The following is a 1,153,433-nucleotide window of genomic DNA, read 5'->3' on the forward strand; positions in this document are numbered from 1 at the left end:
TGCAACAGAACTAAGTCGGAAAGAAAGGGAGGGGGAGTCGGAATGCTCATCCATCAGGGAGCCAAATGGAAAAGAGTAAATTCACAATGTCAAGAGCATCTTTGGTTATCAGGTACAATGAGTGGGAAAGAAACTTGGCTTGGAGTTACGTATTTGTGGACCGGAATAAATTGCACAGAGAAGAATAAAGAGTTAGTGGAATGCATAAGCGCTGATATTAGGGGTTTCGGGAATGGTGCTGAGATAGTCCTATTAGGTGACATGAATGCCCACATACAGGATTTAGATGGCTATACCGACAATAACGGGAAGTCAATGCTAGACCTTTGCGAGCAACATAACCTCGTGATCGTGAATACAGGGCCTAAGTGTGAAGGACAGATCACGTGGGAAGTGGGAAACCGGCAATCGACCATTGATTACTGTCTGATGACAGAAGGAATTCATGATAAGTTGAGAGAAATGGTCATCGATGAGGAAGGGTTTAGCAGCATAGGGAGTGACCATAAACGCATCATTTTGAAAATGGGATATGAAGTTGGGAAAGAGAGCAACGAAAGCAAAATGGCCAGCCCAAATTTGAACGCTGAACAAATAGCAAATATAGTCACTAGAGTGGAGGAAGAAATTGGCAAGTCGCCAAGTAAGGGTTGGGAATATGGTGAGCTTCTAAGTGTAGTAACGACAGAAATACGGAAAGAGAAACAACACGTTCATTGGAAAGGAAAAAAGAAACCGAAAAGCTGGTGGAACAAGGAGATACGAGAAGCGATCGCCGAAAGACAGAAAGCATCTCGAGAGCACAGGCAGGCAAAGAAGGCGCAGTTGCCACAGGATGAAGTAACCGGTAAATGGGAAATATACCGGGAGAAAAAGTCTATGGTTCAAATACTGGTGCAAGCAAAATTAAAAGGTGAAAGTGAAAGTTGGTTGTCAGAAATACGTGAGAAAAAGAAGGCCGCACCTAGAATATTTTGGAATCACATAAAATTATTAGGCAGGAAATCAACAACAATACAACAACATATCCTAGACGAAGATGAAAACAGACTGGAAGGAGAAGCAGCAATAAATTACATCCAAAAAGTAACAGCCGAATCTTTCCAAGGCAAGGACGAGGTTGTATTTGAAGAAAAAAAGAGCATGAAAGAGACCCAAGGGGGAAAGGAGCTAGTGCTTACAAATTTAAACTGGAAGAAAGCGGAAGAGAAAATTCCTAAGCGCACAGCCACAGGGCTAGACGAGGTTCCCGTTAGGCTGATAAATGAACTGGGACCAAAAAGTAAGGAAGCTCTCGTGAAAGCAGTTGAAAAAACTTTAAAAGATAGACGAATACCAGACAGTTGGCGACAAAGTAGAATGAATTTAATTTATAAAGGTAAGGGGGAGAAAGACAGAATTCACTCGTATAGACCGTTGACCATTACATCGGTAATATACAGGCTAGCAATGCAGGCAATCAAATTAAAGCTTCAAGCATGGGCAGAAAATAATGACATTTTGGGAGAGCTTCAGAATGGCTTTAGAATAGGTAGGCGTTTGGATGATAACTTGTTTGTTCTTACTCAGTGTATTGAAATATCAAAAGCAGAAAGCAGACCGTTGTATGTGGCCTTTTTGGACATTACAGGAGCATACGACAACGTAGACCGCAGCATTTTGTGGGATATTCTGGAAGGGGAAGGCTTAGGTAACGATTGTATACAGCTTTTGAGAGAGATTTACCTAGAAAATACTGTTTGCGTTGAATGGGAAGGGATGAGGAGCGCGGAGAAAGTTCATATCAACAAGGGACTGAGGCAGGGGTGCCCTTTATCCCCGCTGCTGTTTATGATGTACATGGTGAGGATGGAGAGGGCGCTAGAAGGAAGTAATATCGGGTTTAATCTCTCATACAAACAGGCAGGTACAGTAATAGAGCAGCAACTCCCAGGTTTATTTTATGCGGACGACATTGTGTTGCTCGCAAACAAGCAAAGTGATTTGCAACGTCTGGCTAATATCTGTGGACAGGAAGGCAACAATTTAGGTTTGAAATTTAGTGTTAGAAAATCAGGTGTTATTGTATTCAATGAAAACAGTGAACAGACAGTGGAGATACAGGGCCAAGAAATACCTCGGGTAACAGAATATAAATACCTTGGTATATGGATAAACGAAGGCAACGGATATATGGAAACACAGGAAAAAACCATAACAGTCAAGGGGAAGAGAAATGCAGCCATAATGAAGCACAGAGCGCTATGGGGATACAATAGGTACGAGGTCCTCCGAGGTATGTGGAAAGGGGTAATGGTTCCAGGACTTACTTTTGCAAATGCGGTTGTTTGCTTTAAATCAGGGGTACAATCAGGACTCGACGGAAACCAAAGGTCAGTGGGTCGCCTCGCATTGGGCGCTCACGGGAAGACTACAAATGAAGCTGTGCAAGGGGATATGGGCTGGACTAGTTTTGAAGTGAGGGAAGCTCGCAGTAAAATTGAGTATGAAGAACGGCTGAGGAATATGGAGGAAAGTAAATGGGCTGGGAGAGTGTTCAGGTATCTGTACAGGCAAAACATTGATTCACAGTGGAGGAAAAGAACTAGGAAGCTTACCAGCAAGTATGCGGCCTGTGGGGTGGGCAACACAGCAACAAAGAAGGTCAAGCGGAAAGTCAGAGAGGCTGAATTAATCTCATGGGTGGCGGCAATGGAAAAGAAACCTGCCATGAGTAACTACTTAAGGGGAAAAAACGAAATTAGGAAAGAAACCATTTATGATAACTCAAAGGGAAGCTCATTACTTTTCCAAGCGAGATCGGGTTGCCTTAGAACACGCACGTATAAAGCGAGATATAAGAAGGAAGAAGAAGCATGTGCTTGCTGCGGTAAAGCTAGGGAAACGACGGAGCATATTTTATTAGAATGTGAAGACATCTATCCAGCGGTCGATTTAGGCACCACTGGCCTCCTTGAAGCCCTTGGGTTCAGCGGGAGCAGTGGTAAAGCAAACAGGTCCGCAATAGACATCAGTAAGAGGCGATTGGAGGATTGGTGGAAGAAAAGTAGGGAAACGACAAAGGACGGAGACGTACAAAAGCACAGTTCGCAATAGGGTATCAGAAAATTTGGACGTGGTAGTTCATAGTGTGTTTTTTTTTTCTCTCATTGGTTAACCTAGGTAGGATATTAGGCAGCGTAGTAGCAAGAGCTTGGTGGCGCAAGCCACCGTCCCGTTCCAAAGGGGACGCTCATAACATCCATCCATCCATCCAACAACAGCCAGGCAGGCCAGGCCTGTTCATCCCTTGTTTGATCGACGCTAGCTGTGCTCGCAGTTCTGCGCTTCAAGCTCGCACGTGTTTTGTCCCATCATGGCCTACTGTTGTGTGCCGAAGTGCAAATCGGACTCGAAGCGGAAAGTACCGGGCATTTCTTTACATGAAATCCCTTCTGATCAAAAGCTACGAGAAAGTTGGTTAAGAGTAATCGCAAGGAAGGACTGGGTACCCAATACAACGTCACGTTATTCAGTAGTTTGTAGCCGGCACTTCATCGCTACGGACTACAAAGAAGGAAGCAAGACTAGCAAGTTGAAAAGGGGTGCTACTCCCAGCGTCTTCGACGAATACCCGGAGTACATGCAGCCGGCTGCGAAGAAACCGCGGAGCAACTCTGCTGTGCGGAAACGGGAAGCAGTTCGTTGCAGTGCGCCTGCCGTGTGTGCCGTGTCTGCTGCCAATCTACTGACCGCAGGCAGCCTTGCCCAGAGTGCCAAAATGGATGAAGTCACCACTCCAGCAGCAGGTATTTCTTTTGTGGATGCGGACGGCGAAGTTGTCTTTGTTGACCCTCAGCACAAAATTGAGCCGAACGTGCCTGCCACGCGCATGACACAAAGGCACCAAAGTATCCAGGTTGATGTGCGCAGTGCTATTTCGGTAGTAGAACGTCAGAGGTGGCGACGAAGAGAGCGTGACCTAAAGGCCAAGATTGAGCGATTGAAGCAGACTGTTGACAGTTATAAACAGGAACTGCTACAGTTAAAAGAAGACAGCTACTTGACTGCTTTTTCCAGCGTCGTGAAAGCAGCAAATGAAAAGCACTTGGGTGCTAGTGTACTTTTGGACCAAGTAATGAACTTCTCGAAAATTCGGCCAACGTGGTCGGAGATAACAGTGCGCCATTCCATAGTGTTAAGAAACCTTTGAACGCGAGCCTACGAACACATCCGAAAAGAGGGAATCCCGAAGCTTCCAAGCCGAGCTACGTTGCAAAGGTTTCTTGGAGTAACGTCAGGTGAAGTGGGGTTTACGTCATTAGTCCAGCAGAGGCTTCAAACAGAGGTGGCAAACCTCGCAAGCACACAGGCCAAAACTTGCTCTTTGGTAGTTGATGAAATGAGTATCAAACAGCGACTCCAATACAACAAACAGCGAGATGCATTTGTTGGAGAGGTGGACAGCGGGAAGCTTCTTCCATCGACAAGCACTGCCGAACCACTGCTGGCTAATTCCCTGTTGTGTTTTGTACTTTCTGGACTTTCAGTGCGCATTCGAATACCTGTTGGGTATTTCTTAAACAAGAACTGCACTGGACGCCAGCTGTTTGTGCTAATACAGTATGCAATTAAGAAGGTCGAAGCAGCAGGCTTTGTCGTGGTGCGCATAGTAACTGACAATCACAGGATCAACGTTCTTGCCATGGAACTCCTGTGCAACGGAAACCTGACACATTGCATACAGCACTCCGAGAATCCGGCACGGAAGCTGTTTTTTGCATTTGACCAGTGTCACCTGATCAAAAACATTAGGTCACAATTTCTAGCCCGAGACCTTGGAGAGAGCGGTGAGGTTTCATCCGCTCATCTGAAACAACTATACCGCATGCAGCAAGGAAACATAGTGAAGCCTGTAAGGTTTCTTACGAGACAGCATGTATATCCATCGAATATTGAGAAAATGAACGTGTCTAGGGCTGTTCAAGTCTTCTCGCCACCGGTCACTGCGGCACTTAAGGTGCTGAAAGAGCAAGCAGGCCATACAGCTGACATAAGTTTTGCAGGTGTGGGTCCCACAGTTCAGTTCATGGAAACTGTGCACCGCTGGTTCCTGTTGATGGACGTCAGTAACTGTGTCCAGCACATTCACCAAAAGTTGCCAGACAGCAAACAGCATGAGACCGCTGACGACATCCGCCTGACCTGGCTCTTGACATCTTTTCTGGAATATCTTGAAGAGATGAAGAACAAGTGCGCGCAAAAGCAGTTCCTTAGCAAGGAAACATACCATGCACTGGTAATGACCACCAAGTCGAATGTGGAATGTGTAAAGTACCTGCTGGAAACTTCTAAATTAAAGTTCGTGCTGACACGCAAGCTTTCAGCAGGCCCAATAGAGTCCTTTTTTGGATGGCTACGAAGATCTGCTGGCAGCAATGACCAGACAGATGCCCAAGCTGTTCTTTCTGGGATTGAAAAGGTGCTGAAGTCTGGTATTATTTCAGCTTCTAAAAACAGCAATGTAGTTGACACCACAAGTCATGCATCAGGAGCACTGCATAATGCTGGTAAATCAAGAGACGACCACTCGGGCCACTTTCCAGCAGAAGCAACAAGGCTGCTTGAAGATCGGCTGAAAAAACCAGCCAGCCTTCTTCCAACAGTAGACATGGCAGCCATCTCGATGGTAGGAGGCTACCTGGCTCGTGTCATTCAAGAACAAATTGACTGCAGCAGCTGTATTTCGCTTGTGTCAAAGCCATCTTCTGCTTCACCAAGCGACAGTCTGATCCGACATCAGGACAGAGGAGGGCTCCTGTACCCTTCCCGACAACTTGTACACGTGCTGCATGCCTTGAAAATATACGTGGAGGTCATCCTGAGCAAGAGAAGAAACCTTGCAAAGCCACTGCAAGAAGCCGTCGATAATGCTGTACCTGTACTTGCAGACTGTGGAGTTTTGAAGTGTACTCGCCCTGAGCACCACCTGCAGCTCTTGAAGATTGTCTGCACGAAATATTTCAGGCCGATATTCACCAATTATGCAGTGTCTGTAACAGACAAGAATGACATGGCGAAGACATTCTTTGTGAAGCCACTCTCCCGGAAACAGCTAAAGCTGTAAGTGAAGCCTGAATATCAACTTGAACAAGCCTGACGTAATAATAAAGTTTGATGTGCGTCAGCATGTTTGCACTTCTTTCTTTTGGCTCATTAATGCTGTGCGGTGCTCGTAGGCAGTATCTGAGCTGGAAAATAACCGCATTTTGAGCGCATATAAAATGGCAGACCTGCCTCAACAATTAAAGAGAGGCAGAGAAAGAACTGCACAGAAACCTTGGAATAAAGGGACGATGCGCAGTTCGGCTGTTTTTGCAGCTTCCACTTCTAAAAAAATGAAGTGAACCGGAAGTAATTCCATTAGCATGAATCGTGGTCAGTAAGTTGGGCAATTAGTTACAATTTTGCGATGAGAAAAAGTGCCTGTGTTCACACAAAGGTTGCCGCGACGTTAGATACTTGTTGAGTGCAACGACCTACTGCTGCACCATGAAAAGATATGAAAGCAAGTTTAAACTAATGAATATTAGAAAACAATCAATCACAGAACCAGGCACAAGAGAACCTTATAAATGTAATGTACTTGTACCACACAATAGAGCATCTTTTTTGCATTATAATAAGCATTGCAGCTAGTGCTTCAGCAGAATGCGGTGCTATGCACAGTGGCCTTATCGTCTGCTCCATCCAGGGCTGCTGGCGCCACCCATTGGCAGATCCTTGAACTAACGTCGACGTCGCCAAACAATGGCGCCCCTCATAATTGAGCAGGCACTGAAAGTATAGAGGAGGCTATGGCTAAAACGCTGCTGCCACGCACGGAAGTGACGTCACAGTTATGATGACGTTGTTTAAACAAGTATGGCGTGTTCCGGTTTATAGTTTTGCGCGCGCTGCTGGAGCTGCTTCAGCTTTTCAGCTTAGCTAAAACACAATTTTACGGTTTGTTGCTGTGTTGTGTGATAGAATGTTGTTCTAGTTAGTTGCGCTGGAAGAACCGGATGGTGTTCGAGCTTGCGATTTCGAGCCACACTTGGGCGCAACGCTGGAGCAGCTCGTTTCTTTATGCCTTGGAGCGCGTTTATGGTTGGTAGTATGGTCTTGTGCAGCTCCTGTTACGTTTTTCAGTGCTGTTGCTCTTGTTTGTTGAATTTACTGATGTGAATGGAGCATATGTGGGCTCTCAGTTTGGCAGAACTTTTTGCTGTTATGGTAAAGACGTTTAAACTCGTTCCAAATGCTTGTTGCTGCAGTTGCCGCTTAGTGTTGTGCATCGATCGCGAAAAAAAAATTTTTCATCCTTCGTAGGATTGCTGTTGCAGATATTGCCTAAGTGAGTGAGCTGTTGCAATTTTTATATGGCACTCGATGTCGCATTTACCTGTTCTGTTTCTTGTCTTGCATGTTCATACTGTTCCCTTGTTTATCGGATTTGGGCGGCTAGCGAATCGCGACTTGCTTGAGCACCTGCTCGCCACAGTTCTAAAGGAACATGTTGAGCAACCCCAATGTTAACTATGAAGACAAATATTGCAGAACGTGGCCCAGCCGCTCATAGTTCTACTTTGGCTCAATTTTGTTCTAAAGCTTGGCTGTCTTGAAGACCAAGAAATTTTCTTAAATTTCTTCCAGCTAGTTTGCTAAGCTGCTATTTAGTATTGCTTCTTGTGATGGCGCTATTCGAGGTACCAGGTTTGCGCAAATGTTCCTCGCAGCTTGTTTACAAACATGATGTAAGTTCATTGCAGGAACCTGCATTAGGTTATAGATGTGAGATGCACGCTAACATGACCGGTGTGGGTTTGCAGGTCCATGCATGCCACTCTCAAGCAAATGCCATGTTTCCATCGTATGAATCTTCCTTGACTTCGCAGGGCTTGTTTGGTTAATCCCTTCATCTGTGCAATAAAATGCTCATTAGTCGTGAGCCTTACCCTGATCCTCTTGTCCAACAAAAAAAATCTTTTAAGCATTGCATTAGGGAATATATCTGAGTGACAATGTGACAATTTTTGCCTCTGTAACCTTTCTTTTCTCCCATCTTATCAGTGAAGGCCTTGTTCGAACAGAGTGCCATGCAGTGACAGAAATTCTCACCAGAGTAAGAAAATCTCTGAAGGAGATTTTTGAGTCTGACTAGGACTTCGTCTTGGGCAAATTGGTGAAGTCTGCTGCACATTGTTTTTGTGTGCGAAAATCTATTTACAGAGGAAGGACACATGAAAGTGCGAACTAATAAGTGATTCAATGATTCAAAGGATGAAACATAGTGTACAAATTTTGTGCACAGGCAAGAGGTGAATGTTGTGACAGTGCTAGTTTGTCTTGTAATGCTACAAATAGCCATTAAACAATGCACCTCTGGGGAATTAAGGTAATTGAAGTGCTACTAACATGTGCACTCTCTGATAAAATATACCTTCGTGAGCTCATGCGATGTTTTGTTGCTACTCCTGCCAGGATCATAATGTGCGAAAGCACGGCTCACATGAGCAGGCCTTGCAATGTGTGCTGCACCATCCGGTTTATTCAAATTGTTTGAATGCTCCCTCAAATAGTCATTCAGGCATTGGGCCGATTGGTCCACGTAGAACTTGCCACAGCTGAGAGATATCTTATGACCAACCCACAGCACAATGCTCAATATGGTTGGCATGATTTTTCAAACACCCTTGTCTTTTGGTACGAGAACACAATTGGGCTAATTTGACAGGTGTATAAAGGAACAGATGGGACATTTATCTAGCAGGCATGTTCTTGAAGCTGTGGGTAAATTTGTGCACATATTTGTACATGAGGTGTACAATTTGTACACCTCAGGCCTAGTTGCGTCTGTTCCGCTTACATCTGATTAGCAAGTCCTTGTCGAGCTGCTCTTCAGCTTTCGGGAAATGGATTCGGCCATGGCACGCATGACCTATAGGATAAACCGCTTTTAAAAGCCTGTCGATCTTATCTGCCTCATTTAGCCATCAGTAATAAATAATTCACTGCTGTTACTGTAGCACCCACTTAAATATAGTCCAAGGTGATCCTGTTTGGTCCCAAAACATGGACGCCGTACCTTACCTGCAGAAATTTAGATTTTAAATTCTTTACGTTGAGGGGAACAAATGTCTTCAATTTTCTTTGTTTTGACATTGTACAAAAATACCTGTGCGCCAATTCATTAAGAGTAACCTACAAAAAACGAATGCCTCTCTTCACAATAACGTACAAGCTTCTGGCACTGCCCAGGTGGCACGTCGGTGCAAAAGCTATCATTGCTTCGCACGACAAGCTGAGTCAACACTGGCACGGTGGGACTGGTCTGCCAGTGTTGGGCTAATATTGAAACTGCATGCATGCTCTTGCTTAGAGTAACAGAAATGGCACAAATTTTGCTTTGTTACTGGAAGCCAATAGCAAAATTATTCGCTTTCACATAGACAAATGTTGTACACTGCTGCGCACATTTCTGGCGTGAAAGAAGGGGTCTTTTTTTGCTGAGATAACAATTCAGAAGAGTGTGAGCATGAATCGGCTTGATATTCGAATAGCTCACTTTTTCATGGCACTGCTTCAACGCTCTAGTGAGCCCTCAAATTTTGATTACTTTAGCGTGTTTAAAGTGATTAGCCGCTTCTCAAGCTAATGCACGGAGGTAATGATGAAGTGTGACCATTATATTCACGCCACTGACATATCTAGGCATTTCACTAGATCTGCTACTGCGGCCACACATTTTTTTAATACATACTGCAGCCTGTTAGGGCTATGGTAGGAGTGGGTGTACATGCGAGTAAAACTAATTATGATATGCAGGAACATAGAAATAGAAAAATGAAAAGAACTATACATCAGCAATAGCATTTAAAAATTGAGAAATGGATAACAAACTAACTTCGGCAGGTAACAAATTCCACTGTTCAATCATGCGTGGTAAAAAGCTATTTGAAAGTGTTAGTTGGTGGATGGAGTGGCCTGATATTAGAGGCATGATAAGCTCTAGTTGAAGTCGGGCAAACAGGCGTTAAAAGAGAGGGATCTGATAGGTGACAAAGAGAGTTCTTGTAAGAATAGAAAATCTTCAGAGATTATATGTGCTGCTGTCTAGAAAGGAACTGGAGGTTTAATTCCGCAAGAGCAGCAGACGGTGAAAAGTCTCAGTCGAAGCGACGGCAAACATAACGAATAGCCTTCCTCTGGACCAATTAAATACAATTAATTTCACATTGTTTATATGGGTTCCATACAGAGGAAGCATATTCTAATATTGGGCGAATCAGTGTTTTGTATGCTACTAATTTAGACTCCCTCGGAGCAGCAGACAAAGTTCGGCGGATGTAACCAAGTTTTTTTAACGCTTTACTACAAGTGTAATTATATGTTTGGACCAAGACAAGCTGGGTGTAAAAATGACGCCTAGGTATTTGTATTGAAAAACTCGTGTTAGTGGTGCACCGTTGAATACATAATCAAAACATATGGGCATGCTTCTGTTAGTAAAATACATTATAAAAGTTTTGTCAAAATTGATGCCCATTTTCCAGGTAGCACACCAGTCACAAAATGAAACAAAGGCATCTTTAAGGCGCTGATGATCAGCGAGTGAGTCAGCTGGGCTGCACATAACACAATCATCTGCATAGAGGCGTATTTTTGAAGTAACATGGTCTGGAAGGTCGTTAATAAGCAATAAGAATAGTAGAGGGCCAAGTACAGATCCCTGTGGGACCCCTGAGGTGACGTCGACTACAGATGAATCCGCAAAATCATAGCATACGAATTGGGAACGCAATGAAAGGAAACTGGAAATCCAAGACATAACTGAGGGTTATTTTGAATATTATGGAGTTTCAAAAGAAATTTAGATTCTAGTACAGTGTCGAAAGCTTTGCTATAAAGTCAATCATCTGATTGACTTTATAGTCAATCTGATTACCTAAATCGTCGTAATGGGAAAGGTCATGAGTGAATTCCGCAAGTTGGGTTACAGTACTAAAACCACGCCTGAAGCCATGCTGAAATCTGTTCAATGGGTATTATTTTCAAGGAACATTATTATATGCTTATAGATTATGTGTTCTAGTAATTTGCATGAGGTTGGGGTTAAAGACATAGGCCTATAGTTAGATGAGAGCTGTGTGCCATCAGATTTATATAAAGGTAGTACTTGAGCTCTTCTCCAGGAAGAAGGCACAATGCCGCTTTAAGGGACTTCTGACATATAATGAACAGATATTTATAAGTCCATAGCGAGAATCGTTCTAAAAAGGAATACGGAATTCCATCAGGGCCAGCTGGTTTTTTAGTATCTAAGTTTAGTACGAGATTCAAAACATCTAGGGTAATGTTGATATCATCAATTGCATAAGAATCGTTAGTTGTATGTGTTGAAAGACTGGAATCATCCGAGGCGAACACTGACTGAAAATATGTATTAAACACTTCTGCAATCTCTAATGGATCATTATCAACACTGTTATTGATTTTAAAAGATGTGGAAGAAGGAGAGCCAGGAGATGTGAAAGACCAGAATTTACGGGGGTTAGATTTGAACAGTTTCGGCAACTGAACATTATAGAAGAAATTTTTGGCCGAGGATTTCTTTTTTCTGCAGTTCATATTTTACCTGAGTGTACAAAACGCATGCCTGAGGATTGTATGAGCATTTAGTGCGAAGTCTGCCTGCACGCTGCAATAAGTGCAGCAGTTCTCGGTTCATCCAGGGAAGGTTATTGTTTCTTTTTCTTAGTTTTCAAAGGAACAAATAGATTTATACATGATTTTACAATGCTTTCAAAACATGCCGCAAGCGCATCTACGTCACTAGATAGTCCAAAATAGTCCAAGTGCCATTGAGGAAAGCGAAATGGAAAATTGATTTAGGGGCACGTTAAGGTAGATATAAGTCCAGATTTTTGTAATAGGGCTGCCTCACGATCGACTTTTGCCGCATTATTAGTATGCATTGCAGTGATACCACAAGTCGGTGACAAGCTTCACACTATTTTAAATGTAAAAATTGTCTCTAGTTGCAAATCAGATTAAAGGGTTCGGTTAGGCAGACACTGCTGCTCCATGTAAATAGCACCCCCCAGCCACATACCTTCACTGGACGCTGAAGTAACTAGAGCCTGGTCTGGCCGGCAGCATGAAACAAGAGAGGCGATGAAGCCTATGAAGCATTGGGGACAGGGGGAATGAAGTGAGGCACTAGATCACCCGGAGCAACAGTCTAAATAAAACATGTATTTTATGTTAATCTTACTTTATTAAGCAATTGTCTCGCCCTAATTTCGCAATGAGGACATCTTAACCAAGCCTCTACACAGACAGGCAGAAGAATGACACAAATGTCTGGCAATGACGTTAGAAATGTCAACATACGAGCACGGAAAGCGCAGTTGCCAGTGATGTGAGGACTGACGACTTAACAAGTACCACAACGCGGAATCGAAAGCGTATGCCTCAGCTCCCGCCTTTTAAAAAGATTCATGCTTTTATTGAACACGCCAATACCATGCTGTGCTCCTACCAGCTTCAAAGCCGCAAATTGCACTGTCTTGCAGGGTGCCTATTCCCCCATCTGCCCCCTAGTTGCTCTTCTGCTGTGACGGGTGTTGCGGCGCTCGCCACCAAGGTGCTCTGTCAGGAGCATATACTAGATTGACAAGTAACCTTATTTCCGCATTTCTTGTCAGCAATTTGGGCACACTTAGCTAAAACTTTCATGTTTAGTGCACTAGTGAGTAGTTACTCTAAGCACCTTTATGACAAATCGACTGTCTTTGCTATGCGCTTAGCTGAAAACCTTCTATGTTTTAAAGCTGATTCTGAACAGTATCCACAATTGCCGAGCAAGTCACTCCCTTTGGCCTCCTCGGATGTTCTTATCTTCCCAGCTGAATTAGCCTTTATCAAGCTGAGCCATAATTGTTTGAGCAGATGATGAAAATAGGTAATGAACTCGGAGAAAGCATAGGGTAAATTAAATGTGCATTTTTGGAATTTATAAATAGTATGGATAAGGGAAATGAAAGTGGACGAAAAGATAGTTTGCTGTAGGTAGGAGCTGAATCCACACCACCTTCATTAGGCATGTAGTGCCTTACCAATTCAGCTACTGTGGCACTCACCCTCCCATCCCCTTGGCATAAGCCACTACCACTCACAGCCAGAGCAGCAGACATCTTAACTGCAGGCATCATAAAATACATCAGCAGGCAACTGTTCAAGGGCTCTGGCTTCGGCTGCCCCTTGATGCCCTAAGACAGGGTATGATGGTTTATTGGCCATTTGCCCAATTGGGGCAAGTGGCCTGTTGATGTGATTTGATCAAATGAACAGGCATTTGAAATCCCACTTACTCAATTGGTTGTACATGCCGTTACCAAATCTGTTTTTTGAAAGGTGAAGCGTTCCTCACTAGGACACACCATCGGACATAATAAGAACAGATATCACCAGATATGACTTCGTGCCATATGTGCTCAGAATTAGCCACAAATTGAAAAACTTGACGAGTAGATATGGTGCCCCAGTGGTTTCTCCCGCACCGAAGTGATTAGCCCAATTGTGTCTTTGGAACACGAGTACTGAGAGACAAGGATGTACAAAGAACCATGCCAAGCACTTTGTGTGTTGTGCTGTGGGGGTTATCAGCGCAATACCTCTCTGCTGTGGCAAGTCCTATGCAGCTCAGGGGGACTAGTGTCTAACGGGACACTAAAGGCAATTATTAAGTCAAGCTAAAGTAATAGATTAGTGCTCGAGAACGTCGAAGGCATCATTGTTATTGCGAACAGAGCTTCAGTAATTGATGAACGGAAGTAACTGCAATACATAATTAGAGGCTGCCCCAGCACATTAAAGTACCAGCCCGATGATGAAGGCACTCGTCATTAAAGTTCTGTCGCTAGGACTTATCTACTAGTAATAAAAAGATTGCTGCATTGCATTATAAGATGAAAGAAAATGAAGGCACTCCTCATTAAAGTTCTGTCGCTAGGACTTATCTACTAGTAATAAAAAGATTGCTGCATTGCATTATAAGATGAAAGAAAATGCTATTCGTCTAGTTCTATTTGATTTTTAGAAAAAAGAACCCATTGAGGTTACCCTTGAAAGCATCGCCCACGCTTACATGTTTTAGTAGTTTCGTTATTTATTAGTGCTGAGCTGGATTTTCTGGCTCGCGAAACTCACACAAACTGCAAGTTACAGAGAATTCAATGTTTATGTGATGTTGCGGGATTCCCGAACAGTCCATGCTACTTGATCAAGAGCAGTTGCAGCGGCAAGTTCAACGTTCTGTCTTGGCTCGGTTTATACATGGCCGGGCTTACGCATTTTGCACAGAAAACTGTAGCACCGTCTGTAGGGCACTGTTTTACTCGCCAATGGAAGTGAAGGGCAGTGATGGCCCAACGTCGCCACTCTGTCCTCAGGCGCAGGCGAATTGAATTGCTCTCTAGGTATGCGAACCCTTCAGATGCAATTTTCTCGTAAACTATCTCTTCTTGGCATGAAACAAGCACTGTGAGGTTTATGGAATGCTACTTTAATAGGCCACATCTACTTAGTATTTGCCTTTAGTGTCCCATTAAATGGCCATAATAGGAAGCACTCAAACAATTCAAATAAATTTCATGGTGTGCATCTTGGCACGCTCTGCAAGGCCTATCAATGTGAACTGTGCTTTTTGCGTGTTATGATCTTGGGCAGTGCATGAGTTCATGGAGACATATGTTATTAAAACAATCCTGCATGTGTTAGTTAATATAATTAATTTTAATTGCATGTGACCTCAGAAGCAGGCTAGTAGCCAATAAACTGTTGTATGCTACCCCAAGGCATTTAGGCGGTCAAAGTTAGGGCCGTCGACCATTTGCCTGCTCCTCAGCCCGATTAATGGCAAATCAGTTCTGTGGAAGCCCGCAAAATCAAGGAGGGTTCACGAAAAGGAAAATTCTCATCAACCTGACTTTAGCACAATGTCCTGGGTTCCATCCCAGGACCTGGAGAAAACTTTTTTTTCAGCTATGAAGCTTTTTTTCGAAGAAATCCCATATGGTTTTTTAAAAAACTGCTTTGGGCTGAGAAACCTATGAAGCCATCATTGTTTTAACATACATCACATGACATAGCCATAGGTACGTACGATTGTATAACACATAATTACTGATAACTTGACAATCCATGCTTCTCTTTCATATGCTCGTCCAGTACACATGTAGAACGCAACAGCCTGCATGTTGTAAGCTGACTTCAAATGGCCGGAGTAGAAATCATGCCGTCAGTGTCACACAATCATAGTCACTGACGTCTTTTTGCTTTTGTTACACACATAGTTCATTTTACACAAACATGTTGGTCCGCCTAGCAAGACTTCACGTTAATCATAACAATGTTGGGTTACCAGCAAAATGTTACCATAACATTGGTTCCCATAATGCATGGCAGTCGCTCCATTCTGATTTCCGACTTGTGTAATTGTTTAACCCTTTTGCTGGAATTCAAATTAACAAGTCCTCATTGTTAATCACATGAATGCAATAATGACTTGCAGGCTAAGGCAATGTTTTCAGACTTGCGACGGAAGCACTGTGAGCAGAGGTGTATGTACAAAGAAGTTGTGCGAAGGCTAGGTTCGGTCGTCCTGGTCACCAATTTATGGGAGGCAGCATGAAGAGGTAACCACGGCTTATTCAAGCCAGCCAGCTATGGTGTCACGGGATCTTGGGAGCAGCTGTTGAGGTTGCGTGCACTAGCATGTTCTATTCTTGCTCTGCCTGTGCACGAGCCCATCTTCTTTGCCTATGTTGGAAGTGATAGTCGCGCGGCTACAGAGCCCATCTCCTAGTGCGAAGTGCAATTGAAATAAAGTCCAATGGTAAAGCCCCCACGTAAAGTGTGTAGATGGTGTCGTCATTGGTAGTGTCGGGTTCTCGCAATCTGAGAGATATACACCAGGCAGCACCGGCAGCATAGGTTGTGAGTGAAGCGCAGCCACAATGATACCAGAGTGAGAAATCGCAACCTGCCACAGGCACTCGTAGATGCACGAGCCCGTAGAAGTCGGAGCTCCAAAAGTAGACCATCTGGCAGCTTGGGACTTGCGTGGAGATAGCGCAAGTGTTGGTCACTCATGTTGTTGACTTAGAAGTGATTCTTGAGCTGAAGAAACCAGATGGCAAAGTTGCTCCTGCAAAATTTCGGTAGGCCATGCATCCGCGGAAGATGTGAGCACAACATCGGAAAGCTTGCCTGCTGCTGCTTTCAGTGGAATCTCGAATGCCGATAGCATCAGGGTTGCAGTGGTCACTCAATGCATCACGAAGGTTGTGCTTGTGGCAACGCCGCGCCAGCGAGAGTGAAATTTGCGCCTTGTTGAGTCGGTGGCTGAGCCTCTGAGTTGGCGATGAGTGAGTTGCCCAGAGTGGAAAGCGGGCAGCTTGTGGGGACGTCTAAGGAAGGAGAGCGACGAGCTGTAGAGTAGCCGAAGGCGCTTGCGTTTAGCCCAGTGTATTTCTTGGAAAGAATCGTCGAGCAGCTGCCTTAGAGCTGGGGTAGGAAGCTCATGGACCACGTAGAGGTTTGATGCTGGGGTCGGCACATGCCGACGACCGGCACGGGTGGACGCAGGTGATGTGGGACGACCATATTCAGAATGACACGATAGGTGGCGAGAGCTGTTGTGATGGAGCACCAGCTGGAGGAGAGTGAGTGCTCGAGGTGACATAGTGAGCAAGGACGGCTGCCCACGAGTCCTTGTACAAGTCGGAGCAGGGGCTGAGAGCCGGAGCCTGGAACCTTGTTAAGAAAGAAATGGTTGTTTAGCGGGATGAACCAGATGTCCAGCATGTCAATGTAGAATTCCCATGCCCCCTACAATTGCAAGACTTCTGCCAAACCGTGCGAGGCCACGTCACTACTCGCCTTGGTAAAGTTGGTGCGCTGATGCTGGCATGGCAGGGCTCGGTCGTCCTGGTCACCAAGTTGTGGGAAGGCTGGACTCGGTCAGCTGTGTAATCACTTTGAGGGAGGCAGAGCGAAGAAGTAGCTGCCATAGCCACTGTTTGTTTAAGCCAGCCATGGTGCCACGGGATCTCGGGGCAGGCTGACACCACGGCCGCTTTGGTCAAGTGCGCTAGCGTGATCTATTCTCGCACTACCTGCATGTGAGCTCATCTTTTTCGCCTGCGTTGGAGGTGACAGTCATGCCGCTACGAGGTACTAAACATGTTTACTGTTTGAGCATCTCTGACTTGCATGAGCTGTTAAATACACCCATCACACAAGTGCAGAGCCCTTCCGCTAAGTCTAGCAGGAGTCTTTTGTCCTGTAAATATTCACGTTTTCCCTGTCCATTGTACAGCTATATCCTGCTTCGTCTACTTGGTTAGATGCCGACGCCAAACTTGGAGGAAAAAGTGACGCTAGATCCTTATTAAACGACTTCAATGTGATAGAATGTTTAGAATTATCAGCATTCAAAATTAGCTCTCATTACAAACCACATTTAAATTTGCAAGAAACTCTCACTAAGAGGCAAAGCTTATACTTTCTGATGAGCATACCCTGTGCATTTTCATTCCTTAAGAATTTGTGTACTTTTCCTTATAGCTTTTATCATCAACTTTAAGTGAACAGGGTTTTTCAACTTATGGTCAAAAGACATTTACACAAGAACTAAAATTCGTGCTATCTTGTGCTGTCAGGCCAAATTTAAGCTTTTCTGTGTTGTATGTCATCTTGCTTTTCTGTTCTACTTGGCGCTTAATAGACAATTTACACACAAAGAAACCATTTGTATTACAGACTCTTCAACTTTATATGCAAAAAGTATTGCCATTGCAGACAGAAAACACTGGAATATAGTAATTCTGAGAATTGTTTTCCGCGCAAGAAATTTGGTTGGCTTTGGGCAAGGGTCTAAAAATGTTGAATAATTTGGTTTCCTAAAGTCAGTTTTTCCGTAATACAGCTGTAGTCACAGGACATGTGTGTTCCTTAATTACAGACGTGCGCACCACATGTGCTTACACATGTGCTTAAGATACCCCGATAGACATTTTACACACAAACAAACCATTTGTATTACAGACTCTTCAACTTTAAATCCAAAAAGTACTACCATTGCAGACATAAAATACTAAAATATGGTAAAAAATTCTGGGAATTGTTTTCTGCACAAGAAATTCGGTTGACTTTGGGCAAGGGTCCAAAAATGTTGTGTAAGTCGGTTTCCTAAAGTCAGATTTTCCGTAATACAGCTGTGGTACGCGGTGAAGCATGTCAAAAGTGAAAAGAGGCTGTTGTCACAGGACATGCGTGTTCCTTAATTACACACGAGAAAATGTTCCAAAAGCCAGGGGAATTCATGCTTCAAAGTGTTGCTTACACTGGCTTTACTCAACAACAAAGTATAACAAAAACATAGACGTTTCGCCACCTATGCGGGTGGCATCGTCAGTACACAATGGCAACAAATGAGAAATACAACCTATTTATCTATGAAAGTGCCGTAAACATCCGGCAGGGGGCCACGGTTAGAGTTACATGAAGATTGATTACGACGGATGAACCATGATTCTACGAACTTTCTTGGGCCCCATCGGTGTTCCCGTGCTAGTGTGGTTACATTGTTAAAATCAAACATGTGTCCCTTTGATAAACAATGATCAACCAATTCTGTCTTGGCACGTGTAGCATGGGTGGCTTTCGTAGCATCTCTTAGATGTTCCTTGATACGGGTGCGACGTCGCCGCCCTGTCTCGCCAATGTAGCTGGCATCACAGTCCGAGCAGTTGACCTTGTAGACGACCCCACTTTGTTCGTCCGGAGGTGTGCGGTCCTTTGGCTTCGGGAACACGTTTGCCAACGTGTACGAGGGTTTAAACACAGTTCGAACACCTAAAGGCCGTAAAGCCCTGCGCACTGCTTCTGATACACCGCGGACATACGGAATGCACACAAAGGAAGCTGGCCTTTCGGCCTTGCTCTCACGAGGTTTTTGCATGCGGCGCTGCGTATCATTGACAAAATGCTCAGGGTAACTCCGTTTATGCAAAAGAGTGGCCACATTCGTTAATTCTTGCTCCCTCAAAGTTTGCGTTGACGAGAGCGCATCGCAACGAGACAGGAGAGTGCGTACCACGGCATGTTTGTGTTCTATAGGGTGGTGAGAGTCAAAACTCAGCACACTCCTGCTATCGCAAGATTTGCGATATACGGCTGTCTCCACCGAACCTCCTTCGCTCCGTTGTACCAGCACGTCTAGAAAGGCTAGGCTGCCACTAACTCAGTGGCAGTAACTCAGTGCCACTAACTCAGTGGCAGCCTAGCCTTTCTAGACGTGCTGGTACAACGGAGCGAAGGAGGTTCGGTGGAGACAGCCGTATATCGCAAATCTTGCGATAGCGGGAGTGTGCTGAGTTTTGACTCTCACCACCCTATAGAACACAAACATGCCGTGGTACGCACTCTCCTGTCTCGTTGCGATGCGCTCTCGTCAACGCAAACTTTGAGGGAGCAAGAATTAACGAATGTGGCCACTCTTTTGCATAAACGGAGTTACCCTGAGCATTTTGTCAATGATACGCAGCGCCGCATGCAAAAACCTCGTGAGAGCAAGGCCGAAAGGCCAGCTTCCTTTGTGTGCATTCCGTATGTCCGCGGTGTATCAGAAGCAGTGCGCAGGGCTTTACGGCCTTTAGGTGTTCGAACTGTGTTTAAACCCTCGTACACGTTGGCAAACGTGTTCCCGAAGCCAAAGGACCGCACACCTCCGGACGAACAAAGTGGGGTCGTCTACAAGGTCAACTGCTCGGACTGTGATGCCAGCTACATTGGCGAGACAGGGCGGCGACGTCGCACCCGTATCAAGGAACATCTAAGAGATGCTACGAAAGCCACCCATGCTACACGTGCCAAGACAGAATTGGTTGATCATTGTTTATCAAAGGGACACATGTTTGATTTTAACAATGTAACCACACTAGCACGGGAACACCGATGGGGCCCAAGAAAGTTCGTAGAATCATGGTTCATCCGTCGTAATCAATCTTCATGTAACTCTAACCGTGGCCCCCTGCCGGATGTTTACGGCACTTTCATAGATAAATAGGTTGTATTTCTCATTTGTTGACATTGTGTACTGACGATGCCACCCGCATAGGTGGCGAAACGTCTATGTTTTTGTTATACTTTGTTGTTGAGTAAAGCCAGTGTAAGCAACACTTTGAAGCATTAATTACACACGCACGCACCTGCTGTCTCCTGTGATACTACAAATACCGACACATGTAATAACTACTGGCAGCCATTCAAAGCTGTTTCTGTCGAGATTTAAGGCCCATGTTCTGGGGTGAAAAAGTGCAGCCCTAGCTGTAAGAAAGTAACATTTTGTTTATCAAGCCAAAGTTTATAGTGTTCATGTTTTTTAAGTGTTAATATTTCTAGAAAATTAGCTACGTCCTTGCAAGGTAGTTGAAATAACAGCTCACATTGCCACAGCCATGTCCAAAGTAGCTCTGACGGCCTGCTAGTACAATAAATAGGTGTATTGGTGCTTTTACTGACAGGAGACGGAGGGTGCACACACGTATCAATAAGGGGACACTAAAGCAAAACAATAAATCAGTTTAGACTAATAAAGCATTGTTTTAGAACCCTGCAGGAAGTCATTTTAAAACAATAGTTTGGTTATTAGATGTGAAAATGAAGTTTGAATTATCAGTATTTGAAATTCACACCAAAACCTCGACACAGCTGCGTCAGTGTGACGTCAGGGATTTCAAAGTATATTTTTGCATTTGGGCAGCGTTGTCTGAGTAAAAATTCCCGAAACTTCATATTTGGTTCCTTTAATAACTATGTAGACATTCTGTACCGCTATGTACTTAAGTAGGCCCTAGAAGATACCATCCAAATCCATGACGTCACAGCGACCAGGTCTGGGAACTTCTAGGAGGCGTCGCCACCCGTCTTTTGTTTTCGCACTTTTTGGTCTACCAAGCATCTTATACTGGTAAGAGTGGTGTTTTTGGTGTTGTATAAAGGTAATTTACTGATGCAGAAGAAATAATTTTTCTCTTTATTGTCCCTTTAAGGAACACATATGTCCCTGACAGTGGCCCCTTTCCACATTTATAATAAGCTTCGCCGTCGTACATTGCATATGCTTCACTGCATAACAAGACCGTATTGTGGCAAAGCTGATTTTAGGAAACTGAATTATGCAACATTTCTGGGAACATTACATGCCTTCATTCTGTAGAGGCTCTAGGAAAAGGCACGCTGCTCTATATTCGCAGCAAACATAATCTCCGTCATAGAAAAAGAAATGTTTGTGATGTTTATTCGCAAAATATTCATGTAACGTCAGCCAAAATATTACCTGCCGTTTTATTGTGGCACTACTGCCAGTAAGCTGAATACCTGAGTGGGTCTTAGTAGTCTGGCTCTGAAAATTGCCCATTGATAATATTTGCATTCCGTTAAGATCAGTTTTTGCCTTTACTACGATGCAAATGAAAAAATGTTACTGTGACGTAGCATTTAGCATGACCTTTAATACACCCCGAAGACATGGTGGACCGATCACACTGAAGGCACAGTTCAATCTTAAGCTGGGTCCCCACAAGAGATGAAGAACACGATGTGATGATGGTCATGTGCAGATGATGAAGTGCCTAAGAAATGCCCACATTATAATTATTCGTGTCAATAGAAGAATTATAAGCAACCTCTAAAAATCTGACTTGTGATGAAATTGAAAAAGTTGGCAGGTACGTATTATGACATTGATGCAGAAAACATTCATTTTGTCATTAAAGAAAGTCATGTATGCATTCAATTTTTCATCTTCCCTCTTGTGCTTGGGCCTTCATTGGTCTGCATTGTGCAACAGGTAAAATGATGAGAAATATAACTAAAGACAAAATCCTAGCCTGCTAACGTACGCCTGCTCAGTACACTATTGACACGTTCTGGTTTATTAAGCGTGCTCATCTGTCAATTAAGGCACAGAAGCAGGTCCTGTTCTTGAGCTGAAACATACACAGCCATGCTCACATAGGAAACAACTTTCAGGAGGCCAATTATTGACACGAATTGCAGATAGTACTATGAATCAAGCATGAAGCTGACCACAATGCCCTCGAACTCTTCCCAAAATACATATATTTTCTAGCATCCTGGGCCAACCTTCTGGCCATGCTTTGAAGCTGCTGTCAGGTTTCGAACCAAGCCCAATCTTTCTGGCTTTGTTGTCCTCCTCGTCGTACCATTTCCCCCCTCATTTATGTTTGTCTTATTGAGATAGATATTATGTGATGATTTTTCATTTGTGTGTAGTTTGGGCAAAATCAATTTCAAATAAAACAAGCCACCCAGCTATTTTTATGGCCTAATTGTTTTTGCGCTCATTGATCATGGAGACCTACCTGCACCGCTGCATGTATATGGCAACTAAGTTCTCGTCAGATGTTATGTGAATATTTAATTAATAAACTTCATATACATTTCTGCGCAGCACAGACCCATTGCGGCTGCAACTATACTGAGCTGCATGGCTGTTCACAGCATCATTACAAAATAAAATCTGCCAGTCTTTATTTAATAAACAGTCAACATAGTGAATAACCGAATACTATTTTGTATATTCCAAATTTAAGTACTTTATGGCTTGCACTGTCGTGTTCTTATAACTTTGGCAGGCCTAAAAATCTCAACAGACCATCTAACTATGTGGAGTGATTTTTTAGCCATTACATATTCATTGCGTTTGCCTGCTTTCCACATGGCTACCAATAATCAGTAGATATCATGTCGGTTATTTATATTTGGAATTGGTGACTTTCCCATAACCTCATAGTACAGCCCCCCCCCCCAAAAAAATCCATCGCATACATGCAACAAAAGTTTAATGCACCCATGGAAGGGGAAGTAAATCGTAAAGATTTAAGTTACAAGCTGAGAGTAAGATGGTATTTCGACGTGAACAGCAGACTACAACAAATAAAGCAGTGGCACAAAACAAAGCGAATGAAAAAAGTATTGTTCAGCCAATAAAAACATTTCACTGTTGCTGCAAGGTGAGAAGAGGGAAGCAGCCCTGCACTCACCCCAGCAACTACAGGCTTGACCGAAGGGTCCAAGACATCTCGAACATAATGTCCACACTTGGCCAAAGAAGCGGGAACCATATCGAGAAGCTTGTGTTCTGGCCACAGAAGCGGGAGCTCACAGGGCTTGTGTTAGAATTCTGTAGCCTGGTGAAGTTACAAACCGTACTCTTGTAGCGATGTGTTGGCCAGGTTTTGACTGGTTGCCCTGGTCCAGTGAAGTCTTGACTGCATGTCTTCAGCACAATCCATGGGGCGACCTTCCTATGTGGCTTTCATCCATGTTCCAGCTATTCCCTTCATTTTTGTCACCCGGGGCTTCGTGGTCTGCAGTGATTAGTCCCTTACCTAATACGTACAAATAGGTCTTTTAATTTTCCTGTTTTCTTGCCTTGAATGCCCTCATACCTATTGCAAACAGAAAAGGAAGATAGCACCACTCTTCTATCATGATCGTTCACATTAGAGTTCCATTAAAGGAGCAAGATCAGGGTATCCATGGCATCTGTCTCGATTCTTCACAGTTTGTGCCATAATACCCAGGACTCATACTGTGGCTGCAGGCGTCATCTGTAGGTTTGGGAGGTGGGAGCACCTTCTGCTTTCTTCAACTCCTGTCTGACCTTGCCCTTCAGCACAACGGTATAAAGTACACAAAGCCAGGATGCCCTCGGAGGTGAATGACGCAACCTGTCAGCCTAGCCCTTGGAGCAGCCAATGACCTGCCTATCGATGCGAAGGACAACTGCAATGACAACTGCAAAGCTTGCAAGGCTGGGACGATAAATTTCTTCAGTGACATCCATCTTGAAGGCCTAGCCCTTGAAGTGAATGGCACATAGAGTATAGACTTATCTTGCCACCACAACGATGACTGCTCCATAGCTCACAAGGCTGGGATAGCAAGTCTCATCGGAAGGCTGATCGTGCAGGCCTAGCCCTTGAAACCACCAGCTGTGTGTCTGCCAATATTCTGTGCCTTCATCGTGATGGGCACTCCAAGGTCTGCAAGGCTGGAACGCTGAGGTCATCCCATATGAAATTTGGAAGCTTTGCCCTTCAAGCATCCAGTACCACCATGGCAGTATTAAAGATGGGAGAAACTGCAAGGATCAGTAGTGTTTACTAACAATTATGTAGCATCCTTGTCTGTGCACTCACAAGTGCCCTAGGGACCTAAAAGACTGAAATATGGGACATTGAGTGGCTGAGAATTATGGGAATATTCTTGCACACTGACATCAAAGACAAGTGATAGAATACTTACATCTGTGTCACAAATAGTTGTCAAGTTCAACTTAGTTTGCTTTCAACAAGAGGGATGTAGAGGGTTGTGAATACTTTGAATTGGACATCTGCTGCAGTAAAGTGAAGCTCGAGGTCTGATTGACCAAATTAGACAGAAAGCGCGTTACACATCCGCTAAGCCAACAGGTATTTTAATAAGCAGGCCATAGAGCTGGGTTTGTTCACATGACTAGAGGATGCCCATTGATAAATCTAAGTAACTCGGTCTAAAGAATGCTGCAAGAATTTAACACTACTTGAGTAGCGATATTCTCACAGCAAATAAATGCGTTGCAGAAGCTACAGTCATAGCTCCAGAAGCACAGAAACTCAGAGGCGAATCTGAATTTGTGCCACAAAAGCCATTCTGTTCTCTGTCAGCAGGTCTGCTATGCTGTGTCGGTCAATGGGTGTTGTGTCTGCCCTGAAGACGGCGACAGCTTACCTTTAACTGGGACTGATAGTCCATCTAGCACCACTGCTAAAGTAATGTTAAACATTTATCCTAAAGACAAAAATGCAAAACAAAGCGGGGAGGGAGGGGGGATGAAGCTTGCAGAAAAACGAGACAAGGATTCTTTGAGATAAGGTGTGGCAGTCATGATCAGAACCAGAACGATAAGTCAAAGGAGAGTTTTTGCACTTTCGTGTGCGATCAAACGGACAGGCATCATACTGAAGGCGTCAAGAAGAGCACAAGGATGAAGCAAAGGCACTTGGCAGCTTGGAAAGACAGAGTCACGCAATTGAATGCAGAAAAATTGCGGGAAACAACTCAAGCACCCGAATGCAAGAAAAGAGTGAAAATAATATTTTATGTTAAAGAAAAAGGATTTCCTTTTGAACACAATATTAATATAACACTGCACCACTGTACGATACATCAAACATTATACACAGCTCCAAAATTGCATAACTGTGCAAACTCAGCCTGAAATAGATGGAATAAAATTTGTTCCTTGTGAGCAAATCGGGATGTGTGGCTTGCATAAGCTGAATGTGTGCAGTTATTGCTTAGCAGAAAAGTTATTAATTAGTCAAACTTCTATAGTGGTGACCAAAATAGGAGTTTGGCAATGCGAAAGAAAAGAACATTAACATTTGTGTGCAGTAGTGTGAGAGTTAACGTGGGCAGAAGTGCAATGTGTAAATAGGGTCTATATTGGGCAGATAAACCGAGATATAAGTTGCTCTGGTATTGTACTGAATCAAGTTATCTTGACATGAAGCAATAGCCTGCCCTTTAATTTGCATAGATTTTGCCATACAGTTTGCCAACACTTGCATGACTGTTGGACTACTGCATACTTTGGCAAAGCCAGATAGCTGTCATGCTAAATGTCATGTATAATGCAGCCATGAATGTCTATCCACGAGCAGGCATATCTGTATTTTATGACTGTGCGCACGTTTATTGTTGACAGATATCGTATGTTGTGCATAACATAAAGTATGTCCTTGCATTCATAATGGACGGCAATATTTTTCAGTTCTACCCTGCCCCCTCACTCTAAGTCTTTGTCCAGAGAAGGAATGCCCACTGCTTGAGTGCCCATGACACAGTCGATGCTACTTCAAGCTTCAACAATTCTTGTGTCAGTTACAGCTATGCAAGCCAATATTTGCACCAAGGAAATGTTACTTAGCTCCTTGAGGTTTTTTAAATAAAGTACTTTACCAACAAAACTATGCCCGGGGGCTGTCCCCCTTCGACTTTTCTTTGGCATTTACAACACATCCTAAGACCATAAATGCTTATTCAAAGCACCCAATACACTTTAGGCCGAACATTGTCTGCAAAGTTCCATTTGAAGAGGTACTGACATGATATCTTCAATTATCCCTCTTTTTCTCTCAATAAATTAACGCTTTAGAGCTCTAAAAATATAATAACAAGCCTTGGAGTGGCGTGATTTAGTATAATAGCTTTCCTAGAGCCGGTTTCAGTTTTGTTTTCTGGGAGGATACTGTGTAGTGACATCACAACACAGTATGTGGTCATGTGAGAAAAGGACATTGCGACGTTTTGACACTCTCTTGAGGCCTCCGGCTAGCTCAGTCGACTTGTGCACTGCAAATTTTGAAGGTCAGTGTAGCAGCACAGTGGACGATTGAATGAGCTAGAGCAAGTGTCATAACATCGTAATGTCCTGCTCCCACATGACCATATACTGTGTCGTGACATCAGGGCATAGTATCCTCCTGGAAAACAAAAGTGGCTGTAAAGAGGCTACTATATTAAATTATTTACGGTGTTTTAAGGCTTCACCCCTCAAACGCTGTCTGTCGTCTTCTCTCCGCCCATCGTCAGCACTGGTAAATTCAATTATAAACGTGCGCTAACCAGCTCAGTTAAGCACACTCGTGCAGTATGTACTACCAAGCGCTTTTTTATCCTCTTCCATGTCGCACTGTTACCCCGATGGAGGCGAAATGAAAAGGCACCCATGTATTGTGCATTTGGCGCATATTAAGGAAACCCAGATGGTCAGAATTAATGCGGAATCCCCTACTACGGTGTGCCTCGTAATCATATCATGGTTTTGGCATGTAAAACCCCATAATTCATTTCATTCTGACGAGAAGTGGCTAATGTATTTTTAGAACCTCAGTTGGCAACGTGTTTTACCTGCTCAGAAAGAATAAATTTGCTTCTTCTTGTGCTGTCCCATGGATTATGCATTGCCTTCGATCAAAAGCCTGACTAAGCATTGAGACACATCTCGGCTTGTCCATGGCAATGCTAGAGAATACGAAGTACTGTTTATGAGCTGAGCTTGTTTTTGGCCGTTTTTAGCAAAAAGCCACGGACGAACCTAGCTCGTCGAAGGCACGGAAAATGTTAAACATACCACTATGTGTACAAGTATTTCATTTCAGAATCAAGTAGGGGAACACAAGCTGCACACCTGGCAAGTATTGCTTGTACAATTGACGGAAAGCTAAGTCTACCAACCTTGCTAGAAAGCACGCCCGAAATGATGCACGTCAGCAATTCCAAAACTAGACAGCAAGGACAAAAGTCTAAGAATGCAAGGCATGCGGTGAAAAATGTTGGGTAGCTTTTGCAAAGAAACTGCGGGTAAATTATTAGGCTACTATGAAAATGCCTTTGGCAGACCAGTTCTTTTTAATAAGCTTGATGACACAAATTTGCATTGCTTAGACAAAGAAATACTGTTAAGAGCTTGGGGTCATATGGCTTTCAGTGAAAGGCAATAATGAAGAACAAGTCTTAGCACAGCCACCTACATGCTCTTTTTGTTTGGACAATGATTTAAAGCAAGGGGGGTGGGGGGCTCAGAAGCACATTAAGAATGATGTATGTAGGACATGCCCACACATCATTAACAATGGCAGACGACATCGGTGATATCTCTGGCTCCTGTTCTAAGCATTAAAATATGAACCAGATTCTCTCTACAATGACTGCTTTATCATCAGGTCTATAATATTACCCTTTTTTATACACCTAAACTTATAAAAAGGAGCTGCAGACAGGCTTCACACAAATCAGGTAGCAATGTCTTTTGACAAATTAGCTTAATAGCATCAGCATTAGGCATATATTTCCACAATCCTGTTCATTAGGTACTACTTGGAACATATGCAGAGGAAAGGTCACTTATATTGATAATAATTAGAGCTGCATGAATCTCGGAACTTTCAAGCAACCAGAGGGGCTCCATGCTGTAACGTCTTCCTAGTTGTATTATTATGTATGGAATACAGGTTTAGTCAGATGAGTACACTAAAGGCAAAACATTTTTATTAGTGACCATGGTTCTTTCTTTTGTGCTTCTTTTTCAACTTGGAAGGAGAGAAATGAGTGCAAGATGATGGTTGTCGGTACATTTAGATTGCCACAACAGAGTGATTAATAAAAATGGAGTTGCCATGAACTCGTTAAACGCATATCCAATATATAAAGAAGGGAACCTTAGCAAAGCTGCACAACCATAAGTCAAGTCAGTTCAAGTGCATATACTAGTTAAAAAAACAAGCTTAAAATATAATGCACCAAATATTAAAGGGAAGCTGAAGCGGTTTTCCATTTCCATGAATTGCTGGGATTGGGAAGAACAGACCTAATAATTTACGGTTCCGAAATTTTTTTCTTCGTTTTGTTAATATAAGGGGCGGAAATCGCTTTCTAAATCACCCCCGCGGACACGCCCCCATCGCTTCCCGGAGCGCCGGGTGAGGAGGTTACCAGAGGAGAGAACCGGCGACAGTGACGTCACTGGCGGGGACCGAGGTGCCGGACCGGCGTGCTGGCATGCGCTGGCATGCCTCTTTCCGTCCTGCGCTTTACTGAACGACGCTACGAGAGATTTGCCGCCGCCGCCGCTCACGTTTGTTTTGCGATTTTCGTAAACTGTTCTTTCCTTCTGTGCTGCGTGAGTGTCTACAGCCAAGGGCGCCCAACATGCCCTCGTTCTGTGCAGCAATCGGCTGCGCGAACACACGCGGGCCAGACGATCTGGTGTTTCACAGGTTCCCGAAGCACAAGAAGCTTGCAGCGCAGTGCGGTGAGGAGAGATAAGTTCGTGCCGACGAAATCAACTGTGCTGTGCTCGGACCATTTCCGCGATAGCCGGATAGCCTTACGACAAATGCGGAAACGCGTTGTTGCTAGCGTTGCTATACTCCGTTTCATACATCAGGTGGAACGCTGTGGAGGCTTGAGATACTTCTTGCAGTGGCTGCGTTCGCACTTAGAAAAAGTTCGGTGTTTCTTGACCCGATTTTTGAGAAAAATTTTCATATATAAGCTCAGTTTTGAATGAAAAAAAAGAATTTACCCATAGAAACAATCCGTGTACTTATACGGCTGCTAACACGTTCTTTTAAATCAATTTTCTTTTCGGCATTCTTTAATTGCAGCCCGTCGCGGCAGCTTCACGTGCATGCTCGCGCGAGCAAATGCCGCTGGCACGCTGTGAACCATAGACGGAAACGCGCGCAGTAATAAATTTTGGTAACCGGACTTCGTGCGTAGCTTCCACAGCGTTGCACCTGAGGTATAAAATGGAGTATAGGCTTGCCTAGTGACATTCGACGTACGGTTGCAGTTATCATGTTTACCACACGGCGGTGCTAAAACTGCCTAATATCTTTATGTCAACACTAGCACGGAGCGCGCATAGCGATTCTTGATGGAGCCACAATCGCAAAGTCGTCGAATCATATTCTGAATATTGCACATATAATCCCCCTGACCATCTCGATCTGGATGTGTATGATAAGCAACTTCCATGACTGTACCTCGCAGCACTGCATGTGCGCGCTTTGAAACGCGGCACTTATGTTTGCGATCGTGTATCAACGCTCAGAAAACCACGGGACTTCAGACAAGCAGCGGCAAGGTGCTTGACATCGCGGAATTGTACCCGTGTTTACAATCAAATGAGAAGTTAGTGCTTCGGCATTCTTCCAGCAGCAAGTTCCCAGTGACACTTTAGCGCATTTTTTCTCCCGTCATTGGAACGTGCAGCTACATGAAAAAAAAGCATACGTAAAAGCTAAGATTTCAAGCGCGCGAGAAGGTGTACACATCGCTCTCGCTTTTGGCACACTCAACATCGTCGTTGCCGCCGTTGCCGCCATCGTTTTCCGTATCGGCTGTCGGTTCGAACATGTACGGCGAAAATACAAGCTGTCCGAGACAGCGAGAACGTTCCATAATGCTTACAACTCAGCTATGCAGCCAGAACAGAACAGCGTGCTACGCTCTCAAACGGCGGCGCCGACTGGCGACTGCCGCCACTGACGTCACAGCGGCTCCGACCAATCACGGGCAACAGCGGCGTTCGCGCGATACCCTGAGGCGCTGGTGCGCGTTTTCATGAAAAAACAGCCGCTTGCGCTTGTTTCCGCCCTTTTTGAACGAGATATTCGTGTTCAGGGGACTCAAAACTGTAGAACGCCGCAGAGAACTCATTTTTTTCGAAAAGTGTTTCAGCTTCCCTTTAATTTAGCCGTCATATATACCAGTCATAGGTGCTAGTGTGGCTGAGTTAGTGATCAGAAATGATCCTACAAAAAAACCATTGTTGTAGAAAAAACAAAATCCGTGTTTCTGCTAGGGTTTGAGTTCATGACTTAATTTATAAGCCAGGTGTTCCATACATGACATGGCAGTAGTTTCATTCTTTTATTTCTAATGTAGACACAATCCATTAATTGTAACCCACTGTATTTGACGACATTTGAATGTTTAAACAATTCAAATGCTGAACTCTTAAGAGTACTAAAAGTGAAATATTTTTATGTGGGTAGTTCCATCAGTCAATACAATCATCCTAAGTCCACTATAACTGCTGTTGTCTTAAATATTAAATGATGCGCAATATTGGGAGATGTTGAACAAGTAAGCACCATCGGAAGATAAATAATTTTTGTACACCACAGGTCTTAGAACAGTTACCCATTGACAAAAAGCTAATAAAATTGACATTGTGCTTAAGAAGCCCGAGTATGTTAAAGTGAGCAAAGGCTTTGCAAGTTTAAAAGCTGTCCATCAAGAAAGATGTGTTTTCAGGTAACACTATATCATAGTAAATACACAGGGCAAGTGGAACAGTAGGAGCTCCAGATTATATTTGGTCATGGCCAGCACATTACGTGAAATGATTATGAGACTTTCAGCTGTCCACAGAGTTGACAGTGCAAGCCTTACCTTAATTAGGTTTCCCTAAAAGGCTGCCACAGTAGGTTGACGCCTACTTGTATGTAATGGTTAATTTGAAGTTTTGTGGGTTGTTTTCGTCACCCCACTTGGAAGAACCCTTAGCACACCCCTTTTACTATCGCAAACTAATCCTTGCCTTCAAAGCTTTCCACTTCCCCTTTCCATAGCCTTCATTTTACTCTTACGCACCTGATCTCCTCCTCGACCTTTGCGAGCGATGAGTTATGTGGAAATCAGTTTTTAATAAGGCAAGTCCCTTTGTCCAAACATTGACTCCAGGCAGAAGATTCTCTTGTTCAGTGACTGTCAGTCATTTAACTTATTGTGTGGTGATCTACTTTCTCTACACAAAACATTGCACAATAAGGTGTAATTTAAAACCACCATTAATTTCTGGCAAAGTGGTACCTTAGTTGGCCAGGCCATTGCCTGACCAAGTGTGCTGACCAACTAGCTATCTCTAGTTAAGTACAAGGGCATCTCAATCATTCAAGTGAGTATGGGAAAGAACATTTCAACAATAACTTTGGTTTATTCTCACATAAGAATAAGTTTTTCTGACAGGGCTGCCTTTGTGGAATCGCTGGATCGAAAAAGCACACATGCATGAATCACGTGCATGCATACTTTCATATGAAAAGCTGAGATTTCTATTGCGTCATTCTTTCACGCTACAAGTAAATGATATATTTCATTAATGTGGAAAGCTGGGCTAGTTGGTGATTAATCATCATACCTTGCAGCTAGTGTCATAAATTCTTAGGTGTCTTCCCCTTGTCCTTGTCAGTGCACTGCTTCACCACCAAGATATGATAATCAATTTCATGTTTCGCAAAGGCTAACTATGAAGCATTCGATGACAGTAGATACAGAACTATCAATTGACAACTCTGACTACCTAAAAGATCAGAACACCAACATGATTGGGTAAAAAGGAAGCAGAGCAGTTCCTGACTGCCACCTTTGTTTCCTATACTAGCGAACGTGCCACAAATGTCGGACACGTAAATTGGGCAGCCACAACACAACGGCTCCTGAATTTCACAGGTGCAAACACCTCGTCAAAAATTCTAATGTGTAGTGCGGAAAGACATTTTTATAGTGTATTCTGTATGTATTGGTAGTGCGCTATCAAAGAACTGCGGCGTAGAAAAATCGTGAAGCTATTACGAAACCAGCTATATTTATACATCCTTCACTGCAACCAAGAAGGTTATAGCAGAAAGAAGTTCCTGCCGTTTACACATATAACCGAAGACAGATTCAAAACCATGCATGTGGAGTGTTCAAAAAACAGAGCTATCTTAATAAATTTACAAGTACCGCATCGTTAGCCTGCACAATGCCTTGTATTGCATTGGAAATAAGCAAGGAAAAAATAAAAGAAATGTAAATATAAAACATAAAAATGAGTAAATCATTGCATATTGTCCAAGTTTCTAACTACTAACACATACAGCTTTAATGGACGACAGCAAACAGCAGACAGAATGAATCACTGATTGGTAGCGCACACCAAGAGACACCTAGTATGAGCTGAATGAGTACTGATTTGCAGGGACTGTGAGATCACTGTGACCATTGTGAATATGGACAGCAGTTCATGGCGAGAACCACTAATTTGTTAGTCAGTGTGCAACGAGTAAAGAATATGTACTTCTGACATGCAGCTTTTTTGCAGTACAACGTAATAATGAACCTCACTGACAAAAAACTAGAAAGTTGGAAACATCTCACTCGCACGAAGACACTAAAACTACGAAACTCAAGCTAAACAGCTATTGGCTTAATTTTGTGGATGGTTTATTGTACCAGTGCAGTCGGATATGTATAGTACACGTCGAATACATTTTCACTGCAGCACAAATTTTATGCGATGAAGCCGATAGATTTTGGTGTAAAAGCTAGTTCATCGCAGCCACTGCAACTGCTGAGAACATATCGTAAAAACTTGATTTGCACACACACACACACACACACACACACACACACACACACACACACATATATATATATATATATATATATATATATATATATATATATATATATATATATATATATATATATATATGTGTGTGTGTAGCTGCACGGTGCAGCTCAGCCTCCTCCTTAAGAGGAAGCTTTAGCTCGGGTGCTTTTCTTTAAGGACATGTAGAAGGGGAATTCGTTTTTCCCTGCAACCACTTCACCAAATTTGAGGAGGTTTGTGGCATTTAAAAGAAAAAGTTTAGTTCTAGTGACTACTGGCTTCGAATTTTTAATTTAGGAGGTCAATTATTTAATAAAAATTGGCCAAAATTGAAAATGTTCAGGAAACGAAACTATCAAGTTTAATACTCCGTGACTCAACAATGAAAAATGATATCACAATTTTGTGAATTGCATCTAATAGTACATCTACAGCGGACAAAATAGATATGTTACACATGAATCTCAAAAAAGTTTAGTATTGTGGAAATACGGCTTTTGCAGAACCCTTGTACACAACGTCATCAATTCACGTAAGATATCAATTGACACAGCAAACTTGTCCGCTTTGACTGTTATAATAAATACCGTTTACAGAACCACAATATCTGTTCTTCATGCATAGCTATTAGTTTGTAAACGCCGTGCTTCTATTTTTTCAAACTTTCGAATTTTCCAAAATATTTTAAACGAAATTCAGGCCCTAAATCGAAGTTCTGTTTCCAACAGACACTAGGATTTAACTTTCTCTCTCAAATGCAACCAATTTCAATAAAAGCGATTAGCAGGATTATCTCGGAAAAGCGTTTCTGCGTTTTACAAGTATTTGAATAGGCCGCGTCGGATTGGGCCCGAGCTAAAGCTTCCTCTTAAACAATTTATCGAGGGATCAAATACATTAATAATAACTGCATTGTCATTGCCAAAGATGCTGCAAACGAATTCTTGAAAGCAACGCTCTGTAAATACAAGTAAAATGTGTATTGTTTTCATAAAATATTATACTCGTATGTGCCAAAAATTGTGCCCAACATAACTGACGTCAATGCTTCCATGTTTTGTCTATTTATTAAGTAAAGAAAATATCACACGAACTTTAGAACTATATCAGTTCGAAACCAGGAAAGCAGTGCATGCCGCTGATATGAAAAATTAAAAGGCAATGAACTGAACAAGTTGAGGACAAATATGTTAATGAAATTTTGTCATTCAAGAACCGTGCTTACATTCTTGTATATATGCAATGGCCAGTGAAAAATCTCAATGACGCTGTCGTTTGTTCCAATGTGTTACGCAGCAGTAGCTGTCCCTTGTCGTGTATCGTGAGTAATTGCACCGAAGTTATAGTCGCGACAGAAAGCACGTATAAAAAGCAGGAGTTCTGCAAGATATATGAGGGCAAGTAAAATGAATGAGCCAACAACGGGGTACTTTATTTAAAAATAGTCTTCATGAGAATTTAGACATTTGTCCTATTGACTAACGAGTTGCGTGATACCCGTCTTATAAAACTCCTTGGGTTGCTGCTTCAAAAAGTCTGTATCTGGTTCCCTTGAGCTGTTTTTTCGGTTGCCCCAAAATGTTGAAGTCGCAAGGTGACAGGTCTGAGCTGTATGGCGGATGTTGCAGCGTTTCCCACTTGAACTTTGCCAGTTTTGTATTAACCACATAAGCGACGTGGGGACTGACATTGTCGTGGAATAAGATGACCCCATTCGTCAATTTTCCACGTTGCTCGTTCTTGATTGCGACACGCTGCCGTTCTGGCGTTTCACAATATCGGAAACAATTGGTAGCCTCTCAAGATTTAGCAAATTCTATCAGTAATGGACCCTGTCGATCGAAAAAAAAAAAGTCAACAACACCTTTCCAGCGGAAATGGTGGCCTTTACGTTCTTTCGGCGTGGTAAATTCGAATGTTTCCGCTGTAAGCTTTGCCGTCGTGTTTCAGGCTCGTATTAGTGGCACCAAGGTTCGTCCCCGAACACAGTTGCAAACAAGAAGTCGTCATGCTCATTGTGATACTCGATCAGATGAGTCAAGGCAGCGCGAAACTTCTCCGTCTTCTCGCGATGGATAAAAATCTTGGAGATCCATTGCACACCAAAGAGCCGATAACCGAGAAGCTCATGAATTATGGCGTGAACCGAACCGTGACTGATGTTCAGACGGTCTGCCAGTTCATCGATGCTTATCCTCCGTTCTTGTTTCAGCAGCTCATGAACCTTTGAAATTGTGTGGGGGGTGATTGCACGATGGTTTTGGCCCGGTCTTGGAATGTCTTTGCAACGTCCTTTGAACTGTTTGCTCCAACGCTTCACAGTGGTCAATGAAATGCAGTGTTCAACGTACACGGCAGTCATATGGTGATTAATTTCTGTTTTGGAAACACCTTCAACTGTCAAAAACTTCGCGACACCGAGTTGTTCAACTTTTGAAGTGTCCATTATGTGACGCAACCTTATTCAACCCAGTGTATGAGAGCATTAAAGAACATTTATCTTCACACCTGCGTGTCACTTTTGTAAATGAGACATGCCGTTCTCCTACGCGCATGCCTCGCAGATAATGAACCGAGCCATTATTGCGCGGTTAGGGTAGGCTCACTTTCATTTGACTCGCCCTCGTACATTAGAAATGCAAAGATACAATGGGATATGCAAATGCGAAAATACGGCTTGATAAAGGACAAAAAAATTGTCACTGGAAACAAAGTTCACTGCATGTATACGCAAAACCTCGCAACAAGATATTTATGTATACGTATAAGTCTCCAATGAGTCTATGTGTGTAACTGCATAAGTTAACTGTATATAATGCGTCTAATAACTATATAACTGCAATAACTGTATAATGCGTATATATTATTGTAATAAAGAAGTAACTGTATATAATACGTCAAACAAGGCAAATAAACATGCTGCACAATCATAGATTCACAGAATCCTAGATTCCGCCCCCATTCCATCCACTCCCCCCTATGTATTGCGCGCGACGGAAGGCGGCGCGCTTGCTCCCCGCTTTTCTCCTTTGCGCACACAAGACTGAGCCACCATCGTCGGCTCACCCATTCCACCTCCCCTCCTACGCTTTCACTCGCACATACAGCATGCAGCGCGTGGTCACGATGTTATCACCCTTGGACTTTATACGAAACATGAGGGCGATGGCAGGAATGCGCCTGGAGTGTCCATATAATTGCTTTCGCAATAATATAATAAACGTATCCGGCAACTGAAGCATCCCGTCGCCCATTACTTTCCGCAAAAGAAGTATCAAAATCGAACTTTCACCATGCGACAATTCGCTGCGCGGCAACAATGTATTTTTTTTCTGTGAGGCGGAGGCACCGAAATGAAAAAAAAAACGCATAGGAAAGTATCTTGGCCAGAATCTAATGCCTACTTCGGGCACCTAATGGGGCTACGGAAGGAATACCGAAGAAAACATGAGACGCTTAGTCCACTGAGAACCATACGCATACTGCTCAGTATCCTACAGCGGCGAAAGAAGACTTTCGGAAAGGTTCCGCTCAAGGAATGCGGTGCAATCCTTCGAGTCCCCACAGTGATGGCGGCGAGCGACCATTGTTTTTTTTTCTCGTCTGCTAGCCAGAAAGCGTCCAAAACTCTGTCCGGTGAAAATCCACTCGGCCAGAGCAAACCGAACGCGCACCGAAGTGTACCGCACGGTGGTCGGGACCATACGAGAAAAACGTATGCGCTCTGGTTGGTTCTGGCAGCCCGCGGGTAGGGTAGGGAGAACAAAAAAAAATTGAAGTGGCTCAATGTGTCCTCGCGAATAAAAGTCAAAGTAGAAAAAATAAATAAGAACGTATTTACTTTGGCTGGCTTTAGTGTCTTGACATGGATGTTCTGGCGTAGGTTTAAAACAATGTTGATATTTTTTGATGTGACATGGCGGCACAAATGAACCACCCCAACGCTTCGTCTCATTAGACCTCGCTGCCTGCTTTGCCAACTCGTCTGCTAGTGTGTTGATTTGGCTTGTCTCGTTGTATGTTCCGATGTAAGACTTTAGAAAACTCAATAGTCCTTTGGCATCAAATGTTTATAACAACATTAAACCCACAGAGTTCCGCAATTGAAAACCTAAAGCACAACTTTGGAAATGTCAATGCACCTTTCACATCAAGAGCTTATGAGATTTATACCCATAAAGTTTCGCAATTGATACCCATGCGCTCCATAGATTCCGTGGCCTCAGTGAGATGCCGCGGCGAGCCCGCTCACCATCAAAGCGCCCTTGAAACTTTGTGCTCGGATGGGACTGCTTGGCGTTATGTGACTCCCGGTGTATGGGCGTTGCCACGAAATCCAGCCCGAGTTTGCAATCTTCGCGGTTAAATGTCTTTTCGAGCGTCAAAAAGACATTCTAGACAAAATCCAGAGTGATTTCCGGCGCTGGGGGTCGCTTTGGTCGGCGGTGCATGGAGAGCACGAAAAAAATTTCGGGGGGGGGGCTGAAGCCCCATAAGCCCCCCCCTGGCTACGCCCCTGATATATATATATATATATATATATATATATATATATATATATATATATATATATATATGCTGGCTACCTGCGAGACACTGAAGATTGCGAAAACATGATGAAGCGCAATGTGCTTACCGGAGTTTAAAATTTTCACGATAGCGCTTCACTGCATAATACTTAATGCTGCTGCAAAGCCCATTTGCAGGCAACAATTATGCATTGCAGTGAATAGCTGGGTTTATTAGTTGGTTTTATTGTTGTTCGCGAGCGGTTGTGTAAAGAGGGCGCAAACAGAGAGGAATCCTGAGGGCAAAAAAACGGCTTAAAACACCACACCAGAAACACCTCTGAATGCATGTCGGTACACATATTAGATGGTTCAGTGCTCATACTGTGACCGGAGATGACGTGTACGCACGTGTGTAATTATGGACTCTTATTATAGTCCCCGTGAGAGTTGAACTGAGCCCCCTTTCAATCTGAGTATGCTTCACAGCAATGCAGTTTGTATAACTCACCACATAACTTGTCTGTATTGTGGTGAAGATAAAGCAAATCTGTCAACAACCATTAAGAAACACATACAAGACCTTTGCCCACGTGTAGGTGTGTGTTTGTGTGTGTGTGTGTACATATATATATATATATTAGCACATATGCTCCTCTGAACTGCATTTTGTACAATTTAGTCCACAAGATGTCTATGTTGCGGTCAAGTTTGCCCCCTTTGGGTTGTATTTTGTCCCCAAACAATAATCGTCATTTATCTTGCCCACATTTCCTTTCTTTAATGCTGTGAGGCCGGTACTTCCTAGTCACGAACGGCTTGTGCGTAATCAGCTTGACACAGCAGTCTCAACAGTAAAGTATCGAGCACCGAGTTTTCAAGAAAGGAAATATGCAAGTAAGGCAGATATGACGATTATCGCTGTAGGACAAGACAAGCCCGAAAGGGTGTAAACTTTTTTTAGAGTGTACTGTGGACTGTCAGTGACTGTGAAATCTTCAACGTCTAGCTCTTCTCTCTCTTTCGAGATAAAATTTAATTGCATCTGGAGAAGCCCCAGCCCCAGGCTTGGAAAACTATTCTCCATGTTAGACGGCAAGGGACTAAAGAAAGGAAGTGAGAAAAAAAAGAAAAAATGCACACTGACTTACACTTACATCCGTGCGAAATGCACTATCACAAAATTGATTTTCTCATTGCCTTTGTGGAGCACAGCTCACATATATTTTTGGTTGCATCACAAATCGTGTATTGTGTGGCTACTGAATTCCTAAAGACAGCCCTCACTGTTACAAAGCCTCTGCAAATATAAATCAATGGTCCCTGTCCTAGTTAACACAACAGGCGGGTACATGTATGGCATACTAGACAAATAATTCTAAATAAATCCCTCTTGAGCGCATGGCCGTTATCGAGACCTTTAGCATTTTGAAATGTAGGTTTAGCTCTGAAGTGGTTAAATTGGTGATACAGCCATGGTCTCGAGGTAGCATTTTCTTGAATCTACTGTGTGTAAAACACACTCACGATTGTTGACAGTTGCATTGTTACAATTGCAATCAGCAGAGAGACCTAATCTCGGCCTACATAGCTATACATACTAAAGGGCTCAGAGCACATATTCAACATTCCACCATCTTGCTTGAGTACCATCTCGTTTGCTTGAAAGTGGTGAGCTCTCAGGCTACATTTTCAAGAACCATTGTTACTCACTAGCCTCCACTTTCAAAGATGTTTGCATGTGCTGCAACATCACCATTTCCCCTTCGGGGTGAGAGAAAGCTCTATTAGAACTGTTTATGACATCTGGGCCTTCTTTGTAACCCCTGGTATTTAGAGGCATACTTGATCAAGTGCCTTTACAAATTCACTGTCCTTCGTTATTAAATGTGACCACTGTAACTGCAAAAAGACCATTGAACACCTCCCCTGTCAGTCTTTGATGTCCAATGTCAGCCCTTTTAGAGTGTACCCAAACAACTGGATGGTCGACCTTTCACAGAGGCTAGGATCCTGGGTGCTTGGCCATATTAATGAAGAAAGCTATGCATACATGCTCTTATGACTTTCTCAAATAAACGAATCTGAAAAGATACTTATTGACACCATCTGTCTTTTGTGCGAGTGAACTGTCTCGACTTGCCTCCTTTTTTTCTTTTAAACCCTCATACCCTCACCCCCATGCAGGGTAGCCAACTGGATGTACGTCTGGTTAACTTACCCGGCCTTCCTTGTTCCTTTCTTTCTCTCTCAGATGTAAACCCCATGCAGGAAAACTAAAAACCACACAATATCTAGGCAGCCATACCTGTTGAAACTAAGATGTGACATGCTTAAACAATTTCAGACGTGTAAATGCACCTAAAATACAAGTACAAAAGAAAGGACAACACACATGTAGCACATGCACTAGTGATTCTTGTGCTTTCTTTTAATTGTCCTTGTATCTTATATACTTTTACAAGCCTGCAATGCTGAACCAACTCGCCCAACTACCTACATTGCTTAAACCAATTCAATTAATATTTTGGTTAATGTATACCCAAGAATTCGTGCGATGACTGGCAGATTCTTCTCTTGCAGAACTTCATCCGACCAAACACCAGAGAAAAGAGTGATGCTGATACAGACACACAAGTTTTTTTGGCAGTGGAATATGTTAACTGGACAAACTGCTGCAAGCGTTGCATAGCAACATGCATTGAAGCTGGTGAGCAAGTTGAAGTGCATGATCTGCAAATTTTCTGCCACTAATTTGCATTGTCAGACATCTCTGACGAAGGTGCAGCAAGGATTCCTGGCATCTGGACCAGGTTCTTGCTAAGTTCGTAGCAACTGCTATTACACTGGAGGACAAAATAAAGCAACCACTGTGCCACATGAAGCAGTATTCTCGCTTGTTGCTTAATCCAGCAAGGACAAAAAAAGAGTGGGGAATGCTGCCTTCCAAGCTTAATTAGAAGCAATGCAAACGCAACCTTGCAAATCGAATCAACTGCATCATTCTGGGCAGAAATGGGAGAAGTAAAAAGATAGGATGACATGCAAGAGCACAGAAATATTTGTACATTGGCCCAGCACATATTAATTTTATATTATTGCTGCAACTGAAGGAAGCTATGCTAAAAAAAAGAGCAGCAGCTGGGCTTGGAGTTGAAAAACTGCGTGCCATAATCACAATAATATCAGCTTTTGCCATGATTGGCAGGAGCTATGTCAACGTGTACAAGCATCAATGACCAGCAAATTAAAGTCCACCAAACAGGAAGTGGACTAAACAAGACATTTGCTTGAGCTTCGGCAAAGTGTTATCACCTGGCATTTCTACTTTCATGGCCTCATCATTAAAATAATGTCGCATAAGTAATACAATATTGCTTTTGCTGTAATGGACTTTTTATTGTGTATTTGCTTGTGTTAGTATACAATTTTTTATGTAGTTTTATAGGTGCAACAAAGCACAACATTTTTTGTTATAGTTTGTATTGAAAGATTTCAATAGTGGGGTTGTTACTCTTACATGTTTTTATGCCAACCCAGTAGCCCAAGTTGTATATTAGCTTGTGCCACTAGATGGGTGGATGTGTTATGTTTGTGATGCCATCGTGTTCGCTGCGTTGTCGTCATTCCAGCTTTGTCATGCGACTCTCACGCTACCTGCGTTGGAACCAAATGGCTCACATGAAAAGATTCAGGTGTCTCAGCAGCAGCACACCCACTCGTTGTTGGTCACCTCCGTTTGAGATTCAAAAGGAAGTTTCACATGAGTGTTCATTTCGAATCACCGATAGCAATACCTCACCTCGGCATAGCCAACTACCTGTAAAATACTTCACATAACATCAATTTTGACATTGCGTGGGATTTACGCAAGTTTGTCTCATAGTTTTCATGTAGAGCCTTTTGGACCTTTATGTGGGGGATAATAAAATGGCTTTTCAATTCTAGCTCCTCTGAAATATATATAATTCGACACCTTGCATGCTAAGCTGCAGCTTCTTAAGTCCCAAACTGGCATCAAGAAAGCCAGGACTGTAAAATGATACTGGGCTGGACAAATCAGTTTCCAAAGATTTATGTTGCGTTCTTGACCTCCTTTCCAGAGTTCCTGTGATAAGTTTGTGTGAAAAGACATTCTCAAAGCTAACATATGTAGAGACCAGGCTGAGAAGCTTTATGTCAAGAATGGCTTAGCTTGCTGATGGTGCCTTTGGTGGAGCAATGAATTGCAATTTTTTTTATTATGTTATGAAGATAAATAACACCATAGCATGCAGACTTATGCTGCAGAAAGAAAGCAAGAAGCGAATGAGTAATTGCAAAGTGATCTGCATATTTTATCCCAGCTGTATTGTGCATGCCACATTACCAGAGAATCCTGCTGACCTTTAATTAACCTTTCCAGCGCAACATGTCTTTATCAAGCCATACCTTTACATTGGGTTGATATATGCAGGGATGCCCTTTCACCTTCATGTAAGCTTAGCTCTGTCAACAGCAGATGCACTAAAGCTGAACACTCTTGCTACCACTTCACATATTGCAACTGAAATGAAGGAAACACAAGTCTTAACAGTAAACGTTTAAACAGTGCATTTCAATACTTGTGCAACCTTCTTTTTGGAAAGACCATGTGGTGCCTAGAGATGACGCTTGACAAGTAAGAAACTGATGTGCTTTTATCTAAAAATAGAATTGATTGATGTTTTGTGGGACAAGGTGCCTGGTGTCTCAATGAGCACACTTTATGGCTGAGAATATTTTTGCCATTGTGTCAGCTTTGAAAACTTGTCAGAATCTTTATACTGGTGCATTAGAAAACACCTTGACACAAAATGAATGTAACCCTTGATGTCATTGATAGACCAGTGCTGAAAACAATTCGATGAATACAGCAGAATGAAATGCAGAGAACTTAGGTGGGAAATAGGTAAGCAATTTACCAACCACATTATGAATGCAAGCAGCTGACACTTAATAGAATAAGAAAGCCCTGGAGCAAGTCTCTGGCTTGCAGTGCAACACCTGTGCACACTTATGATGATATTGCAGTATTCATGGCAGGAACGGGACCATTGAACCTTACGCAATGTAACACTCTGTATATCTCTTTGAAATGTTCTTGTACCAACATGTACAAACTGCAGGTTGCAAACAGTAAAATCATTGTTATTGTCCTACAGACAGTTTCCACGTTTATTGGATTCTCATTTTAACAGCTGACTTTAAGCTTCCATACTGAGAGCTGGACAAGTTAGTGCGTTTTTGAAAGCGTAGAAACAGTGCACAAAGTATGAAGGACAGTGAAAACGCAACAGGAGCACTGACTTGCAACTGAATTTTTATTCAGGTATACATACAAGAATGATATGCACACACCATGCAATGTGAAAAAAAGCAAGCAAATGAAGTGCAAACTATTAATCATGATTGACATTGCTAGAAAACACAAGCATGAGTGACGTCATGAGTTAACTGCGACATCATACTAAATCCAAGCAAAAAACCATGTGAGAACTTACATGGGCATTATGCGATTCAATTAATTCAACAGTATGCTTATAAACTACGTATTCTAACATTTTACTTGAATGAGGTGCTAAGAAGATCAATCTATATATAGCTACAAATGCCTTAGTCACCAGATTTGAAAAGCGGGAGGACTTTCGTTTGTTTCAGAGATGAAAGAATACCTGTTGTGGGAGAATATCTGGAATACCTGGAATATGAACCTGGCAACGTTTAACGCTAGAACGTTATCTAGTGAGGCGAGTCTCGCAGTGCTATTGGAGGAATTAGAGGGCAGTAAATGGGATATAATAGGGCTCAGCGAAGTTAGGAGGCCAAAAGAAGCATATACAGTGCTAAACAGCGGGCACGTCCTGTGCTACCGGGGCTTAGCAGAGAGAAGGGAACTAGGCGTCGGATTCCTGATTAATAAGAATATAGCTGGTAACATACAGGAATTCTATAGCATTAACGAGAGGGTGGCAGGTCTTGTTGTCAAACTTAATAAGAGGTACAAAATGAAGATTGTACAGGTCTACGCCCCTACATCCAGTCATGACGACCAGGAAGTCGAAAGCTTCTATGAAGACGTGGAATCGGCGATGGGTAGAGTGAAAACTAAATACACTATACTAATGGGTGACTTTAATGCCAAAGTAGGCAAAAAGCAGGCTGGAGACAAGGCAGTGGGGGAATATGGCATAGGCACTAGGAATATCAGGGGGGAGTTATTGGTAGAGTTTGCGGAACAGAATAATATGAGGATAATGAATACCTTCTTCCGCAAAGGGGATAGCCGAAAGTGGACGTGGAGGAGCCCGAATGGCGAGACTAGAAATGAAATAGACTTCATACTCTGCGCTAACCCTGGCATCATAAAAGATGTGGGCGTGCTCGGCAAGGTGCGCTGCAGTGACCACAGGATGGTAAGAACTCGAATTAGCCTAGACCTGAGAAGGGAACGGAAGAAACTGGTACATAAGAAGCCGATCAATGAGTTAGCGGTAAGAGGGAAAATAGAGCAATTCCAGATCAAGCTACAGAACAGGTATTCGGCTTTAACTCAGGAAGAGGACCTTAGTGTTGAAGCAATGAACGACAATCTTGTGGACATCATTAAGGAGTGTGCAATGGAAGTCGATGGTAACTCCGTCAGGCAGGATACCAGTAAACTATCGCAGGAGACGAAAGATCTGATCAAGAAACGCCAATGTATGAAAGCCTCTAACCCTACAGCTAGAATAGAACTGGCAGAACTTTCGAAGTTAATCAACAAGCGTAAGACAGCTGACATAAGGAAGTATAATATGGATAGAATTGAACATGCTCTCAGGAACGGAGGAAGCCTAAAAACAGTGAAGAAGAAACTAGGAATTGGCAAAAATCAGATGTATGCGTTAAGAGACAAAGGCGGCAATATCATTACTAATATGGATGAGATAGTACAAGTGGCTGAGGAGTTCTATAGATATTTGTACAGTACCAGTGCCACCCTTGACGATAATGGAAGAGAAAATAGTCTAGAGGAATTCGAAATCCCACAGGTAACGCCGGAAGAAGTAAAGAAAGCCTTGGGAGATATGCAAAGGGGGAAGGCAGCTGGGGAGGATCAGGTAACAGCAGATTTGTTGAAGGATGGTGGGCAGATTGTTCTAGAGAAACTGGCCACCCTGTATACGCAATGCCTCATAACGTCGAGCGTACCGGTATCTTGGAAAAATGCTAACATAATCCTAATCCATAAGAAAGGGGACGCCAAAGACTTGAAAAATTATAGACCAATCAGCTTACTGTCCGTTGCCTACAAACTATTTACTAAGGTAATCGCAAATAGAATCACGAACACCTTAGACTTCTGTCAAGCAAAGGACCAGGCAGGATTCCGTAAAGGCTACTCAACAATAGATCATATTCACGCTATTAATCAGGTGATAGAGAAATGTGCGGAATATAACCAACCCTTATATATAGCTTTCATTGATTACGAGAAAGCGTTTGATTCTGTCGAAACCTCAGCAGTCATGGAGGCATTACGGAATCAGGGTGTAGACGAGCCATATGTAAAAATACTGAAAAATATCTATAGCGGCTCCACAGCCACCATAGTCCTCCATAAAGAAAGCAACAAAATTCCAATAAAGAAAGGCGTCAGGCAGGGAGATACGATCTCTCCAATGCTATTCACAGCGTGTTTACAGGAGGTATTCAGAGACCTGGATTGGGAAGAAATGGGGATAAAAGTTAATGGAGAATACCTTAGTAACTTGCGATTCGCTGGTGATATTGCCTTGCTTAGTAACTCAGGGGACCAACTGCAATGCATGCTCACTGACCTGGAGAGGCAAAGCAGAAGAGTGGGTCTAAAAATTAATCTGCAGAAAACTAAAGTAATGTTTAACAGTCTCGGAAGAGAACAGCAGTTTACAATAGGCAGCGAGGCACTGGAAGTCGTAAGGGAATACATCTACTTAGGGCAGGTAGTGACTGCGGATCCGGATCATGAGACAGAAATAATCAGAAGAATAAGAATGGGCTGGGGTGCGTTTGGCAGGCATTCTCAGATCATGAACAGCAGGTTGCCATTATCCCTCAAGAGAAAAGTGTATAATAGCTGTGTCTTACCAGTACTCACCTACGGGACAGAAACCTGGAGGCTTACGAAAAGGGTTCTACTTAAATTGAGGACGACGCAACGAGCTATGGAAAGAAGAATGATAGGTGTAACGTTAAGGGATAAGAAAAGATCAGATTGGGTGAGGGAACAAACGCGAGTTAATGACATCTTAGTTGAAATCAAGAAAAAGAAATGGGCATGGGCAGGACATGTAATGAGGAGGGAAGATAACCGATGGTCATTAAGGGTTACGGACTGGATTCCAAGGGAAGGGAAGCGTAGCAGGGGACGGCAGAAAGTTAGGTGGGCGGATGAGATTAAGAAGTTTGCAGGGACGGCATGGCCACAATTAGTACATGACCGGGGTTGTTGGAGAAATATGGGAGAGGCCTTTGCCCTGCAGTGGGCGTAACCAGGCTGATGTTGATGATGATGACTGAGGAGTCCACTGGGAATAATATAATGTACCAACATGCATTAGGAATTACGTCAGGATCTCCAAATTTATTAAATTTGCAGACATACTTCTATATTTTAACAATATTATTAAGGCATACAAATTTAAAAAAGAAATGCCACTACGTTAGTATTTTCCATAGCAAATGATTTCCTAGGGGTGAATGTACAATGGCCTCCAATTGAATATTGTACAACTAAAGCTCTGCCACATGTGTTTGACCCCTGTTGATAGCAAGTTGCACAAGCCTATTCCCTTAGTGAGGGAAACTCAGTGAAAGAAACTTGGCCTTCTTTGTGGAGCAAAGACAGTTGGCAAAAATGAAACACACAAAGGTAGAGAGGTTTTGGTATAGCCTGTACAGTGAAAGATCCACTCAAGATCCAGGTGCTGTACCGTATCTTCAGAAGATAAAGCATTTATCTAAACACGAGCACAGGGTGTAAATGATCGCACTCCGATGCATGTGCTACATAATGACAATCACCACGAAAGCCTATCGCATTACTATTACTTCCACAGGTAATTTTCATGGCTGCTATGGAATGGCTGTCTCACTGCACCACAATCTATACCAACTAATATACTAGGCATTTCAAATGGTTCATGAAAGCGGGTTGGGCCCTGGCCAGACTGAAGCAGCGGCACTCGATAGACACTTTTCAACGCCCAGCCTCGTGTGAGTCACTTGACACTCGTCACGGACATTTGCTGACATTGCCTCCAGGCAGGAACAGGCCTTTCTGTTAGATTTGCGTTTCACGTCCAGGCTTTCGTTACTAGGCTTCTGCGTGCGTAAGGCGACGCGAAATGTTTGAATGCACTTTGCTCATCGAGAAAAGGCGCCCTTACTTTGCAAAGCGATTTGGAAATGTGTATGCACCCTACATCGACGTCAATGCCCACACGCACTACTTCTGCGTTTTCGAGCTCGAGAGCAGTACGTGTCGACGTGGTGTCCAAGGCCAAACAGGCATCCGACTTTGCCAGAAGGCGCACACACAACTTAAAGAATCGCTACATACGACACACCCTGCAATATGCATGATCCGTGTCGGCACCATATGCAGTCAGCGCTGTGCTACCACGACACTTCGAAACCGACAGTCCAAATGAGGCGACATGTCGTGATGTTTCTTGGATGCAGCACAGTTCGTTCGAAGCTTCTGTAGCTTCGTAACGGCAACGTTATTCGTACTCGCCGATATTACACAGTGACCCAATATGCAGTCGGCGCTGTGCTATCACGACTCTTCGAAACCGACAGTCCGAATGATGCGACATGTCGTGCTGTTTCGTGGATGCAGCACAGTTCTTTCGAAGCTTCTGTAGCTTCGTAACGGCAACGTTATTCGTACTCGCCGATATTACACAGTGACCCAATACAGTACACACCACACAGCCACAAGGAATCGCAACGGTCCTCGCACTGCGTGCACGCGTGTGTAGGCGCAGACAGTCATTTTCGATTTTAAAACGCAGCACAAAATAAATGCTTTATTTATTTAGGCGTAGTGTATTTAACAACAAAACGATGACGTTAGCATTTCATGTATTTTTTACTAAGTTTTTCTTGTGACGTCATCATGCGTGGCAGCAGCGGACTCCACTTGGGGTCGTCTGCTGCCACGCGCGTGCACCCAGCGCCGGTATAGTGAACTATTATTCTATTCTAGTATTCTATTCTAGTACTGTATTCTAGTACTGTACTGTATTCTAGTACTGTACTGTTCTATTCTAGTACTGTATTCTAGTATTCTAGTACACTGTAGCGCCGGCCTGCGAGTAACCAGCGAAATGAACAAGAGATGGCAGCGCCGGCGGTTGCGTCGCGCTAGTGGTTGTCCCTGGCGCCCGCAACGCTATCGGTGATATTCGGCCGTTTCTCAGCCAGCCGAGTCGGGCTGAGTCACTTGCGTTTCACGAAATAGCGATAATGTGGCCTAGAACGTACGCGCATCACCACAGGTAGGTTACGCATGTTGTCTCAAGCAAGAAAACAAGCGCGTTGGCGCCAACATGCGATGACCCATTCCATTTTCCAGGGACACGCATCCTAGCTATTGAAGCAGACGACGGAAGCGAGAAGCGTTTTCGACGGAATAATCATACGCTTTGAGATAGCTGCTTTATTTTTACTGCGGAGGAAAACTGTTCTACTTTACCGATAACGCTACATTCAGTGCCTTCATTTCAGTTTCTTAGGCAAAACGTCAAGTTGGCGTCACGTTACGTAAGCAAAACCGGGCCACCAGCTCCATTTTGTTTGCGTCGCGCGTACGTCACGCATCGAAGAAAATGGCGGAATGTCCAGAATAGCGCCCTAGGTATGCTAATATGAAACTCTATGACCCAAGGAGTTCTTGCCAGAATTTCCTGGGTGCCTGTTTATCTTTATTATTGCTTACTTCTAACAGCCACTGGGACCCTTTTGTCTTGATCTCTTGTTGATCAAATAGGATGCTTCCCTTTTGCATTTTATGTAGTTTACCCATTTTCTCTCTACGTCTGCTTCAGGTTCTCCCTCACTTTTGGAATACCTGTGTTCCCTGGAGGCTTCCTGACGTTTCTTTCTGGCCTTCTTAACTTGTTCATCCCACCAGCTCTTGAGTTTTCGTATCCCTTGCCTTGTTTTCCTGACTCGCACCTTACTTTGCTCACGCTCAAATAGTCTCATTAAATTTGAGTAAATATGGGTCCAATCAGTTTTGCCGCTTCCTGGTTGAGCATCGCCATCTGGCGTCCGCCCCACTAAGTTCAATGCGCTGCCGCTGCTTGTTTTCATACCACTGCTGAAGGTACAGTTTCTCTTCTCTAATGTTGGTTCTTTATTCTATGGTGCAGTCTTTCTTCTATGGTGCAGTCGTGCTGTCTTTATTGCTGTTGTGAAACGTTGTTGGCCATGTCGGTATTGTTGCTGGAGCCGTTCTATGGTGGCTCGCACCGCCAGCTGATGGATCTGTTAAGCGTGGAGTTGGGACCGGAGGAATGCCGTTTGGTCACGCTGCCAGCCAACAAGTGGCACTGGCGCGCACGCACGGCAGCCCTGTGGCTAGCCGAACGCATCGAACCGTCAAGTGGCTACCGCGTGCTTATGGCCAGCGGCACGCTCAACCTGGCCGAGCTGCTGGGTTTGCGGCCAGACCTCTTGCCGCTGCGCAAATTGCTCTACATGCACGAGAACCAGCTCGCCTATCCGTTGCAGAAAGAGAACCAGCGTGATTACCAGTACGGCTACAACCAGGTGGTGTCGTGGTGAGAATGTACGCTGTTTCTTGTAAACGACTTGCCCCGTTCCAAAGGGGACGCTCATAACATCCATCTATCCATCCATCCGCTGGGTAACCGGGTAACCAATGGGAAAAGCCAGTTTCGGAGCCTGTAATGATTCGGCGATGGCCTAGGCAGGAGTGTCCATTGTCATCTCGGTTGTTTATGCTGTACCTTCAAGGATTAGAGGCCAAAATACAGCAAAGCGGACTCGGCTTCAACCTATCATTTTTCAAACAAGGAAAATTGATTGAACAGTCATTACCAGGATTGATGTTTGCGGATTATATCGTAATAATGGCTGACAATACAGAAGATCTGCAGGGATTGATGAACATATGTGGTACAGAAGGAGAAAGATTAGGCTTGAAGTTTAGCAAAGAAAAATGAGCAGTAGTGATTTTTAATGATAACATTTGCGCCGAGCATGAGATACAGGAGGCCACGCTTGAGATAGTCGAAAGGTACAAGTATCTTGGGGTGTGGATAAATAATGGAATGGAGTATCTGACAGAGTATAAAAAATATATAACGACTAAAGGTAACAGAAGTGCATCGATTATAAAGAGTAGGGCACTGTGGAACTACAATAGGTACGAGGTATAGTACGAGGGATATGGAAGGGCGTAATGGTTCTGCGCCTGACTTTTGCCTACGCAGTTCTATGTATGAGAGCAGAGACCCGGGCACAGTTGGAAACTAGGCATTGTGGTGTGGGTAGGCTCGCTCTGGGAGCACATGACAAGACACCAAATCTTGGGGTGCAGGGGGATATGGGATGATCTTCTTTCGAGGGCAGAGAGGCTAGTAGCAAGACAGCATTTGAGGAGTGATTGAGAAACGCCGGAGAAATGCGGTGGGTTAGGAACGTTTTCACTTACTTATACATGAGGAATGTTGACACAAGGTGGAAGAAGCAAACTAGAAAATTGTCAAGCAAATACTTGGGCTGCAGGAGGGGGGGGACAGGTAAGGAATCATCTGTCGAAAAAGGTTAAGGAGACAGAGAGGGGTATGTGGAGAACAGAGATGCAAACCAAATCAGCATTAGAGACATATAGGACGTTTAAGCAAGAAATAGCCAAAGAAAATATTTACGATAACTCTAAGGGAAGCTCATTGTTGTTTGAGGCCAGGGCAGGTGTACTGCGGACTAAAACATACTGAGTCAGATACCAGGAGATAACTTGTTGTGCAGGGAATGTGGAGAGGAGGAGGAAACAGCTTAGCACTTGATACTTTCTTGTAAATGACTTCACCCTGCAGTTGAACGTAACGGGGAGCTATTCAAAGCTTTGATTTTAAGGACAGTGAAGGTAAAATAGATTTTGCACAGGTAGAAAGAACTAAACGGAGGCTATCTGATTGGTGGATAATATCAATGCACAAGTAAAGGAATGAATACATAGGTATGCATGCATATAGTATCATTCAAGGCTAGATGGAGCGCACTGCTGCCGCCTGATTCAAAGGGTTGAGCCTCATTCATCCATCCATCCAACGCTAGATATAATGCCAGGAAAAAAAAAAATCTTTGGTTCAAGCACTGCCAGCAAAGGCTAAAGGTGAAAGTGAATGTTGGTTGTCTGAAATACGTTAGAAAAAGAAGGCCGCACCTTCAATATCTCGGAACCGCATTAACTTATTTGGCAGGAAGTCTGGAGCAACACAACAACAAATCCTAGACGAAGGTGGAAACGAACTTGAAGGGGACGCGGCATTAAATTACATACGAAAAATAACAGCCGAATCATTTCAAGGCAATGGCGACGTAGTTTCTGAGAAAAAGAAAGCATGAACTATAACCAGATGGAAAAGGAGCTGGTGCTGAAGAAGTTCAACTGGAAGAAAACTGAGGAGAAAATTCCTAAGTGCACAGCCACAGGGTTATACACGGTTTCCGTTAAGCTGGCTAATGAACTAGGACCAAAAAGTAAGGAGGCTCTGTTGAAAGCAGTAGAAAGAAACGCTTACAAGATAGGCGAATACTCGACAGTTGGGGACAAAGTAGAATGGATTTAATTTATAAAGGTAACCTAAACGTAAGATTGAATTCACTAATATTGACCGTTGACCGTTTCATCAGTAATATGTTTACTATGTTGACAAGATTGTTGACCATTACATAGCAGTGCAGGCAATTAAAGCTGCAAACATGGGCAGAAGATAACGGCATATTGGCAGCACTTCAAAATGGCTTCAGAATCGGACATCTGGATGATAACTTAGTTGTTCTTGCTCATTGTACAGAAATCTCAGAAAAGAAAAAAGACCATTACATGTGGGTTTTTTAGACAATACCAGAGCGTATGACACTGAGACCACAACATTTTGTGGGACATTCTGGAATTGGGAGGTTTATAGGCGATGACTATTACAGCGTTTGAGGGAGATTTACCTAGAGAATACCATTTGCGCTCAACAGGAAGGCATGAGGAGCGAGGCGAAAGTTGATGCCACCAAGGAACTGAGACAGGGGTGCCCTTCATCCCCGCTGCTGTTTATGATATATATGTGGTAAGGATGGAGAGGGTGCTAGCAGGAATCAATATTGGGTTTAGTCTCTCATACAAACAAGCGGGCACAATAGTAGAGCGGTAGCTCCCAGTTTTCTTTTTGCAGATGCCAATGTGCTGCTTGCTAACAAGCAAAGTGATATGCTACGTCTTGCTAATATCTGTGGACAGGAATGTGAGAATTTAGGATTAAAATTTTTAAATAGTTTAGTAAAGAGCACAAGAAATGGGACACCGTAAAGGGGCTCATGACAGAGGCACTGACTTCCAACAAGTATGTTTATTGGGTGAGCGCTTTATATGTAGGCAGAGAAGCAAGAGTGAAAACATGTGCTGTTTTCACTGTCGTGTGCCTCTTTTCTGTGTCCCATTTTTTGTGCTGTTTGCTAAACTATGTGTTTGTACCAACAAGCCTGATTAGCCACTATTCTGAAATTAAAATTTAGCATTGAAATATAAGATTTTCTGGTATTCAATGAAAACAGTGAACAGACACTGTCACTACAGGGCCAGTAAATACCTCAGGTAAAACAATACAAATACTTTGGTATATGAATAAACGAAGGCAATAGATATCAGAAACGCAGGAAAAAACAGTAACAGCAAAGGGAAAGAGAAATGCGGCCATAACGAAACACAGAGCACTGTGGTGATACAATAGGTACGAGGTGTACCAGGGTATGTGGAAAAGTGTAATGTTTTCGGGACTCACATTTGGAAATGCGGTTGTTTGCTTGAAGTCAGGAGTAGAAAGGGTACTTGATGGTAATTTTTTTTCATTTAATAATACTGTTGGCCGAAGGCCATTATAGGGTGGTTGCAAGACAAACAATACAAGATAGCAGTGCTGCCGCAGTCTAGAACAGACCAAATAAGCCATATACACAGGCAAAGGCACAATGCAAAATCAAGAAGCAGCAAAAACAAATTGCAATAGGGTGGCATTAAATGTACCACAGCCGCTGGATTAATCATGTGTGTTGCAACCAGGAACATAAGTAAGACAAAGTACCATTATTAAAGTAGCTGCTATGTACTTCTAGCCGAAGTAAAGAATTTTCTTAGTGTGGTTTCAAATTTATTTAGGTTGTCTACTGTTAGTAATTCAGGTGGTAGCGCGTTCCATTCCTCTATTGTTCTGGGGAAAAACGAGTACTTATGTGTATCTATTCGTGCTGAAATGGGTTGAATTTGCTCTAGGTTGCTGCTTCGTACTGTTCGAGACAGACGCCGTTTTATGTACTGCTGTGTATTAAGGTTAAACCAGTTATGGTGAATCAGATAAAGAAATTTTAGTCTAGCTATCCTTCTGCATTCTGAAAGTGGCGGTAGGTTGAGCTTCCTGAGCATTTCAGTTGCGGAGTCAGTTGAACGATAGTTTGACAAGATGAATCTTGCCGCTCTTCTTTGAAGTTTTTCAATTCTATCTACCAGGTTTTTTTTTAAACGGATCCCACACGATGCTCGCTTACTCTAATGTAAGATGAACAAGCGTTAAATATGCAGCTAATTTAGTTTGTTGAGGAGCAAGTTTCAACTTTCGCCTCAAGTACCAGAGCTTTTTTTCAGCTGATGAGCATATGTTGTTTATGTGTGCTTTCCAGTTGAGGTCACTCGATATGGTAATTCCGAAATACTTAATGTGATTTTTGCGGCTTATGACCTTACCATCTATCTCATAATCGAAGGAGTGTATATTTTTTATGTTCGTGGTTACCCTTATATACTTAGTCATGCTGTACTTTATTTTCATTTTTCACTTATTACACCAGTCACTAATTCATTTTAATGCGGAATTTAGAATGATCTGGTCATTGCGGCTGGATACTGCGGTATACATTAAGCAGTCGTCTGCAAAAAGTCGAACTTTGATAATGGGGTTAATCTGGTCTACAATGTCATTTATATAACTGAGAAAAAGGACAGGGCCCAGCACCGATCACTGAGGGACTCCTGACGTTACAGGCAACACTCCGAATGTCGCACCATTCACTTCTAGAAACTGTGTTCTTACTAAATATGATTGAATCCATTTCACAATGTTAATGTTAACGCTGAGACTAAGCAGTTTATCAAGATGTTCAGGGTGTGGAACGCGGTCGAACGCTTTTGAGAAATCGAGGCAAACAGCATCTAACTGACGTTTCTCATTAAGTACGCTTGAAAAATCGTGTATGGTTTCGGTGAGTTGGGTAACCATTGACAATTTTTGCCTAAAACCATGTTGGTTAGGAAGAAGGATATTAGCATTTTCCAAGTAATTGGACAAGCTTTTTGATATGACATGCTTCATTATCTTGCAGCATGTAGAGGTAATTGAAAAGGGCCTATAATTTTCGACTCTGTGTCTGTTGCCGGATTTATAGATGGGGACAACTCTAGCTGTCAGCCAGTCAGATGGCGATTCGTGCTGCTCTAGGGACACCTTAAATATGATACAGACATACTTAGATATCCATGCTGCATATCGTTTTAAATATTCACTTGGGATGCCATCAGGACCGGGTGATTTTTTTGTGTCTATGTTAAGGAGTAGTGCATATTCCCCTCTTCAGAGAAAACGATGTCTGGCATAGGCAACATATCCTCGGTGCGATTCTCATCAAGGTCAGTGAAAGATGGCTCCGGTGGAGCGAACACAGAATGAAAATATTCATTATATTTTTGAACAATTTGAGCACAGTCGTTAATTATGTTGCTGTCAATGCAGACATATTGTATTTGTTTGTGCAACGGGGCAGGATGATGCCAAAATCGCTGTGGTGAATCTCTCATGAAATTGGGTAGCATCTGCGAGTAAAAGTGTTCCTTTGCCGTTACGAGCATGTGATTAAGGGTTTGGGAAAGCTGCGAAATCTCCATTTTGTTCCTCTCTTTATTCCTACTTCTGCGTCTTATTCTTCATTTAAGCTGTGTTATATTGTGGTTAATCCAAAGATTGCGCTTCTTTACTGCCTTGATTCGTTTTGGCACGAACTTTTCCAGACAGTAGATCACCGTATTCTTAAACCTATTCCACAAGATGTTGACGTCAGTCACCCCATCGAACGAGTACAGTGACATTTCAAGACAGTCCAAGATGCTAACATCGTCGGCGTTGCTATAATCTCTTATACATATAGTTGGCCTCTTTGAATTCTTCGTCGGGAGGGCTTCCTTTACACAAAGCAAAACCAGTTTATGATCAGAAATTCTGTCTTTGACGGAAACACTGCAATCTGGTACATTGCTTGAAATAAGCACAAGATCAAGTAAGGATTCTGAGGTCTGTGTAACTCTAGTACTTTCAGGAATTATTTGCGTGAGGTCGTAACTGAAAGTCAGGTTTAACAAAGCTTCACAATGAGCAACATCTGTAGTACCTACTGCAATATCAGCCCAATCAATTCCTGGTAAATTGAAATCTCCTGCAATAATGACACGAGTGTTAAGAGGAACATTGTTGCACATATAATCTTGAAGGCATTGTAAACATGAAAGAGGAGCACCTGGAAGTCGCTAGACAGCTGCAATAATAAAAGGAACGCCTAGAAACTCTGTTCTGCACCAAATACTTTCAGTATTACTGCAGTCATCCAGAACGATCAGCTCAATGTCTTCTTTACAAACAACTGCCACACCTCCACCACGCGTTCCGCGGTCCTTGCGGATCATGATATAACCCGGGGGGATTAATTCACAGTCTTATATTTCGGGCGTAGCCAAGTTTCTGTGACAACAACAACATCTGGCTTGTACTGCAAAAGAAGACGTTCAAATTCGACTGTCTTGTTTGCCAGGCTACGAACGTTGACATTAATCAAGTTGAAATCTCTGGGTTTGCTTTCTCTTTGTCACTTTGTTGTACGCGAGCTTGACCCTCCCTTACCCAGCTTCTTTCGGCACTTTTTTCTTCGTCCCAGATAAACGTGTCGTTGTCGATCAAAATCTTATCACACACGAGGCGAACCTTCATTCCACTGTCCTTTTCAGCTTTTGCACTTTCCCAAAGGTTTTTACGGTTTCGTAGTGTCAACTCGGAAAAATCATCTGCAACTGAGGTACAGCTGCCCTTTAGCTTTTTGCAGTTTTGGAATATTTTCGCATTTTTGTTGTAGTCAAATAATCTTACAATAACTGGTCGACATTTATTCATCTGTTGTTTCCCAATTCTGTGAATTCTTTCAACTGTTCTGACTTTCACTCCAAGTTTCTCCTTAAGTACATCTCGCAGAACTTGCGTTTTTAATTCATCATTCGTTTCACTAGTACTCTCTGTTATTCCGAAGACAATTAAGTTGTTTCTACGACTTCGATCTTCTAAATCAACCATTCTTTCTTGGCTGTACTGCAGAGCACTACCTATGTTAATTTCTGTTTGAAGGCGCTCTATTTTTCCTTCATTTTCCTTTACAGCCCTCATGGTCAATTCCATCTCCAATATCTTCTTGTTTATGACTTCTGACTGGTTAGAAAAGGTAGCCTGTGTTGTTCTTACTTGTTTTATATCCTCACTCATTAGTTTTTGCCCTTCCAAAATTTCCGCGAGCATTTCTTCAACTGTTTTGGGACCAGGATTAAGCTCAATATCACCAGACAGTATCAGCAACATGGAAATACATTCCAGGGCACAAGAAGCACACAGTTCGGGGCATGACAGAACAATAATAAGTCGGTTGTCACTTCTGAAGCACTTCTCAAATTTACTAACCTGTAACAACAGAATGGCCGGTTCAGTCTTCATGACAGCACTTTCGCCATGCCCACGGGATTGCTGCGTGCCGACTGCACTTATATAGCTGCTGCGCTGGGATGTCACTGTCGTTATTGGTGCTGTTCCGTGCGCATGCTCCAGTCCGGAAGTAGCAAGCTGCCACGATGTTCCTTGGATGCGACGTACCTCGCAGCTGGTGATGACTGTTTCCTTGCTTGAAGTGTACACCGAAATGGGTGTATTGCACAGGAAAACCTGTAACAGCAGAATGGCCAGTTCAGTCTTCATGACAGCACTTTCGCCATGCCCACCAAATAAAGGTCGACGTGAGACACCTCGCATTGGGCGCTCATGGGAAGTCCACAAATGAAGCTGTGCAGGGTGATATGGGCTGAAAAGTTTTGAAGTGAGGGAAGCTCAGAGTAAAATTGATTTTGAAGAATTACTGAAGAATATGAAAGAAAGTAAATGGGTTGCGAGAGTGTTCAGGTATTTCTACAGGAAATACATTGACTCACAGTGGAGGAAAAGAACAAGGAAGCTTACCAGCAAGTATGCAGCCTGTAGGGTGAGCAGCACAGCAACAAAGAATGTCAATCGGAAACTCAGAGATGAGTAACTACTTAAGAGGAAAAAATGAAATTGGGAAAGAAACAGTTTATGATAACTCAAAGGAAATATCCTTAGTTTTCGAAGTGTGATCAGGATGCCTTAGAATGCATAGTTGTAAAGCGAGGCACACCAAGGAAGAAAAAGCATGTGCTTGCTGTGGTAAAGCTAAGCAAATAATGGAAAAAGTTTGATTAGAATGTGAAGATATCTACCCAGCTGTTGGCTTAGGCTCCTCTGGCCTCCTTGAAGCCTTTGGGTTCAGAGACAGCAGGGTTTCCGGAATGTAAACACCTCCACAATAGAGATTAGTTAGAGGCGATTGGAGGTTTGGTGGCAGAAAAGTAGGGAGATCAAAAACGGAGGCATACGAAAACAAATTTACCAGTAGTGGCTGAGAAAGTTTGAAGCTCAGAAGTCTTTGTGTGTGTGTGTTTTCAAAAATAGGGGCAGGACATTAGGCAAAATAAGAACAGGAGCTTGGTGGCGGAACCCACCACACCGTTTCAAAGGGGACAGTCATAGCATCCATGAATCTATCCGTACATGCTAGCTGTACGTGTAGTTATAAAGCTAGGAACACCAAGGAAGGAGAAGCATGTGCTTGCTGGGGTAAAGCTAGGAAAACAATGGAACATTTTTTTATTAGAATGTGAAGATATCTACCCAGCTGTTGCTTTAGGCTCCTCTTGCCTCCTCAAATCCCTTTGGTTCATAGATAGCAGGGGAAAAGCAAACATGCCCGCAATAGAAATCAGTAAGAAGTGATTGGAGGTTTGGTGGCAGAAAAGTATGAAGACCACAAACAGTGGAGGTATAAAATAATGTTTGAAGCTGGGAATTCTTTCTGTGTGTGCATGTTTTAAAAATATTTTTTATCGTATGTAGGACAGGCAAATAAAAACAAGAGCTTGGTAGTACAACCCGTTTCAAATATGATGCTCATAATGTCTATCCACCCAACCATCCATGCTGACCGCAACCTCAGTGCTTACAGTTTTGTAGAGCCTGGAAGGAAGAAGAGAACTAGGAGGGAGCATATAGATGGAAGGTCATTGGGAAGGTAAATGAGTGTGCTGTAGGTTTCAGTGATCCTGGTCTGCGAGGGACAGTGCTGCGAATCCTAGGGACATTTTCGTAGATGTAGGTTTTGTAAACCTTGTTTAGGAACAAAAAAAATTTTAATCTAGGGAAACCTTTTGCTATGACATGGAGGAAAGAAAAAACTTGGAGACGAGAAACCACAGGCTGCGATGCCGCAATGACCGACAAACGGAACTACTGATGTGGTGGTGTGTTTTGATTTCGGTAAGCCCAAGTTACTTTCACATTAGCATGTGAAGTATGACTTGTGGTCGTACTGCCTGCAGTGCTGTGAACACCTCTCGTCAAATAAATGACAAGGTGGGGATGTTCCCATTTAAATGAAATATTTATCTGCAACTGGCGAAACAAACGTTTGCTGCAGTGCCAAACAAAGGAGCACTTGAAAATCTCCACTTTAGCAGAGAAAAATTTGATGATGTCCTTGTCCATCATCCTGTCTACTTTTTTCTGTATGATGGCCCTTTCTGTTGCAGAGACACGATATGGCCGCCTATGAATGGGGCTGGCGTCACCGGTGTTGATGCGATGCGTGACAACAGATGTCTGGCCAAGTGGACAGTTGTCCAAATCAAAGATGTCCCGAAAAGATGACAGGAGGTGACGAAGAGCTGTTGTTTGCTCGGAAGGAAGGCCAGGGGCGATCATCTTAGAAGCGTACGCAGGCGTCGAGTATGGAAGAGTGGGTGACAAAGGTCCGGTGGTACCGAGGAAGGATTAAGAGGTCAAAGAAAAATTCTTAAGTTCTTCCAAAGGAGTGATATGCGCTATGGCGATACCTTGTGGCAGCACATGCGACAAAAATGCAAAATTGAGGATGGGCACGCGAGCGCAGCTTTTGCAGATCCGGATTAAGGTGCACGGTAGGGCAATATTGCGTGACAAAACCACGTCGGTAAGCGGCGACACGACGTACTCGCCATCAGGTACGGGAGGACAGAGCATCAAGAGGACATTTGCAGCCGCCTGTGGAGACAGCTTTGCAAACTCAGCAGAACATAAGCGGTGTGAAGCACAAGTTGTTGCGTCGGCAGGAAGCGGCAGATCCAACTGTACACCTGTGGAGCAGTCAATTTGGGCAGAGTGTTTCGAAAGGAAGTCGAGGCCAAGAATTAGATCGTGTGGACAGTGTTCAAGGACGGTAAATAGAACAACGGTATAATGGCCCCCAATGGTCACACGTGCTGTGCACATTCCAAGGACAAGTGAAGTACTCCCATCGGTGACTCGCACAGTGCACGGTACGGCGGGTGTCAGAACCTTTTTGAGCCTTCAGCGGAGAGCAGCACTCATAACTGAAAGCTGTGCTTCTGTATCAACGAGAGATCTAACAGGAACGCCATCAACTTCAATGTCCAGTAGGTTTCCACATGTAGGCAGGGTCAACAGAGGATTTGTGGGCCGGGTCGGAGTTGCAGCTTCAACTCCGGGAGCTGCACTGCCTAGTTCCCGAAGCGAAGCGACCAGTTGCAGAAGGGGACGAAGAGCGGTGAACGAGAGGCAAACGGGACCTACGACCTTGCGGAGATGGGGAGTGGCTGGATCTTGGTGGAGCACTGTCGGCTTTAATGTTCCTAGTCGGGGTATAGGGCTGGAAAGTATGATTGTCTGGTACTTGGTGGTAGTGACTCGGAGACGACCAACGAGGCGACGACCAGTGGTTGCGGCAATGACGGGCGATGTGTCCAATACTGGAACAATTAAAACAGATAGGTTTATCATCCGCTGTGGGCCAGTCAGCTGGGTTGCGACGAAGGGGCGGAAAGCTTTGCGTCTGGGAGCGGGCGGCCGGAGAAATATGGTAGGTATTTGTATGGCGGACCGAGCAGAAAGATGGAATGCCCAAACTTGCAATTTCCTCCCGAATGACCGCTTGTATAAGGGAGATAGTGGGCACGCTTTCCTCACAGTCAGAACGAACTGGAGCCGGAGCCATGGCCTCAAGCTCACGGTGAACGATGCGCGTGATATCTTCCGGTCCTGTCGGCTGAACGAAGTGCGGCGGGTCTTCGCAAGAAGATGTCGCGGCGGTAGTGGGCAATCAGTTGAATGTTTGAGCGACGCGGCGGCTTTTCACTTGTTCGAAGCGCCGGCACTCCTTTATAATTGCATCCACAGTGGCACAATCTTTACACATCAGGAGATTGAAGGCATCGTCTTGCAGTACCTTTCAGTATGTGACCAATCTTGTCTGCCCCGGTCATGTTGTTATCAGCCTTGCGACAGAGGGCTAGCACATCCTGTATGTAGGCGACATAGGATTTCGTGGACATCTGAGCGCGACACGCGAGTTCTTTTTTTGCTGCCAGCTGACGACCGACAGGTCTGCCAAACTGGTCTCGCATTTTTTCTTTGCAGACATCCCAGCTCGTTAGGTCAGCTTCGTATGTGTCGTACCATTGCCTCGCAGTTCCTCTTAGATAAAATATCACGTTTGCTGACATCATTGTTGGATCCCACCTGTTGTTGTCGCACACTCGTTCGTACATCGTAAGCCAGTCCTCGATGTTGGCGTTGTCCATGCCACAAAATGTCCCTGGGTCCCACGGATAAGTGAGGATGACTGTTGGCACGGGCTGCTGAGGCGTTGTTGCTTGTGTCGGTTGATTTGCCATTGTGGCGGCAGGTAAATGACGTCCGCTGCGAAGTTCTGTGATTGTACCCCACACCTTCGACCAAAATGTTGCAGGAAGAAAGCAGGCCCACGAGTGTAAAATAACGTATATTTACAACTGGCGTATATGGTGTTCAGGCAACTGCCAGACTTCGTCTTCGTCTAGTCTAATTCAACTTCTTCGTTCCCTTCACCGTAACAATATGGATTGGGCACTATGTTCTATTTAGGTGATTAAAAGATGCCCTAACAAACACTTGTTGTTAAAATTGTTAAAATTTTGAAATTGAAACTGAGACCTAGTGAAGTTGTATCTGCCTAGCTAGAATCCTAGCTGACACTGCTACCCAGATGTCAAAGAGGAATCCTAGGACATCCACTACGTTTGTACATTGGGGACATCCTAAGGATGTACCAAAATAACCCTGAAAAGCTCCCAAGTGAAACACTGAAAGAGCTCCTATGGATGTCCCAGTTGGGTCTTACCTTTCGTTGTCATTGGGAAATTATTAGAGTGTGGTATCCCTCCATAGAACTTAGTCTGGATGTTATTAATCAATTATTTGTTTATGCTACCCTGTGGCTTTCCAAGCTGGTAAGGTGCCATGCAAAGCAACTGTGAAAATTTTAATGTAACTACAGCAATAAATAACGATGTTACAATTTTCTTAAGGAATATGCAATGGTAGAATGCCAGTAGTGCAAGAAAAGCTGCTCCACTGCGAGGGTTTGCAGCAGACGCCGTGAATGCTGCTAGGCTACTTCACGTTCAATGTGTAGCATGCAATGCCTCACGTGCAGACACATTGTGTGCAGTGCTTAGGACCTGGCACAGCTGGGAGGATGTTTAACCAACTAAAGTTCTCAGTGCGGTCAGATAATGTGCATGCATGAGGTTGAGATGTTATAGTTTTGGGTGATAATTTGAACATATCAGAAAAACCTGTTCCTTTTTTCTCGAACATCCAGAACACCAACTAGTAATGTGTGGGCTATAAAAAGGCCAGGGTGTGACATCTACAGGATGTCCCTGTTAAGATAACCTAAAAATATTGAGTAAACTTAAAGAGAGTGCTTATCTGGGAAGCAGACACACAGCCATGTCGCACACTTTTTTCCTGATGCACACATGCAGAAAATATTTTGCCTGCTGATTCCACATCCGAATCATGTCTGTGATGGAGCGTTTTTCAGATCTTGCTGATTAGGACGCCGCTTAAAAGTCCACTGGACGCCTCTATTGGGACGTATAAGTCTTTCTGGGATGTTGTGGGATTTTTTGCCTCGTCTGGGTATTGCAACACTTTAGAGGTATCCATACCCAAAATGTAGAAAAACATGCATTGGTGTTGCAGTTATTGTTCCAAACTCTTAGAGGGAGGTCCTTGTGATTCTGTTGGCAGGAAAGCCGATAAATTTGTGGCACATTTTGCAAATGCAGATATCAAAATTGGTGTTAGTTTCACAATCACTAATGTTTCACAATCACAATCATGTTTCGCTAAGCATGGCGTGACTTCTGAATTGTTAAATTTCGCTGTTTCAATATGTAATGTAAAGTGAACAGCAAGTTAATTGTTGAATCTTTTCAATTATAAGTATCTGGACAGCGTGCAAGTTATGGGCGCCTCTTCAGATAAGCTATTGGAACAGATTAAATTGCACTTTCACGATGACCTATAAAGGGCCCTGTGACCATTTTATACCCTTGTGTACCTTGAAACAATTCAAACAAGGCTTACATTCCCAAACCGGAAGCTTCCTTCCCACCATAGGCCGCAGCGGCAGTAGCCTATTTGATGGCATTGTTACCATGATTACAATAACCACATCCAGAACGAGTCACCAGCAAGCAGAGACGACGAGATGCAATTCAGGCAAGATGTACGATTGCATTCGACCTCGAAAGTCACTGGATATGGTGGCGCCATCTAATTAGGGCGTCTGCAATTGTGACCTCACATGCACAGTAAATTTTATAGATATCCATCATGTGTTTATCAAAAATATACAAAATGAACTGTACACGCTAACTATACGCACTTCCTATGTGCAAATGCTTGTGTTTGCATTATATTTCGAGTGTAGACTATTGGACAGTGCATCTAGTACCAGCTGCAAGTGAAATTAAATTGTATTGCACAAATACAATGCATAAAACTTATTTTAAGCTGGCCATTGTATGTGTGATACATTGTGCCACATCAGCTGTCAAAAATTGTTCATGCTGCAGCCTGCACAGAAACTGACTTCAGGAGCAAATTAAAATATCAAATGCTCAGATTTCAGTGCTTTTTCTTGCACAGGAGGCATTGCCAAGTCCTATAATTAGCAAACATGGAAGGAAAATGAGATGCATAATTTAGGGTGCAGAGCCCTTTTAAAGAAAACCTTCTCTAGCTAAAATAAGGCACAGTATATTGCAAACATGCCTTAATTTAACCTCAGCATATTGACACGTGTACTTGTCTTAACAAGCGTAAGACAGCTGACATAAGGAAGTATAATATGGATAGAATTGAACATGCTCTCAAGAACGGAGGAAGCCTAAAAACATTGAAGAAGAAACTAGGAATCGGCAAGAATCAGATGTATGCGTTAAGAGACAAAGCCGGCAATATCATTACTAATATGGATGAGATAGTTCAAGTGGCTGAGGAGTTCTATAGAGATTTGTACAGTACCAGTGGCACCCACGGCGATAATGGAAGAGAGAATAGTCTAGAGTAATTCGAAATCCCACAAGTAATGCCGGAAGAAGTAAAGAAAGCCTTGTATCAGGTAACAGCAGATTTGTTGAAGGATGGTGGGCAGATTGTTCTAGAAAAACTGGCCACCCTGTATACACAATGCCTCATGACTTCGAGCAGACCGGAATCTTGGAAGAACGCTAACATAATCCTTATTCCTTAAGAAAGGAGACGCCAAAGACTTGAAAAATTATAGACTGATCAGCTTACTGTCCGTTGCCTACAAAGTATTTATTTATTTATTTATTTATTTATTTCAGAATACTGCAGGCCATTGCTTGGCCCTAGCAGGAATGAATTTACATTGTTACATAACCAAGAGAATAAAATTTATACAATGTTAGCAGCACACATATATCAAAAGAATAAACCAAAAGAATAAAATTGTACAATATTAGCAGCATACGGATACCAAAGAATAAAATTATACAATATTAGTAGCACAAGGATACAAAACATACATATCAGGTAAGTAGACGATGTAACGCATCAGAAAAATTTTGTGAGGAAAAAACAGATGCCGGTAACGAATTCCAATCTTGTACTGTTCTAGGGAAAAAACTGTACTTAAAGCTGTTAGTTTTGGCGAAGATGGGAGCAAGTGAATGCTCATGAACGCTCCGAGTCCTTCTCACTAGAGGACGCTTAATGCACTCTGGAAGCTGGAGCTTATTTTTTCCTGTTAAACTATTGTTCAAGAATATCAATCTATTAATCTTTCTGCGGGTTTCTAGTGTATGAATGTTATTTGAGATCATTAACTGCGAAGGAGAGTCTTCCCTTTTGTATTTTCCGTATATAAACCTAACCGCTTTCCTATTGACTTTTTCAAGGATCATTATATCTTTTTTTGTGTATGGGTCCCACACTACTGAAGCATTTTCAAGTAAAGACCGCACACAAGTTTCGTAAGCCAATTTTTTTATGTGTGCAGGGGCAGTTTTTAGCTTTCTTTGTAAAACCCATAGCTTTCGAAATGCAGATGTAGAAATATTAGTAATGTGAGCCGACCATTTTAACTTATTGTCGAGTGTTATGCCTAAATATTTATATTTGTCAACTTCCAAGATCATGGTTCCGCGAAGAAAGTAAGGAAGCAAAATTGGAGACTTTTTTCTAGTTATACGTAAGAGAACAGTTTTTTCACTATTAAGTACCATAGCCCATTTCAGACACCATTCTTCAATAGCAAAAACTGCTTTTTGAACAGAGATGTGGTCATGTTCGGATGAAATTTGTTTAAACACAACACAGTCGTCTGCAAACAACTTAACAGAGACATCTTTAGGAACAACCGCAACTAAATCATTTACATATATTAAAAACAACAAAGGTCCCAGCACACTTCCCTGAGGAACTCCTGAATGAACATTAACAACACTAGAAGCGGTCTTATTAATTTCCACATATTGCCGTCTGTCTGTAAGGTAGTCTTGAATCCATTGAATAATAAAAAATGGTATACCCATACATTCCATCTTATAGAGAAGTTTGCCATGTGGCACCTTATCGAAGGCCTTGCTAAAATCAAAGAAAACCACATCCGTTTGCCCGGACATATCAAGCACCCGCGCAAATTCATGCACAGACAAAACAGTCTGAGTAACTGTGGATAGCCCCTGCCGAAACCCGTGCTGATTATCCGACAAAAGATTATGATCGCTCAGGAACTTTCGCAGGTAACCGGCTACAATATGCTCCAACATCTTACAGCAACTGGATGTTATGGAAACAGGCCGATAATTTGAAACAGACAATCGATCACTTTTTTTATATACGGGAACCACCCGTGCTATTTTCCATTGTGAAGGAATTTTTCCGTTTGCTAATGAGAGTTTAAAGACGTCTGTGAGGCAGCCTGATATTTGTTCTGCGTAACGCCTCAAAAATACATTCGGAAGACCATCGGGTCCAGCGGATTTTTTAGTGTCCAGTTTCAAGAGCATCGCCAGAACACCCTCACGAGTTACTTCAATGCCATCCTCTGGTGCAGCCACTGCTTTTATTTCATATTCATCTAATTCTGAAAACACCTCGTAGAAATACTGATTAAAATTCTCAGCTATTTCAGCAGCATCAGTGATAATCTTGTCCCTAACTTTTATTTTAGTAAGTGCATCTTTGGGTTTACTCAAATGCTGCCAAAATTTTTGCGGATCAGTCTTTAGAAACTCTGCTAATGTGTGTGTGAAATATTTAGTCCTGGCGCAGCTCACCTTTGATAATAGGTCACGTTTGATTTCTATAAGCAGTGGCGTTGAAGTTCCCTGCTTCTTACGATATCTTTTAAGTCTACGCTTAATGTGTATAATTTCACGAGTAATCCATGGATGTTTCCGCTTTTTAAGTATTTTTCTGTTTGGAACGTATTTTTTAATGCAATGCCTAAGCACATTAGCGAACCTTTGCCAAGAGCTTTCCACATCATCACATGTGATCCCAATATTTTCTTCAATATAGTCAATAATCGCCACATCGTCAGCTCTACTAAATTCCTTAACTGTAGCGACATCAAGCGCACGTGTTTTTGATTTTTCGACCTTCCAGGAAAAAGAAATTAACCCTTTGTTGCATGCGGAATAATTACGTGCGCGAACTGTGATTTTTTTCTTGTTTCGTGTCTTTCTGCATCAGAAAAAACGGGAAAAATTTTTTCATCTCTTTCAAATGTTTATTTTGGAAGATACAGAATGTCCACTACAGTGGACAACATGAATACCAGCTCCGGTAGGGGAAAGTAAAAATGTTTATGTTTGCCTTTTCCACCAGGCAAAGTTCTTCCAATAACAAAAGGGCACTTTACTCTTCATTATGAAATTAAAAAAAACAGTCACTTTTGCCGTCAATGCACAAGAACACTTTGCACTTCCCGCAGAGGTATGTTGTCTTCCGCTTGCAGCCTATGCTAGGAGAATGCCAGCAAACTTTAGAGCAGGAAAAAATCGAGAGGCAGACATAGACAAAGAGACAGGAAGGTGGCTGGCATGTCTCTTTGTCTATGTCTGCCTCTCGATTTTTTCCTGCTCTAAAGTTTGCTGGCATTCTCCTAGCATAACCATGTACCAACTAGCCCAACAAGCCACTCTCATGAACCGCTTGCAGCCATTCATTTTGCACCTTTGTGCTGCACACGTTTGCTGGCGGGGGAAGTGGCTTACGCTGTCGTACCGCACGTCTGCGGACACCGAGCTTGCTTTCGCAGGCGGCCTTCGTTTCGCTGCGGCTGAGCATGCTAGTGCATTAGAAAAATCAGTTTCATCAACAGTGGTCCTTGATTCTGTCTTGATCAGTGCTATCGCCACCGATAACTTGAAGTGGTTTAGCTGCATCTTACACTCTGCTGCAACACAGCGGTATAGCAGCCATGCGTTTACGACAGCCAAATCGGTCAGGTGAAAAATTACTCTTTTGTACCATTTTTTTGTCTTGAGATGGGTCCGGTACATAGAAAGCAGCATGTCACACTTGTCGACGCCGCCCATATTTTCATTGTACCTTGCGATTAGCGCAGGGCTTTCGACCTCAACGTGTTTTTTTTTTTTGTTTTTGGTCAAACCGCCTCACTTTTACAAGTGGGTTGACACCATGCACATTTGAGGCCACCATTACAAGCCTGTTATCGTACCACTCACAAACAATGATGCCATGCTCTCTATCGACTTTGTAGTCGAACGAGCCCCTGCCTTGTTTTCTCAGCTCTTTTTCAGGCATCAACGGGCATTTAGCTGCCCTGATTCTGCGCAGGGTGCATGTCGCATGCAGTCCCTTATCCTTTAGGTGTGCCAAAAGCTCTGGGGACGCAAAGAAATTGTCACAAAAAAGGAACGTACTTGGAGGTACAGCTCTGGCAAGGCGCAGCACTACGCGTCCTGACGGGCCAATAGTCTGGGGTGCGTCAGGCGGGTCGGACTTCAGGTTGTCTCCGTGAAACTCTATTTCGTGAACATACCCGGACTGACCGGCCCTTACCCAGACTTTGTATCCCCATTTTTTTGGCTTGTTTGCCATGTAAACCTTTAGCGAGTGCCTTCCTTTGAAGGGGATGATCTGCTCATCTATTGCCTGGCAAGACTCTGGTTCAGCCAAATTCTTGAATGAAGCATTCAGTTGGTCGATCATTGGACGAACTTTCTGGAGGCGATCGAAGCCTTCCTCAGAACTCTTCTTTTCTAAAGCAGCATCGTTGAGGTGAAGAACTGATAATATTTCCTCCCATCTGTTCACCGTCATTGCGTCAGCAACCACGTCCTGCCTAGTGTTTGAGGACCAGTACGAACGCCTAAAGGAGATGTCGACTATTGACATGTACATGCATATGCCCAAAAAAACCTCCATTTCATTCTTTGTTATCACCTTCATTTTTGGACGATTAGATATTCTGTGCCTGTTAGATTCAAATGTTAGCAGCTCAATGAGATCCTCACCATACATGAGCTTGAACATTTTCAGTGCAGTTTTGCCTTCAGCAGCTGCAGCCTTAGGCTTCAGCTCGTTGTGCACTTTGGTGCAATGAGGAATATCTCTCTTATCCCAACGCCATACCTTCGGCTTTTCCTTCTGAATGCGACGCTGTTTTGGTGCGCCCTCGCCTTCAGCATCGCTGTCAACGTCTTCCTCCTCACTCGCACTGCTATCGGTTATATCACTCCATCTGTCCACTTCTACTTCGTTCTGGCTATCATCTTCACTGTCAAGGCGATCATCGTCACTACCAGATGGCAAGTCTTCTCCAAGTAGCGCATTCACCTGGTCCCGTGGCAACGGTACATCCAATAGTTTATCGATTTCCGCATCGGTTAATTTCTTCTTTGAAGCCGGAATCCTCCTAACGAGAACAAAGTAAAGCTGCATTAAAAACTATATAGAACATATTAAATAATGCACTCAAATCTGAGCAGCAGCAGTAAACCCTTACGAAAAGCCTCACATGGGCATGTCGTTTTCCCGCCATGCATGGTGTCCACCACAGTGGACATTTGAAAGAAGTTGTTCGTAAAACTGACCTATGTTTTACTCAGTCGTAATATCAATGGTGCGTACCTAACAGTATCTCTTTTCTTGTTTCCGCATAATTATACATCGCAAATTAGGGAAATGTGCGAATGGTAAGCCAAAAAGTGAAGACAAACGTCACTTACCCGCTCAAGCAGGGGGCAGCCATCTTCGTAGCAAAATTTCGAGGCAGCCGCAGTATGGTGGCGCCATCTAGCGCATCGAAAACGCACCTTTTTTGTCCACTGTAGTGACCAGCATGCACAGGAGCACCTGGCGTACACTGAACTTGCTCTAAAAATCGCAGAAATTTGTCCACTACAGTGGACACCATGCAACAAAGGGTTAACTTATGGTCAGATATGCCGGGTTCAATTGTAACAGTTCCTTGTCTAAATCCTTCACTAATGAACAGCAAGTCAAGAATTGATGTTCCGCGAGTACATTCAGTAACTATTTGGTCAAGACCAAGAGCAAGCATAACATCAAGGATTCTATCGCTCGTATGCGATAATCCAAAAGACAGATTGTTCCAATTTAATAAAGGCAAATTAAAGTCACCCGTTACAATAACATTCTTATTTCGTAACAACAACAAATGGTCATACAATTTACTCAAAAAGCTTTCATCAGTGTCTGGAGCACGATAAACTGCACACAAATAAAAAGCCGTTTCCTTCACTTTGATTTTCAAAAAAAGGCTTTCATGCTCAGCAATCTGGCTTTCTACGTCAACATCGACAAAGGATTTAACAACCACAGCAACACCACCCCCTCTAGATCCTCGGTCCCGCCGATATAACCGATAACCTGGTGGGATTATGTCATCGTCACTTATTTGGTCGTGTAGCCAGGTTTCAGTTATGACACACACGTGCGGATCCAAAGAGTGCAAACAATCTTCCAGTTTATCTTTTTTATTCACAATGCTTCTTGCATTGAAAGAAACTAACCGCACATCGGACGTATCTGGCCGTTAGCTTTCAAATAAGGATTTGGTGTTGCGCTCTATCAATGTTCTAGAGTTTAGAGCAGCATCCCATTTATAGTACCGCCCATCGATCTTCAACTTGTCATAAACCAAGGAAATCTTACTTCCAGCCTTTTTTTACCAAGGTACCAAGGTAATCAATCGCTTTTTTTACCAAGGTAATCACAAATAGAATCAGGAACACCTTTGACTTCCGTCAACCTAAGGACCAGGCAGGATTCCGTAAAGGCTACTGAACAATAGACCATATTCACGCTATCAATAAGGTGATAGAGAAATGTGCGGAATATAACCAACCCTTATATATAGCTTTCATTGATTACGCGAAAGCGTTTGATTCAGTCAAAACCTCAGCAGTCATGGGAGCGTTACGGAATTAGGGTGGAGACGAACCGTATGTAAAAATACTGAAAGATATCTATAGCGGCTCCATAGCCACCGTAGTCCTCCATAAAGAAAGCAACAAAATCCCAATAAAGAAAGGCATCAGGCAGGGAGATATGATCTCTCCCATGATATTCACAGCGTGTTTACAGGAGGTATTCAGAGACCTGGATTGGGAAGAATTGGGGATAAGAGTTAATGGAGAATAGTTTAGTAACTTGCGATTCGCTGATGATATTGCCTTGCTTAGTAACTCAGGGGACCAACTGCAATGCATGCTCATTGTTCTGGAGAGGCAAAGCAGAAGGGTGGGTCTAAAAATTAATCTGCAGAAAGCTAAAGTAATGTTTAATAGTCTTGGAAGAGAACAGCAGTTTACGATAGGTAGCGAGGCACTAGAAGTGGTAAGGGAATACATCTACTTAGGACAGGTAGTGACCGCGGATCCGGATCATGAGACTGAAATAATCAGAAGAATAAGAATGGGCTGGAGTGCGTTTGGCTGGCATTCTCAGATCATGAACAGCAGGTTTCCATTATCGCTAAAGAGAAAAGTATATAACAGCTGTGTCTTACCAGTACTCACCTACGGGGCAGAAACCTGGAGGCTTACGAAAAGGGTTCTACTCAGATTACGACGCAACGAGCTATGGAAAGAAGAATGATAGGTGTAACATTAAGGGATAAGAAAAGAGCGGATTGGGTGAGGGAACAAACGCGAGTTAATGACATCTTAGTTGAAATCAAGAAAAAGAAATGGGCATGGGCAGGACATGTAATGAGGAAGGAAGATAACCGATGGTCATTAAGAGTTACGGACTGGATTCTAAGGGAAGGGAAGTATAGCAGGGGGCGGCAGAAAGTTAGGTGGGCGGATTAGGAACAACATGGCCACAATTAGTACATGACTGGAGTACTTGGCGAAGTATGGGAGAGGCCTTTGCCCTGCAGTGGGCGTAACCAGGCTGATGATGATGATGACTTGTCCTTCTTGGGCGACACGTTTCACCGCCTAACAAATATTATCGCACAGTGCAGGACACACCTGCATGCATTGGAAGTTTCTGGAATGTTATCGACGGTTCCATCTGCTGTCTGTGAGCGAACCTTGTGTAATCTGATTGCATGTGTGCGCGACACGAATAATGTAGAACTTTGTGGCATGCGGGTCCCAGTGATTACTCTGGAACATTCGACGACTGATGTATAGAAGTCGACGCGCTTGACTCGCTCATCAGATTTTCAACGATCGCCGAGTGTATTCGCCGCTATCGTTCTTTGAGCTGCCTGTTTTTGAGGGCACAAGTTCACCCAACAGAACGCTACTTTCATTAATCAAAGTTTTGCTGCCTTCTTCACCGTCACTACCACGTGACAATTTCGCTTCATACTTGAAAAACAATGCGGAATGTGGCACAATAAATACTGGGCATGATGAGGTCCGCTATTGTCCCGTTTCGTTATGCATATTCTTGGGGGGGGGGGAATGCTGCATGTACTGGCAGGGTTCATGTGACGTGGGATTTGAGGAAAAGCAATTTCCGAAGCACACAGCCTGCATTTCAAATGTACTATGACCGACGTAAGGCGGCGCTGTTTTAATGGCTGCAATCTAAATCTGGGCTGATTTTGGACTGGGCTGCGTCTACATTGTTTGTGTTTTTCCAGTGAGCGCCTTTTACTGACTAACCACTGTTACAAAGTTATTGTGAGGCCCAAGAAGTACCTTCCTCTTTCGGTATCTTCTTGATTGTATTGCCAATTTTGTAGTGAAAGAATCATTGTCTAACCAGATTTTATGCACAATGCGAATGACGGTGTGTATATTGTAGGAAGTGTGTGAGCATAAGTGAATACACTAGAAGGTATGACAATTTATATATAAATAGGCAACACATTTTATCCATAGATCAAATTTCTGACGATTGACCTCTGTGTTCACTGCTATTGTTCTGCTTTGTTTGTTGTTTGCTTTTCACGACACAAGTTCACCCAATAAAGAATTAAATCCTCAACTAGCACTTTGGGTAGTTCTAGGCATCACAGGTACTGCAATATTAAACTTTCACGTGGAAGCCATACCCCTAAACATTTGACCTTGCCTATACATAGTGCACATGTTTGCACTTTGCTGTGAGAGTTAAGCCGTCTCACTGGACAAAAGCAAACCTTATATTGCAAATGCTTCCAAGGCTATTTGAAAGTACTCTTGCTCTGCAGCTAGAGACTTGGTCAAAGCCCACAGGGACATGCAGCAATTTCTTTTTTTCTTTAGCAGTTTTCTTTTTGTGAATTCCTTTTTGATGTGTCATTATTTATCGTAGGTGAGCTACGAATCACAGTGTCGCTAAGGCTTTCCTGACGTTGCTAAAATTTTCAGCCCCTGCTTCCAATATGACGACATGATCCCTCACGCCGACTGCAGTGCCAGTCTGATTACGCTTACTTCCAATGGCATACCACACTTGTAGACAACTTTCCGTGGCAACAAAGGGAAGGCTATGGAGGCAAAGCATGGGCAAGTAAATTAAAAGGAACAATTTCTAACGGCTGTAAATTTAAAAGAACAAACTTCAGCGTTGGCGAGGATTTTACACGTCCTGTTCAATTGGCCCGCAGACACCTTGTTTCATTCGCAAAAAGCAAATCGGCACCTTACTCCCTGCGCTTTAATACTCTGTTTATAGGTAATAAGCGCTATGTTTTCGATGAATGCACACAGAGTGTGAAAGAATTGCAATAGCAGCCAACTCGACGCGGGAAAGCCCCTTGCCCTACGGTATCGACACGAGCTAACCTCTACTTTTCCGTAATCTTCGCCAACGCACGCAGCTTCCTCCCTTAACGCAATATTCTGTCTAACCTCGTGTTGTTGTCTAACAGTAATTTGCTGATAATAACTGAAACCTGGCTGACTGACGATATTACCGATACCGAGGTTCTTGCTGACTTGCCAAATTTCTGCCTTTACCGGAAAGACCGCGAAATCTCACGAGGTGGTGATGTGCTAATCGCCACGCATCACCATTTATTCTGCACGCTTGCAACCATTGAGACTGACTTGGAAATAACACGGCTAATCTGCTGTGCTCCACCACAGACTGTTCTCTTGGGCGTTTGTTACAGACCACCACATAACATTCCTGATTTTTCGCATAAACTTAATACCAGCTTGAGCAAACTTAGTCAAAAACACCCTAACGCAGAAATCCTGCTTTTTGGTGACTTTAATTTTCTGCAAATCAACTGGACTAACAATAGTGCTTTAATCATAGGCAATGAAGCTGCTAAAGAATTTGTTAATGTGTGTCCTAATTTCAGTCTAACTCAGCTTGCGCTAGATCCTACGCGGGTTACAAAAGACATGTCTAATGTACTCAACCTTATACTAAGCAGCCATTCTGACAGCCTATCATCCATAACTTACCTCCGTGAGGTAAGTGATCATAAAGTAATCCATGCCAGCTTCACCTTTGCCCCCATGCAACAACGAAAATCCAACAAAACTATACAGTCGCCGACCGTTTATTCGGACCTCACAGGGACTGCGGAAATGTCTGAATAAACAGGTGTCCGAAAAAGCAGATTAAGAAAAAAAAATGAAATCCTTTATTTCCACGCACTTATTCGGGCTCGGCAGTAGGCTTGGAAGAAATCGTGAATGCGCCGTTGCACGCTGTTCCGTTTACGCGCAATCAGAGAAGCCTGAATCTCGGAGAGGGTCGTACGGTCACTATAGGCGGCTGAAAGCACAGTCACTGCTTGTACTGTACACGCTCCGCATGCGACGGCAGCGTAGCACATGGTGCGTCATCGTCCGGTGGTGCAGCAGAAACCTGACGAATGATCTCGCCGTCGTCGAGTTCTGCGCATGTCAGTACAGCAGTGTCAGCACTTGTGAAGCTGTCAAATGAGACGGTGTCCGGAATCGCAATGCAACCACTTCGCAAGTCTCGGCAGAACATTTTCCGTGTCGGTAGGGAGCACATCGGAAGGCGACAAATCTTAGGCCTCCTGGCACCCGCTTGCCGGCATTCCGCAGCGCAGTCTGCACCGGCACTGTCGGCGCCATTGGAGACTTGACGCGATGTTTCCGTATGGGGCTCTTGCATTGCCCAGGGGGCGCTGCGAAAAAAGGTGCTAAAAAGCGCCCTCTGCGCTAAAATGGGTCGTACCAAGCTCGGTCGTCTGCTTCGGAAAGCACTTTTACAATATGGACCCGCCACTTTCGGTTGTGTTGTTTCACGGCCTGCAGCGAATAGCGGGTGCCGAAGATTTTTTCGGGGGTGGTACGCTGCGTAAAGGCAAGAAATTATGCAGTGCCGAATACGTGTACGCCGTTCAAGAATCAGGCGGCGAAGTTTTAGCACCGTGTCAATCGCAAGCGAAGCGAGTCGCGTACGAAGTGGAACTTCAGGTAAGGTTTGCACGCTAGCTGCTAGATTCAGGCGCACAAACGCGAGGAAGTGCTTGCTATAAATGAATCCACAGCAGCGATAAGCAGGCATCATGTGAACGGAACTGCTCGAGCACACGACGGTACGCGCCGCGATGTACGAACTGCTCGAGCGCACGATCGTACGCGCCGCGACGGCAGCGGTCTTTCGACATGCCACGAAATGGCGGGCCTCCTGCAATCTTTGTTGACTGCATGCCTCTAAACAAATAGTTATGCCTGCGCTGTAGTAGCGGCCATCTGTCCCTTTTAGTAACTGGTAATAACTGATGCACCGCATATGAGCTCGCACGTACGTGCGAATCGCGCTGCAGCGCGAGCTCGTGCACTGCTCGCTTGATGTAGGTTTTAATGACAGCGCTCGAACATCGATGGAGTGTCCAATACAGCCTTGCTGCACTGCCTCAATGTGCTAGCTTGAGATGAAGGATGAGCATATTTAACTCTCTTAACCTGTGCTGCTCGTAGTGGAGTAGTGAATTGTCATCGAATGAGCCCGACCATTTGTGCTCATTTGCACACACCTGGTCACTTCACCACTTCGCATCGGTCGAATTGTTAATTGTTGCTGTGGCCGGGTCTCGAATCGTGAATCACCAGCCATGCCTGCTGCTACGTCGGTCTGCTGTCGGGACTGTAGGTGCAAAAGACCGAACATTAGAATGCAGATAATCAAGCAAGCTTCAAGACAGGCGAAGCAGTCAGCATGGTGCGAAGTTTCGCTTACTCAGCGCGACGAACTGCAGCTATGCAGCGCGCCCGACGCTCCACTTCGCAAGGCCTTGAAGGAAAACGGCAGAATCTGACTTTGGGATTCAGGCCTTCTTGTTCATGGCAGCCCGCGACGAGAAGTAATGACGGTGATGCCTTTTCGAGGCTGGGCTAGGTCTCTCTGGATCAGCGTCACCGATTCCTTCTGCTCCTGGCATTACGTCGCACGGCACATGGAGAGTCCGTTTTAAACTATAGGCTGCGGCAAGCTCGCAGCGTGGTCTGCGTGGTCTGTGAGAAGTGACGAGCGTTTTCGCACTCGCAACAGGGCAGAAAAAAGTGCGAATCGACGCAAAACTCGGCCTAGAAACGTGCTTCGCCACAGCCAGGGTTCAATACGACCCAAGCTGGTACAACCCAGATGTCGTTTCCCGCGCCGCCACCAGGCGCCCCTACTATACCTCAAACTCCAGCGCAAGACCCCCATGCCGCGTTGGATCACCGAAACCTCTACACAGCACACAAAGCAAACACCACCGTGCCGACACCAGTTCACACCATGACCGGCTTTATTAATAAAGCCGGTCGTGGTTCACACAAACGAAAAACCGCAGCCTGCTCGCAGCGTCGTGCGCGAAGAAACAAATCAGCTGCTGGATTGTCTTGACGTGGCTTACTAAGCTGAAACCGGAACTGCTGCAGAGCCACTCTATTGAACTAGGCAGAAACGATGATGATGAGCGGGGATTTCCAGTAGCGCCACTTCGTGGGGCAGCAAGGAAGCTCCGTTCAAAACAAAAATGGCGTTCAGCGAGTCGAACCATGCACTGGTCAGAGTCGGTGCTTAGTGCTCTCGACCGAGTTGGCTAAGTAGTGTCCGAAAAATCAGACGAGAGGTTGCAAGGTGTCCGAACTTTCGGCAGTTGTTATACATTATGGTCTATGGGGAGAATGGCGGTGCCGCGATGCTGACCGAATAATCGGGCATGTCCGAATTTTTGGAGTCCGGAAAATCGGTCGGCGACTGTATGCCTATATGGTAAAGGGAACTACGAAGCTAGTAATTACGAGTTAGGCGACTTCTTTTCAACTTTCGAGATTTTGAGACATTATTCCATATGCACTTGCCTCAAGAAAACTGGACACTATTTAAAAATAAAATTAATGAACTCGTAAACAAACATATACCAAGAATAACTATGCACACCAATCAAAATAAGCCGTGGTTCACCAGAGCTTTAAAGAAGCTTGAAATCCAAAAGAAACGTCGCTTCTGGCTAGCCACGCATCTTGGTCAAAATACTACACGGCAGAGAACGCCTACCTGAGTGCCCTTCGCACTGCTAAAAAATCTTTTTATAACGTCGACCTGCCCCAGCTACTTACTCAAAATGCTCGGCAGTTCTGGCTCATTTTAAATCCCTTAGAAGCTCGTACCATCAGCGTGACGAATGCAGCAGGCGACACCTCCACGGACGCCGAGTGCGCTGATATATTCAACACGGCATTTCTTCCGTGTTTACAAAAGAAACTACCACCCCAGACTTTCCACTACCTACTAACATAAAATCACATATGCCACCCATTGTATTTTCGATAGATGGTATACCATCAATCATTGAAAAAAAGAAATTATGTACTTCTGGTGTAGACGAAATTAACTCAAAGATCCAAATGAATACTAAGCATATATCCGCGGCATGTTTCACTCTGTTGTTCACGCAATCATTGTCTACAGGTACTTTACCGGGTGATTGGAAAGTGGGAAAGGTCGTTCCAGTATTCAAAGCAGGTAACAAAGGCTCCCCCTTAAACTATCGCCCCATTTCGTTAACTAGTGTTCCTTGCAAAATCATGGAACATGTCATATACTCGCATATCATGAACTTTTTAGACTCGGCAAACTTCTTTACTCGGCAAGCCCTATACGAAAACCACATAGTTTTCGTATAGGGCTTTCATGTGAAACACAACTAGCTATCTTCCTTAATGATCTCCACGTTAATCTTGATAACAACGTTCAAACCGATGCCATCTTTCTAGACTACTCTAAAGCTTTTAACACAGTGCCTCATAACCGCTTGCTAATAAAATTATCTAGATTGAACTTGGATCCTCTTGTAGTACAATGGATAAAAGAATCAGCTTGTCAAAATAAAATGGGACGCCGTATACATGTCTCATACATCTGACGATGCATATGACGAATTCTTGCGCCTATTTCTTGATGCGTACATGAAGTCATTTCCATATATCGTTCACAAGAAAAGTAAAAAAGCGCGCAAGCCTTGGATAAATAAGGAATGCCTTAAAATGATTAAAAAGAAAGACAAGCTTTTTAACAGGTTCCTCCAAACGCGTAACACTGATGACTGGGACATATTTCGGACACACAGAAACAAAACTAATGCCTTATTACGGAATACAAAGCGAAACTATCTCTACAGTTACTTCGACATCGGGAGAAAACAGAAATTGGACTTAATGTGGAGGAAAATTAATGAGATGCTAAATAGGGTACCAAAAAATGCAGAGGTTGGTGAAATAACGCTGAACAATCAACTTAAACAAGGAGCTGAATTAGCAGAAGCATTTAATCACTACTTCACAAATCTAGTCACTAGCTCTCATTATCCGGAGGCAGTAAATGGGATCTCGAGAACTTCTACCAGCATATATATGAATCCCACAACTGAGAGTGAAATAAATAACGTGTACAAATCTCTCAAGAACAGCTTAACGTCTGATATCGACAACATTCAAATCAGGCCAGTAAAGTACGTTCTTGACATCATATTGACACAGCTCACGCATATTTATAATCTAGCTCTCTCGACAGGTGTTTTTCCAAAGAAAATGCAAATAGCAAAAGTTATTACGATTTTCAAGGGCGGAGAAAGAAACAACTTATCAAATTACAGGCCGATATCTATACTACCCGTGTTCTCCAAAGGTTTAGAAAAAATAATGTACGCTAGAATAATTGGGTTTGCCAACAAATACAATTTGATTAGTCCCACCCAATTTGGATTCAGAAAAGGAAGGTCCACAGAACTTGCCCTTGTCATGCAAAAAGAAATCATTCTGAAAGCATTCGATGAAAAACGCCTGATAGCTGGTATTTATATCGACTTCTCAAAGGCGTTCGACCGTCTAAACCACTTAACACTAACTAAAAAACTAGAAGTATACGGAATTAGAGGCACACCGCTCGCGCTTATAACATCCTACCTGCAACATAGAATGCAATGTGTTTGTATTCAGGGAAATTTATCTACATGCAAAGCAGTTACCTCAGGTGTCCCCCAAGGGAGCATACTTGGACCGCTTCTATTCAATTTCTATATCAATGACATTACACAAGGTAACCACGGCGCAGAGTACATAACTTATGCAGATGACACAACAATTTTTCTTCACAGTCATCATTATCAAACTCTTGAAAGTAAAATTAATGGAGCTCTCCGCGATTTACACAAGTGGAGCATAATAAATTCGCTTGAAATTAACATAGATAAAACAAAAGCTATTATCTTCACACCTAGACAGTCCCCTGCAACACCCACTTTGAATATAATCTTAGGGAATTCACGCATAGAAATTGTTGACTCAGTAAAGTCACTTGGTGTAATTTTCCAAAAGCATATGTCTTGGGACATCCATGTTAACCACGTTGCCACGCAAATTGCAAAGGCAGTAGGAATTCTGGCGAAATTCAAGTTCCACTTACCAACAGCTGTGAAACTTCATATTTATAACGCACTACTTTTTTCACATTTGAATTATTGCTGTCTAGTATGGGGCACAACCACGTTAACGAACCTGAACCAGTTGCTTATGTTGCAAAAGAAAGCACTTCGTCACATTGCATGCATTGAAAGTACTGCGCACACAAGACCTCTATTTTTAAAATACAATCTTGTTACTGTGCATAAATTATACCCTCTAAATCTAGCCAGAAAATATAAATATGACTCAGACGGTCTTCTACATACACTTTCAGAGTTGACACCACTCACAAGGTCTTATAATTCACGCAGCGATGATACCTGGAAAATACCCTTTACACGCCTTATGTTAACAAAACAAATGCTTCGTCACACGCTTCCAAAGCTGTTAAACGAACTTCATCAATACGGTATAAAATTAGAAACAACTGGGAACCGTGCAATCAAGGCATTTTTTGTTGCGAAAGATTGATCCATTTCTTTTGTATGAAAGCTACATATGTACAATTTTGTTCCAGATTTCCGAATTGTTATTTTTTTGCAGTGTTATAATTGTATAAAGCATCGTTGAATTTATTGTCATGAATGCCTGAAGGAATTATCATTGTTCAACATGTACACACAGTTTTGTATTTCCATTCTCTCACTGTATGCCATGTAAACGGGGGCTCGAAGCTTCTCAAGTGGATAAATCCACTTTTTTTCGAGCCCTCGTCTTCCACAAAAGAGATTTGTGGATGGAATAAAATTTTTTTGATTGATTGATTGAATTCCTTACTAATCGTTCTTGTTCGTCCTTGTCAATAATATCTCCTCCGAACCCCTCCCTGTCACTTCTGGTGTCCCTCAAGGCTCAGTCTTAGGACCGCTTCTTTTCCTAATATACATTAACGATCTTCTGCTGCATGTATCTTGTCCTGTTCGTATGTTCGCTGACGACTGTGTGATTTATCGTACTGTGACTAACATCTCTCACCAAGCATCTCTCCAGAATGACCTTAATTACATGCAGGACTGGTGCAACCGTTGGCAAATGGCCTTGAACCCTAACAAGTGCAAATTTATTTCAATTTCAATTTATTTTCCCATCTTACAATACAGATAGAGGGGTTGCAGAAAAAAGCTACACCAGGGCAGCTTGACAAGTCTACAAACCTAAAGTTGAGCAGGGAGGCAGTACTGGAACCTGTACAAAAAACAAACAAACAGATAAGTATATCAAGTAATCACTAAAGTATACATGAAACAGCGATACGTGCACACAAGTAAACTCAAGCCATATTCTTTAAACACATAGTATGAAGCTCCTCGCGCGAACAAGAAAACAAGTAAAAATTTACGAGAGTATAACCATTAAGAAGAGATGGAAGAATATCGTAATGTCGTAATCCTTATCTGTCTACTTACACAATTGCAAACGTCCCAGTAGAATCAGTTCTAGCCTATAAGTACTTAGGTGTAACCCTGTCCCACGACCTTTCCTGGAATGCGCATGCGACTAACGTAATCTCGTCCGCAAACAAGTCCCTTGGGTTTATGAGCCGTCACCTTCGTCATGCTCCACAGCACGTCAAACTACTCGCATACAAATCGTTTGTCAGACCACAACTGGAATATGCCGCCGCCATGTGGAACCCTCATCAAACATATATCATCAATGCACTCGAGTCAGTACAGAATTGTGCGACTAGATTCATCCATTCTTTATATTCATATAACATCAGCATTTCACACTTAAAGGCACAATCTAGCTTGGCATCTCTTGCTTTTCGCCGTCGCATTGCCACGCTCTCTCTTTATCGCAAATTTTTTTACAGCTCACTAAGCCGCCCGCCTTACGTCGCGCCATCATCTTCACGCATGTCACAGCGCACCAGCGATCAACTCCAAGTTTTTCGTCCTCGAACACGAACTGTCACTTTTCAATCATCATTTTTTCCTCGAGCTGCGAAGGACTGGAACGACCTACCCATTAATGTCGCTGCCATCACATGTCATTCACGATTTCTGGAAACTGTTGAAACTTATATTTCAATGTAACACCTGCCTTTTCTTGTGTTCACATGTTAACCACCCCTTATGTAATACCCCGAATGGGGTCTTTCAGGTAATAAAATGAAATGAAAAAGTAATAGCGCTTCTGAATAGCATTTTTGTCTGCTTTAGCTGGTGAAGAGGAAGCATTTACAACAACAAAATAAGTGCTCATCCTGTCTGGCTTTCCTTCTTGTGTCCTCGTTTTTTGTGCCTTTGGTCAAGGATGAACTCGCGAGAGAAAAAAAAGATGGCACTGGGCAGGTTATGTAATGCGCAGAATAGATAGCCATTGGACCATTAGGGTGACACAATGGGTAGAAAGAGAAGGGAAGCACAGTAGAGGACGGCAGAAGACTAGGTGTTGTGACAAAATTGGGAAATTTGCAGGTGCTAGTTGGAATCGGTTGACGCAGGACAGGGTTAATTGGAAATCATAGGGAGAGGCCTTCATTCTGCTGTGGACATAATATAGGCTGATGATGATGATGAATTCTTACAAACTTGCCACAATTTCAGTTCTTGTAAGAAATACCACTGATTGTTAAAGCTTATTTTGCTGCTTTTCTCTTGCCCGTTTTGGCAAATCCGAAATTGTCAGATGTGGAAGCAGCTCTGATTTAGTATCTGCTACAAGAAACTAAAAGCACTGTCAAACACTGCTTGGCGCAGTAACACTGTGCAGAAGTTCTGCCCCTCTAACTTTGCCTTCATTGATTGCGAGCATGTAGTCCATGCTCTGCAGGCACAGCTTCCGATTTCACCTTCCGATTTTTAGGATTGGAATGGCCTAAACGAAGTCGCCTTGACCCGCCATGGTCTTTTCTGGACGTTACCTGCAGCCTCAATGTACTCCACTTACCGACGAAACGCACCATTTCAACTGCCGTAGCCAAGTTTATTGTGCTGGACCACTTGAGCACTGTGTTTCAAAGCCATCTACAAGTGCACACAGACTGTTCGGTGTGCGCACAAACGGATAGCTGTGCAGCAGCATTCTGCATACCATCCCTTGATGTGTCATGGTCTGGCCGACTGGATTGCGTAGTTTCCTCTACAACAGTAGAAAGCGCCGCAATCACCGCGGCTTTGCAGAAACTACGGGCCTTTTTCGCACGAGATGTCGTGGTGCTGATGGATTCCAAGTCAGCATTACAGAGATTACATCGGGGCCTACCTCTAGAGAAATTTACAAGGCAGTCTCTGGCACTAATCGACGACCTAACGAGCAAAAGATTTAACATAAGGTTTCAGTGGATTTCATCACACGTAGGAATGGATGTAAACGAGGAAGCTGACGCCCTTGCAGGCCTAGCGCTGACGTGTCCCAAAAGTGAACGCTCCAAAAGCTTTTCGAAACCCTAAAGGTGAAATCCGACTTCACTTTAGACAGATGCACAAGAATCCACACGAATCCTGTGTGACTCATGGATTTACACGCGAACAAGCGACGCTTTTATACCGCATCAGGACCGACTCCGCATACACCCCAGCTTGGTTATTCAAGACTGGGCTTTGCGCTTCCCCACTCTGTGTTTTCTGTGGTGACATTGGCGACATCGAACATTTCATTTGGCTATGCCCGCAGTTTGACACAGAAAGAAAAGCGATGGTCGACAACCTACAAAAAAGTGGTCTCACGCACAGGACCTTTGAAGACGTTTTCCCCGGAGGGCCCGCGACATTCAGGAAGAGAGTGCAACGACTGTTGATAGCCTTCCTGCGAGACACGGGGCTCATCGACACCTGGTGGCACACCCCTGATCTCAACTCGAAGGAGGATCAGGCGGAACAATTGCCGGCTATGTATGCCAGGCTAACCCTGCCTGCTTCAACATCACCACCACCACCACCACCATGTGCATGGTAGAGGAGATTGCCCCCGCCGTGACACCTCCCCCCCCCCCCTCAGACCGCACTAGCCCTCGACTTGCTTTCACATTCAAGCTTTCCCTTTCATTCATGTCACTCTTTCTGCACCCATCTCCTGAAACTCTATTCCATGTAAAAGGGGGGGGGGGGGGGTTCGACCTCCCCAGTTCCCTCCCTCCTGGCTATGCCAGTGGCCTCTACTATACATTCCTGTGTACTTAGATGTAGGTGCACGTTAAAGCATACCAGGTGGTCAAAATTTCTGGAGTCCTCTATGGCATGCCTCATAATCAGAAAGTGGCCTTGGCACGTAAAACCCCATAATTTTTATATTATACATTGAACAATGTTTGTTTAAATGTATGCAGTACATTTCAAATAGGGTGCGGGAGTGGGTTGTAAACATGTAAATTCAAGGGGAAAAAACACTGACAAGGATTGTGCCATGCAGGGGACTCTTGGGTCCTTTGATGTTTTCCTTGCATGACTTTCGCATCTCCTAGGATTGGGCTACTCTGCTTGGCACGTGTGTGGCACTGGTAGTCGGTAATTGTGCAGTAGCATGAGAGATAGCATGAGCGAGTGCTCAACTTCCAATGCCTCCTGATAGGAGGGGCGTACTTGAGTGCAAAAGGAACCAGCGTCGTCATCTTTGGGTATGGGAACTCGCCACGTGGGCGACCAGGTGTGTGCTTTATGGAGTCATCTCTAGACGTCTTATTATTTGCTTGTGTGCACCTCCCTTCACATATCTGTCACATTCAGGACGGCATCGCTGTCCGGCAGAGGGCGAACATATTCACTAAATATCCTGTTGTGGTGAGTCGCTCTTCCTCAATTCGTCAGCGCCCATCAGCATGCTTCATTAGTTATAATTTGGCAGGTTGGCTTTATTTTTTAAAAGGCGTAATAAATGCCCCTTTGTTTGTTTCCACTACCGTGTTGTTGATCCTTTGCCACAAGGGCACGCTTGAGATCCCACAGCTTATATCATATAGCAGCATAGTACATAGTCTAGATTCTTCCACAGTCTAATCTATGTATGATGAGTGAATACAAGTGTAAATGTGCTGATGTTATGAAGTGCCGCTGATGTTCAAGGGAAACAGCAAGCATCAGAAGGCACTGGTACAGTGAAACCTCGTAATAATGAAATCGTATCCAACATAAGATACCTTTGTTATATTGAGTACGCACTGATAAACATCTTATGTGTACTCGATTATGTCAGGGTTCAAAATTCTTTTCGACCATCACTAGTGTGCGGTGATATTGTAGGATAGGCCTCAAAAAGGGCTCTGCTGACTTGTTCCAGGCCCAATATTTGTGTGTACAAATTTTTTGGTCTTTCTTGTTGCGAGGGTACTGCTTCCCTAATTTTCGACCAGGGCACGTTGCTATAATCAGAATGAAAGAGAGGGAGGGTTGTTCAGTGCTAGCTGGTGGTTACTGTTTCGTTATGTCTCCTATAGTGGACAATAAAGCACTGGACTTTTGTTAACGGAGGTTAACTGGGTTTATTAAGCATGGAGTACACAGGAATGGGTGTGGTTACATGGAGGTACATAGAGTAGAGTGTCTTGAAACGGGGCAGCGGCCGACAAGCGGGAGAGCCAGACGCAACTTGATATGTCGTCTGCTCAGAGTTCATAGAGGAGGAGGGCTGCTGCAACGGTGGGTTTGGAGGTTTCAGAAGGGGCATGTGGCCAGCACGTGCGGGGTGGTGGCGCCATCTCTTGAGCCTTCTTGTAACATCCTTCCTTTTTTGGTGATAACCTTTCAACCGACGACAAAATCTTCGAACCTCTTGGGAAGTCTTGTAATTCTTTGAGGTCTGATGGTGTTGCGGTTTGCCTGATTTGTCGCGCAGGTATCCTCTTCTGGTTGTGGTGTAGTGTTGGGCTGTTTTTGTTGGCTTTTGTCGGCAGTCGCGGAAGGTATTGGTCTGATAAATACTCAAATAAATACGGGTTCCTTTCGAGGAACCCGTATTGGTTTCCTTTGTAGCAATTGCTACGAACGGGTGGATGTCTCATTTTCCCTTCATTCACTCGGTTCCTTCGCAGCACGCTTTCACCAACTTGAACTTCATACGACCTTTCGTCAATTCTTCTAGTTATTGTCCCTTTGACCCATGTCCTGCCTTTCAGTGGTCGCACTGTGACACTTTGACCTTCGCTTAGGCTCGGCAAATCCTTGGCTTGTCTGTTGTAGTACAGCGTTGCTTTTTGCCTTTTCGCCTTTCTTTTCTCGCTCACGTCGACTGCTTTAGGTTGCAGTAGCTCCGATGGGGTCGGCAAAGTCGTTCTAGTGCGGCGGCTCATGAGTAATTGCGCTGGACTGGCGTTGAGTCCTTGCAGCGGAGTGTTTCTCTAATCAAGAAACGCCATTTGTGGATCTGAGTGGCTGTCTTCTGCTTTCTTGAGCAGCATTTTTGCCGTTTTTACGGCTGATTCAGCCATTCCATTGGAACGCGGGTATCCTGGGCTTGACGTTTTATGTTCGAAGTTCCAGCTTTTCGAAAAGTTGTCGAATTCCTCGCTGGTGAATTGTGGTCCGTTGTCGCTTATCAGGATTCTTGGTATTTCGTGTCTTACAAAGTGAGACTTTAGTTTGAGTATTACTTGAGTGGAGCTCATTGATTTCAGTTGGTCAACTTCCCAAAAGTTGCTGTAGTAATCCACTGTGATCAAGAAGTTATTTCCGTTCAATTCGAAAATGTTGCATCCAACTTGCTCCCATGGATAGCTTGGTTCTGGGTGAGGAGAGAGAGTTTCTCGTTGCTGGGAGTGTGCATGCTTTTGGCACACTTCGCACCCTGTGATGAGGTCTTTTAATTCTGCATTCATTCCTGGCCAAAAGACACATTCACGAGCGCGCCTTAGACAGCTCTCAATCCCAAGATGTGATGAGTGAAGCGTTGCTTTGATCTCACCTCTCAGAGAAATTGGTACGATTAGACGTAATCCCTTGAAAATGAGGTTGTCTTCAACTGTAAGCTCATCTCTGTATGTGAAGTACATGCACGTGTCTTGGGGTAGTTGACACTTATCTTGTGGCCAACCTGACAAGATGATTGCTTTCAACCTTTGCAGTGATTCATCTCTCTCAGTTGCAGACCGAATCTTTCCCTGGGTTTCTTTTCTCACAGGAAGGTAGTGCAAGATGTTGATGTTTTTAAGTTCTTGTTCATTGCTTTCGTTGGGAAGGAACGCACGTGACATCGTATCAGCCAAAAGTAATTCTTTGCCTGGTCTGTGCTCGATGACAATGTTGTATCTTTGCGTCTGAAGAATCACGCCTTGCGACCAGCGGGAGAGCCAGACGCAACTTGATCCAATCGTTTCTTCAGGATCGCTTGTAGTGGCTTGTGATCACTGATGATCTTTGTTTCTCTTCCGAATGTGTACTGGTGGAACTTGTTTACTGCAAAGACAATAGCCAACATTTTCTTTTCAATTTGTGCATAGCGGCTTTCTGTCAGTGTAAGTGCTCTGCTGGTGAACGACATTGGCTGTCCGTCTTGAAGAAGAGCTGCTCCGAGTCCAAGATCGCTTGCATCACACTGAATTTCCAACTGCTTTCGTGAGTCGAAGTAGGCCAGAATTAGAGCTCTTGTCACAGCGTCTTTTGCCTTTTGAAATGCTTCTTCTTGGGTTTTCCCCAGTGCCATGGTGTATCCTTGACAGTGAGCTTTCTCAATGGCTCTAATACACGCGAAATTTTCGGCAGGAATCTGGAGAGATAGTTGATCATTCCGCAGAAGCGTTGTATTCCCTGAACGTCGACTGGCTTTGGCATTTGTTCAATTGCCTTGACTTTATTTGGATCAACTTTTAGTCCTTCTTTTGTCAGCAGGTGTCCCAGGAAGACAGTTGATGAGGCTCTGAGCTGAGTTTTTTCTTTGTTGAGATGAATTCCGATTTGTTGGCATCTCTGGAGTAGACTCTCTAATTTCTTGTCATGATCTTTGACAGCATCTTTTTCAGTTTCGCCCACTCCATAGACAAGAATGTCGTCTGCAACGCAGAGAACTCTGCTAAGTCCTTCAAGTGCCACTTGAAGTCTTTTCTGAAAAATTGCGCTGCTTAGCGCAAGTCCAAACGGCAGGCGGAGCCATAGATAACGACCTTTTGGTGTTTGAAATGCGGTCATAAAACTTGACTCATTATCGAGAGAACATTGCCAGTAGCCTTCTCGCAAATCTAGTTTTGAGAAGATTTTTGCTTTGGCAAGATCGGGTAGCACATCATCGAGGATGGGCAATGTGTGACATTCTCGTTCGAGAGCCTCGTTCAGTGCTTGTGGGTCAATGCATATTCGCATTTCACCATTTTTCTTGGTTGCCACAACCAATCTGCTCACCCACTGCATTGGCTCTGCTACACTTTTAATGACACCTCTTTTCTCCAGGCTTGCCAATGTTTGTTCTAATTGCGGTTTAATGCTGACAGGCACTCTACAACTTGTTATCGCTTTCGGAAGCATATCTGGCTTGGTCACCAATTGTACTTTTCCCGGGAGTGTTCCTAGAGTGTCACCAAAAACATCTGGGTATTTTTCCACTATGTGATGAGTGAAATTTTGTTCTGGAATTTCGTCGATTCCAGCCACAAGGTTATAGTCTATGGTTATTAGACCCGTTCTCTCAGCTGTCGATCTTCCGATGAGAGGAGTGAAGTCATCTTTAACCACTATGAATTCCACAGAATGTCTCTGTCCGTTTGCGGTTGTAACATCTAGTTGCGCCTTGCCTGAACAGTGAACTTTGCTGCCATTTCACGTTCGCAGTGTTGTTGTGCACAGTTGTATTTGCTGTTGCTTGACGTGTCTAGCCGGGATGACGTCAACAGCTGCACCGCTGTCCACTTGAAACTTTACTTGTGTTCCGTTCACTCTCAGAAATGTGTGAACTGAGCTTGGTTTGTGGCTTTGAACTGCCAGTATGTTCTCATCCTCGCTATCTACTGCCAGGCCAGCAATTACCTTGCTGCTTTTACAAATTGCTGCGAAGTGATTTCGTTTTTTGCACTTGCTGCATGTTTGTTTCCAAGCTGGGCATGTTTCTCTTTTGCGCTCGTGGCTACCACCGCAATACCTGCATTTTGGTACGTTACCTTTTTGTGGTTTTCCTTTCACGCTTTTCGAGTTGGCATTAGTGCGATGGATGAATTTCTTCACTGCATGCACGGCCTCGCTGCTTGAGGAGTACCCTCTTTATATGCCTTCATTTGAATTTTCATTGCTTTGTGTGCTCGACACACTTTTTCAACGTTCTCTAGGGTCGGATCTTCTAACTTGAGAATGTCTGCACGGGCCTTTTCGTCATAGATACCACAGACGATCTGGTCGCGGATAATTTTTTCTCTTTCGTTTCCGAATCCACAATCGCGCGCCTTGAGCTTCAAGTCTGTTATGAAGCTGTCGAACTGCTCTTCCTCCCGTTGCATGCGAGTTCGGAAGATGTATCGCGAGTACAGCTCGTTGTGCTTCGGTAAGAAATGCGCGTCGAGGAGGCTGATGACATATGCATAGTTAAATTCTGGGTTTGGTCTTTCCTCAGTCGATCCCCCGAAGTCCAAAGTGTTGTAGATATCAAGCAGTGAAGAACCACTGACGGTCAAAAGAAGTGCTACTTGCCGGCCAGATGGTGCTCTCGCTGTGTTAGTTGCTTTGAGGTACAGTGTGAAGCTCTGCTTGAAGGCTTGCCATTGTTCCGCAGCGTTTCCTCTGGAGTCGAATTTCGCAGGTGCAGGAATCTTCTCCATTGCTGATGGGCTGACGTTAGAACTAGTTCACTTCTGACACCATGTTTCGTTATGTCGCGTATAGTGGACAATAGAACACTGGACTTTTGTTAACGGAGGTTAACTGGGTTTATTAAGCATGGAGTACACAGGAATGGGTGTGGTTACATGGAGGTACAGAGAGTAGAGTGTCTTGAGACGGGAGAGCCAGACGCAACTTGATATGTCGTCTGCTCAGAGTTCATAGAGGGGGAGGGCTGCCGCAGCGACGGTGGGAGCGGAGGTTTCAGAAGGGGCACGTGGCCAGCACGTGCGGGATGGTGGCGCCATCTCTTGAGCCTTCTTGTAACAGTTACATGTTGTGTTTTCTCTCAAGTCTAATTGACGAGCATGCTGAAAAGCTGGGCTAGTAGGTGAAAACCACAGGTCAGCAGAATAAGCGAACATTCACTCATACACGTACATAGTCAACATTTTTGCAGTCGGCTATGTGCTCATTCACACTCGTGTACGCTCGCTCACTTCCTACTCACGCCCTCCCTCATACTCGCGCACATAATCATGTTCACTCCCACTCACACACGCTCCCAGTCACAGACACTTACAACTCAAAATAGCAGTCATTGAATTTTGTTTGCATTCACGCCAACCATCACTCACTCCTGTTCATGCAGCGCTCTCTGACACTGCATCTCACACCTCTGAAATCAATATGTAGTGAGTATTAGTCACTGTACTCGTGAGTAAGTGTGCTAACCTGTGGTGAAGACTCGTGGCCCATGGTGCTTCCTCTTGTCGTCAGCGTGCGCAAGTATTGCTCTAATTGCATGATGTCCTGCTCGTTTGTGCAGCTTAGTAGCTGATGTGGTGTTGTTCAACTCGCACTTCAACCGGGACTCGTTCCTGTCAGCCGTGGAGCCGTTCCTGAACCGCGTGCCAGGTGCAGGCCGCCTGGGGCCCCTGCGGTGCCGCTTGGAGGCCAAGGCACGTGTGCTGCCCTTTCCGGTGGACGTGCCACCATGGGCCCCATCGCCATGCAGAGACCCTGCAGCGCCCTTGCATATAGTCTGGCCTCACCGGTGGTCAGTGGTGCACTTGCCGGCATATCTGTTACCGAGCAGGAATTAAATGTGCTGGCAAGATTGTCTGAGTGTAGCTATCAGTATTAGGCTAAACATGATTAAAAGGGATGCTTGTTTGGTTAGGTGTACTGGATAAGATAAATATACTTGCAGACGACTTTTCCTGGCTACGAAGGCAATGTTATGGAATGCTTGTCATACTGATGCTGAAATTTGTCCCACAGTCTGTGATGTAAAAACATGATTATATTCATTTTAGCATGTAATCTGAAATGAAATGCAATATTCTTGAGTTAGTGCAGGCATTTTATTTTTCAATTTGATCTCGGAAGCTGTGGCACTAGAAAATTATTGCATGTGTAATCAAGAAACCACACTGGGGCAACACCACAAGCGGTTGTTCGGTCAGCTTCTTGCTCATCACACAGCAAGTGGGTTGAAGTCTTGAAGCCTGCAACACTCAAGCTTCCCACTGTTCTGTCCATGCCTGACAGGACCATCCAGCAAGGCACAACCCGTTGGTTGTTATGCCCCGTGGACTGCGCCATCTTTAGCAGTCAGGATGTGGAGGATCGGTTGGCATCCTTTGAAAGGGGGAGCCCTTCAACTAGTGGGGTGATATGCTACGAAACCACACAATTCTGTCTAACGGACATAACAGACCATTGGTTTCAGAACCACGTATGTGGGCTTGCCGCTTGAACTGCTTTTAAGAGTTCAGAAATATTCGGCAGCCCCACTGTGCTTTATGGGGAACAGCGCCTATGTAGGCATGGGTAGCAGCAAGATGAGAACTTGACGAGCTACATACATGTGATTGACATACACAAGATCTCAAGGACTGAATGAGAGAAGATAAATCGCATAATGAAAGACAACTCTCTCCAATCGTTGCTGGTAAGAGTCGTATCCTGTGTCGTGAATTTGTGCTAGAGATTTGATGAGCTGTACAAACTTATCTCGGCAGCCGATGCCAACAGACAATTGTTTCCCCACCTTGGTTATTAGTTGACCTGGGTATGCTGGTGTCACAGATAAGGGAATTCATACCAAAAGTGGCCAGGCAGCTATCGTCTTTGCCAGCCATGCAAGCGCTTGCACATTATGTGACTCTTGCAATCCGACAGATGATTCAAGAGCAAGTGATCATGGCCTTGTGGCCTGCCTGTTAGTCAATCGACACAGATGCACAATTCTGTTGGCACGCCACTGTCAACTCCTGTTGGCACGCCACTGACATGTCTTAGCAAAGGCATTTGCCAGTGTTAACACGGGGATGGAAAATCAGGATGATGAGCAAAACGAAAACAAAGTAAAAGTCAGGGCCAATGTTTTGACAAGTGGACTTGTCTTTTTTAAGGCGACATATGCTTTCCTCGGCACAGTATGTATAAGTACAGTTCTTCTAAAGGGGAGGTGGAGTAATGCAGGTGGGCAAGGCAACGAACGAGGGCTTGTTAGCAGGGAGGGGGTAGGACTGAAAAGAGAGGTGTGCTATTCAATGTCGGTAAAGGAATGAGGTAGCGTCGTGTGTCAGCCGGTTGGCGTGTCATTGTAGGTTCCGTTTTTCACGGAAGGGGCCTGCACGATGGGAGTGCGGGGGGTATTATCTCCTCTGTTGAAGGTATGAGCAGGTAATCTGCCCTCCAACAGAGCAAATAATCCCCCCCCCCTCCAATCGTTGAGGCCCTTTCCACGAAAAAAGGAACCCATTATCTGCTGTGATTTTTTGCTAGTAAATTGCTTGGCTTGTGTCTGATCTTGTAGCATCATTTTTGGCAATCCGTAGTGCATCGTACAGCCACATGCCACTGCTGCCTTAACAAGTGGCAAGAAATCAAGATGCTGATTTCTCCGCACACTGCAGGCTGCACATACATTTACGCTTCCATTTTGAGATCTTTTTCCACAAAATGAGTATGATTACCACAAAATGTAAATAGCATTACAGAATTATTGACACTAAAACACGTTAGCATGACCATGCACTCGTACATTGTCAATAGCATTGGACCACATTAAAAAGAACATGGCAGATGGAAGCAGCTTCCCGTGGATAATTTAATACTGTCATTCTCAATTCCAGACGTCAAACTTGCAGTAAAAATGCACCAATGTTCTCCTTACTTTTCTGTGCCGTTTTATGCATTGAAGCACAGAAGTAATTGAAATGCTAGTGCATTTCATTGCAAATTTTGGAAATCATTATCGTGGAACTGATGTCATTCCGAGAATTTGTTTCTGGAGGATAGGTCTTGTGAACTCCCTTGGTAAAATTTAGAAATATAATATGCCCTAAAGTAATTAGTCAGAAACTTAATTCATGTGATTTTGTCAATTAGTTGAGTATACATTTTGATTTGTCATGCATGTAATTTCTGCCTCTTCCAGTCTTCCTTTCCAAATTCTGACTCCTCGATCGGAGGGCGGGCGATTTGAACTGCGCTAGAGGTACACGGACGCTTCATAACGCATCTTCTCTTAAAATAAGTCTCTCTTGGCACGAAACAAGCGTTTCGAGGTTTCTGTGACGGTATTTCAACAGTCCACGTTGACCTAATAGTAGCCTTTAGTGTCCCTTTAATGATGCCCACAAGATTGTTGTTCATTGCTTCAACACTAAGGTCCTCTTCCCGAGTTAAAGCGGAATACCTGTTCTGTAGCTTGATCTAGAATTCCTCTATTTTCCCTCTTACCGCTAACTCATTGATCGGCTTCTTATGTACCAGTTTCTTCCGTTCCCTCCTCAGCTCTAGGCTAATTCGAGTTCTTACCATCCTGTGGTCATTGCAGCGCACCTTGCCGAGCACGTCCACATCTTGTATGGTGCCCGGGTTAGAGCAGAGTATGAAGTCCATTTCATTTCTAGCCTCGCCGTTCGGGCTCCTCCACGTCTACTTTCGGCTGTCCCGCTTGCGGAAGAAGGTATTCATTATCTGCATATTATTCTGTTTTGCAAACTCTACTAATAACTCTCCCCTGCTATTCCTAGTGCCTATGCCATATTCCCCCAGTGCCTTGTCTCCAGCCTGCTTCTGGCCTACCTTGGCATCGAAGTCACCCATTAGAATGGTGTATTTAGTTTTCACTCTACCTATCACCGATTCCACATCTTCATAGAAGCTTTCGACTTCCTGGTCATCATGACTGGATGTAGGGGCGTAGACCTACCTCTACAACCTTCATTTTGTGCCTCTTATTAAGTTTCGCAACAAGACCTGCCACCCTCTCGTTAATGCTATAGAATTCCTGTATGTTACCAGCTATATCCTTATTAATCAGGAATCCGACTCCTAGTTCTCGTCTCTCCACTAAGCCCCGGTAGCGCAGTACGTGCCCGCTTTTTAGCACTGTATATGCTTCTTTTGGCCTCCTAACTTCACTGAGCCCTATTATATCCCATTTACTGCCCTCTAATTCCTCCAGTAGCACTGCTAAACTCGCCTCACTAGATAACGTTCTAGCGTTAAACGTTGCCAGGTTCATATTCCAATGGTGGCCTGTTTCCAATTCCAATATTCCAGTATTCCAATTCACCAGCACACAAATAACAACCATTCACACTCCGTTGGTGGTTGTCACCTGCTGTTAAAATTGTGTGCTCAACTCATCTGACTGCTTTTAAATCAACAGCACTTGTCATCGGTTCAGAATTCCTAGGTGTGCCAAATGGATGAGGTGGCACAGACTGCCACTAATCTCGTCCACTTAAGCAAGTTGTTACACATGTGCGGTGAAGCACATTCACTGTGAAGCAAAGACACACCTTGTCTTTTACAGTCCTCAAGGATTGCTAAATGCCATACACAAATGTGTTGTTTCCCTTAATTCTGTGTTGTCCTTTGTTTCCATGCTATGCAGTTACATCATGGATTACTTTTAACTTGTAGCCCAGTGTGTGCTCATCACAACTAAGAAGCATGGACTAAGTTGAATCAATCTGTGGTGCAGGGAGCATGACAAGGGTCCCGAAGAGTTTGTGCAAGCACTACTTGAACTGCACCGACTGGACATGTGCTTCCATGTGTCCTTCCTGGGACAGAAGTTTGACGAGCTGCCTTGTGAGTCGCTTCAGCATGCTGACAATACTCCCCAAGCACTGCCATTGTTAATTTGTGTCCTACGCAGGCACCATTGTAACACAGTCACACCACATCACAGTTTTTCTAGACTCAGCGCACGAAAGCTGGCCTGCTGAAAGCGCTCCCAAAGTATAATATGGCATCGCTTTTGATTTGGCTGTAACTAATTGAACAATTGGTGTGCCTGTACCTTCATATGTACGCCGCTGCTTGATAGGCATCGCTCAAGGCATGTATTGTTTTGCAAAAGTTCCTGTCAACCAAGTAGACCACCAAGCTGCGATGGCATAGCATTCCCTTGAATACAGTCAAGTCCATTTGCCCATATCATCCACTCTGTATGCAAAGCATGTGGAAACTTATTTTTCCACAGCATTTACACGAACAACTCTAATATTGCTGTTTCTAGTATGTATGTTAAAACTTTTTGTTCATGCAGCTAGCAGACTCACCATCATGCCACTTGCTCCTCGCATGTTGCTTGTGTATGCTAGTGCAGCGGTGCCTTGCCACTCCGACATAATCACCGCTCGGGCTGTGCCACTGCATCGTTTGCCCTTGGCGACAACCAACATGGCAGCTGATGTAGGTCCACCACCATTTCAAGGTTCTAATGACATGTTTTCCTTAGCTTTCCAAGTGCTTTTACAGAGGTGAACTACAGTTAAACTTCTATATAACAAAGTCGTTAAAATTGGCAGTTAGCTTTGTTATATAGTAATTTTGCTATAGAGAAATTCGGCCTTTTATGCAGTAAGTGTGGTCGCCGATGAATTCTGATTACATTGAACAGGCTGCAAAAAATTTTCTGAAATATTGGGCAATCGAAGCATGCAAAGTTATATTAGAAAAAAAATTAATTTTTTGAATTTGAGAGTCAGCAATCAAAAATATAGTTTCATGCCGTGTCGACAATGTCTTCACGTCGGTGGTACAAAGTGAAGCCAACCACACTTTCGTGTCCACTTCGCCCTGGCGACTGATAGCGTCGCCTGCAGTGCGACGATTCTGTCCCAAAAAGTGCGGGCAGCGAGGAGCAAATGCGTTGTCTGCCTCTAGCCTCAACATGTCTCTGAAAGTTGAGGTTACGCAATTTCCAGTACTGAACGTACGGGAAGATAGCACACATGACGCCACGCTATTTTGGCATGCCCATTCCAAAACGGGGCATGCGTGTTGCATATGTGCTCAGCTATGCTGGCAGCTGTGCACGGCTACGACCGCACTAAAAGAGGTGCTCTAATCTGCCCCCAACTTCCTCTCACCCCCCCCCATCGTGCACGCACACTTGATCGCGTCAAGGCTAGCTTCCTACACCCCCCCCCCCTCTCCTTGCTCATATGGGAAGACTGCGCTTATCAAGCCATCTTTCTTCTTAGCTCATTTACACATGCTCTCACTCTCACCCAAAGCATACAGTATGCAGAGCGTGATAGCATTTTATCGTACTTAGACTTTATACGGAATATTACGCCGCTCCACTTCGACGATCACTCTTAGTTGAATGCTGCACGATTTGAAGCTGCAGCCACTTGTCATTCAACCACTTGACCATGTGCGTCCTCTTAAGTTTCTATTTATTTCTCGGTATTCCTTACTGACAGCAGTGAAATTTCATTATACAGTTAAGCCTCAATAAAATGAAATCAGTATAACTGCCAATTGGCTTTGTTATATAAAATTTTTGCTACATTGAAATTCAACCTTTTATGCAAATAAGTACAGTTGCCGATGGATTTTTCTTACACGGAGGGTGCCGCAAGCTTTTCTGAATTACTGGCCAATCAGAAAAAGCAAATTAGAATGTGAAAAAATTCATTTCGTTGAATTTGAGTAGGCGACAAAAGGTACGGTTTCATGCCATGTTGACGATATTGACATGTTTACTTATTTATCTTTCTTGGGAGACTGCGTTTCATCGGCTAATAAATGTTAAACGTGATCACTCAGCGCAGCAAGTGCCTGCATGTGTCGGAAGTTTCTAGAATGTTATTAGTGGTTTTATCTACTGTCTGGTGGTACCGCACATTGTGTAATCGGATTGTATGTGCAATGTGAATTGTGTAGTACTTTCTGGAAGACACGCGGGCACCTGCGATTACTCTGGAACCTTCGATGACTCATGTATAAAAACTGACACGGTTTTTATTTTATTTCATTTTATTGCTACTCTTGCCATACAAATTATCAAAACACTGACTGAACCCATAGCCAGAGGCTAGTGTGGAGTTCAGAAGCAAAAATACACGATGGCAATGACACAGCACATGTGTAAAATGAGAAGCCCAAAATCACGGCGAAAGGCCAAAGTATAGTATACAATGAGAAAATAAAATAATGTGCCTTTTACAGCAGAATGAATAAATGTCTGTCATGAGCAACACGGTACAACAAACACAAACCGAAAACAACTGTCACATAGATCAAATAAGGCTCATAAAGTATGTTCTTAATGTTTTATTTGTTTTGTGGGACTGTTTTATTTCTGGGGGTAAAGCATTCCAAACATTGGCTCCTGAAAACTGCACCAATCTTTCACTGTAGATGTTATTATTCGGTGGCAGATTAAAGTTACTATGTGTGAGGTTTCTTGTGAGTCGAGAAGGAGAGCGAAACAGGGAGGCATTGAAAGGTTGGTTATATTTTACTGTGTTGTTTACACACACCGCTGTCTTTAAAGACCGCAATAGGTCTAAAGGTAGGATATTTAATACCTGGAAAATTGGTTTACTTGGTTCAGTATACTTGCTTTGTGTTATAATTCAGATAGCCCGTTTTCGTAATCGCCAGATAGGATCAAGGTAAGTGTTGTATGTCAAACCCTATGATTCTACACTGTATGTTAAATGACTGTTAATAAGGGAAAAATAAAGGGTACGCAGTGTATGCGTGTTAAAACAATCGCGGGCCTAAAATAAGGCATAACAGCCAGAAGCCAACATCGAACAGACGGCGCTAATCTGATTTTTTCCCGTGAAGATGTTCATCTAGAATGACACCAAGATACTTAAATGAGTGTGTTCGTACGAGTGAGTGGTCATTAATGAAAATGTTAATTTGGAAGCTGTCAATGACTTTTGCTCGTGAGCTAAATACTATATATTTGGTTTTGCTTGAATTAATCATTAGCTTGGTGAAAAACCAGCTTGAAATTTTTTTCAATTCAGCATTTGTCTGCTTCTAAATCCTCATGGTTGTCAGCTGTAACTATGATCGCTGTGTCATCTGCATACATTAAAATATCAGAGCAACTTAGGACCTTCGGCAAATCATTCAAGTATAACAAAAATAACATGGGCCCTTAAACGGATCCTTGAGGAACCCCGATCTGTATATATTGAAATGATGATATAATGTTATTGGTAACTACAGCTTCTTGACGGTTTTTGATGTAACTGGAAAGTAAGCTGTAGACTATACCGTGGAATCCATAGGGGTTTAATTTCTTGAGCATAATAGCGGGATCCACGGTATCAAATGCTTTCTTTAAATCAACAAATACAACGGTGGCCAGTTTGTTTTCATGTAATGCTGTATTGATTAATTGAGTCAAGCTTACGACTGCAGATGCCATTGAATGATGTTTTCGAAATTCGTGTTGCTGTTGACAGAGTAAGTTATATTTTTCTAAGAATTTGCAAATATTATTGGATAAAATCTTCGTAAATATTATTAATAACGCTTAGGACAGAAATGGGTCTGTAGCTTGACGGGTTTGATCGGTCTCCATCTTTGTATACCGGGACAACTTTGGCAATCTTTAGTGCATGGGGGTACTTTGTACATTTTAATGAATGATTAAAAAGTTTTCATAAGACGGGTGCCAAGATATCAGTGTTATCCTTAAGGGGGGACGCGGGTCTTGAAATCTCGAAAAATGGTCAAAAATGGCAATTTTCAAAAATTGCGTTTTTGAAGTCTTTAATGTCCCAACTATGCCTCTACAAATTATTATGGCTCAATTCCTACTCGAAGTATTAAAAAAACGGTAATTTATAAACGTCGGTGAGCCGAAATTGAACGCCAAGCGCGAAGGTTTGCCTCATTTTCAAGCTGCCGTAGCTCCGCGCGACGCGAACCGATCGGCGCCATCTTGGTCTCGTTTGAAAGCTGGTTTCCCGCTCTCCATTCTGGCGCCCCTCGGCACGCTGCAGACCCTCGTGCAGCGGAGCGATCGGCAACCCAGGCACCCGTTCTCAAGCGCGAAATCGTCGCGAGACAGCCGCTGATTGGGTGAAACGGGCGCCTCCCCGAGGCGCAGCCCTCTGATTGGCCGTGACGCCTGCCGCGGCCCCGCGGCCGCGTTGTTCGACTCCTTCGCGTCGTCTGCTTTCGCCGGCGCGCACGTCATTTTTCGCATTCATCTTTGTTTCCTAGTATTTTTCGTTCTGCCTTTTTCTTTATCGTTCTTGTAGATATTTTGGCTATTGAGTCGCTTCTTTTAACCAAGAATTTCTTGCTTTTGCGTGCCTGGTGTCGTTGTACCGCGTGTCACGATGGCGCGAGACGCGCGCTTGAAAGCAAGCATCCGAAAAGCAGTCAGCAAAAAGAGGCGCGCATGGAATAAGAGCGCTACATCGTCGAGAACTACAGCTTCGGTGATGCCGCAAGCTGCTGTGCCCTTGGTGCATGCGGCTGGACTGAGCTCGCCAACAACAGCTTCGCCGGTGGACGCGGCTGGACAGTGCCGATCGGTGTCAACTTCGGTGTTACCGCAAGTCTCTGCAGTGCCGGTGGATGCGCCTGGACTAAGCCCGTCGAAAATGCTAACTTTTGAGACGCTGCAAGTCGCTTCGGATTCCGTGTCGTCGAAAGCGGCCGAGCCGGCTGAGCTAAGCCTAACGTCGACTTCGGCGTTTCCGCACGCCGCTTCGGTGCCGACGGACGCGGCTGAACCGAGCTCGCGTGCTCAACGCTTCGACACGGTGTTTTGCGCGGAGTGCGCGGGGCGTGAAAAGTACGCAGACAACATTAAAACTTCATTGGCGAATAAGTCCGCGACTTCCCGCAAGTTCGAGCTAATGAACGTCGGCGCAGCTAGTGAAGACGACTTTCTGAGCTTTTTTTTTTTTTTGTCAAGTGCCAATGCAATACAGAGGTTTTCACAATCATTACATGAACAGATTTCTGTGAGTTTGGTGTTATTGTGTTCAGTAATGACTGGGCTGCATGCTAAAGCATTAAATTTTTCCATGTGATAGGTAAACAAAAGTGGCAGAGTAAGCAAAACTTTGAATGCAATTTTCTCAGCTTTGCTTTTTCGATCAAATGCCTTTGCCTTACAGAACTTTTCATAGTGTTTGCATCAATTGATTTTATTGAATTAGGTATCATTTTTTTCAGTAAAACCTCAGCTACATCCTAAAGCTTTCCATTTTTCATTAAACCCAATAGGCTAGCAATTAGGTCAGATGTAAGCTAATTACTCCTGCATTGTTTTTTTCTTCCTACTTTGTTATTCATTCACGACCTCTATGATCACTTTTTAAAAATTTCTTTAGCTTTAGGATGTGCAGTGGGCCCTTGGAAATGAAAGCTATTCTTTGAAACTAGTTTTTTTAATTAAGAAATTATCATAATGGCCCGTAAGAAAAGACCTATGTGGGATCAATTATTTTGCAATATCTTCATTTCTAGATGAGATATATAAAATCTGAATATATATTTGGGATCAGCATTCAAAGATATATCTGCATGCCAATTTTCAGGAAGATATGTTAAGAAATAAAAAAAAAGTTTTCAAGACCCTCATCCCCCCTTAAGTATGCGTGGGTAAATTCCGTCCAGTCCAGCAGATTTATTGCCTGGTAAGCTGAGAATAATGGATGTAATGTTATCGGGTTTGATTTCAAACATTCCGAAAGTGTTGAGAACTGGATTGGATGCAGCATTTTGTTTCTGTGATTCAGGGAGTTGAGCAGCCAGTGACGGCCGATATTGGTGAAAAGCATTAATTATTTTCCAGACCTTATGTGAATTGCGAGAAGCCTGTTCAATGAGACGCGTGTAATATGCTTTTTTTCGTGCCCTCATCATTGACACAGATCTATTGCGCAGGTTCTTAAATTGGTTTAGATAGTAAACATTATCCTTGTGTTGCTTCCACTTACGGTACCATGAATCCTTCTCTTTTAGAATGGCGAGGATTGGCTCAGTCATTCAAGGGTATAGTGGTGCTTCGTAAGAGCAAACACTAATATTTCTGCTGCAGGTAGTAACCATTTGTGAAAGCGTGTCTATTAGGTCTATTGTCTACCTGCAGATCAGATTTTCGACGATTGCCGACTGTGTTCGCTGCTGTTGTTGTGCTTTGAGAGTAACTTGCTTTTGTAGACACATGTTCACTCAATAAAAAGTTAGTTTCATCATTCACAGTTTTGCCGCTGTGTTCTTCCCCGTCGCTACTACATGACATTGGGTGGAGGTGCTTGTGCGTTCATGTACCGAACGCCCCTGTAAAGCCATGATCCAAGCCCTAACCTGGAAAACGACACCAACATCACCAAGGAACAGCGAGGTAGCTGCAGGCTGCTAGGACTGCCCCCAGAGCACTGACTTTTCAGAGACAGCCATGGCGATCGTGGCCAAGTCAACAACCACAATGGCAGCACCAGTGTCAGCCATCGTGCTTCAACAACCCAGAGAACCTTTCATGGAGTTTCGTCAGAGATCAGGAAACCTGGTTTGAAACTTTTAAAAGGATCCCAGCCTTCAACAACTGGGCCTCTGCGGATAAGCTATGCTATGTGTCCTTCTTCAAAGATGCTGTGAGAAACCACTTTTACAACATGGGATCTGTTTTGAAGTAACTTCCTGAGGACCTTCATGAGCGTTGTCTGAAAAGGAAAGGCCTTTGTGGAAGCCCAAGTACAGTTACCTAACGAGAATGTTGCCATCTTGATGGAAGAATTGAGCCATTTGTTCCACCTTGCCGACCCGGAAATGTCCGAGGAGAAGAAAGTACCTTTCACTGGCATGATAAGAAACCCACTGAAGACAGTCAAAGAGTTTCATTGCAAGGCTACAAGCATGGAGAAAACACTGGAAATGCAAAACAACAATTCAACTAGTATCACATGATCTTGGGAAAATGCGGCGAAGTTTAATCACTCAGCACTGATGACCTGCACGAGTCCATCAGATCAGTCGTGTGGGAGGAGCTTCAAAAGTTGTTCCCTTCATCACAGCCTCTGGTGGTTTTGATTGCCAGTGTCGCACATGAGGAGATCCAACAGCCACTTGGAATGCCTCAACTGCCTCAGTCTCAGCCGGAAGCGATGACGTATGCCGCCATAGAGGACTGTCACATTTTCCCTCCGCGCCTGTTCCTGGGCCCGATAACTGCTGCTCCGGTTTCTGCCATACCACCACCAGCAAGCCAACCCTGTGCAGCATTTTAAGGAAGGCTGCCGCTTGGCTCGCCCCCAACCACCGTCCGCTCTGCTATCACTGCGAACAAGCTGGCTAAGTCTACTGCCGATGCCTATAGTGCGAGATGAGCCTACGAGGGTTCGCCATCAATGCACCATGTCTGCAGCTTGGTGAGCAGCCATGTGACATCGTCGACGGCATTGCCACAATGCAGTGGAGACCCCGACGACCTTCGCATTCGCCGTTGCCAGGATGCTACCTGTTGCCACATGGTGATTCCACGAGAGATCGAACGTGCATGTCGGCTTGATATTTTTGTTTTGTCTGGTATTTTTATGTCATGTAGGAATATTCAAACTGCACGGAACCGAAAATTTTATTCCCGAAAAGCGTTCCCAGCAAGCCAAGAAAGCTATTTGAAGGTGGTGGCGCGAGTGTCCTTTTATTACTTACCACAATATTTTCCGATTGCGTGGCCAAATGGAATGCAAGCTAAACACGTGGTGTCGAAAACCTTTTCAGCTCATTTTAATATGCTTCACAGTAAATTAGTTCCATTCGTTTTTTATGCTGTCCGTAAATGAAAAAAATGTGAAGAAATTACAAACATGGCTCAAATCAGAAAAATTTTGTAACTTTGATGCATCTTGGAGCGTTTTCTATTTTACATAGAAAACTTGAAAAACGTGTCAAACATAGAACGTTCCCTTTCCAACATTTATGCAAATTATCATCTTACATAAAACACAAGAAATCAAAAATAAAATGGTTAGATAAACAAGCTTTTTCAAAAAAACTCATTGTCAAAAAATGAAATAAAAAAAACTCTGGTTCCAATTTTGAAAAAATATTGGATGGAAGTCCGCTTGTGTCGGGCAAAACGTAGGTATGATAACATGTTTCGTCATTTGCTTTAGCCACAAAATATAACGAGTCAAAGTGACCCATGTTGAGCATGCTGACTTTGGTGCTCCGAGAACTCATTCCAGTTAACATTTACTCTCTCTTAAAAAAAGAAAAGGCAATAGTTGCCACAAATGAAGGAAGGGTTACCTAGGTTTCTCATTGTGGCAAGAACTGACTATATTTTCTGCTTTGTTTTCTGGGATGTAAGAGAGAACAAACTCGACATTACTTGTGGTGCTCAAACAAATTTATCGTGTGTCCTTTCAGTTAGTATTTAAAAGGGTTTAATCACCATCAGTTGGCTAGCAGCAGTTCTCGCAACGGACTGCGCATGTCCACTTGACTGATTGCGGGCACACATCCACACGTGCCGTGGCAGAATTCCCGGCACACAAGGCACTGAATTCCACTTTACTGACTTTTGCTGACGATGCTCCTCAATGGTTGCAGCAAATGCACATAGCAGGGCCACATTCTTGAGGTTGTCGCTAAGTTGGGAGACCATCTCGTGTGCCGACTGAATGGAGGCGGTGCTTCCAGACCTCAGGTTTTGCAGGGAAGCTGGGTGTGTAAGGAGTCCACCCACACCGTCACAGGCATTCTTTCCTTGCCCAGTAGCGGAAAATATCCACCTCGCAAACATGTACTTGGAATGGCACAACTCGTACAGCTGGTACCCATTTTTAACATCAATGCTGACACATGTTACATGGTAATATAGAAGGGTGATTTTTCATCTAACACTTCGTGATGCATGTCGTCGCTTATGACAGCAAAGCTGTGTGTTGCTTTCCTTGTCGTGGCGACACAGGTGAAAATGAAGATTTCTTTCTTGTGCCAATGGTATGATTGTGTTTCACTTGAGAAAAGGACAGTCCAGTTTTCCGCTAAATCAAAATGCAGAACAATGCTTCAACACTGCTCCCACTTTGCTTCATGAATAGCCACGGCTTGAGTGCAGCACATGTATTTGTGAGGAATCCATTTGGTCACCCATTTGCCGAGCTCTTTCACAAAAAGGGTTGGAGATGACGTCTTTGTGATTAAGTCACCGCTTTCCCAAACAGCAAATGTCACCTCGTCCTCGTCGACGATTTCTAGTCTGGCCAAAGTGAAGCTTTCACTCCATGGGCAGCGCTCGCATTCACCTAACATATAATGTGTGGTTGGGGAGCCACAGCGGCACAATGCTTTCGTGCCTTCCAATGCGATTTCCATGCCCGTTGCGTTCTCAAGCGGGGAGACACAAAGGTTGGCATTAGTGCACTAAAAGGAAATGCAAAGCTCTTGCTGTGGTGTGAGGAGCATCCATCTTGAAACGCGTGCTGTAAAGCTTTGACAGGGCAATGGCACTTTTGGGGTGAGATGTTTTTTTACATCTGAAACGTTTCGCAGATAGAATGTGTCATAAACCAGTTTGAGACAAACTCTCTTTGGCCATTCGTAATGATTGACACAGCATTCTTTTTGTTCGGGCTCTGCCGAGAGCACCCAAGTTCGTCCTTGGTGAAGCAGTCGAGCACAGCTTGTACATCCGATAGGCTTAACCTTGACCTCATGTACGGATCAGAATCTAACCACATTCCATGCTTCTTACGCCAATTTCGGGCCTTTTTGAGCATATATATACATTGTGACAGCTGGGATTGCTTCTTGAACATGTTTGTTTTTTAATTCTGGTGGCACGATGGTTAGGAGACAGAGACACTCTTGATGGGACCTAGAAGCCTCATACGCTTGCTTCAAGCTATTTAACCAGCCATCGCATGCGCGACATTCTGTCACAGGTGGTTCAGGTGTACTGACGCTTCTGTATGGAGCGCTTAAAGTTGAGTGTATCTTCGTCACCATGACGCTTTCTATCTCTGCCCATTTTCTGTTTCCGTAATATTGTCTGCTGCGTTTGTGAATGGAAGACGGTGTCTTCAATGGTAAAACATCAGAAGAAAGGTGGACGTACCTGTTCAAGTTGTCAATGAAGACAGGATTTCCTTGAGGCACGTAAAGCAGTGCTGGCAGATTTCGTCGGTGTCGCAAATATTCTCAGCCTCTGGCAGTAGCTGTCGCAGGGAGGCAACATCCAAAACGTTTATGCAACGAATATTTTTTTTCTTAGCAATCTTCTTGTGAACTCACAAATAATCAGCCTAGAATACTCGGACCGAGCTATGAGCCACATGCATATGTTGTGTGAAGAACAGCTACACAAAGTCGAAACATTTGTACTGAACCTGTCACTTTCTCTGCACCGCTGTCGTGACTGAACCTCCAGAATGTCTCGCGGTTTCTTGTTTTATGAACAAGGCCATCACTGCTTTTGAGAACAAGCTTTTCACTGTGGAAAGGTGTGGGCTGCGCTTACTATAGAAGGCCAATGTCCGTCTGGCGCCACCAGTGACCTCTGCTGTTCTTGGCATGGGAAAGCGTGTCAGTGCGGTTCTGACAAAACATCATTTATTTGTTTATTTATAAATACTGTGATCTGAAATCAGATCATAGCAGGGTGGGTATACATAGAAATATGCAAGCATGTAAACACATACAAAATTCATCAGATATGCTGGCATTTTTCAAACATTGTGAAGAATATGTAACGCACAAATAATGCACACGAATTCATAACATTTGCAAGCATTTTTCAAGCATTGATAAGGAATTCTGGGTAACAATCTCAGAATTAAGATTATATTCCAGTCTGTTATTGTCCTAGGAAAAAAAGAATATTTGAAACAGTTATTCCGTGCATTCAACGGGGTTATTGATAAAGTATGCCTTTGTCTCGTGTTATAACCTTATGAGTAAGTAAAGAACTTGGATGTGTTAACCTTATAATGGCCGTTTACAAGTTAAAAGAGGAGCTTTAATCGGTAGATGTGGTTGTGCACAGTCACCAGGGGTAATCCACTGCGTCTTACGAGCTCACCAACAGACGCACGGCCGTATGAATTGAAGGGGGCACGACACCGTTTAGACATGGAGCATTCACCGATGCTTCTGTTCTAGGTGCACCTACTTCTGCTGGCCCTGCCGTTGTCTCCCGCATCATGTGCTACTCAGGAAGCAGTCGGCACGCCAGCGACTAACCACTCTGTGGAATGCCTGCCATCGCCAAAGTTCGGATTCATTCCTGCCCGCTGCTGGCAACCAAAAATATCAAGACGATGTGCCGCAACTATCAGCACGGGATACGCAGCTTATAAGCAATCATTCGGCGCCGCCCTGTTGGGGCACGACACCGTTTTAGACGTAGAGCATTCACCGGTGCTTCTGTTCCTGGTGTACCTACTTCTGCTGGCCCTGCCGTTGTCACCCGCATCATGTGCTACTCAGGAAGCAGTCAGCACGCCAGCAACTAACCGCTCCGTGGAATGCCCGCCATCGCCAAAGTTCGGATTCATTCCTGCCTGCTGCTGGCAACCAGAAATATCAAGACGACGTGCCGCCACTGTCAGCAAGGGATACGCAGCTTATAAGCAATCATTCGGCGCCGCCCTGCTGGGGCACGACAGCGTTTTAGACTTGGAGCATTCACCGATGCTTCTGTTCTAGGTGCACCTACTTCTGCTGGCCCTGCCGTTGTCTCCCGCATCATGTGCTACTCAGGAAGCAGTCGGTACGCCAGCAACTAACCACTCCGTGGAATGCCTGCCATCGCCAAAGTTCGGATTCATTCCTGCCCGCTGCTGGCAACCAGAAATATCAAGACGATGTGCCGCCACTATCAGCACGGGATACGCAGCTTATAAGCAATCATTCGGCGCCGCCCTGCTGGGGCACGACACCGTTTTAGACATGGAGCATTCACCGATGCTTCTGTTCTAGGTGCACCTACTTCTGCTGGCCCTGCCGTTGTCTACCGCATCATGTGCTACTCGGGAAGCAGTCAGCATGCCAGCAACTAACCGCTCTGTGGAATGTCCGCCATCGCCAAAGTTTGGATTCATTCCTGCCCGGTGCTGGCAACCAGGAATATCAAGACAACGTGCCGCCACTATCAGCACGGGATACGCAGCTTATAAGCAATCATTTGGCGCCGCCGGCTGGGGCACGACACCGTTTTTGACATGGAGCATTCACCAATTCTTCTGTTCCAGGTTAGTTACCTGAATAGTTGTTCTTGCCTGAAGAGCAGCAATCGCTGTCTTTTTGTGGTGTCGTACCCCAGCGAGTTGCCACTTGCTATCAAACGCTGTAAAAACTTGTTGTGCTTGTTCATATGTCAGGTACGCTTACTTGTTTCTAGAGACGTCGAATCAAATCCTGGTCCCGTTGACCTAGCTACCATTTTGGCATTGTTGCGACGTATCGAAACCGGTCAAGATGGAATTCGAAAGGACCTGCGAGCCCTTAAAAGTTGGCAGGCATCTGTTGACAATCAACTGAAACAGTTATCCATTAGGCTTCAGATTGTTGAAGGCGATCTCGAATCAATTAAAAGTTTTGGCAATAGGTCATCACCCGAGTCTCCTGAAGAATCCCATGCTATCTCGAGGCAGCTTAAAACAATAGAGATGCATTGCGAGGATGCCGAAAACAGACTTTGGCGGTGTAATTTACTCTTCTTTGGCATCCCTGATGATCGAAATGAATCATGACCATAATCTGAATCTAAAGTTATCAACTTGTGCAGAGAACTCCTTGGCATCGCCATCGAACCCACCAAAATAGAACTCGCACACCACCTTGGCCAGTTCATCAGAGAGAAGAGCAGGCCAATTGCTAAATTTTCATTTTTTAAAGATAAACAAAGCATAATAGAAAATGGCTACAAATTCAAAGGCACGGAATTCCCTGTTCGCAAAGATTTTTCCTTCCAAGTGTGCATCGCCCGACGCAAGCTCATTGCCTTAGCAAAAACCAGGGGCGTGCCGTTGAAGTTAACCCTCGACAAACTGTGAGTAGATAACACTACTTACAGGTATGACTCGTTGTCCGATACCGTGGTACCAATTTCGCAATAGCTAGAACTTAACCCGATAACATGCGCGTCTGACAACCCCTCTGCTGCGCAACATGCCCACATCGACCCTTTGTACTTAGCTTTATCATTTACTAGCATTTGTAGTATAATTTTTAAACGCACCGAAATTGTATCGTACTTGGAATAAAGTAACTGTGATATTTTGGCACTAACGGAAACTTGGCTCTGTGGCAACGTGAATGACAGCAAAGTTTTTCCTGATATGGAGGACTATGTCATTTATCGCTGAGACAGGCATAATCGAAGGGGAGGTGGTGTCTTGCTGGCAATAAAGAAACACATCACTTCGTTCATATGTACAAATACCCTCCGCTATTTAGGTAGTGTGGGTTTGTATAACGTCGACATGATCAAAGTCACTTTACGGAGCTTGTTACAGGCCTCCTGACAGCACTGATAACTTCGTTTCTAAATTGCTTGATAACCTTACTGCTGTTCGTTCTAAATTCCCTAAAGCTGATAGTATATTCATTCTTGGCGATTTTAATTTCCCGGACATAGATTGGCCTAACTTAAGAGGCAGTTCGCATGTATCTAATGACTGTCCAGCTCATCCTTGATTTTTCTTTTGAGCAACAAGTCCTCCAACCAACGCACATTACTAACGTCTTAGACTTTGTTCTAACAACAGCACCTAATAGAGTTAGCACCATTTCAGTCACTGATGGGTTCAGTGACCACTCGTTATTGGAATTTACAGTTCGCACATCTTCATGTACACATAATCTAACATCAAAACGAATATTTCACCATAAAAGAGCAGACTATAACCCCATTAACCCAGATTCACAAAGCTTTTCATCTAGATTTATCGCAACATTTTCTCAACGATCAGTCAACAGAAATTGGTGCCTTTTTAAAGAATAACTACTAGGTCTAGCAAATAAATACATACCTCAGATCTCATTTCGCACTGTCAAAGTTTGGTGGTGGGGTAATTCGCACTCTCCAAACCGGAGGGGATGGGGCGACAACAAACCCACCCCGCGTGCGTTTACTGAGGGTTCGACTGCTGACCGGCGATAAGGTCCACGCCTGATCGACCGTGAACCAGAGGCATGACACGGGAGGCGACGTCGTACAACACTCACACTCAATTTAATACAATAAAATCATGCCCGAGACATAGTGGAAAAAAAAAAACATGCAAACTTCCAGTAGTGGGTCCTAGCTCGCGAAAGGCATGCGGGTCACACAGCACACGCCCTGACGCCACTCGCGCGACACTAAGCCCACCACGTGGGAACCATTAACACTCGCGAAATACAAATAAAATACGCGACACAAACGAAAAATACATGCGACAATAAATACGGCAAGCACTACACTAACATGACATAAAAGAATTAACACGCGATGGATAGACAAATGAAAGATTAAACGCGATTAGAAAAGAGAGTCCGGCGGAAAGTTCTGAGAGCGGCCTGGAACACGAGGCTTATCTGGGGCGTGCTTGCCGAGGTCCCGATCTGAAGAGCGTTGGGCTGCTGCAACCTCGCTGCCGAAGATCCTGATGAACTTGCACCGTCTGTCGCTCGACCGGCGAAGACTTCGGCCTGGAGATGTCAGCCTGCCGACCACACTTCCGCTGTTCCCCGGTGCACGACCCCACTCTTCGTCCCCCAAGCTGCTCTGCCACTCGCCGAGCCGCGTCGTCCCTCCGCCGCGCTCAGCCGACACACGTGACCGAACCGGTCTGGCGAGATCAGGGACAATGGGGAGCGCTCTCCCTCATCGCCGTTCAAGCGGCGTTGCTGCTGCTGCGGCAATGGCGGCCATCTTGAGAGGAGCGCGGGCATGCAACTCTGTGACACGCACCAACTGCTCCAAAGCATGGTTTAATAAAACTTTGAATGTGTTAAAAAACAAAAAGAAACGTGTATACAGGGCAGCCAAAAGTGTCAACATGTTAGATTCATGGAATAAACATAAAGCCTGCGAAAAAGCCTACTGCAGTTCCCTTCGTCATGCAAAGCATAAATTCTTTTCCGATGACCTTCAGTCACTGATAAAAAATAATCCTAAGAAATTCTGGAAAACCATATCTCCTTCAAACTGCACTGACTCTCCCTCATTGGTGGATAGCATTCTTCCCATATCGTGAGAGCACTGCGCATCTGTATTTAACAACTATTTCCTTTCCACGTCCACAAAGGAAGACCATTCCGATATGCCAAAGATGGCAGACTCTGATTACCAATATATGACTCCTATTACCGTAACAGCCACTGGAATTGCTACTTTGATTAACAATCTCAAATTATCGACTAGTTCCGGATTTGATGGCATCAACAAGTCCCTTCCAGTACAATCCTTAGTCATATATTTCAGCAGTCACTGTCAACAAGGGAGCTGCCGAGTTATTGGAAAGTCGGCAAAATCATACCCATATTCAAGTCAGGTGAGAAGAGCGATGTGAGTAATTACTGTCCCATATCACTAACTAGCATTCCCTGCAAGTTACTCAAACACATCATTTTTACTTATGTCGTTCATCACTTAGAATGTAATAACTTCTTTTTTAAACATCAGCATGGATTCAGTAAGGCCTTTCATGTGAGACGCAACTAATTGAATTCACTACGGATCTTTTTCAAAATATGGACGACTACGCTCAGACTGACTCAATATTCATAGACTTCTCTGAAGCATTTGATAGTGCGGCTCACTGTCGCCTCATTTCTAAACTCTCATGCATAAACCTTGACGAACTAACAATTTCCTGGATAAGAAACTTGTTGTCTTTTCGAAAGCAGTCCACTGTCATTGACCAGTACTCTTCCCCTTTCAGTAACGTAACATCAGGCGTACCTCAGGGAAGTGTCCTTGGACCCTTATTCTTCCTGATTTTCATCAATGACTTGCCATCTAACATTACATCCAGTGTTCGACTATTCGCAGATGACTGCATTATTTACCGTGAAATCCGCTCCCCCGCTGATCATACTGCTCTTCAACAGCACCTTCAATGTGTCACTAACTGGTGTTTGGATTGGCAAATGACCCTACACACTAACAAATGTAATCTAATGACATTTACTTGCAAAAAGTCCTACTCTACTTTCAGTTACTCATCTGGCAATAGTATCATTGCTCGCACATCTTCATACAAATACCTTGGAATTATTCTAACACCTAGCCTTTCATGGTCATCCCACATTAAGAAAATAATGCCTAAAGCATTGCGCACTCTCGGATATCTAAAACGTAACCTTCGCAGCACTCCTTCCCTCACTAGAAAGATAGCCTACCAAACATTAGTGCAACCGCAGCTCGAAATCGCAGCTTCTATATGGTCACCTCATCAGGCATATCTAATTCATTTTCTCGAGTCGATCCAAAACCATGCTGTTCGTTTCATTGCCAGAGATTATAGCCCATTTTCGAGCGTAACTAACATCAAGTTGTCATTGTTGCTTTCATCTTTGGAATCGCGCAGGAATATAGCATTACTTTGTCTTGTGCACAAAATCATGCATAATGTACGCCCATCTACTTTACCACTCATTCGTCCCTCCCGCACATCTAGACATCTGCATAATCATCTGTTTCCAATGCATCTTCAGTCACACCAACGCATTCAACTGCTCAGCTTTGCCACATGCGATATCCCTGTGGAATGGTCTTCCTGATAACATCGCCGACATTAATGACCCATTAACCTTCAGACAAAAAATCAATGCATATTTGGCTAGTACTTAGCTAAAAACAAGTCTCTGTTTAGTTTTGTTACTTTTAACTTCATTGTAATTTATTTATGTGAGCATTTGTTCTAAGGTTGTTTGCTTTACTGTATACTGAAAAGCTAACTACTGTTCGTTTACCTTCCTTTCTTTTTATCTTTGTTTATTTCGCGTTCTTTGTTTATTATTTGATTCTCGCTCTGTTCATATTTATGTAACGAAACCTATGTTTTTGTTCCACAATTGTTATCTGTACCGCCCCTCTCACGCAATACTCCTTCTGGAGCCTGTGAGGTATATGAAGTAAGTAAATAAAAAGATAAGAAACCCAACTACCTTGTGCTGTATATGTTCCGGTTATTTAATATTGGTTAAAGTGAATGGGTCCCAAAGGATTTTGGCATAGTCCAACAATGGACGAATGTAGGAATTGTACGCCAATAAATGCTAGGCATAGGTGATTTCAGTGAGTGCCTCAAGAAAAACAGTTTACATAAAGAATTTGCAATAACAGTATCCATGTGCTTCGTCCAGGAAAGCTCTTTGGTTATCCATAGGCCCAAATATTTGTACTCTGTTACCTCTAATAGAGATACGCTGTCAACACTATATGCATATTGAAGAGGTTTTTTCTTATGTGGGATTCTGATAAAAACAGTTTTTTTCAAAATTAATAGATATTTGCCATTGTTCGCACCAAGCAGTGACCTTTGCCAGGTCATTATTTAGATGCACCTGGTCATCAACAGAAGATATCTTTTCATACAAAATACAGTCATCTGCATAAAGTTTCATGAAAACTCAAAGTTCTGCAACTATGCCATTAATAAATAATATAAATAACAGTGGTCCCAAAACGAATCCCTGGGGGACTCCAGATGCAACCTCTGCATTGTTCGAAGAATTATTGTTTAAGGTGACGAATTGGTGTCTGTTAGTAAGGTAGGCTCCGATCCAAGTAAGCATCTATTCATTTTTTATATAATACCCTAATTTATGGAATTATTTTTTATGTGACACCTTCTCAAATGCTTTGCAAAAATTCATGAACACAACTGTTTGCTTCCCTTTATTAATCACCTGTGCGAGATCGTGCACGGTCTCGACTAATTGAGTACATGTAGATAACCTATGTCTGAAACCATGTTGGACATCTGTAAGTACCTTGTGTTCTTCGAAGAAACCTAATATATGTTTATGAATTATATTCTCTAAAATTTTGCATGATCTAGAGGTAGGAGATACTGGTTGGTAATTCTCTGTGTGCTTTTTCCCCGGATTTATGCAATGGTTTGATTTCAGCCGTCCTCCAGCCATCCTGTAGGGAACCATCGCGTAAAGATCTGGTGAATACGACATACAGGTACTTAGCACACCATTCTGCATAACGGTTTAAAAACGCATTTGGTGTATTATCTGGTCCTGGTGACTTTTTAGTATCAACATTCAAGAGCAAATTAAAAACGCCGCTCTCAGAAATAACCTCACATATAACAGGAAGCGATATAAAAAAGTTGGGAAGGCAACCATTATCTTTCGTCAATACTGACTGGAAGAATTTGTTAAAAGCAGAGCAAATGAGTCACTTACACATCACTTACACATTTGCCGTCTATCATGAACCCACTGGTGGAAGAAGATTTAGGTGCGATTTGGTGCCAGAATCTCTCAGGAGAAGTTTTAATAAGCGAAAACGAGATCGTTCCGTAATATTTTCTTTGTAGCAAATTATTTTCTGTTTTAGTGCCTTCCACAATAGATTTTAAGGTTACATTTGTTCTTGATTTCATTTTTAACCTTTTAAGCCTTTGCTTTAATGTAATGTCTCATGAGAAATACATGGGTTACGGTGCACAGAAGGTTTTGCAATTTTGGGAACAAAACAGTGGAGTCATTCAGAGACAATTCCCCTAAAGGAAAGCTATAAGTCATTTATATTGCAAGTGCTCTTTCTGAAGTCATCGAAGTAGAATGCAAGCCTATCGAGAATATATTCATCATCAGCTTGAGAAAAATTGGGAAACAAATAAACACTGTTTTGGTGATCAGGGTTGACATTTGACAAGCTCAACAGGACAGCTTCGTGATCAGAAATCCCGTTGGTGACTTCGCAGGTTATCGCATTTCGGATGGCGCCACTTACAAAAAATAAGTCTAGAATTGAGCCTACGGCTCCTTGTACTCTCATGGAATTATTTACCATTTGCAGCAAGTCAAACGGGAATACAATATCCAAGATTGTGTTATCAACACTGTGAGCAGAATGCAATGAAAAGGTGTGCCAATCAATGTTTGGTAAATTAAATTCCCCTGCCAGTAGTGTTCTGTCATCCGATTTTACATGGCAGTGCATGTATTCCCTCAAGTTTTCAAGTATCGCAACAGCAGAGTTTGGAGGCCTATGAAAAACGCCAAGGATGAAATGGACCTTGTTGATGTATGCTTTCCAAAAGACAGCTTCAATATCTTGCGCATCGGGCATTGTAGTTGTATTGATGATTTGTACAAAATGGCTGCTCCTCCACCTCTTCTGTCGCGGTCACCCTGAAAGACCTTTAGCCCTTAGGAACAAATTCACTGTCAAATATTTTACTGCTCAACCACGTCTCCGTAAGCATGGCAATGCCTGCGTCATGCGAGAGCAGCATGCCCTCAAGTTTTGCAGCTTTATTGATGACGCTACGGCAGTTTATGTTTAGGATTTTGAATGCGGAACTGGTCTCATTCTGGTGTCATTTATGGTTCTTCGGATTTTATATCGTTTGTTTTTTGCATTATCCCACCAAACATATCACCGTTAATGCTTAACTTATCAAAAACCACCTTAACTTTAGCACCATTATTCTTTTCTTGTGATGCGTTTTCCCATAATTTTTTTCTGACATCACAAATTATTTTTGAGTAGTCCTCACTGACTGAATATTCTGAACCTTTTAATTTCGGGCATGCCTTCATTATTAAAGTCTTTTCTCGGTAGTCATGTAGATTTATAATGACAGGACGATTCCTGTTTGATTTCCTACCCATTCGGTGGCATCTTTGCATGCTCTTTATCATAACTCCTAGTTTTTCGCTAAGAATGTCCTTTGTTAATTTGTCCATACGTTCTGCCTCTGTTTCCCTTTCCTCTTCTTTTATGCCGTAAATAAGTAAGTTATTCCTACGGCTTCTATTTTCCAAGTCGTCCGTTTTATTTAACAGGTGTGATACAGTGGCTTCAAGTTTATTAGTAGTGGACCTCATATACTCCACTTCTGTTTTTACGGTGTTGATAGTTGCCACCTTGTCTTCCTCAAAAACCTATTTTTTTCCTCAAAAGAGCCCTGTTTTGCAAGAATGTCACTGACAGACGACATCAGGGAATTTTGACCCAATAGGATCTGCTGGAACATTTTCCTTTCAGTCATGTCTGGGCCTGGGTTTGATTCAATATCACCTCATTTTAAAAGATTGTCTTGTGAAGAAAAAAGGTATGCACAAACACTCTTTATACATAGTGGGCTGGGCAGCAGCAACAAAAAGCGGTTGTCACTATGATAGCAGTAGGCAGACAAGTAGTTACTAACCTGCGCAATTAAGCAAAATTGGTTCTTGAGCATTGTGCCTGAGGTGCAGCTGCCAAGCCGACTGGTTGCAAGCGGCGATGGGAAGCTTCTTACACAGGCCATGGTGTCCCTGTGATGTGACGTTACTGTTATAGCGCAGACGCAGACACGTTGAGGGAAGTCATGATGAGGTCGTTGATCAAGCAAAGATCAACTCATGCTGGATGCTCGAAGCCAATGTCAGTATCTTGGTAAGAAGGAGATTGGGAGAATCCCTCACCGAGATAAAACAGTTGTGCAGGCAGCAAGAGGGTCAAAATCTGCACAATGAAGCAAAATGGCTGCTGCCAAGCCCACTTCGGCAACTTTGACAGCCTTTGGCTCAGTCATGTCGCACCCGCACTTCTTTGGACAGCTGAAACGCAGAGGTGAAGGTCGTAGTAAGACAGGAAGACATTATTTGTGAGTGATGTGGAAAACATGTTATAACAGGAAAAGAAGTGAACGGTTTGGGAAATTACTCAGATAGGTTTTTAGAAAGGCACAGCATGAATCGCACACGGTGGTGCTGAAGAAGGTTCCAGTATCTATAGCATGTGGGGGATGGGCAGCAGGTAGTGAAGTAGCACCTTTATAATGGCACCCCTGCTGATTATGGAAGCATTTCCTCGCTTACATATTAGCATTGCCATTTGTTGGGTGTGTTGGTAAACTGAAAGCATATTTAGTGCCAGCAAACAAGGACGGAAGGGAGACAACACCACAATGCGCTAACTTCAACAACTTGGTTTTCAGGAAATACACTTATATAACCCATGCACAGTGGTACCACCTCATCCAAATCTTCACCATCCAAAAAAGCAGTCTCCTTATCTAACAAGTCGACTGAAGGGGCACTAACACACATATCACTATTCCGCCAGATAGCCTGAGCTTTGATAATCTCTGGCACGTCTTTATCTTTGTGCTTCGCATGAACCCGGCAGGATCCATACACCGGCGCACAGCCGCATTCCTGACAGTGGGTTGACAGATGACCGTATTGCTTATTTTTCACATTTAGGCTATGTTCCTGTAATCAGTCATTAAGACATCTCCCTGTCTTTAATGATTTAACGATGAACACAGAAAAGAGCCCGATGTACTAGAAATAAATTTCAGCATTGCCATTTGTTGGGCGTGTTGGTAAACTGAAAGCATATTTAGTGCCTCTCCGTTCGACCAGTGTAGTAATGTATCTCTGAGAAAAATCAAGCTAGAAGCAAAGTGTCTTTGTAAGAAGGCAGACCTTAGTCAGTTGGTTTGTGAAATTGACAACGCGAAGTCTGGTTGCCTTCAAATTATGTTTAGTGCGAAGTCACACAAACCCGATTACCCATTAAGGGTAATAGTTTCAGAAACAGGGTCATGGCAGAAAAAGTTCGCTCTTTTCTTGCAAGATAAGCTCCGAATTCTTAATATTGACGACCCATTTTTGGTTTGGAGCTCTGCGAAAATCGTAGATTTCCTGAAAGGAAATTCTGACAAAAGCTTATCAGCTTGCTCCTTTGACATAAAGGACTTGTACTACTCCTTGCCTCAAAAGAAACTAATAACTTGCGTAGAAGAGTGCATAGACGAGTATGGCGTGGTTTCATTCCAAAATTCAGCCGGTTTGTCGGTTCAGGGCTTTTTAGATATGCTTAGTTGCTACCTCCACTCTACATATGCAGCATGGAATGACGACATATTCATTCAAAAGCAACGGGTTCGCATCGGTTCATGTTTGGTGCCCATACTAAGTGACATTTTTCTAGCTCACCATAACAAAAACCTGTCCCGTACCTTGTCGGAGCACAGGGTGGTTAAAGTTGTCAGATACGTTGACGACTATCTTGTCCTTTTTAAACCAGATGCACATTTTACAGTAGGCAAGCTTTACGAATTTTTTTCTGCAGGCCCTAGCTCACTTACTATCACGATTGAAGAACCCACCAATAACAAGCTGTGTTTCCTAGATATTCAGCTCGAGTTCATGAAACGGCACATGTGTTGGGAGTATAAACCTAGAGCTAATAAGCCCCTGTTATCGTATCGGTCAGCCCACTCGAAGCTCGTCAAGAGGAGCATTGCCAACTTATGCTTTGGAAATGCTCTAAAGAAGTCTTGCCACCATAAGATCTATACAAGTCTTATGGATCAGTCTGGAAGGTTATCAGCAGCAGGGTTTCCGGAATCAGTGCAAGTTTCGTTCGTCGAGGGGCTGCTAAAAAGGTGCAGGTCAGATAGCACAATTCGGGACGCGGCAAATCAACGGATGGAACGCAGAAGGAAGGTAGCGCAGGTAGGAAGGTAGGTAGCGCAGGTAGGAAGGTAGGAAGGTAGGTAGTGCCCTACCTGCATAGAATGGCACATAAACTTAAGAAAATGGCTGGCCAGGTGGACACAAAAGTGATCTTTTCAGCATTAGAAAAGCTGGCAAAAATATGTCGATTAACGGACCCGTACCGTAAGCCAGCTGCCGCATGCTCTACGAATCGTCGAAAAGTGCCAGTGGGATGCGTAGAAGCTGTCGTATATGAGCTTCTGCTGTCCTGTGGGAAAAAATACATCGGACAGACAGGGAGATGTCTTAATGACTGATTACGGGAACATAGCCTAAATGCGAAAAATAAGCAATACGGTCATCTGTCAACCCACTGTCAGGAATGCGGCTGTGCGCCGGTGTATGGATCCTGCCGGGTTCTTGCGAAGCACAAAGATAAAGATGTGCGAGAGATTATTGAGGCTCAGGCTGCCTGGCGGAATAGTGATACGTGTGTTAGTGCCCCGTCAGTCGACTTGTTAGATAAGGAGACGGCTTTTTTGGATGATTAAGATTTGGATGGGGTGGCGCCACTGTGCATGGGTTATATAAATGTAGTTCTTGAAAATCAAGTTGTTGAAGTTAGCGCATTGTGGTGTTGTCTCCCTTCCGTCCTTGTTTGCTGGCGCTAAATATGCTTACATATTAGACTGCCTTAGTGCCGCATGTAAGTAATTAACTGTGTGCACCAGGCAGATTTTAGCAAGGCCAGCCATAACATGCACTCGTGGTGTCTCGCATGCTGTTGACAAGTGAATAATGCAGGCATAAGTGCGGTGCCCACATAGGTTGTAGGCTGCAAACTCAGTATGCATTAGCACTTTAGAGGGTGCCAGTTCCCCCCTCCTCCCCCAGCCCCACACACGTTAGACACTAATAAAACCCGACAATAAACATACTTTTGTTGAAAACAAGCTGCCAGAGCGAAGTTCTAAAGCAGCAAAGAAATGGCAACGGTGGGTGCCTGCGGGTAGCCCACCGGCTACCTGCAGGCGCCAGGAAACAACTCGCAGGATGTATCGTAGCGCCTAGGAAGACGAACATGCTGGGCCGGGGCAGTGGGGGAAATAACTCCGATTTATTGAACATGTGTACATATATAAGTTTTAGGAAGGGGTGTGTCTTTTTATCAAGAACAGATAAATTGTTTGCACAGCATGCACATGGTGCATGCGTATTGACATACAATGCGCTTGCGCGGAACACGTGTGGTGCTCGGCGCCCAGGATACGATACATCTTCCTTTGTACGAAAAACAAAACAAGAAATGGGAAAAGAACATTAATGAAAATTGTCAGGCACTCTAGTTCAAGGCACTTGGGTGAAGTTCTCGTCGTAGGCCAGACGTTAAGGCGGTCGACATTGTCTGAGCGACCTCCTTGGGGCTGGTGTGGAGGCACTAATTGGGGCACAGAGCTCAGAGGGAATAGACGGGGCTGTACATTCTGTGTAGCTAGGTGCCGACCCATTTCTTTGGCCTGAGTTTCCCTCAAAGTCATCGTCGTCTTCCCGTATTCTGCGTCGAAAGGGCTCCCGGGTCAGTAGCAGGTGCTGCTGGTTGCGCCTCAACACCGTGCCGTTTTCTGTGACGACTGTACACGACCTTGGGTAACCAGCAGGCTTGAGAACCTTTGCTTTCGTGTACCATGCACCTTTCTTGATCCGGACCGCATCTCCAGGGCTCACGCATGCCACTGATCGCCTAGAGTGGTCTGTCTGAAGGCGCCGGATCACCTCGTGACTGGGGTTGTGTTGAATGTCGGGAAGTGTTGTGCGGAGCCTTCGCCCCATCAGCAGCTCAGCGGGCAATGCGCCGCACTCGAGTGGAGTTGTTCTGAAAGCGAGCAGGCCCAACCAGAAATTTTTTTCTCGCTTCAGTCGTTTTTTTGGGGATACGCTTATTTATCTGATGCGCTTATTTATCTGAACACCTTTTTCTGCCAACCCATTAGAACGTGGGCATCCCAGGCTAGACGTGACATGCCTAAAATCGCACAATTGTGAGAATAACGCAAATTCGCGACATGAAAATTGAGGGCCATTGTCAGAACAAACTTCTGTGGGAATGCCGTGTCTAGCAAAGATAGAACTTGTTGCGTCAACCACTGTTTTGGCCGTGGTGTCCTTGAGTAGTTCCAATTCGGGAAAGTTGGACAGGGCGTCGTAAACGCACAGGTACGACCTCACGCCGTATTAAAAAATGTCAATGCCGACACGGTACCACGGTTGGTCCGGCACAGGGCGCATCAGTAGAGGCTCTCATGGTTGGCTATATGCATACTTTTTGCAGATAGAACATGTCTGCACGAAAGATTCTATGTCCGAGTTCATTCCTGGCCAAAAAACTAACTGTCTTGCCCTGGCTTTGCTGTTGTTGATTCCCAAGTGCCCTTGATAAATTCTTTCCAGTGTTTCTCTTTTCATGCTAGCCGGAATAACTACTTTGCAGTCTTTAAGCAACACTCCTTTCACGTGTGATAACTCGCCTTCGAATCGTTTCCAGAGCCCCTCCAAGCATTTTCCAGCTTCTAGATCTCGCAACACGTTTCTTAGCTGTTCGTCACGCGCCGTTTCCGCAGCCAGCCGCCTCCATGTGTTCTCACTAACAAGTGAGGAAACCGTACTCACGGCATGCACCTCTACATCGTTGATGTAGAGGTCGCAGGCCGTTGTCTTGGTTGTGGCATGAGACAGCATGTCGGCCAGGAGGAGCTGCTTACCTGGAACAAATTTTAATTGAACGTCAGAACGCAGCAATCTCAGAAAAAATCTTTGCAACCTCGGCAGCATATCACCAATCACCTTCTGCGAGGTAGCAATCAAAGGGCAGTGGTCTGTTTCAGCAGTAAATTGTTGACCATAGGCGAAATGATTAAATCTTTCGCAGCCAAAGATCACGGCCATAGCTTCTATAACGCTGTTGCGTTTCGGTAAGCGCTCGCGATGCATATGCCACGGGCTTCCATGTGTCGTCGTGACACTGCAACAAAGCGGCTCTGATTCCGTCTCGGGATGCATCGCATGACACTTTTGTTGCTTTGGCCGGATTGAATACCGACAACATGGGCTGTGTGCTGAGGTAGTCACATAGTTCTCGCCATTCCTTTTCGTGGTTGTTGGTCCATTCATCATCATCATCATCAGCCTGGTTATGCCCATTGCAGGGCAAAGGCCTCCCATACGTCAACAACCCCGGTCATGTACTAATTGTGGCCATGCTGTCCCTGCAAACTTCTTAATCTCATCTGCCCACCTTGCCGCCCCCTGCTACACTTCCCTTCCCTTGAGATCCAGTCCGTAACCCTTAATGACTATCGGTTATCTTCCCTCCTCATTACATGTCCTGCCCATGCCCATTTCTTTTTTTTTTTTGATTTCAACTAAGATGTCATTAACTCGCATATGTTCCCTCACCCAATCTGCTCTTTTCTTATCCCTTAACGTTACACCTATCATTCTTCTTTCCATAGCTCGTTGCGTCGTACTCAATTTGAGTAGAACCCTTTTCGTAAGCCTCCAGGTTTCTGCCCTGTAGGTGAGTACTGGTAAGACACAGCTATTATATACTTTTCTCTTGAGGGATAATGGGAACCTGCTGTTCATGATCTGCGAATGCCTGCCAAACGCACCCCAGCCCATTCTTATTCTTCTGATTATTTCCGTCTCATGATCCGGATCCGCAGTCACTACCTGCCCTAAGTAGATGTATTCCCTTACGACTTCCAGTGCCTCGCTACCTATCGTAAACTGCTGTTCTCTTCCGAGACTGTTAAACATTACTTTAGTTTTCTGCAGATTAATTTTCAGACCCACCCTTCTGCTTTGCTTCTCCAGGTCAGTGAGCATGCATTGCAATTCGTCTCCTGAGTTACTAAGCAAGGCAATATCATCAGCGAATCGCAAGTTGCTAAGGTATTATCCATCAACTTTTATCCCCCATTCTTCCCACCCCAGGTCTCTGAATACCTCCTGTAAACATGCGGTGAATAGCATTGGAGAAATCGTATCTCCCTGCCTGACGCCTTTCTTTATTCGGATTTTGTTGCTTGCTTTATGGAGGACTACGGTGGCTATGGAGGCACTATAGATATCTTTCAGTATTTTTACATACGGCTCCTCTACACCCTGATTCCGTAATGCCTCCATGACTGCTGAGGTTTCGACAGAATCAAACGCTTTCTCGTAATCAATGAAAGCTATATATAAGGGTTGGTTATATTCCACACATTTTCCTATCACCTGATTGACAGTGTGAATATGATCTATTGTTGAGTAGCCTTTACGGAATCCTGCCTGGTCCTTTGCTTGACAGAAGTCTAAGGTGTGCCTGATTCTATTTGCGATTACCTTAGTAAATAGTTTGTAGGCAACGGACAGTAAGCTGATCGGTCTATAATTTTTTAAGTCTTTGGCGTCCCCTTTTTTATGGATTAGAATTACGTTAGCGTTCTTCCAAGATTCCGGTACGCTCGAGGTCATAAGGCATTGCGTATACAGGGTGGCCAGTTTCTCTAGGACAATCTGTCCACCATCCTTCAACAAATCTGCTGTTATCTGATCCTCCCCAGCTGCCTTCCCCTTTTGCATATCTCCCAAGGCTTTCTTTACTTCTTCCAGCGTTACCTTTGGGATTTCGAATTCCTCTAGACTATTTTCTCTTCCATTATCGTCGTGGGTGCCACTGGTACTGTATAAATCTCTATAGAACTCCTCAGCCACTTGAACTATCTCATCCATATCAGTAATGATATTGCCGGTTTTGTCTCTTAATGCATACATCTGATTCTTGCCAATTCCTAGTTTCTTCTTCACTGTTTTTAGGCTTCCTCCGTTCCTGAGAGCATGTTCAATTCTATCCATATTATACTTCCTTATGTCAGCTGTCTTACGCTTGTTGATTAACTTCGAAGGTTCTACCAGTTATATTCTAGCTGTAGGGTTAGAGGCTTTCATACATTGGCGTTTCTTGATCAGATCTTTCGTCTCCTGCGATAGTTTGCTGGTATCCTGCCTAACGGAGTTACCACCGACTTCCATTGCACATTCCTTAATGATGGCCACAAGATTGTCGTTCATTGCTTCAACACTAAGGTCCTCTTCCTGAGTTAAAGCTGAATACCTGTTCTGTAGCTTGATCTGGAATTCCTCTATTTTCTCTCTTACCGCTAACTCATTAATCGGCTTCTTATGTACCAGTTTCTTCCGTTCCCTCCTCAGGTCTAGGCTAATTCGAGTTCTTACCATCCTGTGGTCACTGCAGCACACCTTGCCGAGCACGTCCACATCTTGTATGATGCCGGGGTTAGCGCAGAGTATGAAGTCTATTTCATTTCTAGTCTTGCCGTTCGGGCTCCTCCACGTCCACTTTCGGCTATCCCGCTTGCAGAAGAAGGCATTCATTATCCTCACATTATTCTGTTCCGCAAACTCTACTAATAACTCTCCCCTGCTATTCCTAGTGCCTATGCCATATTCCCCCACTGCCTTGTCTCCAGCCTGCTTCTTGCCTACCTTGGATTTAAAGTCGCCCATTAGTATAGTGTATTTAGTTTTCACTCTGCCCATCGCCGATTCCACGTCTTCATAGAAGCTTTCGACTTCCTGGTCATCATGACTGGATGTAGGGGCGTAGGCCTGTACAATCTTCATTTTGTACCTCTTATCAAGTTTCACAACAACACCTGCCACCCTCTCGTTAATGCTATAGAATTCCTGTATGTTACCAGCTATATTCTTATTAATCAGGAATCCGACTCCTAGTTCTCTTCTCTCCGCTAAGCCCCGGTAGCAGAGGACGTGCCCGCTTTTAGCACTGTATATGCTTCTTTTGGCCCCCTAACTTCACTAAGCCCTATTATATCCCATTTACTGCCCTCTAATTCCTCCAATAGCACTGCTAGACTCGCCTCACTAGATAACGTTCTAGCGTTAAACCAATCATATTCCAATGGCGGCTTGTCCGGAGCCAGTGATTCTTCCATTCAAAGACAACGTATTGTCTGATCAAGCTCCTCAGAAGAGCTGTTCGTTGAGCTAAACACGGAAGAAACTTGCTGAAATAATTGACGACACCTAGCATCCTTTGCACCATGAGCTTGTCTTCTGGGGTTGGCATGTGCAGCATGCAATTAATCAGCGCCTGGCTCGGCCTGATGCCTGCTTTATCGATGACATCTCCAAGAAACTCGATTTCATGGACGCCGATACTACACTTATCAGGATTTAAGGTTAAGCCGGCGCGTGTTGCTGCTAGCAGCACAGATTTCAGACGTTCATTGTGCTCTTCTACCGACGAGCCCCATACCAGAATGTCGTCCACGTATATTTTCACGCCGGGAAGGCCTTCGAAAATTTCATTCAGCGTTTTTTGGAACACCTCAGGGGCAGACGATATGCCGAAGGGTAATCGTAAAAAGCGGTAACGACCAAATGGGGTTGAGAACGTGCAAATGCGCGATGTCGAGTCATCCAAGGGGATTTGTGGAATCCAGAGTTAGTGTCTAAGGGGGAAAATGCAGTTGCACCAGCTAACTCAGCTTCTATATTTTCTCGTCGCGGCATCATGTAGTGCTCCCTCTTTATGCACTCATTGATTTTCCGAGGGTCAATGCAGAAACGAATTTTCCCATTCTTTTTTCTAGCAATCACCAAGGGACTCACCCAGTCAGTAGTAGGCTTGGTGACTTTTGTGATGATTCCGGCGTGCTCCATCCTCTCAAGTTCACCCCGTAATGGTTCTGTCAGGGTCAACGGTACGCGTCAAACTTGTTGAATGACTGGCTCGGCGTTGTCTCGAAGAACCATGTGATACGCTTTGTTCACGCAGCCTGTCCCAGTGAAAATGTGATGAAATTCTTTCACGATTTCTTCACAGTTGTCCTGTGATACGCTGTGGATGCGCGAGAGCAGTCCTAGTCACTCAGTTGCTTGTAGGCCTAGGATTGCGTGACCTTTGCGCACCACAAAAAATTCGAGAGGAACAGTTCGGTCACCCAGCGTTACTTCCATTTGGATGACTCCAAGATGTTTGATCGTGTCTCCACCGTACGAATGTAGCACCACGCTACTTTGCTTCATTTCAGGGCTTGGGCGCATCCTTTTGTATATTCCAATGGGCATCAAATTGACCTGAGACCCTATATCGACCTTTAGTTCGACCGAAACGTTACTGATGTTCATTCGAACCATCCAGTCGCGTTCGCTTATGACGGCTCTTGCAGACACCTCTAAGATGCTAAAGTCATCTTCGTGATCTTGAATTTCACCGACCAGCTCGGTGGCTCTGCAGCAAATCACAAAGTGGTTTCTCCTTTGGCATTTTCTGCACGTTCGTCCGTACGCGGGACAGTCTCTAGGCTGATGCGTGCGTCCACACTTGAAGCATTTGTACATCTTGGCTTGCGCCATTTTTAGATTCGAGCATGCATTGCGAATGGTGTCTACCTGCTTTTGACCTCGTTCCCAAGTTTCTTGGCGGAGAGCCGATGTTTCGGCTGCCTTGCAGACGTGCTCAGCCTTCTGCAATGTCAACTCACAGTCCCTGAGAAGCTTTTCTCTCACCTTGTCGTCGTTGGTTCCGTACACAATCTGGTCTCGGACCATAGAATCCTGAAGCGCGCCGAAATTGCATGCCCGTGCCTGTTGCTTCAGGTCCCACAGGAAGTGTTCAAATGGCTCACCTTGGCTTTGAACTCTCTTCCGAAATATGTAGCGTTCATGTACTTCGTTGGTCTGCAGCTTGAAGTAATCGTCAAATTTCTTGATGACAGTCGCGTAGTCGGCGTTGTCTTCGCCTTCTGCGAAGCTCAGCGTATTAAATATCTCGATGGCGTCCTCACCTGCGACACTGAGAAACAGCGCTGTCTTCGACGACACTGATCGCTTCTTGTCATCCGGTTCTGATGCCGCAAGGAAGAGTTCGAATCTCTGCTTGAACGTCTGCCAATTCTTGCTCGCTTCTCCCCTCATATTTAACGGATCAGGCGCTCTCAATGAATCCATTACGTAGTCCCTACAGTGCTGCCCGTCGAAGATCAAAGCCGTGCTTGAGTATACGCATCCCACTTGTGACACCATGTATCGTAGTGCCTAGGAAGACGAACATGCTGGGCAGGGGCAGTGGGAGAAAGAACTCCGATTTATTGAACATGTGTATATATAAAGGTTTTAGGAAGGGGTGTGTCTTTTTATCAAGAACAGATAAGTTGTTTGCACAGCATGCACATGGTGCATGCGTATTGACACAAAATGCGCTTGCGCGGAACAAGTGTGGCGCTCGGCACCCAAGATACGATACACAGGAGGACAGTAGTGGTTCTGTACATGCTATCACATTGCCGAAAAAAAGTCATGTCCAGGCACGAAACTGACTTGATATCTTCAGTGAAGAAAAAGGTAAATGGTCTCTGCAATGCTGTCCAAAAGCACTAGTACTATTGACACTGCACTCGAGAGCAACGTTCCACCAAGCGCTTGCACAAGTACGTGACATGCACCAGCTGCATAGTGTTTCACATCCTTCTCACCTGTGGGCGTGTGTACATAGGGCAAACGGGAAGATGTCTGAACAAACGTCTCGGTAAGCACCTACACAATGTTAAATCATACAACCACTCGCATCTGGCCGCTCATGTAAGAGCTGCACATGCCAAGCACAGTTCGATCAAACTCGAATAGTGTTCCGTCACAAAGATGTGATAGCAAGGAAAATAATGGAGGCACTGTATATAAAAAATTACCGCAGAACTTATCTCACGATCACTCTCAATAGTAATGCAAATAGCAATCAAGCAGAGCAGCGGTTGACCATATTCCAGAAGTCACATTTATTTAACTTCGCACTGTTCTTAGAGTTTCGTTGCTTCAGCTATATGCTACAAACTCTTATATCGGCCCACTTTGCCATGGAACTCACTTAGTGATGTCATTCACCTGCATGGAAGCATGACGACAACAATGTGACGGCACTATGAAGACTATGAAGCCGTCATGCTTGCTCCATTGTCATCATTCCAGCTTCGTGATACCTTACTCTCAACTAGCTGTCATCACACCTTCAGCCCGGCCCAGTGACTCAAGTTGTCTAATTGCTTGAATCACAAAGTATTCGCTCGTGGTGCCGTGATGGTGTCGAGGTTGTTGCATTGCCATCATTCCAGCTTTGTCATCAGACACTTATGCCGTCAATGTCATGCCATCATCATCATACAGTCGCCATGCATCACACCGCCATACTACAGAAACGTATTAACAGAAACGTATTACCAGAACCAACCATTTCTGTTATTACCAACGTATTAACAGAAAGGCTGTTAGGTTTATATTTGGTAAATATCGTAGACTTGATTCCCCATCCAACCTAATGCAATTAAATTGTATTTCTACGCTAGAAGCCCGCAGAAAATTCAGTCGCCTTTCATTTCTTTATAATTGTATGTTTGCTAGCATAAAAATAGATCTACCTGACTGTATAAAACCCTTAACAACACGACGCACACGCCATGGCCATGAATTTGCACTAACCCCAATCTTTGCCCGATCAAAGGCTTTCAAATTCAGTTATTTTCCAAGAACTGTGGAAGAATGGAATTCTTTGCCGTCTGATATTTTTGGTTCCAATAATTTTCTCGCTGAGTTGCAGTGTTACCTTCTCCCCTAAGCTTTATTTTTCTTTTTTTTCTTTTTGCTTTTCTTCTTTCTTGCTTGTTTTTTTGTTGTCTGTTGCTTTGCACATTCATGTTGGATGTAACCCACACCTGCTTGGGCCAACACATTGGCCTGCAGTATTTTGAAATAAAAAATAAAAATAAATAATACTGATGCCATTGTGGATGCTCAGTAATCGACATTCTAGCTTTGGGATTTGACTGACATCATGCTGTCGTTGTGCCTTGTGCTCTGTCCGAGTGGTCTAATTTGTCTAATAGCTTGGGGCACTAGGTATTTGTTCGGGGTTGTGATATCGTTGTGGTCGTTGCATTGTCATTTCAGCATTGTCATCCAACTCTCGTCATGTTGTTGTCATCACCCCGTGGCCGTCACACAGTCGTCTTGCCATTGTCATCAGTTCAATGATGTCATCCCATTATCACGCGATCGTCATACCGCTTCCATTGTTCCATCAATGTCAGTCATGATCATGCTACCCTCATGTCGTAATCGTCAGGCAGTTGCTACCATGCTTACATTGTGAGACCATTATCATAATGCCATCGTGGTCGTGCCCTCATCGTCACTACAGCTTTGTCAATTGGCTCTTGTCATGCTGTCGTCGTCACGCTATCATCATACAGGTTTTGTGATGCACTCATCATCATGCCATTGTCATCACACACTTGTCGTCATCCCATTGCTCTTGTGTCATTGTCTTGCCATTGTTGTCATACTGTCGTGGAGATGCTGTCGTGGTCGTTCTATTATCATCATTCTAAGTTCGACATCCGACTCTCGTCATGCTATATTGTTATACCGTTATCGTCATGGCACATTTTCAAGCTGTTGTTTCACCATCATTATTACTTCAGTATCGTCATCCCATTGTCGTCCTGCCATGATTGTCATACCACTTTCATCGATCTATCACCGTCATTCCTTGTTCCTCATTCTACCAGAATCATGCTGTCGTCATTCAGTCGGGATAATGCCGCAGTTGTCATGTCATGCCATTATCGTCACATAGATGCTATCATGCATCTTTTGGCATACCACTGTCGGTGTGCCACCTCGGTTGTGCCACTGTTGTCATTCCCACTTCTTCATCTGGTTGTGTCATACTGACCATGCCATCATCGTCACTCCAGCTTTGTCATCCAACTATCGTCATACCGTCGTCATCACTATATTGTAATACAGGTTTCATGATTCAACTGTTGTCTCGCCATTGTGATCATATACTCATTGTCATCCAATTGTCTGCTGTTGCGATCCATTGCTATCATTGTAACTTCGACATCCGATTCTTGTCATTTCGTCATCGCCATACTGTCGTTTCACCATTGTCATCACTTCGGTATCGCCATTACTTTGTCGTCATACCAATTTTATCAATCTATTGAAGTAATTTGTAGTTAATCATTCTATTGTATTCACGCTATTGTCATTCAACTATGATTAGGCAGCCTTTGTCATGACATTGTGATTATTACGTCATTGTCACATATACACTTTTATGCATCCTTAGTCAAATCGTCATTCTCATACCATCTTGGTCATGTCATTGTTGGCATTCCTACTTCTTCATCCAGTTGTCGTTAAACTGTTGTCACCATGCCATCGTCATCATACAGTCCTCATATCGTCATCCCGTTGTCGTCATTATTCAGTCATTATAATTTAGAAATTGGCGTCTCAATCGTCATGATCTCTTCATTATACGCCTTTATCGTTCAGTCACTATTATTACATCTGCTAAGAGATTTGTTAGCAACGGGGACAGGCGAATGGGTAGCAGTCGGAAGCATTCGGCAAGGACAGCAACCACGGGCTCATACCGGTAGCAACGGTGCTGTGGCGCAGGCAGGCTACTCTTCTTCGTTACAATCGCCCTCCGCAGAAAAAGGCACCATCCTGGCGGCTTAAGGCGAAGAGACGACTATTGGGTCGTAGTATGGCTTAATGCGAGAAACGTGGACAAGTTCGCGGCCGCGATGGCGCAGGTCCGTCGATGGCGTGAGGGGCTCTACGGTGTAATGTACAGAGGACGTTTGCTCCAGGTAGGGTCCTAGGTATTTTGCAACAAGTTTTGCTGAAAGGCTGGGTGTGGTAGCGGGTACCCAAAGCCATACGAGAGAATCAGGAGAAAAAGTTGGTGCAGAATCGTCGGCAGGTTGACGGGATTGCTGCTGCCACTGGTCCTCGGTGGAAAAAGAGCAGGCAAGCTGGCGGCATTCCTCGGCATGACGAGCAGCTTCAGATAGCGGAGTACTTTCGGACGCGTCAGGTGTATGTGAAAAAATGGTGTCGAGCGTAGTAGAAGGTTCTCGTCAGTATAGGAGAAAGTAAGGGGAAAATCCAGTAGTTGTTTGGGCCGCAGTGTTGTACGCATACGTCACGAAAGGGAGAACTTGGTCCCAGTTTGAATGACCCGAGGCGACGTACATCGAAAGCATATCGCCAAGAGTACGGTTGAAGCGCTCAGTCACGCCATTAGTTTGCGGATGGTACGCTGCACTGGTGCGGTGGACAATTCGGCATTTGTTGAGTAGTGCCTTCAAAGCATCAGAAAGAAAGGTGCAGCCTCTATCGCTCAGAAGTTCGTGAGGGGCACCGTGGCGCAGAATGAAATGTAACAGAAACGATGCAACGTCACGGGCAATGGCAGTCGGCAGAGCGGCTGTTTCAGCATAGTGGGTCAAGTGATCTACTGCAACAATAATCCAGCGGTTGCCTGCTGGAGTGGATGGTAGCGGTCCGTATATGTCTATACCAACACGATCTAAGGGCCTACTAGGGCAGGGAAGGGGTTGTGACGAGTAGACTTGTCCGGGAGGTAATTTTCGGCGTTGGCACTAAGCACAGGAGCGAATGAACTTTCGGATGTAGTTATACATGCCGTGCCAATAAAATCGGGTGCGTAGTCGAGCATAGGTCTTGAAGAGGCCGGCATGCGCGCACTGAGGGTCTGCGTGGCAGCGCAGATAAGGTCACAGAGATGGCGGGGTATCACAAGAAGCCACTTGCAACCGTCAGAAAGGTAATTACGACAATAAAGAAGGTCATGGCGAATGCATAAGTGGGTATCCTGGCAGCAAAGAGCGCGAGATGGTGAAGAGGTGGATGGATGAAAGGATGCTAATGAGCGAACTGATCCAGGGATCCTTGCGCTGCTCCGATGGTATGTTGTGCAGAGCATGAGATGTAAGTGTGGGTTCAAGGGCGGATAGGCAAGCGCAGTCAGCGGAGACCAGTGAGCGAGAAAGGGCATCAGCGTCCATGTGTTTGCGGCCGGAATGGTAGAAAATGTGCATGTCGTACTCCTGTGGCTTAAGTGCCCAGCGAGCAAGTCGGCCAGATGGGTCCTTAAGGGTAGACAGCCAACAAAGGGCGCAATGGTCAGTGATGACATCGAAAGGGTGACCACACAAATAAGGACGGAATTTTCCAAGGGCCCAAATAATGGCTAAACACTCCTTCTCTGTAACAGAGTAATTAGCCTCGGCCTTTGTTAGAGATCGGCTCGCATAGGCAACGACATATTCATCGAACCCCGCTTTTTGTTGCGCAAGTACGGCGCCGAGTCCGACGCCGCTGGCATCGGTGTAGACTCCGGGGACTGCAGGATTGAAGTGGCGGAGGACAGGTGGCGAGGTTAGGAGGTGGCGTAATTTCGTTAAGGGGTCATCACAGGCGGACAACCAAGTGGAAAGTTCTTTGTAGCCACTCAGAAGGGCTGTCAGGGGTGCACTTGTGGAAACGAAATTTCGAATGAAACGTTGGAAATAAGAGCATAAACCAAGGAAACTTTGAATTTTCTTTAACTTCTTTGGTTGCGGAAAGTCGGTGACAGTGCGGAGCTTGGCTAGATCTGGAAGGACACCGTCTCGCGATACAACATGGCCAAGAATAGTGAGCTTTCAGGTGCCAAAACGTCATTTTTTTAAGTTGAGTTGAAGTCCTACGTCAGCAAGGCATTTCAGAACGTGCTCGAGACGGCTGAGATGTGTTTGGAAATCAGCAGAAAAGACAACTACGTCATTCAAGTAGCATAGACATGTGTTCCATTTGAGGCCGCGTAAAATATTATCCATCATTCTCTCAAAAGTGGCTGGAGGGTTACACAGGCCAAAAGGCATTACGATGAATTTTCATTATCCGTCAGGTGTTACAAATGCTGTTTTCAGTCGATCAGATGGTGCCAAAGGGACTTGCCAGTATCCGGAACGTAAATCCAGCGAAGAAAAGAACTCCGCTCCCTGCAAACAGTCGAGGGCGTCGTCGATGCGCAGTTACGGGTAAACGTCCTTGCGCATTATCTTGTTCAGACATTGGTAGCCGACGCAGAATCGAATAGAGCCATCCTTTTTGTTAATGAGAACGACCGGTGATTCCCAGGGACTGTTCGAAGGCTGCACAACGCCACGGTTGAGCATGTCAGCAACCTGGTGGTCAATAACACGGCGCTCAGAGGCGGATACTCGGTAAGGCGCTGCCGTATAGGTGCATGACTGCTGGTATCTATCTGGTGAAAAACGGTCGATGTGCGGCCCAAATCGGAAGCATGGCTGTCGAAAGAAGCGCTGAACTTCTGCAGGCGAGCGATAAGTTGGGTTCGTTCTGAAGATGAAATTCCATCGTCAATGGAGCAGTGGAAAGCGTTGAGGAGTGACTGATCAACCGCAGGGTCACAAGTAAGTGCACTGAGGTCCGCAGAAGTAGAAACAGCAGGAGCGTCAAAGATGCAAAAGGTGTCGACTGCTTGAACGAGGCCTAGGCATTCACCATGAAATAAAGGTAAAGGGCAGGTCGTGGGATTGTCGATGACCATTTTCGTGACGCCACTGCAAAGAGTAAGGAGAACAAAGAGCAGCGGAGAACGTTGGTGGCGAATGAACACCTCAGTGAGCGTAAAGAAAACTTTGCCATCAGAAATAGCGGCACACAACACAGGCACAAGCAGGGAAGAGTGTGGAGGAACGGCATTGTCTTTGGACACTAACAGTTTAGCACAAGAAGGGCCGTTTTCGATAGTCTCAAGGTCGGGAAGTGCAGAAATTCGAGTTCGGCGTGACAACAGTCAATAACGGCATTATTATTTGCAAGGAAGTCGCAGCCTAATATAATGTCCTGCGAACACGAGGGCAGTACGATGAATTCGACGGTATACAGTTGACCTTGAATGAAGACGATAGCAGTACAGGCAGCGAGAGGTGTTATATTTTGAGCGTTCGCGGTTTGAAGGGAGAAGTCGGAGAGGCATCAAAACCTTTCGTAGAGTGCGGCGGAAATTACGGATACGGCGGCTCCTGCATCTACAAGTGCCAGGACAGCGATTCCTTCGACAGACACTTCAATTACGTTGGCTGGAGAGGGACGAGGATTTGGGCATTGTGACGTGGATGCAGTTCGTGCCTCGGGAACTGCGGCCATCAGTTTTCCTGCTCGGTGGACACGGGACGGCACCACATCAGGGAAATCGAGCGACGACGGGAGATGGTGATCGGCGAGTAGAGGTAGTTGGGCAGTCAGGGTAAAAGGAGGAGGTAGGAAGACTAGAAGGCGAAGAGGAAAATGGAGCTGGGAAAGGTGGCGCTTGCCGGATGTTCCGAAGAGGAAGCATGAAACGATGGCAATGGCGCGCCACGTCACCAGCACCACCACAAGCAAAACTTATTGGGCGGTCATCGAAGGTGCGCCACTGGTGGGGGTAAGGTCTGAGTCGTGGTTGGGGAGTCGGAAAATGCTTTCGGTCGGGTAGAGGCATAGGAGAAAAATGCTGTCAGTCGTGAAGCGGCATAGATGGCGGCAAAAATGTCGGCGGTTGATGCATAGAGGGCGGCAAGAGCATTTGTGGACGACATCGGGAAACTGCTTCAGCATAAGTGAGAGGTGCAGTGACTGGTGTCAGCTAAGCAGCTGGAGGAACGGCTTTGGATACTTGCTCTTGAATGAAGTCGCAGATCGCAGGAGGCAAAGCGGGTGGTGGTTCCGGGACAGAAGATATCAAAGATAGCTGGTGGGCGACCTCTGCGCGAACGAATTCCTGAATTTTTATGAACAGATCAGCATGGTTGTTGTCGACTCCAAGGCTTGACAGAGAGTCGGCGGGCGGAGTGGGACGTCAGGTGTGAAGCCGTTGCCTGTGCAACTCGTCATAATTCTCGCACAATTCTATCACTTCAGCGACGGTGTGAGGACTCCTCGATAATAACATTTGGAACGTGCCGTCCTGAATACCCTTTATTATATGTTTGATCTTCTCCTCCTCTGACATCGACGCATTCACCCATTTGCAAAGGTCAACAACGTCCTCAATGTAGCTCGTGAAGTTCTTTCTGGCCTCTTGGGATCGTGTGCGCAAACGTTGTTCTGCACGGAGCTTTCGAACTGCTGGCCGACCGAAAACTTGGGTAAAACTTGTCTTGAAGACTAACCACGAAGTGAGGTCGGCTTCATGGTTTAGAAACCATAGTTTCGCAATGTCCATAAGATAGAAGGCGACGTTTCTCAACTTGGTAACATTATGCCACTGATTATGGGCACGCACTCGCTTATAAGAGGAGATCGAATCTTCAACGTCTTTGTCATCTGTGCCGGAGAAGATAGGAGGATCTCACTGACGCAAGGCACTGGCACAAACCAAGGTGGCTGGTGCCGTTGGAGGAGTGCATGCGTTGTCAGGCATGATAAGGGGTAGAGTGCGACTCCGAAGTTCCAGGGTGGTTGAAACCCAGCACGTCCACCACTTGCTAAAAAATTTATTTTCAACAGGGACAGGCGAATGGGTAGCAGTGAAAAGCATTCGGCAAGGACAGCAACCACGAGCTTATACTGGTAGCGATAGTGCTGTGGTGCAGGCAGGCTACTCTTCTTCGTTACACATAATTTAATTGTCACTACATTAGGGTCTTATACCCCTGTCACACGGGAAATCTAATGTCATTTCCAACAAATGACATTTGTTGAGGTTAATGTCGTTACTGCGTGCTGTCGCACGATGAAAAGGAATATTACTTGAAGATGATCACAATGACCATAATAAAAGAAAGAGCCGAAAGTAGTGTAAAACCTGCTTTTGTGCAATAAATATTTTCCAGTAATCTTAAATTCCATTGAATGTGTTATCCTGCCTTTCACACCGTGCTTTTGCATCACAAACTTGTCGACACTGCCAATTAAGTCGAGTCGAGCCAAGTTGAAGATCAGGCGGAATGGTGGAATGCATGACAGGCACGTCCGCTACCTCTACTGAAGAGGAATGAAAATGGCAGTTGCATGCCTTCGCTGCTCTGATGTGCATATGGGCCAAACATCTCAACAAGGAAAGATGGCTGAAACTAGAGTTAGAAGCGCAAGAAGCAATATCAAGGGACTATAAAGAGCGACTTTGTGCAAACATGTTCACATTGGCTGCCATTGTGGCTGCGTAGTCTCCCATACACCAGAAGCTATGGTCTTTTCACCGTATCGAAAGGTTGTTTGAAGAGGTGCTAATGTACTTGGTCAAGGTACGCTTCAGACAGTCGTTCCGCACGGCACCTGCCTCGTTCTGGTACCTTGTCAACTCTTTGCAGGGTGAATTAGAACGCCATGACCCAGATATGCAGCCGGCTGTGTTTATGGAAAAATGAGTCACCATTGGACTGTACCGTCTTTGCTTGACGGCAGAAGATGCAACCATTTTATAGCTGTTTGGCATCGGGCGTTCTACAGTAAATGTCACCACTCGTGAGTTCCTTGTGGCAGTCATCAAGGTACTGGAGGCTCGCTGGCTTCGCAAGGTCTGTCACATTGAAATTCAAGAGCACATCAGGAAATTCTATGCTGTGAGCGGCTTTTCACAAGCCATCGGTGCCTTGGATGACTGCCATATTAGAATATCTCCACTAGCAGAGCACGCCACCAACTATTACAATGATAAAGGGGGGGGTAAGCTTTCCTCATATATTTCACCCACCTTCATGTGTGTTAAAAAGCACTAGTACTTACATTTTTGAAAGTGAACTCTTTTATATTTTCAGCAGTATTGTTACTAAGCATTCACCAATATCTGTTATGAAAAAATAGCTATCTGAGCAAACTGATAAATTCACATTTCTGCATTCAAGGTGGCTACAGCTTGCTTCTGATGGTTTATTTTTTATTTGTCTTTTATGCACGCACAGCATCGTACTGTTGGCACTGGTGGACTATCAGTACCTGTTCCAATACATAAATGTAGGAAGCCTAGGCAGGTGCCATTATGCCTATGTTTACGGCCCCTCCGAGCTGCATAACTTGGTTGAAAGAGATCCTTTCAAGTCACTTGCATCACAAATTGAGGGCACAAGAGTAGGTCCTATAATGCTCTGTGACCAGGCATTCCCTTTGACCCCTAAGCACCTCAAGCCATTCGCAAATACTGTCCTAGGAACATGTGAAGGAGTTTTCAACTACTAGTTAAAAACAAGGATAGGGGAAAATGCCTTCAGACGACTGAAGGCTCATTTCAGATGCACCTCAAAGAGGATGGAGTGCAAGCTCAGGACTGCAAAACAAGCCATCCGAGCTGGTTGTGTTCTCCACATCTGTGAAGCTCTGAAAGGACCCCATTGAGCCACAGTGGGAGCAAGAGCTCCATGGCTTCAATCAACACTATCTTCAGCCAGTGCACAATACTGATGCTGTCGGTGGTGAAGGTCGAGAAGTGAGGGCTGTGCTGGCAAAGTATTTTTAGAAGCTGGCTTGCTAGAATGATCATCACAGTGATGGTGTTGCAGCAGGCGTTCCATTCGATGATGAACAGCACTTTTTGAAATAGAAGATGCCAGGTGGACTGGAAAATGTCATTGTTATGACATGTTGTGACAACACCTTATCCACCCTTCACATCCAGATCCTAGAGGTTTGCAATGTTGGATTCACCGGTACTAGTTCACTTGTCCCAAGAATCACCACCGTGGTGACATACGCTGTTTGTGTGGTCTGTCTGGTGCTTCTGACTTGGAGTCTTCTTTTGAAATGCCATGGCAAAACTCTCACTGGTGTCCATATCATAATGATAGTTTGGCATAAGATGTGATGCAATGTGAAAATTTTGTTAATAAAAAAATTTTTATTTCAGTACGTTCATTCTTAAATTTCCCTAAAGAGGAATGTCACCTGTTCTATCACAAACTGATTGCTTACAAGCTTTATTTTTAATGTGAAGCATTCTTTGCTTCATTCTTGGTACTTTGCGGAAGGTAGGTAGGCCATAGGTTCCTGTCTCGCATCACTTTAATAAAAAGAAAATAATGTTTAGCCGATGAGGAATCGAACCTCTGCTATCGAGCACAGCAGCCCAGTGGCCTGGCCACCTGGCCAGAATCATTGCATGCAGAATTCTCGCATTCCGAAACCAGCTACCTCTTTGAAACACGTGCATCCTGTGCCACCTTATGGCCTTCTATCCTCATTCACAGCTTGCTAAATATACGGCTCATGCATCTCGTGCCACTTCCTCGATTTACACAAATACACTAGTTCCTTTAGTGTCGCATTAAAGAACCCCAAAGATGCGACATAGCCAGCTACTTGCTAAATGCTTTGCATGACATCGATTCTCACATTGCGTGGGATCTACAGAATTTTTTGTAGCAAGTATAAAACATTGTATTGTGCCTAGTGTAAGCAGGTGTCAGCACCAAATGTTTTTATTTGTTGAGTGTTTACTGTGTCGAGGGGCCATCCAGAGCAAAGCACAGTTTTTAACTTGCAGTTGTCACAGTCGTGCTGTTTGCTTTCTTTCTGCATGGCTGTTGTATGTTATGGTGGACCACTGCGTCTACTGGCTATATTAGTGACATTGAAGGTGGAAGTTTCACAACAGCATAACAATTTGCTGAATGGGCAAGCTACAGCAGCCGTTTGTGTGCAAAGAGTTTATGAGCATAAGTTGAGATTTGCTGCATGAAATTCCAACATCGAACTACGTCTCAGCAGCAACTCTTTCTCCCAGTGTGTTTTTAGCATGTTTTTGCTAACAAAATAAAATGTTGGTACATTTTGCTTCCAACACTTGTTAGTTAAGGGTCGTTTAAAGCTAAGCGAGTTGCACAATGCCCATGTGCAGTTATCACAACTTTTCTTGCCAACACAAGAAAGTGGGGTGGCTGAGAATGCATTCATTTTTTGTCCATATCCCCCAAGATAGAAACCAGTCTACCTCACCAGCCTTCTTGGGCAGCACAAAAAGGCACTCCCAATAAAAATTTTCTTTCTGTTCGGTTTACTAAAACGCAATCTTCATTTTTCTTTGCTGATCAATGAGCTGTGCAAGCAAGGACTCCCTCTGCATTTTTTTGCCCACGAGCATTCTGCCAATGCCAGAAGCAGGTGGTGAAGGTGACTCATCTGGTTCGGCTTTTGGTACGACTGCTTCGTCGTCGTTGCCACTGTCGGATGTTGTCTGTGGCAATGGTGGATGGCTGACGAGGTCTGCAGTAAGCACAGCATCCTGCGAACTGAAAGTGGTGCCATGCACTAATTCATGAACGAGCTGAGACGCAGTCAGAAACATTAACATGAGAAAAACAAATGTACTTGAAATGTCCACAAGCAAAGAGTTGGTATGGCATTTACCTCTTCAACAGTTGCATTGCGGCAGCCAGTTTCGTCTGTCAACGACTTATCATTGACAGGAAGCATTCCTACAAACTTGTGTAGCCCCCAAAAATATTTCCAGGAAATGGCACCCTGTCCTGTGGACCGTTTCGTTGCACAGCTTTCTGCAGTATAGATGTCATTCTAGAAAATCTCTATAAAATGTTTTCAATTTAGTCTTGGGCTTAGCTTTACTTGGGCTTGGCTTTACTTTTTTCAAATCAAATCAAACATGCTTGTTTTGCAGAAAGAGCACAAAATTTCCCTGCAGGAGGCAAAGCCTAAAGGCGAGAAAGCCTGACAAGGTCTTGGCTCCCTTATCAACAAGACGGTCCAGAAGTTGACACGACTCAATATACACTTCATCAAGTACTATGCGTCTGCTTTTCTACATTGGATCACATACGTATTTGTTTTTACATGTGTAATCAACATGCTGTACAATACATTATACATTTAAAAAAGATACATCAAAATGGAATCTAACAATTTTGTTTAAATTTTTGTGATTACCAGCAAAAAAAAAATTTCATCTCAAAATATGCAAACATAATTTGACATTTATGGATGAACTATGAGGTTAGTAGTAAGAAGGAATGATTGATAATTGCGTTTGAGTTCTTGGCTTGTAATGTAAGGTCAATATTCGATTCACGGAGGTTTAATAATTGCACTACTTTATATTCAGTGGCCGGTTTGCCATAGTTCGTGCATATTTTTTTTAGTTTTTCTGCTAGCGCTTCTGAACCCATATTTCGTGGATACAGTGCTTGGGAAGGCATCCTGTAATTTGTGTTTATGTATGTGTTGCATCAACTTTAGATTATATACTTTTTTGCGGATAGGAATTTCTGTTTAAGAAAAAGTGGGTCAGTGGCTAGGTCCTTGGCATGATCGTTTCTAGGATACGAAGCACGTGCTTTTGCAGGATTATTAACTTATCATAATTGGCTTTAGTTGTTGTTCCCATTCCGTCTAGTAGTTACGAGTAAAATAATGTATAGTAGAGTGATTTAGTTAACCATGAAGGGAGAAGGGAAGCGGTTCTACTGGGACATCCTACAGAGTAAGCCAGATCGGTTAAAAGATGTTTCACGTGTGACAGGTGTTCCATGACAGGTGTTCATGGAACCAGACTCCTAGAAATTTCTGTGTTTACTTGTTCGATGCATTGGTCGTTATAATAAATTATTACATTATCGCAGATGTGCTTGGGGTATTTCCACGCCAACTGCCCCAACCTTAGCGCTGGACCATCAGCAATTTCTTTGAAAAAAATTGAGGACTATCTATTTAAAGCAAGAAGTCTTTCTGTAAAATATTTTTGTGAAAAAACTTTTCCAGCACCACTAGGAACATGTGAAATTTTTTAGAATGTTCTAAAGTATGAGTCGTAAAACGCATTGTCAAAAAATTTTCTCTTAAATTATGCGAGCACTCGATTTTTCCTTGAGAATGAAAATAGGCCTTTCACTTAAAAGAGGTGTTATCGACCTTTACGCTTCCGTGAGTTTTTTATACGGCACTAAATATGCAAAATTTGGAGCATATTGGGAATTTTTTTGCAGAAATAACTTTTACCGAAAGGTTATATTTCATAGTAACTTATTGCCAGCAAGTTGTACTGTAAGTGAAAAATAATTTGGGACGAATATAATGTGAAATGGCCTGTACAGCTAGTGACAAAGTTGCAAAAAAGTTAGTTTTAGCCTATGTTTTGTCCTAAATTTAGCATTGAGGTAGTTGGGGTAAAAATACGCTAAATAGTGTTTTTATTAGTAACATTTATTGTCTACAAACTGAGAAAATTTTATCAAATTAATTTTTTTAGCAAGAAAAACGTTTTTGAATTTGTGTTATACCGGTCTTTGTGCTTGCGCATTTCCCCTTCGTAGGGAAGCGTCCTAGCGGTAAGTACAACTTGCGTGGACGCAAAATTTCCTTAGTCGATGGAGGAACAGTTAGACAAGATAATCAGCTCCTCAAGTTTTTACTTGAGTGCTTTATTAGAAATTACTAGCCTAGCTCAAGTAAAAACTTGAGAAGCTGATTATCTTGTCTAGCTGTTCCTCCATCGACGCCGGAAATTTTGCGTCCACGCAAGTTGTACTTACCGCTAGGACGCTTTCCTACGAAGGGGAAACGTGCAAGCACAGAGACCAGTATAACAATTTCAAAAATGTTTTTCTTGCTTAAAAGAAAAAGTAATTTGATAAAAGTTTCTCAGTTTGTAGACAATGAATGTTTCTAATAAATACACTATTTGGCGTATCTTTATCTTGACCACTTCAATGCAAAATTTACGACTAAACATAGGCTAAAACTAACTTTCTTGCAGCTTTGTCGCCAGCTGTACAGGTCATTTCACGTAATATTTGTCCCAAATTATTTTTCACTTACAGTACAACTTGCTGGCAATAAGTTACTATGAAATATAACCTTTCGGTGAAAGTTATCTTTCTGCAAAAAAATTCCCAATATGCTCCAAATTTTTCATATTTAGTGCCGTATAAAAAACTCACGAAAACGTAAAGATCGATAACATCTTTTTTTTTTTAAGTGAAAAGTCTATCTTCATTCTTAGGGAAAATCGTGTGCTCGCATAGTTAAAGAAGAGAAAGTTTTTTGACAATGTGTTTTACGACTCATACTTTCGAGTATGAGTCGTAAAAGTTATTATTAAAGTTTTTCCAATCCAATCATACTTTCGAGCTTTTTAAAAAACTTCACATGTTCCAAGCAGTGCTGAAAATTTTTTTCCCAAAAATGTTTTACAAAAAGACTTCTTGCTTTAAATAGATAGTCCTCAATCTTTTTCAAAGAAATTGCTGATGGTCGAGCGCCAAGGTTGGGACAGTTGGCGTGGAATGACCCCTTGTTAATAGGCCTCAATGTAACAAATTTAGATTTTTGTGTGTTTAGTTTTAGTTTATTTTTTGTTAGCCAGCCTGAAAGTTTAGAGAGGTATAGATTTGCTGAAGCTTCTACTTCATGAATAGTAGATCCTGTGAAGAACAGGCTAGTGTCGTCAGCGAGCATTGTTTTTTCAGGTGCATATTGAACATCTGTAATATCATTTATATCTAGAAGGAAAACCATGCAACGTAATATGGATCCCTGTGGAACTCCTTTTATTACGCTTAAGTATTGGGACACTACATTGTCTATGCCAATAAATTGATATCTTGATGATAAGTAGCTTTTAAATAAGTCCAGGACAACACCAGGAATTCCATAGCAGCTTAATTTCAGCAATAGGATATGATGGTCAACTGAATCGAAAGCTTTACGCAAATCAAGGAAGATACCTAAAGTGAACATTTTATTTTCAATATTTTCTATTATGTGGTTTTTAACACTTATTAGAGCCTCTTCCATAGTTTTGTTCTTTTGAAAACCATATTGATGTGGCGATAATAGACTGTGTTTGTTGAGATATTTCGTGAGACGCTTGTTTATGCATTTTTCATATATTTTCGAGAAGACAGGTAGCACAGATATCGGTTGATAATTTGTTAATTCAGAAATATTGCCGCCTTTATGGATAGGAGTAACTTTTGCCACTTTTTGTTGGGAAAGTTCCCACCAGAAATGAAAAATTTATAAGATATGCTAATACAGGGCTAAATATATATGCAGCAGCCTTAACTGGAGCCACTCTTACGTCATCGCAACCACTTGAAATGTTAGTCCTTAGTTCTGCTATGTATCTGCGGACTTTTTCTGGTGATACCTGCTTTAACACAAGAGAATTCACGTGGTTACCTAGTTAAATTTCGCATTGCGTTGTATCCTCATTGCTAACAGCCACATTCACGAAGTAATGATTAATTGCATTCGCAAGCTCCCTGCCTTCTAAAATAATATCATTAACCTTTATTTCTTTAGGTGTATTGCATGGCACTGTTCTTCCAGTTAAATAATGAACTTGCTTCCATAGTTTTGCAGGATCTGACTTTATGCGCGAGAACATTACTTCATAATTGGCTATTTTTGCTTTTCTAGTGTCACTATTTAACCTGTTGCGAAATTTTTTGAACTCTCGCAATATTGTAATATCTCTGGTAGCTAGAAATCTGTGAAAAAGAGTTTTTTTTTTTGCTTGATTCTTTTCAAAAGGTTGCTATTTATCCACGGCTTTCTATTTTTACCCTTTCTTATTTTGAACTGTTGTAGCGGAAAAGCTGTGTTGTAGCATTGAAGGAAGATCTCTAAAAAAGTGTCGTATGCTTTATCTGGATTTTTTCGCACATACACACATGACCAGTCAGCTCGTTTAATCAATTCGCTAAACTTAAGGAGAGATTTGTCATTAATACTTCTATATCATGGGAGGTTTGGATCTTTTTCTTTAATGAATAAGTGTTGTGTACAAATATAAATAGGTAGGGGATCCTAAGGCCTGAGCACAATATGCCTGCATTGTAATCGTATTTGTTTAGGCTTGGTATAAAGACGTCGATAGATGTGGAGCTGTTGTGAGTAATACGGGTAGGCTCAAAATAGCATTTTCACATCCATAGGATGCTATAAGATTTATCAGATCAAGCGCATACAAATCTCCACTCATCATATTAATGTTCACATTACCCATGATCAAATATGGTTTTTTCATGTCTTTAAAACAATGCATATGTTGTTCTACATGGCTTAGAAAACGGCACTTGTATCCAGTTGGGGGTCTGTATACTACAGTAAGCAGAAACGAGTGCGTTTCTATTGCTAGGCATTCTATGTCACTATTACTCATAGAAAGACGATCAAGTACTTGAAAGGAATATTGCTGCTTCAGGTATATAGCTAACGCTCCACCTCTTCCAGCGTGATCCATTCGCACTGCAGAATAATTGGTGAATTCAGGAGACATGTCAATATTACACAGCCATGTCTCTGTGAACAGTATTGCATCAGGGTCAGCATGAAGAGAACTCACAAATATATCAAATTCTTCCTTCTTATTCTTAAGACTCCTTATATTTTGATGTAGTAAAGGTAAAACCATATCTAGAATCAACATTGCTACTCATCCGTGCTGTTTTTTCTATTGACAAGGAAACATTCTTTTTTTTTTGTCCACTTCGTACTCCCTTCTTTATTTATTTATTTAACAATACTGTCAACCCCCTTGCGAGGGTCCTTACAGAGAGGGTTATGAAGGAATATAAAAGAAAAGAACATGTACAATAATCACAAACACAGAATACATCGGAATCAAGCGGCGCGCTCACACAGATAGTCATCCAGAGTTTGAATTGGGACAGATCAGTATGTTCCACTACACACACCGGTAACTTGTTCCACATTTCAATTATGTTGGGGAAGAAGGAGTATCAGTGTGAGCGGTATAAGCTTGGATAGATTGATTATGGATGGTTGGTTCTCGAGCTCCGTTTGCCAGGTGCCAGTATGTATGTTTCCTTCGTAATATTTATTTGGCTTTAGAGTATTTGGAATAATAATTTCAATCGATTTTTCTGTCTATGCGTTTCTAGCACGTCCAGTTTAGAAAAACGGAGCATTTCTGTGACTGAATCAGTCTTTCGATATCGGGAGCATATAAAGCGCACCGGGTACCTCTGAAGTTTCTCTAGTTGTTTCTTCAAATAACTTTGGTGAGGGCTCCATGCCTCTGACGCGTACTCAAGAAGTGGCCTTACAAAAGTTTTTGTAAGCGTTGAGTCGTACATCGCATGTAGCACCCTCCTATGTTTTTCGCAAGAAAAATAACCTCCTGTATGCTTTTGAGCAAAGATTATTTATGTGTATGCTCCACGATACGTTTTCTGTTATTGTTATTCCCAGGTATTTCAACTGACTAGTATTCATCAGACACTTGTCACCAATAGTATATGGAAACAAAAGACGGCCCCTTTTTTGTGTGGTAATATGTGTATATGTTGATTTAGAATAATTTATGTCCATACTCCATTTGTTGCACCATCCGCTTAACGCCTTTAGACAGTTATTAAGTTTAAGTTGGTCTGCCGCGTTTCGTACTGTAGAATTAAATAAACAGTCATCCGCGAACAGTTTAAGATGTACATCTGGTTCCATCACAGCAGAAATGTCATTAATATACACCAAAAATAAAAGCGGTCCCACGACAGATCCCTGCGGGACACCTGAGAGTACTGCCAGTGAGCCGGAGACATGACCATCCATTCTGACCACCTGGTTGCGATTCGTTAAGTATGCTTTAATCCATTTTATTATAGTGGCATTAAGGCCGGCTATTTCCAGTTTGTAAATCAGCTTTTTGTGTGGCACCTTGTCGAAAGCCTTGGCAAAATCTTTGCCGATTACATCAATCTGCTCTCTGGCATCAATCGCCATTGCGAAATTATGAATTGTCTCTACGAGTTGTGTGGTAGTGGAAAGGCCTGTTCTGAATCCATGCTGGTATGGGTAAAGTAAAGAATTATTTTCTAAATGGCAAATGATATGCTTAGCTATTATATGTTCCAAAAGCTTACAAGAAATGGATGTAAGAGGTATAGGCCGGTAATTATTCACTATTGTTCGATTGCCGCTTATAAACAACGGAATAACTATTGCACTGCACCAATCTTGGGTTACAGAATGAGTTTGCAATGATTTGCGAAATATAAGTCTCAAGTAACGCGACGCCCATTCAGCATATCTTTGAAGAAACTGGGTCGCTATGTCATCTGGTCCGTATGCTTTTTTTTGCATCTAAATGCAATAGCTGCTGAAATACGCCCTCCTGTGTAATTATGATGTCATCCATTTGGCTAGGCTCTGTGCTTTCTGAACTAACATCGACGTCATAATCGTTTGTGGTGAATAGAAACTGAAAGAAGTGATTACAGTGTTCTACAATATCTTTTTTGTTTATCAGAACTCGATCTTTCCTGATTTCCTGTACCTCTTCCTTTCTATCACTGAGGTATCGCCAAAGCTTTTGCGGTGATGTTTTGAGGAAGCGGCTAAGCGTGTCACTGAAGAATTTTTTTTTAGAATCGTGCAGGGCTTGCTTCAACTCAGCTCGAAGTCACAAAACCTGAGTAGATTTATTTTTGCTTTTACGTATCCTTTTTATTTTTATTTTCATATGAATTATGTTCCTGGTTATCCAGGGGCTTCGGTGCTTTGTCTTTACGCGTTTAGGGATTTAGGTGTCCTCGCAGTGTTGTACAATTTCCTTAAAGTTCTGCCATAACTCTTCTATGTTTTAGTATGGAAATCAATTTAAAAGTCAGCAAACGCAGAATCCAGGTAGTCAAGAATGGAAACATCATCTGCGCGTCCATAATCCTTAATGCATACAGGGATGTAGGGCTTGAAACAAACACTTGTTCCCACTGCGATTGTAACAATAAGCATATTGTGGTCAGTGATACCATTCGCAACGTTAACTGCATAAGCACCTATTTTATCTGACGCAAACACCAGATCCAACAATGACCACGATGTGGCCGTTACTTGTGTGTGTTCCTGTACAATTTGGTTTAGATTCTATATGAGCATAAGTTACATTAGCTTCTCTACTCTAGAGGAATCGGAGCCAACAGTACATGGGTTTTGCCAATCTATGTGATGAAGATTAAAATCGCCGTTCATTATTAATCTCACGTCTGCTTTGACATTTGCACGTAGAAAAATGTTTAGGTCTTCCAGCAACCCAGGCGAGGCAGAAGGTGCCTGATACACTGCTCCAATGATGTAGGCAATACCATGAAATGTAATCTTGCACCAAAGCGTTTCAGCAACATCGCAGTCAATCAATACAGCAGATACAGAGTTTTTTACTGTGATACAAACATCCCCACCACGTGTGTCCCTGTCTTTCCTAAACATTCTATAGCTGAGAGGAACAATACAGTCGTCAGGTATATTTTTATGCAACCACGTTTGTGTTATTACCACATCATGTGGGCTTTGTGAAAGGAGCAGATATTCTAACTGTGTAGTCTTATTTACAATACTTCGCGCGTTCAAACTTAAAATGCATAGCTATATCTGTGATGATGAGCCCGAGGTGTTGCCTATGGTATCAGGATCATCAGTGCTGCTTGGCCAATCTGACCTGTGCTGTTTTCTGTTATCAACCCTATGCCCTAAGCTTTTCAACAGCAGGCAGCGTTCATTGCGGTTGTGATCCCAAAAATAGGTATCATTGTTTATGCGAAGTTTAACACGAACGAGCAGGACCTTTGATTTCTTGGCCCTTTCTGTGGCTGCGCTTTCCCATAGTTTTCTGCGTATATCTAATGTTTCTTTCGCATAGTCACAGCTAATATGCCAAACAGTACCCTTTAGTTTTGCACCTTTTTTCAGCAAGCTTTCCTTTTCTCTGATATCGTAAAACTTAAGAATAACTGGTCCACATTTTGTTGGTTGGGGTTTGCCAAGGCGATGAATTCGCTCAACTGTATGAACCTGTACACCCATAGTTTTTTAAAAGATATTGTCCAGAACGAGTTCTTTTAGTTTTGACTCTGTTTCTACACCATAGTCAGTCCCCGTTTCAGTGACGCCAAAGACTAACGAATTATTACGTCAGCTTTTGTTCTCATAATCGACTAGCTTTGCAGCCTGTTCTTGAACTATACTTTCTAAATTCCCAATCCTGCTGTTCATTGTATCAACTGCATCAAAGAGGCTCTGTATCCTGTCTGTCTTTGCGCTCAGTGTGACAATTTCACTTTTAATGCCATCCATCTTACGAGCGAGCGCAGTCTGGTTCCAGATAATTTCTTCTAGCATTTCGTTTACCTTGGGCTCGGGATTCTCCTCAACATCTCCCGCCATAAGCAACAAGAGAAGCATTGACCAGCATGGCATAGCATGGCAAGAACTTTATTTTGGTCCAGAGAAACTAGGGTCCGAGGGCAGAAGCCCTCAGGCTAAGTTGGTGGCTCTGCCCACGTAGGCACCAGTAGGCCAAAGGCTTTCCCGATGTCGTGAGCTCTCTGGACGGCCAAGAGTTGATCTTGGAGGAATTCGCTGGATATGCGCCGACCACTGTTCTCCTCACTGTTGAGATCCGAAGCCCTTTGGTTGGGGCACAGCCAGAACGTATGATCAAATAGACACGGAGTGTGTCCACAACTTTTACATTTCGTGGGAAAATCCTGGTCAATTTTGTTAAGCACAAAAGGCGTGGGATAAGATTTAGTTTGAATCATTGTCAATGTGACTGCCTGAGCTCAATTGAGCTTATGATGGGTGGGAGGAAAAAAACCTCCTGCTGTCCCTATAGTGTGAGGTGATCTCGTGAAAAGTTGTAAGTGGGTCTTTGTAGGAGCCACGGTCATCCTGGAGCAGTTTCTGATCTGATGCGCGGCATGTGAGATCTCGCACAGCAGAGTGAGCTTGCTCGTTAGGATTGCAGCCATTGGGGCTGACCAAGTGGCCCTGATGAGCCGGAAACCAGACTCGGTGTGAGCTATCCAGTTGGTCGTAATTATGAGTATTAATACTGTGTATAAGTAACTTGTGTGCTTCCACTGAGATGAAGCCAGCTGAGTAATTCCTAATAGCTGTACGGGAATCGGAGAAAATCGTGGAGCCTCTCCTCATTGCAATTGCAAGTGCTATGCTTGCTTCTTTGGTGGCATGAATGGAGCTCGTTCTTAGTGGCGCCGCACTTATTAATTTACCGCTCTCATTGACCACGGCAATAGCGTTGCGGTTGCCCGATCCATAACTAGTTGCATCGACAAAAAGAGATGAGCTTTGTTGTTGGTGCAGATTACCCAGAATGCATTTGGCCCTGGCGTCCCTTCTGCCCTTGTTGTGGACAGGATGAATATTTCTAGATATGGGGTCTACAACTAATTGTGTCTCCACCTCCTTGGGTATTTTGAACTTAGAGACGTCTCCTCCTCGAGGCAGTATTCCAACTTCATCTAGAATTTTGCATCCTGGCTTAGTGTTGGAGAGTCTTGCAATTTGTGACATCGAATGTGCCTCAATGAGCTCATCTCTAGTGTTCTGAAGTCTCAACTTGTTGAGGAGTTCGGTACTCATTCTGTGCGGGAGTCCCAGAGCCCTTTTGAGTCCGGAGTGTATAAGTGCGTTTAGCTTAGCCTTCTATCCTTTCCCCCAGTTCAGGTATGATGCAATGTACGTCACATGACTGATGAAAAATGCATGATATGCTCTGATGAGATTGTCCTCCTTGAGGCCTGCATTTCGATTTGAGACCCTGCCCAGGAGCTTTAAAGTACTGTTGGCCTGACCTGTGAGACGGTTCAGGGCCGTAGCATTACAGCTCCTTGCGTCAATGAGAAGACCCAGAATTTTAATTTTCTCTACTCTGGGTATAACCCGTCGTATGTTGTCTGTGAGTTTAATTGGCAGAGTCTCTAAAGGCGCAAGGTTTCTAACACCTTGTCTCCCCTGTCTAAAGAGCAGCAGCTCAGATTTACTAGGTGATAGCCTGAGTCCGGTGCCCTTAAGGAAGGATTCTGTGGTCTCTACCGCTGCCTGTAGTGTCTGCTCTAGTGCTGCGAGTGACCCCCTTTGGACCCACACTGTGATATCGTCAGCGTATATGACGTGCCCCAAGCTCGGGATTTTGGACAATTCCTCCGAGAGCCTGTGCATAGCAATGTTAAAGAGGAGTGATGACAATACTGAACCTTGTGGTGTGCCGTTGTTGCCTAAATTGTATGGACCGCCTGTGACTATACAGAGTTTGACCTGAGCTGTCCGATTAGCTAGAAAGGACCTTACATAATTGTAAAAATTGCTTCCCAGGTTCAAGGATAAGATTTCATGTAGGATATGTTTATGTGCAACCGTATCAAATGCTTTGATAAGAACCAGACCCAGGAGGCCCTTTACGTCCCTGCTAGGGTTTTCAATGATAGCCCGTTTGATCATGAGCATGGCGTCCTGTGTGGATATCATGGCGTCTTGTGTGGATATGCCTTTCGAAAGCCTATGACATTGTGCCTGAAAAGCTCCTGGTTTTCTGTGTGTTCTATTGTGCTGTTATGAATAGCATGTTTGGCTACTTTGCCAATAAAGGATGTAGGTGATATGGGCCTGAGGTTCTCCTTTGTTAGTGGTTTGCCGGGTTTCGGTATAAACGTCACCTTGGCCTCCCTCCATTCCAGTGGGACAGTGCCGGATCTCCAGTGACTATTAAGTTTGGCCTTGATTATGTCTATGGCACCATCGTCCAGGTTTCGCAAAAGTTTATTTGTGATGCCATCCGGACCCTGGGCAGATCTCCCATTTAAATTAAAGAGTACATACCTTACCTCAACTGCAGTGAAGTCACTGTCCAAGTCCGGTTGCGATATTTCGGAGTAACATTCACTTATTTCTTCTTCGTGTTCATATTCATTTTTAAGTGGCAGGTACATGTGTGTGAGGTCGTTTGCGACCTCTTTTGCTGTCCGCCCTATAGTTATCGGTTTATTGACGAGTCTGTTTATGGCGAGGTTTGTACTACCTCTGGAGAGCTTGTCATTAATAGGCTCTTCAATAGATTCCATTTGCCGCCTCTGCACAATCTGCTGTCTGTTTTTGAGCAAGTTTCGTCCCATTGTTGACGTGAAAGTTGAGCCGCGTATGTTTCGATATCACAATTAACTTGGGCGATCTTGGCTCTAAGTCTTCTATTAAGTCTGTGACTCTTCCGTCTTGTTAGAAGGGAATTTTTCGCTGGGAGCTAGCTTGGAGTCCATTTTTGGGACTTCGATTTCTGTTGAGACTGCTTTAGTAGCTTTCTTAATCGTTGCCTTTAGTTGATCTAAAAGCTCCTCATAAGATTCGTCATCTATGCTGGTTTCCTTAAGCAACTTACGAAAGAGATCCCAGTCCACATACTGATATTTCCTTAGTGGTGGTGGTTGCGTCTGTAAGATGACTTCAATTATGTAATAATCACTTCCTAAATTCTCCTGCAGATTGTCCCACAAGCCTTCAATTCCCCGAAGGAATGTTAGATCTGGGGTTGTATCTCTGGTAGTGGAGGTACCAGTTCTCGTGGGGAAGTTAGCATCTGTAATAAGAGCAAATTTTAATTCACTTGCCGTGGTTGCTAAATTAGTAGCCTTGACGCTCTGATGACCATAACCCCATTCTTTGTTGGGAGTGTTGAAGTCCCCAGCCACTACGAGTGGGGCTGTATCTGCCTTACTGGAAATGCGGCCCAAGAGGCTCTTAAAATTCCTTCTCCTATCTTGCGGAGAGCTATAAACGTTAGCTATATACACATTAGCTGCTTTTTTGTTCTTCAGGATGAGTTCGATCATTTGTGCTTCTAGACCAACCTTGTACTTGGGAAGCTTGTGAGTTTCATAAGAGGTATCCTTTCGAACCAAAGTCGCTATTCCCCAACCCCCTGAAATGGTCAAGGTTTCGGAGTTGTATCCTGGTAGAGAGATATCCTCCTTAGCTAGTGTTTCCTGCAAGAAAATAATGTGCGGCTTAACTTTGGCCGATCTAATGAGCTGCTGCAGGGAAGCCTTGCGCCTTCGGAAATTCGCACAATTCCACTGCCATATTTTAATGTTATTGTTGTCGTTTGAAGCCATTATGATAGCATTGGTTGACTACCCAAATCCCTAGAGTCGCGCCCTAGAGACCCACTCGAGCATCTAGATTAGTGACAAGCTCCATGATTTTCGCCAGAGTCCTGTCTATTGTTGCTAACCTTGCGGCTATTCTGACTTTTTTGTGTTTGGGGGGTGCCTCACTCTCTCCCATCTCCTCTGCCTCAGTGGTTTCTAAATCTTCCTCCTCTGTTTTGCTAATGGGAATGGGGTGGGGGCTTTACATTTAGGTTTGCCGGCCAAGGGTTTTGGAGCCGTTGTCTCCATCTGACTACGGGGTGTTTCGTACCCTTCTTTAAAGGATTTGAAAGCTTCCCTGAGCTCAGACAGTTCTTGCGTTAATTTCTGATTTTCTGATTCTAATGCCAATATTCGGAGATTTGACTCACATTCCCGCTGTGCCCTACCATTAGTACTCCTAGACCTTGCCCTTGTCGATTGTCCTGGTTTCCCAAGGCCTCCGTTCTTGACTCGATCGGCCCAGGTTGCTCTTGGGGTCGACTGTGAATGGGACCTCGATCTTGCCCCAGGTCCTCGGGGTTGCAGATCGACACCAGGAGATTCTCCAGAACTGGGTTGTCCTCTGGATCGAGAATGCCCCCTGGAGCGGGAGTGTCCTCATGAGCTGGAGCGTCCTCTCGTGCGAGAGTGCAAGTTGGCGTCATTTTCTTGCATGACCCCTTTGCCCTGGAAATCGTCGCTGTCTTCAATGTCGTCGGTCACCTGTGTATAGCGTGCTTGCTCTTGTTGGCGCCTTCGATGCCTGTTTCTCACAGTATAAGGCATCTGGAACCTTCGACTGCATTTTCGCTCCCCAGTTGGGTGTGCACCACCGCAAATAGCGCACTTGGGATCACAATGATGATCTTCAGGTAGGGAAGTGATTCCACAGCCCCTACACTTTCTAACACTTGCCGGATTGGGACACACGTCGGATCTATGTCCGATTTCACCACAGCTGTAGCACACATCTATCTGTCGTTGGTAGAGATTACAGGGCATGAGTACGTTACCACAAATAACATGGTTTGGCACTCTTTGTCCTTCAAAAAATACCACCACCGTTGTAGTTTGCTTGATCCGACATACCTCGACGAGGCCCGGATTTCGGTGATTGACGAAAAGGGTTTTCAGTTCTGCGTCGCTAATGTCCAGGTCGATACCGTGAACAACAAACACCCTTGCATGTATCTTCTTTTGCTGCGGTGTAGGCCGCCACTTCGAAGGGTCCATCCCTCGTACGGATCTTGCGTACCTTAGCGTAAGCTCTCGCGTTTTCTTCCCGCGGAGTCGATACCGCCAGAATGTTTTGACAGCCGTTCGGACAGTACGTGTCCTCCGTCGTGTCTTCCGGCGCTAAGGCTGCCGCCATGGCCAGCGCTCTGGAGAGATGTACCAGGCTGAACTTCTTAACGTCGAGGCCGCCGCGTGGGCAGACAATTATCTTGATGTGATCCCTCGGTAGCATTGGGATCCTAGAGGCGGTAGCGACGCACTTAAGCACGTTCTGCGAGGTGGCCTAGCGGTGACTACCTTTCCCGCCATGGTTGGTATCCTTTATAGCCACGAATTTCCCGCCAGCGGCTAATGCACGTCTCCTTCGGCGAGTGATGGCTGTCATCCATCCTATATCTTCCTCCGAGGTGATCTCCATGCCTTCAACAGCTAAGCCGGAGGCCATGCCTACACTCCGTCGTGCGCGTGAGGCCTAGGCCTACAGTGTGAGTTAGGGGCTGGCACCTTTTCTACGTGGCATGCAGAAAACAGTTTGCGAAGGCGAAAAATGTACCCACCGGCCAAAAACGGGCATCCACATAATCCTTGTGATATGACGCGTTGATCGACACCAGGTTCTCAGGGGTGGCACAAAAATTCGGCGCAAAAACATTGATCGAAGTGGGAGCCGATGTTTGCTCGACCGCACTAGTTGGCTTCTCATTGACCAGCAGTCATACAAAATATGAAAACGCTTACGAGGGCACGGCAAGACTATCAAAAAGCGGTTGTCGTTACGATAAAAACTATATTGTCCATAGCACTTGCCTGGAAAAGGAGTAGCGGTGGCTTAGGCATCTTGTTCGTCAGCCAGGTGCCGTGCCCTCTGAAGTGGATGTCGCATCGAGGCTCCTTAAGTACGGTGTCGAGTGATGACGTCACACTTGCGGAACGATGATTGAAGATTGTGCAGTCCACGGTGTCATTGCCACAAGGTACTCTTCAAGGTAAATTTTAAGCTTTCTTTCAGCGACCTTATCTCAGCACGTATTTCCCGTTGAAAATTAGAGATTAGTGGCGAGACATCTTTCTTGTCACCCTTACTCATGGTAAGAACTTCAGGCAACAAGTTTCAAAGTAAATTCAAGTCAGTTGTCTGGCAACAGTGCAAGAAAGCAAGGAAAGTAGCACAGGGATACGTTTTGCTTACCTGCAAAGGATTACAGATATTCTGTTAGTCGCTTCGTACACTGCTGCCGGACTGCACAGTAGACCAGAATTCTAGTGCTTATAAAGCCAGCCATGGATCAGCAGCCATGGCTGGCTGCTGATCCATGGCTTCTGCGCCGACTCTGGGATATCTCGTTCCGTCCATCAAGTGATTCAAGTAAAACCAAGTGATGTGCTTGTCTACCAATTTGTCTGCCAGAAAGTACCTAATTGCGTTGGCAGCATTTATGTTTGAAAATTCATGTCAATCCCATGATGACTGGTCATTTCAATGTGACTAGTTAATCAAAAGACTGGTTTACAGACATTTGTGCGTTGCATGCTTTTGCTTGATTTTTATACTGCACTGATTTTATCTGGCAAGTGCCAGATACACCCCTTGCACTGACTATAGGCAACCAGCACCTAGGCTTACAGGCAGTGGCGTAGTAACAGCCGGGGTTAGGGGGCCGCGGGCTGTGGGCCCCGGGTGCCAGTTGGGGGGGTGTCATATATGCCTGAAGCCCACCCTCTTTCTGCTGGCTTGACTGGGCATAAAGGGTAAAGAATGCTCCACTAACCAGCAGCCCGAGCTCGTAACCGATGTACCAGATGTGTAGTGCTGCAGAACTGTCGGTTACAGCTTTATCAACATCGTACGTAAAGATAGCACGAGTGCCTGGGCTAAAAAATTCGCTGAATGGTTGCTGTGTCGTCATTATGTATACAGTTTTGTATAAATAATATTTTGTGTTGTATGTTTGTAACTTTTGTATTGTTTGTATTATTTTTATCAGTTTTGAGGTGTTGAATAAAAACACTGTCTCCTAGTCCCAGCTAGCCGTCTCCTTATCATTTCGTTGTTGTGTGACTTCATGTCACAGATACGGTGTGTTGTTACAGCTGCACGGAATTTTATAAGAAGGTGAATTTTGGGACGTCTTTTATCGATATTCTATCAGGTTAAGTGTCTTTCTGACCACTAGGAACTTGGTAGTGTGCAAAATATGGCAGGTAGTTAAAAAGGATATCTTAAATAACTGCCTCATTAACAAATAGCAGATGCTTAGAATTTGCCCTTTTTAGTTGCAGCTGCTGCTCAGAAGTGTCTGTCTGTACCTTTCCAGTCCAACAAGTGCAGGTCTCCGGGAAAGCTGCAGAGTCAGCTTGCAGTTATCTGCACAGCAACCCACTAGGCAGCATGCAGAGTGAAGCCGCATACAGGCCTCAGTGCAGAGGCCTTCCGTGCCGATGACATTCCTTTGATCTCAACATTGTTGATGCTAGAATATTGTTCCATCTCGGCTAGCCTTTTTTTAAGGGCTTCATTTCCTGATTTTTTAGCCTTGTTTAATGCCGACAGCTCGGCTTGCTGGGTACGCGTGTTCTCAACAATTTCATTTAGCATGGTCAGACTGCCATCCATGCCAGAAACTTGGGTACGTAGGGTGCTGTTATCCAGTCCAGCTTCTTGCAGCTTCCCTTTCACGTCGGAAACAAGTTTCTTTACCAGTTTTTGCAATCTATCTTGAAATTGTGCCTCGAGATCATCGAGTCGCTTGGCCAACTCAGCATTGGCAGGCATAATGGAAAAGCAACTCGAAAAATGACAGAGTACGAAACGCCAATGCAGCGCAGCAGCAGCAGTTGAGGTCACAAACTCTTATGCTATCTCCAAGGGAAATAAGTACCAACCTGTGAAATGTAGAAGAATGCATTAGCAAGCGCACACTTGGACTACGACCGCTGCTGCTTTGATGTCGGCGTCCATCCGCTGGAAGCTTTTAAGGCCACAAATGGTCTGGCGAAGGCACTCTGGATGCGATCCCATCGCCACGTAGCAGAACATGGGCACACCTGGAGGAGCAGCGATTACACCCACGTGCGCGGTATGGAGCAGCAAACAGCTTCACCAGCAGATGATAGCCCAGGGTCGTAGAATTCTTTGAATCGTGGAAGAATGCTTTAGCAAGCGCACACTTGGACCACAACCGCTGCCGCTTCTGCTGCTCGGAAGTGAAGCCGGTGCTCTGTATGTGCCCTTCCAGTCCAACAAGTGCAGGTCTCCGGGAAAGCTGCTGAGCCAGCTTGCAGTATCTGCGCAGCAATCTTCTAGGTGGCACGCAGAATGAAGCTGCATGCAGGCCTCAGTGTGAAGGCCTGCCGTGTCGATGACAGCAGGAATCACGGGATGGAAGCTACAGTAGAAATAGCAGACACTTAGAATGCACCCTTTTTAGTTGCAGCTGCTGCTCGGAAGTGAAGCCGGTGCTCTGTATGTACACTTCCAGTCCAACAAGTGCAGGTCTATGGGAAAGCTGCCGAGTCAGCTTGCAGTATTTTTGCAGTAACCTGTTAGCGGCACGCAGAATGAAGCCGCATGCAGGCTTCGGTACGGAGGCGTGCCATGCCGATGACAGCAGGAATCACGGGATGGCAGCTACAGTAGAAATAGCACACACTTAGAATGCGCCCTTTTTAGTTGCAGCTGCTGCTCAGAAGTGAAGCCGGTGCTCTGTATGTGCTCTTCCAGCCCAACAAGCACAGCTCTCTGGGAAAGCTGTAGAGTCAGCTTGCAGTATCTGCGCAGAACCGTAAAACCCTAAACCCTAAAGAATTGTCCACATTGACTAAGGAGGCGTTCTGAAAGGGCACCACCCCAGGAAATTCAATTGCATCATGGACTGCTAAAAACAACTCATTGTGTAACACAGAGTAGCAAAGTTCCTCATTTTTAATAGAGACGCCTCATTTGTCAATGTGGACAATTTTTTAGAGTTGTTGAAGTGTTATTTGTGCTCCACGATTGTAAGCTATGACAACAATACCTATGTGCAAAAGAGGGGCATGTGCATCAGCTCTTGGGTTGTGCCTCTGGTTTGTGAGATTTTTTTAAGCAAAATTGGACTGCCAGGTGCAACCTGAACTTGTAGAAAATCATGTTTTTAAATTGTACAGATACATTGATGACTTTCTTGTTTCTTTAAGTGTACTGAGTGACCAAAAGCCCCCATCAGCAGCTAATAGCATGTTATATCTATTTAATAATACTTCCATGTTCTTTCATGAGAAGCCAACAAACACTGACACCAAACACAACATAGGGGAGATTACTTGTGCTTAATAAATGAAATAGAGAAACAATAAATTAATTTAAATTAAAGTGGATGAAAATACAACTTGCCGCAGGTGGGAACCGAACCCACAACCTTCACATATGCTCTACCAATTGAGCTACCGCGGCGCTGTTTCCCCATCCACTTTTTTGGGTATTTATGTGTCCTAGTAGAACCCTGGGAGTGTTAGCCAGCGCCATCACTCACATACCTTGACGGCGGACGTGGAACGTCCTTTTTGCCGCAGGCGTCATGTGAACGTGATCTTTTTGGGTGAAGGCAACTGGTCAATAAACCCACGCATGCTACCTGAAGGCATCAATGTTGCCAGATGGGGAAACAGCACCATGGTAGCTCAATTGGTAGAGCATCGCACGCGAAATGCGAAGGTTGTGGGTTCGGTTCCCACCTGCGGCAAGTTGTTTTTTCATCCACTTTAATTTCCATTAATTTATTGTTTCTTTATTTCATTTATTAAGCACAAGTAATTTCCCCTATGTTGTCTTTGGTGTCAATGTTTGTTGGCTTCTCATGATATGACTAATAAAAATCGGGACCCCTGGTTAACCCTCTCGTTTAGTCCATGTTCTTTGTCTTTTACCCTTGAACTTCCCGCCAATGGCGAGTTGCAGTTTTTAGACCTCGCTTTGTATTTTAAATGGAACGTGACTATGTTTGTTGGGAATATTGTTACGGAAGGATGAACGAGGAGAGGAAGAAGAAGATCGCGAGACGCTGGCTGCTGTGGGTTGTTGGGCGTCAGCCATCTTAACTACTCAGGCTCACTTTGCATATATATTGTAAATAGTATAATCTTATATACTCCCAACATCCCCGTAACAATATTTACCATGCTAAGAAAAGCCTTCTACCTTATGACTCCTTACACACTAAGCTCGTCAAATGAGGGATTGCTTTGTCGTGCCTAAATTTCGCTTTGAGAAAGTCCTGTATGCAGAAGGTCGAGCACAGCTTCAGTTTACAGGTGTCATGTCTCGAAAACACGGGTTTCCTTTCCAGTCTTTGGTGGCCAGGGGAGGTTCACTCTTAAAGAAGCTCAAAATGGCAAACCGCCACAAGCACAGGAAAAGCGGAAACCAGAAAAGGTTGTGGTGATGCCATACATACATGCAGTTTCGCACAACCTAAAGAAAGTAGGATGCAAGCATGACGTGGAAGTAGTTTTCACAGCCCCCTGTAAGCTCGCGAGGTTGTGCTCTCAAATACATAATAGGAGCGAAAAGAAAAGTGAAAAAAATACATGTGAAAAGAGACACGTAAACCCCCTTGTGACTTACGTCACTGAGGTCGTTTACCAGATTACGCTCTGCTGAGGTAAAGTTTACATTGTCCGAACGGGCTGATGTATAAACGACCGACTCAGGGAACCTTCGGTGTTTTTAAAAGCTGTTGAGAGTGGTATGCACCTACCTGCACACATCATAGATTGCGGTTGCACTCCTGTATTTAGAAATGCATCCATTTTAAACAAGTCTAATGACAGACTGGCAAGAGAAATCATTGAAGCTGGCCAGATATACACACAATCTGCCACGTGTGTCCTGTCAATTGCCCTAACGGATAAAGAAATTTGGTGTCTCCTTGGGCGGTAGCATATTTTACAATGTTTGCATGTGATTATGCCTGAGTTTTGTATCAGCTTTCTGAATGCGCATGTGCGACCCTCCGCTTCATGGAAAACCTTACTTTAGTCATAAGTGAGCGTCTGTCCTATCTACTCCATTTCTTCCTGTCCATATTTTTGCTCAACAACACTACGCTTTATTGTTATTTAAATGGAAGTTAACAAGTTCAGATAAGGACAAGATGGCTGTTTCAGTTGACCTACCCTTTCTAAGCTCATGCTGACTGGGTGCAAAACGTTGACGATCTAGAAAATACATAATTCGTTTGACTATTAGTTTTTCGAATATAATATTTATAGTACTTAGGATGTAGACGGCGGTAGTTTCCTGGAATGTTTTTATCACCAGCCTTGTGAATTGGAATTATCTTTGACAATGGGTAAAACGAGAACACGAGAAACGTGGGAGCCAACGTTTCGGCAAGTGGACCTGTCCTTTTCAATGTAACATGCGCTTTCCTTGACACAGTATATATAGGTAGGGTTCTTCTAACGGGGAGAGGGGGTAAGGCAGGTGGGCGCGACAATGACTGAGGGTGTGTTAGCAGTGAGAGTTTAGAATTGAAAAGAAAGGTGTGCTATTCAACATCGGTGGAGAATTTTGAGGAAGCATCATATGTCAGCCAGTTTACATGTCAGCCAGCCATGTGTCAGCCGGCCATCTGTCAGCCGGCCATGTGTTTTTTCGTGGAAGGGGCATGGATTCTAATGGGAGAAGGGGATTATCTGCTCTGCTAGAGCTCAGGGAGCTATCACCTCTCTGAAAGAGAGAATAAAAGAAGTGTCAGAAAATGGTGCTCATGGAAGAAAAAAAAATTACTAAATGGAGTAGCAAAAGAAAAGAAGAAAGGAAGGAAAAAAAAGAAAGAACAAAATACGTACTAAGCAATCGAATGAGAAACAAGTGCTGTTGTCTTTAGCTTGAAATTTAGCATAGCAAATAGATTCTAAAGCTCTTTGTGAAACGTTTATGCCTGTTCGTTGCAATGTCGAACTTATAGATGAGATAGATTCTCTGTATTTTCTGTCTTGCACAGAATGAAAATTTTACGGTAGTATGTAGAGTTTTAAGTTCCTCAGAGTTGTGACCTGGTTGGTTGAAATGCGCAGTGATGGCTTTGGGAAGCATTTTAGCTGCGTCCACATAATGTCTGTTTAACCTGACATTCATTGATTAACCTGTTTCATCAATATATTGTTTCTTACAGACGGAACATTCAAATGTATAAATCACATCAGAACCAGTGCAAGTAAAGCTAGTTCTCACTTCATGTCTATAATTACTTGTGGCGGTTTTAATTTTAATGTCACTTTGAAGGTGCCTGCAGGTTTTGCACCTGGGGCAATAGCATGCTTTCATTACGGAGAAATGATGTAGGCTGACTTTTGCATGCACTAACATGTCTTTAAAGTTTCTGTTGCGGCGATAGGTCACCCTTGGTACCGCTGGGAATGCTTTTCTCAGATGCTCGTTACTTGATAATATTGGGTGGTATTTTTGTAGGATGTTTATGTTTGAGAGGGCATTAAAATACTTTGTCATAAAGGCTGGAGGTCTCTCAGATTCTGAGAACCCTACCTATAAATACTGTGCTGAGAAAAGCATATGCTGCCTTGAAGAAAAGTCCACTTGTCAAAATGTTCGCTCCCGCTTTTACCATGTCGTTGTTTTGCTCATAGTCTTGAATTTCCATCTCCCTCTTTCAATGTGTTTTCCCAGGATTACCTTTGATAACTTAAGAAGGTTCGGGTATGTAGATGTATGAAATGACAAGTTAGATATTTTTTCTAAAGGTACACCAAGGATATTTATGCATTCCTCGAGCGCCAAAGAAGGTGTGTTGTCACAATTGACTGAAAATTCGACTGGCATAGTGCGAACTAGAGGTACAATCTCACTAGCTAATATATTGGTAAATTGAAATGTATGAGGATTGCGAGGAAGGTATGTAATGTATTGTTTGTGGACAGCTGTAGCCATTAGCCGAGAACCTACTGTGCAAAAATAAGTTCTAAACCTCAAGACGAGCGTGTTTAATGATACTCCGAGAACCTCGAAATCTGGCATAGTGTAAGAGTTTGCAAGGGTTTAAGAACAGAGTTCATAATATTGCCACATGTAGGTAGTAGGTCGAGGGCAAGAGTGTGTCGGGCCCAAAAGAACAAAGAAGACTGCACGCCCTCCCTGCTTGCGAGCCAACCCCGATGGATGCGCTTTCCGAGAGCCAGCTGCTCTGCGGTTTATTAAAACCCCAAGAGTACTTCTGAAGCCTCATGACAAACTGGTGGAGCTGTTGGGTAGCCCTCGCGGATGTTGCAAACCCCTCCAAGGATCCACACAATGAATCTAGTGCCAGTCGACACTCCCATGCATCGGGTCAGCCGCAGGATTACGGGACTAGCCCTGGAAGTTGTCAATGCTACGGTTCCCACCACTCCAACCGGTATGACCAGCGCTTCCACTCAACCTGCCTCAGCCGGTAAGGAGAGCCCACGGGTTCCGACAGCGTTCCATGGCGCAGGGTTCGAAGACGTCGAAGACTGGACGGACATCCACCCAAACGTACCTAAGTGCTACAAAGGAAACCCATATGGGTTCCTCGAAAGAAAAGCTTCACAGTTGAAGAAAAATTCCAACCCAAGACCATCGCCTTTCCGGGGCAGCCGCTCTATTATCTGAGCTAACCAGGCAGCTAGCAGATGGCAGGCGAAGTCGAATTTATCAACAATTCAGAAGCAAAGACAAGAGTTTAACGTAGTAATTCTGCGGAAAGCTGCAAGGTGGAGAGAAGTAATTAATGAAGGGAGAATGAAAGATCCACACAAACATAGCTAAGTGCTACAAAGGAAACCCATACGGTTTCCGGACGTAATAATACTGCGGAAACCCGCAAGGTGGAGAGAAGTAATGAATAAGGGGAAAATGAGACATCCAGCCAACTGTAGCTAAGTGCTACAATGGTGCTTCATTTCTCTTCATTAATTACTTCTCTCCACCTTGCGCCTTTCCCCGGAACTATTACGTCAAATTCTTGCCTTTGCTTCGAGTTGTTGATAAATTTGACTTCGCCTGCCATCTGCTAGCCTCCTGGTTAGCTCAGATTGTAGAGCGGCTGCCCCGGAGAGGCAGTGGTCCCGGGTTCAAGTCCCGGACCAGGACTAATTTTTCTTCAGCTACGAAGCTTTTCTTTCGAGGAACCCGTATGGGTTTCCTTTGTAGCACTTAGCTATATTTGGGTGGATGTCTCATTTTCCCTTCAATAATTACTTCTCTCTGCCTTGCGGGTTTCTGCAGAATTATTACGTCCAGAAGACTGTGCATAAACTGTGCCTCTGTAGTAGTACTACTACGTAATGGTGAACTTGAGCTGTTAGCAACACCTTACCTTACCTAACCTGTAAGGTAAGTGGTGCACGCACACTGTGAGTTGCTGCTAGTGAACACTCGGTTGCAGTTGTGTCCTGTCTGCCTTAATCTGCTTGGTTCTCATTTTAAGCACCCTGGTGAAGATGTATAAACTCCAGCGCCCTTCCGTTGTCTGGGTTCCTTATTGTGGTTTCTTTCCTTTTTACTGGTATTTCCTTGCACAATACCAAGTGCTATCAACTTTCCCACCAGGCTGTTCTCCATTACCGTGTCCTGCAGCATCCTTGGTTGGAGTCCGGGAGCAGCTGGGAGACCGCATCCGGCAGTGGGGCCCCCTGCCGGACCGAGATCAATACCTGGCCCTGCTGCGCGAGGCTGATGTGGTGGTCTCGACGGCTCACCACGAGTTCTATGGCGTTGCCATGCAAGTTTACCGAGCTTTGGCTTTGGTTTTTCACATATCCTCAGCACACTTTGTGTTTAAGAGACCTAGATGAGCTATGAATACTTTGTTTAGCGTAAAACAACAGACACAAGAAAGACGACAGGACAAAGCGCCTTGTCCTGTCGTCTTTCTTGCGTCTGTTGTTTTGCGCTAACAAAGTATTCATGGATTCGCACCAACTAGCCCGCCAGCGCATTGTGCTGAACTAGATGAGCTAGTTGGCTGCTGGCTTGATGAAATATGGTTAAATCGGTGCGTGGAAGGATGATTCTTTCCTTGTCCTGTCCTTTCACACGCCTATTTAACTGTGTTTCGTTCTTTGTGTTGCCTTAGGCAGGTAGGCTAGTTTGTTCTTGATCATGGACGAGCAGTTGCGCTGCGTAGTTCTAACGATACAAACTCCATCACATTCACTTGACAGTGCGCAAATTAGCAACTGTTTTATCCACCTTCACAAGGCACATATATATATATATATATATATATATATATATATATATATATATATATATATATATATATAAGTGTGTGTGTCCACAAAGAACAAGGAAGAAAAGGAAACACCACCATTAATTTGACTTCAGTTAATCCACTTTCTTGGCTAAATAAATCTTGACCAATTTCTGACTCTAGGCTATTTTGATCCTGAAATTGGATTTCCCCAGATAAGTTGAACATGTCAGTGCAGATGCACCTGACCCAAATGATGACCTCAGTAGTGGCAGTGTCTTTCTTGGTGATGCTTAGGGTAGAGCGAATGTATCAAACACACATAGTCTCCCGTCGAAAATGCATATTTTTGGCCTGCCCTAGGCAGATATTCAAATGGAGTGGGTACTTCACCATGAATGATTTAGGTATTTTTTTCCAAGAAAATGGGTATGAAATTTATCTGCATGGTTTAATTGGATACGAAATGAAATCCGCTATCTCAGCGTTAGCCTCCCATCAGAGCCAGCCTCATTGCTATGGCAACACAACAAGCTCTCAGGTAGAATGACAATGATGCACCACTTTCAGTCTTTGGTAACGAAGGCTCATTCAAAATATCAAGATATTTTATGTGTTAACATAATGGAAACCATTTTTGTCACATGTTACTCACATTCAGGAGAATTGCACACAGTGGTGTAGTAACGGGGGGGTGCGGAGGCATGGGCCCCAGGTGCCAGTTGAGGGGTAGGGGGTGTCATGTATGTCTGACGACTCCCCTCTTTTGGCCAGCTTGACTGGGCGTAAATGGTAAAGAATGCTCTGGTAACCAGCAGCTCAAGTTCTCATACCCGATGTACCAGATATGTAGTGCCGCAGACTTGTCGGCTGTAGCTTTATCAACATCCTACGTAATAATTGCACGAATCTACAGGCTGAAAAATTTATTCGCTAAGTAGTCGCTAAACTGCTCACCTTAGTGTAACGTTTCATGTACGGTGCGCTCGTGCTTGGAGCGGGCATCGTTAACATAGTCGCGCGATGTGGCTCTTGGATCCCTCTTCCATTCAGTCTGTGCTATTTTAAAAGAGGATATCTTAAATAACTGCTTAATTTGTGATTATAGAGGAAACATTGCATTTCGGGAATTGAGGAGCCAAAGTCATATTGATAGCTCAACAAGAACTTCTTCTCCAAACAAAATCGTACTGGATGCTAGAGCCTGCAGTACTTTGGCATTGCGCAGTATGGCAGTACCGAAACAAATATGAAATAGACTTCAGGGTATCCACCAACCGGAAAAATCGGGGAATTCTCTGGGATTTGGAATAGTCTGGCAATACTCAGGGAAAATTCAGGGAATTTGTGTTTCTATCATGGAAAATTGGCTGTAATTTTATTGAGAGGGAACGAAAGTCATGCTAATGCTGGCCCGAGTAACAGAGAGGAATTGTAACGAATCGTCTTTGACGCTGTGGCTGGAGGAGTTTCCAGTGTACAAATCGATGTGCACCAGCCGATTTTCTGGACACCCGATTTTTTGGACATACCCGATAATGCGGACAGCTTCGCGGCACCACCACGTACCCCATAGAGTCAATGTACAAGAGCTACGTTCGATTTGCCTGCACCACCTGAACCAGTTCACGGGGTGCTGCACTCCGCCGTTCGTTTCAAAAGGGGCTGGAAAGGTGCAAGGCTGGTTCATGATGTTGCTGCACCCACTCCATTGTTGGTGCCGCTTTGGTGCAGGCGTACAGGTGCACAGCAGCAGCGTTACAGACGACGCAGAACATGGGCGCGAGCGCGTTAAAGCCTCACTTACGCACGTCTGATCTGTTTACGCAAGGGTGGTGTGTTACGCCACCCTTGTGCCCCAGTAGCACCAGTAGCTGATCATACCTGCAATGCAGGACCTCTAAAACATACGTATTCCGTGCGCGTTAGTCTGACATAACATAATGCCTGCACCGCGTCTGCACCTTGGCATTCATTTCGAGTGCCGCGCTGTGCCTGCACCGCAGAAATCGAGCTGCACAATTTCTGAACTTCTCGCAAACCACCATGAACTGTTTCACAGTGGTGCAGGCGAATAAAATGGACCTAAGAACGTCTGAAATTTCGGATGCAAGGACCCTTCGCCATCCTATTTTCCGGACTTTTCACTCTGACCTAAGGTCCGAAATGGCATTAATCAAAGCCAACACCACCGTTTTGATTATTTTGCCGCCTAGAACCGGCGCTCTCATACGTAGATCTGCTGCCAACCGTTGCCACCACCGCGACAACGCGAGACCTAGCTGCTCCCACGTTCGCTATTAAGGGTCTGTTCGATTCAGCCGCACCACTTGAACTCAGTTCACGGTGGTTCACGGCGAGTTCCACACTTTTGCAGCACCTGTTTAGTGGTGCAGCTGCAGCGCGACACTGGCGCCCCACAGAAACGAATGCCAAGGTGCAGGTGTTGTGCAAGCCTTCTGTGTTGTGTCGCCCGTTGTTTACGCGCTGGTGAATTTTTATGTGACTTCTGTTATTTGCGTTGCGCTGTTTGCGGTTGTAAAGAAAATTGGTCAGATCTCTTGTGTCTGTATGTGTGTGTGTGTGTGCGTGAGCATCGCTGCTGCACTGAATGACGACGATGAACTGTGCCACACTCTCAACTGTCGTTCAAGAAGCCATGGACCTTGTGGACTCGGACAGTGATGAGGAGTTCGATGACTTGGTCGCAATGTTGGCCGTAAAGCTGGTGAGGAAAGACCGAAATCATATTCCACGATACTGACACGTGTACTTATCTTTATCGGGCGACCACATTTTGGCGCCTAACAAATGTTATCGCACAGCGCAGGACGTGTCTGCATTTATCCGAAGTTTCTGGAAAGTTATCGATGCTTCTATCCGCTGTCTGTTATCGCTGAACCTTGTGTTATCTGATTTCATCGCGTTACTCGAATGGTGTAGAACTTTGTGGAAGGCATGCGGGTCCCAACGATTAGTCTAGAACATTCGTCAACTGCTGTATAAAAGCTGATGCGCTTGACCCGCTGATCAGATTTTCGACGATCGCCGACTGTGTTCGCCGCTATCGTTGTGCTATATGTGTAGTCTGTTTTTGTGGCCACAGGTTCGCCCAATAAAAGTTAGTTTTGTCTTTCACAGTATTGCTACTGTGTTCTTCAACGTCACCACCACGTGACAATACCATGAAGACGTCGTTGGCAGCTATTTTGAGTTTGAGTTTAAGCGGCTGTTCCGACTGGCACGCGAGACCGTTAACTGTCTTGCAGACTACTATCAAGCATCACCGTTCTTCCCAGAAGCTCGTGGAGGGCGCGCGCGAATAAGTGCTGAAAAAACGTGTCTTATCGTTTTGAGCTATTTTTGGAGCCAGTGCAGCACGTAATCAATTGCAGACAGATTTGATGTTACAGAGTCATCTGTGCATGCATGCATTGAGAGGGTGCTCAACCTTTTACATAGCATGAGTGAAGAAGTGATTGCGTGGCCGGACCAGCAACAGCAAGAATGTAGCAAGGGTGGCTTCTTAATAAAGAGCGCTGGGAAGAAGCCACGAAACACCATTGGCTGCGTGGACGGAAGCTACGTAGAGATAAACACTCCTACCGAATCCCTGCACTCGTACTTCAACCGAAAAAAGTTTGATCGTGCAAGGCATATGCAACCATGAGAACAGGTTCATAGATGTGCTCATTGGATTTCCCAGCACGACACCAGGGTGCTCCGCAAAGGCCCCTTTTTTGAAGCTGCACCAACGAAATGCAGCAATAGTTACATCCTTGGGGATTCAGCCTATCCGTTGCTACCATGGCTTATGACACCTTACAATGATACACAGCGGAGCTTCCCCTCCTGGAAAAGGAAATATAACAAGCACCATTCCCAGCAGCGATTTCGTAGGCTGTTCTTGGTGAACTCAGCCAGCATCAAGCAGTGCTGCCTTATAATCATGGGCGCATGCGTCCTGCACAACTTATGCAATGAGGAGAGAGATTTCCTCAAAGAGCTGCAGGAACTCCCGGATTTGGAGGAAGTCGGAAACGATGAGGACAGTGGCCATGTTGTTGACCGCAGTGTGGCAGGCTACAGTGAGCACCTGCGAAAGGCAATTGCTGAAAAGCAGTGCTAAAGCACAGAAGTGCATATCCTTGTGCCACTAGCATTACTTATGCAGATAAGTTTTGCTTGACTCTGTGTAATGCTGCAAATATACTTTGAAGGAGCTTGAGCTCAAAAAGGAAAGTGTTGGCTGACGTCGAGATGCAGATGACCCTCATCCAAACAAAAGTGAACTCTTTAAAGCAGTGAAACGCAACATTGAGGCATTGTGTGTGTGCTGAGAGTATGTCAGGACAGTTGAGGTTGACTTTTTAGCTGCTGAGAATCTCACGTGTGACAAAGTTCAGGCCTAATACTTCAACGTCTTCAAGTGTTCTTCAACGTCACCACCACGTGACAATACCATGAAGACGTCGTTGGCAGCTATTTTGAGTTTGAGTTTAAGCGGCTGTTCCGACTGGCACGCGAGACCGTTAACTGTCTTGCAGACTACTATCAAGCATCACCGTTCTTCCCAGAAGCTCGTGGAGGGCGCGCGCGAATAAGTGCTGAAAAAACGTGTCTTATCGTTTTGAGCTATTTTTGGAGCCAGTGCAGCACGTAATCAATTGCAGACAGATTTGATGTTACAGAGTCATCTGTGCATGCATGCATTGAGAGGGTGCTCAACCTTTTACATAGCATGAGTGAAGAAGTGATTGCGTGGCCGGACCAGCAACAGCAAGAATGTAGCAAGGGTGGCTTCTTAATAAAGAGCGCTGGGAAGAAGCCACGAAACACCATTGGCTGCGTGGACGGAAGCTACGTAGAGATAAACACTCCTACCGAATCCCTGCACTCGTACTTCAACCGAAAAAAGTTTGATCGTGCAAGGCATATGCAACCATGAGAACAGGTTCATAGATGTGCTCATTGGATTTCCCAGCACGACACCAGGGTGCTCCGCAAAGGCCCCTTTTTTTGAAGCTGCACCAACGAAATGCAGCAATAGTTACATCCTTGGGGATTCAGCCTATCCGTTGCTACCATGGCTTATGACACCTTACAATGATACACAGCGGAGCTTCCCCTCCTGGAAAAGGAAATATAACAAGCACCATTCCCAGCAGCGATTTCGTAGGCTGTTCTTGGTGAACTCAGCCAGCATCAAGCAGTGCTGCCTTATAATCATGGGCGCATGCGTCCTGCACAACTTATGCAATGAGGAGAGAGATTTCCTCAAAGAGCTGCAGGAACTCCCGGATTTGGAGGAAGTCGGAAACGATGAGGACAGTGGCCATGTTGTTGACCGCAGTGTGGCAGGCTACAGTGAGCACCTGCGAAAGGCAATTGCTGAAAAGCAGTGCTAAAGCACAGAAGTGCATATCCTTGTGCCACTAGCATTACTTATGCAGATAAGTTTTGCTTGACTCTGTGTAATGCTGCAAATATACTTTCTGAGCCAACGTTTGTGAAAGATAAAGAATCAAGACGTTTGAGGCCTGCAAGTCCCAGGCTATTTTGTATGATTATTTTGTGTTGTCTTGTAATAATACACAATATGCACACACATAAGTATACATAAGTATAAGTTTGTTTTTTTGAAATTTTTATTCAGAAGCCGTTGTGGCAACCTTTTCAACAGCTGTAACCAGCCGCTCTAACAAGGCCATTTTTCTGTCAAGGCGTTCGGCCCACTCTTCCTTTGCCTCCTTAAATTCTTTTAAAAGAGCATTCAATGATGTGCTGTCCTTTTTTCTTGGCAAGGCATCTGTTAGGCATGCATTCACAACTGCAGCTGATGCAGGGGTCGGCAGGGGTTTGCCCGTTGACAATTCCGGCTCCATGTTGTCAATGCCGTCATCAGCGCCGGGAGACTTGCTGAAAAAACAATGTGCAGGATCAAGGGGGATAACTAAACTTCTGTCAAAATGAGGCAACTGCACCTGCTGTCTTTTTCAATTGTTGCTCCAGGCTTCATCAGCACTGTAGGTGTGATGTGATGTCCTTTTTCAAGAACGTCACTTAGCTCTCTATGAAAGAAGAAAAGAATTAGTTGCATATACAAAAGCCCGAGACTGTATGCAATAGTCGACAGCACTCACTCTTCATATTCACACAAAGCCATCGCGTGCCCAGATGAATTTTTTTTTTTTTTTTGCTTTCGTCTTATAAGAGCGTTCAAGGCTCTTCCATTTATTTTGCACCTGCAGCTCAGTCATCACAGCTGAGAATTCTGTAGTGATCATGAGAGCAATTGCTTGCCACATGGCCTTTTTTGTCCTGTGAAAAAAAAGTAATGGATTAAAAATTGGCAATTCTAGCACATTAAAAGCTGCTGAAGTATGCTCACAAGTGCCTACAAAGTTGAAATTTAACTTTTTGTTAACACATTAATGAGAAAGTAAATGCAACTTGCCTAAGGCCGCCTTTTTTTCTGACAAGAGGATTGAGCTCTTTGTATTTTAAAATGAGGAACCGGGTCCTCCGAGCACTCCTAAGTTCTGCCTCGGAGGATCCGGATCGCTCCTCCATCGGTGCGACGCCGAGGTCCGCAGCTGTTGCCGGCATGGCAGGTGATGTGTCAGTGTCAGATTCCTGAAATATGACTGTAATGACCGTCCCATCTGTGACAGAAAATAGTACCGCATTGAGTTGTAGGTATGCATCAATTCTGGACTAATGTATACGAAGCTTCGCACGCGGGCTCAGCAGTAAAGAGGAGCGGCTTGTCAACCTACGCACTCAGACGTAGATGTACATGTAGATTCTTGTGACCTAGTGGCACGTACCCACTCTGGGGGATTGGCCAAAAATTGGGTAGTTTATAGGAAAGTGTAGAATAAGTCAAAATTTCATAATAGCTAAGTAATAATCAAAAAATGGAGATTGTAGAGCCTGCATGATTTTACGAAAATGAAAATTCTACCATAATTATAATAAAACACTTAAAATTCAATTTTAGTGAAAGGAAAGGAGGCTTAAAATTTTGTATTCAGAGTAGAAATCTCATTGATCCTTGGATCAATGAGATTGGATACTTACAGACAGACAGTGTCGGCAAGTCGTTTGCTGACATCGCCTGCTGTGGTCTGCTCTCAAGTGTGGAAGCTTGTGAACAGTGCGTGCACCAATGCGGCACCACTGGCAGAGCAGGTTCAGAAAATTCCTGAACCAGCGCTGCATCTTTGCTGCACTTTTTGAAACGAACGCTAGGGTGCAGGGGGTGCTAAGCTGCACCGCTGAAACGAACTGTAAGGTGCGGCACCGCCTGAACTGGTTCAAGTGGTGCAGCTGAATCGAACAGACCCTAAGGTTCTTGCAATTCGGTGCCGTGTTTTTCATTGAAATAATTCGCTGCTGTCAGCAATGGCACCGACTACGCCTCTGTAATCCTTGCAATTGGCGTCGAAGCTCAGAAAGCACGGCGCGTTGCATAATTCCGGTTCCAGAAAGGCAGCTTCGCCTCAACACTATATGTTTACGCAGTGAAGCATATGTGAAGTAGTGCAGTGAAGCTTAGCAAGCGTGAAAGGAGGCAATTGTCACGGGACACAGTACGTATTCTGTTATCATACACGCTCGCACCCGCCGTCTCCTGTAACAGTGCGAGCACCGATATGCCTAATAAGTGTACTGGCAGGCTCGCGGACCTTTTTCGGACGTGCCTGTGGCGGTTTGAGCCCTTAAGGGCAGTAAAAGACGTGCATAAAATTTTTTTGCACTGCCCGATTTTTCGGAAGCTTTAGTGGCCCCTAGGGAGTCTGAAAAATCGGACGTTGACTGTAAAACTGACCAAAAAGATGCTTCAAATGGTTCGTGGGATGAATGCGCGGCAGAACGAGGATGAAAGCTGAAAAGACCATTGCATTGAGGAATGATCGGGAAAGGAACTGTGCTGCCTCTTCTTTGAAGGAGCTTGAGCTCAAAAAGGAAAGTGTTGGCTGACGTCGAGATGCAGATGACCCTCATCCAAACAAAAGTGAACTCTTTAAAGCAGTGAAACGCAACATTGAGGCATTGTGTGTGTGCTGAGAGTATGTCAGGACAGTTGAGGTTGACTTTTTAGCTGCTGAGCTTGCTATCAGTAGTTAGAAATAGCTCATTTTCGAAAATATTTGCTTCTGTATGCATCTCTTTTAATTCGTATTTGAAAATGTTCAACTCGATCTGCAATGGGCCTTACCATAGTTTTTTTAAGGTGTTTTTATTCGCTGTGCATTTTACTAACCTTCCCTTCAGTTTTCTACTTTGTATAAAATAAACATTACTTCTTACTATCCAATCTGCATTAAGTTGTTTATTTTTTAACATGCTTACTGGAGAGTCACAGTACCGGGCAACATGGTGTCAGCCCATCTTTACATGAAACAAAATACTGTGTCACTCAAGGAATCTTGCAAAGGCACTCAGGGAAAACCTGGAAAACTCAAGGAATTTGAAAATGTCAACTAGGTAGACACCCTGAATAGTGCACCAGTGACGTCAATCTCTGTATCCTCTTCATTGCAAGTGCAGACGAACAGCAGCACAGGCGTTCGCTGGTGTGAGCTTCGTCGCGGCATTCTCTTTTTTTTTTTGCATGGTGAAGCCAGGAGCGAACATTGTTTAACTGCGCGAACAAATGGACCACAAAGACAGCATGGGACATGGACGGGCGCAGTCTATTTACACAACAGTGAGATGAGGTTTATTGACGAGCGTAGGTAGTTCGCGTTTTGCTTAAACAAGGTTTTACTTTTCTTTTATCTTGCCTTTATTCGCGCACGCGCAGTGGTGTATGTCGGGGGTGTACTTATATGTGGTCGTTGTGGAATAAACATTAGTTGCAAGTCTGCACCCGTCCATGTCCCATGCTGTCTTTGTGGTCCGTTTGTTCGCGCAGTTAAACAATGTTCGCTAATATCTACCAACTCGCCCGACAACAAGTTCTTCTAAACTACATGTGAAGCCAGGAATCGATGCAAAATGTGCTCTATTCCGTTCCCAACCTTGTGGCGATGCCGCAGTTTGGATAATCACGTTTGCCAATAGCAGCAGATAAAGAAAGGCTTTATAAATCAAAATGAAGAAGACTCGCAATTCTCATAGCATTGGTGCCCATGCAGCAGGGAAGCAGGTGGCATTTTCTAATAAGATGGGGAGGTCGATCGATGTCACTGACACGCTATTTAATTTTTGTTCGGGTTCGGGGCGGACCACAGCCAAAATACTGCATGCTGTAGTACCTACGACGATTTTTGTGAAGTTGTTGTTGGGCAGCATACGATTCTCAGGCTTCAATTTTGCAAATGCGGAATTGCCTCTAAAATTGCTAATTCAAACTATATTGAAACATTTCTTTACTTGTGAGCCATATCTTCTACGATGCTGCATCTGTATTGGCTGCGAAGCCTTACAGTCTGACAGCAGATGTGCCAATGCACTTATCACAAGTTATCAGTGCAGCACCTTGTGGTATTAGGTGTAGAAAATAAAACACCATGTACACTGCTACATTCGTGATGTCCGGTAGCAAAAGTGAAGGTGGAGGGTGGGAGGTGACACAATACCTGTGGGCCCCGGGTGCCAGACGACAGTTATGCCACTGATTGCACACATTGCAGGACTAAATAGTCTAGGCCTTGGCCATGATCCAACTTGTGATTGTTGGAAAGTTGTTCGATTAATGTGGAATCAAATGCGCACTCCGTTGTATGGAGGATGACATGTTATGCTTCATAGACAGAGATTAAATATTGTCTGAGAGGGGCAATGATTGCCAGCATTGGAGGCATGCTACATTTTCCTTGCTAAAAAAATTTATTTATTTATTTACTCTCAGATCCTTTAGGCCATTACAGAGGAAGGACCATGTATGCCAAAAATATTCTTATACAAACTATATGCACATATACAATACTAGCAATAACGATTTTAAATGAAGCATGGTCAGGATAGTTGGCAATGGGTGCAGGGAGTTGGTTGCAGTCAGAAGGCAGGCATGTGTATGAATGAATCGGCACATACATTTCTGTGACAACTGTACTTAGACCTTGAGGTGGTGATCATTATGGGAACAGAACTATGAAGGAGTGCAAAAAAGATAACTTCTTATATCTGCAATATACGAGAAAAAAGGAGGTTAACCGAGGGGCCCGATTTTTATTAGTAGTCATGTCATAAGAAGCCAACAAACACTGACACCAAGGACAACATAGGGGAAATTACTTGTGCTTAATAAATGAAATAATGAAACTATAAATTAATGGAAATGAAAGTGGATGAAAAAACAACTTGCCGCACGTGCGGAATAATCCCACAACCTTCGCAACGAGTTCTATACTCGTTAAAACGCTCGCTCAGATCCGCATCAATAGATACTAAACGCTTAGCATACGTGTCACTAGTTCGCTCTATACTGGAATATGGAATAGTCTGTTGCTTTCCCTTCCTTAAGCAGTGCATAGCAAAATTGGAGAGCGTACAAAGGAAAGCGATTAGATTTATTTTTAATAAGTATTGCCGTCTTGACTCCCCCACAGAACTATTAAGGCGAGCTGAACTTTCCACTATACAAAATCGAGCTCGACTACTTCGTCTTAAGTTTCTTTTCCTTCTCCTTAATGGTAGCACGAAAATCAATACGAGTGACTACTTGCTACAGACAGATACACGTAGTTCTTGAACGAAACACACCAAGCACTTAACAGAATACAGATTTTACAATGACATATTTAGGTACTCATTTTTTCCACATGCAATCCGTGAATGGAACATGTTGCCCGATGACGTTGTCACCTGTACATCACTCGAAACTTTTATCGCCAAGTTATCAAACTATGTTCTGTAGCTACGACCTGCACACAGGTGCGCTGCGTCGTACAATGGCATTCTCATTCACTTAGCAGTGTCTTGTATTCTGCCGGGACATAAACACCTGCTGAATCTTGTCTTTTGCGCATTGCACATAAAAAAAAAAATTATTTTCTTTCCTTGTTCTTCTGTGTGCTAAACCTTCCATCATGGCGTTAACTACCATTTTTCCCCGCTCCTGTTATAAAAATTGTGTAATAATTATACAGTGCATATGTACTGCCTTGTACACCCAAACTTATCTATGTCTGCGCCTATACTTGAACTGTGTTCTCTTGAAGATGTATCTTACCCCTTTCCTGCAACAGCCTCATATGTGAGGCTAGCAGTATGTTCAAATAAATAAATAAATAAATAAATAAATAAAATTTCGCGTGCGATGCTCTACCAATTGAGCTACCGCGGCGCAGTTTCCCCATTCACTTTCTTGGGTATTTATGTTTCCTTGTAGAACCCTGGGAACGTTGGGCAGCACCACCAGTCGCAGACCGTGGCGGCGGATGTGGAACATCCTTTCTGCAATAGAGAAATATATTTAGTGAAACAGACAGACACAATTGGGAATGTTTTCTTCTGTGTGCTTTGTTAGGGAAATCAAGGAAACTATTACAGTGAAACCTCGTTAAACTGTAGTTGGCCAGAGCTCGGAAAAAACACATACTGAACGGTAATACTGCTTAACTGAAATAGCAGAAGACTGCCCACTTACCTGTCAAAAACAGAACTCAGAGAGAGTGCAGTGAAAGGGGAAAAAGACATGCAGTATTTATTCACTTCGCGCTACAAAAGTGTTATTTTCATTCGATGCCACGGCAATCCAGCAGCGATGACAGCGGCCTCAAACCTACTGAAGCTGCTAGCCAGGTTTTCAGCCAACCCCTTCTTCTCGGCAAACACTTGCATGGTAGAATCCTCATTGGCATTGCATATTCTCCGTGCATGGGCAAGGTCACGCTGCAGAAATCACGAGGCGTCTTTTTCATTGCAGGTTGCTGTTCTCATCGAAACGATTGCATTCTTGAAGATGAAGTAATGCACAGCTTCTGCCACTGTCAGGCCCTCATCCCCAGTGCTGTCGCTTTCCGTGTTTTCCTCATCACTGTCATTAGGCAACACCTCGGCAATAGAGGCGACGATGGGTAAAAGTCAGACCTCGTAGCTGACATCTCTTCACGGTCGCAGCAGTGCAGCCGAGCAACTTTTTGCATTCCAAATGCCACACACTGTAGTCAACGGTAGATCCCTGTCGCGTGCCAGCACCGACTTTCTTGTGCCACATTCAATAGCATGAAAAATGTCAAATATTTCTTCTATGCTGAGCACCCAAGGACTCACGGACCGCTGGCTTTGAAAAGAGCACTCGGAGCCAAAAGATGACGATCAAGTGTATAGTGCCCTGTATCTGCCGACATGCCCTGTATCTGTAAAAGCCGAAGCCGCCTCTGCTCCCTCGTTGCTGCAGCTGGTCATCTGCAGTCCACGTGCTCTGACATCAGCGCACGTGGACTTCTGGATCAAGTTTGGCGGGCACTATCGTTCTTCCTTTCCTCTACCGCGCAACTGAATCACTGCCGACAGCGCCGCCACAGGAGCTCTTAAAGGACTGGCCTGGCCGCCTTTAGTGGACACGGGGGAGCGGCAGCCATGTGCTCGGGAACCATTTCTGCCTTTTTGTGCAGGTTAGTAGTACATCCTTGTACTATAAGCGAACGAGCAATGTTTGTTTGCTGCTCCTCCCGTGTCCACAAGCTTTACGAGAATCTTTATGTGTGTGTTTGTCGCGAAAAGCTTATGTGTGGCGACATGGAGTCCAATCCTGGGCCCCCTAAGTTGGATCCTAACTGTAAGCCTAATAATGATGACGTGCTTTCTGCTATTGCTGCTCTTTCCTCGAAGTTTGATTCGCGGCATAAAGAAATAATGGATGCTCTTGATAAACTTAGAAATAACCAAAGAGCGCTTGCATAGAAGGTGTCCGATTTAACTGTTCGAGTAGCCGCAGTTGAAGTGCCTGTTGAACTAATAGAAGGCGGTCAGTTGAGCACTGACATGCCACGCATTGTTTTTGATGCAGTGAACAAAGAACAGGCCACACTGCAGTCCCGCCTTGATCTTGAAGACCGTTCGAGGTGGGAAAATCTAATATATTATGGAATCGCCGACACCACTTTGGAAAATTGGACAGAGTCGGAAACACAGGTGCGCAATTTTCTTTCCCGCCAGCTGAACTTGAATATCCAGGGGGGACAGATCTCCTGGACATATAGATAGGGCAATTTCGTCACAAACAAATCACGGCCAATTATAGTGAAATTCCATCTTCAAAGTTAAAGGATAGCAGTCTTTCCCAAAGAGCAAACCTTAAGGGTACCGGTGTATCATTAGGTGAAGATTTCAATTCAATTCAAATTCTTTATTGCTGCCTTGTACAAATACACACAGCGGAGGCGCAGAAAAAGCTGTCAGAAACAGCTTGACAAAGCCGCAGCCCCCTTTCGCTTGGCAGTGGCTTCACAGCAAGGCTTTGAAAACAAAGGTAATTGCAGTCTAATAACGCTTATACATAATGAACAAATACAAAAGAAAACATAACAAAATATACAATATTTAGACAATATTCACCACAAAGAAAAACAGAACCTACATGGTAACATATATACTACACAAAGCACTGTTTGACGCACTGAAAAGATCAAAATTATCATGTACATAAGCATTTAAGAGGGAAAGAAGAGTGAATTGTAGGCATTCTCTACCGGAATTTATTCGAGGGGTTGGTACTACCCAATTCTCCATATGTCTTGTCTTGTACGTCGCTTCTCGGGTACGTAAGTCAGCAAGGTAACGTATGTGGTTTACGTTTCTCCGTGTTTCCAGTTTAAACTGAACACTTAAGCGGTATTTGTACAAGTTGTGGATCTTCAGCACACTACTTTGCAGAAAGAGATCCGCGCTCGGTGAGCCCCAGGGGACATTGTGAACATGACGAAGGAACTACTTCTGCAAAATGTAGATGTGGCTGTGCCCCATACTAAATGGCAATAGTTTAAATAGGAGTAAAAAAGTGAATTGTAGAGGAGTAATTTGACTGGCCTTGGAAGAATGTATCCGAGCCGGCCTACGATCCCAGTTATTTGAGCCAGTTTTGTTGTGATATGGTCCACGTGATTTTCCCAAGACATACAGGAGGAGCAAACTACTCCGAGACATTTAAATTGCTCAACCACATCTATACGTTGTGAATTCAGCTTAATCTCGAGGGGCGAGGGAACGGGCTTACTTTTAGGGCGGAATATGACAGCTTATGTCTTCATTTATACGCATGCACTTGGATTCAGACCATTTTTGTAATTAGTTCATAGTGTCATTGCATTCTCGAACAAGAAGATCTAAATAATTTCCAGCAAGAAAGATGCTAGTGTCATCAGCGTAGATAACAAATTTAGCAGTAGAGTTAATGTTGGAGATATCATTAAGGTACATATTAAATAGTAACGGTCCCAATATACTGCCCTGTGGGACGCCAGAAGTAACAGATTTTAGTTCAGATTTCATATTGTCTATGCAGACAGCCTGTTTTCTATGTGATAAATATGATTTAAGAAGCGTTTGAGCCTGTTCCCGAAAGCCATAACACTCTAAGTTATTTAGAAGTATAGTGTGGCTCACTAAGTCAAACGCCTTCGAAAAGTCCACGAAGACACCAATAACGAAGGCTTTCTTTTCAAACTGTTAGTATGTATTCCTTTTGTTCGAGTAGCACTAATTCGGCAGATTTATTTTTACAGAACCCAAATTGATTCGGTGACAGAAGATCATGCTTATTAATCAAATTAGACAACCTAGTATATAGAACTTTCTCAAAAATTTTCAGAAGATTGGGCATATAGATGTTGGTTGATGATTTCCTAAATCATTGCAGTCTCCTTTCTTATACAGAACTGTTACTTTGGCTACTTGCATTTTATGAGGAAATGTGCTGGTAGCTAAGCATAAGTTAAATATATCTGCAATAACAGGCGCAATGACTCCTACAACATGCTTCACAGGCCTTACTTGAATGCCGTCAATGTCATAGCTACGGCTGGTATTAAGGTTTTGTATTACTGGTAGAACTTCTGTTGTAACCGGGTCCAGAAATATAGTTTCATTATTGTAAGAATTAATATATTTATTAGAATCACGTGGCGGGTTGCTATGAGCTAAGGTTATAAAAAGGCATGTGCTAGCTCCTTCCCCAAGTATATCTTTATTATCTAGCTTTAGCGTACTTGGGCCAGCTTGTCGTTGTTCATGTCTCAGTAGAAAATTTAATCTTGACCACGGCAAATCATGTCGACCATTTTTAGCTTTAAGTAATGTAGAGTAGTATTCCGCGCGTGCCTGGCGTGGGTATTTTGTTAACCTATTCCTGTATTTTCTAAACATCCGGAGGTCATCTGTTGAACATGAACTTAAATATATTTTCTAAAGCTTGTCTTTCATTTTAATTTCTTGGCGCAACTCTGAAGTTACCTAAGGTTTGCGAGTATTATGTTTTGATCCACCCACTTTTAATGGGAAGCAGGAATGGTAGAGCTGCTTGAAAACTTCGAGAAACTCATTGTAAGCCTCGTTCGCGTCACTAGCAATGCCAGTGTTATCCCACTGGACTTGTGCCAGTGAGTTGCGAATGGAATTCAGGGCATCATTAGTTAAACACTAGTACTTTGCTTTTTCCTGTCGGTACTTTAACGCTCCAGTCTTATTTATGCTCATGAATACTGGAAGGTGGTCACTGATTGCGCATGATATTACGCCTGTTTCAGCTATTGGTTGGGAGGAGTTCGTAATCAGCAGATCGAGAAGAGACGCACTTTCTGGTGTGACCCTTGTTGGTACTGTAACAAGGTTAACATATCCGTTCGAAGACAAAACCGTGTTAAAGTCTCTTGTAGTAACACTATCCTTCAACAAGTCAATATTAAAATCCCCTCCAGCTATTAGTGTGTATTTGCCATCTGTTATAAATGAAAGAAAATCATCATAAAATTCGAAGAACCTAACCATATTTCCCTTGGGAGGATGATAGCAAACCGCAAACACGAATCTGCCAGTACAGACTGATATAATTTCAAAATCATCAGTAATTAGAAAGTACGAGTCCAGCTTGTCGCACTCAATGCCATTAGACACCAGTAAAGCAACGCCTCCCCCGCGGTGGCTGGAGCGGTTCAAGTAATAAGTTTTACAGTTAGTCATCGTAAAAATATCTGAATCATTGGTGCTCCAAGTTTCACTGAGCATTAACAAAGAAAAAGTAAATGAAAATTCGCCAAAAAACTCTTCTAAACACATTGTCTTGTTCTTTACAGAGCGTGCATTTAGGTGAATAGCGTTAAGGGGAGATGCGGGTCGAAAATCGCGGTTTTTTTCGAAAATTATCCATTTTTTGTTTTTACTTGTTTTGTCAAGTTTAGTACCTCTACTTTTATGAAAATAAATATCAAAGCTGAATTTAAATGGGAAATAGATTAAAAATGCATTGAAAGAGCACAAGGTGGCTATTAAAAAACCGAAAGTACGCTGTCTTCGAGCGTCTCGCCGCCGCCATGACGCGGTTCCTCGCTGTTGCGGATCGCGTGAGGAGATCAGCCAAGCCTCATTCTCTGAATCGCCACGGTTGCCTGGGCGTCTACAGCGCTAGAAATAATAAAAAAAAGCATGTTATTGCCGCGTTTTCCGAGCGCTGCGACTGGTTTTTAAATCACGTGGTACGAATCGGGAAACGCCATTGGCCATCATGCGCGTACATGTGGCGAAGCCTACTTGCTGGGTCCATGTTTCGTCAAGGTGCGCTTCAGGGTGACGATCGTTCGGCAACTATATCTTCGTCAGGGACGAAGCGAGACCAAGCAAGCGCAGTCATCATGGAGTGAAACACCGTGCGGTGCACAAATATCGAGGTCGCCGGCGGAAATCTAAGGCATAGGCTCGTCCAGCGACAACTCGATCCACGGCCGCTACGGCGGTTAGGCCTAGCGCAAGCGGCGCCGATCCCGCCCGTGTTACGGATGCCTCCGGCGAGTTTGAAGCGGCCTTAGAATACGCGAGTGCGTCGGAAAAGAAGATTGGACATTTCTAAGATGAGCAAAGAGCGCGTGATGGGGTGTCATCATTCATTACTGATTTGACAGCGCTCGACATTCTTGTGAGCGGCGCGATTTGCCCAACATGCCAGCGCTCAGAACTTCGTGTCCGGGAACCGGCCAAGCGCAAAGGACTCGTTTCGTTCCTGGAGCTACACTGCGAGAACTGTGCGTGCCCCAAAAGTGTTCTTTCCGCAACTTATTCATCGCGGCGAGTTGCGGCGTGCAGGGACACCAGCAAAGGTGCGCGCCGAGACTATGACAGCGGGAGCTCGCGTGAAAGCTTCGCCGTCAACGTCAAAGCTGCTGTGGCGGCCCGTTCGATGTATGAGCAGCTAGTGCGGTTTTCATCAGTGATTGGACTCGCAAGGGCCGTGAGGGAGAGACATACGCGACAGGAAGTTTCTAGTGGCAGTCATGAACAATTTTCTTCTTTTATGTCAAAATTTGATTGGAATTCAAGCCCTCTTTTGTAAATAAACATGCAATTATAACTTCAAATGCGTTTTTCTCAAAATGAAATTTTGGGTAATTTTTTGGGTTTGCCCCTCATGTTTTTGGCACTTCTGGTGCTTGGATTTGAATGAAATTTTGCACACATTTTCTCTGAAGTGTGAGGAGTGCCATTATCTCTCTGAAACATAAATATTGGTCAAATATTTACAAAAAAAAATTAAAATTTCCACATGGTGGTGTCATGAAAATGTAGACTTGCCAGGTTCAAATTTTTCACGTCATTAGCATATTTTGTATGCACATTATAATGAGTTTTTGGCACTCTACAGTTTATATGGATCAAAATGAGCCATCAGTGATCTGTGATTATGGAAGTTAAGTGTGACAAAAAGGGGGGCTAAAAAGGTGCAATTTTGCACATTGGCATCGAATAGAACAAAAACTATGCAACTTACAGTGAAACTAATTGCAGGTTTGAAATCAGCATAAGAAACTAAATTAATAGGTGGAGTTTCATAGCTCTAAGTCAAAAATTAAAGAAAAAGTGTCTTCGAGTAGCATCTCCCCTTAAGCAATGTCGGCGCGATACATGAAGTAGTGCGGTTCAGGTCAATCGGCAGATAACACATCTGCGGCATTTTGATTATTTTTCAAGAGGAACACAAAAGACAATATCAAACAATGCTACAATCGATTCAAGTCGCTCTTTCCCTTCACATGGGTGGCGCTTACACCCTCACTTTTACGAACGAAAACTTTTCCATTGATATACCAAGTAAACTTGTATCCTTTATCGTTGGCATGTTCTTTCGTTGCCTGGAGCAATTCTCTATTGCGGCGTGTTAGGTTTTCTTGCACGAAAATGGCTGGCTCGCTGTCCTTAAGGTTCTTTCTATTCTTGATCCATTTATCTCTTATTGCTTGCTTCGTAAAACGAACAATTGATGCCTGGCACCTTATCACGTTTAGCGGGAATGCGATGAACAGTTGCAATTTCTGATTCCATGAAGTGAGGCACCCGAAGTTTATCAGCCACATTATTTAATATAACTGTAAGATCCTCATTGGCTTCTTCTTTAATCCCATGCAGTTCCAAGTTCAGCTGCCTGCTTCTAAATTCAAGGTCATGTATTTCTTTTTCAAGTTGAGCTTGGGCGACCTGATTTAGGTCATCTTTCTTCTCAAGCTCTGATATGTTCTTTTTCATGACCTTTATATTGGCCTCTTGATGGCAGAACTTTTGCTCAATTTCATAGAACTTCGTTAATATGAAGTTAAGAGACTCTTCCATGCTTTCAATTTTTCCTGTCGGGGGCATCAGCTGTTCTAGTTTTTGGTTAATTGCCAGTTGGGCAAGTTTGATATCTGTTTCAGAGCCATTACTCTCTTTACTGCACATGTTGCTACTTCCAGCACTTCTGCATGATGGGCATTGCCACGTTTTTTTTGCAGCCTCGTTCTTTGATTTGAAGGATTTTTCAGTTAAACCAGCACATTTTTCAAAGTGACAGGCGTGCTCGCACTGGAAACATTTGACAAGTGGCTCATCCTCAGGGATGAGCAGGCTACATGTTTTACAAGAATCAGACATTGTTCCAAATGTACAAAGGTAATCGCACGATGCAGTTCAACAATACTAACGCAAAGCAAATGGCAGCAGCAGCAGTGAAACTACTATTAAAATAAATATTATGGAAACACAGTGCCACTAACCTGCAAAAAGAGCAGTTTTTTTTTTAGACATTGTTCACGGCTTGCTGCCAAGTGACTGGCCGCTGTATGTGCTCCGCTTTTCTTTGGTCGAGCTGCCTGGTTGCGCATGTGCGGACAAGACTGGGAAGCAATCCCTCGTCGCAAGGCCAGATAAAGGTGAAATTTGCAGCCACGGGCAGGTCCTCGCAAGGGCAGATCCACGTGAAATTTCGCAGCCAGTAGTCGACGCAACACTTCCGTTGCTCCGTCGGTAGGGCCTCGAAGCGGACGGCACTGCAAAAAGAGCAGTTCTTTTTTAGACGTTGTTCACGGCTCGCTGCCGCTGCTGCCGATGCAGGGCCATGTAGGGCTTTCTGCAGGGCCATGCGACAGTCGCGGAAACACTTAATTGAATTTGACAAAGCAAGCGGCCATTCTTACGCACTTTGCCATAACAGACTCACGAACAGAAAAACCTATGTGTACTGTGTAACTACAAACAGGGTTTGTGAATCCGGGCCTGTTTTTACTTCACATGTTCCAGCTAACGTATCAGTAAACTTGCCCACCGCCAGCTCATCCTAGCAACTATCGCGCTCTAATACTAACAACCTGTCGACTGTATTCACGAATATTAGAAGTATCCTTAATAAGTGAACCGATTTGTCATCCGTTGTCGATTCCTGTTCAGCAGACGTCATCTTCCTCACTGAAATGTGGCTATTGGCTAAAATAAAAGATAACGAAATCTTGGACTATGAGAAAGCCTATATTTGAATTAGTAAAGGCAAGGCGCAGAAGACCAGGACTGAAGAAGAACACAAACGACAAGCATATACGCATAGCATATACGACAAGCAAGAAAAGCCTATACTATTTATAAGTATGACCATGACATTCGCTTTGGAGGGGGCGTGTTGGTTGCTGTCAGTGACTCACTTGTTTCTTTGCCTGTTGCTACTGCGTCCCCTCTGGAATTAATTTGTGTACGTGTTCAAGTTGGCTATTGAGAATTTCTGTTCTGCGCATACTATCAGCCTCTCACTGCACCTGTGTCGTTTTGTAATGAATTACACAATGCACTTAACAGCGTAACCATTCGAATCCTCAGCCGGCCATTGTTTATCTTGGGCGATTTTAATTACCCTGCCATTATGTGGAGCGACCAGGCTACTACTCTTGAACATATTTCTTCTGAGTGCATTAATTTTCTGAGCCTCTGTAACAATTTTAACCTAACCCAACTTGTTCTTCAACCAACTAGAACCACTGTATCAGTCTCCAACAGTCTCAATCTTGTTTTGCCCAACACGCCTGACGCAGCTAGCCCTCTCACTTACCTTCCTGGTATAAGTGATCATTCTTTGATCCACTTTACAATCAAAGCTAGGATCTTATCCGCATTGCCATTACCAAGACCTTATCCGACAAAAAGCATAATATGGTTTGCCATTACCGTCGAGGAGACGTAACGTCGATAATAGCTGAAATGCAATCGTTCTTCCTTGATTTTATGTGCAATTTCTCTAGGTGCACAGTTGAGGAAAACTGGTGCCTCTACAAAAATAAACTGGGTTCTTTAGACCATCGCTTCATACCACAGTGAAAGATAATTTCTAGCCCACAGTTGCTCTGGTTTACTACTGCGCTAAAACGGCTTTCAAACAAAAAGAAACACCTTTTTCATCGTGCTAAGCGAACCAATAACCCCAATCATTGGGCTGCTTATTTCCAAGTAAACATGCAGTACAATAACAGCATCAAGCATGCCAAAGATTTGTTTTTCAGCACCGCTGAAAATGTTGCAAACTAAAATGTTGCAAACTAAACCGCTCAAGTTCTGGAACATTGTCAGTGGCTCGGAGAATCGTCCTATCCAACTTGCACACGATGATAATACTCCTCCACGGTGCTGCTCAGTGTTTAACGAGGTGTTCGTTTTTTTTTTCTGTAAAACCCCACCTGTTTCTTTTCCATGTTTTTACAACTGTAACTTTCCTCCTATGGATCCCATAATTATTGATGCTGTAGGCATTAGTAAACTCATTAGTAATCTTAAAATTTCATCTTCGTCTGGCTGTGATTCAATTACATCAAAAACATTGAAAATGATGGAAGTGTACTCCTCTGTTATTTTGTCCAACATTTTTGCTCAATATTTAGAGTGCTCCACAAGTCTCGATGATTGGAAGGCAGGGAAGGTGGTTCCTGTCCATAAGTCCAGTAATGTACATCTTCCCGATAATTACAGACCCATATTGCTTACAAGCATCCCATGTAAGCTTCTTGAGCATGTTGTTTATTCTCATTTAATCAAATTTCTAGAGGAAGATTGTTTCTTCACTAACTCCCAGCATGATTTCAGGAAAATGTTTTCCTGTGAAACGCAGCTACTATCTTTTACTAATGACCTCTTTATAAACAACGACATCAGCTTTGACACTGATTGCATATTCTTTGATTTTGCTAAAGCTTTTCATGGGGTGGCACATGACTTACTTCTTAAATTAAGCAAACTTAACTTAGACATCAAGGTATTCTGCTAGATTAAAGATTTCCTTTGTGACCGCACCGAATTTGTGACTGCTAACGACTGTTCATCTACTCTTTTGCCTGTCTCATTCGGTGTCCCACAAGGATCACTGTTAGAACCCTTACCCTTTCTCATTTACATTAACGACCTCCCTGACTGAGTTACATTTTCATCAATAAAACTTTTTGCCGGTGATTGCATTCTCTATATAAAACTCGCCCAACCCTCTGATCAGCATGAACTTCAAGAAAATCTATAACACTTGTCCTCGTGGTGCAATAAATGTATGATGTGGCTCAACATGAAGAAGTGTAAAAGCATGCGAATATCTCGGCGAGGTCACGCTATTAGCAGCGAGTATTTTCTTGACGACATCTGACTAGATCCTGTGACATCATACAATTACTTCGGCATCCACGTCAGTTCTGATCTTTCTTGGCGCATACATGTTAACTATGTTACTAACAATGCTAACGGCATGCTGGGATACTTGCGACGAAATTTTTTCCAAGCACCGTCGCCTGTGAAACTACATCTATATAAAACTCTTTCTTGGCCCTAAATTAGATTGTGCATGCACTATCTGGGACCCCAAAAACACCACACATTTAGAAATTGTTGAATCCACCCAGAATCGCGCAGCACGTTTCATTCTATCAAAGTGCTCTCAGCATGCCAGCGTATCATCACTGAAAGCAACACTTGCCTTACCTGAACTATCTTTGCTCCCTAAATGCTCTCACCTTTCATTGTTCCACAAAATCTATAATTATAGTGTGATTTTAAAACACATTCTTTTTTCTGCTCCCATCTAAGTATCATCGTTTTCAGATCATAACTATAAAGTCGGTGTGCATCTTGTCAGACTAATTCCTACCGCGAATCTTTAATTCCAAAGACTAGCAAAGAATGGAACCACCTTCCCACTCCCATCGCCGCCATCACCGACATCCACAGCTTCAAGACTGTCATTCATGAAACCTTTTGCTAACTTGTTCTTTTTTACTAGTTATAACTGCATTTTTTCTCTCTTTGCTGTGCAAATATTTTTATTCACCACTCCTTCCTGTAATGCCCTCGGGCCTTGGAAGTGTGCTAAATAAATATCTGCCTTTTGAACGTCGCTATAGGAAATGACAAATGAAACTTCAGCTTTGATTGATATTGTGAACAAATATTGGGAAGAACGCGGAAGAAATATTTTTTGTAACTTGTATGGGAGGTAACTAGCGCATGTAGTGCAGTCATATCTGGTTGCCTGGATGATCTTGTTTTGTTCTTGCAACTCCACAATTATAACACTTGTAAGACACTTGTAACACTTTGTAACACATTGTAACACTTGTCAGACCAACACTTTTAAGACCTATTCTTGAATATGCGGCTACCATATGGAACCCTTACAAAATTTCGGACATCCACAAAATTGAACATGTTCAGAAAAAGGCGGTTCGTTTCATTTACCGCCGTTATGACAATGTTTTCACCGTCATCTCATCTGAATATGCTCGGCTTAACCCCTCTTTCCCACCGCCGTCACATTAATTCTCTGAAACTTCTACATTCTCTATTTTATTCTTCACATTATGCTTCCCCTAACAGATATCTGACCCGTGCAAAGCCCCTAATCACGAGAAACAGCAATGACTTAAACTTAAACTTGCTCGCACCAACACTTTTAAATACAGTTTTTTTCTTAGGACAATTGAACTCTGGAATGACCTGCCTGGTTCCATCCGTTGTTTACCAAATAGAGAATTTGGGGATGCTATTGAGGGCTCCCCTTAGCCATGTTACATATGCTTCTTTTGTATAGTGATTTGTTTTGTTTTTTCCACATTTTGTATTCACCCACTCCTGCAATAGCCCTTCCGGGCTGCAGTATTTGTAAATAAATAAATAAACTAGCCCAGATTTTCTCGTTTGAGTGCTCTGGCTTTTGGCTCAAGGTCACGTGAAGGTTGCCGACAGCGGGAGCTAAAAGCATGTCATGTTTAATAACTGTGCACACAGTGGGTGCGGCGTTTGCTGACCATCAACCAAAAGTGAATGTATTAAGACATTTCAAAAGTGGTTGTCATTGCTCAAGCACAATCTGCGAGACTTATTATGTCGCATATAGCCGAAGAAACAAAAGTCCTCCACAGATGACCTCTACGAACGACCTCTGCAGATGTTAAGTAAACCTCACTTCATAAATACAGTGCGTCGCTACCTTGCTCGAACGCTAATCGCAATACCACCGACAGCTGTCATGAGATGAGTTCTGCTGTAATTTTTTAGCGCTTCCCGTTATTGCTTCGTCATACTGTCGTCATGATGCCCATCATTGTCATACACTCTTCATAATCCCATCATCCTTGCGTGATTATCATTATATTGCCTGTATTTAGAGCAATCACTTTGTACAGGTTTTGTCCCTTGTGCGCTGCAACTATGGGTTCTAATAAAAGCAAGTAGGAGCAACACAGCTTGTATTATGTGCGGACTTGTTATGCAAATGACTCTTGCTTTGCTGTGGTTGAATAATATTTATTTATTTAAAATACCAAACAGGTCCTATGGGGCATTGTGTAATTGTGGCTACAATATCAAGGCATAAAATAAAAAAAGAGTAATCAGCCTTCTGAGGTCTAGTACAAAAGATACACCTCAATGCAGGGCTCATCAACATTACTACAAAAATCAAAACAAGAAAAAGGAAAAACTGAAATAATAAAATGCCACAAAGGCACACTTCAAGCAAAGAACACAAGTAAAATTTAACGTAAGGAACTAATACTAGAAAGTAAAATACTGGAAAAATGAACTGATCAAGGTGTACAATGCTTCAAAGGATATTTTGGGAAAAAGACGCAAAAAAGCTATAGTATATACAGGGCATACAAGTCAACATGTGACGCAGCATAAAATACCAATTCATAAGAGCATGATAGCAATACATCAATAGAAATAAAGACATGGCAGGAAGTTCGAAGTACATTGCCAAGTGCAAGAAACAAGATAAAGTGGTTTGTAAGTGCTATTATGAAAAATGTTCGTGTAGGATATGACAAAATTATTCTTGATCTGACTCGGGAGCAATGTGATCAGGCAGATTGTTCCACAAGCGAGTGGCCGTAGGGAGTGCGGAAAAGATAAAAGCATGTGTTGTACCGTACATGCGAGCGAAACTTTAGTGGCTATTTAGTCGGCGAGACATGTTTGAGGCGATCTGGATATGCAGTATCGACTGTGTGGCATTATAAACATATTTGTGAAACAAGGATAACAGCGATATTACGGCAAAGAACTAAAGGCTGGAGGGAACGATCGAGCTTCACTTGCGTTACGCTGGAGTGGTGGCTATAATTATGAGAGATGAAACAGGCAGCTCGGTTGTATTGGATGTATTTAAGTGCAATACATCCAATCAAAAATGTTGTCTTGCATACATGTCACTGCCTTCTCATGTGACCTATCATCAGCATACAAATAGGAAGACAATGCATTCAGGTGTAGATGTTGACAAGCTCATTAAGGGTTGCCTTTGACATTGCCTATTTTTACATCTTTAAAAGCAGTCTGAAAAAAAAAACTACCTTGCACAAAAAGTGGCTGCCGCTCACTTGAATTATGTGCAGGTTGGAAGCAAGCCTGCTCGGCTGCTACCCACTGTGCCCAAATCGGCTGGTCTACCCAGAGATCTATCCTCGTGAGTACTGTTCCTCTCTTCGCATTGCTTCAGCACTAATAACATGAAGCTTCCACAGAATTGTTGTTTGTGTTGCCATGCCCAGTTCATGCAGGTTCATCTGCATTTGCCTCTAACTTGAGAAATAAAGCCTATGATGGAAAAGTGCCATGACTATCTGTTTGTTTATTTATTTTACAGTCCCACATTCACTCAGAGGGCATTACAGTGGGAGGGAAAGGGGAAATAATACAAATGTAAAACAGTGATAATTAAGGTTGCATAACAAAAAACACGGTGATGAATAATTCAATGCAGGCAGCATAACTATCTCCAAAACAAAAAAGGAAAATGAAAGAAAAAGGACTATATGTACATAAGTGCATATATACACATACATCATCATCAGCATGGTTACACCCACTGCAGGGCAAAGGCCTCTCCCATACTTCTTCAACAACCCCGGTCATGTACTAATTGTGGCCCATGTCATCCCTGCAATCTTCTTAATCTCATCCGCCCACATAACTTTCTGCCGCCCCCTGCTACACTTCCCTTCCCTTGAAATCTAGTCTGTAACCCTTAATGACCATCGGTTATCTTCCCTCCTCATTACATGTCCTGCCCGTGCCCATTTCTTTTTCTTGATTTCAACTAAGATGTCATTAACTCGCGTTTGTTCCCTCACCCAATCTGCTCATTTCTTATCCCTTAACGTTACACCTATCATTCTTCTCAAGACATACATGAGCATACATAAATATAATAACACACATACGCACATATTTGTTTATTTATTTCATAATACCCCTAAAGGCCCACGAAGGGGTATTACATAGGGGGTACAGATACATGAAAAAGATGTGAGCTTTGCGCGTTACGGAAAAAAAAACAACTGAAGTACACAAAAGTTATACAAAATTTTTACAAAAGAAAACACAAAACTTAAACAAAAGTACGATATTTAGCAAAATACACAACTGAAACTTAGAAAATACAAAACTGTCTGAGAAAATAAATTAAGGGAATAAAATAGGTACAATGTAAAAGAAGTAAAACGGGGTGTTGCTCGAAAATCCGTCAGTTGTCACGTTAACAAATTAATGAGACATGAATCGACTTGTACAATGTGCACGCAGAATGGGAAGACAAATGATCAAAACAATATATACACTGAACAACGTATGAAGAAACGGTACATAATGGATATTTACACGTAACTATTGCGTAATAGTTCCTGAGAGGTTGCGAAATCGGTTTGAGTGGCAATGTGTGATGGTAGATTATTCCATGTAACAATTGTTCGGGGAACAAAGGAGTTAGCATAGTTAGCTGAGCGACAACTGATGCGTTTTATCTTGAAGATATGGTCTGTGCGTGGAATGAAGGCTGTCGCTGGTTCAAAGATACGGTGAAGGTGCGGATGATGATAAAGTTTGTGCAGCAGTGAGAGGCGAGCAATTCTGCGGCAATGAGATAAGTCGTCAAGCTGAGCGCGAGCTTTTAGTGCTGAAATGCTAGTATAGGGTGAATAATCAGAAAAAATGAAACGGATCGCGCGGTTTTGCAGTGATTCGATTTCATGGGCGATATATGTTTGAAAAGGATCCCAGATGGCTGATGCATACTCGATTTTGGGGTGTATTAATGTGATGTATGCTAGTCTGCGTAGTTTAGCTGGAGCATGCTTAAGGTTGCGTTTGAGGAGGCCTAAAGAGCGGTTAGCTGATGCCAACGTCAGGCGGATGTGATGATGCCACGTTAGATCAGACTGTAAGTGAACACCAAGGTACCTATATGAAGTTGTAAGTTCAATTATGTTGTTAGATATTACATACGGTCTTGGAATATGGTGGTTGCGCCTAGTAAATGAAAATAACTTCGTTTTAGCTGTATTAAGAGTCATCAACCATGTTGAACACCATGTATTAATAGCGTTAAGATCGGCTTGAAGAATATCTGTGTCATTGTCGCATGAAATTAATCGATATATTACGCAGTCATCGGCAAAAAGTCTGCTGTGGGAAGACACACAGTTAGGCAGGTCATTAATATAGGTTAAGAAAAGCAAAGGGCTAAGAACGCTGCCCTGCGGAACACCGGAGGTTACTTTGGTATAAGAGGAATTACTGTTGTTAACAGACGTATATTGTACTCTGGATGAGAGGAAATCCTTAATCCATCCAATAACGGTTGGGTGTATGTTAAGGTTCATTAGCTTCAGTATTAGTCTATGGTGAGCAACGCGATCGAAAGCTTTCGAGAAATCCAGGAAGATAGCATCAACTTGAAACCCTAGGTCTAGGTATGAATGTATATCATGTAAAAAGCCGGCTAACTGTGTTTCGCATGAATAACCACGACGAAAGCCATGTTGGTAATCAACAATAATTTTGTGCTCTTCTAAGTAGTTAATGATTTCAGTATACAAGATGTGTTCAAGTAATTTACAAATAGTACTAGTTAAGGAGATGGGGCGGTAATTTAATGGGTGAGTTCGGTCTCCGGACTTAAAAATGGGTATGACTTTTGCCACCTTCCAATCGTGCGGAATAGTGTTAGTTGATAAAGACTGCGAGAAGAGTGCACATAATATAGGTGATAAACTAGGTGACAAATGCTTTAATACTTTATTATTAATGCCAGTGTGATCAGAGGCGGAAGAAACTTTAAGTTTATTTAGTAAAGAAGAAATACCTGCTTCGCTAACAATTATTTCTGCCATTGATATGTTAATGAGATTGTCAAGGGTTGGTGAAGATATGGTGTCTTCCTGTGTAAATACAGATGAAAATGCACTATTCAATAAATCAGCACATTCCGAGTGGTGGACCATATCACCGTGCTCATCGACTAGTGGTAAATCGGGATAGCTCTTCGGGTTTATTACGCGCCAAAAACGTTGAGGATTGTTAGTGAGCATAGAATATAGGTCATGGGCAAAGAAATGTCGTTTAGATGATTTTAGCAGTGACTGATATTGCTTATCGCAGGTCTTATAACGGTGCGAACTAGGGTGGTTGCTTGGGCTAGTTGGTAATTCATGATCAAAAATAACGTACAGCGCAAAGGACAAGGACAGTGATAGACGCTGTCTATCGCTGTGTATCACTGGGCAGTGATACAGCGCTGTGTATGTCGTCTATCACTGTCCTTGTCCTTTGCGCTGTACGTTATTTTTGCTTATAACGGTGCCAGGAATCTGAGTCGCGGGCTTTATCGGCTTTACGATATAAACGCTTTTTCTTATTATTGAGGCGCCGAAGCTTTACGGTAAACCACGGGGCTGTCGGGGTGCAGGCTATTTTTTTTAGAGGGACGAATCGATTAATTAGTTCAGTAAGAGTGGTTTTAAGTTCAGCCCAGTTATGTTCGATGGTTTGAAATTGGCATCTATTGAGGAAATGTAAAGAGAAGTCAGATAGCACGGAGTTAATGCTGTCAAAATCCGCTCGATTGTAACATCGGATGTACTTATCAGAGCACGGACGGCTTGGAAGGGAAACTGCAAGACTGCCTGTTATGATATCATGGTCAGATAGCCCATCTTGATGAGTTAAGTCGAAGCACACGTCAGGATCAGTGGTTAATACTAGATCTCAAATATTAGCGGATGTAGCCGAAGATCGCATAGGACGGGTGATAAGCTGTGTTAAAGAAAAGTCGAGACATGACTGCAGAAAAGTGTGGGCCTCAGATAGGTAGGTTGCTGTTGAAAGGTTAGCCCAATCAACTTCGGGGAAATTAAAATCACCGAAAATTAGTACTAGAGATTTAGAAAAACGAACAGCAATGATTTCAAGGAGCCGTTGGAATTCACGAGAAAAAATATTGCCCATGTCAGGAGGTCGATAAAAAGCACCAATGATTATTAGGCCTCCTTTATGTTTTATGGAAACCCACACACACTCTAAAAAAGTGTCAAGGTGAATACGTGTGGCGAAAAGATTTTTTTGCACTGCCACCAAAACGCCACCACCTATTCGATTTGTCCTGTCACATCGAAAGTAGTTAAATGAAGTCCAGCTTTCCAGAATGCAGGTATCGGGGGCAGTATCGGTAAGCCATGTTTCAGTTAGTATCACTATCGATGCTGAACATGAGTCAATGATGGATGATAGCTGTACTGCTTTAGAAATGACACTTCTTATGTTTGTGTAAAGAAATGGAATGTGGTCTTGGGCGTCATTCTTCTTCAATATCGGTCCAGCGGATTGATGCTTAGTGTGATCACATGACACTCGTCATTCTGTAGCTCTTTCAGACACTCCCTTTGCGCGTTTCTGATCGCTATCCCAGATATAAACGTCATTATTAATAAACAACTTGTTCAACACGAGTCGCACACGATCGCCTTCCTTTCGTATTGTTTTGAAAAATAGCAGAAGGTCGCGGCGTTTATTTCGCACTGTTTCAGAGTAGTCACTGGAAATGCTAAAAGGTTTATCTTTTAGTTTGTAACCATAGCCAAGTAGTGCATCAATTTCTTTGTCATTGGAAAACTTTGCAATAATCGGTCGCTTTTTATCGTTAGAGAAACGACCTAATCTGTGCGCTCTTGCTATTGAGGACACTTTCATACCAAGATGATTGTCGCAAAATTCCTGAACCAGGCGCTCAGAAGTTTCCCATCGTTCGTTCTGTTCAGAGTCAGAAAGCCCGTAAAATAGTAAATTGCACCTGCGGGAGCAGTTTTCTAAATCGTCGACCTTATCTTCTATTTTGGAGATGCTCAATTCGTGAGTTGGAAGGGAGTGCGCATTAGCCTCCCCTGACAAAAGCCCTGAAGTTATCTTTCGCTCGAAATCATCGAGTTGATTCTGCATTTTAGAAAAGCGTTCTTCGCAGTCAAGTGCTACTTTCTCAGAAACATTGGACAGAATTTTACTTTCAAGTTCAGAAACACGTCGACTTAGTTGGTCTAGGTCACTTTTTATGCCAATATGGATTTGTAGTACCTTATTAACAGATTCTAAAATACCTATACTATTAGAATCTAGTCTCTGAACAGTGTTGAATACAAAATCAAGTTTTTCTTCTTGTGGTTTAGTCATGGGACCCAGGTTTGCCTCTACGTCGCCCCCAAGCAGCAAATCGCGCCATAGATGCAAGACACAATCACAAAAACACTTCATTGAATCGGGTGGCCACGACACCGCTAATAAGAACACATCGTTGTTACGAAAAGAAAAAGCACCATTTAGGCTCACCTGCACAAGCATGAAAAGTGAGCGTGGCATCACAGCTGCGGTGTCGTGGCCCGAAGTGCTGTCGAAATAGGTGTGCTTTAGTACTGTGCATGTCGTAGATAAGGTGCCATGTTGCCAGCCGAGCAATGCAGTCGTATCCAGAACTGGTGGTTGATCCGGTGACGGACTTGACGATTGACTGCGCATCCAACGTAAACCTTTCAGCTCGGTGTCTTCATTAGGTCCGGTATTTTCCGATGGATAACCCAGGCGCTGCAGTGCGACGGCCGACGGTGAACCGGGCATCGCCATCAACACCTGCACAAGCATGAAAAGTGAGCGTGGCATCACAGCTGCGGTGTCGTGGCCCCTACCCGTATTACATTATTACACACTCATAAAATACATAGTAGGCAAGCAAACACAAAAACTAAAAAAATCAAACGTGAGCAAACGCGAAAAAAATAACATCAAAACACATGAACTGATCACATGTCAAGCAGTTCATTGAAGAAGGTTGAATTTGATGTTTTAGAAATGGTTTCCTCAGGCAGAGCATTCCATTCATTGATGGTTTTTGGAAAAAAAGAATACTTTAACATGTTCGTTCTTGACTTCATTGGCCTTACTTTTAATGTGTTAATGGTGATGGGATATGTAATATGGGTTAAACATCTATTTTGATTTATTAATGCCAATATTGTTGTAAAAAATCTTATGAAAAAATTTGAGACGCAAGCAACGCCGGCATTCAGGTAACGTCGAAAGCGCTAGGCGTATTTTCATGTCTGCTCTAAGATGTATTTAAGGTTGTCCTGATAAGGGTGCCATATTGTGCACGCATACTCAAAAATAGGCCTTGAGTATGTCATGTGTAATAACTTCTTGGTTGCCAGAGGACAGGGGTGAAAATTTCGAGCCAAGAACATTAGTGTGTTATTCCTTTTCGCGGCAATCTCGGCAATGTGATCCTGCCAAGTAAGATCGCTTGAGAAGTGAACGCCGAGGTACTTGGCCCCTGTTACACTCGCAATGGTTGAATTATTCAGCCTGTAAGAATGGCAAACATCAGTTTTTTTCCTAGAAAAGCACATGTAGTTGCATTTTGATTTATTTAGTGTCATGCACCAAGTGGCACACCAGTTGTAAATTCTATTAAGGTCTTCTTGAAGGATTTTGCTGCCACTTAGATTGTTTATCGAGCGGTAAACAACGCAGTCATCTGCGTACAATCATAGGTTCGACTGGATGTTTTTAGCAATATCGTTAATAAAAATAAGAAATAATAACGGGCCCAGAACAGACCCCTTGCGGTACTCTGGATGTGACTGGAACGGCTGATAAGCAACATCCATTTACCACTGTTATGTGTCTGTGATTTATGACGTAGTTAATTAACCAGTTCATTAGGTCAGCGGGAATGTTTAAATGCCAAGTTTGTGTATTATACGATCGTGTCGAACCCGATCAAATGCTTTTTTGAAATCTAAAAACAAACAGTCAATGCCAGCACAGTAGTACCTCGTTAACTCGAACTCGCATATCTAAAAAAGTTGGCTAATTCAACATTTTCTGCAGCACCGTACCATTTCCTATACATCCCATGTATTTGTTGCGCTTTATCTCGAAGTATATTTTGGGCCAAACTGCGGATTTTTTGAAATCTTGAATGAGAGTGCAACGAAAATTCTGCTGCCGTCTCAGAAGATTTGTGCGATGCTGCCGCACCTAAAGTTCCTTGGTTTATTTTCTCTTTTAGCCACATCTACCACAAAGCCGATGCATTCCCCGAACATGAAGTCGGAGCCTAGTGGCATATAAACTTTGTCAAGCAGCCCTATGGCATGTCATGTGACCTCTGTGCTGGAGCCAGTGGATCAACGTGTGATTGAAGAGCTGTTTTGAAGAGCTGCTAAGTAGTGATTTTTGTTTAAAGAACTTGATTTTTCACGGCAATTTGCGCAACTCTACTTATCTCGAAAATCTGCTTATCTCGAAATTTTTCCTGGTTTTTACTACTTCGGGTTAACGGGGTATTACTGTACCTTGATTTAATGCAGTTGTTATGTCAAAACAAAATTCCGTTAACTGTGTGTCGCAAGAAAATCTGGTGCAAAAATGGTGCTGTTCTGCATAAAAAAAGGCTTTGCAAATTCAGGTGCCTTATTAGGTCGTTGTATACGATGTGTTCCATAATTTTTGAAGCGCCACATAGGAGAGAAATTGGGCGATATTGTTCCAAGTTATTTTTTGCTCCTTTCTTATGGACAGGAACCACATGAGCAAATTTTCATTCATCCGGCATGATTCTTTCAGATATTGAAGTCATATACATTGTAAGAAGATTGCTAAGAGAGCTAGCACATTCTTTCAGCACGCGATTGGGTATGCCGTCAAGACCTGTTGCTTTGTGTCTAGGCTGGTAAGGATTTGAAAAATATCATGAATTGATAAAGTGATGTCGGGCATTTCCTGAAGAACTGAGGCGCATGCTGGTAAAGGAATATTGTTCATCGCTGCAATAGCAGAAAAGGTGGACCTGAAATAGTTGTTGAAACCAGTGGCTTTCAATTCATCATTTGTTATCCTGCCATTGTCAGACGTGATGCACTGTATACCAATTTTTTCTTTCCTGGTTTTTTTGGCAAGCTTCCATTTAATTTTGTCATTGTTTCCAATCTTTGCATCTAAAGTACTGAAAAAATGACGCTTCGCTTCACTAATTTTCGATTTACAAATGTGCTGGACAGAAAATAATTTTTCAAAAGTGACTGGCATTTTGCATTTCCTGAGGTTCTGAAAAAGATGGCGTATTCTTCTAAGGAGTTGGCAGATTTCAGGGGTGATCCGTGGTTTATCTGTCCGACGATTGGCAGTTAGAAATGTTGATGGTATATGCTCCGAAATTAGTGCAAGTATTTTATCTTTCAGTATGCTCCAAGCAATGTTAACATCTTTTTCTGAGCAAACCTCTGAGAAAGCTTGAAGAAAATCAGTTAATTCACTGTTCATTGCTCTATAGTTTCCTTGATCGTAAAAGTATGTCAGTTTTGGAGTAAGCCGATCTCTATTTTGGTGTGGATAAGAAATGCTGGTTAAAACGTCAGCATGGTCGCTGATATCGGGAACACAGATAGGTGGAGACACCAGATCAGCTTCATTTGTGAAGAAGAGATCGAGGGTGTTGGATGACAGAGCAGTAACTCTGGTTGCGGACTCGACGCACTGAGTAAGGCTCAAGCTACTTGTGAGGTCCAACAATGCAGAATGTAACAATGAGTTTGATAAATTGGTCGGCAGGTTCATGTGTTATATGTGTGTTAGTTAACCCTTTCGCTGTCACGGACGTACCGGTACGTCATCGCGCCTCTCCCCCCACAGTGTCACTGACGTACCGGTACGTTCTCTATCGTGCGTTCAAAATTTCGTGCCAGAGCGCAAAGCTGGCGCTCCTGGATTGGCCACGCTATTTGTTGACTCCTTCTACAAGTTCGTATATTCGCCCCAACCTGTGTTACTCCATGTATTGAAGAGTATGGCGTGACTGCCACTCCCCACTTTCTCTTTGCTGAGTGGCGCAGTGGCTCCATGTTCACTGTATCATGCGTCGCGCGCGTGTGGTTATGGGTTCAAGGGTTGTTCTGCCATCTCCGCTGGTTTGAAGGTTTTTATTTTTCTTCTGTTGGTGTGCCTGCTACGGCGCCTCAAGTTCAGGCGCATGTGCCGTTGCCTCTCCGAAAAGAGTGACTCGTTGCTGCTTTCGTTCTCTCGCCGCACCCTCGCTTCCGACTTGCAGCAGTAAACGTAAAGCCCTTCGAACTTTGTTTAGCCTTTTTCCATCTCCCTCTGTCTTCTTGATCACGCAACGTCCCGTTGCTCTCCGTTGTGCGGGCGACTGAAAGCGCATCCTCCCTGCACGCGGTTACTTTCGGATGGCTCAGCGCGCGGGACCTTCGTCTGCTCATTGGAGCAGCGGCTCAATTCCGATTCAGAATACGAGCCGAGCTCGGATTCGGACTCTGACAGAGTCGCATGCGAGTAAGAGGGTTCCGCATCGTCAGATTCGGATGTTGGAACAGATTTTATAGTCAGGCTGATGATGATGATGATGTTTACTAACAACAGCTGCAGAACACTGAAATGTGCATATCGCATTGACTATGTTATTTGTATACCAATCATAATCAAAAATAAATTGCTACGTTCATTCCCTGTTATGCTCGTTCCCTGAAACCAAGCCGACACTGGGGGTGCGTCACGACCAGAAAGGTCCGACAGCGAAAGGGTTAATAAAGTTGTACAGTGTGAGTGTTACCTGTCAGTAGCAGCCTTCCCTGGTCTATTCGCGATATCCAAGGCTGATGACAAAAAATTTTATTGAATGTAATGCACATGTTGGAGCCTATGTGAAACGTTTTATGAAATGCTATACAGTTTAACCCACATATAACAATCCGAGATATAACTATTTATCGGTTATAACAACCACATTTCACTGCATTTACAATTTTCCGACCCTGCCTAATGAAACTGTGCCCAGATATAATGAATGGTTTCACAAGCCGCGAGGGAAGTTACTCGCTTTCAACGCATTCAGGTATGCTAGGGTAACCATGCTTTCAAGGCATGTCTCTAGCATGCTTCAAGGCAAGGCACAATATCGGCTGTGGCCTCCGCAACAGCATGCGCCGGTGCTATTGTGGAAGCCACAATGGTGGCACGTTAGTTTTTGCGCAGTTCTCCGTGCGGCACCGCATACAGTCGGCAACTCCACAATCCGTTACTTGTGTTGGCAGCATTATCCAAATAAACAAGAATGGCTACAACATCCAGGTTCAAGGCAGCTCTTTCACTTGGTGCTGCGCTCATGCATTTCTCATTTGTGACGTTGAATCAAGGTGTTTGTTAAAGCCAAAACGGTCCTTGCGGCCGATTACCTTATTTTGATTGGTCTCAAGGATTTCTGTTACGAAACTGCAAAAATCATTGTGCTGTGTGTGCCAACGTCCGGCCTGCCCAGCAAGTTGCACCAGATATTTTTTGTAAAGACAAAGCGCCTTTCAAGCGAACCGGAGGTTTAAAAAATGGAGGTGTTTGTGTGTAGTGGGCCTAAAAAAGGTGCAAGCACTTGTTCGCCGCGTTGCTAAACTGGTACAAGTTTGGTACTCGACTGTTTTCGACCTTCACAGGCAACTCCGCACTGCAACTCATGCTGCAGTGTATCACATAAATCACCTCACAATATATAGGCAGTAATGTCTGTCTTGCTTTCAGAAGCTAAATAATTCTGCACTATAACGTTAACAAAAAACCATCCAAAAAAAGATGCGCACAGGAAACATACAAGAAGACAGGAAAGAGGCTGGTTTTATCTTCATGCATTGCACCAACTAGCCCAACAGCGCATTTTACTAAAAGTCTGTAACATTACCTGGTCAGTGTGTCTTGGTATAAAAGCAAATGAGAGTTCCATGTGTGAGTTGGGGCCACACCTTTCTTTTTATAGTAAGCTGATATGTGTGATAAGGTCGTCTGTGTTTGATGAATGGTGCTTGTTCACGCTTGCAGTACATAGTGTTCATGGTAGAGCTCGGGCGTTTGCCAACACAGCAGACGCCCGCTGCCCATAGAAATTTTCAAACCCCAGTGAAACACGAGAACTGAGTAACAACCAATCAGACCAAGCAGAGTTTACTCCAAAAGGTTTCCAAAATTTAGCGAAGATATTCGTTTGGGCAAAGTCACTCATATTAGCATAAATGCATGACTTAGAAGCGAATTGAACCAGTTGTAATGGAATGTAAGTGTGTGCACAGTGTTGGAAAGCAAACTAGCGGCACTGAGCGCAGGTCGAACGCTCCAAAGCTGGAATGAGCACTGTTTGCTGCTGCTTTTAAATTTCTTATGAGCAAATAAACTGGCAACTCAAGTTAGTTAAATGGGGTTTAATGGCGCAAAAGCGGCTGAGGCTATGCTGCGCCAAACACGAGGTGTTTTTAAAATCAAGTTTATGCAGGAAAAGGCTTTGTTAATCTATATTTTATGTAAAAATCCAGTGTCATGTAGAAATTTACGGAGGTCACATAATGGGACTAGCGGATCATCACCTAAAATTAGAGCAGGGTGTAAAGGTATGTGTAGTGGATATAATTTGTGCAAAAGTGTTCGTCTGTGTGTTTCAGTCTGCGTACATGTGAGTAATATGTGCATAACTGTTAGTGGCTGTTGACATTTCTCGCATGTTGGTGTGTCTTCTTTTGTAAGTAAGTAATTGTGCGTGAGGTGTGTGTGCCCAATGCGTAGTCGGCATAAAACTACTTCGATGAAGCGCTCCTGATGGTAGCATGACTTCCACTCGCCAACTATGGGTTTCGTGAGATGTAGTTTGTTGTCGGCACAACGGTCCCATTCGCGTTGCCATTTTACCGTGAAGGCTTTTCTAATTGCACGGATGCTATCATTATATGGGAGTTTCGTGTTTGTAATATCTTTGTGCGCTGCCATCAATGCACATCTATCAGCTGCTTCGTTACCTGGTATCCCAACATGGCTTGGGACCCAACAGAAACGAATTGACCTCCCGTATTCGTTAAGCACCAACATGTTTAAAATGTCTCCTATCAGGGGTTCACACTCAGATTTCAACTGTAGAGCCTTCAGTGAGCTTAAAGAGTCAGTATATATGACTGCATGTTTGTGTTTATCAGTTATAATCTTTTTAACAGCAACCCAGATAGCGTAAACTTCAGCCGTGAAAACAGAAGCGTGTTGTGGTAATCGAATACTTGTTTCCCAATTTTCCGCTACGGCCCCCACACCCACGTGATCTTTTGTTTTAGAACCATCAGTGTAATATTGTATGTTATTTTGATATTTGTCCTGAAGTGCACGGAATTCTTGTATAATCTGTTCGTGTGGGATGTCTCTTTTCTTTAGATGTGTTAACGTCCAATCACATAAGTGTGTGAAATCGTACCACGGGGCCAACCGTTGTGGTTTCTTGGCAACCTGGAGGACTTCGTGCGGAATGTCATAATCCCGACAGTATTGCTCATACCGCAGGACAAGTGGCCTAATCGTGTTCGGTTTATTTGTGTAGTGTAAGCGTGTGTTGCATTGTGTGAGGATGTTGTAGCATATATGTTGGGGTGATGACTGAATTTTAAGTACGTAGGAAAATGTGAGGAATGCTCTGCGCTGCTGTAAGGAGGGTTCATTACACTCGACGTATAAACTTGGAATAGGTGAAGTTCGGTAGGCACCACTTGCCAGTCGCAGTCCAAGGTTATGTACCGGATCAAGTCGTTGGATGTAGGACTGTCTGGCTGAACCGTAAACCACGGAGCCATAGTCTAAAAGACTACGCACAAGAGACCGGTAAATACGTAAAAGACAGGTTCGGTCGGAACCCCAGTGCTTATGAGATAAAACTTTGAGGATATTCAATGATTTATTTGCCTTAATCTTTAGTGTTTTAATGTGGGATAGGAAGTTTAGTTTTTTGTCAAAGGTTACTCCCAAGAATTTGTATTCTTGTTGCACCGGCAGCGCGACATCATTCATTTTTAAATCCGGGTCTAAATACAACCCTCGTTTTTGCGAAAAAAGCACTGTAACAGTTTTCTGAGTAGAGAAGCGGAAGCCATTTTTTTCAGCCCACTCCATTAGTTTATTTATTGTTATCTGGAGCTGCCTTTCACATGTTCGTAAGTTGGAGGCGCGGCACGCTATTTGCAGATCATCGACGTATATGGAGTGCATAACAGAGGTGGGAATGACGTTGTTGACAGAGTTCATTTTTACTATAAAGAGTGTTGTGCTAAGTACGCAACCTTGTGGCACGCCGTTTTCTTGGATAAATGTGCGCGAGAGCACAGTGCCTAGACGGATTTGGAATGTTCTATTGGACATAAAATCAGCCAGACAGTTTAGCATTTTGCCACGGATTCCTAATGAGGCAAGGTCACGTAAGATTCCAAATCTCCACGTGGTGTCGTACGCTTTTTCTAGGTCAAAGAACACCGCCAGGCAGTGTTGTTTGTGTAAAAATGCTTCACGTATTTCGTGTTCAAGTCGGACGAGGTGGTCTATCGTTGAACACCCTTTTTTATAGCCGCACTGGTGAAAATCAATGGAGTTCCGTGTATGAAGCGTGAAAGTTAATCTTACATTTACGAGACTTTCGTATGATTTCGCCAAACAGCTTGTCAGGGCAATGGGTCGAAAGCTGCTTGGGGATGCGGGGGATTTACCTGTTTTTAAAAAAGGCACAACTATTGCGTTTTTCCAACTCTTTGGCATGCTTCCAGATTCAAATACTTTGTTAAAAAATTCAAGGAGAGCCTCTACGGATGCTTGGGACAGGTGTGCAAGCATGGAATAATGGATCCTGTCGGGACCTACTGCAGTTGTTTTGCCAGCACAGAGGACCCGGTTAAGTTCTTGTACCGTAAATGGAGCGTTGTATTCATCCCTTGACATACAAGCAGTTGGTAGCTTCTCCTTTTCTGCTGACAGTTTGTATTTTGAAAACGTGTTTGAATAATTACCCGAGCTAGAGATGTTATAAAAATGTTCCCCAAGTATATCCGCTTGTTCTTGTAGTGTTGTTTGAGTGCCTGAAGGTGTAAGTATCGGTATTGTGTATGATGCGTAGTCCCCCTTAAACTTCCTGACCTGTTCCCACATCCTTTTGGATGTGACGGTGCTATTAATTGTCGATACGTATTTTTGCCAGGAAGACTTTTCTGCCTGTCTGCGGATATATCTAGCTTTCGCTTTGGCTTGTTTAAAATTTAGAAGGTTGTTATATGTTGGGTACCTGCGTAAGATTCCCCAGGCCTTATTTTGCTGCTTTTTAGCTACGGTGCATTCATGTGACCACCAAGGATTAAGCTTTTTCGGAATAACTCCTGAAGATTGCGGAATGGCCTTTTCGGCTGCAGAAATAATACAGTTAGTAATTTTTTCATTAATTTCGTCAATGCTTAAATCTGTTAAAGTCAGCTCCTCTAGCCTGGCACTTTCTGTGAAAACAGACCAGTCGGCCATTCGTAGTTTCCAATGGCGCGGTTTGTGAGATATTATGGGTAGTGTTGAGGTGAGGTTGATTATACCCGGTAGGTGATCACTGCCATATGACGTCTCCAGTACATCCCATTTAAAATCGGTAAATATGTCAGGAGAGCAGAATGCTAAATCGATGCAGCTAAAAGTACGTGAACTCGGTGAAAAATGAGTTGGTGCCCCTGAATTTAAAAGACAGATGTTATTAGTCAAAATAAAATCTTCGATAAGTTGTCCTCTTTGGTCATTCTTATCGCTACGCCAAAGAGTGCAGTGGGCATTAAAATCTCCAACTAAAACAAAAGGCTCTGGCAACTGGTCAATTAAATCTTCTAAATCTCGAGTTTTGAAATGGCTATGGGGAGGAATGTACAATGAACAGATGGTGACAGTCTTAAATGACAAAACGGTAACAGCTACTGCCTCGTACGGAGTATTTAATGAAACGTTCCGAGTGGGAATGCCGCTTTGGACGACAATAGCGACACCTCCTGATAACCGACTGGAGTGCTCGCGGTCTTTTCTTACGACAGTAAAACCTTTAAGAAAATGTGTATGTTTGGGTCCTAGGTTTGTTTCTTGGAGGCAGAGTGCCACCGGTGATAATTTACTTATAATATCTTTGATGTCACCTAGATTGTGGATTAGGCCTCTACAATTCCAATGAATAATAAAAGCCATCTTGAAACTGAAAGGTAAAAAATGGCACTACGAAAAACTAAGAGGTGGGGTTATAGGTGACATGGATAAAAAGGCTAATACAAATGAGCGATAACCTTCAGGTTATCGCTTTCTTATTTTGGGTGGTTATTGGGATCTTGTCCCTCTTACCGCGCTCAAGAGAGCGCTTGTCCTTCGGTGTCAATGACACCGGGGTTTTTGTGTCGACCTCCATCGCTCTCTCTGAGGCGCTGGAGGATCGAGAGTTAGGCGCCGAGACACGTGTCTCGGGCCTTGGGGTTCGCTTGATCTTAGGGCCCTGCGGGACTGGTGTCTGCAGGGCCGTCGAAGAGGGTGGAGCAGTACTGACTGCTTCCACCACGGGGGCGGGAGGAATCACTGCGGCACCACTGCGCGTGGGCTCGCAGGACTCCGGAGGCCTCTGTGACGCTGCCCCCGCCTGCGTCACTTCGGCATAACTCCTTCGCGGAAGATACGAAAGCCGCTTTCGGGCTTCAAAGAACGAGATTTTTTCTTTTACAGTTAGAGCAATGACTTCTTTTTCTTTTTTCCAGCAAGGGCAGGACCGTGAGTAAGCTGGGTGATCTCCCTTGCAGTTAACACAATGTGGGGAAGAAGTGCAATTCTCAGATTGGTGTTCGTTGGAGCTGCATTTAGCACAAGTTGTTTGTCCTCGACATGCATTTGAAGCGTGTCCAAACCTTTGGCACTTGAAACATCGTCTAGGGTTTGGAATATATGGTCTTACATTGACTTTAACATAACCTGCATCGAGCGAGGTAGGCATTACGCTTGTTCCGAAGGTGAGTATAACGTGTTTGGTGGGGATTTCTTGATCGTTTCTGCGGATTACTATTCTCTGTACCTTGGTAACATTTTGTTCCTGGAAACCTTCCAGCAGTTCCTCGTCGCTTAATCCAATAAAATCTTCTTCAGATATTACTCCCCTACTTGTATTGAGTGTTCTGTGGGCTGAAACAGTCACTGTCGCCTCGCCAATACTGGTAAGTTCAGACAGCTTATCTGCTTGATCTTTACTATTCAATTCTAGGAGGAGGTCCCCACTAGACATTTTGGAGGCTTTGTATGTCTGTCCGATTTTATCTTTCAGGCATTTGGCGACCAGGAATGGAGAAAGCTTTCTAATAGGTGTGTTACTTTCACTATGGACTACATAGTATTTGGGGAAGGATGGAGCGTTGCTTCGAAAGGAGAATTGAAACGGTACTTCGGTGCGGCATCTTTTGAGACGCCGATCATGGACAACAGAGATTTGAGCTGCCATAGGAAAGTGTGTGTGTTCGGCAACAGCGCCGACCGCCCACCACGGAGCCCAACGAGGGGACGCGGCAGGGCTTGTGTCCAAGCCTGCACGACGCCAGCCGTACGCCGTCACTATAACCAAATATGGTGTACCCAAGGTAGGATATCCACACAAGGTTAACCCTTGCCGCCGTAGAGAAAGGAAGTAAATGGAAGAGAGAAGGAGACAGGAAAGGTATAAAAGTGAGAGATAAAGACGAAGGTTTGAGGAGAGAGAGATAGGAAGAGGCGACTACCGATTTCCCACGGGTGGGTCAGTCCGGGGGTGCCGTCTACGTGAAGCAGAGGCCAAAGAGGTGTGTTGCCTCCGCCGGGGGGCCTTAAAGGTCCGAGCACCCGGCATCGGCTCAACCTCCAGGATCCCCCTTTCCCCGGACACGGCTAAGCCGCGCACGGCTACGCGCGGGAGGGTCCAACCCTCGTGTGCTCGGGTCCGTGGTGTCGCAACACACCAAACGCCTGCTCGCGCAGACGCCCCTGCGGGGGGCAACTCAACGTGTTGAATGAGAAAACAGCATCTTCCACTTGCACCACTAAACTAAAGCATGCTATGAAAGCAATATGCTGCCCTGTGGTTTGAGTGTCAACATTGCAGAAATAGTTGTGCTGTGCGTGCAAACATCCGGCCTGCCTAGCGAGCCACACAAGACCACTTTAAAGACAAAGAGCCTTTCAAGCGAGCCAGAGGTAAAAAAAAAAAATGGAGGTGTTTGTGCGTAGCAGGCCTCCAAAAGGTGCAAGAACTTGCTCACGGGATTGCTCCGCTGCTAAAGGTGTGATATTTGACCGTTTTCGACCTTTATGGGCAACTCCACACTTAGACTCGTGTTGCGTTATATCACATATAGCATCTCAGAATGTATGGGCAGTAATGCCTGTTGTACTTTCAGAAGCTATATACGGATATTGTGCACTGATAAGATGAAGCTAAAAACTGTAAAGTTACATGTTCGGTGTGTCTGTATAAAAACAAATGAGATCTCTGTTTGTGAGTTAAAAATTATGGGGTTTTTGTGCCAAAACCATTTCCTGATTATGAGGCATGCCTTAGTAGAGGACTCCGGAAATTTCGACCATCTGAGTTTCTTTAACGTGCACCTAAATCTAGGTACATGCGTGTTATCGCATTTTGCCCCCATCGAAATGCGGCTGCCATGGCCGGGATTCGATCCCGCGACCTCGTGTTCAGCAGCCCAACACCATAGCCACCCGTTTGTGAGTTGGGGTGCAACTTCTTTTTATAGTTAGCTGACACGGGTGTCCAAGTCCGACCACTGGCACTTCTCTGTGCTCACAGTAAGCAGTGTTCAAGATAAGGCACAGGCTTGGGAATACAGCAGACACCTGGTGCCCATAGAAATTCTCAAACACAGTGAAACGTGAAAAGTGAATAGGTAACAACCAATCGATCTAAGTTGAGTTTCCTCCAACAGGTTTTCAAAAATTTAGTGAGGATTTTCTTTTGGGCAACATCACTTGTATTAGTGTAAATGCATGACTTGGAAGCAAACCGAACCAGTTGTAATGGAATGTTGGTGTGTGCACAGTGTCGGAAAGCAAACTAGCCACACTGTGCGCAGGTCGAACGCTCCTAAGCTGGAAAGAGCGCTGTTTGCAGTTGCTTCTAAATTTGTTGTGAGCAAATAAACTGGCAGATCCCTGCATTGAATGAGAAAACAGCACCTTCTGCTTGTACTGCGAAACTAAAGCATGCTATGAAAACGATGTGTCACTTCGTGGCATAACATATTTCATGATCAACTTCAGACATTCTGAGGCAGTTGTCATTCCTGCTACTGCGCCTGTAGACAAAAGTACATTAGCGGGAATATTCTTGCTGCTTAAAGCAATAGTAACACTAATGCTCACTAGCTAGTGGGCGTGCCGAGATGCAGCCAATCCAGGATCAGGTTTGAAGTGAAAGAGGGCGTCCTGTCACGGCAAGCGCTGAATGCCTCGTTGTTCTCAAATCGTCATGATGCCACCATGCACAAGCCCGAAAATGAAGAAAAGGCCGATGTCGAAAAACTTTTGCTGTGTGCTATTATGCGTGTCATCATGGTGGAAAGCCAGCATGGTATGATTTCATCGTTTCTCGAAAAAAGCAGATGACGCACTTCGGAGAGTGACTTGGATAAGAAACTTCCACATGGGGTAAAGGTGTCTGATGATATACAAGTGTCAAAGCACTTCACTTGGGTCGGCTTCTTTATTCCCAGCAGGTAGACCATTCCTTCTCTATGTTTATTTTAAATATCTTGTTAGCATTTCGAATTGTGGAGGGTACCTTGTTCAGCCAAGCACTTTGGTAAATTATTGTGATGTACTCTTGTCTGCAGGCATGGTAGCAGGAATGATAACTGCCTCAGAAGGTCTGAAGTTGATCATGACGCATGCTATGCTGCGAAGTGACATATCGTTTTCATAGCATGCTTTAGTTTCGCAGTACAAGCAGAAGGTGCTGTTTTCTCATTCAATGCAGGGATCTGCCAGTTTATTTGCTCACAACAAATTTAGAAGCAACTGCAAACAGCGCTCTTTCCAGCTTAGGAGCGTTCGACCTGCGCACAGTGTGGCTAGTTTGCTTTCCGACACTGTGCACACACCAACATTCCATTACAACTGGTTCGGTTTGCTTCCAAGTCATGCATTTACACTAATACAAGTGATGTTGCCCAAAAGAAAATCCTCACTAAATTTTTGAAAACCTGTTGGAGGAAACTCAACTTAGATCGATTGGTTGTTACCTATTCACTTTTCACGTTTCACTGTGTTTGAGAATTTCTATGGGCGGCAGGTGTCTGCTGTGTTCCCGAGGCCGTGCCTTACCTTGAACACTGCGTACTGCGAGCGCTGTAGGGGTTGGAGGCCGGGACTTCGGGATGAAAACCCAAAACTTGGGAGTGATTTATTCTACATTTGTACAGGGAGGTGAGCGTCAAGCAACAGTCGTACAGACATTACGGGCCGGCAGCAACTCGGACACTGCGGCCCGCGGCAAGAAGTTCGAGAGAGGTGAATCAGGGAATCAGGGCATGTCCCAGCATGCTCAGGTCTCTCTGGAAGGCTTCTTATAAACCCTTCGAGCACTGCAAGTCACGTCATGTTTGACCAATGGGAGAGTCCACTCCGATGACGCCACTTTCAGCCAATGGTAGGCGCCCGTGTCGTGGTGTCACACCTGGCGGCTTGCTGCGGTCTTGCATCGCAGACTGGCAATGCATTTCGAACAAAGAGAAGGGGAGGGCTGCACCTGCTTCATTGTCGGATGCCCACCTGCTAATCCCGGCGGCGCACGAACTTGTTGGCATGTAAACTCGTTGCCTTAAACTTGTCTGCTCGGCCGCTTCTCTGGAATGCGCTTTCCTGCTTCTGCATTCCTCAATTAGCTGTGCTGCAATCCGATGTGGTCTGGGGAACTCGAAGTAATCGCAGGAACCAGCTCCATATCTAACAGCTCGTCCTCGCCCCGGTTGTTCTGAATGGCCGGTGAAATCAATTCGCTGGCCATGAGGAACGCTGAAAGAAGCTGCAGGGTATTGGGGTCGAGCCTCGTTTGACGAACTTCGGGATCCTTGGCCCTGGAGAACAAACGTCAAACAAACAAAACAACACAGCGCTGCCCCACGTGCAAGCGCAGGCTCTTCGCCCCTGACTCGCCAGGCTATTACTGCGTCAAAATGAACCCTGATCTTTTAGTTCCCCAATTTTGACAACAGTTCCAACCACCCTTCCAAACAGCTATCCATTTCTCCTCGAATGCCGACGAGACCAGAGTACTATTGTTGTTGCAAAACAAAAGGGTCGTTGACGATGCAAACAACAAATGAAAACAGCCGAACATAACTTAAGTGGCCTAACTACACGAACAGCATGTTTCCAATCTATCACAGTGGCGTACTTATCGCACGTAATGGTGCCACTGAACAATCTGGTCAACCTCACAAGTACGTAATCACAAGCGCACTAGCCTTGTGGTCACTAAACAAAACACGTACTTGCGTTGTAGGCAAACTTTTCATTCACGCTTACTCACGTTTCTTTCCTGAAAGTCCTACAGGACACGTGACATAAACGAACAATTAAACTTGCGGGACTTACACACTCCGCAGAACTCTTAAAATGATGCGTCTTCTACTAACTCTTTCCACGCACGCTCACTAAAGAAGTCAGAATACGGCTGCCCTCCACACACACTAGCAACCCAGTCATAAAGTCTGCTTCCTTCCGTCCACACAGGACACGCGCTAATGGAACTAAGAACGCCTCTCAGTGCAACTCATGCACTCACTGAAAACTTACGCGCTTAACCTTACAAAATTCAAAAACGCTTAAAAAGAAAGAAGGTTAAATAACACACGCGCTTTACCATAGGCCTTTCGACGATAACCTTGACCTTCAGGTTACTCACACACACAAAAAAAAGCCTATCTACTTATTAATGAACATCTCGCGAGACTACATGTTTACATAAAACGCATCTTTCAAATCTCGGAGCTTTCTCAAACCAAAACATAAACAAAGCTCATACCTTTACATATTGAAAGAAATCCTAGCCTCAAATCGCGAAAACTTTCCGATGCTCAAAATAAAAAAAAACAAGACGCTCCATTTCTACGGAAGGGCTCTTCGCCTCCCTTTGCAAACGCTTACGTCTGACTCATACTTTGAGTCTAACCCGGGGTGGACGTGGTCTGAAAGCTACTCTGGCTGCCGAGAGACAACAAAAGGGCTGACTAACTATCAGCTCCCCCAAGACGTCACGGTCTCCTGCCAATTTGCGTCCTCGCGCCCCGCTTTCAACACAAACTCGATTGACCGCGTCGCTACTCCCCACCTGGTCTCGTCCTGCCACCTTGCGTTTCTTCGAACTGCACGCTGAGCTGTGAAAAGAACTACGGAACGACGAGGAGCTTAACTGCCTCGTGCCCTTTGTCCGCGTCCGCGCAGAACATTCTTCGCGGTCCCCCTTTGACCGGTGGCTCGACCATTTTGGATGCGTCAACATCGTCCTAGACGACCGCACCTTCTTCCTCGCGCCCTGCCCTTTCGGGTTTCTCGCCATCTTTGGCGGCGCTACATTAATTACCGTCTCTCGGTCTTTACCGCGCTTCTTTTTACGGCGCTTTCTCTTTGCACTCGTTTTCATGTCGCCTCGTGCCTCGTGCTGGCCGGTACACATTTCGTCGGCCCGGATCGGTCTCTTACCCGCACAGTCTGAGTGATTTACATTTAAATCTACTCTCTCTCTGCCTCGACTGGCGGACAGCTCAACCGACTCTGGCACAATGCAGCAGGCTTTACTCGAGTAAGACAACTCGCACTCTCGCGAACTGCCCTCTGCTACATTGCCCAGCGCACGCTGTGCCTCGGCACACAGCCCGTCGGTATCGATCGCTGTCTCACGCGCACAGTCCGAATGATTAATAACTGAATCATCCCTCTCTAGGCTACCTAGACTGGCGGAGAGCCGCACCGATCCCTGAACAATGCAGTTGTATTCTCTTGAGCTACGCAGCTCGCAATCCTGAGAATTACCCTCAACTGCATCGCTCAGCTCGCACTTCACTTCTGCACGCACATCTGGCTCTACATGGGTGCCCGCGTCTGTCGCGTCAACAGTACCCTTTTCCTCGCTAGCAACCTCGCTAACCTTACTAGCGACGCACACACGCGGTAACTGTGCCAATTTTTTCGCAGCTGGCCTAGCTGTCTCCACAGTCATCTGTTGGCACAGCACCTCGTCGCTCTCTCTGCGGCCTTCAACGGCCTCTGTTGCCACTAAGGCATCGTTAGCAGCTAGCGTTTTCCCTTCACTTATGAATCTGCAGCCAATCTCACAGGCACTACTCTTCTCGTCGGCTTCTGGCGAAAGTCCGCTAGACACTTCCTCATTATTTCGCTCTGTACTATTTACAGAATTCTCAGACAGCCGTTGTCTCTGTGCCAATAACTGATCGCAATCCTGTATCGCTTTGATCAGTGCTGCCTTCTCTCTCTCATACTTTTCCTCACGCTCAAGCTCGCGTTGATTCTCACGTCCGTGACGCTCACACTTAAGAGTGAGTTCTTGAAGCTCCTGCTTCCGTTCATTCTCGCGTTCTTCACGCTGACGCTCACTCCTAAGCTCACGACGCTCTCGCAAACGTACACGACGCACACGCTCCCGTGGCTCCTGTATCACCTCCCAAGCAAGCGCAATGCTTTTGTCATCATTGCCACTATCTTCAATCGCCTTTATGATAGCTGGCGTTTTCATCCGTTCGTCCGCCTCAACTCCCAAATCGTCGCACACCAACAACAAGTCCAACCTCGTCAACCTTCTAAGATCCATGGCAGCTGCCCCGACAGGTGGTTAAAACTGTTTTCCTTAATTAATTTGTGCAAATACACAGTGCAACAAACTCCCGATTCCCAGAACTATCAAAATTGAACACACAACCTTTGAGTCTGGCGAATCATAAGGAAAAAAACCACGCGCTCACTTACGGTTACAGCACCCTGCCATCCGGTTCATTCGTCCGCTGTTGCCGGTTCCTCCGGACTCCCTGGGTCGAAGGCTCGCTCCTTCTTCGCTACTCCCAGTTTCTTCGGACCTCTTTCGACGAAGGCTCTCTCTTCTTCGCTCTTCCCGGTTCCTTATGATCTCTCTCGACGAAGGTTGATTCGTAGCGCTGCCACCAGCTGATGCATTCGGAGGCGATCCCACCGCTGCCACCAGATGTAGGGGTTGAGGGACGGGACTTCGGGATGAAAACCCAAAACTTGGGAGTGATTTATTCTACATTTGTACAGGGAGGTGAGCGTCAAGCAACAGTCGTACAGACATTACGGGCCGGCAGCAACTCGGACACTGCGGCCCGCGGCAAGAAGTTCGAGAGAGGTGAATCAGGGAATCAGGGCATGTCCCAGCATGCTCAGGTCTCTCTGGAAGGCTTCTTATAAACCCTTCGAGCACTGCAAGTCACGTCATGTTTGACCAATGGGAGAGTCCACTCCGATGACGCCACTTTCAGCCAATGGTAGGCGCCCGTGTCGTGGTGTCACACCTGGCGGCTTGCTGCGGTCTTGCATCGCAGACTGGCAATGCATTTCGAACAAAGAGAAGGGGAGGGCTGCACCTGCTTCATTGTCGGATGCCCACCTGCTAATCCCGGCGGCGCACGAACTTGTTGGCATGTAAACTCGTTGCCTTAAACTTGTCTGCTCGGCCGCTTCTCTGGAATGCGCTTTCCTGCTTCTGCATTCCTCAATTAGCTGTGCTGCAATCCGATGTGGTCTGGGGAACTCGAAGTAATCGCAGGAACCAGCTCCATATCTAACAGCGCAGAGAAGTGCCAGTGGTTGGACTTGGGCGCCTGTATCAGCTAATTATAAAAACAGGTAGCACCCCGACTCAGAAACGGAACTCTCACTTTTTTTTATACCAAGACACACCGACCAAGTAACTTTACAGTTTTTAGCTTCATTCTATCAGTGCACAATACCTGTATATAGCTTTTAAAAGCACAACAGACGTTCTGCCTATACATTCTGAGATGCTATATGTCATATACCGCAACACGAGTCTCAGTGTGAAGTTGCCCATGAAGGTCGGAAACGGTCAAGTATCATACAAGGCCTGCTACGCACAAACACCTCCATTTTTTAAACCTCTGGTTTGCTTTAAAGGCTCTTTGTCTTTAAACTGGTTTGATGTGGCTCGCTGGGCAGGCTGGACGTTTGCACGCACAGCACAACTATTCCTGCAATTTTGTCACTCAAATCCTTGAGTTTGATCTGAATAAGGTGATTGGCTGCAAATATTATTTCAGCTTCCGTGAAACATCTATTCGATGCCACAAAAAAGTAACATGACCACAGCACCAAGTGAAAGAGCCACCATTAACCTAGATATCGTAGCCGTTTTTGTTTATTTGGACGGTGTTGCCAGCTCAAGTAGCAGATTCTGGAGTTGCCAATAAATGAACAAAACCAAATGAAGCTTAAATGTACATCACTGTAATTTATTAAAGCGCCTGCCTAGACAAAGCACACTCCGCAATTTTAAATGCAAGAAAGATGTTGAAAGCAATGTTCTGCGCTCCGGGAAGAAAGAAGTCCTGAGTGAAGTGTTTCCCTTTTTCGAAATGTGAGGTTTCTCATTCAAGTCGCTGTCCGGAGCACATCGTCTGCTTCTTTCACGAAAAGATGAAATCATGCATTGATGTCTTTCCGCCGTGATGACACACATAATGGTACACAAGTCTTTCGACGTCTGTATTTTTTCATTTTTGGGCTTGTGTGCAGCTGCATCACGACGATTTGAGAACTACGAGGCATTCAGCGCAAGCTATGATAGGACGCCCTCTTCCACTTCAAGCTTGCACCTAGAGTGGCTGTTTCTTGGCGCGGCCTCTCGGGGGCGAGCATTTAGTTGGAGTCACATAAGGCGGTGCATGGAATCTGGAAAGGAGTCATGGTGCCAGCACTGTTGTTCGCAAATGCGATCCTGTGCCTAAAATCGGATATTTTGTCGGGATTGCAAGTTAGCCAAAAATCGGTGAGCCGGTTGGTTATGGGAGCCCATATGGCGAAACCACAAATGAGGCAGTGCAAGGTAACAAATGGGTTGGGCTTCATTTGAAGTCGGAGAAGCAAAGAGCAAAATTGGTTTTGAAGATGGGTCAAAATAAATTTGTGGCTAAAGTGCACAAGTATCTGTACCTAAAGAGCGTTGACACAGGACAGAGGAAGAAGTCAAGGAAGTTGGCAACCAAGTATCGGGTAATTGAAAGTGTAGATAGGCAACCAGGAGTAATCAAAAGGAAAGTGAGGTAAACAGAGACTGCAAATTAAATGCAAAGAATGGAAATTAAAAAGACTATGGAGGTTAACAAGAATGGGAAATAAGAAATTAGAAGGGAAAATCTTTACAATAAAATGAAGGAAAGTGCCACGCTATTTGAAACTCGAGCTGGTTGCCTAAGCACAAATACATACCGAAGCAAACATGCACAATTAGCAGAAGCTTGATGTGGGTGAGTTGGTTATGCATACTTGATGAAATGAGCGCTGCGAAGACGCGGACGAAAGAAACACATGTACGACAGACAAGGCGCTTGTCTGCGCCTTGTCTGTCGTACATGTGTTTCTTTCGTCCGCGTCTTCGCAGCGCTCATTTCATCAAGTATGCACAATTAGTTGAGGCATGTGTATGCTGCAGCAAAAATCCGGAGGCCATTCAGCGCATGCTGATTGGAATGCGGAGGCATTCACCCAGCCAGACCAGTACGTAATGTACAACTTCCAGAAGCGCTTGGGTTTAAAGTAGGTGGAAGTACCAACTGGTCAGCAGTCAAGACAAAAAAGAGGTGTTTGGAGTATTGGTGGAAAAAAAAAGCAGGGAAGAGACTGATATGACCGGATCCATTACAGGCATCGGCAGTGGTACAAGGTAGATAGAGAAGATTAAAGAAATGCATACACAAGACTGCTTGAAAGAAAAGCATTGATAGCATACCTGAGTAACTCAAGCAGGATAGGTGACGATTGCCCCCGCATTGTTTCAAAGGGGATGGTAATAAATAATAATAATCATATCGTCATAGCCATAGCTGCACTCTAGTTTGAAGTCAGCAAACGTTACTGTTACTACACCATTATCGGGAGATCGTGGTTCATCAAAGCTTTGTTTACGTCATTGCCGATAAACATGGCGATGGTATTCAACGTTTCGAACTTCTTACTTTTTCGAGGAAAATAACAAAATACGCAAGTTTGCTCCTCTCGGTGTGCGTGCAGCTGACGCTGCAGCCGTAATGTCAAGCCTGTATGCCGCAGCAGTTTCCGCTTCCAGCCAACTAGAATGCTTCACTATCATCTACTCGTGTCCTGCTGATAGCTAAACGTATAACAGGCTCTTGAAGAAAAAATGGCCACTGCTCTCACAGTTTTCAAATGACGCGATTGGAACCAGCCGGGCACCATTTTTGATGAAAATGTTCAGGTAGGTGCGGTAAAGTGTCAGGAACCGAAAGTAAGATACAGTACTAAAAATACAATTTTCGGGCCGAGGTGATGTAGAATTGTAACTGCCGCCGATAGCTTCGGTGACATTAATTTTTGCTTGTTTTTAAGGGCAAGTCCACTTATAATCTCGTGCGAACAAAATTGGAATATGCTTCACCAATTTGGAACCTGCAACAAGCTTATATTCAAGACGCCCTTGAGTCACTTCAAAACCGTGCCACTAGATTCATACATCGTTTGTATTCTTATGATGTAAGTGTGTCATCACTAAAATTAGAATATAATTTACCCCTTCTCTCATGTCGCCGCCGTATCGCCAGTCTTTCTTTATTCTATAAACCTTTTCATAGCTCGATGGGTATCCTGCCATACATTGTTCCACCAACACGCATATCTAATCGCACTGGTCATCCTCTTCAAGTCGCGCTCCCATGTGCATGCACCGTTACCTTTTCTACGTCATTTTTTCCTCGTACAGCTGCTGACTGGAATGGCCTTCCGGGCAACACCACTGCCATCCCTTGTCCATCCACCTTCATAGAAAGCGTCACCAATCACCTTTCACCATAGATTAACTCATGGTTTCTGCTTATTTCTGTGTAACCCACCCCTTAGTAATACCCCGTTACGGGGTCTTTAAGGAACAAAAATGAAATGAAATGAACTAATGAACCACTGATACTGTGACCTCTTTTCGCGGAACTATCAAGTTCGTCATAAACGAGTTCAACTGTACAACTAAATGCAGTCCATACAGTTTTCTTTTTTTATCCTCTGCTATGTGTAAGCAATTTTAGTGTCTGTTTAATCTCATGCACTGTTTATGCACTTTTACAAGATGTGTCAAAATACAAACACCAAATAAGATGGATGTAATGTTGCTGCAAGGCCACAAACAGTTTAAGTTATTCAAAAGGCAATGCAGCTCACACTTTAAAAAGTTACTGGCCATGAAAGACACAGACAATTACATACAGGAACATACTTTTTTGACAAGTGCTAAGCCTAAAACACCCTTTTCTTATTTCATTTCCTTTCATTTGATTTTATTACCTTAAAGACCCCATTTGGGGTATTACATAAGGGGTGGTTAACATGTGGACATAAGAAAACGCAGATGTTACATTGAAATACAAGTTTGAACAATTTCTAGAAATTGTGAATGACATGTGATAGCAGCGACATTAAAAAGTAGGTCATTCTAGTCTTTGGCAGCTTGAGGAAAAAAAGAAGATTGAAAAATGACCGCTCCAGGACGAGAAACTTGGAGTTGATGGCTGGTGCGCTGTAACATGCGTGAAGATGATGGCGTGATGTAAGGTGGGCGGGTTAGCGAGCTGTAAAAAAAATTTGGGATAAAGAGAGAGCCTGGCGATACGACGACAAAAAGCAAGATATGTCAAGCCAGATTCTGCCTTTAAGTGTGAAATGCTGATCTTGTATGAATGCGAAGAATCGATGAATCTGGTCGCACGATTCTGAACTGACTCGAGTGCATTGATGATACATCTATGTTTGATGAGGGTTCTAGATGGTGGCGGCATATTCCAGTTGTGGTCTGACGAATTATTTGTATGCGAATAGTTTGACGTGCTGTGGAGCATGACGAAGATGATGCCTCATGAACCCAAGGGTCTTGTTCGCTGGCGAAATTACATTAGTCACATGCGCATTCCAGGAAAGGTCGTGGGACAGGGTTACGCCTAAGTACTTATAGGCTAGAACTGATTCTACTGGGGTGTTTGCAATTGTGTAAGTAGAGAGAAAAGGACTACAACGGCGGGAAATCAAAATAAATTTGCACTTAGTAGGGTTCAAGGCCATTTGCCAACGGTTGCACCAGTCCTGCACCCTATTAAGGTCATTCTGGAGAGATGCTTGGTCAGAGATGCTGGTCACAGTACGATAAATCACACAGTCATCAGCGAACATGCAAATAGGACAAGATACATGCAGCGGAAGATCATTAATGTATGTTAGGAAAAGAAGCGGTCCTAAGACTGGGCCTTGAGGGACACCTGAAGTGACAGGGAGGGGTTCAGAGGAGAAGTTATTGACAAGGTGACAAGGTCGAACTGGGAACAGTTAGTGAGGAATTCTTTTATCCATTGTACTACGTGAGGGTCCAAGTTCAATCTGGATAATTTTATTAGCAAGCAGTTATGAGGCACTGTGTCAAAAGCTTTAGGGTAGTCTAGAAAGATGGCATCGGTTTGAACGTTATCAAGATTAACGTGGAGATCAATAAGGAAGATAGCTAGTTATGTTTCGCATGAAAGCCCTTTACGAAAATCATGTTAAGAAGGATGAAAGAAGTTTAATGAGCCTAAAAAGTTCATGATATGCCAGTATATGACATGTTCCATGATTCTGCAAGGAACGCTAGTTAATGAAATGGGGTGGTAGTTTATGGGGGAGTTTTTGTTACCTGCTTTGATTACTGGAACGACCTTTCCCACTTTCCAATCATCCGGTAAGGCACCTGTAGACAATGATTGCGAGAACAACACAGTGAAACATGCCGTGGATATATGCTTAGTATTCATTAGGATCTTCGGGTTAATTTTGTCCACACCAGAAGGAGTACATAATTAGTTTTTTTTAATGATTGATAGTATACCATCTATCGAAAATACAATGGGTGAAATATGCGATGTTATGCTAGTAGGTAGTGGAAAATCTGGAGTGGTAGTTTCTTTTGTTCACACGGAAAAAAATGCTGTGTTGAATATATCAGGACACTCGGCATCCGTGACGGTGTCGCCTGCTGCATTCGTCACGCTGATAGTATGAGCTTCTTGGGGATTTAAAATGCACCAGAATTGTGCCAGAAATGCGCCGAGGATTTCAAGTAAGTAGCTGGGGTAGGTCGTCGTTATAAAAAGATTTTTTAGCAGTGCGAACGGCACTGAGGTAGACGTTCTCTGCCATGTAGTATTTTGACCATGCCTCGGTGCTTCTAAGACGCGTGGCTAGCTGGAAGCGATGTTTCTTTTGGTTTGCAAGCTTCTTTGGAGCTCTGGTGAACCATGGCTTATTTTGATTGGTGTGCATAGTTATTCTTGGTAAATGTTTGTTTAAGAGTTCATTAATTTTGTTTTTAAATAGCGTCTAGTTTTGTTGAGGCGAGTGCATATGGAATAATGTCTCAAAAGTTGGTCGCCTAACTCGTAATTAATAGCTTCGTAGTTCCCTTTATCATATAGGCATATCGTTTTGTTGGATTTTTGTTGTCGCATGGGTTGAAAGGTGAAGGTGGCATGGCTTACTTCATGATCACTCACCCCCCATGGAGGTAAGTTATGGATGATAAACTGTCAGGATGGCTGCTTAGTATATGGTCGAGTACATTAGTTGTGTCTTTTGTAACCCGCATAGGCTCTAGCACAAGTTGAGTTAGACTGAAATTAAGACACACCTTAACAAATTCTTTAGCAGCATAATTCCCTATGATTGAAGCACTATTGTTAGTCCAGTTGATTTGCGGAAAATGAAAGTCACCAAAAAACAGGATCTCTGCATTAGGCTGTTTTTCACTAAGTTCGCTCAAGATGTTATTAAGTTTATGTGAAAAATCAGGAGTGTTATGTGGTGGTCTCTAACAAATGCCCAAGAGAACAGTCTGTGGTGAAGCGCGGCAGATTAGCCATGTTATTTGCAAGTAACTCTCAATGGTTACAAGAGAGCACAATAAATGATGCTGCGGGACGATTAGCACACCACCACCACGTGAGATTTCGCGGTCTTTTCGGTATAGACAGAAATTCGGCAAGTCAGCAAGAACCTCGGTATCGGTAATATCGTCAGTCAGCCAGGCTTCAGTTATCAGCAAATTACAGTAAAACCTCGTTAAACCGTACCCGCTTAAACAGTAGTTTCGGTTTAAAAGTAGTAAAGTCAATTCCCCGACTCAGCGGCCATTGAACATAATGTATTTTGTATCCGCATAAACCGTACCAGCTTATTGCGTACGCATCGGTTAAAACGTAGCGTTTCCACTTTTCGTCGCGCAAACACGGCGGTGCGTCGTCTCCATCGGGCGGCCCGGCAGAACAACAAGCCTCAGAGATCGGTACAACGGCCTCCGAGCGCCCTGTGCGTTTGCACGTGAAGCCGCATCAACATCAACATCATTTCGACACCGCATGGACGCCGTGCCAGAGAGCGTTGTTGCGTCGTGCAAGCGAGGACTCGCGTCATGCCGAAGCTAGGATAAAAAAGACGCCGGGTGCTCAGCATAGAAGAAAAATTAGACATCGTCCGTGTTACCGAACGTGACACGAAGAAGTCGGCGCTGGCCCGCGACATGGATCTGCTGTTGACTACAGTCTGTGGCATTTGGAATGCGAAGTTGCTCGGCAGCGCTGCTGCGACCGCGAAGAGATATGTCGGCTACGAGGTTCGACTTTTCACCATCGTTGCCGCTGTTGTTGCCGAAGTGTCAACTAGCGACAGTGATGAGGACGACACGGAAAACGACAGTACGGGCCATTCAGGCCCGACAGTGGCAGAAGCTGCGCGTTACGTCAGCCTCATGAATGCGATCGTCGCAAGAACAGGGGCGCGATAACGTAACTATTCCAAACGAAAAGTTTTCCGAACTCCGGCACCCGGCAATGAAAAAGGCGCCCCGGGACTTATGCAGCACTACTGCGCGCGTGCACGGAGAATACGTAACGCCAACGAGGAATCTGCCGTGCGAGTGTTTGCCGAGAGGGGGGAGGCTGGCTGAGAAGCTGGCACGCAGCTTCAGCAAGTTTGAGGCCGCTGTCGTCGTGCTAGGCCGCCGCGACATCAAACGAAAAATAACACTTACGTCCCGCGAAACGAATAAATACTGCATGTTTTTTCCCCTTTCATCGTACTCTCTCTGAGTTCCGTTTTCGACAGGTAAGTGGGCGATCTCATGCTATTTCGCTTAAACAGTACTACCGTTTAGTACGTACTTTTTCCGAGCTCCGGCCGACTACGGTTTAACGAGGTTTCACTGTACTGTTAGACAACAACGCGAGGTTTGACAGAAGATCGTGTTTAGGGAGGAAGCTGCATGCGTTGGCAATAATTACGGAAAAGTAAAGGTTAGCTCGTGTCGATACCGTAGGGCAAGGCGCTTTCCCGCGTCGAGTTGGCTGCTATTGCAATTTTTTCACACTCTGTGTTTGTTCTTCAAAAACATAGCGCTTAGTGCCCATGAACAGAGTTTTAAAGCGCAGAGAGTAAGGTGCCAATTGGCTTTTTGTGGATGCTGGATGCAGCAAGGTGTCTGCAGGCAAATTGAACAGGACGTGTAAAATCCTCGCCAATGCTGAAGTTTGTTCCTTTAAATTTGCGGCCGTTAGAAAGAACAAGATCTTTTGTTTTATGAAAGGTGAACTTCACTATTATGGAGCGGTTACGATTAGCTGCAGGATTGCCCAAGCGGTGCGTGCGCTCGATTTCTTTCGGGTCAAGCATGATGCTCATATGTTTGCAACAGTGGTCGATGATTACATCCTCCAATTGCGCGAACGACTCTGATTCTGAAGACTCATCAATACCATAAAAAATGAGATTGTTGCGCCGAGAATGGTTCTCGGTATCATCAAGATGCGCTTCCAGCCTCTGTATTGTGTGTGCTGCACGGGCAGCACCACTCTTCACGCTTTCTCTATCAGAACGCAAGGAGGCTAGGTTTTGGTGGTGGGTCTCCAGGTTAGTCATGTGCACGCTCAGATCGGATACTGCTTTGTCAGTTGTAACTGAGACTTGAGGCATTGAATCTCGGTGATCAGTCGGAATGGACCTGTGGATAGGCTCTTAAGTTCTTTTAGTACGGCTTGACTGTCAGGTCCAGGGTTAGTTTCGATGTCACCCGCCAACAACAATAAAGAGCGAATAGCATCACAACTCTGGAAAGGCAGCGATGTGGACCCGGCAGCTGCAGGAGAAAGTAATTACTTTAACGCTTTGTAAAAAGACTGCATGATTTACTAACCTGCATGAAGAACATCAGCGGATAAGCGTGCTGTGTTGAAGCACAGCAGCCGGGCCCACAAAATGCCTCCATCCGCGCCTGCTCTCTTATAGCTGATGGGCGAATTGATATCGGTGGCGATGGGTATTCAGGTTGCAAGTCGAGTGATGCTGCTGGGTACAGTGATGCTGCCAGGCACAAGAACAGTGTCAACGGTCTGGATAGATGGATGGAAAACTTTATTTTTGTCCTGCAAGTAGAGATAATCAACCACTACCAAGACCTAGCCCCCTTGCGTTCTGACATAGAAAGTGCAAAGAGTGATGCTGCCCGTGCAGCACACACAATACAGAGGCTGGAAGTGCATCTTGATGATGCCGAGAACGGTCTGGAAGCAATGCTGGCATCTATGGGGTGGTAGAAGACAGTTCTATCATAGTCGACGTGCCAAGCAGGATGTGGTTGGGGGACATCTGGAGAAACCGTAGCCAGGGAAGGGAGCAGAAGGTGGACGATCGTGTGAAGTGACACCTGCATGACGAACATTAGCAGATTAGCTTGCTGTGTTGAAGCACAGCAGCCGGGCCCACGTAGTCTGCATACAAGGATGTACCTCTTCCAGGGATGTAGATTCCAGGGATTCTAAGGATTTTCAAAACCTTGTTTTGCTGCACCAACCAGTGTTGCCATTACAAGTGACAAAAGTGGTTCCACACCGTACAATATAGCATAATAAAAAGAATTTAGTGTATCATTATTATTCAAGTGAGCCTTTTCGTGAAATATGTGGCATTAAAAAGCAACAAATCTTTTGTAAGGATCAACAGCCTCTACTGCACTTGAAGCTGCGCTGATGCAAAGCAATGCTCAGCCACCCTTGTACTCACCTTCGGTATAAGCAGCAGTATTGTTCTGCACCACTAGTTGGCACCACTGTAATCATGAGGCCTTTTTTTTTGTTCTAGTGGGAGCATCTCTATTAATGTCTGTATATATATATTCAGCCAATAGTCATTGTGATGCTTTTTCAATAAACATGAAGAGTGCAATAAATTTCAGGAAGGATAAGGCAGGTGGAGAGCCCTACTGCATATTCGTGAGAACATTGTTTACCAGCGGGCAGGTTTATTTGCCACATTTAAAAAGTATTGCAGGGCCCCTTTAAAAATTGGATTTCTAATGGGTAGTGACTACAGTGACGTGGCCCGGTACTTTAACATCTGCACTACAGTGACGGGGCCCGGTACTTTAACATCCACACTACGGTGACGGGGCCCGTCACCTTAATAACAGCAGTGTAGTGACGGGGCCGTCACTATAATGATGTCGGTATTGGGGGCGAGGACTTACGGAGTCGCCATCTGTCGGAAGCGCCTCACTTGCGTAGTCTGAGTGATAACGTGGCGCGCTCCGCATAGGTTTGGCTATCGGCACCAAACAAACATACTACATGGGAGCTCTCCTGGACATTTTTACAAGTACTCTCGAAATGACAGAAGCATCTTACCTTTAAAATAATAATCTTGGACAAACAGAAGGCACAGAATGGTTTACAGATTTTTATTTATTTATTTATTTATTTATTTACTTACATACCTACAGCGCCCAATGTTGGGCATTAGAGTAGGGGGAAGGAGTATACAAATGATGGAAATACAGATGATTGATGTTACAAAAGGATAGATCTAATACACAATACAACAAAATATTGATATTGAAAACACAGTACTTCACACAACATTACACTAGAGGTTATTATGAAATACAATATAAATACACTTTAGTACATAATACGACGCAATGATAATATTAATAATAATTATAATTAGAATAATGTAATGAAAAAAAAAGAACAGCGAGTAAGGCAAAAAGCCGCGGACAGGAAAGGTTAATCTCCTATTCTGTCCGAAGCGAAACACATTTTAGAACTAAAGATATAAATGTTTCGACAACAAAGTTACGAACACAGATGGCGTTGCTGTAACAATTTCGAGCGGCAGTTTATTCCAATCATGTACAGTTTTTGGAAAGAAGGAATGCTTATACAGGTTGATACGGCATTTGTACTCTTGCACCTTTAGCGAATGATCTGTTCTAGGCGATATGTAGCTTGGGTTCTTTATGTATGTGTCCCTGCACAAACCAGTCTTGCCTGTGTAAATATTGAAGAAAAGTTTAAGCCGCAAATATTTCCGTCGGTTCTCGAGAAGTGGCCATCCCAAGTTAACACGTATTTGTGATGAGCTCTGAGTGAAATCATAGTTGGCAGTAACGAACCGGGCGGCGCGTTTTTGTATTCGTTCCAGTTGGTTAATGGCTGTGTTTGTCTCTGGGTCCCAGGCAGAGCTGCCGTACTCTAACATCGGACGAACGTTTGTTAAATAAAGCGTTTCCTTTACCTTATGGGGGGCTCTCCAGAAATTACGTTTTAGAAAATGTAACATACGACTAGCCTTTAACGCCACGCTCTCTATATGGTCATTCCAAGAAAGATTATATTTAAAGACAACGCCTAAGTACTTGTAACTATTTACCTCGATCAATGGTTCACTGTTTAGAAAGTAATCTTTAGCAAGTGGTACCCTCTTGTTAGTGAAGCGAATGACATTGCACTTGGCAGAGTTTAATTTCATGCTCCAGCTGTCGCACCACGTGGACACTGTTAGAAGGTCATTTTGTAAGATACATGAATCGGCAGGGGACGTAATGGTGCGATATATGCAACAATCATCAGCATACAGGCGTATGTGACTGGAAAGATGCGTTCCTATGTCATTTATAAATATTAGAAATAACAGTGGGCCCAAGACGGACCCCTGTGGAACGCCCGATAAGACTTCAGTCTCTGATGAGGTCAGTCCTTCAAGCACAACACGCTGCTTTCTACCAGTAAGATACGCCTCAAGCCATTTCATCAGTGATGCTGGAATTTTGATGGCAGACAATTTTATGAGTAGAAGGTTATGTGCAACAGAATCAAAAGCTTTCTGAAAATCCAGAAATACGCAGTCGACCTGGTGTCCGTTATTTATTGATGATGCGATATCATGGGTGAACTCGATTAGCTGAGTGTCACATGAGAATCCCCGGCGAAACCCATGTTGCGTGGGGCAAAAGAATCCGTTGCTCTGTAAGTGACTCATTAAGTTGGTATAAATTATATGCTCTAGTAGCTTACATGAGACGCTAATTAGTGAAATAGGTCTGTAATTTTCTGTCTTTGTCTTGTCGCCGCCTTTGAATACAGGTACTACGTTACCACTTTTCCAATCTTTAGGCAGGGACCCCTCTTCGATAGATGCCTGAAAAAGAATTACTAAAAATGGGGCGACAGATGCAGCACAGTTCTTTAAGACATAGTTTGGAATGTGGTCAGGACCAGATGCGGAGCTAACTTTAACGTTCTTGAGCAGTGAAGCAACTCCCTGTTCTGTTATTTCTATGTTTTCCATTTGTTCGAAGTCGGTAGGAATTGGTAAGTCTTTCACAATAGCAGCAGTGCCGGAAAATATTGATTGGAAGTAGTGATTGAAGTGCTCAGTTTTGCTGGTTACGTCATCACCGTAATTTACGTCATCTATAGTATCAGGCACAGTTACTTTGTTGTTCCCTTTACTTTTGACATACTTCCAGAGATCTTTCGGATTAGATTTTATTTTATCACCTAATGTGCGCAGGTATGTAGCCTCAGCGTTCCTCATCTCTTTGTTGATAGTCTTGCTTAGGTCTTTCATCTTAAGATACGTGTCGGAATCCGGGCATGTGCAATATTTGCGATATAATCGGTGCCTCCGATTATATCTATCTATGCTATCTATGCTATCTATGCTATCTATTTACCTACTACATACGGTAAGCGACTGCGCGCAGTCGCCACGATCAATTTTTCTGAGCCGGTTTCTTGCGTTAAAGGTAGCAATCGCAGAGAGAAAACTATGAGAACTATGTTCTTATAGTGGGACATCTGTGTAACCAAATGGGGCATCACAGAATGAAGCTTCAATGTAGCGATTGCACGGCTTCGCGGTGACCGACTGTGCGTCTGCATGCATGTCTGCGCACAATGTTTCGCTTTCACTGCGAGAGCGTTTTTGCACCGTGCCGTGAGCTTTATGCCACAGTATATGAGCATTTGACCATACGCAAGCAACCATTGTTGCATGTACACTATCAGAGCTGTTCAAAAATAATTTCGTTATAGCTAGGGACTTCGACGTCTGTACGGCGACTTGTGCTGTGCCGTCGCGATGATTCAGTGTTTCCTTTTTCTTTTCTTCTAAAGTCTTCGAAGCTTCAATATCATTATTTCTTAAGTAGCATCGCACTGGATGCTTATCAGTCTTCTAAGCGAGCAATTACCCATCGCTTCTTTTTCTTAATCCAGTACAGTATTCATTGTCTGGTGCTACACAAGCATCAACATATGCCATGCCTTTATTTTAATGTGCTTTGTACCGTTCCCTTTCCATTCCAGTAAACGTTCTTTCTTTCTTTATTATCATCATCGTAGGTGTTACAGTGCATACGCAAAAGCCTGTCGGACCCAATAGCCACAGGCTAGTGGATGGATCTGGATGCAAAATATAAAACACATTCGGTACAAGCATAGGGGGATGAATGCAGAGGATGAATGCAACACATTGCATTAGCAGATTAAAAACAAAAATTTACAGCATCCACAAAAATTATCACCAGTTACATAAATTATCAAACCGCAAAGAAAAGAATGCCAAGCAAGAATACAGGCACCAAATCAGTGGCTTATAGCTAATAAATATGATTGTAGTGCTTTGTCGAAATTTTGGGCTTTTTTTGGAGGGTATGTTGTTCCATGTCTCCAAAGGCTATCAGGGGACACAAGATTGGTGAAAAAGAAATTGAAGTCGCCCCTGAGAAGGTTCCTTCAGCAGTTCTGGACAACAGAGTTGAGATAGGTGAAATCTGGAACTATTTCACCGAGGATGGGTGGGCCGCGCTCACTGCAACAATTACTCAGAAGTGTAATCGTAGTTTTTGGACATGTAGTGCATGTCGGCAAAGGGTTCATGATAACGCTATTGGGTGTGACGCGTGCCTGATGTGGCTGCACTTTAAATGTGTGTCTGTCACATCTACGCCAAAAAGTAAGGTGTGGTTTTGTCGGAATTGTGTGAAATTTTCGAAATTATGCAAAGTTTTCTCAAAATGGGCGTATTCAGATTATGCTAATCAAAGTCCCATTACCATTTTTTTGTTTTCTATAGAATTTTATATGTGATGGGTGAATGTGTTGACACAAAGGAATAATTCTTAGCTCTGCATGAAACGCTATAGTTTTCTTGGGAAAACATTTTATATGGCAAGAAATGGAGCATGGTATTTTTTCGATTTCGCAATGTTCCAAGTCTGGGGCCCTCCTGCATGCAAAATTTTTTTGTCATGCTTGAGTATTTTCTCATGTAAGCCTAACAACTTGTATTGTTTCAAAGACTAAGCCATACTTCTTTTGTTGTCTTCTTATTCTGCGAAAAATTCCTAAACGTTCCTCCACGAGCTACACGCTACGAAGAAGCCACTTTTCAGCCCAACCTTCACGCAATATGTTCCGAGATTTGATCACTGGTCGCTGAGAAAATATTCATGCGCAACAAAAATGTATCGTGTATGCAGGAGGGCCCCAAACATAGAACTTAGCAAAATCGCAAAAACGCTATTCTCCACCTTTTGTCATATACGATCATGTTCATGGGACCTCGATTACCGTTCTCATATCAACATGTCCATATATATGTTCGTATTTTTGTCATATGTCAATGTGGTTAAAGAGCCAGACCCTGTCACTGTAGTGCAGATGTTAAAGTACCGGGCCCGTCACTGTAGTCACTACCTTTCTAATGTGTAAGGATAATATACACTTGAATTAGGAAGGAACAGCACCAACTAAGACGATCACAACAGGGAGAAGGACTCGGGACAAGCGCCGTTCTCCCTCTCATGACTGTCTTAGTTGACGCTGTTCCTTTCTAATTCAAGTAAGCACTATCTAGCCCAAATGAATGTGTTCCTGAACTAATATACACTTGCCAAGGATAAAGTGCAGACCCTTTGTTCTGACACTTTGGTGTATCTCAAAACTCTACTTATCTCAGAAATGTTTCTAAATTATTATTTCATAAGAACATGGGTTTCGTGTTGTAATACTATGTTTATTTATTTATTTTCAATACTGCCAGCCCCATCAGGGACTGGCAGTTACAACAGTTACATTTCTTGGATATTAGAAAATGTAGCTGGGTGCTTGATATTACAGGTCACGAAACATTGAAGTCAGTCACAGTTGCTTTGCTGCTGCACTGTGGGTTGCATGTCATACATGTGGCAGCAAGAGCCTATGATTTGGTGCATCCACTGTGGCAAATGGTATTGACTTCATTAGTGTATGCCAGCCACTGCAATGCAGGCTGCATAGTCCTGGCCACTTAATGTGGGTACACAACCCCAAACCTTTGTATTGTTTTTAATCGATAGCAAGCATTGCTCCAAGCTCTGGCAAATCAACGCTCAGAATATGGTTTCTTGATGCACCCACATTGCAACTTTTGCCCTGCATACTGTAATGCTGTTGTTTACTTCAAATGCAGTTTGGAAACCTTATGGCCATAACATGATGGACAGCTTGTGGCAGCAGTCTACCTTGAGTTGTGTTTGCTTAGGATTAGTCTGTTCAAGCAGAACCAACAGTCAACAAAAAGGTCCTCTTGTGGTCTTACATAATCAGAGAAGTATCAAGGCAAGAGCTGTGCAAGACTTACAACCTGCAGTAAAATGTGTCTAAAAAAACTCAAGCTGCAAAAAAATAATAAAAAATAAAAAAGAATTGTAATCTCGTAGTATTGGGTCAGAGTATAGTGCTTAAAGCATGGTCTCTCAGCTTGCTTTGTCTAGAGGCCGCATCACGCCAGACATAACATGGTTGTTCCATAGTGTTAGCTGTTTTTAGCGTGTAGTGCATCCATACCTGCACCTACAAATAATTGTCACTGGAACAATCCCTGTTGTCACTTGCAGCGTGCTGTCGCTACAACACTTGGCGGCAGCTGGTCAAGCGGCTACGCAGCTTCTGCCTACGACCGGAGGCTGCCCGAAGGATGGCCCCCAAGGTATTGCATGCACTTGCAAGTTAGGTCAGGAAGGGCTGCCTTCAGTCATTATCAGAATAACAGCATGGTTCAGAAGTTACAACGCCACATTTGACAACCTGCTGACAACTTTAAAAGGACCACTGCTTTGGTCTCGCACTAGGTGTGGTCTATAGTAGTAAGCAAGGGTTTGACAGAACACCATCACGTCAGGTCAAACCATCATTAGTACAACAGGTCCCTGACCAATGTAAACAACACACAAAGCTTGAAATTTTGGAATCTGTGCATATTCCTTGTTTATTATGATCCAATCATTACAAGGTTCATTTATATATGTTTGAGCCCTCTTCCCAGGCTTCAACAGTACACACACAGTGTCCAAATTGCCTTGTGAACTGTTGAGCATGTTGTCTGTCATTTGCATAACCAGCGATTCCAGACGCAGTCTTGCTGTTAAGCTCCTTTCTCTGATGATATTTTCCTCGTCCCAGTCTATCCAGTTTATCACACGATGTATGTTTTCAATGTGCTACGCGATGGCATTTGAAGCCATGTGGTTTTGATGTCATTTTTATGTTGTTTTAGTTGCCTTTGGAAGTTTCCCATTTCTCCAATCTAGGTAGATTCACAATCTGCACAGGGAATTTTGTAAACCACTTCGGGATACTTTTTAGCAGGGAAAGTGCCTTTCAGGTTGCTAGTTCTTTCCTCAGCATGCTTGTCAGCACATGCACAATCTAGACGCCATCTTTCTTGCACCTTCAACAGGATGCAAGGCAATCTGGACAATGTGTCCTCTTGAACAATGAGACAAATGCTCAAGCATATTGTGATAAGTGACAGTTTCAAGAGAATACAGCACACATGATCCGACTTGTTAGCATGAAACCTGCCCAACTTTATGCATTCTTGTCAGTCCGTTGGCTGGCATGTCTCAGGACTGCACAGTTATTGCAAGTAGCAATAAGGATGACTAACGAGGTGGGCCAGCAGAGTACATGAAATGCCACCCTGCCTGTCAACGAGAAGCTGGACACGTTTGGCCTGCGTACATATAAGTGGGTGGAATACCATGAGTGCTTCAAACCGTACTTTACCGTGAACAACATTCCAAGTGATAAGCAGACAGCTGTGTTTATGACATGCTGCGGTCCACAGTCTTACTCTCTGCTTCGTAGCCTTCTGGCGTCAGCCAAGCTCACCCAAACAGGACTGACTGAAATCTTCACTGTACTAGGCAAGCACTGTGCCCCTCACTTGTCAGAAGTGGAAGCGAGTTTCGAGTTTTTCTCGAGGCACCAAAAGAGGGGGAGACTGTTAGCGACTAAACTGCGTCGCTGAAGAACTTGGCCAAAGACTGCAATTTCGCATCATTTCGAGAGTGTGTGTTGCGTGATCAGATTGTTAGTAGCATCAATGTGACCATGCAAACTCATCTGTTGAAGACGATAGATTCAAACTTCAAAACACAGAACGACACCTTCATAGCCATGGAGGCTGCACATAAAAATCCCTGCTCAATAAACTGTCAACAAGCTTAGGAGCAAGCGAACACTGTGGCATTGAGGCAAAATGACAGTGGCTGCTGTTCTTGTTGTTGGGGGGAGGCCATCTTGCATGTCAGTACAGGCACGGAAGCACTATTTGTCATAACTGTGGCCGAATAGGGCACCTGGCTAGAGTTTTCAAAAGTTCAGTCTGGTAGAAGAAACGCCCAGAGCAGATACAGTCGTGTACACTGCCGACCTGCCGGTCTCGTGAGGAGCACGAAGTTTACTACCTTTGGAGGCTTTGAACGCCCAACTCACAGCCAATGCACATTCAAGTGGTAGTCAATGGCATGCTGCTCAATATGGAGTTGGATAACGATGTCAGTGTTTAAACCATTAACCAGGGCAAGGTCACTGAGCTTTCTTCGTCGAGTGTGTGGCTGAAAAGTTTTTCCGGTGACACGAAACTTGTCATGGGAAAGCTGGTAGCAGATGTACAACAGTGAGCATCAGCTACCACTGTTTGTCATGAAGCGAGCGTATTCTACACTGTTTGGAAGAAGCTAAATGAAGGCTTTCAAGCTGGGCATCGTCTGGCCAGAGGCAGTCAACGTCATGAAGTCTGCTAAAATGTGGTTGGTCACTATGACAAAGTTTTCTCAGAGCAATTGGGTGTATTCCACGGTGTTTCCAATCACCAACTTCTTTGGTGTTAGCTAAATTGAGCTTACGCCACATGCAGACATTGCGGCAGTGCAGCTAGATGGCACAGTGGGTGCAATGTGAGAGACAAGCCTGGCTGCATGCACGTTTCGGCATTGGCAATATGGTGTGTCACTACATTGCTTCAGTGCTAATCACATTAACGTTGATATTCATCATGAGTTGGGTTTCGTCAGAATTTTTTTATGTGAAATGTGTATGGAATGTTGCAGTCGACGACACCTGATTATAATTCTCATTTGGTGCAGGTGCGGTGAAAGCTTAGCATTGAAGTATGGAACGCCTTAGGTGCACAAGCAGTCTCCAAAATGGGGTCCAAAAAAGTGGCACAAATGGCAGCAAGTGCCAACAGACCTTTCTGATAACGAACTTTCATATCTGGTGCGGTCTAGAGAGTTAGATGTTCACCATGTGTCTGAGTGATGTTGTCGTTCAGATTCTTTCCCACATATGTTTCTTAGCGCATGTGTCATGGTATAAAAGCTCTTTATATTTTTTTTCTCAGCTTCTCCTTGTATAAGCCTACTGTTGTCCAGTAAAATTTAGTTGGAAGAAATTCCGCATTCATTTCTCAATTTCTCATCCCTTGTTTTGCATAGTGAGCCATCAGGACTATGTGAAAGGTTTGGGATAAGTAGTAAGGAAAGAATTCAGAACATCTGAAAATCATTTTGACGTGTAGGGAAAAAGGTCAGTTGTGTTAGTTTGAAGCAGGAATTAATGAAATTGACCACAGTGCTGGATTTTCCTTTGGTTAGTGCCAAGTGATACCATTTTCTCTCGTTAAAATTGCATATAGTAATAGAGGTTTGTATGACAGGATAATTGAGTTTGTGATATTTGGAAATGAGCGAGACATGAATGCTAGGATGGCTAACATTACGATGCCGTATTTACTCGAATCTAGGCCGACCCTGATTCTAAGCCAACACCCTAAAGTCCGAAGCCAACAACAAAAATATATTACCTCGAATGTAGGCTGAACAAAAAAAGCGAGGACAGCGTTCACAAAATGCAAACAGCATTTATTGAATCTGAACGTGCAGAGCTCATTCAACGTCGTCGTCGCTGCTAGACTTGTTGGTGTTCTTTGTCCCTGTCACCTTGAAACAGTGCACTAGCTTCGGTACCGTCAAGTGCAAAAGGCGCACACAATAAAGTACCTGGGATGTCGTTACACACTGCAGCTACCCAGCCCACTAGGTGCAATAGCGATGCACGTTTTATGCGGCCCGTTGCCGTTAGCATGTGGTCTTCGTCAGTCAACCAGTCCGTGTAATATTTCCACAAATGGTCCTTGAAATGTTTTGTTGATGCAGACATCAAGTGGCTCCAACTGGCCCGTCATGCCGCCCAGTATGACGGCGAGGTCCGTGTTCACTTGGGCAAACGCAGCTTTCACGTTGTTGGTCAAGTGCCCACAGTAAGATTCGATGACAAGGAGAAACTTCTTTGTCGAAAGGGCTCGTGGAAGCCATCGCCACACAATCTTAACCCACTCTTCCACCATCGCACCCGTCACCCACCCGATCTCATTTGCCTGCACAATGACATTTCGTGGGAAAGTTTCTCAAGCAGGCAGTGTCTTCTTTTTAAATATCATATAAGGAGTGAGTTTATGTCCATCAGCTGTGCAGCACAGCATCACAGTCGCGCGCTGCTTCTCGTAGCCTGCAGAGCGCACCTTCACCTCCTTGGCACCCTTTTCATTCACGGTGTGCGCCACTGGCATATCGAAATACACAGCCGTCTGGTCAGTGTTGCCAATTTGCCCAAAGTTGGAGCCTGCTGCTTCTCTCTTTCGCAGCACATAGCGCTGAAAAGCTATCAGCTTTTCTTCGAAATCGCTTGGCAGCTTCTGGGTGATTGAAGTGCAATGTCGGAGGCTGAAGCTGAAGTGCTTCATGCATTTCTGAAGCCAGCCCCGGCTGGCTTTGAAATCCTTCGGCGTTAGGCCCCTAGCTCCCTAAAGTTCCCTAGCTTTCACTTGGAGCACTTCTGTTGTTACTGGAAGGGCAGCTGCTCTCTGCGTCCAAACAAAGTCGACCAAAACTGTCTCCACTTCATGGTGACGGCCTTTCTTTGGTCCGCTAAATGCCATCCTCGTTGCGGCAGATGCAAAAAGCTGCTGTCATTGTCCCCCCCAATGACGGACGTTTTTCTCGTCAACGCCAAAGTCCTGCCGGGCTTGAAGGTTTAACAATGCCTTTGCAGCTATCGCAACTTTTCGCTTGAAAGCGGCACTGTAGTGGCATCTCATGCTTAGTTCCATCGCAATAACACCACGCCACACACCGATACGGCCGACACGACACAGGTCAAAATGGCACCTTAGCTTGTGTGCGGTTGGCTACTGGCATGGCTAGTAGCAACTGCGATACTGACTTTTCTAGATGGCGCTAGCTATGCACCATATTTAGCAGTTTCAATTAAAAAGTGCCGCAGTTTTTAAAATCCTCGAATCTAAGCCAACCCTAGAGTTTGGAATATGATTATTTGAAAAAAATCTGTCGGCCTAGATTTGAATAAATATGGTAATAGGTGGGCAGCACAACTAAGAATGTTACATCTATTGCACAGCACTGCACTATAATGAGCAGCTATGAATATCCCTCTTTCTTGGGGGTGGTCAGGACCTAAAGTTGACAGAACAAGAAACAAATTCAGAATGGTGATGAGCAAGGTCAAAACAAGGTAAAAATGGGAGCCAGTGTTTCGACAAGTGGACTTGTCTTTTCCAAGGCGACATACTATGCTTTCCTCGGCAGAGTATATATATATATGTGTGTATATATATATATATATATATATATATATATATATATATATATATATATATATATATATATATATATATATATATGGTTCCTCTAAAGGGAACAGGGGTAAGGCGGGTGGTTGCGGCAACAACTGAAGATATGTTACTGGAAAGGGTGTAGAATTGAGAATAAAGGAGTGCTATGCATAAGACCGCTAACACGGCTTGTGTCAGCTGATGTGTCAGTGGTGTGTCAACGGCCCTGTGCACAGCACTCAATTCAGAATGGGTTGCATAGAGCAGTATGTGAATAATGTTATGAAGCATATTGGCATTTGGGCAAAATACTTCTTATAAGCACAAATGACCAACAAAAGAAGGTACATCAAGTTATGGCGAGGAAGAGCATCAATAGTATGATCATGACAGTAAAAAGTACAGTCTAACCTCTTTTTAAAGAAATGGAATATAACGAAATTCATAGACGTACAGGCAATAATGTATGTAATGAAGTAATGACTATAATAAAGTAATACAGTCGAACCCGGCTATATCGAACTCGCAAAAACACGTCTCTCAGTTCAATATAGAGCATAATTTAATATAGGCCTGCTAAATAAACTTAATAACATAAAACTAAATAAATATAAGCCTGCTGATACGAATTTCAGTGTGATACGAATTCGTAAAATTCCCCCGCCGAAATGCATTGTGGACAATGGGCCAAAATTCGGATGTTCCGAACACTTTTCCGCGTCGCGCCGGGTGATGCGAACTTCGGTACTGCGTTCGTCGAGCCGCCACCAGCGCAACGTGTGCCAGTGCCGGTTTGGGATTCCGCGGCAGAAGGGAGGCTGACGAGGCAAGCGAAGCTTTCTCTCTCTCTAGTTTTTGGGGGTGGCCTCTTCGCCTTTTTCTTTTTACTTTGTCATTGCCCGAGGCTAGCGCCGCTGTTTATTGGTCCGTTTGCCCTGCGAATCAGCCAACCCAACCGGTCGGGTGCGATTAGTCCTCCACATTTCTCGCGGCCCTGCGTGCCCATTCTCAATGTACGCTCTCGATATTCCTCGGCGTGCTGTGACATCCGAGACTGTGCATGAGAACACTAAAGCCCAGTTCTTCAGCTTCGAAAATTCTCTGTTGGCCGACCTTGCGGAGAAGAAGACTCAGAAGGACATGCGTGACTTCGTTCCACGTTAATAAATGTTTTTTTTTTGTGTGTGTGCATGTCTCATGGTTTCGGGATGGATTTCGCTCGTTTTTTGGTGATACGCAATTTCGGGTGATACGAATATTTTTGCCTCCCCTTGAGATTTGTATCACGGATGTTCTACTGTAATTGGATGTTATAAAATCACTTTATTGATGAAACTAGCTTAGTTTCACATGTAATAGTCCTGCATTTTCTTCTGCTTGGGCGATTTCGGTGCCTGCGACGCACGCACTTCCCCACATTGTCTAAGGAGTCAGAGCAGCTGAGGCCGCAACCTCCCGCATTTGCAAAGAAGCACTGGACTAGTGTGAGCGCACCAATCACTTCAGAGGATGTGGGCAAAGGACCGTCGTTGCTTTGCTCATTGTGCCCACTTTCACTTGTGCTCGGTACGATGTCGGAAATGTAGTCTTCATTTTCGGGCTCACCCGTGGCGTGACACCATCATTTGCACTCACATACTCATCCACCGTTGATTCGTCAACCGCTTTCGTAAATTCTGACCGCTCACTCCAAACTTTGGCAATACTGGCAATGGATGCGTCGCATTCATCAGAATTCACAGTCATCACCGAGCACGCGGAAGCCGGCATGGCTGAAGCAATTTTGGATGAACCACTCGTACATGGCCGTGCGTACGCGTTGGGCGCCACGGGCACCGGGTCGCGAGTTTGGCTGCTTTAGCCCTAATTTATTTATTTTATTTTACCTGCTGTGGTTGCTTAATGGCTATGGTGTTGGGCTGCTGAGCACAAGGTCGCGGGATCGAATTCCGGCCACGGCGGCCGCATTTCGATAGGGGTGAAATGCAAAAACAGCCATGTATTTAGATTTAGGTGCACGTTAAAGAACCCCAGGTGGTCGAAATTTCCGGAGCCCTCCACTGCGGCGTGCCTCATAATCAGAAGGTGGTTTTGGCACGTAAAACCCCATAATTACAAATATTTATTTTATTTTATTTATTTTTTGATACTGCAATCCCGGTATCGGTATTATAGCAGGGTGGGAAAAAAGAATTAAGCAGTTTCACAAAAATAGCAAAATGTAAACAAGAGAAATAAGGGTGCAGGCTGAAGCTCTGCAGCCAGCATCAGGAAAACAACATTTAAACAAGATATCAAACAGTAAAAAATAAAACACACAATAAGAACAGTAAAGTTATGAGATACAGTAACACAGACTAGGTAATATGTTGTGTGAATAACAAGAGTGACGGTTGCAACACTTCATTGTTCCTGAGATTAGTATTCCAATCGGTAATAGTTTGTGGTAGAAATGAGTATTTAAAACAGTTATTACGGATGCGAAAAGGAGTTAAAGCTAGTTGATGTCGTTGTTGGGTCGCATGCCCAGACGAAAAATGAACTAAGTGGGTGAGTTCAGTTCTGTACTGTCCTTTAATTAATTGGTACATGAATTTACAATTTTAAGTCTTGCAGAACGATTTCTCTCATTTATTGTTGGCAGACCAGCTTTCATTAAAAGATGTGTTATCGATGTACGTCGGTAATAATTATATATGAATCGAGCAGCCCTCCTTTGAACCCTCTCTACTTTGTTTATGTTAGCCTTAGCGAATGGGTCCCAAATGATAGCAGAATAATTAACAATACATTTGTAAGCAAGGAGGCGGCCAGAGTGGATAACCACAATGGCCATCTTAAGAAAAACAATTTACGAAAAGCGTTGCACGTTATGAAATCAATATGTTTGTTCCAGCTGAGATTGTTAGTGACCCAGAGCCCTATACATTTGTATTCTGCTACTCCTGCAAGTGTCACATCATTAATACTGTAATCAAATGGTAAGGCATTCTTTTTGTGAGTAATCCTCATCAATACAGTTTTTTTCAAAATTAATGGACATTTGCCATGATTCCCGCCATGCAGAAACTTTTTGCAACGCGCTATTCAGTAGTATTTGATCTGAGACACTTCTTACTTTTGTATAAATGACACAATCACCAGCGTAAAGCCTAATTTTCACAGGAATGTTACACACAGTATCATTAACATATATTAAAAACAACAGAGGCCCAAGAATAGAGCCCTGAGGGATGCCAGAGTGAACTGTAAGCTTGTCAGAACAATGATTGTTAAAAACAATGAATTGTTCTCTGTTTAAAAGGTAGGCTGAAATCCACTTTACTAATTGTTTGTTATGAGTGTTGTGTCTAAGTTATAAATTAACTTTTATAACTATAAATTAACTCCGATTAAAATCACTGGCACTTGGATTAAATTGACTTGCGCTTGGATTAAATTGACTGGCGCTTGGATTAAATTGAGCGGGGAAACCTGTAGTTTTACCTTGGCTCCATTAGCCGTTTCTTGCACGGCACTCTTCCACAGGTGCTTTCGTATTTCTCGTGTTCTGGTGGAAGAGTCTTCAGAGATTGACATTTCGGAACTATTTAGCTTGTGCGCGGATTTCAATGCTGATGCTTTTTCTCGGTAGTCTATAAAAATTTGAGTATTAGAGGGTGCTTCACATCTTTAAATTTGCGACCAATTCTATGACACCTCTCAACGCCGGAGACAGTTAATCCTAATTTGGCCTGAAAGACCTCAGTCACTACCTTACTTTCAAGCTCAGCTGCTGTCTCTTCGTCATCATCAGTTAGCCCGTATATAACTAAATTGTTTCTGCGACTCCTATTTTCTAAGTCATCGACTTTTGAAATGAGAGCAGATTTCATTTAATTTCATTTTATTTCCTTAAAGACCCCGTAGTAGGGGTATTACATAAGGGGTGGGAATACAACATATACAAACAAGTGTCATAATGCATTCAATTCTGTAGATAAAAAGTTGTTACATCTTGACCAAATTGTGAAGAGCAGGTGATGGCAGTGATTTGATGAGGAAGGCCATTCCAGTCTTTAGATGTTCGGTAGAAAAATGAGGCAGAAAATGTATTGGTGCGTGATTGTGGTTGTGCTACCTGCTGGGGATGGCGTCGTGACCGGCGCGTTGGAGAAACAATGTATGGTGGTCGATTAAGCTTCGAATAGTAGAACCTGTGGAAGAGGGAAAGGGTGGCAATGCAGTGACGAAGAAATAGAAGCGACAAGGAAGATTATTTTTTTGAAGATGATTTGCTGACGTTGTAAGAGTATGTGGAATGAATATACCTGGTGGCGCTGTTTTGAACTGCCTCGGGGGCATTGGCGAGATATGCTTGATGCGGATCCCAGATGGCAGATGCGTATTCAAGTTTCGTTCTTACCAATGATCTATAGGCTAACAGTTTTATATGCAATAGAGCGAGGCGAAGGTGACATCTTAAAAATCCCAATGTTTTGTTAGCCGATGAAATAACATTAGTAACATGCACATTCCAGGTTAGATCATTAGTCAAGTTGATACCTAGGTATTTGTAGGATTCCACTGATTCCACAGTGACGTCACCAATCCGATAAGAAAAGTGAAGAGGATGATGACGACGGGTAAATGAGACAAGTTTGCATTTATTAGAGTTGAGTGTCATCAGCCAAACATCACACCATTCTTGTACGCGGTTAAGGTCAGATTGAAGAGTTATTTGGTCAGTGATGGTATTGACCGCGCGGTAAATATAGCAATCAGCAAACATACGGATATGGCAGGGCACATACAAGGGTAAGTCGTTAATGTAAATTAAGAAAAGAAGGGGGCTAAGGACGGACCCCTGTGGTACGCCTGATGTGATGAGTGTAATGTTTGAATCGTGGTTAATAAATGAGACATACTGTAAGCGGTTAGTTAAAAATTACTCAAGCCATTTTAGGATATGAGGACGCAAATTCAAACGAGGAAGTTTTAGTAATAGGCGTTGATGAGCTATTTTGTCAAACGCTTTCGCGTAATCAAACAATATGGCATCTGTTTGTATGTTACAGTCAAGATTAGCATGAACGTCATGAAGAAATAATGCGAGCTGGGTCTCGCAAGAACGCCCCCTGTGGAACCCGTGCTGTGAAGGATGAAAGAAGTTGTTAGCATCTAGAAAGTTCGTAATATGAGAGTAGATTACATGCTCCATGATCTTGCAGGGAACACTTGTTAATGAGATGGAGCAGTGATTTAGGGGAGAATTTTTGTTGCCCAATTTGTAGACTGGGGTAACCTTCCCCATCTTCCACTCGTCTGGCATGGTGCCTGTGGAAAGTGACTGTGAAAATAATAAATAGAGAAACTCTGCAGAAATGTGTTTCGTGTTTTTTAGTAGTTTGGAGTTAATGTCATCAATGCCAGATGATGAAGACAACTTAATATTTTCTATCACAGATAAGAGCCTGCGTACTGTGAATGTGATGGTTGACATGTTGCATTGTATATTTGTGGTTGGCGGGGGAGGAAGTGTGTCCATTTAATTAGTGAAGACTGAAGAAAATGCGTTGAACATATTAGCACAGGTTAAGTCTGTCACCGATTCACCCAGCTCGTTAGTAAAATTATTGATACGCACTTCTTTGGGGTTTATCACCTGCCAGAATTTTCTTGGATTAGTAAGTAAAATGTTTGGCAGGTCATAGTGAAAAAGGCCTGCTTGGCATCGCGAATTCCGATAAGTACGCAGCTTCAGTGGCGTAATATTTCTCCCACGCAACTGAGCTTGCCTTAACGTCAGCGTGGCGATAAAGGCGCTTTTTTAAGTTTTATAGTCGTTTTAAGGATCTCGTAAACCATGGTTTTTGTCGATTCGATCGAATGGTTATCCTGGGAATAAATTAGTTCTTTAGTTCACACAGTTTGTTTTTAAACAACAGCCAGTTATCATAACTCGAATGGTTGTTAAATTCATCTGCAAAGGTGGAAAAGAATGCATTTAATTCAGTATTTATAGCCTCATAGTTACCTTTGTCATAATGACACGTGTACTTGTCTTTATCGGGCGACCACGTTTGGCCGCCTAACAAATGTTATCTTGCAGCGCAGGACGCGCCTGCATGTAAAAGAAGTTTCTGGAATGTTATCGATGGTTCCCTCCACTGTCTTTCACCGCAACTTGTGTAATCTGATTGCATGTATGCGCGACGCGAATAGTGCAGAACTTTGTGGAAGGCACGCGGGTCCCATCGGTTAATCTGGAACATTCCACGACTGATCTATAAAAGCCGACGCGCTTGACCCGCTGATCAGATTTTCGACGATCGCCGACCGTGTTCGCTGCTATCGTTGTGCTTAAGTGTAGCCTGTTTTTGTGGGCACAGGTTCGCCCAATAAAAATTAGTTTTGTCTTTCACAGTATTGCTACTGTGTTCTTCAACGTCACCACCACGTGACATCTGGTGGAGGTGCTTTTGGTTCATGTACCGGACGCCCCCGACAAGCCGTGATCCAAGCCTGGAACGCAAAGACAACAACAACGTAGTCCCGGACCATCGAGCAAGCTAGCTGCCGTCTTCAACAACTGCCCCCGGAGCACGGACTTTTGCCTGAGACGACGAGGAAGATCGCCACCAAGTCCACCCCAATGGCAGCCCCAGCATCCCCCATCGTGCTGCAGCAGCCCAGGGAGCCTCCGACGTTACGTGGTTCAACGTTCGAGGACCCGGAAAGGTGGCTTGAGACATACGAGAGGGTCGCTGCTTTTAACAACTGGAATAGCGACGACAAACTGCGACATATGTCTTCTTCGCATTGGAAGACGCTGCCAGGACGTGGTTCGAGAACCGAGAAACCACCTTAACGACCTGGGAGCTGTTCCGAAGCGGCTTCCTGCAGACATTCGCAAGCGTCGTACGCCGAGAACGAGCCCAAGCGCTATTAGAAACCCGGGTGCAACTACCAAATGAGACCACCGCGATTTTTACAGAGGAATTGAGCCGCCTATTCCGCCACGCCGACCCGAAAATGTCCGAGGAGAAGAAAGTCCGCCTACTGATGCGTGGTGTAAAGGAGGAACTTTTCGCCGGAATGGTACGGAGCCCACCGCAGACCGTTGAGGAGTTTTTTCGCGAGGCCACCAGCATCGAGAAGACACTGGAAATGCGGAACCGGCAATTCAACCGCCGCTCTAACTCGACAAACTACGCCGGAGTTCAGTCACTGGCCACCGACGACCTGCGCGAGACTATCCGAGCGGTCGTGCGGGAGGAGCTGCAAAAGCTGTTCCCGTCATCACAGGGTCAAGTGGCGTCAATTGCCAACACCGTACGTGAGGAGGTCCAACAACAACTCGGAGTAGCCCCTGAATTGCCGCAGCCTGAGCCGCAAGCGATGACATACGCCGCTGTAGCCCGCCGTCACGTACCCCCTCCTCGTCCACGCCAGGGCCCAGTGACGACACAGTTCCGTCGCCACCACCACCCCCGCCGCCAGCACGCCAAGCCGTCCCCTCACGCGGCATTCCAAGGAAGACTGACGTTTGGCGCGCCCCCGATCACTGTCCGCTTTGCTATCACTGCGGAGAAGCCGGGCACATCTACCGCCGATGCCCATACCGGGATATGGGACTCCGAGGGTTCGCCGTTAACGCGCCGCGACCACAAATTGGCGAACGACCTCGCGATATCGCCGAGTACCTCGCCGCCACTCAGTGGAAACCCTCGACGACCATCCCGTTCGCCGTCACCAGGCCGCTACCTGTCACCGCAGCGCCGACCATACACCGTCCCAGCCCGGGGCCGCTCTGCGAGCCCATATCCGGAAAACTAAAAGCAGCAACCGATGGAGGTGTGGTTGCTGTTCGTCGAACTGACGAAGATCCTCCGCCGCCGACGAAGACGACGAAGAGACCATCTCGACGACATAATAACGACACGCCGCCGTCCCGACGAAGTCCGGAAGCCAAGACTACACCGACGAAAGACGACTTGACGACGCACCGTTCCAGCTTTAGTTCAACACGACGCAGCCGTGATCCGACGCCAAGACGTAACTGCAACGCCAGACAAAGAACCACCGACCTCGACGTGCTTCTCGACGGCCACGCAGTTACCGCCTTAGTGGACACAGGGGCTGATTACTCCGTAATAAGTGGACACGTCGCCGCCCATTTGAAGAAAGTGAAAACTGCATGGGAAGGCCCTCAAATTCGAACCGCTGAAGGACACCTCATTACGCCGACTGGAGTCTGCACGGCAAGAATTACCGTTCATGACCGGACTTACCCTGCCACCATCGTTATCCTCCAACAGTGTTCACGAGACGTCATTCTCGGCATGGACTTCCTGAACCAACACGGCGCAATCATCGACCTGAAGTCGAAGTCAATAACGCTGTCGGGAGATCAAGCGATACCGCCGGAGAGCCCTCGTAGTCACCACGCCTTGAGGGTGCTCGAAGATCAAGTGAGCATCCCGCCTCGCTCCAGCATTGTCATTTCGGTCAGCACCGAAACACCCGCTGATGTAGAAAGCGTCATCGAAGGCGACCAACGTCTACTGCTCGACCGTGAAATTTGCGTCGCAAGAGGGATCGCTCGACTACACGGAGGAAACACGAAGGTGTTGCTGACGAACTTCAGCCAGGAGTTCAAGCACATCAACAAGGGCACGACGATCGCATACATCGAGGAAATTCAGGAAACCAGCGATGCGTTTGTCCTCTCGGATTCTGTCGCATCTACCCCGACGGCCGTAGTTCCCGCGCCAGACTTCGACATAAATCCAAGTCTACCCGTGATTAAGAAGCAACAGCTCAGAAGTCTGCTTCGACGATACAAAGACTGCTTTTCGACGTTATCGAGGATTCGACAAACCCCAGTCGCAAAGCATCGCATAATAACCGAAGAGTGCGCTCGACCACTCCGCCAGAGCCCTTACCGAGTTTCGACGCGAGAACGCGAAGCTATAAGACACCAAGTCGACGAAATGCTGCGCGACGACATCATCCAGCCGTCGAAAAGCCCGTGGGCCTCTCCAGTAGTTTCAGTTAAGAAAAAGGACGGAACCCTACGTTTCTGCGTCGATTATCGTCGATTGAACAAAATCACGAAGAAAGACGTATACCCCCTCCCACGGATAGACGACGCATTGAATCGGCTCTGCAATGCTAAATACTTCTCATCGATGGACCTCAAGTCAGGCTACTGGCAAATAGAAGTCGACGAAAGGGATCGCGAAAAGACCGCCTTCATCACGCCAGACGGCCTCTACGAGTTCAAGGTTATGCCATTTGGACTGTGCTCGGCGCCTGCAACGTTCCAGCGCGTCATGGACACGGTATTAGCAGGATTGAAGTGGCAGACCTGTCTCGTTTACTTGGATGACGTCGTCGTCTTCGCCGAAAATTTCGACGATCACCTCAAGCGGCTTGAGACAGTACTAGAAGCCATCAAGTCGTCAGGACTTACTCTGAAGCCGGAAAAATGCCGCTTCGCTTACGATGAGCTTCTGTTCCTAGGCCACGTAATCAGCAAATCTGGTGTCCGTCCAGACCCGCAAAAGACAGCTGCAATCGCACAGTTCCTGCAACCCATGAACAAGAAGGCAGTGCGTAGATTCCTTGGCATGTGTGCCTTCTACAGGCGCTTTGTCAAGGACTTTTCACGCATCGCCGAGCCGTTGACACGTCTATCTAAATGTGATGTTGAGTTCAAGTGGGAAACGCCGCAGGCCGACGCATTTGAAGAACTCAAACGATGCATGCAGTCGCCGCCGGTACTTGCGCACTTCGACGAGTATGCCGATACAGAAATCCATACTGATGCCAGTAGCCTAGGCCTCGGTGCCGTTATAGTGCAGAGGAGAAACAGAGTAGAACAGGTGATAGCTTACGCTAGCCGGTCGCTGTCAAAAGCGGAAGGCAACTATTCTACCACCGAAAAGGAATCATTCATTCATTCATTCATTCACAAAACTTTATTAGTGTCCAGAAGCCCGGTCTTTTCAGACCGAGGCGGGCCGCGTCCACGTCGGCACCGCCAGGCCGAGCCTTATGGCGTCATCGTGGACCCTCTGGACAGTCCGTAGCTGATCTTGATATGAAGAGCTTGTTATCAACTTGTGCCAGTAAAGCCATTTTTCTTCGGGGTCGGCGAGAGTCGCGGGACAGCCCGCCAGCATGTGTTTGATGTCAATGATGCCATCGCACACGTTACATTCTTTCGTAATTTCTCTTTCTGGGTGAATTTTATTTATGAAATACGGAGTGGGGTACGTCCCAGTTTGCAGTAAACGTAGCGTCACTGCCTGAGCCCTGTTAAATTTTACGTGTGGCAGAGGGAATTGCCTACGCCCCAAGTAGTAATATTTAGTGATGTCGCTGTAAGTTAGTTACTGATCTTTATGCTCCCCGGAATGGTAGTGGGCGTCGGTTCGGTTCTGACCGGCACGGCAGGCAAGTCCTCGTGCTAGGTCGTTCGTCACCTCGTTGAGGTTGGGCCGAGTCTCGTCCACTTGTCACATATGTGCAGGAAACCATCGGATTTCAGTTTTGATAGTTTCGACCTTGTCGATAATTTTAGCCGCAGTCCCAGCTACATAGCCTTTGTCAAAGCTCTTAATTGCTGCTTTGGAATCGCTATAGATGAAAGACCATTTACGGTTCCTGATGGCTAGAGCAATCGCGGCTTGCTCCGCCACCGTGGAATCCTTAGTGAAGATGGTGATGGCGTCCCGTACCTCGCCCCGGCTGTCGACCACCACGGCGGTGTAGGCCTCTTTGCCTTTGACCCAGGCAGCGTCTACAAGGGCCGCCTGTTGTCCTAGCTGTTCAATTTCTTTCAACAAAGCTTTTGCTCTCGCTTTTCTCCTGCTAACATTGTGTTCCGGGTGCATATTTCTCGGGAGGGGGGTGGTTCTGATCGCGTCTCTAAGTTTCGCGCTCAATTCTACCTCGGATTCCTTCGGGTTCATTGATCTATTTGGGTCTGTCCCTATCGCTTTGAGTATAAGCCTGCCCGCTCGCGTTTTCGTCAGTCTTTCCTGCTGCGCCACCTGTTGCGCTTCCGCCATCTCTTCTATCGTATTGTGCACGCCTAGGTTCATGAGCTTCACGTTCGAGGTGCTGATGGGTATACCTAGGGTAGCCTTCACTAACTTTCTGATCAGAGTGTTTAGCTTGTTCAGCTCGGCCTGCGACCATTTAAATAGACCTGCCACGTAGGTGAAGTGACATAGAGCGAAGGCGTGCACTAGCCTTAGAGCGCTGTCCAGTGGCGTAGCAACAGGGGGGGCTGGGGGGCCGTGGGCCCCGGGTGCAAGGGGCCAGTGAGGGAGGGGGGGGGGTGTCATACGTCAGAAGGCACCCTTCTTTCCGCCGGCTACACACGGAGAGGGGGGTGACAGAAGACCTATGGGCCCCGGGTGCCAGACGACCTAGCTACGCCACTGGCGCTGTCCTCACCCAGGCCTCTGTGTCTGTTGCTGATTCTCCTTAGTAATCTGATGACTTGGTCCGTCTTGTTTGAAATGTGCTGAATGGTATTCAGGTTGGTACCTCCCGCTGCTATGTGGAAGCCTAAAACTTTAATATTTTCCACCTGCCTGATCGCGGATCCGTCGTGACAGCGTAACATAATCTTGGGTTCCTCCCCGGGGACGTAGCTCCTGGGTCTTCGACCCCTGCATCGATGTTTTAGGACAAAAAGCTCCGACTTTGCCGCCGAACAGTTGAGTCCCATCTCGCCTAGCGTGCTTTCCACGGCGTGTATGCTGTCTTGCAGTCTGGTCTCCGTTTGGCCTACGTTACCGTTGGCGCTCCATATGGTTATATCATCGGCATATATTGCAAAGTGTATACCTTCTATACTCTCCAGTTTCCTCGCGACTCTGGTCATTGCTAGATTAAATAGCATGGGCGAAAGTACGGCCCCTTGCGGGGTGCCCCTGTTTCCCAGGTTCATCACCTTCGATTTTAGTTCACCTAGCGTGAGGCTCGCTTGCCTACCGCCCAGAAACGCCTTGACTACACTGTATAGCCTCTCACCCAACCCCAGCTCGGACAGGACCTCGAGGATGGCCTTGTGCTCTATGCGATCAAAAGCTTTTTCGACGTCTAGTCCCAGAATCGCTCTCGCGTGCACCGAGCTAACGTGTATGAGCTGGTGTTTGATCAGGAGCATGGCGTCCTGAGTCAATAGTCCGTGGCGGAAACCGATCATGTTATACGGGAGTATGTCATTTTGCTCGACGTATCTAGTGAGTCTGTTAAGAATAACGTGTTCCATAGCTTTACCTATGCACGACGTAAGCGATATTGGACGTAGCTAGTTATCTAGATGGAGTGGTTTGCCTGGTTTTGGTATGAGGATGGTGTTAGCTATCTTCCATTCCTCCGGATAGTCTCCCTTTCTCCACAACTCGGTGAAATGATCCGTCAGGAAAGTGATCGACTCATCGTCTAGATTCATTAAGAGTTTATTGGTAATACCGTCCGGTCCGGCTGCCGATCTACTAGAGAGACCATGGAGGGCGGCCCGTACCTCACCCTCGGTGAAATCGCGGTCCATTTCCTCGCACGGTCCTCCCATGTACTTACTCCACGCGTTCGTCGCTATCGCCCGGTTGTTCGAGCGGGAGATATTTGTCCGCGAGCTGTCTCATGACTACCTCCTGAGTCGTGCACTGGCTGACTTGATGTACCAGTTTTGTAATTGCTGTTCTCTTGTTTGACTTAGTGCCGCTCTCGTTCAATAGATGTCCGAAAAGGAATGCCTCGCCATCGTTTGGGCTACAGCTAAATTTCGCCCTTATCTTTATGGCAGGCCATTCAAAGTCGTCAGTGACCATCACGCGTTGTGTTGGCTAGCAAATATAAAGGACCCTTCAGGACGACTAGAGCGGTGGAGCCTCAGACTACAAGAATACGACATCACTGTCACCTACAAGTCCGGATGAAAACACTCCGATGCCGATTGCCTATCACGCACCCCCATTGACCCGCCACCGCAAGACGACGAGAATGACGACGCCTTCCTTGGAATGATAAGCGCGGAAGACTTCGCTGCACAGCAACGTGCAAACGCGGAGCTAAAAGGCCTCGTCGAATATTTGGAAGGGCACACCGACGTTGTTCCCAGGGCATTTAAGCGCGGATTATCTTCCTTCACGCTTCAAAACAATCTACTCGTGAAGAACTTTTCATCAGTCCGCGCCAACTACCTTCTTGTTGTCCCGTCAGGACTTCGTCCAGAAGTATTGCACGCCCTACATGACGATCCGACCGCTGGACACCTAGGATTTTCCCGGACACTATCGAGGATACAAGAAAAGTATTATTGGCCGCACCTGACCACCGACGTCGCCCGTTATGTCAGAACATGCCGAGACTGTCAGCGACGCAAGACACCGCCGACAAGGCCAGCCGGATTACTACAGCCAATCGAGCCTCCTTGCCGACCATTCCAGCAGATGGGGATGGACTTGCTGGGACCGTTTCCGACGTCAACAACCGGAAATAAGTGGATCGTCGTGGCGACGGACTACCTCACCCGCTTCGCTGAAACTAAAGCACTGCCGAAAGGTAGCGCAGCCGAAGTGGCGAAATTCTTTGTCGAAAACATCCTGCTGCGACATGGCGCCCCAGAAGTCCTCATCACCGACAGAGGAACGGCGTTTACAGCGGAGCTCACTCAAGCCATTCTGAACTACAGTCAGACAAGGCACAGGAGGACAACGGCCTACCACCCGCAGACGAATGGTCTTACGGAGCGGCTGAATAAGACCCTCGCCGACATGCTAGTAATGTACGTCGACGTCGAACACAAAACGTAGGATGCCATCCTGCCGTACGTAACATTCGCTTACAACACGGCGGTGCAAGAAACAACACAGATCACGCCGTTCAAGTTGGTTTACGGCAGGAACCCAACGACGACGCTCGACGCCATGTTGCCGCACGTCACTGACGAAGAAAATCTTGACGTCGCTACCTATCTCCAGCGCGCCGAAGAAGCCCGACAACTCGCCCGCCTACGGATCAAAAACCAGCAGCGTACCGACAGCCGACACTACAACTTCCGACGACGCTTCGTCGAGTACCAGCCCGGCGACCGTGTTTGGGTATGGACCCCGATACGCCGACGAGGACTGAGTGAGAAACTACTGCGACGCTATTTCGGACCCTACAAGGTCATCCGACGTATTGGCGCACTGGACTATGAGGTCGTGCCAGACGGAATTTGGCATTCACAGCGGCGCCACGCACGACCTGAAGTGGTCCACGTGGTGCGTCTTAAACCGTTTTACGGACGCCTACGAACTTCCCTTATTTTGCTGTTTTCTTTGCTACGAGTGCTTATTTATTACTTTCGTTTGTTTGCAGCATCGGGTCGATGCTTTTTAAGAGGGGGGTAATGACACGTGTACTTATCTTTATCGGGCGACCACGTTTGGCCGCCTAACAAATGTTATCTTGCAGCGCAGGACGCGCCTGCATGTAAAAGAAGTTTCTGGAATGCTATCGATGGTTCCCTTCACTGTCTTTCGCCGCAACTTGTGTAATCTGATTGCATGTATGCGCGACGCGAATAGTGCAGAACTTTGTGGAAGGCACGCGGGTCCCATCGGTTAATGTGGAACATTCCACGACTGATCTATAAAAGCCGACGCGCTTGACCCGCTGATCAGATTTTCGACGATCGCCGACCGTGTTCGCTGCTATCGTTGTGCTTAAGTGTAGCCTGTTTTTGTGGGCACAGGTTCGCCCAATAAAAATTAGTTTTGTCTTTCACAGTATTGCTACTGTGTTCTTCAACGTCACCACCACGTGACAATATAGACAAATTGTCTTCTCGTGCATGTCGCGCGGTGGGGGAGCGAAAGTGAAGGCAGCATGAATAACTTTGTGATCACTAATCTCACGAAGATATGTAAGGGATGTTAACATTTAAGATTGACTAGTTAGTATAAGATCTAAAATATTGGCAGATGTCCCTGACACAGGGGTTGGCTCCAGTAGTAGCTATGTTAAATTGTAATTTAAACACACTTCTATAAAGTCGCTCGCTTCAGTTTTATTTGTTAGTAAAGCAGTGCCATTGTGCCAGGTAATGTTGGGAAAAATTAATGTCTCCAAAAAGGAGAATATTAGCATTGGGATGCTTTGAAGTAATTTCATTTGATATGTTATTTAAGAGGTTAGAAAAGTCTGGTTGATGTGAGGGGGTTGATAACAAACGCCTAGCAGTACTGTTTGTGGGTAACATTGACATAAGAACATTGTGTGGGGAACATTGACATAAGAGCGCATATTCGCCACGTTGCCCGACTACCTTCTCACCATCTTGCCGCTCTACCCGCAGAAAGGCCACATGCAGCTATCAGTCGTATGATTGTTGCCAATCGCACCTCATTGCCAATGAACTACATGCCTGCAGCAAGACCATCCACACCTTTATGGTGCCTGCACAGACCTGAAGTACGCCTCACCATCCCAGGAATCACTAAAAAAGGCTAACATGCCGTCGTTTGCCCTGAAGCAGGCCACATTACAACTTATACATGAGGTGCACAGCAGCCGCGTACACGTTTACATTGATGGCTCAGTCACATCTGCAAGTTCAGCTGCTGCTGTGGTGATACCAACAAGATCCATCGAAATACAGCTAAAAACGTTGCATGTATCATCAACGACAGCTGCTGAACTGGTAGCCTTGCGTGCGGCTCTCCATTTCATTCAGGAGGAACCACCGCGTGCATGGTCAGTCTTCTGTGATTCCAAGGCAGCCCTACAGAGTGTACTCTCAGCACTGCGCCATGGATCACATGAACAGCTCGTCGCAGAGATCAGAGAAGTACACCATCGCATAGTTGACGAAGGACACGATATCATATATCAGTGGTTGCCTAGTCACTGTGGCATACACGGCAATGATCGAGCAGACGCAGCTGCCCGATCTGCCCATGACGGCGTCAGGTGCGTTGCCATTCCTCTTTCGAGAGCCGGCGCAGCGAAAAAACTTGCCGTACTGGCAAACGACCTGACATTAGCTCAGTGGAATTCATACGATTTCACAAGTGCACGACTTCATACCCTGGACCCTACTTTACAACTCCGTATTCCGCCCGAGCTTCCACGACGCGACTGTACCCTTCTAGTTCGTCTATGGCTTGGAGTAGCATTTTCAAATGCGTACTCCTTTCTTATCGTAATGTCCGACAACCCACTTTGTGACTTCTGCGGGTGCAATGAAACAATCGCGCGCCTTCTTTGTGAGTGCTCTCATTTCAACCCGCAAAGAGCAGTCCTCTCAGCCACCCTAGACAAACTGGACAAGCGCCCACTGTCAGAAAACAAGATCCTTGGACACTGGCCTACGCGAACATCAGCGCGATTGGCTATGAAGGCGCTGCTGCGGTATTTAAAAGACACAGGACTTTCTGACAGATTGTGACTTCACTGTATGACTCAGGATTGTACGGTGCACTGCATCACAGTAGGAACGCCTTTGCGGGCTGCGCGACAGTGCCCACAGAAACAGTTTGTGTGTACGTGCGTGTGTGTGTAGTTTTTTTTTAAATCCTTCTCCCTCTCACTTATCGCTTCCCCTTTCCCCTCCCCCAGTACAGGGTAGCCAACCGGAGATAATCTCTGGTTAACCTCCCTGTCTTTCCTTTGCCTTTCTCTCTCTCTCTCTTGACATTTTAACCAGAGTGTTTCCAAGTGGCTGTCAATGTTAATTCGTGTGCATGGCAATTGTTGGTTCACGGCAATCAGAACACCTCCGCCACGTGCGTCTCTCATATCGCATCGATAAACTGATAACTGTTTATCAACCTTCGCAACAGTGTCCTCCATTGTTTTCGCATGGTTGTTCAGTGCGTTGAAACCAGCCAGCTGTTTTTCAAAACCTTCTATGCGTTTGGTCAGTGCTGAAATGTTCTTCTCAATATCGTTTTGAGAACTCTGCAAGGCTTCCACAAATGTGGTTAACTTTCCCTGGCCGATGAGTAATTCAGAAATCATTTATTTTTCTGTAGGACCCGGATTTGCCTCTATATCGCCACACACCAGCAAGTCACTTGGCATAGAAATGACATAACTGAAAACATCTAAAAAAGATAGTGGGCAGGGCAGCAGCACTAAGAAGCGATTATCGTTTCGATAGCATTTAGTAGGTAAGTACTGACTAACCTGCAGTACGAAACAGAAGGGATTCCTTAGCATGTTGGCGCTGAGGCTGCTGCCATGCCCACTGGTGAAGCTCAGTGTAGTCTGGCCTTTTATAGCGGGGAAGCGGGTCATGTGGTCCGACATAAACGCAGTTCGCATAGACGCGGTGATGATAGTTGGCGGTGACGAATCTTCCACGAGGCAAATGCCACCGGCACGTGTCGATGACATCGGATACGCCCCCAGTATTTCATTGTTGCGTGGTGCAGCAGGGAAACAACTGCATGATGATGGCTCGGTTTGCAGCAGAACTGCCACAACCTGCAGTACGAAACAGAAGGGATTCCTTAGCATGTCGCTGAGGCTGATATCATGCTCACTAATGAGGCTCGGTGTGGTCTGGCCTTTTATAGCGGGGAAGCGGGTCACGTAGTCCGACGTAAACGCAGTTCGCATAGACGCGGTGATGATAGTTGGCGGTGACGAATCTTCCACGAGGCAAATGCCACCGGCACGTGTCGATGACATCGGATACGCCCCCAGTATTTCATTGTTGCGTGGTGCAGCAGGGAAACAACTGCATGATGATGGCTCGGTTTGCAGCAGAACTGCCACAACCTGCAGTACGAAACAGAAGGGAGGATTCCTTAGCATGTCGCTGAGGCTGATATCATGCTCACTAATGAGGCTCGGTGTGGTCTGGCCTTTTATAGCGGGGAAGCGGGTCACGTAGTCCGACGTAAACGCAGTTCGCATAGACGCGGTGATGATAGTTGGCGGTGACGAATCTTCCACGAGGCAAATGCCACCGGCACGTGTCGATGACATCGGATACGCCCCCAGTATTTCATTGTTGCGTGGTGCAGCAGGGAAACAACTGCATGATGATGGCTCGGTTTGCAGCAGAACTGCCACAACCTGCAGTACGAAACAGAAGGGATTCCATAGCACGTCTCTGAGGCTGATATCATGCTCACTAATGAGGCTCGGTGTGGTCTGGCCTTTTATAGCGGGGAAGCGGGTCACGTAGTCCGACGTAAACGCAGTTCGCATAGACGCGGTGAAGATAGTTGGTGGCGACGATCTCCCCCTTATTCTTCAAGGTCGTGCTGAGAGTGCTCCTTGGAATCATTCACGCTGCGGGGACATCGGACTTCTCACCGCGTTTGACCCGATTTATGATTTTGAGCTGCATGGCGAAAGGCGAATTCAGCCGCTTCATCACGGCAATACTGCTGGAGAAGGCCCACAAGGCGCACAAACAATGAGCCAGAAAAGCTGCGAGACAACTTGAACTGTCGCCATCTTGCACGACGATCGAGGGCACAAGAGCCTCGGATTGGCTGTCTGAGCAAGTGCTGCGGGCGGGCGAGGATAATTTTAACATGACAGCGTTAAGGAGCTCGTGTCGCAGAAAAGCCGGTAGGCACTTCATGAATAAAAAACAACTTGCAAGATGGGCTGGGTGAGAATCGAACCCGGGTCTCCGGGGGTGTGAGACGGAGACGTTACCACTGAGCCACGAGTTTTTTTTTTTTTTTTTATTGCCGGTCGTTGGCCCGGATAAAAATTACACATTCACAAATAATCAAAAGGCACACTCACAATATGTTGAAAACAATCGCAGAACTTGTGCGGCTGCGCTTGTGCTAAAATTCCCTTATCGCCAATAATAATTCCACTCGTGGCAACCACTCTGGGATGCACTCCAGCAACTTTTGTTCCTCTACAAAGTTCCGTATGCTTTCTTTGAAATACTGGCGAGCCGCTCTTGCATCGAGATCGGCATGCCTTACCGCAATTCTACATTTCCAAATGCTATGCAGGGCCATAAGCATGATCACATCGTATGGGGTACCATCATCACTTTCTATTGGCAAGTAGCGAATCCCATATGCATCTAGGGGGAAATCCTTTTTGATTGTGCGCTGGAGCACATCCCAGAGGAAAACGGCATCCCAACAATGCAGAAAAACATGTAAAAGATCGCCCATGTTTGCTCATCGATCCAAACAACCGAGAGGTTCGCTTAAAGCTGCACTGGTTGCTGCACGGCGTGACCGACGAAGACATTCGTGTGGCCCTGAAACCCTTCGGGAAAGTGTTGGAGGTGACGCGGGAGAAGTGGCGTGTGCAAGGCGTCACTGAAAAGGGCTCGACGACTCGCTCAGTGGGACTGCAATTGCATGGCAACGTCAAAGTCGACGACATTCCACACCAGCTCAAGATAGCCGGAGAGCTGACTCTCGTCGTTGTTCCAGGCCGCGCTCCGCTCTGTCTGCGCTGCAAGAGCACCGGGCACATACGTCGGGACTGCAAAGTACCTCGCTGCAGTCGTTGTCGCCGCTTCGGCCATGAGGACGCGGATTGCCCAAAGACGTACGCCAGCGTGACCGGACCAGTCCAGGCAAACGATGCATTGGACCACCTTATGGATGAGGCAGACTCCGAGGAAACAGCAGGAGTGTGCCAAAACCCGACTACTCAAGACGGTACCCCGAGCACTCCACAGGACGCCCTCCTTGAAGCTCCAGGGAAGCCCGAAGCCGGGCTTCTGCATGAAGCCGTGGAGGACCGGAGTAGGAAAGCTGCTCCAAGTAGTACCGGCCACACTTTTTCCGGCGGAGCTGTAGAGTCTACTCCCGAGGCAGTGCCGATGACAGGCATCGATAGCGACAGTGCCAGTGCGACCGCAAAGCGGCCCCACGAAGCAGGCGAAAAGGAGAAGGGGCCCAGCACCCTCGCAACGGACGAGCCACCTGCGAAAATGACTCCCGTGCGGCGTCTTTCCCATCGGCTTCGGCCGAACACTTCGACGGAGCGCAAGACGGCGGAAACGCCGCCTTTGCCTCCCTGAGGACTGCACCGTGTCAAGGCACCCAGGAAAAAAGCGCAGTAGTGAGGTGAGCGTCATGCCCCCGGGTTCTCACCGCCTCGCAATGATGTCTATGGATAGGTCATTTCGTGGGGCCACTTTAAACGTACGTGGGCTTGCCTCAAGGAGGAAGCAAAGTCAACTCTATAGACTAGTTACCTGGACATTCTAGCAGTACAGGAGACGAAAGTTGAGGGCGACGACGAAACCGGGGGCATGGTGCGTCAATTCTTAGCTCGATACTGTGTTATAGTGAGTCATGCTGTGGGAACTTCTTCCGGGTGCGCTTTGTTCATCCGACATAGTCTTGGAGCAAAAGTAGAAGCTGTGACGTCATGCCCGTCAGGTCGGCTTATTGTCTGCGATTTTTTATTATCTTCATTGGAATGGCATGTTATTTGTTTGTACGCGCCGACTGTCGCTGAGGAAAGACGCAGATTTTTCGATCAGCTAAAACAGTATACCCAGTGTAATAGGCTCCTCATTATTGCCGGTGATTTTAACTGTGTTCTTTCAGCCCGTGATAAAACTAGCGCCCGACCGTACAAGGATGCAAGCACCATTGCCTTAAGCGATATGATAAGGGACGATGGTGTGGAAGACGTGGCTGAGTGTCTCGGTGGTGGGAGGACTACGCAGTACACGCACTTTCAGGCAGCCAGCCACGCCCGTCTTGACAGATTGTATGTGAGCCTTGATTTGATAACCCTTTGTAAGGAGTACCATGTGAGCGCACTTCCATTCAGTGATCACTGTTTGGTCAGCTTTTTAGTAGCAAGCAGGAAAGAAAAGAAAAAGGGCTTCGAGTGGCAACTGTAGAAATTTAATTCGAAATTACTAAGCGACGAAATGTTTACAGCGGATGTAACGAAGCAAGTTGAAGAAATGAATGCTGTTGATAACACGACATCTGGTGAAAAATGGGAGAACTTCAAGCAGGCGGTTAAAATCAAGGCTTTAGAGCATGCGAGCGCTATATGCAGAGAAAAGGGAGCAGAAGAAAAACAGATGCGCAGGAATTTAGAAAAATTGATCAATGAGCAATGTAGGATGCCCGGCATGTTCATGGACGATATTCGCGCACTGAAACATAAAATAGAACAGTTCGATATCGAAAGATACCGCGGTGCTTTGGTGCGGGCAAGGGCTGAAAGGCTGATAATGGGAGAAGTACCGTCGAAAAGAGCGTTAGGCTCAGAAAAGTGGCATGCGCGCCGCAATCAGATAGCGGAAATCGAATATTGCGGAAAAGTTAGCGACGCAGCAGAAGATATCGAGCGTGCTTTTTTCGAGCACTACAGTGGTTTATTCACTTACTGCGCAGTCGACATTGATCGTTTTAAAAAGGACTTTTTGTCGTTGATGCCAAGGCTAGATGAAAGTACGAAAGAACCATTGGAGGAATCAATTTCGGTAGAGGAAGTGAAAAGTGCTATTGAAAGTGTGCATCCGGGGAAGTCCCCTGGCCCTGATGGTCTAGCCTCAGCCTTTTATAAATATTTCAAAGGTGCGATCTCACCAGCCTTAGCGGAGGTATATAACGAAGCATTCCAGCTCAAAGTACTACCCCCGTCCTTCTCATCTTCCCACACTATTCTTATACCCAAGTCAGAAGATCCCGTTGCATTGCGAAGAGTAACTTCTTACCGCCCAATTTGTCTCACTAACGGAGACTATAAGATAATGATGAAAATCTTAGCAAAGAGGCTGCAGACTGTCATTGCGAAGCTTGTGGGGCCGCATCAAACATGTGGCATTAAAGGCCGAACTATCTTCTCAAACATACACGTAGCACGCAGTATCCTCGAATGCTGCGATGCCATGGGTGCACGAGTGGCAATGCTCCAAATTGATCTCGAGAAAGCGTTTGACCGGGTGCCTCATGACATACTTTTGTGCATTCTAGATTATGTGAATTTGGGTAGAATAATTAGAGAGGGGGTTGCCATGGCGTACCGGGACTGCTCGACGCGGCTCATTGTCAACAAGGTGGTGGGAGCGCGAATCCAAGTTAAGCGGTCGGTGCGTCAGGGCTGCCCTCTCTCGCCGCTGTTGTTTTGCTTGTATATAGAGTCGTTTTGTTTGAGTGTCATGGAGAATGACTGTGTCCGCGGGTTTAAACTGCACGAGGTTGAAGTCCGCCTGTTGGCTTATGCAGACGATATTGCTGTGTTTTGCACCGATTTGGACAGTATAACACAGGCTGTCAAATGTGTTAAAAGTTTTTGTGCTGTGAGCGGCAGCGCGGTAAACTGGGGTAAGTGCCTGGGATTCTGGCACGGGGATTGGCGGGCGACCCCAGACAATTTTGCCAACGTGAGTTTCGTTACGACTCCGGTGAAATACTTGGGTGTTCCCCTTCAGTGCTACAAAGACAGTGAGTCGTACTGGAGGAGTGAAGTGGATAAGCTGCGGGACACAGTAAACAAATGGAATGGCTGGAATTGGTCTATGTTTTCCAGAGCCACAATTTGCAACATATTTTTAGTGAGCAAACTTTGGTACATCCTCCAAGTCTTGCATTGCTCAAGGGTAAACATCCAAAAAATTCACCGGGTGTTCGCAGTGTTTGTGTGGGCATCGTCTTGGGAGAGATCAAGTCGCACCAATTTGTTTCTTCGAGTTCGAAATGGAGGACTTGGATTGTCACATTTGTTTTTGAGACAGGTAGTCAATCGTTTTTTTTTTCTTCAGGGTCGCAAAAAACCCGTTTTTATACACTGTCTGCCAACTTCGCCTGGGCAAGCACTTGCCCGAAATGGTTGTCTCAGCGGGCAGTTTGCCAGGGGGTGTTTATGGTTTACTGAGCCACGAGTTCGATGCTTCAAAGCGGTACAAAAGCGCCTCTAGTGAACGCGGTGTTGCCTTAGAAACGAGCCGTTTCTAAGGATCAGGCGTGCGTCGCTTGCTCAGGCGCACATTTCGTTGCCGCGCGGAACGCTGCGTCGCTCGACGCTCACCGCGTCCGATGCGGGGCGCGTAGTCGCTGCGCCGTTGCCCATTGTCTTACACCCCTTGGCGGGTCGACGGGAACGCTGTCGCGTTCCACTCTTGAAGGCGAAGCTTAAGCGTCCTCCAATTTTTTGCAGGGGGGTGTCGACGGCTCGTCTGAGACAGCACGGTCACCGTAGGGAGAGCGGTTGGATGGAGCCACGCCGCTGGGTTTTCCCTGCCACCGCGAGGGAAAGCCAACTTCTGGGGGCACTTTTCCGCTGCTCGATGTTCGATATATCGGGAGTCGTTGCTATTTTTGTTCGATGTAAGCGTAACTTTTGCTATATATACTCATTGTAACTATACCGTGTCCAGAAATCGTTCGATATATAGAATAATTTGATGTAAACGGGTTCGATATAGTTGGGTTCGACTGTACCTGTGCCACATGGGTGAGGTTAATGCCATTAAAAGTGTTGAGTTTAACCTTAAGTTTCTTAAAAGCCATTATATTTTGGTTGCTGCTACACGTGCATACTGAATGACAATAAACATTGCGATGGTGATAGCTGCAGTGAAATGGCTAAGTTTGCTTGCCAGTCCTAATACAATAAGAACAGTTATCTAGGGAGCAAATGTTTAAGAAACGGCGTGACAAACATTAATAGGCATATTTTATGTAGTTTACTTCAGGAATGTCATTGTTGCACACAGCCGTAAACTGCTTGAAGCCGAAGTTAGCTCGATGCCAATCCGTGGCGTAGCCAAAGCATTAAAATTGGAAAAAATGTTGCTCACAGTTTAAAATATTTCAAGCAGCAATCCTGAAGAATGTGACCGTGTGCTCCAATTTGTTGTGGTGTATGCTCTTCTTCGAGCCAAAGATCGTTGAGAAATTCGAAGGCTTCAGTATGAGGCCAACAAGGCAAGGAGTCGCCACTATGCAATCGAACAGCTTCTCTTAATTGGCTAACGCGCTCATTATTAGTGCTGTAGCCGTATGTAGCGACAAGACCACCTGCTGATCTCTGCAAAAATAAAGAGCTCCTTTTGAAGAAAGCGAAGAATATTGTCACGAGAGGAAAAGCCAGTCAGTCAGTTCTAAGCGAACGTTCACAGTTCGTTTTTGCAGCAGCTACCACGCACACCTCTTCTTCCTCGACTTCTAGCGTAACTAGCGCGTGCCATTACCCCTCCCTCCAAAAAAAATATAATAATAATAAAACAAAATAAATAAATAAAGTTGGGGAGAGGTTAAATGCCACAAGGAAAAAAAATAAAAGAAATGAGAAAGACAACGGACGTGACGACAGGGGCCGCATCACAAAGTTTGTGGATGAGAGTCAGCGCGAATGGTAGGGCTTCATCCTCGTAACGTGAACAATGTCAGAGGAACGTGGTCGACGGGAGTGGTGCGAACTGTCGGCTGGAAGAACTTCGTAGTTGACAGGACTTAGACGACGCAAAACTGTGTAGGGTCCAAAGTATCGGCGCAATAATTTTTCTGAGCGGCCTCTCTGACGTATAGGCGTCCAAACCCATACAAGATCTCCCGGGTTGTATGTGACGTCTCGATGGCATATGTTGTAGCGACGAGCATCTTGACTTTGTCGGGATAGAATTCGTTGCCGCGCAAGGTGCCGCGCTGCTTCGGCACACTGAACAAAGGCGTCTGTATCTGGTGCGGTAGGTTGCGACGAAGTAGGTAGGAGCATCACGTCGAGCATAGTGGTGACGTCGCGTCCGTAGACCAGACGAAAAGGAGGAAACCCGGTGGTTTCTTGTAGGGCAGTGTTGTACGCGAATGTCACATACGGGAGCAGTTCGTCCCAATTTTTATGGTCCGTGGCAACATACATCGAAAGCATATCCGCAATCGTTTTGTTGAGACGCTCAGTTAAACCGTTAGTCTGCGGGTGATACGCAGTTGCCGTACGGTGCGATGTCCCGCTCAGCTGCAGGATATCTCGGACCAACTGGGCAGTGAAGGCCGTACCACGGTCTGTGATGACGACAGCGGGAGCACCATGTCGAAGGACGATATTTTTTATGAAGAAGTTAGCAACATCTGAAGCAGTAGCTCGTTGAACGGCTTGTGTTTCGCAGTATCGAGTGAGGTAATCGGTGGCGACGACGATCCAGCGGTTATCAGCCGAAGACTTGGGAAATGGGCCGAGTAAATCCATCCCGACTTGTTCAAAAGGTGAGCAAGGAGGTCGGACAGGCTGAAGCAGACCGGCTGGTTTCAGTGGTGGAACTTTGCGACGCTGGCAATCTCGACAACTTCTGACGTACTGCTTCACGGTTTTTGTGAGTTGTCGCCAATAGTACCTCTGCTTGATCCTCGCGAGAGTATGCGTGAAACCGAGATGCCCGGACGTTGGTTCGTCGTGGCATGCACGTATAACGTCGTCGCGGAGAGTAGCGGGAACAACGAGCAGGAAAGCGGTTGCCGTAGGGTGAAAGTTCCGCTTGTATAGGATGTCGCCACGTAGGCAGAAAGATGACAAGTGACGCGCAAACTGCCGTGGGGGTTGTGGGCGGCTTCCTTCAAGGTATTCAATCAAGGGCTGGAGCTCGGAATCTTGGCGTTGCTGTTGAGCAAGGTTTAAAGACGGAAGAGTACAAAGAAAACCCGAATCGTCGTCAGTATCTAGTGGTGCGGGTTCGACGGGGGCGCGGGAGAGACAGTCGGCGTCAGTGTGTTTCTGGCCAGACTCAAATTCCTGCAACCGAAGGCTCCATCTTGCGAGACGGCCTGAAGGATCTTTGAAATTCGCCAGCCAGCAGAGAGAGTGGTGGTCGCTGACGACACGGAAGGGGCGTCCGTACAGGTATGGGCGGAACTTCTGAATAGCCCATATGACTGCCAGACATTCTTTTTCAGTTGCTGAGTAGTTTTTTTCAGCAGCAGACAAGGCTCGGCTGGCATACGCAATAACGTGCTCAACACCAGCTTGAAACTGTACGAGTGTCGCTCCGAGACCAACGTTACTAGCATCAGTATGCACTTCTGTGTCAGCCTCGGTGTCAAAGTGACCAAGGATCGGTGGTGTCTTTAGACGTTGCTGAAGGTCGTGGAAGGCGCCGGATTGTGCCGGGCCCCAAACAAATGTGACGTCGTTCTTGATGAGTCGTTGTAAAGGTTCGGCAATTTCACAGAAATTGGGTACAAAACGGCGGTAATACGCGCAAAGCCCTAAAAATCGGCGGACATCGTGTTTTGTCTTCGGTATCGGGAACAGAGCGACTGCCATGGCTTTGTCAGGGTCAGGGCGCACACCGGTGCTGCTGACAATATGACCTAGAAATTTGAGCTCCTCGTAGCCAAAGTGACATTTCTCGGGCTTCAGGGAGAGGCCGGCGGTGCGGATAGCTTGAAGAACCGCCTCAAGCCGCTGGATGTGTGGTTCAAACGTGGTGGAAAAAACAACTACATCGTCTAAGTAGACTAAACACGAGTTCCACTTGAGGTCAGATAAAACTGTGTCCATCATGCGTTGAAATGTGGCCGGAGCGGAACACAATCCAAAAGGGAGGACCTTAAATTGATAGAGACCGTCGGGTGTTATAAACGCCGTTTTTTCCTGGTCCCGTTCGTCAACTTCAATTTGCCAGTACCCACTACGTAGATCCATTGAAGAAAAGTAACGGGCATGTCGCAGGCGATCCAAGGAGTCGTCAATTCGAGGAAGTGGGTAAACATCTTTTTTCGTGACCTTGTTCAGTTTGCGGTAATCGACACAGAATCGTAGTGAACCGTCTTTCTTTTTAACTAATACAACAGGTGAAGACCAAGGACTTGTCGATGGTTGAATGACATCATCGTCGAGCATTTGTTTAACTTGATGACGAATAGCATCCTGTTCTCTTTGCGACATGCGATAAGCGTGTTGGCGAACAGGTTGGACGGTCGGTTCAGTGATGATTCTGTGTTTGATTAAAGGAGTCTGTTTGACCTTCGACGTGGTGGCGAAACAGTCGCTAAATGACGATAGCAGAGTGAGGAGCCTCTTCTTCTCGTTTTGGTCTAGCTGTGGGTTGACGTTGATGTGACTGGTCAAGTCCACATCGCTGGGTTCCGGAATCGAGATTGTCGTTACTGAAGCACAGGCGTTGGACTCGGCCACCGTTTCAAAGTAGGCCATGGTGGTATGCCTCGCAAAGTGCTTGTATTCGCCACTGAAGTTGGTAACTAGAATCGTGGTTTGCCTATGTTGGAGCTCTACGAGACCTCGTGCGACGCCGACTTCGCGATCCAGCAATATGGCGAGGTTACCTTCGGCGATGCCTATTCCTAGTTGTTCTTGGGGGCATTCAACAAGGACGAAGATGCTACTGCGAGGCGGTAACGTCACGCAGTCATCGACCACGCGTAAAGCCATGCGGTGATGTTCATCCTCCACACTCGAATCCGAAGATACATCGTTAGAAAAAGTCACGAACAAGTCACGAAGGTTAATGATCGCCCCATATTCCTGGAGAAAATCCATGCCCAGTATAACTAGCCGAGAACACTTGGGCAGCACAAGGAAAGACGCTGCGAAAGTCGAAGTAGAAATTGCAAGTCTGGCGGTGCATCGTCCAATGGGTGACACGAGGTGTCCTCCGGCCGTAATCAGATGTGGGCCGTCCCACGCTGTCAGCACCTTGCGTAGCCGAGTGGCCAGTGAGGCACTCATAACCGAGTAGTCAGCTCCCGTATCGACAAGTGCAGTTACCGGATAACCGTCGATTGAAGCAGTAATAGCAGCAGAAGTTCTTTTTGCAGTTTCGAATGAAGGCGTCAACGGTACGTCGCGAGGGGATGGCGTCGGCGGAGGATATTTGACGGTTCGCATGACAGCGGCCTCACCCCCGGAGGTCGCCGTTTTCAGTTTCCCCGGCGCGGGCTTCCACCGTTGACTCCAGCGGAATCAAAGGCGGGTCGAGCACGGTTTGGTGACGCGTACCGACGAGGTGAAGGCGACCGTGACTGTCTTCGCTGTTGGGCAGGAGGGAGCCGGTTACTTTCTAAGTATTGCTCGATGTCGTGCGGGCGTTCGCCATAGCGCGGGCAACGGGCGTCCGGATGGTATCCCCGCAGACCAATCCGTCGGTACTGGCAGTCGCGATACATGTGACCAGCCTCCCCGCAGTGATAGCACAACGGACTGTTGTCGGGGGCGCGCCATACTGTAGATTTGCGCGGACCAGGATGAAAAGGTGCTTGCGGATTCGTGCGGTGGATCGGACTTGGGGAGCGTCGAGAAATCCCAGCAGGCGGCTGCGAAAAACGGCCCGTCGACGGCGCGGAAGCCCGAAGAGCATCCGCGTACGAGAACGTGGGAGGTTCGGGTCGTGTTGGTGGCGAGGGATGAACCACTCTGCCGATTTCTTCCCGAATCACATCCGTAAGAACCGCGGCACTGGGAGGTGCCGGAGCTGATGCATAGGACTTCTGCAGTTCTTCTCGAACGATTTGTCGTATTAGCTAGGTAAGGGACTCCCTGTCATCATTCACAGGTACGAGAGAGCATGCAGCAGTCATGGTGGTCTGGCGTTCATACTGCGAGAGCCGCTGCCGAAGAATACGTTCCATAACTGTTGCCTCACGAACGAACTGAGAGACTGTTGTAGGAGGATTGCGCACGAGGCCCGCGAAAAGCTGTTCCTTTACGCCTCGCATTAACAGACGCACCTTCTTGTCTTCTGGCATTAGCGGATCGGCCCGACGGAACAATCGCGTCATGTCTTCGACGAACATGGCGACGGTTTCGTTTGGCATTTGGAACCTCGAAGACAGTGCCTGTTCGGCTCTTTCTTTCCTTTCGGGAGTGCAGAAGGCTTCGCAAAGCAGTCGGTAAAACTCCTGCCAGGTCAGGTCAGGTCAGGTCAGTTTATTTCCTTAAAGGCCCCTTTATCAGGGGTGTTACATAAGGGGTGGGGTACATCTTGTAACAAAAAATTCAACATGATAACAAACGAAACATTTGAAAAGTGATACATACTTTGTACAAACAAGTGCTTACTCGTGTCAAATTGTCAATTAGAATAAAGAAGCAACAGTAAATTTGGCCGAAGAGAAGAAACAGTGGTAATGGACAAATCATTTTAGTAACTAGTGTAACATATGAAGAAAGGTAGATACATTGCATACAATCAAAAAAGTACAGTAGGTGATGAATTTGTACAAAATGGTAATTAATTTGACAAAATAGAAGCAACCTCAGCAATGAACACATGGTGATTATTTGTATATACAACATGGTTGGGAAGGGCATTCCAATCAGTTGCTGTTCGCAAGAAAAAAGAAGCAGAGAAGGTAGTTGTGTGTGAGCGTGGTTTTAAAACTTGGAGTGGATGACGAGCGCGTTGCGATATTCTTGCGGGTCGAATGATGTATGGCTCACGATTAAGGGAACTGTAGAAAAACTTATGAAAGAGAGCAACGCTGGCTATCTTACGGCGGTGCGAGAGAGACTGTAACTCAGATTTCTCTTTTAAAGATGATATGCTTACGTCATATGAATAGGATGAATGAATGTATCTTACCGCACGATTTTGGAAGCGCTCAAGTGCGTTAACGAGATATTTTTGATATGGGTTCCAGATTGGCGACGCATATTCGACTTTAGGCCTGATAAGCGATTTGTACGCTGCAAGTCTGACATCCTGAGGCGCATGACGCAAGTGGCGCCTCATAAATCCGAGTGTTTTGTTCGCCGATGATACTATGGTGTTGATATGCGTGCCCCAGTTAAGATCACAGGAAATTATGACGCCTAGGTACTTGAATGATTTTACTGTTTCAATCTGATTGTTGGCTATTGTGTAAGAAGGTAAGAAGGGTGTACGACTACGGGTAAATGACATATGTTTACATTTTTTGGGATTAAGAGTCATTAGCCAATGGGCACACCAAGACTGTACATGGTTGAGATTTTGTTGCAAAATGTCTCCATCAGTGTCATTGATAATGGTATGATAAAGCACGCAGTCATCAGCGAACATCCGAATTTTGCAAGTTACATGAAGGGGTAAGTCATTGATGTATATTAAAAATAGAAGTGGTCCGAGAACAGACCCCTGAGGGACACCTGATGATACCGGAAGGTTGACGGAGGACTGGTCGTTGATAGTAACGAATTGCTCGCGGTTAGTGAGGAACGTTTCTAGCCACTTTAGTACATCCATGTCTAAATTCAAGAAAGAAAGTTTATGTAATAAGTGACGGTGGGGGACTTTGTCAAAAGCTTTTTCGTAGTCGAGGAAGATAGCATCAGTTTGTTTATTACAGTCAAGATTCGTATGAAGGTCGTGAAGGAAAAGAGCTAGCTGGGTCTCGCAAGAAAAGCCCTTACGAAACCCATGCTGAGCAGGATGAAAAAAATTGTTGGCGTCTAAATGGTCCATGATGAGTGAGTAAATGACGTGCTCCATTATCTTACATGGAAGACTTGTTAAGGAGATGGGGCGATAATTTAGTGGGTTATTTCTATTGCCTCCCTTGTAGATAGGAATGACCTTTCCTACTTTCCACTCATAAGGGATGTAACCTGCTAAAAGTGACTGAGAAAATAAGAGACACAAAAATGCGGCTGAAATATGCTTAGTATTTTTTAACAGTTTCGAGTTAATACCATCGACACCGGTGGATGAAGATAGTTTGAGGTTATCAATTATTTTGGAGATACCATCTACAGAGAACGCGATGGCCGGCATTACGGATACTATGTTGCTAGACATTAATGATAGGGGGGAACTAGTATCTTTAGTAAAAACTGAGGCGAAGGCATCGTTGAACGAAATGGCGCAGTCGGTATCAGTCATGATATCTCCAGAATCGTCAGCGAGAGTTATGGCGCGAGTTTGAGGGGGGTTTATTACTTCCCAGAATTTCTTGGGGTTGTCTCTAAGTATTTTCGCTAGATCGATGTTAAAAAAAGTATGCTTGGCGCTGCGAACAGCGGATAAGTACGTTTTCTCGGCAGAATAATACTTTTCCCATAAGTTAGGGTTTGTACTTTGCTTGGCAGATCGAAAAGTCTTTTTTTCTTATTTTCTAGTCGCTTTACATGGTTAGTGAACCATGGGTTTCGACGGTTTGGACGGAAGGTAATTTTCGGTATATGTTTGTCAGCTAATTCAATAATTTTAGTTTTAAACAGCGTCCAATTTGTATGAGTGGTTCGCTCGTAAAATCTTGATTGAAAGTGTGGTAGAAAGGCAGTCAGTTCGTCATTAATCGCTTCGAAGTTTCCTTTATCGTACAGGCTGATAGTTTTGTGATATGTTGCACGAGGTGGTGCGGAAAAGAAAAAGGTAGCGTGAAGAACTTTGTGGTCGCTGATAGCAGGAAGGAAGGTTAATGATGATAAGCTGTCGGGGTGATTAGTTAGTATAAGATCTAAGATGTTCGCACAGTCAAGCGATACACGTGTTGGTTCAGAAACAAGCTGTGAAAGATTAAAGTTCAAACAGACATCGGTGAAATCTCTAGCTTCAGTGTTAGTTGATGCTGCTGAAGATGGGTCATGCCAGTCAATACCAGGAAAGTTAAAGTCACCGAATAAAATAATATGAGCGTTAGGATGTGCGGCAGTAACCTGGCATAAAATGCTGTTTAATTTTCCAGGGAAATCAGGGCTGTTAACAGGTGGTCGGTAACAAACACCCAGCAGGACAGCCTGTGGGAAAGAGCGGATAAGTAGCCAGGCTATCTCAAGGCCAGTAGGAGGCGCGATTGGTGTACAGGGCAATTCCTTGCTAAACGCTATAAGAACCCCCCCTCCTCGCCTTCCTTGGCGGTCACAGCGATGAACTTCGAAGTTTGGCAAGTCGGATAATACCTCATTATCACTGATCTCCGATGTTAGCCATGTTTCTGTTAAAATAAGTAAATTACTGCCTGATGAAGAAACGAGACTTGATATGTCTTCGCGTTTGGGAAGAAAACTGCGGGCGTTAGTGAAAATAGCAGATAAAGAAAGATTATTCGTTGTGGTGATGTGGCGAGGGTTAAGCGAACCTCTATTGCACTTTGATTGCTAGTGAATCTCCTTTACGGTTTTAGATGATTCATCATATTCGTAGCGTTTGGATCCTATGACAAGTGTTTTGAAACGTAGCTTGAAAGGTGTTGCTTTGCTTTTGCCGAAAAGAACAAGATGTTTGCGGGCATTTCGAACAGCGGGTGAAAAGTCCTCGCCAATACTGCAGTTACTCCCCTTTAACTTGCGACCATTAGACAAGACCAATTCTTTTGTTTTATAGAATGCAAACTTGGCAATGATGGGGCGGTTACGGCCTGGTGAATAGCGTCCTAGCCGGTGTGCACGCTCAATTTCTTTTGGGTCGAGGCTTATGTTCATGTGCTCTTGAATGTTGTCAATAAATAGTTTTTCCGATTGCGCAAAGGTTTCAGGAGGGTTGGGGTCAGGAATGCCATACAATATTAGGTTGCTTCTGCGTGAGCGGTTGTCAGCATCCTCTATGCGGCTCTCTAGGCTAGATACCAGGCGACCAGTTTCAGAAGTAGTAGCGTACACAGCTTCTAATTCGCTTCGCAGGGGTATCAGTGCCTGGTAGTGTTGTTCCAGTTCCATAATTCGCTTACTTAAATCTGTTAGTGTTGCATCGGTACACGAAAGTTGATTCTTTAGACCTTGTACCTCAGTGATTAGCGTGCTTTGTCCAACGGTCAGCTTCTGCAGCTCAGCGAAAACGTCAGCAATACTAGGCCCCGGATTGGTTTCAACATCGCCTGACAGCAACAGCAATGACTGGATAGCATGCACACATTCACTAAGCATAGCGAGGCAGCACTGAGGGCTCGGGAGCTGCACCAAACAGTAATTGCTACATTTCTTACAGAAAAGACTGTATTTTGCACTGACCTGCATGGTGAAAGCCAGCATGTTACGTGACACCGTTGTGGCGCAGCCACCGAGCCCACAAGGCAGTCGCGATGGTTGCTGCTCCTTTATAGTCGACGGACTCGATAGTGTCACTTTCGATGTGTGGTCCCACGCTGGTTGGAGGGTCCAGTACCCGAGAGGCGGCCTAGGTTTCTTCAGGAAAGGCAAGGTAGGTGAGATGTCGATCTGGTTGGGGTATCGGCATAGTGATGGCGCATGCTCCGTTGGTCCCGCGATGTAAGCCATCTGCAGTGGAGGCAGCAGCACGTGGCAAACAACGGCGGTGATCATCTGCATGGTGAAAGCCAGCATGTTACGTGACACCGTTGTGGCGCAGCCACCGAGCCCACAAGGCAGTCGCGATGGTTGCTGCTCCTTTATAGTCGACGGACTCGATAGTGTCACTTTCGATGTGTGGTCCCACGCTGGTTGGAGGGTCCAGTACCCGAGAGGCGGCCTAGGTTTCTTCAGGAAAGGCAAGGTAGGTGAGATGTCGATCTGGTTGGGGTATCGGCATAGTGATGGCGCATGCTCCGTTGGTCCCGCGATGTAAGCCATCTGCAGTGGAGGCAGCAGCACGTGGCAAACAACGGCGGTGATCATCTGCATGGTGAAAGCCAGCATGTTACGTGACACCGTTGTGGCGCAGCCACCGAGCCCACCATTTGCTGCCCACCAGCTGGTAAATGAGGCTTCGTGGTTCTCGTACCATACTCTCGCCGCGTCTAAAAGGGAAAAGTAGACGTTCTTCAACTTACGGCGATCGTCCCAGTCGTTAAAGGCGGCGACCCGGTTGAAATGGTCCAACCAGTCTTCAACGTCCTCAAAGGCGTCGCCATGGAACGGGTTAGGCGTGCGAGGCGCGTTGAGAATGCATGGTACGGGAGCATTTGGGATCCCCTCGGTTTGGCTGGCGGTAGTTGTTGACATCTTCCTCACGGAGCTTGCCAGGGGGCTGTACTGCGGTGGAAGACCTTGGAGGCGACGGCTGCTTCGATAGATTTCTGCCGTCCCCGAGGTACTGGCGTCGGTAGCTTCTGGTTGAGGACCCGTAGGCATACGATGGATGCGTACCCAGCACCTCCACCAGTTTGTCACGAGAGGAAAAGCCAGTCAGTCAGTTCTAAGCGAACGTTCACAGTTCGTTTTTGCAGCAGCTACCACGCACACCTCTTCTTCCTCGACTTCTAGCGTAACTAGCGCGTGCCATTATATTAGTTGTTCTTATCTACAAGTTTGCTTAGTATCGTCAGATGTGGTCACCAAAGCCATGGAGGGAACATTAGAAACAAGAGTACGCATTAAACGGCCAAGTGGGTTGTAATAATTGTAAGAAAGCACTACATCGCGAAAAAAAAGAGCTCTCTTTAAAAGAAAGTGAAGAATATATTAATTGTTCTTCACTAAGGATTCATTTAGTCTTGTTAGAATGTGGAGAGATTGAAAAAGAGAGTACACATTTGATGGCCAAGTGAGTTACGAGAACGCACTACATCGCGAATGGCGTTAAGCTTTAATGCGTGTGGCACCCCACAAATGGCATTAAAGTTTAAGACATTAGCACGTTAATGTCATTTTCTGTGCCCGTGTAGCATGGGTATGAGTCTGGCTCCCCCTTCGTCATAAGGAGATCTTGTTGTATAACTTCCTGTGCACAAAAACGTTTATGCATTTATGTTTTACACACTGCATAGTGAATATACCTTTAGGCCCATATACAGCCATATACCATCAATACTTTCCACTTCATTGTTCCATTAAATACTCATAACCACTTGCATAGCGCTCTTTGGCCACACCTTGCCCTTGCGCCATTAAACATCGCGTATCATCATCAAAATCATAGGTTGTCAGCTTGTTATCATCATCATCATCAGCCTGGTTACGCCACTGCAGGGTAAAGGCCTCTCCCATACTTCTTCAACTACCCCGGTCATGTACTAATTGTGGCCATGTTGTCCCTGCAAACTTGTTAATCTCATCCGTCCACCTAACTCTCTGCCGCCCCCTGCTACGCTTCCCTTCTCTTGGAATTCAGTCTGTAACCCTTAATGACCATCGGTTATCTTCTCTCCTTACTACATGCCCTGAGCATTCCCATTTCTTTTTCTTGATTTCAAATAAGATGTCATTAACTCGCATTTGTTCCTTCACCCAATCTGCTCTCTTCTTATCCCTTAACGTTACACCCATCATTCTTTTTCCATAGCTCATCGCGCCGTCCTCAATTTAAGTAGAACGCTTTTTGTAAGCCTCCAGGTTTCTGCCCCGTAGGTGAGTACTAGTAAGACGCAGCTGTTATACACTTTTCTCTTGAGGGATAATGGCAACCTGCTGTTCATGATCTGAGAATGCCTGCCAAACGCACCCCAGCCCATTCTTATTCTTCTGATTATTTCCGTCTCATGATCCGGATCCGTCGTCACTACCTGCCCTAAGTAGGTGTATTCCCTGACCACTTCCAGTGCCTCGCTACCTATCGTAAACTGCTGTTCTCTTCCGAGACTGTTAAACATTACTTTAGTTTTCTGCAGATTAATTTTTAGACCCACCCTTCTGCTTTGCCTGTCCAGGTCAGTGAGCATACGGTCCAGGGAGATACGATCTCTCCAATGCTATTCACAGTGCGTTTACAGGAAGTATTCAGAGACCTGGATTGGGAAGAGTTGGGGATAAGAGTTAATGGAGAATGTCTTAGTATTTACACCTCAAATAAAAGACTCTGACAGCATGAGAATACTGTAAGCAAGATTGACCAATTTAGCTTGTGAAAATGCCAGCGTTGCCCCATGTTTGACAGGACAAATGAATTTTATTTTATTATTTATTTTATTTACAGAATACTGCAGGTCAACTTGTGACCCAGGCAGGAGGGAATACGTTCATACAGTAATGTAATTAAATACGTTCAAAGTAAAGAAGTGCATACGAAATATGAAATACATTGAATCATATGAGGTACATTGAAGGATTATATAAATACATAAAAACACATTCTACAAGCATACAATGCAAGGGATTGAATTGCAAGGAGAGAAATATTTACAGTACCAGTTTACACAGGTTGTTGTTTTTTTTTCATGCTAACACGCATGAAAGTACTCATGCGGTCACACGTTTATTTGAAATGCAGTTTTTCAATGGCATGTAATATGTTATTGGACAGGAATACATCGGTCGGTAGAGAGTTCCCATCATTTATTGTTCTAGGAAAAAAGGAATATTTAAAGCAATTTATACGTGCGAAAATAGGGGTTATCTTGTCGGGGTGATAATTTCTGGTAGCTCTAGCTGGTAGCGGCTGGAGACAGGGTGTATGACCAAGTTGTAGTTCCCTTTTCCAAAGGCGGAAAAGCAATGTTAGGCGTGCTACCTTTCTTCGGCATTCTAGGGTGGCAATATTATTTTCATTAATCAATTGAGAGGGGGAGTCATAACGTTCATAACAATTATATTAGCTGATAATGAAAAGGACTGAAAGAACTAATTGAGAAATAATTGAAGCATCTTTTATGACTGAGCAGTTTGGCCATATGTGTCAGTGTACCTTCAGTAGTTTTAGATGAAGACACTGTCAAATTCTTAAATGAAATTTTCACACAGGATGATAACTTGCACCATGTCTTTAAGGCATATGTTCCATGTATCATGTACATTTTCATATGTGGCTTCAGGCTCATTACTGTGCCATGACATACTTTATAGTTGCATCTTTGTATATATGTTCTTTTATTATCTGTGAAATGTATAAAGGGTGCTTTTTTTAGCTGCACAAAATTTTTAAATATTGCCCGTGTCAGTCAGCACAATTCTATTCCTTGATCTAAATTACTTGGTGAGGTGGCCATACCTGTGTGAAAAATGAAATTGCTTAATGTAATATTTAATGTAATTACACCAATTAACATTGTAAGAATTACGTTACTGTATATACTTCAATCTACAAATTGTAGCGGGTGAGTTCATGGGGCACGTCCACTTGGAACGAATTCTCAGCATTCTACAAGTATCGAGATACTATTTTTCAATGTGTCCCACAATATGTATTGTTTTTCCAGTCACTTTTGTGCTTCAGTGCATAAATCAGCATTTTAATACAAAAGTAAGTAGAACAACCGTGTCTTTTACCCTAACTTTGACGGCGCATATCTCGTAGCCGGTGCCATCCTCAGAATTTGTTATATATGCCTTGCAAGCTCACTAGCTCAATTTGTAGATGGAAATATGTGCTGTGAGGTAATTAGCTAGAAAGATAATTAGTGAAATTATGTTAATTATTCAGTTAAGCATTTCAATTTTTTGTAGAAGTAATGGCCGCCTGATTGAGTAATTTAGATTAATGGCTAGAATTGTACTATTTGCCACAGGCAATTTCTTAAAATTTGGTGCAGCTATAAAAACACCATATATATATATATATATATATATATATATATATATATATATATATATATAGAGAGAGAGAGAGAGAGAGAGGGGGGGGGGGAGGGAGAGAGAGAGGGGGGGGACGATAGCTCATGTGTATTTACAAGAGCAAGAATGCCAAGGACGCCAGCCCAGCTTCGTTCTCTGCTTCATCCAAACTCCGCTCACACATTTCATTATGTATGATAAGCATAAGTGAATAAATAATCAGCTAGTGCACAAACTCCATGTTCATGTTGTGTCAGTGCCTCTGTGAACCACCTTAGCATTGCAACCATACAGACATTATATCACTGGATTCAAGGCATGGTCCTGAGTTAATACTTGCACAAAGAAACAAGTGTACAACAGACTAGGCTCTAGCAATGAGTGCAGCACATAAAAAAAGCAACAATTTTTCACCTGCACCGTGTGCAAGTGATTGCTGATGCACTGCCTATTGCTGAAAAAATTTCATCGAGGCTTTTATAAGATGTAAGTGATTATTGGGTGTCATAGCAACAAGGCAGCCGGAGTGCCGCAGAAGGCTCAGCAAAAACCAGATGCTGTGCACATTGCTGGTTAGTATGTGACAGGTTGTTACGCAAACAGCCTAATCAAAGTATAGTGGATGGTTGGTATACTTCAATTATTTCGTTGGTGGTTCATTGAATAATCAGCACATTTTGAGCATAATGGGAATTGCCCACTGATGAACTTGTGCCCTCTGTTTGGCGTTCTCTGTCTTGGCCTTCCACATACAGCTGGAGTTATTCTTGCGCAGCTGGATCGCAGCCGTTTTAGTTGGGAGTCACTGCGGCCATGCTATCGGGAACTGCTGCTGCTACCACCTGATGGGTCCAGCTGCTGACCATGCTGACCTTTGGCCATGTCATGTGACCTGTGTTGATGATTTGGGAAGAATGGTGCCACCGTGGTGACCTCGTCGTACAAAGAAACACAATTGTAAAGCCCAATAAACACACTGTGAAAGATGTAGTTGTCATGAATGAGAAGGAGAAGAACCGAGGGGTGTAATTTTTGTTAGCCACAATCACGTAAATGTGGCTGCAGGTAAATCTAAGGCAAGCGGAAATGTGCCGTATTCAAAGATCCAAAATTATAATTTAAAATTGCAGCATCTTGCCAGCATTAGATGTTTGCCTCGTAACGTATTGTGCTGTTTTTCATACATTAATCTGACGTACTCATGAAATAGCAGAGGCCAATAATACATTTTATTCAATTAATGCAATTCCCACTCGTATTTATGAAAAAGTTTCTTAAAAAATTGTTTCAAGTCAGTTCACACCTACTCTCCTTTGTTGCGAAAGGAGCTTTTACCGTTCAATGCTTCCCACTGCAAATTTCAGTGGGTGTGTGGCATCCATGTGTCTGGCGATGGCTTTGGTAAAATCTTGCCATCACAGGATGCAGGAAAGCTTCAATATTCAGGTTAGCCAGCAACCGGATGTCCCAGCTCTGTTGTTGCAAATGTCTTCCTTAAAAAAAATTCGCAGAAAAAAGTACAGTAGTTGTGCCTTAGTTGCATAAGGTGGCACACAACTTTAAAGACAGGGGTTATAGGTACAAAATACCTTTGGTTTTCTCTGTACCAAAGAAGTTGGCCGGTATGTGTGTATCAAAACTGACAGTGCTCTCCTCGTGCGGGAAGCGGCACGCAAGGCCACACATTACCTGTGCAGTGTAGGAAGTTCCGCTCAGTTGCAACAGGATTCACATCGGTTAAACAGACCTATGTATAAACAACAGAGCTAGCGAACATAAATTTCTACTAAAAAAACTTTCAGCGTAGCCACCTATGCATTGTAATTCCTGCAAATGTGAGGCAAGGTTATTCACTATCAGCATTCTCGGTAAGAGCAATGATGCAGCAGAGATGTGTGTCAATGATACATCTGTGGTATTTGCGGGGCTGAATATGAATTCTTTCATTCTTTTCTTAATTATTACATGTCTCAAAATCATCCGATGTGGCATGGTGCATTGCACACAACTTTTTTGCACAGGCTCTACATAGCTTTATAATACGCACTTTTTCTGAGAACAAAGTTAGTTGCAAGTGACATCCCGTCCTATTGTTGGTTTTAGGCATCAAATGCATTTAGCTCTCATTGCCGGTGACCTTCATGTGCCCTTGAACCAAAAGCCAGAGCCGTTATCCGGGCACTCAAACGAGATTATCTGGGCAACCAGTCAAAACTTAAGAAAATGTCGTCTCTGACCTCCAAACCTTTGTACAGGACCGCAGTACATACACTTGTTAATACCCAAACAAGTTACAAAAAATATTGCTTCAGAGTTCTTCCTAATATTTGTTCACAATGTCACTCAAGCTGTAACTTCTAGGACGCTGTAGTTTTAAGTAAAACTCTTGCTTGGGCTAGTTGGTTCATGCTTGAAGTAGTAAAGGCACGGCACAGAAGACCAGGACTCGAGAAGAAGAACACAAACGACAGGTCCTGTCGTTTGTGTTCTTCTTCTTGAGTGCTGGTCTTCTGCGCCTTGCCTTTACTACTTCAAGCTGTAGTTTTATTTGTAATTTCCAATAGCGATTTTCAAAAGGCAGACACTGGGCACCATACACATCATTGTTATCTTTTGGCACAAGAACGGTTGCCTGACACAGCCAGTGGTCCTTGAGTTCTATGGTGCAGGTTTCGTGTTGCCTCAAGGCATGGCGTCGTGCTGTGTGGCATGACGCCACACAGCGTGATACTGGCGCTCCAGGTGCTTCTACCCGCCATGGTGGCGTGGCGGTTGTGTTGTTGCGATGCTAAGCTCAATGTCGCAGGACCAAATCTCGGCCATGGCGGCCGCATTTCGGTGGAGGCCAGATGCAGAAACACCCGTGTCCCAGACATTGGGAACACGTGAAAGATCCCCATGGCAGTCAAAATTAAATCCGGAGTCCCCCACTATGGCGTGGCTCATAATCAAATTTTGGTTTTGCACATAAAACCTCAGAAGTCAATCCATTCTTCTTTTTATCTTATTTTTTATTTATTTAGTAATACTGCAGGCCAATACTTTGGCCCAAGCAGAAGGGGCATTACAGCAAGCTAAAAGAAAATACGGACAGGCGTAAATAATGTTGCATAAAATGAACCTAATGGATAAAAAGAAGCACGGATCACACTTCGACATCACTAAAATTCACAATGCTTTTCCAATGCAGCCATGAAATTGTCTGACTCAACTACACATAAATAATGATCTTTCTTGGAATTTGCGTACTAATTATATTACTGCTACTGCTAATCGTATGTTAGGATATTGACACGAGTACTATTCTCTATCGGGCGACCACGTTTCGCCGCCGAACAAATGTTATCGCACAGCGCGGGACGCGCCTGCATGTATCCGAAGTTTCTGGAAAGTTATCGGTGCTTCTATCCGCTGTCTGTTGTCGCCGAACCTTGTATTATCTGATTTCATCGCGTGACGCGAATGGTGTAGAACTTTGTGGAAGGCACGCGGGTCCGAACGATTAGACTGGAACATTCGACGACTGCTGTATAAAAGCCAACGCGCTTGACCCGCAGATCAGATTCCCGACGATCGCCGACCGTGTTCGCCGCTATCGTTGTGTCATAAGTGTAGCCTGTTTTGTGGGCTCAGGTTCGCCCAATAAAAGCTAGTTTTGTATTCCACCGTATTGCTTCCTCCTTCACCGTCACTACCACGTGACATCTGGTGGAGGTGCTTTTGGTTCATGTACCAGACGCCTCCGACAAGCTGTGATCCAAGCTCGGAACGCAAAGACAACACCAACGTAGTCTCGGACCATCGAGCAAGCCGGCGTCTTCAACAACTGCCTCCGGAGCACGGACTTTTGCCTGAGACGACCAGGAAGATCGCCACCAAGTCCACCCCAATGGCAGCCCCAGCGTCCCCCATAGTGCTGCAGCAGCCCAGGGAACCACCGACGTTCCGCGGTTCCACATTTGAGGACCCGGAAACCTGGCTAGAAACGTATGAGAGGGTCGCTACGTTTAACAACTGGGCAAGCGATGACAAACTACGACATGTCTATTTCGCTTTGGCGGACGCCGCCAAGACGTGGTTCGAGAATCGAGAAGCCACCTTGACGACGTGGGACCTCTTCCGAAGCAGCTTCCTGCAAACGTTTCAAAGCGTCGTGCGAAAAGAGCGAGCCCAAGCTCTACTGGAGACAAGAGCGCAGCTGCCGAATGAGACGATCGCGATCTTCACTGAGGAAATGAGCCGTCTGTTCCGCCATGCCGACCCCGAAATGTCCGAGGAGAAGAAAGTACGTCTACTGATGCGTGGTGTAAAAGAGGAACTTTTCGCCGGTATGGTAAGAAGCCCACCGAAGACCGTCGACGAGTTTCTTCGTGAGGCGACGAGCATCGAGAAGACACTGGAATTGCGGAACCGGCAATTCGACCGACGCACCAAGCCAACAAGCTACTCCGGAATTCAATCACTGGCCACGGACGACCTATGCGAGACCATCAGGGCCATTGTGCGCGAAGAACTGCGCAAGGTCTTGCCTTCGTCGCAGCCTCAAGTGGCCTGTATCGCCGACATCGTGAAAGAAGAGGTGCACCGATCGCTTGGAGTTCCTGAGGTGCAACCACAAGTACCGCAGCCTTAGCCAGAAGCGATGACTTACGCAGCCGTTGCACGCCGTCAAGGTCCCCCTCCGCGACCGCGCCAGGGCCCTGTAACGCCGCAATTTTCTTTGCTACGAATGCTTATTTATTACTTTCGTTTGTTTGCAGCATCGGGTCGATGCTCTTTAAGAGGGGGGTATTGACACGTGTACTATTCTCTATCGGGCGACCACGTTTCGCCGCCGAACAAATGTTATCGCACAGCGCGGGACGCGCCTGCATGTATCCGAAGTTTCTGGAAAGTTATCGGTGCTTCTATCCGCTGTCTGTTGTCGCCGAACCTTGTATTATCTGATTTCATCGCGTGACGCGAATGGTGTAGAACTTTGTGGAAGGCACTCGGGTCCGCACGATTAGACTGGAACATTCGACGACTGCTGTATAAAAGCCGACGCGCTTGACCCGCAGATCAGATTCCCGACGATCGCCGACCGTGTTCGCCGCTATCGTTGTGCCATAAGTGTAGCCTGTTTTGTGGGCACACGTTCGCCCAATAAAAGCTAGTTTTGTATTCCACCGTATTGCTTCTTTCTTCACCGTCACTACCACGTGACAATATCTTCGTCGTAACTTTTCTACCATTCCTACTTCGGTAAAATTGACACTCTACAAAACCCTAGCTCGTTCAAAACTTGATTACGCATCTGCCATTTGGGATAACAATCACGCATCACTAACCTTAAAGCTTGAAGCAATTCAAAATCGAGCAGCTCGCTTTATTTTATCTAACTATTCCCGCCATTCCAGTGTTACATGTATGAAAACAACCCTGAATCTGCCAGATCTTTCATTACGCTGCAAATGTGCTCGTCTTTGCCTATTTCACAAGGTTTTTATCACTCAAACCAGGTATTCAAGAATCAACTTATCACCCCACCTTCCTTCACTTCATCCCGTTCTGACCACAGATAATGTTACTGTCCCATCCTCCCGAACGAACAAGTATCATGATTCTTTTTTGCCCCGCACAAGTGTCGACTGGAACCACCTTCCTGCTTCCATCATTCAGATCACAGATGTAACTTCATTCAAAACAGCAGTCTACCACGCTATCGCTTAACGTTGCCTGAATACCATTGTCTGCATATTACATTGCTTGTTATGTACCACTTCTTTCTGTAGTGCCTTAGGGCCTTGAAAGTATGTATAATAAATAAATAAATAAATACACTAATGGGAAGTAAATTCCACTCGCTCACCGCTCGGGGGAAAAACCGTACTTGTAAGTGTTTGTTCTAGCGAAAATTGGCACAAGCAAATATTCGTGACTGTGTCATGTTCTTCTCATAGTAGGCCGATATACATATGCGGGTAACACCACATTATTTTTTCCAGAAAGAGTATTCTGGAGTACTACAAGGCGATTAATTTTTCGGCATGTTTGTAGTGTCCATATTCTGTTTCGTGACATTAATGAGGACGGGGAATCTTTCCTGGCATATTTTCCGCATCTAAATCTCACAGCTTTTCTCTGGACTCGCTCGAGTTCCATAATGTCCTTTTTATGAAGTAGTAAAACGATGGACACTGACCAACAGAAGTGCTAAAAAATGAATCAATCTAAAAGGCGTTTCGGCTTCGCTATGGAAGCCTTGTTCACAATGGGATGACAGAAAGTTCATGGAATCCATGATTAATCCAGACTTCAGCAGCATATCCTAATTTATTTCTCACTATTGCATTGTAGGCTAATATTTTAGTTCTTATAGGCGCGTGTTTAAGCTTCCTCTTTACGAACCACAGTTTCCTTAATGCTGCTGAGCAGATATCCGAGATATGTGTTGACCATGTGAGTTTATTGGTAAGAGTAACGCCAAGATGTTTATATTTTTCGACTTCGGTGACAGCTTTGTTTTCAAGCTGGTAATGAAATTTGCTGGGAGATTTTTTTCTTGTTACGAGTAAAAGAACGGTTTTTTCTTCATTGAGCTGCATTCCCCAATTCGAACACCAGTCAGAGATTGCTACTATGCATTTCTGCAACACATCGTGATCATCATGGGGCACAATTTCCTTGGAAGATAACAGCGAATAACCGAATGGACACATTAGCAGGAATAACATCAATCAAATCGTTGACATAAATTAAAAATAACAGAGGCCCTAACAAAATGTCTCCCAAGTTGGCATTTCCTGAGTTTTCCAGGTGTTCCCTGAGTGCCTTTACAAAGTTCCCCGAGTGATACAGAACTTTGTTTACATCAAGACAGGCTGACACCATGCCGCCCGATGCTGTCACTCTCTAGTAAACATGCCAAAAATTAAAAAGAGGAACTTATTCAAGTTTAAATAGTCAGGAGCAGCATTTATTTTATTCAAAATAAATCAGAAGGGAGGAGTTAGTGAAAGGCACAGCGAATAATATATACATATCTGAAAAAAAATGGTAAAATCATTACAAATCGAGTCGAACATTCTCAAATACGAATAAAAAGGCGATGGATACAGAATCAAATTTTTTCGAATATGTGATATTTTTTATCAATTCATAGCAAGCTAATTGGTATGAGGCCCGAACGTTGTTACCAGTGAGATGCTCTCTCAACAGCTGGTGTGTCAACCTCAACTGTCCTGACGTACTCTCAGCCCGCGCACAACGCCTCAGTGTTGCGTTTCACAGCTTTAAAGAATTTTGGTTTGGATGAGGGACACCTGTATCTCGGCGTCAGCCAGCATATCGTTTGTTCAACTCAAGTTCCTTGATAGAAGCGGCGGCACGCCTCCTTTCCCGTTCATTCCTCAATGCGTAGGTTGTTTCTGTTCTCGTCCTCCTTCCACCGCGCGTTCGCCCCACGGACCATTTGAAGCATCCTCTTCGTCAGTTGTACAGTCAACGCCCAATTTTTTGGGCTTCCTAGGGACCACGAAAGCGTCCGTAAAATTGTGCAGTCCGAAAAAATTAATGCATGTATTTTACTGCCGTTAAGAGCTCAAATCGCCACAGGCACATCCGGAAAGGCCTACCAGTACACTTATTAGGCACATCGGTGCTCGTACTGTGACAGGAGATGGCGGGTGTACGCGTGTATAATTAAGGAATAGATACCCTGTTCCGTGACAACTGCCCCTTCCTACGCTTGTTGCTTCACTGCAAGAGTTTTGCGTATGTATCACCGCGTAGCATTTCTGTATTGAGGCGAAGCTGACTTTCGGGAACCAGCATTGTGTAACGCTCCGTGCTTTCCGAGCTTGGAAGCCAACTGCGAGGACCACAAAGATAGAGTTGGGGCGAATTCTTTCAACGAAAATCACGGCGCCGAACGGCAAGAGCAACTAGGCCTAGCGTTAACCGCGGCGGCGAGGTAATCAAAACGGTGGCAGTGGTACGTGTCTTTGATTAATGCGGTTTCGGACCTGCGGTCATAGCAAGAAATCCGGAAAATCTGACGATGAAGGGTCCTTGGGTCCGAAATTTCAGGCATTCTTATACATTGACTCGATGAAGTGTGCCGTGGAAGGCCGGCGCTGGGTGCACGCGCGTGGCAGCAGACGACCCCCAGTGGACTCCGCTGCTGCCACGCATGATGATGTCACAAAAAGAAAGCTTCATAAAAAATACATAAAATGCTAACGTTATCGTTTTGTTGTTAAATGCACTACGCCTAAATAAATAAAGCATTTATCTTATGCTGCGTTTTAAAATCGAAAATGACTATCGGCTGTAAGAGTTGAGGACGGACTTTGCGATGAAAAAACTTGGGAGGTTTATTTTACATTATATGCAGTGAGACGTCAATGAACAGTCTTAGAGTCATTACGGGCCGGCAGCAACTCGGACGCTGCGGCCCGCGGCAAGAAGTTCGAGAGAGGTCAATCAGGGAATGCTCCAGGAATCTCTGGAATGCTCCCGGTCTCTCTTTTAAGCCCTTCGATCTCCGGAAGACGCGTCATGTTCGGCCAATGGGAGAGTCCGCTCAGATGACGCCATCTTCGGCCAATGGTAGGCGCCCCTGCGGTGGTGTCACACCCGGCGGCTCCCTGCGGTCTTGCCTTGCTGACTTACGCGCCATCACAAAGGCGGACGGGGGGGGGGGGGGGTGCGACGCTTGGGCCCCAATTGTCCGAGGGCCCCCTACTACCGGCGGTATGGCCTCGCTGGCTTGCAAACGCCCTCTGCAAAGGCGGCCGGTGCGACGCTGCCAGGCCTTCCCGGTACATCACGGCCGTCTGGCTTCGGGACTGACGTTACCTGGAACAGTGCCGGGCTATCCCCTCGCTTTCTGGAAGAGCCAAGCATTCAATAGCTCCACCGGCGGCGTACGAAGTGTGGCCTTTCAACTTGTTTGCACGTGCGCGCCTCTGGAATGTGCTTTCCGTGTTTCTGCGCTTCTCAATTAGTTGTGCTGCGATTCGATGTGGTCTGGGGAACTCGAAGTAGGCGCAGGAAACAGCCCCATCTCGAACAGCTCGTCCTCGCCCCTGATGTTCTGAATGGCCGGTGAACTCAATTCGCTGGCCATGAGGAACGCTGAAAGAACCTGCAGGGTATTGGTGTCGAGCCTCGTTTGACGAACTTCGGGATCCTGGGCCCTGGAGAACATACGTCAAACAAACAGAACAACACAGCGCTGCACCACGCGTAAGCGCAGGCTCTTCACCCCTGACTCGCCAGGTTATTACTGAGTCGAAATCAACCCTGATCTTTTATTTCCCCAATTTTGACAAAGCAGTTCCAACCACCTTTCCAAACCGCTATCCATTTCTCCCCGAATGCCGACAAGACCAGAGTACTATTGTTGTAGCAAAACAAAGGGTCGTTGACGTTGCAAACAACAAATGAAAACAGCCGAACATAACTTAAGTGGCCTAACTACACGAACAGCATGTTTCCAATCTATCGCAGTGGCGTACTTATCGCACGTATTGGTGCCACTGAACAATCTGGTCAACCTCACAAGTACGTAATCACAAGCGCACTAGCCTTGTGGTCACTAAACAGAACGCGTACTTGCGTCGTAGGCAAACTTTTTATTACGCCTACTCACGTGTCTTTCTTTAGTCCCTACATGACACGTAACCTAAACGAACAATTAAACTTGCGGGACTTAGCACTCCGCAGAACCTTAAAATGGTGCGTCTCCTAATTACTAGTTCCCTGCACGCTAGCTATACAGAAGTCAGAATACGGCTGCCCTCAACACACACGAGCAACCCAGTCAAAAATCTGCTTCCTTCCGTCCACACAGGACACGCGCTCAGGGAACTAAGGACGCTTCTCCGTGCAATTCATGCACTCACTGAAAACCTACGCGGTTAACCTTAGAAAATAAAAAAACGCTTATAAAAAAAAGAAGGCTAACTAAGCACACGCGCGCTACGATAGGCCTCTCAACAATAACCTTGACACTCACGTTATTCACACATAAAAAAAAAGAAAGCCTATCTACTTATTAATGAACACCTCGCGAAACTACATGTTTACAAAAACGCGTCTTTCAAATTTCGAGCTTCTCAAACAAAACATAAACAGAGCTCATACCTTACATATTGAAAAAACTTAAATCGCGAAAATTATCCCAGTGCTCAAAAAATAATACCAAACACTTCATTTCTACGGAAGCGCTCTTGGCCTCCCATTCCAAACATTTTCGACTGACTCATACTTCTGAGCCGTACCCGAGGTGCTCGCGGTCCGAAAGCTACTCTGGCTACTGGGGAACAACAAAAGGGCTGACTCACTATCAGCTCCCCCAAGACGCTACAGTCCCTGTAGTGTCCATGTATGGCACTCTTTGGAATGAAGGAAGGCAACCCTGAGGTTCAAGGGAGCTTCCAAGATGGCTGCAGTTTCGTTGAAATAAATGTGTGTGTATTCCCAACAGAATAGGCCGTAATCAGTCTCAATACTCGAAATACCATACGTTACAATGGCGACGAGGATGCGTCTGAACTTCGTGAAGGCTGCCAAGCAACGATTTTAAGCAGAACGAAGATACCAACACACATTGTCGAAGCTTCTACTTTGCGGTATGGCGCACAACATGCTTCCATCGTTCCCTTTCTTCGACGCGCGTGCCACTGACGCCAACAACGTCGGCACCGAGTGGTTGAAGTGGGTGAAACGCTTCGAAAACTTCATCGTAGCCTGTGTGCTCGTCGAAGGAATTCGGTCCATTCTCGCGCACACAGGCTACGATGAAGTTTTCGAAGCGTTTCACCCACTTCAACCACTCGGTGCCGACGTTGTTGGCGTCAGTGGCACGCGCGTCGAAGAAAGGGAACGATGGAAGCATGTTGTGCGCCATACCGCAAAGCCATTGAGCGTACAGCGGAGGTGCCGGTGATAGACTCTCACCTGGTCAGCCTATGGGAAGAGAGGCGGAAACTGGCCAAGAGGTGGAAAAGGCAACGTCTAAACAAACACCTGAGACAACGCATCGCTCTCTTGGCAGAGCAAGCCCAAGGCCATGCCAACGAGCTCGCTAAAAACGAGTGGGCGACGTTCTGTGGAACCCTGTCAGGAACTCTGGGAACGAGCAGTACGTGGCGAATACTACGAAGCATGCTAGACCCGATGAGCACGCGTACTGAGAACAACAAGAAGCTCCAAATTATAGCAGACAACTTCGAGGGTACAGACCAAGATCTCGTTCATGCGCTTCAGAAAAAGTACATAGGACCCTCACCTGCCACGGCATCGTCGTCCGCGAGGAGACAATACGCGGGGGAGGCGAACCCTAAATTAGACGAAGATATAACGTACGCGGAAGTGTATGAGGCGGCACAATCCGCAGTTAAAAACTCGGCACCGGGCCCAGACTCGATCACAAATGCAATGATTCGAAACATGGGTTCGGTAGCCCTAGCGAAAATCACAAAGATATTTAATAGCGAGTGCTGGGCCAAGGGAGACTTGCCCCAAGAGTGGAAATTGGCTAAAATAATCATGATCCCCAAACCAAAAAAGAATCCCTCGATTGATACACTACGGCCGGTGTCGCTCACGTCCTGCCTAGGTAAGCTCTATGAAAGGGTTATCCATAGCAGATTGCAGCGATACCTGGAAGAGCGGAGCTGGTTCCCGGACTCCATGATAGAATTTCGCACGGGTTTATCTTGCCAGGACGCGTTCCTCCTACTTAGAGACGAAATTCTAACTAATATACCGTACGGCGACGAGAGACTAGTCCTAGCACTAGACCTTAAAGGAGCATTCGACAACGTCTCTCACGCCGCAATATTGGAAGAACTCGAACTCGCGGGTTGTGGTGAGCGCACATACAATTACTTAAGAGCGTTTCTTTCCAACCGCGAGGCGAGCATCAGTATTGGCCAAATCACTTCGGATTTATTTAAAATGCCTGACAAAGGAACACCTCAAGGAGCTATATTATCTCCTCTTCTCTTCAACATTGCGATGTGTCGACTCGCGCGCGATCTGGATCGGATACCCGACCTAGGTTACACGCTCTACGCAGACGACATCGCGCTGTGGACGAGCAGAGGTTCACTAGGGGATAAGGAATATACGCTCCAAAGTGCAGTATTAGCGGTGGAGAAATTTTCTAGATGGAGTGGCCTGAAGTGCGCACCCGAAAAATCTGAGGTTATCCGGATACACGCGAAAGGCTACAAATCCAGAGGATCGATTAACATCGTGGTTGAGGGCCAATCAGTCCGAGAGGTACCCACGATGCGAGTCCTGGGTTTGTGGCTTCAGAGCGACGGGAGAGCACTACAGACACTCAAGACCCTCAAATCCACAGCCAACAACATAGCCCAAATGATACGTCGCGTGACGTATCGAAAAGCGGGAATGCGAGAAGACGATACCCTAAGGCTCGTACAGGCCTTAGTGGTTAGTCGAATAACCTATGGCTTACCGTACCAAATCCTGAACAGGGAGGAGGAAAAGCAGGCTGACACAATAATCCGAACCGCTTTCAAAGCTGCTCTGAGCCTGCCTAAATGTACTTCAACGGAGCGCATGTTAGCTTTGGGAGTGCACAATACTTTCGACGAACTGAGGCAAGCCACCCTGATGCGACAGAGGGAGCGCCTCAGCTTCACAAAAACTGGTAGGGCAATATTGGCTAGACTCAATATCCCAGCATACCCCATTTATCTCACAGAGCAGGCCGTACCTCTCCCTCCTTCGATGAGATCCAAAATTACAGTAGCCCCAATTCCAAAGAATATGCATCCAGAGTACAACAAAGAAAGGCGCAAAGCACGTGCACAACACATTCAATCAGCCTACTCTAACAACCATAGGTACAACACGTACTACATGGACGCAGCTCTGTATGCAGACACGACCGGGCAGCGCTACCAAAGGAGGTACGCCCTGGCAGTCGTGAACGCTGTCAGCCAACAGCAAATTACCGCGTCGGCCACGGCGGGATCCCCAGCCTCGGCTGAAATATTAGCAGTGGCGATCGCACTCGCTCACGCGGAGCGTTCGCAAAGGGACTCGGTCGTGGTCACGGACTCCCAGGAGACATGTCGCATGTTTCTCAAGGGGCACGTGACTGCAGCTAGCCTCGCGATAATCCCGAAATCCTTCAACCACCATCATCGCCTACTCTGGTGCCCGGGCCACGCGGGGGTACAGGGGAACGAAAAGGCTAACGCGTTAGCTCGAGGGTTCACTAACCGAGCGACGGCGTCCTCTTCTAACCCCAACCACCCGCACTACCCATCACAAAATTCCACCAATTTAAATGCCAAAGACATCCTTGCTCATCAGCGTGGAGTCCGAAGAAAATACCCGCCGCCTCACCCACAACTTAACGGGGAAGAGGCCGCCGATTGGCGTAAAATACAGACCGGGGTGTTCCCCCATTTAAAATTGCTAAACGCCATGTATCCCACTCGTTATAGGGCCAACTGTCCTTGGTGCGGTGGCATACCTACCCTAATGCACATAACCTGGGAGTGCACTAAGCACCCTCATAGGCCAAACACCAGTAGGACAATGGAGCAGTGGGAGGCACAGCTCGCCCGCTCCGATCTGGCAGGACAAAAGTCCTTAATTAGCCAGGTCAGGCAGGCGGCAGAGGCCAGTGGGGCCCTGGACTGAGAGGCTCCGACCACCCCTCCTTCAAATCTTTAGAATCACAATAAAGTTTCTCTCTCTCTCTCTCATCGTAGCCTGCGGTATCACAGCCGATGCCCGGAAGACGGCCTTACTACTACACTACGTGGGGGAAGAAGTGTATGACATATACTGTGCACTACCCGATCCTCCCGCAGCCGCAGCTGCGTCTACCATTTCAAGCACCGGTGGTCCCCTGCCAATTTGCGTCCGGGCGCCCCGCTTTCATCATGACCTCGATTGACCGCGTCGCTACTCCCCACCTGGTCTCGTCTTGCCACCTTGCGCTTCTTCGTACTGCACGCTGAGCTTCGAAGAGAACGACGGAACGACGAGGAATTTAAGTGCCCCGTGCCCTTTGTCCGCGTCCGTGCAGAACAAACTTTGCGGTCCGCCTTTGACCGGTGACTCCAACGTTTTGGATGCGTCAAGATCGTCCGTGACGACCGCACCTTTTACCTCGCGCCCTGCCCTTTTGGGTTTCTCGCCATCTTTGGCGGCGCTACATTAGTTACCGTCTCTCGGTCTTTACCGCCCTTCTTTTTACGGCGCTATCTCTTTGCACTCGCTTTCATGTCGCCTTCTCGTGCCTCGTGCTGGCCGGTACACATTTCGTTGGCCCGGATCGGTCTCTTACCCGCACAGTCTGAGTGATTTACATTTAAATCTTCTCTCACTTTGCCTCGACTGGCGGACAGCCCAACCGACTCTGGAACAATGCAGCAGGCTTTACTCGAGCTATGCAACTCGCACTCTTGCGAACTGCCCTCTACTGCATTGCCCAGCTCACGCTGTGCATCGGCACACAGCCCGTCGGTATCGATCGCTGTCTCACGCGCACAGTCTGAATGATTAACAACGGAATCATCCCTATCTAGGCTATCTAGACTGGCGGAGAGCCGCACCGATCCCTGAACAATGCAGTTGTTCTCTCGTGAACTACGGAGCTCGCCATCCCGAGAACTACTCTCAACTGCATCGTCCAGTTCGCACTTCACTTCTGCACGCAGATCTGGCTTTACATGGGTGCTCGCGTCTGTAGTGTCAGCAGTACCCTTTTCTTCGCTAGCAACCTCGCTAACATTACAAGCGACGCACACGCGCGGTAACTGTGCCAATTTGTTCGCAGCTGGCCTAGCTGTCTCCACAGTCATCTGTTGGCACAGCACCTCGTCGCTCTCCTTGCGGCCTTTAACGGCCTCTGTTGCCACTAAGGCATCGTTAGCACCTAGCCTTTTCCCTTCACTTGTGAATCTGCAGCCAATCTCACAGGCACTACTCTTCTCGTCGGCTTTTGGCGAAAATCCGCTCGATGCTGCCTCATTCTTTCGCTCTGTACTACCTACAGAATTCTCAGACAGCCGTTGTCTCTGTGCCATTAACTCATCACAATACTGTATCTCTTTGATCAGTGCTGCCTTCTCTCTCTCATACATTTGCTCACGCTCACGCTTACGTTCCTGATACTCACGTCCGCGTTCATTCTCACGTTCGTGACGCTCACACTTAAGAGTAAGTTCTTGAAGCTCACGCTTCCGTTTATTCTCGCGTTCTTCACGCTTACGCTCACTCTTACGTTCACGATGCTCTCGCTCACGTTCACGACGCTCAGGCTCCCGTGGTTCCTGTATCACCTCCCAAGCAAGCTCAATGCTTTTGCCATCATTGCCACTATCGTTAATCGCCTTTATGATAGCTGGCGTTTTCATCCGCTAGTCCGCCTCAACTCCCAAATCTTCGCAAACCAACAAGTCTAACCTCGTCAACCTTCTAAGATCCATGGCAGCTGCCCCGACAGGTGGTTAGAACTGTTTTCCTTAATTTGTGCAAACACACAATGCAACAAACTCCCGATTCCCAGAACTATCAAAATGAACACACAACATTTAAGTCTGGCGAATCAAAAGGAAAAAAAACCACGCGCTCACTTACGGTTGCAGCACCCTGCCATCTGGTTCATTGGTCCGCTGTTCCCGGTTCCTCAGGACTCCCTGGGTCGAAGGCTCGCTCTTCTTCACTACTCCAAGCTTCTTAGGACCTTTTTCGACGAAGGCTCTCTCTTCATCGTTCTTCCCGGTTCCTTGCGACTCCCTTGGACGAAGGCTCTTTTTCGCTGTTCCGGGTTCCTCAGGATCTCTCTCGACGAAGGTTGATCCGTAGCGCTGCCACCAGCTGATGCATTTGAGAGCGATCTCACCGCTGTCATCCAGTTGTAGGAGTTGAGGACGGACTTTGCGATGAAAAAACTTGGGAAGTTTATTTTACATTATATACAGTGAGACGTCAATGAACAGTCTTATACCTGTGTCACACGGGCACATTTGGAAGGCCTTCCAGTCAACGGCCTTTGAAACGCCACAACTCTATCGACTCAAAGGAGTTGTCACGCTGCTACACGGCACTTTTGAAAGGCCGTTGAGTAGTTCAGGTGTTTCTCGCACAATTGTGTGGCGCTGCGGATCTTTATTTTCGTTTTCATGTCACGAAAAGTTAAACAACATTAAAACCATTTAAAATCACTATAATTTCTTTTATATTCGTTTATACACTAAAAAAAAATTGTTTATACATTGCCATAGATATATGTTTAGTTTTTAAGTTGTTGAGTAGCGAAACTGCGGCAACGTTTGCGCCGCTCGATGCGACTGCCGTTCCGGTGTGTGTTCGCACATGTCAAGTGGCAAAAACAGTTTATTGAATAATGAATAACACTCATATATAGTATTTCAAGAGCATTTGGTTTGATTTGTTCTTTCTAACCGTGAGTACGAGCACAATGTGAACGAGAGGGCATGTTCGCGCTGTTTCCGCTTCCGTTGCTCAAAGGCCATCGAGATTTCGATAGAGTTGTAAGGTGCTCCGTTGACTCGATAGACCATTGACTCGGCGGCCTTCGAAACGGCCCGTGTAGCAGCTCGAACTTGACCTTTGAGTCAAATGACTATCGGTTGGAAGGCCTTCCAAACGCCCGTGTGACACGGGTATTAGAGTCATTACGGGCCGGCAGCAACTCGGACGCTGCGGCCCGCGGCAAGAAGTTCGAGAGAGGTCAATCAGGGAATGCTCCAGGAATCTCTGGAATGCTCCCGGTCTCTCTTTTAAGCCCTTCGATCTCTGGAAGACGCGTCATGTTCGGCCAATGGGAGAGTCCGCTCAGATGACGCCATTTTCGGCCAATGGTAGGCGCCCGTGCGGTGGTGTCACACCCGGCGGCTCCCTGCGGTCTTGCCTTGCTGACTTACGCGCCGTCACAAAGGCGGACGGGGGGGTCGACGCTTGGGCCCCAATTGTCCGAGGGCCCCCTACTACCGGCGGTATGGCCTCGCTGGCTTGCAAATGCCCTCTTCAAAGGCGGCCGGTGCGACGCTGCCAGGCCTTCCCGGTACATCACAGCCGTCTGGCTTCGGGACTCACGTCACCTGGAACAGTGCCGGGCTATCCCCTCGCTTTCTGGAAGAGCCAAGCATTGAATAGCTCCACCGGCGGCGTACGAAATGGGGGCCTTCAACTTGTTTGCACGTGCGCGCCTCTGGAATGTGCTTTCCGTGTTTCTGCGCTTCTCAATTAGTTGTGCTGCGATTCGATGTGGTCTAGGGAACTCGAAGTAGGCGCAGGAAACAGCCCCATATCTAACACGGCGCCTACACATGCGTGCACGCAGTGGGAGGACCGTTGTGATTCCTTGTGGCTGTGTGGTGTGTACTGTAGTACTGGATCACTGTGTAATATCGACGAGTACGAATAACGTTGCCATTACGAAGCTACAGAAGCTTCGAACAAACTGTGCTGCATCCACGAAGCAGCACGACATGTCGCCTCATTTGAAATGTCGGTTTCGAAGAGTCGTGGTAACACAGCGCCGACTGCATATGGTGCCGACACGGATGATGCATATTGCAGGGTGTGTCATATGTAGCGATTCTTTAAGTTGTGTGTACGCCTTCTGGCAAAGCCGGATGCCTGTTTGGCCTTGGACACCACGTCGACACACTGCTCTCGAGCTCGAAAACGCAGAATTAGTGCGTGTCGGCATTGACGTCGATGTAGGGTGCATACACATTTCCAAATCGCTTTGCAAAGTAAGGGCGCCTTTTTTCGATGAGCAAAGTGCATTCAAACATTCCGCGTCGCCTTAAGCACGCAGAAGCCTAGTAACGAAAGCCTGGACGTGAAGCGTGAATCTAACAGAAAGGCCTGTTCCCGCCTGAAGGCAACGTCAGCAAGTGTCCGTGCCGAGTGTCAAGTGACTCGCACGAGGCTGGGCGTTGAACAGTGTGTGGAGTGCCGCTGCTTTAGACTGGCCAGGGCCCAACCCGCTTTCATGAACCATTTGAAATGCCCAGTGTGTTAGTTGCTATAGATTGTGGTGCAGTGAGACAGCCATTCCATAGCAGCCATAAAAATTACCTGTGGAAGTAATAGTAATGCGAGAGGCTTTCGCGGTGATTGTCATTATGTATCAGATGCATCGGAGTGCGACCATTTACACCCTGTGCACGTGTTTAAATAAATGCTTTGTCTTCTGAAGATATGGTACAGCACCTGGATCTTGAGTGGATCTTTCACTGTACAGGCTATACCAAAACCTCTCTACCTTTGTGTGCTTCATTTTTGCCAACTGTCTTTGCTCTACAAAGAAGGCCAACTTTCTCTCACTGACCACGCGGCAAGGGTGTATGAAAAATCACGCCAACCATTTTGTGCATAGTGCTGTGGGTTGTTCTATAAGATACCTCTCAGCTGTGGCAAGTTCTATGTGGGCCAAACGGCCCGGTGTCTGAATGACTATTTGACGGAGCATTCAAACAATATAAATAAACCGGATGGTGCAGCACACATTGCAAGGTCTGCTCATGTGAGCCGTGCTTTCGCACATTATGATCGTGCGCAGGAGTAGCAACAAAACAGCACATGAGCTCAGAAGGTATATTTTATTAGAAAGAGTGTGCACATGTTAGTAGCACTTCAATTCCCTTAATTCCCCAGAGGTGCACTTGTTTAATGCTGCTTTGTAGAATTACTAGACAAACTAGCCCTGTCACAACATTTGCCTCTTGCGTGTGCGCACAATTTGTACCCTATGTTCCATCCTTTGAATCATTAAATCAGTTGGTAGTTCGCACTTTCATGTGTCCTTCCTCTGTAAATATCTTTTTGTGCACAAAAACAATGTGCAGCAGACGTCACCAACTTGCCCAAGATGAAGTCCTAGTCAGACTCAAAAATCTCCTTCAGGGATTTTCTTATCGTGATGAGAATTTCTGTCACTGCACGGCACTCTGTTCGAACAAAGTCTTCACTGATAAGATGGGAGAAAAAAAAGGTTATAGAGGCAAAAATTGTCACATTGTCACGCAGATATAATTGACGCGAAATAAGTTTGTACGTGTTGACACGGGACCCTTAAGGCGAGAACGACGAAGTTCGCGCGCGGGCTCTTCGAGGACCAGCCATCGCTAAAGGCTGATGTTTTTTCCCAATCTGTCGGTGCTAAACTGTTTTAGTTGCCATACCTGGGTGACATTTCTGGTGGACGTGCGGGGTACGGTCGATGTTAAGATCTCCGGAGCATACCCCAGACCTAAGCCCGGTGAGTAGTTCAACCGAGCTTACCCCTGTGCACGTACGTGCCAGCCGACGCCTCCAGGGACTCCAGCCACAGCACGGTCTGCTACCCGAACGAACTAGAATGACGACCCAACCACCTCCTGCCACTCCTGCAGCATCGCACGTTGTCGTCAATCACATCCGGACGCCGAATCTGTTCCACGGAAGTGCTTCAGAGGACGCCGATGACTGGCTTGACCATTTTGACCGGGTTGCCAACCTCAACGACTGGAACCACGAGCGTAAGCTACGTTACGTGTACTTCGCTCTTGAGGATTCCGCGAAAACATGGTTTGAGAACCACGAGGCGACACTGACGTCATGGGAAGAATTTCGTAGGCAGTTCCCCAATGCCTTTGCCAGGGCGGACAGGAAGGAGAGGGCGGAGTTACCATTGGAGGCAAGAATTCATGGCCCGAATGAGCGAGTGTCCGCGTACGTAGAAGACATGAATCGGCTTTTCAGACGCGCGGACCCTTTGATGACTGAAACAAAGAAGGTGCGCCATCTCATGCGCGGCGTCAAAGAGGAAATCTTTGCTGGCCTCATTCGAAATCCGCTGGCGACACTTGCAGAGTTCCATGACGAAGCCACTACTATGTAAAAGGCCCTTCAACAGCGGGCCAGGAAAAACAACCGCGACGCCATGATTTCAAGGGAGCTCTCTGCCGTTACCCTCGGTAATGACGTTTGCGCCTTGCGAGAACTCATCAGGGCTGTCGTCAAGGAAGAACTGCAGAAGATGCAGACGACCACTGCCCCTGTGGGACAACTTTCCATTGCGGAAATGGTGCGCGCCGAAGTTCGACAGGCCGTCCATATTGTCACGTAGGTGACGGTGAGCTACCTGGCACGCAGGCAGACAGAAACGAACACTGCGTCGGCGTTAGACGTAAAGAGAGTTTAATGGGCGAACTTGTGCCCGAAATCAAGTGAGCAACGCGGTGACGGCGAAAGCAGCAAGCGCGTCTGGGGCGCTCGTCGGACTGAGTCAGCGCAGGCGGTGGTCCCGTATTTATACGTTTCGCGTGCATGATCGAAACGCGTCGACACCGCCTGCGCTGCAGCGACGCCGGTCGCGTCGCAGCGACGCGAGCTGTACGCAGCTCGCCGAAAGCCGAAAGCTCGCCGAAGCCGAAATAAACGCACGTGGCATTACCCCCCCCCCCCCCCCCGTGGAAATGCATCGCCCCGATGCTAAAGAAAACAAGAAACTTGTAGGTATGCAATCAACCAAGGATAACAAAAAAAGAATGTCTCTTAGTCCGCTAACGCTCAAAAAACTTCTTGAGGCGCGCGACGTGCACCATCTCAGTTCGTGCGCGACATCGCTGTGACTGCGTCACTCCATCGGGCACAACCTGGTACACCAGTGGTCCAAGTCGTCGAGTTATCTTGTAGGGCCCGAAGTAACGGCGTAGGAGCTTCTCACTAAGCCCGCGGTGACGAATCGGTGTCCACACCATAGGGGCTGTTTCACATGCTGCGACTGCAATGACAAAAATCGGTGCTGTCGCACGCGTCGCAATGCGATTTTTAGAAGGCTCATTTGACATGATTGCGATTTCAACAATGCGACTGGTGCGACGCCCAGGGTTGCTTACTGCCAGGTTTCGTGACACACGGTGCATAATTCTTTTATTTTAGTGAATAAAACGTTTACACTATAATATTATTGACTTCTCTTTATTAGAAGCAAATAATATGTACGTTTACTAATTTACGAACGTTAGTTAAGATTTGTCTTGGGGTGCGCGACGGCGGTTTTGTTAGTTCAGTGCGACATCGCGCACGTAAACAGCTGTTCGCAGGTGGTTCAGCCAGCGATTCTTTATTCTATGGTTCAGCGCTATGTGTTGTCTTATCTACATTCTATGACCGTTTCGTTCTGCCTGCGCTACAACAATCTACAAGATGACCTATCGACAAGTTCATATAGCTACCCTCACCGTATATGCAGTATTCGGAATTCGGCTGCCACGAAGTTGTGTCAGCCCAGCAAGATCCTCGCGCTACCCGTGCTCGGCGTCAGCTTCTGGAGAAACGATGCGTGTATATTGCCCGTCATTGCGCATATGTGGTGCCTGCTCCTAGCCATATTCTTACGCCAAACGCAACAAGAAGCACCAACCCGAACGCCCGCGTGTGCCCCTGAACGAAGCCTCAAACGATCAGTGTGATTACGACGTGGAATGAAAACTGTGTTGTGAAATTCAACCTTAGCGCTAGCCTGGTTCGTCCATCGCCATGCTTGCGCTGCGAATATATATATAGGAGCCCTCTCTAAATATTTCTAAAGGCGCAAAAGCCGACGCATCAAATGTTTCGAGCAGTTACCGTCACTTTTGTAGAAACGTTGTAACATATCATTCTAAAGGACACGCTTCTCGTCCACTTTGTTGTTCTGTGTCTCACGCTGGCAGTATACTCGGAACTTCTAACAAGAAGACCATATCAATACGCGCTATTCATAAAGCAGGATCGTAGGCCTGCGGCATTCGCACTTGCCGTAGAATTTTCCGCTTTCTGCTCAGCCTCGCACGCCTCTCACGGTTAGCCTGTTTTGTGGAAATAAATATTATTATTATATTATTAATGTTATTAGATATTATAGTTTCTTCACTGTAATTTATAGCAATCATCCAGATTTCTTAAGCTAGTCATGCATTTAACCTGTATTGGATCAACATTGCTACGACATGCTTATGGGAGTCATTTCAAGCTAGATTGCTCAGCCAGAGAAAGTAAAAATCCAAGCCTCAATGTTTATTCCAATTTGGTATTCCTAAACAGATTATATTGGCAGAATCTTATGCCTGCTTACATTTCCTGCAATTCAATGTTCAGAGCTGGAAAAACTGATTCCTTTTCTTGCTGTCGAAAGGCTGCTTCAATGTCGATAGCAAGCTATAATTATTCATTTCGAAAGTTTTAAGCAATGACTATATGTCTAAGCTTATCAATGCGTTTTTGTTCCACGAACACAATTCAGTTTTCTCTCTCCCTCTTTTGACAGCTATGGAATGAAACCGTTCACTTTCATAAGTATCAGGATGCAAACATTCTGGAGTTTGTCCTGAGCATTTGCTTGCATCCTATAGTGTGCATGTTTGTATCAAGTTCTGGTGTTACGATCGCAGTGATCTACACATATTGTTATGTTGCAACAAACAAATTTATTTAACTTTCTTTAAAAGAAAGTTAAATAATCGCAGTTAAAGTAACTGCGATATATACAATTTGTCTTACTTTCAACAATCCAACATGTCACCTTTTGCAAGGTTTGCTTATGCACCGCATAAGTCACAACCTTAATGTCATGTAATCTTTATGCATTGCACTGTTCACAAACCATACCGAAACGCAAATGACAGTTAATGTAGATGCATGCTGCGAGACATCAACACAGTGACATTTGTTGAGCAAAGAATGGTGCGAGGTGTATGCAGATGAATGAATGACTTATGTACTTATTTATTTATATACCTCGCAGGCTGCAAGGAGGAATAAAAGAGTTGTTACAAAAGGAAGAAGGGCACAACATTAAGAACAAAAGTAGTACCAATACATTGCACCAACTAGCCCAACATGTTTTACTGGCACAACATTATACAATACTTAACAAACAATAACAGAAAAAGTTACTGCCCATGCACCCTGTACAGACGGTAAACCTGCGAAGCTGAAATGTGCGGCCCCGGTGTTTATCACTGAGTTAATTCCAATGGTTTATTTAAGTCTTTCTATATTATTGGTTATCTCTGTGTTTCTTAATGAGGTTATGCACGTTTGGCTTGGGTTTATCACATTGTTTGTTTGGAATGCCACACATTGCACTTTGCAAGATCACCATCGTGGAAAGTGCAATGAGTGGTTCATTGTGTTAATCCAGCGGGTCCATCAAAGTCTTTCTGGATTATGTTACGCACTTGTGTTTTGTAATACGTTAATCATAATGTTTATGACTCAGTTATGCACTGTAGTTACGAAGTGACACACCGCGGCTGCACATTTCATTTAATTAAATACAGGGACACATTTTCCAACCTCTTGGGAAGTCGGAGAGAGACTGCTGCACGCGTGCTCTGCTGCTATAGAGAAACGACGTCACTATCGGTCTAGCCAATGGCCCACCACACCTTTGCTGTGAGATAATAATGACATCATGATCTTGTCTTAACCCCATCCCCCTCTGTGTCCCTTCCCTGCAATAATACGCAGATAAATGTATGTTTGAAATGCATAAGCATTTCTATGTCTACCCAACAAGAAATGTCTCCGTCCATCATGCAAGACGAATGCAATGGCTCACACCCCCTTAAACAATGGCTCATACCCCTACACTAGGGTTTTTGGGATCGGACCATGAGTGTTTCACATAGGCATATACAGCTTCACTTTAAAAAGAATGAACACCTTTCTGCTAGAGACCGAGACAGTCATGAGGTGTATTAACAAATGAAAGTTTATTGAACATGCCGAGTAAGTGCTTTTTGACAAGCAATAAAACGAATTTACACAAAAAGCAGAAGCAAGATCTGATGTGTGTCAATACAGATCCAAACAGGAAACGCATCCATCTCTGAAAGTGTAACAGCGGCCATGCTGAGACAAGATTCTTCCAGTGTATTTGCATCTACAGCATCCATAATTTCTCTAGGCAGCCGATCTCCACAGAATGCTAGCTTCTTCCTCTACAATGCACTCTCCACATCTGAGGGTGCATTGTAGAGGAAGAAGCTAGCATTCTGTGCAGATCAGCTGCCTAGAGAAGTTACGGAAGCTGTAGATCTAAAAATGCTGGGTTAATCTTGTCAGCACAGCCTCCGTTAGAAATGGATGCATTTCCTGTCAGGAAACGCACATGAATTTTTGCTTCTCCTTTTAGTGTATGTTCAGTCTATCGCTTGTCAGCGAGCATTTACTCGGTGTGTACACTAAACTTTTGGTTGTTAAATCATATCGGTTTTCTTGTTTGTCGTATGTGTTCTCTGGTGCCATTTGCAGCCAGGCTATTCGTTTTTTTTTAGACTGCAACAAGTCACTTTAATGGCCCTCATGATACCTTACAAAATTTTTTATTTGGCCAATGTAGCAAGAATGTACAGTGTGAAGCAGTAAGAACAGGGTATGCTAACTTCTAATTAAAAGGTTTATTGTGAAAATGCAGTGATCTATAAAGGTTACCACGAAGTAGTACAGCAATAAAACCTGATAAAGACTCGTGCTTGATGAAACCAAACATAAAAGCAGGAAAGGGAGAAAATACATTTAGATATACAAGTCCAGGCGAAAAACATTGTGATCACCAAGTGTGCATGTGGCTACCTTCCAGGAAACTCATTTTTTTCCCAATGGCATGGAACTGGAAGAATGTGCTTGCATAAGCAAGCGGTCAGTCTGTCTATTGGAATAACACTATAACGCTATGCACTCTTGCAACATTTGTGTGTGTGCGCGCACACAGGCGTGGATTTGGATGTGAAATCGGGCCCTGGGGCAGAGGTATCATTCTTCTGTGCAGCCTCGTGAATTCATTAACTATATTGCAACAGAAATGTGATGGACAGGAACGAAATGAACACACAGAGCGCTTCGGTCTTGTCTGTTGTCTATCTGTTGCACTTTAGTTAATAATGAATACACACAAACTCATCTAGTTTTCAGTTATTATGTCGGGCTTATAAGCCTGCTTGTGTCCTGGAATATCTGCATGGCTATGTATCCTGTAATTTAATTTCTGGCCATGTGCTTGCAAGTCGCGTGTCAATCACCATATTTTCCTGACAATCTTGTGTGATGTGCAGGCACAGTCAGTTTCTGGTGAATCCATGCAGGGTGTTGTGCAGGGTGTAATCTGCACTACAAGTGCTCCTTTGATTGCTATCAGTTCAGCTTTTCTAGGTATAGGATGACCTGGAATGGTACTCACTTATATGGGGTTTAGTTTATGTAGTGTCGTACTACTGTTACACTGCTATTGCCAGATCAGTGTACTATATGTGCCTTATGTTTGCTTGCATCTTCATGATTAGCAACCTCCTCGGTGTGTTTTGCAGTTGCATATAGTCTTCTGGCCTAATTGTTTGCCCCCATATTCCACGGTATGGGCCTGTTGTGTTTCAAGTTCAGGTACTCCCGACGTTGTGTTTCTGAAGGAAGAGGTAGTCGTCTTTGCATCTGATATGCTAGCTGGCGTAGTATCTTGGGACGAGGTTCTGAGCTCTTGAGACAAAGAATTTGTGCTGCAGGCTGCAACTCTACTCCGTCTAGGTGCTTGTTCGTTACTTTCTCATAGAGGTCTTCAAGCATGGTGTAGCTGGAAAGACCTGTTATTACTACCCGATGCCTGTATTCGATGAGTTGTCTTTTTGTGTGCTGCTGGTAAATCATACCGTACGATACCTTGGACACAAGCACAGCATCTGCGATTTTCTATAGTATCCACTCGTCCACCCCCATTATTTCGAGATTATTCTTTTCACCAGATGTGGAAGTTGCGTCCAGGCACTGCATAATTGTTTCACCCACGTGCTGGCTCTGCCGTCATGGGCTTACACTAGCTGAGGGTTTGTGGATGTTGACTTGCGGGCATATTTGTTCAGCTATGTGGATCACAATGTGCAATCTGGGGTAGTTCTTGATTCTAGTCTTTCTTTATTTCCGACGTTGATATGAGCTCACTTATCAGAAAGCGAGAGGCCAGACTGGCCAAGAAAGTCCGCAGTGTTGTCGAGGGCTTGTTGCATCATTCTTGATTTCTGTATAAGATAGCTTTCCCATAGACTGTAATACACCATAGGCTGTAGTGTTCCATGTAGTATGCCCGTGTTGTTGGTGTGTGTGGGCCAAATGTACCTCCAACTCTCACCTGGAATTTTCAGTCTTTCAGAAAGTAACTGTTTAAGTGCTCTACCAGAAATGTTTTTGCTCATCGTTCCTCCTATTAGCGCAGCATGAGGCAGTACTGCTGTTAAAAGCCTCTTCACTCTCTTCATTCTTTCATAAGCAGTATTACATAATGTCCTGCAATAAAGTTTCTGCTACTTATGGCCCACTCATATCTGCCAGAAGGGACAATCTTGAAAAAGGTTTTCTTTGTGCTATGTGTGCGACATAGTATGAGCATTCATGCCTTGACATTTATACATCTGTAGAACCAGCTTCCTGACAGAGTACTTGCTATACCTGATCATGCTTATTTGTGCAGTGCTGTTGAACAATACATATCGATGCAATGAATATTTACACACTCGAATTATCATGAAAGATGGTTGTTTTACAATTCTGCCCTTTGCTTTCTATTGGTGTTAGATTTTGCATAAGCATGCCCCCCTATGCAATAGTATTTTTATGTGTAAGGGTTCAATAAAAGGTGATGAACTAAATCTAAGTGCAAGAGCTTTTTTTCTCACCTATGACTCCCATCGAAATGCGACTTCCATGGCTGGCAAATCAACCCCTCGCCTTGTGTTAGCAGCAGAATGCTATAGCCACAGTGGCAGGTGAACAAATTGAAGAACAATATTTCTGTCTATAATTTTTTTCTTGCCTGTATGTAAGTAAAGTTTGGAATAAGTTTGTCATTGCAAAAAAGCCCAGTTTGTGGTCTTTTATTGAATAAACCACATATTGTGTATAGTTGAAATGCAGAAATTTGTTCTAAAATCCTCGGGTGATATATGTTCTTGCAAGTAGCATGGTAATTCATTACTTATAAAGATAGTAATCGCAGCGGATATCGTTATATGGGTTTACACATTAATATATGTGATCGCAAGCTTATTAGAAACTTGCTAGAAACATGTAAGGCATGAATGTTTCTGCACACTTGATCAGCTGTGAACGTGCAAGAACTGCTTGTACTGGCTGACTTCACTGCACAGTTTTGATTTTTCTTCAGCGTGTCCTTTTATACTGTTTTATCCCCACAAGAACAGGCCGTTTGCCTGCTTTTCGCATTGTTGCACGAGGTCTACATAATTGTGCAGGAGGGTACGTTGTCACTGTGCCACTATAGCAAGCCATTTATTTAATCTACTAGCTGTACAGTTAATTACCTTGCAGAGCAAGTGTTCATACAGATGCAGTAAGGATACAAAGTCCGCAGCATTGTCAATGTTTATTGGTTTCTGTGCAAGAAAAAAAAATTCTCCAGAGGAGAGGTGCAACTTAACGTGCATGTAATATTTTATTCAAGCCACGGATTTAATGCTATCGTAGCAAATTCATTACGATAGCCTACACTTTTGCTGTGTCAAATTTAATAAGAGGCAAGATATGCATCGGGATCTTCATGCTTGAAAACCGACAAGAAAATGCAACTTAACGGTGCCGCGTTCAGCGCAACGTTGAAACTTCGGGTACTTTGCTGTCTTGTCATTTGCCCTTGCTGAGGTTGAGATAATTCAAGCTGCTCCGTAAGCACGATTTTTGCATGCTACTCAACAAAAGAAAATTGTGACGACCTCGTCGTCTGCTGGGGATTGAACTCCTCCTAGCACTCACAACTCGCAAAGGCGTACGAAGCAAACGTGAAAATGCACTTCATATGCTGTGTAGCGTGTCAACACACGCATAGCAATCGGAGAATGCAATCTGCAGTACAAGTTTTTTATTCTCCCTTCGCGTACGTACCGAATTCGACGATCCACGTCTCCGCGCATTGCACTTGTCATGTGAGGCGCCATTTTCCAAAACAAACCCATACAAACCGGCGAAATAGTTCCGTTGACAGCTCTCCGCGCAATTTCGACGGAAAATCGCAGCGATCGGTGCGACGGTGCGACTGTGCGACCAACCGGTTGGTCGCAGCCGAAAATCGGGGGGTCGGCACTGCGACTGCGATTTTCATCGCAAACGACGGAAATCGCACTTCCGGTGCGACGAAAATCGCATCATGTGAAACAGGCTTAACGCGGTCACCAAGTGCGTACTCTTGGTCTCGTCGTCGTAGGTTGTAGAGTCGGGCGTTGACGTTTTGCTGCTCTTTAATACGCGTTCGGGCTAGCTGACGAGCTTCCTCGGCACGTTGGAGGAAGCCGGCAACGTCTGCATGGATGTTGTCTTCAACGTGAGGCAGCATCACATCAAGCATCGTGACGACTTGGCGACCGAAGACAAGCTCGAATGGCGTCATCTGCGTTGTCTCCTGTCGCGCGGTGTTGTAGGCAAACGTCACGTACGGAAGGACTTCGTCCCAAGTCTTGTGCCCGACGTCGACATACATGGCGAGCATGTCGGCGAGGGTTTTATTTAAACGCTCCGTAAGGCCGTTTGTCTGCGGGTGGTACGCTGTAGTGCGCCGATGGCTCGTGTGGCTCAAGCGCAGAATCTGTTGCGTAAGTTCAGCTGTGAATGCCGTACCTCTGTCTGTAATAAGGACCTCGGGTGCACCATGACAGAGAACGATGTTCTTTAAGAAGAATCTGCCAACCTCGATTGCATTTCCCGATGCTAACGCCGCTGTCTCGGCATAGCGCGCCAGATAGTCCGTTGCTACCACTATCCACCTGTTCCCGCAAGTAGACGTCGGGAAGGGGCCAAGCAGATCCATGCCTATCTGCTGGAATCAGGTACGTACCCAGGGAGGGGGGGGGGGCGGGGGGGCCCGCCCCCCCCCCGAAATCAAGTGGCATACCCCCCCCCTCCCCTCCCACGCCACCACTCCTCACACATTCCTTAAGCGCCGCCAGATCAATGTTGAGACTTGGCAGCTATTAATCGGTCAGCATTATGCTGCCTTTTTCACTCCTTTTAGATTGCGGTAGTTATCGGCATCTCTTGTAATGTGAAGGACAGTTTTCTCATAGATTCCGCACCCGTGCGATTAACTCGATATGCGTTCAGTTGTCACCATCTATTGAAACGTCACGCGCATAGCTGTTGCTTTTGTTAGTTCAACCTTCTTTGTTAGGCTGATCCTGGGACCAGGAAAGGGATGCGGCTGTTACTGAGCTGGTCTGTATTCTCGTGGAACGAGTTGCGGCCGGAGAAAACGCCAATTGCGTTTAACTTTTCCCTTTGCTTCATTATTTCCTTGAGTTACGGCTCGCCGCTAGGCTGGCAGATGCCCGCAACCATATACACGTGATATGGGTTAGATAAGGTGGGAAATAAAATAATGTGAAAGTGCGTCCATCATGAAACCCTGCAATAACCCTTAAACCCATAAGCAAGATGACTGTCGCCCGTTACCTCGTCTGTTTTTCCCTAATTGCATAGCACTTTTCGAGCAAAATTGGCAACTGGAAACAAAAATCACAAGGAGTTGAGAAGTTACGCGATCTAATAAGGGAGAGAGCCAAGGCAACAGCCAAACTGCAAGGAAAATCGAATACTAAAAAAAGTTAACCGTTGTTTATGAGAATATTTATGGATCAACATTTTTTATTTAAAAAGGAAGTAGAGAAAACGCTTCCGGAAGTGGAGAACAATTACTTGCTTTGAATGACGCTTCTACAGTTATCGGTCGAACCGCCTCACGTAGCCACTTCTCTGCTGTGCTTGTGTGGGTGTTTATCTAACCTTTCGCGGTGAGCGCAGTACATCTAGAATCGCAGAGTCCTGCGCTCTACGCGGTTGTGTAGGACTGGCGGCCACACAGCGTTACGCAATTCGCGGAACTGTCAAAACTGATCAACAAGGCGAAAATAACTGATATTCGAAACTATAACATGAGAAAGATTGAAGAAGCTGTAAAAAATGAACGCAGCCTGAAATCAGTAAGAAAGAAACCTGGCTTGGGACAAACCATGATGTATACACTAAAAGATAATATCATCAGCAATCTCGAAGATATAGTAAAAGCAGCGGAAAAATTCTAAGCTGACCTGTATACAGTACTCAGAGGAGACACGATACCTCACTTAGAAACAGTAATGAACAGGATACAGAAACTCTCCTATAACTAGCGATGAGGTCAGAAGGGCCCTGCAAGAAATGAAACGATGAAGAGCGGAAGGAGACGGTGGAATAACAGTCGATTTAATCAAAGATGGAGGAGACATAATGCTTGGAAAACTGGCGGCTCTTTATACGAAGTGCCTATCGACTGCAAAGGTCCCAGAAAACTGGAGCAATGCAGACATTATACTAATCCACAAAAAAGGAGGCGTTACAGAATTGAAAAAAATTAGAGGACCATTAGCTTGCTCCCAGTATTATTTAAAATATTTACCAAAATAATCCCCAATAGAATAAGGGCAACACTGGATTTTGTCAACCAAGGGAACAGGCTGGCTTCAGGAAGAGATACTTTACAATGGATCACATCCATGTCATCACTCAGGTTATCGTGAAATCCGCAGAGTACAATAAGCCTCTCTACGTGGCTTATATAGATTACGAAAAGGCATTTGATTCAGTAGAGATACCAGCAGTCATAGAGGCACTACGTAATCAAGGAGTACAGAACGCTCGCGTAAAAAGCTTGGAAAATATTGCTACATGCGTGTGGTATTTGTTTGTTTGAACGAGGCGCGTGGGCGCGATCACTCCAGAAAAGAGGAGGAAGAACGAACTGGGCTCGCGCTGTGAATCTAACCGGTCAGCGCTGCAACCGTTGTTGTAAATATAATCTGTAAATAGTTTCTCGTCTTACTGACTCGTCCTTCGCGTAAGAATATCTACAGAGGTTCTACAGCTACCTTAATTCTACACATAAAAAGCAGGGAGATACCTATAGAGAAAGGGGTTAGACAGGGAGACACCATTTCTCCAACGCTGTTCACTGCGTGCTTAGAAGAATTCAAGCTATTAAACTGGGAAGGCTTAGGAGTAAAGATCGACGGCAAATATCTCAGCAACATTCGGTTTGCCGATGACATTGTTCTATTCAACAACAATGCAGACGACTTACAACAAATGATTGGAGACCATAACTGAGAGAGTGTAAGAGTGGGGTTGAATATTAATATGCAGAAGGTGAAGATAATTATAAATAGTCGGGCAAAGGAACAAGACATCAGGATCGCCAGTTGGCCACTAGAGACTGTGAAGGAGTTCGTTTACCTAGGTAAATTAATCACAGGGAACCCTGATCATGAGAAGGAAATTCACAGAAGAATAAAAATGGGTTGGATCGCATACGGCAGACATTGCCAGCTCCTGACTGGAAGCTTACCATTATTATTGAAAAGTAAGGTGTGCACTCAGTGCATTTTGCCAGTGCTGACATATGGGGCAGAGACTTGAGAATGAGTTAAGGACCGCGCAAAGAGCGATCGAACGAAGAATGTTAGGCATAACGTTAAGAGAGAGAGAAAGAGAGCGGTTTGGATCAGAGAGCGAACGGGTATAGACGATATTCTAATTGACATCAAGAGGAAAAAATGTAGCTGGGCAGGTCATGTAATGCGCCGGTTAGATAACCGTTGGACTATTAGGGTTACAGAATGGGTACCAAGAGAAGGGAAGCGCAGTAGAAGACGGCAGAAAACTATATATTGAGCGATGAAATTGGGAAATTCGCGGGTGCTAGTTGGAATCGGTTGGCGGCAGGACAGGGGTAATTGGAGATAGCAGAAAGAGGCCTTCGTCCTGCAGTGGGCATAAAACAGACTGATGATGATGATGCTTACGACGACGACGACGATGATGATGATGATAATGATGATGATGATGATGATGGAGGTGGCGGGCCCCCCACGAAAAAAAAAATCCTGGGTACGTGCCTGGTCTTGATTCTTTCACGTTCTCGCGCTGAAACGCGGTAGGGACTTCGGCGGACGGGACGAGTTGATTCATCAGTTATAATGCGATGCTTCGCTATGTGCGTTTGTCGGATCCTCGACGACTTAGAAAAAACTGGCTGTGGCTTAGCTAAGGTTAAGCCCAGGATGCGAAGCATACTAGCCTTTATTTTAACGCGACAGCGTTAAGGAGCTCGTGTCGCAGAAAAGCCGGTGTCGTCGGCGTCGGCTCAGGCGTGCGGCGCTTGCTCAGGCGCACATTTCGTTGTCGCGCCGAACGCTGCGTTGCTCGACGCTGACCGCGTCCGATGCGGGGCGCGTAGTCGCTGTGCCGTAGCAAAGCCACCTAGCAACAGCCCCTGTAGCACGCCGCAACCTTCGCTTCTCATTCCAACGAGCAGCTCTGTCTCCAGGAGGCATCTCACCTCGTGAGTGTCTAGCAGAGGCAAGCGCAGCTGCTTATATACCGCCGCGACGCCGCGAGCGACAGCGCGAGTTGGAGCCCCGTTTCTCCTCTGTCGTGACGTCACGGTGTCACGTGGTCAGCCTTGAAGGCGACGCCGCGAGCGACGGCGCGAGTTGGAGCCCCGTTTCTCCTCTGTCGTGACGTCACGGTGTCACGTGGTATTGAAGGCGACACCGCCGCGCCTGAGGAGCTGGGTTGAGCTCTAGTAATATGCTTCGCATAAAATATTCGGAATATCGCAGAAGGCGACGTAGGTTTTCTTGCTTTTGTTGAGGCAGGGCGGGGTTAATGTGGAAGTTCACCTCATCAGCCACCGTCGACGACGCCTCATGGGACGACTCGGAGAGTGCTAATGTGTCGCTTATTTCGGCGAACTCTTCCAAGAAAGCGACCGTCGTACCCCTGTTGAGGTGCTTGTGTTCCGTGCTGAAATTGGTTATTAGCACAGCCGCTCTGCCTTCACGCAGGTGGACGACACCGCGTGCGACGCATATTTGGTGATCCAGAAGCAGCTGCAAGTTCGCTTCGACAATCGCATTGCCGCTTGAGGACGCGTCTGTTTCGACGAGTGCCATGACGCCAGCATTTGGCGTCATGGCACTTGATCACTTGATCGTCTAGCATGGTGAACGCGGCATGATGATAATGATTGCTTTGCATTCTTTCTGACCGTTTTGTCGTCAGTGTTATGGTTTTCGTCTGCAGGTCGATCACCACACCGTTTTCGTTCAGGAAGTCCATCCCGAGGATTACGTCGCGAGAGCAGTGCTGTAGGATGATGAAGTTCACAGGGTAGGTGTGACCGTGAACAGCCACTCGCGCAGTGCATCGTCCCGTCGGGGTTATGAGGTGGCCTCCAGCTGTGCGTATTTGAGGACCTTCCCATGCGGTTTTGACTTTCTTTAGTTGGGACAAAAATCGTCCACTAACGACGGAGTAGTCGGCCCCGGTGTCGACGAGTGCAACCACTGGATGTCCATCTAGGGTAACTCGTCAGTCGGCACTTGGTGTTCGCGTTCGATGTCGGTCGGTCACCGACTGTGCGGTCTGTCGCTTCGCACGGTCGCGGCTGCGTCGGGTGGAAGCCTCGTGGCAAGGTGCAGTTGTGGCCTTCAGCCGCGTTAACGAATTTGTGGTGTCGGATCGCGGCTTCGTGTTTTGCGGCGTCGCTGCGTCGAGTCGCGTCGTGTTGTCGGAATGCAACGAGGCGTCGGAATGCGTCGAGGCGGCGAAATGCGTCGTGGTTGTAGGAGGGTTTTTCGGTCTTCGCTCGAGAGCGGCGTCACCTCCTGACGTCGCTGGCTTTAGTTTCCCTTACGAGGACTCGGTGACCTCTCCCTCGCGTACCCTTGGTACGGCGAAGAGGAGCGGCGTGGGTAGGGTGACGGGGACCTGAAGCGACGTGGGGCGGCATCTTCGGTCGCTCGAAAATAGGCTTCAATTTCTCGAGGCCGTTGGCCAGGAAGAGGTCGTGGGGCGTCGATGTTGTACCCGCGGAGGCCCATCTGACGGTAGGGGCATTCTCGTAGGAGGTGGCAGGCTTCACCACAGTGAAAACAAAGCGGTCGTCGATCTGGGGTTCTCCAGATGTCAGTCTTCCTCGTGGTGGTTTGCCGAAACGTGTTTGAGCGGACGGCCTGCTGCGGACGCGGCGGTGGCGGGTAGGCTTGGCTGCGTTGAGGTGGCGCGTACGTTTCCCGTCGCCAGCTGGTCGGCCTCGCTTGGCTTTGCAGAGCGGTGGCGTAAGTTGAAACGCGTGGCTCCTGGCAAGGTGGCGATATGCTTGGCGCCGTTTCGGCAGGATCGAGTGTGCCCAGCGCTTGTTGTACCTCGTCCCTTACAACATCGGCGAGCGAGGATATTTGTGGTTGCGCACCCGGTAGCAACTTGCGCAGTTCGTCGCGCACGATGGCACGGATGATATCTCGAAGGGCCACTGCGGAGGTACTTCAGGAGTCGTCGCAGTCTGACGGAGGAGCGCGTAAGTTGCGGTCGTATTGCTTTGCGCGAAGCTCGAGCGTCCTCTCGATAGTGGCCGCTTCGCTAATCCATTCGGTGACGGTTCTCGGCGGGTTGCGAATGAGAGCGACGAAAAGTTGCTCCTTGACGGCCCTCATAAGGTACTGAAGCTTCTTGTCTTCAGTCATGTTGGCGTCCGCGTGGCGGAAGAGCTTCTGCATTTCTTCCGCAGAGATGGTTACGAACTCATTTGGATGCTGCTGGCGAGTTTGAAGCAAGGCATCAGCTCGTTCTTTGCGCAGAATACTTGCGAAAGTTGCAGATAAGTGCCTCTTGAAAGCTTCCCACGTTGTCAGGGACAGCTCCTGGTTCTCGTACCAGGTTCTAGCAGAGTCTTCGAGAGTGAAGAAGACGTTCCGAAGTTTGTCTTCGTCAGACCACTTGTTGCAACTCGTTCGTAACGTTCCAGCCAATCTTGTACATCTTCGCAAGTGGAGCCGCTAAAAAGCGGAGGTACTTGCGGCTGCTGGACGACGAGCGGCGCAGGTGTAGTGGTGGTTTGCATTGGTGACGTCGAGCGGTGGTTTACACGGCGAGCAGGGGCAGGTAGTGGTCCCAATTCAGCCGGCAGTCCTTGAAGTCGGCGGCTGCTCCGGGTTTCTTCCTTCTTGTCTTCTCTGGAGCTGTCTTCCGCGTCGCCAGCTCCAGATGCACTTGGGCTAATGCACCGGAGCATAAGCACCTCCACCAAAATGTCACGTAGGTGACCTGGCACGCAGGCAGACAGAAAGGGGCACTGCGCCGGCGTTAGACGTAAAGAGAGTTTAATGGGCGAACTTGTGCCCGAAATTCGTCGGACTGAGCCAGCGCAGGCGGTGGTCCCGTATTTATACGTTTCGCGTGCATGATCGAAACGCGTCAAGTGACACCGCCTGCGCTGCAGCGACGCCGGTCGCGTCGCAGCGACGCGAGCTTTACGCAGCTCGCCGAAAGCCGAAAGCTCGCCGAAGCCGAAATAAACGCACGTGGCAATATTCCTGGACAGTACGAGGCACCACAGCAGGGACCGCACGCCGAAATGAGTTACGCTGAAGCAGTACGCCGTCCGTCACTCTCAACTGCGTGCAGCATGGCACACCCCACTCAACAAATGGACGTAAGCTTCAGGCCGCCTCGCAGCCCACCGCACATCGCCGAAGCAAGGACTAGGAAGAGCGACGTCTGGCGCAGCACAGACTACAAACCCCTTAGTTTTCATTGTGGCGAAGCCGGACACATCTACAGAATGTGTCCTTATCGCCATGTGGCGCTCCGTGGATTCTCGCCGAATGCACCTCGTCCACGACCTGGTGAGCGGCCGCCGGAAATAGAGTTTCGTCGCGAATCGTCGCAATGTTGATCAGCGATGGCAGGAGCCCCGTTCGTCGTCTCCTGCTCGTTACCGGTCACCATCACCAAGCCAAGGCTTTACTCGCGGCGCTCTGAGACGCCGCTCACCTAGCCCGGCGGGTCGGGAAAACTGAGTTCAGCGACCTTCGGAGGTGAGGCCGCTGACGACGACCGTACGCAAGATCCTCCACTACGGCGACAACGACGAAAACAGAACGACGCAGACGTACAGACGGAGTCAAACACCTTACGAGAGGTAGTAACGTCGAACATTCCCGTCACCATAGACGACGAAGAAATAACGGCGTTAATCGACACTGGAGCGGACACCTCAATTATGAGCATGGACCTTGCCTGCAAGCTGAAGAAAGTTTCTACCAAGTGGACAGGGTCGCAGATTCGCACTGCAGGAGGCCATCTGCTAACCCCGGTAGGAAGATGCACAGCGCGCGTGAGCATTCGTGGGTTTACGTACCTCGGAGATTTCGTTATCCTCCCAAGCTGTTCGAGGGACCTAATTCTGGGAATGGACTTTCTGCAGGCTAATGGAGCTGTGATTAACTTACAGAAGTCGCGGGTAACGTTTTCGACGGCGCACGCCTTAGCAGGGAGCAGCACTGACGACACGTATGTCAACGCCTTGAGGATTCTTGACGAGAACCTCACGGTGCCGCCACGGAGCAGCGTAGTGACCCTCATCACCTGCGACGCATTCGACGGCTATGAGGGTATTGCCGAGGCAAATATCCCGCTGCTGCTCGAAAGACATATCTGCATCGCCCGGGGCCTTGTTCGAATACAGCATAAGTGCTCGCAAGTTTTGTTGACAAACTTCAGCCATGAGTATCAGCACGTCCCTCAAGGTACAGCTGTGGCATTCCTGAACGACATTGCTGACTTCTCCGATATCGGCACGTTACAAGTGACTGCACCGGATGCAGCAACTCACGCCAGCCTGAATACCCCCATCCACATTAATGCTGACTTAGCAGATGTACAGAAGGGTCAGCTGCTGGGCCTACTGACAGAGAATTCTCCGGCTGTTTTTCCACGGAATCCAAAGTCCAGCGCACTTCCGTTACGCAACACCGGATCGTTACAGAGGAGTCGGCGCGGCCTGTTCGTCAGCATCCGTATCGCGTGTCACCTATGGAGCGGGAGGCGATTAAGCGTCAAGTTCAAGAAATGCTAAATAATGACGTCATCCAGCCGTCGACAAGTCCGTGGGCATCGCCTGTCGTACTAGTAAAAAAGAAAGACAACACACTCCGCTTCTGCGTTGACTACAGACGGCTTAACCGAGTCACCAAACGCGACCTTTATCCCCTGCCACGGATCGATGACGCTTTGGACCGTCTGCGTCATGCTCAGTTCTTTACTTCGTTAGACCTAAAGTCAGGCTACTGGCAAATCGAAGTGGACGAGCGTGACCGTGAGAAAACCGCCTTCGTGACTCCCGATGGGCTGTACGAATTTAAAGTACTGCCTTTCGGTCTCTGTTCCGCTCCTGCTACATTCCAACAAATGATGGACACTGTACTTGTTGGACTAAAGTGGCAGACGTGTCTAGTGTACCTAGACGACTTTGTTGTGTTTTCCAGCACGTTCGATGAACATCTCGCCCGGCTACGAAGTGTTCTTACCGCAATACGCAAGGCCAACCTCACCATCAAGCCTGAAAAATGTTACTTTGGCTTCCAGGAACACAAATTTCTAGGCCGCGTGGTCAGCTCCCAAGGAGTACGACCAGACCCAGAAAAACTCGCTGCCGTTGTCGAGTTTCCTCGTCCTAAAGACAAAAAGGCTGTTCAGCGGTTCCTCTGCGCTTACTACCGTCGTTTCGTTGAAGGCTTTTCAATGATTGCTGAACCGCTCACGAGACTGACGCGACAAGATGTGCCCTTTGCGTGGACGGAAGAACAAGAGCAGGCCTTCACCGAATTGCGTAAACGTCTTCAATCCGCTCCAGTGCTGGCGCGTTTTGATGACACCGCGGCAACTGAAATACACACCGATGCCAGTAACGTAGGACTCGGGGCCATTCTGGTTCAATGGCAAGAGGGCGCAGAACGTGTAATTGCGTACGCGAGTCGTAGTCTGACAAAAGCAGAAGCTAATTATTCAACGACCGAAAAAGAATGCTTAGCAGTCGTGTGGGCCATCAGCAAGTTCCGACCCTACTTATACGGCCGGCCATTTCGAGCGGTCAGTGATCACCACTCGCTCTGCTGGCTTGCCAATCTACGAGACCCGTCAGGTCGCCTCGCTCGTTGGAGCCTCCGCCTTCAGGAATACGACATAACTGTTGTCTGCAGATCCGGCCATAAGCATAGCGACGCTGACTGCTTGTCCTGTTCTCCTATTCCCTCGAGATCCTCCGACTTGGAGCTAGATTTACCGTTTCTTGGTGTCGTCGACGTGGTGCGCATGGCTGACTATCTACGTGCCGACTCTGAGCTGCTTCCAGTCATCCGATATCTCGAGGGAGCTGACGTTGTTGTCCCACGCCCACTTTCACGTCGATTGACGTCGTGCTGCCTGCGAAACGATGTCCTGTACAAAAAAATTTCGAGAACAGCCAGGAAACGTTCCTTTTCGTCGTTCCGACGGCACTGCGCGAGGAAGTTTTACAGGCGTGTCACGACGATCCCTGTGCCGGCCACTTAGGCGTCGCGAGGACATTAGCGCGCATACGGCAAAAATAATATTGGCCGCACCTATTTTCGTCGGTTCAGCGCTATGTGCGAACGTGCCGTGACTGTCAGAGGCACAAAGCTCCACCCGTCAAGCCTGCCGGCCTCCTTCAGCCTTTGGATCCCCTCCGGCGCCGTTCCAGCAAGTTGGAATGGACGTTCTTGGGCCGTTCCCCACGTCATCCTTGTAAAATAAGTGGATAATCGTGGCAACTGACTATTTAACTCGCTATGCGGAGACGAAAGCTGTGCCGCGGGGAACAGCTGCTGAAGTCGCCAGCTTCTTCGTCCACAACATCGTGCGTCGCCACGGTGCACCCGCTGTACTCATTACTGACCGCGGTGCAGCGTTTACAGCGGAGTTATTGCAGCAAGTCGTCACCCTGACGCACACCGACCACCGAAAGACCACAGCCTATCATCCCCAAACTAACGGCTTAACAGAGCGCCTAAACAGAACATTAGCAGACATGCTTTCCATGTACATTGCTGTGGAACACAACACATAGGATGAAATTTTGCCATACGTCACGTTTGCTTACAATACCGCTGTGCAGGAGACCACCGAGTTTACACCATTCGAGCTTGTTTACGGACGTCGCGTTACCACCCCTTTAGACGTCATGCTCCCGGTAGACCACGGAACCACAAGGAATGACACCACTGAAGATTTCGTTGAGAAAGCCGAGGAAGCTCGCCAGCTTGCTCGGAATCGCATCCGCACCCAGCAGAATACCGACGCCTACCGTTACAACTGGACCCGACGGAATGTCCAGTACTTACCAGGCGACCGCGTATGGGTGTGGACACCTAACCGACACCGCGGGCTCAGAGAAATTGTTGCGCCGCTACTTCGGCCCCTACGAAGCTGTACGCCGCCTCAGTGATGTGAACTACGAGGTGGTGCCTCAAAGCTCTGATCCTGGTGTGAACCGACGCCGTCCCCGTGCTGAAGTCGTCCACGTAGTACGGATGAAGCCGTACTACGCACGCCAGGGCTAAGCAACCCTCACAAACCGCTTTAGCATTGTATACATTCCTGTATGTTTTTTTTGTCTTTTCATGTTGGCATTTTTGCCCATAGTGCGCGCCCGCTGCCCTTGAAGCGACCGGGCCGGTCGCTTTTGAGAGGGGAGCAATGACGCGAAATAAGTTTGCACGTGTTGACACGGGACCCTTAAGGCGAGAACGACGAAGTTCGCGGTTGCGCGCGGGCTCTCCGAGGACCAGCCATCGCTAAAGGCTCAGAGAGAGAGAGAGAAATAACGCTTATTTGCACCCGCAAAAAGAGCCCCGAATTGTCAGGAGTCTTCCTGTCTCTTCGGATTGCTCCTCCCTTTTCAGCTGGCTGATGCTCCTTGGAGCTCAGCGGTGTCCAGGGCCATGCGGATGACTTCTCTTTGATCATCTTCCTTCGAGCTGGTCATTAAAGTCTCCCAGGATTGTCTATCCCTGTCTGGTTTACGGTATCTAGGACATGTCCATATTATGTGGATCATGTCCGCCTTTGCCCCGCAGTGTTTGGAGTTCATGTTCTTAATGTTATTGTGCCATCTCTTCAGTATGTAGGGGTTGCAGATCACCCCCGCTTGCAGTTGCCTCCATGTTATTTCTTCTTGCTTACTTAGTTTCTTATGCGCCTCTGGCAGTGCTTTCCTTCCCATTCTATAATAAGCGAGAATTTCGCTGTAAGTGTTTATGCCTTCTTCTTTTTGTAGGGGCTCACTGGCTGGAGAGGCTGCATTGGTGTACCGGTAAATAAGCTCTCGGGCCAATGCGTGCGCTTTCTCGTTGCCGGGCAAGCCTTCGTGGGCAGGAGTCCATATAAGGTTTACTAATTCTTCTGGAATTGGTCCTTTCTCCAATATGTTGGACGCCTCTTTGGAGATTCTCCCTGCGGTATAATTCCTGATGGCTGTCTTGGAATCTGACACTATGATTTTGACCCCTTTTTGAGTCAAAGCTAGGGCTATGGCCACCTCCTCTGCAACCTCCACTCTGTTTTGCGGGGTACTGCAGCTCTTTGAGTTCTCACCGTTAGCCTGTGTCGTCACTGAGACAAAACCTTGTCTGCTTTCATATTCTGCTGCATCCGTGTAGAAAACCCCTTGCTTTTTATCTAGTGATTTTTGTAGCGTTTTAACCCTGTCTTTCCTCCTATCCTGATAGTGACTGGGATGCATATTCTTCGGGAGTGGTGGTATGCGTATCCGATCTCTGATTTGCGACGGAATGGCTCCCGTGTTTCTTACTTTGTTGGTAGTTTTGTATCCTATAGTTTCTCTAGAAGTCTCAGACCACCTCTGCTTCTCATTAATCTCTGTTGCTGGGAGACTAGTGTGGCTTCGATCAACTCTTCTAGGGTGTTGGAAATGCCCAAGTTTAATAACCTGTGCGTAGAGGTGCATGGTGGAAGGTCAAACTAGTCAAGCTGTCAAGCAAACTAGTCAAGCTGTCTGTTACAGCTTTTTTTCCCTTACCTCCCCCATCACGTTGATGGAAATAAATAAAGGTTATTATTATTATTATTTAGGGCTGTTTTAACTCCTTTCCTGATGAGGATTTCTATTTTGTTTTTCTCGGCCCTTGTTAGTTTAAGGTACGGCGTTGCGTATGTGATCTTGCTGATCGCGAAGGACTGTACTATCCTTAATAGGTTAGCCTCCCTCATGCCTGCCTTCTTGTTGGCGATTCTTCTTAAGAGTCGACAAGTTTGGCTCACGCTCATTTCAAGCTTTTTAATCGTTTCCGTATTTCTTAGATTGTCCTGAATGTGCATGCCCAGCACTCGTATAGCTTTTACGTTTGGAATTGCGTCCCCATTAACCGTGAGTTTTATCCCGTGGTTAGGAATTTTCTTTCGCATTTTCTGTGGACTGATGAAGAGAGCCTCCTACTTCGTAGCTGAACATTTAAGTCCGGCTTTTTCTAAGTGCTCTTCAATTCTATTGATGGCCTTTTGCAGCGTTTCTTCTATGTAGGCGTCACTTCCTCTATTTATCCATAGGGTGATGTCGTCCGCATAGATCGTATGTTCTAGACCCCGTAAGTCCTTAAGTTTGTGCGGGAGTCCCATCATTACTATGTTAAAGAGAGTGGGTGAAAGCACCGAGCCCTGCGGTGTCCCCTTATTGCTGAGCTCTATCCCTTTCTCCTCGTTACCCCCTAGACTGACCGTTACTGTTCTGTCAGTTAGAAGGTCCTTTATATACTCGTAGGTACGTCTCCCTACGTTTAGGCTATTCAATTGTTCTAAGATTGCCTTGTGGTCTACGTTGTCAAATGGTTTGGCCACGTCTAAGCCAACGATGGCTTTCGTGTCCTTCGTTTGGTGGTCGATAATTTGCTCTTTAAGCTGTAGCATGACATCGCACGCAGATAGGTGTGTTCTGAAGCCTATCATTGTGTCAGGGTACATGTCTTGGTCTTCCAAGTATCTGCTAATTCTAGATTGTATCACGTGTTCCATTAGTTTCCCGACGCATGACGTGAGGGATATTGGTCTGAGGTTTTCGAGACTGAGCTTTTTCCCCGGTTTTGGAATTAGGACTAATTTAGCCTCCTTCCATTCTTTGGGGATTTTACCCTTGTCCCAACACTCTTGCATAAAATTTGTTAGGTTTACTATATATTGACTTGTCATCGAGGTTACTCAACATCCGATTGCTGATTCTGTCCGTTCCTGAAGCTGTTTTCGTTCTTAGTCGATTCAGCTCGGCCCTGACTTCTCCTACGGTGACGGGGCTGTCCAAGAGGGGGTTCTCTTCCCCTTTGTAGTCCGGCAGTGTTTGTTGCGGACCACATTTAAGATATCTAGCCTTAACTTCAGCGAACAATTGTCTGTTACTGCCTTCGTATTTATACACTAGTTCCTGCATGTTTCTATGTGTCTCTGATTTGCTGCTTTGGGGATCTAGTAGGTGCCTCAATAGTTGCCATGCATTTGATTTACCAATATTGTGATCCATCTGGTCACATATGCTATTCCAATTTCGTTTCGTAAGTTCGAGTGCGTATTCTTCAATCTCTCCGTTCAGGTTCGCTAATGCCCTCCTAATGTTTCTATTGCTTCTATTCTCTTTCAATGTTTGCTCTAGCTGCTTCTTTTTCCTCCATAATCCGACCAGTTTCCGGTCTACTACCTCTTGCGTTTCGTCTGCCTCCACCTTCTCGGTGGCCTCTTCAACCGCTTCCAAGAGTGCTTTGCTCCAACTGCCTACATCCTTGAGCTCCTCGTTTTCGGCACATTTCTCCCTAAAAAGATTCCAATTTACTGCTTCGATCTTTTTGGGTTTGGGAGTTGGTATGCCATGTTCTACCACCGTCTCTATAATTCTGTGGTCGCTTCCCAAGTCCTCTCCCGTGTTACACCATCGTGCGGTTATGTGTCCCCCTATGAGAGTAAGGTCCGGTGTGGTGTCCCTGGAAACGCTATTTCCTTTTCTCGTCGGAGTTTGAGGATCTGTTAGTAGGGTTAGTCCATGCTTGGAGATAGTATCCCATAATTCCCTGCCTTTTGGTTGCGAGGTTTTGTACCCCCAAGCCGTGTGTTGCGCGTTAAAGTCTCCGACTATGACTATGGGGCTGTTGCCTGCAATGTTTTTGGACATTTCGATGAGCTGATCGAAGCCACAATTCTTTTTTTGCTTAGGAGAGCTGTATACGTTGAGAACGTATAGGCTCCTATCTTTTCTTTTCCTCGGTACTAGTTCAATTAGGACGTGATCAATATTATTTGTCTCAGTCTCGTGTAGGACTGCTGCTAAGTTTCTTTTAACTAAAATAGCTGTCTGCCGGTTATCTCCTTGCCCAGTGTAGGCTGTGTAGCCGGCCAATTTTGCATTTTTCCCACACTCTTGCAACGCAATGACGTCTGGTTTATCGATGTTAGTTAGGAATGTTTGTAGGACTGCTCTCTTTTTCAGGAAGCCCCTACAATTCCACTGCCAGATCGTGTTATTTTGCCAATGCATTTTGAATGTTAATTAATTGTGTTCTAAACCAATCGAATTCAGCTTTTAAAGCGAAATCGCGTTGGTCAAATTCTGCTTTGAGGGCGATGTCGCGTTTTTCAAATTCCGCTCGAGTTTGTTCCATGAATTGCATCATAGCTCCGTTCATCAGAGTAATATCCTGAGTAACTTTGTCCATCTTACTGTCTGACTCTGTCTCTCCCGTTCTCTTCTTTTTGAGCGGGGGCCGATCTGTTTTGGGCTCTTTGTCCCCTACACTCTCTTCCTGTGTCTTACTGTTCCCACCCTTCTCTTTTTTCATCTCCTCGATTATCTTCAAGAATTCTTCTCTCTCCTTTTTCCTGTCGTCAATCAGTATTCTGATTTGCTCTTCCTGCCTCTTAATAAGCGCTTTTAGCTCCTGGTTTTCTCTATCCTTGTCTGAATCCTGGGAGACTTTGTCTGACCAGCTCACCTTGTTACTTGTTTCCTTCTGTTGTGTCTGGTGTTGCGGCGTCTGTAGCCTCGGGAAGGACTCCGAGCGGCTCCTGGTCATGCTGCTCGATCTCTCGCTTGGCCTGCTTTTACGAAGTTCCTCTTGGTTCGCCTCCTCGGCCGCTTGTTTTTGCTTCTTCACGATGTATGGGGTGCGGAATAAATTCCTGCACTTCTTATCCCCGGTGATGTGGTTTTTGCCGCAGAGCTGGCACTGCGGTTCGCATTGATGTCCTTCTTGTGGTCTGGTTACCCCACAGCCTCTACACCTCGGTTCGTCATTGTCACACACGTCTGATCTATGCCCGAGTCCTCCACACTTGTAGCATACTTCGTACCTCTTCTTGTATAAGAAGCACCGTAGAATAGCGCCCATGAAGAAAACCTTGCGTGGAACTTCCTCGTCGTCAAAAGTTAGGAGGAAAGTTCTGGTTTTGCCCATTCTTCTTGCTTCTAGAATTGTCGGATTGTCTTCGTCCTCGTTGAGGTTGCTTAGGACTTCTTTATCGGAGTACATTTCCTCTATGCCGTGAATAACTCCACGCCCACAGCTTTCCGGTGCGTTCACGTACGTGACGACCCCGTAGTCCTTATCTCCGATTCTGATCTTATCTATCTTGCTTATTCTTTTAGCATTTTCCATAGATAACGTGTGGTAGATGATCGTACCTTGTTTGGTGTTTATCACGAAGCGGTCTCCCTTGGCTTCTTGTAGGCTGACGCCCGCGCTTTATCGCACTGCTCTTCCGAGGCCGACTTCCGGTGCCTTCTGAAGCCCCGAGAGGCCTTCTCGTAGTCGTAGAGTCACTTTCCAGCCCGTGGCAGGCAGTCTCGGTAGGTTCGATGCTACCGATAGCTCCGCTTCCTTCTTCCCTGCTCCCTTCTTGAGCGCGTCGCGCCGAGCGTCCGCCGAGCGTCCGAGCGTCGTCTCCGCGCCAACTGGCACGGTCTTCTGCCTCCTTTTCGCCAAAACGGTGAACCATCCTTCATTGTCAGATCCCTTAGGATCCTTTTCGTTTCCTTCCACCGTCACTTCCATGTCGCCGCTTCTCTGGGAGCCGCCGCTGGCTTGGGGTTGCCCGTCGACGCCGTCCACGGCCCTGGCGATGCCGAAGCTGAGGTGAGGCTTAGCGCGGCGTTGTGCTCCGGTCACAGTTTTTTAGCCGTAAAATCACTAAAAATCCACTCACAGGCACAGACAATTGTCCACCGGGTCCTTGTCAGTTCCGAAAATCGATTTTAGCACTTTCGCAGATCATGTTGCCAGAAAAACCACCAGAATACATAGTTGTTCGCGGAGCCGGCGTAAACACGTCTTCACTCCTCGACGCTATGTGGCGTTCCCTAAAGGCTGACGTTTTTTCCCAATCTGTCGGTGCTAAACTGTTTTAGTTGCCATAGCTGGGTGACGATATTCCCTAATGCAATGCCTAAAAGATTTTTTTTGTTGGACAAGAGGATCAGGCTAAGGCTCAAGACCTATGAGCATTCTGTTGCACAGATGAAAGGATTAACCAAACAAGCCCTGCGAAGTCAAGGAAGATTCATACAATGGAAACTTGGCATTTGCTTGAGTGGCATGCATGGACCTTCAAACCCACACCGGTCATATTAGCGTGCATCTCACATCTATAACCTTATGCAGGTTCCTGCAATGAACCGACATCGTGTTTGCAAACAAGTTGCGAGGGACATTTGCGCAAACCTGGTACCTCGCATAGCGCCATCAAAAGAAGCAATACTAAATAGCAGCTTAGCAAACTAGGTGGCAAAAATTTAAGAAAATTTCTTGGTCGTCAAGACAGTCAAGCTTTACAACAAAATTGAGCCACAGTAGAACTACGAGTGGCTGGGCCACGCTGTGCAATATTTGTCTTCGTAGTTTAGATGGAGTTGCTCAACATGCGCCTTTTGAACTGTGGCGAGCAGGTGCTCAAGCAAGTCGCGATTCGCTAGCTGCCAAAATCCGAGATAAACGAGGAAACAGTATGAACATACAAGACAAGAAACATTAGAGGTAAATGCGACATCGAGTGCCATTTAAAAATTGCAACAGCTCACTTACTTAGGCAATATCTGCAACAGCAATCCTATGAAGGATGAAACACTTTTTTTGGCGATCGATGCACAACGCTAAGCGGCAACTGCAGCAACAAGTGCTTAGGACGAGTTTAAACGTTTTTACAATAAGAGAAAAAAGTGCTGCCAAACTGAGAGCCCATATGTGCCCCATTCTCAACAACAAATACAACAAAGAAGAGCAACAGCACTGAAAAACGGTAACAGTATAGCTTACACTACCAACCATAAACGCGCTGCAAGGCATCAGGAATAAGGAAATGCAGAATAAATGCAGAATAGCAGAATAAGGAAATGAGCTGCTCCAGCGTCGCGCCCAAGTGTCGCTCGAGATCGCAAGCTCGAACACCATCCGGTTCTTCCAGCGCAACTAGAACATGCTAGCACACAATACAGTAAGAAACCGTAAAATTGTGTTTTAGCCAAGCTGAAAAGCTGATGCAGCTCCAGCTAGGGTGGCTAGAATCCTACTCCAGCAGCGCGCGCAAAACTATAAACCGGAACACTCCATACTTGTTTAAAAACGTCATCATAACTGTGACGTCACTTCCGTGCGTGGCCGCAGCTTTTTAGTATGACATTTCGCTTCTACACCTGAACATCGCCCCCCAGCGCTCCGTGGTCGCTGCGCATGCGTGAGCTGAGAGAAGGTGAGAAAGGAGAACAATTCTTTCTCGCAGGATGTGACGTCACAGTGTTGCTTGTTTTCACTTTTTTCAAAGAGCTATTCTCGAACGTAGATTAGCCATTGCTGTCGTGTCGGCTGCAAGAGGTTCCGCGCGCGCTTCCGTGCGGGTTGAAAGCGTATACGTGCGCGATATTCGTGCGAGCGCAGTTCGACTTGAGCAATCGTGGGCTTGGACTCCGTGACATTTGCTTTCGTCATATGCGAGTTAGGGTCTTGCCGACTGGTAAGCCGCCGCTGTATTTACGTGAATACCTTGTTTTTCGTGGTCGTGAAATGGGCGCGTCGCTGCGATGGCGACTTCAATCGAGTGCGGTAAATGCTGCGCATTACGGTCGATTTAATTGCACAATACGCGCTGCATTATCGGTGTAGGTAGAGAAAACTTATCCTGTGAGCCTTACTTCCGTCGGTCAGGCGGTTACATGTTTCGCTCTTTTCCAGTGCACGTTCCTTGATATCCACTAACGATCTGCTTCAAATATCGACGATGTGTCTATGCATCGTGATGTTTTTTTTTTTATTAACACAACTGGCGATAGGCATCAGGGTTACGGCCGTGAGTTTTCCTTTCGAGCAAACCTTTTCAAATTGAAGTTTTCGCTCATGTTCGCGAGATATCAAATTTAAGTGTTACACTCGCCGCTGTATTTTTCGATTCCATGTGACCTAGATTTAAGCTGCCTCAGGTTGCATTAACGTGCAGAGAGGCTTTTAGAAAAGTAGTTGTCACCTGAGAAATCAATGCAGTGTGCCAGTTCTTTTGGAATGGTGCTATTTGTGAAATTGAATATATTTCCCCTAGTCATGCTCAACTATTTATTGGTCAGATGCTTGAACTTCTTAAGAAGTATTTGCAAAGTTTCCCTTCCCACTCAGCATTGTAAGCCACGCTTCTCGGAAGTATAAGTGTGGTACGGTAGTTGCCCCTGCAGCACTGCCATGAGTTCAAAATCAAAATGTGCCCACTGACTGTCTATCCATGTGCCACTAGAAAGTACAAAGAATTCATTTCTCAATTGTCGCAACATGTCTTTTTCATTCCATCTTCAAGGAATTTGTTTACTTCTTTTCCTGGTCATTGTGGACTTGCACACATTGATGTTTTGGATAGTTTGGCAAAAGCATTGCATAGTGGGCCTGTAGGTTTCTTTTTTTTATTTAGCGCACTGCCCTTCTGACTGGCCAAATTGTTTAGACACCAACAATAACTGCATTACAAATATTTCACTTCCTTGGAATATCTGTTCCATGTGCCTCATAACAGTACACGGTTGAATTTGGCACATGAACCTTCATGTGACCAAGTGTAGGTTTGTATTGCGATGGAAATAAGAACATGAGTGTGTAGCATTTCCACGGCACGCGGCCCGAACAGTTACGAGGCACAGACCACTCGAACATAGACGTTTATTTAGGGGCGTGTGATAGCTTTTATCCCCTGAAGTGGGAAGGGAAGTGGGAGCGGAAAGAAGGAACGGCAGTATACTGCGCATGCGCAGAACTAGAATGACGAAGACACAACACTGCCCTCTCCTCAAAAAATGGAACCGTTGCACTGGCTTGCGCTGCCTCGTTGACCGGCGCAGGACTTGCTGCGAAGCTTCGGCCGGACTCAATGTATTTGGGAGAGGAGGGGTGCGAGGTCGAATGCTGTCGTCCGCAATTTGGGCTGCATGTGGAGAATTAACTGGGGCGGCCGCTTCCAAGGAAGTGGTTGCATTGGTGGCCGTGCTGGGACCTGGCGTCCGGTTGGACCCTGGACCACGAGCAGTCGTATCCGGAAACCTTGGTGATGAATCCGAGCGGCGGCGCACCTGATCGACGTGGCGCTTGACATGGCAGTGGGAGTCTCTACGGTTACCATTCGTGCTCCGGTCACCGATTGGACACGACCAGGGATCCATTTCTCTCCCTTTCCGTAATTGCGGACGTACACGCTGCTGTCTGGCGGCAGTGTCCAATCGTGGCTCCCCTCAGTTGGACCTGCAACAGTCACAGGGAAGCAGGTGTCTAGACGTGATCTTATTTGATACCCGAGGAACATCTCTGAACGCGATTTCCCAGTCTTCAGAGGTGTTCGTCTATAACTGAACAGTAGCCGTACCAATCGTTCGCACCGCCCTTTCAGCAGCTCCGTTTGACTGTGGATGAAAAGGTGCCGTGCACAGATGCGTGACATTTTTTGCTGTAAATGTAGCAAATGCCTTACTCGTGAGCTGTGTGCCGTTGTCCGATACTATTGTACGTGGCGCACCAAAACGGGCAAATATGCTCCTCAGAGCCCTTATTGTACTTTCCACATTTGCATGCTTCATAGGACTCGCTTCTATCCATTTGGAGTGCGCGTCCACTACAACTAGGACCATCTTCCCGGTTACGGGTCCTGCGAAGTCGATATGAATCCGAGACCACCGTTGTTCCGTCTTCGGCCAGGTTATAGGAGGTGCGGCCGGTGGCATAGGTAAATTTGCTATGCAATTCCCGCAGTTGGCCGCGCGCTGCTGTATGTCGCGGTGAAGTCCTGGCCACCAAAATAGGGAGCGTGCCACGGCTTTCACAGCCGATGATCCTTGGTGGGTTTCGTGAAGAAGTTGTAGAAAACGCTCTCTGGCCTCACTTGGTATGACGACGCGATTTCCCCAGTACACGAGGTCGTGGGCCAAGGACAATTCTATCCTACGCTCATAATAAGGTGCTAAACCGTGCTTTATGTTTGTCTTGCGTTTTAGCCAACCGCGTAACACGTAATCATTAACCTTACGCAATGTCGGGTCGACGGCCGTTAGGTTCTTTAGTTCACGCGTTGAGACCACACCTTCATCTTAGCTTTCGAGTGCGAGTACGTACTCCGCGGGCTCACCTTCACCTCCGTCTCCGGTGGTCTGCTGTGGTAGTGTGCTGAGGGCATCCGAGTTCAGTAGTTGTTTCCCAGGAACATACTGAAGCTTGTATTTGTAGCCTCCAAGGTACAGCGCCCAGAGCTGAATTCGCGCAGCCGCCATAGTTGGCGTCTGGCGGTCGGGTCTCAGCAGGCTGACGAGTGGTTGATGATCCGTAAACAACGTAAATTCACGCCCTAGAAGATAGTCCCGGAATTTTGTTACAACGAAAACAAAAGCCAACGCTTCGCGTTCTAACTGGGAGTAGTTCCGCTCTGCTTGGGTCAGTGTTCTTTAGCGAAAACCTATCGGTCTATTTACGTTGTTGATAGAGTGAAACAGAACTGCTCCGACACCCAGTGAAGACGCACCGCACTCTAGCTTGAGTTCCTTTGCAGGGTCGAAATGTAGAAGAATTGGCGCATTTTTCAGACTTTCTTTTGCTGCATCGAAGGCGGCCTTTTCCGGTGCGTTCCATTACCACCGTGCGTTCTTTTCCAATAGTTCATGCAGCGGTGTTAAGTACGTTGACATGTTTGGCAAAAATTTCGCGTAGAAAGTCAACATTCCGATAAATGCCCGTACTTCGGTCACGTTCCTTGGATAAGGTGTGCGCATGATGGCTTCCACGTTGTTTTCTATTGGATGAAGGCCCTCGCCGTCAATGCGATGTCCGAGGTATATAACTGCCGGTTGTCTAAATTTACATTTGTCATGGCGTAACTTAACCCCATGATCCCGAAAACGCTCTAAGACGGCTTTCAGTCGCTCTCCATTATCACCTTTCTTCTCGGACACGATACATCAAGATAGGCTTGAACTCCGAGTAAGCCACTGATAATCGTGTCGATTTTTCCCTGGAAGATCGACGGTGCAGACGATATTACGAATGGAAGCCGATTATAGCAAAATAAGCCTTTGTGCGTATTGATTACGCAAAGTTTGCGTGCGGCTTCGTCTAAAGGCACCTGACTGTAAGCGTCGCGCAAGTCGAGGATACTGAAACATTCACCGCCACTTAAAGCTGCGAACATATCCTCGATTACAGGAATAGGATACTGTTCGATTGCGCAAACCGGGTTCAACGTAACTTTAATATCGCCACGAATACGCACCGAGCCATCTTTCTTTAACACCGGTACGATGGGCGTTGCCCAATCCGAATGGCTGACTGGCGATAAGATGCCAAGGGAAACGAGTCGGTCCAGCTCCAAAGCTACCTTGTCGCGTAAACATAAGGAAGAGATCTCGCCTTACAAAACTTTGGTATTGCTCGATCTTTGAGGTGCAAGCTTGCTGGAGGACCCTTCATTAGACCGAGTTCCGTGGTAAAGATGTCCTGGTAGTCTGTGAAAATGGTCTTAACCTTGCAGGTGTCCATTTCGCTCGTTTCTGTGGCACCGCAGGCCAGTGTCACATGTAGCACCGGTGCACCAGCGTTGTCCAGCAGCGTCAGCAGGTCCCTTCCGCAAAGGCTTAGCCCTTCGCAGTCGAGCACTGTGAGGGGACAGTCCACGAGCACGTCTTTGAAGCCCACACGTAATGTCAGGTCGCCCAGCACCGGTAACCGCCCTGCGTAGCAAGACAACTTCACACGTGACGGCTTTAGGGCAGGCCAATGGTTTCGATGCTTCATGGACAGTTCCCGAGAAATGACACATACTGGCGACCCGGTGTCGACTTCCATGGCTACTGGAACGCCGCCCCATGTAAATGAACGGCGGATTAGCGGCGCAATAAAATTCTTACGTTCCGAAACCAATTTCCAAAGGTGGACTTCGTCAGCCCTCGTCCATTGGCGTTGTTTCCGTTATAGCCAGTGTATTTGCGTGCATCGCTCTGGTAGCTAACCTTCCGCGGTTAGGGTGACCGACATTTCTTAGCAAGGTGTCCCCGCCGCCCATGGGCGATAGCACAGCGATAGCAACGTGCATTTGCCCATCCGCAACTGACATCATCGTGTTTTGAGCTGCCGCACCTTCTGCATTCTAGATGTTTTTCAGCGTTTCCGTTTTCTCCGGAGGGCGTTTTTCGAGCCGCCTGCAATTTCTATAAAGGCATTAGCTCGGATGACATTTTCATAGCTTTATTCTCGGCAGTTTCAGCTGGAATTGCGAGCGCTTCAGCCTCCGCTAGCGTGAGGTCGGCCTTCGCCAGTAATTGCTTCTGTAGGGCCTTTGACCGTACACCGCATACAATACGATCCCTGAGCATCCGCTCCAGGGCGTTGCCGAAATTGCAGTTATCGGCTATGCGGTGTATTTCCACCAGAAACTGCGTGACAGATTCCCCTTCCATCTGGCAGCGGTTAAAAAACTTCAAACTTTCCGTTATTTCATGTCGCTTCGGATCATAGTACTCGTTTAGCACCTCGACAACTTGCTCGAAGCTCAACGCGTTTGGGGCTCGCGGTGCGACCTTGCCGGCTAATACTTGCACGGTTTGCGTGCTCAATGCTGCCACGAGAAGTGCTCTCTTCTTGGCTGAATCGGCGATTCCGTTAGCTTCAAAGTAGGCATCTGCCTTAATGAGATACGGCTTCCACTTATCTGTCTCTTCGTTGAATGCAGGGAGCATATGATGAGCCATGCTTGTCGTCGGCGAGGCTGCGTTCGCGGTTGCCGATTCCGGGTCTTCTTTCACTGAATGCAGGGAGCATATGATGAGCCATGCTTGTCGTCGGCGAGGCTGCGTTCGCGGTTGCCGATTCCGGGTCTTCTTTCACTGAATGCAGGGAGCATATGATGAGCCATGCTTGTCGTCGGCGAGGCTGCCTTCGCGGTTGCCGATTCCGGGTCTTCTTTCACCGTATCCTGGCTCGTCGCCACTGTTGCATTTCCACGGCACGCGGCCCGAACAGTTACGAGGCACACACCGCTCAAACATAGAGGACGTTTATTTAGGGGCGTGTGATAGCTTTTATCCCCTGAAGTGGGAAGGGAAGTGGGAGCGGAAAGAAGGAACTGAAGTATACTGCGCATGCGCAGAACTAGAATGACGAAGACACAATAGAGTGCTTCTTCAATTGTCTTCATCAAATTGCTGATGCCTTCTTCAATGTGTGAAAATGGCTTGTAACAATACTGCTGTGTTTCGTGTGAGAATATGGAATAGAATAACTTTCATCTTTTATGCTGACGGTACTCAGCCGAAAAAGAAATTTTGACAGCTACCCCTTTTGCCTGTTGGGTTTAGAATCTTGTAGAAAATGGTGTGAGCAGCCTGGGGTATGCCTGAAGAGTAATGCTAGTTTGTGCATGATCATATTGTTGCTGCTGGGAAGATGACATCTAGAGCACATATTTTTCATACATTTAACATAAATGTTTCCATCTTTCCCCTTGTGGCTCAATCATAGTAGACCTGTTCGCTTTTCAGTTACTTTGTTGTTTATTTTTGTTACATGTCAGTATTGTGTACTATCAAGTTAGTGGGAATATAAAGCTATTTGATGTTGTATTCATAGGGAATCCTAGCCGATCCCTCGTCATCAGTATGTGCCATATGTCACAGGCAACAGTCATTCTAATCTCTGCTTGTGGTAAAAGTATCCCAAAGCCTATTTTGTACGCTTGCACATGAGTTGAGATTTAGACATCAATGCCAGCTCACAAACTATCTTATACGGCAATCAGCCAGCCACCTCCGCAGATGGAGAATTCTGCAGTTTCCAATCGTACTGTTTCTGTTGTCCTTGGCAGAGATGTTGCTCCTACACAGAGGGAATATATTGTAGGACAACAAAAATAACTTGTGATGACAAGGGCCATATATGTTGGAAATTACAGTAGACTTACCAGCATCAGTGCAAGCCCTGCGTTATCTAAAAAATGAGTATGCCAATGAGTTTCATATGCCATAGCTGCTGTGTGCATTAAGCTCACAACTCCCTTCTTGGCAACATCACCCAGGAATGCCCACTCCAAACACTCTGTCACACGCACTTCGACAGCACCTGCTTTGATCTATTTAATTGCATATTAGTAAAGATGGGTCTAGTTCACTAAAGACTGACAATGCTGCATACAAATGGAACCAAACCGTTCTCGAAAAATTCTTGAAACCGGCCAAGCAGGTTTTTGAGAACATATAATCTGGCAAAATTACAAAATGAAAGTTATTTGAAATAAGTGATACAATGCTGATGATGTTTGGGCATGCATTTCAAGGTGATTGGCCTTCATTATCTCTAGTAATAGTGAACCTGCCAAATTGGCAAGGATCTTGAATGAATTCTTCACTAGGCCGAACTATTTTGTTACTGCCCTATATTGTCTCCATAGGAAAAGTGCACAACAAAAATCTTATGACTTCCTGTCACCATAACACCCTCTAACTTCCTTAGATGTATGGTCATTTGATATTCACCAATAAATACTTATAGAGGATTTAGATGATGCCTTTAAAGATGTGTCCCTCATGCTTACATGTAAAGGAGCACTGACATTAAACTTTTAGATTGAACTTTTTTATAGTAATCTGGTTTCACATGGCAGCTTTTATGACCACACCATTCCACTGAAAGCTGCGTGTGCTCTGAGTGATTTTTAATGGGTGCCAAGACTTGCTTCACTAAATAAATTTTCTTATGACTCTTCTCAAACATCTAAATTAAAGGTAATTTAATTCTTTTGTTCTATAAGTCACAACCACGATACGATTGCGAGGCATGCCATAGTTGCGGACTCCGGCTTAACTTTAATCACCTGAGGTTTTTAACATGCACCCACTCCACAGTGTGCACCAAGACAGAAAGACCAGTGTTGTGCTGCATAGTGGTCCTAACATGCTCAGTTTTCAATTACCTAATAATGGCATGGCTTGAAATGGCATGAACAACTGCAGCATGCATCATTTGTTTGTGACCTACCATGCAATGCTGTCACCAGATTATGTGGCCACACTGCCTTTGGCACATGTTTAAATGTTTGCGTTAAGGATATATTTGTTGCGCATAGAAGGAATTTGAAGTTTCGTAGTGTAATTAACTGAATGACAGCTACACACGCATAAGAAAAATATTGTGCCAGGACTACTTAAACGCTGCAGTGTTTGAGCTTGACCAATTCTTGCAACTTTAGATTTCGGATGACTGCAGGTCATTCATTAGTTATACCAGCTTTTGTACTTTTTAGACATGCTGATTGCCCTGGTTTTATACAGTGATCATAGATAGCCACACCACACCATGTAGGTAGAATTCAGAATTTTATTAAAATGGGGTTGGTTGCTCCATGTTAAGGTGCGCCAGCATGTCATAGTAAATGAAAGCCAGAAGCAGCAGTATTTTAAGGTATTGTGCCGCACCATGTAAAGTCAAATTATTGTGGCCCCCTCCACTCTCGCTGGCAAAACCTGCTGGTGGAGCATTGTGAGGAAGCTTTCGAGGTACGTTGCACTCTTTCTAAAACAGCGTCCGAGGCAGCCATCTATTTTGCCTACAGGATGAAAAGTCCCTGGCCAGGAGTGCATCAAACATACGGAAATAGCTGTCAATTGCGCTGCTGAACTTTTTAGATATTTATAGTTTTGCCATCAGGTTGCAGAAGACAGCAATGCTATAGCAAGCAGCGTGGTGAAAGCTGTTTCAGGGCTCTATGACGGCATGGCCAGCACTGCATGTGCATACTATACACAAACATGAGGTTTTAGCAGCAATACTTAAGAGGAAACTTTAGCTCGGGTGCTCCTATCTAAACACATGTAAAAGGAGAATTTATTTTTCTCGGCAACCACTGCACCGAATTTGACGAGGTTTGTTGCATTTAAAAGAAAAGCTTAAAATCTAGTGACATGGTTTCGAATTTTTCATTGAGGTCGTAAATTTTTTATTAAATATTGGCAAAAATCAAACATTTTCAAAAAACGAAACTACCAAGTTTACAACTCTAACTCAGCAACGAAGAAGGATAATACAATTCTGGGAATTGTATCTAATAGTACATCTAAAGCGGACAAAATTTATATGATGCACGTGAATATAAGAAATTCTAGTAATATGGAAATACAACTTTTGCAGAACCCTTGTAACCAACGTAACAAATTCACGCAAGATGTAAAATGGCATATGGAATTCGTCCGCTTTAAATCATCTAATGGATACCGTTTACAGGACCGCGATATCTGTTCTTGATGCAGACCTATGAATTTGTAAACTTCGTGCTTCTAGTTTTTTCGAACGGTCCAATATTTGAAAATCCTTTTAACAATATTGAGGCCCTAAATCGAAATTCCACTTCAAGCAGTGACTAGAATTTAACTTTCTCTCTCAAATGCAACAAATTTCATTAAAATCGGTCTAGGGGTTGTCTCAGAAAAACGTTTTTGCGTTTTACATGTTTCGGAGTTGGGCCCCTGCTAAAGCTTCCTCTTAACAGCAAATTTTACTTCACTCTGTGTAACACTGCCAGGCTTTAAAATACACGAGATCACTCTTTCATTTGATATGTTTGTACAAGAAAGTGTGCATGCATGGAAGGGTTTAAGGCTCCTTTGTCAAGCTAAAAAATGCTTCCTTGCATGATAAAGTGAAGCCTTGCGCATTTCAGTCTGCAGTCACTCATTGCACTTTCAGAAGCGCAATCAGCACAGAGCACAGGAAAACACACAAGCTATAGTTAAGCAATTTATTTGAAACAAATTAAACTTTATTTTACAGGATGACCACATTTCAAGAAAGCAACCACATGCTATGCTGACAATACAGCCAACTTATGTTAATTGGACAGCTGTTAACGTGTCCTGCCTTTATATGTGCAAATGTTTCAAGTCTCAAAGTATGCCCCTACTTTGTAACTTGTCCTTGGAACAATGGATGATTGGAACAAATGCTAAATTTAGCACCACTGCCACACTTATAGAAGAAAACTACATATTAAAATGGCAAGTCCTTGTAGAACAGAAAAGGAAGTACACTAAACTTCCAATAATCTGACTCCCGTTAATTTAAATTTTCAGCTTATTTGATCCTGGCCGAAGGTCCTGGTCGGCGCCTATGCATTTCTATGGACTTAAACATTCATTATTTCGATCCTAAAACTGGCATTAGCCGGATAATGCGAACTTGACCAGACCCCAATACCAACCCCTTTTAGTGGCAGCGTCTGTCTCAGCAGAGCTTAGGGGACAGTGAATGCGTTAAACAAATGCCATCTCCTCTCTGAAATGCCTATTTTTGACCCACCCGAGAAATATTTTCAAGCAGTAACGGTAGCTGACAATGTCCGATTGTGGTACGTATCTGATTCTAACGAACACTTATCGTTTTCAAAGGACATTGAGCCGAAAATTGCCTAGCTGTGCAATCGATTGCGAAACTAAAACCGTGGTTGTAGCATTAATATGCTTTAGCACATATCATGGCTGTAATACGGCGAAGCTGACTTTAGAAAATCGGCTGCCATTCTAAAAAATCAGGTACGCGTAGGTTTCTACTTTGGTTTGGAGTTAAGTCATTTCTACTTTAGTTTTATACTTTGGACAAATATAAAGTTGATGCACGTTCATTTCGGAGGTGTGTTACTCAAGCACATACTGCAAAATGAATCAACGGTGTTTCAGCAGGTGTTAGATCTTAATTCGACCCTTCGGTCTCGTGAGGGTAGAATTAATGGAAGTTGACTGTAGAAATCGCGTGATGAAGCACTAAGAAAGTTACCTTGCTGAGGTAGTGAAAAAACATAGAAAAAGTGTTTCACACAACATCCACCGATGTTCTATTGCAGATGCAAAAGATGCCTCCCTTATGTGGAACAAAATAAATTCCTTTCGAAGGCAAACTCAAAAACAGAAAGAGAAGTCATCAAGGCATTCCACGTCGCTAAAAGGTGTGCCAACTAGGTTAGCTCACTTTCTTGATCCCTATCAAAGAAAGAAATAGAATTCTTAGATGGGCACATTGGGACTCTACTGCGCTCTTAATGCACAGGTGGCCTTGCTATTTTTCGTCGCTGCCTCGTGCACAATTTCTTTGTGAATGTTCATAGTTTTGCCATTTTGAAGAACCTTATAAACTCTCTACCTGCACCAAACAAAGCCAGTCGGAAGTCTACACTTTGTGCATGCATCTATGTTTTTGTTCATGTCCTGTCTTCCTCGCACAGTTTAAAATTTTGCTGAAGCTACGAGCTGACTAGCCCAACAACATGCCTTACTTCAGTGTACAGTTGGGCTTGTTGGAAAAGCTACACAATGCCAGCTCAAGTGACCACCATGTATGTCTGCTTTTCCGTGTTCTCATGATGTGGCTAAGCCTTGAGTGCATGTGAAGTTTCAATACTGGCTACTATGTTTTAACTACTAATATAATTTCTATCTTCAACTTCCAGCCAGACAGAGTACCTCATACTACATTCTCAACATTGCTGCAGTCTAGCAGGATTTCTGTCTAATGCACTGGCCTCTACCACCAAATGCCTGAGAAATAAAAATATGTAGATTCCAAACACAGTGGGGATTTATGTTATAGGAGGCATATTGCAGGTAAATGGCTTTGTAGCGCTGGTTCAGGTTCTTCCAAACATTGCAGTGTTGACCAATGTGTTTGTGTATGGCGAGTGATTGCAATATGACACAAGCTCTGTGAGGAGAGTACGAATGCAAAGGCATGGTTTCTTGGCCTCTTTCCTAACACTTTGTAATGGCTGCTGTTTTCACGAGTGGAAAACTTGGCCTATGCAGTATGCGCCAAGGGGCACTTGCGTATTCTTGGCCCATCTCGTAGAACGGGTATGTGTCGCTGCGACATAAGTATACAAGCCTTACATGTAGTATTAAGATAAGTGTCACATATCTCTGTGCATATACCTCTTGTCAACGTTCTTTACTAAACAAGCACGTCACCTTCACCCTCACTGCCCAGACACAGCTACAGGTGATAGAATGGCTTCCCTGCATAATGTGCTTGTGACATCTGCTACTGCTAGCTTGCCAAGGCAAATACGCTTTCCATCATTTGGACTGCAACAATGCATTAAATATGAATGTTTCATAGATTCTGATTAACCACTTTACAGATTTTAACATGTAAGTTGGATCTACATGATTCCTTTTTGTACTCCAGTGAAGAAACATTACAGCATAAAGGTAGTACTATGTTGCACAGTGTCCATGTTGTGCTAGCTGCTACAGTGAGGGGGACAGCCCAGCCACAAGGGAAGAATGGGAGAGACTGACATGCTCTCAGTTTGATAAGCAACTTGTATATGTACACATGCTCTGACACGTATTATGCACTGTAATACCCGTGCCACTATCCCATACACACATCTATGCATTGGCGAGCAAGACGTATGTGCACGACAGTGGTCAAATGGTTAGAGCGTCAGGTTGCTATGCTGGGAGACAGGTTCGGGCTCACTGTAACATATATTTGTTTTCAATGCAGAAGACCGAAACGAGTCGGGACGTAAAATTGCCTACTGCAAAGTGCTTTGTATGAAGAAAGAAATCTTTGCATTAAAAATGCCCAAATCTAGCACGTGCATTCCCACACACCTGAAATGTTTTGAGGTGCAGCACATTGCAAGTGCAGTGGCTTTGCCACAAGATTGACGTGTATAACAGTAAAGAGCGTAGCAACAATGGTAGCTTTTCCACATAACCAAAGTGCATTGCGGTGCAGCACATTGCAACAGCTGTGGCTTCCACACAAAGCTAATGTGCATAATGCTGCAGCATGATGGATCATGTTTTTTAACAGACACAACGTAGAAGCTCTTTACATGCACTTCGATGATTTTATGAGCAGCTAAAGTGGTTGTGAATGTCGCAACAATAAGCTGAAACGACTGGGCGAAAAAGGCCAAGCAGGCCCAGGGCCTTACTTGAGCCCTAACCCTCAGCCACGTCCCTCTTTACCCTTCCCCCTTTCAATAAAGTTTACCACCACCACCACTGAATCCCAAACTCTGTGTCACATTATATCTGAAAGAATTAGCTGCTACGAGAGAACCAGTGAGATTAATCTGGCCCACTATGCATGCATCTGTAGCCTAATGGGTAAAGAATTGGGCTGCTGCACTAAGGACCCAGATTAACGACCCACTATAAGGCACGTTACTAACTATTATTGAGCCTATCTGACTGGATGTACGAAGAAGCCAGGAAACAGATCATCACAATGCTTTGCACAAGAGACAACGAAGCTGAACCCACGTTTTCTGCCTTGTGCTTGCAATGCTCTCCCAAGTGAGCTTCAACGGCAGTTGTCCTAATGTCAATTTTCTTGGATAGCTGCGCATGTGTACTAAGCATAGCCCTGGGAGTGCTAGGCAGCAGCACTCACAGTCATGATGGCAGATGTGAAGTATCCTTGAAAACACCCACATTACAAAGCACATGATCTTAGAAGCTGGCAACTGGCTAATGAACACTCGTTTTCTACCATGAGGCACCAAGGCAGCCGAAATCAAAGCATTTGTATCTTATGAGCGAGAAAAATCAGCGGAATCACGCAGCTCAATCTTGTGTTTATAACAAGCATGTGATGGCAAGAGACAATGAAGCAACAGTGACTATATAGAAGAATGGGTTAGAGCTGATGACAATCATTGGCAGCTCACACTATAATGCTTTCTCTACAATTTGTTGACTCAAGACATCTGGATTATTCTTCTACTATGTCTTTTGCAACTGAAATTTAAATGTGTGGCAACTTAGAACACTGAAATGATTAAGCTCTCCACACCTTAAATTTGTCGACCAGCTTTGTCACCTTTCTAGAACAATAATTCTCTGGTGTCGTGCATCACTCAAACCACTACTAATTATATCTACCTTTAGATGAGCAGTACCTGCGTTAGACGCAGCAGCATACCCTTTTTGCAAATTTATATACATACCATGCTCAGACTGAGCAAACCAAACAAACCAACAGCGACCAGTACTTGTGTCCATTTGTCTTCAACGAGGCAGAGACAGGCCAGGTCTCGATAAACACAACAAATATAAGGTGCAGGCAGAGGAAATAAGCAGAAGCTGTAAAAACAGCAGCAAAGTGAAGCAAATTAGACAAATTTGCACACAGTCAGCGATCTAGGCCGAGGACAATTGACAATGTTACTGCCACAATTAAAAGCAAATGCGCCTCATGCAACAAGAAAAAACACGTTTTAGCTGTAAACAGCACGAGTGCGTCGAGTTGGTTGATATTCTAAAAACAGCAGAGACAACAATTAAAGCAGACCTACTACATGATCTTGGCTAGTAGCGCGAAGTGAACACGGACACAGAAAAGAACAGACAGGACGAGCGCTCGTCCTGTCTGTTCCTTTCTGTGTCCGTGTTAACTTCGCGCTACTAGCCAAGATCATGTTACCGTACCAACTCGCCCAACTGTCTATCCTTTTGCAGACACACTACTTGTGTCATCTGCCTTCTTGCTGTTTTTACAATATCGGTCACGGTTGCAAAGCTACGCACATGAACTATGATTGAAAACAACGGACGTGCATATAAAGCTTGGTGAGCCGATTCATACTCATATATGTTTAATTTTGAACGTTCCTGTAAAAGCGATAGTAGCAGCAGCAGTAAAGTGGGTTCGTTTACCAGCTCGCTCACAACGTACGCATTGAATGATTTAACTCCACGGCTCGCAAAGGAGCTACTAAGAAGCTTTAAGTGAAGCAAATACGCTTTTGTTATCTCACTGCAATGAATGAAAACCTCAGACGCCCCTGCCGCGGTCAGTGCGAGCAGTAACAATCGTCACTTACAGCGCATACATAGACGGAGGACAGAAAAGGATGACTTAGACAAGCGCTGACTTCCAACTGATTTTTATTTTCAGAAACAAACGTATATACCCTGAAACACCAAGACAAAAGCGCCCTCTACAAGCAACAACCCGACATGAGATTGCATTCAGAATTTATTACCTAAGATGAACGAGAGCGCATGTGCGATCTCAGGAAAACCAGTTCTTTGTCTGTTAGTGCGATTGATGGCTTACTAACCGAGTCGCCATCGGCAATCGCTGCTGGTTCAATGATAATTCTGGTGCTTTCATTGGAATGCCTAGCTAAGATAGTCGTCTCCTCAAAAATTGGGACGCAGCCGCATTGTGCGCAGTGAACACCTAGGAAGCCTTTGCGCCCTTTATTGCTGTGTTCTTGTAACCTAACGTTGAGACATCTACCAGTCTGTCCTATATAAGACCTACCGCATTTCAGGAGTATTTTATACACTACACCTTTCGAACAACTTGTAAACTTCTTCCTATGATTAATGCTGCAAATACTACGTTTTCTAGCAGCAGGATTGATTCTGACACAAAGTTGGGCAATTTTGGGGGGGGGGGGGGCAGAGAAAACAACGTCGATACGTGCTCTTTGTCCTATTTTCTTAAGTTTGTGGGATATTCCATGGACGTACGGGATACCAGCTGTTTTTTTTTACTTCGTTCATGTACCTGGGACTCAAAGCTGTGAGGATCGGTGCCAACCTTATTACGCAGGCTTTCCGAAACTGAGACCAGAAGGTTGCTCGGGTACCCTGCAGCCCTCGACCGAGCTATCTGCGCACTGAAACTGGGTTCTATCAAATGATAACATGATTTCGTTAGTGCATTATGCAAGCAAGCCTGAACGATAATAACCTAATAAGCAAGCCGAAATAAATAACTTCGCCACCCTTTTCATTGAGAAAATGGTATTGTTCGAAAAGCCTTTGCCTGAGCGACAGTCAGTAGTAGCCACGGTTTACTTGAGAGGGAGAGAGAAATCAAAACAAGTCCTCACAACTCGTGATGAGGCCGAATCTCTGATCAAGAACGTTTCCTTAACAGTTCTTTGTGTTGGATGCGGCCTAAAGCCTGCTTCAAAGAAGCACACTTCCTACAGAGACATGTATTTTGCGGAAAAATGCTTGTTATCTACGAAGTCTTGGTAGAGGATGCGCCGGCCATGCGGGGAACAGTGCTTGGCACTGCGCCATGGCTCTTACAGTCAACACCGACGCTTCTACTCATCTGGGGCGCGATTGGAGATCGTTGTTCGAAACGCCCGATCAGTTTCACCTCACGCGATTGGCCTAGGCCGTGCCAACAGGTGCGGCTGACGACGCTTGCGCGGCATAGGCCAGTCGCGTGAGGCGAAACTAAACGCGTGTTTTGAACAACGATGTCTGATCGCGCCCGTCACCCGCGAAAATTAGCTTCAGATGATCGTAAACCTTTCAAGACCGCTTCTAGACCAGCTTTTTGATAACGTCCTAAAAACGTTTAGAAATTGGTTACGAATAGTTTTGCCAAAGGGATTACTTGTGTCTTTCCCAATCCTATTTCTAGACCAGCTTTTCGAATACGTCTTGCAGACCTGTTCTAGATCATCTCAAGAAAGTAATTAAGCCGGACATTAGCAGAGATATACAACGTTTTCCCGCCGAAGTTCTCTCATTCGTATCTTCTTTAACCCGTTTTTATCGTCTTGGATAAACGCTACGAAAACGTTACGTATCTCTTTTGTGCTACCTGGGCATCTAGTGCAGTATTGTGCCTCCGTTTGACTGTTGTTCCACTTGAATAAAATCTTTGTTGCGCTTAAATAAAAGCTCTGTTTCCTATTTTCGTTCAAATACATCAGAGACAGATAGAAAGCTGCACCTGTTTACCAGCTTTAAAAAAAATTATACAGTACACGGAACACCAGCAGTCCATTTTACAGGCTAACTTACTTAATATCACATACCCTCGGGACCGAATGGGCATTATGAGCCAGGGGATGAGTACATTGTTTACAAACAATCAAAAACATTCAAACCTATCAGGACAACAATAAGAAACAGGCAGAAACAACAGCAAATAAAAATAAAGAACGGCGAAATTCGAGTCATTTCGAAAGATGATTGGGTACAGCGGTCTTGAATGGTTATGTACTATTATAAGATTAATAGAACAGTAATATAACCTCAGCATTCTTTTATTTATTAGAATAAAAATGTAACCTAACACTTACCTTCAAAAAAATCACTCTATCATGGCTAGAATAAAAAACAGGCATCCTTAGCTATCGCCCAAGAGATCTCGACGCGAAGGTGAACGCCTTGTAAAACTTACTGTAATTCACCTGAATCCTCCGTCATCCACCGTAATGCTCCTTAATAAACCGCGATCCCCTTAATTCAATCTAATCCACCTTAATCCAATCACTAATCAATCAATAATTAAATTTGCTAATCATGAATCGTCTCTAATACACGGCTGGACATGCTTTAGTTCGCTTCTGGCCTTCCTTGGGCCGCGTGATACTTTCTGAACCTCACAACACAACCATTAAACATGGAGATCTAAGGCTTTTGCCTTAAAAATTAAGTTTTCTCTTCGATAGAAACACTGCAGGTTCCACGATCCAAGCCGAGCTGGCACGAGCTTTTCACGCAAGCGACAAGCGCTACAAATGCCTGTTGTAATCAAAACAAACCCTAATCAGTAATCAGCTGCCCACCTTTGAATTGTGCTGCTGCTACGGCTTAATAAATACAAAAAGCGCAGCAGCCCGCTTGCCGATGCGGTGGAAACAAGGCGGGTTACGAGGACCGGTTGGTGCCGCGGCACCCACCCACACTGCAGCGCCCCTAGCGGCAGCCGCCGGCATTCATTGCATCCGGTGCCACCCGGGAGGCCGCGGACGGCACACTAGCCAGTATATTCTAGGCACTATACTATAGCCGCGCGTGTCACCAGCATAGAGTTACGCTATAGTCACCAGTGGCCGCCACTCCTGCGACCCGGTCGTAGGAGTGGAAAGGGGGGGGTAACCGTTATAGTGCCCTGGTCGTACGAACGGTTAGGGCCCGAAAGCGTTAGGTTCACCCAAATAGACGCTAAATAATGGTTTGGCTTGGCTCCGTATATTATTTTTAAATAGGTGGCGCTAAAGCGATGAACGCGACGATCGAGCCCTCAATCTGTGCATCTGTGCTTCCGTTCTGCCCGTGCGGTCTTCGCCTGTGTCAGTGGCTGTGGAGAAGTGATTGTAGCTGTTTGATGTCGTTAAATGTGAGAGCTTGTGGCGAAGTGATTGAGTATGGCCGTAGTAGTTCTGCCCATGTAGTGTTTTGCGGACTTCACCTGTGCCTGTGACTGATCGTGTTGCCCAATAGCTTTGTGGAAAGCGACGTGGTTTGTGTGGATGTCATCGCAGCGTTTGCCAGCTCCTGGGTGGCCCGTGTGCCAGTTATTGATGGCGTTGCCCAGTAGCTTTGCGGAAGTTGATGTACCTTGTGTGGATTTCGTTGCCGCTTATGACTGCCTTAATTATAGGTGGTCACGCTGCCTTTTGAAGCGTGTCCGAGCGCGAGAAACTTCAACGATGTTTTTGTAAACAACGTGGACGTCTCGAAATGTTAGCTAGAAATCAACCAGCAGCAAGCCAAGTCTTTATTTTGTGGTTTTTCGAGCTTATGCTCATTCGAGCAGCAGTAGAACAAAAGGTCCGTTACATAATGTCAGTTCCATAAAATCAGCTTTGTCGCAATACAGTCATGTTATGCGGTGCAGCATACGTAATGTATTGCGGTAAAGTATATGAAAAAGTAGGCAGGGACCACTGCGTTACTGGGGCGATTTTATTGTATTATGGTCATGGCCGTGCGCGAACAAGGAAAAATCATGGTCGAAGCGCATGGCACAAACCTTGCCAATGCTTCAATTGGAAAAAGAAAGAAAACGAATTGGAGTGGGTGATGCCAAAAACAAAGCCTTGACTTTTGTATTATCAAAGCAGTTCCGAGAATAGCCAATCATATTCCAAGCTCCTGCATTATTTATGATTGTTTGAAGTATATGCATATATTGTGCACCAGCCTTAGCACCAATTCTAATGTACTTTAATGATGTAAGTTTAATAACACGTGGCAAATATATAATTTGTGCTGTATGGTGTTGTGCTGTTTATAAGCTGCTGCTTTCATGTGGTAATGTGTACAATTGGCTGGAAGAGTTGATGCATCCTCCTTATAGAACTCATTGAAAGGTAAACCACCTGTCAAGCCATCATTGTTCTTGCAGTTGTACACCAGATTTCACAAACATGGGGACAGTTATGATATAGAAAGAGTAGCTGAGGCTTAACATATCCACATGCATGCACAGGAGTGCAGGAGCCGACCATCTATCTCTCTAACTCGGGTTGAATGTGCATACTTGAGTAACATGTAACACTTGTTGGGTGTCAGGTTTCTTTTATTGTAAGCCTAGTTTGTGTTTTTTCTCCCACTTGTAGGTTTTATTGTGTGTTGCTGTGTATGTATATAATTGCTTCCAGAGTGGCTTTCTTGTTGCTAATAAGTTTAGAGAAGGCAGCGTTCTTCATTTTGTGCATCAGACAGCAAGTGAGCATGTTTCAAAGGATGTTGGATTTTGTTGCCATAAGCAACAAAAAGGCATAAGCATATAGACTGCTTGCTGGAGGTACTCTTTATAGCATTAAGAATATTATCATGCTGATAACTCAGTGCACAATAATTAGATCACATCAGGTCCGACATGTCTCCTTGCCACCATGAAATCTTGTCAGATGCATAACACGGGAAATACACCACAGATCTTGACCAGCCATTCTCATTTGTGGTCTCGACCTCCTACCACTGAGCAGACTGGTCCAAGAGACAAAACATGCAACTTTTATCTGATTAAATGTTGTGCATGTTGCACAAAATTAGATGTCAGGTGTTATTGTTGACACAGATACATATCTGTGAGCCTCATAAACTAATGTCAAAAGAAAGAGAGTAATACCCATGAAATGCACTCTTGGTAGGATGGCAGGACCAATCTCTTGCAGAGTTAAATAACAACCATGCAGCAGTATCATGATATCAAGCTGAACAATAATTTACTCCAAGAATAGTTTTCTTCATGCAACATTGCACTGATAGTCTTGAAATACAATACCCATTGCTAACAGGAGGCCTTCCAAGTTATGCATGACAGGAGGGCATATTTTAGGAAGCAAAAATGAAAACAGAGCCGGTTAACTATAAAAGTTGTGACTGCAACTCTGCAGAAGTTAGAAAAATGAACCGAATGGAATAGTTTAAAAGTAAGTGGTTTAGAGACAAAAGGCCGTCTTATTCCATGCCAGAAAAGCAAGCAGAGGTTGAAATGCTTTCCACATACATACCTTCAAGGTGCATGTTCAGGGTCTGTCCTGAGAGTAATGTCAGTAAGGCAATTAAAAATGATTTATTGAATTTGTTGTTACAAAAAGTTTAAAAATCTTCAAAATACTCTCCTTTTGCGTCAATACATCGGCTCCAGTGAGACTTCCAGCTCTCGAATGCATTGCGGTAGTCCTCCTCCGGAATGGCCTTTAATGCTGTGGTGCTAGCTGCTTTAATCACGTCCGCTGTCCCAAAATGATTGCCTTTCAGGGGTGTTTTGAGGCATGGAAACAGAAAAAAGTCAGGGGGGAGCCAAGCCCGGGCTGTATGGGGGCTGGGGGATCGTTGGCCCCACTGCATTAACCAGGTAGTCGGTGACGATGAAGGCACTGTGGGCCAGCACATTATCGTGGTGCAACTTCCAGTTGTGTGCAATGTCCGGCCGGATATGTTGAACCCTGCGTTTCAGTCTTTCAAGGACATCCACATAAAATTTGGAGTTCACAGTGGTTCCAGGTTCTTCAAACTCATGATGAACCAGTCCGTGGATGTCGAAAAAAAAACAATGAGCATGATCTTGATCTTTGATTTGCTCATCCTGGCTTTCTTCTGGGGAGGGGACGAGTGTGTGTGCCACTCAGATGATTGCCTTTTGGTCTCCAGGTCATATTGAAATACCGAAGTCTCGTCTTCTGTAATGACGTTGTCCAAAAATTTTCGCTCACGTTTGCACATGTTGAGATTTTCTTGGCATGTTTCAATGCCGCATGACTTTCCGTTGTCAGTGAGCACTTTTTGAACCATTTTTGTGCACGCCTTCCGCATGCCGATATTGTTTGTGACAATTTCATGAACTTGGGTTTTCGAAACGTTTAACATGTCGGCCATTAAACGAACACTTATAATGTGTTGGTCTGAGTTCAACAGTTCTCTCGCTCGTGTCACATTGTCAGTCGTAGTGGTCGTGGATGGCCATCCAGCGCAGTCCTTGTCGTCGCCCTCTTTCCGGCCTTCCAAAAGGCCTTGTGCCACCGAAACACTTGCCGATCTGACCGGGCATGTTCTTTATAAGCAGTCTTGAGCATAGTAACAGTTTCCGCAGCGGTATTGCCAAGTCTCACACAAAACTTGATCGCAAATCTTTGTTCTAATGAGTGCTGCATTTTCACTTGCACAAGAATAAAAAACAGCTCACCGATGGGCCCGTCCGACACTCTCCGTTGTTCGGAGCACACTGACTAACAGACCGCTGCTTAGCTGGATTCCGTCACTACTAGTTTCAACCAGTTAGACCGCTCTGACATACAGTCACATCACAATAAATTTACTGACATTACTTTCAGGACAGACCCTGTATGTGGTGATAGACAAGCTTTTTAGATATAAATGTTGGGAACCTGGATGGAGGTGAGGGCCATGTACAGTAAAAACAAGATGTATAAGGTCAAAAATTAATTCTTTTAGTCAGAAATTGGTCAGTGGTGTCTGGCTTCTCTTGTTCCCTGGCCCTGGATGGTGAATACAAAGTTATATATATATATATATATATATATATATATATATATATATATATATATATATATATATATATATATATATATATATATATATATATAATTTCGTACAATCAAGCATAGAATCATTGCCTTCTACCTGAGCTAACGTATGGGGCAGAAACTTGGAGGTTTCTTGGAGACAAAAAAGGGCATTGTGTTGTCATGTTGGAAAGCACTTTTCCGGAGGAGGGTGTGTCAGCCACTGACATCAATTTTAATGAAATTTATACCAATATAGCTGACATAAAATGTTGAGCTGTCACGAAGTTGAATCAGTTTGGTTTGACAACAGTCTCAAATGATGTTAAGGTGGAAAAAGGTTTTCTTTTATGCGCCTTCTTCAGTGCAAAACACACAAACTTAGGGAATCCATTTCAGAACCATTGTGTCGGAATATAAATCATGGCTTCATGTTTAAGAATTTCTGCAGACACACCTTGACAGGCTGGGAATCAACGACCAATTTCTTGCTGCCAGCTTTCAGACTGTTGTACACTTCCTGCAGGAGCATAATCTGGGAAAATAGGCAGGCTTTAGTATAGATGCAGAAGATTTATACAATTCTTTGCCGCAAGTGCGTCTCTTGCAGTTTGTTAAGGACTGCCTCCACAAGCAAACAGGTTAGCTGGAATTTGCTGAAAGGTGTAAAATTCTTCTTGCAAACTTTCTGGAGCTTCTTTATTTCTATTTAAGGTCAATTTTGGTCTGGTGGGAAAGTAAAATATGTGTCCAGAATGCTGGCATCTGCATAGGTTCCGGTGTTGCACCAGTGCTCAGTAATATCTTAAGTTATGTTGACCAGAACATAATCAAAACCTGAGTGGGCTTGCTCTTAAAATTTTCAGATACGTGGATGATTATTTGTTTTTCATGAGCAAATGGTAACTTTCACAGAGCTGTCATCGAAGTACTGAAGCTATTTAGAGAACAATAGCAAGGTTTCAACTTCACTTTAGAAGTTCCAGAAAAAAAATGTGCTGCAACTTCTTATGTCAGGCTTACTTTTATGTGGGATCACGTATGCTGGGGATATCAGTTGAGAACTTCTAAGCTCCTTCTTGATTATAGGTCTAGCCATTCAAAACTTATTAAGTACAGTATTGCCACTCACGCAATTAGAGATGCCCCAACCAAGAGCTATCCTCACCTTATCCTTGAAAGTGTAAGGAATCTGGTGACAAGGCTTAATGAGGCAGGTTATTCAGTTTCATTGCTTTGTTTATATTGAAGCACGTTAATTAAGGAACTTAAGGTGCGACCAGGGTGCAAGAAGTTTAAGGAGCAAGAGCGGAACAAAGTTGCCATTATCCCCTCTATTAATTGTCGCACAGGCAGAAAAAGGTGGCTTCTAAGTTCCAGGAGAGGATTGGGTTTTCATTTAAAGATAAGCTGAAGGGAATTTGTGAAGCAATAAACAAGCACATTCTTCACAACGGGTGTCTGAGCAGGGAGGACTGCAAAGTGAAATATAGCATACAGTTTGTCTCTTGCACACAAAATGTTGTTTATTCGATTCCTTTTTCTTGAAGCCTACAAAATGTATATCAGTCAGACTGGAAGGTGCTTAAACATTCGACTAAGGAAGTACCATAGTTTTTTAAAGGTTTTTGCGCATCCACACCTTTCTGTGCATTGTTGTAGCATTGGGCTTCATCCAGTTTTTGAAAGTACCATTCTGCTGTTCACACACTGTGAAAAGCTCTCACATGAATTAATGGAGGCTTATCACATTAGAAAGAAAGGCTCACTATGTGCTAGCCAGCCGTCCATCTCGCTGTAAGGTAGCGAGGTTGCCGTGTTAGATCTTAAGTAAAGCCACTGAGTTGCATTGTGCCTTAGTAATTGTTTTTTTACATTGATTAATCAGCCGTGACATGTGTGTTGCCGTCAAAACATGTGCATTCGGTGATGTGAAGGTTGTTTTGGTATGTATCTGCATATGCTAGGGGGCCGGGTGTTGGTCACGTGATGTGTGTTATATATTGGTTGTTTTCTTTCAATAAACTTCATTTGATAGTGCTGTATCCTGTCCCATTCTATTACTTTTGTCGGCATCTGTCATGCAGTAGCTGCCATGAAGCTTCAACAACTTGCCCAATTTTCTATCGTATTTTCTATCGTATGGAGCATTAGAGTTACGGAATGGGTGCCATGATATATGTGTGTATGTGTGTGTGTGTCTGTGTGTGTGTCTGTGTGTAAAGGTAAAATGGTGGTAAGGTGGGGTGGTAAAAGTAAAATGAGATTTTCACATCATGACTAGTCCTTTTAACACATTTACCTACAAAATTAAACACTCTGTTCTTATTAAGCACCTTGTACATAGGTAATCATATTACTAATAATCTTTCAATGCAAATGCATATCAACTTTCTGAGTAATGCTAATAACTGAACACATGGCTTTTTGTGCTGCAAGTTTTCTTGGGACTGCTGCTTCCCTTAAACTTATACTGTATAATATGCTTGTAAGATCAAAACTGGAGTATGCTTCATCAATCCGGGATATACCTACAAAAACAACACAACTCTCATATTTAGTTGAAGCCATGCAAAACCAACCTGTACATTTTATTGTAGCTGCTTATTCCCATGCCGCAAGCATATCAACAATTAAAAGTTGCCTTGATTGGCTAGGCAACAAGAAAACTTGCCTGTTTATTTCACAAATTCTCAATTGAAACATGTTTTATTACCTCCTTGTAGCTCATTGATATATATGTGTGTGCGTGTGTGTGTTCTGAGGCTGCCTTTTACAGGAATAGTAAAGATTGGTTTGGCAAGTTGGCACCTGTACCTTGAGGTTGTAGTTCATTCTCAATGAGATACAAGGAGGTAATAACATATGTTTCAATTGAGAATTTGTGAAATAAATGGGTAAGTTTTTTTGTTGACAAGCCTGGCCAATCAAGGCAAGTTGTAATTGTTGATATGCTTGCGGTATGGGAATAAGCAGCTACAATAAAATGTACAGGTTGGTTTTGTATGGCTTCAACTAAATATGAGAGTTGTGTTTTTTGTTGGTGTATCCCGGATTGATGAAGCATACTCCAGTTTTGATCTTGCAAGCATATTATACAGCATAAGTTTAAGGGAAGCAGGAGTCCAAGAAAACTTGCAGCAAAAAAAGCCATGTGTTCAGTTATTAGCATTAGTCAAAAAGTTGATATGCATTTACACTGAAAGATCACTAGCGAAAAATCTGATAGGGCAACCTAATAAAAATTAAATCAGTTTGTTTCTGCTGCATTATGAAACGATACAACTGATACACTGATAAAATTACTTTCAGTTCTATTCTGGACGTATCTGTGCTATTCTGCTTGTACAAGTCTACTAGTGTATTCTTTTTATTAGTGTAATAGTGTATTCATATTAGTTTGCCAGATCTTTAGTCTATCAGTATCTATGTGTGTTGTATAGGTGTAATGTGCTTCAAGGAGAAGCAAGCTTCCTCATTTGCCCAAAAAATGAGTCAGAAATAATGCATTTATATTATCAGAAAAGACAATACATATAAATCAAATATGAAGCCCAGGATTCAGAAAGGAAAGATTGTTGGAACAAATATACACCATACAACAGCTTAAAAAGAATAAAAATGTGATCACATTTAAAAGAGAAAAGATGTTTAGATTGGTTCACAACAAAGTTTAGCCTTTTCAAACAGGAGGTTATTGGCAATCAAGCCACCGAATTGGTTCACACGCACACCGCAAAGATTATTAGACTTCACAATCTGGAAAGCCAGTGAATGGAAGTGGTGGGTTCTTCATTATTCATTACCATGCCTTCATGGCTTTTTGCCAGATAAGTATGTCAGACATTCCAGTTTGCTTGTGGAGGGTGTCTATATACTTCTACTAGACACCGTCACTTCAGATGACCATAATGAGATCATCTGATCTTCTCTCGGAGTTTGTTGTGAGAGCACAGTCTTTGTTTGGATTGGGTGCAATGACATACAATGTACACCAAATCCTGCATCTTCCTAAATGTGCGGCTAAACTAGGACCTCATTGGTCGCATTCTTCATTTGTATTTGAAGGCGGAAATGAACTTCTTGTGAAATCGGTCAGCGGAGCTAATGATGTTCCTTTGCAAATATTGGAATGTTATGTACTTGCTCGAAAGTTACAGGCAGCTAAAGCTAGTTTAAATCTTTCACCAGAAGCAGTGAGTTTTTTTGGTGTACAGGAGAGGAGAGCTGGTCAGCAGACAGTTTTGTTAGGCACTGGAAAGCTGTGCCTGAACTTGGATGAAAGTGAAAAACAGGCTGTAGTCCACAACCGTGGCTGTGACTCAACAAGTGTCACTGAATATTAGCGAATGGTCATCGACCAACAAACATTCCACTCTCTCCAGTACACTTGAACTATAAAGACTAAAAACAGTGCATTTGTCAGCTTCTAAAGTGCGTTTTCTCTCATTTGTAGAATTCTTACTGGAGTGAATTCTTGTATAATTCTGAAATGCAAGAAACTATTTCCTATTGAAATTCTCCATGCAAAGCACCTTTCAGTCTGTGACAGAAGAGAGGAGCCACTAGTTTACGTAACACCCAGTGAAGTTATGCACCTTTATGTGTATATAGAAATAGACAACAATATTTTTGAATGGATTATACGAAACCTTTATGAAAGCGACTAATTCCCATGCTCAAGACATGGCAACGATGAACAGTATGTCTTCAGCCATGGTACATGAATGTCTGGTAATAACAGGTTATAGCTTAAAAAAACAGTTGGTAACAGTGCACCACACTTTATGGCATTCTGTAATAATCAGCTTTTTGAAGTTTGAATATATTAACCAAGCCAGAGCCATCAAAATTCTAGAGTGTTTATTTTTTCATGCGTTAGCTTCTTGTTTTCCTAATGAACCAGCTAGCCCAATTTGCCACTCTTCATTATTGTACACTTGTTGATTAAGTGCTTGGGGAATTGCATGGTCTGCATGTTGGCAGTAGTGATGCAGCTGCTGATGAACAGCTGCAGTAGCCAAAAAATGACAATATTTTACAGGACTTATGCACAGTTTCGGGTCGGTGTTCTTACATGTAGCGAAGGGCCCTACTTAACCACGTGACTGCCTTGAGTGGGTGACCACAGTGAACAAACAGTGCTTCACTAGCAGATGGTGAAGAGGTAAAGCTTCTCAGTGTGTATGCAGAGGCATGGAAAGCAGCTGAATGTTAAGTGAGCAGTTATGCTACTTGGTACAACAGCATCATTTTCACACCATGCATCTGTCTGCCTCACTTTATTTACTCCTTTGACTCAATGTAGCTGGTGCAAGTTTATCCGTTAACTGTGGCAGCATGACTAAGACAGTCTTTTTTCTGAATGAAACAAGCAAACTCTGAAATTTTATTTTAACAATGTATTACGGCTTGAATCAAAGACTCCAAACACTATATATGAAGCCTGTTCTGATAGTCTTCTTTGCTTTCGCATGCTGAAGGCTACACAGGTTAAAATACTTTTACACATTTCGAGGTGCAGTGGTTGAACTAGCACCCAGTGAAGAATTGTGTCTTCTTATTTTGCAATATGTGCACTGATGTTTAGCTGTTTTTGTTCATGAATGTGGTTTTAAAAATGGTAAATCCATGTTCTTACTTGAATAAGTTCTCAGATCTGTACTCACTTTTGCTTTAATGATATTGCTGTATTGTCATGTTCTGATATATTGCTGTAGATCTTGTACCAATAGCGATGCTTGTCCTGTTTCCTTGCTTCCTGTCAGTGTGCCATGCCAGTTTGTTCTTTTTGCACAAGCTCACTTGTGTTCTCACATATCACAACACTTTTGGGATGAATGCAAAAATGCATAGTCTAGACAAAATAGCTTCACATGAAGTTGTAATATTATAAAAGCATATGCCAATCAGACCTGGTGCTCTATACAGCATCTGTGAGCACAAATGGGCACGGTGAAGTTGGCACTTCAGTCTGTGTTCTTCCTCTTATGTGTTTGTTTAAATGTGGCTAAAGTTGCTTGCTTATTCTTTAGATAGTGGAGTGTAAAATAAACCCTAGTCATGTTTGTAGTCATGTTGCTTGTGTCTTGTCCTTGTTCCTTTGTGGATGGATGCATTAGCGTTGTTTTAATTTTCAAATCAAGTATGCACAAACTAGCCTAGAAAGTAGCTTTAATGAAATCACGTTGGTTACAGTGTCTAATTTATGGCATTCACAAACTCAGCCGGACATGTTAGAGCTACAGTTCGTATCCACAGTCTTGAAAGTGCTTTGTTTTGCTTTTGTAAATAAACTTTATTACAACAGTAGGAAGATACCTATGAAGAAAGGAGTCAGACAAGTAGACACAATCTCTGCAGTGCTTGGAAGAAGTATTCAAGCTATTAAACTGGGAAGGTTTAGGAGTAGGGATCGACGGCGAACACCTCAGCAACATTCGGTTTGCCGATGACATTGTTCTATGCAGGAACACTGCGGACGAGTTACAACAAATAATTGAGGACCTTAACAGGGAGAGTGTAAGAGTGGGGCTGAAGATTAATATGCAGAAGACAAAGATAATGATAAATAACCGGGCAAAGGAACAAGAGTTCAAGATCGCTAGTCAGCCTCTAAAGTCTGTGAAGGTGTACATCTACCCAGGTCAACTAATCACAGGAAACCCTGACCATGAAAAGGAAATTCACAGAAGAATAAAAATGGGTTGGATCTCATACGGCAGACATTGTGAGCTCCTGACTGGGAGCTTACCATTATCATTGAAAAGGAAAGTATACAATCAGTGCATTTTACGGGTGCTGACATATGGCGCAGAGATTTGGAGACTGACAAAGAAGCTTGAGAACAAGTTAAAGACCGTGCAAAGAGTGACGGAACGAAGAATGCTAACTATAACTTTAAAAGACAGAAAGAGAGCAGTTTGGACAAGAGAGCAAACAGGTATAGATGATATTCTAATAGACATTAGGAGAAAAAAATGGTGCTGGGCAGGTCATGTAATGTGCAGATTAGATAACCGTTGGACCATTAGGGTGACAGAATGGGTACCAAGAGAAGGGAAGTGCACTAGAGGATGGCAGAAATCTAGGTGGTGCGCCGAAATTAGGAAATTTGTGGGTGCTAGTTGGAAGCGGTTGGCGCATGACAGGGGTAATTAGAGATCGCAGGGAGAGGCTTTCGTCCTGCAGTGGACATAAATATAATGATGATGATGATGATAGTAATCCTGTTTTGGATATGCATTAAATGTTGCACATCCGTCTCGCAAAATTTGTAAATGTAATTTTGTATAAATAGAACTGGAGCACACCTGCTACAATGATGGAATTGATACTTTTCTCATGCAACTTCCCCAATGTAGTTTCACAGGCTAAGTAATGCTGCTGTGCTTTAAAAATGTGTACTTTAATTTATGTTGAAACATGTTTAGGATAATATATCTGCATACAAGCTGTAAAAAGTTTTGATAATTGCACAGTTTACACACTTCATTTTTATTTGATACTCCAATATCCCAACTGTGTTTGTTAATCTGTTCACGTGACAGGCAATGCATTCAGGGTTGTATATTCAGTTCATTTTAAAAACGTCTCTTCAGGCGTGTGGGCAATGGCATGTGTGCTATTTCTAACATGCTTTATCAGTGCCTCAATCAGATTTCTGTATGTCATATGATGATCTCTATCTGGGTTTAAAATACTGATACGTACATCATGCTATTTGGGCTTGTAGGCAACACAGTGAGATCTATCTGCTGCCTGCCAGTCTGGTAAAGAGTTCTATGGGTCAGGTAGGAATATATATCACTCTTAGAAGGACCTGTACAACCTATACATATTCCTAAGAGGCTATAGAAATTTCTATCAGTTTTTTTGCTGGGGTACTGATGTTAGGTTTTTAACTAGTGATGGCACTCTGGAGAGACATATAGTGGAGACATTGCCCCACTGGGCACGTGCAGCAGCTAAGCCCAGTGGGGGGGGAGAGATATCGACTTTGCGCCCGCTTGCGAGAGCAAGGATGACGTGGCATTGCGGCGGCGCCCTCTCCCTTCACGCAATATTTGGCGCGCTAGAGCGACGGCAGATGTACCCTTTCACCCGCTCTGCTCCGTAGAGGCACGCTCGCAATGTGGTCACAACCAATGGGATTTGAGGTTCCATTTCACTGAGACGACAGACGCTGCCTTTTTTACTCAGTGGGCCATTTGTTTAGTCTGTTTGAACAGAAACAGACCTGCCAGAGTTTGGTTGTTTCACGACAAAACACACAGTCATCAACAGAAAGTTTAGTTTTCTACGTTAAGTTCTTTGCGAGATCTAAAATGAGAAAAATCAAGGTCCTAAACACTCAGCATTGTGGCATGCCAGAAGTGACAAAAGACAGATTTGTTAATTGTGGTTGTTAACATAAAAATTGTGTTTAGTCATGAAGAAAGCATTCAGTGAATTTTAGTAATTGCATGTGGATCAATATTAAGTTAGCTTATTCAGGAGGAGGAGGCAGTGGCACCACGTAGCAGAATTTAAAACACTAAAAGCATCCATTCAACGCAAGAACTAAGTTCAATGGAGGAGATCAAGTTAGTGAACATGACAATATAGTTGTGTTTTTCATGAGAGACAAGGTCTTATGGAAACCATGTTGAAATTTGTTGTAGAAGTTTTGTGACACAATTTAGGATTATTATGGAGATTGAAATAAATGATGTTACAGGGAGGCTTGGCAATTGAGGCCAGCAATTGTTCCGCCCAAGTGTCTCTCATAATATTACTGCAGTAGATCACCATGTGCATTCTGTTCTAGAAGCTGAAAAGGTAATGCTATTCTGTGTAATGCATCTGTCGAATGCCGACAACAGTACGATGCTGATGCGGTGACAATGATGGCATGATCGACAATGGGATGACCAGTCTAGAGTCATCACGATTGAGGCATAAAAACTTTGGGATGATGAGTGCATGCATGGCAACGACTGCGTATATACTACACAGCGTGAAGGCGGCAGCATCCGACGGCGTGATATTACAAATAATTTGAAATGACAATGCAATGATGACGACAGATTGAAGACTGTGAATGGTGAACAATGATGCGTCCACTTGGCAACTAAAGAAAAACATATGAGGACAGCTAAGCATGTCTTATCTGAGTTGTGATTGCGAAAGCATTAATGCCCAATTGAACGCCGCTGAGCAGTCCTTCGAGTTTTACGCTGCAAGTGATGCACCCTAGAGCTAAATTGGGCCCGAGCTAGCAAGCAGCAGCAGCCTGCGGTGCCAACACCGCATGCCACCGACGTGCTGCATGACCAGAGACCAGGAAACGGCAGTGGCCACCAAGGCTGGCAGGCACGCGCAGCAGTTAAGCCCAGTGGAGGGTGCACCCTGGTGCACCCTGGTGCACCCCGGTCCGTATCTCCATGGAGATACGGACCGGGCGGCGACTTGCGAGAGCAAGGATGACGTGGCATCGCGGCGACGCCCTCTCCCCTCACGCAACACCTGGTGCACTATAGCGACAGCAGGTGTACCCTTTCACCCGCTCTGTTTCGTCGAGGTGCGCTTGTGACGTGGTCGCAGCCAATGAGATTTGAGGTGCTGTTTTGCTGAGACGACAGACGCCGGCTTTTTTGCTCAATGGGCCATTTGGCGCTTTCGCATAAATAATCGCTACAGAATAATGACGACGTGGTTATGTTGAGCTCGCGTTCACGCTTCATCTACACGGACCACCCTACCTGTGTACTTTTGGTACTGGGGCCAATTCTGTACCATGCAATACACTCAGCCATGGAGCACCCGCAATGATCACGCGATAGGCAAAAAACGCTGTGCTTTAAACATGCACCCATAGAGTGCCCCAATATTGCCACCAGCCGATCCGTGCATAGTGAAGCGTCCGCATGGCCGCGTTTGCCACGTGGCCGTGCTATGCGAGTGTGTGGCTGATATATCAATTGAGTAATCGAAAGACTGGTTCCAAATGCATTTACTAACCAATTTGAGTCCGCGGCACTTTTATGTGCTGCTTTGAATAACTGCGTGTGGTACCGCGGTTCCCGCAGTCGCCCAATGCATGTGGCGCGTACTTTAGCAGTAGCGCTCGGTGTGTTTCGACTAAAGCAATTTCATTTCAATTCTGCTCGCCACTCATGGCAGCTGTAGCTGCTTATAGTTATACAGTACTTTGGTTATAAAGTACAGTAAGTCTAGTTAATAAATTTTATTGGGATGTGAGGTTTTATTTTGTTAAATCGAGAACTTCGTCAAATTGAAACCACTTGATTAGATCACGCAACATGCCATAAAATTGATGCAAGAGCCAAAAATCTCGTTTTTGCCTACGTTCACACTTATTGTAGCAGTTGAGCATGTACTCTGCCTTAACAGAAGAAACGATTAAACATTTTTAAAAGCTATATGTCAGTGATACTAAAATCACCAGAACTCAATTAGACCATGCTACTATACCCACATTTTTCTTTTTAATTATGGCAAATCGGGCAAGATATTAGTTGATTCTAGGTTTTCAGTGCTCATGAATGTGACAGTGAAAGTATTGAATGTCATGTAGTGTAATGGAACGAAAACAAGGACACAAGAAAAAGCAAAACACAGACATAATTAGGCACTTGTTTCTGTGTTTCATTTCTTCTTGTGTTCTTGTTTTTGCTGCGCTACACTACATGCTGTTCCATGATGATCAACGAACAAGCCCACATGCCGCCCCCGTGTAGAGAACAGGTAATTTCGTTATACATTTAAACTTTGTTAAAGTAGGTAAAATCGGCAATTCGCTTCGTTATATAGAAATTTCCTTGTATTGATATTCGATCTGTTATGCAAATGAGTACAGTCGCCAATCAATTTTTGTTGCATGGAAAGGGGCCATGCAATTTTCCGAATTATTAGGCAATAAAAAAAAGCAAGTTTGAATGGGAAAACATTTTATTTTGACGAATATAGGAGTCAGTGATGAATGATACGGTTTCATGCCACGTTGATATCTTCACATCAGCGGTACGTACGAATTAAGTGACGCCATATGCTTTCGCGTGCACTCCGCCCCCAAAGCGTCGCCCGGTCGCACTGCGACGACGCTATCATGAAAAGCGCCAGCAGCTGGGAGCGAATGCTTCGTCTGCTTCTCGTTGCAACGGGTCATCAAAACTCGAGATTGCGCAACCTTCAATACTAAACGTGCGGGAAAACAGCTTACATGATGCCACGCCGTCTTGGCATGCCCGCTATTTCCACACGCAGCAGATTACCTCTAGAGCGGGGTGCGCGGCTGCGTATGCGCTCAGCCGCGTTTACAGCCACGCGCAGTAATGGCCGAGACGCGCGCCAACTTACCCCCCCACTTTGCCCCCTCGCGCGCGCTTGATCGCGTTACCGCGAGCTCGCTTTCCTTCCCCACTGTGCCATTGCTCGCGTGGGAAGGCCGCACTTACGAAGCCACCATCTTTCTTGTCTCACCCTCGCACCTAAAGCACAAGTGCGCGGGGCGCGATAGGATCTTATCGCACTTGGACTTATATGGAACATGATGCGGCTCCACGCTGTTGTTCTTGTCGCGCTGCACGCAGTTTGAGAGGTGCGTTTGCAAGCAGCCGCTTGTAATTCAATCATTTGACGATCTGCGTCCGCGGAAGTTACCATTGATTGTCTTGGCACTCCTCTGCGGCAGAAGCGAAATTTCGTTATATTGAAATTGCACACAAACACACTTCTTTACATTGAGGCTCTAAATGCATGGTGTTCAATGGAGAAGAGGTTATGAAAAGTTAAATACTTCGCTATATCGAGAATTTCGTTATACTGAGGCTTAACTGTATAGAGGGTTGAATTTATACACCTTGTTGTGCAGCTCCTTGGGTCATAGTTTCTATGACTATGACTCATATGACTCTGTATGTGTTGCGTATAAAATCTCTCTCGCCCCGTTTCCTTACCGTTCTCCTTTTGGAGGAGGCCCCCTCTTGATGCTATCCTTGTTCCACTCTTGGCCCACATCATTTCATAATCAAGGCATGTAAGGCCATAGTTCCTTATGTGATGCAGCTCTGACATCATGCGTACCATACAGAATTGTACGTGACCCTGAGCCCATGCATAACCATTCTTCTGATCAAATGTTAATTTTTAGACTGACATCCTTTCCTCTTGCATGACAGTTATCTCTGCTGTATTGTTGCTGCTCTCTCATGTATGTATACCAATCAATTATCTTAGTCAATTTCTTCTTGAACATTGAGTCCAATCTTTGCCAACTTAAGTGTGTTGAATGTTAATTTTTTAAGACGTCTTCACAATCTGCCTCCACCTCATCCATTTTAGCATCCTCAATTCAGTTACTTCTCCATCCTGACTTCTAGGTGACATTATTAAAATTGTTTAGGTTCCATACAGTATTGCTGGTCATGTATTGTCTTATAAGTTTATTAGACAGTGAAAATCTTCAACTTGACTGGAACCTGTTTAACATAAATATCATAATGCATCTTTTCAGTTTTTCCAAACTATGTCAATTCTGCTGATTCTGTGGGCTGTCCAAATTTTCCATGTTGGTGTTTTCAGTTATCATTGAACCAAGGTATCCGTCTTCTCTATGGTTTACCCTCAAGGCTTCCCTTTCATCTACTCTGAGAAATTGGCATGCGGCTACCAGATGTGGGCAGCTTGCCTCACAACACATGCACATGCTCAGCTACTTTTGCCAACCTTTGTGCTAGATGTCAATCAGCATGAGCGAAGCAGCGAGAATGGGGAATTATGAAATTAAGGCAGAGGTTCGAGCATTAAGGGAAGTCATACTTATGAGGTGAGTACATGTGAAGAAAAGTATTCAGAAATGTTGGGAATTTGCAGTTTCCTGTTTATTGGTCTATTAAACTCTCCCTAGCTATTTCAGCTATTTCATCATGTGTTGCAATTTTTAGTTGCAATATGTTCTTCTTAAGTGCTGCCACACTTACTACTAGAAGTTTGAGAACTTATATTACTTATTCACTTGGTTCATTCGTACCTACAAGCAGCAGTCTTTTCACTTTACATCAGCTATTGAATGTAATGCCCAGATATGTTCTCAGTCTACTTCAGTGGGAGTCACTAACACAGTGAATGATCATGAAGCATGTGTGTTCTTAGAAAGTGCCTTCATGTGATGCAGCTGTAAGTTAAGGTAGGTATGTGGCTTACATGAGAATTATTTTATGCCAGAAAGCACACAAATATTTGTGTTTATTTCTGGTGTTCTTCTTCCTTAATTACTTTCTTGATTCAGCGCATATATATGAAGCAAGAGATCTTGGCTTGTTCTTTCTTTACATTAGCAAACTACATTAATCATATAATAGCACACTTTACGTAATTGAGCACATTAAAAGTCACTTGGCGAGCAAAACACGTACTTGTGTTTTTGAATATCCCAGCTTAATGTTTTAGTGTGTGCAGTTTGGACGTGATTCTTGAGAAGCACTACATCTGCTTCAAGTATATGAGGTATAATTGCTTTTGCTTAAAAATAATCCTAATCTTCCTTGATAGCTGTCGTTTTTTTGCTAGACAACATAAGCATGGTGCTTAATTCCAAGATAAGTATGCCTGCTGTAACTGTATGCATCAGTGTTTGACTATTCGTTACCTACTATTCCTATTAGAAAAATGTATTTGCCAACCTCCAATTATTTGCATTGAAGTAGTGAAGAGTTTGACGGCAGCCTGTCTGGTTTGGTCAAAAGAGGCACGGTAAGTAGTTTAAAATTAGATGCTAACCATAAAAATGAAAAATAAGAACTGGTTCAACTGGAGCTTTGTTCACAATCTTTGCGAACAAGGCTTTCAAGTGGGAGCCGAAGCATCTATCTTGTATGCCCGATCTTCATTTGCTTATTATTATTATTATTATTTGAATTCATCTAGCACTCAAGAGGTGGCAATTTATTTCGAATACTACTCTTTGCATTTTGTTTCCATTGCCGAGTTTTTTTTTAATATACCTTAATGCACCACACAAGTACAACTCAAACATTTTCGTTCTTTCAAGGACGTCACACCTAGTGGAAGATATTCTGCACTAATATAATTATTTTGTGATTTCCAGTAAATACGTAGTCCTCATAAAAAGTATCTAAATAATCTTGGCCTTAGCGGTTATACATTAACCATGTAGGCTTCATCAGCTTCTGACATCACTTGGTCTTGGCAAACTTGTGAGCTGACAAGTTTGAGCATGCAGTCACTTTCCTCCATATTTGTTTCGATGAAGGCTTGCCCTTTGGTGCTACTCTGGATCCACCCCCGTTTCCTGCGATTACCACTACGGGCTTCAAGGCACACACCCTCAGGAAAACTTTTTATGCACAAACCTGGTTCTTTCACACTTTTACTAAGACAGACATTGAAAGCAAGGATGGCATAGCAGGCATGTTGGTTACAGAGCTACTTCATTAAATAGCTTTGTAAGTATTCATCTTGTGGACATTTCCATATCCTCTTCTGCTGAATCAGCTGGGGAAGCATGTCTCCTTCTCGTGCATACCCCAGCCCAGCCAATCAGAACTTCAGCAGCGGATGAAATGGACATTTCCACTAGGTGGACACGGAATACATCCCCTGTGCTCTGTCCTATCTTTCCACCCTTCTCCATGTATTTTACTCAGTAAACTACTGGTTCAGCATGTTGGCCACCTTAATCAATCTTCCTATAGCTCAGCACTTAAAAGGTATACAATACAAATAAGGCACTGTAAACCCAAGCAGTTAGGCTGGCGATTGCTGCTGTTATACACCATACAGGCAGATGCAATGGATTTATTGTAGCTTTCTAAGATAACTTTACTGAACTTTGAATTTAGAGAAGGCAGAATATAAAAACAGACTAGTATCTTTCTTATGTGCTTCACACCTCTGCTTTTTTGTGTTACTAAAATAAGTATGTTGAACCTAAATGAAGTAAAAGGAAATTGTCACACTAATTTTGTTTCACTGTCTCTTTAAAGGTATAGCAAGATTTTTTAATTGCATTACAAGTTGTTACTTGTTTCGAACTTAATGTTCATTTCTCATACTCCAATTGGACTACAACTGTTCCCTCATCCACAGCTATCAAGGCCTTATGGCAACTTTGGAAGCTCTCTGAACTGAGTAAATGCTATGCATTGCATTATTTCTTAATGCATTTTCATGGCTGCCTATAACCTCTATAGTTCCTCATTAAAGCCAGCATCTCTCTTGTGACCACATTTAAAGAGCTTGTGGTAACGTATGCCTAACAAGAAAGATGGGTACTTTGTAGTGCTAGTATGCTCTAAGTAAATTGTTTTATGCAAAGATTGCTGACATAATTGTCTGACAAATACTGCATCATGTTTGCTATTTTGCCTTTTGTTTCAATTTCACTGCATCTATACATTTTACCAGTACATGAGTAGGGTTCAAGGCTGTTCTTTAAAATGCTCATGAGCACTTATCATGATCAGTTCCCCATATAAGTGGTTTTGCTGATGAGAATACAGAAATACAAGCAAAATTGACATGGAACCGATATATAGATAACGTCTGCATGACTGCCTATCAAAAGTTATATTTTCTGAGAAAAAAAAACTGGAACATGTATCGCGTAATGTAAAACTTATTGCATACACCGCCTTCATTAGGATGATACTAGAATATTCAGCCGTTGTTTGGAGTCCCCATCAAGTGACGCTTAAGAGGAAGTTGGAAAGGATACAGAGTCTGGCGGCACATTTTATTTGTTCGACATACCGAAGGAAGGAATCGGTCACGCTTATGTTACAGCGTTGTAACTTCTATCTTCTTGAGGTACGTAGGAAAAAATATAGGCTGAAGGTGCTTTATCAAATAATGCAGGATCAACTTAAGATTGATAAGCTCAAATATCTACATGCTCCAGGAAAAAGATACCCGCGAAATAACCACGACTACGTCATGAAGCCGGACCGTACCAACAGTGATACATATCGATACTCATTTTTCCTGGATGCGATAGAAATGTGGAACGAATTGCCAAACGCTATTGTTAGCCTAAAAGATGTCACCGACTTTAAAAATGCTGCTGAGGCATATTTATGGGAGTTTTCGATTTAGTTTTGAAGTGCCAAGTGATATGTGCAACTTGATATTCATTGTACGTATTTTGATAAATGTCAGAAGTGTGCTGAACAGCATTCAAGTGAACATCTTATTCACTGTGAATTGACAAGTGTTAAGCAACTTTACGTACACTGACAGTGTCCATATTTGATTTATGTAATTGTATTGTCCTCTCTGTTATGACCCTCTATGAGGGTTGACAGTATTAATAAATAAATAAATAGACAACGAGGAATGTGGGCAAGAACACTTTATTTTCAGCACACATGTTTTTTTTTAAATGAACGGCTGTTATACTGCTAAAATCTGCACATTTAATAAAAGTACACTGCTCTGCTTCATCACTCCATGCTAAGTGCAAGTATCCTGTACCAGGGAGTCAAACCAAGACGTGGGATGTTCAGTCTGTGAAAATAAAAACGAGTTTGAAACATTAACGTGCAAAAACTAAAGCACACTCAAGAAAATAAACACAGCACAGGTACATATCCAATGAATCAGAATTACCTTTGAGAGCAAACATATAGTTTCTATGGCACAGTGAAGAAACCTTATTCCTCCGGCTTTTTTTGAGCGCGAGAAAATATGAAAGTGCATGCGTTCTCCCTATATTGTGTATCTGTCACCTTTTCACACACAAGAAAGATGGAAGAAATCAACAGTTCAGAAAAAAATGGCCGTGTACACATTAACTGGCTTACGAGGTCGACAAACCAACGGTTCAAAGCACCACAGCCACGTCCGAAATAGCGCCGAAGGCCGGCCAGTACACTTAGGCGCCTCGGCGCGCGTAATGTAATAGGAGACGGCAGGTGCACGCGTACACCATTAAGGAACACATATTATATATGTCGGTGAAAGCGGTCACTCTTCAGTTCTGACATGCTTCACCGAGTAACACTAGTCTACTGCGGCGAAGCTGACTTCAGGACGCCGATTTATTCAACTCGTCTAGCGAGGCAGGTCCGTTTATCACGCTTGGCAGCGTTTGACATTTTCTGCATTAATTTCGTTTGTTCTTTTTAATTTTCTTATCACAGTGACCCTGTATCACGCAGTAGCAGAGCTAGTGCAGCGTCGTAGCTGCGTTGGTAAGCGTGTATGCATGCAGCAGGCACGGCGGCATTGGCTCTTGTTTGTAAACTTCAAGAGACGCTCTTCCGCGCAGCGATGCCATTTGTATTATTAAAAGAATGCAGGTTATGATTAAATGAGCCGCAGCAAAGCTATAAAAAAGCAGTAGTAATGCTGTTCTAAGATCCTCTCGCTCGAGCGAGATGGTCTTAGAAAAAAAGCGCGATGTAACGCGATCTGACGGAACAGCTCGTCATGCCAGTGTTTTCTTACGTCCTCGTTCTTACGCGCACCCTCCCCTGAATCAGACTACTGAATGGTTCTGTGCACGCACTGACGATCCTGATGGAGGCAATACCACTCACATGAGCAGCTCCATATAAGACGTCACGGCCCATTTCACATGCCGGCGGCAATTTGACACGGCTATGAGGCAAAATATGCGCACAAGGTACCTAATGGTAACGCATCAAACAGCTCACAGCCCCAATCCTTTATTACACGCATATAGCGTGGAAAGATGAATTACTCACTCACTAAGTGGGCACGGAATACGAACCGCTTCGCAGCGCAGCCGGCTCCGTAAGACAGACGCCATGAAAATGAGCGGATGTGACATCACGGGTTATAGCGGACGTGACGTCATGGGTGAACGTAGGCATTTCGGGCACCTTTCGTCTGCTGTGCCCCGGGCACAGCAGACACTGCTGTCACCAGTTACCGCCTTGGCCCTAAACCCAGGCATAAAGATCGATGATGCTGAACGCTATTTGCGTTCATAATGACGACGAAACAATAAACTTACTAGCAAAGAGTACAATATCTCATTAGCAATGATACTTTTGCCCTATTTTTATGCAATAAGAATGCTTCGGTAATTGTAAGAAAAAGTTCATAAAATAAGATGGGTGGATGGATGTTATGAGCGTCCCCTTTGGAACGGGGCGATGGCTTGCGCCACCAAGCTCTTGCTATTATGCTGCCTAATATCCTACCTAGGTTAACCAATGAAAAAAAAACACTATGAACTATCACGTCCAAATTTTCTGATACCCTATTGCGAACTGTGCTTTTGTACGTCTCCGTCCTTTGTCGTTTCCCTACTTTTCTTCCACCAATCCTCCAATCGCCTCTTACTGATGTCTATTGCGGACCTGTTTGCTTTACCACTGCTCCCGCTGAACCCAAGGGCGTCGTGTGTTCGTGTCAAGATGGATGGATGGATGGATGATTGTGGCTCAACCCTTTGAATCGGGCGGCGGCGACGCGCGCCACCTAGCCTTTAATCGTTCTATATGCATGCATACCTATGTATTTACTCCTTTACTGTTGCGTTGATATTGTCCACCAATCAGATAGCCTCCGTTTAGTTATTTCTACCTGTTCAAAGTTACTTTCACTGTCTTTAAAACCCAAGGCTTTGAATAGTTCCCCGTTAGATTCAACTGCAGGGTGAAGTTGTTTACAAGCAAGTATCAGGTGTTCCGCTGTTTCCTCCTCCTCTCTACACGCCTCGCATACCAAATCTATCTCCTGGTATCTGGCTCGGTACGTTTTAGTCCTCAGTACACCTGTCCTGGCTTCGAACAACAATGAGCTTCCCTTAGAGTTATCGTAAATATTTTCTTTGGCTATTTCTTGCTTAAACGTCCTGTATGTCTCCAATGCCGATTTGGTTTGCATCTCTGTACTCCACATACCCCTCTCTGCCTCCTTAACCTTTTTCTTGACAGATGATTCCTTACTTGTTCCCCCGCTACTGCCCAAGTATTTGCTTGTCAATTTTCTAGTTCGCTTCCTCCACCTCGTGTCAACATTCCTCGTGTATAAGTAACTGAAAACCTTCCTAGCCCACCGAATTTCCCTCATTTTTCTCAATCGCTCCTCAAAGGCTATCTTGCTACTAGCCTCTCTGCCCTCGAAAGAAGACCATCCCAGATCCCCCTGCACTCCAAGATTTGGTGTCTTGTCATGTGCTCCCAGAGCGAGCCTACCCACCCCACGTTGCCTAATTTCCAACTGTTGCCGGGTCTCTGTTCTAATACATAGAACCGCATTGGCAAAAGTCAGGCCTGGTACCATTACCCCCTTTCATATCCCTCGTACTACCTCGTACCTATTGTAGTTCCACAGTGCCCTACTCTTCATAATCGCTGCACTTCTGTTACCTTTAGTCGTTAGATATTTTTCGTACTCTGTCAGATACTCAATGCCATTATTTATCCACACCCCAAGGTACTTGTATTTATCGACTATCTCCAGCGTGGCCTTCTGTATCTTATGCTCGCCGCAACTGTTATCATTAAAAATCATGACTGCTGATTTTTCTTTGCTAAACTTCAAGCCTAATCTGTCTCCTTCTGTACCACATATGTCCATTAATTCCTGCAGATCTTCTGCATTGTCAGCCATTAATACAATATCATCCGCGTACATCAGTCCTGGTAATGACTGTTCAATCAATTTTCCTTGCTTGAGAAATGATAGGTTGAAGCCGAGTCCGCTTTGCTGTATTTTGGCCTCTAGACCTTGTAGGTACAGCATAAACATCAGAGGCGACAATGGGCACCCCTGCCTAAGCCCCCGCCGAATCATTACAGGCTCCGAAACCTGCTTTTCCCATTGTATAATCACCCGGTTACCTTTATAGATATCTTTTAAGAAATTGGTTACTCCATCTTGCACTCCTAAAGTTTCCAGAATGCCCCACAAGCCCTCTTGAAGTACGCTGTCATAGGCTCCCTTGATGTCCAAAAAAGCCAGCCATAGGGGTCTGTGTTCCTTTTCAGCTATTTCAATGCACTGTGTTAGCGAGAACAGATTGTCTTCTAGCCTCCTATGCTTCCGGAACCCATTTTGTAGCTCTCCAAGTACCCCCTCGTTCTCTACCCATGCCTGCAGTCTGTCCTTTATAATCTGCATAACCACCCTGTAAACCACTGACGTCACTGTTATAGGCCGGTAGTTATTTATGTCAGCTTTGTCCCCCTTTCCCTTATATATCATTCTCATCCTACTTAGCCTCCATTCGTCAGGTACTTTACCATCCACTAGAATTTTGCTCACCACCTCCCTCAAAGCTTTCTTAGATTTCGGGCCCAATTTCTTTATTAACATAATTGGAATACCATCGGGGCCTGCCGATGTGCTACTTGGTACCCTCTTCTCCGCCCTTTCCCACTCCTTTTGTCCAAGCGAAAGCAGTGGGTTGACCGGGCTATCCCTCTCCGACGTACTGCATGTACCATTTGTCTGTTTTGTAAATTTTTCCCTCATCATGGTTCCTATATGCTCCATTGCCCCCTCTCCTTCTAACCGAGTACCTTGAGCTGTTACTATATACCTCTGCTCTAGGCTTGTCCTATTACCCAAGGAGTTCAGATGTTGCCAGAATTTCCTAGCTGCCTGTTTATCTTTTTATTGCTTATTTTTGACATCCATTGGGACCCTTTTGTCTTGATTTTCTCGTTGATCAAATAAGATGCTTCCCTTTTGCATTTTATGTAGTTTACCCATTTCCTCTCTACTTCTGCTTCTCCCTTACTTTTGGAATACCTGTGTTCCCTGGAGGCTTCCTGACGTTTTTTTATGGCCTTCTTAACCTCTTCATCCCACCAGCTCTTGAGTTTTCGTATCCCTTGCCTTGTTTTCCTGACTCGCGCCTTACCTAGCTCACGTTCAAATAGTCTCATTAACTTTGGGTAAGTCCAATCAGTTTCAGTACCCTCTGATATTTCCTCTTCAATTTGTTTGGCCGCTATTTCCACTTCGTCTTCTGAGTAAAAAATCACATCTGGCGTTTCCTCGCGCGTCGTTCGTGTTTTAGTTTCCCTCTTAAAACTCAACTTAATACGTTTGTGGTCGCTACCTATACTTCTGGAGCCCTGTTCATCTATAATCATGGCTCCTAATCTATCGTACATCCTATGTGACATTAACGCATAATCTATTGTCGAGTGTCGACCCCCTACCTCCCATGTTATGGTCCCGTCACACTTTTCAGTAGAGTTACAGACAACTAAGTTAAGCCTCTCACACATATCCAGCAGCATGTTACCTGTGGAGTCTGTGTGCCCATCCATATCTTCAACATGCGCATTCATGTCTCCTAATACAATTACTTCACATCCTTTTCCCAGCTCATTGATGTCCGCTGCTATACAGTCCAACATTTTTTTGTTTTCCTCTTTAGCATTTGATCCTGTCCAAAGGTATACAAAGCCAAGAAGTGTTTTCGCCCCTGCTACTTTTCCTTCTAGCCATAAATGCTCCATGCATTCCTGTTTGACCCTTTGCCAATTTGTATTTTTATGAATGAATGCTCCAATCCTCCCACCCTTTCTGCTACCCTGCACTCTGTTGCAGTATTCCCATGCATAATCAGGGTTACAGGGCGGTTGTTCCATGTCCCTAAGATGTGTCTCTACAAACCCATAAACCATTAAGTTCTCCTGCCTTAGTTGTTCTTCGATTTCCTCCCATTTTAGCCTATTTCTGCCACCTTGCATGTTAATGAACCCTATGTCTGACTTAATTTGGCTCTTGCGCTTATTCCTGTCACCTCTCCTACAGTGCCGATGTTCGCGTGTTTGTGGCTCCTGCTTCGAATCGTCCACGCCTACACTGCTTCTTTCAGGGCTCTGGGTCCCCCTAAAAAAGCTGTTGCCTGGCGACCCATCCTGGCCCCTATCCTTTTGCCAGTGGCACCACTGTAGTGAATACCATCCTGCACAAAAGGCCGGAAGCCGATTCCGTACACGTCCCTGTTGACCTCCATCACGCTGTACCCGAGTCGTCCGCTCAGACTCCTAATGACCCGATTGGCTTCAACCACCCTCCTTTCTACCTGGTAAGCCTGGCCCTGGACCTCTGGGATAGTGCATATGGTCACATGCACCCTCCCGGAGGCCTCTCTAAGCTTACTCAGCCCAGTCTCAATGTGCCTCTCAAGGTCCTGGCTTCTCCCCTTAAGCACGTCATTGAGCCCAGAATGCATAATGACCAAGCTGTCGCTCTCCGTGCTGACCCCAACTACTTCCCGCGCCTTGGTCATTACTTCCGCCATACCCTTGCCCGCTTGCACCTCCACCTGTACTCGCCCGTCCGCCTTCACTCTCGCCATCACGCCCTGTTCGGCCCTCCCCACATTGGAGTCCCCTATCACCAGGACCCTTCTACGTGCAAACCGTTCGACTGCAGCCTGTGCCTGCTGCCCCTCCCTTTGCGCCCGCTGGCGCCCCTGTGACTGCAGCGTCGCCTCACTCGGGGCGCGTTGTGCAGCTTCACTATAACTACGCCGTTTGACCGGCGGCGAGCTGACGACGGCTTGCTTTGGCTCCCTGCCTCCCACTTCGCCTGTAGGGTCTACCCTACTTTCCGAGTTTTTGCCAACACTTTGTTGACCTGACTCGACCTTCTCCGCTGCCCGCGTCTCCAGCGCGTCGAGCCGCCTTTCCAGTTCGGCGCTCCTTTCTTTTTCTGCCTCAAGCTCGGCCACGGTCCTTACTAACTGCGCGGCCTGGGCCGCCTCCACCTTGACAAAATTGTCAACTTTCGCCTGCAGTGCTACCTGCTTCTCCTGTTCCTCCCTCAGTTCTGCCTTAAGCTCGTCGAACTTAGCCGCCCAATTCCCTTCCAGTTATTGGACGGCTTCCCTGACGCCTTCGCACGACCTGCACGTGAAGCTAGACCCCTCCGCGTCTGCTACATTCTGGAACTTAGTTTCGTCGAGGAAGCACCATCGCAGGCACTCGTCGCACTGCACTTGCTCCCCGTCCCCCGCGGCCTTCGCGTTCTTCGATTTCATCGCTAGGCCTTGTTCCCGAGGCCCAACGAGAAAGTTCGCCAAATCACTCAAGCAAAGCCGACCTCGACCGCTATCCCAAACTAAAATAAAGAATTATCACTGCCTACCCCATGCAAGAATCTGAGGAGCTAGCTGAAAGAATTAACGAAGCCTATAGGTCCCTCCTACCAACTAGGCCCAACGGGGGAGCCGCCAGACCTAGACAAAGCCGGTGCGTTTGCTACTCTTACCAAGAATTAAAAATTTGCGCCCCTACTCCATGCAACAGAAAATACTTCAAAACACTAGCTATGGTGGCTAGAGGGGGGTAGTGTGACGGGCGCCTTATCCGCGCCGTGGAGGAGGAGCGCGCGGAACGCGGTGAAAATTTAGCCACCGCTAGGGGCGCTGCTGTATTCACAGGTGCCACGTTTGCGACGGCCGGCCACTGACTAGGCTTCGCCGGCTGCGTTGACGCTTCCCTATCGCCTCTGTCGTTGTCTGTGAAATTTGTGTGCAGTGTTCGGTCGTCGGGTTGCCACACGAGGAATGGACTCTTCAGATTGAGACTGTTGGATTTAGCGAACCATGCCGTCAAGCCACTCAAGTACGTGCTTCGTACCTGGATGCAAAGGCGGGTATCGATCTTCCTCGCAAAAGTTTCCTGTGTTAAAAGCACCAACTAATCTATTGCGAAGGGAGCAATGGGCCCGAAATATTAAACGGGCTGACAACGAGCTTACCAATGACAGCGTGGTTTGTGAACGGCACTTCGACGAAAGATTCATTGAAAGGACCTACCGGCACACAATCAACGGTGAGGTTGTAGAATTGCCTCGCGATCATCCGCGTCTGAAAGAAGACGCCGTGCCTACTGTGTTCCCTGACGCACCTAAGTATTTTACGAAGAAAGCTCCGATGAAAAGGAAAGAGAAATATATGTGAGCAGCGTGGACCTGTTGCAAAACGGCAAAAGCTTAATGCAATCAATAGAAGACGCCGCAGCGCACACGCAGCTACGCCAGGAGCCAGACATACCAGATATCATTGCCTCAGATAAGCAGCAGGCCGTGGAACTTGAGCATGTGTCATAATCTCCGCCTACCTAATGCAACATGGAATAAGGTAACGGCTTCCAAGTGAACGTGACAGTGTTTTCTTCGGAGTCTGTGCTCTCGAAGGCGAGCAGGTTGACCACATTATTGCTGCCCAAGTTAGTGAAATTCAAGTCGGAAAGCAACCAACCGGAATCATTGTGTTGCTGTATTTCTCAGGGGCCAACTGCGCTCACAGTGCACTGTTTTTTCGCCGGAGGAAGCGCAGTCAGTGCTCGACAGCACACATGCACTTGTATTGTGTGGAGGCTGCGGCATGAAATCAGAGAAGCAAGGACGATATATATCGTTTGCTGGGTGTTACTTTTCCATCAAGTGCACTTACGTATGTGAAAGCAAAGGCCCCTGCATTCATTGCAAACACCTGAGAAAACTGCTGCAGAATGAACTTTCACGAAAGCGGCGGAACGGGGGAATATCCAAGCGTCTGAAGAAGCATGCTAACACACGCCGCAGCTTGCGTACTGCTCAGAAAAAACTGCTGAATGCAGAACGGGACCTAGCAGCGATGCGTCAGGCAAATCAACAAATCGCCGATGAGGTGCTTAGCGCCCGCATTAAAAGCTTGCCTGAAAAGCAACACATGGCTGTCAGGGCCTGCTTCCAGGCTGCTACAAGAAAATCAACATCTGGGATGTTGTACGAGAAAGAATGGATATTAGAATGTGTGCTTCTGCGGATGAGAAGCCCTAAACGGTACGAACAGCTCCGTAAGCAAAAAAGTTATTATCTTGCCCAGTCGTATACGAGACGTCATTGAAGATATGTTAGAAATTGGGGATCTTGATGGGGCTAGGTCTACACTGCAGTGTCTGAACACTGACCACAGTAGCTACGTAATTGAGAAAAGCGATAGCCGTCTTATTTTTTACATTGCTGGCTATGTTGCAAGAAATTTCAACAAAAAAAGCTGCTGCACTGAGTGCATTTCTACCCTTGCCAGAAAGAAACCAGAAATCGGAGTGAAACCAAACAGTGAACTGGTCAACCACTTTGACAAGGGAGGATTGTTGTATCCTTGTGAAAATCTGGCCAAACTGGTAGAGACCCTAGAGGATGCGTTTACTTTCTTTTTTTCTGCTGAAAAACTGCATTCCTTCAGCATCCATGATTTCATGCAGTTCTTATAAGGCATCAAACTGGGTCGAGTTGGCTGTGATGTTCACAGCAAAGAACTGACGGCAAAAATAGTGCAGTTTTACATACTCACACGTATGGACTTCTTGACAAAGGCTTTAAATAAAGACAGGACTGCCCAAAGGGAGCGACAGAAGCATTTGAAGTTGAGGAGGTGCAGGTAATTTGAGCTCCCCAGAATGTGATGAAAAAAACATGTGATGAGAAATGTGTGATGAATAAACATGTTTTTCAACTTCCCTTACGTGTATTGAGTGTGCATATAAAGTGTAGGATAGTGTATAAAGGAGGGAAACAGTTAAAAGATAATAAATGAAGATGTTCGGTGTAACAGACACCTGACTATAGCATTGCAATTTCTACTCTAAAATATAAGCTCTCCAAGCAAAAGGGAAAGAGAAAATTAGATTTAAATGATTTGAACACTGAACAAAACCTTTGTGAGCGAAAATAAACGCTACACGCGAACCATTGCTTCTTATAAGAGAAAATATTAAGCAGTTTACACTCCAAACAAAGCGCACAGAGAAAAAAACACTCAAAACAGTTTGACTATGCGCTCAGATTAGTGGATTAATTCAGATGAATTTGGTGAAACATGTCGAAACCGGTCAATGCTGAGAAACATTCAATTATAAACTAAATGCCAGTTGCGTCTATCAGAAACGTGGTTTTTGTTTACGTTAAGCAGCATCATTTAAAATTTCAAACGCATCTGTTTCAACGAACTAACAAAATGACTAGTTCATGCCCTGTTAACGCGACCTGTAATTATTGAAAACAAGGTGAAAGTAAACACATGCGGCCCAACGCGAAACCGGCCAGCGCCGCTGGCACCTGCCACGCAGCCAGCGCCGTCTACCGGGGCCGCCATCTTTCATCACAAATTTGTGCACCCCTCCGCTCTCGCCCGTCACACTACCCCCCTCTAGCCACCATACACTAGCTAATAAAGATAAAAAGGTACAATTAGCTACGAACGAAGTCGCTGAAGCCTCGACCACAGGAGCCTCCGTACCGCCGTCCGCACCGTCCAAAAACCCGCACCGGGAAGGATGGATGGATGGATGTTATGAGCGTCCCCTTTGGAACGGGGCGGTGGCTTGCGCCACCAAGCTCTTGCTACTATGCTGCCTAATATCCTACCTAGGTTAACCCATGAGAAAAAAAAAAACACACTATGAACTACCACGTCCAAATTTTCTGATACCCTATTGCGAACTGTGCTTTTGTACGTCTCCGTCCTTTGTCGTTTCCCTACTTTTCTTCCACCAATCCTCCAATCGCCTCTTACTGATGTCTATTGCGGACCTGTTTGCTTTACCACTGCTCCCGCTGAACCCAAGGGCTTCAAGGAGGCCAGTGGTGCCTAAATCGACCGCTGGATAGATGTCTTCACATTCTAATAAAATATGCTCCGTCGTTTCCCTAGCTTTACCGCAGCAAGCACATGCTTCTTCTTCCTTCTTATATCTCGCTTTATACGTGCGTGTTCTAAGGCATCCCGATCTCGCTTCGAAAAGTAATGAGCTTCCCTTTGAGTTATCATAAATGGTTTCTTTCCTAATTTCGTTTTTTCCCCTTAAGTAGTTACTCATGGCAGGTTTCTTTTCCATTGCCGCCACCCATGAGATTAATTCAGCCTCTCTGACTTTCCGCTTGACCTTCTTTGTTGCTGTGTTGCCCACCCCACAGGCCGCATACTTGCTGGTAAGCTTCCTAGTTCTTTTCCTCCACTGTGAATCAATGTTTTGCCTGTACAGATACCTGAACACTCTCCCAGCCCATTTACTTTCCTCCATATTCCTCAGCCGTTCTTCATACTCAATTTTACTGCGAGCTTCCCTCACTTCAAAACTAGTCCAGCCCATATCCCCTTGCACAGCTTCATTTGTAGTCTTCCCGTGAGCGCCCAATGCGAGGCGACCCACTGACCTTTGGTTCCCGTCGAGTCCTGATTGTACCCCTGATTTAAAGCAAACAACCGCATTTGCAAAAGTAAGTCCTGGAACCATTACCCCTTTCCACATACCTCGGAGGACCTCGTACCTATTGTATCCCCATAGCGCTCTGTGCTTCATTATGGCTGCATTTCTCTTCCCCTTGACTGTTATGGTTTTTTCCTGTGTTTCCATACCCACTGGACCACAGATCTCCAGTGAATGTCCAAAGGACGTCCTACAAAGGATATTTTGATGTCCGTCGGACATCCCTAGAAGTCCCGATGATGTACTACGGATGTCCATAGGATCGTCCGACGCAAGAGAATTGCACATCCCACGAACGTCCATCGTACATCAAAATCAAATTTTCGGACGTCCGCAGGACCTTTGAAGATAATCCCATTGGAGCACCAGCGTCCTACAGATGCCCAGCGGAGATCGAAAACGGGACATTCGGACGTCCAAGAGATGTTTAAATATGGATTATTCTTATTGCATAACCCGGAGTGCATCCCAAGGACATTTTTGCGAGGATGTAGGACGCTTCTGGGACATTTTACCAATCGTCCAAAGGACGTTTGTGGGACATTTGGTTGGGGATTGAGGATATCCACAGGGCGTCCATATTGATTACAAATTACCAGAATTGGGACTTTCCTCAGAATGGGCCCTACAGTGCAGCAAGCCTGCTGCAGTTTACATACCATTAACAAAGTAAGCTGGTTTTGTGATGACTTGTAGGCAATGATGAAAAGGAACTGCATGGCTCTTGAAGATCCATCCCAGCGGTGAATTGCAATTCAAGTTTATTTTGCATCTATACATGTACAGATGACAGGAGTACAGACAAAAAGCCAAATGAATTCGGCTTGATAAGGTCTGTACCCCCTACAGAAATGGCACCGTGCACAATAAAGAGAACACAAACATAACATAATGGATAAACGAGAAAAAAAAGGTGAACATTGTATAACAGAAATGCATAAGGGTAAAAAATGAACAATAGAATGCTGCAGGAAATTATATTACAGAAAGTGAATAGTATAAAATGATACAAATAATACAGCCTTGAAATTCACATCTATAAATAGTAAGTTATATGCAAGCAGAGAAAATTGGTTAAGCATTCATGGCGTCAGTGTATACCAGAGCAACACAAAAAAATCCAGGAATCCAATAAGTCAACCACATATTTTTGTCATGCAAAAGCTGAAGTACCAGGAGATAAGCCAGGAATGCAGCCCACCACATCTCAAAGCACGTTAAATGAAGGCTGCAGTGCAACTAAGCATTGTGCACATGGTTCCCTGCTACGCTAAGCAAATACATTACATACAACTTGATAAAAATGCATTAATTCAAAACATATAGACATGCAACCTATACTTTGTGCTAACAGGGACGAAGCTACAGAACTAAGTTCTGCAGGCTGCTGAATCGTTTGACAATCTCATTAAAAATACAGCATTTATTTCAATAGAACAGTTGCAGGAAGATCAGTCGTTGAACTCTAAAATGCACTAACAGTTTTTAGTAAAACCCATCAATGCAAATAAAACTCGATAATTTCATCATACAAGTTCAGCTATTAGGAGTTATTTATACCGCACCATGGTTAGTAAACGTGCACATTATTCAAACTCTTTACAAATGCACTTTGGGTAGCAAGAAAATTTAAGAATTCGCAGTGGGACCACTATGGAACTTATCACAAGGCTTGCTGTGGGCTCACTGTCGTGGTCGCAGGCACATCAATGAAAAATTTGCTGAAATGTTTAGATATGTTATCCACTTTAAGTTGCCAGAGCCTTTCCCTAGGCCATATTCAGTAGTTACATACACAAACACGAGGTATGCTAAATTAAGATGCCACAACTACACTAGGCAATTAACAAAATTACTCGAGGCTAGTTCAGTGGTCATATATAGACAAACAGCTGCTGTATGATCATCCATTTACACTCTAAAAACAGTTGCATCCTTTGGGGTGCATATTTTCCACAGAACAATAATCGTCATCTGACTTGCCTGCATTTCCTTTCTTTAACGCAGCAAGCCCAGTTCTTCCATGTCACAAACGGCATGCGCATTATCAGCATGACAGAGCATTCTCGACAGGAAAGTAATGAGCGCAGGGTTTTCAAGGAAAGGCAAGTAAGACAGATGACGATTATTGTTCTGTCGCAAATTTACACCCCAAAGGGTGCAACTGTTCTTAGAGTGTAGAGCAAATGCACTGTGCATCCATAACAAGTTCTGGCAAAGGTAACCAGAGCAAACATCGACACTTTCGTGTGTAGTGACAATACCATTTCAGTTGAGCTAATAATTCGCAGATGCACCTCGGCCAGTAAAAGAACTTCAAAAGCCCTATGCAAGCGTGGGGGGTACAAAGGAAGTTTCTAGGAGGGCTACTGTGGGCTGGCTCACTTCAACGGTCGCGGGCCCATAAATACAATATTTACTGGAAAGTTCAGAGGTGTCTTAGCCATGACGGAAGCTACTCCACTTTCTGCAGGCTTCCTTCAGCGGTTGCACACAGTAGAAGTACTAAATATTTTATAGACACACTGGGCATTAAAAAAATTACTTAAGGATCACTTAAGCAGTTGCAAACACGAACATTACTGGAGAGTTCACAGATACAAAAGCAGTTACAAGACACTTGCTTCAACACAATACCAAACTGATGTCACAAGTACTAGAGTTACAAGACACTTGCTGCACTTGAGTGGTCACAAACATAAATTCACCATAAGTGAATTTGTGTTTCTGTTTCTTCTGCTTCTGTTTACTTGCTTAGAGGCTTGAAGGCCTCTAAGCAAGTAAACAGAAGCTGAATGTGACCTCTCCGTGGCCACAGCCAAATATTTCTGAAACGTCACAGGTACCCTGGCGATTACACAATTAACTAAAAGCTTGCAGCATGATCGCTTCAGCATTATATGAGTTCACTCATATGAAAAGCTAATAGAGGATTTGTGTGGGTTTGCTTCAGCGGCCACACAAAAACACAATTTCATCCTAAAAATTCACGGGTGTCAAACAGCCTCGATGGAAGTTACCAGAGGCAGAGCATGGCTGTTATTCCATGGCAGCAGATACAAATACTTGTGAAAAGATTGCAGGTATCTTGGCGACTAAACATTTTACTAAGGCTCACTGCAGGCTGGCTCAGCGGTCGAAGACAACTACATTGCAGTTCACGTGTACTAAGAAATTTAGTGGGGCATTTCTGTGGGCTTGCTTGAACAGTCCCAGAGACAAAAAGTAACCCAGAGTTCACAGGTATATCAGCTCATAAGGAAGTCGCCACACGCTGGGTGAAGTCTTTCGTCCATAGTTTCAGATGCAGAACAGAAGAGATCCGGGGTACGCTACACAATTTACTAGTAATCCTGAAGGATCGGTTCCAGTGGTCGCAAACAAGAAAATACATTGCTGAGACCAGAGGTACTAAGAAGGTTAGCAGATTTCCGTGGGCTTGTTTCTGTGCTGGTCATCACCGAAGAATGATGTCGACTCAAAGTGACACCAGGCTCATGGCAGGAATACAGCATGGCTGTAAAGTATGCAATAAAAACGTGTTAGAAATGTTTACGAAAATTGCTATTTAACAACCTGCACATTTAACAGCAATCTGCAGGTTCTGACAGCAACTTTGCTTCTTTGTGGCTTAATACAAACTCGTTGAGCGAACAGTTATCAGAAAAGTAATGACTTCATCTCTGTACAAAGATAAAAGGAATTCTCCTAGTCACTACGTCAGCATAGCATAGTTTCGTCCGAAAAGCGAAGCAGCGATTGGAACAGCAAATTACCAAACGGCTATATTTAAGCAGCTGTACGTGTTATCGCCACTTTAAGTTACAGTAAACCTTCGCTTCCTTGCTAAATTAACAAACAGTGTCGTGCGCAAAGCCAAGCATGAACACATCTCCCTGACGGTAAACACGCTGTATGAACGCTGGTGTGAAGAGGGGGCGGTAGCAACACGCGATCGCTTCCTGCTGCTTCCAGCCACAATGCCTTTCCAGAGCCATATTTACGCGAACTTCGACACTAAGCTGCGCGGGAACAGCGCCCACGAAGTCACTACCCATCGCGGCGCACGTCCGCGTCAGCGGAATTTCATCAGGAGTGTCCGTACAATTCCTATCGCAATAATAATACAAAAATTACGCGATTGTCGACTATATAACTCCAGTAAATATACAATGACAACATGGGGATGCAACAGGCTCGTAATCTTGTCCAGCGCGTCGCGCACACATGTCAGCACAAACGCTGGCCCAAATGATAGCAAATGCGAGAAAACTGAAGCAGCACGGTTGGTCAACCGCCCTGTGTGCGAGGTGCTGCCATTGAAATACAAATGCCTACAATATAGTTCCGTTATTTGGAACTTCCACGATTGTATTGGTCTTGCAAACGCGATTATGCGAATAAAACTCCAACGATAGACAAAACTTAGGCGACACGGTAGATCACCTGACAGAGTGAGTGAACAAACTCTTATTGTGTCCAGCAAAACGCGATAAAACGCGCATCCGACAGATATTTAATTAACAGCCAAATTAAATTATGGGGTTTTTACGTGCCAAAACCACTTTCTGATTATGAGGCACGCCGTATAGCGGAGGACTCCGGAAATTTCGACCACCTGAGGTTCTTAACATGCACCTAAATGCTTCAAAGTGTTGTTTTCACTGGCTTTACTTAACAAAAAATAACAAAAACATAGACGTTTCGCCACCTATGCGGGTGGCATCGTCAGTACACAATGGCAACAAATGAGAAATACATCCTATTTATCTATGAAACTGCCGTAAACATCCGGCAGGGGGCCACGGTTAGAGTTACATGAAGATTGATTACGACGGATGAACCATGATTCTACGAACTTTCTTGGGCCCCATCGGTGTTCCCGTGCTAGTGTGGTTACATTGTTAAAATCAAACATGTGTCCCTTTGATAAACAATGATCTACCAATTCTGTCTTGGCACGTGTAGCATGGGTGGCTTTCGTAGCATCTCTTAGATGTTCCTTGATACGGGTGCGACGTCGCCGCCCTGTCTCGCCAATGTAGCTGGCATCACAGTCCGAACAGTTGACCTTGTAGACGACACCACTTTGTTCGTCCGGAGGTGTGGGGTCCTTTGGCTTCGGGAACACGTTTCCCAACGTGTACGAGGGTTTAAACACAGTTCGAACACCTAAAGGCCGTAAAGCCCTGCGCACTGCTTCTGATACACCGCGGACATACGGAATGCACACAAAGGAAGCTGGCCTTTCGGCCTTGCTCTCACGAGATTTTTGCATGCGGCGCTGCGTATCACTGACAAAGTGTTCAGGGTAACTCCGTTTATGCAAAAGAGTGGCCACATTCGTTAATTCTTGCTCCCTCAAAGTTTGCGTTGACGAGAGCGCATCGCAACGAGACAGGAGAGTGCGTACCACGGCATGTTTGTGTTCTATAGGGTGGTGAGAGTCAAAACTCAGCACACTCCCGCTATCGCAAGATTTGCGATATACGGCTGTCTCCACCGAACCTCCTTCGCTCCGTTGTACCAGCACGTCTAGAAAGGCTAGGCTGCCACTCTTCTCCGTCTCACATGTAAATTGAATGGCAGGATGGACGGCATTAAGCGCCTCATGCATGGCACGCAGGTTTTTCTTTTCGACAATCACAAATGTGTCATCTACATAGCGGCAGTACATTTTGACAGGGAAGGGCAAGGACGTCATCACAGCCGTTTCCACGTGTTGCATTAACAGATCAGCCACGATTACAGAAACAGGACTACCCATCGGGACGCCTTCTATCTGGTGATATATGGTACCGGCAAACGAGAAATATGTTTGCTTCAAGCAGAACCTAAGCAGAATCATGATATCGTCAACAGTCAGGGAAGTACGGCTTTTTAACGTACAGTCCTCCTGCAGGCGTTTCTCAATAATATCCGTAGCCAATGCTATCGGCACATTCGTGAACAAGGACACTACATCGTAGGATACCATAACATCGTCGTCCCCTGCCGGATGTTTACGGCAGTTTCATAGATAAATAGGATGTATTTCTCATTTGTTGCCATTGTGTACTGACGATGCCACCCGCATAGGTGGCGAAACGTCTATGTTTTTGTTATTTTTTGTTAAGTAAAGCCAGTGAAAACAACACTTTGAAGCATGAGTTCCCCTGGCTTTTGGAACATTTTCTCATGCACCTAAATCTAAGTACACGGGTGTTTTCGCATATCGCCCTCATCAAAATGCGGGCGCCGCGGCCGGGACTCCATTACTAAAAATAGGACAACGTGCGAATTCGGAGCGATAGCCTAATAGGCGTAAACGATTCGATCGTTACAGACATCTGGGACGTAAGCTTGACCTCACCAGCATACTAGCATGCACCTGAGAACGTGTAAAAGATGTCGTCCAAAATTTCGCTATTCCCAGAAACGAACGTGTAGGGCATTGTATGACAGAAACGCGTGGGAAAATTCAGCAGCGCGGCAGGCCAACCATCACGTGCAACAAGTGCTGGGATCGCGATAAAAATTCCCACAAATGTGTAGTTATTTCAACCGCATGATATTTTACGATCGCTCTCGCAGTCGCAGTTACGCAAAGAAAACTCAAACGGCAGACGAAGCTCAATTGGCGATACGGTTAATCAGTGAGGGCGGTAGCGTGACGCAAATTTAGCAGTCAACGAAGATCGACAAACGTTCCTCATTATTAATACGAAACAATACGACCACGTGCGAACGAGCTATAGTATAAGTAGCGTAAATGTGTCAATCGTTACAGGAAGCTGAGGCCTAAGCTTGATCTTATTACCCTCATAATAGCATGCATCCGACCACATGCAAATAGGCAGCAGCCTAACAAGTTGTCCCAAAGTTTCGTTATTTCGAAAAATGTGCATGTCACTGTTTGGCACATATATGTCTGCTGTACGTAATGGTGAAGTGGCCGGCCGCACTGCTGAACTTTACCACGCTTGTCTTTACGGTTGGTATACCAGCCGTAAAGACAAGCGTGGTAAAGTTCAGCAGTGCGGCCGGCCCAATTAGCCATCACGCGCAGCAAGTGCTCCGATCGTGATACAGATGCCTACATCTGCATTCCACGTCCCAAGTTCACGTACAAACGTGCACGGTTATTCTTTCTTCTGAGGTCAGCGACAAGCTGTCCCATCATACTTCAAAACCACGATTTCCACTTATTGTGTAGGATCCCACCCCTCTTTATAACGCCCTGCGTGACATTAAGAGTATTGAAATAAGTAAATTCAGTTGATCCATCCTTACGCAGTTTTTACGATTGCTATCGCGATCGTTAAGCAAACAAAACAGCAATGGCAGACGAAGCTTAAGCAACACGGTTACTCACTACGAGCGTGTGATGGAGTCAACCCTCACTAACTCTTATAATAAAGAAATTGCGACCACGTGCGAACGTGCTCATCAGCGCGCACGTTTCGTCGTTACAGAGCTGAGAGGTGAATTTGACCGTAACACCATACTAGCATGCATCCGTTCACGTGTAAATAAGCAGAAACCTAACAAGTCGCCCAGATGTCTCGTTATCGCGACAACGTGCTCGACACTGTTAGCCAAAAAACAATACCAGCCGTAAATACACGAGCTGTTAAATTCAGCAGCGCGACCGGCCATCACGGGCTGCAAATTCTGAAATCGCGATTACAAACGACAACAAAGTTCTATTATCCCGAACGAACGCAGTTTTACTATTACTTTGGAAATCCCTGTTACGCAAACAAAACGCCAACAGCACACGTACCGAAGTTTAAGCGACACGGTTATCACTACGAGCACGCGAAGGAATCAGTCAAGTAAGAAAAAGTTTCACTGTTACGTACTAAAAAATACGACCTCTTGCGAACAAGCTATTAAGTCTAACAGTCTAGCAAGTCGCCCTAAAGTTTAGTTATTCCAAGAAAAGTGCATGCACTGTTAGTAAGAATATAGCAGCCCTAAAGACAGGCGTACTAAAATTCAGCAGCGCTGCCGGCCATAACGTGCAGAAATGTGCCCCGACCGCGATACAAATGCGTACAAAATTTCAGCTATTTCAAGCTTACGCAGTTGTACGATTGATTGCTATCGCAATCACGGTTACTCAAAGAAAACGCAAAGGAAGCTGAAGCAAGGCTATTCTGGACAGTGTGTGTCGGGAAGCTATTATAATTAATATTCATTTTCTTATTATTCGCCACTGCATGTTCAGTAAAAACAACGATAACTTTCGTGGGCTCATCCTGTGTGCTACAGGGGAGTTAACGGTTCTAAAGTTTCGAATTCAGAATTTTTTTTTAGCGGATATCAGCGCTGCGCAGAAATATAGGACAGAGTAAGCTCAGAAGTTTGCAGAAAAGTAGTACGATGCGATCAAACGCAACACAACGCATGGTCAATCGCCGATTGATGTTACCGTCGCTGCAAAAGATGGGGATGTACTACAATGCCCGTCCTTCGATTATGCGCAGACACGACACTTGCGGGGCTGCTAATAGAAAAACATTGATTTCATGAACTGTCACTTACCTCTCGATAGGCGTAAGACGTACAGGCGCCGCAGAAATGGAGCTCCAAAGCGCATGACAAAAACGTTCACCTGGAGCTGACCAACGCTCACCCTGGTACTCATGAGCACATGGCACAACGATACAACCACCACGTTCAAAGAGAGCGCGCGAACTGAGCGTGTGAGAGCGTGGAGCACACCAACCCAGCAACCTTTGCAAGCTTTCAAGCATTCCGAGCTTGCAAAGAAGGGCGAAGAGATCCAATAAGACCACGTCGTTAAGTCATGTGACCGACTACGCGCAAATCAGCGCAAAGCGTGCGTGTGCATGCAACAGACAGTGGTGATTCGACTGGGTAAAGACAGTCACTGCTCTGTACAACGGCAGGGGTTGCAGGCGTTGCAGAGCTCGCCGTACTCCTCTTTCTCGACATGTTCGGAGAGCGTGGGAGCATAGGACACAATTGATTCGGTTACGCGGGTTACGCTTTGCGGTATATAGGTGGTAATGCGCAGCTGTTTCGGCGTTCTACCTGCCGCTTTGTGACGTTTCCTCCCGAGAAGCTGCAGTTTCGGTCGTTCATTTCAACTTCTCCATTTATCGTCTGCATTGGTAGTTTCATTATGAGTGCAGCAACTTCATATTGCTGGCTGACATGTCTTTTCGGAAGACCGTGCGCTGAAGGCAGCCGTGGTAGAGATTTATATGCCGCGATATGATCACATAGTACGTGTTGGACAGTGTGTTGGTCCCACATAAGGCCGGTACGGGACATCCCGTTGAACACATCCTTCGGACATCCATAGGATTGAAGTTTTGGGATTTTGTTTAGATCCCAGAAGTTTAATCGTGTGGATGTCTGAAGGATGTCTTAAATAGGACATCCCGAAATAATGTCCACATGTTATCCACTGGACATCCTGACCGGGACTTGGACGTTCGGATCTTATCGGGATGTCCAGAGGATATTCGTGGTCCAATGGGTATATCCGTTGCCTTCGTTTATCCATATACCAAGGTATTTATATTCTGTTACTCGAGGTATTTCTTGGCCCTGTATCTCCACTGTCTGTTCACTGTTTTCATTGAATACAATAACACCTGATTTTCTAACACTAAATTTCAAACCTAAATTGTTGTCTTCCTGTCCACAGATATTAGCCAGACGTTGCAAATCACTTTGCTTGTTTGCGAGCAACACAATGTCGTCCGCATAAAATAAACCTGGGAGTTGCTGCTCTATTACTGTACCTGCCTGTTTGTATGAGAGATTAAACCCGATATTACTTCCTTCTAGCGCCCTCTCCATCCTCACCATGTACATCATAAACAGCAGCGGGGATAAAGGGCACCCCTGCCTCAGTCCCTTGTTGATATGAACTTTCTCCGCGCTCCTCATCCCTTCCCATTCAACGCAAACAGTATTTTCTAGGTAAATCTCTCTCAAAAGCTGTATACAATCGTTACCTAAGCCTTCCCCTTCCAGAATATCCCACAAAATGCTGCGGTCTACGTTGTCGTATGCTCCTGTAATGTCCAAAAAGGCCACATACAACGGTCTGCTTTCTGCTTTTGATATTTCAATACACTGAGTAAGAACAAACAAGTTATCATCCAAACGCCTACCTATTCTAAAGCCATTCTGAAGCTCTCCCAAAATGTCATTATTTTCTGCCCATGCTTGAAGCTTTAATTTGATTGCCTGCATTGCTAGCCTGTATATTACCGATGTAATGGTCAACGGTCTATACGAGTGAATTCTGTCTTTCTCCCCCTTACCTTTATAAATTAAATTCATTCTACTTTGTCGCCAACTGTCTGGTATTCGTCTATCTTTTAAAGTATTTTCAACTGCTTTCACGAGAGCTTCCTTACTTTTTGGTCCCAGTTCATTTATCAGCCTAACGGGAACCTCGTCTAGCCCTGTGGCTGTGCGCTTAGGAATTTTCTCTTCCGCTTTCTTCCAGTTTAAATTTGTAAGCACTAGCTCCTTTCCCCCTTGGGTCTCTTTCATGCTCTTTTTTTCTTCAAATACAACCTCGTCCTTGCCTTGGAAAGATTCGGCTGTTACTTTTTGGATGTAATTTATTGCTGCTTCTCCTTCCAGTCTGTTTTCATCTTCGTCTAGGATATGTTGTTGTATTGTTGTTGATTTCCTGCCTAATAATTTTATGTGATTCCAAAATATTCTAGGTGCGGCCTTCTTTTTCTCACGTATTTCTGACAACCAACTTTCACTTTCACCTTTTAATTTTGCTTGCACCAGTATTTGAACCATAGACTTTTTCTCCCGGTATATTTCCCATTTACCGGTTACTTCATCCTGTGGCAACTGCGCCTTCTTTGCCTGCCTGTGCTCTCGAGATGCTTTCTGTCTTTCGGCGATCGCTTCTCGTATCTCCTTGTTCCACCAGCTTTTCGGTTTCTTTTTTCCTTTCCAATGAACGTGTTGTTTCTCTTTCCGTATTTCTGTCGTTACTACACTTAGAAGCTCACCATATTCCCACCCCTTACTTGGCGACTTGCCAATTTCTTCCTCCACTCTAGTGACTATATTTGCTATTTGTTCAGCGTTCAAATTTGGGCTGGCCATTTTGCTTTCGTTGCTCTCTTTCCCAACTACATATCCCATTTTCAAAATGATGCGTTTATGGTCACTCCCTATGCTGCTAAACCCTTCCTCATCGATGACCATTTCTCTCAACTTATCCTGAATTCCTTCTGTCATCAGACAGTAATCAATGGTCGATTGCCGGTTTCCCACTTCCCACGTGATCTGTCCTTCACACTTAGGCCCTGTATTCACGATCACGAGGTTATGTTGCTCGCAAAGGTCTAGCATTAACTTCCCGTTATTGTCGGTATAGCCGTCTAAATCCTGTATGTGGGCATTCATGTCACCTAATAGGACTATCTCAGCACCATTCCCGAAACCCCTAATATCAGCGCTTATGCATTCCACTAACTCTTTATTCTTCTCTGTGCAATTTATTCCGGTCCACAAATACGTAACTCCAAGCCAAGTTTCTTTCCCACTCATTGTACCTGATAACCAAAGATGCTCTTGACATTGTGAATTTACTCTTTTCCATTTGGCTCCCTGATGGATGGATGGATGGATGGATGGATGTTATGAGCGTCCCCTTTGGAACGGGGCGGTGGCTTGCGCCACCAAGCTCTTGCTACTATGCTGCCTAATATCCTACCTAGGTTAACCCATGAGAACAAAAAAACACACTATGAACTACCACGTCCAAATTTTCTGATACCCTATTGCGAACTGTGCTTTTGTACGTCTCCGTCCTTTGTCGTTTCCCTACTTTTCTTCCACCAATCCTCCAATCGCCTCTTACTGATGTCTATTGCGGACCTGTTTGCTTTTCCACTGCTCCCGCTGAACCCAAGGGCTTCAAGGAGGCCAGTGGTGCCTAAATCGACCGCTGGATAGATGTCTTCACATTCTAATAAAATATGCTCCGTCGTTTCCCTAGCTTTACCGCAGCAAGCACATGCTTCTTCTTCCTTCTTATATCTCGCTTTATACGTGCGTGTTCTAAGGCATCCCGATCTCGCTTCGAAAAGTAATGAGCTTCCCTTTGAGTTATCATAAATGGTTTCTTTCCTAATTTCGTTTTTTCCCCTTAAGTAGTTACTCATGGCAGGTTTCTTTTCCATTGCCGCCACCCATGAGATTAATTCAGCCTCTCTGACTTTCCGCTTGACCTTCTTTGTTGCTGTGTTGCCCACCCCACAGGCCGCATACTTGCTGGTAAGCTTCCTAGTTCTTTTCCTCCACTGTGAATCAATGTTTTGCCTGTACAGATACCTGAACACTCTCCCAGCCCATTTACTTTCCTCCATATTCCTCAGCCGTTCTTCATACTCAATTTTACTGCGAGCTTCCCTCACTTCAAAACTAGTCCAGCCCATATCCCCTTGCACAGCTTCATTTGTAGTCTTCCCGTGAGCGCCCAATGCGAGGCGACCCACTGACCTTTGGTTCCCGTCGAGTCCTGATTGTACCCCTGATTTAAAGCAAACAACCGCATTTGCAAAAGTAAGTCCTGGAACCATTACCCCTTTCCACATACCTCGGAGGACCTCGTACCTATTGTATCCCCATAGCGCTCTGTGCTTCATTATGGCTGCATTTCTCTTCCCCTTGACTGTTATGGTTTTTTCCTGTGTTTCCATATATCCGTTGCCTTCGTTTATCCATATACCAAGGTATTTATATTCTGTTACCCGAGGTATTTCTTGGCCCTGTATCTCCACTGTCTGTTCACTGTTTTCATTGAATACAATAACACCTGATTTTCTAACACTAAATTTCAAACCTAAATTGTTGCCTTCCTGTCCACAAATATTAGCCAGACGTTGCAAATCACTTTGGTTGTTTGCGAGCAACACAATGTCGTCTGCATAAAATAAACCTGGGAGTTGCTGCTCTATTACTGTACCTGCCTGTTTGTATGAGAGATTAAACCCGATATTACTTCCTTCTAGCGCCCTCTCCATCCTCACCATGTACATCATAAACAGCAGCGGGGTTAAAGGGCACCCCTGCCTCAGTCCCTTGTTGATATGAACTTTCTCCGCGCTCCTCATCCCTTCCCATTCAACGCAAACAGTATTTTCTAGGTAAATCTCTCTCAAAAGCTGTATACAATCGTTACCTAAGCCTTCCCCTTCCAGAATATCCCACAAAATGCTGCGGTCTACGTTGTCGTATGCTCCTGTAATGTCCAAAAAGGCCACATACAACGGTCTGCTTTCTGCTTTTGATATTTCAATACACTGAGTAAGAACAAACAAGTTATCATCCAAACGCCTACCTATTCTAAAGCCATTCTGAAGCTCTCCCAAAATGTCATTATTTTCTGCCCATGCTTGAAGCTTTAATTTGATTGCCTGCATTGCTAGCCTGTATATTACCGATGTAATGGTCAACGGTCTATACGAGTGAATTCTGTCTTTCTCCCCCTTACCTTTATAAATTAAATTCATTCTACTTTGTCGCCAACTGTCTGGTATTCGTCTATCTTTTAAAGTTTTTTTCAACTGCTTTCACGAGAGCTTCCTTACTTTTTGGTCCCAGTTCATTTATCAGCCTAACGGGAACCTCGTCTAGCCCTGTGGCTTACCCTGTGGCTGGGAAGGATGGATGGATGTTATGAGCGTCCCCTTTGGAACGGGGCGGTGGCTTGCGCCACCAAGCTCTTGCTACTATGCTGCCTAATATCCTACCTAGGTTAACCCATGAGAAAAAAAAAAACACACTATGAACTACCACGTCCAAATTTTCTGATACCCTATTGCGAACTGTGCTTTTGTACGTCTCCGTCCTTTGTCTTTTCCCTACTTTTCTTCCACCAATCCTCCAATCGCCTCTTACTGATGTCTATTGTGCACCTGTTTGCTTTTCCACTGCTCCCGCTGAACCCAAGGGCTTCAAGGAGGCCAGTGGTGCCTAAATCGACCGCTGGATAGATGTCTTCACATTCTAATAAAATATGCTCCGTCGTTTCCCTAGCTTTACCGCAGCAAGCACATGCTTCTTCTTCCTTCTTATATCTCGCTTTATACGTGCGTGTTCTAAGGCATCCCGATCTCGCTTCGAAAAGTAATGAGCTTCCCTTTGAGTTATCATAAATGGTTTCTTTCCTAATTTCGTTTTTTCCCCTTAAGTAGTTACTCATGGCAGGTTTCTTTTCCATTGCCGCCACCCATGAGATTAATTCAGCCTCTCTGACTTTCCGCTTGACCTTCTTTGTTGCTGTGTTGCCCACCCCACAGGCCGCATACTTGCTGGTAAGCTTCCTAGTTCTTTTCCTCCACTGTGAATCAATGTTTTGCCTGTACAGATACCTGAACACTCTCCCAGCCCATTTACTTTCCTCCATATTCCTCAGCCGTTCTTCATACTCAATTTTACTGCGAGCTTCCCTCACTTCAAAACTAGTCCAGCCCATATCCCCTTGCACAGCTTCATTTGTAGTCTTCCCGTGAGCGCCCAATGCGAGGCGACCCACTGACCTTTGGTTCCCGTCGAGTCCTGATTGTACCCCTGATTTAAAGCAAACAACCGCATTTGCAAAAGTAAGTCCTGGAACCATTACCCCTTTCCACATACCTCGGAGGACCTCGTACCTATTGTATCCCCATAGCGCTCTGTGCTTCATTATGGCTGCATTTCTCTTCCCCTTGACTGTTATGGTTTTTTCCTGTGTTTCCATATATCCGTTGCCTTCGTTTATCCATATACCAAGGTATTTATATTCTGTTACCCGAGGTATTTCTTGGCCCTGTATCTCCACTGTCTGTTTACTGTTTTCATTGAATACAATAACACCTGATTTTCTAACACTAAATTTCAAACCTAAATTGTTGCCTTCCTGTCCACAAATATTAGCCAGACGTTGCAAATCACTTTGCTTGTTTGCGAGCAACACAATGTCGTCTGCATAAAATAAACCTGGGAGTTGCTGCTCTATTACTGTACCTGCCTGTTTGTATGAGAGATTAAACCCGATATTACTTCCTTCTAGCGCCCTCTCCATCCTCACCATGTACATCATAAACAGCAGCGGGGATAAAGGGCACCCCTGCCTCAGTCCCTTGTTGATATGAACTTTCTCCGCGCTCCTCATCCCTTCCCATTCAACGCAAACAGTATTTTCTAGGTAAATCTCTCTCAAAAGCTGTATACAATCGTTACCTAAGCCTTCCCCTTCCAGAATATCCCACAAAATGCTGCGGTCTACGTTGTCGTATGCTCCTGTTACTTATTATTACGCTGTTACGCTTATTACGGCGCCTCTAGCGGGAAATGCTGGAACTAACGTAAGCATTTTCACGACCTACTGGAACTCCAGACCTGCACAGATATCCGGCTTATATGGGAGCAGCTTGCGCCCACTTTCGTTCAACCGACTGCCGTAGGTGGCGCTTTTACAACCTGTTCGTCTGCTACGCGGTGGGCGGTTGTGCGGCGTTGTAAGTAGTACGGCAGCTGTTGTGTTGCGACGAACTGCTTCTCTAGTTGACGATTTTTGCTAACACAGTGACAGACATGTCACAAGGCTTTGATCGGTCACTTGGCTCCAAAAGTTGACTCCCCGAACCTAAAAAATGTCGGAGCGTGTAGTCCGCTGCTCTCTAAAATAGCGTCAAATAGCCGCTCCCACTGCCTTTTTCAAGGAGATTATTATAAATCGCATTGTGTATAGAGTTCGCAACGTACCCAACAGTTTCATTGTACACGTTGTAAAATTCGCGTCTGCGCTCTTTAGAAACTTGAAGCCACCGTAATGTTCGACGACAGAACGACAGAAAGTTGTCCGTGAATGCGTCACGAGTTCAAAAAGTGAATTACGCACACAGCTGCACTGCGTACGTATCTTCAGCACCACCGTTATGCTGCCGCGTACTACGCGGAAAAGCTAGCTTTACAGTTTGAAAAGAGTTCCGTGACACGATTTTTAAGGCCTGCACTGCAGCACGTTTTAAAGCACTGGGATCGCTTAATTTTTTGCAAGCTTTCTACTGAGCTAGACATCCAACGATATTAAAAACAAGATATGCTCACCTTCCCTTGAAACAGAATCGATCAGACTATTGCACATATCGGGTGGAGGACTTACTAGTGAATACTTTTACTATACTTTTACCACATCATCTCCCTTTCACCACGGCACACAGTAGTAAATCCTAATGTCATCTACGACATTAGGCTGTCTGTAATCAACTAAAGAAAGCTAGATTATCTTATGAATCTTTTTAAACAATTTTTCCAGTTTCTTAAGGAGGCTAGGAAAGGGAAATTTATGCCGTTGATCTAGCATTGCAGCGGCCACCTATGCTCGTTGTTTACATTTCTTGCACCGCTCATCCTCTTCTAGTTTCACTATTCAAACGCAAAGCATTCGCAAATATGTCTTCTTTTGTATATTTGTGAATTTATTCATTTACCACCAAAACAAGCGCTTTGTGCCTGCCGAAATGGCAAGACAAGCGCTGAACAGATCGCAGAAGCAGACGACAGCGAACAGGTTATGAATAGCGCCACTCTGCTCGTACGTTCTTTCCCGAGCGGCAAAAGGGGCGAACTAGACCAGGCGTGCTGGAGGAGGGAGATCTGTGCAGGTCTGTAGTTCAGTAGGTCGTGAGCATTTTGAAGTGATTTTACTATGCTGGTTTTGTTAGCAGCGGCGCGCGGTCAATTTTTCTGCCCTCTGTGGCCATTTGTTGAATTCGAGAGTGTGCGGGGCCTGAGGGGGGTCTCGCTCTCCATCGGTTAATTTGTTACGACCACAGGGTCGGCGGTGTAGTAGCAAGTTCAAGAGATGAAGCCCGGAGTAGTGGTCGCGGACGAGATGTTCCCTGAAGGTGCCGGACCGTACACCGACCTCGAAGAGGTATAACTTCTGAGGGCGAGTTAAGAAGTCGTCGTGATTGCCCGTTTCACTTCTCCTGAGAGCTGTGTGCGTCTTTCGAGCGTTCCTGACCTGATATTCCGTGGCGGCATAGGGATAAAAGCCGGGAACGAAACTGGAGTGCCGTGCTCAGTGAAACAACCTGGCGAGCTTATATGGAATGGCACATGGATCGGTAGATTCCTCACTGGCGTTGCATTGTTCTCCTCTTACGGGCGCGGTAGCGCTGCAGAAATCGCGGGGCGCCTTTTTCGTTGCGGGGTGCTTTTCTCGTGGCTACGATAGATAGCGTTTTTCACCAGTACTGCTCCTGGAGGGCACGTGTAACCGGCGAACAGAGGCCCCATTCTAATGAGACTCTCAGTCTTTAAATCAGGTGGCTTAGGATCACCAGGGTACCCAAGGGGCACTGGGGGGAGTAGAGCTGGAAGCAAGGCTGTTCCGATTCCATGGCGCGCGTTGATGTAGCGGCTACTCCTTGGACAGTGTGGCTGCCATGGTGGAGCTCGAACCCGTGACTTCAAGGAGCGCCACAGCTGCAAAGCTATCCTGGAGGGCACAGAAGTGTTCAAGTGCGATGATGTTCCCTGGACAGTGCAGTGCTTTAATGCGGCGCTAAGTCGGCACGCCGTGCGTCAGTTGTCCGCTTCACAAATTTGCCTGGTGTTTATCAGAACCAGCAGAAACTTACCGTAGCACAAATTTATCCAGTTTGACCGCAACCGCTGTCGTGTCTAGTAAGATGCCTCGGGGGCGCGCGCATCTTCGTTTCCTCGCCTGCTCATCTTACCTTTTCGCTCTCCCGCCCTTCCCCCGTGTATGCGAGTTGCGAGCGAAGAGTGCCAAGGCTGCTATTCAATCATTTAGTGGCTGCCACGGTTCTTCCCATTCTTTCCTCCCTACCATTCTACATACTTGCCCTCCAGATGGTTGCATGTTAGTAGAAAGGTAAATGCTGCAGTTTCAGCAATGCTTTTGGGAGGGGGTCAGGCCATGGAGCTCCAGAGGGCATTGTGCACATTCAACGCGGTGGAAAGCTCCGAATGAGTTTCTTGCATCGCCTTTCCTTTCTGCCACACTCTTGCCATGTATATACCTGCTCTGAACCACGCCGACGCGGTGTGCCAGACAGCCAGAGCAGCAGAAGTGGGAAAGTCGGAAGGAAGAGGCAAAGAAAGCTTCGCTTTAAAAACTTGAAGATATGTAATCATGCCCAGGCACCAACATGTGGCGCAGCAATACCGTGCCTGTGCGAGGAGAATTATTCAATGCCAACGAGGAATCTACCTGGCACATGCCAGACGCACTGACGACACATTTACGTGGGTAACCCAAGTTGTAGAAGCCCTACACTCTTAAAGAAGTTTGCACCCTTTGGGGCTTACCTTGTCAAACAACAATAATTTTCTTTCTTGCCGGCATTTCCTTACTTTGACGCTGCACACCAGTTAATTCCAGGTCAGGAACAGCATGCATATTACCGGAGTAACTTGGCATTCTCGGCAGGAAAGTAGCTAGCGCTGAGTTTTCGAGAAAAGAGACGCAACCAAGGCAGATGACGATTATTGTTGTGGGACAAGATAAGCCCCAAAGGGTACAAACATTTAAGTTTTATAAGTGTACTGCATGTGTCCTGCACATAAGTGTTGGCACTTGTTGGAAAGCACATTAAAATTTGTTCTCCAGGTGCTGTTTTTATGGTGGTCCCACGCACACAGCTAGCTCTGCTAACAGTGCTCGCAAATGATTCTGTGCACATTGCACTCATGTGGCAGCACGAGTGGAGTGAGCTACCTGGTTTGTGGGGTAAATTATTCAGACTGCTCTCGTACTTTATATAACATGCACCTTAAAGAACCCTGGGTGGTAAACATTATTTCACAGCTATGCTGCCCTCACAGCCTGTTCAGGAATGTAAATCCCACAATATAATTTACACAACTGTCATCATTCTTTTGGTGCTACTTTTCACGGCATTTAGTTTTTCATGCAGACCTGCGGAACCTGTTCTCTGTATTTATTCGCAACTTTGGCACTATTGTCACTGAGTCATGCCCCTTTAAAAAAATTCAAAATTTATTAGATTGAGTGATTCTAGTGCAGTCTGAACAAAGGCACATAAAGGCAGAACATGTTGCTGCCTACTGTATGTAATAGGTGCTTTGTACAAATTTATTGTTTGCCAATACAAGTTGAAGAATGTTGCATTGTTTACGATGGCTTGCTATGACAGCATCTTGTAGTCATTGAGGACCTCTGTATTGTATAACAGCAGTAGCGGTTCTCAAGATTAGGGCATAAAGGTGTTCTTACTTTCAAATTCTGTGTCCCACTTGCCTTTTTAAGTAGCCGTTGACTCCATATCTACACTATGGAGCCTCAATGCCCTGAGGTCACAGATAGAGCACCTTTTTTGCAACCCGTTCAAAACATTTACTAACTGGTGCACAGTGGTGAAGGTGGGGCTCCTGTGTTATAACTCAAAAGTGCACCAGCCAGCCTAGTGCAGTGTTAGCAGGCCATGCATTGACTGAAAGGTGTTACATTTGCCTATAAAATTGTGGGTTCCTCTTGGAAACCCTGAATAATTTGTTCTATCCTCTTGAGTGCTGAGTGGATTGCTTTTGGCATGTGTCAGTGCGTCTGTACGTGCACGACCGCGAGATAAGAAAAAATGGTGGGTCCTGCCACGTCTGGCTCGGTGCAATGTGAGCGCACATGACAGCCATAGTTGCATTCTCAGCTGCTTGGCTGGGCCAAATGGTGCTAGTTGCAGGGGACAGGTTGCGTTGGGCGACGGTGCTCCAAGCGTGTTCCTGGCGCATTTTCTATGCCGATCCCAGACAGCTATGCCGCGGCACCACTGGCTGGTGGTGCTGCGGTAAAGGACAGCGTTCTCGATACATGTGACAGGCCGCACCTTTTTTTTTTTTATGCAGCAGCCGTGGTACGTGTCAGTGGTGCCGACTGGTATTGTTAAGAGATTAGGTTTTGGTGGCACTTTTTTCACACTTGAAGCTGCACTGCACTTGGTATACACTCTTAACTGGTCACATTAAAAGGTAATTATCTGTTGTGCTCTTAAGGAATTAAGGTTTCATAGGGTAATTACGGTATTGACAGATATTCAACAAAAATAAAAATTAAGCACAGATTTTCTGTCTGTATTTCTTTAGTAATGTGCAACCTTTTCTGAGTCCAAACAACATGTTTGGTCACAACTTATTTCGCTGCATGTCCATAAGGATGGTGTTTTTGATATTGTGCCTGACACGCAAGAGCTTTTTAAAGTGGCCTTGCCTCTTGCTATCATTAAGGGTGCTGTGCTGCCATTGGGCTTAAGAGGCAAGAAGTGGAAAAGCAGAGGAGCAGGGAGGAAAAAGTGAACAAAATGAGACTTATGACAGTGAACGCAGGAGCAGGTGCTGCACGGTATATGTTGAGCAGCTAGCACACTGGTAGTTTGTAGGTTTGGTGGTCGCACTCCCTCGCAGCGCTTGTGTGTCATCTGCTATGGCCACCGTCACGTGGAATCCAGACACGAGAGATCATGCGCATTAGTAATGGTCTGGCTGTAGAGGCTGTAGAATTTCACAGACAACATGCTAGTGCAATCAGAGTGTGCATCCGCTAAACCTACAAGCTACGAGAGTGCACTACCCGAGTGCTTTGCATGTGGCTGTATATTGAGCTTTAAGAACCATCTAGCTGCACAAAAGGGAAGAAAAATATTTCATTTGTTTAAGCAGTATTATTATTTGCATAATATTTGCCTTAACATCCACTCAAATATTTAAAATACCTTTAACGCCGATTCCTACGTAAGCATGTTTTTTTTTCTTCCTCCCTTCCTATCAGCCTGCTGATGCAGAAAGGTGAACCAAAGCAATATGGTGCTCTTCTCACCATGACCTTTATCCAGTGAGGTTTCCAACAGATGTCAAGGATGCCTTCAATTTTCTTTAATGGCACATTCAAACTAATTTGGAGTATGTCTTAATAGATGGAATAACCATAAGGCATTAGTTGTCGATGAGATGATCTTCTCAGTATGGGGTGCTAGCAACTTTGTTTACTTTGCATGTATTGTGTTTATGGGAATGTAAGTGCGAATTGTAGTCATTAGGATGAGTACAGTTGACACCTGTACAATGAATGGCTCTACAATGAAAGGACTTGTACAATGAAGGAATAATTCTGTCCCAGTCATATTGTGAGCTGTGCAGTATGTGATCTTTACAATGAATGATCTTGGAAGAGGCCCCAAGCACAACTTCATTATACAGCCGAATCCAACTATATCGAACCCATTCACATCGAATTATTCTATATATTGAACAATTTCTGGACACGGTGTGTTTACTATGAGTATATATAGCAAAAGTTACGCTTACATCTAACAAAAATAGCAGCGACCCCAATATATCGAACGTCGAGCAGTGGAAAAGTGCCCCCAGAAGTTGGCTTTCCCTCGCAGTGACGGGAAAACCCGGCGGCGCGGCTCCATTCAATTGCTTTCCCTACCGTGACTGCGCTCTCGGACGAGCCGTCGACACCTCCCTGCAAAAAATGATCCTGGCCTGCCCGCAGCGCTTGCTCAGACAGCCAATCCGAGGCTCTTGTGCCCTTGTTGTGCAAGATGGCGAAAGTTTGAGTTGTCTCGCTGCTTTTCTGGTTCATTGTCTGTGCGCCTTGTGGGCCTTCTCCCGCAGTGTTGCCGTGATGAAGCGGCAGAATTCGCCTTTCGTCGTGAAGCTCGAAATCATTAATCGGGTCGAACGCGGTTAGAAGTCGGATGTCCCCGCAGCGTGGATGATTCCGTGGAGCACTCTTAGCACGATCTTGAAGAATAAGGGGGAGATTAGGGGTAAAGTGGCCAAACTCGCGACCCGGTGTCCGTGGCGCCCGACGCATATGCACGGCCATGTATGAGTGGTTAATCCGAAATTGCTTCCGCTGTGCCAGCTTCCGCGTGCTCTGTGATGACTGTAAATTCTGATGAATGCGACGGAGCCGTTGCCGGTGTTGCCGAAGTTTGGAGCGAGCTGTCAGAATTTCCGGAAGCTGTTGACAAATCAGCAGTGGACGAGTTTGTGAGTGCGAATAATGGTGTCGCGACCACGGGAGAGCCCGAAAACGAAGACTACATTGCCGACGACATACCTAGCACAAGTGAAAGTGGGCACAATGAGCAAAGCAAAGACGGTCCTTTGCCCACATCCTCCGAAGTGATTGGTGCGCTCGCACTAGTCCGGTGCTTCTGTGCAAATGCGGAAGGTTGCGGCCTCTGCTGCTCCGACTCCATAGACAATGTGGGAAAGTGTGTGCGTTGCAGGCAGCGAACTTGCCCAAGCAGAAGAAAATGCAGGACTTTTTCATGCAAAACTAAGCTAGTTTCATCAATAAAGTGATTTTATAAATGGTATGTGCTTTTGTGACATCGAATTATTTAGCAGGCTTATATTGAATTATTCTCAATATCAAACTGGTGGGCGTTTTCTTGCGAGTTTGATATAGCCGGGCTTGACAGTAAAGGAGTTTGACTGTATTCTTCTAACGGTTGGTGTGCTACAAGTAGAAGAAGAAGTTTATTTTACCACAAAAGTACACTGATATATACAAAGCAGTAGGGATGGCAGGATAAAAGCTGCATAACGGCAGCTTGACTAGTCCCACCTCCCCATGAACAACAGGCAGCAACATTCTAAGATATTCATAGTACATACTTGTGGCAGGGTCAATATATACATATTCACAGATGCATATATATATACACACATTTATACATATATATATACATACACACATGCATATACGCATACATGTATGCAAGAAAACCAGAAATGACAACTTTGAAATAGCAAAAAAATACTTTTAAACCGACAAACCAAAGAGTTAATCATTCACAGAAATGTTAGCACTAATGTGCTCTTGGATATATGGCGTATGTTTACATCACTAAGACTATATTTGTTAAGTGTTGAGGGAAGACAGTAGGAGAGTGCTTGAAGGCCATAGTTAGTCCGAGGGCGCGGGACTTCCCAGTGTTCCGTATATCGATTTAGGCGAAAAGAAAAATTCCGCTGCAAGTTCGCGATGTTTATGATATGATTAGTACCGTTAATCATGTCACGTTTAAAAGAACACATAAGTTGATACTCGTAAAGGTGGTCTACTCATAAAATCTTGAACTTCCGGATTATATCATGCGTATGTCCATTGTAAGGCAAGTCTGAAATAGCACGCAAGGCATTCTTTTCAACTGAAACTAAATTACCTAATGATTTCTTAGTACTATTTGACCAGACGAGGTTACAACAGCGCTGGTGAGAAGCAAATAGTGCATTATAAACCATAAGTTTCTGTGGTATTGGTAGTAGCCTCTGGCATCTGCGCAACATGCCTAACGCTTTACTAAGTTTATTTTGTAAGTAATCGGTGTGGTGGTCCCATAGCATCAATTCATGAAAGATAACAGACTAACAACTTCCTTTTTCATAATCAGCATGGCTTTAGGAAGGGCCTCTCGTGCGATACACAGTTATTTGAATTTACAACAGACCTACACACTAACTTAAATTATAACTTACAAATTGATTGCTTGTTCCTTGATTTTTCGAAAGCATTCGACCGTGTCGCACATTGTCGCCTAATATCAAAACTCTCCGCACTTAAATTAGACTGTCTTACCTTGTCATGGCTCCGAAATTTCTTGTCTAATCGTCAGCAGTTTACTATTGCAAATAACTATTCTTCCTCCGTAACAGACGTTTCTTCTGGTGTACCACAGGGTAGCGTCCTCGGTCCCTTGCTTTTTCTAATATTTATTAACGACTTACCTCAAAATTTGTCCTCCACCATAAGAATATTCGCCGACGACTGCATAATTTATCGCCCTATTAAAAACTCAGATGATCATCTCGTTCTTCAGCAAGACCTTCAACAAATCAATAACTGGTGCAATAAATGGCTAATGACTTTAAATACCACAAAATGCAAAGTAATGTCTTTTACCCGTAAGTCGGCAACCTCACAGTATCCCTACCATATTAACAATTACACTGTTACAACAGCTACACAATATAAGTATCTAGGCGTTCTATTCACATAAAATCTTTCTTGGACAGAACATATCACGTCCATTTCAGCTAATGCCTCCCAATCGTTGGGGTACTTGCGACGCAACTTACGAAATGTTCCTTCAAATGTTCGCAAGCTAGCTTACCTAACTCTCGTTCGTCCCAAGCTCGAGTATGCATCTCCCATTTGGTCCCCTCACCAGAAATACCTAATTGAAACGCTAGAACGGATCCAGAATAGAGCAAGCTGCTTCATCATAAACGATTACAGCTACCAGTCTAGTGTTACACAAATAAAACTTAAGCTTTCATTACAATCCTTGAGCACTCGCCAAGACATTGCCCTTTTAACACTGTTCCACAAATTCCTTCACTCCACTCGAACACCCGCATGCTTGAAACGACCCTACTCCACGTCACATAGGCTTCATAATCATTTCAGCTATGCCCGCCTTTTCGGGTCTACAAAGGCATTCCATTGCTCTGCTCTTCCTCGTGCTGTCAGAATATGGAATTCGCTCCCTGACAGCATTGCAAGCCAATCTAACTACGATTCATTCCGTGATGCCTTGACCGAATACATGAATAAAAAAAAGTGAAGTTTTACGTTTTTCGCACAATGCTTTCTATACTTGCGCTATATTTACAGCTTATTTTCGCATTATTACTGTTATGTCGCTAAGTTTACCGTTTCGTTGGAATGTCGCGTCCGTAACTTTTCTGTCATTGTTTTTCATCATTACTGTTTTTATTAATTACACGACTTCACTGAAAACAATCTGTGTGATTTATTCCTTGTTATTATATTATGTTTTTTGTGTTTCTTCTTTTCCCTAGTGAATTGTGATCTAAATAATTCTTTTCTCATCTCAGTTGTACTTTGGTTGTAGGTTGTAAACAGATACGGTTTATAGACGTCTTGTATTCAATGTATTTTCTATGTACTGACCCCCTTACTCAATGCCTCACTTTGAGGCCTGTAAGGTATTTTTAAATAAATAAATAACACCCAATGTTTTTGCTGTAGCGGAAAGTTCTATTTTTGTGTCATTGAGTGTGAGGCATTGGGTGAGATCACAAGGTGTGGACTTCACTCTAAAGAGGACCGCTTTTGTCTTGGAGCAGTTTAACTGGAGAGAATTTTTTACATACTAGTTATATATCTTGTGAAGTATTTCATTTGCAGAATTGATTAGTTGATCCTCCTTAATTCCTGAGAAGAATAAACTAGTATCATCTGCGTAAATAATATAGTTAATCAAATCATCAATGTTCACAATGTCATTTATATAAATGATAAATGGAAGTGGTCCCAATATGCTACCTTGAGGCACACATTGCTTAAAAAGTTTAAACGAAGATAATTTTCTATTTATTGATATGCATTGCTTTCTGTTGGTTATGTAACTTCTAATTAAATAAAAAACTATTCTGCGTGTACCATAACAGTTGAATTTTTCAAATAGTGTTCCATGGTTGATTCTGTCAAAAGCTTTTAAGAAATCAAGGAATACTCCCAATGTTAGTTTCCTCGCCTCTATATTTTTCAAAATTAGTTTTTTGTTTAAGAAGAGCAGTTTCAGTCGAGCAGCCTGACCTGAAGCCATATTGACATGGTGTTAAAACAGAATACTTGTTAAGAAAGGCAGTCATCCTAAGGAGAATAATTTTTTCTAAACCTTTTGAAAAAAGTGGAAGAATTGAGATTGGTCTATAGTTACTTAAGTTTTCCCTTTCTCCACCTATGAACACCACAGCTACCCTTGCAATTTTCATCTGTTGAGAAAAAATGCCAGAGGTTAGGGAGATGTAAGTGTGAGTGAGGCAAGGGGTGAGCAGGTCAATAACAAAAAGAATTGGTTGTATTTTTAATCCGTGCACATCCTCACTTTTAGATTGCCTAAAATGTTTGAACACATTTAAAATCTCAGTGTCATCAGTCTCATCAATATACAAAAATGTGTAAGGGGACTGGGCAAATACATCAAGGCATCTTGATCATAAGTGCTTTCAACTAGAGAGGCAAAGTAATCATTAAATTTATTGGCGAGTGCTTCGTCTTTAAGAAGCTCATTACCAACCTTGAGCTCTTTAATTGTACTGGCGGCTCGCCTTGATGATATGACAGAATTCAGCTTATTTTAAGTCTGTTTTGCATCAACAATACCATCGAACATGGAGTAGTAATAGTCGCATTTAGCTTGTTTTTGCAGCTTAGTCAGGTTATTTCTATATTTCTTAAACTGCTTCAAATCATCTGGGTCACGGCTATTCAAAAACGCATGGTACAGCCTATTCTTTTCTTTTATCATTTTTATTAGCTTAGAGGAGATCCATGGCTTGCGAGCGTGTTTAGGTTTTTTTACGTGCCTGTAAGGAAAGTGTTTTTGGTATACTGTGCACACAATCTTAATGAAGCGGTCATAAGTGCTATCAGGCGATGAAGAGGAGAGTATGTCATCCCAGCTCAACGAGCTTATTTCGTCACGAAAGCAAGAAAGAGATTGTGAATTAATGTCTTGGAAATAAATGTCTGATTTCACCGGCTGCCTCTGTTTAATTTCAACCGTAGTAATTAGGCAAGTTGGCAAATGATCACTGATAGTGATACTTATTGGACCATGGGTAGTAGGTTAGCAGAATTTGTTATAAATAGATCTATCAAGGTGGCTGTAGCAGCTGTAATGTGAGTTGGGGTAGTTATAACATTTGAAAGGCCATGCGAAAGAAGTAGATTTGACAGGTCAGTTTGTTTGCTATTATTTCATTTTCAATTATTTTCATTAACAAACCAAAAGAATTCATCTAAAAGTTGAAGAAAATTGTTGATTTCCCTTTGACACCCACACAAACTTCCATTCTTTTTCTCGCCTCAGTTGTCGAGCTCTACCTAATAGACGCTTGTTTTCAACGCACAGTCTTTGTGAGCATGTCAATGTTGAGGTCACCTCCGAGTACTAGTCTATAATTATTTTCATTAACAAACTAAAAGAATTCATCTAAAAATTGAAGAAAATTGTTGATGTTGCTGTGAGGAGGTCTATACAAAACAGTAAATAGAGAGTTTTCGAATTTTGAACACAGAATTTCAATGTCTTCACAGCATCGAGACCATTCATCAACATACTGATAGCTGATACTTGTTTCCACATATATGCATACACCGCCGCCTCTAGTTTCTCTATTTATGTAGGCCACATTATACCCATCAATATGCACAATATCGGTGTTGTTGCGATACCAAGTTTCAGTCAACATAATGACAGAAAATTTAAATTCATCTAGAAAATTCCACAATTCGTCTTCTTTAGAACAGGCTGACTGTATGTTCAAATGCAGTAAACTCAAGAGTCGATAGGCGCTGATGTGCAAGAATCATGCTTAATTCAGAGGGACTAGTACATTTCAGAGCCATTTTGAAACTTAATTCTCAGAAAAAGAAAAAAGACAGCCATTGCAATGTAGAAACAGTGCTGTTGGCATAGACGAATAAGACGCTATATATGAAAGACCAACTGCTGAAGAGAATATTAAGGGGAATATTAATTTTTATGTGGGTGACGCCCTCAACCGCAACACTGCAGCAAGCAAGAATAAATGAGTGCAACACTGATGTACTATAGACTGTAATGTGTAAAATATTGGTCAAAAGGATAACATTCATAAATATAACTTTTGTTTCCGACAGTAGTTTAGAGCTCACATACATAAAGACACTATCAGGTGCATTTGCTAGGTACGAAACCACATATGGCGTTTTTCACTGGTCGATTCGGAGCAGGATTTTTTGCTCCGCGGCAACGAATCCGAATTTCACTGGTCGATCTGGAGTGGGTTCGCGTGTTCCACTGGTCGTTTCGGATCAACTCGCTCCGCGCCAGATCGCTCTCACTTGCTCCGCCGCCGAGACGCGGATTCGGGCGGAAATAGAACGCGTCACATGGCGTCACTTCCGTCTTCAAGCGAAATCGGTGCCCGGTCGGTACGCACAACATTGTGTTGGGCATACTTTGCGGAACCGGTTTGTGTCACGTGCACGCAGACTTCCTGTGTGATCTCCCGCAGAGCATTCGTGCGCTCCACTGGCAGACTCGGATTGGTGAAAGCCGAGCGCTCGCTCGAGGATTCAGGCGGCTGCTCCAGATCGACCAGTGAAAAACGCCAATAGATTTGGAAAATGTGCGTGGGTGTCTGAAGAATCGCGCCTTTAACTTTTTTCAAAAATATCGAGAAAAGCAAGAATAACCATAGGTTCCTCGATTGTTCTTGAGCCATTCTATCTGTTGGCACCATGACATAAGTGGCGTTGAGTATGCAATAGCGGGTAACTCAACGCACCTTGTCTAGGTCCGAGTCACAGGTAACATGTAGGACAGGCGAATTTTCAGACTTCCGCATCAGGATCTTTCCCTGTGACACCCACACAAACTTCCATTCTTTTTCTCGCCTCAGTTGCCGAGCTCTACCTAATAGATGCTTGTTTTCAACGCACAGATGCTCATTGATATATACAGGATTACTCTCTTCAAAGCCCAGGGTCTCAGTGCTTAACTTAGTGGTTCGCGCAGCAGAGAGTACTCCGTCTCGTGCAGACCTAGTCGAAAACTTTATGATCACATTTGGTTTGTTTTTATTTTAGAAGGGACACAATGTACTACATCAATGTTGTCCGTGACACTTGTGCCTATACATGTGGCAATTTGTCCAACACTTCTTCTCAGATCTTCGTTTGCAACTAACAGTAGTCCTTTAACCTCAAGGTTCATGTTCCTGCTGTATTGTTTCAGCTCAACTATTTCTCTCTTTGCTTCTTTCAGTTCTTTACTTAGTTGCTCATTTTCTCTTTTACATCGCTGATTTTCAGCCGTCACTGCAGTCAGCTCGCAACAGAACGCGTCAACATCCTTGAATTGTTCGAAATTGTCGTTCATAAAGCCAATGGAGTCGCGAATGGCTCCAAGTTCAGAGTGAATCTCTGTATTGGAGTTAGCAACAACACCGACAATATTTCTCATGTCCGTCGCAAACGCCTCAAGCTTAGCTCTCAGTTCTACCAACACTTTTGTGACTTCCTTAATAGTACCTGGCTGCTTATCAGCAAGAGACTTTGCGACATCGCGCAGGCTTCCAGAGCCAGAACCCTCCATAGCCTAAAGGCGGCACAGATATGGCATATACAACACTCTAACCAGTAGTCACAACAAGGTAAAAGCACTACAAGACTCGCGACAGCAACAGCGACGACAGGGGAAGAGCTATGCTACAGCACAGAATAAGAAATGCCACCAACCTGCAAAAATCCAGACAAGTTGATTAAATGACGTGCGTACATCGCCGTTGCCGCTGCCAGAGTGAAACCAGCTTTCCAGTGAAAACACCGCCCCCAAGACAGAAGCGACTAAAGGCCATGGTTACAGTACAGTCAGGCAGATGGCGGCACACACACAACAGTCTTGGTCCTGGTAAAGGCAAATGGAACAACGGCAAGTTGCTCACGTAGTCTGTTTTCTTGAGAAACAAACAGGCAGCCACGGCCCAGTTCGGATCCTCTTACAGGTATCATATGAAGCGCCGGCCTCTGCAAAAATCCAGACAAGTTGATTAAATGACGTGTGTATGTCGCCGCTGCCGCTGCCAGAGTGAAACCAGCTTTCCAGTGAAAACACCGCCCCCAAGACAGAAGGCCGTGGTTACAGTACAGTCAGGCAGATGGCGGGACACGCAGAACAGTCCTGGTCAGGTATCAGATGAGGCGCCGGCCTCTGCAAAAATCTAGACAAGTTGATTAAATGACCTGCATACGAAGCCGCTGCCGCTTGTATTGGTCACTATCTATGTGGGAAGTTGTCATAAAACTTGTGGGAAGTTGTCATAAAACTTGTGTGTAGTCCTCATAACAAAAATTGTAAGCATCACTGTAGACAATACTGTGGAGCATGTCTTAACCAATCACTTTGCAGCCAGGAATGTTGCAAGCTGGTGTTCTATATCAGACTCCCAACTGGCGAGCATAGCAAATATTTAGTGGTATGATGTTTTCGCAGATAATGTTCCTTTGGCACTTTAACAGTGGTCTGCTGAGCACGGCTGCGTAACTACATTGTCATAGAGAGCAGACCTGTGGGCTAGTTGGTACTTCATAACTTGAGGCAAAGCGAAAAAAAAAAGACAAGAGTGCAAAAGAAGGAAAAGAAAGCGCTACTAAATGAATTTTTATTTCGCATGGTTACTACATATACATACGATTGTACAACAGGCCAATATCGCAACATAGATTTCTTTCCCGTTTTTACATCTTGCGGTTGTTTTTTCAAACAATCGTGCGTGTTGGTGCTGTGAGCCCTGAGGGAAGAAAGCCATTCTACCATTTTCATCACTGCATTCCAAACTAGTTAAGTGGGGCATCATTAACCTTTGTTTTAAAAAGGCTCTTCTAAAATCCTGTTGTCACATGGTACTCAGAAGGTTCGTAAACTAAGTTTCGTGCCTAAGCACAGCTGGCTACCCCTTGCAAATGCTGACAGCAGTGGCTGGCAGCATGTTAAGAAAACATGATCACCTGGACTGCCCAACAGAGCAGAAGCAGAAAAGCAGTTGTCATACCGTACTTACACGAAGCCAACCATAATATGAAGAAAATTGAGAATTGTGTTGACGTTGATGTCGTCTTTTCAGCCCCTTTCAAATTGTTTGGTTTGTACGGGAAAGTTAAAAATACTACAAAAAGGTGCTGTCACTGCAATACAAAACACTGAGAAACGTTTGTTTCATGCATGGAAGGAGTGTACCGTATTCCTTTAGACTGGGAAGGAATACATTGGTCAGACGAGAAGGTGCCTCAATGATCGCTTACGGGAACATACGAATGATGTTAATAATCTGCTAAAGACTAGTCATCTAGCGGTGCACTGCTTGCGTTGTGGCTGTAAACCCTTATTTGACAAATCAGAAGTGATATCTAGTAACCCAGATTAAGTCACAAGGGAGATCATTGAGGCATCCGAAATCATTAGAAATGATGGCGCTGTAAGTTGCCCATCTGTGTCGGTGTCAAAGAAAAAAGAAATGTTCCTATAGCAGTAGCGGCCTGTGGTGGATGATCGTGCCGGAAAGAAATATGTGTTGTGATATTGGCCTGTTGTACGATGGTATATATGTGGTAACCATTTGCAACAAAAATTCAGTTGTTAGTAGTACTGTGTCTTCGTTTCCATCTCTTGTGCTCGTGTTTTTTGTGCTTTGCCTCAAGTTACATAGTCATCATTATCACTCTGTGATGGATCATAATAGAGACCTTGTACTGATCTTGTATTTTGATTTAATTTCTTTATAAGGAAATACACATTAAAGTGCAGCTCTAGTTGAACTGGGACATACATGTCTTAATATGCTCTACCGCAGCGGTGGCCTAGCAGTAGACCGTTCGCCTCGATACAGGAAATGCTGACATCAAATCTCGGTGTCGCTGGAAACCCACCATTTTTTTTTCTAATGGGTCCCTGGCCTGGTGCTCGGTTTCGTGTGGTGGTCGCATCTCGAAAGGGGAATTTCATGCATAGTCTCTGGGTGCCTTTTGTCCAACCACAGACGTTAACAAGTGTGCCCCCAGACTGGTGCTCAGCCACTTTCGCACCTCAACGCTTGGAAACGGGACCCAAAAGCACCTTAATAGGTGCATTTGGGGTGTCGCATGGTAAATTGCCACCATGGGAGCGGCCCAAACCTCCTTTCTTGTGCTTGTGAGGTTGTTGACCGGAATCTAGGATGTAGGCTCCTTTTCCAAGGGTATCACCCCAGATCGAGTTGTTGCTACCACAAGAGTTAAGTGGAATCAACACCAAAACCAACATTGTCTTCTTCTTTCACATGTTTTGCTGGCAGTCATCTATGTCACTACAATCACTTAGAGTGAAGAGAGTTGGTGTAGAACCCACCTTGCTATAGCGGTCAATGGTAGTGCGTTTAACATTCAATCAATTTAGCCACCGTCGAAACAAGTTATGTATGAGGCTTGTACTGCAGCGGGACTCCTCTTTCATGCTTCCCTAAGAACGCTCGGTGCCACTCACCGCAGCTGTGAATTCTGCGCGTGGCCCCCGAAATACATGGCGTGCTGGTTTGTGTGAATGCTGAGAAATGCGTCATGTGACAACTGGGCCCCTCTTTTGTGCTCTTTCTGGACACCCTGCACCATCTAGTAGTGGTGCAGAGAAGTTCGCCTGTGTCTCGATACGTGAAGCATGATGTACCAGTTCCTGCGAATGCTGAGAACTGTGTCCTTGTTTTGCTGGACACTCAGTAGCACCTACTCAGTGACTGAAGTTAGTGAGGTGTTCATTGAGAGTGGCACATACACCGTGTGATCATGGCACAGCTTGCTAACACAGTGGCATGAAAGGCATTCATTGAGAAGCAGCACATACCCAGTGCACTTGTGGCACAGCCTGCGTGGGGTGCCCTTGTGATGTGGGCACCTTTCCGCTCTGCATCGGAGAAATTAAGGAACCTTTTTCGAGATTGTAGACGGGCACATTCCTAGTGCTGCATATCTAGTTACCCAAGTTGGTGTCGAATATCAGGGTGTCTACCACCCAGGAAAACTGGGAATTCCAAGGGATTTTGAATAGTCTATAAACTCGGGGATTTTGTGCTTTTCTCAGGAAAAATGAGCAGTAGTTTTGTTGAAAAGTGACGAAAGTCACGGTAGTGCTGGCTTGAGTGGCAGAGAGGAATTGTAACGAATCCTATTTGACGCTGAGTCATCTGCTGGAGGAGTTGCCGGTGTACAGTCAACGAGGGACTTCCCAGACAGCTTCGCGGCACCACCACATATCCATAGAGTTAATATATAAGAACGAATGAAATTTCAGATGGGAGAACCCTTCGGCCATCCAATTTTCCGGAATTTTTGCCGTGACTGCACATCCGAAATGGAATTAAAGGCATCGCCACCACCGCCATTTTTATTACCTTGCCGCCTAAAACTGGCGCTCTTGCACACAGTTTCACTGGCAGCCATAGCCACCACCACGGCAACATGGCCTAGCTGCTTCGAATTTTGCTGTTAAGCTTATTGCCTTTCTGTGCGGTGTTTTTCATTGAAAGAATTCGCCGATGTCAGCAATGGCACCGACTCCGCCTTTGTGGTCCTCACGATTGGCTTCGAAGCTTGGGAAGCTCGGTGCATTGCATAATGCTGGTTCCCGAAAGTCAACTTCGTCTGAGCACAGCAGTGTTACGCGGTGATGCATGTGCATACGTATTGCGGCGAAGCACAGCAATCGTGAGAAGGGGCAATTGTCACGGGACACAGTATGTATTCTTTAATTATACACGCATGCACCCACCATCTCCTGTCACAGTATGAGCTCCGATATGCCTAATAAGTGGATATAAGGAATGACATCCACTCGCTTAAGATCGAAGTGAAACGAGGCATAATAGCACTGTGTTTTAATAATGCCCTCAAGAAAAGCTACCACCATTCAACGCAGCAAAGTTTTGATGAGCAGATCCTGTGTCTAAAGGTGGCTGGTTTCCCTGATAACATTTAAAGGGTGGCAGCCAAAACTAAATTGAGCAGGTTGAAAAAAGAAACAGATGGCAGGGTACACGCACGTGGAAATGTGGATTGTAAGCGAGTGCAAGTTATTCATTATATCCACAAGCTTTCACACAACGTGAAAAAAGTTGCCACTGGACACACGTACAAGTTGTGTTCTCCGTGCCATTTGGGCTTTCAAGACTTTGTGCCAGGATTGAAAACCGGAAGCCTGAGAGCTTCTGCACTATTCGCCATGTTTCTAAATTCACAGACTGCACCACCAATGTTGTTTATCGCATACCGTTGTCGTGTGGTAGAGTGTACATCGGACAGATGTGACGCTGTGTCAATGTTTGCTTAAAAGAACATGAAACGTCCTTGACGTCAGGTGGAGGGGCAAACTTCCCCACTCACTGCCGAAGTTGCCCTTGCCATCCTGTTCATGAATACACCGAAATGATTGGTAGGGGATCCACGAAATCGGAGACAGAAGCCATTGAAGCTTTCCACATCCAAAAACACGGTCACAATCAGTGCGTGAGCGTACCCTCCTTATTGCCATCTTGCAAAGAAGTGGCTTTTTTGGAAAAATGCTGCCTTTAGAATGTGTCAGTCACCGATGTCTTTTTTTTTTTATTACTGCCTGGTTTCGTATGGCACGTGCACATGTTGATTTTCTTTTCAACCCAAGTGTTTCATTAAACTCTGTTGCTAGTCCAAGCATGTGTGGTTGTCTTTTCTCTCATTTTGTGTATGCGTCTTCGAAGGCTGGGTTTCGTCATTTGTTTGTCAAGCCATGTACCAACAGGCCCAGCACTAGACTCTTTTACAAGAAACTTCTAGTGAGCATCAAAAGGTGCTAAACATTCAAGATTAATGGAACATGATGGTACTAGGATGTAGTTTGAAGATTTGAGGGATTACATTATTATGAAGGTACTTTATTGCTGGCAAGGGAGATCCACTTGACCAACTCAGCGACAGCTGCGCCGAAAACTATGAGGAAGGTGGTGAACTGTGTGTTCATAGTGTCCAAACTTGTATAGCCAGGTCTTCGAGAGGGTTTCATTTTAAAGCTGCATAGAGCGAGGAAAAAGTCTTGTCACGAGGAATGACAAACTGTGCTAAGATTGAGCTTTTGATGTGTACATTGTGCCAGTGTGTACATTCTGGGATGTGCACTGCTAGGAAAACGCTGAGAATTCATTTTCAATGCATAGTGAAACCAATACAATCGCATACATTATTGTGCCCACTTGACGCAATAGCTCAGTAGCTATGTCACGACTCGGTGACCAAACGCAAGGTTGCAGGCTCAGTCCAGGCTGCTGTGACCAGAATGCAACGCAAAAAATACTTCGTCACTTGTATGTTAAAGGAACCCAGGTGGTCAGAACTAATTTGGGGTTATGGTGTGCCTCATAATAAGATTGTGGTTCTGGCACGTAAAACCCCAGAATTTTTTTATTGAACTAACTATATTGGCAATTAGGTGCGATAAAAAAAATTGGTTGCGAGTGCAGTGTTTATTGGCATCCCATTTTTATTTCTTTGCTGCTTAGTAAACTTGCCATATAAATTTCATAGGGGATGTTGTTGCTCGAGGTGGCGCTTGGGCCATGAATCCGCCATACCCATTGACGAATATGTGTGGTAGTAGGAGTCAAAAAGAAAGGGTTGACAGTTGAACCCAGCTGTATAAAACTCGCAAAAAAAAAAAAGAAACGGCTATCAGTTCGATGTAGGGCATAATTCGATATAAGCCTGCTAAAGAATAGGACATCGTAAAAGCACATACTATTTACAAAAGCACTTTATTGATGAAACTAGCTTAGTTATGCATGAAATGCTCCTGTATCTTCTGCTTGGGAAACTTCGCTGTCTGTGATAATATGCACTTCTCCACAAAGAGTCTGAGCAGCTGAGGCCACAAACTTCCACATTCACGTAGAAGTGCCGGACTAGTGCAAGTGCACCAATCACCTTGAAGGATGTGAGCAAAGGATCATTGCTTTCCTCATTGTGCCCGCTTTCACTTGTGCTCGGTGCGATGTCGGCAGTGTAGTCTTCGTTTTCGGGCTCTCCCGTGGTCGTGACACCATCATCTGCGCTCACTAACTCGTGGACCGTTGATCCGTCAATGGCTACCGGAAATTCTGACTGCCCTTAGGAGACAACTTAGGAGACATAGGCAACGGCTTCGTCACCCTCATAAGCATCTTCAGAGTCATCACAGGGCACGCGGAAGCTGGCATATCTGAAGCAGTTTTGGATGAACCTACACAGCTGCCTCGACGTCTTATACATGGTTGTGCGTACATGTCGGGTGCCAAGGGCACCGGGTCTTTTTGTCCACTTTAGCCCTAATCTCCCCCTTATTTTTCAAGATCTTGCTGAGAGTGCACCTCAGAATGTTGTGCGCTGCGGCAACATCCGACTTCTTACCACGGTTGACTCGATTTATAATTTTGAGCTTCACGGCGAAAGACTAATTCTGCTGATTTGTACTAGCCATCACAGCATCACTGTGAGAGAAGGCCCACAAGGCGCAAACACAACGAACGAGAAAAGCAGCAAGGCAACCGGACTTCTGCCATCTTGCATGATGAGGGCACAAGAGCCTCTGATTGGCTGTCTAAGGAAGTGCTGCAGGCGGGCCAAGATCATTTTTTGCAGGGGGGTGTCGCCGACTTGCCTGACGTGGCATGGTCACAGTAGGGAGAGTAAATGGACGGAGCCGTGCCACGAGGCTAAGCCGCTTTTGGGATGAAGGAAAACTAACTTCTGGGGGCACTTTTGCGCCACTTGATATTCGATATATCGGGAGTCGCTGCTATGTTTGTTCGATGTGTACATCTATGGCAGTGGTCAGCCAAGTGGGCAGCACCTGCCAGAGCATTTGCAGCATTTCGGTGCTCCCTAAGCCAGTCAGGCAGCCACCTGTCCTTTTGTCCAATATAGCACTTTCCACAGGGAAGTGGAATTTTGTATACCACTCCCACATTGCAGTCAACAAAGCGGGTGACATGTTCCTTAATACATGTGCCTTGACTCCCAGTGTTGTTTACCGGCCTGCCAATTCTTGTGAGCTTGAGTGGTGCTAAAAAACACCACCCACACCGCATTTGTTCGCCATCTTTTTAGGCATGTTGACACCCCGTGTACTTATGGCACGGCTACTGGGCACCCCCTGGGACGTGTGTTATTGCACCGAGTCACTGCCAGATCAGTTTTTACCTCTTTAATGAGGCTCTCAGCATCTGACACCAAGGAGTCGTCGGGATACATACATAAATGGCTCGCTTGTTGCTGAACGCTGCAGGAAACCTGGTGCACACAAGATTAGCCAGAGCGGCTCTCAGGCAGTTAGTAGCTGCAGTCGAACCCACTTACAACAATATTCAAGTGCCACAAAAATTCTCTTGTTATAACTAATTGTTGTTATAACCGGGTTGTATGAAAAAAAAATCGAAAGGGGGGATAATGCAGTTGTTCGGAGAAAACTATAATAGCGGGAGGCCAGTTTTTCGCACCACCTTTCTCCATCAGACTTCTGATTGTGTTGACTCATTTAACTGTTTAACTCTACTTCCTGCGTGCTCCTATCACACGTTGTTAACAAGCCGTGACTGTCAGCATTCAAGAATGGCACTGCTACAACAACTGAAAAGAAGGGTCATGGGGGGCAAGTCACATATGAGCTCCGCCGAGGCATTGCTTTGGTGGCCCCAAAAGGTGCCTTTTAAATAACGCGGGAAGGTTGCCGCGGTAGCATTTCAGCTTGAGAAATCCAGATGAAACATTGGAGCGAGATCGCCGCAAGCATCTTGCCACGTACTTCCCACTGGCTTGCATAAGAGAACCGCATGTCTGTCAGCCGTGCTTGCTTCACGCAAAGCTTGATGACATCCTTTTCCAAGGCATCCAGGCGCTCTGCGTAATGAAGCGGAAGGTCCCTCGCAAAAACAAGCACATGAGGTACTGAATCACCTACAGGACCTCGCGCGAGGTCCTGTAGGCAGTCACTGTTGCTGTTGAGCTACTGTTGAGGCAGTCAGCCCTACCACATCAGCGCTGGTGTTGTGGCTGTCACTGTTGCTATTCGATGCAAGCACATTTGGGACCATCACCTCATCGGTTAGAAGCACTTCATTTTGAAATCTATAGCAGTGCACTTTCTTTTCACCGGCAACGTCGAGCATTGCCGATGGTCAGCGGCTGTATCGGCCATTTTTCGTTTCAGTGGCAAGTCAAACGAGGCTAAGAAACAATGTTGCTGACAGTGACTTTGACGCAACGAACAAAGAAAAGCATGAGTGACCTAATCCGTTAGCAGAATTGTGCAGAATGAGGCCGTGTGCACAATTTGGGAGCAGCGCTGCAGCGCTGGCAGCCTTGTCAGTGCAGTTGGCGCAGTCCATTTCGTGTTTTGGAGGGTGGCATGGTGCATAGCTATGGGCACAGCCTATTTGTGTTACGTGCGAGGTTTGCGTGCATCTCTCATGGAGAGAAGTGCGCGGCGGCAGTTGGGGTGGTGGGCGATTGTGCAGTAGCTCACATTTAACTTTTTTCTTTTCAAGGATTTCGCATTTCATTACCCTTCGGCATGGACACCCAGTAGCGAGACTTCGTTCTTATAACCGATAATGCGGCATGCAAACATTGTCGTAAGCGGATTATTTCTCCATAGAAAACATACAAATGTTGATGGTGCAGCAGCTTTTCATAGTTATAATCGATGTATTCTTAAAACCGGTATCGTTAGACGTGGATTCGACTGTGTAGTGCTTAGGACTATTTGGCAGTTTTGCTGGTGAGCAGTGATGTGGAAGAAAGACAGAGAGTCGTTTAGGTGCATTTATGAAAAGGCAACTTTCAAAATATATATATATATATATATATATATATATATATATATATATATATATACATAGTACATACATACATAGAGAGTTGATAACCTGCGTAGCAGCAGTCAGTGTGTCCACCCAAATACAGCACACGGGAATAAACTGGCTGAAACAGTCCCGTGTTGTGAGGCTCACGGTTCGGTTGTTGCGGCACTTTGGGTTCACCCGTGCTCGAGCTGGCTGAGACAACCACAGGCTCAGGTCCCGTTCAGCACGGTTCTCAGGCTTGGCACACTCGAGAGCCGCAACGGCAGCAGCCAGATGCCTTGTTCTGCGCGGACTTGGGGTCCGGCTCGGACGCCGCTCGTGACCGACGTGCTACAGTCACACATCCAGCACAGCCTTAGTGCCCAGCTCATACGCCGCTCGCAATCCACGAGTGGCGGTCGCACGTGAGGACCGTGTTTAGCACAGCAACATCTGTGCCCGACTGGAACGCTGCTTGGCACAGCTCAGGTGCGGCAGCTCAGGGACCGAGGGCCCTTGGGTCAGCCAGTGTCTCGAGCACTGGCAGCAGGAGCCCTAGTTCCTCTGACGTCATTGTCCACGCTCGGCTCTGCGATCCTCCGCACCTTGCCACAGATGTCTCGCCTGGCAGGAACTCTCTTCTCGTGTACCCCAGGAGCTTGGAACTGCTGCCCGCCTGGTTTGAACACTGCGAAATCGCGCCTCGTCTGTCATGCTCATGCACCCGTTCCCGTATTCGTTCTTCACGGAGCGTGGGTGGCCGTTCCAATCTTCTAGCGGCACCTCGCGGCCCTCACATCTGGCATTTTACCCCCAATTTAGGAAGTTGTTTCATTTAAACAACTTTTCATTGCATGTGCATGGGCAAAGTTCGCAGTCCGTTAGGCGCAAGGTGTTCACATGTAAGAGTTTTTCCACACACACGGAAGTAGTTCATAATGTGTTCACAAACACAGTAAATGCAGTAGGCGCACTTCACGCTGTAAGTTTACGCTCGACTCATATTGTCAGCGACTTTGACATCACGGTAGGTCTCGCGCTGATGAAGTGAGAGGAACGGTAGTTCTGGGCTCTCTTCCAGTTGTTCCGTCTGCAAAGTGACAGTCATGTGTCCCACGGTTTCTGTCGAAAGTGTTCTCTCCTCATTTTTTCATGAGTTAGTGTGGAACAGACTGGTGCGGGTGTCCAGATCAACAACATAGTCGATTTCACTACCTTTTTCCAATACAGTGAATGGGCCTTTCCAAGTTAGAATTAGTTTGTTCTTGTCGGAAGGTAATAGTAACAACACCTTGTCACCTGTGCAGAGCTAACGTGGCTTTGCTTTGTGATCGTAATATTTCTTTACTGTCAGCTTGGCCTTCTGCAGCTCCTCCTGAGCAGTTCTGCACATTTCCTGTAAATGTTTTCTAAGCTCCATAACATAACCATATGTGGTCTTTGTTCCTTCATCAAGAGTTGTTCGTGTCCATAATTCCTTTAGTATGGCCATTGGTCCTCTGATGTATTGACCATCCAGTAGGTTGAAAGGAGAAAAGCCGAGACTAGACTGAGGCACCTCTCTATAAGCAAATAATAATGGCGGCAAGTATCTGTTCCAATTCTTTGGACTTTCCTGGCACATGCGCTGTATCATTTGCTTTAACGTGCCATTAAAACGCTCAACAAGACCCCTCGCCTCAGGGTGGTATGGGACTGTTGGCAAGTGTCGGAAGGGCAGTAGTCTGCTTAGTTCTTGCATTAAACTTGAAGTGAAGGATCAGCCTCGGTCGTTCACGATTGCCTGTGGTGTTCCCGCACGCGAGAGCATTTCCACCAACACTTTTTCTGAGTCTGAGTACACTTTTTCTGTCCTCTCCATTTCAACGCTTGGTAATGCAACGGCATCAGGATAGCGTGTTGCGCAGTCCACCATTGTTAGGATATAGCGGTTTCCTTTTGCCGATGTCGGTGAGTGGCCTGATTATATCAATCGCCACATGTTAGAACGGCATGTCAATCACCGGCATGTTCTCTAGGGGGTCACGTCCGGCTAGGTGTTTCGGAACAGTGCACTGACAGATGTCACAAGAGCGCACAAATTGTGTCACCTCAGCCTGCACACCTGGCCTATAGAATATAACAACATCATAGAGTGGTTTTTCCATGCAGAGTGCCAGTGTCGTTCCTCGGAAGAAAGGGGAGTCTACGTAGACCTTCTGGAAGCTGCTTAAATGAACTGTCCAGAAGGTAAACAGTATGCATGATACCGGTGAAACTGTTTTCCAGCACTAGTGAACATCTGGTGACCACAGTAAAGCCCCTCCATCCACACATCAGCGCCGCTTTTACTAAGTAGCGCCAACCTTTGTTGTTCCCGGATTCGTCGCTCATACCAGTTCTGCTTCCACAGTTTCTGCTTCCAGGGTTTCCGCTTCCGGTCGTTGTGCTTCCAAATTTTCCGGTTCCTAAATTGTCGCTTGTTGTACTCTCAAACCTCTATGCAGAAGTGACGTCGCTTCCACCTAAGTGAGAAGCTGGGACTATGCAAGTTCCGCTTGAAACCAGAAGCTGAGGGGGTGAGCGAGGAAGGAGCGTGGAAGAGGAGGGTAGGTTGGCGGTACTTAACCTGGTCGGCAAAAACGTGTATGGAGGGGCTTTAGGCACGTTCAGGAGCTGCAGCGGCAGCAGCCAGGGGATGCCTTGTTCTACGCGGCCTCGGTGTTCGGCTCGGATGCCGCTCGTGACCAACGTGCTACAATCGCACGTCCAGCATGGCCTCGGTGCCCAGCTCGTACGCCGCTCGCATGTGAAGGCCACGTCTAGCACAGCAACATCTGTGCTAGACTGGAACGCTGCTCGGCACAGCTCAGGTATGGCAGCTCAGGGACCTGTGGCCCTCAGGTCAGCCGGTGTCTCGAGCACTGGCAGCAGGAGCCCTGGTTCCTCTGACGTCGTCGTCCACGCTCGGCTTTGCGATTTTCCGCACCTTGCCACGGACTCTCACCTGGCAGGAACTCTCGCCTCATTCACCCCAGGAGCTCAGAGCTGCTGCCCACCTATTTCGAACACTGCGAGATCGTGCCTCATCCGCCGTGCTCATGCGCCCATTCTCTTCGTTCTTCACGGAGCTTGGGTGGCCACTCCGATCTTCTAGCGGCCCCTCTTGGCATTTACATCTGACAGACTGTATACCTTGTTTTGCTAACTTGGGAGTGCACTGAATGGTAGTCAAGCAAGGGCTTCTTGCTCCTAGGAGAGTATATCCAACAAATGGAAGTATCTTTTAGAGCGATACAACTATCTAGGAAATGTAGGCGACCATCTACTGACAACTCATGCGTGAACTTAAGACCTACACCACACTTATCAAAAACGGAGCACAGCCGCTCCCCTTGGCCTTCGCATCTTTAAGCACAAGAAAGTCATCGATATACCTAAACATCTTAGCTACAAAAGTATTGTCAAGTAATGATAAAATACGATTGTCAACAACAGATACAAACAAATCGCTTAAAAGAGGCACCATGCATGGACCGATTTCTTTGGACAAAAGTGTCCAGGTAAAAAACAAGAAAAAGAAAAAAAAAGAGATAAAATCTTAGCATCTCAGTGAAACTGTCAACAGAAAGGCCAGTGGCATTTTGAAAGTCAAAGGGATCAGACTTTTTGATATGCTCCCTGACGGAAATTAAAAGCTCAGCCTGGGGGAGGGAGTAAAAAAAGCTCTTCCTCATCAATAGAGAAGGCGAACAATGATTGTTGTCATGTGCCGAAAGGTAGCTTATTATAGTTGCGCAACATGAATGAGTCATTGACGGGCAATTTTTAATGGTGTTTCTGAATAAATTTTGGAATTACCCCTTGACTCTTTCAGTTACAATTGCTCTAAGAGGGACGTCGACTTTATGCGTTTTAGCAGAAAAGAACATTGTCAGAGTGTCTCTCTTCGTGGCTAGCAATCGCTCCTCGAGGCCATCAGATAAGGTGCAAATCCTGGCATACTGTCGAGGCCCTCTTATTGACCCTCGTCGCAACAATAATCGAGTGTACAAGGTTCTTACTGACAGCAGCACGTGCCTTTTCAAGAAAACATGTCTGTGACAAGACAACGAAACCCCCCTCTTTATCGGACTCCAACAAAGGCAGGTTATTATCCTTCAAAGATTTAAAAAGACTGCTTAATTGCCTTACTAGTATTCATAGTGTGACACCCAGAGAGAATGCAGTCAACACCTTCCGAAACACATCTACTTTGCTTCTCAAGGGCAGAATGGCTGGCTATTTTTCTAACAAGACCTAGAAAAGAGACAGGCATTTCATTTGGTTCATTACAAAATTTTGGGCCATGTTGTAATCTTGCTAGACACATTGCAACCACCTTGCCAGATGTAAAGACTGGATTCCCGCAGCAGGCTTGTTTCCACACAAATGGCGACGGAAGACGTCGAACCCACAGGAACTCGGTCCATCTTGCTGCCTTACGAGTTCAAGCTCTGAAAACCAATTCCCAGTTGTTGCATCCACTAGCTCGCAACGCGGTGAGGACTCTGAGCCAGAGCTGCAGATGGCAGACTAAGTACCATGTCACCCACTTTGTTGGCTGCAATGTGGGAGTGGTATACAAAATTTTACTTCCCTGTGGAAAGTGCTATATTGCACAAACAGGCAGGTGCCTGAATGACTGGCTTAGGGTGCACTTCGATGCTGTAAACGCTCTGGCAGGTGCTGGCCACTTGGCTGACCACTGCCGTAGATGCACACGTAAATGCTCCCTGTGTTTTCATAACATGCAAGAGCTCAGATGGTTCGCTAGGCAGTTAGATAGGGAAATATTTGAGGTGCATTGCATTTCAAAAGCTGCTGATGAATGTGTAAGTGCTCCATCACTGGCACTCGCTGATAAAGTAATGTACCTTGAGAAGAACCTGATCAATTCTTTGTAATGGCTTGCTGTGGGCGCCTATCGGCTTCATTCTGCATTTGGTTTTCTCCTACTTGGCACACTCGTTTATGCATCTGTCTATGCATTTATTTGAGCATACGGTGGTTTCTTGCATGTCTTTCTGAATAAAGCTTGTCAGTTGAAGTCTAGCGCTCTGTCATGTCCCAACTTTTTTTTTCTGTTAGTCTTGCTAGCCCTAGTAACTGTCACAGCAAATGCATCAACACCAACTATCGCAACTTTCTGTGTTGATTGCGCTGATGAATGGGTGGGGTTGCCTCGTGGCAAACATTTAATGGCCTTGGCCCTGTTGAGACGTAACAGTAATTTAGGCAGGAAAGTAGTTTGCTGTACTTTTATTTATATTACCCTTGGTTAGCTTACATTTGAAAAAACTTTTTATTTTTTTGTCCTTATGATTGAAATTGGCATTTAATGAATATGGCAAACCAACTCATTTATTGCTTTTTTTAATATTTCTTTACAGTGATGTCGCATGCAAAGCATGTTTGGTACTTGCAGTTGATTGTTGTCTGACTGTCATGTGATAATGTATGCATTGCAGGCTGGAGGTTCTGGGGGCCTTCTTATGGACTTGGCTGCAAATGAAAAGTCTGTCCATGCAGACTTTTTCAATGGTATGTCGCAAAAAATGGAGGCTGTGTGTCTCACGACGCCGGTTGCACTGGGCCTCTTTTATAGTGCAATCTAGGGGGACAACTTATACAGCTTAAAGGTGTGGTTTGGCTTGTCTTGGCCACATGGTTGTGCAGATGAAGCTTTCTTGGAATTAATAACGTCATGGTTCAACCTTAATGCATTCAATGGTGCCTTGTCACGGCTAAAGTAGTGTGCAATATGCTTTTTATTTCTTCATTATTATGCAACCACTTCATTTTGTTAAGACATTAGAATGGACACACAAGTTCACAGTTACATTGACACGTGTACTTATTTATCCTTTTCTCAGAGACTGCATTTCACCCACATCATACACCTTAATATTATCCCTCAGTGCAAGATGCGCCTGCATGATTGGAACTTACTGGAATGTCATCAATGGTTCTATCCATTGCCTGTTGTCACCATACTTTGTGCAACCTGATTGTATGCACAACACCAATTGTGTGCAGTCAAACCCGGTTATAACGAACAGCATGATTTGCCGCTATTTGTTCTATATATGTAGTTCGATGTGACCGAACCTGCTTATAACGAACTTCAGCACCAATTTTGTTATACGCTACATTTGTCTGATGGCTTATTGTTTTTCAAGATGGTACTTAGCAGATGCTGCAACTTCTGACTTTTTCTCGCCACTCTCGATGATGCGCATTATCTCAACTTTGTCGGAAAGCTGCAAGGCTTGCCGCTTCTACGTCGTCATCTTGCAGGATGGACCGCCGGAATGCAAGCACACAGAAACGTAGGCACTGCCAGAGTCATGAGAGTAGTCACAGCAGTGCGACTCGCAAATGCAAACAACAGAAGCATGGAGGTCGCAGAAAAGTTAGTAGGCTGCAGCAGCCTAGGGAGCCACCGACGTTCCACAGTTCAACATTTCAGGAACCAGAAAGCTGGCTGTAGACGTATGAGAGGGTCGCTACATTTAACAGCTGGAACAGCGACAACAAGCTGGGCCATGTCTTTTTCGCATTGGAAGATGTCACCAGGATGTGGTTTGAGAATCGACAAGCCACCTTAACGACATGGGACCTGTACCAATGTGGCTTCCTGCAGACATTCACAAGCACCGTGTGCAAAGAGCGAGGCCAAGCTCTACTAGAAACTAGAGTACAGCTGCCCAATGAGACTGTCGCAATCTTCATGTAGGAAATGACCCGTCTTTTCCAGCATGGCGACCCGGAAATGTTGGAGAAAAAGTCCGCTTCCCGATGCGGGACGTCAAGCAAGAACTTTTATATTGGATTGGTCCACAACCCGCCGACAACTGTAGCTGAGTTTTCAAAAATAGAAGCATCGATGAATGAAAAAACTAGAAATGTGCACCAGGCAATATAACTGCCAAGTGCTCATACTGCAGTGCACCATCAAAGCACTGGGGTCCCACAACCTCCTAGAGACCATCAGGGCCATTGTGCATGAAGAACTGCGCAAAACTTGCCTTTGTTGCAACCCCAGGTGGCCCCGGTCACTTACATGGTCAAGGACGAACTACAGCGATCACTTGGAGCTCCTCAGGTGCAGCCCCAATCGCTGCAACCCCAGCCAGAAGCGATGCCGTCGCCCGCCACCGTGGTCCACCTCTGCACCAGGGCCCTTCAGCGCCGCAATTTCGTTGTCCACTGCCACCACTTGCCAGCACACCAGATCATCGTCTGCTGTACTATCACTGTGAAGAAGCGGGCCACGTTTACCGCCCATACGGTGAAATTAAATTACAAGGTTTCGCTGTCAGCGCTTCGCACCTGCAGCCAGGTGAACGCCCTCGCAATATCACCGACTGCTTTGCTACCACTCAGTAGAGCCCTTTGTGATACCATGCGCGCGACGCTGGATTTGTGTCGAGACGCGTCGATGACTGCAACACAATCCCTAAGAAAAACAAGCAAAAGCCTGGAAAAAGGGAATAGCAGAAAGGTGGCAGAAAGCTGAAGAGGGAGAAGGAAGAAAAAGAAGCGCGAGGCATGAGGCGGGAGAGCGTGGCATCGTGCCCTGCTTGTTGATTCTTGCCAGCTATGACAACGTTTTATTCTGTGTGCTCCTGCATGTGCTGTATATATATAGTTTATTCAATCTTATGAGAGTGCAGCGAGAAAAGATCACATTTCGTCTGCAAATGGCTCTGTCTAATATTCACACCAAGGTTGCCCTTGCGTGCACGATATCCACCTTCGACATTACACCCTCGACGACTGTCCCGTTTGCCGTCACCAGGCCACTACTTGTCGCCACAGCATCTACAATACACTAGCCCAGCTTGCGACAGTACTAGAGGCCATGAAGTTATCAGGGCTAACTCTGAAGCCAGAAAAGTGCCACTTCTGTCACGATGAGGTTCTGTTCCCGGGGCCACGTCACCAGCAAATCTGGAGTCTGCCCGGACTCGCAGAAGACAGCTGCCATCGCAAAGGCCCAGCAGCTCATCGACAAGAAGGCAGTGCGTAGATTCCTTGGCATGTGTGCCTACTACAGGCGCTTTGTCAAAAACTTTTCACGTATTGCTGAGCCACTGACAAGCTAGCTAAACGTGATCTCGATTTCAAGTTGGAAATGCCACAAGCCGATGCATTTCAAGAACTCAAACGATGAATACAGTGGACACTGGTTCTTGCGCACTTCGACGAGGACGCCAATACAGAAATCCACACTGGCACCAGTAGCCTAGACCTTGGTACCGTTCTATTCCAGAGGAAAGGCGGACTTGAACCAGTTATAGGTTATGCTAGCTGGTCACTATCAGAAGCAGAAGGTAATTATTCTACAACCGAAGAGGAATGCCTTGCCATCATTTGGTCTACAGCCAAATTCTGCCCTTACCTCTAATGGCAGGCAGTTCAAAGTACCGTATTTACACGATTGTAAGTCGACCCCTTTTTTTAAATTTGAAAGTCTGAAGTTGGGGGGTCGACTTATAATCGAAACCAAAACATGGCGCCGCCAAAAAAAACGATACCAACGGGAGCTACAATGTAGTTACAATTTTATGGTTCCTCTATGGCCCTACCCGTATCTTTTCGCTATCCCGCGTGTTTGTTCGCTTTTCGGAAGGGTTTTTCAACATTTTTGAGAGTTTTACATTGCATGCAACAATGATGGGTGAGGGGGTGTCGATAGTTGATGGAAGCGCCGCTGTTCCCATTTGCGGCGGCACCCTCAGAACGGCGGCGCTTGCGGGGAGCATCGGTAGTTCATGGAAGAGCAGACAGCGCTTGCGGGTTTCTCTTTTCTGTTAAAAGGCTAGACGCGTTCCACTTGACTGCCGGCTACGTGCTACTTCTATGCTTCCCCAGTAGTCATGAGTGCTCCAGGCCCACTAATCGTTCGGGACTCGTTCACAGCAGCGTTCAAGAGGGCTGCCATCCTTTACGCCGAAGAAACAAATCGCTGCGCAGCGGGCCGCAATTTCGATGTTTCTAAACGGGTGGTGCGAGAGTGGCGACTGCAGCGAAGCGAAATTTTCACCTGTGACGGCAAGTGAGAAATTTCCCACGTGCCGAACTCTGGACGCTTTCCGGAGCTGTATGCTAAGCTCGCGGCGTACGTCGCTGAAATGCGTGATCGGTCCCTGCCAGTGAAGTGCGACGTGGTCATGAAACAAGCCCGGACCTTCGCCTTAATTTTAAGGTTCTGCTCCGCCGTGAGTACAACGAGTGGCTGGCGGCAGAAGACTGCGAAATTACGCTAACCGGACCTGTCAAAAGAGCCTCCCTGACGGCTGCGTGTGGTTAGGTGCATTTGGCGTGGGCTGCTGTTCTGCAAGATGTTTGCCAAATTTGAAATTTCGCTGGACCACGACGCGCTGTGGGACCGCAGCAACGATGACGATGGCAGCACTAGTGAAGACGAGTAGTCCAGTGACCATGTCAGCTACTAATAAATTTTCGTTATCGAATGCGCCCTCGGGTATGCACTCTTATTTTTTTTTTTTTTCGGTCACGCGATATGGGGGGGTCGACTTACATTCGAGTCGACTTACAATCGTGTAAATACGGTAGTCAGTGACCATCAGGTGTTGTGTTGGCTAACAAATTTAAAGGACCCTTCACGATGCTTGGCACAGTGGAGCCACAGACTGCAAGGATATATCACTGTAATCTAAAAGTGCGGGCGAAAACACTCTGATGCTGACTGCTTATCTCGCACTGCCGTGGATCTGCCACCCCAAGATTACCATGATGGACGTCTCTTTAGGTACGCTAAGTGTAGGCGACTGCCGAGCAGCATCGAGCCGACCCAGAGCTCAGAAGCCTTGCTGAGTACTTGCAAGGCAAGACCAACTTTGTCCCGAGGGTATTTAAGCACAGATTGTCTTTGTTTTTCTTACGAAACAACATCCTGGTGAAGAACTTTTTGCCAGCCTGCGCAGATTACCTTCTTGTTGTGCCCACAGCACTCCGGTCAGAAGTCCTGCCCAGCATGATAAGACAGCTGGGCACTTCGGGTTTTTCCGTACGCTCACAAGAATACAAAAGAAGTACTATTGGCTGCACCTGACTGCCGACATTGCCCATTACGTGAAGACATGTTGAAACTGCCAGTGACACAAGACACACCAACAAGGTGGGCGTTATTACTACAACCAATCGAGCGTCCCTGCTGACTATTTCAGCAGATTGGGATGTATTTGTTAGGACCCTTTCCAACGTCAACATCTGGAAACAAGTGGATCGTCGTGGCCACCAACTACCTTGCCTTCTATGCCAAAATGAAAGTCCTGCCCAAAGGTAATGCAGCGGAAGTAGCCAAATTGTTTGAGAACATCCTCCTGCGGCATGGTGTGCCAAAAGTCTTCATTACTGACTGAGGAACAGCTTTTACAGCTGAGCTTACTCAAGCCATCGTGCAGTATAGCCAGACAAGTCACCAGGGGATCACTGTCTACCACCCGAAGACTAATGGCCTTGCAGAACAACTGAACAAGACACTCGCCGACATGTTAGTGATGTACGTCGATGTCGAACACAAGATGTGAGATGGTGTGCTCCTGTTTGTCACGGTTGCTTACAGCAGCACGGCAGTGCAAGAAACTCAGATCACGCCTTTCAAACTGGTTTACGGAAGGAACCCGATGGTGACTCTCAATGCCATACTGCCGCACGTCACTGATGAAGAAAAGGTTGACATTGCTGCCCATCTCCAGAGCAGCGAAGAAGCCCAACAGCTTGCCCACCTGCGCATCAAGGACCAGCAGAGGACTGACAGCCGGCACTACAATCTTCGACGATGATACATAGAATACCAGCCCGGCAACCGCGCTTGGATTTAGACCCCGATGTACTGACAAAGACTCAGTGAGAAACCATTGTGACGCTATTTCGGACCCTACAAGATTATTCGACGCATTCGCACACCGGACTATGAGGTTGTGCCAGTCGGTATCTCGCAATCACAGCGGCGCTGCTTGCGACCTGAAATAGTCCATGTTGTGTGCCTTAAGCCTTTCAACCAGCTCTAACAAACTTTGGGACTTTGTTTCTTCGTTGCTTTGTTACGTTCCTTTTTCACTAACTGTGCTATTGTTTTTCATTCTCCTGTTATGTTTGCAGCTTCGGGACGATAGTTTTTAAGAGAGGGCATTGACATGTGCACTTGTTTATCTTCATTGGGTGACCACGTTTCACCGCACAAGAAATCTTATCGCTCAGCGCAGGATGCACCTGCAAGTCTCGGAAGTGTCAAGAGTCTGTTGTTGCTGAACCTCGTGCACTGTGATTGCTTGTATGCATGATGCGAATTGTGTAGAACTTTATGGAAGACACGCGGGCACCGGTAGTTATTCTGGAACCTTCATGACTCATGCGTAAAGCTGATGTGCTTGCCCCCAGATGACATTTTGACTATCACCGACCGTGTTCGCCGCAATTTTATTTATTTTTATTTTATTTACAGTAGAATCTCATTACAACGAAGTTTGTGGGACCGCCGAATTTAATTCGGTAATTTGAATTATCGTAGTACTGAAAAACCAATATTTTCATGTCAGTAATGTAACGCAACAACAAAAATTACATACCTTTCCAGCAGATGCGCATGTTCGTACCTAAATAATAAACGAGAACGCTGGGCACAGTTTACCGTATTTACTCGCATTATGATCGCACTTTTTTGCGAAAAAATTTACGCAAATTCAGGGGTGCAATTATTACGTGGGCTAAATTAAAAAAAAAAACGCACATTTTTTGTCATCCCGCGTTTGCTGCAAGATGAATTTTTTTTCTTCTTGTGAGTACATTACGTGTGTTAAAACAGTTTCTTTCGTATCAGTAATGAATAATATCGTTAATATAGGCAAGCTTGCGGCAATAATGTGGCCATGTCCACTTTGAGGGGACACAAACAGATGGGTGCACTTAGCTGCCAGTGGCATAGAAACACATGGTGGGCATGCTGCAGAAACTGCGGCATTTGTCTTCGCTGCAATCTTAATACAGCACGTTTCATCTAAGGGTGGATGAATATCTTAGCTGTGTTGCAAGCGTCGGCATATGAATAGGTGCACTTCTAATGTATCAGTGTAAACGTGGCTGCTATCATTGCCGCTCGCGTTTTGTTGTGTGCCCACGAGTGCAGACGAGAATCGAAAGGCGCCTTTTTCGTTGTTGTTTACCACAACTATTATAAAGCCTACACATAATAAAGGCAAGTTTGGTTGTAGCTTTTTTTTTTTTGTCATGGAAGTGCAGAAAGCGCGATCAGTATTAGCTAGACTTGGCACACGACATATCGCTGCGGCAAGTTCGGGGTGCGATCATTACACAGGAAATAAAAAAAATCATATTTTGACGACAAAATTCGGGGGTGCGATCATTACGCGAGTGCAATGATTATGCGAGTCAATACGGTAACTACAATTTATTGCTTGAAGAAGTCTGTAATCTTCTTCTGGTGAGCAGACAGAAAGCGCTGCAGGACGAATGCCTCCACATCCTCAACCTTCCTCTTAACGTCATCAGGGACATCATTACATAGGTCAAGCTATGACATCGTGTCCCTCTGCAAGGCAGCAGACGAGTGGACTGGCTACAGCGCATCGGACTGCCGCTATCCTATCAGCGCCAGGATCTGCGCGTTTGCGGCCGTCACCTTACACCAGAAGATTACTAATGCAATAGCCTCTCGCGAGTCTGGTGTTAGGGTAAACGCAAGCACAAGGGGACAGGGCCTGGCCGTTTAACCGTGTCATTTCACGGGATGAGCAGAAGCACAAATGTGAATGGTCTGCACGGTGCAGCCACCTGGTGACACAAAGCTCAACCACAAACTGTAGCAGTAACGAAATGTATTCTTCTTTGCTGCTGGTGTAAATTTTTCACAAGAGTGTAATCATCAACACATTGTTTTTGTAAATGTTTAAAGTGTTTTAGGCTTGGTTACAGCAATATTGGTACTTTGTTTGGCTGCTTAAGCTATGCGCCAACAGGTGGCTGGACCATGCAGACCGATCAGGCCGCTCACGTACATCTACGCTAAAGTTGCTTCATCAGCTTGTGTTTATCTGTTGCTTGTTCCTCGCAATACTCGTGACAGCATGAAGTCTTTTAAGCAGAGCGCGTTCGAGGTGCATGCACACCTGCACAGGTGTACCTTAATACAAGTGCTGAAAGAGCGTTACGCAGAATATGTGCATTTAGCTGCCCTCGACACCGTTCGCCTGCCAGCCGATGCTTCATCCTGGAAGATGGGAAAGAAGCGGCTGCTTTGACTAAAGGAACGAATCCTCCCTACCGCAGGCATATCTTATCTGTGCGCGTGAGAAGCGCAGGGAAGTGAAGGTTAGTGGATGCGCTGCAAGAGTTGGCATGGCTTCACAGAACGTACGCTTGCGAACACATCAAACGGCTGTTCCATGGTCGCATCTAGGCCGATTCTACGCGCATACTGTTCTGCACCGTGCGCCGGCTATCGCAAAACGTTGGTGCTGTGATGCTTTACTTATCATGGTAAGAATTCACCTCAGGCTGCTGTCAATGAATCTAAACGCGGAGTCAGAAATGACATTCTGCTTCCTCGCCGGCACGCTGTCGCAGTGATGCGTGACCACCCGAAGTTTGCTCAATAAAGCATGACAATCCCTCAAGCAAAAATGTGTTTGTGCTTATAAACTCCAAATGGATCGCAAATGGGTCGGTGTGTCATACGTGTCTCCAGTGCATTCTTGCAGTGCAGTGAGAATACGTACATTTTTTTAATCGCCAGACGACCAGCTAGCAAAACGTATAGCCGAAGCAGAGAAAAGCAAGTAGAAGGCAGCTATATAGGTGGCCTTTCTTTTAAAAAAACACGCAAGAACTGGGCAGTGACCGGTACCTGCGGTTGATGAGAACAGTTCAGTTGGATGGCCTTATAAGGCATGTTTATTTTCATAAAAGCCGGCAAAAGCAGCCAATTCGACGTCACGGGCCAACTTGCGAAGTTCATTACGACTTCGGCAACGGTAATGCAATGAGACATCGCGATTGTTTAGTATTCCTGCAGAGCGCGCGTGTCCGAGCAGCCCGGTTGCACGCTGCGCGGCGTGGTTTCGCAAGAAATGTATACAAGAGAGGAGAGCTGGCCCGATAGGCGGAGCAGTGCCATGAGCAGCGCCAGCGCCAACTTCCGGCTTCACTTTAGCTTCACAAAGAGTGACGTCAGGGCCTCTCCTGAGTTTCCTTCCTCCATGGAACATGACCATACGCGACACTCATGCTGATGCCGTTGCTGTTGGGGCTGTACCCATTGAAACGTGTTCCCCAGTGCATGGCTACTGCTGCAGATGACGATGATATGTGTAAGCCTCAGGGATTCAATACGGAAACTTCAATGGAACTTCGTAATAAGGAAGCATCTTGGTGATTACAAGATTAAATTATGTACGTTATTCTGAAATATTCGGTAACCAGAAATTCGTAGTACTGAAGGTTTCTACGTTGAGAATATAGGCATTTTTGCGGGGATTAAAAATACTTTGTACATCTGAAAATTTTGTTAGTGTGGTGTTTGTAGTAATGAGATTTTACTGTAACTATAAATACTACAATTCCTGGTCGGGATTAGTATTAATTAATTTATTTATTTATTCAAGTTACCTCACAGGCTCCAAGCATCAGAGCATTGCGTGAGGGGGGGATTACAAAGATAGGGACAAAGCCAGGAACATGATTACACAATGCTTATTGACTGTTAGTACCAATTACTAGAACACAAGAACATCTTTATGCAATAGTTAATGACGCCTTATTAACTAGAAAAATGTGGCAGTTACTTCGACCCTACACGGCACCGTACCTCAAATGGAGCAAAATTGAAAAGAACAAACTCGACACGCTCATCAGGTCCGGCATCAAAAGAACACTCGGTATCCCACAATCCGCTAGCACAGTAAAACTACTTCAACTCGGAATTCACAATACCACAGACGAATTAATTGAAGCTCAGTTTATTGCACAGATCTCCAGGCTTTCGTCAACTAAGCCGGGAATCAAAATTCTTGATGAAGCTGGTCAACTCCCTATACAAGCACCGCTCGACAGACACCCCCTGTCTAAATTAGCCCGTGAAGGTATAAAGGTTGAGCCCGTGCCGAGGAACATCCACCCAATATATAACGAAGGTTGCAGAAGAGCGCGGGCTAGAACCATCCTTCGACGAATCGATCCTTACGGGGCAGACGCATTCTTCGTCGCCGCCGCCAAATATGGCAGCAGAGACAGGTTTGCAATCACGGTCGTTGACGCGTGCGGAACACTTATCAGCGCCGCATCAATTTACGCTAAACACGCGAATGAGGCGTAGGAAACCGCGATAGCCTTGGCTCTTCAAGCCGCAAAAGGCCCGGCGACGTTTTTCTCCGACTCGCGCACGGCGGTTAGGGCTTTCTCGTCCGCTCTAGTTTGTAAATATGCAGCCGACATCGTCAACAGATCCTTTCGTATTACTACGCGAGAACACATTGGAGGTCATACATTAGCATAGTTCCCGGCGCACATGAACGATGTAACTAACCAAGCGGGTTGCAACCCTAACGAGCGGGCCAACTGCCTGGCGCGTAAATTCACGAACCGCGCCCGAGATAACGGTCCGGCTCTCCCGCAGGATTGCTCCTTCAAAGATAATCTTACGACCTTTCATGAAATTACATCACATTACAGACAAAGCAGGAGAAAATTCCCTCCCCCCAGCCCGAAACTGAACAGGGCTCAGGCTGTTACTTTCAGACTTTTACAGACGAGATCCTACCTCACCCCTAGAGCGCTGAGTTGGATAGACCCGAACTTCCTGCAATCGTGCTCCAAATGCAGTCACGCGTGCTGCTCCTTCGACCACATGCTCTGGCTGTGCCCGTACAACGCGGGCTCTGACTTTCATAACAAGTCCAAGTGGGACGCCTTGCTGAAGAGCTCAGATTTCACAAACCAACTACAGGCCGTCCAGAGGGCCCGCGACGTCGCGGAGAGTCACCACCTCCCTGTCCCGTCGTGGGCGGAGCCACCAACTTGATCGGGGAGCCTTCGGTCCCCCCAATCGAGTTCCTCAGGACACTCTTAATAAAGTTCTTGTCACTGTCACTTCGACCCTAAAAAGAAGCAGCTTATTGACTGTTAGTACTGATCACTAAAATGCAAAAATATCTTTATACAATAGTTAAGGACGCGTTAGTAGCTAGAAATGGGGCAGTTACTACTTCGGCCCTAAGACGAGCAGAATCACAAATGTTGATGTGTTCTGGAACACCATTCCAAGTGGATGATAGCCTTCGGCAAGGAGGATAAATTATATGCTACGGTTCTATTGGAAATGCATTGGAAGCTTAAATGGTTGTTTAAACAACGTGATAACGGTAAGGTTGTACAAGAGGCAGTGTTGAATGACTGGCATTAGAGACTGTCTTGTGAAATAGCTAGATTAGTGTGATCATTCTCCGTGATTGCAATGTAGAAAGAGAGAGCGATGATTTAATGTTTGATATGCTCGAGCGATGGTTGTAGTTTCTGGAAATGAAACATGTTGAACAATTTTGAACCACCTCAAGGGAATTTATTAGGTAAGCCTGGTGGGGGGTTTTATGGTTTTATGGTTATTTTATAGTTTTACTTATAGTCTACTTCTATTTCTTTTAACGATGATTTGTATGTTCAACGACAAGGGATATGCATTGGGTCCTGCGTCGCTCCTGTGCTGTGTGGCATTTTCTTGGCATCAATTTACTGCGACCTGCACAGTTCCTTTGACGATAGGTTCTACCTTAGAGCTTTTAGATATGTCGATGATTGTTTAATTCTTTTGAAAAGTAATCATGATTTTACCATTGACCAGTGCATTAGCCAGGTCTTAGGTGTTTTTAGACTACATGGGAAGGGCATGCTATTTATACATGAAATCCCTTCCCATGGCACTCTTCAGTTTTTAGATCTGTCTTTAGTTTTTGACAAAGACCACGTATGTTGGCAGTATAGCCCACATGCCTAGAAGGAATTGCTACCGTATGATTCAGGACACTCAAAGCTAGTTAAAAGAGGAATAGCCACTCTTTGCCTTGAACCTGCTCTCATGAAGTCGTGCTCTCCCACGATGCAGACTAGCTTTGATAAGCAATTGGCGAGGCTGCACACAGCCGGCTACCCGAGCTCGGTCGTTGGGGCGGCGTCTAAAACATTGCTCCAGATGGTGAAGGGAAAAAGGCATACGCCTAGGCCCGACCAAAAACGAGGCGAACCCGCAGTGGTGCCATATGTCCACAAGCTTTCCCACAACTTGAAGAAAGTCGCTACTAGGTTTGGTGTGCCAGTTGTTTTCTTGGCACCAAGCAAGTTGGCTGGACTGTGTCCGCGCATAAGCCGTGTTGACAAAAAGTCAGGATGCCAGAAAAAGCATACTAGACAGTACGGGAAATGTGTGACAGGTGCTATATACGCAATACCGCTAAAATGTGGGAAATCCTACGTTGGACAAATGGGGAGATGTGTTAATGACCGGGCCCGGGAGCATGAATTGTCTGTAATCAACAAAGGTAATGCGCATTTACCTGCACATTGCACGGTTTGCCTGGAAGGAACATGCTAGCCACTACTGCGTGAGATCAAGATACTTGGCAGGAGTGGTGATACATTAGCAAGAGAACTTTTGGAGGCATATCACATAAGAGAGAGAGGCACGAGTTGTATTAGTGACATGTCTGTTTTTCTGTTTTAAAACGAGTTGCAACTGTTAAAAACGTCACTGTAATCGCTCTAGGCAACATTCATGTACGCATGCGCGTTTGTTCATTCTTCCTGCCCTGCTGTAAGAATAAAATCAGTTGAAGTTCAGTGCTCAATGGTCGTTTTGTACTCTTCCTTCCCAAGTCTTTATTTTCCCTTTTTGGTGCAACAATGTATTCATAAGGTATTTGTATGAGCACGCAGAATTGTTGAGTAAGTAACTGTAGGAAGAGTTACATATTTTTCGGCAGAATGTCATTAACTTACATTTATTGATTGATGTGCACCAAGCGGTTACGTGATTGAGGTCACCTTGAAGTGCTGTGTGACCTGCTGATGAACATATTTTATGGTAAATAATGCAGTCTTCTGTGAACAAGCGAATGGTTGATTTAACGTTAAGTGGCAGGTCATTAACGTAAATGAGAAAGAGCAACGGGCCTAGGACACTACCTTGAGGTACACCAGAGAGTACATCGCTAAGTGGAGACGAGTGACCGTTAACAGCTGTGAACTGCTTGCAAGATGACAAAAAATTCTTTATCTATGAGGTTGTTAATGGGTCTAGGTTAAGGAGTCATTTTGCCTATTAAACATGAATGCGTGATGCGATCAAATGCTTTTGAGAAGTCTCGTGATGCGATCAAACGCTTTTGAGAAGTCTAAGAATACGCAGTCTGTTTGAAAGTTCTCGTCCATATTTTGTAGTAGTCCGTTGGTAAATTCCAGTAGTTGTGTGTCACATCAAAAGCCATATTGTTTAGTGTATCAGGTATTGCTGAAACCATGTTGGTTAGTAAAAAAAGAAATTATTAGTATTTATATGCTTTGCAATGCCCGATACGATGATGTGTTCCAGAATCTTACATGGGACAGATGTCAGTGATATTGGGCGATAATTACATGGGTTTGTTTTATCACCCGATTTCAAGATAGGGATGATTTTTTGAATTTTCCAGTCCTCTGGAATATCTGCAGTTGTTAGCAACTGACGAAAGATATGAAAAAGAATATTGCTTGAATGCATAACAGTGTTTTTTAAAACTTTTGAACTGACATCATAAACACTGGCAGAAATTGATACTTGAAATTGTTAATCAGTGTTTCACTACCGGTGACACTAATTTCTATGGGCCTCATGTATTTGTAATCTATATCAGGTAATGATGGAATACCGTATTTACTTGCATAATGATCACACTTCTTTCTCAAAAATTTGACGCATATTCAGGGATGCGATATTACGCAGGTTAAATTTCTCGCGAAAAGAAACATTTTATTTTTTCATCCTGTATTTGCTGCAGGATGACAAGCAGGCAGCTGCCGCTGTCAGTGTGGGACATGAAAACAAAAATGGCAGCAGGTGGAGCAAGCCGACCGCGATTATTTTTTTTCTTGTGAGTACATTCCGCGCATTAAAACAGTTTCTTCTGTATCAGTAGCGAATAATATTGTTAATATCAGCAAGTTTGCGACAATAACACAGCCATGTCCACTTTGAGGGGACAGTTATACGTAGGGCAAATGAGACGGTGTATCAATCAGAGGCTAATGGAACATAAAAAGTCATTAACCAGTGGATTGCCTTCTAATCTTTCCCTACATTGCCAAGATCCTAACTGCACGCCAGAGTTAAATGAATGCGCAATATTTTACAGGCATAAGAATGAAGATATGCGTCTTATGGTAGAGGCATGGCATATCTAAAATGGTGGGAGTATGTGCGTGAGTCAGCCTTCATTTACTTTACATAAGGAAGAGATTAAGTGCCTTAACAGTTATCTCTCGCGTAGACCGGCACATATACCCAACTGACACGTGGTGATACCATTCCTAGCTTGCGCAGATGAACTTTATGTCTTCTTTCTTTTTTTTCGCCTCAGTGCTCCTTTCAGTTGATAGTCGGCGTTCGTGTTGTCCATTTCTTTACTATTGTGTCCTGTCTGCACGCCTCGCCTCTTTTTTGCATAATGAATCCTTACCGTAAACTAGCTCAGCTTTCTGTCGTTCTAAACTTTATAATCATGATCGCATCGTTGAGAGACAGAGTGGGGAGGCAAAATGTACAGATCTTTGTCTATTACGGTGGCTATATCTGGAAAAACAGTCTCAGTTTTGCGGTCATTCGACAATCTGCTAGTGATTGCCCGCCCAGCCTATATTTTCTTTAATTACTGAGACATTGCTGCGAAAGTCATAATTGTCAGAAACAAACCTGGCAAAGACTATAAAGCCTCCAAAATGACCAGTGGAGACCTGCTTATAGAACTGAGAAAAAAAAAAAACAAGTGCCAAAGCTGTCCGAACTCGCCAGTATTGGTGAAATCAAAGTCACGATTTCACCCCATTGCTCCCTAAACACCTGCAGGGGCGTTATCTCAGAGGAAGATTTTCTCAGCTTGAGTGACGAGGAACTCCTCGAGGGGTTCCAAGAACAGAATGTCATTAAAATACAAAGAATTACAATCCGAAGGAACAACGAACAACTACCCACCAAACATGTGATCCTCACATTTGGTACTAGCATTCTCCCCACTTCTCTCAACGCAGGATATCTAAAGATAAATGTCAGACCATACATTCCGAACCCAAGGCGGTGTTTTAAGTGCCAGAAGTTTGGCCACGCATCATAATCATGTAGAAGCAAAGAAGCATGCGCGAAATGCAGCGCCAACGATCACCCATCTGAAAACTGTAACGCTCCCCCACGCTGTGTGAACTGCAAAGGGGATCATCCAGCGTATTCACGTTCATGTCCCTGTTGGAAGAAGGAGAAAGAAGTGATTGCTCTTACAGCAAAAGAGAAGATATCATTTTTCGAAGCAAGGAAGAGACTCTTACTCTTACCTCAAATGATTCAGATGACGCTCACCTGGATCGTGTGTTCCGGACTGCTCGGTTCGTGCCATGTTGCTGCAGAGGATCCGCTTACAGCACAGCCGCCATGGTTGCGCAAGATGGCAAGTTTGGACACAACCAGCCAGCTCATCTGGCAACATGGATCCAGCACGACTACGGTGGACGCAACCGGCTGCCTTCATAAACGTCAGCTGGCAGCCGCTTCGCTTGGGCACGACACCACTTCCAGAATGGCAGGCTTACGTCCGTTGCCTTTTCAGATGACGCTCACCTGGATCGTGTGTTCCGGACTGCTCGGTTCGTGCCATGTTGCTGCAGAGGATCCGCTTACAGCACGGCCGCCATGGTTGCGCAAGACGCCAAGTTTGGACACAACCAGCCAGCTCATCTGGCAACATGGATCCAGCACGACTACGGTGGACGCAACCGGCTGCCTTCATAAACGTCAGCTGGCAGCCGCTTCGCTTGGGCACGACACCGCTTCCAGAATGGCAGGCTTACGTCCGTTGCCTTTTCAGGTTAGTTACCTGAAAGGTGCTGCTTGCGTTAAATCCAGTAATTATGGCTTGTTGGTGGTGTCGTGCCCACGAGACCTGAATGATGTGTTCAAACAGTTCTTGGCTCTTGCGTGTGAAATATGCTATGCTTTGTCTGGTATAACACTGATGCTGTCGGGAGACGTTGAAACTAATCCTGGACCAATGACTAAGGCTCAAGAAGAAGCTTTTGCTGCTGCACTAGAGGCTATTAGGAAATTAGAAGAAGCGCACTCACACTTGCTTTCTCAACTAACTAGTGTCAAAGCCAGTAATACGGCAGTTATAAGCAAGTTCCAAAAGCTAGAAAACGAGCAGGTAACACTACTCGCTGAACTAAAAATTTCGAAACAAAAACAGGAGGCCGCTGAAGGGGAAATCAAGCTGCTGAACGCCAAGATCGCCGCGCTGGTCGATACTCCCGCATCCGGAAATTCGGCTGTTACAACAGCAGGCGCTGATATCCTTCGCGGTGTGTCTGATCGCTTGGCCACAATTTCTTCACGATGCGATGACACTGAGAATAGAATGCGACGCTCAAACCTGCTCTTCTTTAACATAGCGGACAACGAAAAAGAGGACTGGGCTGCGTCGGAGCAGAAAATTGTCGATTTCTGTGCCGATAAACTTGACTTAAGCCTATCAAGCACGCACATCGAGAGGGTGCATAGATTAGGCAAGCACGCCGATAACAAAACGAGACCGATCATAGCAAAATTGACCTTTTATAAGGATAAAGAACGCATCTTGACAGCTGCACGAAAACTTAAGGGCTCCGGATTTTCGATACGAGAAGACTTCTCACCAGCTACACGAGAAGCAAGAAGAAAACTGATCGAATTCGCGAAGGCAAAAAAAAAATATTTCAAGCTCAGCGACGACAGAATGCGCATAGATGACACAACCTACGTGTACGACGGCGTCACTAGCACAGTAGTGCAGCTGAGCAGATAGCTAAAGCATAGCACTCGAACCCATCACTGCCATCAGGCATCAGAACCTGGGATCATACCGTCACTATCAATATCATTTACTAATATTCGAAGCCTGGTGCGCAAGCTCGGTCAAGTTTCTTCTTTCATAGACGATACAGGTTCTGACATTATCATCTTCACGGAAACATGGCTGCATCCTGACATTTCAGACAATGAATTAAGTCCCATACATACCACGTATAATATTTACCGATGCGATCGCACTAATAAACGAGGTGGAGGCGTACTTATAGGCGTTAGGAAGACGGTAACATCTTATTTAATTGATTCCGACACTAACCTAGAAATTGTCTGCGTCGCGTGCATGACTCGTTTTGAAAAGTTATTGTTAGGTTGCTAGGTTGCTGTTATCGTCCTCCTGACTCAAGTGTGTTGTTTGTTAGCGACCTGCGAAACAGCATAACTCACGCCATTAGGGCTTGTCCGGCTGAAAGTATTTTTCTTTTCGGCGACTTTAATCTTCCCTCCATAAACTGGAAGCAGTTGTCATCGACCTGCCGCCTTTCCTCAGACTTCATTGCCTTAACATTATATTTCAACCTGTCACAGATCGTAAGTCAACCCACTCGTGATTCCAATATACTAGATCTAGTATTGACAACGGTCCCTAATACTGTTGAAAAAATAACATATTTAGATGGTTTCAGTGACCATAAATTAATTCAATTAAACCTTAAAGTACCATCCCGTTTTTCTGGTACCACAACTAAGATAATTCGTGACTGTAACAGAGGAAACTACAGTGTAATTAACGCTGAACTTGAAACATTTCTTGTTAGTGTATTACTTCCTCGTTTCAGTAACCGAACAGTTCAAGATAACTGGGATTTGTTCAAAAACAAGCTAATAACACTGGTTAGTCAGCATGTTCCGTTAATAAAAATAACAAATGATAAACGCAATCCGTGGTTCACTAAGTCACTTAACCAACTGAGAAATAAAAAGAAACGATTGTACGCGTCCGCAAAACGCGCGTCCACTCCAATATCTTGGAAAAAATACACCGACTTCTTGAAAAGCTACTGCTCCAGAGTACGCGCTGCCCGAGATAAGTACTTTTCACACGATTTGCCATCCCTGCTCACAAATAACACAAAAAAATTTTGGGAATCAGTGTGTCCGGAGCGACAGGATGGCAACATCATTTTGCATGATAACGATCACATTCCCATTCCAGATTATGACTGTCCAAACGCGTTCAATTCATTCTTTTCATCAGTATACACCATAGAAGACGACTCAAACGTGCCTGAGGTAGCTGATCTTGACTACCCTTTCTTACAGCCCATCGACATTACTGTCGACGGCATCACATCCATTATAAATAATCTGAAAGTGTCCACATCAGCAGGCATTGACGATATAAACTCAAAAATACTAAAAAACACAATATCAGTCTCGAGTAAAATATTATCTCATATATTCCGACAATCGCTATCGACAGGAACGCTTCCCCAAGACTGGAAAATCGCGAAGGTCATTCCCATCTTTAAATCTGGCAATAGAAATTCACCACTAAACTACAGACCCATTTCACTTACTTCCATCTGCTGTAAGATGCTAGAGCATATAATCACCTCCCATATTTACAATCATTTAGAGAATAATAACTTTTTCTTCACAAACCAGCATGGATTTAGAAAGGGTTTATCGTGCGACACGCAGCTATTTGAGTTCACGACTGAATTACATTTTAATCTGGACAAAAACCGGCAAACTGACTGCATGTTTTTAGATTTTTCAAAAGCCTTTGACTGCGTAGCTCACTGCCGACTAATTTCTAAACTGTCTTCGTTGTCCTTGGATTCACTAACGCTATCTTGGATTCGGAACTTTCTTACCAATCGGCAGCAGTTCACCGTGTTTAATAATTTTTCCTCCCCGCTCTCTTACGTGTCTTCTGGTGTGCCACAGGGTAGTGTCCTCGGTCCACTTCTTTTCCTTGTATATATTAACGACTTACCGAATAACATTTCTTCTCATGTGCGGATCTTTGCTGACGATTGTATAGTTTATCGAGAAATTGCTAGTACTGATGACCACGTAAAAATTCAAAATGATCTTGACCTTATTAGCAGTTGGTGTAGGACCTGGCTAATGTCGCTTAATCCAGATAAATGTAAAGTAATGTCTTTCACTCGCAAACATTTCCTTTCCAGCTTTCCATACCATATTAATAACAATCCTGTGTCTGTAGTTACTTCTTACAAATACCTAGGCGTAACCCTGACAACAAACCTTTCCTGGTCTACACATATAAACAATATCTGCGGAAATGCCTCCCGATCCTTGGGATATTTACGCCGGAACCTCCGTAACACGCCGACAAATATCCGCAAATTAGCCTACCTTACATTTGTTCGCCCTAAACTTGAATTTGCTTCTTCAGTATGGTCCCCTCATTACATTTATTTAACCACTATGCTAGAATCAGTTCAGAATAGAGCCGCTAGATTTATTTCACAAAATTACAACTGGAACGAAAGTATAACGCCAATTAAAAACAATCTATCAATTCCTTCTTTGACCACTCGTCGTGATGTAGCACTTATATTGCTGTTTCACAAGTACGTTCACGGACCGAGGCCATCACCAATAGCTCTGCAAGTTTCTCCATTCACCTCACGAAGATTGCATAATCATCTTTCTTTCACGCGCATCTATGGCAAAACAGACGCTTTTAACTCATCTGCGCTTCCACGTGTCATCCGCTTGTGGAACGACCTTCCCGATATCCTGGTAGCTGAAGCTAACAAAGAAAAATTCCGTCACGACATAAACATTCATTTCTTACTTTAAAAAAAAAAGAAAAAAAAACTTGTCTGTGTTGCTTCTTGTATGCTTTTTTTTTCTTTTTACCTTAGAATTGTTTAATTGGTGTAAACTTGACCCTTCGTTGTGTTTTTATTAACAAAGCATTGTATAACTGTATAATTTTGCATAATCGATTGTTCTTTATACTGTGTCAATTGTTCCCCCCTTACCCAATGCCCATTCTTCGGGCCTGTAAGGTATTTTGAATAAATAAATAAGCTATGCCAATGGGGCGCGGCAGGGGGCAGCACCACATCGGTCTCGGGAGTCTACAGAGGTCACAGTCAGCGGTCCTGTAGCAACTCCATCCACCCCCTCGGTGGCAGCAGCTAGTGCTGCTCTACCATCATCCAAGACGGCCCTGCAGACAGCTGTTCCGCAGGTCCCAAGATTAAACAGAATGCCAAGGCCCGAGACGCGTGTCTCGGCGCCTGGCTCTCGATCATCCGGCGCCTCAGAGAAGGCGATGGAGGTCGATACCAAAACCCCGGCGCCATGGACGCCAAAAGAACAGCGTTCTGAGCGCTCTAAGAAGGACAAGGTCCTTATAACCATACAGAAAAAGGGACAGGCAACCGGAACGGTTACCGCCAATTAAACGTGTACTGTCCCATATCGCATGTCACCTTTAACTTTTAAGAAGTTCGCAAATGTCTGTACATTTTTATCTTACAACCATAGCTTTCACTGTGCACTGGAATTGCAGAGGTCTTATACACAATATAGGTGACATCAAAGACATCATCAACACTTTTTCGCCAGTTGCAGTGTGTCTTCAAGAAACGAATCTTGGTCCAAAATATAGTAACATTCTCAAAGGTTTCACTGTTGTCCGAAAGGACCGCGAACACTCTAGCCGATTGTCAGGAGGAGTCGCCATAGTCGTTCAGGGCGGCACCCCTACACGAAATGTTCAGCTGAATACTTCTTTCGAGGCTGTTGCCATCACCGTTCTATCACATAAAACCATCACCATCTGTTCACTTTACATCCCACCCCATACTCATTTACACATCCCGTCCAACAATGCATTGAAAGCAATATGCAACTGCCATGGCTTGTCACTAATTCGCCGTCGGCACGAAGTCGTCGACAGTATACAGGCCGGTTGGTCGTTCTGTACTCAAGCGAACACAGCGAAGGATTCAGAGCGCTAATACACGAGAACACTAACACACTCATGCACTTAATCTAGATCAATGATGAATGCAAAAGAAATACAACAAACAGTTAACAGTAAATACAGAAATTAACACTGCACAAACCACACTTAACAGTGGTCAACTAAGCAGAGTTCAAAAGAATGCTGGCAATCAATGCTGGCATACGCATGGCCGGGCAGCTGCAGCAAGTCCATAAAATGTGGAGTCGACGGCAGAGCTTTCCTGAAGAACACTGGCAAGCTGATCTCATAGCGGTAGATGCGATTGTTGGGCTGGGTTTCCCAGGGGTCTAGGTCTGGCGCCTTACCTTGAGCAGGTTGAGCTAACTTAAGGGGAACTACTGTGAGTTTCGTTGCAGGCGTCGGTTTGTCCTCTCTTACGCCAACTAGTAACTCGCAGTTCAGACGCGGCTAGGCAGCCCAGGCAATATTGGATTGCACTAGCTACTTGATGCTTTTCAGCAGATTGTAGGCACTGCTTCTAGACATTAGACTGTGTGCCACTAAAGTCGGGAGAGCGAAGCTTCAGACAACATTACTTATGCCGGGCTACCGTCGTACTTGTAGTTACGTACAGTGCTGCTTGACGTGTTTCATGCTATGCGTATATATTGTCTGCTTTTGGTGATTTCAGCTAGATTAAAAAATAAACATAAAAAGTGCTCGGCAACGATGTAATGTCAGCAAAATAAGCTCAAGCTGCAATATCCCATTGTTTCCATAACATAATGGCGAGAGGCATGTAGTGTAGTGAAACAAAAAAACAATGTTACGCTATATTTTACTGCACATGCTGCCTGCTCTTGGCACTTCTGCTGCACATTTGGTGTTCAGGTGCGACATTAAAGGCTTTGGCAGAAGTGGTGTGCTGGCAAGGAACGTTATAGAGTGAACAGTCAACAAAGTACGTGAAATAAATAAAATAAACAGTGCTAGCATTGAGGGCTTCTGTAAATATTGTGTCAATAAACAAGGACACTAAATGAACATTTAAGCAAGCCCAATCAGTGCTAATGGATCCTTGGAAAATGCAATTTATTGTTTCATGCTGAAAAAAAAAACATCTCAGTTTGTGTATTCGAACAAGACAAAGAGGTTGCAAGAAAATAAACACTTCAACTTATAAACAGAGGTGAGCAAGGGAAGCCTCAGCCTGGAGCCAACGTTTCAGCAAGCAAACATGTTTGTGAGGGCCGTGACGAAGACAAGTTACCACGCTGAGGCTTCCCTTGTTGCTTGTCCACTGTTGATTGGCTGAACGCTGAGCTGAACTTACTCGGAGCATATTTTTAAAAAACTTTTTGTGGACACACTGTGCTCAGGTTTGTCATCTGTTGTTTGAAGAGAAAGAAAAATTCTTTTTAGTGACTTGTCTGTTTGGAAAGTGTGGAATGGGCCGATTGTGTGAATATACCTGTTCTAGCTATCTCTTACAGTGCAGGGCTAGCCTAGTTATTGATTTCATGCAAACTGTGCATGAATCATAGATATGCACATTATTTCACATTTGTTAATTACAAGAAGAAGGGTAAAAAAGAAGGACACCGACCACTGAATGAATACAAGAAAAGACGTTTCGGCTCCCCTGACGGGAGCCTTGTTCACAATGAAATCAAGGGCGTGCGATACAATGTTTATATGGTTTTAAAATATGTTGTAAGCAGCGCGTGTAGATGGGAGGGAGGGTTCCGTCATTCCGGTTGAGGGTGTTATCTGTCATTTGGATTAGGAGAGATTCCAAGTGGTGTCTTGACGTCAAATTTCTTTCTTTTTCTAATATCTTCGCGTTATCCCAATCAATCCTGTGGTCCAAGTCATCTGCATGCTCTGCCAAGGCGTTTGAGGCGACTTTTTTCTTTTTTACATCGTTGATATGCTGCTTCAACCGCTGTTCGAAATTTCCTGTCTCGCCGATATATACGCAGTCGCAGTCTTCACATGGAATCCCGTAGACGATGCCAGGAAACTTAGTCTTTGGAAGCTTGTCTTTCACGTTTACCAGCCGGTGGCGCAATTTTTGGGACGGTACGTGAGCTACCTGGACGTCATAGCCGCGTAGAACGCGGGCTAAGCCCTCGCTCACACCGGGCACATACGGTATGGGGGCGCGTTTTCTTGGGAGCACACAGTCAGGCCTTGGGGGCTGAGACAGATGGCGTTCCACCGAGTTCACAAACGACTTCGGGTAGCCACATGCCGAGAGATTACGGTGGACCTCTTGTAGGTCAGCAGCACGGCTTTGTGGCGTTGTGCAGATACGATTGGTTCTGCCGACAAGAGAGGCTACTACCGATCTCTTCTGGTTTATCGGGTGCACTGAATTAAAATGCAGATACCTGCCTGTGTGTGTGCTCTTTCTGTACACGGTGAATGCCAGACTGCGCCTGTCACGCTTTACGAGGACGTCCAGAAAAGGAAGCTCGCCATCTTTTTCTTCCTCGACTGTGAATTGTAAGGACGCTTCAATACTGTTCAAATGTGACAAAAATGAAGGAATTTGTTCTCGCTGAATTATGCAGAACACATCGTCTACGTAACGTAGGAAGACTCTGGGCGGCGAGTTGAAAGAGGCGAGTGCTCGACGCTGAAGCCATTCCATAGTTAAATTTGCAGTGGTTACCGAAATGGATGCGCCCATCGGTGTCCCGTGCACTTGCCTGTAGAAGGTGCCTTCAAAAGTGAAGTAGGTGTTCTCCAGGCAGAACAGGAGGAGCCTCTTCAAGTCAGGAACGTCGATGGGCGTCCTTTCTGGTAGGGTAGGGTCATCGTCCAGAGCGGCGGTGCAAGTTTCCGCTGCGAGTCGAATAGGAACGCTTGTAAAAAGCGACACGACGTCGAACGAGACAAGCGCTTCTTGATCGTCGAGAGTAAAATGACGAATCTTGTTTATGAAGTCTTCAGAATGGCGAACGTGCGTGCTGCCTCTACCAACGAGAGGGGAAAGAACCTTATGAAGGTATTTCGACAGTTTATGAAGCGGAGAGCGAGTAAAATCAACAATAGGTCGCATCGGGACGTTAGGTTTATGTATTTTTGGCAAACCGTAGAGCGCCGGCGCCGAACCGTTAGTGCACAGAAGGGAGAAGTACAACCCTTTGTGCCTTGGATCTACAAACCGGAACACATCCGTAAGAAGCTTCTGTAGCTCCCTCTGTATCTTCAGCGTGGGATCCTTCTTCAGACGACTGTACGTTGCCTCGTCCTCGCCTCGTTATTTCCTCGCCTCAGCACAGCAGTGTTACGCGGTGAAGCATAACAAGCATGGGAAGGGGCAATTGTCACGGGACACGGTATGTATTCCTTAATTCTGCACGCGTGCACCCCGGTCTCCTGTCCCAGTACGAGCACCGATATGCCTAGTACGTGTTCTGGCAGGCGTTAAGAGCTTTTTCGGACGTGCCTGCGGCAATATCTTAGCCCTTAAGGGCAGTTAAAGAGAGGCATTCGTTTTTTTCGGACTGCCCGATTTTCGGATGTTTTTGCGGCCCCTAGGAAGTCCGAAAACTCTGACGTTGACTGTACAACTCACCAAGAAGATGCTTCAAATGACCCTTGGGGTGAAAGTGTGGCAGAAGGGGGATGAGAACAGAAAAGACCGACGCACTCAGGAATTAACGAGACAGGAAGCGTGCCGCCGCCTCTTTGAAGGAGCTTGAGCTCAAAAAGAAAGTGTTCGCTGACGCAGAGATGCACGTGTCCCTCATCCAAACCAAAATAAACTCTCTAAAGCAGCGAAACCCAACACTGAGATGTGTACAGGCTGGGGGTATGGCAGGACAGTTGAAATTGACTTCCCAGCTGCTGAGAGAGAATCTTAGTTGTAACAAAGTTCAGGCTTCATACCGATTAGCTTGCTATCAATTGATAGAAATAGCTCATATTCAGAAATGTTTACTTATGTATGCGTCTCCTTTTCATTCGTATTTGAAAATGTTCGACTCAATTTCGAATGGGTATTACCATTTTTTTTCGCTGTGCATTTTACTAACACCTTCCTTCTGTTTTTTTTAAATAAAATAGATATTATTCCTTACTATTCAAACTGGATTAAGACATTTTTTTTTTCAACATGCTTACTAGAGAGTGACAGCATCGGGCAAGAGAGTGTCAGCCTGTCTTGAATAAAACAAAGTTCTGGCTCATTCAGGGAATTTTGCAAAGGTTCTCAGGGAAAACCTGGAAAACTCAGGGAACTTGGAAATGTCAACTTGGTAGACACCCTGACTCAGTTACGCCGACGAGGCATGCCGACGCTCAACGCAGGATGGGCACGTATGAGCTGTGCTCTAAAAAAAAAAACACTCACCAGATTTCGTGAGTGCAATGTGTAAGCACAGATGCTGATGGCATCTGCTTGCAATAAAAAAAGCATTCTAACGATTCTTGTATCCAGACACTGCTTTCTGTGTCGATGCCAGTAAACTGTAATGATCTTGCAAGCTCATGGCAGGACTATAAAGTATGATCGTTTGTAGCGTTCAATGTCATTGGAGTCAAGGCTTCGCTGATTCGAAAATGTAGGTCGAAAGCAATGGCGATTTGAGGAAGTTTTTTTATAATGAAATTGTGGGGTTTTACGTGCCAAAACCACTTTCTGATTACGAGGCACGCCGTAGTGGAGGACTCCGGAAATTTTGACCACCTGGGGTTCTTTAACGTGCACCTAAATCTAAGCACACGGGTGTTTTCGCATTTCGCCTCCATCGAAATGCGGCCGCCGTTGCCGGGATTCGATCCCGCGACCTCGTGCTCAGCAGCCTAACACCATAGCCACTGAGCAACCATGGCGGGTGGAAGTATTTTCAGAAGGATGCCATAGAGTAGCGCGGAAAAGCTGCTCGTTGGTACACTGAGAATTTTGAGACAGCGCATTTTCACCTGGACTTCGTCTCACAAATTGTGCAGAAGCTAGTACATGTGTGGAAACTTTAGCAGTGCTTGTACGTGACGTTGCTTGAACTGTTTTTATTGCAGTAGCCGTAGCACTCCAAGTGAACTTTTGCCGTGATCGTCGCCCCGAGGTTCCATGTATATTTAGGTATAGGACATGCGGTGTATGCAGGCTATTTTCCACACTATTCTACCGCTAAAATTGCTCATACTAGGTTTTACATTGTTTAAATTTGATAATCGCTGCCCACAAACAAGCGCCATGAAACAAAACACAACCAGCACATGCCTTTTAAATCTTCTCAGGCTGAAATAATAAAAGTGCGAAAAAATAACATAGCTCAAACCTGAAAATGATGCATTTTTATTGGTGCTTCTGTGTGTGTCCCTCTCATTTTGTGGTTGTCTTGGTTTGCGCTATTCTCTTTTACTTTGTTCGTGCTGCTGTGCACTACCTCTGTCTGGGATTGGTGCACTACCTCTGGGATTGGCCGACAAAAGAGGACTGAGACATACCCTATATGGTAAAGTGGTGGTAAAGTTGCTAAGAAAGATGTTGGCTTTCATTTTTTTAATGTTTAATAAACATCTCCAAATTTCCTGCTTTCATAAATCCACTTAATTTTCTGCCGTCCTCGACTGCACATCCCTTGGCACCTATTCCTTGCTCCATGTTACTAGAAGAAAGTACAAGTAATTTCCCCTACGTTTTCGTTGGTGTCGTTGTTGGCTTCTCACGATATGATTAATAAAGAAATCGGGCCCCTCGGTTAACCCCCTTTCTTGTTCTTACATAACGAAAGTCTCGAATCCGGCAACATTGATGCCTTCAGGTAGCATGTGCGCTTTATCGTCGCCTTCACCCAGAAAGGTCAATTACTCGTGACGCCTGCGGCAGAAAGGACGTTCCACGTCCGCCGCCAAGGTTTGTGAGTGGTGGCGCTGGCTAACGCTCCCAAGGTTAGTTGTAGTAGCAACACATAAATGCCCGAGAAAGTGGATGGGGAACCCGCAACGCGGTAGCTCAATTGGTTAGAGCATCGCACGCGTAATGCGAAGACGTGGCATCGTTACCCACCTGCGGCAAGTTGCTCTTTCATCCACTTTCATTGCCATTAATTTGTCATTTCTTTCGTGGAATTAATAAGTACATGTAATTTCCCCTATGTTTTCCTTGGTGTCTGTTGGCTTCTCGTGATAGCACGGTAACATGGGCAAAAAACAAAGGTGACAACTGGACCAACCTCACGTTGAACCAAAGGGGCGTGACCTTTCAATAAAAACGTGTCATTGTTGCGAAAGCACTTTGCAAGTGGTGCAGTCTTGGTAAAAAAACTTGAACCCGCTGTGAACGGCCGGGGAGCGGCTGCGCTCCGCCATCGCGCCGCTGCTCGTTTGCGCCGAGGATAAAGAGGGCGAGGGAAGCATGTCTCTTTCTCTCGAGCATTCTTTGAATACAGCGCTCGTGAAAAACTAGTGCGACGTTCGTTCTGCAAGCTGCGAGGTCGTCTTGTGGCCGCCGTGGTACGGCGCTTCATGCGAGTAATTGCGCTCGCCTGGGCATAACTACCCGGCTTCCATGCAGCGCATAATATTATATAAATAGTCCTAATAATCGAAGTTACCTATTACAATTTTATCTTACACATTCAAAGGCGAGAGCTTTCGCATGATGCTTTTAATAGATTTTGAATTTGTTTCTGAATGCGATGAAAACAAGATAAAATTGCTGTAGCGTTGTGCCAGGTTTTATTGTAATATGCGGGCAATTCAATCATCGTTCGTTTAGAAAAGACCAGAAGCAGTAATTTTGACTACAAAGGCTCGATTCGGAAAGGACCTGTAGCCACCGTTACAAATGCGTTGACCGCACTTCTCCACTAAGGAACGACTGACCACACGAGTGCGTTTGGCGGTGAAATTCTTTAATTAAACCCACAGTGATATTATGAAAACTTTTTGGGACTAGAAGACGTTTGCCCTGCCAGAATAGCCGATTGAGTTAGACCCATTCCCTCGGCATTTTGGAAAGTGCCCACTACCTCGCCTTTTTATTTTATATCTTCGTGCGCACTGCCTAATTGTCTCTAGGGCCCACTTTCACGCACACATGAGGCCAGTGTTCATCCAGTTTGCATTGGGCATAGCGCGTTTGAATCGCGTAAAGTAGACCAGGGACACGAGATTATGGGAATCTCGCATAGTGAAGGCGTCACACCGGCGGTGCTGTCGTCACGGGTGCACTGGAAGAAGCATTTTGGATATAGTTTACTGAGGTATCGTTTGTCTCTACGAGATAGGCTTCACACGCAGTTAAAAAAAAAAAGGTTATCCGTAGCGTCCTTTTAACCAGAGGCCTTGCCCAGTTTACAGTCAAACACATGGACAAGCTGCAATTGTTCGGCGCAACCACAGACCAAGCCACACTCAATGGCTTGAAGGCATGCTCCCCCCTGTGATTTCGTCGAGATGCAGATGCCACCCTGAAGCTTACGCTTTCTTGATTAGTTTGCTACTTGTGACATTCATGATTACAAATACGAGATGCCATTGTGGCACATTATTTAATATATCATTCAGCTGCTGAAGTCGGATATTAAGCTACGATCTTCGCAAAGTGCCCGTGTTCGAGCGTGCGCACGACTATTCCTAGCGTTGTTCCTTTAATTTGCTCTCGGAAAAGAAACATTACGATACTCGCCATTTCGAAATTTGAGCGTATCGCGTTTCACAGTGGTAGCATCCAGCATACGCTGGAAGCGGCCATGCAAGCCGGTCTTGTGGCTTCCGCTTCGCCACCGTCGCGTTCGCCGCGCGAGTTTTCAACGAGCGCTGCTATCAGACGACGCTTGAGGTTGAGAGACTTGCTTCCCTCGCCCTCTTTATCCTCGGCGCGCGCGCCGCAGCTGCTCCCCGGCCATTCACAGCGAGTTCAAGATTTTTGACCAAGACTGTACATATCAAATTTGCAGAAGGAAGAGCATGACTGTGGTCTCTGCTGTGCTGTGTTCCAAGTGGCTCAGACTGTGATATCTGATTTCGCAAAGTTGTTTTATGATGCAGACCTTTTTTATGCATCATTACTTTGAGAAATAGTATTGCTTTCTGCACCATTAGAACTCTCTTTTCACTCATAGTTGTGACATTTAATAACTATAGACTCGCACATTACCGCTCGGTATAGTATGCAGGCTGTTGCAATGCCTTTTTGTCCTGCCTTGCAGCTGATTTGCTCTTTAACTGATGCACGAAAAGTGACATTAATAATAAATATTTTGGGCATAACTGGATTTGTAGAAATCACACTTGCATCTTTTGGATGGTCAACTTTTCTGCATGTTCGCTCATTTGTGTCTCGCTTAACTGTACTGATTGTGTGTCTTTTTTTGGTTTTGCAGACTTCGACGACCTATTTGATGATGAAGATCTGCAATGAAGTGAGGGTAATCCTCTGGATTAGCGCTGTGCATCTTTCTGCAAGTGGAATTTGAATAAAATATTTTTCCACCCTTCGGGTTCATTTGAGCGTTCATCGGGAACATTTAGAGGGCAGTTGTAAAATGCTCATTGAAATATTGTTACACTGTAGTGAACCAGGTGCGTACAGGTCCTTGAAATCCCTGAAAACCCTTGAAATCCAAAAGTGCGTTTTCAAGGCCGTTCAAAGTCCTGAAACGTTGTGAGCAATGCGCTCTGAAATCGACATTGCGACCTTCTTTCCGTGGCAGATAGGCGTCTATATGACAAGCTCCCCATTTCAGAAACAATACGCCGGCGCACATGGTTGGGTTTGGCAGAATTTCGCGGAGAAAAAGATGGAGGACGTTTAAGCTTCGCATTTAAGAGTGTAACGCGATACCGTTCAAAGATCCTTGTCTGCTTCTCACGCTTCCCGGCAACTGGAGCGTATGTACGAAGGCGGGTTTTCTGGTAGAAACGCGGCCTCATGCGTGCGCTGCGATGAATGGATGGATGTTATGAGGGTCTCCTTTGGAACGGGGTGGTTGGTTGCGCCACCAAGCTCTTGCTGTTATACTGCCTAATGTCCTACCTAGGTTTTTAAAGAAACGAACTCCCACAACCAAATTTTCTGACCCCCTATTGTGAATTTTTGTACGCCTCCGTTTTTTGTTGTTTCCTTCCACCAATCTTCCAATCGCCTCTTACTAATCTCTATTAGGTTGCCTCGATGCGCGCGCCCTCTCGGAGGGCGGAGTCATTCTGTGAAGGGGTCAGTGCCGCCTTCCGACCGCCATTGCCCTCCCCACATTTCGTTGCGGTCGCTCGAGAGAGACACGTGCACGGCGTTTTCTGGTCTGAAATGCCCGGGTGTTTCGTGCCCCAGTGCACGAACCACTCACGGAATGACTGGAAGATGTTCCGATTTCCTAAAGAGTCGAAAAGACGACTCTGATTGGTTAAGGTCAAGCGCGACAAGTGGCAACCCACGGACCGTTCGTGTGTGTGCAGCGTAAGTTATGCCATTTCTGCATTCGTAGTTATTCGTTCATTTGTGTGCCTTTTCCCGTAGCGTGTTCGTCTTGTATTCTTGATATCTGGCACATATGCATGCGTGTGTAACTTGTTTATTTGTGGATAACACAAAATGCTTTGTTTTTAAGCGCTTGTTGCACACCGGCTGCAAGAACGCTCTTTGTGACCGGCGCCTCGTACAATTTCCTTTTGTACTTAGCTGGAAGAGCATCCTTAAATCCTCAAAGTTCCCGACCAAATAAACAAGCTATCACATCGGAAATTGCTATCTATTGAATTCACTTTGTCTCAGTGTTGAGAAGCCGTATCACCACATTATTCTAGCAGCATCGATGACCGGTTTATAGCAATTACCAGTTGACAATATATTCGTGCAGAAAATATGCTAAACAGGGCTTTATAGTCAATTATTACGCGAGAGTCGTGATTTAGTGCTATATGAGCCACATGTAAGGCACCAAATAATCTGGTATGCATTCAGTATTTTGTTTACCCTCATCTGCATATTGACAGTAAGGTAAAAATTCAAAACAAAATTAAGAATAACTGGAAGCACTGCTAACCAGAATACTGCCACAAAGTAAAATAAAACGTTCAATGAAAGCGCATGCTGTATACTCAAGCTAAACATAAAAATGCGCCAGAAATGGTTCATTCCGTAGTATTAGTGTGTAATATCCCACATAACAAATATGAGTTACGTTTCAAACTACAATGAAGCAATAAAAGCGGCCCGGATGTATAGGCTCCGTAGTTATCGCGCTCGACTGCTGATCCTGAGGACGTGGGATCCACCCAGCCGCGGTGGCCGAGTTTCTATAGAGGTTAAACGCATGGTGCTGTGTACTAGTTCGGTATCGGTGCATGTTAAAACCTCAGGTGGTCGAAATTTCCGATGCCCTCTACCACGGATGCATCACACCCGATGCTACGAAATCTCAAAGAAAGGCCGTGGATGTGATATTGGTTGAAATATGCGACGTTAAAAAATTCGCAAATGTCAGCACATATAACACAAACAGGTAAGACAGGCCGGTGACACAGACACAAATGAAAAGCTGCCATATTCAGTGCAGTTTCCGTGAGCCCGAGACAACCATTCAACATTGGTAGAAGATCACTTACACACGGCGTCGTTTCAACCGCAGAGCGGTTATTTGACTGCTACGATCATTGCTTTCTACTCGGCGTTCAGCCCGTAAATCGGCTAGCTGATGACTGATTCAAAAACAAGATTTGAAAGTAGGGTGTGCGATGACAATTATTCTTTTGTCCCGTAGCGGCACGCGGTTTGTTAAATTCGGGTTTCAGCTGGCAGCCAAACGGTCTACGCTTTGGTTAAAGGCAAGAAACTCACACATAGGCAGCGAAAGATGACGGGACTCATGCCTGCGTATGTTTCGTGCCTTTAACGAAGGTGAACAGTCACCAGCTAGCCCAACAAGACGTTCTTTTAAGGTCTGCGCGGCTGGCGTGGACGGCAGTTTTCTACTGCCAGCAAGTCCAGTTGGAAATTCCGCTTTAAAAATAAAAACGACAGAATAATAAATTGATACCTTCACACTGCTGATGCGAAAATTTCGTGTTCTCGACATATCATTAAAGCAGCACACGCTATCAAAGCGAACTGTACATGCAGTTGCGCGACGCCCGCTCACCGCCCACGGAGTGGGCATCATAATGGCGGACGCCGTAGCAGATGACGCGGTTGTCTTCACCCTGCATGGCGGCGGAGGGGAGCGCGCGCTTCGAAGCACCCTAATCTCTATTGGAGGCACGCACCATCTGGGGGTATTGCAAGGAACCGGGCGCGGCGCTCCGTGGCCCCCAAGATATCACGCGCCGGCGCGCGCAAATAGCGGACGTGGTGGCTGGTCTATGAATGGTAGAAATGTTGGAAAAAGGGTTTCTTTGGATTTTCGCGTAACAAAAATGTTTTCTCGTATAGACAAATTACAATCCCACGCTATCATGTATGCAGCTAGTGCGTAAGTCGTACTTTACGATTTTTCTATCTATTTAAGCTTGAGAAATTTATTTCAGTAGCTTCCTTGTGCCGCATGGAGGGCTTCAGTATGAGTGGTGCGAAAATATTTTGGTCGAAATGACGCTGGACGCCGATGCCGGATTTTCTGCGACACGGGGCCCTTAAAGGGCCTCTCACCATGTCTGGCCATTTTGAGCTCACAAGCGCAGAGCATACAATCCGCGATAGCAATCGTGTCCGCAAAGTATTGCATCACTACGCGCCGCGGAAAGATCGGAAATTTCAAACCATACGCCGTTTTCCGTTCTCGCGGCCGCCGCACTCCAAGCCAGAAGATGACGCACTCGTGTGCCTGCGCCCGCGTACTGGTGTCCGTAGTTTGACGTCGCTCGTGGAGACACGTGACTTCGAGAGTTATTCAAGACGTCTGTTATCTGTGCGATTTGTTGCTTGAATTTGCGAATTGAAGTACAGAGACATAATAAAACACACAAATGGAATGTCTGCGTGTTTTTCGTTTTACTTCGCACCGAAGCAAGAGAGATGTATTTCCGCTTCGGCTACTTGTTCCCACGGTCGTGCGGTCACGTGCGCAGGTACCAAAACTATACCATTTTCAATCGTGTTCTAGCGCGTGATCACGCTCTATGACCCGCTTGTTCTGGCTCAGTATTCGTGCAGCACTGAATTATACCGCTAGTTATGTGTCCTTGTGCACAGCGCGCAAAATCGTGCGTTGCGCGAACGAGACAACAGCTCGAGTGCGACGCCGTCCGCGGCAGTGCGTAGCGCCAAAAAAAAAAAGCGAGAAGAAAAGTAAATGAAGGCGGGGCCTATGACGTATGCGTCACGCGATCCTGGAGGTCCGGTATGGGAGAACGAAGGGAAGGAGTTTCGCTTGTGGAGGCTAGACGGGGCGAGTGGAGAGAGCGTCTTGCTTGGCAGTGGAGCCCCAGCACATCTATACAAACTTAGAGAAGGGAACCTGTACCTTCCACAGTGCAACGGAAATAAGTGTAGCGGTGTCGTTGCGAACTAAAGTATGTGACCGAGAGATGGCGCTGGCACTATTATCATCATCATTACGTAGTGAGAAATATGGCCGCTACAGAAGCGGCTGGTGGGGTTCGTTGTGCTGCTCGCTCGCTGGTTTTGGGTGTTTTGCTATTGCTTTCGGAGCGGTGTTCGTGTGTACGATACTCTAAAATGACTATCGATACCTTTATTATATCAGCAGGTGACCGAGAGGCCTCAACTGGCAAAAAAAAAACACTTCAGACAAGTAAGCTTAAATTGTTTATTGTCAATTCGTGAATGAAGCAGTACATGCCCACAATTTTCGTACAGGTCAGGTGGAGCTAAGGCTGTCAATCATTGAGTTTACAACATACAGAAACACAGATAGTAATCTCTTTAACGGAATTGAAAACTGAAATCGAGCGAAGTTTTCTCATCGTGTTTGGCGTGCCGCTAAAGCAAGGAAAATGATATTGTGCTCGCCTACGCTAGTACTTGTGCTCCATACAGTGCTGTTTGACGTGTTCCATACTATATGTATTTTGTCTGCCTTCGAAAATTTCAGTTAGATTAAAAAAGAAACATAAGAATTGCTCAGCAAACATATACTGTCAGTAAGGTAAGCTCGAGCTGCAATGTCGCATGGTTTTCATAACACATTGGCGATAGGCGCGTAGTCTAGAGGGAAAAAAACACGTCATGCTAAATTTTAGATCACATATTGTGTGTTCTTGGTATTTGTACTGCATATTTAGTGCTCAGCTGCAGCGCTTTGACACAAGTGGAGTACTTGTAAGAAGTCGAACGTTATGGAGACTAAGAAGTCGAACGTTATGGAGACGACAGTGCTTACAAGGACCTCTGCCAATATTGTGTGTAAACAACAACACTAAATAAGCATATAAGTATGCCCAATCGATGCTGACGGATCCTTGTAAAATGCAATTTGCGGTTTCATCTTGAAAAAACATCTCGGTTTGCGTGTTCAAACAATGCAAAAAGGTTACAAGGAGATGAACACGTCAGTTGAGTAACAGAGGTGAGCAAGGGAAGCCTAAGCCTGTAGCCAACATTTCAAAAATCAATCATAATTGTGAGGGCGGTGACGAAGATAAGTTCCCACGCTGAGGCTTAAGTCCCTTGCTCGCCCACTGTTGACTGGCTGAATGTTAAGCCAAACTTCGAGTATATTTCAAAAACTTTTTATGAACACACTGTCCTCAGGTATGTCAACTGGTGTTGATTTTACTGGTTCGTCATGTTTGAGAAGTGTGGAGTAGGCCAGTTGTGTGAAGTTGCCTGTTCTAGCCATTTTTTACGGTGCAGGGCTAGCCTAGTTACAGATTTTTGCAAATGAAAAATGCAATATCCAGATCTAATTCTAATCCTATCACTTACCATCTTAACAATTCTTCCTTAGATTTCATCATGTCCTATAAGTATATTGTTGTAAACATCACAAATAATTTAAATTGGACCAATACAGAGTATGTCATTAATGCAATTCACCTGCTCGGTTACTTGCAGTGCAACTTTTCCAATGCGCTGTCTACATTAAAACTACACCTTTACAAGACGCTAATACGATCAAAACTTGAATATGCATCTGCAATATGGGATCCCAGTCGCGTTAGTCTTACTACTTCGCTTGAACTAGTACAAGATAACTCTGCTCGTTTCCTTCTTGCTAATTATAACTGTACTGCGAGTATAACCTTAACGAATCTAACCAGCACTTATTCCCCTAGCTATTCGCCATGTTTCGCTACTTCATGATATTTTCCGTCATAACACACTTCACGACGACTTCATACCGCGGCCTCAAGTACATTTCAAACTGCATCGATCATTGCAGTAAGGCAAGGATTGATTCTTGCTACACGAAGTCTTTCAATCTTTCATCCCCCGTGCATCTTGGGAATGGAACCACCTTCCCTCAAGTATCGTAGCCATCACCGATGACAAGCTTTTTTTGCAAAACATTAGCTAACATTGTACAATCAGGAGAATCATTGTATTACCAAAAGTCACTGCTCTTGTTTGTTTTACTCTACTGCTTTGTAACGACTCCCCTCTTTAACGGCATACGGCCCTGAGCGTACTTTAAATAAAAAATAGAATAATAAAGTGAAGAGTGACTGCCAGAGTTGCAGTGAACATGAAGCATCATTTTCTCAAAACTGCACCGAGTGGTTTTGAAGGCTTTAAAATTCTTTGCAGTTTCATGTAACAAATTAACGCTATGAAGGAGCATGTGATACTTGTTGGTGATGCCCGTCAACCTAATTTTCAAGTAGCAGATGACAGAATTTGTGCATTACCAAGTAGGAGCTTGCTACATGACGAGAAAAGAAACAAGTTGGGACTCAACTTCTTACTTTTGCGATTGTCATAAAATGCCCTTAAAATCAAGCAAGCTTGTATGTAAAATTTTAGCATTCCAGCCCGGTATGATACAAAACTGTAGACTGTTGCTTTCCTGATAGGGCTCACAGCCCTGTATCTGGTAAACTTGCAAACATTTCTTGGCGAGGCACGTACTTTAAGAGGACATCTTGTCATTATGGTGTCCATTGCATGAGCTTCTTATGGCTTGGCGTGGGTAGCTTGCAAACCAATAACCTCTCTTTTGTCCTTCCTTAAAAGAGAAATCGTGAAGCCATGACAAATGTGCAAGCAAAGAATGGTGAAACAAAAGTGTGTCCAGTAAATGAACAAGGAGAGCACGTTGTTGGGCGAGTCGGTCGTAGTACATACTTAAAGAAGGGAATTGCGCTAAAAAAGACACGGACGAGTAAGGACATGGACGGGCGTAAACTCGCGACTGATTTTATTCAGAAAGAACACAAATATATATACCTAGATTCTTATTGCCTAATCATTGCCTAAGCGCACAGGCCAAGAACGTTTTCTCTTTCTTATACAAATTGATACTGGAATCGCTTACGCAATCATCACCTGACTTATCAATGTAAAAAGCTTCTGCGAGTTCACGTGCTACCTGGTTACGACTGCGCCTTAAGATTTTGGTTCTAGCCAGCAAAGGCTGGCATGCTTTATCAGGCGTAGCCAAAGGGCATGCGCCGCAATGTAAGGGCAAATTTGACCCTTTTTCGTTAACCATAGAAAGCTTGTGTTCCCTTAGTCGTTCATTTATACAACGGCCCGTCTGGCCAATGTAAACTTTTCTACATGTCAGGGGAATTTCATACACAACCCCGACCGAACACCTGACAAACTGGGTGGCGTGACGTTTGGTGCAGTCTCGCACGCATTCCTCGCCGGAGACAATCCGGGGGCACAAAGAGGCCAACTTGCGCGGGGCAGAAAATACCACCGGCACACCGTAGCGATTGGCGACATTCTTTAGGTTGTGGGAGACCCTATGAATATAGGGGAGAACCGCCGGTCTGGTCTTCGGTTGACCGCCACCATCTTGAGGTGTTCTAGGCTTCAAGCTTTGCAGAAGCTTCTCTGCCACAGCAGCCACGACGGAAACGGGAAAACCAGCCTTCTGCAACCTGCCAATCTGATTGTTGAGGCTGTCATTTACAAGGTGAACACATGATTTCTGCAGGGCTTCCTTCAGGCACAGCATAACAATGGCGCGTTTTACAGTCTTAGAATGAGCGAACTCAAAAAATTGGAGGACGCTTAAGCTTCGCCTTCAAGAGTGGAACGCGACAGCGTTCCCGTCGACCCGCCAAGGGGTGTAAGACAATGGGCTACAGGGCAGCCATCACTTACGAGGCGCCCCGCATCGGACGCGTTGAGCGTCGAGCCATATATGGTCGAGCAACGCGGCGTTCGGCGCAGCAACGAAACGTGCGCCTGAGCAAGCGGAGCGAACCAAAGAACTCGGTATCCCGGAGGGGGAAATGATGCACGCCAGCCAAACGTCGTGATCGGCACGGGCAGAGAGATAGACAGATAGTGATCTAAAGAAAGGAAGGACGCTTGATTCTGCAGAAGGAGCAAGGCGAAGCGTTGTCAGGGGAGAGAGTCCGAGCCGCGACAGCTCCAATGCGCGCGTGGCGCTATCTGTCGGGGCAGCGCCGTACATGGAGAGGAGAGGGTCTTCTGTGTTTTCCGCAAGATGGCTCTGCGTGTGCGGAAAGCGCAGAAGAAATGCAGCGAAACGCACTTCCCTTTGCGTGTAATTGCGACTTCTGTAAGTTACGTGTTGATAATTACCGATATACACCGCAGTATAACATTCCACGGCTCGTTTCGAAGGCAACACCGCATTCACTAGAGGCGCGTTTGTACCTCTTGGAAGCATCGAACTCGTGGCTGAGTGGTAGCGTCTCCGTCTCACACTCCGGAGACCCTGGTTCGATTCCCACCCAGCCCATCTTGGAAGTTGCTTTTTATTTATGGAGTGCCTGCCGAGATTTATCGCTCACGGTCAACGCCGCAAACACCGACGCCGACGACACCGGCTTTTCTGCGACACGAGCTCCTTAACGTTATCGCGTTAAAAGGCAACAGGTCTTTCCGGGCTCGTGGTGAGTACATCCAACACGTGGGATCTGGTGTTAAAGTGATGTTAATATCTAAAAACTGCAATCTATCTTGTTCAGGTAATTCGTGGGTGAAGGTTAAACCCCTCCCGTGTCGTTTAAAGACAGATAAGGTCTCTTGCACGGTAACCGTGTGCGTCAAACCGGGTTGCTTCTTAAAAATCACCAAATAATCGTCCACGTATCTAAAAACTCTCAGAACCATCTTGTCGTCCAAATAACACACCAGATCACGATCAATGCTGGCCAGGAAAATGTTAGCCAGTACCGGTGCCACACAAGACCCGATGCAAATGCCCTGACGTTGAACATGAAAATGGTTGTCAAAAGTTACAAAAGTGGACTCAAGATGAAATTCTAGTAGCTTCATGAAATTGTCCATGGTTAGGCCGCTAGTATTCTGAAAATCTACTACACCATTTTCGTCGATGCAAGACCTAACTGCACAAAATAGGTCATCATGCGGTATAGACATCAGCTGATGCTTCTACAGGCGGACAAGGAGGGAGGATTTCATTATGCAAACTAGAAGTGAGGCGTGCAGACAGGACACAAGAGTAGAGAAGTGGACAACACGAACGTGTACAGCACGAAGTGGACAACACGAAGTGGACAACACGAACGTTCGTGTTGTCCACTTCTCTACTCTTGTGTCCTGTCTGCACGCCTCACTTCTAGTTTGCATAATGAATCCTTACCAACTAGCTCAGCTTTCTGTCGTTCGAGGGAGGATTTGCCGTGCTACCAAAGGGGATGTTTCATGACAAAGCCGTTGAGGCCGTCGGAAGGAACTTTGTCACCAAAAACGTGAAGACTTCAAAGGTAAAGGCTCAAGCCATAGAACTGTGCAAGGACTTGGCTTTAGATAGACTTTCAAGAGCTGTTAATAACTGTAAGCGCAATAGCCTAGAACTGTTTTTTACCGTGAAGACGCACAAAGATGACAAGCCGTTCCGGTGTATTGTGAGTGAAAGGGATACGTGGCAACGAGAGATTAGCTCTTTTCTCCAAAAGTGTTTAAGGAATTTAGTTATACAAGACCCTTTTGTTGTGAAGAATTCGATGATGTGGTTTCTTTCCTACAGGGTTCCTCATCTTTAGGTTACGCTGTTTCTTTTGACATAGAAAACCTGTTCTTTTCTATACCGCATGATGACCTATTTTGTGCAGTTAGGTCTTGCATCGATGAAAATGGTGTAGTAGATTTTCAGAATACTAGCGGCCTAACCGTGGACAATTTCATGAAGCTACTAGAATTTTATCTTGAGTCCACTTTTGTAACTTTTGACAACTATTTTCATGTTTAACGTCAGGGCATTTGCATCGGGTCTTTTGTGGCACCGGTACTGGCTAACATTTTCCTGGCCAGCATTGATCGTGATCTGGTGTGTTACTTGGACGACAAGATGGTTCTGAGAGTTTTTAGATACGTGGACGATTATTTGGTGATTTTTAAGAAGCAACCCGGTTTGACGCACACGGTTACCGTGCAAGAGACCTTATCTGTCTTTAAACGACACGGGAGGGGTCTAACCTTCACCCACGAATTACCTGAACAAGATAGATTGCAGTTTTTAGATATTAACATCAATTAACAACACCAGATCACACGTGTTGGATGTACTCACCACGAGCCCGGAAAGACCTGTTGCCTTTTGAGTCCGCTCATTCTAAGACTGTAAAACGCACCATTGTTATGCTGTGCCCGAAGGAAGCCCTGCAGAAATCATGTGTTCACCTTGTAAATGACAGCCTCAACAATCAGATTGGCAGGTTGCAGAAGGCTGGTTTTCCCGTTTCCGTCGTGGCTTCTGTGGCAGAGAAGCTTCTGCAAAGCTTGAAGCCTAGAACACCTCAAGATGGTGGCGGTCAACCGAAGACCAGACCGGCGGTTCTCCCCTATATTCATAGGGTCTCCCACAACCTAAAGAATGTCGCCAATCGCTACGGTGTGCCGGTGGTATTTTCTGCCCCGCGCAAGTTGGCCTCTTTGTGCCCCCGGATTGTCTCCGGCGAGGAATGCGTGCGAGACTGCACCAAACGTCACGCCACCCAGTTTGTCAGGTGTTCGGTCGGGGTTGTGTATGAAATTCCCCTGACATGTAGAAAAGTTTACATTGGCCAGACGGGCCGTTGTATAAATGAACGACTAAGGGAACACAAGCTTTCTATGGTTAACGAAAAAGGGTCAAATTTGCCCTTACATTGCGGCGCATGCCCTTTGGCTACGCCTGATAAAGCATGCCAGCCTTTGCTGGCTAGAACCAAAATCTTAAGGCGCAGTCGTAACCAGGTAGCACGTGAACTCGCAGAAGCTTTTTACATTGATAAGTCAGGTGATGATTGCGTAAGCGATTCCAGTATCAATTTGTATAAGAAAGAGAAAACGTTCTTGGCCTGTGCGCTTAGGCAATCATTAGGCAATAAGAATCTAGGTATATATATTTGTGTTCTTTCTGAATAAAATCAGTCGCGAGTTTGCGCCCGTCCATGCCCTTACTCGTCCGTGTCTTTTTTAGCGCAATTCCCTTCTTTAAGTAAATGAACAAACCACAGTTCTAGTAGAAGTGCTTGCACTCAACACGTGCTCAACCAACACGTTCTTGCACTCACCCGTTTTCATCCTTCGCCCTTGACTCTCCTACTCCTGTCTTTGAAGCAACTTATCACCTTATGCAAGTTGTGCTTTCGAACGTCCGTAGTTACTGTAGTGTCTGCTCCCGGCGCGGGAGTTATCTATATTCCAGGTAAGAAGACTGGACTCAAGTAAAACTCAAAGGAACGTTTATCCCACAACGTGCCGAGCGCCGCGCTTTCCCGTGGCCCTCTCTCCCTCAGCCCAGTTGTCGCACCAGGATTCTTCTGTAATGCGCGTAGGGGGCGCTGCTTGTGGGTTGGCTTTTGTTGGCGATGCTACATCCCCCCAGACTTTTATTCAGCATGCACTTGGCCGTCGATGAAATCTGCAAAAACCTTCGGCTGGGTATTGCGTGCTTGACGGTCTGGGTTTCGCCGTGCATTCGGTTGGGATGCTTTGTTGTTTCCGAGTGAAGAGGGTCTAAACCCTGTGTTCTCACACTGGGTTACACCTGTTGGAGTGATGCAGTCGTCCCAGTCTTCGAGTGCTGGACCATGCTGCTGACCTTTGATACGTTTGAAGAACGACGCATTTCTTAAAACCCTCCTGCCGTCTCGCTCGGCGGTTACAGCTGTCCTTTGAATTCTCGTCACCATGTAGGGGACAGGCTCGTAGGCCGTCTCATGGGAGAGAGGCGAGTGTCGCTTAAGGAGTACCGCGTCTCCCATTTGAATTGTATGTGGCACAACGTGTTTTCTGTCATCAGCGTAGTCCTTCATTTGTTGCTTCTTCTTTAGATCTGTTTCTGCAAGCTTCGCATGCATGCGCTTCTCTGGAATTAGTAAGATCTTGATGAGGGCTAGTTGGTTCATACTTAGAACTGAGGTGAAACAGCGCGAAAAAGACGAGGACACAAGGAAACAAACACCAACAACAGCGCTTGTCTGTGGTGTTTGTTTCCTTGTGTCCTCGTCTTTTTCGTGCTGCTTCACCTCAGTTCTTCTCTGGAACTTTGGGAAGCTTTGTTTTGATCTTTCGTCCAAACAGCAGTTCAGCAGGCGTGAAACCTGTTGTTGAGTGAGGTGTCGCCCTGTAGTTTAGAAGGAATTCGTTTAGCTCCGCTTGCCAGTCTCTCTGCTCAGCACCAGCACTCTTCACCAGCTTTTTAACGTTTCTCATGAATCTTTCAACCCCTCCATTGGCTTGAGGCCACAGAGGAGTGACGCGATGATGGTGAATTCCACAAGATTTCATGAACTCTGCAAACTCTTTCCCGAAGAAGGGAGGTCCATTGTCTGTCTTTAGTGTCTGTGGCAATCCGTGTACTGTGAACATTTCGCTTAGTTTCTCCGTCACAGATTTTGAACTTAGCGAGGAGAGTGCTGCTGTCAGAGGAAAACGCGAGTACTCGTCGACAACCACTAGAACGTACTTGTTGCCAGGTAGGGGGCCAGCAAAGTCTGCTGCCACAGACTGCCATGGTCCATTTGGAAGTGGTGTCATGATTAGCGGTGATGTCTTGTTTTCAACCACGGTTCTCTGGCATGCTTCACAGTCCTTTATAGCCACCTCTACTTTCTTGTCAATCCCCGGAAACCACACTTTTTCTCTAATCAATTGTTTAGTCTTCACCACTCCTTGGTGACCTCTGTGTGCTAGACGAATGACTTGAGCCTGTGCTTGTTCAGGAATTATCAGTCTCGTCCCTCTTAGCACAATGTCGTTTTCGGCAACTGTGAGCTCGTCCTTGATTTGAGCAAATGGTTTCAGCATATCGCTTTTCCACACGTCGTCACAAGTCTTTGGGTTGTTCGTTCGCAGAGCATTGATCAAAAGCTGCACCTGAGCATCTTTTGCGTATGTTTTCTCGATTTCTTGCAAAGTCAGTGCCTGTGGAACAGCTGATTCCACGATGAAGGAGACATACTCTTCTATCGCACTTGCTTCTTCACTGGGGACGACACTGTCGGTAAGTGGTGCATGCCTTGACAGGTAGTCTGCAGGGTTGTTCTTCCCTGCAATGTGTTCAATCTCGAAGGTGTAATGCTGTAACCTTAGGCTCAGTCGTTCGAGCCTTGCTGAGAGCTTTGTGCTGGGCTTTCGAATGATAGACACCAAAGGCAGGTGGTCTGTCTTCACCGTGAACTTTCCCCCTGCAAGGTAGATGTGAAAATGTCCGATAGCTGCCACTATGGCCAACATTTCACGGTCGATGTGGGGATATCTTCTCTCCGTTAGTGTCAACGCTCTGCTGAAGTACGCCAGAATGCTGCGGCTTTTGTCGCTTGGATCTTCTTGAGCCAGCACTCCCGCTATACCTTCTGGTCCAGCATCAGTGATGACGTGGGTCTCTTTTGTGTCGTCGAAGTATGCTAGGGTGCGCATTCGAGATATTTCTTTCTTCACGTTATCTAGGGCATTCTGGTGCTCTTCGTTCCAGCAGAATTCTGTACCGGCATGTGTGAGCTTCCTCAATGGATCTACCATTTGGGCTAGGCGAGGAATGGATCTAGACCAATAGTTTACCATGCCAAGGAGGCTTCTAACCTCGGTTGGGGTTTTTGGTGCTGTCATTCTGGCTACTGCTTTAACCTTTTCTGGGTCCACACTGACTCCTGCAGATGAAAACACGTGTCCAAAGAATTTCAGCTTGTTAGTGCCTAGGACGCACTTGTTTTCATTCAGAGTCAACCCGGCATCTTCCACGTGCTTCAACACCAGACGCAGTCTTCAGTCGTGCTCTGTTATGGTGCGTCCAGAGATGAGGATGTCGTCACTGACATTGATGATTCCGTCCTCATACGGAAGTACTCGCCTTATGGCGTCTTGAAAAATCTCTGCGGCGGAATTGACACCAAAGAATAGTCTTTTGTATCTCCTCAGACCACAGTGTGTAGAGAACGTTGTTATCACCCTGGATTCTTCAGCAAGCTCGAGCTGATGGTAGCCCTCTTTCAGGTCCAACTTTGAAAAGTAGGCGGCTCCGTTCAGAATGCTGATAACATCTTCTACTGTGGGCATGACGTGTCTTTCTCAAGCAATGGCCATGTTGGCTTCTCGCATGTGGACACACATTCTGACTGCGTTGAGATCATGGCGTTTGGGAACAATGACGATCGGTGGCAACCAAGGTGTTGGTCCTGTTACTTGCTCTATAATGTCTAGCTCCTCCAGGCGTGTGAGCTCGGTCTCCAGCGCTTTTCTCATCTGGAAAGGAATGCGAAGGTGTTGTCGCACGACTGGTTGGACATCTTGTGAGATGTTCAGCTTTACTTGAAAGTTCTTGAGCCGATCGACCTTGCCAAACAGCTTTGGAAATTCTTTCTTTGCGTCAACACTACTGTATTCTATGACCTGCTGAAGTATTGTGATGAGCTTTAGATCAGCGGCTGTCTTGTAGCTCAAAAGCGATCGATGTGTCCCTTTTACGACGTACACTGTTGCTTCGATGACTTGGTCTAGAGCACGGAACGTTACAGAGAACTTTCCCATGACTGGAATTTCTTGGGTGACTCCATATGGTACCAGCTTTGTGGTTGTGTGCTCCAGCTGCATCGTCTGTAGGTGCCTTTGCCACGTTGTCTCTCCGATGACGTTGACACCTGCTCCAGAATCCACACAAAACTCAAGTGATGTGTTGTTAATTTTGACTGTTACCACTGGTAATTCTTGCCTGTGACTCTGCACGTGAAAGACGCGATCCTCCACGCTTGTGTCCTGTTGTGTGCTCGCGGGGGTGCCTATGACGTCAACGGAGTGTACAGTAGGTCTTTGTCTGCAGAACTTGGCGAAGTGGTTTTTCTTTTGGCACTTGTGGCATGTGGCTCCCCATCCTGGACAGCTCAATTTCCCTCCTTTGTGAGGACACGCTCCTCCACAACAGCTGCACTTCTCCGCTTGCTTGTTCTCTGGACGATTGCACGACAGCTTGTGCTCTGACTGGTTGCTCGAAGGCGCACTGCGCCGCCACTGCTTCTTCTTTGTGACTTTCTGCACAGGTTCGACGCGCTCGCGGCCTTCCATGCCGGTTGCTTGAAACTCTGCTGTCTCGAGGCTGCGGCCTATTTCCATGATTTTCTCCAGCGTGACATCGCGCTCTCGTAATGCACTGCGGCGCAGCTTAGCTGAATTGGCGCCTTCTATCATTTGCGATACGATTTCTTGTTCTTCATTCGCAAACTCGCATGTCGCAGTCAACTTTCTGAGTCGGACTTGAAATTGGTCCACTGTTTCTTCGGAGCTTTGTTTTGCTTGACGAAAAACATGCCTCTCGTAGACCGCGTTCTTTCTTGGTACGAAATGTGCGTTCAGCTTCGCGACTGCCGTTTCATAGTCCGTGCCTCGATCCGGAAGCGTCAGAAAAATGTCGTGCACCGCATCTCCTGCGTAGTGTAGCAGCATAGCGCGTTTTCGGGCTGCATTCTGTATGTTTGCTGCTAGTAGAAAGTTGTCAAAACGGGCTTGCCATTTCGTCCACCGCTGGGCGAGCGACGTCGGGTCCGTGTACGGGTCGAATGGCGGGAAGGCGGGCAGCATGGCTTCCACCTTGCGTGGCTTTTTTTTTCTTGATTGGCGTCCGCTGATTTGTTTCTTGGCCTCTACTGGTGCCGTGTGAGCTTCTTGAAGTTGAATGATCCTCGTCGCCAGTTTGTAGTGTCTGCTCCCGGCGCGGGAGTTATCTATATTCCAGGCAAGAAGACTGGACTCAAGTAAAACTCAAAGGAACGTTTATTCCACAACGTGTCGAGCGCCGCGCTTTCCCGTGGCCCTCTCTCCCTCAGCCCAGTTGTCGCACAAGGATTCTTCTGTAATGCGCAAAGGGGGCGCTGCTTGTGGGTTGGCTTTTGTTGGCGATGCTACAGTTACTTACCAAAAAAGGATATCGTGGAAGCTCTTCTTCAGGATAGTGAAACCGACTGTGCCGTCTTAAACGGATCATGGCTAACTCCGGACATCGAAAGCGACGAACTATTGCAGGATGCCACCTCATTCATTACTTATAGATACGATAGGACTTCACGCAGGGCCGGTGGTGTATTGGTCTTCGTTCGATCCAATATAGCCTCATGTTCCGTTGCGATTAACTGCAGCCTAGAGATTGTCTGCGTTAAACTGTCCCTCAAAACATGTACAAACATACTTATAGCATGTTATCGCCCTCCAGACTGTGACTACACGTTCACTAATGACGTGCACTCGGTTCTAGTTCATTTGACCTCCAGGTTCCCCAAGGCCAATTACATCCTTTGTGGTGATTTCAACTTCCCTGAAATTGACTGGAAGAACTCAAACGCATCCTCACGATTATCCAAAGACTTCCTTCAGTTAACCCTATTGCTCAACCTTACTCAGACTGTCCACTCGCCCACTCGGGGCTCTAACATACTCGATCGTGTTTTGGTCTCAAACATGACTTAATTTCATCAGTGTCCCCATGGAACTAAGTGATCACAAAGCCGTAAAATTCCACCTATATTTTCCCATTAAAAAAAACAGCCAATAAATAAATATATCAGGAGCTACAACAAGGCCAACTTTTCTGCGATTGACTCCGAACTAGAATCTTTCTATGAGTGTTTTCGTCAATCTGCTTCTTCCCGATCAGTTAACATAACTGGTTGCTGTTCAAACAGCAAAAATTTAATTCACAGACGTCCCTCTGATTCGCATTCGAGGCGATGCAGGCCAGCCCTGGTATTCTAACTCGCTAAAAGGGCAATCGCGCAAGAAAAAAAGATTGCAAAAGGATAGACAGTTGGGCGAGTTGCCGAGTAGATTGTATCGTGTCGCTCAGAAATCGTACTCAGCATCTAAATGGAAGAAATATTCGGATTGCCCGCGGGAATGTGCACGTCTTTTGAGGCACTCGAAACGCAAATTTCATCATGAAGATTTAAAAATATCATTAGTGTTAACCCTAAAAAAATGCTGGAGCATCTTAAAAAACTAAAGAATCAATCCCCTAACATTGCGCTTGTTTATCGAGACGGCTCTGACGTTCCACTTGATCAGCGGGCTAATGTCATGAACTCCTATTTCTCGTCTGTTTTCACCTCCGAACCTGTTCATGATGTACCGGTGCTGCCTAGACTAAATTTTGGTGCAATGCCGCCGGTTGTTATCACAGTTGAAGGGATTTTGTTGCCTCATTAACAAATTAAAAATTTCGAGTGCTCCGGGACCTGACAATATTCCTGCAAGGTACCTTAAATGTACTAAGGACTTGTCGAGTCGCATCTTGCAGATAGTTTTTGCGCAGTGCCTTTTAGAAGGTGAAATTCCGCACGGCTGGAAGACTGCGAAAGTCACCCCGGTTTTCAAATAGGGCAACCGCTCAGACCCGTCAAATTATCGGTCTATATCGCTGACATGCGTTGCATGCAAACTAATGGAACACATAATATATTCCAACGTCGCCAATCATCTCGATAATAATTGTTTCTTTTTCCGAAAGTAGCACGGCTTTCGCCCCGGGCTATCATGTGAAACCATTATTCGAATTCACTACAGACCTTAACTTGAACTTGGATTCGTCTTTTCAGACCGGTGTCATTTACACTGATTTTTCAAAGGCATTTGATCGCGTAGGTCATCGTCGTCTCATGGCCAAACTCAATTGTTTTAATTTTGACCCGCTTACCTTGTCATGGATCAAAAGCTTTCTAACAGTCGATCTCAGTTTTCTAACAGTCTAACAAAGCTTTCTAACAGTCGATCTCAGTTCAGTCATTGGCAGTGAGCTTTCAATAGCAGCACAAGTAGTATCCGGCGTCCCTCAGGGATCAGTTCTTGGCCCGCTTCTTTCTCATCTTCATAAATGACTTGCCATCTGGAATAACGTCATCTATTCGCCTCTTTGCTGATGATTGAGTTGTATACCGTCGAATCTCAAACAGTAGTGATCAATCATTACTACAACGTGACCTAAACCTAATCCAAACGTGGTGCTCGCGTTGGTTGATGGAGCCTGATACCTCAAAGTGCAAATTCATGGTTGTTTCACGTAAAAAAAAACTAATCTGATTTTTCAGTATTCCCTTAATTCGACAGCTTCATCACATGCTAGCTCTTACCGATATCTAGGCATCCTCATTAACAGTAAGCTGACATGGTCAGAGCATATCTCGAATGTTGTAACTGATACCTCAAGGTCGCCAGGTTACATAAAGAGAACACTACGTCTGTCCCCACCGGAAATCAGGAAAATAGTCTACGAAACCTTCGTTAGGAGAAAACTCGAATATGCCTCTCCCATTTGGAGCCCTTACCAAGATTATTTAATTACCTCTCTCGAGTCGATCCAAAATCGTGCTGCCCGATTTATTTCATCAAACTATAATACACACGTCAGCGTAACCCACATTAAATCAACTCTTGAACTACGCCCTTTAGCAGTAAGACACAGAATCTCACGTTTCAGTCGGTTCCATAAGCTATATCACACTTTTTCTAACCTGCATAGTACACTGTTACCGCCACCCGCTCGAACTCGCCGCCTGTTCAACTCCAACAGCGTCCAACGCCTTCATGGTTCGACTCTTGCATTCTATAAATCGTTTCTCCCCGCAGCCATTGAAGACTGGAATCGCCTTCCCGAAGCAGTTGCTCTTGAGATAAATCGAGAAAAATTCAGGCAGTCCTTAACTGAGCTTTTTGAACTACGCATTTCTTTCTCATACCATTTTTACGATACAGGCATTGTCCAATTGATTTATTATTATATACTTTGTCTTGTATTCCAATGTCCGTTTGGGCGACAATCTTTTATTACAAAGTACATCTTCGTTTGTTAGCTTATTCCTAATTACTTTCTCCATCCCATCCTTCTTCGTAAGGATGTGCGTGTTACCTTTTTTGCCTTGTGTTTTCCACTGCTCTATACTGTATCCTTTTTGTGTGTGTGCGCGCTCTGTACTTGTAACGTAGTTGATTCATTGTTATATAGCATTCGCTCCTTTATATGTTATTTCAATACTGTCCCCCCCCCCTTATGTAATGCCCTGTTAAGGATCCTTAAGGGTAATAAATGATGATGATGATAATAAAGTGTTCAGAAACATACCTTGCGAGGATTCCGGCTCTGTGGTGGCACATTCAGTGTTCACTTCTACGTCCAGAGACAAGAGTTCAAAGTGGTGATCAAATATGAGCAGCATCTTGGAGGCTGGAGGCAAAAGAAGAAAGCCTCAGTTACTATGGTGGAAGCATGAGTGAGTTTGTGATTCATGTATGACTAAGAACAGTGCACAAAACGCTCCATGACAGAAAACACATACACACAACACTGTTCTGAGTGTGCATTTCTTTCAATGGTGTCTTTGTGCGTGCTGTGCTTTGTGAAGCCTCGATTAAATTTTTTGCCAGCTACTAGATAATAAACGGTAATTTTAACATGTCTCAAATGATTTTAATCCAACTGTCTCGCCGGAAGTACACTTGCACTAATGTGCTGCGAATTTATCGCAGCGTATCGTTCATGCAGACACAGCCAAAAGGTTTTATTTTTTTATACTGTACTCCGTGTTAAGAATTTTTGCGACGTGGCAAAATAACAAAAGCCTTGTTTGAATTGCCTTTGAAGAGCAATAACATTATTATAAATTTCCACTCTGAAAAAAAAATTACTGCAGCAATCTGTTTTACCCGCCTTGCACCCGAAGAAATTGAAAGTTGAAAATGCTAAGCAGTGTTTTTGGCTCACCGGTGCACACACCCAGAAGCTGCAAGGTTAATCCACTTTCTTGGGTAGTTTCCAGACAGACTGTGCTCGGTTCCAGCGACGAGTTTTCACGCTAGCGAGCGCATTTTTTTTTCAAGCAATCCGTCATTACGTGGTCAGAGGCGGCAGACCACTGACGACGGAAGCCGTGTATGTAGCCATTGCGCCAATGAAACGCCGCAGCTGATAAAATTCACCGTCTTTAAACACGATCGTCTGGCAGCGGCTATCGAATGTTGGATGCATAAACTGGCTGAGATATTTTGTTGGCTAATTAAGACGAACCTGCGTGATGCTGCACAATGGAAATGACCACCCCGTTCGCAAACTTAACCGCCGTACAATTTGAATCGATAACGGCACGGACTGCAATCGATACCAGTGGGCTGCTGCTTATCACACGTCACGGAAGTCTAAAAACGTTTATTCAAGTAATAAAGCACAGGCTTTAATAACGTAAGTTTAATAAAAACAATTGTCTGTTTATTTTGACGAAAGTTACACGTTAACTATGTTTCATGGCTATTATGTGTACATTTATAGACCAAATATTGAGCCGCGTTGAGCGCCCATAGCAAAAAAAAAAATACGAATGAAAGTATGCGCCCAAATTACAGCAGCTCCACTTACGCGCTTATGCTGGAACGCGCTGCGGTTGATTTTTCGGCCTCTGTGGCGATCGCTAAAACTTGAGAGTGTGCGGGGCCTGGTGGAGCCCGCCTGCTAAAATTGACATGCGTCTCTCCGCAGGCCGGCTGAGGCTGGTGAACAACAGAAGGCAGCATCCACGTGACCCTGTGTTCCCGAATGTTGGTTCCATAAGTTGGTATCCAACTGTCCCTATAGAGCCACTGAATACCTAGTGTGTCACATAATTGGGGAGGTTTCTTCCCTGTATTGCCGCCGGATTATACAACAAATCACGTGCGTGCAATGGCACGGAAACCGCGTACTTCCAAACGCCGCCTACTCCGCTTCGGAATGGCGCACGTCTGTGATCGAGCTGCCATCGGCGGTAACGATCGTCGCTAGGAATTTCGCAGCAAACTATTCATCCAGAGGAAGAACATGCTGCGACACATCAGGAACGTTCACAAAATGGTCGTGGATGTCAAGAAATTGATGAAATGCGACGTATGTGACACTTCCTTGCCTACAATGAGAAGTATTCGGGCACCAGATCGCTGCGCACAACTTCCGAAGCTGAGTACGTGCACCTGGTGTTCCGGAAAAATAAGGATGAGGAACAGTTTTATTACGTTTATTCTCATTCATCGTGAGCAAATGACGTTTAAACGCAATGTTATATCTCGGTCTTTTTTAAATTTCTTGTTGCACAGCGTGCCTACAAAAAGGCAGTTATTTATGCCTTGCGGGCCATTGTTTTCTCTTTCTCCATCTGTTTCGCGAAGAGTAGCTTTTGCGCATGTGCCTAATTTATTTCTTCGGGGTATTTTGAAGTTTGTATCCTCGTTAAATATAATTTGTTTGTTTATCCGTCTATAGTATAGTCATGTGTGCGCGCTCTCCGCGATGCGCTACATGGCACAAGTTTGGCATGATGTGCTTTTCTGCACAGCAAGTGGAGTTAAATTTTACGTTTGTATATCTTTTTATGCGACAGGAGTAAGCTGTTCTGCTTTCTGACATTGCTCTGTGCCACGTGGGTGCGTGGCCTAGTCTTCTTCTCGATGCACGTTGCAACGCAGCAGAGACGCAGAACCGGGACCATACTTGAATTTGTGGATGTCGCCGGGATCGTCTCCTACCGTATTGTGGGAAAAGTCTTTAGTAGTACATGTCATTGAATAAAGCGAAATTTGACGCTAGCCCAACCCCCCCCCTTTTTTTTTCCCTTAAACGAGAGGAGGGATTTGCTCTGCGTTCTGACGTTGCTCTGCGCTACTTGCGTGCATGGCATAATCTTCACCTCAGTGCAGGCCGCTATAGGTCCGAATGCAGGCCCACGTAGGTGCAAGACCACACTTGAAATTGCAGCTGTCAGCGGCTTGGTCTCCCGGCGTACTTTAGGAAAATTCTTTAGTAGTACCACGGTCCTTCAATTGAAGGACTCTGGTTGTAGATTTCATAAAGTATAACGAAATTTGGCGCCCGCGCAATACTTTTTTTCTTTAAGAAGAGTGTGTTAGGAGGCTACTTGGTAGGACATATTTTGTGAACTTAAACTGCGCTTGGGACGAGACACTAAGGTAGAAGAAGACAGGACGAACGCAGACTAGCAACTGGTTTATTGAAATCACACATAATGCTGCCTCTTCGAACCAGGCGCATGCCCAAGCCAGATCATAACCGCGTGACCGTGGAACACTCCCTCGCCAAGCCCCTATCTACAGTAAAAAATCAAGCTCTTCTTGAAGAGAAAGAGCTTTTTAAGAAGAAACTGAGAGAAGGGATTCGCACTGTTCTGGGGCGTAGCTTGCACCACGTGCTGTCAGTTGTCTTTGGCTTATCGTAACAGCATTGCGGTGAGCGTACAGTCCAATTCAATATTGAGGAAGGAGTCAGGATAGATCATGCTTAAGTTTCAGATTTGTTTCTTATTAAAACAAAACTAATATGGTAAATTTTTGAAGTTATGGTGCATCGCATTAGAAATTCAATTTTAACAGAAATTTGAACAATATCAAGGGTCACCTCATGACACGGTCGAGTTGAAGGTGAGGGAGTAAAATAAATGCTACATTAGCCCGTGTCCAAGGCCTTCAAAGTGATTATTCTTGTTTGCATCTCTCTCCCCAAAGTACTTGTCACTATCTAATGCTATTTCGTGCTTTTATTACAGAATCTCATGAATGGAAAGCAGAAGATGAGGGTAGCCAAAACTGCTGGTTAATTTTGCTCACGGACCCCAAAAAGCTGGCCAGTGGAGAGCCAAGGATCCACTATTCATAGTAAAATATTCTTGCGCGCACAATTGACAAGGACACAGTGAAGGGGACACACGAGCGCTTACTCACAACTATTTTATTTTCGGAAAGATACAGAACATATATACCTTAGCTAACAGCGCTGAGCTTGTGCAACAAGAGTGGTCAGTAAAACATAAACAGATTAAACACAGATTAAGAAGGTTCAACCAGTATTTAAGAAAGCGAATTCATTTTCAGTGATTACAACCGATGGTTGACTTATGCATCTTTCAGCGCACTTTTTGATATGAAATGCTTCTGCGATTTCACGTGTTAGTTTATTGTTATCTGAAAACAAAATGTCAGTGTTAAAAAATATCGGATCACAATGACATAGAATGCAGTGGTTCGACAAGTGCGAATGATTTTCTTTACCAAGAGAACGCTCATGTTCTTTTAGACGGGTGTTTATGCACCGACCGGTTTGTCCTATGTACATGTTGCCACAGGTCAATGGAAGCCGGTACACAACACCTATTCTGCATTTTGTGAATTTTTGATCGTCTTTTATACCGCAGCTGCATTTTTTTACCTTATTGTCTAATTTTTTGGAAATAGCTTGGCACAGTTTTTGCACCTTGTTAGGAGCGCTGAAAACTACTTCAACGCCTTACCGGCTGGCAACATTCTTTAGCCCATGGGAAAAATAATGTACGTAAGGTACAACTGCAAGGCGTTTTTTGTTCGTACTAAGCCTGTTCCTTGAATCTGTATGTTGTACTATTATTACCTTTTCGGCCGCTCTGACTATAATGTGTTCCGGGAATCCCACCGAGGCTAGTCTTGTTACCTGATTAGCAAAGCTTTCTTTTAGTCGGTGGCAACAAGATTTTACTAACGCTGTCCGAAGGCAAGACACTGCAATTCCGCTTTTTACAATCTTCGAATGTCCTGATTTGAAGTGTAATATGGGCTTTTTTGATCTAGGGCGGTACATCCAGCATGTGTCATCGGGTAGCAATCGCAGAGAAAGATCTAGAAATGGTAGTTCATTTTCTTTAGCAATCTCGTGGGTAAACTTAAGGCCTAGGCCACATTCGTGGAACACTTTCAGTACATTAACAACATTACATCGATATTCATTCCCATCAAAAATAACCAAAAAATCATCAACAAATCGGAAAATTTTTGCCAAGCTTCCTAAAGCACTGTGAATACTTTTGTCAACATGAGCTAGAAAAATGTCGCTTAGTATTGGCGCTACCTTGGAGCCTATACATATACCTGATTTTTGCACATACATTGCTTCATTCCAACCGACAAACGTAGAACTAAGATAAAAGAGTAGTATTTCCATAAAGCTTTCCACGGGTGTTCCGCTGTCATTTCTAAATTTTACTTCATCATTATCTTCACAAATACACATTTTAACATTTTTTAACAGCTCTGTGGGGGGAATCGAGTAAAACAAATTTTGTACGTCGACACTGAAGGCACTGCATCCCTTTTTGTATCCTGCACTGCATCCACTATTACTGTAATAGATAAGGCGAGGCAAGGATAAAGGAAGGTCATAGTGACCGTCGGGAGAAAAGTCAGGGGAGCTGTAGGTCCGGCAAGATATGTCTTTCATTTATTACTGTCAGAAAGTACAACACTCAGGGTCCGACACCCAAAGGCACCACCACAAAAGTCAGGTACCAAAGAAACTATTATGGTCATAAACCAGAAATTCAGCACTTGAGAATGAGTGACAATGAAAAGGCCAGCATAGCAGAGAACCTAGAAAGGGGTGTGCCCATGAAAACCGTCCTAAAGTGAACAAGAACATCGGTGGCACCCAAGCTGAGGCTAGTGTAGTGCTCAACCCTGCATAACATCAAACGGCAGTTTAACATTGCTGCTCCTGAACGTTGTCACACTAATTACTCTGTCAGTGTAGACACATGGGTGCTTGTGATGAAACAAAAAGGTGAACCACTTGTCCGCCTGCACAAGGTGCAGTGAACCCAAGTAGTAAATTTTCTTCAGCAGACTTTGCTCTTGTTCTGATGACAGAGCCTCAGAAGGAGCTACTAGAAAAATTGGGCCCTGCAGGGACTGTATGTCTTGACTCCACACATGAAACTACAGAGTACCAGTTTGAGCTGACCACTCTTCTGGTACTAGATGATGATGACAACATGTATTTATTAAGGATCGTTCAAAGGCCTATAATGGGGAATAGGAAGAGGAGGTGCTACATAAAGTAGGATCAGGTGTAGCTATAGCTTATTTCATCTGTAACCGGATGAACGAGCAAACTTTGACAGCATTCTTCAAATATCTGGAGTCGGCCATGACCAAAAAAGTGGCCGCTAAGACATTTATATCTGATGATGCGTCACAATTCTACAAAGCATGGTCCACGGTCATGGGTGCCCCAAAACAGAAACTTCCCTGTGCCTGGCATGTGGATAAGAATTGGCGTAAAAAGAATCAATCAATCAATCAATCTTTATTTTAGCATTCATTCATTTACAAAATATGAACACTAGGACAAGAACTAAAAGCTGCTTTTTCGCAGCTTGACAAGGTTCTTGCCCATATCCATGACAACGGGGACAGAATAATGTTTGAACACTTTAGTGTGTGCAATGCACAAATGAATAAGTGAAAAACGTGTGAGGCGAAATGTACAATCAGTGATACAATATGATACAGTACAAATGACATATGAATATACAGTATATAACAGAAATACATAATTATTTTCAACTGCTGTAAAATTTATCATATAACGTTTTCTTGACATGCAGAAATATGTATAGCAAATGAAGATGTGCGTAAATTTCTTGCAGGTTACATCCTATATGCGAAAATGGCATCAAAATGAAAAACTACTTAATTTAAAGGAGGTAAGTAGTGACTTCCCCTAGCCAAAGTAACTTAAAAAAATAATTACTCAGTTTGAATTAGGAAGTCTCGTAATGTTTTCCTAGTAATGTCAGTTATCTCTATACCATTTTCATGAAGTTTATTTAATAAGGATGGGACGGAACTGGATAGACGATTTGATCCATAATTACTACGGGAGAGTGGTAGCTGCCATCTATTTCTTTCCCTAATGTTATACGATATATCTATTGGTTCTGTTAGGTTGCACAAGCGCAAGAACGCTTCGTTATTATACTTAAAGTAGCTCTTGTATTTTAGGGCAAGGTTAACGTTATATAAACTTACTAGACAAATGATATTATACTTTGAAAATAATTCAGATGTATGTGCGTCGAATGGCGCGTTTGCGATATGACGAACAGCCTTTTTTTGGAGTAGTAATACTAAAAAAAAATACTCGATTGTGTAGAGAAACAGCTAAGGCCACATGTCTACCAAAGTGTGCGGCTACTCTTAGAGTTCCTTGAGGAAAAGGCATTTGAAGATTATCTCAAACAATTCCTTTCTAGTGAGGAAGAAAAACTGAGGGACTTCCTGAAGTACTTCAAAGACCACTATGCAGTTAGGCCACAAGAGTGGACTAATTGCTTTAGGACTAGAGCAGCTGTCAACACTAACATGCACCTTGAGAGCAAGCACAGGACGTTAAAGCATACTATGCTGGAGGGAAAACAGAATAAGCGTGGTGACACACTAATTTATGCCCTCATGGACTTGACATATCATTTTTTAATGAAGAGGGCTATCCAGATGATGAAAAGGGCAAAGCGTAAGAAGCTGAGCACAATTAAGAAAAACCACAGGTCTGGCAGTGAAATGGCAGCTTGTGCCAAATTAAATGAAGATGGCACATGGAATGTGCCATCTCAGTCTATTAAAGGGCTCTCATATAAAGTGTCAAAAGCCGGAACTGGTGCTTGCTGTCCTTTGAAGTGCAAGGAGTGCGCAGTGTGTGTGCATACTTACATGTGCACTTGTTATGACCATCTTATACACTTTGCAGTGTGCAAGCACATTCAGTGTGTGGTCATCGCTAATCCAACTAGCAGCGACAAAGATCAAGATAGCTCACCCGAAAAAGCATGTGAAGCAAGTCAGGCATTGCACACTGTGCAGAGTATAACAAAGCTGGAAGCAGCCAAAGCACTGTCAAGCTCAGCACTCTTAAGAGCAAAAATGGACTCAGTCAGACAGGCCATATCAGATGGTGAAGTCTCTGAGGATGTGGCTGAGAAGGCAAACAATTTGTTTGAGCCAGTTTTCATGCTTGTTGAAAGTGACCCAAAAAGAAAGATGCCAGTCCATTCAAATGAACCAGCCACCAAAAAAGTTGTGCGTTTTTTAAGATTTCACTCTACAAAAAACCCTAGATTGTCGCAGCCATCATCTAGCCTTTCAAGGCCCACTGAAGCTCTAAAGGAAGTGCTTAAACAACAGCTTGAGGACAGCAACATAGAAACTGAGGAGATAACCACGTCAGCAGGGCACGATTACTGGTAACAAGCCTCTAGTGCAGTTCGGAAGAGAGAAGTGGTGCAGTAGTGTTGTACTGTCATGCCTTATTGAAGCAGGTTGAGGGCTCACATGTTAACAAACCATGACATGTGGTCTCTGATGATTAGCCCGTCTATTTTTGTCTGTGGTGTACAACCATATGTCACAGCTGGATCGTATGTGTGTTGGAGCACGAGAGGTGTCTCCATGCTTGTTGTATGAGCTGCTTGTAAGTGTTCTGTGAAAATAGGTACAGGCCCAGAGGTCATCTCTAGTATGTGGCTATGTGGCAGCTGTTGGATGGTAGTGTATTAGAGCACGAGAGGTCCCTCCATGCTTGTCATATGAGCCGCTGGTAAGTATGTCTGTACATAGATGTAAGGAAGTGCATTGAATGGTGCGTAGTGTCTCAGTGTGCAAAAGCCGCCAATGTGTTTTGCTACTTATAAATTTGTGTACACACTCAGTTAGCGCAGTAGTTATGATGTTGCACTGCTGAGCTCCAGCTTACGGGTTCAATCCCAGCAAAAGTGGCTGCATTTCAGTGGTGCTGAAATGAAAAAAAAAGCGTGTAGCTGAATTGCACATCACAGAACCCAAGGTGGTCAAAAATAATACTGAGTCGCACACTGTGGCATGCCTCATGATTAGATCTAGATATTGTGTTGAATGTGATGCTTTTTATTGCCCATTTGAATAAACTTTTCCTTTTCAGATTGCCAAGATAGAGGGCATAGCAGTGGTGTTGTATGCAGTCTGTGGATAAGTTGCTCTGGTCTTGAGCACTCAGTTAAAACTTCTGCATATCGGGCTGCAGCAGACAGCGTCATAATGATTGTAAAGACTATGCAGAAAGCTTTAAGCCACTCTACATATCAGATCTGTTTTATATAGCATCTCTTATGGTGCATCTCTTGCTTGAGTAGGCATAATTACAATTGGCAATACTTTCTTACACATTTATATTTTTCTTTTTATATTTTGGAAGAATAACCTTGGAAGAATAACCTACAAACTGAGTGGGAATGGAAGCACTACATCCGCCAACATGCTTCAAACACATTTTCGTTTTTGGATGCAGATATTCATCGGATTAGCTGCGTGGGAGAAACTGATCGGCGTCCCCATGCGCAGGTGCTGGCTATTCCGGCAGCATGTGTTGGAGATACCAGCTCGGCCGACCGGTCGACTGAGGACCCGTTCCACTGTGAGTCCACTGAAGCCTTCTTTCATGCCAGCGAACCATGCCTCACCGAAGCGCTGTCATTTCCGGCTGCCGAATCGACAGACGCATCAACGCCGGCACGCCTTAAATGTAGCTGGAATGGCTGGCGCCTCTTCAGTGGGAATGGAAGCACTGCAGCCGCCAACATGCTTCAAACACATTTTCGTTTTTGAATGCAGGTGAGAACAGCGCCTCAACTTTTTTGTAAAAAGTCAAACAATGTTTGGCTGCTAGTGCTTCCAGGCCCACAAGTATTGTTCCAATTAGCATGTGAATGTGTTCTTGTTTCCAAGTTGTTATTTATGTCCGGCAACGTAGAGCTAAACCCTGGACCCCCTAAAGAAGATCCTAACCTGTTTAACAAGGAGTTGCTACAGCTTGTTAAATCGCTACACGACGAATTTGATTCTATACACGAAGAAGTAATGACTGCCTTGAGTGAAGTCAAAGAGGCTCAATATTGAATGGAGCAACGAATAGCCGATATCGACAACAGGCCCTCGGCAGTTGAACAATGCATTCGAACATCTGAAGGCCAACAGGGTGAAAGCCTCGTCCCGCAAATGGTCGTATTGAACCAACGGCCCAACGAAATTGAAGACCGTTCACGTCGCGAAAACCTAATATTTCATGGGGTAGCAGATAGCGTGCGGAAACTTGGGCGCAGTCAGAAGAGAAAATTTGCTCAGTTTTAAATTCAGCATTCGGCATGAACCTAAATAAAAGTGATGACCGCATTTCCAGAGCACACAGACTTGGCCATTTTATCCCCAACAAGTCCAGGCCAATTATTGTCAGATTTTTATCGTCTAAGCTAAGGGAAACGATTCTCCGTAAGTGAATATTTTTGTAAGGCAACTAGAGCTGTCGGAACTAAATTGCACGACTTTGGCAAAGAAAGCGGTCAATTTTTCCCTGTGAAATACAACAAGCTATATATCAACAAAAAATGTTATATTTACTCTCCCGATAACGACAGTGTCTGTGAACTTCAATGGGGCAATGTTCCCTGCACTGCTGAATTATCGTCCACTGCTACTAACCACCATTCTGACGCGTCTTTTTCTCAACAGTAATTAGGCACCGGCCACGCAGCCAACCTTGTCGTGATTTCTCTTTTTTATTATCGAATGTGCGAAGTGCAGTTAATAAACGTGAAGCTCTAGCATGTATTTTCGATTCATGTGCCGCTGACGTGGTTGTATTGACCGAGACTTGGTTGACCGATAAAATTCTTGTTTCACTGTGACAAGAATTATGTTGTTCACCGTCATGGCCGCAACCTAAAATCAGGCGGTGGTGTTTTAATTGCCGTCGCCGACAATATAGTGTATTATAGGATTCCACTTGCGTCGTCTTTAGAATTCGTTTGTGTGCGTATTGTCATAAACCACCGAAACGCATTGCTTTGTGCGTGTTATTGGCCGCCAAGTGCACCATCTACTTTTTGCGATGAACTGCATGACACTGAATTTTCTCGTCTCAAAATTTCCACACTCACCGTTATTCCTTTTAGGCGATTTTAATTTCCCCAAAATAAGGTGGACTTCGGTATCGCCCTTTGTTGTCGGCACGTCCACAGAAAGTCAATCTTTCCTTAACTTGTGCCTAAACTTTAATCTTACGCAACTTGTTTCTACGCCAACTAGAGCTGGCACTACTTCATCTAACACTCTAGACTTGATCCTTGTCACTGAACCAAACTTAGTACATTCTTTAACTTGTTTCCTATGACTGAGCGATCACTGTTTTTTGCATTTTTTTTGTAACCGGCCCCGTTAGATGTGAGAAGAACAATGCAAAACTTAGTAGAGATTATGCGAGCGGGGACTACACTGCAATTAATAATGAGCTTGCAGTATTCATTGATGGCTGTATACCAGAATTTTTCAGCCGTACCGTGGAAGAAAATTGGAGCTTGTTTAAAAACAAAGCCACGTACCTTGTCGCTAAATATGTACCACTGCGCAAACTTTCCGGAAAGAAACGCTCTCCTTGGTTTTCCACGAAACTAACAAGACTGTCAAACAAGAAAAAACGCCTTTTCCATGTTGCAAAACGCAGTCGAACATCTGCTCGTTGGAATGATTATTCTAGTGCGCTGCATGCTTATCGTACCGCATTAAAAGAAGCGAAGGATGCTTTTTTGAATACCTATCTACCTTCACTCCTTTCTACAAATCCGTCAAAATTTTGGAGCACTGTTCAAATAAAAAAGAAAAATATCATATTTCTTACAGATACGGATGGTAACACCATGAGCAATGCACAATGTTGCAATGTCCTAAATGACACTTTCGCGAAATCTTTTTCTATTTGCTGTGTTGATACAGTGCCGCACATGCGCAAAGAAGATTATTTCCCATGGATCTACTTGTTGTCAATTTCGCGGGGATCTTGAAGTTAATTGAAGATTTAAAACTATCGTCTACCTGTGGTGCCGACGAAATCAATTCTAAATTTTTGAGGAATACTGCTGTCTACTCCTCTATATTTTTCATGTACCTTTTCACCCAATCTATTGAGTGCTCAACTTTGCCCGCAGACTGGAAGGTGGGGAAGGTGGTCCCTCTGTTGAAATCAGATAACCCGCATTCTCCTCTCAATTACGTACAGACCCATTTCACTTACCAGCATGCCTTGCAAAATCCTTGAACACGTAATATTTTCCAATCTTGTCTCATTTCTTGAATCCAACTCTTTCTTCACTTCATGTCAGCATGGGTTTCGCAAAAACTACTCCTGCGAAGCACAACTAATATCATTTATACATAACATTTCTTCCTGTTTAGACAAAGGCCAAGTCATTGACTGTCAGAGTACAAATTCGTGGGTCCATGTTTCCAGCCAGCTGCCTTATACTCCGCGATTGTTCTCGGGACCTCATCTTGGGCGTCGACTTTCTGCGAGAGTATGGTGCCGTTATAGACCTCCGGGCACGCACAGTGACTTTTTCGACAGAGAGAGCAGCGAACAGCCGCGACAATTGCCGACGTAACGCGCTTCGGGTTTACGCCGACAGTGTAACTTTACCACCACGCAAGAGTGTCCTGGTAGCGGTCGTATGCGACGATCTGCGTGACGGCGAAGCTGTTGCAGAGGGCAATCCCTCCCTTATGCTGACTCACGGTGTATGTGCAGCCCGCAGTCTCATTATGCTTCGAGGTGGACATTCTGCGCTCCTCGTGACGAACTTCAGCCAGGAACATCGGCACCTGTTTCGTCGTACTACTATCGCTTTTGCTGAGCCCATAGCAGACGTTGCTGAATGCTTTGCGTCTATGACAAAGGACAACCCAGCTCAGACGCTCAGCAACATCGACATCAATTCAGACCTTTCGGAGGAAAAGCAAAAAGCGCTGCGCGAGTTGGTACTTCGGTTCAAGGAGTGCTTCGCATCTACTTCTAAGGTACGCCATAGTTTAGTAGAACTTGTTGTTGGGCGAGTTGGTAGGTATTAGCGAACATTGTTTAACTGCGCGAGCAAACGAACCACAAAGACAGCGAGGGACAAGGACGGGCGCAGACTTGCAACTAAAGTTTATTCCACAAGGTACACATATAAATACACACCCGACATACACCACTGCGCGTGCGCGAAAAAAAGGAAAGGTAAAAGAAAAGTAAAACCTTGTATATGCGAAACGCGACCTACCTACGCTCGTCAATAAACCTAATCTCACTGGTATGTAAATAAACTGAGGTGTCACTGACACATTGTTGTCCCTTCTTTTTAATATGGTACGCCTCGAGTAGCTCTCTGGCTCGGCTATCTCGGCAGCGGCACAAAATCATTGTTTCCTTCATGATCGGCTTGCACGTGCACGCCAGGCAGTGGACAGGCAGGTGCCCATTCGTTTTATTTCTAATAGACAATTCGTGCTCACGCAAGCGCACATTCACACACCTTCCTTCCAAGGGTGCGGAACTAAGCACTCCATTTCCCACGTAGCTTGCAGTGTTGGAGTAGTATACCAGATACCTCTATCATGCGGCAAAGTTTACATTGGCCAAACAGGAAGGTGTGTGAATGTGCGCTTGCGTGAGCACGAATTGTCTATTAGAAATAAAACGAATGGGCACCTGCCTGTTCACTGCCTGGCGTGCACGTGCAAGCCGATCATGAAGGAAACAAAGATTTTGTGCCGCTGCCGAGATAGCCGAGCCAGAGAGCTACTCGAGGCGTACCATATTAAAAAGAAGGGACAACAATGTGTCAGTGACACCTCAGTTTATTTACATACCAGTGAGATTAGGTTTATTGACGAGCGTAGGTAGGTCGCGTTTCGCATATACAAGGTTTTACTTTTCTTTTACCTTTCCTTTTTTTTCGCGCACGCGCAGTGGTGTACGTCGGGTGTGTATTTATATGTGTACCTTGTGGAATAAACTTTAGTTGCAAGTCTGCGCCCGTCCTTGTCCCTCGCTGTCTTTGTGGTTCGCTTGCTCGCGCAGTTAAGCAATGTTCGCTAAGGTACGCCAGACGCCCATCACGAGACACCGAATAATCACGTATGACGATTCTCGTCCCATGCGACAACTGCCTTATCGCGTATCGGCGATAGAGCGCAACGTGATTAATGCACAAGTGAAAGCAATGCTTCACGATCACGTCATACAACCATCCCAAAGCCCTTGGTCGTCGCCGGTGGTCCTTGTCAAAAAGAAAGACGGAACTCTTAGGTTCTGTGTTGAATATAGAAAGTTGAATAACGTCACAAAAAAAAAGACGCTTATCCGCTTCCGCGGATCGATGATTCGTTAGATCGGCTGCGGCGAACCAAGTGTTTTTCATCAATAGATTTGAAGAGTGGATATAGGCAAGTCGAAGTTGACGAACGAGATCGCGGAAAAACTGCCTTTGTTACCCCAGATGAACTGTACGAATTTAAAGTACTTCCATTCCGCCTGTGTTCTGCACCGGCCACATTCCAGAGAATGATGGACACTGTTCTTACGGGTCTGAAGTGGCACAGTCGTTTAGTATACTTAGATGACGTCGTCGTGTTTGCGGCGACCTTCGAAGAACATCTGAAGCGTTTAGAGACGGTACTCGAGGCGCTCCGCTCCGCTAATCTCACACTAAAGCCAGAAAAGTGTCACTTCGGTTACGAAGAGTTGAAGTTTCTCGGTCATGTCGTGAACGCCGACGGTGTCCAGCCTGACCCAGACAAAACATCCGCTGTTGCTGCTTTTCCGACTCCTCGTGACAAGAAAGCAGTACGCCGCTTTCTCGGTCTGTGTGGGTACTATCGCCGCTTCATCCCAAATTTCTCCCGGATCGCCGAACCACTCATACGCCTCACGCGAGAAGACACACCCTTCGTTTGGACGGACGAGCAGGACGCAGCTTTCACCGAGTTACGGCAGCGCCTGCAGGAATCACCCGTGCTCGCTCACTTTGACGAGGACGCTGACACCGAGGTGCATACCGACGCAAGCAACATCGGTCTTGGCGCTGTTCTCGTTCAACACCAGGAAGGCGTCAAGCGAGTGATCGCTTACGCCAGTCGCACCCTTTCACGTGCCGAAATTAACTACTCCACTTCCGAGAAAGAGTGTCTAGCGGTTGTGTGGGCCATCATGAAATTTCGGCCTTATCTCTACGGTCGCCCTTTCAAGGTGGTGACAGACCACCATTCCTTGTGTTGGATAGCCAACCTACGAGACCCGTCCGGGCGACTTGCTCGATGGAGTCTCCGTCTGCAGGAGTTCGTTGTTACCATCGTCTACAAATCGGGCCGCAAACACGAAGATGCCGACGCGTTGTCGCGCGCTCCCGTCAAAACTTGCGATAAGGACACGGACGAAGACGGCGCATTCCTTGGGGCCCTCACCGCATCTGACCTGATCACACGACAGCGCGAGGACGCCGAAATACGCCCTCTCATCGATCGCCTAGAAAGCAAGAATGTTACAATTCCACGACACCTTTCTCGCAGTCTCTCGACCTTCTGCCTCCGAAAGGTGTCCTCTACAAGAAAAACTCGAGTGCCAGCGACAAAGAGTATCTATTGGCCGTACCTGCCACCCTCCGGGATGACATTCTCCTAGCCTGCCATGATGAGCCCACGTCTGGACACTTGGGATTTTCAGGCACTTTTGCAAGAGTACGCCAGACGTACTACTTACCTAGACTTTCTACCACGGTGAAGCGTTACGTGCAAAGCTGCCGTGAGTGTCAACGCAGGAAATCGCCGTCTTTGAAGCCCGCGGGGTTACTGCAACCCATCGCACTACCTAGCGCACCGTTTGATCAAATCGGTATGGATCTTCTGGGACCCTTTCCCTTGTCAGCCAGCGGAAACAAGGGGATTATAGTCGCCACAGACTATCTAACACGCTACGCCGAGACAAAAGCTGTACAACGTGCCACCGCCTACGAAGTCTACGAAGCCTGCCCCGCCATATTGTGAATGATGTGTCAATTGATGTCTTTGTTGCGAACGTTGAATCTTTCTTTGAAAATGCTTTTGTAAATGTGTTATAGTCACAGCCTTCTTGATTATGAGTCATGAATTGTATGATTCTACAGCTCTGTACACTTTGATTCTATTATTTATATAAGTTATGTATCTTTTCATTCATCTTCCCGAACACCAAACCTGTTGTACCACCTATTGTACATTCCACTCCTGTCAGAGCCTGAGAAAGGCTCACAGTATTATGAAATAAATAGTAATAAATAAATAAGTTGCCCAGTTCTTTATCGATCAGATAGTCCTAAGACATGGTGCCCCATCACATGTTATCACCGACAGAGGAACTGCCTTTATGGCCCAACCGATAGAGGACATATTCGAGCTGAGCTGCACGCAGCATCGCAAGGCCACTGCCTATCATCCGCAGACCAACGGACTGACGGAACAGCTAAACAAAACCATTGCTGACATGCTGTCTATGTATGTAGACGTCCACCATAAAACATGGGATCAAGTCCTGCCGTACGATACATTCGCGTACAACACCGCCATTCAGGAAACAACACGCTTCACACCGTTGCGTCTTGTCTACGGGCGCGAAGTCCAGACCACGCTAGATGCAATGCTCCCGCACGACACCGACGCATCACCTACTTCTGACGCCGAGCAACTTACTCAACACGCAGAGGAAGCTCGTCAACTCGTGCGCATACATATCACGACGCAGCAGAGTGCAGACGCGCGACGCTACAACTTTCGACATCGGCAAGTCGAGTACCAGCCAGGTGACCAAGTCTCGGTGTGGACTCCAACTCGTCGCCAGGGGTTGTCTGAGAAGCTGCTGAGTAGATACTTTGGACCCTACAAAGTGATACGCCGCGTTATTGAAGTGAACTATGAGGTCATTCCCGACGGTGCCGCGTCGCCTCGGCGTCGACAGCACCACTCAGAGATAGTGCATGTTGTTCGCCTCAAACCGTATTTCGCGCGTTAAGGCGGCGCCAACCTGATCACATACGACTTCCACACTTCCACTTTCTTTTAGTAAGCATCGTAGTTTCGTAAGCATCGGGTCGATGCTTTTCTTTTGGCGGGGGGATAATGCCGCTAGGTGTCACGCGCCAGCGCTGAAAAAGAAGTGACTTGAACGCGCGCTCGGCAAGAGGTGGGCGCTGAAGAAGAAGAAGCAGAGGCTGAGGTCGCCAGCTTGAGTTTTGTGTACCCCATCTTGGACAATTGTCTGTCTCGCCGACGCCGGGTACATCTTCAATTGTCTTTTCGTGACAATATGGGTTAATGTCGGCATGGGACTGAGGCGTCCCCGCGAAAAGAACAGTTATGTTTTGCTCATATCATGTGACTGACAGTTTCTGCTGTAATTGTTGCAAATGTTAACTGCACTGTCAAGAGTTCGTTTCTGTGAAAATGTGCTGGTCTGATTATTCTTGTTCACGCGTTTCAGATCTCGTCTATCAGATCTGAAAACTTGAATCTGAAAACTTGAATCTGAAACAGATCTGAGATCTTGTGCCATCAGATGAGGAGGTGTAAAATAAAAACACAGTGTAGATTTCACAATGCTTTTAAGAAACCAGGCAATGCTTGGAGATGAAGCATTACATGCAACTTGAACCAAGTGTTTGGACACAGCGAGTGAAAGTTGTTTTGTCATGAGTGAAGGTGTCGGTGTTACTATGCAACTACCTTTAAATAAAAGCTTGTTTCAAAACAGTGGCTCAATTCTGTGTTCCCCGGTAAAAACAAAACCATAGGGATTTCCAATTCGTCTTTTTAAACATAATTGACCAATATGAACAAAAAAAACTTTATGAATCAAGATATAACCTTGCCATACCATGGAAACACTTGAAACTCCTTTTGAGAAGCTTGCTCATGCAGGAACACACTATAGCAATTATTTTCAATCGTATACTTACAGCTTGCCACGTCACCACGTCAAGTTTCAAGACAGGTTTTTTTAGACTCCAAGGAGCTATATGCTTAATCTATCTAGTACTTACTGCACCGCATTTTATTTTCTATAACGAATAAAATCGAATTTTCAATTGATTGCGCTGACGCTCACATTATAATTATATGCTATTATTGTTGACTAGTCTTATATATTTCCTGGGGGTGGGGGGCAGCACTGGTGGCGTTCTGCGAATTTGCGCCGCGTGTTTAAGCGCAGAATTTTTTTTGCGCGTTATGAGAACGATGCACTGCAGGTATTTTAATTAATGGAACGAGCTGAATTAAATATCGGTCAAGGGGTCGGAAACATCGTTATAGAGAATCGCGACGATTTTTCTTTTGCGTGTGTGTATTTGGAGTTGATGCACAGTTTCCTTTATTTACTTATTTTGGCTACATTGCGCTTCCACGCGCTTGCTGACTCGATCGCAAGGGGACAGCCTGATCAACATTAATATCAAGAGCAATGGCAGATTTGCGCTTGCAATGTTTCCAATAGCTTTCGCCTTTTAAGTGATTCTTTTGTTATTTAGCGTGTGGAGGTTCATTGTAGGTCTGTTTTTTCAAGTTTGGCATGTGTTTTAGCACATGTGAAAGTGTAGTCTTCAGCAGATGTTTGTACAAGACCCCGTTCACCGTCTATCACGTAAGATGTGTACGTACGCTGCACGCAAGCGTAGTGCTTCACTAAGCCACAGTGCACTACAAAGTTAAGCATGAACGGTACACAAAATTCACAAGTTCTAATATTGCCAAGAACAAACATTGATTGGCGAAGTTCTCACTGGCGTTGTAGAAGTCGTTGGGCGCGGCAGTGCTGAACGTAGCGTTAGCGGCTTAAATCGTGTTTTTTTACTAGTAACAACGTGTCACTATTTCATATTATTGGCGGCGTCTCCAGGACACCAAATCGGTAACGGGGACACCAGAGCAAGAACCCGGACTGGTTCATGGGCTGGGGCTCACCGAGGTCTGCGCGGGCTAGTAGTATATCTATGATGTCTGCAGGCTGTGTGTAAGTCGAACTTTACGAATTTTCTGACGCAATTTAATATCACCCGTCCGCTTTCGCGGACAAAGCTAGAGGCAGGGTGGTCCGCGGGTTGGGGCAACATAACCTACGGACCGCCCTGCTTCCAGTTTTGACCCCCCTGCTGCCCCTCGGGTACCCTGAAGATCCTGCGCCGCCTCCTTGATTATAATCTAATGCTCTCCTGAGGCCTGTTTGCCGGTTACATGTGCCCTCCTGGACCAGTACTTGTAAAAAAACCCGATCTATCCTCGCAACGAAAGAAGCGTCCCGCGACTTTACAACACCAGTCAGAACCTTGCCCATTGGTTTACCTATGTGTGGCCACAAACATCTGAAACTTAATGCCAGTTCAACAGGTTTGTTGGCAAGGATGTCAGGTCGTCGCTTTGTGTTGAATCGGCTTTTTCTCAATTCTTAAGAATTTAATTGGAATGCACCTGGCACGTGCTATGCTGTGGTGCTTGCCACCAGTCCCTTGGACAGGGAAGACATATGAGAATCCCTGTGCATACACTTTATACGCAGTGGCGTGACCACTTCCTTTGGTAAACTACCACGTTAGCGATATTGTGAGCGCAATATGTGACTTTCCTTCATCTTCCTCATCCGTACATAGTGTGTGTCGCTTCTTCCTCGCCATAGCTGTAGCTCGGCAAGAATAAAGCGGTTACTTAGAAGAGGTGGAGGCGCTGGGGTTCCGCGTACCAAGGACGTAAAAGGTAACAGTATTTGTGCCTTTAATGTGTCGCATTCGGATCATTTTGAGACATGTGGTGGTGTTCATGCTTTAGCACAGTGCACACAGTGCAAGGACATCCACAATGTAAGAGGTACATGATTCTCGAATTTTATACTCTCTCCAGGCTTTTCTCGCGACTTCAGCACAAGTAGTGGGAGCACCAAAAAAACTTACAAAGCTGGTGCATGAATGTTGCCCAGTCAGAAAGGTCTGGCTCGTGGATCAAAGCCATTTTTTTTACAGTGTAGATGCAGACGGGCATGCTGTACAGTTTCTAAGGACTGTCCCACCAGTGCTGACTCTGTTGTACCTTTATCAAACCGCTTGATTCTCACCAAGCTCAGGCTATTGTGACAAATACGCAGCACGTGCATTACAGTCGCATATTGCACTCGCAATATATTTGTTATGCCAGTTTGCCGAAATAAGCGTGTACAGTAGTGATAAATTCACTATGCGTGCACAGGGATTTGCCTTTCCTGTCCTATGGGCTGTTAGCAAGCAACACAATGCTACACTCGTCAGGTACATCTCAGGTTTCAGTATGTTTACATTCGGTTGCATGAACATGGAGGAAGTGTGTTCGCTGTAATCAGTACCACACATTTTGCTAATATAGGCTTGAGTGGCTTTCCCATGCCTCCACTAAATAGTCGAAATACTTCCATGTATGATAGAATGATGAGCATTTTAACCTCCAGACATGCAGCAGTCTTTACACCACCCCAAGGCAGAAGCAGCCTCCTCACCATGTTCACGCTCAAATAAATCCCATTATTAAGGCATCTTATGGGCCCACCAAACCGCCTGCACAACCTAAATGATGTCACTTGTTGCAATTGGCTGTTCATTTCATTTGCTCACCTTGGCATCCTCTGCTCACACATATTCGCTTCCAATAATTCAGGAAAATTGCAGGGCTGGTTGGGAATCTTTCGTGTTTTCTTTATTTTCCTTTATGGCCTTGTAAATCTGAGAAAAGATAATGAAAAAAAGAAAGGCTGCCGTCCTGTTCACGAGTGAAAGTATTGTTGCTTAGAAAGAGGCGCAGAAAAAGATTTATATGCATCTCGGACAGCCTGCACAAGGTTTTATCTTTGTCTCTTCAAACATGGCGTACTTGCTCGGCGCCAGTGGAATTATTGTTCTGTAACATTACCCCCGGCAGCGCAAGCACTGTCCCAGAGCTCTAAAGAGAGTCGTCGGAAGCACAGCGCTAAACCTTCATCCTTGAAACGTAAAGCAAGTCACTGGACAGGACGAGAGATGACTAGGTGAGACTGACTGGGGGAATGTTGTGGTGATGGGTGCCACCTGGTTGAGCACACAGTATGGTCCCCTGTCCTGAGAAAAGCTTTTCTGGGAGCCCCACACAGTGAAAAAGGGACCAAAGAAGTACAAGCGCACCAGGAGAGAAATGAACGTCGCATTGTGAAGCATGGTACTGTCATTTCTGGTTGCTTCATGACGCAGTAATGATAATCGCAGCACAATATTTTCAATTTATTCTGGCAACTCATGGTATGCAAGTGAATGCTTCTCATTCTGATCATGTGGATGCATTTCAGTGCTTGGATGTCTAAGGCCATCTTGCAAAATGCACAAGAGATTTATGATCGACTTCGTATACACACAAAATGCAAGAACAGTTCTAATAGCACTGAAAAGACAGCGTTCACAGCAGTCGTTCAAGCTCAGTGTCTTGGAGCATGCACAAGAACTAGTCTAACTGATGTTATGAGTGGCCTGTGTGGTCAAGAATTTGTGTCGCGCCGCCAAAGCAACAGCGAAAGGCTGGACATTTTAAATAGGACGAGCCGCCCGTAACCGTTGGGAAACGCCTAGGAGACCCCAATAGCGAAAAATTGCCTGAAGGCTTAGCTTGGTTAAGCCTGGAAGATTGCGAAAGCCATGGAGGAAGGAAACTCAGGAGAGGCCCTGACGTCACTCTTTGTGAAGCTAAAGTGAAGCCGGAAGTTGGCGTTGCTCATGGCGTTGCTCCGCCTATCGGACCAGCTCTCCTCTCTTGTTTACATTTCTCGTGAAACCACGCCGCGCTGCGCGCGACCGTGCTGCTCGGACCTAAAGCCCCTCCATCCACGCGCCACCGCCGCTTCCTGGTCGGCGGAAACGTGTATGGAGGGGCTTTACTCGGACCCGCGCGCTCCGCCGCAATACTAAACAATCGTTAGCACATTAGCATGATTCCGCCAAAGAGGGTGAAATTTCCCGCGGATATTCCTTCGTCCGTTGCCATTGCCGCGGCGCGGTACATTGCGTACATCACTGCATGCGCATTCATTTCACGAACTTTAGTTCCTCCTGTCCTATCTGGCCACAGAAACATCCGGGAGAGCATGGTCCAGATAACGCAGCGCAGCAAAACACGGATACCAACGCAAACCAACCCGCACGGCGCCTTTGTCACTGTACGAAACCTACGGAGCGACACGTGCATGGAGGAAGGAAACTGAGGAGAGGCCCTACCACCTCCGCGCGCTAGGAGAAAAGTGTGGAGGAAATGACGTAGTAGGTTCTCCTCTTTCTTGCTGATTTTTTATTTCTTTGTCGTGGCGGCCACGCCTTTCGGGCCACAATGGCGGCTTTGTTTTGGTTCTGTGCGCTCACACGTGTTGCTCCGTAGGTTTCGTACCGTGGCAAAGGCGCTGTGCGGGCAGGTTCGCGTTGGTCTCCGTGTTTTGTTGCGCTGCGTTAGCTGGACCGTGCTCTCCCGGATTTTGCTGTGGCCAGGTGGGACACGAGGAACTAAAGTTCGTTTAATGAACGCGCGTGCAACGCTGTACGCAATGTACGGCGTTACGGCAATGGCAACGGACGAAGGAATATCTGCGGGAAATATTCCCCTCTTCGGCGGAATCACGCTAACGTGCTAACGATTGTGTAGTATTGCTGCGGAGCGCGTGCGTCCGAGCACCACGGTTGCGCGCAGCGCGGCGTGGTTTCGCGAGAAATGTAAACAAGAGAGGAGAGCTGGCTCGATAGGCGGAGCAACGCCATGAGCAACGCCAACTTCCGGCTTCACTTTAGCTTCACAAAGAGTGACGTCAGGGCCTCTCCTGAATTTCCTTCCTCCGTGGACACGTGTCAGTGCACAGAACCAAAACAGAGCCGCCATTGTGGCCCGAAAGGCGGGGCCGCTATGGCAATGAAATTAAAAATCATCAAAAGAGAGGAGAATCTACTACGTCACTTCCTCCACACTTTTCTCCTAGCGCGCGGAGGGGGTATGGCCTCTCCTCAGTTTTCTTCCTCCATGGCGAAAGCAATACCCTTGGCTGCGCCTTGGTTCGGCTGATGGTGAGGACATGGTTGCCCTTTGTTAAACTTATGGCTATACATCATCCGACATAGCGCAAGGCAGCGCGCCGAACACTGCGAGGACCCGACCTGCAGGCCCATTTATCCTCCTAGCATGACGTCACACCAGCGAGCGCCCTCTCTCATTAGGGCCGCAGCAGCGGCTCGCAAGGCTTCGCCTCCACCATCGATGCCGCGGCCTGGGGCGTGCGTCTATTTGTCGTACAAAAATCCCTCACCTGACCAGATCCTAGGTGCCTAGGGACAGCATCGTTTAGGGATTTTTGAGAGGGCGCGATGCTGGCGCCGAGCGACGCCGTGGCGGGTTCATATGGCGTGATCGTTCTCTGCACCGCGCGTTGTTCAACATTGCTCATGTGATTGTGCGTGCGTTACTTGTGTATTGGTTGTAGGTTCTGTGTTACTTGGCGGAAAGCCGTGAGTAGTGGCAGTGCGGCTTTGGCCTCGGTGAACTGTGGCAGTACAGAATCTGCGTTGTGTGACCCGTGCTTTCTTGAGAACCCGGCGGTGGTGACAATTATCGAAGTGGCCTAGCGCCTCGGCAGCGAAGTTCTGCGAACCGCGATGTGGCGTCGCCGTGTCCGACTTTGCTTAACGGACATCGAGGGATGTGCTGCTCGCCGCAAGTCATGTAAATGCAACTGCGTCGACCGCCAACGGTTCAGCGCTGAATGTGTATTTGGTGGGCTGCGCTTGAAACGAGTGGTGCAGCCGTGCAGCTGAGGTGGCGGAGAAGCAGAGTGGCTTAGGGGCTCCGTTTGCGCGTTCACAGACATGTGCTCCCGTCTTGGTCTCATTAGCGGCTGTCGCGGGATTGTGGTGTGCTAGCTCCTTGCCTAGTATGAAGTTTACGACGCTAACACACAGCATGTTCACGTTTTTCCGCGCTATATGTCATTTGCATGACGGCCGAGTTGAAAACGAGACGTATAACTGTGTTCTTTGTGTTTGTGTGTTGTAAATTACTTTCTATTGTGGAAGTTCTGGGAGTCTTATTACGCGAGGAGTGCGAACGTAAACATAAACACATATGTGTGTCTATAATTTTGAATTACCCGTAATACCCTTTACGACTGATAAGTGGGCTACACGGCCTGTGTGAATCAAGTACCGTATGTTGCGACGCTCTTCCGTATGGTAGACTGATGCATGATGCGCGTTTATTTCTGTACTGTTGTAAAAACCATTTGTTTTTTCACTCAATACAAATGTACGGCTTCTTCACCGCAGTACATTTTAGTTACGCGGTGAAGCATACTAAAAGTGGGAGGGGGCCGCTATCAGCCAGCATAGTATATCCACTTAGGCGACCTGAGAGGTGGCGGGTGCGCGAGCGTATAATTAAAGAACTCCTATTATGGGTCCAGTGACAGTGGCCCCTTTTTACTTTTAGTATGCTTCACCGCAGTACATTGCTTAGGCTTCACCGCGAAATATTAGTGTATTGCAAGAAAGATAATCGTAAAAAGCCTAATTATGCAACGTTTCTTTTGTAGCTTGCTACACCGCAATACAGGGGTGTAAATAAACATCGTGCAGTAAAGCATACTAAGAGTGGAAAGGGCGCATGGGTTTTCACTGTGCTCATTATTTTCAATTGTGGCATAATTTGCAAGTGCATCTGTGCTCGTGGTAAGCTTCATTGACAATCCTTTGATGGTTGCAGCACAGCTTTTTTTTTCTTCCAGGCACCTTTTCTACTTGAAGCTTCCATTGCAGTGTTTCGAGCCTCTTTGAACCAGCACATCGTGTATACAAATATTAGACTCTGATTGGGAACATCGCCTAAGTTGATGCCTATCTATAGTAAAAAGATGTAGCACGACCAGACAAAATAAAAGAATGGGGTGGGCTGCAGCAATACTAAGTGTTAAATGGTGCTTTAGCCTTTCCCTTGAGTTTTCTGTTTTTGTGCTTTTTATGGATCCTCCACAGTAACCACGCGAGTGCCGAACTTGAGCTTGTTGTTTTCAAATCTCATTGTTGTTACTAACAGAACAGTGATAAACGAACAAGGGCTTGGAGGCATCCATTCACCTTGCTTGACTCATGGTGCTGCTTCATAAGCACAGTGAGCATCCAGGCCAACTAGGAAGGGAGGTTTGTTGCAATCGCTTCTGAACCGTATTGCCACCAAACCAACAGTGCTCTCAATGACAGCTTTTGGACAGTAGAATGCTTGCACCCAGCAGAGTCGTGCGAATTAAGCATTCAGGATGTGCAAAATGGGCTTTTGAAGTTGGCAGCACCACTGAAGGGGCTTTGCCCATCTGCCCTCTGTATGGATTCACAAAGATGATTTCCTCTTTAAGAGGGGTTGTTTCAGAGGTCGTTACATGGCAACAGTATTGGGTGTTTAGTAGCTTGTCTTTGCCCACTTAATAATCTGTTCCTTCTCCAGTGCCGCCGTGAAGTGCCTACTTTTTGGACACAATGGGCTCTCCATGCATGCATGCATTTTTAGCTTGTAAAGACGTCTATTACCCCTTGCCTCAATCTGGTCCTTGCTGATGTCACCCAAGAAGGCATTGGGGAGTATGGCAATGCACACTTACAAAACACTGTTGATACCAGTGAAACCAAATTAATGGAGCTGCTGTTCTTTTTTGTCCGCTCCATCCTGGTTAGTTACAATGAACAATGTCCGAACTGATGGCATATGCAGTTGGTTGTGCATAGCCTGCGCACTAAGACTTAGCACACTGTTTATACGTAAAAACCTTCTGATATGTTGACGACTTCCTTCTCTTTATCATACTTTGCCTGATGGAGCCAGCAAGTGGGTCAACCAGATGTTCAACAGGCTTTCCACTAGTTTTCCCAGGGTCTCCTTTACCAGGGTTCTGTTCATAGATATCTGTTTTCTTGACCTTGCACTGCACTTCAACCATGGCCACACCTGCTAAACCTATAGCATGCTATCAAAAAAGTGCTATACATCATGTTGCTCCAAACTCGTGACATGTGCTCCAAGGCCTTGTGGAACACCCTCATTTATTTACGCCCTCATCATACTGTACGAAGCTTCGCATGATAAGTGCGACAATTAACATCGGCTGGTTTTTCAGTGTTATTCCTGTCCAGCTTGCTGAAAGCTATCCTGAGTGTTTCAAAAGCAAACGACCGCTGCTGGATAAAAAGTGCTTAAAACAAGGGTCGGTATAACCACATATGTCACACGAAATGAAGAAGACCACTGAGTATACAGGCGGCTTACTTCATATCCAACAAGCTTGATTCTCCCTTTGCTAGTGAGTAAAGTCAACTTGCCCCGAATACATGGCCTGTGACAAACTATGTGCCAGATGCTGTGTCCCCTGCAAAGCTGAATATGTGTATGAGATCCTGACACCCTGCAGCGGCTTCTACAATGGGTAAACAGGCTACTATAAAAACGCCTGCCTTTACTAATATGCTAATAACATGAAAACAGGCAGAAATTTGGCTATTCATTGGACCCAACTGCAGGTGCAAGCCACTCTACCACCAGATGTGTGTTGTTCACAGAAACTGGAGCTGTACAAATGCATATAAAAACTATGATGTTTGAAAGTAGTAGAGTTGAACTATATTCTGCACAACCAGTGCTACCTGCAGCGCTGGTATCTTATAGCCACAATTCATGGCTGCACTACCAGGCAAAGGCACTATTCTTGAAATATTCTATTATATTTATGGTTGCCATATATTGCAATTACATATCATCCACACTGTGTGCAATATGGTTAAATGTCAATTATGATAGCCATTCCTAATCTGAAATGCAACAAAAGAGCAAATATAGGCAACAAATTGCAATTCAGAGAGACAGAAGACAACCAGTGCACAGGATAAGTGACAAACTTCCTTTTACTGAAAAAGAAATGTCACATGTGTCATGCCACCAGCAGTGGGTAGCAATTTTTCAAGCTTGGGAGGCAGAGGCAAAACTGGGCAAAATGCTACAATCACGCTGTATAACGGCCTTGGACACAAACAACGGACATCATATTGTACAGAATGCAAGGGCAAGACTCCATCTAAGAACAGTCTATGGTGCCACATACTTGACATGGTGTAAAAAATGTTGACATGACCGACCCATAGAGAAAAAGCAACTAACACAGAAAACACGCCTTAAAATGCAATGTGCAGAGTCTGAAACCAAGAAAGAACAACCCGAAAAAGGTTTCGCAAAGTCTTTCAACGATTAAAACTGTCAAACTGTCTCATCACTTCTTAATGAACCTGCACAGCTGAAAAGGAAGGAAGGAAAGCCCAATAGCAGGGCTGCAGAAAATGTCACCGAATAAATATACTTTGCTTACCAACGATACCCGTGGTTTAGTTGTGGTCTGTGTATAAACTTTTCTTGTTTAGAATGGTTTAGCGAATAGGGAAAAAGTGACCATAAGAGCACCAGGTGCATGCATAGTCTATGCACAAAGAGCCACTGCTTTCTTACTTTTTTTTCTCTCTACTATTATTCATGAGTATTTAAGTGCCTAAACAGAACTGCTAACATCCTACTGCAAAACACGATATTGGGCAAGTTGTGGCATAAAGAAAATTGCAGTTTCACTCATAATGTGAAACAATGATGCAGTAGCTGGTGAAATATGCGCAGGAAGCTTACTTCATGCAGTGTTTGTTGAAGTGAACACTTGCCAATGCAAGTCGGTAATCTCCTTAAAAAAGTCAAATAAGTAAGAGTCGTATTTATTTGAGGGAGTTGTGCCTCCCAATGTTGAGGTGGAAAGACTCGGCTTTTCTTCCTCTTTCATATCCGGACTTGGTCACTGGTCTATACCAAAACAACCCTTAGGCTTATTACTGCTGAATTCGTTTTGGTTGTTTCAAATCTATATTTGGGCTACCCATTGCAAGGTCTCGCGCTTAATCAAAGGATGAATCAATGAAATGAATCAATTCTCAAAGAGCATGTGCAGTCCAGCCAAAAGCAGGGGCAAGAATCCGCATTGTGCTCCTGCATTGAAGGTGAATAACGCGTACCATAATGGCGAATGTGCTTTAGTAAGCTTCCCTGCAATATGAATTTGTAATGTACGAAGAATTGTCAATGAAGCTTACCACGAGCACAGGTGCACTTGGAAATTATGTCACAATTGAAAATAATGAGCTCAGTGTAAACCTATGTGCGCTTTCCACTCTTAGTATGCTTTACTGCACGATGCTTATTTACCTCTGTATTGCGGTGTAGCAAGCTACAAAATAAACGTTGCATAATTAGGCTTTTTACGATTACCTTTCTCGCAATACACTAATATTTCGCGGTGAAGCCTAAGCAATGCATTGCGGTGAAGCATACTAAAAGTAAAAAGGGGCCACTGTCACTGGACCCATAATAGGAGTTCTTTAATTATACACTCGCGCACCCGCCGCCTCTCAGGTCGCCTAAGTGGATGCTGGCTGATAGCGGCCCCCTCCCACTTTTAGTATGCTTCACCGCGTAACTAAAATGTACTGCGGCGAAGAAGCCGTAGATTTATATTGAGTGAATAAACAAATGGTTTTACAACAGTACAGAAATAAACGCGCACCATGCATCAGTCTACCACACGGAAGAGCGTCGCAACATACGGTAGCTGATTCACACAGGTAGTGTAGCCCACCTATCAGTCGTAAAGAGTATTATGGGTAATTCAAAATTTCAGACACACATGTGCTTATGTTTATGTTCGCACTCCTTGCGTAATAAGACTCCCAGAACTTCCACAATAGAACACTGTGGTATAAAGTTTGTAAACACGGATGAAGTGCCTCAGACAGGCTGGCCAACGTTTCGATAGGAGGACCTATCTTCGTCAAAGGCGGCCTCGTCATCCTCGGCGTGTTTAAAGGGTTAGTGCAGTGACGTCACGTGCGGGTGTTGTCGCTGGCGGCTGGTTTTAAAGAGAGAGATTACAGAGGGAACAGGCGCTGTCGTCCGACGTCTGTGAGCCTCATTCTGAAGACGAGGGGACAAGAGCGTGAAAGTGGGCACGCGGGGAGAAAAGAAAAGAAATAGAAAAGGGAAAAAAGGAAAAAAAGGGGGGGGAGCCAGGGCGGCACCAAGACACAAAAAGGGGGGGGGGAGTGAAAGAAAAAGAAGGAGAAAAATGAAATCTTTAAGAAATACGGGGTCTTGGGAGCGTGTTGGGGATGCGAAAGGCTAGGAGGTATTCAGGGGGAGTCGTTGGCGGCATGTTTTTGAGGCATTAGAACGGCCGGTCAAGCGGTCTGTGCGCGAGTAACACAAGAGACAAAAAAGGAGAAAACCCAGACACACACATACACACACACAAAAAAACATGAGTTGAAAGTGACTTGAGTAGCATAGTAGTAATAGGTCGAGTAATTTTGAAATAGTTAAGGTGGCGACGAGGAGTCTGCGGTGCAATGTATGGGGTGACTGAAAGGCAGCGGCATGGTCTTTCAAGGGGCACTGTCCCACGCGCTTAACGTAGGTGTCGTTACGGCGGCATCCAGAAGGCGATACTCTGGGTTGAGGCGCCGAAAAAGGCCTATTGACTTCGGAATGTGTTGTCGAGGGGGTTTCAAGAAAAAAAAAGATTAAAAAAGGGGGGAGGGGGAAGGGGGGGCCAAAATCGGTATAACAAACAGGAGGGTGACGCGTGCAGAAGCGGGCGGGGGCAAGTGTACATGGAAGAAGGGGATCGTACAGTTGGTATAGACGTAAAAACCTGAAAGAGTACACTAACTTGAGTAGTAGGCAGGAAAAAATTTTTTCGAAATGGAAGAGTAGGTGAGGTTAAGAATTAAAGTTGGTTGGTGGCCTAATGTGTTTTGTGTATTGGTTGATGATATGAGAGTTTCAGATTTAAGTTACAGCTTTTAAAGATTCTAAGTTGCCGCGTGCCAAACTAATTCCTGTCGGGTGTAGGCAATTAAACTTGTGTATAAGGTATGATTCCGTATACTTCCTTTCGCGAGGGGAACGGAAATTTGTTTGTAGTATATAGAGCCTTGCTTTGTCAAACATATGTCCATGTTCATTAAAGTGGCTGGCTACGGCTTTGGGTAAATTGTGTTTTGTGTCTGCGCGGTGACCATTGAGTCTTGTATTGATTTGTTGTCCAGTCTCACCTATGTATTGCTTGCTACAAGCGGCGCATTCTAGACAGCAGACTACGTTGCTTGATGTGCAGGTGAAAGCCGAAGTTACCTTGTGTGTGTAATTCGACGCTGTACTTTTTACTGTAGTAGTAGATTGAATGTGTTTGCATGTAGAGCACCTGGGGCGGCCACAGGGATTGGTTCCCAACTTCTTCTTTTTCTGTAGTTTGGCGTGCACAAGAACATCTTTAAAATTAGTGTTGCGTCTGTAGGCCACTCTGGGAGGGTCGGGAAAAATCTTCTTAAGTTTCTGGTTGCTGGTGAGAATCGGATAGTATTTACTTAGGATGTTATTCACGTTTGGGAGTGCGTTTGAGAATTTAGTAGTAAGAAGAGGCGTTGTTCTTGTGATCCCCGGGCGGGGCTTGAGGACCTCGGCTCGATCAAGTTTGGTTGCAGCGATGTAAGCTGTTTGAAGGTCACTGTTTGGGTGGTTCCTGTTTGATAGCGTTTTTTTAAGGTGATCGAGTCTATCTATGTAGTCTTGGTTTTCAACGCAAATGCGACGTAGTCGCGTGGCTTGGCCTTTAAAGATGCCTCGTTTGCAATGTCTGGTATGGTGGCTGGTATATTCTAGGTACTGTTGTTTGTTGAAAGGTTTCCTATACAGCGTTGTCTTTAGTTCACCATTGTCAATGTATATTGTTGTGTCCAGAAAGTTTATGCGCTCAGTTGAGGATTTTGATGTGAATTTTATTGTTGGGTGAACAGAATTTAGAAAGGCTACATATTTATCTAGACTGTCTTGACCATGTCCCCAGATTATGAGTATGTCGTCTATGTATCGTAGGTATGTGTGGGGCTTGATAGTGCAGCGCGATAGGAAATCTGTTTCTAGAATCCCCATAAATATGTTCGCGTAGGTTGGTGCAAAAGGCGTACCCATGCTTGTACCATATATCTGTAGGTAGTAACTCTCTTCAAATTCGAAGTAGTTACGTGTTAGAACTAATTCAAGGAGAGACAGGTAGACTTCAGTAGAGTGTTGTGCACTGTGTTTAGACAGCGTTTGTTTTATCGAAGATAAACCATCAGGGATTGGAATGTTGGTGTACAGCGCTGTGACGTCTAGTGTTGCGAGAATTGCGTTGTGGGGTAGTGTGCCTTTAGCATTAATGTCTTCTATAATTCTCAGCAGGTGGGGCGTATCTTGTACAAATGACGGAAGTGCTTTTGGCAAGTCACCAAGGTAGTGGTAGTAGGTAGGTAGTGGTAGTACATTCCTGGCTCTTCCTCGGAGGAGGCGGAGGAAGCGGCCATAGTCCTGGCCCTCACAATTCCAAATTCATCAGTTATCGTTAGCGACTCCAAAGCAGCCATACATAACTTCGGAGCGGGTACGGTCTCTAAGCCAGCCCTTTCTCTCCTCTTGGCCCATCCTTTCCATCAAACTGTGGCATTAATCTGGACTCCCGCGCATGCGGGCCTTGCCGGAAACGAGGCGGCTCATGCCAGTGCCCGAGGATTTACTGTCCGGGCTCAGGCATCAGATGTGTCGAACCTCGCCACGGAGGAGGCGCCGTTTACAGCGCGGGATCGACTTATTACTTACCACGACATCTGCACACACTACCGATTAGACCGCTTAACCTTTCCGCCACTCATGGGCGTAGGTGCTACGCGCCACCCCGCGTAGGTGTGAAGTTCTGTGGCGACAGTTGCAGACTCGCACCTTTCCGTCCCCTTACCTCCTCCACCGCATTCATCCCGCCATTTACCTTTCTCCCTCTTGTAAATTCTGTGTCTCTCCCGAAGCAGACTTAAACCACATCATGTGGGGGTGCCCTAAGCACCCCCTTCCCCCTTTCGTCAAGCAATTAATATCTAGTGAGGAGCAGTGGGAGGCTGCCTTGCGCAGCTCCAGGCCCGATCTTCAGGAGGCCATCCTGGAGTGGGCTGAGATGATAAAGGAGGCCTACTTCAAGTAGTTCCTTCCTCACCCTCTATTCCATTGCCCCCTTCCCTTTAAAGAGGGATAAATAAAGTTTTTCATCATCATCATCAAGAGAAGAGCCGCCGCGAGAACGACGATGAAGTTGGTCTGTGCCTTGGCGCGAGCGAGTGTCAGCCTGGCTGTTTGGCCATAAATAGTCTGTAAATAGCCTCTTTCGTCTGACTTTCTACACGTAACAATATCATAAGTAAAGCCCAGTTTGCCTTTCAAGAAGGCGAATCCACCGAGCTTGCATTACTCGATATGAAAAGCCAGATACTAAATAATTTTTAGGGAAAGCTTTACACACTGGGACTGTTTGTAGATTTCCGTAAAGCATTCAATATCGTGTGTCATAGCGTTCTTCTACAAAAACGTAATAATTACATGTCGTGGTATTGCCAATAAGTTACTACAAAATTACTTGACAGACCGTTACCAATATGTCGTTATTAATCAGGAGACATCCTCGCATGCTAAGGTTACCAAAGGTGTCCCACAGGGATCTATACTCGGTCCACTGTTATTCATAATTCACGTAAATGACCTGTGTCGCATTCCGGATTCTCCTAAAACAATTATCCATGCCGATGACACTAAGATTTTTTTTGCTGGTGCTTCAGTCTCTAACCTTGAAGGGAGTGCAAATACATATCCAAGTAAGCTGTCTTGGCTTAAAATCAAGAAGTTACGGCCAAACGTGAGTAAAACTAAATACATATTGTTTGCACCTATGAATGCATCTTGAAGAAACAAATTCAAGAAAAATAAAGAATCTGAATCTAAGCCACGGAATATAAGCTTAAATGTTTCCTTTGAAGGCCAGACGCTTCAGCAAGTTAAGGTTCAAAAACTTCTGGGCGTATGTTTCCAGGGAGACCTGCCTTGGAATGAACATATAATAAATTAGTAAAGCAACGAAGGGGGCTAGTTGGTGAAAGTTCATGGTTATATTGCGCTTAGTTTTACACTGACAATATTAAGTGAAGGACACTGCTAAAGAATGCTGCTAAAGAATGCGCTTACATATAAGGAGATATGGCACAGGGGGGGGGATATAAAAAGATATGACAAGGTGACGACATGTGATCATAGTTCGGGCCAGGCATACATCGTTCACTTGCACCCATTGGCCCTTGCAAACTCGACCGCAGCTTCGATAAGGGCGAAGGATGGAGTGTTTACGCACATCTTTTTTTCTTTAGCTATTGCACACGCCGCCCATATTTCTCGCTCCGTTTTTCTTTTTGATGTGCCAATGACTGTGGTGCTTTCTAGTAGCGGAGAGCATTTGCATTGTTTGCAATGTACAGCCAAGTTGCTAGGTGCTGTCAGAAGCTGGCACGTGTATTTGTGCTCCCGTAACCTATCATTTAGACAACGTCCAGTTTGCCCAATTGCGCTACGTCCGTCCACGTCTTGTCCTTCAGTTAATATTGTCAGTGTAAAACTAAGTGCAGTATAACCATGAAATAAATTAGCATTATAATTAAGTAAAAGTGTTGGATGTATTGTCACGTGGTGGTGACGTTGAAGAACACAGTAGCAAATACTGTGAAGGACAAAACTAACTTTTATTGGGCGAACCTGTGCCCACAAGAACAGGCAACACTTATAGCACAACGATAGCGGCGAACACGGTCGGCGATCGTAGAAATCTGATCAGCGGGTCAAGCACGTCGGCTTTTATACCGCAGTCATCGAATGTTCGAGACTAATCGTCGGGACCTGCATGCCTTCCAGAAAGTTTTACACCATTCGAGTCGCGCGATGAAATCAGATAACACAAGGTTCGGCGACAACAGACGGCGGATAGAAGCATCGATAACTTTCCAGAAACTTCGGATACATGCAGGCGCGTCCCGCGCTGTGCGATAACATTTGTTAGGCGGCGAAACGTGGTCGCCCGATAAATATAAGTACACGTGTCAGTATCTACAGATTAAGTTGATTATTACCAATTTGGCTCAAGAAAGTGCTATATTATACACTATTCTATTCCAGGCTCAGTTACTGCGTGTTGATCCGGGGCACAACGACAGCACAGAATTATACATTACTCACTTACAAAAAAAGGTACTACGAATATTTGAGGGATATTATGGTCACCCGCAAGGTCTCGGCACGCGTCCGCTATTTTCAAAACATTTCATATTGCAAGCTAACCAAATCTATTATCTCAAGCTTTTTTTGCATATCCAAAATAATAAGCTATACCCCGCGTACAGTTCTTCTCTATGTGTTCAACACTGCCTCCGTACACAAAGTATAAGAACACAAAAAATTAGAACTACCTATGGTTGGCAGCATATCCTGCACCAAATACAAAGTCTGCTTAATAAACTTTACATATTAGACCAAAATAACAAATTTTCGAAAATAGGTTTAAACTAATTCTTCTAGGAGCTGCATTGAATATGTTTAAGTACTGTTTAAGTGTTGATTATAACTGCCATGTGTATTGACTTTTTATCTTGCTCAATGTTCACTGTCGATGAACAAAACGTGAACAACGTGAAAGCAGGAGCCAACGTTTCGACAAGTGGAGTTGTCGTCAAGGCGACGTATGCTTTCCTCGCCACAATATATATAGGTGGGATTCTTCTAAAGGGGAGAGGGCGTAAGGCAGGTGGTTGCGGCAACGAGGGAAGGTGTGTTAGCCTGTTGAATTGAGAGTAAAGGAATGCTGTGCACAAGGCCAGGGCCACCTCCCACCTTCCCGGCCTGTCAACGCACGCGTGTTAGCCGGCGTGTCAAGGAGGTCTGACGCCGGCTGAAAAAAAAAAGAAAGAGGAAAAGGAAAAAAATGGCTGTGGCTTAGGTAAGGTTAAGCCCAGTATGCGAAGCATACTAGCCTTTATTTTAGTTGTTGAACCAATGTTTAGCCTGGTGAACTGCTGTTGCCTGGCTATATTTGGTTCGGCTAGACGAAGAAACAACTCATGCATTACTTCTGCGCCTTCAAGAGTGGAACGCGACAGCGTTCCCGTCGACCCACCAAGGGGTGTAAGACAATGGGCTACAGGGCAGCGACTACGCGCCCCGCATTGGACGCGGTGAGCGTCGAGCAAAGCAGCGTTCGGCGCGGCAACGAAATGTGCGCCTGAGCAAGAGACGCACGCCTTAGAAACAGCTGGTTTCTAAGGCAACACCGCATTCACTAGAGACGCTTTTGTACCGCTTTGAAGCATCGTACTCGTGGCTCAGTGGTAGCGTCTCCGTCCCACACTCCGGAGACCCTGGTTCGATTCCCACCCAGCCCGTCTTGCAAGAGTTGAGCCAAAGCCACTTCTCTGTCGTGACGTCACGGTGTCACGTGATTTCATGGCGACACCGCCGCGCCTGAGGAGCTGGGTTGAGCTCTCGTAATATGCTTCGCATAAAAATGGGGGGACACGCCAAGATATCAAACTAATGCCATCTTCGACTGGTCGTTTCTGAGCGCTCTGGAGCGCTCTCGCGAGCGGCGTTGTCTTCGGCTGGTTGAAAGAGGTTGCCCGCCCTGCGTTCGGCAGGTTCCTCTCGATTGCTCTCCTCCACCTTCGAGCGCTCTGAGACGCTCGGAGCAGTCGTCGAAATTGAAACGTCATCGCAGAGCCGCGTTGCTGCTGTTGGCGACGGCCCACCGTAACCTAGGCAACCTAGGCCACTGCGACGAACGCTCGTCCCGCCGGCGCGTCCGCCGGTTTTCCCGGCAGCGCCGGGAGCTTTCGATAAGCGAAACATCGGACGTTGGTAGTAGTCACGTGGTTTAGCATCTGCCATTGCCTCCTCCGAGAGCGTGTCGCACGTTTGGCTTGCGCGCTCGTCCTCTACCTCTGAGCTCGGGGAACGCCGGATCTGCCCGACTCTGCTTCGGGGGATGGAAGCGACCAGCCGAAGATAGCATAAGTGTTGTTGCCTATAGCTTGAAATTTAGCATAGCGAATAGATTCTAAAGCTCCCTTTGAAACGTTTATGCCTATTGGGTGCAATGTCTTCAACTTATGGATAGGGTATGATTCTCTTCTTTCTCGTTCAGAACGGAAGTTTGACTTTAAGATGTAGAGCTTAAGTTCATCAAAGTTATGACCTGGTTGGTTGAAATGCTCGGCGACGGCTTTGAGCAGCTTTTTAGCTGTGTCCGCGCGATGTCTGTTTAATCTGACGTTCATTGATTGTACTATTTCACCGATATATTGTTTCTTACAGAAGGAACCTTCAAGCATATCAATCACATCCGAACTTGTACAAATGAAGCTAGATTTGACTTCATGTGTATAACTAATTGCGGTGCTTTTAATTTTAATGTCACTTTGAAGGCGCCTGCTGGTTTTGCACATAGGGCGAGAACGTGCTTTTATTACGGGGGAATGCTGTTGGCTGGCTTTTGCGTGCACTAACATGTCCTTAAAGTTCTTGTTTCGGCGATAGATGACCCTGGGTACATCCAGGAACGCTTTTCGCAGACGCTCGTTACTTGATAATATTGGGTGGTATTTTCTTAGGATGTTGTTTATGCTTGGGAGTGCATTAGAATATTTTGTTATAAAGGCCGGCGGTCTGTCAGATTCTAGTGTGGGTTGTCACTTCGCCAATTCCGACTGTGTCTCCAATCTTGACGCGGCATCATAAGCTCTATCGAGAGCATTCCTTTCTGCTAGCGTTGATTTAAGGTCATTTAGGTGGTGGATATAATCGTGGTCTTCGCTGCAGATTCTTCTTATCCGTTTCGCTTGTCCGACAAAAATTCCTTGCTTGCAATGTCGCGGGTGATGACTGTTGTAGTCTAAATATTGTTGGCTATCTGTAGGCTTGCGGTAAGGTGCCATTCTCAGTTTTCCGTTTTCTATGTAGATCGTCGTGTCCAGGAAGTTCATTTTTATTTATTTACAGCATACTGCAGACCCTAACTGGGTACTATAGGGGCAATATGAAAAGAACGACATTAACAACGGCAAAAAGGAGAGCAAATTACATTGCAGTTATGAGAATATATGAACAATAGTAGGAACAGATAACAATAACTCTGCAACTGTCAATAAGTATTTTTGTCCAAGACATCAATACTGGTGAGTTGATCAGTCGGGAGTGAATTCCATTGAGTGATTGTGCGCGGAAAGAAAGAGTATTTTATTTAAAAACATTCGCTCTAGCGTTGTAAAATTACGTTAGAGATTTCCTCACGGGCAGGCGCGCATGCGTCGTCGTCGGCGACGAGGAATCACTGGAATTCGAGACGGGTCCGTGCGGCACGCCGCAAGGATCCGTCATATCACCATGGTACTCTTTTATTTAGTTCTACTTGGTCTACCCGAGAAATTACCAGAAATAGAAGGATTACATCACAGTCTCTACGCGGATGACATCACCCTCTGGGTTCCCGGGGGAGGATGTGACGGTCACGTCGAGCGAACGCTACAGGCAGGATCGAGTAGATGCGGTTCAGAATTACTTGCGTGGAACGGGCCTCGAGTGCTCGGCTACCAAGTCCGAACTTTTACTCCCCAAACCCACAAGGAGCTAGAGGTCGTAAAACCCTGCGCGAAGAAGAACGGGAATATTCCAAAATACGCATTACATTGGCAGATGGTACTCCCGTACTGCACCTAGAGAAAATTAGGATCCTAGGGTTACACCTGCAGGCAAACGGCCATAACGGAGAGACGGTGCGAATACTTTGTCGTTCGGTAGATGACACGATCCGACTCTTGCGTCGCATCACGAATGGACGCAATGGTATGCGTGAAGAGTGCGCGATCCCTCTCGTGCAGGCGTACACGATAAGCCGAATAACGTATGTTGACCCCTACCTGAGGTGGATCGGGTCCGAATAAAACAAAGTCGAATGCATGATCCGAAATGCTTTCGAGAGGGCGGTCGGCGTTCCACTCAACCCGAGCACCGACAAGTTTCTAGAGCTCGGAGTTCACAACTCCCTCAACGAGAATCGAGGCGCAGGATATTGCGCAATACGAACGATAATCGAGGTCAAAGGCAGGTCGATGCATCCTCGAGTCGCTCAGCATCGCGTACCACACTCAACATGGAGAAAAGACGGCGGTTCCAGCCTCTGTTCGCGACCGCCTGATCATCCCGCCGCTTCCCAAGGACATGCACCCGACGCACCACGCCGGGAGACGCAGCAAACGAGCAAGCGACCTTCAGAAGAAATTTGGTAACAGCAACAAAGCGGTGTACGTAGACGCGGCGCGATATGAAGAAGCGCGCACGCGATAGCGGTTGTAGACCGCTCGGGTAGGTGCCTCGTGAGCGCCGCGGTGACCACGGGACACACGGAGGCGGCTGAAGAAGCCGCGATAGCCCTAGCACTCGTCGCGGTGCCGAACGCTGCGATCGTGATCAGCGACTCGCAGGCGGCAATCCGCGGCTTCGCGCGCGGTCGTGTCTCGCGGGAAGCGGCCCGCATACTCCAAATTTCTGACGACGGCGACTCGTCATCGCCCTCGCAACCCCAAAATTCTACGGTCTTCCTACTCTGGACCCCGGCACACACCGATGTTCCGCTCGCGGGAAACGAGGCGGCCCACGCCACGGCTCGAGGTCTCACACGCCGAGCCGCCGCTGATTATGTGGCCGCATCCGCCCACCAGAGAGCGGGGCATCGGATCTGCCGGATCGGGACACTACAACAGAAACACAGCAACAAGAAACACACTTGGCGTGGGACGATCGCCTAACCACGTTCAGAGACCTCACCCAACACTACAGACTCGAAAAACGCACATTCCCGCCACCGCACGATAAATTGAACAGGAACGAGGCCGTAATTTTAAGCTTGCTCCAGACACACACCTACCCTAGCCCCGCTATCTTACACCACTGCTATCCGCGTTTGTATCCAACAGACGCGTGTAAAACATGCGGACACAGAGCAACGCTGCGACACATGCTCTGGGAGTGTGCCGGCAACAACAGTAATCAAAGCAGCTCCGTTGGCGACGCGTCCATAATCGCGGCTGTTGCCAGAGTAGGAGAGGGCTCGAGCTCCGTTCTTCCCGACGCCGTCCCGGATGCGGGAGCCGCCGGGGACCTTCTCCGTAGGCGTCGCCGCCGCTGGGAGGCGGCTATCAGAAGTTCAGAGCTGGCAGACCAGCTCTGGGCCGTCCGGCAAGGCGAAGACGCCGCTCGAGTCCAAGAACTTCGAGCCGTCACCTGAGGCCACCACATCAAGAACTGCCGGACTATTCTTTACTAAAGTTTTTTCTTCTAGCGTTGTACGGTGTCAGGGATTCCGCGTGATTATTTCTTGTTACGCATGTTGTGGTGGACTTAATAAATGAAGCAGGACTCATGGAGAGTTTGTTATTTTTGATTAAGAAAAGTTACTTCAATCTTTGAATTTTTCTTCATATTTCCAGTGTCTGTATATAATGTTGTGCCATGAGAGTGGCGGGGGAGTCAGTAGAGCAGTATTTGTTAAAGATAAATCGAACAGGTTTACGCTGGATCATTTTCGATGCCTCAGTGTTATTTTTTGTGTAAGGGTCCCAGACGGTGCATGCATATTCGAGCTTAGGTCTGATGATTGATGTGTAGGCTAAGAGCTTTGTGCTAGTAGGGGCAGCTTTTAATTTGTGCCTGAGGAGGCAAAGTTTCTTAAAAGCTGACGTGCATGTTTGAGATAAGTTTATTGTAACTAAGATTATTGGTTATAGTAACACCTAGGCAAGTGTATTTATTAACTTCTTTGAGCGGGTGAGATGGAAGTTTATATGAAAATGATAGGCTACTCTTTTTGTTGGAAACTTTCATGAAGACTGTTTTATCATTGTTAAGCTTCGTGTCCCATCGATTGCACCAAGAATGAATGTTCCGAATGTTAGAATTAAGGATGACTTGATCTTCAGAAGACCTAACATCATTAAACAATACACAGTCGTCGGCAAAGAGCCTAATCTGCACTGGTTCACTAATCATATCAACAATGTCATTTATCTAGATTAAGAAGAGTAACGGTCCCAGCACACTTCCCTGCAGTACGCCAGAAGTGACTGGGAGGTGGCTGGAACAATGAGAATCAATACTGACGAACTGTGTTCGGTTAGAAAGGTAAGCAGACACACAGTTAATTATGAAAGAAGGAAGCCCAGTAGATTCAAGCTTACACACTAGTTTGTCATGTGAACCAGTTGATGTGGAACTTAGTTGATCTGACTAGGAGAGTGGTGAGCAGTAAATTTAGTACTCGGGTGAAAGCGATTGAAATGGATAATTACGTCAGCTGAGGCGCTTGTGCCGTGTTCCCATGTTATAAATATGTCGTCAATGCAACGAAGATAGGTGTGGGGTTTTAGAGGGTAGGATTTCAACAGGTCTGATTCAAGCTGTCCCATGAAAATGGTCGCATAGGTGGGAGCGAAGGGCGTACCCATGCTAGTGCTGAAAGTTTGCAGGTAGTCAGTAGAATTGAATTCGAAATAGTTGAGCGTGAGAAGTAACCTAAGGAGCGAAAAGTAAACTTCAGGAACATGCGCTTGGAGATTGAGTGCGAGGGATCTAGAAACGGCTTCGATTCCTTCACTCATGGGAATGTTGGTGTAAAGGCCAGAAACGTCCAAAGTGACTAGAATAGCGCGGTCGGAAAGGATTTGGTTGGCGTTGACGCCGTCGATAATTCGAAGGAAGTGCGGCGTGTCTTGAACGAAAGATGGGAGGGTGATGGGTATGTTTGAAAGGTGGCGATTTAAGAATTTAGATAGTGACTCAGTAGGTGTGTTGTTCTAAGACACAATAGGCCGACCTGGGATTTCTGCTGTAAATATTTCTTCGACCAGAACTTTATGTATTTTAAGAAGAAGATAAAAGCGGCCTGCTTTTTTGTTCTTGGGCACCATGAAGTGATATTCAGATTGTGTGGTTAGTTCCCTGGACAGGAGCTCGGCTATTGTGTTTATCGCAATACTACTGTAATCTGAAGTTGGGTTAGAGTCGAGTTTTCTGTAATGGGTGTGGTTACTCAGTTGTTTAGAGGCCTCATTCTTGTACTTTCCAATAGGCCAGATTACGACACTGCTGCCTTTGTCTGCCGGTTTTATTACAACAGCATTCCTTTTCGCAAGTTCTTTAAGGATTTGGTGTTGAGCGGGGGTCAAATTTTTGTGTTTCCGGCAATGCCACGCTGAGTGTAGAATTTCCTTTGATATCAGTTTTATGTATAAATCGAGGTCTGGGCACTGTTCGGTTTTCGGTGTCCACGTGCTAGGTGGTCTAAGAGAGTCTCTATCTTCTTTTCCTACATCTGGTCTATTGAAAAAGAACTCCTTGATGTGCATGCGTCGTGAAAACTCTGTTAAATATTTGTGGAGTTCGTATTCATTTACTGCGTTGTTCGTCAGACAAAGCGTTAGACCATGTTTCAGGAGATGAACTTCGTCGGGGCTTAGGCTCTGGGCAGGCACGTACCCAGGGGGGGCCCGGGGGGGCCCGGGCCCCCCCCGAAATCAAGTGGCATACCCCCCCCCCTCCCCACCCACGCCACCACTCCTCACACATTCCTAAAGCGCCGCCAGATTAATGTTGAGACTTGGCAGCTGTTCATCGGTCAGCCATATGCTGCCTTTTTCACTCCTTTTAGATGGCGGTAGTTATCGGCATCTCTTGTAATGTGAAGGACAGTTTTCTCATAGATTCCGCACCCGCGCGATTAACTCGAGATGCGTTCAGTTGTCACCATCTATTCAACCGTCACACGCATAGCTGTTGCTTTTGTTAGTTCAACCTTCTTTGCCAGGCTGATCCTGGTCCCAGGATCAGCCTGGGACCAGGAGAGGGATGCGGCTGTTACTCAGCTGGTCTGTACTCTCATGGAACGAGTTGCGGCCGGAGAAAACACCAATTGCGTTTAACTTTTCCCTTTGCTTCATTATTTCCTTGAGTTACGGCTCGCCGCGACGCTGGCAGATGCCCGGAACCATATACACGTGATATGGGTTAGATAAGGTGGGAAATAAAATGATGTGAAAGAGCGTCCATCATGAAACCCTGCAATAACCCTTAAATACATAAGCAAGATGACTGTCGCCCGTTACCTCGTCTGTTTTTCGTTAATTGTATAGCACTTTTCGTGCAAAATTGGAAACTGGAAACAAAAATCGCAAGGAGTTGAGAAATTAAGCGATCTACTAAGGGAGAGAGCCAACGCAACAACCAAACTGCAAGCAAAAGCGAACAATAAAAATGTTAACCGTTCTTTATGATAACAATTATGGATCAACATCTTTTTATTTAAAAAGGAAGTAGAGAAAACGCCGCCGGAAGTGGAGAATAATTACTTGTTTTGAATGACGCTTCTACAGTTATCGGTGGAACCGCCTCACGTAGCCACTTCTCTGCTGTGCTTATGTGGGTGTTTTTCTAACCTTTCTCGGTGAGCGCAGTACGTCTAGAATCGCAGAGTCCTGCGCTCTACGCGGTTGTATGGGACTGGCGGCCGCACAGCGTTACGCAATTGGCGGAACTGCCAAAACTGATCCACAATGCGAAAATAACTGATATTCGAAACTATAACATGTGAAACACTGAAGAAGCCGTAAAAAAATGAACGCAGCCTGAAATCAGTAAAAGAGAAACCTGGCATAGGACAAACCATGATGTATGCACTAAAAGATAAGAGGGATAATATCATAAGCAATCTTGAAGATACAGTAAAAGCAGCGAAAAAATTCTAAGCTGACCTGTATACAGTGCCCAGAGGAGTCACGATACCTCACTTAGAATCAGTAATGAACAGGATACAGAAACTCTCCTATAACTAGCGATGAGGTCAGAAGGGCGCTGCAAGACATGAAACGATGAAGAGCGGGAGGAGAAGGTGGAATAACAGTCCATTTAATCAAAGATGGAGGAAACATAATGCTTGGAAAACTGGCGGCTCTTTATACGAAGTGTATATCGACTGAAAGGGTCCCAGAAAACTGGAAGAATGCAGACATTATACTAATCAACAAAAAAGGAGACGTTAAAGAATTGAAAAATTATAGGACCATTAGCTTGCTCCCAGTATTATATATTTACCAAAATAATCTCCAATAGAATAAGGGCAACACTGGATTTTGTCAACCAAGGGAACAGGCTGGCTTCAGGAAGAGATACCTTACAATGGATCACACCCATGTCATCAATCAGGTTATCGCGAAATCTGCAAAGCTCTCTATGTGGCTTATATAGATTACGAAAATGCATTTGATTCAGTAGAGATACCAGGAGTCTAGAGGCACTACGTAATAAAGGACTACAGAACGCTTACGTAAAAAGCTTGAAAAATATTGCTACATGCGTGTGGTATTTGTTTGTTTGAACGAGGTGCGTGGGCGCCATCACTCCAGAAAAGAAGAGGAAGAACGAACTGGGCTCGCGCTGTGAATCTAACCGGTCAGCGCTGCAACCGTTGTTGTAAATATAATCTGTAAATAGTTTCTCGTCTTACTGGCTCGTCCTTCGCGTAAGAATATATACAGAGGTTCTACAGCTACCTTAATTCTACGCAAGAAAAGCAGGGAGATACCTATAGGGAAATGGGTCAGACAGGGAGACACAATTTCTCCAAAGCTATTCACTGCATGCTTAGAAGAATTCAAGCTATTAAACTGGGAAGGCTTAGAAGTAAAGATCGACGGCAAATATCTCAGCAACCTTCGGTTTGCCGATGACATTGTTCTATTCAACAACAATGCAGACGAGTTACAACAAATGATTGGAGACCTTAACAGAGAGAGTGTAAGAGTGGGGTTGAATATTAATATGCAGAAGATGACGATAATGATAAATAGCCGGGCAAAGGAACAAGAGATCAGGATCGCCAGTCGGCCACTAGAGACTGTGAAGGAGTACGTTTACCTAGGTCAATTAATCAGAGGGGACCCTGATCATGAGAAGGAAATTCACAGAAGAATAAAAATGGGTTGGATCGCATACGGCAGACATTGCCAGCTCCTGACTGGAAGCTTACCATAATTATTGAAAAGTAAGGTGTGGAATCAGTGCATTTTGCCAGTGCTGACATATGGGGCAGAGACTTGAGAATGAGTTAAGGACCGCGCAAAGAGCGATCGAACGAAGATTGCTAGGCATAACGTTAAGAGAGAGAAAGAGAGCGGTTTGGATCAGAGAGCGAACGGGTATAGACGATATTCTAATTGACATCAAGAGGAAAAAATGTAGCTGGGCAGGTCATGTAATGCGCCGGTTAGATAACCGTTGGACCATTAGGGTTACAGAATGGGTACCAGGAGAAGGAAAGCGCAATCGAGGACGACAAAACACTAAGTGGAGCGATTAAATTAAGAAATTCGCGGGCGCTAGTTGGAATCGGTTGGCGCAGGCCAGGAGTAAATGGAGATCGCAGGGAGAGGCCTTCGTCCTGCAGTGGACGTAAAACATGATGATGATGATGATGATGATAATGGAGGTGGTGGGCCCCCCCCGAAAAAAAATCCTGGGTACGTGCCTGGCTCTGGGATATGTCTACTACATTGCTGCAGTGCTCTGGATGCTCGCCCGTAGGACTGTCGGTAAAGCTACGTGCTGCAGGGGTTACATTAGTTTCTTTGGGTGGACCTGCAGCTGTAATATCTTTGCGCTGGTATTTATCTAGTAATTTTTCTTCCTTAGTTTGGACGAATTGTTTAGGTTCTCTTCTTTCCGGTTCAGATAACCTTATGCTGTCGAGTTGATCAGCAATTATCATAAGTTGTTTCTTGCAGTGTTCTTCGAGAATGTCAATAAGGAAGAGCGATGCATTTTCTAGGACAGCATTCTACTTTAATAATAGCCTAGAAGGTAAAGAACCCAGGGCGCATCTAACCTTAATTCTGAGACCTTTTGGGATTTTCCTCTGTTTAATACACCTAGCGTAAGTTTTTAGGTGAAATCCATAATTTGTTTGTTTGGCGACGAGTTTGCAGGATTGCAAGAAAAGGGCGGGATTCGTTGTTGCGTGCGATATCCCTAGTGTGTGGTAGTCATTTCTGTTTGGTTCGGGCAGACCTCCGGGGCGAAAAATCTTCGCGTGGTGTCTTTTTACGCTTAATTTTCTTGTCGAGGCCTGCACCGATGTGCGTATGTGTGTCTGTCTCCGTATCGGTCTGCTTATAAGTGTAAGTAGCTGTTTGCGTGAAGGCTTCGCAGGTGGTTGTGGGCTTCCGTATGAGTGGATGTTGTAAGGGTGGTGTTGGTTCCGCAACCACCGTCTGTGTAGATGCTTCTTGGGTTCTAACTTTGGCGGAACGTGCGTGCGAGCTGGTGTCGAAAATTTCAGGCGTGTGTTTCTGTGTTGAAGCTAACTGGGCTAACAGCTTTCTGTGTTGAAGCTATATACCGGAAGCCTACAGATAGCCAGCAATATTTAGACTACAACAGTCATCACCCGCGACATTGCAAGCAAGGAATTTTTGTAGGACAAGCGAAACGTATAAGAAGAATCTGTAGCGAAGACCACGATTATATCCACCACATAAATGACCTTAAATCAACGATAGCAGAAAGGAACTATCCCCAAGTTGCTCTCGATAGAGCTTATGATGCCGCATCAAGATTGGAGAGACAGTCGGAAGACAGTCGAACAGTCACACTAGAATCTGACAGACCACCGGCCTTTATAACAAAATATTTTAATGCACTCCCAAGCATAAACAACATCCTAAGAAAATACCACCCAATATTATCAAGTAACGAGCGTCTGCGAAAAGCGTTCCTGGATGTACCCAGGGTCATCTATCGCCGAAACAAGAACTTTAAGGACATGTTAGTGCACGCAAAAGCCAGCCAACAGCATTCCCCCGTAATAAAAGCACGTTCTCGCCCTATGTGCAAAACCAGCAGGCGCCTTCAAAGTGACATTAAAATTAAAAGCACCGCAATTAGTTATACACATGAAGTCAAATCTAGCTTCATTTGTACAAGTTCGGATGTGATTGATATGCTTGAAGGTTCCTTCTGTAAGAAACAATATATCGGTGAAATAGTACAATCAATGAACGTCAGATTAAATGGACATCACGCGGACACAGCTAAAAAGCTTCCCAAAGCCGTCGCCGAGCATTTCAACCAACCAGGTCATAACTTTGATGAACTTAAACGCTACATCTTACAGTCAAATTTCCGTTCTGAACGAGAAAGAAAATAGAGAATCATGCCTTATCCATAAGTTCAAGACATTGCAACCAATAGGCATAAACGTTTCAAAGGGAGCTTTAGAATCTATTCGCTATGCTAAATTTCAAGCTATAGGCATCAACACTTGGTTTGATTTCTAGGCGTATCCCCCCTTTTTTCCTTTCATTTCCTCTTTCCTTTTTTTTTAAATTTTACAGTCGGCCTGTCAGACGCCCTTGACACACCGGCTAACACGTGTGCCTTGACAGACCAGGGGGGGGGGGGGGGGTGGCCCTGGCCTTGTGCACCACATTCCTTTACTCTCAATTCAACATGCTAACACACCTTCCCTTGTTGCGGCACCCTCCCGCCTTGCACCCTCTCCCCTTTAGAAGACACCCACCTATGTATACTGTGGTGAGGAAAGCATACGTCACCTTGAAGAAGACAAGTCCACTTGTCGAAACGTTGGCTCCTGCTTTCACCTTGTTCACGTTTTGCTCATTGTCTTCAATTTCCATCTCCTGCGTTCCCCGTGCTTTCCCTCAATGTTCACTGTGCGTTTTATTTCTGAGCGCACATTGTTTCTTTTTGTTGCTGCTTGTCACAATATATGTATGTCGATTTGCTTGTTTCTTTAATTCCGTGATTACTTTTTTGTTTTTTATATATCTACAGAGACAATTTAGATTGTTAAATGATTACCTTAAGTTATTTATTGTATATTTTTGCTGTTTCTCTTGTATTATGACTGCGTGCTGAACTGTATCTCAGAGCAAAAGCCTCTATCAGGCTGTATAGCCTTTTGCTTTTGCTTCGATTTCTGTTGATGTACAGAAAGAAAAAAATTAAACAATAAACAATAATGTTACAAGATTTTTATAAAACTATGGTATGTCCCTGTGTTGACCACCAGAAAAAGAAAGACAAGCACAATACATCCATACAGAATGTGAAATCCATTCAACTGACAGTTCCTTTCTTTCAGTGATCCAGCTTTTTCTGGATTTAGGGTTACTTCTGGATACACCCTGATTGCGTGCAGATTCAAGGGCCGTTACCTTTCTTTCTTTCTTTCTTTATTGATTTATTCAAGACAATGAACCTTGACAAGCTCAGTCTACATGGAGCTGCTTCACAATGTCTAGGCTATTGTTGGAAGAACTATGTGGGAGCACATTAGTTGTGCAATAAACTTGCTATCTTGGCCATGTTTTGCAGTATACATTTTTTAGGTATTTCAACTTGGAAGTATTAGAGAAATGTTCGACTTGATTCCTACTCAAACTTTAACATTCAAATTCGCTTAGCACCCAAAATTTTGCTATTCGCACAGCACTAGTTATCTGTGCTCTCATGGCACTACTTGAATCTGCTGCAGGCCAGGACAACAGCCACTTCCTTGCTCAGCACTTTGTTGGTTTCACCCTCCCAACTTGGATGTAGAGCTAGCAGATGTAGTTTGGCTCTGCCGTGAATGAATGGGCACAAAGCATTTGTATAATTCAAGCACTTGCGAGCCTACCGGGCATTTCTCAAGCAGCAGGCTGTGGAGAACAGGTATTTAAGGCACTATCCACACATGGCAAGTGTGGAATGATATACAAAGGGGATGCTGCCTCCACATAAAAGGTGGCCAGTGCAGCTGAAGTTGTACATAAAGAAAAATACTGCAAGCATCATCACCATTTCTGTAAACTTATTTCAATAGGTCAAAATGTCCAGAGTTGTAGGGTCACAGGCAATTGAAACAATGTATGCACTTAAAATGCAGTGGCAAGCCTACCGGGCATTTCTCAAGCAGCAGGCTGTGGAGAACAGGTATTTAAGGCACCATCCACACATGGCAAGTGTGGAATGATATACAAAGGGGATGCTGCCTCCACATAAAAGGTGGCCAGTGCGGCTGAAGCTGTACATAAAGAAAAATACTGCAAGCATCATCACCATTTCTGTAAATTTATTTCAATAGGTCAAAATGTCCAGAGTTGTAGGGTCACAGGCAATTGAAACAATGTATGCACTTAAAATGCAGTGGGGATGTGTTGTGCCCAAGTGCCCAGCCATGCCAATCAAAGAGCAGGTGCGAAATTCGCTGCACTCAAATCGGCACAACTGTGTACGATGCACTAATTAAGGTGCAATCACTCGGGTCTTGGGCACCGTTTCAGCCCATCACACTGCATGCAGGCATAGTGGCAAATGATCTCATCCACCTAATAAGGCACGACAAATCTTAAAAACTTTCACTACAATGGAAATGTGCATCACAGATGCAGTTCTGTTGGGCTGGAAACTACTTATCTGCACTGCATCTTGACAGTGAGCTGTTGAAATAGCTTTATTATCAGCTCATAAGAAACAAGATTCCTCTAAATGACAGCGCAGCTTATCGCTCATGTGCGTGTAGCACCGTTTCCCTCCTTCTGGCAGCCGTGGCACTGCAGTGTGCCAGGACTATAGGCAAGGCTGCGGCCATGCCCTTGCAACCCTGCCAATTGTGAACACATGCCTGTGTGACCACTTTGTCAGGAGCACTACCATTAGTGCACACCTTGACGTCACCGTCAAGGCCGATGGCAAGGTTCAGACACCCAGTGGATTCAAGGGCACAGCACCACCAGCTTCGCACATGCCTTCAGCCACCGCACGCATGGTGACAAAATTGGCCTGCTTCTCGGATGACCGCAAGGCCCCCAAGTTGGCCTGAACACGCTCGCTAGCCTGCATGCAGGGAAAGCCAGGCAGATTTTGGTTCACTCAATCTGAAAGGTTCAACACTACCCTACTTTTAGTAGGAAAGCGAAAACATTTGTTTTCCAACAGCAAGGTTTATTACCTGCTGGTAACACAACGCGGCTGCTACAACTCGCCTGGAACAAAACTTGCTTACATTAAAGAATAACTACAAGTAGAGAAAGTCACAATGTGACTAATGCGCAAAGGGGACGAGAACACAAAAAGAGAAATAGCAACGAGGATGCAGCACCTTACCAGTGAAGGAAAATTTTATTTTGGCACGGTCAACAGCATTTGAAAAGAAAAATTACAGTCATGCGACTGTTACAGCAACAGAAGCATCCACGTGTGGTCATCTCTCGCTGCGTCCTTGTCGTTATTTCTCCACTTGTGTACCTGCTCCATTCGAGCATTAGTCACAATGAATACATTAAAGAGCACACACACTAACAGTACAACTATAAGTAGCATAAACGATGCAGGCACTGATTAAATTAAGAATGGGTAAATGTACAACTCTCCGATTTTCTAATAACCTCACAGTGGCGTTACACCTGCAAAAGCAGTGAGGCTAAGTGCACATGTGTGTAGTGTCTGAGGCCAACATATCCAGTCATGTAATTATTGTAAGCACACGTAGGAGCTGCAGCAGATGATGTCAAGTGCAACAGACATGGGTGCGCATTTCTACTTCCATTGGAAGTAGCAGGTCACGCTGACTGGAATAGCCTAGCAGACAACGCCTGGAATGTTCCATGCCTAGCCTTGCTACTTTCACTGGTGCTCTCCACTACAAGGCGCTGACCGTCGTGCCAATCGATCCACCCATGGGATTATAAAAAAAATTGGACAACTGTATGGCAGTTTCGTACAGAGTATTGCTTGCTTCTCTGTTGGCAAAAGACACAGAAACATGCATGATCAATTCTAACATGCTCGTACATAATTGTAAAAAAAGAAACATCTGTTGTGACGTGCTGGTGGTTGAAGAACTTTTTTTTCGTGCATGAATTATGTGTGGAAGTATGGCAACCTTTTGCACATAAATTGGGTGCATTAGTTGGGCAGAGTTCATGTGCAGGTCTGTATGTTCTTGCATCACGGTCAGTGTAGTAATTTGCACACTTGGGCATCTAACAGCAAGATTCAAGTGGCACAAACGATCCTATACAGTTTTGGCAATCGGTGAATTTCAGCAGTCATCAGGAAGTGCCGACATGCAATGCACTATGATGCAAGCAAATTAATAGAAGCATAAAAGTCTTTTTTTTTTGCTACTGCTACCTCACAGAACACAACTACATATACACCACCAGTTGTTGCAGTGTGAACCTCTCCTCTTGTCCTTTGTGTTTTTTGACTGGTTTTTTCCTTCAAACAACTACATATGCACTTCAATATGTGTCCCTGCCTCTTGTGTAGTCTCACAAAGCAAGGCATCACTGTCAAGAGATACGTATCACTGTTTAAGCTTTACTGTTTCTATGAGCAAAGGGCCTTTTTCACCAAAATGCAGTCATCAGAATGGTATCTGATAGCTTTATTTTATTACTTTATTTTATTTATTGATACTGCAATCCCACTTTGGCGATTTTGGCCGGAGGGTACAAATTTTGAAAAGATCACAAAAAAAGGCAACCAACAAAGACAAAGATACATAAGAGTAATTAAACTTATACAAAAACCTAAACTAGAAGGCATACGGTAAGTACTAAGTTAGACACGATGTAAAGAAGGCTGTTGAACTTGGGTGTTAGTCAGCTGGTTCCATTCAGTTATTGTCCGCGGAAAGAAAGAGTATTTAAAGGAGTTGTTATGCGTGCGAAACGGAGCAATTGTTAATTAGTGTCTTTATCTAGTGGCACACCCGGATGAAAAGGTTATTACGTCTGAAGTGTGTAACTTATAGTGCCCCGTTACAATTGATACATAAATTTTGGCCTAGATGACCGGCTTCTTTGGGTTATTTGTGGCAAGTGCGGCTTATGAAATGTAACATGTCAGTGCACGGTAGATGGCCTTGTTCCATACAAATGGAAATGTCTTCTACCAAAAGTTGAAAACAAAGGGAAGAGAATGATGCTACTCTGTCAGCACTGAATATTACCTAATAGGTTCGTGCTAGGCTGCTGCAGCAATGGCGCACACTCCATTGTTCAAAGGAACTTTAATGGAAGAACTGATCACAGAGAAAGCTGGTCTCACCTCGCTGCAAATGAGCTGGGCCAGCAGGGCCTCGTGCTCAGCTGAGGGCAGCGACTTCTCCAGGGCAAGGCTTGCTCGTGATAGTACCGCCACCATGGCATACACATCGATGGCACTGTAGGCCAGCCGCATCAGCAGAAACTGCTCATCTGCAACACAAGCAGCACCAACACCAGTCTGTCTAGCTTCGCAGCGTCCAAAGCACAATTCAGCCACTATCAGTCTAGAGCAGAATTAACACCCAACCCCCATCGGCTGCATTTCCCTTCCCGCGCCAACCATTCTGCTTCCAGTGAGGCGAGTGGTAAAAGCACGTTTCGGAGCAGCAAATCAACCTTTTGAAGCAGTTGACATATGTTCACAAATATTGTCTAAATAGAGAAATATTGGCATGTTAACAAACAAGGATAGGCAGGTCACACAAGCATGCATGTGCTTGCCTCAGCGAAATCTCAGAGGATGACTTCCATTGTTTTTCTTTTCATTTTCGTGTGGAGAGCGCTGATGTTTAGGCACTTGAATATCGTCGAATCAAATGTTAACATCTCAATAAATTGATTTGCAACTCGAATATCTGGTATTTTAATTTTTTAATATTCAGTATATTTGGTGTAAAGACCTGCACAGTTCTGCATGTTGCGTGCACCATGATGCATCTCATTTTGTTTTGGCACAAAACGAACTCCAAGTCAGTGCAGACTGGCTGAAGCGGTAGCGGATTTTGACTCGGTGAGCACTTCTGCCCTACTGCATGTGCCCCCCCCCCCCCCCCCCCCACCGACGTCGACCTGATGTGCAGATCACACACAGTGTCAGAATGTTGCAAGTCACAGAGCCATGCCCACTTTGGCCACCTTTGTCAGTACAAGCGTCCAGGTCGACAGGTCCGATCGAAATGATGATGCGATATGAAAAGAGGGAACGGCAATTAAAGCTGCGTGCATTTTGGAAAGTGCAAAAGCGTATGCAAAGATAGTGCTGATTAGCTGCCAGATGATTGTCGTCTCCGACCACTGTGGCTTCTTAGCATGGTAGTTTTTCACTTGATCGAGCAGTAATACTGCTCTAGCATTGCCTTGTTCAGCATCATCAACAACTTCCATGAATGCGCTAACATGGCACTGTTGATTGAGCTTTCCAAGGCCTTCTTTGTAGGCCTTCTTAGTTTTCGCCTTTAACATACGCTGTTTTTCACACCCTCTCATCCTTTCGATGTAAAAGGTCGAGGCATATTCGTTCTTCGTCTGCGTGCCAAATGCCTGCCTCACATACCCTCTGACCACTCTGTAGAAGCCCACAGCAGCATGTTGCTTGAAAGAGTCGGCAGTGAGCGCAGTGCTGCCTGTGTCGTTCTCACAGTCAGGTGAAACTACTTCAAAGTGGAAACCTCAGCAGTCATGGAGGCATTACGGAATTAGGGTCTAGACGAGCCGTATGCAAAAATACTGAAAGATATCTATAGCGGCTCCACAGCCACCGCAGCCCTCCATAAAGAAAGCAACAAAATTCCAATAAAGCAAGGCATTAGGCACGGAGATACGATCTCTCCAATGCTATTCACAGCGTGTTTACAGGAGCTATTCAGAGACCTGGATTGGGAAGAATTGGTGATAAGAGTTAATGGAGAATGCCTTAGTAACTGGAATGCCTCGAGTGGGAAGAATTGGGCATAAAAGTTGATGGCGAATACCTTAGCAACTTGCGATTCGCTGATGATATTGCCTTGCTTAGTAACTCAGGAGACCAATTGCAATGCATGCTCACTGACCTGGAGAGGCAAAGCAGAAGGGTGGGTCTGAAAATTAATCTGCAGAAAACTAAAATATTGTTTAACAGTCTCGGAAGAGAACAGCAGTTTACGATAGGTAGCGAAGCACTGGAAGTGGTAAAAGAATACATCTACTTAGGGCAGGTAGTGACCACGGATCCGAATCATGAGACTGAAATAGCCAGAAGAATAAGAATGGGTTGGGGTACGTCTGGCAGGCATTCTCAAATCATGAACAGCAGGTTGCCACTATCCCTCAAAAGGAAAGTGTATAACAGCTGCGTGTTACCAGTACTCACATATGCGGCAGAAACCTGGAGGCTTACGAAAAGGGTTCTGCTGAAATTGAAGACGACGCAACGAGCTATGGAAAGAAGAATGATGGGTGTAACGTTAAGGGATAAGAAAAGAGCAGATTGGGTGAGGCAACAAACGCGGGTAAACGACATCTTAGTTGAAATCAAGAAAAAGAAATGGGCATGGGCCGGACATGTAATGAGGAGGGAAGATAACCGATGGTCACTAAGGGTTACGAACTGGATTCCAAGGGAAGGAAAGCGTAGCAAGGGGCGGCAGAAAGTTAGGTGGGCGGAGGACATTAAGACGTTTGCAGGGACAACATGGCCACAATTAGTACATGACCGAGGTAGTTGGAGAAGTATGGGAGAGGCCTTTGCCCTGGAGTGGGCGTAACTAGGCTCATGATGATGATGATGCCTTAGTAACTTGCGCTTCGCTGATGATATTGCCTTGCTTAGTAACTCTGGGGACCAACTGCAATGCATGCGCACTGAATTGGAAAGGCAAAGCGGAAGGGTGGGACTAAAATTAATCTGCAGAAAACAAAAGTAATGTTTAACAGTTTCGGAAGGGGACAGCATTTTATGATAGGTAGTGAGGCACTGGAAGTGGTAAGGGAATACATCTACTTAGGACAGGTAGTGACTGCGGATCCGGATTATGAGAGTGAAATAATGAGAAGAATAAGAATGGGCTATGGGCGGGGAGGCGTTTGGCAGGCATTCTCAGATCACGAACAGCAAGTTGCCATTATCCTTCAAGAGAAAAGTGTATAACAGCTGTGTCTTACCAGTACTCGCATAGGGGGCAGAAACCTGGAGGCTAACGAAAAGGGTTCTACTTAAATTGAGGACGACGCAATGAGCTATGGAAAGAAGAATGATAGGTGTAACATTAAAGGATAAAAAAAGAGCAGATTGGGTCAGGTAACAAACGGTTCTACTTAGTTGAAATCAACTAAGTTGAAACAAGTTGAAATCAATCATCTTAGTTGAAATCAACAAAAAGAAATGGGCATGGGCAGGACACGTAATGAGGAGGGAAGATAACCGATAGTCATTAAGGGTTACGGACTGGATTCCAAGGGAAGGGAAGCGTAGCAGGGGGCGGCAGAAAGTTAGGTGGGCGGATGAGATTAAGAAGTTTGCAGGGGTCAACATGGCCACAATTAGTACATGACCTGGGTAGTTGGAGAAGTATGGGAGAGGCCTTTGCCCTGCAGTGGGCGTAATTAGGCTGATGATGATGATGATGAGTTCAACGCTTCCTTCCGTCCCTAACACTGCAGCCTCACCCAGAGGAGAGTCGGCCGAAGCACTTTCCTTGCAATTCGGTGACACAAGTGCTTCGCTTTGAACCTTTGAAGAGCCGTTGCTGGTGGGCCACATATTCTGCGATAGCTCCAAGTTGCGCTTCTGAATGCTGGTGTCACTTCTTGCGGTAGCCGCTGGCTTCACCCTATAGGACACGTAACCAGGGAACACACTTGGCGGCACAACCTTCGGCTCTAGCTGCCGCTTCGTGCAGTTGTCCTTAAAATCGGACACTTGCAAACAACAGAGTAGTTAGACGTCGTGTTCTACAACCAGTCCTTCCTCGAGATAGCCTTCAGCAATTGTTCACATGTGTAGTGGCTGCACGTCTACCGATAACCTACACGTGCGCTACTGCGACACGCCCCTTTGATAAGAGCTTATATACCGCGGCGCCGAGCATAGCGGGCGCACTTTTTCCCAGCTTATCACAGTCGGCGGCCCAGCTGTGCTGGTGCTCGCCAGTCACCTTGTCAATGGAATAAAGCAATTCCCTTTGCGTACTGTCCCTGCAACCGCCTGGTTCCTGCCTGCCTGGAAGAACACCACATAATGGCGACGAGGATCAACGCATCGACAGCGGGACCCTGCAGCTAAGTTGACAGTCTCTTCTTCGGAACCGACAATACTGCAAAATGGCCTCGCAGCTGGGACAGATGGAACCTTTTGACGACTCGACCAGTGACTGGACGTCGTACGACGAGCGACTCTCATCGTATCTGAGGGCAAACAAGGTTCCAGCCGACCTTCAAGTCGACGTTGTCGTGAGTCTCATCGGTCCGAAAACCTACCAACTGTTAAAGTCTTTGACTGCTCCCGATACGCCTACATCGAAGTCGTTAAACGAGTTGAGAGAAGTTTTGAGCAAACACCTGTCGCCAAAGCCATCCGTTATTGCCGAGAGCCAAGTTTTATCGCGCCGTGCAGGGCGAAACGCAGACGATAGCTCAGTTTGTAGAAGAGATACGCAGGCTAGCTCAAACCTGCGATTTCGGTTCTTTTCTCGACGATGCGCTTCGCGATAAGTTTGTGCGTGGCATGCGGCGAATAAATATCTAGAGACAGCTGTTCGTCGAGGACAAGCGCTTAACTTTCCAGAAGGCAGTTGACCGTGCTCTGACGTCCGAGGCCGCAATGAACAATGCAGTGACAGCCCATGATTTATCAGATAGCGGTGGCCTAGTTCACCGAATGCAGGGCGGAAAGCAGAAGAATAAGTACGCAAGTAAACGTACCAAATCTCAGCAGTGTTATCGCTGTGGTTCTTTTAAGCACGATGCGCAAGCGTGTCCGCACGTACGAGCTACTTTCTTCGAATGTAACCGGCAGGGGCACATACGCAGAATGTGCAGAGCAAGAGCGCAACCAAAAAACCAGAAGCAGTGTATGCGCACGCTTGAGTGCAAGACCCAGCACGACTTCACTATAAGCTCCACAGTGTCGACGTGTCACGAACGGCACCCATAATGGTAGGCGTAAATGTAGAAGGAACTACCGTAAACATGGAGCTCAACACTGGAGCAGCAGTATCGGTCATGTCGCACCATCAGGCTAAAGTGTACTTTCCTGGTGTTCGTTTGCAACCAACAAAGATGCAACTGAAGACGTACACAGGGGAAACCGTAAAGCCTATAGGAGTAATGGATGTGCTGGTCTGCCACAATAACCAAGAGGCACGATTGCCGCTTTAAATTGTTCCGCCAGGCGGCATACCGCTCTTAGCTCGCAACTGGCTACAGCATATCAGGCTAGACTGGGGTGGCATTCGAGGTCTTTGCAAGGTGTCCACTGCGTCAGGCTGTCCACCTGCAGCACTAGAAACGCTGCTACGGAAAAACGACGACCTGTTTAAGGATGAGTTAGGGACCATACAAGGAGAGCAGGCAAGCCTCAAGTTTAAGGATGACCAAGTGCCTCGTTTTCTAAAAGCACGGAGTGTGCCTTTCGCTCTTGTGAAAAGGGTAGAGGCTGAATTGGAAAAGCTCGAGAAGTTTAGAATCATTTCTCGTGTCGCCAGTAGCAAGTATGCTACGCCAATTGTTCCCGTAGTAAAGAGCGACGGGTCGATTAGAATCTGTGGAGATTACAAACTCGCGCTGAACCCAATCCTAGATGTAGAAACGTACCCGCTTCCAAAGCTGGATGAGCTTTTGGCAGCATTAGCTGGCGGTCAGAAATTCTCCAAAATTGATTTAAGTCGGGCTTATCAGCAAGTCGAGATGGACGAGGAATCCAAAGCCTACCTGACCTTGAACACGTCCAAGGGCTTATATGTTGTTAACCGTTTGCCTTTTGGCATCACCTTAGCGCCGGCGATCTTTCAGACGATCATGGATAATATTCTGAAGGGCCTTGACGGAGTTACTTGTTACATCGATGACGTCATTGTCACCGGAAAGACTGAACTGGAGCACCTAAAGAATTTGGAGGCGGTATTGAGACGGTTATCAGACAGAGGCATTCGGGTAAAGAAAGAAAAATGCGAGTTTTTCAAAGACAAGTTGCAGTACTTGGGACATGTCGTGAGCGCGCACGGAATTGAACCGGCAACTGACAAGCTAGAAGCCATCGCAAAGGCTCCGCGTCCCACGGACAAGCAGCAATTGCATTCACTGTTGGGCTTGATAAACTACTATGGCAAGTTTGTTCCTAACCTGTCAAACGTCGTTTTACCCCTAAACAGATTGCTGCGACTCGATGTCCCCTGGGCCTGGAGTGACGAGTGCGAAGCAGCCTTCTCGCATATCAAGCAGCCGCTCTCGCAGCCACCGGTTCTCGCTCACTACGACTCCAGTGCGCCCCTGCAACTGTCGTGTGATGCATCGGCATACGGTATAGGAGCTGCCATCTCTCATGTGGAGCCAAATGGTCAGTGCCATCCGGTTGCGTACACATCACGTACCTTATCTTCAGCGGAGGTCAACTATAGTCAACTGGAAAAAGAGGCGCTCGCTCTAGTTTTCGGCGTCAAACGTTTCCACTACTATCTTTTCGGGCGTTCATTTGTTCTCGTTACTGACCACAAACCCTTGCAGACAATTTTCGGTCCCAAGACGGGAATACCAACTGTTGCCGCAGCTAGACTGCAACGCTGGGCTTTAGTTCTGTCTGCTTACAATTTTACTTTGAAGTATAAGCCATCGAGTCAAAACGCTGAAGCAGATTGCTTATCTCGATTGCCTCTGCCAAGTGAAAGTGAAGAATGCTCGGATGACCAGTTTTATCTCCTACGCATGCAGTCCTTGCCAATTAACTGTCGCGATGTGGCACGCGAAACGGCCCGAGATCCGATTCTAAAGATAGTCATGCAGCACGTAATGAACGGTTGGCCTGAGACCATCGTGAGTGAAGAAATGAAGCCGTTTTTTCACAGACGCCGTGAACTTTCTGCACAGCTAGGGTGTCTTCTTCTTGGAATGCGTCTCGTTATTCCTCGCAAACACCAGTCGCTGATGCTCGAAGAATTGCACCAGGGACATCCAGGAATTGTTCGGATGAAAGAACTAGCACGTAGTTACGTGTGGTGGCCATGCATCGATCGCGACATTGAGGCCCAAGTGCGTTCTTGCAACTCCTGTTTAACGCAACGCGCGATGCCTTGCCCGGCTCCTTTGCACCCGTGGGCATGGCCAACCAGACCACGGGAACGTCTGCATATCGATTTTGCAGGGCCTTCCAAGGGCGCCATGTTCTTGGTTGTGGTCGACGCTCACTCCAAGTGGCCGGAGGTGTGCCAAATGCGAGACACGTCCGCGGAAAACACAGTAAACCGTCTCCACGAAATCTGCAGGTTTGGTTACCCTGAAGTTGTGGTATCTGACAATGGACCGCAGTTCATCTCAGCTGTGTTTTCAAACTACCTTGAGAGCATTGACACGCGCCATGTAAGGACGTCAGCCTACCATCCGAGCAGTAATGGACAAGCTGAACGATTTGTCCAAACTTTGAAAGCGGCACTGCGGAAAAGTACTGCCGCGAGCTTAAGCACCACGTTGGGAGAGTTTTTGTCTTACAGGAACACTCCACATGCCTCCACGGGCGAGGCGCCGGCCACTCTCCTGCTACAGCGTAGACTCCGCACCCGTCTAGATGCCGTCAAGCCCTCGCTACAGCAGAAGGTTTCGACGCGGCAGTTCGTCCAGACAGTGCGTCGCAAGCAGCGCGCACGTGAATTCGCTGTGGGTGAAAGTGTTCTTGTGCGAAATTTCAGACGCGGTGCAAAGTGGTTGCCTGGGATTGTGTTAGGGCGGACTGGACCTGTTTCATACAGAGTTCGTGTGGAAACCGGTCGAGGTGTGTTTGCCTGGAAGCGCCACCAGAACCACATAATTCAAGCCAGGGATATGGACTTTCCGTACATCCCTGAACAGCGAGACGACCCCGAGCAGCCGCGACCCGACAGCCCCGACCCGGTGCAGCCAGCTTCGTCTTCTCTTCCAGCCACGGCAGAGCAGCGTTATCCTGCAAGGCAGAGGCGCCCTCCAGACCGCTATGTGCCATGAACTACTTTTTGTTTCAGTGCATGCGCCCGAACTACAATAAAAACGGGGAAGTGTAGTGGCTGCACGTCTACCGATAACCTACACGTGCGCTACTGCGACATGCCCCTTTGATAAGAGCTTATATATCGCGGCGCCGAGCGTAGCCGGCGCACTTCTTCCCAGCTTATCACAGTCGGCGGCCCAGCTGTGCTGGTCCTCGCCAGTCACCTTGTCAATAGAATAAAGCAATTCCCTTTGCGTACTGTCCCTGCAACCGCCTGGTTCCTGCCTGCCTGGAAGAACACCACAACAGGCAGCACTGTCGGCCGGTATTTCGTGAAAAGAAACACCTGGAGGTCTTTTCCATTAACTAGACGTAGACAGTGGAACACAACAGTAGCGCGCGGCTGCAGGAATTCATCTACTACACAACTCTAAAACACAGTCAATTCTACATTGGCACAAACAAAAAGGATGCAAAACATAGGCGCGGACAGCGTGCACAGCAGCAGTGACCGGTCCTGTCGTGTCTGCGGTAGTGTCAGCTCTCATGGCCATTTCAGCTGCATGGTTGAGAGAAACAGGAGAGGGTTCGGCAGGAAGCGCCCGCTCACACGACTGGCATATTCTTAGAGGAGGTGCTGGCTTTGATTAATGCTGTTTCGGATGCGGTCACTGCAAAAGGTCTGGAAAATGGCATGGCCGAAGGGCTCTTGCATCCGGAATTTCACAAGTTCTGATACTTGACTCTATGGGGTACGTGGTTGTGCTGGGAAGCTGTCCGAATTATTGGGCACGCCACCGCAACGACAGTGGTCACAAAAATACCCTTCTTGACGCAGGTCAGTTACCTTCCGAACGCGGCTTGTGTCCGCTCTAGAAATCGCTGTTTTCTTGCGATGTCGTGCCCCCCTTGTGTTAATGGAACTTGTTGTGGGCTGTTGTGTGAAATATTATCTCTATATATCAATGCTAACACAATTACTCTGCTCCTGTTGCTGTCGGGCGACGTAGAATTAAACCCAGGACCAACTGACGTTTCACCGCCGTCCATTGAAACTATTGCAAAGGCCATATCTCGCATAGAAACATCACAAAGCTCTGTTCTGTCCAAACTTTCTTTAATCCGAGCATCACAGAATAGCATCGAGACCCTCGTGACCAGCCTTTCGGCTCGCGTTGATGCCCTGGAGAAGATTGTCCAGTCGACTCAGTCAAAGGAAATAGGTTTAAAGGTGGACGTGAATGGTAGCCTTGCAAAACTTTCCACTGAAATCAAAGTCCTTACCGAAAAATGCGATGATGCAGAAAATCGCCTGCGTCGTTCAAACTTACTTTTTTTGGAATTCAAGAGACAAAGGGTGAGACTTGGCTTGAGTCTCAGACAAAAATAGTATCATTCTGCTCCGAGCAACTCGGTTTATCCGTTTGTACAGACGACTTGGAGCGTGCAAACCGACTTGGTCGTTACCAGCAAGACAAAACTAGGCCTATTATTGCAAAATATGCAAGATTTAAAGATAAATCAAGAATTCTTGCAGTGGTTTCTAAGTTCAAGGGCACGAATTTTTCGATTCGCGAGGACTACTCAGCCAGAGTTCGACAGGCACGAAGAAAACTTTATCTTCCTGGACAACAGAGCGGCAGATCATTTAAACTTCGTTTTGACAAGCTGCTGCTTGATGGCAAACAATTCACGAACAATGCTGAATCTGATTGTATAGTTGAACTGAGGGCATAGCGGTCACTGCGTCTCTCCAGGCATGCGCGCCCCCTCTTCTCCCCTCCAGACCTGCCGCGCCTCGATTACTGTCCCTGTTTATCAAATTATGTCGGTCTTGCTCGCAAACATGCGTAGTTACCTGCCTAGGAAAGACGCCCTAGAATCTATCTTCAAAGACAACAATACTGACCTTGCTATACTTACGGAATCTTGGCTGCATCCACATATTGCTGACTACGAGCTACTAAATGATAGCCAAACATACGCTGTTCACAGGATTGACAGGTTGGGGCGCAGGGGAGGCGGGATTTTGATTTTTGTTAAAGATAGTGTTCCCTCATATGTCACCAAATTGAACTGTCAACATGAAATTTTCTGTGTAAATATATCACTTCGGTCAAGTATGGCTGTGATTATTGCTTGTTATCGCGCTCCTGACTGTGATGTTTCTTTCAACCATGAACTAAATTCTGTACTAGCGAATCTTTACTCACGCTTCCCATCTGGGAATTTTATGCTCTGTGGCGATTTTAATTTTCCGGACATTAACTGGGCAAATCTAGACGCACATAACCAGCAATCCAAAGATTTTCTTGGCACAATCCTTACATTCAACTTTACTCAGATGGTTAATACGGCAACCCGTGGGGAGCACATTCTAGACCTTGCCCCTGTTGCTAACCCCAAAATAATAAAATCGCTATCATCCGTAGCTGGTCTAAGAGACCACAAATTACTGCTATTTAATATCTGCATCCCAGTTCCTTTCAGACAGTCCCGACCAAATACATTAGGGACTACAACAAAGCAGATTTTAGCAAAATTAACACTGAACTGAACACTTTTTCACATTTTTTTCATGAGACTGCTCCTTCTCGTACAGTAGATGAAAACTGGTTGTTATTTAAGAATAAATTATTACGGCTTGTTGAGAGACATGTACTTGTTGTTCGCATTCGCGGTGATTTAGGAAAACCCTGGTTTTCCAACACACTGCGGAGGCTGTCGGGAAGGAAAAAACGTCTGTTTCGTGATGCGAAACGCTCTAAATCTTGTTGAAAGTGGGACAAGTACTTCAAATGCCTGCGCAAATACACTAGCACTTTGAGACAATCCAAAAAGAAGTTCTTCCACCACGATTTGCCTAACATCATACGTGTCAACATCAAAAAATTTTGGAATATTCTGAAACCAAACAATAGCTCCAATAACATTTCCTTGACTTATCCTGACGGTTCAAACGTGCCGCTTGATCAGCGGTCAGACGTAACGAACTCATATTTTTCTTCTGTTTTCACTCGCGAGCCTGCACTGAATGACTTTGATTTGCCCATCCACAGTTATCCCCGTATGTTTCCCATTACAATTACTTCTCAAGGCATTATGAAACTTATTGATAACCTAAAGTTTTCTAGTGCCCCCGGGCCAGATAACAACACTGCTAAGATACTAAAAGGTACGAAAGCAATTTCCAGTCTAATAATACCAATAATTTTTACCCAGTCCATTACTGATAGTTCACTTCCAAATGACTGGAAGATTAGTAAAGTGGTTCCGGTATATAAGTCAGGCAGCCACTCTGATCATTCCAACTATCGCCCCATTTCCCTAACGAGTATCCCCTGTAAACTCCTAGAACATATAATATATTCGCAAATAGCATGTCATCTCGGTGATCATTCTTTCTTTTTCACAATCAGCACGGTTTCCTGCCTGGTTTGTCATGCGATACACAGCTTTTTGAATTTATTACTGAACTTCACTTGAATTTAGACTCATCACTTCAAACTGACATCATATATCTAGACTTCGCCAAAGCACGTGACTGTGTTCCCCATCAGCGGCTTTTGGGCAAACTTTCATGCCTTGGTCTCGACCCTCTCGCACTGTCATGGATCCGTTGCTTTCTTACTAATCGATTCCAGTACACAGCTACCGGAAATCATTGCTCAACCACTGCTAGCGTCATCTCCGGAGTACCACAGGGGTCCGTCCTCGGTCCCCTTCTCTTTCTCATCTTCATTAACGACCTTCCCAACGGCATATCATCCAATATCCGACTTTTTGCAGATGACTGCGTAATCTACCGTCGCATTACAGACCCAGCCGACCATGCAACGCTCCAAAAAGACTTATATTCATTAGAAACCTGGTGTTCCAACTCTCTAATGAAACTTAACATCTCCAAATGTAAAGTTATGCAGGTATCCCGTAAACACTCTAACAAGAATCACTCGTACTTTTTAAACTCGACAGCCCTATCCACCATTGAGTCGTATCGTTATCTCGGTATTACTATCAATAGCAAGTTGACCTGGTCCGACCATATAAAAAAATTGGCTACCGACACCAACAAATCACTTGGTTACGCCAGACGTACCCTTGCGCTGTGCCCCTCATCCACAAGAAAACTAGTTTATGAAACTTTTATTCGAAGTAAACTTGAATACGCCTCAGCTATTTGGAGCCTGCACCAAGCTTACTTAATTAATATGTTAGAATCAATACAAAATTGTGCCGCTAGATTCATCACTTCCAGATACAGTCGTGAAAAAAGTGTCAGTGCGATTAAATCATCTCTAGGACTCGAAGCATTGGTGTTGCGTCGGAAAATTGCTAAACTGTGCCTTTTCCAGTGACTTTATTATAACTTCCCCGAACTGCATGGAAGGCTTCTAATCCCACCAACCCGTACATCTCGTCGCCTTCTTAACTCTTGCAGCATCCAGCGCTTGCATGGTTCAACACTTTCCTTTAATCAATCGTTTTTGCCTAGCGCCATTATAGAGTGGAACAATTTACCAGACAGAGTTGTCAATGAGCGCAACCCCATTATCATCAAGCAGCTGCTTACTGATCACCTTAAACCCTAACCTTATAATGACCGTACTGTGCCTTCATTCTTTTGCGATTGCCGTCTCACATTGTGACTGTACTGCTGATTTGCTTTTGCATTTTATTCAGTGTGCCTCTTGGCTTTTTTTGTTGTTGTTTGTTTGTTTTAATGCGAATCCACAGGCTGAGTCTTGTAAGAAATTGTAACCATATCTTTGTTTCTATCCTTATCTTCTGTAACCCCCCCTCCCCTTATGTAATACCCCGACAGGGGTCCTTAAAAAAAATAAATGATGATGATGATGATGATGATCTGCCATCCAGAAAATCGCTCGTTGACTGTACACCGGCTACTCCTCCAACCAACGACACGGCATCAAAGACGATTCGTTACAATTCCTCTATGTCAGTTGAGCGAGCATTAGCGTGACTTTCGTTCTCTTTCAGTAAAATTACAGCTAATTTTTCCTGATAGAAGCACCAATTCCCGAGTTTTCCTTGAGTATTTCCAGACTATTCAAAAACCCCGAGAGCTCCTGGTGTTCTCTGTTGGTAGACATCCTGTGAAAAGTGCTGGCAGCAGGGAGCGAATGGTTCATCTGCCTCTCACTCCAACGGGTCATCGAAACTCGAGATTACACAACAGTCAATATTAAACGCATGGGAAGACAACTTACATGATGCCACGCCATCTCGGCATGCCCACTCTTTGCAAATATGGCAGATTACCTCTAGAGCAGGGTGCGCGGCTTCGTATGCACTCAGCCGCGCTAACAGCCATGCAGACAACTTCGCTGAGCAGCAGCGAGCAGACATGGAGTTACAAAGCCTTGTGGAGTACTTAGAAGGCAAGACCAACATTGTCCCTAGGGTATTTCGGCATGGACTATCTTCGTTTTGCTTACGCGACAACATTCTCATAAAAAAGAACTTTTCCCCAGCTCGTGCAAACTACCTCTTCATTGTGCCCACGCCACTCCGGCCAGAAGTCATGCATGCCCTGCATAACAATCAAACAGCCGGGCATCTGTGCTTTTCTCGTACACTCGCAACAATATGAAAAGCATTATTGGCTGCGCCTGACTGCCAATTTCGCCTGTTACGTACACACATGCAGTGACTATTAGTGACACAAGACACCACCGACAAGGCCAGCAAGATCGAGCATACAGCCGATCCAGCATCCTTGCCGACCGTTTCAGCAAATAGGAATGGATTTGTTGGGACCTTTTCCAACGTCAACATCCAGAAATAGAGTTAATCCTTTCAGGGTCAATAACGTAAATATACAGTGCCGTGAACAAGCCCAAAATGGTCGAAGCCGTTTATTTACGGCACTGTCTGTAAGTTTAAAAAGTGCGCTTATTTCCTAACTTTTTCTTTTCTGGCATGTGCTGCCACTATGTGGGAATACAGGGAATTTTTTTCTTGCGTTTCCCACTCTCGGTTTTTGTTGCATGGTTTGTTTTAAGGCTAGTTTACTCCAGCGCGTCTGTATACTCCCGCTCGTGCATTGGCACATGCGCAAGTGGGCGGTGGTTTAGGTTTTGTTTAACGGGAGTTTTGGATTCTTGCGCTCGCAAGACTGATGGCTATCTTGTTACTAATTGCACAAAGGGCGACCTCCTGCTTCTCGCTCGTTTAGTGCTCACAGGGGTGTGCATAGAAAGGATGCCTCTGTGCATGCGTTTCCTTTTCTTCTTTTTTTTGGAGACGCGCGAAAACTAGTTGCTTCTGGTTGGCGATAAAATGAAGATTAACAAAAGTTTGTACACGTTTTGCTTTTAAATGGGCACACAACCACACAGCTTTCTTGAGTGCGCTCCACCTAAGCAGTTCCATTATGCCATGGACGTAAGGGTTAGTGTAAGGGCAAGAACATTTGAGAGCTGCGAAATATTCTTGTTGCGTGCATTTTCTAAGTCTTGAACTGTGTGTATAACAATGCATAAAATTTTTAATTCTTATGAGTTTATTTTCTTTTTTTATTGTTGTTATTCACGAATAAACGGTACATATATATGTATTGTCACATGGTGGTGACGTTGAAGAACACAGTAGCAATACGCAGTACTGTGAAAGACAAAACTAACTTTTATTGGGCGAACCTGTGCCCACAAAAACAAGCTACAATTATAGCACAACGATAGCGGCGAACACGGTCGGCGATCGTCGAAAATCTGATCAGCGGGTCAAGCACGTCGGCTTTTATAGAGCAGTCGTCGAATGTTCCAGACTAATCATTCGGACCCGCGTGCCTTCCACAAAGTTCTACACCATTCGCGTCAGGTGATGAAATCAGATAACATAAGGTTCGGCGACAACAGACAGCGGATAGAGGCATCGATAACTTTCCAGAAACTTCGGATACATGCAGGCACGTCCGACGCTGTGTGATTACATTCGTTAGGCTGCGAAACGTGGTTGCCCCATAAAGATAAGTAGACGTGTCAATACCCCCCTCTTAAATAGCATCGTCCCGATGCTACAAATATAAGAGAGTGAAACACAAAAGGACACTTATTAAAAATAAGTAACAAAACAACGAAAAGAAACAAAGTCCAAAGGTCAGTTACGCGAAGCCCCAAAGTACATTAACGCTGGTAGTACGGCTTGAGTCGCACAACATGGACTATTTCAGGTCGTGAGCGGCGCTGCTGTGACAGCGAAATGCCGTCTGGCACGACCTCATAGTCCAGTGCGCCAATACGTCGGATGATCTTGTACGGTTCGAAATAGCGACGAAAAAGCTTCTCGCTCAGTACTCGTCGGCGTATAGGGGTCCAAACCCAAACACGGTCACCGGGCTGGTACTCGACGAAGTGTCGTCGGAGGTTGTAGTGTCGGCTGTCGGTCCTCTGCTGGTTCTTGATTCGCAGGCGGGCAAGCTGTCGGGCTTCTTCGACGCACTGGAGATAGGTAGCGACGTCAAGATTTTCCTCGTCAGTGACGTGCGGCAGCATGGCGTCGAGCGTCGTCGTCGGGTTCCTGCCGTAAACCAGCTTAAACGGCGCGATCTGTGTTGTTTCTTGCACCGCCGTGTTGTAAGCGAATGTTACGTACGGCAGGACCGCATCCCACGTCTTGTGCTCGACGTCTATGTACATTGCTAGTATGTCGGCGAGGGTCTTGTTCAGGCGCTCCGTGAGACCATTCATCTGCGGATGGTAGGCAGTTGTCCTCCTGTGACTTGTCTGGCTGTATTGCAGAATGGCTGGGGCTGCGATGATCGTGACTGTACCTCAGGAACTCCGAGCGATCGCTGGACTGCTTCTTTGACAACTTCGGCGATTGAGGCCAGTTGAGGTTGCGATGAAAGGAAGATCCCCTGAAGCTCCTCTCGTAGGACTGCCCGAATGGTATGGTCTCGCGCAGGTCGTCAGTGGCCACTGATTGAACGCCGGCGTAGCTTGTTGCCTTGGTGCGTCGGTCGAATTGCCGGTTCCGCAATTCCAGTGTCTTCTCAATGTTCGTCGCCTCACGAAGAAACTCGTCGACGGTCTTCGGTGGGCTTCTTACCATTCCGGCGAAAAGTTCCTCCTTTACACCACGCATCAGTAGGCGGACTTTCTTCTCCTCTGACTTGTCTGGGTCGGCGTGGCGGAACAGACGGGTCATATTCTCAGTGAAGACGGCGATCGTCTCATTCGGTAGCTGCGCTCTGGTCTCCAGTAGAGCTTGGGCTCCCTCTTTTCGCACGACGCTTGTAAATGTTTGCAGGAAGCCACTTCAGAACAGGTCCCACGTCGTCAAGGTGGCTTCTTGATTCTCGAACCACGTCCTGGTGGCGTCCTCCAATGCAAAATAGACATCTTGCAGCTTGTCGTCGCTTGCCCAGCTGTTAAACGTAGCGACCCTCTCATACGTTTCCAGCCAGCTTTCCGGGTCCTCAAATAACCGCGGAACGTCGGTGGTTCCCTGGGCTGCTGGGGGATGCTGGGGCTGCCATTGGGGTTGCCTTGGCCACAGTCTTCTTGGTCTTCTCAGGTAGAAGTCCATGCTCCGGGGGCAGCCGTTGAAGACGGCGGCTTGCTCGATGGTCCGGGACTACGTTTGTGTTACGTTGGTCCGGGCTTGAATTACGGCTTGTCGGGGGCGTCCGGTACATGAACGTAAAGCACCTCCACCAGATGTCACGTGGTGGTGACATTGAAGAACACAGTAGCAATACGCAGTACTGTGAAAGACAAAACTAACTTTTATTGGACGAACCTGTGCCCACAAAAACAGGCTACAATTATAGCAGAACAATAGCGGCGAACACGCTCGGCGATCGTCGAAAATCTGATCAGCGGGTCAAGCGCGTCGGCTTTTATAGAGCAGTCGTCGAATGTTCCACACTAATCGTTCGGACCCGCATGCCTTCCACAAAGTTCCACACCATTCGCGTCAGGTGATGAAATCAGATAACATAACGTTCGGCGACAAGAGACAGCAGATAGAAGCATCGATAACTTTCCAGAAACTTCGGATACATGCAGGCGCGTCCCACGCTGTGTGATTACATTTGTTAGGCTGCGAAACGTGGTTGCCCGATAAAGATAAGTACACGTGTCAATATCAACACAAAATATTTGTTTATCACTTTACAGTCACCTAGAAATATTATGGTCATTTTTTTCGACATAGGTACTTCAAAAGAATTGGAATCTGCCATAAAAAAAAATGGCTGTGGCTTAGGTAAGGTTAAGCCCAGGATGCGAAGCATACTAGCCTTTATTTTAGTTGTTGAACCACTGTTTAGCCTAGGTGAACTGCTGTTGCTTGGCTATATTTGGTTCGGCTAGACGAAGAAACAACTCATGCGTTACTCTGCTCCGCCTTGGACGGCCCGCATTGGACGCGGTGAGCGTCGAGCAACGCAGCGTTCGGCGCGGCAACGAAATGTGCGCCTGAGCAAGCGACGCACGCCTGAGCCTTAGAAACAGCTCGTTTCTAAGGCAACACCGCATTCACTAGAGGCGCTTTTGTACCGCTTTGAAGCATCGTAGTCGTGGCTCAGTGGTAGCGTCTCCGTCTCACACTCCGGAGACCCTGGTTCGATTCCCACCCAGCCCATCTTGCAAGAGTTGAGCCGAAGCCACTTCTCCTCTGTCGTGACGTCACGGTGTCATGTGGTATTCAAGGCAACACCACCGCGCCTGAGGAGCTGGGTTGAGCCCTCGTAATATGCTTCGCATAAAAAATCGACCCTGGACAGTCGCATATGGCGAAAAAAAACCGACCCTCAAAAGGTTAAACCTCAATATAACGAAGTAGGTAAAATCGGCAATTTGCTTCGTTATATCAAAATTTCGTATTCAAATTCGACCTTCTATGCAAATAACTACAGTCACCGATAGATTTTTCTTACATGGAAAAACGCCGCAGAATTTTCCGAGCTATCGGGCAATTGAAAAAAAGCCAGTTTGAATTAGAAAACAATTCATTTTGATGAATTTGGGAGTCTGCAACGAATGACACGGTTTCATGCCACGTCGACGATTTCTCCACATAGGCGGTACGAATTAGGCGAAGCCAGCCACGCTTTCGCATGCACTCTGCCCCTGCAGCTGATAGCTTCAACGACAATGGGACGACGCTATCATGAAAAGCGCTGGAAGCGGGGAGGGAATGCTTCTTCTGCCTCTCACTTCAGCGGGTCACCGAAACTCAAGATGACGCAACCGTCAATAATAAACACGTGAGAACAGCTTACATGAGGCAACGCTGTCTCGGCACGGCCGCTCTTTGCCCACACGGCACATTACCTCTAAAGCAGGGTGGCGGCTTTGTATGTGCTCAGCCCCACTTACAGCATGGGCCGAGACGCGCGCCAGAAATCGAGGCGCGCATCAACTTACCCCCGCCCTCCCTCCGCCCAACCCTTGCTTGATCGTGTTACCATGAGCTCGCAGCCCTCCCCTCTTTCTCTTTACTCGCGTGGGGAGGCAGCACTTGTGCGTGAAGCCACCACACCATCTTTCTCAACCTCGCACACTTTTACTCGTATCAATAGCACAAGGTGTGCAGGACGCGATAGGATCTTATTGCACTTGGACTTTACAGAGAAAATGGTGCAATAGCAGTTCGGCAGTGGTGCGACAGTGTCACGCGCATTGACTTTCCTGCTTTTTGCAGCTTGACTACGCGGTGGCTGGGGGCTGCATCGAAAGCTTGTTGTCAGCGCTGGACAAGACTGCACTGCCAAGGGGTGGATCCTAATCTGCCAAGAAAGAAATTGTCATCGCCGACTATCAGCCTGGACCTGCTACCGAGCATGCGCCGACATCACCCCCACCTGGATCAACTATAAAAGAACCCTGCTACGGCCGTAGACGCTCAGTTCGGCAGTGGTGCGACAGTGTCACGCGCATTGACTTTCCTGCTTTTTGCAGCTTGACTACGCGGTGGCTGGGGGCTGCATCGAAAGCTTGTTGTCAGCGCTGGACAAGACTGCACTGCCAAGGGGTGGATCCTAATCTGCCAAGAAAGAAATTGTCATCGCCGACTATCAGCCTGGACCTGCTACCGAGCATGAGCCGACATCACCCCCACCTGGATCAACTATAAAAGAACCCTGCTACGGCTGTAGACGCTCAGTTCGGCAGTGGTGCGACAGTGTCACGCGCATTGACTTTCCTGCTTTTTGCAGGTAAGCAAAGTTTTCTGTACGTGTTTTTCACGCCTATTTCCTTCCGCACCGCTGCCGAACACAGCTATTGTACTGGTCGTTGCTTATTTTTGTTTGTGTTACCAGTTTTCAGGTGTGTTACCAGGTTCCCTTTTTAAGAAATGCCGCCCTCGAAGGGAAAGCGTGAGGATACAGACGACCTCGACAGTTCACGACAAGAGTTGTCTAGTTTCAGAAAGGAAGTTCTTGCTGAATTCAAAGCGCTCAAGAAAAGTGTTCAGTATTGTAGCGATACCTGTGATACAGTGGCTGAATGTCACAGAGAAGTCAAAGAACTGATGAAATAAATTAAGTCACTGAAGACTAGCAACCAAGCTCTTCAGGAGGAAAACCGCAGGTTAACTGACCGAATCGAAGACCTCGAACGCTATTCTCGAACAAACATTGAAATTAAAGGCTTCCCTGCAGACTATGAGCCATTTGAAGCCGTCGTGAAGTTGGCTGAGTTTATCGGTGACGCTTTGACCGAAAGTGACATTGATGTTTGTCATCAGGTACCAACCGCAAAGGGAAATGAAAAAAACATTGTCGTGCGGTTCGTGAGGCGAGAAAAGCGTAATGCAGTCCTTGCGAAAGCAAAGAAACTGCGGATCACGACTGCTGTACTAGGGCAAGGGAAAGCGAGTGCCGTGTACGTAAACGAGCATCTCACCCGAAAAAGTAAGCAGATACTTGGCGCTGCAACAGCAAAAAAGAGGCAGGTGGGGTGGAAGCACGTATGGACCAAAGACGGCAAAGTCTTCGCACGTCGAGAAGATGGCTCCCCTGTGCTTCGGCTCATCAGCCTTGATGCCGTACAGCTCATGACAAACAATGCTGAAGAGCCGTGATAAGCCTATCAGAGCAATCTCTTTCAATCCCAAGCTTACATCTTATTTTCTTGTTGCGCCAAGATAGCTGTTGCGCCGAAAAACCTAAAAACACTGCGAATCAAGAACTCCCCAGCCTTCCTTCATCTTAATGCACGATCATTAGAAAATAAGCATGATGATATAGATTTGCTCATTGATTCTACTGATGTTCACTTTGACGCCATAATGGTCTCTGAAACTTGGTATTCACGACAGAACGTTCCGTTTACGCGTACTGGTTATGAAACCTTTGTACTAAACCGTCCGCAACGCCGGGGTGGTGGCGTGTTGCTGTTGGTTAGTCGCGCTCACGACGTGCAAGTTGTGAAGGAATTCTCTGTCTCAAATGATAATTTTGAAATATTAACTGTGCAAAACGGCTCTAGGATTATATCAGTGGTCTACCGGCCTCCTAACGCTCGGTGTCAAGTTTTTCTTGATTTTTTGAGGAAATGTTAGAATTCGTGTCCCAAAACAAATATGTACTATTTCTCAGTGGTGACCTGAACATAGATTTGCTATCTGTTTCCAGCATTAGTAGTGATTTTCAGTCAATTATCACATCTAGTGGATTTAAAAATGTTATAAATGAACCAACCCGCATCACTGATAGAACATCTAGTCTACTTGATCTGTTTATCACAAATGCAGACTGTGAAATTGTGTCAAGTGGAACACTTATGTGCGATATTAGCGATCATTTTCCTGTCTTTGCTTTTATTTCTGATGGAAATGAAGAAAAGCGTGAACGTAGCATGCTTGTGCATACGCAGCATATTACCGATCGTTCCCTTCATGCTTTTCGATGGGAAGTTCAAATTCATGATTGGAGTCATGTTCTATCGTGTACCGACGCAGATAGCATGTACGAAGCGTTCATTGTGGATTTTAACACCATATATAAGAAACATTTTCCAGATATCGTAATCAGAAAATGTAAGAACTCTCCAAAACCTTGGATAAACACTTCCCTTTACAAGCAGATAAATTTGAAAAACCGCATGTACTGGGAATTTGTGAAAACCAAAGACGTTGACAAGTTTAAGGCCTTCAAGGTGTTTAGAAATAAGCTAAACTAAACGCCGCGAAAAAAGAGTATTACCAAGCCTATTTTAACGATGTGGTGAGCAACTCGGCTCTGCTCTGGAAGCGACTAAACAGTCTTATAAAACAGACCAATGATTCTAATGTTAACAGCATGCTTGTGAACGACCGCGTTGTCCGCGGAGATCTTTCAAATGTTTTGAACGATCATTTCATAGCTGTTGGAAAGCCTACAAGTTGCAACAGAACAGGCATACCCTCGATTCATAAAACAGCACAATTTTCTGGTAGTATGGTGTTTTTTCCGACAAGTGAAAATGAAGTTAAAAATGTGTTTTATGGCTTAAAAAATTCCAAATCACGTGATGTAAATGATTTGCAAGTTAGGCCAGTCAAATTTGTTATAGACATAATTGCGCCCATTTTAGTTGAAATCTACAACTTATGCTTAGAAAAGAGCTGCTTTCCGAAGGAAATGCAGATTGCAAAAGTGGTAGCAATCCACAAAGGTGGAAATAAAAATTACCCAAATAATTTTAGGCCGATTTCCATTTTGCCTGTCTTTTCGAAGGGCTTAGAAAAAATCCTGCACAAGCAATTGTATGGTTTCTTAGACAAACGCTCGCTCATCTCGACATCTCAGTATGGTTTTCTCAAAGGCAAATCAACGGAATTGGCTTTACTAACACAAAAAGAATTCATAGCTACAGCGTTTGATGCAAAAGAACTAGTCTTAGGTATATATTTAGATTTCACGAAAGCATTCGATACTGTTCATCATATTACACTTTTAGCTAAGCTTGAACAACACGGAGTACGTGGTCACGCAAACGAGCTTTTGTCTTCGTATCTGCAACATCGGTGTCAGTACGTTTGCCATAATCATTCAAACTCAAAAATAAAGGCCATCCCACATGGTGTGCCACAAGGGAGCATTCTCGGACCACTTCTTTTCATTGTTTACATGAATGATCTTTTTTCGACCGCTGAAAGCATCAAATGGATAGGCTATGCAGACGATACCACCATTTTTTTCAGGGGCACAAATCAGGACACTCTCGTCAATTATGCAAACATTGTGCTCCGGGATATCGCAAATTGGTGTGGTAGAAACTATTTAACAATTAATGCTAAAAAAACGCAAGCGATCATGTTTCGCCCAAAGCATAAGGCCCTAAATCTTGAAGACAGGCTGTATTTAAAAAGTGAGGAAATTAAAATTTTAACGAGGTTAAAACACTAGGAGTTATATTTTCAGAAAATCTGATTTGGAACAAACATGTGGAATCTCTTTGCGGAAAGCTAAACAGAATAACGGGACTGTTGCATAGACACCGACATGTCTTGCCTACCACTGTGAAACGAACTGTATATAACTCACTTTTTCTTTCTACACTAAATTACTGTCACCTGGTCTGGGCAACGACATCAAAACAAAACATCGCTAAAGTAAAATTATGTCAAAAACGAGCAATTCGTGCTGTAGCTAATCTTTCCTCCAAAGAACACACGTCTAAATATTTTAACGAATACAAAATAATGCCGGTTGAATTCATTTATTCATTTCGTCTAGCATGCCTGTACAGAACAACGTTGAGAAGGGGAAATGTTGATTATGTAAACTTGTTTAACCTGAATCGTCGCGAAATTCCCTATAACACGAGACATACCGACATTTGGTTAACAAGCTTTTGTCGTACTAATTATGGACATCAATCTATGTCCTACCGCATAGCTGATCTACTAAATACCCTAACTACAAGTGGATTAAACCCGGATACTATGTCTCCTCGTTCTTTTTTCACTTACTTCCTCTCGAAAAATCCCGCTGTGTGATTTCTGTACTTGTATTGGATTATTGTATACATATTAGTACGTAGGTTTGTATTGGTATACATTAGTATCAGTGTATGTATATGTGTATGTATGCACATATGCTTATGTTGTCTATTTATATCGAGTTTGATACATCTGATGTATTCAATCTTTGTTCATTTTTTAACTGTATTCACAGCTTATTTTTCTGAAATTATTTCGTATGTAATTCTATTTTCTTCAATTTCTTTTGTTGTTCTGCAGAAGAAAAAAAAATACTGCCTGCACGTCCATGTTACCTTTTTTTTTCACATTGCCTGTTAAGTGCCTTGACTTATGTACCTATACTACTGCTGCACACTGTCGAATTGTACCACAGGGGGCCGGGCTTAGTCAAGCTGCAGTAATGCAGCTTTTTCCCGCCACCCCCTTTCTCTTAGTTGAGAGATGAAATAAAACTTTGAAAACTTTGAAAAAAAAAAACTCCACTTCGGTGGCAACTCTCGTCGCGTTGTGCGCAATTTACGAGGTGCGTTGGCAAGGAGTTGCTTGTAATTCAATAATTTGGCCATCTGCGTCCGCAGAAGTTTCCATTTATTGTTTCAGCAATCCTTTGCTGTGGAAGCGAAATTTCGTTATACTGAAATCGCATACAAACACACTTCGCCATATAGTTGAACCCACTTGTTATAACCGATAATTGTTATAAGCGGATTGCATGAAAAAATATAAATATGGGGATGGCATAGCTGTTGTGAGAAAATTATAATGGCGAGTAGGCCAGTGCCTCTCCCCACCACCTTCCTCCATCTGGCTGTTGATTGTGTTCACTCGTTTAATTGCTTCCTGGGTGCTCCGATCGTGTGTAACAAGCCGCGGCTATTGGTGTTAAAGAATGGCACTGCTATAACAACTGCAAAGAGGGGTCATGGGTGGCAAGCGATATGCAAGCACCACCAAGGCATCGCTTTGGTGGCCCCAAAACGGGCCTTTTAAATATTGCAAGAAGGCTGCCGCAGCTGCCCGTCAGCTTTAGAAATCCAGAAGAAACGCTGAGGCAAGATCGCCACAAGCTTCTCGCCATGTACTTCTCACTGGCTTGCATGAGAAAACCCTACGTCCATCAGCCTTGGATGCTTTACATGAAGCTTGGTGACATCCTTCTGTAAGGTATCCACGTGCTCCACGTAGTGCAGTGGAAGGTTCCTCACGAAAACGAAGTCCCAGAGGGACTAAATCATCTGCCGGCCCTCCTGTGAGGGCAGCGTTGAGGCAGCCTGCCCTACCGCGTCATTGGTGCCGTCATCGCCATCGCTATCTGATACAAGCACGTTCGCGACGATCACCTCATCGGTTAGAAGCACTTAGTTTCTAAATCTGTAGCTGCGCGCTTTCTTTTCACTGGCAATGTCGTGAATTACCGATGATCAGCGGGTGGATCAGCCATCTTCCGTTTTGGTAGAAAGTCAAACGATGCTGAGAAACCGCATGACTAGGAATGATTTTGATGCAACCAACAAAGATGAATGCGAGTGAGTAAGCTGTTTGCAGAACTGCGATGAATGAGGAGCCAGCGAGCAACATGTGAGCAACCTGGGAGTAGCACAGTTGGTGCGGTCCATTCGTGTTTCAGAGAGTGGGGTGGCATAGAGCTATGGGTGCAGGCCATTCGTTTTCGGAGGGGTTGAAGGGTGACGGGAGCGAGGCGTGCGGAGATGGCTGGAAAATGAGTGCGCGGCAGCTGGTGGAGCAGCGGCCCGTCGTGCAGTGGCTCGCATTTCTCGTTTCCTTTATTTTTCAGGGGTGTGCGAATGCCGAATAGTAGGTCTCGAATCAAATACCAAATCGAATGACGAAAAAGAAGCCAGATATTGAATCGAATATTGAATAACAAAATCATTTAATAGACGCTTGAATATTTACAAATTCTCATGAAAGAAAGGTAGCTGTTGTACGTGAAGTGGGATCAACTTTTCCCTCCAGACCGTAACAATATTGCCAGCTGTCGAAAACAACTTTTTGCTTGGTACACTTATTGCTGGAATGCCCATGTATTTCATGGCCATCTTGCACAGTCCTGGGAAGTGTTTATTGCTGTTTCTTTCCAGAATGCTTGAGGGTCTTGGTGCTTAATGTAAGTGGGCTCTCGAACGTACCGCTGAAACTCCTCGATGTTGGCTGTTTTGGAGGAGTGTGTTCTTTCTGATGACACTGCCAGCTTCTCACTGCTGTCCCAGATACTGCTGGAGTGTTCCTTGTGAGCTATACATGTTGACGCTTCAGTACAGTAACTTGATGCTTCTCCTGGAGAGTTCTGCAACTCAGTTCGTGCAAGCTCCAAGAGCCTTGTTTCCTGGAACATTTGAGCACAGAAGAGGTGCTTAAACCTTGGGTCATAGGCGGTTGCCAACACATATTCCTTTTACTCGTCCCCTGAAAACCTTGTCCTCATGCTTTTTAGCAAGATTCTTGCAAACTCTGAGGTGTCATCATCGGCTGCAACGCAGTCTTTCAGGACCATTTGTGTTCCACAAAGCCACAAAGAAAGGGTACTACTAACGACAACGTTGCATGCTTCTGGCCACTAAAATCTTTGGTTGCCAATGTGTTTGGTTCAAGAACTTTGACGAGCCCAGTCACTGCTTTTCACTCGTGTCGTGTCAAGTCGGGAACACTTGTCTCAGAGGTGGCAAGCTCTAAACAGACGGCTCCTTTCAGCTGAACAATACGCGAAAGCATGTCATGCTCACTGTTGCATCTTGTTTCCACGTCTCGAACAAGTACCAAAACTGAGAGCTCCATCTGTTGCTGGCAATACTGCAGTCTTGCCGCAGCTTGGGCACCGTGTTTGTAATGACCAACAATTGCGCGACACTTCTTGAGAATGGCAGGAATTCCTGCTGTTTTTTCCCTGGCATCTTTTATAGCTAGTTGCAGTGTATGGCCCATACACTGCACTGGGACGCAAGAAATGCCTCTAAGGGCTGCACGGAAGTTTCATGCATTGTCCGTCACCACATAGATTGGCACATCCTGCAGTGGAAGCTCCCAGTTATCCATCATTGCTTGCAGGTGCTCCAGGATGTTGCAAGAAGTGTGGCTCTCGGTCACACTCCGGTTGTCTAATGCAAAGCTTCTCATCTCAAAGTTGGAGGTTAAGCAGGGGCAGGTGAGGATGATGTAGTTGTGATTAGGCCTTGGTGTCCACAAGTCACTTGTAAACAAGATCGATTCTATGCGTTCCTGGAAGTTTGCATGTATTCTCTCCTTGACAACCAAGACTGTGTCTGTGTACAACTCCGGGATGATTGTCCTCGAAAAGGTTGTCCGGCTGGGTATCTTGTACAATGGCTCCATGTGATTTATCAGCTGTTTGCAACCTCGATTTTTGCCACAGATGTAAGACTGAAGGTAGACAGCAAGCATTAGGGCAATCTTGGTGGTTATTGCCGTTCTCTCGTGCTGCGATAGGTCCTTGCCCGACTTCAGTGCACTTTTGATGAGTAGCTGTGCACCGCCTGATCTTCCTTGCTTCCCGCTGTCTCTCAAAAACACACTGTGCAAAGAAAAATGCTTGTTCTTGAGATGGTTTCGCAAGTGGCATCGTCGTACTCGATGACATTCGAAGTTTCGTATCACAGCGTTTGCACATTGCCTCTTGGGCCGAGTTCTTTATGAAGTGTTTGCAAAAACACTTTTCGTTTGTTCAGTCATGTCGCCCCCGACCGAGAGCAGGATCATCTGACAGACAACGCAGATGAAATCTGGGAGCAGAACACATCGGCTTGGTTCAGGTAACGAGGGCCTTGATGGTTTCGGATCGCCCGGCGAAACGGTGCCAACAGCCAACGACGCGGAGCGCGCATGGGAAACGGAGGACGAGAAACTGGCACCGCCTCTATGACGCTTGCAAAAGTAGGAGAGATATTTGTTGGCTCTGCAGCCGAGAGGTGGCACGACTGCTGCTCGCGCCAGCCATGCAGTGAAGCGACGCAGCACACTGCCCGTGGTGCGCGGTTTTGCGATTCACAATGATGCGCTTTCATTTTGTGCTCGGGAATTGCAGTCTCAGATCCCTCTCAAGCGTGTCTGCAAGTTTTGCTTGTGAAGGAAATGACGCATGGTGCAGCCTGTGCGAGCGGTGCAAACAAATGGGTGTTTTAGTTGAGTTTCACGGTTTGGCTCTGTCAAGATCAGACTTGTGTGCTATCAGGTTCGTGACATTCAAACTTTGCGTATTTAGAGTCTGTGCGCTAGACCATAATGGAAGAGTAGAACTGAAATCTGTTTCGCATATTACCCGCCAAATAGGCTCGCCGAATATATTGAATACTTGAGTAACTGAATAGTTAAGATTCCATTCGCGAATCAAACTATTCTAGAAGTTACAATTTGATTTGTATTCATATATTCGAGTATACGCACACCCCAACTTTTTTTCTTTTCAAGGATTTCACATTTCACTACTTTCGGCTCGGACACCCAGCAGCCAGGCTTCATCGTTATAACCAATAATGCAGCATCGGGGCATTGTAGTAAGTGGGTCATCGAGGTATGGTCAGATGACCTTCGTGAGCTCCATGGTGAGCAACCGCACCTTCGTCGGTTGCAGCTTTTAGTTTTCCGGATATGGGCCGACGGACCAGCCCCAGGCTGGGCCAGTATGTTATTGGCGCTGTAAAAAAGGGTAACGTCCAGGTTTCGGCGAACGGGAAGGTCATTGGGGATTAAACTGGGTGGCTGCGATGTAGTCGACGATATCACATGGCCGATCACCTTGCTGTGGGTGTGGTGCATTGACGGCGAACCCTCGTAGTCCCAAGTCGCGGCATGGACATCGGCGGTAGACATGGCCGACTTCACCGCAGTGGTAGCAGAGTGGGCAGTGGTTGAAGCGTGCCAAATGTCCATCTGACTCGGGTAGCTGCACTAGGCAACAGGTGGGCGTGCTGGTGGCGGAGGTGGTGGATGACGGAATTGCGGCGTCATGGGGTGCAGGCACAGAGGGGGATCTGGGGAACGGGCGACGGCGGCGTATGTCATAGCTTCTGGCTGGGGATGTGGCACTGGTGGTTGCATTTCAGTAACCCCAAGTGATCGCTGAACCTCTTCTTTGAAGATGTTGGCCATTGAGGCCACTTGAGGCTGCGACCTTGGAAGGAGCTTCTGCAGTTCCTTGCACGACCTCTCTGATGAACTCTCGCAGGTTGTTGCTGCCAAGTGCTTGAACATCGGTGTAGTTGGCAGTCAGCGTTAGGTGGTTATATTGCCTTGTCTGCATACCGAACGTCTTCTGAATGTTTGAGGCCTTGGAAACAAATTGTGCGGCAGTCGTGGGCAGGTTGTGCATCAATCCGGCAAATAGTTGTGGTTTCACACCCTGCATCAAGAACCGAACTTTCTTTTCCTCAGACATGTTGGGGTCAGCGTGGCGGAAGAAGCAAGTCATCTCCTCTGTAAAGATCACAATGTTCTTGATCAGCAGCTGCATGCAGGTTTCCAGTAGAGCCTGGGCTTGCTTCTTGTGCAGGATGTTCGTGAACGTCTGCAGGAAGCCCTTGCGGAACAGGTCTTTAGTCAGGGTCGATTCCCGGTTCACAAACCATGTCCTGGCGTCGTCTTCTAAGGTGAAGTACGCATGCCGCAGCTTGTCGTTGGAGTTCCAGTTGTTGAATTCAGCGACCCTTTTGTATGTTTCCAGCCAGTTTTCCAGGTTTTTAAATGATCCACAGAAGGCTGGTGGCTCCCTGGGCTGTTACAGCATGATGGGGGACGCTGGGTCTGCTATTGGGGTTGTAGACTTGGCCACAATCTTCTTGGTTGTCTCAGGTACAAGTCCAAATTCCGGGAGCAGGTTTTGCAGCCTGTGGCTTGCTCGATGGTTCAGGATGGCATTGGCGTTGCATCACGGTCTGGGCTTGGATCACGGCTTGTCAGTGGTGTCGGGTAGATGAACCCAAAGCACCTCCACCAGATGTCACACACTGGCGATGGCCAAGAGCACAGTAGCAAAACTGTAAATGGGGAAACTAACTTTTTATTGGGCGAACCCGTGGCCAGGAAACCAGGTTACACTGAAAGCACAATGACAGGAGCAAACACAGTCGGCGAAAATCTGATCTTTCAGCTCAAGTGTGTCAGCCCTCATCTGTAAAACAAAAATGTTACCGTTTCCTTTTTTGTAATGAATAAACATGATTTGATTTGATTTTACATAGGTCACCTGAGGTTCCAGAGTAACCGCTGGTGGCCGCGGGTCTTCCAGTAAGTACTACACTATTCTTTTCGCGCAGCAACAACAAAGAATGGACAGAACCATCTATAACATTAGAGAAACTTCCGATATGTGCATGTGCGTCCTGCACTGTGATAACGTTTAACATTTGTTAGCCGGTGAACAGCAGGCACCAGAAAAGGATAAACAAGCACACATGTCAATATTGCGACTATGTGACCCAGCTGCTGTGCTTGCCTGCCGGTTGAAGGGCAGAATTCTTAGGCTCACGTTTAGATGCAGTTCATAAAATGTGCGGCCAAGTAATTTGGGAGGCCTTTATGTCTGAAGAATAGACTGAATTATGAGGGTCGCTGCAATGGAAAACTACAAATTGATTGCCTTCCACAACAGCTGGAATGTGGCCACTGTGGCCGACATTCGCTACCGTGACCCTGAGCTCTCCCAAGTGCCAGAATGCAGTGAACTGCATCAGCAGGTGGAGTCATTCGAGAAGAGTTTATCGTTTACTGTACATCTCTGGTTTCTCTGGTTTGGCTGCGTTTCTCAACCAGTGTTCCATCGATTCACATTGTGCAGTGTAGCAGCTGTGCAGCTCGTGGCCCTTGGAAACCGAGGAGAAAAGTGCAGCTATGAACACGGTGTCATTTGCTGCAGGTGCTGAAGCTGTTTCAACAAATACACGCGTGATCAAAGTAGACTTCCCTTATTTAGATTTTTTGGTTAATTTGATCCGAATGAATGGTCCTGGCCAGTGCCCAAACATTTCTATGGGCTCAAACCTCCATTATTTCGATCTCAAAATTGGCCTTCGCCGGATAATTCGAACTTGACTGGTCAGCTTTGCCGCAATACAGCCGTGTTATGCAGTGAGGTATGCAAAGAATGGAAAGGGGCCACTGTCATGGGGCACAGTACGCATTCCCTAAATATACAGGTGCGCATGCACCATCTCTGGTCACAGTATGAGCATCTAGACTAGGCTAATAAGCATACTGGCAGCCATTCAGAGGGCACTCTTGAGCACGTTTCCCACATTGGGCTGATTTGGGGGGGGGGGGAGGTGAGCACTCGCAGTCCACGTCAGCTGGGCCTGCCTGTCCATGGCGTGCTCCTTTTGTGCCGCAAACTAAATGAAATGCTCACTTGGGCGGCTTCGTGCAAGTGGAGATGATGATGTGTGGTGTTTTATGGCGCAAGGGCCAGGTTTGGCCAAGGAGCGCCATGACAAGTGGTAATGTTGATGATGATGCTTGGTGCTTAATGGCGCAAGGGTCAGGTGTGGCCAAAGAGCGCCATGCTGATGTTAATGAGTTCGCAGTGGACAGATGGGTTCTGTGATCTTAATGTGCCTTGGCTGTAAAGGGGCCTAAAAGAGTTGATCCAAATTCCATAAAATGTAGGAGTAATAAAATAACGGGAATGACTATTGGGAAAGACGTAATTAAACCAACTAACAAATGCTGTTACGCATATGACCAGAGATATTAATGATTTTGCTCTGAACGAGCTTCGTGAACTAATCGAAGGTACTAACTGGGGATCTATATACGAGATATCTGGAGTTAATACAGCATATTCTGAGTTGATATTTTCTTAACCCAATATAACGCAGCTTTAACACAAATAGAGAGAAAAACTAATGTTAAGAAGTTTAAGAAGCCTTGGACGAACAAATCACTTTACGCAAGGATAAGAAAGAAAAATAAAATGTATCATGAGTTCCTCCATAGCAGAGATCTAGCTCTGCTTTGTCAATTTAAACAATTCAGAAATAAACTTAACTAAGACTTAAAAAATGCTAAATCTAATTATTATATAAGTCATTTTTCTCGTATTCAAAATGATAGTCGTAAGGTTTGGCAAGAGGTTAATAACTTGAAGAATAAAACAAAATGCACACAACTTAGTGAAATAATTACAACTAATGGTAAATTAACGGGCCGTGAGCTATCAAACGCCCTGAATGACTACTTTATTAATGTCGGTTCACCAAATCTTTCTACGCATACTCCGGTTGATAGTTTTATGGACCTCACCACTCCATTACTGAATTCTATAGCACTCGCACCAGCAACCCCTCAAGAAGTAGCTACTGTACATTAATATTATCTTTAAAGAATGATGTATCCGCTGGATATGATGATATAAAAGTAATTCCCCTGAAGTATGTATGCAACGTTATATGCGATGTCTTGTCACACATTATAAACCTTATGTTGTCAACAGGTGTTGTTCCGGACAAATTAAAATTGGCCCGAGTGGTTCAAATATATAAAGGTGGTGACATAAATAAACTGCCTAATTACCGACCTATTTCGGTATTACCTGTTCTATCAAAAATTTTTGAATGCGTTATTAATTCAAGGATGGCCAATTTTCTCCATAAATACAATGTCATTGCTGATTCACAGTATGGGTTTATAAAAAATAGGTCCACGGAACAAGCGCTATTAGTTGTTAAAGACAAAATAATAGATAACATTGAAGGTAAAAAATATACACTTGGTCTATTTTTAGATTTTTGCAAGGCCTTTGATTGCGTACATCATGATACCCTCCTTAAGACGCTTTGTGGCTAAGGGGTTCGCGGTATTGCGCTGAACCTGTTGAAAGGTTACCTGTGTAATAGGTCCCAATACGTACGAACAAATAACATCTCCTCCGATACACAGACAATAATGCATGGTGTCCCGCAGCGATCAATACTAGGGCCTTTATTATTCATTACATATATCAATTACCTAGCCGATATATAGAATTCTCCAGATCTGGTAATGTACGCTGACGACACAAATCTTTTCTTTTCCTCCCGCTCATTACTCACCCTCTGAAGTATGGTTAACACTTATTTACTGAAGCATCGTGATTGGTTACACGTAAATAAGCTTAGTTTAAATATAAATAAAACAAAATATATCCTTTTCAAGCCGATCAACACCGTGGAACGTTATTCTATACAGATTTATTATGATAATACACAAATCAGTCAGGTTTCTTCTAAAAAATTCCTTGGTGTGTGGTTTATTGAAAATCTCTCTTGGTCTTTCCATGTCTCAAAACTTGCTTCTGAACTAAGCAAAATTGTTAGTCTGCTCTTTAGGATTTCTAAACTCTTACCTGTTTGGTTAAAGGTGTCCATGTATAACGCACTGTTTTTCTCAAAACTGTCATATTGTAATCTTGTATGGAGTACGACTACTTCAAATTACCATAAACTACTACTGCTACAAAAAAGAGCCTTGCGTGCTATTGAGGGCTATTGCGGCCATGATACCTTGCTGGTTTTATGTGGTTTTATGTGGTTTTATGTGGTGCGCCGCTATTGCGGCGCACCACATAAATTACGTACACAACCCTTGTTTGTTGAACATAGCATACTACAAGATGAACAAGTGTATTATTTACGGCTGTTACAATACATTCATAGAAACAGTTTGTACTCTATTGCTGACAGTACTATAAATTACATCTTTCGTGAGGTAAAACTACGTGTACCACGAACACGCACGAATTATGGTAAACAAAAGCTAAATTTTCAAGTGCCTAACGCCCTCAACAAATTTCCCTTTAGAGATGATTTCTTTTTATCTAAAAATGTGTTCAAGAAAAACATGAAACAACGTTTGATTGAAGGCGAAATTCAAATGTAAGAAAATGCATCTACCGTCTCTGTACACATATGTTTCTTTCTATTTTTGTTGCGGACAAGCAACAATAGTTTGCTGCAGTTCCATGTTTTCGTGTCTTAATTCACCAGCCAAGTACGCATTGCATGTGTACGTGTATAACTTTATGTGCTTGCATATAACCTTGCACATGTTTGTATTTTTGCCGAATTAAGTTTCACTGTGCGCATTGTAGCGTTGTTTTGACATATTTGTCGCACCTTCTATGTATATATATTTTTTTCATTTATATTGTTACTGCCAGCTGTATGGGTGCCGGGACCTCATCAGGCCATACCGCCTTTTGTCCCGGTCCCCTCTTTTCCTTGAAAAGAAGAATAAACTTCACTTCACTTCACGTGTACTATGAACATTAGAAGGCATTGAGAAAGAATGATGCAATATATAAAATATGCGATTATCTAGATGCATAAAATAGTCTAGAGCACTACTGCCTCCCCGGGGCCCTTGAAACCCAAGGGCCTAGAGGCATGTGCTATACAGAGAATCTATCCTAGCGATATCCTCTGGAAAGAGGATGCGCTACGAAATGAATGGGCTTGTAACATGTAGTACAACATCTTTTAAGAAAGCGAGGACTGCTTTGGTCTTAAAAAGCGGTTCTTTACAAAGAAACATAGCCGTATGCAGGGGAATACAATGGCGGTATGCAAACGGGAAATGTTTCCTCCTGTCTCTTTCGGCTTCCCGGCACTCCAGGAAGACATGGAGGACGGTCAGCCGGTCGCCACATTCGTGCACGAGGAGCTCTGCGGTATTACTAGTATCCGAGTATTCCCACACCCGCAGTTATAACGAACTAATTGTAGTACACCTTCAACTTTATTACAGCAAGGTTTAATCGTATTCCAGTTTGTGGGTAATACCGAAACACAAGATTTGGACGGCAGTCACAGATTTTGTGGTGACATCTGGCAATATTCTCAACCACAATGTGTTAGAAACGTTTTTGTGCTGCCACGACTGTTTTCACAGGAGAAAAAGAAAAGCCACTGTGCGTTAACACTCTTTTTGCCAGTGCCTTCCAGCAGCTAACTAGCACATAACCTGTAAATGTAATAAATGGTTTTGTACACTCTGATCTAACTCAGCGTCACAAGGCAGCTGTACAAACACGTTGAAACATTCTATGGTTGTTCCAAATTGGTGCCACGTATGCTCTAGGCGCCTGTTTTGTCAGGAAGACCAAGCCAGTGCTGCTGTGCCTCACCAATGATGTCCCGGCCGTACTTGATGAGTAGATGCTCGACAGCCCCACCACAGAGCTCGATGCAGCGTGACACAAGTGCAGTGGGGCCGGCGAGACGTGCGTGGACGTGCTGCTGTAGGGTTGGTGCTGCTGAGCCAAGGCCCACGGCGCGCCGCACTCTCTTAGAGCCCTGGTCAAACAGGAGGCCCAGGTGCGCAGCCGGATTGCGCAAGGCACGTCGCAGCTCCCGCAGGTGCCCACCCGCGTACTGCAGCCCTGCACACACACGTTTGGGATTCACGGATGCAGCCAAAAATTTTCTACAAAATAACACTTACTGCAGTCATTGTGCAAGCTTGTTGCATCTAAGATTTTTATAAGATCACTGCTGTAATGAGACCTCGAGGAAGCATTCATGGTCAGTTAAATGACTAGGATGCAAAAGAGGCTCTTCTCAAAAGGGCAATCCTTTCGTGGTTCAAGAAATACTAGTTCTCTCAGAGAGCGTGCTCATATAATGAAAGCGGTGCTGTAGTAGTTCATCAACAATAAGTACCCTGTGGTCAGACACCATATGCATGCCTCACCAAGGTACAAAGAAGGCACCTTACCATAACACTGCCAGCTACGGTCTACTGGTGCTTTTTTAAATGCAATTTATGCAGCGACTTGCATGATCCTGTCTTCTCACTCCAGCTTGCCCCTCTACTGAAACAAGCAGCCTTGTTTCACGTAAGAGACGTAAGAAATGTTTGTCACTCTTTGGAACTAGCCTCTCACAAAGAACACTGTTTAGCATGTGGATCAAGGACAAAAACTCAAAATGCGAACTTAGTTTCAAGGTAGAGTAATGCCTCCAAAAGCCACACTCCTTCTAATTACATGTATGACGTAATAGTGCTGCGAAAGCCTGCAAGGTGGAGAGAAGCACATAATTAAGGGAAAATGAGACATCCACCCAATCACAGCAATTGCTACAATGGAAACCCATACTGGTTCCTCGAAAGAAAAGCGTCACAGTTTAAGTAAAATTTGTCCCGGTCCGGTACTCGAACCTGTGACCAACGCCTTTCCGGGGCAGCTGCTCTACCGTCTGAGCTAACCAGGCGGCTAGCACATGGCAGGGCGAAGTCGAATTTGTTAACAACTCGACGCAAAGGTTCGAGTTGTTCCTACTGTAATGATGAAGAAGAGCACAAGAACAAGGCCAGCCAGATCGTCTGTTCCATGCCTGCAGTGCAACCAGTGGGCCAGCCGGATCGCTAGTGCTTTGCACGAGTGTGAGTCATTCAAGCAACCAGCTGTTCCTGCTCTGCGTCACCTGCCTTCTCGGTTACGAACAGATGCTACCATCTGAACTGTTCAGTACACCCCATTACAATTGGGGAAGGTGCGGGGTATTTAAGAACATCTACACTCTAGAACTCCGGTCTCGGACTTGGTCTCACGTCATGCCCAACTCTCCCCTGCTGATGTCACCGCCAACCTCCGCTGCCTGCTCTGGCGCTGTCCCGCAACGCCATCCAGCGGTTTTCAGCAGTACGAATGAACAGGACGTCAATGACTGGTTGTCCACCTACAAACGGGTGAGCTTGCACAATCAATGGGATGATACCGCCAAGTTAAATGCCGTCATCTTCTACCTTGTGGGAGTGGCTCACCTGTGGTTTAGAAGTCACGAAGCCGACTTTCAGCCCTGGTCCACATTCTAGACCAGTTTCGTTGCTGTTTTCGGTCACCCCGCCATCCACAAGTTGCGCATCGAGAAGCGGTTACGTGAGCAAGTGCAACAACTCGGTGAAACATTCGCCTATTATATCGAAGAGGTTCTCGACCTGTGGAAACGTGTGGATGCTTCTACACCCGAAAGTGACAAATTGAAGCACATTTTGAAGGGCATCGCCGATGACATTTTCCAAAGGTTGATCGCCAAGAGTCTGTGCACCGTAGCAGAGCTCATAAACTTGTGCCAAAGCTACGACGACTTGAGGAGGCAGCGCGATTTGACCAGGTGCCCCTCAGTGGCTCACAAGTCCCTCTGTTCCATGACAGCCTTCTCTGATCACTCCCCCTTGCTCACACAAATCGAAGCTTTTGTGCGGGAGGAAGTTGCCACATCCTATATGGTCGCCGCATACCCGCGGCGACCATATAGGATGTGGCATTTGCCCCTCCTTTGGAAAAAAGGCATTGTCCCGATGCACTAGTCTCCTTGGGCTGTGCACAGACGGTGCAAAGTTGAGGTCATGAGGAAAAGTATGGCTTCATACGAAGCACGTGCACAATCTCGGGCAGATGCCGCTGGCGATGTCGGGGACAACTTCATAATTACATCACTGATGCGGCGAAGAACTGTGTATGGGCCGAAGTATCTTCGCAGGAGCTTCTCAGACAGCCCCCGCCGACGAATAGGAGTCCAGACCCACACCTGGTCACCGATATTGTATGTGACGGGTCTGTGTCGGAGATTGTAGTGTCGGGCATCGTATTCCTGTAGTTCTCTGATTCGCCAACGCGCAAGCTGCCTGGCTTCCTCTGCACATTACGTGAATTCCTCGGCGCCAGTCTCATCGTCACCGCACTCGTGTGGCAGCATTGCCTACAACATTGTTGGCACTTCCCAGACGTAAATGAGGTTGAAAGGTGCGACGCGTGTTGTCTCTTGGCGAGCCGTGTTACAGTAAAACCTCGTTAAACCGTACCCGCTTAAACAGTAGTTTCGTTTTAAAAGTAGTAAAGTCAAATCCCCGACTCAGCGGCCATTGAACATAATGTATTTTGTATCCGCATAAACCGTACCACCGTATTGCGTACGCATCGGTTAAGACGTAGCGTTTCAACTTTTCGTCGCGCAAGAACGGCGGTGCACCGTCTCCATCGGGCGGCCCGGCAGAACAACAAGCCTCAGAGATCGGAACAACAGCCTCCAAGCGCCCTGTGCGTTTGCGCGAGAAGCCACATGAACATCAACATCATTTCGACGCTGTGCCAGAGAGCGTAATGGCGTCGTCCAAACGACGACTCGCGTCCTTCCGAAGCTCGGATAAAGAAGACGCCGGGTGCTCAGCATAGAAAAATTAGACATCGTCCGTGCTATCGAACGTGACACGAAGAAGTCGGCGCTGGCACGCAACAAGGATCTGCTGTTGACTACAATGTGTGGCATTTGGAATGCGAAGAAATTGCGCGGCAGCGCTGCTGCGACCGCGAAGACATGTCGGCTACGAGGTTCGACTTTTCGCCATCGTTGCCTGTGTTGTTGCCGAAGTGTCGACTAGCGACAGTGATAAGGACGACACGAAAAGTGACAGCACGGGCGATTCAGGCCCGACAGTGGCATAAGCTGCGCGTTACGTCAGCCTCGTGAATGCAATCGTCGCGACGAGAGCAGCGGCTCGATAATGTAACTCTATTCCAAATGAAAAGTATTCCAAACTCTGGCAGCCGGCAATGAAAAAGGCGCCTCCGGGACTTCTGTAGCACTACTGCGCACGTGCACGGAGAATACGTAACGCGAACGACGAATCTGCCATGCGAGTGTTTGCCGAAAAGAGGGGGCTGGCTGAAAAGCTGGCACGCAGCTTCAGCAAGTTTGAGGCCGCTGTGGTCTTCGTGCTAGGCCGCCGCGGCATCAAGCGAAAATAACACTTTTGTCCCGCGAAGTGAATAAATACTGAATGTTTTTTTCCCCTTCATCGCGCTCTCTCTGGGTTCCGTTTTCGACCGGTAAGTGGGCGATCTCATGCTATTCGGTTTAACAGTACTACCGTTTAGTACAAACTTTTTTAAAACAGGGTTGAAGTGCCTCAGACAGGCTGGCCAACGTTTCGATAGGTGGACCTATCTTCGTCAAAGGCCTTTGACGAAGATAGGTCCACCTCCTGCCCAACAGCGAAGACAGTCACGGTCGCCTTCACCTCGTCGCTACGCGTCACCAAACCGTGCTCGACCCGCCTTTGATTCCGCTGGAGTCAACGGTGGAAGCCCGCGCCGGGGAAACTGAAAACGGCGACCTCCGGGGGTGAGGCCGCTGTCATGCGAACCGTCAAATATCCTCCGCCGACGCCATCCCCTCGCGACGTACCGCTGACGCCTTCATTCGAAACTGCAAAAAGAACTTCTGCTGCTATTACTGCTTCAATCGACGGTTATCCGGTAACTGCACTTGTCGATACGGGAGCTGACTACTCGGTTATGAGTGCCTCACTGGCCACTCGGCTACGCAAGGTGCTGACAGCGTGGGACGGCCCACATCTGATTACGGCCGGAGGACACCTCGTGTCACCCATTGGATGATGCACCGCCAGACTTGCAATTTCTACTTCGACTTTCGCAGCGTCTTTCCTTGTGCTGCCCAAGTGTTCTCGGCTAGTTATACTGGGCATGGATGTTCTCCAGGAGTATGGGGCGATCATTAACCTTAGTGACTTGTTCGTGACTTTTTCTAACTACGTTTCTTCGGATTCGAGTGTGGAGGATGAACATCACCGCGCGGCTTTACGCGTGGTCGATGACTGCGTGACGTTACCGCCTCGAAGTAGCATCTTCGTCCTCGTTGAATGCCCCCAAGAACAACTAGGAATACGCATTGCCGAAGGTAACCTCTCCATATTGCTGGATCGCGAAGTCGGCGTCGCACGAGGTCTCGTAGAGCTCCAACATAGGCAAACCACGATTCTAGTTACCAACTTCAGTGGCGAATACAAGCACTTTGCGAGGCATACCACCATGGCCTACTTTGAAACGGTGGCCGATTCCAACGCCTGTGCTTCGGTAACGACAATCTCGATTCCGGAACCCAGCGATGTGGACTTGACCAGTCACATCAACGTCAACTCACAGCTAGACCAAAATGAGAAGCAGAGGCTCCTCACTCTGCTATCGTTCTTTAGCGACTGTTTCGCCACCACGTCGAAGGTCAAACAGACTCCTTTAATCAAACACAGAATCATCACTGAACCGACCGTCCAACCTGTTCGCCAACACGCTTATCGCGTGTCGCAAAGAGAACAGGATGCTATTCGTCATCAAGTTAAACAAATGCTCGACGATAATGTCATTCAACCATCGACAAGTCCTTGGTCTTTTCCTGTTGTATTAGTTAAAAAGAAAGGCGGTTCACTACGATTCTGTGTCGATTACCGCAAACTGAACAAGGTCACGAAAAAAGACGTTTACCCACTTTCTCGAATTGACGACTCCTTGGATCGCCTGCGACATGCCCGTTACTTTTCTTCAATGGATCTGCGTAGTGGGTACTGGCAAATTGAAGTTGACGAACGGGACCAGGAAAAAACGGCGTTTATAACAACCGACGGTCTCTACCAATTTAAGGTCCTCCCTTTTGGATTGTGTTCCGCTCCGGCCACATTTCAACGCATGATGGACACAGTTTTATCTGACCTCAAGTGGAACTCGTGTTTAGTCTACTTAGACGATGTCGTTGTTTTTTACACCACGTTTGAACAACACATCCAGCGGCTTGAGGCGGTTCTTCAAGCTATCCGCACCGCCGGCCTCTCCCTGAAGCCCGAAAAATGTCACTTTGGCTACGAGGAGCTCAAATTTCTAGGTCATATTGTCAGCAGCACCGGTGTGCGCCCTGACCCTGACAAAGCCATGGCAGTCGGTCTGTTCCCGATACCGAAGACAAAACACGATGTCCGCCGATTTTTAGGGCTTTGCGCGTATTACCGCCGTTTTGTACCCAATTTTTGTGAAATTGCCGCACCTTTGCAACGACTCATCAAGAACGACGTCACATTTGTTTGGGGCCCGGCACAATCCGATGCCTTCCACGACCTTCAGCAACGTCTACAGACACCACCGATCCCTGGTCACTTTGACACCGAGGCTGACACAGAAGTGCATACTGATGCTAGTAACGTTGGTCTCGGAGCGACACTCGTACAGTTTCAAGCTGGTGTTGAGCGCGTTATTGCGTATGCCAGCCGAACCTTGTCTGCTGCTGAAAAAAACTACTCAGCAACTGAAAAAGAATGTCTGGCAGTCATATGGGCTGTCCAGAAGTTCCGCCCATACCTGTACCGACGCCCCTTCCGTGTCGTCAGCGACCACCACTCCCTCTGCTGGCTGGCGAGTCTCAAAGATCCTTCAGGCCGTCTCGCGAGATGGAGCCTTCGGGTGCAGGAATTTGATGCGACCATCGTCTATAAGTCTGGCCAGAAACACACTGACGCCGACTGTCTCTCCCGCGCCCCCGTCGAACCCGCACCACTAGATACTGACGACGATTCAGGTTTTCTTTGTACTCTTCCGTCTTTGAACCTTGCTCAACAGCAACGCCAAGATTTCGAGCTCCAGCCCTTGATTGAATACCTTGAAGGAAGCCGCCCACAACCCCCACGGCAGTTCGCGCGTCACTTGTCATCTTTCTGCCTACGTGGCGACATCCTATAGACATCCAAGCGGACATCCATAGACATCGAAACGGAACTTTCACCCTGCGGCAACCGCTTTCCTGCTCGTTGTTCCCGCTACTCTCCGCGACGACGTTATACGTGCATGCCACGACGAACCAACGTCCGGGCATCTTGGTTTCACGCGTACTCTCGCGAGGATCAAGCAGAAGTACCATTGGCGCAACTAACAAAAACCATGAAGCAGTACGTCAGAAGTTGTCGAGATTGCCAGCGTCGCAAAGTTCCACCACTGAAACCAGCCGGTCTGCTTCAGCCTGTCCGACCTCCTTGCTCACCTTTTGAACAAGTCGGGATGGATTTACTCGGCCCATTTCCGAAGTCTTCGGCTGATAACCGCTGGATCATCGTCGCCACCGATTACCTCACTCGATACTGCGAAACACAAGCCGTTCAGCGAGCTACTGCTTCAGATGTTGCTAACTTCTTCATCAAAAATATCGTCCTTCGACACGGTGCTCCCGCTGTCGTGATCACAGACCGCCGTGGTACGGCCTTCACTGCCTAGTTGGTCCGATATACCCTGCAGCTGAGCGGGACAACGCACCGTACGGCAACTGCGTATCACCCGCAGACTAACGGTTGAACTGAGCGTCTCAACAAAACGATTGCGGATATGCTTTCCATGTATGTTGCCACGGACTATAAAAATTGGGACGCACTGCTCCCGTATGTGACATTCGCGTACAACACTGCCCTACAAGAAACCGCCGGGTTTCCTCCTTTTCGTCTGGTCTACGGACGCGACGTCACCACTATGCTCGACGTGATGCTCCTACCAACTTCGTCGCAACCTACCGCACCAGATACAGACGCCTTTGTTCAGCGTGCCGAAGCAGCGCGGCACCTTGCGCGGCAACGAATTCTATCCCGACAAAGTCAAGATGCTCGTCGATACAACATATGCCATCGAGACGTCACATACAACCCGGGAGATCTTGTATGGGTTTGGACCCCTATACGTCAAAGAGGCCGGTCAGAAAAAATATTGCGCCGATACTTTGGACCCTACATAGTTTTGCGTCGTCTAAGTCCTGTCAACTACGAAGTTATTCCAGCCGACAGTTCGCACCACTCCCGTAGACCACGTTCCTCTGACATTGTTCACGTTACCAGGATGAAGCCTTACCATTCGCGCTGACTCTCATCCACAAACTTTGTGATGCGGCCCCTGTCGTCTCGTCAGTTGTCTTTCTCATTTCTTTTATTTTGTCCTTGTGGCACTTAACATCTCCCCAACTTTATTTATTTATTTATTTTTTTGGAGGGAGGGGTAATGGCACGCGCTAGTTACGCTAGATGTCGAGGAAGAAGAAGTGTGCGTGGTAGCTGCTGCGAAAACGAACTGTAAACGGCCGTTCGCTTAGAACTGACTGACTGGCTTTTCCTCTCGTGACAATATAATATGGCTACACAAAGTATAACAGTATTTTGTCCATACTTTCTTTTCTATGGTCACGATCCTTCCCATACCATCGATGCGGTTTTGCCTTATACACCAGACACGTCAGAGTGTGCTCCCATTTCAGCCGTCACCCGATATGCCGAGGAATGCCGTCAATTAGCCCAAAAGTTCACCTCCGCTCACCAACAACGACAAAAAGTCAATCGTGATGGCGACGCTACGAATCCAAACTTCGCTCGCGGCACACTTGCCTTGTTGTCCGTGCCTTCTACCATGCCTGAACTTTTGACACAACTTCTTTAGCAGTACGATGGACCATGCCGCATCGACGAACGGAGCTTTCCGGTCAACTATATTATAGAGCCAGGGGCGTAGCCAGGGGGGGGGGGAGGCTTATGGGGCTTGAGCCCCCCCCCCCCCCCCCGAAATTTTTTCGTGCTGTCATGCGCCGCCGACCAAAACAACTCCCGGCGCCGGAAACCATGCTCGATTTTGTCTGGAATGTCCTGAATTCATGCTCGAAAAGACATTTTAGACATTTTAGCGGGAACATAGCGAAATCGGGCTGGATTTCGCGGAAACGCCCATGCATCGGGAGTCACATACCGTAACGCAAGGAGCCCCACCGAGCACAAAATTTCAAGGCCGTTTTGATGGCGAGCGGGCTCGTCTCGGCATCTCGTGGAGGCCGCGGAATCTACCGAGCGCTTGGATTTCAATTCTGAAACTTTGTGGGTATAAAGTTCTCATAACATTTTGATGCGAAAGGTGCATTGACATTTCCAAATTCGTGCTTTAGATTTCCGATTCCGGAATTTTGTGGGTATAATGCTGTTGTAAACATTTCATGCCAAAGGTGCATCGACCTTTCTAAAGTCGTACATCGGGCCATACAACGAGAAAAGCCAAATCAACACACTATCAGACAAGTTGACAAAGCACGCAGCGAGGTCCGATGAGACAAAGCGTTGTGGTGGTTCATTTGTGCCATCAGGTCACAGAAAAGAATATGAATTTTTTTTCACCTGCGCCAAAGCATCCATGTCAAGACACTAAAGCCACCATTGTAACTAAGTTCTTATTTATTTTTCTACCTAGACATTTATTCGCGAGGATACATTAGGCCTCTTTCTCATCTTTTTTATTTGTTATCGCAACCCGCGGGCTGCCAATCCAGCCAGAGCGCATGCGTTTTTCTCGTGCTGCATCGACAACCGCGCGGCGCACTTGGATGCGCGTTCGTTTTTCTCTGGCCGACTGCCTTTTCACCTGGCAGAGTTTTGGACACTTTCTGGCTAGCAGACGAGAAAAAGAAACAATGCATAGTCGCTCGCCGGCAGCATTGCGGGTACTCGACGGATTGCAACGTGTTCGCTTGTGTGCGCAAGGGAGAAAAGCGGGGAGGAAGCGCGCCGCCTTCTGTCGCACGCGATACATTTTGGGAGTGGAGGCAGGGTGGGGGGGGGGGTGCTGTGATCTGTGAATCTGTGGTTGCGCAACCTGTTTATTTGCCTTGTTTGACGCATTATATATAGTGACTTTTTCTTAGGTACGTAGATTTACTGGAGACTTATACGTATATTTAAACATCTTGTTGCGAGGTTTTCTGCATATGCGCAGTGAACTTTGTTTCCAGTGTCAATTTTTGCCCTGCATCACGCTGTATCTTCACATATGTATATTCCATTGTATCTTCGCACTTCTAATGTACGAAGGCGAGTCAAATGAAAGTGATACAACCCGCCCCGCGCAATAATGGTTCGGTTCATTATTTTCGAGGCATGCGCGTAGCACATACGCATCTTATTTACAAGTGACATGCAGAGGTGAGGTTAAATGTTCTTTAATGTTCTCATACACTGGGTTGAACAGGGTTACGTGACACAATGGACACTCCAAAAGTTGAACAGCTTGGTGTCGTGAGGTTTTTGACAAGTGAAGATGTTTCCCAAAAAGAAATCATTCACCATATGGCTGCCGTATGCGCTGAACATTGCGTTTCATTGGCCACTGTGAAGCATTGTAGCAAGCTGTTCAAAGAAGGACATGAAAGTTACAAAGACGATCCATGGCCGGGCGAAAGCCACTGTGCAATCATCCCCAACACAATTGAAAAGGCCGTGGTTGCTCAGTGGCTATGGCGTTGGGCTGCTGAGCACGAAGTCGTGGGATCGAATCCCGGTCACGGCGGCTGCATTTCGGTGGAGGCGAAATGCGAAAACACCCGCGTACTTAAATTTAAGTGCACGTCAAAGAACCCCAGATGAGGGTGACGACATTTTGTCTGCAATTGTGACCGAGGATGACTCATGGTGCCGCTACTACTAGCCTGAAACACTACGGCAAAGCTTACGGTGGAAGCATTTGAATTCACCACTCCCAAGGAAAACAAAGGCCGTCATTTCTGCCGGAAAAGTGTTGACTTCTTTTTAGATCGTTAGGGGCCTTTATTGATCGAATTTTCTAAACCTGGAGAGACTCTAAATCGTTTCAGATATTGTGAAAGGTCGGATCGGCTGCGTGACGCAATCAAGAACAAACGACGTGGAAAATTGAGCATTGGGAACATGCTGCTTCACAACATTGCCCGTTCCTACGTCGCTGATGTGGTTAATACGAAACTGGCAAAGTTCAAGTGGGAAACGTTGCAACATTCTTCATGCAGCCCAGACCTGTTTCCTTGCGTCTTCCACATTTGGTAAAATTTGAAAAAAAAAACTGCTCAAGGGAACCAGATTCGTGTCGGAAGATGACGTGTAGTCATTTACAGATTTTTGAGACAGCAACCCAAGGAGTTTTATGAGACGGGAATTACGCGACTCGTTAGTAGGACAAGTGTCTAAATACTCATGGTGACTACTTTTAAATAAAGTACCCCGTTTATCATTTATTCGCATTGGCTCACTTTCATTTGACTCGCCCTCGTATATTTTGCAGAACTGCTTTTTTACATGTGCTCTCTGTGCGACTATAATTTCGGAGCAATTGCTCGCAATACACGAGCGGTGAAAGCTGCTCCTGCGCAATACATTCTAACAAAGGAAAGCGTCATTGAGATTTTCCCCTGGTCGTTGCATATGTACAAAAATGTAAACAAGGTCGTTGAATGATATATATATATATATATATATATATATATATATATATATATATATATCCCGACTAATTCTGTAAGGAGGAGGCCGAGCGGCAAAGTGAGCCCCCCACGAACGCAATTTCTGGCTACGCCACTGTATAGAGCTGCTTACACCGACATCTGACAAGCGCTGCCGTGGATGGGATGTTGTTCACGTTCGCCACCTGAAACAATTCTATGACCCGCTCGTCTCCACGTTGTAAGGCGCCAGGATGGCTGCTTTTGCACCGGGGGTAATTGTAATGAAGAAGAAGAGCACAAGAACAAGGCCAACCAGATCGTCTGTTCCATGCCTGCAGTGCAATCAGTGGGCCAGCCGAACTGCCAGTGCTTAGCACGAGTGTGAGCCGTTCGGGCAACCAGCTGTTCCTGCTCTGTGTCACCTGCCTTCCCGGTTACGAACAGACGCTACCATCTGAACTGTTCAGTACACCCCATTACACTACAAAGGAAACCCGTACGGGTTTCCTTTGTAGCAATTGCTACGATTGGGTAGTTGTCTCTATGTCCCTTAATTAATTGCTTCTAATTATTGATGGTAGTATGTAAAAATGGCAGTGTATGTTAGCTAATATGACTGACTTTTATGAATCTGACTAAAGCTAATCCAACTTTTTGGTTAATTCGATCACAATCGAAAAAGCCGTCCAGCAACCATACAGTTTTGTAGGCCAGAACTTTCATTATTGCGATCCTGAAACTAGCTCTCACCATAAAATTTGAAATTAACTGGTTAGCATGATAGCACCAGAGTGCAATGGCTGCAGCATCTCTCTTGGCGGGGCTACAGGGCAGTGAATGCATCAAAGGCACATTATCTCCCACCAAGAACCCCCGTTTCGGTCTGTCCCCGGAATATTTCTAAAAGAAAAATGGTAGGTGGCAACAAATTATTGCCGTATTTGCTTCTAATGTGGCACATTTAAAAGCTTAACAGGCTTATCCCGCCTCCTTCTTGCATTTATTTGGTTCCAGAATTTTTTTTTTTCACCTGCTGGAACCATCTTAACCTTTTTATTGCGGGGATTCTCGTGTGCACCGGTGCACTTGCCCGGGCATTTCACCTATTCTGTAGTCCTTAGACTTCTCCCCTTCCACCAGCGATGACTGTTAGGGGTGGCTTTTTCCAGGGACTGGTTAGCGACGGTGGCACTTGGCACTGCTGGCCATGGCAGTCATCTTTGTGACAGCCCACTCCACATATACATTTTCCTCTCGTCTGCCGGCGCCTTTTTGTTTGGGCATTGAGTGCTGGCATTGATTGCTGAGGAGCAGTGTCACTGCTCCTCAGCTTAGCATTGTGAAAAGGAGCAACTCACGCGTGGTCATATTCAGCCAGCCGCACTTATCATAAACCCAAGCCGACAGAGGTTGCCCTAGCTCTCGCGAGCAGGCCCATTGTTCCTCACAAGAGTACACAGCGTAGCTGCAGGGACGTTTTCCTAGCAATGTGTCACGAGGGAAGCCATCCTCCTTTTGCAAAGTGCTATTTTTTGTATTTTTTCTGTATTTTCTGTATTCTTTTCTGTATTTTTTGATCGCCCTTGGTGCGAGAGCAGCCCCTTTTTCACACGCTGCCCCGGGACCGGGTGTTTGTGCAGTGCTAGGTGTATCCTGGACAACTTAGGGCAATTCTTAGGGCAAAAGTGGTGCACCACATTATGCAAGGTGACAGCTCATGTGGTCCTGAGGATCCGAACCCATGGTGGTCAGTACTCTTTGAGGTACCAGACACCCAAGCTATGCCACAAACTCACCCAGCAACTACCCTATTTCACATTTCCATGGGCCCAAACTTTCATTATTTCGGTTTTAAATTAAATTATGTGGTTTTACGTGCCAAAACCACTTGCTGATTATGAGGCACGCCGTGATGGAGGACTCTGAAAATTTCGACCATCTGGGGTTCTTTCACGTGCACCTAAATCTAAGTACACGGGTGTTTTCGCATTTCGCCTCCATCGAAATGTGCCCGCTGTGGCCGCGATTCGATCCCGCGACCTCGTGCTCAGCAGCCCAACACCATAGCCACTGAGCAACCACGGCGGGTATTATTTCGATTTTAAAATTGGCTGTCACCAGATAATTCAGACTTGACTGGTCAGCATGCACACACCTGATCCCCGTGGTGACCCCAATTGCTACCCCTCCAGAAGCAGCTTATGTCTTGGTGGTGTCTTGGTGGTGGTGTGTGCCAGACAGGGAATACATCTGGCACACATCATTCCTTACTGAAGACTCCTATTTGTAGCCTGTCATATAAAGATTTGTGAGTTAATATGGTGGCTCATAACAAATGAGTACTGTATTTACCCAATTCTAATGCGTAACCCCCCACCCCTCCAAAAAGAAGTGATTCAAAAGTTACCTGCGCCACGCTATTGACACAAAACCAAAACTGGATTTGCAACACTACAGTCAGAGCGAACATAGCCATCACAAGATGGCAACAAACAGGGTTCTTGTACACGATGATGATGAGTGTAACAAAGAAGACATGGCACTACATCACCGGTTTCAGTTTTCGATTATGAGAGCTGATTCAAAAGATAAGTTATTTTACATGGTGAGCCAGCAGCAACAAGTCATGTCACATCTTGAAGCAAACTTTTACCAGTTCAAAGGAAATGAGACAAAGGACAAGGAACGTAAAGAGACCACGCCACTGTCACTGCTCGATAAAGAGATAAAATTTTTAGATGGTACCCTTTACCCTTTGTAACGTTTAAACATTGCAGAGATTGTATGACTGTTAAGCTTTCTTAGGCTTTTGTTAAAATTATGGCATAAATACTGCTTGGACGTTTAAAATAAACAATAGGAAGGCAGTGCTTGTCCGTGTCTCTTCACGCTCCTCGTCCTTCATCTCCTTTTCTTTGTGCTGGTAAAAGTTTGCTTCAAGATCATGAACCAACTAACTCACACGAGAGTCCTGCTAAGTCACGCTACGTTTTTGGTGTCGCAGGGAATTGCATGTGTCGCAGGACAAGCTAGTGAAGTGGCTAATATAGGCGTGGGCCACCATCTCGTTTGCAATTATTGCGGAGTCGTTTGAGAAATAGAGATTATCAAACACATAATGGACCATATGGAGGACATTGCAATCCGTAGACAGCAACAAAGTGCTGTCTGAGAGTTATGACAATACACATTGCATATAAATAAAGCTATTCAAGGTAAAAGCTGCTTGTTTCATCTTTTTGCTAATGCCAGAATCGGAGGCATACAATATTTTTGTGGTGAAAAAATTGGGCGAGCATCAGATTTCAATTTTTTTAGCTCTAATGTCATTTCTAGGTCAGTTTTCTACTTTGAACACATAGACTGTTGGTGGGCCCTTGATTTGGGGGCGCAGAAATGGAACAATTACCACCAATATAATCATCAATGTGTTTTGTCTTTTTTTTCTGCCTCTTGTTTACCCTGCCAGATAACTTGAACAATTTTGTCGGTCCCGTCAGCATTTAATTAATGGAAGTTGACTGTATTTACAAGATCTCCTGCTTAGAACATGAACTGAAATGCTATGCGTATCGTACACCATAATGACATGGCTGTCATGCAATGTGGACAAAAATGCAAGCTTAACCAACCAGCTTTCTGCATCAACAACACACAGTAGTGGTATAGAGTAGGTGGCATACCTTGCAGGGCAACAAAGAGCCGCAGGATGTCATTAGCGCCCTCAAAAATACGGAAGATGCGGAGGTCACGCAGGCAACGTTCCAGCCCTGCGTCACGCATGAATCCCATGCCTCCATGGAGCTGGATCGCCTCATCTGTCACGTACCAGGCACACTCAGATGCTGTTACCTTGGTGCTCGCTGCCTGCAACAAGCCACGCAGGCTTTCATTTAGTGCGTGATGAAGCCATGTCATGCAGTTTTCCACCGGCTCTTTAGAAACTACGAGAAGTGATCTAGTGACTTCCCTTAACTAAACTTAATCCAGTAAAATCTCAGTGACACGAATTTCAAGGGGTCGCGTAATATATTCGTATCTCCCAAAATTTGTATCATCAAAACAAACAAAATCAAGAAGAAAATGAGTTTATTTGTGGCAGAAATTATTTCTAATACACTTCTGGATTTTCGTCTTGCCCAAATCGTCAACGATCGCCTTCTGGAAGGCGTAGAAGGGTGTGCACATGACCTCACGAATGTTTTCGCACACCACTGAATGCCTCAGCACGTCGAGAGCAAGAAGTACTTCAGCCGTCGTGGGCTGCCCATTGTGGCAGCTGCAGCAGTCCTCATCTTCTTCCTCGCTGGTCAAATCATCAGGCTGTGATATGGAAGGCTCTTTGGCAATGTCTGCCATGGTACGCAAACCGCAAGTCACGAGGTTGTCGTCGGCAGTGACAAATTCATCCTCGGTGCAAGCAACTCCAAGCTCGTTCCAATCTTCAATTACAACTGTTGGCTCTTGGCTTTGCAAAGCTGCATTTTGAAAAACAGTTGGCGATCGTAGTCGGCAAGACGCGATCCAAACTAATTGCAATGATGTGTACCACATCTAGGATGCTGATGTTCAGCTCCATATCTTTCCACTGCAATTTCGCTCTTCAGAGGCTCTTAAAATGATAAGTGACATTTCGAATGAGGCAGCACCATGTGCAGCACGTTGCCATCGACATTCACTCCCACCTCTGTCACCTCCTTAAACTATGTTAACAAAACTTCCTCAAGCTGCACATGGTGTGCAGTCTTTTCTTCTTTAGTGTTGACGCTGAATCGTTGCACATTTTTCATTATCTGGTCATGCTGACCAACAATTGTGCACAGAGTGGATGGTGCTAAACCTAACTCCTTAGCGAGGTCAGTTCGTTTCCATTTCGGATCTTTGTCCACTCTATTCAGAATGTCTAACTTCTCCTTAAATGACAGAGACTTCCGCTTTCACGACATGCTAGTAATGAACAGATCAAACTCCCAAGATGAGCAAACCACAGCAAAGAATGTGTGAGCATGCAAAATGAACTACTGAAGGCGAGGAAGACAAGTCCGGGGAGCGTCACATATAAAAAAAAAGGAAACTGAGGGCCGGCTGAACACGACGCTGGGGGAAGCGCAGTCTTTTCCTGCCCCACAGAGAACGAACTGGCGGACTGCCCAAGGCTGGCTGGCCGACATGCTCTTGCACGCTTCCTACCTTCCTTCCCTTACGCGCACAGAGCATGGTCCAGTCCGCTCGACTGCCAAATGCCGTTGGTCTGCCGAATATGAATGCTGTTGCTCACGCATTCGTATGATCTGTAGCGGCACAGCAATGCGTTCGGAACAGCCAATGTTTTCCGTACTGTAAGCAATGTATTTTGGCCAGGGAATGTTATGAATTCATATTACACTGAAATTTGTACCAGCTGTGATCATATCATCAGGGTTTTACTGTAGCAGCTACAACCGCCTTGATATGTCTAGAAAGCCCTGCATGGTCTTGGAAAGAACCTCCCCCTCCTTGTCTCTGAAAAGGAAAAAAAAAGCTTTCTATACACATACACCGTGTTTGCAAACAACGGTAGGCACTGTTAATACAGCCTAGGCCTCATAGCCCCGCTGCGCACGCTCTGCCCCCATTCGAAGTCCCCGCTTGTGCTTGCATGCTCAGAAGGTGCTTTTCCTTGCTCTCTCTCTCTCTCTCTTGAATTCTGTGGCTTTCAAATAATAATAACCAAATTGTGCCAAAACCACGATTTGGTTATGAGGCATGCAGTAATGGGGGGCTCCAGATGAATTTTGACTACCTGGGGTTCTTTAACTCCTCAATCTCTCTTTACGAGTCCTGCTTGTTCAAGCCCACGTGTCCCCAAAGCATTTAGATGAGTGTAGCCTGTCTCTGCGGTATTTGTTCTCCCCTTGAGTGTTTTGGACAAAAGCTACTTGTCCGTGGCCTAATTGATGTCTTGGACGAGAGATGGCAGTATGTGCTCAGTGATTTCTTCTATATCTGGAGCGCGTTTTTCGTGCGGCAACCAGCATTTTAAAAATGGTTTCAAACGGTGGTTATGCATGTATTGCCGGCCTATCTTCGGAAAAAGAGGCATTTCTTATTCTTTCTTTTTATTTAGGATGATTCTTCAGACACTGAGGTGACATCGTTTCAGGAAGTGAAGAGAAACGTGATAATGACTAAGGTCGGCAGCTCCTTGGACAAAGAAGACAGAAGCTCACAGCACAATATTGCAACTGCATGTCTGTGGACTAAAAGCGACATGAATAAAATTCCGTGGAAGCCACCACTACAGTAAGCACTCTCTATAAGGAAGTCAACAGTATGGTAAAAAGAATTTATATAGGCGATAATTCAATAGAAGTATTTATTCCACAGATGCTAAAAAAGCAGAGCTTAAATATCGCTACTCTGTGGAACCTCAATGCGGGTGCCACATGGCACATTTATTACCGCGATTTAGCCTGATTGCGCATAAGCACAGAGGAAGTAGTGCATCTTGATTTCGGTGACTTTCAGTATGCGGAAGGCTACACGGAGTAACATTTGCATGTTCTGTTTCGCACAACTTCCACAGTGCCACAGCACCATGGCAGTACCACTCCCTGCTGATAACATGCAGGCACATCATCAAGGAAAGACACTCAAAGGCACCGCGATGGCAATAGCTGGTGACGGTGAAGGTTGCTTGTCCGGCATGCGAGGCACTGAGTGCCTCCGTGAGTGCGCATCCTGTCCTTGCTAGTTGCTGCGGTGCCGTGGCTGCACCGCTCGCTGCTGATAATGTGCAGACGCAGCATCAAGGAAAAGGGTTCACAGGCACTGTGATGGCAATAGCTGGTGATGGAGAGGTTAACTTACTCGGCATGAGAGGCATTGAGTGCCGTCTAAGTGCACACCCACTCCTTGCTGCTAACCCAGTGCCATGGGAGCAACGCTCGCTGCTATAACGTGCAGGCACAGCATCGAGGAAAAGGGTTCACAAGCACCGTGATGGCGATAGCTGGAGAAGTTCTCTTGCTCGGCGTGAGAGGCATTCAGTGCCGCCGTGAGTGCACACCCACTCCTTCGTATTTGTTGCGGTGCTATGCCAGCACCACTTGCTGCTGATGACGTGCTGGCACAGCATTGAGGAAAAGCGTTCACAGGCTCCGTGATGGCGATAGCTGGTGACAGAGAGGGTCGCTTGCTTCGCGCAAGAGGCATTAGGTGCTGCCGTGAGTGCGCACCCACTCTTTGCTAGTCGTCTAGTGCCATAGCAGTAACTCTCACTGCTGATAATGGGCAAGCACAGCATTGAGGAAAAGGGTACACAGGCACTGCGATGGGGATAGCTGGTGACAGAGAGGGTCCCCTGCATGGCGTGATTGGCATTCAGTACCGCCTTGAGTGCGCACCCACTACTTGCTAGTTTCTGCGATGCTATGGTAGCACCACTCACTGCTGATAACATGCTGGCAAAGCATCGAAAAAAAGGGTTCACTGGCACCCCAATGGCAATAGCTGGTGACGAAGAGGGTCACTTGTGTCGTGCGAGAGACGCTGAGTGCGTCGTGTACACGCACTTACTACTTGCTAGTTGATGCAGTGCCATGGCGGCAATGCTCGCCGCTGATGATCACACGTAGGCACAGCATGGAGGAAAAGGCGATGGAGAAGGTCGCTCGCCTGCGTAGTGTGAATGATGCTTGGCAACGCCTCGGGTGCACATATGCCCCTTGCTAGTTCGCTCTTAATGGAGCAGCTTATCGTTATGCTTCGAGTAATTCGGTTTAATATTGCTACGTAGGAAGACGCAGACAAAAAGCTATATAGAAGTATATTTACAAGCAAATATGCCGCACTTGGCGAAAAGGCGACCGCCCGCGCTAGCCTCCAATCCTCGTCGTCGTCTTCACACTGCTCGCCTCTTCGTAATCGCAAATACTGTTCTGTAGCACTTCCCCCGGCGGCAAAAGCGCAGTCACGGATTGACTAAACGCCGGACTCAGAAGCAGTATAGTAGGCCTTGAGCCTACTGACGTGCACAACATCACTAGATGCCAGAGTAGAGGACGAGGTTGAACTCACAGGAGCAATTTCATATGTCACAGGCCCCACCTGGCGCAGCATGCGGTAGGGCCCTGTGTATCGCGAAAGGAGCTTTTCTGAAAGTCCGACCTGATGAGAGGGTGAACACAGGAGCACGAGCGCACCAGGCAAAAACTGTACCCGACACTGGCGGGCGGTGTACTAATGCCGCTGAGTGGATTGCGAGGCCTTCAGTCGAGCACGGGCAAGCTGGCGTGCATGGTCGGTAAGGGCAATGGTGTCGCGCGCATACTCGCTTGTTGAGATCGCAGCAGGAGGAAGTGCCGTGTCTAGGGGCAAGGTCCATTCGCAACCGTACAGTAGATAAAATGGAGAAAATCCGACGGTGTTGTACTGGGAAGAATTATACGCAAATGTGACATAAGGAAGGGCAATGTCCCAGTTGTGGTGGTCCTTGGAAGCATGTTTGGACAGCATATCGATAAGAGTACGGTTTAACCACTCTGTCAGGCCATTAGTTTGAGGATGGCATGAGGTAGTCAGCTTGTGTTGAGTGGAGCAGGAACGCACAATGTTGGTGAAAACTTTCGAGAGGAAGTTACGACCACGGTCAGTAAGCAGCTGTTGTGGTGCGCCATGAAGCAAGATAATGTCAGAAAGTCCGCGACGTCAGTGGTGCAACTGGTAGGGAGAGCCCGCGTGATAGCGTACGGCTGGCGTAATCAGTTGTGACGGCTACCCATTTGTTCCGAGAGGATGACGTGTGGAAGGGACCGAGGAGGCCTAATCCAACACAAAAGAACGGTTCCACAGGGATGGCGATCGGCTGGAGATGACCGGCAGGTAGCACCTGAAGTGTTTTCCGACGTTGGCAGGGATCACAGGCAGCAACATAGCGTCGGACAAAGCGAGCAAGACCAGGCCAATAGAAGCGGCGGCAGATGCGGTCGTACGTGCTGGTTACCCCAAGATGTCCTGCAGTGGGTGCGTCATGCATCTCAAAAAGCAGTCTGTCATACATGTTTTGGCACGACAAGAAGAAGATCAGATTCCTCAGGGAGGAACTTCCTTCGGTACAGAATGCCGCCCTGGAGGACATTTCAGCGACCGGATGCGTCGGTAGGTGTAGAGCGCAGATGCTCAATGAGTGCTCGCAGCAATAGGTCTTGGTACTGCTCATCGGCGATGTTAGCGAAGGCAGACGCAGAGAAAATGCCGTTGGCGGTACTACTGTCAGCATCATCAGGCTTGTCTACTGGGTAGCGAGACAGGCAGTCAGCGTCTTTGCGTAGCCAGTCAGATTTGTAGGTGACAGAATACGAATATTCTTGGAGGCATACGGCCCAGCGACCAAGCCTTCCTGTAGGATCTTTCAGTGAGCATAACCAGCAAAGCATGTGACGGTCTGTGATAACGGAAAAGGGTCGGCCATTTAAGTACGGGCAGAACTTCGCAACCGCCCAAACTAGGACCAGACACTCACACTCAGTGATGGCATAGTTGCGCTCTGAAGGTGAGAGGAGCCTGCTGGGGTAAGTGATAACACGGTCGTTGCTGTGCTGGCGTTGTGCCAGTACTGCACCAATTCCGTGACCGCTGGCATCAGTACGGACTTCGGTAGGCACAGAAGAATCGAAATGGGCCAGAACAGGAGGCGTTGTTAGAAGGTCGATTAGATGCAAGCATGCAGAGGCCTCGTTATCACCTCCTGGAAGAGGGCGTCTCTTTTCAAAAATTCGGTTAGCGGTCGTGCTATGGCAGCGAAATTTTTCACGAAACGGCGGAAGTACGAACAAAGGCCGATGAAGCTGCGCACATCCTTGAGGTACTTCGGAACAGAGAAGTGCATAACAGCATGGCTCTTGCCTGGGTCCGGTTGCACTCCGTTCGCGTCAACGAGATGCCCAAGGACGGCAATCTGCCGACGGCGGAATTGGCACCTTGATGCGTTGAGTTGCAGACTGGTTGGACGAAAAACGTCCAGGACTGCCGAGAGGCACTCGAGGTGCGTAGCGAATGTTGAGGAGAATACTATAACATCGTCCAAGTAGCACAGGCACGTGGACCATTTGAATCTATGAAGAAGGGAGTCCATCATGAGTTCAAAAGTGGCAGGAGCGTAACATAGACCGCACGGCATCACTTTGAATTGATAAAGACCGTCGGGTGTTACAAAAGCAGTCTTCTCGCGGTCGAGATCGTCCACGGCAATCGGTCAGTAGCCGGAGCGAAGGTCAATAGAGGAGAAACAGCGAGCACCGCGGAGGCAGTCAAGGGCGTCATCAATCTGAGGTAGGGGATGCACGTCCTTTTTGGTAACCCTGTTAAGGCGCCGATAATCCACGCGAAAGCGCCATGAGCCATCCTTCTTTTTTACCAGTAAAACAGGCGATGCCCTTGGACTACATGAAGGTTCAATAATGTTCTTAGCAAGCACTTTGCGAATTGCGTGAATAACTTGACTCTCAGCCGGTGACACTCGACACGGGCGGCGATGAATAGGAGGGGCATTGCCGGTATTCATGCGATGTTTAACACCTGTAGTTTCGGCCAAGTGACGATCCTTAAAGTAAAAAATATCGTGGTAGGAAAACAGGATGCGGTAGAGCTCACGAGTGTGCTCGGACAGCATGTCGGGCACAATTATTTTCTGTAAGTCGGCGATGGTACAAGTTGCTGACTGCGATGGTAGAGGAGGATTGGCTGAATTGTCGTCTACTGTAATAGAGGCTACTGAGTGATCCTCGATTGAGTAAAGCTGGGCCAGAGACATCCTGCGTGGCAGCACTTGTGTCGTCAAGCCAAAATTGACCACTGGCAGACATACGCAATTTGCCGTAATAGATAAAACTGTATGAGGTACTGTGATCCCGTGTGTAAGGAGGACGTCTTGCATAGGAGCAGCGATGTAGTGACCATCGGGCACTTGTGGGGATGACACTAAGTCAGTGCCGAAGGTGGCAAGCGAACGAAGTCGATGGAACTGAGGCGACTGGCGTGTGGTTCAGCGAGCTCCAGAACAGGCAGGTCAAGGTGGAGAGTACTGGTGGAACAATCGATGAGAGCTGAATGTGTGGATAGGAAGCTGAGGATGATGTAGTGGGGACAGTGGGTGATGACTGTGAATAGCACGATAGTGGAGCGATCGGCGAAGGAGACGCGCGCGGCACACGTACCGATTACGGGGGCTGTTCCGCCATCGGCGACACGGACAACGGGCGTCATGGCGTGTGTGATTATTATTTTCTTCAGGCAGTTACGAAGGTCAGCACTTATTACCGACAAATGCGCCCCAGTGTCGATAAGAGCAGATACAGAAACACCGTCGACTTGCACGTCAAGAAGGTTCAGATGAGTGGGCAACTTCAGTAGAGGATTTGGCGGCGTAGGGAGCAATGGAGCGTCACCTCGAGGCGCTGCAACGTCTAGTTTTCTGGCTGGGAGCGGCGTCCGAAGGGAGTCGGCGAAAAGGAGCGACGAGGCTGGGGAGAGCGACATTGTCATCGTTGGGGCCAAGGCGAACGAGAATAGGGGCGGTTCGGCGCAGGAGAATCAGTGGCGGCATTATCGGAGCGTGCGGCATAGGGACGAGAAGGGCCACTTGGGAGGCAAGAGTAGGCAGTATAAGTAGACTGGGTCAGGGAACTCCAGCGACTGCGACAGTGCCGAGAAATGTGCCCGATTTGACGGCAGTGAAAACAAATGGTCTTGTCAGCAGTGCGCCCTTCAGATTGGTCGCGGAAACGTTGTGGGTAATAAGATGTGGGACGGGGCGGAATCGAAGAAGCTGGGTGGGTATCAGGGCGATGGGCCGAGCAGATGGCGTGAAGACCCGTGTTTTCGAACTCCTGGGGGACAGAAAGTGAGAGAGGCACAAAGGAGAGATGCCTCGACCTGCACCACTAGTGTATCGCAGGTACTCCTGGCGGACAACTGCCTGAATCAGGGAAACCGTGACTGCAAGTGCGTTGGTGGGGCTGGAGTCGAAAGCAGCCGGACAGGTGGCCTCAATCTCCCGCCGGACAATCCTGGTAATATCGCCAATGTTTTTAGGACGAGGAGCGTCAGCACAGGAAGATGTCGCTGGGGTGTTCGGCAGACGGGCAAATTGCTGGTCAATATGTCGGCTTTTAGCGAGTTCCAGGCAGTGGCACTCTTCTATAACTGTATCTACCGTCGCGACGTTGTTGAATACGAGCAAGTTGAAGGCGTCATCGGCAATGCCTTTGAGGATGTGGGATACCTTGTCTGACACAGTCATGTGTGCGTCAACTTTGTGGCACAGAGCCAAGACATCTTGAATGTACGTGACCTAGGGCTCTGTTGACGTCTGTACACGGCCGAAACACGCCTTCTGCGTGGCAAGTTGGTGAGGGTAGGGGTTGCTGAACAAGTTTCGGAGTTTTTGCTTGAGCGAACCCCAACTGGTGAGCTCATCTTCGTGCGTCCGAAACCAAACTCGAGGTGTGCCACCGAGGTAAAAGACTACGTTGGCGAGCATGATAGTAGGGTCCCACCGGTTATTGCGGCTGACGTGTTCGTACAGGCTAATCCACTCTTCGACGTCTTCCCCATCTTTGCCCGAGAATACGCCAGGATCACGGGGAGCGGGGAGAGTGATGTAGGTCGTCGAAGTGGCAGCAAGTGTCAGAGCCGGCGAAGTCGAGTTGTCGCCGGGAGCCATGAAGGAAGGCTCGACGTACCATCCACTGCGAAGCTCCATGACGAGGTACAGGAAACGTCCACCTCCACCAGATATGTTACGTAGGAAGACGCCGACGAAAAGCTGTATACAAGTATATTTACAAGAAAATACGCCGCACTTGGCCAAGAGGCAACTGCCCGCGCTAGCCTCCAATCATCGTCGTCTTCACACTGCTCGCTTCTTCGTCATCACAAATACTGTTCCATAGCAATATGCATATGTTTGAGTAAGGACTGGAAGTAGATTTAAATAAAGTGATAAATTGAGTAAAACAATTTGGTTATTACAAGAAATCACTGTATTTCTTGTTGTACCCTATAAGAAGATTACTTTAAGCTTCTGAGCTAAATAGTTATAATTGGTGCTTTCCAGAGGATGGATGACCTGGTTTTTATGGCAGTTGATGAAGCCAAATGGAAAGGGACTCACGTAATCCCTTGTTTTGAGCTGTACCAAACCCTCCCAAAGCTATATTAATCAAATAAGGCATTGTTAGCATGCACAGCTAATGTGACAAAGAAAAAAATTCTGTATATATTTCCTCCATTATTTTTGTTGATAATTAGCAGGTGGCTGGTGCACTTATTTAGTGCACAGTTAACTTCAGTACCCTACTTTTATTCATTCTATGAGTTGGGTATTATTTCTGCCAGAGAAACCAGCTTCTTATGACATGGATATTCGCAATCAGCAATAGAATAAAGAAAGCTTTCTGAGTAAGAAATTTTTTGATAAAAAAATATCGTGAAGGGCTTCATGTGCACCCAATGCATGCTCTCGCATTACGCCCTCATTGAAATACGACCAAATGCAACAGTAAGCCTAGCTCGCTGACTGCCCCAGTCACCGCTGATGGCGCTTGCAATCTGGCCACAGCTTGTGATAGTGCACTTAGTTTTGACAACACAATTCATGTGGGCTAAAATAAAATCGTTTTCTCAGTGTCGTCAGTGTGAATAGCAAACGAAATGTACCACTTGCAAGCAAGCTGTGCCGCTTTCCTGAGACAACTGGTATTTGCTTTCCATCGGCGAGATGAAATGCCATCGGATGGTGGCTTTCAATCACACAAGTCGTTTAGTACTGGGTGCTGCTTTACGAAACAGGTCTACATTTGATATAATTTTGTTCTATTAATTATTATTTCATGTGAAAAATACTGTAGCCGATCTCTATGTTGCCATGAGGGGCGATAGAAGCGATCACCTCGGCTTGGTCGTGGGACTGGCAAGGTAACAGCCCTATGGCTGTTACCTTGCCAGTCTCACTATCAAGGCAATTTGCACGGCTAGTCATGGCCGTTTGGTCACTCTGGCCATCCTACAATGGTACCCAAAAAATTTGTGTTTTTCTGGCATCCGATTTGAGGCCCCATTTTGTCAGAAGTTCTTATCAATTGTTTCGGTGGTAGTTGGGACAAGTCAGACGCCGAATCATACTGCGTGCCTCCTACTTGTACGGGGAAAGCATTGCCAAATTCGTGCTTGTGTATATGATCACCTCTGCACATATTATTCGTGCGTGGAAATTAACCTGTATTTATGACATCCACACTACCATTAATGCAGCGGTGACTGCGTGGCCTGCATACGTGAACGTCTGCTAGGCTATCTGCACAGCTAATGTGATGTGCTTTGAGCTGCACCTGCTCTCTTGACCTACATTCAAAGCTAATCCTAACCAAGCTTTGCCACAGTGCAGTAATAAATTGTAATGAGATGCAATCAACGATCGTAAGCACCCTTGATGACTAATGCACATCATGCAAAAGAAGATAGAAGCTTAACTGTAACGGAATGTGTGGCACATACCGTATTTACTCGATTGTAATGTGCACCCATTTTCCGTGACCAAAAAATGAAAAAATTAAAACCTCGATTCTAATGCGCAACCGTTTTTCATGCCCCCCGAAAAAGAAAAGAGTGCAATACCGCACACCTCATGCTTTCATATAGAAATACTATTTTCTCTCATTTCGAAAAAAACAGATTTCTTCCCAATACACTAAAATTGCGATGAATAAAAATACAAATAGAAGGGCATACTTTGCCGTGAAGATTTTCACTGCATCGGTAGAAGTCGTGTGGGGTAATAGATATCACTCGTCATCGCTATCAGACAACTCCTTATCGCTATCAATAGACCAAAGCATTTCATCCTCGGTGCCGTCTATGGCATTCGAAGTCCCGCACTTTTTAAAAGCCTTTTTGACCATGGCAGACGGGATCGTGCACCATGCATCTTTCACCCATCCAGCAAAGTCCTGCAGTGATGCCCGCTTCATATGATTGGCGGGCGTGAATTCGTGGCAGCCACTGACAAGCCATTCGGTGTAGAGCGCCTGAATTCTATCTTTCACTGGCTTGTTCAAACAAACATTGAGCGGCTAGAACTGCGATGTCATGCCGCCAGGTATCACGACAATGTCGGTGTCATGCAGCCAGCTTGTCTTTGACGTGCTGGTCAAGGTGGCACCTGAACTTGTGGAGCCCAAGCATCCAACATAGACCCAAACTGCCGCCGGGTCTCTTCCGCCAAATGTTATCAATCCAGTCAGCGACAAAGTGCGTGGTCATCGAACTTTTTCCATTACATTTGCCTGCACAATCAGGCCACTTGGAAACACGATTCATTTTGGGAGTGTCTTCCGTTTAAAGATAAGATACGGGGGCAGCTTGTGCTCATCCGCATTGCAACAAAACATTGTGGTGACTCTATTTTTTTTGTGGCCAGAAGATAAAATGTGCACTTGCTTCACCCGCTTCTGTTCAAAGGTTGTGGTGGCAGGCATGTCAAAGTAGAGCGGCGTCTGATCGGCATTTACAATCTGTCCGAAGTGGTAGCCGTTTCTATGGCAAAACTTCAAAACGTACCACTGAAAACTGTGCAATTTCTGTTCAAATTCTTCGGGCAATTTTTGGCATATCCCTGTCCGCCTTCGAAGAGAAAAGCCTTTTCTTTTCATAAAATTTGATAGCCAGCACCTGCTCGCTTTGAAGTCACTCCGCATTAGCCCTTACTGCAGGGCTAACTGAACCGCCCATACTTTGAGCAGATTGGTCGTTACAAGCCGCTGTGCCGCTCGCTACTCTTGCACGTAGTTCTCAAGCAGCTCTTCTATTTCGGCGAAGCGGCCCTGCTTTGGTCCACTGAAACCCTTCCTTGTTGCTTTTGTGGTGAAAATATTATCCTTCTGTTTGCACCAGTCCCGCACACAAGTTTCGGGAACTCCGAGCGCCCATGATGCAGCCCAATTTCCATCCGTCTCCACACACATAACTTTCCTTTTAAAGGCTGCATTATGGTGGACTCGGCGTGTCTTCGCATTTGGCGCTTCCATGCTGATTGAATAACCACAGAAAACGAGAACACAGGCAGTAGACTAGGTTACACCAGCACCTGGTTACACATACAACATGGAGGTATGCACATGGAGGAAGCTAAGGCAGCTAGGCTAGAAGTGCGTAAGAGGCCACCATTTTTCTAATGCTGATGGCAATATGGTAACGCGGATTTAGGGTCGTACTCGATTATAACGTGCATGCAATTATTGGACCCGTTTTATCGGAAAACAGGTGCGTGGTAGATTCGAGTAAATATGGTATACAATGAGCTGGTAACAAAATTGAACTTGAGCCTTTTACAGTAGCAGCTTATTACTTGCGACGGTTTTCATCAAGAGGAAACCTATGAAAACTTCAGCCTTTTGCATCGTTTGGCGCAACCCACTACAATGCAGCTTGTTAGCATGCTGCATTTCCATTGTTGTAAAACTTAATTGCACACATGTATCCGCAATATCTAGCCGCTAATGAAGTTGGCACGGCTGCTCGGCAGTGGTGCGCCTACCATGCGAAAGTCACTCCCGACAACGACGCCACTGTGACATTGCAACATAGAAAAAACAAAGTTCTGTGAAGAAAAGCTGTTCGCTGACAGCTTTGCAAGTTCACAGCCCTTCTAGAAGTACACTGAAACAGTGAATAGATGCAACATTTACAAAGAAAGTACTGTACGGTACATTGTGTTGCAGTCTCAGAACTGAACGCACAATTATGGTAAACAGTTATACAAAGCATTGCGGAACATACATTCACAATAAACAAGGAAGACATGCATAGTTTATTATGCATATAATGCAAAGTTTTAAACACAATAAGGTCATCTGTTTTTCTAGGTCTAAACTACTCATACACCCAGCCTTCCTCATTCTGCATAATGGAACTTAAAACTTAATAAATGGGCTACCATACAAGAAATTATTTACATTATTTGTAGTCTCTAAGTTTAATACATAACTTTAGCTAATGTGGTGCAATGAGAAAGGAAGGGATCTGTTTAGGCAACACTACCTGCCCCAGACACAATGCAAAGTGATGATGAAATGTAGCAATTAAATCACGGTAGATGTGCGTACTTCAAGATGGTAGTCAGTGAACCCACGATCCATGTTTCCAGACAACAGGTAGGTAAGAGACTCGGCTGTGTAGAGGCGTGCTGCCATGCTGGCCAGTTTCTCCTGGATATTGCCAAAGGCCGCTAACCGGCTGCCAAACTGCATACGCGTCGTGGCATGAGTCACAGACTTGGTGATGGCCGCCCGCATGGTGCCGCACAGCACGGCCGACATGCCAAATCGGCCATTGTTCAGGATCTGCATCGCCACCTGCAGACAAGACAGGCATCAACAAGTGCAACAGGTGCTCTGCATTAACCAACCTGAACTGCTTCTTGCCTTTGAAAGACCCTAATAAACAAAAACAGTACTCTGCTGGGTGCCACTCTTATTTTGCACACTCATTCTTTGCTCAGCGTCAGACTCATGTCTGGCACTGTCGCATTGAGTGGCATTCCTTCACATCCACTTTAACTCATAGGGACTTGTTCACTCTTATGCTTCCCAGTACTCACCCGGGCTCACACTCACCTTCGCTGACATGCATAAGCAATCACTCGCATTCTGACTTGCATCTGCTCACACTGACTGCACTTGGTACAGCTGCATTTAGTCCTCTGAGACTTACAGGCACACAATGGCATGACGACAAAGTCGAGTTCGGTAACATGGCAGCTCTATCGAACAATAGCAGTGCCTCTACCTAGTTTTTCTGTGCATGGCTCCTGCAGGAAGCCAGAGTTGTGCGACTGTTTTCGGCATGCTGCTCACTTCGCCCAGCCAGCACCGAAGAGCACTGTCGTTTGCCGAGCACTATCATGAGGTCAAAGATAAGCTCTGCTGCACTGCGCCAAAGCTGGCTTGCCTGAAGCAATGCCAAGACTCCACATATTCTGGCTGGTCAAGCGTCGTTTGAAATGTCACTCATGGTTTGTTTCATTCCTCGATGGGGATATCACCAACCTTGTAATTACTGCCTCAGTGGCAGTAGTTACAAGTGTATTACCGTGCAATGAGTGACTACTTGGACATTTGTGTGACTGTCTGGAACCGTGCAGAACTGGTTCAGTTAAGAAGTCACTGTGGTGCTGGCACTAACAGCTCTAGCAGAATCAAGGAGTGTAGCTTGCTGAACTCGTTTTACACGGTGCAATGCAGAAAATCCCATAGGTGCTGCCAATTGCAACAACGAAATCGCTTCTGTCTTTTGATCCAAGTGCATGTATCTCCATACTGCACAAGGCTCATAACATGAGTAATGTCTAGACACAATATTGAGTGTACGCACGAGAGCTATACTGGAATCGTTAGTATTGACTTCCGCTGTTGTATCGACATAGTGGCGCAGGCCAATGGATGTAATTGCTGATGGCATAAATCCAGATCAGATGGAGAGATCAGATGGAGATCCACACCATTCAGCTGCCACAAGCACATGCATGCCTAATGAAACAGCAATAGTCTGGAGGCCATTGTCTGACGCTTAGGCTGGAAATTTTTCAGTAGCCGTATTTAGACAAAGGCATAAAAAAGAAACACATTACTTTGGCATGGGAGACAGAGTACTCCTCACAACATCCCTAAAAGACTAAAAAGAACAAACTATCATGAAGAAACCACCGACGATAATAGCCAATGTAAATGAATAGCCTGAATGAACGAATGAGTGAGGAATCGAACATTTCCTTTGCCGAGACCGACGGCAAAATAACAACGAAACAGGGCGAAAGAGACAAGGAAAGCTATCCGCTTTAAGAGGGGAGGCTACCCTCGGATACCAACTTTCTTGTTTATTGAGATATCTTCATGAAATGTTCAGGATAGACTCACAGCAAAAGCATTAGTAGAACTACAAAATTTCATGCAGTTATGTTCACTGGTTCTCAAGTTACAGCAATATGTCAGAATGGTGCACATGGTTTTCTCATTCCAGGCCTGGAGAATTTTTAAAAGGTGCTGCAACTGTGAAGATCACTATGATGATTCCCAGATTAATACCTCAGAGCAAGACAGAGCCCCCTTATTTTAATTTCCTTGCTGAAAAATTTTAGCAGGCCACAGAATTTAGCGTTCGTGATTAAGATTCTATCAATCACATTTTGATTAAATATCACAAATCACAGACACAATATATTAAAAAAAATGGGCTTGTCTTGCCCTCAGAAATTTATTCAGACACACAATAAAAAAGAACTTCTGGAAATCTGATGAGTGGTTAGAGAGATATGGCTAGAACAAACAGCCACACCAGCCAGAAAAGTCATTTTGAGCAAATGAGCTTTGAAAATTTTGAGCACATATATTGGTCTAAAATGACCCTGCAGCGTAACTAGAGATGTCCTTAGGCACTCTATCCTTTTGCCACCTTTACACCTTCTCTTGCAATCAATTCATGGCCTTTTTCAAGCACAGAGAATCTTTCTCTGCTGCCTGTTGAATGGCCAGGGGTTAGCCCCCCACTAATGAACACAGCTCTTGGGTGGCCCTGTGGCAGCCAGCATTATATCTTAAAACTGCCTCATGCAGTGCTGTCTCCCCAGCAATCAGTGATGCATCCTGCTCTTTGGGCATCAGGGACCACAGCACGGACTGAAATGATTCTGATGCATTCTGTGTCTTTGCTCCCAGGCAGCATTGCAGAAGAGAAGCCTGTGAGAGGTGCTCATAACAGGTAGCAGTGCTTCTGCAACATAGCCTGGAAGACTGTACCAATGCTTTGGAGGTGGCACACCACCACTCTTGCTGGCGTTATGACGACACCACAAGTCTGCACCCTCAGGGCACAAGTCATGGTGAGGATACTCGTCCGTCGATGTCACGTGGTGGTATGATGCCATCACTGCATGCTGCATTGCAGCCACAGCGTTAGAATTGTTCCGTAGGGCCCAGCCATAATAGTCGGTGAAATTCCGTAGGGCCTTTGTCAGCCTGCCCTTCCCTCCTAAAGCCTTGCCACTTTTCTGCACAAGGTTGTGCAGTGCTATTTCCATCCTCTTCTGGACGTGGTTCAGGCATTCCTCTTTCGAAATGGGGAGCAGTCAATAAATATTTTCTTGCGCAAGGGCAGAGAAGGTGGCACTATCTCCATCAGACACGAGCATTGTGTAATGGAAGCTGTGCTTTGGCACCGAACATGAGAAAAGGAGGGAGGTGCAGCGGTGGCGTACAGGTAGAACACCCGCCTCGCGTGCAAGAGGTCCGTGGTTCGAATCCCGGTGCCGGCAATTTTCCACCGGATTAAAAAAAAATCCGCGTGTTGATAAAGTTGCACAAACAGGCCTGGAGTGTGGCCTGATCCCGGTGACCAGAACCGGTAACGCACTCCCTCACCAGAGCAGGATTGGCCACCCTGGTGCAGTACTTGGCCACAACCTCCTATGAACACAACCATCAAACCCCGGCCCTCAGTCCCCAGCAGCTGCGAAGCAACTGACCACGGCGGCGGTCAGACCTGCGACGCTGCAGAAGGTGCTAAGAATCACTGGCTCCGGACAGGCCGCCATTGGAATATGAACCTGGCAACGTTTAATGCTAGAACGTTATCTAGTGAGGCGAGTCTAGCAGTGCTATTGGAGGAATTAGAGGGCAGTAAATGGGATATAATAGGGCTCAGTGAAGTTAGGAGGCCAAAAGAAGCATATACAGTGCTAAATAGCGGGCACGTCCTTTGCTACCGGGGCTTAGCGGAGAGAAGAGAACTAGGAGTCGGATTCCTGGTTAATAAGAATATAGCTGGTAACATACAGGAATTCTATAGCATTAACGAGAGGGTGGCAGGTCTTGTTGTGAAACTTAATAAGAGGTACAAAATGAAGATTGTACAGGTCTACGCCCCTACATCAAGTCATGATGACCAGGAAGTCGAAAGCTTCTATGAAGACGTGGAATCGGCACTGGGTAGAGTGAAAACTAAACACACTATACTAATGGGCGACTTTAATGCCAAGGTAGGCAAGAAGCAGGCTGGAGACAAGGCAGTGGGGGAATATGGCATAGGCACTAGGAATAGCAGGGGAGAGTTATTAGTAGAGTTTGCGGAACAGAATAATATGAGGATAATGAATACCTTCTTCCGCAAGCGGGATAGCCGAAAGTGGACGTGGAGGAGCCCGAACGGCGAGACTAGAAATGAAATAGACTTCATACTCTGCGCTAACCCTGGCATCATACAAGATGTGGACGTGCTCGGCAAGGTGCGCTTCAGTGACCACAGGACGGTAAGAACTCGAATTAGCCTAGACCTGAGGAGGGAACGGAAGAAACTGGTACATAAGCCGATCAATGAGTTAGCAGTAAGAGGGAAAATAGAGGAATTCCAGATCAAGCTACAGAACAGGTATTCAGCTTTAACTCAGGAAGAGGACCTTAGTGTTGAAGCAATGAACGACAATCTTGTGGACATCATTAAGGAGTGTGCAATGGAAGTCGGTGGTAACTCCGTTAGGCAGGATACCAGCAAACTATCGCAGGAGACGAAAGATCTGATCAAGAAACGCCAATGTATGAAAGCATCTAACCCTACAGCTAGAATAGAACTGGCAGAACTTTCGAAGTTAATCAACAAGCGTAAGACAGCTGACATAAGGAAGTATAATATGGATAGAATTGAACATGCTCTCAGGAACGGAGGAAGCTTAAAAACAGTGAAGAAGAAACTAGGAATTGGCAAGAATCAGATGTATGCGTTAAGAGACAAAGCCGGCAATATCATTACTAATATGGATGAGATAGTTGAAGTGGCTGAGGAGTTCTATAGAGATTTATACAGTACTAGTGGCACCCACGACGATAATGGAAGAGAAAATAGTCTAGAGGAATTCGAAATCCCGAAGGTAACGCCGGAAGAAGTAAAGAAAGCCTTAGGAGATATGCAAAGGGGGAAGGCAGCTGGGGAGGCTCAGGTAACAGCAGATTTGTTGAAGGATGGTGGACAGATTGTTCTAGAGAAGCTGGCCACCCTGTATACGCAATGCCTCATGACCTCGAGCGTACCGGAATCTTGGAAGAACGCTAACATAATCCTAATCCATAAGAAAGGGGACGCCAAAGACTTGAAAAATTATAGACCGATCAGCTTACTGTCCGTTGCCTACAAAGTACTAAGGTAATTGCAAATAGAATCAGGAACACCTTACATTTCTGTCAACCAAAGGACCAGGCAGGATTCCGTAAAGGCTACTCAACAATAGACCATATTCACACTATCAATCAAGTGATAGAGAAATGTGCAGAATATAACCAACCCTTATATATAGCTTTCATTGATTACGAGAAGGCGTTTGATTCAGTCGAAACCTCAGCAGTCATGGAGGCATTACGGAATGAGGGTGTAGATGAGCCATATGTAAATATATTGGAAGATATCTATAGCGGCTCCACAGCCACCGTAGTCCTCCATAAAGCAAGCAACAAAATGCCAATAAAGAAAGGCGTCAGGCAGGGAGATACGATCTCTCCAATGCTATTCACAGCGTGTTTACAGGAGGTATTCAGAGACCTGGATTGGGAAGAATTGGGGATAAAAGTTGATGGAGAATACCTTAGTAACTTGCGATTCGCTGATGATATTGCCTTGTTTAGTAACTCAGGGGACCAATTGCAATGCATGCTCACTGACCTGGAGAGGCAAAGCAGACGAGTGGGTCTAAAAATTAATCTGCAGAAAACTAAAGTAATGCTTAACAGTCTCGGGAGACAACAGCAATTTACAATAGGCAGCGAGACACTGGAAGTCGTAAGGAAATACATCTACTTAGGACAGGTATTGACGGCGGATCCGGATCAAGAGACGGAAATAATCAGAAGAATAAGAATGGGCTGGGGTGCGTTTGGCAGGCATTCCCAAATCATGAACAGCAGGTTGCCATTATCCCTCAAGAGAAAAGTATATAATAGCTGTGTCTTACCAGTACTCACTTACGGGGCAGAAACCTGGAGGCTTACGAAAAGGGTACTACTCAAATTAAGGACGACACAACGAGCTATGGAAAGAAGAATGATAGGTGTAACGTTAAGGGATAAGAAAAGAGCAGATTGGGTGCGGGAACAAACGCGAGTTAATGACATCTTAGTTGAAATCAAGAAAAAGAAATGGGCATGGGCAGGACATGTAATGAGGAGGGAAGATAACCGATGGTCATTAAGGGTTACGGACTGGATCCCAAGGGAAGGGAAGCGTAGCAGGGGGCGGCAGAAAGTTAGGTGGGCGGATGAGATTAAGAAGTTTGCAGGGACGGCATGGCCACAATTAGTACATGACCGGGGTTGTTGAAGAAATATGAGAGAGGCCTTTGCCCTACAGTGGGCGTAACCAGGCTGATGATGATGAGAAAAGGATGACAGCTGCCTCAACCTCCATCGTCCAGACTAAGAGTGTTTTTCTGGCACACATGATCCTCCTACCAGCTTGCGTAGCTTGGGTCTCCAGGCTTTGGTCCTACTTGGCAACCAAGGCACTGGCTCGATAAAGCAATGGCGTCCAAGGCCAATATGATATTCAATTATTGCACCAACTCCAATATGGGATGTGTGGCCACGCTTGTGCCATGTTCCATCAAAGTTTACTGTGATATATACCCCTATATGGATCCCTTTCCTTGTAGGTGGTTTTCACAGCAGAAGCAGATTCTGCATAGAACTTGTCTATGCACAGTGTCAGCGGTTCCCTGAATTATATCCAAGTGCTTCTGAAAAGTCTTGTGATGCAGGCCATGATGGGACACGTTCATCGCTGCCTAAAAGTCACTGAGGGCTGTTTGTCCCTTCCCTATCTGTTTTGTTTCCCCAATGGCTCTTACATTCACGTCAAAGGCCATTGAGTCATCCTGACAAGCAGAACTCCACGAGCTTGCAACTACAATGTAAACACAGCAGCTCAAGCTTTGTTGCAAGTCCAAGCTGGGTGCCTCTTTGAACCTTCATCCCAGTCATGAAGCAGTCATGAAGCAGCCATAGCACAGGGTCCTGGATGGCAGGTCGCCTAGGGTAGCCATTTGCACAAGGAGACATTTTTTGCCTTCACTTGTAGTGGAGGCAGCTTCAGGATCGCGCTCCATTGCTTGAAATTTTTGCTCCGTCGCTGACATAGTGCCAAGTCCTCGTTGCACAGCAGCACATTTTTTATCCGCTGCCTCTTTCTCCTCACACGTCAGAAAACGTGCTTTCAAGTGTACAGTGGACGACGCAATCGCGCTGTCTGAGGCACATGAAGAGAGGATGTGGAAGCCACTGTCGATGAGCCCAAGACACCAGGCGCACTCGTCACGACAAATTCTTGTGCCAGTGGAGCAGGAGTTACGTTGCTAGAAATGTCGACGCAACCATGCTCTTGCGTAGATGAAGCAGAAGCTGCCCCATAGGAACCATCGGTGCGATCATTGTCGGCGTGCAGGCGAGCAGCGAGCTTCGCCATGCGGGCAAGCTTCATAGAACGATTCCTTGCAACGAACGCGTGTAGCGTCTTCAGTTTCTTTGGCCGCATCGTGGTCGACCGCACAACAATCGGCAGGCTAAACGCGCAGCAGCGGATTGGCAGCAGCGGCGTTGCATGATCCAAATCTAAGCCGGAATCTTCTGTTTGCGCAGCTCTCCTTGTCGGCCTCTGCTTCTTCGGCGATTATCTTCGTGGTGCTGTCCCACCGCTTTGCTTCCTGGAAGGCGCTGCATCATCCACACAGGGTGAATCTGCGACTGCGTAGCCTCATCGGGGCATGCGCCCAGCATCGGCAAGATCACCACTGGAGTTCGCTGCGATCGCAGGGCGCCTTATAAACGAGTTGACATCGACGCCTGCTCTTCATTTACAGCAGCGGCATTGCATGATCCAAATCTAAGCCGGAATCTTCTGTTTGCGCAGGTATTCTAACTTTGATCCCTTTTTTTCTCTCCACTGCTGCTGCTGCCATCAATCGCGTTTCTTTTTTTTTCTATCTGAGCCTGTTTTTAACACGCACACCATGCTGACAAATGCAGAACTATCGAAAAAAATTGAGGAGCTGGAACTAAAGGTTAACAACATGGCTAAAAACACGCATGAACTCATCTTTGGCAAGATCTTGTTGAGGATGAAGGAGTCTGGGATTGATCTTGTGGAACTGAAAAAGGAAGTGTATTCCTTGAGTACAAGCACTGAACACTTCAACGGACTTATAGAAGAGCTTCGTAGCCAAAATGCTACACTAATCGTTGAGGACACCAAGCTGAAATCTCAGAACCAGTCACTGACTCGCAAGGTTGAGGAACTAGAACAGTACTCTTGCCTTAGCAATGTCGAGGTCAAAGGTATTCCCTGTTCTCAAGGAGAGGACTGCGTTACAATTATGCAAACGGTAGGGGACAGAATTGGCTGTCCCGTATCGCCTAGCGATCTGGACATTGTTCATCGCGTTCCCACCAGATCTAATGACAAGAAAAACATCGCTCGTTTTCATTCTAGAACGAAGAAAGCTGACTTTGTTAGTAAAGCGCGTAAAGCTAAAATTTGGCTTAGTGACATTGGATTTTCCAGCTCTTCCAACGCTCCCAATTTTGTAAATGAGAATTTGACCCCATCTAACAAGGCTCTCTTCTCCAAGGCTCTAACTTTGAAGAAATAAAGAAACTGGATGTTCCTTTGGATGAACAACTGTCAAATTAAGGCTAGGAAGACTACTAACAGCAAAGTTCTGCGTATTCGTGACGAATCCGACTTAACCAAATTAGACTAGGCATAATTGTTTAACCAGTTGACACAACAAACATGGCTTCTACACTGAAAACCGATCAATTGAATTCTTTCTTAAATGGATTTCATTCCATCATCCATTTTAATGCTAAGAGTCTTCGTAAACACTTCGACGCTATCGATAATTTCCTCGCATCACTAACAAATCCGTTTTCACTAATTGCCATTACTGAAACCTGGTTATCTGACGATGACATAAATTTGTATTGCTTCCCTAACTATAAAGTGGAATACTGCAACAGATTGACGACTAATCACGGTGGTGCTGCCATTTATGTTTCTTCTAATATTGCTTATCGAAGAAGACATGATCTATTCTTAACCGTTACTAAGTGCGAATCTGTTTGGATTGAAATCAGTAACTGCTTTCTTGCTCAAGATAACAAGAACTTCATATTTGGCTGCATTTACCGTTCTCCCTCATCGTCAGTCAATGAATTCTGTACCAATCTCGATGATATTTTACATACTATGTCACTAGAAAATAAAAATGTTGTTATAATAGGTGATATAAACATTAATTTACTCGATGAAACATCACCCATCTGTATTAACTACAGTAGTTTATTCCACAGCTACGGATATGATTGCTTAATCAATATGCCCACACGCGAAGTCTATTACGGTACAGGCTCACTTATTGATCATGTTCTTTTTAACCTGCGTCATTCACCAGAGGCAAACGTTTTGCACATCGACATCAGTGATCATTACCCCCTGCTTTTAAGTTTCAATTCTAATGTACGACCTTACCCACTTTCACACACTAAAGACGTTCTTGACAAAGATTGCTTCATAACTGCTGTTGCTAATACAAACTGGTCTGAAATTAAATCACTACATGACCCACAGAAAGCTTTTTCCAAATTTTTTTCTCTAATTAGATCATACTTCCGTAAGTTCACCTCCAAAAAGAAATGAAAAAAAATGTGTCATTCGTTCACAATCCATGGCTCTCGCAGTAGCTAGTAGCACAAATGCGCAAACGCGATAACTTATATAGGAAAACTAAAAGGCAACCATTTAACATGAACGTGCGTGCCAGATATAAAAACTTCTGTAACACTGTTAACTGTAAAATGAAAACAGCTAAACGCTTGCATTTGAGCAAAGAATTTTACAGGCAGCTAATAACACTAAACAGAAATGGGAGATCGTCATCATCATCATCATCATCATCATCATCATCAGCCTGGTTACGCCCACTGCAGGCAAAGGCCTCTCCCATATTTCTCCAACAACTCCGGTCATGTACTAATTGTGGCCACGCCGTCCCTGCAAACTTCTTAATCTCATCCGCCCACCTAACTTTCTGCCGCCCCCTGCTACGCTTCCCTTCCCTTGGGATCCAGTCCGTAACCCTTAATGACCATCGGTTATCTTCCCTCCTCATTACATGACCTGCCCATACCCATTTCTTTTTCTTGATTTCAACTAAGATGTCATTAACTCGCGTTTGTTCCCTGACCCAGATCAGCTCGTCAGCTCCTTTTTAAATAGACACACACGACTAAACCAGGTATCCAGAATTTTCAAGAATGGAGTAGACCTCGATTCCCCTGCTGAAATAGCTGAGGCTTTTAGTAGTTTTTTCTTCCCTAACAATCCACCTACTCTTGCAGAAAACATTAACATGAACCGTCTACCTCATTCATTCTTTTTATTTCCTACAATGCTAGAAGAAATAACTGCCGTTATAAATAATCTAAAATTGACAAGCGCTGGAATTAGTGAGGTCCATCCTGCTAACATTAAACTTATTTCGCGCCTAATTTCAGACATACTTTCATTTATTGTTAATTTAATATTCAGGACTGGTTTATTTCCCTCTGAACTGAAGCGTGGCAAAGTTATCCCAGTTTTTAAAAAAGGCGACAACTCACCACTGCACAATTGCAGACCTATTTCCATTCTGCCGTTCTTTGGAAAAGTTATTGAGAAACTAATTGAAGTACGGCTAACAAAATATCTTTCTAAATTTATTATCATCTCTGCATGTCAGTTCGGTGTTCACCCTGGGTATTCCACAGAGCTGGTACTTATTCATCTTATTGACCAACTCAAAAAAAATTATTGACAAGGGATTTTCGCCGCCTCAGTTTTCATCGATCTAACGCAAGCATTTGATAGCATTAATCATAATATCCTATTTTCTAAGCTCGAAGCAATTGGCATTTGCGTTCCTGCCCTTTTGCTACTAAAAAGCTACTTATATAACCGGGCTGAAGTTGTTTCAGTTTCCAGTGCTTATTCTCGACAGCGAACTTCTAACATCGGTGTGCCTCAGGGCTCCATCCTGGGGCTACTCCTGTCTTTAGTTTATATTAATGATTTACCTGATTGTCTTTCTTCGACAAAATGCGTTCCGTTTGCTGATGATACCACTATATTCACTTTTCATAAAGATATCTCATCTCTCGTTAATAAACTAAATGCTGACTTAGAAAATATTCTAAGGTGGCGTAACGTTAACATGTTATCTATTAATGCAACTAAGACTAAATTTGTTGTATTCTCCTCACATCAGCGAAACATAGTGTCCATTCCATCTATCAGTCTTGGTCCCCACTGCCTTCATCCAAGTTCATGTTCATCTTTCCTTCGCGTTCTACTTGACTGTAATCTGAAATATCACAATCATATTGCTCACATAAAAAAGAAAATAGCTTATGGTATACACATCTTAATTAAAGCCCGCCCTTACTTCACACGTACCGCATTGCTCTCACTTTACCACTCTTTCGTCCACTCTCACATTACTTATGGTATCATATGTTGGGGAAACACCTATAATACTCATATTACGTCTCTACAAACAATTCAGAACTGAGCCATCAGAATAATTGCCTATAGTTCATGGTTTTCAAACGCCACTTCCCTACTACATCCTTACTAACATCCTTACTATTTCTGGGCTCACTAAATACAACCTAGGTATTTTTTTCTACAGATTTCTACATAATGAGCTACCGTCGATCATATTTTCACCATCTAACCTGACAACTAATAGTACCACCAGATTCGCGTTAAATAACAATTTTCTTTTACCACAAATCGGCACTAACTATGGTAAACAAACCGTGGAATTCACTTCGATATCAATATCAAGCTCGTGCTCCAGAGTACGCGCTGCCCGAGATAGGTACTTTTCGCACGATTTGCCATCCCTGCTCACAACTAACACAAAAAAATTTTGGGAATCAGTGTGTCCGGAGCAACAGGACGGCAACATCATTTTGCATGATAACGACCACATTCCCATTCCAGATTATGACTGTCCAAACGCGTTCAATTCATTCTTTTCATCAGTATACACCATAGAAGACGTCTCAAACGTGCCTGAGGTAGCTGATCTTGACTACCCTTTCTTACAGCCCATCGACATTACTGTCGACCGCATCGCATGCATTATAAATAATCTGAAAGTATCCACATCAGCTGGCATTGACGACATAAACTCAAAAATACTAAAAAACACGATATCAGTCTCGAGTAAAATATTATCTCATATATTCCGACAATCGCTATCGACAGGAATGCTTCCCCAAGACTGGAAAATCGCTAAGGTCATTCCCATCTTTAAATCTGGCAATAGAAATTCACCACTAAACTACAGACCCATTTCACTTACTTCCATCTGCTGTAAGATGCTAGAGCATATAATCACCTCCCATATTTACAATCATTTAGAGAATAATAACTTTTTTTTTCACAAACCAGCATGGATTTAGGAAGGGTTTATCGTGCGACACGCAACTATTTGAGTTCACGACTGAATTACATTTTAATCTGGACAAAAACCTGCAAACTGACTGCATGTTTTTAGATTTTTCAAAAGCCTTTGATCGCGTAGCTCACTGCCGACTAATTTCTAAACTGCCTTCGTTGTCCTTAGATTCACTAACGCTATTTTGGATTCGGAACTTTCTTACCAATCGGCAGCAGTTCACCGTGGTTAATAATTTTTCCTCCCCGCTCTCTTACGTGTCTTCTGGTGTGCCACAGGGGTAGTGTCCTCGGTCCACTACTTTTCCTTATATATATTAACGACTTACCGAATAACATTCCTTCTCATGTGCGGATCTTTGCTGACGATTGTATAGTTTACCGAGAAATTGCTAGTACTGATGACCACGTAAAAATTCAAAATGATCTTGACCTCATTAGCAGTTGGTGTAGGACCTGGCTAATGTCGCTTAATCCAGATAAATGTAAAGTAATGTATTTCACTCGCAAACATTTCCTTTCCAGCTTTCCATACTATGTTAATAACAATCCTGTGTCTGTAGTTACTTTTTTCAAATACCTAGGCGTAACCCTGACAACAAACCTTTCCTGGACTACACATATAAACAATATCTGCAGAAATGCCTCCCGCTCCTTGGGATATTTACGCCGGAACCTCCGTAAGACGCCGACAAATATCCGCAAATTAGCCTACCTTACATTTGTTCGCCCTAAACTTGAATTCGCTTCTTCGGTATGGTCCCCTCATTACATTTATTTAACCACTATGCTAGAATCAGTTCAGAATAGAGCCGCTAGATTTATTTCACAAAATTACAACTGGAACGAAAGTATAACGCAAATTAAAAACAATCTATCAATTCCTTCTTTGACCACTCGTCGTGATGTAGCACTTATATTGCTGTTTCACAAGTACGTTCACGGACCGAGGCCATCACCAATAGCTCTGCAAGTTTCTCCATTCACCTCACGAAGATTGCATAATCATCATTCTTTCACGCGCATCTGCGGCAAAACAGACGCTTTTAACTCATCTGCGCTTCCACGTGTCATCCGCTTGTGGAACGACCTTCGCGATATCCTGGTAGCTGAAGCTAACAAAGCAAAATTCTGTCACGACATAAACATTCATTTCTTACTTTAAAAAAATAAATAAAAAAACTTGTCTGTGTTGCTTCTTGTATGTTTTTTTTCTTTTTATCTTAGAATTATTTACTTGGTGACTTACTCATTTACTTGAGTCTTCGTTGTGTTTTCATTAACAAAGCATTGTATATTGTATAATTTTGTATAATTGTTTGCTCTTTACACTGTGTCAATTTCCCCCCCCCCCCTTACCCAATGCCCATTCTTCGGGCCTGTAAGGTATTTTGAATAAATAAATAAATATGGAACACTCTTCCTCTCATTACAAAAAATACAAGATCTTTACACCAATTCAAAAGGGAACTGAAAATGCATTTATTATTGACAAACTAATGAGAAAATTTACTGTAACCGTTTTTTGTCCGTTCTTTCTTGCTTTTTTGCCTTTTTTGTTTGTTTTTGTAGTAAATAAACAGCTGGTATATTTTTCACATGCAATTTATTATGTTACCGTGAGATAAGCTAAACCTTGTTATTATTTGTAATGAATTCTGTATTTTGCTCTGTTAACGTTCATTTCCTGTTGTATAATACCTTATTATATGTTATTGTTGCTTTGAGATGTGAATTATTATAACTATTCTTGTACAGGAGGTGCCGATACAGTCTTTGACTATGGGACCTCCTCCTGCATACTAGATAGTTGTAATTTGACCCAAATTCTAACAATAACTTCCGATTATGATTTTGATTATGACAACGGTGTCGTAAAGACGGTTGGAAATCATCTCGTAACGATGATAGAAACTTGGAGAATATGTGAATGGCTGCAACGATAGACGATGACAAGCGGAACACACAAAGGGCGCTGACGATGGAGGAGCCGAAGCAGACGACGGCCGGACGCATTATGCAGGAGACCACTACGTCATCGCACGCAGCAACCAATGGGAGTCGCGGGCTCCCCTGCGTCCTTGAGGAACGCACGTTTAAGCCACTCTCAGCTTCGCGTCTCAGCCACGGGTAACTTGAAAGCTCTCGCGAGCCCTCCAATCATGAGCAATTTACGCCTCTCCCACGCTGCCGCCACCGGCGCGGGTGGCGGGGAAAAAGAAAGCACGAGAATGCACGAACAAAACAACAATGAATGAGGGGAGCGGTGGAGAAATGGCATTCGCATCAAGTAGGGGTATTAATGCGATAGAGTTAAGGAGCTCGTGTCGCAGAAAAGCCGGTGTCGTCGGTGTCGTCGGCGTTGGCCGCGAGCGATAAATCCCAGCAGGCACTTCATGAATAAAAAACAACTTGCAACATGGGCTGGGTGGGAATCGAACCAGGGTCTCCGGAGTGCGAGACGGAGACTCTACCACTCAGCCACGAGTTTTTTTTTTCTTTATTGCCTGACTTTGACAAAGAAAGAGCAGCAATAGCAATACATAAAACAAAACATAAAAGATACAATGAACATGTCGTATTGACATAAACAGCCTGGTGGGAGGCTGGCTTCGCCACATTAAAATTCATTTAGAGCCATCAATGGCTCCACCCTTGACAGCCACTCGGGAGTATCCCCACCGACCTTCAAAATCTCAACAAACCGATGCACAGTTTCACGGAAATAAATTCGCGTTGGTCGTGCGTCGGGATCGCAGTAGTATCCTGCCATTCGAGAGCGCCAAATACTGTGGAGGCCAATTAACATTATTAAATCAAACGGAAAACCATCCTCGTTAGCAATGGGTAGATACCGTATTCCATGAGGGTCGAGGGGAAACTGTTTCTTTAACGTTCTTTGTAGTACGTCCCAAAAAAATACCCCTCCCCAACAATGAAGAAAAACGTGATCTATCGTTTCTGGTTGTTTGCAGATAAGGCAGTGAGATCCCCATGGAAGAAATAAGCCCTTTTCCTGTAAAAACATTTTTACTGGCAATGTTCCAGTGTGTAACTTAAAAAAGAAGGTTTTAACCCCTGGCGCAACTGGCATTTTTTTTACTCTCTTTAACACGTCCCTACCAGGGCCTCCACTGTACAGGGCTCTGTACATTGGCTCCGGCAGAACAACGTCACACAAATCTTTGTACAATTTTTTCTTTTTTACAGTTGATAAATATTCATTTGAAAACCTCGTCGCAAGGAACCGTACACTTGCGACAACTTCTCTAAAATATCCAAAAATGCCTCCCGTGAGTGTTTCGGTTGAAACAACAAAGTTTGGCAACGCGCGCCCGAGCCTTACTTGGCATGCGGTGCGCAAAAAAGGATCGCTGACGTCGCGAAGGAAAAGAAACCTGTTCACAATCTGCCGCAAAAAAAGGTGTCCCAGGCCCAATCCACCATTCTTGACTCCTCTGAACAAATTTGTTCGGCTGCACCTTTCCCATTGCGCATCCAACACGAAAATGGCAAAAATTCGATGCAGCTTCTGTACATTGAGTCTTGCACAATGTAACACCTGCATTACATACCACAGCCTACTAATAAAGAACAGATTGCACACGGTGGCTCTAGCAAAAATCGATAAGTTTGTTTCTTTCCACCTTTCCGCCTTTCCACGTGTATCATGCGTCTGCGCTGTCCAATATGTCGCGCTATCACGGTAGCATTCTAGAGGTACTCCCAAGTATCTCGTTGGGGTCGTAACCCAGGACACGTTTGCGAAGCGGTCGGGCGTCGATTGCCATTCTCCGTGCCAGAGCCCTAGTGATTTTGCTAAGTTCACTCTGCTGCCTGTTACTTGGCAGAAGTTCTCTACACATTTAATAGCCTCAGTTACACCTTCCCTACTGGTTGAAAAAACCGCCACATCATCCGCATATGCCAACAGCTTGACTTCCGCTGCTTGCAACCGAAAACCGGGAATTGTCTGTTTTTTCATGATGTTTAAGTACATCGCCTCTATGTAGATGCAGAACAAAAGAGGGCTAAGGGGACAACCCTGGCGTACCGACCGCTGCACGCTAATGGGGGCCCCCAGACTCTGGTTAACGATCAATCTCGTCGTGCAGTTCCGATACGCCAGGGCGACACCCTCGCGAATAACAGAACCAACGTTAACATGGTCTAGTATGCAAAGCAAAATTTCATGCGCGACACAGTCGAAAGCTTTTTCAAGGTCTAGTTGTAAGATGGCCACGCGGCTATTTGTAATATCGCAGCATTCCAGCACGCATCTTGCTGTGTGAATATTAGTCGTAATAGATCGTCCCTTAATCCCGCACGTTTGATGCGGCCCAACGATTTCCTGGATTACTGACTGTAATCTTCGCGCTAAAACTTTCATATAAATTTTGTAATCCACATTTGTGAGTGCGATTGGCCGGTACGCTGTTACGTGTCGTAACCTCGCCGCTTCGTCAGTTTTGGCGATTAAGACAGTGTGTGATCTTGCATAAGACGGAGGCAATTCGTTAATTTTGTAAGCTTCATTAAACACTACCGTCAATATTGGCGCGATTCCACGCTTAAAAGCTTTGTAAAACGCCGCGCTTAACCCGTCCGGTCCTGGCGATTTACCAGGATTTAAATTGTCTATCGCCGTTTCTACCTCTGATTCGGTTATTGGCAGCTCTAACCTATCCTTCTGCTCATCGTTGAGTCGCGGCAGTGCCCCAAGGAACTTATCCTTAAACGTGTTCATGTCGGCAACCTGTAATGCGAACAATGCCTGATAGTACTGAAAAAATGCACGCTTAATATGTTCGTTATCGTCCGATAAGACGCCCCCCCATTCTATGTTGTCTATGTGATTTCGACGAGCGTGGGCTTTTTCAATTCCGAGTGCTCGTTTAGACGGTGTCTCCCCAGCAGCTACATGTTCGGCTCTCGCCCGGACCAGCGCACCACGATAACGGTCCTCTTCTATCACTTCGACTTTTTGTTTCGTTTTCCTAATGTCATCGATCCATTTACCAGGCGCTTCACATTATTTCTCGACCAGTTTTGAAAGCATAGACCTTAGATTACGTTCATTTAGTTTCTCCTCGTACGCCATAGAACAAGACCGCTCTATTGCTTTTATTTTAAGTTGTTCCTTACAAAGCTCCCACTGTTGCCATGTTTTCAGTTCTTTATTCGGCTCTATTTTGCCGATTTCTTCAACTACCGCAAGGTTGAAAGCATCGTCTTTAATCAGCTTGTTATTTATCTTCCACAGTTCCCAGCTAAAAGCACTGCCACGTTTTTTTGCCCCAATCCCGCACTCTACTAAACAGTGGTCTGAGAAAGACACCGGCACTACTTGATAACTGTTGCATTTTGGAATCGCGTCCAACGTTACATAAATGCGGTCCAGACGGGCATGACTTGCACGCTGGAAATGTGTGTACTTCACACCACCCGCGCCTTGCATACACTCCGCCACATCCTCAAGGTTCCATTTGTCTATGATTTGCGACAGTACCTCAGTACTTGCGTCCCTGAACCCCCGATCACTAGTCTTATCACATGCACTCAGGACACAGTTGAAGTCGCCCATGATAATCAGCTGTTTATCGAAGCTGAGACGCTGCTCAACACTTCTAAAGAAATTGACCCTTTCATCCACAACATTTGGTGCGTACAAACATAAAACACGCCATTCTGTATCGCTGAGTGTGAAATCGACAGCAACACAACGACCTGACAAGCACGAGAAATCAGCATGCACGACCAGAGCCGGCAACTTCTTAATAAACTCAGCCACGAGTTCGATGCTTCAAAGCGGTACAAAAGCGTCTCTAGTGAATGCGGTGTTGTCTTAGAAACGAGCTGTTTCTAAGGCTCAGGCGTGCGTCGCTTGCTCAGGCACACATTTCGTTGCCGCGCCGAACGCGGCGCTGCTCGACGCTCACCGCGTCCGATACGGGGCGCGTAGTCGCTGCGCCGTAGCCCACTGTCTTACACCCCTTCGCGGGTCGACGGGAACGCTGTCGCGTTCCACTCTTGAAAGCGAAGCTTAAGCGTCCTCCAATTTTTTTTTTAGTGCTGCTGGAGGGCTGCCGCGGCTCGTTAGAAACTTTATTTGAAATAGTTTCGCGATGAATTAGACGTTGATATTTACAGAAATGGTAGTTTATAAGACATACTGCCCGAATATGTGGTTTTCCAAAAGTCGACTTTTTTGCAGTTTTTCGGTTTCCAAAAGGCTGCATCCCCCCTGAAAACTGCACTGCGGACAGCGTATCAGCGCAAGTGCAGCTCATGCACTGCAGAGAGTGGCTTTTTGGCATAACAAAGCCCAAGATAGCAGACCTATATGCAATTCTCGCCCCTACGAGAGCCATATACAAAGACACTACCTTGACCCAGAAGCAAGCTCAAGCCTATTTACTGCTGTATTATTGCTCACTGACATGTCATACAGCCAAACCTCAAAATAATGAACATAGATATAACAAAGCAAATATAAACGTTCCTTGACGGAAAATTCTTGTAGTATGTGTTCATGTGGTGTTTCTTTTTTGAAGATGTGTCAATGTGAAGTCACACACTGAAGGCTGGCAATAAACTATGCCTTAATTCTATGGAGTGTTCTCCTGCCACTATAACAAAGCCAAAAGTTGTGTTGTGTTGGGTTTAATGGCGCATAAGCAACTCGGGCTATCATGCGCCAAACACAAGGTCAAATTTCTTTCGAAGAGTTGGGTCACCTCAGCGACGATCCATGTCTGGGCAAGGATTCCGAGGATCCCAACAAACTAAAGACCTCAGTCTTCTTCTCAGATATGAGAAGGTGGGTGAGGTATATACCAATATGAAGTTGTGGATAGGCTCATTTATAGTTTTTCAACGATACCTGCTTCTCTTAAGAAGCTACTAACATGTGTGGTATCCACAAGTGCATCTTTGCCTAAAATCAATGCTGGGTGAAAGGGAATGTGTTGATTATAAAATGAAGTAATTTTTCCTTAGTGTTTCTAGTTGCATGCATGTTAATAAGATGTGGTTTACAGTAAGTTCATTTCCGCATTTTTCACAGCAAGGCTTGCGTTGTTTTGTCAGGAGGAAGTTGTGTGTAAGGTGCGTGTGTCCTATGCGAAGGCGACATAAAATTACTTCGATGAAGCGTTCTTGGTGTGAGCATGACTTCCATTCTTTTATTAGAGGTTTTACTAGGTCTAGTTTATTTGTTACTTCACTATTCCATGTAGTCTGCCATTTATTTCTCAGTTTATGATTCACTAATTTCATACAGTCTTTGTAAGGAATTCTTGCATTGATGTTTTTTTTTTGTCCAGCTTTCCCTGCACAGTCATCTGCTTTTTCGTTGCCACCGATTCCGACGTGACTCGGCACCCAGCAAAATTTTATGTTGTGTCCTTTTCTAGTGGTTTTTCTTATGTTATGCAGGATGTCCCCGATTAATGGTGTAATTGCATTTCTAGGGTGAAGAGCTCTCAGTACGCTTAGTGAATCTGTGTAAGCTATGCTGTTTTCAATGTTCTCATTTAATATTTTTTCTACAGCTAGAGAGATTGCGTAACACTCCGCAGTAAAAATGGATGCACACTGAGGTAGGTGTACCGTTTTTTCCCAAATGTTTTGTATCACGGCACTGCCAACGTATCCTGCTGATTTGGAGCTATCGGTATAAAACGCTGTGTATTCCACGTATTTCTCATTTAGTGCTAAAAGTTCTTGTAGTATGTGTTCATGTGGTGTTTCTTTTTTGAAGATGTGTCAATGTGAAGTCACACACTGAAGGCTGGCAATACCAAGGTGGGAGTGAATCGGGTTTTTGGGCTATCTGAGGCAATGTGTCCCTTATATCTAGTTCTTGGCATCTCTCCTCGAAGCGGAGAAGGAGCGGTCATATTGCTTGGGGTTTGTTGGTAAATAGTCTTCGTGATGGGCACCTTGTAACTATTAGGTAGCTGATGTGTTTCAGCAGTGAACGAATTTTGAGGACGGATGAACATGCAAGCATGGTTCTTCTGTCGGAAAGGGGTGGTTCATTGGCTTCTACATACAGAATGAATGTGTGTGGTTTAGTGGCGCAAGGGCCAGATATGGCCAAAGAGGTGGAATGATGAGTTCTGTGAAGAAGATGTGACTTGGCTGTAAAGTGGCCTAAAAATAGCCGCTGTAAAGTGCGTAAAATCTGCATGCTATAAAATTATGGCGATGACTAATGACGAATACTATGAACATTAAAATCCATCGTAGAAGAATCATGCAAAATAGAAAATATATAAGATGGTAAAATTACTTGGAGCACTGCTGCCTCGTCAGAGCCCTGGAAACACAAGGGCCTAGAGGCATGTGCTATACGAAAGAGCTATCACAGCGGCATCCTCTGAAGAGAGGACCAGCTACGAACATGTGGGGCTAAAAACACGCAAGACAACATCTTTCAGAAAACTTAGGACTACGTTGGTGTCAAATAAAGGTTCTGGGCCGAGTAGCATTACGGGATGTAGGGGGATGTGCTGCCGGTATGCTAGGGAAAAATGTTTCCTTCTTTCAGATTCGGCTGCCCCATACTCCAGGAGGATGTAGAGGACAGTCAGCCTCTCCCCGCATCTACCACAGGTTGGAGGATCATTTTCAGTGAGTAGAAAGTTATGCGTGCCAAATGTGGGTCCTATTTTGAGGCGACAGAATAGGACATCTGTTCGCCGTGATTGTGTTACGGAGGGCCAAGAACCTAACTGTGGCTTTATCACGTGCAGTTTGTTATTTACTTCTGCGTCCCACATACGTTGCCAGCGGTTTCGCAGTTTTCTTCTTAGGAAAGGCTTCAGGTCTGTGCAGGGACCAAAGCAGTAGGACTAACTGCCTGCAATGAAATTGATGTGGCCATCTGGTCCGCTAGAACGTTTCCCTCGATGACCCTATGTCGAGGCACCCAGCATATAATCACATGTTAGTTAGATATATACGCTTTACACAGTACGGAGTAGAGTTCATTAATTGCCGGATTTCTGTGGTTACAGAAAGACATCAAGGCCTTCACTACACTAAGGGAGTCCGTATATATAACTGATTTCTAGAGTTTTGATTTATTTATATGCTTTACGACCGACAGCAGTGCGTAAGCGTCAGCCATAAAGATACCAGTTTCCGGATGCAGTACATCGGTTTCCGAGAAAGATGGACCGATGGCTGCATAGAACACCCCGTCGTGTGACTTCGATGCGTCTGTGTAGAACTCCGTGCAGGAGTGTTTGTGCTGGAGTTCCCGGAAATGCATTTGGATTTCAATCTCTGGAGCATGTTTTGTAACTTGCATGAAAGATATATCGCATTGTATCAGCTGCCACTCCCAAGGAGGTAGCAGCTTGGCTGGATGCATTGGGCGAAGCTCGAGGAGTGGAACATGCATTTCATGACTATGCTCCCTCACACGCAGCGAGAAAGGCTGTCTTACGGAGGGCGATTATGAAAGAGTGTAGCATATGTCATCTTGTTAACGGTATTATAACACGGATGTTGAGGATTAGAGTGGACTTTCAGAAAATATGTTTGGCTGATGTATGTTCTCTAGATATGAAGTGACCATTCATTCGATTCTGCATATAAACTTTCAACAGGACTTGTCCTGAAAGCTCCTGTGGCTAAACAGGTACCTAGATGGTGAACAGGGTCTAGCATCTTTAGCGCACTCGGGGCGGCAGAATAATAGATCACGGCACCATAATCCAATCGTGAACGAATCAGGTTCTTATAGAGATTAATTAAGCACTTCCTGTCACTACCCTACGAAGTATGGAATAGAAGTTTCATTAGGTTCATTGTTTTCAGACATTTTTCTTTAAGATGTTTAATGTGGGGGACGAAAGTGAGTCTGTAGTCAAGTATAACCACTAGAAATTTGTGCTCTTTGTTTACAAGTATTTGTTGTCCACCCAGTTATATGCAAGGATCTGGGATCATTCCTCTCTTTCTTGTAAAAAGAACGCAAGAGCTTTTGTTAGGATTGATCTTAAATCCATTCTTGTCTGCCCACATTGAGACTTTGTTCAGGCCATGCTGTACCTGTCTCTCGCACACTGCGAGGTTACAGGATTTCAAAGCTATTTGTATGTCGTCCACGTAGACAGAATAAAAGATTGCCGGTGGCAATGAAGCACGAAGCGTGTTCACCTTCACAATAAAGAGCATGCAGCTAAGCACGCCTCCTTGGGGTACACCCGTTTCATGCGTAAAAGGACGTGAAAGTATATTGCCGACTTTTACTCGGAAAGTACGATTTGACAAATAGCTTTCTATTAGGTTTAACATATTACCATGAATGCCCATTTCTGACAAGTCTCTCAAGATTCTGTAGCGCCACGTTGTGTCGTATGCCTTCTCAATGTCGAGGAATATGGATAGGAAAAACTGTTTGTGTACAAATGCGTCCCGGATATTTCCTTCAACACGTACGAGATGATCGGTTGTGGAGTGCCCTTCTCGGAAGCCGCACTGATAAGGACCAAGAATTTTGCTCATTTCGAGGAAATGGATGAGTCGCCGATTAATCATTTTTTCAAATACCTTACAAAGACAATTTGTGAGGGAGATCGGGCGGTAACTTGCCACTGAGGAATGATCTTTGCCTTGTTTCAAAACAGGAACCACAATGGCTTCTTTCCATGCAGTTGGAAGGTATCCTGCAGCCCAAATGGTGTTGAAAATTGTGAGTAGTGTCTTTGGTGTCATTGTATAGGTTTTTGATTTCTTCGTACATGATTCTGTCAGATCCCGGTGCAGAGCTCTTTCATGAGTTGAAGGCAGCTCTCAACTCGGCAATATTGAAAGGGCAGTTGTACGATTCATTCTGTAGACATTTTCTTTTGAGTGGCTTACATTCTTCTATTTGTTTATATTTCAGAAAGGATTTCGAATAATGTTTTGAACTTGACACGCTCTGAAAGTGCTCCCCAAGTGAGTCTGCCTGGTCTTGCAGCGTATCACCCTGTGTGTTTACCAGAAGGAGTGAATATGTTTGTCGCCCTCTAATTCTATTTACACGGTTCCATACTTTCGCCTCATCTGTAAACGAGTTGATGCCGGATAAAAACTTTTGCCAACTGTCTCTTCTGGCCTTTCGGCGGGTTCTCCTGCCTTGAGACTTAACTTTTTTAAAGTTAACAAGATTCTCTGCAGCGGGCGAAGCGCGTAGCGACCCCCACGCTTTGTTCTGATTCCTGCGTGCGATTCTACATTCATCATTCAACCACGGGACATGCCGTTTGCATGCCGAGCCACTTACTTCACGTATGCATTTAGATGCGGCATATATAAGGAAGGCTGTAAAGCACTCCACAGCAGCATCAATTTCTAACGAGGACATGTCATCCCATGATATGCTAGTTAAGGTTCGGAATTTCTCCCAGTCTGCTGTGTCAATCTTCCACCTAGGAGCCTGTGGTGGATATTCGTTTTCTTTAAGTGTTCTTAATAGTATGGAGAAGTGGTCACTTGGGTTTCTTCTTATTCAGAAGGCACGCTCCAGAGGAAAAAAGGAACTGTTCAACAAGACGACCTCATGCATCTATACGAGAGTCGCCCCACAGGGAGCTGTGCACATTGAAATCGCCAAGAACAACATAAGGTTCTGGCAATTCATCTATGAAGGACTGAAATTCATGTTTGCTTAATTTGTAATGTGGGGGTATATAAAGCAAACAAATAGTGATAAGTTTGTTTACCAGAACAACTCGAACTGCCACTGCTTCAAGGGCTGTTCGTAGCTGTAAACGTTGACACGCTATGCTTTTTTGAACTACAATTGCAACACCTCCCGATGATGCGATAGCATCATCTCGATCTTTGCGAAAAGTAACATACTGTCAATGAAAGTTTGTGTATTTTGATTTTAAGTGTGTTTCCTATAAACAGAGCACTTTTGGATTGTGTTTATAGATGAGTTCTTGCACATCATCAAGATTCCTAAGAAGACCTCTGACATTCCATTGAATGATTTGTGTATCCATATTTAAAGTAAATTGGTGCTGTGTTTACGGAAACGGAAGTGATGGCTTAAATTACTGAGCCCTTTCGAGGCCCTGTAATAGGGGTTTTGCCCTTTCTGAAGCGTTCGAGAGAGCCTCGGCGCTCCTTAGGCGTTTGGTGGGCCTTGAGGACAGGTGTAGTGTCCATTGCCTCCTATGAGATGCCGGACAAGCGCTCTTGCGAGCGAGAGGTTTTCCGAGAGAGTCCTGCCCCGGAAGGCAAGATCCCTGCGCCCCCCAGCCCGGAGGTCGATGGGGCTCCCTGAGGGATTTGGCTGCGGCGGCCGTTGCTAGCGCTGGAAGGGGCCTCGCAGGTTGGGGCAGCCTCGGCTGCGCCCACCTTCGGGGTCGATGGCCCGTCTGCTGGGTTGGTGGAGCAGCGCTAGCTGCAACCGCCGCGGGAGCAGATGGCGTCGCTGCCGCCTCACTGATTGTGGATCGGACAGCTGCCGGGGGCCCTTGTGACGCTGCCCCCTGACGCGCCACATCGGCAAAGGTTTTCTTGGGCAGGTACGATACCCGCCTGCGTGCCTCCTTGAAACTTATATTTTCCTTTACCTTAACTGTTACAATTTCCTTTTCTTTTTTCCAGGATGGGCACGACCGCAAGTACGCGGGGTGCTCCCCATCACAGTTTACACAGTGGAGAGCATTCTCACAAGCATCAGATGTGTGTTCGTGGGCACTGCATTTCGCCCATGTTTGGCGGCCTCGGCAGCTCTGCGAACTGTGGCCGAAGCCCTGGCATTTGAAACATCGGAGCGGATTGGGCACGTACGGCCTGACATGGAGCTTGATGTACCCGGCCTCGACTGACTCGGGCAAGACACTTGAGCCAAAGGTAATTATTAGGTGCTTCGTCTGGATCTCTTTGCCACCCCTCCTCATCTTAACTCTTCTGACATTGATCACATTTTCCTCACTGAAGCCCTCCAGGAGTTCCGCCTCAGTCAGCTCAAGCAGATCATCATCCGACACAACACCACGGGTGGTGTTCATTGTACGGTGCGGCGTTACTGTTATGTGGGTCTCCCCAAATGACACTAGTTTCTGTAGATTCTCATATTGTTTCAGATCGCGGAGCTCCAAGAGGAGGTCACTGCTTGCCATTCTCGACACCTTGTAACCTGGACCAAAAACATCAGTCAAGGACTTTCAGACAAGGAATGGTGAAATGGTTCAAACTGCTTTGTTTGGCTTTTCAGAGTGGATAACGTGGAAGCACGGGAAATTCTGGATTTGGTGTCCAAAAAACTCGAAGACATCTTCGGTGCGCCCTCGTATCTGAGGGCGATCAACAAGGGAGAGGAAAGAAGTTTCCATGAAAATATCTGTACATTCGGCAACAGCGCCGACCGCCCACCATGGAGCCCAACGAGGGGACACGGCAGAGCTTGCATACGAGTCTGCACGATGCCAGTCGTACGCCGTCACTATAACCGAATATGGTGTACCCAAGGATGGACAGCCACACAGGGTTAAGCCTTGCCGCCAAGGAGAAAGGAAGTAAATTGAAGAGAGAAGGAGACAGGAAAGGACTAAAAGTGGGAGGGAAAGACGAAGGTTTCAGGAGAGAGAGACAGGAAAAGGCGACTGCCGATTTCCCCCACGTGGGTCATTCTGGAGGTGCCGTTAATGTGAAGCAGAGGCCGAAGAGGTGTGTAGCCTCCGCCGGGGGCCTTAAAGGTCTAAACACCCAGCATCGGCTCAACCTCCTGGATCCCCCTTTCCCCCGACACGGCTAAGCCGCGCACGGCTACACGCGGGAGGGTCCAACCCTCGTGTGCTCGGGTACTTGGTGTCGCAACACACCAAACGCCTGCTGACGCAGATGCCCCTGCGGCGTTCTACATACAGACTGTGTATAGGAGATGTCCTGTATGCACCAGTTGAAAGACGTAAACCTAAATTATGTACTGGGTCAAGGCGGTTCAAATATGACTTCCTAGCTGAGCCATACACTATGGACCCATAGTCTGAGCAGGAGCGTATAACAGAATGGTAAATGTGTAAGAGGCATACCCTATCAGAACCCCAGTGTTTGCGTGAAAGGGCCTTAAGTATGTTCAGAGATCAAATACTTTCTTTTTCCGCGCATTGATGTGCGGAAGGAAGGTGAGTTTTTTTTGTCAAAATTAATGCCTAGAAATTTGTGCTCGTTTTGGACAGGTAGTTTGGCTTCGTTCAGGTGCAGGGTGAGGTCTGTCTGTACACCTCGTTTGAGTGAAAAGAGAATGACTACTGTTTTCTGTGGAGAAAAGCGGAAACCATTTTTGTCTGCCCATGTTGCTAGTTTACTTATTGTAAGCTGTACCTGCCTTTCGCATGTTGATATGTTTGGTGACGTGCAGGCTATCTGAAGATCGTCGACCTATACTGAATACATAATGGACTTTGGGATTTTGATAATGGAATTCATTTTTATAATAAAAAGTGTTGTGCTTAAAATACACCCCTGAGGTATTCCATTTTCCTGAACAAAAGTTTTCGACAGGGTTGAGCCTAGGCGCACATGGAATGAACGGTTAGACAAAAAGTCTTTTATGCAGTTCAACATCCTGCTGTGGATGCCAAGGTCGGCCCGATCTTTAAGAATCCCGAACCTCCAGGTTGTGTCATATGCCTTCTCTAAATCGAAAAACAAAAACAGCAAGGTAGTGTTGTTTGTGCATAAATACTTCTCGTACTGTGTTTTCAAGACGAACTAGATGGTCATTAGTGGAGGATCCTTTTTTAAAACCACATTGATGGATGTCGATCAGCTCACAGGTTTCTAGCACGAAGGTTAATCTAACATTCAGGCCATTTTCAAAGGACTTTGCAAGACAGCTGGTAAGGGCTATAGGCCTATAGCTAATGGGGGAGGCTGGTGGTTTTCCGAGTTTCAAAACTGGAACAATTATAGCTTTCTTCCATGCTTTAGGTATCTTCCCTGATATCCAAATTTTCCTTAAAAAATTTAAAAGGGCTTTCACAGCATGTTCAGCGAGATAGCCTAGCATTTGGTAATGTACTATTCTGTCGAGGCTAGGTGCAGTTTGTTTACCAGCGGACAGTACTCTACGGATTTCTTGAACTTTAATTAAAGTATTGTATGGTTCATTTCTGCTGCCATTTTTAACAGCAGTCTTTGTTTCTTAGCTGTGTTCTTGAATTTTAGAAATGATTCTGTATAGTGTGATGAACTGGAAGCTGCCGAGAAATATTCACCCAATATGTCTGCCTGTTCTTTTATGCTTGTCTGTATACCGGGAGCTGTGAGAAGTGGAACTGTGAATGTGGAACAGCTGTTGTTTAGTTTTCGTACCTTCTTCCATATTTATTTTGATGTGGTTGAGCTGCTTATAGAGGACACGTAGCTTTGCCATGAATACTTTTCAGCCCTGCGGCAGATATATCGAGCTTTTGCTCTCGCTTTTTTAAAGCTTATAAAGTTTTCTGCCGTTGGGTATCTGCGAAATATTCCCCAAGCTTTGTTTTGTTCCTTTTCGCTTCTCTACATTCTTATGTATACCAGATTTTGTAATATTTTTTTTTACTACTCCAAACGACTGAGGTATAGCTAGGTTTGCAGCGTCAATAATACAGTTTGTAAAAGCTTCATTTAGTTCGTCTATGGCGAGATTATCTGACACTATTTTTTCTAGGCTGGCTTTCTCTTGAAACAGGGCCCAGTCGGCTAAATGGAGCTTTCACCGTTGTGGTTTTGTCGGTATTACTTCCGGTGAGGATTTTAAGCTGATCAGTACAGTTAGGTGATCGCTTCCATATGGGTTGTCTAGTACGTCCCATTTTAATTCAGTGAAAATAGAGGGTGAACAGAAGGAGAGATCGATGTGGGATCCGATACTATACAAGTTATAGTGACGCAAATTTGTTTGCAAATGGCTCAAACTATGTGTTCTGGTAGCAACAAAATTTAAATGCAGTTTCCAACCAATTTTTCAGATGCTCAATTTTTTTCTAGCCATAGTGAAGCTTGTACTTCCTCGTGGCACCACTGCGTGCCCGTAGAACAAATGTATAAACTTAAATTTTTGGCTTGCCGAGCATTTTTTGGACATGATCCACGAACGCTGCAAACATGGCGCTGTGAAAAATGTTGCTGCCACATGGACTCGGAAAAAAAACTGACCAATAAGCAACTTGCAGGTAGCACTGGTAAGGCCTAATGGCCTAGGAGCATGGCTGTGACGAAAACTTACCAATGGCTGGAGGAGTGGCTGGCGAGAAGCCATTGTGGGAAGCATGCCATCAATATGTTCAAACCCATTGACTGCACTGGTGATAGAGAGTGTGATTACATACACGGACTAGACTCAAGACTACAGCAGCAAAGTTGAGTCTGCATGCGGCCCCCTGGCTGTTTGAAAGGTTGGTCCGCAACAGTATTATCTAGCCAGGTACAAATTGAAATGAATGGAGGAGAAAAAAAAACTATCCATGTTAAAATGGCACATTCTGAGTGCATCTGTACATGTTGGCTCGTGGTTTGGCTTCGTTGGACCGCAGCCGACAAGCCAATGTGGCGAACCCAGGTGATTGCATCGATCGTACAGTTGCGTGTTTGCGACTGTGCGAAATGTGCGTTTGTAACTTATTGTTATTCCCATGGCACTTATTGGCACAAGCCACAGATGGGACACCACAATCCACAGCAAACCCTTTGCTGGCATTTAAGAACCACTATAGAGTTCCAGTATAGTGTAAAATGCTTGTGTTCGCGTTAGCGCGTTCCGCACGCTAAATCTTTGTGGGACACTAATCGATAGAGCTTGTGGGGACCCCTTTTGGGCCGCTATCTCCTGTTCACGGGCGACTTAGGCCATTCGCCCGCGCGATCGCTGGGGACATGCAGTTCTAGCCTTATTTTGGATAGCGTACATTCCCCGCTGGCACCTGCGCAACGTGGAGCCTGCTGCTTGCGCGCACGGCTCACGTTATGCCGTGAGCCGCCCGTAGAAACAGCGCCTAAGGAGCGGGCCCCTGTTGCAATCCCTCTGGCTTCTCTCTCCTTCAGATTCGGAGATGCCCGGGCGTCTTCCTGACAGATTGACTTTCGGTGCTCTTGGCTGTCGCACGTGCGGACCCACTTGGTCCCGCGCCCCTCTGAGCGCAAGGCGGCCCCTTTCTGTGTGGCAAACCTGCTCAGAAGAGCAAGTGTGTGGCGGAGCAGACTCCCCGGGAGCTTTCACCCGTAGTCTGCGACTACCGCCCCAGTGCCGTATTCCTGTATTGTACGCGCACTTTGTACATAACAGGGAATAAACCCCCATTCATTGGTTCCATGGCTGGAGTCGTTTCTACACCTTGCCGGTGAGTCAGCGAACCCACCCTGGCGCCCCTTTGCGTGCGCTGTAAAGTGGGGAGGAACTATGTCTCCTTAGACCTTAGCTAGCCGGGTCCAGGCACGTTAGCCTGAAGCCCCACAAGCTTTAGTATAGTCACATGTGTATTTGTTTATCGAATGACTGCGCTTTATCGTCGAACACATGTTATCGCTCAGTGCGGGACGCACCTGGATGGATCGGAAGTTTCTGGAATGTTATCGATGGTTCTATCTGCCGCCTGTTGTTGCCGAACTTTGTATAATCTCACTGCATGCATGTGCGAAGCGAATGGTGCAGAACTTTCCGGAAGATGCGCGGGCACCAGCGATAACTCTGGAACTTTCAATGGCTTACGTATAAAAGCTGATGCACTAGACTGGCAGATAAGATTTTTGACGATTGCCAACAGTGTTCGCCGCTTTCGTTGAGCTTTGGGTGTAGCCTGTTTTTCAAAGCACAGGTTTGCCCAATAAAGTTAGTTTCACCATTCGCAGTTCTGTTCCTGTGTCCTCAACCGTCACTACCATGTGACAATAGCGCAAAACAATGAAGCGCGGCAAAGCGCAAAACTTCACCGCGCCATCTAAGTGTGAGTAGTCAAAGCTCTTTAAGCTGACTGGCTCGTCATCTGGTTAAGAGTAGTCAATCTTGCCACACAACAATAATCGTCATCTGTCTTGTCCACATTGCCGTTCTTTAACGCTGCGAGCCCGATACTTCCATGTTACGAACGGCATGTGCGTTATCAGCATGACAGAGCATTCTCGACAGGAAAGTAGCGAGCGCAGCATTTTCAAGAAAGGAAACATAAGCAAGACAGATGATGATTATTGTTGTGTGGCAAATATACACCCCAAAGGGCATAGAATTGGGGTTGTCGCCTTATGTACGTTAAAAATGCAAGCACCTTTGTGGGACGTTACTTTGAAAGACAGGGCGCCGTCTGGTGCCTCGTGAAAAACTTATCCAAGCCAAGATAATCCATTAGCAGCAATTCTGTTTTTGCTATGTGGACGCGCCACGTCAGGCCAACTGACGCCAGAATCGGCAAACAATCTCAGAAATTTGATGAGCTAAGCGCTCATAACTAGCGTTTCTGGTGAGTTTAGAGGGAGCTAAAGCTCACTTCAATACTTACTGGCGATAAACGAGATTGAGTGTGTAGCTATCATGAGAATTCACAGTGAAACAAGAGCCATGTGAGCTGCCATCTTTGACACCGATATTTCTTAGCATCGGTGCTGTGCGAGTGTTTATGTCTCCTGCTAAATTCCAAAAACAGCCGAGGCACGCTATGCACAAGGTTGTTATAGCGTTCTGCGCGGGTGCAGCATGGCCTCGCTATATTTTAGCCTTTAGCGTGGTGCCACTTACGCTATACTAAAACTGTCTACTATGGTTGCATTTTTTCTGTGTCATAGACATGTCGCTATTGCAATCAGCAAAACCCATCTATCGCATCTCCAGGCCATCTCCAGGCCTGGAGTGGCGGCTGGCACCGGCAAAAATGCTGAGAGCCAGTGGGGCTATACTAATCCAGGTACAAACAAATTAGGAAGACCCACGAAGCATCAACAAAAGAGACTCCTTCACTAGAACAGAAATTGGCCTCCCTGGCGCAGTATTTGGCCACTCCCTCCTAAATGACTCATTCAATTACTCAACAGCGCTCAGTCCCCAGCAGCTGCGGAGCACCTGACCAAGTCAGCGGTCAGACCTGCCATGCAGGAAAGAGTGCTAAGAATCTCTGGACCTGGACAGGCCGCCAATGGAAACTGACCCAGGCAACATTTATTGCCCAAACTCTCTCAAGTGAAGCTAGCTTAGCGGTACGCTTTGGAGAACTATCAGGCATTGTTTGGGATATCATTGGCCTTAGTGACGTTACAAGAACTGGTGAGACTTATACAGTGCTGACAAATGGCCACGTCCTCTACTATAGAGGACTTCCAGATACGAAGTAGTACGGAGTAGGATTCCTAGTCCATAAGGACATAGCGGGAAACATTGACAAATTCTACAGCATTAACTCTTTGACGGTCAATGATGTAAATATACGGTGCCGCGAACAAGTTCGAAAATGGTCGATGCCGTATATTTACGGCGCCGTCTGCACGTAAAAAAGCGCGCCCATTTCCTAACTTTTTCTTTTCGATCATGTGCTGCCCCTATGTGGGGATACAGTGAATGCTTTTCGCGCGCCTCCCTCTCTCGGTTTTCATTGCATGGTTTGTTTTAGTGCTAGTTTGCTCCCGCGCGTCTATATACTACCCCTTGCGCATTGGCGTGCGCGCGGGCGTGCGGCCGTTTGGATTTTGTTTCGCAGGCGGTTTCGGCTTTTTGTGCTTTTGAAAGTGATGGCTATCTCATTCCTAATCGCTCAAAGGACGACCGCTTGTTTCTCGCTCGTTTAGTGCTCACAGGGGTGCGCATAGGAAGGATGTCGCCGTGCATGCGTTTCTGTTTATTTTTTTTAAGACTGGCAAAAACTAATTGCCCTAGCTGGTTGGCGATAAGATGGAGACTAGCGGACGTTTGTCACACGTGTTGCTTTTTAGAGCGCAGCTCTTTGGCGTCCGTTCCTGGGTTTCGCGTCGTCGTCGGCGTTGTCGGCCTCGTAACCAGCTCCGCCCACCTTCGCTGGAGTGGGAGACGAAGGACGCGAGCCGCGAATGGCGGAGACCAATGAGAGCGGCCCCTTCAGTGACGTGCGCGCGCGATGCTGGTGTCATGCGGACCCTCCTTACGGCTCGATGTGCACTCGTGTCTGGTCTCAGCCGATCCGCTCGTTTCGTACTATCGTCTGCTCGCGCCACAGCTCTCGCCCGCGCCTGTTTGGTTCTGTTAGGTCGGTCTCGTTCGCGCTTGTTTTGGTTGTTATTGTGCGAGATTGTTTCTTAATCTGATTGTATGCGCTATGCGAATTGTATAGTACTTTCTCGAAGCCATGCGGCACCAGCGATCACACTGGAACCTTTGACGAGTCATGTATAAACGCCGGCTCGCTTGATCCGCAGATCAGATTTTCGACCATTACCGACTCTGCTACATGTCTCTCTCAAATTCTTTGCTTCAAAATATCGCGAAATGGAAACACGTATAGAGCTGCGCTCAAATGTCGCATTAGGGAGTATCGTAATCGTCGGATAAATTTTTTGGTGGGCACACAACCAAACAGTTTTCTTGAGTGCGCGCATCTACGCAGTTCAATTACGCTATGGACGTACGTATTGGTGTAAGAGCAGGAACATTTGAGACTTGCGAAATATTCTCGTGTGCAGATTTTCAAAGCCTTGAACTATGTGCATAAAACGCATAACATTTTAAATCCTGATAATTTTACTTCCTTTTTTATTGTTGTTATTCATGAATGAAGAGTGCATATAGACCATTGCAATATCTTTTTTTCTCACTTTACGGTTACCTTAGAAAAAGTATGGTAATGTTTTTTTGAAGTAAGTCTCTAAGAAGAATTGGAATCTGCAATTAAAACAATCGACCCTGGGCGGTCGCATACGGCTAAAAAAAAAAAAAATCTACCCTCAAAGGGTTAAATCATTCTGTACCATGTACATTGTGCATCATTAGCCCGCTAATGAGGGTTTTTGAGGCTGCTTGAGACCTTCCGCCCCACACATCGACATGTTGCGCTATCGGACGTGAAGGAGAACTATGTCTATTTTCTAAGCAGTTTGCTCTTTTCCCTCAAGGTGGGGATTTTTGAACGTGCTCACAGGTTTCACGATCATCAAAGTAGGAAGCAAGAATGGCTGCCCGCTATCGGATGTTTGAAATACCGCTTTCGAGACATACCACGCTGCTCACAGACGCACTTCATCATCTGACGTGAAGTAGAACTATATTGTTACGCGAAGGACGAGTCAGAAAGACGAGCAGCTATTTACAGGTTATATTTACAACAGCGGTTGCAGCGCTGACCAGTTAGATTCACAGCGTGAGCCCAGTTCATTCTTCCTCCTCTTTTCTGGAGTGGTGGCATCCACATGCCTCGTGCAAACAAACATAATCCCCCGATGGCAGAAGCGATGTCCCGAAGCGTCTAAATGTCATCACTGGGAGGGTGACCGCTTCAGTCGTGTAATGTGCACGATATCACTGGACTGGGAAGCAGATGGGACGTCAGGGGCGATATCGTAGGTGACGGGAGTCACGGCACGAAACACTCAGTATGGGCCTGTGTAACGAGACAGCAGTTTTTCGGACAGGCCCACCTGACACGACAGAGACCATAGAAGCACCAAAGAATTAGGTGAGAACTGCACATCTCGGTGTCACCAGTCGTACACACACCTTTGACTCTCTTGGGATTTCAGAAGGCGGTCACGGGCAATTTCCCTTGTGTGGGCACTTCAGACGATGGTGTCTGAAGTGAGAAATAATCTACTTTTTTATGGTTTAACGGACATCGCCACCGAATCCGCTGTTCAATCGGAGGAAAAGATACTGGACATTCTAAAAAACACTCTAAGCCTCAGAATAACTAGTGACAGTATATCGCACGCACATCGTATTGGTAGATTCAGTCCAGGGAAGTCTCGTCCGTTGATAGTAAATTTTGCTACCTATAAAACGAAGGAAGAAATATTATCGAACAGCCCCATGCTAAAAGAAATGAGTATCTCTGTTAGTGAAGATTTCAATCCCGCTACACGTTACGCCAGAAGATCTCTTATTGAATACGGAAAAAGTCATAATGTACCATTTAAATTAAGATATAACAAGCTAATAATTGGTAAAAAATGCTATGTATACGACGCCACTGAGCAAAAGGTCTGTGAATTGAAGCCGTTAAGTAGTACCTCAGATGATGCCACGGCGTCTGTTCTATCCTTAAGATCAGGCCGCAATGTTCTAACGGCGTGCCCATAGGATAACGCGAGGGGTAGGGACCTCGATCCTATAATATCAAGATTCCGGTTGTTTTTACTAATATTCGTAGCTTCTTACCTAAAAAAGATGATCTCTGTAGCCTAATAAATGATTGTGATGCAGACATAATTGCATTAACCGAAACGTGGTTGACGAGTAAAGTAACAAACTGAGTTATTCTGCTGCAATAAAAAGTATAATATTTACCGTACTGATCGCGCTAACACACTAGGCGGTGGTGTCTTAATTGCTGTTAATGAATGCTTTGACTGTTTCCCTGTAGCCATATCAAGTAACATCGAATGTGTATGGTGCTGCATTTGTGTAAATTTCAAAAAAGTTGTGATCGGTGTTTGTTACCGACCACCATCATCAGCCCCTACTTTTTGCGATAGCATGTACGATTGCTTGTGCCAGATAAGTGTTCGCTTCCCCGGAACGCCAATATTACTTATGGGCGATTTTACCTTCCCGAATATTTCCTGGTCAAACACGTGTCCTTTACTAAATACAACTTCCGCAGAATCAAAGCATTTTGTAGAGATATGTGCTGATTTCGACCTGGTTCAGGTAGTTACTTCCCCTACACGTGTAACGAACACCACATCATCTCTTTTAGATCTTGTTTTAACATCATCAACAGATATCATATCTAAGGTTACACACTCACCCGGCTTGAGTGATCACGACGTTTTGCATTTTTTCATTAGCTTGGCAATCCTACCGTCCCAAAACAGTATTAAAACCATTAGTGATTATAAAAACGGCAATTTCACCGCTATCAACTACGCACTTGCTCTTTTCCTTGATAATTACCTGCCTAAAGTTGCTGAGCGCTCACTGGATACTAACTGGAATATATTCAAAGAAAAAATTCACGATCTTGTTAACAAGTTTATTCCGAAGAGGCGCGTTTTTTCGAATAACAATGCTTCATGGTATACTAAATGTTTGAAACGCCTATCTAACAGAAAAAAAAACGTCTTTTTCGCACCGCTAAGCGGACGGAAAGCCAGGCTAAATGGTCTGCTTACAAAGAAGCTGCCTCGGCCTACTCATCTGCGATAAAGAATACAAAATGTTCTTTTTTTCAATAATACCGTTCCGAACATGCTCATCAATAATCCAAGAAGCTTCTGGAATGTATTAAGGCCTAGTGCATCGAAAATTATATCACTTAGCACGTCTTCCGGTGAGCCTATACCTCGGCAGCACTGCGCTACGATTTTAAATATTGTATTTATAAAAGCTTTCACTCCTTCAGCACATGATAACGACCTTCCTAGGCTACCATGCTGCAATTTTTTTCCCATGGATCCCGGAATTTTTAACTCTACTGGCATAAAAAAAATAATAGACACTCTTAAACTTACGTCTTCTTGTGGAATAGACGAAATGACGACGAAGTTTCTAAAAAATACAAGTGAGTATTCCTCTATCATCTTAGAGAGCATTTTTTTCACAATCGTACCTGTCCTCATCTTTGCCTCATGACTGGAAAACAGCACAGATTATTTCTATCCACAAATCTGGCGAAACTCAAGATCCATTTAACTACAGGCCCATATCGATTACCTCAGTACCATGCAAAATTATGGAGCATATCATATTTTCTAACCTCGTCAACTTTCTTGAAGAAAATAATTTTTTCTCTAACATTCAATATGGCTTTGGCAAATTTTTTTCTTGTGAGACCCAGCTGGTAACTTTCACTAATGACTTACATGTATATCTTGATAGCGGTTTTTTACTGATTGCATATTTTTGGATTTTTCTCAAGCTTTTGACAAAGTGAAACATGTACTGCTACTACACATACTAAGCGCACTCAACATTGACCGGAGAGTACTCAGCTGGATCCAATCGTTCCTTTCTTCTCGTTCCCAATTTGTTGTAACTAATGACTCCACATCTCACGCGGCTCCAGTTGAATCCGGTGTTCCACAAGGGTCTGTTCTTGGCCCTCTTTTATTTTTAATATATATTAACGATTTACCTGATAACATTTCCTCACAAATTTGTTTATTCGCTGACGACTGCATTATATATCGAAAAGTGACTTATGCATCTGATATAGCTACCCTTCAATCCGATTTAAATAACATATCTAACTGGTGCCTCACTTGGTGCATGGAACTGAACATTAATAAATGCAAATCTATGCGGATTTCTCGTTCTAACACAACTTGCCCTACCTACGCCCTTAATGACTGCCCCCTTCAATCCGTTACATGCTACCGTCATTTTGGCATTCATATAACTAGCGATCTTTCTTGGAAGCAGCATGTACAGTATGTAATATCTAAAGCTAACCGCTCCTTCGGATATTTGAAGAGAAATTTTTCGTTTCCGCCAGTTTCATTAAAATGGCTGTTGTACACGACATACGTCCGCCCCCAATTAGAATATGCCTCATCCATTTGGGATCCTCATCAGACCACATTAATTAACGAAATTGAATCGGTGCAAAATCGCTCGGTTCGTTTCATCTTAGCTAACTACCATCGCACTGCTAGTGTTACATTAATGAAGAGAACCCTTCAAATTTCATTATTATCTCTTCGCAGAAAAGAATCACGCATTTCCCTTTTTCATAATATCTACTACCACAACGCATCTCTTCGCCCTCTTTGGATCCAACCTGCGCCTTATTATTCAGCTCGTCGTCATAACTTACATAAAGTTAACGTACCCCGTCATAACACCGTCGCGTGCTCACAATCATTCCTTCCTAGGACTTCAGTCGACTGGTATAATCTACCAACATCATTAGTAAGCATCAGTGACCCCACTCGTTTTATGAATGCACTAATCAACATAAAATAATGTATGGTAGCAAATGGCACGATTATGTACTTATTCGTGAACATTGCCTGCTTGCTAAAGTGTATTCTTTGTGTATTTTCACGTTTGTAAGCCTCTGATATTTGTTATGAATGTATTACTACTTTTTTCATATTGCTTTCGTTCGTTGGAAATTCTTTGAACCAATCCTGCATTTTTTACTCGTCGAATGTATTCTCGCCCCTCACCTCTGCAATGTACAATTATGTACCTTGAGGGTATCACAAATAAATAAATAAATAAACTGCATATTCACTGGTCGGTGCCGCGTGAACAGGGAGGGTTGTGTCGAGGGGCAATGCTGGTTCTCGGCCGAACACATGGAAAAATGGGGAATAACCGGCTGTGTCATGGCGCGAGGAATTATAAGCAAATGTGACAAATGCTAGAGCGAGGTCCCAGTCAGTGTGATCTGAAGAGACATACTTCGTGAGCACATCTGTGAGAGTGCGATTGAGACGCTCCGTGAGGCCATTTGTTTGCGGATGGTACGACGTGGATAGCTTGTGCCTCATGGCACAGGACTGCAGGATGTCCGCGATAAGTTTTCGATAGGAATGCCTGGCCACGGTCTGTGAGAAGTTGTTGCAGAGCTCCATGTATTAGAATCACGTCGTGAAGAAGAAAATCGGCGACATCTGTGGCGCAGCTTGTAGGAAGCGCTCGGGTAATGGCATAGTGCATGGTGTAAATCGTGGCCACAGCTATCTACCTGTTCCTCGAGGTGGAAAGAGGAAAATGGTCACGTAAGTCCAAACCAACCTGAAAGAATGGTTCCGTGGGAGTGTCGAGTGGTCGAAGGGAAGGCTGATGGTGTCTTGCGTCGCTGGCATTTCTCAAACGCAGCTATGTATCTTTGAACGAAGTGAGCAAGCCCTGGTCAAAAGAAGCATCGCCGGATCCGGCCGTAGGTACGAGACACACACAGGTGACCGGCAGTGGGGAGGTCGTGAAGTTCATGGAGAACAGCCAAACGAAGGTTTTTAGGGATCACAAGGAGTAATGCAGGCCCGTCAGGGTGAACGTTGTGGTGGTAGAGTCATCATCATCAGCCTGGTTACGCCCACTGCAGGGCAAAAGGCCTCTCCCATACTTCGCCAACTACCCCAGTCATGTACTAGCGGTAGAGTATGCCATCTTGAAGTGTGAATAAGTGAAGAGAACTGTCGGGAAATTATGATTCCAGGCGGTCAATGATGATACGAAAGGACGGGTCACGGCGCTGCTCGTCGGCGACATGGAGCAGTGGAAGAATGAAGAGAACACAGGCGTCAGTTTGTGGGGAGCACACGCGTCCATATTCTCCCGCGCCATCGCGTCGAGAGCCCGCATAGGGGAGAAACGCACTATGCCCTCTCCCGATTCTCCCTCACTCATGCGACGCACCCTTTCTCCCCGACTCGCGGGCAGGCAGCTGACGGGCGAGGACATTCCCCTCCCCCAGGTAAAAAGGTACAAAACAGCGCGACCGGGGGAGACTGTCGCTCTCTGAGGCCGGACCCCTAACCTGCCGGACTGGAGTACCTGCCGCAACCCGTGAGTGACTACGTTTGCCTGACTATCCCGGGCAACGAGGAAAGCCTATTTATTACTATTACAGAGAGGACGTCCCTCTGCCAGTGTTCTTTATTGCCTGTAGCAATAAACATTCTTACAGTTGACGCCGCTGCGTGCCTTATTCGTTCGAACCCGACGTAGACGCGATTCCCGCTCTACGGGTTGGGGAGTAACACAAAGCGACTGTGTGGGGCTAGATCCGAAGCTCGCCTTCAGCCCTAGCCACACGCAGAGTGGAACCCCCAGATTTGGCATTACCAACGTGGATCGAATTCGGCAACGCGGCGAGCCTTCTGGTGTGTGTGTTGGCGCTAGGACTACCCACGTTTCAGCGAACAATGGCGGCTGGCTTGTCTGACCTCTAAGATTTGTTCATGTTGTCAAATGTATTGACGCAATGTCAGCAGCCTATTGCTAACGCGACGGCAGCTGCTGAACAAACCAGCCGCTTTGGTTTGGAGTGTTTCACGCGGAACAGTCAGGGTGGCGCAAATGCCACGTGGGCAGAGGTTAACCCTGATACGAGGCGTACCACGTCGAGCCCCTCGCCGCTTCGCGACGCGGACACAGAGGCACACATGCCACTAAATAACTTGACCCGGGCAGCGGAGGCATCCGGCCCTTTGGGTGCGAGTTTGTCGTCGAGCGAGGCAATGTTGCAAAATACATTGCAAATCATGCAGAGCTTAGCCGGTGCCCTGCAAGGCACAATGCAGGCCTCATTGCAGTGCGAGCGACCACGGATTAAGGTAGACATGCCTACCTACAGTGGGTACCACGATCACACGAGTGCAAGTGAGTACCTCGACCGGCTGCTGTATTACCAGCAGGCAACGGGGCTTTCAGACGCCGAACTAGTCGTGCGCGTGATCCTGGTTTCACTGACTTACCAAGCGGCTCGATGGTTCCGACTGACCGGACACCGATGCCGCACGGTAGAAGAGTTCTGCACGAACTTCCGCGAGGAATTTTTTCCGGCCGATTACGAGTGGCGTTTGAGGAGAGAGCTGGAGCTTCGTACCCAGCATCCGGACGAGTCCCTGCTGGAATATGTTCGAGCGATGGACGAACTTCATTGTCTCGCGAACCCTCTCGCCACCGATGCAGAGAAAGTTGAGCGCGTCACACGGCAGGTGCACCTTACTTTCGCGGTCTACTTCAGAGGATGCAGGTTTAGAGACCTAGACGAACTCGCCGCGGAGGCGAAGCGCATCAAGGGGGACATCCTCGCGGCACGAGCATACCGTCCGCCTCCACCCGCGGCGCTGTCACTCGAGCCTCGCTGTGCGTGGAGCGGCGGCGCGATCACTTCACACTCTTCTAGAGTCGACGCGTCGGCATCGTTAGCGGAGCAGCACGTCCAGCGTAGTTGGGAATTATAAGACCGTGCTTTGGACACGTACGCCTACGCGCTGAGAACAGCACTGACTAATGCCGCACTCAGCGCACTGTGACAGGAACGTGAGGCCGATGCGAGGCCGGAGGAGCGGCACACGCCGCACGCAGTTCAAGGAAGCTACGGCGGGATGGAGTGGAGCGACGGGCGCCCAGGCCACTGAGGCTTCAGCGCCCGTTGCTACCAATGCGGCCGACCAGGGCACATCACCCGTGACTGCGGCCGCACGCCGGGCCGAGGCCGAGCGCGTGGCTCGGGAAACGGGTGAGGCCGCCGGTGATCTACCTTGGGTCCCGTGCGGCGATGTCGAACACAACCGGTGGTATCGAGTTCCTTGTGCCTTTGGCTTGTCACGTAGAAGGTGTTGTGGACTCGCAGGCGCCGTTCATCGAGCTAACGATAGCCCGAAAGAAATTTGCTGCACTATTGGATACTGGAGCAAGCGCTTCATTATTTGGTGACGAGGTGTTGCATCATCTCCACAAGAACAATATCCGCTTGAGAGATAATGACACCACCTTCCGACTTGCTTCCGGCACAGCAAAATCGAGCTGTGCAGCTAGGTTAGTAATCCGTCAGGAGAAACGCGTCAGGCGACAACGCCTCGTACATCTCCCTGGTCTATCAGTGCCTTTTATTTTGGGACGAGAGTTTCTCGTCAAGTCGGGCATTGTAATAGACGTCGGCAACGGAGGTTACCGAGAGAACGGAACGGGTGCTTTAAAGCTTTTCGCAAGAGCGCCCGTGGCAGCAAAGACATGCCAGTCTCTGGGCACAGCGCGAGCGCGCCACACGCGGCCGCAGCCAAGCGGGCGAACCTTAATCGGCGCAGGCGAGGAAAGACACACGGTGCCAGAACAGTGCGCCACTGTTCTACGAGGAGTAGCGCACCCGCTTCTGTCAAAGGTCAGTATGCCGGAGAGAGAAAGGGCACGACTGTCGTCGCTATTGTACGAATACGACGCGATTTTCACGAACCGTCCGGGCCGCACTATGCTAGTCAGGCGCCGGATATACACGGGTGACACTGCACAGTGGAAATGTAATCCTCAGCCGATTAGCTTGACTAAGCGGAAAGCACTTGAGAGCGCCTTAGACGAACTCATTGACACAGGCGTTGTGGAAAGGTCGAACAGCCCATGGGGCTTCCCGGTAGTTCTAGTCCCGAAGAAAGACGATACCTATAGCCTTTGTGCAGACTACCGCAGGCTGAATGAGGTTACGAAGAAGGACGCATACTCTCTACCCTCCATTCCCTCTTTAGTGTTTAACCTAGGCGGAACGAGCACTTTACGACGCTCGATGCTAGTCGTGGATACTTTCAGGTCGAAATGGACGAGCGTGACAAAGAGAAAACGGCTTTCTCTTGTCAACGGGGGCTCTTTCAATTTAAGAGAATGTCTTTTGGTTTGGTCGGAGCTCCCGCTACTTATCAAACGTTGATGGACCGAGTGCTAGGAGACGCGAAGTGGCAACATGCTCTCGCATATCTGGACGACATAGTGGTCTATTCGAAAACATTCGAGGAGCACTTGCGCCACTTGAGAGACGTCCTAGACAGGCTGAGGTCCGTGGGTATCACGCTGAACCCGAACAAAGCTCAGCTGCGAGCAGAACAGCGCTGTTGCGATTCACGCTGGACAACGGCCGCATCCTGCCGAATGTGGATAAGCTCGAGGCTGTACTGAGGTACCCGTCGCCGAAAGATATTGGCGAACTGAGACGCTTTTTGGGATTGGTGAACTTTTATTGCCAATTCATTCCAGACAGCGCGGCAGTGCAAGCGCCTCTGATGAAGCTCATGAAGAAAGATGAACGGTGGACTTGAGGTCAAGAGCAAGCAGGAGGCAGCACTGCGTGGCCTCACGAAGGTGCTCGCTGACACGGTCGAATTGCAGCTGTCTGATTTGAATAGGGAGTTTGTGATTCAAACAGACACAAGCGATCTAGGCTTAGATGCAATTTTGCTTCAGGAGTACGGAGGCACTCTCTGACCGGTTGCATTCGCGAGTCGTTCATTGACGCCGGCAGAAAGGAATTATTCGGTGACTGAGAAGGAGTGCCTCGCGACAGTTTTCGCTCTGCCAAAGTTCGACTATCACGTCGATGGAGTGGCATTCAAGATTGAGACTGACCATATGGCTCTCACTTGGTTGAGCCGCTTGAGTGAGCCGAGTGGCCGCCTGGCGCGTTGGGCACTGCTGCTGCAGCGTTAAGACTTCACTGTGCGCTACCGCAAAGGAAAAAGCAATGCCGCAGCTGACGCACTTTCGCGAGCGCCAGTCCGAGGCGAGGAAGAAACCCATGCCGTAGCCCGAATAAGGGACGCGGAACAACCGTCGATCCTGGGCGAGAGCGTGAACCACATAGATGTCAGTTCCACAGGACTCATCTTCAGCAGAGAGGAGCTGTTCGAGGCTCAGCAGAAGGACCCGTTTTGTCGAAAAGTGCTCGACGAGCTTCGGGAGCAGGGTGGCGCGGCCGCCGCACACATGGAGGCAGCTGGTATTGGTGTTGGTGCTAAGCGCTCGGGAACAGTTGGTAATGCTGTGAGTGTGCTGGATTCTTATCTGCTGAATTCCGACAGCCTCCTGCTGAGGTATATTCCCACCGAGGACGACACAAGTGAAGCGTTTAAGGTGGTGATACCGCGCACGTTGCGAGGATCACTGCTACGCTACTTCCACGACTCGTGCATCGCTGGGCGCGCGAGCGGCCCCAAGACTTACGTTAAGTCGCCTCGCTAACTAGCCACGCATGAAACGGGACATGATTCGCTACGCCCGCTCATGTCATGTGTGCCAAAGCGTGAAGCCCCGAGGTGGACGACCACGCGGCCTCATGCAGCCTATCGACAACCAGACTCCCTGGCAAATCGCGGCGTGTGACGTCATGGGACCGTATCCCACCACACCGAGCAGGAACAAATTCTTGCTTGTAGTCACAGATCACTTCAGTAAATGGGCCGAACTTTTCCCCTTGCGAAAACTGACTGCAAGAGTGATCATGGATAAGGTGATCGAGGTTTTCACCAGAATTAGCTTTCTGGAGTAGTTGATAACGGACAATGCGTCCTACTTCACTGCGAAGGTTTTCGTTGACGCCTGCGCTGCACTTGGCATTAAGCACAAGAAAACGACAACTTACCATGCTCAGTCGAACCCCACTGAACGGGTCAATCGCAACATTAAGCACATGCTTGTCACGTTCTCTGAAAGACATAAGGACTGGGATACCTACCTTCCAGAGATTGGGTTTGCATTCCGATCAACAGTGAACCGCTCGACTGGGTATGCGCCTTCTCTCAACCTGGGGAGAGAGCTGCCGAATCCGATGGATAGAGTTCTCGCGGATCGCAGTGGAATATCGGTCGCGCCGGCAGCACAAGCTGAATACGCGACGCACCTACGTGCCAAGATGACGGAAGCTTTACACAAAGCACGCCGTAATCTTCGCACTGCTAGGGCGCAAGAGAAGGCACAGTATGACCGCTCGCATTGGAACGTCCGCTACGAAGTGGGCAATCTGGTGCTTCGACGCCAGCACGTTCTCAGCGATTCTAGCAAACAGTTCGCTGCCTCGCTGGCGTCGACGTGTACCGGGCCGTATCAAGTGCGATAGAAGGTTTCCTCGCTTGTTTACCGGCTCGAGAACATGAGAGGGAAGCCGATCGGCGGGCCGGAACACGTATGCGACCTGAAACGCTACGTGCCGCGCGATGAACAGTGGGATGAAGACCAGACCCTTCCTCAACCGTGGTCGGTGAGTGAGAGCAGCCAGAATCGAACGGCGAGCTCGCAGCCGCGCCACAACTTGCGTAGAAGGTGGAAGTGATCCAACTGCTATATTTACGTAGCCCGATGACTGCGAGGCCCATTCGTAAGTCCGGGCCGTGCTGGCACCTTGTTAGTTCCTGCCGGGAAGTGAACGTCTAGCGACAGCAGAGCACCGAATATTGACGACGAGTCGACGTTCCAGTCTTCAAGCAACCAAACATACCACGACGGGAATGTGGCGTGAACAATTCTACGTGTTTGCATGCGGTGTGCATTGACCAAAGACTTGCAAGGGCCAGTGCGGTGATTATCCTGTGCTGGGAATCGTTGATGGTGCGGACGACCATTCCCGTTGTAACGGGCGTTGACGGTGTTCCCGGATCCGGCCAGTATGCTGCTTATCACAATTTCGTACCATGCAGTGGACTAATCCAATTTTCTGAAGCAGGATACAAGACACGGCCGTGCGAACTGCCTGCAGTACTCACTGGTACAACTGACGCTCTGAAGGCGTGACGCTGGCCTTGCAGCCGCATGAACCACTACCTGGCGCCCATCAAGCGACCTCCCGGCTTGTGCAGCAGACACCTGGGGCGCGGCACGGGGAGCCGCCTTCGAGCTGGGACTACGATCCGCCTCGCAAGCTCGAGCAGTGCCGCTGACTGGGCACCTTCGAGTAGGCATCAAGTATCTGCCAGCTGAGGGCTACAGCAACGCAAGATTGACGCTCAAGGCTGGCGTGTGCAACGCTGCCTTGATCGCGAACCTTGGCGGGAACTTTAGCAAACATGCACCCGAAACCCTGGGGCGTACCTAGGTGCCAGCATCAACATACGGGGGGCTTCTTAAGGGGAGAAGGGTGTGGGGAGCACACGCGCCCATCTTCCCCCACGCCGTCGCGTCATGAGCCGGCATAGACAGTTTATTTATTTATTTATTTATTTATTCAGTTTACCCTACAGGCTCGGAGGAGCATTGAGTAGGGGGGGTTACAGAAAAATGACAAATAATTAACGCAAAGAAAGGAACTGCATAGTAAGAGAAACAAATAAGTTTGTACATTGGGAAAAAAGGAACACTGTTAAACATTGGAAAAAATAAATACAAATTCAAGGAAATACAATGGAAAACAAAGTCCAAAAACAATACAAAGGCGAATACAATACAAAGTCGTACAACAAAGTCAAGCGAACATTAGAAGTTCCAAATGTTCACGAAATTTCGCAGGATCTTTCATTGAGACAACATTATTTGGAAGGCTATTCCATAGTGCGATGGCGCGCGGTAATGCAGAGTTATTGAATGACTGTGTGCGGCCAAAAATGCGCCTGAAACTGAGATGATTATGAAGTCGAGTAGATGTGCGAGAAGGAGTTTCAAGCGACAAGCGGCTAGACTATGATTTATAGTAGTATTTATGAAAGAGGCATAGGAGAGCAACAGAGCGGCGGGAATCCAAGTCCGGCAGGAGAACATCACGTTTAATTTGCGTAATGCTAGATTGACGACTGTAGTTAGAGGTTATAAAGCGGGCAGCACGATTTTGGATGGATTCCAATTTATCTATTAGGTATTGTTGATGAGAAGACCAGATCGAAGAAGCGTATTCAAGTTGAGGGCGTACAAAAGTTTGGTAGGCCTGTTGACGGATGGTAGATGGCGAGAGGTGCAGATGACGACGTAAAACCCTAACGTTCTGTTAGCTCTAGCGCATATTTTGTCGATGTGAAAGCTCCAGGCTAGGTTAGTAGAAAAATGAATGCCAAGATATTTGTAAGTAGAGTCACGGGGAACTTCCGACGAGCAGATTTTGTAAGGAAACTTAAGATATGATTTCGTACGAGTGAAAGAAAGAACGCAGCACTTAGATGTGTTAAGTGTCATTTGCCAACGGTCGCACCACTGATTAACTAGGTGAAGGTCATTTTGCAAAGTTAGGTGATCATTATGACAGTTAATGGTTCTGTAAATGACGCAATCATCCGCAAAAAGTCGTATGCAGGAGGAAATGTTGCTCGGTAAATCATTTATAAAGATTAGGAAAAGAAGAGGGCCTAGCACACTACCCTGGGGTACACCTGATGTTACAACAAACGTGGAGGAGCTAAAGTTATTCACAAATACAAATTGGTGCGATTAGGTAAGAAATTTCGAAGCCAAGATAATGTTAATGAGTCAATCTTAAGAGCAGTTAATTTAGCTATTAGACGACAGTGAGCTACTCTGTCAAATGCTTTTTCATAGTCGAGAAAGATGCAATCAATCATTTTGCTGTTATTCATGGCATAATGTAAATCTGATGTAAATTCCAATAGTTGGGTGTCACAAGACAACGCTTTACGGAAACCATGTTGATTTTGAAAGAAAAAGTTATTAGATTCAAGATGGTGGGATAAATGGGAGGCAATGATGTGCTCGAGAAGCTTACAACAAATGCATGTTAGTGAAATGAGGCGGTAATTACTAGGTGAGTGTCTGTTTCCATCTTTGAATATAGGAATAACTTTGGCTATCTTCCAGTCAGCGGGTAGAAGACCTGTTGATAAAGACTGCTGAAGGATGTAGTACAATATCTGACTGGATATAGCTGACGTGTTCTTTAGAATTTTAGAATTAATATTGTCAATGCCACATGATGTAGACACCTTTAAATCGCGTATTAGTTTTGAAATGCCTTCAACACTAATATTTATAGGGGACATGTAGGGATAATGAAGGTCGGAGACACAGGGAATGGAAGAGCAGTCTTCATTGGTGAACACAGAGCTAAAGAACGAATTGAAAGTTGAAGCACACTCAGATGCAGGGACAGGAACATTGTCAGCGTCATGTAATGTTACTGTATTACTGCCACGATCAGTAGAGATAGCTTGCCAAAACTTTCTTGGGTTAGTGTGTAGAAGTGAGGACAAATCTTTGGAAAAATACTTGTTTTTGGCTTCACATATTGCTAGGCAGTAAGATTTTAAACAATCCTTATATTTAGACCATGCCGAGGGACATGATAGCCATTTAGCAGAAGCGTATAACCTTTTCTTTTTATTTCGGAGTGATCTAAGTGATTTATTAAACCATGGGTTACGTTTGTCATTAGATATAGTGAGTAGTGGCACATATTTGTCTACTAGGAGTGACATAATATTTCTAAATGAATTCCAATTCACTTCAACAGAATTATTTGTAAGTGATGGAAGAAACGTTTTCTGAAGGAAAACCTCAAGTTCATTGTTCATTTGTTCGTAATTTGCTTTGCTATAATCCCTTATAATCTTACGTTCAGCACCAGCGAATTTCAGTGGAATATAACTTGAGAACTGCAGTAGGTTATGGTCACTAAAGCCATCAAGTTGCATGACAGGGCTTATGCTATGTGGCTCTCTTGCGAGAATAAGATCTAATATGTTAGTACCGCGGGTAGGCTCAGAAACAATTTGCGTAAGATTGAACTCTAAACACAGCTCAATAAAATCACCTGAATCAGTGCTCGATGAAGACAAGCGAGACCAATTAATATTAGGGAAATTAAAATCCCCAAATAGGTATATTTTATTAGTGGGAAAGTGTTCAAGGGCCCTGGTAATACTTTTATGAAGATCAGACACGAACAAGCGGTCAGTGGCTGGTGGGCGATAACAAACGCCCATCAGTAACTTCCCGTATAATGTAGGACAAGCCACCCTAACTACCTCAAGAGCAGTGTCAGTGTCAACGAGAAAAGAAGGAATAGTTTTATTGATGGCCACCAACACGCCGCCCCCCTTCGTATGTGAACGATCATGGCGATAAATGGCATACTGATTAGAAGTATGAAATAACTCGGAGTCACCTACATCTGCATTAAGCCAGGTCTCGGTTAACAATACAACATCAGACATGCTATCTTCAAGATATGAGTCAAGCATGACACGTTTTGGCAACAGACTGCGGATGTTGGTAAATGATACTGAAAGTGAAGGTGCACGTGTAGTTGATAGCCGCTGGACTTTAGCACCGCGCACATCGGCAACTAGCTATCGAGCAGGCACTACGGAATCAGAACAACTATCGTAAATATATGTGGTATTATCGACACGAAGTTTGTCAACATTCAGTTTGTAGGGACAATTACGTTCTCTGGCAAATTGAAACAATTACGTGCCTGTCGAGTAGCTAGCGAAAAATCTTCTCTAATAGAGATCCCAGTATTTCTCAGCTTATGTGCGCTAGTGAGAATTTCCTGCTTATCCTTAAATAACGTAAACTTGGCAATTATTGGTCTTGATTTATTTGAAGCAAATTTTCCCAGCCGGTGCACACGTTCAAACTGAGAACCGGCAGTTGTGATATCCAACTTATCTGAGCATAGGGCAATAATTTTTCTTTCTGTAGTCGACCAACTCTCTTTATCCTCGTCGGGGATTCCAAAGAACAACAGATTGCACCGTCGCATTCTGTTCTCAGCTTCGTCACACCTTGACATTACTGCCTGAAGTTGATTGGCAAATGAGTCACTAGCATGATCAGGGCTGTTAGACAGTGAGGTGGTATGTGAGACAAGCTTTGCCTCCAAAGTGACCACTCTCTCGATCAAGCTTTTAATTTCTTTATCGGTAGCATCTTGCTTTTCGTTCAGCCTCTTAATTTCACCAATTAATGTATTCTGACCAGCTTCTAGCCTACGCACAGTTTCAAGGACAATGTTAAGTGTTTGTTTGACGGTAGGGCCGGGATTTGATTCAATATCACCCGACAGCAACAACAACAGACATGCAGAATTTTTGCGCAAGAATGAAAAGAACAGCAGCAAACGCCGCATCTTATCATACAATTCGGTCGGGCACGACACCGCAACAAGGCAGTAATGGCTGCATTTTATACAGGATGCATCTTTGAAGTAACCAACCTGGAAAAACAGCAACGGTAAGCGTCCCATCCTTTCAGCGGCGTCGTGCCCAAGCGAAGTGGTGCCTTGCTGGCCTTTATATCCCGCTTCATAGCTTGCGAGGGCGTCAGTGTAGGGACCATGTTGCCAGCCACCAGTAGAAGAAGGAACCAAGCTTGGCCATCCTTGCACTTTTGGAAACCGGGACAAGAATGCTTGATCAGCCCAGCGCGGCCAAGGTTCGAGAACCTACGGAGATAAGGCACCGAGGAACGTAATTTGGAAAAACAGCAACGGTAAGCGTCCCATCCTTTCAGCGGCGTCGTGCCCAAGCGAAGTGGTGCCTTGCTGGCCTTTATATCCCGCTTCATAGCTTGCGAGGGCGTCAGTGTAGGGACCATGTTGCCAGCCACCAGTAGAAGAAGGAACCAAGCTTGGCCATCCTTGCACTTTTGGAAACCGGGACAAGAATGCTTGATCAGCCCAGCGCGGCCAAGGTTCGAGAACCTACGGAGATAAGGCACCGAGGAACGTAATTTGGAAAAACAGCAACGGTAAGCGTCCCATCCTTTCAGCGGCGTCGTGCCCAACCGAAGTGGTGCCTTGCTGGCCTTTATATCCCGCTTCATAGCTTGCGAGGGCGTCAGTGAAGGGACCATGTTGCCAGCCACCAGTAGAAGAAGGAACCAAGCTTGGCCATCCTTGCACTTTTGGAAACCGGGACAAGAATGCTTGATCAGCCCAGCGCGGCCAAGGTTCGAGAACCCACGGAGATAAGGCACCGAGGAACGTAATCTGGAAAAACAGCAACGGTAAGCGTCCCATCCTTTCAGCGGCGTCGTGCCCAACCGAAGTGGTGCCTTGCTGGCCTTTATATCCCGCTTCATAGCTTGCGAGGGCGTCAGTGTAGGGACCATGTTGCCAGCCACCAGTAGAAGAAGGAACCAAGCTTGGCCATCCTTGCACTTTTGGAAACCGGGACAAGAATGCTTGATCAGCCCAGCGCGGCCAAGGTTCGAGAACCTACGGAGATAAGGCACCGAGGAACGTAATTTGGAAAAACAGCAACGGTAAGCGTCCCATCCTTTCAGCGGCGTCGTGCCCAAGCGAAGTGGTGCCTTGCTGGCCTTTATATCCCGCTTCATAGCTTGCGAGGGCGTCAGTGTAGGGACCATGTTGCCAGCCACCAGTAGAAGAAGGAACCAAGCTTGGCCATCCTTGCACTTTTGGAAACCGGGACAAGAATGCTTGATCAGCCCAGCGCGGCCAAGGTTCGAGAACCTACGGAGATAAGGCACCGAGGAACGTAATTTGGAAAAACAGCAACGGTAAGCGTCCCATCCTTTCAGCGGCGTCGTGCCCAACCGAAGTGGTGCCTTGCTGGCCTTTATATCCCGCTTCATAGCTTGCGAGGGCGTCAGTGAAGGGACCATGTTGCCAGCCACCAGTAGAAGAAGGAACCAAGCTTGGCCATCCTTGCACTTTTGGAAACCGGGACAAGAATGCTTGATCAGCCCAGCGCGGCCAAGGTTCGAGAACCCACGGAGATAAGGCACCGAGGAACGTAATCTGGAAAAACAGCAACGGTAAGCGTCCCATCCTTTCAGCGGCGTCGTGCCGCTGAAAGCGCGGAAGCGCAGAAGCGCGCTATGCCCTCTCCCGATTCTCCCTCGCTTTCGCGATGCGCGCGCGCCCTTCCTCCCCGACTTGCGGGCAGGTAGCTGACGGGCGAGGAGGCCATTCCTCTCGCCCAGGTAAAAAGGTACAAAACAGCGCGACCGGGGGAGAACGTCGCTCCCTGAGGCCAGACGCCTAACCTGCCGGACTGGAGTACCTGCCTCAACCCGTGAGTGACCACGTTTGCCTGACTATCCCGGGCAATGAGGCCAGCCTATTTATTACTATTACAGAGAGGACGTCCCTTTGCCAGTGTTCTTTATTGCCTGTAGCAATAAAGCAATAAACGTTCTTACACTTGACGCCGCTGGTTGCCTTATTCGTTCGAACCCGATGTAGCCGCGATTCCCGCTCTGCGGGTTGGGGAGTAACACAAAGAGACTGCGTGGGGCTAGATCCGGAGCTCGCCTTCAGCCCTAGGCACACACAGAGTGGAACCCCCACAAGTTTCAGTATCAGACATGGAGGTCGCGTCTTCGACTGGGTAGCGAGAGAGGCAATCTGCGTCCTGGTGTTGGCGTCCCGACTTGTAAGTCACTGTGTAGGGATATTCTTGTAGTCGGAGGGCCCAACGACCGAGCCGGCCAGACCGATCCATGAGCAACGAAAGCCAACAGAGCGCATGATGGTCTGTGATTACTGAGAAGGGCTTGCCATATAAATATGGGCAGAACTTTGAAACAGCCCAGGCGGGAGCAAGACATTTGTGCTCGGTAATCGAATAGTTGCGCTCTGCAGTTGTCAGGAGCCGGCTTGCGTAGGCTATAACACGGTCGTGTCCGTGTTGGCGTTGCAATAAGAAGGCGAGGATGCCATAACCACTGGCATCGGTTCAGGCATTTGTAGGTGCGGGCGGGTGAAAGTGGGCCAAGACCAGCGGATTCGTGAGAATCATGATAAGGCGTGAAAATGTGGCAGCCTGAGGGGAACTCACGTAAAAGGCACGTCTTTCTTCAGAAGTTCAGCGAATGGTCGAGCGATTGCTGCGAAATCTTTCACGAACCGTCGAAAATAAGAACAGAGCCCCACAAAACTCCGGACGTCTTTGACAGACCGAGGTACAGGAAAAGCCGTTACTGCTTGAACCTTCTCCGGGTTGGGTTGCACACCGGAAGCATCGACGAGATGGCCTAGCACTGTAATCTGCCGGCGCCCGAAGTGGTACTCCGATGAGTTTAATTGAAGCCCAGACTTGCGGAAGACGTCAAGGATAGCTGCGACGCGCTCAAGGTGCATCTCAAATGTAGGAGAAAACACAAGGGCGTCATCGAGGTAACAAAGGCAAGTCGACCATTTGAAACCTTGAAGGAGAGAGTCCATCATCCGTTCGAACGTGGCAGCGGCATTGCATAAACCGAACCTTGAATTGGTAGAGGCCATCTGGAGTGACGAAAGCGGTCTTTTCTTGGTCTTGCTCATGGACAGAAATCTGCCAATAACTAGATCGAAGGTCGATGGACACAAAGCATTTGGCACCGTGAAGGCAATCAAGAGCGTCATCAATTCTTGGTAAAGGGTAAACATCCCTTTTAGTGATTCGGTTTAGGTCGCGGTAATCAATGCAGAAACATCACATGCCATCTTTCTTTTTGACAAGCGCAACCGGCGACGCCCAAGGACTCGACGGCGGCTCAACAATGCCTCTGGCGAGCATCTTGTTTACTTCCTGCTGAATAACTTGCCGCTCTGCTGTGGACGCACGATATGGCCGGTGGTGAATGGGAACAGCATTGCCAGTGTTGATCCGATGTTTAACAAGGGCTGTCTGACCAAGTGGTCGATTGGCAGTGTCAAAGATGTTGCGGTAGGAAAGCAAAAGGCGATATAGGGCGGCTGCTTGGTTAGGTGGGAGGTCCGAAGCGGCCATGGCACGTAATGGGCCATCAAGGTTCAACGCATCCTGCGGATAATCAGGAGGATCTGGAGATGCGTCGGCTGCAAAAGCAGTGACGTCATCGTCTGTCACTGACCGGAGTGTGGCCACCGCCATGCCTTCAGGTAACACTTGCTTCGTCAAGCCAAAATTGACAACGGGGAGACACATCCGATTAGCGGCAAGGGTTACGACGAAGTGCGGCACAGAGATGTCGCGTGCCAGGAAGACATCACGAATAGGTGCGACAACATAGTCGCCATCAGGCATGGTTGCCGTTGAGGCCAATTCGACGAAGGTTAGGGCTTTTGGAGGTAAGCGAACAAATGCTGTAGTGCAGAAGGTGTTCGGTTGTTCAGGGGAACGTCAAAAAGAACAGGAAGCTTGAGGCGCAGCGTACCGGTGGAATGTCGATGAGGGCAGAATGCGTCATCAGAAAGTCGAGCCCGAAGATTAGGTCATGAGGGCAACTGGTCAGCACGGTAAACATGACTGGAACTTGGCGGCCAGCAATTCCTATGCGAGCAGTGCACATACCACTAACGGCAACAGTGGCGCCATTAGCAACACGTACGGCTCGAGTGATGGCAGGCGTAAGAACTTTTTTGAGGTGACAACATAGGTTAGCGCTCATTTGGACACTTGGGCTCCGGTATCAATGAATGTCGTCAACGGAACGCCATCGATGTCTACTTCAATTAGGTTCGTGTTGGTGAGGAGCGTCAACGGAGGATTTGGACAGGATGAACATCATGCAGCACTACCTCCAAGAGCTACATGGCCTAGTTTTCTGTCTGTCGGTTTGGCGAGGAAAAGCGGCGAGGTTGGGGTGACGGGGAGCGATGGTGATCGCACGGAGAAGCGGCTGTCAGGGGCATCGGAAGTAGGGTACAGACGGCGAGGTGAATAACGGCGAGCGTCGGCGCATGGGTGACGAGCAGGGAATAAGCTCCAGTATGGCGGCATCCAGGTGGTGCGGCAGCGGCAGGCTACATGACCATTGCAGTGGCAGTAGAAGCCAATCGGTTTGTTGTCTGGGGTTGGCCATTCAGCAGGATTGCGTGGTTTGGGAGCGAAATACTGATCATTACAGGTTGTGGACATGGGAATGGGTGCCAAATCGGGTCGGGAGACAGAGCAGGTGGTAGGGATGCCAAGGTTTGCAATTTCTTGCCGTACAACTGCTTGAATAACGGAAATAGTGGTGGCCGCTTGATCAAAGGTACTGTCAAGGGCTCGTGGATGAAGGGGAGCCGGACTCACCGCTTTAATCTCATGACGAACGATCCGTGTGACATTCTCTTGAAATGGTCATGTGGCGGTAAGAGCGGAGCAAGAGGATGTGGCAGGGGTGTTTGGGAGCCTGTAAAACTGTGGGACGACGCGGTGGCTTTTGGCTACGTCGTAGCAGCGGCATTTTTGACGATGGCGTCGACGGTAGAAACGTCGTTATAGATGAGCAAATTGAAGCGGTTGTCCACGATGCCTTTTAAGATACCGTCCACCTTGTCGACCTCCGTTATGTGCTCGTCGACTTTCCGGCAAAGTGCGAGCACTTCCTGCATGTAGGAGACTTACGATTCGGTCGACGACTGGATATGGGTGGCAAGATCTTTTCGCGCAGCCTGTTGGCAACCTGATGGGTTGGCAAATAAGTTGCGAAGCCGCTCTTTGAAAATGTCCCAGCTGGAGAGGTCGACCTCATGGGTGTGAAACTAGACATGCGATGTCCCGTCCAGATAAAAGAGCACATTGGCAAGCATGATGGTAGGGTCCCAGTGGTGGCTTTGGCTAACACATTCATACATGCTGAGCCAGTCATCAACGTCAACACCATTCTGGGCGGAGAATGTCCCAGGACCACGGAGAGTAGGAACCTTAATGTACGTTGTGGTTGGCGCCGCAGGTGTAGGTGGCGACGGAGTGGTTACATCGGAAGCCATGGCTGAGAAAACGACGGTGCGGCCGCTTCGGAGCTCCATGGCGAGGATGGGGAATGTTCCACCTCCACCACAATGTTATGCGAAGCACGAGTCAGTAAGACGAGCAACTATTTACAGGTTATACTTACAACAGCGGTTGCAGCGCTGACCGGTTAGATTCACAGCGCGAGCCCAGTTTGTTCTTCCTCCTCTTTTGTGGGGTGATGGCGCCCAAGCGCCTCGTTCACACAAACATATACCACACGCATGTAGCAATATTTTTGTTTTTGCAGCAGCTAAATGTTTTTCCAAAAGCCGGTGATTTTTGAACGTGCTCCGAAGTTTCGCGTTCGTCAAAGTAGTAAGCAAAAATGGCTGCCTCTGGGAGCAGCGCGTATGCTTCGAAAGATCACAGATCTCGTGAGTCTGCTGCATCTTTGGCTCATTTTATCCCAGGACCGAGCAGCAGCTAGTCTGAGAATGCTGCCTTTTTGTCAGACTTAGATGCTGAGAGCAATGATAACGTAAACCAGCCCGGAACATCAACGGCTGCAGCCCGGCACGCCCAACTGTAGTACTTGCAGTTACATTTTTGTGGTGGAATACCTGTTCAATGAAAAATTTTAAATTTTTTTGGAGATAGTGCCTATTAGACGGCAATACATTTTGTATACCTCATAATTTTTGTTACATATTTTTCTGAGTAGATACAAGAGTGTCTTTACAAACTTTGTTCAACGTTATCCCACAATCTCGATTTTGGCAATATACATCTTCTTTATCAAATATATCTTGTTAATAAAACTTTCATGCCTGAAAAGTTCATTCATCAATCTGCTTTTTGTTCATGTATTACATAATATATTCAGTGCAGTAGTTCTTTTAGAAAAAAATATCTGGCGTAACCTACAAAAAACGCCTATTTCCCCCATGGTAGAGGAAGAGTTAATGATAGGTTAGCAGCAGTCGTAATAAAACTTAATAAGAGGTATAGATTAAAGTAGTATAAGCCTACGCTCCTACCTCTAGTCACGATTATTATGAAGTATATCAGTTTTATGAAGATGTTGAATTAGTGATGTGAAAAGTACAAACTCAATATACTGTAGTACCGGTCGACTTCAATGCAAAAGTGGAAAAAAGCAGGCTGGTGAACAAGCAATTGGCAACTACGACATCGATTCTAGGAACACTTGAGGAGAGATGTTGCTAGAATTCGCAGAAAGGAATAAGCTGCGAATAATGAGCATCTTCAGGAAATGTAGAAACAAAAAGTGGACTTGGAAAAGCCCCAATGGCGAAACATGAAACTGATTTCAAAGTTTCCACCTATCCCTGCATAGTGCTGGATGTAGAAGTGATAGGTAGCCTAAAGTGCAGTGATCATAGATTAGTGAGGGCTAGGATTCACCTCAATTTAAGGGGACAAAGAGTAAAATCGGTCAAGAAGAAACAGGTCAACCAAGAGGCAACAATGGTAAAAGCAGACATATATATATCAAAACGTTTATTTAAAAGAAAAAAAAATGCAGAAAGCGAGTGGGTGAGCCCCTAGACCAGGGCCCCACTGGCTTGAGCGGTCTGCCGTGCTTGGTCGAGGAGCGCAAGTTGCATCTCCCGATCCTCGATGGCGAGCCAAGTCTCCCACTGCTCCTTTCCGGAAAGTTTGCCGGCTATTTCGGTGTATTAATTTTGGGTGGCCTGTTCTGGCAGTCCCACGTAATGTGGACGAGAGTTGGCCGGCCTCCGCACCAAGGACAGCGAACGCTGTAAAGCGTTGGGTGAATGGCATTTTTCAAATAAAGGTTTGGAAATGTGTGCGTCTGTATTCGGCGCCAGTCATAAGAGTCCTGCCTGGATAGGTCAGGGTGTGGTGGACTGCACTTTCTTCGCTCGCGCTGCTGGTGCTCAAGGATGTCTCGTGGTAAAAAGGGGTTTTCGTCAGAGTGGTCGACCGCTCGGTTGAGAAAAGCACGAGCTGCGCCATCCGCTCTCTCATTGCCCTCGAGTCCTGCGTGACCCGGGCACCAGATGATCATGTGTTTCTGCGTTAGGTTGGATCCTAATAGGTGAGTGGTGCTGTGTGGTAGCCTCCCGGTGAGGAATAGTCTACATGCGACTTGGGAATCTGTAAGAGTTATCGACGATTGTCCCAGAGCGTCCTTAGTTTTAATAGCTAGCGCGATGGCTGAAGCTTCTGCGGTATTCGCAGATGCAACTCTAGCCGTGGCGCAAGTCACAAGCCCTTGATTTGCGGCCGCTCCTACCAATGCGAGGGCGTATTTGTAAGCACCACATCGAGCGACATCTGTGTAGACTGTATCCGGGTTTCCACCGAATTGCTGCATGAACTTTCGAGCTCGAGCACTTCTACGTCCCCGGTGGTATTTTGGACTCATGTTCTTAGGGATTGGGGCTACTATGATCCTTTCACGAAGGACTCTGGGCAGAGATTCGAGTTCTTCTCCCGCATACGGTGGACAAGTAGGGTAACCCATGCGGCAAAGTAATTTTCTTCCAGAGGAGGTTAAGCTAAGCCGCTCCCATTGAGATATGAGCGTCGCTGCCCGTAGCTCCTCGTAGTTATTGTGAATCCCGAGGGCCAGCAGGCGTTCAGTAGAGGTTCCCTGTGGTAGGCCGAGAGCCGCTTTGTACGACGTTCTAATCCACGCATCTAGGGCCTTCAGTTCTGTTTTCGTGGGGTCCTGGAAAGGGAGGCTATATGTGAGACGACTTAGCACAAAAGCCTGAACGAGCCGGATCGTCTCTGTTTCCTTGAAACCTTTTCGGTGAGAAGTTACTCTACGGATCATACGGGAGATCTGTTTCACCGTAGTCCTAAGGGTTTTAATGGTGTGGTCTAGTCGTTTGTTGCTTTGCAGCCACAGTCCGAGGACTCGCATTTTCTGGACCTCCTTTATCTGGCTGTCTCATAGAAAGAGGTTCACCGGCTCGTGAGTTTGACGGCCTCGACCTCGTATCCTGATAAATTCCGATTTATCGGGAGCGCAGCTCATTCCACTGCTGCGAGCGAAGGTTTCAACAACGGTCGCTGCTTCTTGCAGGATTTCTTCTTTTTGTCCTAACGAGCCGCTGGTTGCCCATAGGGTAATATCGTCTGCATATATCGCGTACCCTAACCCAGGTATGACGTTGAGTGTTTTGGCTAAGCGTCTCATGCCGATATTGAAAAGAAGGGGGGGGGGAGTATCGCCCCTTGCGGTGTACCTCTATTGGGCATGGGAAAAGGGTCTGAGCGCGTAGTGCCAATGCCTATTGTCGCAATGCGAGAGGTCAGGAAAGAGCAAGCGTAATCATAGATTCTTTGTCCAGAACCGATGTCACTTAGCTCAGATAAGTTCATGTGAAACAGTGTCGAATGCACTTTTTAAATCAAGAGTCAGGATGAGATGTTCCGCACCAACCGTGGTGTTGCATAGAACTTCTTCGCGAAGTAGCAGGAATACATCTTGTGTCGACAAATGTTGGCGAAAGCCGAATATATTAGTGGGATATAGGCTGCGGTCTTCAATGTAAGACGTGAGACGTGTGTTTATCACCTTCTCAAATAATTTGCCAAGACAGGAGCTTGGTGATATCGGCCTGAAATTTTGTAGATCATGAGGTTTTCCTGCTTTCGGCCTCCTTCCACTGTTGTGAAACTACGCCCCTCTCCCATATCTGTTCATTAAAATACCAGATAAGCTGTTCTAGGTGCTCGTCGCTCAGGTTTCAGATCATAGCATTTGTGAGCTGATCTGGTCCTGCAGCAGTATTTCTCTTCGCAGCTTGCGCTGCCGCGAAGAGTTCTGCCTTAGTTATCGGAGTGTCTAGCACCGCATTTTCTCGCCCTTGGTATGGCAAGGTGCATGCGGGAGTGATTACTGCTCCTACGTACTTCTATTTAAGCTTAGTGAGGAGGGCCTGATCTGTTCCTGAAAATTCTCCGGCAAGTTTTTGAAGAGTGCGGTTATTAGCCGTTTTCGTTTTTCCTGGTTCCATTAGGCTGCGAAGTATCGCCCATGTCTTGGAGGTGTGTAACGTTTCGCGAAGTGAGTCGCTAAAGCTCGCCCAACTCGCTGTCTCTAACTGCTGTGCGTAAGCGTTTGCCCGCTCTGATATTTCAGCAATTCTGTGGCGCAGTTTGTGATTGAGTCGCTGTTTTTTCCATCGTTTAGTTAGCCCCCTTCTGGCTTCCCACATATGTAGCAGATGGTTGTCAACTACCGGCGTTTCCGCTGTGAGCGCTCGCCGCTTAGATGTTGCTTCATGAGCGTCTCGTATGTGTGTTGCCCACTCTTCAGCGTTCTCAGGTGATATCTCCGGCATGGGGATTTTGCGATAATTTACCCAGTTCGTGATTACCACCAGGCCACAGGGTCGCCGAATTTCCGGGGAGCCTACCGACACACTGATAATGAAATGTTCACTGCCTAGATTCTTTGCTAGATTGATCCAGAATACCTCGTTGACATTATTTGTGAATGTGAGATCTGGAAAGGTGTCTGCACGACGCTGTTACCTAATCTTGTCGGGTTTTGAGGGAGAATGATGAGTTGGAGATCACATGCTTCGGTCGCTCGCTCGAGCTCCCGGCCTTTGGGAGTGTCTGTTCGGTAACCCCAGCTGGTATGAGGAGCATTGAAGTCAGAAGACAAATTCAGGCTGGTATTTGTCAACAAATATGCAGCCTTAGAACAGGGAGATGAAGATGATACAGAGGTAATGAATGAAACCGTAACTAGGATGGCTTCAGAGGCAGCAACTGAAGTGGGAGGTAAGACACCAAGGGCAACCAGCAGGCAAGCTCTACCAAGTAATAAAGCATGTAATAAAAAACGACAAGGAATAAAAATGTCCAACTCAAGAGATAAGATAGAATTCGCAGAATTGCCAAAACTGGTCAACAAGGAGAAAATAAGGGATATTCGAAATTATAATGAGGAAGCAATAAAAAATAGATGCAGCATGAAATCAGTGAGAAGGAAACTTGGCATAGGACAAACCATATGTATGCACTGAAGGATTAGCAGAGTAATACAGTCAAACCTCGATATATCGAACACGGATATCAAACACTTTCTATATCCCCCCAAAAATCGCATGCATTTTTTATTTTGGACAGGGTCTGACGTAAAATGGATATATCAAACTCTGCCACCCAAGACCACGTCTGCTCTGTTGATAGGTGGTGAGCTTTCCCGTGATACCTTCCAAAATAGCAATGGCGTGATAGGCATTCCCGACTGCTGCACACCATAGCTGTAAACATAGATCGCGCCGAGGTCGCCATTTGAACGTAGCAGCGCACGCACATGGCAGCTTGGCTACGTTTGACAACGTTTGACAATGTCAACGACGCAATACATACGCCGCACTGATTCTTCCTCGGTCCCGCGCTCTGCGCCTGTCACACCTCGCGAAGACTGGCGGTTTGCATCCACAATGACGCACGACAGCACGCGCTCACTGGGCTCAATCATAGATGCCTTGGCTGACGCCACTTGATACTTCGTGATTGACAGTGTTTCAAAATGCTTCGATTGATGGACGTGGAGATCGCAGCAGAAGAAGCGCCGACTTCACGTGACTGACGAAGTCGGCACGGCCACAACTGGCTTTATAATAAAGCCAGTCCTAGGATAATTGTATGCTGCACAATTGACTGCGCTCCCAGCCGACAAAGTCGGCCTGGCCAAGGCCAAATGCGTGCGGCGCAACTGAGCGTGCGCGCCGAACAACGATCCCTGATCATGCCCTTGGTTCATTGATTGATTTGCAGAAGCTTCTGACACATTTTTTTACGTGTTCTTATATATAGAATTTTGGCTATAGGACTATTTGGCAATCACCACGCTGTTCGATATATCAAGGTTCAACTGTAGCACCAGCAATCTCGAAGATATAGTAAAAGCAGCAGAAGAATTCTATACTGACCTGTACGGTACCCAGAGGAGTCAGGATACCTCAATTACAAACAGTAATGAACAGGATACAGAAACTCCTCCTATAGCTAGCCATGAGGTCAGAAGGGCCCTGCAAGACATGAAACGAGGAAGAGCGGCAGGAGAAGATGGAACAACAGTCGAATTAACCAAAGATGAAGGAGACATAATGCTTGAAAAACTGGCGGCTCTATATACGAAATGTCTATCGACTTAAAGGGTCCCAGAGAACTGGAAAAATGTCAACATTATATTAATCCACAAAAAGGGAGACATAAAAGAATTGAAAAATTACAGGCCCATTCCTTACTTCTAGTATTATATAAAATATTCGCCAGAATAAGCTCCAACAGAATAAGGGCAACATTGGACTTTAGTCAACTAAGGGAACAGGCAGGTTTCAGGAAGGGACACTCTACAATGGATCACATCCATGTCATGAATCAGGTAATTGCGAAATCTGCAGAGTACAATGAGCCTCTATATATGACTTTAATAGAATACAAATAGGCATTTGATTCAGTAGAGATACCATCAGTCATAGAGGTATTACATAATCAAAGAGTACAGGCCACGTACGTAAATATCCTGGAAAGTATATACAGAGATTCCACAGCTACCTTAACTCTCCACAAGAAAAGTAGGAAGATACCTATAAAAAATGGGGTCAGACAAAGTGACACAATCTCTCTAATGCTATTGAATGCATGCTTGGAAGAAATATGTAAGCTATTAAAGTGGGAAGGCTTAGGAGCAAAGATCGACGGCGAATATCTCGGCAACCTTCGGTCTGCAGATCACATTGTCCTGTTCAGCAACACTGGAGACGAGTTACAACAAAAAAATGATTGAGGACCTTAACAGAGAGAGTGTAACAGTGGGGTTGAAGATTAATATGCAGAAGACAATGATCATGAATCTTATTACACTTGAACTTTATATGAAACATGACGTCACTATGTACTGGTGGTTGCTCTTGGTTGAGCGGTGGCATGTGATATGAGAAGTGTGTTTGCAAGCAGCAACTAGTAGTGCAACCGTGCAACTGTCTGCATCCACGAAAGTTTCCATTTATTGTGTTTGTGTTCCTACATAGTAGCAGAGAAATTGCGTTATACAGTCGGCTTTCAGCAGTTGATTTGTGTACTGTGCCCATGTTGAGTGCGCGTCAATTTTGCGTTTTGTGGATGGCAAACTATTATTAATGGCTTCTCTGGCGCAGAATGTCGTTCTTGGAAGCCATGAAGCACTCAATGACTACTACTATGAGTGCGCTGTTAAGCAAACAGTGCGGCTGATAAAGGCACGCCGAGTTCCCTTTGCCGACACGGATGCCTTGTAGTTTGCCGTCAATGATTTCTACATTTGGAGCTCGTTTTTTGTATTCTTTTTAAAGAAAATTAAACATTTTGCATATTCAAGCAGTCTTCAAGTGCAGCATTCCATGCCGGATTTATCAAAGCAGCGCACTTGTTTGCACCAACATCTACAGACACAGGTCATTGGTAGCATCAAATATTGTGGAAAAGGTGCATCACTGATATGAAATAGTGTCAAACGTAGCAAGACATACAAATCTGTGCATATGTGCCGCGTTGTTCCACCCTGAGACGGGTCGATATGAGCGGCCGAGCCACTTGAACAACGGCAACTGTGATCCAGATAACATATTACGGGCTATTTAATTATTGGTGATTCTAGCTTTTCTTTAACTCCATCATACTTACAGTTACTGCATGCCATAAAACATTGCGAAAAATGTGCCAGCACAAATTAAGTGCTCATTTTTAGGCCCTGTTGTTCTTTTGCAGAAATGTGTATACCATCAGTGACACCGCTGGTATAACTGAGCGAGACAGTTGTCTATGCTGCTGTATACCGATGCACCATCGCTTGTTTTCTGTTTGACACAGAAGTATGCAGTAGATCTCTGAAATTGAGAAAGTTGTGAGCATAACACGTACAGACCCACCCATCTACTGAATGCGACCGGCAGCCGGGTACGGTGACGTACAGATGTTGGCACAGCAGTGAGTCACCACTGCCGCTTATTGTGTACGCGCCATGGGAAGTGAAGTGTAGTTTATTTCAAATCACTAAGGACAGAGCTGAAGTACCGTATTTACACAATTGTAAGTAGACCTATTTTTTTAATTTGAAAATCTGAGGTGGGGGGGTCGACTTACAATCGAAACCAGAACATGGCACCGAAAAAAAAAAGGGAGACCAACAGGATATCAGGGGAGCTATCAGGGGATATCAGGGGAGAATTTTATGTTTGCTCTACGGCCCTATCGCTTTCCGCTGCCTCGTGCATTTGCTCGGTTTTCGGAAGGGTTTTTAAACATTTTTGACAGTTTTACAGTGCATATGGCATTCATGTGGGGATGTCGATAGTTCATGAAAGTGCTGCTGTTCTATTAGCAGCGGCATCCTCAGAACAGCGGCGCTTGCAGGGAGTATCGATAGTTTGTGGAAGAGCAGACACCACTTGCGGCTCGCGTGTTTCTCTTTCCCCGTAGCTCTTTAGTTTCACAAGTTCGATTTGATTGCCGGTCACATGTTACTTCCGTGCTTCCTCATTCGACATGAGAGCTCCGAGTCCACTAAACATTTGCCGCTCTTTCACAGCAGTGTTGAAGAGGGCTGCCATCCTTTACGCTGAATAAACAAATTACTGCACAGCGGGCCGCAAGTTTTATGTTTCTTAATGGGTGGTGCGAGAGCGGCGACGGCAGCGAAGCAAAATTTTCACCTGTGACGGCAAGCGAAGAGGTTTCCGCAGGCCGAAGTCGGGACATTTTCCGAAGCTGAAGGCCAAGCTTGCGGCATACGTCGCCGAAATGCATGATCGGTCCGTGCCAGTGATGCGTGACATGGTCATGAGACAAGCCTGGATCTTCGCCTTTTAAGAACCTGCTCCGCCATGAGTACGAGTGGATGGTGGCAGAAAACCACGAACTTACCCCAACCGGACATGTCAAAAGAGCCTCCCCGACGGCTCTGTGTGGTTGGGTGCTTTCGGCGTGGACTTATGTATGTATGCAAATGCACTTACGTATGCAAATGTGGAATTTCGCTGGACGGCGACGTGCTGTGGGACTATAGCAGCGATGACGATGGCAGCCCTAGTGAAGAGTAGTAGTCCAGTGACCATGCCAGCTACTAATAAATTTTCGTTATGGAATACACCCGCTGGTATGGTCTTTTTTTCCCCCTGTCACATGCGATATGGGCGGGGGGGGGGGGTGTCAACTTACATTCAAGTCGACTTACAGTTGCGTAAATATTGTCACGTGGTGGTGACATTGAAGAACACAGTAGATTTACTGTGAACGACAACACTAATTTTTATTGGGCGAACCTGTGCCCACAAAACAGGCTACACTTACAGCACAACGATAGTGGCGAACATGGTTAGCGATTGTCGAAAATGTGATCAACGTGTTAAGCGCATCGGCTTTTATACAGCAGTCGTCGAATGTTCCAGACTAATCGTTGGGACCCGCGTGCCTTCCACTAAGTTCTACACCATTCGCGTTGCGCGATGAAATCCAATAACACAAGGTTTGGGGACAACAGACAGCAGATAGATCGAAGCACTGATAACTTTCCAGAAACTTCGGATACATGCAGGCGCGTCCCGAGCTGCGTGATAACATTTGTTAGGCGGCGAAACGTGGTCGCCTGATAAAGATAAGTACACGTGTCAATATGGTATCAGAGCAGTTTCCTTCATCCTAACTGCTGACATTTCAGTTCAGGTCCGCCGGTAGTGGGCGCAGTGAACACGACGATGCCAGGCCTAACCTTCACTGAACAAGATCAACATTGGCTCAAATTTCATGTGCAGAGCTCGATAGGGTTGAAGCTTGCACATTTCAACTTCGCAGGCATGTTTTGACTCCCTGCTAGTGCAATTAATTAAACAAACAAGCGAAGGCGCTATCGCTATCATATTGTCAGTTCGATGGCCGGTCGTGCAGAGTTTGGTCTAACGATGGTCGGCACGTTGATTTTGTCAGTGCCGTCGACAAGAAAGCCCATCGCAATGCGACAACTCGCGCTCGTTGGTTGCATCGTTGTTGGTCTGGTATGATAAAATGTTTTCAGTGACGCACCGTACTGAATTGTCAGCCAATCATTCACGTGAACATCTTGTCGGTCTCGTATCGAGCCAGTGTTACTGCACCTTAAATTAGTATGTGAAGTCAGGCATGCGCTACCGCCACCAGCAAGTGAGGACTGACGCTGCAAGAAGACTTCATCAGTGACGTGATGTTTTTAAGTGTCACCCAAGTGTAACGCACAGGTTTTCCGTTAAATTTGCTAGCCATCAATGAAAGGCGGCCACTACCTGGCTCAAGGCGCAGTACGAACCCCTCACGCGAAGCCCTGGTTGCTTTCTGTTTTAAAGTGGAGTAGTAGTCTTACGCTATGCATGTTTTCGACACCGCAGCAACGTCAAGCTGCTAGTGGAGTTTCAACGTGGTACGTAGCACGTACATGGCAAAATTAATCTGCAGAAAACTAAAGTAATATTTAACAGTGTCGGAACAGAGCAGCTTACGATAGGTAGCGAGGCACTGGAAGTGGTAAGAGAATACATCTACTTAGGACAGGTAGTGACCGCGGACACGGATCATGAGACTGAAATAATCAGAAGAATAAGAATGGGCTGGGGTACATTTGGCAGGCATTCTCAGATCATGAACAGCAGGTTGCCATTATCCCTCAAGAGAAAAGTGTATAACAGCTGTGTCTTACCAGTACTCACATACGGGGCAGAAACCTGGAGGCTTACGAAAAGGGTTCTACTTAAATTGAGGACGACGCAACGAGCTATGGAAAGAAGAATGATAGGTGTAACGTTAAGGGATAAGAAAAGAGCAGATTGGGTGAAGGAACAAATGCGAGTTAGTGACATCTTAGTTGAAATCAAGAAAAAGAAATGGGCACGGGCAGGACATGTAATGAGGAGGGAAGATAACCGATAGTCACTAATGGTGGATCCACACGACGGATGAAATCCGTCTTTTTCGCGACGGACGGGGCATCACGTGACTACGCGTCACGGATTTGTGCCGTCCGCGACCCCCACGGACGGAAAATGCCGAGCTATTTTTCGCATACGGATTTTGGGGGTCGAATGCTGCGGATTTAGCATAGCATGCTCTACAGTCTGGCAACAAGCGCAGCTTTGGGATCTTTCTGAAACAGCTTCATCGCTGCTGACACCATTCGTGTCCAATTCGGACAAAACAACAGCCATTGCAGCCAATCGTCGTTTCCTTTCGATCTCCATTTTCATTCAGAGTGAAAAACACCTACGACAAAGTGTTTGTTACACCGATGGCGCCATCTAGAGTGGGTAGAAACAAGAAATCATGTTAAGTCATGGCCACTGAGATCCGCCCGGGCCGCCGCAACATCTTCGAGGCCATGTTCAGGCAATACAGCCACTCTAAGTCTACACGCCGAGAATCTGAGTATCGCTTTCGGAAACGGTGCCCACTCATCACGAATACATTGCTGTCGAAGCTTCTGGACACAAATTTAAGCCAAATACAATCTTCAGTTTGAAAGTAACGGGCCACACAGTGGACGACGACGACTTGACAGGTTCGAGGCGGACGGCAGTCGCTTCGGGTGGTGCCGCCATCTTTATTTTTCCGGCGCGGTCGTCTGCTCAGTCCGTCTGTCGTCTGGATGCGCTTCGCAGCCGGACGGGCGGCGGAATAAGCGTCCGCGGCACAGATTTGCGCGGAGCCGTCCATCGTGTGGATACACCATAAGGGTTACAGACTGGATTCCAAGGGAAGGGAAGCGTAGCAGGGGGCGGCAGAAAGTTAGGTGGGCAGATGAGATTAAGAAGTTTGCAGGGAGAACATGACCACAATTAGTCCATGACCGGGGTAGTTGGAGAAATATGGGAGAGGCCTTTGCCCTGCAGTGGGCGTAACCAGACTGCTGATGATGACGATGACATGGCAAAAGTGCTTTCAGCAACGCACATCCGAATGCTTATTTCTTTTTTTTGGCAACTTTCTAGTGCATGGCGACGTGTATGACCCTTTCAAAACGTTTCGCGACTAATCCGCTAGGGCAGGGTGCATATGACATTGCGCCATGAGAAGGGCAGATTATTTCATCATTGTTCAGTTTGGCACACGACAACACTGCAATGTCGACGTCTACAAAGTCTTCAAATGTAATGCCGGCAAAAATTGCCATACTGCAGCCTAGCAGGTCTTCAATGATGCCGATTTAAGCTCGTTGTAATAGGCGGCAGTTGAGGCTCTTCAGTTGTGGAGCCGGGCTCATTCAGACTGCAAGGGCACGTGGGTTGGTGCCACTTGATGTGGCTTGTCTATAAGCTCACGAGAAATACTTCTTGGAGCCAGCAAAGCGCTATCTGGAACACCAAGAAAACAAACAAGCACAGAATGGTGGCTCGCTGTCAGAAAGGCAAATTTATTAAAGAGAATGGCTAGAGCAGGCCACGAGCGGGGTTGCCAGAATAGTCGTAGGAGGATGTGATGATCGCAATGTTGATGCGGCCTATAATTCAGGCAAAGCCTCCAAGATTGGCATTTGCAGTTCAATCTCTGAGGCGTAGCGCTCTGACCAAGGCAAGGCCTCAGAGATTACTATCTAGAGTGTAATCTCTGAGGCTATACTTGATGTCTCGTCGAGGTTGCCAGAGGAGATAATGGTGGCAGAGTAGGCGTACGCTACAGCCACGGACAGAGTCTGGATAATTGAATGTAGAGCTGGTGGCTGTCCGAAATATCAGTAGTCTTTACACATTAAGCCTGTGAAGCCGTTGGCGGTGCTGCGAAACTGTCTGAATTAGCGAGCATGTGCAGATTATCGTGTCCGATTTATCGGTCGGCGAATGTATTAAAATCCTGCATAAACACGCTTCATTATATTGAGGTTTTAAGTACATGGTGTTCTATGGACAAGAATTTACGAAAAGTTAAAGGCTTTGTTATATTGAAGTATGTTGTACCGAGGTTTCTCTGTACAAGGTAAGCCAGTGCATAGTGGCGCAGTACAAGAAAGCTACCGCAAAGTGAATGAAAGTGCCAGCTGGTCACGAGCACAGCCATCAAAATGGCAGTGGTCAGGTTTACTTTATTATGGATTGTCATGATGTCTCGGTACGTTTTGCACTAAGTCCAGTGCTCGCTACAGTGGAAACCTGGATACAAGTGACACAATTGTGCAACGTACAGGGTTCTACGACATTAGCACAATCCTGGCACACTCCTAATACAGACAGTGCGTTAAAAACCTCGATTATACAACGCATGATTACGCATGCCCCACCTGATATGACGATTCGCACTAAACTGCAAATCTAACAGCAGATGCAAGAGATGCACTTCCAGCTTCCGGCAGCACCATCAGAGCGCTGTCCCCTCCATACGGAAAGGGAGAGTGCCATTTCGCATGCAGACCGGTTTCCGGCCTCCCTCCTTTTTGCTTCCCTCGCTGCCCTCTCATCGTTTTTTTCCTTTCACCTCTTCACGTCGCTCAACCATGTTCACTCCTTCATTGCCGTCCCATTGCACTTTCTTTCTCTACGTTTTCTCTTAGCAGCGCCTGCTCCAGTCATGGGACGCATCCGCATACATGGATGACTGTGCCTCTGGAGCTCTGCCAAGCTCGCTACTCTAGTACAGTGCAAAGAGCGCTGTCGGCCACATATTTCCGATGCTTCCATTGCTGAGTCTTTTGAAAGCAAGCAGCGAAGGCTTCTCACCCGTCTCTCAAGTTTCAAATCTCACCTGAAGCGTCATCATGCCGACACTGCTGGCTGCCACCTTGGCTGAGGACAATGCTACAGATGTTGCCATGCTTGTGCCTACATTCTTGCACGTGCTGATCGAGAACATCGTAGATGACCTCTTTGCAGACGTTGCTGCACTTGAAAGACAGCTTTTTGGCATGGGTTAAAAATGTGTACAAGAAATTGAAAATTTTTTGAAGTCTGTAAATATGAAAAGAATATTTCAGCATGCTGGCAGGTGCATATTGCATTACAGCGCATAGTAAGTCTCTCTAAAGAAGCATAATTGGCACCTGCAATGCAGTATTCTTTTTGCGTGTACTTTTTTGGCAGCTTTGGTTTAGAGTCCTGCAACTAGAAAAAAAATTGTATGTAGTATCCATAGCCTTTTTTTTCTGTTGTTTTACGTTTTTCTTGTTTTTTTCTAGTTTTCTTGTTTTCCTGCGCCTGATTCCGTTGTCTGCCGGCACGTTCGTTCATCGATGCGCAATGTCATTTTCCCTAATTGTATCACTCCCTTCCCCCTTCACTTCTGCCTTTCCCTTTATATAATGTATCCGTATTCCGTCAATAAAATTTTGTTGACAGTCAGCGCTTGTGTGTCATGCTTGTTACTTTGTGGTTGCATGTGTTTGCACTGTTACAATTTTTATGTCAAGCTTGCTGACCAGCTAGCAGATAGCCTTACAAGAACACCAATAAGAAGCCTCTACACAATCGCTCAAATACCACTAGGGAGTTTTACCCTGTCCGTAAACGTATTACCATTTATGCAATGCCAGATCACCTAGCAGGTATATAGCAGCAACAATGCTGGTAGGAACATTTCTTGTGATGCATCGTGTATACAGAGAGAACATAAAGCTACAGTGACCTTTCAAATTTGACTTATCTGCTGGCGTAAAGCGTTTGTTAGGAAACTAAAGTAGACTGCTTTAAGACGAACTCAAAGGGGCCATGAAAATTCGTTCGTCTTATAAGAATAATTAGCAACATGACCAGCTGTAGCCAAATACCTTACTTCGAAACAGCAAATGAAGTAAACTTACAATGGAGGAAAAATGACATAAGAAGCATTTATTTAACTGAACCTAATAGAAAACTCTCTTCAAGTGATGCTCTTGCTTGGTTTCACTCAGTCTGTGATGAATGTTTGGCACTTCTGTGCAAATCAGCAAGCAGCCACAAATGATTTCATCTCACCTAAAGACTTTAAAAATCTTTCTGTGCCTTTGTGCTGCTGGAAAAAGTTCGCTATACGAGTTCAAGCAGGCATCTGCCGCCTCACAGGTCATCGGTGCAGGTTCCAAGCTAGCATAAGTAGGAAGGAGTGCGCTGAACGCGGGGCAAAGCAACACAACCTAGAGGAAAGTCTAGGTGACGTTGAGCAAAGTATACAAGGAGAAAGGAGGCAAAGCATTGCAGAGAAGGAAGGTATTGTATTTACTCACATAATACGTGCACTCGCAGAATAGGCACACCCCCAGTTTGGTCGTAGAAAATCAGTTTATTTTATTTCCGCGCATAATAGGCACACCCCGAACTTGGCACTGTGATCAGTGCCGTATTTACATAATTGCTAGTTGGCGCCCTCCTCCCCCTCCATCTCAGGTGAAAAAACCAAAAAAAGAAACACGCACGCACGCACATTCCGCCACCCAAGCTTATTAACGCACTTGCTGAACTGATAACTAGTCCTCATTAGTGTTGCTGCCGTCGCAGCTGCCAAGGACTCGCAGCACGTACAACATCGCAAATACCAGTTCTTCCATTGACCATCGCTAACTACCGATACACGCCTCCCCGAACCGCCGCGAAGCCAGCGAGCACGACGACCTAACGCAGCTGTAGAAAAAAAAAAGAGAAAAAGAAACCGCATCAACGAGTGAAAAATTGTTCTATCAAGTATCGATAACATCCCCCCCCCCCCCCTTCAAACTGCCGCGCGAATGTAAGCTTTTCGCTACCTTCACTGAGGCAGCTCGGAAAGCTCGGACTCTCGGGGGCCGGGTGACTCGACACAAGCGACAGTGCCATCGCTATTAATGCTCCACACAGGCAAAGAAAAGAAAAAACGCCACATCTCACCATTTTGCAAGCAGCATGCAGTTCGAGTGGTCGCGTGTTCCGAAATGGGGAAGTACGGGAGCTACATGGCTGCATTCAAAACTACAAGCTGGGCAGTATGCACTCGAGCAGGGGAACCGTGCTGCAAGCAGATATTTCAGTGTCGGAGAAAGCAGTGGTCACTACTGGTGAGGTCAGCAGGAAAAACGTGAGGCCACCAAGAAGTCACCAAGGACCTTCTGCGGTGCAGAGTCTGGAAAGTTTCCACAAGTGGAGGAGCAACTCATTCGACACAGACGGGGCCTTCAACAGGACAGTTGTGCAGTGTCTCTCAACATAGTGCAGACTGAGGCGCGCAGCATTGCCAGAGCGCAGGGCATTGAAGTGGAAGATTTCAAGGCAAGCTCCGGAAGGACAACGTGCTTCATGCGACGCCATGGACTTGCCCTGAGAAGGCGCACAATGTTGTGTCAGTGCTTGCCCTCAGCATATGAGGGCAAGGTACTGGAGTTTCACTGTTTTGTTATACGGCTGTGGCAGCAAAAGAACTTCATTTTGTCCCAGATTCGGAATGCAGATGAAACCCTCCTACGTTTTGACATGCCGAGAAATATGCCTGTAAAGGAGAAAGGTGCACGAAGTGTACTTATTAGAACATCTGGTGAGGACCTTTTCGGGGGCACCTTGTAGAATGTGTATGAGAGAAGTTGATAGAGTTGTACATGGATATTGCCGTGATTCTGGGAGGCCTCACTTTGGTACTGCAGCCTTTGGACGTGTCCTTAAATAAGCCTTTTAAGGACAACGTTTGAAGGCTGTACACCGACTGGATGGCTGGGGGACAGCGTCAACTAACTCCAGGTGGCAAAATTAAGAGGCCGCCTATGGAATTGTTGTGAAGATGGATCGTGCAAGCCTGGCGGGAGATCACCAATGACCTCGGCAGGAAAAGTTTCAAGACGACGGGAATCTCAAACACACTGGATGCGAGCGAAGGCGACATGTTGTGGAGTTCGGACAATGAAGACGAATCTCGACACGGCGGTGATGAGTATGTTCTCACCGACTCTGACTCAGACTCTGAATACGGGAAGGAGAGGAGCATCCATAACATGTCTTAATAAATTTTACGTGTGTGTGCAGTCGACGTCTCTCACCTGTTCATTAAAAGGTAAGTAGGCAGCTTGTAGTTTTCCCTTTATACTGGTGTACTGAAGGCACTGGGCAGTGGGCAAGGTGCTAGTGAATGAGAAAACGACGACGAAGAGTGCTTGCTTCCCCGTTTCGATATAGTGCCGGCCTGTTTAAGCCTACCACTGTAACCTAGAACTAGTGCTGCTAGGCGAACACCCCCGTTGCATTTGGTGGAGGCGCAGGGTTTCTCTTCGACATCCTGGAACTCCGCAGTCGGACACTACCACCAGCTGTTGCAATGGATGAACCGGGACCATCCCAGGCTGCTGCTCCCATGCCCCCGGCCATCGTCTGCTCTGGCGTCATCCGCCAGCGCGATCCGGCTATATTTAGCGGCACAGACGACCACGACATGGCAGGCTGGCTCGCCGAATATGACTGTGTAAGCACCTATAATAAGTGGGACGACCGCGCCAAGCTCACTAATGTGATATTGTACTTGACTGATGCGGCCAACCTATGGTTCCGCAATCATGAAGCCAATTTTACCACCTGGTCGGCTTTCACGACAACTTTGGCTGAGGTCTTCGGCGGTCCGGCAGTTTGCCGGCTTCGCACTGAGCAGCGCTTGCGTGGTCGAGCTCAACGCCAGGACGAGGCCTTCACCAGTTATACTGAAGACGTGCTCTCGCTCTGCAAGCACGTCAACTCATCTATGGACGAAGCTGACAAGATCAAACATGTCATCAAAGGCATCGATGACCATGCCTTTCAGATGCTCGTCGCGAAGAGTCCCCGGTTGATTGCTGAGGTCATACAGCTTTGTCAGCAGTACGACGAGCTGTGAAAGCAGCGTGCATCAACACGCGCTGCTTAGAAGGACATTGCGGATCTATCTCCGTTGGATTTCGGCCACGACGCTGCCGACATCTCTGCTTTAATGCCGGAGATAAAGCAGTTCATCAGTCAGGACGTCGCACGCCAACTCTCTGTGGCAAATAGCGCACCCGAGCCGTCGACAACCCTGGCTCCTTCGCTTCGTCACATCATTCAGACGCAAGTTGCCGTGGCGCTTGCATCTGCCCCTCCTTCGCAGCCTGCAGTTGAGCCGCTAACGTACGCTGACGTTCTCACCGGGCCTTACGCTCCTGTGGCTCCTGATGCTTACCGGCCCACCGGCACCTTCCATGTGCCGCTGCCACCTTCGCGTCTGATTATCGTCCCTTACTCGGCCGCTGCAGCCCCTGTCGTCAACCCGTGGCGAACACCTGATAACCGGCCAATATGTTATTCCTGCCATTTTCCGGGCCACGTAGCACGATTCTGCCACCGTCGCAGCCCCCGTTTACCTGACAGTGGGGGCGCCTCAAGCTACAGGCCTGCTCGACTTCAGCATCAGAACCAATCTAACCTTCCTCCGGACTCGTCTTACAGTTGCCTCCCCTTCGATTCACGCTGGTCGCCTTCCCCACGTCGCCGATCCATTTCCCCGATGGTTGGCCGACGCAGCCCAGTCCGAGAGGAAAACTAACAGTCGCAGTTCCAGAGGCAAGAACTGCGTTTACGTCGAACATTTGAAGGCCTCATTCTGCACCGGCGAACGAAATTGAACAGTCCGTAGACAGCGTCACCATACACGCACTTTTCGACATTGGAGCCGCCGTTTCTATTATTAGTGAGAAGCTCTGCGGCAATTTGAACAAAGTGACGATTCCCCTTACCTCTCTTTCTCTGCGTACGGCAACTTCGCATCGCATTCAGCCTTCAGCATCGTGCAAAGCCCGGGTTGTCATTCAAAGCGTAATGCATGTTACCGAATTTGTCGTCCTACCTCGTTCCTCACACGACGCTATTCTTGGATGGAATTTCTGTCAATCAAGCTCTTATCGACTGCGCTCGTTGCGAACTTACGTTATGAGTGCCCTGTTTTGACCCTGACGGCCATTATTCTCCTAAAGTTGTTGCCGCCTCTGACATCAATATTGCACCTTTCTCCACCGCTCTAGTTGCTGTGTTATGTCGCTCTGCTGCGAACTCATCTGTTCTGTTTACGCCGTCGGCCACTTGTGCGCCACTTGTATGCGAATGATGTGAGAGTAGCCATATCCCTGACATATGTTCAAATTTTAAATTTCTTAAGTTCTACCCCGCATTCATGGTAAGGGTTGTAACAGCGCATGCAAGACAAGGACAACAGAAGGAAAAAAAAAAACGACGGCACAGCGCTGACTTTTAACTGATTTTTATTGAAGATATGTCTAACATATATATATATATATATATATATATATATATATATATATATATATATATATAGGAGCCATTCGATAACCATGACATGCACAAGATACAGGTATGCATTCAGGCAACTGTGACAAAGTGACACATAATCAAAATTGACATAGGTAATGCAGTTCCTTGTCATAAAGAGTGATAAACGGTTCACTGATACACGCTTTGTCACTAATCTTTATATTGTGAGCCTCGGCGATTTCCCTTGTCAATTGGTTTGCGTGTTTAAAAATGACACTAGTTTTTTTTTTTAAATTCAGGGCGACAACCACACGACTTGCAATGTTGCGGGAGATGAAGTGGCGCAACCCCTTGAAGAGATAGCTCATGCTCCCGAAGTCGAACATTCACACATCGCTTCGGTTGTCCCTTGTACTCTCGACCACAAGATAATCGAATGGCATACACAACCTGCTTAGCACAATTGATGTATCTGTTCATATATTTGACAGTGCATTTTCCCTTCACTTGCTGACATCTGGAAGCACTGTCAAACATGTGATCAGATACATCAATTGTGCTAAGCAGGTTGTGTATGCTCACGTCTACTTGCGCTCGCATTCATAATCATGTATACTGACACTCGGTCAAATTCACGCACGCTCACATATTCATGTGTACACATTCATACTCATGTTTGCTCACTCACACTAAAGCCCAGGAAGTTAGTGTGCCGAGCTATGCTGAAATAAAATCTCGGCTATTCTTTGCACAATATATGTGGTTTGTAATAGCGTAAGTGGTTCGTAAGCCCATACCTTGAAGCCATCGCCAACATTGCCAAGAACATTCTCGACAGGCACGGGAGTGTTGTCAAAGTAGACGGAGGCCGTGTTGGAGGCCTTGATGCCCATTTTCTTCTCTGGAGGTCCCGAGGTGACTCCTCCAAAAGAGCGCTCCACAATGAAGGCAGTCATGCGATCGCGCAGCTCCCCGGAGTCCAGCTTCACAGGAGTCTGTGGACACACAAGGCGCCTCTTATACCGGAACATGGAGCGAACATGGGAAGTGTAACATGCAGCACAGACAAACCAGGTTGTTCACCCAATAATAATAAAACGATCCCTTGGCGATGAAGAATCCTGCAGTAAAGAGTACGAAATTAATTTTGACCACCTGGGTTTCTTGCGTATACCTATATTGAAAAAACATCAAATGGCACTTATAGCTTCAGAGCCCATGAGGGGCCATCACACCTAAACACCTTTTCTAGAGCTGGTAAACTGCATGGTTTTCAAGATTCAATTGGGTCCACAGCGTGGTAGTACCGCAGCACTGGCCAGGACAAAGTTTGGATGGTGCAAGGCAAGGGGAATAAACAGAAACAGCCTAGTTTCTTATGCCTTGTCAATTTTGTCATTTTCACTACACCAGCACAACAAATTCTTAAGTGGCACCCAAACAGCATCTAAGGTTCATTATAACTATTTAAAGGTGCCAAATACCACACAAGAGAAGACAACAAAATGTACTCTCTGTCCCATTTTCTGCTGTGTTATTTAGGAATAACAATTATAATGAATACATACCAACATGCCCAACAAGAAGTTCTCTCGAGTTATTCTTTTTAAAAGAGAATGCACTCCTTGCAACTGGCAGCTGATGCCCACCGACAGCAGCACATAGGCGCCAGCTGTTGGGCGAATGCAGAGGTAGGCATGGCCAAACTCACATTGTAGCAACTTTTGGAGCAGGTGAAACCTCATTCTGCAGCATATTGGAGCATAGTCTGACTTTGGAACAGTCTGTAGCACACATATCTTAATATTGGAGCAGTTTGGAGCATGCAAGCAATAATATGGAGCATGTGAATATGACAAGTGTGGTAACAGTTACAAAATCTTGCATTCTGGGGCATTAAAGAATTGCCGAAAAACAGCCTAAAGACATTTTTCATACTATTTTTGTGCTAAGTGGAGGTGAAGTGACTGGATGTGTTTTCAAGCAGAAGACACATAGAAGCTAGGAAGTGAACACCCCAGTGGTTCATCAAGACATTTCTAGGTCATGCCAAACAGCTACAACTAGCTTAAACCAAGATTCTGCAAGTGACTGACTTTGCTTTGTCACTCACTATTCTCCCAGAAGCACCATAACATCTGGACTTCACATTGAGTGACTGGGTGTAAGCCCCCCGAATAGGCTAAAAGTAGTGATAATCCCGCTCTCCTAAACTCTCTTACCAATGAGTTGCATCACCACACGTGCATTCCCTCTTTGTGAATGCGGTGTTCATGCTGCGCAGCACTTAAAATGCACAGCGGCCACACACCGAAGTTAACAGCAACTGTCGTGGTGCCAGTGCGTGTAAAAACAAAAAAGAATGGAAATAAAAGGTGCAGACATTAGTTGACCCTGAAATGACACTAGGACAACCACTTGACTCCATCAGCAGGGAGGTGCAGATAAGCACCCGACCTCCTCGCTTGCCCTCACTTTCAGGCTTTGGGTGGCAAGATAAAAGAATGTTGTACTTTATTCAGGGGGCCCAACTGGTGTGTGGCTGCCTGTCAGCAACCATCGGCAGCCAGAATAAAAAACTACACAACTACTTTACAAGATTTCCGAGACAAACAACACCCTACCTCGTTCCAGCTGACAATTCCAGCCAGTGCCAAAGTTATTTTGTCGCAGCCTGGCACAATTTTCAGTCATTTTTCTGCTTTTGGTGCAATTTGGAGGAGCAATATGCATGGTTATCAAAATGGTGCAATTGGCACAAGATTCCCACCCCCGCAATTGTTTTTTTTATTTGCCAATGCTAGCTGTAAAGGAGGACAATTGTTACATAAAAGTAATGGTTATAATGAAGTAATTCTGACTCCCTTTTAACGTTGTTATAGCAAGGCCTTGCACTATTTTTCTTGTAAGGCACCGCACTCACTGCAATATGTTACTCAAGTTTTAGGAACAAATATTTTAGTGCCCTTTAAGCTTTTGTGATACAGTAGCGCATATATGTACACCTACGGTGTCACTCAGCAGCGAATAAATATTTTCTTGGTTACAGATAAATGTATGGACCCTTATGAAGAGGCCAGTTAGGATTCCATGTAGAGAAAAAGGAGGAAAATGATTCACGCAGAGGAAGGAACATTGTTATGAGCCCATACAAGGAATCAGGGCACATCCGAAATTTTTCCTTACCACAGCGACTGAACATGGGCCACGAGCGACTCAAGAGCACTGCGCCTGAATTGAAGGCTCCTGGTGCCTGTGTGGACTACAATGTATTCTAAGCAGTAAACTAAGTTTTCCAGGTAGATTACCGTATATATTCGTGTAATGGCCGCAGTTCTTTTTTTCAGATTTGGGGTGAAAATTGGGGGTGTGGCCATTACTCAGATAAAAAAAACATTTTTTTTGTAAATTATTTTTGGTTGTACTTGCCTTTATTGAACTACAGCACTCGCTTGTACTGGCTATTCTCGGATATTCCCACAGCGCGTCAGCTGCTGATTGCAATAAATGGCGACGCCCCAGAGATCAACGACGGCAGCTTCTTGGAGGCAGCCGCTAAATCTCGGAGGCTGTGCTTTTGCCACATGGAGGCACTGAAAACTCGGCACGGCTCGGCATTCTCGCACTACCCTCAAGAAATAATGCAAAAAGGGTAAGGCATGCAGACACGGACAAAAGAGAAGTGAAGGAAAACTCTCAGGCACTAGTTCAGTTTTTGACATAGGAAAATCCTGGTGATTGTACAGCTTTTACTATGGATATCGGAGATCTGTAGTACTCCTTTCCACATGATGGGTTGTTAAATTCCATAAATGAGTGCGTTAAAGAACAACTACAAGAGTCTGCTTTTACAGACAGATGCCGTGTTTTCACGGGTGCTTTTCTTGAAAGTCTTTCAATGTACTTAAAGTTGATGCTGGTTGGGTGGAGAGATGGCATGCTTCTGCAGAAATCAGGAATTTGTATTGGATCACAGGTAGCCCCTATTCTTAGTGACATTTACTTCAGCAAGATTGACAGCTGCTTAGAGAAGGCCTTAGGCGATTGTGTTATTAAGGTTTTTCGTTACGCTGATGATTACCCGATTTTCTGCAATAGGGACAAATTTGATTCCGCTGCTACCTCAGTAAGAAACAATTTAAACTTAATGGAGGAGGATTAAAGTTTACCAAGGAGTTTCGTCAGAGATGGGTAATACAGTTTCTAGACATTTGCTTGGTCTTCGAACAAAATCGCTTGTGTTGGCAGTACGTACTCCCCTAGTTCTTCGAAGCAATCGTTAAACTTTCAATCCAAGCGTTCCAAAGTAGTAAAAGACGGAATTGCCATGTCGTGCCTTAAGTATTCTCTCACCAGATCGTGCATGCAGAAAATGAGTGCCAGTTTTAATGCACAGGTCTGGCACCTCTTAGAAGCAGGTTATCCTAGCATGGCAGTGGCTACTAGGGCTGAATACTGAAAGAAGTCGATTTCAAAAGGAACGTATGTGATTACAGAAAGCAGTAATAGCAAGAAAAGAGTAGTGGCTATTCCCTGCGCTCACTCAGTATCATGCAGGCTCAAAAAAGTTGCAAGAAGATACGGTGTTAATGTTGTTTTCACTGCTTCCAATAAGCTAGGTAAAATATGCGCTGCCGTACACAGGAAAAAGGAGCAGGTGAAAGGCAAAAGAAAAACAACAGATATTTGTCCAGTGATGCACATCAAGAACAGCAATTTTACTGACTGTCGTATGGGTGTGGTATATAAAGTTCCCTTTAGCTGTGGCCATTTCTACGTAGGACAAACGGGGCGGTGTAGAGGCTAATGCAACATAAAAGGTTGTTAATCGGTGGATCGCCTTCTAATCTTTCCTTACATTGCCAAGACTGCCAAGATCAACATACGTCAAGAATGAGGCACAAACAGTAGAAGCCTTTGAGAGTGATGCCAGTCAGAGGCGTTTACGAACCGCAGCACACCCACCCCTGGAGGAAGCATTGTTGCAGTGGATTGCTGCTGCACGTTGACACGAAGCTGCCATTGATCAGACCACTTATCTGTGAACAAGCAGAGAGCTCTGTCTTCTGAATGAATATTGATTTGTTCAAGGCGTCATAAGGTTGGTTTGCGTGTTCAGGGGTGAGAATGCCCAAGCCATTGTGGAGCAATTTTTGGAGCCAGAAAAGTTTCTTTTTGGAGCACCGCAGAGCAGATTGAATTTCATTTTGCAGTAATTTGGAGCTGATAAAATTTCACTACGAAGCAGTTTGGAACAGGCCAATTTTATTTTTGATGGAATAATGGATTATGCAATATGGCACTGCACTACGAAACCACAACGAAACAGAATAAACCAACACGAGCGCTGTACTGCAACTGTCTTAAGCAACGTCTTAAGCTGAATTTTGAAGCAGATTGCTTTGCTAATGAAATTGTCTAGCGCATGCAATTTTGGTAATAGTGCCTGCAGATTTTTAATTAGTGATAGGAATCACAATAACATTTATTCTGCAATAGTGAGTCCGAAATTTTGAAAAGCAGCCCAAGATATTTTTTATCAACAGATTTTTCTTTAATGTCTCAACAGTGTGGGTGAAGTACCTGGAAATGCACTTCACCAACAAACCATATGTAGAAGCTATAGTTATGAACTCCTGTGGTTATTATTTCAATAGCCATAGGCAGAAAATTTTCACTTTCATTCTTTTTTGGTGGGGGGGGACACCAGCTTTCTGAACACCGTCCATGTATGTATATTCCCGTTACATATGTTTTCCAGGCACAAACGTTCGCAATCGAGAACGAAAGAAAAATGACCGAGTTAAGCTCATTTTTTACCAGTTCATACGTTCGCTAATAACATGCCTTTTCAGCACCAACATTCAGTACGCTGCCAAACTGCGATTGTGTGATACGTTTTCGGGCCGCTAGATACAATGTAAACCAGAAAATGCATTCTGTGCGCGCGACCAAGAACAGTATTTGGCTGCCTGTCGTGGCAGCTTCACCGCAATACTCGCCTGCCTGTCTTACTTGAAAATACCAGTGCAGACTCAGTTTCTCATTTCACTACCAGCAAATCTTCTCCAGGGTTGCCGCACATGGCATTCACACCGGCAATTGTATTGTGATAAATATCTGCGCCTTTCACAGAGTGTAGTGCTGTCAGAAACGTAGCGCACGCTTTCAAGAGACGATAACTGAAACAAGTTGCTGTTCCCTACTGCAGACTGCGATCGTATGTGTTTTCTGGCCACTGGGTCCCATGTGAACAAGAAAAGGCGCAAAGCGCATGTGGTCGAGAACAATATATAGCCGCCCATCCCACATGAAAACGACGGCGCGCAGTTTCCCAATCTGGTACCAGCAAATCTCCACCCGTGTTGCTGCACACCACATTCACGGCTATCGAACTGCTTGCTGGCCTAGTTAGTGCTTGCTAAAAGACATGTTGACATGTGTAACGTAGATCTGTGAAAAGCCAGCGCATGCGTGTATGTGTATATACATATTCATGGGTCCCAGCCCAAATTAACTCAGTTGGAAGTGCCACCCATGTTGTCTTTTACCGAAATTGGACACACACAACAGGAAGACACATAAAAACATGTCTTTTCACAGGTATCGCTGCCAAACCTGCTGCGATAAGCATCTTCACCAATCTGTTTTACACCTCATGGTGCGTAGTGCCACTGGTAGTGTACCGCACACTTTTAGTAGGCGATAATCCTAATGCGCCGCCATTCCCCACTGCAGGCGAGACAGCACGTTTCGCTTTAGCGGCACCCGCCGCCCAGCTCGATGTTTGATTTTCCCGTTGCCCTCTTAAAACACCATGCAATAGGAAAACAACAAAATGCATCTGGAGCTGCCGGAGCACCACCAGCTCGACGCGCGTCGGCATCTTGTGCCGCAACGATCTGCGAGATGCTTCGCATTACGTGGATGTCAACAATAGTTGGGTGTCAAATTTTTTTAGTTACTTCGGATCGAACATATTCCCAGAAAGTACGTCTTACCTCACGTTTTTTTTTTCATAACGTATGAATGAGGTTCTACTGTATATGTATAATATTTAATAACAGTTGAACTTGAAGAAGCTTTGTGCGACCTCAAAGAATTGTTCACTTGGAAGAATTGTCTTATATTTCGCTATCAATAATACTGATTCACCTTTCCGGTAAAACTGCAGCCTCTCTCTTTTTTTTTTCTTTACCTGTGAGTCTGAGTATAAGTGCTGCTGTGCATGACTGCTATTGATTCTGCTTTCGAGTGACTCCAGCTTGGCCACATTTCGGTTGCTGAGGGAATTGTATATATGCATGACCTCCACATACAAGTGTCTATGTTTCCATCCCTAATAGATGTCGTAAATTGTTATATGAGCTTTTTTATCACTCAGACAAATATCACTCACGTGCATTTCACATGCTGTTGATAAAGGACTCTGCCAAAGGGGTCACTGAAGTGTGCAGGTGTCTTTTTTTTCAGGGTAAAAAAAAGTATTGCAATTTTGAGCAAGATGAACATGCACGAACATATTCATTCTATATGCATATAGGCTATCCATACCCATGGCCGGTCTCGAGGCAGGCGCACGCGCTTTTTTATGGCCTGTGCATTCGCCCGACGAGTAAGGGAAATTTTTCGCAGTGCCTCGCGCCCCCACTCGCTGTGTGAGGGCGCGATGGGTCTACAATCCGCGCTGCTGTCGTTGCGCGAGCAGGCCATTTAATTGCAGCCAGACGCGAGGCTGCAGTGTGCACTTTTTGTCACGTGAGTAGTTTGTGGTCAAGGACTTAGTGTACTTTGACCGTTATCGCTGCAGCGTCGATTTGTCGGTTTCAGAAACGAATCAGTATTACTGCGGGTGACCAAGGCTTACGACACCAAGAACATGGTGCATGTACCTGGCATGCCATGAAAGGTACATCGCACAATGGTTTACTGCTGCGTTCCTTTTTGTAGGTCTCGCTCCGGGAAGAGCCCCGGAGTTTTTTTTTTTCATCAATTCCCCAGTGAAAGCGAACTCTGTGCTAAGTGGACAAAGAACGTTTCGAGGCAAGACCTCGTGATCAATGATAAATCTGCATCTACTGCAGCCTGCAGCAAGCACTGCCGTGAGAGTGACTATGATTCTAGGTGTCGTATGAAGAAACTGCTCCATTTTTGTAGGGTACCCCTCCTATATGGCACCGTGCACAAAGAAATCTCGGAAAGATCCCACAGATCGAGAACCTGTGCCTCGATGACAACCAGTCAAGAGGAAAGCAGACGCTGCGGATTGTGAGCATGATGTTCACAGCACAGCGAACAACATCCCCGAAAAGTGCACAATGTTCGATATCAGCACACAAACAACAAACAATGGCACTCAATGCGCAAGTCGATACCTCGCAATGACCAGAAGACATCGCTTGCAGGTTATGTATCACCATTCCAGGTACGTGAAAGTCTTGCAAGATCTCACAGCCGAAATGAAAGTGGTTTAGTACTATCGTACGAGCAAAAGTCATGCTTCATTTAAGAAGATAGTGGCAATTGCACAGGAAGGCGACAAGAAGGCAGCGTTTCTTCTACATCAGGTCGAATGCTACGGACTGCAGAGACCATGCTACGCGGATGAAATCATTCGGGAGTGTATGATATGGTGATTTCTTTCACCAAAAGGCTATGACCACGCGCGAAATTCCTGCATTTTAATGCTACCAGCCATGTGCACACTCCAGCTATATATGGGCCCAACACCAATGTCCACCAGGAGGAACTCTGCAATGCAAGAAAGGCTGGTTCATGAAGCTTCAATGCTCAGCAACAAGCAGCACATGGCGTCTCTAATAATAGACAAGGCTGCTATAAAGCCTAAATGTCTTTATGACAGAAAAGCTGACACAGTCTTTGGCTTCAAAGACAGACCGAACGATTACGTGCCACCCAGCTCAAAGGCGACTCTAGCAAACAGTCTTGTGTTTTGTGCTTCGTGGTATCCCAAACAACTGCAATATACCAAGCGCTTACTATTTCACCAGACAGCTGAGTGGAAGGGACCTGTTTGCATGGACGAAAGAGGTGATAACAGCTGTGGAGTCATGTGGATTCATTATTGTTCACATTGTGACCGATAATTACTCTGCATGCACGACTATGTTCAAGCACTTGGGTAAAGGGTGCCTATTGAAAGTAGTAGAACACACCCTTGATAAGGAATGAATTCTTTTTTTGAGTTTCGACCCATGCCACGTGCTCAAGAAGCTTCACAGCCAGCTTCCAGAGCCTGACTTACGGATGGCGAAGGTGCCATCAGTGGTATGTTCATGCAAAAACTGTACGTGAAAAAAACAAAGACCGTGAAATTGACAAGAAATTTGACCAGAGAGCATGTCTATCGCACAAATCTGGAGAAGATGAGCGTATTGCGTGCAGTGCAGATATTCTCGCCACAAGTGATTGCAGCGCTGGAGCACCTTCAAAAAAACTGGCGCACTGAACATGCTCTCTCCATTTTCACGAAGGCAAGATCTTCGATTCACTTCATGAAAGTGATAAAAAAGTGAATTGATATTCACGACGCAACTTACACAGGAACTGGTCTAAAGTCGCTGATTTCTAAAGGTGATGACATTCGTTTGCTGTGGCTCGATGACGAATTTTCGAGCTACATAAAGAACCTTGATGTCCAAAAGACATCAAGGTATTAGGAGTTGACAATCAGGAAGTGGCTGCAATATTGTCGCCAGGTGTACTAGAAGACCTCAAGAGCTTGACAGAGGATTCTGCTTCTCCAACTTCCTCCGTGACATGCTCAGGCCTCATATATGTAGGAGGGTATATAGCAAAGCTAATCGCTGACTTTGGGTGCGATGCCTGCACTCTGCTTGTCACGACTAGCAATTGGAGTGATCCAACTTTCAAGCTGCTGGAGAGCCAAGACAGAAGTGGACTTAATTATCCAAAGCCGGAGATGTTAGCTCTTCTGGACGAACTTGCGAATTTCTTTGAAAAGGCAGTGGAGCAGTAGTGAAAAGGCAGTGGAGCAGAAATATTCTTGAGGTGTTCCAGACAATAATCGAGCCGACTGAAAAGTCAGCTCTCCTCAGATGCCCAGAAGGGGTGGACAATAGCTTTGTTGATGATTTTTTAGTATTTTATCCAGTTGACCCTTGTGACACGGAGTTAACCTCCAAGACAATTATAGATGCCTTCAGTGAGATAATAAGGGATTTTGCATTGATAACGAAGGAGCCCACCAACGACCGTTTCAGGTGTTTAGACGCTCAAATTATTTTTAAGTCTCATCACGTGTGCTGGAGCTACTCGCCTCACTCAAAGAAAAGGCTTCTCCCATTTTCATCTGTGCACTCCAAACTCCAAAACGAGGCATCGCCAAGGCATGTTTGTGAGCTGCTCTGAAGTGCTCGTGCAAGCACTCTATTGAACAGAGCTTTTTAGCAAAAGTTAACCGACTAACATCAGCATTCTACCTGACCAGCGTTTTGTGCAGTGTTGCTGGTGCCCTGGTAAAAGAGTTAAAGGACGCCGGAAAACAAACTGAGCACTCACAGCCTTCGGGATCTAGGCTTGCTGTCATTTCTTATGTGCACGGTGTTTCCCATAACATTATGAAAATTGCGGTTACGGCAGGAGTGACGGTTGTGTGCAATGCCCCTAATAAACTGAGCGGGTTGTGCAAAATAGTCAACAGGGTGGATACTGTCGCGCGTAAAAGTTGCTAAACAATCATTTTCGCAGCTTCATTGACTGTACAACACAGGTAATCTATAAAATCTCGCTCGATTGTAAATGTTGCTATATTGTGCAAACGGGGAGGTGCGTTAATGATCGCCTGCGCGAGCATGCCGCTTCACTAAAAGGAAACCCGTAGTCATCTGCCTGCCCACAGTAACACGTGTGGTTGCATCCCGATCTTTGAAAGTGCAAAATAGTTGGAAGCTATAGTGAAAAGCGTGCGCGGGAAACCTTTGAGGCATTTAGCATAATGAAAAGTCTACTTGTGTATCTTCATCGGTCGACACGTTTCACCGCCTAACATATGTTATCACACAGCGCGGGACGCGCCTGCATGTATTGGAAGTTTCTGGAATGTTATCGATGCTTCCATCCGCTGTCTGTGACCGAACCTTGTGTAATCTGATCGCATGTGTGGGCGATGCGAATAATGTAGATCTTTGTGGAAGACATGCAGGTCCCAGCGATTACTCTGGAAGAGTCAATGAGTGATGTATAAAAGCCGACGCGCTTGACCCGCTGTTCTGATTTTGATGATCGCCGACTGTGTTCGCTGCTGTCGCCGTTTTTTAAGTATAGCCTGTTTTTGTCAGCACAGGTTCGCTCAATAAAAGTTACTTTCGTTTTTCACAGTATTGCTGCTGTGTTCTTTATATGTCACTACCGCATGACATCTGGTGAAAGTGCTCTTTTTTCATGTACTGGACACACCCAAACAGCCATGATCCAAGCCCGGACTGGAAAGAAAACCAATGTAGTCCTGGACCATTGAGCAAACCGCCGACTACAACAGCTGCCCCTGGAGCACGGACTTCTACCTCAGAAGACCAAGAAGATTGTGGCCAAGACTACCCAAATGGCAGCTGCAACATCCCCCATCGTTCTGCAACAGCCCAAGGAGCTACTGACTTTTTATAGATCGTCTGAAGACCCAGAAACCTGGCTGGAGACCTATGAACGAATTGTGAGTTTCAACAACTTGCACTCCGACGCCAAGCTACTGCATGTATACTTCGCCTTAGAAGGCATCGCCAGAAGGTGGTTTGAGAACCGGGAGTTGATCCTGACAACATAGGGCCTGTTCTGTAGTGGCTCCCTGCGGATATTTACAAACATCGTGTGCAAGGAAAGGGCTGAAGGGCTAGAAGGCTAGAAAGGGCTAGAAGATCGAGTACAACTACCCAACGAGACCATAGCGATATTCATCGAGTAGATGACGCGCCTGTTCCGGCACGCCGACCCGGAAATATCCAAAGAGAAAAAAGTACGCTTCTTGATGTGAGGCATAAAGCAAGAAATTTTCGCCAGACTTATCCGCAACCCACTGAAGACTGTAGCTGAGTTCTTGATAGAGGCAATGATGATTTGAGAAAACTCTGGAAATGCGCACTAGGCAATATAACTGCCAAGTGCTCACGCCGCAGTGTGCCATACAAGCACTGGGCTCCGGTGACCTCTAAGTGACCATCAGGGCCATTGTGCGCAAAGAACTGCGCCAGATGTTTCCTTCGTCACAACCTCAGGTGTCCTCAGTCACTGACATTGTCAAGGACAAACTTCGACGATCACTGGGTGTTACCAAAGTGCAGCCCGAATCGTCATTTCCCATGCTGGTAGCGATGACCTATGCCGCCGTTGTCCGTCGTCAAGGTCCCCCTCCACGACTACGCCAGGGTCCTGTAATGCCGCAATTCCGTTGTCCACAGCCTCCAGCCTGGCCGCCCGTCGACCAGCGCAGCCTCTGAGGAAGACGAACATTTGGCGCACCCCAACAACTAGCCTCTCAGCTATCACTTCGGGGAAGCCGGACATGCCCACCGCCAATGCCCATACCGCATAATGAGACTACGAGGATTCGCCGTTAACCCTCCGTGCTCGTGGCAAGGTGAATGCCCTCGCGATATTGTCACGTGGTGGTGATGTTGAAGAACACAGTAGCAATACTGTGAGTGACAAAACTAACTTTTATTGGGCAAACCTGTGCTCACAATACAGGCTACACTTATAGCACAACGATAGCGGTGAACACAGTCGGCGATCGTTGAAAATCTGATCAGTGGTTCAAGCGCCTCGACTTTTATACAGCAGTCATCAAATGTTCCAGAGTAATCGCTGGTACCCACATGCATTCCACAAAGTTCTACGCCATTCACGTCGCGCATACATGCAATCAGATTACACAAGGTTCAGCGACAACAGACAGCGGATAGAAGCATCGATAACATTATGGAAACTTCAGATATATGCAGATGCATCCTGCGCTGAGCGATAACATTTCGTGGCCGGTAAAAGCGCTCACCCGCAAAAGATAAACCAGTTCCCGCGTCAATTCCCCCTCTCAAAAGGCATTGTCCCGATGCTGCAAACATAACAGGAGAGTAAAACACAAAAGGACACTTGTTAAACAAAGTAACAACAAAGAAACAAAGTCCATAGTTCAAAGCTAATTAGTGCTGGTGAAACGGTTTAATGTTGAATTCCAATGGCGGAGGCGGAGCAGCCGACGGACTCGGCGAGCGAGCGACTCTGGCGCAGAGCAACGCCTCCAGATCCGCGAGTGGAACAGAACCTGCGCCGCCGGAGCAAGGCGAAAGCGGAAGTTCTGTCACCGAGTTACCCAGGATACCTCGCGTGTTGTCATTTCATACCGCTGTTTGCTCCCAGCACCGCCGCACCGGTCACTTGTCTCTTCAGCGCCGTTCACCTGTTGTTTTTTAAGTGCGGAATGGATATCTCGCCAAGCGTGCAGCAGCTTTTGCTTCGTCGCGAGTCATGACCGGTGGCGCCTCCCAGCAGACAAACGTGGTAAAGGAAATACGTCACGCAGAGTTCCGGTCCACTCCGCCGATTTTGGCGGAGCATCTTTTTCTACTCCACGGAGTGACTCCCGCTCCGAATCCACTCCGACTCTCTCGTTGGAACACCTTACTCCCGCCATCACTCTGCCATTGGAACAAATCTGCTCCGAAAAGAGCAGAAAAACTTGCTCCGACTCCGCCACTGGAATTCAACATAAGACACACAACATGAACTACTTCAGGTTGTGAGCGGCGCCGCTGTGAAGTCGAAATACCATCTGGCGCGACCTCATATTCCAGTTCGCCAACACGTCGGATAACCTTGTAGGGTCCGAAAGAGCGTCGCAATACTTTCTCACTGAGTCCTCATTGACGTATCGGGGTCCAAACTCGAGCACGGTCACCAGGCTGGCACTGGACGTAGAGTCGCCGAAGGTTGTGGTGTCGGCTGTCGGTACGCTGCTGGTTCTTGATCCGTAGGCAGGCGACCTGCCGAGCTTCTTTGGTGCGCTGAAGATAGGTAGCGACGTCAAGATTCTCTTCGTCGGTCACGTGCTGCAGCATGGTGTCGAGAGCCATCGTCGGGTTCCTGCCATAAACCAGCTTAAATGGCGTGATCTGTGTTGTTTCTTGCACCACCGTGTTGTAAGCGAATGTTACGTACAGCAAGAACGAATCCCACGTCTTGTGTTCGACGTCAACGTACATTACTAGCATGTCGGCGAGGGTCTTGTTCAGGCGTTCCGTGAGACCATTCGTCTGCAGATGTAGGCAGTTGTCCTCCTGTGGCTTGTCTGGCTGTATTGCAGTATGGCTTGGGTGATCACTGCTGTAAAAGCCGTTCCTCTGTCGGTGATGAGGACTTCGGGAGCACCATGTTGCAGCAGGATGTTCTCGACGAAAAATTTCGCCACTTCGGCTGCGCTGCCTTTCGGTAGAGTTTTAGTTTCAGCGAAGCAGGTGAGATAGTCCGTCGCCACGAAGATCCACTTATTTCCTGAAGTTGATGTCGGAAGCGGTCCCAACAAGTCCATCCCGATTTGCTGAAAAGGTCGGTAAAGAGTCTTGATCGGCTGCAGTAATCCCGCTGACCTTGTCGCTGGTGTCTTGAGTAGCTGACAGTCTTAGCATGTCTTGACGTAATGGGTGACATCAGCGGTTAGGTGCGGCCAGTAGTATTACCTTTCTTGTATCCTTGATAGCGTCCAGGAGAAACCAAGGTGCCCAGCGGTCGGATCGTCATGTAGGGCGTGCAGTACTTCTGGACGCAGCGCCGATGGTACAACAAGAAGGTAGTTGGCGCCGACTGGTAATAAGTTCTTCTTCACGAGTAGGTTGTTTTGAAGCGTGAAGGAAGACAATCCACGCTTCAATGCCCTAGGAACAACGTCGGTGTGCCCTTCCAAATACTCGACTAGGGCTTTTAGCTCCAAGTCGCCTCATTGCTGTTCGGCGAAGTCTTCCAAGCTTATTATTACAAGGAAGGCGTCGTCATCCTCGTCATCTTGCGGTGGTGGGTCGATGGGGGCATGATAGGCAATCGGCATCTGAGTGTTTTCGTCCGGAGTGATGTCGTATTCTTGTAGTCTGAGGCTCCACCGTGCCAGCCGTCCTGAAGGGTCCTTTAAGTTAGCTAGCCAACACAAAGCGTGATGGTCGCTGACCAATTTGAATGGCCTCCCATATAGGTACGGGGAGAATTTTGCTGTAGCCCAAATGATGGCGAGAAATTCCTTTTCGGTCCCAGAATAATTGCCTTCTGCTTTTGACAGCGACCGGCTAGCATAAGATATCACCCGCTCCAGTCCGTCTTTTTTCTGGACTAGGACGGCACCGAGGCCTAGGCTACTGGCGTCAGTGTGGATTTCGGTATCGGCGTTCTCGTCGAAGTGTGCAAGTACCGGCGTTGACTGCATGCGTCGTTTGCGTTCTTGAAATGCATCCACCTGCGGCGTTTCCCACTTGAACTTGACATCACATTTAGTTCGATGCGTTAGCGGCGCCACAATGCATGAAAAGTCCTTGACAAAGCGTCTGCAGCAGGCACACATACCAAGGAATCTACGCACTGCCTTCTTGTCGATGGGCTGCGGGAACTTTGCGATGGCAGCTGTTCATTGCGGGTCGGAGCAGACTCCAGATTTGCTGATGACGTGGCCTAAAAACAGAAGCTCGCCGTAAGCGAAACAGCGCTTTTCTGGCTTCAGAGTAAGCCCTGATAACCTGATGGCCTCTAGTACTGTTGCTAAGGTGATCGTCGAAATTTCTGGCAGACAACGACGTCATCCAAGTAAACGAGACAGGTCTGCCACTTCAATCCTGCTAAAACTGTGTCCATAACGCGCTGGAAGGTTGCAGGCGCCAAGCACAGTCCAAATGGCATAACCTTGAACTCGTAGAGGTCATCTGGGGTGATGAAGGCGGTCTTTTCGCGATCTCTTTCGTCGACTTCTATTTGCCAATAGCCAGACTTGAGGTCCATCGACGAGAAGTATTTAGCGTTGCAGAGCCGATCCAATGCGTCGTCTATCCGTGGGAGGGGGTATACGTCCTTCTTTGTGATCTTGTTCAGACGACGATAATCGACGCAGAAACGTATGGTTTCGTCCTTTTTCTTCACCAAGACAACAGGAGATGCCGACGGGCTTTTTGACGGCTGGATGATGTCGTCGCGCAGCATTTCGTCGACATGGTGCATTATAGCTTCACATTCTCGCGTAGAAACTCGATAAGGGCTCTGGCGGAGTAGTCGAGCACACTCAATGGTTATTATGCGATGCTTTGTGAATGGTGTTTGTCGAATCGTCGATGACATCGAAAAGGAGTCTTTGTATCGTCAGAGCAGACTTCTGATCTGCTGCTGCTTACTCATGGGATGACTTGGATTTACATCGAAGTGTGGTTCGGGGACTATGGTCAACGGGGTAGATGCGGCAGAATCCGAGAGGATAATGGCATTGCTGGTTTCCACAATTTCCTCGATGTACGCGATTGTCGTGCCCTTGTTGATGTGCCTGAACTCTTGGCTGAAGTTGGTTAGCATCACTTCAGCTTTCCATCGGTGGAGTCGAGCGATGCCTCTTGCAATGCAAATTTCACATTCGAGCAGTAGATGTTTGTCGCCCTCGACGACGCCTTCTACGTCAGCGGGTGTTGCGGTGCCGACGGAAATAATAATGCTGGAGCGCGGCGGGATGCTCAGTTGATCTTCCGAGTACTCAGTTGATCTTCCGAGTCATGGCGTGACTACGAGAACTCTCCGGTGGTATCGCTTGATCCGCCGATAGCGTTATCGATTTTGACTTCAGGTCTATGATTGCACTGTGTTGGTTCAGGAAGTCCATGCCGAGAATGACGTCTCGTGAACACTGTTGGAAGATAACGAAGGTGGTAGGGTACGTCTGGTCATGAACGGTAATTCTTGCCGTGCAGATTCCAGTTGGCGTAATGGGGGTGTACTCGAGCGGTACGAATTTGAGGGCCTTCCCATGCGGTCTTAACTTTCTTCAACTGGGTGGCAGTTGGTCCCCTCATGATGGAGTAATCGGCTCCTGTCTACTAAGGCGGTGACTGCGTGGCCGTTGAGAAGCATGTCGAGGTCTGTAGTTGTTTGCCTTGTGTTACAGTTAGGTTTTGGCGCCGGATCACGGCTGCATCGCGTTGGCCTGTGGCTGATACGTGGCGTCGTCCAGTCGCCTTTCGTTTGCGTATTCTTTGCTTTTAGACTACGTCGGGACGGCGGCGTCTCGTTGACATGTCCTCTAGACAGGATTTTCGGTGTATTCGTCGGCAGCGGAGGATCTTCGTCAGTTCGACGAACAGCAATCGCACCTTTATCGGTTGCTGCTTTTAGTTTTCCTGATATTGGCTCACTGACCAGCCCTGGGCTGGGCCAGTGTATGGTCGGCGCTGCGGCGACAAGTAGTGGCCAGGTGATGGCGAACGCGACGGTCGTCGAGAGCTCCACTGAGTAGCGGCGAGGTAGTCGGCGATATCGCGAGGGCGTTCACCTTGCTGCGGGTGCGGAGCGTTGACGGCGAACCCTCGCAGTCCCATTTCCCGTATGGGCAAGTCGGTAGACGTGACCAGCTTCTCTACAGTGGTAGCAGAACGGGCGGTGGTCAGGAGCACGCCGAATATCTGTCTTCCTCGGGTAGCTGCGCTGGGTGACGGGTGGGCGTGCTGGCGGCGGTGGTCGATGGAATTGCGGCGTTACAGGGCCCTGGCACGGTCGTGGAGGGGGACTTTGACGGCAGGCGACGGCGGCGTAGGTCATCGCTTCTGGCTGGGACTGCGATGATTGTGGTTGCACCTTGGGAACTCCGAGCGATCGCTGGACTTCTTGGAAAATTTGGCGATTGAGGCCACTTGAGCTTGCGATGAAGGGAAGATTCTTTGAAGGTCCTCTCGTACGACTGCTTGGATGGTCTTGCGCATGTCGTCGGTGACCACTGATTGAACTCCGGCGTAGCTTGTTGGCTTGGTGCGGCGGTCGAATTGCAGGTTCCAGAATTCCAGTGTCTTCTCGATACTTGTCGCCTCACGAAGAAACTCGTCGACGGTCTTTGGTGGGCTTCTTACCATTCCGGCGAAAAGTTCTTCCTTTACACTGTGCATCAGTAGGCGGACTTTCTTCTCCTCGGACATTTCCGGGTCGGCATGGCGGAACAGATGGCTCATTTCCTCAGTGAAGATCGTGATCGTCTCATTTGGCAGCTGCGCTCTGGTCTCCAGTAGAGCTTGGGCTCACTCTTTTCGCGCGACGGTTGTAAATGTTTGCAGGAAGCCATTTCGTAAGAGGTCCCAAATTGTCAAGGTGGCTTCTCGATTCTTGAACCACGTCCTGACGGCGTCCTTCAATGCGAAATAGACATGTCGCAGCTTGTCGTCGTTTTCCAAGCTGTTAAACGAGCGACCCTCTCATACGTTTCCAGCCAGCTTTCTGGGTCCTCAAATGTGTAACCGCGGAACGTCGGTGGTTCCCTGGGCTGCTGAAGAATTATTGGGGATGTTTTCTTGGTCGTTTCCAGATGATCTTCTTGAACTGTCTTCTTGGTGGTATTTGGTAAAAATCGTGTTCTGGGGGCAGCTGCTGTAGCCGGCAGCTTGGTCCGTGTTCCGGGACGACGTTGGTGTTGTCTTTGCGGTCCGGGCTTGGATTATGGGTTGTCGGGGGCGTCCGGTACATGAACGGAAAGCACTTCCACCAGATGTCACGTGGTGGCGACTTTGAAGAACACAGTAGCAATACTGTGAATGACAAACCTAACTTTTATTCGGCGAACCTGTGCCCACTAAACATGCTACACTTATAGCACAATGATAGTGGCGAACACGGTCGGCAATCGTCGAAAATCTGATCAGAGGGTCAAGCGAGTTGACTTTTATACAGCAGTCGTCAAATGTTCCTGAGTAATCGCTTGGACCCGCATGCCTTCCACAAAGTTCTACGCCATTCACGTCGCGCATACATGCAATCGATTACACAAGGTTTGCCGACAACAGACAGCACATAGAAGCAGCAATAGCATTCTAGAAACTTCCGATACATGTAGACGAGTTCTGCGCTGAGCGATAACATTTCGTAGAAGGTAAAAGCCCTCACCCGTAAAAGATAAACCAGTTCACGTGTCAATATCGCTGACTACCTAGCCACTACTCAGTGGAGCCCTCCATAACAGTCCTGTTCGCCATCACCAGGCCGCTACCTGTCGCTGCAGCGCCGTCCATAATCTGGGACAGCCCAGCGCCGCTCTACGAGGCCACATCCGGAAAACTAAAAGCAACAACCGATAGAGGTGCGGTTGCTGTTCGTTGAACTGACAAAGATAATCCGTCGCCACCGAAGTTGCCGATAAGGCTATCTTGGTCACATACTGAAACGCCGCCGTCCCGATGAAGTCTGGAAGCAAACAATACACCGATGAAGGACTACCTGACAATGTCACGTACCAGCAACAGGTCAATGCGACGCATCCATGATTCAACGCCAAGCGCTAACTGTAACTCAAGACAATGAACCACCAACCTCGATGTGCTTCTCGACAGCCGCGCAGTCACCACCTTATTTGACACAGGGGCCGATTACTTCCTAATGAGTGGACACATCGCGGCACAGTTGAAGAAAGTTAAGACTGCATGGGAAGGCCCTCAAATTGTGACTGCTGAAGGGCACCTCACTGTGCTGACTGAAATCTGCATGGCAAGAATTACCATTCCTGACCAGATTTATCCTGCCACTTTCGTTATCCTCCAAGAGCGTTCACGAGACGCTATTCTCGACATGGACTTCCTTAACGAACACGGCGCAATCATTGACCTGAAGTCGAAATCGATAACGCTGTCTGCAGATCAAGCAATACCGCCAGAGAGCTCTCGTAGTCACCAAGCCTTGAGTGTGCTCGAAGATCAAGTGAGCATCCCGCCGCTCTCCAGCATTATTATGTCCGTCGGCACCGAAACACCCGCTGACGTAGAAGGCGTCATCGAGAGTGACCAACAGCTACTACTCGACTGTGAAATTTGTGCGGCGAGAGGGATCGCTCGACTGCATGGAGGGAAAGCGGAAGTTATGCTAAGCAACTTCAGCCAAGAGTTCAAGCACATCAACAAGGGCACGACAATCGCACACATCGAGGAAATAGTGGAAAGTAGCAATGGAAAGTAGCATTATTATGTCCGTCGGCACCGAAACACCCGCTGACGTAGAAGGCGTCATCGAGAGTGACCGACAGCTACTACTCGACTGTGAAATTTGTGCGGCGAGAGGGATCGCTCGACTGCATGGAGGGAAAGCGGAAGTTATGCTAAGCAACTTCAGCCAAGAGTTCAAGCACATCAACAAGGGCACGACAATCGCACACATCGAGGAAATAGTGGAAAGTAGCAATGCCTTGGTCCTCTCGGATTCTGCCGCATCTACCCCGATGAGCATAGTCCCTGAACCAGACTTCGACGTAAATCCAAGTCTTCCAGTGAGTAAGCAGCAACAGACCAGAAGTCTTCTCCGACGATAGAAAAACTGCTTTTCTTAAAAACTTCTTAATCTCATCCGCCCACCTAACTTTCTGCCGCCCCCTGCTACGCTTCCCTTCCCTTGGGATCCAGTCCGTAACCCTTAATGACCATCGGTTATCTTCCCTCCTCATTACATGTCCTGCCCATGCCCATTTCTTTTTCTTGATTTCAACTAAGATGTCATTACCTCGCGCTTGTTCCCTGACCCAATCTGCTCTTTTCTTATCCCTTAACGTTACACCTATCATTCTTCTTTCCATAGCTCGTTGCGTCATCCTCAATTTGAGTAGAACTCTTTTCCTAAGCTTCCAGGTTTCTGCCCCGTAGGTGAGTACTGGTAAGACACAGCTATTATATACTTTTCTCTTGGGGGATAATGGCAACCTGCTGTTCATGATCTGAGAATGCCTGCGAAACGCACCCCAGCCCATTCTTATTCTCCTAATTATTTCCGTCTCATGATCCGGATCCGCCATCACTACCTGCCCCAAGTAGGTGTATTCCTTTACGACTTCCAGTGCCTCGCTGCCTATTGTAAATTGCTGTTCTCTTCCGAGACTGTTAAACATTATTTTAGTTTTCTGCGGATTAGTTTTTAGACCCACTCTTCTGCTTTGCCTCTCCAGGTCAGTGAGCATGCATTGCAATTGGTCCCCTGAGTTACTAAGCAAGGCAATATCATCAGCGAATCGCAAGTTACTAAGGTACTCGTAGGTAAGTTTGAGCAACGCAACAACAAAAAGGCAGTGCGCAGATTCCTTGGCATGTGTGCCTACTACAGGTGCTTTGTCAAGGACTTTTCACGCATTGCTGAACCGTTCACACATCTAACTAAATGTGATGTCGAGTTAAAGTGGGAAACGCTGCCGGCCGACACATTTGAAGAACTGAAACGACGTATGCAGTCGCCACTGGTATTGCGCACTTTGACTAGTATGCCAATACCGAAATCCACACTGACACCAGTAGCCTAGGCCTTGGTGTCAGTAATTATTCAGCAATGTCAGCAATTATTCTACGACCAAAAAGGAATGCCTCGCTATTGTTTGGGCTACGGCGAAATTTCGCCCTTACCTATATGACAGGCCATTGAAAGTCATCAGCGACCACCATGCATTGTGTTGGCTAGCGAATTTAAAGGATTCTTCAGGATGGCTGGAACGGTGGAGCCAACAAGAATACAAGACTACGACATCGCTGTAACCTACAAGTCCGGACGAAAACATTACGATGCCAATTGCCTATCACGCGCCCCCATTGACCCGCCGCCGCAAGATGACAAGGATAACGACACCTTCCTCGGAATAATAAGCGCAAAAGACTTCGCTGAACAGAAACGACAAGACCTGGAGCTAAAAAGCCTCGTTGAGTATTTGAAAGGGCACAACCACGTTGTCCCTAGGGTATTTAAGTGAGCAATATCTTCGTTCTCACTTCAAAACAACCTACTGGTAACGTCTCATTAGTCGGCGCGAACTGCCTTATTGTTGTTCCCTCAGCACTGCATCCAGAAGTGCTGCACGCCCTGCATGACAATTCGACTGCTGGCCACCTTGGATTCTCCCGGATGCTATCAAGGATACAGGAAAGGTATTACTGGCCGTGCCTAATCACCGATGTTGCAAGTTATGTCAGCACTTGCTGAGACTCTCTGACGCAAGACACTACCAACAAGGCCAGCAGGATTACCACAGCCAATCGAGCCTCCTTCCCGACCATTTCAGCTGATCGAGATAAATTTGTTGAGACCCTTTTCGACGTCAACAACCGGAAATAAGTGGTTCGACGTGACGACGGACTACCTCACCTGCTTCGCTGAAATAAAAGCTCTGCTGAAAGGTAGCTCAGCCAAAGTGGCAAAATTATTCGTTGAGAACATCCTGCTGTGACATCGCGCCCCAGAAGTCCACATCACCGACATAGGAACGGCCTTTACAGTAGCGGTCACCCAAGCCATTCTGGAGTACAGTCAGACAAGGCACAGGAGGACAACTGCCTGCCACCCACAGACGAATGGTCTTACGGATCGCCTGAATAACAGCCTCGCCGACATGCTAGCAATGTACGTCGACGTCAAACACAAGACCTGGAATGCCGTCCTGCCGTACGTTACCTTTGCTTACAACACCACGGTGCAAGAAACAGCACAGATCATGCCATTTAAGCTGGTTTACGGCAGGAGCCTGACGACGACTCTAGACGCCATGCTGCCGCACATCGCCGACGAAGAGAATCTTGACGTCGCCACCTATCTCCAGCGTGGCAAAGAAGGCCGACAGCTTGGCCGCCTGCGAATCAAGATCCAGGAGTGGACCGGCAGCCGGCACTACAACCTTTGATGACGCTACGTCGAGTACCAATCCAGTTACCGTGTTTGGGTTTCGACCACGATACACCGACGAGGACTCAGCGAGAAGCTTTTACGCCGCTATTTCGAACCTTACAAGGTCGTCCGACGCATTGGTGCACTCTACTACGAGGTCGTGCCAGACGGCATTTCGCTATAACAGCGCCGCCACTCACGACCTGAAATAGAACATATTGTGTGACTTAAGCCATTCCACCAGCGCTAACGGACTTTGGGACTTTGCATAGCTGAGCTTCGGACTTCCCTTGGATTTTGTTTCTTTGTTGTTTAGTTACTTTTTCTTAGTAAGTGTGCTTTCGTTTTTCGCTCTCCTTGAAGTTTACTGCATCGGGGCGATGCTCTTTAAGAGGGGGGTATTGAAATGTGTTTTTTTATCGAATGAGCGCGTTTTATCGTCTAACACAAGTTATCGCTCAGCGCGGGACGGGTCTGGATGGATCGGAAGTTTCTGGATCAAGAACCAGGAGCGTACCGACAGCTGACACTACAACCTCCGACGATGCTACGTCGAGCGTCAACCCGACGACCTTGTTTGGTCTTGGACCCCGATATGACAAACAAAGACTCGGTGGAAGATTATTGCGATGCTATTCCGGACCCTACACGATCATCCAACATATTGGCGAACTGGACTATGAGGTCGTGTCAGACGGCATTTCGCATTTACAGCGGCGACACCCACGATCTGAAGTGGTCCACGCGGTGCATCTTAAACCCTTTTACGCAAGCTCACGAACTTCCTTATTTTGTTGCTTTTTTTGCTACGGGTGTTTTTGTTTATTAGTTTCGTTTGTTTGCAGCATCGGATCGATGCTTTTTAAGAGGGGGGTATTGACATGTCTACTTGTTTATCTTTATCGTGGGACCACGTTTCACTGCCTAACCAATGTTATTGCACAGTACAGCACGCGCCTGCATGTATCGGAAGCTTCTGGAATGTTACCGATGGTTACATCCGCTGTCTGTGACCGAACCTTCTGTAATCTGATTGCATGTGTGCACGACAAGAATAATGTAGATCTTTGTGAAAGATACATGGGTCCGAGCGATTACTTTGGAACATTCGATGACTGATGTATAAAAGCTGACGAGCTTGACCCTCTCATTGCATTTTGACGATCGCCGACTGTGTTCGCCGCTGTCACCATTGTTTAAGTGTAGTCTGTTTTTGTGGGCACACGTTCGCCCAATAAAAGATAGTTTCCTCTATCACAGTATTGCTACTGTGTTCTTTATACGTCCCTACCATGTGACAATATTCACAAGTGGTGAAGTCATGCGTTAGTTGTGCGTCCTCACGCTATCTACAAAAGAACTGCATTATCTCCATGACTAACGCTTATCCTTTTTTTTCTTTCCTTTATGTTGCCTTCAATTATGCCTTCATATGCTGCTTCTGCAAATAAAGCATTTTGTTACTAGTCAGCGCTCTGTCCTGTGCTCTTTATGCGCTCGTCCTGTGTCGCAGTTTTTTATTCTAAAGATGAACCAGCCAGCCCTTTTGAACACACTGATAACTCTGATGATGACACTTTCAAGGGGGGAGAGCTTTGGCATGATTAGGGGGGGGGGGGGCTCTGCACCCCTCTCCTGAGAACTTTGGAGGGAGTTTGGGCACCAGAGCACACCCCCCTCCCCCGTAGTCAGCGCCTATGGCGATAGCACTTGTATGGACGCTCCAGGCGTATTTATGCCGGCGGCATCGCCATGATATTCTGTATGAAGTCCAAGGGTGTAGCATCGTTGTTGTGTACCGTACACTGCATGTGTGAGTGAAAGCATGCAAGGGTGAGCTTACGATGGCCGTGCACGTGACACCAAGCTTGTTCATTTAGTTAGTAAGTGAATGGTTAGAAGTCTATATGACAAATAAAAATACTATTCTTACTTCGTACAGCTGTCTACTAATTTGCTACAGTAATCACTGCTTCACCCTTTGGGCAAAACTATGATTTTTTTGGAAAACCATTTTTACTTAATAGACCAGGGTGATTCCAAAGCACTTAATGCTTAACTTTCAAAAGCTATTCCTATCTGTTTTTATTCCAAATCCACCATTAGACCATCGTGTTAAGTCAAAATGGCTGAAGTCTTGCCCATATGGCCAGAGAACAGATTGGAATAGTTTTACGTTGTACTAGGCCTGGGGACCCCTGGCGTGGCCAGGGGGAGCGATTTGGGGGGTAGATCCCCCTCCCTCTTTTCCATGGAACAGAAAGTTTCAAGAGGCTCCGAAAGAGTGACATGAATGAAAGGGCAAACTTGAACGTGAAAGCAAAGCAAGGGCTAGTGGCAGTCTGTAGGGGCAGGAGGGGGTTGTCCAACCACTGTCGTGTCTCAAGTGGTATCATTTCCTTGCATTCTCACGTCACATCATATATTAAGGACAGGGGTGCTGGGCCAGGGAAGCTAAGAAACTGCCCAAACAAACAGGTGGGAGGGCAGGTAGGAGAATTAATGTCCTCGAAGTCCACACAGAAACAGAAATATAGCAACATTAGTGGTCGCCATGCCGTTCAACAAACAGGTGAATGTTGAGTGTAACAGTGGCTCATGGAAAAGAATATTAAGAAGGGGAGTGTAGTGATGCATACGAGGGGGGGCGCAGGTGCATAAAATGCGTCAAGAATGAAGTTGGCGGATAATTGTGCACTTAGAGAGAGCGTCTCGGCACTGCCCAATTGCTCAAAAACCAAACAGCCATGGCCATTCACCTAGCTGAGGCTCAGCTACCAAGCCATAGCATGTGCTGCTTGCTGCGGAGAGCCCATCCTAACTAAACATCTCGAGAATTTTCAGGATAGACAGGTGTGCAAAGACATGATGCTTTCAAATTCTTGGAGCTACAGGTCCTTATTTTACTGCGAACGCATGCCATAATTTTCACAAAGGCTTCTAAACAGGAAGCAGCCCTGCTTCAGACTGTCTGCCTCATCAAATCCAGAGTGTGATCAAATAACAATATCCATTGCGTGATGAGTACGGGCTATAATAGCATGATCGCAAGTTACTTCCAAACATCTATTCAAACAAGTCGGACAGCAGGTGACCAAAAGTGAGTGAAACCTGCATCATATTTACTTATTTATTTGCAACACTGCTAGTCTCAGTGAGACCAAAGCAGGGGGGCACAGTTTTACAAAAAGAAACAAACAGGTCATTATACATGGTACAGTAAGAGAAAGAAAGGAAAGAGAAAAAGCTAGAAATCCCTAATGGCGATGTGAAGTACAATACTTTTGGTTGGTGCAACAATATGGCCATAACAATATAACAATATAGTTGGTATAACAATATAGTATTACTAGAATTTATATAAAAATTTGCGATAAATGACCCATGTAAGATTGCAGAAAATATAAAGCTAACATAACTGCACAGAAGCGGCCAGTTTGGGGGTTGAAATGCTGACGTTGCACGTGCAGAAGTATTACAGTTTAATATATGTGGATGCGTTAAGTGGAATCTTCTTTTTTGAATGCGTCTAGTAGGTTGATAAATGATGAAAGTGACGAAGAGGAAACTATGTCTGAGTGGAGGAGATTCCATTCTTTGATTGCACATGGAAAAAGTGAAAACTTGAACGTGTCATTGCGAACACTGTACTGGTTTAGTGTAAATGGATGATTTTTTCGTGATAGACGTGACGTAGACAAAGTAATGTACTTAGCTCGGTCTATCTTATAACTGCCATGCATTAGTTGGTAGATGAATTTTAAGCGGGCTTCTCTGGCCCTAACAGATAGTGTATTAAGACCTGCGTTAGCTAAGAGGTTTGTTGAGGAGTCATACGGCCTGTATTTGTTAAAAATGAAGCTCACAGCTTTTCTTTGCACCTTTTCTAGTTTTGATATGATAGTTGATGTGTGCGGGAACCAGACGACGTTAGCGTATTCTAAGATAGGGCGAACAAAAGTTGTGTAGGCTAGAGGAACGCCAGGTGGCGCCGAGCAGTGCGGACGCGCTCTCAACGGCTCCGTCTACGATTGTATCTTGTTGCGGCCAAAATCAACGGACAACTCCCGAAATTGCATCAGATATACCGGAAGGCGTAAGGATGTCGCCGATACCAAGTTTTTGGTGATGCGAATCCCGGTTCTTCCGAAATCGAAGACCATCGCCTGCACATCGACTCGCCACGCCAACCCTAACAGCCGGTGCGGAGAGCGCGACTCCAGGAGCCCGTACGCGGTCTAACCGCTACGTGGCGAGCAGCACTCCACCCGATATGGACCCGGACCAACCAAAGACCACAACGCCCAAGGACCAGGACTCCGAAAATCAAATGGAGGCAGTCACGAGTGTTGATGACGACTTTCTCTCGCCTGACGAGGTGAATTACGAGGAGTGCGCCGCCGACGCTGAGAACGCCGAGGACATCAGCAAGCAAGGTCAGTGGCAAATAGCATTATCCCTACGAACGCGCAAGAAAATAAGACAAGAAGCGCGGACCACGGAGTCGAATGGCGGGGTCAACCACCGCAACCACGAAGCAGGGATGGAGCAACGCGCCGGAGACGCTCGGCGCGTCGCGCTTGCGCAAGAACACCGGGGGCGCCCTAGCTCCGGAGGAGCAAGCGACGGGGCCCGTAACGCAATGTTACCTACAGGAGAGATAACTATGAGACGACGCATGGCGGAAAGGGGCCACCCACGCCGAAAAGCACCCCCTCTACCCAAGAATGACATGAAAATCATCATTAGACCGAAACCAGGATTGGCGATTCGGGAATTACGCACGCATGAGGTATCCAGACGAATAGTCCAGGCGTGTGGCGGACCTGCAAACATCACAGGAGACGATTTCTTGCTGCGGATACGGCCGGGCTCTAACATCGTCATAGCAAGCACACCCGAAGAACGAACAGCGGAACGGATCCTGAGAATCAAGGAGCTGGAGCTGCGAGGCAACAGACATTCTGTAAACACCTACATCTCCACGCCTGACAACCTCCTTAAGGGAGTCATACACGGACAGGAGCCTGGAACTACAGAAGAGGAACTCATCAACAACCTAAGAGTGCGGACGCAAGGGGTGCGAATACTCTACGCCCGTATGCTTGGCAAATCGAGGACGGCAGTGCTGATGTTCGATGGCCCCATCGTGCCACGCTACGTATATTACTACGGTGGCGAGACGCCATGTATACCCTACCAACCCACTCGACAATACTGCAAGATATGCCACAATCAAGGACATAGAACGGATGTCTGTCCAACGCCCACCATAAAGGCTTGTGCGAAATGTGGCCTCCGCGACCCACCAGTGGACCATGAGTGTGAGCCCAAGTGTGTTCTGTGCTGGGGAGCTCATCCTACAGCGGCACCAGAGTGCACCAAAAAACTGAAGCGCGTCCCGCAAAGGGGGAGACAGCGTGTGAGACAACATAACCAGGTCACAGGGACCCCCAAGAAGAGGTGGCTCAGTTCGGACCGAGAGAACTCTGACTCGCCGGAGAGGTCCCGCTCGCGTACCAGGTCAACCTCCCGAGGCCGATCCAACTCTCGGGGCAGAAAACAGGAGGAGAAGCAAAGCAACAGCCAACAGAAGAGCAAGAAACAACCTCCAAAGAATGAAGGCGACAAAAACAAGGTGAGCTGGTCCGCAATAGCCTCCCAACACACACCTCAAACAACTGCACAGATAACGCGCCTAGAACGAGAGCTAGAGCTCATGAGAGTTCGCTTAGGCGACTTAGAGCGTGAGAATGTGATGCTAAAGCAAATTCAGTCACAGCAACAGAACACACAGGCTAAACCGGCGCAGTCAGAGCAAGCTTCGGGGCAAGCTGTACAAGCACCCCAAAAGCGCCCTAGAATAAATTCGGTCGAAACACTCCAGACACAAATCCAAGCGACGTTCGAACAACTATTACCCTCAATAGCGTAACAGATCACCCAACAGGTGTCAGCCCAAATAACACAACAACTAACGCAACAAATGACTGAGTTTGAAGTGAAGTCCGACAAAAAACTCCAGGCTCTGCAAATTGAAATCATGAAAACGGTGCGTAAGCAAATTACCGGAGCTAACATTAGAGAGAGAGCCGAGAAGCCGTACGCCAGACCAGGGCTGGCAGCCATTGCACAAGAAAGCAACCATGCCTAAACATAAATCAACTATAACAGAAAATTGCGAAATCTGGCAGTGGAACTGACGTGGATACCGGCGGAAAAGGGGACATTTAACACAGCTGGTGAGCTCACAGAGCGAGCCACCAGCTGTCATAGCCCTTCAGGAAGTCGGATCCCCTCCAACCCTTCAGGGATACGAGGTGTTCACACACCCGGATTCGGAGAATGCAATAGCAACATTGGTAGCGAAATCGATTACCGCAATAAAACACGATCCTTTTACCGATACGGATATTAACCATTTACTAATAGAAATCATATATAAAGGCCTGAACAAAAAGAGTGCCTTTATACTAAACATTTACAGTCCACCAAGCCAGAGAAAGACAAAGTTTCACAGACAGACTCTTGCAGGAAACTGCCCGCCTGTTAAAGGGAAGACCACTGGTGATAGTAGGTGATTTTAATGCAAAAGATCCTAGTTGGGGATACCCGAAACAGGACGCTAAGGGCAGAAACATCCCGGAACAAACAGAACTAGACATGACAATTATAACGGATCCTGGAGTGCCCACTAGACAGGGCAACAGTGTGAGCATGGACACCAGCCCTGACCTCACGATAGTGCAGAATTGTGAAGATGCGCAATGGATAAACACCCTAAACGATTTAGGCAGCGACCATTACATCATCAGCACCACAATTCGGACTGGGAAAATCAAACGCCACATAGGAATAGCCAAAATTACCGACTGGGTGAAATACCGCCGGATGCAGATCCAGCAAAGCACCACAATCGATGATTTAAGTAAATGGTGTGAAAGTTTAAGAACACAAAAGGATAAAGTCACAAAAGAAATAGCCCGCACATGTGGCATACCTGAGATAGACCCTCACTTACTGCATCTCTGGGAGGCACGCAGAGGACTAACAAAAAGATCGAAGCGACAGACACAGAACCGGCAGCTAAAAGTACGCATTGCAGAAATCACCCGCAAAGCGGAAGAGTACGCAACGCAACTAACTACGTCCAATTGGGAACGCTTCTGTGACTCCCTTAATGACACACTGAGTACCGCAAAAACTTGGCGCATACTAAGAGCAATTATGGAACCAACAAAAACCAAGAACGAGGGCTGTAAAGCGGTGGAACGGCTCATCCATACGTACCCAGGGACGGAACAAGAACTCAAAGAAGAATTATATAACAAGTGCTTCGGAACAGACCCATCTCCCCCACACTGTGTGACCAAATACGGGGGGGCGCCTCACCCTGAACTCGATGAACCCATCTCCATCGAAGAAGTTAGAGCTGCCATAGCGAAAATGACCCGAAACACAGCGGCAGGCAAAGACCGGATAACTAATCCCATGATTAGAAACCTAAGCGATGAGGCGTTACAGGCCTATACTACCTTTATAAATGAACATTGGCAACAGGGTACTATTCCAAAGGAGTGTAAGCACGCTCAAATAGTTTTAATTCCGAAGCCTGGCAAGAAATTAGCAATTAGTAACCTTCGACCAATCTCCCTAACTTCCTGTCTGGGGAAACTGTTTGAAAGAATAGTAAACTGTAGATTACAAAACTACTTGGAGGACAATGAAATCATTCCAGACACTATGTTTGGATTCAGACCCAAGCTCTCAACTTAAGACATCCTCCTACAGTTGAAGGAAGAAGTTTTGACAAATGTACCAAAATCAAGCGAACACGTTGTCATGGCCATAGACATAAAAGGAGCTTTTGATAACGTAAGCCACCAAGGAATACTCGATGGCCTGGCTGAAATAAACTGTGGAGAGCGGATATACAACTATGTTCGCAGCTTTTTGAACCAACGAACCGCTGAGATTAAATTTCGCGCAGTAGAAATCAAGACTTTCAAGGCACCCAACAAGGGTACTCCCCAGGGCGCAGCGATCTCGCCAACGCTATTTAACGTGGCCATGATAGGCCTCGCAAGAAAACTACAAGACATCCCGGGTATCCAGCACGCCCTATACGCGGATGACATTACAGTCTGGTGTGTCACCGGGTCGCTACGTGAAAAAGAAGAACGATTACAAGCAGCTGCCTGTGAAATCGAGACATACGTGCGAGCCAGAGGGCTGCAATGTGCGTCAGAGAAATCGGAGATAATACGAGTCTGGAAAGGCAAAGGGAATCGTAACGTCCCGATGGACCCTGCCCTTAAATTGGAAATCAGACTTGGCAATGATGCAATACCTGAAAAGACCACAATCCGGGTACTAGGCATGTGGCTACAATCAAATCAACACTGCCAACACGGGCTTAACCTCATCAAGACGGCAACACAACAAGTCGCGAGAATGATAAGGCGGGTAGCCACGAAAAGGACGGGGATGAAGGAATCAGACACCCTTTGCCTAATAAGAAGTCTGGTGGTTAGCCGCTTCATTTACAGCTTGCCGTATTACCAGCTAACGAAAACTGAGAGGGATGCGATCAATTCGTGCTTAAGGAAAGCCTACAAGATCGCCCTACAAATTCCGCAGTGCGCCCCAACCGAAAAACTCATGTCTCTAGGAATGCATAATACATTCGAGGAACTGCAAGAAGTTCAGCTGATAACTCAAAGAAACAGACTCGCACAAACGACCACGGGTAGGAAACTCCTTGGCAGACTCGGGTATCACGAGCTCCCTGAAAAACATAACGAAACTAAGCCCATCCCCACAATAATCAGAAACTGCATCAAAGTGGCGCCAATACCCAGAAATATGGACCCAACTCTACATGCAGGCAGAAGAGAAGCCAGAGCTGCATACTTTGAAAAAAACGCACGGCGACAAACCAAACTCCCGCTTCGTGGACGCAGCAAGATACTCAGGCAGGCAGAAAAGAACGGTAGCTGCTGTCACTGACTACATGGGCAGAGAAATCATCAGCGCCTCCACTCACAATACCACTATCGTGGAAGCAGAAGAAATCGCAATAGCCCTTGCTATCAAAGCGACGGAACCAAAGCAACAACAAATAACCATCCTATCAGACTCTCAAGCGGCATGCGGAAGCTACCTCAGGGGACGAGTATGCACCGCAGCCTATAGGATTATACAAGATATAAAACCCCGAGCCAGATTTCACCTTTTATGGATACCGGGTCATGAGGGAATCAGGGGAAACGAAGAGGCTGACAGAGTAGCACGTGCGCATGCTACACCTCACGGGTGCTCACAGGAAGCCTCTGACGACCCGATCCCGATTGACCACAACTACTCTGCAATTTTAAACTATCACAGAGGAAATAGAATGAAGCTACCACCTCCAGATAAGAATCTCACTAAGGAAGAACAGGTTATATGGAGAAAGCTGCAAACCCATACATATAACAACCTGCACATTCTCCATAAAATTCATCCGGAAAGATATACGGACACATGCCCATCAACCGTAGATGCGCCGCCGTACGATGTGGGACAAAGATGGGACACCGGGACAAAGATGGCCAGGAATGCCCTGTGTTGCTTGCTTCTCGTCGGCTTCACGCTGCAGAGCAACATTACAGCCAGCTGGACAAGGAAGGTTTGGCCCTCATGTTCGGTGACGAACGCTTCCACCAGTATCTGTGGGGCCGGAAGTTCGAGGCGGTCACAGACCACAAGCCGCTGTTGGGGTTGCTGGGGCCTGACAAGGCAGTTCCTGTGCAGGCATCACCTCGAGTGGTACGCTGGGCCTTGAGGCTGGCAGCTTACAGTTACCAGCTGGTTAACTATCCGGGAAAGGAACTGGGACCTGCTGATGCCCTGAGGCGCCTGCCCCTGCAAGAGGTGCCTGATGCTGTTCCAGAACCTGCTGAAGTGTTCATGCCGGAGCACGCGTACCCAGAGGTGCTCTCCAGATCTGTGGTATCTCAAGCCACAGTGGAAGAATAAACTAGGTGTGTGAACGAGGCTGTCACGCCGACGACTTTCTCGCTCGTGGTTTACGTATCTCTCGGCAGATGGCGCAGATCATTGGGGGTCAACCGCAACACCTGGCAAGGCGCGTGGCGCTCCTCAAACATGCGCACGCGTAGAAGAATCGCTAGTAAATTGCCTCGTAAATGCTGTAAATGCCTGTGTACCAATTTAAGCGTCTGGCGAGCCTTTGGGAAGCAAGCATTGGTATATCGTCTTAAATACCTGAGCTTAGTAGCGCTATCCAGACCTAAATTTGATTCGAGCTCATAAGAGTCAAGTACAGAGACAGCGCGCTTACTAGTGCTCAACTTCGGTGCAAATGTAAAACATTATGGCTATTGTGGGATGCAAAACCCTTACAAATCTGTGCCTGAGAGATTTGGATGTTTGGACTGTCTCTGGCCACGCATGTCATACAAACGAGATCCCGTTGACTGAAGGTGATTTCTCTTGGTACAAGTTTTTTCTTCTGCATTATTCGTCAGAAGTAGATATCTTGCTTTGCAACTTCATATATAAGCAAAAATTATGGCCCCTGATGAACTCCGGGTGGCCGCAGCTTTCCGAAATGCTCTGCGTTGCAGATTCTGCATCTTTACTGCAAGCACACACGCACGCCAGGTAAACTCTGCAGGCAGTGGTTTTGAAATTTCATGCAAGACAGCCAGGGACACACAAAAGGGACTTTTATTGCTTCACACCAGTGCATGCCTCATTAACACAGCAACAAACGTGGAAGTTGCTCTACAAACTCTGAACGATGGGGGCGAAATGCGAAAACACCCGTGTGCTTAGATTTAGGTGCACGTTAAAGAACCCCAGGTGGTCAAAATTTCCGGAGTCCTCCACTACGGCGTGCCTCATAATCAGAAAGTGGTTTTGGCACGTAAAACCCCAAATATTATTATATATTACAAACTCTGAAGGTTGTTTCCCACCTTAGACAAGCTTTGAAAGCTTCCTAAGATGTTGCATGTTTGTTTTGTGGTCTATCGTTGTTTGTTTACAAACCTGCATCATGGGCTCCTTATATGCAACAAGAGGCATACATATATATATTGACACGTGTACTTGTCTTTATCGGGCGACAAGTATTGTCGCCTAACAAATGTTATCGCACAGCGCGGGACGCGCCTGCATGTGTCCAAAGTTTCTGGAAAGTTATCGATGCTTCTATCCGCTGTCTGTTGTCGCCGAACGTTGTGTTATCTGATTTCATCGCTTGACACGAATGGTGTAGAACATTTTAGAAGGCATGCGGGTCCTAACGTTTAATCTGGAACATTCGATGATTGCTGTATAAAAGACGACGCGCTTGACCCGCTGATCAGATTTTCGACGATCGCCGACTGTGTTCGCCGCTTTCTTTGTGCTATAAGTGTAGCCTGTTTTGTGGGCACAGGTTCGCCCAATAAAAGCTAGTTTTGTATTCCACCGTACTGTTTCTTTCTTCACCGTCACTACCACGTGACATCTGGTGGAGGTGCATTTGGTCCATGTACCGGACGCCCCCGACAAGCCGTGAACCAAGCCCGGAACGCAAAGACAACACCAACGCAGTCCCGGACCATCGAGCAAGCCGCCGTCTTCAACATCTGCCCCCGGAGCACGGACTTTTGCCTGAGACGACCAGGAAGATCGCCACCAAGTCCATCCCAATGGCAGCCCCAGCATCGCCCATCGTGCTGCAGCAGCCCAGGGAGCCTCCGACGTTCCGTGGTTCAACTTTCGAGGACCCGGAAAGCTGGCTTGAGACGTACGAGAGAGTCGCTACGCTCAACAACTGGAACAGCGACGACAAACTGCGATATGTCTTCTTCGCATTGGAAGACGCGGCCAGGACGTGGTTCGAGAACCGAGAAGCCACCTTAACGACCTGGGAACTTTTCCGAAGCGGCTTCCTGCAGACATTCGCAAGCGTCGTACGCCGAGAACGAGCCCAAGCGCTATTAGAAACCCGGGTGCAGCTACCTAATGAGACGACCACGATCTACATGGAAGAAATGAGCCGTCTCTTCCGCCACGCCGACCCTGAAATGCCCGAGGACAAGAAAGTCCGCCTGCTGATGCGTGGTGTGAAAGAGGAACTTTTTGCCGGAATGGTACGAAGCCCACCGAAGACCGTCGACGAGTTTCTTCGCGAGGCCACCAGCATCGAGAAGACACTGGAATTGCGGAACCGGCAATTTGACCGACGCACCAAGCCAACAAGCTACTCCGGAATTCAATCACTGGCCACGGACGATTTATGCGAGACCATCAGGGCCATCGTGCGCGAGGAACTGCGCAAGGTCTTGCCATCGTCGCAACCTCAAGTGGCCTCGATCGCCGACATCGTCAAAGAAGAGGTGCACCGATCGCTAGGAGTTCCTGAGGTGCAACCAAAATTACCGCAGCCCCAGCCAGAAGCGATGACTTACGCCGCCGTCGCACGCCGTCAAGCTCCCCCTCCGCGACAACGCCAGGGCCCTGTAACGCCGCAATTCCGTCGTCCACCGCCGCCGCCGCCAGCACGCCCACCCGTCGCCCAGCGCACCTACGCGAGGAAAACGGACATTTGGCGCGCACCCGACCAACGCCCACTCTGCTACCACTGCGGCGAAGCCGGCCACATGTACCGCCGATGCCCATACCGCGACCTGGGATTGCGAGGCTTCGCCGTGAACGCACAGCGCCCGAGGGAAGGTGAACGCCCTCGTGACATCGCCGACTACCTCGCCGCTACTCAGTGGAGCCCTCGACGACCATCCCGTTCGCCGTCACCAGGCCGCTACCTGTCGCCGCAGCACCGACCATACACCGGACCAGCCCGGGGCCGCTCTGCGAGCCCATATCCGGAAAACTAAAAGCAGCAACCGATGGAGGTGCGGTTGCTGTTCGTCGAACTGACGAAGATCCTCCGCCGCCGACGAAGACGACGAAGAAACCATCTCGACGACCTAATGACGACACGCCGCCGTCCCGACGAAGTCAGGAAGCCAAGACTACACCGACGAAAGACGGCTTGACGACGCGACGTTCCAGCTTCAGTTCAACACGACGCAGCCGTGATCCGACGCCTAGACCCAACTGCAACGCCAGACAAAGAACCACCGACCTCGATGTACTTCTAGACGGCCACGCAGTCACTGCCTTAGTCGACACAGGGGCCGATTACTCCGTAATGAGTGGACACATCGCCGCCCAGTTGAAGAAGGTTAAGACTGCATGGGAGGGCCCCCAAATTCGGACCGCTGGAGGACACCTCATTACGCCGACTGGAATCTGCACGGCAAGAATAACCGTTCATGACCGGACTTACCCTGCAACCTTCGTTATCCTCCAGCAGTGTTCACGAGACGTCATTCTCGGTATGGACTTCCTGAACCAACACGGCGCAGTCATCGACCTGAAGTCGAAGTCAATAACGCTGTCGGAAGATAAAGCGATACCGCCAGAGAGCCCTCGTAGTCACCACGCCTTGAGTGTGCTCGAAGACCAAGTGAGCATCCCGCCCCGCTCCAGCATTGTTATTTCGGTCGGCACCGAAACACCCGCTGACGTAGAAGGTGTCATCGAAGGCGACCAACGTCTCCTGCTAGACCGTGAAATTTGCGTCGCAAGAGGGATCGCTCGACTGCATGGAGGGAAAACTGAAGTGTTGCTGACAAACTTCAGCCAGGAGTTCAAGCACATCAACAAGGGCACGACGATCGCGTACATCGAGGAAATTGTGGAAACCGGTAATGCGTTTGTCCTCTCGGATTCCGCCGCATCTACCCCGACGACCATGGTTCCCGAACCAGACTACGACATTAATCCAAGTCTCCCAGTGATTAAGCAACAGCAGCTCAGAAGTCTGCTCCGACGATACAAAGGCTGCTTTTCGATGACATCGAGGATTCGACAAACACCAGTCGCCAAGCATCGCATAATCACCGAGGAGTACGCTCGACCACTCCGCCAAAGCCCTTACCGAGTTTCGCTGCGAGAACGCGAAGCTATAAGAGAACAAGTCGACGAAATGCTGCGCGACGACATCATCCAGCCGTCGAAAAGCCCGTGGGCATCCCCTGTTGTCCTGGTGAAGAAAAAGGACGGAACCCTACGTTTCTGCGTGGATTATCGTCGTCTGAACAAGATCACGAAGAAGGACGTATACCCCCTTCCACGGATAGACGACGCATTGGATCGGCTCTGCAACGCTAAGTACTTCTCGTCGATGGATCTCAAGTCTGGCTACTGGCAAATAGAAGTCGATGAGAGAGATCGCGAAAAGACCGCCTTCATCACGCCAGACGGCCTCTACGAGTTCAAGGTCATGCCATTCGGACTCTGCTCGGCGCCTGCAACTTTCCAGCGCGTCATGGACACGGTGTTAGCAGGATTGAAGTGGCAGACCTGCCTTGTTTACTTGGATGACGTCGTCGTCTTCGCCGAAAATTTCGACGATCACCTTAGGCGGCTTACGACAGTACTAGAGGCCATCAAGTCATCAGGGCTCACTCTGAAGCCAGAAAAATGCCGCTTCGCTTACGACGAGCTTCTGTTCCTAGGCCACGTCATCAGTAAATCCGGAGTACGCCCCGACCCCCTGAAAACAGCTGCCATCGCAAAGTTCCCGCAGCCCACCGACAAGAAGGCAGTACGTAGATTCCTTGGCATGTGTGCCTACTACAGGCGCTTTGTCAAGGACTTTTCACGCGTCGCCGAGCCGTTGACACGTCTAACTAAATGTGATGTTGAGTTCAAGTGGGAAACGCCGCAGGCCGACGCATTTGAAGAACTCAAACGACGCATGCAGTCGCCGCCTGTACTTGCGCACTTCGACGAGTACGCCGATACAGAAATCCATACTGACGCCAGTAGCCTAGGCCTCGGTGCCGTTCTAGTCCAGAGGAAAAACGGAGTTGAACAGGTGATATCTTACGCTAGCCGGTCGCTGTCAAAAGCGGAAGGCAACTATTCTACGACCGAAAAGGAATGCCTCGCCATCGTTTGGGCTACAGCTAAATTTCGCCCTTATCTTTATGGCAGGCCATTCAAAGTCGTCAGTGACCATCACGCGTTGTGTTGGCTAGCGAGTATAAAGGATCCTTCAGGACGACTGGCGCGGTGGAGCCTCAGACTACAAGAATACGACATCACTGTAACCTACAAGTCCGGACGAAAACACTCCGATGCCGATTGCCTATCACGCGCCCCCATTGACCCGCCGCCGCAAGATGACGAAGATGACGACGCCTTCCTTGGCATGATAAGCGCGGAAGACTTCGCTGAACAGCAACGGGCAGACCCGGAGCTAAAAGGCCTGGTGGAATATTTGGAAGGGCACACCGACGTTGTCCCCAGGGCATTTAGGCGCGGATTATCTTCCTTCACGCTTCAAAACAATCTCCTCGTGAAGAAGAACTTTTCACCAGTGCGCGCCAACTACCTTCTTGTTGTCCCGTCAGGACTTCGTCCAGAAGTATTGCACGCCCTACATGACGATCCGACCGCTGGACACCTCGGCTTTTCCCGGACACTATCGAGGATACAAGAAAAGTATTATTGGCCGCGCCTGACCGCCGACGTCGCCCGTTATGTCAGAACATGCCGAGACTGTCAGCGACGTAAGACACCGCCGACAAGGCCAGCCGGATTACTACAGCCAATCGAGCCTCCTTGCCGACCATTCCAGCAGATCGGGATGGACTTGCTGGGACCCTTTCCGACGTCAACAACCGGAAATAAGTGGATCGTCGTGGCGACAGACTACCTTACCCGCTTCGCTGAAACTAAAGCACTGCCGAAAGGTAGCGCAGCCGAAGTGGCGAAATTCTTTGTCGAAAACATCCTGCTTCGGCACGGCGCCCCAGAAGTCTTCATCACCGACAGAGGAACGGCCTTTACAGCAGAGCTCACCCAAGCCATTCTGAAATACAGTCAGACAAGGCACAGGAGGACCACGGCCTACCACCCGCAGACGAATGGTCTTACGGAGCGGCTGAATAAGACCCTCGCCGACATGCTAGCGATGTACGTCGACGTCGAACACAAGACCTGGGATGCCGTCCTGCCGTACGTAACATTCGCTTACAACATGGCGGTGCAAGAAACAACACAGATCACGCCGTTTAAGCTGGTTTACGGCAGGAACCCGACGACGACGCTCGACGCCTAGCTGCCCCACGTCACTGACGAAGAGAATGTTGACTTCGCTAGCTATCTCCCGCGCGCCGAAGAAGCCCGACAGCTCGCCCGCCTACGGATCAAGAACCAACAAAGGACCGACAGCCGACACTACAACCTCCGACGACGCTTTGTTGAGTACCAGCCCGGCGACCGTGTTTGGGTTTGGACACCGATACGCCGACGAGGACTCAGTGAGAATCTACTCCGACGCTATTTCGGACCCTACAAGGTCATCCGACGTATTGCCGCTCTGGACTATGAGGTCGTGCCAGACGGCACGACCTCATACAGCCTCTTCGTTTCCACGTGGTGCGTCTTAAACCATTTTACGGACGCTAACGAACTTTCCTTATTTTGTTTTTTTTTCTTTGCTATGAGTGCTTACTTATTACTTTCGTTTGTTTGCAGCATCGGGTCGATGCTTTTTAAGAGGGGGGTATTGACACGTGTACTTGTCTTTATCGGGCGACAAGTATTGTCGCCTAACAAATGTTATCGCACAGCGCGGGACGCGCCTGCATGTGTCCAAAGTTTCTGGAAAGTTATCGATGCTTCTATCCGCTGTCTGTTGTCGCCGAACGTTGTGTTATCTGATTTCATCGCTTGACACGAATGGTGTAGAACATTTTAGAAGGCATGCGGGTCCCAACGTTTAATCTGGAACATTCGATGATTGCTGTATAAAAGACGACGCGCTTGACCCGCTGATCAGATTTTCGACGATCGCCGACTGTGTTCGCCGCTTTCTTTGTGCTATAAGTGTAGCCTGTTTTGTGGGCACAGGTTCGCCCAATAAAAGCTAGTTTTGTATTTCACCGTACTGTTTCTTTCTTCACCGTCACTACCACGTGACAATATATATATATATATATATATATATATATATATATATATATATATATATATATATATATATATGTGTGTGTGTGTGTGTGTGTGTGTGTGTGTGTGTGTGTGTGTGTGTTACCATGTTAAATCGTAACAAGGTTTTACCATTTAACATGGTTCAACCTTGTTAAACCGCACCTGCTTAAACTGCAGTTTCGTTTTAAAAGTAGTAAAGTCGAATCCCCGACTCAGCGGCCATTGAACATAATGTGTTTTGTATCCGCATAAACCGTACCAGCTTATTGCGTACGCATCGGTTAAAACGTAGCGTTTCAACTTTTCGTCGCGCAAACACGGCGGTGAGCCGTCTCCATCAGGCGGCCCGGCAGAACAACAAGCCTCAGAGATTGGAACAACGGCTTCCAAGGGCCCTGTGCATTTGCATGAAGCCACATCAACATCAACATCATTTCGACGCCATCGACGCCGTGCTTTCTCTATGGCCGTGCCTACATTATTCTAGTACACTATAGCCGTGCCAGAGAGCGTTATGGTGTCGTGCAAGCGCGGACTCTTGTCGTTCCGAAGCTCGGATAGAAAAGACGCTGGGTGCTTAGCATAGAAGAAAAATTAGACATCGTCCGTGCTGTCAAACGTGATACGAAGAAGTCGGCGCTGGCACGCAACAGGGATCTGCTGCTGGCTACAGTGTGTGGCATTTGGAATGCTAAGAAGTTGCTCGGCAGCGCTGCTGCGACCGCGAAGACGTGTCGGCTACGAGGTTCGACTTTTCGCCATCGTTGCCTGTGTTGTTGCCAAAGTGTCGACTAGCGACAGTGATGAGGACGACACGGAAAGAGACAGCACGGGCGATTCAAGCCCGACAGTGGCACAAGCTGCGCGTTATGTCAGCCTCGTGAATGCAATCATTGCGACGAGAACAGGGGCGCAGTAACGTAATTCTATTCCAAATGAAAAGTATTCTAAACTCCGGCATCCGGCAATGAAAAAGGCGCCCCCGGGACTTCTGCAGCACTACTGTGCACGTGCACGGAGAATATGTAACGCCAACGAGGAATCTGCCATGCCAAGTGTTTACCGAGAAAAGGGGGCTGGCTGAAAAGCTGGTTATGCTAGGAGAATGCCAGCAAACTTGAGAGTAGGAAAAATCAGGAGGCAGACAAAGACAAAGAGACAGGAAGGTGGCTGGACTAACAACTCAACTTTATTCATGAAAACGACGTCCCCCAAATCCGTACTGAACATGCGCAGGCACACCCAAACAAAAACAAAAACACAAAAACACGGTCACCACCTTATCTATACACGTCGACAGCTATCAAGAAAAAGGTGGGTTTGTTGTCCTCCCGAATACTTCGTTTACTAAGAAAGCCAAAGAAGCTTTGAGCAAAAACTTCAAGGCTGTGTGCGTAAAACCAGAAAAAGTGAAAAGAAGTGCCTTGGAGCTGCTGAAAAGGCTTAACCTGGAGTTGTTAGAAAAGACTGTTAAGAAGAGCAAGGGTGATGTACTTTCCGCTTTTTTCACTGTAAAAACGCACAAGCCTGAGTACCCCATGAGAACCATAGTGACAGAAGAAGGCTCACGGCAGAAGCCTGTTGGAAGGTTCTTGCAACGTTCCTTGAATGCCCTTACCACTGAGGACCCATTCGGCATTGACAGTTCAAGGGTAGTGATCGACGCTTTGAGATCGGGTGCGCTAACGGCGAACACGGCCTTTTCTGTGGACATTGAAGAACTGTATTATTCTATTCCGCATGAAGAACTTTTTGTGGCAGTGCGGGAAGCTATCGAATGCCAAGGCGAGATTTCTTTTCGAGGTAGCTGTGGCCTCTCGACTGAGAGTTTTATGGAACTGTTACTTTTTTACTTGTCGGCAACTTTTGTTAAATTCGATGGCAAGATGTTTTTACAGAAGAATGGTATCTGTATAGGGTCAAGTGCTGCGCCGGTACTGTGCGGTATTTTCTCAGCGAAATTCGACAAGTCTTTGTCAGACACCATTACCGATTACCGTGTTGCCCGGGTGTTCAGGTATGTTGACGATTTCCTGGTTCTCTTAAATATTGGACGAAGTGATTGTCTCCCTGATATCATTTGTAGTATTTTATCAGTTTTTCAGCATTGCTCTCGGCATCTTAGTTTCACCCACGAGGCACCACAAGAAAATTCCATCAAATTTTTAGATTTGACTCTAACCTTTCACACTCAAGGTGACATTTGCTGGGCTTATAGTCCAAGAGCTAAAAAGACGTTGCTACCGTACCAATCCACTCACTCGAAACTGGTCAAGCGTGGCATACCCTCTTTGTGCTTGTCGAATGCGGTGGAAAAGAGTTGTACGCATCTAATGCAAGACAGTGCCGCCCAACAAGAAAGGAGACTGTTAGCGGCAGGCTATCCAAAGACTGATCACTGCAGTGGCTGAATCTGTGTACAAGCGTTTGAAAAAGCAAGAAAAGGGAGGATTGCGATGTGCGAGACTAAATAAAAAAGAGCTTGGTGGTCATGCCGTATGTACGTGGCATTTCTCATAGATTGAAAAACGTGCGACACATGTGTACTGTACAGTATCCCTTTGACATGTGGTAAAGATTATATAGGCCAAGCCGGTCGCTGTGTCAATGATCGCATGCGTGAGCATGCAAATCTAATACCCACAGGCACAGGAGGTAATCTTCCGCTGCATTGTAAGGAGTGCGGGTGTAATCCTACCTTCAATCACGCTTCAATCTTGGCGAAGGCTAAGACTCAGCAGGAAAGAGAACTGATTGAAGCCTATCGCATCTCTATACTTGGCCCCGAGAAGTGTGAAAGCGCGCCATCTGTGTTGCTGGCCAAGAAAGAGCTTTTATTTCTTGATAGCTGTCGACGCGTATAGATAAGGTGGTGACCGTGTTTTTGTGTTTTTGTTTTTGTTTGGGTGTGCCTGCGCATGTTCAGTACGGACTTCGGGGACGTCGTTTTCATGAATAAAGTTCAGTTGTTAGTCCAGCCACCTTCCTGTCTCTTTGTCTTTGTCTGCCTCCTGATTTTTCCTACTCTCAAGTTTGCTGGCATTATCCTAGCATAACCATTGTTAAGAATGGCGAGCTACAAGACAAAATTGCCACCCAATTACGACAAAGGGGCAAGACGCGCATTCCGCACTCCCCGTCGCTACAGCTAGGAGGCGTTCGAAGAAGCGGCCTTTGCGCTGTTAAGAATGGCGAGCTGCGAAACAAGATTGCCACACAGTTACGACAGGGCGACACGACGCGCACCTCCCCCTCTCCGTCGCTGCAGCTGGGAGGCGTTCGAAGAAGCGGCCTTTGCGCTGGAATCCGCCGCCTTCCACCCGCCCCATCGACATTGTGACGGAACGAGTTCGGTGTTTGAACAATGTTTCCGGAGTTCCCCAACTCGGAGCTGATTTGACACGCATGGACAAGCTGCCGCGGGAACGACGTATTTTGGGGCTTCTCACGGTTCTGCATGACGCAAAACAACGAGCGACCCTCGATCGGCACCGATAGTTCCCGGAACGGCACCCTGCCAACGCCGTCGTTTGGGCATCGGAATGTGTGTGCCTTTGTGTCTGTAAACTGATCTGCAGAGCAGCGGAGAGTTGGTGATGAGTAAACGAACAGTCGCCGCCTCGTATGACCGGCGGATCGAGTGTATAAAAACTGTGGTTGTGCGAATGCTGAGGACACACTTCTCTTGAGCAGTCATGTTAGACTGAGTCACTTCTCTCATGCAGTCATGTTGGACTGATACTCTTTTTCTCAAGCAGTCATGTTAGACTGATTTAATTTCTGTAAATAAACCCTTTTTTCCTCGTTCTCGATGAGAAACAGTTCTTCACTTCATCAACGATCTCAGTGTAAATAAGTTGGACGACGGCATGGGCCAGCTACCTTCGAATTCATGCCGTACTCCAATCTTGGCAAAGGACCACGGACGATGGGATTGAGCCCCCAATCCTGACAACTGGCTGACAGCGGTGAGATGGACTTTGCGACATGGTGCTGTATCTGCGGTGAGTGCTTGGTTTTTGCTTTGACTCTCTAGGCTTCATTTTGTGGTTGTTCTGTTTAGAACAGTAGGGAAGCTAGATTGTTGTGTGTTAGCTAGGTTGTGTTTTCCTAGCTAGATTTAGAGAGCAGAATCAAGGCAGTAAAGCAGCAGTCATGGAGTTAAGGACACTGCTGAGAGACGAGTTGTTGATTGTTGGTGAGGAACTGGGCCTAGATGTACGCAAGGAAATGCTAAAATCAGAATTATTGCATATCATTTCCGAACAGGCCAGTGAGGAAGAAGTTGAACTGGGGTTTGAACTTCTGAAAATGAGAGAAGAACGAGAGAGAAAAGAAAGGGAGGAACGCGATAAAGATCGCGAGTTAAGAAAAATGCAACTTGAACTTGAAAGCAAACGTTTGGAGTTGTCTCAAGGAAGTGAAGGCGCTCTGGGACGATCAAGTGAGGCAGAATCATACCGCATGGACAGGCTATTAAAGCCATTTGAGGTCGGGACCGACATAGGCTTGTTCCTAAGCAATTTTGAAAGGACTTGCGAAAAAATGAACTTCGGCCCGAGTACATGGCCACAGCGGTTGCTGTCTATGTTGCCGTGTGAGGCGGCGGAAGTAATCGCCAGACTGAGTGTGCAGGATGCATATGATTATGCAAAAGTTAAGGCTAGTCTCCTGAAGAAATACCGCCTTTCAGCCGAAGCTTTTCGGCAAAGGTTTAGGAGCACAGGCAAGAAAGATAGCGAGGGCTATCCGGAGTTTGCATATAGCTTAAAGGCCAACCTAGTCGAGTGGCTTAAAAGCGCGGAAGCGTACGACAGCAGAGACATGATCATTGAATGCATGTGTCTAGAGCAGTTTTACAAAACCATCCCCCAAGCTGTGAAACTGTGGGTGCAAGACAGAGGTAATGTAAACACTGTGGAAAGGGCGGCTGAATTAGCCGAAGAGTACGCAACCCGTAGAAAGTTGAACGCCGAGGAGGGAAACTTGGACGGTCGAAATGGACCGCGGAAACCATTTCCGTTCAAAAAGGGTGCGCAAACTAGACGATCAGAGCCTGTAGACATGGCGGAAAAGCCCGCAGAAAAGAGCGAGGAGAAACTTAACGGAGAAACCGCACAAAAAGAACAGAAAAGAAAATTCGAATCTGTTAGACCAATTCACTGTTACAAATGCCACAAACTGGGACATGTAGCTGTAAACTGCGAGAAGTCTAGCGTAGCTTTTTCCTACGTGGAGGAAAAAGATGAGAATATGGAACTTTTAAGTCCATACTTCCACGACCTGCAAGTTAATGGAAAACCATGCCGAGTGCTAAGAGACAGTGCCGCCACGCTGGACATTGTCCATCCGTCTTACGTGATGGTAGATGATTTCACCGTAGAAGTAGCATGGATAAAACAGGTTGTAGAAGAACACAGCGTGTGTCTGCCCATGGCCAAAGTCAAAATCAGTGGACCATTCGGGGAGCTAGAGACTGAGGCTGCATTTTCCAAATTTTTGTCACTGCAGTATCCCTACAGCTTTTCGAATCGTTCGAATCAGTTACTGCGTGACAGAGGGCTCAAACTGGGAGAGGGCATAGTACAGGCATTCACCCGAGGTCAAGCTCGTAAGATCGCGGCGCTTTCGGCTGAAAATGCTCAAGCTCCTCCAGCGGAAGCAGAAAAGGGAATAACTTCAATACCCGAATCCGAGCTAGGCCCGAGGGACAAAAGAACAGTTGAGGAGAGCCTGCCAGCTGACCAGCTCAATGAGAGCGCAGCACTAGAGTGTCAGAGTTCTAGCCTGCAGGAAGAGCAAGCAGACGCGCTCACAAGCGAGACAGGGTCGTTATTATCAACGGCCTCAAAGAACTTTGATCAACTCTTACGCGTGGATAGAGAGTCACTGGCAGCTGAGCAAAAGAATGATGAGAGCTTAGCTAAATTACGTGACACAGCTAAAGAAGGCATTGCTAGGCGCAACGTAACAATACATGAGAGAGGAGGATTGTTGTATCGGCATTACAGAGATCGAAAGGGTAGGATTTTAGATCAGTTAGTCATACCTACTAAGTATAGGGAGGACCTTTTGAGTCTTTGTCATGGAAATGGGTGGTCCGGCCACCTAGGCATAAACAAATCAAAGGAAAGATTGCTTATGGAATACTACTGGCCTGGCTGTTTCAAAGATGTAGAAAACTTTGTAAGATCATGCGACGCCTGCCAGCGTTCTGGTAAACCAGGAGAGACTTGGAAAGCTCCACTGAAGGTAGTGCCCTTAATAACAGAGCCTTTCAGACGACTTGTAATAGACACGGTAGGGCCTCTTCCAAAAACAAAATCAGGCTACAGGTACTTGTTTACCATGCTGTGTCCGGCTACCAAGTTTCCAGAAGCAATCCCTTTGAAAGAGCTCAGCTCCACCGAAGTAGTAGACGCACTTTTGACAGTGTTTGCACGAGTTGGGTTTCCAGCCGAAATTCAGGCAGATCAAGGGTCAGTATTCACGAGCGCACTGACTTCCACATTCTTGCAAAAGTGCGGGGTAAAGTTAATACACAGTTCTGTCTATCACCCTCAGTCAAACAGTGTAGAGAGGTGGCATTCGGTGCTTAAGCGAGTTTTGCGTGCGCTCTGTTACGAGCACAAGGAGGACTGGGAGAACTGTCTGCCGGCAACGTTGTTTGCTTTGCGAACGGTTCCACATGAGGCGACAGGGTTCTCACCAGCAGAACTAGTGTATGGGAGGACACTCCGGTCTCCACTGAGAATGTTAAGAGAGATGTGGGAGGAAAGAGGGGAGAGTCCAACCGTGGTTGAATACGTGCTAAATTTACTGGAACGGCTAAGCGCAACCCAAGAACTAGTCGGAAACAACATGGCAATAGCTCAAAAGAACGCCAAAGTCTATTACGACAAGACTGCGAGGCTTCGTACGTTTAAAGTCGACTTAACGATAAAAGCAGAAAAGTGTAGGTTTGGTTGTTCGCAGGTTACTTATCTGGGCCATGTTGTCGGTCAGGACATGAGACGGCCGGCTGAGCTGAAAATAGCTACGATTGGAGAATTTTCTCAGCCGCGCCCGAAAACGGACCTTTGTTCATTTTTGGGACTTGTGGGGTACTATCAACGGTACATTCCGAATTACTCGCAATTGGCAAGTCCATTAACAGACGCCCTCCGAAAGGGAGCACCGAATAACGTACACTGGGATAAGGACAAAGAGAACGCTTTCCAAAGTTTGAAAATGCTATTGGTTTCTCGCCCTGTGCTTCGCGCGCCAGACTACACAAAGAAATTCATAGTTCAATGCGACGCAAGCGACAGAGGTATGGGCGTGGTACTTAGTCAGGTCGGCGACGATAACGAGGAGCATCCTATCCTCTACGCCAGCCGTAAACTAAATGTAAGAGAGGAAGCCTATAGCGCTTCAGAGAAGGAATGCGCTTGTTTGGTTTGGGCCGCCCAGAAGTTGTCGTGTTACTTGTACGGAGCGAAGTTCATCTTCGAAACCGACCACTGTCCTCTGACGTGGCTCAATCAAATGTCACACAAAAACGGCCGCTTGCTCCGATGGAGCCTCACTCTCCAAGAGTACAACTTCTCCGTTAGTTATAAGAAGGGAAAGTTGCATAGCAATGCGGATGGTTTGAGCAGGCTAATTTGAATTCTGCGTTTGGGGGTCCCGCCTAAATTTTAGGGTTACTAGTGTTAATTTTATTAAGCGAAGAAGATCCCCTCTAATTTAGCAGGATATTCTCCAATAATTGCCGAATTTGTCAGCAGGAATTTGCTTCAGAAATTGGCATAGTGAAATGTAGCATTTTTTTTTGTTTCTGCACTTATGTTGTTATTGTTTTTTTGAAGCCTAGCGAGTCTAAAGTGAGAGCCAATGCACGTCATCTCGGCGCAGAGCCGTGTTGTGGGGTTCACTTTGCAGTTGCCTGTCCTTGTTGGATGTTTTGGGGCGGTGACATCAATGCACAAGTGGTCGCTGCGAGCCAAGACATCAATCCCCCCCCTGACCAGCAGCCGTTCTCTTCCTGCCTAGCGGTTGTCAGCGCTAGACAGTCGAGATATTTCGGGCCATGGAGGCGCTGTTAAGAATGGCAAGCTACAAGACAAAATTGCCACCCAATTACGACAAAGGGGCAAGACGCGCATTCCGCACTCCCCGTCGCTACAGCTAGGAGGCGTTCGAAGAAGCGGCCTTTGCGCTGTTAAGAATGGCGAGCTGCGAAACAAGATTGCCACACAGTTACGACAGGGCGACACGACGCGCACCTCCCCCTCTCCGTCGCTGCAGCTGGGAGGCGTTCGAAGAAGCGGCCTTTGCGCTGGAATCCGCCGCCTTCCACCCGCCCCATCGACATTGTGACGGAACGAGTTCGGTGTTTGAACAATGTTTCCGGAGTTCCCCAACGCGGAGCTGATTTGACACGCATGGACAAGCTGCCGCGGGAACGACGTATTTTGGGGCTTCTCACGGTTCTGCATGACGCAAAACAACGAGCGACCCTCGATCGGCACCGATAGTTCCCGGAACGGCACCCCGCCAACGCCGTCGTTTGGGCATCGGAATGTGTGTGCCTTTGTGTCTGTAAACTGATCTGCAGAGCAGCGGCGAGTTGGTGATGAGTAAACGAACAGTCGCCGCCTCGTGTGACCGGCGGATCGAGTGTATAAAAACTGTGGTTGTGCGAATGCTGAGGACACACTTCTCTTCAGCAGTCATGTTAGACTGAGTCACTTCTCTCATGCAGTCATGTTGGACTGATACTCTTTTTCTCAAGCAGTCATGTAAGACTGATTTATTTCTGTAAATAAACCCTTTTTTCCTCGTTCTCGATGAGAAACAGTTCTTCACTTCATCAACGATCTCAGCGTAAATAAGTTGGACGACGGCATGGGCCAGCTACCTTCGAATTCATGCCGTACTCCAATCTTGGCAAAGGACCACGGACGATGGGATTGAGCCCCCAATCCTGACACCATGTACCAACTAGCCCAACAAGCCACTCTCATGAAAAGCTGGCACGCAGCTTCAGTAATTTTGACGCCGCTGTCGTCGTCATGCTAGGGCACAGCGGCATCAAACGAAAATAACACTTTTGTCGCGCGAAGTGAATAAATACTGCATGTTTTTTTCCTCTTTCATTGCACTCTCTCTGAGTTCCGTTTTCGACAGGTAAGTGGGTGATCTCATGCTATTCGTTTAAACAGTACTACCGTTTAGTACGCACTTTTCCGAGCTCCGGCAAACTACGGTTTAACGAGGTTTCAATGTATATATATTGACACATGCCATGGCATATGAGTCATCCACTGTGGCACATACACGCTTGAGGGGTTGGAAGAAGAGGAGAAGGTTTTCGTTGCGTGTTTTCCGGTAAAGACGTGGACTCTTCGCTGTCTCTGTTGTTTTGCCCGTGACATTACTGGTGGAAGTGCTTGGTAAATGCACCTTTGCCCCCAAGTTTCCGCTGTCACTTCTAGCACTTTAGAGACAGTCACAGCTCCCACAGCAAGAAGCAGCAGTCGCCTGCTAGGACTACCACCCGAATTAAGTCCTTTGTCACTGGAAATAAGGATGTCAACGACCGCTATATACCAGGCGTGCCAAACTTACAATGCACAGTCTGGGGGTGTATTCTTTCAGAGTCCACCTAGTAGACTGCCCATTTCAGCCACTGCTGATTGGCTAGGGCCGCTCGTCTCCTCCTTTCTCGTACAGTTGCATCCAATCAGCAGCGGTCAAAATAGACAGTCCACTAGGTGGACTCCCACATAATACCCCCCCCCCCCCTGCTCCCCCGCACATTTTTCATGCACCACAGACACCCAGACCCTTCCACAGAGACACTTTTGAGGATGTCGTAGACCGGCCGTACCACTTCGATGGGGTTGCCAGCATCAACGAGTGGGACGATTTTCACAAGCTGCGGAGAGTTTACTTCGCGTTGGAAGATTCGGAAAAGACGTGGTATGAGAACCATGAGAGTTTCTTTGCGACATGGCAAGAGTTTAGTCAACAGCTCTGCAATGCATACCGCAACACCGAAAGGAGAGAGCTGGACAAGCCATCTCTTCTAGGAACCACCAGCCAAATGAGAGAGTCTCGATGTTTGTCGAGGATATGTTTTATCTTTTCAGGCTCGCAGACCCTGCAATGCCCAAGGAAAAGAAGGTTTGACATTTAATGCATGTAGTAAAGGAACAGCTCTTCACCAGACTCATATGCAATCCACCAACAACCGTGGCCGACTTCGTGAGTGAGGCAACGGTTGTGGAGCGTACTCTTCAGCAGCAGTCATCAAAGGAGAAATGCCTTGATGTCACAGCTACTGCATGCTCTAGTGGGTTGGACGGCAAGAAGCAGGGCCTCGCAAACTTCATAAGAAGTGTTGAGCATGACGAACTGCAGCAACTCAAAGCAGTGGGACCACAACCACCTGTGACAGCACTTGCAGACGTCGTCCGGAGTAAAATCAGACAGGTGGTGCAACCACTCGCACCACCAGGACCTGATGTCCACGTCCTAATATATACGGCGGCATTGAGGGCTCATGCGCCACACATCCTGTCATGCGGACAGTGACCCAGGCTACACCTCTGTTCCCGGACATCCCTTCGCATCCACTACCAGACTCAAGGTACTCGAACGTAGCTACGTATCTACCGCTTGGCTCAAGACAGATCGCTAATATAGTGTTTTAGTTTGGCGTTTTCATGCTTCGCTCAGAAGCTGAGCGGAGTAGAAGCATGAATGCACATGAACGCTCTGCTTGGCCGTAAGCAGGCTAGCAGAGCGACAAACACGGTCCGCTTACAAACTGCCTGAGCAGAGTGTCACTGCCGTCTTTCACTAGTGAGGGTGATCAATGCGCGCACCGTCTCTTGCAGGTGCATCGAGGCACCTCGCTTGCCTCGCTCTTTTTCCAGGGTAGCTGCCTCCAGTGACATGTTCTCGACCATGCCATGCACTTCAACCACGCAGCGCAAGCCACAAAAGTGATTTCACATGGACGAAGATTTATGCTTGCTGCAAGAAGTTGCAAGTGCTGACCCATTTGAATACCCCACAGCGTGGGAGGATGTGCATTGGCTAGCGATGGCGCTTTATGGCACGATGGCACTAATTTTAGCCCCGTCGCAAATCCATCGCATTCTGTTTTTGGGGCACTTAAAATGCATTCAAAACTTGCCTTCACTCACGTTGAATGTGTCGCTCCATTGCTTCTCATTACGTCGTTGTCCTTGGCCAATGCTCGCCAGCAAAACAACCAAAGAAGCCAGCATTGGCATCCCTCTCATTGCGCTGGCTAGCGCGAGACTAGCAGACGGCCATGGTTGGCCTAGCAGCCCTTGATATCATGCTCGCGGATATGCGCGACCTTCGAGCGAACCACTTCTCCCCAGTTCCTCTCCTAGCAGACGACTGGTTCCTTTCCAGATGATTGACAGCCTGTGTGACAACAACAAAATTTATAGCCATTCCCACCAGGGATGACGACAACGAAGCGCCGAAGAATGGCGTTCATGAGAGCAAACCGGTTCCAAAGCGAAGCATTACAGAATACGGCCCCTGGTTCTCCACAATTGTAGCACAACGGTCTGCGATCGGCGATGTGCAGACTATGCAGATTACAGGCTATGCAAAGCTGCTGGGGTCGCCAAAAAGGCTCTTGTTGAGCCCAGACTGTGACAGGAGGGTGCTGGCGGTACTGTGGCATCGGTATTGCAGACAATTGACAAGAGTCAGCGCTGGCATAGCTCTACGGACTTGGCTCAAAGCATAGCTCGGGCATGGTTTGGGAGCTGCAAAGGCTTGTCAGAGTTCTTGGCGTGCACCTTCAATGACGGAGGCGACTCTGAACTCCTTTGGCGTCGCTGTTTCCTTTGTAATCGCCTCGCGCACAATCTCTTATCAACTGATGCAGAGAATTTTGGTCGGTGGCCGCCAGTACTGTGGCTCCTGCAGATGCTCCACCAGCATGCCACTCATATTGCTGGTGACGTTGCTGCAGTGCCCGCTCAATTACGCTTTCAGAGAAGAACACATTCGATAGCTTCTAGTCAGCATGCCAGTGATTGGAATTGGCTGGTCCAGCCAGTCTTCGGCATCTTTGTGCGCGCCGCCATGAAAGTTCATGGGGATTCAAAGGTTTTGTACCATCACCTGCTTTGAGCTTGCCAGTGCCATTCCTTGAACAGGGCTGGTCATCGACAGGTGGGAGCTGGTGTGGTGTACGAGTGTCTCGACGTGGGGATGTCTCGCCAAGCTGGACGTAGGGCTGCTCAAAGGAGTCTCAATCAGGAGGCGGCGAGTGCAGTATTCCGCACCTCCACCAATGTCACAGTTCACCAAGAACGGGAGCATTACTTGAGAGAGCTTCTCCTGTTGCACTCTATCGGCACACCCAAAAATAGGGAACACAGCCTTATTCTATTGAGCCTGCTCGAGCAAATTGTCTTCCTCATCACTACCGGGGCTTGATGCAGATAGGGATGTGGCAATATGTTCCCCAAAAAATGCAATCTTTCAGCAGCAACGCTCAGTACATCATCAAACAGTGATTGTGCAATATGTTTTCTGGCCGCAAGATCCCACGAGAACAAGAAAAAGCACGAGGCATGCACAATCAAGAGTAGCAGGCACTCATCACGGGAGCTTTGCTAGAGTACAAGTCCGATCGTGTCATGTGAAAATGCCAGAACACACTCAGTTTACTTTTCCAGTACCAGCAAATCTGCCAGTGGGTCGTTGCATGTCGCATTCACAGCCATTACACCACAACCCATTGTGATAAGCATTTTCACCTATTTGTACCAAAGAGCATGTGGCACAGTGCTATTGGAAGTGTCGTGCATGCTTTTACTAGGCGATAAACCAAACATGCCACCATTCCCTGCTGCAGGTGGTGCTAAGCGAACGTTGCAGTTTGCTCTGGCAGCATCATATTCAGGCGTTCTTAAAGCTCTTGAAACGGCAAAGTGCATCTTCTGGCATCATCGTGTTCTGATGTAACCCACCAGCTCAATTTCGTTTTGGTTTCTCGTGCGCGCGCGCACACACACGCACACACAAAGAATAACAATTATAGATAAAAAAAATAAAAAATAAAAGTATGTCTCGGGCCACAACCATTCTCGCCAAGTAGGCACATCAAAACTTTCTGCCAAAATGACCCACTCAAACAAGCTGCTCACCCAAGCCAAATTCGAGGAGCACAAATGCAGGTTTGCCGGCACAAGTCCCACACGGTTGGCATGCATCAGCGTCTCAAGCTGTGACGATCCGCACAACACTTTGTATAACGTAGATATCAACTACAACTGAGTGTGCCAAATATTTTTTGTTTCTTTGGATTCTACATTCTCCCTGTCAGTAAGATATTTTTTGTTTATTTTCTAAAACATATGAATGTTCTACTATATCACATATTATAGTCAAGTGTTAGACAAAAACTCCTCTGGAGAGGAAACATATTGGTGCCAAAAAACGTGCACTCGCCAAGAATAAAATAAAAATAAAGGACAGACATTTCGGGCCCTGTACGGGTCCCTTGATCATGAAGATGTAAGCATGGGCGCGTGGCTATTTATGGGTGAGGTGGCGCAGCGTTTGGCTGTATATCCTGGGGAGGTTACCCTGCGTCCTGTTTATCGTGTGTCTAGTTGATTGGATGTAAAATGATTCTAAAAGCAAATGGGCAAATAAGTGTTTATCTCTTGCAATGATGGCTGCCAAGTCTCAGTCAAAGATGTGTCCGGTTAGTTCGTGATGTTCCTCCAGGGTGTTCGGCCTGTGTGGCCCTTGGCGACGTCATTCATGTGTTGTTTCAAGTGCCATTTAAAGTTTCCGCTCTCACCGATGTACGACACGTCACACTCCTTGCATGGTATCTTGTATATCACTCCCGGGTAGACATCTAGTGCTCAAATCCTGCCATTGGACAATTTTAGTAATCTTTATTTAGAAATTAAAATTTAATTATAGGGTTTTAAGTGCCAAAACCACTTTCTGATCATGAGGCACGCCGTAGTGGGGGACTCCGGAAATTTTGACCACCCCGGGTTCTTTAACCTGCACCTAAATCTAAGTACAGATATTTAATTATTTATTGTGTAGTGCTTTGTTGACTATGATGAGTTTACAAACTCGCTAGAAATCAGAAGAATGAGGTTTAGACAAATCCATGTACAGTAAAACCTCGCTAAACCGTATCCACTTAAACAGTAGTTTCATTTTAAAAGTAGTAAAGGCAAATCCCCGACTCAGCGGCCATTGAACAAAATGTGTTTTGTATCTGCATAAATCATGCAAGCTTACTGCGTACGTATGGGTTAACATGCAGTGTTTCCACTTTTCGTTGCACCAACAAGGCGGTGCGTCATCTCCATCGGGTGGCCAGGCAGAACAAGCCTCAGAGATCAGAACAATAAGCACCCTGTGCGTTTGCGCATGAAGCCACATCAACATCAACATCATTTCGGCACCATGCCACAGAGCATTGTGGTGTCGTGCAAGCGAGGACTCGCGTCATGTCGAAGCACGGATAAAAAAGACGCCGGGTGCTCAGCATGAAAGAAAAATTAGACATCTTTCGTGCTATTAACGTGACACGAAGAAGCCGGCGCTGACGCGCGACATGGATCTACTATTGACTACGGTGTGTGGCATTTGGAATGCGAAGAAGTTGCTCGGCAGTACTACTGCAACCGCAAAGAAATGTTCGCTACGAGGTTTGACTTTTCGCCATCGCTGCCTCTGATGTTGCCGAAGTGTCGCCTAGCGCGGAAAGTGACAGCACAGGCGATTCAGGCCCGACAGTGGCTGAAGCTACGCGTTACGTCAGCCTCGTTAATGCAATCGTTGCGACAAGAACAGCACCCCCCAATGAAAAGGTGCCCCACGACTTCTGCAACGCTACTGTGCCTGTGCATGGAGAATATGCAACGCCAACGAGGAATGTCCCACGCGAGCGTTTGCCGAGGAGAGGGGGCTGTCTGAAAAGCTGGCTCGCAGCTCCACTAAGTTTGAGGCCACTATTGTCGCTGCTAGGCCGCCGCGGCATCAAACGAAAATAATACTTTTGTCACGTGGAGGGAATGAATACTGCATGTCTTTTCCTCTTTCATCGCACTCTCTCTGAGTTCCGTTTTTGATAGGTAAGTGCGTGATCTCATGGTGTTTCGGTTAAGCAGTACTACCGTTTAGTACATACTTTTTGTGAGCTCTGGCCAACCACGGTTTAACGAGGTTTCACTGTACCTGGCCCAACAAATCCGATGCTGGCTGAACCGTCCCCATTGCAGCCCCCGTAGACACTAGCACCACAGTTGCCTCTACTAAGTACTGTACGAAACTTTATGGCAGAAAGAAAAGTGGGCAGCCAGCGCTTGCCTGACATTTACTCACTTTGCTCTTTGCGCCTATGTTGGCTGCGATAGGCGTGCAGCACAAATTTGTGGCTGTGTTCCCATACTCGTCATAGATGGCATGGCTGTGTTCCCATACTCGTCATAGATGGCAAAGTATACAGTTAAGCGTACAGCGGCCATCTTAAGTCTCATTGCAATTCTCACTTAAGGGAAACTTTCTCTTGCCAAGAACGCATAATGTATATGGAAGGCGAAGGTTAAACAACACTGGAGCACTCCTATGGAACAGCTTACCATCAGAAGTAAAACAAGCAAAATGTTTTTCAATATCAGTGAAATCCCATTATCACTCACTACTATTATGTGCATAGTTTTCATCTCGATGGTGTACATATTGTGACGCAGCAGTAATCACGGCTTTTATTCCGCGTCAAAAGATTAGGCGAACCGACCACGCGCACAGCACGGAGCACACTCGAGAGCCAGCCTCACAAGCGATGATGAAGAAGAACCCCATATGATGATGATCGTGTACAGATAACAAAGAATAGCTTATAAATTCCCACACTAATGTCCCCTGGCGCGAGAGCGGCCGTCCTGGCCGCAATTCAAAGGGGCGGTGAACGTCTCGTGAAAGGCTTCATACGGGAAACGTGGACAATCTCAGCGGCGCGGCAGCGGCGGTTATTTGGAACAATAACTGGTTCCACGCGATAGTTCACTGGAGAAGTCTGCTCCAAGACTTTGTAGGGGCCGATGAACCGAAGCTGAAACTTGTCACACAAGCCAGGAGTACGAACTGGTGTCCGGAGTAGCACTTCCTCGCCAGGGCGGAAGCAAACGACGCGATGACAGGAGTCGTAATGCTGCTTGCGGTCCTGTTGGCGTGCTTCGGTGTTGATGCAGGCGAGCTGGCGACAACGCAGAATGCGGGACACATATTCTTTGCAGGAGGAAGGACATTGATGGAGAGTTGGCGCGAAGAAAGAGACGTCAAAACAGGAAGAGGGCGAACGACCATAGACAAGGTGAATGGCTCGTAACCGGTCGTGCGTTGAACGGCGGTATTATATGCAAAGGTCACGAATGGTAAAATTGCGTCCCAGTTTCTGTGATCCGGGTCAATGTACATGGTTAACATGTCTGACAGCGTGCGATGAAATCGCTCTGTGAGGCCGTCCTTTGCGGATGGTAACTGGAGGTAGTCTTGTGGGTGGTTCCGGAGGCTCTGAGTACTTCGTCTAGTAGTTGCGAGAGGAATGCTTTTCCACGGTCGCTCAGGAGGACGCGAGGAGCACCGTGACGCAGTATTAAGGATTGAAGTATGAATGCAGCAACTTCAGAGGCTGAGGCAGAACTCACACAAGTTCTTTCGGCGTAGCGTGTCAAGTGATCAACGGCTGTCACAATCCATCGTTTACCGGTGAGTCACAGGAAGTGGGCCATGCAGGTCCACTCCAACGACCTCAAATGGTTGGGACGGACAAGGAACCGGTTACAGTTGTCCGCTTGGAGCTGATGTAGGGAGCTTTCGACGCTGACATAAAGCCCAGGAAGCGACATACCTCGCTACACTGGCGGACAATCCAGGCCAGTAGAAGCGCCCTTTGATGCGGTCATAAGTTTTCTGGAAACCAAGGTGACCAGCAGTCATGTCGTCGTGAGAAGCCTGCAGGACATGAGCACGTAGAGAGCGTGGCAGAACAGGAACCCAGCGTTGACCGTCAGGGTGATAGACATGACGGTATAGGACGCGGTTGTCAATCTTGAATTGCGTCAGCTGCTGACGAAGGCGGGCGTTAGGTGGGCGCGAAGCTCCTTGAAGGTGGTCTATGATGCGCCAACAGTAAGAGTCGGCAAGTTGATGAAATTGGAAGGATTTGTTGTCCTGTGGAGCAGTGGCGTAGCCAGAAATTTCGTTCGGGGGGGGCTCAAGTTGCAGCTCGGCCTCGTCCTTATGAGGAAGTATTAGCTCGAGTGCTCCTGTCTAAATACATGTAAAAGGAAAATTCGTTTTTCTCGACAACCACAGCACCAAATTCGACAAGGTTTGTTGCATTTAAAAGAAAAACTTATAATCTAGTGTCTGTTGGTTTCGAATTTTCGAGTTAGGTCGGCAAGTTTTTATTAAAATTGGCAAGAATTGAAAATTTTCAAAGAACGAAACTATCAAGTTTACAACTCTCTAACTCAACAACAAAAAAGGGTAATTCAATTCTGTAAATTGCCTCTGATAGTACATCTAAAGCGAACAAAATTGATATGTTACACATGAATATAAAAAAATTTAATAATATGGCAATACAGCTTTTGCAGAACCCTTGTACCCAACGTAACAAATTCACGTAAGATGCAAAATGACATATTGAATTTGTCCGCTTTCAATGATCTCGTGGATGCCGTTTACAGAACCGCAATATCTGTTCTTCGCGCAGAGTTATGGACTTGTAAACTTCGCGCTTCTATTTTTTTCAAGCGGTCGTATATTTGAAAATCTTTTTAACAAAATTCAGGACATAACTCAAAGTTCCGCTTCCAACAGTCGCTATAACTTGACTTTCTAGCTCAAATGCAACGAATTTGATTAAAATCTGCCCAGTGGTTATATCAGAAAAACGTTCTTGCGTTTTTCATGTATTTGAATAGGCCGCGTCAGAGTTGGGCTCGAGCTAAAGCTTCCTCTTCGGAGGAAGCTTTAGCTCCCTTAAATTCCGCTAAAAGGGGAATTCCTTTTTCTCGGCAACCACTGCACCAAATTTGACGAGGTTTGTTGCATTTAAAAGAAAACTTTACTTCTAGGGACGGCTGGTTTCGAATTTTTCATCTAGTTGTCAATTCTTTATTGAAAATCGACCAAAATCGCACATTTTTCGCAAACGAAACTACCAAGTTTAAAACTCTAACTCAACAATGAAGAATGATGTCACAATTCTGTGAAAAGCCCCTAATGGTACATCTACGGCGGACAAAATTGATTTGTTACACTTGAATCTCAAAAAAGATAAGTAATATGGAAATGCGGCTTTTGCAGAACACTTGTACACAACGTAACCAGCTCATGTAAGATACAAATTTACGCGCCAAGTTTATCCGCTTTGACTGTTATAATATATGCCGTTTACAGAGCCGCGATATCTGTTCTTGATGCAGAGCTGCTAGTTTGTAAAGATCGTGCTTCTATTTTTTTCGAACTTTCGATTTTTTCAACATATTTTAAACAAGATTCAGGCGCTAAATCGAAATTCCGCTTCCAAGAGACACTAGAATTTAACTTTCTCAAATGCAACAAATTTAATTAAAAGCTATCCAGGGGTTATCTCAGAAAAGCGTTTCTGCGTTTTTCATTTATTTGAATAGGCCGCGTGGGAGTTGGGCCCGAGCTAAAGCTTCCCCTTAAACAATTTGTCAAGGGATCAAATACATGAATAATTGCGCTACCATTGCCAAAGATGCGGCAAACGAATTCTTGAACGCTACGCAATGTCAAAAAAAGTAAAATATTTGATTTTTCATAAAAGAATATACTCGTATGTGCCAAAAATTGTGCCCAAAATAACTTATATCAATGCTTTCACGTTTTTTGTCTATTTAATAAGTAAAGAAAATATCACACGAACTTTAGAACTATATCACTTAGAAACCAGCAAAGGAGCGCACGTAGCTGATATGAAATATGTAAAGGCCATGAAATGAACAAGTTGAGGGCATATATGTTAATGAAACTGTCGTTCAAGAACCGCGTGTTTACATTCTTGTAGACATGCAACGACCAGTGAAAAATATCAATGACGTTGTCATTTTTCCAATGTATTACATAGGATTAGCTGTCACCGGTCGAGTATCGTGAGTAATTGCACCGAAATTATAGTCGCAACAGAGAGCACGTATAAAAAGCAGGAGTTTTGCAAAATAAACGAGGGCGAGTCGAATGAAAGTGAGCCAATGCGAATATATGACAAGCGGGGTACTTCATTTAAACGTAGTCTCCATGAGCATTTAGACAATTGTCCCATTGACTAACGAGTCGCGTGATTCCCGTCTCACAAAATGTCTTGGGTTGCTGCTTCACAAAGTCTGCAACCGACTCTTTCACGTCATCGTCTGACACGAATCTGGTTCTCTTTAGCTGTTTTTTCGGTTGGGCCATTATGTAGAAGTCGCAAGGTGACAAGTCTGAGCTGTATGGCAGATGCTGCAGCGTTTCCCACTTGAACTTTGCCAGCAAGATGACCTCCTTAGTCAATTTTCCACGTCGTTTGTTCTTGATTGCGACACGCAGCCGTTCCGGCGTTTCACAATGGCGGAAACAATTGATAGCCTCTCAAGATTTAGCAAATTCTATCAGTAATGGTCCCTGACGATCGAAAAAAAAAGTCAACAACACCTTCCCGGCGGAAATGACGGCATTTGCTTTCTTTGGGCAAGGTGAATTCGAATGTTTCCACTGTAAGTTTTACCATCGTGTTTCAGGCTCGTAGTAGTGGCACCATGATTCGTCCCCAATCACAATTGCAGACAAGAAGTCGTCACCGTCATTGCGTTACGGGATCAGATGAGTCAAGGCAGCGCCAAACTACTCCGCCTTCTAGTGGTGGTTCAAAATCTTGGGCATCCATTGCGCACACAAGAGGCGATAACCGCGATGTTCATTAATTATGTGACTTCTGGTACATGGGCCTTGGCGCGAAATCCAGCCTGAGTTCGCAATGTTCGCGGTGAAATGTCTTTTCGAGCGTGAAAAAGGCATTCTAGACAAAATCCAGAATGATTCGCAGCGCCGGGGGTTGCTTTGGTCGGCGGTGCATAGACAGCACGAAAAAAATTTCCGGGGGGGGGGGGGGCTGAAGCCCTATAAGCCCTCCCCTCTGGCTACGCCTCTGGTGTGGAGGCATCTCGTCGACAGTGGCCAACAAGAAAGCATCTGAGGAGGGATCGAGCGAAAGCTTGTCACGGATGGTAGTTGGAGCTCCATTGCATGGTGTCGTAGGAAGCGGACAGCGAGAAAGGGCGTCTGCATCTTGGTGTTTTTTCCCGCACTTGTAGGTAATGGTAAAGTAGTATTCTTGCAAACGAAGAATCCACCGACCAAGTCGTCCAGACAAGTTCTTCAGCGTCGAAAGCCAGCATAATGCATGATGGTCTGTAACAATCGTAAAGTGGCGGCCGTGAAGATAAGGTCGAAACCTCTGCACAGACCAAATGATAGCTAGAAATTCCTGCTCCGTGATGGTGTAATTCTTTTCGGCGTTTGTCAGAACGCGACTGGCGTATGCGACGGCCCTCTCACCTAAACTGTCGTCTCGCTGTAGGAGAATGCCACCAATTCCGTGACCACTAGCATCCGTATGCAGGAGGGTAGGAGCAGCTTCATCAAAATGGCGTAGTACTGGTTCAGATGTGAGAGCGCGCTTCAGATGGGTGAACGCAGATTCACATTCGGGAGACCACACAAAGGGAACATTAGAACCCAGTAATTTGTGCAGAGGTGACGCTATTGAGGCGAAGCCCCGTATGAATCGCCGAAAATAGGAAGCGAGGCCTGAGAAACTACTCAAATCTTTGGTCTCGTCGGGACGAGGGAAGTGCTGAACTGCGGAAACCTTGTCAGGATCAGGACGAATGCCATCTTTGCTCACAATGTGACCTAGAACTTTGATCGTCTTGCTCGAAAAATGGCATTTCTTGGTGTTTAGCTGAAGTCCAGCGTTGGCAAGACACGTGAGAACTTCATCCAGACGTTGCAGGTGCTGAGAGAAGGTTGACGAGAAAACAACAATATTGTCGAGATAGCACAGGCAAGTCTTCCACTTTAGGCCACGAAGAACGGTGTCAATCATGCGCTCGAACGTTGCGGGCGCATTGCAAAAGCCGAATGGCATGACATTAAACTCGTAGAGCCCATCTGGTGTTGAAAACGCCGTTTTCTCCTTATCGTCCTCATGCATAGGTATCTGCCAGTAGCCGGAACGCAGATCGATGCTGGAGAAGTACTCGGCACCCTGCAGGGAATCCAAGGCATCGTCTATTCGCGGCATAGGGTATACATCCTTGCGTGTGATCTTGTTAAGTGCTCGGTAGCCAACACAAAATCGAACAGAGCCGTCTTTTTTGCGAACCAAAACAACGGGGGAAGACCAAGGGCTAGCAGAGGGACGTATTATGTTTCGTTGGAGCATGTCGGTGACGTTCTCGTCAATGACTTTCCTCTCGGCTAGCGATACGCGATATGGTCTACGGCGCACGATGGATGTACCATCTGTCTCTATCCGATGCGTCGTAATCGAAGGCTTTTCCCAACGAAGATGAATGCGCGTCAAAGGAAGCTTCATGTTTTTTGGAGCAAAGCAAGCAATTGTTGTGACTGCGAAGGTGTCAGGTCGGAAATGATGGCAGCTCCAAGAGCTGAAAGAGATGCGGCCCGTCCGGTACAAAGACCTTCAGAGGAAGCTGGTTTAAAGGAAAATAACAGATATAGACTCTGATGCAGTGGCGCAAGCCAATGTAGTGCCTTTAGGGATGAGAATCTTTTCGGATGTCGGGTTTGTAGCGTAGAGAAGTGCAGAGCCATGATCAAACCTAACGAGCCCTGATGCAAAAGGCTATCCCTCTTGCAAGACAGCGTGCAGATGGTAAGACGAGCACGTCGCCGCAGTCAATCACATCAGACGTGATAGTAACGATGCTTTGATGGCGAGGAGGTTTTTACGAGGTTTTTGCGAGGTTTTTGCGAGGCGAGGAGGAGGTTTTTTGCGAGGGCAGAACGAACAGCTGGTGTGCCGAAGATTTGGCGGAGCTGCTGTTTGAAAGCGCCCCAGTTCGTGAAATCAACCTCATGGTTGAAAAACCAAGTCTTCGCTACGCCTGTCAGATAAAAGGCGACGTGACCTAGCTTGGACGCATCGTCCCAACTGTTAGCCGAACTCATTCGGTCATAGTCGTCCAGCCAATCCTTGATGTCTTCACCGCGAAGTCAAGCAAACAGATGGGGATCACGCTGGTGCCCACTGACAACCCAATACAGAGAGGCTGGGGTAGTCGAGGCCGAGATGGTGGAAGTAGAAGTGCCTGTTGGCTCGTCCTGCGACATGCTGGCGGACAGCTGGCACAATCGGCGACCCGATCGAAGCTCCAGGAGGTTGAGCGGGGAGTCAGAGGACGGGGGACCGAAGAGCACACTCCACCACTTGTGACGCAGCAGTAATCACGGCTTTTATTCCGCGTCAAAAGATTAGGCGAACCGACCACGCCCACAGCACGGAGCACACTCGAGAGCCAGCCCCACAAGCTATGATGAAGAAGAACCCCATATGAACCCCATATGATGATGATCGTGTACAGATAACAAAGAATAGCTCATAAATTCCCACAATATGTTTACCTTTTTCACTTTCAGTGTATAATTTACTAAATACAAATTCCTTTCTGTGGGTTTCTCGTAACTATTACACGTACCCTGCCTTGTGTTTATGAATGAATGTTTATGTATGTATGATTTATTGATACTTTTTCTCATTTCTGTTAAGATTGTGAGTTATAACTAGCATGAATCCCAACTAGCCTTGAGCTAGGGATTCAGATGTCCTGTTCAACATCTCCTGTGTACTTTCCTTTTTTTATAAACTTTTTTTGAAACAAAGGCATCAAAGTAGACAGTTTCGAGACGACAGCATCAAAGTCAAATAAGATGAAGGCTACTTTCATGTTCAAACGAGATGGTGACTGAGCCAGACACTTGAAAAATCGACAGGAAGGTCGTCTGTGCACAATAAAACGTAGACACATGATCCTATGCCCTTAATGTGGGCACGGCACGTATCTGGCAGACAGTATGAATGAACAGCTACTGTTACTTTTCCAGATCTTGCCCTGGTTTTGGATTGCGGCAGCAACGGCAAGGAGCACTCATGAAATGCACGGCAAAATCTTGCTTCATCGTACCGGCGACGAGACAATGGCTGCATTATTGGCTGACCGAAGGCCATCGACGGTGATGTCATCGGCAGGAAAAATACAAGAGGAGCGGCACGACATCGACCACATCAGAGGGCACGGCACCTATCTGGCGGACAGTATGAATGAACGGCTACTGTTACTTTTACAGGTTAGTTCTGGGAATCATACTGCTTTATACCGTAGCGACGATAGATTTTTGCTGGTTCTGCCGTGCCCTCGGCGGTGTTATGCTGTACTGATTGATGTTTGGTCCATGATGCTATTATTGTTGACATCGGTAGATGTAGAGGAGAATCCTGGCCCTCCAATAGAGCAAATGGTAGACAATTTTGGACAACCAGGCTAAATCGGAGCGCAGGTTAGATGCTATTATACAGAGGAAACCTCAGCCCTAAACCTTAAAACAGACGGACTAACCGATTTTCTTGAGGTAGTCCAGGAAATGAGAGTTAAGATTGCTTCTCTTGAAAAGACTGTAAAGTACCAGGCTGAACTATCAACAGAGTTAGAAAATAGAAGCAGACGCAACAACCTTCGAGTTGGTATTCAGGAGCGGAGCAAGGAATCTGAGGCTGACTTGGGCAAAGCTGTTGCGAATGACATCTTTGGAAAGCAGTTGGGCGTTGAAGTCAATAGAAAGAATTCACCGCATCGGAAAAAAACACCCAGCAAAATGTCGACCCATATTAATGAAATTTTTTTGATGGCAGGGAAAAGGATAGTGTGCTGCAGAATTGCAAAAAACTGAAAGAGAGTTCGGTAAGCATCAGCAATGATTATGCGCATGAAACTGCAGTAGTTCACAAAAAATTGCAGGAAAGTGCTGCTGCGGACAGGGCGAATGGCAGAAAGGCAACCCTCCTCAGTGACAAGGTCAAGATAGACGAGCAAGTATACATATGGGACAGCTCGAAATGAGCGGTGTCCATATCAGAATCACCGAGATAAAGGCCATCAAAGCACACGTTTTGAAACTAGCATAGCGCAGAACACACATTTGTTTCGGAATAAGCCACCTGAAGCATAGTTACGCTTGATTCTCTTGAACACTCATAGCATTATTAATAAAATTACTGATCTCGAATATATGTTACTGTCAGCAAACCCTCATGTAGTGTTAATAACCGAAACCTGGTTAAGCGACTGGATACCAAGCGATTGTATCCCACCACCAGGGTATCACATGTTTAGATGGGATAGAGATGCAAGAGGCGGGGGCATTGCCATTATTGTTAAGGATTGTTGTGGGGCCATAATGGTAGAAAACAATACGTCACAGTCAGTCTGGTGTAAACTAATTTTTGGGAACACTGTGTACCTTGTTGGAGTAGTTTACAGGGCACCAGCTACTCCACCTGAATTTTCAGATGGCCTCAACGAATTTCTATGCACTCATGTAAACAGAAGCACTCGACTAATATTGGCTGGCGACTTTAACTTAGGACACATTGATTGGGAGGCTCTGTCGAGTGACCACATCGAGACAATGAGTGCAAATAAATTGTTGGAAATTGCTTTTTTTCATGAATTAAGGCAAACTGTTAAAGAATACACCAGAGTGACACCCACGTATTGACCAATATTGGATTTGGTGTTTCTGCCCAGTAATGCCGAAGCTTATGGCTTATCGATTCTGGACGGTATATCCGACTATAATATGGTTTCAGCGGGCATACTGCCCTTGTCGTGCAATCATTCTGACGACTTAGGGTGTAAAGAACGAGTGTCGGTTAAAGATTATGAACGAGCAGATGGTAATTCGGTTTTGGACTATTTAGAACAATCATTTGACGAATTTGAAATTGCCTCCCAGTCGAAGTCAGTCGATGAATTCTGGCAACGATTGAAATGCATTATTACAACTTGCGTCGACAGATTTGTACCAAGTCGTTACAAAAAAAGAAAACAGAAAAATCCGTGGATAACTCGCAACATTGTTCCCATGAAACATAAAATAAAAAGGCTACGGAAACAGTCAACGGACTATCACAGGTGGGGAGCAGCCTTAAAACAGCATTATCAGAATCAAAAAGAAAGTTCTTCAATGACACTCTCGGCAACTTCCTTAAAAGTGCACCACAAATATTTTGGCATTTTTTTAGAGCACAGAAAGCAAAAATAGAGCAGATAACAATAGAAGGTGACCTTGTGACAGACACACAACAGATAGCACATGGTTTCAATGAGTTCTTTCAGTCAACTGTTTCACAGAGATACAGATAATCACGTCACAGATGACGTAAACTATTCCTGCGCTTTTCCTTTGGAGCCTCTTTTGTTTCACCGGGAGGGCATGTTTCATCATCTGCTAAACTTAAATTCAAAGAAGGCCAGTGGTTCGGATGGGGTATACCGACAGTATTACTGAAGCGGTATGCCAAGTGGATGTCCATTTATTTAGAAATCACTTTTGAACACTGGGCTTCTTCGATTTTCCCCTTCTGGCTACCCGCGGGCTGCCAGAGCCAGCCAGAGCGTCTTCGTTTTTCTCGGGTTGCTCCGCCCACCGCGCTACGCACTTCCGCCGGGCGTTCGTTTTGCTCGCGCTGGACGGTTCTGGCTATCCGCGGGCTGCCAGAACCCGCCAGGATGATTTTGGTCTGGCTGCTGTCTGAAAGTTCTCTGGCTAGCAGACGACTAAAAGAGGCGATGGGCGCTCGCCGCCATCTTTACGGGGACTTCACGGATTGCAACGCGGGCGCTTGAGGACTTAAATTTACCTCGCTCAGCCAACTGTCTACGGTCATCTTCGGATTTCCTTACTGCTAGCGTTATCTTTTTAGGTGCTAACGCTCCGTTTCGCATCGCGAATCGGTGTGAACCGTTTGAAGCTTTTGTGTGTGTCCCCTGATTGCTTCTTCGCAGCGAACAGCGCACCGCGCTCTCATGCGCGCATGTTATCTGCATCGTGTTCCACGCAAGTTGTAGACGCTCATTCACACATTGCGGTACCTTTTGGGTTCGTATTTCTCTGGTGGTGTTCCTTTTGACATATCTCGCATATGTATGTCTCTCCTTTCTCTGCAGTTAGCGAAGGCTTTGCAGCTAGCCCGTGTTCGCTCCGTCTTTCCGTCGTATGCTTAGGTGGCAGCCCGAAACCGATATGTGTTTGAACTGCAGGCCGTTGATCTAAGAATACACTGATTGCACTCGGTACATTTAGACACACGTACATTGGCTTATTGCTCTCATGATTGCGACCAATGTTGTTTTTCGTGTGGAACGTTTTGCGGGTCACAGGCGACGTGCATTTTCATGCGCCAGCCGCGTCCCCAGCTCCTTAAATGAGAAGCACCATCAGCCGTAAGAAACTTTCTGAAATCGAAGCCCAAGCAGGTCGGCGCGAAATTTTATGCGTATGAGACGTACCTGATAACCTGCTTTTTCATGTCTTGTGATGACACAACGCTAACTCATCAATGTTGCCGGTGGTCGACGTGAACGCTGCGAGCAGGGATCCTCCAGCGATTGCTTTCGAGTATATAATCGCTGCGTCTTGTCATCCACCGCGTCGGAGGACACCTGTTGCGCTGCGCAAGGCGAGGTTGGCCGAGTACGCGTCCTGCGCCGAGTTGCGCGAAAGTGATAGTATCCCTGAATGCAACTATATATTTTCAAGCTGGCAACGCATAAATTGGCCGACTACGTCAAGTGCGCGCCGGCCTCACCGGGCACTGCCATGCTGCTAGCATGTTTACATTTGGCCAGCTGTACAGGCGTTCGATTTCAAACTTCGGCCAGGTTAGGGTTGTCTTGGGATCCCAGCCCACGTGACTTCCTGTCAGAACCAGAACTAGCTGGCTGCCATCTGGCTGCCAGCAGGCGGCTAGAACTCCGAAAATCGAAGAGGCCCACTCTTTACGCACTCATTCCCTTCCACAAGATTGGCGCTGTGCTGCTTTTATTCCGGTGTTCAAAAGTGGAAATCGCCTGCTTCCAAACTATTGCCCTGTCTCCCTGACATCTGTATGTTGCAAACTCATGGAGCATGTAATAGCGAAACACATTATTCATTTTCTGGAAACAAATAAGTTACTTTATGCAAATCAGCATGGTTTTAAACAGGGCCTTTCAACGGTTACCCAACTAACCGAAACGGTTCCCGATTTTTCAATGGCTTTAGACGAACACCAAAAGACTGATGTGATTTGCGTTGATTTTAGGAAAGTGTTTGATAAAGTGTCGCGTAACACACTGCTTTTTCAACTCTGCCAAGTAGGTATGAATAGCGATATTTTAAAATGGATTGAAGCATATTTAACAGGTCAGAGGCAAGTTCGCATTAGTAATTGTGTGTCAGGCCTTTTGCAGATATTTTCTGTGGTACCACAGAGGTTGGTGCTAGGCCCATTACTGTTTTTGCTTTATAATAATGATGTAGTTACAGTTGTTGAGCCGCCAGTGGCGTTGAAGCTTTTTGCAGATGACTGCTTAGTTTATTCACCAGTTAACTGTAAAAATGATCAGGTAAAACTGAACCAGTGTCTCGAAGGTCTTCATACTTGGTGCCAGAAACGGGACATGGAAATTAATTATGCCAAAACCACCTTCGCGCACATTACCTGAAAGAAAAATGTTGTTTCCTTTCAGTATCATACTGGATATGTTATTTTGACAAATGTGTCTAGTTTCAGATATCTTAGTGTATTGATTGCTGATGACCTAAACTGGTACAGCCAGACTGAAAATGTGTGCTCTGCATTGTACAAAAAGCTGTGTTTTCTTCGAGTAAAGCTACGAAACGCAACCAAAGACGTCAAGCTAATGGCATACAAAAACTTAATTCAACCTGTTCTAAAATACGCTGCCGTACTTTGAAGTCTCCATCAAAAAGGTCTAAACTTGGTAAGAATTGAAACACTTGCAGTCTGATTTATATGTTCTAGGTGTAAAAAAAAAAACTGCGTTACCGAAATGCTAAGTTCATTTAATTTGGAATTATTAGAAATTAGACTACAGAGGAACAGGATAACATTATTATTTCGGATTCTCCAGGGTCATGTAAAGATTGATAAAAGCAGGTACATACGTGCACCTGGTAGACTTAGCAAGAAAATAAATCATGGTGCAACCATCCGTCCTTATGCCACCCGCACAAACGTCTTTTTTTGTTCATTTTTTCCTGATGTCACCGAAAAATGGAATGGACTACCTGCACATATTGCTGAATACACTGATGTAGAAGCATTCGAAACTTTTCTTGATAGTTTTATTCCCTGAAATTAATTCAATGTTTTCTTGATGTTCTACATTCCTGTCAATTATTCTATGCCCCTTGTTCGATGATCTTGATATTTTGTGATGATGTTTTGTATAAGTTTTATGACACCTCAAAGTTCCTTCCATATCAGTTTTGTATTTGTCACGTATTCCCTCTCTGTCATGACCCTCACATGAGGGTTAACAGTATGTTTAAATAAACAAAACAAAAATAAATGTAAGCTACATTGTGTTTTTTATAGGTTCACAGGCGCAAAGACTTAAAATAGAGAAAGGTTTGTGCTTTCCTCAACTTTTTCTTGTCGCCATGAGGTGGTGTCATGTCGCAAATGCTGTCGGAAATGCCATCGTTTTGAGCCCTCTGGAAGACTGCTCGAAACGCGTTCCCTTATATGACCTCTTCTCGGCTGTCTCATTAGCTGTCTATGTAGACTGTCTCCGATGCTGGCCAGAATTGGAACACACCCCATATCCTTCGAAGCCTTGGCTGTCGGATAGGTCTCGCCCAACTGCACTTTTCCCACACCCTTGCACGTAGCAGCGTAGAGGCATTCTCCTGCATTGTGGCACGTGCTCTACTGATCACATTACAAAGCAGCACACCACACAAACAGCAACTTTGAAGATTTCGCCACAAAGGCCACTTGCGAAAACAAGTATGCGGCTGTGAGGAACTGCACAGTTGAGATTTCGTACGTTGCCATCCGGCACCGTGCATGGCTGACGCGGGCAATGGCTGGCATGCTGGTATCCAGCACAGCACAGCCAACGGCGCTTTCTCTAGTTCACGCTGCGGCTGCTAGACGTGTTATATTGCGGAAAATTGATTAAATTCTATATTTTCCGCTAGTTTCTACTTGAAAATAAGGTTGTGTCAACCAATTTTAGCACTCAAGCTTTCATCTGGGCTAAAAATCTCGGCTTCAAAAGTTTTGTTCAGTATCACTATAAAGTATTTGATATGTAGAATGAATGTCAGTTTTGAGTCGAGTATGATGCCGGGAAATTGGTTTTATGCTTGCAGGTAATGTACTACCAAAGAGCTCCAACAGCAGGGTCGGGTACCATTCCTCTTATTCGTGAAAAGGACACATGTACTTTTCTATGGGCTCAAATTAAAGGGGTTTTCACCAGCCCCTTTAGGCACTTGAATTATTTAAGCCATGCTGGACATGCCATTCGCATATAGCAAGGGTGAACAGTTTAAAACCAATCAGAACATTATCTATATATACAAAGTTGAAGATTGTTCATGGTATAGCCATGCACAAAGAATTTGCTTTCACAATAAACAGTATACAGTTAAGCACACCGCCCTGTGGAACACCAGTTCTCTGGGCGAAAGACCAACAAAAAATGACCAACCCTTACATGAAAGGTGCACTTAGAAAGGTATCTTTCGATTATATTTAACATACTGCCATGGAAACCCATGGCGGAAAGGTCGCGGAAAATAGAAGTGCCATGTGGAGTCAGACGTTCTGGCAGGCTAGTTGGTTCATAGATTTAGTTGCTTCTTTTAACTGCGCGAAAGAAGTGAGGTCAGAAGAAACACACAGCACACCACAACCCAACACCACTAGTGTCCTCATTTCTTTTCGTGCAGTTATAAGAAACATCTAAAACATGTGGAGGCATACTTTCTCCAAGTCAAGAAATAAACAGAGACAACTGTTTATGTGTGAAGGCATCCCTAATGTTTGCCTCACTGTGGACAAGGTGGTCTGATGTTGAACTTCTTATGGCCACACTAGTAACGCTCTAGTATTCTGCTTCTTTCTAGGACACAGATGAGACGCTGGTTTACCAAATTCTCAAAGAGCTTGCATAGACAGCTTGTCAAAGTTATATGTCTAACAGGTGGGTAAGAATGGGTCCTTGCCTTGTATAGGGATGACAATAGTTCCTTTTCAAGAAGATGGAATGTACCCAGCAGCCCCCATGACATTAAAAAAAGAGGGGAGCGTTTTCTGTGTTTCATTTAATAGATGACACAGTCACCACCTGATGCCGAGCGGTCACAACAAGTGAGAGATGCCTACAGTTCAGCTAGACTAAATGGGCCATCGTAGTGCTCATTTTATGCACATCTGCATTCAAGACACTGTCGCTCTGCACTTTCTTTGAACATCAGGAAAGTTTCCATATAGTGCGATGCACTGAAGATTTGTTCAAAGTGTTCAACCAGAAAATGTGCCTGATTTTCCACGTGATCACCTTGTGTATTTACGAAGTGATGAGGGTATGACTGTCAGCCTTTTCATTTATTTACACCGTTTCGCAATTTCGTTGCATCTGTGTAAAAATTTATAGTGATATATACTTTTCCCACACTCTCTCCTTTTGCACATCGACGTGTTCTTCTGCCTTGCGACTTAATTTGTTTAAAGTTAATGAGATTTTCGGTAGTCGAAAAATTATGATGCAATCCCCAAAGTTTTTGATTTTCGTGTGTGTTCTGACATTCGTAGTTTCATCAAGGGATGCAACATTTATTAGCTGGTTTGTTAGTTTGATACATTTTGTAGCAGCATCAATAATAAAGCCCGTCAAAGCACACAGCACAAAGCAGCAATATCTTCTTGGCTTAAGTATGTAATCTCTCAAGATTTCAAGATAATTTGAGACATCTTGGCAAACCAACTTAGCCACACCAGTAAAAGTCACTTGCCTTAGCAAATACAGTGAAGATTTCAGCAAGGCCACCATTGCTTATCCAGATTTTACCACCATTGAGAATGTAGTGCTTCCCATCTGGAGACAGCTCAGCCCGTGTCTTGATAGACTGCACACAACATGGCACCAAACAGAGAACGCTCAATAGATGGCATGCATGAAAGTCTGCCGCACTGCTGAGACTTTGTGAAACTGTGCTTACGGAATGCCAGAAGCTGTATAGTGGATAATTTCATAGACACTTTGAATGTCCTATGGTTCTTAGCTGAGCTAGTTGGCACATGCTACCACCTGGGAAACCAGCAGATCTCTCCTCCAAAAATAACTTTGAATGTTAATTATCTTGAAGGATCGTATAAAAGCCAGAGGGTCATTCTACGAGAGATCAAACGTGTGTACACTTTGTATTCTTGTTTTGTCTGATTTTTTTGTTTGTCATGTAAGAATACTCAAGCTGCGAGGAACAGAAAATTTTATTCCCGAAAAACATTCCCAGCAAGCCAAAAAAAAAAATATGCGAAGGTGGCGGCACGAGCGTCCTCCTGTTAATTACCACAATACTTTCTGATTTCAAGGCCGAATTAAATGCAAACTAAGAATGTTGTGCCGAAAAGCATTTCTGCTCATTTTATTTATTATTTTTACTTATACAATACTGCGAAATACAGGTACAAGCAGGGTGTCTAGAAAATCATTTGAATAGAATTAACACAGCAAGCTGGGCGAGTTGGTGACAGAACATATTCCTCGGTGTGAGTGGTGTGCACTATTCCACTTTTGTGCAGCAGGAAGTACATTGGGCAGACGGGACGCTGCCTTAACATCCGCCTCACGGAGCACTAAGCTGTGATCAGGAATTCAACAGACATGAATCTGGCCGTCCAGTGTAGGCATTTCCCATGCAAACCTGTTTGAAAAAAAAAAACGAAATATTGTATAAAAATGGAAATCAAATCAACTGCGAGATTGTAGAGACCTACTTCATGCATGTCACCTCAGGCTTGTGCATCAGCTAGACTTCGCTCTGCATGATAAAGTTTTTCAGTGGCAAGATAGGCTGACTACCTTTCACCACTTGTAAGCATCACTTCATCACTTGATCCCTTTCTCTGTATATTTAATCCCTTTTTTGAAAAAAATAAACCAATTGTTAGCCCATGCTCATGTCGTCCACTTCTTTTTGTCGTTCATCTGGGTCGCGCTACCCAGCCAGAGAAATACATTTGGATAGGCACAGCAAAAAAAAAAACTAACATATGTCAATCAGTCGTAGGTACAACTACGGATGGCATCGAGTTCCAGTCGTTATTAGATTTTGGAAAAAAAATTCTTGAATACTTCAGTACATGCGAAATATGGGGTTGAAGTGTGAGACTGGTGGAGCCAGGTGTGCCTAACTGTTAAGGGTTTATTATATATTGATGGCTCAATGATTAATTTATTACTAATAAATGACAAAAGAAAGCCAAGGTGCAATTTTTTTCTTCGTAAAGCTAACTGTCTACCATTTGGGGGGCACGCCACCGCACCGAGCTTGGTCATGACGCCGACTTTAAATGCGCGGGCGCTGCTGCTATCGTCAATCACCTCGGCTGCCTTTCTTGGTGGAACCTGCCCTTCCTCATCTTTTACTCGCAACTGGAATGACATCGCCTGCCAACTTCCCCTGCCTTCGGACCAAAAAACCATTTCAGCCTCAAGCCCGCCACTTCTAACCCAAACCGTGCTTTCCGCCTGGCCACAGCGAGCAACTTCCGGCGTGGGAGACTCGCTACTTCTACTTAAGCAGCCTCCGTCTTGGGACCACTTGGGGCACGCCACCACACCGAGCATGGTCATGACGCCGACTTTGTATGTGCAGGTTAGTTACCTACCTTGTGCAAGATGTGTGCGTTCAAGTGACCCCGAATGTTTATTGCGGTGTCGTGCCCCTCTGACACATTTGATGCCAATCGGAAAGTTTTCTGCCACTTGCTATGTTCATTATGTGTGAGTGTTCACCTCACTTTCCTTTTACTAGCCCTTTCTGGGGACATTGAGCTTAACCCTGATCCTGTTAATGACATTCCCACTCCGGTATCCCTTGAATCTATTGCTAGCGCCCTATCCCATTTAGAAACCTCTCAGAACACCGTTCTGTCTGAGGTCGCTCTAATTCATGCTACACAGGCCACCATAGAAAATCAGGTTGGCCGTCTATCCACCCGTGTCGACGCCCGTGAGAAAATTGTAGACGCTCATAAATCAAGTCACTCGATACTTGCATCTAGTGACAATCCTGAAATAATTAAACTCACTTCCCAAATAAATGACCTCGTACAGAAATGCGATGACTCTGAAAGCCACCTTCGCCGGGACAACCTACTTTTTTTCGGTGTTGAGGATGCACATGATGAAACTTGGGAGCAATCAGAGTCTCGCATTATTTCACTGTGTGCTGATAAACTTCTAATTTCCATAACCAAAAATGACATAGAACGCGCGCACAGGCTTGGCCGTTTCCAGGCCAGTAAACACCGACCAATTATAGTTAAACTTGCGCGGTACAAAGATAAGTGTAGAATTCTGTCTGCCGGGCCAAAGCTTAAAGGTACGCCTATTCTATCCGGGAAGATTTTTCATCGCGCGTCCGGCTTGCAAAGAAAAAGTTGTACGCCTATGCGAAACAAAACAACACCTCAACTTTCAAGATACGCTTCGATAAACTTCAGATGAATGATGGGCAGTTTTTATATGATGTGCAATCAGACTCAGTTTTACAAGTTAAATCATAGCCATCACTTCAGGCTTGCCCAGCACTCTCTTTTCCCTCCCAGCCACTACTAAACCCTGTTGAAGCATCACGCAATCACATACTTTCTGTTATACTGGCTAATGTTCGCAGTTACATGTCAAAAAAGATACCATTGAAGCCCTTCTCGACAACAATAACACAGACATGGCCATTTTCACTCAATCTTGGTTAACCCCTGACATAGATAGCCCTGAGCTACTGCATGCAGATTCCCCCTACACTGTTTACAGACGCGATAGGAGGGAACAAAGGGGTGGTGGCATTCTTGTCTTCACAAAAAAACAGCATTCCTTGTTACCAGCTCCCGAACAGTTGTACTCACGAAATTCTTTGCGTGCACATACCCTTGCCTACATGCACATGCATTCTCATATCATGTTATCGCCCACCCGATTGTGACCCTTCCTTTATCGACGAGCTTAACGCTGTCATTTAAGATGCATCCTCTCAATTTCTGCGTGCTAACTATATTATTTGTGGTGATTTTAACTTTGCGGATATAAACTGGGACAATCTAACAGCATCATCTCGCCAGTCAAAAGCTTTCCTTGATTTAGCCTTAAACTTCAACCTTACACAAACAGTAAATTTACCTACACGTGGCTCAAACACCCTTGACTTGGTCCTCACTTCACAACCCGAATACATTGTCTATAGCATGTGTCAATTGGCTGAGCGATCACAGTATTGTCCTTTTCAATTTGGAAATCCCAGTTCCAGTCAAACAGCGTTCAATAAAACTAATTCGGGGCTACAAAAAAGCCGACTTTTCCATAATTAACAGTGAACTGAATATTTTTTTGAATACCTCAAGGAAACTGCCTTCAGAAGGCCTGTTGATGCAAAGTGGCTGTTGTACATGCATAAGCTACTCAGCTTAATCAATAATCACGTACCCCTTGTGTGCATTCGTGGTGTCATGGGAAAGCCTTGGTACACAAACCAACTAAAGAAACTAGCACAGAAGAAAAAGCGCCTTTTCAGAGTGGCAAAAAAATGTGGTTCTTCATACCTTGCTGTTGAAGCAGTGCACTGACACGGACACAGTGAAGACAAACAGGAAAAGACGATACTCGCTGCTGTCCGTGTCAGTGCACTGCTTCACCAGCAAGGTATGATGATCACTCACCAACTAGCCCACCTTTCCACTTTACTAAATGTGGTTCTGGCCCGAAATGGAAGTATTTCACCTGCCTGCGCGAGTACAACAGCCTTCTGAAGCTTTTTAAGAAAAAAATTTTTCGCCAGGATCTTCTCAATATCATCCGTGTAAACCTGAAAAAATTTTGGAAAATACTCGCACCAAATAGAAATCAGTCGCATAAAATTACCACAACCAATCCTAATGGGTCCCATGTTCCAGTTGAAAAGCGTTCTGATGTCTTCAATTCACACTTCTCTTCCGTCTTCACTTGTGAATCTTCCACCAACATTCTTGTTTTACCAAGATTTTGCGGCCCTGAAATGCCTCCCATTGATGTAACTGCTGAAGGTATCGCAAGCCTAATCAATAAACTTAAAATATCTAGCTCCCCCGGACCTGACAACATACCGGTGAAGATACTAAAAGGCACTAACGTCATTTCTAGCCAGATATTACAAATCATTTTTACCCAGTCTATCAGCGAGGGTACTATTCCCAAAGACTGAAAACTAAGCAAATTAACCTCCGTTTTTAAATCTGCTAAGCGCTCCGACCCATCCAAGTATCGCCCGATCCCACTTACATGTATTGCCTGTAAACATTTAGAACACGTCATTTATTCCCAAATAGCGTCCCACCTCCACAGAAATTCTTTTTTCTTTAGCGAACAACATGGCTTTCGTCCACGCTTATCATGCGAAGCTTAACTTGTTGAATTCACCACAGATCTCCACCTAAACTTAGATTCTCCATTTCAGACTGACGTAATTTACTTGGATTTTTCAAAGGCTTTCGATTGCGTCCCTCATCACCGACTAGTGTCCAAACTTTCATGCCTTCACCTCGACCCACTAATCCTATCATGGATCATTTGCTACCTGACAGATCGCCTCCAGTTCACCTGTGTTGGCGGTTGCTGTTCAGACACTACCAAAGTTATATCCGGTGTACCACAGGGATCGATACTTGGCCCACTCCTTTTTCTAATCCATATACATTAACGATCTCCCAACAGACATATCATCCACAATACGTCTATTCGCCGATGACTGTGTTATTTACCGTCGTGTCACTACTAACACTGACCAATCCATTCTGCAAAATGACCTAAATTCTATTGACAAGTGGTGCTCACGCTGGACGATGGAACTAAATGTCTCCAAATGCAAGTTAATGCATGTATCACATAAACGCTCTACATCCAAATTTCTATACTCTTTGGGCTCTGTGAATTGTGGGGGTTCTGGGGTTCTCCTCCGTGCTCTTGGGACAAAGAACGACAACACAGTAGTGCAAACAATCACAAGGGCATTTATTGCACCTTCCATAGATCAATGCCTGCTAGCCGAGTCGCTATCCACAAAACATGCCGATGGGCGCGCGACAAATCTAGAAGTTCGATTCACCGCGACCGGAAGCGAGCGAATATGTTCGCCCCATGCTAGATCCCAACGCCTGGTCGTTCGCGTGTTCGGTCACGCCAACGGTGGTGCGTTCGAAGGCGGCCACGCGAGGCGGTCTCGCAGAAGCGTGGGTCGGCGCACACGCGGGAGGCGTCCACGCTGTGCGCTGACCCGCCGGGAAAGAGGGTCGCTCCACGCGCGGCACGGCACGTCCGTGCTACTTGCTGTCTCGAACCCAAGAGGAATCGCGCCTTCTGCTCCCGCACCCACGTAACCTCGCAGCGGTGCGACACTCCCGCCATCTCTCGCACCGCGCCTGTACCACTCCGACCGCCAGGCCACGCGAGCCATGCGGGAAAACAGCATATCAGGGGATGCGTGAGAGTCGCGCATCCCCACAGAATTTATCTGAGGTCGACAGTTACCGCTACCTTGGCGTTATCATCACTAACAAACTAAATTGGTCGAACCACATTCAACAAATAACAGCCCATGCTTCAAGATCTCTTAACTATATTAAAAGATCCCTATCCTTGTCTCCTCCGTCGATTCGTAAACTAGCATATGAAATTTAAATCCGTACCAAATTAGAATACGCGTCTACAATTTGGAATCCACCTCGAAAGTACTTGATTGACACTTTAGAAGCTACTCAAAATCGTGCCTCCCACTTTATCTTATCGAATTATGACAACACTATCAGCGTTACTAACTTAAAGTTATCTATTGGTCTACCCCTTTTAGCATCAAGACGCATAATTTCGCAACTCTGCCTATTCCATAAATTGTACTATAATTTTCCTGACCTTCGTTCCTCACTTTTATTTCCACCCATTCGCTCATCACATCATCTATTCAATTCTTTATGTATCCAACGCCTTCATGGTTCTACAAACGCTTGTAACAAATCCTTCCTTCCCTCTGCAATAGAACAGTGGAACTCGCTCTCGGAAACCATTGTTGTAGAGCGAAACGCTTCGAAATTTCTAGAGTTACTAACCACCCATATTTGCAACTAATTATGCAAAAACCTGTTCTTTTTAGTGTCTTTTCAGTTGTTGCCTTTGTTTGCTTTGTTCATGACTATTTATTCGATGTTTGTATTATTGTTTTGCCTCCCCCTTATGTAATACCCCACATGGGGACCTTAAGGAAATTATTGATGATGATGATGATTTGTTACCATAAGTTCTGTGAGAGAATCACACTGTGAAAATCCAGAAAAAACCAATCAAACTGCCTTTCTTTGCATTCTTTCGAGCTTCTTAATGTTAACTTTGGTGTAGGGATCCCAGTATACATGTATACTCATGTATCGGCCGAATAAAGGATGTGCAGCAGACATGTCGGAGTAGACAGCGTTTACGAAAGGCTGATGTGCATACATTGTCAATATGAATCTTCCATGATAAAATGTTAGTAATGGCGACTCCCACGTATTTGTAGTTAGTAACCACTTGTAAGTCTGAAAAACTTAGCTTATAAGTGTGCACTAGTCGGTTTATTTTACATGTATTTTGTAAAATAACACTATTTCTGTATTCGGAAACATTCCCCACATGCTGCACCAATCCAAAATGTTGAAGTTGTCAAGTTCAAGTTGATCATTATGGGAAGTTATATCTCTGCACAAAATACGATCCTCAGTAAATCATCTGATGTTAATGTTTGAGTCAACTGCATTTACAAGATCATTAAAGTACAAAAGGAAAACTACTGGTCCGAGTAAACTATGTAGCGGTACCCCCAATGTTAGTGGAAGATTTTTGCCTGTCGATTACAACATACTGTTGACTATTGCTCAAGTAATCAGTAATACAACGTATAATAATAGATGGAAGCATGGCATTTTTTAATTTTGTTATGAGTGAATCATGAGGCACATGGTCAAATGTTTTGCTAAAATCTGATAGAATCATGTCTACTTGTCCGTTAGAGTGAAATAAGACCACTGAGCATCCTTTTCTGAAACCATGCTGGTGACGTGTTAACGTTAAGTTTTTCTCTAAAAACTGGTTCATTTGTTTAGTAATGATATGTTCAATTAATTTACAACAAGACAATATTATAGAAATAAGACAACAATTTTGTACAAGACAGTCTCCTTTCTTAAACGTACAAATCATTCGGGGTGTTTTCCAGTCATCCGGTAATTTGCCAGTTGCCAGTGATGCACAGAAAATAACAAGAAATTTCGGAACTGTTTCTGCATAGTGACGCGAAATAAGTTGGCACGTGATGACACTGGCCCCTTGAGGCGAGAACGAGGAAGTTCGTGGTTGCGCGCACGCTGCGGTGTTCCAGAAGAAGGCTGGTCGAACGACGAACGGACTGTCCTGTTCTCTGCGGGGAATTGGTCAAGTATCGGGCGGTTTAATTTTCTTTAGTTTTGTTTTGTACTTTCCTCTCATTGAGAGTTCCTAATGTCTCTTTCTTCTCCTGGCCAGAGATCTTTCCTCTGGACGGCTTCGCTTCCCACTAATGACATGCCTATAGAGGCTTTCTTGCGCAGTGGCATTAACAGCGTTCCAGTGGCCCTAGTGGCGACCAATGGGGGATTCATCCGCGTGAAGAATCCCAAGGTGATTCAAGAGGAGGTGCGGAAAGCAACCCCGCATTTCTAAAGCATAACCGAGGTCCGACAATTTGGCAGAGGGGGCATTCTTTGCTGTTCGCCTGACCAGAGCTGCGTCTCCGACCTTCTGAAGTGCGAAATGTTCGCGAACCACCCGGTGAGGCCTTTTATTCCTGCTCATCTAGCTTGCGTTAAGGGTCTAGTACGTGGAGTCGACGCGAGCCTGTGTGCTTCAGAGGTCCTCCAGATGTTCTCCCCAGCAGCTTCCGTCTCCGTCTACCGATGTTCACGCGTTTGTGAGAATCAAAGAAACCCCACAGAGTCGGTTATTGTCACCTTTGCAGGCACAAATAGGCCGTCAGAGATCAAGGCGTGGCCATTAATATACAGGGTGGAAGCAATTTCTCGCCGCCCATTGCAATGCGTTCAATGCTGGCGATAAGGCCACAGTTTTAAGGGATGTCGATCAGAGCTTCGGTACCGCATTTGCGGAGAAGGCCACGATGGCGAAACGTGTTCCTCTCAGAGCGAACGATGCTGTTTGTGTGAAGGTTCCCACCCTGCGGACTGTGCGCAATGCCCTGCGAGAAAAAAAGAGCTCGAAATTCTACAATTTACAGAACGGAAACGGTGTTCGCGTCGTGAAGCTCGTGCACTCTCATTAGAGAAATCATGTGGCTATGCTGCAGCTGCTGCTCGTCACTCAAAAGCCATGGATGCATCTCTTGGTGATGTTGTAGCTGCTGCCGTTGAGAAAGCTGTGGCAAAAGCCCTTGACACTTTATTTGCAAACCTTTCAGAGACCGTTGGACAAGTTCTCACCTCTCAGTTGTCGCAACTTTTACATGTTACTGCTCGTCCAAGTGTTGCCTCTGAAATCACAGTCTCCGATGAGAACATAGAGAAACACGTATCGGCAGAGATGTCACCTTGCAGTACTGATGCCTCCGAAGTTCCCGCAACTCATGTAGAACATGAGGGCTTTCAGAGTCACGAATCCGGTTCAGATACCATGGAGAACATGGATTTGCATGCTAGAACTTATAAACGTCGTGCTTCCCCATACTCCCCAAGAGCTACTACCCTCCACAAACTTAAATCTCAAAAGAGTGAAAATAAGAGCTTATCAAAGGATGATTTCCTAAGATAACATTCTACAGACGGCAGTTAACACTGCCGGAATATCGTCAACATAGGAAGCTTGAAAGTACTGCAGTGGAACTGTCGTTACATTTTTGCTGCAGCCGCTGATCTCTTATATCTCTGTGAAGATCTTTCTCCTGATTTTATTATTCTGCAAGAAACTTGGTTATCCACAGAAAAGAATTATGATTTAAAGAATTATCGCAGTTTTCGTCTAGATCGTCTTTCTTGTAGAGGGGGATTAGCATTTTTCATCCCAACAAAGATTTGTCATAGAGCTAAAATTAGTCACCAGTCATTCTCCACTGAAAGTGAGATTCTAGCATTGGATGTAACGCTTCCTGGACGCGCCCCATTTTCGATAATCGATGCTTATTTCCCTACAGGAGTCCGCAATACAGGCTCTCTTGATGCCGCGGTTGCAGCATGCAGAAAGGATATAATCATAGCTGGTGATTTTAATTCTCACCATGTATCATGGGGTTATCGGTCCGACTCTTGTGGTAAACGATTGTTAGACTGGGTTTCGTCAAATAACCTTAATTGTGTAAATTCGAGAACCCCAACTTATGTATCCGGCACATCGCGTTCGGTGTTAGACCTAACTTTTTCCAGTTCGGGCTGTGTAATCTCCTCCTGGTCTGCTATTACCTCGGCCACAAATAGCGACCATCTTCCAATAACTTTTGAAATAACGCGCCTAATTAATTTGGTTGAAAAACATGTCCGCACCTATGTTAACTATACTAAATTTCAAGTTTCGCTGCGATCACCTTTAGAAAAACAGGTTGGCCTAAATGATGAAGTTAAGGCAGTTAATTTGTGTCAAGTGCTAAGTGACAGTTATAAAAAAATGCAAGTTCAGTATGCAGTCAACTAAAGGTGGTACTTATTCTCCATGGTGGAATCCGGACTGTGCACGCGAATATAGAAGAAAGGCAGCCTGGAGAAAGTTACGGTATAATCAATGTCCACGTAATTGGAATGACTATAAGTTTGCTGCAGCTACATTCAGGCAAACAGTTGACAAAGCGAAAGAAAATTATAACACCAAACATTACAGTTACTTATCGCAGTCTAGTAATAAAAAGCCCTAGTTCGATTTCTACGGTCTAAAAAGATTGTTTCAGCCCCAGTTAATGTAGAGTCAGTTAGCTTAACTTCCACTGAATTAGTGCAGTCACTGGAGGATATTGCAAAAGGCTTAGAGCGTCGATTCATATCGTTTCGCCCCTATCATATACCGGCACCTGAACCAGCTAATGAGTACGTAACGGTCACATTAGAAGAATTATTGAGAGAGGAAAAGATGCTGCCAGCTTCAGCCCCAGGCCCTGATGGCATAACTACAGCAATGATAAAAGTATTATTCGAATTGTCTCCCCAGGAGTTGCTTAATTTTATAAATTACTCGATTAAGAATGCATGGATTCATCCAGATTGGAAGGCTGCCAAAATAATTCCTCTACTCAAAAAGCCAGGCGATGGATATTCAATAGACAACATTAGACCTATTTCCCTAACCTCAAATCTTGTAAAGTTAATCGAGAGAGTTCTTTATGGTCACGTTGACAGATGGATAGGCGAGAACCAAATATTAAATTATTCTCAAATAGGATTCAGGCCGGGCTGCTCAATTTGGTGTGCTCATGTTGACTTGGAGAGTAGAACCCAACTCGCTCGCCGCAACAAACAGTATGCGGCCCCAGTGACATTAGACATTGCGAAGGCGTATGACAGTGTCGACCTCAGTACTTTATTCAACAGACTCAATAGTGTGAATCTTCCACAGTATATAATTGCATGATTCAAAATTTCCTAAGCGGACGAACGTTTTATTGTTATCAAAACGGTTTTTCTTCTAAAAGTTACAAACAGACAAGGGGCGTCCCTCAAGGTGCAGTACTTTCCCCAGTACTATTCAATATTCTACTAAATCACATCCCGACACATCATGACGTACAGGTATACGTATACGCTGATGATATCGTATTTTTCACGGTATCGAATAATATACATAGCCTATATAAAACTTTGCAGTCGTATCTGAATCAGATTGAAACTTGGCTAAAAGGAATACAAATGTCGCTAAATGTCAACAAAAGTGCGATCATTGTCTTTCCCTTGACTTTTCCTATCCGAATAACACTGTCATATGGCCAGGAGATTATTCCGCAGGTACATTCTTTAAAATATCTGGGAATGATTTACACCGAAAAGCTAAATTGGCAGACATACATAGAATACATCGCATCTAAGGGAGCACGCGCTGTTGGTTTATTACGAAGAGTCTGCAGCAGTCGTTTCGGAATGCGCAGGGAGACCTTGCTGATGATTTATTGTATGTATGTCCGCCCCATTCTAGAGTTCGGATGCGTGTTATTTTCAGGAGGTCTGACGTATAAGTTACGTCCTCTGGTTCTTTTAGAACGCGAATCACTACGTCTGTGTCTCGGCCTTCCAAAATTTGTAGCAAATAATATTTTATATCATGAAACTCACCTGCCTTCTCTTCAAACTCGATTTCGTATACTGACAGGCCAAACATTTCTAAACATCTATGTTTCTCCCCAGAGACGCTGCTACTATATTTTTACTCGAGAACCAACTGCATTCTTTGAGAATCAATGGCCCAGACTGCATTGTCCCCAGGTTGTTTTTGTGCAGAAACTATTACAGCCATTACAAATATCAATCCGTGACGTGGCTTTTCAAAATTTACCTACTTCGACAGTAAGTGTTGAATTTGGCGATATATTTCCAAATAACGCTAAGCTCCTACCTATTCGATACCTAAAAGGTTTATTAGATGACCACCTTGAAAACCTCCAAATAAATGCAGTAATAGCCACAGATGCTTCTGTCAGTGAGGAGAAGGCCGGAGTGGGCATTTTTTCGACATAAATAAATTGGTCTTTCTCTCTTCGACTACCCGACTTTACGCCAATATTTCAAGCAGAGTTATTGGCAATCATCCTCGCTCTACGCAAACTTCCCACATCTACTTCTTCAGCCGTAATGTTAACCGACTCCTTGTCTGTTTGCTCCGCTTTATCTGTGCCCAATGCAAGTATCATTCTTCGAGAATTTCATTCACTGGTTCCCCAACATTTACGCCTCATCCACCTGGTATGGGTGCCAGGGCACGTGGGGATCACTTTAAACGAGTCAGCAGACGCACTAGCAGCGGCATCTCTTAAAGGCCCGGTACTGAGGATCTTAAAACCTTCGGCATACGTCACTTCTGCAAGATTTAAAAAAAATTCCATTCAAGAAGAACATGCCAAATCATGTGCATTAGATAACGCCGATTTTCAGCACCTTAAATTTCCTTGGCACAGCGGGTGGTGTGCAACAAGAAAATTTGAAGTTTCATTTACGCGTCTGCGTTGCCGAATACCACGGCTTAATTTCTATTCTCATAGGTCTGGTTTGGCACCTTTTCCTAAATGTTTTTACTGCAATGAACCCGAAACTATGGATCATTTTTTTATTGAGTGTCGTAGATTCAACGTGCATAGAAAACGACTTCTAGAAGGTCCCTTCCGCCAACTTGGATTAGCCATCACGCTACCTATCATTCTGTCTCTGGGGGCGTCGGCACTAGGATACTGTAATAGGAACGTATGTGATGCCATATATAATTTTATAATGGAAACAAGGAGACTTCCATGCTAAATTTACTGTTTTATTTTCCAAAAGTAGAAACCAAAAAAATATTAACTTCTAATTTTAAGAAACTATAGCATGAAAATTATTATTAACGATTAGAATTATTTTAATATCACAGCTTCAGTAAAAAAAAATCCTATTTAGGTATTTATTCCTTTTCAACCCACTGCCGCCCGATTCATGGCCAATCCCGCGTAGTGGGTTGTGCTATATCTACAGGCTCCAAACCAAACCAAACGCTCTCAAAGGAACAGCCATTGCTAAAGGCAGCAGTTTTTTGTCAATCTGTCGCTGCTGAACTATTTTAGCTAGTACTAGCTTGGTAACATTTCTGGTGGATGTGCCAGGTACGGTAGATATTAGATGCCCGGAGCATACCCCAGGCCTAAGCCCGGCGAGTAGTTCGGCCGAACTTATCCCTGTGCACATACCTACCAGCCCACGTTGCCAGGGACTCCAGCCACAGCCTGGTCTGCTACCGGAACAAACTAGAATGATGAACCAAACACCTTCTGGCGCTATTGCAGCATCGCACGTGGTTGTCAATCACACCCGGATGCCAAATCCATTCCACGGAAGTGCTTCAGAGGAAACTGATGACTGGCTTGACCATTTTGACCGGATTGCCAACCTCAATGACTTGTCGCACGAGCATAAGCTATGCTTTGTGTACGTCGCTCTTGAAGATTCCGTGATAACATCGTCTGAGAATCACGAGGCGACATTGACGTCATGGGAAGAATTTCATCGGCAGTTCCTCAATGACTTCACCAGGGTGGACAGGAAGGAGAGGGTGCAGTTAGCAATGGAGGCGAGAATTCAAGGCCCAAATGAGCGAGTGACTGCATACATATGAGACATGAATCGGCTCTTCAGATGCACGGACCCTCCTATGACTGAAACACAGAAGGTGTGCCACCTACTGCGCAGCGTCAAAGAGTATATCTTTGCTGGCCTCATTCAACACCTGCCGACGACAATTGCAGAGTTCCATGACAAAGCCACTACCATAAAGAAGGCCCTTCAACAGCAGGACAGGCAATACAACTGCGACGTCGTGATTTCAAGGGAGCTATCTGTTGTTACCCTCGGTAACGACATCAGCACCTTGCGAGAACTCATCAGGGCTGTCATCAAGGAGGAACTGCAGAAGATGCAGACGACTGCTGCCCCTATGGGACAACTTTCCCCTGCAGAAATGGTGCACGCTGAGGTCAGACAGGCCGTCCATGTTCCTGGACAGTACAAGGCACCACAGCAAGAACCGCACGCTGAAATGAATTATGCTGAAGCAGTACACCGTCCACCACACTCAAGTGTGTACAGCATGGTACACCCCGCTCAACAAATGGACGTAAGCTTCAGGCCTCCCAGCCCACTACACATCACCAAAGCAAGAACTAGGAAGAGCGACGTCTGGCGCGCCACAGACTACAAGCACCTTTGTTTTCATTGCGGCGAAGCCGGGCACATCTACAGAATGTGTCCTTATCGTCATGTGGGGCTCCGTGGATTTTTGCCGGATGTACCTCATATACGACCTGGTGAGTGGCTGCCAGAAATAGAGTTTCGTCGAGAATCGTCAAAATTTTGATCAACGAGGCATGAGCCCTGTTCGTCGTGTCCTGCTCGTTACAGGTCACCATCACCAAGCCCAGCCATCTCTCGCGGCGCTCCCAGACACCGCTCGCCTTACCCGGCGGGTCAGGAAAGCTGAGTTCAGCGACCTCCGGAGGTGAGGCCGCTGACGTCGACTGTACGCAAGATCCTCCACTACGACGCCGATATAAACAGAACGACACAGATGTACAGACAAAGTTAAACACCGTACCAGAGGAAGTAAGGTCACACATTCCTGTCACCATAGATGACGAAGAAATAACGGTGTTAATCGACACTGGAGCGGACACCTTAGCTATGAGCATGGACCTTGCCTGCAAGCTGAAGAAAGTTTCTACCGAGTGGACTGGGTCGCAGATTTGCACTGCAGGCGGCCATCTGCTAACCTCCAGTAGGGAAGTGCACATCGCAAGTGAGCATTCGTGGGTTTATGTACCTCGGAGATTTCATTATCTTTCCAAGTTGTTCGAGAGACCCAATTCTGGGAATGGACTTTCTGCAGGCTAATGGAGCCGTGAGTTACAAAAGTCGCGGGTAACATTTGCAATGGCGCAGGCCTTAGCAGGGAGCAGCACTGACAACGCTTATGTCAACGCCTTGAGGATTGTTGAAAAGAACATCACGGTGCCACCAAGGAGCAGCGTGTTGACTCTCGTAACCTGCGACGCATTCGACGACTATAAGGGTATTGCCAAGGCAAATATCCCACTGCTGCTCGAAAGACACATCTGCACCGCCCATGGCCTAGTTCGATTACAGAATAAGTGCTCGCAAATTTTGTTGACTAACTTCAGCAATGAGTATCAGCACATCCCTAAAGGTACAACTGTAGCATTCGCAAACGACATTGCTGACATCGGCAAGTTAGAAGCGACTTCAACAGATGCAAGCAATAACTCATGCCAGCCTACATACACCCCCCCCCCCTGTCCACATTAATGCTGACTCTAAGGTCCAGCCCACCTCCGTTACACAACACCGGATGATTACAGAGAAGTCAGCATGGTCTGTTTGTCAGCATCTGTACCACGTGTCACCTATGGAGTGGGAGGCGATTAAGCATCAAGTTCAAGAAATGCTCAATGATGACGTCATCCAGCGGTCAACAAGTCCGTGGGCACTGCCTGTCATTTTAGTAAAAAAGAAAGATACACTCTGCTTGACTACAGATGGCTTAAACAGGTCACCAAATGCGACGTTTACCACCTGCCACCGATCGATGATGCTTTAATAGACCATCTGCGTCATGCTCAGTTCTTTAGTTCGTTAGACCTAAAGTCAGGCTACTGGTGAATCGAAGTGAATGAGAGTGACCATGAAAAAACCGTCTTTGTGAGTCCCGATGGGCTACACGAATTTAATGTCCTGCCTTTCGGTCTCTGTTCCACTCCTGCTACGCTCAAACGAATTATGGACGCTGTACTCGTTGGACTAAAGTGGCAGACGTGCCTAGTGTACCTAGACGACGTTGTTGTGTTTTCCACCCCGTTCAGCAAACATCTTGCCCAGCTACGAAGCGTCCTTACCACAATACACAAGGCTAACCTCACCATCAAGCCTGAAAAATGTTACTTTGGCTTCCAGGAGCTCAAGTTTCTAGGCTACGTGGTCAGCTCCCAAGGTGTATGCCCAGACCCAGGAAAGCTCACTGCCATTGCTGAGTTTCCTCATCCTAAAGACAAGGCTGTGCAGCGGTTCCTGGACCTCTGCACTTACTACCGTGGTTTTATTGAAGGTTTCTCAAGGATTGCTCAACCTCTCACGAAGTTGACGTGACAAGATGTGCCCTTTGCGTGGATGGAAGACCAAGAACAGGCCTTCACCGAATTGCGTAAACACCTTCAATACACTCCAGTGCTGGCGCATTTTGATGACACTGCAGCAACTGAAATTCACACAGATGTAAGCAATGTAGGACTCAGAGCCATTCTAGTTCAATGACAAGACGGCACAGAATGTGTAATTGCGTACGCAAGCTGTAGTCTCACAAAAGCAGAGGCCAATTATTCAACCACCAAAAAAGAACGTTCAGCAGTCGTGTTGGCCATCAGCAAGTTTCCACTTACTCATACGGCCGGCCATTTCGAGCGGTCAGTGATCACCACTCGTTCTGCTGGCTTGCTAATCTATGAGGCCCGTCAGGTCGCCTCGGTAGATGGAGTATCCGCCTCTAGGAATATGACATAACTGCTGTCAACAGATCCGGCCATAAGCATAGCGACGCTGATTACTTGTCACATTCTCCCATTCCCCTGACATCGTCCAACTTGGAGCCCAATTTGCCGTTTTAGAGCGCAGCTCTTTGGCGTCCGTTCCTGGGTTTCGCGTCGTCGTCGGCGTTGTCGTCGGCCTCGTAACTAGCTCCGCCCCCCTTTCATCCCCCCAGCCCTAGCAGCGACCGACTGATACCGCTGGATGCCGCTGACGCCGCTAGAGAGTCAAGATAACGTGACTGCATAGAACACCGTCGCCGCCATGCAGAAAGAGGAGGAAAGGGTCCCCCCCCCCCTGTTCTTGTGTGGCGAATAGGGTGCTCTTCAGTTGCCGACGCGCCGGTTATTTCACGTAGGCCCCGGCACGTCGACGAATACGTGACCACCTTCCCACGGCTAGACCTGGTTCTTAGCGCTGCGGAAGCGAGGGTATCATATTGTTTGTGTCGGCATCGGCGGCGTTGTCCCTGAAACCAACTCCGCAGCTGGGGTTGACTCACTATCGGCGTCAGCGGCATCAGTAAGTCGCTGCTATCTCTTCCCTCCTCCCTTTATCGTGTTGTCCGCTTGCTGCGCGCGCTTCTGCCCCCATCGTTTGCCGCTGGGTGTACACGCCGCCCCCCTCCCCCCTCTTCCTGCGAGTCTCCGGTTGTCAAAGCGCTGGCTCGAACTTAATTCCTTTCTTCGCTCCTCCTCCAATGCAACCCCTGTGCGGTGGCAATCAGAGAGCCAGATCGGTGGCGGCGGATCTGTATATGTGCACCGCCCGAGCCGAAATTGCCGCTGCCGTTCGCCCTGTGCGGTGGCAGTGCACTTCCTGCAACTCGCATTAACCGTCCATCGATCCACACCGATGTTAGTAGTGGGGGACTTTAGTGTTGACATAAAGACAAACAGCAATTTCCTAACACTTATGCGGGAGAACATCCCGTTCCTCTCGCTCGTAACGCGTCCCACGGCTGTGACAACCTCGCGAGGCACTTGTATAGATCTCGTCTTTGAGAATCAAGCATTGGTGTACCAAGTCGAACATATATCAGTCTATTTCTCCGACCACAAAGCTTCCTTCATGACTGTCAAGAAGTGTTAGTGGAGTCTTTGTTAAAGGAATACGTGTGAAAAATAAAAAAAAATTCTGTGATAGCGCATACATGTGTTGCTCGATTTCTTTGCCACAATCTATCGAAAACGTGAAACAGTTTATTTGCTGCGCTCAAATTTCGCATTAGGAAGTAACGTAATCGTCGGTAATTTTTTTTAGGTGTCGTTAACGTGGTGCCCTTGGCTGACTGTAAACGTGCAAACTGAGCTGCTTCCAGTCATCCAATATCGCGAGGGAGCTGACATTGTTGTCCCAAACCCACTTTCACAAGGATTAACGTTGCATTGCCTGCGGAACGATGTTCTGTACAAGGAAAATTTCGAGAACAGCCAGCAAACATTCCTTCGCGCTGTTCTGACAGCACTGCGCGGGGAAGTTTTACAGACGTGTCAGGAAGATCCCTGTGCTGGCCACTTAGGCTTCGCGAGGACACTAGCGTGCATAAAGTAGAAATACTATTGGCCATACCTATTTTTGTCAGTTCAGCGCTATGTGCGAACATGTCGTGACTGTCATGTGCGTAAAGTCCCACTCGCCAAGCCTGCCGGCCTCCTTCAGCCTTTGAATCCGCCTCCAGTGCCACTCCAGCAAGTGAGAACGGACCTTCTTGGTCCGTTCCAAACATCATCCATGCAAAACAAGTGGATAATCGTGGCAACTGACTATGGAACTTGCTATGCGGAGAAGAAAGCTGTGTTACGGGGATCTGCTGCTGAAGTCCCCAGCTTTTCGTCCACAACATTGTGCTTCGTCAATGTGCACCCGCTGTACTCATTACTGACCATGGTGCAGCGTTTACAGTGGAGTCATTGCAACAAGTCACGCTGATGCACACCGACCACCGAAACACCACAGCTGATCATCCACAAACTAGTGGCTTAACAAAGCACCTAAACAGAACATTGGCTGACGTGCTCTCCATGTACATTGATGCGGAACACAAAACATAGGATGAAATTTTGCCATACGTGATGTTTGCTTACAATAGCATTGTGCAGGAGACCACAGAGTTTACACCATTCGAGCTCATTTACGGACATCACGTTACAACCCCTTAGATGCCATGCTCCCAGTAGATCACGGAGCCATGAGGAATGACACCACTGAAGAGGTCATCGAGAAAGCCGAGGGAGCTTGCTAGCTTGCTCGGAATCACATCCACACCCAGCAGAATACCGATGCCTGCCATCACAAGCGCACTCGGCAGAACATTCAGTACTAACCAAACAACCGCATGTGGCTGTGGACACCTATCCAACATCATGGGCTCTCGGAGAAATTGTTGCACCACTATTTTGGCCCCAATGAAGTTGCATGCTGCCTCAGTGATGTGAACTACGAGGTGATGCCTCACAGATCTCATTGTGGTTCTAACTGATGCTGTCCCCGTGCTGAAGTGACCGCGTGTGGCTGCGGACACCTATCCGACACCATGGGCTCTCAGATAATTTGTTGCACTGCTATTTCGGCCCCTATGAAATTGCACGCCTCCTCAGTGATGTGAACTACGATGTGATGCCTCAAAGCTCCGATCCTGGTTCTAACCGACGCCGTCCCTGTGCTGAAGTCGTCCACATAGTACGGATGAAGCCATACTATGCACGTGAGGAATGAGCAACCCTCAAACCGCTTCAGCATTGTGTGCATTCCTGTATGTTTACTTTTTGTGTGTGTCTTTTCATGTTGGCACTTCTGTCCATAGTGCTCGCCCGCTGCCCCTGAAGCAACCAGGTCGGCCGCTTTTGAGAGAGGAGAAATGAAGCGAAATAAATTGGCATGTGATGACACTGGCCCCTTGAGGTGAGAACGAGGAAGTTCGTGGTTGCGTGTGCTCTCCGAGGATCAGCCATGTTGCTGGTGAACTATTTTAGCTTGTATTAGCTGGGTGACAATATCGCCTGAGAAAAGTGTTAAGAATATTATCACAACCAGATGTGTTTTTGACATTGAGATTTAGCAAAAGCAATAGTACACCAGAATATAAGTATGTCTCCTATGTTGAAGCCCAAGCCGTGGATGGGCACATGATAGCTTGTGAGAACCAGGGTGTCTACCAAGCTGACATTTCCAAATTCCCTGAGTTTTCCAGGTTTTCCCTGAGCACTTTTGCTAAATTCCCTGAATGAGCCAGAACTTTGTTTTATGTCAAGACAGGCTGACACCATGTTGCCCGATGCTGTCACTCTCTAGTAAGCATGTTGAAACAAAAAAAATGACTTAATCCAGTTTGAATAGTAAGGAGTAATATCTATTTTACTGAAAAAGAAAACAGAAGGAAGGTGTTAGTAAAATGCCCAGTGAAAAAAATGATAAAACCCATTGCAACTTGGGTCGAACATATTCAAATACGAGTGTAAGGAGATGCATACATCAGTAAATATTTTTTGAATATGAGCTATTTCTATCAACTGATAGCAAGCTCATCGGTATGAGGCCTGAAGTTTGTCACAACTAAGATTCTCTCTAAGCAGCTGGGAAGTCAATCTCGACTGTCCTGACAATGACATACTCTCTGCCCGTACAAAACATCTCAGTGTAGGGTTTCACTGCTTTAAATAGCTTATTTTGGTTTGAATGAAGGACACCTGCATCTCGGCATCAGCCAACGCTTTGTTTTTTGAGCTCAAGCTCCTTCAAAGAGGTGGTGGGACGCTTCATTTCCCGTTAATTCCTCAGGACGTCGGTCCTTCCTGTTCTCATCCTCCTTCTGCCACACGTTCACCCCATGGATCATTTGAAGCATCCTCTTGGTCAGTTGTACAGTCAACGTCCAATTTTTCGGACTCCCTAGGGGCCGCAAAACATCCGAAAATTGGGCAGTCCGAAAAAAATGAATGCATGTCTCTAACTGCCTATGAGGGCTAAAATTGGAACAGGCACGTCCGCAAAAGTTCTTAAGGCCTGCCAGTACACTTATTAGGCATATCAGTGCTCGTACTGTGACAGGAGATGAGGGTGCACGCGCGTATATTTAAGGAATACATAATGTGTCCCGTGACAATTGCCCCTTCCCACGCTTGTAAGCTTCACCGCCTTACATTGCTGTAATGAGGCGAAGCTAACTTTCGGAAACTGTCATTACAAAACGCGCTGTGTGTGATCTGCGAACTTCGAAGCCAATGGCGAAGATTACAAACGTGGTGTTGGTGCCATTGCTGACAGCGGCGAATTCTTTCAATGAAAAACACGGCACCGCACGGCAAGAAGCTTAACAGCGAACGTAGAAGCAGCTAGGCCAAACGTTGCGTGGTGGTGGCCACGGCTGCCGGCGGATTTGCGTGCGATAGTGCCAGTTCGGGGCGGCGAGATAATCAAAATGGCGGCGGTGGCGGCTTTGATTAATGCCATTTCAGACCTGCAGTCAGGGCAATATACATTTACTATACGGAGTACGTGGTGGTGCCGCAAAGCCGTGCAAATTACCGGGCATGTCCGAAAAAGCGTCTGGAAAACACGGTCGTTAACTACTCTGGCAATACATTGTGCCGATGACACGGCGTCAATGACGATTCATTGCGATTCCTCTGTTACTGGAGCCAGCATTAACACGACTTTCGTTCCCTTTCAATAAAGTTACAGCTAATTTTCCCTGACAGAAGCACGAATTCCCTGAGTTTTCCCTGAGTTTTTCCAGACTGTTCAAATTCCCTGAGAATTCCCGGTTTTCCCGGTTGGTAGACACCCTGGAGAACATACTATAAAAATATGTGTTAGAACGTTGCGATATCTCTCTCGAGTTTGAAATTATGTGACCATGAAACTTAAGCAGTGCGACGGGTTTCCTTTGCTCACTTATGAAGGTCCAGAACTTTGTTGGGTCATCTTTTATGAGGTTCGGCAACATTATTTTAAAGTAATTATTTTTTATGTATGTAGAGTGTGCACTACCTGTTCGCACAGTGCACTCCCTGAAGCTGACTGCGCATGCCGCTTTTTTAATCACTTAAGCTTGCGCCTCAATTGAGTGAGGTTACCTGTCTTCCAGGGCATCTGCAATTCTTTTCCATTTACTCGGCACAAACAAATCTAAACAATGAAGCCACATATCTCGGAATTGACATGAAAGAACATTATCATTGTTATTGAAATCAATAAGGCAACTATGCATGTGTTCCAAAATGCTTGTGTCATCATGTGAATAATACCTAACTAAGCAGACAGAATGACTTTGCTTGCTTAGTGTGAGAGCTAAGTGACAAGGTAACACTAACAAGATGATGGTCGGACAGTCCCTACTCTACATAAACACCAAAATGAGAAAAATTTCTCAGTACGCTTCATAATAAATTAGTTCCATGCATTTTTTTTATTACTGTCCAAAAACTGAAAAAATGTAAAGAAATTCCAAACATGGCTCAATAAGAAAATGCTTTTAACTTTGATGCATCTTGGCACGATTTCTATTTCACCCATTAACTTAAAAAAAAAGTGTCGAACATTGAACGTTCTCTTTGCAACATTTATGCAAAATATCTTCCTACATGAAACATAAGAGAAGAAAAAAATAGCTAAATAAGTTTTTTAGAAAAATATATGCAGGTTCCAATTTTTGAAAAGATGTTGGATGGAAGTCTACTTATGTCGGGCAAAGCGTGGGTACGATAATATGTTTCCTCATTTGCTTTATTCACAAAATAGAGGCCAATGTGGTCAATGTTGAGCATGCTGGCTTTAGTGCCGCGATGACTCATTCTGGTTTGTTAACATTTACTCTCTTTTAAAAAAAGAAAAGGCAACGGTAGCCACAAATGAACGAAGGTTTACCTCGGTTTCCTATTGTGGCAAAAACAGAGAATATGTTTTCTGCTTTGTTTTCTGGGACACAAGAGAGAACAAACTCGACACTACTTGTGGTGCTCGAACAAATTTATTGTGTGTCCTTTGCAATTAGTAGTTAAAAGGGTTTAATCACCGTCAGCGGGCTAGCGGCAGTTCTCGCAACGGACAGTGCATGTCCACTTGACTGATTGCGGGCACACATCCACACATGCCGTGGCTGAAATTCTGGCACATGTGGCACTGACTTCCATTCCACTGACTGCTGCAGATGATGCTCCTTGATGGCTTCAGCAGGTGCAGGAAGTAGGGCCACATTCTTGATGTTGCCGCTAAGTTGGGAGACCATCTTGTGTGCCGGCTAAATGAAGATGGTGCTTCCAGACCTCAGGTTGTGCAGGGAAGCTTGGTGCTTAAGGAGTCCACCTACACCGTCACAGGCATTCTTCCCATTGCCCGGTAGCGGAAAATATCCACCTCACGAATGTATACTTGGAGTGGTACCTCATACAGTTGGTACCTAGTTTTAAAATGGCTCACTCCACCATCACTGATGTATTTTACGTGACAGTAGCTGGGTTTGATCTCATAATTGGTGCACTCTACCTGGGGTGTAGCAGGTGTGCGCTGCGTCGTGATGCATGTCGTCGCTTATGACAACAAAGCTATGCGTTGCTTTCCTAGTCGTGATGACACAGGTGAAAATTGAGGTTTGTGTCTTGTGCCATTGGTACGATTGTGTTTCATTTGAGAGAAGGACAGTTCAATTTTCTACAAAATCAAAATGCAGATCAATCCCTCCATGCTGCTCCCACTTCTTTGCCTCATGAATAGCTGCGTCTTGAGTGCGGCGTATGTGTTCGTAAGGAATCCCTTTAGTCACCAATTTGCCGAGCTCTTTCACCAAAAGGGTTGGCGACGATGTCTTCTTAAACTAGTCACAAACAAAGGCACACAAACAAAGGCACACAAACAAAGGCACAATGCTTTCATGCCTTGTAATGAGATTTCCGTGCCGGTTAGGTACTCAAGCGCGGAGACACAGTGGTTGGCATTAGCGCAATAAACGCAAATGTCTTGTGGGGGTGCAAGCAGCACCCATTTTGGACGCAGCCTGTAAAACTTTGATGGGGCAATGGCACTTTCGGGGTGAGCTGCTTTCAACATTGGACTATCACTTGGACTATCTAGTGACATTGATGCACTCGTGGCGTGTTTTGAAAGCATAGTAAAATCATGTATATATCGATTCGTTCCTTTGAAAACTAAAAAAGAAAACACTAACCTTCCCTGGATGAACCGAGAACTGCAGCACTTATCGCGACGTGCTGGTAGACTTCGCATTAGATGCTCGAATAATCATGAGGCATGCGTTTTGTATGCTCAGGTAAAAAATGAACTCCAGAAAAAAACTACTTCGGTCAAAAATTTCTTCTATCATGTTCAGTTGCCGAAACTGCTCAAGTCTAACCCCCGTAAATTCTGGTCTTTCATATCTCTTGGCTCTTCTTCTTCCACATGTTTTAAAATCAACAACAGTGTTGTTAATGATCCATTAGAGATTTCAGAAGCGTTTAATACATATTTTCAATCAGTGTTCGCCTCAGACGATTCCAGTCGTTCAACATTTGCAACTAACGATTCATATGCAATTCATGATATCAACATTAGCCTAGAAGGCGTTTTGAATCTCATACTAAACTTAGATACTAAAAAACCAGCCGGCCCTGATGGAATTCCGAATTCCTTTTTAGTACGATTCTCGCTATGGACATCTAAATATCTGTTCATTACATGTCAGAAGTCCCTTAATAGTGGCGTTGTGTCTTCTTCCTGGAAAAGAGATAAAGTACTACCTTTATATAAATCTGGTGACAGGCAGCTTTTATCTAACTATAGGTCTATTTCTTTAACTGCAACCTCATGTAAAATACTAGAACACATAATCTATAAGCATATAATACAGTTCCTTGAAAATAATAACTTATTGAACAGCTTTCAGCACGGCTTCAGGCGCCGTTTTAGTACTGTAACACAACTTATGGAGTTCACTCATGACCTTTCCCATTACATCGACTTAGGTAATCAGATTGACACCATTTTCATTGACTTTAGCAAAGCTTTTGACGCAGTACTACACTCTAAATTGCTTTTGATGCTCCATAATATTCTAAATAACCCTCAGTTAGTGTCTTGGATTTCCCGTTTCCTTTCTTTGCATTCCCAATTTGTATGCTATGATTCTGCGGATTCGTCTGTAGCCGACGTCACCTCAGGAGTCCCACAGGGATCCGTACTTGGCCCTCTACTATTCTTATTGTTTATTAACGACCTTCCAGACCATGTTACTTCAAAAATACGCCTCTATGCAGATGATCGTGTCATGTACAGCCCAGTTGACTCACTCGCTGATCATCACCGCCCTAAAAATTCCCTTGTTTCATTTTGTGACTGGTGTGCTACTTGGAAACTGAGCATAAATATTGATAGAACTGTTATAATGTATGTTACTAACAGACACATGCCCGCGAAGCACTTTGCTTTCGCCATGCAGATGGTCGTCTATCTCATCTGCAACCTGCTGCTTCCTGTTCTGGCATGCGCATCCTCGAGTGCGTCGTCAGTGCAGGCTTCCCCTTGTCACGAAGGTGGAGCGGCCACGTGCAATCCTTTGCCTGGTTTCCACATATCGCCATCTCCATCTGCCTCACTGTTTGAATGCCACCTACCGGTCCTGGAGCCAACTTGGAAAGATTCATCGCCATCGACAGCCCTACCAGCTATAAAGCAACAACCACCGTCGACGCAGCTCTGTGGGCCCGGTGACTGTACCTTGGTGCAGTTCGCTATCAGCTTTGCTTTCACCATGCAGGTTAGTCAAACATATGCACTTTTTGCTAAAAAATCAAGCAATTATCTTCTGGTACAGCTCCCGAGCTCACGGTGCTGCGTCACGATTGCCACTGAGTGCATTTATGTCATCCGTCTGATACTAATCATATCTGGTGACGTCGAGACTAACCCTGGTCCTGCTAGCCTTGACACTGTACTGGCCGAATTGCAGAAACTAACCGCAGGCCAAACAACACTTGTGCAGGAGCTAAAGGGCCTGAAACTGCAGCTGACCACCACAGACAAAACAATCAGTGACCTGAATAAGCGCATGACCGCCTTAGAGGCCCATTATCAGGCTCTCATGCCTCTACGCCAAGACATAGAAATACTGCAGACAGCATCAACTGAAACAACTCGCCTAGTCACAGTGTTAGAGGCCCGTTTCGACGACGCCGAACACCGATCTCGCCGCAATAACCTGATCTTCCACGGAATTACTGACCCCACTACAAATGAAAAATTTACTAAGTCTGAAGAATTATTAATCCAGATCTGCCGTAATCATTTACAAACCGTCATCAACCCCACAGATATAGAACGGGCACATCACTTAGGAAAACACACCAAAGATCGAAATCGTCCAATAATAGTAAAATTCGCACATTGGAAAACGAAAGACGCCCTTCTGTCAAAAGGCCGAATGCTGAAAGGAACTAATTATAGTGTAGGTGAAGATTTATCTCGCCTGACTCAGAGAGCACAGAAGGCCCTTTTGCATTTCGCCAAATCTAAATCACTTGCATACTCTCTACGCTATAAAACTTTGTACATTGGTCCTATACGATATGTTTTTGATGAATCATCTAACACTGCAAAAGAAATTGTGTAGCAATCATACCGTCCTCTACAAAAAAAAAAGAATCAACCATAACTTGCACCTAGAAAAGATCTTTCGTTTTCTGCAGTCTTTACTAACGCACGTAGTTATCTTCCGAAGCGCGAGCTTATATCTAACATCATATCATCAACAAGCAGCAACTTGCTCATTCTAACAGAAATCTGGCTACACAATGACGTCACTGATACCGATGTTTTGGCCGAGCTACCCGACTTCCATGTTTATCGAACTGACCGCGTAGGCACAAGGGCGGTGGCATTCTTGTAGCAGTTCACTGGCAACTATTGTGTTCATTTATTAACATCGCATCAAAACTCGAAATACTATGGCTACTATATCGCACATCACCACTTACAGTGCTGCTGGGGGTTTGCTACAGGCGTCCACATGCCACTCCTGAATTCTGTGGGGAGCTCATTAACAATTTAATACAACTAACGACCACCTACCCTAATGCCTCCATCTTACTTTCCGGGGACTTTAGTTTCCCAAACATAGACTGGAGCAACTTAACATATTCCTCAATAGTAGGTCCCCCAGAGACAAATAATTTCATTGACATTTGTTTGAACTTTAATCTGACAGAATTAGTTTCGGAGCCAACGCGTGTCACACCAGAATCCGCAACTATTCTGGACCTCATCCTGCCTAATGATCCCAGTACCCTCTCATCAAAAACACACCTTCGAGGAATTAGGGACCATAAAGTCATTCATGCTACTTTAGGTTTTCCTGTAACACCAAATAAGACACATAAGAAAACTATAAGGCTTTACCAAAAGGGTAATAATTTAATATGTATTTGGGGTTTTACGTGCCAACACCACTTTCTGATTATGAGGCACGCCGTAGTGGAGGACTCCGGAAATTTTGACCACCTGGGGTTCTTTAACGTGCACCTAAATCTAAGCACACGGGTGTTTTCGCATTTCGCCCCCATCGAAATGCGGCCGCCGTGGCCGGGATTCGATCCCGCGACCTCGTGCTCAGCAGCCCAACACCATAGCCACTGAGCAACCACGGCGGGTCACGAAAAAGGAAAAGGGTGACTATGACGCAATTAACCGCGAACTTGAGACCTTCTTCCCCACGTTTGAAGCAGTGTATAGCAATCGGTCAATATTCCATAACTGGTCGATGTTTAAGGATAAGTTAACAGATTTGGCTAACAAATATATTCCTAAAGTTCACATTCGCCCCAATAATCAAAAACGTTGGTTTACTAACGCCTAAAAAAACTAGAAAATAAAAAGAAACGTCTTTACCGAGTGGCTACAAATAATGGGAACTCGCATTGATGGAAAATCTACTACAAAGCTGAAAACGAATATCTGATTGCAATCCGCAGCGCAAATCATTCCTTTGATGGCACTACACTCCCAAATTTGCTGCGCACTAACCCAAGACAATTTTGGCAAGTAATAAATCCTCATCCTGTTCACACTATTACGCTCACCAATGACTCACACGAGACAATTACCGATACTGAATGCGCTGACACTTTTAATTCCGCATTTGCAACAGTATTTATGAAAGAAATCGAAACAAACATTTCCTTACCTTTGCACAACATTGAAGGTCACATGCCATGCATCACATTTTGTGCTGATAGAATTTCAGCGATAATCCAGAAGAATAAGCTATCATCTTCATTTGGCATTGATTAAATTAATTCTTAACTTCTAAGAAACACAAGACACGTGGCTGCATCATACTTGTCCTTACTGTTCTCACAGCCACTCTCTTCAGGAAACATGCCGGGTGATTGGAAAGTGGGAAGGGTTATTCCAGTCTACAAAACGGGTAACAGGAATTCTGCATTAAATTATCGACCCGTCTCACTTAACAAGCGTGCCGTGCAAAATCATAGAACACGTCATCTACTCTCAAATCATTGCCTTCTTGGACAGTAATAACTTTTTTCACCCTTCACAACATGGTTTTCGCAAAGGTTTCTCTTGCGAAACTCAATTAGCTGTTTTCGTTCATGACTTGCATACTAACCTTGACATCAATGTACAAACTGACGCAATCTTTTTAGATTTTGCAAAGGCATTTGATAAAGTATCCCACCAAAGTTTGCTACTAAAACGTCAGCTGTTGAACTTAGACCCTAACGTTCTAATCTGGATAAATGAATTTTGTCTAATCAAACACAAATGGTTTTTATTAACGGTAACATATCAAGTCCCCTTCCAGTAACCTCTGGCGTGCCCCAAGGATCTGTTCTTGGTCCCCTGTTATTTTAATATATATTAATGATTTACCTCAGTGTGTCTCCTGTAATATACGCATGTTTGCAGACGACTGCATCATCTACCGCTCTATCAATAACTCATCTGACCATACTGCACTCCAAATTGATCTTAACAGTGTTTTAGTATGGTGCAGCAATTCGCTGATGACCCTTAACGCCAAGAAATGTAAATTCGTGTCCTTCTCCCGCCAGCGCAACCCTTCCTTCTTCCCATATGAAATTAATACCGCGCCATTAGAATCAGTACAATCCAATATATATCTAGGTGTACCCTGTCTCACGATTTGTCTTGGCGCGCACATGTCACTAGCATTATCTCTGCAGCTAGCAAAACCTTAGGTTTTCTAAAACGGAACCTACGGCAGGTCTCATCAGATTTAAAATTACTAGCATATAAGTCGCTTGTCAGGCTGAAACTGGAATACGCGTCAGCTATCTGGAACTTGCATCAAGCATATCTCACCGACGCATTAGAATCAGTTCAAAATCGTGCTGTTAGATTCATTCATACCTCATATTCATACGACGTCAGCGTTTCATCACTGAAATCATAATCCGGCTTGTCAATACTTTCATGTCGACGTCGCATTTCCAGTCTTTTCCTGTACCACAAGTTCTTCTTTTCTTCCCTTAATCTAGAGCCTTACATCACAGCAGCAGCACGCATATCTCATCGCACCAGCCATCCACTTCAAGTGGCACGCCCACGTGCACGGACAACCACCTTCGCAGCCTCCTTTTTCTTCCGTACTGCCACAGAATGGAATCGCCTTCCCGCCAACATCGCTAATACGACTTGTCCATCTTCGTTCACACAACTTGTAACCGACCATTTTGTTAAATAATTATTTATGACGATGTTTTGATATCTTATAAAAACCCACCCCTTATGTAATGCCCCTACGGGGGACCTTTAAGGTAATAAACTGAACTGAACTGAACTGAATGTTATGATTATATATGCAATGGTGTACCACTAACAAGAGCTTTTCAATACAAATATTTAGGCGTCATTTTTACACCCACCTTGTCTTGGTCTAAACATATAGATTACATTTGTTGCAAAGCGTTAAAAAGCTTAGTTACATCCACCGGACGTTGTCTCCTGCTCCGAGGGACACTAAATTAGTGGCATACAAAACACTGATTCGCCCAATTTTAGAATATGCTTCCTCCGTATGGAACCCATATAAACAATGTGAAATTAATTGTATTGAGTCGGTCCAGCGGAAGGCTATTTGTTTTGTTTACCATCGCTTCGACGAAGACTATTCACCGTCAGCTGCTCTTACGGAATTAAACCTCTAGTTTCCTTCTAGATGGCGGCACATAGAATCTCTGAAGATTTTCTATTCTTATAAGAACTCTCTTTGTCACCTATCAGATCCCTCCCTTTTAATGCTTGCTTGCCGGACTTCAACTAGACCTTATCATGCCTCTAATATCAGACCACTCCATCCACGCACTAACACTTTCAAATACAGTTTTTTTCCCGCATGATTGAACAGTGCAATTTTTTACCTGCCGAAGTTCGTTTGTTACCCATTTGTAAATTTTTAAATGCTATTGCTGATGTATAGTCCCTTAACATTTTTGTATTTCTATGTTCTTGTTTCTGCATATCATAATCAGTTTTCCTCGCATGTACACCCACTCCTGCCATAGCCCTAACGGACTGCAGTATGTATAAATAAATACAAAAATATATAAAAAAACATCTGGAACCTCTCGCAGACAGAACATGTCATAAACAGCCTTGAGACATACTCTCTCTGGCCATTTGTGATGACTGACACAACATCCTAGTTTGGCTTCTGCCGAGAGCGCCCAAGATAGTGAAGTAGTCGAGTGCAGCTTGTACATCCGATGGGCTTAACCTTGAACTCGTACACAGATCGAAATCTGACCTTACCTTCCATGCTTCTTGTGCCAATTTCACGCCTTTCTGAGCATGTACGTTGTGACAGCTGGGATTTCCACTTCAATGCATTGGTTTTCAACTTCTAGTAGCACATGGTTAAGAGACAAAGGTGCTCTTGATCTAACCATGAAGCCTCGTACGCTTACTTCAAGCTATTTTTTTAATTTATTTAAGAATACTGCAGAGTCTTTTGACTCCAAGCAGGAGTGGACGCAAATAGAAATACATCAGAAATTTACAACAGCAATAAATACCAAATACAATAAATCAAGGCATGAAACAGTGCATATAACACAATGCAGTAGGCGCACATGGAAATACTTCAGAAATTCACAACACCACCAATAAAAAAAGAGAAAATACAATAAATCAAGACATAAAACACTGCATATAACACAATGCAGCTGGCACAAATAGAAATACATCAAAAATCCACAAAAGCATTAAAAAGCAAATACAATAAATCAAGACACGAAACATTGCATATACCGTAATGTATGTACTCTTTACCCATGCATTTTCAAGTTTGTAAGAAACCCTTCGACACTTGTACTGTCTACAATATGTTTCGGTAATTTATTCCAGGTGCGTATGGTTTTCGGAAAAAATGAATATTTAGAAGTATCGTTTCGAACATTGTATTCCTGTAACATTTTTCCATTATCAAAACGCGACCTTGTACGCAGAGTATGAGGATCGTAATGAAATTGGAATTGTTGATTTGTATTATGTTGCTATACATTAAATACAAGTATTTTAATCTGCATTTGGTACGTCTAGCTTTAAGTATATCGACACCAAGACAAGCAATCATTTCTGTCACGCTGTCAGTGCGCTTATATCGGTTGCAAATGAATCTAGCCGCAGTTCTCTGAAGTCTTTCTAGTTTGGCAACGTTTTTTTTTCTGTATAAGGGTCCCATATACACAAAGCATACTCAAGACATGGCCGGACCGACCCTTTGTATGCTGCTAATTTTACGTTCATAGGGGCTTTTGAAACCTTTCGTCGAATGAACCAGAGATTTAAAAGCTTTCGTGCAGACTGTATCAATATGAAGGTCCCAACTGAGATTTACTGTAGTAGTGATCCCGAGATACTTAACAGCAGGTGATTCCTTAAGCACAATGCCATCCATAGAATAAGAATATTGTAAAACGGTTTTGTTCCTGCATAAACGGAGGACTAAGCACTTGTCAGCGTTTAAGAACATGTCCCATTTCTTGCACCAGCCTGAAGCTTCTGCAAGTGTCTTATTAAGCGTAGTTTGGTCATCTACAGATTTAACCGAGGTATAAAGAACGCAGTCGTCCGCGAAAAGCTTTATCTTAATACCACTGTGTATGACTTTCACAATGTCGTTAACACAAATGAGGAATAAGGTCGGTCCCACAACTGACCCTTGCGGTACCCCTGATGCCACCTGTAAAGTCTCCGAGCAGTACTTGTGAACTTGGACATACTGATTTATTTATTTATTTATTTTTATTTATTAGATACCTGCATCGCTCATGCGGGCATTACAGCAGGGGGGATTACATAATAAAGGAAGGAACAAGTAATCACATACATAAAGCGTGATAAAACGCATCATTGTTTTCAATATTAACAATGTCGGGCGAAAGAGCATTCCATTCTCTGATAGTCCAAACAAAAAAAGAATACCTAAAGACGTCACCCTTGAAAGGATACTCGCAGACTTTCAGCGCATGGTCGCGTCTCAACGACGTATAAGTAGGCGACTTAATATATCTTTCTCTCTGAATCCCTGTTTTTGAATAATAAACAGCGTGGAAAAATTTCAACCTCAGGTTTTTTCGCCGGTCTTTTAATGCCTGCCACGATAATTTAATTTTACTTTCTGTCATACTTAATTTTCTACTATAGTCATTAAGAACAAACCTAGCTGCTCTGTTCTGCACTCTTTCAAGCTGTTCTGTGAGATCGGCCGTGTACGGATCCCAACAAATACAACCGTAATCAAGTAAACTACGGACATAAGTGAAATACAATTGCTCTTTTAATTTATTCGGTATTTGACTGAAGTTACGGCGGAGGAAACCCAATGAACGTATTGCCTTATTTTTAATATGCGTAATGTGCCTGTTCCATCTTAAGTCAGACGTCATTAAAATTCCTAAATATTTGTATTCGTCAAGTTTCTTTAATGCCATATTACTCAAGGTATAAGTGCATGGCTCAAATGCGCGCTTCCTTGAAAAGGTGACGTGAACACATTTTTCAACATTTAGTGACATTTCCCACGTATTGCACCACGTTCCTATAAGGTCTAAGTCAGTCTGTAATAATGAAATGTCATTTGCGTTATCTCTGACTCTATAAATGACAGTCATCCGCAAACATTCTAAATGAAGACGTAAGATCACTTTCAATATCATTAATAAAGAGTAGAAATAAAAGGGGACCTAAAACTGATCCCTGAGGAACACCTGAGGTAACTGGAATATATGCAGAAGAAAAACCGTTGAGCACCACAGACTGCTGTCTTACACGAAGATATTCGGCAATCCAAGCTATGACACTATTGTCCAATTTGTAGGCCTTAAGTTTTGAGATGAGAAGATCATGTGCAACGACATCAAAGGCTTTTTTGAAATCTAGAAATATGCAGTCTATTATTTTGGTTTTGTCTATTGCCGAGGCCAGATCATGAAAGAATTCTACTAACTGTGTAGAGCATGAAAAACCTTGTCGAAAACCATGTTGACTAGAGCTTAGAATATTGTGCTTAACTAAGTGCGACATGACCGAAGTATAAATTATGTGTTCCATTAACTTGCATGGGATACTTGTTAAAGATATCGGTCTGAAGTTTTCAACGGCACTTCTCGATCCGCCTTTGTGAATGGGTACAACCCGTGCCAGCTTCCAATCACACGGTAAACAAGACTCAGATAAACACTTTGTAAATAACCGAGAAAAGTAAAAACACAATATTCCAGAACAGTTTTTAAGAATCGCTGCCGGAATATCATCAGGGCCACAAGCGGTCGTCGGCTTCATCTGCTGCAGTAATTTACGCAAACCTTCTACACCAAATATAACCTCAGGCATTTGTTTAATGTCCATTTGGCAGATCACATTAACACTACGAGAACGCCTTGGTCTAAACACTGACAAGAAAAAATCACTAAAAAGTTTCACTTTGTCTTCATCAGCGTCAATTATGGTTTCAGAGCTCTTTAAAGGGGGGATAGAATTGTTTTCTTTACCGTTGCACCTAACAAATCTCCAGAACTCTCTGGAATCTTCGAGCAACTTCACACCAAGGTTTTCGAAATACGTATGCTTGGCCTGCTCCGCGAGATTCTGAAAGCTTTTTTTCAAACATTTCAGTTCTAACCAAGTATTCGGGGACTTCGCTCTCCGAAACTTGAGATAAGCTCTCCTAATTTTTTGTATTAGTGTGCGCAGCTGGGGATTAAACCAAGGCTTATCCTTTGACCGTTTGATACCTATTTTGTAGATTAGCCCTAATGAATTCAATAAGCCTGTGATTTAATCCGATGGCGTAGAGTTTCTGTAATAATTTATTATGGGGCACTTTATCAAATGCTTTCACATAGTCTAAAAATATAGCATCGATCTGTTTTTTATTATTAATCGCGAGGGCAAAATCATGAAACGTGCCAAGCAGCTGCGTCACCGTCGACAAACCGCGCCTAAACTCGCGCTGGGCATCTGATAATAGTTTGTAATCTTCGAGAAATACGGTCAGGTGTCGGCAGATTATATGCTCTAATATTTTGCAGCTTGTTGAGGTCAGGGAAATCGGGCAGTAATTTGATGCACACAAGCGATCAGTTGACTTGAATATGGGAATGATACAAGCTCCTTTCCAGTCTGAGGGAAGAGAACACTGAGCTAGGGATGCATTATAAATGACAAACAAGCAGTGCGAAATCCATTCTGCATAACGGTGCAAAAAAACTGTAGGATTGTTATCAGGGCCGCTGGCCTTTTTGGGATCAAGGTTAAGAAGCAAGTTAAGAATACCTTCTCGACTCGCAATGACGTCGGGCATAGAAGAAAGAAACCCTTCTGGCTCAGCAACAAGATCAGTATCTTTACGGGCGTATACGGATTGAAAGTATCTATTAAATTCATCAGCTATTGCTTTTGCATCCGAGACTGGTGAGCCTTTGATCATTAATTATATACTACTGGATTTGTTGCCCCCTATATACCTCCAAAATTTCCCCGGTGCTTCCTTGAGAAAATTGCCTAAGGTGACAGTGAAGAAATTGTCCTTAGCTTTTTTTAACCTCAGTTTTCAGTGCTCCACTTAGCGCGTTAATAGAGGAGTCTCGAGGCCTTCCTGAGCGTCTCAATGTCTTAAGCTTTCTTTTTATGTGAATTATAAGTCTCGTAACCCAGCGGTTCTGTTTTTTCTTCTTAACCTTGTCGGGAACAAACATGGCAATATAATGAAGACAAATCTGTTTGAATTTGCCCCACAAAACATTCACGTTGTCTTCAACATTGAAACTGTCCAGATTCAATTCGAAGTAGTCTAATATACTCTCACCTTCCGCCCTGTTGAAGTCTTTTACAACAATCTCAGTATTGCGTTTGTCAGAACACTTTTGAAAGAAAAAGGTGGCAAATATCAACTCGTGATCAGACAGCCCATGCATGACATCAAGAGAATCGCACGTAATAGTAGAGCTTACAAACAATAAATCAAGAATATGTTCTGCACTAGCAGTGATTCTAGTAGGGGCAGTAACAACTTGAGCTATACCACATGAAAATGCAATGTTCATAAGAACCTCGGAGTGCCTAGGATTCACGCGCATTGTCGCCATGGTTGACCAATCAATATACGGTAAATTAAAATCACTGGCTAAGAAAAATCTTACGATTTCACCTCGGAAATGCTGTACATAATCGTGGAGTTGCTCAAGAAATCCAGGATCGGCCGCCGGAGGACGGTACACAACACCAATAACAATAGAATTGCCATAAAAATCAATTTTACAGAAGGGGCTTTCGTGTTCTAGAATAGCCGGCAAAGTTATCACGTTTATGCTCTCCTTAACTACAATAGCCCCCCTCGGGATTGTCTATCACGCCTAAATATTTTGTATGACGGCGGAACGATTTCATTATCGAACGCTCCAGCATGTAACCAGGTCTCTGTCAGCAACGTAACATGTGGGTCGAGGTCATAAAGGAGCGCTTCAAATTCGGCTATTTTATTCACGATGCTTTGCACATTAGGAGATAGCAACCGCAAATGACAAGTTTCATTTTCCTGTCACTTTGATGCCCCATTTGCGGCCCTTTGCGGGGTGATCTTTCGATCATTGCTGGGTTCAGCCTGACTTCCATTGTCCTGTGTTACGCCGCCGCTCAAATCTGTGCCGGACCTCACAAGCCTGCGTCTTTCATTCTTATTCTCATTCCACACGTACGTCACCTAGTTGAAAACTAGCTTATCGTATTTCAGATACACTTTATCTTCAGGCGTGCGGCAGTCTTTAACAGACGACCATAGCTGCTTCCTTATTTTCTGGATTCTGAGTGAATAGTCCTCTCATAGCGAATACTCAGTGTTCTTTAGTTTCTTTGCATTTTTTCGGTGAAATAAAAAAGCGCATTATCACGTGGGCACGTTCGATTTGTTCACTTTCTGACAAAGGGTGTATGCGCTCAAGGCTACTTATTTTTATTCCCAATTTCCTTTCAAATATTTCTGCCAAAACAGCATCCCTGAGCGAATCCTCTGTCTCGGTTTCTAACTCCTCAACTCCATATATATTCAAGTTATTGCATCGGTGTCTGTTTTCAAGGTAATCAATTTTTTTAGGAGGAAATCAGATTGGCCAGTTAAGTGTCAAACGAGGCGTTCACACTCTTCTACCCTAAGTACGGTCTCTGGCAATGACAGCAATTTCTGCTCAATTGAAGCCAGCCTTTTATTAGCTTCAACAACGTGACATTCTAAGCTTTCCCGGATAGACTTAAGTTCATTTGAAGATGCCTTTTGATTACTAGAATTGCTGCCAGTTGCTCAGGAACCGTAGGGCTAGGGTTCATTTCTATGTCCCCACTTAAAAGAAGAACAATAAAGCACAAAGAGTCAAAACAGCCCACGACACATTCACACAACACCCCTGGGTGAAAACCTGCGCGAAAAAGACGAGCCAAGTTAGCCACGTCTGCATCCTTTGCTTGGTCCCTTGCCCATTGAAGAAAACTTGAGGGGTGGTGCCGGTCAGATCGGTTGATGACGATGTTGCTCTGATGTTTCTTTGCACAATAGGAAAAGGCAGGAAATTCGAGGCAATTCTTTCAGTCCGGAAGATATCAAAGTTGTGAAGCGGCACAACTTCCACTTGCGAGTGGAGCCTGCGAATGGTCGTGGTCTTGCCAATGTCGCTTTCCTGAAGGGGCACCTGTTCGTTGCATGCAGCAAAAACCTGCGCTAAAAAGACGAGCCAGGTTAGCCGAGTCTGCGTCCTTTGCTTGGTCCCTTGCCCACTTTAATCATCCAGTGCTGCATGAAGCTTTGTCACAGACAATTCAGGTGTACCAATGCTTTCGTACGCAGCGCTTAAAGTTGAACATACCATCCTAACCACAATGCTATCAATCTCGGCCCGTTTTCTCTTTCCGTAAGATTGTCTGCGACGTCTGTGGACTGGGAAAAGCCTGCTATCTGCTACCCTGTCGTTATGTTCAACCAGGACACATGTTTATCCAGCACCTACAGAAGCGACACCCAGCGCTGGACGCTACCGAGTATAAGAAAAGTCCCGGAGGCGATGTCCTACCATTCTTGCCAGCAGAAGCGGTGTGTCGGCAAGAGTTAAACCACTGTTCTGCAAATTGCAGGTTAGCTGGAACCAGTTTTCTGTAGGTTGTACTTAGTTGCCTCTTGTTCTTGTCGCCACTGCTGCTGCCATTGCTGTTTTCATGTTTTCTTTTTGTGTGTGTGTTTGTCTGTTTGTTCCTTGCAAACATGCCACTTTCAGAGGACGGTGCTTCTCCGGCTTGTACAGACAGTTCTGAAAAAGGGCTGCTGTGCGGAGCATTTGCCTTCATGTACCTGCTCAGGGATAGCAGAATCAACCTACAAATCAAAAGGCAAAGCATGGCGTAAGGATTGGCATTGCCAAATATGTAAGACAGCAAAGCCGAGAGGTAGCCAAAGCAGCAAATCAAAAAAAGAACAAGATGCAGACATAGCGACAGTGCTTCAAAGTATTCATGCAAAACTGGAAAGCCTCATGACACTAAAGGACACAGTAGAAAAAATTGAGCACGCAGTGGAAATGATGTCAGATAAATATGACAAAGTTCTGGTACACATGCGCTATCATAACAAAGAAATATTGCACCTAAAAGAAAGAGTTGAATCAATTGAATCTCAAGACCGCACAACTGAAAAAGGACAGATAACTCAAGACCGAAACGATCTCGAATGGCAAAGTAGAAAACTAAATCTCAAGTTCCATGGCATACCCGCCAGTGAAAATGACGATTTATTCTAAAGAATAAATGAAGTGGCAGCAGAGCTTCACATTCCAGAAATAACTAAATGCGACGTTGTTGGTTTGCACAGGCTTCCAGCACCTAAAGATAAGATACCACGTATCACAGCACATTTTGCAAGACAGGATTTGAAGGCTCAGTTTTTAAGAAAACAAAAAGCACAACTCAACCAGTCAGAAATGTGCTGCTACATTCAGGAAAACCCAACGAAACGAAACAGGGTGTTGCTTGAGGTAACCAGGCAATGGGCTAAAGTGCACAATTTCAAATATGCCTGGCATCAGAACAGCAAGGTTTTTGTCCGCCAGAAAGATGGAACAGTACATTATGTAAGATGCAAGGAGGACGTAGCCAAGATTAAATATACTGAAGTTTCTTTTTTTTCCCTTATTATGGCCTCAAACAAGGATTACCTACACCATCCGAGTTTAAAGATGTTTGTGGTCTGGAATATGCCAATTCATTTAAACTGTTCCATCGCAATGCCCAGTCAGCTACGAATGGGGTGGGTGGGCTCGGTTTGAGCTCAGAAACCGGGTGGGCTCGGTTTCTGTACCACAATGCAGACAACCCGTTGCTCTTTGCCACGCAGGTGCTCGTAGCTACCGTCACCCATGAGCAGCTGTCATCACCGACAACTCCAGTTATCAACACACCAGTGGAATGTGTGCTACTGCCCCTTATAAATGAAACCGACACGTGGTCACCTTGTACGCCATCTGGCGCCTATGCCATAGGAATCAACTGTGCAACCTCATCTGTGTCAGCGCCACCATGCGACATCTGGATGCTGGATTCCCTGAGGAAGGTCCCATCGACACTGACACTAGGGCTCCCGCCAAGTATAAAGCTGCTGCGCTTGTCGACACCGCTCTGTGGGCTCGGTTGCTGTACCACAATGCAGACAACTAACCCGTTGCTCTTCGCCACGCAGGTTTATAACAGGTATTCTCTCTTTGCAAAGAAGTCTAGCAATTATTTTCTGGTGCAGCTGCCGAGCCCCCGGTGCTGTGTCGCTATTGCTGTTGAGAGTGTTTGTGCCATTCGGTCCTTGCTTTCGTCAGGAGACATCGAGTCTATCCCGAGTCCCGATAGTGCTGACCTTGTATTAAAAGAGCTGCGAAACTTATCAGCCGGGCAAAGAGAAATAATCACAGAAATGAAAGGCCTTAAGAACCAACTACTGGCAACGAATAAGATGGTGTCCGATTTGACTTCCCGAGTGACACTAGTCAAAAAACTTTGCCAAAGCATCATCCCATTGCGAAATGAAATCGAAGCCGTAAAAGCAGAAACTATTAAAATTATTGACCTGGCCATTTGCTTGGAACGGCGTATGGATGACGGTGAAAACTGATCAAGTAGAAATAACCTAATCTTTTATGGTGTTCCTGATACTAATCCCTCGGAAACATTCATCCAGTTTGAAGAAGCTGTAACCCAGCTGTGCTCTCAGCACCTTAACATTAACACAGATACAAAAGGAATTGAACGAGCACATCATCTCGGGAGGCATACCGCTGGGCGCCGTCGCCCTATAATTGTTAAATTTACGTACTTTAAAACAAAAGAGACTGTCCTATCAAATGGCCGTAAGTTCAAAGGCACTGAACACACTGTTGGCGAAGATTTTTCTAAGGCTGCACAGAACACCCGCGGGCACCTTGTTGCTTTTGCTAAATCAAAATCTGATCGTTTTTCATTGCGTTACAGAACATTGCACATAGGTACTAAACGCTACATATTTGATGAGCCGTCACAGACCGTCAAAGAAACAGCATAGCAATCACATTATCTCACGAATATAAGAGCTCGCCCTCCCATCTCGCGGAATTAGCTGTCTCAGTAATTTTCATGAACATACGCAGCTTTCTGCCAAACCGTGAACACGTATCAAATCTTAAGTCATCATCAGCCAGTAACTTACTAACAGAAACGTGGCTTAAAAAAGAAATCAGTGACGCAGAAGTCATGGCCGATCTTCCCAACTTCGACGTTTATCGATGCGATCGGAGAGACGCACGTGGCAGAGGTGTTCCGATTGCGGTGAACCAACTATTGCCGTGCACACGAGTTAACATTGACAGCCACTTGGAAACACTGTGGTTAAAATGTCAATGCTCCCCACAAACAGTACTGCTAGGTGTTTGTTATCGACCCCCTCACCATCAAATGGACTTTTCTAATCTCTTAAACAACATATTAAATGAAATTCCTTCAAAGCATCCCAATGCTATTAGTCTCCTTTTTGGAGACATTAAATTTCCAGACATTACCTGGCACAATGGCACTGCTTTATTAACAAATCAAACTGAAGCGAGCGACTTTATAGAAGCGTGTTTAAATTACAATTAAAAAAAGCTAGTACTGGAGCCAACCCGTGTTTTGGGGACATCTGCCAATATTTTAGATCTTATATCAACCAGTCATCCTGAAAACTTAACATCCCTTACATGTCTTCGTGAGATTAGTGATCACAAAGTTATTCATGCTGCCTTCACTTTTGGTCCCCACCACGCGACATGCACGAGAGGACAATTTGATTATATGACAAAGGTAACTGAGGCTATAAATACTGAACGCCTTCCTTTCTACCTTTGCAGATAAATTTAATAACCATTCAATTCATGATAACTGGCTGCTTAAAAACAAACTATGTGAACTAAAGAGCCAATTTATTCCCAGGATAACCATTCGATCAAATTGACAAAAACCATGGTTTACGGAATCCTTAAAACGACCAGAAAATTAAAAAAAGCGCCTTTATCACCACGCTGACGTTAAGGCAAGCTCAGTTGCGTGGGATAAATATTACGCTGCCGAAGCTGTGTATGTACTTAATCTGAATTCGCGATGCCAAGCGAACCTTTTTTCGCTATGACCTGCCAAACATTTTACTTACTATTCCAAGAAAATTCGGGCACGTGATAAACCCCAAAGAAGCGCGTATCAATAATCTTACTAACGAGCTGGGTGAATCAGTGACAGATTTAACCTGCGCTAATATGTTCAACAATGCATTTTCTTCAGTCTTCACTAATGAAATGGACACACTTCCAATCCCGCCAACCATATATATACAATGAAACATGTCAGCCATCACATTCACAGTACGCGGGCTTTTATCTGTGATAGAAAATATTAAGTTGTCTTCATTATCTGGTATCGATGACATTAACTCTAAACTACTAAAAAACTTGAAACATATTTCTGCAGTTCTTATATTTATTATTTTCACAGTCGCTTTCCACAGGCACCATGCCAGACGAGTGGAAGATGGGGAAGGTTACTCCAGTCTACAAATCGGGCAACAAAAATTCTCCCCTAAATCACTGCTCCATCTCATTGACAAGTGTTCCCTGCAAGATCGTAGAGCATGTAATCTACTCTCATATCATGAACATTCTAGACGCTAACAACTTCTTTCATCCTTCACAGCACGGGTTCCGCAGGGGCCGTTCTTGCGAGACCCAGCTTGCACTATTTCTTCATGATGTTCATGCTAATCTTGACCGTAACATACAAACAGATGCCACATTTTTGGATTACGCGAAAGCGTTTGACAAAACCGCTCATGAATGCCTATTACTAAAACTTTCTCGTTTGCATTTACATCCTGATATCCTAAAATGGCTTGAGCAATTTATAACTAACCACTCACAGTATGTCTCATTTAATAACCATGCTTCAAACATTACACTTGTCACATCAGGCGTACCACAGGGGTCATTCCTTGGCCCCCTTCTTTTTCTAATTTACATTAACGACTTACCCTTGAATGTGTCCTGGCATATCCGTATGTTTGCCGATGACTGCGTTATTTACCGCGCAGTAAATACCATCACTGACCAAATAACTCTTCAGTCCGACTTTAACCGGGTACAAGAATGGTGCGATGTTTGGCTGATGACACTCAACTCTAATAAATGCAAACTTGTCTCATTTACCCGTCGTCATCACCCTCTTCGCTTTTCTTATCGGACTGGTGACATCACTGTGGAATCAGTGGAATCCTTCAAATACCTTGGTATCACCTTGACTAATGATCTAACCTGGAATGCACATGTTACTAATGTTATTTTATCGGCTAACAAGACGTTGGGATTTCTAAGACGTCACCTTTGCCTCGCTTCATTGCATGTAAAACTGTTAGCCTATACGTCATTGGTAAGAACGGAACTCGAATACGCATCTGCCATCCGGGATCCGCATCAAGCATATCTCGCCAATGCCCTCGAGGCAGTTCAAGATCACATCATAAGGTATATTCATTCCACATACTCTTACGTCAGCATATCATCTTTAAAAAAAGAATCTTCCTTGTCGCTTCTATCCCTTAGTCGCCGCATTGCCACCCTTTCCCTCTTCCACAGGTTTTACTATTCGACACTTAATCGACCACCATACATTGTTCCTCCCACGCGCCGGTCACAACACATTGGCCATCCCCAGCAGGTAGCACAACCACATAAACGCACAAATACATTTACAGCCTCATTTTTCTACCGAGCATCTAAAAACTGGAATCACCTTTCTCATCAAATCGCTGCCATCACCTGCTCTTCACAATTTGGTCAAGATGTAACAACTTTTTATTTACAGAATCGAATGCATTATAACACTCGTTTGTATATGTTGTATTCCCACCCCTTATGTAATACCCCTTCTACGGGGTCTTTAAGGAAATAATATGAAAATGAAATGAAATAAAACCGCTAGGTTCAAAATGTTGTTCAGCAGCCTTGATTTCACTTTTGACATCATGCTTGAGACGTGGTACACAGAAGCTAATGCGTTATGCTTACCCTCTTACAATACCTATTTGTTGAACCGAACTACCTCTCGTGGAGGAGGCATGTCAATGGTGGTGAAGAAACATCTTGTCTGTGACCAATTCTTGAATTTCTCTTGTGTGCATGAAGACTATAAAATCCTGTGTCTGGCGGTCGACAAAAAAAAAAGAGTAGGCGCAGTATACCAGCCTCCAAGCGGGAATGTGCAAAACTTTCTTGTATTTCTAGATACTTTGTTGACTTTTTCAAATGAAAATACGCTATCTGTCATCATTGGCGGATATTTTAACATTAATAAGCTTAGAGATCTGCCAGCAAAACGGGAATTTGAACAACTAACTAAAGTCTATGGATGTATGAATGTCATTAATAAGCCTACTAGAATTACTCCCACATTTTCGCTGTTTGATATGTATATAAACTCGCATTAATCTAATATGAAAGCTGGAATAATGTACACACATATAAGTGATAACTTCGGTACATATATGTGCTTCGATAAACATATGCATAAAGCGAAACCGACAAAATACTTTCAAGAGTTCTCATTACAGAATATGGACATTCTCAAATGACAAATTTACTGTGTAGATTGGTGAGTTGCGCTGAACAAGACAGATGCTAGATATATATAATGAATGCTTTCCCCCAAAAGTATTTTCAAAGCCAAAGAACAAAACATAAGCCATGGAATACAAAAGAACTTCTCAGACAGATTAACATTAGAGACACCCGCCGTGGTTGCTCAGTGGCTATGGTGTTGGGCTGCTGAGCACGAGGTCGCGGGAACGAATCCCGGCCACGGCGGCCGCATTTCGATGGGGGCGAAATGCGAAAACACCCGTGTGCTTAGATTTAGGCGCACGTTAAAGAACCCCAGGTGGTCAAAATTTCCGGAGTCCTCCACTACGGCGTGCCTCATAATCAGAAAGTAGTTTTGGCACGTAATACCCCAAATATTATTAACATAAGAGACAAACTGTATGCAAAATTCATGGCCACACACTACCCAGATATACAAAAAAACATTCAATGTGTTCCGATATAAATTAACGAAGGAGATTAGAGCTGCAAGAAATGATTACACTTGCAATTTCTTTCAGAGTCCTGCAGGAAAAACAAACGAAATATGGAAAAAACTAAATGCAGTTCTAGATCGCCACACAAAGTTTAGCTTTGTTACAAAGATTGAGCATAGCAATGAAGAGATCACAGGCGCTCGTTTAGCGGACGAATTTAACAAATACTTTTGTTGAACTTAAAGCAGAATGTCTGGCTGACGGAGCACTCGTTTACTTCAGAACTAAACACCAGGAATCCCTTTTTTTTTAAGTCCTGTAATTAAGGGCCAAATAACAGTAAAAGCAGCGACGCAGATGGCATAAAAGTTGCACCTGTCAAATACGTAATTGAACTAATTTCACCTTGCCTAACACACATATTTATTCTGCGTTTTTTACAGGGAGTGCTTCGAATGCGATTGCAGGTTGCTAGGGTTACAGTGCTCTATAAAAAAGGTGATAAGAATGATATTGGAAATTACAGACCTGTGTCTGTACTCCCTGTTTTCTCTAAAGGGCTGGAAAAAGTAATTTATGCCAAAATAATAAATTTCTGTGATAAATACAGTATACTCTTCCGGTCACAATTTGGCTTTCGTAAACACAGGATGACGGAACAGGCTTTACTGGAGCAGAAAGAAATGATTTTAATCGCCTTTGAAAAAAAAAAAAAGAAATAGCCTCAGGTTAGTGAGGTCTTGATGAGGGCTAGTTCGTTCATATTTAGAACTGAGGTCAAACAGCGCGAATAAAACAAGGACACGAGGAAACAATTAGCACAGACAAGCGCCGACTACCAATTGGAAGTTTATTTGAAATCCTCCAGCCATTTTATACCTTTTTCAGCATAGGCATGCGTACATCAGTCACAAGAACATCTGCAAATCAGCAACATCACAATCTTTCATCAAAAAGCTATTTCTTTTCCCGACAAGGCAAGAGAGGGGGCACTTACACATTTTCCTCTTTCCTTTCTAACGCAGCAAGCCTCTATCATTTCCCTTTCCTTCTTACCTTTCCCTAGGAATTTTGTTTTTTTCAAATATGGGAGTGCAGTGACACTTGTTACAATGTCCTGCTAAATGACTTCCATAGCCATTCTTTAGGTTAGTGCTGTGCTGACCAGCTCTTTTATTGAAATACTGTTCCATTTGACCTATACAAGTTTTTTTTACAGCTCAGCGGTATCCGATACATCAAATTGCGCCTGCAGTCAGTGAAACGGGATTTATGATTAGTGGTGCACAGGGGCCTTTCGTGCGTTTTTATACGATTACATATTGAGGACAGCTTACCCGGGGCACTGAAAAGCAAACTAATATTATTTATCTATTTTGCAAGTACTGCCAGCCTTGTTACCAGGCCTTAAGCTATTGGAAACTTTCTTTAGATTGTGTGACAGCTTGTGCAAGAACTGAGGTTAAACAGCAAGAAAAAGATGAGGACACAAGGAAACAAACACCCCAGACAAGCGCTGGAATGGCTTGTGCAAGTATGGCACCATGTGCGCTTGTCTCTTGTCTTTATTCTTTTCTTTTTTGGATGTTTTGGAACTTATTCTTTTCTCCTACTGCAAGGTGGCTTTGCATACTGAAGTGATAACAGAACTGGGAAAGCCTGCGTTCTGTTTTCGCACTATCTGATTTAAGAAACTTTGATCGCACTCATGCTCGCACAACCTACTCAGTGCTGTCTTAATGCACGCGGTTGCTATGCCTCTCTTAATCAGTTTAGAGTGTGCGCTGTTGTAGCGCAACAAGGTTTTCTTAGATATGGAATGATATCCTCAACATACATGCTCGTCCAAAGCACGCTTTTGGACGAGCATGTATGCTGGAGCCAGGGGGGAGGGGGGGGGCTTATGGGCCTTCAGCCCCCCCCCCCCGAAATTTTTTCGTGCTTTCCACGCACCGCTGATGAAAGCAACCCCCGGTGCCGGAAAACCCTCTGGATTCTTTCTAGAATGCCCTTTTCCCGCTCGAGCTCGGGCTAAATTTTGCTGAAACGCTCACGTACCGGGAGTCACATAACACAAGCAGCCCCATCCGAGCACAAAGCTTCAAGTGCGCTTTGATGGCCAGCGGGCTTGCCGCGGCACCTCGCGGAGGCCGTGAATCTACGGAGCACATGAATGCCAATTACGAAACTTTATGGGAATAAATCTCAAACTTTTGATGTGAAAGGTGCATTGACATTTCCAAAGCAGTGCTTTAGATTTTCAATTGCAGAACTTTGTGGGTTTAATGCTGTTATAAATATTTGGCGCCAAAGGTGCATTGACCATTCTAAAGTCCTACATCGGAATATACGAGACAAGCCAAATCAACACACTATCAGATAAGTTGACAAAGCACACAGCGAGGTCCGATGAGACGAAGCGTTGAGGTGGATCATTTGTGCCGTCATGTCACATAAAAAATACCAACATTTTTTTTTCACCTACGCCAAAGCATCCATGTCAAGACACTAAAGCCAGCCAAGCTAACTACGTTCTTATTTATTTTTTCTGCTTTTACTTTTATTCGCGCGGACACATTGAGCCTTTTCAATTTTTTTGTTCTCGTTACCCTACCTGCGGGATGCCAGAGCCAGTCAGAGTGCATACGTTTTTCTTGTGTTGACGCGACCACTGCGCGGTGCACTTCGTTACGCATTCGGTTTGCTCTGGTCGAGTGGATTTTCACCTGGCAGAGTTTTGGTAACTTTCTGGCTAGCAGTCGAGAAAAGGAAACAATGGTCGCGCACCGTCATCACTGTGAGAACTCGATGGATTGCATCGCATTCACTTGAGCGCAACCTCTCCGCAAAGTCTTATCTCGCTGGCCTAGGCTACCGACCAGCATGCGTATGCTTCTCGGTGGACCAAGCGTCTCACGTTTTCTTCGATATTCCTTCGGTAGCCACATTAAGTGCCCAAAGTAGGCATTCGATTGCAGCCAACATACTTTCCTTTGCGTTTCTTCATTTCGGTGACCCCACCCCCCAAAAGGAAAGAAAATACATTGTTACGGCGCAGTGAATTGTCGCTTGGTGAAAGTTCGATTTTGTTAATTCTTTAGCGGAAAGTATTGGGCCACGGGACGCTTCAGTTGCCGGATACTCTTATTATATTAAAGCGATAGCAATTATATGGACATGCCAGGCACACTCCTGCCATCGCCGTCATGTTTCGTATAAAGTTCAAAGGCGATAACATCATGACTGAGCGCCGCATGCTGTGTGTGCAAGTGAAAGCGTGGGGGTGGTGTGTTGAATGGGTGAGCCAACGATGGTGACTCAGTCTTGTGCGCGCAAAGGAGAAAAGCGGGGAGCAAGTGATTTGCGCTCGATACATCGGAGGGAGTGGGTGGAATGGGGTGCGACCTAGTTTTCTGTGAATCTGATTGCGCAACATGTTTATTTGCCTTGTTTGACGCATTATGTACAGTGACTTTTTCTTAGATACGTAGATTTATTGGAGACATAATTTAAATATCTTGTTGCGATGTTTTCTGTATACGTGCAGTGAACTTTGTTTGCACTGACACTTTTTTGCCCGATATCAAGCTGTATTTTCGCATTTGTACATCCCGTTGTGTCTTCGCATTTCTGATGTACGAGGGCGAGTCAAATGAAAGTGAGTCAAGCCATTCCGCGCAATAGTGTTTCGGTTCATTATCAGCGAGGCATGCGCATAGCACGCAGGCATCTCTCATTTACAAAAGTGGTACGCAGGTGTGAGGATAAATGCTCTGTAATTCTCATACACGTGGTTTCGTGACATAAACAGCACTCCAAAAGTTGAACAGCGTGGTGCTGTCAAGTTTTTGACAGCTGACGGCATTTCCCAAAAAGAAATTAGTCGCCGTATGGCTGCCGCGTACGTTGAACCATGCATTTCATTGGCCTCCGTGAAGCGTTGGAGCAAACGGTTCAAAGAACTGATGGTAGCGCTAAAAAGGAACGGACACACGAAGAAGAGACGACACGACGACGAAGAAACGCTACTGACAACTGGTTTATTTTTCGCAAAAATTCTATATTTAAAAGAATCACAATTCGCACAACCGAACTACACCAGCCTCCTTTATCGCCATATCAAAAACAATGTCATGCAGGCGAAGCGAGATGATAAAACTCCCGAGCAGCAAGAAGTGAACACGTGACCAATTGAAGAAAAGCCATACCGTTATGGTTTTTCAAATTTTCCCAGAAGTGAGCGCTCAGCAGAGTACAAATTTATTGAAGCATCGCTGATGCACAGACCCGCCTTTTTTGTATATGGAAAGCTTCCAGCAAAACTCTAGCTTTTGCACTTGCACTTCTGCCCAAAACCTTTGCTTCTTTAAACTGTGGCACGCACTCGGAAACCATCACATGCGAAACTAAATTCGCAAGTTTGTCTTGTTTTGTTGTTTTGAGAGTGTTCCCTTAAGCGGTCATTGAGGCAACGCCCCGTCTGCCCGATATAGCACTTGCCGCAGGACAGGGGAATAAGGTATACCACTCCTAGGGCACACCTGACGAAGACATCTTCATGCTGCTTTTTGCAACCGCGCTGACCTTCACCGCAGATTCGGGGGCACAGCCTCGCCAACTTGTTTGGCGCAGAAAAAACAAGCGGCACGCGTTGTGCCTGCTGGCAACCTTTTTGAGGTTGTGTGAAACCTTATGAATGTAAGGCATCACCTCAGGTTTGGTCTTCACGCGTTCAGGTGCAGCCTTCATTCGTCGGGGCCCAAATTTCTTGAGCAGGGTATCAGCGACAGCTACGAGGACCGAGCAAGGGAAACCTGCGGCCAATAGCCTGCGAACCTGATAGTCAAAACTAAAAAGCATTTCGTGCGGGCACGACTTTTGAAGCGCCGATTCCATGCAGAGCGATGCAATTGCTCTTTTCACAGTCTTTGAGTGGGATGATTCATAGGGCAAAAGTTCTTTCTTTGCACGTGGGAAATACGCCCAACAGGTGTGTCCCTTAGTTATCCTCAGCCGAATGCATCACCAACTAGCCCTGCACCAAGTTTTATTGAGGTTCAAAGAAGGACGTGAAAGGTGCAAAGAGAATCCAAGACTAGGCCAAAGCCATCGTGCAATCACCCCCAACAATATTGCAAAGGTCGATGAGCTGAGGAGACAAGAACGGAGGATAAGCATCGATGAACTTGCACAGCATGTGAACATCAGTCATGGTTTGGTTCATGAACATCTCGGTTATCGGCTCTTGTGTGCGCAATGAATGCCTGAGATTTGGAACCATTGCCAGAAGACGGAGAAGTTCGGCGTTGTCTTGACTCATCTGATTCGGCATCACAATGAGGGTAAAGACTGCTCTGCACTTCTAATCGGGGACAAACCATGGTGCCACTACTACGAGCCTGACACACGAGGGCAAAGCTTACAATGGAAACATTCGAATTCACCATGCCCCCCCCCCCCCCCAAATAAAGCAAAAGCCGTCATTTCCGCCGGAAAGTTGTTGTTGCCTTTCTTTCGATCATCAGGGGCCATTACTGATAGGATTTTCTAAATCTTGAGAGACTATCAATTGTTTACACGCCGGAACGGCTCCGTGTCGCAATCAAGAACAAACGACGTGGAAAATTGAGTAATGGAGTCATCTTGCTCCACGACAATGCCTGTCCCCACGTCGCTGATGCGGTTAATGCAAAACTGGTAAAGTTCGAGTGGCAAACGCTGCAACATCCGCCATGCAGTTCAGACCTGTCGCCTTGCGACTTCCATATTTTGGGCAATTTAAAAAAACACCTCAAAGGAACCAGATTCGTGTGGGACGATGACGTGAAAGAGTCAATAGGAGACTTTTTGAAGCAGCATCCCTAGTAGTTTTACGAGATGTAAATCACACGTCTCGGCATTCAATGGGACAAACGTCTAAATTCTCATGGAGACTACATTTAAACAAAGTACCCCATTTGTCCTTTATTCGCATTGGCTCACTTTCATTTGACTCGCCCTCATACATCTTGCAGAACTGCTTTTCATACGTGCTCTATGTTGCGACTATAATTTCGGTGCAATTACTCAGGATACACGACCGGTGACAGCTGCTCCTGCGTAATACATTGGAACGAATGAGAGCGTCAATGAGATTTTTCAGTGGCCGTTGCATATGTACAAGAATCTAAACATGGTTCTTGAATGACAAAGTTTTATTAACATATTTCTCCTCAACTTGTTCATTTTGTGAAGAAGAAGACGCGCCTCGCGGCACAGCCGCATCGCCAACGCGCGGCTCGTCTCGGCTCGCGCTGTTGATTGCTGGCGTCCGTTTGGACAGTGCTTCGGGCTGCTTCGCCGTTCCCGGTTGCTGTGCCGTTACATTAGGAGCCGCCAATAAACCTGTTCTCAATTGGTGGAGGTGCTGGGTACTCAAACCCCGTCGCTTGAAACCCTGGAGCTGAGATCACGAACGCTACCACCCGCCATGACCGACAGCTCCTCCCAAACGGCACCGACGCCACAGTCCGTCACCTGCACCGGCGTTCCACGACAACGGGACCCTAAGGTCTTCAGCGGTGCAGACGACGAAGACGTAGAAGACTGGTTTGCGTCGTATGAACGGGTAAGCGCACACAACAAGTGGGATGATCCCGCAAAGTTAACTCACGTCATCTTTTATCTGGCTGGTGTTGCCCAACTGTGGTTTCACAACCACGAAAGTGACGTGCCCACATGGTCAGTCTTGAAGACAACCTTTACGGAAGTGTTCGGCCGACCCGCTGTTCGCAAGCTCCGTGCCGAACAGCGCTTGCGCGCCCGAGCACAGCAGACGGCGGAAACGTTCACAAGCTACATAGAAGACGTCGTGGACCTTTGTAAACGAGTCAACGCTGCAATGCCCGAAGCTGAGCGAATTCGCCATATACTGAAAGGCATCGATGACGGCGCATTCCAGATGCTCCTAGCCAGGAATCCGCGCACTGTGTCTGAAGTTGTCAGCCTGTGCCAAAGTTACGATGAGTTGAGGAAGCAACGCGCTTCGACTCGGCGTCCTTTGGGAAGCGACGACTTGTTGGCGAGCCTTGACAACATGTACGACCCATCCTCATTCTTTCAGCGGGTCAAGGACTTTGTGCGTGAGGAAGTTGCCCGCCAACTTTCTTTAGTCCCCTTCACTCAGGAGCCCACCTCCCGTCTTCCAAACACGCTCCGCACCCTCATTTCCGAAGAGGTCGCCCACGTTGTCCCTTCCGCACCACATCAGCCGCCTGCAGCCGTGAATCTCAACTCTACGCGGGCAGTGCAGCCTGTCGCCACGCCTCTCACCTATGCGCAGCCAGTCCTGCCTGTGGCCGCGCCTCTTACGTACGCCCAGGCAGTACGCAGGCCTCCACCGGCGTCTTTCACGACCCAGTCCCAACCGCTGCCACCGGAAGCCCATGCTACATCTTGGACCGCACCGCGAGCTAATCCTTGGCGGACACCTGACAACCGACCCATCTGTTATTCTTGCTGCACTCCCGGACACGTCGCCCGATATTGCCGCCGTCGTCCTCAAGCGTTCGGCGACGCCTCGCGGCCCTTCCAGTATGGCAGCCAGCCATTTCGCCAATACGCCGCTCCTTCCCCCCAACCGTATGCTCGTGCTGACATCCCAGAATTTCCTTCGCGTCGCTCGCCATCCCCTCGCCGACGCTCGCTCTCCCCAATGCGTCGGCGACCCGCACCACCTGACCAGGAAAACTGAACGTCGCAGTTCCAGAGGCAAGAACTGCGCCCCATTCGAACTGTCAAAGTCCTCGCGCCTCTCCTGCTAACGTGGTCGAAATTTGTGTAGAAGGTGTTCCTACATTCGCTCTTGTGGATACCGGCGCAGCCGTTTCTGTGATAGCCGCCAAACTGTGCCGTTCGCTGCGCAAGGTGACCACGCCGCTTTCTGGACTGTCGCTTCGTACGGCAAGCGCGCAGCCCGTCACTCCGCACGCAGCCTGTACTGTACGTGTGCTTATTCACGGCATTGTTTACATCGTCGAGTGTATTGTTCTTCCCACCTGCTCGCATGACGTCCTCCTCGGATGGGACTTCTTATCCAGTCATAAAGCCGTGATCGACTGCGCACGCGCCGAAGTTGAATTTTCCCCTTGTGACGCACCCTTGGACGAAGATTGCGACCGCCCTTCTAAACTTACCGTGCGCGAGGACACAGATATTCCACCTGGCTCCTTCGCCCTCGTCCCCGTCTTTTGCGATGCCATCGCTGATGCAACGGTCCTCTTCACGCCGTCCGACGTCTTCATGAGCCGTAAATCTCTCCCACTACCCTTCGCGACGCTTGACATGGCTGGCGGCTGCAGCAATATCTACTTTTACAATCCCCTCTGTGCGCCTCTTACGTTGCTCGTTGGTGAATGCCTTGGCTTCGTGGAACTCCTTGACTCTTCGTCTTTGGTTGACGTCCCTGGAGACTCTCTTGACGTCGACCCCGGCCAAGCATCTTCGATGTCCGCGCTTGAAGAAACGTCCAGGGTTGCGTTCTCGCATGCCATCGCCGATACCCTCACACCTGCCGAACGCGCCGACCTTCTTGATCTCCTACACAACTTTAGAGGTTCATTCGACGTTTCACAACCTCACCTGGGCCGCACGTCGGAAGTGCAGCACTACATTGACACCGGTTCACATCAGCCGTTACGTCAACGACCATATCGCTTCTCTGCCGAAGAGCGTCGTGTCATTACCACCCAAGTCGAAGATATGCTGCGCCGTGATGTTATTCAACCTTCGCACAGTCCCTGGGCATCTCCTGTCGTTCTCGTTCGCAAGAAGGACGGGTCTATTCGCTTTTGCGTCGACTACCGTCGGTTAAATAAGGTAACGCGCAAAGACGTCTATCCTTTGCCGCGCATCGATGACGCCCTCGACAGTCTTCAGGGCGCTGAATTTTTCTCGTCCCTTGACTTGCGTTCAGGGTACTGGCAGGTCCCCATGGCTGCGGCCGACCGCCAGAAAACCGCGTTCATTACACCTGACGGTTTATATGAATTTAAGGTGATGCCTTTCGGGCTTTGTAACGCCCCTGCCACCTTTGAACGACTCATGGACAACACGCTGCGTGGCCTCAAGTGGTCTATATGTCTGTGTTACCTCGACGATGTCGTGGTTTTCTCGCCTGATTTTCCTACTCACCTGCTCCGCCTTAGACAAGTTTTGACCTGTCTAACGAACGCTGGCCTTCAACTCAACCTCAAGAAGTGCCGCTTCGCCACGCGAGAGCTCACCATTTTAGGCCACGTTGTGTCCAAGCACGGCATTCTACCCGATCCTGCAAAACTTCGAGCAGTCGCTGAGTTTCCGAAGCCTCAGACCATCAAAGAACTTCGAAGCTTCGTGGGCCTATGCTCATATTTCCGGCGCTTTGTTCGAAATTTCGCATCGATCATGGCGCCATTGACTCAGCTTCTACGCGGTGACGCCGCCCTCTCCTGCTGGTCCCCTGCATGTGACTCCGCCTTTGCAACGCTGCGTCGTCTTCTCATCTCCCCACCTATTCTTCGCCATTTCGACCCGTCAGCTGCAACTGAGGTACATACAGATGCCAGCGGGGTCGGTCTCGGCGCCGTACTCGCCCAACGAAAGGCGGGCTACCCCGAATATGTAGTCGCCTATGCGAGTCGCACACTGACGAAGCCTGAGGCCAATTACAGCGTGACCGAAAAAGAGTGCTTGGCTTTAGTGTGGGCACTTGGCAAGTTCCGACCATATCTGTACGGGCGCCCATTCGACTTGGTCACAGATCACCATGCGCTTTGTTGGCTCGCCAACTTGAAAGATCCCACTGGCCGCCTAGCCCGTTGGGCACTACGCATCCAGGAGTACGATATTCGCGTCGTCTACGGCAGTGGACGCACACACTCCGACGCAGATGCCTTGTCTCGTTCACCTTTACCTCCAGACGCGGCCTGCGCAACCACTTCCGCACATTCCGTGTCATCTCTCGACATGGACTCCTTTGCAACCGCACAACGTCGTGACCCGTGGGTCGCTTCTCTTTTCGACTATCTTTCTGGATCGTCGACCATGCCTGTATCCCGAACCCTCCGACACCAAGCAGTTCATTTTGCCATTCGTGACCAGCTGCTGCACCGCCGCAATTACACTCCTGATGGTCGTCGGTGGCTTCTGGTGGTTCCCCGCAGCTTAAGGTCTCAAATATGTGCCGCTTTCCACAACGATCCGCAGTGTGGCCATGCCGGAGTCTTCAAGACGTACGAACGAATTCGCCACCGCTACTACTGGCGCGGCATGTACAATTTTGTACACAAGTTTGTTCGGTGCTGTCTTGACTGTCAACGCCGCAAATCGCCGCCTTTACGCCCATCTGGTGCCTTGGAGCCGCTCCCGTGCCCTGCCACACCCTTCGATCGCGTCGGCATCGACCTATACGGCCCGCTTCCTATGACACCCGACGGCAATCGGTGGATCGTCGTTGCTATTGATCATTTGACACGCTACGCCGAAACTGCTGCTTTACCAAGTGCTACAGCGCGGGATGTAGCCTCTTTCGTCCTACATCGCTTCGTGCTTCGACACGGCGCACCTCGGGAACTCCTCAGCGATCGAGGTCGCGCCTTCCTCTCCGAAGTCGTCGAAAGTTTGCTTTCGGAATGCCATATTATTCATCGGACCAGCACGGCATACCATCCACAGACTAACGGGCTCACAGAGCGATTTAACCGCACACTTGGTGATATGCTCTCTATGTACGTGGCGTCTGATCATGGTAACTGGGGCCGCATCCTTCCATTCATCACGTTCGCGTACAACACCGCGATCCAGGCCACTACGGGATTTTCACCTTTCTTCCTCCTGTATGGCCGCGAGCCTACGCATACCATCGACACGCTCCTTCCATACCGTCCTGACGCCTCCGAGTGTCTACCTGTTTCCGACGTCGCCCGACAAGCCGAAGAATGCCGCCTGCTAGCGCGCTCCTTTACGGCAGAGCAACAGCAGCGCCAGAAAGAAAACCGCCTCGACACGCATCCAAGCACGACCTACGCTCCAGGCATTCTTGTGTGGTTGTCGGTCCCTTTCCAAACGCCGGGGCTTTCCTCGAAACTCGTCCCAAAATTCGAAGGGCCTTACCGAGTCTTGGAGCAAACATCCCCGGTGAATTTTCTCATTGAGCCCCTGTCACCACCTGAAGACTTGCGCCGGCGTGGACGCGACATTGTCCACGTCTCGCGTCTCAAGCCCTACCACGACCCTCTGCCTCCCGATTCTTAAGGCGCCAGGATGGCTCTTTTTGTCCGGGGGGGGAGATTGTGAAGAAGAAGACGCGCCTCGCGGCACAGCCGCATCGCCAACGCGCGGCTCGTCTCGGCTCGCGCTGTTGATTGCTGGCGTCCGTTTGGACAGTGCTTCGGGATGCTTCGCCGCTCCCGGTTGCTGTGCCGTTACATTAGGAGCCGCCAATAAACCTGTTCTCAGTTTCATGGCCTTTACATTTCTCATATCAACGGCATACACTGCTTTGCTGGTTTCAAACTGATATAGATCTAAAGTTCATGTGATATTTTCTTTACTTATTAAATAGACAAAAACATCGAAGCATTGATATCAGATATCTTGGGCAAAATTTTTGGCACATACGAGTACACTACTTTATGAATATTACCTATTTTACTTGTTTTGACAGTGCGTAGTGTTCAAGAATTCATTTGTAGCACCCTTGGCCATCGCAATGAACTTATTATTCATGTATTTGATCCCTCAACAAATTGTTTAAGAGGAAAATTTAGGACGGGCCCAACTCCAACGCGGCCTATTCCAATAGATGTAAAACGCAGAAACGCTTTTCTGAGATAACCCCTGGATCAATTTTAGTAAAATTTGTTGCATTTGAGAAAGTTAAATTCTAGTGTCTGTTGGAAGCAAACTTTCAGTTTGGGGCCTGAATTTTGTTTCAAATATTTCGATAAATTGGAAAGTTCAAAAAATATAGAAGCACGACGTTTACAGACTAATAGCTCTGCATCAAGAACAGATATCGCGGTTCTGTAAACAGCGCCTATTATGATGGTCAAAGGGCACAAATTTGGTGAATTGGTTACATTGTGTAAAAGGGTTCTGCACAAGCTGTATTTCTATAATACTAAATTTTTTGAGATTCATGTGTAACATATCAATTTTTTCCGCTGTAGATGAACTACAGTCGAAGCTCGATATAACGAAGTCCAATTTGCAGCCGAAAATTCGAGGTTCGCATGTTTCAGCAGTCCAAATAATGATGCAGGTTCTTGGAACACTACTGGCGTATGGCACCTTGTAGATAGCAAAATGACAAAGATAACCATAAACCCCGGAACTAATAACACAACCAAGAACTTGATGCCCAATAGCCAGCGGGTACGAACGCATTTTTCTCCATTACGCGTACGGTCGAAGAGCAGGCCTGCAGCAAGCGCTGCGCCTGGTGCTCATAGCTGCCACTAGATGTGGCCATCAGTGCCATGATCATCATCATTTGTCATCAATAAAAAAAATCCCTATCCCAAAGACATGGCAACCCGTGGCGTAAAGAAAAAAAAATTATGCACGTACCAGAGCTATCAACTTGAATATTCTTTCGAAGAAAATTGGAAGTAGTATTAACTTGGTGGATCCATGAGGCCGCCACTTGCTATTGGATGATACCGCGCTCAGTAAAGCAATGACGACGTTGATTCATGAACGCTAGAATATTTTATTTAACTTTCCGCAGAGCAATTCTATGCAACTCAGATGGAAGCGAAAAACTCCGTCAGCTTCATCTGCCGCTTTTATTGCGAAAGAATACTACTTTAGGTCGCACTTCAGCCCGTACCGTGGCGAGGCGGTGGTAGGCACCATAGACCTTTAGCGTGACGTCACACCACGTGACCTAGAGTGACGTCACAGCAGCTGTGTAAAAACAGAGCCCCATCTCATGCCGTCGCGAGGCGAGGCGGTAGCCACCAACGGCAGCCTAACTCCTGCTCCTCTCACCAGGGGCGCTACGGTCGGTGTGACGTCACACCAGCTGTGTAAAAACGGGGCCCCATCTCACGCCGTCGTGAGGCGAGGCGGTAGCCACCAACGGCGGCCTAACCCCCGCTCCTCTCACCAGGGGCGCTACGGTCAGAGTGACGTCACACCAGCTGTATAAAACAGCTCCGCTCCTCTCGCCAAGGCAGTCATACAGCCAGATGTTACGATGGTGCCTACGTACAAGGCAGCTCGGCAGAATGCAAAGAGGAAGCATCAGCGAGCTACGGAGACGGAAGAACGACTTTCTAAGCGTAACATTTATTACGGCGTAACGTTACCGTACTTTAACGAACGCTACTGCAAGCACCGAGTGGGCATATCTTACGACGCGGAGAAAATGGAGTGTTACCGCACCATCGGCCAATCGATACTGGAAGATCTTGTAATGGGCACGCTGGTAAGGGAAATGTTTGTCGGCATACACGGATTCGACGGATGACTTCCTCTTAGATGATTCACTGTAAGCCGTAACACTAGCATAACCCAAGACTACCACCAGCCATACTACCAGCTGATCCGAGAATAACACACTATTGCTTCCCAATCACCAGGCTTAACCAAGCTAAGCCACGGCCGTTTTTTAATATCGCAGAGCAGCTGCCACGAATCAACATCTGTTGTGTAAGCCATACTTTCGTCACCGTCACTGTACTCGCGGCGGAGCAGGGTCTTAAAGTTAAGGCGGAGATCCGGGCTTGTTTCATGACCATGCCGCACTTCACTGGCAGGGACCGATCGCGCATTTCAGCAACGTACGCCGCAAGCTTAGCCTACAGCTCCGGAAAGTGTCCACAGGTGAATATTTGGCTTCGCTGCAGTCGCCACTCTCGCACCAGCCGTTTGTGATTTGTTTCTTCGGCGTAAAAGATTGCAGCCCTCTTAAATGCTGCTGCAAACGAGTGCTGAACGATTAGTGGGCCTGGAGCACTCATGACGACTGGGGAAGCATAGAAGTAGCACGTAGCCGGCAGTGAAGTGGAACGCATCAAACCAATGCCAATGCCTTTCAACAGAGAAAGAAACTCACGAACGGTGTCTGCTCTTCCATAACTACCTATACTATGGTGGTTAGAAGGGAGAGGTGACGCCAACAGCGGATGAAAGCCGCTCCTCCATTTCAAGCCGGGCGTAGGTGGCGCTGTTGGCCGCAATGCGAGCGGTGGGCTGGGAGAGTGTTCAGGTATCTGTACAGGAAAAACATTGATTCTTAGTGGAGGAGAAGAACTAGGAAGCTTGGGAGCAAATATACGGCCTGTAGGGTGGACAACACAACAACAAAGGTCAAGCGGAAAGTCAGAGAAGCTGAATTAATCTCATGGGTGGCGGCAATGGAAAAGAAACCTGCCATGAGTAACTACTTAAGAGGAAAAAACGAAATCAGGAAAGAAACCATTTATGATAACTCAAAGGGAAGCTCATTACTTTTCGAAGCAAGATCAGGATGCCTTAGAACACGCACCTATAAAGCGATATATAAGAAGGAAGAAGAAGCATGTGCTTGCTGTGGTAAAGCTAGGGAAACTACAGAGCATGTTTTATTAGAATGTGAAGACGTCTACCCAGCGGTCGATTTAGGCACCACAGGTCTCCTTGAAGCCCTTGGGTTCTGAGGGAACAGTGGTAAAGCAAACATGTCCGCAACAGACATTAGTAAGAGGCGACTGGAGGATTGGTGGAAGTAGGGAAACGACAAAAGACGGAGACGTACAAAAGCACAGTTCGCAATAGGGGATCATAAAATTTGGGCGTGGTAGTTCATAGTGTTTTTTCGTGTCTTTTTTCATTGTTTAACCTAGGTAGAATATTAGGCAGTACAGTAGCAAGAGCTTCGTGGCGCAACCCACCGCCCCGTTCCAAAGGGGACGCTCATAACATCCATCCATCCGATGCATGGTACGCGCCGCTGGCTTTGAGCATACGCAAGGACGCAGGCCTGCCGTGCACCCAACGCGTCGGCCTTTCAGTGATGTTTTGCAAGCAATGGTTTAGCTCATTAAACGCTAGTCGAACGTGACTACGGCTGACAGAATGCGATTTTAAGCCGTGGTGGTGCAGTGGTTAGGGCGCCCGATTGTTGTGCCCAAGGATGAGGGATGGCCTCCCGGCCGCGGTGGCCGCTTTTCGATGGATGCGAAAAACAAGGCGCCCGTTTGTTGTGCGATGCTAGTACACGTCAAAGAACCCCCAGGTGGTCGAAATTTCCAGAGTCCTTCATGCCTCCACTGCGTCATCTCTCATAGCCTGAGTCACTTTGGCACGTGAAACCCCACAAACAAAACCATTAAAATCGAGTGGTTGCCTCTGCGATACATCTGCTGCGTAACACATCGGCTTATCTAAAGCGTTATTCGCGAATCCTTTCAGTTTCAGGAATTGAAGGGTCCAAATGAGTCCCATGTGGTCAAGATAGTGCATGACGACAGCAGGAGACACAGACCAAAAGAATTAGGATTGCAAATATGTTTCGGGTCCGTGCGATTGCATTTTTAATAACGTTGTTTATTGCCTCAGGGCATAAAGGAATATGTAAAAAGGAAATTAAAAGGGGTATTAAATGAGAGAAAGAAAGGTTGGCTGTTCTTTGACCGGTGACTTCCACTCGTTAAGTTTCAGTAATATGAAGCGTCAGCTTACTCCTAAAAATGTGAATGGGGATCAGAACAGGTAATACAAAGCATAGCAAAAATTTATTGCAAATCGTAGTAATAGCAAAGCACTGCACTTCATACATTCAGGGTAATTCAAAATACAAGATATCACATTTACACATGCTTCTGTGTAATTTGAAAGAAAAACATTAGAGATTGAACACCCACTAAGAAATGGGGAGGCAATGATATCACTTTCCACTAAATAAAAAAATCAAGACGTTCGACTTTGAAGAAATATGCAACTTAGAGCACCCTCCTAAGTTTAGAGCAGCCTCCCTGCTGCCTCGACGACACATAGCCGGACGTGCAGCCAGGGGCGAAGCAGTGACGCTGCCTCGCGTTTTTTGCGTTGGAATTCATCTGTTCGGCGAAGTCCGGCACTCACATTAACATTTCAGCAGCGAAACACATATTGCCATAAACGAGAGAACACGTTGGCAGCCGCGAAGGAACAGGAACGCTGTCGCGCCGGCCAGACACCGCGGGAAGCTGCAGCAGGCCCCGCACACTCTCAAGTTCAGCAAATGGCCACAGAGGGCGAAAAATCAATCAAGGCGTGTTTCAGCGTAAGCGCACAAGTGGAGCTACTGTAATTTGGTCGAATACTTTAATTTGTGCCTTTTCTGCTAGGGGCGCTGAACATGCTGATTTTTTTACTTTACACAAACCATTGACATAAACAATCGAGGTGTCTAAGGATGTTTTTTTACCTCAGGCAAACAGGCAGTTGATTTTTTTTTTTAATTTGATTGTTGAAGCTGCTTTTTAGTCATAGCGTCAAGGTTTTTGTACTTCATTAAACACCGACAGCCGACAGCCTATTGGTATCGATGTGTTTCCTGGCCGTTGGCGTTCGAATACTACAGCGGTAAAACATTTTTGAAAACATGCTGGTTTCGTCTGCGAGTCATTACATAGACTTGCTGTAAAAAGGTCTACTCTTGGCAAGGAATAGTGCCTCATTTTGTTAAGGCATTGATTATCGTAATGAATGCGGCGGAGGTTGAGGGAGTACGCTTGAAGGTACGTTTTTATGCCGTTGATCTCCATGACACCGTAAGTACGCAAACCGATGTCGCAGAACACCCGATGCATCATTGTCTGTTCTCCGTCATCGCTTGTTTGCTGTACGCCTACTAATTCTTCATTTCTTCAAGTGTTGTATCCTCCTTTTGTCCTTGTTCTGTTGTGCTTCAGTTACAGTATGTCGTTCCGTCAGCTGTAATGCGCATTTGCAAAACCAATATGTTTGATAAGACGCAGTGGTTATCATAATTTCACTACACGTGTATAAGCTGGCACATATGGTTCAGATACAGATACCTGTATGCGGACTTGCACGACGTTGATGCGGAGATTAGGATAATTATGACACCCGTAAGGAAGAGGCAGCTGACGGCCGTGAGCTGTTGCATTCTTTCCGCCAAACTACCCGGCCTGGTAGTGCTTTAAAGATGCCGTATAAAAGTGGCACACGGTGACAGGGAAATTATTATACTTAGCAGCCGACCGTACGTTTTGTAGCTTAGGTCTTCTTTCCTGTACGTTTGTGCTACCCTTATTAATGAGCCATTTCTTGACTATGTTCTTGACTATGTAACCGCGTTTGTGTGGATGCGTAGACGTGTGCTGTTTGTTGTACTTGTAAAATGCAAATAAAATGTTTTCAGGCTTACCCAATCTTTGGTATCGTGTGCGTTTATTCCAGTCGAGGCCATCGTGCCACCTGGAAACCGCATTCTGTCAGTAGCCCTACACGAAATGCAACAGCTGGCGCGCGGCGGCACAACTCGGGGTAACGGCGGCGTAATGAACGAAAAACCACTCGGGATGCCCTTAAAAGTCAGTTCAGAGTGTGCCTTAACTCGATATGACTCAGCACTACATGTATTCTGCTGCGCCTTGATCGTGCTCCCGCCCGTTTGGTTGATGTGTGGCAAACATAGCGCCTACATAAATATGTAGGCGGTACGTTTGCCACACAGCAACTAAACTGGCGGGAGCACGATCCAGACGCAGCAGCCAGAAACCCAGTAAAGCCACAGAACACCTCGTAAACTGTGCAAAATCCCGTTTCCGTTTCCTGTTGTACAACGCAGCCTGTGGTCCCATACTTTAGTTTACGACGCCACCACTACGCTTATTTCCGTTGCACTGTGGAAGGTACAGTTTCCCCTTCTCTAAGTTTGTATAGGTGTTCTGTGGCTGCACACTCGCGCAACCACGTGACTGCATCGCCAAGCTGACCGCTGCGCCACTGCGGCCTTTGCGGCAGCACATGAACGAGAGGATCGCACTTTCTCGGCGGATGTGCCGGTGCTGGCGTCACCTCCCCCTTCTAGCCACCATACCGATACTAAAGCCCCTTGATAATTTGAAAGTGGCGACACTCTCCTCCTCACGGCGCTTTCCTCCTCGATTCTCTTCGCCCGCTGGCTGCGCACGGCACGCTATTCCACCTGGGCTCCCGCGGACGGGCCGCAGGATTCTATGGAGGTGTGTTATTTTGGGCCAGTTGCGCGTCCCAGTGGGGTTGAAAATTTTGAGAAATGCTAATAACAGCATCGATAATGCTGGAGGCAACGTTTATGAGGAGGTTGGTTTTTTCCTAAAGCCGTTTGAACGGGGTATACTGATTTAAAGGGAGCTTGGAGGCGAGTTCTATACTCCAGACAATTTTTCTGCCACATGATCAGATGCTTCACTTCGTGCGTCTGGTCTACTATTGCTTGTGACACATCCCTTTGTGTGTGGCTTATTAAGCGAAAGCCTTAAACCTCTGTTTCAAGGTCCCGTTGTGAGCTACAGAAAATATCACGTGACCGAAGGAAGGCGGGAAGCGAACCAAAGCATGTGCAGCCGCGTATAAGAGATGATTAATGATTACCAAAGTAATGATTGATTAGTGATTGGATTGTTGTTCATGCACCCTAATCCACCCCAATCGGTTTTAATACCCTTTCATCAACACTTCACCTTAATCCACCATAATCCGCCTTAATGCTCCACGCACCTAAATCTCTATTCATGCATCTTAATCCTTCGGAATGCACTCTAATCCACCTTAATCTTCTTTAATACGCTCTAATCAACCTTAATCCTCCCTAATCCACCTTATGTCAACCACTAATGATTCATTAATTAACTTGGGTAATCATTCTCTCATACAGGGGTGGACATGCTTTGGGTCCCCTCTGGCCTTCCTAGGGTCACGTGATACTTCCAGTTTAGAACGTGACCTTGAAAAAAAGATCTAAAGGCTTTCGCCTTAAAACTTTAAAAAAAGCTCAATTTTGACTAGTGAACGCTCATCACCTACAATAATACGGGGATACTTGCCACTAATTTTTTCAGGGCGCAAAGCAGAATCAAATAATACTGCGCTTCCGACTGAATAATAACAGTTAGCGAAGTGCGAAGTGATGGAGCCACCCCAGAATATTAAGCATACTGAGGACAACCACAACAAAAACGCTGGTGAGCAGGCCGGAAGAATGATAAAAAAATGCAGCGTTACGGGATGCTTTGCTACGAGCTATAAGGCTCCTCAGATCGCAAACAACGTTGTTCTTTGTCAGAACAAAGTTGCTTCTGCCAATGTCATGCAGCCACTGCTTCCTACGCAAGCCGTTACGCTTTCGTTGTGGTATCATAAAACCGGCATAACCATCTTCAGGCTTCTTGCTACAGTTATATGCGCAACAGCCCGGCATAGCGCTAGCACATAGACCAGAAACACTGCGCACAACGTTCGCTACGCCGAGCTAAAGCACCTAGCCAGCCGTGCTCAGGAGGAAAATGGCGCGAACGAAAAAGAAAAACACAAGCAAAACTCAAGATCCGCGCGTTTCCAAGGGCAACGGCAGGGAGACCAATCGTCGTGCAGAAAAACGGGGGCAAAACTGGTTGCCGCGGGGGGGGGGGGACACGCAAGGGGCGAGGAGGAGGCGAGGAGGTCGCGTGGCGGCGGCAGAGTTCAAAGAGTGGCGGTACTTTCAAAGTATCAAGGGACCTTAACCGATACTCCCCGCAAGCGCCGCCGTTCTGAGGGTGCCGCCGCAAATGGGAACAGCGGCGCTTCTATCAACTATCGCCCCCCCATGATTGTTGCATGCACTGTAAAACTCTCAAAAATTTTGAAAAACCCTTCCGAAAAGCGAACAAACACGGGGGATAGCGAAAAGATACCGCTAGGGCCATGGAGCAAACATAAAATAGTAAGTACGTTGTAGCTCCTGTTGGTCTCGCTTTTTTAGCGGGGCCATGTTTTGGTTTCGATTGTAAGTTGACCCCCTCAACTTTAGAGTTTCATATTTAAAAAAAGTGGTCGACTTACAATTGTGTAAATACGGTAACCAACTGAGAAAATGTGCCCAACGACCGCTGTTCGTAAACTTACTTCCGGTTGACGCTTTCCCGTTCCAACAGGCCGGTGACGTCATAGCGTGACGCATTCCTGAACTTCTGAAGCACTCCGGCTAGCACTACATGAGCGCGTCCGTTGCTGGTTTCATACGTACACGATAGATGGTGCAGCGGCACGTTCTGCTCCACGTATTGAAGCGTGCCGGGGAAATTTGAGCCGTCTTGGTAGGCCAAAGCAGGGCGATGAGCGAAAATCCAGGCCTATCATAATGAAGCTTGTTGATTACCAAGATAAAACCAACATTATGATAAATTGCCTAAAACTGAAAGGCTCCAAAATTTCCATCGGTGAGGATTTTTCCCAGCCTATCCGAGAAATTAGAACGAAGCTGTGGGCTCACACGAAAGAAAATCGTGATCGACAGGAAAAAGTACGCCTTGTGTATGATAAGGTTAACATAGAGGGAAGGCTCTTTTCTTTGGACCAAAACAGCAATAAAATGACGGCGGTAACAAAAAACGCCAAGCAGAAGGCAATGAAAAAAGATCTACCAAGCGAGCCACGTATCACGAGAAGCCGAAGTCAGCAACAATAATCAACATAAATGCTCGCAGTCTCATTAATAAGGTAGATCAGCTAGAAGCAATACTCCTTGCACATGCGCCTGATATCGTCAGTATCACAGAAACATGGCTGCATTCCCGTATTTCCGATAAGGAAGTTGTACCACCAGGATATGCGATAGTGCGCAAAGACAGGGAATCACGCGGTGGGGGTGTCGCGCTTCTTTTTAAGGAAGGGATCCACTTTTCTACTATGCCCGACGTAAAAGATATTGAAGCTTTGTGGTGCAACGTGCATCTTCAAGACACGATCGCTAAAGTGGGCGTGTTCTACAGGCCCCCGAATGCCGAAAGCATGTGCCTTGAATCTTTACTTGACTATATGCAATCACACGTGCACGGGGGCTCGATTGTACTTGCTGGTGATTTTAACCTTCCCGAGATAGAGTGGTGTTCCCTTGTCCCTGAAACAAAAGCTCAAAGCATACTACTGGACATTATGCTTGGCTTTAACCTTGATCAGCTTGTTGCCGCCCCAACTCGTGTACAGGGAACGTCATCCTCCATCTTGGACCTTGTATTTGTGAGTAACAGTCTACCTTTAAATGAGTCGCAAGTAGACATACTTGATGGACTATCCGACCACAAAATGGTCTTACGCTCATTGCCACTCACTAGCCCACCTACAATACGTGGCCAATTAAAGCAAATACCCGGCTTTAACAGAGCCAATGATGACGCTATAATGACGTACCTTGCACACGAGTACCCTGAATTTCAAGATTTTTGTACCGATGAACGTTATAGTATCGATGCGGTTTGGTTAAAATTCAAGTTTCATGTCATGCACTGTATGAGAAATCAACTCGCAAACGCAATCCGTGGATCACGCGTGAAATAATTCATACTAAACGTAAAATCAAGAGGTTACGAAAAACTAGCAAGCAACGGAATGTTGCAGGCAACCATTCTCAAGTAAATTCCCTTACTAGATTATTTAAGGAACAAGTGCGAAATGCTAAACAGAAATTCTGTGGCTCTACATTGCACGAGTTTATTAAGAACGCGCCTCACAAATTCTGGCAGTATATGAATGCAAAGCGGACTAATCCAACTTCACCAGATGCGCTTGATCAGGCTAGAGCTCATGATTTTAACGACTATTTTTGTTCTGTGTTCACAACTGATAATGGTACTGCGAAAATGAATCCTTCCTTTTAGAATTGGGATAATCGATTGCTAGGCACGCCTACTTTATCGGAGGCAGGTATTCTTTCACTCCTATTAGGCATCAATGAAAAGAAAAGTAGCGGTCCAGACGCAATTCCCAACAGCTTTTTGAAACGGTACGCGGAGCCAGTCAGCAGATATTTTTATCTCATATATTCCAAATCTTTGAAAGACTGTTGCCTTCCGGGTGAATGGAAAATCGCAAAAATTACTCCCGTACTTAAATCGGGTAATGCAGCGTCTCCTTCTAATTACCGGCCTAATTCTATCACTTGCACTTGCAGTAAAATTCTAGAGCACATTGTATTAAAATATCTCATAAGTTTTATTGAGTCGAACAATATCCTCCACATGAATCAGCATGGCTTTAGATCTGGATTATCCACTGTTACACAGCTTGTCGAAACACTGCATGACCTGGCCCTCGGCATTAACGAGCGCATTCAAACTGACGTCATTTTTTTCGACTTCTCGAAGGCGTTTGACCGCGTTTCGCACACTAAACTACTACTTAAACTCAATTATATATTAGGTAATGGCCCAATTTACCAATGGATTACCAATTACTTAACTGGCCGCTACCAATTTGTACAGTTCGGCTCTCACTCCTCCGACCTTGCTCCAGTGTTATCAGGCGTTCCCCAGGGATCTGTATTAGCTCCAGTTTTGTTTTTACTATTTATAAATGACATGACTAACTATGCTGACGTGAAACTTAGGCTCTTTGGTGATGACTGCATGCTCTATAACTAAGTACGACACCGCGATGACCAGGTGAAATTAAATATTGCCTTGAACAAAATAGCTCAATGGTGCATCGACTGGCAAATGACAATAAACACTGATAAAACCGTATTCATGTCCATTACAAATAAAGCGTCTAAGCTGGATTTTCCATATCACTTTAACGATGTGCCACTTCGAAGTGTAAACCAGTATAAATATCTAGGTCTCATAATATCGTCTAATCTCAGCTGGGCAGAGCACGTGCGCCAAGTGTCAAATAAAGCATTAAATAAACTGTTCTTCATTAAACGGGCCTTGTCATATTCTACACACGCAACAAAGCTTCTTGCATACGTCACTTTTGTCCGCCCAGTCTTGGAATACGCCAGTATTGTCTGGTTCCCTCACACTGCGAATGATATCGCCATTTTGGAAAGGGTGCAGCGGAAAGCGGTGCGTTTTATCTTTAACAGATACGGACGCCTTGATTCACCTACTACTCTGTTACAGCGTGCTGGTCTAGCTACCCTTGAAAGTCGCGCAAAGCTTTTTCGGCTCAAATTTGTATACCAACTATTGCATAGATCATTCCGTATAAACCCCGACTCTTACTTTGAATTTCGTGATACCAGACCGACCAGAAGACGGCACGCATGGGAGCTTGTAGAACATCTGTTTAATAATAATACGTTTCGTTATTCTTTCTTCCCACGCTCAATTCGTGAATGGAATGCACTGGCTGTAGTCAAAAAACAGCAACCAACACTAGCAAAGTTTATGGACTTAATTGAGCATGCTGCATGAGCCTAAAAGTTGTTAATATAAGTAACCAAATTGCTTTCGTCATGCAATCCACCCCGATTCAGTTTGTGCTAGGATAGCACTTGCCTACCCTGTTTGCTCTGTGCTTTCTGTATTTGAATGATGCCTTCTACCCTGCATTTTTTTTTATTTTCCTGCTGGTTGATGTACATGGGTTTCTTTGTGTGTATTATTATGTATGAATGTACTACCGCTATTCTTGAATAGTCTCCAATCATTATGTACTCACTTATTGAATGTTTTAGTAGTGTTAATTGATGTCACTTGTTGCTCACCCCTGTGAAAATCCCCATGGGGGATTGACAGTATTCTGTAAATAAATAAATTAATTAATTAATTAAATGGCGCATGCAAATCGCTGTATGCCCGGCTAAAGTTTTCGTCTGCCAGTCAAGGAGACTCCTGGTACGTGCGTGCGATGCGCGAGGACTTCGTTAAATCGGAAATACAGTAAAAAATGACCTCGTTAAATCACAAAAGAAAGTACGTGGTTTTCAATGGGGCAGAGATTGGGAAAAATAAAAAGTGCGTTATTTCGATAATTTCGTTAAATTGAGGTTCGTTATATCGAGGTTTGACTGCATTAGATGCAACTAACAGAATTATGGTATTTTTCATTGCTGACTTTTAAACTTGATAGTTTCGTTTTCTGAAATTTTGCAATATTGGCCAATTTTTATTAAATAATTCGCAAAGTAAATGAAAAATTAGAAACCAGCAGTCAATAGAATTCACATTTTCTTTTAAATGCAACAAACCTCGTCAAATTTGGTGTAGCGGTTGCCGAGAAAAACGAATTCCCCTTCTAGATGTATTTAGATAGGAGCACCCGAGCTAAAGCTTCCTCTTAAGGAGTAGGCTGAGCTGCAACGTGAGCACCCCCGAACAAAATTTCTGGCTACGGCACTGGCAGGAGCATGTATGCTGGGGATATGGGCGCGTATGCAACAAGGTTTTCTTAGATCTGGGATGATGTCCTACGCACACATGCTAAGACGAGCATGTGTGCTGGGGACATCATCCCAGATCTAAGAAAACCTTGTTACATACACGCCCATATCCCCAGCATAAATGCTATCATGATATACCGTATTTACTCGAATCTAGGCCGACCCCCTAAAGTCTGAAGCCAACAAAAAATATATACATTACCTCGAATGTAGGCAGAAGCAAAAAAAGCGAGGACAGCGTTCACAAAATGAAAAACAGCATTTATTCAATCTGAACGTGCAGAGCTCATTCAACGCCATTGTCGCTGCTAGACTCGTCGCTGTGTTCCTTGTCATTGTCACCTTCAAACAGTACGCTATCTTCAGCAACATCAAACGCATTAGATATGCTGCACTTTTTAAAGGTGCGCAGGATCAAATTACCTGGGATGTCATCCCATGCTGCAGCTACCCAGCCCACCAGCTGCGATAGCGAAGCACGTTTGATGCGGCCTGTTGCTGTTAGCATGTGGTGTTCGTCAGTCAACCAGTCCATTAATATTTCCGCAGATGATCCTTGAAAGGTTTGTTGATGCAGACATCAAGTGGCTGCAACTGGCCCGTCATGCGGCCCGGTATGACAGCGAGGTCTGTGTTCACGTGGGCGAGCGCAGCCTTCACGTTGTCGGTCAAGTGCCCACAGTAAGAGTCGACGACAAGGAGCAAGTTCTTTGTCAGAAGGGCTGCTGGACGCCGTTGCCACACAATCTTAAACCACTTTTTCACCATCGCACCCGTCATCCACCCATTCTCATTTGCCCGCACAATGACATTTTTTGGGAAAGTTTCTAGGGAAAGGTTCTTGGGAAAGGCACCGTCTTCCTTTTATATATCATATAAGGAGGGAGTTCATGTCCATCAGCTGTGCAGCATAGCATCACAGTTGCGTGCTGCTTCTCGCAGCCCGCAGAGCGCACATTCATCTCCTTGGCACCCTTTTCATTCACGGTGTACGCCACTGGGATATCAAAATACACAGCCTTCTGGTCGGCGTTGCCGATTTGCCCAAGGATGTAGCCTGCTGCTTCTCTCTTTTGCAGCACGTAGTGCTGAAAAGCTATCCGCTTTTCTTCGAAATCGCTTGGCAGCTTCTGGGAGAATGAAGTGCGACGTCGGAGGCTGAAGCCGAAGCGCTTTATGAATTTTTGAAGCAAGCCCCGGTTGGCTTTGAAATCCTTCGACGTTAGACCTCTAGCTCCCTAGCTCCCTAAAGTTCCCTAGATTTTGCTTGGAGTACTTCTGTTGTCACTAGAAGGGCAGCTGCTCTCTGCATCCGAACAAAGTCGGCAAAGCTGTCTCCACTTCGTGGTGACGGCCTTTCTTTGGTCTGTTAAATGCCTTCCTCGTTGTGATGCACGCAAAAAGCTGCTGTCATTGTCCCATCCAACAACGGACGATTTTCTCGTCAACGCCAAAGTCCCGCCCGGCTTGAAGGTTCAAAGACACCTCTGCGGCTATCACAACTTTTCGCTTGAAAGCACCACTGTAGTGGCATCTTCTGCTTGGTGCCATCGCGATAACACCATGCCCACACCGATCCGGCCGACATGACACAGGTCAAGATGGCCACCTCGCTTGTGTACGGTTAGCTAATAGCATGGCTAGTAGCGGCTGCGATACTGACTTTTCTAGATGGCGCTAGCTATGCACCATATTTAGCAGTTTCAATGAAAAACTGGCGCGTTTTTTTTTAAATCCTCGAATCTAAGCAGACCCCAGAGTTTGGAATATGATTACTTGAAAAAATTATCTGCCTAGATTCAAATAAATATGGTACATACATCATCATCAGCCTGCTGGTTACGCCCACTGCAGGGCAAAGACCTTTCCCATACTTCTCCAACTACCCCGGTCATGTACTAATTGTGGCCATGTTGTCCCTACAAACTTCATCTCATCCACCCACCTAACTTTCTGCCGCCCCCTGCTATGCTTCCCTTCCCTTGGAATTCAGTCAGTAACCCTTAATGACCATTGGTTATCTTGCCTCCTCATTAGTGTCCTGTGCATGCCCATTTCTTTTCCTTGATTGCAACAAGATGTCATTCTCTCGCGTTTGTTCCCGCACCCATTCTGCTCGTTTTTTATCTCTTAACGTTACACTTATCATTCTTCTTTCCATAGCTCGTTGAGTCGTCTTCAATTTAGGTAGAACACTTTTCGTAAGCCTCCAGGTTTTCCAGGTTTACAGTGCCCCGCACGTGAGTACTAGTAAGACACTGCTGTTATACACTTTTCTCTTGAGGGATAATGGCAACCTGCTGTTCATGATCCTAGAATGTCTGCCAAACACAACCCAGCCACTCTTATTCTTCTGATTATTTCATTCTCATGATCCGGATCTGCGGTCACCACCTGTCATAAGTAGATGTATTCCCTTACGACTTCCAGTGCCTCGCTACCTATTGTAAACTGCTGTTCTCTTCCGAGACTGTTAAACAATACTTTAGTTTTCTGCAGATTAATTTTCAGACCCACCCTTCTGCCTTGCCTCTCCAGGTCAGTGAGCATGCATTGCAATTGGTCCCCTGAGTTATTAGGCAAGGCAATTGTGCCCCCTGTAGCCGAAACCAGGATGTAATTTTTGCCTCAACTGCAGCATCACTGACAAAATGTTTCCCTGATAGAAACCATTTCAATTTAGTGGAGAGCCAGCAGGGCGAAGATTTGTCAATAATGACGTGTTTCATGCAGAAATGTTCTTGTTTCGGTCAATGGGCGAACATTTGCATGATATCAGAATACAATACAGACCTATTGATCTAGTAGGGTCCGAACCCTGATGTTGTTTTATTCGAAAAATAATTCTGACAGGCGGCATTCAATTGATTGGTCTAGGTAAAAAGCACTAATTTACCAATTAGCTGCACTACAATATTCATGGTTCCCATCTGGAAAAACTATGTGTGCGTCACTCTATCTGACAATATAAACTTGAGGACTGGTAAGACACAGCTGTTATATACTTTTCTCTTGAGGGATAGTGGCAACCTGCTGTTCATGATTTGAGAATGCCTACCAAACGCGCCCCAGCCCATTCTTATTCTTCTGATTATTTCAGTGTCATGATATGGATCCGTGGTCACTACCTGCCTTAAGTGGATGTATTCCCTTATCACTTCCAGTGCTTCGCTACCTATCGTAAACTGCTGTTCTCTTCCGAGACTGTTAAACAATACTATAGTTTTCTGCAGATTAATTTTCAGACCCACCCTTCTGCCTTGCCTCTCCAGGTCATTGAGCATGCATTGCAATTGGTCCCCTGAGTTATTAGGCAAGGCAATATCATCAGCGAATCTCAAGTTACTAAGGTATTCTTCATTAACTCTTACTCCCCAATTCTTCCCACTCCAGGTCTCTGAATACCTCCTGTAAACACGCTGTGAATAACATTGGAGAGATTGTATCTCCCTGCCTGGTGCCTTTCTTCATTGGGGCTCTGTTGCTTTCTTTATGGAGGACTATGGTGGCTGTGGAGCCGCTATAGATATCTCAATATTTTTGCATGCGGCTCATCTACACCTTTATCCGTAATACCTCCATGACTGCTGAGGTTTCGACAGAATCAAACGTTTTCTCGTAATCAATGAAAGCTATGTGTACAGGTTGGTTATATTCCGCACATTTCTCTATCACCTGATCGATAGAGTGAATATGGTCTATTGTTGAGTAGCCTTTAGAGAATGCTGCCTTGTCCTTTGGTTGACAGATGTCTAAGGTGTTCCTGATTCTATTTGCGATTACCTATGTAAATACTTTGTAGGCAACGGACAGTAAGCTGATCGGTCTATAATTTTTCAAGTCTTTGGCGTCACCTTTCTTATGGATTAGGATTAAATTAGTGTTCTTCCAAGATTCCAGTACTCTCGAAGTCATGAGGCATTGCGTATACAGGGTGGCCAGTTTCTCTAGAACAATCTGCCCACCATGCTTCAACAAACCTTCTGCTACCTGATCCTCCCTCGCTGCCTTCTCCCTTTGCATAGCTACCAAGGCGTTCTTTACTTCTTCCGGCATTACTTGTGGGATTTCAAAGTCCTCTAGACTATTGTCACTCACATTATCCTCGTGGGTGCTACTAGTGCTGTATAAATCTCTGTAGAACTCCTCAGCCACTCGAACTATCTCATCCATATTAGTAATGATATTGCCGGCTTTGTCTCTTAACGCATACATCTGATTCTTGCCTATTCCTAGTTTCTTCTTCACTGCTTTTAGGCTTCCTCCAATCCGGAGAGCATGTTCAATTCTATCCATATTATAGTTCCTTATGTCAGCTGTCTTAAGCTTTTTGATTAACTTAGAAAGTTCTGCCAGTTCTATTCTAGCTGTAGGGTTAGATGCTTCCATACATTGGCGTTTCTTGATCAGATCTTTCGTCTCCTACGATAGCTTACTGGTATCCTGTCTGACGGAGTTACCACCGACTTCTACTGCACACTCCTTAATGATGCCCATAAGAATGTTGTTCATTGCTTCAACACTAAGGTCCTCTTCCTGAGAATGCTGAATACCGGTTCTGTAGCTTGATCCGGAATTCCTCTAATTTGTCTCTTACCGCTAACTCATTGATTGGCTTCTTATGCACCAGTTTCTTCCGTTCCCTCCGCAAGTTTAGGCTAATTCGAGTTCTTACTATCCTATGGTCACTGTGCGCACCTTGCCGAGCACATTCACATCTTGTATGATGCCAGAGTTAGCCGAGAGTATGAGGTCCATTTCATTCCTGTTCTCGCCATTCGGGCTCCTCCCCGTCCACTTTCGGGTATCCTGCTTGCAGAAGAATGTATTCATTACCCGCATAGTATTCTGTTCTGTAAAATCTAATAACTCTCCCCTGCTATTCCTAGAGCCTATGCCATATTCCCCCACTGACGTGTATCCAGCCTGCTTCTTGCCTACCTTGGCATTGAAGTCGCCCATCAGTATGGTGTATTTTGTTTTGACTTTACCCCATCGCCGATTCCACGTCTTCATAGAAGCTTTCGACTTCCTGGTCATCATGAGCGGATGTAGGGGCGTAGACCTGTATGACCTTCAATTTGTACCGCATATAAAGTTTCACAACAAGACCTGCCACCCTCTCGTTAATGCTATAGAATTCCTGTATATTACCAGCTATATCCTCATTAATCAGGAATCCGACTCTTAGTTCTCGTCTCTCTGCTAAGCCCCGGTAGCACAGGACGTGCCCGCTATTTAGCACTGTATATAATTCTTTTGTCCTCTTAACCTTACTGAGCCCTATTATATCCCATTTACTACCCTCTAATTCCTCCGATAACACTGCTAGACTCGCCTCACTAGATAATGTTCTAACGTTAAACGTTGCTAGGTTCAAATTCCAATGGCGGCCTGTCCAGAGCCAGGGATTCTTAGCACCCTCTGCTGCGTCACAGGTCTGACCGCCGCCGTGGTCAGTTGCTTCGCGGCTGCTGGGGACCGAGGGCCGGGGTTTGATTGTTGTATTCATATAGGAGGTTGTGGCCAGGTACTGCACCAGGGTGGCCACTCTTGCTCTGGTGAGAGAGTGGGTTACCGGTTCTGGTCACCGAGATCAGGCCGCACTCCAGGCCTGTTTATGCAATTTTATCCACACTAGTTCTTTTTTTTATCCGGTGGAAAATTGCACGGCACCAGGATTCGAACCACAGTCCTTTTGCACGCGAGGGGGATACTCTACCTCTTCGCCACCACAGGAGTTTGTCACCACCACCGCAGGCAGGCGCCACTTACAGGTAACTTACTGTGTGCACCAGGCGGGTTTTGGCAAAGTTAGCCAAAACATGCACTCACGGTGTCTTGCATAACAAGTGAATAATGGAGGTGTAAGTGCGATGCCCTCAAAAGTTCTAGGCTGCAAACTCAGTACGCCTTAGCGCTTTAGGAGGCGGCAGCCCTGACACCGGACATGCTAGACACAAATAAATCTCACAATACATTTTGGATGAAAACATGCTGCCAGAGTGAAGTTCTGAAGCAGCAATGAAATTCAAACTAGATTTAAGTACAATGCAAACTGACAGACAACCAGCAAAGATACTGAAGCCGGCACACTCAACATGGTCCACCTAAGCCAGTTATATGTTGTGAATTAGGCAAATGAGGAAGAATATTGTTACATGAAGCTTAAGCCGAATACTATTTACAATTTATTTACAAGGAAGCCCACGGAGCCCAAAATGGCGATGCTATATCAAATGGGCACACGCGTCGTCTTCATCCCGCTCAGTGCAGCCACACTGTGGCGGCTGTTCCTAGCATCACCCCCGGCTGTAGAAGCACCGTCCCGGGGCTTAATCTACACATCCGCGGTGAAAGGTGTGTGGTATGGTTTTAGTCTTGCCACGCGAACGATGTCACTTGCAGGTGATGATGACACTGAGAGATCGGCAGGGATGATTTCATACGTGACATCGGTCACTTGTCAAACCACATGGTAAGGGCCAGTGTAGCGCAACAGCAGCTTTTCGGAAAGGCCCACACGTCGAACGGGTGACCAGAGAAGCACCAGAGAACCCGGAGAAAAGCGCACATCCCGATGGTGGCAATCATAGAGGCATCTCTGATGCTCCTGTGAGCCCTCGAAATGGGTGCGGGCGAGCTGGCGCACATGGTAGGCGGGTGCGATCGCGTCGCGGGCGTATTCAGTGGCGGAATGTGTGGCCGAGGGCAGCAGTTTCCAAGGGCAACGCGGGTTCTCGGCCATACAGGAGATAGAATGGTGAATAGCCGGCGGTGTCGTGACGCGATGAATTATACGCGAACGTGACATATGGTAAGCGAATATCCCAGTCGAGGTGGTCGGTCGCAACATACTTCGAAAGCATGTCCGTGATGGTCTGGTTGAGGCGCTTCATGAGGTCGTTGGTCTGTGGGTGGTAGGACGTGCTGAACTTGTGCTTTGTTGAGCAGGAGCAGAGGATGTCCTTGACGACTGCCGACAGAAAGCTGCGGCCACGATCAGTGAGTAACTGGCGTGGAGCACCGTGCACTAAAATGATGTCATAGAGCAGAAAGTCAGCAACGTCAGTAGGGCAACTTGTAGGGAGGGCTCTGGTGATTGCGTACCGCGTAGCATAATCAGTAGCGACAGCGACCCATTTATTTCCGGAGCCCAAGAGAGGAAAGGGTGCAAGAAGCTCTAGACTGACATGGAAAAAGGGTTCCGGTGGGATGTCGATTGGCTGGAGACATCCAGCTGGAGGTGTGGAGGGCTTCTTCCGGCGCTGACAGGGCTCACAAGCGGCCGGCCAAAAGAATCGATGGCGTACATGGTCATATGTGTGCGAGACGCCCAAGTGTCCAGCCAAGGGAGCATCGTGAAGTTGCTGGAGGACAGTCGAACGCAGGTGCGATGGTATGACGAGCAGAAGGTCAAGGCCGTGTGAATAAAAATTGTGGCGGTATAGTGCCCCCTACTTAAGGAGAAACACCCGGAGAGAGGCGTCGCGAGGAGTTGACTCCAGATGGTCGATGAGGGCTCGTAATGAAGGATCGCGCCGTTGCTCGTTGCCGATTTGAAGCAACTGGGACACAGAGAAAACACAAGCAATGGCGCCTGCATCAGCCGGTTTGTCAACAGGGTAGCGGGACAACCAATCGGCATCCTGGTGCAATCGTCCTGTCTTATATACCATGGAGAAAGTATATTCTTGCAGGCGTAACGCCCAGCGAGCGAGTCGTCCCGTGGGGTCCTTGAGCGAGGATAGCCAGCAGAGAGCGTGGTGATCAGCGATGACACAGAAGGGGCGTCCGTACAAGTATGGACGAAATTTCGCAACAGCCCACACAAGAGCGAGGAACTCGCGCTCTGTGATTGAATAATTGCTCTCGTGATAGAATTGCGTGACAGAAGTCAGCTGGCATAGGCTACAACGCGATCATGTCCACGCTGGCGCTGTGCTAACACTGCTCCTATGCCGTGACCATTGGCATCAGTTCGAACTTCCGTTGAGGCAGACGGGTCAAAGTGGGCCAAAATTGGAGACGTGGTAAGGAGAGTAGTCAGCTGTGAAAAAGATGGGGGCATGGTCAGGACATCAAGAAAAAGGGGCGTCTTTCTTCAAGAGGTCGGTAAGTGGATGTGCGATGGTCGCAAAATCTTTCACAAGGTGTCGGAAATAAGAGCACAGCCTTACGAAACTACGAGCATCCTTGGTAGACTTCGGAACAAGAAAATTCGTAACGGTGCAAATTTTGTTCGGATCGGGTCGCATGCTCTGGCGTCTACGAGGTGTCCAAGGACGGCGATTTGGCGGCGAGCGAAATGACATTTTCACGAGTCCAACTGGAGACCGGCGCGGCGGAACACGTCAAGAATCGCTGAAAGACGGTCTAGATGCGTGTCGAATGTGGGCGAATAAACGATGATGTCGTTCAGATAGCACAAACAGAAGGACCACTTGAACCCCTGAAGCAAAGAGTCCATCATTCATTCGAAGGTGGCGGGCGCGTTACAGAGACCGAAAGGAATCACCTTGAACTGATAAAGGACGTCAGGGGTAACAAATGCAGTCTTATCTCGGTCCATGTCATCGACGGATATCTGCCAGTAGCTGGACCGTAAGTGGATAGAAGAAAAATAGGTGGCACTGTACAGGCAGTCTAGAGCGTCATCAATACGTGGCAAAGAGTACATGTCCTTTTTTGTCATTTTGTTCAGGTGGCGATAATCTACACAAGGGCGCCACATTCCATCCTTTTTTTTGACATGTACGACGGGAGATGCCCAGGGACTACAGGAAGGCTCGATAATGTCCTTTGCAAGCATCTTTTTGACTTCCTGTTGGATAAGAGCTCGTTCCGACGCAGAAGCACGATGTGGACGTTGGTGAATAGGGTTCGCATCGCCAGTATTTATGCAATGGGTCACGACGGACATTTGACCTAAGGGTCTATTGTCAAAGTCAAAAATATCGCGATAGCCTTCAAGAACGCAGCAAAGAGCTTCAGCTTGAGCAGGTGTAAGGTCAGAGGAAACCATCTTCTTAATGTCGAGGTCAGTACCATGCGATGACGTCACGGTATGGGCAGAGCTGTAACTATCTTCCACTGTGAATGGCTCGACCTCATCATCCTGCAAAGCACTAATTATAGCTAAGGAGATCCCTTGAGGCAGAACGTGCGCGGTTAGCGCGAAATTGACAAGTGGAAGGCAGGTGCGGTTGCCAGTAATTTCCAGCACAGTGTGCGGCACGGTAACATAATGTGTAAGCATAGCGGCCGGAATTGGTGCGGCCACGTAATTGCTGTCAGGTACAGCTGATGAGGACAACAAGTTGACGTGTGTCACAGAGTGAGGGCGTAGGCGAATAAAATCCATGCAGCTCAGATGGCTTGGAGGCGGGTCCACAAAGTCGGCAAGAAGAGGCAAGTCAAGGCAAAGTGAGCCGGCCGAACAGTAAATGAGGGCAGAATGATTGGCAAGAAAATCCAGACCGAGAATCAGTTCATGAGGGCAATGCTCGATGACGGTGAAGAGAACGACGGTGTCTCTGAGCAATGGTGAGTCGGGCAGAACACATGCCAACAATAGCGACAGTCCATGTCGGCGACTTGTACAACTCGGTTCGGGGCAGGCGTCAGAACTCTCTTGAGCTGACGGCGAAGAGCAGCACTCATAATGGACACATGCGCCCCGGTGTCAATCAATGCGCACACACTAACATTGTCGATGAGAACGTCCAAAAGATTCTTGCTCGTGGGTAAGGTGAAGCGAGGATTTCGTGCCAATGTCGTCAATGCAGCTTCACCTCCAGAAGCTGCACTGTCTAGTTTTCCAGTCGGGGGTGCGGCGAGTAGGTCGGAGAAGGAGCATGGCGTGAGGGGGGTGAGCGAGATTGGCGGCGGGAGGGAGAAGGCGAGCGGGAATAGCGGGGTCGTGTCAAAGATGTCGCAGGGTCAGATGATGGGGCGGGAAGAGCAGGAGCGAAAGAAAAGGACGCGCTAGAGGGATGAGGGTGGTAATCAGGAGAATAGCGCATCGAAGAAGTCCAGCGGCTGCGGCAGTGGCGAGCGGCATGTCCAATGCATCGGAAGTTAAAACAGATCGGCTTGTTCTCCACGGTTCACCATTCAGAGGGGTTGCGGTGTCCGTAAAAGGAGTAAGAAGAGCGGCGTGGGGACAGGCGTGGAGAAAGAGGTTCTGAGCGTACGGAACGAATGGATTGCAGGCCGACGTTGGACAACTCTTGACGGATGACGGCCTGGATCAAGGAGATTGTCACCGGAGAATGATCAGGTAACGGGAATGAAGGGGCCACTGGTTGTGCCGCTTCGACCTCACGACGAAGGATGCGGGTCAAGTTGTCACACCGCGACGACTGGTGGAAGAGGCCGTCACAGGATGATGTAGCAGCTGTGTTGGGAAGTCGCGTGATGTGCTGGGATACCCGGCGGCTTTCAGCATGCTGGAGACGGCGGCACTCCTTGAGGATCGTATCAATGCTGGTGACGTTCGTAAACACCAGTAAATTGAAGGCGTCGTCAGCAATGCCTTTGAGGACATGATTAACCTTATCGTCCTCAGTCATGTTCGAGTCAGCCTTGGCACAAAGGGCCAAGATGTCGAGAATGTACGACATGTAGGACTCAGTCGACGTCTGTACACGTGTGGCAAGGGCTTTCTTGGCATTGACTTGTCGACCAAACGGATTGCCAAAAAGGTCGCGTAGCTTGTCTTTGAAGAGATCCCAGCTCAAGATCTCCTTTTCGTGAGTCTGGAACCACGCCAATGGAGCTCCGTCGAGGTAGAAAAGTACGTTGGCAAGCATAATAGACGGATCCCACCTGTGACTGGTGCTGACACATTCGTATAAGCGGAGCCAGTCGTCAACATCAGGACTGCCGACTCCGTTGAAAACCCCAGGATCCCGAAGTGGGGAAACGGCGACGTAGGTCGGGGCTGCAGGTGGAGACGCTTGCGTAGATGAAGTGCCACCAACAGGAGCCGAAGTTGCATTGTCGCCGTTGCGACCGCTGAGAGCTCAATGACGGGTAGGGGAATGTCCACCTCCACCAAATTAATGTTACGTGAAGCTGAAACCGAATACTATTTACAATTTATTTACAGGGAAGCTCACAGAGCCCAAAATGGCGACGCTATATCAAACGGGCACACACGTCGTCTTCGTCCTCCTCAGTGCAGCCACACTGTGGCGGCTGTTACGTAGCAATATTATCGCACCACATTTTGCCCAACATAAGCAGACTTCCATCCAACATTTTTTTTCAAAAATTGAAACCAGGGTTCTTCTTATTTAATATTTTTCAACATGAGTTTGAAAAAACTTGTTCATTTGCCTACTTTTTTCTTCTCTTATGTTTTATGCAGGTTGATAATATATAGCATAAATGTTGCAAAGAGAACATTCTATGACACTTTCTACGAGTTCGCACACAATAGAAATTGCACCAAGACGCATCAAAGTTAAAAACTTTTTCTGATTCGGGTCATGTTTGGAATTTTCTTATTTTTTTATCGGATGGCACAAAAAATGCATGGAGCTAATTTACTGTGAAGTGTATTAAAATAAGCAGAAAAGGTTTGACACAACGTTCTTAGTTTGCATTTCACAGGATTTGAAACCGAAAAATATTGTGGTATGCAGTAGGAAGACACTCACACCAAATATTCTTTGGCCTTGCTAGGAACACCTTTTGCAAATAAAACTTTTGGTTCCGTGCAGTTCGAATTTCTTACACGACATAAAAAAACAAGTCTCAGAATGGTTTGGGTGCGAGCTAGTCGGTACGGATCATTCATATTTAAAAAAAACAGGCAAAAGAAAAATATCAAGCAGACACGCATGTTTGATCTCTCATGCAATCACTCTTGAGACACAAAAGCAACCATGACAGCAGCTTACCAGCTCTTTTGGAACTACTTTGGTCCTCTGAGTAGATACCATTACACACTCACTGATGTGCATAAAATGAGATGTGGTGCAGGTTGAGTAACAGGACTAACCATTGCATCTGATCCGCTGCCAGGCTCAGTGAGGCAGTAGGCAGCCAGCTGCTCACCAGCGGCCAGGCCGGGTAGGTACTTGCGCTTCTGCTCCTCAGTGCCAAAGAGCAGGATACCTTTGAAGCCAATCGACTGCACGGCACGACCGAGAAGTGGTCCACAGTTGACACAACACAAAGCCTACCAACTGCATTTTCATCTGTACGAAGGCAAAACAAGCTATGTCACGAGTTCAACCATAATTTACAAAATCCACAATGAACTTGTTTGCTTTAGACATTTCAAGCAACACCCAAACCAAGCCACCTGCAGAGAGTGCAATGCTCTCTCTTTAAATGATGACCTGTACTAAGCATCACTAGTTACATCCAAGTAGCCAGTCGTGGAAAACAAATGTTCTCACAATGCTGTAAAAGTGAAAGTATAGGAGATAGGCCTCCCTCAGAGTAAGAGAACAGCGTCACATAGTAGTGGCGTTACGCAGGCTCCCAGGTACAATAAAAGTGTAGATCAGCAATACTTACTGAACACTAACTGGTGTAGCTGCAAACTAATGTTGTTTTTTCCTGTAATTTCTTTTTATTTCTTTGTTTTGTATTGGCATTGTACCCACCCCCTCGTAATGCCCTCTGGGTCTTGAGGGTATACAAATAAATAAATAAATAAATAAATAAATAAATAAATAAATAAATAAATAAATAAATAAATAAATAAATAAATAAAATGAAATAGCTTATCGGGTGAAGTTGTGGCTGTAAACAAATCAAACAACTCAGTGGCGGTGAAGGCAGCAAGCACAGGCGTGGGGTTGAATGTTGGCCCACTCATTTGTTCATTATAACTGCCACCAACATCTCTTGAGCGTGCACATAACATGTATGAGATGAACCATATACGTAAAAGAATGACAGCTTTCAGGCTGTATGAATGATCAGACGTTGCTAGCACATCGCTGTGCTACAACAAAAACGCAATAACAAATTGGTGGCGAAGGTGGCGGTCAGCACAGACTCCAGTAACGCTAAAAAAACTTCTTCAGGAGCAAGACACAAACAACTTCCGATCGTGCGTGATGACTTTGGGACTGTGTTATTCCATGAGAAACAACTTCCTAAAAGAGTGGCCAGAATACCAAGGTGATCTCATAGGATTTGAAGTAGCAGCGAAGCAGCCTCTCGTTCAGACTGCAGAAGCGAAACAGTGTCCATACTACATAACATGGTCACTGGGCACGCACTCTTGGGCACGATCACATAAGTCATAATGTCGAACATCTGTGTGTTGTTGTTCGACACGTGTTCAGGTGAGCTGGAAGGTCTCCTCGGCACATTGGAGAAAGCTGCAAATGTCTTTGCAGACATCCTGTATGTTGTCAATGAGGGGCAACAGACCTGGGATGAAGTTCTTGTACAATAAGGTGCAGCAGGAGAATACGCAGATGTTTTCGTTTGAGCTAGTTTACAGCTGATGAGCTGCTACTATATTGGACACTTTGATAGCTTTATATAGTACAGTGGCACGTTAATGGTGCGCAGTACTACAACCACGTCGGAAAGAAAGGTTGGGGGGTTTTCACCCATGCTCTTGGGACAAAGGAACGACAACACAGTATTGCAAGGACATTTATTGTGCCTTTTATATACTAATGCTTGCTAGCCAAATTGCTATCCACAAAACAAGGCGATGGGCGTGCAACAAATCACTGAAGTCTGAATCACCGCGACTGGATAGCAAGCGAATATGTTTGCCCTACGCGGAACACCAACGCCTGGTCATTCGCCTTTATGGTCACGTGAACGGTCGTGCGTTCGAACAATCGTGTTCGTCCATTCCAGTGTAGGTCACGCGAGACGGTCTCGCAGAAGCAGGGATCGGCGCACGTGCAGAACGTACGCACCACCTGCAGACCCGGAGCCCAAAAAGAAAGAGCCCTGTCACACTCAACCAACCCTGCCGTTAGGTGGTGCTAGCAGCGCCACACTCTCACCATTTCTCGTAATGCGCTCAGCTCGACTGACCGCCGCCGGCACTAAGCTACATGAAGCCGGATTACCAGGAAAAGCGACACATGCAGGGAAAACAACATATCTGAGGACGTGTGAGAGTCGCGCATCCGCACAAGGTGCAAAGCTTGTCTTTATTAAGTGCTGTCCAGCTCTTAGAGAACCGCAGTAAAGCTAGCTCTGTATATGCAACAGTTTTGCATGGCCTCCAATCATGTGGCGTTCCACTGTTGCTATGTGTTGCCAGAGCGTGGCGTGCCATATCTTGGAGGCTGGGCTTTTCCCATGGTAGGATGTCTTTACTTTTCCACAAACAAGTAGAATGCGGTGTGCATGGGCTGAGATGCATGCAGCAGTCAAATTTATTCAGTTGCATTCACTTAAGGTTTCAAGCATAGAGAATCAAGGTCCAACTGCAAGACAGTTATTGCCATCAGTTCTTCGAGCCAACAGTATTTGACAACAGCCACCATAAACAATCGGGGAAGTAATAAATATACAGTAACACTTCGTTAATTCAGATTCCACGGAGCTAAAAAAATGACAGAATTACCCAAATGTTGAATTATCGAGAGTATCAAGAAAACAAACAAATGCTTGCGATAGCAACATGCTTTTGTTTACTGAAGAAATCAGGAAATCCAGTTTATATTTTCTACAATAGCAGAGCAGAAGCTGCAATTCTCATTATCTCATGACTGAGACTACTCAGTCATGAGATGATGAGTTGTTGCTCCCAGTGTTGATGCTCCCAGTGTTCCCAGCGTGTTGATGATGATGTTGCTTGCAGTGGCAAAGGCCTCACTACTTCACAGCGCTGTTGCAGTGCACGTCTCCAACCCAACACGCTTTTTTACTACTGTGCACAGATCTCAGTTATTTTTCCACCAATTAGTTGGTTACCAACAGATTGCGACAAAGCAGTGCTCTTCATCCCCGACAGGTTTCGCCGTGCCTGTGACATTACACGTGCAGCCATTGTGCTAAGCCAAATGAAAATATTGTTTGCCACAACTGCTGCACATGAAACTATGGTCACTATCAACACGATCACGAATGGCGACTATGGATCTAAAGGCACACGTCTGCATGCACCCAGTCAAAATTAAAGTATAGTTTGTCGTAACCGCTGCACTCGATACTGTGGCCATTATCGACGCAATCATAAATGGCGACTATGCAGTTATGAAGGCACGTGGCTGACATGGCCAGAGTCGCAACAAAACTACTCTTTCTTGCAACCACTGCGGACTAAACTGTGGCTGCTATCGATGCAATCCTAGATGGCAACTATGCAGTTATGAAGGCATGGAGTTGACGAGGTGTCATGCGTGGTGATAAATGCATGAATGACAGCTATAAAGTCAAAAATAGGCACGATGCGTTTCTGCCCACGAATGATTTCGCATAGATGCTAGCGCCACTATTGCATCGCACATTTGTGGCCCTCAGCAAGCTCCCAGAGTTGCCCAAATTAACTGGTGTGCAGCGAAATACGTCCGAATTAATGAGTTTGCTTCCATTAAATAACGCATACACCTGCTGGGACCACAGGACTTTTACTGTGGTACACTCCTACTGTCTGTGCCACTTCCCTCTGTGAAGACCAAACTGCCTCCCCACCACCCTCTCTTGCACCAGATGTGTGGTATTCAGTGGTTGCGTTATTATACTACCTAGATGGCGCTAGTCATGCATCTCATCACGTCAGCTGATGCATGCACCTGTATACATATGCTCATCACAGACTAATAAAGAAGAGTTTTGTTCGAGGTACGCCTGGGCAGTTCACTTCGTGGTTCTCCGGCACCCACAGCGTAGTCGGGCAGGGCACGACAGCAGGTACAACAGTTGGCGACGAGGGTTGAAATGACCGAAAGCAGAAGAAATGAGCCTACATCAGCCGCCCGAGTTCCTGCTGACGCCCGGGAAGCCCGCCATTCCTTGGACGCATTCCTTGGCCTTTTCAAGAATTATCTCCTGGCATCAGGGAGCGACAACCACCCACCTGCGCATCGTAAAGCTTTGCTACTGCACTGTTTGGGTACTGAAGGCCAACGCTTGCACTACGCATTGCCTGACAAGAAACCGTCAATGCTGCATGCAGAGGAAAAAGATAAAGGCGGCACGAGCGACGAGTACAATTCAGCAGTGGCTACATTGGATGTTTACTTCACTTCTAAAACGAACGTCGTCGTGGAGTGGCATAGGTGCGGGCAGCGCATGCAACTGCCTGGGGAGACCGTAGCAGCGTTCGTCATAGCATTGAGCGAGCTGGCATTGAGTTACGACTTCTGTGAGCAAGTTGACTATTTCATTCGTGACCAACTTGCAGCGAAAATGAGAAACTATGTTCTTCAGAAACACCTACTTCTAGAAAGCACTTCGCCTACTCTTGAATGTGCACTGGCTACTGCGAACAATATTGAAGAACCTACGAAATACTCGCTTGAGCTGCAGTCATCGGCTGCGAGCATTCGAAAGGTGCCAAATGTCTGATTCCATGCCGTACAGAATCCCAATTACTGCTACAGCAGCAGCACAAGTTTTGTTTTCATTGTGGGTCTTCGCAGCATTTTGCAGGTAACAAGAAATGCAAGGCGCAGAATAAAATATGCAGCAAATGCGGCGAACAAGGACATTTTCAGCGTGTCTGTAAGAGCGGCCTGCCAAACGAGCGGGCCATCGCAGTCCGAGAAATCGATACCTGCAGTACATCCAGTGATCTCAACGTCTTGCTTCTCTCGCAGCCGAGCAAAGCAGGAACACACATCTAAGTCCTCGCGCAAGATGTACACGTACGTTTCCTCGTAGACACGGGCTCTGCTGTCTAGATTATGTCCACCGTAATGTATTCAAGGTTGAAATGTCTTTCCGTGCAGCCGACGTCAGCTTCACTTTACGGTTTTTCTAGGCGCACGACAAGCACAGAGGAGTGTTTGACAGCACCAGTTGTCTTTCAGGGTTGACATGCCGACATACTTTTCTACATCGTCAATGATGCCACTGACATCCTCGGCATCGATGCCATCCAAGTACAGCGGCTGCACATCAATGGTATGTCATTGCAATGCACCCACATTATGCAAGTGCCAAAAGGTCTTGATCCAGAACTTTTTTGTCAATTTTTGCACTTGCTTGATGGAAAGTTGGGTCTGGCAAAAAATTTTATTCATAAGGTCAAGATAAGAGAAGGAATCATGCCTGTCGCTGCTAAGTTACGGAGCATGCCATTTTCGGTGCGAGATCCAGTAAGTGAAGAGCTGCAGCGCCTTGAGCACGATGTCTCAGAAAAGGTTGATGCGTCTGAATGGGTACCACCAATTGTAGTAGTTGCAAAGAAAAACAGCAAGATAAGAATTTGTGTCGATCTGTGCGAACCAAACAAAGCGATTGTTGTTGACAAATTTCCACTGCCACACACGAAAGAACTATTGCACAAACTTCACAGTGCAAGGTATTTTTCCAAGATTGATTTAGCAGCTGCCTACCACCAAGTCCTGCCGAGTCCTGAAAGCAGAGAATTGACTACTTTCATCACCGATAGTGGATTATACATATTCAAAGGAGTCTGCTTTGGCCTTGCGTCGGCACCGTTTGCCTTTCAGAAAATGATGGTCACTATTTGGTAGAACTGCTAAAGCACTTTGTGCTACATCGATGATGTCCTTGTGTATGGAAGCACACGTGAGGAACACTTCGAGAATGTGAAACAAGTTGCAAAGTCTGGATTGAAGCTTAATGACAAATTCATTTTCAATGTACAAGAAATAGACTTCCATGGTCGTAGGATCAGTCAAAAGAGGATACGCCCTTTACAAAGTAACATTAACGCCATCGAGGCTGCACTGGCACCAATAAATATTGGTGCTTTTAGTTCAGTTTCAGTTTATTATTCTTTACATACAATGAATTGGTAAGAGACAATATACAGACGACGGTCCCAAAGTCAAAGACTGCAACGGTGCCCTCGGTTAATAAGAACAATGTAGAGATGTATTAAAGACGAGCAAGCTAACTAAAACAAACAAACACAATTGCAAAAATACAACATAGAAAAACAAGATCAATGCAAACAAATTCAATGTATACAAGCCTATAGTGCATAAAAAAAGTCAATACATACAAAAGACAAATGTAGTGTAATAAATGACGTAAACTTACTTACACATATAAAACAGCTTAAGGGCATGACTAAATGTAGGAAAGGATGAAGATTTAATGCTGACGGGTAATGCCACAGTTTTATAGCAGCGAATGATGATGTCAGTTTTTCATAGAATGAACCATAGACAGTAGAAAATTGGAGTTACATGCAAACTTTACGCTCATTCTTGGGCATGGTGGGCTATTACGCCAAGTTTGTGCCTCAGTATGCGGTGCTTGTCGAGCCTCTCTTCGCAAGTTGCTGCGTAAGAATACCCCATTCACTTGGAATGATGCGAGACAAGTTTGTTTCGAGCAGCTGAAAACTTCCTTGGCCACCAGATCTTTACAGATATTTGATCTTGCGGGTGACATTATTGTCACTACAGATGCCTCGTCCATTGGCTTGGGAGCAGTGCTGCAGCAGACAAGAAATGATGAGCTTGTAACGATTGCTTTTGCTTCTCACAGGCTTGCCCCACAGGAACAGAAGTATTCAGTTGGGGAACTGGAGGCCCTAGCTTGTTTGTGGGCATGCGAACACTGGAGAGTATACCTTTGGGGTAACCCATTCACATTGCGCACCAACCACCAGGCTCTAGTCACAATCTTGAGTACAAAAGGAGTAGGTCAACTTCTGTTCCGGATTGCAAGGTGGCACGCCAGGGTGAAGGCATACAACTTTACTATTGAATTCCAGAAGGGTGACAGGAATACTGTTGCTGATGTTCTTTCAAGGATGGCCCTCCCAGGTCTTGTGGAGGAAGAAAAGAGAAAGGAGAGCGTTTGTGTTGTCTCAACTTGTGTTACTCATGCGGAGTTTTTCATTCAAACAATGCAGGACCCTCTGCTTCAAACAGTCATAAAGTGAGCGACGTCGGGATGGCCTGCAGTGAAGATGTTGCCTCCCGAGGTAGTTCCATTCTACCGGGTGCGGACTGAGCTCTCAGTCGTTGGAGACCTCCTGCTTCATGGAGACAAACTCATTGTACCATCGTCCCTTGTAGCACGGCTTCTTGCCACAGCCCACGAGTCCCATCAGGGGATAACAAGGTCAAAACAGCGACTACGTGAACAATACTGGTGGCCTGCTATGTGCAAGCAGGTAGAACGATTGATTGCATCTAGCAGGGTATGCCAAACAGTTGACAAGTCTGCAAAACCGGTGACATCACCCCTGCAGTCAGTTGCATTCCCATCAGCACCATGGCAGAAGCTAGGAATCAATATCGTGGGCCCTTTTTCCAATGTGCCTGCAGATTGCTGTTTCGCCATTACAGCCATTGATTATTTCAGCAAGTGGCCAGAGGTTTGTTTCTCGGCGAAAGTGACTACCGCAACACTCATCTCCTTTCTGCGAAGCATCTTCAGCAGGGAAGGATATCCTGACGAGATTGTGAGTGACCACGGTCCTAAATTGTGAGTTTGCCTGTGAGTTCGACAGTTTTCTTAAGAAATGCAGCATCCCCCATGCATATTCGGCAGTCTACCATCCGCAGGCCAACGGTCAAATAGAAAGGTTTAATCAGGTACTCAAGGATTACATTCAAGTCTGTACATGGGAGAGTCAGCCTTTGAAGGAAGCTATCACCGACTACCTCAGAGTCTACCGTTTCACGCCGCATGCCACCACAGGAGTGAAGCCTTCCACCCTTCTTCACGGCTATCATTCCAGAACAAAACTTGATCTTGTAGGAAGGCCAGGTGAACATATTTTCCAATACCCGCACACAGTGATGAAAGCCGTCCCCGGCAGTGTAGCACAAAAGCAACAAGCAAGTGAGTCCTACACTGACCGTCGACAAGCTGCGAAGCATTCTCCATTAACAACGGGTCAATCAGTTCGAGTCAGGTTGCCAGGTCATGTGCCTAAGGGCGCTTTGACCTACTCAAGCCCATTCACCATTGTTGACCAATATGGCCAAGACACCTACAAGCTTAATGATGGCTGCACTTGGAATCAGGATCGGCTGGTACTGTAATGATTGGGGTCAGGCATGAAATAGATGGTGGCTGGCCCATGCCGTCGTCCAACTCATCCACATGAGTGAGGACGTTGTTGAAGAGAGAGATTTGTTCTCATTGAGAACGAGGAACATGGGATTTATTTACAGTATCTACATGAGAACGTTACAGTTCATCATTCTAGCATGACTGAAAGAGGAATGCACACTCAGTTGTCGCGCAACCACTGCTTATAAACACTCTGTCCTCCCTAGATTCCTAGGGGAGGGAAAACATCCGTTCACCGTCCACCAATTCAGAGCATCCAAAGTCATCATAGCCGACCCGCCTTTGAAGGGAAGCGTTTACACACTTGACTTCCACACAGGTTTCACTGACCATACCAAGGTGAGAGGGTTCTCAGAGACATGGTGTTGCCCCGAGCAGGTGCCTCTTTATCCCAGAGTTGACTCCGAAGACAGTGTCCGCCACATCTGTCCATTGAGTGACGACTTCTAAGCTGCGTGAGACGGCATCGCAAAACATCTTGCTGGAGCTCCCCTGCTCCAAACAGACTGTGATGGTGTCGGTGTACACACTAACAATACTTGCTCCGCCGACTGCGTCTAGAGATCTTGGCGTCGTTGGGTTGGGGACGCGGCGCATTGTGGTCCGTACAAAGCAAGTCATCGCAGCAGACATGGTGGCGCCAACGAGCTGGGGACTGACGTATTGTCGTCCTTTCAAAGCGAGTAGCCACCGTAGACATGCCAGCACCTTTCCAACGGTCGTTTCCCCGAAGATCACCAGCCGCGCAGCTGCAATAACTGGGAGAACTTTGTAGCTCGGTACCTGTGCTCATCCACATGAGTAACAGCTCCTCCATGGCCTGGAAAATCTCGACTGGCCAGTGCTCACAAACGCTGGGCAGGAAGAGAATGGCTGGTGGCTAGGGGGGATGCCTTGGCTTGCAGCGATCAGCTGAGAAATGATGACACCGCCCCAAAACATTCAACAAGGACAGGCAACTGCAAAACGAACCCCACAACACGGCTCTGCGCCGAGATGACGTATCTTGGATCTCACTTTAGACCCATTAGGCTTAAAAAAAAACATAAGTGCAGAAATAACAAATGCTGCATTTCGCTACGCCGATTTCTGGAGGAATTTCGTGCTGACAAATTGAGCAATCATGGAGGTAGTCTTACTAAATGAGAGGGGATCTTCTTGGCTTGACAAAATTAACAATGACAACCAAAAAATTTAGGCGGGATCTCTAAATGCAGAATTCAAATTAGCCTGCTCAAACCATCTGCATTGCTATGCAACTTTCCCTTCTTATATCTAACGGAGAAGTTGTACTCTTGGAGAGTGAGGCTCCAACGAAGCAAGCAGCCATTTTTGTGTGACATTTGATTGAGCCATGTCAGAGGACAGTGGTCTATCTCGAAGATGAACCTCACTCCGTACAAGTAACACGACAACTTTCGGGCTGCCCAAACTAAACAAGCACTTTCTTTCTCTGAAGCGTTGTAGGCTTCCTCTCTTACAGTTAGTTTTTGGCTGGCATAGAGGATAGGATGTTCCTCATTATTGTCGCCGACCTGAATAAGTACCATGCCCATACCCCTGTCGCTTGTGTCACACTGAACTATGAATTCCTTTGTGTAGTCTGGTGCGCGAAACACAGGAGGAGAAACCAATAGTGTTTTCAAACTTTGGAAAACGTTCTCTTCGTCCTTATCCTAGTGCATGCTATTCGGTGCTCCCTTTCAGAGGGCGTCTGTTAAAGGGCTTGCCATTTGCGAGTAATTCAGAATGTACCTTTGATAGTACTTCACAAGTCCCAAAAATGAATGAATGTCTGTTTTCGTGCATGGCTGTTAAAATTATCCAATCGTAGCTGTTTTAAGCTCGGCCGCCCGTCTCGTGCCCTGGCCGACAACATGGCCCAGATAAGTAACGTCAAACCAACACTTTTCCGCCTTCATAGTTAAGCCGGCTTCCCTCAACTGTGAGAACACCTGTTTGAGGTGCAATACATGCTGTTCCCACCTGTCCGCATAAATTGCTACATCATCAAGATATGGCAAGGTGAACTCCTGCAAGTCTTTAGGACAATATCCATTAACTTAGAGAAGCTAAACGGCGCCTTCTTCAGCCCGAAGCTGAGGCCAAGAGGGCGAAAAGTGCCTACAGGTGATAAATGTGGCATAGCGGCTGGCACTTTCCGAAAAACTTTCCAATATCCCTGCATGAGATCTATAGTTGAAATGTATGTAGCAGCGCTAACTCTTTCGATTCGTTCCTCAATGTTGGGTATCAGGTACAGCTGATCCCTAGTGATGGCATTTAACTTCCTGTAATCAACGGACGGACGAGGGTCCTCATTAGGGGTTTCTACAAGTATTAGCGGTGACGTGTAGTCAAACTCAGCAGCCGCGGAACCGCTGCTTATAAACACTCTGTCCTCCCCAGATCCCTAGGTGAGAGAAAACAGCTGTTCACCGTCAACCAATTCGAAGCGTCCAAAGTTATCTTAGCCGGCCCGCCTTTGAGGGAGAGGGTTTACACACTCACTTCTGCGCAGGTTTCACTGCCCATACCAAGGTGAGAGGGTTCTCGCAGACACAGTGCTGCCCCAAGCAGGCGCCTCTTAATCCCAGAGTCGGCTCAGCAGACAGTGGCCGCCGCGTCTGTCCATTGAGTGATGACTTCTAAGCTGTGTTAGATGGCTCCGCAAAACATCTTACCGGAGCTCCCCTGCTCCAAACAGACTGTGACAGTGTCGGCGTACACACTAACAATATTTGCTCTGCCAACTACGCCTAGACATCTTGGCGTTATTCGGTTGGGGACGCGGCGCATTGTGGTCCTTACAAAGCGAGTCGTAGCAGCAGACATGGTGCTGCCAATGGGCTGGAGACTGACCTATTGTCGTCTTTTCAAAGCGAGTCGCCGCTGCAGACATGCCAGCGCCTTTCCGACGGTCACTTCCCCGATATCACCAGCAGCGCAGCTGCGGTTGGCTGGGAGAATTTCGTAGGTAGGTACCTATGTAGGCCGTTCATAACAGTACCCTGTCCTCGACCAGTCATTTCACCTACAGTTGCAAGAAGCTGTTCGCCTGAAAACCTAACACCATTTGGCGAGCCACAGCAGCACCTCAACGATGACTCACCTCAACAGCAATCTGTTCGGACAACAGATGAAAGTGACGTTCCGGAACTGAGGCATTCGACAAGGCAAAGAAGACCCCCATCATGGTTTAAAGGCTATCATAAACATTGAGTGCTTCTAGTGTTTCCAGTTCATTTGTTAAGTAACGCTTTTTGAGGGGAAAAAATGTGGTATTCAGCAGTTGTGTTTATATAACCTAGATGGTGCTAGGGACACATCATATAAAGTCAGCTGACACATGCACCTGTATATATATATATATATATATATAGTGTTCTCCAAGGTACGGCCTGGGTGGTTCACTTCGCGGTTCTCCAGTGCCCACGGCGTAGTCGGGCAGGGCATGACAGCGGATACAAGATGCACAGCCTAATTTCACACCGATAGTTTACTGTTACGGTGCCAGTGAAAACGCACCTGGTGTGCTCCAAGCGTGATGCCCAGTGCCAGGTCATACTGGCCGATGGTCTCGCTCAGGCGTGCCGTCTGGCAGTTGGTGGCCCCAATGCCTCCCAGCTCGGGAGGCACTTGCATGCCAAAGCCTCCCATCGCCTTCAGCGCCTGCATCGTCTCGTCCGCAATGCATTCGTTGGCATCGTTCGCGTCGGCATTGTTCACCTCCTGCATGGACCCACAGCACATCTTGCCCTCGTTTGGAAAGGACTCAGAAATTGATCCTTTCTGGCGAGGCTTACTCCTTAAGGCCTACAGGCAAAACTAAAATATTCTCACACAATGAACAGGATTCCCGAAATTAAGGTTTCTTGTCTGCGTGTTCATCGTTTTCATAAATGCTCTATTATAAGATAATGCAACTCGAAAGTCACACGTGATTAAAATTTACTTCAAAACTCCACTCACACAAGCTCCGACCTTGAAGAAGGTGTGGTCAATGACCAAATGAAGGTGAAAAACAGACATTTCAAAGCCCGCAGGCACTCCAGAACATCTGTTTTTCACATCGACTTAGTCAGTGACTCCAAGTTCTTTATCATCATTCCACCTGATCAGAACTTTATTCGAACCCTGGACTAAAGTTCTGACCCAAAATCTTGTGAACACACTGACGTATGGGCTAAGACTCACGAGTGGGCCAGACTGAGCGAGTCCACTCTCGAGTGAGTTGACTACCTCACAGTGATCTATAAAATATGATTTAAACATGCATTTAACAGCTAAGAAGGTTTCAGTGTTCCTCTAAGCCTTCAAGCTTGGGCCACACCACTTGGTGCACTTGTCATAGCACTCTTTTCAAGGAGCGCGTTATTCAGCAGACCGTGCCAGAAGGTGTGGCCCACTCACCGTCAGAAACCTGTTGAGCGGGTCCAACAGCATCCCCAGTGTCTCTGTCTGGTCAGCTGTCAGCACTGCGCAGGACAAGTAGCACGGATACACAAGCTTATGCAACAGTGCTGCCAACTGCTATGCAACAGTCCTGTCTAAGTCCCCACAATTCCCACTTTTTTCTCTCTTTTTGTGGCACGTAGAGTTGATGCTACTGATGCAAAACTCAAAACTATTGGTAAATTGACTATCGATACTACAGTGAAACCCTGTTAAACCGTTGTTAGCCAGAGCTCGGAACACGTACGCACGAAATGGTAGTACTGCTTAAAAATAGCGTGAGATCGCCCACTTACTTGTCAAAAACGGAACTCAGAGTGAGTACGAAGAAAGGGAAAGAAACATAAAGTGCTTATTCACTTCACGTGACAAAAGTGTTATTTTCGTTTCATGCTGCGGCGGCCTACCAGCAACGACAACGGCCTCAAACTTACTGAAGCTGCGAGCCAGCTTTTCAGCCAGCCCCCTCTTCTCAGCAAACACTTGCATGGCAGGTTCCTCGTTGGCTTTGCATATTCTCCATGCATGCGGCCGTTAGCGCTGCAGAATTCACGGGGCGCCTTCTTCATTGCAGGGTGCTGTTCTCATCGTGACGGTTATGAGGCTCACGTAACACGCAGCTTCTGCCACTGTCGGGCCTGAATCGCCCATGCTGTTGCTTTCCATGTCGTCCTCATCACTGTCGCTAGTCGACACTTCGACAACAACATAGCCAACGATGGCAAAAAGTAAAACCTCGTAGCCGACATGTCTTCGCGGTCGCAGCTGCGCTGCTTAGCAACATTCTTCGCATTCCATTCCGCCTTTTTCATTTTCCTGTGCCCTCTGCTGCCCACCGCTGGAAATGTTTTGGAAGGGTACTGGGGCTTTCGCTGGTTGATTTGTGTACCTGCGCCCATGTTGACTGCGCGTCAGTTGTGCGTTTCGTGGATCGCAAATCATTATTAATGGCTTCTCCAGGGCAGAATGTCATTCCTTGAAGCCATGAAGCACTCAATGACTACTGGGCGAGCAGGCTAGAGAGCACTGTTCTGCAAAAAGTGCGGGCAATAAAGGCACGCTGCGCTCCCTTTGTTGTCGCTGATTTCTGCACTTGGAGCTAGAGTGTTGTATTCTTTTTAAGCATTATTTTGACATTTCGCATATTCAAGAAGTCTTTGAGCGCAGCCTTCAACGCCGGATTTATCAAAGCGATACACTTGTTTACATGGACATCTGCACACGCAGACCACTTTTAGCATCAAATATAGAGGCAAAGGTGCCTCACCGATATAAAATTACATCAACACGTAGCAAAAAGTACATATCTGCACATATGTGCTGTGTAGTTCCAACCCGAGACGAGCCAATATGAGCGGCCAAACCACTCAAACATGGCAACTGTGATCCATATAACATATAACGGGCTAATTTATTTCTGATTCTCGCCTTTCTTTAATTCTATCATACTTACTGCTTGCGCATGCCATAAAACATTATTAGAGAAAACTGCTCAAATAAATTAAGGGCTCATTTATAGGCCGTGTTGTTCTTTCGCAAAAACGTGAATACCATCACTGACACCGCTGGTATAACTGACCGAGACGGTTGTTTATGCTGCTGTATATCAACTCAATCCTCCATCGTCCCTCGTTTCTTGTTTGACGCAGAGGTAAACAGCACCTCTCTGGAATTAATAAATGTGTTAGCATACCAAGTACAGACCCACCCATCTAAATAGTGAATGTCACCGGCAGCTTACGGGTACAAAGATATACAGATGTTGGCACAGCACTGGGTTGCCGCTTGCCACTTACTGTGTACGTGTCATGCAAAGTGTAGTTGTTTTCAAATTGCAAAGGACAGAACTGAACTATAAAAGCAGTTTCGTTCATCCTAACTGCTTACATTTCAGTTCAAGTCCACCGGTATCGGGTGCACGAACATGACAGCACCAGACTTAACCTTCCCTGAAGAGGATCAACATTGGCACAAAGTTCATGTGCACGGCTTGAAAGGGTGAAGCTTGTGCATTTCAGCTTCAAAGGTACGTTTTGACTCATTTTGAGCGCAAATAATTATATATACAAGTGAAGGCACTGTCGCTATATCGCGCTGTCAGTTCAATGACCGATAGCGCAGGGTTCGGTCGAACTATGGTCGGCACACTGATTTCGTCGGTGTTGTTGACAAGAAAGCCCATCGCAGAACAACTCGCACTTGTCGGTTGCATCGTTGTCACCTTGGTATGACAAAATGCTTTCAGGGACGCATTGCACTGAATAGTCAGTCAGTCATTGACGTGGATGTCTTGTCGGTCTCGTATCGAACCAGTGTTACCACACTTTAAACGAGTACATGAGGTCAGGCACGCCCTGCCACCACCAGCATGTGAGCACCGACGCTGCAAGAAGACTTAATTAGCAACGTGATGTTTTTAAGTGTCATCCAAGTGTAACGCACAGGTTTTTCATTAAATTTGCTAGCCATCAATGAAAGGCGGCAACTACCTGGCTCACAGTTCAGTCCAAACCACTTGCACAAAGCACTGGCCGCTTTATGTTTTAAAGTGGAAATGCAGTCTTATGCTATGCGCGTTTTCGGCACTGCAACAACGTCGAGCTGCCAGCAGAGTTTCAACGCGGTACATGGCACGACGAGTATTTGCAGTGGTGTGCATCTGAGGGTTTATTCTTTTCTCTTTCTGGGGGACTTCCCGGCACGTGGCGATGCGCGCGACCCTTCCATAACTTTCTGTGGCTAATCTGCTAGGGCAGGGAGCATGCATCGTCGCGCCATGAAACAGGCAGCTTGCTTCAGAAGAACTTAAGTTTGGCGTAGTTGGTGTTTACTGCGTATCATATTGACCGCAAATAAAGATCGGGACAGCGGAAGAGTGTTGTTTATGTGTTCTCTTCCACTGTTTCCCCCTTTATTTGTTGTCAATATGATATGCAGGCAGATTGCCACCCACCGTAGTCAACTGTAGATCCCTGTTGCGTGTATGTGAGTATGCATGTGTCTGTGTGCGCGTGTGTGTTGGGAAGGGGGAGATCCAGTTAAGTTGGCTGCGGAACACCGGATGGCTGTTTTCGCCGCACAAACAGCAATTAAAAAGCAACTTTCCCATCTCACGCACTCCAACCGGTTCCTGATGCTTACAAAGAAGCTCTTGAAAGACAGCAGCTTTGTCGAGAAACTCGGACATTGCATTCCTCAGAGGTTTACTTTGGCAGCTCAAGGATGGAGTACAGTATAACTTCGTTGATACGTTCCCATTACGTATGTTTTCTCAGCGGTAACGTTCGCAGTCGAGAACACAAAAAATGACCCAATCAAGTCGCGCTCATTTTTTACTAGTTCATACGTTCGCAAAAGCACTATTTTTCAACACCAACATTCAGCACATCGCCAAACTGCGATCGTGTGATACATTTTCTGGCCACTAGATCCCATGTAAATAGGAAAATGTGCGAGGCGTGTGTGATCAAGAACAACGTATAGGTACCTGCCAAGGCAGCTTCACCGCAATACTCACCCGCCCGTCCACATGAAAATGCCAGCGCGCACTCAGTTTCTCATTTCAGTACCAGCAAATCATCTCTGGGGTCATTGCATGAGGACATGACAGCTATCACCACCAATCACAGTGCGATAAGCATCTTCGCCTACCTGTTTCACAGCACGTGGCACCGTTGGAAGCGTAGAGCACGCTTTTAATAGGCGATAACTGAAACCCACCGCCATTCCCTGCTGCAGACTGCGATTGTATATGTTTTCCAGCTGCTAGGTTCCATGTGAACAAGAAAATGTGTGAGGCGCATGCGATCGAGAACAGTACACAGTCACCCATCTCACGTAAAAAGAATGGTACACACAGTTTCATATTCCGGTAACAGCAAATCTGCACCCAGGTCATCGCATGCCATATTCACAGCTATTGCCGCCAAACCTATTGTGATAAACATCTTCACCTATCTGTTTAACAGTAGTACGTTGTGCGTGTGGCATTGGTAGCATGCTTTTAGTAGGTGAGAATCCAAATGCGCTGCCGTTCTCTGCTGCAGGCGGCGCGACATGGGCATCCCATTTCGCTTTGGCGGCATTCTGCATTGCCCACCAGCTTGATTTCATTTCGGTTTCCCGTTGGTCGCTTAAAACCCCAAGCAATAAGAAAACAACAAAAGGCGTCCCGGTTCACCGGGGCACCACCAGCTCAATGTGCATCAGTGTCTCGTGCCGCAATGATCCGCACAATGCTTCGCATCTCGTAGATGTCAACGATAGTTGAGTATGTAAAATTTTTTTACTTCGGATCATACGCTTTCCCAATCAGTAAGTTTTTTCCCGCAGTTTTTTTTTTTTCAGAAACGTATGAACGAGGTTCTACTGTACTACTGGGGTACTACTAGGCGCAGAGGAAGGGGACGTGCTTGTGATGGTCGAGCAGCTAAACAAGCCGACATTCTTTCCGACTCTCAGCATGTCCGAGATGCACAACGAGTGCCTGCTTGAAGTCATCAAAAGAGTTAAAGAGCTGCTGGTCAAGGTGTGCGCCGCCGCAGGATTGATGCCATGGCCAGCTACCAGGGAATTGCTTTGCATAACTTCCGATTCCAACAGTATGTGGGATCTGTACAATTCTTTGTAAGCAATCAATAACTGGTGTAAAAATAATATTGATAGTATTACTTTTGAGAGCACTATAAATAGTATTATGACATTTTGCAATTGACAGTGCAGTCGATAGTTTTGCGATTCTTGCCTAGTGATGTTACCAGAAATTTTGCCATAACTGACCATCAGTAACACTTAGTTCATACAATTGAGAACAGTGAAATGGTGTCTTTTAGAGTGCTTACGTACAGTATGCTGAGCGAACAGACCTTATTGATAATACTATCAATATCAATACTATGCTACCAAGAGTACTATCAATATTGTGCTATAGGTAGTTTCGCATCAACACTTGGCGCTTCTGCTTTGTCTCGTTTGCAGTGGAGGTCTGATTTGACTACTCGAAGTTCTTTAAAGGGAAACTTGAGAGAGAAATAATTTGTGCTGCACTGGTAAATTACCCTTCTACAATACGAAAAAAAAGAACTACCCGAACTGTGAAAGAAAGCTCGATGAGCCGGAAAAGATGCAGAAACGAAAGACCGGTGGCAATGCCATCTATATATTTATGCAGCAGCTTGCCACGAGGCCGAATTTCGAAGGCATCTGCCCTACCTTATTTCTTTTAGGAGTAAAGATTGGCTAAATTCTTTCAATTGGCTAAATCAAAGATGAACTTATAGACATCCAAGAACATTTAATAAGCCACAATGGCTCAAATACACAAAGGTATTTAGAAATATGTGACATGATCTGCACTGGGCTTGTGAAGCAAAATTTTTAAAATGGAACTCCGACCTTGATTCTTTTTTCCGGTCAACCTATTACCACGATATTTATGAAAGCAGAGTTTTGAAAGAATATACTTAATCAGTCTATACTGGTTTAGTGTTTTTCTTACATGTTCCCCTTCAATGTATCCCCAGATAGACAAGCATATACGAGTCGACTATCATGACGCGGCTGCTAGAGCCAGGCAACAAGGCCGCAGTCCTGTGCTGTGCAAGGGAATGCTGCAGCCACCATAGAATACCCTGTGCAGCACTAGAGCAAGCCCATTCTGCTGCCACACTCCGTGCCAAGGTTGCATCCAGGCTTGGCTCTTAGAAAAGAACCTGCACTTGGGCATCAGAGGTGCATTCTGTAGGATTGCACTCTGCGCCCTTTGTCCTACACATTGAGCTCCATATTGAGTATACAGTAAAACCTTGTCAATTTGGCCCTCGTTATTTCGGAAAATCTGATCATTCTGACTTGTCCTCTGGTCCCAGCAGGCATATGCATTATTTAATGCAATCAAGGTGGTCCTCTCCAACACTACTCTAAAAAATTGTGCTTGATCACTTGGCAACACTGACTATCTTCTTAAATTATTTTTGACCATAAAGCAAGAATTCTCTGCTATTTATTAGAAGTTCCAACCAACTACTGAAACACTGTGGAAATGACCAAAACGTAATACACCAATATTTTTGCAAAATGCTTCAATAGTGAGCGTTAAAAATCAAGCTTTGCAAAAAGGTGGCTGATTGGTGATTACTTAAATTGATTGTTTGATTGGTTATCTTTTAAATGAGGAAAAAAGAATTTTGCGTTGCAATTTGTAGGAAGGAAGGAAGAAGGCAATTGGACCAAGTGCTCATTGAGAATACTGTGACGTTGACAAAATACAGCGACAAAAGAGCATGTGAAATTCATGAGGCTTTTCTCATTTGCAACTAAGGTGTAAATATGTGTGTGAGTGTACCTTCTATTAATTTATCAGATAATGAGTATCAGTATCTCTTGAGATGATGCTTGCTCTTGCATATGTGCCTACGCAGTTATTTCACCCTCTACTTCTCCCCCCTTTATGTTCGGTTTCAGTTCTACTAGGAAGAAAGCATCAATAGAACAAGGATTTCACTCTGTTTCCTTTGGTGCTTTCCACTAAAATGCAGTTTTGGAGCAAGATGGCTCAATGGACCGGTCTTGGTACTTTTTGGTTGACTGGTACAGCCATTCCATAACTGTGGCAAGCTTTCCTGCGTTCTCACTTATTCTCCTCCCTCACCTTCATACCTGGTCAGTCACAGATTTTCCAAAATCAAGCATTCAATCAGCCTATGTTTCAAGAAGCAAAAGTGCTCTTTGAACTTGGCGTCTTCCATTTGGGATCCTCCTGGAGCCATGTACAGGTTTGCTTCACCACTGCCATGTTGCGAGCCACCCTCCTGTACTTCTACTAAACCATCCTTGTTACCACCCTCTGGGATGATTAGCAGCCACAGCCCTAGTATTCACTGGACTATGTGGTGCTGACATTGAAGACTGCCTCGTTAATAACAACCGTGTCAGCTACCTTAAGCTGCTGGGATGATACATACAAACTGCCGAATATCGCATTTTACCTGAGCAATGTTGCAAAGACATGGTTTCGCGAGCATAACAGTCACATTCCCAACTGGCCCTTCTTCGCTCTCCCGGTGTTAAAAGACATAGCATCAGGATAATTGGAGTACATTACTACAAGGAAACTCAACAAGCGTGCACAGAGTTCAGATGAACACAGTAAAACATTTCGAAAATCAGATAATTCGAGCCTGCTGTCTGGCGTTGGCAGGCATCTGCATTATTTAATGCAATCAAAATCTTACTAACCCTTGGAGGGTCAATGACGTAAATACACGGTGCCGCGAACAAGTCCAAATATGGTCGATGCCGTATATTTACGGCGCCGCCTGTACGTTTAAGGGGGGACGTGGCTTTGAAAATCAACGTTCTTATTTCTTCATGGATTTTGATGAAAACTGACACAAATGTTTAGAATGTCTCCCTGATGCTTCCATAAAAGTTTCAGAGTGATACCATGAGAACATTTTATTAAATTTGATTCAGCAGAATGTTTCAACCTCAAACTTTGTGAAGAGCTTGGGGAACCTAAAAAATGTGATAGAAGGCTTGTTAAGTACTGACTGCATAGCTAAATGCACGTTGAAGGTTGACATTCTTGCTTCTTTTTTTTTGACACAAATTTTTGGAGTGTCATTTTTTATGTTACCTTTGTATCAAGCACACTTTCGGGGTAAATGAATAGCCACATCATAAATTTATAAAACGCCAAGGCCTAAAAGCAAGAATGTCACGACCTGCACTGTAGCCCAAGGAACAAGACAAAAAAAAAAACACTCTGAATAGGCCGAATGGTAACACAGAAATTAGCTCCGCAAACTGAGCAGAAAGGCAAAAACACAGTTTTGAGAAAAAGGCCTTCAAAGTTTTGCCTTGCCTCCACTCTTCTAAAATGCACCAGGATTGTATTCCTTGGTGTCCTTAGCACAGCGGGGCTTCTTGGGCATGTGGCCTTTCATCTGATGTTGTCTCGATGCCTTTTTTTTCCGTAGGGCATCCTTTTCTGCTGCTTTTTGAAGGGAATGATTTCCTTGCTTCATGCCAAGCGAGGCACAAAACTGTCTGTATGCACGAAGCGTTCCGGCGTTGTACTTGCAGAATGCCTCATTGACAGCTGTCTCCGCTGCGATCAATGAAGCATTTTGCTATTTTGGTAGAATTGACCAAATGACAGAGTGGAGACTCTCGGCTGCATTCTGAGCCTTCTTGCCTTGGCAACGGCTGAGCAGCTGAGGATCCGAGAGGCGTTGATACACAGGCAGCAACGCAGCTGAAACATGTGTAGCCAATTTGTACTTGTGTTCTGGCGGAGCTTTACCTTCAGCTTCTGCAGCCCAGTGTCTGCACCAGCTCAGGGCTCCTGGAGGGCAGAGCTCATGATGAGGGTCTTTATCTGTTGAAGTGATATGATAGAAGGTTGCCATTATGGCCCTTTGCATATCATCTACTCCACTATTGTTACGTATGGCCATGCCATAATAATTGGTGAACATTTTGATTAGGTCTTGGGTCAGGCCACCCTTCCCTCCAATTGGTTTACTTCTGCTTTTTGAGACAAGTGTTCGCAGGGCTGTACCCATCCACTTTTTCACGTGATTGATACAGTCCTCTTTGTTGAATGTAATGAAACCATAAGCCTTGTCTTCACAAAGGGCCTGGAAAGTACGGCTATCCCCATCTCAAACAATAGATGTGCAGCGGAGGTCATTCCGTTCCAGTGACCATCTGAACAAGATCAACGCTGGCTCGACCTCCACTTGGCTTGAGTTTGCATCGGTGTTCTTTTGGCACACGTGATTCTCTTTCCATTCACTGTAGCCTTCATCGCTTTCTTTCGGGCCAAGCGTGCATCCATGGCATCTGTTCGAGAGCACAATGCAGTCAAGCACCAGACCAGTGTAAAATTCAATTATTGTGCCCACACCAATATGGGATGCATGACCACACGTCATCCATGTCCCATCGTAGACTACCGTCACATTTTTTGTGAATGCCAGGTCCATTTCAATGTAAACTTTCCGCACGGCTGCCACAGCATCAGAAAAGAGACTTCCGCAGCCATCTCACCAGCAGGCCTGAATTTTGATTTCAGATGTGTTTGGAATGTCTTATGGTGCAAGCCTCTGTGTGAAACGTTCATTACTGACCAAAAGTCAGTCAGTGCAGTTGCCCCTCTGCCGGTGGTTTTAATTGCTTGCATTGCACGCATATTCACGTCAAAAGCCTTACCACCCTCGACTCGCGGCGATGACCAGTCCCTTGCAACAATGCCGCAGGCATTGCAGGTCAGTAGCATTCGTGCAGCCAGTCCATGCCTTGTTCCCAAATGAACAGTCAGTCCTGGCTGAGAGCATTCTTGGCACAAGGCATTCTTGTACAAAGCATTCAATGCTGTGACCTGCACAACCAAAAACTCATCCGCCAGTTCCACATCGGCACAACTTCCTCTCTCACCTGTGAGCTTCATTTTTTTCTCGGTCGCCGAAACAGAACTGAGTGAAGCTTGCACTGTCTCGGCTCGCCCACGAGAAGCTTCTATCGCAAATCATATTGACCGCCAAAAAGACGGGGACAGAGGAAGAAAACACATAAACAGCACGGGCGGTAACTTTATGTGTTCATGTGTTTTCTTCCTCTGTCCCCGTCTTTTTTGCGGTCAATATGATTTGCAGTAAATACCAACTAGGCCAAACTGAAGTTCTTCTGAAGCTTCTATCGATATGTAGTGAGGTTTCCAAGTGAGCGTGAATTGTACTGCCGAATCTCGACTGCGTTTCATCCACGCACGAGGTGCTTGGTCGCGGGTCCGAGTCGTCGGCGCGCGAGGTGCTTGGTCCTTGGTCGCGGATCCGAGACATCTGCGCCTGAAGTGCTTGGTCGCGGGTCTGAGTCGTCGGCACGCGGGGTGCGTCGTCGGGGGTCTGAGTCGCCGGCACGCATTAAGATACGTCGTCGGCGTCGCCCAGTCGTCGGCGCGCGAGGTGCTTGGTTGCGGGTCCGAGGCATCCATACATTGAGGGAACTGCTGCTTTGTGTCCGCGATGTCCGCGCCGCACTGAACGTCAGCAGAATCAGCACTGGAAGCTGTTGACGACGCTTTACTTTTGGGCATCGGAGACTTGCGCTTACGGCTGCGAAATTGATGCGAAGTTTTGTATTTCTTCTTACACCATCGCCGATCCATCATCACAGCCGAGATCCAACGCGAAACTACGCCACTGAGCTTCGGAGCCGCTACCGAAACTATGGAGAGGCTCGTGATACGGGCGATGGAGAAAGTAGCTGCAGGAAGAGCAGACGACGCGCGGCACTTCGCCCGCCGTTGCTAGTGGCAACCGCTCCGGAGACCAACGGGGCCACGCGCGGCTGTCACGTGGCGCACGCCGCCAATCAGGAACCTCCGCGAGACCTTGAAACTATTGCTTTTCTGCGTTTGTTTTCGTTCGGAAGAGGCCGGGAAGGCGGCAGATTTGAAGCTGAACAAATCCTCCATGTGAAGAAATGCTCTTTCTGTTGCGACTAAAGCCCCTAAGATCCCTCAATAATTTAGAAGTCCCTGCATCCACGCGTCACCGCCGCCTGGTCGAGGGAAAAGTGTATGGAGGGGCTTTACTGGCGCCGAGCGACGCCGTGGCGTGTTCGTCCTCGGCGTGATCGTTCTTTGCACCGCGCGTTGTTCAATATCAGACAGTAGACAGTTTTAGTTACACGTACGTAGAGGGTTCACGTACGCAAACGTGAAAAGCCTACGTACCTTACGTGCACGCCATCTGAAACGCTTTTAGCTACACGTACGCGACGTGCGCCAAGAGGGACCACGTAACTCCATCTATCGGGAAATGTGAACACGGCGGTGGCCAATTCAATCCTGTCGCCGTGTTTCGATGCAAGCGGTCTGCGCGCGCACGGCCCGCTATCGCTTGTTCGTGATCTTGCGGAACTCCCGCGCGAAGCTGTCTACGTGCGCAAGAAACGCACGCAAAGAATTGAATCTCACGTACGTCCGAGAGACGCGCGCGCGACCGCTACGTTGTACGCATGCGCACTGCTCACACCACACGTAGAAGCTCTACGTACGCAAAGCCTCTACGTAAGTGTAACTAAAAAGCTGTCTACTGTCTAGTTTTAGTAGCACGTACGTAGAGGCTTTGCGTACGTACAGCTTCTACGTGTGAGCAGTGCGCATGCGTACAACGTAGCGGGCGCGCGCGCGTCTCACGGACGTACGTGAGATTCTTTGCGTGCGTTTCTTGCGCACGTAGACAGCTTCGCGGGGGAGAGTTCCGCAAGATCACGAACAAGCAATAGCGGGCCGTGCGCGCGCTGACCGCTTGCATCGGAACACGGCGACAGGATTGAATTGGCCACCGCCGTGTTCACATTTCCCGATAGATGGAGTTACGTGGTCCCTCTTGGCGCACGTCGCGTACGTGTAGCTAAAAGCGTTTCAGATGGCGTGCACGTAAGGTACGTAGGCTTTTCACGTTTGCGTACGTGAAGTACGCCAGCATCGCGTCTTCTCAAAAATCTCTAAACAATGCTGTTCCTAGGCACCTAGGATCAGGTAACGTGAGGGATTCTTGTACGACAAATAGACGCACGCACGCGTGCACGGGCGGGCGGCGGTTTGGGTTTCTTCCAAAGGCGGTTTGCGCTTCTTGTGCTTGCAACACTGATGGTTATCTCGTTGCTAATCGCTCAAAGGATGCTCACAAGGGCGCGCATAGGAAGGATGCCACCATGCATGCATTTCCATTGCTTCTATTTTTTTTTTGACACTAGCGAAAACTAATGTCCTTTGGTTGGCGATAAGATGTAGATTAGCGGAAGTTTGTCACACGTTGTGCTTTTTTGACGGGCACACAACCACACAGTTTTCTTGAGTGCGCACACCTACGCAGTTCGATTACGCTATGGATGTACATATTAGTGCAATAGGAGCAACATTTGAGTCTTGCGAAATATTCTCGTGTGCGCATTTTCAAGGCCTTGAAATATGTGTACAATAATGCATGAAATTTTTAATTATTATAACTTTATTTCCTTTTTTGTTGTCGTTATTCATGAAGAGTACATATTTACCAACGCAAAATATTATTTTCTTACTTTACGGTCACCCTAGCAATATTGCGGTATGGTTTTTTCGAAATGAAATAAGTCCCCAAGAATTGGAATCTGCAATAAAAAAAAACTCGACCCTGGGTAGTCGCATATCACGAAAAAAATCGACCCTCAAAGGGTTAACTTGGACGGCGACACCTGGGTGAATTCGGACAACTTTCGGAGCTTGGTGAGCGCCGTAAATATGCAATACAAAGGAGCAAAAATGGCGCTAGCATCCAACTGAAACAAAGCAGCACAGTTCGGATCGCCATAGTCATCAGTGAAAATCAAATATGATTGACAATTACACTGGAACACTTCATTCGTATTTGTGAATTTAAAGCCTTTATTCTTGCAAGTACTGCCGCGCAACACACCCCTATAGGCCGATGCCTTCATAGCATAGTCATAGTCTGCATAGTCACTGCATAGTCGCCATCCATCACTATGTCGATAGCCACCAAGGTCCACAGTGGTGACGGCAAACAACCGCTTCTTTTTCAATCGGTGCACGTGTTAGCTCTGTGCCTTCAGAACTGCAAGGCGGCCGTCCACGATTGTGTTGATAGCAGTCACGGTTTCTTCCACAGTGGTTGCAGCAAAACGCACATTCATTTGAACTAGGTATGCACATCAGCCACGTGCATCTTCTTTTTCAATCGGTGCACGTGTTGGCTGTGTGCCTTCAGAAGTGCTAGGTCGCCACCTATGATCGTGCCGATAGCGGTCACAGTTTCTTCCGCAGCGGTTGCAGCAAAACGTAAATTCGTTTTGACTTGGTATGCACATCCGCCATGTGCCTTCATAGCTGCATACTCGCCGTCCATCACTGTGTCAATAGCCACCATGGCGTCCACAGTGGTGACGGCAAACAATAGTTTCGCTTTGACTCGGTACGCGCGTCGGCTGTGTGCCTTCAGAACTGCAAGGTTGCCGCCCATGATCATGTCGATAGCGGTCACAGTTTCATTGGCAGCGGTTGCAGCAAAACGTAAATTCGTTTTGACTTGGTATGCACATCAGCCATGTGCCTTCATAACTGCATACTCGCCGTCCATCACTGCGTCAATAGCCACCATGGCGCCCACAGTGGTGACGGCAAACAATCGTTTCGCTTTGACTCGGTACGCGCGTCGGCTGTGTGCCTTCAGAACTGCAAGGTTGCCGCCCATGATCGTGTCGATAGCGGTCACAGTTTCATTCGCAGCGGTTGCAGCAAAACGTAAATTCGTTTTGAATTTGTATGCACATCAGCCATGTGCCTTCATAGCTGCATGCTCGCCGTCCATCACTGCGTCAATAGCCACCATGGCGTCCACAGTGGTGACGGCAAACAATAGTTTCGCTTTGACTCGGTACGCGCGTCGGCTGTGTGCCTTCAGAACTGCAAGGTTGCCGCCCATGATCGTGTCGATAGCGGTCACAGTTTCTTCCGCAGCGGTTGCAGCAAAACATAAATTCGTTTTGACTTGGTATACACATCAGCCATGTGCCTTCATAACTGCATACTCGCCGTCCATCACTGCGTCAATAGCCACCACGGCGTCCACAGTGGTGACGGCAAACAATAGTTTCGCTTTGACTCGGTACGCGCGTCGGCTGTGTGCCTTCAGAACTGCAAGATTGCCGCCCATGATCATGTCGATAGCCGTCAGTTTCATTTGCAGCGGTTGCAGCAAAACGTAAATTCGTTTTGAATTTGTATGCACATCAGCCATGTGCCTTCATAACTGCATAGTCGCCGTCCATCACTGCGTCAATAGCCACCATGGAGTCCACAGTGATGACGGCAAACAATAATTTCGTTTTGACTCGGTACACGCGTCGGCTGTGTGCCTTCAGAACTGCAAGGTTGCCGGCCATGATCGTGTCGATAGCAGTCACAGTTTCTTCTGCAGCGGTTGAAGCAAAACGTAAATTCGTTTTGACTTGGTATGCACGTCAGCCATGTGCCTTCATAACTGCGTACTCGCCGTCCATCACTGCGTCAATAGCCACCATGGCGTCCACAGTGATGACGGCAAACAATAGTTTCGCTTTGACTTGGTACGCGCGTCGGCTGTGTGCCTTGAGAACTGCAAGGTTGCCGCCCATGATCGTGTCGATAGCGGTCAGTTTCATTCGAAGCGGTTACAGCAAAACGTAAATTCGTTTTGACTTGGTATGCACATAAGCCATGTGCCTTCATAACTGCATACTCGCCGTCCATCACTGCGTCAATGGCCACCATGGCGTCCACAGTGGTGACGGCAAACAATAGTTTCGCTTTGACTCGGTACGCACGTCGGCTGTGTGCCTTCAGAACTGCAAGGTTGCCGCCCATGATCGTGTCGATAGCGGTCACAGTTTCATTCGCAGCGGTTGCAGCAAAACGTAAATTCGTTTTGACTTGGTATGCACATAACCCTTGTGCCTTCATAGCTGCATACTCGCCGTCCATCACTGCGTCAATAGCCACCATGGCGTCCAAAGTGGTGACGGCAAACAATAGTTTCGCTTTGAGTCGGTACGCGCGTCGGCTGTGTGCCTTCAGAACTGCAAGGTTGCCGCCCATGATCGTGTCGATAGCGGTCACAGTTTCATTCGCAGCGGTTGCAGCAAAACATAAATTCGTTTTGACTTGGTATGCACATCAGCCATGTGCCTTCATAACTGCATACTCGCCGTCCATCACTGCGTCAATAGCCACATGGCGTCCACAGTGGTGACGGCAAACAATCGTTTCCCTTTGACTCGGTACGCGCGTCGGCTGTGTGCCTTCAGAACTGCAAGGTTGCCGCCCATGATCGTGTCGATGGCGGTCACAGTTTCTTCCGCAGCGGTTGTAGCAAAACGTAAATTCGTTTTGACTTGGTATGCACATCAGCCATGTGCCTTCATAGCTGCATACTCGCCGTCCGTCACTGCGTCAATAGCCACATGGCGTCCACAGGGGTGACGGCAAACAATCGTTTCGTTTTGACTCGGTACGCGCGTCGGTTGTGTGCCTTCAGAACTGCAAGGTTGCCGCCCATGATCGTGTCGATGGCGGTCACAGTTTCTTCCGCAGCGGTTGCAGCAAAACATAAATTCGTTTTGACTTGGTATCCACATCAGCCTTGTGCCTTCATGGCTGCATACTCGCGGTCCATCACTGCGTCAATAGCCACCATGGCGTCCACAGGGGTGACGGCAAACAATCGTTTCGTTTTGACTCGGTACGCGCGTCGGTTGTGTGCCTTCAGAACTGCAAGGTTGCCGCCCATGATCGTGTCGATGGCGGTCACAGTTTCTTCCGCAGCGGTTGCAGCAAAACATAAATTCGTTTTGACTTGGTATGCACATCAGCCATGTGCCTTCATAACTGCATACTCGCCGTCCATCACTGCGTCAATAGCCACATGGCGTCCACAGTGGTGACGGCAAACAATCGTTTCCCTTTGACTCGGTACGCGCGTCGGCTGTGTGCCTTCAGAACTGCAAGGTTGCCGCCCATGATCGTGTCGATGGCGGTCACAGTTTCTTCCGCAGCGGTTGCAGCAAAACATAAATTCGTTTTGACTTGGTATGCACATCAGCCATGTGCCTTCATAACTGCATACTCGCCGTCCATCACTGCGTCAATAGCCACATGGCGTCCACAGTGGTGACGGCAAACAATAGTTTCGCTTTGACTCGGTACGCGCGTCGGCTGTGTGCCTTCAGAACTGCAAGCTTGCCGCCCATGATCGTGTCGATGGCGGTCACAGTTTCTTCCGCAGCGGTTGCAGCAAAACGTAAATTCGTTTTGACTTGGTATGCACATCAGCCATGTGCCTTCATAGCTGCATACTCGCCGTCCGTCACTGCGTCAATAGCCACCATGGCGTCCACAGGGGTGACGGCAAACAATCGTTTCGTTTTGACTCGGTACGCGCGTCGGTTGTGTGCCTTCAGAACTGCAAGGTTGCCGCCCATGATCGTGTCGATGGCGGTCACAGTTTCTTCCGCAGCGGTTGCAGCAAAACGTATATTCGTTTTGACTTGGTCAGCACATCAGCCTTGTGCCTTCATAGCTGCATACTCTCGGTCCATCACTGCGTCAATAGCCACCACGGCGTCCACAGTGGTGACGGCAAACAATAGTTTCGCTTTGACTCCGTACGCGCGTCGGCTGTGTGCCTTCAGAACTGCAAGGTTGCCGCCCATGATCGTGTCGATAGCGGTCACAGTTTCTTCTGCAGCGGTTGCAGCAAAACATAAATTCGTTTTGACTTGGTATGCACATCAGCCATGTGCCTTCATAGCGGCATACTCGCCGTCCATCACTGCGTCAATAGCCACCATGGCGTCCACAGTGGTGACGGCAAACAATAGTTTCGCTTTGACTCGGTACGCGCGTCGGCTGTGTGCCTTCAGAACTGCAAGGTTGCCGCCCATGATCGTGTCGATAGCGGTCACAGTTTCTTCCGCAGCGGTTGCAGCAAAACATAAATTCGTTTTGACTTGGTATGCACATCAGCCATGTGCCTTCATAGCTGCATACTCTCGGTCCATCACTGCGTCAATAGCCACCACGGCGTCCACAGTGGTGACGGCAAACAATAGTTTCGCTTTGACTCGGTACGCGCGTCGGCTGTGTGCCTTCAGAACTGCAAGGTTGCCGCCCATGATCGTGTCGATAGCGGTCACAGTTTCTTCCGCAGCGGTTGCAGCAAAACATAAATTCGTTTTGACTTGGTATGCACATCAGCCATGTGCCTTCATAGCGGCATACTCGCCGTCCATCACTGCGTCAATAGCCACCATGGCGTCCACAGTGGTGACGGCAAACAATAGTTTCGCTTTGACTCGGTACGCGCGTCGGCTGTGTGCCTTCAGAACTGCAAGGTTGCCGCCCATGATCGTGTCGATAGCGGTCACAGTTTCATTCGCAGCGGGTGCAGCAAAACGTAAATTCGTTTTGAATTTGTATGCACATCAGCCTTGTGCCTTCATAGCTCCATACTCGCGGTCCATCACTGCGTCAATAGCCACCATGGCGTCCACAGGGGTGACGGCAAACAATCGTTTCGTTTTGACTCGGTACGCGCGTCGGTTGTGTGCCTTCAGAACTGCAAGGTTGCCACCCATGATTGTGTCGATGGCGGTCACAGTTTCTTCCGCAGCGGTTGCAGCAAAACGTATATTCGTTTTGACTTGGTCAGCACATCAGCCTTGTGCCTTCATAGCTGCATACTCTCGGTCCATCACTGCGTCAATAGCCACCACGGCGTCCACAGTGGTGACGGCAAACAATAGTTTCGCTTTGACTCGGTACGCGCGTCGGCTGTGTGCCTTCAGAACTGCAAGGTTGCCGCCCATGATCGTGTCGATAGCGGTCACAGTTTCTTCCGCAGCGGTTGCAGCAAAACAAATTCGTTTTGACTTGGTATGCACATCAGCCATGTGCCTTCATAGCGGCATACTCGCCGTCCATCACTGCGTCAATAGCCACCATGGCGTCCACAGTGGTGACGGCAAACAATAGTTTCGCTTTGACTCGGTACGCGCGTCGGCTGTGTGCCTTCAGAACTGCAAGGTTGCCGCCCATGATCGTGTCGATGGCGGTCACAGTTTCTTCCGCAGCGGTTGCAGCAAAACGTATATTCGTTTTGACTTGGTCAGCACATCAGCCTTGTGCCTTCATAGCTGCATACTCTCGGTCCATCACTGCGTCAATAGCCACCACGGCGTCCACAGTGCTGACGGCAAACAATAGTTTCGCTTTGACTCGGTACGCGCGTCGGCTGTGTGCCTTCAGAACTGCAAGGTTGCCGCCCATGATCGTGTCGATGGCGGTCACAGTTTCTTCCGCAGCGGTTGCAGCAAAACGTATATTCGTTTTGACTTGGTCAGCACATCAGCCTTGTGCCTTCATAGCTGCATACTCGCGGTCCATCACTGCGTCAATAGCCACCATGGCGTCCACAGTGGTGACGGCAAACAATAGTTTCGCTTTGACTCGGTACGCGCGTCGGCTGTGTGCCTTCAGAACTGCAAGGTTGCCGCCCATGATCGTGTCGATAGCGGTCACAGTTTCATTCGCAGCGGTTGCAGCAAAACGTAAATTCGTTTTGAATTTGTATGCACATCAGCCAGGTGCCTTCATAGCTGCATGCTCGCCGTCCATCACTGCGTCAATAGCCACCATGGCGTCCACAGTGGTGACGGCAAACAATAGTTTCGCTTTGACTCGGTACGCGCGTCGGCTGTGTGCCTTCAGAACTGCAAGGTTACCGCCCATGATCGTGTCGATGGCGGTCACAGTTTCTTCCGCAGCGGTTGCAGCAAAACGTATATTCGTTTTGAATTTGTATGCACATCAGCCATGTGCCTTCATAGCTGCATGCTCGCCGTCCATCACAGCGTCAATAGCCACCATGGCGTCCACAGTGGTGACGGCAAACAATAGTTTCGCTTTGACTCGGTACGCGCGTCGGCTGTGTGCCTTCAGAACTGCAAGGTTGCCGCCCATGATCGTGTCGATAGCGGTCACAGTTTCATTCGCAGCGGTTGCAGCAAAACGTAAATTCGTTTTGAATTTGTATGCACATCAGCCAGGTGCCTTCATAGCTGCATGCTCGCCGTCCATCACTGCGTCAATAGCCACCATGGCGTCCACAGTGGTGACGGCAAACAATCGTTTCGCTTTGACTCGGTACGCGCGTCGGCTGTGTGCCTTCAGAACGGCAAGGTTGCCGCGCATGATCGTGTCGATAGCGGTCACAGTTTCATTCGCAGCGGTTGCAGCAAAACGTAAATTCGTTTTGACTTGGTATGCACATCAGCCATGTGCCTTCATAGCTGCATGCTCGCCGTCCATCACTGCGTCAATAGCCACCATGGCGTCCACAGTGGTGACGGCAAACAATCGTTTCGCTTTGACTCGGTACGCGCGTCGGCTGTGTGCCTTCAGAACGGCAAGGTTGCCGCGCATGATCGTGTCGATAGCGGTCACAGTTTCATTCGCCGCGGTTGCAGCAAAACGTAAATTCGTTTTGAATTTGTATGCACATCAGCCATGTGCCTTCATAACTGCATACTCGCCGTCCATCACTGCGTCAATAGCCACCACGGCGTCCACAGTGGTGACGGCAAACAATCGTTTCGTTTTCACTCGGTACGCGCGTCGGCTGTGTGCCTTCAGAACTGCAAGGTTGCCGCCCATGATCGTGTCGATAGCGGTCACAGTTTCATTCGCAGCGGTTGCAGCAAAACGTAAATTCGTTTTGAATTTGTATGCACATCAGCCATGTGCCTTCATAGCTGCATGCTCGCCGTCCATCACTGCGTCAATAGCCACCATGGCGTCCACAGTGGTGACGGCAAAGAATAGTTTCGCTTTGACTCGGTACGCGCGTCGGCTGTGTGCCTTCAGAACTGCAAGGTTGCCGCCCATGATCGTGTCGATAGCGGTCACAGTTTCATTCGCAGCGGTTACAGCAAAACATAAATTCGTTTTGACTTGGTATGCACATCAGCCATGTGCCTTCATAACTGCATACTCGCCGTCCATCACTGCGTCAATAGCCACCACGGCGTCCACAGTGGTGACGGCAAACAATCGTTTCGTTTTGACTCGGTACGCGCGTCGGCTGTGTGCCTTCAGAACTGCAAGGTTGCCGCCCATGATCGTGTCGATAGCGGTCACAGTTTCATTCGCAGCGGTTGCAGCAAAACGTAAATTCGTTTTGAATTTGTATGCACATCAGCCATGTGCCTTCATAGCTGCATGCTCGCCGTCCATCACTGCGTCAATAGCCACCATGGCGTCCACAGTGGTGACGGCAAACAATAGTTTCCCTTTGACTCGGTACGCGCGTCGGCTGTGTGCCTTCAGAACTGCAAAGTTGCCGCCCATGATCCTGTCGATAGCGGTCGCAGTTTCTTCCGCAGCGGTTGCAGCAAAACATAAATTCGTTTTGACTTGGTATGCACATCAGCCATGTGCCTTCATAACTGCATACTCGCCGTCCATCACTGCGTCAATAGCCACATGGCGTCCACAGTGGTGACGGCAAACAATCGTTTCCCTTTGACTCGGTACGCGCGTCGGCTGTGTGCCTTCAGAACTGCAAGGTTGCCGCCCATGATCGTGTCGATAGCGGTCACAGTTTCATTCGCAGCGGTTGCAGCAAAACGTAAATTCGTTTTGAATTTGTATGCACATCAGCCATGTGCCTTCATAGCTGCATGCTCGCCGTCCATCACTGCGTCAATAGCCACCATGGCGTCCACAGTGGTGACGGCAAACAATAGTTTCGCTTTGACTCGGTACGCGCGTCGGCTGTGTGCCTTCAGAACTGCAAGGTTGCCGCCCATGATCCTGTCGATAGCGGTCGCAGTTTCTTCCGCAGCGGTTGCAGCAAAACATAAATTCGTTTTGACTTGGTATGCACATCAGCCACGTGCCTTCATAACTGCATACTCGCCGTCCATCACTGCGTCAATAGCCACCACGGCGTCCACAGTGGTGACGGCAAACAATCGTTTCGTTTTGACTCGGTACGCGCGTCGGCTGTGTGCCTTCAGAACTGCAAGGTTGCCGCCCATGATCGTGTCGATAGCGGTCACAGTTTCATTCGCAACGGTTGCAGCAAAACGTAAATTCGTTTTGACTTGGTATGCACATCAGCCATGTGCCTTCATAGCTGCATGCTCGCCGTCCATCACTGCGTCAATAGCCACCATGGCGTCCACAGTGGTGACGGCAAACAATAGTTTCGCTTTGACTCGGTACGCGCGTCGGCTGTGTGCCTTCAGAACTGCAAGGTTGCCGCCCATGATCCTGTCGATAGCGGTCGCAGTTTCTTCCGCAGCGGTTGCAGCAAAACATAAATTCGTTTTGACTTGGTATGCACATCAGCCATGTGCCTTCATAGCTGCATGCTCGCCGTCCATCACTGCGTCAATAGCCACCACGGCGTCCACAGTGGTGACGGCAAACAATAGTTTCGCTTTGACTCGGTACGCGCGTCGGCTGTGTGCCTTCAGAACTGCAAGGTTGCCGCCCATGATCCTGTCGATAGCGGTCGCAGTTTCTTCCGCAGCGGTTGCAGCAAAACGTAAATTCGTTTTGACTTGGTATGCACATCAGCCATGTGCCTTCATAGCTGCATGCTCGCCGTCCATCACTGCGTCAATAGCCACCACGGCGTCCACAGTGGTGACGGCAAACAATAGTTTCGCTTTGACTCGGTACGCGCGTCGGCTGTGTGCCTTCAGAACTGCAAGGTTGCCGCCCATGATCCTGTCGATAGCGGTCGCAGTTTCTTCCGCAGCGGTTGCAGCAAAACGTAAATTCGTTTTGACTTGGTATGCACATCAGCCATGTGCCTTCATAGCTGCATGCTCGCCGTCCATCACTGCGTCAATAGCCACCACGGCGTCCACAGTGGTGACGGCAAACAATAGTTTCGCTTTGACTCGGTACGCGCGTCGGCTGTGTGCCTTCAGAACTGCAAGGTTGCCGCCCATGATCCTGTCGATAGCGGTCGCAGTTTCTTCCGCAGCGGTTGCAGCAAAACGTAAATTCGTTTTGACTTGGTATGCACATCAGCCATGTGCCTTCATAGCTGCATGCTCGCCGTCCATCACTGCGTCAATAGCCACCATGGCGTCCACAGTGGTGACGGCAAACAATAGTTTCGCTTTGACTCGGTACGCGCGTCGGCTGTGTGCCTTCAGAACTGCAAGGTTGCCGCCCATGATCATGTCGATAGTGGCCACAGTTTCATTCGCAGCGGTTGCAGCAAAACGTAAATTCGTTTTGACTTCATAACTGCATAACTGCATGATGCATGCACATCAGCCATGTGCCTTCATAACTGCATACTCGCCGTCCATCACTGCGTCAATAGCCACCATGGCGCCCACAGTGGTGACGGCAAACAATCGTTTCGCTTTGACTCGGTACGCGCGTCAGCTGTGTGCCTTCAGAACTGCAAGGTTGCCGCCCATGATCGTGTCGATAGCGGTCACCGTTTCATTCGCAGCGGTTGTAGCAAAACGTAAATTCGTTTTGAATTTGTATGCACATCAGCCATGTGCCTTCATAGCTGCATGCTCGCCGTCCATCACTGCGTCAATAGCCACCATGACGTCTACAGTGGTGACGGCAAACAATAGTTTCGCTTTGACTCGGTACGCGCGTCGGCTGTGTGCCTTCAGAACTGCAAGGTTGCCGCCCATGATCATGTCGATAGCGGTCACAGTTTCTTCCGCAGCGGTTGCAGCAAAACATAAATTCGTTTTGACTTGGTATACACATCAGCCATGTGCCTTCATAACTGCATACTCGCAGTCCATCACTGCGTCAATAGCCACCACGGCGTCCACAGTGGTGACGGCAAACAATAGTTTCGCTTTGACTCGGTACGCGCGTCGGCTGTGTGCCTTCAGAACTGCACGGTTGCCGCCCATGATCGTGTCGATAGCGGTCACAGTTTCATTCGCAGCGGTTGCAGGAAAACGTAAATTCGTTTTGAATTTGTATGCACATCAGCCATGTGCTTTCATAGCTGCATGCTCGCCGTCCATCACTGCGTCAATAGCCACCATGGCGTCCACAGTGGTGACGGCAAACAATAGTTTCGCTTTGACTCGGTACGCGCGTCGGCTGTGTGCCTTCAGAACTGCAAGGTTGCCGCCCATGATCGTGTCGATAGCGGTCACAGTTTCATTCGCAGCGGTTGCAGCAAAACGTAAATTCGTTTTGAATTTGTATGCACATCAGCCATGTGCCTTCATAGCTGCATGCTCGCCGTCCATCACTGCGTCAATAGCCACCATGGAGTCCACAGTGGTGACGGCAAACAATATTTCGTTTTGACTCGGTACGCGCGTCGGCTGTGTGCCTTGAGAACTGCAAGGTTGCCACCCATGATCGTGTTGATAGTGGTCACAGTTTCTTCCGCAGCGGTTGCAGCAAAACGTAAATTCGTTTTGAATGTGTATGCACATCAGCCATGTGCCTTCATAGCTGCATGCTCGCCGTCCATCACTGCGTCAATAGCCACCATGGCGTCCACAGTGGTGACGGCAAACAATAGTTTCGCTTTGACTCGGTACGCACGTCGGCTGTGTGCCTTCAGAACTGCAAGGTTGCCACCCATGATCGTGTTGATAGTGGTCACAGTTTCTTCCGCAGCGGTTGCAGCAAAACGTAAATTCGTTTTGACTTGGTATGCACGTCAGCCATGTGCCTTCATAACTGCGTACTCGCCGTCCATCACTGCGTCAATAGCCACCATGGCGTCCACAGTGGTGACGGTAAACAATCGTTTTGTTTTGTCTCGTTACGCCCGTCGGCTGTGTGCCTTCAGAACTGCAAGGTTGCCGCCCATGATCGTGTCGATAGCCGTCAGTTTCATTGGCAGCGGTTGCAGCAAAACGTAAATTCGTTTTGACTTGGTATGCACATCAGCCATGTGCCTTCATAGCTGCATGCTCGCCGTCCATCACTGCGTCAATAGCCACCATGGCGTTCACAGTGGTGACGGCAAACAATAGTTTCGCTTTGACTCGGTACGCGCGTCGGCTGTGTGCCTTCAGAACTGCAAGGTTGCCGCCCATGATCGTGTCGATAGCGGTCACAGTTTCATGCGCAGTGGTTGCAGCAAAACGTAAATTCGTTTTGAATTTGTATGCGCATCAGCCATGTGCCTTCATAGCTGCATGCTCGCCGTCCATCACTGCGTCAATAGCCACCATGGCGTCCACAGTGGTGACGGCAAACAATAGTTTCGCTTTGACTCGGTACGCGCGTCGGCTGTGTGCCTTCAGAACTGCAAGATTGCCGCCCATGATCATGTCGATAGCCGTCAGTTTCATTTGCAGCGGTTGCAGCAAAACGTAAATTCGTTTTGAATTTGTATGCACATCAGCCATGTGCCTTCATAACTGCATAGTCGCCGTCCATCACTGCGTCAATAGCCACCATGGAGTCCACAGTGATGACGGCAAACAATAATTTCGTTTTGACTCGGTACACGCGTCGGCTGTGTGCCTTCAGAACTGCAAGGTTGCCGGCCATGATCGTGTCGATAGCAGTCACAGTTTCTTCTGCAGCGGTTGAAGCAAAACGTAAATTCGTTTTGACTTGGTATGCACGTCAGCCATGTGCCTTCATAACTGCGTACTCGCCGTCCATCACTGCGTCAATAGCCACCATGGCGTCCACAGTGGTAACGGTAAACAATCGTTTTGTTTTGTCTCGGTACGCACGTCGGCTGTGTGCCTTCAGAAGTGCAGGGTTGCCGCCCATGATCGTGTCGATAGCGGTCAGTTTCTTCCGCAGCGGTTGCAGCAAAACGTAAATTCGTTTTGACTTGGTATGCACATCAGCCATGTGCCTTCATAGCTGCATACTCACCGTCCATCACTGCGTCAATAGCCACCATGGAGTCCACAGTGATGACGGAAAACAATAATTTCGTTTTGACTCGGTACACGCGTCGGCTGTGTGCCTTCAGAACTGCAAGGTTGCCGCCCATGATCGTGTTGATAGCGGTCAGTTTCTTCCGCAGCGGTTGCAGCAAAACGTAAATTCGTTTTGACTTGGTATGCACGTCAGCCATGTGCCTTCATAACTGCGTACTCGCCGTCCATCACTGCGTCAATAGCCACCATGGCGTCCACAGTGGTGACGCCAAACGATAATTTCGTTTTGACTCGGTAAGCGCGTCGGCTGTGTGCCTTCAGAACTGCATAGTCGCCACCCATGATCGTGTCGATAGCGGTCACAGTTTCTTCCGCAGCGGTTGCAGCAAAACGTAAATTCGTTTTGACTTGGTATGCACATCAGCCTTCATAACTGCGTACTCGCCGTCCAGCACTGCGTCAATAGCCACCATGGCGTCCACAGTGGTGACGGCAAACAATAGTTTCGTTTTGACTCGGTACGCGCGTCGGCTGTGTGCCTTCAGAACTGCAATGTTACCGCCCATGATCGTATCGATAGCGGTCACAGTTTCTTCCGCAGCCGTTGCAGCAAAACTTAAATACGTTTTGACTTGGTATGCACATCAACCATGTGCCTTCATAACTGCGTACTCGCCGTCCATCATTGCGTCAATAGCCACCATGGCGTCCACAGTAGTGACGCCAAACAATAGTTTCGCTTTGACTCGGTACGCGCGTCGGCTGTGTGCCTTCAGAACTACAAGGTCGCCACCCATGATCGTGTCGATAGCGGTCACAGTTTCTTCCGCAGCGGTTGCAGCAAAACGTAAATTCGTTTTGACTTTGGTATGCACATCAGCCATGTGCCTTCATAGCTGCATACTCGCCGTCCATCACTGCGTCAATAGCCACCATGGCGTCCACAGTGGTGACGCCAAACAATAGTTTCGCTTTGACTCGGTACGCGCGTCGGCTGCGTGCCTTCAGAACTACAAGGTTGCCGCCCATGATCGTATCGATAGCGGTCACAGTTTCTTCCGCAGCCGTTGCAGCAAAACGTAAATACGTTTTGACTTGGTATGCACATCAACCACGTGCCTTCATAACTGCATACTCGCCGTCCATCACTGCGTCAATAGCCACCATGGCGTCCACAGTGGTGACGCCAAACAATAGTTTCGCTTTGACTCGGTACGCGCGTCGGCTGTGTGCCTTGAGAACTACAAGGTCGCCACCCATGATCATGTCGATAGCGGTCACAGTTTCTTCCGCAGCGGTTGCAGCAAAAGGTAAATTCGTTTTGACTTGGTATGCACGTCAGCCATCTGCCTTCATAACTGCATACTCGCCGTCCAGCACTGCGTCAATAGCCACCATGGCGTCCACAGTGGTGACGGCAAACAATAATTTCGTTTTGACTCGGTACGCGCGTCGGCTGTGTGCTCTCAGAACTACAAGGTCGCCACCCATGATCGTGTCGATAGCGGTCACAGTTTCTTCCGCAGCGGTTGCAGGATGACACGGAGGCACCGACAGGATGACAGCCTCACACTTTTTTCACCCTGCAGTTACTCGCTGCCTTCATCCCCGGTTTCCGGTACGCTGTTCCACTGGATTCGTATGGCGAACCTATCGTTCATGGTTCTGAGGCCGGCAAATTCGCTGAGCCTGTTCCCGCCACACTTCACCCGGATCAAAGCCGCCATCAAATCTACATCTGGAACGACACCCCATTTGTATCTTCGGATGATGATGATATGTGGTGTTTAATGGCGCAAGGGCCAGGTTTGGCCAAAGAGCGCCATGACAAGTGGTGATGTTGACGATGTATTATGGAGATGTGACTTGGCTGTAAAGTGGCCTAAAAATTGTCGCTGTAAAGTGCGTAAAATCTACGTGCTATAAAATTATGGCGATGACTAATGACGAATACTATGAACACTAGAATGTATTGGGAAAAATGATACAATGTACAAAATATGTGAGATGCTAAAATTTTCTAAGGGCACCAGTGCCTCGTCAAAACCCTTGAACCCAAGGGAAGAGAGGCATGTGCTATTCGAAACAACTATCACAGCGCTATCCTCTATAGAGAGGAGGCGCTACGAACGTATGGGCTAGTTACATGTAATACAACATCTTTCAGAAAACCTAGGACAGTGTTGGTGTCAAAGAGCGGTTCTGCACCGAGTAACATGACAGGATGAAGGGGGATGTGCTGCCGGTATGCTAGGGGGAAATGCTTCTTTCTTTCATATTCGGCTTCCCGACACTCCAGCAGGACGTGGAGGACGGTCAGCCTCTCCCCGCATCTACCGCAGGTTGGAGGCTCGTTTCCAGTGAGTAAAAAGTTGTGCGTGCCAAATGTGTGTCCTATTCTTAGGCGACAGAATAGGACATCTGTCCGGCGTGACTTTGTTAGAGGAGGCCAGAAACCTAATTTTGGCTTTATTACATGCAACTTATTATTTGTTTCCAGGTCCCACAATCGTTGCCAGTAGTTTCGCAGTTTCCTTCTTAAGAAGGGTTTCAGGTCTGTGACAGGGACCGCAGCGGTAGAATTAACAGTGTGTGATGCAATTGATGTGGCCATCTGGTGCGCTAGAACATTACCCTGGATGCCCCTATGGCCAGGCACCCAACATATAATCACATGCTGGTTTGATACATATGCTTTACATAAGACGGAATAGAGTTCAATTATTATAGGATTTTTGTGCTTACAGAACGACATCAAAGACTTCACAACACTAAGGGAGTCCGTATATATAACTGATTTTCCGAGTTTTGATTTCCTTATATGCTTCACGGTCGACAATATTGCGTAGGCCTCAGCCGTGAAGATACTAGTTTCCGGATGCAGTAAATCGGATTCCGAGAAGGATGGACCGACGGCTGCATATGACACCCCCTCGCGTGACTTCGATGCGTCTGTGTAGAACTCAGTGCAGGAGTATTTGTACTGGAGTTCGCGGAAATGCATTTGGATTTCAATCTCTGGAGCATGCTTGGTGACTTCCACGAAAGATATATCACATTGTATGAGCTGCCACTCCCAAGGAGGTAGCAGCTTGGTTGGATGCATTAGGGGAAGCTCGAGGAGTGGAACGTGCATTTCTTCACTAAGCTCCCTCACACGCAGCGAGAAAGGCTGTCTTACGGAGGGACGATTGCGAAAGAGTGTAGCATATGTCACGTCATTAACGGTATTAAAACAGGGATGTTCAGGATTTGAGTGTACTTTCAGTAAATATGTTTGGCTGATGTACGTTCTCTGGATATGAAGCGACCACTCATTCGATTCTGCATATAAACTTTGTACGGGACTCGTTCTGAAAGCTCCTGTGGCTAAACGGATACCTAGATGGTGGACCGGATCTAGCATCTTTAGCGCGCTCGGGGCTGCAGAATGGTAGATCACGGCACCATAATCTAATCGTGAACGGATCAGGCTCTTATAGAGATTAATTAAGCACTTCCTGTCACTACCCCACGATGTATGGGATAGAAGTTTCATTAGGTTCATTGTTTTCAGACATTTTGCTTTAATATGTTTAATGTGGGGGACGAAAGTGAGTCTGTAGTCTAGTATAACACCTAGAAACTTGTGCTCTTTGTTTACGGGTATTTGTTGTCCACAAAGTTCTAAGCAAGGATCTGGGATCATTCCTCTCTTTCTTGTAAAAAGAACGCAAGAGCTTTTGTTAGGATTGATCTTAAATCCATTATTGTCTGCCCACATTGAGACTTTGTTCAGGCCATGCTGTACCTGCCTCTCGCAGACTGCGAGGTTACAAGATTTGAAAGCTATTTGTATATCGTCCACGTAGACAGAATAGAAGATTGCCGGTGGTAATGAAGCGCGAAGCGTGTTCATCTTCACGATGAAAAGTGTGCAGCTGAGCACGCCTCCTTGGGGTACACCCGTTTCTTGTATAAAAGGTCGTGATAGTACATTGCCGACTTTTACCCGGAAGGTACGACTGGACAGATAGCTTTCTATTAGGTTAAGCATATTTCCATGGATACCCATTTCTAACAAGTCTCTTAGGATTCCGTAACGCCACGTCGTATCGTACGCCTTCTCCATATCGAGGAATATGGATAAGAAGAATTGTTTGTGTACAAATGCGTCCCGGATATTTGCTTCTACACGTACAACGTGGTCAGTTGTGGAGCGTCCTTCTCGGAAGCCGCACTGATAAGGATCAAGAATTTTGCTCTGTTCAAGGAAAAAGATGAGTCGCCGATTTATCATTTTTTCGAACACCTTACAAATGCAACTTGTGAGGGCTATCGGGCGGTAACTTGCCACTGAGGAAGGGTCCTTGCCTTGTTTCAAAACAGGGATCACAATGGCTTCCTTCCATGCAGCTGGAAGGTACCCTGCATCCCAAATGGTGTTGAAAAGTGTGAGTAGTGTAACCTGCGTGTCATTGTGTAAGTGTTTGAGCATTTCATACATGATTCTATCAGATCCTGGTGCGGAGCTGTTGCATGCGCTCAAGGCAGCTCTCAATTCGGCAATACAAAAAGGACGGTTGTAAGGCTCATTTTCTCGACCTTTTCTTGTTAATGGCTTACGTTCTTCTGTTAGTTTGTATTTGAGGAAGGATTGTGTATAATTTGTTTGACTTGAAACGTTCTCAAAATATTCCCCAAGTGAGTCTGCCTGGTCTTGCAGTGTATCGCCCTGTGTGTTTACCAGGGGGAGTGAATGTGTTTCCCGCCTTCTAATCCTATTAACTCTGTTCCAGGCTTTGGCCTCATCCCTAAACGAGTTGATACTCGATAAGAACTTGTGCCAGCTTTCTCTTCTGGCCTGTCGGCGGGTTCGCCTGCCTTGGGATTTAGTTTTCTTAAAGTTCATAAGATTCTCTGCAGTGGGAGAAGCGCGTAGCAACCCCCACGCCTTGTTCTGATTCGTACGGGCGATCCTACATTCGCTGTTCCACCACGGTACACGTCGTTTGCATGCCAGACCACTCGCTTTGGATATGCATTTTGATGCGGCATCTATTATGAAGGCTGTAAAGAACTCGACTGCAACATCAATTCCTAACGAAGACAGCTCAGCCCATGATATACTAGTAAGAGATTGAAATTTCTCCCAATCAGCTGTCTCAATCTTCCACCTAGGAGCGTGCGGTGGATATTCGTTTTCTTTTGGAGATCTTAGCAGTATAGGGAAGTGGTCGCTTCCGTAAGGGTTGTCGTTAACTTCCCATTCAAGCTCAGGCAGTAGAGACGGCGAGACTATGCTAAGATCTATGGAAGAATAGGTTCTGTTTGTAAGAGAGTAATATGTGTGTTCTTTTTTATTCAACAGACAAGCACCAGAAGAAAAAAGGAACTGTTCGACAAGACGTCCTCGTGCATCTATACGAGGGTCGCCCCACAGGTAGTTATGTGCATTGAAATCGCCAAGAACAGCATAGGGTTCTGGCAATTCATCAATAAGGGACTGAAATTCATGTTTGCTTAGTTTATAATGTGGGGGTATATACAGTGAGCAAATAGTGATAAGCTTGTTTAGCAGAATAACTCGAACCGCCACTGCCTCAAGGGCCGTTCGTAGCTGCAACCGTTGACAGGCTATGCTTTTTTGAATTACAATGGCGACACCGCCCGATGATGCGATAGCATCGTCGCGATCTTTGCGATAAGTGACGTGCTGTCGAAGAAAATTTGTGTGTTTTGGTTTTAAGTGTGTTTCCTGTAAACACAGCACTTTTGGATTGTGTTTGTGGATGAGTTCTTGTACATCGTCAAGGTTTCTAAGAAGACCTCTGACGTTCCATTGTATGATTTGTGTATCCATATTTAGTGTAAATTAGTGCTGTGTGTACGGAAACGGAAGTGATGCATTAGATTACAGAGCTCTTTCGAGGCCCTGTAACCGGGGTTTTGCCTTTTTTGAAGCGTTCGAGGGAACCTCGCCGCTCCTTAGGCGCTTGGCGCGCCGTGGGGGTAGGTGTTGTGTCCATTGCCTCTTGTGAGGCGCCGGACACGCGCTCTTGCGAGCGAGAAGTTTTTCGGGAGAGTCTCACCTCGGAAGGCAAAACCCCTGCGCCCACCTGCCCGGAGGTCGATGGGCTTCCTTAAACGAAATATTTTCCTTGACTTTAAGGGTGATTATATCTTTTTCTTTCTTCCAGTTTGGACAGGAGCGTGAGTAAGCGGGATGGTCACCACTGCAGTTCACACAGTGAGGTGTGCCACTGCAGTTGTCGGAGGGGTGGCCCTGCACTCCACATTTTGCACAAGTTATTTGACCACGGCAGCTCTGCGAGCCATGGCCGAACCTCTGACATTTGAAACACCTTCTAGGGTTGGGGATATATGGTCGAACATTTAATCTGATGTATCCTGTTTCGATAGTTTCTGGAAGTGTGCTGGATGCAAATGTTAGGATAAGATGCTTTGTGGGGATTTCCTTGTTGTCTCGTCTAATTATGATACGTTTTACTTCAGTGACATTTTGTTCTTTCCATCCTTCCAAGAGTTCAGCTTCTGTCAAGGCTAGGAGGTCTGCCTCTGACACGACTCCCCGTGAGCTGTTCATTGTTCGGTGTTGTGTAATAGATATTGGTATGTTACCAAATGTCACAAGACTGCCAAGCTTTTCGTACTGTTGTTTCTGAGGGATCTCAAGGAGAAGGTCCCCGCTAGCCATTTTCGTTACCTTATAACCTGCCCCTAAGGCTTCGGTCAAAGATTTTGCTACTGTGAATGGAGAAATAAATCTAGCTTGTTTTTCAGGGCTCTCACTGTGTACTACGTGGTATTTTGGATAGGTCTCTTTCGTGCGGTTGAAACAAGTGCTTAAGTCTTCGGTGCGTCCCCTCTTCTGAGGGTGACGATCAAGTAGGCGGGGAAATGCGGGTGTTCCCATAGTAATTTGAAATGTTTTCAGCAGCAATGGCGGCCACCCACCATGGAGCCCAACTTGGGGACGCTGCAGGACTTAACGGGTAAGGCTACAGGCGCCAGCCGTACACTGCCACTATAACCTAATATATTATACCCAAGGGAGGGCACATACACAAGGTTAACCCTTGCCGCCGTGGAGACAGGAAGTAAATGGAAGAGAGAAGAAGACAGGAAAGATGAAAAAGGCGAGAGAGAAAGACGAAGATTGGAGAGGAGGACAGGAAAAGGCGACTGCCGATTTCCCCCGGGTGGGTCAGTCCGGGGGTGCCGTCTACGTGAAGCCGAGGCCAAAGGGGTGTGTTGCCGCCGCCGAGGGGCCGTAAAGGTCCAAACACCCGGCATTGGCTCAACCCCCAGGATCCCCTTTTCCCCGGACACGGCTAAGCCGCGCACGGCTACACGCGGGAGGGTCCAACCCTCGTGTGCTCGGGTCCGTGGTGTCGCAACACACCAAACGCCTGCTTGCGCAGACGCCCCTGCGGGGATTTGTATCTTCGGCTCATCACTGCGCAACCGCGACAGCATCGACAGCGCCAGCAGCGGGACGCTTAAAGCCAAGCAACACTCTCTGGGCAGTCAGAGGGCACGGAGGCACCGACAGGATGACAGCCTCACACTTGTCTTTTTTCACCCTGCAGGTCAGTTACATTTCCAAACTGCCATTTCTTTGCTTTAAATCTAGTAATCGCTTCATTGTCGTGCTTCCGTGCCCAGAAGCCTTGAGTGACCCGTTCTGTTCATTGTTTCTTTCACTGTGTGGTGACGTGGAAAGCAATCCTGGCCCATCCAAGGACGATGTCCTTGCTGAAGTACTTAAAACGGTGAGGGACCTAAATGAAAGATCTATTAGAATGGAATCTGTACAAAATTCTATGTCGGAGACAATTCATGAGCTGAAACAACAGCAAAAAACCGTTTCCGATGCTATATAAGACATCGATCAAAGACTGCAGCACGTGGAAAGCCAGACGGCCATCCTTGATGAATGGAAACAGGATGTCAGCTTATTGCAGGACAAGATTGAGAGTGTAGTAACTGACACGAACACGCTTCGTGCGCGAATTGATGACGCGGAAGATCGCTCACGTCGCGACAATCTGTTTTTTTTTTTTGGAGTACTGGATACTTCAACAGAAAATTCTATGCAGTCAGAGGAAAAAGCACTTGATTTAATAAATAACACTTTAAAACTTAGTTTAACTTGCGACCACATAGTGCGTGCTCGTAGGATTGGTCGCTACAGTCAACAAAAATCACGACCGATAATAGTTAAGTTTCTCTCTTATAAAACCAAAGAACAAGTTTTGTCTAAGCGCTCTGTTCTAAAAGGAAGCAGCCTGACTGTGAGCGAAGACTTCTGCGAGGCAACGCGCAATATCAGACATATATTAACGGAATATGGCAAGGGACTAAATGTACCCTACAGGCTACGTTACAAAAGACTCTTTGTGGGAGAAAAATGTTACGGCTACGACATAGATAACGATGTAGTCTACGAAATAACACCAGGAAACAGAAATTCCGATCCTCGAATTCTGCGCTCAGGACGTGTCTTGCAGAACTCGCGATAGCGAAACGCCAGGGGAGATGCTTGCACTTCATCGAAACATGGTATTTCTGTAGTATTCACGAATATTCGCAGTATATTTAATAAAAGGGACGAATTGTGTTCTCTGGTTGATGACACTGATGCTGACATAATAGCGATAACTGAAACTTGGTTGACTAACAAAATAACAAACGAAGAATTGTTTCATTGCCGTAAAAGATACGTTGTGCATCGGAATGACCGTACTGACAGAATAGGGGGCGGTGTATTACTTGCTGTTAGTAAAGACGTTGAGTGCTTTAATGTACCGATAATCACTGAAATTGAATCTATCTGGTGTTGTTTAACCATTAATTTCAAAAAAATTATCTTAGGCGTCTGCTACCGGCCACCCTCGAATAGTACGTTTTGTGGTCACCTGCATGACTGTCTAAACCAGTTAACAGTAAGATTCCCGGGAGCAAAGATAATTCTTATGGGTGACTTTAATTTTCCTAACATAAATTGGTCAAGCACATGTCCCTTCTCTAACCCATCATCCAGTGAGGCTAATCAGTTTATCGCTATTTGTTCTGACTTTACCTTAGTACAAACGGTCGTTATTCCAACACGTGTAACAGGCACTACGTCATCATTACTTGATGTCGTGCTGACATCATCAGCTGATATTATATCCCCGATAACGCACTTACCTGGCCTTAGCGATCACGATACATTACATTTTACAATCACGATATCACTACCACTGAAACGTAAACGATTCAAGGAAATAAAAGATTATAAAAAGGCTAACTTCTCGGCAATAAACAACGAACTTGCTTCCTTTCTTGACACGTTTCTACTTTGCCATCTTGATCGCTCTGTCGAGACAAATTGGCGCCTCTTTAAAGAAAAAGTATCTGATCTAATAAATCGTTATATTCCAGTCCGACGTATATATTCAAATAGTAACGCACCGTGGTATAACAGACACCTGAGCAGACTAAGTAACAAAAAGAAACGCCTATTTCGTATCGCCAAACGGTCACTAAATCCTGAACGCTGGTTCTCATACAAATCCGCTGCCGCCACGTACTTCTCAAATTTACGGTCTGCAAAATTTTCCTACTACAAAGTTACCCTTCCCAAGCTACTGAAAACTAACAGTAAGGCATTCTGGAGCTCTATGAAAGGAGATAACATTAGAAAGATTACTCTAACTTCACTAACTGGGAAAGCAATCGCCGACCAAGCATGTGCTGACGTGCTAAATGACACGTTCGTACAGGCCTTTTCGCCGTCTTCGCATGTTACTCCTCCTCCCGAAATACGGCCTAAAAGATACCCCCCCATGGATCTTATAGCATTTAGTAGTAACGGTATTAAATCGATTATAAATAAATTAGAATTGAAATCGTCATGTGGTGTTGATGGAATTAACATTAAATTCTTACACAGTACTAGTGAATATTGCTCGATAATTTTAGAATTACTTTTTTCTCAGTCGCTTCACAGCGGCACATTGCCTTTAGATTGGAAGACGGCTAAGATAGTTCCAATTCATAAATCTGGTGATACGCATAACCCTTCTAATTATAGGCCCATTAGTTTAACTTCTGTGCCCTGTAAAATAATGGAACACGTAATTTATTCTCAGGTAATCAATCACCTTGAATCTAACAACTTCTTTACATCTAGCCAACATGGTTTTCGTAAAACATTCTCCTGTGATACTCAGCTTCTTTGCTTTACTAACGACTTGCACTCTAACTTGGACGCAGGATTTCTTACGGACTGTATTTTCCTTGATTTCGCTAAAGCTTTTGACAAAGTACACCACACATTACTGCTATCTAAACTCAGTGCACTAAACATTGATACTAATGTACTTAATTGGATAAAAGCATTTCTAACACACCGCATGCAATTCGTAAGCGCTAATGATGTTAATTCAACTCTTACCCCAGTTAAATCAGGTGTTCCACAAGGGTCTGTGCTTGGGCCGCTGTTATTCTTAATCTACATTAACGATCTACCTGATAACATTTCGTCTAAAATTTGTCTTTTTGCAGATGACTGCGTAATATATCGCAAAATTACTAATGACACTAGTATTTCATCTCTTCAGGACGATTTAAACACATTGCATACCTGGACTATAAAATGGCACATGCAGCTTAACGTCAAGAAATGTAAATCAATGCGAATATCCCGTACTAATGAAGCTTGTCCTGCATATTTACTTAACAACATTCCTTTAGAGAGCGTAAGAAATTACAAATATCTGGGCGTCCATATAACCTATAACTTATCCTGGAAGTACCATATCGACTTTATAACGAGCAAAGCTAATCGCACACTTGGATATCTTCGTAGAAACTTCTCGCTCACACCATTATCACTCAAACATTTATTATACACGACATATGTCCGTCCACAGTTGGCATATGCATCATCAGTATGGGACCCACATCATGCCACCTCAATTAAGTGCCTTGAAAGTGTCCAGAATCGCTCCGCTCGGTTTATACTAGCTAATTACCATCGTACAGCAAGCGTAACACAAATGAAGACTACTCTGAACCTACCTTCGCTATTAACCCGCAGGAAACAATCCCGTCTATGCTTATTTCACAAGATTTACTACCAGAACGCTGCGCTTCGGTCGGCGTGGATTAACCCAGCACCATTCATCTTTTCACGTAGAGATCATACGCATAAGGTACATGTTCCTCGCTCTAACACACTAACACATTCGCAATCATTCTTACCTAAAACATGCAACGAATGGAACGGTCTGCCAGCGTCTATTGTTAATATAAGTAATCCTGTTCAATTTAGAAATGCTTTAGTTAACTACGTGTAAATCATGAAACTTGCGTTCAATATATCATGTGACTTGTTATTGTATAAGTGCTATTTTTTCAAATTGACTATGTATGTATTTACCTATCATTCCCAATCTGTATATTGAAGTGTATGATCAGTTTTTTATGGTGAACTACAACTACTATTTTTTGTATAAATTATTGAGCTAGTATAATTTTCTATTTTTACTTATACTGTGCCTTTCCTGTTTATCATTTACTACTTCCTTTATGAAGCCTCTCCCCTCTATAATGTATATTTACTCTGAGGGTACTGTAAATAAATAAATAAATAAATAAATAAAACGTAAATTCGTTTTGACTTGGTATGCACATCAGCCATCTGCCTTCATAACTGCATACTCGCCGTCGATCACTGCGTCAATAGCCGCCATGGCATCCACAGTGGTGACGGCAAACAATCGTTTCGTTTTGACTCGGTACGCGCGTCGGCTGTGTGCCTTCAGAACTGCAAGGTTGCCGCCCATGATCGTGTCGATAGCGGTCACAGTTTCTTCCGCAGCGGTTGCAGCAAAACGTAAATTCGTTTTGACTTGGTATGCACATCAGCCATCTGCCTTCATAACTGCATACTCGCCGTCGATCACTGCGTCAATAGCCGCCATGGCGTCCACAGTGGTGACGGCAAACAAGAGTTTCGCTTTGACTCGGTACGCGCGTCGGCTGTGTGCCTTCAGAACTGCAAGGTTGCCGCCTATGATCGTGTCGATAGCGGTCACAGTTTCTTCCTCAGCGGTTGCAGCAAGGCGTACACTCGGTTTGACTAGGTATGCACATCAGCCATGCGCTGTGATAACTGCACACTCGCTGTCCATCACTGCCTCGATAGCCACCAACGTCCACAGTGGTGAAAGCAAACAATAGTTTCGTTTTGACTCGGTGCGTATGTCGGCTGCTGAGTGCCTTCAGAATGCAAGGTGGCATCCACGATTGCATCAATAGCAACAATGGTTTCATTTGCAGCGGTTTAAGCCAATAGTAGCTTCATTTCGATTCTGTGCAAAGCTGTCGGGTTTAAGAGAAATGGCTTTATAGCGATGTACAGGCGAGTGATTGATGGATGTTTGATGTTTTATGGCGCAAGGGCTAAGTATGGCGAAAGAGGGCCATGTCCGTGGTAATGATTTCGCAGTGAAATTATGAGTACTATGAAGATGGTGTGACATGGCTGTAAAGGGGCCTTAAACATGGTCGCTCTAAAGTGCGTAAAATCTGTGCAATAAGATTATGGCGATGAGGTATGACGTGTACTATGATCATTAAGATGCATTTAAAGAGAATGATATGACAGCTCAAAATATATCAGGTTATAAGATATGCTAGAGCACTGCTGCCTCCTTAGAGCCCATGAAACACAAGAGCCTGGAGGCATGTGCTATGCAAAACAATTATCGCAGCGGCATCCTCTGGAGCCGCTGCGATAATGACTCCAATGACCGGGGTAGTTGGAGAAGCATGGGAGAGGCCTTTGCCCTGCAGTGGGCGTAACAAGGCTGATGATGATGATCCTCTGGAGCGAGGATGTTCTACGAATTTAATGGGCTTATAACGTGCAGAATGACATCATTTAAGATGTTGAGGACTGCCTTGGTGTTAATTGGCGGTTCCTTACCAAGAAACATAGCCGGGTGTAGAGGGAGAGAGAGAGACAGGGCTCTTTATTAGAAAAACAGAGAATTTTGCCGGCGCGTATGTAACCGATGGCATGCTACTCTGTATAGGGATGGGGAATGGGATTAAAAGATTCCAGAAAACAGTTGGAGAAAAAATGGATAAAAATAAATATGAAATATCCGAGTGGACCCGATACTAATATGTACAGGTGACATGGCGGGTAAATTTAGGCGTTTGTATAGAAAAGATGCAATTTTTAAAGCTTTCCTATTTGACCAATTTCTGTCAATAACGGTATGCAAGTGGAAAATGTTTCTTTCAGATTCGGCTTTCCGACACTCCAAGAGGACGTGGAGGACGGTCAGCCCTTCACCACATCGACCACAGGCTGGCGGTTCATTTCCAGTAAGCAGAAAATTGTGAGTACCAAATGCGTGCCCTATTCTGAGGCGACAGAATCAGACATCTGTTCGCCGAGATTTTGTTGGGGAGGGCTAGAAACCTAACTGTGGCTTTATAACGTGCAGTTTATTATTTGTTTCTGCATTCCACATGCGCTGCCAGTGTTGTCGCAGTTTCCTTCCTAAGAAAGGCCTCAGGTCTGTGGCAGGGACAGCAGCCATAGGAAAAGTGGTTAGTGATGTGAGTGATGTGGCCAACTTGCCAGCTAGCACGTTTTCCTCGATGCCCCTCAGGCCAGGCACACAGCATATTACTATGTGTCTATATGATAGACAAATATTGCATAAGAGCGCGTAAAGTTAAATGAAAACATGATTTGGATGCTCTTTTAAAGAAATTAACGCTTTTACAAGACTTAATGAGTCTGTAAATACTATTGCTCTGTCGAGTTTTAATTTATTTATGTGTTTTACTGCAGACAGTACTGCATAGGCTTCTGCAGTGAAGATACTTGTTAAAGGATTCAATACGTCAGATTCAGAAAATGAGGGACCAACTGCAGCAAAAAGATACGCCAGAATGATTTTTACGCGTCTGTGTAGGATTCGCTGCAGGCGTACTTCGATTAAAGTTCCCGGAGATGCATAGCGATTTCGAGGTCAGGTGCGTGCTTTGTGATCTCTACAAAGGATATGTCACAATCTATCACCTGCCACTCCCAGGGTGGTGATAGCTTAGCTAGAAGCATTAGGCGATATTCGAGAACTGGGACATCCATTTCCATGCTAAGTTCTCTTGCACGCAGTGAGAAAGGAAGTCTCATAGAGGGTCTATTCCGAAAAAGTGTTTCACATGTCCAGTCGTCAATGGTTGTGAAACACGGATGTTCCTTATTAGAGCAAACCTTGAGAAAATACGTTAAGTTGATGTATGTTCTCTGAAAATGGAGTGACCACTCATCCGACTCGACGTATAGACTTTCGACAGGGCTTGTTCTATATGCGCCAGTGGCCGGACGAATACCCAGATGATGAACGGGGTCTAACATATTAAAGGGCCCCTGAAACGGTTCGGACAAATTTTGCAGACGCGTAAGGTACAGCTGAAGTAGAACATTCGCACCACAATTTAAGTGAATCGTCACCTATTACTGGAGCTACAAGCGATTACAAGTTACCCTCCTCCCTAGCCATGATTTTCCTCCTCAACTAATTTGCCGAACAATCGGGGCTAAGCTCCGCCATCGCATCGTTCTGCGTCACGATGCAACGTCACATCGTCCACTTCCGGTTGTTTTGGAGCCCTCCCCATCCGCGTGAAACCTCTCTGCTAGCCGCTTGGCTGTGGAGCCCGAGCGAGAGCTATCGAAGCAGCGTGCGTTGCGAGCATTCTGTCGCAGCGCCGAACGTGTCTGGTATTCCGGTAACCACACACTAGCTGAACCTTTCGACAGAACGGTCGAGACATAAACTCAAGCTGATGAAGGAACTTTAGCATAGACGTATGTGAGCTGCCTGATCGGTCTCCACAGTCCAGCCACCTGTTGGCGCAGAGCTTAACCAGCCAAGGAAAGAGCTAATATTGTTCTAACCAAGTATAAAGCATTTTAAACATTTAAAAAACAAAGTGTTAACGATTACACTCCTGTGAAAAATTTACTCCAGCAGCGAAGAATACATTTTGTTACTGCTACTGTGTCTGGTTGAGCTCTACGCCACAAGGTGGCTGCACCGTGCAGACTATTCACATTTGCACTTCTGTTCATCCCATAGAACAGCACGCAAGGGGACACGGTCAGGCCCTGTCCGCTTGCGGTTGCGTTTACCCGAATACCGGATTCGCGAAACGCGATTGCGTTAGTAATCTTCCGGTGTAAAGTGACAGCTGCAATCTCGCAAATCATGGCGCCGATCGGATAGCGGCAGTACGCTCATCTACTGGCTTGCAGAGGGACACAATGTCGCAGCTTGACATATTGCCAGTCGCTACGTTTGCAGTCTACAATGCAACAAAGTCGAATCATAGCGCTCGCGAAAAGACATACCGACACTGAAGGCGGAGCTCTCGTCAAAGACGGAGAACGTTGTAACACAAGCAGACAACACTTGCTGCGTGCCAGAAGTGCTTAAGTGTACTGAAAAATTGTTCTTGTGCATTCCTTTTATGTTACTTTCTTTTTATAAAAACAAATTAACTAACATTCCAACTATTACGAACATCATTTGTTTATTATAAACTTGGAAAAATTATGGATCACGCGCCCTGGTCAACAAATCGGATAGCTCGCCCCACTGACGTCATATGGGTGATTTGCGTCATATGGGTAGGGGCGGCTTAAAATTCCGCCGTGAAGGGTGCTGCGATCGGCAGCGATGTGCATTTTTAAAACGTTATAATAAATTACACGATTTACACGGAGCACTTAGACGCATCAATTAATGATCAGAAGGACCTACTCTAACGACTCAGTACGTTTGTAGAAAATTGTCAAAATCGTTTCAGGGTCCCTTTAAGCGCACTCGGTGCGGCAGAGTGATACACTACGGCACCATAATCTAACCTTGATTGAACTAGGCTCCTGTATATATTCAAGAAACACTGTCTGTCGCTTTCCCATGTTGTGTGGGATAGGATTTTAAGTAAGTTCATTGTTCTAAGATATCTTTCTTTAAGATATTTTATGTGAGGAATGAAAGTAAGCTTGGAGTCAAGTGTAACACTAAGAAATTCGTGCTATTTGTTTACAGGAATTTGTTGTCTGCCCAGTTCTACACAAGGATCTGGGACCAGGCCTCTCATTCTTGTGAAGAGAACACAAAAACTTTTCAGGGGATTTACTTTAAATTTTGGTCTGCCCATTTGGACACCTTGTTTAAGCCCTGCTGTACCTGTCTTTCGCATACTGTGAGGTTGCAGGACTTGAAGCCTATTTGTATATCGTCTACATGTACGGAATAGAAAATGGCCGGTGGTAGTGAAGCATGTAGTGTGTTCATCTTAACGATAAAGAGAGGGCAGCTGAGCACGCCTCCCTGGAATACACCAGTCTCCTGCGTAAAAGGACGTGACAGTGCATTGCCGACCTTTACACGGAAGGTACGACTGGACAAATAGCTTTCAATTCTTTTCAACATATTTCCACAGATGCCCATTCCCGACAAGTCTCGCAAGATCCCGTAACGCCATGTTGTATCATATGCCCTCTCCATATCGAGGAATATCGAGAGGAAATACCGTTTGTGTAAAAGGCATCACGGATATTTCCTTCAATGCACACAAATGATCGGTTGTGGACCGCCCTTGTCTGAAGCCACACTGATAGGGATCGAGGATATTGTTGAGTTCATGGAAATGTATGAGTCTGTGATAAATCGTTTTTTCAAAAAGCTTACACAGACAATTTGTAAGAGGTATTGGGCGATCAATTGCTGGCAAGGAAGGGTCTTTTCCCTGCTTCAGAACAGGCACCACAATCGCTTCTTTCTATGTAGATGCGAGGTATCCCGCAACCCAAATAGTGTTGAAAAGTGTGAGTAGTGTAACTTGTGTGTCAGTATGTAAGTTTCTGATCATGTCATACATGACTCTGTCGGGTCTAGGTGCAGTGCTTTTGCATGTGTTCAAGGCAGCTCTCAACTCGGCAATACTGAGAAGCCGGTTATAGGGTTCATTCTGTCTGGATTTTCATATTATTGCCTTACATTCTTCTATTTGTTTATATTTGGGAAAGGATTGAGAATAATGGGTTGAGCTCGACACGCTCTGATAGTGCTCCCCAAGTGCGTCTGCCTGATCTTGTAGGGTATTGCCTTGTGTGTTTACCAAAGGGAGTGAATATGCTTGTCGCCCTCTTATTCTATTAAGCCTGTTCCAGGCTTTAGCCTCATCTGTGTACGAGTTGATGCCCGATAAAAACTTCTGCCAACTCTCTCTTCTGGGCTCTCGACGCAGTGGGAGATTCTCCGCAGTGGGAGAGGCGCGTAGCAACCCCTACGCTTTGTTCTGTTTTTTTACGAGCGATCCTACATTTGTTCCACCACGGGACACGCCGTTTGCACGCCAAGCCATTTACTTCTGATATGCATTTAGCTGCGGCATCGATTATGAAGGCTGTAAAATAATCCACTGCAGCATCAATTCCTAATGAAGACATGTCAGCCGATGAGATACTAGTAAGAGTTCGAAATTTTTCCCAATCAGCTGTCTCAATCTTCCACCTAGAAGCCTGTGGTGGTTATTCGTTTTCTTTAGGTGACCTTAGCAGTATGGGGAAGTGGTCGCTCCCGTAAGGATTGTTGGTAACTTCCCATTCGAGTTTAGGCAGTAGAGACGGGGAAACTAGGCTAAGATCAATTTAATAAAAGGTTCTGTCTGCAAGACAGTAATATGTGGGTTCCTGCTCATTCAGCATACACGCACCGGACGAAAAAAGGAAATGTTCAATCAGACGACCTCGCGCATCGATAGGAGAGTCTCCCCACAGGCTGCTGTGAGCATTGAAATCACCAAGAACAACATAAGGTTCTGGCAATTCATCTATAAAGAACTGAAATTCATGTTTGTTTAATTTCTAATGTGGGCGTATGTAAAGCGAGCAAATAGTGATAAGTTAGTTTAGCAGAACAACTCAAACCACCACTGCTTCAAGGGCCGTTCGTAGCTGTAAACGTTGACACGCTATGCTTTTTTAAATTACAATGGCAACACCGCTCGATGATGCGATAGCATCATCGCAATCTTTGCAAAATGTAACATATTGTCGAAGAAAGTTTGTGTGTTTTGGTTTTAAGTTTGTTTCCTGTAAACACAGAACTCTTGGATTGTGTTCGTGGATGAGTTCTTGTCCATCATCAAGGTTTCTCAGAAGACATCTGACGTTCCATTGAATGATTTGTGTATCCATATTTAAAGTAAATTGGTGCTGTGTATACAGAAACAGAAGTGATGCATTATATTACAGAGCTCTTTCGAGGCCCTGTAACCGGGCCTTTGCCTTTTCTGAAGCGTTCGAGGGAGCCTCGCCGCTCCTTAGGCGCTTGGTGCGCCGTGAGGATAGGTGTTGCGCCCATTGCTTTTTGTGAGGCACCGGACACGCGCTCTTGCGAGCGAGAACTTTTTCGGGAGAGTCTCACCTCAGAAGGCAAGACCACTGCGCCCACCAGCCCGGAGGTCAATGGGGCTCCCTGTGGAATTTGGCTGCGCTAGCTGTTGCCAGCGCTGGAAGGGGCCTGGGAGGCCAGGGCAGCCTTGGCTGCGCCTACCTCCGGGGCCGCTATCGGTCCTGCGGGATCACTACGTAGCGCAGGTTGCCGCAGATAACTCTTGTGGGGCCGGCAACCCAAGGGTAGCCTGGCCTGTTTGCTGGTTGGATGGAGTAGGCTTACCTACTTCCACCCTGGCTGGGCACTTGGCAATGGCCGCTGCCCCCCGACGCGCCACATCAGCATAAGGTGTGCTGTGGAAAGGTGAGCACCTCTTACAGGCTTCCTTAAACTAAATGTTTTTTTTTTTACTTTGAGGGTTATTATTTCTTTTTCTTTCTTCCAGTTCGGGCAGGAGCATGAGTAGGCTGGATGGTCACCACTGCAGTTCACACAGTGGGGTGTGCCACTGCAATTGTCGGAGGCGTGGCCCTGGACTCCACACTTTGCACAAGTTATTTGACCACGGCAGCTCTGCCAGCCATGGCCGAACATCTGACATTTGAAACACCGTCTAGGGTTGGGGATATATGGTCGCACATTTAACTTAATGTATCCTGTTTCGATGGTTTCTGGCAGTACGCTGGATGCAGATGTTACGACAAGATGCTTAGTGGGGATTTCCTTGTTATCTCGTCTAAGTATAACACATTTTACATTAGTGACATTTCGTTCTTTCCGCCCTTCCAGGAGTTCAGCTTCTGTCAAATCTTGGAGGTCTGCCTCTGACACGACTCCCCATGGGCTATTCATTGTTCGGTGTTGTGTAATAGAAATTGGTACGTTACCAAATGTCACAAGACAGCCAAGCTTCTCGTACTGATGTTTCTGAGGGATCACAAGAAGAAGGTCCCTGCTAGCCATTTTCGTTACTTTATAATCTGACCCTATGGCTTCGGTTAAAGATTTTGCAACTATAGAAGAGGAAATGAATCTGGCCCGTTTTTCGGAGTTCTCGCTGTGCACAACATGGTATTTCGGATAGGTCTCTCTTGTTCTGTTGAAGCATGTGGTTAGGTCATCGGTGCGTCCCCTTGAGGGTGACGATCAAGTATGTGGGGTAATGTGGGTGTTCCCATAGTACTTTCTTTTCTTTTCGGCGGCAATGGCGGCCACCCACCAACTAGGGGACGCTGCAGCACTTAACGGGTAAGGCTGCAGGCGCCAACTGTACATTTACACTATAACCTAATATATTATACCCAAGGGAGGGCACATACACAAGGTTAACCCTAGCCACCTAGGAAAATTAGGAAGTGACAGAAGAGATGAACGGACAATAAAAGAAAGAAGATAGGAAAGAAAAAGGTTGAAGAGGAGGACAGGAAAAGGCGACTGCCGATTTCCCCCGGGTGGGTCAGTCCGTGGGTGCCGTCTACATGAAGCAGAGGCCAAAGAGGTGTGTTGCCTCCGCCGGGGGGCCTTAACGGTCCGAACACGTGGCATCGGCTCAACCCCCAGGATCCCACTTTCCCCAGACATGGCTAAGCCGTGCACGGCCACATGCGGGAGGGTCCGACCCTCATGTGCTCGGGTCTGTGGTGTCGCAACACACCGAACGCCTGCTGAAGCAGACGCCCCTGCGGGGCGGACAGGCGATCTGTTGGCAAACAGCTCACAGGTGAAAAATGATCGAGATACATATATATGGGGTAGTGAAAAGGATTTCTAAGATGAAGACAAACGACGTTACTGAGCTGCAATAAAGGCTGCGAGGCCCTCGTCGCTGCGAATGGTAATCAGTCATGAGGTGACAATAATTGCAGCTTCTGCACTGTTTTTATGCAATATCGGAACAGGATTTGCTGATTCACTCAGTAAACAAAAGTGTGTCGACGTAGTAGGCATTTGTTTTTTTAATACCCTCGATATCTTGACATTCAATTAATTAAGACATGTTCTCGGTCCCATGAAATCCGAATTAACGAGGTTTTACAGGTAAAGCTGTAATGCATTCGTAATGCATTCAATCATGTAATGCAACCAATAAACCAGATTTCCTTTTTGTAATGCCTCACAGCTTGGTAAAGAAAATGTTTTATCTCTTTGCAGATGCGTCAACAGTGATGTGACAAAGGCTGAACGCATCCCCTACATCCAGAAAGGTATCGGTTCCACTGCCTTGAATGTCCTTACTCTCCAGAATTTGATTACCGTTGTGACATCAGTATCACCTTTTAGCATCTTGGCCAGTCTTTTAGCCTTCCATAAACCTGTAGCAACACACTCACTTTACCAGTGATAGCAAATCTGATCCAAAGCAAGAGCTTAATGGGCACATTACCCATCAGTGTCCTGTCTCCATTAGGGTTGCCAACGGTTTCGAATTTATTAGTTGGAAAGTTCTGACCTTTTAGTAAATGTTCCAAGTCCTAACGTGACACGGTTGGGAGGGTTAAATGTCTTTACTTTTGCCTTTTCTCTGGTGAATACAACCAATAAACCAGATTTCCTTTTTGTAATGCCTCACAGCTTGGTTGCTCTTCTCTTTTTTGTTATAAGCATAAAGTCTGTTCTGTTTTTGTAAGTTTTACTGTAGGCCCTGTGGGAGTTCCTTCGGTCTACCGGGGCGCAGTCGTTGCTGTGCCTAAGGCTCCGGACTTATTCGCCATTGCGAGGAAAACCTCTCCCAAATGCCTGCCCCTCGACCCGCGCGCCGTTTTCCCCGTGCGCCGCGGCCGCGTCCCGCGACGTCATGCTACGCGGCCGTGCGATTGGGTCGTGGGGCGTGAAGTAGGGAAGAAGCCCCGACTGGGGACGATCGCGGTGCGCGGGGGAGTCGTGCTGCGAGAGGGACGAGCGCCCGTCACGAGAGGCAAGCTGCAAGGTACGTGAGCGACCAGCTATTTGTGTCCCCAACGCCCCGGCCTGGGGACGTTCACGTGCTTTGTTAGCTTGCGTAAGTGTGACTTGCTGAGTGGCTTTGCGTTCCGCCCTTGCGGTAGCCGCAGGCGCTCAGTGCATCACATCTTGCGTGTCCGAACCGTCGCAGACCATTGTCGGTGACGGGAAGCGCTAGGTAGCGTTTGCGAACGCATTTCGGCCCGCGCGCGTAAACCATTGTTCGGCGCGGCGTGTAACCCGCCTTCCTCGCCGTCGGGAACCGCGGGCGCCGAGTGTACTCCGTGTGTTTGGGTGCAGTCTGGTACATGTTGGCCATTGGTGATCAATAAACGCCTTAACTGTCCTGGACGCCGTGTGTTCCTGGGAGAGCGCCCATGCGTACGGCCAGAGCCGTCCAGGTCTTTCGGCTCGGTGCTCGAACCTGCGGTGGGTCTATCGCCGTGCGCCGTCGTGCCGCGTCGTGAGGCTCCACTTCTCGGGGGCCACTTGGCGACGCCGTGCGCGGAGACGTACTGTGAGCCCACATTTTGGCGCCCAACGTGGGGCAGTAACTGCCTTTGCATTGCTGCGGTGCGTAACGAGCCGGAGACCCGCTTGATCGGCCGGCCGTGCCATGTTTTCCAGCTTCAAGGAGTCGTCATTGTTGACGACTCTCGCGAATGTCGCCCTGTTCGATTACTCAGCCGATGCTGGTGTCGAGCGTGGAGGCACAGCTCAACTCCCAGAGCACGAAACACGGAGTGCAAGCTTAGTTGGCGCAAACCTACCAGATGCGTGTGATATGTCCACGCCACCCCAGGGGAGAGGGATGTGGGAGTTCCTTCGGTCTACCGGGGCGCAGTTGTTGCTGTGCCTAAGGCTCCGGACTTATTCGCCATTGCGAGGAAAACCTCTCCCAAATGCCTGCCCCTCGACCCGCGCGCCGTTTTCCCCGGGCGCCGCGGCCGCGTCCCGCGACGTCATGCTACGCGGCCCTGCGATTGGGTCGTGGGGCGTGACGTAGGGAAGAAGCCCCGACTGGGGACGATCGCGGTGCGCGGGGGTGTCGTGCTGCGAGAGGGACGAGCGCCGGTCACGAGAGGCAAGCTGCAAGGTACGTGAGCGACCAGCTATTTGTGTCCCCAACGCCCCGGTCTGGGGACGTTCACGTGCTTTGTTAGCTTGCGTAAGTGTGACTTGCTGAGTGGCTTTGCGTTCCGCCCTTGCGGTAGCCGCAGGCGCTCAGTGCATCACATCTTGCGTGTCCGAACCGTCGCAGACCATTGTCGGTGACGGGAAGCGCTAGGTAGCGTTTGCGAACGCATTTCGGCCCGCGCGCGTAAACCATTGTTCGACGCGGCGTGTAACCCGCCTTCCTCGCCGTCGGGAACCGCGGGCGCCGAGTGTACTCCGTGTGTTTGGGTGCAGTCTGGTACATGTTGGCCATTGGTGATCAATAAACGCCTTAACTGTCCTGGACACCGTGTGTTCCTGGGAGAGCGCCCATGCGTACGGCCAGAGCCGTCCAGGTCTTTCGGCTCGGTGCTCGAACCTGCGGTGGGTCTATCGCCGTGCGCCGTCGTGCCGCGTCGTGAGGCTCCACTTCTCGGGGGCCACTTGGCGACGCCGTGCGCGGAGACGTACTGTGAGCCCACAGCCCTGACCATTCACAGTACCTTTATTTGTTTTGGTAGCCATGCTAGCCAGACAACTACAGCAGTTTTCTTGTATTAAATCGCTACATGGCAAGATTGAAAAAAATTCTGAAACCGTTGCATGTAGACAAGCGGCTCCACTGAAAGGGTCTTGCAATGCTAGTCAATTCTTGTTTTTACACCACTTCTACCGGGTTCCATGTCAATGTCGAAAAATTGCCGCCCATAACCTCTGGCCTCCCTATGGTGTCGCCCACAATGCGCTGGATGCTTATGTATGCATAGGTGGCTTTGTAGTTGCCCATGACTATCCCCACTTTTGTTCTTGTGTCACAGCATTTGGCATCAGGGCAAGTCAACCTACCTGCGCCTTCTTCAGGGCACTGACATGGTTTAATGACAAAGCCTCAAGTGAGCTTCTGGTCTTTTCCAGTGGTTATAGTGTGATAAAAAGACTGCTCTGTAAGCTTTTGCATAACAAAATCACTCGTAAGGAAGCCTTCTATTCCGCACGTCACACAGGCGAAGCTTTGGACACTGCAAGGCATCGCATATTCCTCTAGTGTAAACCTTTGATGGGAAATCCCAATGCCCGAGTAAAGAAAATGGTGTTCTGCACACCCTATAGACTTTCCAAATTCAACATCATGCCACTGAGTCTCTGCAACACTGTGGCTACATTTGGATGAATTATTTACATGTGGCTTCATAGCTTCAAGTAGAAAACTTGCTTTTGCTACCTGGACTGCCAGTTAAACTACCAAGGTGTTGGGATGCAGACCAAGAAATATTTTTTTTAGAACAGAAAGCAACTTATGCACCAGGAAATACTTTCTGCAATCTTGACCGCATTTGTTACCAAAGCACAAAGGTTGCGGAGTGCATTTACTAAGCAGGTTCTTTTTCTGAATAATAAATATAACTGCAAGTTCTGCAGTGTACAAGCATTCTTCGGTGCCATGACATGCAGAGTCTTATCTTACCATCTGGAAAGGGGAAGATCTGTGTCAAGTTTGCCTCCCCCATGAACAGGTTGACCAGGAATGAGTTGGACTCCTGAAAAACAGCACATTCAAGCACTGCTAACATTCCCCAACATCTGTGACACGACTGAGATGCTTGTAAAGCACTGTCAGCTTCTCAAACAAATTTAATTAAATTTGTTTAATTATCAAACATGCTAAATTTATATTAATTACTGGAAGCAGAATTTCAATTTGAGGCTTCAAGTATTTTGCAAAAGCTGTTGAACAGTGTACATTTCAACAAATTCGAAGCACAAAAGTTTACAACTAGCTATCGGAATTTGATAAGCAGTAGAATCTCGACATAAAAGAATGTGGCTACAAGGAATTATCAAATATAACAAAGCAAATATTAAATTTCGTTGGTCGTGCCTTAGTTCAATGGAGAGTAACAGAACCAAAAATGTGGGATCTGACATGGTATCAGTTATAATGAAGCACATTTTTGTTTGCATGCGGCTCAAAAATATTCTGGTAGGAAAATTGTCACATACAATAACCGACTGATTTTCAGACCTGCATATCTACTTCCCTGTGACACTGCAACTTACCCCTAGCACCAATGTGTTACAAAGGCAACCTGAACTCATGATGCCACACGGTGGGCAACAGTGCAAGCATGTTGGCTGTGTTGCCACCGTGTCCATTTGGCACCAAACTGCAACTTTAGTTGTCAATTCCCAACAAAGGAGTGTCGATTAGTCTTAGTGGCCTAGGCAGCACGGCCCTGCAGGGTAGCCAGATTGGGCTATTCATAGCAAACTCGGGTACTTTTGCCTCCTTTGACACTGAAAATTTTTATTTGGCCACATGATATTTCGGCTACTTACCACCTTTGGACAACAAAATGCAAAAGCTTGAATTTACCTACAATATTAGCAGCACTTCTCTGCTGTGCAGGCATTTTCGTCGCCTTCACAAACGTATGCTGTTTTAGAAGAACTTTCTGTGGGCCTAGTTGGTGCATACTTGACAAAAATTTTTAAAGCGCAAACAAAAAAATTTCCTGTAAGCTTGTACACAAAAGAGCTTGCATACGTCGACTCGCATATGAATTAGGTATTTCTTTTTCATATAATCATATTCTTGGATTGTAGCACGAAGTGACACACACAGAGACTAGAAGAAGACAGGACGAGTTCTAACTGTCAACTAAGTCATTATTGAAACTATCAAAATATATATAAGTGACTGCAAATACCATAGCATACAAACATGACAAGGTCTAAAGACCATCAGTTAAACATATCAAGAGGTAGGGAAGCCAAAAAACACCAAACAACGAAAGGCACTACTTAAGATTGATACACATGGTGAGAAGATATTGAAATTCGCTTTCTAACAGAGACATTGTTGCCTGGCCGACACAAGTCTCCCCTAGTCTTTTGAATTGAAATGCCTCAATTATTTCCCATGTGGTTTGGCATTTGTGTTTTGAAAGGGCTTTTGTGTCTTCAAACAAAGGTTTACAACCGTAACTGAAACAATGCGATGCTAGATGTGAAGCATTTGGGTTGTTAAGTGATTGTTTGCGTTCCTTTAGTCTCACAGTCATACACCCGGTGCCCTGTCCAATGTAAGCTTTCCTGCACTTGAGTGGAACCTGATAAACTATACCAGTGTTACAGGGCACTAAAGGGAACACATGCCTAACGTCGCAATCATTTTTTCTTCTCTTGCCCCACTGTTCAAGTTTCCTATTTATCATAGGGCACGTCATAGACAATTTGCAGGAGGCCGAGAAAACTGTACTGACGCTACATCTACTGGCCATGTTCCGTAAACCAAGTGACAACTTATGTACGTAGGGCACCACAGCACACCTTCTTTCGCTTTCTGTTTTTTTCTTAGCAACACTTTTTACCCATTTCAAAAGCTTTTCACAGTTATATCGCTGTTACAAAGCAAATTTCAATATCTTCTCAGCATGTGTGTCAATCTCAAGTAGTGCCTTTTGTTTGGTTTTTTTGGCTTCCCTACTTCTTTATATGTTTAACTGATAGTCTTTATACCTTTGTCATGTTTGTATGCTATGGTATTTGCAGTCACTTATATATATGTTAATAGTTTCAATAAAGATTTAGTTTAGAGTTGGCGCTCATCCTGTCTTTTTCTAGCCTGTGTGCGTGCCACTTCGCGTTACAATCCAAAAATTTGTTACTGTACCAACTCGTCCAACTTTTTATCCTTTTTCATACAATCATATCTTGTGTGTTTTCCATAAACGCATCTGCGCATGTGCCTGTGACATATATATATTTGATGTCGACATTGCCGAGTAAACAGTTGAAAGTAGCACCTGTCCTGTGTTTAACCAAGCTTTCAAAAATATCTGCCAAGCATGCTGTTTCGTTGTGCAGAGGGTGCACCACTCAGTTTGCTGGGTTGTGCAGCATGGCCATGGCTGTCTGCTGCCCATCAACGTGCATGTGCTTCAAAGGGGGCAAAAGCTGCCTCTGCAGCTGCCTGTTAAACAATTTTGTGACCTGCAGGTCTTTAGAGACCAAGTGGATGCGCAGCTTATTTTTAGCAACACTCGACTGCCTCTAGCACACATTTCTATAGATATGCAACAGGGACTAATACTCTGTGTGATGCCCCTTCCTTTGTTTTGGCCAAGCAGCGGATTACTTTTGGCTCTACTTTTCGCAACAATCTCGCATAGCAAATAAAGAACAGCGAAGCGAAGCATCATAAAGAAAAATAATGACATCCTTCTTTAGGAAATTTTCTCGTTTTGCTTTGAAAACATATTTCAGTTGCCCAGCTGTCTTGTGCCAAAATTTACCAACGAACACATGCACACGTACTCACACCATCTGACAATAAAGAAGGAGTGGGGCTCACACATTTGGATGGATGGATGGAAGGTAGGAGCGTCCCCTTTGAAACGGGGTGATCAAGCCCAGCTTTTTATTTTTGTTTAACTGCGCTGTAAGTTATTAAAATTCGCCATTTTCTTTAAATACATCTTCCTACACTTTTAACCTTATGTCACCTCTGCTTTTGAGCCATCAATCTTCCTATCGCTTTTTGCTAATTTCCACCGCATATTTATTTACATGACTGTTGTTACCTCTAAACCTTAGGGCCTCAGGAAACGCGTCTGTGCCTGCATCGACATCACGATGGATTTGCTGTGCATGTGGGCTGGCCTCTAGCGGCAAACTTAAAACATAGCTTTTCCAGGTGGTAATGCTTTGAAACAATTGTCTTTCTGTGCCAGTGAATATTTCAGATCATAAGGAGCACTGACACATATTTTAGACAGTTTACAAATTCTATGACATGCATCACACATATAAGCATAGCGTTCGCAAGTACAAAGGTTGGGAAACAGTAAAATATTTAAACTTTCTACTAAAGTTTTCTCTTCATGACATAATAGTTCTGCAGAAACCTGCAAAGTTGAGAGGATTAATGAAAGGAAAATGAGACATCCACCAAAACGTAGCAAATTACTACAAAGGGAACCCAAACGGGTTCCTCGAAAGAAAAAGCCTCGCTTTGTATTGAAGAAAAATTCGTCCTGGTCTGGGACTCGAACCTGGGACCACCACATTTCCGGGGCAGTCGCTCTACCATCTGAGCTAACCAGGCGGCTAGCAGATGGCAGGACGAAGCCGAATCCAACAACTCGAAGCAAAGGCAAAAGTTTGACATAATAGTTCTGCAGAAACCCGCAAGGTGGAGAGGAGTCATTAATAAAGGGAAAAATCAGACATCCAGCCAAACGTAGTAAACTGCTACAAAGGAAACCCATACGGGTTCCTCGAAAAAAAAAAAACCTCAGTCTTGAAGAAAAATTCGTCCTGGTCTGAGACTCGAACCCGGGACCACCGCCTTCTGGGGCAGCCACCCTACCATCTCAGCTAACCAGGCGGCTAGCAGATGGCAGGGTGAAGTCAAATCCATCAACAACTCGAAGCAAAGGCAAGAGTTTGAAGTAATAGTTCTGTGGAAACCCGCAAAGTGGAGGGAAGTAATAAAGGAAAAAATGAGACATCCGCCAAAATGTAGCAAATCGCTACAAAGGAAACGCTTCAAAAGTTTCCTTTGTAGCAATTTGCTACGTTTGGGCAGATGTCTCATTTTCCCTTTATTAATTATTCTCTTCATATCTGTCAACGTTTTCATAGTGTCATGACACAGAGTAAAAATTAATTAAAAGAACAAGACTTCCACATGCATGTGGCAGCTTCAGCAATTCCTTACCCCTCCTGTGTACCGAAAGTTATTCGTATAAACAGGTACTGTAGAGTGAAGGATTTAGGGCTTTCTTACGATTGTGCCAGTGTTTTTGAAGGGCTTGGGCCTTCATTTTGAGCAATAAAAAAGTCGAAAATGTCACCTCCGTGCTCCTTAAAAATCGCGCTGTCAAACTGCTTTGTGTCACTATGGGACCATCTGCTGTGAAAACACCATATGCTCCTTGGTGCTTATAGGCATGGCTGTTCTGTATGTTCTTGCGTGCCCAGTCGCTACTCCTACACAACTATCCATTCTTTAGAAGTTAGGCAGTTTTCTCTGTTGCCTCCCATTTTGGGTTTGGCTATTTTTTGGCTAAATTTGAAATCCGTTTGACAGTGTTTTGTAGACACTATCTGGCAACCCTGTGGCCTAGATGTGTCAATGGCGAGTAGACTGCAATGGCGACTGAGTGCAAGATAACGTTAGGGTATGGTGGCTAGAAGGGAGAGGTGACGCCAACGGCGGATGGAAGCCACTCCTCCATTTCAAGCCGGGCATAGGTGGCGCTGTTGGCCGTAATGCGATGCATGGTACGCGCCGCTGGCTTTGATCATACGCAAGGACGCAGGCCTGCCGTGCACGCAACGCGTCGGTTTTTCAGTGATGTTGCAAGCAATGGTTTAGCTCATTAAACGCTAGTCGAACGTGACTACGGCTGACAGAATGCAATTTTAAGCCGTGGTGGTGCAGTAGTTAGGGCGCCCGATTGTTGTGCCCAAGGATGAGGGATGGCATCCCGGCCGCGGCGGCCGCTTTTCGATGGAAGCGAAAAACAAGGCGCCCGTTTGCTGTGCGATGTTAGTACACGTCAAAGAACCCCAGGTGGTCGAAATTTCCAGAGTCCTTCATGCCTCCACTGCGTCATCTCTCATAGCCTGAGTCACTTTGACACGTGAAACCCCACAAACAAAACCATTTAAATCGAGTGGTTGCCTCTGCAATACATCTGCTGCGTAACACATCGGCTCATCTAAAGCGTTATTCGCGAATCCTTTCAGTTTCAGGAATTGAAGGGTCCGAATGAGTCCCGTGTGGTCAAGATAGTGTATGACGACAGTAGGAGGCACAGACCAAAATAATTAGGATGGAAATATGTTTGGGGTCCGTGCGATTGTATTTTTTTAAATAACGTTGTTTATTGCCTCCGGGCATAAAGGAATATGTAAAAAGGAAATTAAAAGGGGTATGAAATGAGAGGAAAAAAAGTTGGATGTTCTTTGGCCGGTGTCTTCCACTCGTTAAGTTTCAGTAATATGAAGCGTCAGCTTACTCCTAAAAAAACGTGAATGGGGTTCAGAACAGGTAATACAAAGCATAGCAAAAATTTATTGCAAATCGTAGTAATAGCAAAGCACTGCACATCATACATTCAGGGTAATGCAAAATACAAGATATCACATTTACACATGCTTCTGTGTAATTTGAAAGAAAAACATTACACATTGAACACCCACTAAGAAATGGGGAGGCAATGACATCACTTTCCACTAAATAAAAAAATCAAGACGTTCGACTTTGAAGAAATATGCAACTTAGAGCACCCTCCTAAGTTTAGAGCAGCCTCCCTGCTGCCTTGACGACACATAGCCGGACGTGCAGCCAGGGGCGAAGCAGTGACGCTGCCTCGCGTTTTTTGCGTTGGAATTCATCTGTTCGGCGAAGTCCGGCACTCACATTAACATGTCAGCAGCGAAACAAATATTCCCATAAACGAGAGAACACTTTGGCAGCCGCGAAGAAACAGGAACGCTGTCGCGCCGGCCAGACACCGCGGGATACTGCACACGCGCGAAAACACGTGACTGCATCCCCAAGCTGACCGCAGCGCCACCGCGGCCTTTGCGGCAGCGCATGAACGAGAGGATCGCGCTTTCTCGGCGGATATGCCGGCACTGGCGTCACCTCCCCCTTCTAGCCACCATAGTTAGGGTGGCTAGAAGGGGAGGTGTGAATACCGGCGGCGCTTTCCTTCGGGCGCGCGACCCCCTTGCGCACCGGTGCCACCAGGGGGAATGTGGCGCTGCCGCTCACGGCGGGGGACTCGTAGCCGTGCTGGCCTGCGCCTCCGCTGTCAGTTGGTGTCGGCGCCCCTTTTGGCGTGTTCCTCGCGACAATCCGTAATTCGAGGGCGAGATGCAGTCGGCAGCGAAAAAGAAGACGGAGCTTTGTGCCCGGATGTGATACTGGGTGCAAGAAAACCTCAGAAAAGGTACCTTTTCCGTGCCCCTGCCTACAAACAAGCGTTTGCCAAACGGGAGCGAGTGGTCCCAATGGTCAGGCCAGGCTCATTGAAGCTAAGACGTCGAGGTTCCCTGCAGAAGTCATGAGGTTATTTTAACATAGTTTTTCTCTCAAAATGGTGCATGATTGTTCTCTGTGGTATTTCAGACGGGGCAGCAAGGAAGAGGCCACCCTTGATGAAACTCTTCCGTTTCGTCATGAATGGGAGGCCCACTCCAATGGGCTCTGCTTTCTTAGTAACAGTACTTCTGAGGGGCTGAGGATGACCATCCACTCAACAAAACACCTTCTAAAGTGCATTACCGAAAATGCTGACTTCATGTACATGATGACTTCGAAACTGAGCCAAGACCGCCTAGAGCAATGTTTTGGCGTTGTGAGGCAAGCAATCATCCTACCCCGGCTCAATTCATTATAGTCATAACGTATGTATACGTGTAAGCTTGGTAAATAGTACCTATGTTTTGCAGAAGTTCGGCGTGCTCATGTAACAAATGTTGCTTGTGCACATCCAGGTGTCTTTGCTTCCACAGCCTCACAAAGAGCCCCAAGGACGGCAATGTGTCGTCGGGTGTCCTGGAGTTGTTATCTGTTGAAGAGGTGCTGCCTGAACAAGCCACAGTGAAGACAGCGTGAAGGCTGTGCCCACAGATGCCGTGCAAGTGGCTGTGGACCACCAAAGTTATGTAGAGCACCGCAGCGACGCACGGCTTAAAGTTTATTACATTGCAGGTTATGCGGGGAGAAGACGTGTTTTGCCCACACATTGTAAAGACTGCAAAGCAGCATGTCTTAGTGATAAAGGCAATATCCCCAGAGAACTTCCATCAGAGGCATCCGAAGAGCAGGACCTTGGGGGCATTTTATATCCCCCAGAACCGTCCTATAAGCTGGTAAATGCCCTTGAAAAGAAACTCACTCGTTCATTCAGGGTAACACGCTTGCATGCCAAAGCTGTGGCCGAAATATTGCAGTCAATTCGTGATATGCCAAAAATTGGTTGCCTGGACCATTCAGCTACCCTGACAGCCTCAGTTACACGTTTTCATTGCCTCACAAGGATTCATTTTTTTCCTTAAAGGTGTCAATCAGCAGGGCAGTGAGTAGAAATGGAAAACACTGAAACCTTGCGTGTTGTATAGTTTTCACTATACAACACTATATTTTCTTCCTCACTTGTAAATAAACGATTTTATGACCAGATCTGTTGCTTCACTGCCTGCAGTCATGGGAAATTGCTTATATGAGCGTCAAAATGGCATGCTACAGGTGTGCAAGTGCAGACAGAAAGTGGCTTGTAAATACGTCGAGACGAATTATCAGGTGATGTCTCTTAATCTGGAGACATCACCTGATGCTCATAGGGTGAATGACTACTATGCGTGCGTCACGCATAAGGTGATTGAATGCGCTGATCTAGAGGACGACGGTCGCATTTTCAGGGAGGCGAAATGTAAGGCGCCCGTGTGCCGTATGATGCCAGTGCGCGTTAAAGAACCCGAAGTGGTCGAAATTATTTCGAAGCCTCCACCTCCCCCCCTCCCCTAACCCTTAACACCCTGAGCCGCTTCACGAAATGTGCACAGACAAAACGCGTTTGAATCTCGATACAGTGCGAACTGGGCCCGTAAAATTTCACAGGAGTAATGATGTGGTCTGACGTAAGATCGTTTTCATGATAAATATTTATTATCTGACACTCGCAGAAAGCGCGGGATATCTGAAACGGGCTCACTTTATATTCGCTGCTACACATGCAGCCGACGCGAGGCTGGCGAGGCGCTCATTTCGGCTGGCTGCTTCCCGCGCCTTAAAGCCCCTCAATTTTCCAAAAGTAGCGCCATTCTTAGATCTTTCCGCCACCCCGCTCACCCAGGCGCTTCCTCCTCTACTCCTCCTGTCGCCCCAGCCTCCTCCGCTCCCCCATTGGCCAATCTGTGTCACGTGAAAGCAGGCCCCGCGCTTTTGTATATTTTTTTCTTTCCGGCGCAGAGCAGGCACCGCGCTTTTGTATATATTTTCTTTCCAGCGCACTGCGACCCCCATTCTTGGGCCTACGCGACGAAAGTACGGCAGGCGGTTTGAAGGAGCGCGGTAGTTTTATACAATGTGTTAGGGCCGAGTGCTTAATTGCGATGCCGTGCTGCTGCGCCTACTGTTGCCACAACAGACCCAGTGACGGCAAAAAGCTTTTTGCTTTACCATCCGCCGGGCGCAACGCAAAACGAAGTGTGGATTCACAAGATCGGGCGGGCTGACTTCGAGCAAGTGGCAAAGAACGCGCGGCTTTGTTTAGTAAGTGCCACGGCTCCTCCAACCTCTTCTTTTGACGCCCGTGTCAAAACGGGCCCGTGTCCAGTGCATTGGGGGCGCATTAAAGAACCCTAGCTAGAAAAAAAATTAATCCGGAGCCCCCATTATGGCGTGCCTTACGAGATCGTGGTGTTGGGATGTAAAACCCAAGAATCAACTTTTTTTCTGTCTTGTGTGCCTTGAATGTTCCAGTTAACGCAACACTGCTTCCTTGTGAAAACTTACAACGCAAAAGAATATAGGCGCACGTAGTATACAGAAATAAAATTAGAACTTCAGCAAAAATGTTGCTGGTGCCAATGAGGGGAGGGGGATAATTATTTTCTGAACCTCTTTCCAGTTGTCCCATCAAGTTTCTTCTTTTTTTTATCAGATTCTAACCATTTGCACTGTAATAAATAAATAACGATTTCATATGCTGGTACGTTGTTCAAATTATCTATACCGCCTATGTGTGAAAACGTTGCTCATGGCCACCACAACCTGTGCATGAGCTACGTACATCTGTAAAAGGCGCGGAACAGAAACGGCCCTGCTGCCAGGCATTGCTGACCGCAGACAGTCAGAATCTCTCACGCGCCGGCCGAACAAAAGCTTCCTGCAGGTACGTAAATTAACCTACGAAACCACGTGCACATACTTTCACGCTGTCAAAACCTGAAATTCTGGTAATTACTTGCGTGTCTGAGCACACCGCGTGCTTGTGTCGTGTTTCAGCAACACGAACTTTCAACGTGCGCGCGCTTTACGTCTTAAATACGCCTTGAATAATGGTGCTTTTCTCCATTTCTTCCGCAAATCCGACACGACATTCTTAAGGCCGGTTACCGACTGACAAAGCAAGATCTAGATTGAAAAAACTGCTCCGCAGGACTCGAACGAACTTTTCCGCGGATTTCCTCCCGTAGCGTGTTATCTGTCGTCTGCTACGGCAGGCCCACCACCGGCGGCGCCACCGTCGAGGCCGCGCCGAGCGGAGGAGGAGGGAAGTGAATGGCGCTACTTTGGGAGATTGAGGGGTTTTACCGCGCCTCGGTCAACAGCGCCGCCCCGCGGCATCGGTGCGCTGTGGGGTCACGTTTTCGCCGCCGGTATTCACACCTCCCCTTCTAGCCACCCTAATAACGTGCACTAGGCACTCGGTTGGCCCAGATGAAAGAGTGACGAAAGTTTCTTGTCTAATTAAAGTTTCTTGTCTAATTAAAGTTTCTTGTCTGTCTGTCTGTCTGTCAGAAAAGGATTGTGTCCCACATTCAATCCCTAGACCAGCACAATTTTTACGCTGCTAAGGGAAGTATGACTTTCATGTGGCAGTGGTGAAAGCCAACAGCGACCTGCGGTTACATCATCACTATCAAACAGCAAGGCAGCCTGCGTTGGAGCCCCAAAGTGGACCAGAGTGTTTTGTATAAACGCACAGCTAGATGCCCTTAAAGGGCCCCTGAAACGGTTCGGACAAATTTTGTAGGCGCGTAGGTTACAGCTTAAGTAGAACATTCGCACCACAATTTAAGTGAAGCGTTACGTATTAATGGAGCTGCAAGCGATTAGAAGTTACCCTCCTCCCTGGCTATGCTTTTCCTCCTCAACTCGCTCGCCGAGCGAGCGGCGCTAAGCTCCGCCTTCAGTGGTTCAGCGTCACGATGCGACGTCACATCGCTCACTTCCGGTTGTTTAGGAGCACGCCCCCTCCCGCGCGAGACCTCTCCGCTAGCCGCTTGGCCGTCGACCGAGAGCTATCGAAGCAGCGTGCGTAGCGAGCATTCTGTCGTAGCGCCGAACGTGTCCGGTACCCCGCTAAAAACAGGCAAGCTGGTCATTTCGGCAAATGACTGGAGGCATAAACTCAAGCTGATGAACGAACTTTAGCGTAGACGTACGTGAGCAGCCTGATCGGTCTGCACGGTCCAGACACTTGCTGGCGCAGCGCTTAACCAGTCAAACAAAGCGCTAATATTGCTCTAACCAAGTGTAAAGCATTTTAAACATTTATAAATCAACGTGTTGATGATTACACTCCTGCGAAAAATACACACCAGCAGCAAAGAATACACTTCGTTGCTGCTACTGTGTATGGTTGAGCTCTGTGCCACCAGGTGGCTGCACCGTGCAGACCGTTCACATTTGCCCTTCTGCTCATCTCGTGGCTCATCCCGGCACAGTCAAGCGGCCAGACCCTGTCCCCTTGCGCTTGCGTTTGCCCTAATACTGGACTCGCGGTTTGCAGGTCGCTAGGTTTGCAGTCCACAAGGCAACAAAGTCGAATCATAGTGCTCGCGAAAAGACTGAGACCGACTCTGACCGCGGAGCTCTCGTCAAAATGGAGTACGTTGTAACACAAGCAGACGACACTTGCTGTGTGCCGGAAGTGCTGAAGTGTACTAAAAAACTATTCTTGTGTATTCTCTTTAAGTTATTTTCTTTTTACAAAAACAAAGTAACTAACATTCCAACTATTACGAGCATCATTTGTTCACCATAAAGTTGGAAAAATTATCGACCACGCGCCCTGGTCAGCCAATCAGATAGCTCGCCCATGTGACGTAATATGGGTTATTTGCATCATATGGGTAGGGGCGGCTTAAAATTCCGCCGAGCAGTGCGCTGCGATCGGCAGCGATGTGTATTTTTAAAACCTTATAATAAATTACACGCTTTACGCAGAGCACTTAGATGCATCAATTAATGATCAGAAGAACCTACTCTAACGACTCAGTACGTTTGTAGAAGATCGCCAAAATCGTTTCAGGGTCCCTTTAATGTGCCATCACTAGCCACATAACACAGCTCTACTAAGTCATTGGAAAATGCAGCCAGACATGGAGCGTCAACAGAGCTGGCACAGCATGCACCAACATGCATCAGATGTAATGGAGGCCCGATACAGTGAAGCATTTGAAAAAGCTCAGATATGGCAAAAGGATTGCACAAGAGTGTTTGCAAAGTTCTTGCCAGAGTTTGGGCAAGGGCAAGACAAACAGAAGCTGTGGCAACTGCTGAAAGCTTTGATGCATGGTACGCTTGGATTGGCATACATCTGCAAATGTCTGTAGGGAAAGGTTTACTTTTTTATGTTGAACTGCAAAGCTTTTTTTGAGAAAAACAAGTCTTTCCTTCGTAGCTTTGTACTACTGTCAGGCGGATGAGTATTTTCGCTTTCATGTCACAGTATTAAAATATGCCTGTTACAACATTGAACTTCTCAATCTCTCAACACAAATAAATTTTTTTTGTGCAATGTTCTTGTGCAAACTTTTTAGGGCTTTTCATTAGCTTAATAAAATGTTTAGGAGCATCAAAAACATGCTGCATAATGCTGAGGGTGCAGCAGGTACAGTGCGCCTGTAAACACTGTTGAAAGCCTTGACATGCAACACATTGTCGAATACACAAAGTAAAAAAAACCTCTTGCAGCCACGTATAAAACATTTTATTCAAATATTTACGCAAACTTTAGCACAGAAATTATTTGCTGAATTAGAAAGTATGCTCAGACTTCCTGATAAGAGTTCTGAACATCTTGTCAAAATATGTTTTAATGTTTGTCTTCATCAAGCATTGCCAAAACAGCAAGACTTGTGAATGCAGCACTTCCTTGTGGTACAGTGAAACCTCGTTAAACCATAGTTGGACAGAGCTCAGAAAAAGTATGTATTTAACGGTAGTACAGTCAAACCTCGTTATATCGAACAGCATGATTATCGCAAAATAGTTCGATATAGCCAGAATTTATTATATAAAATCGTGTAAAATATGCGTAAGAAACTTCTGCAAATCAATCCAATCGTTGTGCAGCGCAACCGCACAACAATCCCTAATCGTGCCCTAATCGTGGCACAGTAAATACTCACTTGAAGCTTCACACAAAGTATTTATACATTTGGCTGAAAGCACTGCAGCAGTGTAGCCTGTTTCTAATCGGTAGCCCCATGCTTAAACTCGGAGTCCTCAACATAGTTAAACGATCCACAAGCGATAGGCCTGTGCCCTCTATTGCGCCGCAGTGGCGGTGTAGAAGGGCCAAAGCAGCTACAGCCTCAGTTGAAGTCAGGAGTGGGGCAACATCAACGCTTGAGGGACCAAACTCTGCAGCGACTTCGTTCGGTCGCTACTTCTGCTGCGATCTCCACGTCTGTAAATGGAAGCATTTTGAAACACTGTCAATAACAACGTGTTAGTGGCGTCTGCCAAGGCATCTATGAGCGAGACCAGTGAGCGCGTGCTGTCATGCGTCATTGGGGATGCAAACCTCCACATACTACCAGCCCTCCCAAGGCACGGCAGGCGCAGAGCACGGCACCGAGGAGAAGTCAGCGCAACAAATGCAATGCGTCGTTGACGTTGTCGAACCACGTCGAACTAGCCAAGCCGCTACGTGCGTACGCCGCTATGTTCAAATGGTGCCCTCGCAATCTATGTGTGCAGCTACAGTGCGCAGCAGTCGGGAACACCCATCGCGCCCCCACTATCTTAAAGGGTGTTGTGGAAAAGCTGTCAACAGGACGCACACGGTCTGCGGTAGCAGAGTTCGTCCGACCTTGTCGACCTTTACGACCTTGCCGACCTTTACGTCCGACCTTGTCCTAAATAAAAGACGCATGCGATTTTCCAGGTAATATAGAAAGTGTTCGATATATGCAATAATTCCATATATCCGTGTTCGATTTATCGCGGTTTGACTGTACTGCTTAACCGAATTAGCAGGAGATCGCTCACTCACCTGTCAAAAACGGAACTCTGAGAGAGTGCGATGAAAAATTAAGGGCAAAAACGTGCAGTATTTATTCACCTTGTGCGACAAAAGTATGCTGATGCTGAAAGCATATTTAGCGCCAGCAAACAAGGACGGAAGGGAGACGACAACACAATGCGCTAACTTCAACAGTTAAGTGTTGAAGTTAGCGCATTGTGTTGTCGTCTCCCTTCCGTCCTTGTTTGCTGGCGCTAAATATGCTTTCAATTTACCAACACGCCCAACAAATGGCAATGCTAAAAGTATGCTATTTTCTGATGCCGTGGTGGATTAGCAGCCATGACAGCGGCCTCAATCTTACCGAACCAGCTTTTCAGCCAGCACCCTCTTCTCGGCAAGCACTCGCATGGAAGATTCCTCGTTGGTGTTGCATATTCTCCACGCACAGGCATGGCAGAAGTCATGGGGTGCCTTTTTCATTGTGGGATGCTGTTCTCATTGCAACGATGGCATTCATGAGGCTGACATAATGCGCAGCTTCTGCTACTGTTAGGCATGAGTCGCCTGTGCTGTCAATTTCCGTGTTGCCCTGATCACTGTCGTCAGGTGAAAGTTTGGTAACAGAGGCAGCGATGGCGAAAAGTTGAACATCATAGCCGATATCTTTTCACAGTCGCAGCAGCACCACTCAGCAATTTCTTCGTATTCCAAATGCCACACACCGTAGTCAGCGGTAGGTGCCTGTTGCGTGCCACTGCAGACTTTTCCGTGCCACGTTCAATAGTACGAATTATGTACAATTTTTCTTCTATGCTGAGCACCCAGTGTCTTTTATCCGAATTTCGACATGACGCGAGTCCTTGCTTGCATGACGCCGAACTGATGTAGACGATGTGGCTTCACGCACAAACGCACAGGGCGCTTGGAGGCTGTTCCCATCTCCGACACTTGTTCTGAGAGGCCACCCAATGGGGACGACGCACCGTCATGATTGTGCAAGGAAAAGTGGAAACACTACGTGTTAACTGATACATACACAATAAGCTGGTATGATTTATTCGGATACAAAACAGATCGTGTTCAATGGACGCTGAGTCGGGGATTTGATTGTACTACTTTTAAAACGAAACTACTAATGAAGCAGGTACGGTTTAACGAGGTTTTCCTGTATATGGTTTATTAAAGATAACCACCTTTTTTAGAACGACAGAAAGCTGAGCTAGTTGGCAAGGACTCTTTATGCAAAAGAAGAGGTGAGGCGTGCGGACAAGACACAAGAGTAAAGAAGTAGACAACACGAACGCCGGCATTCATTTTGTCCACTTCTCTACTCTTGTGTCCTGTCTGTACGCCTCACCTCTTTTTTTTTGCATACCACCTTTTTACAGGGTGCAGGTAAGTGTGATAGCGCTTGTGTATTAGAGACATCAGAATATTGGATATAAAGACGTTGAGTAAATTAGGTTGTCCAACCATCCTTCATTCAACCTCATCTAGGTTCCCTTATCGCCTTGACATATCACACTAAATAGTAAACGTTGAAAGTCTCTTCAGATGCACTGTGTTGCTGTCAGCAACCAATTTTAGCTAGAACTAACACTTTTAAAAGGAATGTTTCCCTTCTGTTGACAAAATATTGACAAAAAATGAGAATATGTGGCATTACGTTTTTCTCATTGACATGATTTTCTACATTATTGAAGTTCTGCTGCATTTGCTACACCAACCAACTGACCATAACTGAAGTTTAACCTCTATATATGTAAGTACGGCTGATTATAAAGCAGCCTGCATTATCAGACTTGGTATCGAGAACAACTTTTCCAATAAAAATGCACTATGGCGTTGTGCGATTCTGGGATAATACCAAAGACGTGTGTAAAGCCAAAGCCCTCGTTTTGGATACTATCTTGTCTTGCTCGCAGTAATTTAGAGGATACAAAAGACTGTCTTTAAATGGAACCCTAAGGAACCAGGGAAATTGGTTCTGTTTATCAGGAAATCCATTTACTGAGAGGCACATGATCTTTCTAATCATCACAATAAAACCGATTCTGATTCTGACAAAGCTGGATACAACTACATGAGTACAAAACCAATCAACAATGCAGATGGTGTTCCATTTAAGGAAGGACACAGGTCTTGAAAACTGAAAATCTAGAAAAAAAAGATTTTTCGCAACTACTTGTTGCGGCATCTGTAATGCCTAATCTACACCGTATCAAAACAAATTTGCCCAATAACGTGCCCTATGTGTCCGAAAAAAATATTTTGTCAGCGCAGATGGCAAGAAACGACCCCAAAATCGCGCAGAAAGACCGCAGTTCACGGAGCTATTTTTCGTTTTTCCCAGCGCCGAGCGCCGCCATCTCGGTATCATTCGAAAGCTCAAAGTTCCGCTTTTCAATTCGCCGCATCCTCGCCGACGATGGCTGCATAGAAAAAGCGCAAACATAACACAATCAGGGGCCGGTGTGACAAAGCTCACGATGCACGCGGCCCTCGTATTAGCTCAGCGCGCCAACGCGCTCCGACGCGCCTTCTGAATGGCTGGTGATATGGCAACTAGGCCTAGCAGACGAGCTCGTCTGCTAGGCCTGGCAGTGGGTCGCTTCGACAAGCGCTGACATGCCGTTTCTCTATTCATCGTATTGCGAATGTAAGTGGCAAAAAAAAATTGAAATCAAACACCCGTCCCCGAAAAGCAAAGCCCAAGTCATCTCTACTTCCTACGGCAAGAAAGGGGAGGCGGTTAATCCAAGGCATGCCGACAAGATTGCGGCGGAGATATGTCACCGCGTCGCGCAATCCCATATCGCATCGGCGATAACGAAGCAGCGAAGCTAACCATTTCCCTCTCTCCCCGCTCGTAGGTTTACCAGGGTTTACTTTGGAGACCGCAGACGATGTGCAGATGCTCTCGCGTGTGCATGGGTTCCTGTTCCCATTACAAGCCTGTGCGTGCGCCTAATGTTTATACATCAGCGGAATAATCTTGCGTTTTTAATTATATTGTCATTATTTCCCAATTTTGAAGCTTGAAATTTACATTTTCCCAGTTTCTTTTAGTGTTTTTCTCTTATTCTCAAATTTTGGGATCAGTACTGTGTTCCTTCTACTCATTCAATTCTCGTCATTCTTTTTTCCCTGAATGCAGGCGAGTCGGAGGGTGCACAAAAACTATGACGTAGTGTCTTAGGACACTTAAATATTTTGAAATCCTGCAGAAATCAACAAGAACTGACATTCTTAAAACTGCAACTTTAGAATTTCATAACTTTGGCTAAAGTACAGATACAAACACACAAGTGCTTACTTGCAATATTTGAACATCCAGGAAAATATGTGCTTTATTTTAGCTATGTTGTTGCAGTACATCTTTTGCAAATCACATCCCAAATTTTTTACACTACAATTGCAACTTTTTTTATTGACCTCAGAAAAAATCTAATTGCATATTTATAAGCAGCACACAAGATTGGATGTGTCTTGAAAGTTTCATGTCTAGAGCGAGTATTAAAAATGGTTGTTCTGGATGCGATGTCTCCTTATATTTATTGCTGTTCATTTTTTGTACTTTTTTCAAAACACAAATTTCGGGCTCCATGTAATATTCAGGCCTCAATATCTCAATACTAAGAACAGATGGAACTAAAATTTCTTTTGCAGAACGGAGCCTAATGTATACTCTATGGAGTATAGCAAACAACTTTTATTTTTCACTTTGGAAATTATTTTGCAACCACTTCTGCAACATGGTTGCCTTATTTTGAGGGCTTGTATTCAATGGACTGTTAAGTATCTTTTAAGGGCCAGATAAAAAATATGCTTGCAATCTTTCATTCCTTGGCCTTTATGCTACCTAAACATGCTTAACAAATATTTTTTATTATGCCATTTATTTTCCATTGTGGTCTTAAACAATGGAAGTGAAACGTTAATTATCCTAAAAACGAACCTAATTGACCTACAACAAAATAATTACGTATTCGAAATTGGCACAAAAATCTTAAGACTGGAAATTTTTATTAATATTAATGAAAAAGAGGATAACCATTATTTTAATAGCAGCGTCCCCCCGAAGAGGCACTTTTGTTTAAGCAATTTCCTCCCATATTGAGATTCCACTATTTTTTAGGAGCCAACTCACACGACTCATGCTACATTGGGGTCCCCATTTTTACGTTTGCGTAATTTTCACTCCCATTTAATGGCATGTTCTACTTTGTGCTTGAATAATCTCATGTTTTCTTGCCTTTTCCTGCCTGCTTCTCCAAGTATTATTTGTTGGCCGGCTTCACTGCCCAGTGCATTTTTGCTGTTCTAAATTAACTACACTCTCCTGTATGACAATAAAGCTGCCAACCCACGAAACACAGAACCTCTTAACAAACCTCTTGAAACGGCTACAAACAGCAATAGACATCTTGGTCTATGATAAGACTGAAAATAGAATTTCTTCTAAACATAACCTCAGCACTTGGAATATGCCAGTATATATTCTATCTGCGGTAAAACCCACTACTGGTGTGACTAGAGTCTATTTCGGTAAACAAATTCAGAACGTATTATTCAACGTCTTACAGGACGTCTTACTTTTTAGATCTTTTTGTCTAAAGTGCATAAAATGTGAAACAGCGTGTTAAAAGTGCGGTCACCGTCGGCCGTCGGCGTTAACGAATAAAAGGCGCCACAGACAAATCGAACTCGTTGGAAGCAACATAATAAGTTGGCCACAACAGGGGCATGTTATTGTTTTCCATACGAGGCACACGCGACACCTGGAAACTATTATTCTATGCTCGCGAAGCAGGTACCGGAGCAGGAGCGAAACGCCGGTGTTGCAGTGACCGCAGCGGTGCCACAGGGCCACCACGCTATCATTTCGGCGGCAGTCAAGTAGGCACGCTCCAAATTTGTCCGACATCTCATTCCATGCTGCAAACACTGGGAGGCAGGGAGTTTCAAAAAACGGCTACTGCCACCTGCAATGTCTCGGTCGTGGGTTTGTTATGCCAGTTGTGCGATTCTAAGCCGTTCTGTAGATTTATACCGGATATTAACTGGAATAATTTAGTTATGCTGATGCTGTTTGCTGTGTCTTCTGCATCAGTGCTTCATGACATCGGCTGTATCGCGTGTTTTCGCCAACGGCTTACTACCACAATGACGGGATCTGCGTTCACCACCTTCGTGTCTCGGTGCATCTTTGTACATCGCATGTTCGGATAACTTTTTCCGGTGAGTGAAATACATTGCACTTCGTTTTTCGTCAACAATGCGAATATTTTTAGGTGTTACCCGAGACAATTCTTGATGGATGGGCTCTTCTGCCCTGTGAGTTTTCGCCATCTTTACTTTTTTACGAGGGTTCTGCTTGTAGCAAGGTTCTGGCTGGTGTTCGCAGGCTGCTTTTCTCGTTGCAACGATAGAGTGGATATTTTACAGGTACTGCTCCAGGAGGGCACAGGTACCCGGCAAATGCAGGCCTCAGTAGAGCACCTGAAATCATAATAAAAGCGGCAGTGCAGGATCTCCAGGGCACCGAAGGGGTAGCGGGGAGAATCAAAGGTGGAAGCCGGGCGGCCCATGGGTTGGGGCCATGGAGGCTGAAGCGTGCCAGGGGGCATTCGCATAGATTGGCTGTTCACAATCGCGGACAGCCAATCTTATACACCCCTGGCATGCGCAGGCCTCGGCGAGCCCCAACTCACAGGCCAGTCCGGGTGCTAGCACTGATGTCCCGTTGCCGCTTTGGTGTCTTGGAGGTGCCGTCAATAATGCAAAATAATGACACATCGTGACAAATAGCAAAAAACACTATCGAATAAATATAATTACGTCCAGCCGCCACCTCGTGAAGCCAAGTTCAGCACCCCCTACCATTATCCACAACTTCCGCAACATCAGTCAGAACTTTGCCCTGCTTGTTAGTCTTTGTGGTTAACGCAGCACGAATAAGCCGAAAGGAGTCCATTCGAAGACGACGCGCTGGCTGTTCTCCTGAACCACGCTGAACTCGCCCTATTTTGGGTCCTTTTGTTCTTGCATGGGTTCCAGTGTTGCGTGCGTGCGTCAGTGACTACGCCGCTTGTAGCGTTCCCACTTTATAGCAAAACAAAAATATAACTGGAATGTTTACTGCATCTATACTATTCCAAATGCAATCGTCTGCTGATGTACAAATTTCACTAGTGTTTTGTTCTAAATTAGCAGCAAAACTTTTAGCCTAGTAGGTGCTTCATCTGGGAGTGCAATCACGACTGCTTGGCATTTATTAATGAATGACTGTGACTGGATCACCTCATTTGTAATTGCAAATCTGTCTTTCAACTGCCTTGATGCTCTCTTATTTTGTTCCTTTCACTCGATAGATGGCTGGGCATCCTTCTTGTACCTTGGTGCTAGCTCGATGACGGCACCTCATTATGATCAGTGTAAGCCAATGCACAGTGCCCTCTCTGGTCCTCCCAGTACTTTGTATATGGGTTAAGGCCATATTCGTGTTAAAATAGCTAGTTCGTGTCTCACAAACGGGAATTTTTTTTCCACTGGTCCCTTATAAGTTGCCGCTATTATAACCAATTTCTCAGTGCCAGTGTACATACACAGTTCTACTATTAATTAGTTTCCCTAAGCCTTGCAAGATTTAACTGTAGGTAGTCAGTGCAGGTAAGAACTCCCAAATTAACTCTGTAGTGTCATACGAGTACAGTGAAACCTCGTTAAACCATAGCAGGCCAGAGCTTGGAAAAAGTATGTACTAAACGGTCGTACTGTTTAATTGAATTAGCATGAGATCGCCCACTTACCTGTCGAAAAGGGAACTCAGAGAGAGTGCGATGGAAGGGGAAAAACATGCAGTATTTATTCACTTCGCGCGACAAAAGTGGTATTTTCGTTTGATGACGACGACAGTGGCCTAAAACTTACTGAAGCTGCGTGCCAGCTTTTCAGCCAGCCCCCTCTTTTCGGCAAACACTCTGTCACAGAGTTGCATGCCCGCGCTCCTCTCAAGATGGCCGACATTGCCGCAGCAGCAGCAACGCCGCTTGAACGGCGGAGGGAGAGCGCTCCCCATTGTCCCCGAACCCGCCCGACGGGTTGATCACGTGGAGTCGCCGGGGCGCGACGGAGGGACGAAGCGCCTCGGGAAGCCAGCAGAGCAGTTTGGAGAACGAAGGAGTGGGGTCGTGCACCGGGGAACAGCTGAAGATGTGGTCGGCATGCTGAGATCTCCAGGCCGAAGCCTTCGCCGGTCGAGCGACAGACGGTGCAAGTTCGTCAGGATCTTCGGCAGCGAGGTTGCAGCAGCCCGACGCTCTTCAGATCGGGACCTCGGCAAGCACGCCCCAGATAAGCCTCGTGTTCCAGGCCGCTCTCACAACTTTCCGCCGGACTCTCTTTTCCAATCTCGTTTAATCTTTCGTTTAATTATCCATCGAGTGTTAATTCTTTTATGTTCTTTTAGTGTAGTGCTGCTCTATTTATTGTCGCGGATATTTTGTATTTGTGTCGCGTATTTTATTGTATTTCGCGAGTGTTAACGGTTCCCACGTGGTGGGCTTAGTGTCGCGCGAGTGGCGTCAGGGCGTCTGCTGTGTGACCCGCACGCTCTCCGCGAACTAGGCCCCGCTACTGGTAATTTGTATGTTTTTCGAGTATGTCTCGGACATGATTTTAGTGTATTAAATTGAGTGTGTGTGTTGTACGACGTCGCCTCCCGTCTCATGCCTCTGGTTCACGGTCGATCAGGCGTGGACCTTATCGCCGGTCAGCAGTCGAACCCTCACTAAACGCACGCGGGGTGGGTTTGTTGTCGCCCCATCCCCTCCGTTTCGGAGAGTGCAATTAACCCCACCATCAATCTTTGACACACTCACATGGTAGATTTCTCGTTGGTGTTACGTATTCTCCGTGCAAGCGCGCAGTAGAGCTGCAGAAGCCCCGGGGTGCCTTTTTCATTGCCGGGAGCCGGAGTTCCGAATATTTTTCGTTTGGAATAGTTAAATTATCTATCGTGCCCTGTTCTCATAGCGACGATTGCATTCATGAGGCTGACGCAATGAGCAGCTTCTGCCACTGTCGAGCCTGAGTCGCCCGTGCTGTCGCTTTCTGTGTCGTGCTCATCACTGTCGATAGTCGACACTTCGGCAACAACAGAGAGAACGATGGCGAAAAGTTGAACCGCGTAGCCGACATCTCTTTGCCGTCGCAGCAGCGCTGCAGAGCAGCTCCTTCCCATTCCAAATGCCACACGCTGTAGTCAACAGCAGATCCCTGTCGCGTTCCAGCACTGACTTCTTCGTGTCCCGTTCGATAGCACGGACGATGTCCAATTTTTTTTCTATGCTGAGCACCCGGCATCTTTTTTTATCCGAGCTTTGGCATGACGTGAATCCTTGCTTACATGACGCCACAGCGCCATAGAATAAAGAGCCAACTTTAGAGAAGGGAAACTGTACCTTCCACAGTGGTATGAAAATAAGCAGCGGCAGCGCGTGGAACTTAGAGGGGCGGACGCCAGATGGCGCTGCTCAACCAGAAAGCGGAAGTGGTTTTTTTTAGAGAAAAATCTAATATGGCTGTTTTCCGCTGGTAGCGTGCGCTGGTACGCGCCGTGCTCGCCCTGCTGCCTATGCGGCATGGCTCATTGCCTAGGCTGCCGCATAGCTGGTGCATTCTACAGTTGAATTCGGCTACAACGAATGCTGCTTCAATGAAATTTTCACTTCAACAAAATATTTCCAATCCCCTGTCAGCTAGCCATAGAAGTCAATGCAAAAAAGTTCTCGCCACAATGAACAATTTTTCGGGCTTGTTCTCGCTTCAACAAAATTTTCGCTCAGTTGAGCTGGGCTTTAAGATTTCTTTCGCGATAAAATAAACATAACACCAATTGTCTGCAATTTTTCGTACATCCACACTGCTTAGGTTCATCGAAAGCGTGCACCCACTGCATCATCACCGATAAAAAACTCATGGAGAGGCGCCATTGTTTGGCGGTGATGACGATGGGGCTAGATGCCTTGCGACAACGCGCAGGCCCACTTTGCCAAACGGGAGCCACAGTCAATCCGCATCCATCCTAGGTCACGCGATCACTGGCACAACGCGGCGACGCAGATTTTCGTTGGTGCTTGTGCACGCGTCCAGCATGGCGACAAAGCGGAAGTTTCTTTCCTTGAAGGTGAAGGCACAAATCATCAGCGAGGCTTCGAGCGGCAGAAAGAAAGGAGATGTTAACAGAGTTCGGCATCTCCAACAGCACCCGTAGACAATTTTGAAGTCGAACGACGCAATCACCAGTGCTCTTTCTGCGGGGGTATCTGCCAAACGGAAGAAGTTGACTCAAGCTGCACACAATGATCTTGAAAAGGCCTTGTTTATATGGTTCCTTAACATCCGTGCCAAGAAAATGCCAATCAGCGGAAGTGTGCAGCAGCAAAAGGCACTTAAATATGCTTGCATGCTCGACATCGACGATTTTAAGGCAAGCACAGGTTGGCTGACCCGCTTCAAGGCCCGACACCGCATCATTGCGAAAGTGTTGTGCGGCGAACAAGATGCATCGGCCTCGCCTCGTGCAGTGGATGTAATGGACGCTTTTGATGTAATTCGTAATTTCATTGGCACCCACGATGACAACGCTGCAATGCAGCTGCTGACCGAGTGCGACCATCGCACCACGGCGATGATGACCAAAGGACGGAGGCAAACAAAGATGACCGACGTTATGCGGAAATGAATGACGTTCTTGAATGTGTAGTCAAATCTGACAGTGTATTGGGTCAGACTTCGTATAACGAAAGGTAACAGACTTTTTACGGAAATAAATGATGTTTGTGAGTTTGTAGTCAAATTTGACAGTGTTTTGGGGCAAATTTGGCCACAATAAAATTTTCGCTTCAACGAAATTTTTTTTTTCACGTCCTGTGAGTTTCGTTGTAGCGAGGTTCGACTGTAATTGCCAGGAGATCAAGGAGCCTCTACTGACGCCCATAAAAACAACCCACAAGTGACTGAACAGGACGTGCGACTTTATTGGCAGAAGAAAAGCAGTGCACCTTCTCGTACAAGAGCAGAAATAAAATTTGCTGCATCTTGAGATGAACCGAGAAGCTCACTTACGTCGTCGCATATAACGCCGGTCTGGTAACGAGCAACAATCAGCAGCGCAAGCAAATTGGACAGTGCCCCACCTGTTTGCATTGACAGTCGCCGTAACTCGCATTGCGAAGCAATCAGGTGACGCAGGAATCTGCTGCCGCAGCGAATAGAGCGACATGGCCTACCCGGCATTTTAGCGTTACCTCCTTTCCGACCTGCACGTTTATTTTTGTTCTTTTACGTGCCGCTAATGTGTAACAGGCCGCCATTGGAATATGAACCTGGCAACGTTTAACGCTAGAACGTTATCTAGTGAGGCGAGTCTAGCAGTGCTATTGGAGGAATTAGAGGGCAGTAAATGGGATATCATAGGGCTCAGTGAAGTTAGGAGGCCAAAAGAAGCATATACAGTGCTAAAAAGCGGGCACGTCCTGTGCTACCGGGGCTTAGCGGAGAGAAGAGAACTAGGCGTCGGATTCCTGATTAATAAGAATATAGCTGGTAACATAGAGGAATTCTATAGCATTAACGAGAGGGTGGCAGGTCTTGTTGTGAAACTTAATAAGAGGTACAAAATGAAGATTGTACAGGCCTACGCCCCTACATCCAGTCATGATGACCAGGAAGTCGAAAGCTTCTATGAAGACGTGGAATCGGCGATGGGTAAAGTGAAAACTAAATACACTATACTACTGGGCGACTTTAATGCCAAGGTAGGCAAGAAGCAGGCTGGAGACAAGGCCGTGGGGGAATATGGCATAGGCACTAGGAATATCAGGGGAGAGTTATCAGTAGAGTTTGCGGAACAGAATAATATGAGGATAATGAATACCTTCTTCCGCAAGCGGGATAGCCGAAAGTGGACGTGGAGGAGCCCGAACGGCGAGACTAGAAATGAAATAGACTTCATACTCTGCGCTAACCCTGGCATCATACAAGATGTGGACGTGCTCGGCAAGGTGCGCTTCAGTGACCACAGGATGGTAAGAACTCGAATTAGCCTAGACCTGAGAAGGGAACGGAAGAAACTGGTACATAAGAAGCCGATCAATGAGTTAGCGGTAAGAGGGAAAATAGAGGAATTCCAGATCAAGCTACAGAACAGGTATTCGGCTTTAACTCAAGAAGAGGACCGTAGTGTTGAAGCAATGAAGGACAATCTTGTGGGCATCATTAAGGAGTGTGCAATGGAAGTCGGTGGTAACTCCGTTAGGCAGGATACCAGTAAACTATCGCAGGAGACGAAAGATCTGATCAAGAAACGCCAATGTATGAAAGCCTCTAACCCTACAGCTAGAATAGAACTGGCAGAACTTTCGAAGTTAATCAACAAGCGTAAGACAGCTGACATAAGGAAGTATAATATGGATAGAATTGAACATGCTCCATGGAACGGAGCAAGCCTAAAAACAGTGAAGAAGAAACTGGGAATTGGCAAGAATCAGATGTATGCGTTAAGAGACAAAGCCGGCAATATCATTACTAATATGCATGAGATAGTTCAAGTGGCTGAGGAGTGGCACCCACGACGATAATGGAAGAGAAAATAGTCTAGACGAATTCGAAATCCCACAGGTAACGCCGGAAGAAGTAAAGAAAGCATTGGGAGATATGCAAAGGGGGAAGGCAGCTGGGGAGGATCAGGTAACAGCAGATTTGTTGAAGGATGGTGGGCAGATTGTTCTACAGAAACTGGCCACCCTGTATACGCAATGCCTCATGACCTCGAGCGTACCGGAATCTTGGAAGAACGCTAACATAATCCTAATTCATAAGAAAGGAGACGCCAAAGACTTGAAAAATTATAGACCGATAAGCTTGCTGTCTGTTGCCAACAAAGTATTTACTAAGGTAATCGCAAATAGAATCAGGAACACCTTAGACTTCTGTCAACCAAAGGACCAGGCAGAATTCCGTAAAGGCTACTCAACAATAGATCATATTCACACTATCAATCAGGTTATAGAGAAATGTGCGGAATATAACCAACCCTTATATATAGCTTTCATTGATTACGAGAAAGCATTTGATTCTGTCGAAACCTCAGCAGTCATGCAGGCATTACGGAATCAGGGTGTAGACGAGCCGTATGTTAAAATGCTGAAAGATATCTATAGCGGCTCCACAGCCGCCGTAGTCCTCCATAAAGAAAGCACCAAAATCCCAATAAAGAAAGGCGTCAGGCAGGGAGATACGATCTCTCCAATGCTATTCACAGCGTGTTTACAGGAGGTATTCAGAGACCTGGATTGGGAAGAAATGGGGATAAAAGTTAATGGAGAATACCTTAGTAACTTGCGATTCGCTGATGATATTGCCTTGCTTAGTAACTCAGGGGACCAACTGCAATGCATGCTCACTGACCTCGAGAGGCAAAGCAGAAGAGTGGGTCTAAAAATTAATCTGCAGAAAACTAAAGTAATGTTTAACAGTCTCGGAAGAGAACAGCAATTTACAATAGGCAGCGAGGCACTGGAAGTCGTAAGGGAATACATCTACTTAGGGCAGGTAGTGACTGCGGATCCGGATCATGAGACGGAAATAATCAGAAGAATAAGAATGTGCTGGGGTGCGTTTGGCAGACATTCTCAGATCATGAACAGCAGGTTGCCATTATCCCTCAAGAGAAAAGTGTATAATAGCTGTGTCTTACCAGTACTCACCTACGGGGCAGAAACCTGGAGGCTTACGAAAAGGGTTCTACTCAAATTGAGGACGACGCAACGAGCTATGGAAAGAAGAATGATAGGTGTAACGTTAAGGGATAAGAAAAGAGCAGATTGGGTGAGGGAACAAACGCGAGTTAATGACATCTTAGTTGAAATCAAGAAAAAGAAATGGGCATGGGCAGGACATGTAATGAGGAGGGAAGATAACCGATGGTCATTAAGGGTTACGGACTGGATTCCAAGGGAAGGGAAGCGTCGCAGGGGGCGGCAGAAAGTTAGGTGGGCGGATGAGATTAAGAAGGTTGCAGGGACGGCATGGCCACAATTAGTACATGACCGGGGTTGTTGGAGAAATATGGGAGAGGCCTTTGCCCTGCAGTGGGCGTGACCAGGCTGATGATGATGATGATGAATGTGTAACTCACACTTGGTGCCTCACATTCTCAATATGGGCATGGTCGGCTTTGTGGGCATCGCAATTTTGCAGCCACTTTTGCAGGGGCCTTTCTACCCATGTGGCTATCAACTTCATACACTTCGGATCATGTAATCACATATGCTGGTCTCCGTTCACGCCACATCACGTGTCATGAAGGCCCACAAGCATAATTTGCCCACTGCTGCAGCATGAAAGCGCGAACGGGGAGCACCAATTACGGTGTGTGTAAATTAGGAGTCATTGTTGCTGTGTGGACTGCAGAAGCAGAAGGTCACCTTGTGAGACTGTTGCCCAATGCAGTTGAGCAGGTCGCCACATCCAAGAAACATAACATGGCAACCATGATCAAATGAGACTTGGCATTCAATCACCGCATAAGGTTCAGACAATACACTGTACATTGGCTAAGATCCACATGACAACAGTGAGCATTCACACACTACGGGTCGCTTATGGAACATTCAGCTATCCAACTTCAGGCACAGTGCTTGCTTTCGTCGCATGTGGCAGTCTAGTAACGAGTGACAACCAGTGGCACAAGCAGATTGGACAGTTTTCCACCTGTTTGCATCGACAGTCGCTGTAAGTTGCACTGCGAATCAATTGGGTGATGCATGCATCTGCTGCCATAGCCAACACAGCGACATTAACTACCCGGCATTTCAGCGTTACCTTCTTTCCAACCTCCACGTTTCTTTTTGTTCTTTCGGTGGCCTCGAATGTGTTGCTCACACTTAGTGCACCACCTGCTCTCAATATGGACATGGTCTGTTTTGTTGGAATCGCCATTTTGCAGGCCTTTCCACCCATGTGGATATTATTACGTGGTGGTGACGCTGAGGAACACAGTAGCAATACTGTGAAATACAAAACCAACTTTTATTGGGCGAACCTGTGCCCCCCAAAACAGGCTACACTTTTAGCAGAACGATAGCGACGAACACGGTCGGCGATTGTCGAAAGTCTGATCAGCGGGTCAAGCGCGTCGGCTTTTATACAGCAGTCATCGAATGTTCTAGACTAATCGTTGGGACCTGCATGCCTTCTACAAAGTTCTACACCATTCGTGTCAAGCGATGAAATCGGATAACGCAAGGTTCGGCGACAACAGACAGTGGATAGAAGCATTGATAACTTTCTAGAAACTTCGGATACATGCAGGCGCGTCCCGCGCTGTGCTATAAGATTTGTTAGACGGCAAAACGTGTCGCCCGATAAAGACAAGTACACGTGTCAATACCCCCTCTTAAAAAGCATCTACCCGATGCTGCAAACAAACGAAAGTAATAAATAAGCACTCGTACCAAAGAAAAACAAAACAATATAAGGAAAGTTCGTTAGCGTCCGTAAAACGGTTTAAGACGCACCACATGGACCACTTCAGGTCGTGCGCGACGTCGCTGTGAATGCGAAATGCCGTCTGGCACGACCTCATAGTCCAGTGCGCCAATACGTCGGATCACCCCGTAGGGTCCCAAATAGCGTCGCAACAGTTTCTCACTCAGTCCTCGTCGGCGTATCGCGGTCCTTACCCAAACACGGTCGCCGGGCTGGTATTCGACGAAGCGTCGTCGGAGGTTGTGTCGGCTGTCGGTCCTCTGCTGGTTCTTGATTCGCAGGCGCGCGAGCTGTCGGGTTTCTACGGCGCGCTAGAGATAGGTAGCGACGTCAACATTCTCTTCGTCAGTTACGGGCGGCAGCATGGCGTCGAGCGTCGTCGTCGGGTTCCTGCCGTAAACCAGCTTAAATGGCGTTATCTGTGTTGTTTCTTGCGCCGCCGTGTTGTATGCAAAGGTCACGTACGGCAGGACCGCGTCCCACGTCTTGTGCTCGACGTCGACGTACATTGCTAGCATGTCGGCGAGGGTCTTGTTGAGGCGCTCTGTGAGACCATTCGTCTGTGGGTGGTAGGCAGTTGTCCTCCTGTGTCTTGTCCGACTGTATTGCAGAATGGCCTGGGTGAGCTCCGCTGTAAAGGCCGTTCCTCTGTCGGTGATGAGGACTTCTGAGGCGCCATGTTGCAGCAGGATGTTTTCGACAAAGAATTTCGCTACTTCGGCGAGCTACCTTTCGGCAGTGCTTTAGTTTCAGAGAAGCGGGTGAGGTAGTCCGTCGCCACGACGATCCACTTATTTCCGGTTGTTGACGTCGGAAAGGGTACCAACAAGTCCATCCCGATCTGCTGAAAAGGTTGGTAAGGAGGCTTGATCGTCCGCTGGCCTTGTCCCGGACGATCAAGGCCAGATCCCGCTGGCCTTGTCGGTGGTGTCTTGCATCACGGACGGTCTCGGCATCTCTTGACGCAACGGGCGATTTTGGCAGTTAGGTGCGGCCAGTAATACCTTTCTTGTATCCTCGATAGCGTCCGGGAGAAACCGATTTGCCCAGCGGTCGGATTGTCGTGTAGGGAGTGCAGTAATTCTGGACGCAGCGCCGACGGAAAAAGGTAGTTGGCGCGGACTGGTGAGAAGTTCCTCTTTACGAGTAGGTTGTTTTGAAGCGAGAACGAAGATAATCCTCGCTTAAATGCCCTAGGGACAACGTCGGTGTGCCCTTCCAAATACTCGATGAAGTTTTTCAACTCCGGGTCTACTCGCTCCTGTTCAGCGAAGTCTTCTGCGCTTAAAATGCCGAGGAAGGCGTCGTCATCTTCGTCATCTTGCGGCGGCGAGTCAATGGGGGCGCGTGATAGGCAATCGGCATCAGAGTGTTTTCGTCCAGACTTATAGGTTACAGTGATATATTCTTGCAGTCTTAGGCTCCACCACGCCAGCCTTCCTAAAGGACCCTTTAAATTCGCTAGCCAACACAAAGCGTGATGGTCGCTTACGACTTTGAATGGCCTGCCATATAGGTACGGGCGAAATTTCGCTGTAGCCCAAACGATGGCGAGGCATTCCTTTTCGGTTGTAGAATAATTGCCTTCTGCTTTTTACAACGACCAGCTAGCCAGATATCGCCCGTTCAAGTCAGTCTTTCCTATGGACTAGGACGGCACCGAGGCCTGGCATCAGTGTGGATTTCAGTATCGGCGTCCTCGTCGAAGTGTGCAAGTACCGGCGGCGACTGCATGCATCGTTTGAGTGCTTGAACTGCATCGGCCTGCGGCGTTTCCCAATTGAACTCGACATCACATTTGGTTTGATGTGTTAGCGGCTCTGCGATGCGTGAAAAGTCCTTGACAAAACGCCTATAGTAGGCGCACATGCCAAGGAATCTGCGCACTGCCTTCTTGTCGACTCGCTGCGGGAACTTTGCGATGGCAGCTGTCTTCTGCCGGTCGGGACATACTCCAGATTTGCTGATGACGTGGCCTAGGAACAGAAGCTCATCGTAAGCGAAGCGGCAATTTTCTGGCTTCAGAGTGAGCCCTGATGACTTGATGGCTTCTAGTACTGTCGCAAGCCGCCTAAGGTGATCGTCGAAATTTTCGGCGAAGACGACGACGTCGTCCATGTAAACAAGACAGGTCTGCCACTTCAGCAACACTTTTTGTTGGGCTAGTTGGTGCATTACTGAAGTACTATCGTGACTACCAGACGACACAGGAAGAAGAGACACGGACGAGCGCTTACTAAGAACTGATGCTTTAATGACGGATACACACTATATATATACACAAATTTGGCGGCGCAACTCGCGCATTGTCAAAATGAAAGGGGTCTAAATGAAAGGCTGAAAGAACACGAAAGGCTACAGGAGAAAGGAACAGGTTCCAATATGGCCATCCACTGCAAAGAGTGCGGGTGCAAGCCTCGCCTAAGAGAGACTGTCATTCTGGACAGAAGTCGAGACAGCGTGGCCCGCGAGCTGAAGGAAGCCTTCCACATTAAAAGGAAGGGCATTGAATGCGTAAGCGAACCATCGAAAGTTCTCTATAAAAGTGAGAGGTCATTTTTAGAAGCCCATAGTTAAATCTGAGCATGTTGCTGCGCCGCCCGCGCCTGGTGAACATTCCTAATCTTTTAGTTTTTAAGGGATACTCCCTTACGGCGGTGTTTGTGTATCACGTTACCATTATCATTTATGGAAGTCCAAAAACAAGAAAGGGGCTGGCAGATGGAATGGCACACTGTGGTATAAGTTCCGTCATCGTCAGCTGTCTGAGGTACTTCAACCTTGTTTAAAAAATTTTATACCACATTATCATTTATAGTCATTTGGCCCTGTACACCACGTGTCATCTTCACGAACGTCACATTCAGAATCGTTCTATCGCCTTTTGCCCATTTACCACGTGATGTTTTGACAATGCGCGAGTTGCGCCGCCAAATTTGTGTATATATATTGTGTGTTTCCGTCATTAAAGCATCAGTTGTTAGTAAGCGCTCGTCCGTGTCTCTTCCTGTGTCGTCTGTTTGGCGCTATAGTACTTCAGTACTGCTACTTCACTCCTGCTAAAACCGTGTCCATGACGCGCTGGAATGTTTCAGCCGCCGAGCAGAGTCCGAATGGCATGACCTTGACCTCGTAGAGGCCCTCTGGTGTGATGAAGGCGGTCTTTTCGCAATCTTTCTCGTCAACTTCTATTTGCCAGCAGCCAGACTTGAGATCCATCGACGAGAAGTATTTTGCGTTGCAGAGCCGATCTAATGCGTCGTCTATCCGTGGTAGGGGGTATACATCCTTCTTTGTGATTTTGTTCAGTCGACGATAGTCGACGCAGAAACGTAAGGTACCATCCTTTTTCTTCACCAAGACAACAGGGCATGCCCACGGGCTTTTCGACGGCTGGATGATGTCGTCGCGCAGCATTTCGTCGACTTGTTTTCTTATAGCTTCACGTTCTCGCGGCGATACTCGGTAAGGGCTCTGGCGGAGTGGTCGAGCGCTCTCCTCAGTTATTATGCGATGCTTGGCGACTGGTGTTTGTCGAATCCTCGATGACGTCGAAAAGCAGCCTTTGTATCGTTGGAGCACACTTTTGAGCTGCTGTTACTTAATCACGGGGAGACTTGGAATAATGTCGTAGTCTGGTTCGGGAACCATGGTAGTCGGGGTAGATGCGGCAGAATCCGAGAGGACAAACGCATAACTGGTTTCCAGAATTTCCTCGATGTGCGCGATCGTCGTGGCTTGTTGATGTGCTTGAACTCCTGGCTGAAGTTTGTCAGCAACACTTCAGTTTTCCCTCCATGCAGTCGAGCGATCCCTCTTGCGACGCAAATTTGACGGTCTAGCAGTAGACGTTGGTCACCCTCGATGACGCCTTCTACGTCGGCAGGCGTTTTGGTGCCTACGGATATGAAAATGCTGGAGCGAGGCGGGATGCTGGCTTGACTTTCGAGCACACTTAAGGCATGGTGACTGCTAGAGCTGTCCGGCGGTATCGCTCAATCTTCCAACAGCGTTATCGATTTTGACTTCAGGTCAACAATTGCGCCGTGTTGGTTCAGGAAGTCCATGCCGAGAATGACATCTCGCGAACATTGTTGGAGAATAACGAAGGTGGCAGGGTAAGTCCGGCCATGAACGGTAATTCTTGCCGTGCAGATTCCAGTTGGCGTAATGAGGTGGCCTCCAGCGGTCCGAATTCGGGGACCCTCCCATGCAGTCTTAACCTTCTTCAACTGGGCGGCGATGTGTCCAATCATTACGGAGTAATCGGCCCCTGTGTCGACTAAGGCAGTGACTGCGTGGCCGTCGAGAAGCACGTCGAGGTCGGTGGTTCTTTGTCTGGCGTTGCAGTTGGGTCTTGGCGTCGGATCACAGCTGCGTCGTGTTGGACTGAAGATGGAACGTCGCGTCGTCAAGCCGTCTTTCGTCGGTGTAGTCTTGGCTTGCTGACTTCGTCGGGACGGCAGCATGTCGTCATTAGGTCGTCGAGATGGTTTCTTCATCGTCTTCGTCGGCGGCGGAGGATCTTCGTCAGTTCGACGAACAGCAACCGCACCTCCATCGGTTGCTGCTTTTAGGTTTCCGGATATGGGGTCGCTGACCGGCCCCGGGCTGGGCCAGTGTATGGTCAGCGCTGCGGCAAGAGGTAGCGGCCTGGTGATGGCGAACACGACGGTCGTCGAGAGCTCCACTGAGTAGCGGCGAGGTAGCCGGCGATATCGCGAGGGCGTTCACCTTGCTGCGGGCGCGGAACGTTGACGGCGAAACCTCGCAGTCCCATCTCCCGGTATGGGCATCGGCGATACACATGGCCGGCTTCTCCGCAGTGATAGCAGAGCGGGCGGTGGTCGGGAGCTCGCCAAATGTCCGTCTTCCTCGCGTAGGTGCGCTGGGCGACGGGTGGGCGTGCTGGCGGCGGCAGCGGCGGACGACGGAATTGCGTCGTTGCAGGTCCCTGGCGTGGTCGCGGAGAGGGACCTTGACGGCGTGCGACGGCGGCGTAAGTCATCGCTTCTGGCTGGGGCTGCGATAATTGTGGTTGCAGCTCGGGAACTCGAAGCGATCGGTGCACCTCTTCTTTCACGATGTCGGCGATCGAAGAAACTTGGGGCTGCGATGAAGGCAGGACCTTGCGCAGTTCTTCGCGCACAATGGCCCTGATGGTCTCCTGAAGGTCGTCGGAATGCAGTCCTTGGATGGCGTACTGCGGCGTGAGCCCCTGGCGGCTATATTGCCGGGTGCGCATCTCCAGAGTTTTCTCGATCGTCGATGCCTCTACAGAAAACTCAGCTACGGTCTTCGGCGTGTTACGAATAAGTCCTGCGAGAAGTTCTTGCTTGTCACCCCGCATCAGGAAGCGGACTTTTTGCTCCTCTGACATTCCCGGGTCGCCATGTCGGAAAAGGCGGGTCATCTCCTCCGTGATGATCGCGATCCTCTCGTTTGGCAGCTGCACTCTGGTTTCTAGTAGTGCTTGGGCTCGCTCTTTTCGCATGACGCTTGTAAACGTTTGCAAGAAGCCACTTCGGAGCAGGTCCCACGTCGCTAAGGTGGCTTTTCGATTCTCGAACCAGGTCCTGGCGGCGTCTTCCAGTGCGAAATAGACATGCCGCAGCTTGTCGTCGCTGTCCCAACTATTAAACGTAGCGACCCTCTCATACGTCTCGTGCCAGGTTTCCGGGTCCTCGAATGTTGATCCGCGGAACGTCGGAGGTTCCCTAGGCTGCTGCAGCACGATGGGGGACGCTGGGGCTGCCATTGGGGTTGCCTTGACCACAATCTTCTAGGTCTTCTCAAATAGAAGTCCGTGCTCCGGGGGCAGCTGTTGAAGACGGCGGCTTGCTCGATGCTCCGGGACTACGTTGGTGTTCTCTTTGCGATCCGGGCTTGGATCACGGCTTGTCGAAGTCGTCCGGTACATGAACGAAAAGCACCTCCACCAGATGTCACGTGGTGGTGACGTTGACGAACACAGTAGCAATACTGTGAAAGACAAAACTAACTTTTATTGGGTGAACCTGTGCCCACAAAAACAGGCTACAATTATAGCACAACGATAGCGGCGAACACGGTCGGCGATCGTCGAAAGTCTGATCAGCGGGTCAAGCACGTCGACTTTTATACAGCAGTCATCGAATGTTTCAGACTAATCGTTGGGACCCGCATGCCTTCTACAAAGTTCTACACCATTCGTGTCAAGCGATGAAATCAGATATATAACACAAGGTTAAGCGACAACAGACAGCGGATAGAAGCATCGATAACTTTCCAGAAACTTCGGATACATGCAGGCGCGTCCCGCGCTGTGCGATAACATTTGTTAGGCGGCAAAACATGTCGCCCGATAAAGACAAGTACACGTGTCAATATTAACCTCATACACCTCGGACCATATAATTACGTATGATAGCCTCCGTTGACGCCAAATCACGGCCGAGGAAGGCCAGAAGCAAAATTTGCACATGGCTGCATCAGGAAAGGACGGAACGGGGAGCATCAATCACGGTGCACGTAAACAGGGAGTCTATGTCCCTGTGCAGACTGCAGGAGCGGATGCTGACCTTAAGAGGCTGTTGCCCAATGGAACTGACCAGGCCATCACATCCGAGAAATGTAACATGGCAACCATGACGAAGTGGTACAGTATTGAAATAAGGCTATGCAATCAAATCACTTCAGCATACCTCTAACATAATGCATTGGCACTATACACTATACATTGGCTATGATCCACATGACAACAGCGAGCATACACGCACGCGGGTCACTTAGCGCGTATGTCCGACTGCAGGCATAGTGCTTGCCTTTGTCGCACATGGTGGTCTGGAAACAAGCAACAACCAGCAGCGCAAGCAGATTGAACAGTTTGTCCTCCCTATTTGCTCTGACAGTCGCCACTGAAGATGAGCAACATGCATTGCAAAGCAATTGGTTGACGCAAGCATCTGCTGCCGCAGCCAACATAGCGACATGAAGTACCCGGCATTTCAGCGTTACCTCCTTCCTGACCTGCACATTTCTTTGTTTTTTTCACGTGCCGCTATTGTGTAACTCACACTTGGTGCCCCACATTCTCTAAATATGGGCATGGTCGGTTTTGTGGGCATCATTTATTTATTTATTTACAATGACCTTACAGGCCCCCGTAGGAGCATGACGTAAGGGGGGTATAACAGAAACAGTACTATATGAGCTAGTGAACATATTATGTAGCTAGTGGCACTTAACATTTCTACTAAAAAGCATTCAAACACAAGAGATACAGCACTTTAAAAAATGAAAAGTAACTGATGCGCAGTACAAACCACGATGCAGGTGAGAAATAGCAATGAAAATCAATAAGTTGGTGAACAGATTAAAAGGGTGTTATTGAAAGATGACTGCTGACTTGGTTGGCGGAAGGAATCATGGTTTGTTAGGGAAGCGATAGTGCCGGGCAAATCGTTCCACAGAGAAATGGCACGTGGAAGCGCAGAGCTGTTGAAGGTTAATGTGTGACCGAAGATGCGCGAGTAACTGAAATTGTTATGGAGGCGTTTTGACATGCGCAAAGGCCTTTCGAGAGATAGCGGAGACAGCCTATTACCATGAACGTACTAGTGGAACAAACAGAGAAGTGCGATGCAACGGCGCGTTTCAAGTGAAATGATGTCATGATTCTGTTTAATTTCAGTCACGCTATGAGAATAGTTACAATCGCAAGAAATAAAACGTGCTGGTCTGTTCTGTACGGATTCTAGCATATTAGATATTTTTGATGAGGCGACCACACAGGACTTGCAAATTCTAGTTGAGGCCAGACAAATGTTGCATATACAAGCTTCCGGATGCTGGTTGGGGCGTTTTTTTAAGTTTCTTCGTAAATACCCGAAAGTTCGTGAGGCTTTGGCGCAAATGGCGGTGACGTGGGATGCCCAGGACAGGTTAGGAGCGAGGTGAACTCCGAGATATTTATATGAAGATGCTTTCGAGACCTGAGAGTAGTTAAGAAAGTAAGTGAACTGAGAATTGACATGCTTACGGCTAAAAGTGATAATGTTACATTTAGATTCGTTAAGAGGCATTTGCCAGGTCATTTGAAGTGCGATGTGGTCGTCGATAGAATTAACGGTGCGGTAAATTATGCAATCAGCAAAAAGACGGATGGAAGAAGATATGTTAGTAGGCAGGTCGTTGATGTATATTAGAAATAGTAAGGGTCCTAATACACTGCCTTGTGGAACAACTGTGAACTGCTGGCGAAGTAACAAAAAATTTCGTAGCCAAGAGTTACCGAATCTAGCCGGAGTGAAGATAATTTCGAGATTAGACAATGGGCGACACGGTCGAAGGCTTTTGAGTAATGAAGGAAAATGCAATCGGATTGTTTGTTGTTATTCATGCTAAAATGTAGGTCGGTTGTAAGTTCAAATAGCTGTGAATCTCATGAAAACCTATTCCTGAAGCCATGTTGGTCAGTAAAAAAGAAATTATTTGACTCAAGGTGGCTGTAGACATGAGAAGCGATGATATGCAAGTAATTTACAAGAAATGCAAGTTAAGGAGATAGGACGGTAGTTATCAGGCGAATTTCTAACTCCCGCCTTAAATACAGGCACTACCTTAGAAATTTTCCAGTCAGAAGGGAGGCGACCGGATGATAATGATTGTCGGAATATGTGAAGTAATATTTGGCTGGAAACGGAGACAGTGTTCTTTAGTATTTTGGAGCTAATGTTATCAATACCGGCAGATGTAGATAATTTGAGGTTTGTAATTAGACGCGATATACCTTCGACGGTGATGTTATTAGGTTCCATGTAAGGGTAGTCGGGTTCAGGGATAAGGGGTGCAGTGGACTGATCCTCCGTCGTAAATAGTGATGAAAAAAAAATTTTATTGATATTTTTTTATTTTTAGCCACTTTTGCAGGCCTTTCCACCCATGCGGATATCAGCTTCATACACTTCGGACCATGCAATAAGTTATGATAGTCTGTTGACGCCAAATCATGGCCGAGGAAGGCGACAAGCAAAATTTGCATACCACAGCAGCATGGAAAGGACGGAATGGGGAGCACCAATCATGGTGCGTGTAAATTCGGAGTCTATGTCACTGTGCGGAATCCAGGAACAGGTGCTTGGCTTGAGAGACTGTTTCCCAATGCAACTGACCAGGCTCCCACGTACAAAAAATGGAACACGGTGACGAGTACCAAGTCGGACAGAAGCGAAACAAGATTCCACAATAAATCACTTCAATGTAGCTTGCGCAAAAACACAGGCTGTCAAGCAAGAATAGCAATTCTGAACGAGACTAGGAATTAAATATAGGAATAAGAAAGCTTGCATTCAAGAAAGAAGCCACTTTACCTTGCAAGCACTGAAAGCCAAAAACATTAAAAGTTTAATGCTACATAGCACACAGTGCAAATGTTAATACAAGACACATGCCAATGCCACATCAGCTATTTCAGGAGAGGAATTGCACACGGCAACATACGCTAGAAAATACTGCTACAAAAATGTTGTGCTACTAGCAATGACTGGTATTAAGTATGAGCAAAGAATTGGTTGACCTATAATGTTTGGATGAGGAAAAGGAATGATCTTTAACAAGAATGTGGAATGAAAAAACTTGCATTCATTGGAAAAAAATTATACTTGGCACAAAGGCAATTTGATAAGGCCAGGAAGCTCATTAAGTAGGGCAAGCTGACGGAAATCTTTTGGCCAGCGTCGTCTGTGCTTGTTCAGAGGCTGCAGGTACATCTGAAGACATAATTTTTGCTGTTGAGGTACCTGGATGACTCGGCCAATATCCGGGCTAGTGGAATGATGGCAGAAGTTCTTTTCACTCTTGACACAGTCGTCTGTAGACTTGATATCCCATCCAAATACTTCTGGAACGACTTTATTCGTAGTGTAAAGCCTTGCGCATTCGGCTCCAGCATCTTCCTGCTGGTGTAAATGGGGGCTCCGTCATGACCAAGATGTGCTTGGCACAGTCTTTGTTGGGGCAGAACAGTGACACATAAGATACAGCAGAGATTATCCAAAGTCATGTAGTGTTTTCTTTTATGTTCGAACCAATTATGCTCAACTGTAAATACCAACAATAGTTCTGCTACAAACAAATTACATCAACGAGAAGTAAGGGGGTTAACCGAGGGGCCCGATTTTTATTAGTCATACCATAAGAAGCCAACAAACACTGACACCAAGGACAACATAGGGGAAATTACTTGTGCTTAATAAATGAAATATTGTAACGATAAATTAATGTAAATTAAAGTGAATGGAAAAACAACTTGCCGCAGGTGGGAACCGAACCCACAACCTTCGCATTTCGCGTGCGATGCCCTACCAAATGAGCTACCGCGGCGCTGTTTCCCCGTCCACTTTCTTCGGTATTTATGTGTCCTAGTAGAACCCTGGGAGTGTTAGCCAGCGCCACCACTCACAGACCTTGGCGGCGGACGTGGAACATTATTTTTGCCGCAGGCGTCACGACAACGTGATCTTTTTGGGTGCAGGCAACTGGTCAATAAACCCAGATATGGTACCTGAAGGCATCAATGTTGCCAGATTCGAGACCCTCGTTATGTAATCAATGAGAAGAAAGGGGGTTAACCGAGGGGCCCGATTTTTATTAGTCATATCATAAGAAGACAACAAACACTGACACCAAGGACAACATAAGGGAAAGGTGCTTAATAAATTAAATGAAGAAACGATAAATTAATAGAAATTAAAGTGGAGCACAAGTAATTTCCCCTATGTTGTCCTTGGTGTCAGTGTTTGTTGGCTTCCTATGATAAAACAAATTACATGTATCTCAAGACTAGCAAGCCAATTTAGCATATGTCGAGCATATTTATTTCTGAACCAGTTATTGTTTACCTTGTACTAGCAGCCAAAGTCCACACAATTACCTTTTTGTAGCAGGCAGCAACTTCTTTTTAGTGCATGGAGTTTGTTGCTTTATACTGGTGCCGTCCTCACTACTGCATGTCTGGAATAGAAATTTTGGCTGCATCAGAAATTGAATAAGCACAATTTTGCAATATGAAATGCGACAAGGTATGACATTTACATTGTAATGGTTTGTGACTACAGAACACAAGCAAATGTACACTGTTTGTTCTAGGGTGCTTATCAGCATGGTAAATAAATATTGCTACTCCATAAAATTGATGTCTGACTAACTACAATGCATGTCAACAGCTTAAGTATTATTAAGATCACAAGTGAGAACATTTGTGAGCTCATTTATACACTAGAAGAGATCAGACTGCTGGTTTCACAAGCAAATGCATGAAAGACATAAAGCTATTAGAAATGATGCATTTTTTTTCTTCATGAACGTGATGCACTGCTTCACTACTACAAAAATACACGTCCTCAGGTAAACCAAACTGAACAGCAAGAACATTTGGAACCAACAGGTACGAAATATGGGTGCATTATCATGTGTGAAACTGGTTGATACATTAAATTCAGTGCTTTAGCTTCAGTTTATCAAAGGGTTATTCGGTTCTGTGGACAAAAGAACTTACAGGTGGACTCGAAAAAAAAAAAAAATACATTGATAAGGCTACTCTGTCACCCATGGCTACGGCTACAACGAGATAAAAAATGTGACGCGTGTTCCGATATTGCTTTCTCTTTTGCGAATTCGCAACTAAAAGTTTATTTTGGAAACAGCAACGGAAGGTCCTGACTGCCCATATGTAATGCAGCATCTAGTCCGTTAACTTGACTCCACCTATAAGTTAACAAGAACAATATTACATAAAGATTCAGAAGCGATATTAAACAACTCACCGGTACTGCTGTCCTCAGTCGCAGAATATGGTTCCCATTTCGATGCAGATGCATGGCTCACGACCGAAACATAGTTTTCGGGCTTACATGTCCGCTTGGAAACACGTGACTTCACCACAAGTTAAAGAACGGGAGACATCGAAGCGCAATAAATTAGCTATAGCAACAGAGGAGGAACCAGTCTAAGTGTGCGAACGAATGAATCCATGCCACCATGCGCTCGAAAATACCGGTAAAACTTTAAAATACAGGCCAGAGGTCACGTGGAAGATGGATGATGCTGAACGCTATTTGTGTTTATAATGAAAAAAATAGTAAACTTACTAACGAAAAGTACAGTATCTAATTAACAAAGATAATTTTGTGGCCTATATTATGTAATAAGCATGCTTAGGTAATTGTAGGAAAAAGTTTGTAAGAAAAAATTGCACTTATTATGGCGCCCCTAGCACGAGATATTCCTTGGGCATTCCTTCAGTGCTTCTACTATGCTTGTTTATTACCAGCGGTGCGCGGTCGACTTTTTCACCCTCTGTGGCCATTTCTTGAACTTGAGAGTGTGCAGGGCCTGACAACGCTCTCTGGCATGGCATCGAAATGATGTTGATGTGGCTTCACGCGCAAACGCACAGGGCGCTTGGAGGCCATTCCGATCTCTGAGGCTTGTTCTGCCAGGCCGCCCCAATGGAAATGACGCACCGCCGTGTTTGCATGACGAAAAGTGGAAACGCTACGTTTTAACCGATTGTACGCAATAAGCCGGTACGGTTTATGCGGATACAAAACACATTATGTTCAATGGCCACTGAGTCGGGGATTTGACTTTACTACTTTTAAAACGAAACTACTGTTTATGCAGGTACAGTTTAACGAGGTTTTACTGTATTCCATACATGAGCCAAAATTTGCTACACCTTGCTTCCCTAATGAGCAAATGTATTCAAGCCAGTATGTGATTAGTTCTGTATTCTAAATATTTTCTGTGTGATTTAGTTTCACTACACGAATTTACTGCATAGCATAAGCAAGCAGTCTAATTTAAGATTTATGTGTCCTGTAAAAGGTATGCTTTGTTACTACAATTGATAAAACATGGGCTGAGGCTTCCATACAAGGACGAACTTCAATTTCGCTCTACCACCGTCAGCACTTGGCCGGTGCTTGCAAAATGAATCACATTGGGGAACTTGTGCCAGACTGCTTTTTAACCTTATTTTGAGGAGACCACACAGTGATGTGTGGAGGCGCCTACATCCGAGAAAGAATGTGCTGCAACATATGTGCGTGTAGAACAGGCATGATGCTGAGGGTTCCAGCAGTTTGCAGAGGTGCTATTAAAAATTCTTCCTAACTATAACTTTAGCTGTGTTGTTTCTCTGGCACCTATTTCAATAATACTGACACATGTACTTGTTTATCTTTATCGGGTGACCACATTTCACCACCTAACAAATGTTATCACACAGCGCCGGATGCGCCTAGATGTATCGGAAGTTTCTCGAATGTTATCGATGGTTCCATTCGCTGTCTGTCACCAAACATTGTGTAATCTGATTGCTTTATGCGCGATGCAAATAATGTGGAACTTTGTGGAAGACATGCGGGTCCAGCGATTACTCTGGAACATTCGACGACTGATGTATAAAAGCCAACCAGTTTGACTTGCTGATCAGATTTTCGATGATCGCCAAGTGTGTTTGACGCTATCGTTATTCTCCGAGTGCAGCCTGCTTCTGCGGGCACAAATTCACCTAATAAAACTTAGCTTCGTCTTCCACAGTATTGCTACTGTGTTCATTATATGTCACTGCCACGGCACATCTGGTGGAGGTGCTTTACGTTCATGTACTGGACGCCCCGACAAGCCATAATCCGAACCCGTACTGCAAAGACAACACCAACATCGTCCCTAAACATTGAGCAAGCCGTCGGCGACAGCAGCTGCCCCTGGAACACGGAATTCTACTAGATACAACGAAGAAGATCATCCAAGAATATTTCCAGAGAAGACCAAGAAGACAGCCCCAATGGCAGCCACAGCAGCCCCAATAGTTCTGCAGCAGCCCAGGGAGCCACCGACATTCCGTGGTTCCACATTTGAGGACCCGGAAAGCTGGCTGGAGACGTATGAGAGGGTCGCTATGTTTAACAGCTGGAACAGCGACGACAAGCTGCGACATGTCTATTTCGTTATAGAAGATGTGGCCAGGATGTGGTTCGAGGATCGAGAAGCCACCTTAATGACGTGAGACCTGTTCCAAACCGGCTTTCGACAAACATTCACAAACGTCATGCGTAAAGAGCGCGCCCAAACGCTACTTGAAACCCGAGTACAGCTTCCCAATGAGACCATAACGATCTTCACAGAGGAGTTGGCCTGACTCGCAAATGTCGGACAAGAAAAAGACTGCTTCCTGATGCGGGGCATCAAGCAAGAACTTTTCGCCGGACTGATTTGCAACCCGCCGAAGACCGTAGCTGAGTTTTCTACAGAGGCATCAACCATCAAGAAAACTCTGGCAATACGCACCCGGCAATATAACCACCAAGTGCTCATGTCGCAGTGCGCCATCCAAGGACTACGTTTCAACGACCTTCAAGAGACCATCTGGGCCATTGTGCACGAAGAACTGTGCAAGGTCTTTCCTTCGTCGCAGCCTCAAGTGGCTTCGATCGCCGACATCGTGAAAGATGAGGTTCAGCGATCGCTTGGAGTTCCTTAGGTGCAACCTCAATTATCACAGCCCCAGCCAGAAGTGATGACCTACGCCGCCGTCGCACACCATCAAGGCCCTGTAACGCCGTAATTCCATCGTCCGCCGCCACCGCCGGCTCCACGCCCACCCATAGCCCAGTGCACCTAGCGAGGAAGACGGACATTTGGAAAGCCCTTGACCACCGCCCACTCTGCGATTACTGTGGAGAAGCCAGCCATATGTGTACTGCCGATGCTCATACAGTGACTTGGGACTGAGAGGGTTCGCCGTCAAAGCGCCGCGTCCACAAATTGGGGAGCGCCCATGTGACATTGCCGATTACCTAGCCGCCACTCAGTGGAACTCTCGATGACCGTCCTATTTCCCATCGCCAGGCCGCTACCTGTCGCTACAACGAAGACCATACAGTGGCCCAGCCCAGGGCCAGTCTGTGAGCCCATATTCGGAAAACGAAAAGCAGCAACTGATGGAGGTGCGGTGGCTGTTCGTTGAACTGATGAAGATCCTCGTCCGCCGCCGCCGAAGACGCCAAAGAGACTATCTCGACTGTGCGATAAGATAGCTCGCCAGCTTGGGCAGCGTCAGCAGTTACAGCGCCGCTGGGGCACTCGTGATGCGGTCTATAAAAGCCGCTGCTTTCTGATAATAAAGGTTCTTTGGTTGTTGCTTGTCGATGGTGAAAGACGTACACTTCTTTGCGTCTGTTCGTGACGCAAACATGGTGTCAGAAGTGGCGCCCGCCGATCTGAGGCACCACGGCTCTCGGACGTCAGACTAGCCCTGAAACGACGACGACGCAGGCCCACTAAACAGTGCCAGACGCCGGACACGCCGAGTGCCTTCCAAGGAAAGACCAAGTAAGATGGCTTTGTTTCAAATTGCTCCACCCGAGCCCTTCAGCTTCGCAATGCTCACGACTGGCCTCCCTGGAACAGCAATTTCTTCGCTTCCGAACTGCACCTGGACTAGACGGGAAGCCAGAAAAGAGTCAAGTAGATGCATTGGTGTATCTAATGGGACCTGAAGCCGAGGATATCTTCAATACGTGCAAGCTTGAGCCTGGCGACCAGAAGTTTGAGGTCATACTGCAAGAGTACAAGGCCTACTTTGTTCCTCGACGGAACATCATTTATAAAAGGGTGAAGTTTACACCCGAACGCAACAAGACGGCGAATCTGTCGAGGATTTTGCTACTGCACTGCACGCGCTTGCTTCCACGTATGACTACGGGGAGCTGCGGGAGGATTTAATTCGAGATCGTCTCGTGGTGGGTCTCCAAGACCGTAAGATCTCGAGAGCTCTGCAACTCGATCCGGACCTAAAACTACAGAAAGCGTTGTTGGTGGCACGAGAGCACGAGACTGTCAACTGAGAGCAGGCAGATATTCACCGCGTGCGAGAACAGGAAGTTCACCGAACACAGTCCCAGAGCGGTACGCGACAAGTTGGGAAAAACTCACCTCCGCCTGAAAGTGGAAACAACGTTCCCAAACCATGCAGCTGGTGCGGAAGAAGCAGGCACAGTCGAGCGTCCTGTCCAGCGAAAGATGCAGTCTGCAGAAAGTGCGACAAAAGACACTTCGAAGCGGTTTGCCGATCAACCAGAGCTGTCAGGAACATCGAAAACCGGACCGAGGAACCAGACTTCCTCGGAGTCGCGTCCCATTCATCTGCTTACAGGTGAGAAGTTCCCATTCTTGTTGAATCGTCGAATGTGGTATTTAAAATAGATACTGGAGCGGACGAAACGGTCATTCCGGCGGAGCTCTCCACTCACATCTTTCCCACGATAAAACTTTAACCAGCAAAGCGTCGGCTTCAGGGGCCTGATGGTAAATCCCTTGCCATATCTGGTATGGCTTCCATGAATATGACGTTTGCAGGAACGAGCAGCCGCGAGGACGTGTACGTACTTCAAGGCCTTCGAACCCCTCTTCTTGGGAAACCAGCGATAGAAAGGCTCTGCGTAATACCACAAATCAACGTAGTGAAGAAACTGGACCCCGAATCTGATTTTCCACAAGTGTTCCAGGGAATGGGGACCTTCAAAGAAGAGTACGACCTCAAGTTGAATCCGGAAGCAAAGCCTTTCACGCTGTCGTCCCCACGTAGAGTCCCCCTGCCTTTGTTCAAAAAAACAAGACGAGCTCGAGCGGATGCAAGCACTAGGCGTCATCATTTCTCCTGTCACCGAGCCTACTACATGGTGCGCACCTATGGTTGTCGTTCTTAAACCCTCGAGTGCTGTTCGAATCTGTGTTAACTTCACGGAACTCAACAGATACGTTCAACGAGAATGGCATCCCATCCCGGCCGTCGAGTACACCATCGGAATGCTATGGGGAGCCAGCATGTTTTCGAAACTCGACGCGAACTCGGGTTTCTGGCAGATACCGCTGAGTGAAGGGAGCAAAGAATACACAACTTTTATCACGCCGTTCGGACAATTTTATTTCAACTGACTTCCGTTCGGAATTACGTCGGCCCCCGAACATTTTCAAAGACGAATGAGACAGGTTCTTTCAGGACAGGAGGGAGTCGTCTGCCACATGGACGATGTGCTTATTTGGGGTGCCATGCAGGCGCAGCATGACGAGCGGCTTCGGGCAGTGATGGACCACCTCCGCACAGCGGGCATTACCTTGAACAGAGATAACTGCGAATTCAGTGTCACGCAGATTTCATTTTTGGGACATACAATCGGGAACAACGGAGTGCGTCCCGATAAGCAAAAGCTTGACGCGGTGACAGAAATGCTACACCCGACGTCCAAGACAGAGTTACGGCGTGTGATGGGCATGCCAAATTATCTGGCCCGCTTTGTGCGCCTATTGCGGAAGTCCTTCAGCCTCTTTCGTCCATGATGAGTTCAAGACAGGATTTTGTGTGGGGTCCCGCGCAGGAAGCCGCCTTCAAGAAGTGGAAGACTCTTCTTTCATCGGACCCTGTTCTGGGAATCTATGATTCAAACATGGAAACAGTGGTCACAGCAGACGCCTCATCATACTGTCTTGGAGCTGTTCTGCGCCAAAGGCAAAAAGACGGTCAATTCAAAGTGATTTCTTATGCTTCCAGAACTCTTACAACCACCGAGCGGCGATACGCCCAAATTGAAAAAGGACTTGCCCTCGTATGGGCTAGTGAAAAGTTCCGTGATTATCTCGTAGCAAAGCGCTTTAGCCTCGAGACAGATCACAAACCACTCGTATCTTTGTTTGGGTCAAAAGGAATTGACGAACTAACACCGAGGTGACAAAGAATGCGCATGCGTCTGATGCGCTACACATATGACATTGCGTATGTTCCAGGCCGGGACTTGACGGTGGCGGATGCGCTTTCTCGATCACCTCTTCCACAAACCGAATCCCTGGAACTGGAGGACGAGATCCAGAGCTATCTGCGATTGGTGACTTCGTCAGTCCCGGTAACAGCGCCGAGTTTACAGCTTATCGCCCAGGACCAAGAGCAAGACCTGGTATGTCAAGCTCTTATCAACCTGTGTACAAAAGGCTGGCCAAGCCGTCGAGACGTTGAGTTTGACCTGAAGCCTTACTGGAACGTGAGGCAAAACATTGCCCTCGTTGAAAACCTGCTCATGTGCGGCTCTCGGATAGTGATCCCATCGACACTAAGGCAGCCCGTTCTTAAAATAATTCACGAGGGACACTTCGGCATTGAGAAGTGCCGGGCACGTTCCAAGAGCTCAGTTTGGTGGCCAAGTGTTGACGCGGACATTGAACGACTTAAGAACTGCCACAGCTGCCTCAAGCAGAGCACCAACTGAAAGATGCCTCTGCAACAGACTAAGTTTCGAGATAGGCCATGGCAGCGCATTGCGATGGATTTATTCTTTTTTGAGGGAAAATGGAGGCTGATCATCACAAATTATTTTTGACGATACCCGGAGCTCGTAGCGCTGAATAACCCGACTTCCTCAGCAATAATAAACCACTGTAAGTCCATTTTCGCCAGACACGGGATTCCGGAAGTAGTTGTTTCTGATAATGGGCCACAATTCTCAAGAGCCTTCGGCGCTAAATTTTCAAAGTTTGCAACAGAGTACAACTTTCAACACGTGACATCTAGCCCTCATTATCATCAGAGCAACGGAATGGCAGAGTCCGCCGTGACAATTATCAAGGGCTTCTTAAAGAAAACTGCTGACGCTTATAAAACTCTTCTCGCCTACAGAGCAAGCCCACTGAAGAACGGATACAGCCCCGCCGAGCTGCGCATGGGGAGACGACTGCACACGGCCCTGCCCACGTCCTGCGAAAGCCTCCAGCCCCGGACACCAGACTTCCAAGAACTGGCAGCTTTCGAGAGGTCGCAGCGTCAGCGCCAGAAGAGAGACTACGACCGATGCCACGGAGTGCGCGATCTACCCGAACTGTCCGAAGGAACAGACGTATGGATCATAGACCTCCAAAGAGAAGGAGTTGTTCGAGGAAGCACCGACGAGCCCAGGTCGTACTGGGTGGACTCCGGGGAAAATTCTCCACGCAGAACTCATCTCGTCCTGCTTCCTCCGACTAGTTGAGAAGACAGCCGAGGAACAACGCAACTGACAGCGGAATCACCAGAAATAGGCGATGATGAAAGAAGCGCGCGACAGTGTAACGATTCCTGTCACAATCACACACGAAGCGGAAGGTGTGTGGTTCCTCCAAAACGATTTCAAGCTTCGTAACAAAAGTGGCTTCATTAAAAAAAGAGAGAGAGAGAGAGGAAGATGTGCGATAAGATAGCTTGCCAGCTTGGGCAGCATCAGCAGTTACAGCGCCACTGGGGCACTCGTGATGTGGTCTATAAAAGCCGCTGCTTTCTGATAATAAAGGTTCTTTGGTTGTTGCTTGTCGATGGTGAAAGACGCACACTTCTTTGCGTCTGTTCGCGACGCGAACATCGACGACATAACAACGACACACAGCAGTTCCGATGAAGTCTGGAAGCAAAGAATACACCGATGATGAATGACCTGACGACGCGACATTCTAGCCCCAAGTCAATGCGATGCAGCCGTGATCCGACACCAATACCTAACTGTAATGCAAGACATAGAACCGCCGACCTCGACGCGCTTCTCGACGGCCACGCAGTTACCGCCTTAGTGGACACAGGAGCCGATTACTTTATCATGAGTGGACCCATCACGCTTCAGTGGAAGAAAGTTTAGACTGCATTGGAAGGCCTTCAAATTTGGACAGCTGGAGGACACCTCATAACGCCGACTGGAATCTACACGGCATCGGAATCACATTGCATAAGTGCGGGACCATTAATCACCGGACTTACCCTGCCATCTTCGTTATCCTCTAACAGTGTTCACGAGACATCATTTTCGGCAGAGACTTCAAGAACCAACATGGCGCAGTGATCAACCTGAAGTCAAAATCGATAACGCTGTCGGAAGATAAAGCATTACCACCGGAGAGCTCTCGTAGTCGCCAAGCCTTGAGTGTGCTCGAAAATCAAGTGAGCATCCCAACGCGCTCCTTTCCATCGGCACCGAAGCACCCACTGACATAGAAGGCACCATCGAGGGTGACCAACGTCTACTACACGACCGTGAAATTTGTGTCGGAAGAGGGATCGCTGGACTGCACGGTGGAAAAATGAAGGTGTTGCTGACAAACTTCGGCCAGGAGTTCAAGCACATCAACAAAGATTAGAAACAACACATATTACCCCGTTTAAGCTGGTTTACGGCAGGAACCCGACGATGACTCTCGATGCCATGCTGCCACACGTCACAAACGAAGAGAATCTTGACGTCACCTATCTCCAGCGCGCCGAAGAAGCTGGACAGCTCGCCCGCCTACGGATCAAGAATCAGCAGCGTACCGACAGCTGACACAACTTACGACGAGGCTACGTCGAGTACCAGCCCGGCTATAGTGTTTGGGTTTGGATCACGATACGCCGACGAGGACTCAGTGAGAAACTATTGTGACACTATTTCGGACCCTACAAGGTCATCCATCGTATTGGCGCACTGGACTATGAGGTTGTGCCAGCCGGCATTTCACATTCACAGTGGCGCTGCACAAAATCTGAAGTGGTCAACGTGGTGCGTCTTAAGCCCTTTTACGCACGCTGATGAACTTCCTTATTTTGTTGTTTCTTTGCTACAGGTGTATTTGTTTATTATTTTCGTTTGTTTGCAGCATGGGGTCGATGCTTTTTAAGGGGGGAGTATTGACACGTGTAGTAGTTTATCTTTATCGGGCAACCACGTTTCACCATCTAACAAATGTTATCGCACAGCGCCGGACGCGCCTAGATGTATCGGAAGTTTCTGGAATGTTATCGATGGTTCCATCCGCTGTCTGTCACCAAACATTGTGTAAACTGATTGCTTTTATGCACAACGCAAATAATGTAGAACTTCATGGAAGACACACGGGTCCCAGTGATTACTCTGGAACATTCAACCACTGATGTACAAAAGCCGACGCGCTTGACCCACTGATCAGATTTTCGCCGATCGCCGAGTGTGTTCACTACTATCGTTCTTTGAGTGTTGCCTGCTTTTGAGGGCAGAAGTTCACCCAATAAAAGTTAGTTTCGTCTTCCACAGTATTGCTACTGTGTTCTTTGTACATCACTACCACGTGACAATATCATTGGAGGTGTCATCAAAATTTAGTAATTTATTTGCCCTGGCCCATTACCCTGCCACATTAGACTTTTCACTAGGTGGGCAATTGTTCAACATAGACCCTTACTTGAATACACCTTTTTGTGTGCTGTGGCTTGTCAATTGCAAGTGACGTAAATGCTCAGATTTACCTGAGGCTATAGTTGCACTGATGAATTTGCTACCTATACGAATCACTTTGCACTTTCTCACGCAAACAGCATGTTAACACTTCTATGACAGTGGGCAATGTTATTGTTTGACCACATCATGAGATACTTTCAATTTTGTATGACGTATCATCCAAGGTAATGCATCATTGGCGTGAGGTATTGCCCTAAGCCAATTAGGGTCACATGAAAATATATCAACCAAAGTGATTGATCCAGCTAAGAGTGTTTCTTTGGAACACTACTTTATCACCAGTCCTCCTTTGCATGCTACCTGCTTACTCTGTACTGTGTCATGTGAAAGTTTGAAAAAAAGGCAACAGCTAGGCAGTGCAAAATGCCAAACTTGCTTTTAGTTGAACAATATAAAACGCTATTTAACTTTTAAATTAAGTTAGTACATCATTTACCTGCAGAGTGGGTTACTGTTTTAAACTGATTACCATACTTACTCGCATAATGATCACACTTTCTTTTTTAGAAAAATTGACGCAAAATCAGGGGTGAGATCATCACACAAGTTAAATTTCCCGCGAAAAGAAAAAAAAAATTTTTCGTCCCACGTTTGCTGCGGGACACCAGAACAAAAATGGTGGCCGGCGGAGCAAGCCGAACGCGCCAAACGCGATTTTTCTTTTTCTTCTCATGAGCACGTTACGTGAATTGAGAGAGTTTCTTCTGTATCGGTAATGAATAATATCGTTAATATTGGCAAGTTTGCGGCAATAACGTAGCCATGTCCACTTTGAGGGAACAGAAACAGATGAGCGCGCTTAGCTGCCAGTGACATAGAAACACATGGCCGGCATGATGTGGAAATAGCGGCATCTGTCTTCACTACTATCCTAATACGGCACGTTTCCGCTAAAGGTGGGTGAATATCTTAGCTGTGTTACAAGCGTCGGCGTATGAATAGGGTACACTTTTAACGTTTCAGTGTAAACATGGCTACTATCGTTGCCGCTCGCGATTTGTGGCGTGCCCACAGGTGCAGATGAGAAGAACCGAAAGGCGCCTTTTTTGTTGTTGACCACAGCCATTATAAAGCCTACACATAATAAAGTTAAGTTTGGTTGCAGCTTTTTTTTTTTTTAGTCATGGAAGTGTGGAAAGTGATGAAAGTAATGAAATGATCGAGGCATCTACTTAAGAATGAGTGGTGCGTGCAGCCCGCTTGGTTTGTCTTGAAGAGTAGTTTGCGTAGCATCCCACAGATGGTAAGTGCGATCATTATTCGCTAGACTTGGCACACAACATATCGCTGCAGCAATTTCGGGGTGTGATCATTACACGGGAAATAAAAAAATCAAATTTTGACGACAAAATTCAGGGGTGCAATCATTACGCGAGTGTGATCATTAGGTGAGTAAATGCGGCACATTTAGCAGGAAGCTTCTCAGACTTGTTTGACAAGTTGATAAGTGTCTTTTTAGCCACAAAACACCATATATTAATTTCAAGGCTGACTTTGACTCTGCTCTGCAATTTAATAACTATATGCCAAAAAGTGTATCAGCAATTTTAAACATCATCACATACATACAGTTAGATTCCCATCTAACCGTTTTTGAAACACAAGCTGAAACTGCAAGTGTAGCTCATTTGTGGACATTATTTAAACAAAAAATGCTAGAACTAAAACATCAGTTTGTTCCTTCCCGAGTGTTAACCCCAAGGCGTGCTAAAAGTAAACCCTGGTTCACAAAACTGTTGTACAGACTAATACAGAAAAGGCAAAGATGCTATCACAATTTTAGAAACGTACCTGCAGAAGAGAATAAAAGAAAATTGCAGGATATAACTTGTGAAGTGAAAGTTGCTACCAGGGTGTCTACCAAGTTGACATTTCCAAATTCCCTGAGTTTTCCAGGTTTTCCCTGAGTGCCTTTGCGAAATTCCCTGAGTGATGCAGAACTATATGTTATGTCAAGGCAGGTTGAAACCATATCACCCGCTGCTGTCACGGTCTAGTAAGCATATGAGAAATTTTTTTAAAAACGACTTAATCCAATTTGAATACTAAAGAGGAGTGTTCACGTCATTCAAAATGAGAATAGAAGCGAGGGGTTATTAAAATGCACAGCAAATAAAATATCTTCGAAAAAAATTGCAAATCGAGTTGGGCATTCTCAAATACGAATAAAAAGGAGATGCATGCAGAAGCAAATATTTTCGAATATGAGCTATTTTTATCAACTGATAGCAAGCTCGTTGGTATGAGGTCCGAACTTTGTCAGAAGTGAGATTCTCTCTCAATCACTGGTGCGCAACCTCAACTGTCCTGGCATACTTTCAGCCCGCGCACAACACCTCAGTGCTCCGTTTCATTGCTTCAAATAGTTTATTTTGGTCTGGATCAGGAACACCTGCACCTGGGCGTCAGACAACACTGTTTCTTGAGCTCATGCTCCTTGAAAGAAGTGGTGGCACACTCCCTTTCCCGTTCATTCATCAATGCATAGGTCCTTTCAGTTCTTGTCCTCCTTCCGCCACTCGTTTGCCCCATGGACCATTTGAAACATCATCTTAGTCAGTTGCACAGTCTACGTCCGATTTTTCGAACTCCCTAGGAGCCGCGAAAACGTCCGAAAAATCGGCCATTTAGAAAAAATAAATGCATGCCATTTACTGCCCTTAAGGGCTTAAACCGCCACAGGCACATTCGAAAACACCTTGTAGGCCTGTCAGTACACGTATTAGGCTTATCGGTGCTCGTACTGTGACAGGAAATACCGCGTGCACGCGTTTATATTTAAAGAATACGAACTGTGTCCCGTGGCAATAGCCCCGCCCCGCCCTTGTTATGCTTCGCTGCAATACTTGTGCGTGTGCTTCACCAAGTAACATTTCTGTATGAAGGTGAAGCTGACTTTCGGGAGCCTTCATTTTGCAACACACCATGCTTTCCAAACTTCTAAGCCAATCGCGAGGACCAAAAAGGCGGAGTCCCTGCCACTGCTGACAGAACAGATTCTTTCAATAAAAAACACGGCATCCAAGGGCAAGAAGCTTCATAGCGAACGTCAAAGCAGCTAGGCCTAGCGTTGCCGCAGTGGTGGCGACGGCTGCCGGCGAATCTGCGTGCGAGAGCGCCGGTTCGAGGCAGCGAGGTAATCAAAATGGCAGCGGTGGTGGCCACGGCAAAACGTCCGAAAAATAGGACGGCGAAGAGTTCTTGCGTCCGAAATTTCAGACGTTCTGATACATTGACTCTATGGGGTACATGACGGTGCCGCAACGCCGTCCAAATTATTGGGAAACCGGAAAGTCAGCCGTCGACTGTACATTGGCAACTCCTCCAGAAGACGACAGGCCGTCAAAGACGATTCATTACGATTCCTGTCTGTTACTTGAGCTAGCATTACCGTGACTTGCGACCCCATCAATAAAATTACAGCTAAGTTTCCCTGATAGAGGCACAAATTCCCTGAGTTTTCCCTGATTTTTTCCAGACTACTCAAAATCACTGAGAATTCCCGGTTTTCCCGGTTGGTAGACACCCTGGCTACTCATATTGCTAGGGATTGTTATTCCGGCTCTATGCACTTTAGAATAAAAAAAAATCCCAAAGAATTTTGGAAGCATGTTAAAAGAAATGGTAAGGACAAAGTAGCTGCTCCGTCGTTGGTCGTTGGCGGTAACACGGTACATGACGACATTGCCAAGGCCGAAAATTTTAATCAATACTTCAGCTCTGTCTTTACCCCAGTGGTCAGAACTGATGGGAAGACACAGGAACCTCAAAGCGAAATAGGTGAGATGGATACCATTAACTTTTCCGCACGTGAGATTGAGGTGTTGTTGCTGGGATTAAATGCGTCCAAGGCCTGTGGCCCTGACGGCCTACCAAACAGACTTCTCCAACTCTGTGCAACATCAGTCATGCCATATTTAAAGATAATTTATGACAAATCTCTAGAACAGTCCTGTCTTCCAGACGAGCAGAAAGTTGGGAGTGTTGTGCCGATCTATAGGTCGGGCGCACACAGTGAAGTAGCGAATTACCCGCCAGTGTCCTTGACATGTGTTTCTTGCAAGCTTTCAGAGCATATTTTGCATACTACAATTGTAGCGCATAGTAATGAACATTCTCTATTTATTCCAGCTCAGCACGGGTTTCGAAAAGGCCTTTCCTACATTACACAATTAACAGAATTTACACACGACATAGCAGAATCACTCGATCAACTCTCAGTAGACTGTGCCTTCTTGGACTTCCAGAAGGCATTTGACACTGTACCCCATGCTTCCTTAATTGAAAAACTTGGAGCTTATAATACACATGCACCAGTTATTTCTTGGATAAGGTCATATCTCGCATCACGAAAGCAGTTTGTCGTTAACGGTGCTCAATCTGAGATCATGAGTATGATATCCGGTGTACCTCTAGGATCTGTCTTGGGTCCACTGTTATTTTTATTATACATAAATGATATGACCGATGGTATTCAGTCTCAGATGCATTTATTCGCCAATGATTGTGTACTATACAGGGAAGTAAAATGCGTTGATGATGTGGCCGTTCTCCAACAAGATCTAGACAAAATCAACGAGTGGTGTGTAAAGTGGCATGTGAAGTTAAATGAAAAAAAAAAACTGAACATGACATTTACCAGAAAAAAGTATCCACACATGAGCAGTTACCTAAACAGCGTTGATGATGTGGCCGTTCTCCAACAAGATCTAGACAAAATCAACGAGTGGTGTGTAAAGTGGCATGTGAAGTTAAATGAAAAAAAAAACTGAACATGACATTTACCAGAAAAAAGTATCCACACATGAGCAGTTACCTAAACAGCATACCTTTAAAACAAGTATCAGATTACAAATACCTAGGTGTTTATTTTACATCTTCGCTAAGGTGGCAGACACACATTATGTTGCAGCCAAAACTGGGAAAGTGTTGGGCTTTTTGCGTCGGAAGGCCTGAACTTTTCCTGTCCCTACTAAAGAATTATTGTACAAAACCAATGTTATACCCCTTCTTGAATATGCCTGCACAGTCTGGAGCCCTCCAGCAAAGCGAGAGAATGATAAATTGGAAAGGATTCAAAATTTGGCTGCCCGGTTTGTGTCAAGCAATTACCGCTGGACTATTGGGGTGGAAAGTATAAAAGAAACACTGAATTGGGTTAAAACATAAGTTTTGGCGAGTTGGTAAAACATATTTGAAAAGAACAGCGCGGTGTTCACGGGGACAAGCAGGGAGAAACGCCACGGACGAGCGATGACTTGCAACTGAAGTTTATTGCTTGGAACGAAGCATATATACCAGCTCCAACCAACAGAAGAAACCAAAAAAACATACATATATTCACAATCATTCCTACACGCTGCACTGTGCAGGGGAGATACCTGCAATCATCATATCCCCCCCACTAAAATGCTAGTTCTTTGAACGTAATGGATAAGGAGGGGCTACTGACGCATGCGTCTTTTGACCAGGCGATGTGCACTGCTTCGATGATTTCACGGGTTAGTTGGTTACTATGTTTACTTAAAATTTGTGTTCTAGCAAAGCCAGTGTGGCAGGCCCTGGTGTCGCAGTCTCTACAGTGGATGCCAGATGCCCTTTTACTGTATTATGCACATTGTTGCTGTGCTCCTTCAGGCGTTCATTAAGGCATCTCCCTGTTTGACCGACATATAGCCTACCACATAACAACGGAATGGCATAGACAACTCCATCTTTACAAGATACGAATTGATTTTCAAGTTTAATGTTGCACTCTCTTGAAACGAATTCATTGTTAACCACTTTGCACATCTTCCCAAGCTTATCCGGCACCGAGAAGACTACTCTGACACATGCTCTGTTAGCTATCTTTTTTATTCTATGGGAGACATGATGAATATACGGCACTACAGCGGTTTTTCCTTTTTCCTTTCCTGTCGTCGAATCTACCCTTTGTTCTTTTCTGTTTTGGCTCAAACTATTGAGGATGGTTTCTGACACTGACACTGGCAACTACTTGGGATAACCAGCCTTTACCAGACGATCTGTTTGATGATTGAAGCTATCTTGCATGGAGTGCGTGCATGATTTGTTAAGCGCATTATAATAGCATGATTTAGCCACTGCTCGTTTAACCAGCTTAGAATGAGATGACGTAAAAGGCAGCAATGGCTTATTGCTTCGTGGTTCGTAAGACCAACACGTGTGATGTTGCATTAATCTGAGTTTGATACCCAAAAATCTGATGGCACTGTTTTCTGGCACTTCAGTAACTAATATGAGTGGATAAAGGCACTGAACAAAGCATTTTTAGTGGGGGGGGGGGAGGGGGGGATATGATGATTACAGGTATCTCCCTTGTTCAGTGCAGCGTGTAGGAATGATTGTGAATATATGTATGGTTTTTTGGTTTCTTCTGTTGGTTGGAGCTGGTATATATGCTTCGTTCCAAGCAATAAACTTCAGTTGCAAGTCAGCTCTCGTCCGTGTCATTTCTCCCTGCTTGTCCCCGTGAACACCGCGCTGTTTGTATAAAAAAACTGAATTGGGAGCATTTAGATAATCGTCGACGTAAGTTGCGATTGAAATTGAAAATTTAATTGAAAGTCGATTGAAATTTACCATGGTCGTGTCGGGATTGAAAATACAAAATATTTGCTCACACCTCACTATGTCTAAGACAGAGTTGATCACATGTTCAACGTACGGGAAATCACATGCAAGACTGATTTACTTCGATGGCTTTCTTTCCTAGAACAATCAGCGAATGGAACCAATTGCCATCAAACATTGCCTCTGTTATGTCTAATTATGTTTTCTTTTCTATGTTAGCATAACCGCGTTTAAGTTGGTGCCAATGACATCTGTATTTTGTGACTGATTGTGATTAGCGGTAGTATTTTTATTAGTTGTTTGACTGACACTGTATGTATTTCTTTATCTTTTTTGTGTATATCCTCCCCCACTGTAATGCCTGTTAAGGCGCTGTGGTTAATCAAGTAAAAGAAAAATTAACAGACCCGTAATTTAAGAGAAAGGAGTGCTTACATTAATTTTTATAGTGAGATAAACTTCTTACTTAGCGCATATTGCTAATTGAAGTTCCAATTTCAAAATTCCTATTTCCTCCCTCACCTTTTTTCCTTCCTCTGTGCAGGTATTGCTTGCCTATGCCAACAAGAACAGTTGCGTTGAGACACAAGAACCTTCACGCATGGCCTTTGACAGCAAGCCTTTGTGGCCCGCCAGTGCTCTCCTACGAAGGCTGGCCTGCTCTGGCAGTAGCGGGATTCATCTTCAAGATTTGTCCATGATCCCCTTTGCTGCTATTTTTCACTCTTATGAATTACACTTTCTGAATTTTTTCTAATTTCTTAGGTAATAAAGTATGACTATGTGACATGGTGTGAAGTAGATGCCCTGCAGCATTAACGCTTGCAATCATCTTTTATGCATGAAAAACTCATTGTACAGTGTATGAAAAAAATAACACCATAATATGACTTATCTTTCAGTTCCGGTAACATGCAACATGCAAGGAATTCACTAATGGGTGGTATGCTGAAGAACTGGCCGTTTTTTTTTTGTGTGATGCTGTGCAAGCTTGTAACATTACCTTACAAGGGGCAATAACAAAGTAAGTTACAATTTACTTTTAAGTGAAGCCATGGACATCAGAAAAAAATATATTTATATTGCCAGTTAGGGTGGTTTGCAGAGTGTTTTTCCAGATGTGTCATCATCATCATCATCAGCCTGGCTACGCCCACTGCAGGGCAAAGGCCTCTCCCATACTTCAACAACCCCGGTCATGTACTAATTGTGGCCATGTCGTCCCTGCAAACTTCTTAATCTCATCCGCCCACCTAACTTTCTGCCTCCCCCTGCTACGCTTCCCTTCCCTTGGAATCCACTCCGTAGCCCGTAATGGCCAACGGTTATCATCCCTCCTCATTACATGTCCTGCCCATGCCCATTTCTCTTTCTTTATTTCAACTAAGATATCATTACCTCGCGTTTGTTCCCTCACCCACTCTGCTCTTTTCTTATCCCTTAACGTTACACCCATCATTCTTCTTTCCATAGCTTGTTGCATCGTCCTCAATTTAAGTAGAACCCTTTTCGTAAGCCTCCAGGTTTCTGCCCCGTAGGTGAGTACTGGTAAGACAGCTATTATACACTTTTCTCTTGAGGGATAATGGCAACTTGCTGTAGATGATCTATGAATGCCTGCCAAACGCACCCCAGCCCATTCTTATTCTTCTGATTATTTCCGTCTCATGATCCGGATCCGCCGTCACTACCTGCCCTAAGTAGATGTGTACTACCCTTTATTTCTTAAGAATTCATTGCAGCACAGCGTTTTGTTTTGTATACTGGTGTAAGGCTATTGTGCCCCCTGTAGCCGAAACCAGGATGTAATTTTTGCCTAAACTGCAGCATCACTGACAAAATGTTTCCCTGCTAGAAACCATTTCAATTTAGTGGAGAGCCAGCAGGGTGAAGTTTTGTCAATAATGACGTGTTTCATGCAGAGATGTTCTTGTTTCGGTCAATGGGAGAACATTGGCATGATATCAGAATAAAATACAGACCTATTGATCTAGTGGGGTCCAAACCCTGATGTTGTTTTATTCGAAAAATAATTCTGACAGGCGGCATTCAATTGATTGGTCTAAGTAAAAAGCACTAATTTACCAATTAGCTGCACTACACTATTCATGGTTCCCATCTGGAAAAACTATGTGTGTGTCACTCTATCCGACAATATAAACTTTCTTTTTTCTGATGTCCGTGCCTCATTTAAAATAAATTGTAACTGTGGGCAAACCTCATGTTACTGTAGCAGCTGCCAAAAAAATTTTAGAGTATGTTTAAAAGAAGTCTTCAGTTGTTCTTGTCAAGGTGTCCATTAGCCTACTTTTAGCGTAACGTCAGCAGGGCTTACTGAAGCACTTCTAGACGTCCATGGCTACAAAATGTCTTGACCAAGACAGCTAGTAACTTTTGAATTAGCCATTCAAGACATCTTTTAGACATCAAATAGCTGCTTGCAGTACTGACGTACGGGGCAGAAACCTGGAGGCTTACAAAAAGGGTTCTACTTAAATTGAAGACGATGCAACGAGCTATGGAAAGAAGAATGATGGGTGTAATGTTAAGGGATAAGAAAAGAGCAAATTGGGTAAGGAAACAAACGTGAAGTAATGACATCCTAGTTGAAATCAAGAAAAAGAAATGGGCATGGGCAGGACATGTAATGAGGAGGGAAGATAACCTATGGTCATTAAGGATTACGGACTGGATTCTAAGAGAAGGGAAGCGTAGCAGGGGGTGGCAGAAAGTTAGGTGGGCGGGTGAGATTAAGAAGTTTGCAGGGACAACATGGCCACAATTAGCGCGTGACCAGGGTAGTTGGAGAAGTATGAGAGAGGCCTTTGCCCTGCAGTGGGCGTAACCAGGCTGGTGATGATGATGATGAGCTGCTTGTGTGTTTTGTGGGTACTCAGCAGAAGCATACACAAGATAAAACGCTAGCCTCAAAACAGTGCTTGTGAGGTTGACTGACCACTTTCTTGAAGGTGCGCTGCCGCTGGCCACTGGCCGGCGCGTGGCCACTGTCGTTGCTCGCCCAGCGCCTGCAGGCACAGAAAGTGGGCACATTACAGGGGGTGCAACTGACAGCAACGTATCACACCATTACATGAAGTAAGGCTCATAAATTGCAGCAAACGCTTGCTATAACAAAACAAACATGGCGTCATGTGCCCAAACATGCACACAAACAGAATTCACTCAATGAACGCAAGCTCTCGCGGTAACAACACTGGCATAAGAGTACAAAGAAAACCCAAGGTCAGTCCAAATAGGTTGCGAAGCTTTGGACGAAAAGCAGTTCAGCACAAATTGTCACTGACATCTGCAAGGGGGGTTATGGGAGCAGCGGTTGAATAGCAACTATGTTTGGAGGGTACAAACAATGGGAAAAGTTTTTTTAATTCAAGCAAGAGACAACTTCATTCAATTGGATTGGATTGGAAAAACTAATAAAATTCATTCAATGAAAATAAAATTGCTGGTCAATTTTATATGTTCGTGACGTGTTAAGAACAAGGAAGTTTATTTCATTTTATTATTATTAATAAATACATTTCTTTTCAGCGCCTATCGTTACAGGGGGTGTTGACGCAGCTATCACTTGCAATGATATGCAGCTCTTGAAATGTGCAGAAAGGTGCGCTCATAGAGTTCTCGCAACATGCCCCCTCACTCAATGTGCTTTTTTGCTTGTCGAAGTTTGTCTGAATTTCGTGACATAGGTAGCTTCATCGCTTAACATGCTAAGGCAAAAGTAGTGAGTTACGACTGCCACATAACTGTTTAGTTGTTTTTGTGTGATTGTGCTGGCCGATGGGCTTGGCAACCGGCAATAGGATCAGCACCCTACACCTAAAGCTTTTGTCGGCCCCCAAAGAAAGTATGTTCTGTGCAGGGGTGCGATTTCGACAACCATATGGCTGGCCTTTTCCTGCATCGCTTTTGGCGCTCAAAGCTCGAAATGCCGAGCAAGTTGAATGGCGGGGCATTTGAATATAATGACATGTGTACTTCTTTATCTTTATCGGGCGACCACTTTTCACCACCTAACAAATGTTATTGCATAGCGTAGGACGCGTCTCCATGTAAAAGAAGTTTCTGGAATGTTATCGATGGTCATCTCTTCTGTGAAGATGGCAATGGTCTCACTGGGTAATTGGCCTGGGTTTCCAGCAGAACTTCAGCCCTTTCTTTTCGGACGACGCTCGTGAACGTCCTCAGGAAGTTACTGCGGAACAGGTCCCATGTTCCAAGGGTGGACTCCTGGTTCTTGAACCAAGTCCTCGCGGCATCTTCCAAGGAGAAATACACATGTCGTAGCTTATCCTCAGATGTCCAGTTGTTAAAGGTCGAGATCCTTTCGAAAGTTTCGAGCCAGGTTTCCGTCCAACGACCATAGTTCCCGAAGCACACTTCGACGTAAATCAAAGTCTCCCCATGAGCAAGCAGCAACAGCTCAGAAGTCTTCTTCGACAATACAAGGACTGCTTTTCGACGTCATCGAGGATTCGGCAAACACCAGTTGCAAAGCATCGCATAATAACCAAAGAGTGTGCTCAACCACTCCGCCAGAGCCCTTACCGAGTTTTGACGTGAGAACGTAAAGCTATTAGGCAACAAGTCAACGAAATGCTCCGCGACGACATCATCCAGCTGTCCAAAAGCCCGTGGGCATCTAATGTTGTCCTGGAGTAAAAAAAGGATGGAACCCTACGTTTCTGCGTTGATTATAATCGACTGAACAAGATCAGGAAGAAAGACGTATACACCCTTCCACGGATAGACAACGCATTGGATCAGCTCTGCAATGCTAAGAACTTCTCGTTGATCGACCTCAAGTCTGGCTACTGGCAAATAGAAGTCGACGAGAGAGATCGCAAAAAGATTGCCTTTATTATGCCAGACAGCGTCTACGAGTTCAAGGTCATGCCATTCGATCTGTACTCGGCGCCTGCCACGTTCCAGCGCGTCATGGATACTGTGTTAGCAGGATTCAAGTGGCAGACCTGTCTTGTTTACTTGGATGACGTTGTTGCCATCGCCGGAAATTTCGACGATCACCTTAGACGGCTTGCGACAGTACTAGAGGCCATCAAATCATCGGGGCTTACTCTGAAACCAGAAAAGTGCCATTTCGCTTACGATGAGCTTCCGTTCCTAGGCCACGTCATCAGCAAATCCGGAGTATGCCCCAACCCACAGAAAACAGCTGCCATAGCAAAGTTCCCGCAGTCCATCGACAAGAAGGCAGCGCGTAGATTCCTTGGCATGTGTGCCTACTATAGGCGCTTTGTCGAGGATTTTCATGCATCGCTGAGCCGCTAGCGCATCTAACCGAATCTGAGGTCGAGTTCACGTGGCAAACGCCGCAGGTTTACACATTTCAAGAACTAAAACGACGCATGCAGTCACCGCCGGTACTTGCACATTTCGACGAAGATGCCGATACCAAAATCCACACTGACACCAGAAGCCTAGGCCTTGGTGCCATCCTAATCCAGAAGAAAGACGGACATGAAGGGGTGGTATATTATGCTAGCCGGTCCCTGTCAAAAGCGGAAGGCAATTATTCTACGACTGAAAAGGAATGCCTCGCAATCATTTGGGCAACAGCAAAATTCCGCCTTTACCTATATGGCAGGCCATTCAAAGTTGTCAGCGACCATCACGCATTGTGTTGGCTGGCTAACTTAAAGGACCCTTGAGGACGGCTGGCGAGGTGGAGCCTCAGACTGCAAGAATGTGACGTCACGGTAATATACAAGTCCGGAAGAAAACACTCCGACGCCGACTGCTTATCACGCGCCCCCATTGATCCTCCACCGGAAGACGACAAGGATGACACCCCTTTTTCGGAATAATAAGTGCAGAATACTTCACTAAACAGCAACGAGCAGACCCGGAGCTAAAAGGCCTCGTCGAGTCTTTGGAAGGGAACACCGACGTAGTACCTAGGGCATTTAAGCGCAGATTGTCTTCGGTCACATTACAAAACAACCTGCTCGTAAAGAAGAACTTCTCACCAGGCCGTGCCAGCTACCTTCTTGTTCCCTCAGCACTGTGTTCAGAAGTACTGTATGCCCTACATGACGATCCAACCACTGGGCACCTCGGATTCTCGCAAACGCTGTCGAGGATACAGGAAAGGTATTATTGGCAGCATCTGACCGCCGACGTCGCCCGTTATGTCAAGACATGCCGAGACTGTCAGTGACGCAAGACACCACTGACAAGGCCAGCAGGATTACTACAGCCGATCGAACCTCCTTGCCGACCATTTCAGCAGATCGGGATTTGTTGGGACCGTTTTTGGCGTCAACATCTGGAAATAACTGGATCGTCGTGGTGATGGACTCTCTCACCCACTTCGCTGAAACTAAAGCTCTACCGAAAGGCAGCGCAGCCGAAGTGGCAAAATTTTTCGTCGAGAACATTCTGCTACAACATGGTGCCCCAGAAGTCCTCATCACCGACAGAGGAACAACGTTTACAGCAGAGCTCACCCAAGACATTGTGCAGTACAGCCATTTGTCTGCCTACCATTCGCAGACGAATGGTCTCACGGAGCGCCTGAACAAGACCCTTGCCGACATGCTAGCAATGTACATCGACGTCGAGCACAAGACGTGGGATGCGGTCCTGCCGTACGTAACATTCGCTCACAACACGGGGGTGCAAGAAACAACACAGATCACGCTGTGTAAGCTGGTTTATGGCAGGAACCAGACGACGACACTCGACGCCATGCTGCCACATGTCACCGATGAAGAGAATCTTGATATCGCGACCTATCTTGAGCGTGCCAAAGAAGTCCGACAGTCAGACCCCTATAAGTCGACGAGGACCGAGCGAGAAGCTTTTACATCGCTATTTCGGACCGTACAAGATCACCCGACATATTGGCGCACTGGACTATGAGGTCGTGCCAAACGACATTTCACTATCACAGCGGCGCCGCTCACGACCTGAAATAGTCCACGTTGTGCGACTCAAGCCGCACTACCAGCGTTAATGAACTTTGGGACATTACGTAACTGTCCTTTGGACTTTGTTTCTTTTCGTTGTTTTGTCACTTTTGTTTAATAAGTGTCCTTTTGTGTTTCGCTTGCTTATATTTGTAGCATCGGGACGATGCTCTTTAAGAGGGGGGTAATGACACGTGTAGTCCTTTATCTTTATCGGGCGACCACTTCTCACCACCTAACAAATGTTAACGCATAGCACAGGACGCGCCTGCATGTAAAAGAAGTTTCTGGAATGTTATCGATGGTTCCATTCGCTGTCTTTCCCGGCAACTTGTGCAATCTGATTACGCGTATGCACGACGCGTATAGTGTAGAGCTTTGTGGAAGACGCGCGAGGCCCAGCGGTTACTCTGGAACATTCGATGACTGATCTATAAAAGCCGATGCGCTTGACCACCTGATCAGATTTTCGACGATCTCTAACTGTGTTCGCCGCTATCGTTGTGCTTTAAGTGTAGCCTGTCTTTGTGGGCACAGGTTCGCCCAATAAAAGCTAGTTTTGTCTTTCACAGTATTGCTACTGCGTTTTTTAACGTCACTACCACGTGGCAATATAGCTCTAAAGGCAGGCCAACAAAACAAATTTCGCGCCTTCCAAAACAAAATGATGTCACTTCTGTTTTCAACAGATATGGCGTCACACTATTTTTTCTTCCGCCTGAAGTGTTCCCTCCACATACACATGGCGTTAAACCCCATGAACCATCAATGAACTGCCATGTTTTTAACGTATGGGCTCCTATAGAAGCTTCGCTACCAGGTGTATTTACCTTGGATAACCAATATGGGTCTCCTTTGTAGCTTTGCACTACAGTTGGGAGGATGACAATTTTTCCTTTTATCAACCTTCCTCCACTTAATGAACATCTGTAAAACTGATCGGCCTTAAGAACAAAAACCGCACAAAAAATGGGACGAGAAAAGCTCTTTCGTCTCCCATTTGTGGCGCTGCTTTTGTCCTTATACATCGTGTACTAATTATCCAAACAGAAAACAGTGCTTGTTCACCTTATTTTGTCTTCTTGTGCTTAAAGTTGATGATCAATTCAGCCTCACTCTGTATTCTGCTAGCCTCTTCATTAGCTCACATAACGGAATGACCGTCCCAGAAAAGCAATGCCACCAATCAGTGTTGCCATTCTTGCGATTTTTCTTTCTTGTCTATTTAGTGATAAATTTTTCTATTTAGTGGCTGGCAACTTCTTAGTCAAAGTTAGAAAATTTGTTCCAAGATAACTTTCTACAGTGCAAGTTATTATTTAAAAACTACCAGTAACTGGTCCAAATTGCCTGCACAGAGCGTGGTTTCTGTGCTCATGATGAAGCTAGTTGCCTCCACATCGTTGGTTGTTGCACAGTACTTGTGCTCGACAGCAAAATGATCCTAACAGACGTTACATTTTGTTCACAAAATATGAGTTTCAGCACTTTTTACAAAACTGACTTTCAAGGACCTTAACGAAACAGGTTTGCAGTTTTTGCTACAAATATTGTCATGTGGTGGTGACGCTGCAGAACACAGTAGCAAGACTGTGAAAGACAAAACTAACTTTTATTGGACGAACCTGTGCCCACAAAAACAAGCTACACTTATAGCATAATGATTGCAGCGAACACGGTCGGCGGTCGGCGAAAATCTGATCAACAGGTCAAGCGTGTCGGCTTTTATACATCAATCGTCGAATGTTCCAGACTAATCGCTGGGACCCGCCTGTCTTCCACAAAGTTTTACACTATTCGCGGCGCGTATACAAGCAATCAGTTTACACAATGTTCGGTAAAAGACAGCGGATGGAACCATCGATAACATTCCAGAAACTTCTTATACATGCAGGTGCGTCCTGCGCTGTGCGATAACATTTGTTGAGTGGTGAAACATGGTCACCCGGGAAAGATGAACATGTACACGGGTCAATACCCCCCTCTTAAAATGCATCAACCCAATGCTGCAAACACGAAAGTAATAAACAAAGCACCCGTAGCAAAGAAACAACAAACTAAGGAAGTTCGTCAGCGTGCGAAAAAGGGCTTAAGATGCACCACGTAGACCACTTCAGATTGTGCGCGGTGCCGCTGTGAATGCGAAATGCCGTCTGGCACGACCTCATAGTCTAGTGCGCCAACACGTTGGATGAACTTGTAGGGTCCGAAATAGTGTCGCAATAGTTTCTCACCAAGTCCTCATCAACGTATTGGAGTCCAAACCCAAACACGGTCACCAGGCTGGTACTCGAAGCGTCGCCAGAGGTTGCAGTGTCGGCTGTCGGTACGCTGCTGCTACTTGATCCGTAGGCGGGTGAGCTGTCGAGCTTCATCGGCGTGCTGGAGATAGGTAGCGACGTCAACATTCTCTTCATCAGTGACATGCGGCAGCATGGCGTCGAGCGTCGTCGTCGAGTTCCTGTCGTAAACCAACTTGATTTCTGTTGTTTCGTGGACCGCCGTGTTGTAAGAGAAGGTTACAAACGGCGGGACTGCGTCCCACATCTTGTGATCGACGCTAACGTACACTGCTAGCATGTAGGCGAGGGTCTTGTTTAGGCGCTCCGTGAGACCATTCGTTGGTGGATGGTAGGCAGTTGTCCTCCTATGGCTTCTCTAGCTATATTGCAGAATGGCTTGGGTGAGCTCTGCTGTAAAGGACGTTCCTCTGTCGGTGATGACTTCTGGGCCACTATGTCGCAGCAGGATGTTCTCGACGAAAAATTTCGCCACTTCGGCTGCACTGCTTTTTGGTAAAGCTTAAGATTCAGCGAAGCGGGTGAGATAGTCTGCCGCCCCGACGTTTCATTTATTTTCAGATGTTGACGTCGAAAACGGTCCCAACAAATCCATCCCAATTTGCTGGAATGGTCGGCAAGGAGGTTCGATCGGCTGTAGTAATCCTGCTGGCCTTGTCGGTGGCGTGTTGTATCACTGACAGTCTCGGCATGTCTTGATGTAACTGGCGACGTTGGCGGTCAGACACGGCCAGTAGTACCTTTCCTGTATCCACGACAGCGTCCGGGAGAATCCGAGGTGCCCAGCGGTTGGATCGTTGTGTAGGGTGTGCAGTACTTCTAGATGCAGCGCTGACGGTACAACAAGAAGGTAGCTGACGCGGACTGGTGAGAAGCTCTTCTTCACTAGCTGGTTGTTTTGTAGCGTGAACGTAGGCAACCCGCGCTTAAATACCCTATGGACAACGTCGGTGTTCCCTTCCAAATGCTCGATGAGGCCTTTTAGCTCCGGGTCTGCTCATTGCTCTTGAGTGAAGTCTACTGCCCCTATGATTCCAAGGAAGGCGTCGTCATCCTCGTCATCTTGCGGCAGGGGATAGACGGGGGCGCGTGATAGGCAGTCGGCGTCAGTGTTTTCGTCCGAACTTGTAGATTACCATGACGTCATATTCTTGCAGTCTGAGGCTATACTGCACCAGCCGTCCTGAAGGGTCCTTTAAGTTAGCTAGCCAACACAATGAATGGGCTTTGAATGGCCTGCCATAGAGGTAAGGGCAGAATTTTGCTGTAGCCCAAATGATGGCGAGACATTCCTTTTCAGTCATAGAATAATTGCCTTCCGCTTTTGACAGCGACCGGCTAGCCAAAGATATCACCCGTTCAAGTCAGTCTTTCCCCTGGACTAGGACGGCACCGAGGCCTGGCATCAGTATGGGTTTCAGTATCGGCGTCCTCGTCGAAGTGTGCAAGTACCGGCGGCGACTGCATGCATCGTTTGAGTGCTTGAAATGCATCGGCCTGCGGCGTTTCCCAGTTGAACTCGACATCACATCTGGTTTGACGTGTTAGCGGCTCTGCGATGCATGAAAAGTCCTTGACAAAACACCTATAGTAGTCGCACATGCCAAGGAATCTGCGCACTGCCTTCTTGTCGACTCGCTGCAGGAACTTTGTGATGGCAGCTGTCTTCTGCGGGTCGGGACATACTCCAGATTTGCTGATGACGTGGCCTAGGAACAGAAGCTCACTAAGCGAAGCGGCACTTTTCCGGCTTCGGAATAAGCCCTGATGACTTGATGACCTCTAATACTGTCACAAGCCACCTAAGCTGATCGTCGAAATTTCCGGCAAAGACAACGACGTGATCCAAGTAACCAAGACAGGTCTGCGACTTCAATCCTGCTAACACCGTGTCCATGACGCGCCGAAACGTTGCAGGCGCCGAGCACAGTGCGAATGGCATGACCTTGAACTCGTAGAGGCCGTCTAGCGTAATGAAGGTGGTCTTTTTGCGATCTCTCTCGTCGACTTCTATTTGCCAGTAGCCAGACTTGAGGGCCACCGACGAGAAGTATTTAGCGTTGCAGAGCTGATGCAATGCATCATCTATTCGTGGAAGGGGCTAAATGTCCTCCTTCATGATCTTGTTAAGTCGACGATAATCGACGCAGAAACGTAGGGTTCCGTCCTTTTTCTTCACCAGGACTACAGATGTCCACGGGCTTTTCAATGGTTGGATGATGTCGTCGCACAGCATTTTGTCGACTTGTTGCCTAATAGTTTCACGTTCTCGTGTTGAAACTCGGTAAGGGCTCTGGCAGAGGGGTCGAGCGCACTCTTTGGTTATTACGCGATGCTTTGCAACTGGTGTTTGTCGAATCGTCGATGACATCGACAAGCAGTCTTTGTATCGTCAGAGAAGACTTCTGATCTGCTGCTGCTTACTCATGGGAAGACTTGGATTTACATCGAAGTGTGGTTCGGGGACTATGGTCATAGGGGTAGATGCGGCAGAATCCGAGAGGACAAAGGCGTTGCTGGTTTCCACGATTTCCTCGATGTACACGATTGTCGTGCCCTTGTTGATGTGCCTGAACTCTTGGCTGAAGTTGGTTAGCATCACTTCAGCTTTCCCTCAGTGAAGCCGAGCGATGCCTCTTGCAATGCAAATTTCACATTCGAGCAGTAGACGTTGGTCGCCCTCGATGACGCCTTCTACATCAGCGGGTGTTGCGGCGCCGACGGAAATAATAATGTTGGAGTGCGGCGGGATGCTCAGTTGATCTTCGAGTACACTCAAGGCATGGTGACTACGAGAGCTCTCCGGTGGTATCGCTTGATCCTCCAACAGCGTTATCGATTTTGACTTCAGGTCTATGATTGCACTGTGTTGGTTCAGGAAGTCCATGCCGAGAATGACGTCTCGTGAACACTGTTGGAAGATAACGAAGGTGGTAGGGTAAGTCTGGTCATGAACGGTAATTCTTGCCGTGCAGATTCCAGTTGGCGTAATGGGGGTGTACTCGAGCGGTCCGAATTTGAGGGCCTTCCCATGCAGTTTTAACTTTCTTCAACTGAGCGGATGTGTCCACTCACTACGGAGTAATCAGCCCCTGTGTCCACTAAGGCTGTGGCGCGTTGATCTGTGGCGTCATCAGGTCGTCTTTCGTCGGCGTAGTCTTAGCTTCCCGACTTCGTCGGGACAGCGGCGTGTCGTTATTATGTCGTCGAGATGGTCTCTTCGGTGTCTTCGTTGGCGGCGGAGGATTTTTGTCAGTTTGACGAACAGCAACCGCACCTCCATCAGTTGCTGCTTTTAGTTTTCCAGATATGGGCTCGCAGACCGGCCCCGAGCTGGGCCAGTGTGTGGTCGGCGCTGCGGCGACCGGTAGTGGCCTGGTGACGGCAAACAGGATGGTCATTGAGGACTCCACTGAGTGTAGGCGAGGTAGTCGGCAATCTCTCGAGGGCGTTTACCTTCCCTCGGGCGTAGTGCGTTGACAGCAAAGCCTCGCAATCCCAGGTCGCGGTATGGGCATTGGCGGTACACATGGCCGGCTTCACCGCAGTGGTAGCAGAGCGAGCGGTGGTCAGGAGCGCGCCAAACGTTTGTCTTTTTCGGGTAGCTGCACTGGGCAACGGGTGGGCGTGCTGGCGGCGGCATAGGTCATCACTTCTGGCTGGGGCTGAGATGATTGTGGTTGCACCTCGGGAACTCGAAGCGATCGCTGAACTTCTTTGATGACTTCGGCGATTGAGGCCACTTGAGGTTGCGATGAAGGGAAGATCTGAAGCTTCTCTAGTACGGCTGCCATGATAGTCTCGCGCAGGTCGTCGGTGGCCAGTGATTGAATTCCGGCGAAGTTTGACTTGGTGTGGCGGTCCAATTGTCGGTTCAGCATTTCCAGTGTCTTCTCAATGCTTGTCACCTCGCGAAGAAACTCGTCGATGGTCTTCAGTGGGCTGCTTACCATTCCAGCGAAAAGTTCCTCCTTTACACCACGCATCAGTAGGCGGACTTTCTTCTCCTCGGACATTTCCGGGCCGGCGTGGCGGAACAAACAGCTAATTTCGTTGGTGAAGATCGTGATCATCTCATTTGGCAGCTGCGCTCTGGTCTCCAGTAGAGCTTGGGCTCGCTCTTTTCGCACGGCGCTTGCAAATGTTTGCAGGAAGCCGCTTCGGAACAGGTCCCACGTCGTCAAGGTGGCTTCTCGATTTTCGAACCACGTCCTGGCGGGGTCCTCCAATGCGAAATAGACATGTTGCAGGTTGTCGTGGCTGTCCCAGCTGTTAAATGTAGCGACCCTGTCATACGTCTCCAGCCAGCTTTCCGGGTCGTCAAATGTGGAACGGTGGAACGTCGGTGGTTTTTTTGGCTGCTGCAGAATTATTGGGGCCGTTGCGGCTGCCATTGGGGATGTTTTCTTGGTCGTCTCTGGACAATCTTCTTGGACTGTCTTCTTAGTCATATCTGGTAGAAGACCAGGTTCCTGGGGCAGCTGCTGTAGCCGACAGCTTGCTCGATGTTCCGGGACGACGTTGGTGTTATCTTTGTGGTCCGGGCTTGGATTACGGCTTGTCGGGTGCATCCGGTACATGAATGTGAAGCACCTCCACGAAATGTCACATGGTGGTGACGTTGAAGAACACAGTAGCAATACTGTGAAAGACAAAACTAACTTTTATTAGGCGAACCCGTGCCCACAAAAACAGGCTACACTTTTAGCCCAACGATAGCGGCGAACACGGTCGGCGAAAATCTGATCAACGGGTCAAGCGCGTCGTCTTTTATACATCAATCGTCGAATGTTCCAGACTAATCACTGGGACCCGCGCGTCTTCCACAAAATTCTACACTATTCGCGTCGCGCATACATGCAATCAGATTACACAAGATTCGGTGACAGACAGAGGATGGAACCATCGATAACATTCCAGAAACGTCCTATATACATGCAGGCACATCCTGCGCTGTGCGATAACATTTGTTAAGCAGTGAAACGCGGTCGCCTGAGAAAGAAACATGTACACGTGTCAATAAAATGGAGGATGTTTCCAACTATAGCAGTAAGCTTAATTTACATAAACAAATTGCGATAATGCATACGATGAGATTTAGAATGAAGCCAAAGCATAATAAGACAGATTGACAGTAGAAAGGCCTGCATAGAGCGGCTGAGCTCGTTCACACGAATCTGAATGCAATGCTGCTCTTTCTTGCATATTTTGGACAAATTTATACTGCACAAACTTTCAGGTGGATCAAGGGGGCGGAAGCATAGTATTTGACCTACACAAAGATTATGCAATTGTAATAGTCATCCTAACAAGAACTCTAAAATTAGTTGGAATAATGCGGTCGAAGTGTATTTAATTTTTGCGGTAAGAAAATCAGGTTACTAGTGTTCTTTTTAATCATCGTAGATTTAGAACGTTACAAACTAAAGGCACATGCCTTCTTCCCCCATTGTTAGGTTGATATATGAGTATAATTGAAGCCATATATATCCTGCCAGTAAGCTTACTCAGGGATGGGGCTGCCCAAAGTCATGTTCGAGCAATTTTTAGAGCAAGTAAAATTGCATTTTGGAGCAGCTTGGAGCAGACAAAATTTTATTTTGGAGTGATGTGGAGCAGATAAAATTTCATTTTGAAGCCTGTTAAGCAGGCTAATCTGAACTTTCATGGAATAACAGAATATGGCAGACACTTCGAAACCATGATAAAACACAGAATAAACAAGCACAAAACACGTAGTAGAAGCACACTCTGTAGCTATGCCATACTAGAATGTGGAAGAGTGGGGGGGAGTGCCACAACCTTTTCTGTAAAGCCGAAAACATCAGCAGGACTACGTGCACCGACACTCATTATGATAGTGAAAAATGTTCTTAAATAATGCAGCCCAATCGACAGGATAACCGAATTTTGCGGTGATCATATGTCACCCACAGAGCTGCAATCTACCCTCGGTTGGTATAACAAACTATTCCAATCTGTTTTTAATGCAATAGCAATTATATGGACACTCCAGGCACATTCCTACTGTCGCTGTGATGTTCCATATAAAAACCAGGGGCGATAACATTGTTGCCACACGAGCCTTATGCCTTATGTGCGAGTGAAAGCATGCAAGGATGAGCAGATCGCAGCTTAATTTCGTGCACGCAAGGGAGGAAAAAGCAGGGAGGAAGTGCACCGTCTTCCATCGCATGCAAGGCACCAGGAGGAGGCGGTGTTCGACTCTGGTGGCTGCTGGGCGCGGCACTGCCGCACGGACCCTATCTTGAAAGTGACCTGCAACGGGGCAGAGTTCAAGTGCTGATAGCTTCTTGTAGGCTATATTTCCACCACTTAGTTTGCGTTAAACGAGAGGCAACACGAAGGTCAATTCACTCACTGCCACTGCCGCGCTTCCTCACTCCAGCATTTTGACAGAGAGCTTCCGCTGTCATCTTGCGAGAGGTGTTCACGTTTGCTTGCGCCCGCGTGACACCATGCTCGTTGATTTAGTTAGTAAGCGAATATTTACAAGTTTATCCAGCCGATACTGCTGCTATCCTTGCTTCATAAAGCTGTCTACTAATTTGATATTGCAATCGATGCTTTGCCTTTCGGGTGGAACTGCGACTTTTCATTCCAAATACGCCATTAAGCCAACATGGCTCGGGCCTTGCCCATATGGGCATAAAAACAGATTGGAGTAGTTTTTCGTTATACCGGTCCCAGGAACAGAGACACATGGCCATTGAACACACTGCAGCGTGCGCTGCCCTAATACCTCGTTTGCTCGCAGCATCCTCGGCCTACTTTTCGTTGTTTGCCACCTAAGCTATAGAGAGCGCCGCACCGCTCGGCCCACTCAACCGTACTCTGGTGCACTTTAAGTACAGCAGCGACGACAACTGGGAGTGCATGGTTGCACACGCCGGCCACTGGGCAGAAGCACCCAGAAGTCCAGTGTTATAAGCGAAACAAAAATACAAGAAAATATGCGGTGTGTGGCATGTGAACAGCTGCTCTTTTTTATTCGGAGAATGAATCCACTCGCTGTTTGTGGCCACTGCTGCAGCACACGTGCCAAAGCCATTCTGGCAAAGTGTGGCATAATTTCCATCCATTTTCAGTGTTATGCGCAGTTTGTCACAGTAATTTGCATTAGTATCAAAATGACCCAATTGGCACAGGAGTCTCACCCCTGATTAGTTTATTCCTCACCTGCACCGACGGTAGACAAATGAAAAAAGCTTCAGTAGCTTATGCCACATTAGCTTTTATTAGTGTTCCAAAATGCTACTTTATTTTAAGGTCACTTGACAATCTTAGAGACAATTTTAGCAACATTAAAGCAAGATTTAGCAGACAGTTACAGACTTTCTGGTCTTAGTTTAGCGACACCTGCCAAAAGATATGGCAACACTCGTCCCAATTCCATCCACAGACCAGGATGAATTTTTTAATGTGAAGCTTTCTTTTTGAGAAACCTGTATGGGTTTTCTCTATAGCTTTATGCTCACGTTGGGTTGGGTAGATGAGAGTTTTTCCTTTCATGTCTACAAGAGTAACTGCTACACTACGAGTCATTGCTTCCTCTTAGTAATTCCAAAAAGTCTTCATGCTTTAGCCTTGTATGCTATGCATGATTGCCCAATATATGGCTATCAAAGTCCTGTACGGGCACACTAGAGGGTTCAAGAATGTCTACTGGCCCTGTATGCATCATACAGCCAAGTAGTACATGGCCAGCTGCACTGTATGCCAACGCAAGCTTTACAAAGCCCTACTGGTCTACTTCAACCTGCTCCCCTTTCCAACACTCTATTTGAGCAAGCTGGCTCTCACCAGCTATCCCTTAAAAACTGTTAGGTTATTGCATGTGCAGACTACCTGACTTGCTACTGCAAGATGACAGCCCTAACATCAGTTACAGCATGAGCCACAGCCTCCCTCTTCTTACTAGATTTTGTCAAACTACAACACCAACATCCTTGCACCACAATTAGTCACTGTGGGTGGCAGTTGACAACAGACATCAAAAGAACTCCAGGCCTCTGTACTATGTTTATGTACGTGTACTATGTTTATGTGTACTATGTCTATGTACTATGCTTCCAGTATTCTATGTAGTACTATCCCCAAAACTAGTGCTCTAGTCAAGTATGCAAAGAGGATGCTTACAATCTTTTAATGAACTGTGATTTGGATCATAAGGACTGGGACAGAATCCTGCCTTCAACACTGTTGTGACGCGAAGCGCCAACTGATAAGACAAGACGATGCATTGACGGGGAACCACAGAACTCCTTTATTCTGATGGCAATCACTTATATACACTTGATGTAATTGACAGCGCCCCCTATACACAACACATTCCCCCTCATTAACAAAAAAAAAAGAAAGGAAATAAAATCAATCCACTTTCGCGCACTCACTTCACATCACATGAAACGAACGACGTTCTTACTGTCAGGTAAGCTCGTAGTCTTGATATCGTGCTGGCACTCTTCTTGTTCCTTCCGGCCTGGTGCGAGATGGTGCTGTGGTTGTGGCCAATTGCGATCGAGAATTGTCTTGCTGATCGGGAACCTCTAGAATAGACTCCGTTACTGTGGGCTGTGCACCGTCAGAATGGCTGGCACTTCCCTGGATGTCTTCTGATGGCACCATTTCAGATTTATTCTCGATGGTAGTAGGGGTATCTTGCTCCGCCATCTTCCCTATGTGAAGATCCAGGTCGCAGAAAAACCCCGAGGCCGCACTGCGTTGCGCTGTAACCGCGTCAGCTAGTGCCTGTCCTATCCCAACTTTACCAATTACTGTTAGTTTTGATGCGTTCCATTTCGTACCGTTTGCCAGCAAAAACGAATTCGTGCCCACTCGTCTCTTCACCTGGATCAGCAAAGAAAACTTGTGTTTCGTCTTTGGTCCGCCTTGCTTTATTTTTACGAAATCTCCTGGCTCAATGGTAGACGCTCTGGCACCTCGTTTTTCATCGGTGTACTTTTTTTGTTCGTTGTTGCTGCTCCTTAACGCGCTGTTTCAACTTTTCCATGGCAGCACGCGGCTCCTCGAAAAATTCCCTTTCTGGGAGGCCAACAACATCCAATCTTGTTCTGGGTCTTCTTCCATGCAGTAGCTTAAGCCGGTGACGCTCCTGTAATTGCATGTGGGGTGGCCCTGTAAACACCCAGGTAGTCCCAGATTGCCTCCTTCAGTGGTCTTCGTTCCAATGCCGCAACCTGAATATATTCCTTGAGAACGCGGTTGAACCTCTCAATCTGACCATTGCATTGCGGGTAATACAATGTTGCAACACAATGCTGGATTCCCCGATCCCGTAAAAACTGCTCAAAACATGTCGACATAAACTGACGCCCATTGTCAGTCACAATGCTTTTCGGGTACCCTTCTCTCGCAAAAAGTTCCAAAAGCACTTTCACTACTGCCTGTGCAGTGATTGTGGACACAAATGCCACCTCGGGCCACTTGCTGTGGTAATCAATAATAGTGATTGCAAACCTGCACTCCGGAGGGGCTCGCTCCATCGGCCCAACGATGTCGATTCCCAGCTTTTCCCACGGCTTCTCGGGCCACTTTACTGGCTCCAATGGGGCCATTACGGTTTTTGCCGATTTATCTGATGCTTTGCAGATAGCACAATTGCTAACCAGCGATTCCACATCCCTGTCCATTCCGGGCCACCAGTACTGTTCCCTTAACCGTTGTTTGGTCCTTACAATGCCTGGATGTGATTCATGTGCCATCATGACCAGCCTGGAAGTGAGTGTCGATGGGGGGAACGACCCGTTCCGCGCGAAACAGTAGCCCGTCTATCACCGACAGCTCTTCTTTTATACGAAAAAAAGACCTTAAATTTCCAGCTAAACAGCCCTTTTCCGGCCATCTGGACGTAACATGCTGCGCCACCTCATTTAATAATGAATCATCAGCTGTTTCTGCTTGCAACTCACTCTTAGTGATCATGCTGGAAACCACAGCAACTACTTCCTCTACCGGTTCGTCCTCTGCAGAGGTCAAAGGTAACCTAGAAAGTGCATCCGCAACGACATTGCTGTTCCCCTTTGTGTACTGCACAGTGAAGTTGTATCTCAAAAGTCTAGCACACCAGCGTTCAATACACAGTGGGCGTCTTCCAACCCCATTTGTGGACAGCAGTGTCACCAAAGCCTGATGATCAGTTCGTAAGACAAACCTGCGGCCCCACAGATAAACGTGCCAATGTTCGCAAGCCCATAAACATGCCAGCGCCTCTCGTTCCCCGGTAGAGTACTTGCGTTATGTAGGAGTTAGTGTCCTCGAAGCGAATGCCACTGTACGTACTTCTCCGTCGACTACCTGCTGGAGCACAGCTCCCAGTCCATATGCCAAGGCGTCAGTGGTCACTTGTACAGGCAAAGACTCATTGAACATAGCCACCACCCCGCATGATGACAGCATCTCCTTGATCCTGCAAAAGCTCTCCTCGGTGCTCTTATCCCACACGAACTTCTGTCCTTTACGAAGAAGTCGTCGCAGCGGCTCCACCACCTCTACATAATTGGGAAGAAAATGTGAGTAATAGCCTACGAGCCCAAGGAAAGACCGCAGCGAGACTACATCGGCAGGCGTTTGTGCTTTAATCACAGCATCCACCTTTGACTTGAGTGGGGCAAGACCACTTGCACTCACACGATGACCCAAAAAGGAGAGTTCCTTGACAGCGAACAAGCATTTCTGATTTAGCTGCAGCCCCGCCTCAGCTATCCGATGCAATACCTCGCGAAGGTTACAGTTGTGCTTGTTCTTAGTCTTTCCAAAGACTATGATGTCGTCGATATAAAACAACACGCCCTTGCAGCCTTTCAAGATTTCTTGCATCATTCGCTGAAACGCGGCTGGTGCCGATGCGAGGCCAAAACACACTCTGCGGAACCTAAATAAGCCTTCGTGCGTAATAAACGTCGTTAATTCACGACTATCTTTGGCTAATTCCACTTGATGGTAGGCTGCAGCAAGATCCAGTTTCGAGAACCATGCTGCTCCGCTCAGCGCATGCAACAGTTCCTCAGTGTGCGGCAAAGGGAATCCATCAATGGCTACTGCTTTGTTCGGCTCGCGTAAATCGACGCATAGATGAATAGTTCCATCCTTCTTCTGCACAACCACTATAGGAGACACCCATTCCGCAGCACTGACCTTTTCTATAATGCCTGCATCCAATAATCTTGCCAGTTCAGCCGCTACCTTCTCTCGCAGCGTCAGGGGCAAACGTCGAACCTTCGCTGCTACTGGTTTTACATCTGTACGCCGCTTCACAGAATGTACGAAGTTTTTCACTAATCCCAACTTATCAGCGAAAAGAAAGGAAAACTCACATAATTCAGGAGGAAGCGACTGGGGGCTGACCGTGATTTGCAAACACTCCAGTGTAGAACAGATGATGTGCAATTGCAGCTGGTGGACCCCATCCAGTCCTAGTAATGCCATGCCTTGGGGAACAACGTAAAATCGAAGGCAAGCCGAGTTGTTCCCGCGTACAACTCTGGCTGTGAACCATCCCAAGACCGGAATTTTCTTCTGTGAAAAATCCCGCAGCGTCGCTGAAGCCGCAGTCAAAGGAAAGCTGTTGGCGAACTTGGCTCGATAAACGTGGTCTGGCAAAATAGACACCGACGACCCAGTATCTACCAGCAACTGAAGTGGCTCGTTCTCAATAACGACGTCAACGACCAAAGTCCTTCGTTCCACTTGTCTGACCGCCAGTACAGTGAGTGAGCACGTCCTCCTCGCTAGCGCCGTCATTTCGGACCGTCCGCACGTCCCGCTCTGCCGACCTGCCACATACCGCTCGAAAATGTCCCAATCTGTGGCACTGGGAACAGCGTTTCCCCCGTGCTTTGCATTCCTGTGAATTAGCTAGGTGCCTTGTAGAGCCGCACCGGTAACACTTGCGCACCGGCGTCATTGCCGCGTCGCTGTCTGGACTTTTGCCTTGAGATACATGCTGCACTATGTCCGTTTGTGACGACCCTTGGTCATAGATCGCAGCCCCCTCCGCTGCCTGCTCGTACGTCTGTAGCATTTCCACTGCCTCTGCGAGCGTAAGCTGTGACCCCTTCACGAGCAATTTCTGTCGCAGCTCAGTGCTCCGTACTCCGTCAACAACCCTGTCTCGTAGAGCCGCTTCCAAGAATTGCCCGAAGTCGCACGTCTTTGCTAACTGTCGGAGAGCACTGACGTACTCTCGTATCGGCTCGTTCGGCAGTTGCCGACGTAACGTGAATCGACGTCGCTCGACCAGTACGTTGACGGTGCTTGAGAACTGCCGCTCCAATAGGCTCAACGCCTCCGTGTAACTATCCCCTTCACTTGCCTCCGTCCTGTCTTTTCCTGCTGGTTTGCTTGTCTCCAGCCCGGCTTTTGTCGTGTCTGACGTTCATGCCGGCTCTGGGCCCAATGTGCGAAAAACACGGCGTCCCTCGACCCCAAGACATTGCAGCAGAATGGCCTTTTTCCGTAGTGGCGGTTGCGCGTCCATCCCCGTCGCTTCAAGAAAATTTGTGAAATGATCGCGCCACTGCTCCCATGGAATTGTCACATCTCCAGGAGTCTCCAGGAAAGGCGGTAATGGCGGTAGTCCGTACGCTGCCATTTCGTAGGTGACGCCCCTTGGAACAGCACGGAGCCAGGTAAGGGAAAACAGTTCATCGCTAGCTTCGCTGATAAGACAAGACGATGCATTGACGGGGAACCACGGAGCTCCTTTATTCTGATGGCAATCACTTATATACACTTGATATAATTGACAGCGCCCCCTATACACAACAAACACCATGAGACCATTGCCCATCTTGTTCATCCTTTGACTCGTTACATGCTCAATATCATGCTCTCAATCTGCACTGCACTGCCCAGACATTCCGTCAAACAGAAGAAGCCCATCGAATTGCTCTTCTGAGCACCCTTGCTTAATGGCCATGTTCTCAAGAGATAACTTGTGGTAGCATAAAAGGGTTTATTGGCCAATTGCCTGCTCCAAAAATCACAGTTTCCAAGGTGCCTCCACTAAATGTTAGCCTGCCACCACATTGGCGAGTGGTGTTGGCTGGCACTCCCACTAACAGGCTGCAAGTAGATGTACTGATATGATCTCGACTGGGTGAGGTTGGTTTTCACCGTAAGAATCGGGATACAGCAATGAAGATGAAAAAAAAAATGCAAAAGAATGTATTCAGTTCATTGGTACACGGTTGTGACTCTATTCGAGTCTCGAGAGGTTTGGCCCAGCACAAGGGCCAGGACGGCCTTAAATGCAGTCTTGTGGTAGTCGATGTCTCCTTGGGAAACTTGTGGACGTGTCAATGCATTTGTCAGGTTTTGAAGTCAACGACCTCTTCTCCTTTGGGTCCTCCACATTGTGTCTGCCCACGGCATAGTGGGGTAACACTTTTTCGGGGAAGAGGGCAATTATCTCGACATGGGAAAGCACACTGGAATCTTCCCCACACTTGAGAGGCTGATCACGACAGCCTATCCGCCGCTATAGGAGGTCCCGAAGAGGTTGCAACACCCAAGCGCCTCGAAGAGACTGGTAGACCTTGTCTCTGTGCTTTGTTTTCACCATTCATCCCAAGGCCTTCTGGAAATAAACCATGCCAAGCCCACAGCACAACAGAGAGCACCCAACTAGCTATGAGAACTGCCAGATCGCACGTTCTTTACATAAAACCTTATTACAATCATTCCTGCAATAATCCCTTGTTTGGGATACCAGAGAATTAACAAAAAGAGGAAACTGGGCTTCAGTGCATATTCGAACCAGCCTAATGCCTAATGTCTTTTGTTTCTTTTTCCCAGAAAAGCAACGGTTGTTAAGAGACAGAGTGAACTGAAAAAGAACAAAGAAGTAAATGCCATGTAACGAGTTACTCACTTGGTCAATGCTACCTTCCAGTACCAGTGCCTCTAATGCAAAACGTACTGGGTTCTGCTGACTATTTCAACTCTAAATTAAACTAATCATCATCATCATCAGCCTGTTTTAGGTACACTGCAGGACGAGGGCCACTCCCTGTGATCTCCAATCACCCCTGTCCTGCGCCAACCGATTCCAACTAGTGCTCGAAAATTTTCTAATTTCATTGCCGCACCTAGTCTTCTGCTGTCCTCGACTGTGCTTCCCTTCTCTTGGCACCCATTCTGTAATCCCATAGAGTTTCATATTAGTATACCTAGAGGGAAATCTGGTGCTACGATCGTTCAACCGTCATGGGAATGATGAGAAGTACACGCTTCGGATTGGCATTCTATTGACTGGCGAACTAGTCTACAAGTATTTTTTTGGCAGTTTTGGTTTCGCTCCAACCGCAATTGCTATAACCTGCAGTGGGACAGTGCAACGCAAAGCTCTCTGCCTTTGTTATGTTGGTCGGAGTGGCGATAGTGCGCTGGGCCAGCGACTGGGACGATGCTTGTGTCGCGGTGTGGCGTCGAAGCCCTGACGAGAAAGCGACGGCATCGTAAACGTTGAAAGAACGTGTTTTGAGCGTTTGGACCTTGGTTTGTTAAGTGTGTTGTTGGCACTGTAGCGTTACGTGCTTTATGAAACTTCAGAATAGGAAAAAGAAGGCGCTACTGATACAAGACATAGACAGGTGTACTTCTAGTGGCTTGACAATCAAATTTTATTGAGGGCTTCATTATGCATTGCTCGTTTATGTGCTCATTGAAATGCGTGTTTTACGACTTTGAGAACACAAATTTGTGGTAGGAAAGGTTGCTATTCCCTGGCTGTAGTCTAGTGTCGCAAAATGGGTAAGTGCAAAGCCATGCCGTAACGCTTCGGAAGCCGTACGTCAATATAAAATATGATTATGCATACTCATAGGAGTTTGATGTAGTAGTTCTGCGGAAACCCACAAGGTGGAGAGAAATAATGAATAAAGGGAAAATCAGACATCCACCCGTTCGTAGCAATTGCTACAAAGGAAACCCATTCGGGTTCCTCGAAAGAAAAGCCTCATAGTTGAAGAAAAATTCGTCCTGGTCCGGGACTCGAACCCGGGACCACCGCCTTTCCGGGGCAGCCGCTCTACCATCTGAACTAACCGGGCGGCTAGCAGATGGCAGGGCGAAGTCGAATTTATCGACAACACGAAGCAATTGCTTCGCGTTGTCGACAAATTCGACAATACATTAATCGTGTCAGTTAGAATATTGGCTATCCCCGTTTGCCCTCCGATCCACACCGCTCTCTTCCTATCTCTTAACGTTATGCCTAACATTCTTCATTCCATAGCTCTTTGCACGGTCTTTAACTTGTTCTCAAGGTTCTTTGTCAGTCTGCAAATTTCTGCCCCATATGTCAGCACCGATAAAATGCGCTCATTGTACACCTTCTTTTTCAATGATAACGGTCTGTCCTGATAACAGTCTGTCCTAGATAGGAACAAGCACAGGAGCGGGGAATTTCATAGACTACACCTATGGCACATTTCATGAACTGTCACCCATGCTTAGTTCCACAGCCTCTTTCTTTTTCTTTATCTATCCGAGAGCAAAGGCCACTGAGCTTTCCAGGAGGTATAAAGATGAGTGGAACACTGTGCCTACTCGCTACCTTGTTCAAACTGTGGGCCAACTTGTGGACATACGGCATGGCCACCGGTCTCACCTCTTCTTGAGGGACCTCTGGCCAGTTCTCACAGCCCTTCCCTTCATTTGTTGCAAGAAGCTTTGTGCAACCCCAATTACAAGCGAACCAGGGAACCCAGCTGAAGCCAGCCTGGCCAATTGGTGTTCAAAACTCAACTGCATCTTGTGAATACAAGATTTCCTGAGCACGGATTCATGGCAGAGTGAAATAATTCCTCTTTTTACTAGTTTCAAATGGGAGGAGACAAACGGGCGGAGCATAACTCCAACAATGCCAACCTGAATAGAACTTAATTTTCAAGGCTAAAAAGTGTAAAAAAATACCCTCAGGAAGTTCACTCGTAAAATCCAAGCCTGTTCCATGCTGTCTCAATAGGGATAAAACATCGCCCACCACTTCTGTGAAGTTCAGGCTTTCGTACTTGGTTAAAACGATCAAGAAATTGTCCACACATCTAAAGACTAACAAAGTTTTTAAGTCGGTAAAACCTACTGCAGAACTTGGTCCATTTGTGAAAGAAATATATTGCACTGCACTGATGTGGTGCAGGATCTGATGCATATGCTAGCTTTCTACAGAAAGAACTGCTGGTCAAAAGTTATAAAAGTGAAGTCTAAGTAAAATTCTAAAAGGGCTAAAAAGTCATCAATAAAAATAGCGGCAGATTTCTGGAAAGAAACAAGATCAGTTTCTTCAATACACTCCCTGACTGCTGCAAAGAAGGCCTCATGGGGAATGAAATAAAATAAATCAACATCCACAGAAAAAACAACCATTAGTTTTCAAAAATTCACACACCTTAGCAGGCCTACTGGCCCATACAACAAACAATGCAATGAAACTCTCAGCCTAACAGCAAACCTTGGGAAATAAGAATAGTAAGCTCTTAATAACAAAAGAAAAAAAAAGCCTCACACTTTATTTACAAACAAGTGCCATACAGATGTGCCCAATTCGACCCCTCCCCCCCAATTACCCCCTCTTAAAGGGGCCCAGAATTACCCCTCAGGCTTGGTAAAATAACATAGTCAGTGGGTAGCATACACGCTGTGAATATCTGTCAAGTTTTGCTGTTGTACGCAGTTCATGGAGCTCGCAAATGATTTATGAAGTGACCTTTCTCTCAAATGCTCTCTTTTCAACAGAAGGCCCAGTCTTCACCTCTTCTGGACACTTTATTTCGTCATCAGATGCTCTATTTCGTAATTCCCTTATGTGGTTTCTGTTGGCCGATAGCTGACATCAAGCTGCAGTCAGCTACATGGTGTAGATACAGCGGCCGCCGCAGGGTGCCGCCATGAGTCCACAGGCTAAGCGCACAGCGGCTCACTGAGGACAACCACGTTTAGCCTACATTTGGCGTCTAATAGGCGCCAAAGGCAGAAGTCGTCACGTCTACGTTAACATCAAAAATGAAGTTTGAACTGTGCACCACGGTGACATATAGAAGGTGGAGCGTCGTGGGCATGCCGCTCTGCGCTGTAGCCTTCACAGTGCAAGGCATTGGAGAAGGAATGGGAGCACAGCGGAAGTCATGTTTGATATTCAATAACTACGATTCTGCTGAACGCACTTAAGCACTTTTTGCGGCAAAGTATTTCTGAAATCACTATTTTCACTTCACATGCCTTGTTCCACTTCGATAAAAAAGTGGTTCAGGGCCCTGCACTCGATTGGGTCGCAGTCTGAAAGTCTTTGGGCCTTGCCGAGGGCAACAAATGGTTCCAGACACACTGCCCTCTGCCGTCACCTGCCACTTTGTGTGCTCGTGGCTTGCTTTCTGTTCCCTGAAAGGAAGGCCATAAACACAAGAAGAATAGCCATTCTCCCTTTGTCCTTACTTTGATAGCTCATTCCACTTCATTGACTGTTTGACTGGCCTTCTTTGTACACGAATGTCTCCGCCAGGTTGACGATTTCTGCCGCACCTCCACTCAGAGATCAGCCTTTGGCAACGCCTTTTCTCAAGCGCCACAACGAACTCTTGGGGGTTATACACGATGGCCCATTCCTTTGTCTTATGGGCTGCGGTATGGCGTCCTTGTCGATTTTTTGCAGCTCCGAAAACTTTGCTCCTGTGGGCTGTCTGAAAATGTTTGCCTTGCCAGGCGGTTACTGAATGTGCCTCCGAGATTCCCGAGCGTCGGGTTCCTGCCTTGCTTGGCTGCCATTGCATTCTTCTCTCCTGTTGACAATTCTGGAAAACGCTCAAGCGCAGAGGCACAAGGGAGTTTTTCAGCGCATCCTTTACTTTTTAGGGCGGCCGAAACAAGAGTCGTCTCCACAAGGAACGTCCTTTGGAATAGTTACTTGTTCCACTTTCATGACGTAATCACTCTCTTCCGTCACGATTCCCTCGTTATCAACCTTCAGTACGTGTAATAAGCTTTCCGAATGTGCAGCACCAAATTAGTCCCTAATTTCTCTGCTAGTCCTTGCTGCGGTATTCTAACCAACTCAGATACCACTTTACTAGCACCTTTTTCACCGCTTTCACTAGTTATGCTCTGTGCTTCCCGAGTTTATGTCATGAGGCATATTTCTGGCTTTTGTTGCGTACTCGAGGGTAGCGTATCGTACTGCAGCGAAGTTGTAGAGATGCCTGCCTATCGAAGCTCGACCGACTTTACTACTGGGTAGCGTGGCGTTGTCGGCAGGCTGCAGGCTTCCAGTAGACCATGGCGACCGCGCAAGGACGAGACAATTTCTAGTGCGAAACTTGCACAGTTTATTCAAAGGTATCTGATGAAAGATGATGAGAAGAGAATGAAGTGATCTAAAAAAGTATATTTCGGAGCCCCTTAATAGGCTCTCCACAATCGTGGGAGCAATCTTGCTTCCATCGGCGTCACGTGACCGACACAGAGTCTGATTCACGAAAAGAGGGCCCCTCCTCCTCCGGTTATACCGAGCCTCTGGTTATACTGAGCCTGCTGCAAGGAGGAAGGCGTCCCACCTCCGGTTATACCAAGCCTCAGGTCCAGGAATTGCAGATGTTTGCCCTTCTCTTTTGGGCATTGCTGGTTCGCGGAAGTTCCCGTGTAGAGCTTGACAGTTTGAGGAAAGAGTCCCTCTAATGTTTGCGCGCGCACGCACGCACGCACGCACGCGCACACACACACACACACACACACACACACACACACACACACACACACACACACACACACACACACACACACACACACACACACACACACACACACACACACACACACACACACACACACACACACACACACACACACACACACACACACACACACACACGAGGCCTGCAAACACTGCGGGGCTTCCGCCAAACCGGCAGACATTCGAGATGACCAGGGCGAATTAGGAAGTTATGCTTTATTTTGACGAGACATGGTGGGTGAAAGTCCTTTTTGCACGAGGTGCTAGACACCAGCTGTAACACTTTGTTGCCATGCTTTATCTCCGCCACAATCTCCCGAGCCTCAGAATGCGTGAGAGCTTGGAATGTATTATTTTAGGCTTGTAGCGCAGCTCAGAAAGAGCAAGAAAGGAAGGAGGTAGGGGTAATCAAAGGGAACGGAAAACCGAGTGAGCACTCACTCTGTTTTCCGTTCCCTTTCATTACCCCTACCTCCTTCCTTTTTTGCTCTTTCTGAGCTGCGCTACAAGCCTAAAACACTCATGACATACCAACTCGCCCAAACTGCCACGCTTTGGAATGTATGGTCGCCAAAAATCAGACCCTTTTTCTTCAACAGCATCTCCAAGCGATTTGAAAATAAGTAGGGATAATGTTTGGACAGATTTTACGATAATGTGGCTTCAGTCAGCAATAGCCCAAATGGCCCCTTAATCTTCACGCTGGTTATGGGCAAGCAAATGCTATTCTCCTGAACTACTACCTGCCAGATTCACGCACATTCCCAGACAAAATCCTCGGGTTTCACACACGTGGGGTGGACAATGGGCTTTGTTGCAGCCGAGTCCCTAAGTGCCTTATATCGCATTCCATTCCCTACTAGGTTGCGAATGTAGGGTTCTAAGAGTGCGAAGTTGTTGCCGTCGCCATTGACGAATGTAAAAAAATTCTAGGCTCCTGAGAGCCAATCGCATGGTGTCCAGGCTCCTTGCAACGGAAACAGATGACTGGTTTTTTAGCCTCAAATGCTTTTTCTGTTTTTACAGCGAAGCTGTTAGGGCCCGTACATGGTCAGTCCGCCCATCCGTTCCGCTCGCGTGCGGATGGCTCTCTACTGGTGAGCGAGGAGCGGACGCAACTTTCCCGTCCGCAAGCCTGCTCGTCTCTCATTGGCTGGTCCGAGGCGGATGGTTCGGCTGTCGTCACAGCAAACATGGCACGTGCTCGAAGCGAAGCGGGGCCGCAAGGCCTAGACTACAGCCGCGTCAGAAACAGTCAATTTTTTTCTCCTTTTTGCGATTTTTACTAGAGATGTGGCGCCCACGGAGATAGTCATCGGAAGAAGCAAGCCGGTGTACCCTTCCAGACCTCATCAGTGCGTGCGATCGCCAACAGAAACAGACGGAGCGCAGGAAGTGTGTGTGTTGTGTTTACGAGAGCGTTGGAAGAAATATTTGAAGCTGTCGACTTCGTGATTTCTTGTGCCATGCTTCGCGTGTGCGTCGCAGACGAGAACTCTATCACATACACATGCATTCTGAGCAGCACACGTTCAAGGCGTGGCAAAATAAGTAGCGTCCAATTGGCGCACCCAGCGTACACATTTGGTTTCTGCTCTGTGTATCCGCATCGTTGCCGCGGAGTGGTGAACGCCAGCCCTTCGCAACTTTCAGAAGTAACGATACGATCAGTAGCGATAAGTTTTTATCGCCTAGTTAACGCTGCCATTCTGCGTGTGCTATACTGCGTATGAGCCGTTTTGCAGGCTGCGATGTGTCGTGGTGACCGCGACGTTCGAGCTGTGCTCTTGCTGTTATGAAGTGCATTTACGAGCTACAAATCGTTATATATATGTGCGATGCGTTGCAGCATTACTGGGTGTAGAAGTGGTCGTACTACGTGATGTTCGTGTGCTCAGAAGTGAGCTGAGCATAAGTGTTGCCGATTGCGTTTTCTTATGTAGTAGCCCGATAGAGAAGCCCTATGACACCGGCCTTTTCTGCTTCGTACATCTATCGTTTGTTTCAAAAGTTGTTACTGCACGGTTAAAGATGCTTCTATCGGTGGGGGGAAATTAGGGAACAACATTATAATTGCATACGTCAAGACGTTCAGCTCTGTCGTGAAATGTGGACGCGCCTGGGTGCACTAATGTCATGAATGCAAATTTCTGGCAGCCTTGATTTTCATAATGTGGACACTAGTGTGAAGATCACGAATTTCTAGATTTCATGAAGTAAATTTGCTTGATATTTTGTGATGCAAGCAGCTTACATAGCCAAAAATCTGTGCTGCTTGTTTTTGACTAGTGACTAAGCACAGAGTCGGTTTGTGAAGACACAAGTGGCATGGTAGATGAATATGTTATAGGCAAGAACTGGATACTACCTTCTATTTAACTAAAAATTTTACATTTGCTGACGAAAAGCACTATGAATGTAAAAATGAACACGTAGCACGAGTTGTAACTAGTAAGTGTCACAGGTATGGTGTTATATAATATTCTGCTAGCAGCCAGCAGATCTGCGTGAAAGAAATTTTGCCCAGAGTTCATTCTTCCTCACTGGCCAGCCATGGTCACGTTACTAATCCAGGCAGAATTGGGTAAGCGAAAGCTGTGGTTACTTTGTTTATCCACCCTATTTGATTATCTGGTTTGTGTTGCCTGTTTTGTCACGAGCCTTCAGTTTAAAGCAAACAATAGCACAAGTACCAGCATTATATGCCTGATAAGTGCTTTATTTTCTTTCCTCGTGTTCATTCTGCCAACAGTCATTAGCAAATAATGTGCATTAAACTGACTTGGGCCTGTAAAGTATGTCCATTAAATGTTTTTCTTGTGCACTTTCATCTGCCAGTAAGTTTACTGCTACCTTTCATTCATGGGTGTGGGATGTTGGACGCTATAAGTGGCTATCTGACTGATCTTTATTTTGAATAGGCCACGGTTCCACACATTAACTGAACCATTTTCAGCTGCGCTGCCAGACTATAGAAAGGGGCAGCTCGTCTCTTGTCATTCTTTAGCATGTTCATGGCCACAGTGCGTTGTCCCTGAGAAGTCAGCTGCTAACACAATGTAACACGTGCCTATTGGCTGCTATGAGTTTATCCTGAACACGAATTTTCACAGTTATGTAAGCATTAGTTTTGTGACCGAAGCCCGCCAATGAACACGAACTGCTGGCAGAATTTTCAAGTTACTCTGCAGGCAGAGTGTCTGCTCCCTATATTACGTTAGCCACACTGCTTTGCCAGTGTGCTGAATTGTTCTTTGACAGAAATTTACTACCCAGCCAGACAAGATATTGCCAAACCATCAATTTTAGGCCCGTACACATGGTCACTTCGTTATTTTATGACTTTCTGGGCATGACAGCCATAGCTTAACTTATGCACGGAGTTGAGTTGCTGCATGTGAGAAAAAAAATCACTGCGTAGCTAATAGGAATTAGACTGGTACAAAAAAATTATTTATCTTTATGGCTTGTAGTATAAGTGGTGCTGCTCATTTGATGCACACAGTAACACATGAACACAAATGTATGTGTACCTTGCATTTATGTGCATGTGTGTGTGAATAACACAGCACAACTTCTAATATCAAGGCACGTTGCACCAACTATACCCATTAAAGATGTTCTATGTGGTAGTCAGCTGATCGTATTGAAATTTTATCACATGGTGCAGTTACAACATTTCATACCTGTATGTAAACCTATTTAAGAACTGTATTCACTGCATGCGAGAATCCATATTTTAGGCCAATGCAGTACCTGGGGTAGCAGCTTTTTAGTTAGCTTTTGCCACAGCTCATTAGAGGGATCTTGTTGATTATGCCATCCAAACAACTCATATAAAGGTTTGTGTTTAGTATACCAGCAGTGAAATACTGAATGCAGCTGCGATTCTTTGTATACTAGTGAGATTAATTCCACTGCTCATTGTTCTGCAACTTGTTGTTCTTCAGTCACACGTGGTGACAGTATTTGGCGTCATGAGTTCTAGGCTATTTTTCACATGGGCCTTTCGATGAAGTGAAATCTGCCTCTTCAACAGTTAGTTTAGTGGAAAGCCACCACTGAACCAATAGCTCAAAGGCCAATTCCTGCATGCTTTGCGCCAATTGGGTAGCGCGCGGAAACTGTGCGATACATCACTTCAGCTACACCAATAATCACACAGCTAAACCTGCCACATATAGTTAAGTCATTGATATAGGCAGAGGAAGATGATTTACGTATGTAACAGTTACTCATCCCTTGAAATGTGAATGACCCAAACCTTCGCGAGCATATCAGTCACAACCATCCAGCAGCACAAGTGGGAACACTTGTGCTATCACAAACGAAAACAAGTACAATAGTACCACCGTCTCAGCTGGTTTGTTGCGATTAACTTGCCTGCAAGTTCCTTGTTTATATTGGATAGGCTTCCTACTTCCTACAAATAGCTTGTATACATATTTGACCTGCACCACAAAGAGCTGATGGGAAAAAAAAATGTGTACACCGTAGTGTTATGTTGCTTTTCATGGTGTCTCAGCGTACTTAACACCGTTTTGGATTTACAGATTGCTTCACATGTTTAGAGCTAAAAACCACTAAAAACTACTTGCATTGTGACTACAGCACGAGGATTTGTGTGGTATCCTTCCTGTTCATTGGTGTGTCCTTGCACTATAAATGTAAAACGTCACACCTACAAACCTGAGCATCCACCCTTTCATTTCAAACACTTTCTTGAATGCTCGGCAGTTATGCTTACAAGCACATAGTGAGAGCAAATCTATACCACCTTAATTTAAGTGTGATGTAAAGGGTTGTTTGTGCATATCCAAGCTGTTCTAGCGTGCCTGCAGGGATACAGCATTGTCCAGTGGCTATAGTTCAGGCGTAACAGTGAACTAGTAAACAAAGCGGCTGATAATACTAAGCTGACCAATATGTAGGAGCATTATATTATCTAACCCACACGCAAAGTTGCTTTCAGTGTACTGAATAACCGCAGCTTTGATTTACCAAGTTATATTACTGCACACACAGAGCGCTGAAACAAAGTCTGTACAATGCTGAGAAATGTGCCAAGGAATGAAAGATTACTTGTGATGTGTGGATTTGAATAGTAGATGTGAATGCATACCCAGTTCACCAGTATGCATGTTTTCTTTTGGAACAATTTTACATTTGGCACAGAGGCTGAGCCACTACGGCCTCTTGACTGCAAATTTATGTGCTCTCACAGTGCTAATGGGAGTATCGTTCATTTGGATACCCGAATAGTGAATAGGTAATAGAGCACTACAATCTTTCAGTTTTACGCAGAACACCTTGTGCATTATTCACAAAACTGAACCTAAGGAACTATTTGCTGGTTTGTTATGGAAATAAAAAAAATGACAATGAATGTTTCCTCGCTTTTTGTGTGGCCCTGTCTTCTGCCCTACGCACCTTCATTTCATTGTCATGTGCATGTTAAAACAGCAACTAAGTAAGAAAGACAAACACAAAACTACTAACTACATCAACCTTTTCAGACCACAAGAGGTCACTGAACTCACTGCTAAGCTACACTTGATAATATCAGTTTGCTTTCAAATAAATACAGGCACTGGCCAGCTGTTTATGTTATGCTATGCATTCTTCATTTTCCTAAAATATGGCTGTGCATGAGCTAGCACGGTTGCTACTACATAAATACATAAACAACATGCAGCCCATGCCCAACGAACTCGTATAACCTGATTAGAGCTTATTTTTTATATGTAGAGCAATCAAAATAGAACACGCATGTATGATGCCGAGAGTATCAAACAATCTCAAGTCGAACATCTTGTTTGGTGCCATGAGTGAGAGAGGGAGCATGCCTGTCATCATCATCATCATCAGCCTGGTTACGCCCACTGCAGGGCAAAGGCCTCTCCCATACTTCGCCAAGTACTCCAGTCATGTACTAATTGTGGCCATGTTGCTCCTAATCCGCCCACCTAACTTTCTGCCGCCCCCTGCTATACTTCCCCTTCCCTTAGAATCCAGTCCGTAACTCTTAATGACCATCGGTTATCTTCCTTCCTCATTACATGTCCTGCCCATGCCCATTTCTTTTTCTTGATTTCAACTAAGATGTCATTAACTCGCGTTTGTTCCCTCACCCAATCTGCTCTTTTCTTATCCCTTAACGTTACACCTATCATTCTTCTTTCCATAGCTCATTGCGTCGTCCTCAATTTGAGTAGAACTCTTTTCGTAAGCCTCCAGGTTTCTGCACCATAGGTGAGTACTGGTAAGACACAGCTATTATATACTTTTCTCTTGAGGGATAATGGCAACCTGCTGTTCATGATCTGAGAATGTCTGCCAAATGCACCCCAGCCCATTCTTATTCTCCTGATCATTTCTGACTCATGATCCGGATCCGCCGTCACTACCTGCCCCAAGTAGGTGTATTCCCTTACGACTTCCAGTGCCTTGCTGCCTATTGTAAATTGTTGTTCTCTTCCGAGACTGTTAAACATTACTTTAGTTTTCTGCAGATTTATTTTTAGACCCACTCTTCTGCTTTGCCTCTCCAGGTCAGTGAGCATGCATTGCAATTGGTCCCCTGAGTTACTAAGCAAGGCAATATCATCAGCGAATCGCAAGTTACTAAGGTACTCACCATTAACGTTTATCCCCAATTTTTCCCAATCCAGGTCTCTGAATACCTCCTGTAAACATGCTGTGAATAACATTGGAGAGATCGTATCTCCCTGCCTGACGCCTTTCTTTATTGGGATTTTGTTGCTTGCTTTATGGAGGACTACGGTGGCTGTGGAGCCGCTATAGATATCTTTCAGTATTTTTACATACGGTTCGTCTACACCCTGATTCCGTAATGCCTCCATGACTGCTGAGGTTTCGACAGAGTCAAACGCTTTTTCATATCAATGAAAGCTATATATAAGGGTTGGTTATATTCCGCACATTTCTCTATCACCTGATTGATAGTGTGAATATGATCTATTGTTGAGTAGCCTTTACGGAATCCTGCCTGGTCCTTTGCTTGACAGAAGTCTAAGGTGTTCCTGATTCTATTTGCGATTACCTTAGTAAATAGTTTGTAGGCAACGGACAGTAAGCTGATCGGTCTATAATTTTTCAAGTCTTTGGCGTCTCCTTTCTTATGAATTAGGATTATGTTAGCGTTCTTCCAAGATTCCGGTACGCACGAGGTCATGAGGCATTGCGTATACAGGGTGGCCAGTTTCTCTAGAACAATCTGTCCACCATCCTTCAACAAATCTGCTGTTACCTGAACCTCCCCAGCTGCCTTCCCCCTTTGCATATCTCCCAAGGCTTTCTTTACTTCTTCCGGCGTTACCTTTGGGATTTCGAATTCCTCTAGACTATTTTCCCTTCCATTATCGTCGTGGGTGCCTCTGGTACTGTATAAATCTCTATAGAACTCCTCAGCCACTTGAACTATCTCATCCATATCAGTAATGATATTGCCGGCTTTGTCTTTTAACGCATACATCTGATTCTTGCCGATTCCTAGTTTCTTCTTCACTGTTTTTAGGCTTCCTCCGTTCCTGAGAGCATGTTCAATTCTATCCATATTATACTTCCTTATGTCAGCTGTCTTACGCTTGTTGATTAACTTCGAAAGTTCTGCCAGTTCTATTCTAGCTGTAGGGTTAGAGGCTTTCATACATTGGCGTTTCTTGATCAGATCTTTCGTCTCCTGCGATAGTTTGCTGGTATCCTGCCTAATGGAGTTACCACCGACTTCCATTGCACACTCCTTAATCATGCCCACAAGATTGTCGTTCATTGTTTCAACACTAAGGTCCTCTTCCTGAGTTAAAGCTGAATACGTGTTCTGTAGCTTGATCTGGAATTCTTCTATTTTCCTTCGTACCGCTAACTCATTAATCAGCTTCTTATGTGCTAGTTTCTTCCGTTCCCTCCTCAGTTTTAGGCTAATTCGAGTTCTTACCATCCTGTGGTCACTGCAGCGCACTTTGCCGAGCACGTCCACATCTTGTATGATGCCAGGGTTAGCGCAGAGTATGAAGTCTATTTCATTTCTAGTCTCACCGTTCAGGCTCCTCCACGTCCACTTTCGGTTATCCCGCTTGCGGAAGAAGGTATTCATTATCCTCATATTATTCTGTTCCGCAAACTCTACTAATAACTCTCCCCTGCTATTCCTAGCGCCTATGCCATATTCCCCCACTGCCTTGTCTCCAGCCTGCTTCTTGCCTACCTTGGCATTGAAGTCGCCCATTAGTATAGTGTATTTAGTTTTCACTCTACCCATCGCCGATTCCACGTCTTCATAGAAGCTTTCGACTTCCTGGTCATCATGACTGGATGTAGGGGCGTAGACTTGTACAATCTTCATTTTGTACCTCTTATTAAGTTTCACAACAAGACCTGCCACCCTCTCGTTAATGCTATAGAATTCCTGTATGTTACCAGCTATATTCTTATTAATCAGGAATCCGACTCCTAGTTCTCTTCTCTCCGCTAAGCCCCTGTAGCACAGGACGTGCCCGCTGTTCAGCACTGTATATGCTTCTTTTGGCCTCCTAACTTCACTGAGCCCTATTATATCCCATTTAGTGCCCTCTAATTCCTCCAATAGCACTGCTAGACTCGCCTCACTAGATAACGTTCTAGCGTTAAACGTTGCCAGGTTCATATTCCATTGGCGGCCTGTCCGGAGCCAGTGATTCTTAGCACCCTCTGCTGCGTTGCAGGTCTGACCGCCGCCGTGGTCAGTTGCTTCGCAGCTGCTGGGGACTGAGGGCCGGGGTTTGATTGTTGTGTTCATATAGGAGGTGGTGGCCAAGTACTGCACCAGGGTGGCCAATCCTGCTCTGGTGAGGGAGTGCGTTACCGGTTCTGGTCACCGGGATCAGGCCACACTCCAGGCCTGTTTGTGCAATTTTATCAACACGCGGATTTCTTTAATTTTTTTTTTAATCCGGTGGAAAATTGCCGGCACCGGGATTCGCACCACGGACCTCTTGCACGCGAGGCGGGTGTTCTACCTCTACGCCACCGCTGCATCCCCGCTAAGCCCCTGTAGCACATGGGCATGCCTGTCATGCCCATGTAGGCATGCCTGTCAAGGTACTGCTTAATTTTGTGCGCTTTGGTAATGTTTGTACATTGTTGAAATGTTAAATTAGGTATGTTAAGTAGTAAGGTGGCAACATATTGGCTAGCCAGGCGGTCAAGAAAGAATGCAATTGTTTGATTTCACTCAAAATAAGTTTTCTTATCAGCAATGTAAATTATATGCTTTCAAATAAGTACTCCCCTTGGAAACATCTCATGAGTATGCATATATCTGCATAAGGTCACCGCTATACATACATATTGCTTTAAGCCAGTCATAATGAATTGTACATTCACTGCTTAACCTTCAATTCCTTGCTGCATGAAGTTAACCACTTATGCATAACTTTTTTTTTTGCACACGGTAAGAACTTCAGTCATCGCTGAGCAAATAAATTAAGGAAAAGGCATTCCATGAATCCAACTGCTTTAAGCACTCTCTTAAAATTGGCAGAGTGAAAAAAAAAAGCACGAGCAAGCGTATCAGCAAGCTGTACTCGGAGCCTCACACGCGTGCTCAGTGATAAAAAGGTGCGTCTTGGCGACCTACGCAAATGCATTCCGCGACAGATGTGCGTGTGTTCCGTATTCTTGCAAGCTGTCACTAGCACTACAGAAACCGCGCCACCGCGCTTCCGGCGACACTATCAGTTTCGCGTGACGCAGAACGCATCACGTTGGATAATTAGAGAGGTTTTGTTCAACCAGCCAAGGCAGCGAGCACTGAAAGTAATTATCCGAGAATACGTCGCGTGCTGCGACATGATGTGATTGCAATACATCTGTAAAAGGTGGCGCAGATAAGACGACTGTGCAATATTTCGAAGAAGGATGACAGTGCCAATGCAACACATACGGCTGCAGAACAGAATGTGGCAGCCTAGAGTCGCATTTTCACTGGAACGCGGAAACCAGATCTGCAAAAATATGCCAGTGTCGTCTGCTGTCAAAGGTCGTTGCCAACCTTGAACACCTTTGCTCCGCCGAACGGTTGCCAGCTGTCAACAGGCCGTGTCGCCCAATAGGAGTGCGCATGCGTTCCACTCGTGCGGATTGAGCGTGCATCGAATTTCGCGACACCTTCCGCCTTTCAGGCTTCCGCACGCGGCCAGACGAGGGCGGAACGGACGGGCGGAGCGACCATGTACGGGCCCTTAAGGGCTAGTTCCCCCAGGATCATGTCCATGTGTAGACACAAACTCCCCATACATTGGCCAGTCCTGAATATAGTGCAATGCCGGATCAACCCGCGGAAGAGGTGAAGCAGGCATTGAGCACTCCCCATACATGCGCCGATCCCAAAGATAGTGCAATGCTTGGCCGACTCGCACGGAGGTGCAGTTCGCCATTAAGGGGCCCACATGCACAGCTTTGCAGGTCAACCTTCTTCACAGAGTGGAAGGGCACCGAGCTTTTTTTTTCTGCTTTCACTGTGGTGTTATTCTGTCCTGCATTATCATTTCGCACATCTTTTGAGCCCCTCCAGCTTTGTAGATGTGAAAGGGGCACCTGTTTTCCTCGTTGTTGAATTTAGTGAACGGCCCAACGCGCTTTCTTGGATTAGCGGCACATGGCGAATTAATCTGCTGCTGCTGCAGCAGGTTCCAAGCCTTTTTCGCACAAACTATCTTGAATCCACAGGCGCATTTCTTTGCTTAAGGACCCACAGAACTGCTCCATGCAGATTACCTCGATAACCTTGTCGTGACAACCCAACAAGTCTTCCCCTTTTAGCCACTCAGCTAAATTAGCTTTCAACTTATAAGCGAAAGCCTGAAAAAGATTGGCCCTGTGTTCTAGCTGCCTCCTGAAAACAGCAGCGAAAAGCCTCAGCTGAGCTCCGACATTTCCTTAGCAATGCTCTTGCAGGAGTCAGTGCAAAGAGATAGCCGCCATGACCCCAGTTTATTTACACCGGCAGCCGGGGTGCCTCTGTGCCTGCAAAAGTCAAATCTGCACCTAGTGGAGCCAATGGGAGAGCCTCTGTATCAGTGATGAGTGAGGTGCCCGGAACAGAAAGCGGACAGCTTGCAGGAAGACCCATGAAAGGAGAGCGACGGGCTGTAGAATAGCCGAAAGCGCTTACCTTTGGCCCAGTCAATTCATCAAATCAAATCAAAAGTCATCACGCAGCTGCCTTTTAACTGGGGAGGAGAGGCTCACGAACCGAGTAGAAGTCTGAGCTGGAGCTGGTGCTTGCTGATGATCGGCATGGGTGGATGCAGGCGATGTGGGATGACAAGACGAGGAATGACGTGACAGTTCAGATGGTGAGAGCTGTTGTGAGTGAGCGCTCGAGGTGACGAAGCTAGCAAGGACAGCTGCCCGCAAGTCGTAGAAGTGAGGGCCGAGGGGTGGTAACCAGAACCTGCAATCTTGTTGAGAAGGAAGTCCCTGTCCAGCTGGGTGAGCCATTAGATGTCCGGCACGTCGATGTATGATTCCCAAACACCCTACAACCACGGGACGTCTGCCAGATTGCACGACGCCACATCACATGCCTTGGTAGAGTCAGTGCACTGACACTAGCATGGCTGGGCTTCGTCATCTGGGTCATCAATTTGTGGGTTGAAGCTGGCATGGCTGGGCTCATCATGTCCAGGTCGACAATTTGTGGGTTGAGGCTAACATGGCTGGGTTCATTATGTCCAGGTCACCAATCTGTGGGAGGCGATGCGAAGCGGTAACCGCCGTGGCCATGGTCTATTAATTTTTTTATTTATATCGTTACCAATGCCCGGAGACGTTACAGAAGGGTATGGAGAAAAAAAAAGCATGATTGTTATGATTGTTAGCAGCCAGTACATACAATAATAGTCTTTGAAAGCAGATTTAAATGCAGCACTTGGAATGGTTATGATGGATGTGAGTAGGTGGTTCCATTCCTTCGATGTCTTTGGCAAGAATGAATAGGAAAATAAGTTAGCATTGCAAAAAGGGACTTCAACTTTATGATGGTGATTAGTATGAAAGACAGATAAGATGGCTCATTAAAAAGTTCATTTTTCACATGTGGACTATAAAAATCGTATGAAATAGAGATAAATGAAACACTTTTCTGCACAAAGAAAGCTTGGAAAGTTTTACAGTGCGTTTTAGCAATGCCACATTTGAAAAGCGAGAAGATAACGGAATAAAATGTGCACTACAGTTTAGTACTGATTTTATTGGTTAATAAGAAATTCTTTACTGGGATCTCACAAAGCACATGCATATTCAAGCTTAGACCTTACAAGTGTTTTGCATAACATTGATTGAAGAGAGGATTTAGGCTGGTCAGTCATGGCGCAGCAGGATCTCGGGAGCGGCCGACACCGTGGCCACTCAGGCTGAGCACACTAGCATGTTCTATACTTATGTTACCTGCACACGAATCCTCTTCTTCTTTATTGGCTTTGGAGACTATAGTTGTGCCACTACATTCTCTCGTTAGTCTTGCAATTATTTCAGTTGCTTCGCCAGGAAGAATGGTCAAAACCTGTTGTGGCCAACTCTCTGGTGCCGACCAGGTTTTCTCGCAGGTTCACTTAAAAATAACAAGAGTAACATGGAGCCCCTTATTTTTACTCCTGCTCACCTTTCTTTCATCTATTGAAGGATATTTGCTGATTGCCTGGCCAGATCCAGCTGCACACCTAGTTCTTTTAGTTTGTGAGCTCTCTGTTCTTCTAGTTCTTTAACTTTCTGCAGCTTCCTTTTGATCTGCTATTTGCCTTTCTTCTGTTCAGCTTTTTTTTTCTCAGCTGTTTGGCTTTCTTCTGCAGCATTTTATTCAGCTTTCTCTGCTCATTTCTCTATCCCTTCCCATGGCTCTAGAATTTCGTCCCCAAGCACCCCGCACTTCTCAATCGACTGAATAAGCAGCAGCATCCTCCGACTTTTCCCGACCTCAATTCCCAGCTCTTTACAAAGTTATAACTCTGGCTTTCTTCATTTCCTCAAATCCACGGTATATCGCGAACAAAGGCTTTCTTACTCTGCTGTGACGTAAGGAAGCTTTCAACAAGAGCCTGCATGTACAGAGCCTGCATTTCCATAGAAGAGGCCCAACGTAGTTGCTGACACTAAGGGGTAGGTTGTGTTCCACAAGGAATCCGTAAACAGGCACTCGACACATATGACACTGTCGTAGCACTTGTTCCGGAGAAAGTTCACGATGTTGCCTTGCTGCTCAGCAGTACGAACATATATTTGATGTTTCACCGTGGAAACATGCAGTTTCAAGTCACCGTTGACACCGTGAGACACGCTGACGTCGCATCCAAACATTCTACAAAATGCAAAATGTTCTCTTTTTCTTGATGTCAAAAAGCACAGAAATTCAGAAGTTGGGAATAACTTCTGCAAATACCTCTTCTTCGACTTTGGTAGCGCCATGGCATCAAGCACATGAGAATTCTAACTTTGCATGGTGCACCGCACACACGGCCTAGCCAACACTAATCATACACAAAAGCAGCAGCAACAAGATGCACAATGAATATAGTGAGCTAGAATACTTTCTAGTGGCCAGATCGCCTCCCATGGAGAGGGCCTGAAGCAGAAGAAAGATGCGGTGGCGCTGTAGTCGACCGCACTTGAAAGCGCGTCAGCTTTCGGGCCGTCGCGCTGCTAGGACAACCGCTTCGTCCATAGTTTTGGGCCGGTTAAGTTTGTCACCCCGAAGTAATGCAGGGCTAGCAAGGGACAAAATATTTCGCTTCCGGTTTCTGTTCTTTGCAGCTTCGTTATGAATGTGGGAAGATTCAGATAGTGTCGCTTGCACGCGTTGTAGTTGTGGAATCGTCTGGCCGGAGACATAGCCGCAATACTTGGTATTCGTTGCAGTTCGCCATGGCTTACCATTGCACTGTTTTTTCAATGAACGTGCAAAACGTAAAAGGAGTATTTGCAAACGCTTAACGAACGTGATTTTCGCGAGCGGCTGAGTTGGATAGCGGGCTGCAATATATACACTTTGTACGATACATTTCTTCCCACTGACGGTGAACTTCCCATAAATTACGTGCCTTAAATAAGCCTGTCTCGTCGCTTTCAAGATCCTTTAATGATGACATAAAAATTATTTTCTGTCTATGCTCAACATGAAATCGCCTACCCCAAGATAGGAATGCATAAAAAAGGAAGTTTGCCACAGATAAAATGCATTGACAATTAACATTGTTTCCTTATTATGCTTTGTCGCGATGTTAGAAGCTTGTCCTTGATGACTCATATTAGCTCCTGCCTGTGTATCAAAAACTTTAGAAATCACTGTGGCATTTACATTGAGTGATGCCAACATTCTAATTTTTTTCTTTTTGCGACAGATCTAAAAAGTATGCGCTGGAATATGCTGCGTTGTATTGTACATATGCTCTGGGTTTCTTGGTGACATTTTATTATTTTTATTACCATTCAATACCTTCGTTTTTATATTTTTGCATCCCAAGGAATTGGCAATGGATTTACTACTGCTATCTTGTTATGCACAGATGGCTGGCAGAGTTACGAAGAATAAACAACCAAGTTGTCGTGTAGCACACCAGTGCTGCATTTGTTTACACAGTATTATCCCTTTTCAGTTAACTACTGTATTAACTCGATTCTAAGCACCCCCTTTTTTTTCACGATCGCGATGCCCAAAGTGAGGGGGGTGCTTAAATTCGACAAATCTAGAATGACCCCCCGCCCCTCCCTGTTTTCACTGCAACATCACGACGAGATAGGTGCAAGAAATAACATTTCATTTTGCAAACATTCAAAAGAAAAATCGGTGCAGATAGTGAACCCACCGCTTGTGTAGGATGCTCAGTCACTATCACTGCCACTCGAGTTCGTCGCACCGCTTGAACCGCGGCTCCCGGTATCCCACAGCAGGTCGTCTTCCGTTCCGTCGAAGTTGTTTGTGATCGAGCACTTCTTAAATGATTTGACCACAACGTCCACTAGGACCCTCTTCCACGCGTCCGAAATCCACTTTTCGGTGGGTGATGGGGATGCCTTCTGCAGCTTTCCCGTCGGTGTCTTCTTCCAGTCAGGGTTTCGCACCCACTCTTCGTACTCCTGTCGGAGATTGGCTTTGGAGGGCTTGTTGACTGAAACGTCGAGGGGTTGCAGCACTGGTGTCATGCCACCCAGAATCACAACCACGTCGCTATTGATGTTCCGAAGCTTTGTCTTTACCTCCGGGGTCAGATGGCCGCGAAACGCGTCCAACAGAAGCATTGACCACGCGGTCAATGCTTCTGTTAGACGCGTTTGGACGTGTTGGACGTGGGTGCAGGTCCGCCAATCAATGATTCCAGAGTGAGCAAGTGCGTTTGGTGGCCTGGGCTAAGCGGTCTTCCTAACAAATAGGGGGTGCTTAGATTCGCATGCAAACTTTTTTTCCTAACTTTTTCGCGAAAATAGAAGGGGGGTGCTTAGAATCGAGGGGCGCTTAGAATCGCGAAAATACAGTACTGTCGAACTGCGTTTTCGCATCATATTTTAGCCTCACATGCGACTAAGCTTCAAGTGTTGGTGCGATTGTCTGAGCGCAGCATTACGAGACTTGTTTAAACCTTTAATATAAAAGTGCATCCTTTACTATACAAAATCCGATCATTTTAGCTGTCAGACTTTTTCTGTGTTCCTTACATCCAATAGCTGCGATTTCTTTGCTGTGTATGACAGCCATCAAATCCATGATGCTGTCTTGGTGCAGCTTGTTGGAGCTGAAATAGCCTGTAAATATGCCCTCGAGGCTACTTATGAACTAGAACAGTGTCACCGAGGGATAGAGCAAGCCACCGAAGTCGCAGGCTCTTGTGAACACCGCTGTATTCAACATCTTCCCTTCCGAGCCAGAAAGTAATGGCTCATTTGTGCAGACAAGGCACTTAGACTTTAAAACACACTTTCTTGCCACATAAAAACCCGCATAATATGTCAGTTTTGAGTCAATTCTTTGGAGATTACAGCTATGTCCTTGTTCAGGCATGTCACTGACTGTAGCAGAAGCTGCAGTCAGTGATATGTGTATCCAGTAGCGCTGCTGGCGCGTAACAGTGGTTTACCCACCGCTCGAGCGGCATCGTAAACACTGAGGCCGGAAAAGGCATGAAAGAATCAACACTCCGCGACAACAACGACAAACCACGTGCAGAAGCAGAAGCGGCGCACACTTGCTTTAAATGCGAACGACAACAGCGCCACCGCTACTTTGTTCCAAAGCAGGTACGCGACGCCCAATAGGACGCGCCTCCGCTCGAGCCACTGTAAGATGTGCTAGTACAGAGTACCATGGAGGAAGGCATGCATGAAATCACAGAGCATGAAATGCAAGAAATACATTGGCTCTGGCTTTGGTCGGCTTACTAGGCGCTGTAGTCGGCAGCTTAGTCGATGATACCGATGGTGCTAGTGCTGCCGTTGTTGGTGATGCTGACGATTACGATGCGGCTGTAGATTCCGCGGTGCCGGTTTTGCAAAAACCATTATTGCGTGAACAGAGACCACTTTCGGGAGATATAAGATAGTGATTGTACAATCGAAAAGTTCAGTAAACATTCGGGAGTCTCCCGGGAGAATCGGGAGGGTTGGCAGGTATGCATACCATTGCTGCCAACCAGCTCATACTATCTCAACCAGGTGAGGTTGGTCTTCACCGCAAGAATCAGAAGACAGCGACAAAGGCGGGTAATGTGATGATGAAAAAAAAAAGAAAATGTATTAACTTCATTGGTGCATGGCTGTGACCAAGTCTCGAGCGGTTCTGCCTAACATGGGGGCCTGGAGAGCCTTAAATAACCCATCACAGTAGTGTAGTAGCCGATGTCTCCTTCGGAAACTTGGGGACTCGAAGTGTCAGTGCCTTAGGTTGTGAAGTCAACGACCTCTTCCCTTTCATGTCTTCTTTGGGTCCTCCCCTTTCTGTCTGCTCAGAGCATAGAGGGGTGACACTTTTTTGGGAAGAGCGCAACCATCTCGGCATGAGAAAGCATACTGGAATATTTCTCACTCTTGAGAGGCCTGCATTTCTCAACAGTACTATGAGCACAAATTCAAACACGAACGAGACAGAAATGGGTGAAATGCAGCCATGCATGTTTAGATTCACATGCATTTCTACAAGTGACCTATTTCAGGCTCCAAAACTTACATTCAAGACTGCACCATGATTAGAAACTGGCTACAGTGTTTAATCGCGACAAGAGACAAGTAGTGGATAGTGGAAATGAGTGCACCTAGAAGCTGCCCTCAGCCAGGGCAACAGAACACACCACCACCGACCGTAGCATCTGGACATTGGAATACCATAAAGAAAACTTGAATAAACATGGCTTCCCTACCCTAGCCATTTTGTCTCACTCAAACTGAAGAATTTTGTTAAGCTAATATGGTTGTGAACAAATTGTCAGGTAGGATGGATGTGAAAAAGTGCAAGCAAGAATAAAAAGATATCAAAGCTACATAGAAGCATCACACTATCGCTCTAACAGCAAATGAAAATTTCTCAGGGGAAACTCACTGACTGACTGCTCGTAACATTGGGAAAAATGTGATAATGTTACAGATTTCCTTTGATGGGCACATAGCTCATAGCAGGGGCAGAAATCTGTTTTGGACTTTGTTCTCTCCCATGTTGGTAGTGAGAAGTCTTGAATATTGACACGTGAACTCGTGCATCTTCTGTGTTGTGTTGTGTTTTATAGCACATAGGCAACTAAGGCCATCATGCGCTAAGCTCGAGGTATAGGAGAATTTTCCGTGCAATTTTATAAAAATGTAAATAATCATCGGTGGTGGTGTGTGCTTAAATAGTTAGAGTTACCTCATGATGGAGTAAGAAAAAGTAGTAACAATTGGTACTGATAAAAACTTTTAAAGGAGGTCGGGTAACCTCAGCGGCCATCCTTGCCAGAGCAAGGATCTCGAGGCTACTAACCAATCAAATAAAGTCCTCAGCCTTTTTCTCAGGAATGACAAATGGCTGTGGTGTACGAGGTGAAGTACTGCGTGATGATTTACATACTTTTAAGAAAACCAACTTCTGTTAAAAATCTAAATAAACTAGACATATCCACAATTGCGTTATCACTCAAGAGCAGTGCTGGGTGAAAAGGGATGCATTGGTTATAAAACGGGGAAAAGCACTTTTTCCGTAGCTTTTCCAGTTTACAACATGAAATTAAAATGTGATTGATTGTAAGTTCATCTCCACAAGTGCAAATTGGTTTGTCTTCTTTCTTCAGCAGAAAGTTGTGTGTAATGTGTGTGTGACCTATACGGAGACGGCAGATAATGACTTTCTTGAAACGCTTCTGGTGCACGCATGACTTCCATTCACCTAGAACTGGTTTTATTAATTGTAGCTTGTTATTTAGTTCGCTGTTCCAAGTGGACTGCCATTTTTTCCTTGCATTACTATGCAGTAAGTTCATGCAATCTCTATAGGGCATATTTACATTCTTATTTTGCTTGCCGTAAGCTTGAGCAGCGCACAAATCCGCTCTTTCATTGCCTTTTATGCCGACATGACTTGGTACCCAGCAGAGCCTTATGTTTTGGCCTTGAGCTGTGGCTGCTGTAATGCTGTGTATGAAGTCTCCAAGCAGAGAAGCCATTGCATTTCCAGAATGAAAGGCCGTGAGTACGCTCAGTGAGTCTGTGTAAATAACACTGTTGGCGAGTCTCTCATTTACTATTTTTTCTATGGCTAACTGGCATGGCAATGGCATAACAAGCCATACAAGCCATGCATGGCATAGCCATGCAATGGCATGGCTATGACATAACTTTCCGCAGTGAAGATGGAAGCACACTGTGGAAGTCTTACTATTTTATTCCAATTCCCCTGTACAGCTGCGCTTCCTACATAAGCATCTGTTTTTGAACCGTCTGTGTAAAAAGCTGCAAAATGACTGTACTTTTCTTCAAGTGCGAGGAATTCTTGTATTGTATGTTGTTGCGGAATTTGTTTTTTACGGAAGTGTGTTAGAGTGAATCACAGATTTCAGGAAAATTGTACCATGGCGGCAGTGGACCTTGCCTTTGGGCAATGTTTGGCAATATGTCCAGCATGCCGAGGTTTTGGCATATCTCTTCGAAACGTAGGAGGAGTGCCCTAATAGCTTGTGGTTTGTTGTTAAACAGTGCTCTTGATGGGCACTTTGTGGCTATGGGGTAACATAGGTGTTTAGGAAGCGAACAGATTTTTAGAATGTACGAGCATGTGAGCATGGCTCTTCTATCTGTAAGTGATGGCTCATTGGTTTCTACATGGAGACTGCTTATGGGTGATGTCCTGTATGCACCAGTGGAGAGACGCAAACCTATATTGTGTACTGGATCTAGCCACTTCAGGTACGATGGCTTTGCTGACCCATACACTATACATGCATAATCCAGGGTAGAGCGTACTACAGAGCGGTAAATTTGTAAGAGACAAGTCCTATCGGCTCCCCAGTGTTTTCTTCACAGCCCCTTTTACAGGTGAGCGCTTTTAACGTCTAAGAAATGTTATTGCTGAGTGCAGGACGCGTCTACAAATATCAGAAGTTTCTAGAATGTTATGGATGCTTCTATCCGCTGTCTGTTGTCGCCGAACCTTGTGTAATCTGATTGCATGTATGCGCGACGCGAATGGTGTAGAACTTTGTGGAAGGCATGCGGGTCCCAGCGGTTACTCTGGAACATTCGATGACTGATCTATAAAAGCCGATGCGCTTGACCCGCTGATCAGATTTTGACGATCGCCAACTGTGTTCACCGTTGTCGCCGTTCTTTAGATGTAGTCTGCTTTTGTGGGCACAGGTTCGCCCAATAAAAGTTAGTTTCGTCTTTCATAGTATTGCTACTGTGTTCTTCATACGTCGCTCCACGTGACAATATGTACTATCGTGGACAAATGAAACATGAACAGCGGAGCGCATGGCCGGTAGCACAATCGGCGCAACCTGCTGGCCATGCTCAATTCAGGTGGTTAGTGCAAGAGTACGTGTCCAACTGCGATATGTTCGACCACGGCTTCCTGTGTGCTAGTTTTGTCATACCGCTGCACCACTGATATTGCCGTCAAAGCAGCTGTTCGTGCCATGTTTGCTTTGTTCGTTATCAAGCGTGGCTTTTTATTTGTGTACTGTATTTTTGCAACCATCGTCTCCTCACTATCACCGACACTTTAACTGCTGGGATTGGCAGCACTGCTCCTGCCACTCAATTGTATCGTAAAAAACACCGCTTGCACAAGAGCCACATCTTAATGGGACGGTGTTGCCGTATCGGTGCTATAGTGTATAACTGTAGGAACCGGTGCTCCTAAGGCCAATGGAACTCAGCCATGCCTGGTGTATCCACAGAAGACTCGACTTCAGATGATTGGTCTTTACCGGTACAATATGCCGCAGCGTGATATTACCAGCATTACAGGCTGCCAGTTGGCGATTGTTAATCGGATTCTCCAGGCGTACCGTGGCGAGGGACAGCTGGAAATCTACCTCATGGACACAGACGTCGAGCTACAACAGAGGACCGAGACCTTCAAATCGTGGCATGTGCAGCTGAAGCCCTATTTTTCACATCGAGGGGAATAGTTCACGAACTTTGTGTGGACGCTAGCTCGAAAACGGTGTGAACCTGGTTGCACGAAGCAAACCTTCAAAATAGGGTGCCTGCCAAGAACCTCTGCTCTTGGAGGCCAACAGGTGCACAAGGCTTTTATTTTCTGAAGAGCATTTGTCAAAGACGGCTATGGACTGGAGTAACGTCACGTTCACAGACGAATCCATGTTTTTCTCACGATGGGACCAGCGCCAGCGCATATGGTGAACAGAAAACACCACGTATATTTGTTCTCTAGATAATACCCTATTTACTTCAGACACTTAATTAATTTTGCAAAGTAGTTCCAGCTGCTTTCATAGAATACACAGATGAATCGCACATCATTATTTGGAATAGGGGGCCATCTTTCCGTATCAAGTGCTTCCACTTGCAAGGCATCTGCCAACACTACCCAATGCACCAAACAATTTTCTTTTGCAAGTTCAAGCCACGTAACCTCCCGTGTCAGTAGTGGCCGGTGCGCTGTCAGCGTCTGGGAAGCCCTTTCCAAGGATGGCATAGGTCCACTCATCTGCCTAGAAGGCAAGCTAACCATTGAAGTGTATTGAAGGATCATTGAGGATGTTACCGTTCCGTATGCTCCTGAAGGCCCGTTCTCAGATGGCCTATTTTACCTGCAGCATGATCACAGCCCAAAACACATGGCCCGATCAGTAAGGAAATTGACAAAAGAACTGGGCGTGATGCTGCTCGATTGGCCCGCTCAAGGTGCCGACATGAACCTATTTGAGAATATTTACCTCAGAAGTTATTAATGTATGTTCCAGTATTGAGATAGTATGGGCTGAATGTCAAACCTACAGAAACAAGCTACTGACAGGATGTTGTTATCGTCCTCCCGATACAAACCAGTACTTTCTTGTCGAACTGCGCAATAGTATTTCTAAAGCTCTTGAGCTCTGTCAAGGTAATATTGTCTATCTTTTTGACGACTTTAATTTTCCTTTGATCGACTGGAATAACCTATCATCCTCTTGTCATACATCAATGGAGTTCATTTCTTTAATGTTAGATTTCAATTTATTCCAAATGATTGCCTAGCCCACCTGTGGCACTAACATTTTAGATTTAGTTTTCACTAACGTCCCTCAAACAGTTGAAGTTGTTTGCTTAGATGGTTTCGGCGATCACAAGCTACTACAACTTACTCTTAAGATCCCCTTGAAATTTACAGGCATCTCAAACAAAACCATCCATACAACAGAGGAGACTATGACAATATTAAAAAAGAACATGAGACATTTCTTTCTGGCACCTTCGTAGCTTCGTTTTCTACTCGGTCAGTCAACGAAAACTGGCTTCTGTTTAAAGAAAAGCTCTGTGCTTTAGTGGAAACATATAACCCCCTAATCAGAATAACAGGGGATAGAGAGAACACTTGGTTCACCAAGTACCTTCGAAGCCTAAGAAACAAGAAGAAAAGGCTATACACAACTGCAAAGAGCATACAAACTCACCTGTGGTACGGGATAAATATAGCTCATTTTTGAAAGATTACTGCCCGTCTTGAAGAGAGGCTAAAGAAAAATACTACTCTCAAGATCTACCTTCACTACTTAAAACAACCCCCAAAAAATCTGGCAGGCGATTTCACCTAATAGTGGCTCGCATCACATTTCACCAAGTGATGGTAATCAAGCTCCAATCAGTGACAAGGAATGTCCAGTCGTCTTTAATGAATTTTTTTCATCCATATTCACAATAGAAGACCATTCAAATCTCCCGGAAGTCACTGATCTAGATTACCACTACACGCAGTCCATCGATGTAACAGAGGATGGTATCACAGGGCTCATAAATAACCTTAAGTTGACAACTTATTTGGGTGTCAATAATATTAACTCAAAAATTTTAAAGAATACCGTCACATCATCATCATCAGTCTGGTTACGTCCACTGCAGGGCAAAGGCCTCTCATACAATTCTCCAACTACCCCAGTCATGTACTAATTGTGGCCATGTTGTCCCTGCAAACTTCTTCATCCGCCCGCCTAACTTTCTGCCACCCCCTGCTACGCTTCTCTTCCCTTGGAATCCAGTCCGTAACCCTTAATGACCATCGGTCATTAAGGGTTACGTGTCTTGTCCATTTCTTTATCTTGATTTCAACTAAGATGTCATTAACTCGCGTTTGTTCCCTCACCCAATCTGCTCTTTTCTTATCTCTTAACATTACACACATCATTCTAGCATTTTTATTTGTTAACTGTTTTGCAAGCAGGTGATCATTATAAACATTTTTAGCTCTCACATATGTTTTCTCTTGTCATTTGTTCAATGATGCCCCCCTTACTCAATGCTCCCCTTGGGGCCTGTAAGGTACTTTGAAATAAATTAATTTGTGGCGCAATGACAAATGCTCTCTCCCGCCGATCGCTACAGAGGAGCTCGCAGGATGCACTGTGGGGAGGTGTTCAGGAAAAGTGGGAGCACCTATGGAGCTCCGATAGAGCTATGCAGCTCTTCGAAAGCTTGCCCCAAAGAATGACGGTAGTCACTGCGGTCCGAAGAGATTTCACAAAATATTAGAGCCCTGTCAACAATTCTACATCTGCAATGGAGAGGTCTTAAACTCAAGCGAATTTGTTGTACCACAAGTTCACCTTTCATTTCATAAAAGTTGTGAGACAGTCTTCACTTTGAAATAAATGCGTTTTCTTTGTTGTAACTTTTCACCTGCTATACTTCTTGCAGCTGGAATCTACGCCAGATCAGCATCTTCTAGCACATTTCACAGGTTTCATAGTGTCACATGTAAATAAGGAAAATGGTGTTAATCACGTGAAATTGTTTTGCGCTGCTCTTTCAATGTTTTTTTGACCGATATTTGAGAAACGGTTCAAAAGAGAATGTTGCTGGAATGCTTGTATTATCGAAGCGGACGTCTGTAATGATACAATTTAGTGGCACGAGCAAGGCTTCCTTCCAGCAGTTAAAGTGTCGGTGATAGCAAGGAGACGACGGTAGCAAGAATAAATTCACAAATAAAGCCACACTTGACAGTGAACAAAGCAAATGTGGCCCGAACAGCTGTTTGAATGGTGATTTCAGCGGCGCACCAGTGCAGCGGTATGACAAAACTACCACGTTCGTACACTACCGCGTTCGTACATATCACAGTCAGACACATACTCTTGCGCTAACCGCCTGAATTGAGCATGGCCAGCAGGTTGCACTGATTGCACTATCAACCACGCGCTCCGCTATTTGCATTTCATTTGCCCACAATAGTACATGGCTCAGAACATGAGTGCCGCTTTCCTCTCCCCAACCCATTTAATATGAAAGGTAATTATACTTGATTTGATCAGATACACTAGCTAATCTGTGGGTCATTAAAATTGGTACCAAAAGCTTGACAATATTTCTGATCTTGTGCATCTGTTAATCCTGCATGTTGTGCTGATTATGCAAAATAGAAGTGAGGCATGCAGACAGGACACAAGAGAGAGAACTGGACAACACGAACGCCCCTTGTGTCCTGTCTGCACGCCTCACTTCTATTTTGCATAATGAATCCTTACCAACTAGCTCAGCTTTCTGTTGTTCTATGCTGTGCTGTTACTGTTCTGTACGCACATATTTTTGATGGCTGTCCGCACCTGCTTTGTAAGCATGAATCGTTATCATACCACTAAAACTAATACACACCATGAAAGAACTGTCATCCCCAAGACGTACAAGTGGCAGCAGCAGCAGCAGACAATGAAACCCATTGTCCTGCCAATGTGACGCAACAGCTTGCCAGCTACAGGCACCCAAGTGGCACAGTGATGTGACGCAACACTTCTGCAGACTGAACACATATAGCAAGCTGCTCTTTAGTTTCTAGCAATACCGCTACAAAAAAAAAGGAAAAAAAAAGCACCTGCATAGCTATTTCCTGCATACACGAAATAGCTACTTAGCCAGTACAGAGCTCATTAAAGCTTTTGAAATTGACAGTGCGAAAGACAACGTCCCTTTCCTGGTGTCCAAGTTTCACATTCGCGTTGTTAGTTTAAATATCTAGAACCAATAGCCCGAAACGGCACCCTGAATAAAATTTCTTCGTTTTTTTATCTTTTTAAAGCCGCCTGTTCGACAACAAAGCCTTCCACAGTGCGGGCCTCACTGAGTGGGTTGATGTGACAACGTATCTCGGTTTCCGTGTGCGATAACAGAAGCACGACGTTCCGCGCCTGAAGGTAGAGCAGCAAGAACAAGGACAACCATAAACTAAGCACACTGTTAAGCACACTGTCCCCATTGTCGATATATCAGCCTCTGTACTCCAACCTTCTGTTTTCTCTTCAGTGTACGGATGCAGAAGATCCACGGCAATGCAGCACTTTACCTCTCGTTGCTGTTTGCTTCATTCTCGTGTTGCTTTGCAGCATTTAAACTGCCTATCGCAAACACAGCAAAGAACGCGTTCATACGTACAGCTCCTACGAGTATAGGCAATCGAAAACGCACATCATTAACATTTGTACGCATACCAATAGAATTCAGCTGTCCGAATTGTCAGAGAACAAATGAACAAGCAACACATACGTACGCGCATACGCGCATGCCGGTGAACCAAGCCGCTCGCCGCATCGTGGTGGTAGCCATCAGCAACTGTCTCCCGAGGACATCAGCAAGAACGCACCAGGAAATGCGCCGGCTCTCGGATAAGTTTCTGGGCCACTACGCGGTACCAAAGGACCGTGCAGGAAGTGATGCGTAAGCTTCGCGACTAGCGTAGCACAGCTCTAGCAGAACAGTCACGCCTCCTCATAGAATAATGAACCACGTTAGAGAAGGAACCCTTTACTTTCCGCCACCTTCCGCAGTGGTTCGACAATAAGCAGCGGCAGCGCATAGAACTTACGTAGGTGGACGCCAGATGACGCTGCTCAACCCGAAAGCTTAAAACCCCTCAATCTCCCAAAGTAGCGCCATTCGCTTCTCTCCTCCTCCGCTCGGCGCGGCCTCGACGGTGGCGCCGCTGGTGGTGGGCCTGCCGTAGCAGACGACGGCTAACACGCTACGGGAGGAAATCCGCAGAAAAGTTCGTTCGAGCCCTGCGGAGCAGTTTTTTCAATCGAGATCTTTCTTCGTCATTCGGTAACTGGCCTTTAGGATTTCGTCTTGTAATTGCGGAAGAAATAGAGAAAATTACCATTATTCAAGCGCGCGACGTTAAGAGTTCGTGTTGCTGAAGTGTCACGACGCAAGCACGCGGTGTACTCAAACATGTGCGTAATTACCAAAGTTTCAGGTGTTGACAGCGTGAAAGTATGTGTACGTGGTTTCGTAGGTTCATTCACGTACCTGCAGGACACTTTTGTTCGGTTGGCGCGTGAGAGATTCCGGCTGTGTGCGGTCAGCAATGCCTGGCAACAGGGCCGTTTTTTTCATTGCGGGGTGCTTTGGTAATATTTATTTATTTGAGAAATACTGCCAGCCTTCAGAGAAGGCCGTAGGCAGGATTGGACAGTACATATGAAAAAAAAATGATCAAAAATAACAAGACAAGAACGCATTACACAATGCTCGCACTACGCACTGAAAAGTAGCGAAAGACCAATAGTTTGCACGTCGCTTGCATACAAACCCGTGCTACAGATATAAAAATTGTACAATGATATATTGACAGAGTGCTTGACAAGGAAAGAAGAAATCAGAACATGGACAATTCAAGCTGCACATGCGCGTCGCTCGATATGACAAACTGCTGTAATGCATCACTTATCGAAGCATTTTGCGGGAGAACCATAGCATATGTCACGAGATAAGTGTTGCTGAAAATTGAAGGCTGATGGAATTATAAAGCACTTAAGAATGACTGCATGGTGGGTTTCTCGACAATGTGTGCACTGAGACGGTTCCATTCTCGAATAGTTCGAGGAAAAAATGAATTACTGAAGCAATCGGTTCTGCAGGCGAATTCTTTGACCGTTTTCGAGTGATTTGCTCGTGTGGAACGACGAGTCACCTGTTGAATGTACAATTCCTTATTGATACGCAAATTATCATGATATATTAAATACATATATTTCAACCTATCACGATGGCGTCTTAGTTGAAGTGTTTCTAAATTAGCTTTTTCTAGCAGCTGAGTCGGCGATGTGTGCCAGCTATATGAATTATAGACGAATCTTGTTGATTTCCTTTGAACACTTTCGAGTTTACTTATATTTAATTCAGTAAATGGGTCCCTTAAGACGGAAGCATATTCAAGAATCGGCCTAATAAATGTTTTATATGCCAGTAACTTTATTTCTTCTGTCGACTGACGTAGGGAGCGTTTCAGATACCCAAGTTTCTGCATGGCCTTTTTTTGTATGTAGTTGATATGCGTGTTCCACCTGAGATCAGGCGTGATCATGACACCCAAGTATTTATAACTCTCTACTGAAGAAAGACTGCGGCCATTTATGGAATATTGGTAGTGTAGGGGAATCCGTTTTCTTGTTATTGTCATCGATACGGTTTTCTTGTCATTTACCTTCATTTGCCACTCAGAACACCAATGATCTATTTTAGATAGAGATGAATTTAGAAGAGCCTGGTCATTCGGATGCTGAATTACGTTATACAATATACAATCGTCAGCAAACAACTTAGTTTTCACTGGTATGTCTTGAGTAATATCATTAATAAAAATTAAAAAGAACAGTGGTCCCAGGATGGATCCCTGCGGTATGCCTGACAAAACTGGGGCCGGACTGGAACTAATGCTGTCGATGGAAACACTCTGCTGTCGCAATGAAAGATATGCTTCTATCCAGGATAATAATGTAGTGTTCTTGAATATTGCTTTCATTTTGATTAGCAGTTTAGGATGGGACACGCGATCAAAGGCTTTCTCGAAATCTAAGAATATAATGTCTACCTGGCTTTGCCTATCCAATGATGAAGCAAAATCATGAACGGTTTCTAGTAGTTGTGCTACCGTTGACAGGTTCTTACGAAAACCATGCTGTCTGGAATCGATCAGGTTGTTATTTTCAAGAAACTCCGATATATGTTTAAAAATGACATGTTCAACTGTCTTCACACATGTGCATAAAATGGAGATCGGCCGGTATATCGCAATATGTGATGGATTTTGTGATTTAGGAACGGGGACGATTCTTCCATACTTCCAATCATGTGGAAGTTCCGCTCGCCGTAAGGATTCTTTAAATATTATGGTTAAATATTTCGAGCACCATTCGGCATACCTAATGAGGAAGGCATTGGGTATGCCGTCTATTCCAGGGGATTTTTTGCTGTCCACTTTCAAAAGAAGCGAAAGAACGCCTTCCTCAGTGATTGTTATGTCACCTATAGCGGGGCATTCGTGAGGTAGTGTAAAGTGTGGCTGATTGCCGTCATCTTTCGTGAACACTGAACAGAAGTAATCATTGAATGAACTCGCAATGGCAAATGGATCCGTAACAGGTCTACCATCAATACATACATTCGATATTGTACTCTTTTTTGTTTGAAATGACGCCAAAATTTTGCCGGGGATGAAAGAAGAAAGTTTTTCATAGTTACACTGTCATAATGTAACTTAGCATTTTTGATAGCGTGTTTTAACTGTCTGCGCATGTCGGAAAGTTTTTGCGCGGTATCTTCGGAGGGACTACGACGAAGTTTCTTTCGGATCTTTTTCGACTTTCGTCCCAAGCGTACAATGTCTTTGGTCATCCATGGGTTTGAGCGTTGCACACACGTCACTCGGAATGGTACGAAATCTTTTATGCACCTTAAAACAAGGTTTTTGAAGAAAAGCCACAAGTCATCAACGGAAATTTCCCCAGACTCAGAGTGGACAAGGAATTGTGAAAACGAGATGTCAAGCTGGTCCAATATACTCACATCATCAGAACGCGCAAAAATCGGTACCATAGATGCCTGTTTCTTGATTTTCTTTATACAATTGAAATCTACATATAGGCTTACCATCTTATGATCGGATATACCGTCGAGAACATACGTTGTCGGGTTGCGATTAAGGATGCTATTGCTGACAAGAAAAAGATCTAAAATAGACATGGTTTCCCCTTGTATCCGAGTTGGCTCGGTAACTAGTTGTGTTAGGTCATGGAAAAGAATAATATCAACGAAAGGCTCGGCAGAGCTGCATAAGGGGTCTGGGAATTTACTGTTCCAGTTTATGGATGGTACGTTAAAATCACCACCTAGAATCAAATTCCAAGAATAACTTTTGCTAGCGCATAAAAACTCATTAAGTTTCTCGAAAAAGGAATTACCTGAGTTAGGCGGCCTGTAAAATCCTGCTACTACGAGACTAAGGTCATCGAGAAAGACCTTTAAGATTACGTTCTCGATACCAGGTACGCCTGGAAGCTTCTCCACGTGTAGCGTATCTTGGAAGATAATTGCGACACCACCGCCTCGGGAATCCCTATCCGTGCGGTGAATTTGATAGCCCGGTGGCGTTACCTCATCGTCGCTGATTTCACTGTGCAGCCAAGTCTCGGTTATTATTATTAGATGTGGCTTGTACGTCAGAATGATACTTTCTATTTCTTCGGACTTATTCATAATGCTACGAGCATTAAGGTTCAGGCAACAAAATGGTTGTTTATTGCCAGTTTCAGTTCATTGCTGCTTACTGACGTCAGGCTTTCTAACAGGAACCCTTTTATTTTCTGTAGCATCCCATTCGAACAGTTCGTCATTAACTTTAATTTTGTCGTAGACCAACTGGGTTTTTCCGCCTGTTTTTCTTAATTCTGAGGTGCTCTGCCAGAGTTTTTGACGTTTCAGTCTGGTTGGGGCTGAGAAATCTTCCGAAATCGAGACCTCTTTCCCTTTCAACTTGCGACAATTCTTCAAAATGGCCATCTTTTCACGGTGGTCCGTCAGTTTTATTATCACGGGACGGCGTTTGTTGAGTTGCTTGCGGCCTATCCTGTGAATCCGTTCGACCGAAGAAACAGTCACGTTTAGGGTCTCGCTAAAAACGCCGTTAATCACTTTTTCAGTCAAATCATCTGTCGTTTCATCATCTTCCTCTTTTACACCGAACACAATAACTTTATTTTTCCTGGATCGGTCTTCTAGTTCTATCAGCTTACTTTCCATAGTTCGAATAGTCCCTTCTAGCCTAAGCACCTCAGTTTTAACTTCTGTGATAGCTAATGTGGCTGCCTCAACAATATTAAGCTTGGATTCAATTTCGTCGAGTCTGTTTTGGATGCTTTTTTGCCCTTTAAGTAACTCAGCGAGTTGTTGGTCTACCGTGGGACCAGGATTCGGTTCCACGTCCCCACTTATCAGTAGCGATAGTACATTTCGAACATTCAGACAAAGAATGCAAACACAGTGTGGGCACGTCAGCTGGAAAAAGCACGGGTTGTCCGATTTCACAGTACAAACTTCGTTACTAACCTGCATGTGGGCATGGCGAAAGTATCGGGACAATGCATCTGAACAATCCGCTCTTGTTTTTCATCCAGGCCGTGCTTCTGATTAGTGCCGGTCAAGAACTGTCCATGGATTACTATCAACCTGCTGCTCTTCAAGGGACGACACTGCAGCATGGGCGCCATCGCAACGTCTCGGAACAATCTCTGGATATCGACACTTCGGGCCTGCGCACAACGACGACGTGGTTCGAAGGACAGGAAGCGCCCCTATCGTCTACATCACCTCTGCTGGGCTACATAAAAGCAGCCAAGGGACAGCGACCGTTCAGTGGGCATGGCGAAAGTATCGGGACAATGCATCTGAACAATCCGCTCTTCTTTTTAATCCAGGCCGTGCTTCTGATGAGTGCCGGTCAAGAACTGTCCATGGATTACTATCAACCTGCTGCTCTTCAAGGGACGACACTGCAGCATGGGCGCCATCGCAACATCTCGGAACAATCTCTGGATATCGACACTTCGGGCCTGCGCACAACGACGACGTGGTTCGAAGGACAGGAAGCGCCCCTATCGTCTACATCACCTCTGCTGGGCTACATAAAAGCAGCCAAGGGACAGCGACCGTTCAGTGGGCATGGCGAAAGTATCGGGACAATGCATCTGAACAATCCGCTCTTGTTTTTCATCCAGGTGAGCGACTATCGCCAAATTCACAGCTACCGTAGTAACGACCCTTGTCTGCTCATTTTGCCGTGCCCACGGCCGCTGCTCGCAATGTTGACGAATGTGTATTTGTGTTTTGTAGATATTATCTCATGTTGCGGGGATATTGAATCGAATCCGGGGCCGTCTACGGATGAAATGCTTAAAAACATAATGCATGAAATACGCGAGATCAAGGCAACCATGAGCTCTTCAAGCCAGCGGCTTGAAGATAAATTGAATTCTATTGATAAGAAAATTGATGATGTCGCAGTCACTGTCGCCGAATACACGTGTAAAGTTGATAAATTACAAACAACCGTCGATCATCTCAATCTTAAAGTGGACGAATTGGAAAACAGAAGCAGACGGAACAATTTACTTCTTTATGCGCTACAGGAAAGAAAGGGTGAGCAACACCAGACGTTAGAACAGGAAGTTTCTAAGAAATTCCTTGAGGACGTGCTACAAATTCCTAATGTTAAAATAGAGCGTATACATAGGCTTGGGAGGCCATGCGAAAACAAGTGCCGCCCAGTCATACTTAAACTAGTTGATGGGCGGGACAAGATAAAGATTCTCAGTAACTGTGGCCGTCTCAAAGGGACCCCTTTCAGTATTTCTGAGGATTTTTCGCCTCGTGTTAAGCTATTAAGAAAAAGGTTGTGGGAATGCACAAAGCAAAACAGGAACAACAACGACAAAGTGATTTTAACTTACGACAAGGTAAGAATTAACGGCAAGCTGCACAGGTGGGACGATACACTCAATAAGGCAGTCCCTATGAATGACAAGTGACCAGGCGTCGTAAACAGTACGAGCAACATATCAAAGCGCAAACAGAACAAGAAATCATTGGGCATGCTCCTGCCTCCACGAGAGCTCACCATGATAAGTGCTAATGCTAGGAGTATAACGAATAAAACTGTAGAACTAGAAAGTTTACTTTTGGCCTTTCGTCGGGACGTAACACTCCTAACTGAAACTTGGCTAAGCGAAAACATCTCGGATGCTGACATAGTACCAAGCTCTCACATTATGGTCAGGAGGGATCGTGGCTCAAGAGGGGGTGGCGTAGCAATTATATTAAAAAAGGGAATAGATTTCACTATTATTCCTCACGAGACGAGCGTAGAAATGGTCTGGATTCTTGTTCATTTGTGTGAATGCAGCCTACTAGCCGGTGTAGTCTACAGGCCTCCTAGCGCCGATGTTTCGTTGCTCCAGTCACTGCATGAATTTCTTCAAATAAACACTAAACGCTACAACAAGATTATAATGTGCGGTGATTTTAATCTGCCCACAATAAACTGGGAACAACTGAGCTCACTACCGCCTTGCGCACAGTCTGAAATGATGCTTGAAACTGCATACTGCTTTAATCTCGCACAGCTTGTGCAGATACCGACACGTGTCACTTCCAGTTCCTGCACCAAACTTGACCTTGCTTTTGTTTCTCAAGCCATTCTTGAAAAGGGCCCTTCCGTGGAAGTTTTACCCGGAATATCCGATCACAAGATTATCCTCTTAAAATGTAACTTTGCGTTAGCACGATCGCGCGAACCTATGAAAGAATTCTTAGATTTCATTAACGCCGAAGACGAAAGCATTCTCGACTACTTAGAACAAGATTTTGACACTTTTTCTCAAAAACAAAGACAAGGTTTCCTAGGCGTCAATGAGCTGTGGCTGCACTTTAAGAGCGCCGTGCACGAATGCATCAAAAAGTACGTTCCTAAAAAGCGGAAGAAAGTCAACCGAAAAAACCCGTGGATTACTCGTAATATCCTGCACTTAAAGCGTCGATTAAAACGTTTAACACGCAGTCGGTCAAGCCACTCTGTTCTGGCGTCCCTCCGAGCAGATCTTAGATCCGAATTAAAATTAAGTAAATACCATTTCTTTAATGTCAGTATGCACAACTTTTTAAAAAACAACCCAAGGAAGTTTTGGATGCATATATCGAAGCGGAACAGTCTTGTTGACAAGATAAAACTGAATGATGTCGAAGTTACCGACACTCAGCGCATTGCGGAAGCTTTCAACACGTTTTTTCGTCAGTATTTTTACGTGAACTCACCCAGAAAGATGATACTCATGGCGTTGGTCTCAAGCTTCCAGATCTTGTCATATCTGAGGAAGGCATATTTTCGTCACTGCTAAACTTAGATCCAAAAAAATCTGCAGGTCCTGACGACATACCTAACGCTTTTCTTAATCGGTACGCTGAATGGTCCGCGAAATACCTGTTCATAATATTTAACGCAAGTTTAAACGAAGGGGATCTGCCTAACGACTGGAAAGTCGCCAAAGTAGTCCCAGTCCACAAAAAGGGAGACAAGCTTAATGTAGAAAATTACAGACCTATCTCCCTACTCTGCACCGCTTCTAAAGTTATGGAACACTTTATTTGTAAGCATTTAAGTTCCTTTTTAGAAAATAATGACTTCTTTAGTGAGAGTCAGCACGGATTCAGGCGTGGCTTTTCTACCACTACGCAGTTACTTCATATGACCAACGAAATACTGGCAATCTTGGATCAAGGTGGGCAGGTAGACATTCTTTTTTTAGATTTCGAGAAAGCCTTCGATCGGGTTTCACACAAAAAAATGATGATACAACTAAACAGCATCATACGCAACGAACAAATTTTGCGTTGGCTTGATTCGTACTTGACGCATCGAAAACAATTTGTCAGCATAGGTGCTTCGAATTCATCGCTCGCCTCTGTACTTTCGGGCGTTCCACAGGGCTCGGTTTTAGGGCCACTTCTTTTTCTTATCTACCTAAATGACCTGGCTTGCAAATTTTCCGTGCGGTGTCGCTTTTTTGCGGACGATTGTATTGTTTACTCGAGCATTCAATCTGTGGATGACCAATCTAGCTTAACTGACTATCTAATAGCAATACACGACTGGTGTATCCAGTGGCATATGACCCTAAACATCTCGAAATGCGCGCACATGGTTATTACACGTAAAAAAAATCCGCTAATTTGCACTTACACGATAAATAATATGGACATTAAACAGGTAGAGGAATTTACATATCTTGGAATTACAATTGATTCCAAGATGAGCTATACCGCTCACGTTAGGTATGTTTCTGCGGCAGCAATGAAAAAGTTATGGTTATTAAAGCACCGTTTAAAAAACTGCACTAGTGCTACCAAATTAACTGCATATAAGGCAATTATTAGGCCAACACTCGAGTATTCCGGTATAGTCTGGGACCCTCACACAAAGGCTGGTATAGACATTATCGAAAGAGTACAAAAAAAAGCTCTTAGATTTATCTACAATGCTTACAATTTGCGCATTTCAGTAACCTCTTTAAGGTTGCGATCTGGGCTCCAGACACTAGAAACTCGTCGTAAAATGCACCGTCTACAAGCAATGTATAACATAGTTAACAACCACACTAAAATGAGATTTGACAACTACATGCAATTTAACAAATCGCGACTGACCAGAGGTAAGCACAATCAAACAATATTATTGCCGCGCGCTAGAACAAACGCATATCTTTATTCCTTCCTGCCCAAGACAATTCGCGAATGGAACGCTCTTCCGCAAAGCGTGGTCAACTCAGCCACTCCAGATTCCTTCTTATCTGCAGTACAGACGTGCTTGTAATGTCATGCATTCACTGTACCTTTGCTTGTTACAAATTCTGATGACTCATTTATTACGCCTTTGCTATTGGCAGCAATGTGACGGCATCATTGTATTTCTTTTGTGTATTTGCATATGTTTACATTGCCTATTAGACTGTTTTTTTTCCTCTTTTTTATTTTTATCCCCTTGAGGAAAAAGTTTGAAATCACGTGATGTTGTACCACTCCTGCCTGGGCTTCCAAATGGAAGCCGGCAGTATTCTGAAATAAATAAAATAAATAAAATGAAGAACAGGAACGGATTTAGCCTCATGTTGACAGGAGGCCAGCCGACGTGCCCACTGAACTGTCGTGACCAAGGTGGGCTCTTTATAGCTGCGGGTGACGTCGATAGTCCACGGCGCGATGACGCCCAGGTGTCGTTGTAGTGCTGCCAGTCATGTGCGTAATCTTGGGCAGGGGTTGTAGCGATGATAAACGGTTGTGCTCCATCTTGTAATGCGCCGACCGTCACTGTCCAGCCAAGAAGGAACTGCATGAAGAACAGGAACGGATTTAGCCTCATGTTGACAGGAGGCCAGCCGACGTGCCCACTGGCCCACATAGTGCCCACATATGGCCCACATACCCATGCCCACATAGTGTCGATATATTGTTTTTTTTTACAAGTGCTGCTCCAGGAGGGCACATGTAATGGCTAACTGAGGCCTCTGAAGAGCACGTAACATTACACTAATGCAGGTGTCGCAGGGAGTGTTCGCATACAAAATTGGCTGTCCGCGATCTCATACCCCCTTGGCATGCACAGGCTTCGACGAGCCCCATCCAGCCCTGGTTCTAGCTTTGGTGTTCCCGTTGCCGCTTTGGTGCCCTGAAGGCGCCGTCAATAATACGAAATAATGACAAGTTGTTACAACTAGTAAATAAAATTTATTGAAGAAATACAATCGCGCCGAGGCGCCAACTTCTAAAGCAGCGCTAGCGCGCGAGTATTATGAAACGCCAACGAGGAATTTACCGGCCCACGTACGACTCTACGATCAAAGTGCACGTTAAACATCCCCAGGCGAGCTAGATAAAGTTATCCGGAGCCATCCACTACGACCTCTTAGCTTTAGTCGCTTCGGAACGTTAAAAACGTTAGTCACCACAAACCAAATCAATACATGCGGGCGTACATTCCAAGCTAAGGCTGCATCGTAAATCATAGTGAGCCTTGCAAAAGCGTCGAGAATGTGCTAACTTCTGGTGGACCTCAAAACACACCTTGAATAAAGTCGCTTTTATGTCACAGGCCAGCTGCAGATGCGTGCATTTCACCGCAAGACGAAACTACATGAAGCAAAGAGAGCACATTCGAAAAAAAAGTCAAACAACGCGCTAAAAAGCACGCTGAGCATGAACACACACTTTTTCGAAGCGGAAGGCGTGAACTAGGCTCAAAATAAGAGTTTGTGAGTAGCCGTGGCCCTTACATCACTAAGCCGTGCGTTCTTTGCCACTTCCTCGAAGTCAGCCCGCCCGATCCTGCGACTCCACACTTCTCTTTGCGTTGCGCCCGCCGGACGGCAAAGCAAAAAACTTTTTGCCCTCGCTGTGTCTGTTGCGGCAACCGAAGGCGCAGCAGCATGGCATCGCAATTATGTTCTCGGCCGTGCACATTCTATCTAACGCACTCCGTCAGTCCGCCTGCCGTACTTTCGTCGCGCAGGCCCAACAATGGAGGTCGGCGCGCGCTGGAAAGAAAAGAAGTATACAAAAGCGCGGCGCCTGCTTCCACGTGACACATATTGGCCAATGGAGGAGCGGAGGAGGCTGGGGAGACAGGAGGTGTGGAGGAGGACGCGCCAGGGTGAGCGGGGTGTCGGAAAGATCTAAGAATGGCGCTACTTTTGAAAAATTGAGGGGCTTTACGAAAGCTAAAGGCCGGCGCTGGGTGCACGCGCGCGGCAGCAGATGACCCCAAGTGGAGTCCGCTGCTGCCACGCATGATGACGTCACAAAAAGAAAGCTTAGTAAAAAATACATGGCATGCTAATGTTATCGTTTTGTTCTTAAATACACTACGCCTAAATAAATAAAGCATTTATTTTGTGCTGCGTTTTAAAATCGAAAATGACTGTCGGCGCCTACACACGCGTGCACGCAGTGGGAGGACCGTTGTGAATCCTTGTGGCTGTGTCGTGTGTACTGTAGTATTGAATCACTGTAATATCGGCGAGTACGAATAACGATGCCGTTACGAAGCTACAGAAGCTTCGAACGAACTGTGCTGCATCTACGAAACAGCACGACATGTCGCGTCATTTGGACTGTCGGTTTCGAAGAGTCGTGGTAGCACAGCGCCGCCTGCATATGGTGCCGACACGGATCATGCATATTGCAGGGTGTGTCGTATGTAGCGATTCCTTAAGTTGTGTGTACGCCTTCTGGCAAAGTCGGATGCCTGTTCGGCCTTGGACACCACGTCGACACACTGCTCTCGAGCTCGAAAACGCAGAAGTGGTGCGCGTCGGCATTGACGTCGATGTAGGGTGCATACACATTTCCAAATCGCTGTGCAAAGTAAGGGCGCCTTTTGTCGATGAGCAAAGTGCATTCAAACATTTCGCGTCGCCTTACGCACGCAGAAGCCTAGTAACGAAAGCCTGGACGTGAAACGTGAATCTAACAGAAAGGCCTGTTCCCGCCTGAAGGCGATGTCAGCAAATGTCCGTGACGAGTGTCAAGTGACTCACACGAGGCTGGGCGTTGAAAAGTGTCTCTCGAGTGCCGCTGCTTCAGTCTGGCCGGGGCCCAACCCGCTTTCATGAACCATTTGAAATGCCCAGTGTATTAGTTGCTATAGATTGTGGTGCAGTGAGACAGCCATTCCATAGCAGCCATGAAAATTACCTGTGTAAGTAATAGTATGCGATAGGCTTTCGTGGTGATTGTCATTATGTATCACATGCATCGGAGTGCGATCATTTACACCCTGTGCTCGTGTTTAGATAAATGCTTGATCTTCTGAGGATACGGTACAGCACCTGGATCTTGAGTGGATCTTTCACTGTACAGGCTATACCAAAACCTCTCTACCTTTGTGTGCTTCATTTTTGCCAACTGTCTTTGCTCCACAAAGAAGGCCAAGTTTCTTACACTGAGTTTCACTCACTAAGGTGACAGGCTTGTGCGACTTGCAATCAACAGGGGTCAAACAAAGACCTTTATTTGTACAATATTCAATTGGGGGCCATTGTACATGCACCCCTAGGAAATCATTTGCTATGGCAAATACTAACGTAGTGGCATTTCTTTTTTAAATTTGTATGCCTTAATAATATTGTTAAAATATAGAAGTATGTCTGCAAATTTAATAAATTTGGAGATCCTGACGTAATTCCTAATGCATGTTGGTACATTATGTTCCCAATGGACTCCTCAGTATCGCTGTTATTTCTTAGCATTCTCCCACAACAGGTATTCTTTCATCTCTGAAACAAACGAAAGTCCTCCCGCTTTTCAAATCTGGTGACTAAGGCATTTGTAGCTATATATGGATTGATCTTCTTAGCACCTTATTCAAGTAAAATGTTAGAATACAAAGTTTATAAGCATACTGTTGAATTCATTGAATCGCATAATGCCCATGTAAGTTCTAACATGGTTTTTTTGCGTGGATTCAGTATGATGTCGCAGTTAACTCACGACGTCACTCATGCTTGTGTTTTCTAGCAATGTCAATCATGATTAATAGTTTGCACTTCATTTGCTTGCATTTTTTTACATTGCATGGTGTGTGCATATTATTCTTGTATGTATACCTGAATAAAAAATTTAGTTGCGTTTTCACTGTCCTTCATACTTTGTGCACTGTTTCTACTCTTTCAAAAATGCACTAACTCGTCCAGCTCTCAGTATGGAAGCTTAAAGTCAGCTGTTAAAATGAGAATCCAATAAACATGGAAACTGTCGTAAGACAATAGCAATGATTTTACTGTTTGCAACATGCAGTTTGAACATGTTGGTACAAGAACATTTCAAAGAGATATACAGAGTGTTACAGTGCGTGCGGTTGAATGGTCCCGTCCCTGCCATGAATACTGCAATATCATCATAAGTGTGCACAGGTCTTGCACTGCAAGCCAGACTTGCTCCAGGGCTTTCTTATGCTATTAAGGGTCAGCTGCTTGCATTCATAATGTGGTTGGTAAATTGCTTACCTATTTCCCACATAAGTTCTCTGCATTTCATTCTGCTGTATTCATCGAATTGTTTTCAGCACTGTTCTTTCAATGACATCAAGGGTTACATTCATTTTGTGTCAAGGTGTTTTCTAATGCACCAAGAATAAAGATTCTGACAAGTTTTCAAAGCTGACACGATGGCAAAAATATTCTCAGCCATAAAGTGTGCTCATTGAGATACCAGGCACCTTGTCCCACAAAACATCAATCCATTCTATTTTTAGACAAAAGCACATCAGTTTCTTACTTGTCAAGCTACATCTCTAGGCACCACATGGTCTTTCCAAAAAGAAGGTTGCACAAGTATTTAAATGCACTGTTTAAACGTTTACTGTTAAGACTTGTGTTTCCTTCATTTCCGTTGCAATATGTGAAGTAGGTAGCAAGAGTGTTCAGCTTTATTGCATTTGCTGTTGACAGAGTTAAGCTTACATGAAGGTGAAAGGGCATCCCTGCATATATCAACCCAATGTAAAGGTATGGCTTGATAAAGACATGTTGCGCTGGAAAGGTTAATTAAAGGTCAGCAGGATTCTCTGGTAATGTGGCATGCACAATACAGCTGGGATACAATATGCAGATCACTTTGCAATTACTCATTCGCTTCTTGCTTTCTTTCTGCAGCATTAGTCTGCATGCAATGGTGTTATTTATCTTCATACCATCATAAAAAAATTGCAATTCATTGCTCCACCAAAGGCACCATCAGCCAGCTAAGCCATTCTTGACATAAAGCTTCTCAGCCTGGTCTCTACATATGTTAGCTTTGAGAACGTCTTTTCACACAAACTTATCACAGGAACTCTGGAAAGGAGGTCAAGAACGCAACATAAATCTTTGGAAACTGATTTGTCCAGCCCAGTATCATTTTACAGTCCTGGCTTTCTTGATGCCAGTTTGGGACTTAAGAAGCTGCAACTTAGCATGCAAGGTGTCGAATTATATATATTTCAGAGGAGCTAGACTTGAAAAGCCATTTTATTATCCCCCACATAAAGGTACAAAAGGCTCTACATGAAAACTATGAGATAAACTTGCGTAAATCCCACGCAATGTGAAAATTGATGTTATGTGAAGTATTTCACAGGTAGTTGGCTATGCCAAGGTGAGGTATTGCTATCGGTGATTCGAAATGAACTCATGTGAAACTTCCTTTTGAATCTCAAACGGAGGTGACCAACAACGGGTGGGTGTGCTGCTGCTGAGACACCTGAATCTTTTCATGTGAGCCATCTGGTTCCAACGCAGGTAGCGTGAGAGTCGCATGACAAAGCTGGAATGACGACAACGCAGCGAACACGATGGCATCACAAACATAACACGTCCACACATCTAGTGGCATAAGCTAATAGACAACTTGGGCTACTGGGTTGGCATAAAAACATGTAAGAGTAACAACCCCATTATTGAAATCTTTCAATACAAACTACAAAAAAAAATTTTGTGCTTTGTTGCACCTAAAAAACTACATAAAAAATCGTATACTAACATAAGCAAATACACAATAAAAAGTCCATTACAGCATAAGCAATATTGTATTACTTATGCGACATTATTTTATTGATGAGGCCATGAAAGTAGAAATGCCAGGTGATAACACTTCGCCAAAGCTCAAGCAAATGTCTCGTTTAGTCCACTTCCTGTTTGGTAGACTTTAATTTGCTGGTCATTGACGCTTGTACAGGTTGACATAGCTCCTGCCAGTCATGGCAAAAGCTGATATTATTGTGATTATGGCATGCAGTTTTTCAACTCCAAGCCCAGCTGCGGCTCTTTTTTTTAGCATAGCTTCCTTCAGTTGCAGCAATAATATAAAGTTAATATGTGCTGGGCCAATGTACAGATATTTCTGTACTCTTGCATGCCATCCTATCTTTTTACTTCTCCGATTTCTGCCCAGAATGATGCAGTTGTTTCGATTTCCAAGGTTGCTTTTGCATTGCTTGTAATTAAGCTTGGAAGGCAGCATTCTCCACTCTTTTTCTGTCCTTGCTGGATTAAGCAACAAGCTAGAATACTGCTTCATGTGGCACAGTGGTTGCTTTATTTTGTCCTCCAGTGTAATAGCAGTTGCTACGAACTTAGCAAGGACCTGGTCCAGATGCCAGCAATCCTTTCTGCACCTTCGTCACAGAAGTCTGACAATGCAAATTATTGGCAGAAAATTTGCAGATCATGCACTTCAACTTGCTCACCATCTTCAATGCACGTTGCTATGCAACGCTTGCAGCAGTTTGTCCAGTTAACATATTCCACTGCCAAAAAACTTGTGTGTCTGTATCAGCATCACTCTTTTCTCTGGTGTTTGGTCGGATGAAGTTCTGCAAGAGAAGAATCTGCCAGTCATCGCACGAACTCTTGGGTATACATTAACCAAAATATTAATTGAATTGGTTTAAGCAATGTAGGTAGTTGGGCGAGTTGGTTCAGCATTGCAGGCTTGTAAAAATATATAAGATACAAGGACAATTAAAAGAAAGCACAAGAATCAGTAGTGCATGTGCTACATGTGTGTTGTCCTTTCTTTTGTACTTGTATTTTAGGTGCATTTACACGTCTGAAATTGTTTAAGCATGTCGCATCTTAGTTTCAACAGGTATGGCTGACTAGATATTGTGTGGTTTTTAGTTTTCCTGCATGGGGTTTACATCTGAGAGAGAAAGAAAGGAACAAGGAAGGCCGGGTAAGTTAACCAGACGTACATCCAGTTGGCTACCCTGCATGGGGGTGAGGGTATGAGGGTTTAAAAGAAAAAAGGAGGCAAGTCGAGACAGTTCACTCGAACAAAAGGCAGATGGTGTCTATAAGTATCTATTCAGATTCGTTTATTTTAGAAAGTCATAAGAGCATGTATGCATAGCTTTCTTCATTAATATGACCAAGCACACAGGATCCTAGCCTCTGTGAAAGGTCAACTATCCAGTTGTGTGGGTACACTCTAAAAGGGCTGACATTGGACATCAAAGACTGACAGGGGAGGTGTTCAATGGTCTTTTTGCAGTTACAGTGGTCACAGTTAATAACGAAGGACAGTGAATTTGTAAAGGCACTTGATCAAGTATGCCTCTAAATACCAGGGGTTACAAAGAAGGCCCAGATGTCATAAACAGTTCTAATAGAGCTTTCTCTCACGCCGAAATGGAGATGGTGATGTTGCAGCAGGTGCAAACAACTTGGAAAGTGGAGGCTAGTGAGTAACAATAATTCGTGAAAATGTAGCCCGAGAGCTCACCACTTTCAAACAAACGGGATGGTACTCAAGCAAGATGGTGGAATGTTGAATATGTGCTCTGAGCCTTTTAGTATATATAGCTATGTAGGCCGAGATTAGGTCTCTCTGCTGATTGCAATTGTAACAATTCAATTGTCAACAATCGTGAGTGTGTTTTACACACAGCAGATTCAAGAAAATGCTACCTCAACCATGGCTATATCACCAATTTACCCAGTTCAGAGCTAAACTTACATTTCAAAATGCTAAAGGTCTCGTTAACGGCCATGTGCTCAAGAGGGATTTATTTAGAATTATTTGTCCAGCATGCCATACATGTACCCGCCTGTTGTGTTGACTAGGACAGGGACCATTGATTTATATTTGCAGAGGCTTTGTAACAGTGAGGGCTGTCCTTAGGAATTCAGTAGCCACACAATACATGATTTGTGGTGCAACTAAAAATATATCTGAGCTGTGCTCCACAAAAGCAATGAGAAAATCACTTTTGTGATAGTGCATTTCGCACGGATGTAAGTGTAAGTCAGTGTGCTTTTTTCTATTTTTTCTCACTTCCTTTCTTTAGTGTCTTGCCGTCTGACATGGAGAATAGTTTTCCAAGCCTGGGGTTGGGGCTTCTCTAGATGCAATTAAATTTTCTCTCGAAAGAGAGAGAAGAGCTAGATGTTGAAGATTTCACAGCCACTAACAGTCCACAGTACACTCTAAAAAAAGTTTACAACCTTTGGGGCTTATCTTGTCTACAGCGATAATCGTCATGTCTGCCTTACTTCCATATTTCAATACTTTACCGTCGAGAGTGCTGTGTCAAGCTTATTACGCACACGCCGTTCGTGACTAGGAAGTACCGGCCTCGCAGCATTAAAGAAAGGAAATGTGGGCACGATAAATGACGATTATTGTTTGGGGACAAAATGCAACCCAAAGGGGGCAAACTTGACTGCATTGACTGCAACATAGGCATCTTGGGGCTAAATTGTACAAAATGCAGTGCAGAGGAGCATATGTGCTAATATATATGTATATATATATATATGCACACACACACACACACACCTACATGTGGGTCTTGTATGTGTTTCTTAATGGTTGTTGACAGATTTGCTTTATCTTCACCACAATACAGACAAGTTATGTGGTGAGTTACACAAACTGCATTGCTGTGAAGCATACTGAGATTGAAAGGGGGCTCAGTTCAACTCTCACGGGGACTGTAATAAGAGTTCCTAATTACACACGTGAGTACACGTCGTCTCCGGTCACAGTATGAGCACTGAACCATCTAATATGTGTACCGACACGCATTCAGAGGTGTTTCTGGTGTGGTGTTTTAAGCCGTTGTTTTGCCCTCAGGATTCCTCTGTATGCGCCTTCTTTACACAACCGCTCGCGAACAACAATAAAACCAACTAATAAACCCAGCTATTCGCTGCAATGCATAATTGTTGTCTGCAAATGGGGTTTGCAGCAGCATTAAGTATTATGCAGCGAAGCGCTATCGTAAAAATGTTAAACTCCGGTAAACACATTGCACTTAATCACGTTTTCGCAATGTTCAGTGTCTCGCAGGTAGCCAGTTTATATATATATATATATATATATATATATATATATATATATATATATATATATATATATATATATATATATATATGTTGTAAGCACTATTAACGTACTTCGTCGTTTTCATTTGTACATAGCCATCATCATCTTCCCTCTTCTTCGACTTCTTCGCGCGTGAGCTGCGGGCGTTGCCTTTTGTGGAATAAACAGCGCTGGACAACTCGATCAGTCTCGGTATTATAAAGTGGTGGAGGTACGTCAAGATCCCGACGTCCTCTCGCGTTCCCGTCCTCCCTGGAGCTCCGTTCCGGTCGCCGCCTGCACCCAGCTACCCCTACAACAATGGACACTTCCAACCCCGGCCCTTCCGGCACCTCTAACCCTACCACGCAGACGACCCCGCCTGCGGCGCCCTCTTGGACTGTGACGAGCCCTCAGCGCGATCCCCCTGTCTTCGCGGGACTTCGCGGTGATGACGTAGACGATTGGATCGACCACTACGACCGCGTGAGTTCTTGCAACAAGTGGAACGACACCCAGAAATTGAGGCACGTCGCCTTCTACTTGACCGGTGTTGCAAAGACGTGGTATTTCAACCACGAATCAGACATCGCGGATTGGTCCACGTTTACCTCGAAGCTACGGCAAATCTTCGCTTCCTCGTCTGGCCGCGCAGAAGTCGCCAAACAGAAGCTGGGAACGCGGCGCCAACTTCCCCAAGAGTCTTACACCTCATACATAGAGGATGTCTTGGCCCTGTGCCGCCGTGCGAATCCTAGCATGACGGAAGCCGAACGCGTTCGCCACATCTTAAAAGGCATTGGGCCTGTCGCACTCAACGCCTTAATCGTGCAAAATCCGGCTTCTGTCCAAGACATCACTCCAACGTGTCAACGCCTCGACGAGCTGCAGTCTATTCGTCTTCCACATGACAGCAGCGATCCTCAGGTTCCTCATTCTCCAGATCTACGTGCTCTTATCCGCACCATCATCCGCGAAGAGCTTCAACTACAGGACCTCAGGCGTCCACCTGCTGCCTGCGCCCCAACCCCCGCCTTCGACTTGCGCGAGGTCGTAAAGCAGGAGTTGACAGCGATGACTACACCCACGACGCATCTTGCTCCGGTAGCGCGCTCCACACCTACCTACGCGGATGTTGTCTCGCTACCCACCCCTACCGTGCCTTCCGTGCCTACTGGCGTTTCCTATGACCATTTGGCTTCGATGGGAACCAGACCACTTGCTGCGCCATCGAACCCTCAGTGGCGTCCACCTCGTCCAGTTTGTTTTTACTGCGGTATACGCGGCCATATATCTCGCTTCTGCCGCCGGCGCCAGCAGGATGAAAGGCGAGGCTATGCTGAGCACGAAAGAGACCGCACTCGCCGATCAGACGACTACTATCCCGGACCGTACTCCTCCCCGCAACAGCGTTCTCCGTCTCCACCAGCTGCTCCCAATCTGCCTCATAGTTCCCGTTCGGCCAGACGTCGTTCTCCATCCCCTTACCGGCGCTCTACATCACCGCTTCGCCCCACTTCCCATTTCGTCGACCAGCACTCGGAAAACTAACTGTTGCAGTTTTTGGAGGGGAAACTGCTTCTTATCGGTCTTCAAAAATTCCTCCTGTTCGCCCGGCCAACATGCTTTCTGTGACTATCGAAGGTGTTCCCGCGTCAGCTCTCATCGATACCGGTGCCGCCGTTTCTGTTCTTCGGAGTGATCTGTGTTCCCGGCTCCGTAAAGTAAAAACGCCTTATCTTGGACCTATTTTGCGTGGTGCTAATAATGCATTCATTCACCCTGACGGACAGTGTACTGCTCGTGTTCTCATCGACGGCATACGCCACCACATCGAGTTTATCATCCTTCCAACGTGTATCCATGAACTTTTACTGGGTTGGGACTTCCTACATTCTGCTTCAGCCGTCATTTCATGTAGAGAGGAAGTTGTCCACATCACGGATACAGAGCTTGAACCTGTTGCGGACTCTTCACTTTCATGCGTGAACTTGACCATCGCTGCCGACTACGTCCTGCGTCCTGGTCACGAAGACGTTGTAGCCGTAACATCCAGTCAAATCGCCGACGGAGACGCCCTAGTCGCCCCTTCTTCCCGCTGTACTTCTCGCGGAATTCTCATTGCCACCTGTCTCGTCCGGTTTTCACGTGGCCGCGCCCTTCTGTCTGCTTGCAACACGACCCCAAATCCTGTGATGCTGCCCAAAGGGATGACTGTGGCAACCCTCGCCGACACTCAACCTATCTCTCTAGTCGCGCTTTGCCCTTCTTCATCGCCAGCCCCAACCTCAGGTTTGGATGATTCTTTCCCTCCTCCAGCCGTTCTTGGTTCTGACCTAACAGCCGCGCAGTCCGAAGCCCTAATGGTGGTCTTGGCAAAACACAAAGCCTGTTTCGATAGCTGTTCCCCTGTGTTGAGCCAAACTCCTGCGGCTACACACCGCATCGAAACCGATGGTTCCGCTATTATACGACGACGCCCCTATCGTGTATCGCCGTCCGAACGAAAGGTCATTGAACAACAGGTTGCTGACATGCTTACGCGGAAGATAATACGACCTTCATCTAGCCCATGGGCGTCTCCCGTGGTCCTGGTAAAGAAAAAAGATGGCTCAGTTCGCTTTTGCGTGGATTATCGAGCGCTCAATAAGATCACACGCAAGGACGTATATCCAATACCTCGAATTGACGACGCTTTGGACACACTACAAGGGGCGGAGTATTTCTCCAGCCTTGATCTTCGGTCAGGGTATTGGCAAATTCCGATGAACGAGACTGACAAAGAAAAGACCGCATTCGCTACACCGGATGGCCTTTATGAATTTAACGTGATGCCTTTTGGCCTTTGTAATGCTCCTGCCACATTTGAGCGCATGATAGACAACGTCCTTCGTGGTCTAAAATGGAAGACATGCCTCTGTTATCTGGACGATATTGTCATCTTTTCGTCTGACTTCAGCCAACATCTTCATCGATTAGACGAAGTTCTACAGTGCCTTGCGAATGCTGGTCTCCAAATCAATACAAAAAAATGCAAATTTGCAAGCAAAACAATAAAAGTATTGGGTCACGTCGTCTCAAAAGCTGGCATCCAGCCTGACCCCGAAAAGATTAGTGCCGTTCTTCAGTTTCCTCGCCCCCAGCAACAGAAAGATCTACGTAGTTTCCTCGGCTTGGCGTCATATTTTCGTAGATTTATACGTAACTTCGCAGCAATAGCAGCCCCTCTACACAAGCTACTGGTTACCGGTGCCTCTTTCACGTGGACTAGCGACTGCGAGTCAGCCTTTCAAGCTCTTAAGCGGCATCTTACTTCCGGACCAGTGCTTCGCCACTTCGATAATCGTGCCCCCACCATACTCCATACTGACGCAAGCGCACAAGGTATTGGCGCAGTACTTCTGCAACTTAATACAAAATCTAAAGAGCAAGTCATAGCATATGCCAGCCGAACACTTTCTCCAGCTGAGCGGAACTACACCATTACAGAGCAAGAGTGCCTGGCTATCGTTTGGTCGATTCAGAAATTTCGCCCATACCTTTACGGCCGCCACTTCACCATCGTCACCGACCATCATGCTCTGTGTTGGCTGTCATCGATGAAAAACATGTCAGGACGCTTAGGACGCTGGATACTGCGCTTGCAGGAATATGACTTCACTATAACATACAAGTCTGGAAAACGCCATCATGATGCAGACGCATTGTCTCGCTGCCCACTCTCGCTCTCTCCCGGTAACGCGCCGTCGTCTTCCCAACCACGTCGTTCCGATGCTACGCTTGCCTCCCACACGCTCTCGATAACGCCCCTGGACCAAGTTACGCTTTCATCACGCTCTGATTTCGTCTCGCTTCAGCGGGCCGACTCCTACTGTCGAGCTCTCATGGATCGCCTTCGTGGGTTCACCGAACCACCCAACAGCCGCTTGCGACGCCAACTTCGACGATTCCGCCTTCAAGGGGGCGTGCTACACCGCTACGTTTACCACCCAACAGGTCACCGGTGGGTCCCAGTTCTACCTCGCTGCCTTCGCTTGCGGGTATTAGAGGCACTTCACGACGATGTATCGGCTGGCCACTTAGGCTTCCACAAGACTTACGACCGCATAAAGACCCGCTGCTTCTGGCCTGGCCTATCCACAACGGTGGCCAAATACATTGCCTCTTGTGCGTCCTGTCAGCACCGCAAACGCTTGACATCCCCTCCTGCCGGTTTACTACAACCTCTCCCTTGCCCGGACGCACCTTTTGAATTGGTTGGCATTGATTTATATGGTCCCTTGCCGTTGACACCCTCCGGTCACCGTTGGATTGTCACTTCGGTCGACCATTTAACAAGATATGCCGAGACTGCCCCTCTGCGATCCGGCACCGCTTCTGAGGTCGCCGACTTTTTCTTGCGCGCCATCGTCTTGCGCCACGGGGCTCCTCGCGTTCTTCTCAGTGACCGTGGCAAGGCGTTCATTTCACAAGTTCTCGAGGAAGTTCTTCAAGCCACTAATACCGTCCACAAATCTACTTCCACTTATCATCCGCAAACCAATGGCCTTACTGAGCGCTTCCACCGTACGCTGTCTGACATGATTGCCATGTACATCCGTCCTGACCACACTGACTGGGATAAAATTCTTCCTTTTGTGACATTCGCATATAATACTGCTATTCAACGGACTACCGGCTACAGCCCTTTCTTCCTTGTGTATGGACGATCTCCTTCCACCATATTCGACAGAGAACTATTTTTCGCACCTTCTTCGCCTAACGCGTCGCTTCCAGAAGATTTTGCTGCCCGAGTTGCTCATTGCCGTCAAATCGCCCGGCAAAGCACAGAAGCTACCCAAGCTGAGCGCAAGCGTTACTGCGACAACAAACGCCGTGACCTACGTTTTCACCCAGGAGACCAAGTCCTGCTTTGGACTCCAGTCCGCACCCCAGGCCTCTGTGAGAAGTTCCTTCCACGCTACATTGGTCCATACACCGTTGTGCAGCAAACATCTGCAGTGAACTATCTCGTCCGCCCAGTACACTCCGTCACTGACCGGCGCCGCCGGAATGCCGAAATTGTTCACGTGTCGCGGATGAAGCCCTTCACTCCCCGTTTAGATAATCTCTAATCTGCGGCCAGGCTGGCCGCTTCCATGACGGGGGGAAGTTAGTGTAAGCACTATTAACGTACTTCGTCGTTTTCATTTGTACATAGCCATCATCATCTTCCCTCTTCTTCGACTTCTTCGCGCGTGAGCTGCGGGCGTTGCCTTTTGTGGAATAAACAGCGCTGGACAACTCGATCAGTCTCGGTATTATAATATATATATATATATATATATATATATATATATATATATATATATATATATATATATATATATATATATATGTGTGTGTGTGTGTGTGTGTGTGTGTGTGTGTGTGTGTGTGTGTGTGTGTGTGCGTGTGCAAATCAAGTTTTTACGATATGTTCTCAGCAGTTGCAGTGGCTGCGATCAACTAGCATTTGCTCCAGAATCTATCGGCTTCATCGCATAAAATTTGTGCTGCAGTGAAAATGTATTCGACGTGTACTATACATATCCGACTGCGCTGGTACAAAAACCATCCACAAAATTAAGCCAATAGCTGTTTAGCTTGAGTTTCGTATTTTTAGTGTCTTCGTGCGAGTGAGATGTTTCCAACTTTCTAGTTTTTTGTCAGTGAGGTTCATTATTACGTTGTGCTGCAAAGAAGCTGCATGTCAGAACTACATATTGCTTACTCGTTGCACAGTGACTAACAAATTAGTGGTTCTCGCCATGAACTGCTGTCCATATTCACAATGGTCACAGTGATCTCACAGTCCCTGCAAATCAGTACTCATTCAGCTCATACTACGTGTTTTTTCGTGTGCGCTACCAATCAGTGATTCATTCTGTCTGCTGTTTGCAGTCGTCGATTAAAGCTGTATGTGTTAGTACTTAGAAACTTGGACAAAATGCAATGATTTACTCATTTTTATGTTTTATATTTACATTTTTTTATTTTTTCCTTTCTTATTTCCAGTGCAATACAAGGCGTTGTGCAGGCTAACGATGCGGTACTCGTAAATTTATTAAGAAAGCTCTGTTTTTTAACACTCTAAACATGCATGGTTTTGAATCTGTTTTCGGTTATATGTGTAAACGGCAGGAACTTCTTTCTGGTATAATGTTCTTGGTTGCAGTGAAGGATGTATAAATATAGCTGATTTCGCAATAGCATCACGATTTTTCTGCGCCGCAGTTCTTTGATAGCGCACTACCAATACATACAGAATACACTATAAAAATGTCTTTGCGCACTACACATTAGAATTTTTGACGAGGTGTTTGTACCTGTGAAATTCAGGAGCTGTTGTGTTGTGGCTGCCCAATTTACGCGTTTGACATTTGTGGCACGTTCGCTAGTATAGGAAACAAAGGTGGAAGTCAGGAACTGCTCTGCTTCCTTTTTACCCAATCATGTTGGTGTTCTGACGGTCTATCTTTTAGGTAGTCAGAGTTGTCAGTTTATAGTTCTGTATCTACTGTCATCGAAAGCTTCACAGTTAGCCTTTGCGAAACGTGAAATAGATTATCATATCTTGGTGGTGAAGCAGTGCACTGACAAGGACAAGGCGAAGACACCTAAGAATTTAAGACACTAGCTGCAAGGTATGATGATTAATCACCAACTAGCCCAGCTTTCCACATTAATGAAATATATCATTTACTTGTAGCGTGACAGATTGGCGCAATAGAAATATCAGCTTTTCGTATGAAAGTATGCATGCACGTGATTCATGCATGTGGGCTTTTTTGATCCAGCGATTCCACAAAGGCAGCCCTGTCAGAATAACTTATTCTTATGCGAGAATAAACCAAAGTTATTGTTGAAATGTTCTTTCGCATACTCACTTGAATGACTGAGATGCCCTTGTACTTAACTAGAGATAGCTAGTTGGTCAGCACACTTGGTCAGGCAATGGCCTGGCCAACTAAGGTACCGCTGTGCCAGAAATTAATGGTGGTTTTAAATTACACCTTATTGTGCAAGGTTTTGTGTAGAGAAAGTAGATCACCACACAATAAGTTAAATGACTGACAGTCACTGAACAAGAGAATCTTCTGTTTGGAGTGAACGTTTGGACAAAGAGACTTGCCTTATTAAAAACTTATTTCCACATAGCTCGCTCGCAAGGGTCGAGGAGGATATCAGGTGCGTAAGAGTAAAATGAAGGCTATGGAAAGGGGAAGTGGAAAGCTTTGAAGACAAGGATTAGTTTGCGATAGTAAAATGGGTGTGCTAAGGGTTCTTCCAAGTGGGGTGACGAAAACCACTCACAAAACTTCAAATGAACCATTACATACAAGTAGGCGTCAGCCTACTGTGGCAGCCTTTTAGGGAAACCTAATTAAGGTAAGGCTTGCACTGTCAACTCTGTGGACAGCTGAAAGTCTCATAATCATTTCACGTAATGTCCTGGCCATGACCAAATATAATCTGGAGCTCCTACTGTTCCACTTGCCCTTTGTATTTACTATGATATAGTGTTACCTGAAAACACATCTTTCTTGATGGACAGCTTTTAAACTTGCAAAGCCTTTGCTCACTTTAACATACTCGGGCTTCTTAAGCACAATGTCAATTTTATTAGCTTTTTGTCAATGGGTAACTGTTCTAAGACCTGTGGTGTACAAAAATTATTTATCTTCCGATGGTGCTTACTTGTTCAACATCTCCCAATATTGCACATCATTTAATATTTAAGACAACAGCAGTTATAGTGGACTAAGGATGACTGTGTTGACTGCAACCCACATAAAAATATTTCACTTTTAGTACTCTTAAGAGTTCAGCATTTGAATTGTTGAAACATTCAAATGTAGTCAAATACACTGGGTTACAATTATTGGATTGTGTCTACATTAGAAAGAAAAGAATGAAACTGCTGCCATGTCATGTATGGAACACCTGGCTTATAAATTAAGTCATGAACTCAAACCATAGCAGGAACATGGATTTTGTTTTTTCTACAACAATGGTTTTTTTGGCGGATCATTTCTGATCACTAACTCAGCCACGCTAGCACCTATGAGTGGTATATATGACGGCTAAATTAATGTTTGGTACATTATATTTTAAGCTTGCTTTTTAAACTAGTATATGCACTTGAACTGACTTGACTTATGGTTTTGCAGCTTTGCTAAGGTTCCCTTCTTTATATATTGGATATGCGTTTAACGGGTTCACGGCAACTCCATTTTTATTAATCACTCTGTTGTGGCAATCTAAATGTACCGACAACCATCATCTTGCACTCATTTCTCTCCTTGCAAGTTGAAAAAGAAACACAAAAGAAAGAACCATGGTCACTAATAAAAATGTTTTGCCTTTAGTGTACTTATCTGACTAAACCTGTATTCCATACATACTAATACAACTAGGAAGACTTTACAGCATGGAGCCCCTCTGGTTGCTTGAAAGTTCCGAGATTCATGCAGCTCTAATTAATATCAATATAAGTGACCTTTCCTCTGGATATGTTCCAAGTAGTACTTAATGAACAGGATTGTGGAAGTATATGCCTAATGCTGATGCTATTAAGCTAATTTGTCAAAAGACATTGCTACCTGATTTGTGTGAAGCCTGTCTGCAGCTCCTTTTTATAAGTTTAGGTGTATAAAAAACGGTAATATTATAAACCTGATGATAAAGCAGTCATTGTAGAGAGAATCTGGTTCATATTGTCACAGACAAACCCACAAAGGACTTCGGTCGACGCTGTAGATCTCTTTATTTATCGCTGTCCTGGCACCTTCGTCGTTCTCTTCTTCTGTGAGCCACCCAACATGCCCAGTATGTGGCACCGAATTGCACCGTGTGGCTGTCCGCTGTGTCGACGTCGTGGCATTACCCCCCTCCGCTAGCCTGTTGTTCAACTGATAATTTAGAATTCACTTCAATAATGTTGTTGGCTGGTACGTCACTGTTAGAATCTCCATCAGTGTGTCCTACAGTTAAACAAGCAGGAAAGTCACTGACTAGCTCCAAATAGGCAATGACAGTTCGTGGGGCGAAGTGCTGGTATTCACGAGTGAAATTGGTCACTAAAATCTGAGCAGTCTGTGACGACAGCTGCAAGATGCCGCGGGCTACGCAAACCTGTCGAGCCAACAAGACTGACAGATTGCCTTCAGCGATTCCGAGGCGGGGAGGATCATCGTCTGAGTGAGTGAGTAAAGACTTTATTTGAAAACAAGGTATTGACGGATGACCTTGTTGTTAGGCAGCCACGAGCCCCTGGGCCCGGGCGGCTTCTTCAGCTCTCTCGATGACCTTGGCCTGCAGGTCAGGGTCGGAGCTGAGCAACACGGCCTCCCACTGCTCAGTATTACTTATTTCGTGATTTGTATGATTTTCGGCTGGGCACGACCACGTAATATGGAATAGATCCGCTTTTTGCTGACAATGCTTACATGTATTAGGGTATTGGTCCGGGTAGTAGTAGTGATAGGCTACGGGGTTGGGGTAGGTGTTCGTCTGAAGTCGTCTCCAAGCTACTTCTTGTCGCTTGTTAAGCGATTTGTGTGCTGGCGGGTACACTGTCCTGGCTAACCTGTAGTGCTGAGTTATTTCCTGGTAACTGACCATGCGATCCCTCCCTGATCCTAGCGTGAGCCGTCCGGGTGCTCGGTTGGCGAGTCCTCGAGCGGTGGTGTGGGCGGCATCGTCTGTTTCTACGGTGATCAACGCAGTACTCCTGGTTGGTAAGTAGCACAGTCACCCGAAACGCGTAACACCGTGGACTGTGGGCGGTAGTCGTCCGAATGAGTTGCGTGTTCGCTGGAAAAAGTGACAAGTAACTCGCGAAGGTTTATGATTGCGCCGTACTCCCGAAGAAAGTCCATGCCGAGTATGACCTGCCTAGAGCACTCTGCCAGTATAATAAATGAACCGACAAATGTGACCTCACGAATTTGTATCCTCGCAGTTCATTTGCCGATCGGCGTGTGAACATGACCGCCGGCTGTACTGAGTTTAAGTCCTGGCCATGGTGTCGTCACCTTGCGAAGTGCACTAACCAGTTGTCCGCTCATGACAGAATAATCGGCACCAGTATCGACAAGAGCGGTTACCGGGTGGTTATCTACAGAAACAAGTATGTCGGCTGAAACAGGTTCACGGTTTTCGAAGGAAGGTGTCGAAGGTACGCAGTCGTCGTTGTCGTCATCGTTATCGTCGTCGTCGTCGACGCCGTCGTCGAGTTGTCGCAGCGGAGGATCTTTCGAAGTGCGTTGGACAGCGGCCCCACCCCCAGAGGTCGCTGTTCTTAGTTTCCCCGACTTGGGCTCGTAGCCCGGTTGCCCACGGAAGCGGAGAACGTAGTGTAGCGGCTAGGTGACGCCGATCGTCGAGGAGGTGGTGATCGTGACTGGCGCCTCTGCGGAGACGGAGATCGGGTCGTTGGCAGGGACTGTTCAACCGGTGGGAACAGCGCGTACGGCGACGAAGGTTGACTGGCCAAATATTGCTGGACTTCTCTCGGGCGCTCTCCCTCACGTGGCCGACGAGCGCCGGGGTGATAGCCCTGGAGTCCTATTCTTTGGTAGTAGCAGGCACGGTACAAGTGGCCCGCTTCGCCACAGTGGAAGCAGAGTGGCTTACAGTCCGGTGTGCGCCACACGTCTGACTTTCGCCTATTGATTCGGGGGCTCGTGGACCCGCATATATTTGTACGTGAAGCTTGGCCCTGGAAGTGGCACAGCGGTTCTTCAAAAGAAGGCGGGTTACGGTGGTTCCCGGGTTGCGATGGTAGCCTCACTGCTTGTGCATAAGTCAGTACGGGGGCGGCTTCAGGTCTGGTTTGCACGAATGGCTGTGCCGCCTGGCGGACTTCTTCACGGACGATATCTGTGAGGGACGTTACGGTTGGTTGAAATCGTGCTCCCTGTAGTCGATCGAGCTCCTCACGCACGACACTACGCACAAGCTCTCGAAGCGCATTGGTGTCATAGGGCAACGAGAGAGAAGAGGCTGATCCCAGGCTGATTTGGCGATCGAGGACTGAGGAACGTTGCTGAAGGGCTCGCTCCATTGTCGTAGCCTCACTGACGAACTCAGCTACTGTAGCTGGAGGCCTTCGCATCAGTCCAGCAAACAGCTGCTCTTTCACTGCACGCATCAGCAGGCGTACTTTCTTCGCTTCTGTCATGCCAAGGTCAGCAAACTTTAAAAGCCGCGACATGTCCTCGATGAACATGGCGACGCTTTCGTTCGGCCTTTGAACCCTGTTCTGAAGGGCTTGCTTTGCTCGCTCTTTTTTTGCGGGGCTGCTGTACGTATCGCGTATCTGCTGTTGAAATTCTTGCCAGGTGGTAATGGATGGCTCGTGGTTAGCGAACCATGTTCGGGCAGAGTCCTCTAGGGTGAAGTACACGTTCCTTAACTTTTTCTGCTCGTCCCAATAATTGACGTCAGCCACACGATCAAAGTCGTCGAGCCATTCTTCCACGTCCTCAAAAGGCTCACCATGGAACGGCCGCGGCCAGCGTGGGGTGTGGAGAAACAGCGACGCAGGAGGCTGTCCCGTACCGTATGTCTCCTGTGTCTGCCTTGCGGTTGTGGTGGACATCCTCGGCAGATCTTGCAGGCCATATTCTGGAGGCAGTCTTTGAAGCCGTCGGCTTTTGCGTAGGTTCTCCACTTTCAGTTCCTGGGGGTCAGAGTACATAGACGCGTACCCAGCACCTCCACCATTTTGTCACAGACAAAGCCACAAAGGACTTCGGTCGACGCTGTAGATCTCTTTATTTATCGCTGTCCTGGCACCTTCGTCGTTCTCTTCTTCTGCGAGCCACCCAACATGCCTAGTATGTAGCACCGAATTGCACCGTGTGGCTGTCAGATGTGTCGACGTCGTGGCAATATTTTAATGTTTAGAACAGGAGCGAGAAATATCACCGATGTCATCTGCCATTGTTAATGATATGTGGGCATGTCCTACATACATCATTCTTAATCTGCTTCTGAGCCCCCCACCCCCTTGCTTTAAATCATTGTCCAAACAAAAAGAGCATGTAGGTGGCTGTGCTAAGACTTGTTCTTCATTATTGCCTTTCACTGAAAGCCATGACCCCAAGCTCTTAACAGTATTCTTTTGTCTAAGCAATGCAAATTTGTGTCATCAAGCTTATTAAAAAGAACTGGTCTGCCAAAGGCATTTTCATAGTAGCCTAATAATTTACCCGCAGTTTCTTTGCAAAACCTACCCAACATTTTTCACCGCATCCCTTGCATTCTTAAACTTTTGTCCTTGCTGTCTAGTTTTAGAATTGCTGACGTGCATCATTTCAGGCGTGCTTTCTAGCAAGATTGGTAGACTTAGCTTTCCGTGAATTGTACGAGCAATACTTGCCAGGTGTGCAGCTTGTGTTCGCCGATTGGATTCTGAAATGAAATACTTGTACACATAGTGCTATGTTTAACATTTTCCGTGCCTTCGACGAGCTAGGTTCGTCCGTGGCTTTTTGCTAAAAACGGCCAAAAACAAGCTCAGCTCATAAATAGTATTTCGCATTCTAGCATTGCCATGGACAAGCCAAGATGTGTCTCAATGCTTAGTCAGGCTTTTGATCGAAGGCAATGGATAATCCATGGGACAGCACAAGAAGAAGCAAATTTATTCTTTCTGAGCAGGTAAAACACGTTGCCAACTGAGGTTTTAAAAATACATTAGCCACTTCTCGTCAGAATGAAATGAATTATGGGGTTTTACATGCCAAAACCATGATATGATTACGAGGCACACCGTAGTGGGGGATTCCGCATTAATTCTGACCATCTGGGTTTCCTTAATATGCGCCAAATGCACAATACATGGGTGCCTTTTCATTTCGCCTCCATCGGGGTAACACTGCGACATGGAAGGGGATAAAAAAGGGCTTGGTAGTACATACTGCACGAGTGTGCCTAACTGAGCTGGTTAGTGCACGTTTATAATTGAATTTAACAGTGCTGAAGATGGGTGGAGAGAAGACCACAGATAGCGTTTGAGGGGTGAAGCCTCAAAACACCGTAAATAATTTAATATAGTAGCTTCTTTACAGCCACTTTTGTTTTCCAGGAGGATACTATGCCCTGATGTTACGACACAGTATATGGTCATGTGGGAGCAGGACATTACGATGTTATGACACTCGCTCTAGCTCATTCAGTTGTCCACTGTGCTGCTACATTGACCTTCAAAATTTGCAGTGCACAAGTCGACTGAGCTAGCCGGAGGCCTCAAGAGAGTGTCAAAACGTTGCAATGTCCTTTTCTCACATGACCACATACTGTGTTGCGATGTCACTACACAGTATCCTCCCAGAAAACAAAACTAAAACCGGCTCTAGGAAAGCTATTATACTAAATCACGCCACTCCAAGGCTTGTTATTATATTTTTAGAGCTCTAAAGCCTTAATTTAATGAGAGAAAAAAAGGAATAATTGAAGATATCATGTCAGTACCTATTCAAATGGAACTTTGCAGACAATGTTCGGCCTAAAGTGTATTGGGTGCTTTGAATAAGCATTTATGGTCTTAGGATGTGTTGTATATGCCAAAGAAAAGTCGAAGGGGGACAGCCCCCGGGCATAGTTTTGTTGGTAAAGTACTTTATTTAAAAAACCTGAAGGAGCTAAGTAACATTTTCTTGGTGCAAATATTGGCTTGCATAGCTGTAACTGACTCAAGAATTGTTGAAGCTTGAAGCAGCATCGACTGTGTCATGGGCACTCAAGCAGTGGGCATTCCTTCTCTGGACATAGACCTAGAGTGAGGGGGCAGGGTAGAACTGAAAAATATTGCCGTCCATTATGAATGCAAGGACATACTTTATGTTATGCACAACATACGGTATCTGTCAACAATACACTTGCGCACAGTCATAACATACAGATATTCCTGCTCGTGGATAGACATACATGGCTGCCTTAAACATGACATTTAGCATGACAGCTATCTGGCTTTGCCAAAGTATGCAGTAGTCTAACAGCCATGCAACTGTTGGCAAACTGTATGGCAAAATCTATGCAAATTAAAGGGCAGGCTATTGCTTCATGTCAAGATAACTTGATTCAGTACAATACCAGTGCAATTTATATCTTGGTATATCTGCCCAAAATAGACCCTATTTATACATTGCACTTCTGCCCACGTTAACTCTCACACTACTGCACACAAATGTTAATGTTCTTTTCTTTCCCATTGCTGAACTCCTATTTTGGTCACCACTATAGAAGTTTGACTAATTAATAACCTTTCTGCTAAGCAAAAACTGCACACATTCACTTATGCAAGCCACACATCCCGATTTGCTCACAAGGAACAATTTTTTATTCCATCTATTTCAGGCTGAGTTTGCACAGTTATGCAATTTTGGAGCTGTGTATAATGTTTGATGTATCGTACAGTGGGGCAGTGTTATATTAACATTGTGTTCAAAAGAAAATCCTTTTTCTTTAACATAAAGTATTATTTTCACTCTTTTCTTGCATTCGGGTGCTTGAGTTGTTTCCCGCAATTTTTCTGCACTCAATTGCATGACTCTGTCTGACGCCTTCAGTATGATGCCTGTCCGTTTGATCACACACGAAAGTGCAAAAACTCTCCTTTTTTGACTTATCGTTCTGGTTCTGATCATGACTGCCACACCTTATCTTAAAGAATCCTTGTCTCGTTTTTCTGCAAGCTTCATCCCCCCCCCCTCGCTCCCCGCTTTGTTTGGCGTTTTTGTCTTTAGGATAAATGTTTAACATTACTTTAGCAGTGGTGCTAGATGGACTATCAGTCCCCGTTAAAGGTAAGCTGTCGCCGTCTTCAGGGCAGACACAGCACCCATTGACCGACACAGCATAGCAGACCTGCTGAGAGAGAACAGAATGGCTTTTGTGGCACAAATTCAGATTCACCTCTGAGTTTCTGTGCTTCTGGAGCTATGACTGTTGCTTCTGCAACGCATCTATTTGCTGTGAGAATATCGCTACTCAAGTAGTGTTAAATTCTTGCAGCATTCTTTAGACCGAGTTACTTAGCTTTATCAATGGGCATCCTCTAGTCATGTGAACAAACCCAGCTCTATGGCCTGCTTATTAAAATCGCTGTTGGCTTAGCGGATGTGTAACATGCTTTCTTGTCTAATTTGGTCGATCGGACCTCGAGCTTCACTTTACTGCAACAGATGTCCAATTCAAAGTATTCACAAGCCTCTACGTCACTCTTGTTGAAAGCAAACTAAGTTGAACTTAACAACTATTTGTGACATAGATGTAAGTAGTCTATTACTTTTCTTTGATGTCAGTGTGCAAGAATATTCCCATAATGCTCAGCCACTCAATGTCCCATATTTCAGTCTTTTAGGTCCCTAGGGCACTTGTGAGTGCACAGACAAGGATGCTACATAATTGTTAGTAAACACTAGTGATCCTTGCAGTTCCTCCCATCTTTAATACTGCCATGGTGGTACTGGATGCTTGAAGCGCAAAGCTTCCAAATTTCAGAAGAGTTACCTCAGGGTTCCAGCCCTGCAGACCTTGGAGTGCCCATCACGATGAAGGCACAGAATATAGGCAGACACAAAGCTGGTGCTTCAGCAACACTTCATTTGGGCCTGTTGGTACATACTTCTGAACTAAACGTAACAGCGCAAACATATAAGACGAGCCGCAAAAAGAAAGACACGACACACACTGGCGCTGACTAACAACTTCTTTTTTCCTTCCATCGTCGATGCATTTATATACCTAGGCCACATAATCGCGCAGGCGCACAGAATGCATTACTGACGTCAGCCATCTTATGATATACGCAAACGTATGAAATCAAATTCTGATTGGTGCAGGGACAACGATGTGTCACTAATGCAATTATTTCCTTGACTTTTTATGTGATAGGCCTCTAAGGAAAGCCGCGCATGTTCATTCTTGCTTTTTCCAAGGATAATTGTCCGATCAAGTCGCGCCTCACAATTGCTGCAAGAGTTTATATGCGCAACCAGGTGCGCTCCTTTATCTACATTTTTGTTTACTTTTTGCGCATGTTCCCTTAGTCGCTCATTGACGCAACGCCCTGTCTGGCCAACGTATGTCTTACCACAAGAGAGTGGAATGCCATAGACCACGCCGACAGCGCACGACACGTATGAGGCATCATGCCGGATTTGGCATCCTCCTCTGTTCTCTCCGCAGGTGCGGGAACATAGCTTTGAAAGCTTGTTTGGCGCAGAAATTGCCAAAGGTACGCCATGCCTGCAAGCAACTTTCTTGAGTTGATGGGTCACCTTATGTATATAAGGGACCACCGCAGGCCTACGCGTTTCACGTTCGGCGGCCGGCCTTCTTGTGGTTTTATTTCTCTGGATCAGAGTTTCAACCACTGCAGTCAAGAGCGACATAGGGAACCCAGCTGCCAAAAGTCGGCTGATCTGATTGTCAAAACTTTCTTGCATCTTGTGTACACACGATCTCTTAAGTGCCAATTCTATACTTGACGACGCAATACCTCTTTTCACAATCTTCGAGTGCGCAGACTTGAAGGACAACAGTTCCTTTTTCGCACGGGGTTGATAGGCCCAACACACATGGCGTTCACAGAACTCAAGCTTCAGTTCCAAGAACTGCAATACACTGTTTTGTGGACTCTCGTGGGTAAACCTAAGACCTTGTCCATGTATCTTAAAATCTTCTAAAACATTATTGATCGTATCCTGGTAGGACGAGTCAAGCGATAAAAATACCAAAAAATCATCGACATATCTAAAAACTTTTAAAACTTTCCGCTCAATAAAAGCATGGTCTAAAGAATGATCCACACTAGACAAAAAAATGTCCACAAGGACGGGAGCAACACATGATCCAATACAAATACCATTCCGTTGTAAATACGGTTGGTCATTAAAAACAATAAATGTAGCTCTAAGGTAATATTCTAAAAGACTTAAAAAATTTCCCACTGAAAGTCCGACATGATTCTGGAACGAGATCGTACCACTATACTCAATACATTCATGTACCGAAGACAGGAGTTGACGCTGTGGAACTGAATAAAATAAATCTTCAACATCAACAGAAAAACCATAACCTACATCCTTATTCCCAAGCAAGAACTGCACCACGTCATTCGAATTCTTTGTTCGGAAAGGGTCTTTCACTGTTAGAAACTTTAAGTTCTTTTGCAGGAATTGGCTCACATTCTTCTGCCAACAACCAGATTCACTAATAATGGTCCTAAATGGTGAATCTGCCTTGTGGGTCTTAGCCTTAAAAAATACCGATAGGCACCTGCCTCTACATTTCTCTATGCTTTTTGCAAGCGGCAACAATTCCAGTTTTTTACAAAAGTCAACAAACTTTGTTTTTATCCTAACTGCACTTTTCTTAATAGGAGCAAAGTTTTTTAGCACAGCCTGCAACGCTTTCTCGTTAAAGATGCCCTTCTCAACAACAACAAACCCACCTTCTTTATCTGCTTCCAAAAGCCTCAGTTCGTTATCTTTTAAGAAAGATAACGTTCGTCGAACACAGACATCGGAACAGCGCGAAGGTCCTTCAGGTACTATCTTTTCCAAACGCTCGACACCTTCAAGAAGGCAGCGATCGTGGTCGTCTTGATTCGCCTTGGAAGCAACATTTCTATTAATAGCTATGAGTTCATGAGCATGGACACTAGAGGGAACACAGAACTTAGGGCCTTTCACTAGCAAACGGTTAACGTCATCAGGTAGAACAGCGTTACCAAGCACCTTAACACTTTTTGTTTCATCTGGGGTAATTTTTGCACCAGATCTACACAAGCTCTTTACCATGCAATTCCAACTTGCTTCCGTGAGCTGAGCCGCAAGGCGAATATAAGAACGGTAATTCCTAAGAGCTATCCACTCGGGGTCATTAGCATGGCAAACAGACCAAAGCCAGTCCTTGAAAAGTCGGATTTGCCGCCACAGTTCCGAGCGTAGAAGTTTACACAGTCTCTTGACATGGCTCCACGATGTGGCTTTCTTGTGGCTCGTCTTATATTGCAAGAGAGTACGCATTTGGGCTGGTTGGTTCATGATTCCGAGCAATAAAAACAGCGCTAAACGACAGGACGAGTGAAGGGACACAGAATTCTTAGCGACATTTTATTAGCCAGCTATGACCGCCATCTTGTAACTAAGCTTAGCCAGACAAGCACTGTAAACGTGATGCGATACGTCGATGACTTTCTATTTTTTTACAATACTAACGCCACTGACGCGCAGCCTGCTGCTGCTATAATAATTGACTTGTTCCGCACAGTTCTAGATTCTTTCGAAGTGACCACGGAGCATCCGTCAGACAACAAACTCCGTTTCTTAGACATGGAGCTAACGTTCTCAAGCAATCATGTATGTTGGAGTTACGCTCCTCGGTCTCATAAACACCTTCTTCCATTTTCGTCCGCGCATTCAAAGATAGTCAAGCGCGGTATAGCAAGTTCCTGCATGAAGGCGGCCCTCATCCGGTCATGTGACCACCAAGTGGATGTAAGCTTCGAAAAGCAAGTAGCCAGACTGAAGCTCGCAGGGTTCTCGGTACCACTTTTGACCAGCATCGCCGAAAGCCTCGTAGCGAACCTTAAAGGAAAGCAGTCGGCAGCTGCCCTGTCCGAGAATCGCTCACGGCAAGTGGTTGCGGTAATACCATATGTTCACCAGGTTGCGCACAACCTCAAAAAAGTTGTCAGTAGGGCAGGTGTCAGGTTGCTGTTTACTGCCAAAAATAAGTTAGGTAGCCTGTGCCACCAAGTTAATAGGGTAAGCAACAACAACAAAAAAAGTTGTAAAAAACAGCACAGACAGAAGTTTGTTGCTGACTGTTGTGACTGTGTGGTTTACAAGATCCCTCTTTCATGCAAGCGTTTTTATATCGGCCAAACGGGGCGTTGCATCAACGACCGCATGCGTGAGCACTTCAACAAATTTCAAAAACGGGCAAAAGATAGTCAGTTGTCGCTACATTGCAATGAATGCGGGTGCAAGCCATCCTTCGACGGTGTAACATATTTGTCAAAATATCGTGATGACCGCGCACGTCTTATATCCGAAGCCTTCCACATCCACGTTAGTGGTGATGCATGTGTAAGCCTCCCGTCCATTTCTCTTCTTCCAAAGGAGATTGCCTTCTTATCACATTAATTGCATTCCCCCTGCGCATGCCCTATCCTGTAGATTCTGTAGTTTCAGATAGCGGCGGAGCATATATATGCTGACTGACGGAATAAACACACTTTGGTTGTTAGTCAGCGCCGTTGTCTGTGTCCCTTCACTCGTCCTGTCGTTTAGCGCTGTTTTTATTGCTCGGAATCATGAACCAAGCAGCCCAAATGCGTACTCTCTTGCAGTTTATTTCTTCTACATCGGGCTCTTTTCCTTCGTGTTAGCCTTTCTCGTGTTTCCGTTCTTCAGTCATTTGCATCAATTTGCTCGCCACCGCAACTTGTAGAGCTCGCCTCTACACTTACTCGCTCAAGCATTCTTACCTACCGCCGGAAGTCGCCATGTTGTTCGGGGAACTGATGCCTTCGGAGGGCCACATCAAGAGAACGTGCCGAATTTTGCGCTCTGAAGCATTTCGACAGGTACGCTTCTACACCGACTGCTTGCAGGTTGTGACCCAGAACGAGCTGCATTTCCACAGTGCTCAGAAGAAGTTTCATCATGATTTGCGAATGGCGTCTCAGACAGCAGACTTCCTGTGGGGCAACTTGGTGGTTCGACTGCCTAGGAGAGGACGTAGGAATCCGGGGCAAGGCCAAGAGGTAACAACATTCGGGGATGCCTCAATTCCCAACAATGTCGCCGATCTACTCAAGCTTGGTCCTAAATTTTGTGAGCACCCTTCTTTGGACAAGACGGAACTGCTCAGCCTCGTCAGGACAGCTGCCGGTAGAGTAAGAACAGATGAAGCTGACAGATGCATCAGAGAAGGTGTCGACTGCCTGCCCCAGCAGGTCAAAAAAGGTAACACAGTTCGGCTCCGCACAGCAGTGACCGTCCTTCGAAATGCGGGGCTCAAGCTGCTCCTATCCGACAAAGAAGGCGGTTTTGTCGTGATGCCTGGTGACCTGTAGAAAAAAGCAAAGCTGATTCGGCCATTCTAGGCAACTTCAAGGAAGTGCATGGGGTGGCTCCTGCGAAGGTCAAAACACAGGCTGTTCAGCTCTGCGAAAAAGCCGGACTCTCCAAGTTGGACTCCTCCATAAAGGCCTGCAAGGAAACCAGCCTTTCGGTGTTTTTCAGTGCCAAGACGCACAAGGAACTGTGCCCGTTTCGGGCTATTGTTTCTGAGCGTGCAACCTGGCAACGACAATTGGGAGTGTTCCTGCAAAGGTTTTTGTGCCTCCTCGACATTGATGACCCCTTCCTCATAAAGACACCAGGTACTGTCTCCACCTTCCTCCGTGAGGAATGTCCAGAGGCCGTCCGAGCCTTTTCCGTGGACATCAAGGACTTGTACTACTCCTTGCCTGAAGATGATGTATGCATTGAAGTCGGCCATTGCATAGACAAATATGGCGTGCTTAGGTTTCAGAATGCATGTGGTATCAACGTCGACAAGTTTTTAGAGCTTTTAAGGTTTTATATGCTTTCCACTTTCGTTTCAATGGAGGATAAGCTTTTCATACAGAAGAAAGGTGTGTGCATCGGTTCATGTATAGCCCCTGTTCTTAGCGACATTTTATTAGCCAGCTATGACCGCCATCTTGTAACTAAGCTTAGCCAGACAAGCACTGTAAAAGTGATGCGATACGTCGATGACTTTCTAATTTTTTACAAAACTAACGCCACTGACGCGCAGCCTGCTGCTGCTATAATAATTGACTTGTTCCGCACAGTTCTAGATTCTTTCGAATTGACCACGGAGCATCCGTCAGACAACAAACTCCGTTTCTTAGACTTGGAGCTAACGTTCTCAAGCAATCATGTATGTTGGAGTTACGCTCCTCGGTCTCATAAACACCTTCTTCCATTTTCGTCCGCGCATTCAAAGATAGTCAAGCGCGGTATAGCAAGTTCCTGCATGAAGGCGGCCCTCATCCGGTCATGTGACCACCAAGTGGATGTAAGCTTCGAAAAGCAAGTAGCCAGACTGAAGCTCGCAGGATTCTCGGTACCACTTTTGACCAGCATCGCCGAAAGCCTCGTAGCGAACCTTAAAGGAAAGCAGTCGGCAGCTGCCCTGTCCGAGAATCGCTCACGGCAAGTGGTTGCGGTAATACCATATGTTCACCAGGTTGCGCACAACCTCAAAAAAGTTGTCAGTAGGGCAGGTGTCAGGTTGCTGTTTACTGCCAAAAATAAGTTAGGTAGCCTGTGCCACCAAGTTAATAGGGTAAGCAACAACAACAAAAAAAGTTGTAAAAAACAGCACAGACAGAGGTTTGTTGCTGACTGTTGTGAGTGTGTGGTTTACAAGATCCCTCTTTCATGCAAGCGTTTTTATATCGGCCAAACGGGGCGTTGCATCAACGACCGCATGCGTGAGCACTTCAACAAATTTCAAAAACGGGCAAAGATTGTCAGTTGTCGCTACATTGCAATGAATGCGGCTGCAAGCCATCTTTCGACGGTGTAACATATTTGTCAAAATATCGTGATGACCGCGCACGCCTTATATCCGAAGCCTTCCACATTCACGTTAGTGGTGATGCATGTGTAAGCCTCCCGTCCATTTCTCTCCTTCCAAAGGAGATTGCCTTCTTATCACATTAATTGCATTCCCCCTGCGCATGCCCTATCCTGTAGATTCTGTAGTTTCAGATAGGGGCGGAGCATATATATGCTGACTGACGGAATAAACACACTTTGGTTGTTAGTCAGCGCCGTTGTCTGTGTCCCTTCACTCGTCCTGTCGTTTAGCGCTGTTTTTATTGCTCGGAATCGTCTTATATGTTTGCGCTGTTACGTTTAGTTCAGAAGTATGTACCAACTAGGCCCAAATGAAGTGTTGCTGAAATTCCTTTCTAGTGCAGTGGGTCCCTCTTTTTGTGTGTCTTCATGTTCTTCAACTTCTAATGTCGTCAATGCATTGATCAGCCACATCATCACTGCGACTTGCCGTGCAAGACTTTACGGGTTCTCCCTACGCAAAGGACTTGTGCCGACAGATGTGAGTGCTTTGTTCAGTCCTGTGTCTCCATCATGGAGCCATGTCAAGAGACTGTGTAAACTTCTACGCTCGGAACTGTGGCGGCAAATCCGACTTTTCAAGGACTGGCTTTGGTCTGTTTGCCATGCTAATGACCCCGAGTGGATAGCTCTTAGGAATTACCGTTCTTATATTCGCCTTGCGGCTCAGCTCACGGAAGCAAGTTGGAATTGCATGGTAAAGAGCTTGTGTAGATCTGGTGCAAAAATTACCCCAGATGAAACAAAAAGTGTTAAGGTGCTTGGTAACGCTGTTCTACCTGATGACGTTAACCGTTTGCTAGTGAAAGGCCCTAAGTTCTGTGTTCCCTCTAGTGTCCATGCTCATGAACTCATAGCTATTAATAGAAATGTTGCTTCCAAGGCGAATCAAGACGACCGCGATCGCTGCCTTCTTGAAGGTGTCGAGCGTTTGGAAAAGATAGTACCTGAAGGACCTTCGCGCTGTTCCGATGTCTGTGTTCGACGAACGTTATCTTTCTTATAAGATAACGAACTGAGGCTTTTGGAAGCAGATAAAGAAGGTGGGTTTGTTGTTGTTGAGAAGGGCATCTTTAACGAGAAAGCGTTGCAGGCTGTGCTAAAAAACTTTGCTCCTATTAAGAAAAGTGCAGTTAGGATAAAAACAAAGTTTGTTGACTTTTGTAAAAAACTGGAATTGTTGCCGCTTGCAAAAAGCATAGAGAAAAGTAGAGGCAGGTGCCTATCGGTATTTTTTAAGGCTAAGACCCACAAGGGAGATTCACCATTTAGGACCATTATTAGTGAATCTGGTTGTTGGCAGAAGAATGTGAGCCAATTCCTGCAAAAGAACTTAAAGTTTCTAACAGTGAAAGACCCTTTCCGAACAAAGAATTCGAATGACGTGGTGCAGTTCTTGCTTGGGAATAAGGATGTAGGTTATGGTTTTTCTGTTGATGTTGAAGATTTATTTTATTCAGTTCCACAGCGTCAACTCCTGTCTTCGGTACATGAATGTATTGAGTATAGTGGTACGATCTCGTTTCAGAATCATGTCGGACTTTCAGTGGGAAATTTTTTAAGTCTTTTAGAATATTACCTTAGAGCTACTTTTATTGTTTTTAATGACCAACCGTATTTACAACGGAATGGTATTTGTATTGGATCATGTGTTGCTCCCGTCCTTGTGGACATTTTTTTGTCTAGTGTGGATCATTCTTTAGACCATGCTTTTATTGAGCGGAAAGTTTTAAAAGTTTTTAGATATGTCGATGATTTTTTGGTATTTTTATCGCTTGACTCGTCCTACCAGGATACGATCAATAATGTTTTAGAAGATTTTAAGATACATGGACAAGGTCTTAGGTTTACCCACGAGAGTCCACAAAACAGTGTATTGCAGTTCTTGGAACTGAAGCTTGAGTTCTGTGAACGCCATGTGTGTTGGGCCTATCAACCCCGTGCGAAAAAGGAACTGTTGTCCTTCAAGTCTGCGCACTCGAAGATTGTGAAAAGAGGTATTGCGTCGTCAAGTATAGAATTGGCACTTAAGAGATCGTGTGTACACAAGATGCAAGAAAGTTTTGACAATCAGATCAGCCGACTTTTGGCAGCTGGGTTCCCTATGTCGCTCTTGACTGCAGTGGTTGAAACTCTGATCCAGAGAAATAAAACCACAAGAAGGCCGGCCGCCGAACGTGAAACGCGTAGGCCTGCGGTGGTCCCTTATATACATAAGGTGACCCATCAACTCAAGGAAGTTGCTTGCAGGCATGGCGTACCTTTGGCAATTTCTGCGCCAAACAAACTTTCAAAGCTATGTTCCCGCACCTGCGGAGAGAACAGAGGAGGATGCCAAATCCGGCATGATGCCTCATACGTGTCGTGCGCTGTCGGCGTGGTCTATGGCATTCCACTCTCTTGTGGTAAGACATACGTTGGCCAGACAGGGCGTTGCGTCAATGAGCGACTCAGGGAACATGCGCAAAAAGTAAACAAAAATGTAGATAAAGGAGCGCACCTGGTTGCGCATATAAACTCTTGCAGCAATTGTGAGGCGCGACTTGATCGGACAATTATCCTTGGAAAAAGCAAGGATGAACATGCGCGGCTTGCCTTAGAGGCCTATCACATAAAAAGTCAAGGAAATAATTGCATTAGTGACACATCGTTGTCCCTGCACCAATCAGAATTTGATTTCATACGTTTGCGTATATCATAAGATGGCTGACGTCAGTAATGCATTCTGTGCGCCTGCGCGATTATGTGGCCTAGGTATATAAATGCATCGACGATGGAAGGAAAAAAGAAGTTGTTAGTCAGCGCCAGTGTGTGTCGTGTCTTTCTTTTTGTGGCTCGTCTTATATGTTTGCGCTGTTACGTTTAGTACAAAGCTGGTGGTTTCAAGGGCTAGGCCTGCACGATCAGCCTTCCGATGAGACTTGCTATCCCAGCCTTGTGAGCTATGGAGCAGTCATCATTGTGGTGGCAAGATAAGTCTGCCCTCTATGTGCCATTCACTTCAAGGGCTAGGCCTTCAAGATGGATGTCACTGAAGAAATTTATCGTCCCAGCCTTGCGAGCTTTGCAGTTGTCATTGCAGTTGTCCTTTGCATCGATAGGCAGGTCATTGGCTGCTCCAAGGGCTGGGCTGACAGGTTGTGTCATTCACCTCCGGGGTCATCTTGGCTTTGTGAACTTTAGACCGTTGTGCTGAACGGCAAGGTCAGACAGGAGCTGAAGCAAGCAGAAGGTGCTCCTACCTCCCAAACCTACAGATGACGCCTGCAGCCACAGTACGAGTCCTGGGTATTGTGGCACAAAATGTAAAGAATCCAGACAGATGCCATGGATACACTGATCTCGCTCCTTTAATGGAACTCTAATGTGAACGATCATGATAGAAGAGTGGTGCTATCTTCCTTTTCTATTCGCATTGGGTATGAAGGCATTCAAGGCAAGAAAACAGGAAAATTAAAGTACCTATTTGTACATATTAAGTAAGGGACTAATCACTGCGGACCACGAAACCCCGGGTGATCACGAAGCCCCGGTCAAGCCTGTAGTTGCTGGGGTGAGTGCAGGGCTGCTTCCCTCTTCTCACCTTGCAGCAACTGTGAAATGTTTTTATTGGCTGAACAATACTTTTTTCATTCGCTTTGTTTTGTGCCACTGCTTTATTTGTTGTAGTCTGCTGTTCACGTCGAAATACCATGTTACTCTCAGCTTCCAACTTAAGTCTTTACGATTTACTTCCCCTTCCATGGGTGCATGAAACTTTTGTTGCATGTATGCGATGGATTTATTTTTTTTGGGGGGGGGGTACTATGAGGTTTTGGGAAAGTCACCAATTCCAAATATAAATAACCGACATGATATCTACTGATTATTGGTAGCCATGCGGAAAGCAGGCAAACGCAATGAATATGTAATGGCTAAAAAATCACTCCACATAGTTAGATGGTCTATTGAGATTTTTAGGCCTGCCAAAGTTATAAGAACACGACAGTGCAAGCCATAAAGTACTTAAATTTAGAATATACAAAATAGTATTCGGTTATTCACTATGTTGAGTGTTTATTAAATGAAGACTGGGAGATTTTATTCCGTAATGGTGCTTTGAACAGCCATGCAGCTCAGTATAGTTGCAGCCACAATGGGTCTGTGCTGCGGAGAAATGTATATGAAGTTTATTAATTAAATATTCACATAACATCTGAGGAGAACTTAGTTGCCATATACATGCAGCCGTGCAGGTAGGTCTCCATGATCAATGAGCGCAAAAACAATTAGGCCATAAAAATAGCTGGGTGGCTTGTTTCATTTGAAATTGATTTTGCCCAAACTACACACAAATGAAAAATCATCACATAATATCTATCTCAATAAGACAAACATAAATGAGGGGGGAAATGGTATGACGAGGAGGAGAGCACAGTCAGAAAGATTGGGCTTGGTTCGAAACCTGACAGCAGCTTCAAAGCATGGCCAGAAGGTTGGCCCAGGATGATAGAAAATATATGTATGTTGGGAAGAGTTCTAGGGCATTGTGGTCAGCTTCATGCTTGATCCATAGTGCTATCTGCAATGCGTGTCAATAATTGGCCTCCTGAAAGTTGTTTCCTATGTAAGCATGGCTGTGTATGTTTCAGCTCAAGAACGGAACCTGCTTCTGTGCCTGAATTGACAGATGAGCTCGCTTAATAAATAAGAACGTGTCAATAGTGTACTGAGTAGGCGTATGTTAGCAGGCTAGGATTTTATTTGTCTTTAGTTATATTTCTCATCATTTTACCTGTTGCACAATGTAGACCAATGAAGGCCCAAGCACAAGAGGGAAGCTGAAAAAGTGAATGCATACACGACTTTCTGTAATGACAAAATGAATGTTTTCTGCATCAATGTCATAATACATACCTGCCAACTTTTACAATTTCATCACAAAAAGTCAAATTTTTAGAGGTTGCTTATAATTCTTCTATTGACACAAATAAGTATAATGTGGGCATGTCTTAGGCACTCCATCATCTGCACATGATCATCATCACATCGTGTTCTTCATCTTCATCTTTTGTGGGGACCCAGGTTAAGAATGAACTGTGCCTTCAGTGTGATCGGTCCACCATGCCTTCGGGGCGTATTAGAGGTCATGCTAAATGCTACGTCACAGTAACATTTTTTCATTTGCATCCTAGTAAAGGCAAAAACTGATCTTAACAGAATGCAAATATTATCAATGGGCAATTTTCAGAGCCAGACTACTCAGACCCACTCAGGTATCCAGGCTTACTGGCAGCAGTGCCACAATAAAACGGCAGGTAATATTTTGGCTGACGTTAAATGAATATTTTGCGAATAAACATAACAAACATTTCTTTTTCTATGACGCAGATTATGTTTGCTGCGAATGTAGAGCAGCGTGCCTTTTCCTAGAGCCTCTACAGAATGAAGCCATGTAAGGTTCCCAGAAATGTTGCATAATTCAGTTTCCTAAAATCAGCTTCGCCACAATACGGTCTTGTTATGCAGTGAAGCATATGCAATGTATGACGCGAAGCATATAATAAAAGTGGAAAGGGGCCACTGTCAGGGACATATAATGTGTTCCTTAAAGGGACAATAAAGAGAAAAATTATTTCTTCTGCATTAGTAAATTACCTTTCTACAACACCAAAAACACCACTCTTACCAGTATAAGATGCTTGGTAGACCAGAAAAAGTGCAAAAACAAAAGACGGGTGGCGACGCCTCTTTGAAGTTCCCAGACCTGGTCGCTGTGACGTCATGGATTTGGATGGTATCTTCTAAGGCCTACTTAAGTACATAGCGGTACAGACTGTCTACATTGTGTTCTAAAGGAACCAAATATGAAGTTTCGGGAATTTTTACTCATCCAACGCTGCCCAAATGCAAAAATATACTTTGAAATCCCTGACGTCACACTGACGCAGCTGTGTTGAGGTTTTGTCGTGAATTTCAAATACTGATATTTCGAACTTCATTCTCACATCTAATAACCAAACTATTGTTTTAAAATGACTGCCTGCAGGGTTCTAAAACAATGCTTTATTAGTCTAAACTGATTTATTGTTTTGCTTTAGTGTCCCCTTAATGATACATGTGTGCACCCTCCGTCTCCTGTCAGTAAAAGCACCAATACACCTATTTATTGTACTAGCAGGCCATCAGAGCTACTTTGGACATGGCTGTGGCAATGTGAGCTGTTATTTCAACTACCTTCAAGGATGTAGCTAATGTTCTAGAAATATTAAACACTTAAAAAACATGAACACTATAAACTTCGGCTTGATAAACAAAATGTTACTTTCTTACAGCTAGGGCCACACTTTTCACCCCAGAACATGGGCCTTAAATCTCCACAGAAACAGCTTTGAATGGGTGCCAGTAGTTATTACATGTGTCGGTATTTGTAGTATGACCGGAGACAGCAGGTGCGTGCGTGTGTAATTAAGAAACACGCATGTCCTGTGACAACGGCCTCTTTTCACTTTTGACATGCTTCACCGCGTAACACAGCTGTATTACGGAAAATCTGACTTTAGGAAACCGACTTACACAACATTTTTGGACCCTTGCCCAAAGTCAACCGAATTCCTTGTGCAGAAAACAATTCCCAGAATTTTTTACCATATTTTAGTATTTTATGTCTGCAATGTTAGTACTTTTTGGATTTAAAGTTGAAGAGTCTGTAATAGAAATGGTTTGTTTGTGTGTAAAATGTCTATCGGGGTATCTTAAGCACATGTGTAAGCACATGTGGTGCGCACGTCTGTAATTAAGGAACACACATGTCCTGTGACTACAGCTGTATTACGGAAAAACTGACTTTAGGAAACCAAATTATGCAACATTTTCAGACCCTTGCCCAAAGCCAACCAAATTTCTTGCGCGGAAAACAATTCTCAGAATTACTATATTCCAGTGTTTTCGGTCTGCAATGGCAATACTTTTTGCATATAAAGTTGAAGAGTCTGTAATACAAATGGCTTGTTTGTGTGTAAATTGTCTATTAAGCGCCAAGTACAACACAAAAGCAAGATGACATACAACACAGAAAAGCTTAAATTTGTCCTGACAGCACAAGATAGCACGAATTTTAGTTCTTGTGTAAATGTCTTTTGACCATAAGTTGAAAAACCCTGTTCACTTAATGTTGAAGATAAAATCTATAAGGAAAAGTACACAAATTCTTAAGGTATGAAAATGCACAGGGTAGGCTCATCAGAAAGTATAAGCTTTGCCTTTTAGTGAGAGTTTCTTGCAAATATAAATGTGGTTTGTAATGTGAGCTAATTTTGAATGCTGATAATTCTAAAAATTCTATCACATTGAAGTCGTTTAATAAGGATCTAGCTTCGTTTTTTCCTCCGAGTTTGTCGTGGGCATCTAACCAAGTAGACGTAGCAGGATACAGCTGTACAATGGACAGGGAAAACGGGAATATTTACAGGACAAAAGACTCCTGCCAGAGCGACTTAGCGGAAGGTCTCTGCACTTGCGTGATGGGTGTATTTAATAGCTCATGCAATTCAGAGATGCTCAAACAGTAAACATGTCTAGTACCTCATAGCGGCATGAATGTCTAACGCAGGCGAAAAAGATGAGCTCACATGCAGGTAGTGCGAGAATAGATCAAGCTAGCGCACTTGACCAAAGCGGCCGCGGTGTCAGCCTGCCCCGAGATCCCGTGGCGCCATGGCTGGCTTAAACAAACAGTGGCTACGGCAGCTACTTCTTCGCTCTGCCTCCCTCAAAGTGATGACACAGCTGACCGAGCCCAGCCTTCCCACAACTTGGTGACCAGGACGACTGAGCCCTGCCATGCCAGCATCAGCGCACCAACTTTACCAAGGAGAGTAGTGACGTGGCCTCGCACGGTTTGGCAGAAGTCTTGCGATTGTAGGGGGCATGGGAATTCTACATTGACATGCTGGACTTCTGGTTCACCCCGCTAAACAACCAATTCCTTCTTAACAAGGTTCCAAGCTCCGGCTCTCAGCCCCTGCTCTGACTTGTACAAGGACTCGTGGGCAGCCGTCCTTGCTCACTATGTCACTTCGAGCACTCACTCTCCTCCAGCTGGTGCTCCATCACAACAGCTCTCCCCATGTACCGTGTCATTCTGAATGTGGTCGTCCCACATCACCTGCGTCCACCCGTGCCGGTCGTCGGCACGCACCGACCCCAGCATCAAACCTCTAAGTGGTCTGTGAGCTTCCTCCCCCAGCTCAAAGGCTCGACGATTCTTTCCAAGAAATACACTGGGCTAAATGCAAGCGCTTTCGGCTACTCTACAGCTCGTCGCTCTCCTTCCTTAGACGTCCCCACAAGCTGCCCGCTTTCCACTCGGGGCAACTCACTCATCGCCAATTCAGATGCTCAGCCACCGACTCAACAAGGCGCAAATTTCACTCTCGCTGGCGCGGCGTTGCCACAAGCACAACATTCGTGATGCATTGAGTGACCACTGCAACCCTGATGCTATCGACATTCGAGATTCCACTGAAAGCAGCAGCAGGCAAGCTTTCCGATGTTGTGCTCACATCTTCCGCGGATGCATGGCCTACCGAAACTTTGCAGGAGCAACTTTGCCATCTGGTTTCTTCAGCTCGAGAATCACTTCTAAGTCAACAGCATGAGTGACCAACACTTGCGCTATCTCCACGCAAGTCCCAAGCTGTCAAACGGTCTACTTTTGGACCACAGACTTCTACAGGCCTGGGCATCTACGAGTGCCTGTGGCAGGTTGCGATTTTTCACTCTGGTATCATTGTGGCTGTGCCTCACACGCAACCTAAGCTGCCGGTGCTGCCTGGTATGTCTCTCTCAGATTGCGTGAACCCGACACTACCAATGACGACACCATCTGCACACTTTACCTGGGCTTTATCACTGGACTTTATTTCAATTGCACTTTGCACTAGGAGATGGGCTCTGTAGCCGCGCGACTATCGCCTCCAACACAGGCAAAGAAGATGGACTCGTGCACAGGCAGAGCAAGAATAGAACATGCTAGTGCACGCAACCTCAACAGCTGCTCCCAAGATCCCGTGACACCATAGCTAGCTGGCTTGAAGAAGCCGTGGCTACCTCTTCATGCTGCCTCCCATAAATTGGTGACCAGGACGACCGAACCTAGCCTTCCCACAACTTCTTTGTACATGCACCTCTGCTCACAGTGCTTCTGTCGCAAGTCAGAAAAGATTGCCTTAGCCTGCAAGTCACTATTGCATTCATGTAATTAACCATGAGGACTTGTTAATTTGCATTCCAGCAGAAGGGTTAAACATTTAGACAAGTCTGAAATCAAAATGGAGCGACTCCCATGCATTATGGGAACCAATGTTATGGTAACATTTTGCTGGTAACCCAACATTGTTATGATTAACGTGAAGGGTTGCTAGGCGGGCCAACAAGTTTGTGTAGAACGAACTATGTGTGTAACAAAAGCAAAAAAACGTCAGTGACTATGATTGTGTGACACTGACGGCATGATTTCTACTCTGGCCATGTGAAGTGAGCTTACAACATGCAGACTGTTGCGTTCTACATGTGTACTGGACGAGCATATGAAAGAGAAGCATGGATTGTCAAGTTATCAGTGATTATGTGTTATACAATCGTACGTACCTATGGCTATGTCATGTGATGTATGTTAAAACGATGATGGCTTCATAGGTTTCTCAGCCCAAGGCAGTTTTTTAAAAACCCATAAGGGATTTCTTCGAAAAAAAAGCTTCATAGCTGAAAAAACATTTTCTCCAGGTCCTGCGATGGAACCCAAGACATTGTGCTAAAGTCAGGTTGATGAGAATTTTTCTTTTCGTGAACCCTCCTTGATTTTGCGGGCTTCCACAGAAGTGATTTGCCATTAATTGGGCTTAGGAGCAGGCAAATGTTTGACGGTCCTAACTTTGACCGCCTAAATGCCTTGGGGTAGCATACAACAGTTTATTGGCTACTAGCCTGCTTCTAAGGTCACATGCAATTAAAATGAATTGTATTAACTAACACATGCAGGATCGTTTTAATAACATATGCCTCCATGAACTCATGCACTGCCCAAGATCATAACACGCAAAAAGCACAATTCACATTAGTAGGCCTTGCAAAGCGTGCCAAGATGCACACCATGAAATTTATTTGAATTGTTTGAGTGCTTCCTATTATGGCCATTTAGTGGGACACTAAAGGCAAATACTAAGTAGATGTGGCCTATTAAAGTAACATTCCATAAACCTCAGTGCTTGTTTCATGCCAAGAAGAGATAGTTTACGAGAAGATTGCATCTGAAGGGTTCGCATACCTAGAGAGCAATTCTATTCGCCTGCTACTGAGGACAGAGTGGCGACGTTGTGCCATCACTGCCCTTCACTTCCATTGGTGAGTAAAACAGTACCCTACAGACGGTGCTACAGTTTCCTGTGCAAAATGCGTAAGCCCGGCCATGTAGCAACCGAGCCAAGACAGAACGTTGGACTCGTCGCTGCAACTGCTCTTAATCAAGTAGCACGGACTGTTCTGGAATCCCGCAACATCACATAAACATCGAATTCTCTGTTACTTGCAGTTTGTGTGAGTTTCGCGAGCCAGAAAATCCAGCTCAGCACTATGTGATAACGAAACTACTAAAACGTGTAAGCGTGGGCGATGCTTTCAAGGGTAACCTCAATGGGTTCTTTTTTCTAAAAATCAAATAGAACTAGACGAATAGCATTTTCTTTCATCTTATAATGCAATGCAGCAATCTTTTTATTACTAGTAGATAAGTCTTAGCGACAGAACTTTAATGAGGAGTGCCTTCATCATCGGGCTGGTACTTTAATGTGCTGGGGCAGCCTCTAATTGTGTATTGCAGTTACTTCCGTTCATCAATTACTGAAGCTCTGTTCGCAATAACAGCGATGCCTTCGACCTTCTCGAGCACTAATCTATTAGTTTAGCTTGACGTAATAAATGCCTTTACTGTCCCTTTAGACACTAGTCCCTCTGACCTGCATAGGACTTGCCACAGCAGAGAGGTATTGCGCTGATAACCCCCACAGCACAACACACAAAGTGCTTGGCATGGTTCTTTGTACATCCTTGTCTCTCAGTACTCAGTTGCAAAGACACAATTGGGCTAATCACTTCGGTGGGGGAGAAACCACTGGGGCGCCATATCTACCAGCCAAGGTTTTCAATTTGTGGCTAATTCTGAGCACATATGGCACGAAGTCATGTCTAGTGGTATCTGTTCTTTTTATGGCCGATGGTGGGTCCTAGTGAGGAACGCATCACCTTTCAAAGAACAGGATTGGTAACAGCATGTAGAACAAATTCAGTGAAGCTGGATTTCAAATGCCTGTTCATTTGATGCAATCGCATCAACAGGCCACTTGTCCCAATAGGGCAAATGGCCCATAAACCATCCTACCATATCTTAGGGCCTCAAGGGGCAGCCGAAGTCAGAGCCCTCAAACAGTTGCCTGCTGATGTATTTCATGATGCCTGCAGTTAAGACGTCTGCTGCTGTGGCTGTGAGTGGTAGTGGCTTATACCAAGGGAATGGGAGGGTGAGTGCCACAGTAGCTGAATTGGTAAGCTACCACATGCCTAATGAAGGTGGTGTGGATTCAGCTCCTACCTACAGCAAACTATCTTTTCGTCCACTTTCATTTCCCTTATCCATACTATTTATAAATTCCGAAAATGCACATTTAATTTACCCTATGCTTTCTCCGAGTTCATTACCTATTTTCATCATCTGGTCAAACAATTATGGCTTAACTTGATAAAGGCTAATTCAGCTTGGAAGATAAGAATATTCGAGGAGGCCAAAGGAAGTGGCTTGGTCGGCAATTGTGGATACTGTTCAGAATCAGCTTTAAAAACATAGAAGGTTTTCAGCTAAGTGCATAGCAAAGACAGTCGATTTGTCATAAAGGTGCTTAGAGTAACTACTCACTAGTGCACTAAACATGAAAGCTTTAGCTAAGTGTGCCCAAATTGCTGACAAGAAATGCGGAAATAAGGTTACTTGTCAATATAGTGTATTGTCACGTGGTAGTGACGGTGAAGAAAGAAGCAGTACGGTGGAATACAAAACTAGCTTTTATTGGGCGAACCTGTGCCCACAAAACAGGCTACACTTATAGCACAACGATAGCGGCGAACACGGTCGGCGATCGTCGGAAATCTGATCAGCGGGCCAAGCGCGTCGGCTTTTATAGAGCAGTCGTCGAATGTTCCGGACTAATCGTTCGGACCCGCGTGCCTTCCACAAAGTTCTACACCATTCGCGTTACGCGATGAAATCAGGTAACACAAGGTTCAGCGACAACAGACAGCAGGGTAGAAGCACCGATAACTTTCCAGAAACGTCTGATACATGCAGGCGCATCCCTCGCTGTGCGATTACAGTTGTTAAGCGGCGAAAACGTGGTCGCCCGATAAAGGTAAGTACACGTGTCAATACCCCCCTCTCAAAAAGCATCGACCCGATGCTGCAAACAAACGAAGGTAATAAACAAAAGCACTCGTAGCAAAGAAAAGAACAAAAATGGCGAAGTTCGTTAGCGTCCGTAAAAGGGTTTAAGACGCACCACGTGGACCACTTCAGATCGTGCGCGGCGCCGCTGTTAATGCGAAATGCCGTCTGGCACGACCTCATAGTCCGGAGCGCCAATACGTCGGATGACCTTGTAGGGTCCGAAATAGCGTCGGAGTAGTTTCTCACTGAGTGCTCGTTGGCGTATTGGGGTCCAGACCCAAACACGGTCGCCAGGTTGGTACACGACGAAGCGTCGTCGGAGGTTGTAGCGTCGGCTGTCGGTCCTCTGCTGGCTCTTGATTCGCAGGCGGGCGAGCTGTCGGGCTTCTTCGGCGCGCTGGAGATAGCTAGCGACGTCAACATTCTCTTCGTCAGTTACGTGCGGCAGCATGGCGTCAAGCGTCGTCGTCGGGTTCCTGCCATAAACCAGCTTAAACGGCGTGATCTGTGGTGTTTCTTGCACCGCCGTGTTGTACGCAAAGGTTACGTACGGCAGGGCCGCGTCCCACGTCTTGTGTTCGACGTCGACATACATTGCTAGCATGTCGGCGAGGGTCCTGTTCAGGCGCTCCGTGAGACCATTCGTCTGCGGATGGTAGGCAGTTATCCTCCTGTGGCTTGTCTGGCTGTACTGCAGAATGGCTTGGGTGAGCTCTGCTGTAAAAGCCGTTCCTCTGTCGGTGATAAGGACTTTTGGGGCCCCATGTCGCAGCAGGATGTTCTCCACGAAAAATTTCGCCACTTCGGCTGCGCTGCCTTTCGGTAGAGCTTTAGTTTCAGCAAAACGGGTGAGAGAGTCCGTCGCCACGACGATCCACTTATTCCCGGATGTTGAAATCGGAAACGGCCCCAACAAATCCATCCCAATCTGCTGGAATGGTCGGCAAGGAGGTTCGATCGGCTGTAGCAATCCTGCTGGCCTTGTCGGTGGTGTCTTGCGTCGTTGACAGTCTCGGCATGTCTTGACGTAACGGGCGACGTCGGTGGTCAGACGCGGCCAGTAATACCTTTCCTGTATTCTCGACAGCGTCCGGGAGAATCCGAGGTGCCCAGCGGTTGGATGGTCGTGTAGGGCGTGCAGTATTTCTGGATGCAGCGCTAACGGTACAACAAGAAGGCAGCCGGCGCGGACTGGTGAGAAGTTCTTCTTCACGAGCAGGTTGTTTTCTAACGTGAACGAAGACAACGCGCGCCTAAATGCCCTAGGGACAACGTCGGTGTTCCCTTGCAAATACTCGACGAGGCCTTTTAGCTCCGGGTCGGCTCGTTGCTGTTTAGTGAAGTCTTCCGCGCTTATTATCCCAAGGAAGGCGTCGTCGTCCTCGTCGTCTTTCGGCGGGGGATCGATGGGGACGCGCGATAAGCAGTCGGCGTCGGAGTGTTTTCTTCCGGACTTGTATATTACCGTGACGTCACATTCTTGTAGTCTGAGGCTCCACCGCGCCAGCCGTCCTGAAGGGTCCTTTAAGTTAGCTAGCCAAAACAATGCGTGATGGTCACTGACGACTTTGAACGGCCTGCCATAGAGGTAAGGGCGGAATTTAGCTGTAGCCCAAATGATGGCGAGGCATTCCTTTTCAGTCGTAGAATAGTTGCTTACCGCTTTTGACAGCGACCGGCTAGCGTAAGCTATCACCTACACAACTCCGTTTTTCCTCTGGACTAGAACGGCACCGAGGCCTACGCTACTGGTGTCAGTGTGGATTTCGGTATCGGCGTCCTCGTCGAAGTGTGCAAGTACCGGCGGCGACTGCATGCGTCGTTTGAGTTCTTGAAATACCTTGGCCTGCGGAGTTTCCCACTTGAACGCGACATCACATTTGGTTAGATGTGTTAGCGGCTCCGCGATGCGTGAAAAGTCCTTGACAAAGCGCCTACAGTAGGCACACATGCCAAGGAATCTACGCACTGCCTTCTTGTCGATGGGTTGCGGGAACTGTGCGATTGCAGCTCTCTTTTGCGGTCTGGACGGACACCAGATTTGCTGATTACGTGGCCTAGGAACAGAAGCTCATCGTAAGCGAAGCGGCATTTTTCCGGCTTCAGAGTAAGCCCTGACGACTTGATGTTGATGGCTTCTAGCACTGTCGCAAGCCGCCTAAGGTGATCGTCGAAATTTCGGGCGAAGACAACGACGTCATCCAGGTGAACAAGGCACGTCTGCCACTTCAGCCCGGCTAACACCGTGTCCATGACGCGCTGAAACGTTGCAGGCGCCGAGCACAGTCCGAATGGCATGACCTTGAACACGTAGAGGCCATCTGGCGTGATGAAGGCAGTCCTTTCGCGATCTCCCTCGTCTACTTCTATTTGCCAGTAGCCAGACTTGAGGTCCATCGACGAGAAGTATTTAGCGTTGCAGAGGCGATCCAATGCGTCGTCTATCCGTGGAAGGGGGTACACATCCTTCTTCGTGATCTTGTTCAGTCGACGATAATCGACGCAGAAGCGTAGGGTTCCGTCCTTTTTCTTTACCAGGACTACAGGAGAGGCCCACGGGCTTTTCGACGGCTGGATGATGTCGTCGCGCAGGATTTCGTCGACTTGCTGCCTAATAGCTTCACGTTCTCGCGTCGAAACTCGGTAAGGGCTCTGGCGGAGTGGTCGAGTGCTCTCTTCGGTTATTATGCGATCCTTTGCAACTGGTGTTTGTCGAATCCTCGATGACGTCGAAAAGCAGTCGTTGTATCGTCGGAGAAGACTTCTGACCTGTTGCTGCTTACTGATAGGAAGACTTGGATTCACGTTGAAGTCTGGTTCGGAGACAATGCTCATCGGGGTAGATGCGGCTGAATCCGAGAGGACAAAGGCATTGCTGGTTTCCACAATTTCCTCGATGTATGCGATTGTCGTGCCCTTGTTGATGTGCTTGAACTCTTGGCTGAAGTTGGTTAGCATAACTTCAACTTGCCCTCCGTGGAGTCGAGCGATCCCTCTTGCGACGCAAATTTCGTGGTCGAGCAGTAGATGTTGGTCGCCCTCGATGACGCCTTCTACATCAGCGGGTGTTTCAGTGCCGACGGAAATAATAATGCTGGAGCGCGGCGGGATGCTCACTTGATCTTCGAGCACACTCAAGGCGTGGTGACTACGACAGCTCTCCGGCGGTATCGCTTGATCTTGTGACAGCGTTATCGATTTCGACTTCAGGTCGATGATTGCGCCATGTTGATTCAGGAAGTCCATGCAGAGAATGACGTCTCGTGAACACTGTTGGAGGACAACGAAGGTGGCAGGGTAAGTCCAGTCATGAACGGTAACTCTTGCCGTGCAGATTCCAGTCGGCGTAACGAGGTGTCCTCCAGCGGTCCGAATTTGGGGGCCCTCCCATGCAATCTTAACCTTCTTCAACTGGGCGGCGATGTGTCCACTCATTACGGAGTAATCGGCCCCTGTGTCGACTAAGGCAGTGACTGCGTGGCCGTCGAGAAGCACGTCGAGGTCGGTGGTTCTTTGTCTGGCGTTGCAGTTAGGTCGTGGCGTCGGATCACGGCTGCGTTGTGTTGAACTGAAGTTCGAACGTCGCGTCGTCAAGTCGTCGTTCGTCGGTGCAGTCTTGCCTTCCTGACTTCGTCGGGACGGCGGCGTGTAGTTGTTATGTCGTTGAGATCGTTTCGTCGTCTTCGTCGGCGGCGGAGGATCTTCGTCAGTTCGACGAACAGCAACCGCACCTCCATCGGTTGCTGCTTTTAGTTTTCCGGATATGGGCTCGCTGACCGGCCCCGGGCTGGGCCAGTGTATGGTCGGCGCTGCGGCGACAGGTAGCGGCCTGGTGATGGCGAACGCGACGGTCGTCGAGGGCTCCACTGAGTAGCGGCGAGGTAGTCAGCGATGTCACGACGTCGTTCACCTTCCCACGGGCGCTGTGCGTTGACGGCGAAGCCTCGCAATCCCAGGTCGCGGTATGCGCATCGGCGGTACACATGGCCGGCTTCGCCGCAGTGGCAGCACAGTGGGCGGTGGTCGAGGGCGCGCCAAATGTCCGTCTTCCTCGCGTAGGTGAGCTAGGCGACGGGGGACGGAATAGCGGCGTTACAGGGCCCTCGCGTTGTCGCGGAGGGGGAGCTTGACGGCGTACGACGGCGGCGTAAGTCATCGCTTCTGGCTGGGGCTGCGGTAATTGTGGTTGCACCTCAGGAACTCCTAGCGATCGGTGCACCTCTTCTTTCACGATGTCGGCGATCGAGGCCACTTGAGGCTGCGATGATGGCAAGACCTTGCGCAGTTCTTCGCGCACAATGGCCCTGATGGTCTCGCATAGATCGTCCGTGGCCAGTGTTTGAATTCCGGAGTAGCTTGTTGGCTTGGTGCGTCGGTCGAATTGCCGGTTCCGCAATTCCCGTGTCTTCTCGATGCTCGTCGCCTCACGAAGAAACTCGTCGACGGTCTGCGGTGGGCTTCTTTCCATACCGGCGAAAAGTTCCTCTTTTACACCACGCATCAGTAGACGTACTTTCTTCTCCTCGGACATTTCGGGGTCGGCATGGCGGAACAGACGGCTCATTTCCTCAGTGAAGATCGCGATCGTCTCATTCGGCAGCTGCGCTCTTGTCTCCAGTAGAGCTTGGGCTCGCTCTTTTCGCACGGCGCTTTGAAATTTTTGCAGGAAGCCGCTTCGGAAGAGGTCCCACGTCGTCAAGGTGGCTTCTCGATTCTCGAACCACGTCTTGGCGGCGTCCTCCAATGCGAAATAGACATGTCGTAGCTTGTCGTCGCTTGCCCAGTCGTTAAACGTAGCGACCCTCTCATATGTTTCCAGCCAGGTTTCCGGGTCCTCAAATGTGGAACCGCGGAACGTCGGTGGTTCCCTGGGCTGCTGCAGCACGATAGGGGACGCTGGGGCTGCCATTGGGGTTGCCTTGGCCACAATGTTCTTGGTCTTCTCCGGTAGAAGTCCGTGCTCAGGGGGCAGCTGTTGAAGACGGCGGCTTCTCGGTGGTCCGGGGCTACGTTGGTGTTCTGTTTGCGGTCTGGGCTGGGATCACGGCTTGTCGGGGGCGTCCCGTGCATGAACGAAAAGCACCTCCACCAGATGTCACTTGGTAGTGACGGTGAAGAAAGAAGCAGTACGGTGGAATAGAGAACTATCTTTTATTGGGCGAACCTGTGCCCACAAAACAGGCTACACTTATAGCACAACGATAGCGGCGAACACGGTCGGCGATCGTCGGAAATCTGATCAGCGGGTCAAGAAGAAGAAGAAGAACAAAACTTTATTCGTAGAAAGAACTTCGTTGCCCCTAAAACGGGGTAACGCCGTGTGGTCGGGCCCCTATTCCAAGGCACCGCTGGCCCTCGCCATCCTTTCTGCCCTGCGGACGAGCCTGAGCTGATCCCCAAGGGCGGAGCTGGATAGCAATGCCTCCCACCTCGCTCTCATGTTATTATCTTCTTGTTCTTCTGTGTGAGCTGTGCACTCCCATGTGATGTGGTAGAGCGTTGGTGTGCTCCCACACCACGGGCATATGTCCTTGTATGCTGTTGGGTAGTATATATGCAGTTTATGTAGGTTTATGTATGTGTCTGTTTGGAGCCTGCGTAACGTCGCTGAGTCCATGGCTGAAAGGTTCCTATGCGGGGCTGGGTAGAGCCTTCTGATTTCCCTGTAGTGTTGCAGGATCGCTTTAGAACTTGGATCGATGGGTGTCGGGTCCTCCACCATGTTGCCATGGGCAGCTCGGCAATTAGTAAAACCTCGAGCCACCTCATCTGCATGGAGGTTCCCAGTAACACCCTCGTGTCCCGGGGCCCATGTTATCGTTTGGGTATACCTGACGTCAAGGTCTCTGTTGATTTCGGTAAGTATCCGGCGTGCCCTCGCGCTGATCTGTCCCCTCTGATAGTTTCTACAAGCGGCCTGAGAATCTGTGACTATTGTTAGTGGAGCATTGCGCTCTATGCCTTCTCGTATAGCTAAGGCGATGGCTATCTCTTCGGCTTCTAAAATGGTTGCTCGGGAAACCGAAGCACAGGCCGTGATTTTCCCTTTACGGTTTACGACAACTGCCACCATGTTCTTTGCGTTGGCCCGATATGGTGAAGCATCCGTGAATCGTGCAGTGTCCAAGTATTTTGTTGTTTTGTCTATGTATTCTGCTCGAGCTTTTCTCCTTCCTGCGTGTAATGTCGGATCCATGTTTTGTGGTATTGGTGATACCCCATACAAATCTCTAATCTGGCAGGGTAGACCTTTGGCGTTTTGGTGCATTTGTATGCATCCTCCAAGGCCGACTCTTAGAAGAAGAGCTCTGCCGACTGTCGTTTGCGCCAATCGACTCCTCTGCGCTATGAGTTGGGCCTCAGCCAGCTCATGAAATGTATTGTGGAGGCCGAGGGCTAGAAACTTCTCATTTGAAGTGTTGCGTGGCAACCTCAGGGCTGTCTTATATGCCATCCTTATTATTGTATCAGCCTTTTCTTCTTCCTCCCTGTTCATGGTATGGTAAGGAAGGGAGTACATTAGTCTGCTGATGACCAGGCTTTTCACCAGTCTGAGGGTGTCTTGTTCCCCCATTCCTGTCCGACTATGAGCCACACGGGCTATCATCCGGTTAATTTGTTGCGTTGTTTTTCTGATCGTGTTTAAAGTGTGTAAACATCTGGCATTAGATTGCAGCCACATCCCCAACACTCTTACTATTGACCTCTCAGGAATAATTTTCTCATCCAGCCTGATCTCGAGTTTGAGTCTCGGGTCAGTTCTTTGTTTTTTTGTTTTTGTGAGGCGAATGAGTTCTGACTTCTCCGCAGAGCACTGGAGTCCTCTTTGTTGCGTATAGTTTTCTATTATATTGGCTGCCCATTGGAGCTTTTCCTCCTTCTCTCCCAAGTTGCCCTTGGTTATCCATATCGTTACATCATCAGCGTATAGGGAATGGTGGACGTCGGGGATTTCTTGGAGTTTTTTAGCTAGTCCAATCATGGCTATGTTGAAGAGTGTAGGCGAAATCACCGCACCCTGTGGCGTTCCTTTGTTGGGAGGATGAATGATTTCAGATTCATCGTTTCCTACTTTTATAACTGCTGTTCTCTGGTTGAGGAAGCTTCGGATGTACTGGTACGTCCTATGACCGCAGCTGGTCTCTGCAAGTCCATCCAGTATCCCTTTGTGACTTACGTTGTCGAAGGCCCCTTTTATGTCGACAGCCATGACAATGTGTTCTCCGGCCTTGGGGACGTTCGTTAAGACTTCCTCCTTTAAAAGCAGGAGTATGTCCTGTGTTGACAGATGTGGTCTGAAGCCAAACATGGTATCAGGCATTAAGTTGTTTTCTTCAAGATGACGTTGGAGTCTAGTGTTTACTAATCTTTCGAACACCTTTCCTAGACATGATGTAAGAGAGATGGGCCTAAGGTTGTCCAAAGTAAATTTCTTCCCTGGTTTTGGAATCATGATTATCACAGCGTGTTTCCATTGCTGTGGTATCGTTCCTTTGACCCAATGATCATTTATAAAGTTCGTAAGGGCTGTTATGGCTTCATCATTCATGTTTCTAATCATGGCATTTGATATTTGGTCTGCCCCTGCCGCTGTGTTCCGTTTTGTACTGGCGATTGCTGCTTTAACTTCTGCTACCGTGAAGAGTTCATCCATTTCTGGGTTTGGGTGTCCGATGTAATCAGCTTGGTATGGGGGTATCGGGGCTTTGTTACCGAAGCATTTTCTATGGACTGCCTGTAGGAGTTCTTCTTTTGTGCCTGGGTACGAGTGTAGCAATCTCTCCAAGTTCTTTTGTCCTTCGCGTCTGGTTTTGAGCGGGTCAATCATTCCTCTGAGGATGTTCCACGTTTTTGCCGTCCCTAGGGTTCCATTAAGTGATCCGCAGAAGCGTTCCCAGTTGGCTGTTGTAAGTTGATTAGCATATTCCTCGGCCTTCTGGGTTATTTCTTTGATTTTCATTTTGAGTTTGCGGTTGCATTTCTGTCGCTTCCATCTTTTGGTCAGGCTTCGTCTTGCATCCCACAGATGCAATAGGTGAGGGTCCACTTCAGGTGTTTTGTCTGTCCTGGTGATGGTTTTGGTATGTTTCTGCTTTATATTTCGTATGCATTCGCACCAATTATCTAAATCATTTATGTCCGTGGTATGTTCTTTAAGTGATTCTCTGTACGCCCGCCAGTCTGTTATTTTAGCTGTACCTATTTGTTTACGGATTTGAGCTGTGCGGATTGTGGTGCTTATAATGCAATGGTCACTGCCTAGATTTTCGAGGGTGTTGCACCACTCCGCATTTGGACAATTTTTGGTTATTGTTAAGTCCGGACTTGTGTCTGCGGAGATACTATTCCCTGTTCTTGTTGGCATTGCAGGGTCTGTTAGAAGTGTCATGCCGAGCGCTTCTATTTGTCCCATGATATTTTTGCCTTTATTGTTCTGGGTTGGATACCCCCAGCTTGAGTGCCTGGCATTAAAATCCCCAACTATCACTAGAGGTCTCCCCTTCGCCATTTTTGCGGCCTCTTGAAATAGTTTGTCGAACGTTGCTCTTTTCTGACTCGGCGGGCTGTAGACATTAATTATGAAGGCGCTCTTTCCTCTGGTGCCTTTATATGTGATTTCTGTTATTATATGCGGAATGTCCGTTCCTTCTATGGATTTGTGACATATTGCCGTTACTTTCTTGTCCACCAATGTTGCGACCTTCCAGTTTTCACCTTCGGTATTGAAGGTTTCGTATCCCTGTAATTTTGGGTTTGTTCCGGCTTCTTGCAATGCAATGATAGCTGGTGATCTGTTTTGCGTCATCACCAGCTGTGACAGTTGTCCCATTTTACGCCGGAACCCGCGGCAGTTCCACTGCCATATTTCGCACTCTTCGGAAGCGTGCTTTTGATGTTTAGGCATTGTGTGTCGCCTGGGTCATGGCCGACAAGCCTGGCCTGTTGTATACTTTCTCTGCCTTTTCTCTTATGCTGCTGCCTGTGGCATGTTTTCTCAGTGCTTTCGTAAATTCTATTTGTTGTGCCTGGATTTTCTTGTCCAGAGCTTGTAGTTTTTGATCTACCTGAATCATCACCTGCTCTACAATTGTGGGTATAATTTCTTTTATGGTTTCTTTCAATATCGACAAGGTAATTACGGTGTCGCCTTCTAAATTCGGTAGTTTTTGTCCTTTCTGTCCTGTCTGGACTGGTTTAGGTTCTCGTTGTGGTTGCTGCATTTGTTGCTTTTTCAATTGCCTATTTTCTCTTTCTAGGTCTCCTATTCGCACTCGCATTAGCTCTAGTTCGCGTTCTAGGCGTGTGAGTTGTGTTGTTTGGTGTGGGGGTTGGGAGGCGATTGCTGCCCAGCTCACCTTGTTTTTGCCTTCTTTGTTCACAGTCTTCTTGCTCTTCTGCTGTTGTTTTGTTGTTTGGCCCCTCTCTTGGGGCCACTGTCCCTGGAGTTGGAGCGGTCTCGGGAGCTGGACCTGGATCGGGAACTGGATCGGGACCTGGAACGGGCCCCATCTGGTGATGCAGAGTCCTCACGGTCCGTGCTGAACCAGCGTCTCTTGAGGATTCCGTTGGCTTGTGGTCGGCGTAGACGTTGCGACAGTGGTGGCCTGCCCCTTTGGGGGACCCGTTTGAGTTTCTTGGTGCACTCCGATGCCGCCGTGGGATGAGCCCCCCCGCACAGGGCACACTCTGGATCACAGGTGTGGTCCTCAGGAGGGTCCCTTAGCCAACAATTGCTGCACGCCTTTGCCGTGGGCGTTGGACAAACGTCCGTTCTATGTCCCTTGCTTTTACACAGTTTGCAGTATTGTCTTGTGGGCTGATAAGGCACACATGGCATTTCGCCACCGTAATAGTAGACGAAGCGTGGCACTATCGGTCCATCGAACGTTATCACTGCGGTTTCAGACTTGCCGAGCATCCGGGCTTGGACGATTGTCACTCCTTGAGTGCGCATTCGGAGATGACTTAAGAGTTCCTCTTCTGGGGTTTCGCGTTCCAGTCCGTGCACCACTCCTTTAAGGTACCCTTCAGGGGTGGTTATGTAGGTGTTCATCGGATGTTTAGTGCCATTGAGCTCCAGCGTTTTGATCTTCACGATCTTCTCCGCCACTTGTTCGTATGGGGTACTTACAATGATTATGTTTGACCCGTTGCGGAGGCGAAGCAAAAATTTATCGCTCCTGCAGGTCTCCGGGTCGCCGCTTGCACGCTCTATCGCTCGCGCAACTTCGTAGATTTTAAGTTCTTTTACAACTAGCCCTGGCTTGGGACGCATGATAATTTTCATGTCATTTCTGGGCAGCGGCGCCGCGCGCGTTCGCCGTCGGGCTCTTATAGACGCTACGCCGCGTTTAGCTCGCTCTCCTGCAGGCGCCCTGGCAATGCAGCTGCTGTTGCCCTCACCGTCGCCTCGAGCTCCGCTGTCATCAGTGGCTGCTCGCAATTGTTTTCTTAAACCTTTGCGTTCTCGCAAAGATAGTGCAAGTTGCCACTGACCGTTCTTGGCTTCGTCGTCTTCCCTTGCTGTGTCTTTCTCCTCGTTTTCGTCGGCGTCGCTGGTTGATTCCCCCTGTGTCACCTCGTCAGGCGAGAGGAAGTCCTCTTCAGCGTCGGCCGCAGATCCCGCTTGGGTTTCGATGGCTTGGTCATCCGTGTCCATGGTGTCCTGGGCTATTTCCGAGTCGTTGTCCGTTGGAAGTTGGGCCGTGGCGGCGCTACGCTTGGGCCGGGAGCTGACTGCCGGGGGTCCGCGCTCCGCTACGCCGTTAGGCTTAGCGTGGCAGGCCGGCATGCTCGGGCGGTGGTCTTATCTTCTTGGAAGAAACCGGGTCCACTTGTCAAAAAAATGGGGTATCAGCGCGTTCCTGGTGTCTTCCTACACAAATCCAGCGAATTCCGTGGTGGTCACATGATTTTGACCGCTACTAGGCAAGATTATTGACAGAGCCGATGCGAACACGTCTGCACTCCTCGGCGCCACGGGTCAAGTGCGTCGGCTTTTATAGAGCAGTCATCGAACGTTCCAGACTAATCGTTCGGACCCGCGTGCCTTCCACAAAGTTCTACACCATTCACGTTACGCGATGAAATCAGATAACACAAGGTTCAGCGACAACAGACAGCCGGGAAGAAGCATCGATAACTTTCCAGAAACGTCGGATACATGCAGGCGCGTCCCTCGCTGTGCGATTAGAGTTGTTAAGCGGCGAAAACGTGGTCGCCCGATAAAGGTAAGTACACGCGTCAATATGCTCCTGACAGAGCACCTTGGGGACGAGCGCCGCAACAGCCGTCACAGCAGAAGCGCAACTAGGGGACAGATGGGAGAATACGCACCGTGCAAGACAGTGCAATTTGCGGCTTTGAAGCTGGTCGGCGCACAGCATGGTATTGGCGTGTTCAATAAAAGCATGAATCTTTATAAAAGGTGGGAGCTGACGCATACGCTTTCGATTCCGCGTTGTGGTACTTGGTTAAGTCGTCAGTCCTCACATCAGCGGCAACTGCGCTTTCCGTGCTCGTATGTTGACATTTCTAACGGCATTGCCAGACATTTGTGTCATTCTTCTGCCTGCCTGTGCAGAGGCTTGGTTAAGATGTCCTCTTTGCGAAATTAGGGCGAGACAATTGCTTAATAAAGCAAGATTAACATAAAAAACATGTTTTCTTTAGACTGTTGCTCCGGGTGATCTAGTGCCTCACTTGATTCCCCCTCTCCCCAATGCTTCATAGGCTTCATCGCCTCTCTTGTTTCATGCTGGCGGCCAGACCAGGCTCTAGTTTCTTCAGCGTCCAGTGAAGGTATGCGCCTGGGGGGTGCTATTTACATGGAGCAGCATTGCCTGCCTAACCGGACCCTTTAATCTGATTTGCAACTAGAGGCAATTTTTACATTTAAAATAGTGTGAAGCTTGTCACCGACTTGTGGTAACACTGCAATGCATACTAATAATGCGGCAACAGGCGATCGTGAGGCAGCCCTATTACAAAAATCTGGACTTATATCTACCTTAACGCGCCCCTAAATCAATTTTCCATTTCGCTTTCCTGAATGGCACTTGGACCATCTTGGACTATCTAGTGACGTAGATGCGCTTGCGGCATGTTTTGAAAGCATTGTAAAATCATGTATAAATCTATTTGTTCCTTTGAAAACTAAGAAAAAGAAACAATAACAATCCCTGGATGAACCGAGAACTGCTGCACTTATCGCGACGTGCAGGCAGACTTCGCACTAAATGCTCAAACAATCCTCAGGCATGCGTTTTGTACACTCAGGTAAAATATGAACTCCAGAAAAAAGAAATCCTCGGCCAAAAATTTCTGCTATAATGTTCAGTTGCCGAAACTGTTCAAATCTAACCCCCGTAAATTCTGGTTTTTCCCATCTCCTGGCTCTTCTTCTTCCACATCTTTTAAAATCAACAACAGTGTTGTTAACGATCCATTAGAGATTTCAGAAGTGTTTAATACATATTTTCAGCCAGTGTTCGCCTCGGATGATTCCAGTCTTTCAACACTTACAACTAACTATTCTTATGCAATTGATGTTATCAACATTACCCTAGATGTTTTGAATCTCATACTAAACCTAGATACTAAAAAGCCAGCCGGCCCTGATGGAATTCCATACTCCTTTTTAGTACGATTCTCGCTATGGACCTATAAATATCTGTTCATTATATTGGCACGCGCTAGTTACGCTAGAAGTCAAGAAAGAAGAAGTGTGCGTGGTAGCTTCTGCAAAAACGAACTGTAAACGGCCGTTCGCTTAGAACTGACTGACTGGCTTTTACTCTCGTGACAAACTGGTGGACGTGCTGGGTACGCATCCATCATTGCCTACGGGTCCTCAACCAGAAGCTACCGACGCCAGTACCTCGGGGACGGCAGAAATCTATTGAAGCAGCCGTCGCCTCCAAGGTGTTCCACCGCAATACAGCCCCCTGGCAAGCTCCGTGAGGAAGATGTCAGCAACTACCGCAAGCCAAACCGAGGGGATCCCAAATGCTGCCGTACCATGCATTCTCAACGCGCCTCGCACGCCTAACCCGTTCCATGGCGACGCATTTGAGGACGTTGAAGACTGGTTGGACCATTTCAACCGGGTCGCCGCCTTTAACGACTGGGACGATCGCCGTAAGTTGAAGAACGTCTACTTTTCCCTTTTAGACGCGGCGAGAGTTTGGTACGAGAACCACGAAGCCGCATTTACCAGCTGGCAGGAGTTTTACCGACTGCTTTGCGAAGCCTTCTGCACTCCCGAAAGGAAAGAAATAGCCGAACAGGCACTGTCTTCGAGGTTCCAAATGCCAAACGAAACCGTCGCCCAGTTCGTCGAAGACATGACGCGATTGTTCCGTCGGGCCGATCCACTAATGCCAGAAGACAGGAAGGTGCGTCTGTTAATGCGAGGCGTAAAGGAACAGCTTTTCGCGGGCCTCGTGCGCAATCCTCCTACAACAGTCTCTCAGTTCGTTCGTGAGGCAACAGTTATGGAACGTATTCTTTGGCAGCGGCTCTCGCAGTATGAACGCCAGACCACCATGACTGCTGCATGCTCTCTCGTACCTGCAAATGATGACAGGGAGTCCCTTACCCAGCTAATATGACAAATCGTTCGAGAAGAACTGCAGAAGTCCTATGCATCAGCTCCGGCACCTTCCGGTGCCGCAGTTCTTACGGATGTCATTCGGGAAGAAATCGGCAAAGTGGTTCATCCCTCGCCACCAACACGACCCGAATCTCTCACATTCTCGTACGCGGATGCTCTTCGGGCTTGCGCGCCATCGACGGGCCGTTTTTCGCAGCCGCCTGTTGGGATTTCTCGACGCTCCCCAAGTCCGATCCACCGCACGAATCCGCAAGCACCCTTCCATCCTGGTCCGCGCAAATGTACAGTATGGCGCGCCCCCGACAACAGTCCGTTGTGCTATCACTGCGGGGAGGCTGGTCACATGTATCGTGACTGCCAGTACCAACGGATTGGTCTGCGGGGATACCATCCGGACGCCCGTTGCCCGCGCTATGGCGAACGCCCGCACGAAATCGAGCAATACTTAGAAAGTAACCGGCTTCCTCCTGCCCAACAACGAAGACAGTCACGGTCACCTTCACCTCGTCGGTACGCGTCACCAAACCGTGCTCGACCCGCCTTTGATTCCGCTGGAGTCAACGGTGGAAGCCCGCGCCGGGGAAACTGAAAACGGCGACCTCCGGGGGTGAGGCCGCTGTCATGCGAACCGTCAAATATCCTCCGCCGACGCCATCCCTTCGCGACGTACCGCTGACGCCTTCATTCGAAACTGCAAAAAGAACTTCTGCTGCTATTACTGCTTCAATCGACGGTTATCCGGTAACTGCACTTGTCGATACGGGAGCTGACTACTCGGTGATGAGTGCCTCACTGGCCACTCGGCTACGCAAGGTGCTGACAGCGTGGGACGGCCCACATCTGATTACGGCTGGAGGACACCTCGTGTCACCCATTGGACGATGCACCGCCAGACTTGCAATTTCAACTCCGACTTTCGTAGCGTCTTTCCTTGTGCTCCCCAAGTGTTCTAGGCTAGTTATACTGGGCATGGATTTCCTCCAGGGATATGGGGCGATCATTAACCTTCGTGATTTGTTCGTGACTTTTCCTAACTATGTTTCTTCGGATTCGAGTGTGGAGGATGAACATCACCGCGCGGCTTTACGCATGGTCGATGACTGCGTGACGTTACCGCCTCGAAGTAGCATCTTCGTCCTCGTTGAATTCCCCCAAGAACAACTAGGAATAGGCATTGCCGAAGGTAACCTCACCATATTGCTGGATCGCGAAGTCGGCGTCGCACGAGGTCTCGTAGAGCTCCAACATAGGCAAACCACGATTCTAGTTACCAACTTCAGTGGTGAATACAAGCACTTTGCGAGGCATACCACCATGGCTTACTTTGAAACGGTGGCCGAGTCCAACGCCTGTGCTTCGGTAACGACGATCTCGATTCCGGAACCCAGCGATGTGGACTTGACCAGTCACATCAACGTCAGCCCACAGCTAGACCAAAACGAGAAGGAGAGGCTCCTCACTCTGCTGTCGTCATTTAGCGACTGTTTCGCCACCACGTCGAAGGTCAGAATCCTTTAATCAAACACAGAATCATCACTGAACCGACCGTCCAACCTGTTCGCCAACACGCTTATCGCGTCTCGCAAAGAGAACAGGATGCTATTCGTCATCAAGTTAAACAAATGCTCGACGATGATGTCATTCAACCATCGACAAGTCCTTGGTCTTCACCTGTTGTATTAGTTAAAAACAGAGACGGTTCACTACGATTCTGTGTCGATTACCGCAAACTGAACAAGGTCACGAAAAAAGACGTTTACCCACTTCCTCGAATTGACGACTCCTTGGATCGCCTGCGACATGCCCGTTACTTTTCTTCAATGGATCTGCGTAGTGGGTACTGGCAAATTGAAGTTGACGAACGGCACCAGGAAAAAACGGCGTTTATAAAACCCGACGGTCTCTATCAATGTAAGGTCCTCCCTTTTGGATTGTGTTCCGCTCCGGCCACATTTCAACGCATGATGGACACAGTTTTATCTGACCTCAAGTGGAACTCGTGTTTAGTCTACTTAGACGATGTCGTTGTGTTTTACACCACGTTTGAACAACACATCCAGCGGCTTGAGGCGGTTCTTCAAGCTATCCGCACCGCCGGCCTCTCCCTGAAGCCCGAAAAATGTCACTTTGGCTACGAGGAGCTCAAATTTCTAGGTCATATTGTCAGCAGCACCGGTGTGCGCCCTGACCTTGACAAAGCCATGGCAGTCGGTCTGTTCCCGATACCGAAGACAAAACACGATGTCCGCCGATTTTTAGGGCTTTGCGCGTATTACCGCCGTTTTGTACCCAATTTTTGTGAAATTGCCGCACCTTTGCAATGACTCATCAAGAACGACGTCACATTTGTTTGGGGCCCGGCACAATCCGACGCCTTCCACGACCTTCAGCAACGTCTACAGACACCACCGATCCTTGGTCACTTTGACACCAAGGCTCACACAGAAGTGCATACTGATGCTAGTAACGTTGGTCTCGGAGCGACACTCGTACAGTTTCAAGCTGGTGTTGAGCGCGTTATTGCGTATGCCAGCCGAACCTTGTCTGCTGCTGAAAAAAAACTACTCAGCAACTGAAAAAGAATGTCTGGCAGTCATATGGGCTATCCAGAAGTTCCTCCCATACCTGTACCGACGCCCCTTCCGTGTCGTCAGCGACCACCACTCCCTCTGCTGGCTGGCGAATCTCAAAGATCCTTCAGGCCGTCTCGCAAGATGGAGCCTTCGGTTGCAGGAATTTGATGCGACCATCGTCTATAAGTCTGGCCAGAAACACACTGACGCCGACTGTCTCTCCCGCGCCCCCGTCGAACCCGCACCTCTAGATACTGACGACGATTCAGGTTTTCTTTGTACTCTTCCGTCTTTAAACCTTGCTCAACAGCAACGCCAAGATTCCGAGCTCCAGCCCTTGATTGAATACCTTGAAGGAAGCCGCCCACAACCCCCACGGCAGTTCGCGCGTCACGTGTCATCTTTCTGCCTACGTGGCGACATCCTATAGACATCCAAGCGGACATCCATAGACATCCAAGCGGAACTTTCACCCTACGGCAACCGCTTTCCTGCTCGTTGTTCCCGCTACTCTCCACGACGACGTTATACGTGCATGCCACGACGAACCAACGTCCGGGCATCTTGGTTTCACGCGTACTCTCGCGAGGATCAAGCAGAAGTACTATTGGCGCAACTCACAAAAACCATGAAGGAGTACGTCAGAAGTTGTCGAGATTGCCAGCGTCGCAAAGTTCCACCACTGAAACCAGCCGGTCTGCTTCAGCCTGTCCGACCTCCTTGCTCACCTTTTGAACAGGTCGGGATGGATTTACTCGGCCCATTTCCGAAGTCTTCGGCTGATAACAGCTGGATCATCGTCGCCACCGATTACTTCACTCGATACTGCGAAACACAAGCCGTTCAGCGAGCTACTGCTTCAGATGTTGCTAACTTCTTCATCAAAAATATCGTCCTTCGACATGGTGCTCCCGCTGTCGTCATCACAGACCGTGGTACGGCCTTCACTGCCTAGTTGGTCCGAGATACCCTGCAGCTGAGCGGGACAACGCACCGTACGGCAACTGCGTATCACCCGCAGACTAACGGTTTAACTGAGCGTCTCAACAAAACGATTGCGGATATGCTATCCATGTATGTTGCCACGGCCCATAAAAATTGGGACGAACTGCTCCCGTATGTGACATTCGCGTACAACACTGCCCTACAAGAAACCGCCGGGTTTCCTCCTTTTCGTCTGGTCTACGGACGCGACGTCACCACTATGCTCGACGTGATGCTCCTACCAACTTCGTCGCAACCTACCGCACCAGATACAGACGCCTTTGTTCAGCGTGCCGAAGCAGCGCGGAACCTTGCGCGGCAACGAATTCTATCCGGACAAAGTCAAGATGCTCGTCGATACAACATATGCCATCGAGACGTCACATACAACCCGGGAGATCTTGTATGGGTTTGGACCCCTATACGTCAAAGAGGCCGGTCAGAAAAATTATGGCGCCGATACTTTGGACCCTACATAGTTTTGCGTCGTCTAAGTCCTGTCAACTACGAAGTTATTCCAGCCGACAGTTCGCACCACTCCCGTAGACCACGTTCCTCTGACATTGTTCACGTTACCAGGATGAAGCCCTACCATTCGCGCTGACCCTCATCCACAAACTTTGTGATGCGGCCCCTGTCGTCACGTGCGTTGTCTTTCTCATTTCTTTTATTTTTTCCTTGTGGCATTTAACATCTCCCAAACTTTATTTCTTTATTTTTTTAGTTTTTTTTGAGGGAGGGGTAATGGCACGCGCTAGTTACGCTAGAAGTCGAGAAAGAAGAAGTGTGCGTGGTAGCTGCTGCAAAAACGAACTGTAAACGGCCGTTCGCTTAGAAATGACTCACTGGCTTTTCCTCTCGTGACAATATGTCAGAAGTCCCTTAATAGCGGCGTTGTGCCTTCTTCCTGGAGAAGAGCTCAAGTACTACCTTTATATAAATCTGATGGCACACAGCTCTCATCTAACTATACGCGTATTTCTTTAACCCCAACCTCATGCAAAATACTGGAATACATAATCTATAAGCATATAATAATGTTCCTTGAAAATAATACCCATTGAACAGATTTCAGCATGGCTTCAGGTGTGGTTTTAGTACTGTAACCCAACTTGCGGAGTTCACTCATGACCTTTCCCATTACGACGACTTAGGTAATCAGATTGACACCTTTGACTTTATAGCAAAGCTTCCGACACTGTACTACAATCTAAATTTCTTTTGAGACTCCATAATATTCAAAATAACCCTCAGTTAATGTCTTGGATTTCCAGTTTCCTTTCTTTGCGTTCCCAATTCGTATGCTATGATTTTGCGGATTCATCTGTAGTCGACGTTACCTCAGGGGTCCCACAGGGATCTGTACTTGGCCCTCTACTATTCTTATTGTTTATTAACGGCCTTCCAGACCACGTTACTTCAAAAATACGCCTCTATGCAGATGATTGTGTTATGTACAGCGCAGCTGACTCACTCGCTGATCATCAGCGCCTTAAAGATGCCTTTGTTTCATTTTGTGACTGGTGTGCTACCTGAAAAATGAGTATCAATTTTGACAAAACTGTTATAATGTATTTTACTAACAGAAGCATGCCCATATGTTTTGATTATGTATTCAACGGTGCACCACTAACACGAGTTTTTCAATACAAATATCTAGGCGTTATTTTTACACCCAGCTTGTCTTGGTCCAAACATATAATTACACTTGTAGCAAAGCGTTAAAAAAACTTGGTTACATCCGCCGAACTTTGTCTGCTGCTGCGAGGGACACTAAATTAGTAGCATACAAAACACTGATTCGCCCAATTTTAGAATATGCTTTCTCTGTATGGAACCCGTATAAACAATGTGAAATTAATTGTATTGAATTGGTCCAGAGGAAGGCTATTCGTTAAGTTTGCCGTCGCTTCGACTGAGACTTTTCACCGTCAGCTGCTCTTGCGGAATTAAACCTCCAGTTTCTTTCTAGACGGCAGCACATATAATCTCTGAAGATTTTCTATTCTTACAAGAACTCTCTTTGTCACCTATCAGATCCCTCTCTTTTAACGCCTGTTTGCCCGACTTCAACTAGAGCTTATCATGCCTCTAATATCAGACCACTCCATCCACCAACTAACGCTTTCAAATAGCTTTTTCCCCGGCATGATTGAACAGTGGAATTTGTTACCTGCCGAAGTTAGTTGGTTATCCATTTCTCAATTTTTAAACGCTATTGCTGATGTATAGTTCTGATCATTTTTATATTTCTCTGTTCCTGTTTCTGCAATTCATAATTAGTTTTACTCGCATGTACACCCACTCCTGCCATAGCCCTAACAGGCTGCAGTATGTATTAAAAAATATGTGTGGCCGCAGTAGCAGATCCAGCGAAATGCATAGATATTTCAGTGGCGTGAATATTACCCCCGTGCATTAGCTTGAGAAGCGGCTAATCACTTTGAACACGCTAACGTAATCAAAATTTGAGGGCTCACTAGAGCGTTGAAGCAGTGCCATGAAAAAGTGAGCTATTTGAATATCAAGCCGATTCATGCTCACAGATTCTTCTGAATTGCTATCTCAGCAAAAAAAAAAACCGTTCTTTCACGCCAAAAATGTGCGCAGCAGTGTACAACATTTGTCTATGTGAAAGCGAATAATTTTGCTATTGGCTTTCAGTAACAAAGCAAAATTCGTGCCATTTCTGTTGCTCTAAGCAAGAGCATGCATGCAGTTTCGATATTAGCCCAACACTGGCAGACCAGTCCCACCGTGCCAGTGTTGACTCAACTTGTCGTGCGAAGCAATGATAGCTTTTGCACCGACGCGCCACCTGGGCAGTGCCAGAAACTTGTACGTTATTGTGAAGAGAGGCATCCGTTTTTTGTAGGTTACTCTTAATGAATTGGCACACAGTTATTTTTGTACAATGTCAAAACAAAGAAAATTGAAGACATTTGCTCCCCTCAACCTAAAGAATTTCAAATCTAAATTTCTGCAGGTAAGGTACGGCGTCCATGTTTTGGGACCAAACAGGATAACCTTGGACTATATTTAAGTGGGTGCTGCAGTAACAGCAGTGAATTATTTATTACTGATGGCTAAATGTGGCAGATAAGATCGACAGGCTTTTAAAAGCAGGTTTATCCTATAGGTCATGCGTGCCATGGCCGAATCCATTTCCCGAAAGCTGAAGAGCAGCTCGACAAGGACTTGCTAATCAGATGTAAGCGGAACAGACGCCACTAGGCCTGAGGTGTACAAATTGTACACGGCCTGTAACAAGGCCTTCACTAATTGTACACCTCATGTACAAATATGTGCACAAGTTTACCCACAGCTTCAAGAACATGCCTGCTAGATACAATGTCCCATTTGTTCCTTTATACACCTGTCAAATTAGCCCAATTGTGTTCTCGTACCAAAAGACAAGGGTGTATGAAAAATCACGCCAACCATATTGAGCATTGTGCTGTGGGTTGGTCATAAGATATCTCTCAGCTGTGGCAAGTTCTACGTGGACCAAACGGCCCAATGACTGAATGACTATTTGGGGGAGCATTCAAACAATTTAAATAAACGGGACGGTGCAGCACACATTGCAAGGCCTGCTCATGTGAGCCGTGCTTTCGCACATTATGATCCTGGGCAGGAGTAGCAACAAAACATCGCATGAGCTCACGAAGGTATATTTTATCAGAGAGTGCACATGTTAGTAGCACTTCAATTGCCTTAATTCCCCAGAGGTGCACTTGTTTACTGGCTATTTGTAGCATTACAAGACAAACTAGCACTGTCACAACATTCACCTCTTGCCTGTGCACAAAATTTCTACACTATGTTTCATCCTTTGAATCATTAAATCAGTTGGTAGTTCGCACTTTCATGTGTCCTTCCTCTGTAAATAGATTTTCGCACACAAACACAATGTGCAGCAGACTTCACCAATTTGCCCAAGACGAAGTCCTAGTCAGACTCAAAAATCTCCTTCAGAGATTTTCTTACTGTGATGAGAATTTCTGTCCCTGCATGGCACTCTGTTCGAACAAGGCCTTCACTGATAAGATGGGAGAAAAGAAAGGTTACAGAGGCAAAAATTGTCACTTTGTCACTCAGATATGATCCCTAATGCAATGCCTAAAATATTTTTTTTGTTGGACAAGAGGATCAGGATAAGGCTCACGACTAATGAGCATTCTATTGCACAGATGAAGGGATTAACCAAACAAGCCCTGCGAAGTCATGGAAGATTCATACGATGGAAACTTGGTATTTGCTTGAGAGTGGCATGCATGGACCTGCAAACCCACACCGGTCATATTAGCATGCATCTCACATATATAACCTAATGCAGGTTCCTGCAATGAACCTACATCATGTTTGTAAACAAGTTGCGAGGAACATTTGCGCAAACCTGGTACCTCGCATAGCGCCATCACAAGAAGCAATACTAAATAGCAGCTTAGCAAACTGGCTGGAAGAAATTTAAGAAAATTTCCTGGTCTTCAAGACAGCCAAGCATTAGAACAAAATTGAGATAAAGTAGAACTATGAGCGGCTGGGCCACGTTCTGCAATATTTGTCTTCATAGTTTACATTGGGGTTGCTCAACATGTTCCTTTAGAACTGTGGCGAGCAAGTGCTCAAGGAAGTCGCGATTCGCTAGCCGCCTAAATCCGATAAACAAGGGAACAGTATGAACATGCAAGACAAGAAACAGTACAGGTAAATGCGACATCGAGTGCCATATAAAAATTGCAACAGCTCACTTACTTAGGCAATATCTGCAACAGCAATCCTACGAATGATGAAACATTTTTTTTTCGCGATCGATGCACAACATTAAGCGGCAACTGCAGCAACAAGCATTTGGAACAAGTTTAAACGTCTTTACCATAAGAGCAAAAAGTTCTGCCAAACTGAGAGCCCACATACGCTCCATTCACATCAGTAAATTCAACAAACAAGAGCAACAGCACTGAAAAACGTAACAGGAGCTGCACAAGACCATACTAGCAACCATAAACGCGCTCCAAGGCATAAAGAAACGAGCTGTTCCAGCGTTGCGCCCAAGTGTGGCTCGAAATCGCAAGCTCGAACACCATCCGGTTCTTCCAGCGCAACTAACTAGAACAACATTCTATCACACAACACAGCAAGAAACCGTAAAATTGTGTTTTAGCTAAGCTGAAAAGCTGAAGCAGCTCCAGCAGCGCGCGCAAAACTATAAACCGGAACACGCCATACTTGTTGAAGCAACGTCATCATAACTGTGACGTCACTTCCGTGCGTGGCAGCAGCGTTTTAGTATGGCATTTCGCTTCTACCACGCGCGTGTCACCAGTTACCGCCAAAGCTAAACAGGGCTCCAGAAGTATAGGTAGCGACCACAAACGTATATATGAAGTTGAGTTTTAAGAGGGAAACTAAAGCACGAGCGACGCGTGAGGAAATGCCAGATGTGATTTTTTACTCAGAAAAACAGGTGGAAATAGCGGCCAAACAAATTGAAGAGGAAATATCACAGGGTACTGAAACTGATTGGACTTGCCCAAAGTTAATGAGACTCTTTGAGAGTGTGCTAGGTAAGGCGCGAGTCAGGAAAACAAGGCAAGGGACACGAAAACTCAAGAGCTGGTGGGATCAAGAGGCTAAGAAGGCCACAAAGAAACGTCAGGAAGCCTCCAGGGAACACAGGTATTCTAAAAGTAAGGGAGAACCTGAAGCAGAAGTACAGAGGAAATGGGTAAACTACATAAAATGCAGAATGGAAGCATCCTATTTGATCAACGAGAAAATCAAGACAAAAGATATGGCTGTCAGAAATAAGCAATAAAAAGATAAACAGGCAGCTAGGATATTCTGGCAACATCTGAACTCCTTGGGTAATAGGACAAGCCTAGAGCCGACGTATATAGTAACAGCTCAAGGTCCCGACCTACTGTATAATTGTAATACAGTAATATACTGTATTACTGTAAAGTACGTCGTGCTCGAGGTACTCGGTTAGAAGGAGAGGAGGCAATGGAGCATATAGGAACCATGATGAGGGAAAAATTTACAGAACAGAGAAATGGTACATGCAGTATGTCGGAGAGGGAAAGCCCGGTCAATCCACTGCTTCCGCTTGGACAAAGAGAGTGGGAAAGGGCCGAGAAGAGGGTACCAAGTAGCACATCGAGTGCAATACATTTTACGATGTCTAACAAAATATATATATATATATATATATATATATATATATATATATATATATATATATATATATATATATATATATATATATATATATATATATATATACGTGGAGCCAAAGTTCAGTCGGCAACTAAAGCCGGCCCGATGCCGGCTTGTCGCACCGACGATTGTTTGGCGCGCTCGGCGTTCAGTCGTGTTCTGACGGAGGCCCAGCCCGCGCGGCCGGCCGGCCGCGTGCCGATGCAGCTGGAAGGAGACGTCGGGCCGACTGTTTTCGCAAGTCAGGTGGCCAGTGAAGCCGGCTGCCGGCTATTTCCCAACGATCGGCCAATCATCGGCAGTCGGCTAGGGTTGCTTGGGTAAGTACATAACTGCAATAATAACAAGCATTATGCATGCTGCCACAGCTGATGCACACTGCCGAAGCACCAGACTGCAACGCTGGACCTTTTTTTTAAAATATTTTTAATGAGTTTTGCTCGTGTTGCTGCTTGGTTTCGACTCACGTTTCACTAAAAGGCGGCATTTTTTGTTTCTCCGCATTGGTGAAACGCTTTGCATTGCTTTTAAACTGGTTCGTTCGCAGCTGGTTCGGTTCGACTGAGTAGGAGGTGTCTTTTTCGCATGAACCGTGGCAAGCAAAGATACTAATTAAGCACTCTGTGAAAAATGCAAGAAAGAATGCGACCTCATTGCGAAATTTGAGCGCGAACGAACAAGTAATGTAAACGCGCATGCCTACTTCCAACGACAAGCTGATATAGCCTCTGGTGACTCGCACTAAGGGAAAAAAAAAGTAAAGGAAAATAGTCCAGAGGCGGGAAGAATGCGGGCAAGAAGAGAGGACAGAGCCCAAGGCCGAGTAGCGCGGCCGGGTAACCGCAGTATGGAGCTAGGAGGGGAAAGAAAAAAAAAGAAGAAAAATACAAAACATGCGCAACCAGGGAAGGCAGGCGGAGAGGCGCGGGAAACTTTTGCTTTTCGGTCGCTGTAGGCTGCGCTTGCGGCCGAGAGGCCAGCGGTGTCTGTTGTCAGTAAATTTTGAATAAACGGTGCGATTTATCTGAGCCCAAGATGAGAAATTCAAAAACGCACCCAAGGCAGCACCACAAAAGCACTTCCATGCGGAAGAATTAACATGTATGCATACGCTATAGCGCGTCGCAACAAATGTACAGTTTAATAGTAATATTTTTTAATCAGTATAGTTTTACCTATACAGCTTTGCCTAATATAGTTATAAGTTTCTGGCTGAAAACATGTAACGGCTTACATTAGGCAATATTATATAGGTTTCTTTTTTCTTGTCCCTTCAATTGCTGCTGTTAACTTTATACGTTTTCACGTATAGCGCTTTCATATATCGCTCTTGCGCAAGAGGAAGGGCCTCAACACTTCGCAAATGGCAGACTGCGCGCTGCACGCAGGCGGCCACGGAACCTGTAGCTCTCATCTAAAATAAAGCTTCGTCATTACAATATTGACACGTGTAATTATATTTATCGGGTGACCACGTTTTGCCGCCTAACAAATCTTATCGCACAGCGCGGGACGCGCTTGCATGTATGCGAAGTTTCTGGAAAGTTATCGATGCTTCTATCCGCAGTCTGTTGTCGCCGAACCTTGCGTTATCTGATCTATTCGCCTGACGCGAATGGTGTAGAACTTTGGGGAAAGCACGCGGGTCCGAACGATTAGTCTGGAACATTCGACGATTCTGCATAAAAGCCGACGCGCTTGACCCGCTGATCACATTTACGACGATCGCCGACTGTGTTCGCCGCTCTCGTTGTGCTTTAAGTGTAGCCTGTTTTGTGGGCACAGGTTCGCCCAATAAAAGCTAGTTTTTGCCTTTCACAGTATTGCTACTGTGTTCTTTGACGTCACGACCACGTGACATCTGGTGGAGGTGCTTTTGGTCCATGTACCGGACGCCCCCGGCAAGCCGTGATCCAAGCCCGGACCGTAAAGAGAGCACCAACGTAGTCACGGACCATCGAGTAAGCCGTCGTCTACAACAGCTGCCCCGGAGCACGGACTGCTTCCTGAGAAGACAAAGACGATTGTGGCCAAGGAAACCCCAATGGCAACCCCAGCGTCCCCCATCGTGCTGCAGCAGCCCAGGGAACCACCGACATTCCGCGGTTCCACATTTGAGGACCCGGAAAGCTGGCTGGAAACGTATGAGAGGGTCGCTACATTTAACAGCTGGGCAAGCGACGACAAGCTGCGACATGTCAATTTCGCATTAGAGGACGCCGCCAGGACGTGGTTCGAGAATCGAGAAGCCACCTTGACGACGTGGGATCTGTTCCGAAGCGGCTTCCTCCAAACATTTACAAGCGTCGTCCGAAAAGAGCGAGCCCAAGCTCTACTGGAGACCAGAGCGCAGCTGCCGAATGAGACGATTGCGATCTTCACTCAGGAAATGACCCGTCTATTCCACCACGCCGACCCGGAAATGTCAGAGGAGAAGAAAGTCCGCCTACGGATGCGTGGTGTGAAGGAGGAACTTTTTGCCGGAATTGTAAGAAGCCCACCGAAGACCGTCGACGAGTTCCTTCGTGAGCCGACGAACACTGAGAAGACACTGGAATTGCGGAACCGGCAATTCGACCGACGCACCAAGCCAACAAGCTACGCCGGCGTTCAATCAGTCGCCACCGACGACCTGCGCGAGGCCATCCGGGCAGTCGTACGAGAGAAGCTTCAGAAGATCTTCTCTTCATCGCAACCTCAAATGGCCTCAATCGCCGAAGTTGTCAAAGAAGTCCAGTGATCGCTCGGAGTTCCCGAGGTACAATCACAGTCAGCGCAGCCCCAGCCAGAAGCGATGACCTACGCCGCCGTCGCCCGCCGTCAAGGTCCCCCTCCACGACCGCGCCAGGGCCCTGTACGCCGCAATTCAGCCGACCACTGCCGCCGCCGCCAGCGCGCCCAGCCGTCGCCCAGCGCAGCTACCCGAGGAAGACAGACGTTTGGCGCGCTCCTGACCACCGCCCGCTCTGCTACCACTGCGGGGAAGCGGGTCACGTCTACCGCCGATGCCCATACCGGGAGATGGGACTGCGAGGTTTCGCCGTTAACGCGCCGCGGCCACAGATTGGCGAACGACCTCGCGATATCGCCGACTATCTCGCCGCTACTCAGTGGAGCTCTCGACGAGCGTCGCGTTCGCCGTCACCAGGTCGCTACCGGTCGCCGCAGCGCCGACCATACACTGGCCCAGCCCGGGGCCGGTCAGCGAGCCCATATCCGGAAAACTAAAAGCAGCAACCGATGGAGGTGCGGTTGCTGTTCGTCGAACTGACGAAGATCCTCCGCCGCCGACGAAGACGACGAAGTAACCATCTCGACGACCTAATGACGACACGCCGCCGTCCCGACGAAGTCAGGAAGCCAAGACTACACCGACGAAAGATGACTTGACGACGCGACGTTCAAGCTTCAGTTCAACACGACGCAGCCGTGATCCGACGCCAAGACCCAACTGCAACGCCAAACAAAGAACCACCGACCTCGACGTGCTTCTCGACGGCCACGCAGTCACTGCCTTAGTCGACACAGGGGCCGATTACTCCGTAATGAGTGGACACATCGCCGCCCATTTGAAGAAAGTTAAAACTGCATGGGAAGGCCCTCAAATTCGAACCGCTGGAGGGCACCTCATTACGCCGACTGGAGTCTGCACGGCAAGAATAACCGTTCATGACCGGACTTACCCTGCCACCTTCGTTATCCTCCAACAGTGTTCACGAGACGTCATTCTCGGTATGGACTTCCTGAACCAACACGGCGCAATCATCGACCTGAAGTCAAAGTCAATAACGCTGTCGGAAGATCAAGCGATACCGCCGGAGAGCCCTCGTAGTCACCACGCCTTGAGGGAGCTCGAAGATCAGGTGAACATCCCTCCTCGCTCCAGCATTTTCATTTCGGTCGGCACCGAAACACCCGCTGACGTAGAAGGCGTCATCGAAGGCGACCAACGTCTACAGCTCGACCGTGAAATTTGCGTCACAAGAGGGATCGCTCGACTGCACGTAGGAAACACGAAGGTGTTTCTGACAAACTTCAGCCAGGAGTTCAAGCACATCAACAAGGGCACGACGATCGCATACCTCGAGGAAATTCAGGAAACCAGCGATGCGTTTGTCGTCTCGGATTCTGTCGCATCTACCCCGACGACCGTAGTTCACGAGCCAGACTTCGACATAAATCCAAGTCTCCCCGTGATTAAGAAGCAACAGCTCAGACGTCTCCTTCGACAATACAAAGACTGCTTTTCGACGTCATCGAGGATTCGACAAACCCCAGTCGCAAAGGATCGCATAATAACCGAAGAGTGCGCTCGACCACTCTGCCAGAGCCCTTACAGAGTTTCGACGTGAGAACACGAAGCTATAAGACACCAAGTCGACGAAATGCTGCGCGACGACATCATCCAGCCGTCGAAAAGCCCGTGGGCCTCTCCAGTAGGTTTAGTTAAGAAAAAGGATGGAACCCTACGTTTCTGCGTCGATTATCGTCGATTGAACAAAATCACGAAGAAAGACGTATACCCCCTCCCGCGGATAGCCGACGCATTGGATCGGCTCTGCAATGCTAAATATTCCTCATCGATGGACCTCAAGTCTTGCTACTGGCAAATAGAAGTCGACGAAAGGGATCGCGAAAAGACCGCCTTCATCACACCAGACGGCCTCTACGAGTTCATGGTTATGCCATTCGGACTGTGCTCGGCGCCTGCAACGTTCCAGCGCGTCATGGACATGGTATTAGCAGGATTGAAGTGGCAGACCTGTCTCGTTTACTTGGATGACGTCGTCGTCTTCGCCGGAAATTTCGACGATCACCTCAAGCGGCTTGCGACAGTACTAGAAGCCATCAAGTCGTCAGGGCTTACTCTGAAGCCGGAAAAATGCCGCTTCGCTTACGATGAGCTTCTGTTCCTAGGCCACGTAATCAGCAAATCTGGTGTCCGTCCAGACCCTCAAAAGAGCTGCAATCGCACAGTTCCGGCAACCCATCGACAAGAAGGCAGTGCGTAGATTCCTTGGCATGTGTGCCTACTACAGGCGCTTTGTGAAGGACTTCTCGCGCATCGCCGAGCCGTTGACACGTCTAACTAAATGTGATGTTGAGTTCAAGTGGGAGACGCCGCAGGCCGACGCATTTGAAGAACTCAAACGACGCATGCAGCCACCGCCGGTAGTTGCGCACTTCGACGAGTACGCCGATACAGAAATCCATACTGACGCCAGTAGCCTAGGCCTCGGTGCCGTTCTAGTCCAGAGGAGACACGGAGTCGAACAGGTGATATCTTACGCTAGCCGGTTGCTGTCAAAAGCGGAAGGCAACCATTCTACGACCGAAAAGGAATGCCTCGCCATCGTTTGGGCTACAGCTGAATTTCGCCCTTATCTTTATGGCAGGCCATTCAAAGTCGTCAGTGACCATCACGCGTTGTGTTGGCTAGCGAATATAAAGGATCCTTCAGGACGACTAGTGCGGTGGAGCCTCAGACTACAAGAATACGACATCACTGTCACCTACAAGTCCGGACAAAAACACTCCGATGCCGATTGCCTATCACGCGCCCCCATTGACCCGCCGCCGCAAGACGACGAGAATGACGACGCCTTCCTTGGAATGATAAGCGCGGAAGACTTCGCTGCACAGCAACGGGCAGACGTGGAGCTAAAAGACCTCGTCGAGTATTTGGAAGGGAACACCGACGTTGTCCCCAGGGCTTTTACGCGCGGATTATCTTCCTTCACGCTTCAAAACAATCTACTCGTGAAGAAGAACTTTTCACCAGTTCGAGCCAACTACATTCTTGTTGTCCCGTCAGGACTTCGTCCAGAAGTATTGCACGCCCTACATGATGATCCGACCGCTGGACACCTAGCATTTTCACGGACACTATCGAGGATACAAGAAAAGTATTATTGGCCACACCTGACCGCCGACGTCGCCCATTATGTCAAAACATGCCGAGAGTGTCAGCGACGCAAGACACCGCCGACAAGGCCAGCCGGATTACTACAGCCAATCGAGCCTCCTTGCCGACCATTCCAGCAGATCGGGATGGACTTGCTGGGACCCTTTCCGACGTCAACAACTGGAAATAAGTGGATCGTCGTGGCAACGGACTGCCTCACCCGCTTCGCTGAAACTAAAGCACTGCCGAAAGGTAGCGCAGCCGAAGTGGCAAAATTCTTTGTCTAAAACATCCTGCTGCGACATGGCGCCCCAGAAGCCCTCATCACCGACAGAGGAACGGCCTTTACAGCGGAGCTCACTCAAGCCATTTTGAACTAGTCAGACAAGGCACAGGAGGACAACGGCCTACCACCCGCAGGCGAATGGTCTTACAGAGCGACTGAATAAGACCCTCGCCGACATGCTAGCAATGTACGTCGACGTCGAACACAAGACGTGGGACGCGGTCCTGCAGTACGTAACCTTTGCGTACAACACGGCGGTGCAAGAAACAACACAGATCACACCGTTTAAGCTGGTTTATGGCAGGAACCCGACGACGGCGCTCGACGCGATGTTGCCGCACATCACTGACGAAGAGAATCTTGACGTCGCTACCTATCTCCAGCGCGCCGAAGAAGCCCGACAACTCGCCCGCCTACGGATCAAAAACCAGCAGCGTACCGACAGCCGACACTACAACCTCCGACGACGCTTCGTCGAGTACCAGCCCGGCGACCGTGTTTGGGTATGGACGCCTATACGCCGACGAGGACTCAGCACGTGAGAAACTACTCCGACGTTATTTCGGACGGTACAAGATCATCCAACGTATGGGCGCACTGGACTATGAGGTCGTGCCAGACGGCATTTCGCTGTCACAGCGGCGCCGCTCACGACCTGAAATTGTCCACGTTGTGCGACTCAAGCCGTACCACCAGCTTTGACGAACATTGGGACTTCGCGTAACTTTCCTTTGGACTTTGTTTCTTTTCGTTGTTTTGTTACTTACGTTATTAAGTGTCCTTTTGTGTTTCGCTCTTATTGTAGCATCGGGACGATGCTTTTTAAGAGGGGGGTATTGACACGTGTACTTATATTTATCGGGCGACGACGTTTCGCTGCCTAACAAATCTTATCGCACAGCGCGGGACGCGCTTGCATGCATGCGAAGTTTCTGGAAAGGTATCGATGCTTCTATCCGCAGTCTGTTGTCGCCGAACCTTGCGTTATCTGATTCATTCGCCTGACGCGAATGGTATAGACCTTTGTGGAAGGCACGCGGGTCCGAACGATTAGTCTGGAACATTCGACGATTCTGTATAAAAGCCGACGCGCTTGACCCGCTGATCAGATTTACGACGATCGCCGACTGTGTTCGCCCCTCTCGTTGTGCTTTAAGTGTAGCCTGTTTTGTGGGCACAGGTTCGCCCAATAAAAGCTAGTTTTTGCCTTTCACAGTATTGCTACTGTGTTCTGTGACGTCACGACCACGTGACAATATATATGACTTGTGCATGTACTGCCTCAGTGTACGAAATCGCATCCGTTGGAAGTCTCATTGTGGATATTTTATATATGAACGTCTGGTAGATATCCCGTACTTCTGGCTGGCACATATATGAAAAAAAATAACAGTCGTTTGACGTGATCGAACTTTCGGTTTCCGCGTTAGAATATGCATGTTTTCTGGTTTTTATATGGGGCCATGATGCACTTACATGACAAATCGAGACCCCCGAACGTCCGAAATGATGTCTAATTGATAAAGACAGATACCATAATGCATAAACGAGGTTTACGCCTAAATGAGTATTAGTAATTAATGACATAATGCAGCGAGTGGGTACAACCACACACAGAGACACACATAGCTGGAGTGCCAGGATGAGCATGCCTGTTGGTATTACTCGCCTAGGGCTAAGAAGCCACTGCTTGAATTTTCTTCTTGTCATTCTAAACTTGTTAAACAGGGGATAGCTTATTCAACTCTTAGGTCTGCCATTACTAAGTCATGTCCGCGCAATATGCAACAAAGTTTATAACAACAGATAGAAGGGCTTGGAAATGCTAGCTATCCCGCGCATTTATTATCACTAACCTGCGAAAAACATTTAAAATGGGTAAAAAGCCCCGGTAAGAAACAAGAAAAGAAGAAAAAAGAAACAAAGTTTGCTGTGGTACACTATATACATAGGTTGTCCGATGGTTTAAGGAACGTGGCCAATAGGTATGACGTCAATACAGTTTTCTCGGCCCTTCGCAGGTTGTCTAACATGTGCCCTATGATAAATGGGAAACTTGAACAGGGTGGCAAAAAAAAGATGACTGCGGCATTAAACATGTGTCCCCTTTAGTGCCTTGCAACACCGGTATAGTTTATCAGATTCCACTCGAGTGCGGGAAAACTTACATTGGACAGAGCGGCAGGTGCATTAACATTAGACTAAAAGAACACAAACATTCACTAAACAACCCTCATGCATCACATTTGGCGTCACACTGTTTCAATTGGGGTTGTAAACCTTTCTTTGAAGACACAAAAATTCGTTCCAGACACAAAAGCCAAACCACACGGGAAATTGTCGAAGCATTCGACATTAAAAGATCAGGAGACACTTGCGTTAGCCATGCATCGTTGTCTCTGTTAGATTGCGAATTTCAGTACCTTCGCAATGCGTGTACTAATCTGAAGTAATATTTTTTTGTTTCCTTCTTTGACTTCCATACCTCCTGATAAGTGTAACTGATGTTTTTTTTTACCTTGTCATGTTCTTATGCTGCGGTTTTTCATTTAATGAAAAATGTTGATCATTTTAATAAAAATTTAGTTGAGAGTTAGCGCTCGTCCTGCCTGCTCCTTTCTGTGTCCGTGTTCACTTCGCGCTACAAGCTAAGGCTATGTTACCGAACCAACTCGCCCAACTGTCTATCCTTTTGTATTCATCGAAACCTTGTGCAAGACGATCGGCGGTGATGTGCAGGGGCGCCAAGCGAGCGGCCTTCGAAGTCGCCCGGAGAATCGTCGCACAGTGCCTTCACCGTATTCGATTTTATTACGGGTATGTCTGAAGTGCTGCCTGCCGAATAACTTTGGTCGCATGGGGGGCAGAAACCGTCATCGCCGACGGTGACAAAAAAGTCACCAGTAACAACGAGTAATTATTTATTATTTTATTTATTATTTATTTACAGAATACTGCAAGCCAGCTTGTGACCCAGGCAGGAGGGAATATGTTCATACAGTAATGTAATTAAATGCGTTCAAAGAAAAGAAGTGCATATGAAATATGAAATACATTGAATTATATGAGGTACATTGAAGGATGATATAAATACAGAAAAACACATTCTACAAGCATACAATGCAAGGGATTGAATTGCAAGGAGAGAAATATTTACATTACCAGCTTACACAGGTTGTTTTTTTTTCATGTCAACACGCATGAAAGTACTCATGCGGTCACACGTTTATTTGAAATGCAGTTTTTGAATGGCATGTAATATGTTATTGGACAGGAATACATCGGTCGGCAGAGTTCCAATCATTTATTGTTCTAGGAAACAAAGAATATTTAAAGCAATTTGTACGCGCGAAAATAGGGGTTATCTTGTCGGGGTGATAATTTCTAGTAGCTCGAGCTGGTAGCGGCTGGAGACAGGGTGTATGACCAAGTTGTAGTTCCCTTTTCCAAAGGCGGAAAAGGAATGTTAGGCGTGCTACCTTTCTTCGGCATTCTAGGGTGGCAATATTATTTTCATTAATCAATTGAGAGGGGGAGTCATAACGTCCATAACAATTATATATGTAGCGGACGGCAAGCCTGTTTATGTTTTCCAGTTTTTTAATATTTGTTTTCGTGAATAGGTCCCAGACGACGCAAGCATATTCTAATCGCGACCTTACGAGTGTGTTGAATGCCAGTTGTTTCACGGATGGAGGAGAATGTTTCAGCTTGTGTCTTAGTAGGCCGAGTTTACGTCGAGCAGACGCACAAACATTATCAATGTGTTGCGACCAGGTTAGACGATTGTTGATAGTTACACCCAAATATTTAAAGAGTCTGTTTCAGAGACGACGGATTGATTAATAGTGTATTGATATGTTAGAGGGTGTTTTTTGTTGGTAATGCGCATAAAAACCGTTTTTTCTTCATTAAGTTTCATTTCCCAGGTGTCGCACCAGTCTGAAATCGCAGTAAGACTTTTATTCAGGATCACTTGATCATTGGCATCTTTAATCTCTTTGTAAAGTAAGCAGTCGTCCGCGAACAATTTAATACTCACACTATCGTCTATGCATGCTGCTATGTCATTAATATATACTAGAAAAAGTAGCGGTCCGAGCACGCTTCCCTGCGGCACTCCTGAATTTACGGGGAGACATCCAGAGTAATGGCCCTCAACATCGACGAATTGTCTGCGCATGCTCAAGTATGCGCAGATCCAGTTTACAATGTTAGGTGGAAACCCATAGTTGCTTAGTTTTGTTATCAAACCAAAATGAGAGACCCTATCGAAGGCTTTGCTGAAATCAAGGAATATAACATCAACCTGGCCGGCCTTATCAAGAACGGAGGCGAACGCGTAGACGCTAGAGAGAAGCTGAGTAGTGGTAGACAGCCCCTTACGAAAGCAGTGTTGGCACGGGGACAGAATACCACGTTTTTCAAGAAATTCTGTCATGTAATTTGAGAAAATATGCTCTAAAAGCTTGCAAGATGTAACCGTCAGTGATATAGGGCGATAGTTTGATAGTAATGTAGGGTCATCTTTCTTAAATACAGGCACAACACGAGCGACCCGCCAGTCTGATGGAACGATGCCACAAGAAATCGATGAGCGGAAAATTACGAGAAGAAAATGTGAAAGCCACTCGGCATAGCCGCGAAGAAAAGCATTAGAAATGCCGTCAGGACCGCATGTCTTTTTTGCGTTTAGATTTAAGGGCATAAAAAATATGCCCTCGTATGTTATAAAATCAGAAGTTACGTTTTCAACATCTTCAGCAATCACCGGAGAGCACTGATTAGACTCAGAGAAGATAGAATGGCAGTAATGATTAAATGTGGATGCCTGGTGTTGCTTATCTTCAATTATCTGACCATCAATCTTGAGGTGGTCAAGATCTTGCCTCTCCTTATAGTTCAAATGTCGCCAAAATTTTTCGGGGTCAGTCTTAAGAAATTGGGTCAGCGTGTGGGAGCAATAAAACTGCCTACCTGCTCTAATTTTTTTAGTGAGTTTGTTTTAGCTCGTCGAATACTGGGCCAAATTTTTTTCGCCTTCGGAATCTTTTTACTTTTCTAACGAGGTGGATTATATCTCGATTGATCCAAGGATTCTTTCGGTGCACCTTTTTCATTTTACTAGGGATGAAGTTATCAATGCAGAAGTGGCAAATGGATTTCAGCTTTAGCCATAGGTAGTCAACATCATCGCTAGAGAAGTCTTCCAGTGCTAGTTCAAGGTAATCGGTAACGGACTCGTCATTCGCTTTAGTATAGTTTTTGACGGATTTGCAATCTTTAAGCGTGTTATTGTTTGAACTATCTGTTCGACATGTGACGCACACTAGCCGATGACCTGATATGCCTTACTCAACAGTTATTTCAACGTCTCGAAGAGATCTGCTGTGAAAAACCGGATCAAGAATAGAGGAAGCAGATCCGTGTACCCGTGTTGGAACGTGAACTGCTTGGTCGAGATCGCAAGCTAACATTGTGTCGAAAATAATTTGGTCCGCTAGATTAGGTGACAAAAGTTTCTTCCAATTTATGCTGGGAAGGTTAAAATCGCCAGCCACTATTATGGTCTTTCTGCAATATTTAACGATATGTTCATGAAGTTTGGTTAGGAAATCCGACGTTGCACACGGCGGACGGTACACTGCTACAAGGTTAAACAAAAACCCGTACAAATTGATCTGTAGGAACAAAGTTTCATGGTTATCAATTTGTTCTAGTAACGATACAGACGTGTTTTTGCTCACAATAACGGCCACACCACCACCACGGGAAGTTCGGTCCCTTCCGTATATATATTGTAGGATCCAGGAACCAAGTCCTCGTCTTTAATTTCTTCATGGAGCCATGTTTCGGTTAATACTACTATATGAGGGTCCTGACAAAGGAGTATAGATTTTAGTGCCGCAGTTTTGTTAATTATACTTCGTACGTTTACGTTTAAGAGGCGCATATGCTGTGGCCGAGAAACACGTGGTTGTCAATTGCTATCCGCGTTGACGCCTCTAGCAGGGAGCCTAACACGTGTGTTTTTGTACTCGTCCCACACAAACGTGTCATTGTCAATCCGTAGTTTATCATTGACAAGATAGACTTTTTTTCCATTTGCCCTATCTCCTCTTGCACTCTCATACAGAAGCCGGCACCTGCGCAGAGTGCGACGGGAATAATCATTCTCGATGAAGATACGTGTGCTTTTCAGTTTCTTAGCATGCTTTAGAATGCACTGCTTTTCATTGTAATCCTGTAATCATTGTTATGACTATGACCGAGCCTATGAATTCTACCAACGGACGAACATTTCACTCCAAGCTTCTGTTCGAATATTTCATTTACAATTTTATTTTTCAGTTGATATGCTGTTTCATCGGGCGCCTCAGGTACGCCGTAAACAACCAAGTTGGAACGACGGCTGCGGTCTTCAAGGCCGACCAACTTCTCGGACTGCTGAGTGACAGAACCGCGAAGTGAATCAATAGCACTATTATTGTCGTTAATTTGGTCTGTAGATTTTTTGACTTCTTGCAGAAGTTTATCAAGTTCCACTACCCTGGCACTGACTGCAACTAAAGCAGCCTGTGATGCCGTCAACTGGGATTTCAGTTCTGCAATAGCTTGAATTTTTGCATTTTGGCGTGCCGCGATATCACTTGACTTCTTGGCTCTCGATGTCAGGGCCAGGATTTGACTCAACATCTCCGCAAACAAGGAGCTCGCACACAAGAAAACATTCGTACATGATATGCATAAGCGCACTTGGGCATGGCAAGACTACAAGAAATCTATTACTAGATTTTACAGAAGAATGCGAGTAGCTAACCTGAATTACAAAAGGGAGACGAACGGTCGGCGTTGTTGACAGCTTCATTTCGCCATGCCCACTGATCCAGGAGCATTGAAGTTCAGGTTTTATAGCTTCGGGAAGTTGTGACGTCACTGATCGCCACGCCACGCTGATACGGACGGGTAGATAAACAGAAGAGCCAGCAGAACGGGTCGGGGAGAGATGGCATGCTGATGCGGGATCCAGGCAAAGAATGGGCAGCGGTAGACCAGCAGAACCGACACACGCTCCGCCAAGAAGAAATGCCTGAATTACAAAAGGAAGACGAACGGTCAGCGTTGTTGACAGCTTCATTTCGCCATGCCCACTGATCCAGGAGCATTGAAGTTCAGGTTTTATAGCTTCGGGAAGTTGTGACGTCACTGATCGCCACGCCACGCTGATACGGACGGGTAGATAAACAGAAGAGCCAGCAGAACGGGTCGGGGAGAGATGGCATGCTGATGCGGGATCCAGGCAAAAAATGGGCAGCGGTAGACCAGCAGAACCGGCACACGCTCCGCCAAGAAGAAATGCCTGAATTACAAAAGGAAGACGAACGGTCAGCGTTGTTGACAGCTTCATTTCGCCATGCCCACATTCCCAAGCCCACAGGGACTCGTCCTTTCACGGCATTTTGCGACGGCAGTTCGCAGTAACGAGGAATAAATTGCGCCTGGCGATCACCCACTTTTATACGTCGTTTCCTGTTTCCTTGTGGTATCACTTCGTGTAATGTATTGTTACGGTGAGTTGCGAAGAAATGGTTTTATTTACAGGAGATGGACGATGGTCGTAGCGTGATCGCAGTGCAGCCCGACCTCTCAAACTCTTCGTTCTCTTCGTCTTGTCTTTCTTCACTTCTCGTCGGTGCCTTTCGTATCTGTTACATTTCCCCGCAAGCAGACGAAGCCCGTGGGGTGAGTCAGGATGGACAAGCAGGGTAGAAAGGCTTCAGGCGAGCAATTTGGGTCAGCTGAGTTCTGCTTGATCGCCGACCATTGCACAGTAGGCGAGCTATGACGTAAGTGAGTTCGCTCAGGCGGTCCACAACTACAAATGGGCCTGAATATTGTGACAAGAACTTTTTGCACAATCCACGCTTGTGTTGCAGTGTCCAAAGGAGGACTAAGTCACCTTTTTGCAGTGATACTTGTACGTGACGGTCGTCGTATCGCTCTTTCGAACGAGTTTGCGAGGCCAGAGTACGAAGACGAGCTATTCGACGCGCTTCTTCGGCGAGACACAAAGTCTTCGATACAGAATAATCACTGTGCAGAACGAAGGGTTAGAAAGTGTCCAGAGGGCTTCGCGGTAACCTTGCATACAGGAGATAAAATGGGCTATAGTTCGTGGTTTCGTGCTTCGCCGTGTTGTATGCATAAGTGATGAAGGGCATCACGTCGTCCCAGTTCCTATGATTGGAGGAGACGTACATGGCAAGCATGTTAGTCAGCGTTCTGTTTGTCCTTTCAACGAGGCCATTGGTCTGTGGATGATACGGCGTGGAATGACGGAACTGTGAAGTGCACAAACGAAGTAACTCTTCAATGGCATCAGCCATGAACTGGCGACCACGGTCGCTGATGATGACACGTGGTGGGCCATGACGAAGGACCACGTAACGGAGCAGGAAGACCGCCACGCAAGCAGCGGTGGGAGATGGTATGGCTGCAGTTTCTGCATACCGTGTAAGATGGTCTACGCAGACAATTATCCAGCGGTTCTTGTTAGAAAACGGGAATGGACCCTAAAGGTCAATGCCTACTTGCTCGAACGGCGTACTGGGCGGTGTCAATGGCCGAAGGGGACCCGGGGCTGCGGTGGTCGGTCGCTTGTGACGTTGGCACGTTTCACAACTAGCGACATAGCGCTTGGTTGTTTCGTACATCTTGGGTCAGTAAAAGCGCTCCTGCGTGCGGTGCAGCATTCGTACGAAGCCAAAATGGCCGGATGTCACGTCGTCATGCATAGCGCGTAGAACATCGGAGCGGAGACACTCGGGGACAACAAGCAGAAAACGCGCTCCATGCCCGGAGAAATTAGTTTTGTGCAGCAATTTATCACGGATAGTAAAGCGACCGCTGCCTTTAGAAGTATACAGGCGGCGACAAAAAGCCAGTCGAGGGTAACATCATCCCGTTGTTCTCGCTGAAAGTCCACCGCGTCAGGGAACGTAGGAGTAACAGCAGCGAGACAGTCGTCAAAATTCTCAGCATCGCAGTCGGTATAGTCGCAAGAGGAATCCGAGAGAGGCAGTCTGCGTCAGCGTGACGACGGCCACTCTTGCACGATACCACAAAGTCGTATTCCTGGAGGCACAGCGCCCAACGTGCGAGGCGACCAGAGTGATCACGCAAACCGACCAGCCAGCATAAAGAATGATGGTTGGTGATAATCTTGAATGGTCTACCGCAAAGATAACATCGAAAATTTCGTACGGCGAAAACGGCTGCCAGGCATTCCTGTTCCGTAACCGCATTATTGCGTTCAGATTTGCTCAGACGACGGCTGGCATATGCGACATGTTCTGCGCCACTGTGACTTCGTACAAGCACCGCTCCTATCCCGATTCCACTCGCATCAGTGTGAACTTCAGTCGGGCAAGATGGATCGAAGTGACACAAGAGGGCTGCTGACGTTAGTATAAACTTCAGTTGAGAGAATGATGCGTCACACGCTGGTGTCCAATTGAAGGATGCATTTTGTCGCAAAATACTTGTCAACGGGTAAACGATGTCGCCAAACCGGGGAACAAAATGAGGAAAATACGAACATAGGCCAATGAATGAGGGGAGTTCTCGTGCTGACTGCGGTGGCTTGAAGGAGCTCACTGCTTCAATCTTACGAGGATCGGGTCTGACACCATCCTTGTCGACTAAGTGTCCCAGGACCAGTGTTTGACGTTCGCCGAACTGACATTTTTTTGAGTTTAGGACCAGTCCAGCTTTCTCAATGCAGTCGAGAACGAGGCTGAGGCGTTCGTTATGTTCTTCAAACGTGCGGCCAAAGGCTGCGATCGGCGAGAAAGTTCGTTGTCATGTGGATAACGTGTCTCTGCTGCTTGCTGAAATCCGTTATATCGTGCATAAGTCACGTCGTGGTAGTAGGGTCGGTGCTGTTCTTGTCGCGGCCTGACAAGTCACAGGGCCTCGGGGGTGAAAACGCGGCTGCTCTCGTTGTGGCCGAGCGTCATAGGTAGGGCCTCTGTCGTAGAGACGTGGCTGCTGTCGGGGCGCGAGTTCATAATCCTCAGTGCTTTTCGCCGCAGGATACGGGGAGAAGGATGCCCCATTTGACTCAAAATCTGGTGATAGGCGGAGGCTATGAGTGCCTAGATGTGTCACTTGCGCGTGCAGCCTTAGCCCTTCCCGAACTATTTGTCGGAACGTTGATGCCAGATCAAGGGGCTGGTTGGTGTCCACGCTTGCAAATGTCGTCACATTGGCTAGCCTGCGAAACTTCGGCGTGATGCGCCTTGTCTTCAGTTGCTCGAAAGTACGACAGTGCCGAATGATGTCAGCGACGGAAACCAGGTTGTCTTTTGCGATGAGGAAGTCATAAACGCCCTCGGCAATTCCTTTTAGGATGTGCCCGACTTTGTATTCCTCGGACATTCCAGAGTCCACCATCCTACACAGTTTTATTACTGCCTCCATGTAGGTCGTGCAGGTTTCGCCTGGTACTTGCGCACGTTGCAGTAGCGTCTGTTCTGCCCTTTTCTTTTTCGTCGCGGAGTCGCCGAATCGTTCTTTGATTTCCGAAACAAAATTTCCCCATGTTGTGAACGTTTCCTCGTGATTGTCGAACCACAACAACGCAGTATCCGTTTGAAAGAACACGACGTTCGAAAGCTGAGAAGCGCTGTTCCACTTGTTAGCGGCACTCACCCGGTTATAATGGATGAGCCATTCCTCGACGTCTTCGTCCGATCTTCCGGCGAAGGGACGCGCATCTCTCAGTTTTAGTACGGAACTGGTCAGCGCAGCAGTTGGAATGAGCCGTTGTTCGCCTGCGTCGTGGGACATATTTAACTCCGGTGGATTCGGTGGGAGTCCAGCAAGGCGACGGCTCCGTCGAAGAACTTGTGATTCAGCTTCCGTCTTCGGGTGTCGATTACCCAGCACAACTGTTACGGTGAGTTGCGAAGAAATGGTTTTATTTACAGGAGATGGACAATGGTCGTAGCGCGATCGCAGCGCAGCCCGGCCTCTCAATCTCCTCGTTCTCTGCGTCTTCTCTTTCTTCTCGGTGCCTTTCGTATCTGTTACAATATATATATGGGCATGCTCAGATAAGAACGGTAATCGAGGTCCCATGACCATTTTTTGTTTTCAATGAAATTTTTATATCTGATGGGCAAATGTATCCACACCAAGGAATGAACCTTAGTTTTGCATGAAACTTCCTAGTTTTCTCGGAAAAAAATCATATGTCACACGAGGTCGAGAACGTCGTTTTCGCCACTTCGCAAAGTTGCAAGTTTGGAGCCTCACTGCATGCACAATAATTTGTTTCCGCACATAAGTACTTTTTCGTTATCTCTTTGCAACGTGTACTATATGAGCGAATAAAAAAAACTTTTCCTTGCTGTGTCACTCTTCTAAATAAAAAATGGCAAACTTCGCTTCCCGAGCTACGCGGTGCAAAAAAGGCACTTTTCAGGGCAGCCTCAGGGCGAGATGCGTAAAGATATCCACACTTCATCTTTTTCTCAGTATTTTCCAGCTACATTTACATACTTTAGGCAAGTTTTGTAGTTCTACACTTGGCAGATATTTTTCAATATGGCCTCAAATTTGGCCGAAGTTCAAAAACGTCAAAAAAGTGACAATTATGACTTGGATTAAAAAAAAAAACATCATCATCAAATTTCATTAAAATTTGCCTGAATAATCCTCAATACTCGATAATATTAGGGTACCGAAAAAGTGTTGCATTATATTGTTTTAAAGTACGAAAATGTATACATAACTGAGTTCATGATTTCAATCCCTACGATTGCTCAGTATTTTCTCTTAGGATGCGCTATCGTGAGAAGCTGGATTTAGTATTGTCTTTTTGTGGGTAACATTTATACACTACAGTTGCTGAGTTCATAAGTGTGATTTTTAAGTGTATTTTTTTTCTCTTACAATCAGAGGTCTAAAGCTCCTATTCGCTTTCGTACTCTTTTAACAGTGGGACTTAACTTACTGTAAGCATATTTGAGAACGTTATTTTGGAGTGACGTGTGGTTAGTGGTCGTGTATGCAAACATTTAATGCACCCGTCTCTACTCTCAAGATGCCTCTAACGAGCTGCCGCCGCTCCATGGATGAACCGCGCTTGGCAGCCGCTCCTATAGCTATATAACGCCCGGCGCGACCCTGAATTTCATAGCACCATGTGTGCCGCCACCGCACCGAGGCTTTAGCCGCCGCTATCATCTTTCCATCGCAACGCACCGAACGCCTGGCAGTTATACCTCAGCCTTGGACCTTCGACCGAGACAGGCCCGATGAGCGGACGTTGTTCGGATCTCGAGTTTCGCGCGTCGTTTTGCAGGCCTGGTAGAGGGTGGGGTCGTTTTCTGTACTCACGTGGTTTCTCTGCGCTCGAGGGCTCCCACGACAAGCATACTTGGTATCTCAGTCTCAGCTCGTACGCCAAACCGAACCAGTGTCAGTGTCGACGGCGGGCAGCCTGTGTTAAAAATCTATCCATCTGTCCATCTCCTTTTTTTTGGAAAAGCAGCCCTGGACCCTGCATCCGTCACCTGCTCCTCTGCCCCACGATAATCTTCGGAAGCGGTGAGCTTTTGCATTCATGAAGAGATTTCCGCGGCGAACGTTTTGTGCCGACTACTCAAAAAGGCACATAGAGAGAATTGAAAAAGGACGTAATTTTCGCAGTGTAAAGACCCTCAATGTCGCTGCTCTCAAAAAAGTCCTACTTCCAGAAGAAGCTCTCCGAGTACGAGAAAGTGACTTCATCTGTCAGAATTGTTACCGTTGGTTCAAGGAAGACATAGATAATATGCAGGCAGAGTCGACCGAAACATTCGAAGAATTCCGCCCTGGAGAAGAAATTGTAGAAAATTTAAACTCCAGTGTCAGCCTTACCTCCGAAATCTCGCCCCTAAAGCCACCTAGCGCTCTAAAAAAACGCCTCAGACTTTGCTATGCAAAGCGAAAGCAGGAAGAGGTGGCCAGAGCTGTGGTGACGAAAATACGATCAGGGATACAGGCAGCATATAATATCCCAGAGACTTCGCGTGCGCCGCAAGAAAAGTCTGCGCAATGCAGCAGGTGGGAAGACAGCCTACATGCTGCCTACAATAGGTGTACGTCTTTTCAAGAGCGCTGCCAGCTGCTGACACTGCTACCACGCAACCTAACTGTGATATATGTGCAGGAAGTTATTCCAGAGGCAACGAGGTACGTTATTCAAAAATCGAAGAAGATGGTGGATGAAGAAGGCGTATGGTCAACACAGGAGCGATATACAAGATGTAAGCTACAACACGAAGACATTACCACCGTTTTAGAATACTACACCATGGATGAACTCGATTGCTCTAGACAGACACCGAACAAAAAGGATGTTGTGAGAATCGAAAAGGAGGGAGAGAAGGAATGGGTACCTAAACGGTTCATGACGCGGTCCTTGCGAGAAGCATTCCGCCTCTACAAGCAAGCTCACCCTGCCTCCCAGGTTGGCCTCACAAAATTCATATCCTTGCGTCCTAAATGGGTGAAATGCTCGCCACAGTGGCAAGTGTGTGTTTTGTAGGGGTTGAAGGACGGACTCCGGGATGAAAACCCAAACTTGGGAGGGATTTATTCTACATTATGTACAGGGAGGTGAGCGTCAATTAACAGTTGTACAGTCATTACGGGCCGGCAGCAACTCGGACGCTGCGGCCCGCGGCAAGAAGTTCGAGAGAGGTGAATCAGGGAATCAGGGAATGTCCCAGAATGCTCAGGTCTCTCTGGAAGGCTTCTTATAAACCCTTCGAGCACTGTAAGTCACGTCATGTTTGACCAATGGGAGAGTCCGCTCCGATGACGCCACTTTCAGCCAATGGTAGGCGCCCGTGTCGCGGTGTCACACCTGGCGGCTCTCTGCGGTCTTGCCTCGCAGACTGGCAATGCACTTCTAACGAGGAGAAGGGGAGGGCTGCTCATGCTCCATTGTCCGAGGCCCACCTGCTAATCCCGGCGGCGCACGAACTTGTTGGCACGTGAACTTGTTGCCTTAAACTTGTTTGCTCGGCCGCTCCTCTGGAATGTGCTTTCCTGCTTCGGCATTCCTCAATTAGCTGTGCTGCGACTCGAAGTGGTTTGGGGAACTCGAAGTAATCGCAGGAAACAGCTCCATATCTAACAGCTCGTCCTCGCCCCGGTTGTTCTGAATGGCCGGTGAACTCAATTCGCTGGCCATGAGGAACGCTGAAAGAAGCTGCAGGGTACTGGGGTCGAGCCTCGTTTGACAACCCTCGGGATCCTGGGCCCTGGAGAACATACGTCAAACAAACCAAACAACACAGCGCTGCACCAGGCGTAAGCGCAGGCTCTTCACCCCTGACTCGCCAGGCTATTACTGAGTCAAAATCAACCCTGATCTTTTAGTTCCCCAATTTTGACAAAGCAGTTCCAACCACCCTTCCAAACAGCTATCCATTTCTCCTCGAATGCCGGCAAGACCAGAGTACTATTGTTGTTGCAAAACAAAAGGGTCGTTGACGATGCAAACAACAAATGAAAACAGCCGAACATACTTAAGTGGCCTGACTACACGAACATCATGTTTCCACTATATCGCAGTGGCCTACTTATCGCACGTAATGGTGCCACTGAACAATCTGGTCAACCTCACAAGCACGTAATCACAAGCGCACCAGCCTTGTGGTCACTAAACAGAAAGCGTACTTGCATTGTAGGCAAACTTTTCATTCACGCTTACTCACGTTTCTTTCCTGAAAGTCCTACAGGACACGTGACATAAACGAACAATTAAACTTGCGGGACTTACACACTCCGCAGAACTCTTAAAATAATGCGTCTTTTAATAACTCGTTCCACGCATACTTATCAGAGAAGTCAGAATACGGCTCTCCTATACACACACGAGCAACCCACTCATAAATCTGCTTCCTTCCGTCCACACAGGACATGCGCTAATGGAACTAAGAACGCTTCTCAGTGCAAATCATGCACTCACTCAAATCTACGCGCTTAACCTTACATAATTCAAAAACGCTTAAAAAGAAAGAAGGTTAAATAACACACACGCGCGTTACGATAGGCCTCTCAACAATAACCTTGACCCTCAGGTTACTCACACACGCACACACACAAAAAAAAGCCTATCTACTTATTAATGAGCATCTCGCGAGACTACAGGTTTACCTAAAACGCATCTTTCAAATCTCGAGCTTCTCGAACGAAAACACAAACAAACCTCATACGTTTACATATTGAAAGAAATCCTAGTCTCAAATCGCGAAAAACTTTCCGATGCTCAAAAATAAAAAACAAGACTTCATTTCAACGGAAGCGCTCCTGGCCTCCCTTTCCAAACGCTTATGTCTGACTCATACTCTGAGCCGTCCCTGAGCTGGTCGCGGCTTGAAAACTACTCTGGCTGCCGAGGAAACACAAAAGGGCTGATTCACTATCAGCTCCCCCAAGGCGTTACGGTCTCCTGCCAATTTGCGTCCTCGCGCCCCGCTTTCAACACAAACTCGATTGACCGCGTCGCTACTCCCCACCTGGTCTCGTCCTGCCACCTTGCGTTTCTTCGAACTGCACGCTGAGCTATGAAAAGAACTACGGAACGACGGGGAGTTTAACAGCCTCGTGCCCTTTGTCCGCGTCCGTGCAGAACATTCTTCGCGGTCCCCCTTTGACCGGTGGCTCGAACGTTTTCGATGCGTCAACATCGTCCGTGACGACCGCACCTTCTTCCTCGCGCCCTGCCCTTTTGGGTTTCTCGCCATCTTTGGCGGCGCTACATTAATTACCGTCTTTCGGTCTTTACCGCGCTTCTTTTTACAGCGCTTTCTCTTCGCACTCACTTTCATGTCGCCTTCTCGTGCCTCGTGCTGGCCGGTACACATTTCGTCGGCCCGGATCGGTCTCTTACCCGCACAGTCTGATTGATTTTCCTTTAAATCAACATTCTCTCTGCCTCGACTGGCCGACAGCTCAACCAACTCTGGCACAATGCAGCAGGCTTTACTCGAGTTATGCAACTCGCACTCTTGCGAACTGCCCTCTACTGCATTGCCCAGCGCACGCTGTGCATCGACACACAGCCCGTCGGTCTCGATCGCTGTCTCACGCGCACAGTCCGAATGATTAATAACTGAATCATCCCTCTCTAGGCTATCTAGACTGGCGGAGAGCCGCACCGATCCCTGAACAATGCAGTTGTAATCTCTTGAGCTACGCAGCTCGCAATCCTGAGAATTACCCTCAACTGCATCGCTCAGCTCGCACTTCACTTCTGCACGCACAACTGGCTCTACATGGGTGCTCGCGTCTGTCGGGTCAGTAGTACCCTTTTCTTCGCTAGCAACCTCGCTAACATTACCATCGACGCACACGCTCGGTAACTGTGCCAATTTGTTCGCAGCTGGCCTAGCTGTCTCCACAGTCATCTGTTGGCACAGCACCTCGTCGCTCTCACTCTGGCCATTAACGGCCTCTGTTGCCACTAAGGCATCGTTAGCAGCTAGCCTTTTCCCTTTTCCTATGAATCTGCAGCCAATCTCACAGGCACTACTCTTTTCGTCGGCTTCTGGCGAAAATCCGCTAGACACGTCCTCATTCTTTCGCCCTGTACTTCCTACAGAATTCTCAGACAGCCGTTGTCTCTGTGCCAATAACTGATCACAATGCTGTATCTCTTTGATCAGTGCTGCCTTCTCTCTCTCATACTTTTGCTCCCGCTCAAGCTTACGTTGATTCTCACGATCGTGAAGCTCACACCTAAGAGTAAGTTCTTGAAGCTCATGCTTCCGTTCATTCTCGCGTTCTTCACGCTTAAGCTCACTCCTAAGTTCACGACGCTCCCGCAAACGTACACGACGCTCTCGCTCCCGTGGTTCCTGTATCACCTCCCAAGCAAGCTCAATGCTTTTATCATCATTGCCACTATCATTAATCGCCTTTATGATAGCTGGCGTTTTCATCCGTTCGTCCGCCTCAACTCCCAAATCGTCGCACACCAACAACAAGTCTAACCTCGTCAACCTTCTAAGATTCATGGCAGCTGCCCCGACAGGTGGTTAAAACTGTTTTCCTTAATTAATTTGTGCAAACACACAATGCATCAAACTCCCGATTCCCAGAACTAACAAAATGAACACACAACTTTTGAGTCTGGCGAATCATAAGGAAAAAAACCACGCGCTCACTTACGGTTGCAGCACCCTGCCATCCGGTTCATTTGTCTGCTGTTCCCGGTTCCTCCGGACTCCCTGGGTCGAAGGCTCGCTCCTTCTTCGCTACTCCCAGTTTCTTCGGACCTCTTTCGACGAAGGCTCACTCTTCTTCGCTCTTCCCGGTTCCTTAGGGTCTCTCTCGACGAAGGTTGATCCGTAGCGCTGCCACCAGCTGATGCATTCGGAGGCGATCCTACCGCTGCCAACCAGATGTAGGGGTTGAAGGACGGACTCCGGGATGAAAACCCAAACTTGGGAGGGATTTATTCTACATTATGTACAGGGAGGTGAGCGTCAATTAACAGTTGTACAGTCATTACGGGCCGGCAGCAACTCGGACGCTGCGGCCCGCGGCAAGAAGTTCGAGAGAGGTGAATCAGGGAATCAGGGAATGTCCCAGAATGCTCAGGTCTCTCTGGAAGGCTTCTTATAAACCCTTCGAGCACTGTAAGTCACGTCATGTTTGACCAATGGGAGAGTCCGCTCCGATGACGCCACTTTCAGCCAATGGTAGGCGCCCGTGTCGCGGTGTCACACCTGGCGGCTCTCTGCGGTCTTGCCTCGCAGACTGGCAATGCACTTCTAACGAGGAGAAGGGGAGGGCTGCTCATGCTCCATTGTCCGAGGCCCACCTGCTAATCCCGGCGGCGCACGAACTTGTTGGCACGTGAACTTGTTGCCTTAAACTTGTTTGCTCGGCCGCTCCTCTGAAATGTGCTTTCCTGCTTCGGCATTCCTCAATTAGCTGTGCTGCGACTCGAAGTGGTTTGGGGAACTCGAAGTAATCGCAGGAAACAGCTCCATATCTAACAGTTTGCGTGTGCTGTGCAAACTTTCAGTTGTGCCTCGTGGGACTGCAGAACGCCTCCGGAAGGTCGCTTTCTCCCGATGATATGCAGAGTCTCTGCGTATGCCAGGAACCTACTGCGTCATGTTTCCTCAGGAATTGTGAGCACTGTCCACAAGATGGCATTTTCATATTGGAAAATTTTGATATGAGCAGCGAGGACGAGGTGTTGATTGCTTCATGAGAATACGGCGAGCTAGTTAAAAAAACTATGACCGCTTCATCATTTATGAGAGAATTTCTGAGAATGACCATGAAATGGATTCCCCACAACTATATCAGATCTGTGCAAGCAAAAGCAATTCATGAAGAAAAACAAAGCTGCGAGAGAGGTGCAATTGTTCTGCATTTTGATTTCGCCGAAAACTGGACAGTTGTGCTTCCAGACGCAGTACAAGCGTACCATTGGCAGAAAAAGCAGGTCACCGTGTTTACCTGCGTTGTCACGTCAAGAAAATCGACTCGGATCTACGCCGTTATTTCCGGCAATATGTCTCATGATTCAGCTCATGCATGTTTGGCTCTGTCAAAAATCAAAGCACACCTGGAAGACAACGCGCCAATCTACACCAAGATAACACATGTGAGCGACGGGGCTCCCGCTCACTTCAAGAATAAATATCAGTTTCATGAGCTACAACGCAGTGAATGTCAAGAGACGAAATAGATGTTTTCGGCCACTGGACACGGAAAAAATGCTTGCGACGGCATTGGTGGGCTTGTAAAACATCGAGCATCACACCACAACTTGCGGAAGCCTGCAAGTGAGGCCATACAAACAGCCAGCGGCTTTGTGGACGCAATTCAAGGAACGCTAAAGAATATCACCATTCTGGAGCTCCCACATAGGGAGCTTGCAGACTTTCGCGAAATGAAGAAGGAAGAATGGAAAACGGCAAAGAAAGTGCCTGGAGTTCAGACACTCCACATGTGGAAGTACGTTCGATCAAATGAAGGCAGTGCATCCTACGTGGCATCCACCGCTGCTTCGGAATGGAAGAGACTATGATATGCTTTGTGCTTCGGGCTGGACAATGTAATGTATGCATACCGAAGTCAACTGCTGCCGTTTATTTTTACAATTTTCTGAATTGCAATCAGCACATAAAGCGGCATGCCATTTGTAAATTGTGTCCCGATTAAAACTCCTGCTGATTAAAAACCTTGCAGATAAATTGTCCCCCTCAAACGACGACGTTTTGTCTCATGACAGTGGCCTGTCGAACCATTGAACACAGAGGTAAACAGATGCATGTGCGGAAACGTCGGCTTCAGAAACACATTAATATTTATTTTTATATATAAAAGCTTTTCTAAGAACCGATAAATGATCTAATACTTTTAAAGAATCGATTACATACCAGTGTAACTTACGATGATAAATTAGGCAATACAAAAAACGTTTGACCGCTGCCAGCCAGTTCTTGACACATCAGGTGAAATAGCGAATTTATTCCCATTTTGACGCATCAAGAATGCCGCTAACAAGCGAGTAGAAGCTCTACAAACATTGAGGATGGTTCGGATATTGTGGTAAATAAAATGTAACCAAGTTCAGTGAGTGCTAAAACAAATTTCTGAGAGTTACTACTTCTAAAAGGCAGTAATAAGCAACTCTAGATAACAAAAACATGAACTCAGTTTTGTATTAATTTTCATACTTTAAAACAATATAATGCAACACTTTTTTGGTACCCTAATATTATCGAGTATTGAGGATAATTCAGGCAAATTTTAATGAAATTCGATGATGATGTTTTTTTTAAAATCCAAGTCAAAATTGTCACTTTTTTGACGTTTTTGAACTTCGGCCAAATTTGAGGCCACATTGAAAAATATCTGTCAAGTGTAGAACTACAAAACTTGCCTAAAGTGAGTCTAAGTAGCTGGAAAATACTGAGAAAAAGATGAAGTGCGGATATCTTTAAGCATCTTGCCCTGAGGCTGCCCTGAAAAGTGCAATTCTTGCACCGAATAGCTCCGGAAGCGAAGTTTAGGATTTTTTATTTAGAAGATTGACACTGCCAAAAAATGTTTTTTTATTTGTTCGTATAGTACATGTTGCAAAGAGGTAACGGAAAAATACTTATGTGTGGAAAAAAATTATTGTGCATGCAGTGAGGCTCCAAACTTGCAACTTTGCGAAGTGGCAAAAACGACGTTCTCCACCTCTTGTGACATACGATTTTTTTTCCGAGAAAACTAGGAAGTTTCTTTCAAAACTAAGGTTCATTCCTTGGTGTGGACACATTTGCCCATAAGATATAAAAATTTCATTGAAAACAAAAAATGGTCATGGGACCTCGATTACCGTTGTTATCTGAACATGCCCATATATATATATATATATATATATATATATATAATAGAAAATAATAATGGAAATATATGTATCGTTATATATATAACGATAAACAATGGAAATTAAAGTGAATGGCAAAACAACTTGCCGCCCGTGGGAACCGAACCCACAACCTTCGCTTTTCGCGTGCGATGCTCTACCAATTAAGCTACCGCGGCGTTGTTTCCCCGTCCACTTTCTTGGGTATTTATGTGTCCTAGTACAACACTGGGAGTGTTAGCGAGCGCCATCACTCACAGACATTCGCGGCGGACGTGGAACGTCCTTTTTGCCGCAGGCGTCATGAGAACGTGAGCTTTTTGGGTGAAGGCAACTGGTCAATAAACCCACACTTCTTTTTCCATTTACTTTAATTTCCATTAATTTATCGTTACATTATTTCATTTATTAAGCACAAGTAATTTCCCCTATGTTGTATGGTGTCAGTGTTTGTTGGCTTCTCATGATATGAATCGGGCCCCTCGGTTAACCCCCATTCTTCTCGTTTATTACATAACGAGGGCTTCGAATCCGGCAACATTGATGCCTTCAGGTAGCATATGTGGGTTTATTGACCAATTGCCTTCACCCAAAAAGATCCCGTTCTCGTGACGCCTGCGGCAAAAAGGACGTTCCACGTCCGCCGCCAAGGTCTGTGAGTGATGGCGCTGGCTAACACTCCCAGGGTTCTACTAGGACACATAAATACCCAAGAAAGTGGACTGGGAAACAACGCCGCGGTAGCTGAATTGATAAAGCGTCGCATGCGAAATGCGAAGGTTGTGGGTTTGGTTCCCAGCTGCGGCAAGTTGTTTTTCCATTCACTTTAATTTCCAATAATTTATCGTTACATTATTTCATTTAATAAGCACAAGTAATTTCCCCTATATTGTCCTTGGTGCCAGTGGCCGTTGGCTTCTCATGATATGACTTATATATATATAGTTTTTTTGTGAGACCGAAAGTCCCCTCTGACGTTATATTAGTGGTTGCGTCATGTTGTGCATATACGCTAAGTGTTTTTTTTTAATGACCTGCCACAAAGAACCATGCTCACTGTCCGACAGCCGCTGAGCCAATTCGTATATTTAAGAAGCTGTGTTGATGCAGCTTTGCATTGCAGAGGCCGCCAAATTTAATGTCTTGTCATCGGTCATAAGAAAAGCGAGCATAATAAAGTAACGTGGCGCGAAAGGTCTTCACGAGTGGTTCAGGCAGAAATTGAACACTTTGAAATTGAGCCTTCAGGCCGAGCATTCACACGCGCCAGTGCGTTCCGACAGGTTGCGCAGTGCTTTGAAGAAGTGCGAGGCAGCAATTTTTGGGGTTGTTGCTTTTGCGCAACAAATGTTGACGGACGAATATATATAATGATGGAATATATACCAGCTATACAAAAGCGATGACGGCGGTTGATCACACGGGGTAAAACAGCAACCATCACAAACAGACGTTAGTGACAGTTCATCTGGCAGTTAGATCAGCTTCCGGCTAGAGGATGGTTCTGTGTTTTATTCTGGACTTAATGGACTCTATTAATGTGATTCTGATTTCATTATTCACTCTAATTTATTTTCGCTATTTATGCGGGTGCGCATGCAACGACCACTATTATGAGAGCAAGAGTACGTGGAGACCAGTGTGGAAGTCGCAAGAAGAAGACATATTGCGTAAGTATTAAATTAGCTTTACCAAAAAGCACATTTCAATACATGAAAAACGGATATGTTTGCAACACTAATGTATCGTTCATTATTGCTTTCTTCTTTTGTAGTTAGACTATCGAGAAAATAACTATTCAACGGGAAACAAAATTTATTCAAGTGGCTATTGCATTAGACCGTTCTCGTAATAGTCATCTGAACTGCGGAAAGAGTTAAGCAAAATTGTTCGCGAACGGCGTGTTAATTGTAAAAAAAAACTAAATTATGGCGTTTTACTTGCCAAAACCACTTCCTGATTATGAGGCACGCCATAGTGGAGGACTCCGGAAATTTCGACCACCTGAGGTTCTTTAACGTGCACCTAAATCTAAGTACACGGGTGTTTTCGCATTTCGCCCCCATCGAAATGCGGCCGCCGTGGCCGGGCTTCGATCCCGCGACCTCGTGCGCAGCAGCCTAACACCATAGCCACTGAGCAGCTCCGGCGGGTGGCGTGTTAATTGTAAACGGCCCTGTCGCAGCACAGCAAAAATCGTCAAACGATCAAAGCGCAGGCGACTCGTGGACTGTAGAGTATGGTATGGTATGGAGGACTTTGTTGGATCCTGAAGGTCAACCGTACGTTGACGCGGGCTGCTCCCACGTTGGGACTGTCAGGCCGAGCTCTTCAGCCACATCGCGGGCCTTCTGGACTGCCCGTAATTGGTCCGAGAGTGATTCATTGTGTAGCATTTGGCGCCACCATTCTTGTTCCTTGTCACGGTCTGTGAAGACCGCGGGGCACTGCCAAAGCATGTGGTCAAGAGTAATGATGCCATTGCACTTATTACAGTTGGTTTGAATTTTCCTCTCCGGATAGATCCTGTTAATAAAATATGGACTTGGGTATGTTCTTGTCTGTAGCAAACGTAATGTGACCGCTTGGGCTCTGCAAAGCTTACCGTGTGGCAATGGGTATTCCCTTCTGCTTAAATAATATTGCTTCCTGATTTCGTTATATGTTAATAATTGATCCCTGTGTTCCCCGGGTGAAATGTAAGTTGCTCGGTCTTGAAGAGCACGGCTAGAAAGTCCTCGTGCTGCTTCATTTGCCACCTCATTGAGGTTTCTCCGAGCTCCGTCCACCACTCCCAGATGTGCAGGAAACAAGCGGATTTCATTCCTCTGACTATTGACCTTTTCTAGTAATTTTGTTGCTATTCGTGTCACATATTCGTTGGTAAAGTTGCGTATGGCTGTTCTAGAGTCGCTGTATATATGTGTCCACTGATTAGCCCGGATGGCTAAGGCTACTTGGCGGATTGCTACTTGCTCTGCTACTGCTGGGTCCTTGGTATATACGGTGACGGCATCCCGTATGTTACCTTGAGTGGCTACAACAACGGAGGTATACGCATCCTTATTTTTAACCCAGGCAGCGTCAACGAACACCGCCTGCTGCTTATGTTGATCTATGTCTTGAAGGAGGGCCTTCGCCCTTGCCTTCCGTCTCTCGAGGTTATGTGTCGGGTGCATGTTCCTAGGGAACGGGGTCGTCTTTATTGTTTCTCGTAGTTCCGCTTGCAATTGTGTTATTAATTCTCCTTCGCTGGTGTGGTTGTTAATTTCTACGCCGATTTCTTCAAGTAGCGCCCACCCAGGGCGTGTCCCCATTAGTCTCTCCTGGTGGGCCACCTGTTGAGCCTCAGCTATCTCCTCTAGTGTGTTATGCAGCCCTAGGCGCAATAAGCTATCATTGGCCGTGCTGATGGGAAGTCCTAGTGCAGTCTTTATAAGTCGTCTGATTAAAGCGTTTAGCTTGTTTTTATCAGCCTGTGTCCATTGTAGCATGCCAGCCATGTACGAGAAGTGGCAAAAGGCGAATGCATCTACCAATCTTATGGCACTGTCTTCTCCTAGCCCCTTATGCTTGTTGGTAACTCTACGTAGAAGCCTAATGACTTCTTCTGACTTGTTAGAGATGTGTTCTATCATCCTGCAATTCAATCCATTCGTTTGCAGGAGAAGTCCTAGCACTCTAATAGTCTCCACCTGCCTGATTGGTTCTCCATTCTTGGCGTATATGTCAATGCGGGGTTCTTCCTCTGGGATATATCTGTTCGGCTTGCGCCCACGCTTACTGCTCCGTATTACCAATAGTTTTGATTTTTTAGCAGGACAGTTCAGTCCCATACCCTCAAGTGTTGTTTCCACCACATAAATGCTTTCCTGTAGTTTGGTCTCTGTTTGTCCCATATTACCTTCGGCACTCCAGATTGTTGCATCATCTGCATATATAGCAAAGTAGATACCCTCAATCTGCGCGAGACCTCGAGCCGCTTTTGACATTGCCAAATTATATAACATGGGAGATAGGACAGAGCCTTGTGGTGTCCCACGATCCCCAAGTTCCAGGGTTGTCGATTGGAGTTCGCCTTACCTGAGACAAGCGTTAGGATGGATAGTTGGGTGTGTTGGTTAAGCATGATCTGAAGTGAAGGCGCTAAAATGACGGAGGACAAAGAAGAAACACACACACGCAGGGCGCCACTTCCAACAATGTTTAATCAGAAAAAAATGCCACTGATTTATACTAGGAGCGCTATCACATTTTCTCAGAGCGCATTCGCGTTCAGGTAAAGCCGTTCGTTGCGTGACAACAATACAGATGCAACACTTACGCAGTTATCAGCTGCTTCAATAATTCTTTTGGCCTCAATTATTAATCTAACCCATTTGTCACGGCTTCTGGCAACCACAGCGCAGGCGTGGAAGTCTAGCTTACATTTGCAATTTCTACAATGAATTGCCAGGTGGCCCTCCCTCCCATTGTTCACTTTGTTATTGTGTTGCCTCAGCCTGTCATTCAGGCACTGCTCTGTTTGGCCCACGTACTTTTTACCACAATCTAAAGGAATCTCGTAAACAACTCCTGCCTGACAATCTACGTATTTGTTATCGTGTTTAGTAGCACAGGCCGGTGCCTTTCGGGAATAAGGGTTAGTCATTCTACACAGCTTAGAGAGCTTGCACGGGGCAGAAAACACGACATTTACGTTAGCTCGCTTTGCAATGTTTTTCAAATTATGCGACATGCGGTGTATGTAGGGTATGACAGCAATTTTTTTCTTTTTCGCGGGGTGACTCCTCGTCCGGTTGGCGGATTCGCGACTTCTTCAGGATTGTTTCCGCTACGGACACTAAAACAGGTTGCGGGTAGCCTGCCTCTTCCAGGCGGTCAATCTGCTTAAGAAAACTCGCCGCAGCTCGATGCGGACAGGACTTCTCAAAAACATTCAGCAGGCACATGTTAGCAATGCAGCGTTTTACTAGCTTAGAGTGAGAGGAACTAAAAGGCAGCAGAGGTTTAGTAGCCCGAGGTTCATACTGCCAACAGACGTGGTTACTTGTTAAAAACAATCTAAGATCTAAAAACTTGATGGAGGAATCTACCGAAAGTTCGTGGGTAACTTCAATGGGGGATAAAGTCTGCCTGAAGGTTGGCAATGTTTGACTAACGACCAAGTCGGCGTCACCGCAATTTTTATCTACCAAAATTAGGAAGTCGTCAACAAATCTAAAAACTTTGACTACGCTGCTACCCTCGAGACTGCTAGAAATGGTTCTGCCAGCACGAGCTAAAAATAAGTCACTCAGGATCGGAGCTAAACACGACCCTATGCAGACGCCGCTCTTTTGCAGGTACAAACGACTGTCCCATTCAATATAGGTGGAAGCTAGGTAATGTGTTCTAGCATAGCCAAGAATTTGTCTTCCGGAATACCAGCTTCGTTCTGAAAAGCCAGGGAGCCGAAACTATCAATGCCTTCCTGGACGCACTGAAGCAATTCTGCTTTTGGCATGCTATAATATAGATCTTTCAGATCTACAGAAAAGGCCTGTAATTCTGCTTTTGTCTGTCTTGACAAGTACTCGACTACTTGCGCAGAGTCCTTCACCAGGTAAGGGTCGTCTACTGTTAGAAGCTTCAGCCTTTCCAACATAAACGCAGCAAAACATTTCTGCCACGTATTGCGCTCCGACACAATTACCCTTAGAGGGCAGTTATCTTTATGGGTCTTGGCGTTGAAGAAGACCTCAAGAGTGCTCACTTCGCTATTCCTAATGTCCCTAGCTAATTTTGACAGGTTCATTTTTTCGCACAGCTTCTTCGCTTCACATTTCAACTTATTGAGCGATACGTTGTGGTGACAATGAAAAACAGAATTTAAGGCTTCCAACGCCTTCACCTTGTAAGTCTTTCGTGGAAAGATGGCAAAGCCACCTTGCTTGTCCGACGAGAGTATGCAGTAGGCGTTCGTCTTCAGTGTTCCTTCTTTGTCCTCCGTCATTTTAGCGCCTTCACTTCAGATCCTGAGGCAAGCAGAACGGCCACTGAGAAAGGCTTTGACTATATTGTGCAATCGCTTACCCAATCCCATCTCCGAGAGGATATCTAATATGGCCCTGTACTTGATGCGATCAAAGGCCTTTTTTACATCAAGGCCTAGAAGAGCTCTCGTATGTAGCGGGCTAGCAAGAATAAGGTGATGCTTGATTAAAAGCATTGCATCTTGAGTCGAAAGTCCAGGACGGAAACCGATCAGGTGATGCGGAAGAACATTTCTGTTTTCTACATACTTAGTCAATCTATTGAGTATGACATGCTCCATGGTTTTGCCCACACATGATGTTAATGATATGGGTCTTAGGTTATTTAGATTGAGTTGCTTGCCTGGTTTGGGAATAAGAATTGTGTTAGCAATTCTCCATTCCTTCGGATAATCACCGTTTTTCCAGAGTTCGTTGAAATACTCTGTCAAATATTTTATAGAATGATCGTTGAAATTTTTCAACAGCCTATTAGAAATGCCATCTGGGCCGGCAGCAGATCTACTGTGGAGGTCGTACAGGGCTGCGCAAACTTCGCTTTCTGTGAAGTCTTGATCCATAGGCCCACAGTCTTCCCCTGTATACTCTGGCAGGTCTGTACTCTCATTGCTATCCTTAAGTGGTAAATACCTAGCTGCGAGCCGATCCAGAATGGCCTCCTCCGTTGTGTCCTGACTCTCACGATGGACGAGTCGTGCTACTGCTGTTCTCCTATTAGATTTCGTGTCGTTCTCATGAAGCAAATGTCTAAGTAAGTTCCAATTTCCACCACGTCTGATTCGACCATCTATGGAATTACAAAGCTCATCCCATTGTTTCTGTAAATTTCAAGAGTGTTCTTCAATCTCCCTATTCAACAATGCTATGCGCTTCCTGAGTCTCCTGTTCAGACGTTGCGTTTTCCATCTATTTAACATAGATTGTTTGGCTTCAATCAAGTGCGCCAGCCTACTGTCCATGATTTCGATATCCTCCTCTGTGGTAATATCCTTCGTTGCCGCCTTTACATCTTCCCTCAGCTCAGTGGTCCAAGTTTGGAGTGTTTTCTTTTGTCCTGCCTCTGTCTCAGCTCTGCTTTTCCTTGCTTTCCATAAAAGATCCCAGTCAATGTAGTTAAAGTGCTTTATCTCATTATTGGTGTTTCCAATAGTATTTGTAATATGTAATGATCACTACCTAAGGCAATATTGGAGTTATTCCAGCCAGCGTTCGCTAAATTTGATACAAAAGTAAGGTCTGGGGTGGAGTCCCTACATGTAGATGTACCACACCTAGTGGAATAAGCTGGGTCTGTGATGAGGGAGAGATTAAGATCTGTAGCTAGGTGCCAGAGTCCATCCCCTTTCTTAGTATTCCAGCGATATCCCCAGGTTTGATGTGGGGCGTTGAAATCCCCTCCAATAATGAGTGGAGCGTGCGTAGTAACAGCCATAGTCTTATTAAGAAGTGCCCTCAAACTCTGTTTCATATCGCTAGGGCTGCTATAAACATTAACACAATAGAGGCTTTGCGGTTTGCTTCTATTCCTTTTCAAAATTATTTCCACTAGTAAGTATTCTAATTTGTTTAGTCCAAGGCGCAAATCATGTTCTATGTAAGGTATTTCCTTATCTACGAGCGTGGCCAGCCCCCTACCCGGCTCTTTGCCCCTGCATGTCGCTTTGTATCCGGATAGGCTGATCTCATCCGCCAAGGTTTCCTGCAGCATAATTATTTTCGGTTTGTCTGGAGAGGTTTTTATTAACTGCATGAGAGGTGCTTTTTTGTGATAAAATCCTCGACAATTCCATTGCCACACGGTAAAGCTCCCCCTGCTAGCCATTGCTTATAGAACCCGCCTTACTGCTACCTGCTAGAGTACGCTTCGTAGAGCCCCCCGACGCACCAGGGAGCGATCTGATGCTTTCTGCTTCTGAGGGTAGGTATTCGTCGTCATCGCCCTGTGCTTCTACTTTGGTGAGCCTCTTTTCAGCCGTCAGTCTCCATTTCCATAGCTTATCAACTTTGAAGGTAGTTTTATCTATGGCATCTCTAACTTGTTTAATCGCCTCCTTGATCTCTTCCAAAGCAGAGCACACTGTCGTTTCTACTGGGCCTATTGCCCGCTTCTTTGGAGCTGGTGTGTTTTCTTCATCCTGGCTATTGTCATTATTCACCGGTTTGGCTATTGCTACTTTTGTGGAGTTAGTCTGCGAGTTCTTGCGAAGTTGTACAACCTGCTTAGTAAGTTCTTCATTTGCCTTTCTCAGATACGTTACTTCTTTAATTAGCTGTTCTACCCTGGCATCATTATCTCCGAATAGCCGCTCCGCACCGCTCTCCGCAGCCCTCACAGTACCTTTAACTTTGTCGGCCCAGGTTGTTCCAGATGTCTTGTCGCCAGTTGTCTGCCCTCCTCCTTCGAAGCGCACCTGCACTTCACGTGATCTGGAGCGGCTTCTGCCCTTCGACGGCGAGCGGCGTCTTGACCGTGTGGGACTTCTTGAGCACGTGCGCCCCCTGGTGCCCGTTTGGGCATCCCATTGCAGCTGTGCTGATGTCGCCCCCGATGCAGATCTGTTGCGTTCTCGTCGTCGAATTCGTACCACGTATGGAATCTGGTACCGCTGTCGGCAAGTCTTGTCCCCAGTTGGGTGGTTCCCTCCACAGAATTTGCAGATAGGCACACACATGTGATTGTGCTCCGGGTTTTGAGTTCCACATCCTCTGCACTGTACCACGTCCGGTGTTGGACATACATCTGATCGATGTCCAATCTTTCCGCAAGCATAGCAGACATCAAACTGCTTCCTATACAGGTAGCACCTTACGAGGGTCGACCCGTATCTTACATAATTGGGTACCTTGAGCCAATCAAACAGAACAATGACTGAACCCGTGGATTCAATACGTTTGGCTGCCAATGCCAGTGGGTTAAAGTCATGCACAATGTTCTTCGTTATCGCGGCCTGATTGCCTCTGAGGTCAACTCTCCGAATCACTCCTTTACACGTGGGATGCGGAGCTGTCTCGTAGGCGTTCACTTCGTATTCGGTTTCCACTATAATGATTGACCTGATTCGCACATACCTGGCAGCATGGCTGGGATCTGGTGTACTAACCACCACGATGTTTTGCGTGAAGTTAGGGCAAACGACATCCTCTCGGGCTTGTTGCGGAGTCAGGCCCAATGCTTCAATAATCGCCACGCCCATCGCTGTGGTGCTCACTTTGCTCAAGTTGAGACCTCCTCGTGGGCGGATGATGATTTTCCTGTGCTCCTCGGGCAATTGGGGCATCCTTGATGCCTTGACAATCCGGTTTTTGAACATTGTGGTTGTAGGTCCCTTGTTCTTGCTGCTGTTGCCTTGCTCTTGCTGGCTCTGCGGCGATGTTTTCCCATCGCCAGCAATCCTTGTGGTGGAGCGAAATTTTCGTCACAATTTGCCAACACAGATCTTCCTCATTCTCTTCTAATCCGGTAGCGTCTTCATCTTCCATGCGCGTTTCCGCCATCGCGGCCCGGCAGGGCCAGTAGGCCTACTTGGGTCTTGCACCAAGAAAGGCCAGTAACAGTCCAAAAATGAAAGTCCCACCTTAAAGAAAGGTGTCCGCAAATTCCCGTTGACTTCACAAATCCAGTGATGTGCTGGAATCCGTGATGGTGGCAAAGAAGGCTGCAGAAAAAAAAGGGCCGCCTCCTGTGAAGCATATCTATCATTCCTGTGCAAAGCTCCCATGAAAGCGTATTGACTGCGTATGCATGCACGCACATATCGAACTTTGTTCCCATATAGACGTGATGCTTTGACGATAAATATTTATTAAAATTGAAATTATTTATTTCAGCCTTGTAAGGGCACACATAGCGGAGGCGCAGAAAAAGCTGTCACATACAGATTGACAAAGCCGCAACCCCCTTTCGCTTGGCAGAGCCTTTACATCGAGTCTTTTAAAACAAAGATAATTGCACACGGTAACAACAGTTACATAATAATGAGGAAGTACGAAAGGAAACAAAACAAGATTATACAATATTTCGACAATACTCCCCAAAAAGAAAACAGAACATACAAGTTAACGTGCATAGCACCCAAAGTACTGTTCGACGCAATGAAGAGGTCAAAATTATTGTATACATAAGCTATATACATATTCGTATAGAGCTACCAATGCCTGCAAAATATAGAACGTATATTTTCATTACACAGACTCACGCACGCACGCACGTGCTCAACACAAACACCAAAAAGAAACATCGACGCCCTCATAGGAGGCGCCTGAAAAAAAAAAGGAAAAGACTGAAGGAACCGCGTTAGTCTTGCGCGGTTCCCTCTCCCAGAAGGAATGAAGAGGTTCTTGGAAAGCAGCATCTGCTCCCACCAGCGAGGACGGGGCGAGAAAGCGGAGCGGGGCTTTCTTTGCTATCTATTTTTTCTTCGTCAAGGCAACGCCGCCTGCTCGCGGGGGCGCAGGTGAGTTACCGCCAAATGGCGCGGAGGCGCAAGCAGTAGAGTTACTGTATATGCTACCACAGGTAGCAGAGTTGCGCGTAGGTCTGCCATCTTGCCTGGCAAGCAACCAAATCTATGCGGCGAAGCCGCACTCTGTTTTTGCAGGCGACTTGCCTACCATATTGTCGATCGACCGTGGGCGCTTTTGCATTGCTTGTGGACTGCTTTTTCGCCTAATCGCAAACAAAGTGCATCGAAACAGCTGACTGAATAAGATCGTCAAGAAAAGGCGCCGAGATCGGTCCCCACCGAAGCTTATGCCAAGCGTATCCGCCGAGTCCATCTGCACGCTCTCGGCGCGTTTAGGTTCAGGAATCAAGAAGTCTAATAAGGATAAATCACCATATTTCAGCTTTCGCATCAGTGTCCTTAAATAAACACAAGTAGCATGAGCGCCGATGTGACGCGTCATGAACACAGGTATATATGTGCTGTCGTCGAAGGATCACAGTCCTAGCCTGCGCTTCTCTGACGAAGATATATGAATAGACAGACGTGTCGACTGAAAGGCATCACTGAACTAAGAAAACGTTGCATATCCTTCGCATGAAGAACAACAAACGGCTATCCAAATCGGTAGTAACAACCCATACAGCGTCCCGGGTCGGTGGTTCATTTAGGACTTTTTTCGAAGTTAAAATGCAAATCGCAAGTGAAAATAGGTGTTTTGGCACTTCCGGGCAAGCTACTGAATATGGACAGCAAAATTTTTTTTGTGGTGCAGGTGTGAGCTTTAGTTGCTGGGCGATAGCGCATCTACTACTGAGCGAGGCTTCTTTCTGTGAAACTAAAACTGCTTCTTGGTCCTTGATGTAGAAAATTATGCGCCGATGTTCGGCTTCTGGCGTGGCGTAGTGGTAAAGTACCGGGCTTAGGATTTGCAGGTCCGACGTTCGAATCCTGGTCGGAGCTTTTTTTCTTGTTTTTTTTTTATTGCGCCAAGATGCTCTCTGTTTCTTTCTGTTCTTAATATATATATATATACGGTGTCCAGTCACCGCGTATTTAACGCGCTAGAGCTGTTTTTGCACCAGTACCCAGTGCCTCCCAGTACGCCGCGCCTGCCCAGCACCCCAGCATCCAGCGCGCGGCACTGGGCCCATAATCCGGCGCTGCACTGGACACTGGGTTTTGCAATAGGCATACCTGCTTATGTGCCAAAGCTCTCGACGTGTAGGCAGTCTCAAATGTTACTGGTGAATAAATGACCAACCATTAGTATTTCGACACTGGATACCCCATTAATTTTGCTGTAGAAACGTACCCACCTTCTAGCAGGCACTGGATATCAGCCACACCTTGAAGTGCCACTTCATTATGTGCCTTTTCACTGCAGGGATTCGAAAAGTAACCTTCTGTGGGAGTGTAGTGAAAGTTTTTCTCCCACAGGATTGACATAGCTACAATATGGGTAATAATGCAAAACACAGTAAAGGCCCTTACCGTATGGTAAATAACGACATTAATTCCTCTTACATCCTGCTTCACATAAGCAGTAGTAGATGAAATATCTTTACTTAGCTGTGTAACCTCTTTTATGTTCAGAAACAGCAACCGAAGCAGTGCATTATCCTGAAAATGTGAGCTAGTTTTTTATGACAGATCTGTGAAAGCAGTGTGGTGCATGGGTTTGAATGGGATCAAATAAAAAGCTTTTCGGCTTTCAGAGCGATTCGTGCAGACGGGAGCAGAGCACCCGGTCATTATATCATTCCGATGGCACTGCGCGGACACTGCGATGAATCAACTGTGAGATGCGCTGCGCACGTTGTGTTGTTGCTCCGCAACTAGCGCGCACGCGAACAGCGAACGCCAAGATAGGCCGGATTCGCTTTGAATTTGACTGGCGATAACTTGTGTCAATCCAGTTCGCTGCAGCGGCGGCGTCGGGAAATACAAAAATTGGCCCGGGCATCTGCTTCTCCGCAATGCACGGTTGCTTGACTACCACGTGATGACGCTCTGCCAATAGGGGCGCTAGCGGCGTGATAAAACAGACGCACAACTCTGCTACCTGCGGTAGCATATACAGTAACTCTAGCAAGCAGGGGCACGAGTTGCCGCCAAATGCTAGCTCTGGATACCAGCTCGTTCCGCGTCTCTTGGTGGACTAGTTGGACCATTTCTGTTATCACGGACTGCGCATATAAACGCAAACTACACAAAAGTGACATGGACAAGAACAGCGCAAGCCCTTTCCATGCAGTGGAGCCGCCGTATCTCGCCGTTCAAGATATGCGTACTCGTAAGTGGCATTTTAATTTCACGTTGTGTAATGCATAACTGTCTTTTTTCAAGTGAACGAAATTCGCTTTGTATTGCGTAAATGGTTTTACAACGTATGATAAACTCCTTATTTCTTTTGTTTATTTTTTCTGACAGGAAAAAAAAAAGAAAAAAGAGGCTTTATATGAGAACGGACCAAGCGTTCGAGAGTTGGGACAGGGAAATGTGAGACGTACTTTCATGTATATATTTCTAACATTATTTTTTTGTCTTGCATTTTCCCTAATTTTTCTCTAGGAAACACTGGAACGACGCTGCTTAAATTGAAGCACAGTGTGCGAATGACCTGCCACGCTCGGAACTGTTATCACTATTCGGGAAGAAGTCAGGTAAGACGCTTGTCGGGTTGTCATGGCGGAAAAGTCATAATTAATTAGAAGTTGCTTTCGTTCCTTCCTACAGATGAAAAAACAAAACTGTAAATACCTGTACGATATACGTCTGGTGCATTGTAGGTAAGAGTGGTAAGAGTTTGTGGCGCTTCGCCGCATGTGGACTAGAGTAGATCTAGGAACACTAGACAAGAAGGCCCATATGTGAAACCATGCGGATAGCCCATATGTAAGTTGTTCCCCAATTTTGTTGTTGTCGCTATTTCGTAGTTTACATGTAATACTTTGTCACCGTGGTCTCGACATCATGTATACCTACACATTTGTCTCGTGGCAGTCTGCGTGCTATTTTGTTTGTGCAACTATGTGTTGTATTCATTTATCGCGCTGCCTGGATGTTTTTTTTTTGTAATGATATTCTGAGCCAAGCCATTAAATGTATCCTTCCTGTCCTCATGTTTCCTTGGGCGGCTTAAAGCGCGAATCACATCGCAGAAGTTGAACGCAATAATTTTCACTGAAAGTGCACAGTATGTATGTTCATTACATGCATGTGCTACGACAAAATAATTATTTTATGTGTGGCTGTGTCAGGATCGGGATTTCTTGCACACGACTGTGAAATTGTGCACTATAAATCGTCTGCGTGGTTCACAGAGTTATTCGTTACTATAATATTTGTTTATTCGCTTGTTTCAGTTTTTATGAGCACTGTCTCTACGCAAGCTTCACTCTCGTCGGTGCCAGAGAAATGCCGGATGCTATACCGTTCAGAGCCAAGAACATGGGAACGGCTGAAAGAGAGCCTCCCGGGCAGTACGGGAAACTCTCACAGCAGACCAGCTCTTTCCTTTAGCTGTATCGTACTATTTTTTTATTTATTTCATACTGCAGACCTAAAACAGGTCCAAGCACGGTGGTTAAGCACAACAATATTACAATGCATTATTCAATCAACTAAGGTGGTAAGACACAACCGTAATCATCATCATCATCAGCCTAGTTACGCCCACTGCAGTGCAAAGGCCTCTCCCATTTCTCTCCACCTACCCCGGTCATGTACTAATTGTGGCCATGTTGTCCTGCAAACGTCTTAATGTCATCCGCCCACCTAACTTTCTGCCGCCCCCCATGCTACGCTTCCCATCCCTTGGAATCCCGTCCGTAACCTTTAGTGTCCATCGGATATCTTCCCTCCTCATTACATGTCCGGCCCATGCCCATTTCTTTTTCTTGATCTCAACTAAGATGTCATTACCTCGCGTTTGTTCCCTCACGCAATCTGCTCTTTTCTTATCCCTTAACGTTACACCCATCATTCTTCTTTCCATAGCTCGTTGCATCGTCCTCAATTTCAGCAGAACCCTTTTCGTAAGCCTCCAGGTTTCTTCTGCCCCATATGTGAATACTGGTAACACACAGCTGTTATACACTTTCTTTTTGAGGGATAGTGGCAACCTGCTGTTCATGATTTGAGAATGCCTACCAAACGCACCCCAGCCCATTCTTATTCTCCTGGTTATTTCAGTCTCATGATCCGGATCCGTGGTCAATACGTGCCCTAAGTAGATGTATTCCCTTACCACTTCCAGTACTTCGCTACCTATCGTAAACTGCTGTTCTCTTCCGAGACTGTTAAACAATACTTATTTTCTGCAGATTAATTTTCAGACCCACGCTTCTGCTTTGCCTCTCCAGGTCAGTGACCATGCATTGCAATTGGTCTCCTGAGTTACTAAGCAAGTCAATATCATCAGCGAATCGCAAGTTGCTAAGGTATTCTCCATCAACATTTATCCCCAATTCTTCCCACTGCAGGCCTCTGAATGCCTCCTGTAAACATGCTGTGAATAGCATTGGAGAGATTGTATCTCCCTGTCTGACGCCTTTCTTTATAGGGATTTTGTTGCTTTCTTTGTGGACGACTACGGTGGCTGTGGAGCCACTATAGATATCTTCCAGTATTTTTACATATGGCTCATCTACACCCTGATTCCGTAATGCCTCCATGACTGCTGAGGTTTCGACTGAATCAAACGCTTTCTCGTAATCAATGAAAGCTACATATAAGGGTTGGTTATATACTGCACATTTCTCTATCACATGATTGATAGTGTGAATATGATCTATTGTTGAGTAGCCTTTACGGAATCCTGCCTGGTCCTTTGGTTGACAGAAGTCTAAGGGGTTCCTGATTCTATTTGCGATTACCTTAGTAAATACTTTGTAGGCAACCGACAGTAAGCTGATTGGTCTACAATTTTGCAAGTCTTTGGCGTCCCCTTTCTTAGGGATTAGGATTATCTTAGCGTTCTTCCAAGATTCCGGTACGCTCGAGGTTATGATGCATTGCGTATACAGGGTGGACAGTTTCTCTAGAATAATCTCACCACCATCCTTCAACAAATCTGCTGTTACCTGATGCTCCTCAGCTGCCTTGCCCCTTTGTATAGCTCCTAAGGCTTTCATTACTTCTTCGGGCGTTACCTGTGGGATTTCGAATTCCTCTAGGCTATTCTCTCTTCCACTATCGTCGTGGGTGCCACTGGTACTGTATAAATCTCTATAGAACTCCTCAGCCACTTCAACTATCTCATCCATATTAGTAACGATATTGCCGGCTTTGTCTCTTAACGCACACATCTGATTTTTGCCTATTCCTAGTTTCTTCTTCACTGTTTTAGGCTTCCTCCGTTCCTGAGAGCCTGTTCAATTCTATCCATATTATAGTTCCTGATGTCCGCAGTCTTACGCTTGCTGATTAACTTAGAAAGTTCTGCCAGTTCTATTCTAGCTGTAGGGTTAGAGGCTTTCATACATTGGCGTTTCTTGATCAGATCTTTCGTCTCCTGCGATAGCTTACTGGTTTCCTGTCTAACGGCGTTACCACCGACTTCTATTGCGCACTCCTTAATGATGCCCATGAGATTGTCGTTCATAGCTTCAACACTAAGGTCCTCTTCCTGAGTTAAAGCCGAATACCTGTTCTGTAGCTTGATCATGGATTCCTGTAGTTTCCCTCTTATCGCTAACTCATTGATTGGCTTCTTGTGTACCAGTTTCTTCCGTTTATCCTAAAGTCTAGGCTAATTCGAGTTCTCACCATCCTATGGTCATTGCAGCGTACCTTGTCGAGCACGTCTACATCTTGTGTGATGCCAGGGTTCGCGCAGAGCATGAAGTCGATTTCATTTCCAGTCTCACCATTCGGGCTCCTCCGCGTCCACTTTCGACTAACCCGCTTGCGGAAAAAGGTATTCATTATCCGCATATTATTCTGTTCTGCAAACTCTACTAATAATTCTCCTCTGCTATTCCTAGAGCCTATGCCATATTCCCCAACTGACTTGTCTCCAGCCTGCTTCTTGCCTACCCTGGCATTGAAGTCGCCCATCAGTATAGTGTATTTTGTTTTGACTTTACCCATCGCCGATTCCACGTCTTCATAAAAGCTTTCGACTTCCTGGTCATCATGACTGCATGTAGGGGCATAGACTTGTACCACCTTCAATTTGTACCTCTTATTAAGTTTCACAACAAGACCTGCCACCCTCTCGTTAATGCTATAGAATTCCTGTATGTTACCAGCTATATTCTTATTAATCAGGAATCCGACGCCTAGATCTTTTCGCTCCGCTAAGCTTCGGTAGCACAGGACGTGCCCGCTTTTTAGCACTGTATATGCTTCTTTTGTCCTCCTAACCTCACTGAGCCCTATTATATCCCATTTACTACCCTCTAATTCCTCCAATAACACTGCTAGACTCGCCTCACTAGATAGCGTTCTAACGTTAAACGTTGCCAGGTTCAGATTCCAATGGTGGCCTGTCCGGAGCCAGGTATACTCAGCACCCTCTGGAGCGTCACAGATCTGACCGCCGCCGTGGTCAGTTGCTTCGCGGCTGCTGGGGACTAAGGGCCGGGGTTTGATTGTTGTATTCATATAGGAGGTTGTGGCCAAGTACTGCACCAGGGTGGCCAATCCTGCTCTGGTGAGAGAGTGCGTTACCGGTTCTGGTCACCGGGATGAGGCCGCACTCCAGGCCTGTTTGTGCAATTTACTCAACACACGGTTTTTTTATGTATTTTCCGGTGGAGAATTGCGCGGCACCGAGATTTGAATCACTGTCCTCTTGCACTGGAGACGGATACTCAACCATCCCCGCAGGAGTTAAATTAAAAATTTAATTATGGGGTTTTACGTGACAAAACCACTTTCCGATTATGCACGCCGTAGTGGAGGACTCCGAAAATTTCGACCACCCGGGGTTCTTTAACGTGCGCCTAATTCTAAGTACACGGGTGTTTTCGCATTTCGCCCCCATCGAAATGCGGCCGCCGTGGCCGGGGTCCGATCCCGCGACCTCGTGCTCAGCAGTCTAACACCATAACCACTGAGCAACCACGGCGGGTCCCGCAGGAGTTGTACGCCTCATTTACCCTACAGTGGTGCTCTATTTGATCAGTCAAGGTGGACCAATCTGAGCTCGGTTATACCGCACAGATGGCACTCGGCTGGCACTCGGCGACAATCGATATTTACACTTGAGGCATAATTTCTTGGAAAAATGGCCGCCAGAGGAGCAGCGTGAACTCCAGCGGCTTTAGAGACTAGGAAAACTGCCTTAAAATATTTAGACTTGAGGGGAAGCTTCGTTAACAATCTATAACACGGCAATCAGCACTCGAATGCGACGTGAGAAATTATTGAGACGTGGAAAATTCCCTTGAAATAAATCTGGTTTGCGAGACAAATGCTTGTATGTATTGAACCTCTTAAAAGATGAGGGGGGAAATATGCGCTCACCGAGAGGGCATCGTCAGCACGAGACCACAACCAGGCACCTTACTGAGATATGGAGAGCTTCGCGGCCGGAACGAAGCCTCCCCTCTCAGCCGGCCAAGAGGGGAAAACGCGCTTTCCGATCGCTCAAGGTTGCGCGGACATAGTATAGCTCTAGCGTCTAGGGAAAGCTTAAACAGGAGCGAGGGCGGCACGGATAGCGTGGGAAGCTAGCCGCCAGAATAGCTATCTCAAGTACTGCTGCTGACGAGGGCGAATACCTTCGTGTAAATATAATAACCCTAATAGGACTTCTTTCAAAGAAAAAAAGGAAACGGCTCAGAAGGCTATACTACGAGAGCTATGACTGATACTTTTCTATATCATCATCATCAGCCTGTTTACGCCCACTGCAGGGCAAAGGCCTCTCCCATATTTCTCCAACAACCCCGGTCATGTACTAATTGTGGCCATGCCGTCCCTGCAAACTTCTTAATCTCATCCGCCCACCTAACTTTCTGCCGCCCCCTGCTACGCTTCCCTTCCCTTGGAATCCAGTCCGTAACCCTTAATGACCATCGGTTATCTTCCCTCCTCATTACATATGTCCTGCCCATGCCCATTTCTTTTTCTTGATTTCAACTAAGATGTCATTACCTCGCGTTTGTTCCCTCACCCGATCTGCTCTTTTCTTATCCCGTAACGTTACACCTATCATTCTTCTTTCCATAGCTCGTTGCGTCGTCCTCAATTTGAGTAGAACCCTTTTCGTAAGCCTCCAGGTTTCTGTCCCGTAGGTGAGTACTGGTAAGACACAGCTATTATACACTTTTCTCTTGAGGGATAATGGCAACCTGCTGTTCATGAACTGAGAATGCCTGCCAAACGCACCCCAGCCCATTCTTGTTCTTCTGATTATTTCCGTCTCATGATCCGGATCCGCAGTCACTACCTCCCCTAAGTAGATGTATTCCCTTAGGACTTCCAGTGCCTCGCTGCCTATTGTAAACTGCTGTTCTCTTCCGAGACTGTTAAACATTACTTTAGTTTTCTGCAGATTAATTTTTAGACCCACTCTTCTGCTTTGCCTCTCGAGGTCAGTGAGCATGCATTGCAGTTGGTCCCCTGAGTTACTCAGCAAGGCAATATCATCAGCGAATCGCAGGTTACTAAGGTATTCTCCATTAACTTTTATCCCCATTTCTTCCCAATCCAGGTCTCTGAATACCTCCTGTAAACACGCTGTGAATAGCATTGGAGAGATCGTATCTCCCTGCCTGACGCCTTTCTTTATTGGGATTTTGTTGCTTTCTTTATGGAGGACTACGGTGGCTGTGGAGCCGCTATAGATATCTTTCAGTATTTTTACGTACGGCTCGTCTACACCCTTATTCCGTAATGCCTGCATGACTGCTGAGGTTTCGACAGAATCAAATGCTTTCTCGTAATCAATGAAAGCTATATATAAGGGTTGGTTATATTCCGCACATTTCTCTATAACCTGATTGATAGTGTGAATATGGTGTATTGTTGAGTAGCCTTTACGGAATCCTGCCTGGTCCTTTGGTTGACGGAAGTCTAAAGAGTTCTGGATTCTATTTGCAGTTACCTTAGTAAATACTTTGTAGGCAACAGACAGCAAGCCTATCGGTCTATAATTTTTCAAGTCTTTGGCGTCCCCTTTCTTATGGATTAGGATAATGTTAGCGTTTTTCCAAGATTCCGGTACGCTCGACGTTATGAGGCATTGCGTATACAGGGTGGCCAGTTTCTGTAGAACAATCTGCCCACCATCCTTCAACAAATCTGCTGTTACCTGATGCTCCCCAGCTGCCTTCCCCCTTTGCATATCTCCAAAGGCTTTCTTTACTTCTTTCGGAGTTACCTGTGGGATTTCGAATTCGTCTAGACTATCTTCTCTTCCATTATCGTCGTGGGTGCCACTGGTACTGTATAAGTCTCTATAGAACTCCTCAGCCACTTGAACTATCTCATCCATATTAGTAATGATATTGTTACGTAGGATGACGCAGACGAAAAGCTATGTACAAATATATTTACAAGGAAAATACGCTGCGCTAGGCCAAGAGGCAACAGCCCGCGCTAGCATCTAATCGTCGTCGTCGTCTTCACACTGCTGGCCTTTCGTGATCGCACATATTGTGCCGTAGCACTACCCCCGGCTGCAAAAGCGCCGTCCCGGAGCGACTAAAGATCGGACTCGGAAGCAGTGTAGTAGGCCTTGAGCCTACTGACGTGTACGACATCACTAGATGCCATAGGAGAGGACGAGGTTGAGCCCACAGGAGCAATTTCGTAAGTCACAGGCGTCACCTGGCGCAGCACGCGGTAGGGCCCTGTGTATCGCGAAAGAAGTTTCTCTGAAAGTCCGACGTGACGAGAGGGCGACCACAGGAGCACGAGCGCACCAGGTGAAAACTGTACGTCACGATGGCTGGCGTTGTACTGACACTGCTGAGTGGTCTGTGAGGCCGTAAGTCCAGCACGGGCAAGCTGGCGTGCATGGTCGGCGAGGGCGATGGCGTCGCGCGCATACTCGCTTGTTGAGACCGCAGCAGGAGGAAGTGCCGTGTCTAGGGGCAAGGTAGGTTCGCGACCGTACAGGAGATAAAAGGGAGAAAATCCGGCGGTGTCGTGCCGGGAAGAATTGTACGCAAATGTTACGTAAGGAAGGGCAATGTCCCAGTCGTGGTGGTCCTTGGAAACGTACTTGGCCAGCATATCGGTAAGAGTACGGTTTAACCGCTCTGTCAGGCCATTGGTTTGAGGATGGTATGAAGTAGTCAGTTTGTGTTGATTGGAGCAGGAACGCACAATGTCAGCGATAACTTTCGAGAGGAAGTTTCGACCACGGTCAGTAAGCAGCTGTCGCGGGGCGCCATGAAGCAAAATAATGTCACGCAAGAGAAAGTCCGCGACGTCAGTGGCGCAGCTGGTAGGGAGAGCCCGAGTGATAGCGTATCGGGTGGCGTAATCAGTCGCGACGGCTACCCATTTGTTCCCAGAGGATGACGTGGGAAAGGGGCCGAGCAGGTCTAATCCAACACGAAAGAACGGTTCCACAGGGACGGTGATCGGCTGGAGATGACCGGCAGGTAGCAACTGAGGTGTCTTCCGACGCTGGCAGGGATCACAGGCAGCAACATAGCGTCGAACGGAGCGAGCGAGACCAGGCCAATAGAAGCGGCGGCGGACGCGGTCGTACGTGCGGGTTACCCCAAGATGTCCCGCAGTGGGTGCGTCATGCATCTCAAAGAGCACAGCCTGTCGTAGATGTTTTGGCACGACAAGAAGAAGATCAGGGCCATCAGGGAGAAAGCTCCTTCGGTACAGAATGCCACCCTGGAGGACATATCGGCGAACGGATGCGTCGCTAGGTGTAGAGCGCAGACGCTCGATGAGTACTCGCAGCGATAGGTCTCGGTACTGCTCATCGGCGATGTTAGCGAAGGCAGACACAGAGAAAATGCCGTTGGCGGTACTACTGTCGGCGTCGTCAGGCTCGTCTACCGGGTAGCGAGACAGGCAGTCAGCGTCCTTGTGTAGTCGGCCAGATTTGTAGGTGACAGAGAACGAATATTCTTGGAGGCGTAAGGCCCAGCGACCAAGTCTTCCTGAAGGGTCTTTCAATGAGCATAACCAACAAAGCGCGTGATGGTCTGTGACAACGGAAAAGGATCGGCCATATAAGTATGGGCGGAATTTCGCAACCGCCCAAACTAGGGCCAGACACTCACGCTCAGTGATGGAATAGTTGCGCTCCGCGGGTGAGAGGAGCCTGCTGGCGTAAGCGATAACATGGTCGTGGCCACGCTGGCGTTGTGCTAGTACTGCTCCAATTCCGCGACCGCTGGCATCAGTACGGACTTCGGTAGGCGCAGAAGGATCGAAATGGGCCAGAACGGGAGGCGTTGTGAGAATGTCGATTAGATGAGAGAATGCAGAGGCCTCGTTATCGCCCCACCGGAAAGGAGAGTCTTTTTTCAAAAGGTCGGTTAGTGATCGTGCTATGGCGGCGAAATTCCTCACGAAACGGCGGAAGTACGAACAAAGGCCGATGAAGCTGCGCACATCCTGGACACACTTCGGAACAGGGAAGTGCGCATCAGCATGGATCTTGCCTGGGTCCGCTTGCACTCCGTTCGCGTCAACGAGATGTCCAAGGACGGTAATCTGGCGACGGCCGAATTGGCACTTCGATGCGTTGAGTTGCAGACCGGCTCGCCGAAAAACGTCCAGGACTGCTGGGAGGCGCTCGAGGTGCGTAGTGAACGTTGGGGAGAATACGATAACGTCGTCCAGGTAGCACAAGCACGTGGACCATTTGAAACCGTGAAGAAGGGAGTCCATCATGCGTTCAAAAGTGGCAGGAGCGTTACATAGGCCGAACGGCATCACCTTGAATTGATAAAGACCGTCGGGTGTCACAAAGGCAGTCTTCTCGCGGTCGAGATCGTCCACGGCAATCTGCCAATAGCCGGAGCGAAGGTCAATAGAGGAGAAATAGCGAGCACCGTAGAGGCAGTCAAGGGCGTCATCAATCAGAGGTAGGGGGTACACGTCCTTTTTGGTAACCCTGTTAAGGTGCCGATAATCCACGCAAAAGCGCCATGAGCCATCCTTCTTTTTTACCAGCACAACCGGTGACGCCCAAGGACTACATGACGGTTCAATAATGTTCTTGGCAAGCATTTTGCGAACTTCTGCGTGAATAACTTGACGCTCAGCTGGTGACACTCGATACGGGCGGCGATGAATAGGAGGGGCATCGCCGGTATTAATGCGATGTTTGACAGCTGTAGTTTGGGCTAAAGGACGATCGTGAAAGTCAAAAATATCGTGGTAGGAAAACAGAACGCGGTAGAGTTCACGAGCGTGCTCGGAGGGCAAGTCGGGCGCAATCATTTTCCGTAAGTCAGCGATGGAACAATTTGTCGCCTGCGATGGTAGAGGAGTATCGGATGAAGTGTCGTCTACTGCAATGGATGCTACTGAGTGATCCTCGAACGAACAAAGCTGGGCCAAAGACATCCCACGTGGCAGCACTTGTGTCGTCAAGCCAAAGTTGACCACTGGCAGGCAGACGCAATTCGCCGTAATAGATAAAACTGTATGGGGTACTGTGATCCCGTGGGTAAGGAGGACGTCTTGCATAGGAGCCGCGATGTAGTAACCATCGGGGACTGGAGGGGATGACACTAGGTCAACGTAGGTCAGTGCCGAAGGTGGCAAGCGAACGAAGTCGGCGGAACTGAGGCGACTGGGTGTGAACTGAGGCAGGTCAAGGAGGAGAGTACTGGCGGAACAATCGATGAGAGCAGAATGTGCGGAGAGGAAGTCTAAGCCGAGGATGATGTCGTGGGGACAGTGGGCGATGACTGTGAATAGCACGATTGTTGAGCGATCGGCGAAGGAGACGCGGGCAGTACACATACCAATTACGGGGGCTGTTCCGCCATCGGCGACACGGACAACAGGCGTCGTGGCGGGCGTGATAATTTTCTTGAGCCGGTTACGAAGGTCCGCGCTCATTACGGACAAATGCGCCCCAGTGTCTATGAGAGCAGACACGGAAACACCGTCGACGTGCACGTCAAGAAGGTTCAGATGAGTGGGCAAAGTCAGTAGAGGATTTGGCGGCGTAGGGAGCAATGCAGCGTCACCTCGAGGCGCTGCATCGTCTAGTTTTCCGGCTGGGAGCGGCGCCCGAAGGGAGTCGGCGAATAGGAGCGACGGGGCTGGGGAGAGCGAGATTGTCGTCGTTGGGGCGAAGGCGAACGAGAATAGGGGCGGTTCGTTGCAGGAGAATCAGTGGCGGCATTATCGGAGCGTGCGGCATAGGGACGAGAAGGGCCACCTGAGGGGTGAGAGTAGGCAGTATAAGTAGACCGGATCGGGGAACTCCAGCGACTACGACAGTGCCGAGAAATGTGCCCGATTCGATGGCAGTGGAAACAAATAGGCTTGTCGTCAGCAGTGCGCCACTCAGATGGGTTGCGGAAACGTGGTGGGTAAGAAGATGAGGGACGGGGCGAAATCGAAGAAGCCGGGCGGGTATCAGGGCGATGGGCCGGGCGGGTAGCAGGGCGATGGGCCGAGCAGATGTTGTGAAGACCCATGTTTTCAAACTCCTGGCGGACAACTGCCTGGATCAGTGAGACCGTGACTGCAGATGTGTTGGTGGGACTGGAGTCGAAGGCAGCCGGATAGGCGGCCTCGATCTCACGCCGGACGATCCTGGTAACATCGGCAGTGTTGTTGGGACGAGGAGCGTCGGCACAGGAAGATGTCGCTGGGGTGTTGGGCAGACGGGCAAACTGCTGGTCAATACGTCGGCTTTTGGCGAGTTCCAGGCGGCGGCACTCTTTTATAACAGCATCCACCGTGGCTACGTTGTTGCAAACGAGCAAGTTGAAGGCGTCATCGGCAATGCCTTTGAGAATGTGGGAAACCTTGTCTGACTCAGTCATGTGGGTGTCAACTTTGCGGCACAGAGCCAAGACGTCCTGAATGTACGTGACATAGGGCTCTGTTGACGTCTGCACACGGCCGGAAAGCGCCTTCTGCGCGGCAAGTTTTTGACCGTAGGGGTTGCCGAACAAGTCTCGAAGCTGTGTCTTAAGTGAATCCCAACTGGTGAGCTCATCTTCGTGCGTGCGATACCAAACTCGAGGTGTGCCACCGAGGTAAAAGACTACGTTGGCGAGCATAATAGTAGGGTCCCACCGGTTATTGCGGCTGACGTGTTCATAGAGGCTGATCCAGTCATCGACGTCTTGCCCATCGAGAATACGCCAGGATCACGGGTAGCGGGGATAGTGATGTAGGTCGTCGAAGGGGCAGCAGGTGTCGGAGCCGGCGGAGTCGGGTTGTCGTCGCCGGGAGCCATGAAGGAAGGCTCGACGTACCGGCCACTGCGAAGCTCCGTGAGGAGGTACAGGGAACGTCCACCTCCACCAGATATGTTACGTAGGATGACGCAGACGAAAAGCTATGTACAAATATATTTACAAGGAAAATACGCTGCGCTAGGCCAAGAGGCAACAGCCCGCGCTAGCATCTAATCGTCGTCGTCGTCTTCACAGTGCTGGCCTTTCGTGATCGCACATATTGTGCCGTAGCAATATTGCCGGCTTTGTCTCTTAACGCATACATCTGATTCTTGCCAATTCCCAGTTTCTTCAGTGTTTTTAAGCTTCCTCCGTTTCTGAGAGCATGTTCAATTCTATCCATATTATACTTCCTTATGTCAGCTGTCTTACGCTTGTTGATTAAATTCGAAAGTTCTGCCAGTTCTATTATAGCTGTAGGGTTATAGGCTTTCATACATTGGCGTTTCTTGATCAGATCTTTCGTCTCCTGCGATAGCTTACTGGTATCCTGCCTAACGGAGTTACCACCGACTTCCATTGCACACTCCTTAATGATGCCCACAAGATTGTCGTTCATTGCTTCAACACTACGGTCGTCTTCTTGAGTTAAAGGCGAATACCTGTTCTGTAACTTGATCTGGAATTCCTCTATTTTCCCTCTTACCGCTAACTCATTGATCGGCTTCTTACGTGCTAGTTTCTTCCGTTCCCTTCTCAGGTCTAGGCTAATTCGAGTTCTTACCATCGTGTGGTCACTGCAGCGCACCTTGCCGAGCACGTCCACATCTTGCATGATGCCAGGGTTAGCGCAGAGTATGAAGTCTATTTCATTTCTAGTTTCGTCGTTCGGGCTCCTCCACGTCCACTTTCGGCTATCCCGCTTGCGGAAGAAGGTATTCATTATCCTCATATTATTCTGTTCCGCAAACTCTACCAATAACTCTCCCTTGATATTCCTAGTGCCAATGCCATATTCCCCCACGGCATTGTCTCCAGCCTGCTTCTTGCCTACCTTGGCATGAAAGTCGCCCATTAATATAGTGTATTTAGTTTTGACTCTACCCATCGCCGATTCCACGTCTTCATAGAAGCTTTCGACTTGCTGGTCATCATGACTGGATGTAGGGGCGTAGGCCTGTACATTCTTCATTTTGTACCTCTTATTAAGTTTCACAACAAGACCTGCCACCCTCTCGTTAATGCTATAGAATTCCTGTATGTTACCAGCTATATTCTTATTAATCAGGAATCCGAAGCCTAGATCTTTTCGCTCCGCTAAGCCCCGGTAGCACAGGACGTGCCCGCTTTTTAGCACTGTATATGCTTCTTTTGGCCTCCTAACTTCACTGAGCCCTATGATATCCCATTTACTGCCCTCTAATTCTTCCAATAGCACTGCTAGACTCGCCTCACTAGATAACGTTCTAGCGTTAAACGTTGCCAGGTTCATATTCCAATGGCGGCCTGTCCAGAGCCAGTGATTCTTAGCACCCTCTGTTGTGTCGCAGGTCTGACCGCCGCCGTGGTCAGTTGCTTCACAGCTGCTGGGGACTGAGGGCCGGAGTTTGATTGTGTTGTTCCTATAGGAGGTTGTGGCCAAGTACTGCACCAGGGTGGCCAATTCTGCTCTGGTGAGGGAGTGCGTTACCGGTTATGGTCACCGGGATCAGGCCACACTCCAGGCCTGTTTATGCAATTTTATCAACACGCGGATTCTTTTTTTTTAGTCCGGTGGAAAATTGCCGACACCGGGATTCGAACCACGGACCTCTTGCATGCGAGGCGGGTGTTCTACCTATACGCCACCACTGCACCGATTCTGCAGCCTGCCAACGCCCACTGAAAGGCAAGTACGATGCCCTGTCGCCTAAGTGCAGCACGTCGGGTGATGTCCTCAGTGATGTGTACAACTCGGGAAGACAGAGCATTGGTACTGTTTCCAGGCGAAACTTGGAAACAAGGACTGGATAGTCACCTGCCGTTGTCGTCAGGTCGGTGCGGGCGATAGTATTCATCTGGTGCACCATGATAGCAGGTTCATCTGTCAAGGCAGTGGGCCAAGTCCAGGTGAAAGCCAGAACCTGGGTAAAGAAGAAACATGTCTTTAGCCGAGTCTGCATTCTTGCTGCCTGCCAACTCCCACTCAAGTGTTTGACAGTATTGTTTATGACAGTCCTTACTCAACTTTTATTTCTGGCTATCAATAACAAAAAATCAGTTGGGCCCTATATACAGCCCATGCAGTGTGATCACAGCTTTTGAGTGAAAATAATTGACATCATGGTGTAGATAAAAAGCCAGACACATGATAGGGACATACTAATTCCTGCTGCATGTGCTGTTGCAGTGCTTGCCCACAAAGTGATTTTAATCAAGTGCATGAATTCGGAAACAATGTCATGAGAGTAATGTTGGGAGTACGTTGTCCTTTAGCCTGTGAAAAGCTTCAAATCATATGCCTAATGTTCTGAATGGTCGCATTCATATGTGGTTTCTAGACTGTGTAAATGTTCTCTATATTCGTTGCAGCACACAAATCTAGTTTGACACCATTAGCCGACAAAATAAAAGATATTCAGAAGCAGGGCTCAGTACAGTTCGAACAAAACCTTCAAGGTACCAAAATTTCATGCTTCTTCTTTTTGGTCATTCCTCCTGCCTGATATTTGCATATGGAGCAAGAGCAGCACAGACATAAAGAGTGAGACAAAAAGTTTTAAATATTACTAGGCAAGAAGAAAATAAAGATATCAAAGAAAAGCTTTATTTGTTTGTTTGCCAGGGAACTACGTTCTTTTCCTTATCTGCTAAAAACACCCAATATATTAGTTGGATCACATAACATGAGCGAACATCAAAGCCCCTTGTTGAAAGCACACTATTCCTAAAATCTAGATCCCATGTTAGGAGAAAAAACACTGCTATGCTGTCCTCCTAAAGTGACGTCAGCCTGCAGATAAAACACGAGCACACTTCTTTGGCTGTCAAAAAGCACTTATCGCAAAAGTCATGTGACTAGCGCTTCTGTATATATTGCACATCATCGGAATAAATGGGGCATTCCCTTTATCACCGCCCTACGATGCGTGTCTGACATGGTGTCAGAAGTGGGATCGGCCGCTCCCGAAATAGACCGTCAGGGGCGTATGCAGTCCGACAGAGCGGAGCAGTAGCTTGCAAGTGGTGCAAGTCTTCACGGATGGCACGGCAGCAACGAGCGTCCAGCAACGAGCAACAATGGCTGGGATAAAGCCTCCGCAGCCATTTGATTTCCACAACGCAGCAGACTGGCCCTCTCGGATTGAGGAATTCGAAGACTGCAGCTTCGCATCCGGTCTCAGCGAGAAAACGGAAGAAATTCAAGTAAGAACCCTTCTTTACACAATGGGCCGCAAGGCAAGAGAGATTCTTCGCTCGTTAGCGGTAAAAGACGAAGACCTGAAGACTTTCAAGGTCGTAAAGGCAACGTTTGAAGCCTATTTCGTTCACACGAAGAACACAGTGTATGAGAGCGCCCGTTTTATAACAGACGTCGTCAACAGCCAGGGGAAACTGTAGACGAATTTGCAACCGACCTCCACAAGTTAGCAGAGCGATGCGACTTCGATAACATGAAGGACCGTTTAATAAGGGATCGCTTTGTAGTTGGCCTTCTAGACGAAGCGCTGTCGGAAGAGCTTCAAATGGACCCTAAGCTAACATTGGCCACCGCACTAGCAAGGGCCCGAACAAGCGAAACGATAACGTAGCAGCAAGCAGACTTGAAACAGCGGGAAGGTACGAGGGCCGAAACATATGTTGCAGCGGTAAAGAACAAGAAAACAGAACAGAAGAGAGAATGGAATGCTACACTTGCGCGTCGCAAGAAGACCGCTTCTGTAAAAAGCTGGACTTATTGCGCAGGATCGATGCACCCGCGAACTAGTTGCCCAGCGAAGCAGCAAAAATGCTTTTACTGCCAGATGCTAGGGCATTTCGAAAAGGCTTGTCGAATTAAAAACAGAGAACGAAAACTTGACGGGGTAACGGCACCGGGCTGTCCAGATAACGGCTGCCCAGATAACGAGCGCCAATTCCTCGGCACAGTTACACCGCGACAAAGCAAGTTGTCTGCGCACTTCGTGACGGTACAGATAAACGGCCATGAAGTAAAAATGAAAGTGGATACTGGAGCAGAAGTCACGGTCGTGGGGGAAAATTTCCCAGGAATGCCAAGCTATCTTGAGAAAGCAGGAAATCTAAGGGGACCAAGTGACGCAAGCATTGACACGTGCGGAAAGTTTCAAGCCGAAATCGCATGGAAGGACAATTGCTGCGAGCAGACAGTGTATGTCGTAAAAAACTTGCACATGCCTTTACTAGGGCTACCTGCAATAAATGCCCTTGGGGTAGTTCGATTTTTAGACGAACTAGAAACGTCCGACGAGGTCGCGAGACAGTACCAAGGGCTATTTCAAGGAATCGGATCTATAGCAGGCGAGCACACGATACGGTTGGCAGAAAATGCAATCCCCTACGCAGTGTCAACCCCACGCAGGATTCCTATCGCGATGAAGCAAGCGGTTAAGGAGGAACTTGACAGGCTTGAGCGGGAAGGCATGATTAGGAAGGTCGAGGATCTGACGGAATGGTGTGCGCCAATTGTGCCGGTTTTGAAGCCATCCGGCTCAGTCAGGATTTGCGTCGACCTCACTCAACTAAATAAGTTCGTAAGAAGAGAGCGCCTCCAATTGCCAACCGTAGAGCAGATCATGGGAAGCTTTCAGGAAGCCTCTGTGTTCTCGAAACTAGACGCAAGCTCAGGATTTTACCAAATCCTACTTGCGGAGTCGTGCCAAACACTCACCACTTTCATAGCGCCATACGGCAGGTACTGCTATCGTAGACTACCGTTTGGTATAACCTCGGCACCAGAAGTTTTTCAGAGGAAGTTCACGCAAGTCTTGGAAGGACTAGACGGTGTTTTGAACTACATGGACGATATTCTTGTGTTCGGCGCAAATAAGTCAGAGCACGACTCTCGCTTACACAAGGTGCTTGGAAGGCTACAGCGGGAAGGAGTGACGCTGAACAAAGAAAAATGCCGTTTTTCAGTGCAAGAAGTATGCTTCCTTGGCAGGTGGCGTGCGGCCGTATCCTGAAAAAGTGCGGGCCATCACAGAATTCCCGAGGCCGCAGAACGTAACGGAAGTTCGCTCTCTTCTGGGAATGATGAACCCTCTTGCTAGGTTTCTTCCAGACACAGCATCTATGAGTGCGCCTCTACGCAGCCTTCTGTGCAAGGACAATGAGTGGTCGTGGGGACCGCTGCTGGAACAAGCGTTTTGCAAAATCAAGGAAACCATCAGCTCGGACAGGTGCCTCGCCATGTAACACCCTCTCTACGAGACAAGAGTGTCGGCTGATGCTTCATCGTATGGTCTTGGTGCTGTATTATTTCAGATCCAACCATCCGGGGAACGACGACCGGTTGCTTATGCCTCGAGATCACTGACAAAGACGGAACAAAAATATTCTCAAATAGAGAAGGAGGCGTTAGCTCTGACGTGGGCAGCTGAACGTTTCGACGAATTTTTAAGAGGTATGAAATTTTTGTTCGAAACAGATCACAAGCCTCTACTTCCGTTGCTCGGTCGTGATCCTCTGGACGCTATGACGCCTCGCATCCAAAGATTCAGACTGCGTTTGATGAGGTACTGCTTCACACTAACGCACGTTCCCGGCAAAAGCATTGCGACAGCCGACACCTTATCCAGAGTACGAGCGAACGCTACTAACCAAACTCTAGGCTCCTTGACAGACTCAGACGTATCTGCTTTCGTCGATGGAATCGTTCAGGGCCTACCGGCTACAGAAAGCATGCTTAATCGCATACGAGCTGAGCAACAAAAAGACCAGGAATGCTTGTCATTGCTGAAAGCCTGCCACCACGGGTGGCCAAGAAAAGAAAGGCTCCCAGACGTTTTGAGGCAATTTTGGCCCATCCGTGCTAACATTTCAGTTTGCAAGAACCTGTTGCTGAAAGATGCTCGCATTATTGTTCCGCGAAGTCTGCGGAAGGAAATGATCGAACGACAACACGAAGAGCACCAAGGTATCGTTCGCTGCAGAGCAAAAGCAAAGGAATCAGTTTGGTGGCCGGGGCTCAGCAAAGAGATAGCAAAAGCTGTAGCTGATTGCCATGTGTGTGCGAGTGAACGTGTTCAGTTCGCAAAACCAATGATTCCCTCGGAAACGACAGAGCTACCATGGCAAAAAGTCGGCGTGGACTTATTTGAAATAAAACGCGCCGTGTATCTTGTTGTTGTGGATTATCATTCCAGATATCCAGAGCTGGCCTTGCTGAAAGGCGACACGTCATCAGAAGTGGTTATCAACCATCTGAAGAGCATCTTCGCCAGGCACGGCATCCCAAACACCGTGGTATCCGATAACGGACCACAATTTCTCTCGTTTGCTTTCAAGCATTTTTCAAGCGTGTAGGGGTTCAAGCACGTCACAACTAGCCCGCTCTTCCCGCAAGCCAACGGCGAAGCTGAGCGCATGGTAAGAACGATAAAGCTACTTTTGAAGAAAGCAGAGGACCCCTACATTTCTTTGCTGAACTACCGGAACTCGCCGGGTCCCACAGGTTTCAGTCCAGCACAACTTTTGATGAGCCGTCGATTGCGCTCAAGAATACCTTGCGTTCAATCTCTGCTAAAACCCTGTGTCGTTAGCTCTTCGTGGCAGAAAATGGATGAGGAATACAGAAACAGGCAGAAAAGATACTTTAACAAGCGTCATGCTGCCAGGTCTTTGCCCAGACTTTCTGCAGGAAATCGAGTGTGGCTGAAAGACAAGGGTGCTCCAGGAACTATCCTGCGGCCGTCCCAAACGCCACGGTGCTACTGGGTGGGGACCGACAAAGGCGCCGTTCGCCGGAACAGACGCCATCTCTTCCTACTGCCAGAGACGGGAGACGATGATGGTGTTCCATCGGCGGTTCAACGGGATCACCATCAAGAAGAGATCGACGTAACACCGAAGCCACAAGTTCCCGAACAGCCCGCCAAATTACCGGCTACAACGCCAGTGAAGTATGCCGGTGTGCAGCAGCCGTCGAATGGTCACGCCAGCGAAACCACCGGACATCGTAGAACTACCCGCTGCGGTCGCATAATCAAGACGCCGAAACGACTTGGAGTTAATGATTAACTATGAACTGTGTTGTTGAGTTATTGTGAATGTACTTAGCTTGCAAAAAGGGAAAGATGTGTCGTCAGCCTGCAGATAAAACACGAGCACACTTCTTTGGCTGTCAAAAAGCACTTATCACAAAAGTCACGTGATTAGCGCTTCTGTATATATTACACATCATCGGAATAAACGGGCCATTCCCTTTATCACCGCCCTACGATGCGTGTCTGACACCTAATACAAGTCAACATATCTAAATGTAGATGTAGCTTTCGGTAAAACATGCTCTGCAAGGAAGTAATACTAAGTGGACATTTTTGCTACAGCATAATGTTCGTATGATAAATTACTTCTGCATTTGACATGGGCGGTAGATGGAAACCAACTATACGATAAAAATTGTATGAACCAGGACAAGGTGCCCGAGATGTTCAAAAACTACACAATAATATTTTCAATGTGTGCCAGCATAGGAAAATTATGCTCTTTAGGCAGCTAGTGGCCAGTGTAAATATAGTTACAGAAGTTTTTATTTTCTGAAAAAAGGAAAGCCAGCACATGTCACATGAATCAACTTTTTGAACATGTTTAATAGTTTGCAGTCATCAACAATGCAGGGCTTGAAATGCTTACAATCTATTCAAATAAATCTAATCCCCTTAAGTAAACATGAATTTCAAAGCAATTTCTTTTATCATTCAACTTAATTTGGGCCTTAAGCAGCTTGTAAATCGAAGTAAGAAATATTGGTGAGTTAATCAGCTAAAAATTTCAGTCTATTACTAGTGGTAATAGCCACGAAAAAAGGTTATGCGACAAGCTAGTAGCCAACAAAAGAAGCTTTCGGTTTGCTTATGTTTGCTGTACGACGCATCTTTGTGCCAATAACGGGAAAAAGGAACCAGCAGTACAAAAGAGATGATAGACGGGCTTTACACTTCGAGACTTAATGCAGTTGCAAGGTTTACATATATCTAGTGCCAACATGCGATAACATAAAGCAATAAAAACAAGGAAAGTCCACATAAAACTTGGCAATGACAGTTGGCACAGAGTTTTGTCTTTAATTCTGCCAAGAGTGCTGATGTAAAAAAAAAAGAACGTAGTTGACAGACGATTTGCAATGCGCAGAAAAATAACGTGTCTGCTTTCCTTTTGCTGGCTTTCCTTTACTAACTTTTTCACCATAAAGATAATCTAGTATTGTAGTTCACAGGTATAGAACCATAATGTTCGAGAGCGATACTGCAAACAGCTACCAAATAAACTATAGTGATTCAGCGTCCAATGATAGCCCAGTGCTTGCAGCAAGCCTACTGAAGAAAAAAAATTCAGCCGGAAATAATCTGCTCCCAGCATTGTATGCTTTATATACATCACTTTACATGGCAAAAACTATTACAACCGTAGCTGTGCTAGATCTAACCTATCTCTTTCATAGAAAAGACGGGGAATGCGGCAGATGGCAATTCAAGACGCTGAGCAAAACGTGAACAAGGTGAATGCAGGAGCCAACGTTTCGACAACTGGACTTGTCTTCTTCAAGGCGACATATGCTTTCCTTGCCACAGTATACATAGGTGGGGTTCTTTTAAAGGGGAGGGGGGTGAGGTGGGAGGGGGTGCGTTGAGGGAGGGCACTAGCATGGGTACGCCATTCACTCCCACGTAGGCGATCATTTTCATGGGACAGCTTGAAGCAGACCTGCTGAAATCCTACCCTTCAAAACCCCACACCTATCTTCGTTTCATTGACGACATATTTATAATATGGGAACACGACACAAGCGCCTTAACCGACTTAATTAGTCATTTCAATCGCTTCAACCCGAGTATTAAATTTACTGCTCACCACTCTCCTTGTCAGGTCAACTTCCTGGACACGACGCTCTACATAGAAAACGGAAAACTGAGAACGACACTTTACCGGAAGCCTACAGATAGCCAGCAATATTTAGACTACAACAGTCATCACCCGCGACATTGCAAGCAAGGAATTTTGTCGTACAAGCGAAACGTATAAGAAGAATCTGCAGCGAAGACCACGATTATATCCACCACCTAAATGACCTTAGATCAAGGCTAGCAGAAAGGAACTATCCCCAAGTTGCTCTCGATAGAGCTTATGATACCGCGTCAAGATTGGAAAGACAGTCGGAATTGGCGAAGAGACAGCCCACATTAGAATCTGACAGACCGCCGGCCTTTATAACAAAATATTCTGATGCACTCCCAAACATAAACAAAATCCTAAGAAAATACCACCCAATATTATCAAGTAACGAGGGTCTGCGAAAAGCGTTCCCGGATGTACGCAGGGTTACCTGTCGCTGAAACAAGAACTTTAAGGACATGTTAGTGCACGCAAAAGCCAGCCAGCAGCATTCCCCCGTAATAAAAGCATGTTGTCGCCCTAGGTGCAAAACCTGCAGGCACCTTCAAAGTGACATTAAAATTAAAAGCACCGCAAATAGTTATACACATGAAGTCAAATCTAGCTTCACTTGCACAAGTTCGGATGTGATTTATATGCTTGAATGTTCCTTCTGTAAGAAATAATATATCGGTGAAACAGGATAATTAATGAACGTTAGATTAAACGGACATCGCGCGGACACAGCTAAAAAGCTTCCCAAAGCCGTCGCCGAGCATTTCCACCAACCAGGTCATAACTTTGATGAACTTAAACTCTACATCTTACAGTCAAATTTCCGTTCTGAACGAGAAAGAAAATAGAGAGAATCATACGTTATCCATAGTTTCCAGACATTGCAACCAATAGGCATAAACGTTTCAAAGGGAGCTTTAGAATCTATTCGCTATGCTAAACCTCAAGCTATAGGCAACAACACTTAGTTTGATTTCTTGGCGTATCCCCCCCTTTCCTTTTCCTTCCCTTCTTTTTTTTTTGTCAGCCGGCGTGTCAGACGCCCTTGACACGCCGGCTAACGGGCATGTGTTGACAGACTGGGGTGAGGGGAGGGGGGGTCCTGGCTTTCACCTTGTACACAGCGTTCCTTTACTAATTCGACACGCTAACACACTTTCCCTCGTTTCCGCGCCCTCCCGCCTCACACCCCCTCCCCTTTAGAAGAACCCCACCTATATACACTGTGGCGAGGAAAGCATATGTCGCCTTGAAGAAGACAAGTCCACTTGTCGAAACGTTGGCTCCTGCATTCACCTTGTTCACGTTTTGCTCTAACTCTTTCATGAGCCACAAAGTGAGTGAGCTTCGCCAAAATAAAAATTTTAGGTTCAAATTCAGCTTGCATGGGTGGCACCAATGGCTGTACTGCTGATTCATAAGCACGTACTGATGATTCATCTGAATGTACCTTTTTTCAAGTTCTTTTCTCAATTTTTCGTTCTGAAAAGGCCGCTGTCCAACAGACTAACAAGTAGCATGTCATCTTGACTGATCTTTTGTGTGTTTGTCTGAAAGCATGCTTACAGTATATGTGGTCTTAACGATAGTGCAAAGATGTCATCCCCACGTTCGCTCAAGAGAAATGACAACAGAATGACAGCACCAACTCCTATGGCATCTAAATATGGAAAGAAGCAGGGCTTAGGCAGAACTCCTTTGTAGAAGTAGTCATTCACAGCTTAGCTGAACCGCGCGTAGTCCATAAACATTTAGGTTAGTGGCACATGATCCATATGTCAATGCAAAAAGCTGTGCAGATCCAACGCACATATTGGAAACTACGAAGCGAAGCTTTAGCCAACCAGTGTTAAAAAAATCTTAATCAACTAACGGCAATGCATGTAATTGTTTACTTTCATCGTATGCAACTGCATACAATACCTGTTTAGCTACCATTACGGTCACAACTCATGGAATTTTTACATTGATGCATTAAAATGCTTGCAGGCTCTGCCGAAATTCAAGCACTAAATCATGTGACTGCATAGTGCGAGCTGTTTGCATAGCAAAGTGAAAAGCATGAAGATGATTTATCATGCTTGAAGAGGCAACAGTGAGGACAGGTGCATGTTGTCAACGACTACACATATGTAGCTACTAGGTACATTTAAGGATTCTGTACTTCCTGTGCTACATTTGTGCATACACATTTGTACTAGTGACGAAATATGGGCGCACACATAGTGGCACACACCAAATGGATATATCAAAGAAAATGAAATAAGCTGCTAAATATTGCACTAGCCATTATTCAGATAGATTGTATCGATTTCTTATGATTTACTAATTACAATATATTCCTTAATAAAATGCTATGTCTTTAAGAGATCAGCGTGCTTTATAGATACTCAAGAGAATACATTAAATATTCGAGTTTTATGTATGATGACCAAAATGAGAACGAAATAAAAGGAGCAGCCAACGTTTCTACAAGTGGAATTGTCTACAAATCATCGGTTCAAAGGACTTGAAGATGAGTGAATATATCCACGATATGCAAGGGTCTGAAGAGCTCATTTTAGGTCTAATTTTAAACGCACCTGAGCAAACTACATTACAAACACACATCCCTTGATTCACGTGTAAAATTTTGTTATTCGAAAACGTACAGCTCTTGCAGATCCCTTGTGCCGTTTTTATTGCTGTTGTCACCGAGGTGTAGGTAGGCAATCCAGGTCGTTTATATTGCCCAGCTTCAAGAATTCCATTGGCATGCTGCCGAAGTGCTTGCGGAATGGACTCGTCAGGTGAAATGAATGTCAAACGGCTGCACTCATTCAAGATCTGGAACACAAGCATAACCTTTACTTCCAGCAAAACATTTTTGCCGGAAGCGCTCGTCCGTGTCTCTTCTTGTGTCGTCTGTTTGGCGCTTTAGTACTTCAATCACCTTTAGCGTTTTACAAGACAAGCTTTGCTGCTTCTTTCCCATTTCAGGTATGTACTGAAAAAAAAATTGCTCATATCAACTCAAGTCCCTCGCAGGTACAGTGCACGCTGAAGTGAATTTATGTGGTATCATAACTGCAATAAAATGTGCGCTGCATGGCTTATTCTTATAATCGATGACAAGAGTTTAGCTTGGTACGTATGCAAGTATCCTATGACACTTGCCTTTCTAGGTCGTGTCAGTGCTACTGATTCATCTGGTAAATCATTTAACGATAGAAAACGTGAATGCAATCTGCATGCCCTTTAAAAAATTTATTTAGATTCTAGGGTTTCACATACCCCAACCGCAATCTGATTATTAAGCATGTTATAGGGTAATGTCATAATTTTGACCACCTGAGATTTTGCCATGCACCCCATTCACAGTACGCCAATGTCTTTGCATTCTGCCCCCATTAGAATATGGGTGGGATAGAGATTGAGCTCATCACTGCAACAGTATAGTCACTGTGCTGTCACGCCGGGCCCCTTCGAAGCATTTTGTCTGCAAGGAACAAAAGTAGCCAACATGGCCACAACTTGTACATAACCGGGGTTGTAGGAGAACTATGGGAGAGGCCTTTGCCCTGCAGTAGGCGTAACCAGGAGGATGATGATGATGCTAATTGCCCACACCATCCTGCCATGACACAAATGTATAGCCATATGGGATAAAAGTTTAATGGAGAATTTTTTTAACAGCAATACTGGAGTGGGCTAGTACACATACATCTTTAAATAAGTAGGCCACATCACATTTTTACCTGTCAGGAATTCAATTCTGGCAAAGTAGCTCTGCATACATATCATCATCATCATAATCATCATCCTGGTTTCACCCACTGCAGGGCAAATGCCTCTCCCATACTACAACTCTCCCGGCCATGTACTAATTGTGGTCATGTTGTCCCTGCAAATTTCTTAATTTCACCCGCCCACCTAACTTTCTGCCGTCCTCTGCCACGCATCCCTTCCCTTGGAATCCATTCCGTAACTCTTAATGACCATCGGTTATCTTCCCTCCTCATTACGTGTCCTGCCCACGCCCATTTCGTTTTCTTTATTTCAACTAAGATATCAATAACTCGCGTTTGTTCCCTCACCAAATCTCCTCTTTTCTTATTCCTTAACGTTACACCTATCATTCTTCTTTCCATAGCTCGTTGCGTCGTCGTCAATTAAAGTAGAACCCTTTTTGTAAGCCTCTAGGTTTCTGCCCCGTACGTGAGTACTGGTAAGACTCACGCACGGTACTGTTATAAACTTTACCCTTGAGGGATAATGGCAACCTGCTGTTCATGATCTGAGAATGCCTGCCAAACGCACCCCAGCCCATTCTTATTCTTCTGATTATTTCAGTCTCATCATCCGGATCCGCAGTCACTACCTGTCCTAAGTAGATGTATTCCCTTACCACTTCCAGTGCATCGCTACCTATCGTAAACTGCTGTTCCCTTCCGAGACTGTTAAACATTACTTGAGTTTTCTGTAGATTAATTTTTAGACCCACCCTTCGGCTTTGCCTCTCCTGGCCAGACAGTATGCATTGTAGTTGGTCGCCTCAGTTGCTAAGCAAGGCAATGTCATCAGCGAATCGCAAGTTACTAAGGTATTCTCCATTAACTCTTATCCCCAATTGTTCCCAATCCAGTTATCTGAATACCTCCTGTTAACACGCTGTGAATAGCATTGGAGAGATCGTATCTCCTTGCCTGCCGCCGTTCTTTATTGCGTTACGAGCAATAAACACAGCGCTAAACGACGGGACGAGTGAGGGAAACAGGCATCAGCGCTGTTGTGCGTGTCCCTTCACTCGTCCCGTCATTTAGCGCTGTTTTTATGGCTTGTAATCATGAACCAACCAGCCCAAATGCGTACTCTTTTGCAGTTCTTTATTGGGATTTTGTTGCTTTCTTTATGGAGGACTACGGTGGCTGTGGAGCCGCTACAGATATCTTTCAGTGCTTCTACGTATGGCTCTTCTACATCCTGATTCTGCAATGCCTCCATGACTGCTGAGTTGTCGACTGATTCAAACGCTTCCTCGTAATCAATGAAAGCTATATATATAGGTTGGTTATATTCCGCACATTTTTCTATCACCTGATTGATAGTGTGAATATGGTCTATTGTTGAGTAGCCTTTACGGAATCCTGCCTGGTATTTTGGTTGACGGAAGTCTGAGGTGTTCCTGATACTATTTGCAATTACCTTAGTAAATACTTTGTAGGCAACGGACAGTAAGCTGATCGGTCTATAATTTTTCAAGTCTTTGGCGCCCCCTTTCTTATGGATTAAGATTATGTTGCCGTTTTTCCGAGATTCCGGTACGCTCGAAGTCACGAGGCATTGCGTTTACAGGGTGGCCAGTTTCTCTAGAACAATCTGCCCACCATCCTTCCACAAATCTGCTGTTACCTGATCCTCCCCAGCTGCCTTCCCCCTTTGCATAGCTCGTACGACTATCTTTACTTCTTCTGGCGTTACCTGTGGGATTTCGAATTCCTCTAGACTATTCTCTCTTCCACTATCGTCGTGGGTGCCACTGGTACTGTATAAATCTCTATGGAACTCCTCAGCCACTTGAACTATCTCATCCATATTAGTAATGATATTGCCGGCTTCGTCTCTTAACGCATACATCTGATTCTTGATTACAAAGACGGCGCCTAATAAAACAACACACTAAGAAGGGAGACACGAGACAAGCACGTAGGCGCACTAACAATTGAGTGTTTTATTTCTTGACATAGTAATATATAGCTGCTGTCAAGGATCAAAACTGCATCTGATTCTTGTCAATTTATAGTGTCTTCTTAACTGGTTTTAGGCTTCCCCCGTTCCTGAGAGCATGTTCACTCTATCCATATTATGCTTCCTTATGTCAGCTGTCTTACGCTTGTTGATTAACTTCGAAAGTTCTGCCAGTTCTATTCTAGCTGTAGGGTTAGAGGCTTTCATACACTCGCGTTTCTTGATCAGATCTTTCGTCTCCTGCGATAGCTTAGTGGTATCCTGTCTAACGGAGTTACCACCGACTCCTATTGCACACTCCCTAATGATGCCCACAAGATTGTCGTTCATTGCTTCAATGTTAAGGTCTTCTTCCTGAGTTAAAGCCGAATACCTGTTCTACAGCTTGACCTGGAATTCCTCTATTTTCCCTCTTACCGCTAACTCATTTATCAGCTTCTTATGTACCAGTTTCTTCCGTTCCCTCCTCAGGTCTAGGCTAATTCGAGTTCTTTCCAGCGTATGGTCACTGCCGCGCACCTTGCTGAGCACGTCCACATCTTGTATGACGCCAGGGTTCGCGCAGAGTACGAAGTCTATTTCATTTCTAGTCTCGTCATTCGGGCTCCTCCACGTCCACTTTCGCCTATGCCGCTTGCGGAAGAAGGTATTCATTATCCGCATATTCTTCTGTTCCGCAAGCTCTACTAATAACTCTCCCCTGCTATTCCTTGTGCCTATGCCACATTCCCCCACTGCCTGGTCGCCAGCCAGCTTCTTGCCTACCTTGGCATTGAAGTCGCCCATCAGTATAGTGTATTTTGTTTTGACTTAACCCATCGCCGATTTCACGTCTTCATAGAAGCTTTCAACTTCCTGGTCATTATGACTGGACGTAGGGGCATAGACCTGTACAACCTTCATTTTGTACCTCCTATTAGGTTTCACAACACTGCATACATATATGCATAATGAAATGTGCAACATAGATAGGTCGGCAGAGTAAGCGGACACTCACGCTCACTCACCACTATTTTCGCAAGCTATGTACTCACTCTTCGACACTCACTAATATTTCTACTAACAACCACTCACGTAACACTTCCTTCCCACATACCAGCATACACGCACAATCATATTCCCACCTGCTTCTATTCACAAGCACTGACTCATATACATACTCACACCCACTCACACTAGTTAACTTACATCCGCCCAAACTCATCGTCACTGACTTTCGTTTGCACTCACATTTACTGGCACTAACATGTCCGTATTCATGTGGAGTCAACCTTTCGTCGCTCACTAAGGCTCTAATCACGCCTGTTAAATGACTCGAAAATATGGTGAGAGCAAGATCGTACGATTCGGCAAGTGGACTTGTCTTTTTCAAGGCGACAAAAGATAAGTCCCCTTGTTGAAACGTTGCCTCCTGGTCGCACCTTGTTCTCATGTCGCTCATCGTCTTGCATTTCCATATCCCATATTCCCCGTGTTTTCCCTGTTAAATGACTAAAGTATGAGTCAGTGTACTCGCGTTTGAATTGCCAACATATCAGAACAAAACAGAAAGGCATCCTTGAACCAGACTTTCCAGGCATGTAACAATTTCTGGTACTTCTCATGCAAACTGGGACAAAAACGTAAGATCGTGGAAGAATGCGCTTCGCAGGCAACACTGCATGAATAGTAGTTTGTAAATGGTAAAACATGCCATACTGAAATTAAATAAACAGAGGCTACTTCAATGCCATTGCTACACAAAACTGTAATAATGATGCTCGACAAATGGTACACTCAATTGTTTTTAACCGTCAGTGCTGGATACAACTCCAGGAAGTCTTGTATATTCATTGAATCCACTTCTAGGCACTTTCTCCTAGCCTGTGTTGTTCAATCCATGGCATCTTTGACCTTTTCCATACTTGGGTTGAGACTTGACAAAAATGTTTTCGTGAAGTTCGTGGTCTTTGTCACAAACACTGGATCCATTTCAAAAGAAGTTGAAGCAGCAGTCTGATAATAGAAGAAATGAAAACGGATTCCCAATCGGCTCTTAGGTACTCCTTATAAATTTTATTTTGTCATTTCCTTTAAGCTGTTAGCAGCCACAGCAACAAACTTATTTCAGGTGCAGGCACAGGCTGAAGCATTTACCAACTGTTTCAGCTTTCGGAAATAGATTTTTGCTGTACCATAATAAAAAATGATGAACTATTTCATTAACTAAAGTGCAAGCTACCTAAACCTTCCTTTGATTTTGTTTAGGACAGATGCTTCTATATACACCAAACTCATGCCTTACAGAACACAGATTTCAGATTTCAGATTTATTGTTCCCAAAAAAAGAATTAGAACATGACAAATGTACAGACGGGGGTCCCAAAGTGAAAGAACTGTAGTGGGACCCGCGGTTAACAATAACAACATTGATGGTGATATCAGTAGTCAGCAAATTAGCGTTATTATAAACAACATCTACAGATCAAATATATCATTAGATATGTCATTTACAATCAAGCACTAAAAAGCACGTTATAAACGAAAGTTGGAAAAAAGCATGGATGAAATACATGAAATGACATGTGAGAGAAACGTCAAAGGTAAACCGCCAGATCGTAGTTAAGTTATCGCAGAAAATGATGCTTAAGGTGATTTTTTAAGATTTCAAGAGAAGTACAGGATTTTATAGTTGATGGTAATTCATAACAAAGAGAAATTGCAGCGAAGGAAGATTTTTTTGCCGTATTTGGTACGAACCATGCCTAACAAGAAAATGTTATTAGCCGCAAATCTGGTTATATTTTTATTCTGCAAACGGTCAATTGCACTAAACCGAAACGTAAGGTTATTGTGAAGCAACTTGTGGAGTAAGACGAGTAAGTTAAGCTGGAACACATTATTAATAGACACGATATTATACGCGCGAGGTAACAAAGAGACTTTGGATTGCATGGAGCTAGAAGTGATAATGCGCATTGACTGATTTTGGATATGTTGAATTGTTGATAAGTGACAACCATACGTGTGGCCCCATAAAACAATGCCATAATAATGTGAGTATGAATGAACGCATAATACATCGCTAGCAGAGCCTCCCGAGAAAAAAAAGGCGAGCTTTGATTAATGCAGGTATACCAAACGCAGTCTTGTGCTTGAGATGTTGTAAGTGAGAACGAAATGTTAGGTTAGGGTAAAGATGTATGCCAAGAAAAGTGGCATCGGTGCTAATGGGAACTGAATGAATTCCAAGCTTTATTTCAGGAATAGAATTTAAGGCCCTTTGAGCACTTTTGAACAACATAAATTTATTTTTTAGAGGATTAAGAACTAGTAATTGTTGCTACACCATTTTATATGGTTACTTAATGCAATGTTGAACTTAGAAGTAAGAGTAGCAAGAGATTTGTCAAATGAAGATATGGTTATGTCATCTGCGTATAAAATGGAATGAACGTAGTTGGAGGAGTTGAGAGAATCTGGAAGATCAATAATATATAGAAGGAAAAGCAAAGGGCCCAGAACTGATCCCTGTGGTGCACCGTGGTTAATACATTTTGTTACTGAGAAAGTATTTGCTGCATGTACTGTGTATGGCCGGTCAAGTAAATAATTTTTTAAGGATGTTAGCGCAGGACCGGTTATACCATAAGAGTCAAGTTTATTAAACAGGACTTGACGGTTAACCGTGTCATAAGCTTTACTGAAGTCTGAACACACGGATCCGACTAAGTTTCCCAAACCAATACATTTCTTTATGTATTCAGAGATAGAACAGCTAGATTCGTGGAACTTCCAGGACGGAAACGAAATTGATTATTCTTTAGCAATTTAAAGATTGTTAGGTTTTTACCACCTTTAGTTACCCCCCTCACCAGAGCAGGATTGGCCACCCTGGTGCAGTACTTGGCCCCAACCTCCTATATGAACACAACAATCAAACCCCGGCCCTCAGTCCCCAGCAGCTGCGAAGCAAATGACCGCGGCGATGGTCAGACCTGCGACTCAGCAGAAGGTGCTAAGAATCCCTTGTTCCGGACAGACCGCCATTGGAATCTGAACCTGGCAACGTTTAACGCTAGAACTTTATCTAGTGAGGCGAATGTAGCAGTGCTCTTGGAGGAATTAGAGGGCAGTAAATGGTATATAATACGGCTTAGTGAAGTTACGAGGACGAAAGAAGCATATATAGTGCTATGATTTGGCAGTGGCAGTTGCGGCAATAGTGAAACGCTTAAACTCTGCGCTTGTACTTTCAGGAACCGTACCATCGACTGGGCCGCCTTCGCTCTGGATTTATCTAGTTTTCCAGTGCTGATTTCTGGACGCGGCAGGCGAGCTTGTTGGACGGAGCACGTGCTGCAAGTTCATCGATGGTGACAGCTGCGGCTGCGTGGACTACAGCTGCGATCTACCTCCAAGGGCATATAAGGAAGCTTCAGCAGCGTCTCGGATCATTTGGCTGTGGCAGTTGCGGCAATAATGCAACGCCTAAACTCTGCGCTTGTACTTTCAGGTTGGTTGTTTGCATCTTTGTTTTAGCTGCAACTTTGCTTAGCCGCAACTGCTGCCATTTTCTTGTCACTTTTTTTTTCTTGAATATTTTTTTTGCTTGCCCACACGTTTGTTACGTCATGCCCACGTCTCAAGAACTTGCCAAAAAAATTTAACAACTGGAACAACATTTCAACAATAATATGGAATCCCTTATGTTAGAAATGGGCTCTAAGATCAAACTGAAATTGAACGACTTTGGTCTGTCTGAAAATGCCTCGCTTCGCGAAAGCATTGACTTTACGAGCAACTTGCTTGATGAGCTCAGAGCCAAGCAGGATGAATTGATGACTTCGAACAAGTCCTTATTGGCCCAAAATGAAATGCTTGTGAAACGGGTGGCTGATTTGGAGCAATATTCTAGGCTCAACAACATTGAAGTTAAAGGAATTCCTCTAACAAAGGAGGAGGACTGCCGAGCCATTCTGAAGCGTGTGCGCGACGTCATCGAGTGCCCTGTATCTGAAACTGACATCGAGACAGTTCATCGTGTTTTGTCCAAATCATCCGATCAACATTTAATTGCTCGCTTTGTGTCAAGAGACAAGAAAAATGAATTTGTGAAGAGAGCCCGCAAGGCTCGGCTCCGTGTGAGCCACCTTGGGTTTTCTGGCACAAACGACGCGGCTGTTTACGTAAACGACCATTTGACAATCAGTAATAAAATGCTGCTTGCCAAAGCACTTGCCCTGAAAAAGGCAAAAAAGTGGCAGTACCTCTCGACTGAAAACAGCCAGATTAAAGCTCGGAAATCTAGTGATAGCAGGATGTTCCGTATTTCAGCCGAGTCGGATCTGCGCATATTCACGTAGAAGTGCCTATTGTGCTGATTACACGTGCCTGGTAACTTTTTCATCGCTATGTTCCTTACGTATTCTCGTGAACTTCGTTCTTTTCTTTGTCACACTAATCCTTCACTTATTCATTTTAACGCACGCAGTCTACGAAAGAATCACGAGGGGATAAATAATTTTCTATATTCGGTTGTTCATGATTTCTCTTTTATTTCTGTTTCCGAAACGTGGCTTTCTAGCGATGATAGTAACATGTATGGGTTTCATACTTATAGTCCTGAATACTGTCACCATTTAAACAGTAGGCATAGTGGGGCTGCCATCTTTCTTTCTCCGCGCATCAGTTACACTCGCCGAAATGATTTAAACTTTTATGTCGATTGCTGCGAAATGGTATGGGTGGAAACTAACGAGCCCATCGAGGCATGTAGCACTAAAAAGTTTGTTCTCAGTTGTGTTTATAGGTCACCAGGTTCCAACGTTTCAGATTTCATCTATGCTCTTGATAACACACTTAACAAACTACTATCGGAAAATAAGAGTGTAATGATTGTGGGAGATATAAACACCAACTTGCTGGATGTTAATTCTAGCTTGTATACAGCCTACACTGACTGCTTCAGTGGCTACGGCCTTGAATCCCTCATTACATCACCTACAAGATGCCTTGGTGAGGGTTCTCATTCACTAATTGATCACTTTTTAACAAACCTAGGCGTACCCATTTCGGCAGGCGTTGTTAACACTGACCTCACTGATCACTTTCCGGTTTTTGCAATCTTCGAAACACGTTTGGCCAACATTGCCACCTCTTAATTCGCTACAGTACTTGACACAGATAAATTAATTTCTACCATTGGCTCCACTGACTGGTCAGATCTGAATTTTATTGAAGACCCTATAGAAGCTCTTAATTTCTTCTGCAATTTATGCACTAAAGCTATCAGTACTTGCTCTCGAACTGTGCGCTGTAAAAATCGATTTAAACGCCCCAACAATCCTTGGATGTCTGATGGTCTGCTGAAGAGTTTGCGCAAGAAAAGATAATTTGTATAAGAAGACTAAAAGACAGCCATTTAACTGTTCTCTGAGAAATCGGTACAAAATATACTGCAACGTTCTTAACAGGACTCTCAGAGAAGCCAAGAGGCTTTACTATGAAACAGCATTCTTGCAGAATAAAAACAACCCTGAAAAACAATGGCAGTTCCTGAATGACTTTTTGAACAATGAGTCGCCTAAGTTTATTTGTAAAATTGTACGCGACAATCTTACTTTTTGTCAGCCTTCTCAGATAGCAAACGCTTTTTCTGATCATTTCGCATTGCCCGAGGGAAACAAACTAACAACTTTTCAGCCTAAAATAGAACGCCTGAGCCATTCATTTTTTCTTCATCCTGGCACGCCGCATGAACTGCTTTCTAATATACGTAATCTTCGTAACACAAGTCCAGGATTAGATGGTATTGCAGTGGGCCACCTAAAGTTAGTCGCTGATGCCCAATGTGAACCCCTGAGCGTAGTAATTAACCTGATCTTTAAATCTGGTGTATTTCCACCATTGCAAAAGCGTGCAAAGGTTATCACAGTTTTTATAAAGGGTAATAAAGAATTAATTTTAAATTACCGTCCTATCTCTATTATTTCTTCCCTAAGTAAAACAATTGAAAAATTATTTTTTATGAGATTAAGCAAGTACTTGGGAAAATTATATATAATTAAATCCTGCAAGTTCGGTTTTCGGTCTGGAAGCTCCACCAACTTAGCTCTACTTTGCCTAACTGATTTTATTAGGAAAAGTCTTGATAATACTGAATTCGTTGGTTCAGTTTTCTTAGACCTTACTCAGGCATTTTATATTATTAATCACATGGTTTTATTTCGTAAACTGGAAGCAAATGAAATAACTGGCCCTGCCCTAGTCTTCTTAAAAAGTTATTTGTCTGATAGGGAATTTATTGTTTATGCGTGTGAAACTTTTTCCAGTTCCAAAAAATTTAACCAAGGGGTACCAGAAGGCTCAATACTGGGGCCTTTGCTTTTTTCTCTTTATAATAATGATATGCCAGACGTCACTGACTTAAGTAATTACGTTCTATATGCTGACGATACAACTATATTTATAGCTGATAAGTGTATCTCTTCTCTAGTAATCAAACGAAATAAAACTCTTGACCACCTAATGAATTGGTGTAATGACAACGATCGAGTCATTAATCCATCTAAAACGAAATTTTTAGTATTTCATTCGCACCAAAAATCACTAATTATTCCTCCTTCGTTAAACTTAGGCAATCATTCTATTCCCATTAGCGACTCCGTTTCATTTCTAGGGGTTATCCTCGATAGCCATGTGAAGTTTCACCTGCATATCAATCACGTCAAGCTGAAGTGCGCTTTTGATATCCGTGCACTCATCAAGGCACGACACTATTTTTCTCCTTCTGCTTTGCTTTAACTCTACTTTGCGTTCATTCATTCACACGTTACCTACGGATTAATCGTTTGGGGTAATACATATCTACGTAATTTGTCTTCAGTTCAGCATATACAAAATCGTGCAATCCGTATCATCACCCACAGTTCACCGTGCTCTAATGCTATCGGCCTGCTTGAGCAGTACAAAACTTTATGTATAAAAAGAATATTCAACTACAATTTAGCAATAATGTTTTATAAATTGCTTGATTCCCAGCTGACCTTTTAATATATTCAAAGCAGCTCCCTTAGAAATACAAACCCTACTGGGTTCGCTTCTAATTATAATTTTCTGTTACCATCAGTTCGTACTAACTATGGTGAAAAACATCTACATTCACTACCATAACACTTTGGAATCATTTGCCTGCTTCGCTTAAAACACTGCCTACATTACAGCGTTTCAAAGCTCGCTAAAAGATTTTTTGCTAACCTCTGATAATTTTTCCTAATAAATATCTGTGTTTTCATAGTCAGCTAGCTGATAAGTATCACCCATTCTTTTTTTTTTCAGTGTTCGCATTACGCCACATTTTTTCGCCCTCTTTGTTCGTTCTTTTTTTTTGCTTTTTGCATTTAACGATTGTAGAAATTTTATCACTCCCGTTGTTATATCTGTTACACTATATCGATCAGACCATAGTTTGGTTTTTTCTTCTTTTTTGGTTTCGCTATCATTTGCTTTTCTTGCAACTATTATATTATTATGCTATCCACTGTTATGGTGCCAACTATGTTACGATTCTGTTGTAGTCACTAACCGAGGGTCGCGTTTTCAGTATCATTACTTTGGGACCCTCTTCTGTATATTACATTTATGTACCTATGTTTTTTCATATGAATAAACTTCAACTTCAACTTCAAAAAGCGGGCACGTCCTGTGCTACCAGGGCTTAGCGGAAAGACGAGGAGTAGGAGTCGGATTCCTGATTAATAAGAATATAGCTGGTAACATACCGGAGTTCTATAGCATTAACGAGCGGGTGGCTGGCCTTGTTGTGGAACATAATAAGAGGTACAAATTGAAGGTCGTACAGGTCTATGCCCCTACATCCAGTCACGATGGCCAGGAAATCGAAAGCTTCTATGAAGACGTAGAATCGTCGATGAGTAAAGTAAAAACAAAATAAACTATACTGATGGGTGAATTCAATGCTTAGGTAGCCAATAAGCAGGCTGGAGACAAGTCAGTGGGAGAATATCGCTTAGACACTAGGAATGGCAGCGGAGAGCTATTGGTAGAGTTTCCAGAACAGAATAATATGTGGATAATGAATACCTTCTTCCGCAAGTGGGATAGCCGAAAGTGGACGTGGAGGAGCCCGATAGGTGAGACTAGAAATGAAATAAACTTTATACTCTGTGGTGACCCTGGCATCATACAAGATGTGGACGTGCTCGGGAAGGTGCACTGCAGTGACCATAGGATTATAAGAACTCAAATTAGCGTAGACTTGAGGAGGGAACGGAAAAAACTGGTACATCAGAAGCCGAACTATGAATTAGCGGTAAGAGGGAAAATAGTGGAATTTGAGATCAAGCTACGGAACAGGTATTCGGCCTTAACTCAGGAAGAGGACCTTAGTGCTGAAGATATGAACGACAATCTCATGGGCATCATTAAGCAGTGTTTAATAGAAGTCGGTGGTAAGTCAGTTAGACAGGATGCCAGTAAGCTATCGCAGGACACGAAAGATTTGATCAAGAAACACTAATGTTTCAAAACCTCTAACCCTGCAGCTAGAATAGAACTGCCAAAACATTCGAAGTTAATAAACAAGCGTAAGACAGCTGACATAAGGAAGTATAATATTGTCACGTAGTGGTGACGTTGAAGAACACAGTAGCACCACTGTGAACGACAAAACTAAATTTTATTGGGTGAACCTGTGCCCACAAAACAGGCTACACTTATAGCAAAACGAAAGCGGCGAACACAGTCGGCGATCGTCGCAAATCTGATCAGCGAGTCAAGCATGTCGGCTTTTATACAACAGTCGTCGAATGTTCCAGACTAATCGTTGGGACCCGCGTGCCTTCCACAGAGTTCTACACCATTCGCGTCACGCGATGAAATCTGATAGCACAAGGTTCGGCGACAACAGACAACCGGATAGAAGCATCGATAGCTTGCCAGAAACTTCGGATGCATGCAGGCGCGTCCCGCGCTGTGCGATAACATTTGTTAGGTGGCGAAACCTGGTCGCCCGATAAAGATAAGTACGCGTGTCAATATGGATAAAATTGAACATGCTCTCAGGAACAGACGAAGCCGAAAAGCAGTGAAGAAGAAACTAGGAATAGGCAAGAATGAGATGTATGCGTTAAGAGACAAATCCGGCAATATCATTACTAATATGGATGAGATATTTCAAGTAGCTGAGGAGTTCTATACAGATTTATACAGTACGAGATGCACCCACGACAATATTGGAAGAGAAAAAAGTTGAGAGAAATTTCAAATCCCACAATTAAAGCCGGAAGAAGTAAAAAAAGCCTTGAGAGCTATTCAAAGGGGGAAAGCAGCTGAGGCGGATCAGGCAACAGCAGATTTGTTGAAGGCTGGGGGGCAGATTGTTTTAAAAAAACTCGCCACCCTGTATACGCAATGCCTCATGACTTCGAGCGTACCGCAATCTTGGAAGAACGCTAACATAATCCTAATCCATAAGAAAGGGGACGCCAAAGATTTGAAGTTATAGACCGGTCAGCTTACCGTCCATTGCCTACAAAGTATTTGCTAAGGTAATCGCCAATAGAATCAGGAACACTTGAGACGTCTGTCAACCAAAGGACCAGGCAGGATTCCGTAAAGGCTACTCAACAATACATCATATTCACACTATCAATCAAGTGATAGAGTAATGTGCGGAATATAACGAACCCTTATATATAGCTTTCATTGATTACGAGAAAGCGTTTGATTCAGTGGAAACCTCAGCAGTCATGGAGGCATTACGGAATCAGGGTGTAGACCAGCCGTATGTAAAAATACTGAAATATTTTTCTAGCACCCCCACAGCCACCGTAGTCCTCCATAAGGAAAGCAGCAAAATGCCAATAAAGCAAGGCGTCAGGCAGGGAGATACGATCTCTCCCCTGCTACTCACAGCATGTTTACAGGAGGTATTCAGAGACCAGGATTGCGAAGAATTGGGGATAAGAGTTAATGGAGAATACCTTAGTAACTTGCGATTCGCTGATGATATTGCCTTGCTTAGTAACTCAGGGGACCAACTGCAATGCATGCTCACTGACGTGGAGAGACAAAGCAGAAGGGTGGGACTAAAGATCAATCTGCAGGAAACTGAAGTAATGTTTAGCAGTCTCGGAAGGTAACAGCAGTTTACGATAGGTAGCGAGGCACTGGAAGTGGTAAGGGAATACGTTAACTTAACACGTGGTGACCACGGGTCAGGATCATGAGGCTAAAATAATCAGAAGAATGAGAATGGGCTCGGGTGCATTTGGCAGGCATTCTCAGATCATGAAAAGCAGATTGCCATTATCCCTCAAGAGAAAAATTTATACCAGCTGCGCCTTACCAGCACTCACGTACGAGGCAGAAACCTGGAGGCTTACGAAAAGGGTTCTGCTTAAATTGAGGACGACGCAACGAGCTATGGAAAGAAGAATGATAGGTGTAACGTTAAGTGATAAGAAAAGGGCAGATTGGGTGAGCGAACAAACGCGAGTTAATGACAGCTTAGTTGAGATCAATAAAAAGAAATGGGCATGGGCAGGACATGTAATGAGGAGGGAAGATAACCGATGGTCATTTAGGGTTACGGACTGGATTGCAAGGGAAAGGAAGTGTATCAGGGGGTGGCAGGAAGTTAGGTGTGCGGATGAGATTATGGAGATTGCAGGGCAACATGGCCACGATTAGTACATGACTGCCATAGTTGGTGAAGTATGGGAGAAGCCTTTGCCCCGCAGTGGGCATAACCAGGCTGCTGTTGCTGCTGCTGCGGCTGATGATAATGATATTATTATTATTATTATTATTATTATTATTATTATTATTATTATTATTATTATTATTATTATTATTATTATTATTATGACAATGATGATGATGAAGTGGTTATTAAGACGTTTATCAAATAGTTTCTCAATGAGTTTAGAGGCAGCAAAGAATTGTAACTGCTCGGTAATTATTAACTGTGCGTTTGTCGCCTTCTTAAAGCGGCAATAATCTTGGCATTTCTGAAAAATGAAGGTAATGCGCCTTCTATAAACATAAGGTTGATAATATTACAGAGCGCGTCGCAAACTAAATGCGGAACAAGTTTGAAATGCCTGACGCAAATGTTGTCTAAGGCAGGCCCTGTATTTTTAAGGTTAGCAATCGTGGAGCACACTTCATTTGGTGTATCTGGTCACAAGGAGAATGATTGTGTTCTACGGCTCAAAGTAATATGCACCTGCGCATGTGGCTTGTTATTAGTGTAAACGCAAGAAAAGTAGTCGGAAAAAGGATTAGGAATTTCGTTGGGCTCAGAAAGAGTGAGACCATTGTAATTTATTTTGGTTATAGAGGCATCAACAGATGACTTGTTAAGTGTTTAATAGCTGGCATTGAATTTTCGGGGTTACTTTCATTCTGACCGAATTTATTTTCGTAGTACCTTTTTTTCACCTGTTTAAGTAAAATGTTCAGTAATTTACAGTAGCTACTATAGCGTTTAGCTAGTCCAGTATTAAAGGGCTGACGTTTAGTTTTGTTGTACATGTTTTCTTTCTTTCTTAAACTTTCTAGAATACCATCCTCCCTCCATGGGTTGCCCAGATATTTATGCTATTTCCAACATTTTACAGTGCGTGTGGTAGTCGTCCATTATTGTGGTCCATTATTCAGGTAGTAATGAAAGATTATGCTACAAGCCTTGAACAACACAAGAAAGAAATCAACGCAGATTTAGAAGCTAGAGACCTGTAATGTCACACTAAAAGGTCAATTCACAAGTGTCTGACTGCTGACAAATAACACTGTCGGAAACACATGAGATGGACAGAATGCCTATCATATGAATTGTAACACATAAGTTTTCTGATTTCATTTTATTTTCAGAGGCCCTTACCAAATGACAACATTTTGAAAACATTTGCCAAGATGTGTAAAAGTAAGCAACTGAATTCCTCATTGCCATTTGTTGGGCGTGTTGGTAAACTGAAAGCATATTTAGCGCCAGCAAACAAGGACGGAAGGAAGACGACACCACAATGCGCTAACTTCAACAAATTAATTTTCAGGAAATACACCTGTATAAGCCATGCGCAGTGGCGCCACCTGATCCAAATCTTACTCATCCAAAAAAGCCGTCTCTTTATCTAACAAGCCGACTGAAGGGGCACTAACACATGTAACACTATTCCGCCAGATAGCCTGAGCCTCAATAATCTCTCGCACGTCTTGATCTTTGTGCTTCGCAAATTATGTCTAGTGCGAAGACACACGAACCCGATTACCCATTAAGGGTAATAGTTTCAGAAACAGGGTCATGGCAGAAAAAGTTCGCTCTTTTCTTACAAGATAAGCTCCAAATTCCTAATATTGACGACCCATTTTAGGTTAGGAGCTCTGCAGAAATCGCAGATTTCCTGAAAGAAAATTCTCACAGAAGCTTATCAGCTTGCTCTTTTGACATAAAGGACTTGTACTGCTCCTAGCCTCAAAAGAAACTAATAACTTGTGTAGAAGAGTGCATAGACGAGTATGGCGTGGTTTCGTTCCAAAATTCAGCCGGTTTGTCCGTTCAGGGCTTTTTAGATATGCTTAGTTGCTACCTTCACTCTACATATGCAGCATGGAATGACGACATATTCACTCAAAAGCAAGGGTTTTGCATCGGTTCATGTTTGGCGCCCATACTAAGTGACATTTTTCTAGCTCACCATAACAGGAACCTGTCCCGTACCTTGTCGGAGCACAGGGTGGGTAAAGTTGTCGGATACGTTGACGACTATCTCGTTCTTTTTGAACCAGACGCACGTTTTACAGTAGGCAAGCTTTGCGAAGTTTTTTCTGCAGGCCTTAGCCCACTTACTCTCACGATTGAAGAGCCTAGCAATAACGTGCTGCGTTTCCTAGATATTCAGCTCGAGTTCATAGAATGGCACACGTGTTGAGAGTATAAACCTAGAGCTAATAAGCCCCTGTTATCATTTCGGTCAGCCCACTCGAAGCTGGTCGAGAGGAGCATTGCCAACTTATGCTTTGGAAATGCTCTAAAGAAGTCTTGCCATCATAAGATCTATACGAGTCTTATGGATCAATCGGGAAGGTTATCAGCAGCAGGGTTTCCTGAATCAGTGCAAGTTTCGTTCGTCGAGGGGCTGCTAAAGAGGTGCAGGTCAGATAGCACAACTCGGGATACAGCAAATCAAGGGACGGAACGTAGAAGGAAGGTAGCGGTAGTGCCCTACCTGCATAGAATGGCACATAACCTAAGAAAATGGCTAGCCGGGTGGACACAAAAGTGGTCTTTTCCGCACCAGCAAAGCTGGCAAAAATTTGTCGATTAACGGACCCGTACCGTAAGCCAGCTGCCGCATGCTCTACGAATCATCGAAAAGTGCCAGTGGGATGCGTAGAAGCTGTCGTATATGAGCTTCCGCTGTCTTGTGGGGAAAAATACATCGGGCAGACAGGGAGATGTCTTAATAACCGATTACGGGAACATTGCCAAAATGTGAAAAATAAGCAATACGGTCGTCTGTCGACCCACTGTCAGGAATGCGGCTGTGCGCCGGTGTATGGATCCTGCCGGGTTCTTGCGAAGCATAAAGATAAAGACGTGCGAGAGATTATTGAGGCTCAGGCTATCTGGCGGAATAGTGACACGTGTGTTAGTGCCCTTTCAGTCGACTTGTTAGATAAAGAGACGGCTTTTTTGGCTGAGTAAGATTTGGATAAGGTGGTGCCACTGTGCATGGGCTATATAGATGTATTTCTTGAAACTCAAGTTGTTGAAGTTAGCGCATTGTGCTGTCGTCTCCCTTCCGTCCTTGTTTGCTGGCGTTAAATATGCTTTATGAATTCTACAAACTGGTTAAACTGCTAAATCACAGTGAACTAGGAGTGTGAGCTTTACTTCCAAAAAGTACGTAAAAAGCATTTATAGAATCAGGAATTAAATGTAACAAGGCCTATGCACGTTATTGGCACCATAAGCAATTAAAAATAAGTTTTGCAGCAGCTAATGACTGCTTGTGGACAAGTGCATGCTAACCTAGGAAACGAAAATATACATGTATTACCTCCCGACGGAATGGTACTTTGATTTGTTGATCACAGCCGTCACCCAGCTTCCGCAGTCTTAGTTTCGCCTTTTGGGCATCAACTTCAGGACATCCAGGTGGCATCCGTTTCCGAACATTCTAACATCTGTTTTTAAAATATAGCAGCCATGAAAACAACAACAAAAGATGGTAAACGCTCACATAAGTGAGAGGAGCTGAACAAAGTACTTTAGACATCATCATTAAAACAATGATCAGTTCTTCCTGTCTTTGATGAATTAAAAGAAATGGTACAGTGCATGTTCTGTATATTTATGCCATCTTTCCCAAAATGTCTACAAAATGATCGGTGTCACAAAAGCATGACACATTTACATTCGACTGTATCTAGCTAAGGATGTAGACAACACATACAGGGTGTCTAGCTAATATTAGCCAGATTTTAAAAATACGCCAATGCACTGTAAAACAACATTACCAAATGCATGTTCCTGACTAATTCACAGAGTAAGTCACACTACTTTTTGTATTCTGCTTAATTGCATAATTTGTCAAGATAAATTAACCTACTTCTGAAGCAACAAAGTTAGGCGAAGTATTGCAATTAGAGCGCTGTAGAGCGGTTTGCAAAACGTCCGATTAAACAGTCTCCAATTTTCTATCTATTAATTGTCATTTTTCTTCACACCCTGTATAAAAAAGATGTCATAGCCCTGCTTAAAAGTCAATTATGGGTCATAAATATATACTCTGGGCAAAAGCAGCATTCGTCATATTTTAATTATGCCTATTTAGTGTTTTATAAAAGGTTCACCCGAGGATATGATTATTTGTTAACGGCACCATGAAAAAAAAGGAAAGAGATGGAAAGGACACACAATGAACTAACCACTGTGTATGATACATCTGTTCACAACTTATTCCTTTGTCTTGCGGTTATGTCTTTAGAGCCATTAGGCCTGAAATCAACCCATACCACATAGCCCAGTTTTCTATATCTCTGAGATTGAAACGATACCTGCATAGTTTAGATAATTGCCCACTTTCAGAAGGAAGCCTTGAGGTATATTCTAAATAATGGTTTCTTTAAGGTTTTGTACTGCAGAGCTAAATTACTCCCATTTTAAAGTAATACTGTCATAAAAATACACAGCACATGCGCAGACTTCTGTGGCGCTATCCGGTGCCTGGTTTCGTGCAACGTTTGAGTTACAAGCAGCAAAATTGCGCACATAGCCATTGTTTGAGCTGTCCTTCAACTGCGGGTATGAAGCCACCAGGGACCTTGCTGCGGCAATGTAAATACTTTTTGGTTAGCTAGGAATAATATATAGGCAAGATTTAATGGAGTAAACACAGCATGTTTAGACAAGTGCTGAATTGATAAATTAAAGTCAGCTTCACATTTAAATAGTCAATTATGCATTTCTAGTTCTTGTGCAAGAAATGCCAGCCTCTTGAAGCAACCAACATTGAGGGTTGGAATTATTCTCTCTGGCGCAGGTGATCTTTTAAAAAAATTTGATCATTTCCGAATATGTGATATATGTGAAATCGAGGGTTCGACGGAAGCCCGTCTGGTCGGGATGAAGCATTGAACAAATAAAACGAAGGACACCGACCAACATAGAAGTGCTAAAGAATGAAAAAAATCTAAAAGACGTTTCGGCTTCGTTACGGAAGCCTTGTTCACAATGGGATGACGGAAGGTTCATGGAAGCTTATGTATGCTTTAGAACGTGACGTAAGCAGCGCGTGTATGACGAGTGGAGGGTTCCCTCATTTCGATTAAGCGTGTGACGTGTTTTTTGTATCTCCAGTGATTCCAGATACAGACGGGATTTTTGGTTTCTTTCTTGGCCGATAATTCTCGAGCGATCCCAGTCCATATTGTGGCCCGTTGCATCCGTGTGCTCGGCAAGGGCATTCGACAGTGTACGCTTCTTTTCGAAATCTTTCTGATGCTGCTTCAGTGTCTGTTTGAAGTTGCCCGATTCACCGATGTATGCGTAGTCGCAATCTGCGCAGGGTATCTTATAGACCACGCCGGGAAACGATTCTCTCGGAAGCGTGTCCTTCCCGACGACGAGCGCTTGCCTCAGCTTACATACGGGCACGTGCGCCACCTCAACGTCATAACTGCGTAGAACGCGAGACAAGGTTTCGCTTATCCCTGGAACGTAAGGTATGGCAGCACGCTTTATTGGTCGGGGATTGGTCGGACGAGCTGGATTGGACAGACGGCGCTCCACAGCAGTCAAAAAGGATGTGGGGTAGCCGCTTGCCGAGAGATCACCGCGCACGTGGTCCAAGTCAGTGGAACGGCTTTCTGCTGTGACGCAAATGCGGTTCGTACGGTTGAGCAGTGAGGCAGAAACCGACCTTTTGTGGGCGTCTGGATGAACGGATTGAAAGTTCAGGTAGCGGCCAGTGTGTGTGTCCTTATGGTACACGCTGAACGAGAGCCGTCCATCGCGTCTGGCGACAAGTACATCTAAAAAAGGGAGTCTGCTGTCGACCTCTGTCTCAACTGTGAATTGGATGGCCTTTTCTTGACTGTTTAGGTGCAAAGTGAACGGATCCAAAGCGCTGCGCCGAATCAGACTGAAACAGTCGTCCACATAGCGCAGAAAATTGGCCTAGAGCTGAAGGACGCGAGAGCACGCCTTTTCAAACATTCCATCGTAAAATTGGCAGCGGTAACAGAGACGGATGCATCCATTGCCGTACCGTGGACTTGCCTGTAGAAGACCTTGTCGAAACAGAAGTACGTGTTTCCAAGGCAAAAACAGAGGAGCCTCTTGAGGTCGGGAACGTCAATGGGCGACCTGTCTGGCAAGGTCCTGTCAGATTCCAGAGCAGAGGTGCATGCTTCCACAGCCAAGTCAGTCGGAATTGAGGTAAACAGTGATACCACGTCGAACGAAACCATCACCTCGTCGTCGTCGTCTTTTCATTTTTTAGCACTTCTATGTTGGTCGGTGTCCTTCGTTTTATTTGTTCAATGTGGTATATGTATATAAAGTTTTTAAAATGTGGCCATACCATGCTCTCAATACTAAAAGGAAATCTTCAGGACAAGAAAATGCTGCGCGATACCTTCCTCAAGGGCACCTGGTTAACTTATGAGCCAAATGGAGAAAACAAATGCATATGTTCTTTTCCCTATACTCACTTGTAGATGTACAGCATGAAAATTTGCCCGATGCTGGGCATAGTGGAATCCATCATCATGGTGGATTATGGTGATGTGTGGCATGCCGGGTGACGGGTGGCACGGTGGGTGCTGGGTGACATGGTGGGTGACGGGTGGCATGGTGGTTGCTGGGCACGGCGGGTGCTGGGCGGCATGGTGGTTGCTGGGCACAGGGGTGCTGAGCGGCACGGTGGGTGATGGGTGGCACGGTGGGCACTTGGTTGGATATCATCGTGGGCGCAGCATGTCAAAGGCAAGTTGTGTGATGAATTGAAGGAGCAGCCATGTCTATTCGGAATCTCATGACGGGCTATCTTTATGTGGTGTTGAGTCTTGTGAAGTGTACAGTCTGTATATACATGTTGCCAAGATGCGGCTATTTTCATGCCATAACGAATCAATCTGTAAAGCACCATACTACGTAGCATATCATCACACTTTATTGAAAAAGCATCACTGGACTGGTACTGTATTTACTTTTCCACTCGCTTGCCCTGGCGTCCTGCTTGTGTAAAAGAAAGCTCCAAAGGTGCTTTCGCAGGGAAGCAAGGTGGTTCTCCAGATGTGGTGTAGGTGGCATCATTGGATGGTCACTTATGTATTTCTCCAGGCAGTGTAAAAGGAGAGTGCAATAAATATATAAGTAAATTGTTTTTCCAATGATTTTTAGCAATAAGTGAATGAAGAAAATATGCTCTAATCACTTCAAAAATGTTTCAGATAACAAAATGCAGCAAATGTCACACACAAACATGCTACCCAGGGCGCAAGCCAGCACAGGTTTTTATTTGCAGTGAGAATGCATACACATGCATCACATTGTTTTGCAGATTTACATGGAATTTTTGTATGTTTTTTGCCAAAGCCACGCCTCTTCTCATCTGGAGGTTGGCTTAACTGCAAAATTTAGACACATGGGAGCTGTGCTCAAAGCCTTATGGGGTGGATATTTGGCTTCTGATTTTGCATAATTTGGCTGCTCTTCGACCACCCAAATTCCTGTCAAATTCGGAGAGCCACAATTTGGCGTATACACTGTCTCTAACGCATGCAGGAGAGCTGCAAGGTGCAAGCTGTCTCGTTTGTCCATTCTATCATTTGTTAGCTTTACTTGTTGCTCATGCAGTTGGTGAAGAAGTCGTAACTTTAGCATTTGCCATAAAGGCATAAAAGATTTCATGTAAAAGCTGTATAATGGCTGGCTTGCAAGCTTTATTTAGCTGCAAATGATGGACACTAATGTTTTAAAGTGAAGCTTTTTTTGCCTCTTCTCCCAACATTACGGGCGCTGCAGCTGCTATGGTCTTGTCATGCATGCCGTTGGATTTCTTGCAACATTACCAGATGGCGCTCACCTCTGCACATCCTGACCGGCGCTGCTGCCCCAGCATTTCACCGTTAGGGTGTATTGCACGTGCTGTGCTGGTTTTAATTTCTATGCGAGAAAAATGCAGATGCTGGGCTGTGATAGTGTAAACATTAGAATCGCCCTTAGTCTGAAGAGAGCGCTTTGAGCTGGAATCTCAACAGTGTGTTGGCCATGTATGTAGAAGGAGCCCATTAAGACGCGCCAGCAAGGCGTGCACTCGACGTCGAGGACACCCAGACTTGAAAGAAGTGTCACACAGAATAGGAGCGTCTTCGCTATGCAGTGAAATGTAGTGCAGACCGCGAACTTATGTATACACACTATTACAATACCTAATTGAAGTATGCACAGCCTCATAATTCAATTAAAGTTTAATATTTCTGCCATTATGCGGTGCGCCATGTGAGGCAATGACAACGCTCAATTCCCTCTCAGAGATTATGAACAATGACTCGCAACAACGCCTCAAGCAAACACATCTCTCTGTTTGTTCTGTGGACTATGCAGACAAACAGAAGTGGTGCATGCAAGGTAAAGCTTAACATCAACTCGCCACTTTCGTATTGGACTAAACGCTGAAAAACTTACAAACTTGCTACTAACATCACCGTTAATTATTGTCAATCAATGCAAACAATGTGTGCTTCGTGTACATCGATTCTCACAGGGCATGGGATCTGCCATTTTTTTTCTACTTTTCAATCTCCATATTGCTACTTTGCTAAGCTAACCTACATCTTCTATGTAAAAAAAGCCTAAAGAAGCATCTTAACGTAATACAGAGCAATCTTTCATGCTCGTCTGTTTAAAAAAAAGCATATTTCTGTAGGAAATGAAATCTTCGGCAGAGAGTTGATGCGACTACAAGAGTACCTGGTACTTTGATCCATAAAACAATCGAATCTTGGCAGAAGAATGCCAGTTACAGCCACACTATACAGTCCTTTCTAATCCAGGCTGGCGGAAAGCGCTGGAATTCCGCATCATGCCCAGCACCTTGCTTTTCTTGGCACCGACGAGAGGCACGAAAATGTTAGGATGCTTTGCGTAGAACAAGATCAGCTATGCAGATCAGAGCGTACATGCGAATAATGTACGAGGTGCTTTCTTTGTGTAGCAGTTCTTTCCTCATTCTTATGCTTAAATAAAATGAGATCACTGAAAGTATGCCGAAAGTGCTGGAAGGCCATGTCTTACAAACTTCAATAATCAGAACATCTAAAATCAAGAAAGTGGCTGACAGATGGAATAGCACACTGTGGTATGAAGGTTATAAACACGCATGAGGTGCCTCAGAAAGGCTGGCCAACGTATCGATAGGAGCTATCTTCGTCAAAAGTGGCCTGGTCAGCCTTGGCATGTTAGTTTTAAAGGACTAGTAGGGTCAGTCAGTGGCAGCTGGTTGTAAAGGGAGAGACTTTAAAGAGAATGAGCGCTGTCGTCTGACGTCTGTAAGCATGGTTCCTAAGACGAGAGCACAAGACCGTGAGAATAGGAAGGCGGCGAGAAAAGAAACGAAAGAAAAGGAGAAAAAAAAGAGATGCCAAGAGGCAAAAAAAGAAAGACAAGAAAGAGAAGGGCATGGGAGCGTGTTAAGGAAGTGAGGGGTTGGGGAGCATTCAGGAGTGTCATTGGCGGCATGTTTCTGCCATTTTAGAACTGGTCAGGCGGTCAGTGTGCGAGTAACAAAAAAGACCCCAAAAGACATCAGTTGAAAGAATGACTTGAGTAGCGTAGCAGCAACGCGTCGGGTAATGTTGAAGAAATTAAGATGGCGACAAGGAGTCTGGCATGCAATGCATGTGGTAGCTGGCAGGCAGAAGCATGGTGTTTTAGGGATGTCAGCCTCAGTAGCTCAACGCAGGTGTCGTCACAGTGGTATATAGACCTGGTGATACCCTGTGTGACTGATGCGCAGAAAAAGGTATCCTGGAATCTGGGATTTTGGATTGTGGTGGTGAGGGTGTTAAAAAGATATGATAGAAAACAGACAAAAGGGGGGAACTGAAACTGGAATAATAAATAGGAGGGTTACATGAGCAAAAGCGGGCGGAGGCAGGTGTACATTTTTTTTAATTGTGGGGTTTTACGTGCCAAAACCACTTTCTGATTATGAGGCACGCCGTAGTGGGGGACTCCGGAAATTTCGACCACCAGGGGTTCTTTAACGTGCACCTAAATCTAAGCACACGGGTGTTTTCGCATTTCGCCCCCATCGAAATGCGGCCGCCGTGGCCGGGCTTCGATCCCGCGACCGGCAGGTGTACATGGGAAAAGGGGTCATACAGTTGATATAAATATTAAACATTGAAAGAATATATTAAATTGAGAAGTAAGCAGGTAAAAATTAGAAACGGTGGAATAGGGGAGGTTAAGAATTAAGTTTAGCTGGAGGCACAATGTGTTTTATGCTTTGGTTGATGACATGAGGCTTTCCGATTTAAGTTACAGCTTTAAAGTTTTTAAAGATTCTAAGTTGCTATGTGTTAAATTGATTTCCATTGGATGTAGGCATTTAAACTTGTGTATGAGGTATGATTCCATATATTTCCTCTAGCGAGGTGAGCGGAAATTTGTAGTCTATAGAGCCTTGCTTTGTCACATATGACATGTTCACTGAAGTGAGTGGCTACTGCTTTAGGTAAATTGTTTTGTATCTGCGCGATGACCGTTCAGTCTTTTATGATTCATTATGCAAACTAGAAGTGAGGCGTGCAGACAGGACACAAGAGTAGAGAAGTGGACAACACGAACGCCGACTATCAACTGAAGGGAGCACTGAGGCGAAAAATGAAAGAAGACACAAAACTCATCTGCGCATGCTCAGGAATGGTAACACCACGTGTCAATCGGGTACACCTGCTGGTCTACGTGAGAGATAACTGTTAAGACACTTAATCTCTTCCTTATGTAAAGTAATCGAAGGCTGACTCACGCACGCACTTCCACCATTATAGATATGCCATGCCTCTACCATAAGACGCGTATCTCCATTCTTATGCCTGTACAGTATCGCGCATTCATCTAACTTTGGCTTGCAGTTACAATCTCGGCAATGTAGAAGTCGGTAAAGAAGTCGGTTTCCAGGGGGACGGACGTAATCACAGAAAGCAGTAATCGCAAAAAAAGAGTAGTGGCTATTCCGTATATTCATTCAGTGTCGCACAGGCTTAAAAAAGTTGCTAGTAGATATGATGTTAATGTTGCTTTCACTGCTCCCAATAAGCTAGGTAAGATATGCGCTGCCGTACAGAATAAAAAGGAGCGGGTTAAAGGTAAAAAACGAACAGATATTTGTCCAGTGAAGCACAATAAGAACAACAGTTTTACAGAATGTCGTATGGGTGTGGTATATCAAATTCCCCTTAGCTGTGGCCAGTTCTACGTAGGGCAAACGGGACGGTGTATCAATCAGAGGCTAATGGAGCATAAAAGGTCGTTAACCGGTGGATCGCCTTCTAATCTTTCGCTACATTGCCGAGATTGTAACTGCAAGCCAAAGTTAGATGAATGCGCGATACTGTACAGGCATAAGAATGAAGATACGCGTCTTATGGTAGAGGCATGGCATATCTATAATGGTGGAAGTGCGTGCGTGAGTCAGCCTTCGATTACTTTACATAAGGAAGAGATTAAGTGTCTTAACAGTTATCTCTCACGTAGACCAGCACGTGTACCCGATTGACACGTGGTGTTACCATTCCTGAGCATGCGCAGATGAGTTTTGTGTCTTCTTTCATTATTCGCCTCAGTGCTCCCTTCAGTTGATAGTCGGCGTTCGTGTTGTCCACTTCTCTACTCTTGTGTCCTGTCTGCACGCCTCACTTCTAGTTTGCATAATGAATCCTTACCAACTAGCTCAGCTTTCTGTCGTTCTAGTCTTTTATGAATTTTTTGTCCTGTCTCACCTATGTATTATTTGCTACAAGTGGCACATTCTAGACAGCAGACTACATTGCTTGATGTGCAGATGAAACTCGAAATTACCTTGTTTGAGTAATTTGATGCTGTACTTATTACTGTAGCAGTAGACAAAATATGTTTGCATGTAGAGCACCCGGGCGGCCACAGGGACTGGTTCCTAACTTCGTTGTTGTTTTTAGTTTGGCACGTACAAGAATATCCTTAATATTATAGTGTTGCATCTCAAGACTACTCTGGGCAGGGCGGGAAAAATCTTGTTTCTGGTTGCTGGTGAGAATTGGGTAAAATTTATTGAGGATGTTGTGCATGTTTGGGAGTGTGTTTGAGAATTTAGTAGTAAGAAGAGGCGCTGTTCTTGTGATCCTAGGGTGGGGCTTGAGCACCTCGGCTCAGTCAAGTTTGGTTGCATCGGTGCAGGCTTTCTGAAGGGCACTCTTTGGGTGGTTCCGGTTTGATAGGGTTTCTTTAAGGTGATCAAGTTTATCTATGTAGTCTTGGTTTTCAACACACATGTGACGTAGCCATGTGCTTGGCCTTTAAAGATGCCTTCTTTGCAATGTGGCTTGATGGTGGCTTGTATATTCTAGGTACTGTTGTTTGTCAAAAGGTTTCCATACAGCATTGTCATTAGTGTCCCAGTGTCAATGTATATTGTTGTGTCCAGAAAGTTTATGCGCTCCATTGAAGATTTTGATGTGAATTTTATTGTTGGGTGAAAAGAATTTAGAAATCCTACATATTTATCAAAGCTGTCTTGACCATGTCACCATATTATGAATATGTCGTCGATGTATCATAGGTATGTGTGGGGCCTGTCATTGCAGCGCAATAGGAAGTCTGTAGAATCCCCATAAATATGTTCGCATAAATATGTTTTCCCATGTACATCTGCTTCCGCCCGCTTTTGCTCATGCCACCCTCTTATTTGTTATTCCAGTTTCAGTTCACCCCCATATTTGTCTGTTCTTTATTATATTTTTTCCAAACACCCTCACCAACACACTCCAAAGTCCCAGGCGCCAGGATACCTTCTTCGGTGCCTCAGCCACACAGGGTATCGCCACTTCTGTGTACCGCTGTGACGACACGTACGTTGAGCTACTGGGACTAACGCCCCTAGAAAGACCATGCCGCTGCCTTCCAGCTACCCTATGCACTGCATTCCGGACTCCTTGCTGCCATCTTAACTCCTAAATTATCCGACGCATTGCTGCTATGCTACTCAAGTCATTCTTTCAACTAATGTCTTTTCGGGTTGTTTTTGTTACTCGAGCACTGACCGCCTCACCGGCTCCTTTAAAGCCACAAGAACATGCTGCCAAAGACACCCCTGAATGCTCCCTAACCTCTTGCTTCCCCAACACCTTCCTTCGCCCTTCTTTTTCTTTTCTTGTTCTTTCTTTCCCTCTTGGTGTCTCTTTTTTTCTCCTTTTCTCCCCGCCTTCCCACTACCACTATTGTTCCTACGTCTTAGGAATCATGCTTACAGACATCAGGTGACTGCGCTCATTCTCCTTCAAGTCTCTCCCTTTACAACCAGCCACTCCCAACAACTGCATGTGACGTCACTCCACCAACACTTTAAAAATAACATGCCGAGGATGACGAGGCAGCCTTTGAGATGATAGGTCTTCCTAACGAAACGTTGGCTACTCTTTCTGAGGCACTTTATCCCTGTTTATAACTTTTACATCCCAATAATGAGAATAGTGTTTTGAAATTGCATGGCTGTGAACGCTGCAGATTGTAAAGCAGCACATCAGGTGACCACATTCAAGACTTAGGAAGGCAGTAGTTTAAAAAGCTTCTTTTAGACCATACAATTTGCCAAGCTGTGTCGGAACCCAATTTTCTTGAGAAGCATTATTTCAAAAAAGTGAAATGAAAGCTGAAGCGTGAAAAGCTGCAATAACGCATGCCAAGTCTACATTAGAAATTTCAAAGACAATGAGGTGCTTAAATGTTCACTTCTGTTAAGACAATGAGCAGCAGGTGAATGCAAGCTATCAAGATCCTGTCAAAATTAACCGCTCGTGTAGCCACCCGACTTTCTCGATTGCTTTTAATTGAAACTGATTATGGGGGAAACTTTGTGGGCAGTTTTCGCCGGAAACCCATATCCCGAAATTATCTTGTGCTGCTTTTCATACCCACAGAGACATTTAAATTGTGTGTCGAGACACAGTGCATATACAGCAGAAGAAAAAGATATAATATATAGGCACTTGCCTCATTCTTGCTTTGGCATTTCTTGTCGCTCTGTATACATCATGTAATGCTAACTCATTCAGATAACTTGTAGATATGCAGTTATGTTTCTTCAATGAGGTGACTGTTGACTTACTCTTCAAAGCAGCCACTTTCTCGGGTGTTGCCGGAAGCTTCCCAGCTAGATGCGCGGCACATTGTTCGGCAAGCCTGTCCAGTCAGGCTGCTTTCACCTGCTTGCACTGGTGTCCACAGGTGCCATGCCACCTCTAATGGGCACTTTCCGTCGGAAGCAGACTTGAATATGTAATGCCACTTGTTGAGTAGCATCACAAATTCCACACCAATCTGTACCTGCAATAGATATGATGTGTTTTTTTCCTGAGCAGTATTCTTAACACTAAAACGCACTTGTATAAAACAATATGATATAGGTTAATTAGGTCCGTCAATTTCTGATGCAACTCTATAATTTCCAATTTCTGCCCCTCGAACAAGTTTTAAAAAAACTGGGGTTAAACCCAACCTCACCAAGAAATTCATTTTGTGTAAACGATTAAACTAATAAATTTTTTCCATTTTAAGGGCAGCAAACACTCATATTTCGTACAGTATAACCTTGCAATAATGAAATTAACAGAGAAAGCGAAACAATTGATTCAAATAGGCGCACCGCTATCCAGAGAACAGTGCAAGAACGAGTGACGTCAAGGCCTCCAAGATTGCAGTGTCACACGGAGAACAGTGCAGCACATGTTACCAAGAGACCTACGCGCGCCAGTCTCCAAAATCCACCACCATCACACACTACATGGCCTTGTTCTAAAGAACACTGGAGACATGCCTTGAAAGTATGATTACCCTTGCATGGTTGAAAACAAGTGAATTCCCTTGTGGCCTCTGAAAACCACTCGCACCACTCACTCATCTCAGCAGTTATATTTTCGTCATGACTAAACTGCAGCGACGAATGCACCAAGTCCCGTCACAACTTCAAACTTCAGAACTCGGTGTGCACGCTCCTTTTACTGCGACCAGGTTTGAAATGTTTGTTGTAACAGTACAGCGCTAGTACAGCGGCAGCGGAATTCTCTTTAGGGACAAATGCACCTTCTACATCTTTTTGTAGGTTTTTGCGCAATAAGTGCGGTGCTGCTTTTTGTCATTAAGCCCTTCCGGATCCAATTATCTACTGAGAAACAACGTTACTATGAAGAATCATTGCCTAAATTCATCACAGCGTCTCCAGATAGATTTTGGCGGGAGGTGTCACCGAAACATTACCAATGCGATGTTTTTGAAGTTGATGGCATTCACTTGAATGATGAAGAAAAGATTGCTAACTTATTTAATGAGCATTTCCACTCAGTTTTTAATAGTGATGATGGTGTCTTACCTATGTTTGATAATTGTTTGCCCCCTATTTCTGATGTATCAATAAGCGAACAGGGTATATTCCACATGCTTTTAAAACTTGATGAAAAGAAAAGTTCAGGCCCAGACGATATACCCAACACTTTCCTAAAAAGGTATGCCGAATGGGTTTCGAAATATTTGTACATTGTGTTTTTACGTTCCTTGGAAGAAGGTCAACTCCCGAATGACTGGAGAACAGCCCGAGTAACACCACTTCATAAACAAGGTGCCAAACAGTCTATAAAGAATTACCGTCCCGTATCTTTAACCTCTAACACTTGCAAATTATTAGAGCACATAATACATAAACATATCGTGGATTTCTTAGATACACATAACATCTTAACAAAATGCCAGCATGGATTTCGGAAAGGGTACTCGACTTGTACACAGCTAGTTGGTACTATCCATGATTTTGGCGTATCTGTAAATAACGTAAAACAAATTGATGCAATTTTTATGGACTTCTCCAAAGCTTTCGACAAAGTATCACACAGTAAATTGTTACTTAAATTAAATAGTCTGCTTAAAAACTCTCAACATGTTAATTGGATATCAGCGTATTTGAACAATCGCCATCAGTTTGTTGCGTTCAAAGGACATCGATCTAACCAGTTACCAGTAAAATCGGGTGTCCCGCAGGGCTCGGTCCTAGGGCCACTCCTTTTTCTTATGTATGTAAACGACATGGTAGAAGGCATCTCTGTCAAAATAAAATTATACGCGGACGATTGTGTTCTATATACGGAGGTTAATGATCACTCTGATCAGGCATTGTTAAACAATTATTTTCAGCGTGTTGCTTCTTGGTGTAAGCGGTGGCAGATGTGTATAAACTTCGACAAGACCATTTTCAGGCGGATCACTCGTAAGAAGAGGCCCTTATCGTTTCCGTATAATTTTAACAATGTGCTTTTGTCTAAAGTGTCTGAATACAAAGATCTTGGGCTATGGATTTCAAACAATCTTAGGTGGAACAAACATATTCACTACGTTACAGCGAATGCTTATAGAAAGTTATTCTTTTTAAGAAGAACATTAACGTTGGCTACCCCTGCTGAAAGAAGATTAGCATACACATCCATTGTCCTCCCAGTCTTAGACTATGCTGCTATAATATGGGACCCCTATACAAAAGGTAATATTCTGAAACTAGAGAATGCCCAAAAAAAAAGCCGTACAGTTCATTTATAACAACTTTCGACGTAGCTCAATCACTGAACTACAAGCTCGCGCTAACCTAATCCCGTTATCCGATAGAAACCGCTCATCGCGACAAAAATTTTTATATCAATTAGTTAAGGGGCACTATAAAGTCGACGTTAGCGAATGGATTACATTTTCTTCCGGTTATTCGACACGCCAAAGACATGAACTAACAATAACACCTTTTCGTTCTGATAATGACTCTTTCAAGTATTCATTTTTTCCACGAACAGTCAGAGACTGGAATAATCTCAGCAGCTGTATCGTTCAAGCAGACTCTTTGTCAGCTTTCGCATCCCTTCTTGATGGCTGAAACAAAATTGGTTATATTATAGTAACTGTCTATATGATTTATACGTTGAGTGATCGTCTATTTCATTTGCACATTTGATAAATGTTTTTGCTTAATTTTTCTTTTATTCTTTCTTGACTGTGACCTAGGCATGTACATATGTTTCGTTTGCCATTATGTTGTATTTTCTCTCATGTATTGTAACCCACCCTGCTAAAATCCCGGAGGGGGTTGCAGTATCAATAAATAAATAAAATAAATAAATAAGTTGATGTCTAGCGCCCGTTCAGACTGTGTCTCTTTGTGTGTGTGTGTGCCCTTGCACTTGTCATAATGTCCAAGTTCAGCTACCACCAACTAGAACTAACTTTTGCATTAATCAGAAGTACATATTAGCACGCTTTATAAAAAGCCAAAGGATTAGCACTATGCTGACCGGAAATGAGAAATGGTAAGAATATTCTGGCTGAAAACAACATTTCATGTTTATCAACACTGACGGGCAAGTAATTAAGAAAGTTGGTGTACGTTAATGTTTACCTTTTGAGTGACACAAGGGAAAGAAAGAAGACAACAAGACACAAAAGCTACCAATTCAACATTAATTTTGATGCAAAAATTAAAGATAATATTTATGCTGCGTGTGCCCTTGCACTGCACAAGCAATCTTTTAAGACAAAGGGCACAAGTTGCAATACAAATGTACAAAATCATGATAAACAGTACTTGCATAAAAATTGAACAAATAGGCACAGAGTAATCACTATTCTGTGTCATTTAGAGAGTATTCCTCTTTGTAATGCAATCATAATGAGCACTGGCTGACAGATGTCCCTCTTTTTTAAATGGTATGCCTCAGTGATATTGTTGATCAATCGGTTGCCTTAAGTAAACAAAAGAGATGAACAATCTAAATCTGGCGTACATCACCAGTTGTGTCAATGCATTGTCAAGTGGGATGAGCATGCTTGTCCCTTGAGTGAATAATGGTGCTCTCCTGGGCACATGCTCATACACCGGCCAGTCTGCCCCATGTACAAGACCGTCCATTCTTAGTACGAAGATAGTGCAGAGTGGCCGAACTCCGCGGATTGCCAGCGCGCATGGCATGGCTGTGCAATGGAGCTAAGCGGCGCAGGCGCACAGGGGCTTAGAGGTGGGACTTCATGTCGTGTGTCATCCGCTAAAGCATGGCGTGCTCCCGCACTTTAGCAGATGACACGAAGCTCCACATCCCCCCTGCGCCATGCACGCTGGCACTCCGCGGGGCGTGGTCACGCTGAGTCGTGTTCGTGCCAAGAGTTGACGACCCTGTACATTTGACCAAACATACACATGAACAGAGACATAGACTACACTACTAATGACGGACACAAGACATTTAGTGGTAATTTATACAAATCTCCCTTGCCTGGACGCCTTTCTCAATGCGCTTGTGGAATGGTATGCACACATATTTCGAGCGAAAAAATAAAGTAGGCAGGTATGCAGCCCAATCCACAAGTGAACTGAGAAAAGCGAGCAGGCAAACGAGGTACGCTTGGTTAAACATACTACGAAATATGTCTAGTGCGTGTTGGGGGCAGTGTACTGCATTCTAATGTTAGGAAGCTGACAGGCCAGGAACTAAATATGTACCAAAGAAATCACCACATTTTACTGAGAAGACCGGCATGCTCGTCAGACATGGCCGTGCATTGCCGCGATAGGGCTTGAGGCCAGATTAAATTAGTTTATCTATTTCCACCCACGGTGAAAAATTGACGAGAAATCAGAGAGGCATACCACAAGACGTGTGAGCAAGCCCCCATTATGAATACACGAAAAAAGGCGTCCTTTCTAGACGACAAGGGATAGAAATTAGTCTGACTATTCACCTTTGTTAACGCAAATACTGTTTATCGTGATTTTTCGCCTTTGTATTACAACTCACATTTTCCTTCTGAAGGAACTTGTGCACAATATAAGCACACATTCAGTGTTATTTTTATTCCTTCTATCAAAATATTCAGTCATCACTGGTCATGTTGTGTGGTCTCCCTTCCTTCACTGTGTAAATTTTGTCCTCAAGAGTTATATGAACTCACTGGCAAACTCAAAACGACACTACAAATTTCACCTAGAGGATACGGCTGGTTCTCAGAAAATGCACAAATACGGCGACAGGTGTCTGTTGGCACACTGTAGCAATAATGGGTGGAAGCTACCTTTGACATTGCTGCAATACATCAGTTGTCACATGGCTACAACCCTTAAGAAACAACAGAAATGTAAGTGCACAGCAAAAACAAGCAGGTTCATCAACCACAAGTTTGACTTCAGCAGCCAGAACACAGGCAGTTTCATATAGCTAAAGCATTAGCTAATATGTGGAAAATACATGCACAAGCACTCTTAGCTTGAAATACCTGCATACCAATATAAAACCATGAGTTGCAGTGCATATGATGCTTGTTCATGACACTAGTATTTTGTGAAAAATACTTTTTGGATTACGTACAATGCTTTCAATTCATTTGCCCAGTAATCAAAGGCTTTTGACAGCATTACACTTTGTACTTGCTAGTTGAAAATATCCTCACCTGAACAGCACCAAGCAGAATAAATAGAAAACTGCCCACTGTGCTAACCAAATATGTGGAGAGACCCAAAGTAATAGAATTACTTCTGGACAGCTGTAGACTTAGAGCTTGTTGGCTGATAATCACTATTAAAATTACACCACTGCCAAGCAGATATTCTGTGTGGTGCTGTTGAAATCAAGTTCACTTGATGAGCAACATAGCAATAACCAGCAAATGCTTTAGCAATAGCGAGCAGGCAATCTTGCATGTGCAAAACTGCATGCTTATTTAATGACAGTGCATCAATAGACTGAACTACGTACCAACTATGTGGTCTATGCAGTATAGACAAAGTCGAAAACGATGCAACTGGACACAGACTCTGCCACAATGCCTACTTGCATGAATGGGTATAGCTTAAGGAGAATATAAAAAAATGTACAGAAAGAAAGCAAGCTTACTAGAAAACTCCTCACTGCTGTAGTACTTAAAGCACAGTGAATACTGGCCTTTATGTACCATTTAATGAAATTCAAGCTCGTGTCCATTGTTCTGGGAACTTGAGAAATAATTGTGAAATTAATGGAGAAGGTTGGGCTAGTTGGCGTTGACACAGCTCCTGTGACATAGTTACTAGCACAAACAAGGTGTATGGAATAAAGGTCGGAGTTGCCAAAGCGGTAGACTTCAAGTGACAAGCTTTATTCAGAAGAAACACGCAAACAGGCCACCGCATGCTCAGTTAATGGGGAGACAGATGCATAAACGAATGTGCCACATAGGGGATAACGAAATGCACATAGAAGCTGATAAGCATCCACAAGAAGCCATTACAAAGCATTCACCAGATTTTTCTGAAGACACAACATTTATTTATCAGCTGGTACCAGTGATGGATTGCTTATGCATTCATCAGCAGCTTTCGAAATGCAAAACACCCCAAACATTTCCCTATGTAACTGCCTGGCAAACTGCCTGAGCACTGGTGTGTTATGAAAACATGGGGAGCATTTATGGGTATTTTAATAGTGATCAGCCAAGTAGCCAGCGCCTGTGAGAGCATTTACAACGTTCCGGTACTCCCCAAGCCACTCATTCAGGCACCTGTTTGTTCAATATACCACTTTCCACAGGGAAGTGCAATGTAGTATACCACCACTACATTTCAGTTAACAAAGCAGGTGACATGCTCCTTAGTGCATGTACCTTGACGCCCGGCAATGTTTACCAACTTGCATATTCTTGTGAGCGTTAGCGGTGCTGAAAAAATGCCTACACCAAACTTGTTCACCACCTTTCTTCTAGGCGGTGGGACACTCTGTGTACGTATGGCAGCGCTGCACGGCTACCACTGGGACATGCGTTACTGCACGTCCAGTGGGCAATGTGGTAGTGCCAATGACTTTCTTGTTGCGCTGGCTTTGCTGTTAAAAACATTGTGGGTGTTTTCGAACAGTGTTCAGTAGGACTCAAGTTCACATATGAGTTGCCAGAAGATGATCGCCTGCAATCATTCGATATTCGTATAATTTTAAATCATACTTTCCTTTATTATATATACTCTCTTAGGAAAAAGAAGCCCTTGCTCGACTACCGTTTGGCATACTCCATGTTAAAGGATGCATAGCTCCTAGCTGCCCGAGAGCTGTTCTGGTTAAATCTTGTGCACCAGGTTTCCTGCAGCGCTCAGCAACAAGCGAGCCATTTATGTAGGGCCGGGTATTTCGATAACACCTTGGTGTCAATTAATGGGAGCCTCATTAAAGAGGTAAAAACAGACCTGGCAGCTGCTCGGTGCAATAACGCACGTCCCAGTGGGCGCCCTGTGGCTGTGCCATCTGTACATGGGGTGTCCCACCACCTAAACAACGTGGCAAACCAGTGCAGTGTAGGTGTTTTCTTCAGCGCCACTAGAGGTCGCAAGAATGTGCAGGTTGGTAAGCAACGCCGGGAATCAGGGTACATGCACTAAGGAGCATGTCATCCACTTTTTTAACTGCAATGTGGGGGTGGTATACAAGATTTCACTTCCATGTAGAAAGTGCTGTATTGGACAAAAGGGCAGGTTCTTGAATGAGAGGCTTAGGGAGCACCGGAATGCTGTAAACGCTCTAGCAGGCACTGCCCGTTTGGCTGACCACTGCCGAAGATGTGCTCGTAAATGCTACCTGTGTTTTCAAAACAAGCAAGTGCTCAGACGGTTTGGCAGGCAGTTAGATAACGAAATATTTGGTGTTTGGCATTTCAAAGGCTGTTGATGAGTGTGTAAGCACTCCTTCACTGGAACTCACTGTTAAAGGAGTGTTTGTTGTACCTTGAGAAGAACCTGCTGAATGCTTTGTAATGGCTTGTTGTGGTGGGCAGTATTGACTTTGTTGTGCATTTGGTTTCCTCCCATGTGGCACATTTATTTATGCATCTGTCTGCAGATATTTTTGAGCATAAGGTGGGGCCTCATTGCGTGTTTTCTGAATAAAGCTTGTAAGTTGAAGTCTAGTGCACTGTCTTGTCCAACTTTTTTCAATTAGTCTTGTTCGTGCATGTAACCCTCACAATCAGGGGCGTCGACCGCCGACCAAAGTGCACCGCCGACCAAAGTGACCCCCGGCGCCGGAAATCACTCTGGATTTTGTCTAGAATGTCTTTTTGACGCTTGAAAAGACATTTAACCGCGAAGATTGCAAACTCGGGCTGGATTTCGTGGAAACGCCCATACACCGGGAGTCACATAACGCCAAGCAGTCCCAACGTTTCAAGGGCGCTTTGATGGTGAGCGGGCTCACCGCGGCATCTCACTGAGGCCACGGAATCTATGGAGCGCATGGATATCAATTGCGAAACTTTATGGGTATAAATCTCATAAGCTCTTGATGTGAAAGGTGCATTGACATTTCCAAAGTTGTGCTTTAGATTTTCAATTGCGGAACTTTGTGGGTTTAATGTTGTTATAAACATTTGACGCCAAAGGTCTATTGACTTTTCTAAAGTCTTACATCGGAACATACAACGAGACAAGGCAAATCAACACACTAGCAGACGAGTTGACAAAGCAGGCAGCGAGGTCCAATGAGACGAAGCGTTGGGGTGGTTCATTTGTGCCGTCATGTCACATAAATAAATATCAACATTTTTTTTAACCTACGCCAGAACATCCATGTCAAGACACTAAAGCCAGCCAAAGTAACTACGTTCTTATTTATTTTTTCTACTTTGCCTTTTATTCGCGAGGACACATTGAGCCTCTTTTTTTTTCTTTTTTTGTTCTCGCTATCCTACCCGCGGGCTGCCGGAGCCAGCCAGAGCGCAGACGTTTTTCTCGTATGGCCCCGACCACCGTGCGGTGCACTTCGGTGCGCGTTCACTTCGGTGCGCGTTCACTTTGCTCTGGCCGAGTGGATTTTCACCGGACAGGGTTTTGGACGCTCTCTGGCTAGCAGACGAGAAAAAAAAACAATGGTCGCTCGCTGCCATTACTGTGGGGACTCGAAGGATTGCACCGCATTCCTTGAGCGGAACCTTTCCGGAAAGTCTTGTTTCGCCGCTGTAGGATACTGAGCAGTATGCGTATGGTTCTCAGTGGACCAAGCGTCTCATGTTTTCTTCGGTATTCCTTCCGTAGCCCCATTAGCTGCCCGAAGTAGGCATTAGATTCTGGCCAACATACTTTCCTATGCGTTTTTTTTTTCACTTTGGTGCCTCCGCCTCACAGAAGAAAAAAATACATTGTTGCGGCGTAGCGAATTGTCGCATAATGAAAGTTCGATTTTGATAGTTCTTTTGCAGAAAGTAATGGGCGAGGGGACGCTTCAGTTGCTGGATACGTTTATTATATTATTGCGAAAGCACCTATATGGACACTCCAGGCGTATTCCTGCTATCGCCCTCATGTTTCCTATAAAGTCCAAGGGTGATAACATCGTGACCACGCGCTACATGCTGTATGTGCGAGTGAAAGCGTAGGAGGGGAGGTGGAATGGGTGAGCCGACGATGGTGGCTCAGTCTTGTGTGCGCAAAGGAGAAAAGCGGGGAGCAAACGCGCCGCCTTCCGTCGCGTGCAATACATCGGGGGGAGTGGATGGAATGGGGGCGGAATATAGGATTCTGTGAATCTATGATTGCGCAACATGTTTATTTGCCTTGTTTGACGCATTATATACAGTTACTTCTTCTTACATACATAGACGCATTGGAGACTTATACATATACTTAAATATCTTGTTGCGAAGTTTTGTGTATACATGCAGTGAACTTTGTTTCCAGTGACACTTCTTTGTCCTTTATCAAGCCGTATTTTCGCATTTGCATATCCCAGTGTATCTTTGCATTTCTAATGTACGAGGGCGAGTCAAATGAAAGTGAGCCTACCCTAACCACGCAATAATGGCTCGGTTCATTATCTGCGAGGCATGCGCGCAGGAGAACGGCATGTCTCATTTACAAAAGTGACACGCAGGTGTGAAGATAAATGTTCTTTAATGCTCTCATACACTGGGTTGAATATGGTTGCGTCACATAATGGACACTTCAAAAGTTGAACAGCTCGGTGTCGCGAAGTTTTTGACAGCTGAAGGTGTTTCCAAAACAGAAATTAATCACCATATGACTGCCGTGTACGTTGAACACTGCATTTCATTGACCACTGTGAAGCGTTGGAGCAAACGGTTCAAAGGACGTTGCAAAGACATTGCAAGACCGGGCCGAAACCATCGTACAATCACCCCCCACACAATTTCAAAGGTTCGTGAGCTGCTGAAACAAGAACGGAGGGTAAGCATCGATGAACTAGCAGACCGTCTGAACATCAGTCACGGTTCGGTTCCCGCCATAATTCATGAGCTTCTCGGTTATCGGCTCTTAGGTGTGCAATGGATCCCCAAGATTTTTATCCATCGCGAGAAGACGGAGAAGTTTCGCGCTGCCTTGACTCATCTGATTGGGTATCACAATGAGCATGACACCTTCTTGTTTGCAACTGTGATCGGGGACGAACCTTGGTGCCACTACTACGAGCCTGAAACACGACGGCAAAGCTTACAGTGGAAACATTCGAATTTACCACGCACAAAGAACGTAAAGGCCATCATTTCCGCTGAAAAGGTGTTGTTGACTTTTTTTTCGATCGACAGGGTCCATTACTGATAGAAATTGCTAAATCTTGAGAGGCTATCAATTGTTCCCGATATTGTAAAACGCCAAAGCGGCAGCGTGTCGCAATCAAGAACGAACAACGTGGAAAATTGACGAATGGGGTCAACTTGTTCCACGACTATGCCTGTCCCCACGTCGCTTGTGTGGTTAATACAAAACTGACGAAGTTCAAGTGGGAAACGCTGCAACATCCGCCATACAGCTCAGACCTGTCACCTTGTGACTTCTACATTTTTGGGCAACCGAAAAAACAGCTAAAGGGAACCAGATACAGACTTTTTGAAGCAGCAACCCAAGGAGTTTTATAAGACGGGAATCACGCGACTCGTTAGTCAATAGGACAAATGTCTAAATTCTCATGAAGACTACTTTTAAATAAAGTACCCCGTTGTTGGCTCATTCATTTGACTTGCCCTCATATATCTTGCAGAACTCCTGCTTTTCATACGTGCTCTCTGTCGCGACTATAACTTCGGTGCAATTACTCACGATACACGACAAGGGACAGCTACTCCTGCGTAATACATTGGAACAAACGACACCGTCATTGAGATTTTTCACTGGCCATTGCATATATACAAGAATGTAAGCACGGTTCATCAATGACAAAGTTTCAATAAGGTATAAACTTTTTTAAAACAGGGTTGAAGTGCCTCAGACAGGCTGGCCAACGTTTCGATAGGTGGACCTATCTTCGTCAAAGGCGGCCTCGTCATCCTCGGCAGGGGGAGCCTGGCAGGGGGAGCCTGGCTCCCCCTGCTTTTTTTTCTCCTTTTTCCCCCCCTTTTGTCCGCTTCTATTTCCTTTCTTTCCTCCCCGCGTGCCCACTCTCACACTCTTGTCCCTTCGTCTTGAGAATGAGGCTCACAGACGTCGGACGAGAACGCCTGTTCCCTCTTGTAATCTCTCTCTTTAAAACCAGCCGCCAGCGACAACACCCGCACGTGACGTCACTACACTAACCCTTTAAAACTAACACGCCGAGGATGACGAGGCCGCCTTTGACGAAGATAGGTCCACCTATCGAAACGTTGGCCAGCCTGTCTGAGGCACTTCAACCCTGTTTTAAATTCTCTTTCTTTTTCTTTCACCCCCCCCCCCCCCTTTGTTGTGTCTTGGCACGGCCCTGGCTCCCCCTGCTTTTTTTTTCTCCTTTTTTCCCCCCTTTTGTCCGCTTCTATTTCCTTTCTTTCCTCCCCGCGTGCCCACTCTCACACTCTTGTCCCTTCGTCTTGAGAATGAGGCTCACAGACGTCGGACGAGAACGCCTGTTCCCTCTTGTAATCTCTCTCTTTAAAACCAGCCGCCAGCGACAACACCCGCACGTGACGTCACTACACTAACCCTTTAAAACTAACACGCCGAGGATGACGAGGCCGCCTTTGACGAAGATAGGTCCACCTATCGAAACGTTGGCCAGCCTGTCTGAGGCACTTCAACCCTGTTTTAAAAAAGTTTATACCACAGTGTGCCATTCCATCTGCCAGCCCCTTTCTTATTTTTAAAGTTTCAATAACATATTTGTCCTCAACTTGTTCAGTTCATTGCCTTTTAATTTTTCATATCAGCGGCATGCACTGCTTTCCTGGTTTCGAACTGATATAGTTCTAAAGTTCGTGTGATATTTTCTTTACTTAATAAATAGACAAAAAACATGGAAGCATTGACGTCAGTTATATTGGGCACAATTTTTCGCACATACGAGTATAATATTTTATGAAAAATACATGTTTTACTTGTATTTACAGTGCGTAGCTTTCAAGAATTCGTTTGCAGCATCTTTGGCAATGACAATGCCGTTATTATTCATGTATTTGATCCCTCAATAAATTGTTTAAGAGGAAGCTTTAGCTCGGGCCCAATCCGACGCGGCCTATTCAAATACTTGTAAAACGCAGAAACGCTTTTCTGAGATAATCCTGCTCATCGCTTTTATTGAAATTGGTTGCATTTGAGAGAGAAAGTTAAAACCTAGTGTCTGTTGGAAACAGAACTTCAATTTAGGGCCTGAATTTTGTTTAAAATATTTTGGAAAATTCGAAAGTTTGAAAAAATAGAAGCACGACGTTTACAGACTAATAGCTATGCATGAAGAACAGATATTGTGGTTCTGTAAACTGCATTTATTATAACAGTCAAAGCGGACAAGTTTGCTATGTCAGTTTGTATCTTACGTGAATTGGTTACGTTGTGTACAAGGCTTCTGCAAAAGCCGTATTTCCACAATACTGAATTTTTTTGAGATTCATGTGTAACATATCTATTTTGTCCACTGTAGATGTACTATTAGATGCTATTCACAGAATTGTGATATAATTTTTCATTGTTCAGTCACGGAGTTTTAAACTTGATAGTTTCGTTTTCTGAAAATTTTCAATTTTGGCCAATTTTTAATAAATAATTGAGCACCTAAATGAAAAATTCGAGTATCAGTAGTCACTGGAATTAAACTGTTTCTTTTAAATGCAACAAACCTCCTCAAATTTGGTGAAGTGGTTGCAGGGTAAAACGAATTCCCTTTCTACATGTACTTAAATAAAGCTTCCTCTTAAGGAGGAGGCTGAGCTGCAACGTGCAGCTTTTATATATATATATATATATATATATATATATATATATATATATATATATATATATATATAGAGAGAGAGAGAGAGAGAGAGAGAGAGAGAGAGATATTGGGCCAGTGGCGTAGCCCCCCCCCGAACAAAATTTCTGGCTACGCCACTGCTCACAATAATTGTAATACCAATGTTAAACAATGGTAAGCATGCTGCATGCTTAGACCTGTGCCATATTTGGCCCATTACACTTTTAATCTTTACGTGTGCAGAAACGGCACAAGCGTGTAGCCTAAACGAAAAAAAAGTGGATATAAAAGGTATAACACAGGAAAGTTTTCAATCAATAAAACAAAATAACAAGAGGTAGATATAATGTGTACTAAGCAAAATAAAATGTAACGCGCAGCAAAGTGATTGATGCAAGAAAAAATATACCTCAAGACAAGTTAGGTCTAGTTTTAAAGTGAACAAGGTAATGTGTACATAATGTCTAGAAACACCAATAAGCAGCAAGTTGAATAAAGTTGAGCAGATATTTAGCCTATTTAGTAAGCACTGCTGAGTAATATGTCCATAAACTTATTGACGAATGATACCGAGATCCTACTTTTGCAAACACATACACTTCAGTCATACCTGACCAGACCATCCGATTACACACAGTGCTGCTGCAGCCATAGCTCCTCCCTGACGTGGACACTGTTGTTGGTCACGGCCTTGCCACTGCAAGATAGGTTCTGTGTTAACTTATAGCAGTGGCACTTTAAAGAAGTCATTGTGAACACATGCAAGGAGCACAGAAAAAGCCACAAAAACAATGTTTGCACCACTGCAGGGTGGGAACAGAGCACAAGTTCAAAGTTACTGAGGAATATTGTGATAATAGGGACCTCTTCATGACAATAAAATTTTTAAGACCTACAGCTACAGTACATTACAAACAAATGTTTGTTTACGCAACAATTCATTTTTTTCTATCAGTTAAGCAACTTTCCCTTGTCATCTCTAGTTATGTCAAAACACCTTGTCTCAAAACGTGAGCTGTAGTAGTAGCAAGTCGTAATCGCTTAAATTTTTTTGCCCGAACCCTGTGAGGGAGATTTCGTGCGCGACGGCGACGCGCGACGGCTTTTGAGCGAGAAAACGGGCCGTCGCGCGAACATATCGCTCGTTCTTTGTCGCCTGGTTTTGGAAATCTAGAATTCGTCGCTCGTCGCCCAGAAGTGCTATGAGCGAACAGACAATAGCGCGAAGCTGGAGCTGGATGTACATCAGTCGAGTACTACCGCTTGTTGCACGGAACAAGCAAACTTGTAGGACTTGTAGGGAACGAGCGAGCGCGACAGCCATCTACATCGCGCCTCTGTCGCGCGCAAGACCGCTCGCATGGGGTACGACTTGTAGGGAACGAGCGAGCGCGACAGCCATCTACATCGCGTCTCTGTCGCGCGCAAGACCGCTCGCATGGGGTAAGACTTGTAGGGAACGAGCGAGCGCGACAGCCATCTACATCGCGTCGCTGTCACGCGCAAGAGCGCTCGCAGGGGTACGACTTGTAGGGAACGAGCGAGCGCGACAGCCATCTACATCGCGTCGCTGTCGCGCAAAAGATCACTTGCATGGTGTTTGTACATTTTCCCAATAACTGCTCACAAACCAACAACCGCGTAAACAGACATTATTTACAACCTCGATGCATAAGTAAGAGAGGAAACGTCATTGCAGTAAGAATAGGTAAAGAGGCAGATGAGTCTTTATTATCCAACTTCAGCAGAAAAGTGGCAGCTCGCGCAAATGAGGACTGTTGCCGAACCTAATCCCTCTCACCGGAAGGAAGCGCTCACCAAGACTTTAAATTTAGCATTAAGCCAATAAACTTGCGCAAGCAAATTATGTCAACCAACGCTCAGCCAGCATCGGCACAGTCAATGTGATCGTGGGAGTTTGATTTCTTGCGCCCGCAAGGCACTCTAGGCACACACGAGAAGCAAGCACAGCATGCGTGTACTCACCTTTTAAATGGTGCGTTGCGGTCGAAAAGCGCCCTCCAAGTTGCCGGAGCTGCAAAGTTATTCCCGCATACGTGCAGTTGCGTAGTGGACGACCTGCGGAACGCTAATGATGCGCATAATAATGCGCAGTTTAGAAAGAATTCAAAGCATAGCCGTTCGTTTTGTTTATTCAAACTACACTAGGAATTTTAGTGTTTCAAAAGCAAAAGAAAGCCTCAGTTGGGAGCCACTTCAGCAACGCAGGAAATATCTCAGACTGAAACTCTTTCATAACATATTCCACTCTCGAACAGGTATAAATCCCGGGAAACATCTTTCCAAGCCTGATTACGTTTCTGAACGGCTGGACCATGAAAATAAGGTTAAAGAAATAGCCTGCAAAACTGAAGCGTTTAAAATGTCATTTTTCCCCAGAACCATAAGCCAATGGAACAAGCTACCATGCGATATTGCAATGATTCTATCAAATGATGTATTTTCAAACTGTATACGCCCACTGAAGTAAGTGTTTTTGTGTGTATGTGCGAGTATGACAGCATTCCGGGTATATGTTATGTATTGCCTGCTTTATTTATTGGTTCTTTGTTTCCTTTTCCCCCCCGCTGTAATGCTCACGGGCGCTGTGAGTATTCTGATATATAAATAAATCATTTCTTTGCGGCGTCCACCGAACTCTCCACAACCACCACGGACAAAGGGAACGCACTCCATGGCATGAAAATCGTTGGTCCACGTTTGCCTGGCGCACTACGCATACCGCGAGTTTGCAGTGAGACACAAGCTATCTTCTGGCACTTTTGTGCACGCGAACTACGTCACAATTCATTACACCAAACGCAAAAACACGATCAAACAAACACATCGTAGCAACTCGTACGAACGACAGCACATGTAAACACGGGAACAAGACTGGTGGATGGATACTATGAGCAACTACTTTGAAATGGGGTGGTGGGTTGCGCTACCTGTGAACTTGGGAGTTTGGTTGGCCTCCGCGATGACTAAAATAATAACCAGCACACACTCGCTTTGTGCCTTGTTGCACCCAACTGCATATAAATGTTGCAATACATAAACAACCATCGCACAGTTTATATTATCCGCTATACTTTAGCGCAGAAAGAAATTCTATGACGTAATTTCGATTTCCAGGAGCTTCCGCCGCATGCGGGCAGTAAAAAGATGGCCTTCGAGATTCGCATATACCATTCTTAGCAAGCCTTCTCTGGGCTGTAATTTGAAGAAATATGTATAAAAAGGTTTAGTAAAAAAGAAAAAAAAACGGTGTGGAAAGCGAGGGGGTGGAGCCCCTAGCCCAGAACTCCACCTGCTTGTGCGGTCCGCCGCGCCTGGTCGAAGCTGGCTAGCCAAGTCTTTGCTCCCTTCCGGAAAGTTTGTCGCCTACTTTCAGCTGTTTTGAAGCCCATCCATGCCCACCCACGACGCCTTGCACTACTGCCCGTGCATTGACCCGTGCTACCTGCGCCGTCACTTCGTTTTAAACGACTTGTTGCTTTCGTCACCCTCTACTGTAGCATTAGAAATTGTTGACATGATCTCGGAGGTACACGTCCAGTGTGCGATGTTTCCGTGCGCGTTGTAACTTATTCAGTCAGAAAGCATAAAATCTACGAGGATTAAGCGCTCGTGTGGCGCGGGTTACACCCGTGTCACCCGCATTGCATTCGTGTTGGTGTGGTGAATGTGTGCGTATTGCGCTCCTGTCCTCCATGCTTTCTGTATTTATCGTGCGGCCCACGAATATTCCTGGAAAAAACCGCATGTCTCAGCCGCGTGAATGTGTCCTATGTGGTGGGTGCCAGAAATGTGCGGCGGTGTACAATATGTTCGCAGCCAAGTGCTACCGTGCATTCCAGCGAATAGACGCGGCTGCTTATGCACGGGTTTATTGAGTGTTTCTTCATTAGCTTTGTGATTTACTTGCGTTTGCGATAGAATCCACAAGGTACCCCAGTTGAAAAAAACAACAGGAATTCATGTCGCAACTAGAGAAATTACTGTTGTACGACAGAAGTTCCTCACGTTTCCGTAGTTGACAGACGTTCCTGACGTTACGACAGAAAGTCTGATGTCGCAACAGACGCATTCTGTCGCGAAGACCAAAATCTCTGAAGTCGCAACAGAAACGTTCTGTCGCGACAACAAGAGTTCCGAAGTCGGAACAACAGATTTCTATCATGACAGCGACTCTGACGTCGCAACAGAAACATCCGGTCGCGACGGCCAAGAGTTCTGAAGTCGCAACAGAAGCGCTTTCCGTCGCTGCCCTTTAAAATTGTTTGTCAGTTTCGCATCGGTGGTGGGCACCGTAGTTTTCTCTTGCGCGGTATTCAACCGTGCTTCTCTCAAGCCGGCAATGCTGATAGCACCGACACCGGTATTAAAGTCGACGTGGCCAATTGTTATAATTGTGCCGTGACGATGCGACACCTACCCGCCTCCTCAAAATCGGCCGCTGATCAAAATCATACCATCTGCGGGAATGGCTGCGTATCCGTTTTGTTTTATTTGGTAAGATGTGGCACACAAGCCTGTGGACTTACATGTGCGGTTACACTGTCACAGTAGTTAATTTCCCAGAAATATTGCACAAGCTTATGCGAAGCGGAAAAGAAGTTTTCGGTTGTTCCACAAAGTTGCGTGAAAACCTGTCTCGCTCGAGTCTCATTAATTTGGTACAGCGCTGCCGTGAGAAGCCAGTATGCTGTCAGAATGAAGACTCATCCACGAGTGTTTATGTAGCTATTTTGCGTTGAGCACACGAATTATATGCGCGCTCAAAAGTGTAAAGAGCAAGAGACAACTATCGAAATTAGCAGTAACAACCCTACCAATGTCCCCGGTCACCGTTGTCTATTTCCGAATTTCTTATTCAATGTGCATATCGTACAGCAAAAGCGATGTTCTATCACTCCACGATGTACTACCTGTCGATGGTAGCAACACTTGTGCTCTTCTAGAGATGCAGCAGCTGACGCTGTGGAGGGAACCCGCATCTTGGCTTTTAAAATACAAATGTAAACAGCAACGCAGACAGCGGTTTTTACTGTTGACATAGCCAAAATGTACACTTAAAGGTAACGGCGCCGTGGTGCAGTGGTAAGATGCTAGGCTCGTGATCCTAAGGTCCCAAGTTCGAATCCCGGTCGAGGAAGTATTTTTTTATACTTTTCTTTTTTGTACTAAGAAATTTACATTTTCCTTAAAGAGGTCTCTCAATTAATAATTAAATATTCATCAGGTTGTGTTTTCAAAGTGGGACATGACGTCACATTGTGACTGATTTTGTCTTCTGTGCCTTCTTCAATAAGTGCCCTGTTCCTGCTTGACAGTAAAATGCCTCTACTGTGGTTGAAATATCATAGCAATGAAGCTGTAGAAATCGTACTATAAAGCAAAATTTTTCTTCACTATGTGTTTCACGAACCACCGAGTACACCCACCATTCGCCCAGCATGCACACCATTCACCCACCATTTACATTTCACCCAGTACGTACATGCAGTATTCACCCAGCACATCCATCATTCACCCACCATTCGCACAGTTCACCCAGTATGTACCCACCATTCCTCCCAGCACGCCCAGCATTCACCCACCATTTACACAGGTCACCCAGTAGTCATCCCACCATCCACCCACTACACCCACCATTCACCCAGCCCGCCCACCATTGAGACAGGTCACCCAGTATGTATCCCACCAATACATCCCACCATCTACCACTGTACCCACCATCCACCCATTATACCAACGATGAATTCCACCATCACCACCATGTTTTCCATCATGCCCAGCACATTTTACATCATGCCCAGCATAAAATTCATGATGGGCAATGCTGGGATTTTCAATAGGGAGACCTAAGTGCTTAGTGAGGTTTAATAAACACATATGCAACTGGCTTCCCTATGGCTGCTTTATGAGCTGGTAAAGTGCATAATACTACACTTGCCAGCAAAATAAATGCAACGATAGTTACACAACAAAATTATGAGGTGTGTGGTATGAAATACAGTCATACATAAAACCAGATATTTGCCCATTAATTATATTTGCTTACATTCCACGTGACGACAAATCGTAGAAAATCCAGTCGACAATTCTCCTTCTCAACCGGTCTGGAACACCGCCTTTTCTCTGTCTTTAGCTCCACTGCAATGTCAAGTGGAATTTGGGGCAGCACATACTCATCCACCTCTTTTGGTAAATCTTGTGTGCTGCCCACCTGGTTCAGGACCTGAAGGCCAGTTTGGTTGTCTAGAACATAGTAGCCACAATTACCAACCTTCTGAAATTGAGTGTAGGAAAGGACCTGAGCTCTGTGCAGTAAAGTGTAAACACTCAGAAATCAATTGATACAGGCACCTCTCTGCCGAAACTAGAATCACTGGTGGATCAGCTCTTAGCTTTCTAAAAACACCGATATATCGCCTCATGGTGCTTCAATAGCCACACCACAATTAAATGCAGTGCAGGTAGTCGCTCCACCACGAAAAGTAAGTACATGCATACAATAAGTCACTGTCGCTTCACGACTTTACTGGCGTGCCATTATCTTACACTTCATGAAAATTGAGTAACAGATTAGCGGCAACAACATTTTAACCATTAGCATGCTTTAAATAGTCGGGGCATGTTAAGAAGGTTAGACATATAAGCATATACTTACAAAATAAAAATTGAATCCTTTATTGAAAGTACTCCACAAGATCTTTCAGAAATATATCCGCATGAAACACAATGTCGCCAACAAACGTGACGTAACTGGTTGAAAAAGAGACCTCAGCGATGGTTTCAGTCGTGTACTGGTGAGCACGACACGCACATGCAATATGTAGATGTACTTCAAAAAAGCAGTTATTTAGGTATTTAATGAGTAGAGAATCCTACTGTACGCCAATTGGTAGGTCAGTGTCTTCGCAGATAACCAAATTGATTTTTGCTCTATCTTCAATTTCTGTGTCATCGTCCTAGTCGACAATACACTGGAAGCGTTCATTGCATATCTGAAAATGCGCAATTTTGTTAGGATAGCCTGCTGCAATCGTGCCTGACTATAATGTCTTAGAAAACAACATGTGCTTATTTAGTGTTTAATGTTGTACGGAAGCTTTTAACACTTCAGTACATTAAACAAAAATTATTCCTCCTTGGGTTTGAAGTTCACTTAGCTTGCACAAGCTGACAAATATTAGGGCTATGGTGTGGTAAAATTTGCAAGCATTTTACAGCCACTAGGAAGGTACAAACTACTGATTTGACTTTGAATGTCATGAAGGAGAAAATAATAACCAAAAAATATTATTACACTATGTTACTGCAGGAGGATAAGAAAAAACATTATTTTCATCAGATCTTCGAATTACGGGAATTACTGGGTTATTTCTTCTGGCAGGCAGCGTGAGGTGGCCGTAAGCGCTTGACTTTCAGCGATCTCCAAAGCCCAGTTGACGGCCGCAGCTGGACTACGGGATCCGAGCTGCACACCGCTACCTCCCAGTCCGAAGTGTTGTTAAGTTCGAGTTCCGCCCAAGGCTTTAGCTTGGGGCAGTTGCTCAATATCTTTGTCAGGTATGCCTTATGGGTGTGGAATTTTTTGCATTTAGGTGAGAAGCAGCCCGCATATATTAATGAGTACTTGTAAGGGTTGGTAAAAGATCTTTCGTACAAAATGTCCGCTGAAACATTGCAAAATTATGTTTACAATGCAATGCTTTGGTTCACAAAAAAACGGAACTGTTGCAAATGCCCAAAAAACATTTTGCTGTTGCTGTCCACTTAAGACTACTGTAATTACCATGCCTTTCTACTTACATAAGTCGAACTGTATTCCTTGTAAATGTGCACTTTTTCCATACGTGGATTATGTTAAACATATTGGAATATGTTTCGATAGCAACTTATCTTGGCAGCATCACTTATCCCTTATTTGTTCAAAACTGAGGTCACTTGCTTGGCTGTTGTTTAATATCGATATCGTTGCACTCCCGTTTGTAAAAAAAATGATTGTGCATGCATTGGGCTACAGTGTGTTGAGATACGGCATTAGAGTCTTCGGCTTTTGTTCAAATCGATGGAGATCGATGGGTAGACAGGATTATAAAAAATAATCTTTAAAATGTGGCATATAATTACCCAATAGTAACAATGCAAATATCTTTCGTGAACTTGGTCTACTGATTTTCAATCATTGCTTATCGAAACAGTTGTGAAACATTATTGGAACTCTGCATTGAAACGAAAAAATGCCGCCCCAAGGCAACTTCAAAACATGTCTGTTATCTAGTTCCTCGTTGAGCCACAACGTATGGTGCGACCAGAGGCTGTGCATACGTGCCGGACATTTTTAGCAAGTTACCAAATGAAATCATTAACGTGACTTCGAAAAGCAAGCTGAAAGAATTGAAGGAGCTATGGCGAAATGAACTTTTACAGCATTTTCGCATCGTAATATTTACCTTTCCCACATCTTGGCATTCATTTTTTTCTTTGTTCTACATGTCTCATCAATTTATGTATTTTATTCACCATGTGTATCATGTTCATAGGCATGGCCCTACAAACCAGCAAGGGCTCAGACTGGCCTGTTCGTAATAATTTGCATTTTGGGTGGCAATAAACACTACTATTATTGTTATTGGCATTCCTATTATAGAATACTAGAAAGATATCGCTGCTCTTAATGCTAAGCTGATGACATAGGGCGGCCATGCTTGTAGAGAATATTGGCAATGGATAATAAGATTAGCACTTTGGTGTTGATGAGAAATCTTACATGGTTTTCAGCACTTCCTTAACAATTCTTTAGAAAGACAATTCTTCACCTAAACATTCAACTTTAA

General features: G+C 45.9%; 5 protein-coding genes, 4 long non-coding RNA genes and 4 pseudogenes across 30 annotated transcripts; 7 read left to right on the forward strand and 6 right to left on the reverse strand.

Annotated features, from left to right (window-relative positions):
• The first annotated feature begins 49,002 nt into the window (after nt 1-49,002).
• Nucleotides 49,003-268,911, forward strand: LOC135908131 (tRNA-queuosine alpha-mannosyltransferase). Of its 19 annotated transcripts, none has more exons than XR_010566214.1 (8): nt 49,003-49,451; nt 89,519-89,749; nt 93,701-93,810; nt 160,276-160,447; nt 186,244-186,314; nt 225,564-225,655; nt 253,769-253,938; nt 268,701-268,911. XR_010566214.1 is itself a non-coding variant. In XM_065439885.1 (7 exons), the coding sequence occupies exons 1-7, from the start codon at nt 49,051-49,053 to the stop codon at nt 268,718-268,720; spliced, it is 1,095 nt and encodes a 364-aa protein (XP_065295957.1). In that variant the 5' UTR covers nt 49,003-49,050; the 3' UTR covers nt 268,721-268,911. The 19 variants fall into 19 exon arrangements, 15 of the variants coding, with proteins under 15 accessions (XP_065295957.1, XP_065295958.1, XP_065295964.1 ...); XR_010566215.1 differs by lacking the exon at nt 253,769-253,938 and adding an exon at nt 191,753-191,817 and having other exon boundaries at nt 268,701-268,715; XR_010566216.1 differs by lacking the exons at nt 253,769-253,938; nt 268,701-268,911 and adding an exon at nt 173,886-174,010 and having other exon boundaries at nt 225,564-225,630.
• On the reverse strand, nt 262,639-264,472 carry LOC135908130 (uncharacterized). Its single transcript, XM_065439882.2, has one exon. It carries the CDS (start codon nt 264,440-264,442, stop codon nt 262,643-262,645), a length of 1,800 nt encoding a protein of 599 aa, XP_065295954.2. The 5' UTR covers nt 264,443-264,472; the 3' UTR covers nt 262,639-262,642.
• Nucleotides 268,912-315,979: 47,068 nt separating the features above from the next.
• LOC139059988 (uncharacterized) lies at nt 315,980-320,385 on the reverse strand. The gene is made up of 2 exons (XR_011514544.1): nt 317,495-320,385; nt 315,980-316,617 (listed from the first exon to the last, which is right to left on the reverse strand). It is a non-coding gene; the product is annotated as an uncharacterized lncRNA (long non-coding RNA).
• A 37,580-nt stretch (nt 320,386-357,965) lies between these two features.
• LOC135908164 (uncharacterized) lies at nt 357,966-359,153 on the reverse strand. The gene is made up of 2 exons (XM_070531884.1): nt 359,086-359,153; nt 357,966-358,716 (listed from the first exon to the last, which is right to left on the reverse strand). Exons 1-2 carry the CDS (start codon nt 359,151-359,153, stop codon nt 357,966-357,968), a joined length of 819 nt encoding a protein of 272 aa, XP_070387985.1.
• A 567-nt stretch (nt 359,154-359,720) lies between these two features.
• Nucleotides 359,721-366,138, forward strand: LOC135908163 (uncharacterized; annotated as a pseudogene).
• A 54,769-nt stretch (nt 366,139-420,907) lies between these two features.
• LOC135908145 (uncharacterized) lies at nt 420,908-436,372 on the forward strand. Its single transcript, XR_010566224.1, has 2 exons — nt 420,908-421,001; nt 436,259-436,372. It is a non-coding gene; the product is annotated as an uncharacterized lncRNA (long non-coding RNA).
• An 896-nt stretch (nt 436,373-437,268) lies between these two features.
• LOC139054912 (uncharacterized) lies at nt 437,269-589,329 on the forward strand. The gene is made up of 3 exons (XR_011511617.1): nt 437,269-437,331; nt 464,614-464,883; nt 589,279-589,329. It is a non-coding gene; the product is annotated as an uncharacterized lncRNA (long non-coding RNA).
• LOC135908127 (very long-chain specific acyl-CoA dehydrogenase, mitochondrial-like) lies at nt 503,293-963,945 on the reverse strand. Of its 4 annotated transcripts, XM_065439878.2 has the most exons (13): nt 963,647-963,944; nt 913,368-913,437; nt 854,417-854,489; nt 805,856-805,920; nt 804,971-805,174; nt 793,281-793,412; nt 713,219-713,332; nt 642,871-643,068; nt 568,298-568,546; nt 554,840-555,023; nt 540,236-540,490; nt 506,299-506,447; nt 503,293-504,078 (listed from the first exon to the last, which is right to left on the reverse strand). In XM_065439878.2, the coding sequence occupies exons 1-13, from the start codon at nt 963,700-963,702 to the stop codon at nt 503,941-503,943; spliced, it is 1,887 nt and encodes a 628-aa protein (XP_065295950.1). In that variant the 5' UTR covers nt 963,703-963,944; the 3' UTR covers nt 503,293-503,940. The 4 variants fall into 4 exon arrangements, with proteins under 4 accessions (XP_065295950.1, XP_065295951.1, XP_065295952.1 ...); XM_065439879.2 differs by lacking the exon at nt 713,219-713,332 and having other exon boundaries at nt 963,647-963,945; XM_065439880.2 differs by lacking the exon at nt 793,281-793,412.
• LOC135908129 (uncharacterized) lies at nt 510,036-516,287 on the forward strand. The gene is made up of 2 exons (XR_010566212.2): nt 510,036-510,443; nt 512,363-516,287. It is a non-coding gene; the product is annotated as an uncharacterized lncRNA (long non-coding RNA).
• Nucleotides 813,772-818,934, reverse strand: LOC139059964 (uncharacterized; annotated as a pseudogene).
• Nucleotides 899,787-901,601, forward strand: LOC139060130 (uncharacterized; annotated as a pseudogene).
• Nucleotides 963,946-1,025,350: 61,405 nt separating the features above from the next.
• LOC139054612 (zinc finger Ran-binding domain-containing protein 2-like) lies at nt 1,025,351-1,026,634 on the reverse strand. Its single transcript, XM_070531892.1, has 2 exons — nt 1,026,472-1,026,634; nt 1,025,351-1,025,661 (listed from the first exon to the last, which is right to left on the reverse strand). The coding sequence occupies exons 1-2, from the start codon at nt 1,026,632-1,026,634 to the stop codon at nt 1,025,351-1,025,353; spliced, it is 474 nt and encodes a 157-aa protein (XP_070387993.1).
• A 37,175-nt stretch (nt 1,026,635-1,063,809) lies between these two features.
• On the forward strand, nt 1,063,810-1,064,670 carry LOC135908161 (uncharacterized; annotated as a pseudogene).
• Nucleotides 1,064,671-1,153,433: the final 88,763 nt, after the last annotated feature.

This window comes from Dermacentor albipictus, chromosome 1, assembly GCF_038994185.2.
Source record: "Dermacentor albipictus isolate Rhodes 1998 colony chromosome 1, USDA_Dalb.pri_finalv2, whole genome shotgun sequence".
NCBI classification, from domain to species: Eukaryota; Metazoa; Arthropoda; class Arachnida; order Ixodida; family Ixodidae; genus Dermacentor; species Dermacentor albipictus.

Bases quoted from the DNA above. Each gene is read 5' to 3' on its own strand.
- LOC135908131 (XM_065439883.1), top strand. From the start codon at position 49,051: ATGGTGCAGTCGTGCTGTCTTTATTGCTGTTGTGAAACGTTGTTGGCC. The intron at 160,448-186,243 runs GCAAGTTTACCG...AATTATGTGCAG, and splicing joins GAGTTCTATGGCGTTGCCAT to GTTGGAAGCAAGCCTGCTCG. The intron at 186,315-225,563 runs GTGAGTACTGTT...TGTCACTTGCAG, and splicing joins CTACCCAGAGATCTATCCTC to CGTGCTGTCGCTACAACACT.
- LOC135908130 (XM_065439882.2), bottom strand. From the start codon at position 264,442: ATGTCAACAACTACCGCCAGCCAAACCGAGGGGATCCCAAATGCTCCC.
- LOC135908164 (XM_070531884.1), bottom strand. From the start codon at position 359,153: ATGAAATCGAAGAACGCGAAGGCCGCGGGGGACGGGGAGCAAGTGCAG. The intron at 358,717-359,085 runs GTGCTTCCTCGA...CTCGGAAAGTAG, and splicing joins TGCGACGAGTGCCTGCGATG to GGTAGACCCTACAGGCGAAG.
- LOC135908127 (XM_065439878.2), bottom strand. From the start codon at position 963,702: ATGGCTACCACCACGATGCGGCGAGCGGCTTGGTTCACCGGCATGCGC. The intron at 643,069-713,218 runs GCAAGTGACTTT...GTGTGTCCACAG, and splicing joins TCTTCACTGTATTTGCTAAG to ACTCCTGTGAAGCTGGACTC. The intron at 568,547-642,870 runs GTATGGGCTTAC...TCTTGTCTGCAG, and splicing joins ATGTTGGCGATGGCTTCAAG to GTGGCGATGCAGATCCTGAA.
- LOC139054612 (XM_070531892.1), bottom strand. From the start codon at position 1,026,634: ATGGACACGGATGACCAAGCCATCGAAACCCAAGCGGGATCTGCGGCC. The intron at 1,025,662-1,026,471 runs GTCAGTGGCAAC...CCTGTGATCCAG, and splicing joins AGACGACGAAGCCAAGAACG to AGTGTGCCCTGTGCGGGGGG.